The following is a 1153433-nucleotide window of genomic DNA, read 5'->3' as shown; positions in this document are numbered from 1 at the left end:
GACATAGGTATTTTCCGTATGTTGGTTCACTTTACAAATATCCATTACAGTCAGGACTGGGCCAGTCTGAAACCAAGATTCCACATCTCCATTGTAGTCCCCACGTGGCTGGCAAGAATGATATACTTGGGTGATCATCTGCTGCTTTTTTGGGGTGCTTCAGCAGGAACCTATATCAGAAAAATAATAGCAGGGAAATTGAACTATTCCTATGTGGGTTATGGTACCTTAAATGGTAGATTTTAGCAAGTGAGATAATTAGAATACTGTGTCTTCTGGGAAATAATACCACATAGATAGTGGATTGTACATTCAGGAAAAATCTACAAGAGATACAGTAAACCAAAGTAGGAACTTAGAGCTAGAGGTCCTCAGGAGACATGTGATAGTAATCCCTTCTCCAAACCTCCAAGAATCTCTAGATGCTTTAGGAACAAAGAGTTTTTCCACCGCATCACACACACACCATAATAGGATTATTGATTTCAGCCAATTTTACCAAATAGTTAAGGCAAAGTGATGCCATGAAGCAAACTACTGAACTTGGAAACATACAGCAAATTGTCATTTTTATTACACAGAGTTTTTTCCTGTATCATAAGTGTAAATAGTTCTGCTTAACTCACTTCCCACTTTGAAATCAAATAAAATGCACATTTTTAAGTCAGTGTTAAGACATTTTAATAATGCTGAAGATTACATCATGAATTCAGTTAAGCTATTTATGTAAACCAATCTGGTATCTGTGACACCTTTGTTTCATTAATGTGAATTTTTTTCTCTGGTAAAATTTCCCTAATCAATCATTGTTTTGCTGCTACCTATTCATGAGGCACATTGGCAACAGGAAATTTTGAATATTCCAAGGTTTTTAGAAACTTACTCTTTTTTAAGTTTTATTTATTTATTTCAAAGTCAGAGTTAGCAAGAGATGGAGAGATACTGCGAGAGATCTTCCATCCTCTTGTTCACTCCCCAAATGACTTCAACAGCTGGGACTAGACAATATCAAAGCCAGGAGCTCCTTCCAGGTCTATGTCTTTTACTCACTATGTCACAATGCCAGTCCCAGAAAAGTTCATCTTTAAATAGAATCCTTATTAGGCAAACTTCAAGTCATTACTTGGGACCAAGCTTCTTATCTTCTGAATTCCTGCATGTACACACCTTTCAGTGGTCCATCCAGTGTCTGCAACATTCTACCTGCATTTCCAGTTCAGATTTCTCTTCCTGACACTTTGTCCATGTGGCATGCCTCTTCTCCTCCTCCTCTGCAATTCTCTAAATACCTTTCAGTTATAACACCCCTTCTAACCTCTCTTTGTCATAAATTATAAACTTCAGTACTTGTACTTACTTTAAAAACTAATAGTGTTCATTAAGCAAACATTTCTAAGGAAAGCCTATAGTGCTGATTTGTATGCTTTTTATCTGTTGCCTAAATGTGTGTGCTTCTTACTCGTCCATGATTACTGAAGTATTGGGTCTTCTTGTATTAATTTGATTAGCATAGTGCTCAGCATATAATAGTAATAAAGGAAGATATATTTGATATTATCCAAGTAACTTAGCAATATGTACATTTTGGATGGGTAAAAGTTTTGTAAGGTAACAAAAAATAGGAAAATAATGAAATACAAGTTACAATAGAGCACAATTGCATTTTAGCATTAACTATAAGTCCTTTAATACTAAAAGCTACATAAATACTCTCCAGTCATTTCAAGGAAGAGAAGACCAACATCTAAACAAATTCATCAGTAAGTTAATAAATGCTAATTAACAAATATTATTCAACTGGAATACAGGTTGGGAAAAAAAATGGTGGAAACTTGACCATGAAAAAATACAGTTTTTAGATTGGAATTTGTGGATGTCTGTGGTAGAGCATTTATATGATGTGTTAAAAGTAAATATGAAAAATTTTGGAAATGAAAAATATTTTTCCATATTGGCTTTCTAAGCAAAGTATGTTCACTGGCAACTTTATTTTAAAAAAATGCTTTCTTTTAACTTTATTAAATGAATATAAATTTCCAAAGTACAGCTTATGGATTACAATGGCTTCCCCCCCATAACGTCCCTCCCACCCACAACCCTCCCCTCTCCCACTCCCTCTCCCCTTCCAATCACATCAAGATTCATTTTTGATTCTCTTTATATACAGAAGATCAGTTTAGCATACATTAAGTAAAGATTTCAACAGTTTGCTCCCACACAGAAACATAAAGTGAAAAATAATGTTTGAGTACTAGTTATAGCATTAAATCACAATGTACAGCACACTAAGGACAGAGATCCTATATGAGGAGTAAGTGCACAGGGACTCCTGTTGTTGACTTAACAAAGTGACACTCTTGTTTATGGCCTCAGTAATCACCCTAGGCTCTTGTCATGAGCTGCCAAGGCTATGGAAGCCCCCTGAGTTCACCGACTCTGATCATATTTAGACAAGGCCATGGTCAAAGTGGAAGTTCTCTCCTCCCTTCAGAGAAAGGTACCTCCTTCTTTGATGACCCGTTCTTTCCACTGGGATCTCACTCGTGGAGATCTTTTATTTAGTTTTTTTTTTTGTTTGTTTGTTTGTTTGTTTTTTTCCCTAGAGTGTCTCGGCTTTCCATGTCTGAAATACTCTCATGGGCTTTTCAGCCAGATCTGCATGCCTTAAGGGCTGATTCTGAGGCCAGAGTGCTGTTTAGGACATCTGCCATTCTATGTGTCTGCTGTGTATCTCACTTCCCATGTTGGATCCTTCTCTCCCTTTTTGATTCTATCAGCTAGTATTTGCAGACACTATTCTTGTTTATGCGATCCCTTTGGTTCTTAGTCCTATCATTATGATCAATTGTGAACAGAAATTGATCACTGGGACTAGTGAGATGGCATTCGTACATGCCACCTTGATGGGATTGAATTGGAATCCCCTGGTATGTTTCTAACTCTACCGTTTGAGGTAAGTCAGCTTGAGCATGTCCCAAATTGCACATCTCTTCCCTCCCTTATTCCCACTCTTATATTTAACAGTGATCACTTTTCAGTTAAGTTTCAGCACTTAAGAAGAATTGTGTATTGATTATAGTATTCAACCAAAAGTATTAAGTAGAACAAACAAAAAAAATACTAAGAGGGATAACATATTAAGTTGCTCATCAGCAGTCAGGGTGAGGGCTGATCAAGTCACCGTTTCTCATAGTGTTCATTTCACTTTAACAGGTTTCCTTTTTGGTGCTCGGTTAGTTGTCACCTATCAGGGAGAACAAGTGGTATTTGTCCCTTTGGGATTGGCTTATTTTGCTCATTATGCTGAGTGAAATAAAAAAATGCTTTCTTCTACATATAGGCAACTTTACCAAAATATGATGAAAAAGTATCTCTTAGGAAGACATGCATGTGAGAAATTTTTCAGAACTCAGAATTTTGGACTCTTTATTTTTGTGTATTTCATTATTGAAGATGATATGTGTGGTGAATATAGCACCCAACACAGTTATCATTTTAATCATCAGCTGATGATGACCATGTGTAGAAATCACCCCAGTTCTATACAGATTTGAGTGATAGCTCAATTTCTGTCCATGTTCAATACATCAGTCTAGATTTCAGAGTAGTAAATTTAAATGGTGCATCTCTCCCTTATATCTTCTCAACTCCTGCTTAGATCATAGTACTTGAATTTTTAGAATGCTTCTCATCCACATTCCACTATTGCTAGGGAAGACTGGAGAGGGGAGAATTGCCTGACTTACATCCGTATCTGTTTCATGTTAGGGCCCATTAGGTTGAGCAATAGGCTCAACTATTCAGAGTACCTAAGTATACTCACACTTAGAGCGCAAGTAGTCATGTGGCCCGGGGCCTGCAGTAGTAACAGGATGATTACTGTGGTGTTAGCAAAGGTTGTCCCAAATGGTAAAGAATGCCTGTTGTCACCTTTGCAGCTCTCAAGTACCACAGACCATAGACATTGCCCCAGTGTCTAACGCACAGGTGAAGCTAAAGCAGCGTTCCAGAGCCCTGGACTTGAAAGTCACTTCAGTGAGCAGTCAGCACAATTCTGGGTGGCACCATCTATTGGGGAAATGCAACTCTAAAAAGTGAAAGTGGTTGATTCCTGGAGGCATGTGGAATGAAAGTGTCCACAGAGCTCTACATGATACCACAGGGGTGAGCCCTGAGCATTTTTGGTTCTCTTGTTGACCCCGGTATGGGGCTTATGAGAGTGTCAGAGAGATACTAGAGGGGGAGAAACCATGCAGTATCGTTGCAGATCTAAGTATTAATTTGTAAGTACTTTACTAAGGGTCCTGTTTAGAGATTAACTCATCCAAAAACCTTGAAATCTTGAAGTTTTCTTACCTCCAGTGGGTCTCACTGGACAGGTAGCAACAAAATAATATTCATTGAAATTTTATTGGAGAAACAAATTAACACTAATGAAACAAATCATAGATATCAAACTGGGTTTCATAAAATGAACTCATGAATGAACTGTGGGGAACCGCCGGCTGGCCACCTGTGGGAACTTCCTCACTTTGCTGTTTGCATGGCCTGTTGTAACAACTTGTGCAAAACAAGTTAAGGAAGTGCTGGCTGCTGAGCAAAACAAGTCAAGGAAGTGCTAACCACAGGATGTCCTGAAGACACAAACAACCCCCATGGAGCAAGATGAACTTTCGACCTGAGGCACTATGTGCCCTTCGACTTGATTGGACTGTGCCTGCATGGACTGCATGTGAATAGACTTGCCATTGGCTGGGAGTATCCTGCTAGGGGAACCTAGGGTATATAATGGGGATAGGATTGTGTAGGGGGATGAGGGCTTGGCTTCTTTTCTTTCGCCTTGCATCTGGATGAATAAAGTTCTATGAGAACCAAGTAAGCAGCGATCGTGTCTTTACTACGTTGGACTCTCGCTGGCGAGCATCCGGCAAGTGGTGCCATGACTCGGATCGGGAGCGGTCGCTGGAAGAAGGTAAGAGAACTAAAAGCGTGCATACACGGGAATCTAGGCGGGTAGAATAAAGCCTAGGACTAGACCACGGTACCGTCGGTGAAGACGGAAGAAAGAAAATATATAGCCGCCAAAGCGGGCAATAAGAGACCCCTAATAGGCAGGGACTAGAACGCCGGTAACAGGCGGGAGTTATGAATGAACGCTGGTAACAGGCGGGAGTTTGAATGAACGCCAGTAATAGGCTGGAGTGGTGAATGAAGGAGTTGTGAATGAATGCCGGATTCAAGGCGGAAGTTGTCTTTAGCAGTAATGGGTAACATTCTGTCCATGACGGAACTGTGTCTGCTGCTGAGCCGCTTATTAAAAATGGCGGGGAGAGCCGGCGCCGTGGCTCAATAGGCTAATCCTCCACCTTGCGGCGCCGGCACACCGGGTTCTAGTCCCGGTTGGGGCGCCGGATTCTGTCCCGGTTGCCCCTCTTCCAGGCCAGCTCTCTGCTATGGCCAGGGAGTGCAGTGGAGGATGGCCCAGGTGCTTGGGCCCTGCACCCCATGGGAGACCAGGAAAAGCACCTGGCTCCTGGCTCCTGCCAGGATCAGCGCGGTGCGCCGGCTGCAGCGGCGGCCATTGGAGGGTGAACCAACGGCAAAGGAAGACCTTTCTCTCTCTGTCTCTCTCTCACTGTCCACTCTGCCTGTCAAAAAAAAAAAAAAAAAATGGCGGGGAGGCCTGTCAAGGATCAGGCACTGCGAGCAGACTCGGAACAGATAGCGCGCCTCCTGGATGAGGGGTCTGAAAGGCTAGAAGAGGTCCAAACGGAGTCCATAAGCAGAAGCCATTGCGAGGGGAACGAAGAGGCTTCTAGTGAGGAAGGAGATGTGAGGGTGGGGGATACCGAGCCCCTTCCATCCGCACCTCCGTATCCGGGCTTGGGACCCTTGCACTATCAAGATAAGCCCGGTTGCCAGTGCAGATTTGCTAACTTATCAATAGAAAATGCATCAGCCTGGCGACCTCTCACATTGAGTAAATCTACGGCTCGTGAGCACTATTCCTTACTCGAGGATGGGCCTATAGACAGAGGCCCCGCTATATAATGAGAGACAGGACAGCCGCGGGGGGAACACGTGGCACCCCCCCCCCCGAATTGGGAAGAATATCATCAGGTAGGTCAAGTCTTTCCTGTCATTTTGGATGGTCAGGGTAATAGAGGATGGACCCCTGTGGATCGTAAGCTCTTAAAGGAGCTGCAGCAGGCTGTACAATTGTACCGGCCGCATGCAAATTTCACAAAAGCAGTTCTGGACAATATAGGGACTCAGGGGTTGGTCCCAGAGGACTGGAAAAATACAGCTAAGGCCGTGCTCGGTGGAGGAGACTTTCTGCTCTGGCTGGCGGCCTATAGAGAACTGGCCAGAAAGCAAGCAGCAGAGAAAGCTAGAAATGGCCGAGCTCCCTGGAATGAGGACATGCTCAATGGGGAAGGAGCATTCAATGATGAACACCAACAGGCAAGGTGCCCGAATGAAGTTTTGATACAGGTTAGAGAATTGGCCGAAGGACCTGGAAAATAATTCCAAAAAAGGGGGAGATTAAGCACAGTCTGACTAAAATTATGCAGGGCCCTACAGAACCTTATGCCGATTTTGTAAACAGATTGATGGAGGCCGCAGGAAATATCTTTGAAACAGTAGATGAAGCCATACCTCTGGTCAGAAGACTTGCTTATGAGCAAGCAAATAAAACATGCCGTGAGGCCCTACGGCCCTGGCAACATAAGGACATTCCCACATTTTTAAAAATTTGTAGAGGTGTTTTGGATGATGTTGCCTCCGGCACGCATGCAGCAGTGGCTATTGCTAGGATGATGCGTAACAATGGGAATGGGCACAGATGCTTCAAATGCAGGAAGGAGAGCCACTTGAAAAGGGAATGTACAGCTCAAAAGCCCCCAGGGTGTCAACCGGGGCTTTGCCCCCGATGCGGTAAGGGCAACCATTGGACAAATGAATGTTACTCTAAAATGGACAAAGCAGGTAATCCAATAGTACCAAACTTTAACCTGAGGCAAAAAGGATCAGGGTCAGCACCTGCAAAATACGGAATGGGGGCCCCCTCACCCAGGGGCCCGAAAACTCAATGGGTGCGGGGGCAACCGTTAGGGCAGCCCCAAAGGGAACAACAGGCATTCACTGCGTAGAGCTGCGAGCCACCGACTATACAATATTAACACCACAGATGGGAGTGCAAGCAGTAGATGTGCGTTTGCCGGACTCCCTAGATGATTTGGAAGGTATAGGAATTACCATAGGAAAAGCTACTAATTCTTTAATGGGTCTTTTAGTAGTGACAGGAATTATTCTATTGCCCTGTAAGAAGCTCAGGGTAATGCTGCAGTCCACCAAAGGGATTTTTTGAAAGACTTTGGCACTGTGCACTTAACTGGCATTCCGCATAACCCCCAAGGACAGGCTATTGTGGAACGTACTCATTTGTATTTGAAAAATTTAATAATTAAACAAAAAGGGGGAATAGGGGATTATGCAGTATCTAACAAGGATGCTTTAGCCCTTGCTTTATATACCAATAATTTTTTAAATAAAAAGAAAAATGGGAAAACTTCAGCCGAATTACATTCTCAACCTGCCGAAAAGGAATCAGTGCAATGGATTATGTGGAAGGATTTACAGGATAACAAATGGAAAGGGCCGTTCCCTTTATTGAGTAGGGCACGGGGAGCTGTTTGTTTCTTTCCACAGGGAGCCACACAACCCATTTGGACACCAGAAAGGAGGATCCGGCTTCTCAAAAAGGCGACGACAAGCAGGAGCCCACAAAGGAGCCCACAGAACCACTGGGGGACAACGCCTTGCATCATCCCGAAACAGAGGACTACCAACGGGAGGAAGCAGTGAATGAGGCCCAAGGCCAATTTATAACAGAGAGCGAGTGAAAATTATGAAGAGACTGCTACTTGTGCCTTTGATACTCTTGTTTTTAGCTTGTATTGGTGGTATTTTTGGAGTGATAATTGATTATGCATTGCTGATATTTGTGACTATTAATAATAGAACCAATAATGCTGTTTAGAGTATTTTACTTTGTGATATTTAGCAATATTGTTAGGGGCCAGGATTATGGAGTGTATTGGGGCCTGCTTAGAGCCCTACCCAAGCCCAGATAGAAGTTTGGTCAACCTTTTCTGTAATAGGAAGATTGATCTCTGGTACATGGTCAACCGTTAAAGAATGGGCAGCCATAGGAGGATTGTTTGTGCTGTTACTTTTAGGGTTCATTGTGATTAGCAGGGCTATTGCAGCCATTGTTCAGCACCAGCAACGCACCAACTTGGTTGTACGTCAGGCCATGCTCGCAATGTATCACTCCGACCCTCATAAGGAAGTATGGCTCAGCATGATGGAGCAGTAGTCAATGATGGGTAATCACTGGAGAGCGCACCTAGCAACCTAAGACAGAGCATGGGGCATGCTCCCCAATGTCTCAATGACGGGTAAGCAGATGATGCATCTCCGGGAGCCTAAGACAGGCACAACTCCACGCCATACTACTAATAAAGAAAAAAGGTGGAGATGTGGGGAACCGCAGGCTGGCCACCTGTGGGAACTTCCTGACTTTGCTGTTTGCATGGCCTGTTGTAACAACTTGTGCAAAACAAGTTAAGGAAGTGCTGGCTGCTGAGCAAAACAAGTCAAGGAAGTGCTAACCACAGGATGTCCTGAAGACACAAACAACCCCCATGGAGCAAGATGAACTTTCGACCTGAGGCACTATGTGCCCTTCGACTTGATTGGACTGTGCCTGCATGGACTGCATGTGAACAGACTTGCCATTGGCTGGGAGTATCCTGCTAGGGGAACCTAGGGTATATAATGGGGATAGGATTGTGTAGAGGGGTGAGGGCTTGGCTTCTTTTCTTTCGCCTTGCATCTGGATGAATAAAGTTCTATGAGAACCGAGTAAGCAGCGATTGTGTCTTTACTATGCTGGACTCTCGCTGGCGAGCATCCAGCATGAACTTTCAACATCATTAAGAAATCTTACCACTGAGTAGCAAATGTGTATTTCACTTTATAGACCACAGAAGGTTCTGGACACTGGAGGAGGCTTTAGGACATTTTAAGAAGGCAGGGAGAGACTGGGACCAGGACTGGGGCAGAACACACATTTACCCTGGTCCTGTGGCTACAAATAGTTCTGCCCCCCCACCCTTTCTTTCATTTAGACACCCTCACTCTTTCTTTTGTTCAATTTCAATCCATCCACAAATTTACACCTGAGAATCTGTGTCCCTGCCTTATTCATGTCACATTAGCAACTTTCTATTTGTTAACTATTGCAACCAAACTGGAGTATCCATTTATTTTTCTAAGTAGAATATCTGCTGCACCACCTACGATTTTTCTTCAAGCTGTATATACACTTGAAAGTCCCATACAGTATTTCACAACTGCCATTGGAATATAAAATTTTTCTGTATACATTAGAATGATTGCAATAATGTGAAGTAAGCAATAACTCCCTCTGTTTTTGCTTTTTCAAAAATATCTCAAAATCAAATTTATTTGCTAATTGTGTTTTATAATGAGGTATGACTTTTTAATCTCATTTTATCATTGCTACATAACAATGCAGTGCTGGCATCCCATATGGGTGCTGGTTCAAGACTTGGCTGCTTCACTTCCCATCCAGCTCTCTGCTGTGGCCTGGGAAAGCAGTCGAAGATGGTCCAAGTGCTTGGGCTTCTGCACCTGGGTGGGAGACTTGGAAGAAGCTCCTGGCTCCTGGCTTCAGATTGGCTCAGTTCAGTATATTGTGGCCATTTAGGGAGTGAACCAACAGATGGAAGATCTCTCTCTCTTTCTCTCTCTCTCTCTCTGCCTCTTCCTCTCTGTAGCCCTGTCCTTCAAATAAATACATAAATCTAAAAAAAAGATTGAATATGACCAGGCTCATTGTTCTCCCTTTATCATTATAGTATTGAACAGGTTTGTGTTTTGTTGTTGTTGTTGTTTTGTTTTTGCTGTTATGGTGCTTTTGGTCTGTATCATTTTGTTCTGTTTTCCTTTCTCATGAAGATCCAGAAAAGGGAGGAGATAATATAACAGCTTACTATGCAGAGGTCCTGCGAGAAGCCTGGGCAAATAGGCAGACCCTGTGCAGAGCCTCCCCAGCTCCCCAGCAAGCTCTGTGTCTTACCACCACCCCCAAGCCCTCGCTGGCGGAACATCCTGACGGCAGAGGCGGCAGTTATCGATGTTGCAGAGAAATGGGCTAGGAATAGATTGATCATCCTTTGGGATTAGGGAGGATCTTGAAAGCCTTCTATCAATCAAGTTCACATATACTCAAGGCCTGGTCAAGCCCAAGCCTAAACATGACAGTTTCTTTTAGGCCTGGAAGAAACCATAAGAAAGACATAAAGGCATTTCTCACCCTCTGATCAATTTTTTGAGGATTCAAGTCTAAACAGAGGAGGCTTTTTGCGGAGACCTGCTGGTCAGAGACACTATCCACTGTAGATACGCTGACCATCCACACATGCCACCTTGGACTGACAGACACACGACTCCAGGACGACCGAGCCCTCCTAGAGCACATCCTCTCCAGACACAGTGAGTATTTTACACACAGTAGTGTGGCCATCCCAGAGGAGCAGCAACATATATGGAATTCTGAGTTGTCCCTCAGTCCTGGCAGTCTACATGGCAGAATGGATGGAGGAAATCCAAGAGAGTAATTTACAGAAGTTCAATTAAGTTCATTGCCCTAACAACTTGGAATTGAATTTAAAAAAAAAGTCTGACAATCTGAACACAGAACATTGATGACTAGAAGCTGTGATGAGTGGGAGAGATAAAGGGAGTTTGGATTTAAAAAAATAGAGGAATCTGGGTGTGGTTTATTAATTGTGACAGACGTTAGTATGAGATGTTAACTGGAGGAATGGGGAGAGGCATATATGGTAGCTTTCTGTGTTGCTATTTCACAATTTTTGTTTTGTACATTTAAAACCTCTGAATTAAAAGGTAATAAAAATTAGATTTCTACCATTGAATTTTTTTCCTGATTTTTGATATAATATCTTTCAATAGTTACCTTATGTTTTTATAACGATGCTTATTTTTGTCTTTTTATTTTTATTTCATATAGATTTAAATTTTGAATGTTGACGTATATGTAGACAGAATTCTAATGTCCTTCTCTGAGGACAATACCTCAGTGAAAATTCACAGGGGTGCAACATTTTCAGATTATGAAAGACTTGTTTAGCACAGAAAAAAAAAAGAAGTTTTTATTTTCTTTACACAGAGTTTTAAAAGCATATATTATTGTAAAACAAGGTCATTTCTTAAAGTATTTAGAACCACTAGTCATTGAATATACTATGAAAACTCTGTACAAATCTTGGAAATAATAGAAATTGTGTGTTTTGGTCTAATATTTCAAAATACTCATTGGGTAGCTTTGAGTTATGAACAATACTGCAATGCAAACTTTTATAGGTTCTAAATCTTGGATAGGAGCCTAAAACATACCAATACAAATATATACATTTTCAAGGTTAAATTTATCTAACATAAGAGCAGTAAATATTTTAAAATGCAAACATTTAGCCTGATTTGGAATTTAACTTTAAAGGTTAGTATAAATAGTCCAAAATCATGGTCTCTCTCTCTCCTGTACATCTCTTAGAACTGGGGAAATCTCCAAGACATTGATTTGATCATGCATATTGGAGAGAAGAAAACGGAAAGATTGGGAATAAGGCCCTTCCTGTCTAAAGTCTGCTGGTTTCCTGATGTCCAAATAAAAAGGGAAACTGGATAGAGTTCCAGTTTTTATTGCCTCACAAGTAAGAATTTTCTCTGAACTCTGTAATAAGTTATTTTTCCCAAAATAAAGATGACCTTAGAAAAATTACAGTAAAAACAAAAAAGAAAAGACAGTCCAAATAATCATAGGACATTACATTGAGAAGTGTAAAGCAGCAGCATATCTCTGAAGCGAATTGCTTTCAAAGTCTATTCTTTCTCGATCGCACAGAGATCTGACAAGTATATATTACTGTATACAATGCATTAGCATTACCACCCAACTACTGCTGGTCCCCAGGGTTTCCAGAGCCCTATTTCTAGTCAGGATAGTATACATCTACTCATATTATTCGTCTATTTTCTGTGTGCACTGTTCTTTCACTCTGAAATACTCTTGTCTCCTGAGAACCTCGCTTAATTCCATCCCTTCCATTTTCTGTTATGTGTCTGTGTGCATCCTCACTGACTTTTGCTGATCATTTTACCTATGCCCAATGACTTTCTTTGTCATGATTACAATTGTGATTTCATATATTCATGTTGCATTTCTTATGTTTTTTCAACCCAAATCCCAAATTTAAATGCTAGTGTTTATTTAAACATGTTGTTTCAGTAAAAATAGGCCTGGGGATATTTCATGTGCATTTATGTCATCTCATCCCTCATGCTCATCATAAACCAAGTGGTTATTGCACATAGTAGACACTCAATAAATATTTGTTCATTTAATTTATAGATTAAATGGCAGGTCCTTTATGTTGTTTATTTTCTACACTTTTTATTTTTACTGTTTCCTTTTGCTTTTTCTTAGTCCATCACTGTAAATAATTTTTTAAAGTCACATTTAAGCTGTGCAAATGAACTAGAGACCCTAAAAAGCGAAAGTGCTAACTGTTAAAGTGGAACGTTCTGAAGCACTGAAGGGGTAGGAATACATAACTGTTATCAACAGGGTTGGATGTGCAACTAACAGCTTCCAACTCATCTCTAACAAATTCGCATTTTCATTACATAAGCCTGGAAATGTAGTTAAGGACAAATTACTATTCGTTTATTTCAATTCATTCATGTGCCTATAGTAATTCAAGTGCCTATATAGTTATGCAGGCACCACGACTGCACTTAGCATTTGGAACCAGCCATTACCACATGTAAAAGTTCAGCTGAACACATACTCTCCAGCAAACCCTTTTTAATGAAAAGATCAATGCCATATTATGCAGTACAGAGGAGATGGGAAAATTACAGGCTGAATCAATACATCCAGAAGAATGCTTGCTCATTTGCCACTGACTCAGGCTATTCCTGGAGAATCTTGTGCAGCTGTCTTTTTTTTTTTTTTTTTTTATTTTGTTTTCGGAACTGACACATGAAACCTGGAGGACTGAAATACTAAGACTTCAAAGCTCCCACTCTGTGTGGGCAAGATCTTTCACTGGTATCAGGGATGACACAATTGCTTTCATCACTGGGCTGACTAAGAAGCTTTGCTCCAGGGGGCCACTTCTTGGGGGAAGTTTCCGGCACCCATTATGTCAGCCTGCAGTTTAGCAACTGGAGGAATTTGGACCCACTTACAGACATGACATTTGTATTTTTGTCAGGTTTTTTTTCATCAAGTGATATTCTGGATTGTATTTTGAGTTTTTTTTTTTTTTTTTTTTTTTTTTTTTTTTTTTTTTTTTTTAATGTCCCTGAAATTTCTGTTCTGGATCTTTTAAAAATAGGCTGAGTCCCACAAAGTGATGTCAATGTTTAGGTGTTAAAATGTTACTTTCAATATAGATCTCCCTAAAGAGAATTTTATAACTGGCATGGGAAAATTAAAACAATGTCCTAAGCTTTTGAAATCAAAACACTAAGAATTATTTTAGATGAGTACAGCAGGAAAAAAAAAAAAAACTCATACAATACTGTTCGTAAACATTTACATTCACATCACAAGTAATGACTGGGGTAACTAGAACAATATTTAGGTGCTATATTATTTCCACATTTATGAATTATAAAAATATAGACACTGCCTTTAAATAATAATTTCAAGATATATTTTTAGCAACATTTCTCAATAATACAATCATTTGTAATTAGGGTAAATGTTTGCATTTAAATGTTTTTCACTCAAGCTGCTGCTTTACAATTTTTTCACAAGCCTAAGTTCCTAAGAGAATAGTTTGTATTTTCCTGCCACAAAAAATGCTGCCTAAAAATTCATCACATCTTGGTTCAAGTTGGAACGTATAACCTTAGATATAGTCAATATTATTATGGCAGGGGAAAAATTAGCATTATTTACACAAGTCTACCTAAAATGTTCTCTTATGAATTCATTTGCTTGGAATTGTCCACCATAAATAAGACTTCCACCAGCTAAAAAAGCTCTGGGACTTTTGTTCCTACTACAAATGTGAGACTTTCCTAAAACCTGCCAAGACATGAGAGGGGTGCCCATAATTCTAGTGCTGTGTAAACACATGATATACTAGGGAATTTCCATTGAAAAAACTCAGAGAACCATTGCAATACCCTAATTGCCTAGCTTTACATAGCAGGAACTTGGTAAAAGTGATACTTAGAAGTGAACAGAGAAACCATTCAGTTCCTAGGTTGTATGAATAACTAAATAAAGATGGTGATGGAAGATAATAAAAAATTAATATAATTCATGTAGCTTTGGGTGTTCAATCTGATTTAAAAGTGACACATTTGAGGTTGAATTGATGCATAGATTGAGTCTGTAGCTATTATAAATATTAATTACAAGTGCCATAGTAATAATAATAAAACAGTTATTTTTCCATCAGTATTTCCACCAGCAAAATCACCATTGTCATAATTTCCACAAGTAGGCTGGCGCCGCGGCTCACTGGGCTAATCCTCTGCCTAGCGGCGCCGGCACACCGGGTTCTAGTCCCAGTTGGGGCGCCGGATTCTGTCCCGGTTGCCCCTCTTCCAGGCCAGCTCTCTGCTGTGGCCAGGGAGTGCAGTGGAGGATGGCCCAGGTGCTTGGGCCCTGCACCCCATGGGAGACCAGGAAAAGCACCTGGCTCCTGGCTCCTGCCATCGGATCAACGCGGTGCGCCGGCCATGGCGGCCATTGGAGGGTGAACCAACAGCAAAAGGAAGACCTTTCTCTCTGTCTCTCTCACTGTCCACTCTGCCTGTCAAAAAATAAATAAAAAAAATAAAAAAAAAAATTCCACAAGTAGTTGAAGCTATTTATTAACAAAATGCCAGTTGTACTTAACATCCACTTATGCATAACTTAAATTGAGTTCACACTACTATTTTACATATGTAAGCACTCTAAAGCTCATTATGTTTGGAGTCACTCAGAAAAGAACTTGGAATGGCAATAAAGGGATAAACCATGAAGACATTATGTTGCATGGAGTTTTAGGTAAGAGTTAAAATCAGGTTAAACTTTATATTGGTAAGTAACTGTGTCTTCTCCTTTATCCATTCCCTTTCCTTACTCTGCAGGATTCCAATGTGCTTGAATTGGATATTTTTAAGTTAGGCAAATTTCGCAAACTATTAAAATCATGGCCTTATGTATACATATTATATTTGTATTACATGCATACAACTATATGCATGTACATGCATATTATATATAAATTAACATTTATGCATATATATACATAAACACATGTATCATCTATGATAAAATATTGTAATAAAAATAATTTGAAGGGTTTATCCATTTGAGTCAAGCTGAAGCTAGAAAAAGATAGAAATTGAAAATCTGACACAATAAATCTTTCTTGATAAATTTTAATAGTATATCTTGTTACATTACCTAGATTATCAATGATAACTAACATAATTTCAGTACTCTTTTATCCACTGCTTATTATCAACACCTAAAACTCTGACAAATAATTGCTTAATGCATAGCTGCTTAATTAGTGAATGGGTGCATTCATTTTTATTTTAAAGTGACATACCAGATGTTTGTGTTGTATTTGCAGACACATCACTATTAACCCATTTGGTTCTTAAAAGACATAACTGAAATGTTGATATGATCAAATTCATATTTTCTTATTTATTTCTGTCATGAATTAGGAAACGTGCATTCACAAATTTTGATGAGGACATTGTGTCAAGGAAAGTGAGATTGTAGCACCTTTTGAGAAGCGAGAGATGATGGCCTCTGTTTAGAAGCCAAGCATCTGACTGTTTACCTCTGTGTAGAATAACAGAGGGGTCATATGCCAAATTGGAAGAACTACATCATATAAATTATAGTCTCATAATCTCTCCAGCAATCCTTTCTTTTGTCTTTACAAAAATAAACCTCATCTTATTTCTAATATGTAACATTTGATAATCAAATTTCTGTATATTTTTCCATAACAAAAGCAATTTCAGAGTCTGCTTCTAGAACTGAAATATCTAATTTAGGTTTTTAAAGGATTTATTCATTTATTTCTAAAGCCAGAATTACAGAGAGAGAGGGAGACACATGGAGGGAGGGATCTTCAATCTTCTGGTTCACTCCCGAGATGGCACATCAGGAGCCAGAAGCTTCCCCGAGTTCTCCAGCATGGGTGGCAGAAGCCCAAACACTTGGGCCATCCTCTGCTGCTTTTCCAGGCCATTAGCAGAGAACTGAATACAAAGTTGAGCAGCCAGGACACAAATCGGCACCCATATGGGATGCCAGCATAGCAGGCAGGGATTTCCTCTCTATGCCACAATGCTGGCCCCAAAATGTATGCTTATTTAAGATAAAACCATATCTTTATTTATCTAGTACCCAAACTAGCCAGTGTGATTGATTTAGGGGAAGGTTTTTCAGAATTATTACAAATTTTCACAGTGATATTTATAGGAAGAGTGCACTATGGCACCCTATATTCTGAATAATTACCACTTAGTGCTTACTTGTTTACAGGTGTGAGATATCATGGCAAGTGAATACATAAATTTGTGATTTTTTAATAACAGGAATGTCATAAACTCAAATTAATAATCTTTGGCAAAGGTGACCTTTTTTCTATTGAATATCCCACAAATGCCATTTTCCCAATGTTCTAATGGCTTAGCTTGGCTTTGCTCTTAAATAATTTCTAGTTATATGCAAAGGCAAGGACTCAAGTAATAAGCTGGTAAGTAGAATCAATCATGGTTTACAGAAATAAGAAAACAGACCCAAATAAAGTTTGAAGTTGTGTTATTATGACTGTCCAAGCTATTGTGTAATCTAATCATGGCAAAAGAGTCCGAGAAAAATGTCTTTGCTCCTGTCCCTAAATCTCCAAATATAAATTCATGGGCTAGGGACTGCAAAGAATAAGTAACAGAACATGAAGGATCTAAGTAAAACCCATCTGGTGTCAAAAGAGTTCTCATTCTTGTGTTCATCCTTGGACCCAAAGACTTGAACATATTGCACATTAAAAACGTAGTAACAGATTTATTTTTCTTGATGAAATAAAATATTCAAAGTCTGGAAGCATAGAGTTAAAAGAGAAATCCAACTGACTCCATATTTTATTTTAACATTTATCACCAGTAATCTTAAAATATATTACAGAAAAAAAAATCTGAGTCGGTGTCAATTAACCGCTCTCTGATAATTAGCTAATGATTTACCAAGATTTGTATTGTAAACATAACTCAATGTTTAAGAGGAAATTTTTAAAGTAGAATTGCAATTCTTAGTAAAACTGTTTCTTGATAGAACAAAGTAAAATTCTTCATTTAGTCACATATAATGCAGTGCAATTGAATTCCTGGAGCATGTAGATATACATTATATTTATCTTCTGACAGCCACAAAGGAGGTAAAGATGTTATCTAAGATTATTACAAAGCAATTATGAAGTTGAATTTCTTTTCATTTGATTATTGGTTATAGCCCTTGCCTATTTTCCTGTTCAATACTGTCTGTATTTGTTGAAGTCTTTATTTAGTGAAGCATTAAGCTATAATTAAGTATATAAAGTAACTTCCACAGTTTTAATGACCTTTGCTTATTTTAAAATTTACAATATATGAGTTAAGTGGGCATCTTTTCATCTGCTTATTATTTATAGTGTTAAATACATTATTGCCGGGATATGGTGCTTCTACTTTTTACTTGATCAACCCTTTATTCAGTGGAACATTAAAACTTTGACTATATTGTAAATTAAAAATATACTACATGGGGCCAGCACTGTTGCATAGCAGGTAAAGCTGCCTCCTGCAGTGCCAGCATCCCGTTAGCACCAGTTTGAGTCCTGGCTGCTCCACTTCCAATTCAGTTCTCTGCTATGGCCTGGGAAAGCAGTGGAAGACTGCCCAAGTCCTTGGTTCCCTACACCTGTGTGGGAGACCTGGAAGAAGCTCCTGGCTCTTGGCTTTGTATTGGCGCTGCGCCAGCCATTGCAGTCATCTGGGGAGTGAACCAGCAGATGGAAGACCTCTCTCTCATTCTCTCTCTCTCTCTCTCTCTGCCTCTGCCTCTCTATAACTGCCTTAAAAAATAAGTAATTCTTTAAAAACTATATACTATGTTGCTGGTGCCATGGCTCACTTGGTTAATCCTCTGCCTGCTGCACCGGCATCCCATATGGGCGCCGGGTTTTAGTTCTGGTTGCTCCTCTTCCAGTCCAGCTCTCTGCTGTGGCCCGGGAAGGCAGTGGAGGATGGCCCAAGTGCTTGGGCCCTGCACCTGCATGGGAGACCAGGAGGAAGCATCTGGCTCCTGGCTTTGGATCGGCGCAATGCCAGCCGCAGCGGCCATGTCAGGGGTGAACCAATGGAAGGAAGACCTTTTTCTCTGTCTCTCTCTCACACTGCCTAACTCTATCTGTCAAATAAATAAATTAAAAAAAAAAAAAACTAAAGAAAAAAATATGTACTATCTCAAAATTTATAAAGAAGGAAAGAAGAAAAGGAAGAATGTAAAAGGAAGGAAGGAAGAGGATGGAAGCAAGGGAAAGCATCCTTCTATTCAAACTTTATCTATGAACTACATGGAGTCTGTTTTCTGTATGTTAATATTACATTAACCTGAGAATTGATGAGACTTGTGTTGTGGTAATGGCAATGCTTTTATTGTGACCTTGAGAATCTAATGTATTAATAAATTCTTTAAAAATGTTTATTGAGAACAAATTTCTCTCATTGTACATATTCACAAATAATTTAAAATATAAATATGTAGAAATGCAATAAAAATTGAAAGACAAAGATTTAAATTTAAAAATTATTTCAAAAATAATAAATAAAATATTAAGTAGAATTCAAAAAGAAATCATGTTCACAAAGAATGTTTTTTCATATAAAATTTATTATTTTGAAAGATTAATTTTAAAATTTTAACAAGAATTTTTTTTTTTGACAGGCAGAGTGGACAGTGAGAGAGAGAGACAGAGAAAGGTCTTCCTTTGCCGTTGGTTCACCCTCCAATGGCCGCTGCGGCCGGCGCACCACGCTGATCCGATGGCAGGAGCCAGGTGCTTATCCTGGTTTCCCATGAGGTGCAGGGCCCAAGGACTTGGGCCATCCTCCACTGCACTCCCTGGCCACAGCAGAGAGCTGGCCTGGAAGAGGGGCAACCGGGACAGAATCCGGCGCCCCGACTGGGACTAGAACCCGGTGTGCCAGTGCTGCAAGTTGGAGGATTAGCCTATTGAGCCACGGTGCCAGCCAAGAAGAATTGTTATGCATGTATTAAATTCTACTTTAAAAATGCTTTAGCCAGCGCTGCGGTTCACTAGGCTAATCCTTCACCTGCGTTGTCAGCACCCCGGGTTCTAGTCCTGGTTGGGGCGCCGGATTTTGTTCTGATTGCCCCTCTTCCAGGCCAGCTCTCTGCTGTGGCCCGGGAGTGCCCTGGAGGATGGCCCAAGTGCTTGGGCCCTGCACCTGCATGGGAGACCAGGAGGAAGCACCTGGCTCCTGGCTTCAGATGGGTGCAACGCGCCTGATGCCACATCCATTTGGGGAGTGAACCAGCGGAAAAAGGAAGATCTTTCTCTCTGTCTCTCTCTCTCTCTCTCTCACTGTCTAACTCTTCCTGTTCAAAAAAAAAATGCTTTAAAAGGAACAATTTTTTCCCAAATGTGGAATATATAAACACCAGTAATTTAATTATATACATTTCCTTAACATATCCAATCTCTTTTGTACTTTCCTAAATATGTGGAGTACACACTAGCATATGGTATCTTCTTAACACCCAAATATGTGCAACAATTTTGGGTTAATTTCACATTGTAGATTTTTCTGCTTATCTTGGAATACATTACTGCATTTTTACACACCTGGTGATTTTTATCTGGTGCAAGACATTGTCATTTTTTTCATTATTAGGTGCTCAAAGTTTTTATTTCTTTATATATTTTGAATTCCTTTAAACAAATAGTGTCCATTTGCATATTACAATCTGAAAATAACGTCAGGTTTGCAATTTAAGAGCATAAATACGTGTCAAGTCCAGTGGATTGCATAGTATTCCACCAAATTCATGTCCAATTAAAGCTCAAAATACAAACATTTGAAAATAATTACTTTGTCTTTCTTTCAAACATAATTAGCTAAGGATCCCAGTATTATATTATACCATATTTAGGATAAAGCCTAAAGTTAAGAATTTCTTGCAACCTCGAGAAGCTGAGAGGCTTGGTATGGTTTCTCTCATAGAGTTTCTTCACGAAACCAACCTTAGCAGCAACTTGCCTTCAGGCTTCAGGTCTTCTGAAATATGAAAGAATAAGTTTCTTTTATTTTAAAACACCTAGTTGTTGGTAGGTTTTTTATGGCACCCCTAGAAAGCTAATACATAATGTAAACAAGATTAAATATAATAAGAAAATAGTAACATAGAAATAAATAAATTAAAATATTGAAAAATGCAGCTGCCATGAAAATGGACAAAATCTCACTTTTGATAGTTATATTTTCAAAAACTTATTGAATTTTTGAGTTGTTCAGAAATTTCTTTTTTTTTAACTTTTATTTAATGAATATAAATTTCCAAAGTACAGCTTATGGATTACAATGGCTTCCCCCACATAACGTCCCTCCCAACCGCAACCCTCCCCTTTCCCACTCCCTCTCCCCTTCCATTCACATCAAGATTCATTTTCGATTCTCTTTATATACAGAAGATCAGTTTAGCATACATTAAGTAAAGATTTCAACAGTTTGCTCCCACACAGAAACATAAAGTGAAAAATACTGTTGGAGTACTAGTTATAGCATTAAATCTCAATGTACAGCACACTAAGGACAGAGATCCTACATGAGGAGTAAGTGCACAGTGACTCCTGTTGTTGATTTAACAAATTGACACTCTTGTTTATGGCATCAGTAATCACCCTAGGCTCTTGTCATGAGCTGCCAAGGCTATGGAAGCCCCCTGAGTTCACTGACTCTGATCATATTTAGACAAGGCCATGGTCAAAGTGGAAGTTCTATCCTCCCTTCAGAGAAAGGTACCTCCTTCTTTGATGACCCATTCTTTCTACTGGGATCTCACTCGTGGAGATCTTTCATTTAGGTTTTTTTTTTTTTTCCCCAGAGTGTCTTGGCTTTCCATGCCTGAAATACTCTCATGGGCTTTTCAGCCGGATCTGCATGCCTTAAGGACTGATTCTGAGGCCAGAGTGCTATTTAGGACATCTGCCATTCTGTGGGTCTGCTGTGTATCTCACTTCCCATTGTTGGATCCTTGTCTCCCTTTTTGATTCTATCAGCTAGTATTTGCAGACACTAGTCTTGTTTATGTGATCCCTTTGGTTCTTAGTCCTATCATTACGATCAATTGTGAACAGAAATTGATCACTGGGACTAGTGAGATGGCATTGGTACATGCCACCTCTATGGGATTGAATTGGAATCCCCTGGTATGTTTCTAACTCTACCGTTTGAGGTAAGTCAGCTTGAGCATGTCCTGAATTGCACATCTCTTCCCTCTCTTATTCCCACTCTTATGTTTAACAGTGATCATTTTCAGTTAAGTTTCAGCAGTTAAGAATAATTGTGTCTTGAAGTTGTTCAGATATTTCTTAGCTTATCTATTCCAAACTGCTAATTTTGGAGAAACTTCAGTTAGCTATTTAAAATAACAACTCTAGATAATTACAGTACCTGGTTATGAATGAAATCCTTCAATTCCCAGTCCCATAAAAATACCATTTTAAAAAATTACCTGAAAATTTATTAAAGTTCATTAATTAAGTGATAACTATGTTACTATTCATATACCAGTGGAAAAATTAGTTTCAGAAAAATGATTCTTCAAAAATTTTAAATTTCAGTGTTTTGTACCTTATCCTTTTTCTTTCTTCCTCAACTTCTCTCTCTCTCTCACTGAGCTTTCTTATTGACTCTCTGGATCACTGTCTCCCACAGTTTTAAGACTGTTAACACTGATTCAGTAGTTTCTCTGGTCAGGGGTCCCTCAATCATTGAGATTTGGGTAAAATAAGGAAATAACACTGAGCAAAGACATACATTAACAGCAACCAGTGCATATTTATGAAACCTGATTAAAGCTGCTCTAAGGATCTACAACACTGGAATTCTACAGATATTGACACAGATTTTCTTTCTTTCATAAATTGAAAAATGTGTCTATATTAATTTTAAATGTTCCAGCCCCTGGTTTACTCTCTCTCTCTCTTTTTTTTTTTTTTTTTTTTTTTTGACAGGCAGAGTGGACAGTGAGAGAGAGAGAGAGAGAGACAGAGAGAAAGGTCTTCCTTTTGCCTTTGGTTCACTCTCCAATGGCCGCCGTGGCTGGAGCGCTGCGGCCAGCGCATAGCGCTGATCCGATGGCAGGAGCCAGGTGCTTCTCCTGGTCTCCCATGGGGTGCATGGCCCAAGCACTTGGGCCATCCTCCACTGCACTCCCGGGCCACAGCAGAGAGCTGGCCTGGAAGAGGGGCAACTGGGACAGAATCCGACACCCCGACTGTCGCTCCCCCTCTTCGTGGAGGAACGACACCAGACCCTGTGCTGTTCTTTTGTCTGCTTGGCCCTTCCCGGGTTTGCTTCTGGTCCTTTCTGGGTTGGCTGGCAACCCCTCCACTTCCGTGGAGGGGTGGTTCCCCTGCCACTTTCCCCACTTCCGCGGGGAACGGCACACCGCCGGCCGGCTCTCTCGGGGGCTGCTCAGATGTTATCCGGATGTTCCTGGTGCATGTTGTCTCTCTCCTCCTTTATAGTCCTCTTCCACCAATCCCAACTCTGCTACCCACACGCCGAGCACGCTGCTCTCCTCCAATCAGGAGCAGCTCCTTCAGTTTATTGGTCGAACTGGAGGCAGCTGCGTAGAAGCTGTTTCCTCCTCTCCCAACGCCATATTGTGGGAGAGCAGATGCATAGAATAAGTCTTAATTCCAGTAACTTAGTCTAGTCCGAGTTGCTCCCCACACCAACCAGGACTAGAACCCGGTGTGCTGGTGCCGCAAGGCGGAGGATTAGCCTATTGAGCCACGGCGCCAGCTGGTTTACTCTCTAAAATGACAACAGCTAGGGCTGGGCCAGGCTGATACCTGGAGCTTGGAACTCCATCTGGGGCTCCCCTGTGGATGATAGGGAGCGCAGGCACTTGGGCCATTTTCCACTGCTTTCTGGGTTGCATTAGCAGGGAGCTGGATAGAAAATGTAGTCAGGACTCAAACCAGTGCTCACGTGGCATATCAAAGTCACAGGCAGTAGCTTAACCTGCTGCACTGCATTGCAGCTCCTACTAATTGAATTTAAATGAATCCAAACATGTGTGATTTTGCTCTCTTATTTCAGGCTTATCAGTGAAGGAAAATCCAAATATTTATGTTTTGACTTATGTGAGACTTTTATCTGATTTCATCTATCAGACTACATTCTTCTTGTGGTAACTCTTTGAATCTATCATCACTAAATAAATCAAATTTGAAATAGCTATTATAAAGGCTTTATATGAAAAAATAGAGGCAAAGTTAATGAAATTATTTACATTAATTTTGAAGATTTTGTGGAGCAGGCATTTGATTTATAGTTAAGACTGTGGTTAAGACCCTCAAGTCTTATGCATGGGAAACTCAGATTGAGTTCCTGACTTGGCCATGGCAGGCACTGGGGTAGTTAAAAAGCAAATAGGAACTCCCTCTCTACCAATTTCTCTCTCTCTGCCTCTCAAACAAAATTAACTTTAAAAGAATGTTTTCTAGTCAGTATGTATTTTCTGTTCTTAGTGCAGTCTAAAAGTTTCCTTGTAGCTTTTTGTACTGATTATATCCTGCAGTAATTATACTGAATACTGTTGAATTAATCACTATATATCAGAAAACAGATTATTGTATGAACAATATTCACTGTTTTATAGGGACCTCACAATTTTAAACTAAAATATTAGTAAAAAACTCTTATTATGAAGTTTGAATTGTCCTTTAAATTCATCTGCACAATATGCACATAGATTCATTGACTTCAGATGTAATTAGAAGGCATATAATTAATGCAATGGTTCTGAATGTTTATCAAATTACCACCAATCATCACAGTTTCTTGATAATGCTCGGAAGCATGGTGTATGGACATCAATAAAATGCTAATTATGAATTACTAATTGAAGTGACTCTATAAGTCTTAAAAAACAGCACCTCTGTTGAAATTGTTAGTTTTATTGACTTAATTATTGAAAGATGAGTTCTTTCAGGCTTGAAATTTTGAACTGACATATTAAATTACTTCTACTCTTACAATTAATGCTGTTTTTCTGTACATCGGAACCACAAACAGAAAGATACTGAGGAGAATGGGTCATACAAATTAACACAGGCTTGCTTATGAGATACCATGAAGGGAGTGAAGTACTCAAACTTCTCTACACAATTTTTGTTTTAGCAGTTAAATTAGATAAAAACAAAACACCAGGAAAAAAAATAGAAGAACAATCTCTCAAGAACCCCAAGGCAAACACTTGTTATATTATATGGATATAAATGTACACAAAATTTATGAAAACTAACAATGAAGACCACCACTGGTTACCTAATGGCATTGTTTTCAGCACTGTTACAATCAATCTGCTTTCTCTCAGCTGCAACTCCCCTGTTATTCATCAGCTAGGTGATTATTTTGTAGTAAGTCTTTTTGCATTGTAAACTCCAGAAGGATAATCTTTTAATCAATTCAAATATGCAATTAAGAAAGAAATCAAAATAATTAATTTCAGAAATCTTTATACTAAAACTTGGTACAGAGACACAGGCAAGCCCAAATTGTTTCCAACTTTGAAATGATACTTACAGTTGAAAACACATGTTAATTATTTATGCATTTAAAATTAATATCAATATTTTTCATGTTCTGGGGAGTGGAGGACATCTGCAAAGGAAGCTATTGACAGTGGTAAAGGACAGCTTCTCTTTGATATTCAGGAACTCCGCTCTCTTCAGGAGTGATTTAACTCCTGCAGATTCCAGTTAAGAGAATGAAAGACAGTGGGGAAAAACAAAAAGAAAACAAGCAATAAAAAGCAATTTCACTGCTGAACACCCTTTTGGATTTCTTCTTTGAAATTTCATCACTATCAAATTTAAGTAAGTATTTTCAAGATCTTGTATAGCCTTAAAGCAATGTCTCAATTTTTTTGAAAGTACCAAGACCTGGCTCTTCATCTATATAGATCTCACATTACAATAAAGCTGCTTTATTTGTTTCCAGCTTGTGTTCTCAGTGATAAAATCAGTCTAAGAATAATAATTTTGTGCAAATGGAATTTGTATGGAAAATAGAATAAAAAGCAAGTTTATTTACTTGAAAATATTTTTAAATCAATACAGTGTTTCTCAAAATATGCATTCTCTATGATCTTTTTAAAGTCCCTAATATTTCAGATTGATGTAAGCTTGTCCTAAAATTAAAATTGTTAAAATGCCATATCATAACACTTCACTGCAAACTTTCTGAGGCAATTATATATTTTGTTCATAATTAATACCAGCAAGTATCACTTCTAAAAGCATAAAATACTTCAACTTCTAAAATATTATACATTATTGGAAATCTCTATTGGCCTATTTGCTAGTTTATTATCTCTTTTGCTGCATCAACTTGGGAAAGAAAGGGACGTTTATCCCATGTGAATACCCCAAGAATGATTGATCCCATCATCCTCTCCTTACTTTTTTCTATCCTTAATTCAAAGGAACCAAAATAATAAGCACATACTGTTGGTGTGAGCAAACATCAAAGTGCCAGAACATTGACTCCCATGGTTCTGTCAACGTGCATCTTCCTTTACTATTCCTTGAGTTTCCAAGATTCCAGTTATTGTTCCTTTTGACATTTTTTCACTTTACTAAAATTATTTGTTTCAACTGGATATAATGAGATTGATGTGAATATAATTTAGTAAAGTTTATCTACCACAATAAATATAAGCTATTAAAATGTTAGTTGGCCAGGAATCCCATCTTACCTTAGGGAATCCAACCATACTCGTATTTGCAGATCCAAAAAAGACACAAAAAGAGAATTGACACTTATTTCTAACAGCTGCAACTGCTAGAGTCTTTTAGAATATTTTGCCCAAAGTGGAAAATTATGATTTTTTTAAGGTTGCTGAAGCACAGCTACTATAAAAGTACTTTCCAGGAAGTCCCAATTGTGCTATTACTTTATTCTAGAAAAATTTTGGTTCTCCTCTCACAGGGCAAATTAGGATGCATGGAATTTGCAGGAACAGCTTTAAGATTCCCCTCATCTTGATTAAATTTTAAATATATTTCTTCATTTCTCTAAGTATTTTACCTTCCATTCACCCTTAAATAGATGTTCTAAATACAGAGGTTCTTGACTTCTTTCTAACATAGTTTTCATACAAAGTACATGTAACCTGATACAGAACAAGACATTACATGCAACTAACAGCAATCGCAAACTAAATGTATAGCTCAGTGCATTTACACGCCCTATATAAAAGATAAAGCTAACATCTCTCAGTACTTTTCCACTAGCTCATCCCTCCTCCCCCCAAAAATCAGTACCATCTTTTGTGACAGCAGCGTTTATTTCAGACTTAGTCATGGCCCCTCTCTTTTATGGAAATAGTCTTGAGTAAACTCATTTTTTACTACTTAACATTAATACAGGTTTCTTAGTTTTGAACAAAGGTGTTGATGTTAATGTACATGTTTTATACAATGTTTGAATTAGAATGTACAATGTGAGAATTTGAGTAACATTTTGTCTGTGATCATTTCAGTAAACAGGAGCAATGAAAACCTCATTGGTAGAATGTGAACTCATTCCAACAGAAAAATCTAAAGTTTTATTATTGCTGCTATTAAAAATTAAATTAAAATTAAAAATACTGAAAATACAGTAAAATATATATTGGAGAAGGTTCAGAAACTATGCAATATAAAAATTAATAGAAATAATCTGCATTAAGTTCCCATGGGACATTTGGACTTAATGAAATTGAAGCTATAACAATGAACATATCCAGATAGAATGACCTGGTTTTATTTCTTATTAATTAATCTTTTTGGTTAATGTAAATTAATATGTAGTATCAACCTTGACCTGCGCTGTATTGTTCAAACTAAGGCAGCAGTATACTAAATGTTTTTGAAGTTAGACACTCGTGCAATGTGTATTTTGTCAAACCAGCATACATTTATGAAACTGTCTTGCCAGGCCTACCCTCTATAGCATTTACAAAATAGATTTGCCTCTAAGATTCCTTTTCATCTTTTTAACACAGGGGTGAAATTGGAAAAGACCCCTAAAATTTACACTAAAATGTGGCCCCTTAAAGTTCCCCAGAAGTGCTATCTGGGGTGCCACATATGCTACTGGAATTTGGGGTGCCATACGATTTCTCCATGTGCTTAATAATAAACCCCCAATATTAGTAAGCCCAAGAGGATCCTTGCCTAGTATTTAGAGAAGAATTCTAAATACTGACACAGATACAAGGCAGCATGGTACGTTTTAACCTTTTATTTAGTGAGAAAGATGCATAAGAGAGTGAGAGCTTATTTAAGAGAGAGAGGTAAATAGGGGTTCATACCGAGCACCAGGAACCAGCCACGTGGAAGAGCATCTAGGCCTGTACCTGGGCCAGGAAGCCTGTAGCACATGGCCCAAAGACCATGCACCCTGGAGGCACGGGGCTACAGCAAGCCCCCTCCTGACAAGAGGCCGGGAAGAAGAACCTGACGGGCCACACCATGTCCTGGCTTTTAACCCAATTCCAAAGGGAAGTGGTTAATTAGGCTGGTGGGCACCCAGGTGTGGCCAGGAAGGGGAATGAGGCCACACAGGGGCGTGGCAAAGGCATCAGGTAGGGGCATGGGGTCATACAAGAGTGTGGCGAAGGCATGGTCTTCCAGTTCACAAATCTAATCAATTTTAGTCTTTATGCCTGCCTACTTCAGGGATATGTTCTAATATGGTATTAATATTAATAAAAGTTTGGGCTTGATTTTCTATGCCAATATGATAGAAATGCTCAATGTAAGAGAAAGAATTTCTATTATGTATGCCTACATTTGTATTTGTACGTGTACGTGTGTTCTATTTACAATGGTATCTCAAACTCCTGGATTAATAAGAACATTAAATTATAATTCACGTATAGTATTATAAAATATTTTTCTATTGACTACACTATGTTCTTGGATGAATAAAACCATTTTTCTAGCATAATTAAATTCATTTATCTTATTGTTACAATGGACCACATGAATTTGAGCTTATTGCAACAAAATGCTATTCCCTTAAGAAATCTTCACGTGATGATTATTTCCAAAGTAAATGTCAAATATCCTTTCATGGAAACTCAGCAAAGAATTGGAATAAAATATTAATGAGCAAATTTCAAGGGAAGTACACACTAAAATCTTCCATAAACAAAATATAATCAAATATCAGACTAGAAAGTCTGTCTCCATTGCTTGCTCTTAACTATATTGTTTACAAGACATCAATAAGAAAATGGCCTTTCCTTCAAAAAGCTCACAGATCAGTTGGAGATGAAAATAGTGCCCATTACAAAACATGGAGGTAGAGAATTAGGGCCCATTCACACCTTAGCAAGTATTATAGCAAATTAACAGCAATGATAATATGAAGACTAACAGTTTGTGAGTAGCTTAGCACATTTCATCTATACTAAAAGCTATATGAAATTTACAGACAAAAAATGGAGAACATTAATTTGCTCAAGTCATATTTGTATTAAGTGCTAAAGGAATTTAACAGATTTTGCATATTTTGATGTAAGAGGAGAGTAAAAGAGAGAGACAGCATGCGCAAAAGACAGAAAGGGAGAGAGAGAGAGAGAGAGAGAGAGAGAGAGAGAGAAACAGAGAGACATATCTGGCTATTCCAGACTAAAAAGCCAGGAGCTGGGAACTCAATGAATTACAGGAATCCAATTATTTGAGTCATCACTACTGCCTCCCAGAGACTACATCAGCAGGAAGCTGGAATGTGGAGCCAGAGACAGGACTTGAAACTAAGTACTCCAATGTGGAATGCATTTGTCTATATGTGTCTTTTTATTTATTTTTATTGTTCACTTTAAATTTACATAACAAACTTGCCAGGTAGTCATACCACATTCCACATCTCTCAGCTCATTTCCCTTTGTAACATCTCACATTAGTCCATTTGTCACAATTAATGAACCACACTCAGCTTCCCCTTATGTTTTAAGATTTATTTATTTTTAAGGCAGAGTTACAAAGAAAGGGAGAGAGAGACAGAAAGAGAGAGCTCTTCTATCCGCTGGTTCACCTCCCAAAATCGGTGCAAAGGTCAGAGGTGGGCCTCTCCAAAGCCAGGAGCCAGTTGCTTCTTCTGGTCAAACACATGGGTACACGGAGCCACATAAGTGGAGCATGCTCTGCTGCTTTCCCAGGCACATTAACAGGGAAATGGAGTGGAAGTGGAGTAGCCAGAACTCCAACCAGCGCCCAAATGGGTTGCCTACATTGTAGGTGGAAACTTGACCTGCTGTGCCACAATGCCAGGACCCAACCCATATTTTTTTTAATTCAAATCCTTCTACCTATCCAACCCCTTTCTACCTCCAGTAATCAATATTCTGTGTTTAGATTTAGGTTCTTTTTAATTTGTTATTTTAGCTCCCCTATATAAGGGAGAACATGTAATATTTGTCTGTGTCTGGCTTATTTCACTTACTGTGATGTCCTCTGGTACTATTGATTTTGCTATCAAGGGCAGGATTACATTCTTTGTAGAGCTGAATACTATTCCAGTGTACACATTTAACACATTTTTATCTGTTCATATGATAATGAAAAACTTGGTTGATTCTGTATTTTGGCTAGCCCAACAGTGCTGTTAGAAGTATGATGGAACAGACATTTCTTTGATATACTGAGTTCTCATATTTTGGATGTATACTGGCAGTTTGATTGCTAAGGCAAAGGATCCAAATCATTCTCAAAGGAAAAAATATAAATGGCCAAGAAATGTATAAAAAAATGCTAAATATCACTAGCTATGAGGGAAATGCAAATCAAAACCACAATATTACCTTACCTCTCTCTGAATTGTTATTTTCAAAAACACAGAGAATATCAAGTTCTAGTGAGGATGCGAAGAAAGGGGAACTTATACATAGGTGGTGAAAATGTAAATGAGTATAGCCATTTTGTAACCAGTATCTTAACTGATAGGCCAAGCACCTGCCTATGTTGATTTTCTGTTTGCATGTTTGCTTGTTTTTTATTATATAATTTTTATCTCAGCTAGAGAAAATTTTCTATGGCACTTTCTTTTTTTCCAAAGAAGTTCAGATTTTGATGGAAAACACTCATATCAAATTTTTTAAAGTATTATTGATAATGAGGAAAAACAAGAATTCAGAAACATTGAATGCTGTGGAAAATAGCTATGATCAAAATAAAAGGACCTGAATTTCCTCTTAAAAGTCCTTCCACCAAGAGAGGGAGGAAGAAGAGGGGTTGGAAATATGGGTGGGAGGGTGGGTATGGTAGGAAGAATCACCATGTTCCTAAAGTTGTAATTATGAAGTGTATGAAGTTTGTAACTGTAAAGCTGTATAGTTTTGCCTACATTCCTATGTACTTACTTCTAAGGATACAGTTTGAAAACTTGCCATGGGACTTCAAATCCCTTAACCTGGGTGGTAAAAAATACCATCTTAAGTGTTAAAGTGATCATATGGATAGGATTAAGGGTCTAGATATAATACTAGATAAAATTAAAAAGGAGGAATGTGAGAAGCAGTCCATACAACAGATTCATAGAGTGACAATCGCTTTAAATAGCACTCTGACCTCAGAATCAGCCCTTAAGGTACTCTAGTCTAGCTGAAAAGTCCACGAGAGCATTTCAGGCATGGAAAACCAAGACACTGTGACAAAAAATGCTCTACATGAAAGACCTTGGTGGGTGAGAACCCAGTGGTCATCAAAGAAGGAGATGTTTTCTCTGAAGGAAGGCGGCAACTTCCATTTTGCTTACGGCCTTGTCAAAATACTGACAATTATTTTGTGGACTCAAAAGGTTTCCATAGCCTAGACAGCTCATGTCAAGAGCTTTGGATAACCACTGACATCATACGTAAGAGTGTTAATTGTTAAATTAGCAAGAGTTACTGGGTACTAACTTCCCATGCAGGACCTGTGTCCTCAAAGAGTTAATACAACTCTTATAATTATGTCTAAGTTCTCAAAAAGATGTATTACTATCGGGTGCTTCTTTAAAATTAATTAAGTTGCTAACAAAAAGTAAAATTAACTTCAATATGCAGTGACTTTGAACAGCCTTGTCTTGACTGATGAGGAACAGGTTTTTTGTTTTGTTTTGTTTCGTTTTTTGGTTTTGGGATTTTCTCCCATATAAATTGTTGAACTCTTATTATAGAGTTGGTCTTTTGTGGATAAAGTTAAGTGAGAATGAATCTTAGTGGAGAATGGGACTGGGAATGGGAGAGGGAGGGGGTGGGATGGGACAGTGGCAGGGGGAGGGCAGGTATTATGGAAAGAATCACTATTTCTAAAGTTGTACTTATGAAATGCATGAAGTCTGTATTCCTTAAATAAAAAGTTTCTTTGGAGGGAAAAAAAGTAAATTTAAAGAAAGAAAAAAAACAGTCTTCCCACATAAACAAATACACACACTCACACAGTGCACATATCACAACACAGACAAACACAATTTGAATTCATATAGTTCTTCATTGAAGGAATGAGTTATGCCTTTATTTTTAACATTATTTTAAATCAATTTTAATACTCAGAACCTAACAATGGTATATGTTCTGACTTCAAAAAAGTAAAAACTAAGTAAATTTAATAAATACTAAGATAGTCTCAGAAATCAACATGTTTTGTGTTTATGACATTGGGGTCATGTACTGTTTCCCTACTGTTTTTTTTTTTTTATTTTTTTGACAAGCAGAGTGGATAGTGAGAGAGAGAGAGACAGAGAGAAAGGTCTTCCTTATTCCGTTGGTTCACCCCCAATGGCCACTGCGGCCAGCACGCTGCGGCCAGCACACCGTGCTGATCCAAAGCCAGGAGCCAGGTGTTTCTCCTGGTCTCCCATGCTCGTGCAGGGCCCAAAGACTTGGGCCATCCTCCACTGCACTCCTGGGCCACAGCAGAGAGCTGGACTGGAAGAGGAACAACCAGGACAGAATCCGGCGCCCCGATCGGGACTAGAACCCGAGGTGCCAGAGCCATGGGTGAAGGATTAGCCTAGTGAGCCGCAGCGCTGGCCCCCCTAGTGGTTTTTGAATTGACATCAAAAATATAATAATATTGTATTCAATGATAATATCTTCAGTATACAAGTTTTTAACTTGATCCTACACATTTTAATTCTCTATTTGTAGATGTTGCTACATTATGTAATTTGCTAAAGGAGTTACCATGAGAATTTAGTATAGATTTTTTTTTCCTTGTCAATATTGTTCTAGGCGAAATACTTTCAGGCCAGCTTATGGTAGCTGTCTTCCTTCAATTAGAAGACATCCACAACAGCTGCATTTTGAATGGCATGTTCCATAGTGCCAAGAAATGCTTTTATATCTTAAAGAGAAGTTATAGCTTCTCCTTTGAAATTATTTATTAAATCACTTTTTTTGGATGTTACAGGTATTCTAAAGGCACAGACTTTGATGCACTATATAAGAGCTGACCTCTCAGAATTGAAGATTTCTTTTGAACCAGCACAGTTTGAAAGAGCAAAGCAACATAACTTCAGTCAGAACTGTTGGATATGGAGTTAATAGTTTTCCTTTTAGAGGTGCAGATCTGAAAATCCTAAAAAAAAATTAACTGAATGTCTGACTGTGTTATTTTCTATTTATTTTACTCTAATGCAACAGAATTAAAAGCATATTTATTTTCTCCTCTTTTAGGTTACATCAAACAAACATGATTAAGCGCACATATCTAGAAGATTTTTGAGCAAACATATTTCAACAAAACCTAAACTAAACATCTTGTTTTAAAGTATATGTACATAGTAAACTGACATCAGCATATGATTGAGCCTAAAGGTAATCTATACAATTTTGTCTGTGTTTTACTTTGAAATGTTCACTTTAAAATAATTCTTGTCCTCTATCTCTCCCCACCCAATAAATAGTATCATTTTTCCTTTATACAAAAGAAGAACATACACAGAGATTTCTGTATTATAAAATATGTTACTACATGTCAGGTTCACCACACCAGAGAGCAATTAGCAGCTGTCTTTGAAATGCTGACTGTAATTAAATTTCATTTTCAAATATATTCCACTGCTATTTTTGTTGTCAAGTCTCTCCTTACTTGATGTCAATGACAAGCATCAGAATGGCCAAAATGTTAAACATTTGTGTAGCTTTTGCAAAAAAAAAATTATTAAACAAAGTGACAATACTTAGAAATTTAAGTCAAAAATGGAAGAAGATGAAAGAACAAATCAAGAACTCCACATGAAATGTCTAGTGTGATGTTTCAATGGGAAGCAGTAAATGACAGGCTCATACCTTACTAAAATGTATATTTGCTGTACACAAGATACAATTAGGTAACTTTATTGTTTTATTTATTTTCCTGGTTGAAAATTTTGAACATAACATGTTGAAAAATATCTGAAAATATACACTCCCATTTTACAGGTAAATTTCAATATCCTTTCACACAGGGTTGTTTTTTACATATCGAATACAAGCTATTCTAACCTTCTTTATTTCTTACTGCTTATTCTTCATGTTCATGACCAATTATGCCCTATACTCAGAAAACATGACTTAAAAGTCTTCAAGGTTTTCATATATATTCAGAACATGAGTTCACTCTGGTTAGAAAGACAGTTTGAAACCTCAGTTGCATTGACAATAAGTTATCTATCCTATTTTTGATGCTCCATTATTCAATATTTGAACAGTTGCAGATGCACGTGGAATAAAAATCAAATGCACTAGTGTCTAGAGCAATGTGCTCTATCCCCTTCTTCTAAAACCCAGTCTGCAGGTTCTAATATCAGAGACACCTTTCATTACCAGTTTCTATTTTGTATGATTTATAAAATATACAAATATCTAAGTATGTTCTTATTTTATCTGTTTTTTAACCTAGTTTAGATAAAACTTATTAGTAGTATAAAGAAAGTTATTTTGTTCATTCAATTTAAGGGAAACCTAGTATTATACTGAAAGGATTAACTTTAATATGTCCAATCTTTTCAGGTAAACATTTTGATATTTTCCCCAAATCCTTTCCTTTTACAGGCAAGACTTCAATTGTTATCTAATTCAGTTTAGATCCTACCTGAAGCACAACCTGATAAAAGGACTATGGCATAAATAATTTATTTGGTAGTGATTTCAGAAAAGCATGAAAGAGATTGTGGATAAGAAACAAGGCAAAGAGAGAGTCTAACAGAGAGTGCATTTTTAAGACCCTAACACTGTGGAAAAGTGGAGCTCAGTGTTTGTGGGTTCTCTGACAGACAGTGTAGAACATGCCTTCAAGTTACGGCAACTCAGGGGCCAGGAAGCTAAGGCATTTATGCAACAACATTACCTCTGGTTCATCATTGATTAAAAGTTGCCTGCAGGGCACTTATCTTTCCCATAGTTTTAGATTTCTCTGTGCACATTCTGAGCTTGTTCTTATAGCCAGAAAAAGAAATCCTCAGACATGTTTGTCTTCTTTTTGTAACGAAGTGAAGAAAATATGAATAGGATATTGAAACTTTCTTTTACAACATTGGTATTGTTTTATTGCTATGTTTTTATTGTACAAATATTAGGACATATGATTTACAGCTCTGCAAATGACCCTCTATTATTACACCAATAGTGAGTAATTCTTTCACAAACATTTTTTCAACCACACAATCTCAATATTCTTCAAATTTGGTAATCCAATAGCTTGAACACATAGTATGTTACTTTAGATTTAATTTTAATAATTTCATTAATGGTAAGATCAAGCATTTTTTTCTTAAAATTGAACCATTTTATTTCCTTTTTTGTGAACTATTTACATATAAAAGTAGGCAATTAGAAAGCTAATTGTCAGATCTCTTTGTAATTTTTACAAGCTTATTATACATTGAAAAGCAAAATGATTCTATACAAGTAAATTACAATTAGCAAACAAATTTGAGTGTTTTAGTTTTAGGTATTTGATACTATGCAGAAAAATAGCATGGATTTTCAAAAGTTACTTAGCTCCTGGATATTATTATGCTTAGAAGAGAGCCAGACAAATGGATAGTATAGAAATTCCTATCAATTTTTATTAATTGAAGTACCTTGCATTAATTTTGTATCACACTAAGATGTTTTCTACACCCTAACTTTTAGTATTAAGAATATTTGGCAATTTAACAACGTGTTAATGTCATACTAAAATACATAACAACAGTGATGAAGCATAATTATCATTGAAGAACAACTCAACCTAACTGAAGAGAGGATGTAGGAAGGGATGTGCCTGACAATCCCACAGAAAAACATGAAAACCTGTAAGAATTCAACCAAGGTTTGGGAGCTGAAGATTTAACTCATTTAAGGAAAGTAAATATAGCATTCTTATTTCTAAGAATTGTGTGAGCATACTACACCAATAAGTATGTTGAGCTTCACAAAGTCAGGTGAACATCTGTTACATACACTGATGAATGATAATGAATTCTGAAGGTCTTGATTATATTAATGTTTGGGAAATGTGGCAGTCATTGGAGATTCTGGAATCAGACAGGAGAAAATTGATTAAATGTTTCCACAAATTAGCAGGAATGTTTGTAATTTGTATTGAAAAGAGTTCAATAGGAAATAGAGAGACAAAATAAAATCTTCACTATATAAGGCAAAAATAAACACTTAAACAGTTTATAAATTCAAGAAGACCTGTAATATGCATATGAAACAGTAATCCAGATTCCTTCTGAGAAATAAGACCTAGAGACATCAGAGAAGCCATATCCTGATATTATTGCATAGTTATTAGGTTTATATTTTCTGGTCAAATAACTTAAGGATTATTCTAGGCATGCAACCACAGAATGTTGAAGTATTAAATATATAGTTTTTCAGTATTTGATTATCCCCTAACTCACTGAAACTATACAAAACTAATAAAATTAATATACAAACTTAGATTTATTACCTGATGTTGGTATATTTTTGCAGATGAAAAACACATCTTGTGAAATTTTATAAAGTTGATTTTGAGAAGTATCATTATCCATTGTAATTTTGCCACTGTAATATTTAATCTGAAATAGGATTCTAAGATAATTTTAGTAACAACTTTCTCATTAAAGAATTAAATATTTACTCAAGTGTAACATTAATGAAATTTCTTTGCTCTTCCTCTGAAGAAAGAAATGCAACCATACTGGACCAAATCAAATGAATAAACATCTCCTTTCCTATACTGAAGGAACTGTAACCTCTATTTCCTCTTGCTTTAATACAATATCATGGAGAAGTGATTTCCATGCATCTTGGTTTGCTGTCTCATTAATTCCAATTTTTATTTGATGAGTTTCTAGACACTGGTACATCTGTTCCTGTAACCAATGCCACACTCACTCTCTTTGGCTTGCAACTGGCATTAGCCACTTGAAACTTTATACCAGATGACTTTTGAATGCTCAAGGAAACACATCAATTCATCAGAACTGCAGCAACCGGATAATCATCATCAATTTTTTCTTTATGAAAAAGTAGTAGGTTTGGTAACAAAGTGACTATGAAAGGCCATGGACAAAGATATGCAGCTTGTTTTGCCCAGCCAACTTAATGATTTGCCTTAGATTACTTGTCACAGGATTCAGAGACAGTGTTTAAAATAACATTGATTTTATTATAATATTGAATGTGCCCTCAGAAGCAACTAAAATTGATGTAATTTGTTTTATTATATTTGAAATTTTGAGCATATTTTCTTATTTCTATATAATTATGTTGAATCAAAAATATTACTTAAATAATTGGAAATGGGAGTTGTAGAAGGTTAGTATGATATTGCACAGAATCCAATAAATTTGACAGAAATCTCACGCTGCAAAGATTGCTAACTAACTCTGCAATTGATTTGCTCTTCACTCTGGACACACTGACTATATTTTCAATCAGTTCTTGTAGGTAAGAGGAGCAATGTGATTAATTTCTAGGCAATGGAAGGAAATATTGCAAGATACACACTAATGAACTTTCTAAAAGTATCATTCACTCACCTCTCCCATTTTGTGACTTTGGAAGTCAAACTTAAACAATAGTGAAGCAAAAATGATGGAAGGAACATAAACTCTGAATCACTGCTTCGGGTCAACCGTCTGCCAGTCAAGAGCCTTCAGTCAGAACTTTCAATAAGCAAGAGCTTCTAACCCTAAGGCCTCTAGGATTTAGCGATCTGTAGGTTACACAGCTAGTTTACCCTTAATTAAAATACTCATGAAGAGAAATTTGAAAATTATTGTTTTACACTGTTTGAGCTACTGTAGCAAAATACTTTAGGCTGCATTATGTGAATAATAGGAATTTATTTCTCACAATTCTAGTTGTTGTAGTATAAACCTACCAATTTTACAAATTATCTTCTCCTGTTTGCATTCCTATAGACTGAATATGTTCCCTCCCAGGTTCATACATTGGAAGCTGACTTTCAAAATAGAAATTGAGTTGGACTAGAAAAATAATTTATAGTGTTATTTACCATAATATGAGTTTAAGGACATGGATTTAATGTAATCCATTTTCTTGAGTGATTTATTTCCTTGCTAATGAATGTCTCCCCCTCTAGTTAATAATTAATTAAAAGAGAATAAATGGAAGGAAGGAAGGAAGGAAGGAAGGAAGAAAGGAAGGAAGGAAGGAAGGAAGGAAGAAAGGAAAAAGGAATTGGAGGGAAAGTAGGAAAATCATAGAAAAATAGTCTCATAGTTTTCTTTGATTCTTTTGATTATAATTATATATGATATATATTAATTTTATATTAATATAATATAATGATATATTTAATTACAATGCATCTGTACAGGAAGATAATATAAATCTGTGTTTTCAAATAACTTGTAAACATTTGCTGTCTTTATAAATTTTAATAACATTTTTAAAAATGATTTATTTGTGTATTTGCAAGGCAGAGTTACAGAGAAAGAGAGACAGGATCTTTCACCTGCTGGTTCATTCTCCAAATGGTGCCAACAACTGGAGTAGGGCTGATCTGAAGTCATGGGCCAGGAGCTTCTTTGACTCTCTCCCACATAGGTACAGGGGCCCAAGCACCTGGGCTATCCCTTTCCACCTTCCTGGGCCATTAGCAGGAAACTGGATTGAAAGTGGAGCAGCCAGGCCTTGAACCTGTGCTCACATGGAGTGTTGGCAACAGCAGCTTTACCTGCTATGACAAGGCGCTGGTCCTAATTTGATATAAAATTTAAAAATTTTAAATTTTGATGCTACTATATATATATGAGAACTCTAGTGATTTAATTGAGAAAATAAAAAATTTGACTACATTATGTAAATAAATACCAAGATTTCAATAAAGATTCAATCAACAAATATATATAACCTCATGTCCTTTCAGATCCCAAGAAACAAGAGAGGATATGTATATACTTCTTATAAAAGTATAAAAGTAGAAGGACAAACAACATTTGAAAGGAAAAAATTGGGATATGGTGTTGTGGCACAGTACATAAAGCCCCTCCTGCAATGCCAGTATTATGGCCATTTAGGGAGTGAACCAATGATGGAAGACCTCTTTCTCTCTCTGTCTCTCCATTTCTCTGTCACTATGCCATTCAAATGAATTACTGCTTCTTAAAAAAAAAATAAGTGAAAAAATTATTAAGAAAATCTTGGCCACTAGAAACTCACAGAGGAGGTTGATGCTCTGTGGGTTTACAACCAATCCTGTCGCACAGACCCCAGAGAGACGGGTGCCCTGTATTGGATTCAAAGAATTGCTGTTGCTGTATTGAAACTTTTAATGAATTTTGACAAAAGCCATCATATTTTAGTTTCAAACTGTGGCCTGAAAAATGATGAACTGAACCTTAGCAAAGATTCAAGAAATCTAAAGAAATTAGATCATAAACAAAAGTAAGGGAAGATACGAAATACATAAATTTATGTTGCATGTCTTCAACTGGTTAAACATAGATAAAAGGTTGGTGTTTGGATAGCATAAAATAATGAAAATACATGAGAAGACTGTCAAAAAGCACCCAGAACCCTGTTTTTCTCTTCTGTTTGATGCAAAGAGCCACTGACGCAAAAATCCCTTCCAAATGTGGAAAATGTCAGTAGTTGCATTTGTTTATTTATTTTTATTATTTTGAGCATAAAAATAGAGGGTCCTTAGCAAGGCAGTAGGTAGAAGCAGAGGTATCATTCTATGTGACTGGGTGCATCAGTTATCAATTTATTGCCTTCCATTCAAAATCTACAACTTCTATTCTCTGATAATGGACTTGAAGGGTATATACATTTCTCCTTCCCAGTAGGCACCATATTAGACGTTATCAGCACAGGGTGCTAGAGGCTACATGCCAGCACTAAGGACTTCTTTCCTTGCTCTTGATATATGTTATCTGATTTTTTCTTACTTCTTTCTTTCTCTTTTCCCTCTCTTATCACACAGCTGTCAAATGCTCATGAGATGGGAGCTCAGTGATGTTAACCTCAACATGAACTTTAGCTGCATCACCACGGGCAACTTCCTAGAAAGTTTCAGTACTTCACCCTTGAATTAGTTCCTAGTGAGCTCCCCCACATTAGCTCTAAAGGTCGTGTTCATGGCAGGTGTATTTTCCCTCTTTCTGTTTAGGCCTTGGTTGCTACCCTCTCTTTCTCTCTCTGCTTCTGCTTCTGTCACTCTGTCTTTCTTTGCACTTGTTCACTCCCCAAATGGCAGCAATGGTCAAAGCTGGGCTGATCTTAAGCCAGCAGCCAGGAGCTTCTTCCAGGTCTCCCATGTGGTTGCAGGGGTCCAAGAGTTTGGACCATCTTGTACTGCTTTCCCGGGGCCATAGCAGAGAGCTGGATCAGAAGGGGAGCAGCCAGAACTCAAACCCGTGCTCATATGGGATGCAGGCACTGCAGGTGGAGGCTTTACCTGCTATGCTACAATGCTGGCCTCAAATCTTTTATAATATTTTTTAAAGAAAATATTATATTTTAAGCAGGAGAAAAAAGATACCAGGTGAAAGATAAATGGATATTTTAATAATTAAACTATAGAGAATTAAACTGAAAATAAGAGGATTTATAGATTCAATAGACATATTGAATCATAAAGTTGAAGAAATCCTCTTAAAAGTGAGCAAAGTGACAAACATTAGAAAAACAGGAGAGAAAATATAATAATCAGAAATCTGCTCCAGACAATGTAACCCGCATTCTATGTTCCTTTCAGAAACAGACTGTGGAAGAGAAAATGTTATAATACAGATAATTAAAATAAAGTTTCCCCATAATAAAACAACATAATTTGACATGTCCAGCAAAGTGTTTGAAAATAGAACCAATCCAAAGTCCATGGAATTTCACAACATTGTAAACAAAAATTTTGTTAAACTTTGAAAAACATAATCATGTACAAATCACAAGAAAACACAATGGCTTCAGATTCAACAGTGAAACTGGAAACAATGCGACAATACCTTCAAAATGAATCAAATGGGTTTCACCTTGGACTGTTACTCAAAAACTAAACATTCAGCCAAGTGTGGGGAAAGAATGAATGCAATTTTTTCAAAATTTTCAAAAGTTTTTCTTCCATGTGTCCTTTAAAAAAAATGATCCTTGTGGATGTGTTTCATGAAGACAAAGGAAGAGGAGGCCTTGTGCTACGCAAACTACAGATAAACTCAAATCTCCTGAATAAATGTTATAGCTATCCTAAGATGAAAAATGTGAAACTGATACAGCAGGTAGCCAGTCCAAAATCTATCATCTGTAAATTTTCTAGGAGGCATCTTTGGAAAGCTGGAATTGATAGAGGATTGATGGTTCCAAATTTTTGTTATGTTATTTTGTTTTATTTCCATTCTATTTCAAATACAGAGGTAGAAATAGAGAGATCTGGGGCTGGCGATTAATCCTCTGTCTGTGACGCTGCCATCCCATATGGGCGCCAGATTCTGTCCCAGTTGTTCCTCTTCCAGTCCAGCTCTCTGCTGTGGCCCAGGAGGGCAGTAGAGGATGGCCCAAGTGCTTGGGTTCCTGCACCCGTATGGGAGACCAGGAGGAAGCACCTGGCTCCCGGCTTCAGACTGGCGTAGTTCCTGCTGTAGCGGACATTTGAGGGGTGAACCAATGGAAGGAAGACCTTTCTCTCTGTCTCTCTCACTGTCTAACTCTATCTGTCAAAAAAAAAAAAAAAAAAAAGAAAAAAAAGAAATGGAGAGATTTTCCATTTGCTGGTTCTTTCTCCAAATGCCTGCAACAGCTGGGACTGTGCCAGACTGAAGCCAGGAGCCTAGATTTTAATCTGGGGATCCCATACGGGCAGCAGGGAACTAAGTACTTAAGCCGTCATCTGCTGTCTCCAAGGATGCACAGCAGCAGGAAGGTGGATGGGAAGTCAGGGCGACAAGGCTCAGACCAGGAATCTGGCAAGTCAGCAAGAAGTCACAAGAGGCAATTTAATCTCTGTACCAAACACACGTTCCAGGTCTAAATGTTTAAAAAACAAAAAAAAAAAAAGAGAGAGATTTAAGCGTGGTCAAGGGCAGTATGAAGTAAAAAACTAAGTGATTCACTACCAAAAACAATAAAAGAGGCAGCTAAGAATTTAAAAAAAAAATAGAAACATCTGAAGAAAAAGAAAAGTAATAGTAATTTGCTACATAGCTAGTTATGGATAGTATTTTCAGTCTTCATTGTGTCAACATTGATCTTACTGAAATTACTATGAAATTGATGAGGGTTTTCAAATAATGAAAATCAAAACAGAATAAATTCTTCTATGTTTGGAAATCAATAATGTTCAAAATAAAAAAATTGAAATATACCATCACAATCACAAAATTTACGAGTAAAGTGGTAAATTCAATATTGCGCCACTAGGGAAGGAAATGGAAAAGAGTTGGAAAGAATATGTGAACAGAGGCCACTGTGATTCATGTGCAATACACCAAAAACACTTTAAAAAACATAACAGTGGGGGCCAGCACTATTAAATCCCTGGCCTGAAGCACTGGCATCCCTTATGGGCACTGGTTCTAGTTCCGGCTGCTCCTCTTCTGATCCAGCTCTCTGCTATGGCCTGGGAAAACAGTAGAAGATGGTCCCAAGTCCTTGGGTTCCTGCACCTGTGTGGGAGACTTGAAGGAAGCTCCTGGCTCCTGGCTTAGTATCGGCACAGCTCCAGCCTTTGCCGCCATCTGGGGAGTGAACCAGCAGATGGAAGACCTCTCTCTGTCTCTACCTCTCTCTGTAACTCTGTCTTTCAAATAAATAAAAATAAATCTTTTAAAAATGTATCTTTTTAATGATTAAATTTGAAAAACATTCTAGCCACCTCTTAGTTTGTTTCACTTGCTTTGTTTCATAAATTATGCAACAGAGGTTGGAGAAAAAAAAACATTGATTATGTTAAAAAAAACTAGCTTGAAATGTCATATAAGGTAATGAGAGAAAACGTATACCATATAGGGTAGGAATGTTTCTGCTATTTACTGAAACACATTTTCTCTCAAATTCAAATATAGTTTGGTCATCATTTAGTTAGAATATTAGGTTCCTGAAAAACGCTGCCTATAATGATATAAAAATACCTCTACTTATTCTTCCGTAGAACATATTTCTCTTCAATAGAGTTTCACTTTCTATAGCAAACATCTCCGTTCTTTTATTATTAGTTAAATCTGATTTCAGATAAAGTACATATTGTCCTCAGAGATATTCTTTTTAATGAATATTTTATTTCTTTACCTGAATTATCTTGGACTTAAAGGAACTTTTCTGTTATATAATTCAGTACATAATATTTGTCTGAAATATTAATAAGCATATAGGTATACCTGTACACCATTTATTAATTTGATGAAACTACTAATCTGGATTTCTATACAAATTGTTTCTAAACCCTTTTATCCATGCATTAGATTTAGATTTTAGATTTATCAAGCTTTTTGATTAGTAGTTTTTAAAATATCTACTTATTTTTTTATTTTCATGGAGACAGAGACAGAATGTTAAATGTCACCTTAAACATTACAGACATGTGATGGTAAACTTATTTAAAAAATGCTTGAAACTTTAGGTTTTCTGGTTCTCTTTCCTTTTGAAAACAACAAAACTACAATCAACATGTTGTTTCAAATTAACTTTAGTCACAGACTAAAATAAAACTCTGACAGTTTTTAAGTGACATAAATAGCTATTTTTTCCCTTGCCCACATACAAAAACAAAAGGACAATTTTCCCGATTTTATTTTATCATGTCATATTTAACCTGTGAGACAAATTTCAAGAAAGATATCTTCAGAACACTAAGAGGAGGGCTGTTTTCATTTTTCTTTTAATATATTTTTCTGATCTAAACTTTAAGCCTCATGCATGGCTCCTTGTGTCCTATCCAATTTCTGTCTGCAAGATTTTAGATTAATAAAACAAGAATGATTTTAGCAGTTTGAGTTTATTAGCAATTTAAGCTTCCTTAAATATTCTTGTTCTTTTCATTGGATTTATGCCAGTAGAGCTTGAATAAATATTTGTCAGGAATCTTAAAGGAAGAGTTCTCATATCTGAAAGGAGACTGAATTACAATAACTACAAAGTTCCATCTTATTCCATGATCATTATGGATTTAAAAATAACAACACTTAAAAATATTTTCATGTGTCATCTATAGACAAAGTTTAAGTTCAGGGTGATTACAAAATCTGAACTAGGTGAATATATATACAGGGCTGCATTCCAAACATATATTATAATATAATTATATTATATAATATGTTCTGTATCTCCAGATTTTTAATTCATGCTTTAATTTAAATTAAAATGAATTTTGAATTTATCCAATTAATACTGTGTTAGAAATGTAATAGTTCAAAAATCTAAATAACTGTATTTGAGGTTCATCCTATCTGAATTCTAGATTATGGGCATGATTATTGTCATTGAATTCTGAATATCATTAGAACTTTTTGAAATACGGCTACTGGTGCAGACATCTGAACAGTGGTTAAGATGCTGGTTGGAACTCCTCTATGCCATATTGGAGTGCCTGGTTTCGAGTCCTGGCTCTGCTCCTGATTCTAATTTCCCTGCTGGTGTGAACTCTGGGAGGCAACAGAAGATGGTTAGTGATCAGGTTTCAGCTTCCTGGGTAGGAAACCTCCACGGAGTTACTGGATCTCGGCTTTGGCCTGTCCCAACTGTGGCCTTTGTGGACATTTAGGAAGTGAAACAGGAGATGGGAATCTCTCCCTATCTGACTAAGCAAGTCTTTTTCTCTCCTGTTCATACATACATACATACATATATACATAAAATTTTAAAACATAGCTAAACATGAAATGACCCTTCTGAGAAAGGAGCTAGAAGTGTGGAAGAAAAAGATCCAGTAAGGGAGCATGGGCGACCACCTTCCATACACGGAGGCCACTCTACTTATTTCCTAGCTCCACAGTCAGGAGTGCCAACGTGTTCAATATGCTTATGTCATCTTACAGAATATGTGTTCACTTGACCATCTGCCTGAGAATGCCTCAGCTGGCTTTTCTTTTCGTGAGGAAATATGTGAGTTGTATCCTTTGTATTTGTTTTGTTTCATTGCTTTGCTTTTTGTTTTTTAATCCAAAGTAAGACTCGCATCCTTTGGTATAGAAAGTCTCTCTTTTTTACTGTCTAAAATTCATCTTTTTTCTAAACTGCCTTTTTTTTTTGCTTTTCTATAACATTTCTTTCAGTTTTTTTCCCTATATCACCCATTCTTTACTCCCTTAAACTTCTTATTGATCCTCAGCCATTCTCAAAGTTAAATAATCTGAATCTAAAACTTCGTGGCAGCATTGATAGCATTTTTAAAATTGACATGAGCAGCACTTTAAATTTTAGAGTTCTCACCCCCTTCTTTCTAAGGAACAGTAAATCTGGTTTTCAGTTTAGACTGCAAGTGTAAAAGTGACTCAGAAGACTGCATTCATTAAGTGATGAGAACGGATATTTCTTAAATCATTTTAAAATGGATAGTTATCCATTGCAATGTATCTGAACAAAAGAATCTAGCTTTTATTTTCTAGAGAAAATGGTTGGGAGAACACGTGGGAAATATTGGAGCAAAACTGGTAAGTAACATCAAAAAAAAATGAGGCTGCATCCAAATATTACTGTTGAGTCTAGAAGAGGATGTAAATTTTGGAAATTCTGCTGATTTCTCTAAATTTTAGTATCTATTCATAGACCTAAGGAAAAGATCTGACAATTTGCAAAATTTATTCCAACTCAAAACAATCTAATATTCCAAGAAATGAGTAAAATTTGTGTTAATATTGAGCCATCATTAGGAATGATGAAAACTGTTAACTCTTATTTCTTAAATAAATATATTTGAGTTAAAAATAAAAACTAATTTGTGGGTATATGGCCTAGTGGTTAAGATACTAATTTAGACACCTATATAATTTATCAAGAGTTCTTAGATTTGATACTCACCTTCAGTTTCTGACTTCAGACTTCAGTTAATGAAGACAATGAGAGGTAGCTGGTGATGCCTTACGCAACAATGTTCCTATCAGTCACAAGTGTGCCCTAGCCTGAGTCCCAGTCTGCCTGTTTCAACTGCGACCAGGGGCTGTTCCCAGCATTTGGTTAGTGTGATGAGTTAAGTAACACTTGTTTTCCCAAAACTCATACTGATGTTTAAACTCTGATGTCTTAATAATATTTGCTACCAAATTATGTGTGAAGACTTAATCTAATTATGGCATCTGAGCCATGAGTGTGGTGAGATGTTTTTACGTCACTGAGATACACCCTATAGTTCTCACTATAGGATGACTTATTTGAGCTCAAGCTCTGTCCGGCTATTAAGTCTGCTTCCTGGTTCACCATATGACCCTTCTTCCATACTTGCCATGGCCAGCCTCTGCAAGATTGCAGACTATGGGGCCCATCAACACTGACCTGCGTCTTCTGAATTGTATGCTGCAAAAAGATCTTTCCCTTCCCAAGAAATTCCTCCCAGGTACTCTAACTAAAGTAACAGTAGGACTAACACAAGTAGTGAACCAGTTGGTAGGAGCTCTCCTTCTATCTGTATCTGTCCCTCTCTCTCTTACAAACAATTATAAAATAAAAAAAAAAAATAAGTATAACACAAAAAGAGTTTGCAGTACAGCAAATTCTCAGAGTAATGTATGCGATTCTTCCTCAGACTTCCTGGGGAAAGAAGCCCACTAAGAATTCATTAGTAATGAGAAGAGACATCTTATACTATACTTATACTTATACTATACTTATACTATAAGATGCTATTATTTTCTGTAATAATATCTAATACCATACAATCTAAAGAACATTGGTATTATTTACATTTTAGATGTTTGAGATAAAAAGAAACCATTGACTGTTTTGGGAATCACGTTTCATTGAAAAAATTATAGTGCAATAATTTAAGCAGGTAGCTACCTATAAAAATATTTCCCTGAAAACTATCTTGATATAAAGATATGCTTCACATAAAAGGAGTGTCAAATGCTAATTGTATAGACCTGTATTGAAGGGGCAAATAACTGTAATTTCCTGATAACATTATTTATGACTTCCATAATATAAAATATTTTGTGTGAGTTTAGACTCTAAAACATTGAGAAGTATCACAGGAACTCACACTCTGTATTTAATACCCAAACTTCGTAAGTTGAAGTTTCCTTTTAAGCCAACCTTACCTAAACTAATATTTATTTAATTAGAGTTACATTTGTGCTTCTGTTTTAAAGTGTTACCTTTGCTCAACTCAACTGTGAACATTGTCTCTGAAACATGAATATTATCTCCAAGATCTTATGTAATTTGTTCAAGGTCGTGCAGTTAGTGCCTCATCAAACTAAAGAAAGACTGCAGGCATCTCCACCATTTGCCCACTGTTTCTCACTGAACCGCGATACCGCCTATGAATATCCAAGAATGACAGTGTATGGTGTAGAAGGTTAAGCCTTCGCTTGCAGTGTCGGCATCCCATATCGGCACCAGTTCGAGTCCTTACTGTTTTTACTTCTGATCCAGCTCCTTGTTAATGTGCCTGGGAAAGCAATGGAAAATTTCCTGAGTATTTGGCCCCCTGGACCAATGGGGGAGACCCAGAAGAAGCTCCTGGTTCCTAGCTTTGGTTTAGCCAAGCTCTGGCCATTGTAGCCATTTGGGAAAGTGAACCAACAGATGGAAGATATCTCTCTCTCTCTCTCTCTCTCTCTCTCTCCCCCCTTCTCTCTCCATATCTCTGGCTTTCGAATAAATCAAAAAAGAATAGGAGTTCAATTTTTTAAATATAAATAACTATACCTCATATTACAGTTTGACAATTTGTGGTTTTGAATGCATTTATTTATATGAAAAGTAAAGAGAGACAAAGAGGCATGGAGACCTCCCATGTGTTTGTTTATTCTCCAAATGCCCACAACTGCTTGATCTAGGCTGAACAAAAGACAGGAGCCAGGAACTAAATCCAGGTCTCCAATGTGGGTGGCAGGGACTCAGTCACTTGAACCATCATGCTGCCTCCCAGGGTGCTCATTTGAGGGAAGCTGGAATCAGATACTGAATCAGACTGAAGCTCAGGCACCCTGATAATATGAGGCATTCTATCCAACGTCTTAACCACTGCAACAAGCATTCACTCCTTTGTGATTTTATAAAAAACCAAGTGCACATCAGGTCGAAGATACTTTACTTTATAGTGAAATACTGTATTTTCTCTTTCCTCTTTACAATAGAATTAAGTGAACCAAATGTCAAGTGAAACATAAGAATAAGGTGAAGATCAATGTTACTCACATGGTCTAGTCTGTGATTGTCACCATAGCTGAAAACTGTATTTTTAATTCTACAAATGGTACTAGAAATGTGTCCCTTATGAAAGAGCCAGACAGGGTGATTTCTTCCCCTTCAATTTTTAATGATATGACAATAAAATAAAAAGTTAAAAATATAAGTGAAGAAAAGAAGAACTTACAGGAGAATTTCTCAAAGCAGAATTAACCTTGAGACTTAAGTTTCTGAGTTATGTTTTCAGAACAGAATTAAGGATAGAGAAAAAAACTGGAAATGATAAAATAAAGGGGAGCAAATTATGAATTGTTCACACATATAGGGGTGATCATGTTCAGTTACTTAAAGCAATGTGTTTTAATTATCTGAAATTGCCATGATGGTAAATTGAAAAAAAAAAATGAACAAAATTCTGTCAATGAATAGTTAATGTTTCTCCTAAAAATACAAACTCCTGACTGGTGTTGTGGCGTAGTAGGCTAAGCCTCCACCTGTGGCAGCTGTAACCGTTATGGGCGCCAGTTCATGTGCTGGCTGCTTCTCTTCTGATACAGCTCTCTGCTATGGCTTGGAAAAGCAGTACAAAATGGCCTTGCACCTTGTAGGAGAAGAAGCTCCTGGCTCCTGGCTTTGGATCAGTCCAGATCCAGCCTTTGCAACATTTGGGGAGTGAACCAGCAGATAGAAGACCTTTCCTTTCTCTCTTCTCTCCCTCTGTCTGTCTGTGATTTTACCTCTCAAATAAATAAAGAAAATCTTAAGAAAACACACACTCCTTCTAATGTACATTGTCATGATTAAACAAATAAGTAAGTACAAAAAGAAAAGGTCCATAAAAATGAGAGATTGTGAGCTGGCAAATAATAGATCTTCTGGCATAGATGTCAGTTTGTTTCCAATATTGAGCAAAGAAGGTTAAATGAGGTTTTCACTTCCTTGATAATTACCAGTAGTAGACCTGACATAGTTATTAAAAAACTAGTTATTAAATCAAATATCCTTGTATAATCTGAAGGCTGTTTTCAGCCTATTGAAACAAAATCCTTTTAAAAGTATACCACTTATTAATTTTTAAAATGACAACATAGATTATACAAATGGATACAATCACTTTCATTTGCCCTTATGTGAAAATTAAACTGCTTATGCATGCATAAATGAACCAGCAACATGGCATAACTCAGTCGCTATTTGATCAAGATGAAGTGTGTTTTCATCCTTAGTGTTTGCTACATATAAGCAATGTGGACCCATACAGTTTGCATTCCCATCTAGTGGTCCTCCTTAGGGTTCTATTAGTCATAGAACTGCAATCTTGATTAAGAGGCCATTTATTGCCAGAGCCAATTCCTGGGTCCCTGAAACAAACCTGAGTAGACAAACTATGCCCTGAGCACCATCATGTCATAGTTCACTCGGGTTGTTGCTGGGAGAATACAGAGTTCTTAATAAACAACACTCAATAAATGTCATCATAAATTCTCCCTGTAAGGAACATAGAAAAGGCAAGAGGGTATGCTCATGCTTTTATCATGCTCAGTGCTGAGCATCTTCCCTGTGTTTTGTGAGGCCTTTGTGGTCCAGTTTGATGCTGGATTCTTTGGGCTGCAGAAGCCATGTATCCTCTGCTATTTTCTTGTGCTAATTCATACAAATAAATCCAATGTGTCTCTCCCTGTTGGCCTGACAAAATAGATCAACTATACAAAAAATATTTAAAATGATGAATTAAGAGTCCAAAGATCTGGGGCCAGCCTGTGGCACAGCAGATTAAGCCTGTCTGTAGTGCTGGCATCTCAATGGTGTGATGGTTCAAGTCTTGACTGCTGCATTTCCAATTCAACTCCCAGCTGTTGCACTTGGAAAGCAGTAAAAGATGGTTCATGGGCTTGGCCCCCTGTTCCCACATGGGAGAGAGACCAGGAAGAAGCTCCCAGCTCCTGACTTGGGCCTGGCTCAGCCCTGGTCATTGAGGCCATTTAAGGAGTGAACCAATGGATGGAAGATCTGCCTTTCTCTGTCTCTCCTCTCTGTAATTCTTTCAACATAATTAAGTAAATAAATACTTTAAAAAAAGACTCAGAAGACCTGACGTGTATACCTTTCTGTACTGTTGAATAGGAAGTGAAATTTCTGACAGGATGGAGTAAAGATCTTAACATTATAAGTGATAGATTTAATCAATAAATGTAGGCTGTAGATTAGGTGTGGCTCTACAACTCTAAGCTCTATAATGGTACCCTACTTCCTTACAGGGACAGTGTTACCATTCCGATGAAAAGCAGGCTTAAGTTTTATCAAGTATGTCATAGTCTTAGAAACTTTGAGAGCAGTGGATAACGGAGGATGGTATTGTGCAGATTTATCTGTCTACCATGCAAATTATTGATATAGCTATTGATAAATCATTATGGAGTATGCTAATAAAGCTAAATTTTTAAAAACTGTCTTGTGATTGAGAGGCATACAGAACATTATTGTTACTAAAATCTAAGAAGTATTGATGATTTCTGTGTGACAGCTATTCTAAATATTTTACATACATTAACTCAGTAATACAACAACCTTATAAGATGTTATCTACTGTTGCTGCTGTCAAAATTATCATAATATTAATGTTTTTAAATGATATAAATTTAATATCGTCTCCAAGTCTGCAATGATTATGAGTCTAAAATGTGTTAGCGAAGCTATTTCCTTTCCAGAGGCTACAGGAGAGAATCTGTTCCCTTCCATTTCCAATTTCCAGAGTCTGTCAGTGTGACTTGGATTTTGGATACATCACACTAATCTCTTGTGTCATCGCATCACCTTCTCCTCTTGTGTAGGCTGTTCTCTTTCAACCTTCCTCTTATAAGGATATTTGTCATTGCAGTGAGCCCACCTAAATAATCCAGGGATGAATAACCCCCATTTCCAGATTGTGACTTAATCACATCACAAAACCACTTTTGCTATGTAATGTAACATTTTTATAGACTGCAGGGATTTGACATCCGCATGTGGGAGATAGGGGTGGCTGTTACTCTGTCAACCACAGACAACTGTTATTTCATCCTTTTATAAATGCGAAAATTGGGGTTCAGAAAGAGATCAAGAAACTTATCTAAATTATATAGCTAGGCAGCAGTAGTCTGTAATCAAATAAAGTGACTCCCTTGCTCTTGGCCACTAAGTCAATCTGCCTTTAGGCTAATGAGAGTGAATACAAACCATAAATGTAAGCTCTTAGCTGATCTGTTGTAAGCCCAAGTCTTATACTAAGAATTTCATGTCATAATATTGTGTCCATCCTGAAATGGGTTCATTAAGAGTGAATATCCTGGCTGGTTTTCCTTTGAGCCTCCTTAGTCTATGTGTCAATAAAGTCCAGTAGTATTTGAATAAGTTTTTCGAAAAATAGAATTAAAAGAAGTTTATTTTGTTGAAAAATATTTTAAATCCCTATACAGTATTTCACATTATGCATTTGCATGAACATTTTGAAAACTGCTCTATGAATAGATTTCAATTATCTGTGAGCTTATTGAAGTACACTTGCATATGCCAATCTTCCCCAAATTCCTTATGTGACACAAATATTTTGCAGGCTCAGGTGCTCTTGATACTGTGGAAAAACCAAGCTGGAGTTCCTGTGATGTCTGTACTATTTAGAGCCTGTTTTTGTGTGCCTCTAATGGCAGAGTTGCAGATTTCCCGTTCTCACTGGTGACATTTGTTAGTCTATTGTGTGTCTAAAGCATTTAGGGGATTTGGCATAAAAGTGATTGCTTGAACCTACAGCAAACCTTACCACTCAAGGGAAACTCCCAATGTGAGGTCCAGGTTTCAGCAAATTTTCCTGATTATTCTGAGACACCTCAAAATTTGAAAGTCATTTGAAGATTATGTCTTGATCCACAATATAAAGCAGTTTATAATTTTTGTCCCCAGAGCAACAAAATGGATGAATAGGAGACCATTATGCTTAGTAAAATAATCCACTCCCTAAAAGACAAATAACATCTGTTTTCCATGATTTGTAGTAACTAATAAACAGAACACAAAAAAATGCATTTTCATGAGTGAAATTGACATATTGAGACTTGATTACTGTTTATAACCCTGTAAGTTCTTGAGAAACAGTTGTTTTTTACTTAAAAAAAAAGGAGTACATGTTTATTTGTATTTAGTTTAAAGGAAAAATAACAAAGAAAGAGAAAGAAGGGGAGATCCACTGACTCATTGCCCAGATTCTCACAACAACCCAGAACTGGGCCAGGCAGAAGCCAGGAGACAAAAATGCAATCAAGGTTTCTCATGTGGGTGTCAGGAACCACAGTTCTTTAGGCATCATCTGCTGCCTCTCATGCTGTGGATTAGCAGGAATCTGGGTTGGAAATGATGTATGACGTTATCGTAGCCACTCAGATGTGGATTGTTTGGAATCCCAAGCAGAGACTTAACTCACTCTGCTGCAATGCCTGCCTCTTTGTAGTGTCTTTTGGGGATAAATCTTACTATCCTAAATAAAGAAATGCTGCAGACAACTATTGGGTAGAGACTAAGGATCTTACTAAACATCTTAAATGTTCTGAACAGCCCTGAAAACAAATAGTTACCTGTCCAAAAACAATCTTCTAAATTAATGTAGAATGATTATGAAAAACTTCATTGTTTGAACAAAATCCATTCTTCTCCATGCAAGTGTGATACTTTGAATTAACAACTGCATTTACTTTTGACCTCAAGATGAAGAAAAAAAATGTCAAGGAAAGAAAAAAAAAGGAAAAGAAAAGCAGAAAATAAATGGGAAAGATTTAAGCACAATTTCATAAAAAGTTAAAAGTATATACTCTTGTCACCCATAAAGGAAATGGTTCAGTAGTCTCTGCTTCTATAATTGTGCTTCATTACCATCATAAGATTGGTGAGAATTCTCCAATGTGTTAAATGACAGAATATGACATTTACAAACTTTTACAGTCAATAGTCAATTACAGAATATCTAATATACATTTTAAGTCATGGATTTATCCCTATCAATAAATTAATCTATTCAATTCCAATTCCCTCATCTATTAAATGAATGCCAATTTCATGAACTTAAGTATCACATAGATTCTTGTATCCCTAAACAACATGGACTCTGATATTTGTAGGTTACACAAACTTTTTTGGTGGAAATATTTGTATTTATTTTTTGTATTGATTTATTTGAGTTTTATTTGAAAAGCGAAGTTGGGAGTGGTAAAGAAAGAGAGGAGAGAGGTTTCTCATTTCCTGGATCACTCCACAAAGGGCCACAGTGGTCAGGGCCAGGTCAAGCTTTAGCCAAGGGCCTGGGAAATCAAACTGAATCTCCCACAGGGGTACCCAAGGATGTGAGCCACAATCTTCTGGCAGGAAAATGGATCAAATTGGTGAAGCCAAGATTTGGACCAGGCACTCAAATATAGAATACAGGTGTCCCAATCAGCACCAACCGGCTTCCCACAGAAATCTTTTTAAATAGTTAACCCGTACCTCTACCATGTTTAGATATTTATAAACATTCTTCTCTTTTTTTCCATGACAAACCTACGAGGAAAACAATATATTTCTTATTATTCTGAAGAGGTTTACACATGCTCTTGACTTCCTAGAAATGGGAAGATATTAATATAAACAGTCAAAAAAGAAATCTCTGCTGGCTCTGGTAGAAAAATGACAGAAGACTTTGATTATATATCCTTTGTCAGTGATTTCATATATCTAAAAAGTGAGAACCTAAGTAATAATTAATATTTATTTTGAACAGCAGAGAAATTAAAGAATGAGCTAATACATCCATTAAGTAAATCATCCAACACACATTCTATCCTGATTTATGATGTTCTAGATGTGAGAAACACGAACACAGAGAAGAAGAATCCCACACTTCGTGGGTGTTACTATTCTGGTGGAAACAGATACAGGTTTCTTCAGAACAGAAAATAGGAATTAATTCACACTTTGGAAATCTGTGGAAAGCTTGTAAAAGTCCTTGCACTTCATATAGAATGTCGAGTATGCTGAATCCATTTCTTCTTATTGCAAAAGTCTGGGTTATATAAATGGATTGGGGTGGATATTGGATTACCCATATGCTATTGTTGAGTTAACTGAAGATAGATGGCAGTGGATGATGAAATGTTACATTGAAGAATGGAATATTATTTTGCCTAACATAAAGATCTTATTCACCTCTATGTGCTGTATTCAATTATGGTTCAGGGATACATTTAGAAATTAAATTTATTGTCTCAGTTCTATTTTGTGTATCAAAAGAAGAGCCAGGGGCAAGCATTTGGTACAGCAGTTAAGACACCGCTTGGAATGTTTTCACCCTATATTGCAGTGTCGGGTTAGAGGCACCACTCCCCTACTTCCAATCAAGCTCCTGCTAATACACGCCCTCTGAGGCAGAAGGTGATAGGTCCAGACCTTGAGGCTCTGCCACACACATAGGAGAACTGGAATGGACTCCGAGCTCCTGGCTCAGTTTGGCACAGTTCTGTCTATTGGAAGGCATTTGGAAAGTGAACCAGTGGATCAAAAATCTCTGTGTCTCTCTGCCTCTGTTTCTCTCTATTTTTTTACCCAATAAAAGTGAAAAGAAATATTTTTAAAAAGGTAAACTGTGCTTAAACATCTTAGTATAGACTATTATTAGAAATAATGTACTAATTGTGTTGTTTTATCAACTTACCCTTAATTCTGGGTTCCACTTGCATGTTACTATTATCCAAAGTTGGGATTAGATATCTAATGTGTTTAAATAAATTATAATCAAATAAATAAATAATAAATAATAGAAATAATTATAGTGTTTCCAGTGAAGTCGCATCTAACAAGTTTTAGGTTTTATTTTATTTTGATTTTTTTTTCATTAATTCTCATAGTATCCTTGTAAGGCAGTGTCATTGGTTCAATTTTTCATATAAGGTAATTAATTTCTTCATTGAATTCCTACAAATGTTACCAGATTTAAGATTAAAACCTAGATCTATAAGTTGTCAAACATGAAAACAGATAGTTATGGGTTTTGAGATTTTTTTAACTTACATATTTTAGTCAGTGGCCTTATATTCAATCTGAGGGACCAAGCAATAATAATGATAATCATATGACAGAATTTCCAAAAAGCCATGGAAATTGTAAGTAAAGGAAAGTTTATTTTGCTGCAAAAAGTTTTAGGGGCCAATGCTATGGCACAGTGGGTTAAAGCCCTGGCCTGCAGCACAGAAATCCCATGTGGGTACCGGTTGGAGTCCTGGCTGCTCCACTTCTAATCCAGCTCCCTGCTAATGCACCTGGGAAAGCAGAAGAAGATGACTCAGGTCCTTGGGCCACTGCACGCATGTAGAGACCCTGAAGAAGCTCCTTGATCCTGGCTTCGCTTGGGCTGGGTGCTGGCCATTATGGTCATTTGGGGAGTGAACCAGCGGATGGAGGACCTCTCTCTATCTCTACCTCTCTCTGTAACTCTGTCAAGTAAATACAATAAATCTTAAAAAAAAAAGCTTCTAAAAAAAGCTTCTAAAATCCATGCATAGTTTATTCCATAGTAAACATTTTCCATGAAATTTTAAAGATTCCTCATCATCTGGTTATATAATTTATAAAACTAATTAAATGTTCTCAAATTAAATATTTCCTTACAAATTTTTAAGGATGCAGTGTCTATATTTTTGTAGTCATAAAGATTCATTAACTTGTTTGGACATGTATGTGATTGTTCCTCCTTGATGGCCAAAATAATAAACTTAGAACCAAGTATTGTTTTTGACACAGTGGTATTGAATCAGCACAATAGAAAAGTGGTAGAATGTGCAAACATGTCTCTAAGTAACCCGGTTACTTAACTTCCCAAAGGATTTCTCTGTACATATGAATTTATTTTGACATTTGATACTAAATCATTTTATTTTTACACAAGCATAACTTGTTCTTGCTTTAGTGGGAAAAATAATAAATTATTGTTGTGACTCTTATTTTTTAATACTTTTGGGCTTACTGAAAATCTGGGTACATACAATATATGTTTTAAAAAGTGTGCAGTAGCTCTAATTCATCTACTGCAAAAAAGATGCCACAGGCAAAAGCTATTAAAAGAGTCTTTGTAACTCTGCAAACGTTACCTGGGTTTGTAAGGTAGACCATTAAAAGGTAATTTGCTACATGTGGGTAGAATGGCAAGACACATAACATTTATAAATATGAACAATTAAACTGAAAACTGCCGTTTCAGTTATAGCACTCTACTACATGACTTTCAATCTATAAATATAAAATTTATGTTATGTTTAAAAGGCAACAAATTATTTTGTGTGAATGGACAATTCCCTAGAATGAAACTTGAAAGAGAAAAATTAAAGATTTATTTATTTATTTGAAAAGCAGAGTTATAGAGAGGGAGACGCAGAGGCAGAGAGAGAGAAATTTTCCAATTGCCAGCTCACTCCCTAAATGACCTCAACGGCCAGGTCTGTGTCAGGAAATAGGGGTCAGGAGCTTCTTCTGGGTCTCCCAAATGTGTGACAGGGGACATTTCAGGCAATCTTTTGCTTCTTTCCCAGGCGCATTGGCAGGGTGCTGGATCAGAAGGGGAGCAGCAGGAACTTGAAGTGGTTCCCATATGAGATGCTGGTGCTAAGCAGAGGTTTAACGCACTGCACCTCAGAGCTAACCTCGAAAGAAAATGAATGAAAGAAAAAACGTAGAAGTACTATTCATTAAAAAATACGTTGAAATTTAAAGTGAAAATTGTATTTATAGTTTTTAATGTGGACATCAGTGGATTTCAAATGCTCTTAGTACAAACATACACAGAAGTCATGGCTTTACGTTTTAAACACCAGAATATGGAGAAGAAACTGTAATAAAAATCACCATAAATTCTTGAATGCATAATTTTATTAATAAACATTCTCCAGTATGCAATTTTTCTTTTTATACACTTATTATTGATGCATTCAACATGTAGGATATCATTCTCTCTGTTAAGGTGATTGATGTATCACGAAAACATGTTGAAAGGATGGAAGCTGAGAGTCACTGGCAGGTGGAACAGGAATTTCCAGTTACATAAAGGGGCATTATCTTATTTGCACGGTACTTTGCAGCCACATTAACCTACACACAGTACCCTGAGTGCTCTGTGTTCAGACAGACATCTTATTCAAATGTCAAAATGTTTGGTCTGTGTGTTTCCCTAACTTTTGTTTGCAATCCAAGATAAGCATAACGTTATCCACTTAAGAAATATTACTTTCCCACTATCTTCCACCTCAGACTTCATAAGAATCCTTTACTGGCAATTCCATAACATTTACCTACATGATAACAGTTATCAAACTATATCATAAACAGTAATCTTTACTTTTCTGAATTAAAATCAAAATCCCTTTAAATATAAAACTCCTTGAAGATGAGGATTATTCATTTTATATCAGAAATAGTAGCAATTGGGGCCGACGCTGTGGTACAGTAGGTTAACACCCTGGCCCGAAGCACTGGCAACCCATATGGGTGCTGGTTTGAGATCCAGCTGTTCCACTTTTTGTCCAGCTCTCTGCTATGGCCTGGGAAAGCAGTAGAAGATGGCCCAAGTCCTTGGGCCCCTGTACCCATGTGGTGTGGGGAGCAATTCGGACTATACTGTTACTGGAATTAAGATTTATTCTATGCATCTGCTCTCCCACAATATGGCGCTGGGAGAGAAGTAAACAGCTTCTACCCAGCTGCCTCTCACCAACTTGACAAGCTGCAGGAGCTGCTCCTGATTGGAGGAGAGCGGCGTGCTCGGCGTGTGGGCAGCCGAGTTGGGATTGGCGGAGGAGGACTATATAGGAGGAGAGAGACGGCATAGTGGTGTGGGTTGGTTGGAGAGTGCGTTGGAGAGTTCGTGGGGGAAGTTCGTTACTTCGTTCTTTCTCATTCCTCTCTACTCATTCTTGCTTTGGGAGTTTGCTGTTTACTTATTCTTACTTTACTATAGAAAGGACTTGTAAAAAAAGGGAACAACAAGCGCCCGATCCGGTGCGGCTCCTCCGCGTGCGGAGGAGCAGCAAGTGGTGCCGTGACTCGGATAGAAAACTTAGGAGGGAAGAAACGTGACTCGGATAGGAAACCTAGGAGGGAAAGACCGGGAAGAAGTGGGAAATTACTGGAGAGAGAGACTAGCAAAGAGCCTAGGGGAAGGCCGGACGGAAAGAGTGCCAGTGAAAAGCTAGTTAGAACCTAGGAAAAAAGCCGCGGGGGAAGAAAATTAGAAGCTAGGAAAGAGGTATTAACTGGGAACGTCTGGGAGACTCAGTCTTCCATTACGCCCACTGCTCCAACATGTCACAGATGGTACGGACAATGGAGTTCTTTGGCTACTCTTTGCCCACTGGCTACCTCTTCCTCCTGCTGGGCACCATCCTCTGTTTCTCCCTAAAGATCATCCATTATGGGCTGAATGTGGTTTCTCTCTCTCTCTCTTCCTACTCCCCACCTCCTCGCAGCTTTTCCTCTAAGCAAGGGAAACGAGGGGGGAGGAAAATTCATGCATTCGTAAGAGCAATCGTAGAGACGTCCCCCTGGTTTCTACAGCAGTGGAGGCAGGTGGGACGGAAAATGCGCGAGGCTGGGGAATCGATAGAAGTGCTGAAGCTGTGGCAACTCGTTGATCAGGTGCTTCAGGACCCCACGGAAGGGATCGAGTTGTTGCTTAATGAGAGGAGTGAATTGCAGGAAGAATTATGGCAGGGCAGCCAGGCGAGCAACTATTATAACGAACAAGTGAGAAGAAAATCAAAGAAGGATTTAGAGAGCCAGGAAGCTTATGGGGGGGAGAAGGAAGCTGAGGAGGGAACCTCGCCCCCGAGAGAGATGCCTGGCCATACAAGGCTGGCAAATTCAACCATAAAGGATGAATCACCACCCCGGTATCGCCCATTGGTACTACCAAAGTTTCCTCCTGTAAAGAAAAGCCCCTTTTTTCCCCATGAGATTGAAGAAGAGTGGGAGGAAGAAGGAGTGATGGAGGAAGTAGGTATGCAGGAGGAGCTAGAAAGGCCAAGAACCGAAAACAAGCAAAGGGGAGCTGTTTATAGAAAACCTGCTTGGGAGCAGTACCAGGAACCAGGCCAGGTGTTTCCTGTAATTCAGGATCCACAGGGAAACAGGGGATGGACGCCTCTTGACCATAAATTACTTAAAGAGTTGCAGCAATCAGTACAATTGTATGGGCCCCATGCAAGTTACACTCAGGCAATCCTTGATAACATTGGGCAGCAAGGCCTAATACCTGAGGATTGGAGAAACTTAGTAAAGGCGGTGTTAGGCGGGGGTGACTTCCTCTTGTGGTTAGCTGCTTATAAAGAATTTGCGCGAGAATATTCAAAGCAGAACTATCAAACAGGGAATCAAGCATGGGATGAGGAAATGTTAAATGGAGAAGGGCGATTTGCCAGTCCCGATGAGCAGGCCCGATTACCAACAGCTGTCCTCTTACAAGTGAGAGAGATAGCAAGAAGAGCCTGGAAGGTGATACCCAGAAAAGGAGAAGTAAGACACAGCCTAACTAAGATAGTACAGGGCCCTACCGAACCTTACGCTGATTTCGTGAACAGATTAATGGAAGCAGCAGGAAACATTTTCGAAACCGTGGAAGAAGCAATGCCCTTAGTCAAAAGATTGGCGTATGAACAGGCCAATAAAACATGTCGGGAAGCTCTTAGACCATGGCAGCATAAAGACATCCCTACCTTTTTGAAAATCTGTAGGGATGTCATGGATGATGTAGTTTCTGGATCACATGCTGCAGTAGCAGTGACCCGACAATTTAGACAGAACATGAGGGGACGAATATGCTTTAGATGTGGTCGAGAAGGGCATCTAATGAGGGAATGTAGGGCCAGATTTCCAGCCCGAGATCGGCAGGGCATAGAGAACTCGAGAAGACCAGGCCTTTGCCCACGCTGTAGAAGAGGGAATCATTGGGTCAGTGAATGTTACTCTAAAATGTATAGCACAGGCAATCCCCTGAGGATGCCAAATGAGCCGGGCCCCATAAGAAGATCAGGTGTATATGGTCAACAGCAAAAAAACGGAATGTGGGCCCCTGCACCCCGGGGCCAAAACAATCGGTGGGTGCCACGGTCCCAAAACCAAATATTTACCGCGCAGAGTTACGAGCCACCGAATATTCGGTACTAACACCTCAAATGGGGCCACAAGCCATAGAGGTGAGGGCAGAAACAATTTCAGCGGAGCATAACGGACTTGGAATAATCGTAGGAAAAGAAACAAATGCTTTGAGAGGCCTAATGGTCATCACCGGAGTCATTCAATTACCTTTTGATAAGTTAAAAGTGCTAATACAATCTACAAAGGGTATTATTCAAATCAAACCAGAAGAACCTGTGGCTCAAATACTAATCATGATTGGAGCGCAGGATGTTAATGGACCCCAAGGGGAGAAATTTGCAGCCTTGTCCCTATCTCTAGCAGATCGACCTCTGTGGACCTTAACCATTAGAGGAAAGTCAATTCAGGGCCTGCTAGACACAGGTGCGGATGTAAGTATAATTTCGGAAAATGATTGGCCGAAGTCATGGCCCCTTCAGCCAGGAGATAATACTTTAGTAGGCCTAGGTGCGGCCATGACACCATCAAGGAGTGCTCAGGTGCTTCATTGGCAGGATCAAGAAGGGAACAAGGGAAATGTGCAACCTTATGTTAGTGCACTCCCCATCACATTATGGGGAAGAGACATTTTAGAACAATTGGGACTGACGTTAACAAATGAGGATCAATTGGAGAGTTCTACAGGACGGCGTATTATGTATAAAAAGGGATATCAGGAGAGAGGATTAGGCTCCAGAGAAGGCAGAAGGGACCTAGCCCAGCCCAAAGGCGATTTTAAAAGACAGGACACGGGTTTTTCGTGGGGGCCACTGAGATGCAGCCGCTGCCATTGTCATGGCTGGACAACAAGCCAAAGTGGATACCACAGTGGCCCCTTACCCAGGAAAAGCTGGCTGCGGTAAATGATATAGTGTCACAACAATTAGAGGCAGGCCATTTGCAACCATCAACCTCCCCATGGAATACGCCAATATTCGTGATAAAGAAAAAATCAGGGAAATACCGGTTGTTGCATGATTTACGGGCTGTTAATCAGCAGATGCAACCCATGGGGGCATTGCAACCCGGACTCCCGGTTCCTACTATGATCCCAAAGCATTGGCCACTAATAGTACTCGATCTGAAGGACTGCTTTTTTAGCATACCTCTACATGAACAAGACACTCAGAGGTTTGCTTTCACCGTACCTTCCATTAATCAAGGTCCCGACAAAAGATATGAATGGAAGGTGCTTCCCCAAGGAATGACTAACAGTCCTGCCATATGCCAGCTATATGTTGACCAGGCAGTAGAGCCGGTTCGACAACAGCGCCCAAAAGTACAAATTTTACACTACATGGATGACTTGTTAATAACGGCTGAAAGTGAAAGTCACCTGATGGAAGCATATAAGCAGCTGCTATTATATTTGGAAAAAGTTGGGTTACAAGTAGCGCCAGAGAAGATACAAAAAGGGGAAGTAGTACAGTACTTAGGACTTAAAGTAACTTCTGAAAAGGTAACCCCATTAGAATTTGAAATTGCAATAGATGGGTTACAGACCCTTAATGACTTCCAAAAATTATGTGGCAATTTAAATTGGTTGAGGCCCTATTGTAAATTGACTACCGAAGATATGATGCCATTATTCAATATTTTAGAAGGAGATGCCCAGCTTGATTCCCCTCGTAGATTGACAATAGAAGCCCGCTTGGCGTTACAGAAAATTGAAAAACAAATTAAAGCAATGCAGATGGAAAGATGTGATCCACAACAAGCCCTAGAAATATTAATTTTTATGGAACAGCTGTATCCCTTCGCAGTCATTTGGCAAGGAGGACCCTTGTTGTTTGTATACCCACATTCACATGCACTGCGTGTACTATACACCCAAGGCATTGCGGTGGCCGATTTAATATTAACAGCAATAAAAAAGGCGACAGAAATGGCGGGGAAGACTCCAAAGCGATGTGTAGTTCCCTTTGCTCAAGAGGCAGTAGAAGCCTTTACAAGGGAATGCTGGCAATGGGCATACATAGTTCTCATTCTACAAATAGAGATTGACAATCACTACCCTCGCCATCCATTTGTTAACTTCTGCACACAGGTTTCAATAAAACGGGTGCAGAAGGTGCGAAGGGATCCAATTCAAGGGGCAGTTACCGTATTTACGGATGGAGCTAAAGGCGGAACAGGAGCAGCTATATTTAACAATCAACGATATTTTGTTTTAACAGCATCCCCTTCTCCACAACATGCAGAATTAGCTATTATCGCAACAGTATTACGCAGAGAGAGTGCACCCATGAATATTTTGTCTGATAGTGCATATGTGGTGAATGCAGTTCAGATGCTCGCTACACAGTGCCTTATTCTTAAATCCTCCTCAGTCTATTCTTATCTAAGTGAAATTCAGGGGTTATTAAATCAAAGAGAGCATGCTATTTACATAGGCCACATAAGAGCTCATTCTAATTTACCTGGCCCACTTACTCGAGGAAACATGATGGCAGATCACTATTCAAGATTCTTGCTTGCATGCACCGCTTTGGAACAAGCTAAAGAGTATCACTCTAAATGGCATGTTAACACCCACACTTTAAGTTTTAAATTTAATATTCCCCGCAAGCAAGCGGAAGATATTATTAGATCCTGTGAAAAGTGCGTTGTTACCATAGTTCCAAAGATTCCTGCGGGAGCCAATCCCCGTGGCCTTAAACCAGGACATATCTGGCAGATGGACGTTACACATATCCCCTCTTTTGGGCGACAAAGCTGTGTTCACGTCACTGTAGATACATACTCAGGTGTAATTATGGCCACAGCCATGAATAAAGAAGGAGTACAACAAGTAATCCAACACTGCTTGCAGGCTTTTGCAGCCTGGGGAGTTCCTCATGTGATCAAAACGGATAACGGCCCAGCGTATACATCAAAGCGTTTTGCTGCATTTTTGAAAGAATTCGGAATCTCCCATATTACCGGTATTCCATACAATCCACAAGGGCAAGCTGTGGTAGAACGCGCTCACTTATATTTAAAAAATTTAATAATTAAACAAAAAGGGGGAATAGGGGAAATGGCCACATCCAACAAGGATGTCTTGGCCCTAGCTCTTTATACAATTAATTTTTTGAACAAGAAAAAGAACGGTAAAACACCTGCAGAAATGCATACTCAATCAGCTGATAAGGAATCAATACAGTGGGTAATGTGGAAGGATTTACAGGACAACCAATGGAAAGGCCCGTTCCCCTTACTCAGAAGAGTACGAGGCGCCGTTTGTTTTTTTCCACAGGGTGCGGCACAACCAATATGGACCCCTGAGAGAAGAATTCGGTTGATAAACCTGCCAGCAGAAGATCTAGAAGAAGAAAACTCCATTTGAGGAAGAAAACAATGAATAACCAATCCCTGGGATCTTTGGAATACGGGACATTTTTCAACAAACTCTGAAGTAGCACGACAAACAAGAGTCAATAGCATAAAGATCACACTGAACTTTACACAGGCGCGTATCAACGCCAAAAAATAAAAAGAAAGGGGGATCTGTGGGGAGCAATTTGGACTATACTGTTACTGGAATTAAGATTTATTCTATGCATCTGCTCTCCCACAATATGGCGCTGGGAGAGAAGTAAACAGCTTCTACCCAGCTGCCTCTCACCAACTTGACAAGCTGCAGGAGCTGCTCCTGATTGGAGGAGAGCGGCGTGCTCGGCGTGTGGGCAGCCGAGTTGGGATTGGCGGAGGAGGACTATATAGGAGGAGAGAGACGGCATAGTGGTGTGGGTTGGTTGGAGAGTGCGTTGGAGAGTTCGTGGGGGAAGTTCGTGGGGAAGTTCGTTACTTCGTTCTTTCTCATTCCTCTCTACTCATTCTTGCTTTGGGAGTTTGCTGTTTACTTATTCTTACTTTACTATAGAAAGGACTTGTAAAAAAAGGGAACAACAAGCGCCCGGTCCGGTGCGGCTCCTCCGCGTGCGGAGGAGCAGCAATGTGGGAGACCCGGAAGAAGCTCCTGGCTTCTGTCTTTGGCTCAGCACAGCTCCAGCCGTTGCAGCCATTTGGGGAGTGAACCATCAGATGGAAGACCTCTCTCTCTCTCTTTCTCCCTCTCTCTCTGCCTCTCCTCTCTCTGTGTAACTCTTTCAAATAAATGAATAAATCTTTAAAAAGAAAGAAATACTAGCAATCCATCATAGTAGTTAACATTTTATGATACTTAGTATTTTAGAATTAATGATGATTTTGGTTTTCCTTTCAATGTTGCTGCCTTGCCTATCCAATTAATAACATACAAAAAGATGTCTATTGACTTAGCACACTATAAGTTTGGAAAACTGTTTGTTTGTTAGGAAACACCCTGACAATGCATATACATTTATGTATGTATTAGTATACCTACATTTACACATGTGTAGCTATACACACGTGCATATTTTTACATAGAAATGTATTTGTGTCTATATAAATAATATGTGTTTGGCTTTCTTATCAAATGAGTAATCAAACATTTTTGTTAAATCACAGTACCTAACATATGCTTGATCTTTGGACCCTATTTAACAGGAAAAAATCAAAGATGTGGTTGAAATTTATTTTTAAAATGTTAAATAAATTCTAAAAATTCACCATGACTACACATAAAAATATGTATTTATTTAGATGAGGATTATATGAATTATTATTTTTGTGATAATAAGCAATTTTATTCAGTAGAATGATATCTGTGGGAAATTGCCATTCACTACAAAATTAATGAAACATAAAAATATCTATCCTTACAATCTAATGCATTTTTAACTCAACACAGATATTGAGATTCATGTTTTTATTAAGTGCAACTTGATCAAGTTTCAGCATGCATACATTACTGTTTTCTGTCAATAATTGCAGAATATATTGTTACCTGCACTATCATCAGGGATTTATTGTGAATATGAAAATGGAAGGAAAAAATATGAATGCTGATATGGTACCTATGGAGGATGCCAAGTTGTTGCTTTTTATGAATACTTCTTTGCAGATGCTACATGAAGGTTCAATGATTCCCATGACTTCTTTACAATTTGGACTGCAAAGAGTCTATCCTGGGAAAAATTATATCAAATAGATCTAAAATATTATGGTAAAAGGCTTGCAATGCTATTACTCATGATTGTAGGAACTGAAGTCGCTTTGTTGGTGAGCTCTGAGGAGAAAATTATCCTTAGGCATAGTGAAATAGAATGTTCTTATATGAGCAAAAATAATTAAGGTATACTTGTTGGGTTATTTTTCCACAGGTGTGTGTGTGTGTGTTTCTTTGAACTTAATTTTTAGTACTAATGTCTTCAGAAAAACTGCATTTTGACATATGTATGGCTCACCGAAGTATTAAAATATAAACAGATTTTTGCACATCCTCGTGATCTCTTGTCCCTATCCCCGTATCTGGGGAATGGCTGGGTGTTATTTTCTATTTTTTATTGCAAGTCTTACTCCTAAAAATGTGACTCTGGGGCTCAGTGGAACACCCAAGGCTTATACAGAATCTCAGGGATCTGTGCTCTGTGGGAACAAGGTCTCCAGTCACCATTTGTTGTAAAGCCAGAGTCTTGAGTGAGATGCAAGATCGGTGTGGTAGAGCACCTCTGCCTACAGGAAGGGGGAGAAGTAAATGGAGCTGACTTGCTCGGTTGCAGGCCCAGCTTGTCTCACTGCCAGGGTGAACCAGTGGATCCACAGCCAACAGTTATCTTATGGTGCCCACACACTTCAACTACTCAGGTGGTTGTACCATCCAGCATACCAATTATTGCTGCAGTGTGTTCTCTGTTACCACCATGATATCCATCCACCATGTGCAAGGACCTTTAAGTTTCCATAGCCAGTGGGTGGGTGCACAAGAACCCAAAAATATCCCTGATTTTCTTAGCTCAGGGACTTTCACCCAGAACTCCCATGTTCATAGGAAACAAAGTACATGCTCATCACTCAACAAATTGCCATGTCTCTGGCTCCTGTGGTCTCCAGCAGGAGCAAGACTACACAGAGTTCACTCATGCAGAACAGAGTACAGTAGCAACTCTACCACAGTAAATAGAATTTGGTATTTTGCTTAAAAAGAGGAGAGAGGAATGTGGCTTATTCTTTAGGAGCAAAGTAATTGTTCCGCCTGGTATCAGCAGTCCAGGCTGAACCTGAAGCAAGAGGGGATTCTGGAATTCTCCCCTAGTTACATCTGCCAGTAGCAGAGCACTGTAATATCTTCCTCCTACTTTGTCTTGGCAAGATGCCTTTTCCCAGTTGGGAGCCAGTTGTGTGTATGCATGAGTGACTGGCAGCAAGGCAAGCAGAAGTGTGATTGTCCTCTTGCCTTGCTGCCTCCCAGAGCCCCTGTTCTTTCCTATGAGTTCTCCAGTGAAAATTACTTTTAGGTGTTGGTGCTGTGATGTAGTGGGTAAAACCATCCCTTTCAATGGTGATATCCCATATGGGCACCAATTTGAGTCCTGAATGCTCCATTTCCAACCCAGAAGCTGGATGGCCTGGGAAGGCAGCAGAAGATTGCCCAAGACCACAGGTTTTTCACCTACGTTGGTGACCTGGATGAAGCTCCTGGCTCCTGGATTTGGTTCAGCCCAGTCTTAGCAATTGTAGCCATTTGGGCAGTGAACCAACATATGGAAGAACTGTCTATTGCTCCATCTCTTTCTGTCTGTAACTGTGCCTGTCAAATAAATAAAATAAATCTTTAAAAAGATTCTTCTAATCAGTAACTTGGGAATGTGTACCTTCCTTTGTTTTTGTGATATCTTTCTGTGACTGAGAACAGTGTGGTTTCTCATTATCCAGCCATCTTTGATCTCCCCCATGTTCAAGAAGCATGAATAAGGAGGGTCATGTGACTCCTCAATAGAAATACAATAATACATTAATATTGGAATGTGAAGAAGAGAAGACTGATGAAATGTCTGAAAAAGAATTCAAAAGAATCATTTTAAACAAAACATTTGAACAAAACATTTGAACAAAACATGACAAAAATTCCTGGTAGCCCTCCCAAACTTCTGTTTTCTGTTATTTTGTTACAATTAAATAGTTCAAGTTTCACTCTCAAAAATCCAAGTTTTGATAATGAATTACATATTTCTGTTCTTCATAAACTCAATCTAATAAAACCCTGTAATTTGAAATGAGACTAGCTTTGTTGGGCATTTGTGAAAGATAACGGAGACAGTATATCTTTTTTTAGATGTATTTATTTATTTGAAAGTCAGAGTTACACAGAGAGAGGAGAGGCAGAATGGGGTGGGGGGAGGTCTTCCATCTGCTGGTTCATGCCCCAAATATCCACAACGGCTAGAGCTGCACTGATCCAAAGCGAGGATCCAGGAGCTTCTTCTGGGTCTCCCACACGGGTGCAAGGGCCCAAGGACTTGGGCCATTTACTACTGATTTCACAGGCCATACCAGAGAGTTGGATTGGAAGTGGAGCAGCCAGGTCTCAATCCAACGCCCATGTGGGATGCTGGCTCTTTAGGCCAGGGCATTAACCCGCTGTACCACAGCACCAGCCCCGAGACAATATATCTTAATGAAACAAGATTATGAAAAAGAAAAATGGATACTGTAAGAAATTATCAATGTCCTGCAATGAATCTTTTCCTGATATTTTGGACTTAACATGCCATGTGATTATATTTGAAAATGGGGACTATAGAGAGGTCACAAAGGTTGAGAGAGGTCTTGAATGTAGGATCTTAGTCTGATAGGATTTGAGTCCATAAAATAAAAGGAAGACACATCAGAGCTCTTATTCTTTCCCTGAATGCACAGAGAGGATGGAGCAGAGATCATAGAATGAGTATATAGTGAGAAGGTAGCCATTTCAACCCAGGTCTCAGGAGCAATCTCTTTTGCAAGTACTTTGATCTTGCACTTCTGGCCTTCAGGCTCTGTGAAAATAAATGTCTTGTTTAAGCCACTCAATCTCTGATATTTTTATTGCAGACTAGCATACCTCATTATTTATTCTAATAAAATATTCAGCAGTTTAGCAATGACACAGGGTGTTTTCAATTGTATTTAAGGGTACATGGACTTTTCCATTTTCTTAATTTTTTGAGTGCTAACTTCGTTTTTTATTTATAAATCTCATTTATTTTGATACCTAATACTAAATGCTGGCTTAAATCATATTTTCCTCCAGAAACTTTTTTATTTAAGGAATAAAAAACTTCATGATTTTCATAAACACAACTTTAGTCACTTATAGTGACTATTGTCATTTACCTCTGAATTTAGGATTCTCTGGAATTTAATTATGGCATTTAACCTTTAATTCTTCAGATGAAGAAGCTAAATGCCATATAGCCTCAAGACTTCCTAAATGTCATATATTATGTCTATATTCTTGGATAATTATAAACTATTTTAAACTTTCCCTAAGTCGCATTTATGGATTGATTGATTTGTGATAACATGACTAGGTGTGATATAAATTCATCGTCCTATATGAGAAATAAAGGAAGATTTTAATATGGAATAAGATCATATAAGTTCTCAAAAATGCAGGGCAAGATTAGGTAGAAGTTTACATGGCCTATACCCAATGAGGTTAAAACATTACCACCTCATTGCAATTATGGCTGCAGTGCATTGGTCCCAAACATTTATTTTTATATCACAGTTGATGCAATATTATCTAACATGTCTTGGAGGATTGGTGAGCAAAGCTTGCAACTAAATATGTGAGTGTTCTCACAGAAAAAGATGAATATTAATATCAAGTATGATAAAGAACAGAAGATCAATTCAAGTCAACTTTTCCTTCTGGAAGAATTGAATTGTGCAGAATTTTTAGCCCTTTGAGTTACCACATAGGGCTTAGTTTGGAAGAGATCTTTGGTTCTCAAAGTGTAAAGAGTTCGGGCTTGCACTATGGCTTGGTGTGTTAAGCCACTGCCTGAAGTGGCAGCATCTCATATGGGAACTGGTTCAAGTCCCAGCTGCTCCACTTTTGATCCAGATCTTTGCTGGTGCTCATGGAAAAGCAGCAGAGGATGACACGAAGGTTTGGAGCCCTGCATCCATGTAGGAGAGCCAGGTGAATCTTCTGGCTCCTGATTTCAGTCTAGCCCGTCTCTGACCATTGCGATCATTTGGGAAGTGAACCAGCAGATAGAAGATCATTCCTTTTCTCTCTCTCTCTCTTTCCCTCTCCCTCTCTTTCCCTCTCTCTCTCCCTCTCTCTCTCTCTCTCCCCCCTTCTCTCCCTGTAACTCTGTCTTTCAAATAAAAAAATCTAAAAAAGAAACAAATTGTTAAGTGATTATAGACCTTCCATATACCACAACCCTGAATTATGGGGCAGGGGTGGGGGATGAGACAGAGATAATAAAGTTCTCAGGGTTCCATAGCTCATATGTGATAAAAGAAAGATTCAGATCCCTTCTTGGCAATTTCATTATGTCTCATCAAGGAAACAGCAAAACAGGAGAAAACCTATGATTTAGTGGGGTGAGAAATCTGTCCTGGAGGAGGTAGCACAGAGTTTTCCTCTGTTAATAAGTGAGTGTTTTCTCTGGGCTTTTCCTCACCAAGTACATTAATCATGGTTACCAAGGGCAAAAAAGCAAGACATCTCAAACATGACCATTGGATGAGTTTCACTGGGAGAACTGGAAACAGGATGAGAGAGGAAATCAGGGCCAGTTCATGGATTCTAAGCATAAAATTCATGCTTGGAATTTGAGATATTATCCCAGAATTTATAGAAAAATGACTGACTGGTAATAGGACGTGGTCAGAGTTGCATTTGGAAAATGAGATAACAATAATTGCATAGAAAAAAAGATAATAATTAATTGAAATGCCCCAAAAATGTGTTACTTCCTTAACTGAAGCAGAATTAACTATTTGCGGTTCCTCTCAAATCCTGCCCAGTAAAACCATTTCATATATCCACATGAACTTTCACTTACCTTTATAAAAACAAAATCAAATTTGTACAGTATGTTCATAAGCATAAAGATATAGCATGGTCCCATCCTCATCAAGGTAAGTTACAATCCATGGTTCAGACTGTGGTACAAACAAAGTGTGTGAATCCTGAAATACATAAGTTTGGAATTAATTTGAAATAGGTTTTTAATAGAGTGTTGATCAAAGTTCAATATTTAGTTAACTCTTCAATGAATTTAAAGATTCACCACTGAAGATTCTTAGATATGGCAGTATTAATGGAAAACATCTTCAGATACATGATTATCTCCTAGTCTTTCAATTTGCCGTCCTGTAACATAAACTCAACCAAATGGATTGAGTTTGACATCATTCATTAAGCATGCACAATGCATTAAGCTACTTGAAAATTCAAAGCTCTTAAAAGGGAAGAGTGGATGAAGAAGAAATATAAATTGAAAAGAAAATGTCTTTCTCAATGTATTGAGGTAACTCAAGATTGAGTACTGAAAGAGAATCAGGCAAAATAAGGTGTCAAAAACTGTAATGAAATATCACAACCTTACATGGAGCAAATGAAAACATGTTCAGTTACAAGTCATTGTTGGATTTGTTATCAGTAAATGAGAGAATTAACACAACAGCACTCAAATAAAACCAGGATAATTATAATTTTGTCAAGTTCCCTATTATAAAACTCATACTTTTATACTCAGCCATACAATTTGTCACAAAGCTAAGATTTACATACAGCTAAGGATAAGAACTTTGACTCTAAATGGATACCTCAGGTAAAAAGTGGACACACTAGCTAAGTCTCTCACTCTCCCTCTCTGTCTTTTATGTGTGTGTGTGTATTTGTTACATATAGATATATGTATAAACATGCATATTAAACATATATACTATAAAATTAAAGAAAAATAGTTTCATCTTATATAAGCTTTTCAAAAGTTAACTTGATGTGTAAACTTTAGTCTGTAAATCACTTGTGAACCATTTGTCCATGAGTTACTAATTATATTTTTTTTATTTTTCACAAAGTCTTTTTTTGTGACATCCTATTGTTAAACATTGCATTTATTTACAGAAATTGATGGTATATAGCTAAAAGTCATTCTTTTATCAAATTTACTTTTTTTTTAAATTTATTTATGTGAAAGAGTTACACAGTGAGAGACGGAGAGACAAAGAGAGAGATAACAGGTCTTCCATCCTCTGGTTCAATCCCCAATTGGCTACAATGGCCAGAGCTATGGCAATCCAAACCAGGAGTTAGGAGCTTATACCAAGTCTCCCACGTGGGTACAGAGGCCCAAGGACTTGGGCCATTTACTACTGCTTTCGCAGGCCACAGCAGAGAGCTGGATCAGAAGTGAAGCAGCCAGGACAGGAACCCGCGCCCAAATGGGGTGCTGGCACTGCGGGGGACAGCTTTACTCAAAATGCCACAGCACCAGCCCCAAATTTTCCATTTTTAATTTCCTAGTCCTTCACTTTCTCCACTAACTCTCAAGGGCATTTTGAGTTTCAACATTAAATTTAAGTGGATTTCAATATTTTACCCATTAAATAATGTGTTAATCATCCTTCAGGACTGATTATTTAATAGATATTAAACATACTCTTCCATAACCCATGTTATATATAATTTGGTAGAGGATTTATATCCAAAATTTCATCTTTATTTTCATGTTTTATTGCTAATTTTTTATTTTACTAATTAAAAAAGAAAGCAAGAAATGCCAAGTGTATTGAAATACAAACTTTAGTGAAGAAATTGATATGGATAAATAAAGAAAAGGAAGTACATGGTGAGCATTGTCTTCATTGACTTTTTTTATATCGTATGTCAGCCCTTAAAAGAGGGATGTTTGAAATCCAAGAGATTTTTCTATGTAACATTCTTAGAAAAATCATGTGTTTTGCATTGTTGAGATCCCTTATTATGTTGAAATTCAAGTACCAGCTAAATATAAGTCCCAGATGAGCATATTTATGCAGATCATCTATTATTAACTTCTTTACAATGTTAAATATGTGACATTTCCAAGCAGCCTGACATGAATTAAAAATATGAATGCCACCATACTATCGATTATTGTTCTACATGGTTACACTTTAATATGCATAGTAATGCAAAATGAATATGCTGAGAATCTTTCACTAATAAACACCACTCCTTGGAAAATGCTACATATATACTGTTTAAAATTCTTATCATATAATTATGTTGTTGGACTTTTATCTACAAATCATATTGAATCTCTTAAAAATCAATTAAAATTAAAATTAAAAGAAATTATCCTAAGGAAAAATGATAACAATTATCTACTTTAATTAACAGTTTTATGTCATAATATCTTTAAAATTATCAGGTGTTTTCTCTGTGGATTGACTTTAACCTTTTACATATATAGGACTAATAATCAGATCTTTACAATATATAATGTATATTATTGTTATTAATAGAAGACTCTACCATAAGTCATATATTATTGTGTGAGCATCTATTACATGTCATCTTTAATGCTCACGGAGGAATCCTGCTGACTGAGCATATTCAATCATTTAAATAAAGATACTATTGTTGTAAGCTCATCAAAATAGAAGCCATTGTGCAACCTGCAAGAGAAAACAAGTGACAGTAAAATAATTTCAGAGCCCTCAGATGTTTAAAAGCTTACCATTTAAATAGGCAGGTAGCTGGAAATCAAAAAAAGATATCTACTATCTCAGGATTTCTCCTTTTACATAAATTCAAATATTTTTAAGTATTTATTTATTTATTTATAAGGCTGAGTGATAGTGTCATATAAACAATTAAGTCAACAATCGTAACAATCAAGTCTGGAATAGAACAAGGCCATGAGGCAGGAACTCCAACATTCTCTCCCATGTGGGTGGCACTTGCACCAACAACCACTGCTTTCCCAGACACATCAGCAGGAAGTTGCACTGAAAACAGAGTAGCCAAGATATGAATCAGCCCTTCAATATGGGATGCCAGCATGGTAAGCAGCAGCTTAACCCACTGTGCACAACACTGGCCCTCAAATTCAATAGTTTACTAGCCTCCTCCTAAGTAGTAGTTTCACTTTGGGTTGTCTAAAGCACAAAGTGAAAGTGAATTTGTACACAAATTTCAAAAAATATTATGTCGAATAGAATTAATAAATAGAACTGCATTAATCTAAAAAGGAAATGATAATTCAGTCAGATTCAATATCAAAGTAAAAAGTATGCATATGTAGAATACAAAAAATGCATAAGAATGAAAAGGACACCTTGTGATATTTTAGCCCTTATATATGTTCCTGTGGAACTATGGTCTTCCTACTTTTTACTTGTTGAATATTATGATTAGTGGTGAATTAAATCTGTGATTATAGAGTGGATTGAAAACAAGTTCGTACAAAAATTAAAGAAAGAAAGGAAGTGGGGATTGAGGGAGGGAAAGCATGAGAGGGAAGTTTGGATACCTTCATCGACAAGTACCTACGAAATACATGAAATCAGTTCTCTTTATATTAACAAAAATTTCAAAAGCATTAAAAATCATGTCTAAATTCATTAAAGAAAACTAGACAACAGCATTCATAGTCTTTAATGGGGTTGCTAGGAGAAAGAATTATTTTGGGAAGAAATCATTTTTGAATAAAACCATCCTTATTTCCAGGCAGTAAGTAATCACTGTTTCTAAGCTACGCTGGGCTGAATTTCCTGCTAACAAATGTAATAACACAGAACTCTGTAAAAATTAATGTTCCAATGAGAGTTTCTAAAATGATTTCCTCAAAAATAATACTGGTGCCTTCAAATAAAGAATTCTACATTATGTTCAAAGTTAAAACACTCATGGCATCAACGCAAAAGTAGTCTATAATCTATTTATTTCAGTTTTCCTTTTGAAATACCTAATAACATGTTGGAGTTGTTTTGGGGTTGGGGCAGGCCATCTGGGTTGTATAATGTACCAGTAGTGGGGCATCACTCCACTGATTTTTTTGCAGTTCCTATTAAACTTAAAATGAGACCTTGATGTCTCTTAATTTTAATGAGCCTTAAAATTTATTTCCCTCATGGCTAGTGATCCTGAGCATTTTTTCATGTGTCTGTTGGCCATTTGAATTTCCTCTTTTGAAAAAACCTGTTCAAATCATTTATTCATTTCTTAACTTTGTTTGTTTTGTTCTTATTGAGTTTCTTGAGCTCTTTATAGATCCTGGATATTAACACTTTATCAGCTGCATAGTTTGTCAGCATATTTTCCCATTACCAGGTGCCCCTTCACTTTGCTGAGTGCTTCTTTTGCAGTGCAGAAGCATCTCAATTTGCTGTAATCCCACTTGTCAATTTTGACTTCCATTGCCTGTGCTTCTTGGGTCTTTTCCAAGAAACCTTTGACTATACCATTGTCTTGCATGGTGTCACCTTTTTCATCTCTGATTTTATTGCTTTGGATCTTCTCCTTCTTTTTATTTTTTGTTAGCTAGGCCAATGGTGGATCTCTTGTTTATTTTTTTCAAAAAAATATTTCTTTGTTTCACTATGTGTTTGTTTCACTTTCATTTATTTATTCTCTAATTTTAATTATTTATTTTTTCCCACTAATTCTGGATTTGGTTGTTTGTTGTTTTTCTAGGCCCTAGAGTTACATTGATAGCTCATTTATTTGGTACCTTTCCAATTTCTTCATGTAGGCACTAATTGCTATAAATTTCCCTCTTAACACTGCTTTTACTGTATTCCCCCAAATTTTGATATGTTGTATTATCTCCATTCATATTCCCAAATATTTTTTATTTCTCTTGTGGTTTCTGGTATGACTCAGTATTCATTCAAGAGCACATTGTTCAGTCTCTATGTATTTGGATATGTTCTAGAGATTCTTTTTTAAGAAAGTTTTTATTTAATAAATACAAATTTCATAGGTACAGCTTTAGGAATATAGTGTTTCTTCCCCCCTTACTCGGCCTCCTACCCCCACTCCCATCCCACCTCCTTCTCCCTCTCTCAACCCATTTTTCATTAAGATTCATTTTCAAATAACTTTATATACAGAAGACCAACTCTATACTAAGTAAATATTTTGACAGTTTGCACCCCCCACACACAATGTATAACGTACTGTTTGAGAACAAGTTTCGCAGTTAATTCTCATAGCAGAACTCATTAAGGACAGAGGTCCAATATGGGGAGTAAGTGCACAATGACACCTGTTGTTGATATAATAATTGGCATTCTTATTTATGCTGTCACTGATCACCCAAGGCTCTTGACATGAGCTGCCAAGGCAATGGAAACCTTTTGAGTAAAAAAAAGCTCCATTAGTGTTTAGACAGGACAATAAGCAAAGTGGGAGTCCTCTCCTCCCTTCAGAGAAAAGTATATCCTTCTTTGATGGCCCCTTCTTTCCATTGGGGTCTCACTCACAGAGATCCTTTATGTAGAACATTTTTTGCCACAGTGTCTTGGCTTTCCATGGCTGAAATGCTTTCATCGGCTATTCTGCCAGATCAAAATGCCTTAAGGTCAGATTCTGAGGTCAGAGTACTGTTTTGTTGATTTCCAGCTTTGTTCCATTGTGGTCATAAAAGATGCATGGTATGAAAACCATTTTTTTTTTGTATTTGCTGAGACTTCCTTTGTGGACTAGTATATGGTCTATCCTAGAGAAAGTTCCATGCATTGATAAGAATGTGTATTCTGCGTATGTGGAGAAGAAAATTCTGTAGTTATCAGTTAGGTCCATTTGGTTGATTAACTCTGTTATTTCTTTGTTGATTTTCTGTCTGGATGATATGTCCATTTTTGAAAGTGGAGTATTGCTATCTCCCATTACTAAGTAGTGGAGTCTATATCTCCCTTTAGATCCATTAACATTTATTTTAAATAGACAACCTGTAATTTGGTACATATACCTTTATTATAGTCATATCTTCCTGTTAAATCAATTCCTTAATCATTACACAGTGACCTTCTTTATCTCTTTCAGCATTTTTTGTGTTAAAATCTAGTTTGTGTGATATTAGGATGACTACACCTGTTCTTTTTCTTTCAGAAAGCATGGAATATCTTTTTCAATCCTTTCACATTCAGTCTGTGAGATGTGTTTTTGTTGGTGGTGTTCTTTGTTGTGTTCTTTGTTGGTAAGACGTGTTTATTGTAGGCAGTAAATAAATAGGTCTTGTTTTTTAATCCATTCAGCTAGTCTGTATCTTTTACCTGGAGTATGGTTACTATGCATAAGTAACAATTGGCCTTGCCACTTTTCCATAAATATTGTTATTGTTTCCTTTTGGTTTCCTTTGTACTTTTACTAGGAGACTTTTTGCTGTCACAATCTTTCATAATGATGACTATCTTTATTTGTTTCTGTGCAGACAATATCCTTAAGCATCTTTTGTAAGGTTGAATAAGTGATGTAAAATTCTTTCAATTTCTGTTTGGGATGGAACTTACTTCACCTTCATTCATAAATGAGAGATTTTCAGGGTAAAGTATTCTGGGTTGACAGGTTTTTTTTTTTATTTTTTTATTTTTTTTTATTTTTTTGCTTAAGACTTACACTATGCCTTGCCATTCTCTCGTAGCTTTTCTCATTGAAAGTAATCGTGCACAGTTTAGAATCTTTTCTTTATGTTTTACTGGGGAACGTGTGGCTAAAATGTGTCATGGTGAAGATCTTTTCTCTTCCTGTCCGTTAGTAGTTCCATGTGCTTCCAGTACTTGGACATTCCTTTCTTTCTCCAAATTGAGGAAGTTTTCAGTAATTATTTCACTAAAAAGCTTGCATGGTCAAATCCAAGAGCCAGGAACACAATCCAGGTCTCCTATAAAGGTGAGAGATGCACAGTTACTTAAAAGTCATTACTTTTTCCTCCCAGGGTCTCTGTTGACACTAAGATGGAGTCATGAGCTGTAGCAGGAAACCAAATCCAGGTTCTCCTTTATGGGATGCAGCACTTTAACTGTTGGGTCAAATGCCCTCCTTCCCCAGTTTTAAACAAAGCAACATTTTTCCTCTCTACATGTTTCTGGATTCAATTTATTGCATTTGTATGCCTTCTTATTGAGGGATCTCTAGGAATGAAAGAACAACAATGCTTATAATTTGTAGTTAAACATTAATACATACATATAAAGTCACATATCAATCTCACCAAAAATATATTTTTAAATCGTGCACTAAAAGATGATGATTTTACCATTTATTTATGGTTATTTGTCATTTTTATCATTAAATCATACTAACAGTCTATATCAAACCTAACACTATATTTGAATTAATTCAAGCTTATTTAAATAACAATAAAATTGGCCTGTGTAACTTCATTTGCAATCATGTTTACTTTGTTAACTCTGCATCATCTCACTACTTTGGATTAATAGTAAAGCAATGGCATATTCCTTTTTGTAATTAATATATATTTTTAAATGTAGTAACAGTTGACTAATTTCTGTGAAATTTTCCCCTGTTTTTTCCAAATGCAATTAGAAAAATGTAGAATATACCTCATTTATGTAAGCATATATTCCAGGACAATATCTAAAAATGTAGAGCTAAATCCTAATCCTTGTAGCATACTCAAAGCTACTGTCAGTCTCCAATCACAGACTTTCATTGTGAGGTATAATTATATTTGTAAATGGAGCTTTACATCATTGAGTTTAGTTCATGTAAATCTGTACCATAAAGTTTTCCATGAACTAGTCAACACCCTTCACATTTCATTGCTTTCCTACCAGATTATAAAGTATTTTAAGCTAGTAATCTGCTCAATTTTCTTCTTTCTGTGGCTCACACTCTTCAGTACGAAGATGTATGTGAGAAAGTTTATCTGTGGGAAACGAGGAAGAACATATTGTTTCTTAGTCCAATTATACAATACTGTTTGTAAGCAATCACTTGCCTCTTTCTGGTCTCAGCTATCAAAGAGTAAGCGAAGACCTTGATTTCAAATGTCTGGTCTCAATTCAGTTTATTACTTAGTTTTGAAAAATTACTGTAACAGAACTGGGGCTTAAATTTTAATAATACCATGATCACATTAAGATATTCTTAGACTGCTTTTTTTTTTTGGTTTTTAAATGAGGCAGCAGGCAAAAATCTTAGTGTACTATGGAAAAATGAATCTATTTTAACATAGCCTTTTGAGTCTATTTAAATAATATAACCATTTATAAATGGGCTGCTGAGCTGATGAGAAAATAAGAAATGGCTTCCTTGGCAGACAGAGAAAACCAAGAATAAAATTCAGCAGTAGTGGTTAGAAAATAAGATGTACTACCTCAAAACAGTTTCAGGTTTAGAGGGGGATAAAATGATTTTAGTATGTTGAATCAAGCATGCAAAACTGGTCTTTGAACTTTTTATGAATCCATATTTCAGATAAAGAAGGATGTAATAGATATACTATTACTTGTACTTTTTCTCCATACTCTCACTATTGAAATCACTGAGGTTTCTGGAGGGAGAATGCATTACTACCTTGAAGCAGCTACTAAACAGGAGAAAAGGAGCCTATTTTCAACATAATACTAACAGAATCTTGATATTTCACTAGACCATCCTCCAGGTACCTTTATTCCCCAAATACTGTGCTCATAAGGTCTTATAAAGTTGTATTCTATTGAAAATTATTTAAATAATTGCACATATATGTATTTATGTGGTATAATTTGATGTTTTTTTATATATGTATACATTCCCAAATGATCAAATTAGATTAAAATGTGCTTTTTCTCTTGCATAGAATGGTGACTATAGGTAATAATAACACATTATATTTTCAAAATAGACAAAGGAGGATATTTTAGAAAATGATAAATATTGGAGGCAATGGTATAATTAATGTCTTCACTCAAAGTGAAATTGCCGCTTCACTTCTCCAATTCACTTCCTAATTTTTCTTAATTATCCAATGACACAAATTTAACCAAAAAAGTGAAACAGTTGCTTGAGAAGCACATTGAAAACTCAACACCCCTAGCATTTGGATAAATTGTGTTCTTAGGTTGTAAACTGTGAAACAGAAATCTCTTGTTTTGGTACTGAATCTCTGAGTTTTTCCAGAGTGGTTTGTATATTATTAGTATATTATTCAAATTTATAAATCCAATATTGCTTATGTTGTTATAATCAAACAAAATATTAGAAGGTCCCTTACTTATGATGAAAGTATATATAATGTGTGTGTGTATATATATATATATATTTCATTTTTTTAAATTCAGAGAGTTCTTGGTTTGAAGCCAAAAAATGTGACTATTATTTTCCACCTACTAGTACTATCTGTATTTCAATGAAACATAGAACATAAGACCCATTTTACAAAATATCTATTTAAGAATTTGAATTATACTGAAATTTTTATATCAATGTTCTCTTTTCAAGCTGTTATCCACAAATCAGTCATATATTTTCTTTTTTTCATGTATTCCCTTTTTATTTAATGTATACCAACCACGCATTTCATATATACAAATTTGGGCTATGATTCTTCCCACCCTACCTCCATCCTGCCCAAACTCACACCGTTCTTCCTCCTCTCTCTCCTATTCCTATTCCTATTTTTTATAAAGATCTATTTTCAGCTATGCTTCACCTAGATCTCAAAAATTTAGTGAGTACATATATAATGTTCATTCTTTTAGTACTGTGTACTTTGTTTCTGTGTTTAACTAAACTTTCAACTGACTTTATGATGGTGGTCCCATAAGAGAAAACATTGCTTAGTGATGCCATACCTTTATAAGTTTGTGTAAGTGAATCCCACGATGTTGGTCCACTGACCAAATAAGTTAGCAGCACATTCTAAACATGTTAAGTAATGTGACTATAATTAAAACTCTATGAATTTTTTAAATTATCACTTTTTTTTCTTTTTCATACATCCAAATGTTACTTGAAAAATAGAACTAATGTGCTCTCGCTGTCACACTATGTATTTCTAGAAGTTTCATCCGTACTCACTAGGCAAGACACAGAAATAAAAGGCAAACAAATAAGGGGTAGAAAGTCAGATTATCATCCCCATGTGCAGATGGAATTATTCTGTATTTAGGGGAACCAAAATTCCATCAAGATACTATTATATTGATAAGTGAATTCAACAAATTTACAGGATGAAAAATGAAAAATATCAAAAAATTCACAAGATATGCAAAAATCAGTATACACCACCATTTATCTTGCTGAGAAGAGCTTATAACAAAAATCTAATTCATAAAAATTCAAATAATTTAATATCTCTGGAATAAAGTTTTAAAAAATGTTAGAGACCTCTACAATGAAAGTTATAACGTGCTAATGAAAGAAACTGAAGAACATACAAAAAATGGAAACACCTTCCATGTCCATGGTCTGAAAGATTCAATATTTTCAAAATGTCCATGCTATCCAATATGAATTATAGATTCACTGCAAATCTGTCAAAACACCAATGACATTCCTAACAAAATTAGAATAAAAGTCATTAAATTTATATGAAATACAAAGGCCCTGTATAATGAAGGCAATCTTGAACAATGAAAACATATCCAGAAGCATCACAAATGCCAGATCTCAAGACATACTACACTGACATTGCAGCCGAAACAGCATAGCACTGGCAGAAAAATGGACCCTCCCACAAATGGGACAGAAAAAAAATCCCAGAAATAAATCCACACATCTACATTAAACTTATCTTTGACAAAGGTTCTAACACTATTGCCTGGAGGATAAACACATTTGGAAAAAATGGGATTTCCACCTGCAGAAATTTGAGACAAGACCCCTATCCTACTCCCTGTACAAAAACCAACACAAAATAGTCAATTATATGAATGTAAAACTTGGAACAACAGACTAAAGCATTAGAAAAACACACAAAGACATTCACATAGGAAATGAATTTTGAATAAAACTGCTGAAGTAGGCAATAAAAGCAAAAATAAAAAATGGGATTATATAAAACCAAGAAGTTCTGCACAGCCAAATAAACAAGAGATAGTAGAGAGAAAAATCAAGATTTGAGAGAAAATATTTCCAAACTATGCACATGATAAAAGATTAAAATCAAAATATATTAAGAAGCACAAAAATTCAACGATAACAAATTGAATAATGGGCAAAGGATCTAAAGAGATATCTTTCAAAAGAAGAAGGAAAATGGATGACAGAAATGAGAAAATTCTCTATGTTTTAGAATGCTGAAGAAGGCCTGCGCCACGGATAACTAGGCTAATCCTCCGCCTTGCGGCGCCGGCACACCGGGTTCTAGTCCCGGTCGGGGCGCCGGATTCTGTCCCGGTTGCCCCTCTTCTAGGCCAGCTCTCTGCTGTGGCCAGGGAGTGCAGTGGAGGATGGCCCAAATGCTTGGGCCCTGCACCCCATGGGAGACCAGGAGAAGTACCTGGCTCCTGCCATCGGATCAGCGCGGTGTGCCAGCCGCAGCACGCTGGCTGCGGCGGCCAATGGAGGGTGAACCAACGGCAAAGGAAGACCTTTCTCTCTGTCTCTCTCTCTCTCACTGTCCACTCTGCCTGTCAAAAAAAAAAAAAAAAAGAATTTGGGAGGACTCCCTCTTTTTCGATTGCTTTCTTGGGAGGGCCTTTATTACTGTTTCAATTTCTGTCTCAGTTATGGGTCTGTTTAGGTTTTCTATGTCTTCCTGGTTCAATTTAGGTAGGTTGCATTTGTCCAGGAGTCTATCCATTTCTGATAGGTTTCCCTGTTGGCTGGAATACAAGTCCTTGTAGTAGTTTCTGATGATTCTTTTTATTTCTGTGGTGTCTGTTGTTGTGTTTCCTTTTTCATCTTTGATTTTATTGATTTGGGTATTTTCTATTCTTTTTTTAGTTGGTTGGGCCAATGGGGTGTCAATTTTATTTATTTTTTTCAAAAAACCAGCTCCTCGTTTGGCTGATTTTTTGTAATGTTTTTTGGATTCAATCCTGTTGATTTCTTCTCTGATTTTAATTATTTCTCTTCTCCTACTAGATTTGGGTCTGGTTTGCTGTAGGTTTTCTAGATCCTTGAGGTGAATTGAAAGCTCATCTATTTGGTGCCTTTCCAATTTCTTGATGTAGGAACCTATTGATATAAACTTTCCTCTTAACACTGCTTTTGCTGCGTCCCATAAGTTTTGGTATGTTGTGCTGTTATCCTCATTTACTTACAGGAAATTTTTGATTTCTCTTTTACTTTCTTCTATGACCCATTGTTCATTCAGGAGCATGTTGTTCAATCTCCATGTGCTTCCATATGCTCTAGGGATTCCTGAGTTGCTAATTTCCAACTTCATTCCTTTATGGTCTGAGAAGCTGCATGGTATGATTCTAATTCTTTTGAATTTGCTGAGACTTGCTTTATGGCCTAGTATGTGGTCAATCCTAGAGAAGGTTCCATGTACTGCTGAGAAGAATGTAAAATCTTTAGCTGTAGGATTGAAAGTTCTGTATATATCTGTTAGATCCATTTGGGCTATAGTGTCGTTTAAATCTACTGTATCCTTGTTGATCTTCTGTCCAGTTGATGTGTCTATTTCTGAGAGTGGAGTATTGAAGTTCCCCAGTATTATTGTATTGGGGTCTAAGTCTCCCTTTAAGTCCCTTAACAAATCTTTTAAATAAACCGGTGCTCAGGACCAGATGGATTCACTGCTGAATTCTACCAGACATATAAAAAGAAATAACTCCAATTTTTCTCAAACTATTCAGAACAATCGAAAAAGAGGGAGTCCTCCCAAATTCTTTCTATGAAGCCAGCATCACCTTAATTCCTAAGCCGGAAAAAGATGCAGCATTGAAAGAGAATTACAGACCAATATCCCTGATGAACATAGATGCAAAAATCCTCAATAAAATTCTGGCCAATAGAATGCAACAGCACATCAGAAAGATCATCCACCCAGACCAAGTGGGATTTATCCCTGGTATGCAGGGATGGTTTAATGTGCACAACACAATCAATGTGACACACCACATTAACGGACTGCAGAAGAAAAACCATATGATTATCTCAATATACGCCTAGAAAGCATTTGATAAAATACAACACCCTTTCATGATGAAAACTCTAAGCAAACTGGGTTTGGATGAACATTCCTCAATACAATCAAAGCAATCTATGAAAAACCCACAGCCAACATCTTATCGAATGGGGAAAAGTTGGAAGCATTTCCACTGAGATCTGGCACCAGACAGGGATGCGCACTCTCACCATTGCTATTCAATATAGTTCTGGAAGTTCTAGCCATAGCTATTAGGCAAGAAAAAGAAATTAAAGGGATACAAATTGGGAAGGAAGAACTCAAACTATCCCTCTTTGCAGATGATATGATTCTTTATTGAGGGGACCAAAAGAACTCTACTAAGAGACTATTGGAACTCATAGAAGAGTTTGGCAAAGTAGCAGGGTATAAAATCAATGCACAAAAATCAACAGCCTTTATATACACAGGCAATGCCATGGCTGAGAAATAACTGCTAAGATCAATCCCATTCACAATAGCTACAAAAACAATCAAATACCTTGGAATAAACTTAACCAAGGATTTTCAAGATCTCTACAATGAAAATTACAAAACCTTAAAGAAAGAAATAGAAGAAGATACCAAGAAATGGAAAAATCTTCCATGCTCATGGATTGGAAGAATCAATATCATCAAAATGTCCATTCTCCAAAAAGCAATTTATAGATTCAATGCAATACCAATCATGATACTGAAGACCTTCTTCTCAGATCTAGAAAAAATGATGCTGAAATTCATATGGAGACACAGGAGACCTCGAATAGCTAAGGCAATCTTGTACAACAAAAACAAAGCTGGAGGCATCACAATACCAGACTTCAGGACATACTACAGGGCAGTTGTAATCAAAACAGCATGGTACTCGTACAGAAAGAGATGGATAGACCAATGGAACAGAATAGAAATGCCAGAAATCAATCCAAACATCTACAGCCAACTCATATTTGATCAAGGATCCAAAACCAATTCCTGGAATAAGAACAGTCTATTCAATAAATGGTGCTGGGAAAATTGGATTTCCACGTGCAGAACCATGAAGCAAGACCCCTACCTTTCACCATACACAAAAATTCACTCAACATGGATTAAAGACTTAAATCTACAACCTGACACCATCAGAGAGCATTGGAAAAACCCTGCAAGATATAGGTACCGGGAATGACTTATTGGAAGACAACCCAGAAGCACAGGCAGTCAAAGCCAAAATTAACATTTGGGATTGCATCAAATTGAGAAGTTTCTGTACTTCAAAAGAAACAGTCAGGAAAGTGAAGAGGCAACCAACAGAATGGGAAAATATATTTGCAAACTAGGCAACTGATAAAGGGTTGATAACCAGAATCTACAAAGAAATCAAGAAACTCCAAAACATCAAAACAAACAACCCACTTAAGAGATGGGCCTAGGACCTCAATAGACATTTTTCAAAAGAGGAAATCCAAATGGCCAACAGACACATGAAAAAATGTTCAAGATCACTAGCAATCAGGGAAATTCAAATAAAAACCACAATGAGGTTTGACCTCACCCCAGTTAGAATGGCTCACATTCAGAAATCTACCAACAATAGATGCTGGAGTGGATATGGGGAAAAAGGGACTGTTGGTGGGAATGCAAATTGGTTAAGCCACTATGAAAGTCAGTCTGGAGATTCCTCAGAAACCTGAATATAACCCTACCATTCAACCCAGCCATCCCACTCCTTGGAATTTACCCAAAGGAAATGAAATTGGCAAACAAACAAGCTGTCTGCACATTAATGTTTATTGCAGCTCAATTCACAATAGCTAAGACCTGGAACCAACCCAAATGCCCATCAACAGTAGATAAAGAAATTATGGGACATGTACTCTATAGAATACTATAAAGCAGTAAAAAAAAAAAAAAAAAAAAACAAAACCCGGTCATTTGCAACAAGATGGAGGAATTTGGAAAACATCATGCTGAGTGAATTAAGCCAGTCCCAAAGGGACAAATATCATATGTTCTCCCTGATCGGCGACAACTAACTGAGCACCAAAGGGGAAACTTGTTGAAGTGAAATGGACACTATGAGAAACAGTGACTTGATCAACTCTTGTCCTGACTGTTGATGTAAAATGTAATACTTTATCCAGTTTAGTATTTTTTTGTTCTAGTACCATTGGTTGAACTCTCTAATTAACACACAATTATTCTTAGGTGTTTAAATTTTAACTGAAAAGTGATCCCTGTTAGGAATTTGGAAAACATTATGCTGAGTGAAATAAGCCAATCCCAAAGGGACAAATACCACTTGTTCTCCTTGATAGGTGACAACTAACTGAGCACCACAAAGGAAACCTGTTAAAGTGAAATGAACACTATGAGAAACGGTGACTTGATCAGCCCTCACCCTGACTGTTGATGAGCAGCTTAATATGTTATCCCACTTAGTATTTTTTTTGTTTGTTCTATTTAATACTTTTGGTTGAATACTGTAATCAATACACAATTCTTCTTTAGTGCTGAAACTTAACTGAAAAGTGATCACTGTTAAATATAAGAGTGGGAATAAGAGAGGGAAGAGATGTGCAATTCGGGACATGCTCAAACTGACTTACCTCAAACGGTAGAGTTAGAAACATACCAGGGGATTCCAGAACAATCCCATCAAGGTGGCATGTACCAATGCCATCTCACTAGTCCCAGTGATCAATTTCTGTTCACAATTGATCATAATGATAGGACTAAGAACCAAAGGGATCACACAAACAAGAATAGTGTCTGCAAATACTAGCTGAGAGAATAAAAAAGGGAGAGAAGGATCCAACATGGGAAGTGAGATACACAGCAGACCCATAGAATGGCAGATGTCCTAAACAGCACTCTGGCCTCAGAATCAGCAAATAAGGCATGCGGATCCGGCTGAAAAGCCCATGAGACTATTTCAGGCATGGAAAGCCAAGACACTCTGGGGGAAAAAAAAAAAAACTAAATGGAAGATCTCTGTGAGTGAATCCCAGTGGAAAGAACGGGTCATCAAAGAAGGAGGTACCTTTCTCTGAAGGGAGGAGAGAACTTCCACTTTGACCATTGCCTTGTCTAAAAATAATCAGAGTCAGTGAACTCAGGAGGCTTCCATAGCCTTGGCAGCTCATGACAAGAGCCTAGGGTGATTACTGATGCCATAAACAAGAGTGTCAATTTGTTAAATCAACAACAGGAGTCACTGTGCACTCACTCCTCATGTAGGATCTTTGTCCTTAGTGTGCTGTACATTTTGATTTAATGCTATAACTAGTACTCCAACAGTATTTTTCACTTTATGTTTCTGTGTGGGAGCAAACTGTTGAAATCTTTACTTAATGTATGCTAAACTGATCTTCTGTATATAAAGAGAAACGAAAATGAATCTTGATGTGAATGGAAGGGGAGAGGGAGTGGGAAAGGGGAGGGTTGCGGGTGGGAGGGACGGTATGGGGGGGGGGAAGCCATTGTAATCCATAAGCTGTACTTTGGAAATTTATATTCATTAAATAAAAGTTAAAAAAAAAGAATGCTGAAGAAATCTTAAGGATTAAATTTGATCTAAGTAAGCATTTCAATTTTCCAGGGCAAGTATGGTTTTTAGAAGTGTATGATGCTATATTAGTTCCTTGGGGTCACTGCAAAAAAATATTAAGACTGGTTGCTTTAAAACACCGGAATTTTTCCTCTTACAGTTTGGAAATGACTAGTTTTAAAAAAAGATATTTTTCCCTACCATATTTAATCTAGTTTGCTACTCACACTGTCAAGTGTTTACCTGTAATTTTTTCCTTTATTTAGCTCATTGATACATAGGTTCAATTCCATGGCCATCTATTCTCTGTATAGAATTCCATTTTCTTCCTTCTTTATGTGCTTGATTCTGTGTCATAATTTTATCTTTTTATAAAGACATCAGTTCATATTAGATTAGAGTCCCCCTTAATAATCTCAATTTAACCTGATGACCATTTTTCCAAATGAGGTTACATTCTTTGGGAGTGGTGACAAAGGGCATTGTTCCACCCATAACCAAAAGCGGTTGAATTTTTTTATTTCTATGAAAACTAAAATATATTATACTTCTAAAAATATTATATGCAATGTCATTTATGCATATTTCCTAATATATACTTATATACAATATAACACATGTGTTATGTACATATATAATGACTTAATTTCTGCTTTGACGAAAGTCATCAGTGGTAATTGCAGCTAGTTATTCAATCTACAGTGCCTTACTTAATCTACTTACTTTTGAAGTCAGTCTATATGATTTAACTTTATATACAATGATAACATCATAAATCCTAATGCATCTTTCTTTTAGTCTTTAGTAGATTTTTAAGTGGAACAAAAGAAAAGTACTTTACTATTATCAAAACACTACAGGACTGAAGTGATGTAACTGGTGATATTTTTATAGAATTAAATATTGTCCAAGTGAAAACATAAATTATATTTGAATGACTAATAGATGATAAAAACCAATTCACATGTGAATGTTACCAAAATCAGATATTTTCCAGTTGAAATAGGTTCCTACTTTTCTAATTATAGCTTGATAGAAATAGAAGTCATCAATTTGAATACTTCCACAGATTAAAATTTAGAAGAAAAATGGTGTAATTGATTAAGAGCTTTCTGTGCCACTTACCAATAGAACACAGGGGACAATTAGCATAATGGAGCATCACCTTCAAATTCTTTTAACTAGAGTGATACATTTCTTTAACAAATCCATAGGACATGTTTAAGTAGTATTCATGTTACCATGGGATTTGTTGACATAGGATAAAATGTGCTAGTGGGAATCATTCTTGCTAGAATTGGTTTCTATTCCAGACATGTTTACTTAGCTCAAAGTCCACTAAAATCAAGGTGTTATTCTGGGACACAGGCTTCAGGAAGCTGGTTCCCATTCACAGCGGTTTGTCAGCAGCCATGACTGGCTGCAATGTCCACCATTAACTTCCCTGTGTTGTTTGGATGTCTGCTGTTTTGTATGTTCTAAACGTCATCCCAGAGAATAGTGGTTAATTAGAAGACTGGATTATATGGGAAGAAATAATTACAAATGATTGGAAGTAAATTTCCTTAGCAGTATGATTTTAATTTGTTTCTTCTACAGGTTCATTGTATCACACACAGTAATCAGTTTGTACATGTCTGATAAATCCATGTATGATTGTTGTTGCAAGAAGCTGCTTCATGGATATGAAACGCAGCTGTACACAAAAGAAGTCAGTTTTGTAAAAAAGTATTTAAAAGAAAAAATTCTACTATATACGTTAGTATTGAAGGATAGTGATGTATATTAGTATACATTACTAAGGTGGCTATTACAAGATTTGGAGAAACAGAACTTCAGTCTCTTTCTTATTATTTTGACATAATTTTGAATTCCATAAATCAAGTACAAATATCAGAAACATAAATGGTACAGATGAGATAGAATTTATAGATGTAAACAATGGCTGTAACACTTCTACCCCCCATTTAGATTTGTTCCCAACACACTTACATAAACAACAGCATTTTGAAATTGTAACAGAGTTACTCACCTCATTGCATTCACTTTGCCCTATTGATATCTATGTATAATAAAATTAGATTTCTTTTAGGGAGGCTGAAATGTACTTGATGTGTTATTTTAGACTTAAGAATTTGCATTTAAAGAAAAGAAATTTGAGCATGGGTGTTGTGGTGAGGCAATTGAATTGCTGCTTAGGTTGCCCATACCCCATGTGGAAGTGACCTGTGACTCAGCTTCTCCATATTTCACCTGGGAGTAGCAGGTGATGGTCCAAGTACTTGAGTCCTGCCACCTACTTGGGAGACCCAGATACAGTTTCTGGCCCTTGGCTAGAACCTGGCCTAGCTCCAGCTATTGCAGTAATTTGGGGAGTGATCCAGCAGATAGAAAATCTTTTCTATCTCTCTTCTCTCTCTTTCATTCTCTCTCTGTCTTTCATTCTCTCTCTCTCTCTCTCTCTCTCTCTGTCTCTCTCCCTCTTTCATTCTCTTTCTCAGCATTTCAAATAAATAAAAATACACATTTAAAAGAAAGAAAGTGAATAAATTTAATCTGCCAGCATTTGTCCTACCACAATTTCTTCCCTTCAGGATATCTTCCTACCACAGTATAAAATTGCTAGAGGTCTTTCCTCTCTAGTTCTATTAAATTGTTATATAATTGTTTTTTTCTGAATGTTTGAAGAAATAGGTATAGCAGGTTATTCACTATTTGTTTTAATAACTTGAATTTATATTACTGGAGAATCAAATTTCATATGTGATCATTTAATTCATTTACTCATTTTTGTTAGCAAACTCTTAAACAGTATTTGTTAGGTTAAAGTATTAAACATTTTATACATTTAATCATCTAACAACTCTAGAAGTCATTTTGTTCAGCAAATATTCATTTCTTCCTCCTTCCATTAAAGATGAGTTTATTATCTGAACCCACTGAGTTTAGGCTTTAACTGGAGACCGGTCAACCAAACCAGCATATTTCATGTGAGTAGAGGTCTTCAATGTACTTGCAAATATCTGCTGCCCTCTTAGGTTCTCAGTGTGTATGTACAAAATTAGCCACTAATCTACTCAAAATTATATGTAGAAAAAAAATTTCACAATATAAGTTAGGGAGTACAGGGCTACTATTGTACCACAGCAGGTTAAGCTGCAACCTGCAACACCAGCAACTTGGTGGCTTTGCTTCTGATACATTTCCCCACAAATGTGCCTGAGAAGCAGTGGAAGACAGCCTGAGTGCTTGGGACCCTATCACCAATGTGGGAAAACTGGACGGATGGGGCTGGCACTGGTGGCTCACTTGGTCAATCCTCCACCTGCAGTGCCGGCATCTCATATGGGCTCCAGGTTCTAATCCCGGTTGCTCCTCTTCCAGTCCAGTTCTCTGCTGTGGCCCAGGAGTGCAGTGGAGGATTGCCCAGGTCCTTGGGCCCTGCACCCACATGGGAGATCAGGAGGAAGCACCTGGCTCCTGGCTTGGTGTCGGCATAGCGCTGGCCATAGCGGCCATTTAGGGGGTGAACCAACAAAAGAAAGACCTTTCTCTCTGTCTCTCTCTCTCTCACTGTCTATAACTTTACCTGTCAAAAAAAAAAAAAAAAAAAAAAAAAAAAAAAAAAAAAAAAAAAAAAAAAAAAAGTGTACAGAGTTCCAGCCTACTGGTTTTGGCTTGGCTCAGCCCAGCCATTGGAACCACTTAGGGAGTGAACCAGAAGATTTCTCTCTCTTTCTCTATCGTATGTGTGCGTGTTTGTGTGTGTGTGTGTGTATGTGTGTGTGTCTCCCTCTGTTTATAACTCTGCTTTTACATAAATAATTTTTTTTAAAAAATCCTAGAGTTAGGGAGTAGAGAAAGCCACTTCAATGGCTATAGAATTTTTAAGATTTGCTTTCAGCAGTGCTTTGAAGTTTATCATTTTCTTAAATGTGTAGGTTAAATTTATACCTAAATTATCTTCCTGATGCTTTCTGAAGGTGTCTCCGATATACCCAGCAGCTACCCAACTGAAATTGCCAACATCATTGTACCACCTTTGAAGCATTTTAATTTTATAAAGGATTTTATGTTTTACTATGTAAATACGATTGCTATTTCTATTACTTTATCTACACATTTGGAAGTATATGGCCAACACCTCCGTCTAATATTTTAGCATTATAGCTACTAGCAAACAAAACAAAAATATTTTGAAATTATTCAAGACCAAGGAAAGAAAAATAAATACAATGTGTAGATAGCATCATTTTCACTAATCTATTAAAGACAATTATCTATGAAAGGAATTATATTCTACTTCATATTCCTATGCCAATGGCTGATTGATAACTTAAATTCAAGAAGAGCTACTCATCTCTTCTTGTTGAAGTCCCAAAAGGATGTGTTTTGTCTGACTTTCTGTAATGTTTCCAGCTAATGTGAAATAATAAATAATTTGGAACTCAATTACCCTAAATTTTATATACAAATATTTTCTAGGAAAAAAATACTGCATATGTTATTTATATATTTCTGAAATTGATTAAGTTTAAAGAATATCAATTATATTTCATTGAGATAAATGTAGACTCAAATAAGAAATGTAGTCACAAATAATATGAACAACCCTGTACAGTATAATCTTATTAGGGGTTTAGTTTTATCTTTGTTAATTCAATTGACTTTGGATTAATCATTTGTTAAAATGCAAGGCCTAATGACGAAGTTTGGCATTGACAAAGTTAGTGATAAAAGTAGTATTATACATTAATAAATATAGTAAAAAACAATATTCACTAAACATATTCACTTTTAAAATGAGCTCTGTATCTGCCAGATGCAATGCATTTCTGTAGTATGAAAATTGGCAGCCTATTCATGAATAAGGAATACTTATCTCTTCATGGTTTTCTGAAAACTAAGCCTTTTCAGATGATAATTTTAATGTTTAGTTTTATAAACATTTGATATTTTATATACAGTTAATGCCTTCCTAGTAGAATTCTTAGAAGTTGAATCAAACATACTGATATTAAAGAATATCATTTTTAGACTTGATGCTAATTTGACAGGTAAACACATTTTACTCTTATTTAAATCATATTTTATTTATTTAATAATTTCTTCAACACATTTTATATGTCTATCATCATCTATGTATTTATCATCTATATATGTATCTATGTAATCAAAGTAAATGATCATCTGTTTACTTGTGTATTGGAATATTTATTATTTTACTATTGATTTAAATGAACTAAATTATTCATGATTAAATATTTGTGTGTCATAAGTATTGTCTATTTTTCTCAATTTTATTTACTTTTCAAGTTTGGTCATTTATCATTATACAATGCACAAATTTAAAATGTTTGTATGGTCCAATAACCTCTCATTTCCTTTATGGTTTCTATATATTTGGTGGTAAATACAGTCCTTGAAGCAAGAGTTTTCATTTTCAATAAAGTTTTATTCAGCACTTGTCCTAGCTTACGGTCACAGGTAGTCAATTAAGGGCTTGTCCTGCACACATTTTTCTATCCTGTTGTTGAGATGGAAAAATAAATGCACATGCTCACAGCAGTAAAGAAATGTTTTACCAAGAACAATTCACAAATAAATGCAAATTGATACAGTGAAAATTGAGAACATATGTGCTAAGAATAAAGGAATGGGTAATTGAATAGAACTTCTCAAGACAGGGAAATTGGAGATAATAAAACACACAAGGCTTACAAAAAGTGCATGACATCTTTTTTTTTCTCCAATGTTTCTTTTATGCATTATGAATTATTCCACTTTGCATATATCGAAACAAGTTGGACCTTGTTAGGCCAATTTTGTTTATATTTTCTCTTAGGGCAAGATGATTTGGAATTTTTATGCTATTAACACTTAACTACAAATATTATTCTCAGTATTTTATGTAAATTTGAAAGGAGATTTAGCATTGGTCAAGAAAGAAAAAACTGATTATTTCTCTTACCAGGCATGAACGCATTACAAGCATTCAAATCCAGCTGTTCTTTCTCACTCATCTGCCACACATGACATCAGAATTTTCATTTCAAGACAAAAACATAATAAAAGGGACGATGATGGAAGTGGTTATAGTATCATGGAATCATCAAAGGAATAAACAAACCACAAAATAAGAAAAACAAATATATATATATATATATGAAATGCATAGATTTTAAGTAGCAAAAATTCTGGTGAAATGGCAGTGAGACAGTCTCAATATTGTGTAATAGAAGCTTGATTTTATTCCAACATTTAAAAGAGTTTCCTGGAGATTGTCTCTTCTCTCTCCCCACAGAAGTCAATAACACTTGTCATGCATGTAAAATGAAACAGGAAGTTGTTGTGGTGGCATCGGGATTGCTATTTATTTATAAATTTTGTGTATGCTGTTTACTTTCCTTCTAATTTTCCTACAATTATTCAGTTTTAAAGATAATTTTATCTTACTTATATCTCTCTTAAATTCTTGAATTTCATAATACTCTACCAAGAAAGAGAGATCAACCTTGGGTAAAAAAATCAAAAGGATGCATTCAAGTTACTTAGTTAAAAACAATTAAATTCAAAATATGGCTCTTCTTTTGATGTGGTTACTTCATAATAAGGTACCTTCTAAGCAAATATTTACAAGACGGAATTTTCTTCTCAATGCTTACAACTAATTTCATTCCTCCTCTCCAGAAGTCCAAAGTCTACAGTTTCATGCCATCTTCTCCAGACAGAATAGGAAAGTGAATAAGGGTACTATAACCATCTCTTCAAGAATTTCTTTCTTTAGAAAATATTAAATATTTATTTATTTATTTATTTATTTATTTGAAAGTCGGTTAGAGAAACAGAGAGGGAGAGAGACAGAGAAAAAGAGAGAGAGAGAGAGAGAGAGAGAGAGAGAGAGATCTTGCATTTTCCGTTTCACTTCCTAAATGATTGAGATGGCTAGACCTGGAACTCCATCTGGATCTCCAGTGTGGGTGCAGGACCCCAAGGACTTGGATGATTCTCTGCTTTCCCAGGTACATTGGCAGGGATCTGGATCAGAAGTGGAGCAGCTGTGACTAGAACCAGGGCCTATCTGGGATGCTGGCATCACAAGTGGAGGCTAAACCTCCCATGCAAATGCAAGAGCCCCCAAAATTTCTATTTGTGATGATTTGTATAAAGGGACTTTAAAAAGTTTACAGAAAATGGAATGCAAGATCAGGATATAAACTATTCCTCAACACAGTTTCTGACTAAATGGGTCAACATACAAGACATCCGGGTTCTAGTCCCAGTTGCTCCTCTTCCAGTCCAGTTCTCTGCTGTGGCCTAGGAGGGCAGTGGAGAATGGCCCAAGTACTTGGGCCCCTATACCTGCATGGAGGACCAGGAAGAAGCACCTGGCTCCTGGCTTCGGTTCCGCACAGTGCTGGTCATAGTGGCAATTTGGGGAGTGCACCAACAGAGGGAAGACCTTTCTTTCTGTCTCTCTCTCTCTCTCACTGTCTATAACTCTACCTGTCAAATAAATTAAAAAAAAAGTTTGTTGGGAAACTACAGTGTAACTCTTACTCTGTTACTATGTTAAAAAATAAATAAGTAAATAAAAAATAAAACAGATGCTGTGATGAAGTACAAAAAGTTTCTGTATATCCTACCTACATGATTTCCTAAGTGTTAGCATCTCATATCATTAACATGTACTTGTCATGATTAATGAACTTTCCCATTTTTAAAATTCAAATTTTCTTTATCTCTCCCACCACTCCCCACCTTTAGTAATCAACATCCTGTGTTCAGAATGATATCTGAGAGAATGAGAGAAAATATTTGCAAACTATTTATCTGACAAAGGATTAATATACAGTCTACATAAGAAGTCAAAATCCTCAAACAGCAACAATAACAATCAACCAACACTGTTAAGAGAGATGCACAAGACAGACAATTTTCAAGGAAGAAATATAAATGGCTAAAAACGTATGAAAAATGCACAATATCATTAGCCATCAGGGAAACGCAAATCAAAACCACAATAAAATATCACTTCACCCTTGTCAGGATGGCTGCTATCAAAACAACACAAAGTAACAATTGCTGCTGCAGATGCAGAGATTGGGGAACTGTTATACAGTGTGGTAAAAATGTAAATTTGCACCTCCAGTTTGGAAAATGATTTGGAGATTTCTTTAAAAGCTAGAACTAGAACTGCCATAGGGTCCAACAATCGTACTACTGAGTATATATCTAAAAGATGTCATTATTCTTGGGCCCCTCAGAAAGCCACAAACAAAACACCTTATATATCATCCAAAAATCCTCCTGCCATGTAATTGCTTTAGACCACTCCACCTTTTAAAAAATAGATGTATTTATTTGTTTGAAAGGTAGTTACAGAGAGAAGGAGAAGCAGAGAGAGACATTGTCCATCTGCTGGTTCACTCTCCATTGGTAAGGACTGGGCCAGGCCAAAGCCAGTACCAGGAACTTCATCCAGATCTCCTACATGGGTGCAGAAGCCCAGGTACTTGGGCCATCCTTTGCTGCTTTCCTGGGCACATTAGCAGGGTGCTGAATGGGAAGTGGAGGAGTCAGGACTCAGAGAAGTGCTGATATGGGATGTTAGTGTCACAGGCAGCAGCTTAACTCACTACACCACAATCATGGCCCCTGACCGCTCCACTTTTGATTTCACTGAGTAATTTCCACATTTTGTGAGCCAATGCTTTGACTATGCTTTGTCCTCAAGATGCAACTGGCAAGGTCATGTTTCATCTCCTGTTAGAATTCTTTGAAGAACTGCCTCATTATCTTCCTTTCACTCTTTGAAAATTGTCATTGAAAGCTCTTCTCTTGTCTCTAGCTGGTCTGGAAACACATTTTTGGCATCCATGGAGTAGAAAGTTCAATCCATATTAATTATTGGTCAGAACTGGGTAAGGTGAAAGAGTTGAGATGTCTATCGTATTTCTTGCTTCCGCTGTTAATTGTTGCTCTTCTTCAATTAAGGTATGACAAAATTAATTTTTTCCTTGAAAACTGATGTGGCTTCATCTTCAACATTGCCTTTATCTTTTTAAAAACAAGTTATATATTTGCAAATTACTGAATTCCTTAGGGAATTGTTATGTAAACTTTTCATAAAGTGTCAGTTATACCAACATTCTTCCATCCAAGCTTTAACCATAAATTTGACATTTGTTTTTGATTCAATTTTAGTAGATTTAGTGTTGATCTGATAGATTATTTTCAAATTGATATCTTCTTAATGCTTCACATTAAACCCTTTAAGATTGTTACAATTAGTTAGAATGAGTTAATTTTGATACAAAGAAATGAAATACGCCAATAATTTTTCATAAAATATATTTTCCACAAATGTTTTCAATATTCCCCATGTACTCCATATCCTCATTTCATATAAAAATAAAGTCTTCTTGAATTTTGGTCTTTTGTGAGATAGAATGCAACAATTTAAAAAGTCCTCAATAGATATATATATCTGGTGCTGTAGTCTGGTAGGTAAAACCTCCACCTGCAGTGTTGGCATCCCATATGGGTACCAGTTTGAGTCCTGGCTGCTCCATTTCCAATCCAGCTTCCTGCTAACATGCCTGAGAAAGCAGCAGAAGATGTCCCAAGTGCTTGGGCCCCTGTATCTTCACATGGGAGACCTGGAAGAAGCTCCTGGCTCCTGTCTTTTTCCTGGCACAGCCCCAAGCACTGGGGGAGTGAATCAGCGGTTGGAAGATCTCTCTCTCTTTCTGTCTCCCTCTTCTCACTCTGTAACCCTGCCTTTCAAACAGATAAATAAACTTTTTTAAAATTCCTCAAATAATAAAAGATAAAACTAAATTCCAGGATATAAACATTAATACATTTTTGAAAGAAGTTTCAAATTTTGAAAATACTTGAAGATTACACCATCACAGGACACATGTTGTATGGAGTCATAGAATCAATTACACTGTGATTTTTACATAGTAATATATATATATATATATATATACACCATTTGGAAATGTTTAAATATTCTTGTTCTTGGCACTTGGTAATTAAATATCATTTACCATGTTGCTCTTATTCTGTTAACAGACTCTCAAAATCCATGGTCCAATTAGATTAAACTTCCTCTGTTTTTGGAAATCTGAATACCTGTGCACTTTTTCCCAATGCTTTGTTTTCTATTTTGCTGTCTTTTATGCCCACTTCAACTGTTTATTTCCTACTTAACCTGCCAGTTTGATTTATTTCATGATCTGTTTTTGATCCTCCAAATCTGGGTCACTTCCCATTCCCATTGCTCCCTCTGGTGGTCATTTCCATGTTCACCTTAGTTGACCGATTTAAATCAATTCTAGTAACTTTGTATTTCTAATATCAGTGGTAGTTTCAGAAAAAAATCAAGTTTTTCATATCTAGTCAATAGAGTCAGTAGCTAATTCTGTTGTAAAGATTCTAAGTGAAGTATTCTCATACGAAAAAATAGAGCCATGGGATAACTTTGAGTGTCTTCTATTTTAAAATTACTATTATTATTGCTGCTATAATTTATGTTTATTTTTAGATGGTCATGCATCTGCTTTTTCTGTCATTTTAAAACTTGAAATTGAAATCAAATACAAATGGAAGAATGGAGTCTTGAAAAATATTTGTTCATTCTGTGATGCTGATGAATCGGCCAGCCATAGAGATAGATTTTAGCAGTCATTTTGCATTCAGCTTGTCCACTCAGCATCTGATGTGACTTCTATGTTTGCAGAATTTTCTACTTGTTGAAGAACCTGAAACTAACTATCAAATCTGAAAAAGCTTCATATTAACTTTTTGTTCCTTGTTTTGGAATATACTTCCCTGTGGATTTCTTGCATTCCCTCTAGGCTACTCTGACAAAATCATGTATGGATAGTTTTTATATATGGATACATCACAGTACATATTTTTCCTTTCTTGGAGGAGATTTGATTACATATCTTGTTAGTAAGCCTGAAGGCACTTCTCTCATCCACCAGAGATCACTCCCTATATTACATAGTAAGGATACTACCCCTAGTTTTCTCACGTTGGAGTGGAAAATGGGTAATAATAAACAGTCCCACCTAATATTAGAGTTTCCTAATTTTGAGATTTCTTTCCTGTGGTATAGCCCAATGCATGTGTAACTAACATGTGGCTATAATTGTGCTGACCTGAATGATGTATAGTGAGCCAACATACGTTCTGTAAGAGAATATATGTATAATACCAGCCTCCTAAAAGTATACTTATATTAGTATATTCCCAAAATTTCATGGGAAGCAAATTGAAAGATAAGCTTATTCTCAAATAAATACATTTTAAAATTTATGCAAAAATTTTCATGAACCTTTGAATACCTCCTGTATACATGCATTTCAAAATCTGTGCATCAGTATACATTTATCTTCTAGTTACACATTTTCATAAACTTTATAAGGTATCCTTGCATGTACTATACACAGTAGCTTCTGTCACAATATTCAATAGGTTGTATTTAGCATGGCAGGAATTTCCTTGGTCTTCTGTGAGAGGAAAATTTTAGTTTGTAAATGGGATAATGTTACTTACCCGTCACAGTTTCAGACAATTCTTTGTAGCTAGGGGATTGTCATATGCCTTGGAATTCAATAACTGGCCACAATTGCCCTATTCTTCCAAATGGAAATCTTTATTTGAAAAGCTAAGTGTCATACTGAGTTTATAACCATAATGCTTGAAAATCCATCTCCCACTTATTAGTCCTAGAGGTTCTACGAAAGCCTAAATCAGTGCACTTTATTGCCTAGCTTTCTCCCTCCCAGCAAAATGAATTATTATTCCCCATAAGATCTATTGTAGTCTAATTTACTTTATTATTTATTGAATATGTCCCACATCGGGATGTATACTATATGAGGGAAGCAATTATATATCTTATCTCCTCTGTCTACACATGGTAGACTCTCAAAAATAATTCTTAGTGAATGAATATCAGGAATTTGAAAAAAAACATTGGTTTTCACTATTTTACTTTTGAGAAAATCATTCATTGTATATAAGCACTACTACAAGTTGAACTTGTTTCTTAAATATCTGAAAAACCAATAGAAATGTTACTATAAACTAAAATATAACCATATGTGCAGTTTGTAAAATTTACTAGGACTAAACTGCCAATAGAACTAGCAGTTATACTTGCTACCCCCCCTTCATAATACATTATTACAAAGTCTTAGTGAACTAACAGAGTAAATGTTGTTATCTCACAGTGAGATTGTAGGTGAGGAGTATTGCAGTAACTGAGCTGAGTTCTAGCTCTAAAGCTCTCATGAAATTTATGTTGGCAGCAGGAATAAGGTTGCATTCATTTAATGGCTTGACTGTGATTGGAGGATAGGTTTTTCCTGATCAGATAAATACCAGAAATGGCTACTAGAAAATAGTGGTTGAATGAACAATGCAAGTTCAAAAGCTCTTTTATGACTTAATTTGAAAACTCCATGCTGTTGACTACACCATTTAACTTGATTTCATGCAGAAGGGGCTTAACCAGAGCCTGACCACCAGAAAGAGTTGAAATGGCAGTAAAGGCCCAGAGCTGGCTACAGAATCAGTGTGTGTCTTACTATAAGTAGTAAGAAAAGTATACATTTTAAGAGTTATGTGGCAGCCAACACTGTGGCCTATTAGGTTAAGCCTCCACCTGTGGTGCCAGCATCACATGTAGGAGCCATTTCATGCCCCAGCTGCTCCTCTTCCAATCCAGCTCTCTGCTGTGGCCTGGGAAAGCAGTAGAAGATGGCCCAAGTCCTTAGGCCCCTGCACCAATGTGGGAGACCCAGAAGAAGCTCCTGGCTCCTGGCTTCAGATTTGCTCAGCTCTGGCCTTTGCTGCCATTTGGGGAGTGAACCAGTTGATGGAAGAACTCTCTCTGTGTCTCTCCCTCTGTCTGTAACTCTACCTGTCAAACAAATAAATAAAACCTTAAAAAAGAGTTCTATAAATACATTTTTATTAATCAATAAAGAAAATGACTAAATAGACAAATTAACAAAAATAGAATACAGAGTTTTCTGATATTACATAAGTATCTTATTTTCCTTAATACTATTTTGCTTTCACACTTATTTGAAAGTACTGTTATGACAGTCAAATATGTGATAAGCATGAAAAATCTAATATAATATTACTTAATTATGTTTATTATTATTTTCATTATCAGGAACATCTTTCATCCACAGAACTCTCTAATACCTTTTAGATTTAATCAATATAGACACTGAATCAGTGACATATTCCTGCCATAGTTTTTGCCTTTTGGCAGGTAATGTAACAAAACTTAAATCTCCAAACTTCCTCACATACATTACATGCTCATGTTATTTGCCAACTAATATAAATCCCTGGTATTTTCATTAAAGGAAACATGGACTCTATTTAAACCTTACTATAAAATCATTTCTTAGGTTGCATTATCTTGTATGTACATTTTGATCAATGTCAAAAAATGAAAGAGTCTCATAAAACATGATAAAGAGAAACTTAAAATGCATTTTATAATTTACAATATGTTATAAAGAAATTTATCTTCTCAATATGTGGAAAGTCTCTGAAGAGAGAGTATTTGGATAGATAGGTAATTGTTTATGTTAACCTTCCATCTCGCTCTATCTACCTTCCATTTTAATCTATTTTATTTATTGTGCTTCCTGGGCTCTAGTTTTCTCAATGAGCTCCAGCTCTGGATTCCCTCTTTTGTCTTACATTAACTGATCTGTTATAAAATCCCCTTAAACATTTCCTTTTGTGTCCATGAAACCTTCATTCATTAATAGCACTCTGAATTTTTAATGACAGTTTCTCTATAGAGTTCATAAAAATTTTTGAATTATATCCTATCTCAAGCCTAAGATGATACATATTCATTTGTAAAGCTATTCTTACTTATATATTAGGGTACTTAGTAATAAATATTCTGAAGTATGAATATTTTCAAGCTACTGGAATGTCTTTAATAATCTATTAAAGGTGCAGTCATTGTGTTACCAATGAAAATATTTTAAACTATGTTAAAATAAATTAGATAATCTGAATTTTGTATAATTTTTCTCAGTTTGAATGCATACCCACATAGGAGATCAATCACCTATGTTAATTGATAATTTTATATAAAAAAGAGATTGTGACTGGCATTGCTTAGCTCCATACAAGATTTTGTACTGAACTTAAAACCTCCACATGCTTAAACATGAATGTAAAGATGAAATCTAACACATGAATGGTTAAGGCTAATTTTTAAACTTTCATATTATGTCTAAAATCTCTCAGTGTCTGTGACTATTAGGTATCTTCTGGCATTATAATATTCCAGGTTTTTTCCTCCCACTTAAAATCTGTTCTTATAATATTTTTGGCAAATAGCAACTATATTTCAATTTTCAAAGTTTAAGCTTGCTTTTTTTTCTCACAGATCTTTCTAATAAAATTTATTTGTGATATAAAACTATTTAATTTACCTCTGTTCTCATAGTTAACATTGTATGATATGTATTTCATAAGTGTCATAAGTGACTAATTAAAATGTGATAAGAATGTCTCCAAAATAAAACTTTCAAATTATATAACTGGAATCAATAAGAAAGAGAACAAATGTTTCCATCTCCTCTGGAGCAAATATCTAGAATTAACTTTATCTGATACTTTGTGTATTGAAAAAGTGCTGCCATATACAACTAATGAAGCATTTCATACCATGAATTTTTTTTCCAGTTTAAATCTAGGTTTTAGAGATTAAATTGAATACCAGGTCAAGCATTTATGAAATAGCATATTGTTAAGTCATCAAGGTCCATTCAAACATGAAACCAACAAAGAATTTAATGATATGGAAAGTTAACTTTTTTAAATAGATTTATTTTTTCAGGGGCTGGTACAGTGGCACATTAGGTTAATCCTCCGCCTGCGGTGCCAGCATCCCATATGGGTGCTGGTTCTAGTCCCAGCTGCTCCTCTTCCAGTCCAGCTCTCTGCTATGGCCTGGGAAAGCAGTAGAAGATGGTCCAAGTCCTTGGGCCCCTTCACCCGTGTGGAAGACCCAGAAGAAGCACTTGGCTCCTGGCTTCAGATCCGCACAGCTCCAGCCATTGTGGCCATTTGGGGAGTGAACCAATGGAAGAAAGACTTTTCTCTCTGTCTCTTTCTCTCATTGTCTATAACTCTACCTGTCAAATAAATAAATAAAATCTTTAAAAAAATTTGAATTGAAAGGCAGAGTTGCAGAGAGGCAGTGATAGAGAGAGAAAGAGAAAGAAAAAGAAAGAGAGAGAGAGAGACTTCCATCCATCGACTCAGTCCCCAGACAGAGCTGCAGTGATCTGAAGTCAGCAGTCAGGAGCTTCCTCCAGGTCTCCCTCATGGATGCAGGGACCTAAGGACTTGGGCCATCTTCTATTGCTTTCCCAGGCCATAGCAGAGAGCCGGATCAGAAGTAAAGCAGCCAGGACTCAAACTGGTGCCCATATGGGATGCTGGCACTGCAGGTGGTGGCTTTACCTGTTACGCCACTGTGCCAGCCATGAAAGTTTACTTTAAAAAACAACTTTCTCAGTTTTAAGTAATAGTTTTAATAATAATATTTTAAATAATAAGTTTGTTTTCAAAATTGGATTTTCCTCCAAGTTTTAAATATCCTGAGCATTATTCTGGCTTGAAGATTATTCATACAAAGAGAAAAGACTAAATTTTAGGGGTTAAATATATCTCATGTAATAGATGCCCTTACATTTTGTGTTCTGCCATTGAATTTATGAAATGTATTCCAGTTCTGAGATATATATATATATATATATAATATCTGTTCATCTTGTATCTTTAATATAAAAGTTGTGAAATTATTTGAAGGTATTAAACCATTGTACACCTTTTTGAAGGTGATTTCCAAGTAAACAAGATCAGCAAAGAATAGCAGGCATTCAACTTTGGAAATAGACCAATAGACCATATGATTCAAAGAATTTCTGACAAATTAGGTCAATTTTGTTAGACACTTTCCAAGGTCACACAGCTTATAATTAAAATGCAAGGTAAAAATGCAGCCTTCTAATTCAACAAATCTGCTTTAGGTGCTATGCATTGAATTTGTATTATTTATGAGGTGTGATCAAAAACATTAACTTGATTTTTGCTTTCCATTCTTTAAACCTTTTGGGGCCATCACTGTGGTATAGCCTGTAGGGTCGCTGCCCAGCAACACTAGCATTCCGTTTAGATGCCACCTCAAGCTCTGACTGCTGCACTTCTGATTCAGCTCCCTGCTCATGTGCCTGGGAGGGCCATCGAGGATGGCCAAGGTGCTTGAACCACTGCCCCCATGTAAGAAAACTGGATGAGGCTCCTGCCTCCTGGCTTTGGCCTTGCTTGGCCCTGGCCATTGTAGCCATTGTAGCCATTTGGGAAGTGAACCAGAGGATGGAAAATCTTTCTGTCTGTCTGTTTCTCTTTCAGTCTGCCTCTCCCTCTGTGTAACTCTTGCATTCAGATAAATAAATTAAAAAAAAAAAAAAAAACTTCTCAACATTGGTACTCCTTGCAAAGTTGGAATGGCGGAGTGGCATTTGTTAACACTGCTAAAAAGTGGAAAGTCTAAAATCAAATTCATAATTAATGCAAAGTTTTAATTTATGAATAAAACACTCCTAATTATGTTATATCACCACTACAAAAATCATTCAAATATAAAATTTCTTATTTTTCCCCTGCTAAAGTCAAGCTATAACTGATTGCCAGCTTCCTGAGAGTAGTGTTGTTGTTCATGCAGTCTTCAATCACCAATTTCCCTCTCTTCTATTTTAACCACATCAGGAGCAGAGATTAGATAGATGAGAGATGATGAAATAAAGTTTAAATCAATAGTACTGCAAATGATTCTTTTTCAGTTATCTAATGAGAACAAATTTCGTGTATTTCACAGACACAATTTAAGCACATAATGATAATTTCTATCCTCTTTCCATCATTCCCTCTGTCCCTTATCCTTAATTTCATTTTTTAACTTTTAATTAAAAGTGCTTTATAATGGCAGACTTCATTATACATTAAATAAATAATTAAATAAGTAGAAAGATCACTATACAGCAGGAGTATAAACTAGGGCTATAAACAATAATCAAATATCAAGATGCCTATTCCACTCATATACTATTTTTGTACTCTATATATTAGCTACCACAAATCAGAGAAAATATACATTTGTCTTTGGGGGTTTTGTTTATTTCCCTCAGCATAACGGTTTCCATTTGCATCCATTTTGTTACAAAAGATGGGATTTCATTTTTTAGTGTCTGAATAATATTCCATCATGTACATACGCCACATGTCTTTATTCAGTCATCCTTTGATGGACATCTGGGTTGATTCCATGTCTCAGATATTATGAATTGAGCTGAGATATATGGGGGTGTAGATAACCCTTTCAAAAGCTGATTACATTGCCTTTGGGTAAATTCTCAGGTGTAGGATTGCTAGATCTTGTGGTAGATCTATTTTCAGATTTCTGAGGACTCTATATACTAGTTGTACTAGTTTGCATTCCCACCAACAGTGTATTAAGGGTGTATTTTTCTCCACAAATTCACAAGCATTTGTTATTTTTTAGAAAATTTTTAAAGTTATGCCAGTTTCAAGTATTTGATAATGCAGCTTTAGGAATATAGTTATAGTTCCTACCCCACCCTGCCTCCTGCCATGATCCAATTTTTCTTCCTCTTCCCTTTCCTACTCCCAATCTTAATTTTTACAAAGATCTATTTTCAGTTTAATTCATACTTGTAAGATTAACCCTACACTAAGTAAAGAGTTCAACAAATACTATGAAGAAAAAAGTCACTGTTCCTCAACAGAAGAGACAGGATTATAAAAAAACAATTGAATCTCAAAATGTTTATTGAACTCCAATATATTAAATTGTAGGTACCCTATAGGTTACCGCAGATGAGAGAAATCATATGATATCTGTCTTTTGGGGATTAGTTTATTTCAATAAGAATAGTGTTTTTCAGTTGAATCCATTTTGTTGTAAAATATATGATTTCATTTTTTACAGGGGAGTAGTACTCCATAATGTGTATGTAATAATTTCCTTATTCAGTCATCAGGTGATGGAAATCTGGGTTGATTCCATATGTTAGCTGTTGTGAACAGAGCTACTATGAACAAGGGGTATAAATAATTATTTCATATGCTGATTTATATTGTTTGGGTAAATTCCCAGGAGTGGGACAACTGGATCAGATGGTAGATCTGTATTCAGATTTCTGAGGTATCTCCCTACTGTCTTTCATAGTGGCTGGACCAGTTATAATCTCATCAACAGTGGATAAAGGTATCTTTTTCCCCACATCCTCTCCATAAATTGTTACTTGCTGATTTGTGTATGAGAACCAGTCTAACTGTGGTTAAATGAACCCTCATTGTGGTTTTGATTTGCATTTATCATGTGGCTAAGGATCCTGAGCATTTTTTTCAAAGTATCTGTTGGCCGTTTGAATTTACTTGCTTAAAAAATGACTGTGCATGTCTTTTGCCCATTTCTTAACTGGATTGTTTGTATTGTTGTTGAATTTCTTGAGCTCTTTATAGATTCTGGATATTAACCATTTATCAGTTGCATAGTTTGAAAATATTTTCTCAGATTATGTCATTTGCCTCTTCACTTTGCTGAGTGATTCTTTGTAGTGCAGAAGCTTTTTAGCCTGATGTAAACCCATTTGTAAATTTTGACTTTGATTATCTGTGCTTGAGGTGTCTTTTCCAAGAAGTCTTTGCCAATGCAAATATCTTGCAGAGTTTCCCCAGTATTATCTGGTAATTTAATAGTATTAAGTCACAGATTTAGGTATTTGATACAAGTTGAGTGATTTTTGTGTAAGGTATCAGATAAGGATCCAGTTTCATACTTCTGCACACAGAGATCCAGTTTTCCCAGCACCATTTATTGAAGAGACCGTGATTGCCCCAGAAAATGATTTTAGCTCCTTTGCCAGAAACAAGTTGGTTGTAGATACATGGAGTGGTTTCTCGAGCTTCTATCCAATGCCTTTGGTCTGCAAGTCTGTCTGTTTTTGGATTATGACTGCCATGTAATATATCTAGAAATCTTGTATTGTGATACCAGAGGGCTTTGTTTTTATTGCATAAGATTGCTTTAGGTATTCAGGGTATCTTGTGTTTCTATATGAATTTTAGCATCATTTTTTCTAGATCTGAGAAGCGGGTCATTAGTATTTTGATTGGGTTCACAATGAATCTTTGAAATGCTTTTGGTAGTATGGACATTTTGATGATATTGATTCTTCCAATTCATGAACATGGAAGATTTTCACATTTTACGTCATCTTTTATTTCTTTCTTTAATGTTTTATAGTTCTCATCATAGAGATCTCCGACATCCTTGGTTAAACTTATTACAAGGATTTTTTGTAGTTTTTGTGAGTTGGATTGATTTTTTTTGACAGGCAGAGTGCACAGTGAGAGAGAGAGAGAGACAGAGAGAAAGGTCTTCCTTTGCCGTTGGTTCACCCTCCAATGGCCACTGCAGCCAATGCGCTGCGGCCGGCGCACTGCGCTGATCCAAAGGCAGGAGCCAGGTACTTATCCTGGTCTCCTGTGGGGTGCAGGGCCCAAGCACTTGGGCCATCCTCCACTGCACTCCCGGGCCATAGCAGAGAGTTGGCCTGGAAGAGGGGCAACTGGGACAGAATCCGGCGCCCTGACCGGGACTAGAACCCAGTGTGCTGGTGCCGCTAGGTGAAGGATTAGCCTAGTGAGCCGCGACGCCGGCCAAGTTGGATTGATCTTAAAAGTTCTCTCTCAACCATGATATTTTTTTCTGTATAGAAAGGCTATTTATTTTTGTGTTAATTTAAGTCACTTTACCAAACTATTTTATGAGTTCCAGTAGACTCTCAGTGGAGTATTTTGGATCTTCTATATATAAAATCATGTCATCTGAAAATAAAGATAGTTTGACTTTCTCCTTTCCAATTTGCATCCCTTAGATTTATTTTTCTTGACTCATGGCTCTGGCTAAAACTTCAGGACTATGTTGAATAGCAATGGTAATAATGAGCATCCTTGCCTGGTTCTGGATCTTAGGCGGAATATTTTCAACTTTTCCACGTTCAATAAGATGCTGGCCATTGGTTGGTCATAAATAGCCTTGACTGTGTTGAGGAAAGTTCCTTCTATATCCAATATCCTTAAAGATTTCATCATGAAAGGATATTGTATTAAATGCTTTATCTGCGGAGAAAATCTTGATTTTTGTTTTTCAGTTTGTTAATGTGATGTATCACAATTACTGAATTGCAAATGTTGAACCATCCCTGCATACCAGGGATAAATTCCACTTGGACTGGGTGAATTATATTTCTGATGTGTATTGAAGTAAATTAGCTAATATTTTGTTTAGGAGATTTGCATCTATGTTCATCAGGGATTTTGGTATATAGTTCTTTATTTTGTTTTATCTTTTCCATATTTAGGAATTAAGGTGATACTGGCTTCATAGAAGGAGTTTAGGAGGATTTCCTCCCTTTCAATTGCTTTTAATAGCTTGAAAAGAATGGAAATTAGTTCTTCTTTAAATATATAGCAGAATTCAGCAGCAAAGCCATCCAGTTCTGGGCTTTTCTTTGTTGGAAGAGCCTTTATTACTAACTAAATCTCCATCTTGGTTATTGGTCTGTTTAGGTTTTTTTTATGTCCTCATGATACAAATTTAGTAGACTGAATGACCCAAAATTTGATAGACAGGAATTGGTTCATTTCTTCTAGGTTACAAAATTTTGGCATACAACTTTTTGTAGTAATTCATGATGACTCTTTTTTTCCCCTGTGTTATCTGTTGTTACATTTCCTTTTTCAGTTCTGATTATATTCATTTGGTCTTCTCCCCATTTTTTTTTGTTTATTTGGGGCATTGATATGTCATTTTTTTTCCAAAAATCCAGCTATTCATTTTACTGGACTTTTGTGGGATTTTTTGTTTTGGTTTTGTTTATTTCTTCTCTAATTTTAAGTATTTCTTTACTCCTACTAATTTGGGGTTTGGTTTGTTGTTTTTCTAGGTCCTTGAGAAGTACTGATAGCTCATTTATTTGGTTCTGTTCAAATTTCTTCATGTGGGCACCAATTGCCATCAACTTCCTTCTTAACTCTGCTTTTGCTGTATCCCATAAGTTTTGATATTAAGTACTATCATCTTCATTTGTTTCCAGAGTTTTTTTTTTTTGATTTCTTCTATGGATCTCTGCTCAGTCAGGAGCATGATGTTCATTGTTTATTTGTTTGCATATTCTAGAGATTCTTGAGTTGGTGCTGTCCAGTTTCATTCCACTGTGTTCAGAGGAGATGCACGGTATGATTTCTACGCTGTTTATTTTTCTGTGACATAATTTATGGCCTAGTATATGGTCTATCCTAAAGCAAGTTCCATTCACTGATGAGAAGAATGTGTATTCTGCAATCATGAGTTGAAAAGTTCTGTAGATAGTTGGGTCCATTTAGTCCACAAAGCTCTGTTGTTTCTTTGTTGATTTTCTGTCTAGTTTACTTTTCCATTGATGAAAGTGGGGTATTTATGTCCCCTCTTACTATTGTATGAAAATCTATGCTGCCCTTTATATACATTAATATTTTTTAAATAGCCAGGTGCCCTGTAATTGGGTGCATGTACATTACTTGTAGTCATGTATTCCCATTGAAATGATCCCTTAATGATTACAAAGTGCTTTTCTTTGTCTGTTTTAAAAGTTTTTGTGGTAAAGTCTATTTTGTCTAATATTTTACATATATTATATTTATTATGAAGTCTATTTTGTCTGATATTAGCCTTTATTTCCTGTTAGCATGGTGTACCTTTTTCCATCATTTCACTTTCAGTCTGCATGTATCTTTATTGGTGAAATGTGATTCTTGTAGGAAACAAGTAGATGGATCTTGTTTTTAATGCATTCAGCCAGGCTGTATCTTTTAACTGGAGAGTTTAGGCCATTTACCTTCAAAGTGATTATTGATATGTAACAACTTGACCCTGCAGTTTTTCCATAAGTATTCCTATTGTTTACTTTGAATTTCCTTTGTGCATTTTTATTTTTTGGTATTTGGATGATAGTCATTCTAACTGGGGTTAAGTGAAACTTCATAGTAGTTTTTATTCACATTTCCCTGATGGCTAAACATCCTGAGTATTTTTTTCAAGTACCTTGGCCATTTGTATTTCATCTTTTGAACAATTCATATTCATGTCCTTTGCCTGGTTTTTAATTTGATTTTTATAGTTGAATTTGTTGAGATGCCTATATGTTTTGGAAATTAATCCCATATTAAATTTACAGTTTGCAAATATTTTATCCCATTCTGCTGTTTTCCTCTTTACTTTGATGAGTGTTTCTCTGACGTGCAGAGGCCTCTTAGCTTAATATAATTCTACTTGTCATGTTTTAAGTCATCCTGGTGCATCTGGGATCTTATCAAAGGACTGCTTTTCTCTGCCCATGTCTTGCAATGTTTCCCCTGTGATTTCCCCCAGCAATTTGATGGTTGCAGCTCTTAAGTTTACATAGTTGGTCAACATGATCAACTGTGAGTTGATTTTTGTATAGGATATAAGGTGGGGATCTGGTTTAACACTTCTGCATATGGAGATCCAATGTACCCAACACCATATGAAGAGAGATACTCTTTTTCCACAGAGTGATTTTACCTTATTTACTTGGTTAAGATAGGTGGGTTTAATTTCTGGGAATTTTAATTTATTCCATCAGTCCTCATGCCTATATTTGTGCCAGTACCAGGGTGCTTTGATTATAATTGCTGTGTAGTGTGCTTGAAATCTGGTATGGTGATACCCCCAGCTTTTCTTGTTGTTTAAGATTGTTGTGGTATATCAGTTAAAGCTCCAGCCTCCAGTGCCAGCATCACATATGGGCACCTGTTTAATTCCAAGCTTCTCCATTTCCAATCCAACTCCCTGCTAATGTGCCTGGGATATCACCAGAATATTGTTTTCATAACCTGCACCTAATTGGGAGACACAGAAGAAGTTCCTGGCACCTGGCTTTGGATTGGCCCAGCTCTGGCCATTCCAGCCATTTGGGGAGTTACCCAGGGGACGGAAGATCTCAGTCTTCTCTCTCTCGCTTTCACTCTCGCTATTTCTGCCTCTGCCTCTCTGTAGTAATGCCTTTCAAATAAATAAATAAACATTTTTGAAAAACCACATTTTTTTGCTATTCAGAGTCTCTTGTGTTTCAATAAGAATTTAAGTTTTTTTTTTTTCTAAATCACAGAAGAATGTCCTTGTATTTTGATTCAAATTACATTGAATCTATAAATTTCTTTGACTAGCATGTACATTTTGATGTTATTCATTCTTTCAATCATTGATTGTTGTGTAGGCTGGGTGCTAGACCAGCTACTATTTTTGGCAAGGTTCAAAATAATAGTTCACACATGTTGCTTTCAAGGGAAAGCCTGCCTAATAGCTGATGAAGAAACTTCCACTGATTCTACAAATTTCTGTTTCAAGTATGATCTATGATACTTTACTAAATTCAATGTTACATAAATGTTGAAGGGAATTTATGTTAGGTAACTATTAAAAAGCAGGTTAGATATAAAATAACTATATGCCTCTGCACAGCTTGGCTGATTTATAAGGCAATGACATGCATAGACCATTCTGTTTGTGTGAAATGCAGTATGTGTGGAGATATTTTGAGTAATATCCACTGTTTCAATCCTTGCAGAAATGATTTTCTATGAACTGAATACTTGCATAACTAAAAATGGGTATGGTCTTCCACTATTCCCATCTCCACAGTGTATATTCCATATTTGGTAAACTATTTTTGGTGCCTAGATTCACCAGGTATTTTTTGTCTCCTAAATTGTGTGTGTGTGTGTGTCTGTGTGTGTGTTTTGGCTTGAAAAAAGAATATGCCCCTCTCATCCTTGGCAGGTGGTTTTCACATTGGGCAAGATACCACTTTGAATGCCCACATCCCATATCAAAGGACCTGGATTCAAATCTTAGCTTCATGCTAATTCACACTTTGGGTGGCTAGTGTGAATGGTTCCAATGGTTCAATCCATGCCAACCACAATGGAGACCCAGATTGAGTTCTGGATCCTGGCTTAGACCAGACTCAGGTTTGGCTGTTACATGATTTCAAGGAGTGAACCAGTGGGTAGAAGATTTTTCTCTGTGTCTATCTTTCTGTATTTTGAAACAAACAAGAAAGCAAAGAAATAAAAAGAACCCTTCCCAATCTCTTGGATTCTGATTTCTCATTCTTTAGACTGTAGCACAACTATCATCACAACCAGGAAATCTCTTGTAACTACTTTAACCCCAATCCTTAAGGCAGGGTTAAACACTTTTATTATTCTTACCCCGGGTCCCTTTTAATTTTATTTTTTGCACTTGACACATGTACCTGGAATTTCTTTCAATATGTAATTTTTCTATGTAAACTTACTGATGGGTTTGCTGTTAATTTATTTGTGCCTGCCTAGAACTTTTTACACAATGTGTAGGTGATTGTTCCTCAGGTAATATTTGTTAGAGTAAACTAAGCTCTCATCCAATAAAATATTTTCGGTGTCCTAACTATGAAAAGATTTCTTTGAAAAATGTACTTCATTTTGTGTATCTTGGTCTTAATGGTTGTTGTTGAATACAATCATTCACTGAAGACATGCACCTTGCCTTTGACACTAATTAGATTGACTCAGTTAATAAGATAGCCATAGCATATTTATGATGCGATAGTGAAAATAAGATACTATCACTATAGAGATATTTCAAATTAATCTTGTATTTTCTTTAGTTTCTTCTTTTTAGATGTGCCAAATAAGGCAATTGAGTATTCCAGTTTTTCTGAATGCATTTTTCTGAATGCAATTTTGAAGTGTAAAGTGCTGAAATAATACACATTTATCTTTTTTCCTCTTATTTTAGAGCACAAAATGATAATTTATTGTATTGAATTCTTAGGAACAAGAAGTATGGAAATAAATACAAAATAAAGAACATAAAACTTTTTGTAGTAATTTGTTCTTTGGCAAGCAAAGTTTAAATTGTCTTTAAATCTTCAGAGTATATTGTGAAGAACAAACCTCATTATATTAATATTTTATATCAGTATATCTTTTGCAATTGCAAAAATGCATAAAATACATTAGTATTTCTTCAGAACAATATTTTGTTATTTTGGGGTCTTTCTATATCTTTGTAAAGAACTGAGGCTGCACAGACAAATGTGACTTCATTTCTGCTATAATAGATTTACCTCCAGTGGGCTAAGGCATGTAATAGATGATTAGAAGTAACAGCAGTAAATGTTTAAATGGAGATAAGAGAATTTATACTGAAGATTTCCCTAAGAATTTGAGGCAAGGCAAACACTGCCTTTTGAACAATAAAAGAATTAACACAGACACACCTGTTTCAAAGCCTGAATAAATAAGCAACAGTTTAGTGAATGTAGATATCATATTCAAAGCAGAAAAGGCCTATTCTAAGACAAGAAATCAGGCAACAAAAAAGAGAGATCATAGAAGCAAATATAGACCATTTCAACCACAGAGTTATATATGTCAGTGGGAATCACAGCTAAATTATTTTTAACTATTCTAGTTCTATGGCAAAGGTTAATTATATCATAAGAGTTGTGCAAGGTGTTTAAAACCAAAAAACTTTCAAGAATCTACTCCCACATTCAAGACTACATCATTTATAAAAATGAAAACCATTACACATTTTGTTTTTTCAGTTGTTTTTGTTGTTGGTCCAGTCCATGCCAACCAATCAAACGCTAATTATAATGTGGTTTCCCATGAAGATCTGTTACACAACAAAACAGTTGCTGGTTAGGCCAAACAAGTATTCCTATCTTCATGAGCATTACAGCTCTGAATGTGTTTATACATGCTGTTCTAATGTGAACTCATTTAGTATAAATCTACTATTAGAAATGGACATGAACAAAATGATGTAAAGAAATCAATTCCAGGGTGGATGCTGTGCAAATTAAGCTATCACTTAAAATGCCGCTTTCTATGATGTGTCTGCTTTGAGTCCCAGCTGCTCCACTTCTCGTGCATTTCAGAATGATGTACACCCCTGGGAAAAATGATCCAGGTGATGGATCAAGTGCTAAGCCCCTAAAACTCATGTTGGAGACTCAGATGGAGTTCTGGGCTCTTGACTTTGGCCTGGTCCATATTGGCTGCTGCCAGTATTTGGAGAGCGAAAAGGCAGATGGAAGATTTCTCTCTCTCTCTCTTTCTCTCTCTCTATCAAATATCTATTATCTCCAGCTCTCTGACTCTCTGTACCACTTTTGCTCTGCCCTTTGTGTAGGTGAAAATAAATAAATAAGCATTTAAAAAATAAATTAATTAATATGCCTGCAAGACTGAAGACTATGACAAATTTGACAATATAGGAGAGAATAAATAGAAATTGAGACAGACTACTCGAGTTAATTTCTGGAGTTAACTGCTTCTTTTTGTAAACTTGAAAGACTAACTTTCATTTTCCTTAATTATGAAAGGGAGGCAGATAATGCGATTTACCTTACAGGATTCTTTTCAACATACTCAGTTATTTTAAGCAGCTAAGGAACAGTGCTTATAGGTTCATGAGTAAACCCAGAGCAGTGTTTTCAGATCTTGTGGTGACTTCTTAAAAAAATTGTAGCGTAAGTCACTCTGTGCCACATTCAAGGAGCAGGAAAACCAATCATGCACTGAAGAAACTGCTATCCCCAGAAATACACCATTATCTCTCCTGTCCATGCATCAGGAAAGAATCAATCCAATATTTGGTTAGAGCATCACATTCTTTCTATTGGATCATTAATGGATTACTCATGCAGCAGAAGGTGTTGGGCTTCTCTCCATTGTAAATTAGGGTCCAAATTCAGATTTTGAGGAATTGTATCTGATTGTAGCACAGAGATGGAGAAAAGATTGCTACAGTACAGGGTTTGTATATTCCGATTAGCTGTTGGAGATAGTACCCTTCCATTCTTTTTTCTAAATTGTTTTATTTTTGTATCTATATATTTGTTCATAAGAATAAAAAAGTAGAAATGGAGATAGAGATAGAGATTGAGATAGACATAGAGATAGAGACAGAGAGAGATAGAGATAGAGAGAGATATATAGAGAGATAGAGATAGAGATGGAGAAAAAGAGAGAGAGAGAGAGAAAATGCTCACATCTGCTGTTTTACCCTTCAAATGCACAGGGAGTGGGAGCTCAATATGGGTCTGCTACTTGGGTAGTAGAGACTCACCTACCTGATTTATTATCTGCTGCCTCTCAGCAACTGCATCAGTAGGAAACTGGAGCTGGGACGCAAACTCACGAACTCTAATATGGGATGCCAAGTGTCTAAACCACTCAGGCAAACAGCTTCTTCGATTTTCTTTTATTCTTCAAATTTACATAGATTGAATAATCAAAAGGCTTCTCAGTGGTTGCATATAAAATGAATGATTAAAAACACACACATAGGAGTTCAGCGCTGTGGCATAGGAAGCAAAGCTGCTACCTGCAGCACCTGCATCCTATATGGGCACTGGTTCCAGTTCTGGCTGCTCCACTTCTGATCCAGCTCTCTTCTATGGTGGGAAAGCAGTAGTAAACAGCCCAAGTCCTTGGACCCCTGCAACCATGTGGGAGACCCAGAAGAAGCTCCAGGCTCCTGGATTCGGATTGGCCCAGCTCTGGCTGTTATGGCCATTTGGGGAGTGAACCAGCAGATGGAAAATATTCTCTCTCTCGCTCTCACTCTCGCTTGCTCGCTCTCTCTCTCTATCTCTGCCTCTGCCTCGGCCTCTCTGTAAATCTGCCTTTCAAATAAATAAACAAATCTTAAAAACATGCACATAAATAAGAGCTCCAGAGTTAGGAGGATAATAAAAAAAAAATCGCTGTCATTGGAGACACTAGCAGGAATAGTTAGAATAAAATGAGAAATAACAAACCTGAATTCCTCGAGTTGAGAGTGGAATAATTGACAAAGGAAAATAAATAACATGCAAGAACCACTTTCCCAAAATGTTTGGCAGTGAAACAATAGATATATTCAGTGGTGATAAGTTAAAATCTCAGAATCAGAAAGAAGCATATAAAGGCTATCTGGCTGGTTTGTTTGTGCATATTTTTATGTTTATTTTCTTGTTTGTTTTATTTTGATGGGGAAGAATGCTTATAAAATAAGGACAAAATATTGAAGTATATATAGACAGAATTTTCTCTTTTTAGATTGATACTGCTTTGTTTCTGGATACACATTTGGGTTGATGATGTATTGAGAAGAAAGAACAAAAACTGGAAGGAGGAGACAGACAAAAGGTGAATTTTCATTAAAAAGTAGACTGACAAAAACAAGCGAGTAAATTGAGAAGGGAGGTTGAATAAGTAAATGTTGAAGTTTCAAGAATTGTTTATGTGAAGGGAAAGGAAGCTTAGAATATACAGCAGAAATTCTGAATATTGAAAAGAAATATTAATAAAATGGAAATTAATTGAATTGTGAAATAATATTACTTTTGTCAGATTTTCAAGTATTATGAGTATAGTTTTAAGCTTTTTTAGAAGCATGACATAACAAGATTATTCCAGGGTCGGGAACAGTCTTCTACAAGTTAGAGTAATATGATGATAGGAAAAATATAGAAAGGGAGTGAGATTGAAGTATCTACCCTCTTTCTCACCAAATATCAGTTAGATATGGCCCACAATAAGCACAGGTGAGAGAATGGTGACTCACAATGTTATTAAATGACAAGCCTGGTTTAGAATACAGGTTTTGGGTCCAGTGCTGTGGTGTAGCACGTGAAGCCACCACTTGAGGTGTCAGGATCTCATATGGGCACCAGTTCAAGTCCTGGCTGCTCCATTTCCAATTCAGCTCTCTGCTATGTCCTGGGAAATCAGTGGAAGTTGGCCCAAGTGTTTGGGCCCCTGCACCTGCATGGGAGACCTGGAAGAAACTCCTGGCTCCTGGCTTCAGATTGCCACAGCTCCAGCCATTGTAGCCATTTAGGGAGTGAACCAGCAGATGGAGGAACTCTCTCTCTCTCTCTCTCTCTCTCTTTCTCTCTCTCTCTTTCTCTCTCTCTTTCTCTCTCTCTCTTTCTCTCTCTCTTTCTCTCTCTCTCTTTCTCTCTCTCTCTTTCTCTCTCTGTCTCTCTTTCTGTAACTCTGCCTTTCAAATAAATAACCTTTTAAAAAAGAATATAGATTTTAAGAAAATAAATTAAAATTGACACTTTCTCATATCAAACCATTTTTCACTGTAAGAGAAAATTTCTGTGGGAATGACAGAACTAAGGCCATTGCTGGACTCAGAAAATTTCTTTTTCTTAAATTTTGAAAACAATAAAATAAAATTTTATATATCTGCCATAATTCCCAAATTTTATTCCAAAATTTAACTTTTCAGAAAGAATGATTGAATGAGAGGAATGACAATGAGCTTGAGTAGAGAAACTCTGGAGCTGTTTGTAATTTTCTTCAAAGCAAAGAGTTCTGAGAATATTCAGAGAATACAGAAATTTTTACTTATTTAAACATTCACATGGTTCTGACTGGGCTATGTTCTCAATTTCAAGCATTAATTTGTTTATTCTTTATATATCTGTATCTGTTTACCATTTCTTTTACAGAAAATAAGATTTGATTCTATTTCAAGCAAAGAAAATGTAATCAAGGGAATTGATTAGAAATGTAGGGAAACTAAATGAGGGTGAGTAAGGTATCGCAATTAGCAACAGTAGAAAGCTGCACTAGTTTTTGAGAGCAGACCAAAAGCAGAGGAAGAGAACTGGCAGAATTCAGACTCTGTGTCACCCAGAAGAAGCTCGAACAATGGAGGGCAGTTCATAGAACCAGTTTCCCTGTGTAGCTGCAGTCTCTGACCAGGAGGATGTGCAACCTAGAAGGACATAATTGTGTTTTCCCAAAGCATGTGTGTCGATGTCCTAACAGAAAGCACAGAATATGAGTTTACCTGGAGATACAATATTTACAGAGGAGTTGACAGTAAAATAAGATTATATGCCAACTCCTAACCCAGTATGATAAGAGTCTATAAGAAGGGGAGATAAGAGCAAAAACAATACATACACCAAGGGAAAGCTATCTGCAAGATGAAAAGAGACTTCTCAGATAAGACATTTAAACCTTCATCTAGGATTTTTAGCCTCCATTACTGTGAGTAAAGAAACATCCTGTTTAAGCCATCTGGTCTGTGGTATTTTGCTATGTTAGCCTTAGAAGTTTATTATAGAAGCAAGAGATAAACCTTGGGTTCTCCTTTTTTTCCAGTCCAACAGTCCTTTGCCATGGCCCAATTGGAAAATATTTCAGTTGACCTGGACACTGGTAAGTGTGGTTTACAGGATTAGATCCCCAGTGATAGTTATACAGAAACAACATACCATAATCTATTATACTACATTCTTATCCCTGCTTTATTTGAAATTTTCATTTTTTCTGTTCAAGAGAGAGAGGGAGAGAGAGGGAGAGACAGAGAGAGACAGAGAGAATTCCCATGTAGGGTGTCAGATGATAGCAGGAACTAGGACTATGCCATGCCAAAGGCAGAAACAAGGAACTCAGCTCAGGTCTCCCGTGTGGATTGCAGGGGCAAAACTACTTGAGCCATGACTGCTGTCTCCCAGAGTATGCATTAGCAGGGAAGCTGGAATTGAAGTGGACGTTGTGGCATGGAGACGGGACTCCAACCCAGGCACTTGCATATCGTATGTGTGCATCACAAGTAATGAATTAACCGCAGTGCCACACAACTGCCCCTCTTGCTTTATTTTAAAGAAATAGGTTTGAGACTCAGATAGATCAACCTACTCATGTAAGATTAGAGCTAGTTTGTGACTCTAAACATCCTGCGTGAGTCAACAGCTCTACTGACTTTCACGGTTAATGAGGTCTAGAGTTGATAAACATCGCTGGGACAATAGAATTCCTTTGCTACCTTTTTAAAATCATTTTCAGTTAAAATTAAACTTGAACTATAACATGGTTACATCAGAAAGTGAGTAAAATATAGAGCATCAAGGTTCTGTGTATGTGGTTTGTATATATCTATGTGTATGTGTTCATTCCAGGATGTGTTTTTGAACTAATTCAACTAAGTAAATTACCAACAACTGCTTTAAAAATATCTATATCACATTTAATGCCATGCCTTGCTTCTAATCTTTTATTTTTAATTGCTATGAAATGAAATATGCATTTGTTTACATTGAAACTATGTTTATGAGAACTTTACAGCAATTGGAAAGATTACTGACATCAGATGTCCTGCGGAGTAGAAATTATGTTGCTTAAATTGTTTCTAAGGAAATTGTGTAATTCCTTTCATTGGCTAACTAGATTAATAGATTATCACTTTTTTTCACATCTGTAGACACATCTGACTGAAATTCAACAGTTTTATTTTTACCAAAATATCTGGGAATTAGGCAGGAAACTAATAAATTAGTAATAATTATGTAAAACAGAACTAGGTTATTACATTTTTCTTTTACATCTGAAGAAGCAGTTTGTGTGGCTTACAAACAGAGCCATGATTTTAATTGTTAAATGTGTCATCTTGGGGCCGGAGCCGTGGCTCATGTGGTTAATCTGCCACCTGCGGCGCCAGCATCCCATATGGGCACCGGGTTCTAGTCCCGGTTGCTCCTCTTCCAGTCCAGCTCTCTGCTGTGACCCGGGAGGGCTGTGGAGGATGGTCCAAGTGCTTGGGTCCCAGCACCCACCTGGGAGACCAGGAGGAAGCACCTGGCTCCTGGCTTCAGATTGGCATAGTTCCGGCCATAGCACCCATTTTGGGGGTGAACCAACGAAAGGAAGACCTTTCTCTCTGTCTCTCTCTCTCTCACATTCTGTAATGCTGCCTGTCAAATAAATTAAAAAAATTTATAAAAAAATGTCATCTTGAATCCACTCTTCCATGATGTCTCATAATTAATCGAGATCTTCTAACTCATGAATGAGTGACAGTGTTATTACAAAATTCCAATAATTTGACATTTATATTTTAAACTATTAATGAGACATCTATAACATACACTAAATTCGGCCAGATCATTAAGTAACTATTCTTACTGTGTGATATGTTGTGCATATCAATGGAAAATTTTTCAGAGTATGTGCCCTAACTAATGTCATCACTGCTTCAGCTAGATCATCACTTTATAAATTGTACTTTTAAAAAAATGAGTGTCCAAAAAGTAAATAATTTTGATTGCTTGGTCAATTTTTTTCTGAAGCAGTTCTCTTCTGCAAGCATATAATTTGTAATATATCTTTAGTGTCCTACTTCCATTTAAAACTTTCAGACTCTGAAGAATTCAGGTAACTCTGTAATAACCTTGAGAGGAAAGCTCAAATGGTCTTTCATGTCTTAGGATCCTGAAGATGTATCACCATTTTAATAGAATATCTTGGTTGTTTTGCATAATTCATGGATCATATAAGACTTTAACAAGGAAAAATGCATAGTTTATATGATGTTTTGCTGGTATTCTGCATATTGATTGTCTATTATATTTTATGTCTTGATTGCAATATTTTTTCTGAAATAATTCACTTTTAAGTGGGAGAACTATAATACCAAGAGTGACTCAGAAATCTATATGCTAAAGGCTTATCATATTTGCATACTCTGATACTTTTTCATTTCAGATTTCAAAGCAGTCATTTCTAGATGCTATATAATTATAAGAGGTTAAAGACGCTCGCTTTTTGACAGAGCTCCATGATCTTAACATCAGTAACACTAGAAAAGCAATGATTTTTTAATCAATCCAGACACAAGCTAGAATATACACATCATTTAAAAGCAAAGTTTTAATAATACTTATTAATTGTTACATCCTCCAAATTAGAGTTACATTACAATGCAAGTAAATGTTAATACAACAAATGACAACATAACAAAATAATTTCTTTGGTGCATCTCCGGCTGTTGCAGCTGGAGTCAACCAGCGGAGGGAAGACCTCTCTTTCTGTCTCTCCCTCTTACTGTCTGTAACTCACCCTCTCAAATAAATAAATAAAATCTTTATAAAAAAATTAAAAAATAATTTCTTCATTTATATTTTATGCAAAATTTACTTTTAATGCTTTATTTAGAGGGGATGCTAAAACAACAAAGCAACTAATATAAAAATAAGTAAAATAACTTGCGCAACAATTGAGACCTTGAAAGTGAAATTTATATTTTTCATAATATAATATTACTCATTGACTAAGATAAATTTATTTGGGGCTGAAGCAACTACAGTTTCTTGCTCATTTTCCTAGGTTACATTGATACACAATATGTGAAACAGTGTTAAATCTATAATCATCTGTCCTGCTCTAGCTTGCATTTTCTAGTGTGAATATATTTGCTTTTTACTTTTTGAAATTTGATTTCAAAATGAATGTATGTTGAGTTACAGAAAATAGTCAGGTGTTAAATATAGACTTCATATAAGAAGATTCTGAGGGCCGGCGCCGCGGCTCAATAGGCTAATCCTCCACCTAGCGGCACCAGCATACCGGGTTCTAGTCCCGGTCGGGGCGCCGGATTCTGTCCCGGTTGCCCCTCTTCCAGGCCAGCTCTCTGCTATGGCCAGGGAGTGCAGCGGAAGATGGCCCAAGTGCTTGGGCCCTGCACCCCATGGGAGACCAGGAGAAGCACCTGGCTCCTGGCTTCAGATCAGTGTGATGTGCTGGCCGCAGCGCACGAGCCACAGCGGCCATTGGAGGGTGAACCAACGGCAAAGGAAGACCTTTCTCTCTGTCTCTCTCTCTCACTGTCCACTCTGCCTGTTAAAAAAAAAAAATTCTGAAAAGATAGATAATAGAACTTTTAAAAAGGTACATGTAATTCAACCTTCATTGAAAATTTATCTAAGTACATTTTACAGGTCAGCCAAGTGAATTGAGTCTGTATAAATGACCAAGTTAATTCATCTTGTGTCCACTACTCAGGAATAAGAAATGATTACTTCATCCATCAAAGAAAAGGCAATCATAAACCTATCCCTATCCCCTAATTTGTGCAAGTGGGCAGTAAGAAACTGTCCCCGTGAATACAGTTATTCTTTATCTTGTACAAAGTTGTTTGGTGTTTTTTCTTTGTTTACATATATTGCTAAGTAGATACATCTTGAAATAACATAATTATATGAATATGTGCAAAAAATGAGTAAATATGCAGCCCTAAATACGCTGCTGCCTTACTTTGCCCGTTTTAGCACATAATAAGTGCATATTTTGACCTTAGTACAAATTGTGATATGACAGTGATAATAGAAATATTAGAACTTAACACGAGGCTGGCACTATGGCATAGTAGGCTAAGCCTCCACCCACGGCTGCAGCATTCCATATGGGTGCCAGTTCATGTCTTGGATGCTCATCTTCCATTGCAGCTCACTGCTAATGACCTGGGAAAGCAGTAGAGGTTGGCTCAAACTGTCTGGGCCCCTGCACTGGCATGGGGGACCCAAAGGAAAGTCCTGGCTTCAAACTGGCCCATTGATTTGGGGAGTGAATCAATAGATGGAAGACCTTTCACTCTATCTCACCCTCTCTGTCTGTAGCTCTACCGCTCAAATAAATAAATCTTTAAAAATACATAAATAAAATAAATAAATAAAAAAGAACTTAACATGCCATGGTAAAACTACAAGCAATACCATTTTCAAAATAACTCTTTAAATTTTATATAAATAAACACATCCACAGTATTGGAAAAATTATTACTAAATCAATGAAACAGAATCTGTACTTCATTTGATGTACATTTGCTTTAAAGTAGTGATTTTAATCCAAAAATTAATATCTCTCTGGTTTTCCAAGTGGAAAAGTGTTACTGTCATCTGGTCGTTAGTGGCCTAGGATGCAGATCAACATCCTACAATGAACAGGGAATGCTTCAGCATACAAAGTTAATAATGCAGAGATTAGGAAGCTCTGTTTAAAAGAATCTGAATGTACATACTGCCCACCCTTTCAGAAAAGGGAGTCACTATGTGAAATAGGAAAACCTCTTCCCTTGAAAACTGTGTCCATTGTGCCTAGATGTTTATGTAATCTCGAAGTCAAACTGTATCTCTATTAAATCTCTTTGGTCTGTGCTAAGAAAAGAACAACTGAATGGCTCATTCAACCTTTTGATTAGGTGTTCATAAAATTGATTCATTGTAAATTGACGTTCTATCACTAACGAAGTATCAAGACTTAATTCTTGACAAGAGATTCTGCACTTGGATCAATGTGATGCTGTTGATATCTTGAAAATATTTCTGATTTTGGACAAGGAGTCCCGTATTTTTGTCATCTTCCTGTCCCTGAGTAAAGAGCCTCTCTCTTAGAGGGCATGTTAGGGAAAGGTGTGCATGAGGAGCTTCGTTTGTTCTGACAGGTGCTGGTAGAGAAGCTGACCCTGGGCCTGGCAGAGAAGCTCCATCACTGCTAGTGTCACATTCATCAAGTTAAAAAAGGATCGGCAATCTCAGCTATATCACTAATATAGCTACCGTATTGAAGGGACTTTCCTGATCTATTAATCTGTTTCCCATTACAATAATAAAATTCCTGAGGAAGGTACTTAGTAAAGAAAAGAGTTTTATTCAGCTCATAATTCTAGATGTTTGGTAACCTGGTGCTTGATTGGCTCAGCTTTCATGATTTCCTTGTGGTAGGTGACATCACAGTAACAGAGCACTTGTTGTCAGATAGCCAGACAGGAAGCAGGCATGCTACAGGGATCTCACACTAACTAGGTTAGTCTGCTCTGAAAGCACAGTGTCAGTGGCCTAACAATTTTCCACTAGACCCCACCAGTGTCACACTGATGATCAATCTTTCTACACATCACTTTTGTGGAACACATTTAAATTTTGTAAGAATTCTAGAATTCAATTTGAGGCCAGCGCTGTGGAGTAACAGGTAAAGCCACCATGGCATCAGTTTGAGTCCTAGCTGCTCTATTTCCGATTCAGCTCTCTGCCATGGCCTGGGAAAGCATTGGAAGTTGGCCCAGGTCTTTGAGCCTCTGCACCTGCGTGGGAGACCTGGAAGAAGCTGCTGGCTCCTGGTTTTGGGTCAGCTCCAGCCGTTGTGGCCATCTGGGGAATGAACCGGGACATGGAAGACACCCTGCCCCTCCCCCGTCTCTTTCTCTCTGCCTCTGCCTTTGCCTCTCTGTAACTCTGCATTTCAAATAAATAATCTAAAAAATCAATTTTTTCACAATGAAAATTCATTCATTTTGGGTCAATAGTCCCAAAGGCTGACTCAATCCAACCTCACTCAGAGTCCAAAATCTGATTATCTTCTAAGTCTTAAGGCAAACTATCTTAGTCATTTGAAAATCAGGGAGTCACATATTTCTAAGACAAAATAGCAGGGCGAGGATAAGGATAAACATTCTTATTCAAAAAAAGAAATAGGGAAGTAGAAACGAGTACATATCCCAAAGTAAGACCAAAGCACTGTAAGGGCAAGTATTGAATTATAAAGTGTGTGTGTGCGTTTGTGTGTGTGTGAGAGAGAGAGGGAGAGGCAGAGAGAGAGAAAGAAAGAGACAGAAAGAGAGAGATCAGAGAGATCACATGATGAAGCAAGAAGCCAGAACATGACTCAGGCCCACACAAGTACTTTCATCCCTTCTATGAGCCTACCTCCAGTGGCTTAATTAATTAATTTTAAGAAATCTGCCTCTTAAGGCTCCCACCACTTCTTAACATTTCCATATGGAAGACAAAACTACCAACACATGAAATAAACATATCCAAATCATAACACCTAAATTTTGCAGAATCATTAAAAATATTCCTGACCTTTTTTGGCTTGTACAGGCAGCAACAGCCTCTTAGCTTCCCTACCCTCAATTAATTACAACCAAAATTTTTTCTCAAGACCTTAACAAGTAACACTTTGGAAACAAATTGCTACTGATTGCAAACTACTACCTTGGACTGATACCTTGTGATTCTTCTATTTATTTTCCTACCTCCAGAGCAGAAAGAAATATAGATAAACAGCAGATGCTCCAATCCATCTGGACATAGGTCACCTTTCCTAGTTATATCAAAATCAAATCAATTATGAGAGTTTAAAGGGATGTTATTACTAATTATAGCTGGAAATCCAAGTTTAACCAATACTATGGTGGCCAATGGAGAAAATTTGTCACATTACATATGAGCTATGTACAACCAAAAATGTTTGATACAGGGCAGAGACAGAGTGCCAAATGTAAAATGAATAAAGGGGAACCAGTGTTTTGGTTTATTGAGTAAAGCCACCAACTGCGGTGCTGATATTCTATATGAGTGCGAATTCATGTCCTGTCTGCTCTACTTCTTATCCAGCTCTCTATTATAGCCTAGGAAAGCAGTGGAAGATGGCCCAAGTCTTTGGGCCCCTAGAGCCATATGGGAGACCTGGAAGAAGTTCCAGTCTCCTGGATTCAGATCAGCCTAGCGATGGCTGTTGAGGCCATTTGGGGAGTGAACCAGTGGATGTAAGAACTCTTTCTCTCTGCCTCTTTCTCTGTAACTTTGCCTTTCAAATAAATATGTACCTCCTTTTAAAAAATGCTTGAAAGGAGCAATATAGTACTTGCTCTTTGGGTCACACATTCCGTATGTGCATCTATTTTAGACTTCAACTTGTTAAACTACTTAGTTTCAATGATATGTGGTTATTTTAAAATTTACCATATATGGGTGAAATGGCTATTTTTCCATTTGATTATAGTTTATAGTCCTTGCCTAAATTACCAGTGAACTAGGGTTTTTTTACTTTTTATTTCTTGAATTCTTTATAAAGTGAAGTATTAAGCTCTTGGCTGCAATGTCAATTAAAAATACATTATCTCTTTTTAATTTCTTCATGTAGGTACTAATTGCTATAAACTTTAAGGGTCTAAATCTATAACCTGATATCACGAAATTACTAAAGTAAAACATGGGAGAAACTCTGCAAGATATTGGCATAAGCAAAGATTTTTTTGGAAAAGACTCCAGATGAACAGAGAGTAAAAGCAAAAAATAGGTAAATGGGATTACATCCAAATAAGAAGCTTCACAGGGAAAGGAAACATTCAACAAAATGATAAGACAACCCAGAGAATGCCAGAATATTTACAAACTACGCAGCTGAAAAGCATTTAATATCCAGGAACTATAAAGAGCTCAATAAACTCAATAACAACAACAACAAAAAAGAATCTAGTTAAAAAATAGGCAAGGTCTGGCATTGTGGTACAGTAGGATAACCTGATGCTAACAGCACTAGCATCCCATATGGGTACCAGTTTGAGTTCCTAGTGATGTGCTGCTAATCCAGTTCCCTACTAATGTGACTGGAAAAATAGTGAAAGATGATCCAAGTCCTTATGTCCCTGTCACTGACTTATGAGACTAGAAGAAGCTCTTAACTTTGACTTGGCCTCGCCTAGGCAGTCTCTCTCCCCTTCTCTATCTCTTTGTAACTCTGCCTTTCAAATAAATAAATCTTAAAAAAAAAGAAATGGGCAGAAGACATGAACAGGCATTTTTCAAAGTATGAAATACAAATGGCCAAGAGGCACATGAAAAAATGCTCAGGATCACTAACCATTAGGGAAACACAAATAAAAACCACAATGAGGTTTCACCTCACCACAGTTAGAATGGTTATCATTCAAAAATAAATAAATAAATAAATAAATAAATAAATAAATAAAACTGGTGAGGATGTAGAGGAAAAGGTACTCTTTAATACTGTTGGTGGAAAGGTAAACTAACACAACCATTATGGAAGACAGTGTAGAGATTCCTCAGAAATATGAAAATTTTTCTACCATACGGCCCAGCCATCCCACTTCTGGGATTTTACCCAGAAGAGATGGAGTCAGCATGTGAAAGAATTACTTGGACCCCATATTTATTGCAGCTCAAGTCAGAATAGCTAAGATGTGAAGTCAAACCAGATGTAGATCATCTGATGACTTGATGAAGAAAACATGGTATGTATACACAACAGAATATTACTCAGCCATAAAAAATTTAAATTCTTTCTTTTGTGGCAAAATGGTTAAAAGTGGAGATCACTATGCTTAGTGAAATAAAACAGTCCAAGAGAAAAATATCATGTGATAGTTAATATAGAATACAAAAACTGTATAAAATTGAAACTGATATATTATAATTTAATTTGTGTTTTCAATTCTTGTCTATACTCCTGTAGAACAATGGTACTTCTACATCTTACTTTTGAACATTATGATTAGTGGAGAATTAAGCTGTGATTATAAAGGTAGTTGAAATTAACTTATTTCAAAAATTTAAAGAGAAAAAAAAAGAAAAGAAGGAAGGAATGAGATTGGGGAGGAAGGGAGGCTGGAAAAGTTGTATGATTATATTCTTAGAATTATATCTACAAAATATATTATATCTGGTCTGTTTATATTAATATTTTTAAATGTTATCTCAAAAGGGAGAATGGGAGGGAGAAAGGGAAGGATGAAGGAAGGAAGGAAAGAAGGAAGGAAGGAAGGTAGGAAGGAAGGAAGGAAGGAAGGCAGAAATGAATATCTACATTTGTAGAATTGTATCTATGAGTTGGCTGGAATTAGTACTCTTTGTACTAATATTATATTAACATGCAAAAATAAAGCATATTAAAATAAAAGGATACAATCTTCTAACTCTTGATATTTGCTTCTTGAAGCCATTCAAATATGGTGGAATTTCTGTTAAGATGCACTCAGATTTCATATAACTCCTTGGTTCACTTCTAAGTGTAACATATTTTCTCTGCTAATCTGCTTTGAATGAACTATCTAAGATGAACTAAAATGCTGGTAGAAATTTTTGATATAGTGTTTTCCAAAAAATTAACAGACATAAAATTTATACATATTTAGTTATGCTACATAATGTTTTAGGATATGTATACATGATGTAATATAGAGTAATTTATCTATCTCTTCAGAATTTAACATTTTAACATTTTGTGATGAAACACACTATTTATATCTTCTAAAGTTTTTAAAACTTTACCATAGCCTATGGTAACCACCATTAAACTTTAAGTTCTACCAGGTGACCTTTTCTTTTTTTTTTTTTTTTTCCCAGAATCCATATATGAGTGACATGTAATATTTTCTGCTCCTGGCTTGTTTCACTTAACATAGTGACCTCCAGATTCATCTATATTGTTGCAAATGACATAATTTTGCCTCCTTTTATGTATGAGTGGAATACCAATATATGTACAGGCTACATTTTCTTTATTCATTCATCAGTACATGGGCATTTAAGTTATTTTCATTTCACGGCTATTGTGCATAGTGCTACATTAACCATTGGAGTGCAAATGTGCATTTCACATACTGACTTCATTTCCCTGATTTGATATGGAGAATAGGGAACTCTCAACAATTTTTGGTGCCATTGTGGAAAATGAAGTAGAGGTTCCTCAAAGCAGTAATAATAGATCTACTGGGTGATATAGCAAACCCACTAATGAATATATATCTATAATGCCTTGTGTATCATACTGTGATGGTTAACTTTATGTCTCATCCTGCCTGTGCTATGAAGTATCAAGATAAAACATTACTTCTTGATGTGTTTATGAAAGTATTTCCAGATGAGATGAGAATTTTAACTGGTGGACTCTGTAGATCTCTCTTCCCAGTGTGAGGAAGCATAATGCAACTTACTGAAGTCCCAAGCAAAAAGCAGAGGAAGGAGAAAAGGACCAATTTTTGCCTCCTGCTTGAGATAGGGCGTCATCTTTTGCCATGGACCATTGGATTCCCTGGTTTTCAGGCCTTTGGACTTGTATTATAATTATGCATTTGGATTTTCCTGGGTGTTCAGCTATGAGGTGGACTTCTCAGTCTTTATAATCATATCATCAATCTATCTATCATCCATCTGTATATCTATCTATCTATCTCCTCTTGATTCTATTTGTTCGGAGAACACTAATAATATACTTACCCAATAATAAATACAAAGTTACTTAAAAATTTCTGTGAAAAATAATATAATGAAAAAATATATATTGATTTGAAAATTATTTGTTCCAAAATAACTTTATCTTTTAATTATATTTTCCACAAACTAAAGTATTATTTGTTTGTTTGTTTATTTACTTGAGAGTGAAGAGAACATTCCTGCTGAATCATTCCCTGATAGAATACAGTGGCCAGGGAGGGGCTGGGGCTGAAGTTGAGTACCAGGAACACAATCTAGGTCTCTTACTGTGGGAAGCAGGAAAACAATTCCTTGAGTTATCACTGCTACCTCCTGGCATCTGCATTGGCAAGAAACTGGAGTCAGGAGTCAGAGCTGAGAATCAAATCCAGGTACTCTGAGGTGGCCTATGGGTGGCCTATGGGTGGCCTATGGGTGCATAAACACACACCCCTGTGTCATCTTATTGAGCTACCTTTATATATGTATTATTGTTTTTCCTTTAAATCTTAATCTCTAGAGCTAGCTATTATTGTCAGTAGAAGGCCAAATATATGCTGCAGTAAAATGTTATTGATTTACAAAATAGCCTGTGAATAAAAAATAATATTTGGTAAAGCACATATTTACCTGCATAATGTGAGAGCACTGACAGCAATGAAAATATTTTCAAAAACATGATACTAGGTATGACTATAGCTTTACTTGCATATTTGCTCTGGCTCAACAATTTAAAGCATGAAAAAAGTTATTTTCATCCAAACAATTCTGTTGGCTTGTCAGTAAAGAGAAACTTTAGCTAGTATGAGAAAATATTAAAACATTGCTTTGTTAGAAAAGTATTTTAATATTTTATATTAGTAGCAAGGAAAAAATATTTATGAAAGTCTTAGGATGATTTTTCTGCAAATACAACTCCCTTTGTATCTTCATCACAGTAATAAAATTCATTTTAGGTGTACTATAATTAAACTTACTTTATCTGGTTTTTGTTCATCATACTACAATTTCTAATAAAAATATAAACTGTTCCTGTTACTGTCATATTATTTTTCAGAAGGTTGATATTTTAGCATGTCTTGAAGCCTGGACAATGAAATTAAATCTTAACAATTCTAAATTTAGTTTCATTTAGCTTAATATTTGGATCTAGCTGCAAGTGATATTTATCAAATTCTCTATTTTTTTAACTTTGCTATCACATGAAAACTTGATTCTTTAACTGGAATGTATACAGCAAATAATATTCAGTAGTTTGAATGCACTGTACTTGGGAAAATACTGTGTTTTCAGCCAGGCCAGGCTAACTAATCTCACTTTCTATTTGTAGTCATAAATAAAGTCAAATAAATCATTCTCATTGCCCAGCAGGTCTATTTTATTTATTTTAGTCCATTCATATTCTTACTCTTTAAGTGATAATTTTACAACTCTCCCATTTTCTACTTTAACACTTTCAAACTCACCACAACCTGCATCCAAATCTTTCTTTTTCTCCCTTGGTTTTCTTATTCTTATTTGACTTGAGGGAAATTTTGACCAATCTTGGCCCCCAAATTTTTATGGTATATTTATTTGGATGATATGATTTTCCAAAAAAATCATATTTAAATTTTCTTGCTATTTTCAACATGTTTGGAAGCATTGATATTGGAAGGAGTCATATCTCAGTATTTTCATTATTTTCAAATTAGTGTCTCTCTTTTTCTACTCTGATAGAATGTTTCAATAAATCATCATGTCTTTATTTAATCTCACTTCACCTTGCAGTCTTTATCCTAGTGGTTAAGAAATGCTTCTATATCCAGCTCTGATTCACCCAGCGATTTTACAGTCTGCTGACTCTAAGGCAAACACTATGCCTATTCTTTAGATGTATAGAATTGCTACTGTGCTCTTGAATTCTCCATGCTAGGCTATCTGCACAGTCTGTGAGCTGTCTTCTGCTACTGTGCTCAACTTTTCTAATCTGTCTGGTTGTTTTCAGTCCTATTCACAGCAGTTTCCACATCGAGTGAAGCACTTTCCTTCAAGGACCTATGGTTACAGGCTTTTTCTGAACTCTGCGACAGCTAAGGCATCATGGCCCTTTTTTTTTTTTTTTGCTCCTCATTGCCCCTCGCTGCTTTGGTCACAACTTCTGAGTGTCTTCTCACAGGGTTTTGCTACTCTGAGCCAATGTGTCATGGCTTACAATTACTGTGACTATGAGTGTTGCCTGTCTTCTACTTCTATCTAAAATACAGGTCACAAGATTTTTGTTTTCTGTCTCTACAAATTATTTTGTATGATTTAAAAGAAAGAATAGTGGCAAAATTTATCTTGCTTCTATAATGGCATCAGAAATTACCTCTTTGACTTTGTAAAGTGAGTAATGTAATTCAGTTTTTATGTCATAAATGAAATAACCATTTACTATGAGAATGCATGCATTCACTCTGTGAAGATATTGCTGCAGTGTACTAACTACTCCTAAGCATGTTTTCTACACTAGACAAGAGAGTTATTAAAGAATGGTAAGTGGTATCCACAAGTCAGTAGAGGGAACAAAAATAACTATAGGAGATGGTATGAAAATTTAATTATCCTATTACATTTGAACTGGCTAGGTCTTACTTTTGCTTTTCAGGGAATTTGCTTTTGGTTCAAATTTTTCTAAGTCCTCTAAGCAATTGAAATTATGCACCTACTTACGTGTAAGATGGCACTTCATCCCTAGCAATTGGGTTTAGTTTTTCTTTTAAAGTTGAAATGTGGGGCCAGTGCTGTGGCATAGTGGGTAAAGCTGCAGCCTGCAGTGCTGGCATCCCACTGGGTGCCGGTTAAGAGTTCCACCTCGAATCCAGCTCTCTGCTTTGCCTGGGAAAGCAGTTAAGATGGCCCAAGTCCTTGGGCCCCTGCACCTGAGTGGGAAACCCAGAAAAAGCTCCTGGCTCCTGGCTTAAGGTTGGCCCAGCTCCAGCCATTGCAGCCAATTGGGGAGTGAACCAGCAGATGGAAGAACTCTCTTTCTCTCTGCCCTTCCTTCTCTCTCTGTATAAATCTGACTTTCAAATAAATCTTAAAATAAAAAAGTGGAAATGTGACTAATAAAAATAAAACATGTTTGCCAACATAAAAAAGTACAGGGTCAAAATGCCAAAGAAGTAACAAGGACAATGAATTTTGAAAAAGCTTAAATATTTGGAAATGAGAGTGGCCCGTTCTTTCGTTCACCTACTCTACTTTCTCAAACTCCCAACATATTTGAGTCCTTCAGAAGTAGGCATTTGGATAACACAGTAGTTTTTAAAGTACTATAAAATAGCAGCATTTGTTCTTACTGAGAGGTGTATAAGATTCTGTGTGCACAAGTGTCTGCTAGAGAAAGGACAGGGATAAGATTATTATGTCTTTTGATCACCTCTAGGAGTCTGAGAAATGATGCTGTATCAAATGATTGTGATATACATTATAAATATATTAAATATCTTATTATGTCCATTCATTTATTAATGAATTTAGTTATTTATCAGTTAATTACCCTTTAATATGTCAGATGTGTTTCTAGGCATATGATAAATTCTGCAAAAATTTGCTGACATTTTTGGAATGCCCCACACGCCCTTCAGATTAAACTGCTGTGTAGCAGAAATAGCATTTGATCAGTATACTCAGAAAAAATGAAATTAAATTCAATTTATAGCAGAAGAAATATTCAATATAAGAAAGTTATTTGTCATTTTTATGCTTTCCAATTTTCTCATAAGGCATAAGTCTAAAGACTCGATATCCATTAATATTACAATTCCTAATTATCTATTTTTTGCCAAGAATGGAAGCAAAAACTATTTCTTATGTAATATACTTGACAGTTAGCAAGTTAGATATTTACATTGAAAAATAGCATCTGTTCATTTTTCCAAGAGAAAGTTATAAATTTTTGTTAGTTGAGACATAAATGAAAATTTCTCTCTTAAGCAGTATTTGCATTATTATATCTCATATATGATGAGTACTTGTGTTTTTTATGCAAATTTTGTTGTTTTTATGGACATTCTGATTAAATAAATAAAATTACTTTTAAAATCTTCTCTTGAAATAAGAACAGTCTCCATCAATTTTTCTTTGAAAAGTATATATATATATATATATATGTATATGTGTATATATATATATATATATGTTGTAGGATTTTTTATTCTTTGTGTTATAAATTTACCACATAGGTAAGATTGTATATATAAGTGAGATTCTGGGGCTATTTCCTACATAGATCTCTGGTTTTTAGCAAATGATATGAAGAATTCAAATACCTCATCAAAATTTCTGCAGGATGTGGGTTAAAAACAGGGAACTAGGCCGGCGCCGCGGCTCACTAGGTTAATCCTCCGCCTTGCGGCGCCGGCACACCGGGTTCTAGTCCCGGTCGGGGCGCCGGATTCTGTCCCGGTTGCCCCTCTTCCAGGCCAGTTCTCTGCTGTGGCCCAGGAGTGCAGTGGAGGATGGCCCAGGTGCTTGGGTCCTGCACCCCATGGGAGACCGGGAAAAGCACCTGGCTCCTGGCTCCTGCCATCGGATCAGCGCGGTGCGCCGGCCGCAGCGCGCCAGCCGCGGCGGCCATTGGAGGGTGAACCAACGGCAAAGGAAGACCTTTCTCTCTGTCTCTCTCTCTCACTGTCCACTCTGCCTGTCAAAAAATAATAAAAAATAAATAAATAAATAAATAAATAAAACCAGGGAACTAAGAGTTAAGTTCCAAAGTACTGATGATACAATAATGTAAAATCCTTCTAAAATATACCTCTATTTTTGAATATACTTAAAAAAAACATACTGTTTTGAATGAACACAATGTACCAAGAATGTTTATCGTATTTCTTTGTATACTCAGTGTAAAGTTTTCCCATATTCTACCCAGTCCTATAATCTTTAGAGTTGCACTGGGACAAACAATGTTACTGTGGAAAATGAAATGACATACTTCACATCAGTATTTCCAGTTTTCAGTTTATAAAAATTTCCAGTTTTCAGTTTATAAAAATTACATATGTACTGCTTAAAGAGTTATATGAAAAATATGACAATGATAATATAACTTTGCATATATACTGCAATACAATTTGAAATTAAGTAGTAATATCTTTTAAAATTTTTATTAATATAAAAGAGCACATTTTACATGTTCCACTGGTGTGGACAGTTGCAAGAAGAGAGTTGTACTTCCACAACTCCCCTGATGTACCCAATCCCTCCTTCTCCCTCCTCTTTCTTTATCCGGTTTTGCAAAGACATAATTTTAATCCATTCTATATCCATAGGCTTAATTAACTACTCATCATATTAACAAGTAAAATGTAGGAAGTCTGCAGTTCCCCAAGTGTATAAACATGAGATAAAAATGACAATCATAACTCAAAGTGACCATTTCATTTCTGTATTCTTTATTAGCTGCCACACATCAGAGAATATGTATGATATTTATCTTTTTGAGACTGGCCTATTTTGTTATGCATTATGGTCTTCCATTGCACTCATTTTGTAGGAAAACAGGATTTCATTCTTTTTAACCCTGAGTAATAGTCCATCATCTGTATGTACCACATTTTCTTTACCAGTCCTCGGTTGATAGACATCTGGATTCATTCCATATATTAGCTATTATGACTTGAGCTGCAATAAGCATGAGGGTACAAATAACTCTTTCATATGCTGATTTCATCTCTTTTGAGTAAATTCCCAGGGGTGAGATGGCTGGGTCATATGGTGAATCTACTTGCAGAACTCTGTGGAATCTTCATACTGTCTTCCATAATGTTCAAACTAGTTTACATTCCCATCAATAGTGTACTAGGGGGCCGACACCACGGCTCACTAGGCTAATCCTCCACCTTGCGGCGCTGGCACACTGGGTTCTAGTCCCGGTCAGGGCGCCGGATTCTGTCCCGGTTGCCCCCCTTCCAGGCCAGCTCTCTGCTGTGGCCAGGGAGTGCAGTGGAGGATGGCCCAAGTGCTTGGGCCCTGTACCCCATGGGAGACCAGGAGAAGCTCCCGGCTCCTGGCTTCGGATCAGCGCGGTGCGCTGGCCACAGCACGCTGGCCATGGCGGCCATTGGAGGGTGAACCAACGGCAAAAGGAAGACCTCTCTCTCTCTCTCACTGTCCACTCTGCCTCTCAAAATAAATAAATAAATAAATAAATAAATAAATAGTGTACTAGGATACCTTTTTCCCCACATCCTCACCAGCATTTATTGTTCTTTGATTTTTGGATGATAGTCTTTCTAACTGTGGCAAGGTGAGACCTCATTGTGCTTTATTTGCATTTCCCAGGTTACTTGTTATCCTGAGCATTTTTCATGAGCTGTCCATTTGAATTTCATCCTTGGGAAAACGCTTGTTCATGTCTTTGCCTATTTCTGGACTGGGTTGTTTTTTGTTGAGATTATTTAATTTTTTATAGATTTCAGTGTTTGATCCTTTATCAATTGCATGATTTGCAAATATTCTCTCCCATTGCATCAGTTGCTTCTTCATTTTGTTGAGTGATTCATTTGCAGTACAGAAACCTCTTAGCTTGATGTAATCACATTTGTCTATTTTTGCTTTAATTGCCTGTGTATCTGTAATCATTTCCAAGAAGTCTGCCCATCCCAATGTGTTTCAGAGTTTCCCTAAAATTTTCCTTTAGAATTTTGATGATATCACATCATAGATAGAGATACATGACACATTTTGAGTCCATTTTTATAGATGGCATAAGATAAGGGCCTTGTTTCATACTTCTGCTCATGGGGATCACATTTTCGGGCATCATTTGTTAAAGAGACCAGACTTCCTCCACAGATTGATTTTGGCTCCTTTGTCAAAGATCAGTTGGTTGTAGATGTGAGTTAATTTCTGGGTTTTCTGTTGTGTTCCCTTATTCTACATATCTATTTTTGTGCCATTACCTGGCTATTTTGATTATAACTGCCATGTAGTATGTCTTGAAGTCTAGTGTTGTGATACTTCTACCTTTATTCTTGTTTAAAGTTGCTTTAGCTATTCAGGATAACTTGTGTTTCATGTGAATTTTAGCTTTATTTTTTATATCTGAGAAGAATGTCAGTATTTTGATTGGGATCACATTAAATTTGTAAGTTACTTTCAGTAATATGGACAGTTTGATGATATTTCTTCCAATCCATGAACATGGCAATATTTTTTTCCATTTTATGTGTCTTCTTTTTCTTTATTAAATGTTTTTGTAATTTTCATTATAGAGATCTTTCACCTCTTGGGTTAAATTTATTACTAAGCATTTAAGTTTTTTTGTAGCTATTGTGAATAGATTCATCTTAAATATTCTTTCCCAGCCATTACATTGTCTGTATATAAAAGGCTGTTGATTTTGTTTGTTGGTTTTAAATCCTGAAACTGTACCAAACTGTCTTATGAGTTCCAATAGTCTCCTAGTAGAATCTTTTGGCTCTCCTGTATGTAGAATCCTGTCATCTGCAAACAGGGATTATTTGACTTGTCCATTCCAATTTATATCCCTTTGATTTTTTTTTCTTGCCTAATGGCTCCGGCTAAAACTTCCAGAACTACACTGAGTAGCAGTGGTGAAAGTGGGCATCCTTGTCTGATTTCAGATCTTAGTAGAAATGCTTCCAGCTTTTCTATATTCTATATGATGCTGGCTGTGGGTTTGTCAAATAGTGCTTAGATTGTGTAAAGGAATGTTCCTGCTAGTCGCAATTTCTAAAAACTTTTATCATGAAAGGATTTTGTATTGTATCAACTGCTTCTTCTGCATCTAGTGAGATAATCATATAGTTTTATTCTCAATTTGTTAATGTGCTATATCATATTTATTGATTTGTGTATTTGAACCAAAGATGAACACCAGGGATAAATCCCACTTTGTCCAGGTGAATGAGCTTTCTAAAGTTGCTCAACTTGGTTTGCTAGTATTTTGATGAGGATTTTTGCATGCATGTTTATCAGGGATATTGATCTATAGTTCTCTATATTTGTTTTATCTTTTTCTGGTTTTGGAATTAAGGTGATGCTGGCCTTGTAGAATGAGTTAAGGAGGATTTCCCATCCTTTAAATTGTTTTGAATAGTTTGAGAAGAATTGGAGTTAGTTCTTTAAAAGTCTGGTAGAATTTAGCAGTGAAACAGTGAAGCCATCTGGCTTTTCTTTCTTCCTATGACTTTATTCGTGATTAAATTATCATAATGGCAGTTGGCATGCTTAGGTTTCTTATGGCTTCATGACTTGACTTTGGTAGATTATGTGTTCAGAAATCTATCCAATTCTTCTAAACTTTCCAATTTTTTGGCATATAGCTCTTTGTGGTAATTCCTGATGATTAAATTGATTTCTGTGGTATCTGAGGTTACCTCAATGTTTCCATCTCTGATTTTATGGATTTGTGTCTTCTTTTTTTGATTAATTATATCACTGGTGTATCAATTTTGTTTATTTTTTTCAAAATATCAGCTCTTCATTTCACTGAACTTTTGTAATTTTTTGTTTGCATTTTGTATATTTCAATAATTTTAATATTTTCTTTCCTACTACTAATTCTGGGTTTGGTTTGTTGTTGATTTTCTAGGCCCCTGAGGCATTGATAGCCCATTTATTTGATGCTTTCCCAATTTCTTTCTTTTTTTTTTTTTTTTGACAAGCCGAATTAGACAGTGAGAGAGAGACAGAGAGAAAGGTCTTCCTTCCGTTGGTTCACCCCCCAAATGGCCACCACAGCTGGCGTGCTGAGCCGATCCAAAGCCAGGAGCCAAGTGCTTCCTCCTGGTCTCCCATGCGGGTGGAGGGCCCGAGTACTTGGGCCATCCTCCACTGCACTCCCGGGCCACATCAGACAGCTGGACTGGAAGAGGAGCAATGGGACAGAACTGGTGCCCCAACCGGGACTAGAATCTGGAGTGCTGGCACCGCAGGCAGAGGATTAGCCTAGTGAGCTGCGGTGCCAGCCCCAATTTCTTGATAATGTTGTATTGTTATCTTCATTCATTCCCAGGAATTTTTTTTTTAAATTTCCTTTTTGATTTCTTGTCTGATGTGCTGTTTATGCAGGAGCATGTTATAAATCTCCATATGTTTGCATGTTTCCTGGAGTTTCTAAAGATTTTAATTTCCATATTCATTCCATGATGGTCAGAAAAAAATATGATATGGCTTCAATTTTTTTGAAATTACTGGTACTTATTTTATTGCCTAGTATATGGTCTATCCTACTGAAAGCTCCATGAACTGATGCAAATAATGTGAATTCCCCAACTGTGAGTTGAAATGTTCTGTAGGTTAGGTCCCTTTGATTCATAGTATAGATTAGCTCTGTTGTTTCTTTGTTAATTTCGTCTCTAGTTAGTGTGCTGTTGAAATACCTTATAACTATTTTATTTGAGTCTATGTCTCTCTTTAGATATATTAACTTTTTAAATAGTCAACTTACATTGGTGTATATAAATTTATTATAGTCACATCTTCTTGTTGAGTTGATCCCTTAATTATTACATAATTCCTCTTCTGTCTGCTTTAAAGTTTTTATATTAAATCTATTTTCTGTGAAATTAGGATGGCTAACCATTCTCATTTTGGTTTTCCACTAGCATGGAATATCTTTTCCATCCTGTCATTTTCAGTCTGCATGTATCTTTGTTGAGAGTTGTGCTTCTTGTAGGCACAAAATAATGGGTCTTGTTTTTTAATCCATTCAGCCAGTTTGAGTCTTTTAACTGGAGAATTTAGGACATTTACATTCAATGTTATTATGAATATGTAATGATTTTTTTAAAGATTTTATTTATTTTATTTGTGAGGTAGAGTTACAGACAGTGAGAGGGAGAGATAGAGAGAAAGGTCTTCCTTCCATTGGTTCACTCTCCAAATGGCAACAAAGGCCGGAACTGCGCCATTCTGAAGCCAGGAGCCGGGTGCTTCTTCCAGGTCTCCCACGTGGGTGCAGGAGCCCAAGTACTTGGGCCATTTTCTACTGCTCTCCAAAGCCATAGCAGAGAGCTGGATTGGAAATAGAGCAACCGGGACTAGACAGTGCCCATATGGGATGCTGACACCACAGGCAGAGGATTAACCTACTGTGCCACGGCACCAGCCCCAATATGTAATGATTTGGTCCTATCATTTTTCCATAAATATGCCTGTTGCTTGTTTTGGATTTATTTTATATTTTTATTAGATTTCCTGCCTTCACATTCTTTCATAATTATTTCAATATGTGTTTCTGTGTGTATCACATCCTTCAGAATCATTTGTAAGGCTAGAAAAGTAGTGAAAGATTATTTCAATTTCTGTTTGTTTTGTAAGGTCTTTATTTCACCTTAATTCATAAATGAGATCTTTGCTGGGTACTGTATTCAGGGCTGACAGTTTCTTTCTTCTAGAACTTGGACTATGTCTCTTCATTCTCTCCTAGAATGCAGGGTTTCTGGTGAGAAATCAGCTGTTAGTCTACTTGAGGATCCTCTGAAGGCAATCTGACATTTCTCTCATGCAAATTTTAGAACCCATTCTTTACTTCTTCCTTTTGAAAGTTTAACTGCAATGTGCTGTGTGGTGTAGAACTTATCTGATTGTTTATTAAGTGTGCTTCTTATTCTTGGATGCCCTTTATTCAAATTAGGAACATTTTCTGCTATTATTTCACTGAATATTCCTTCTAATCCATTTTCTTTCTGATAACGTATGCATATTTGGTCATATTGGTCTGGCTGATATATTTCCAAAGTTTTGTTTTCTATCTCAGAAATTTATTCTTTTATTCACAAGTCTGTTATTGAGGCTTTCCACTCTATTTTCTATTTGAAATATTGAATTCCTCATTTGTAATTTTTCAAGTTTATTTTCCTTCAATTTCTCAATAACTTTTTTTAACTTTTATTTAATGAATATAAATTTCCAAAGTACAGCTTATGGATTACAATGGCTTCTCCCCCCCATAACTTCCCTCCCACCGGCAACCCTCCCCTTTCCCTCTCCCTCCCCCCTTCCATTCACATCAAGATTCATTTTCAATTCTCTTTATATGCAGAAGATCAGTTTAGCATATATTAAGTAAAGATTTCTACAGTTTGTCAATATCTTAGCAAAATTTCTAATGCATGTAATTTATGGATTTCCTTATCTTGTTAATTTATTACTTTGTGTTTCTGAGAAATTTTATGATCATGATTTTGAATCAATTTCAAGCATTTCATCAATATGTTCACCTTCTTAATACTTAGTTTTTGTTGTGTTCCTTTTGGGGAGTCATGTTGTCTTCCTTGTTCTTATTTCTTATATTTCTACATGTATTTTTAGGCATTTGTTGAAACACTTATTGGTTTTCTCCTTTGATGGGTTTTTTATCTTGAAAGTATGCTTATTTTGCTTAGTGGAGTTTCTGCTCTTTTAGTGATATCCAAAGGCATATGCTGGGTGGGACCAGGGAACTCTCTGATCAGTGCTCAAAGATGGGGTAAGAATCAAGGGTGATACCCAAGTTAAACATCTTAGATCTCGTCTATTGTCAGCAGAGTACGATATGATCATGGCTGTCTGCATAATCACAACCTCACCTCCTTTCTTCCAAGGTGATCCATGCCCAGGTTTCACTCACTGTGGGTACAACCCCCACCCATGCAGGCAAATTAACCACAAAAAGGACTTGTGCAGACCTCAGTGTGGGCACAGATGGATCTACAATGAGCCACTCCACACCAGTAAGTCAGGGAGTTTTGAGCCTCTAAAGCCAGATACAGTGATTGCCCAGAGACCCAGTTACATGCCACACCCTATCATGAAGTCACAGAATTCCTGTAGTCAGAGCACACAGGGCTACCACAGTCACAGGGTATAGAAAATCCATTCTCAGCCCCATGAAACTGCCTCATCCATGGAGAGAGCAGATATGTTCCCAGAGCAAGCCACCTGTGGGTGTTCCACCTTGAAAATTTGAACCCCAGAGCCTGTGGGGTTTAGGGGATAGGAGAACCTCATAGTCTTAAGTGGATGCCCAGCCTCTTGCCAACCTTCCTGGCCAAACTCAGAAGGGGGACGGATTTTTCCCTCAGGTAAAATACCCTTGTTGCATGTGCCAAAGAGCCACCATGGCTTCTACTCTCATTAAGATAGTGCTTTCTCTCTGCTGGTCACCAGTAGCCCTTGTTGGGGATGGAAAGAAAGAAATGTTTGTCCTTCACTGGATTAAGTGGGTACCCTTGCCCTTGCTAAGACTCCATGCTGGACTCAAAATCAATGTGGTCCACAAGGTTGTCCCTCAGGCAGTAACACCAGTGGCAAGGGCTGCCACAGTCTGCTCACACCTCACTCCCAGAACTGCTGTCTCCTCCAGGCCCCAGCTAAGGGAGTCATGTGTGGTGTTCCCACTCTCTGCTGCATTTCTGCACTGTCCATGCTGTACCACAACGTCTCTTCTTTCTGTAGAATTTCCACTGCAAACTTCTCTCCAACTATTTCCTGGGAATGCCCTTTCTCAACATTTTTTCTTGTTATCTGCTATCCCTTGGTCAAAATCATTATGTCTTTTCCCTATTCTGCCATGTTGGGTCTCTAATATGTCATCTTATAAGTGTTTTAAATGTTGTGTTTAAATCAGTTCTGAGTAATTCAAGATTTAGTTGGTTTTCTAGCCTAAAGTATAACAAATAAAAATTTTAAGAATCTTTTTTTTTTAATTTTCATGTTATTGAAAAACACAGAGTGAGATGGGTGAAGATACAAAGAAAGAGAAGTCTTCTACTCCCAATTCCCAAACTGATTATAACAATCAAGGGTGGACCATGATGAAGTCAGAAGCCTGGAATTCCATTCATGGCTCCCACATGGATGGCATGGACCTCAGTTCTTGAGCCATCACCTGCTGGATCCCAAGAACTACATTAGCAGAAAGGTGGATCAAAAGCAGAAGAGTCTGATATGAATCAGGCCTTCTAATATGGAGTGAGGGCACCCCAGGCAGCATCTGAATTGCCAAATACTTGAACCAGCTTTCAGGAATCTGAGAGCTGGAATTTGACTACATCCATGATTATAATTTTTTTGGACAGGCAGAGTTAGACAGTGAGAGAGAGAGAGACAGAGAGAAAGGTCTTCCTTCCATTGGTTCACCCCCGAAATGGCCGCTATGGCTGGCGTGCTACACCGATCCGAAGCCAGGAGCCAGGTGCTTCCTCCTGGTCTCCCATGTGGGTGCAAGGCCCAAGCACTTGGCCATCCACCACTGCCTTCCCGGGCTACAGCAGAGAGCAGGACTGGAAAAGGAGCAACCGGGACAGAATCCGGCACCCCAACTGGGACTAGAACCCGGGGTGCTGGCGCCACAAGAGGAGGATTAGCCAAGTGAGCCGTGGTACTAGCCTGTGTTTATAATTTTAAACAGGAATTGGTTGGCATAGCACAAAAGCCAATAATATTGCTATAATATTGTGAAGAATTCATAATTATTGATAATTTATTAAAATAGCAAAAGTGAAAATGTTACCAGATCTGCAGTTAATGGTGTAACCAAAGCAATGCAAAATAGACAATCCACGCCCTTAAAGTCTTTTTTTTTTTTTTTTTTTTTTGACAGGCAGAGTGGACAGTGAGAGAGAGAGACAGAGAGAAAGGTCTTCCTTTGCCGTTGGTTCACCCTCCAATGGCCATCGCCGCCGGTGCGCTGCTGCCGGCGCACCACGCTGATGCAAAAGCAGGAGCCAGGTGCTTCTCCTGGTCTCCCATGGGGTGCAGGGCCCAAGCACTTGGGCCATGCTCCACTGCACTCCCTGGCCACAGCAAAGAGCTGGCCTGGGAGAGAGGCAACCAGGACAGAATCCGGCGCCCCGACCGGGACTAGAACCCGGTATGCTGGCGCCACAAGGCGGAGGATTAACCTAGTGAGCAGCAGTGCCAGCCCCCTTAAAGTCTGTTATTACTTTAAGGAAGAAATGGATGGTTGCCAGTGCTGTAGCATAACGGGTAAATCTGCCACCTGCAGTGCCAGCCATCCCATATTCACTCATGCTCAAGTCCCAGCTTCTCTGTTTCTGATCCAAGTCTCCGCTGTGGCCTGGGGAAGCAGTAGGAGATGGCCCAAGTCCTTGGGCCCCTGCACCACATGGGAGACCCAGAAGAAGCTCTTGGCCCCTGTTTTCAGATTAGCTCAGTTCCAGCGATTGTGGCCATTTTGAGAGTGAACCAGCAGATGGAATAACTCTCTCTCTCTGCCCCTGTCATCCCTGTCTATAACTCTGCCTTTCAAATAAATAAATAAATAAATTTTTTTAAAAAAGAAATGGATGTAGACATTTATTTCAAGAAAAGAAAACAAACAATAATATCCATTGTAGAGAACAATTAATTAGTGCTGAATACCTGAAATGTATAAATTAAATAATTAAAAACAGAAACTGTGAAGAAGTTATGATAGTATGTATAAGTTATTGAAGACTTGTTGGTATTTGTATCAGTGAGTGTTCTATAGAGAAATAACTAAGAGGAGATATACATATATATATATATATATATATATATAGTCTTCAAAAGAGTCTTGGAAAATATATACTATAAAATCAACTGTGTGTGGATTTCACAATTTTTTCTAACAAAATTAACTCATACTAAATTGATGTAACATGTATGAATGGGATGTCATTTATGAATCAGATGTCATTTGAGGCATTAAGAAGGATATGATCTCAATTTTAAAAAACTCTACATCAGAGCAATATAAATTTAGCTAAATATGAAGAGCAGAGGTAAAATTCATAATAAAACTAGAGTGAGGCATTCTTTCGTGGTTGGTCCTCTTCCAGTCCAGCTCTCTGCTGTGACCCGGAAGTGCAGTGGAGGATGGTCCCTGTCCTTGGGCCCTGCACCCAATGGGAGACCAGGAGAAGCACCTGGCTTCTGGCTTCGGATCAGTGCAGTGCACGGGCCTCAACGTGGTGGCAGCAGCGGCCACTGGGGGGTGAATCAACGGAAAACGAAGACCTTTCTCTCTGTCTCTCTCTCTCACTGTCCACTCTGCCTGTCAAAAAAAAAAAAAAAAAAAAAAAAAAAAAGAAGAAGAAGAAGAAGAAGAAGACTGAAATCATTGATACTTTACAAAAGTTTTATGAAGACAATCTGTCAAACAAATCAGCAGTTTACAAATGGATGATTGATTTGTCCTTGGGAGATAATATTGAAGATGAATACCACAGTCAAAACCATGCATATTAATCTGAGGGAAAAGATTTATGTGTGTCAATGCCCTAAATGAAGTGGATTAATAATTAGTAGTATATTCAATAGCCAGCATCATAGTTTCTCATTGTTTTACTTTATACAACTCTGACTACAAATTAAAAGCGTCACAAACTATCTGTTCTGTGGGCTGCAGAAAAGAGATCTTCAATCAAAATTTCGAACGAGAATTTATTCAAAGAGTTATAATAGGAGATGAAACCAAGTGAGGTTCCTGTTTATTCCTTCTGTAAACATGAGCTATTTAGTAAGACTTTAATTGGGAGTTCATTAGGCATTCACCTTACGGTCCTGATTTGGATTTTCATGACATCATTTTGTTTTCTATTAAAAATTTTCAAGGGTTCATATTTTTTTCAATTAATAATGTAAACAAACTGTATTTACATGGATAAATTTCTTGGATTGTCAGATATTTAGGGGTGGACTAAATCATTTAATCTCACAAGATCTCATTTATGCATGCAATCTGAAAAAGTTGACTCCATAAAACATCGGAGTAGAATGGTGATTATCAGCGGCTATGGAGAATAGAAGGACGGGAAGATGAAGAAAGTTGATTAATGGATACTAAGTTGTAATCATATAAGGGTAAATAGTTCTGTTTTCCTATTGCACAGTAAGGTGACCTGAGGTGGGGTGGGGGGGACTTTCCTCTGCTATGGATCATTTGGATACTTATAATGTCAATCACAGGCCATACAAAATTATCAACTTAAAAATCAGGCTATTTAGTTTTATTGAATTTTGAGTCTCACCTGCAGTTTCCTTGGTAGAACTAGAAAAAATGATTTTACCATGTTCTGTATGACCCACAGGCTAAACATTGCCATTCCTGCTAAGAGACAATGATAACATTCTCTATGACTTTCTAAAAAGTAGCTAGAAGAAAGGGTTTTGAATTTTTTCACCATAAAGAAATGATAAATATTTGGGAAGACAGATACAATTATTGTGATTTGGCCATTACTTAATGTATACAAGTACAGAAATATTAAATAATAACCCTAAATGATGTATAAGTTTTATAGCAATTAAATTTTTAAATGATTATTTTCATCAATTCAAAGAATACCTAATAAGAAGTCAAATCTAATTCCAACATTCCATAGTGTCCCCTTATCTACACAGATTATCCAAGAACTCCAACAGATGCCTGAAACCTCATGTAGTACTAAAATCTATACAAATTATGTTTTTCCATATACATGATACCTGGTAAAAAGTTAAATTTATAAGGTAGTCATAGCAAGAAATGAACAGCAAAACTAGTAATACAATAGAACAATTATATCAAAAAACTGTAATAAAAGTTATGTGAGCATGTGAATGTTTTCTATCTCTCTCTGTCTCTCTCCTCCCTTACTCTCTCTCTTCCTCTCCCTATTTCTGTCTTTGTCAAAATATCTTATTATACTGAAATTGCAGTGCCTTGGTTGACCGCAGGTACCTCTCCACAGAAAAATCATGGATTAGGGGGACTACTGCATTGAACTGTAGCTCTTGAAAATAGGTCATTTTTTTCCATGAATACAAAACAACTAAAGTGAGTATTTATTTCCCTGTGAAGAAAATTTTGGTAAATTCCCAACAGAAGAAATACACAGCCACCTATCTCAAAGGAGTAAATCTGGACTTGCATAACAAATTAGAAATTAAAATGCACACATGATGTGAAAACTTAAAAATATACAAGCCAAAACTCTTTACCAAGCAACAAAAATTAAAAAGAGATCAAAACTGCAATTTCTCCTGGGCTGCAACTAAAGTAGCTAACACAAAAAACAGCTGATAATTTAAATTCATATAATGTATAAATTAAAAAGATTCTAATATGATTTCCACCTATTAGACAAAAGCACCATATTAGATAACATATTGGTAGAATGAAGCTTAAGGGACACCCTCATATATTGTTGAATATGTGTGTGTGTATGTGTGTGTGTGTAGAGAAAGAGAGAAAGAGATATTGAATCAGAGGCAATATCAAGAATCATGTTGAGAAATGTAACACTGCAGATAAGTTAGTTGAGCTCCAGATTTTAGAGATAACTCAACAGGAGTGAGCAAGAAAGCAGGCTGCACTTGTGAGTTTTTGCAGGTAGAAGCTGTGAAATAGAAAACAAACAAGAGCAGAGAAGAGCCGAATCTAAAAGCAGAAGTATCCATTAGGCAGTACAAGGGTTAGCAAATGAATTCGAGTGATATTTGAAGAAATAATATGAAACTCTTAATCAATTGACAGATAAGAATCGCCAGTTATAAAAACTGAATTCCTAAGGAATGATTTTTGTAGTGACCAAGAATTCATCCATCCATCCTTTGTGCAAACACATTAGTTCTAAAAAAACTTTGTCTTAGTTTTTCAAGGTAAAAATATATGATTCCATTTATTAAGCTACATAGCTGTATAACTGTGTATATACACACACACACACACACACACACACACGTACTATATATATATATATATATATATATACATTCACATATATCTCTTTGAAAACATTTTCAATTACACTCCATCACTTTTCAGAATTGCATCTCCTTCTAGGCCCCCACCACCCTTACATTTTATTTTTTTTAATTTATTCTAAGAGGAAGAGAGACGGACCAACAGAGGTATTATTCTCTAGTTCATTCCCCAAATGCCTGTGAGTTAGGAACTCATGCTGGGTCTTCCACTTGAGAGACACACTCAGCTACCTGAGCCATAACCTGGTCCTGCCGGGGTGCACACTCGATCCCAAGCACTCCAATATGGGAAGCAGTTGTCCCAAATGACATCTTGACCATTATGCCACACTCTCTGCCTATTTAAATCATAACTTTTTTATACTAAGTCCATTCTTTAATACTTACATGGGAGATCATGAATTCTTCCTTACATTTCATGACCTCGTCCTTCAATGCATATATTTTTTACCCTTCATTTTTTAGTCTTGATATTAGTATATTTTTATATAGTAAGCAATTAGTTGTTTGGGGGAATGTGTTTGAAGGCTTCTGTGTCTTCTACACCATATGAATTATAATAAGATATGCCAATCTGGAAAGTAATATGTTATGAAACTATATTTATTGTTCACCTAAGAAATATTTTATAAACACGTGCATGTGGGAGCCCAGTATTTTGTACACTAAGAAAAACGTGTTAATTACTGAAAGGCAGACAGCTGTGAAAAATATTTTTTTTTTCTGTGATGGAGTTCTCTTCACATCACTGAATTAGGTGTAAATATAAAGAGAAATTCAAAATCCATACCAAAATGCAATCAACTGGATATTGTTGAAGGGAAAAACAAATAAATAAAATTTCTACAAATACATTGTGTCGAGGGCATAGTTAAAACAAACTGTTAGGAAACACCATGTCCATAGAATTTCCTCCTGGGATTCATTTTATAAATGGATTTCAAAGCATCTTAGCATATGTGCCACAACTTTTTCTTTTACAAGTGGTCTGGTTTTAGCATATGGACTTATTTTGCTTTTAAATAAAATGTATAAAAATCTTTTCTTCAAGGTTTCATTTCCATGAAGATATTTCAGGAAAATTAAAGATCTGAGGCATACGGAAAGAATTCCTATTTTATCCTGATATTCTTCATATGTGGAATTTTTATGTGAGAAGATGAATATGTTAAAACTGGTGTTTTGGCAACTCCATAGATTTTGAGTCCAGATAATTCATCCAACTGTGTAATTTAGCCAAAGTCTAGCAATCCAACAACCTTAATCATCTATCCAATTAAAAGAGGAAATAATACTATCCTCTCTGTCTCTCTCTCTCTTGTCAATGTCATGTACTTCAACAAACAAAACCAAAAAACATGCAAAATGGAAAGACATATCAAAAGATACATGGAGTGGCCGGCTCTGTGACATAGTGGATAAAGCCACCGCCTGTGGTGCCAGCAGCCCATATTTTCGTCGTTCGAGTCCCGGCTGCTCCACTTCTGATCTAGCTATTTGTTATGGCCTGGGAAAGCAATGGAAGATGGCCCAGGTCCTTGGGCCCCTGCATCCACATGAGAAACCCCAAAGTAGCTCCTGGCTTCTGACTTCAGATATGCACAGCTCCAGCCATTGTTGCCATCGGGGGAGTGAGCCAGTGGATGGGAGACCTCTCTCTCTCTTTCTCTTTCTCTCTCTGCCTCTGCTTCTCTGTAACTCTATCTTTTAAATAAATAAATAAATAAATAACGCCCTGGCCTGAAGCTCTGGCATCCCAAATGGGTGCCCATTTGAGACCCGGCTGCTCCACTTTCAGTACAGCTCTCTGTTATGGCCTGGGAAAGCAGTAGAAGATGGTCCAAGAACTTGGGCCCCTGCACCCACATGGGAGACCCAGAGGATGCTCCTGGCCCCTGGCTTTGGATTGGCGCAGCTCTGGCTATTGCAGCCAACTGTGGAGTGAACCAGCAGATGGAAGACCTCTCTCTCTCTCTGCCTCTCCTCTCTCTGTGTAACTCTGCCCAGCAAATAAATATTAAAAAATAAATATTTTTAAAAAGATACATGAATATTTATTGGATGCTACTTATGTGTCAGGCATATTATTATATGGTCACTGTCAATTTTGTGTAAATTAAATTTCATACAAAATAAATAAAAAATAAGAGAAAGTTAGTTTAGGGTTCTTACATACATTCGATGTTCTTAAGGAATAAAATCATTCTAAGTCATCAAAACTCAAGATAAAATGTAAAGATTTAAGGAATAGATGAATTGTAATCACTTTAGAAAAGATGATGGAAAGCAATGGCAAATTTGCAGCAGTAAGTATGGTTGTTAAAGAAATAGATAACAAATGCAGGTTGGACTGAAAGGTTAAGCACTGATGATAGGAAGCAATGTAGGAAATAATAGATTTCTTTAAAATATTATTGAAATTATTGAGCTTATGGACAAACCATGGATAAATTTCAATAGTCTTGGGGAAGTTTACACAATAGAAGATTCAATATGCATGCAAATTTAGCAATCATAAGATAGCAAGCTGCTAACTGCATACCCAGACTTCAGGAATGGGAGGTTGGGATTTACCACTGATAAAGTGAAAAAATCCCTAAATAAAATGTGATCAAAATTTGAAGTGTAAATAATTTTATCCTACATAAATTAGGTTAAACTTCATGAAGGGACAAACTTTCAATAATTTCTTCATTATCTTTTGTCTGACTCAATATAGTATTAGATTAGGAAGCACAATTCGGGAAGAGAAACAAAGGAAATCCAAACTGGAAAGGAAGAAGTTAAATGTCCATGTTCACAGGTGGCATGATATGATTGATAGAAAAAACTAATCACTCACAATACAGCTGTTAGTACTGATAAAATAATATAATAAAGTTGTAGGATACAACATCTACATAAAATGATCTTTAATAAAACAATAATGATCTTAATAAAAGGAAAATCAAGAAAGCAGGCCCATTCACTATAACTAAAAGACAATATTTAGGAATGAATTCAACCAAAGTGAAAGTTCTGTAAAGAAAATTTTAATATACTAACAAAATAATGCATAGAGAATACAAAAAATGGAAAGATATCCATGTTCATGATTGAAAGAATTACTATCGTTAAAATGTCAATACTATCTAAATTCCAAGACTCATTTCAATTTCAATTCAATCCTCATTACTGAATTACTAATGTTAAAATGTACATATTATCTTAATTTCCCAGATTCAATTCAATCTCCATCAAAATTGGAATTTTGTGCATAATTAGAAAAAAATCTAAAAATTCATATAGAATTGCAATAGCCCAGAAAAGCCAAAGAGATCCTAAGCAAAATATTAATCAATTAATTAATTAAGCTGGAAGCACACAGGAAAGCTATAATAATTGATACAGCATGGTATTAACATAAAACCTGTCAAATAAATTAGTTGAACATAATAGCCCAGAAATTAAAATATGTACATGGACAATAGTTTTTTTTTAATTTTTTTGTATCTATTTTTGAAAGGCAGAATTACAGAAAGAGAGAGACAGATCTTCTATTGATTGGCTCATTCCCCAGATGCCCACAACAGCTTTGGTGGGCCAGGTCAAAGACAGGAACGCAAAACTTCTTGCACTACTTTCCCAGGAATCTGGATCTGAAGCGCAGGTGTAGGAAGTGGGAGCTTAACCCATTATGCCACGATGCCTGCTCTGGATCCAACTGATTTTTTACAAAGGTGCCAATGTCATATTTTGGAAAAAGAATTGCATTTCCAATAAACGATACTGGCAAAACTGTGTATACATATGTAGAAATATGAAAATAGATTCCTATCACTCACTACATACAAAAATCTACTCAAAATGGGCCAAAGACAGTAAAACCAAATCTGTGAGGTTGCTAAAAGAAATCACAGGGGTAGCAGATCAAGATGTTAGTGTAGACAAAAGCATTTTTTGGATAAGGCTACAAAAATGTAGTCAACAAAAGTAAAACCTGACAAATGCAATTATATCAAACTCAGAATCTTCTGTACAGCAAGCAGAAGAATCAACAAAGTGCAGAGATATCTGATGGAATGGGAGAAAGTATTCACAAACTACTTACCCACCAAAGGATTAACATTCATAACATCTAAGTACTTCAAAATCCTCAACAACAACAAAAATTATCAGCAACAACAGCAAAAGCAACCAATCCAGTTATGAAATAGGTAAAGAATGTGCCAAAGCTGTGGCATAGTGGGCAAAGCCTCCACCTGTGGCACTAGCATCCCATATGGGCACCGGTTCCTGTTCTTGCTGCTCCTCTTCTGATGCAGCTCTCTGCCTATGGCCTGGGAAAGCAGTGGAAGATGGCACAAGTGCTTGGGCCCCTGTACCTGTATAGGAGGCCTGGAAGAATTTCCTGGCTCCCGGCTTCAGATCTGCCCAGCACTGGTCATTGCAGCCATTTAAGGAGTGAATGAGCAGATGGAAGACCTTTCTCTCTGTTCACCCTCTCTCTGTTTGCAGCACTACGGAAGGAAGGAAGGAAGGAAGGAAGGAAGGAAGGAAGGAAGGAAGGAGGAAGGAGGGAGGGAGGGAGGGAGGAAGGGAGGGAGGGAGGGAGGGAAGGACCAAAGAAACTAAATAGTTCTCAAAAAGAGATACAAATGGCCATAATACATGAGAAAAATGCTCAATATCACTAGCTATCAGGCAAATGCAAATTAAAAGTGCAATGAGATATCATGTTACCCGTGTTAGAATGGTTATATCAAAAGGACAGTTAGAAATACTGATGAAAATATGGAGAAAGCAGAACTCTTATATATTTTTGTTGGGAGTGTAAATGAGTACAGCCACTGTGGAAATTTTATGGGGATCCCATAGAAAACTAGGAATAGAATCACCAGCAATTTGATACAGTGATCACACTAATAAATATTTATCCAAAAGGCATGAAATAATATCAATGAGATTACTGCTCCTCCAAGTTCAGCGAGCATTATTGGCAATAGCTAATTATGGAAATAAACAAGGTATCCATCTTTAGATGAATGGATAAAGAAAATGTGGTTGGTCAGTGCTGCGGCTCACTAGGCTAATCCTCTGCCTGCGGCGCCGGCAGTCCGGGTTCTAGTCCAGGTAGGGGCGCTGAATTCTATTGCGGTTGTCCCTCTTCTAGTCCAGCTCTCTGCTGTGGCCCTGGAAGGCAGTGGAGGATGGCCCAAGCGTTTGGGCACTGCACCCACATGGGAGACCAGGAGAGACCAGGAGGAAGCACCTGGCTCCTGGCTTCGGATTGGCGCAGCGCTCTGCCTGTAGTGGCGATTTGGGGCATGAACCAATGGAAGGAAGACCTTTCTCTCTTGTCTCTCTCTCACTAACTCTGCCTGTCAAATAAAAAAAAAAAAAAAGGAAAAAAAAATGTGGTATATACATAAAATAGGATTTTTTTTAATTAAAAATTTGGCAACAAAATGGATGTAATCACAGGGCATGATGTTAAGCAAAAGAAACATAAAAGACAAATACAGCATAATTTCCCTGAAATGTGGAAGCTAAAAAAATACTAAATGAGGGGCCAACACTGTGGTATAGTAGGTAAGTCACCAACTACAATGTTGGCATCACATATGGGCACTGGTTCAAGTCTTGGCTGCTCCACTTCCAATCCAGCTCCCTGCTAACACACCTGGGAAAGCAGCAGAAGATGGTCCAAGTCCTTGAGCCCTGAACCCATGCAAGAAACCCAGAGGAATATCCTGGTTCCTGGCTCCTGGCTTCAGATGGGCTCAGCTCTGGCATTAACAGACATTTGGGGAGTGAACCAGCGTATGAAAGATTCTTTCTCTCTCTCTTTCTCTCTCTCTCTCTTTAACTCTCTCCCCCTCCCTACTTCCCTCTCTGTAACTCTGCCTTACAAATAAATAGATAAATCTTAAAAAATATATTACATGTCCTTAATGTGCTGTACATTGTGATTTAATGCTATAACTAGTACTCAAACAGTATTTTACACTTTGTGTTTCTATGTGGGTGCAAACTGTTGAAATCTTTACTTAATATATGCTAAACTGATCTTCTGTATATAAAGAGAATTAAAAACGAATCTTGATGTAAATGGAAGGGGGGAGGGAGTGGGAAAGGGGAGGGTTGTGGGTGGGAGGGAAGTTATGGGGGGGGGGAGCCATTGTAATCCATAAGCTGTACTTTGGAAATTTATATTCATTAAATAAAAGTTAAAAAAAATATATGTTACATGAGCAGAGGATAATAATATCAGAGGCTGGCAGCATGGGAGTTTGTAGCATGGCACAAAATCAGAGGTGTACCAAAGAAACAAATCGGTGACTGTAGTTCACAATAACCTACATGTTTTGAGTGCAAATAGAAGAAAGTCTCTTAACACAAAAGTAATGGCAAATAAGGGGAAATATTAGTTACACTAATTTGATCCGTACCTATTTTATGCATGAATTGTAGCCCACAGATGCATATAATTCTTTTTTTTATTTCTATAAAGGGAACAAATTCCATGTATTTCATATTTATGTTTTTATTTATTTTATTTTATTTAAGAAATACCACTTTATGAATTTAACATATGCAGATTTTGGACATGAGGATTCTCCCCCCGCCCCCAGTGGAATTCCTGCCCTTCTTTCTCCTCCCTCTTCCTTTCTCATTCTTGTTTTTTACAGGGATCAATTTTTCAGTTAACTTTTATACTCATAAAATTAACACTACACTAAGTAGAGATTTCACCTATTTATATGAAGAAAAAAAATAAATTGTTCCTCAATAGTCTAGGCAAAGGCTGCTCAGAATCTGCACATTTAAAGTGTCAGCTTCGCTCCTGTAGATTGCATTTTAGGTACTCTATAGTGATCACAGAGCAGAGAGAACATATGGTGCTTGTCTTTTCGTGATTGGCTTACTTCACTAAGTATAATGGCTTACAGTTGCATCCATTTTCTTGCAAATGAAAGGGTTTCAATTCTTTATCACTGTGTAGTATTTCTTTTTTTTTTTAACTTTTATTTAATGAATATAAATTTCCAAAGTACAGCTTATGGATTACAATGGCTTCCCCCCCATAACGTCCCTCCCACCCGCAACCCTCCCTTTTCCCACTCCCTCTCCCCTTCCATTCACATCAAGATTCATTTTCGATTCTCTTTATATACAGAAGATCAGTTTAGCATACGTTAAGTAAAGATTTCAACAGTTTGCTCCCACACAGAAACATAAAGTGAAAAATACTGTTTGAGTACTAGTTATAGCATTAAATCTCAATGTACAGCACACTAAGGACAAAGATCCTACATGAGGAGTAAGTGCACATTGAGTCCTGTTGTTGACTTAACAAATTGACACTCTTGTTTATGGCATCAGTAATCAACCTAGTGTCTAGTCATCAGTTGATAGATATCTGAGTTGATTCCTTATCGTGACTATTATGAATTGAGCTGCTATAAACGTTGTGGTACAGATAACTCTTTCAGATGCTGATTTCATTTTCTTTGGGTAACTCTAGAAGTGGAGTGAAAAGACATACAAAATAAAGCAAATTTACATACTGAATATGTTAGACCATTTCTTATAATAAAATATATAGATGAATAAAATACTGACACATTGTACATGTACATGCGAAGCATGTATCTATAAAAACAGCCCAGTTCACATGTCTGAATATTAATATAAGTGTGCATTTACCAACATAAATTTATTTTTTTCTTTTTTTTAACTTTTATTTAATGACTATAAATTTCCAAAGTACAGAATATGGATTACAATGGCTTGCCCCCCATAACGTCCCTCAAACCCGCAACCCTCCCCTTTCCCACTCCCTCTCCCCTTCCATTCACATCAAGATTCATTTTCGATTCTCTTTATATACAGAAGATCAGTTTAGCATACATTAAGTAAAGATTTCAACAGTTTGCTCCCACACAGAAACATAAAGTGAAAAATACTGTTTGAGTACTAGTTATAGCATTAAATCTCAATGTACAGCACACTAAGGACAAAGGTCTTACATGAGGAGTAAGTGCACAGTGACTCCTGTTGTTGACTTAACAAATTGACACTCTTGTTTATGGCCTCAGTAATCAGCCTAGGCTCTTGTCATGAGCTGCCAAGGCTATGGAAGCCCCCTGAGTTCACTGACTCTGATCATATTTAGACCAGGCCATGGTCAAAGTGGAAGTTCTCTCCTCCCTTCAGAGAAAGGTACCTCCTTCTTTGATGACCCGTTCTTTCCACTGGGATCTCACTTGTGGAGATCTTTCATTTAGGCTTTTTTTTTTTTTTTTTTTTTTTGCCATAGTGTTTTGGCTTTCCATGCCTGAAATACTCTCATGGGCATTTCAGCCAGATCCGCATGCCTTAAGGGCTGATTATGAGGCTAGAATGTTGTTAGGACATTTGCTATTCTATGGGTCTGCTGTGTATCTCACTTCCCATGTTGGACCATTCTCTCCCTTTTTGATTCTATCAGCTAGTATTTGCAGACACTAGTCTTGTTTATGTGATCCCTTTGGTTCTTAGTCCTATCATTATGATCAATTGTGAACAGAAATTGATCACTGGGACTAGTGAGATGGCATTGGTACATGCCACCTCGATGGGATTGAATTCGAATCCCCTGGTATGTTTCTAACTCCACCATTTGAGGCAAGTCAGCTTGAGCATGTCCCGAATTGCACATCTCTTCCCTCTCTTATTCCCACTCTTATATTTAACAATGATCACTTTTCAGTTAAGTTTCAGCACTTAAGAAGAATTGTGTATTGATTACAGTATTCTACCAAAAGTATTAAGTAGAACAAACAAAAAAAAATACTAAGAGGGATAACATATTAAGCTGCTCATCAACAGTCAGGGTGAGAGCTGATCAAGTCACCATTTCTCATAGTGTTCATTTCACTTTAACAGGTTTCCTTTTCGGTGCTCAGTTAGTTGTCACCTATCAAGCCCAAAGGGACAAATACCAACATAAATTTCACACATTAATATCATTGAGTTATTTTCAGATTTGACACTTGGTAAATAAGACTAAAATTTCTCTAATAGTAAATTTAATCTGTTATAAGGGTCATCACAGTTAGTTTATTTCTCATTCAAATGCTGTAGCCTTTCCCAAGCTGCCTTTACTTTGCCGAAATGCTCATTATTTTTTTATGAGATACTCTTCATGGTTAGCAATTTATAGAATCTCTACCATAACCACATTTACATTGATAGCAGGTTTTCTTTCTCCTTTGAAAACTCTAATGAAAAATAAACATATTTCTTTAGCACACATATATAAATATATAAATATATATAAATTATAAAGTATTTAATATACAAATTATAAAATTTATTTAATTATTATAATAAAATAGATCATAGTAGAATAAACATCTAACACTCCAGTTTTGACCATAGAATATTGAATCATATAATCACTTTGTACCTACTTGAGAAGTGCCAAATTATAAAGTGAGAAATAAACTTTAGTAAAACAAGTTTTCTTAATAGTTCATTTTTAACAGTTTGATTATCCTGTAAAATCTCTGTGATTCAAAAACACTGAAAATTATATTTTAGTTTGAGAGCATTTAAAAATTTTTATGAAAATCCCTTTAAAGAGATTTAGTAAGTTAGATTTAGTAATTTCAATTGTTAAAATGAAGAAGGCTGTAAAATAAAGAGCTTAGATGCTTGTTCTTTGCTTGTTCTGCAAAAGCTGTATTTTAAACTTCATTTTGTGGATACTCAGCAATTTATTTTAGTGTAGTCTTATATTGCTAATTATCTCTCATTTTATCAAAATGGAAACTCAAGTTGGGTCTACAGAGTGCTCAATTTATGTAGAATTTGGTTAAGAAAGAGAGAATCGTTTTTGTTCTTTGGTTATCAATAATAGTGGCCTCATGTGTTTATGAAAATTATGTTACATAGCCAACTTTTTTGAAAATGATCACACTGATTTATAAAATTCTACTAAATATGAAGTGAAATGGGTAAAGTATAGAAGGGTTTACTATCTTTTTTAAGATATATATATATATTATTTTTTTGAAAGGCAGAGTTACAGAGAGAGAGAAAAGGAGAAGGAGAGATAATAGAGAGGGAAATGGAGATGGAGATAAATAGAGATAGAGATAGAGAGGGAGAGAGATTCTCAATCCGCTGGTTAACTCCCCAAATGGCTGCAACAGCCAGGGCTGGGCCAGGCTAAAGCCAAGAGCCAGTGGTTTCATCCAGTTCTCCCACATGGGTTCTGGGGCCTAAGCTGTTCAGCTGTCCTTTACTGCTTTCCCAGGTGCATTAGCAGAGAGCTGGATTGGAAATGGAGCAACTGGGACTTGAACTGATGTCCATATGGGATACTGGCACTCATATGGTGCCTTTACCTGATATGCCAAATGCCAGCCCCAGGGCTTACTATTTTGGTCATGGGGACTAGCTCTTGAATATTAGCCAGGATAAATTTATCTGGTGTATATTAACAAATTTTACTGAAATATCTTATGTGGAAGTGTATAGCCATTTCTTCTTATGATATCCACAAATTCTGATCTTTGCGGCCTCATTCTTGAATCTTATTGTGATTAGAATAAAATAATCCTTAGTTTATCAACAAAATATTAAGCATTATGTTATAGAAACTAGAATACTATCAAAACTTCTCAAAATAATTTTTCAGGTATTATTTAGGAAGAGATTGTCTTTCAAAACTTCATTATAATCTATAATGAACTGTCTCCAGAATTTATGCTTGCAGTCATCTCCCCTTCTGACTTACCTCCAAAGAGTATTATTTGGGGATAATTTAAGTAGTATTGTTAATTATGATATTAAAAATTTATATCATTTTGAACAAAAATAAAATTAATGACTCTACACAAACAGAAATATACCAAATAATTATAAGTAAATAAGAAATACATCTTCAAATTACAATAATAGAAGTAATGATACAAATAGCAAATCTTTATTTGACAATTATCATATCAATATTTAAATAACAATAGACCCTAAAACTAGTGTATACAATTTGAATAGCATTGGGTAATAGAACATATTCAAAGCACTTGAATAACTTATCAATTTCTTGAAGAAACTTATCAATTTTAAAGCAGGAAAGAGTAACAATGCAGGACGAGTAGGAACAGATAACACGCCACCTCTTAATAATGTGATAGATTGACATGTGATGAGAAGAATGCAGCATTGCTTCTGTGATATTTCTGCACAAAATTCTTAACATAAATATTACCATGAGAAAACATCAGACAAACTCAAACTGAATTGTTTTATTTTGCATTTTTTTAATTTTTTATTTTTAACAGATTCGGTGTGGTCTGTGGATACAATTCTAAGAAAATAATGATAACCGCTTCTTCACTCCCTCCTTTTCTCCCCCTCTCTCCCTCCCACCTTCCTTCCTTCTTCTCCCTTGTTTTTAGTGTTTGCGATAACATATTTTAAGTTTGTATTACCGTAAAAAAGGCTTAATACTTCACCAAATAAATTTAATATGTAAAAAGCAAAAAGACCATACTTTAGTAGAAATATAGACAATAGCTATAAGCGATAACTGTATGGAAAAATGACCATTTCACGTATGTACAGTAAATTTTAAAGTAATCACAGATCATTAAATCTATAGTAGCATAACATTCTTAATCATTGGTTTTACCAAACTATATTTGTAGCAATACTAATAGACAGACTTTTGTTTCTTTTGTCTTTGTTCTTCTTTGCTTTTTTTTTTTTTTAATTATAGCTCCCAGATATAAGGAAGAACATGCAGAATTTGGCTTTGTGTGCTGAACTTATTTCACTCAAAATAATGTTCTCCAGTTGCATTCATTTTGCTGCAAGCGCTAGAAGTTCATTCTTTCTTAATAGCTGAATAATATATGTGTATATACCATATTTTCCTCATCCATTCGTCTGAGGATGGACACATTGGTTGATTCTAAGTATTGGTTTTTGTAAACAGTGCTGCTATGAACATCGTGGTGCAGACATATCTTGGGTACACTGTGTTCAAGTCTTTTGGGTATATGTTCAGTAGTGGGATTACTGGATTATATGGCAAGCCTATTTATATATTTTTAAGAAATCTCCACATAGTTTTCCACAGTGGCTGCACTAATTTCCATTCCTACCAACAATGCACAATGATCTCCTTTCTCCACATCCTTACCAGCATTTGTTACTCTGTGTTTTGGATTTCATCCCTTCTGACAGGGGTGAAGAGATATCTCATTGTAGTTTTGATTCTAATTGCTCTGATGGCTAGTGATATTGAGCATTTATTTCATATATTTATTGGCCATTTGTATTTCTTCTTTTGAGAACTGTCTGTTGAAGTCCTTTGCCCATTTCTCAATTGAAATTGTTGGGTTTCTTGTTAATTTTTAAGTTGTCTATATATTTAGGATGGTAATCCTTTGTCAGATAGGTGGTTTGCAAATATTTTTCTATTAAGTTGTATGTCTTCACTCTATTGATCATTTCCTTTGCTATGCAAAAGCTTCTGAGTTTGATATAGTCCCTTTGCTTAGTTTTTGTTGTTGTTGTTGTTGTTGCCTGTGTTTTGGTGATCTGGTTCAAGAAAGTCATTCCCTACACCAATGTTTTGGAGTGTTTACCCTATATTTTCTTTCAACAGCTTCATGGTCTCTGATTAAATTTAGGTCTTTGATCCATCTGATTTTTGTATATGGTGAGAAATATGAATCTAATTTCATTCTTCTACAGATACACATTCAGTTTTGCCAGCACCATTTGTTAAAGAGACTATCCTTACTCCACCGTATGGTCTCAGAACTTTTGTCAAAATTCAATTGGCTATACATATGTGGAGTAATTTCTTGGCTCTCTATTCTGTTGCATTGATCTATGTGCCATTTCTTTCCCAATGTCATGTTGTTTTAATAGCTATAGCTCTGTAGTATGCTTTGAACTCAGGTATTGTATTGTTTCCAGCTTGATTTTTCTTGTTCAGGATCCCTTCAGGATCCTAGGTCATATGGATTTTAGGATTGCCTTCTCTAGTTCTGTAAAGAATATCATTGGTATTTAGACAAGGATTGCATTCAATCTGTAGATTGCTTTAGGTGGTATAGACATTTAAAGATATTGATGGCCAGCGCAGATGCTCACTAGGCTAATCCTCTGCCTGCGGCGCCGGCACCCCAGATTCTAGTCCCGGTTGGGATGCTGGATTCTGTCCCAGTTGCTTCTCTTCCAGTCCAGCTCTCTCTCTACTGTGTCCTGGGAGTGCAGTGGAGGATGGCCCAGGTCCTTGGGCCCTGCAACCGCATGGGAGACCAGGAGGAAGCACCTGGCTCCTGGCTTCGGATTGGCGGTCACTTAGGGGGTGAATCAACAGAAAAAGGAAGACCTTTCTCTCTGTCTGTCTTTCTGTCACTGTCTAACTCTGCCCGTCCAAAATAAAATAAAATAAAATAAAGATATTGATTCTGCTGATTCATAAGCAAGCAATATCCTTCCATTTTTATATGTCTTTGATGATTTCTTTCATGCATGTTTCATAATTTTCATTGTAGAGATCTTTGACTTCTTTGTTTGAATATATTCCTAAATATTTGTAGGGTTTTTTGGTATATTGTGAATTGTATTTTTTTTTCTTGATTTGTCTTTCTGTGAGTTCATCATTATCTTACAAAAAAAGTTACTTTGTATACATTTGTTTTGTAACCTGCATCTTTAATGAACTGGTTTGTCAATCTTAACAGCTTTTTGGTGGAGTGTTTAGATTTTTCCACATAAAACACCATGTCATCTTGCAAACATGCATAATTTGACTTCCTCTTTTCCAATTTTGATGCTCTTCATTTCTTTCTCCTCCCTAATTACTCTCACTAAATCTTCCAGAACTATATTGAATGGGAGTGATGAAAGTGAATATCCTTGTTTTGTTCCAGATCTGAGGGGAAATGCTTTCAGCTTTTCTCCATTCAGTATAATATTAACTATTGGTTTGTCATAAATAGCTTTTATAGTTTTGAGGAATATTTCTTCTATGCCTAATTTGGGGAGGGGGTTGTATCTTAGCAAATGCTGTCTCTGCATCTCTTATAAGGTTTTTGTTCTTCATTCTATTGATGTGATTTACAATGTTTATTGATTTGCAAATGATGAACAACCCTTGCATTTCTGGGATAAATCCCACTTGACTGAGATGTGTGATATTTTTAGTATGGTTTTATATTTGTTTTGCTAGTATTATTGAGAATTGGCACACCTATATTCATTAAGTATATTGGTCTGTAGTTTTCTTTTCATGTCCTGTCTTTGTTTGATTTTGGTATCAAAGTAATGGTGGCCTCATAAGGAGAGTTTGGCAGAGTTCCATTCTGTTCAATATTTTTGAATAGTTTCAGTATTGGAGTTACTGCCTCTGAATGTTTTGTAGAATTCCATAGTAAAGCCATCAGGTCCTAGACTTTTCCTTAATGGAAGAATTTTGATCATTGTGTCAGTCATGTTGCTTATTAAATAACTTGCTTAGATTCCTCAAAAATGTAAGGTCATGAACATCAAAGAAGAACTGAGGAATTATTTCAGAATGAGAAAGTCAAATGTGACAGGGTGATGAATACACAGGATGATGGGGAATTAGACGTTTGTTAAAGAGCATTAGTATATGAATGGTGTGCCTTGACAAAGAATTTTATAAGATAACCATGTTATAATCCTGCAATTTTTTATTGAGTATGAAGTTACATCATGAACAGAAAAACTATACATAATAAAACAACTACTAGGGTGGGAGGGAAGGTATGGGGGGGAAGCCATTATACTCCATAAGCTGTACTTTAGAAATTTATATTCATTAAATAAAAGTTAAAAAAATAAAAATAAAACAACTACTATTATTTAAACTGACCTCATTTTACAGAACATAATGTTAAATGCAATTATGATAAAGATTAGGGAATGAGAGTTATTTATCTTTAAATCTTTTGTTATGCATATTTCTGTTCTAACACAAAGTAAGTGTTCCAATTTCTTGACTAGATTAACAGACATACTAATTGAGAACAATTAGAACTTTTTTGTGATTAAACACAAAAATGACAACTCAACGGAAAATGGAATAAATTCATTTTTACCAAAGAATTGTTATGAACTACTCATCTGCATCACAATGCTATGAAATTCAATGTCTGTTACACATGAAACATAGTTGATTATTTTCCTTTAAAATTATTAAAGATGCAAGCTTCATCAGCCAAATGTCTCTCTTGAGAACTTTTTTTAAAAAATCATATGAGATTTTACTGTACCAAATTAAAGTAGTCTTTAAATAAGACATTATGTTTCATAGTGTCATTTTTCTAATTCTGATCTTGAGACAAGACGGTTATCTAACACAAACAAAATTATCTCTTATCACAAATAAGAAGTTACTTCAAAAAATTCATGGGAAATGGCATGAGAATAATACAATTAAAATAATTAAAATAAAATTGATACAAAAATACTTTTTGAATCCATGCATTTTTTTATAATATATATTATCCATAAACTCTTTGGAGGTCCCTGTTAGATGTCTAAATTCTTGCTCTCATCTACAGACATTCTTCAGTTACCAACTTTAAAATAGTTATGAAATTACAAGTAATTTTCCATACTGCATTTTCATGGAATATTTCTGGTATAGAGACAACAATTTAACTATACTGAACAAAAATTTAAGTCTACATTTACTATAAAATAAGGTTTACCTCCTGAAATTTCAATAAGTTCACAATAACTATTTTGCTCACAATCTTAGGAAAAAAAATCAACATTATACAATTTGAATATTATGTTCACTCAAATTTGTTATGGTTGAGCACAAAAGGAAAGACATTTTTCTTTGCAGTTGTGTTTATTTCAATTTCAGTAAAATAAAATAAGATTACAGTAATATATGAAAACACCTGAGTTCTGGTATTCAAATCTTTTTTTGAGCTTAAACGTTAGTGAGGATTTACTTAGAAAACTCTGTTATCTTGTGCAGTCTGTCAAAAATTCTTAATGAAGAGTTATGTATCTATTTATTTTAAGTAATCTGAGTTGCCGAATTCCTGTTATATTCTAAAGTTAACATATGGCAAAGAAGTCTCAAAATCCCAAAACTTAGTTTTCCTTTGCATTACTTTTTATAAATATATAATCAACAAATACATGGTGTTTATTTAGAGACTATACCAGTTATTGGTAATGACAAATAGAATGTATTTACCTAAAAATTAAAGACAGCTGTAGTTGTGGACTTCATACACAGGAAAGACTAAAATTTGACAGTATTTCATTTATCTCCTGAGTCCAAGAAAGACTCCAGTACCTCAATTTTATGTGACGATGCCTATCAATTACATGGAGTCATGTGGAGAGTTGTGGGCAATGAAATATGGGCAGTAGTGGTGCAATGTACTTCTATTCCTGGCTGAAAAATGTCGTACACAATTTACACTTTAGCCATGCTTTTAGTGATGGAGACAGAGAGCTGAGTGAAGGATGTCAATAGCCAAAGTAGCCACCACCAAGTCAAAAAATGGAAGGTATTTCCTTGCTTAACTGACCCCCTTGAAGGAGAAAGGCCCTGGAGAGTCTTCAATTTTTTTATCACAAACATTTACATTGGATTTAACATGAATTAGAAAAGAATTTAATGATGTTAATCCACTGTCTGTTAGAGTAGAACATCCATACTTGAATCATACAGTATGATATGTGTGTACAAAAGTGGGTCTAGTTGTGTAATTAACCAGTTTTGCAGTTTATTGTGTAACAATGACATACATCATAAGCACAAAATTTTGATAGCAATTTATTCTGTAAACGGAAGTGAATCAACACAGATTAAGCTATGACTTTCAGCCATCTGTGTTTATAGCACCACTTAAACTGTGAACATAAATGTTCATGAAAATGGCGTTGAAGAGTACAAGATGCTTAACTTTTGTATTTAGGCTTTATCTTAGAGCCAAATTATGAAAATGTTTTCAAATGTTAAATATTATCTTTAGATGTTAATGCTCACATAATGTATATAAAACTTAAGTAGTGTGTACCAGTAGACAATTTCCTCATATATTTCTCCTTCAAAGAACAATGTAAAGACTTTTGACTTTCAGGGGCGGTGCCGTGGCTCACTTGGCTAATCCTCTGCCTGAGGCGCCAGCATCCTATATGGGCGCCGGGTTCTAGTCCCAGCGGCTCCTCTTCCAGTCCAACTCTCCACTGTGGCCCGGGAGGGCAGTGGAGGATGGCCCAAGTGCTTGGGCTCCTGCACCTGCATGGGAGACCAGAAGAAGCACCTGGCTCCTGGCTTTGGATAGGCATAGTTCCAGCCATAGCGGCCATTTGGGGGGTGAACCAACAGAAGGAAGACCTTTCTCTCTGTTTCTCTCTCTCACTGTCTGTAACTCTACCTCTTAAATAAATAAATAAAATCTTTAAAAAAAAAAAAAAAACTTTTGACTTTTACCACACTAACAGAATATACACTTAGTATTTAGAGAGTACTTCACAATTCAGAGGACATTTTGCACAGATCTTCACAACTATCCTAGAAACAGAATTCTACTGATTCAATTTTACAGGTTAGTAAACAGAGTATTATCCTAAGACTGCCCTACTGAGAGCATCTTTACATTATTCATCAGGGCTGCCTCAGTCTTTCATACAATGTTAATTAAATAATAGATACCTGGACGATGGTCTCCCAAGTGCTAAGTCAGTGAAGAGCGAAATAAGCAGTTTCCTCTAATGTGCCAAATGTCCCAAGCCCATTCTATATGCCAGGATCACTGATTTCTCCTTCTGAATTCCCATGGTGTGGACGTTGCACACCTGTCCTGGGACTCGCTCTACTTTTCTCTTATGATATATAGTGACTGAATAAATTTTCTCCTTCTCCTCCTAACCTGAGGTAACTGGAAACAAAATTCACTGTTACAAACTTGTTTTGTGTTCTCTCTAACAAGAAAAGATGAATTATAAAGTAACCTGAATTTCATGCTTTAGAAGACATATTTTAACTCTTTAAACTCTCTAATCAACCCATGGATTTATACTGTACGCCCTGTGTTCTACTAATAAAAGAGACCAAAGTAAGAAAAATTAAAAGCACGCGTAAGCTGTCAGTTTCAAAATCAATGTTGACACCCACCAAAGCTCAAAATGCTGCTTCAGCCTGGCTAGGAAAAATGGTGAATTCAGTGGAAGCTGGAAGATTAAAAGCACACTTCATTGTCTGAGATAATCAATAGCTTTCTAAGATGGAGTAAGTCATTCAGATAAATGCTAAGCAGGGTTTTTCTGCCCATTAATGTTTTAAGAAAGGGATCAGAAGTCTATGACTAAAGGTTATTTTTTAAAAAGCAGCAAAATTGTGAAACATCTGACATTTGGTGAGTTATTTTGCTGAGACTTAGGGAGAAAAGTGGTAGAAAGTGTTATTTTCCTAGCTCTGTTTTTAGGAGAGAAGGAAAAAAAAAAAAGGAAGGACATACATTTAGGAACTAGAAGACACCTAAAAATTGGTACGAATATTAAATCTAATAGCTATCTTATTATGACTAACGTGAGGAATTGTGTCTTACAGATTGAGAATTAAATTTCCTGTGACACAATGAAAGGATTAATTTATGTTTAACTTCCATTTAACATAATATTAGCATTAGATTATAATCTTTAAATGTACAATATATGAAAGGACTATAACTCTCTTATCATTGTGGGTTCAACATTAAGTTACTTATAGTGTCTTGTTTTCTGTGCATTAGGGACGGGTAGGGTTCTAGTCCCTACTTAAATTCAAACTGTGCCAGAGATTATCTGTTTATCTCATATGGGAAGAAAGTCTGCATTGTTGGTTTGTTTCTATGTGCAGGAATGATAAAAACAAAGAGCTTATATTCTGTTTTGATTTTGATAATTTTACAAATGTGGCTCTCTTAATAACATTCTCTGAATAGATATTCTCTCTCTCTCTCTCTCTCTCTCTCTTTCTCTCTCCCCACTTCCCTCCCTGTTCTTCCTCTCTCATTCCCCCCAACATATAACCACTCATCTCTCCTGCTCATTTTAGTTTAAGTTTAGGGAAATTAAGCTGTAATTTAATAATTGTATTTAATTATTGCTTGTGATTCCAAAGCCACTTGTTTATTTTTCACTAAATAAAAATATGGTTTCGGCCAGCGCCGTGGCTCAATAGGCTAATCCTCTGCCTTGCGGCGCCAGCACACCGGGCTCTAGTCATGGTCGGGGCGCCAGATTCTGAACCGATTGCCCCTCTTCCAGGCCAGCTCTCTGTTGTGGCCAGGGAGTGCAGTGGAGGATGGCCCAAGTGCTTGGGCCCTGCACCCCATGGGAGACCAGGAGAAGCACCTAGCTCCTGCCTTCGGATCAGTGCAGTGCGCCGGCCACAGCGCGCTGGCTGCAGCGGCCATTGGAGGGTGAACCAACGGCAAAAGGAAGACCTTTCTCTCTCTCTCTCTCTCACTGTCCACTCTGCCTGTCAAAAAAAAATATGGTTTCATCCTTAGACCACAGCTCTGAGAGCTCATTTAAGTGGGATGACAGTGAAAGAAATCGCTTAAGGTGCTGTAAGGGAGTAATTGTCCTTATATATAACAGATTAAATTCTTAATTTATGAATACAAAAGTTTATTTAGGCTTCTCTCTCTTAAAGTTACCACACTTTAAGTAGAAACATCTCTGCATCTATAATAAAGGTAAGTTACTTGCAACTTTCCTTAGCAGTAGGCATGTGTCACATGTAAGTTTATTTAGGCTGATAGTTCCCTGTCCATCTAGCAATGTTATGAATGGGACACAAAACAATTGCCTCTCCCTGTTCACCTCTATATGATGAGTATTTGACTACGAGGAAAATATCATTTGCCTGACACTCTGAAGATCAGGCCACTCTCTTGGTTCTGCCTTACAGAAGCCCACAAAGCAGAGTGACTCCTAGTGTAAGTAGAGAAACTAAAGTTCTAGAAAAATCCTTTTACTGAAGAAGAAAACAGTAGGAAATGTTGATAGGAAATGAAATAGAATGAACAGCATTTCATTTTTCAAAACACTCTTCTCAAAACATTTACACCAAATGATTTCTAAAATGTCATCTGCATGAGAGGAATGCTCAGGAATCAAGAAACAAATTTAGAATTTTGCTATACTACTTGATGCCTGTTTATTTACTCATTCCAGATCCTTATAATGGATAGTGGCCTCTCACTTAAATCTCAGACAACAAGGACAGAATATATACATCATATCAAAAGAATGTGATGAGTTTATCATATTTTAAAATTGCTTACTTACGTTTCTTTAAAGAACAAGGAAGAATCTTCTATCTGCCTGTCCAGTCCCACATGCCTGCAACATTCAGGGCTGGACTAGTCGGAAGTCAGGAGCACGGAATTGAATCAGGTCTCCCAATGTGTGGTGGAAAATCAATTACTTGAAATATCACCTACTGCCACCAAGGGCACACAATAGCAGGGAAGCAGACTTAGGACTTCAACCCAAACATTCTGATGTGGGATCTTAAGTGGCATCTTAACTGCTGAACCAAATTCCTCCTCAATTTTACCATTTGTTGAGCTATCATAGTCTACCATAGACCTGGTCATAAATCACAAAATCTGATAGGAAAGCTACTTAAAGAATATTTAATGTCTCTGTCATGTTAATAAGAAGGATAGTTCAATGTTAGATCTTAATCCCATCTATAAAGATTAAAACAAACTATGTAAAACTCAGTTTTAAAAACAATACTGGTTATATTTAACAGAAGAGTACATAGTATAGGGAATTGGAAGCTTACAAAGTATTTGGAAGAGTTAGGGTTTCTGGTATCTGAAAACACTCAATCCCAAATACCTGCATAATCAAAATTAATAATTTCTCAAATGGAAACAAATGACAAAAACAGGCATCTATGGCCGGCGCCGCGGCTCACTAGGCTAATCCTCCGCCTTGCAGCGCCGGCACACCGGGTTCTAATCCCGGTCAGGGCGCCGGATTCTGTCCCGGTTGCCCCCTTCCAGGCCAGCTCTCTGCTGTGGCCCAGGAGTGCAGTGGAGGATGGCCCAAGTGCTTGGGCCCTGCACCCCATGGGAGACCAGGAGAAGCACCTGGCTCCTGCCTTCGGATCAGTGCAGTGCGCCGGCCGCAGCGCGCTGGCCGCAGCGGCCATTGGAGGGTGAACCAACGGCAAAAGGAAGACCTTTCTCTCTCTCTCTCTCTCTCTCACTGTCCACTCTGCCTGTCAAAAAACAAACAAACAAAAAAGAAAAAAACAGGCATCTAATGTCTACAGATTTCCATGAGACTACCTGTATAGCATACTAAAGAATATGGTTTTCAACGCCCCTCGTCAGTAGAGTCTAACCTAGAATCTGGAATACCACTAAGAGAGATTTATCTGTATTTCCAGGAAAAAAGATAAAGTGGGTGTGTGAAAGATGCCAAATAGACAATAGAGATCCTCACCTTGAGAAGTACACACAATTGTAGTTGCTAGAATCTAACAATGATGAAGTGCAAAAAATTCTTAAAATGAATGGACTGTAGGAGGTAAAAATGTATACACTTAAAAATATATGCAACCTCACATAAACGTTTGAGCTAACAAAAAACCCTATAAAATAATGTCATGCTGTGGCATGAAATAATATAGAATTAACTTCAAAGAAGTTAAAGCTATGTATGTGTGACTCTTTGAAGAATAATTGGTGAGGTTGTTAAGCTACTGTTTTCCACAGCTTTTGCACTGAATTAACCAATTGTCAAAGCACCTTGTTATTCCTAGTGAAAATGACCTTTATAGAAAACCCATTATCAAACTTATGTTTTGTAAATCTGAGAAATGATTTTTAAAGGGGGCATTGTAACAGACTTAAACATATCCTTTTGACATTTTGATACAAACACTTCAGCAAGGATTTCATGTAAGAGTCAATAAAACCTCTTAGCAGAAAATGAAATGAAAGCATGCCGCTAATTCTGGTGTGTGTGTGTGATGGGTGCCTCTCTAAACCAGCAACACATAGCAGACATTCTTCAAAGAGGGCCAACTAACAATTAGTGTAGCAGAGGGACTCTTAACATTTTAGCTTGGTGCACACTTCATTAACTGGCTCACTAGGGAGAGGATAGAGTTCCACTGACATACATCAAAGTACAATTCCAAAGTGTTTATTTTACACACATATCAGCACATGCATTCACGTGACAAATGACACTTAAAATTGAGACATCCTGATTTTTAAAAGCTATTGACATGGAAGTTAGAACATTTTGTATTTTGTATTCTGTTAATCATAATATTAAACGCGGAAACTTGAATTGGCAAAGATAAATCCAATTGTAACATCCTATTTATTGCTCTCTTCAGAATTCTGCAAGGACTTAGATTTCACCCAGGATTCTAGAATTACTGCATCTTCAAAAACTGTAAAATGAACTTTCAAGTCAAATGTATGTGCTTCTCTTGGACTATTGATATGCTTGTTTACAAAAATCATGGAATATATCTGTGATTGAAAAAAATTGTCAGATTTTAGTTATTTCTGCCAAGAGCTATATTTTGTAACAACATATATTCAGAATAGCAGTACTGTAAAAGTTACAATAAGAATATAGTTAAAATAATGTTATTTTTTGCACTATGCTTTTTACCTGATTACAGCTTCAAAGTGGAGTAAATGACTAAAAAAGGTTTCTAAATATCATATCTTCTTTTGTTCAATTACCTTACAAGTATCTTCTCTTCATTGTAGTTTCCGCAATTTATTTCCAGCTTGTCTTTTCTTTCTTCTGTAAATTGATCCTTTGTGAAAGTTGTAGAATTTGTGCATGCTTACTGTATTAATCTAGATTCTCCAGAGGACCAGGATCACTAATCTAATAGGATGTCAGTGTGTTTGCGTGCATCCACATGTGTGTACTATCTATAGATTGATCAATAGATAAATGTATAGATAGAAACATAGCTATAGATAAATTTATAATAAGGAATTGGCTCATGTGATTATGGAGGTTGAAAAGCTCAGGCCCATGATAACTGATGGCATAGATTCAGTCCTATTCTTAGCTTGAAAGTATGGGAAGGGCCAAACAGACATATTCTAACCTCACAAATTAGATTAGAAGTGTGAAGTAGCAAAGCCTGGAAAAAGGCGTTCTAACATGAGACAGGGACATCCCAAGTAGTGGTCCAACCTGATGTGCCATGACGTATAGGAACACTCTCACAGATACATCCATAAATACTTTTTAACAAAACATTTGCTCCTTGTGGCTTAGCCAGCTTAATACAAAAATAAATGAATAAATAAATAAATAAATGAATAAGAATCTCACTTACCCCTAGAATGAGTTTCACATTTGCTGAGGAGAATATTGAATACTAGAATCCTAGTCATCAAGGGGATCCCGCCTCATGATGGTTGATTAACTGGTGTTTGTGAACTCAAAGCACCATGTTCTCCTGTGACTGATAAACTGTGGATCAGCATTACTTATGATGAGGTCAAGGATGATATTGCAACTCTTTGTACACTTGAACTCTGAAGGTCTTACATAATCAAAAGAGAAATTCTATGGATTCTCTTTAAATTCTGGAGATGATAAATGCAACGATTTTATTTGCAGAATGGATCTGCAACATATTTAGAATTCATGACAATAATTAACACCTAAGAACTGCTAACTTAAAAAAAAGGAATACCTCTTCTGCTTCAGACACAATGCTAGCATCAGGATGCAGTATATTCTATAGTAAAACAAAAATGGCATTGAGGATTTTTTAGTTTCACCACAAATTTTCTCTAATGAAAGAAGTTTAATTGAAATGACAAATGCCACAATTACCACATTCTGATGAGGTGACAGTTCTGCACATGACATTCATTCATTGTTACTTTCTTTTACAATGTCAGGTTTCAGAATAATCATAACTCAAATGGTCTTCTATTTTGTGTTGTGTAAGAGGCAGTAAATCACATTTCATTTCTAGCCCTTTAAACTTGATCACCATGTATTTGTCTACCACTTAAGAGTTACTTAATTCTAAACACTAAGGGCCTTTTCTGTCACCAATATATCACCCAAAACCTGGCATTGGGAGTTTAGTATCCATCATCTTTCCATCTTTTGACTCAAACCTCTTTAATGATACACGAGAAAGTTTGGCCCTGTGCTAAATCAACACCTCCTGACAAGGGAATAAATAAATTCTGGGGTTGGAAAGCTTTGTCAGCTCCTGCATGACTTGGATTGCAACAGAGACTATGAGAGCCTCATCAGCAATCTGTCTGACCTCACCCACTCAGATGTGACTGCACTTCCTCAGCTTAGTTACAAGCAGGGAGCAATCACACCAGATAAGGCTATATTTACAACCAGAAATTAAACCACCAGATATTCCATAGCCTAATAAATGCAGGAATTTCATGCATGGAATAGTGTTATCGGGAAGAAATGAAGAGCAGGTCAGCAAAGGCCTCAGGTGACAAGACGCTCTATTATTATATTGAAGACGGCAGGACTCTTGTAGTGTCCGGACTGAAAATAACCTCAACTCCAGATTTCAGCTGCACAGAGCATCTTAAAAACTAGTTTCTTCTCTTCATGGAAAGAATTCCAACTAGCAGAAGTATCTGCCTAAGGTGAATTTGAGGTTTTGTATACCAGTGACTGAAATGAGAAAAGAATTAACAATCGTTTTGTGTACAACAATTAATGGCTAATGCATAGACAGTTGCTTAAATTATATATTTGTGATCCAGTTTTCCAATAAAATGTTGCCAAAACTTTTTGTTTTAAGATAAACATGCATACATATATCCATCTGAGTCTATTAATTCATATATTTAAAATATGAAGTTATTTGCATGAATAACCCTGAATTCCAGTCCTTATTTTATAATTTAAGTAATTCTACATGAATAAGTATTGTTGAATTTCAAAGAGTATGGCTTTGATTTTACATAACATGGCATTTTTAATTTTTCTAAGCATCACAGTCCAGACTGGTATTAATTTTAAAATAGTGTATTTACTTAAAATCAGCAGTTATTTCATGTTCTTTAAAGTTTCTAATTATTTGAAATGCACAGTGACAGTGGGAGAGGGAGAGAGAGGGAGAGGGAGAGAGCGAGGTAGAGAGAGAGTGTGTGTTTCCTTTCCCTAGCTAACTCCTAAAATGTCTGCCACAGGTGAGTCTTGGCCATCCCAAAGCCAAGAGGTAGAAACTCCATCTGGTCTCCCACATGAATAACAGGAAACCAAATGCCTGGCCGGTCGTCTGCTGCCTCCTATGGACATTAACAGAATGCTGGATTGAAGGCAGAGGCACTAATTCCAAGCTCTCAGTCATTGTATGTGGATACCCTAGGCTGATGCTTAAGCCGCTGCACCACAACACTCCCCTTCCCTCAGATCTCTTCAAGTATGCTTCAGGGACCCATTACAATGCATTTCAGGTTCATAAAATTTATATTTTGTTTTCTGTTTTTTTTCCCCTGAGTGGATTACTTACCCAGTTTTATAAAGAAGCCATCTGTGTGTTTACTCTGTTGAACTATAGCTGAACAATGAAAAAAATAGATATTTTCAAGTTTAATCAAAGGATGCTCTCATATATTAATAAGGGCATAAATCAGAGAATCAATACCATACAGATTGATTTGTGGTTCAGGAATCTGAAATCATTGTGAAGCAGGCAGAGAATGAGAGCTTTTCAGAGACTTTGTTCAGTAAAACAGATCATGATCCTAATAAAACCATGTCACATATTTTCAAACAAGTTGTTTAGCTTTTGAATTAAATATATTTATTGACCATATCCAGTGATTACCACGTTTTATTTATACCCTGCATCTGGGCTCACATGCACCTAAAAATGGAAACAGTAGCTTTTATTCTCAAAAGGAGCAAGGACCTTAACTCCAGTGTTCATGCTTTTTTCACACTGATGAATCTTCTAGGGGTTGTTTTAAGGCGCAGTTACTTTCTAAAAGCTTGTCGTCAATGTTGAGAATCAGTGGACTAGAGCATTACTTCCAAAGTTTTAATATGCATGCAAATGAACTGTGTATTTTGCTAAAATGCAGATTCTGACTTAGTAAGTTGTCAGTTGAATCATGAATGTACGCTTTTCTAAAAAGTCCCTGGGTGATGCCTATACCTGTACCACATGTTGGGTAGGCATGAAACAGAAGTTATGGCTGTAATAGCTACAAGCTCAGCAAAGAACAACAGTTGAATCACAGGTATAATACCCAATCTCCTTTTAATAATTTTACAATAGCAAATGTTATCTTTTGTTTATTGGTTCCAAAGGAAATTTTTGTTACTTTATTAAATGGTCCAAAACTGGTTGTGTTATATGCAATAATTTTTCTAGGATCTAATTTTTACAAATATGTCATCTGAATAATAGTTATGTATTCAGCTGTAAGTTTGGAAATATAATTAAGTTTCAACCTACTGAATACACTACAAGGTACTATCAATATGGGCATTTATTGATGTGTCATAATAGCAGTACAATTTATTGGATCACTACTTAAGAGTGTACTCCCTGAACAATTTTGAACCCAAAATCATTACTTGAAATATCAATTATTATTGTTACCCAGGACTTTTGTCTATTGTTTTATCTTTGTGATTTCTAAAGTACACAGATAGGTATACCTTTTAATTAAAGTATGAAGCATTTCAACTACATTAAAATGAGGAAATATTGGACACCATATTCCTTAAATCGGAATTGTTTCTTGCATTGATAACAGTCAGAACCTTTCAGACACATCACTGTATGCTTTGGTTTCATGTTATGAGAATAAATGTTTTCTAAAATATAAAAGGTAACAAATTTGGTAGTCTGTTCTTATTCCTTTCCTAAAATATTTATTTTACCCCAAGTTATGCTTTTCTAGGGGTAAAATCAAGGCTCAAGTTTGTTGTACTTTGGCAAGTTTCACTTTGGCAAGTTCTTTTTATTGCTTGGTTATGACAAGATGTGCTCAGAGAAGTAGTGAAGTTTCATACTATCTGTGCAGAATTCCTTCTTTGTTAGTGGTGTGTGCAAAGCCATCTGTTCTCTTCAGAGCAGCAGAGATGACTTGTGTGGGACAGTGAGCGCCTTTCAGCACCTGGAAGATGGTCCTCTGCATAAATCATTATCCTGTCTTTGTGTCTCACAAGCTGTGAACCTTTTTAGGCTGCATTTCTGGCTGAGGTTGGCATACATGGGGGCAAGGACAGAGTATCAGAATCAAGGAAAGTTGCTTATTAAATTACTCATCTCGCTTCTACAGAACAGCTGCTAATCCAAACTGGCTAAAATATCTTCGTAGTTATCCACAGCATACGTTTGAATACAGATGTTCAATCTAGGCAATTCAAAGGCTATGGAGATTGATAAATGTTCAGCTTTAAGATACAAAGCAGTGGTTAAATATGTCAAGATACTTAGCTCGCCCTGATACTCCTAACTGAAGAATAAATGGTGACAAAATTCCCATCAGGCTATCTTATTTTCTTAGCCTGTGGGAAAAATTTTAATGGCAGTATCTGTCTATCGTTTTTATAGTGCCTTCTTTACACAGAAAGAAACAGTTCAAAGAAGAAAGTAGATTTTCATTTTATTTTATTAGTCTGTAATAATAAAAATTATTTAAATTTATTAAAAAATAATTTAAATAATAAATTATTATTTAAATGCTGTTCATATCAATAAAAATAGGATGATGTATTTAATCATGCAATAAGATGCACAAGTGTATGAATTTCTAAGTTTTCTTGTGGAGCTTACCTTATTGGAAGCAGACAGTTTACTCCAAGGGGCTATTTATTAGAGGCTAATATCTTAAATTAATTACTGTCACAAGTGTGAGTTTTGGATATGGCAGTTTACCTTGCAGAACATGAAATCAGATCACTCAAATTCTTATGGGTTATTTTCTATTCATTGAATTACAGCAAATTTTAGTCATGACTAACCTTGATAGTGTTTGTACTAGTGACCTAAAAATGAAATGTTTTGTAATTTTTACACATTTTAATCAATCAGAGGACTCTGCTTTGAAGAAAGAGTGTCACTATTTTGTTTGAACAATAACTAAGGCAAATTCTGAGTTTATTTTAGCTACAAGATGATGGATATGGGCAAGCATTGTGGCTCAGCTGGTTAAGCTGCTGCCTTTAGCCTTGCAATCCACATTGGAGTGACTGTGCTCACAGCCCAGTTACTCCACTTCCTATCCAGATTCCTGCTAGTGCATCTTGGAAGACAGATGAAGATAGCTGAATTTCTTGGGTACCTGCTTCCAGCTTTGTCCTCATCCAACCTGTTGTAGGCATTTCGGCATTGAATTAGTGAATGCAAGAGCTCTCTCTATTTCTCTCTCCTTTTTAAGTAGATGAAAATAAACTCTTAAAATGAAAAAAATGAAAGGTAAAAAAATCTACTTTCCTCTTTGAACTGTTTTTTTCTGTATAAAGAATTGTCCCAGTAAAATTCATTATTATTTTTAGCAAATTAAGAAAAGCAAATTGAAGTTTAAGATAGCATAGGATTCTTTCGTTTGATTTAAATTCTACTTCATATTTTTATTAAATGCATTTGATTGAAGTTCTTCATTTTTCTACTTAAGCATGCCTACGTATTCAAATCTACAGCAATTCCCTCTGCAGGCATAAGATCATGCAATCTTTAATAAATCATTTGATTAGATAGATACTTAATAACTGTTATCTAATACTCATACCATATTTACTGTTCAATCCACATTATCACTACCAATTTAAAACAAATTCTGCATCTGATTGCCTTTATATATTCAGATTTAATTCATTCTCAATTCTTGATTTCAAGAAGAACAGGAATAAAATAAAGCTCAAGGAAAGTTAAATATTCTTCAAAGAAATTCTTAAGGCATCCTTTGAAACATTGCAGGAAATCCTTTTGTGGAGTGTGAATTTATCATTCATGCCAGTTACTGATAGCGAATATATAGAAATGTGACCCTAATATTGGCAAGAAAGATCAAAGTGGAAAATTAGAGTGACAATAGTCTATTCTTCTATTAAAATGTTAAACACAAGATCACTTTCAAGAAATTGCAGAATGAACCAAATCATTGCAAAGCAAGTAGTACATAAGGTATAAGAAAATATAAAGGTTAATTGGAAGTGCTTCTTGTTAATTGCTCTGTATAAATTGGAAGATGTCAACTAGAAACAGGATTTGCCCAAATGATTCCTTAACTTTTCTGAATTTTTTGAGTTATTGAAAGAAGATCTAATATTGGTCAAGGAAACATTCTGAATTTAAAGATGGGAGGAATTTCACCTACTCTACACCTACCCTTGTTTGTAAAATTTATATTGACATCTCCTCAATGATTCTATAATGGACTTGACTATTCAGTGTCTTCTTGTTCATTTCTAGAACACAAAAATATCCTCATTATTTCTTTAACCCTATACTCTTAATCACTTCTTTTCTTTAACTTTTCCTTCATCTCTCTTTTTTTTAAAAGATTCACTTATTTATTTTGAAAACCAGTTATACAGAGAGAAGAGAGAGGTCTTCCATGCACTGATTTGTTCCCCAAAAAGCCATAGTGGCCAGGGCTGGGCCAGGCCAAAGTCGGGAGTCAAGAGTTTTTGTCAGATCTTCCACATGAGTGCAGGGGCTCGAATACGTGGGTCATCTTTCACTGCCTTCCCAGGAGCATTAGCAGGGAGTTGGGTCAAATAGGAAACAGCTGGGTCTTGAACCAGCACCCATATGGGAAGCTGGCTTTGTAGGCAGCACCTTAACTTGCTATGCCATAATGATGGCCTCCTCTCAACTCTTAAGGACTCTCTACAGTTTTTCTTCTGATGACTGTTTTATTTTGTTACCATACACCTATTAGTTTATAACTTTTTAAAGAAGAATACAAAAACAAAATTTTTGCTTTCATATCTGGTAAAATTTATTATCTTTTTTCACAAATTTAATATATCCTATCTTCTTTCTTGTTTTTATAGAGAAATTGTCAGTACATTAACATTGTTTACAGTCATTCCACTGTGCAATAGAATCCTAGAAATTCTTACTCGCATTTAGCCATAAGCTGGTACCTGTCAACCAACCTTACCCACCCTTCCATCCCTCCTTCCCCTCCTCAGTCTCTGGTACCCATCGATGTTTCTTTTCAGACTCCACATGTAATAGAGATCATGGCATTCTTGTCTTTCTGTGCTTGACTTGTTTAACTTAATATCATGACATCTGGTTCCATCCACGTTCCTGAAAAAGACAAGATCTCATCCTTTTAGATGGCTGAGTAGTATTTAGTTGTATATTTACTGCATTTTTAATCCATTCAACAGTGATTGGACACCTAGCTTGCTTTCATTTCTTTTTTTAACTTTTATTAATATAAAGAGAACATATATATATTTCACATTTTCATTTTTGAGCAATGTTAATAATGCTTCAATAAACATGCGAGTTCAGGTGTCTCTTCAACAGGTGGATTTCATTTCCCTTGGGCATATACCTACTAGTGATATTACTGGATGATATGTAGCTCTATTTTTGTATTTATTTTCCAATTTAAAAGAAAGTAAACACTATGGCTCTGACTGTAATAAAATAGTGACTCCTGTTTTTGTCATTCTGGAATTTCTTTTCTAATAATTGACTCTCTTGTTTTCTCCACATTCTAGTATCTCTAAACTTTAGTATCTCTTGTTTCATCTTATGAATACACCTATAATAACTGCATTATTTCCTATAATTTTGACTTAATGACTAGTTGATTTGTAACATTTTTTCTTATTTTTTAGGTAAGTCATATAAATAAAAATGTTCATACCATAAACATTTAGGATGATGAATTTTCAAAAAGTGAACATATTGTGGCAGGGAGAATGAAAGTTAACCATAGGGGCTAGCACTGTGACGGAGTAGGTAAAGCCTCCGTCTGCTGTGCTGGCATCCCATATGGGCGCTGGTTTCAGTCCTGGCTGCTCCACTTCCTATCCAGCTCTCTGTTGTGGCCTTTAAAAGCAGTAGAAGAAGTCCATAGTCCTTGGGCCCCTGCAACCATGTGGGAGACCCGGAAGAAGCTCCTGGATTCGAATTGGCCCAGCTCCAGCCATTGCGGCTATTTGAAGAGTGAACCAGTGGATGTAAGACCTCTCCCTCTCTCTCTGCCTGCCTCTCTATATGTCTGCCTTTCAAATAAATAACTAAATCTTTATTTAAAAAAAGAAAGATTCTCACTTCTGCATGGCTTTTATAATCCCCTTATCATGAGCATCTTTAAAACTTGTGCATCTGATGAGATTTGCCCCTATAATTAGATCACCTTAAATAGGAAAGTTGATATAATTAAGGTCCCAAATCAGGAGACTTTGAGTCAGGCAGAAAATTATTCTGGATGAGATTACCTAAGTGAGTCTCTAAATGGAATCCAGGCTTTCCTTGAAAGGAAAGACTTGAAGTAGGAGAGAGATTTTTATTGCTTTAAAGATAATCAAATAGTTTTCCTTATATAGTGTGTGGGAATCGCCAGCAGCATGAAAGTTGGGACCTGAGTGTTACACCTGCAAGGAATGTCCATACGACCACAAAAAGGGACTTTGAGGTGAAGCAAGAAACATAGCTTAGTCAACACCTTGATTACCCATAGAGGATATTGAACAGTAACCAAGTTCAGCTATGACTGCTCTCCCGACCCACAGATTGGTGATAACACACTCTTGCTGTTTCAAGTTGCTTAGTTTGTGGGACTTTGTTACACTGAAAGAGAAGAATAATAACACACAGGTAACAGGTAACAAGCTCCCAGATCAAACAACATGACAGCTTCAGCATTGCAAGAGCCCTTCTCATCCCCATCCAGTTGCTACATACATTGATAAACTAGTAATTATCCTTAACAACACTTCAGCGGAATTTTGCTAATTTTTTAACTCAGTGTGAATGCAATCATATACTATATACTTTTATGTAAAGATGATTTCCTCAATATTATATTTGGGAAATTCATTTGTTTTCCATGTACCAATAATTTACTCATCCTTAGTTCATAGCGTATTTCATTTTAGAAAATATAGCAAAATTTAGCCATTTGATAATTGAGGGGAATTTTGGAAGTCTCTGATTCAGGTTTATTACACATAGCATTTGTTTGCATATATTTGGTGAGCATGTTTTGGTTGCATATGTAAGACTGAAATGCCATAAGGTTTACATATTTTCAGTTTCATTAGAGGGTGCACAACAATTTTCAAAAAGTTAGAACTAATTCACATTCTTAAAGACTCCTTGATAACTGAATTACAGGAGTTCTCTATAGGAGTTGGCATTGTGGCACAGTGGGTTAAGCTTCTGTTTTCAATGCCTGCATCCTATATCACAATGCCAGCTTGAATCCCTGCATCATTGCTGCAGATCCAGCTTTCTGTTACTGAATCCTGGGAGGTGCATGTAATGTTGAAAGTACATGAGAGATCCAATTGTAGGCTTGGGCTCCTGGCTTTGGTCTGGCCCAACCTTGGCTGGTGAAGGCATTTAGGAAGTGAACCAGCAGATGGAATACATCTCTCTCCCTCTCTCTCTCTCTCTTTCTCTCTCTCTCTCTCTCTCTCTCTCTCTCTGTGTGTGTGTATGTGATTTTCAAGTAAATTAAAGTTAAGTATACATTTAAAAAATTATTTATTTTTATAGGTTTTGTATTGAACTGGGGTCTAAATGGGATGCAGGCAATGCAGGCAGCAGCTTAACACACTGGGCCACAGCACTGGTCCCAAGAAATATTAAAATTTAATGTAGATAATATTACCATTTTCTTTCAAAGTTAGTATTTTTTGTGACTCCTTTAAACATTCTTGGGCTGCTCAGGGTGGGGAAGATATTCTTATGTAATTTTCCCCCATAAACTCTCATTTTTTTGTTTGCATTTAGATCTAGAATACATCAAGTTGTTTTGGAGTGAGTGATATGTTGAGAGTAAAGATTAAGAAAGTCTTATTTTCTTTGTGAAGAGCATTGTTCCCCATGGGGGATTGGTTCCAGGACCCTGAAAGAATACCAAAATACATTCTCAGGTGCTTTCTATGAAAGAGCATCAGAGTATTTTCATAAATTCTGAGCACAACCTCCTGTATCTAATATATAAATGCTATGTACATAGTTGTTATACAATACTATTTAGATAAGACAAATACAAAAATAATTATGTGTCAATAGGGATGCAATTTTAAAATCAGTTTTCTGTGATTATTTGAAAGCTCTCATTTTGATTAGTTTGTGTAATATTCTTGGTATATGGTGACATTTGTAAACCCATTAATGCTATCTCTCCTCTTGCTCAGTAACAATGCCTTTCAAATAAAAAATAAATAAATCTTTTTTAGTGTTTGTATTTTTTCTTTTTTAATTACTAAATATAAATTTCCAAAGTACAGCTTATGGATTACAATGGCTTTCCACGTCCATAATTTCCCTTCCACTCGCACCCTTCACATCTCCCACTCCCTCTCCCATTCCATTCACATCAAGATTCATTTTCAATTATCTTTATATACAGAAGATCGATTCAGTATATATTAAGTAAAGATTTCAACAGTTTGCACCCACACAGAAACACAAAGTGTAAAAATACTGTTTCAGTATTAGTTATAGCATTACTTCACATTGGACAACACATTAAGGACAGATCCCACATGAGAAGTAAGTACACAGAGACTCCTGTTCTTGACTTCACAATTTGACACTCTTGTTTATGGCGTCAGTAATATCCCTAGGTTCTAGTCATGAGTTGCCAAGGCTATGGAAGCCTTTTGGGTTTGCTGACTTCGATCTTATTCTGACAGGGTCATAGTCAAAGTGGAAGTTCTCTCCTCCCTTCAGAGAAAGGTACCTCCTTCTTTGATGGCCATGTTCTTTCCACTGGGATCTCACTCGCAGATCTTTCATTTAGGTCTTCTTATTTTTTTCCCAGAGTGTCTTGGCTTTCCATGATAAAATACTCTCATGGGCTCTTCAGCCATATCTGAATGCCTTAAGGGCTGATTCTGAGGCCAGAGTGGTATTTAGGCATCTGCCATTCTATGAGTCTGCTGTGTATCTCGCGTCCCATGTTGGATCATTCTCTCCCTATTTTATTCTATCAGTTAGTATTAGCAGACACTAGTCTTGTTTGTGTGATCCCTTTGACTCTGAGACCTATCAGTGTGATCAATTGTGAACTGAAATTGATCACTGGGACTAGTGCGATGGCATTGGTACATGCCACCTTGATGGGATTGTATTGGAATTCCCTGGTATGTTTCTAACTCTACCGTTTGGGGCAGGTCAGCTTGAGCATGTCCCAAATTATACATCTCTTTCCTCTCTTATTTCCATTCATATTTAACAGAGACCACTCTTCAGTTAAGTTTCAACACTTAAGAATAACTGTGTATTAATTACAGAATTCAACCAATAGTACTAGAACAAAATAATACTAAAAATTGATAAAGTATTACATTGTACATCAACAGTCAGGACAAGAGCTGATCAAGTCACTGTTTCTCATAGTGTCAATTTCACTTTAACAAGTTTCCCCTTTGGTGCTCAGTTAGTTGTCGCCAATCAGGGAGAACATATGATATTTCTCCCTTTGGGACTGGCTTAATTCACTCAGCATAATGTTTTCCAGATTCCTCCATCTTTTCCCAAATGACGGGCTTTCATTGTTTTTGACTGCTGTATAGTATTCTATAGAGCACATATCCCATAGTTTCTTTATCCAGTCTACTGTTGATGGGCATTTGGGTTGATTCCAGGTCTTAGCTAGTGTGAATTGAGCTGCAACAAACATTGAGGTGCAGACTGTTTTTTTGTTTGCCAATTTCATTTCCTTTGGGTAAATTCCAAGGAGTGGGATGGCTGGGTTGAATGGTAGGGTTATCTTTAGGTTTCTGAGGAATCTCCAGACTGACTCCATAGTGGCTTTACCAGTTTGCATTCCCACCAACAGTGGGTTAGTGTCCCTTTTTCCCCACATCCCTCCAGCATCTATTGTTGGTAGATTTCTGAATGTGAGCCGTTCTAACTGGGGTGAGGTCAAACCTCATTGTGGTTTTGATTTGCATTTCCCTGATTGCTAGTGATCTTGAACATTTGTTCATGTGTCTGTTGGTCATTTGGATTTCCTCTTTTGAAAAATGTCTATTGAGGTCCTTGGCCCATCTTTTAAGTGGGTTGTTTGTTTTGATGTTTTAGCGTTTCTTGATTTCTTGTAGATTCTGGCTATCAACCCTTTATCTGTTGCATAGTTTGCAAATAATTTTTCCCATTCTGTCGGTTGTCTCTTCACTCTCCTGACTGTTTCTTTTGCAGTACAGAAACTTCTCAATTTGATGCAATCCCAAATATTAATTTTGGCTTTGACTGCCTGTGCTTCTGGGGTCTTTTCCAAGAAGTCTTTGCTGGTACCTATATCTTGCAGGGTTTCTCCAATGTTCTCTAATAATTTGATGGTGTCAGGTCATAGATTTAAGTCTATGAGTAATTTTTTGTGTAAGGTGAAAGGTAGGGGTCTTGCTTCATTATTCTGCACGTGGAAATCCAATTTTCCCAGCACCATTTATTGAATAGACTGTGCTTACTCCAGGGATTGGCTTCGGACACTTGATCAAATATGAGTTGGCTGTAGATGTTTGAATTGATTTCTGGTGTTTCTATTCCGTTCCATTGTTCTATCCATCTGTCTCCTTGTTGATCTTCTGTTTTGTTGATCTGTCTATTTCTGAGAGTGGAGTATTGAAGTCCCCCAGTACTTTTGTTTTGGTGTCTAAGTCTCTCTTTAAGTCCCTTAACAAATCTTTTAAATAGACTGGTGCCCTGTAATTAGGTGCATTGTCCAGTAAGGATTTCCATAGCCCAAGCATTTGTTTTTGAAAACTTGCAATTGTTATTCTCATAAATTTTTTAAATTGGTATCTTGCATTTCTTCCATCTCATCATCTTCATAATCTTGGCTTGGGGTGTCTTGTTCATTTGGGGGTGTCATAGTGTCTTCCTTGTTCTTGTTTTCTCAGTTTCTGCATTTGTTGCTTGGCATCGTGGAGATATTCTTTGGATTCTTCTTCCTTCACTGTGGTGTTTTTTCTTGTTATACTATGACTGTATTAAGTGGACTGTCTGCCTTTGATGGAGTCTTAGAGGCTTGAGATGGGTGTGGCCTGAGAGCTCTGTTTGGTTACTCAGGGTTAAGGATGTGCCAAAGGTGACACTCCCAGGTTAGGCATGGTAAATCTCTCTTTCTTTCTTTCTTTTTTTGATTCAAAAAGGAAGTAATTCTGCACAGCTGAGTGGAATTGGAGGTGGTTAGCAGGCGAATGATATACCCACAGGAGCCAGAGATTGGAAGATCTTTCCCAAGGACCACACAGGGAATCTGTTCTGCCCTCAGTGTGGGCTCAAATTCTTCTGCAGTCTCCCCTGGGTTGCCAAGGTTACCAAATTGTAGCATCTCTGGAGAGTACTCACGTGAATTCTGTGAGTTCTCTCCCCCACCGTCTCTTTTTTCACAGTCTCAGTTCATTAGCACCACACATTCATAAATTCCAATCACTTAAATTTTGTTATACCTTCTCTTTCCCTTATTTATTGCATCATTGTGTTTATCCCTTATTTACTGTATGGTGTAAAAATTGTAACAAATGGCCTAAGTATAATAATGAGATCGTTTTATATATCTGAACAATTTTTTTTTTTGACAGGCAGAGTGGACATTGAGAGAGAGCGAGGCAGAGAGAAAGGTCTTCCTTTTTCCGTTGGTTCACGCCTCAGTGGCCACTGCAGCCTGCATGTTGCGGCCGGCGCACTGTACTGATCCGAAGCCAAGAGTCAGGTGCCTCTCCTGGTCTCCCATGCGGGTGCAGGGCCCAAGCACCTGGGCCATCCTCCACTGCACTCCCGGGCCACAGCAGAGAGCTGGACAGGAAGAGGAGCAACTGGGACAGAATCCAGCACCCTGACTGGGACTAGAACCTGGTGTGCTGGTGCCGCAGGTGGAGGATTAGCCTATCGAGCCACGGCGCAGGCCCTGAACAATTATTTTATGGTTAAGTTTTCAAATTCAAAGATTTGACCTCTAGATTCATTCTGGGATGAATGTAAATTTTTCAGTTAATTTGAATAGTTTACAAAATAAGCCTCTTTGTAGCAACATATTTTGTTAGAACAGCAATTCCAAATTAAAGATCATATTGCTCCTGGAATATGATTTCTTTAATTTTTGTAAAGGTAAGACTAGCAATAGAAGAATAATTGAAGATATTTGATTACTTTTATTCCATCCTGACAGGGCATTAAAAGGTGTCTGAAATATTAGCCAGACACTGAAAAACTGAGAGAAGTGAATAGAAACAGTTGCCAAAATGATACCAGGAGTATTTATTTTATTTGAAATAAAAATTTTAGACATGAGTAAAGTGGACAAGATAATAGACCCTAAAGAAAATAAATTTACTATCAACACATTCCACTCTGTGTTTTACAGATGATAAGACTGGTGATTAGATTGTTCATATTATTTGCTCAAAATAATAGTATATATTCATGACTTTATGTTTTTAGGAATTTCCTTGAACCCATACAAAAGATTTGAGCCCTAGCTATTTAATTTAATTTAATTTGGTTTAATTTAATTTAACAAAATGATTTTATTGCAAATACTCGTATAATTTATTATGAGTAAAATATGCCATCTGGAATCATTTAATAGATCAACATTAAAGTGTGTGTGGTGATTTTGTATATATTGAGAGGTTATAAATTTTTCTTTTAGCAAATCTACATGTCATACAAAAGTATACAGTCTCCAGGCTGATCTATAAAATTACACTTCTCTCATTTTAAAAACATGTTTTCTGCTTTACCCATTAATATATAGAGTTTATTTTGAAATGTTATTTTTCTAAGTATTTTCACTGTCTCTCAAGTCACTATACACAGTTATTACTACAGGATTCAATGTTATTCAAATAAAGATTCTGGAGTAATGAAGGTGACAGTATTTTAACAAAATGAGCTTAAATAATTAAAGTTGTTTCTAAATCCCCACAAGTATCATAGATTGTCATTATCATTACAATTCTATATGTACATGACCCTTCTGTGTTGTTTGAACACCTTGAAAGAATTTCATGAGCGTTCCCTTATCCCTTATTTTATTGCCAAAATCTAATGTGACATTAAATTTGCCAACAGAAGATGAGTGAGAAATGAAACAAGAACATATCAAAACTTGAGGGATACAGGAAAAGCATGCTAAGGGGGAAGTTTATAGAAATAAAATTGCTAAGTCAAAAAAATAGAAATTATTAAAAATAACCTGATAATGCATTCAAGAAAGTTAGGAAAGCAAGAGTAAAATAAATTCAAAATTAGTAGAAAATAATAAAATTTAGATAAGAAATCAAAATTTCCAAAATATTACAAAATATTAATGTAATGAAAACCTGATTTTTGAAGATAAACAAAACCAATGAGTCATTTACCCAAGCAAGAAAAATGTGAGAAACTTAAATTAATAAAAACAGAGGTCAAAAATTGACAACTAAACTGATACCACAAAAATGCTCTCATTAAGAACTCCTATAAACAACTATTTATACACCAACAAATCAGAAAACCTGGAAGAAATGAATAGATTTCTGGAAACATATAACTTATCCAAATTGAATTATGAAGACATGGAAAGTTTGTAAGGATGAGTTAGATTTAGTAATAAAGAGTCAAATGTGCTTCCAACAAAGAAAAGTACAGTGTCAGATGACTTTATTGTTAATTCAACAAAATATTAAGGAAAAATTAACATCAATTTTTTCTCAAATCATTCTACAAACTTCCAAAGAAGGGAACATATTCTAATACATTCCATTAGCCCAGCATTACTTTAATTCCAAAATCAGACAAGTGTACATAAAGTCATAATCACCTAAATTTTCACTCATTTATTAATATAATACACTGTGTCAGGTGAACAGAAGAAAAAAAATTGGAACATATTCACATTATGATGTATAAAGATCAGAAGCTCCAACCATTTCTGTGTGGGTGAAACAAAGTATGCATTATGGTAATCTGGGTTACCAATATGGTAATCTGGGTTTCCAATAAATTCTGCTTATGCTGAGATGGCTTGTGTTTTATTTGAAAAAAAGTGCCTGGGGGTTGGCATTTGGCTGTGGGTTAAACCATCACTTGCAATGTAGGCATCCTAGATTGGAGCATCAGTTTGAGTCCCAGCTGCTCCACTATTGATTCAACTCCCTGATAATATATCTGGGAATGTAGTAGAAGATGGTCCAAGGGCTTATTTGGTCCCCTGCCATCCATGTAGGAGACCTGGATGGATTTCCTGACTGTAAACTTCTGTTTGGATCAGGCCTAGCCACTGTGGTCATTTGAGGGGTGAAACAGTAGATAGAAGATCTTTTCCCCTGACACAGTCACTACTGTTCAAATAAGTAAATAAAACTTTAAAAAAATAAAATAATAAATGAAATGTCTATTGCAGTGATTAGTACAAAGGTGTTATAAAAACTTTCATCTCTTAGTTTATTAGATTTAATTTTATTGATTTGAAAAGGGAAAAGAGAGAGAGAGAGAGAGGGAGAGAGAGAGATATGGAGAATCTTCCATCTGCTGTTTGGAACAAACATGTGCTCACATGTTCGTAGTATCCAGGGTTGGGCGATGCTGAAGCCAGGAGACAGGAACTTCATCTGGATTTCCTGTGCAAATGGCAGGGGCTCAAGTACATGGGCCATCATTTGCTGTCTTCCAGACTCATTAGCAAAGAAGGTGGATCAGATGTAGAGATGGTACTCAATCCCAGGCCCTCAGAAAAAGTGTGCAGAATTTCTAAGTGCCAATTTAACCTATTATGACACAACACCTGCCCACAATTTAATTTTAAAACGAATATAAAAACCTAATGAAACCACCATTATGTCCATGAGAAGTTATGTATCAATAGCCATTTTTTTCTTCTATATGACTTATATTTTCATCTATCCATAATTTAATATTAGAAAAATAAAATAATATAATCCAAATTTAAAGTATTACAGAGTGTATTTCCTACAGTTAATTTCCTTACCTGCCACTTCCCCTTACCTATTAGACATTTATTACTTTTATACTTGGTCTATAGCTAATTTATTCTTGGCTATCATAATATTTGAAGTAGCATTATAATCAATTAACTGAAGGCACCTTTGTATCTAGAAATTTGTTTTGCCACACCTAATGCCCTGTGGTTGCACAATGATTTCAATCTAGCTGCTCATTTTCACATTTATGAAAATTGCAGGACTCTTTTTGATTAATAATGCCTAATTTACAAAAATGGACAGGAAGGTTTTTCTTGAGATTTCAATTGATGACATGCTTTCAGTTCTTCTGGTTTTGGTAAAAAACTAAAGTGCACTAGAAAAGACAGATTATTCTATTATATTTATGCACACACATTACATAGATAACATGTTTTTTAATATTTATTGGCTTGGAGAATTTAATTTTTACCTTCCTTTCCTTGTAAGTGTCTTAGTTACCCTAGTGTTAGTACAATGGATAACATTTAAGTTACTAGCCTGTTGATAACATCGTCTTGGATAGTTCTACCAAATCTTTGAAAAGTATTGACCTTTGTGCTGGGATGAATTCAGTGTTGACTTTGGACTCAAAAGTTTTCTCGTGTTGAATATTCTGCATTGCACATCAATGATGTCTAACTTTCTACAATTGGAACGAATATGGACTGTTGATGTATCACACATGTCACCTTTATCCATACTGAGGTTTTCTGCTCTTGTTATTCATTTGTCTTCATTCTTCAAGACAGTTCCCTATCCAAGTAGCTGTCTTCCACGTTCCTCCATAACGGTTGACCTTGTAGATTAGTTTTCTATCTGGTCATTTAGGGAATGAGGTACACTGTAGGAAAATTATGTTCCCAATTTTCTCTGACAACTCTATTATTTTATCAAGCAAAATACTATCAGGTTTGTCAGATGCGCTTGTCTTCCTGTGATCCAGGCTGACTTCTTTTAAACAATTCATCACTTACTGAATGATCTGTTTTCTCAACTCTGATAAGCATTTCCTATTATTTTCAGCATACCTAAATTCACTGACACAAAAGTAAAACTTTCTGTTTCCTTTCTAGTATTAGATGTTTCTCTGAAAAGGTATTTCTTAAATCTATTAAATTGGCTGTGGTAATTACTGTTATGTTTGCAAATGGTTTCAGGGTTGCAAATGCATTATCTCATTTAATACATACTCTTTATATGGGTTAAAAGACAGTAATGGAAGAGCCCTTTGGTTTACTTAAAAGATAATCTTCAGAAATAGGCAGAATATTATTCTAAAAATATACCAAAAATGAATATATGCTAGCAATTTTATTTCAATCATTTACTGAAGGGCCCATAGATATTATATTATTGTTTTGAGAGACAAAACAAAACAGTAGATGCACTTATAGATTAAGACTACTAAAATAAGTATATGCATGAAAGCGAGATGGGTTTTCCACAAGGTGGAAAGTAAAGTCAAGTACATTTCTACTAAATAAGGCAGAATTTCCAGACTACAAGGTTATCTATACATTTTGGTTATAAGATATACCATAACCAATAGATCATAAGGGTGCTCTGTGAACTACTGAAGTACAAATAATTTTCTATAGTTTTCATGAAGTATCTTTTTATAATAGTGACTTCCAATTGTTTGCGTATAGTTGTTATACAAAATAATGGTGAACATTTAGTGAAGTAAGCTTTATCCAAGAATTTAGATCCAAATCATGTACCTATTAGCCTTTACGTCCTATGTTTTTTTTTATTTTTTCCTTCACGGAAGTCACATAAGAATGAGTGTCCAGAAAATGCTCAAGGGAAGAGTTGTGCTCCAAATGGGTTAAGTGAGCAGGGAAGGATTGCTCCCTTTAGCGCACATGCATCCTGGTTGAGCCTTAGAGCAGCCAAGAATAATGGACTCATCACTCCTAATGCAAGCAGCTTCCTTTGGGACACAAGGAATGAACCAGAAGGAATAAGATATGAAGACAAACTCTGTGGATCCTATAGCCATTCATCCAGTAGGACTATCCAATACTTGATGTTATGTGCACTTTCATAACATGAAGCTGGTGAGCTGATGAGGCTGTAGGGAAATTTTGACATCTAGTTACCTAAATAGCAGAGTATGCAGCTTAAAGCAAAGAAAGTGGAAATTTGAAAGACAGAAGTTAAAACCAATAATGGCTTGAAATCTGTGACAACATCTATCTAATATTTCTATTCATTTGCAAGTTTTATATTTTAATTGGAATACAATTCAGTTCTTCTTCTTTGTTCATTTAAAATTTGTCATCTGTAAATTTCTTTTTTTTTTTCTTTGACAGGCAGAGTGGACAGTGAGAGAGAGAGACAGAGAGAAAGGTCTTCCTTTGCTGTTGGTTCACCCTCCAATGGTCACCACGGCCGGTGCACTGTGGCCAGCGCACCAAACTGATCGATGGCAGGAGCCAGGTGCTTCTCCTGGTCTCCCATGTGGGTGCAGGGCCCAAGCACTTGGGCCATCCTCCACTGCACTCCCTGGTCACAGCAGAGAGCTGGTCTGGAAGAGGGGCAACCAGGACAGAATCCGGTGCCCCGACCAGAACTATAACCCGGTGTGCCGGCGCTGCAAGGCGCAGGATTAGCCTAGTGATCAGCGGCGCCGGCCTAAATTTTCATTTCATTTAAAAATAGTTCCAATTACGTGAAACATTTTCACAAAACTTTGGCATAGAATGTGAATGGAAAATATATAGATTATGTAAATACAATGTCAAAAATTTCTGCTATGAACATTCTTCTGTCATGAAAATCTTTGACTAACTTTATTACTATATATTATAGAATTGAGTAAAGAAAGTAGCTGATAGTATTTTGTTTATATAATTTAATATATATTTCTCAGTATGGTACTGAGAAAGGCATTTAATATTTTAAGGCTCAGATAACTTACATGTAACATGGGAATTAAAATAGTACTTACTTTACAGATTGGTTTTGACAGTTAAGTAAGTAATCCATGAACTCTAAAGAAACTATTAAAAGTAAAGCTTGAAAAAACTTGCACTCAATGCATTAGATATCATTTATTCTCCGAACTTATTTCCTACATATATTCAACTTTAGAGACATGAAGAATTTGGCATTTAAAAAAAAAATCCTATAAAAGGGCAATGAGTTTAATCTCTGCTTTGACAGCACCCTATTAAACTTAGGCAATAGTTAATATGAAGAGTGATGAAGCTAATATTCAAAAATCTTTGGATTATTATTTGAAATCACACATGAACTCTCTCTATATATATTTATACATATACATATATGCACATATATGCAGTTCATTCATTATGATTAAAAAGTCAGTCTGGAATAAAGAGCCAAAATGTGCTCTTAAGAATTCAAAAGAAAGGATCTTTCTCTATTGCTATTAAGTCTTTATAAATAAAAAAACGACAATTTTGTCAAATTCTTCAATTTTAATTTTTCTCTTCATCCACAAATTAATATTTTAGTCAATTTTTGACATTCATCCACATGAGATATGTAAATCTATTTTTATTTTCTTTTTTTAAACTATATATAAAGGGAACAAATTTCATTGATTTCATATATTCAATTTTGAGAGCATAATGATACTTCCTCCCGGTCCACCTTCCCTGCCTGACTCCCAAGCTCTCTCCTCCAACCTTTTTATTTTTCTTTTATTTTTTACATTAACATAATTTCAATTTACTTTATAATCACAAATTTAACCCTCCCCTAAATAAAGAACTCAGCAACTAGTAACTAATTTTAATCTTTTTAAACTAGACTTTAAAAGCAGTATTTTTAATACTGGCAATTCAGTACTTTGGGCCAAGCCACTGCTTGGAACACCCATTTTCCATATCAAAATGCCAGTTAAAGTGTCAGCTTCTCGCTAATACATCTTGGAAAGCAACAGATGATGGTGTGAATACTTTGGTTCTTATCACCTATGTGGGATATCTGAATAGAATTCTTGGTCCCTACTGTCATGGGCATTTGGGGAATGAGTCAGCTGATGGAAAATTAATCTCTCTCTCTGTCACTCTCTATCCCTCTCTCTCTTCATCCCTCTCTCCCTCCCTCTCCTCCTTTGCCGCTCTCCCCCTCCTTCTCATTTTTATTTTTTAATATTCATTTGAAGGAGTTACACAGAGAGAAAGAGAGGCAGAAAGAGAGAGAGAGCGAGAGAGAGAGAGAGAGGTCTTCCATCTGCTGGTTGACTCCCCAATTGGCCGAAGCCAGGAACCAAGAGTTTCTTCCAGGTCTCCCACTTGAGTACAGGGACACAAGGACATGGGCCATCTTGTACTGCTTTCCCAGGCCATAGCAGAGAGCAGCAGGACTCTAACCAGTGCCCATATGGGATGCCAGCACTGCGGACTGGGGCTTTACCTGCTACACCACAGTGCCAGCCCTTCCCCCTCTCCCTCTCTTTCACTCACTTCCTCTCACTCTCTTTCTCTCTCTCTCTCTTTTTGTCACTTTGCCTTTCAAACAGAAAAATAAATTAAAAAGAGAGGAGCAGAAATTCTGGCATAGTAGGTAAAGCCACTGTCTGCAAAGTCACCATCCTATATGGGCTCCAGCTGGACTGCTGGCTGTTATACTTCTGATCCAGCCTCCTATTAAAGGCTTTGGAAAAGCATTGGAAGACGATCCAATATTTGTGTCCCTGCCAATCACACGAGAGACCAGGATGAAGCTCATGACCCCTAGCATTGGCACACCCTGGCCCTGGACATTGTGGCCATCTAGGGAGTGAACTAGCCAATGAAAGAGCTCTCCAAGCAAGCAAGAGAAGAATCTGGATGAGTCACCTTTGGCACACCCTTAACTCGGAAGAACCAAACAGAGCTCTCTGGCCACAACCATCACAGCCTCTAAGGATCCATCAAAAGCAGACAATCCACTTAATCAAGAGTCATAGTATAACAAGAAAAAGCACCACAGTGAAGAAACCAAAGAACATCTCCACAATGCCAAACAACAAGTGCAAAAACTGAGGTAACAAGAACAAGGAGGACACTATGATGCCCCTAAATGAAATAGACACCCCAATTCATGATTATGAAGATGATGAAATAGAAGAAATGCAAGAAGCAGATCTAAAAAAAATTGATAAGAGCATTAAGAAGTTCTCAAAAACAAATTCTTGAACTACAGAAATCCTTAATGGACAGGATAGAAAATCTCTCACGTGAAAATTTAATATTAAGGAAGAATCAAAATGAAATGAAACAACTAGTAGAACATGAAAAGGTGATAGTGATGAGAAATCATAAAGAAATGAAGAATTCAATAGATCAAATGACAAACACATTAGAGAGCCCTAAAACAGAATGGGTGAAGCAGAAGAGAGAATATCGGACTTAGAAGACAGAGAACAGGAAAGGATACAGTCAGACCAAAGAAAAGAAGAGGAAATTAGAAATCTAAAACACATTGTTGAGAATCTTCAGGATAATATTAAAAAACCCAACATTCAGGTTCTAGGAGTTCCTGAAGGCATGGAGAGGGAGAAAGGATTAGAAGGCCTTTTTAGTGAGATACTAGCAGAAAATTCCCGAGGTTTGGAGAAGGACAGAGACATCCTAGTACAGGAAGCTCATAGAACCCCTAATAAACATGACCAAAAGAGATCCTCGCCACAACACGTTGTAATTAAACTCACCACAGTGAAACATAAAGAAAAGATCCTAAAATGTGCAAGAGAGAAACGTCAGATTACTCTCAGAGCATCTCCAATCAGACTCACAGCTGACTTCTCATCAGAAACCCTACACGCAAGGAGGTAATGGTGAGATATAGCCCAGGTACTAAGAGAGAAAAACTGCAAGCCCAGAATATTATATCCTGCAAAGCTATCATTTGTGAATGAAGGTGAAATAAAGACCTTTCATAGCAAACAGAAATTGAAAGAATTTGTCGCCACTCGTCCAGCCCTGCAAAAGATGCTTAAAAATGTGCTACACATAGAAACACAGAAACAGGGTCATCAATATGAAAGAAGGTGAAGGAAGAAAACCTACCAGCAAAAGATCATAGGAAGCTGAAAGCATATATTAGAACTTATCTTTGGCAAATGGCAGGGCAAAGTTACCACTTATCATTAGTCACATTGAACGTTAATGGCCTGAACTATCCAGTTAAAAGACACCGATTGGCTGATTGGCTTAAAGAACAAAACCCATCTATTTGCTGCCTACAAGAAACACATTTCCAACAAAGATGCATGTAGACTGAAAGTGAAAGGTTGAAAAAAGATATCCCATGCCAACAGAAATGAAAAAAAGCAGGTATAGCCATATTAATATCAGACAAAATAAACTTCAATTCAACAGGAAGATGTGACTATTATAAATGTATATGCACCTAATTACAGGGCACCGGTTTATTTAAAAGGTATGTTAAGGGGCTTAAAGGGAGACTTAGATTCCAATACAATAGTACTGGGGGACCTCAATAGTCTGCTCTCAGAAATAGACAGCTCAACCAGACAGAAGATTGACAGGCAAACAGCAGATTTAATCAGGATTATTGCCCATATGGATCTAACAGATATCTACAGAACTTTCAATCCTACATTTAAAGATTTTACATCTCAGCAGTGCATGGAACGGTCTCTAGGATTCACCACATAGTAGGCCATAAAGCAAGTCTCAGCAAATTCAAAAGAAGTAGAATCATACCATGCAGCTTCTCAGACCACAGTGGAATGAATATGGAAATTAGCAACTCAGGAATCCCTAGAGCATACGCAAACACATGGAGATTGAACAACATGCTCCTGAATGAGCACTGTGTCATAGAAGAAATTAAAAGAGAAATCAAAAACTTTCTGGAATAAATGAGAATAACAACACAATATATCAAAACTTATGGGATACAGCAAAAGCAGTGTTAACAGGAAAGTTTATACCAATAGGTGCCTACATCAAGAAATTGGAAAGGCACCAAATAACTGAGCTTTCAATGCATCTCAAGGTTCTAGAAAAACTGCAGCAAACCAGACCCAAATCTAGTAGAAGAAGAGAAATAATTAAAATCGGAGAACAAATCAACAGGATTGAATCCAAAAAAACATTGCAAAAAATCAGCCAAGTGAAGAGCTGTTTTTTTGAAAAAATAAACAAAATTGACATCCCATTGGCACAACTAACTAAAAAAAAAAGAAGAGAAAAGACCTAAATCAATAAAACCAGAGATGAAGAAGGAAACATAACAACAGACACCACAGAAATAAAAAAATCATCAGAAATTACTACAAGGACTTGTATGCCAGCAAACAGGGAAACCTACCAGAAATGGATAGATTCCTGGACACATGCAACCTACCTAAATTGAACCAGGAAGACATAGAAAACCTAAACAGACCAATAACTGAGACAGAAATTGAAACAGTATTAAAGGCCATCCCAGCAAAGCAAAGCCCAGGACCAGATGGATTCACTGCTGAATATTACCAGACATTTAAAGAAGAACTAACTCCAATTCTTCTCAAACTATTTAGAACAATCAAAAAAGAGGGAATCCTCCCAAATTCTTTCTATGAAGCCAGAATCATCTTAATGCCTAAGCCATTGCGACATTGAAAGAGAATTACAGACCAATATCCCTGAGGAACATAGATGCAAATATCCTCAATAAAATTCTCGCCAATGGAATGCTACAACACATCAGAAAGATCATCCACCCAGACCAAGTGGGATTTATCCCTGGAATGCAGGGATGGTTCAATGTTCACAAATCAATCAATGTGATACACCACATTAACAGACTGCAGAAGAAAAACCATATGATTATCTCGATAGACGCTGAGAAAGCATTCAATAAAATTCAACACCCTTTCATGATGAAAACTCTAAGCAAACTGGGTTTGGAAGGAACATTCCTCAATACAATCAAAACAATCTATGAAAAACCCACAGCCAGCATTCTATTGAATGGGGAAGAGTTAGAAGCATTTCCACTGAGATCTGGTACCAGACAGGGATGCCCACTGTCACCACTGCTATTCAATATAGTTCTGGAGGTTCTAGCCAGAGCTATTAGGCAAAAAAAAGAAATTAAAGGGATACAAAAGGGAAGGAAGAACTCAAACTATCCCTCTTTGCAGATGATATGATTCTTTATTTAGAGGATCCAAAGAACTCTACTAATAGATTATTGGAACTCGTAGAAGAGTTTGGCAAATTAGCAGGATATAAAATCAATGCACAAAAATCAATAGCCTTTATATACACAAGCAATGCTATGGCTGAGAAAGAACTGCTAAGATCAATCCCATTCACAATAGCTACAAAAACAATCAAATACCTTGTGTGGGGAGCAACTCGGACTAGACTAAGTTACTGGAATTAAGACTTATTCTATGCATCTGCTTTCCCACAATATGGCGCTGAGAAGGGAAACAGCTTGTACACAGCTGCCTCCAGTTCAACCAATAGACTGTGGGACCTGCTCCTGATTGGAGGAGAGCAGCGTACTCTGCATGTGTGTAGCAGAGTTGGGATTGGTGGAAGAGGACTATAAAGGAGGAGAGAGACAACATGCACCAGGAACATCTAAGGGGAACATCTACCTGAAGGAACACCTGTGCAGCCCCCGAGAGAGCCGGCCGGCGGTATGCCGCTCCCCGGCGGAAGTGGGTGAAAGTGGCTAGGGGGAACCGCCCTTCCACGGAGGTGGAAGGGTTGGTAGCCAACCCAGGAAGAACCAGCAGCAAACCAGGGGAGGGCCGAGCAGATGAAAGAACAGTGCAGGGTCCTGTGTTGTTCCTCCACGAAGACGGGGAGCGACACCTTGGAATAAACTTAACCAAGGACGTTAAAGATCTCTACGATGAGAATTACAAAATCTTAAAGAAAGAAATAGAAGAGGATACCAAGAAATGGAAAAATCTTCCATGCTCATGGATTGGAAGAATCAATATCATCAAAATGTCCATTCTCCCAAAAGATTTTTATACATTCAATGTGATACCAATCATGATACCAAAGACATTCTTCTCAGATCTAGAAAAAATGATGCTGAAATTCATATGGAGACACAGGAGACCTCGAATAGCTAAAGAAATCTTGTACAACAAAAACAAAGTCGGAGGCATCACAATGCCAGATTTCAGGACATACTACAGGGCAGTTGTAATCAAAAGGGCATGGTACTGGTAGAGAAACAGATGGATAGATCAATGGAACAGAATAGAAACACCGGAAATCAATCCAAACATCTACAGCCAACTCATATTTGATCAAGGATCTAAAACCAATTCCTGGAGCAAGGACAGTCTATTCAATAAAAAATGATGCAAGGAAAACTAGATTTCCACATGCAGAATCATGAAACAAGACTCCTACCTTACACCTTACACAAAAATCCACCCAACGTGGATTAAAGTCCTAAATCTATGATCCGACACCATAAAAATATTAGAGAACATTGGAGAAACCCTGCATGATACTGGCAGCGGCAGAATTCCTAGAAAAGACCCCAGAAGCACAGGTGGTCAAAGTCAAAATTAACTATTGGGAATGCATCAAATTGAGAAGTTTCTGTACTGCAAAAGAAACAGTCAGGAAAGTGAAGAGGCAACAGACAGAATGACAAAAAATATTTGCAAATATGCAACAGATAAAGGGTTGATAACCAGAATCTACAAAGAGATCAAGAAACTCCAAAACAACAAAACAAACAACCCACTTAAGAGATGGGCCAAGGACCTCAATAGACATTTTTCAAAAGAGGAAATCCAAATGGCCAACAGACACATGAAAAAATGTTCAACTTCACTAGCAATGAGGGAAATGCAAATCAAAACCACAATGAGATTCCACCTCATACCAGTGAAAATGGCTCACATTCAGATATCTACCAACAATTCTGGAGAGGATGTGGGGGAAAATGGACATTAACCCACTGTTGGTGGGAATGCAAACTGGTCAAGCCACTATGGAAGTCAGTCTGGAGATTCCTCAGAAACCTGAAGATAACCCTACCATTCAACCCAGCCATACCACTCCTTGGAATTTACCCAACGGAAATGAAATTGGCAAACAAAAAAGCTCTCTGCACCTTAATGTTTATTGCAGCTCAATTCACAATAGCTAAGACCTGGAATCAACCCAAATGCCCATCAACGGTAGACTGGATAAAGAAATTATGGGACATGTACTCTATAGAATACTATACAGCAGTAAAAAACAATGAAACCCGGTCATTTACAACAAGATGGAGAAATCTGGGAAAAATCATGCTGATTGAACTAAGCCAGTCCCAAAGGGACAAATATCATGTGTTCTCCCTGATTGGTGACAACTTACCGAGCACCAAAAAGGAAACCTGTTAAAGTGAAATGAACACTGTGAGAAACAGTGACTTGATCAGTTCTTGTCCTGACTGTTGATGAACAACTTAATACGTTATCCCTCTTAGTATTTTTTTGTTCTGCTTAATTCTATTGGTTGAATTCGGTAATTAATACACAGTTATTAAGTGTTGAAACTTTACTGAAAATGATCCCTGTTAAATATAAGTGTGAGAATAAGAGAGGGAAGAGATGTACAATTTAGGACATGCTCAGGCTGGCATGCCCTAAACGGTAGAGTTAGAAACATAACAGGGGATTCCATTTCAATCCCATCAAGGTGGCATGTACCAATGCCATCTCACTAGTCCAAATGATCAATTTCTGTTCACAGTTAATCATAATGATAGGACTAAGAGTCAAAGGGATCACACAAACAAGACTAGTGTCAGCAAATACTAACCGATAGAATAAAAAAGGGAGAGAACGATCCAACATGGGAAGCGAGATACACAGCAGACTCATAGAATGCCAGATGTCCTAAACAGCACTCTGGCCTCAGAATCAGCCCTTAAGGCATGCGGATCCAGCTGAAATGCCCGTGAGAGTATTTCAAGCATGGAAGCCAAGACACTCTTGCAAAAAAAAAAAAAAAATGACCTAAATGAAAGATCTCTGCAAATGAGATCCCAGTGGAAAGAACGGGTCATCAAAGAAGGAGGTACCTTTCTCTGAAGGTAGGAGAGATCTTCCACTTTGACTATGACCCTGTCAGAATAAGATCAAAGTCAGCGAACCCAAAAGGCTTCCATAGCCCTGGCAACTCATGACTAGAACCTCGGGAGATTATTGACGCCATAAACAAGAGTGTCAATTTGTTAAGCCAACAACAGGACTCACTGTGTACTTACTTCTCATGCGGGATCTGTCATTAATGTGTTGTCCAATGTGAAGTAATGCTATAACTAATACTGAAACAGTATTTTTACACTTTGTGTTTCTGTGTGGGTGCAAACTGTTGAAATCTTTACTTAATATATACTGAATCGATCTTCTGTATATAAAGATAATTGAAAATGAATGTTGATGTGAATGGAAGGGAAGAGGAAGAAGGAAAGGGGAGGGTTGTGGGTGGGAGGGAAGTTATGGGGGGGGGAAGCCATTGTATTCCATAAGCTGTACTTTGGAAGTTTATATTCATTAAATAAAAGTTAAAAAAAGAGACAGAGGAAAAAAAAAGAGCTCTAACTCTGTCTCTCCCTCTCTCTTTATCTCTCCCTCTCTCTCTGTAACTCTGAGTTTTAAATAAATAGCCTTTAAAAAAGAAAAATAAATGAAAAGATAATAGAATTATTAAGATATAGATGATATACAAAGAACTACATGTGTATAATGTGATTATTTTGGACATAAGCAACCATCCATGATATTGTCACCACTACTGAGTTAATAAACATTCTGGAAACCTCCCAAAATTTGCTTCTGTCCCTTTGCTTTTGTGTATTTGTATTAAAAATACTTAATCTGGGATCTACCATTTGAAAACTAGTGTCTGCAAATACTAACTGATAGAATAAAAAAGGGAGAGAACGATCCAAGATGGGAAGTAGGATATACAGCAGACCCATAGAATGGCAGATGTCCTAAACAGCACTCTGGCCTCAAAATCAGCCCTTAAGGCATGCAGATCTGGCTGAAAAGCCCGTGAGAGTATTTCAGGCATGGAAAGCCACGACACTCTGGCAAAAAAATAAAGACCTAAATGAAAGATCTCTGCGAGTGAGATCCCAGTGGAAAGAACGGGCCATCAAAGAAGGAGTTACCTTTCTCTGAAGGGAAGACAGAACTCCCACTTTGACTATGACCTTGTCTAAATAAGGTCAGAGTTGGCAAACTCAAAAGGCTTCCATAGCCTTGGCAACTCATGACTAGAGCCTAGGGAGATTACTTACACCATAAACAAGAATGTCAATTTGTTAAGTCAATAACAGGAGTCACTGTGCACTTACTCCTCATGTAGGATCTCTGTCTTTAATGTGTTGTTCAGTGTGAATTAATGCTATAACTAGTACTCAAACAGTATTTTACACTTTATGTTTCTGTGTGTGCAAACTGTTGAAATCTTTACTTAATATATACTAAACTGATCTTCTGTATATAAAGAGAATTGAAAATGAATCTTGATGTGAATGGAAAGGGAGAGGGAGTGGGAAAGGGGATCACAGAAACAAGAATAGTGTCTGCAAATACTAGCTGATAGAATCAAAAAGGGAGAGAATGATCCAACATGGGAAGTGAGATACACAGCAGACCCACAGAATGTCAGATGTCCTAAACAGCACTCTGGCCCCAGAATCAGCCCTTAAGGTATGTGGATCCGGCTGAAATGCCCATGAGAGTATTTCAGGCATGGAAAGCCATTGTAATCCATAAGTCGTACTTTGGAAATTTATTAAATAAAAGTTAAAAAAGAAGACACAAACAAAAAAAAGGAAGAAACTGCTGGTGGGCGTTGATACGCGCCTGTCTTCGGTGTCCCGCGGCACACACTCTGCTCTACTTGCTAGAGTTGCCACAGGTTCTTACACGTCCTATCAATCAGGCAAACCAAATCCGGGTCCTCTCTTTGCTATGTTGTGAGGAGGTTTTTAGGCGCTGATGCGTGCCTGTATTCGGTGCCCTGCAGCGCATGCTCTGCTCTGCCCGCAGGGGCTTACAAGCCCTAACAATCAGGCAAACCGAATCCAAGCCTTCTCATTGCCGTATTGTGGGGGAGACTTATTAGTGTTGGTTCGTGCCTATCTTCGGTGACCTGCAGCTCATACTCTGGTCGAGCTGCTTGCTGGTGCTTACCGCCTTAATCAGGCAGACCGAATCCAAGCCTCCTAATTGCTGTATTGTGGGGAGGCCTTACTGATGTTAATTTGTGCCTGTCTTCGGTGACCTGCGGCGCATAAGCTGCTAGCCGCCCGCAGGTGCTCATCGCCTCACTTAATCAGGCAGACCGAATCCAAGCTTTCTCATTGCCATGTTGTGGGGAGGCCTTTCTATTTCTCTATTTCTCTATCTCCGGGCATTCCTATTTCTCCCATTTTACTTCTATCTTCCAGCATTCCTATTTCTCTCATTTTACTTCTAAACTTCTGTTTCTCTTATCCCCGCAGCTTCCCGCTCTCATTTTACTTCTAAACTTCTGTTTCTCTTATCCCCGCAGCTTCCCACTCTCATTTTACTTCTAAACTTCTGTTTCTCTTATCCCCGCAGCTTCCTGCTCTCATTTTACTTCTAAACTTCTGTTTCTCTTATCCCCGCGGCTTCCCGGCTCCCGCCCCGCGGCAGCTTCACGGCTCCGCGCGGCTTCCTGGCGCCTCGCCCCGCCGGCGGGCTCCCGGCTCTGCGCGGCTCGGCTTCGCGCGCACACTCCGCGGTCTATCACTAGCCCTTTCGCGTCTGAACCATGGCCTAGCGCCAGCCCCGCGTTCCCTATCTATTCACGCCCCGTGCTCTCTCTGCACGCGGCGGCTTCCGCGAGTCACACAGCATAGCTTGCATCTCCACCACTAGCATTCAATCCAAGTTCCCCGGGCTAGCCTGGCGAATTCAACCCAGCTTACGTCTCCGCCCCACGGTTTGGCTTCCCGTCCTTTGCTCCCCGGGCTAATCAGACGGATCCCAATCTGGCTTACGTTTCAGCTTCTGGTTTCAACTTTTTGCCCCCTATTCCCGGGCTAACTTGAGAATCCCAAAGTGGCTTTCGTTTCTGCCTCGGCCTGCCCCCCGCGGCTTCAATTTTCCTAACATTTTTCTCTACCCGGTATGTTTCCCCAAGCTTTCCTCCAACAATATTCCTCCCTCATTTCTCCTGGCCTCTCCCCACAGTCTGTATCCGAGTCTGTTTGTTCTAGCTTTCACTTTCGCTTTCGACCTTAGAGATTTCTCCCAGCTTCCCCCCGTAGTCCGTATCCGAGTCTATGCCTAGGCTTTCAATAGCTTCTTCCGGCACCTTTTTCGTCCGGCTTTCCCCTAGGCTGTTTGCTAGTCTCTCTCTCCGGTATTTTCCACTTCTTCCTGTTTCTTCCCTCCTAAGTTTTCTATCCGTCCTAGGTTTCCTATCCGAGTCACGGCACCATTATGTCGCTCCCCCTCTTCGTGGAGGAACAACACAGGACCCTGCGCTGTTCTTTTGTCTGCTCGGCCCTCCCCGGGTTTGCTGCTGGTTCTTCCCGGGTTGGCTACTATCCCTTCCACCTCCGTGGAAGGGCAGTTCCCCCTGGCCACATTCCCCACTTCCGCAGGGGAGCGGCACACCGCCGGCCGGCTCTCTCGGGGGGCTGCACAGGTGTTCCCTAGATGTTCCCCTTAGATGTTTCTGGTGCATGTTGTCTCTCTCCTCCTTTATAGTCCTCTTCCACCAATCCCAACTCTGCTACCCACATGCCGAGTACGTCTCTCTCCTCCTTTATAGTCCTCCTCTGCCAATCCCAACTCGGCTGCCCACACGCCGAGTACGCTGCTCTCCTCCAATCAGGAGCAAGCCCCACAGTTTATTGGTTGAACTGGAGGCAGCTGTGCAGAAGCTGTTTACTTCTCTCCCAGCGCCATATTGTGGGAGAGCAGATGCATAGAATAAGTCTTAATTCCAGTAACTCAGTCCAGTCCGGGCTGCTCCTCACAGTGGGAATGTAAAATGATAGAGGAGCTATGGAAAACAGAATAAAAATTATTCAAAAAGTTAAAAATGGAGCTATGAATAACCATATGAAACAACAATCTCACTTCTGGGCATTATCCAAGAGAATTGAAATTGGGATTTCAAAGAGACAAGCAAGTGCTTTCACATGTTCATTGCAGTTTCATTCAAGGTAGCCAAGATGTGAAAATGGCCTCTATTAACAGATTAATGAAAAGAGGAGAATGTGTGGAATAGTAGTCATCTTAAGAAAGGAGGAAACCTTGTTACTTATGGCAGTATAAATGAAAGGGAGGCTTTTGTGCTAAGTAAACTGAACATTGAAAGCATAATTGCCCCCTGCCAAAACAATGGTAGTAGAGTGAAACTTCCTAATAACCAAGTGAGTCCAATCCAACCCTAATCCTCCATTATTTGTACAAGACAGTCGATAGGGACACTCTTGAATGTTAGACATAGAGAATTGTTCAGGAAGTCATTTGTCTTAGCATTGGCTTTTGGTGTTTGGGGTCATACTTAAGCTCATGGTAGAGGGATAGGACAGAAAAGGAGGTTACACCATTTTACCCAAGGGAAAACCTTTCTCAAATAAAATATTAAGTGCTTGACTGTCACTATGATGTAACAGTTCATGACAGTTCTGAGACTGTAATAACCTGGAATGAATCCCTAATAAAACAACCTGTAGATCTCATAGCCAGAGAACATCTGTGATCCACACAAAAGTAATTACCAGAGAACAACTCCAAGAGGCCAAACAGGCCAGTCAGAACAAATAATGTCCAGTATATTTCCTGTTTCCCATAAGACCAGGGAGGAAACTTTTATTTAATTTTTAAAGACTGCTTTTATCTATTTATTTGAGAGGCAGAATGAGATACACACACACACACACACACACACACGCAGAGAGAGAGAGAGGGAGAGAGATTTACCATCAGTTGGTTCACTCCCAAATGGTAACAAATGGCCAGGGCTGAGCCCGGCCAAAGCCAGGATCCTAGAATTCAAAAGGGTGGTAGAGGCCAAGTATTCAGACCAACGTGCACTGATTTACCAGGCTCACTACCAGGGAACTGGATCAGAAGTGGAGCAGCCACTGGGACTCAAACCAGTATTCATATGGGATGCTAGGGTCACAGGCAGCTGTTTAACCCACCATACCACAATGCCAGGCTCTGGTTGCACACTTTTATAAAGTACTCTTTAACATGACTAATGAATCTACTAGTCTTTAAGTTTGCAAACACTGTTATCCATCTGAAACCCTCACAGAAACTATCCCACAGAGAGAAAGTATACTTTTGTATATTCCTTTGATTTTGATTGACTTTTATAAAAATCTCATTATATCTGCCATTAACAACCTACATTATTCTCTGCACTTTCTTCTGTGTTTTCCAATTGATATTTTAGTGAATTTCTATGGTTCTGGAAATCATAAGAGTCATGATACAAAATTGTTGCTTTTGTGTTTACTTCCAGGCTGCTGGTCTTCACATTTCCAGTTTTCTAAATAGTAGTTACAGTGCACAGTCACAGCCTTGCTTCCTAATGAAATGTTTTCATTTTTGCTTTATATCTTCCAATTCACATGTTCTTTTTTCCTCTTAGCCTATTTCCCATTTTCCCCTATAGCTTACCATGTGTTTCTGATAAAGTTCAATTTTTCCATTTCTTTGTGTTGCTCCTCATTTTCTCTTAATTCAAAAAAATTATAAGGCTCAATTGTTTCACATACTTAAATATGCCCCCTATAACTTTTTTCCTGAGGAATCTGTACTGCCTAAAAACAAACTATAACATCCCTTTTCCATGAAAAGCAAACATATAAGAAACGTGCTAAATTATATCCATATTTGCTTACAGACCAAAGAAACTAGAGCTAAAGGAATGAGACCTATGATCATGAAATGATACAGACAGTAAAATAAGAAATATATATACTTATTTTCATAGACTAACATGCTGTATTTGTAAAGAATTTTATATATATGTATTATTCTAGTAAACTCAATTTTAAACTCTAATGCCTTACATATTGTATCACTCTATTTTAGGTTTTCCAAAAGAGAGACATACATATATTCTTATCCATAAATATTTTATCCTTAATTTAATTCACAAATGCTATTTGGTTCCCATCCTATAATTTTCATTATCCCCTCATAAGTATGTGACTTAGTTCTATAATTCCACAAAAATTGGATATGTCAAAATCCATCCAATAATCAGCTTCAGTCAGTGGTTTGTAGGGTCAAATGCTTCAAAGGAAATAAAAGAGATGTCATATGTTCACTTTGGGCTTAGAACTTCAGAGTGAGGAAAATACTTTAATGGGAAGCTAATCAGATTGAAAAACTAAAACTGGAAAGTGTTAGATTTATTTTTATTATATGCAACAATTCTAAATATGTCTACAACTTAACACACTTGGGGAGAAATATTTAATAGGAGTTATAATCCTGATCAAAGCCTACATAACCAAGTACTGAATTTTTCTAGTGATTGCTCTAGGTTTTATTTTGTATATTTTCATTATATTGTAATAAGGTTTATTTCCACATATAGGTTTTCTCTCTTTGAATTAGAGTTTCTATGTACTCAGAAATAGAAAAAAAATTAATGAATGAAGTGGGTTTAGGTGCACATGGTTCTGAAGTTAAACCATGGTTTGGGAATCTCTCATCACATAGTGGAGTGATTTTTTTGAGTCCCAGCAAGTCTGCTTCCAATCTAGCTTCCTGCCAATCCACCTGGGAAGGAACTGAATGATAGCCCAGTTACTTGGATCTCTGTCAACCTCATGGGCAATTTGGCTGGAGTTCCTGGCCCCTGTTTTCAACATGGCCCAGCCCTTTCTGACGAAACATTTGGGGACTGAATCAGTACATTGTGATATCTCTCTGTTTCTCCTGCTCTCTGCATGTGTCACTCTGACTTTCAAATGAATAAACAAGTATATTAAAAAGTAAATAGGATAGACGGTTACCCTAGCAGTTTTCTCACATTGGAGTATCTAGATTTAATTGCCAGGTATGGATCCTGAGCCAAACTTCCTGTTAATGCAGATCGTGGGAGATAGGGGTAATAATTCAAGTAATTGGGTTTCTGCCAGCTAGAGACTGTAATAACCTTCCACCTCCCAGCTTTGGACTGTAGCTTGACCCATCCCTAGGTGTTTTTGCAACATTTTAAATGTGAATTAGTTCTTTCTCTGTCTCTCATATAAATAAGTATTAATTTTCAAAGATAAACAATAAGGAAGTCTTTCTTGTTGGGAAGAAGTGGGACAGAAAATGAGTAAAGAAGAAACTGGGGAGATACAAGAAGAGTGAATAGTGAGACGCTGCACTGCTCTCAGCCACAGAAAGGTGTCAGAAAGAACAAAGGAAGGGTCACATTCCTAAGAGACAGAGAAAGTTTCAGTGCAGAACAGATGGAACAGAACAGAGACTCCATGAAACAGTGAAGAGAAAGGACACACACACACACACATACACACTGTATACACTGCCATCAGCCACCTCTGCGTATAAGGAGCCAGCTCCTAGTTGAGAAGTACAATTTCCCTGGGCAAGGTACGAGAAGACTACTACAACCCATGCCACTGGCCACTTTGAGTGAGGGAGAATTCCATAATCCCGACTATCTTGATTTTGGCATCAGGAGATAGGAGGAGTTCGGGTGACTGTGCTATGAAGGGAGGTCGTATATCCTCCCTTTGCTTCCCCTGTCAAAGCACCAGACTCAATTTGCTAAGATGGAACTGCAGTACAGCTCTCAGTAAGTGAACAGTGGAAAGTTCTGCCATTGCCAGAGGCCACTGAGGACGGGGCATTCTTCAGCTTGGAGAGCAGACCCATGGAGCCCTCTATCTTAGGGAGTTCTGGGCCCAGGCCACGGAACTGAGAGGGTTCTCAGCTGCAACTGGGTTCCTATACACCCATCCTGTATGACTGGGTAGACCCAGAGTTCCATGCATGTTAGGGAAGGATCTTGTGGAGAGGCCAGGGCATACACTACACAGTGGTCAGTGCTCTAAACAGAGCATGTGCCTGAGTGGGTGCACTGGCACCATAAGTCCACTGTAGGCTAGTTCACCATGGCATAACCCAGTACACATCATTAGAACTTTTGTGTATTAGGCACTCCACCAAGCCCCAGAGGAGCAGTGAATAATGCCTTCATTAAAATAAAAATCCATCCTCCAGAGGAGATAGTAATGAGGTACACCCAGATATGCAAAAAAAAAAATCAAAATACAAACACAAAAAAATGGACAGAAAAGACAATATTTCTCCCCAAAAGGAGTGCAACAATTCATCAATTTTGCACTGGGAAAAAGAGGAAAAATATGAATTTCCAAAGAATAAAAAATGATTGTAAGATTACTCCAAAACACAGAAAAATAGTGATATTTTAAAATCACTACATAATGTAGATGAGAAATCATGCAAAGAGATAGAAATATTAAACAACCAGAAATATTACATGAAGTATTTAATAAGTCAAATAAAAAATAGAGTGGAATGCCTTAACAACAGACTTGGTGAGGCAGAAGAAAGAATATTTGATTAAAGATCCTTTGAAAGGTTTCAGTAAGACAAAAAGAAGGAGAAGGAGGAGAAGGAGGGAGAAGTAAGAACTTAAAAAAACTGAAAACACTATAACACTATTCAGGACCTATGGGAGTTCATCTAAAAACCAAATATATGTCTTTTCTTGAAACTTAAATATTTTAGGGTGTGTTTTTAAAAAAGAATTTTATTTTTTTCAAATACGTATTTGAAAGACAGAGTTACACAGAGAGAGGAGAGACAAAGAGTCACAGAGTGATCTTCCATCCACTGGTTCACTCCCCAAATGGCTATAAGGGCTCAGCTGGGATGAAGCCAGGAATCAGGATCTTCATCTTGGTCTTTCATGTGGGTTTCAGGGGCCCAAGCACTTATGCCATCTTCTACGGCTTTTCCATATGCATGCACAGGGTGTTAGATCAAAACTGTAGAAGCTGGTACTCAAACCAGTGCCATATGGGATGCTGACATTGCAGGTAGTGGTTTAAACTACTGTACCACCACTCCAATCCCCAAATATAGAAGTCTTAAGAGATGCTGAAGGTATAGTAAACAGAATGACTTAGTCAGCATTTTTAGTGAAATAATATCAGAAAACTTTACCAATTTGGAAAAAGATAGGGACATCTAAATACAGAAAGCACAGAATCCCAAATAGGAATGACTAGAAAAGATCTTTACCAAGAAAAATTACAAACTTTCAAAAGTAAAACATAAAAGAATATCCTAAAATTTTCAAGAGAGTAATGCCAGATACTATTTAAAAGAACTCCCATCAGATTGACAGGAGATTTCTCAACATAAACACTACGGACAAGGAAAGAATGGAGAAATAACCCAAGTCCTAAAAGAAAAAAAAAAAAAAAAACTGGCAAACCAGAATGCTATTGTCCAATGAAGCTTTCATTCATAAACGAAGGTGAAATAAGGACCTTCCAAGGCAAAAAATAAAAAACAAATTTTCTCCACCCAGTCAGCCTTACAAATGATATTTAAGGATGTTCTTCATACAGAAACAGGACCGTAATCATCATCAAGAAAGAATGTGAAGGCAGAAATCCTCCTAGGAAAGGAACAAAGGAGAGTGATCCCTCTTAGGAATTTGGAAAACATTATGCTGAGTGAAATAAGCCAATCCCAAAGGGACAAATATCATATGTTCTCCCTGATAGGTGACAACTAATTGAGCACCCAAAAGGAAACCTGCTAAAGTGAAATGAACACTATGAGAAATGGTGACTTGATCAGCCCTTGCCCTGACTGTTGATGAACAACTTAATATGTTATCCCTCTTAGTATTTTTTTGTTTGTTCTACTTAATACTTTTGGTTGAATACTGTAATCAATACACAATTATTCTTAAGTGTTGAAACTTAACTGAAAAGTGATCACTGTTACATATAAGAGTGGGAATAAGAGAGGGAAGAGATGTGCAATTCAGGACATGCTCAGGCTGACTTACCTCAAACGGTAGAGTTAGAAACATACCAGGGGATTCCAATTTCAAATTGAAAGCAAAAGGATGGAAAAAGACATCTCATGCCAATGGAAATCAAAAACAAGCAAGAGTAGTTCATCTCATATCAAACAAAATAAACGTTAAGACAAAAAAAATTTAGAGATAGAAGGAACATCATTATGTAATAAGCAAAGAATCAATCCAGAAGACATAACTACAGTAAATGTACATGAACCCAATGCCATAGCAACTAGCTTTAACACAATAATTAAATAATATAATATATTAAGTATTATTAATAATAATAATAAATAATATTTATAACACAAATATTAATGATCAAAAGAGACATATAAAGACCAATTCAAAAATAATGGACATCTACTTCCATCAATGGACAGATGAACCAGACGAGAAAACAACAAAGAAACAAAAGAGCTAATCAACAGTATAAACCACGTGGAACCAAAAGATATCTATGGAACATTTCACCACACAACATTTTTCATTAGTATATAAAATGTTCTATAGGATACACCATATACTAACTACGCTATAAAACTTCTCCACAAATTCAGAAAATTTAAATCATATTAGTCTCTTTTCTTAACATGATGGGTTGAAGCTGAAAATAAACAACAAAAGAAACTCTGGAAAATATACAAACACATGGAAATTGAACAACATGCTCCTGAATGAACAGTGGGTCATATGAGAAATCACACAGGAAATAAAAATGTCTTTGAAATGGATGAAAATGAAAACAATATATTATAGCTTATGGGATGCAGCAAAAGTATTATTGAGGAAAAATTTTTGAAATAAGTGCCTACAGATATAGATTGTAAAGGTATCAAAATTTTATTTAATAATACATCTTAAGGACCTAGAAAAACAAAAACAAATCCAAAATTAGTAGGTGGAAGAAATAATAATAATTACAGAAGAAATAAACAAAATAGAAATGTTTTATGCAAAATATGAGCAAAATGAAGAACAGTTTTTTGGAAAAAAATGGTAAACCATTGGCCCAACTAACCAAAAAGGGGGAGATAGCCCAAATTAATACCATCAGAAAAGAAGAGGGGAAATATTGCAATGGATACAACATATAAATAAGGAGTTATTAGGAATTATTACAAACAGCTTATTCCTACAAATTATAAAATCTGGAAGAAATGGAGAGATTTATTGATAAATACAATTAACCAAAATTGAGGCATGAAGACATAGAGGCGTGAATGGACCAATAACTAAGACTGAGATTAAATCAGTAATAAAGATCATCCCAAAAAAGAAAATTCCAGTACCACTGCAGAATTCTACCAACATTGGAGAAAGCAATTTGGAAAACATTAAGTTGAGTGAAATAAGCCAATCCCAAATGAACAAATACCACTTGTTCTCCCTGATTGGTGACAACTAACTGAGCACACAAAAGGAAACCTGTTAAAGTGAAATGAACACTATGAGAAACGGTGACTTGATCAGCCCTCACCCTGACTGTTGATGAGCAACTTAATATGTTATCCCTCTTAGTATTTTTTTGTTTGTTCTACTTAATACTTTTGGTTGAATACTGCAATCAATACACAATTATTCTTAAGTCCTGAAACTTAACTGAAAAGTGATCACTGTTACATATAAGAGTGGGAATAAGAGAGGGAAGAGATGTATAATTTAGGACATGCTCAGGCTGACTTACCTCAAACGGTAGAGTTAGAAACATACCAGGGGATTCGAATTCAATCCCAACGAGGTGGCATGTACCAATGCCATCTCACTAGTCCCAGTGATCAATTTCTGTTCACAATTGATCATAATGATAGGTCTAAGAACCAAAGGGATCACAGAAACAAGAATAGTGTCTGCAAATACTAACTGATAGAATCAAAAAGGGAGAGAACGATCCAACATGGGAACCGGGATACACAGCAGACTCATAGAATGGCAGATGTCCTAAATAGCACTCTGGCCTCAGAATCAGCCCTTAAGGCATGCGGATCCAGCTGAAATGCCCATGAGAGTATTTCAGGCATGGAAAGCCATTGTAATCCATAAGTCGTACTTTGGAAATTTATATTCATTAAATAAAAGTTAAAAAAAAAAAAACTAAATGAAAGATCTCCACGAATGAGATCCCAGTGGAAAGAATGGGTCATCAAAGAAGGAGGTACCTTTCTCTGAAGGGAAGAGATTTGACCATGGCCTTGTCTAAATATAATCAGAGTCAGTGAACTCAGTGGTCTTCCATAGCCTTGGCAGCTTATGGCAAGAGCCTAGGCTGATTACTGATGCCATAAACAAGAGTGTCAATTTGTTAAGTCAACAACAGGAGTCACTGTGCACTTACTCCTCGTGTAGGATCTTTGTCCTTAGTGTGCTGTACATTGAGATTTAATGCTATAACTAGTACTCAGACAGTATTTTTCACTTTATGTTTCTGTGTGGGAGCAAGCTGTTGAAATCTTTACTTAATGTATGCTAAACTGATCTTCTGTATATAAAGAGAATCGAAAATGAATCCTCATGTGAATGGAAGGGGAGAGGGAGTGGGAAAGGGGAGGGTTGCAGGTGGGAGGGACGTTATGGGGGGGAAGCCATTGTAATCCATATTCTGTACTTTGGAAATTTATATTCATTAAATAAAAGTTAAAAAAAATACCAATTCTTAAACTATTCAAACTTATTCTATGAGGAAAGCATTTCCTTAATTTCAAAACCAGAGAAAGATATAATAAAAAAGAGAATGAGAGTATATGTGTGATAGATATAGGTGTAAGAATTCACAACAAATTACTTGCCAATCAAATACAGCAGCATATCAAAAAGATCATCCACCCTGACCAAGTGGGATTGATCCCAGGGATGTGATGACAGTTCCGCTTAAGCAAACCTAAAAGTGTGATACACTAGGTAAAAAAAGAGGAAATAAATCACATGATCACCTCAATAGATTCAGACAAAGCATTTGATGAAATGCAACATTACTTCATGATAAAGGAAAAAAACCTCAACAATTGAGTGGAGAAAGAATATGCCTCAACACAATCAAGGCAATACATGGCAAACAAACATCCAGCATCATATTGATGGTGAAATGCTGAAAGCATTTCCAATAATATCTAGAAGCAGACAAATCTCCCCCTCTCACCCCTATAATTAAATATAGCTCTGGACAGTTTACCCAGTGCTATTAAGTAAGAAAAGGAAATTAAAGGTATACAAATTTTAGAACCAGAAGCCAAACTGTCCCTGTTTGTAGACAATAGGATCCTTATATAAGGAACAAAAAGAATGCACTAAGAGACTATCATAAATGATAAGAGAGTTTGGCAAATTTTCCAGATATTAGCTGAAGACACAAAAATAAATAGCATTCTTATACAAAAACAATGCTCTGGTTGAGAAAGAATTTATAAGAGCAGTCCAGCTTACAATATTTACAAAATTCTTTTAAATATCTCAAGATAAATTTAACCAAGGGTATGAAATATTTATACAATGAAAATTACAAAATATTAATGAAAGGAATAGAAGATACATAAATGGAAAAATCATCAATGTTCATGGATTGGAAGAATTAATATCAAAATGTCCATACTACCCAAAGAAATTTATAGATTCAATACAATACCAATCAAAATTCTAAAGATATACTTCACAGATCTAGGGAAAAAACTGTAAAATGCATATGGGAACACAAAAGATTCAGAATAGCCAAAGCAATCTTAAGCAATAAAAACAGGGACCATGTTATAGTAGGTTAAGCATCCCCCTGTGGCGCCTGCATTCCATATGGGAGCCAGTTCTAGTCCTCGCTGTTTCACCTCCAGCTCCCTGCTGATGGCCTGGGAAATCAGCAGAAGATGGTCCAAGTGCTTGAGCCCCTACGCTCATATGAGAGACCTGGAATAAGCTCCTGGCTCCTGGCTTCGGATTTGCACAGCTCAGACTGTTGTGGCCATTTGGGTGACCAGTAGATGGAAATGAATAAGCAGGTGCAGTGAACCAGCAAATGGAATACCTCTTTGTGTCTCTCCCTCTCTATCTATAACACTTCCTCTCAAGTAAATAAATAAAAACAATAAAAAAATAAAAACAAAGTTGGAAGCATCACATTACCAGATTTCAAGATATACTACATGGCTGTCATAAAGAAAAAACCTTGGTACTGGCACAAAAATAGACACATAGACCAATGGAGCAGACTAGAAACCTCAAAAATTAAACCATTCATCTACAACTAACTAATATTTGAAAAAGGAGCTGAACTCATTCCCTGGAGACAGGACAGTCTCTTCAACAAATGGTGTTGAGAAAATTGGATTTCCACATGCAGAAGTTTGAAACAAAAATCCTACCTTAAACTCTATACAAATATCAACTCACAGTGTACCAATAATCTAAACCTGAGACCTGAAACCATCAAACTACTAGAGGAAAATATAGGGTAAACACTTCAAAACGTTGGCATAGGCAAAGACTTTTTGGATAAGATCCCAGAAGCACAGGCAATAAAAATATAGACAAATGAGATTACATCAAGATAAGAAGCTTCTGCACTACAAAGGAAAAAATAAACAACGTGAAGAAGTAGCTGCCAAAATGGGAGAAAATATTCACAAACTATGCACGGAATAAATGATATCCAGAATTTATAAGGAACTCAAGTAACTCAACAACAATAAAACAAACAATCCAGTTAAGAAATGGGCAAGGATATGAGCAGACATTTTTTAGAGGATGAAATACAAATGGCCAAAGATGCATGAAAAATCCTCAGGATGACTAGCCATCAGGGAAATGCAAATAAAAAACAGCACAAGGTAGCACCTCATCCCAGTTAAACTAGATATTATCCTAAAATAACAAATGCTGGCAAGGATGTGGAGAAAAATGCACCCTAATACACTATGTTACAAACTTTATGGAGATACCTCAGAAAACTAAAAACAGACTTACCAAATGACCCACTCTTGGAATGAAACCAACATATGAGAGAGACACCTGCCCTCCTGTATTTATGGTAGCTGCATTCACAATAGCTAAGATATGGAGCCAACCTAGATGTCCATCCACTAACTACTAAATATACCTGTGTATATATACATGATAGAATCTTATTTAGCTATTAAAAAAAAAAAAAACAATGAAATCTGGACATTTGTAGCAAAATGGATGCAATTGGAGATCATTATGATACGTGAAAACAGTCACACCCAAAAAGACAAATATTGTATGTTTTCTCTTATTTGTGGTAGTTACACACACACACACACACACACACCCATATGTGTTTTATATATATATATATATATATATATATATATAATATAGAGAGAGAGATTCAAAATTGCTTAATGTCATTTGGTATATACTTACAAATAGTGGTCGCTGAATTATACCAGGTAAATGACAATACACTTTTGTTTCACATATTAAAAAAGAATTGAAATTGAGAAAGAGAATTGTGAAGAGTCTTGGGGCACTAAAAAGATTTATTTATTTATTTATTTATGTATTTAAACATCAAAGTTACAGAGAGAGAAGGAGACACATACACACACACACATACAAGCACAAACAGAGAGATAGAGAGAGAAGATTCCATCTGCTGCTTCACTCTCAAAGTGGTCACAATGGCTGAGGCTTGGCAAGGCTGAAGCCAGGAGCCAGAAGCTGCATCTGAGTTTCCTATGAGGGTGTAGGGGCCCAAGTACGTGGGCCCTCTTCTGCTGCTTTCCCAGGAGCATTAGCAGAAAGCTATATTGGAAGTGGAGCAGCCAAGCCTTGAACCTGTGCCCATATGGAATGCTTGTATAGCAGGTAGAGGCATTACCAACTATACAATGCTGGCCCAATGCTTTTTTTCTTAATTTGGGTGTTGGTTATAAGAGTTATCAGATGACCAAAAAAACTCTTCTGTACATTTCTTTGTATGTATACTATTTTTTATTATATAGTTTTATACAAAAGAAAATATTTTAGAAAATATATTAGGAAGATAAAAATATATGTTTTGTATACGCATTTATTTTTATTTATAATAAAATAATGCATGCAATTAATAATCTATTAAATTTGGAATAGTTAATGAAGATAGTTCCATTTTATAAAAATGTATAAATACAAAATATGTATAATATGTATAAAATATGTATAAATACAAAGAGGACAGGACACTGTGCTAGATTAATTTTCTTAAAATGTAAAAGCCTAGGGTGATTACTGAAGCCATAAACAAGAGTGTCAATTTGTTAAGTCAACAACAGCAGTCACTGTGCACTTACTCCTCGTGTGGGATCTTTGTCCTTAGTATGCTGTACATTGAGATTTAATGTTATAACTAGTACTCAAGCAGTGTTTTTCACTTTGTGTTTCTGTGTGGGAGCAAACTGTTGAAATCTTTGCTTGGTGTATGCTAGACTGATCTTCTGTATATGAAGAGGATAGAAAATGGATCTTGATGTGAATGGAAGGGGAGGGGGAGTGAGAAAGGGGAGGGTTGGAGGTTGGAGGGACGTTATGGGGGGAAGCCATTGTAATCCATAAGCTGTACTTTGGAAATTTATATTCGTTAAATAAAAGTTTAAAAAAATGAAAAAAATGTAAATGTGTAACTGAATTTTTTTGGAAATAAAGATATTTATATTATTATCTTTCCATTATCTTTATTCTTGCTATATCCCCTTTCTTCTATTAAGTGAAAGTTTACTAATGAAGTTAGGAATAATTATAATCAGTCCAAACAATTGAAAAGGACATTAATATATTACATGGAGAGATGAATTAGATGTTTCTTGACTAATTATTTCAATTAGGTATTTTGTAAAAATAATAAAATTCAGAAAACGAATGAAAGAGAGAGAAAATAATATTTAATCTCTGTGTGATGACTTCACAGTACCAATCCTTCAATAGTTGAGTGTTAATGAGGGCTTCCAAATTAGGATTTTTGTGTTTTTGATCCATACATGTAAGAAACTTTTCCAAAATGGTTGGAAAAAAGAATCTATTTCAAAAGCAGGCACTCACCAATTGTTTAGACATAAATTGTTCTAGGGTTTTCCGAAGGAAAGCACAGCAGCTCAAGTCCTCATGGACTGCAGTAGCTTATACGATCAGCAGTCTCTAAACAAGTTTCCCTTATGTTTTGCTGCCCATGGTAACCACCTGTTCTGTCTGATAATCAAGAGTACAGAAGCATGAAGGGGAAACTCCTAGCATAGCTGTGCATGGGTGTTGGATATGCAGTTCCCTTCACTATAATCAAATGCCATACGGATAAATCAATATGGAGCAAATGCACTCTCTGAAAACCATGCAGACAGGAAAAAACACCCCCTCTAGCAATTTCTTACATCTTTTACAAAATGGGTAGAATGCAGAACTATAATTTTCAACAAGATTTTAAAATATCAGTAATTATCAAACTAATGTTTGAATATGGATGCAGGCATCTCACAGTCCTTTGAAACATTTTCTCCCTCTTTAAGTATGCACAATGTTAAAAATCAAATACATATTTCTTCTGCTTTCTTACATCCAAGTTATGATGAATAAATATTTTTCAGTGTTACAACTACCAACTGTAATTTTGTATATTTATTGCATACTCACAATGTGCCTAGGCTTTTTTTTTTTTTGCAAGTAATATTTAAGACTATAATGTCATTTTGTTTTGGATTAATTTTCAATGTGCTCAATTCTTTTCATGCTTAAGGGACATATGTGCTCACCAAATATCTAATTAAGCTATAAGATACTATTGTAAATTTGTAAGTCATTATTCATTCTGTAAAATGTTTTTGACCAATTATTTAATATTTTATGGATACATTTTTAAATCTCAAACAAGTAAGCAGAAAATGCTTATAAACTTAGCTTAGATACACTTGGAAAGGTACTTTGAGCTCAAAGACGAAAGATATGATGTCAATCTGGTAGTACGGTACACTGAGGCAAGTAGAAAGCAGCATTAGGACCAAATATGTTTGTGGTTTGCTGAATCTCGAATCCCAGTAAGCCTTTTCTTTTCTACTCAAAATGAACAGAATACCAGGAGAAATATTTTTAATGCCTTTCTCTTCATTTTATTTTAAATATTAAAAAATTTCAGTGTGAGGGCAGTTTTGTGGAGCAGCATTGCCAGAATCATATATAAGCACTGGTTCGAGCTCTAGCTGCTCCACTGTCAATCCAGCTCCCTGCTAATGTGCATGGGAAACCAGTGGAAAATGGCCCAAGTACCTGGGCCCTGACCACCTACATAGGACATCCAGGTAGAACTCCAGGCTCCTAGCTTCAGCCTGGCCCAGATAAAGCTGTTATGACCATTTGCATAATGAACCAGTGGATAGATTATCTGTCTCTTCATCTGTTTCTGTTTATGTCTATCTCTGGTTCTCCCTCTCTCTATATATAACTCTGCTTTCCCAAATAAATAAAATAAAATCTTCAGGAAAAAAAATCTGCAGTGTAGTAAAGACAGAAATTCCAAATTCCAAGTACAACTTTTATATGTGAGTCACCAACGGATATGAAAGGACAGAAGAGGTAGTAGCCAGGGTTAAGCATGGTGTGAGCCATAGATATTGAATAGGAATAACTCAAGGGGATGCAAATGAACACAGATTGTATGTTGATGACTATAAGTGGATTTACTACCTACTTCAGTAACTGACAAGGACATCTACTTTCTATTACCTTATTTCCAAAAAACATGTATATACAGAAGACTGGTTTTGGGACAGGGGAATGCCAAACACATTTCTGACTTATCTATATTATTATTTTTAGTGTATCATATCAATGACTTCAATACAATATTCTCTTTTCTCTACCTGTGCATCTATCTATATAAATACCTATCATCTCTATCCATCATCTTTCCCTTTTGATAAAATTCATGAAAACTTTTTCCAGTACAAATACAATAATTACTTGTATAAACATTTAAAGGCAAGGCAAGCACTGCGGTATAATGTGTAAAGCCGCCACCTGTGGTGCTGGTATCCTACATGGGTGCCAGTTCAAGTAGCAGCTGCTCCACTTCTGATCCAACTCTCTGCTATGGCCTGGGAAAGCAGTGGACGAAGGCCCAAGTCCTCAGGCCCCTGTACCCACGTGGGAGACCTGGAAGAAGCTCCAGGTTCCTGGCATCAGATCAGCCCAGTGATGGCTGTTGCAGCCATTTTGGGAGTGAACCATCGGATGGAAGACCTCTCTCTGCCTCTGTAGTTCTGTCTTTCAAATAAATAAATAAATCTTTGAAAAAATTAAAGGTATCTTATACTTATCCAGAGGTTATGTCGAAATATACTTAGTCATGTATTTCATAGATTGTCCATTACCTTCTGAAAGCACTTCTATAAATGCATAACATTTTTTAGAATTTTATGAACAAAGAACCTAACAGTTAAAGCATCTAAGAAATATCAAAATCATGAACTTAGTAGGTAGTGCTAGTATATATGATAATCTTATATTTTATATCCTCAACCGCTTTTTTTGTTTATCCCACTTGCTCTTACCCTAATGAAACTTCAAAATATTTGCATTTTGTTACAAATTGCTAGAAAAAAAAGTGATGATCTCCTGAAAATTTGCATGTAAATATTTCCTAAAATGAATGATTCTGAAAGGGATGTATACATTTTTAGGCATATGACTTATCTTCACAGTGAGTGTACATTGTTTAAAAATAAAATATTTCTTCTTCCAGATGAGCAACTATCTCTCTATAGTAAGAAAGCATGTGTGTAATCCAATCAATATGACCTTTTTTTTATTTTAAGCAAACAGTCAAGGAATAATATCTTTACCCCTAAAAATCCCCCCATTCCTACTTGAAAATATTCTACCTAGTCATAAAAATCCATTAGAGAAATGAAGAGTACTTAAATTATAATCACAGAAACTTAATTTGCTATTTGGTGCAATAGCTGAAAGCTATTCCTTTTTAACAGAAGATTGTTTTAGGAGGAGGCAAGAACTACTAATGAGGATGGAGGGTGGAGGTGGCAAAAACCACATTATTAGATGAAAATAGTGACAAAAAGGAAACTTTCAATATTTAAATATTTAAATTAATTTTATCAATGGGTGAATGACTAGAAAGAAAAAAGGATTAATGAAAAGTAAAGTATGGATATATGCATTCTAAACAGGAAAAATAAGGACAACATAATTTGTGAAGGATATATTCAAATATTATGTTGTTTAAAAAATTCCCTTGCAAAATTGTTTCTAAATGAGGATTTAACAAGAGTAATTAAAATGTACTCAGGAATTTCAAATAATGATTTCCAAAAGAGTTGTCAGAGTCCCAAGACTGGATTAGTTGAAGACAAATCAAAGATTTTTTTTGCAGCTGGTGTTCTGGTATAAAAGGTTAAGCCTCCGCCTACAGTGCCAGCATCTCATATGGGCACCAGTTTGAGTCCTGGCTGCTCCACCTCCAATCCAGCTCCCTGGTAATGTGCCTGGGAAAGAGTAGAGAATAGACCAAGTCCTTGGGTCCCTGTACCCTTGTGGGAGACCTGGAAGAAGCTTCTGGCTCCTGGCTTCCACGTGGCCCAGCCCTGGTCGTTGCAGCCATTTCAGGAGTGAACTAGTGGATAAAAGATCACTCTATCCCCTTTTCTCTCTGTATCTCTGCCTTTCAAATAAATAAATAAATAAATAAGTATTATTTTTAAGAAAGTGGTTATTTTTCTGCTACCACTAAGGAACATGCTATCCATTTGTTATGACAGAATATGCCAATGAAGAAAGAGAAAATAACATCAGAAAACAAAGCTGAAGACCATTAAATATTCATGGAAAACAGATATCTTTTATATAACATGGGCATTACAAACATGCAATCAATAAGCACTTTTAAGAAGCCACAAAAGGAGGTTTAGGAATTATTTTCTTATTTAAAGCTGAACCTCCAGATATACAAACTTTGGCAAAAGACTTAAACAGAATTTCTCCTTGTTTTTTTCCCCTGGTGTGCTTTTTCAAAGAGATACCCAGTATCACTAATGAAGGATATGTTAAATGTTGGAGTCTCTATTTTGCTACTGCTGAAGGACAAGTTACAAAGTGGATTGCCTTAGCCCTAAGTATTATTTTTTTACATGCATTCATTCTAGAGAAAAAATTTAAAGTCATTGTGTTAAGAGGAAAAAATGGAAAAAAAAAAGGTTAAGACTTTCATCATTTACATAACAGTAGAGTGTGACTACTGCAAACCAATATTTTGTTATGTATGAGAGATATAGACCATGTATACCAAATACGCTGAAACTCAAATCAAAAAGGATTCTTCATTATTACTCAGTCTCTCTCATGACTCCAAGTTGTTTTGGAAACTGCTCAAGCCTTTGCATTCTACCAGAGCATTCAAAGTAATCTTTTTAAAATGTTGTATAAAATAGTGAAAATCTATGCTGCAGCTCCTCCTTGAAAAGCTTCATAAATTAATCTATTGCTTCCTTCCATCCTTAGGTAGTTGGATTGACTCTGAATATCACATCTGCTTATGAATGCAATGGTTGATGATGTCTCAGCTCCTGAGAACAGGGATGGGTAACTCGAGCTCCCTCTGCTGTCTGCCTACTTCTTTTTATAGTAGTTAAAAAGGACCGAAAATAATAATTTAAACACACAGCATTTTAAAAAATCAAACACTATTATAAAAGCTGTCATGAAAGAAGCAGGAGTGACTTACACTTTTAAATTTACTTCTATAAGAAATAGCATCACTTACTTAATTTTATCAAGGAAATGAGGATTCTAAAAAGGCTGAATAGGGAAAAGATCTGCTGCTTTGGACAAGGGGAAAATAGCAGAATAAAAGTGGAGGAAATGCATTCCCAAGAGAGTGTTGGAGAAAAATTTATAGTAGAAATTCTACAGAAGGAAGATAGACACTGTGAAGCAGTGTGGGAAGTGCCGACGCATAACAGCAAGCAGCAACACCATACATAATTCCCATAGCCAGGGACTGCCTGAGGGAGTACCGTATGAACCACACTTTGAGTCCAGCCTGGAGCCCTAGGAGGAGGGCAGGGTACCCACCTAATCGAGTAAAAGAAAAGCAGATTTTTTCTACCCATACCTCCACAAGGGCACCTGGCAACTAGCAGGGAGAGGCAACATCTTGAAACCAGTAGAGGCTGCAGTGGCTTGCAGGCACCTGTGTGACCAAGGGTGTTGAGTTGGATTTGCTCTGAGAGGAGGAGTGTGGTGGAGGCAAGAGACGTGGAGACACCACACAGACCCCGGGAGTGAGGTGAAAGCGGACCAGAGGCAAGCAGCCTGCAGACTCGTTTATTTCAGTTGCTACAGCAGCTTATATTGCCAAGGCAGCCAATCTGGTCAAGGGGTGGTCTATGCCCTAACCAATCACAACCTGTTGCCAGGCAGTTTCTGAAGTCATCCAATCACAGCCTGTTACCAGTCAGGCTCTATTGTCATGTGGTTTCTGAAACCATCCAATCACAGCCTGTTGCCAGGCAGTTTCTGTTGCCAGTGGTCATCTTGGCATGGCCTTCTCATTCCACCACACAAGGGATTTTACCTTAGGGAAATTTGTGTTCCTCAATGACCGAATCTGGCTGGGAGGGTTGACAGGGGACTAGGCAACAACATAGGATGTGAGCTGTCCCCATCCTCTCAATATATCACAGGCCCTGGGGGCTCAGACTGCCAAGACCATGTTCCCACAGGCAGCTGGCTCTGGGAAGGTCTTTGCTATCTCCATGGACAAGGTAGGCTCAAGGAGCTGATTGGAGCCTCTGTCCCCATAACAGTGGGACTATTCCCACTGTTCCTGTGCAGAGTGTAGCTGGGTGTCTGGGCAATCAGTCTATCTGGCATCAGAGGCTCAGAGCTCGGTGGTGGCCTGGGATAAGTAATTGCAGAGGGTTCCTTGTCCACACTGAAAACCACACAGATCCTTTGTGCAGTTCAAGCACTTCTCCCACATTACGGCAGGGGCCCAAGCACCTTGGCCATCTTCTACTGCCTTTCCCAGGCCATTAGCAGAGAGCTGGATCAAAAGTGGAGTAGCCGGGACTAGAACTGGCACCCATATGGGATGCTAGCACTGCAGGTAGAGGCTTAGCTCACTATACCACAGCACTGCCTGATTTGATGATTGTTGACAGCCCTTGTCACTACTGCTGAGGAACAGTGTTTTTTCTTATGACTTATTGAACTTGTTGCATACTATAGGCTTAATCTTATGAGTGTAAAATAAACTGAAAAGTAGATCATTGTAAAAGTTAAGAGAGTGAATAAGAGAGGAAGGAGGAAGAAGGGTGGGAGCGTGGACAGGAAGAGGGGTAGGGTGGGAAGTATCACTACATTCCTAAATCTATATATGACATCTGTACATGTGAAATAGATTAAATGTGTGTACTTCAAATAAAAAAAATTAAAAATTAACAGAAAGAATAAGAAAGGAAGTAGGAGGGATGGTGGGAGCACGGGCAGTAGGAAGGGTAGAGTGGAAAGTATCCTAATTCTGTATAAATAAAATACATAACATTTGTTCTCCTTAGAAATAGGTAAATAGGGGCCGGCGCTTTGACAGGGTAGGTTAAACCTCCACTGCAGCATCTGCAGCAAATATGGATTCTGGGTGCTGGTTTGAGCCCCGGCTGCTCCACTTCAGATCCAGTTTCCTGCTACTGTGCCTGAGAAAGCAGTAGAAGATGGTCTAAGTGCTTGGGCCCCTGTACCCATGTGGGAGACCTGGAAGAACCTCCTGGCTCCTGGCTTCAGCTCAACCCAGGTCCAGCTTTTGCAGCCATTTGAGGAGTGACTCAACAAATGGAAAATCTCTCTCTCTCGCTCGCTCTCACTCTCTCTCTCTCCCTCTGTTATGCTGTTATATCAAATAAATAAATAAAATTTTTCATAAATAAATAAATAAAATAAGAAAAAGGTCATTCTTATGGTAGATATTTAATATCCAGAAACTTATTTACTGGCAATAACTAGCTAAATAAATAAATGTAATTTAGGAATACTCTTTCATAATTTTTCCATAAAAATCTATGTACTCTGTAGAAATAGACTTTGCATTGCTAAAAAACAATCACAGCTTATATTGGTGTAGGTTAGCTAATCAGATTCACTATAAACTATATTAAATAAAAATATTTGTATGGAAATCACATAATGTTTATCCACCAATACTTGTATGTTAAATAAAAAACTTTTACTTATATGAGATATAATTTCTTTTTTTTTTTAAACTTTTATTTAATGCATATAAATTTCCAAAGTACGACTTATGGATTACAATGGCTTCCCCCCCATACCGTCCCTCCCACCCACAACCCTCCCCTTTCCCACTCCCTCTCCCCTTCCATTCACATCAAGATTCATTTTTGATTATCTTAATATACAGAAGATCAGCTTAGTATACATTAAGAGATATAATTTCTTTTTTTAAGATTTTATTTATTTATTTGAGAGGTAGAGTTACAGGCAGGAGACACAGAGACAGAGAGAAGGTCTTCCTTCCGCTGTTTCACTCTCCAAATGGCCAAAATGGCTGGAGCTGTGTGGATCCGAAGCCAGGAGCCAGGAGCTTCTTCCAGCTCTCCCATGTGAGTGCAGGGGCCCAAAAACTTGGGCCATCTTCTACTGCTTTCCCAGACCATAGCATAGAGCTGGATTGGAAGAGCAGCAGGGGGAACCAGAACCAGTTCACATATGGGATGCCAGTGCTGCAGGCAAAGGATTAACTTACTGCACCACAATGGCAACCCCTAGATATAATTTCAAAAAGTGCCTTAAGTTTCAAATTTTTATAAACGACATACACCTTATAAAATAGTATTATGTGATTTAAGAAGGGTAACAAAGAGAATAAGAGATCAGTTTCTAATGATATAGAAGATTCTATGTCCTGATACGTTACCTTGTTTACTTCATTAAACTCTACGGTGTATATCTTTCTATTTAACTCTTCTTGACCTTGCCAGTCTTGTATCTATGCTGTGGAATCAGTTCTGAGTATCTCAACAGGCCGTGATTGTCTAAGCCTTAGGCAGGGAAACACATTTTACTCAACATTTATTATTATTAATTTCTGATACTTACTAGTAGAATATGAGTTTCATTAAACAAAACCATTCTTCTATGCATTTTATATTCAAGAAATGCTTATTATCACCAATATTTACCATGTACACAATGCTACAAGTCTCTGATCCAAGCTTATGTATATAGTTACATACAAATGCATGCATATTTATATATTTTATAAAGTTTATTTTATAAACTATGTATGTTTTGTAAATTATATGAATTTATTAAGATTATGTTTAAATTATTGCAAATATTTATATAAATTATGTTTGTAAAATATGTAGTATATATCATTTACAACTAACCTCTGATTTTTTAATTCTGATTATCATTTGAGTAAAAAGCAAATAATTTAACTTGATAAATATGCAGGCAATGAAATATTAATTATTATAACTTTTTACATTTAAAATCAGACCATGATTAGGTTACATATACTGTAACTTTAAACTAGTAAATTTATAGAAGACTGAAAACACAAGAAAAATAATGATTAGAAGAAAAATAATGATTAGATGACAAAGTTAATGATGAAGCAATCAGTAAATACATTTTGAATCTTTTACCTAGAATCAAACAAACTAGCATGGGACATTTTAATGATGCATTCAGGACTGGCATTGTGACATAGAGAGTTAAACCACTGCATGCAAAGAGGGCAGCATATAGGAGCACAGGTTCAAATCCCAGCTGCTCCAGTTCCAATCCAATTCCCTGCTAATACACCTGGGAAAGCAGCAGAAGATAGCCTAAGATGCCACTCATGAGGGAAGACTCAAAAGAAGCTCGTGGCTCTTCACCTCAGTCTGGCCCCGCCCTGGTAGTTCTGTTCTCTTTTAGAATGAACGAGTAAATAATAATGGGGCATTCATTCATGTATTCATTCATTGGTCTGTCAGCTTTAAAATATGTACTGAGTACCTACTTTTTTTTTTTTTTTTTAATAGGCAGAGTGGACAGTGAGAGAGAGAGACAGAGAGAGAAAGGTCTTCCTTTGCCGTTGGTTCACCCTCCAATGGCCGCCGCTGCAGCCGGCGCACCGCGCTGATCCGATGGCAGGAGCCAGGAGCCAGGTGCTTTTCCTGGTCTCCCATGGGGTGCAGGGCCCAAGCACCTGGGCCATCCTCCACTGCACTCCCTGGCCATAGCAGAGAACTGGCCTGGAAGAGGGGCAACCGGGACAGAATCCGGCGCCCCGACGGGAACTAGAACCCGGTGTGCGGTGCCGCAGGTGGAGGATTAGCCTATTGAGCCATGGTGCCGGCTCTGAGTACCTACTTTGTAATCATAGTTCTAATCACTTCATGGTTTTATAATTTTACCTAATTTATTCTAGGGAAATGGTGAGGAGATATGGCACATTTATTTTATTTTTAAAAGAAGAAAAAAATACAATATAAAAATAAAGTGTCAATACATATATTGGTATAAATGTTTAATGAGTGATTCCACCCTGTCTAGTGTAGTAAAACCTGGAAAACTTAATTAGCCAGGACCTTTCACTGTTTTAAACTAGAAATGGAACAAAATCAGGATTAGCACAGACATGGAAACAAGTTCAGCAAATAACAAATATGAGATCTAAGAGTCGGCAATTGTGACAGGCAGCATCAGGGATTCAGGCACCAAGTATATATTCTGTCAGGGAGGTGAGAAAGTATGATGGCAGATTATTTCAGAATTCCAGACTTCCTAGCAGCCTACAGCCAAAACACAATGGCAGGCTACTTGTGAAGATACCAGTAATCAAAAAAAATCATATTTTGCCTTTCACAGCTGTTACTTGCCTAGACATGGCATTAGAGTTTAGGGGCAAGAAATCAGCCTCAAGGAAAAGAGAAAAGCAGAACTGTTACATGAAAGAAAGGAATATATCCAGGCATTCCAGTTGGAGCAGGTGATCAATGGTGGGAAAACAGTGAGTTAACCAGTATCTTGACAGTGTCCCCTGTCTTGGTGTCAGCTGAAGCAGTATATTATCTTCCTCTGGATTAGAACAGAGACTGGTCAGAAAATCACCGGACCATCCAAAATCAGAAGGCAATGGAAGAGATAAGGATATGACACATGGGAAACTATACATTGCACTTTTCAGATTTTTTTTCTTACTAAGCTATGTAGGGTATAGTTTCTCAATATATTAATAGTATATGAGATATTATAATCTATCCATGACTGAGAATAATATAGAAAAAGTTTTAGAAAACTTAGAATAAAGTCTAACTCGATCCAGGAAAATAAATTGAAAAAGTAACTCATGACTTTTCTGTCCTCTATATGTGTGTGTGTATGTGTTCCTCTGCCTCCAAAATAGTATCAGTCAATTCATCAATCAGTTTCCTGACTTCTTTACAAATATGTAAATATTTTGCTCCCACTGATTATTTTTGTTCATTTATCTTTACTTATCTCTGTCCTCAGACTTCATAGTAGATCCAACCTGAATGTCTTACAAAATTGTAACTTACTATCTAGATGGATAGACACACACACACATACACACACACACACAACGCACCACACCACACAATCAAGAGCGATAGGTAGCATGCCCATATGTATGTATGTGTTATTTTTGGATATGGTATTTTCCTCTAAGGATGCATTCTATAAGCTAGGTCCCAACTGTAACAATACTGAGGGGTGATGGGACTCAAGAAGAGATTAGATCAAGGGGCATTACTTCTTAAGGGATTAATGCCCATCTCTCCAGAATAGTTTGGGTCTCTTCGGACAAGATTAGTTACCAAGGGAGGGATTGTTACAAAGCAAGATCCTTTCTCATTCTTGCTTCCCCTTCCTCTTCACCATGCTGTGACAGCACAAGGCCCTCACCAGGAGCCAAGCAATTGTGAGCTACAAATAACTTCTTTCCTTTATAAATCACTCAACCTCAGGTGCCTTGTTATAGTAATGGAAATCATAAATTCCATTAATAAATAAAAATAAATAAATAAATAAATAAATATAAATAAATTCCATTAATAATGGAAATTATATTCTCGTAATTTTATACTTTTTACTAATTATTCATAAGTATACATTGGAAATTTTGTTTTTCATAATTAAATGTGTGAAATATTCCTGAAACAAGAGTCAAATAAATATGAGATGCTTGATAGAAAAGAAATGAATCACAATTTCTCTAATCAAGATTCGAATTTAAAAGTTAAAAAACACTAAAAACCCAAAACAAAAAAAAAAGGCAGAATCTGAATTCCTGACAGTCTTTGCGAAGTATGCCTGGCTAAGACAGAAATGTAAGTCTCTTTAGTTAAGTGTTATCATTATTCTAGTTTATCATTGCATTCCTTGCAAAAAAAAAAGGAGAAATGTATTTTCCTTCATTGAGAAAATATTGTCTAAAAAAATACATGTTTTTTGGCCGGCGCCGCGGCTCACTAGGCTAATCCTCCGCCTAGCGGCGCCGGCACACCGGGTTCTAGTCCCGGTCAGGGCGCCGGATTCTGTCCCGGTTGCCCCTCTTCCAGGCCAGCTCTCTGCTGTGGCCAGGGAGTGCAGTGGAGGATGGCCCAGGTGCTTGGGCCCTGCACCCCATGGGAGATCAGGAAAAGCACCTGGCTCCTGGCTCCTGCCATCGGATCAGCGCGGTGCGCCGGCCGCAGCGCGCTGGCCGCGGCGGCCATTGGAGGGTGAACCAACGGCAAAGGAAGACCTTTCTCTCTGTCTCTCTCTCTCACTGTCCACTCTGCCTGTCAAAAAATAAAAAAAATAAATAAAAAAAACATGTTTTCTTCATGTATTCAGTAAAGTTGTTTGCTTTTTAGAAAAACTAGTAAGAAAATCATTTGTAACTCAGACTTGTGGGTCAAATAAATCCAAGTTGAGTTTCTACTTCAATTCTCCTGTCCCATAACTCCAGCAATTATCTTTCTTTAGACTTATTTAGGAAGAGATGTTCTTTTTTGTTTGTTTTGCTTTGTGTATGGTGAGAGATAAAAATGCAAAAATAGAGCTCCCTAACTATTAGAAAGAACCTATTTGGGACCTATCATGCTCTAGTCTATCTAGATTTTGACATAAAATTGTGCATATTCTTTGCTTCATTAAAAAATATTTTGTGAATTTAAGCTACACCACATTTAGTTGTTTTATTTTTAGTAGCTCTGTCTGCCATTATAATGCTATCGTGTATTCCTTACCATTTTATTTTTGTAATTCTATTGAGTCAAAAACTTGAGTTCTTTTTGTCTGATATAAACATAATTTAAGTTAAAAACAATCATTTTGATGGAAATTCTGAATTCTGTCATGGCATTTTTTCCAAGTTCAAAAATACAAAAAAAAAAAGGAAAATAATGTTTGTTAAGTTCATGAAAACTAATGTTATTCAAATAAAGGCATGTCCATTTAGAAAAGAAGGAAATGTATAACTCCAATATGTGGATATAGTGTAGAGGCAAATATAGTGTATTGTGTTATGCTATATTATTAATTCTTATTTCAAAGGAAAATAAGAAACCAAATGAAAGGTAAAATGTAAAGCCTTTGTTTTCTAAGCAGATGACCCTTCTCCTTCATATAATCCTAAAAAGTCAGAGTTACATACCATTGCTATATAAAGATTCTCAGGTAAACAGGGATCAAGGGACCCTTCCCCCACCTTCTGGAGTTGAGTCCGAGGACTTACAAAAGTCCTAAAGCTAGCTTACTGGGAAGCATCTTGATGCCATGTGCTAAGGTTTTTCTGTGCTATTGTGACCGATCTACGTAATGAGAATTTTGTGCATCTTACGGGGAAGCTTTGTGTGATTTCTGTTGTCTCCATTGAGTGTTGATTGGAACTTTCACCCAATTAATCAACCAAACCCATCTTTCTCCCAGACTAATTGTGAGGCTTTCCACTTTTACAATCAGCCCTCAAAGTCTTCCTTACTCAGTGACCCCACTCAGCATTGCAGGTAGCTTTGCTTTCACTTTTGCTGTCTCTGCTTTCTTTCTATAAACAACTTAGGCTTTACACAATCCTCCTGGTCCATGTTTTTCATTCTTCATGATGCAAAACACGAACCCAGCAGAGAAAAAGAATAACACCAACTCACTCTATAAAATTTAGTTCAGTTGTTTGTTCCAAAGAGTTACCTATAATCTAGCAATCAGTTTGAGTTGTAGAAAAATTGCATCCATATGGGAAACAACATGCATAGAAAATCTGCCACTGTAATGTGTATGATCACCAGGATTTTTTTTTTTTTTTTGACAGGCATAGTGGAAAGTGAGAGAGAGAGACAGAGAGAAAGGTCTTCCTTTTCCGTTGGTTCACCCCCACAATGGCCACTGCGGCTAGCGCACTGCGGCTAGTGCGCTGCAGCCAGCACACTGCGCTGATCCGAAGCCAGGAGCCAGGTGTTTTTTCTGGTCTCCCATGCGGTGCAGGGCGCAAGCACTTGGGCCATCCTTCACTGCACTCCCGGGCCACAGCAGAGAGTTGGACAGGAAGAGGAGCAACTGTACAGAATACGGCGCCCTGACTGGGACTAGAACCCGGTGTGCCAGCGGAGGATTAGCCTAGTGAGCCGCGGCGCAGGCCAACCAGGATTTTAAAATTACATTTTTTTGAGCATCATGGTTTTATTCGAAAATTCATTGATCACCTTAATAGTTTAGCATAGATCTAAGTATTACGCTGTGAACGAATCATCCGAACACAGAAGTGTTTATATGGAGTTGTTAATGAATGTATTGCTATTGTCATTCTTATATTTCATATGTCATTCTAGTAAATAGGGAGGACCAAACTAATTATGACCCTTGGAAGGTAAATTTAAACCCCACTGGCAATAATACAGGATAGAAATAGCTTCAAACAAAGTTCTAAAATAAAGAGAATGAAAAACAGCTACATGAAAGTCATGACAAACACCGAATTTTCTAAGAAATGATTGGATGGTATCTAGTGATAAATAATACCATTTATATTAATTTAATATTGATAGTGGTATAGTAGTATTTGTTTCACTGAACACAGCACAGATCTGTGTATGCCCATGACACAAAAATGTTCCATTGTTTTTTGTTTGGAAAAGGTAACATAGTTAAGATGATACAGCTCAATCTTTTCATGACTCTGGCCATGCCACATAATATCATTGGGCTCTGGTTTGAAGCTTAAGATTTTGGAACAGTTCTGTGAAAAGTCTTGAAGGTATAAAATCCCATCCTGGGGTATGCTTTTTATGTACTCTGATTGGTTGTATGGCTTAGGAGGCCAGTACATGGATTACCTAAAGGGCTGCATCTGCCTTGTGAACACCTACGCCAAAATTTCTGAGAACATTGCAAAAAAGTCTGTCATGTGGAACATATTTTTTCTTTCTATTTTTGATGTATAATTTATTCACACATGACTTCATTGCTTTGTTCTTGTATGCTAGGAACAGAAAATGCAATTTTCTGAGAGTCACATACAATTTCATTTTTGCAGACTGACTGCAACTATAGTACATTCTTTGTTAAGCTGGTATATTTTCTAATAATTCTTGAACATAATAAATAATTTCAATGTATAACGGGCCCATTTTGATTCTATTAACATGATTTCTAACAAATATTTCTGAACACAGTGAAAATGTAACTGATCACTGGACGTTGTGAGCACAATTATGATCCAAATTAGACAATTAAGTCAAACCAACACACAAACACTGACTGCTTTTATGAGCACAGTAGTCATCTTTGAGTGTGCACAAAATTGATCACTTGAAGGTGATGGTGTGTAGCATTATGTCAGCTTATTATCACACCAAATTTATGTTGAATGTAGCTGCTTTAAAAAAATGTCAGAGCTAATATAGTACCTCTAGCATTGTTTGTGGCCATATTCAAGAATTCTTTACTATTTGAAAAAAAAATAAGTAAGATATTGTATTGTATAGCCTAATTTATATTGGTGTCTCCCTAATTGTGGTTGCAGTATTCATAATGAAACATTCTATTTGGATAGTTACTCATCATGATGAAAATCACTAGTGATTTTCATGAACACTTCGGAAAATTATTCAAAATGTAACAAAAAGAGAATCTTCTACAAAGAGACCTAAAAAGTGTAAAGAAATGTCTTTCATCCTCTTTCCATCAAAATATATTTTTTAGAGATTTATTTATTTACTTGAAAGAGTTACACACAGAAAGAAGGAAAGGCAGAGAGAGAGGTCTTCCACCCACTGGTTCACTCATCAGTTGACCGTAACGTCCAGAGCTGTGCCGATCCAAAGCCAGGAGCCAGAAGCTTCCTCCAGGACTCCCACGTGGGTGCAAGGGCCCAAGGACTTGCACCATCCTCTACTGCTATTCCAGGCCACAGCAGAGAGCTGGACCGGAAGAGGAGCAGCTGGGATTAGAACAGGCGCCCATATGGGATGCCAGCACCCCAGGCCAGGGCGTTAACCCACTGTGTCACAGCATTAACCCACTGTGCCACAGCGCCAGCCCCATCACCAAAATATTTTAAGATAGTCTTCTAAGCAATTTTATACTTCTAAATTATTAATAAGAGTGCATTTTTTGGTATGGAGTCAAAAATTTCCCTTTTATGAGTACAATTGACTATGATATACACATTAAAATTGCAAATGTTATGTCTTCAGGGAAATTAAACATGTGCTAAGATACTTGAGTGACAAATATATCTGACCGTAAAACAAATGAAAGTACTAAATGTCATATCTTAACATATAAAGATATACTGCCATTAATACATTTATGTGTATAATGAGTATTATTATTATTTTTATTTATTTTATTTTTTTAATTTATTTATTTATTTATTTTTGACAGACAGAGTGGACAGTGAGAGAGAGAGACAGAGAGAAAGGTCTTCCTTTTGCCATTGGTTCAGCCTCCAATGGCTGCCGCGGCTGGCGCGCGGCGGCCAGCGCACCACGCTGATCCGATGGCAGGAGCCATGTACTTATCCTGGTCTCCCGTGGGGTGCAGGGCCCAAGCACCTGGGCCATCCTCCACTGTACTCCCTGGCCACAGCAGAGAGCTGGCCTGGAAGAGGGGCAACCAGGACAGAATCCGGTGCCCCAACCGGGACTAGAACCCTGTGTGCTGGCGCCGCAAGGCGGAGGATTAGCCTAGTGAGCCACGGCGCCGGCCGAGTATTATTATTTACTTTTAAGTGATTTTAATTTATGTAATTGTTGATAATAAAATAAAAATTTCCTGAAGTTATCTCAGCTAACCTAATACAATTTGGGAATCACGTTGAGTCACAAAAATAAATGTTACAACAAAGAATAAGGAATATACCTTTTCCCATGAAATATACAAGCTTGTGTACTCACTGTCTCTCAGTATCTCTGAAATTGACAAATATCAGAGATCCTCAGATGGGCCAGATGAACCTCTTAAAGTCTAAGTTTACTATCTTGAATTTTTGCTGGTTTAACCAAGGATTTTTTTTTCCCATTTAGAACATCTAGGAACTTCAAAGTTGTAGTCTGTGAGAACATGCTTCAAAATTTTCCTCATCTTCCTTTTTTTCTCTTGAAATGTTCATTTATTTAGCATATCTTTGTTTCCCTGAGAACATTTACTAAATAATCTATAAAAGCATTCTATTTAAAAGAGGTGTTTTAAATTGGCTGACAAAAGGCCTTTGAAGTCTGAGACATCTGCATCTAAATCACAGCTTTGCAGCTCTGTGACTTTGTGATCTTACCACATTGCTAGAACTTTCTGTCTCCACCTTTCTCATTTATGAAATGGGAAAACAAGGGTTTTCATGAAGTTTCTTTGAAAAGTAGTTGAATGATTAACATAAAGGCCTTAAGTCAGTAATTAGCACATCTTACTTATTCAAAATTTAGACTTATTAAACTTATTAATGAATATGAATATTAGCATGCTTTCTACATTAATATATTGCACATAGATTCTATTGTTCTGGGCCAATGTTGTGACTCAGCTGGTTAAACTGTCACTTGTGACGCAGACATCGCATATCAGAGTTCCAGTTTGAATCTCAGCTATGTTACATATAAACCAACTTTCTGTTAATGTACCAGAGGAACATGAAATGATGGCCCAGGTGCTTGAATCCCTGCCATCCATATGGGGTTGCTGATAGAGTTCCAGGCTCCGGGTTTCAGCCTGACATAGGACTAGCTGTTGCAGCCGTTTAGTTAGTGAGCCAAAGAATGGACGAATCTCTCTCTCTCTCTCTCTCTCTCTCTCGCTCACTCACTCACTCACTCTCTATCTCTTTCTCCCCATCTCTCTTTGTCTTTCCCTCTGTTACTCTGCTTTTCAAATAAATAAATAAAACTTTTTAAAAATACATTTAATAGAAGCTTCCTTTCCATAATTACTTTTCCCCATATCCATTTTCTCATTATGTAATAGCTTCAAAATAAGATTATAGATATTGCAATTACAAACAATTAAAATTTAGGGCAGGATTTTGGCTCAGTGGTTAAATATCAGTTTGAAAATCAAAACCACAATAAGATTTCACCTCACTACAGTTAGAATGGCTCTCATACAGTAATCAACAAACAACAAATGCTGGTGAAGATGTGGGGGAAAAAGTACCCTAATCCACTCTTAGTAAGAACGTAGACTGGTAAAGCCAATATTGAAGACAGTATGGAAAGACCTCAAAAATCTGAATATAATCCTACTATATAACCCAGCCATCCCACTCCTGGGAATTTACCCAACCTCAAAAATCTGAATATAGACCTACCATTTATATGATCCAGCCATCCCACTCCTGGGAATTTTTCCAAGGGAAATGAAATCTGTAAACGAAAGAGCTATCTGCACCTCCATGTTTATTGCAGCTCAATCCACAATAGCTAAGACATGGAATCAACATAAATGCCCATCAACTGAAGACTGGATAAAGAAATTATGGGACATGCACACTATGGCATACTACACAGCAGTCAAAAAAATGAAATCTGGTCATTTGCAACAAAATGGATCAATCTAGAAAACTTCATACTTAGTGAAATAAGCCAGTCCCAAGGGGACAACTACTATATCTTCTCCTTGATCTGTGAGAAATAATAGTGCACCTAAAACGAACACTGTAGAAGTGAAATTGACACTTTGAGAAACAATGACCTGAACAACCCTCATCTTGATTGTCGAGGAACAGATTTTTTATTTCAATTTTTTTTTATTTTCTCTTCTTCATACTGTATGTTGAACTCTACATAACATAGAGTTAATTATATGTATTAAAGTCAATTAAAAACGGATCTCAGTAAAAATTAAGAGGGGGAATAAGAGAGGGAGGAGGAAGTTTGTAACTGTAAAGCTGTACAGTCCTGCAAACAGTCCTACGGACTTATTTCTAGGGGTACAGTTTAAAAACTTTTTCATGGGACTCCAAATCCCATCAAAATTAGTGGTAAAAATGTCATCTTAATTGTTAAAGTGATCATATAGATAGGATTAAGTTTTAAAAAGATCATATAAATATCATCAAATGCCTGGTAATAATAATAGACAGAATTAAAAAGGAGGGAATGTCCAACATGGGAAGCAGTACACACAGCAGACTCTTAGAATGACAATCACTTTAAGTAACACTATGGCCTCAGAATTAGCCCTTAAGGGATTTGGATGTGGCTGAAAAGCTCATGAGAGTCTTTCAGGCATGGAAAGCCAAGACACTGCAGCAAAACATATCCTACATGAAGGACCTCTGTGAGAACACAGTGGAGAAAAGGGGCCATCAAAGAAGGATGGACTTTTCTCTCAAGGGAGGAGAGAACTTCCACTTTGCTTATGGCTTTGTCTAAGTACTGACAGAGTTTGTGGTCACAAAAGGCTTCCATAGCCTTGGAAGCTCATGGCAAGAGCCCCAGGTGATCGCTGACATCATAAATAAGAGTGTTAAATGTTAAATTAACAGAAGTTACTGTGCACTTACTCCCCATGTAGGACCTCTGTCCTTAATGAGTTGTACTATAAAAATTAACTGCAAAACTTGTTCTCAAACAGTACGTTATACATTGTGTGTGTGGGGGTGCAAACTGTCAAAATCTTTTCTTAGTACAGAGTTGGTCTTCTGTATATAAAGTTAATTAAAAATGAATCTTAATGAAGAGTGGGATAAGAGAGGAAGTAGGAGATGGGAAGGGAGTGGGGTGGGAGAGTGGGTTTGGGGGTAAGAACCACTGTATTCCTAAAGTTGTACCTGTGAAATTTGCATTCATTAAATAAAAGCTTTAAAAAAAAATCTCAGCTTGGGACATCAGCACCCTATAATAGATTGTTTGAGTTCAGATTCTGGCTACTCTTCTTATAATCCAGCTTCTAGTTATTGCAAAATGTTGGAGGAAGCAGATGATGACTTAAATACTTGGGTCCCAATTACCCATGGGAGACCTGAACCAATCAAGTTCTAGTCTCCTGGCTCAGGCCTGGCCCGGCCTTGGCTGTTTAGGGCATTTAGGGAGTGAACTAACAGCTGGGGGATCTCCTCTCTCTCTCTCTCTCTCTCTCTCTCTCTCCCCCCTCTCTCTCTCCCTCTGTCTGTCAAATAAAATGAAAATAAATTACAGTTTTAAATCTTATTTTTTCTTTCAATGGATATCTACAATCAGGAAAACAATTTTATAAGTTACAAACAAAACAGAAAGGTATATTCTAAGGAATTCATAATATAATGCTTTCTGAAATACCTAATTTAATTGAATATAATTATTTGCATCTTTCTAAAATAGTTGCTTATAGTCAAATACATGTTATTTATTGACAATATATTTGTTGATCAGACACTGTTAGAAAAAAATATTAACTAGTTCTTTGGAACACTTAGCCAATAAATTGTCAAAATGTGATTTTTTTGGCTCACTCTTACACTTTTAGAACAGTTTTTGGCATTGGTAGCTGAACTCACTCTGGTAATTAGAGATGAAAGCTGAATTAAGAAGATAGGAATCTATTAATATATAATAATGACATCAGATTTGCCAATAAATAAAACTGCTCTTCAGAAATCATTAGAATAGAGTTTAACTTTTAAAAAATGTCTGAACAGGCATTACTCTCACACTGAATTTAGGAAATAAATTATATGATTATGTTTTATAGTGATTGGGAAATTGATCTTGCATTTTTCCATTTTTAAGCATTCTGTAAAAGAAAAATCATTACTCTGAATTCAAGACATGGTTTTGCTCTTGGAGCTCTATGAAACTGGGCAGGTTATTCAATTTTTCTTGGTGTCAATTTTTTTCATTTGTAAATTTAGAGAGGTGGACTCATGTTTTCATCTAAAATCTCTTTTACAATACCTATGACAAATGACTCTGGAATACAAATGATGATGCCAAAGAAAGCACAATGTCAAGTTTCCCATTTTGTATTTACTGCTTAATAAAAGGAAATCCTCAATAACAGAGTTAAAAGCAATATTATGATTTATAATTTCCAAGAAGAAACATATCTTCTTACAAATGTACCAAATGATGTTTTCAAATAAGTGGAGTAAAGTCAGAAAGCTTGAATTGGAAAACACTTTGACCTATCTAATACTACATGAATCTAATTTAACATTACTTAGGAGTTATCATGATACTTTATTGAGACACCACCTATAATTTGAGGAAGATATACTTAAAGGTCAAATTTTCTGAACATTGATTTTCTTTCTTGTATGAACAATGAATTTTGAAGTTACATTTTATTACCACCCTTTACTATTGCCATTTGCTAATTTCAAGGTGCATTAGGTATAATTATTCTTTTAATAAGGGCAGCTGTAAAAAAGTATATTCAAATAGCAGGCTTCACTGACATTGCCATATTCCTGGTTCCTCCCTAAAGCATTTTTCTTCACTCTGCAAGCAATATTGGAATCAACACCACAAGATTCTCAGTACCACAAAATTCTTAAATATAACTATTCTATTTCAGGGTAAATTAAAGAAAGAACCCTGTAGTGTTTGAAACAATGTTGCTTTACTTCTGATGAATTAAGTAACTCTCTGGTCCATTACAGGATGACCTTAGGCCTTTGTTCCAAGTGTCATAGTAAGTGCAATAAGAGCACTGCTGTGTTTAAATGTCTAGGTGGCTGGTATTGATGGCTATTCATTAGTGTTAATATGGAAATAGCTATGACATCAAAGGAGAAACTGAGCTTTAAACTAGTGAAAGGACCAGAGAGGACAGTTAGCAGGAGAGAAGAAATGTGGACCTTGTGAAATATCAGAAAACATGATTTGAAGTAGTGAGAAAGACAAAAAAAAAGGGAGAGTAGAAAGCTTGCTTGTAAGCTGATGAGCTAAAGAAGTGATGGGCAACCCAGACACAGAACCAATTATGAATTACAGAAACCACAACACACAATGAGATGAGTATGGGAAAACTTCACGGATGGATTTGATGTACCCATGAATACTCCCATTCTATTTTACCTGATGCTATTACCTGAATATTTGTCTCTACACAAGTGCCGTGTGTTGAAACTTGATACCAAAGTAATGGTATTAGGAAGTAGAACTTTAGAGTGGTGATTAAGTCATGAGGCAGCAGCTCTGAAGAGCTGTCTTGAACTTTCCACTACATGAAAATGCAGCAAGAAGATCCATCTATCAACCACAAAGAGGGTCTTCCAATGATACTGAATTTCGTTTCTTAAACTTCGACTTCCAAAACTGCAAGAAATAAATTTTCATTATTAATATGTGGCTAAGTTTGTGATATTTTCTTATAACAGTCCAAATACACTAAGAAACTTGGGGGGGCATTTTTAAAGTAAAGAAGAAACCTACATTGTTAATGTGAATTGGTTGGCTGTATCTCAGTATGAGTGATATCATTTTAGACTGTCCTTAGTGTATGGCAAAGTATTAAACATATTGTAAAATGTTTCATATCATTGAATGATAAAATGATATTTAAATATTCACTGGTTGTAGAAAAATATTTCTCAATCTTTTTTTTAATTAAATTGAGTTGTATTTAAAAGGAGAAAAAGAGGGAGACACACATATACACATATGAAGGTGAGGGAGGAGGAGGAGAGAGACAGAGAGAGAATCTCCTTAGATGCCTTCAAGACTCAGGGCTGGGCCAGGCCAAAGCCAGGATTAGGGGGCTCAATATTGTTTCACCAACATGAGTGGCAGAGAACCAAGTATTTGAGCAATCAACTGCGGCCTTCCACAGTTCTCATCTGCATTATCCTAGAATATGGAGTAGAGCAGGGACTCAAATCAGACTATTTGATACGAGATGTGGATAGTCCAAGTGGCCTCTTAACCATCTTACCAAATACCCACCCCTCTCAAAAATATTAAAATGAACTTTTAATTTTGCTTTCATCATAAATGTTAGTTGCAATAAAATGACAACAAATGACATAAGAAGAAATTTTTTTTGCTTTGTCTTTTGGTATGGTTATCAGAGCCCTTTCATTAATTTTATACATTTATTCCATGTCTCAGTGCTATCCTAGGCACCGGATATACAGCAGTGAACACAATAGGTGATTTCTTTGTAACTTTTATCCATAAACATGTACTTTTGAGTTCTTCCAGAGACCAATCCACATTTTCATTTTTTCTTGATGCCTTTTCTTATGTATGAATCGTGTCCAAAAATAATTTATTAGTTGGGGTAAAATGGATTGATAAAGTGATTTGGCACTCTGAACAAAAAACAGTTGAGTGAATAAAGTTTCAATCTTAACATTTTGTTAGCAACCATTTCAGGAGATTTTTTTCTACATTTTAAAACTTGGATCAATTATGTTTTCTTTATTAGGAAGATTGTGTTGAAGAGTTAATTTCAATGAGGAAATATAGATGTACATATATAGTTTTTCTGAGCTACTCTTCACCTAATTATATCATCACTGTGTAGATGTTTCCATCTTAAAATTTTTTTAGGATTTATTTGAAAGTCAGAGTTACACAGAGAAGGAGAGGCAGAGAGAAAGAAAGATCTTCCATCTGCTAGTTCACTCCCCAATTGGCTGCAATGGCCGAAGCTGCCTTGATATAAATCCAGGAGCTTCTTCCGGGTCTCCCACAAGGGTTCAGGGGCCCAAGGACTTGGGCCATCTTCTACTGCTTTTCCAGGCCGTAGCAGAGAGCTGGATGGGAAGTAGAGCAGCTAGGACCCAAACCAGCACCCCTATGAGATGCTAGCACTGTGTACTGGGGCTTTAACCCGCTATGCCACAGCACTGACCCCCTCCATCTTATATGTTAAAGACAGTATTTTGGACCATGTGTTGATATGATTAACATGGCAAGCCATTCTAGAAATACCTTTGTCTTTTAAAATTTGTCTAAAGAGTTAAGACTGCAGTGATTTATTTTTTCAAGTTTTTTTTTTAATTTATTTGAAGTCAGACTTATAGAGAGATACATGAAGAGATAGAGAGAGAAAGAAAGATCTTCTATTTATTGATTCACTCCCCACATGGCTGTAACACTGTCAAGGCTGGGTCAGGCTGAAGCCAGGAGCCCAGAATTCTATCTGGGTTTCCCATGTGGATGTCAGGGACCCAAGCACTCAGGCCACCATCATCTGTTTTCCCAGGTGTGTTAGCAGGGAGCTGGATTGGAGGTGGAGCAGCCAGGACTCAAACCAGTGCTTATATGGCATGCCAGCATCCTAAGAAGCAACTTAACCCCCTGTGCCATATCATGGGGTCCTGCAGTAGTTTAAAATTAGTTAATTATTAGAATTTTTTCCTTCCCTTTCTCTGCTCTAAAGAGTGTCAATGCCAAACTTTCTTCTTAAAAGAAACTGAAAAACAGTGCCAGCTCAGTCAGAATCGGCAGAAACATCTCATAGATTACATTTGGCAGCTCATGACAAGAGCCTCGGATGATTACTGACATCATAAATAAAAGCATCAATTGTTAAATCAACAACAGGAGTCACTGTGCATCTACTCCCCATGTAGCATCTCTGGCCTTAATGTGTTGTACTATGAGAATTAACGGTAAAAATAGTCTTCAAACAGTACTTTATACTTTGTGTGTCTATGTGGGTGCAAACTGTTGAAATGTTTACTTAGTATATACTAAGTTGACCTTCTATATATAAAGATAATTAAAAATAAATCTTAATGAAGAATGGGATGGGAGAGAGAGTAGGAGATGGGATAGTTTGCAGGTGGGGGGGTGGTTATGGGGAGGGGGAAATCACTATATTCCAAAAGTTGTACTTTTGAAATTTATATGTATTAAATAAAAATTTTCTAAAAAAAAATTTTTGTGAACAACAGGCACCTACCCTTGGGAGCCCTCTAACCCATACATTTTCTCCTTTGAGTTCTCCCACCTGCTATTTAAATAGAGGAAACAAAATTTGGAAAATTAAATTTCCACATAGTTAATGATTTTCTGAGCCATGAAAAGTAAATTCATATCCCTAGGTAAGGACAAGTTTTTCTCTGAAATATTAGAATTATATCTGAGAAGAAAATGAAGAAGCCTTTGTATTTACAAAGGAAGACAAATTTCCTCTTTTCTAGAGGTCAAGGAGGTTGTTCTTAGACGTAGTTGAAGAAAAACTACCTAGAATAGGGTTACTCAACCCTCATTTTGGAATGTGCATTTGGAGGACATTGGCCTGTCCGCACTGGATGCTGGAAGCTCCATCCTCTAACTCATGGCAATCAAGAAATTCCCTTCAACATCACTGACTATATCCTGGGGACCACTGTTTCCTGGGGGATCAACCAGTCCTCAGTTGTGAAACACTATATTAAAGAAACTTCTTAAGCTGATAACTGGTGTCTACTACTCCTAGCTCAGAGAAAGAGAAATAAGCAGAGTCTTTTTTTAAGATTTTATTTATTTATTTGAGAGATAAAGTTACAGACAGTGAGGGGGAGAGATAGAAAGGATTCCATCCATTGGTTCACACCCCAAAAGGCCACAACGGCTGGAGTTGTGCCTATCCAAAGCCAGGAGCCAGGAGCCTCCTCCCAGTCTCCCACACAGCTGCAGGGGCCCGAGGACTTGGGCCATCTTCTACTGCTTTCTCAGGCCATAGAACCCGTGCTCATATGGGATGCCAGCTCTGCATGCAGAGGATTAACTTACTGCTCCATGGCGCTGGCCTCCAGAGTCTGTTTAAAATATCAGAGTTAAATTTATTCATCCAGCCATGCTGAGGGTTCAAACCTAGAAACAACCAGTCATCTGGCTAAGTTGACTGCTTCACAGCCTGAAATTTGTTAGAAGTTTCATACTGTTTCTTACAGGGTGGATTCAGACATTGAGTCAGGTATAAACAAGGCAGATGTATGTGTGGTTATTAGTCACACTGAAAACCCAAGAGCACCTGGTAATAGTAAACAGCCTTAATTATTGATTGGGGTGGTACTTTACGTTCCCTCACTCATTCCTACATAGGATTTTGTCTATACACAGGGAGAGGCAAACAATGGGATCATGAATCACTCTTCTTAAGATGGCCCCAAGACACAAGGCTCACTCATTCTTAAGGTTCAGTAGATGCATCCTTGCCCACAGCTGAGGTTTGCTGAATGGTAATTTTATCTGAGAACCAGCTTCAGGAGGTCTCCATGTGGCATCCTGGCTGACTTTTACCCTGTTGTCACATTGAAGTCCATACAAGGAGTCCACAGAGAAGTCCACAATCATCTCTAGGAGAAATAGCAGCTATTTGTTGCTTGAAGTTGGGTTTTCCTGTTGTGCTTTATCATGTCTCTGTTATTTTCAAGATTTTAATATGCACTATTTAACATCTCTGGCTTGAGCCCTGAGGAGGTAAGGAAGGTGACTGTGTTTAGGCTACCAGTGAAGTGATATAGAAAGATGATCTGGGGGCGGGGTGAATTAACAGGAGATTAGGACCTAGTAAATTTGTGGTGCTACTGAACTGAGACTGTGAAAAAAGAGACGGTGGGGGAGAGAACTCACAGAATTCACGTGAGTACTCTCCAGAGACGCTACAATTCCGTAACTTTGGCAACCCAGTGGGAGACTGAAGGAGAATCTGAGCCCACTCTGAGGGCAGAACAGATTCCCTGTGTGGTCCTTGGGAAAGAGCTTCTGATCTCTGGCTCCTGTGGGTATATCATTTGCCTGCTAACTACCTCCAACTTCGTTCAGCTGTGTGGAATTACTCCCTTTTGAATCAAAAAAAGAAAGAAAGAGAGAGAGAGAGATCTACCACGCCTAACCTGAGAGTGTCACCTTTGGCACACCAAACAGAACTCTCAGGCCACACCCATCTCAAGCCTCTAAGGCTCCATCAAAAACAGACAGTCCACTTAATCTAGAGTCATAGTATAACAAGAAAAAGCACCACAGTGAAGAAACCAAATATCTCTAATATGCCAAATAACAAACGCAAAAACCGAGGTAATAAAAACAAGGAAGTCACTATGATGCCCCCAAATGAAAAAGACACCCCAATTCAAGATTATGAAGATGATGAGATAGAAGAAATGCAAGAAGCAGATCTCAAAAAAATGGATAAGAACATTAAGAAGTTCTCAAAAACAAATTCTTGAACTACAGAAATCCTTAATGGACAAGATCGAAAATCTCTCTCGTGAAAATGAAATATTAAGGAGGAATCAAAATGAAATGAAATAACTAGTACAACAGGAAACTGTGATAGTGATGAGAAATCATAATGAAGTGAAGAATTCAATAGATCAAATGAAAAACACAATAGAGAGCCTTACAAACAGAATGAGTGAAGCAGAAGAGAGAATATCGGACTTAGAAGACAGAGAACAGGAAAGGATACAGTCAGACCAAAGAAAAGAAGAGGAAATTAGAAATCTAAAAAATATTGTCGGGAATCTTCAGGATACTATTAAAAAACCCAACATTCAGGTTCTAGGAGTTCCTGAAGGCATGGAGAGGGAGAAAGGATTAGAAGGCCTTTTTAGTGAGATATTAGCAGAAAATTTCCCAGGTTTGGAGAAGGACAGAGAAATCCTAGTACAGGAAGCTCACAGAACCCCTAATAAACACAACCAAAAGAGATCCTCACCATGACACATTGTAATTAAACTCACCACAGTGAAACATAAAGAAAAGATCCTAAAATGTGCAAGAGAGAAACGTCAGATTACTCTCAGAGGATCTCCAATCAGACTCACAGCTGACTTCTCATCAGAAACCCTACAAGCTAGGAGGGAATAGCGAGATATAGCCCAGTTACTAAGAGAGAAAAACTGCCAGCCCAGAATATTATATCCTGCAAAGCTATCATTTGTGAATGAAGGTGAAATAAAGACCTTTCATAGCAAACAGAAGTTGAAAGAATTTGTCGCCACTCGTCCAGCCCTGCAAAAGATGCTTAAAGATGTGTTACACACAGAAACACAGAAACACGGTCATCAATATGAAAGAAGGTAAAGGAAGGAAACCTCACAGCAAAAGATCACAGGGAATTCAAAGCATATATTAGAACTTATCTTTGGCAAATGGCAGGGCAAAGTTACCACTTATCATTAGTTACATTGAACGTGAATGGCCTAAACTGTCCAGTTAAAAGACACCGATTGGCTGATTGGCTTAAAGAACAAAACCCATCTATTTGCTGCCTACAAGAAACACATCTTTCCAACAAAGATCCATACAGACTGAAAGTGAAAGGCTGGAAAAAGATATACCATGCCAACAGAAAAGAAAAAATAGCCGGCGTAGCCATCTTAATATCGGACAACATAAACTTTACCACAAAAACTGTTAAGAGAGACAAAGAGGGACACTATATAATGATTAAGGGATCAATTCTACAGGAAGATATAACAATTATCAATGTATATGCACCTAACTACAGGGCACCGGTTTATCTAAAAGATTTGTTAAGGGACTTAAAGGGAGACTTAGACCCCAATACAATAGTACTGGGGGACTTCAATACTCCACTCTCAGAAATAGACAGATCAATAGGACAGAAGATCAACAAGGAGACAGTAGATTTAAACGACACTATAGCCCAAATGGATCTAACAGATATATACAGAACTTTCAATCCTACAGCTAAAGATTGTACATTCTTCTCAGCAGTACATGGAACCTTCTCTAGGATGTACCACATACTAGGCCATAAAGTAAGTCTCAGTAAATTCAAAAGAATTAGAATCATACCATGCAGCTTCTCAGACCATAAAGGAATGAAGTTGGAAATTAGCAACTCAGGAATCCCTAGAGCATACACAAACACATGGAGATTGAACAACATGCTCCTGAATGAACAATGGGTCATAGAAGAAATTAAAAGAGAAATCAAAAATGTTCTGGAAGTAAATGATGAAAACAGCACAACATACCAAAACTTGTGGGAAGCAGCAAAAGCAGTGTTAAGAGGAAAGTTTATATCAATAGGTGCCTACATCAAGAAATTGGAAAGGCACCAAATAGATGAGCTTTCAATTTACCTCAAGGATCTAGAAAACCTACAGCAAACCAGACTCAAATCTAGTAGGAGAAGAGAAATAATTAAAATCAGAGAAGAAATCAACAGGATTGAATCAAGAAAAACATTACAAAAAATCAGCCAAACGAGGAGCTGGTTTTTTGAAAAAATAAACAAAATTGACACCCCATTGGCCCAACTAACTAAAAAAAGAAGAGAAAAGACCCAAATCAATAAAATCAGAGATGAAAAAGGAAACGTAACAACAGATACCACAGAAATAAAAAGAATCATCAGAAATTACTACAAGGACTTGTATGCCAGCAAACAGGGAAATCTATAACAAATGGATAGATCCTGGACACATGCAACCTACCTAAATTGAATCTGGAAGACATAGAAAACCTAAACAGACCCATAACTGAGACAGAAATTGAAACAGTCATAAAGGCCCTCCCAGCAAAGAAAAGCCCAGGACCAGATGGATTCACTGCTGAATTCTACCAGACACTTAAAGAAGAACTGACTCCAATTCTTCTCAAACTATTCAGATCAACCGAAAAAGAGGGAGACCTCCCAAATTCTTTCTATGAAGCCAGCATCACCTTAATTCCTAAGCCGGAAAAAGATGCAGCATTGAAAGAGAATTACAGACCAATATCCCTGATGAACATAGATGCAAAAATCCTCAATAAAATTCTGGCCAAGAGAATGCAAAAACACATCAGAGAGATCATCCACCCAAATCAAGTGGGATTTATCCCTGGTATGCAGGGATGGTTTAATGTGCACAAAACAATCAATGTGACACACCACATTAACGGACTGCAGAAGAAAAACCATATGATTATCTCAATAGACGCCGAGAAAGCATTCGATAAAATACAACACCCGTTCATGATGAAAACTCTAAGCAAACTGGGTATGGAAGGAACATTCCTCAATACAATCAAAACAATCTATGAAAATCCCAAAACCAACATCCTATTGAATGGGGAAAAGTTGGAAGCATTTCCACTGAGATCTGGGACCAGACAGGGATGCCCACTCTCACCACTGCTATTCAATATAGTTCTGGAGGTTCTAGCCAGAGCTATTAGGCAAGAAAAATAAATTAAAGGGATGCAAAAGGGGAGGAAGAACTCAAACTATCCCTCTTTGCAGATGATATGATTCTTTATTTTGAGGATCCAAAGAACTCGACTAAGAGACTATTGGAACTCATAGAAGATTTTGGCAAAGTAGCAGGGTATAAAATCAATGCACAAAAATCAACAGCCTTTGTATATACAGACAATGCCATGGCTGAGGAAGAAATTCTAAGATCAATCCCATTCACAATAGCTACAAAAACAATCAAATACCTTGGAATAAACTTAACCAAGGATGTTAAAGATCTCTACGATGAGAATTACAAAACCTTAATGAAAGAAATAGAAGAGGATACCAAGAAATGGACAAATCTTCCATGCTCATGGATTGGAAGAATCAATATCATCAAAATGTCCATTCTCCCAAAAGCAATTTATAGATTCAATGCAATACCAATCAAGATACTGAAGACCTCCTTCTCAGATCTGGAAAAAATGGTGCTGAAATTTATATGGAGACACAGGAGACCTCGAATAGATAAAGCAATCTTGTACAACAAAAACAAAGCCGGAGGCATCACAATACTAGATTTCAGGACATACAACAGGGCAGTTGTAATCAAAACAGCATGGTACTAGTACAGAAACAGATGGATAGACCAATGGAACAGAATTTGAAACACCAGAAATCAATTCAAACATCTACAGCCAATTCATATTTGATCAAGGATCCAAAACCAATCCCTGGAGTAAGGACAGTCTATTCAATAAATGGTGCTGGGAAAATTGGATTTCCACATGCAGAATCATGAAGCAAGACCCCTACCTTTCACCTTACACAAAAATTCACTCAACATGGATTAAAGACTTAAATCTACAACCTGACACCATCAAATTATTAGAGAGCATTGGAAAAACCCTGCAAGATATAGGTACCAGCAATGACTTCTTGGAAAACACCCCAGAAGCACAGGCAGTCAAAGCCAAAATTAACATTTGGGATTGCATCAAATTGAGAAGTTTCTGTACTGCAAAAGAAACAGTCAGGAAAGTGAAGAGACAACCGACAGAATGGGAAAATATATTTGCAAACTATGCAACTGATAAAGGGTTGATAACCAGAATCTACAAAGAAATCAAGAAACACCACAAGATCAAAACAAACAACCCACTTAAGAGATGGGCCAAGGACCTCAATAGACAATTTTCAAAAGAGGAAATCCAAATGGCCAATAGACACATGAAAAAATGTTCAAGATCACTAGCAATCAGGGAAATGCAAATGAAAACCACAATGAGTTAGAATGGCTCACATTCAGAAATCTACCAACAGAGGATGTGGGGAAAAAGGGACACTAACCCACTGTTGGTGGGAATGCAAACTGGTTAAGCCACTATGGAAGTCAGTCTGCAGATTCCTCAGAAACCTGAATATAACCCTACCATTCAACCCAGCCACCCCACTCCTTGGAATTTACCCAAAGGAAATGAAACTGGCAAACAAAAAAGCAGTCTGCACATTAATGTTTATAGCAGCTCAATTCACAATAGCTAAGACCTGGAACCAACCCAAATGCCCATCAACAGTAGACTGGATAGAGAAATTATGGGGCATGTACTCTATAGAATACTATACAGCAGTCAAAAACAATGAAAGCCTGTTATTTGCAACAAGATGGAGGAATTTGGAAAACATAATGCTGAGTGAATTAAGCCAGTCCCAAAGGGACAAATATCATATGTTCTCCCTGATCAGTGACAACTAACAGAGCACCAAAGGGGAAACTTGTTGAAGTGAAATGGACACCATGAGAAACAGTGACTTGATCAGCTCTTGTCCTGACGGTTGATGCACAATGTAATACTTTATCCATTTTAGTATTTTTTTGTTGTTGTTCTAGTACCATTGGTTGAACTCTGTAATTAACACACAATTATTGTTAGGTGTTTAAATTTTAACTGAAAAGTGATAACTGTTAGGAATTTGGAAAACATTATGCTGAGTGAAATAAGCCAGTCCCAAAGGGACAAATACCACTTGTTCGCCTTGATAGGTGACAACTAACTGAGCACCAAAAAGGAAACCTGTTAAAGTGAAATGAACACTATGAGAAATGGTGATTTGATCAGCCCTTGCCCTGACTGTTGATGCACAGCTTGATATGTTATCCCTCTTAGTATTTTTGTTTGTTTGTTCTACTTAATACTTTTGGTTGAATACTGTAATCAATACACAATTCTTCTTAAGTGCTGAAACTTAACTGAAAAGTGATCGCTGTTAAATATAAGAGTGGGAATAAGAGAGGGAAGAGATGTGCAATTCGGGACATGCTCAAGCTGAGTTACCTCAAACGGTAGAGTTAGAAACATACCAGGAGATTCCAATTCAATCCCAACGAGGTAGCATGTACCAATGCCATCTCACTAGTAACATTGATCAATTTCTTTCACAATTGATCGTAATGATAGGACTAAGAACCAAAGGGATCACATAAACAAGAATAGTGTCTGCAAATACTAGCTGATATAATCAAAAAGGGAGAGAATGATCCAACATGGGAAGTGAGATACACAGCAGACCCATAGAATGGCAAATGTCCTAAACAGCACTCTGGCCTCAGAATCAGCCCTTAAGGTATGTAGATCCAGCTGAAATGCCCATGAGAGTATTTCAGGCAGGGAAAGCCAAGACACTCTGGCAAAAAAATGACCTAAATGAAAGATCTCTGCAAGTGAGATCCCAGTGGAAAGAATGGGTCATCAAAGAAGGAGGTACCTTTCTCTGAAGGGAGGAGAGAACTTCCACTTTGACCATGGCCTTGTCTAAATATGATCAGAGTTGGTGAACTCAGGGGGCTTCCATAGCCTTGGCAGCTAATGACAAGAGCCTAGGGTGATTACTGAGGCCATAAACAAGAGTGTCAATTTGTTAAGTCAACAACAGGAGTCACTGTGCACTTACTCCTCATGTAGGATCTTTGTCCTTAGTGTGCTGTACATTGAGATTTAATGCTATAACTAGTACTCATACGGTATTTTTCACTTTATGTTTCTGTGTGGGAGCAAGATGTTGAAATCTTTACTTAATGTATGCTCAACTGATCTTCTGTATATAAAGAGAATCGAAAATGAATCTTGATGTGAATGGAAGGGGAGAGGGATTGGATAAGGGGAGGGTTGCGGGTTGGAGGGATGTTATGGTGGGGAAGCCATTGTAATCCATATTCTGTAATTTGGAAATTTATATTCATTAAATAAAAGTTAAAAAAAAAAACAATTTGAACTCCAAAAAAAAAAAAAAAAAAAAAGAAAGATTATCTGGCCATAGGAATCCTGTTGTAACATAGCAAAAGAGCCTCCAGGGAGTAAATATGGAGTTAGTATGTCCTACAACTACCAGATCTGAAATGTGGAACATGCTAGGATTTATCAGCCATTTGCAGATTCCCTTAGTAACAAATGGAGTGTGATATTTAAGGCTCTGTGTGAGTGTAGTCTGGAATCGAAAGGGAAAGTGTGATGATAGTGAGCTAAAGTAATTGAGAACATTTGACCATCTACAATTACAGAGTTTTTCAACATCTTATCCTAATAAGTCTAATAGGAATTTCTGGATTCAGGAGCAGAAGAATAGGGCTGAAAGTGCGTAAGATATTACACAGAATTCCTTAAGTATATCTTAACTTGGGGAACTATGAATATGAAAATTATATAAAGTTTAACAATCCACATAAAGATGATTAAAGGAAGAAGTCCTTGTCCTGACTTTTGAGGAACAACTTAATATTTTTCCCTTTTAGTATTTTTTTTTGTTCTAAGTAATACTATTGGTTGAACTCTTTAATTAACACACAATTATTCTTAGGTGATTAAATTTAACTGAAAAGTGATCTCTGTTAAATATAAGAGTGGGGATAAGAGAGGGAGGAGATGTACAGTTCAGCACATGCTCAATCAGACTTGCTCCAAATGGTAGAGTTAGAAACATGTGAGGGGATTCCAATTCAATCACAACAAGGTGGCATGTACCAATGCTATCTCTAGTCAAAGTGATCAGTTTCAGTTCATAATTGACCATAATGATAGGATTATGAGTCAAAGGGATCACATAAACAAGACTAGTGTCTGCTAATACTAACTGATAGAATTAAAAAGGAGAGAATGATCTAACACGGGAAGTGGGATACACAGCAGATTCATAGAATGGTAGATGTCTCAAACAGCACTCTGGCCTCAGAATCAGCTCTTAAGGCATTCAGGTCTGACTGAAGATCCCATGAGACTATTTCAGGCATGGAAAGCCAAGACACTCTGGGGGAAAAAAAAAAAAACCTAAATGAAAGATCTCTGCGAGTGAGATCCCAGCAGAAAGAATGGGCCATCAAAGAAGGAGGCAACTTTCCCTGAAGGGAGGAGAGAACTTCCACTTTGACTATGACCTTGTCTAAATAAGATCGGAGTTGGCAAACTCAAAAGGCTTCCATAGCTATGGCAACTCATGACAAGAGCCTTGGGTGATTACTGATGCCATAAACAAGAGTGTCAATTGTTAAATCAACAATAGGAGTCACTGTGCACCTATTCCCCATGTAGGATCTCTTTCCTTAATGTGTTGTACTATGTGAATTAATGGTATAAATATTACTCAAACGGTACTTTACACTTTGTGTTTCTATGTGTGTGCAAACTGTTGAAATCTTTACTTAGTATATACTAAATTGATCTTCTGTATATAAAGATAATTGAAATGAATCTTGATGTGAATGGTATGGGAGAGGGAGCAGGAGATGGGAGGGTTGTGGGTGGGAGGGAGGTTATGGGGGGGGGAGCCACTGTAATCCAAATGCTGTACTTTGGAAATTTATATTTATTAAATAAAAGTTTAAAAAAAGTAAAAAAAAATAAAGTTCTATAAGCCAAGAAAAAATGAAAATAGAAGTTTTCATAGGTGGGACTGAAGTGCTGGTTAGAGGGTAAATAATATAGTTTAGAAAAAAGTTAAGGCAATATGATCCAGTCCCTACAAATAGTTATATGTTATTGCCAACCTATTTAACTTTTAGTAGTATAAGGATGTAGTCTATAATTTGGTCACAGCACTATGTATAAAGACAATTACTTTGCAGTGTTACTCATTTCAATAAAAAGCAAAATTATAGAGACACTGCTAATGCCCTAGTGTATGAAAATCGTCAAACATGTTGGGATGTAGTTTATATAATTAAATTAATTTATTTAATATGTATTTGCGAAACTTTTGACAATGTTCACTTTATTTCCATTTTAAAACAGAAAGGTGGCAAACAATATTATCTCAATCTATGTTATGAAAATAAATATATGGAAGACTAGCAGATAGTTGGATAAAATGTTCAAGGGCTGGCCTCTGTCTGGTCTATAGGTTTCAGGCATTTCTAATTTTTTATAGTTATTATGCAATAATTTGAGACTAGTAAATGGGAACATATATCTTAAAAATACAGACATGTAGCTTTATTCCCCCATTCTAATCCCTTGTATTTATCTTCAGTTTAATTTCTGCGATAGATGTTGAGTTCCATGGAGTTTGAAAGATTGCCAAATCCACTAACAGTGCTAAGCACGCATTTATTTAAATATAAGCTTTATGATAAAGAATGGGGGTGAAGAGATTGTGTGTTTTCCTTAAAATGAGTGAGGAACATCTTATGAAAATGTAGAAGATGAGTTTTTGCTTAATTAATCCAAATTTACATAAAATGAGTATTCAAATAATGTGCTTCACTGTAATATTAGGTAGAATATTATTGGTTTGTGGTTATATGAGAAGGAATTCCACTGCTGCCATGAATGTGTCTATTACTAATACAATTGCTTGTCTAACTTGAACTTTAACAGAAATATAACTCAATTAAGAGAGGAACCAAACAGCTCTGTGCAATAAAAGATTTAAAAAATTTTAAATTTTAATTGCTAACTTTATTGCCCAGAAAGAAATGTAATTGACTAATGTGCTACATCCTATCAAACCTATACTTGTACTGGATCAGTTGCCAGAGATGAAAGGTTTGTTGTTGTCTAGATGTAATAACTGTCTCTAACAGGATGGGATTTGTGCAGACATCACCTTGGTCAATAGTACCCAGAGACAAAAATATTATTTCTGACTGCTGTGATCAATATTTAGGTAACCTGCATTTCCCATCATGATACTTGTCATATCAAATAGGTTCACTGCTAGCCACTGCTTCATGCCTTTTTTCCGTCTTACTTTGTGCTAAGTATTGTCTTGAAATTGTGTGAATCATTGGTCAATGTATTGTAGATTTGTTACATTTTCTGCTCTGTCCATTGTTTTATTTGCCAAGGATGTCTTCTTGGTGAAGAAAAATATAATATCCCTTTGGAGTTAAGAAAATATTATTCTGGCAAGTGGCAAATTGTAGGCAGTTATTGCATAATTTCAGAGCGAAGTGAGCAGTTATTTGCCCAGAGGGAACATGAAGTAGCCATGAAGGAAAATGACCCCATGTATCTTGAAAGAAATTAAAACGTAGATTCTGTGACAATTAGGTGCCATAGTACCATAAATCTGTCTCTTTTATTTCTTAATTTCAAGTAGAAGAGTAAAGGAAGTAAAGCATTTACAAATGAAGGTGTTAAAATCTAAATCCTATCACTAAAGCAGCTACTGTCATATACTCACAAATAACCTGTTATAACATCTAAAATGTTGCATCAAGAAAGTACAAATTATTTTCAGACACAATCATTAGAAAAAGTAGCATTAATAGTGCAAAGAAGGCAATGGCAGGGCCATCTATTTGTAGAGGTTTCAGGCTATCTATCTATATATACATAGGATATTTTTCTTCCCTTGTGGTAATAAAAAAGTCAAAACAGGCAATTTCCTAGACAAGTAAATGAGTACGTATAATGGATTGTGACATTTTAAAAATATAAATGAACACACAGAGTGTCCCGTTTCCTAGTAGTATGATCTTAACACACGTGAATTCTGTCAAAAGAGAGAATAAACAAAAATAACATCAGAGATACAAATATAAGAACACTTAAATATTGCTCATTGCACAACCAGCATGTCTAGGCCGAAGGTATACATTATATACCTGCCTGTTTTTTGCAAGAACAGATTGCAGATGTAAGAGGCAGAATATCTCTGAGAAGATAATTTCCACATATAATGCACCTTATCGTTTTCTATCGCTTCGCTACTCCTTCATGTTCATTTTATTGATTCTTTTAAATCAAATTTATCTGCTTTCATTTAACCATGCATCCAGTCTTATTGGTATTTCGTACTATTCAGCTTTTCATGGATTCCTGAGTTCTGTTCAACTTGCTCTTATTTTTATAAATGAAACAACGAAAGCCCCAACTAAGTCTCTGAGGCATTTCCTCAGGTAGATAAAGAAGTTGATAAATTGTCTTGAATGTAAATTAAGAGTCACACAAAGAGAAAGGAGGATGCATTTCTACACCTTTTATATCCTACACAGTGCCCATGGCTTAGCACATTCACAGATTTCAAACATCTGATAATAAGACTGGATGCCTGTATATAGAACGTAGCCTCCAGAGTGGGGAGAGGCACAGACTAGAGGCTATTTGTCCACATGCAGTCCTTACACCATCCATCTATTGAAAAGAGGAAGGCACCAAGGCAAATATCAGGCTGCTTATCCCTATGTCACTGCAAAGAGAAATGAATATGTTTCTGATAGAGGCCCTGCCCCCCCCCCCCCCCCCCCCGCCAGGGTAGGGGAGGTGTGAGCACTTTGACTTGTGGCTGGGAAGCAGTTGAGACAAGTTTCTTGGTGTATGGGATATCCTGCTCTTGTATCCTCACAGTAAAATCAATTTAGGTGAATGATGGGAAAGACCCACGAAAGCCTTGGTTGAACATCTTTCTGTGTCCCCACCACTTGTAAACAGTCAGGAGCCCTCAAAATGAAGACAAGTCTCACTGTTCTTGACCACACACGTCTGGGCTTTCAAGCTGAGAAGTTGCTTGCAAGTAGTTGCAGTGTCTTAGCACAAGCCTTTTCCCAACTCCATCCCTCCTTTGTGTTTCACACTCCACTTTTTTCAAATTAGACTTCTCTCTGTTCTCCAGACATGCTGCGTGATTTTACACCCCCAGGCTCTGCTTAAGCTTCTCTCTGTCCTGCCCACGTAGCTGTCTAATTTCTCCCCTTTCTTCAAATCTTCCTCCCTGAAGCCTTTCTTAATCTGCTACTCAGAAAGGATCTCTTTCTCTTAAGCCACTGTGGCACTACTCAGGGCATTTTACAACCTGATACCTATGATCGAATTCTGAGGGTATGTCCTATCGCCGGAACAAGACTACCAGCAAACTGGGGAGAGCAGGATCAACAGCTGTATCACCTTCCTGAGTTCCTGAGTACCAATGGTCCATTCACTCAGTTCTTCCACACAATTTTTTTTTTTTTCTGCCTCTGCCTGTCTCTCTTCTGGTCTGTCTTTATCTCTGTCTCTACCCTTCCGTCCCTCCCCCCACAGGAATTTGATTCAAACCTCACACAGGCTGCAACTCAGTTCTCCCTGATTTCAACCCTTTGCCCGAGATAGCCGTAATTATCAAGAGGAGACTCCAACTGCCAGTCCTGTATTTCCTTGGTTATAGAGGTGTGTGTGTGTGTGTGCGCGCGCGCGCGTACACAAGGGTGTGTGCATGTGTGTCAATGTCATAGGCACTTTGGCCACTCCTGATGTCAGGCTGAAAATGTGCAGGCTTTGTAAAGAGGCTATCTGGCACAGACAGCATCCGTTTAACCATCTTCTGTGATTGTGTGTGTATGTGTGCATTTCTCGATCCTCTAGGAAAATGATGAAATGTTCAAAAAAAAAAAAAAACCTAGTCATTTGTCTTTCACGCCTACAAATGTGTTGTTGTCACCGTTTCTTGCAAAAAGCTAACTGTGAGCTTACTTAAGCACACTTGGTGTGCCCCAGAACCAGGGAAGGGTGTCTTGGCAAAGCAACTTCCTAGATATTGTCTGCTGTAGAATCAACAGGGAGACGAGGTCCTTGGATGTGGGGTGGCGAGGGGGCCGAAACGACAGGGACAGAGGTCGAGAGGGGCTTTTCCCGCCCCTGCCTTTCTTCCAATAGCCTCATCCCAGGGGGCAAATGAGTGCCTCTGGAGTGTAACGGCCCTGCCTGAAGGGACAAATCCCAGAGCCATCTCCCCTAGTCAAGGGACTCACAGCTACTCCCAGCCCCTGCCCTCCCCTCCCGGAAGGCAAGGAGGCGCTCATTGCAGCACCGAATCCCGGGCAGGGGCTGGATTCCGAGCCCTCCAGTATTTGGACCCCATTCTATTTCCGAGTCCCCGCCCCGGTCAGGAGAAACAAAACGAAACAAAACACGTCTTCTTTGGAAGCATGACCAAGTGTCCCCTGCGCCCCCAAGGGCCAGAACGCAAGTGCAGCGCACTGCACCGACGGCTTCCCGGGCAGTACCTCCCAGGCGGCGCCGCTCGCTGGGGCCCTGGCCGAGGCTGAGCGCGGGGGACCCGGGGCAGAGCCGCGGAGAGGGGGCGCCCAGGGGCTTCGCGGTCCTCCAAGGACGCAGCAGGGCCAGGGCCCCTTCCCGGCTCAGACCCCTCGAGGCGCCTGCTCTCGGCCGCACTGGGGTGAAAGAAACGCTGTGCAGCCCTCGCCTCCCTGCTGGCGCTCGAGGAGCGGGCGGCGCTGCCCTGCAGGACAGCCGCGTCCCCCGGGTCGGACGGCGTGGGGGTGGCCGGCGTGCGAAGGGGCCGGCCTCCGAGGGTGCCGGTCTGTCCCAGCCTGGAGTCGCGCGAGGGCCCGAGAGATATGCCCCCAGCCCCCAGCCTCGCCCCTGGAAGAACCGGAGGCGCGGTATCCCCCGCCCGGCCCGCGGATGCCCCGCTGCCGCTGCGCCCGGGCGCGCGTGGACAGTAGGAGCCGGCAGGCGCCCGCAACAGCAGCAGCAGCGGCGGCGGCAGCGGTAGATTCCGCTTCCCCAAAGTGGCCCTCAGCGGCGAGGGAGCTCAGCGCTGCTCCCCCGCCCGCCTCAGCCCGGGCTGGGGAGGGCAGGGGGGAGGGGACGTCCCTCAGCGTGCAGAGGGCTGACGGGTTTGGCACGGACCATCACCTCACGGAGGAGCCCGTCCCAGCCCGCTCTGTCTAGCTCGAGGCATCGGGGCCCGAACCCGCGACTTCGAGCTCCACTGCGGACGAATCCCGGGGCCGCGCGCCTCACGGAGAAGCGGCGGCAGTGTGGCGCGGAGGGATACGCCTCGGCCGCGCCTCCCCTCCGCGCCCCCGCCCCCGCCTCCCTCCCCGCCCGGCTCTGCTGCCGCCTCGGCGGCCGCTGGTGCTGCTTCTGCCGCCGCCGCCGCCGCCGCCGCCGCCGCCGCCGCTGCCTGGATATAGTGCGGCAAGGCGCGGAGCTTGCAGTCACTTTGCGAGGAGCGCGCGGGCTGCGGGCGGCTGGGGCACCCCGGGAGCGGCGGCGGCTCTGGCTGAGGCGGCCGTGGCAGCGGAAGGTTCTCTCTCCACAGGGCTGGACTTGCTAACTTTGGAACTGTCCACCAGTGTCACGTCCTGAACATGAGCCTCCTCCTCGCCTTCTACCTGCTCGGGTTGCTTGTCAGTAGCGGGCAAGGTAGGAGTGTGGTGCTTTATCGCCTTTACTTTCCCTCCCCCTTCCACCCAACCGAGAGAGGCGAAGAGGGGAGCTCGGGGCAGCAGGAGAGGCAGGCACTAAAGTTACGGTGATTGCTGCTGCTGGTGCTGCTGTGATTCTTTGCTCTTTTCTTTGGAGCTGGAATGGTATCTGTTTTTGCTGAGACCCTCACGTAAGAGAAGAGAAAAATACAGAATTGGAGATGGGCATCAGTGGGCAGGAGAGCGAGGCGAAACTGCTGCTTTAGCTGGGATTGTGGCTCTCTCTGTTCTTTCTCCAAAAAACCGGATGCGTGTGTGCGTGTATATTAACAGTTAAATATCTGAGGTTGCGGGAGGAAAGGGCACGATGGTGTTTTACAGAAGCGGTGGAAACTATCAGCGTTAAACTCGCCTGTCAAATATCGCTGTGTGTGCAAGGGATTCAATTCTTAGAGACTCTTCCTCCCCTTTCCTAAGACCCCGATTTCTGGCTGTGAAGTGAATGGTGCTGGCTTATTTCTGTTGGGAACTACGAGAGGGGCCATGGATGGTGTGTGTAAGACAGCAAACGGATAAAACTAGGGATGTGTTGCAGTCATTCATTCTGACCCTCCACCCCCACACCCATTTTAATACTCTGAGGTCGAAGAATTATATAGCATCAAATTGGAATTAAACCTGTATAGGATTTTTTGGGGGGTGGAGAAGTGTTGGGAGCTATTATCTCTACATATATATATATATATATATTTAATAGCCTAGTGGAATAACCTGATAGAGAATTTGTGGACGCTCCTTCTGTTTATCTGTAGAAGGAGACAGGAATTTATTTTGCTCGTTCAAATGGTATATGTTCATATAAAATATATTTACAGTAAATGCAAGCATTTTCAACTGTCCGGACAAGTTTGGACATTTAATTGGGGGAAACAAAATGCTGAAACATCCATTAGTGAAAGTCTTTACAGAAAAGAGCACTAATTTTGTGAAGTGTGTAATTGCACAGATTGTTATATTAGGGTGCCATGAACGTGGTTTTTTTTTTTTTTTTTGAGAAAATAATAAATTACAAGACAAGTTAAAATATTCCGACCGTATTCAATTCTAAGCATTTTGTTCTCGTCTGTGGTGTTCGTGGAGTCCAGCAGGGGGTGGTAGAACTCCATTTTAAGCCCGGAAAATGTGTTTCTGCTCTTCCCCACTCTGAGTCCTTCTATCATTCTTCAGCAGGGCTTGACATTCTGGATGTGAAGCCTTCCTTTCTCTGCCCTGCTCCTCCCCAAAGCTATAGTGTTAGTGACTGATGAAACACGATTAGATGCAGATTTTATGTGCAGAAATCAGAAGGCACATGCTAGATTTTGCTCTAGTTTGTGAAATATCTTGGTAAAATGCTGCTTATTTTCCCATAACATAGAGTATGCAATATTTCAGTCTTAGCAAAATTGCAGATATGTTCATCTGGAGGCAATATCAGCTCCATCGGTTGATTCAATCACTCCTACAGCAAAGATCAACATACACTTATGCCCTGCAGATAGGCTGATTTAATTTTTTGAGATTGTGTTTAACTGTTCATTTATAATGTAGACAGGCTTCTCTGAATACTAAGAGTCCTAGACAATTGAAGCTCAATACAACTGCAATTAAATAGGTGTGGTGGATAGCATGGAGAAAGGTGGGGGCATAAGAAGAAGCAAGTTTATGCAGATTTATGATTGCACTATGAGTAGTCTGCAGGAGAAAAATGTCTCAGTTGTGCAGTCTGAATTTATCATACCCAACACTAAGTGCGTTGGAATTTGGGGATACAGAGAAATCTAGGAATTTTTAAATGTCTAGATCTAAATAGAACACATAGGAACCCATATTAGTCTATATATGCAGCGTGTATTTGAAATTATGACCCAACTAATTTGTAATTTAGAATACAAGGGAGTTGAAAAGAGAGACTCTGAGCCTGCAACATGCCTGAAGGGGAGCCCATATTCATTGCAAAGAAACAGGTTTAAGGAGAGCTTCACCGTAAAGAGTGTCGCTATCTAGTACAATTTCAAAATGCGTGGCACCCTCAGACGCGTAGATGTGTATCAGAGGGACCCAGCTTTTGTGAAAGCAGCATGTATACTTCTGTGCTATGTGTCCTAATGAAGCCAGAGATGCTTAGAAATAGATGTTCTCGTCCAATTCCTCTTTGCTAGTGTTTTGTTCTCTAATTAAGGATGCAGCAGCAAGTATCAGGCATACCACTGGGAGCTGTTTTAAAAAAATGGACCTACTGTAACTCATAATTTTGTTTATTCTTTGGTAAATGGGGCCATGGAAAAGCTGCCAGTCTGTGATCCCTGGGCTAGCCTTAGAAATACTAAAATCCCAGCTTGCTGATTTATGTTTCCAACAATATACTTGCGGGGGATTTTATGAAGCATGATTGAAGCTATTGCTTTGGAAAGTGGTGTGCAGTTAGACTGGGGGAAGGCAATGATGATGTATTCCCTTTTAAGTAGTCAAAACGTTTTGAACCACAGTGGTTGAATAGGAAAAAATGACATTCACAGTGAAAAACTAACTTAAGTGGATGCCAAGATAATAATTAGCTAATGAGGCCTAATAGTTCTACTTCCAACTTTCAACACAGTGTGATTGTTCTGCTGTGGTGAGAGCCCCTCCTTTTATTTTGTAGCTATGATGTTGTTTTCAAATTCTCTCATGTCCAGTGCAAGGTTAATATCTAATGAAGTAAGATTGGGATGTGATTGTCAAGTCTGGATTTAATGTCAGTGGAAGGGAAATCTGTAATTTTGTAACTTTTGCAATTATTTTTTCTTTGTATTCAAAAGTTGGTCATAGTCTCTGTCATAAATCTCAAATGCTAACCTGAGTGTCTGATGAATAGTGAGTATACTTTTTGAATTTCTGACGCTTTCCTGGAATATTTTAATGCTTAAAATCATTTTATTCTTTTAATATTTGCCCAAGTATGATTAATAAACTTCTGTTACCTGATGCTCATACATATGAAATAAAAGCACTGCTGTGTTAAACCATAAGGTGAAAACAGTGCCATTCATCTGCTTGGCAATCTATTACATAGAACGCATTACTTAAGCCAAAATCATAGATGAGGGGGAGTGAATTGCCCAATTAATTAGTTAAACCAAGCATCTGCTTACTGTTACTCTTACTGGTGAAGTGCTAGTAAGTCATTGTTCACTGGAGAAATGTACCTTCTGAAAATAGAGGACAGGTGTGTGGGTGTCTACCAGTTTCAGGTCCACAGGAGAGATCGCTACAAACTCTTCTTCTGTCTAGGCTGATGCACAGTTAGTTACAGCCTCTCTTAGATCCTTTTTCTATCTACACTGCCCTTGTTCTTTGATGCTGGTTTCTTTGTGTAAGGTCTCTATTGAATCAGCTGTGTAGTCATTTGCACTTAGAGAAGATAGGCGGTGTAAATTAACATCGTCATTGTCAGTGAATAACCCAGAGGATATCCTTCCCTGCTCTATGTCAAAAGAGCTAAGCAGAGCATTTTTGCACTTCAGTTTCCAATGCTGAATCGGAGCCCACAGAGCAGGAAAGAAGTTGGTGGGTCCCCAGTGTCTGATGAGTCTTTTCAATGACGCAGGGGGCTAATGTTCTCCCGGAGGCATTAGCCTAGTAGAGAAGGAATTAATGAAAGAAAAGAACCTCAGTCAGTGCAAAAAGAAAGTGAAACTTCATGTAGTTTTGTAAATAAAATGGGCTTCTTTCAAAAGAGCTAGGACTGAGAAATGAGCTACAGAGATTGAGGCTAGTAACCAAGCTGAACAGTGTAATTTGTTTTTGCCTGTTTTCTTGTGCTGAAGCAGTGCAAATACAAACGGCATCGACAATCAGAAGGCTCTGGAACTAGTCCTGCTGCTTTCTCTGGCTTTTGACATTTGGGAAATCATTTTAACTCATCTGTTTTCAGGGTCATCTCTCATAGCAATGGACATGGAGGGCATGAAGAAAAATGATTAATAAGTGGTAGAATGAGTCTCTAGTGCTTTATCTTTTTGATCCAAAATACAATTAGGCCTCTGGGTGTTGGTGTATGCAACATCAATTTGATAATTTTAACATTCATTTGAAGAGAATATGATTGTTTTTGAAGTTTATTGACCTAAGTTCTAAATTCCTTGTGTGCTTTATACTATCCTAGTTATATTAAGGATAGACCTATTTAAAAGATTGTCAATTTGTTTTAATTTTCCAAATTGCAAGATATGAGATGCAATCAGTGCTTTTATTAAATGTAATATTACTGCACTTCATAGAGTTCAGCTTTCTTTAATTATTCAGCAAATAAAAGTGCTTCTCTATGACACTCTCTTAAACATTTTAATAACTTTTAACAATTTGCAGTTATAATAAGGCTAATCCCAAATAACTATCAATGCAGTTCCTAGTTTGACAAGTTCATGTATGCCACTAACAATTCATCAAACACCAGAAGACATTTTAGAAAGCCATGACGTAATGGAACAGGCTTGGCTAAATTTAAATAATAAAGAGGGATGGTTGGAAAACCTGAGACTGTTTTCCAAGCACAGAATTCACAGAATGAGATTTTTGAGGAATTTCAGATCAAAGGATCAAAGTTTTCTTGATTCTGTCTTATTTGTTAAAACCAAAAGGGAAAAGGAAAATGCACGGAGTCATGAAACCTCTGGACTCCTAAGAGTCTCTTGTCCTTGAAGAAACAACTTAGATGCTTAGAACCACTGTTGTTCATTTGAAAAAAAAAAAAATTATCTGGCTGGTTGGGCGAGATGTTCATTGATGAGGAGCGCTTGCAATAATAGATATGTATGGGTACCTTGTTAACCTTGTTAAATGTCCAACATACTATGGCAAGTAATGTTGGTATTTTTAGATGTATGCATATAGATAGATTTGTCTAAGCCTTAAGAACTTCTTGTTTATTCATTTTTTAAAATCGTTATAAGTTGCTCTTTCAAAAAATATTGAGATGGTAGAGATTATCTAGCTCATTGATAAGTGACTCATTTATCATTTACTCATTTATCTAACAGTTACTCACACCCACTGGGTTCCAGACACTTCATTAGACAGCATTATTAGAGTTTCATTGGTTGTGTGATGAACAACTCCAGGGGGCACCATTTACAGCAGTGATGGAACAAGTATTCATTACCACAGTTTGCCAGTAGATGGTAGTAAAAGGTCTCGGGTATTGGGTTGCTTTTTTGCATCAGGAATCCTATTTAGAGGCCAACATCAGGCTCCTTTATGGCAGAACAGATGGTAAGGATAGGCACACAGTTACAACATGGGACTTTACTAAAGAGCAAGCAGAAGAGTAAAATGGATCATAGCTAGAGCTCTGGTCTTCAAAAACTCTTAATTAAGTTCTCTTAACAATACTTTTACATAGATTTTAAAAATTAACATATCTTTAGCTCAAGAAACATTCAAATTCTGAGTCATTTCCTCAGCTAATCAATTAACAAATGCTAAGGCCTTACATTGAGTGTAATAGCAGAAACATGTAACAGTGTAAATCACTTGTCTACACTACTTCTGATGATTTTATAACTAATGATCAGTAACGATCCGGAAGACTATCAGCTTTGTTTTATTGATGAAGAAATTCAGGTACAGAGCAACTGTTACCTGACTTGTCTGTTCCAACTGCAGTTTCTAGTTATCTGGAATTAGGAGTAGATTGTCTAACTTCTGGTTCAATGCCTTTTTAAAAAATTGATATATTTTTCACATGCACATGGGAAGAGATGGTATTTGGTTGATATCTGAAGTTTAGAAAACAAAAATACAATTTTCAAAAATCAAATAAGCAGGTGGGAGATCAATAAACTGTTCAACAAAATGGGTAAATTGTCTGAGTCTTTAGGAGTGTAGTGCTTGAAATGATGCAACATTTATTGAGTGTTTACTAACTGTTGGGCTTTGTTGTTAACACACACTTAATCATTATTTTATTATTATCCTCTCCATTCCCAAGAAGGAGATGAGGCATAGGACGTTAAAGTAACTATGAGTTTGCGCTGTTAGGAAGCAGAGTTTGAGCAAGAAACACATGCGAAGTCTGTTCTTATAACCAGGATACCACCTTACCACTTCCTGAAGCAGAGAGAGATTCAGTTTGATGAGTGTTAAGTGGAGAAAATAATACAAAGGAAAAAAAGTTATGGGTGAACAAATTGCAGGAAAGGAGGAAAGTATTCAGAGAATAGAAATAATCTAGGTTAATAAATCCAGTTTAAGGATCGATTAAATAGTTTAGATTCATTAAACAGTTTCAACAGGTGAGTCTTTGGACTTTAACATGGAACTATTGCTGGGAATGGGAGGTAGAGTGACCTGAGGCCAAACTGAGTCTAACTATTGTGTGAAATTTTGGAAACAAATATTTGGGCAGAAAAAGTGTGAACCAAGTTTGATTTGTTTTGAAGACTTCTGCCATGAGGAAATTGAAAAGGGAGTGAGTGGATGGGCTGGCTCATGTTTCTATGGAAAAACTAATGCATCTTACAACAAATTCAGTTAGGGAAATAGGTAAGAATGTGGCACCTGAAGCGTAAATCCTCTTTGACAGAAACAATGGTTTTGTTTTAACGTGAATTGGGTAAAATAAATATGGAAAATCATTTATTTTTGACTATTTAAAATAATAACTTATTAAATTTGTATGTAAAAATTATGATATCCATGTTGACATCTACATGTAAATGTCATTAATAAATTTGAAAATGCAAACTTTTGATTTTTTTGTCATTTTTTTTCCAGAATTACTTCTCCACTTTCATTTGCCATCTGGTTGTATCTTATTTGTTCAAAACTCATCTAGAGTTTTGGGTAAAATTTCAGAAGTATGTATATAATATTTGCTTTTAACATTTTTCATTTAAATGTCTCTGCTTTTCCCATAGTTTAGAAAAATTATTACTAATTCCTAGTAGATTAAACCAAATTAAATTAAGTTAATACAAAATAAGAACTAAACTAAAAACTCAAAGAAAACAAAATGATTTTTGGTTTTGCCTGTAGAATTGAAAAATTTTCTAATGATAAACATGGGAAGAAAATGTAACTAGTATTTTTGAATCCCTATTGTATGCCAGGGAATTTTGCTGAGAATTTTAACTGATTATCTCACTTATACTGTTAAAATCACCTTTCAGAGATGATGTTTCCAATATTTAGAGTGACTATTTTCCTTGAACATTTATGTATTTTCTATAGAATGACACCAACATTTATAGCCAAAGAAAATAAAATACCGTTGAAATGTAGTCCAGGCTTTTCTGCTATTGTGTATTTCTTTGATGCACTTTACTTTTACCATTGGCAAATAGGGGAATGATGTGCTATAATGTAGTAATTATGTGGATACATAGATGATTTGCTCAGCTCATTGATTCAAAAATGATCAAAAGCAAGCTTTCCCACTATTAAACAATAAACTTTAGCAACCTATGAAGACATAAAGGACAATGTGAAAAATCAATGTAAGTGCCTTCTGTTAGTAAAAGTATTAGCTTGTTCTTTGGCTTTAAGAAAATCTTGATGTCTAGTATAATTTTTGTCCTCTGTGATAATGTTTGTTTGCTTTGCCGGTTTTAGTTTTTGAAGACTACACATGTATCCTAGTTTTCATTTCAGTGTGAATGTCCTGCAGACTGGTCATCTTGAAAGATTCAAAGGCAAGGTAAAAATAGCAATGGAGACTTAAGTATGCTAGCATATTAATTGAGATTGTTATGGTAAGGAGCAGGCATTTGTTCAAATGGTGAAGAAGCTGCTTGGAATGCCTACATTTGATAATGGAATACCTGGGTTTCAGTCCTGACTGCTACAGACTCTAGTTTCCTGGTGATGCACACCTTGAGAGGTAGCAGTCATGACTCAAGAACTTGAGCTTCTGTCACCTCTAAGGGAGATTCAGGTTGAGTTGTTGGCTTCCTGGCTTTTGCCTGGCCACATCTCTGCTTTGGTGGGCATTTGGGGAGGGAATCAGTGGATGGGAGATTCTCACCCTTTCTTGTCTCTCTCTGTCAATCTTTCTGTCTCTGTGTATCTCAATCTCTCTCTTTCTATGCTTCTCAAATAAATTAAAATACAAAAAATTTAAAATAGATTGTTGTGCTTTTTGTTAGAGCTTGGTTACAAATTTTTGCAGGCTTTGAATGGTGTTCATCTCAATTGTGTCTTTTTTCACAAGCTACGGTGTTTTCCACTATACAAATTTTCAGACACCAGTCTTATTAAGGGATAAAGATGGTGTTATAGCATAAATGCATGTTTCTATTTATAAAGTAAACTGATACAATATGGCAAATGCCTATATTTTAATATAAATCGATCCCCATATAAGAAAATTAGCACACTTATACTTTGTTCTAAATAGTGATGAGAGGGCTTGTGCACATTTTTTCTCTGCTTGTAATTTGGCCATTCTCAATGAGTTTTCACATACCTCTAGTATCAGGCTTTCTGATAATTTACATATTTATTGTCTCACTTAATTTCTCTCTGATTATTATTCTCTAACAATCACATATATTGGACATATTGCCCAAGCAGAGCAATTGCATGTTTATATTCTAGCAGTGATTTCATGTCATACATGAGAGCAATGTTGAGCACAGCTTATGTGAAGGTTAAAATACAAAATGATGTGTATGCCTTATACTTTGTTAAAAACCCATCTGTGATATTTGCATCCTTTTGATTTTTTAATTTATTTAATGGATAAATCACTTAAAACTTTTCAGTAGCAACTGAAATTAGGCACATTGCAATCCTGTTCATACTATTTTTTATAGAATAACAGGCTTCACCTATGTTTTCTATAAATTATGTACTGAAAAGTCAGATAAAACCTTTGAATTATTAAAGAATTAAAGGTATGTTATAAAATTTAATGTTTAAAGTGTGCTGTATATATGCACCATGGGGCAATGTAGTTGATAAAATATGATTATAATCAACTTTAATTTACGTTTCTCATGCCCCACAATTATCCTTAAAGTTAAAAGTTATTTCCAATCTAGAATACATGAAAATGTACCAGTAAATGGTAAAATTATTTGCTCATGAAGAAATACTTTAAAAATGAGAGAGCTAGAACTTTTATATTTTATTCCAAGTATGTAACATTTTCCTATTATAATGTCTCTGGTTTTATTTAAACTTTTCTTTTATTTATATCTATGAAAAATTACCAGAAAGTCATTTCTTGGTGTAGTATGTACTTCATATCACAGTGTGTTTCAGAGTTTATTTTGGGGTGTGCTTATAGAATATATTAATTTGAATTAGAGGTCTAACTTTAATTTGAATTATTTGGGAGTTCCTGACAAAACAGTTAATACTGTTTGCCTTTTATCCATTTGCACAACGCTGTTCTCGCAGCCTCATTGATGGTTACTATGCACACTAAACACTTTAAGGCAACTTCAGAGTTTCCCAGACTTGGACCCTATGTGTGCACAGCCTGGGTCTTTTAATACCTTCCTGTTTTTCTTTCTCTGGACAATCCCTACATGTGTTACTATTCTTCCACACTTAGATTGAACTGTACATAGCTTTCATTCCTTCAACAAATATACATATATATATATATTTAACATACTTTTAAACATACTGTTATATGTAATATCTATATAAATTATACTGGTCATTATTCCAGTCATTGCAGAGCAAGTCGATGATGATACTATACTCTAATTCTTTGTGTAAACCTGGTGAGAACAAGAAATTATTTCTGTGCTGGCTTCCCACTGAATACAGTGCCCTTCATCAGACAGTGCCCAGTAGTTTATTTCTGGAACACAGTGAATGCTTAGCAAGTATATGCTGAATGAATATTTAAATATTACCTTACAGAAGTAAGCACAAACAAACGATTATTTGAAAACATATGTTCTCAACTTTGGATAATGATTTGGTTTGTTGGGAATAAATATTTTGTTTACAACACTGTCTTGCATGTGGCAGACTTTTGATAAATACATGAATGTCTCTAAAGTAATAAGATTAAGAGTGATTAGTTCATTCATGAGGAACAGGAAAGATGCCTGGCCTTGTCCCTAATCTTATCTACTCATTGAAAGTTAATTAAGCGAAGAAGAAAGCACACTGTATTTTTCTATAAGATTTGTTCTTTTACATTCTTATTTGGGGCATAGGAGATGGTTTTATTGTTGAGAATTTAGAAGTCTTCAAAATATGTTTATGTGTATATGTATAAATGAAGTGGACTTAATATGCTAATGATGATATAATTAACCAGATTGGTTGCTGTCAATAGTAAATGTCTGATACATCAATAGAGCAAGTATTTGAAGACCTCAAGATAATCTCAAGTGGTTACTAAAAAGTGGGTTATTCATTCAAACTTTATTGGAAACCAATACTAAACTTTATAGTAACAGAAAAAATTTTAATATTATTTTCATTGGCACTTAGATTTTGTCTCTCTAAAAAACTAGCTTCCATTTAACCTCAAATATCCTTTGTTTGTAGCCATGTTTTTTTCTTTTTCATGATTTTCAGAATGGTGTTCTCTCGGTCCCCAGTAGTAAAAGCATTTAAGTTAATTTAACTGAATACATTTTCTCGTACTCCAGAATATCTTATCACCTATTTATTTGTCTGCTTTCCACTCACTCACTAATGTTACCATTATGGTGTATGCACTTTTAGCTTGAAACACAGTTTACAATTAAATATACTGCTATTACCTCTGATTTATCCATTTTACTTTCATTTTGCCCCCTCAGATTTTATCTAATTTATGATCACCTTAATTGGTTATCTAGATGAGCCATTCTGTATCACAGCCCCCTCATCAGCCCCATGCTAATGCATTCTGCCTCTGTGGGGATTGCAGGTAGTCTGCAATTTAAAAACAAGTCAATGTAGGTTATTGAATGACATTAAGTCATCTTCTGTGCATTTTGAAAACCTCAAACATACCCAGACTGGATATGAAATGTTCAAACTTTTGTAGTCTCATGTTCTTAAAATAATGCTTCTTAGTACAGAATTCTGAAATGTTACGCAATATCCTAAGTTGCTAATGTATTTTCTCTTCGAAGTCCCTGTTTCATTTCTATTATAATGAAAGGTTTTATTAAAAATACCTTCCTTCCTACACTATGCATTAACACAGTGATTATTTGATGAACAGTGACTTCTTTAAGCAAAATGCATCTCTCTCTTGCTAGGGAAATCAAATGATTTAACTACTAACTATGGTGGGAATGGGGACTTTTGTATTAGTCAACTTTCACTTGATTCTTCCTGCTCTGCAGCCTCTCACCCCAATATTTTTACCTCATTTTAATTTCCACATGTTAGGACCAGCACTGTGACATAGTAGGCTAAGCCTCTGCCTGTTGTGCTGGAATCGCATATGAGCACTGGCCCCTGGACTAGCTGCTCCTCTTTCTCCCTCCCTCCCTCCCTCCCTCCCTCCCTCCCTCCCTCCCTCTTTCTTTCTTTCTTTCTTTCTTTCTTTCTTTCTTTCTTTCTTTCTTTCTTTCTCTCGCTCTCTTTCTCTCGCTCTCTTTCTCTCGCTCTCTTTCTCTCGCTCTCTTTCTCTCTTTTTAAAGAATTATTTTATTTATTTGAAAGAGGAGCTACAGAGAGTAGAGACAGAGAGAGAGAGGTCTTCTATTCCGCTGGTTCACTCCTCAAATGACCACACGGCCAGAGCTGAGCTGATCTGAAGCCAGGAGCCAGAAGCTTCTTCTGAGTCTCCCACGTGGGTGCAAGGGCCCAAGGACTTGGGCCATCTGCCACTGCTTTTCCAGGCCATAGCAGAGAGCTGGATCAGAAGTGGAGTAGCCTCTCAAACCGACGCCCATATTTGCTGGTGCTGCAATCTGGGGTTTTAACCCGCTGCACCACAGTGCCGGCCCCCTAGCTACTCCTTTTTTGATCCAGCTCTCTGCTTATTGCCTGAGAAAGCAGTGGAAGATGACCTAAGTGCTTGGGCCCCTGCACCTACGTGGGAAACCCAAAATAAGCTCCTGGCTCCTGGCTCCCGGCTTCAGATCAGCCTAACTCCAGTTTGTGGCCATTTGGAGAGTGAACCAGTAGATGGAAGACCTCTCTCTATGTCTCTCTGTGTCTATAACTCTACCTCTCAAATAAACAAATCAAATTTTTTAAAAAATCCATGTATTTCAGGTGATGTCTGTAGATGTGAATTTGGATGGAGAAGATAATTTCAATGTTTTCAAAGTATAAAGTATTGTTTATGAATTATGATTTCAAAACACATTTTAGTCTCCAACTAGAAATTCATGCAGAGAGCTGAGGTTGAATGAAAGTACAGAGTAAATACTCATAGTAAGAATCAATCAAAATGGTTTGTTTCTGGGAGGGAAATTCACCAGCCAATGAATGAAACGAGAATGAGAAGGGAACCTGGGTAGTTTTGCCTGATGTCAATAGAGCTTGTTTAAAATCCCTCATAGTCTTATACATTCAAGAGGAGAAGGAGATGTCTGACGATACAATACATGGAATGGTTGCAGGAAACTTTCACCCTAAATGAACAATGCCTATTTTTAAGCACTCGATGAGTTAATAGAACGAAAGAAGAAAGCCATCAGTCACTCTACAGGGTGTTTTCATAATGGTAACTTACTTGTTTAACACCAAACATATATGGAAGTTGTGACTATTTTTACATATGAACTGAATTTTTTCAAGATTTATTTGTATTTATTTGAGAGACAGAATTATAGAGAGAGTTAGACACACACACACACACACACACACACACACATCTTCCATCCACTGGTTCACTCCCCAAATGGCCACAATGGCTAGAGCTGAGCTGAGCTGATCCGAAGTCAGAAACCAGGAGCTTCTTCCAGATCTCCCATGCGGGTGCAGGGGCCCAAGCCTTTGTGCCATCTTCTACTGTTTTCCCAGGCCATAGCAGAGAACTGGATAGGAGAAGCAGCCAGGACTAGAACTGGCGCCGAAATGGGATGTCAATGCCTCAGGCCAGGGTTTTAATCTGCTGTGCCACAGCGCCAGTCCCATGAACTGAATTTTATAAAACATGGGCAACATCTAATTAAGTGAAGGACATGAGATACAAACTCAGGAATAATTTGTACTAAATATATATTTATTCCTGTGAGTAAAAATGGCATGGGATTAATGAGGGGAGAAAGCAGGCACAAAGAATAACTCTAGTTTCAGTTTTTTTTTTTTTCCAATTCTTTCTAGTCATTTACTTTATTCCTCAGCCCCATAAACACACAGTTGGGGCATGCATTGTGGTGCAGCAGATTAAGCTGCTACTAAGTACCTGCTTCCACCTCTGTTTTCCATTCAGCCTCCTGTTAATTCAAACCCTGGAAAGCAGCAGGTGATAACTCAAGTACTTGGGTCCCTGCCACACACATTGAAGATCTCCATGGAGTTCCTGGCACCTGGTTTCAGCCTGTCCCAGTTTGGCTGGGACATTATGGGGTGTTTAGGAAGTAAACCAGTGGATGGAAGATTTTTTTCTCTCTCTCTCTTTATTTCTTTCTTGTAACTAGCTTAAATAAAGGTATAATTGGCATACAAAATTATATATATTTACTGTGAAAAAATCAATGTTTTACTAGATGAATAGGTTGTGAAATTAAGTCAAGCTAACTAACATACCCTTCTCCTCACTTACTTTTGGTATTGTTATGGTAAGAATGTTTACTACCTAATCTTTTCACAGTTTTCAAGTATACAACATATTTTTATTAGCTATAACCATGCTATGTGGTAGATCTCCAAAATCCATTCATCTTATCTAACTGAAACTTCGTATTTTTAGCCAAAGTTTCTTCATTTTCCCACATCCAGTCCTTAGGAAATAGCATTGTGTGATTTTGAGGTTTTTAGATTGTACATATACATATAAGTAAATTCTTAAAGTACATGTCTTTTTGTGCGTGGCTTATTTTTTACAACATTATGTCCTCTAGTTTCACCAACCTTCTTGCATATGACAAAACTTCCTTCTTTTAATGGCTGAATAGTAATTGTGCATGTGTGTTGAGAGGGGAGTATCTTTACACACATTTTATCTTTGACATAATGATTTCATTTCCTTCAGCTATATACCCAAACATGAGATTACTGGTTCAGATGACTCCAAAACACAGAAAACAAAAACAAGAATAGACAAATGAGATTATTGAAAACCCTTTTCACAACAAAGAAATATTTTCAACAAAATGAAGAGACCACTTATGGATTGGGAGAAAGTACTTACCAACTATACCTTTGATAAGGGGGTACTTTCTAAAATAGAAAAGGAACTCAAACAACTCAATTTCCAGAAAACAAATAACCAAATATAAACATGGGGAAAGGAACAGAATAGATATTTTCTAAAAGAAGGATACAAATAGCCATAAGTTATATGAAAACATATTCATTGTTTATAATCATCAAGGAAATGCAAATTAGACATCACAATGATATATCACCTCACACCTGTTTGAATGACAGTTATCAAAAACAGAGATGATAAAAAGTATTGTTGATAATATATAAAAATGGAATCCTTGTGTGCCATTTGGGGGAGGGGACATAAATTCGTATAGCCATAATGGAAAACAGTACAGACTTGAAAAACATTAAAACTAGAACTATTGTGTCATCTTATCATTTCTTTTAAATAACCAAAATTCCAGATCAGTGACTACCAATTAGTCAATTGGTAAATCTTTTATTAATTTAAGAGATTAAGGAGCATATAGAACCAGTAAGATTTAGTGGAAAGAGGCTGGGGTTCAGAGCGTTTGCAAGGTAAGGAAGCTTGATTGTTAAGGTTGGTATAATTCATAAAGGAGTATATGTAGTATTAATATTTAAATATAAGTTGTATTTCAGATGGCTTCTCTTATTGTGAAACACTAATTATTAATAATTTAGTAAGTCATAAGTTTGTGTCTGACTTACTGAATGCTTTTATAATGAAACTACATTTAGTTTAGGATGCTTTTGGGGGCATGGAAGAGATGAAAAAATTCAAAATGCCTTAAAATTAAAATCTTTTGTAGCGCATGAGAGGCCACCTGGAGGCAGATTTGGATTTCAGGTTTCTAACTATGGCTTTGGCTTTTTTACCTTGATTTCATGGACAAATCTTGGATTCAGCAGCTCTGTGTGTCTCATTCATATGCAATACTCTCCGATGTTAGGAAAGTAATACATATTTCACTTAACTTTCTTTGAAGGAAAATTCCCCATTAGTCATCTAGCAGGCTAATTGTTTTATATCAACACTCCTAAAGCAGTCACTGGGAAGGAGGATGAAATTGAAATGATTTCTTTTAATTCATCAACCCCATCCTGTTGCTGACTGGGAGGTCTGCCACCCTGGAAGCTCTGAATTGACCAGTTGAGTTTAGAGTCCACCTAGTAAGGAAGAATGAAAGAGGGAGAGGTATGCGAATTAGGCAGTCAAGTATGTCTGCCACAGAACACTGGAAAGGCCTTTTTAGCAGAGAATGTAACAATGTCAAAAGGCAACATTTGTGAAGTAGTAATAGTGTCCCAGTTTTCTGTGTTTTGCTTGTGTTATCTCATATAAGCCTCTAAATTTACATGTGAGGCTGATTCTGCTTTATAGATGAGGAAGAGGATTTGAAAAGATGAAACAACTTGCCAAAGTCATAAAGCCGCACAGTGGCAAAGGTGGGAATTTGAACACAGACTGCCTGGATGAAATTTTGTTTTCCCAGGCAGGCCAAAATACGAGGAAGCCATTAACCTCATGTGCAGTTGTGTTTTTGTTAGTGCAGTAGTAGTCATGTAAGGATACATACTTTATGTGCAGGCCGTTTTTATGCTTGAGTTTTTCAATATCTAATCCAATGTATTTTTCAATTTGACAACTAAGGTAATTAAGGGATATGGAGGTAAAGTGATTTATCTGAGGTCATATAGCTATGAAATGGACAAAGTGAAATTTGAATGCAGGGTTGGTTTGACTCTTGGCAGATCTGAGTGCCTTCCATGATACAATGGGTGAGGACTTCACTCAATGTTTGGCAATGAGAGGAACATCAATTTGGAATAAGCCAAGTTGTAACAATGTGAGTAGACAACTTAAAAAAGGCTAAACTTTTAAATGATATTTGTGCATATTTTTATACTAGACAGGAGAATAATGTTCTCAGATTTAGAGAGGCTAAGGAAAAATATTAATTTGATATCTGGAAGAGTTGGATAAAAAATAGAAATGGGGCTAGGGTCTCCTTTGGAAGGATAAATCTAAAAGGAAATAAGGAATATTAGTTTGAGACTGATTATTGAGACAGGTTAAATACAGAAATGTAGGTGATAATGCCAACTCACTCATCAGAGTTTCATTCTACACCAAGGTGTCAGCAGTACCAATTCATTACCTCCACATGATTTCTTCCAGAAAGTACATAGTGAGTTGGAAGGAAGTATAATACAAAATCAAGTATTGAGGCTCTTGGCATATGAAACCCTGTGCATGCTTTGTAATTTCTCTTTCTTAGATCCCTTTGTTCTTGTGTCAGGTGCTCTCATCAGCATTATGTTCTCAAATGGAAAAAATGTAAATTTTTATGTAAAATGTATACTTCTGTGTGTAGGTGTATGTGTAGAGGTGTGTATGTGTGATTATGTGAAAGATATCAAAACGATCAGGGAAAATGAAATTAAACAATAAGTTTATTTTGGGGGCTGGTACTGTGGTACAGCAGGTTAAAACCCTGGCCTGAAGCGCTAGAGCATCCTATAGGGCGCCGGTTCTAGACCCGGCTGCTCCTCTTCAGATCCAGCTCTCTGCTATGGCCTGGGATAGTAGTAGAGGATGGCCCGAGTCCTTGGGCCCCTGCACCCATGTGGGAGACTCAGAGGAAGCTCCTGGCTCCAGGCTTCGGTTCAGCGCAGCTCCAGCTGCTGTGGCCATCTGGGGAGTGAACTAGTAGATGGAAGACTTATCTGTCTCTACCTCTCTCTCTGTAACTCTGTCTTTCAAATAAATAAAATAAATCTTTTAAAAATAAGTTTATTTTGGTACAAAATGCATAGTGCTTTTATGAAAGCATACATTTTCTGTGAGCTTTTTGAAGACCCCTTATACATAAATATAAGTGTTTGTGTGTATATATATACATTATAGTATGTATTTCATCATGACATTCAGTGCTGTATCAAAATATCTGTTATGTTTGTTGCGTTATTATTGTTAGTACTGAAGTTCTTGAATATTGCAAATGATTTTCTCCTTGCTTATTTTTGCCTTTAAGAAAATATTCTCCTTGATAAAACATTGGACTTAGTATTCATACTTGTGTAACTGTAGGTTAATTCACCAGTGTTTAATTTCTCAAGGCTATAAAACAATATCTGTTGTCTTTTCTATGACACAAAAGGAACAACTAAAGATTTCTTTCACCTTATTTTATAAAATAAACTACCAGCATACAAATATTCATAATTGATGTTTTCCATCAAAACATATTCAGTGAATACAGATAAAATCAGCATTTAGAGCATGACATTTTGGTTCCAGCTCAGAGACTATAACTGAACTGCCTGCACAAGCTTCAATTCTTTATTTCATTTTCTCCATTTTATGACTGAAGATCTGAAGGTTGCTAAGTTTCTGGAAGTATTATACCCTCCTTTACATTGCGCTGCACAACTGATTTGTAGTATTTCCTGGTACAAAGTTGCTTGCAAGTTGTTCAGCATATTTGTAATATCACAATAAGTGTTGAATCATAAAACTGTAGATGCAAACTCTCCTGTATCTCAGTGCTTGATTGCTGTGTACCTGTGGAGGATTACATGCTTCTATTTCTGATGACAGAGAACAAATTCATTTGTGTCAAGAGACTTTGTGAAATACATTGATTCTTTTTCCTATATATTTCCTATATATTCAGGACAATTAAGCTACTGAGTACAATTAATTGCATCAAAATAAGGGTTTTCAAATTCGATGGTTTCCATGAGATTTTTCATTTGGTTAGTTTATGGTGTCAGGAAATAAAATGAAATCTGGAAAAGAAATTTCCTTTTTCTGAAGCCATATTGAGTGATCTCATTTAACCACATTTCTTTCATTTTCCTTTACTTTATGCTTTGGGGATACCAGTGAAATTTGTTTCTAAGGTGTTCAGAATTCACATCACGTGGCTGTTCATTGAAGCATCCTGGCTGAATGGTTGGAATCTAAATGGATTTGTGTCAGTGCATGGCAGTTCCAGACATTGAGGCCAATAGTTGCTTAATGCTGGGGTGAAGCAGTTTCCCATGCACAAGATGAAGGTGGCTTCCTGTGAAGAAATTTTGATCCTGTGGCCCAAAGAATTATCTCCAGCAAATACCTCAGTGTCTGTATTTTATTTGCAGTTTTCTTTTGTGTTCAGAGAAGCCTAAATCTCTATGCCTAAATTTCTAAATAGCTTTTTTTTCATTCCTTTTTTCCTTGAAAGCAAAATTTTTGGTAGTTATTGTTATAACTTTTGTTCACAATTATACATAACCCTTTGAGTCTTCAAAATACTCTTCTGTGCCAGGCCGGCCTGAGGTTAAGAGTAGTCAGTAGTCTGCCAGATTTGCATTCCAATTCCCACTTGCTTGACATGAGATCTTGAGCAAATGATTGAGTTTTTAAGTTACTGAAGTCTTTTCTTCTGAAGGAATATTCCTCAATATTCACATTTGTAAAATGAGGATAATAATCATGCCCGTAACATCATAGGTGCCCAGTTATTGTTAGTTCTCTTCATTAATATTATTCTAGAGCCAAGTTATAATCACCTTTTTTTGATAATTTATTTACCAAACTTCCTTTCAAGATTTTCAAAGAGAATTCAAGCCTTTGAAAATCATGGAGCATGGATCACATAGGGTGGAAAGTATCACTATGTTCCTAAATCTGTATATATGAAATACATGAAATTTCTTCACCTTAAGTAAAACAAAAAAATGCTCACCTAAAACTCCACTCTGTGCTAAGAGCAGGTGGCCTCTGCTAAGTTTGTCATTTGGGGACTTTGTTGTATCTAGGTATTCTCTGTTGACCATCATGGTTTAAATCTTCATAGCTCAGTAGAATGTGGAATTGAGGGTTATTCCACTGTTTCTTACTAGGCCAACTGAAAACTGTCCAAATCCTGCATCAAGGAGTTAGGTGATTTTTCTCAACAATGTGCCCCATTTCATACCAGGGCTGTGTTCCACTCTCAAGGACTCCCCACCTCCTCTCTTCACCTGGCTTAGAGTGTTGTCTGGATTCTGGTTGAAGTATATTCCTACGTTTTTTCTCCATGTTTGTCTGAAGTGTAAATCTTAATTCTGCCTGGACTTTTGGCAATATCTATTACAGGTATATTGTACAATCTATGATGACAGCAGTAGCCGTGGTTTTATAATAGTGAATCAGGGGCCGACGTCCTGGCTCACTTGGTTAATCCTCTGCCTACAGCACCGGCATCTCATAAGGGTGCCGGGTTCCAGTCCCGGTTGCTCCTCTTCCAGTACAGCTCTCTGCTGTGGCCTGGAAGGACAGTGGAGAATGGCCCAAGTGCTTGGATCCTGCACCCGCATGGGAGACCAGAAGAAGCACCTGGCTCCTGGCTTTGGATTGATGCAGCGTGCTGGCCATAGTGGCCATTTGAGCAATGAACCAATGGAAGGAAGACCTTTCTCTCTGTCTCTCTCTCTCTCTCTCTCACTGTCTAACTCTATCTGTCAAATAAAAAAAAAAAATAGTGAATCAGACTCCACCTTAGCTTTCACCAACTCTGGTTGTGTGGTGGTCTCCTGCATAGTCTATAATATTGGTTTCCCTGGTTTCAGCTTCAGTGATTCTTGCAGATGGCTCAATAACAATGTTTTAATTATTTGAGAGGAGAGATATCATGAGAGACAGATGCACACACACACACAAAGAGAGAGAGAAAGAGAGAGAGAGAGAGGGAGAGAGAGGGCTTTTGTCTGCTAGTCCACTCCCCCAAAGGCCTGGAATGGCTAGGCCTCTACATGACCAAGCTAGATGCTAGGAACTCAATCCAGGTACTCCTTATGGGTGGCAGGAACCCATTTACTTAAGCCATCACTGTTGACTCCTAGGGTCTGTAGTCAGGAGCTGGAGCTGGGACTGGAATCCAAGTACTATGATGTAGGACACAAAGACTTTTTTTTTTTTTTTTTTTGACAGGCAGAGTTAGTGTGAGAGAGAGACAGAGAGAAAGATCTTTCTTCCATTGGTTCACTGCCCAAATGGCCTGCTAAGGCCAGCGCTGCGCTGATCTGAAGCCAGGAGCCAGGTGCTTCCTCCTGGTCTCCCATGCAGGTGCAGGGCCCAAGCACTTGGGCCATCCTCCACTGCCTTCCCGGGACCACAGCAGAGAGCTGGACTGGAAGAGAAGCAACCGGAACAGAACCGGTGCCCCAACCTGAACTAGAACCCTGAGTGCCGGCGCCACAGGTGGAGGATTAGCCTAGTGAGCCATGGCGCCGGCCAACAAAGACTTTGAACCATCAGGATAAGCTCTTGACCCCTCAGTAACAATTGATTCTCCTAGCAGTATATTTATTTATTTTATAAAGGAATTATAAGATCCTTTTTAAATCTCTTTCACGTTGCAGGAGATCCAATAAAGACTTCGAGAGGCTGGCAACTTAAGGAGTTCAGTGTCCCAAAAGACTTATAATCTTTGTACCGTACTATTGTCAATCAATCTAATGCAATATTCTTGCTTGCGCCTGGAGAACAATGACATAGTTTATTTTTCTCTCTGTTTAGTCAGTTGTGGTTAGTGGTAAAGATTTTAAGGAACAGGGGAACTGGGTGGGCTGGCTAGTTATATTCTGTGTTTCACCAAGAATTACAACACAAGAAAAGGAAAGGCAGAGTTCTGCATGGCACTGTCAGTCACCTGTTTTCCTCCTTTCCATCAAATGGTTGTATTCTTCTTTATTTAGGAAATGAGAAACTGGTCAGACAATTGCATTTATATTCTTTTTCTTTGCATCATTTTTAAAATAAACTCCGTTGTTCTGATTATTTAAAAAATATTCATTTTTATTTGAAAGGCAGACAGAGACAGAGATCTTCCACAAGCTGGTTCAAATGTCCAGAACAGCTTGGAGTAGGTGAAACCAAAGACAGGAGCCCAGAACTCAACCTAGTTCTCTCATACTGGTGACAGAGACCCAAGTACTTAAGCAATTACTAATTGCCTCCTAAGATGCACATTAGCAGAAAGGTTGAATTGGCAGCGGGGCTGGGATATGAACCCATGGCTCAGATATGTCGACACCCCAAGTGGATCTTTAACTCCTATGCCAAAAGCCCAACCTTGAGTCATTTGTTGTTCTATTTAAAGTGATACATTAGGAAAACATTCCTTTCTTTCAAATCTTGGATGTTGACTTTAAAAACCTATCACATGTGAATGGAAGGGGAGAGGGAGTGGGAAAGGGGAGGGTTGCGGGTGGGAGGGACATTATGGGGGGGAAGCCATTGTAATCCATAAGCTGTACTTTGGAAATTGATATTCATTAAATGAAAGTTTTAAAAAAATAAATAAAACTGGGAGTGTGGAGACTGTAAAAAAATATTTGAAGAGAGCTCTACAACACTTGGAGGGAAAGCTGCATAAAACTTAGATGCCTATTAACTGGAGAATGGTTTCAATATGGTATATGTATGCTATAGAATATCATTATGTAGTTATTATTATTAGTTAAGTTGGGTCTCAATATAGATATATGCATGTTATGTTACTATTAGATTAAAATGAAAAGAAATTGATGAATTTACACAGTATGGTATCATTTTTGTAGAAAGCAAAAATATGTATGCATGGATAAGTTAGTGTATGTGGGTGTAAGCATGAAGAAAGGTCTCCAAAGTTGCACATCAAGTGAAATGACAATAGAGGGTGATAACATTTTCATTATATACATTGGTATTGCTTCATGAGTTACAACCCATATGAATTACTTTGACTTATGACATAATATAATAAATAGGATTTTAAAGGAAAAAAAAAACCTATCACTGGAGACTCCCATTCTGCCATGCTGTATTTAAAAATACTGTCTGAAAACCCATGGTGATGACTTCTTGGCTCTTAACTTTTGCAGTTCCCACAGGGTGGAAAGCCAGGAGGAACAAGCTTTAGAGACTCTTGAGGCTGATAAAGACTCAATGTTTAGACTTGTAAGTAAGGAATGAGAATAAAGGAGAGAAAGCATAATAGTAATCATTATGTGTACAGAAAGTAGGATTAATCTGAACTCCCCCACTTGAAAGTCCAGTGTAATTTTCTAGAGGGATCCTTTTAAACCTTTCGTGAACTAACAGTTCTCTCCATAATAAGTTCTCTCCACTCATTTTTATTTATTGTATAAAACCAACACATACCCCTAATCCATTTTTGAAACTTTTCCAGTAGTCACTTTTCTGATCTTAGAGTCCAGTAGAGGGGGCCAGCATTGTGGCATAGTGGGCAACAGCCATCTGGGGAGTGAGGAGTAGCCAGCTGATGGAAGACTTCTCTCTGTCTCTTTCACTGTGTAACTCTGCCTTTTAAATATATAAAATAAATATTTAATTTTTTTAAATCCACTAGAATAGTTAGTGCTGCTCATGTTGTCAAGTAACTCATATTAAAATAAATTTGTTGCATAAATAATTTCACTTAGGTAATGCAAAGAGCTCAATGGACAGCGTCTTTCAGGCTGTCTTTTGAAATGATTGAAACCCCTTTAATAGTATCACTTCATATAGTCATCACTGGAAAGAGTTTAAAGCTTGGGAATCTGTATGTACTTACAGTGTAAATCACTCACATACATGCATAAATGAATACCAGATAAGTGTCTATGTATATATGCATCTACATGCATATCACAAATAGATGAACATTGTTATTTAATGTTTTTTGTGTATGTGTTTTAGATACTTCAGTGATATTGGTGTTTTTATCTTAAAACAATTTAAAGTGAAGTGTAATAAAGAAAAGCTCACAAATATATCTTTGAGGACATTTGCTTTTACTTCACTCACCCATTCTTATTTGTCAAAACGTTGCTTTATGCAGCCATTGAACCCTATGTGTAATAAAAAGATGGATAAACACTGGATCCTTTTCTCAAGGGATTTACTGCCTAGGATCAGTAATAATGCACTTATTCCCAATGCAAAAATACAAAGAATATGTGATATTTCCACATAAGTGACAGAATGTAATATTGGCCTGTGAATGCTATTTGATTGTATGGGTGTGCACAAAGTGCTGAGAATTTGATTGAGGTAGCAGAGTGAATATGAGGCTTTGACTCAGGAAGAACTAGAAAATCAATCAGTTTTGTTCACCACCTACAGTGTATCAGCTCTTTCTGATAACCATTATGGCTGGGGCCAGACACCATGCTTTTCCAATGCAGCTCTCCCCTGGAGCAAGGAAGATAGTTGAGCTTTATGTTTTTCAAGATAACTTAGGGGGAAAAAACCCATTGGGTATTAAAATATTTAGTAATAATACAAAGATTTTGGAAACTATTTTTAAATATTTTAATCTTTCAAATGAAAAGATAAAATCCCTTAAAGAAATAGTGATTTGTTTAATTACTTAGTGCTAACAAGTACCATGTCTTTGTCTTAAATCAACTTTTTTCAACTTGAGAAGAGAAAAAAATGATTGGTATCAGGAAAAAGAAATTAAGACAAAATTTCATATTATCTTAAAGGAATTATTTAAATGTACCTGATTATTGCTTCCACTATTCTATATAAATACCTTTTGTAATGTTTTCTAAGGAAAAATAAAAAATTAAAAACAAGTGTTGTTTTAAAATACTATTTTATCTCTTCTGTATCAGTGTCATATTGAGGGATACTCTAAGATACTGAGTATCTATTTCTTTAATATTTTGTATTTAATTGAGAGAATTCAGTTTCTAACTTTTTAGACACTGAAACCCCTGTTATTAAAGTCTTTGCTAGCATCTGCAGCTAGCATATTAATTTTACATGAAATCAAAGCAGTGTATTTTATTTCTTAGTGATTTATTCTATTGTGTAAATGTTCATTTTCTCACAGAGTAGAGTTTTTTTTTTTTTTTTTTTTTTTTTTTGACAGGCAGAGTTAGACAGTGAGAGAGAGAGAGAGAGAGAGAGAGAGAGAGAGAGAAAGGTCTTCCTTCCATTGGTTCATTGCTCAAATGGCCACTATGGCCAGCACGCTGCATCAATCCAAAGCCAGGAGCCAGGTGCTTCCTCCAGGTCTCCCATGCGGGTGCAGGGCCCAAGCCCTTGGGCCATCCTCCACTGCCTTCCCGGGCCACAGTAGAGAGCTGGACTGGAAGAGGAGCAACCGGGACAGAATTGGCGCCCCAACCGGGACAAGAACCCAGAGTACCGGCGCCAACAGGCGGAGGATTAGCCTAGTGAGCCGAGTCCCACGTCGAGTAGAGATATTTTTAAAGAAAAATTAATGGAAACAACTTACACTACTCTGTGCAAAAAATGAGATTTGGAGATAATAACCTTATTTCCAAAGTATATTTCAAAGTATATGTGATATTTTGACTGAAAATTATTGAGTTAATTGATAATGTTTTGGGGCAATGATGAGAAAATAGAGTTAAAGAATTGTCAGTAGATTTATTGAGTTGTGAATGATAACCAAAGTCAGGTGAAAAATAATTTAAGCTTTATTCTATGTAGAGGTATTTAGAAGGTTAAAGTGAAGTAAGTTTGATGAACCTGTTGAGAACCTGAGTAATACTGGTGTTACATGATATAGCAATGGTGATAAAGGGAGGGACTGACATGAAATTTGGCAAGAGTGAGTCTGGCTATCTTCTAATATTAACATAATATTGACAAATAGAATAGAATTAACAAATAGAATAGTTATCTGCAGGTAGCTAAGATTTATTTGAGAAACGACAGAGATTAGAAAAGAAGATGTAAAAGTGTTTTAAAGTTTCAATTTGAATGCTCAGAAATGAAAATTTTCTGGGAGCAAAGAATATTTAAGGTCATCCTTAGCAAAATTTATTTGAACATTCCAAATGCATTATCTTTTCAGTTTGCCATGTAGTTTCTAAATCCCTAAGACATTCCATCCTAGGATGTGATTTGCTCTGTTTCACTGTATTTGGCTCCTGTGATAATTGCCTGTGAACAAATTTTGAAGAGAAAATATCTATATTTTTATTTCACAATGTTTTAAATCCTACAGAAGGTTTTTAACTATTACAGCTTTAGCTTTCTCATTTAAAAAAATCTGATTCTTTAATTGACTATAGGTAATCTAGAGTATTACTTTATATTTTACATTCCTAGATTTATTTATGTATTTATTCATTTAGAAACGCGTTTGGAGAAGCAACTGCTCAGCAGTCATTATTATAAGCATTGTGATATAAATTAGATTCATAGACATGAATGACCTCAAGCAGCTTGAAGATTCTTTCAGAGAAGCTACGTAAGCAGATGGTTTGAATACAGTATTCTAAATATAACCAAGCTCATAGGTGGAAATACTTTGTAAGCATGAAATAATATTGACATATCATTTTATTATGCTATTTGACTAGTCTGCTTTCAATTAATGGTGATTTCTTCAATCATGAGATAAGATAATGCAGCTTCATTTCAAGTTTTCTTTATCTCAAAAAGAGACCTATGAATAGTGAGTTCCCATATAGGGAGTTCCCATAACAGATACTGAGAATGAACGTCTTGAACTCTCTACACTGCCTTTTAATTAATAAGAGAAAACAAAATGTGTTTTATATTTTTTTCTTAATCTGGTTATTTCAATAATTTTACTAAATGAACATAAATTCAGAATAAGTATATAAAAATTACTTACAGTGCCTTTTTTTCTGGAATTACCTTTATTCCTTAAATCTTAAGACTGAACAAGGGCATTGCTGATATAGTTCTTAAATTCCTTGGCTTATATATTCCTCATATTCGTTTTTCATGTGTGTTAAGTTTGTTTGGCTTGTTTCTTGTTAGAAATGATGCAAGTCTCTCCATTTTAATCATCTTGTTATTGAATAAATAATGTTACAATCATAATCTGATTCAAAAATTTATGTTGTGTGAAACATATTTACTTAAAAGATTCTTTAATGAGGCCTGACCAGCTTTTGAGAGAAAATCTAACACAGTGATTTCCATTTCACAAAATTGATGTTCAGTCTAAATGATTCCGGGTCATATTTCAGGTCATTTTGTTATTTTTGTTGTACTTAATCGTCCCAGCATCTCTTCACAATTGCCAGAAAACTTTGGTGTGCAGCCTGCATGTAATCAGGGACAGGCAACTGCAGCATAGGCAACCTTAACTGAATTAAAATGAGACAGTGCAACAAAACATGCAAAGTTAAACAAGATAAAAATGCTGAACTAGTACACAAAATACCCAGAGTCTTCTATTTTCTGCAATATATGACACTTTTATGATTTACCTCTAATATGTGAGTATTGCTGTATGAAAATCAGCATTTTTGTATGAATCTACCTATTCTACTTAACATTCTATTAGAGTATAAGGAAATAAACGAGTGTGTGTGTGTGTGTGTGTGTGTTGGGAGTGTGTGTTTCATATTATGAAATTTTAAAAAATATGTAAATAACCATTGTATGTATATAATGAAGGTTTTTTATAAATGTGGTTATTTAAAACTACTTTTAATATTAAAATTCAGTTTGGAAGAAATTACTTTTGGGAGTAATCATTTGAATAAAAATACAGCTTTTTTGGCTATCTATAAATGTGGGACTTTGAGCTATAGCAAAATGAGCAAAATGTTTTAGTTCATGTATCAAGGTTGTGTTATAACTCCTAAGCAGAAACTCACATCTCTGATTTAAAATTTTTTTCTATAAACTGTTCATTGGAAATACAAGCTTTTAAACAAATATTTACACTGTTCTTCCTTCTATTTGACATCAGACCCTGCCCATACCTTAATTGTTTCACTTTTCAGATGAAATCTGTGACAGGGGCCAAGGTGTACTTTGACTTAATCACAAGCCTTTAATACAATTCAGAGGACAATAGATTCTTTCTGATGTAAAATTCTTGGTTGTCATGTTGCTAGTGCTCTGTTTGTGACTAGAATTCAAAGTAGTTTTAATCCATACATCCTTTTTCCTCTGCTGGGATGCCTGCCAAATCTATGTCTTGATTAACTTTTGAAGTTGTCAGTGTGAGACAAATGTAGAGGCCACAGAATTTAGGACAGTGTATTTGTGGATAATATATATTTAACAGTAATGTTAGCTTTCAGAATTAGAAAATAAATAATTATCTTCATAAACAAAATATTTGCTAACCAATATATTTCTTGTCTTAAGCTACATTATTATTTAAATGTAAATCTTTCATGAATTTTATGTAAATTTGATATAATTCAAAAAGTTAGATGTTTCAGATCATACTACATTATTAATTATGGTATTCCAAAATCTCAAACTGCCTCTATTACCCCTGTGGGAGACCCAGATATAGCCCCTGGCTCCTGGGTTCCACCTGGCCCAGCACTGGCCATTGTAGCTATGTAAGGAGTGAACCAGTGATGGAAGATCTTACTCTCTCTCTCTCTCTCTGTCAAATAAATAAGTAAATCTTAAAGTGTGAATGTAATATAAATGAGCAAATTGACATTTAGAGATTTGATTATTGTTTTCAGTCCTGTCTCTACTGTTGAGGAACAGTGTTTCGTTTTGTGTTCTTGCTATTTTTTTTCTTGCTAAGAAAGAATAAGAAAGGAAGGAGTTGAAAGGGTGGGAGCACTGGTGGAAGAGAGAGTAGGATGGGAAGTAACACTATGTTCCTAAATCTGTATGTATGAAGCATGTGAAATTTGTTCACCTTATATAAATAAAAATATTAAAAATTTTATGGCCAGAAATTCATCACAGTATTCTTAATTGATAAATATCAACATGTTTTTGAATTTTACAATATAAGATAATGTTAAGAACTAAAATGAATAGAGATAGTTTGTTGTTTTCAATGTTTCATTTTCTGTAGAATGAGAAAACTTCTATATTAAAAAATCCTTAACTCTAGCATTTTAATATTTTTAAAATAATCCTTGTTACCTTTTAATTTCCTAATAATCTTGGAGGTAATAGAACTGAGATTTTTTTTAAAGAGGTAGAGTTACAGACAGTGAGAAGGAGAGACAGAGAGAAAGGTCTTCCATCCACTGGTTCACTCCCCAAATGGCTGCAAAAACTGGAACTGGGCTGATCCATAGCCAGGAGCCAGGATCTTCTCCTGGGTCTCCTACGAGGGTGCAGGGGCCCAAGCACTTGGGCCATCTTCTACTGCTTTCCCAGGCCATAGCAGAGAGCTGGATTGGAAGAGGAACTACTGGGACTAGAACCAGCACTCATACGGAATGCAGACCCCACAGGCTGAGGATTAACCTACTGCACCACAGCATCAGCTCCCTAGAACTGAGATAGTAAAAACTTCTCTGTAAATAACTACCTGTGTTGAGGCCTGGTAACTAACATGTATTATTAATTTTACTATTTATTTTTAATGCCATTTGTTTTTAAATTGGCTATTGTATATTGACTAGTTTTATAACCTGCTATAATAAATAATTTTAGTGACTAGGCAGGGTATTACTTTTTTAAGATTTATTTATTTTATTTGAAATGCTGAGTTACAGAGAAAATGAGAGACAGAGAGGTCTTCCATTTGCTGTTTTACTCCCCAAAGGCCCATGATTGCCAGGGCCGAATCAGCTAAAGTCAGGGGCCTGGTACTGCATCCAGGTCTCCTACATGGGTGACAGGGTCAAAAGTACTAGGACCAGCTTATGCTGCTTTCTGCAGGACATTAACAGAGAGTTGAAGTGTAGCAATTGGGGCCGGGGGGCTGGTGCCGCGGCTCACTAGGCTAATCCTCCGCCTTGCGGCGCCAGCACACCGGGTTCTAGTCCCGGTCTGGGCCTTGGATTCTGTCTCGGTTGCCCCTCTTCCAGGCCAGCTCTCTGCTGTGGCCAGGGAGTGCAGTGGAGGATGGCCCAAGTGCTTGGGCCCTGCACCCCATGGGAGACCAGGATAAGTACCTGGCTCCTGCCATCAGATCAGCGTGGTGCGCCGGCCGCAGCGCGCTGGCCACGGCGGCCATTGGAGGGTGAACCAACGGCAAAGGAAGACCTTTCTCTCTGTCTCTCTCTCTCTCTCTGTCCACTCTGCCTGTCAAAAAAAAAAGTGTAGCAGTTGGAACTTGAACTCAGCACTCATATGGGAAGTCTATGCCACAGGCAATGGCTTAATCCACTGGACCACAAGGGCTGGCTCCTGCAGAGTAGTAATTTTAATAAATAAAATGCCATCAACTGAGAAATGGAGAGTTTTAGTAAACTTCTCCAAGTCACACAACTTATGGTAATAGAGCTTTGTATATACCTGGTTCACTGGACTCTTGCTCTAGAGTAGTTGTGTCCAACATCTCCCAAGAGTATGAAAGAAAGATTAATGAGACATTGGCCTTCCAATTTTACTACCTGGTCAGGTTTATTTATGTCCTATGGTAACTGTTGATAAATAGTTGTTTGCTGGTGTAATCTAGACCATCTTGATTTTGGAAGAGACAGTCTTCCAAAAGACAATGATGGCCATTGGATTTGCCAGGTTTACTAGAGCTATTTTTACCATTCTAAGGCAAAAATTTTCCAAGTTAATAGGTAATTTTTTAAAAGATTTATTTATTTATTTGAAAGATAGAGTTAACAGAGAGAGACAAGGAGAGACAGAGAGTTCTTTCATCTACTGGTTCACCTCCCAAATAGCCACAAGAGCCAGGACTAGGCCAGGCTGAAGCCAGGAGCCAGGAGCTTCCTCCAGATCTCTCATGTGGGTGCAGGTGCACAAGCACCTGGACCATCCTCTGCTGTTTTCCCAGGCTCACCAGCAGGGAGCTGGATCTGAAGTAGAGCAGCTGGTACTAGAACTGGTGCCCATATGGAATGCCAACACTGCATGCCAGAGCTTTAACCTGCTGACCCACAGCGCTGGCACCTAATACATCATTTTTACCCTGAAATTTATTAAATGAAGATTTCTTTCTCTCTCTCTTACTCTCTTACTCTATCTTTCTCTCTCTCTGTCTTCCCTCTCTCACATGCACAATTTCTTTATTTTCACAAATACAGCTCAAATTTATATTCTTTTAATGATTTGGGAAGATTTTATTTTGTTTTGCTTGTAATTCTCATGCAAAAATGTTATATAGACCATACTTCATAGAGGAATACTAAGGCGAGAATGATGGTTTAATAGACTTTAATGTTCATTTGATATACTTTAATGCAGTCAAAGATTGTCAGTTCCTGTTTTTGGTCTATGCAATGGTGAACATGCAGATACAGGGAAAATGACCGTTGGTGATACTTTACATTGCTTTGTTTAAAGAAATGTTTCATCTTGAGTAACTCCGTTAATTATTTTTTCTTAGCAAGTGCTATCCAACTCATGGTTGCATGCTATACTGTGACATTATGGGAATGGAAAAAACCTAGAGCAGATAAAATATTTTATTTACTTTTAATAAGTAGATAAAATTACACCTCATATCTCTTTAGGCCTGATATGTAAAATGACTATTTAAAAAGTTAAAGTTTGCCATGAAATTTGAATTTTGTTGTAGGCCAATAAGTTCTCTGATTTTTTTCTTCTATAAAACCACTGGCATTAGTTTGAAAATTATAGGGTGGCTGCACATTAGCACAGGCAAATATTAGTGTAATTGCCAGAAGCACTGTCAGCAAAGTCATACTAATGTGTATAGTATGTCAATTTGAAAAGAAAAGTATGTGTGACTGCAGTAAATCAATGTAAATCTCAAGATTTTATATCTACATTCTTCATTTCCCTTAGTTTGGATTAGCTTGTAATGCTTTCCTTTCAGAAGGATAATAATTACGGTGCATTATGAAACTAGAAGAAAATGTTATTTCAAGTATCAATTTACCCAAACAATAGAATGATCTGAAACACAATTATCACCTTAGTTCATAAGGTAAATTAATGGTTATATGTAGCTAGGAATAAGCTCATCAGTACTCTAGCGTGAACTTAATCCTACTGTTTCACAAAATATATTTAGAAATGTATCAATAAACCTTGGCAAAATGCTGTTCTGGCTTTTTTTTTCTTTTCCTGGTATCAATTTTAAATTTCTAATACTATAGAGTATCTGTTATTTTATAAAAAGTCATAATATGTACCACATTGCTTTAAGACACATTAGTAATAGTTAAGTGACACACAATGGTATATTTGTATCTTTCCTACATGTGGAATGAAATGGTTTATAAAATATAACCTCACCAGTAGTAGTACATGTTCACCTGATATATTGTATGTTTTTATTCTACTAAAAGCTAGTAAACTAGTTATGAAATTCCAAGATGATCAATTTTATGTATGATACTTAGACACTTCAAAATGAGTGAGACTGAATGTATTTCTGTTTAATAGAATTCTGCATAACAGGAAATGCTAGCCATTCCTTGTAATTATATCCTCTATGTTGGGCTCCATTTCCAATGAGATTAGGGATAAGCCCAGATTTTCTCCTTTGCAGCCTAATTATTAAGAATTTATGATGATTATAAACCAATACATAACAACACACTAGAGTTATTACTGGAATTTAGATTTTGTCAGTTAAGTATTTCAACCTAAAACCGGGATGAACAGAGACAAACAATGTTGGTTTACATGAATTGCTTCATTTTGAAGTATAGTTCCTTCATATATTATATACTTGAAGTTGGTATTTTACATTCCCTTGATTAAGATTGGAAAATGTAGAGTAGAACAATTCAATTTTCTGATAATGTTGAGATTGGGATAGCACAAACTTTTCTATTTGCTGCTGAGAATACCTCTTATAGATATTTTAGTGCAGATAAGATCATCATTTTTGTCTCAGAGTATCTTTTCAAACTAATTATTTTTCTCTGCCCATGGAATTATGAAAAATTAGAGATGATATATTGGATTTGCTAGTCATAATTCATAGTTTACTTTGAGTTGCTTGTGTTCATAATTCTCTTGAGTGTTTTTCCTGCTATTGTTAAATTATCAACCAGTATGATCCAAATCTAAGTTCATTTTAATAGCTGACAAGATTGAATTTTATTGAGAATAAAGAAAATAAGAACCAGTCCAATGGACATGCTAAGAATCATTTTCAGTTATTTATTTCCCCCAAAAAGCAATTGGAACAGATTTACACAAATGTTTCAGCTGCAATCTTTCTATACAATAATTCATTGATTAAATCATAAGGTGTTTTAAAACATTTTATTTATGAAAGAAACAAAAATGATAAATTGCTTGTTTTTAGAAAATGGAAATCATGAAATACACTGATTCACCCAATCCAATTTTATGTGTACATTAAATGCACAGTCTTGTGCTCACCAGGTTTCATTCAGAGTGACTCTGAAGAAGGAAGATCCTGACACTGCAGAACCTCTTTCTTCTATAGAAAGACAGTTTTTCAATACACGACAATTTAGGATCTTGAACAAAGCAACCACCTTTCCAAAAACACCATTAAAGGATGCACTGCTTTGTCTGAAAAACCTAGACCTGTAAGATTTGTTTTTTCCACTAATCATGTCCATAGAGAAATATGTTTCTTTCACCTGTTCTACAATTTGTGATAATTCAATTAATTAAGAATGTGGATGTATCAGGTACATTCTTACAAATGCATTCTTTGACAGTAATGGATTAGTAAGGGATATATTTTTCAGACGGAACCACAAATTTTGTTAAACATAATGTCAACTAATGGGAAAAAGCAGGAGTGCATTGAAATGTATGCATATTTTAAAATAATGTTTGAATAAACGTTTTGACTTTTGAAGTGTGAAAACATTAAAAATTAAAATAAGAACATTTTCCCAGTATTCCCATAACTTTCAGTGCTACAGACATATGCAAATCACTGAGGATGCCAGAGGGTCACTTATGTGATTTTCTCTCAAGTGCGGCACTAAATGTTAAGATTGCTTGTTGATACCTAGTTCTCGGTTAACACCATAAATCAGCACTTGTCAGATCAGGGAAGCATATTAACTAGAGTTATTATATTTCAAAACAGTTAGGAGTGTTTTTTATTCTGACAGCTTCTCAGAGAGGGAGCTCCGTGATGAGTAGCGGCAGATATTTCATATCGGTGAGGAGGATACACATTGCCGGTTATTACAGTTAAGGGCAACCTTTGCTAGCATGTCGTAATTCTCTCTCCAGTTCTCCATTTTAATTCCTGTCAAACCACAAAGTTATTTACTCCTCTTACCAAGCAAACAGCTGACAGCCATGTACATTTTCATAGAGTTATAAAAGTTTAGAAAGAGAAAAAAGCATATCCTACCGCAGTCTTCATTTTGCTGTTGAAGATACTGATGCCTTTTCATTATTGATGACCCACTAAGCTCTGTCCTAAATAAAGACTGTTTACTTACTTCTTTATAATCACATTCTTGACACCTTACTGTAGATTCTTCCATACTGTTAATTTACATTCCCTCTCTGAATACACTTTTTTTTTAAAAAATATTCTTACATGTGTCTTCAAAAAGTTCATGGAAAATACATTGGATGAAGATGTATATGGATTTCAAAAATTTTTCATGACAAAGATTTTGTCTTCTAGTTCCATTTCTCCAAATACCTTTTGAAGTACCCTCTAGTTTCATTGTTTTGTTCTACATTGTGGTATTAAAGCAATAAAAACATTCCCTCTAGTAATAGTGCAATATTCTATTCTATTGGCCCTTTCAAGGATAATCTTTTAAACATTTATTTCAGAATAATTTTAAATTTGCAAAACAAAAACTGCATGGTAATAATACAAAGTCCTGTATACCTCTTACCACATTGACCTTATTAACATCTCATATTAGTATCATTGTCACAATTAATGGACCATATGCAGTTTCTCCTATTTTCTTAATTCAGTGTCCTTTAATACTTCCTACCCCATCACAGACTATAGTCCTCAGTCTTCTGTGTTCAGATGGAGTTGTTGTTTTTTAAAAATTTTAGATCCCACATCAACGGGGGTGCATGCAGGGTTTGCCTTTCTGTATCCAGCTTACTGCATTCAACATGATTTTAATGTATCTCAGAAAGATGAATGTAGCTTATCCTGATTTAAGAAAACACAAATAAAAGAAAACAATATTGACTGAGAAAGGGTTGTCTGGGACACTCATATTTTTGAGGGGAAGGGGACACTACAAAATAAAGTCGTTTCTCTGTAAGTATTACAAAGCTGTCACAGTCCAGAATGAGATGAGTCTTTTGAAAAGCAGTATAAGATGTCACTTGGGTTAGCCATGTATGACGTATTGATGCCATAGTTGGTTGTGTAAGCAGGTGGTTCTAAATGAAACAACTCAGGACCAGCGTTATGGCATAGTGGACTAAGCTGCCACCTGCAATGCCAGTATCCTGCATGGGCGCCAGTTTTTGTACAAGCTGCTCCTCTTCCAATGCAGCTCCCTGATAATGTACTTGGGAAAGCAGTGCAAAGATGGCCCAAGTGCTTGGATTCCTGCCATCCACGTGGGAGAACCATATGAAACTCCTGGCCCAACCCTGGGTCTTGCAGTCATTTGGAGAATGAACCAGCAAATGGAAGCTCACTCTCTCTCTCTCACTCTCTCTCTCTCTCTCCTTCCCACTCCCTTCCTCTCTCCCTATCTCTGTAACTCTGCCTTTCACATAAATAAATAAATTTTTTAAAAATAAATAAGATAACTCTGGTGAATGATGACAGGGAAAAGGCTGATAAACATTTCTGTTTAACTTCATTGAGAATAATTTTTCCAACGATTGATAGTACAGGAACACTAAAAGTGGATGTTAGAGAGAAGTCTAAATAATTACATCTTCTACGTGTTTCCCAGCTTTCTTACTCCATTGCATCACAGAGTAATCCTGAGTGAGAGCATTTTATTATAAAATCTTCAAGTAGCTGAAGATGTGAACTTTATGTTTTTCATGTAAAGATTGAGTGAACTATAGATTTACACACCATTTCTCTTGAGAAAGACATCGGGGTATATAGGTTGAGTATTATATCTAAAGCACAAGTTTTAAATTTTGCATTTTTTTATTTTGTAATGTTTCCATATTAGAAGATATTTTGGAAATGAAATCCAGGCCTAAAAAAGAAAATCATTCATTTTATATGTAACATATATATATATATATATCCTGAACATAATTTTACACAATACTTTTAGTGTGACTGAATTTTGACTACAACTTGTCACAGGAAATCAGATGTGGAATTTTCTTTGGTATCATGTTGGTGCTTAAAATGTTTAGGAATTTGGATCACTTCGGATTTAGGATTTTTGGATTAGAGATGGTTACCCATTACCACACAATGTGTGTGCATACAAATGCTTGAGCTGGAACAGAGGGAAGAGTAGTTGTCAGTCAGACCTTGGTTGTTACTCATCAAACTGATAATTGGGAAAATTCTGTGAACCATCCAGTATTGCATTAAATAGAAGCTTACAGGGTGGGTAAGATGGGTCTATGTGAGCAAAATAATTGTTGATTTATTTAAATGGCCATGTTGACTTTTATTAATTAGAAGTACAGTGGAACTCCATATTTTTCTCAAACTACAACACTTTTACCGAGGTATGGACGGTGTTAGTTAAATACCATAAAGAAAATAAAATTTGGTATTGGTACTGTGGCGTAGCAGGTATAGCTACCGCCTGCAATGTCAGCATCGAATATGAGTGCTGACTCGAGTCCCACCTGCTCCACTTCCAATCCAACTCTCTGCTAGTGTACCTGTGAAAGTAGCAGAAGATGGCTCATGTGCTTTGACTCTTGCACCCACGTGGAAGACTGGGATGAAGCTCCTGGCTTCGGCCTGGCCCAGCCCTGGTAGTTTTAGTCATTTAGGGAGTGAACCAGTGGATGGTAGGCCTTTCTCTGACTGTCTGTCTCTTTCTCTTTCTATCTCTCTCTCTCTCTCATTCTCTCTCACAATAACTACCTTTCAAATAAATAAAATAAAACTTAAAAAAAAAAGAAAAAAATTGGAGGATGATCATTGTGGTATAAGGAGTTAAGCCACCAGTTGGAATGCCCACTCATCACCTTAGTGGAGTGCTGAGTTGGATTCTGTGTACTCTGCTTCTGATCCAGCTTCCAACTAATGTGCCTGGAAAGCAGCAGGCGATGGCTCAAGTACTTCAGTTTCTACCATCCACATGAGAGGCCTGAATGGAGATCCTGGCTCCTGGCTTCAGGCTGGCCCAGTCCTGGCTGTTGGGGGCATTTGGGGAATGAACCAGTAAATGCAAGTCCTCTGTACTCTCTCTCTCCCTGTCACACTGTCTTTCAAATAAATAAATAAATAAATGGTATAAGATTTGGAATATGTTCATAGGTTGATCAGTTAGTCTCCACATCCATAGACTGACTGCTCTGTGGGATAAATAGTTATCACATTGTTTTTTGAGATACCATTTTTTTATTTCTTGAAATTAATCTGACAAGGAGGTATGATTCATCTTTCTAAATTTAGAGGTAAATGTGAGCATACAAAAACCTCACGGACTCATCATATATCCTAAGATTTTTGTGTTTTAATTTTGCCTCCCTTAAATAAGCAATTATGAGAACTTGAAACCGAGATTTGAATTATTCTTTTGGCCCATTAATTTCTCATACCCTTTTATTTAAGGTTGATGTTAGGCACCTGAAATGGAACAGAGATTCTATATAATGAAGAATTGGGTATGTGGGTAAATGAAATGCAACCTTTATGTGAATCTTAATTTCTGAAAGAATTGTCCAAGATCAATAGTTTAAATAACAACCTAACTAGTGTTACCTAGTGTGTTTCTTAAAACATATTACTGCATTTTGTTTGAATGCTTTATGAGAAGATGAGAATAAAATTCTGAAATACAAATATCAATACCATAATTTAATTTTATTGTAACATTTCCTACCAATTTAAATTATCCAGGCATTTATACTTCTTAAATTATTAAGGTTATGAAATGGGAGGCATTTTCAAAATGCCAAATTTAGCTAATTTACAATTATAAATAATTTTAGGCTATTCATTTACATAGGAAGCCACCACAGGATTTAGGAAACACTTGATTTCTTTCATTGAGTTGTGTCCTCTGTGAAGGTCTTTTGGTTAAAGTCCATGCTATTATCACAAATATAGTAATTGGGCTTATATTGGAAACACAGATCTGTAGCTAAGATCCAGTAGTCAGGGCTCTGTATAACTGATATAAGAATTCCAGTAACACAGAGTAGCATCCAGGAACAGTAATTTAATCATTTGTAAAATAAGAATGATTATAATAGTGTCTATCTCATGGGTTATTTTGGAGAACTAAGATAATGGATATAAATTGGATAGTCTTACATCTGTCAAATTGTAAGTAACTCTGATTTTAAAGATTTTAAAGACAAAAACATATTTGAAGCAACAATATAATATAAAATGTTAATAATTTATACTATTATTAGTTGGTGCTGTCAATTCATACTTTAATTTAAAAGGTAAAATATGTATGTGGATCTTTGAGGAGATTAAAACAACTGAATTGAAGATAGATTATGAAATTGAAAACAGACTTTTCTGGAACACCCTAACTCAAATATTTTTGCTGAATGATTTTCAATCATTTTAGTTACAGTAATATTTTTTCAATACTTGCTTGTGTGTATTTTAGTGTGTATGTGACAGAGAGAGAGAGAATATTAGTTGATGAGAATAGTCACTGAGAAATGTATCAAAGCATTTTCCCTAACAAAATAGAAACTTTAACTAATGTGTCCTAAAGTTATATTTCATAGCTACAATTGTTTCCAAAAATATGATCTTGTTTGAGATTTGTGCTAAAAACAGTTACTCTTCCTTTTCAAAGCTATAAGAAAAAATTGAAATTTATTTTAGTTGAGAGGCAGAGAAATATAAAAAGACACAGAGAGGTGGTGAACACTCCCAACCAATGCTTTATTTCTCAAATGCCTGCATTGATTGGGATTTGGCTTGGCCGAAGCCAAGAGACAGGAATTCAGCTTAGATCTGCCACAAGATTGGCAAGAACCCAATCCCTCGGGACATCACTGCTGTTCCCTGAGTACATGTTAGCAAGAAGCTGGAATGAGGAGCCAGAGGTAGGTATGAAACATGGGATGTGAATGTCTTGACCACAATGCCAAAACGACCCCTGTACAAGATCATGAAATTCAAAATAAGAGTAGGGTTTGTAATAAAAGCTTCCTCTTACTTTGCTGTAATATTTGATATCCTAGTATTAAATTTTAGACATATAGATTTCAAATGAATTTCAGTGGAATAAGTCCCAGCCCAGTCCTCTCCACTGTGGATATCATGTCAATATCCTGTTACAAATAGTATGTCTGTAAAATATAGACAAAGGAAAAATATTGGGAATATTATAGGATCAGAGTATTTCCTTTTCTCTGCAATCAATATAATGATAATGACCATATGGAATAATGGATATAAAGTGTTTATATGCAAGACCTGTCTCTTGCTGGGTAGAAAAAAATTAAAGGCTATGCATGAATGCATGAATTAGTGTTTCTTTTATGAAATGTGCTTTCATTGAGTACTGAAATAGTTCTACTTTAAAGGGAAAAATAATAATCTACATCCTTGACTTCTTTACATTTAAATGATAAAATCTATAATATCATGACAACCACGTTCTCTTATTTCATATCTATGTAAAGAAGTATTGCTGTCTTTCAAGATAATTTTGACATATCTGATATATCAAATACCTTGCAAATTTATATCAGATATATAGTCTTTACAGCTGATAAAGCCACAGTATCTTGACTGAATTTTTGATAACACCTCTTCTTGGTTGTCTAGTTTTGAACAATTCCTTACCTTTGCTGGGTTTAGCTTTCTTTTTCTGGAAAAAGAGCGTGACCATAATAGTACTTAACTCTACAGAAGGCATAGACAGTAAATGTTATGATGTAACACACTAAGAAACACTTAGCTCTCCAAAGATGTTACCTATTCCTTTTCTTTTTTGTAAGATTTACTTATTTACTTGAAAGTCAGAGTTACACACAGAGAGAAGGAGAGGCAGAGAGAGAGATAGAGAGGACTTCCATCTGCTGGTTCTCTCCCCAGATGTCTGCAGTGGCCGGAGCTGTGCCGATCTGAAGCCAGGAGCCTTCTAAGGGTCTCCCACACAGTTGCAGGGGCCCAAGAACTTGGGCCATCCTCTACTGCTTTTCCAGGCCATAGCAGAGAGCTGGATTGGAAATGGAGCAGCTAGGACTCTATCTGGCACCCAAATGGGATGCCAGCACTGCAGGCGGTGGCTTTACCCACTACGCCACAGCAGTGGCCCCACCTACTGCTTTCTATATAGCAATATCTTGTTTTCAAGTTCATGCTTCTTTTTTATACCATGAATTCCTTGTCAGTAAGGAAGCTATTGTTATTATCTTTCTATATTGAAAGTCTCAATGTCAAGCAAATGGCAATGGATTGATATCTTGGTTGGCATACTTAATTTGAAAAGAAGTTCTGATATTTGAATAGGCATTCAAAATTTCATAGATTGTGAACCAGATGATTGGCCATTGGATTATCTGTTTATAAGTCTAAGCAGTTAAATCTCAATATTTTCCATATCCTCATAGTGCAAATACACACACCCACACACCCACACACACATGAGGGATCTTCTAGAATTTCATGGAAATACATATTGTGAAAAAGCCATACATTGGTTTCAATTTTTTGAATGCAGAATAAACTTACCTTTTAATTTCATGTTTCCAGAAACAATTTGAAGTTCCCTCGTGTAAATGTGTTACATTTTAAAAAGATTAATTTATTTGAAAGGCAAAGTTACAAAGAGAAAGAGATATTCCATCCACAGGTTCATTCCCCAGATGGCTGCAATTGGCCGATCCAAAGTCAGGAACCAGGAACTTCATCGTGTCTCCCACATGTGTGCAGTGACCCAAGCTCCTGGGCCATCTTCCACTGCCCTCCCAGGAAGCTGAATTGGAAGTGGAGCAGGTGGGACTCTAACCGGTGCCCAGACATGCCAAATTTACCCAGTTCGCCCAAGTGTTGACCCCTGTTACACATTTTTAAAGCTTTTAAATAAATTATTTGGTTTTCCAAATAACAGTGATTGCCACATACTTTTAGTACAGATTTTCTTTCTAACCATTTTTACTACAACTCAACTGTTGGTTGAGGTGTTCTTGTCAGCATCAATAAGTTATTGTAGTTCATTTCTCATTCACATGTCTACTTTCATACCAGTGCTCACACAAATTTTATTCCTTTTTTCATGTGATGCCTTAAAAAGGAGAAAAAACTCAGCTCTAGCTTCTACTGCTTAACAAAGCAGAATGCAAGAAAATGGACTAAAAAAAAACAAACAATAGTAGCAAATTAAGAAAATTTAATAATTATTGTGTTAGAATAAAACATTTTCTCTAAATGATGTATTTCAGTGATTTTTCTTCTGCCTAATTTGTGCATCTGTTTTATTACGTTAAATTAACTTATAATGAAATGAAATTAGTGTTTTCCACTAGGATGTATTACAGCTTCCTCAACACCATTTGAGTAGGAGAATCTGCCTAAATATTTACACCTGTATCATGAAATAGCTTAGATCCTTTCCCAGGAAGGGATTTGTGATATTATTTCATTTGTACAAGTTAGAGAAGCTATTTAATTAATAATGAAATAATTTATGTTTGCTTTAAATGAAAAGGATTACAGTTGAAAATGCTCTAAGGAAATATCTATTTTTACCTGGGTATTTAAGATAATACTTGTATTTCTTCAATAATTTATTTGATAAAATTAAAGGGATATTGACTAGACATAGTTTTTTAAAAATAACAGTTATTTGAAACATAGAAAAATAAAACTAGTTTTGCTAATAGGTTGTCATTTATATTCTAAGTATTCATTAACCAGGAGGTGGCTAATGAGCAGATGTTTAATGAGCAACAGAAATGAATAGACAGGTTTTTTTTTCCTTGTTTATTTCATGGTGATTGAAGGTATGGATGTCTTGATTAAAAAAAAAACTAAAAAGTTCTCAACTTGATAAGACTTAATCGGAAGATGTTTTACGAATAGTGAATATAGTTTAGAAACTTGCAAAAAAATCTTAGAAAAACATTGATACAATTTTAGAGATAAACTAACACAACAAAGAACACTAGTAGTTCAGGTTACTGAAACAAATACAATCAACTCAATATTGAATACATTATGTAATGTTTTCTTAGCTTTCATATTTTATTGCTTTGCTAATGACTACTGCTTATTTAAGAGGTGTAGGGCAAATTGTGGATTTTTCATTTTGTTTTGTTTTTCAGCTATCCATGTATTGTTTTCCATCTTTGGTAAAATTCGACTGACTTGAGATTTCTTATACACTGTCTTTCATAAAAGAAAAATAAGCATTAGAAAAAAATTTATATGTGTGTGTATTATTAAATGTTTTGACAGTAAAACATTTGAAAAAATATTAAATGAATTTGTATCATAGCAAAAGAGAAAATCTCAATATTCAGATGCTATTTCCAATTGAAGCTACTATTTCTTAAATGCTTTTTTTTATCTATAATTTAAAACTGGTTTTCAAGTGCAAAACTGTAAATTTTGGTCTCCCAAGTGATACTTTTCAAAGAAGCAATCATTGTCTTTGCCTTGCTAAAGTCCATGACTGATTCGTCTATTCAAAATGTCCATATTATGGGCCCTTATGCACGACAACTTCTTGACCATCAGGAACTTCCCTTACCGATTTCTCTCTTTATGTATGTATTTGAAAGGCAGAGTGGTATAGAGAAAGGGAGTGGTACACAGAGAGGGATCTTTCATCTGGTTCACTCCCCAAATGCTTACCAACAGGTAGGAGTGGGACAGGCAGAAGCTAGGAGCCTGGAACTTCATCCTGTCTCCCGAGTGGGTGGCAGGAACCTAAGTATTTGGGCATCATCTATAGCGTTTACTATGTGCATTTTCTGAAGCCAAGTCAGAAGTAGAGTAGCGAGGATTCGAACCAGGAACTCAGTTATGGAATGGCTGTTTATCTCACCTCTAAAGATCAATTTTAATTTTACTTTACCTCCCTACTGTTTCACCAAAGTAAAAAAATCAAAGCTTTCCTGTAAATTTTACTTTCTGACTGCTGATGAAATCAAGTTGCTTTAGTTTTAAATATCTGCATTCCTCATCAAATACAGAATATATTTTGAGATTAGTAGAGTTAGTTAATATTATATATTCCAGAATCTATGTTATCATCTATGGAATAATCTGTGGTTATGGTGGAAATTATACAATAGGCTGATATTTTATTTATTTTATTTAATATTTAATTTATATACTGGTACTACTAAACTATAAATGTAAAATGCCTTATAATGATCAAATTCTAATGTAATTTTATGTCCATAAAATACCACGAGGTTATATTTCTGAAGACTTGTTTGATTATTTTAAATGGATTATAAATGATGACTAGACCCTTTTGAATTGACTAGAAAAAATAGCGTGAAAATTAGAATTGGCTATTGACTACAGCAGTGACTACTTTCTCTCCCAGTTACTAGATTTATAATAATATTTCTAATATATTGCTGATAATATGCAATGGGCCTTAGGTTTCTAATAATATTTCTAATATATTGCTGATAATAAATGATGGGCTTAATATAAATAGTCTGCAGGGTAAATATGATAATTGGGGCAGGAACATTTGAAGATGACCCAATTCTTTCCCCAGATTATTAGATATGTAGTGATACATGCCTAAGATCACCTGACTGGTCAAATGACTATTCCAGTTGACTAAGCGGATACTTGGTCCAATGTACATTGTGTACTATAAAATTAAGCAACAAAATGATTCCTCAGAATCTATTTTAATTTGTCATACTCCTGATTTTTATGCACTTTCCCAATTTCAATTTGTGATGCTCCTGATTTTTATGCACTTTCCCAATTTTACCAGAGATGGAAAAATGAAAGGAATGAACTTCCTTAAGGATACATTGGAGAAAGTTTGGTTTTTGGAGGAGTCAGTTGAGAGAATATCTGTCACTCATATGACTCTTTTTGGAGGGATTTATGAGTGTTAATGGAATTCTACTGTCTTTGACTCTACCGTTTTGGTCAACATAAACAAGATTGATTGATTCGTTTTGCTCGTTCTTTTTGGCTCCTTTTGTTTCTTTTCATTCCCGTTTTATACCATGCTCACTTAGCTTGTTACTGCAGCTTTGGGAATGCAGCATTTTTGTTTGGCCTATCCGAGTAAAAGATCTCAACAGGATCGACTGTGTCGGATTCATCTCTGGATTTACCACAGGGTCTGTCACTGGTTTCACAACGAGCCCAGGATTGGTCACATTTGCTATTTCAGAATTTCTGTAGTGCACTCCTTTTCTCATGTACACTTGTTATGTTCTCACAACATTTTAATAAGGTCCTCGTGTCCATTACTGCATGGCAATTACTGCTTTCCAATGCAATAGAAACTGTGGATCAGGAAATTGACTTCAAAGACTTGTCTATGGTTAATATTGCTCTGGGTTTTCTTGCTCTGAGTTTTCCAAAGGAAAGATAGAATCTTACAGCATGATCTTAGGGTACTCTTTAATTGGGCCTAGAATTCATGATGCTCATCTCTTCAATGTTTTCCAGAGATTTTAGACTATATTATATTTCCTAACTTTACCCTCCATCTCTCTAGCATACATGAAAAATTCTACAGGCCTAGATGACACAAGAATCTAAAGAGCTTTCCACAATAGTGAACATTCAAAACCATTCCTTTTTTTTTTAATATTTTTTATTTATTTGACAGGTAGAGTTACAGACAGTGAGAGAGACAGAGAGAAAGGTCTTCTTTCCATTGATTCAGCCCCCAAATGGCTGCGACAGCCAGAGCTATGCCAATCCAAAGCCAGGAGCTAGGTGCCTCCTCCTGGTCTCCCATGCAGGTTAAGGGGTCCAAGCACCCGGGCCATCCTCCACTGCCTTCCCGGGTCACAGCAGAGAGCTCGACTGGAAGAGGAGCAACCTGGACTAGAACCTGGCACCCATATTGGATGCCGGCATTGCAGGTGGAGGATTAACTTAGTGCACGACAGCGCTGGCCCCATAACTCAGATTTATAGGCTCCATCTCCTTGGAATGAATTCTTTCCTCAGAAGAATCTCAGTTCTTTGACATACGGACATCATAATTTTGCAACCAGACAAGTTTAGTGAAATTAGAAACCTAAAGACCCATTTAGGTCCCATTTGAGGTTGCTGCTGTAATTAGAAATAATTACATTGTATCCTCTTTATATTATAATTGCATTGTATCCTGTTTATTATTTTCTTTTAAAGTAAAACTGTAAGTATATATTAGACAACTAAGTACAAAACTTGGGCCTCTTTAAGCAGTTTGCAATTAAAAAAGGGTCCATAAGCCTGAGGTAGTCAATTCTAAGAGTTTATTTTGTTTGTATTTCTATTTTGTTTTTGTATTTTGCTTTCTTCATCAATATCCTTACCATATGTCACAATTTATATACTCTGTAATGTATGTGTGTCTAGTGTCTTTAATTGATTACACTTTTATTAAATAGTTGCATAAACAAAGCAAAACATAATGTACTTATAATTGGTCTATTATGAAAATATTGAGAATTACTTATTATCCTCTATAGAATTTTTAAAAATGATAATAGACTTTGATTAGCATTTACAATTTGCTCTGATTATATATTTATATAGTAACTGTGCATTTAAATATTGAAAGGGCAAATGAATTTTTTTGGAAGATTTATTTATTTATTTGAAAGTCAGAGTTACACAGGGAGAGGAGAGATAGAGAGACAGAAAGAGAGGGGTCTTCCCTCTATCCGATGGTTCACTTCCCAGATGGTCGCAATGGCTGGCTGGAGCTGCTCCGAGCTGAAGCCAGGAGCCAAGAGCTTCTTCCAGGTCTCCCATGTGGGTGCAGAGGCCCAGGGACTTGGGCCATCTTCTGCTGCTTTCCCAACCATAGCAGGGAGCTGGATTGAAAGAGGAGCAGCCAGAACTAAAACCAGCGCCCATATGGGATGCTGGCACTTCACGCCAGAGTGTTAACCCACTGAGCCACTGCACCGGCCCCAGGGCAAATGAATTTACAATCTAAAATTGCCTGGGGTTATCAGAAAGTGGCTAATAACCTTTTCTTATTATGTTTTCTGTAATACTTTATATTGTCAAAGTCATATATTCATTTTTCTTTTCTTTTTTTTTTTCTTTTTTTTTTTTTTTTTTTTTTGAGAGAGAGAGAGGGACAAAGAAAAACCTCCCATCTGCTGGTTCACTCCGCAAATGCCTTCAGCTGCCAGAATCCAGTAGCCTGGAACTCAATCCAGGTCTCCCAAATGAGAAGCAGGGACTCAGTCACTTGAGCTATTTCTGCTGTTTCCCAGGGCCTGCATTAGCAAGAAGCTGGTGTCAGAAGCAGTGCCTGGTGTGAAACCCAGTCACTCCAAATTATGGGATCATAACAATCACATTAACTGCTGGGCCAATTCCCACTCACATCTACCTTCATAAGTGAATATGGCATTTTATTCTGTACTTTTTTAAATTACAGAAGAATGATCATTTATTACAAATTCTGATTCAATTCACTGTGAGGCATGTGAATCACTTATCATTTTAAACAGTTGAAATTATCCCAATTCTTTTTAAATAGGGTTTTCCCTATTTAGGTGTTCAGAACTCTAGAGGTCAATTTTGTAGACTATATTATTATTAAAAACCAATTATCTTCCCTAAATTTAAATTTCTGTGCTTCTTGTCTATACAAGATACTATAAAATCATTAATTTCCCGTATTTATGTTTATATTCATCTGTATGATTCCCAGTGCACTATACATTTTAATCATTATTTCTTGTCATAATTATTTTCATTTTAAAGAATAACTTTTTTTATTCATCCTCTTTCTATCATTGTGTGTTTTGTTTTTCTGTTATGCTCTTCATCTTATCTTTCTTAATTCTCTCCTAATCTTTCTTGGTTTAATTTGTTACTGTTTTTCTACTTCATTTACTGCTTGCGTTTTTCCTAAAATAAAGGTTTTTAACCATTTGGAACATGCCTGTGAGTACAGTTTTAATTATTCAATTGAGTTTAATTTTAAGCTCTATTTTTAAAACTCTGCATCATATTGGGTAGAATCTGTAAAGATGAACCACCAGAAAGTATATACATAAGTAAAAATAAATATCAAAACTAAGTTTCAAAATATGAGAGAAAGTATCTTCAGGTAATTCTACAGTTAACAAGTCTCTATAGTGGTCATTGATAAAACTAAAAATTGGTTCCAAGAGATTTAATATCAAGATCCACTTTAAATTATTAGAAGAGAAAATGACTTGAACATTTGATTTTTCCAATGCAGTTTTGTCAAAATTAACTCAAGTATGCATGTTAAATTAAGACAATATTTTTCGGCCGGCGCTGTGGCTCACTAGGCTAATCCTCCGCCTGCAGCACTGGTAACTCGGGTTCTAGTCCTGGTTGGGGTGCTGGATTCTGTCCCGGTTGCTCCTCTTCCAGGCCAGCTCTCTGCTGTGGCCCGGGAGTGCAGTGGAGGATGGCCCAAGTGCTGGGGCCCTGCACCCTCATGGGAGACCAAGAGGAAGTACCTGGCTCCTGACTGGATCAGCGAGGTGCGCCGGCCGTAGCGGCCATTTGGGGAGTGAACCAACGGAAGGAAGACCTTTCTCTCTGTCTCTCTCACTCTCTCACTGTCTAACTCTGCCTGTCAAAAAAAAAAAAAAAAAAAAAAAAAAAAAAAAAAAAAAAAAAAAAAGACTGAATATTTTTCTTGAAGAGGAATGTGACATGTGACTGTGGAAAAATCCGACAAAATCAGAACAGTGTACTGCCTTACAACCAGCTTTTAACTTTTTAAAATTCTTTTTTCCTAGTCCTGAGGCAATAATGCATTATATGGTTTTGGCTGTATAAATCTTTATAGGTAAACAGTTCTCTGAATTACTTTTTTAAATGTAGAAATAAAGAGGTTATGGCTGAAGTCTCTAAATTGGCTCATTTTCTTTTATCTTGAGGGCTACAGGAAAAATGTCCATCACAAAAGCCCTAAGGGAAAAAGAAATTTACTGACATCTATGCAGAAAAGTAATACATATATGGTGTTTCTGTTTCTAATCACTTAATATTGAGGCATTAAACTTTGGTTATCTGTTTTGTGTTGATATATTTGGTATTGATAGATAAAATGAAAAACGATACTAAAACAAGCCACTGATATCAGCTAAATTATCAGGAAAACACTTTTGCATTTACTGTTGACAGATATCTTCCTACAAAAATGTTCAAATAAGTTTTTTGTGTGTATGCATGATTGTGCCCTCTGGCTACCTTACATGCGTGGTTGAAAATTACTTTTGTTATTTCTCCTGATCCAGCAGGATATTATCCAGTAGGTCATAAACAGGAAACTACAGTGACCATTTCCTTTACTAAAATAATGATTGTTTGAATGTATTACTAAAATACCTTTTAGAGAGGCTGGTGCTATTGCACAGAGGGTAAAGCAGCTGCTACTAGAGCTGGAATCCCATATGGCACTGCTTCAAGTCCCTGCTGCTCAATTTCCAATCCAGCTCTGTGCTAATGCACCTGGGAAAGCAGAGGAAGATGGGCCAAGTGCTTGGGCCCCTGCAGTCACATGGGAGACTCAGAAGAAGCTCTTGGCTCCCAGCTTCCTATGAAAATCTATAACCATTGCTTAGAGTCATTTGTGGAGTGATCCAGCAGATGGAAGATTTCACACTGTCTCTTCCCCCCTCCCCTGTAACTCTGCTTTTCAAATAAATAACTCATAGAAATGACACTTTTTAAGAAATGATAATGATGGGGAAGATGAACAGCTCTGAGAGTAGTCCTGTTGACCACTGGAGTATAATGAACTCTAAGGAGGACAAATATGTGAGGGCAAAAGGCACATGTAACACTAAGTGGAGAAAACTTGTGGCCTCATGGTCAAGATTGGCAATTAGGGAAACCTCCTGGGATTTGAGCTTAGATTTAGTGTCTCATCACTTAGTGGCTGTTATTTGCACTCCCTTACCTTTACTTCCTCATTTGTAAAATCATGATAATAGTGGAGTCTAACTCATTGATTTTTTTTTTTTTAAGATTTCTTTATTTATCTGAAAGTCAGAGTTTACACAGAAAGAGAATGAGAGGCAGAGAGGAGAGAGAGGTCTTCCATCCATCCGCTGGCACACTCCCCAACTGGCTTCAACGGCCAGAGCTGCCCCCATCCGAAGCCAGGATCCATTAGCTGCTTCTGGGTTTCCCACGCAGGTGCAGATACCCAAGGACTTGGGCCATCTTCTACTATTTTCCCAGGCCGTAGGAGAGAGCTGAATAGGAAGTGGAACAGCTGGGACTCGAACCAGTGCCCGTAGGGAATGCCAACACCACAGGCTGTGGCTTTACTTGCTACACCACAGCGCTGGCCCCAGTGACCCATAGATTTGAAGTGAGAATTGAAAGAGAAAATCCATATGAATACAGTACTGGCACAACCCATGCTCAGTAATTAGTAGCTCTTAACACCATTATTATTACACTTACAGAGCCCCTAACTGTGTAATACACTTTTCTATGGGACTAGAAATCCATTAGTATAATAAAAGATAAAATAGTACACCTGTTTTTAAATTACCTCATTTTAGCAATATCTTTATGGCCAATAAACTGTTTTTTCTCTAGGGAAAGAAATTCTGCCTTAAATGTTTTATTTGCACTGACTTAACTACTGTCCTTACATATAGTAGCATAATAATTAGAGGATGGAAGCCTGTGTGTAGTATTTATATATCAGAAATGGAGTGATGTATTTTAAGATCTAGACAGAGTCAAGGTATTGTGTTTATTCATGAAAATTTCCACTGCCATGCATTTTGCTTAACAACATGTGTTGAATATAATTTTAAGGGAAAGTGACAGAAATATTGTGGAATTCCAATTGGAGTTAATGGGAACATAGACTTTAATTGATTTCCCTTTTTTTAACCCTCCCAACAATATGATATTACTTTATAGTTATAGGGATAGGTTCCCCCTTTATCTTGCTGATTTTCAAGTTGAGAAAATTCCTTCAGAGACTCATTAAATAGATAATTGCCAACAGAGAGAAAGTGACAAGAGATTTAGAGATTTTGTTGTTGTTGTTGTCACAAAAGACCTATTGTTCATCCTACTAAAGAAACAATGGAAGTGTGGCATGGCTTCTGGAAGTCCTAAACTGATCTGAAAGACATGACAAGTCAAAGCTCTTCAACCACAGAATTGAGTGTTAGAATTGTGTTGCTCATAGAAGTCATGGTGCAGTTTTGATTTAAAATTGAGAATCAACATAAATCAGGAAGGGTATCATTATGAAAAGTTTGAGCAAACTGGATAGTTGAGAAAGGTACACACTCATAATTAGAACTTGAATCATGTAACTGTAAAGAAACCAAACTTGTTCTTTTTTACTTTAGACCTAAAATGTCTGCAACAAAACCTCAATACTAAAATGAATTAGAATTTTTCCTGTATTATAATTTTAAACTTAACTTTTGAACATTGATACAGGTAATATGGAAAATTCACAGCAGCTGTTACATAGAGGAAGAGGTTACAAAGATGGAGGAAGCACAGTGCAATAAGCGCAAGGAAACTGTTAAAATTTACATTAAATAGTTGAAATTATCTGTGTATGAGTAAGCCAGTTATACATTCTGTTCTCATAGCTTGAGATCATTTTAAATTTGAAATATGTTAACACATAATGCCATTTTGAAGGTACTTTGTGTGTAAGGTTAAAATTCTCAAAAGTTCACACTTCAGATCTATACTTTTATTGTACAAAATCAGAGCACATATATTTTACCAGCATAAGTGACCCTTGCCTGGATAAAGTGCTTGCACATCCTCCATATCCTTCCTGATTGTTATTTCTCATTCTTTATCTGACTGCTGCTCACATCTGGCCCTGGATCACAATGGGCCTTCTTGGGACCTTCTCTGTGGAATTGTCATTTTTACATTTAACCAAAGCAATTTTGAAATTGCAGTTTTAAAACAGACTTTTGGGCTGGAGATAACATCATGCAGTTACAACATTGACTCCCTAAAACCTGGTATCAATTACCTCTGCTCCTAAAAGCTTCGTACCACAGTCTTTCCCTAGGAGTCCTTCAGCAGCCAGGTGCTCAAACTGATTTTCTTCTATGTGATGCCCCTCAGATGATAACCTTAGCAACCCCTCACAGGGATTCTAACTCCTGCCACAGCCACTGAGAATACAAATGGCCCACAAAAGTTCATAGAAAATGCATATAATGAAAACAAAAACCTATGCATCAGTTTCAAAATTTGTTGAATCAAAAGAAACTCATTTTCAATTCTATTTTCCATGAACTTTTTAAAATACCCTCCTAGAAGAACATGATATAATATCTGCAAATAATTTCTTCTCCTAACCCTATGATTTCCCTGTTCAATAGTCCAAATTTATTCATTGCTTTGCTTTCTGCAGTTTTGGAGACCAGGAGTCAACCATGATTTGAAAATAGTAAATGGAAAATTCACAAAATGAACAATTTGTAAATTTTAAATTGTGCACCATTCAGAGTAAGACGATGACATCTCAGGCTGTTATATTACATCAAACCAAGGCTGTAAATTTCCTTTGAACTAGCATAGCTATATTTGTGACCTGCTCATTAGGCACCTGGTTGTTTTGGTTATCAGATTGATTATCACAGTGCTTCTGTAGAGTAACCCTTATTTGACCCAAAAGCACAAGAGAGGCTCACAATTGGGACATGCCCAAGAGAAGCTTGAAGTGCTTTGTTGAAGAGAAAAGGTGAACCTTTTCGACTTGATAAGGAAAGAAAAAATATTATACTGAGGTTACTAATTCCTATGTATAGTACAATAAAAAATTTTGAGAGAAAAAGAGAGGCAACTTTCATATAACATTTCTAGCAATGAATCAAATTTTTAAAATTTTATTATTAATTCTTTACCTAGTCTATGAATTAAATTTTATGATGGGGATATAGCATAGGAAGCTAGCTAGCTAGCTAGCTAGCTAGATACTATTCAAAAATTCAGGCATCCACTGAGGGTCTTGGAATGTGTTCCCTCAGATAAGTGGGTGCTACTGTAATTGAACAGAATGCTTTATGTTTCATCAGTGGCCATCTGTTCCAGTGATTAATCCTGTCCGGGAAATCCAGGTGGGCTGATTATATATGCTTGACAAAAAGTATGTACAAAAGTGGTCTCCAAGTATTTCCTTTTAAGAAAAATCTACCTGCTGCACTTAAACCAGAGGAAACGAAAAAATAATATTTACAGCAGTTTTTTCTTTCCCACTTTAAGGTGTTGAAAGTTCAGAAATCCTGGAATACACTTGCTATATTTGTGTGTTTCGTGTAACTTTGCATTGCACTCATGGATACCCAATCAACTTCAGATTTAATATGCTGGGGAAGCTTTAAATAATAGCTGTAAGCTCTTTCATCTATTGCATTTGACTCATATTAAACTTGAAATGGCTCTATTTTATCATGTATATTATATATATATCAAATTTTTTGCATGTGATATATTTCAAATTAGCATTTTGGAATATTTTTGATTCAAGGTTCAGTATTTGAAATTTAAGAGAAATACAAAGACAGGAAGAGAGCCGGATCCAAGCCAGAGAAATCATCTTATTCTGTATCACTTTCCCAAGAAGACACTATTTCAAGCCAAAATTTGAAGCTAAATATGCCAGATATTTAGGGACATTAATGAGAGAGGATGTTAAAAGAAAATACTGAAGCAGAAATAGAATGTTTCAGAAGTTCAGATGATGCAACTTTGGCTAGCGTAATTTAAATGAAATTAATATTTTACTCTAGGCTTTGTGGCTGCTGAGCTGTATGCCAAAACTGTTTTATAAATAGGAACAATGATCTAAATGACCATACTATTTAGGGAACATTTTAACATAAGAACTGTTTTATACTTAGAATATAATAGCTTACTGTGTGTATTAATGTAGACTTTATCTTTTACATAACATTTCTTACAAGCCACATTTTATTGACAAGTTAAAAATGGTTTTGCACAGTATCCTTTTTGACATTAGATTAACAGACATTGTTTTTATCTAAAATAATGGCTCTCAGTGGGGAAGTTTTGTCCCAGGAGATGTTAGGCAATGTCTGGTTATATTTTTGGCTGTCACACTGCACATGGATATTGGGAGTGCACTAGTCTCCAGTGGACTGACACCAAGGAAGGTGCTAAATATCCTACATGCATAAGATGTCCACAAGGAATTATGTAGAAAGTATTAATAGTACTGAGATAAAGAAATTCTGCTCTAGAAGGTACTAGGTTATAATTTTAAAACAAATATTTTTTGACATACATATCCTCGATATGGAAGTGCCCAACTTTATGGATTTGGAATCATTATACCTAATTTTGTTAAATATGTCATTGTATATCTGAACTACTCGAAATAATCAGGGGAGAGTTTTGTTTGAACATAGTTGAACATATTTGTAAGTAATTAAATTTACTCCAAGATTAAATTTAAGTGTATTAATTATACATAATTTCTAATTTAAAATAGCAACATTTTGATACTTTTTAATATATCATTTTACTGATATACAGTAAAATGATCACTCCAACTTTGAAAAGTTTTGAATCATCAAACCATATTAAATCCAATTCTAGCACAAAATAATTTATAAATGCATAGTTTTATGTGTTTGAGGATACCTGTGTACATGTATCTGTTTTTCATAGATTAAATCCCATAGATTTTTCTATTTAAAACAAATCTGAAAGAAAAAAATTCTGTTGATATATGTTAAAATTTTTGTCCCTTTTAACTTCTACTGAGCTTTGTAAAATTTTATCATGAACATACAGTTGTAGATATCAAAATGTTAGAAACAAGTGTTGCAAGACATTAGATGTGCACCCAATATCTACTCAGTGTATTGTGTTAGACAGGCAAGGAAATAGTGAACTCCCCCCTTTAGGACTCACTAACTAGAGAGGTAGTTGGAGGGAGATAGAAAAACGATAAATAATCATAGTACTGTGAAAAGTAGGAGCAGAGATACTACTTTTTGTTCTTGTTTTACTTAAAAGGAAACTGAGACTCAACAAGAGAAGTTTGCTTCGCTGAGGTTGTTAGTACAGTAAAAACTCGAATTAAGTTCCAGAACTATTTTGTTCTGATTACATAGCAAGTACTCTTTTGGAGCTTCCATAGTATTTAAATTTATGTAACTGTGTTTAACATATTTCACTACTCAAGTTTTAATGGGTGAGTGTGACATAGATCCATCAATTAAGAAAGCATTTCTAAAGCTCTTTGACAACTATTTGGCTTACCTTGTGTAATCTTGATTTGCCATATCGTTTCAATGTATTGTAAGTTAATTTACTCAGAAAGTTTTTTGTTTTCTATATTCTCATTGATGAGTTTTAAAGTTATGTGGTGTCATAAAAGGAACTAAATGTGTTGCCACCCCCTAAATAACAGTCATAGGTTGTTTTCTCAGCATTCTTATGTTGAGGTTTTATCACCCAGCACCTCAGAATATCACCTGATTTGAAGACAGGGTCTTTACAGATATAATCAGGTTAAAATTATGTCACTACAGGGGATCCTAAACCAATACGAATGGAGTCATTATAAAATGGGGAAATTTGGAGAAACACACAAAAAAACAAGCAAGTGAAGATGATTGCGGAGGCTGATTCAGTAGAAAGTAAGGTACACCAAAAATTACCAGCAAACCATCAGAAAGTAGGAGAATGTCAAGGGACCCATTCCCCTTGAACATCCAGGGAAGGAAGCAACCCAACTGATGTTTTTTTCATGCTTCTAGTCTCCAGAAATTTGAACCAATTGCTTATGTTTAAGGCACGTGGTCTGAGTATTTGTAATTGCAATGCCAGCAATCCAAGACACCAACTAAAAAGAGAGTGTTTTCATAACCAAAAATGTATTATTTGTTTTTAATTTTATGCTGATAAAAGAATCAATTATGATTTTTTAGAAAAGATATAGACATGCATAACTGAAAATTACTTTATGATGTGATAATTTTAGGAAATAATATTTTCATGTTTATCAGCAATTAAAAAGTTTGTGCCTTGTTAACAATGAGAAAAAATTGGATAATACACATATGAAATAAATAAAATATTTGATTTCTTAAAATAGGAAGCATTTACTTCCATTGAGTGTAAGTCTTATCCTTTATTCTAATGAAATTTACAGTGAGAAAATGCTGTAAAAGAGACCATGGATATTAACACAAAACAAAAATCCCTGTAATTAAATAACCCTTACTTAAACATTACCTTACCTTACTATTTTATTTTATCTACCACTGGCAAAACCAGCTTTGTAGAACAAGTAAGGAGATTTAAAATCTTTTAAAATCAGTCCTAAATCACAGTTGCCACTCAAGTCAGAGTACTACTTAGCTTTACAATCTTAATGCCATATGAAATGCATAATTGATAAGTTTAAAAATGCACATATAAATATAGGTGTTAGAAGAAAAAATCTAAATTCCCTAGAAATGAAGTATTTGGTATGTGTGTGATATTTTTGAAAGCAGAGAGTACAACAAAAAGCAAAATCAAAACTTATGTATTAAAAGAAGTGGTTAGTACATAATTATCCATATTTTTATAGTGTTGATTGCTAGTATCACTCAGTTTATATATACATGAAGTTTTTCAGGAGGTTCATTTAGAACTTACTATTTGCTAAGCACATTGTTACATTCTGGGGATTAAAACATCAAAAGGGCCTCTTAACATCAATGGCATTTCTTATCTGACTGTAGGAGTAGGATCTACATGTACTTCAAAAATGTGTGAAAAGTGGAATGGAAAAATAAGGCATTTTGTTAAAAAAAACTTTTGAAATTCATGCATATTTCTTCATAATACACATTTCCCATGAGCATTTTGAAAACTTCCAAATTTTGCACACACGAGTTTATTTTGATATCAGCCAGGGAGTAAACAAAATTAAAGGCTATGATGAGAGACAATGACAGGCAAATGCTTGGGCTTGGACATCTGGGAAGTGACATGTTGTTGCAAACTGAGGAATTCCTGGAGATTCTTTGTAAAGGGTTAGAGGAAATGGTTCTCAGTAGTTGTGGGATTTCAGTTAATATTGGAAATAAAATGAGGTTAAGGTGCCTATGGAATGAGTGAGTGTGGAAGCTTTGAGATTGAACTCACAGAAAGGGAGCAGTTTAAATTAGACATTGAAGGTATGTTAACATTTATGACTTTAATCCAAGTGTGAGGGTCCTGCAAAATTTCCATGAAAAAGACTTAAAAAAAATTAAGTTTGATGCAAATATTGAAAAACCTATGCGTAGTTGTTTCCTATAGCATGTCTCATGAACTTTTTTAAGATCTCTCCTATATAACCCTACAAAATTAAAGTTCAGTAAAAGGAGAGGCAGTCCAATGTCTTGGAGACAAGTGTTAATCTTTATTCTAGGTCTTCTTTTTTAAAAGTTTTATTTATTGATTTTGAAAAAGTTATATCAAAAGGAACAGAAAAAGAGAGAGACAGAGAGAATCAGAGAGACCTTCAGTTTGCTGGTTGACTCCCTAGATGGTTACAACAGCCAGCACGGGGCCAGGCTGATGCCATGAGATTTTTTTTTTTTTTTTTTTTTTTGACAGGCAGAGTGGACAGTGAGAGAGAGAGACAGAGACAGATAGAAAGGTCTTCCTTTGCTGTTGGTTCACCCTCCAATGGCCGCCACGGCCAGCGTGCTGTGACCGGCGCATTGCACTGATCCAAATCCAGGAGCCAGGTGCCTCTCCTGGTCTCCCATGGGGTGCAGGGCCCAAGGACCTGGGCCATCCTCCACTGCACTCCCTGGCCACAGCAGAGAGCTGGCCTGGAAGAAGGGCAACCGGGACAAAATACGGCGCCCTGACCGGGACTAGAACCCGGTCTGCCAGTGCCGCAGGCAGAGGTTTAGCCTATTGAGCCGCGGCACCGGCCTGATGCCATGAGATTTATTTGGGTCTTCCACATGGGTGGCAGATGCCCAGACACTTGGACCGTCTTCCACTGCATGTCCCAGGCCATTTGTATGGACCTGGTTTGGAAGTGAAGCAACCAGAACACAAACCAGTGGCTATTTGTGATGCCATCTTCTCAAGTGGCAGCTTTACCTGCTGTGCCACAATTCCAGCCCCTATTCTAGGTGCTCTTAAAGTGGGTGTCCCAGGACCTTAATGGAATAATCTTAAATATACATTCTCCAGAGTTTCTCAGTCACAGAACACTTTAAAAATTGTACTATTCTCTGGTCCTTTCTTTTCCTTTTCCCCATGAAAATCATCTTGTGTTCCCTCTGTAAGTGGTTATCAGCCAACAAGGTCATTCCAGACAGTGCTGCAAAGGCTAAGGATTTCCAAACTCCCTAGGGCTCATCATTCTCTAAGTGTAGTTGTTTCTGTTGCTTTCATTCTTTTATTAGATATTCATGTGGACAGTTTCTGGTAATGAAATCATGCACAGAATTGCACAAAACTGAGAAAAAGTAATCTCATGTCTCAGAAATGGTGTTTTGCTTTATGTAAAACTGTTCAGTTGTGGGGCTACTAGTTTACAATATGTTTTCCAATATGTAAACCTAGATGTCACATCTGATAAGAACTTAGTCCACGGGCAGCTTCATTACTTTGCCATTAATCTTTTGTAGGGTCAAAAGTCTCACTTCTGAATAATATAAAATTATAATCCTAGACCAACAGTTCTTTTCCTTGAATTCCATTTAATGCACAATTATCTTTAAAAGTGATAAAACATACTTTTTTTTTTCATTTGGTCAGATGAACATCAGCTTTTTCTTAAATGTTATTTATTTACTATATATTTTTTTATTTGGAAGGCAGAGAGAGAGAGAGGAAATAGAGAAAAGGGGGAGGGAGAGAGAGAAATAAGAAGAAGAGGAGGAGGAGGAGAAGAAGGAGAAAGAAGGAAGAAGGAAGAAGGAAGAATAAAAGAGATCTTTCATCTGCTTCTTCACTTCCCAAATGCCCCTCTTGCTAGGGCTGGACCAGAACAAAGCTGGGATCCAGGTACTCCAATTCAGTCTCATACATAGGTGGCAGGGACCTAACTACTTAAACCACTTGCCTCCTAGGGTGCACATTAGCAGGAAAGCTGGTTTGGTAGTAGAGGCAGGACTTGATCCTAATGGCTTAACACACTGTGCCACAAAGCCTACTCCAAATTCCAGCTGCAAGAAATGCAAAATTTATTGCTGCTGTTAATAGGAGTTTCACAAAAATTATTTACTGAAAGAACAAAGCCCCAAACTACAAATGTTAAAAATCCCACACTCAAGATGTAGTTAACTTTTAAGTTATACAGCATTGCATGAACAGTTTTCATTCTCTTCATTTTTACATAGGTAAATATTTAAAATGTGTTTCTATTCATGTAAATATCTCATTAAAAATGACAGCATTAAAGATTGTTTCTACAATCAGTGTCCAGCAGGATTTTCAGAGCCCGAAATCATTGAATACATTTGTCTCTAGACAGCTCAATATCCATATTTAAAATCTGTTGAGTGTTGCACCGACATTATAGTGTAGTGTGCAAAGCCTCCACCTGTGACACTGGCATTCCATATTGCTGCGTGTTTGTGTCTGAGCTGCTCCACTTCCTGTGCAGCTCCCTGCTTATGGCCTTGGAAAAGCAATGGAAGATGGCTCAAGTGTTTGGGGCCTTGCCATCCATGTAGGAGAACCAGATGAAGCTCCTAGCTCCTGGATTTTCAAGGTTACAAAAGTGCTTGGTTATTTTGACAGCAGTGTGTTCTACGCCTAATATATTTATTCTTAGCTAATTACAAAATGGTTTCTACATAAGGGCTTATGTCAATAAATTTGAATAAATTAGACAAAGGAGTATTCTATTTCAATTCAAAGGTAATTTTAATTCACCAACTTTTTGCTAGATTAATGGTCCTACTAAAAATTAAGCACTCCCCAGTGCATGGTATGTGTACCAAATGACCTCATTAAATAGGTATATGGAGAACAGATGTTGGTACGACCTGTCTCCAGATTTACTGAGTGGGGAGTGTCCTTGTTTTAGTGTCCCTGTGATCAGTGAGTGAATTTCAAATAAGGGACACAAGGACAACATTTTCTTATGGGATATTGTCAATGCAATTTCTATAGTTTTCTATGAATTCTCAATGCAGTTTGGCAGAATTCTAAATGTTACAAATGATTCATATTTTTGCTGATGAATTTTGCATAGCCTTTCTAAGTCAATAAATGCTTTATTTTACAAGCAGATTTTTATCTTTGAATGTAATCATTATTAGAATTCCCTTGCCAGAAAATAGGGATTGGTCTTTAAGGTAATATTGTTAGTAATTATCAGTATATTTAAAAATAGCACCTGATTTGGATCATGGATATATGGTATACATGACAGTGAATATTATTTGCCATAATATGTATTGTCTTTAAGGCATTTATTTCAAATCATTATTTGTTTAATGCTATCACTATTAGTGTTATAGAATATTATCAGCTCATAGGTAATGTAGCTGTTAAAACAATTCCTGATCCTCTGCCAAGCTATTGATAGTGCCACTGCACAAAACAATTTATTCTAGATACAGAGTAAATGGTAAAATTATTTTTGTAAATGTGTAATTTGATTGTTGACTTTTCTGTTGTTCTGTCCTTTATTTAAATCTCCAAAAGAAATTTAGGGTTATATTAGAACCAGTCTTTTACATGTTAAAAGTGTGTATTCACATATAAAACTTAGACAGATATATGAAATATAAGCTAGATATTATGATGAGCGCTTAACATTAGATGTTCTGAGGTCAGCGTCTTAATGTACTTGAATGTACTTATTTGATCTTAGAGGTATGAAAGAAAACACAACATAACTGTAGCATATTGAAGGTGCTCAAACTACCAAAATATTTACTAAATATTATCTAAATGCTACCTTTTGTCATTAAGAATGTGCATCCAATTAACTGGTATCAAAAATTTCCTATCTGGATAAGCAATGTATTAAAATTTTTTACATTTATCAGTTTAAATATTAAATTTGGTTAAATTTAACCAGATAGTACATGTAAATTCAAAAACCAATTGTCAGATGAAGTGATCCATCTTTAAGCCTGGAATAAGAAGAAGAATAATACTTCAATTTAAAGTGTGTTACTGAAAAATACTCATATAAGCCAAAATAGTTTCTTTTTTTTTTTAATTTATTTGACAGGTAGAGTTATAGACAGTGAGAGAGAGAGAGAGACATAGAGAAAGGTCTTCCTTCTGTTGGTTCACTCCCCAAATGGTCGCTACGGCCAGTGCTGCGCTGATCCAAAGCCAGGAACCAGGTACTTCCTCCTGGTCTCCCATGTGGGTGCAGGGCCCAAGTACTTGGGCCATCCTCCACTGCCTTCCTGGACCACAGCAGAGAGCTGGACCGGAAGAGGAGCAACTGGGACTGGAACCAGCGCCCAAATGGGATGCTGGTGCCGCAGGCGGAAGATTAACCAAGTGAAAGCCATGGCATCGGCCCCCAACTCAGTTTCTTCATAAATGTTTATAAAGTAGGGAACTATAGACCATGCTTACATATAAAAATGAGAAGTATATTAGTGAATATTATGAGTATAAATTTTACAATATGCCTATGGCAAATAATCTTTATTAAATAAGAATGATATTAATTTCCCCAAGAGTAAGTATTTTGTAATATTTCACTCAATTATTCTTTTGTATAAAACATTAGGAAGTTTCAAACCTTGGTATTATTACTCTTAAATTGAAATCCAAACTATTATATATATTCTTTAAAAACACTACTTATCTAAAGTTACCTCTCAAACACTAGTAAGCTTGTTTTGTATAAATATAAAATGTTTTTCCATTTTCATATAATTACATAAAATTATCTTAAATTACTGTAAAAATAAAAAACACGATTCCATAAAATATTCCATGTACATATGATAGCATAAAAAACAAATAAGTGACAGGTTGTATCTCTAGAATAGTTACTTTCTGACGAACACAAAATCAGAATATGTGTTTGTATATGTTTGTATAATCAAGGGAATTATGAAATATAGGACACTCAGCTTGTTAAATTTGATTATAATAGAGAGGTTGAATTCTGTATACTAGTACAGAGAATGAGGATTTAGGTCAGGGATACACTCGGGAAAAATGATTCCTCATCTTCCAAAAATGTTATATTTATAAGGCCCAACTTCTTTGATGAAAGAAATCACATTCTAATTGAAGAGTAAGATTTTCGTGTTTACAACATCTTCTAAATTTCTAGATGAGAGTAAGTTCCTATTGAAACGTCTGCACATATTCAGATCTTTCCACACATCCTAATCATGGCTAAAGAGAATACGTAAGAGTCCTGACAACTTATAACAAGGTGAAAAATAGGGATTTTCATCAACCACACACTGCCACTCTTTGTCAAGAAGATTAAAGTACCACCACACAGGGTGGTGACAATAGTTCACTATAACTTACCATAGATTTTCTGAGCAAATAAGACGTGTTCAAAGGCTCTCATGATAAAGAAATGAAAAAGAGGGGCCGACACCGTGGCTTACTTGGTTAATCCTCTGCCTGTGGCGCCAGTTCTAATTCCGGTTGCTTCTCTTCCAGTCCAGCTCTCTGCTGTGGCCCGGGAGGGCAGTGGAGGATGGCCCAAGTGCTTGGGCTCCTGCACCCACATGGGAGACCAGGAAGAAGCACTTGGCTCCTGGCTTGGGATCTGCGCAGCGCTGGCCATAGCAGTCATTTGGGGAGTGAACCAGTGGAAGGAAGACCTTTCTATCTCTCTCTCTCTTTCTCATTTCTATAACTCTACCTGTGAGCTAAATAAAATTTAAAAAAAATGAAAAAGAGAAATAATTACTCTGATTTGATCAATACACATTGTATATATTTATCAAAATGTCATACTACCCCCAAATTTGTGTGATTTTTAAATATTTAATCAATTTTTTTAAAAAAAGTTTAATAGAAATGCCGACTAGCCTAATATGTTCTTCACACATTGAATATTTGTATTATCACACTGTATGCACCTTTGGGTCCCTACCACCTGCATGGGAGACTCAGAGAGAGGTCTTGGCTCTGACTTAGTCTTGGTCCAAACCAGCTGTTGCAGGCATTTGAGGAGTGAGCCAGCTAAAGGAAGATTCATTCTCTCTCTCTCTCTCTCTCTCTCTCTGCCTTAAATAAATAAAACAAATAAATAAATACATAAAAGTTAAAGGAGTGGGAATTTGGCCCAGTGTTTAACAAGCCCATGTCCCATATTGGAGTACCTGGTCCAATATCTGAAGTGTGCAGCACTGGCTGACTCCTTGTTGCAGCTTCCGGATAATGCAGACTCTAGGAGGCACTGGTGATAGCTTCAGTAATAGGGCTCTGGCCACCCATGTGGGAAACCTTATTGACTTTCTGGCTCCTGGCTGTGGCATTTTACAGGCATTTGGGGAAAAGCCAGAGATGGGAACTCTGTCTCCCCCCCCAAAAAAAATAATGATTATTTATGAACAAAACAGAAGATTAAGATGAGATAACCTTTAGTAGCCAGAGTTTACATAGTATTGAGCTGAGAAGACATACTAAAAAAAGTCATTTTGTTTTCAGGATGACTACGTGAGAAAAAAAGCTATGCAATTTTTTAGGCTGATAGGAGCAGAATTCTACATCTTCTTGTAGCTTGTTATATTGGAGGAATTGCCTAAACTTCCAAGGAAAGGGATTATTAATTGAAGGATGGAAATACCTATTAATTATAATAGTTATAATATTATATAAATATATAAATATACATCAAATATATTAATATATAAATATATCAAATACACAACTATTTACATATTATATACATAATATTTAAATATATAAATTTATATAATATATAAATATAATAGCTACAATATAATATAATTATATTAGTTATAATAGTATCTATTAAAACATTTAGACGGTGATTAACTTCATGTTGAATTTGATACTCAATTGGTTAGCATAATTCAAGAATGAAAGGAAAACTCAAATTCATTTATTTATTTTAAAAGGGAAAGAGAGAGAGAGAGAGAAATCCTTTTAGGCCGGCACCGCGGCTCACTAGGCTAATCCTCCGCCTTGCGGCCCTGGCACACCGGGTTTTAGTCCCGGTCGGGGCGCCGGATTCTGTCCCGGTTGCCCCCCTTCCAGGCCAGCTCTCTGCTGTGGCCCGGGAGGGCAGTGGAGGATGGCCCAAGTGCTTGGGCCCTGCACCCCATGGGAGACTAGGATAAATACCTGGCTCCTGCCATCGGATCAGCGCAGTGCGCTGACAGCAGTGCGCCAGCCGAGCCGCGGCGGCCATTGGAGGGTGAACCAATGGCAAAAGGAAGACCTTTCTCTCTGTCTCTCTCTCTCACTGTCCACTCTGCCTGTCAAAAAAAAAAAAAAAAAAAAAGTCCTTTTTTCTCTGTTTCACTTCCCACATGGCAAGGCTGGGTCAGGCTGAAGCTAGGGGCCAAGAACTCCGTCTGAGTGTCCCACAGAAGCAGGTACTCAAGTATTTGAGCCAACATTTGCTGCTTCCTAAGCACTTTAGCAGGAAGCTTATTTTGCAAGCAGATTTTTATCTTTGAATTAATCTTTATTAGAATACCCTTGCCAGAAAATAGGGCCAGCATCTCATATGGGTGTCAGTTCAAGTCCCAGATGCTCCATTTCTGATCCAGCTCTCTGCTATGGCCTGGGAAAGCAGTAGAAGATGGTCCAGTTCCTTGGACCCCTGCACCACGTGGAAGACCCAAAAGAAACTCCTGGCTCCTGGCTCCTGGCTTCGGATTAGCCCAGCTCTGGCTGTTACAGCCATTTGGGGAGTGAATCAGTGAATGCAAGACCTCTCTGTCTCTCTGTCTCTTTCTCTGTCTATCTGTCTCTCTCTCTGTCTCTCTCTGCCTCTGGCTCTCTCTGTAACTCTATCCTTCAAATAAATAAAATAAATCTTAAAAATAAAGAAAATGGTGCTTTGTGAAAGCGTATGAATGCATTCAACTCCACAATCCTGAATTATTTGTGTGACATAGTGAATGCTGCATAATAGGCACTCAGTAACCATTTGAATAAAAGGAGAAGTGATGCCAAGCCAGAGTAGGTGTAGAACACCTAAATAAAAATGTAAGGCTTGTCTTTATTAGTTATAATTTTATTTTATTGAATCCCTTTAGTTATTTATTTTGAGTGGTTTGAAAGGCAGAAAGACAAAAAGGAACAGAGAGAGAAAAGGGCACAGAGGACGAGAAAGAGAAGAGTGTCTCCCATTCACTGATTCATTCATGAAATGCCTGCAAGAGATGAGGCTGAGTCAGGCCAAAACCAGGAGCCAAGAGCTGGAGCAAGTCTCCAATAAAGGTGGCAGAGACCCAATCAAATGAGCCTCCCAGGGAGCGCATTAGCAGAAAGTTGTAGTGGAAAATGGAGCTAAGTTCTAAACCCAGTTACTCCATTATAGGATGCAGGTATCCCCACCCTCACCTTAACCACTACACCAAAAGCCATACCTCTTACTGTATAATTTTAAAAACTCTCATCTATAAGTACCCACTTCCTTTCAGCTATTTCAACTAGAATTACAACCAATTCTGTACAGTTATGGGAAGCATTGTGATAGTTATTGGGTATCCAGTTTAAGTTTTAATATAGATAAACAAAATAGTAAGTTCATTCTAAAATTGAAGGTAATGAAGAAGGAAATTAATTGGATAGTTATTTAAAGCTGAACCTCCCAAAAGATGTTAAATATTTGATTCATTTTTTATTAATATAATAGATGTGGGTTTATTACTTTTTCCATTCGGCAATCATGGTACAGTGCATCATGATCCAAAGTTGGTATAAAGAAACAAAAACAAAAAAACACCCATAAGCAAATAATGCTTAAATGATTATTTATACCCAGAATAACAATGAAACATCGTCCTGTAGTAATCATGTACTGCATTGTTATGTAAGGGCTGACACCTTTTCTCTATTGCTCTTCACTTTTGTGTCATTCTTCAAGTAACAAAGGTTACCAAGTATCTCTTTAAAATTGTTTGTATTCCAATTGTGAAGGAAATTTATGTATTTCTATAATGTTTTCTTTTTTTACACAGTAATCTTTGCTTTCTTTACTGCTAGCTTAACTGTGTTGCTCACAGTAAAATCTACAAGTGCTGTCCTATTTCCATGGTCAAATACCATCCCAGAATGCCTTTTGTTAGTTGGCTCTGTGTAATTTTAAGAGTCAGTTTTATCTGACTAAAAAGCTGATTTAATTGGATGATAAGCACTATAAGTAAATTGCACATGATTTATTCTATTCACTGTGAAAAATGTTCATCAACCCAATGAAATTCAAGAGAGTTTAGTGAACATTTTGTGTTTTGTCCTCATGTTCGTATTTCAGTCTGAAACATGTTAAATTTACTAATTTATAAATCATAATGGGTTATTTATTAATACTTAATCAATGCTGATTTTTCTTTTGCTGTGTGCTATGTCAGATTACTTTCTAGGAGAAAATATATATGAATTGTAGCTGAATAAAATATTCAACTTTGAAAATTATAGAAAGGTGGTTAAGATTCAAAATGTTTTCACTATCTCCTCCTATCTTAATTTAAATGTTTCCCACAGTATAAAATACAAACTAAAAAAGAATTTGTATTTTCCTCTTGTAATTAAGAGCCTTTCCTTTCTTTGCATAGCCATATTATAATGGTGTCTGTTGGCCATATGTAAGTTTTATTAGCGTGATAATTCTCCACCCATGTGTCTCCAAATACTTCTTACTGACCCTTCTATTCACAGCCATTTTGAGAAATTCTAAAAATGGAATATAGGAAACAAAATAGTACTAAGGAATTACCCTGATGTAACTACTGTTCACTACAGGAATGTTATACATGTCAAAATAAGAAATTCTCTAGGGATAGAAACCAAAAGATTAAAAAAAGGAAACATCAGATTAAATTTTGTTTTTCTCATTTTGAGCCTTTCTCCATGTCTACTGGGAGGTTTTATATAAAAATCCAGCTATGACTTCCAGAGACCATTCTTTTTTATAGTTTCTCTGCATTTCTTTTCTGTCATTGCTCATATGATATAATATGCTGCAATTACCTGCACGTACACTGTTAACTATGGTGGCTTACTTTGTGTGTATGTGTGCATGTCTGCATGTGTGAGTATAGCCAAAGGCTCTCATATAAGGAAATCTAAGAAAATTTTTGAATACAAAAATAGTCACAATGTCAAACTGAACAGTGACATTATTGTCTAGTACCAGAAAATCTGATGACATTCTATTTCATAGACCCTTGGAGAGCTTACAGAAATCAGGTCCCAGACACATTCCCATGAAGGCCAAATAACAAACAATAAAACAGAAATGAACAGCTTATCTGTAGAAGTTTGAGATTTGTTCCTTTTGTGAAGATAAAAATCACTGAATGAGGGAAACAACCTCTTGGGTTTTTGAGATACTTACTCAGGCTAAAACTTGTCAGATACTTTGGATTTGTTATTATTCTAAATGTTTCAGTTTCTGTTCTCTTCAATTTTATTTCCCCCATTTCAGAGTTTGAATTATCTTTAAAAATTGGCATCTTATTGACAATTAATATTTTTTTTTATCTTTTATTTAATGAATATAAATTTCCAAAGTACGACTCATGGGTTACAATGGCTTTCCCCCCCATACCGTCCCTCCCACCCACAACCCTCCCCTTTCCCACTCCCTCTCCCCTTCCATTCACATCAAGATTCATTTTCGATTATCTTAATATACAGAAGATCAGCTTAGTATACCTTAAGTAAGGATTTCAACAGTTTGTTCCCACACAGAAACATAAAGTGAAAAATAATAGATGATTTTTTTAAAAATCATAATAATAATGACAAATTGATAGATAAAATGGTATGCATTAAAATCTATAAAAATGTGAAATATACACAGACACACATACACACTGTACACTTAATACATATAATATTCAAAGAGTCATCCAAAAGTTCAAGGAAAATATGTGCATAAAAATGTGTTCCAAAATTTTTTGCACCAAGATTAATTTATCTTTTACTTCTCTTTTTCTATGAATTTTTGAAGTATTTTCATGCATAATCTAGTATTTTATTTATAATCAACTTATGCAAAATCCCATTGAGGATAGTAGACATAAACACATAAATTATTAATCAGCAATACCAAAACCTTTCAGTGTCTCAAAATGCTGTGTAAACAAATTGAAACATGAATATGACAGACAGTAACTACTGATGGAGGAGTAGTCAGCAGAGATAAGAGGTCACATAGAGGACAGTGGAATTGAGTGGAGAAAGAAAATTGTGAAGAAAAAGCAAGAAAATAGTAAATGTGAATGGATTTTACCTACTAAGTATAAGAGTGATTTAGAAAATGCCAATAAGAATTTCACTGGTATCATCAGTGTGTTACCTTATAAATGTAAAACTGTTCTGAATGTTTTGTTAAGTAATAGAATGTGGTTATAAATATTTATTAATTATTAATTAAATTCAGTTAATTTTTGATTTTAAAAAAGAAGTCATTAATTATTTTATTTAAAAGTAAATAAAATTCTTGTATTTTATAATTTATATTTATGTATGGCCATGGTAGAGTTGCTGGAATAGAATCCAGCAATACACCAAATGAATAAAAATGCCAAAAAAACATAAATAATGATGGCTATACTAAGAACAAATCTCACCCCTGTGAACTGTTAACAACTTAACTAGGATAATATTGAATGTAGACAAGAATGGAGTATCGAATACATGCTTTGAGAGGATGTTGGAAAGTAGTTATTAAATTTAAAGGACATTTAGAGAATCAGAAATTTTGACCTTGGGAAATTAGGATAATAATGTCAATAAAAATCAGAAAAAAAAGACAGGTAGGGAAAGAAGTTTTGAAAGTACATTTCTAAGCATAATGAATTAATTATGTCTTATTGCAGACATAATGTGAGCCTGCTTATTACAAATGCATAATCAAAACTTCTGAGCAGTCTCTGATTGAGATACAGTTTTAAACATTTGCATGGAAAGATGATGTATGAATTCATGTGAGTAAATGAGACCTTCAAAAAAGATAATGTAAAGAGTGAGAAGCTTAAAACATGGTTTTCAAGTTTAGTAAGCACACATATAACAGGAGAGGAAGGAATATTAGAAATGGAGAGGAAGAAAGGAGAAAGAACAATGCTGCCTATCAGTTTAGAGCAAGTGGTAAAAATTAGGGAACATTGTAAGTGGATTGATGAAGTAATCTCTCAAGTCCTTTGTAAACTAGGAGTGTTCTGAAATAAAATATGGATGAGATTGAAAATAAGTAGGGAAGAAAAAAGACCAGAAGGAACAGCTCAAAATGACTAAGGAAGGATGTGATTTTGTGTTTGATAAGATAAGAACAGTTATACAAGGCTTTCCTGTCTCTAAAGTGGAGCTTTGTAAACTGTATTGAAATGAGCTTGTGCATATAATATGGAATTGTGTTATAGATTTGAAATGAAAATATTTCTAACCATAAATCATAATATAACTTGCTTTTAGTATTTCATTTTTCTTCTGGATTTTCAAAAAGTTGAGGAAATTGATAAAATATAATAATTATGAGATGAAATAATTAAAATATGTTTGATTAACAGAAGATGTTAGCTGCATAATGAAAAAATATACTAAATATTTTTAAAATAAGTATAAATGTATTTATAAATGTTTTGGATTTATTCATAAGTTTTTGTTGTTATTAACATTTATAAGATTTACCATTTTACTATTTTTAAATGTTTTATGTTCATTTAAATTTTTTTAGGCTCAGTGATAGTAATTAAACTCATATTATTATGCAGTCAACACTATGGTCCATCATCTCTGAACTTCTTCCTCTTCCTAAACTGAAATTGCAAGCCCATTAAACACAACTTTCCCCGTGACCTAAGAAACCACCTGGAAAATTCTGTCTGTATGAATTTGACTACTTTATACACCTCATATACATGCCTGTTTCCAGTTTTTAAAACCACAGAATATGCAGGGCAGGTTTATCTCCTAGTCTTAAGGAACAGTAACTTAAGGACTGAGGATTTACATGACTAACTGATGGTCAAATAGTTTTGTCAGAGACAACAATGAAACTAATATACCCTGATTCTATGACTGTAACACTTACAGCACAGTGTTCTTGGTAGTTTCTAATGCTGTATATTTTTTATTACCATAAAAATACCTTACCTAGGTTACTTCCACAATTTAGTGTTACATATATGAAAGCTACATATATGATCTTATCTCTTTAGAGTATCTAAATATTTCATATTCTCTTCATGATTCAGTATATAAATTTAATTAATTGTCCCCAAAGTAGTGATATTAGTTAATATGTAACATAATTTATAATATTAATAATTTAAGATAAAAGCAAGTTAATAAATAAATTTATATGATAAATGGTACTCTGAAAATTTGCTTAATTATTATTGTCAAGTTGAAAACAATCTCATCTGACCTACTCATCGAAACATACAGGGACTGGGAGCTGAAATTCGACAGGATCAGGTGAGTGAAGGTGAAAAGCATGTGCTTCAGAGAGAGAAAGAGAATCTTGTGCCCCTTTATTAAGGCACTAACAGGATTGTGAGGTGAAGGACCATCTCCTAACACTATCACATTGAGACTAACATCACATGTTAGGGCATAAGCATTTACTCTATAGCAAACTTCAATAAATGAATATGACAAAAATATCAGTTTTGAAAATGAGGGCAAGTGTTTGGTACAGCAGTTAAGGCACTGCTTTGCTTATGATTGCAGCTTCCTGCTCATGTGAACCATAGAAGGTAAAAGTATCTCTGCCACCCACATAAGAGACCTGGATTGTGCTCTGGAAACTTGATTTTGGCCTGGCTCAGCCATGTGTATTGCAGCCATCTGGGGAATGAACCAATGACGGGAGGTCTCTATATATCTATCTATCTATCTATCTATCTTTTATGTTTCTCTCTCTCTCTCTCTGAATTTAAATTCAATAAAAAAGAAATTCTTCTCTAAAGAGAAACTGAGAAGCTTGTCTTAAATAAAAATCTTTACTGTTTTTGATGATGTATTTCAACAATACAATCATGATGATCAGCATTTTTCAAAAGTTTCATGAAGTATAATTTGTGTTACAAGGGAAATGAACTGAAAACATTATTCTAAAGCACTTTTATGGGATTTGTTTAAGCTGACAATGCATTTAATGTAACACATAATGAAACTTACACCCTTATAATTTACTAAAAAAAAAAAGTAAACTTAACAAAAAGAGTGTCTTTAGTTTCATGTCCGATCCCTTTGAATGCTTTTCTAAGTAATTATTTCAGGCTTATACTTGGAAAAAATTGTTAGATAATTTGAGCCATTTAATTTTTTTCTGTTTTCTTTTGTGCACATTTTCCTTTGTGTAGTTTTCTCTTTTAAACATCTTTTGCTCTGTCTGTTAAGTTTGAAATGTGTCATTCTCTCTGACTTCCTTTGTTTCTTCTATAACCATCATTTGTTTGAAAACTGGGTCAGTCTACTTTGATCTCATTTTCTTTACTTTCTGATGGTTATTGATTCTAAAATAAAGAAGCACCATAGCATTCAGTATTACATATGATACACAAAGTATAATTTTTAGCTTACTCACAGCAAAGTGTTTGGAGGAGGAAGTTGTAAAATTTCCTAAATGGCTTTATTTTTTCTTGTTGAGCTAGAACAGCATAGTTCTGCTAATATTGGCATTTTTCCCTGAGGCAAAATGGGCAGAGTCCCATAAAGCATTTCGGCATATAACCTCGTTCTCACTTTTTATCCTCTCACCAAACCAGGGAGAGTTGTAGAAGTGTAAGTCTCCTTTGCAGAATGAGTGCATTGACATAGACTGTGAGATGACTACAACCTTGGCTAAATTGTTGAGGCTGATTTGGCTCCATTATCAGAGATTGTTTACAAGAGAAAAGGAAAAAGTATGTGGAGTAGACAGGTCAAAAAATGAGATTGCGAATCATTTTCTGCCACATGTAAGATGTGTGGTCTTGAGTAAGTTACTCAACTTATCTCCGACCTAGATTTTTATTCAGGATACTTTTTCTTACTTTTCAAAGAAAACTGATTACAACATATTTTAGGTGAAGTGCGTATAATATTCTGCAGTTAGCAAATGATGTGCTGATTACTCAAAGTAAATACATGTAACATTGGAGTTGACTTACTATTTCATTTCATCCCAGTGTCTTCATGATAGGTCATTTACATCTGAATCTTTCTTCTACTTTTTTTATTAATAGGACTAATCCTAAACAGATTTTGAAAGTTCACTGGTGAATTATTGAAGAGTCTTCTGCTGATCTTTGTATAATTTCAAGTCAAGGAAGCCCAGAATAGAACATCTTATAAATGTGAATGCCCATATGTAACAAATATTATGTGCTATGAAAAGTAACCAGCACTTTTGCAATACAATGCAAATTTTATAAGGAAAAACTGTACAAGTACAAAATAAATATTGTGTTTCCTCCTTGCAGAGCAAACAAAGTAGTCCCAACAAGTAGAAGAAGCAGTCTAAGCTGAAAAGCCCTTCACTCAGCCCAGCTTCCAAAGTGACCACTGCAACTGAGGAAATGGCCAAGTAGGGTCAGTAACATTGCAGGCAGAACTGTATATTTCCTGTTAGAGATGCCACCTGCCTTTACCTGGCGAGCTCTCCTCCCAGGCCAGCTAGGTAATGGAAGTCAACAGGGTGCCTTCCCCAAGGAGGTTCACACCTCCCTTAGGATGCAGGCTATATGAAGAGATAGATGAGTCTGAGCCTCATAATTTACAAGGCTTTAAAGCCCACCTGATTATTATCAAGCCCCTTCTGTCAGGTTCTATTTGCCTCTCAATCAGAAAATTATTTGTAGCTCAGCACCTTTCTTAGCTCCTCTAATAATGACTCTGTCCATTGTTCTAGACCCTGTCTAGCCCACTTGGGCCTCATTACTTTGTAACCATAGCCTCTACTCTACCACCAATGGCTCTACTCCCAACCTGTGTGTACTGATGGTCCTCTTCCCCACTTAATGTTGTATGATTGTTCAGAATTTCTCTACAGACAAGCCCAGCTACCTGCAAAAGTTAAGTGGCTTTTTTCCCAGTCTTGGCTGGAATCAGCTTAAACCACATCCATCAAACTGTCCCCACAAGGGTCCAGAGACACCCCCCCCTCCCATTTCCTCTCTATGAAATCCTCTCATTACCTGGTTAATGCTACGCTTAGGATCATTGGTTACTATTCTCAACCCTGTCTTTTATACCTCAGTGTCTAAGTGTTTACAGCAGCTTATAATGGAACAAACTAAGGCCTTCAACAACCAGGCAGTCAACCAAATGCTGCTACAAGGATTTACTCGGCTCCCACCCAGGAGACAGCGGCTTGAGACATCACCCCATGCCAGCGAAGAGTACCTTGTCGCCCCATGTCAGCAGGAAGTAGCTCTAAAGACATATCATTGTCCCTCTACCCCTCCTGGACTTTTGGGACTAATGTAATCTCATACAAATCCTGCTTTATAAAAAACAAAAGGGGGGAATGTTAGGAAACTGGCGCAATTTTAGCCAGGTAGCCCCATGGCCCAGCTATCTGAGCCAGGCTCCACCCCCATCCTAATGGGATTCGCTGCTCCTGCTTCCCTGCCCGCCCTCAGGCAAAGTTTTAAAAGGGCCTGTTCCTGAACACGTGCTCTCTTGGTTTTTCTCTCTTGGCTCTGCTCTCTTGATCCTTCTCTCCTGCGCTCTCTTGGTCTCTCTTGGCTTCTCTCCTCCTCTTGTCTCTCTTCTCCCTCCTCTCTCTCTCTCTTATAGTCTCCTTCTCTTTTTCCTTCACCGCCCCTTCACTCCAGTCTGTAGGGTGTTCCCCAATAAACCCTTTCCCTTACCAAAAAAAAAAAAAAAAAATTAAGATGAACTCGAAAGTTACTTCCACTGAGTCCATTAAAAAGTTAACAGGCATTTTTTTAAGACATTTTTCTTGAGTGTCGGAGAGACAGAGAGATAGAGTCCTTATCTGCTGCCCAAATCCAAAAAGCACCACACAACCTGAGGCTGGGCCAGACTGAAGCCAGGAGCCAGAAACTCAATCAAAACCTCCCATGTGGATGGCAGGGAATCAACCACCTGAACAATCACTGCTACCTCTCAGGGCCCGTACCACCAAGGTACTTTTTGAAATACCTTCATGTGTGTATTTATCATATAAGCATTATAACCGTGAAATAGATAAATAAGTTCATTGTAGTAATTATTTTATATGTGCTTTGTCTAGAAGTAGCCAAAGGAGATGAGGAAACTGAAATTCAAAAATAACTTGCTAGTCATTGGTGATTTTTCTTTGGTTATAGAATGAAAAAAAAAAAAAACCTTTTATACTAACTCAGACTTGAAAAAACATAAATTTGTAATACTGAGTTTCTCTTTCATCTTAGAGATAACGTCTAACTTTTCTTTATTAATAGATAATTTCATCTATTCAGAGACTTAAATAAGCCACCTACATATGTGAGATGCTGTAATAGAATTAATGGGAAGGTGAAAGATGAAAATATTCCTTTGACCTCAAGAAATTCTGATTTAAGGAAAATCAGAATATTTTATCTAATTATGCTAAAATTATTAGCTATAATATGAAGTTTTAAAGAGACTAAACAAAATATTTCAGTAACTGGTGAAGAAGGATTTCTTATATTTTGTTAGTTTTGCTTAAGTAGAAACTGTGTTGTATTTCTTCTTACTGGATTTGGCATTACCACCTCCTTCCTACCTTTGTATCACCTCACCTGCACTTCTACTCCTTTCCCACTTGATCTCTCCTCCATACTCTTACTAAAATATTTTCTTAAAAGTTCATATGCTTGGCCAGCGCCACGGCTCACTTGGCTAATCCTCCACCTACAGCGCCGGCCCCCCTGGATTCTAGTCCCGGTTGGGCACCAGATTCTGTCCAGGTTGCTGCTCTTCCTGTCCAGCTCTCTGCTGTGGCCTGGGAAGGCAGTGGAGGATGGCCCAAGTGCATGGGCCCTGCACCTCTATGGGAGACCAGGAGAAGCACCTGGCTCCTGACTTCGGATCAGCGCAGTGATCGTAGCGGCCATTTGGGGGGTGAACCAATGGAAGGAAGACCTTTCTCTCTCTCTCTCTCTCTCTCACTGTCTAACTCTGCCTATCAAAAAAAAAAAGTTCATATGCTTAAAAGTATTAGGGCTCTTCAACTCTGTCACATTAATACAGTACTACTTGTTTCATTATAAGAGTCCCTCACTGTCTAGGCACACTGTGGCTGTTGTGTTTTTTAAACAACTATTAGCTGATCCCCAAATAGAAATGGCATTTCTAACTTCATCCATTTTCTATTCATTATGCTTAAAACAACTTGTATGGCTGCTACTTTCTGAAAATATAATACATTTAAGAAAATATGTGACTAACATACAACTCAATGCCTAATGTTAATAACACTGTATTGCACATTTAAGATTTTGTTGAGAGGGTACATCTCAAGCAACATGTTATTAACAATGTTTACAAGGCAACAAAAGAGCTGGAGGAAGTTTTTGGAGATGATTTATATGTTTATTACTTCAATTGTGTTGATGATTTCATGAGTATATGCATAAATTCAGCCCTATCAGAATGTACACATTAAACAGTATTTTTGTATGACAGTTACTACAAACATATAAACAAGTAGTAATAAAACCTCTAAAAATACTATAATTTTGCATTTCTTTTGAAAGAGTCTCATCACTTCTTATGTGAGATTTAAATCATTTTAATAACTTTTATTATATCCCTTACATTATTTTTAATTAGTTTGTATTTCTAAAACTCAAAGAAAAGTGTTTTATTTATTAAGGATTCACTGTGCTGTGTGCTTATCAAAGCTCAAAAAAGAATTATTGATTGTAAGAAGTTTTACAGTACTATAGGTATTGAACAAGTGCTAATAAAGTTCTCTTTTAAAAAATGGGTCATCTGACCATTGCCATAAGTAGCACTTATCATAAGTATCCTGTTTTATAGACTATTTATGTTTCTACCATACTAATTATTGAATTTAATTAGAGAAATAACAACTCAACAAAAGTTAAATTTTATTTATAAATTTATATAAAGTCACACTGAAGGTTGGTTTCACCCAGCAGTAGGTAGAATATCTCTGTCTCTATCTATTACTCTATCAAATAAAGTGAAAATACTGGGCCTAGCTGTAGAACTGTAGCAATGTATCATTGTAGGGACTCTGGCTTTGTTGTTTGTTCATTCCAACAAAGTGCCATGGAATGTTTGTGAGTTGTCTGCGACACTGTCAGAACACACTCCTACGGAGGACTGTAAAGGCAGGACACGCTTTCCTGGTGGGAGGACTCACATTGTTCCAGAAATTTCCTGATAATTTGTAATAAAAAGCAGTTTATATAATTTTATAATAAATTCCTATTTTGAAAAATGAAAAAAAATGTTTTAATGATGTAATGCTTGATTCCTACACAGGCACCAATTTAAGTTCCTGCTGTTCCACTCCTGATCCAGCTCCCTTCTAATGTTCATAAGAAAACACATAGAGTTGGGTCCCTGCTATCCATGTGGGAGACCTAGATGGAGTTAGAGGCTCCTGGCTTCTACCAGTGTAGGCACGGGCCCAGGCCCTGGCATTTGAAGCCATTTTGGTATTGAACCAGTCGATGGAAATTCAATCTCTCTCTCTCTCTCTCTCTCTCTGTTTCAAATAAATAAAATAAATCTTTAAAAAATAAAGCGAAATTAACTTAAATAAATAGCCCGTGTTATTGTTACTACTGCTACATCTAATAATACTCCTACTTTTCTGGAACAGCCCTTAGCCAGTGACAAGTTCTATACAACTTTACCACTTCAGGTTGCACCCACTACCATAGTGAAGATACTGAGTAGTTTCGCCCTCACAGTGATTACTTTTATCCTCTTATAACCATACCCACTTCCCTCTGAGCCAACCAACCTTCAGTTCCTGGCTCTTGGCAGTCACTAAACTGTCTCCCTTTTCTAAAATGTTGTCATTTCAAAATATTATACAGGTGAAACCATGCAGCATGTAATCTTTTTTTAAAGATTTATTTATTTATTTAAAAGGCAGAGTTACAGAGGCAAAGGTATACACACACACACACACACACACACAGAGAGACAGAGAGGTAGGTGTTCCATCCACTGGTTCACTCACCACATGGCCACAATGGTTGCAGCTGTGCCAATCTGAAGCCAGGAGCCAGGAGCAGTTTCCAGGTCTCCTATGCAAGTGCAGGGACCCAAGGACTTGGACTATCTTCTACTGCTTTCCCAGGCCATAGCAGAGAGCTGGATCGGAAATGAAGCACCCAGGACATGAACTGGAACCCATAGAGGATTGCCAACGCCTTAAACGACAGCCTTACCTGCTACGCCACAGTCCCTGCCCCTGCAGCATGCAATCTTTACATTCATTCCAATTTCCAATATTGTGGTAATCAGTAAAGTAATAATTACAAAATATTAATCATAATAATTTCAATTTTTGGACATATGTTTCATTTTATTTTGCTGTACCATGGAAATGGGTACTCTTATTTTTCCTCATTTCTTTTCTCAGCTTCTTTGTATGGCACATGTAATATTGTTGTCATTCCTTAAATATTTGTCTAAATATCTAAACTAATTTATATGAATTAAAATTGTAGAGCTTTGTAATCTAGGTTTATGGTAAAATAAGTACCTTTTAATCCTTTTAATATTTGTTAATGAATGCTCATGTAAATAAAATATTTTGTAGTGTGTTAATAATCATTGATCATTGTGTTGGTGTGATTGTACAGCCACTTGAGAAATCTCTCACTGCTCCTTCTACCCCCATTTCCACATTTCTGTCTGCAGTCAGTGGTGGCCACTTGTAGGACTGATCATTCTTATCTTTCTACACTCTCTGTCTTGAAACTTCTCCCTCTGTAAATCTGGCTTGGTTATCACTCCACTGGCAGTGTTCCTGTTGCTTCTTTGACCTCTTGTATGCAAGTGCTACCTCAGCTTCTATGTCTACTTTGCTTGATTCTTCCGATTTCTGTCTGGGCTTATAAAAGACAGGTTGTCGTGCCGACACTGGACATCCTCCTTTCTCACTGAGTTTTGCAACTACTCCAGGCACCATTGATTCTGTGAACACCCATGTGCACTTTCTGCTAAGGGAAAAGTGATGACAGCTTTCTGGAGACAGGGTTCTAGAAACATGACAGCCTCTGTGAAGACTCCTCATACAATAGGTAAAGGTCAGTTTCCAATCGTTGATTCTTATTTTCTTGAAAATACCAACTCATTGCTATCAATCTTGGAGCAAATCTTTTATTATTCAGCATGTGAAATTTATTATAGGAAATCATAGGAGGCAGTTAACATATTATATGTATCAGGGAAGCTGACCTTCAGATTAGTTTAATAGGCTTAGAATTATTTAAAAAGAATTTAAGGTGATTTTATTACATCCTTTGCAGAAAAATCTTGTCATAAGAATCCCTTAAAGTTTTCCTCAAATGGCTTAAAAGTAACATGTGAGAGTGCAGACATTAAACAAGGTAGGGCGTACTTTGTAATCAATCCAACCACATTATTACAAATAAGATAAAAAGTCAGTGAAAGTATGGAAGCAGGAGGACATGTTATTACTAATACTGAGATATCAGGATTTTTTTATGATGGTATATGAAAAAGACCTCAAAACAGAATAGAAGAGGACTTTGGTCACATAATGGGAAAATAAAGACAACCTAGCAATCATGTCATCCTTTGACTTTAAAGTTCGTTTTGCAAACATAAGGGGCTATGAATGAACCATTTACACATTTCACATTTTAGTTTTAAGGGACTAGATAATTGGAAGAAATGAATGCATATGCTAGACAGCTCCTTGAAATCTGTATCTTACATGGTTGGGACAGGTTTGTGCCGTTTTCCTATACCATTTCATTTGTGTGATACAAGGTTTGGATTGTAGATATCAATGATTTTTGAGGTGTTGCAGGGATCAGAATTATCAAGGGAGATGACATTTGCTTCAGATGTAGCAAAATATAACAACACCAAAAACTGTGGTTAGACATTTTGGATGATTTTTAATAACACTAATTTTGGTAGTACTGTCATATTAATCTTGAATATAAAGGACAGCTAATTTAACCATAGCATGTGAACAGAACCATTTTATTTGTGTTAAAACTGCATAGTTTATGCTTGAAGAAGTTCCCAGTGTGTGTGTGTGTGTGTGTGTGTGTGTGAAAGAGAGAGAGAGAGAGAAAGAGAGACTTTAAAACTATTCTTAGCCTTCACAGTTTTATTCAGTGTACTTACATCTTAAAGACTTTTTCCAAATCTCAATGAAATGGTTTCATCTTTTTTAAGTGCGAAATCAAATATGTACTTTGGTTAATGGTATTTGCCATTTTGTGGACATATCTAACACTGCAAATGTATTTCCAGAAAGATGTTAAGATTTATATCTGAGATTCTACAATGCATGTAAGGTTGTGTGTGTGTGTGTGTGTGTGTGCATACGTTTTCCCTTAAACACTTCCTTGAAAATCACTAGCATTAGAAAGCAAATGCCGCTTGTGAAAAGGATCAAAAGTAATTTCCATGTTCTGCGAATTGACCATGGGTATCTTTCATTTCCCTTTGGGATCCCCTCTACTCTCTTCTCTGTTCTTCTTCCAGAAAACTGACTTGCATTTTAGTAAATTGGCACCGAACAGTGAGTAGTCAGTTGAGAGACTGAGGAAACAACAGCTGAGTTTATTCTCCTGACTTCCTTCTAGAGGTTGTGTCTTCACCTAATGCTTCTGTCACTTTAGTCTATCTCGCAACATTCTATCCTCCTGGGTTCCAGCAAGCTCTACTCCCATTGGTCCCATCCAAGGAGCAACAACTATTGCTTCTAGTCCTAATCCCTGACCTCCCCTTATGGTTCCTCTATGTCTCACACACATCATTGTAATTAGTCCCTTTGTAAATAAGATGTTATCTTAATTTGAGTGTGCCATCTGTTTCCTGTTGGGACCATGGGGAGATAGAGCATTCTGGATCACAGACAGGACTGGACATGCAATGAGACAGAAAATTGTGAGACTATTGCATAAGGTACCTATCATGCATCCTTTTTGGATCCTGGACTTGCACTTCAGACAATAGTATTCTGTTTGATTTTGGCTTTGACCTTCTGAAGGATAAAATCTTGAAGTTCTGCTTAACATAATCTGGAAAGTCTGATACTTTATGTGATCAATAGTCATGTAATCACACAAGGAATCAATCTAAGAGTTATATGTCAGGAATAAGTCATGTCATTGAATTCATCAGAATTATCTGAATTTCATCATTCAAATTCACATGAACTCTCTAAATTTATCTCAAGGAAATATTTATTCATTTTGTTAAAAATATTTCCTCATTACATTTACTGAAAATTGATGTGGAATTGTAAATGCATATGAAAAGTATGTAATGTTATATAGTATCCTAATGAACAGATTTCAAATTGTTAAATTTTAGTCAGATTAACAATTAATAAAATATGAAATAATTACATTGCCTAGATAACTTTAGGAGAAACATTGCATCTCTTTTAATCAAGCACATGTCAATTAAAATGTAAATAATTCAGTCATAATAAGAAGTATTACATCATACCATACATACAATTCCTATTGAATTGGTTAGTGTATTAATGCCCTTGATATAATAGAATAATTATATTCACGTTATATATAATTGCATTTAAGGGCTGCGTGTTTTCGAGAAAAGTTTTATGATGGATTTCTTCACATTTTGTGAGTGACTAAAAGTGTAATATCAATGTTGTTACTTCAGATAAGCACTTGAGGGTAAAACACCAAATCACAGATAGTGACCCCCATGATAAATCATTCTATGCAGAGAAATTTTGAATAGCTTTTCACCCCAGAGGTTCATTTAATAACTACATTTTTTTTTCAGGATAAACTTTGCGGAGTTATTGACTTTGACATTCAGTGTTTGACAAACTCAGTTGAACACTTAGTCACAGGAGGAGAGTATTTGAGGTGGACAGTTGACCTTGTGGTTAAGACAACAGTTAATGGGAAGTGGGCTTTGGCATAATGAGAGTGAAACAATGGATGGGAGCTCTCTAACTCTATCTGAAGAAGACAGTCTTTAAAAAAAGATTTATTTAATAATTTGAAACAGAGTTACAGGAGTGAGGGAGCCAGAGACAGAGAGAGAATTTTCCATCTGCTAGTTCACTCCCCCAAATGGCTACAATAACCACGGCTGTGCCGCAACACTGGCCTCTAAAAGAGAAAATCCTACGATTGGTTATTTAAGCTTCAGGGATCATAGATTTATAATTTTGGATGTTAGTTGTTATTATGGCAGTTTTTCATTTGCTTGATTGTTCTGCTCTTTAGCAAAAATTGGCCTTTGGAAATCTTTTCCTCTCTACAGGATTTTAGAAGTAGGGAAGTGGGGCCAACAATGTGGAGGAGTGGGTAAAATGCAGCCTGAAACGCCAACATCTCATATGGTTGCCTGTTCTTGTCCTGGCTGCTCCACTTCGATCCAGCTTCTGACTAATGGCCTGGGAAAATCAGCGGAAGATGGCTCAAGTACTTGGGCCCTCACCACCTTCGCTCCTTCTATAACTCTGATTTTCAAATAAATAAATGCATTTGTTTAAAAAAATAAAAAATAGAAGTAGAGAAGTTAAGCTTTGTGAGAAAATATAATCTTTATTTGAAAACACATTTTAAAATTAATCTCAGTAGAAATATTTGGAGACAATGACTGTTAATGCAGAAGCCTATCTTTTAAAAATAATTTTGTTTCCTCCAAAAGAATTTTACTATTCTCAATGTTATGATACAGTTTGATTATAATTGTTTATTTTGGCCAGAAGTATTTTGTGAGCTTTTCCTCTCCCTAATGGATCTATCCCATCTTCTGGCTATTAGTAGAAATCAAACCCACAATAAAAAGTCAAATAAAAAAAAAAAACTTTTTTTCCCTCTTAGTTTTCTGGACTTCTCTCACCACACATATTGAAGAATCAAGGCTGAATATTTCTCTCACTTCCATTTCCAGCTGAAAATAAAGTACCTATAACAGAATATGTTTGACTGAAGCTGGAATTTAAGCCTGGATACACCTGACATCTAAAGCAAATGCTTTCTGTTTCCTATTCTGTTTTGTCTATGTTTAAATTTTTCAATTTTTGTGCCACCTTTCACTCCTTTTCATTATATTCTCCATTGAAATCTACCCAGCTTTTAAATGTATTTAAGTTTTCTGGCAATGTGTTTCTGAAAGACATCTGCCTTTATTTGAAAATTAATACATGATAATATTACTGCTTCTAAATTTATAAATATATTCTTTGTGTGAATTAAATAACTATTCTTGGTTTTAAAGGACACCCTAATTTATTTATTTCATCCAGGATACCAAATTCTGAAATAGAGAATACAAACTAAGCCAAAAAACACCAACTTATCAACACTAAACAGCATCAACAATCAATGTGCAGGGATGTGAAAACCGCTCCTGCTGTCCAGCACCTTTCTACTCAGGTGTGAACTGAGAATCTGCATCATCCACAGCTGGAGGCTTGCAGAAAATACAGAATTTTTGGGTTCTTCTCCAGAATTACTGATTCAGAATTTGCCTTTCACAGTTTCCCCAAAGGAAGTGTATGCATCTTAAAGGTTACGAAGCCCTGCTTTGCTCTTCCTCTGTGTCTCCCTAGCAAATGTTGTCAGATGTGTGCTCTTTTTGTGTTCATGATATGTGGATTTTTTAAAAAGATTTATTTATTCATTTGAAAGTCAGAGTTTCAAAGAGAGAAGAGAGGCAGAGAGACAGAGGTCTTCCATCTGATGGTTCACTCCCCAATTGGCCGCCAACTGCCAGAGCAGTGCCGATCCGAAGCCAGGAGCCAAGAGCTTATTCCTGGTCTCCCACATGGGTACAGGGGCCCAAAGACTTGGGCCATCTTTTACTGCTTTCCCGGGATGGATTGGAAGTGTAGCAGCCTGGTCTTGAACCGGCGACCATATGGGATGTCGGCGCTTCAGGCCAGAGTGTTAACCCATTCGCCACAGCGCCGGCCCCCGATATGTGGATTTTTAATGTGAAAATTTTTAGTTTTTGAAATGTGTTGTCTAATTTGTTATGGTTTTTATTTTATAACATTTTCTGGGGACAGCAAGCCACACTGAAAATGTCATTAGGTTTGAGGGGTGTATCAGCTTGCAAAATCTTTTCCTAAACATGCAATGTCAAAGAGTGAATATGGGCAGCCCTGATTTTATATTTTCTGGCAATAGTGACATCTAAGTATATAAGCAAAATTCCTGCCATCAGTAGATATGCCAAGCTTTATTTTGTTTACCACTACTCTGTGTAAACTTTAAAATTCTCGCCATTCCACCCTCAGTGTATTATATGTACAGCAGCTAAAGTCAAACTTGTGGCGCAGCAGGTTAATGCCCTGGCCTGAAGCACCAGCATCCCACATGGGCTGCTCCTCTTCCGATCCAGCTCTCTGCTATGGCCTGTGAAAGCAGTAGAAGATGACCCAAGTCCTTGGACCCCTGCACCCGTGTAGGAGACCCGGAAGAAGCTCCTGGCTCCTGGCTTTGGATGGGCACAGTTCTGGCCTTTGCGGCCAATTGGGGAATGAACCATCAAATGGAAGACCTCTCTCTCCCTCTCTCTCTCTGGCTCTCCTTTCTCTGTGTAACTCTGACTTTCAAATAAATAAATAAATAAATCTTTAATTTAAAAAAAAAAAAGCAGTCTACTCCTCAAATGGTTTCCATCTTAATAAAAGCCAGTACCTCGCAAGCTTTCTGAAAGCATCTCTTAAGTTTTCCTTTGTAAAATTTGTACCCAGCTTCCTATTTCTTCAACATTCCAGAAAAACTATGCCTCAGTTTCTTTTTGTTTCCTCAGATAGGCATGCATCTTGCTCTCTTGTACTTTGTCCATTCTTCCACTGTCATTTTTACAGGTAGGACTTCCATGATTAACACTGCAAGTTGATAGCATCTCAACCATCCCATTATCTACTTCTTTAATGCTTTCCCTCTAAAACTTCCAATACCATTGAATGCTTGTAAGTTTTTCGTTTGTTGATTAAGTCATTTGGTTATTGATTGATTAGTAAACTAATTGATTATGATCTGGGAAAATCAATCCATATGGATAATCAGTTGGGTCAAATTTTCAGTGAAATGGTGGTTAAAGTCAGGAGTCGGGTACAAATGACAGGAAGGTGAGTTGAGGGTCTGCCAAGTGCCTCCAGTAGTGAAGAGATGTTATTTACACTCTTTCTCTCTTCCTCCTCTGGGGACAGAATGCCACTTCTTTCAGGACTTGACTCTCTGCCTTCTCTAATAATCCTTTGACAGGCACCACTGGACATTGTGATTAAAACAGAAATGGACACGTGCTGTAAACTCAGCCAGTCATTGTTAAATATATTTCAAAGTAGAGATTGAAAGGAATAGCCTATTCCCTTTTGGATCATGGGCTAATAAGGTTGTGACTCAGTAAAGCTCTGTAGATTGGAAAAAGGAAGCTGAGCCTTTGATGGAAACCAAGAAAAAAGACAGCAAATCCTGAGAGCATGCAATTCCTTGCCCATTAATTTTCATATTCAGTCTGCCTTTCCTATGATGTGGTTATGTAAACCAGTAATTCTTTGATTGAATCTAGGTGAATTATTTAATTCTCAGCTGGAGTTCTGACTCATATATCTTCTATGGCAAGTATAGCTTTCAAAGTGCTGTTTAAAGGCAGATTATCTTTTAGGATGGGCTGTACAGAGCTCACAGTTTGGGGTAATGAGGAAGCCGGAAGCAATCACAAAATAAAATGCTGAAGAGATGCTAGAGAACACCAAGTTTATTGTTATGGCTAATGAGACAGAAGTTCTCATATCAATTTTAATGAATTGTCCTAGTTTACTAAACTAATGAATCTTCATGTTTATTCTCAAATTCCAGAATCCTACAACTTCTTTTAGAAAGCTTATACTTTCTAAACCTTCTCGTCTGGTAGGACCATTTAGCCAAGTTATAACATGAGTGATCAAATTTGTCTTCTACCTAGGACTCAGACTATCAAGGTCTATAATGATCATTTCTATATATGTCTGTCTTAATTTCTTTTTTAAAATTTATTTACTCATTTTGAAAGTTAGCATTACAGAGAGAGAGGGAGAGACAGAAAAAGAGAAATCTTCCATCTGTTGGTTCACTCCCCTATATGGCCACAAAAAACAGGACTGGTCCAGGCCAAAGCCAGGAGATTCTTCCAAGTCATCCATGTAGGAACCGAGGTTCAAGCACTTGGGCCATCTTACACTAGTTTCCAAGGCACATAAGCAAGGAGCTGGGTCATAAACAGAGCAGCTGGGACAAGAACTGGTGCCATATGGGCTGCCAGAGTCACAGCTGATGGCTTTTTCTGTTGTGCCACATTGCTGGCCCAGATCTTTCTTAACTTTTAACCATTATTTGGGAAATAATTATTTCATATTCTGCCTTAAGTTCAATCTCTTTCCTTTCAGCCTGGTAATCAAATTCTCTTCTCAATTATATTTCCCCATTAGCATTGCTTGGGACTTATTTATGAATCTTTCTTTCAATCATAAATTCTCCCAGAAATCTTAGCCTTGGAACTGCACATAAGATTTTGTAGCTATTAGGGAAAAGGAGAACTCAAGAAAATATTTTGCCACAGTTCTTTCTATGTGAGTAATTTGAATCACTCAAAATTAGCACGTCCAACAATGCTGGTGAAACCATCTTACATGACTTTGCGAAAGAAATCCCACACTGGCCTACAAGGATCATCTGCTCAGTAGGTCACTCTTCTGGAAGAAGCTTCACAGCCCAGTTCCTGGGTAATCACATACCCACAACTACCAGAGCTTTTCAGGTCATCAGATGTGCCCTTTGAACAAGGTAGAGGAAAGTGCCATGAAACAAATGTAGAATGGGACCCATTTGGGACTTGGTTCCAGCTCATAGAATACCCCCCAACAGCCAACCAAGTGCTGATCTATCTAAGTCATCGTGGAGAAACTTAGAAAATTTCTGGGAAGCATCAGGAAGCATGGGACCATCCTAGATTCACCGCCAAATCAGGGATATTATTTCTGCTAGACTAAAGGAAGATGTTTGTCTGGGCTTCTCCCTATTCTTTGGCTCCATTCAGGGTTGTAGCTAATCAGATGGCTCTTTATGGGTCCAGAACTCATAAAACTCTTATCCTCAAACTTCCAATCATCTAATATTTATGTCTGTGAATAGTGTTGGACTTTATCCATTTCCCAAACAGACATCTTGGCAATATCCTTGACATCATCCACTCATAAACAATCCATTAACAAATCATGAAGATTTGATCTCCTAAGTGAAATTATCCTTGGCTGTCATCCACTTGTTTCCATCTTTAAAACCTTCATCAAGGTCCAAGCCACTATTCCGTAATAACCTCATAACTGTTCACATTCAATCTAAAATTTTTCCAGAAAAAGCATCCTTTTTGAATTGCTGATGTCATTATAACAGCTTCTTCTGCCTATAAAATATATTAGAGACTTATCTTTAGTGTTGGAGTAAAGTATGAACACATTAATGCCATAATAACCCCCTTAATGATCTGCATCATCTCTATCTGCAAATCAGCAGCATCTTCCTCTGTGTGACTGATATTAGACTTGTAGCTCCCAGTTGCTGTTTTTATTTTGATCCTTTATACTTCCATCATTTGTGATTCCTTCATATAGAATGTAGTTACTTTCATTCTTTATTTTTATGATTATTTACAGTGTAATTTCCTCAGGGACACCTTTCCTTAAAGAAACTCCTCTGAGTGGGTCTAGTGCCTGTTCTCTAAGCATCCTTTATATGTCTGTTCAAAATTTCATGATTATATATGTGTGTTTAAAGAGATATGTTTATGGTCTCTGTTCCATCTTGGTGAGAGGAGATCCAGTGGTTCATTTTGTGAAACTTGATGTTATTTTCTTGATTCATTTGAGGCTGAAAATGGAAAAACATCAGAACTTGAAAGCTGAAGTTTATTGATGGATGAAAATAACATTCAACTATTCATTGTCAATATTACTTACACAAATATACAGATACTGTTAAATTATAAAGCTATCAAATTATTCATAAACATAAAGAAATGAAAATAAATCTTCAGTCAGATCGTTCAAAAAGAAAGTGTACCAGGAAAAACATGAAGATGTTATAAACTTTTAAAAAGGAATGTACCAACAAATTCAGTCCTGAAGCAAGTTTTGTTATTAGAAAGATAAAGAATATCATATAGGAGTATTTTTAAAAGTTTATGTAAAATGGAATTAACAGATAAGTGGGGTGGAAGAGGGGGATTGTTGTAGTGGTTAAGAGGCCACTTGATATGCTCACTTTCAGTGTTGGAGTGTCTGTTTTCTAGCCTTGGTACTACTCCCTATTTCAGTTTTTTGTTAATGCACACACTGGGTGGCAGGAGTTATAGCAGTAGTGATCAGTCCTGTCACTCACGCGGGAAACTCAGATTTTGAGTTCCAGGCTTCTTCTTTATGGATGACCCAGCTCTGGTAGTTGAGATCTCTTAGTCTGTCTTTCAGATAAAATAAAACTTATATTAAGAGTAAATAAGAGAATCGAAAATGAATCTTGATGTGAATGGAAGGGGAGAGGGAGTGGGAAAGGGGAGGGTTGTGGGTGGGAGGGATGGTATGGGGGGGAAGCCATTGTAATCCATAAATCGTACTTTGGAAATTTATATTCATTAAATAAAAGTTAAAAAAAAACTTAAAAATAAAAAAGGAGAATTTTCCAAAAGACTCTAAAAAATACTCCTAGTTAATCCTTCTTACCCACATCTGTGTATTCAACCAATGAGAGATTAAAATTATTCAAAAAATACTGCCTCTGCACTCAAGATGTATATACTGCTATTCTTGTCATTGTTTTATAAACTATTGATACAGTATTTACAATGCATTAGGAATTATGAGTAATTGAGAGATGATTTAAAGTATAAAGGAAGATGTATGTAGGTTATATGTAAGTCTTCTGCTATTTTATATAAAGGACTTTATTTTCTGAGGGTTTGGTAACCCTAGAATCAGTCCACACTGATGCTAATGATGGCTATACTCAAACATTGTTTTGTTCTTCTAGATAAACAATTATTTAGAATTTCAATTGTTGTATAAGAAATTGAGATAAAAATGTTAAATTCCATTAGGTGACTTTCACTTATTTCAAAGTTTCAAAATATGCTTTTAGAATGAATGTAGTGTTTAGAGTTTAAAAAAGTCATGTATCTGATGCAAGGATTTTAGATATGATATTGGAATAATGATGTACAAGTAGGCCATGTTAATAGACATATTTACAAAAGTTACATTGCCCATAGAGGTTTAAGAAAATTCCAAGTAAATATTTCTAATTTGAAAAAAAAATCCATAGAAAATTAATCAGGAACAGTACATATTGATCAATATTGGTACATATAAAGGACATAATTGTTGACTTTTAAAAGTATTTCAAGTTGATGTGAACTCTAATTGATATTCACCATGAAATTGGAACATTAGCTTTCTTTATATAGATTAATTAGTTAGTAATATATTAGTTAAATAAATCATTTTCCCTGAAGTTATGTTACCTTGCTATATCTTGGGACATGTAAAGTCAATTCATATGTTTTTTTTTTTAAGTTTTATTTATTTATTTGAAAGTCAGACTTAGAGAGGAGAGGCAGGGAGGGAGGGGTCTTCCATCCAATGGTTCACTCCCCAATTGGCCACAACAGCCAGAGCTGCACTGATCCGAAGCTAGGAGCCAGGAGCTTCCTCCCAGTCTCCCACGTGGGTGCAGGGGCCCAAGGATCCAGGTCATCTTCCACTGCTTTCCCAGGCCACAACAGAGAACTGTATTAGAAGAGGAACAGCTGGGACTAGAACTGGCACCCATATGGGATTCCAGTGCTGCAGGAGGAGCCTTAGTTCACTACACCACATTGCCAGCCCATTTATAAACTTTTAAAATGTATTTGAGAGGGAGAAAAGAACAGACAAACCTCCCATCTGCTATCTCCCTATGTGTTCTCAATGAGTAGAGGTAGGGAAAGTGAAGCCAGGAGCAAGAAATCTGAACCAGGTCTCCGATATGGGTTGCAAGTTTCCTACATGGATTGCAGGAACCCAATTACTTGAGCCATTGCCACTATGTCTCAGGAGGTGTGTCAACGGAAAGCTAGAGCCAAGGGCCAAAGCTGGACATTGAACCTAGTCACTTTGATATGATGCAGGACCCCAGATCACATCTTAACTATGAGGTCAAACATGTACCTTCTTTTTTCCTTTTTTCTTTATTTAACGTATATGACAGATCTTAGATTACAATTGGTGATTTTTAAATGTTTTTTAGTATTCTTTGGTTTCTCAAAAATATCGGTCTTCCCAACATATCTTTCAGACAGTGCTGACTTTACTTTTTCCTTATATTAATTCTTTTCTTCATATTTCTATGTTACTCATATAGTCTAGTACCTTCCATATAGTGGAACTCTTTGAGGGTTGGTAGGTGATTATTAGAGTTTCCCAACAGGATATTATAATATTCAAGATGAATGGGATGTAAGAAGATGGAAGAGAATGATGCACTATTGTGTATCAAAAAGAATAAGGGCAGAACATCCATTTATGAGAAAGAGAAAATCCTGAACTATCCAGTGAGAGCAACCATGGAGAGTCTTCCTTTCCTCTGTATACTGTTGTCTCCTAACAGAGAACCCCTTAACTGTAACTATTCATTTTAGTTGATACATTAGCTAATACCACAAATTCTTTTCAGCAAGGATAACCTTGTTATTTCAATTTTTTTTTTTTTTTTTTTTTTTTTTTACAGGCAGAGTGGACAGTGAAAGAGAGAGAAAGAGAGAGACAGAGAGAAAGGTCTTCCTTTACTGTTGGTTCACCCTCCAATGGCTGCTGCGGTGCACCGTGCTGATCCGAAGCTAGGAGCCAGGTACTTATCCTGGTCTCCCATGTCGGTGCAGGGCCCAAGCACTTGGGCCAACCTCCACTGCACTCCCGGGCCACAGCAGAGAGCTGGCCTGGAAGAGGGGCAACTGGGACAGAATCCGGTGCCCCGACTGGGACTAGAAGCTGGTGTGCCAGTGCTGCAGGCAGAGGATTAGCCTGTTGAGCCCCAGTGCTGGCCAATTTTCTTTATCTTATATAAAATACATGACAATTGACTTTAAATGTTTGAATTCATTTCTTTTTAAATTTTCAAGTGCCTAAGGTGAGTTTTTTACATTTTCACCAGCACTGAATTTGCGTTGTAGTAGGAGTCCATTGAAAAGATTGTACAATTTGAAACTGCAATTAACTCAATGGAAATTTGATAGTTGCTCTGTAATATTTAGAATTTTCTTTTAAAAACATGAGAACATTTCTTATTCTTGGTTGTAGATATATACATAAATGAAAAATAGTATTTAGTACAATACATTTTAAAACGTTCAACATATTGATAATTTAAAGATTTTCTTACAATATAAAATCTTTTTTAAAATATTTATTTATTTATTTGAAAGACAGAGTTAGAGAGAGGCAAAGGCAGAGAGGAAGTGAGAGAGAAAGAGAGAGAGATTTTTCGATCTACTAGTTCATTCCCCAAATGGCCACAATAGTCTGAGCTGTGTATATCCAAAGCCAGGAACCAGGAGCTTCTTCTGGGTCTCCCACGTGGATGCAGGGGTCCAAAGACTTGGGCCATCTTCTGCTGCTTCTCCAGGCACATTAGGAGGGAGCTGCATCAGAAGTGGAGCAGCTGGGACTCGAACCAGTGTCCATATGGGATGCCAGCACTGTAGGCAGCAGCTTTACCTGCTGTGCCACAATGCCAGTCCCTTTTTATAAAATCTTGTCAAGAAAAATTTGAACATTCTTCCCTTCTCCTTGTTTAATTTATTATTAGTCCAGTGTCAAACAAATGTCTACTCTATGCCTAATTCAATTGTACAGAATTTTATTCTTGACTGTTTTAATGTCATGAAATATTTTCAGGGGTTCTGTTAATGTGAAATGTGTGTGTGTGTGTGTGTGTGTGTGTGTTTCCTTGGTTTGATTTTTATTTTTCACATCACTTGCCTCTCAATTATCTTCATCCTTTCAGGTTCAACCGCTTTCTTCATAGCAATGTCTGCCTTACTGAAGTGCCCCTGTGTTACTACATAAAGCTCCATCAGTGTGATGGTATCATCATCTCCATGTCAGTTGTTTGTTTTGTAATTCCATATATATTTGATTAGAATCTCAGATTCAGAGATTTCATTTTCAGTTTCTTACTTGAACTTTCATTTTTGTTGGTCAGTATTCTCTTAATTATCCATTTTTCGTTAAAGCTCATGTAGGTTTTTGCACTGGAAAACAGAGAGGCAGTGGAACTACTGGCTTTGCTTGCTGTGTGCAGATTGAACACAGCAAATGTGACTAATCATAGACAGGCTATAAATAAGTGATGTGTTTGGGCATTGGTCATGATTGGCAGCAGTTATTCACATGGTAATTCATATATTGAAGAGATAGCAGTGAAATTTGTATCTTCTGCAACTACAATCAATGTACCATAGTGACTGAAATTTGAAAAGTGTAGTGGGGAACTGCTATGGTTTTACTAACTGTGGTAACTGAAATTCATGCATTTTTGGAACTCAGAGTTAAGCATTGCTTCCATCTTTCTTATTGACTATGGATGTTGATCATATTAATTGTGTAGACAGATATGTAAAATTATCTAACTTTAAGAATGTTGTGTCAGTCACAGCCTCTCATATGTTATTGTTTTAGAAATAGACTCTGTAGTTTATTATTGCATGTAGATTTCAATAGATCAGCCTATTTACAGTGTTCTCACCTGAAAACATAACATGCATCTTAGTGAACACAGAAAAGCCTTCCACTATTTCAGACCTCCCAAAGCTGCAGTCAGCAAGGAATGATCTATAGCTCTGCAGGTCCTCAAATGCAATTGTGTCAGAACACTCCTTACTTACCAGACTTTCACTTTAACCAAAAACAAGAAAACAATTGATAAGCCAGATAAAAATTTTGAATTGATGATCACAAAAATAACCATGAATTGCATGAAAATTGTTACAGGTTTATAGTGCATTTTTCCTAGATAGGAGTCTAAATTCTACTTTCAGTTGATCATTTGGTGGGCTTGGCCAACAATGAGAAAGTGAGTAAATGTCCCCACTAAGTAGGGCTTTTGAGAGAAAGTTCAGGTCTCAGATGCACAGTCTATTTACTATAAGACTTTGGTCCTGGCATTTAATCTCCTTATTCCTAAACTTCCTTTTCTGTCAAATGAAGAAACTAATAGTTTAAATAAATTCAATATCAGCGTGAAGTATTTAGTTTTTTTTTTTTTTTTTGACATTTAGTTGAGTAGTAGTAGTATTGTTGAGTGTTGGTCAGTACATAAAGTACACTAAATATGTACTGTCTCAAATTTTTTAATTTTTGAAAATATTTTATTTCTTTCTAACCAGGATCACTTGCTCTTTACAGACATACTCTTTTGTAATTGGATAGCATTGCACTTTCTTTACATCAGCCAAATCAAAGCATGTTTCCCTGTGAGTACACACAGTACTCAGTTGACGTTATTCAACACAGCCAGATTTCATCATCACTTGTTTATACTTGATTGTGAAGAAGTATACCTAACACATATCTGTTTTGTTGGTTTCATTCTGTCAGTGATCAATCTTTTTTGCTGTATGTGTGCATACCCATACACGTGTGTGTATTTGCATGTGTATTTTAATTACTATTACTCCCATATTAAAAATTTGCTTTTTTGATTGTGTTTACAAAAATCAAGGGATAGCTTTCCTCAGAAAACAAATAATTTAGTAAATCAATTTATTATAGTGATCAAAATAATATAGAATTTAAATTTAAAACAATGCCTTATAGTATGTAAACAATAAATGGAATTTTGTATATAAGAATGCAGCTCTCTTAAAATATCTGTTACAAATTTTCTACTTTAGTGCCATGTAAGTGTTCTGTAGACTATGATAGGTTAATAGAATGAGAGATTTAAATTTTAGATGTATTTTAAAGCATACTTTGGTACAATGAGTCTTTGCTAGAAGTGCTTGGATTCACTGGAATTCTTTCAATAAATGGCATTCATTTATTTGCACACATTTTTCATTAGCATATAATACTTGTACATTTTTTGTGGAGTATGGTGCAATATTTCAACACATAGAACAACCCTATCAAAAACCTATCAAATAGGGTAGCTAGATGTTCCATTTTCTTATCTCTTCTCTGCTTGCAGCCTAACAGCACCTCTCTTCTGTTTATTTATATGGTATATAATACACTACTGTGAACTGTAGTTGCCCCACTTTCCTGTGGAATACTAGAATTTCTTGTGTCTTTCTGACTGTGTTTTGATACCTGTTATCCAACCCTTTAAGCTTTATGATACTACTTCTCTGTTGTACAGATATCTTGAGAGAGCAATTCATTTAGATATCTATAATAGTATTCACATTTTGTCAGCATATGTGATGATATGTATATCTGTATTTTTTCCTAGGCTTTATTTGATGTGCATTTTTCTAACTACTTGCAAAATCATAGTCTAAAATAATGATTTCTCAAATACAGGCTTCTAATTACGTAACTCTAATGATATCTTGATCTTTTATTTTTCTCAATGTCACTGTTTATAGTTAGAAATCTATTATTTTATAAGAACTATAGCTATCTTTCACCCTGATCATTAGAAAACAAGGTTCTTAATAGTTTTTGTTTCCATTCTCATTTTGTTTCATTTGGAAATTTCTGTCCTCTATTTTTGCACTGCTATCCTAATTCATTTTACTTAACATTACAAGGCTATTTTGGTAATCTATCAAAATTGTGATAGCCCTTGCTTTCCTGAAGTCTAAGTATACTTTATTAATTGAATTTGAATATATCGTGGCATTAATAACTTCAAACTATTTTAATAAGAATTGTTAAGCATGACCTCCACTGCCTAAATTCATGCTGGCTATAATTAATCAAATTATGCCTACCAGGTGTGCATTTGCTATGCTTCCTAGATATGTTCCCATAGATGTAATTCAATAGCAGATGTTAATTTTTGTCACCCTTTATTCATCCTCTATTGTTCATTTTGTGGCACATTTTATGGTTTAAGTATCTATTTAATGAACTAATAATGTTTCTTTAAGTGATAGAAGAAGACAATATTTATTCCAACTAAGCTTCCAGTTATCATAATTGAAATTAAGCAAAGGATTTAATATTAACTCTACCCTTAAACTCTAAATTATAATAGACAAATATGTAGAAAGTAATTGGGGTAATACAATATTTTTACATTTTCACACCCATTTTAATTTTTAAAAATTTCCTTTCATTTATGGTTATTAGAAAAAGGAAATAGGAGTCTCTATAGAAATATTTAGCCAAATGAGGATATATCATAGTCAAAATAGAAAGAAGAAATTTTATTCCCAAAGTAGGCATTGGGCTTTGCAGGTAATGGGGAATTATTGTATATTTAACAAATTGTAAAAGGTGCCTAACCTAACAATTAAGGAATAATTTAGGGTATTTATCATCTACTAGAAAAGTGACACCATGGCATATATAATTAATCTTTAATATTATTATGGATGACCATTATTTAGTTTTGCATCATAGAAACAGTTAAGCACAAGGATAGTATCCCTTTTATTGTTGATTATAAACAGAATTCTTAATAACTTCTTTTTTGAGAAATGTATTTTTTTCCAGCTACAATTGGAGGAATAAAAAAATGTAGTATTAGAATTTGAAAGCAAGAGTACAAATATGATTCTAAGGCTAAGTTCCTTGAAACTGGACTTTTTATTAAATAATTTTTACTATAATAAAATTGTTAAAATGTTTTATTATTAAATTTTGTACTGCATATTAAAGAGAATGGATATTTAAAATACCAAAAATATTTTCCTCCCTCTGAGTACTGAAATCCCCACCTTTCTCTGATTTCCCATATAGAATGAAAGAAATAGTTACACAATATTAGGCATTACTCAAAAACTATTTTAATGTATAAAAGTAAAATACAGTTAAAATGTAAAAATTCAGTTTTCCTGACTGCATTTATAATTTTAATTTTTCATAAGCAAAATAATATCTTATCTATGATATTTGGCCCATATAACCATATATCACATAAACATTCACATATTAATAACTATGTTGTAATTTACAAGGATTTATACCCTTATATTCACATATACTAGAATATAACAACTTTAAATCTGTTAAAATGACAAAAACAACTCAATATTCAGTAAACCACTGTGATTTTCCTTCTCACAATGACAAAATGCAATGAAAAGGTTAAGTTCTGTTACATCAGTATCTCTTTCAGTTTGACATTCATCTTTATTACTATGGCAAAATGGCTTGACTTCTGCAATCTAAACCTTTAGAGTTTAACTTTTATAAAATTGAAAGTATACATGTGATTAAATAGTTCTAAACTTTTAATTCATTAGCATGTGGGTAAATTGTTTTGCTAATATTTTTCATTTGGTTTTAGTTCCACAAAGTCTCTGAAGTTCATTTTTGGAAAGCTAATTTACATTAAGATGTTCAGCAGGGACCAGCACTGTGCTGTAACAGGTAGAGCTACTGCCTTTAGTGCCAGCATCGCATATGGGCACTGATTTGAGACCAGGGCACTCCGCTTCCGATCCAGATCCCTGCTAATGCACCTGAGAAAGCAGTGGAGGGTGGGAGACCCAGAAGAAGCTCCAGGCTCCTGGCTTTGGATGACTTTCTCTCTCTCACTCCCTCTCTCTCTCTAAAAAAAAAAAGCTGTTCATCAGTAGCTATATAAATGTATTTTAAAGTTATAAAAGTTACAATTTGAAGAATTGTGTTACCATATTTCTCAGTATAAATGTTTCTTGACTCTATTTTCTGTATTGATCTTCAAAATAGACCAATATGTAATATGCTGCATTTTTACCTGAATCTTTTTTTAAATATTTATTTATTTATTTGAAAGTCAGAGTTAAACAGAGAGAGAAGGAGAGGCAGAGAGGGGAGGGGGGGGGGTCCTCCATCTGCCAGTTCACTCCTTAATTGGCAGTAATGGCCCTAGATGCTTTGATCTGAAACCAGGAGCTTCTTCTGGGTCTCCCACACAGGTGCAGGGACCCAAGGACTTGGGCCATCTTCTACTGCTTTCCCGGGCCATAAGCAGAGAGCTGGATGGGAAGTGGAGCAGCTGGGATTCAAACCAGTGACCATGTGGGATGCCGGCACTGCAGGCAGCAGCTTTACCTGCTACACCACAGTGCCAGCCCCACACATATTATTCTTACACACACCAGACATTGATTGAAATTATCCAAAGATATTACTTTCCAGAGGTTGCACAGTACAATTTTGAATGTTAAATTATATGTAAGTATAGGACTAAGCACTTTACACATATGACACTCAGTGTTCACATTAGTTCCATCAAGGAGGTATTTATAGACAGGTATGCTGAGGCTTAGTGGATTTAGTCTTTGAAATTTGTTTCATTTCATTCCAAAGCTGAAACATTTTCTCTGATGTGCATTGAAAAGTGAAGAAATGTATTTCATGACTTTCTTTGGTGATTAGCTGTAGGGCTGAAATGTAAGGATGAACCATAAAAATAAGTGTCTTTGTAAGTTCATGTCAGTATTGAAGCAATTTCTTTTTTGAAAAGCCAGCTTTGCTCCAGAACCTGAGATGTCATCCCAGGACTCATTTTTAGCAAGCAATTTCCAGAAGCCAATGAAGATAAAATTTCTTGCCAGAAATGTCCAGGCTTAAGAAGAGTTAGGGATGAGGTTTGTGAAAGCACTTAAAGAAAACTTAGAAAAAACACTTAAGCAAATCTAAGAATCAAATATGGAAATCTAGAATCAAATGGACCATCCATAAACTCATTTGTTCACTAAAATGTCAATGGATATTTATTTATGAGTCATTATATTTCCTTTTTTAATATTTATTTATTGGAAAGGCAGAGTTGCAGAGAGGGAGAGAGATAAAGAGAGAGGGAGGGAGAGAGAGAGAGAGAGGTCTTCCATCTGCTGGTTCTCTCCCCAGATAACTACAGTGGCCAGAGCTAAGCTGATTCGAAGCCAGGAACTTGGACCTTTCTCCAGGTCTCCCACGTGGGTGCGGGAGCCCAAGGCCCTGGGCCATCTTCCACTGCTTTTCCAGGCCATAGCAGAAAGCTGGATCAGAAGTGGAACAATCGGGACTCGAACTGGCATCCATATGGGATGCTAGCATGGCAGGCGGCAGCTTTACCCGCTAAGCCATATCACCTAGGCAGGATTTTCTAAGACTTTTATGTGCTTATAAAATCTATAGTTCTAGGGAGAAATGGAAGCCATAGTGAAACACAACAAATGGAAACATTAAGTGGATATCAGAAAACCCGATTATCTAAAATTTATCTCTCAAATTCCACAATAAAATTAAATGGACAATATCAGTGCTAGAAAATTATATCCTTAACACTTGAAATGAACATAATCAAAACCTTCACATGCAGCTGTGAATATCATTTTTTTGTTCATTATCTTGGCACTTATGTGCAGATTTTAAAACTAGTATCATACAGTAAATATAAATTTCCTTTTATACAGTAAATAATCCCTTTTAGCTTTATCTTTCAGACAATATGTTCGACATTAGCCACAGGGCTTCTGTCATGGGAGGACATTAGTCCTTGTTTATACTCCTGTAGAAATATGGTCTTCCTACTTTTTAATTGTTGAATATTATATTTAATGGTAAAATAAGCCTGTGATTATACAGTGGATTGATAGCATGCTTTTGCAAAAATTAAGAAAAAGAAAAAACAGGGAGATTGAGTAAGGGAGAGGAAAAGGGAGGTTATCATCTTAGAATTATACCTATGAAATATGTGAAATCTATTCTCTTTATATTAATAAAAATAAAAAACTAAACCAAACATGTGAGTGATGTCAAATCTGAGGATCAAAAATCAAAATTCTAACACATAGTAATGTGGATTCTGGTTGGTGCCTTGAAAGGTACTGCAGTACTTACATTTTGATGTATTACTGGCCAGTTTTGAGAAAACTTGGCTCAGGCAAGCTACAAGGAACGAGGTAGGCTTTACTCAGTGTTGAGGGTTGCTGGCCTTGTCTGGTTTTCAAGTTCCAGAAGTAGAACTGGCAGTATTACTCCTCCCTTCCCCCTCTCCATGAAATGAAATTTCTAATAGCTACCTCAGTTCACCTTAACCATCCTAGTTCTGCATAGGTTCTTCATTACGCTTTTGCTTATCTTGCATTTTTTTACTTGTTTTCTTTTTCTTTCTCTTTTCTTCCTGCTGTTCAGATTAAGTAATTAAGCCATGTATTGTTTATTATAGTTTTAATTACTGGTTTTCTTTTCTTTTTTCCCTCTCTTCTGCTTTCCCCTTTCCTTCCTTCTGCCCTTCCTTGCTTACTTTCCTTCCTTTGTTCACCTTTAACATTTTAAGTTTCCAGCACCAAAATGACCATAATTCTTCCCTCAGATATATGGTCTACTCAACCATATATGTTAAATATTTTCAATTTTTAACCTTAGGATCTAAACTTATATTTTAAAAACTCATGTCAGACATCATAGTTTTTAAAGTTTTTTGAGTAATAAAGTCAAGTTCCTTAGGTTTTCTTTAAGATTTATTTATTTATTTGAAGGAGAATTACAGAGAGGGAGGGAAAGACAGAGATTTTGAGAGGGAGGGTAGAAGGAAGACAGAGAGATATGAGAGAAAGAGAAAGAGAGAGAGAAAGAGATCTTCTGTCTGATGGTTCACTCTCCAAATGGGCCCAATGGCCAGAGCTAGGCCAAACCCAAGCCAGGAGTCAGGAAGTTCACTGGGATCTCCCACGTGGCTGCAGGGATCCAAGCACTTGCGTCATCTACTGCTGCTTTCCCAGGTACATCAGCAGGGAGCTGGATAGAAAGTGGAGCAGCTTGGACTTGAGCCTATATCCTTATGCATTGTGGGCAGTGGCTTAACCTGCTGTGTTGCATTACTGGCCCTTAGTTGTGTGTGTGTGTGTGTGTGTGTGTACCTTTAAAAAATAATATTACATAAATATAGAGAGAGACAGACAGAGGACAAGAGAGACCTTCCATCTCCCAGTTCATTTCTCAAATAGCCACAACATGCAGGCCTGGGCTAGGACTAAACCAAGAGCCAGGAACACCACCATTTCTCTCAAATGGATGGAAAGAGTCCAATTGCTTGAGCCATCACTAGTGACTCTCAGGGTCTGTATTGGCAGAAAGCTTGAGTCAAGAGTTGAAACTGTGAAATCAAATTCAGGACAGTACACTGATGTGGAATAAGGGCATCTTAACTGATAGGCTAAGCGTTCATTCCTGAGACCTTGGTCTTTAGGGCAGAATTTGTGCACTCTATATTTGATCAACCAGAAATCAAAATGGAAGGATAGGTATGTCACAAGAGGCCAACAATGATAAGAGTCAGTGACCTCTAGGAGCCAAGACCTTGCCTATCTCAGTGATGCTAGCACTAGAAGACAAAGAGAATAGCAGAGTGGTTACAGCAAGCAACATAATGCAATGTAGAAACAGGGAAAAGTAAACATTTTGATATGAACACAGAAGGCTGCGAGAGACTGAGTTTGCCTATAGTCAGTTCTTTATCAGGTGGGATGGAATTTTGCAAAAGAGAATGAACATGATAGTAGAAAGTAATTTTACATTTCTCACACTGGAGTCTGGTTCCCCTGAATATGGTCTTTTAATGTACTCGGCCTTTCATTCTGCTTAACCTGTCCTCTTTTCCCCTTTATGCTTAGTATATGTAGCCTGTGCCTTCTCCCATAACTCTTCCTTTGTTCTCTTCCTCACCAGTGTCCGACCTGTAAACATAGATACAAATTCATTTCATGGGAGCATATTTCCTTCAAGAATCTCTGTGTCACAGTTTACCTTCCTCAACATAACAGATAGATACACTTCCCTAGAATCAAATTTCCTAGTCCCTTTGTTTCTAACAAATCTGATATCTGTTACAATAACTTACTGGCTGTGCTCCACATGTCCCCAACAGTATCCCCAATGAAATCTTAATAACACAGTCATATTTGAGTATGCATTGTATATGTCACATATCACATTACTTGTTTTGTGTTATATCCTGAAGATTATAATAGTTATTTTAAATGTATCTACTGTATCTACTCTTTAAAATGTGTTTTTCATTCATTACTTCATTCTGCCTTAGAATTATGCAAATAAATATTAAAAGATGTGCTACTTTTCCTTATAATATGCAGAGACAGCAGACACTAGTATGTGGTATACACAATAGACAATAAATATATGTTGAAAGAACATGGATAACATATATGAAAAATATAAAAAAGAACACAGATTCATGGTTAATTATAAAATACAAGCTGTCTTTTCTTTCCTTGTGGCTTTCATCTTAGGAATGATTTCCTAGATAGTAAATTTTGTGTTTGGAAAGGTAAGAAATGTAATACACTCAATACTTGCTTACACCAACCCTTGCTTTCTCACACAGAAATCAGGGATGTCACACAATTAGTTCACTTTCTGACTCTGGAGTCAGACTACCCATGTGTAAATGCCATCATTATTTCTTATGAGTGGTTTGATTTAGGTCAGGTCACTGAAAGTCTATACACTTCTACTTCTTCATCAGTAAAATAATAACAAATTCTACTGTATAATGTTGTGAAGATTAAACAGAATAATGCAAAACACCTAGTAACCACCAATCAGATATTAGTTGTTTATTCTTTTTATAGAACAGATCATCCTTGTAACTTTAAAGCTTTATTTCAAAACTCTAATTCTTATTAAGTGAATATCGCATAACTGGACAGGTGAAAACAGCAAGTTTGCTGTGATTTAGAAGATAATATTAATATGGAAAACATTGAAAGTATTTTTCTAAAAAGTAAAAAGTCATGTTATTTTCACGTATTTAGTTAACCTGAATAAGATATTGCACCTCAAATGGAATGAAAAAAATTAGTTTAAAATAATTTATCTCACAATATCACAATCTTTTTTTCTAACTGTACAAAAGTCTGTTGACTACTCAAAATCATAATTTTGATAATTATTAATGGTGTTCACCAAACATTTCAGCTTTCATTGTTGGGAGCACGTGATAGGATTGTACTTACAGCATCTGAAGTTGATGTTGGCATATGATAAGCATAGACATGTGAGTAGCAGTGGCATGTGTGATTTGGCTAAAGCCCCTTTCCCTGTGATCATTGTGGAATCATGAGCTGGGGGTGGAGGTTCCAGCATAGTGTCTGACTGATCATGTTGAGAATGCCCCCTGCTGGCCTTCACTGGAGATGAAGCAAGAACAAAAATAAACGGTTAGGTTAAAACTTGACACTTTGAGACTATAGGTATTGCAGTGTAGCCTAAAAAATCTGATTGTTGCAACATTCATTTAGATTTTTGATAATTTTTTACATTTGCTTTTTGCTTTTGAAATTATATTATGTGACTTTTTAATTAGAAACATATCTACCTATAATTCTTAATTTATAAGGTTGTGAGAACATGGAAAAAAAAGTTTTTCAGTTCCTCAAATATTGTACTTCTCTGTGGGTTCTTCGTGAATAACAGAATTTTTTTTATGAAATTTCAAGTGTTTTACCAAAAGCTTTAACTGTAACACTATGTTTGGGAGAGATGAATTGTACAATTAATACACATTTTCGTAATTTAGCAAATAAGTTATTGACATTAACCAAAATAATTGGAGTAAAAAATCATTGAAATTCAGGAAGATTTATCAAGTTCCAACTATGTGTATAGAAATATGATACTTTTGAGGGGAAATGGAAATACTTCGAAGAATATTCATATGACAGTTTTCTAACGATGATATGCCCACTTACAAAAGTTTCAGTGGACAATATCAAACTGTATTTTAAACAGTTTGGAAAGGTCTTTCTGTGAATCAACCTGCTTTGGTTTTGGAATTTATTTATTTATTTAGAGAGAAAATAGAAAAAGAGACAGAGAGAAATAGAAAGAGAAAGAAGGCACTTTGTACGTTGTTTAACTATCAGGTGCTGATTAAGGCAATCTTAAAAAATGCTTACATATAATTATGCATATATATCCTTATATCTAATCATACTTTCGTGATTTTACAGTTTTACCTAAAATTTATCATAGTTTTAAGTCCTATCATCTAAGGCATGCATTCTTGTCTAGTCTTTTATCAAAGGATTCATTCTTGTGAATCAACAAGGCATAGACCCAGACTAAAGAGAGCTTTCATCGTTTTTAAGAAAGTGACGCTAGCTTACAGTCTCCTAGGAAACTCAAAAATTCAGCAGCTGTAGAAAGTCCAAGTTTTACAAAACAGCTATTATGGGTGGCAAAATCTTCCAAGGAAGTAATGCCTGAAATCTCACCTCCTCTTTATATTCATTCTGAGAAATACTTCGAGAATGTTTATGGTCAGTCTTTTGTAACATGCAGAAAATATGAACAAAACCCAGAAATGGCTGCTTGCCATTTCCTGCTCTGTTGAAACTTCAATTAAACTCTAGAAACTTAACAACAGGCTGATTATTTGAAGGGAATGGTCATAAAAAAGACACAGAAAAAATACAAATCCAGACAGCACAAACAGAATAATTAATAAGACAGTAAAACATCAATTAGTAGGAAGGAATATATATGCATAGTAGAGAAATATGTATTAAGAAATATAAAGTGTGAAAATTAACAATACATGAATTTTCCAATTTCCTTTGTGAAATTAAGATCTTGAACTAAATGATCTTTGAAATGCTATAGAGGGAAAAATCCTGTGATGATTTTCATAAGTGTTTAGCATGTTTTGGATACTGAAGAAATGTATAATAGAGTATTTTTTAATTTTTTTTATTTTTATTTTATTTTTTTTTGACAGGCAGAGTGTACAGTGAGAGAGAGAGACAGAGAGAAAGGTCTTCCTTTGCCGTTGGTTCACCCTCCAGTGGCCGCCGCGGCCAGCGTGCTGCTGCCGGCGCACCGTGCTGATCCGATGGCAGGAGCCAGGTACTTATGCTGGTCTCCCATGGGGTGCAGGGCCCAAGCACTTGGGCCATCCTCCACTGCACTCCCTGGCCACAGCAGAGAGCTGGCCTGGAAGAGGGGCAACCGGGACAAAATCCAGGGCCCCGACCAGGACTAGAACCTGGTGTGCCGGCACGCAAGGTGGAGGATTAGCCTAGTAAGCCACGGCACCGGCCTATAATAGAGTATTAATAGAGTATTGTTCTTTGGAATATACATTGTGTTTGATACTCTCATGCCACTATGGAAGATGGGCATGCATTTTGTTCTTAGGGGAAAGTTGAGGTTTTGTAATTAGTTGAACACTGCCCAATGATAGTCATTTTATTTGTGTTTATTGATCAATTTATTAGTAGTGGAGCTTGATGACAAATATGGAGCATTAAGAATTAAAACAAAATGTGTTAGTACCATTTTTCTGACAATGGAAAATAATAACTTAGGAATAAATATACCATCCAAATTTCACATGTGTTTTCAGCCTGACCACTGTGGACTACAACAAGAAGAGGGAGCAGTCTTCAAGACGCAGCAGAGAGAAGCCAAAAAAATTGCCTTTCGGTGTTATATATGTGACTTTGGAGAAAATCATTAACTTCCTGAAACTTATACCTTTTCCTTGTGAAATGTACATGCAGTATAAGAACCTCAGAATGGTTAAGCAAAGTATTCTATTTCATGAGCCACTACCTTTAGTACTATTAAATGTCCTCTCTCTTCTCTTCCTTTTCTTATAGACTTAAGAAAATGAATTGATTTTTATGCAGTGTTTTAACTGATGCACACACACATATACAGAACATTAGTTCATTAGTATATTATATAGAATTGCATGTAAAAATGAAAACTAAGGTGAAAAAATAAAAATAAGAAAGTAATTGCCATAGTTATCTTAAGAAGATTTTCTGTCATTTTTCTCACAGATATGATATCATACAAATAAATTTCAGATATATTTTATTTGCCAATCATTTGTTTTACACTTGTCAGTGACAACAGATATTCTCCAGTTTTATATAATAGATGGTCTAATGAAGAAAACTGAACAAGAAAGTTATTAAGTAAATGTAATTAGAATAGCTAGAACTTATTTCAAGGAGATTGAATCTGAACTTAGGACTGATACATTAGAATCAGGCATGATTTGATTTCCAGAATATCGTCCAGGTGAAAAAATAAAGCAACAATAGCCATAAACAGCTAAATAAAAATAAGAAAGCTAATGTAGACCTTCCAAGGAACTGATGACCTTGGAATATGGGAGAAACAGAAAGAAGAGTCTGAAGCTGCAGTATTCTGAGCAAGATATAGTAGGAAGCCATTAGGACAGCCCTTACTGGTCTTTTGTACGTGTTATTCCATTGCACCAGAATTGGTTAGTGTGACCATAGTATATAGCAGAATTGATGGGATGCTACTTCTGATATGAAGTTAGGAGGATATTGGGGCTGACTTTTGGTTCCGAGTTTTCTTATTCTGTCATTTGCTCTGGGGGAAACTATGTTATGACCAGTCCAGTGAGGAGGCTCACAGGAGGATAAAGATTGCTGCCAGCAACCACCTGAGTGAGCTTAAAGTGGATCTCTCAGGACAAAAGAAGTCATCAGAGTTTGTGACTCTAGCCAATAAGTAGAATAAATCTCCATTAAAAACCCTGAAGAAGAAATGCTTAGCTAAGTTCCTCACAGATTTCTGATCTTCAGAAATACTATTAAAAAATAAGTGTTGGCCTGAAGGACAAACACATTTTGCTAATTTTATACTGATACACTGTAGACTGGTTAGAAATGCGGTGATATGATATAGGACTTCATAGACCTTGATAATGTTTGAATTTTTCTTAAATTTTGAGTAGTAATTTGACAGTATGAAACACTCGTGTGATTTTACTTTCTTTTTAGATAAAAATGATTCTTGAATACACAGTAGTTCAGAGGATCAAAATGTCAAGTAATATGAGTGTGGATAAGACATTGATGAGAGTCAAACAGAAAAAACAGGTACTAGTGTAGCAATTGAGGATACATTTGGATATGGAATTGGCAAGACATGTTAAATATGGCGATAACCTTGATATATATATATATATAAAATCAATAAAAAATAAAAATCAAACAACTAATGAATTTAAAAATGGCAAACAGCACTTTAAACGATACTCAATTTCATTATGGTTGGCAAAAATCAGCCATATATAATAATGACAATCAATAATAATGACATTTTTTCATCCTGAAAAATTAAAAGACTACTAAAAGCCTTCATTGGCAAGACTGGAAAATTACTCACTTTCATATGAATCTAAATTGATGTAAGCTCTCTGCAGCTAATCTGCAAAGTCTGTATACATTCTTCTAGGAATTCTGCCTCTAAGAATTTATCTCAATGACATATTTGCAATATTAATGTACACTAATTGTTTGCTGAAAAGCTATTTATAATGATGGATATTTGGAAGTAATTTACAAGCACATCATGTAATATGTAATGAATCACTTTTATGGCATGAGTTGAGGAAATATTTTGAATGTATTTCATCATTTTTCCATGTATATTAATGCAAAATTTTTGCATTTATACTATATTTCATAGGGTATGAGGATAGGTATATATGTAAAGAAGCAATATTTGGAAGAAAGTTCAGCAAATATGGTTATTTCTAGGTGGTATATTTAGAGATTGCTTTTACTTTATTCTTTAGATTTTTCTGTAACTTTTTAGGGGTTCTTTGTGCCAACATTTCTTTACAACTAAGAATAACCTGAAACTATTCATAAAAAAGTAAAACATAGGAATTCTAACTGAAGAATATACTTTATAAATTTTACCTGTATCATGATTTTTATATCATAAGAAATAACTACAGGAGCCGATGTTGTGATATAGCAGGTTAAGAGGCTGCCTGCAAAACTGGCATTCCATATCGGTGATGGTTTGTGTCCTGGCTGCTTCATTTCCAATCCAATTCCCAGCCGATATAACTGGGAAAGCAGCAGAGGATGGCCCAACTGCTTGGGCTGCTGCACTCATGTGATATTCCCTCAAGAAGCTCCTGGCTCCTGGGTTTGTCCTGGCCCATACCTGGATGATGAAGCCTTTTGAGGAGTGAACAAGCATATGGAAGATTTTCTTTCTCCCCCCACTCACTGGAACTCTGCCTTTCAAATAAATAAAACAAATCTTTAACAAAAACTATAAAAATAACTTTTGCATTATTCATATTCTCCATTTTCTTTACATTTTCTTTACAGTGGTAATTTTAGATTCTTAGTTTATTTCTGTGTATAATTTTAGGACTTTAGAAGATTTTCTTTTCATCTTTTTTTAAATTAGAAATGTGGTGGCCGGCGCCGCGGCTCACTAGGCTAATCCTCCGCCTAGCGGCGCCGGCACACCGGGTTCTAGTCCTGGTCGGGGCGCCGCATTCTGTCCCGGTTGCCCCTCTTCCAGGCCAGCTCTCTGCTGTGGCCAGGGAGTGCAGTGGAGGATGGCCCAGGTGCTTGGGCCCTGCACTCCATGGGAGACCAGGAAAAGCACCTGGCTCCTGGCTCCTGCCATCGGATCAGCGCAGTGCGCCGGCCGCAACGCGCCGGCCGCGGCGGCCATTGGAGGGTGAACCAACGGCAAAGGAAGACCTTTCTCTCTGTCTCTCTCTCTCACTGTCCACTCTGCCTGTCAAAAAAAAAAAAAAGAAATGTGGAAAAATATCAGAATGATAGAAAAAGGAAAACAGAATTGATTGATCATTGATGAGGAAAAACCCACGAGGACAATTAGTTTAAAAATAATAAAAAATCCATTAGGGAATTATTAGAGATATCAAATTCTCTGGTTTACAAGTACATGAGGGGGCACTCACAGATGTGTCAGTGATTATTAAAATGATACTTTCATTTTGGGTCAACCTTTGAAAAACTATTGAGTTGAATGAAAACTATTTATTTAAATACATTACTGTCTTGAATTTTAGTTTATTCTAAGTCTGAAAAGGTAGTAATAATAAAACATTATATAATAAAATATTGCTTTGTTTCATTGTTTTGAAGGAGACCCATGACCAAATCTAAAACTAGTAATAAATTTCTGCTTTGCATATTCATTTGATTCTAATCTATCTTGTTCAGGGATTACTGAGGGCCTTACACCATCTGGTAGTAGCAACCATAATAATAATGTGTTACTTATGTAATTCTCAGTATTATTTGGCCCTCACATGTAATGTTGCATTTTACCCTTATCACAACACGTAGTTTGATGAGTTACACTTGGCAGATAAGAGAATTGATGCTCAGAAGAGTCACATGACTAATCTAGTTTCGCAAAACCAGTCAGTGCTGGGGCCAGAAAACAACCTCAGAGCCCAAAATAAAGTCATGTCCTCAAAAAATAAATCAGGGCATCCCCTCACCGCATAGAAATTTCAAAGACCTGTTCACACAGCTTCTTAGATAACACATTTGGTTTTCCTAGATAGGGACAATATTTTTTTTTCCTGAATATTATCACTCTTACCTATTTCACAGGCTACCTTCCCCTAACATTATAACTATCTTATTTGCAGTATTTTCAACTTAATACTCATTTAATAAAACTGTGCGTTAACTCCACTTAAAAATAACCTTTTAAAACTCCTACCATATTGTGTTTGCTTCATGTAAACATTTAAGGCAGGACTGCAGTCCTCAAGGAGCTGTAGAACCTCAAGGTAATTCAGAGTATGAAGCATTTTCTAGAAAATGTTGAACAATAAATAGAGCAGCCGATAATCAAGTGTATTTGCTATTGACAATTTGAGGGTATCTCTTCAGCACTACCCAGTGGATAACCTACAAAATGACTTTATTTCAACCTTGTTGACATTGCTAGTATTTAAAACATATTTAATTGAGGGGCCAGTGCAGTGGTGCAGCGGATTAACGCCCTGGCCTAAAGTGCCGGCATCCCATATGGGCACTGGTTCTAGTCCTAGCTGCTCCACCTCCTGTCCAGCTCTCTGCTATGGCCTGGGAAAGCAGTAGAAGATGGCCCAAGGACCCCCTACACCCATGCAGGAGACTCAGAAGCTCCTGGCTCCTGGCTTCGGATTGGCGCAGCTCCAGCCATTGTGGCCAGTTGGGGAGTGAACCATCGGATGGAAGATCTCTCTCTTTCTCTCTCTCTGCCTTTCTTCTCTCTGTGTAATTCTGACTTTCAAAGAAATAAATAAATCTTTAAAAAACATATTTAATAAACATAATTTATTAGGATATCAGTGAAATTTTGAATGTTCTTAGTATTTATTGTAGGTATTAGAGTGAATTACACGAGGTAAGTGGGAATGAATTTACCTTAATGTGAAAAGCAGCTGTAATTAATTTCATTTAATTGTTTAAATCTCATACTATACTCTTGTACATTTTTGTATATATCATGTCACCAAAATCCTTATATTTAAAAAGCTAAAATTCTCAACCAAATCATAATTAAGCAATTTAAAAATGTTACTTGGTTCATAAATTCTTGATTTTTTTCAGTGAATACATATATTAAAATGTATTTTTTGACAGTCTTTAATTCTCACCCAAGAATGCAGCAGAATAAAACCAGATTTTCATACAACTGAATTTTATTCACAGTTTAATTTCTGGCAAAAAAAAAAAAAAAGAGTTGAAAATAGCAATCTAGAATGCATTTGGCCACTGATGGCACTTTCAGTTTTGAAGCTGTACTGAAGCTGTCACACTACCATCCAAACTGTTGTCAAAATGAGTTTGCTAATTGAAAAGCTCTGGATGTGAAATTAAGTGTTGCAATTGTATTAAACATTAAAAGGAATCTATATAAAACCTGAGTAGGTCACAATTTGAAAATCCTGCAGTAGATGGATCTCTCTGTTTCTAATTCATTGCGGATAATAATGTCCAAAAGGAGCAGCTATATTTTCTTGTGTTCCTCAGCTTAGGAATTTGAAATAAGGATATTTCTACCTGGATCCAAAATTTCTTACTAGTTCAAGAATCTCATCTCTGCTCTTTATTGTGGTAGAATGACTACTCATCACACAGCTATTGAAGTTTCATGAATTTGAAGCCAAATTTATAAATAATACAGATTTATTTCAAAATCAGATCATATATTTAAAATGTAGAGGATCAACCAGTGTCACCATTTGCTAACTCTTATGCTGGTCATAGAGTATGTATTAACTTATTTACAAGTTGTGAAGATGGTATCCTGGATATGCCTATTGTATAGGAAGCATGATTATATGGCTTTCACATATTGTTAAAAATATGAGACATTTCTTTTTATGTGCTTTTCTTTGCTTATTTCCTTTAATACAGTGTCCTCTAGTCCCATACATGTTGCTCCATGGGACAGTGTTTCATTCCTATTTTAGAGCTATATAGTATTCTTCTGTTTATATATTTCATATCTTCCTTACCCATTCTTCCATTGATGGACACCTTAGTTGTTTTCACACAGCACAGTAAGGTGATTAAATATAAAACAAGGCAACTCAAATATTTATGCTACTTTTTTCAGAAGTTTTTAATAAATATAGAAACATATGTAAGTAGTTATTCATATTATTTTTCCTTTTAAAAATATTTAATTGTACACATATATGACTAAAGTGGTCCCAAAAGATATTGCAAAGGAGGCCCCTCAAGGGATTGCTCCAAACTACCTGAGTTTGGCTTGTTGGGATTCCAGAGAAATAATTACACATTGGCCAGGGTTGTCAGTGCAAAGCATTGATTAGGTGAATTTACATATAGAAGGTTTCATCATCTACATGATAGAGAGTAGACAAGGAAATGTTCTACCTAAGTATGTCTTAACAAGGAAATTGGACTTTGGAGTTTATATAGGGATTCCAAGAATGTTGGCCCAGGTATAGAGAGAGTTTCTAATGTTCATCAACACACTTGGTCTTTCTGGGCTTGGAAAAATAACCTCAATGACTTTATTAGGGCCTTGAAGTGTTCTTTCATGCTTTCTTGCCTTTGGTGCTTGAGTCCCAGCCTGAGGGAGAAAACAAGGAACTGGCCAGGTCTCAGAGCTGTCATAGATCTCTGAATTTCTGACAGGACAAAGAAAAGTGGTAGTAGACCCTACATAATGGAAACATCATTTTCTTTTTTTTTTTTTTTTTTTTTTGACAGAGTGGACAGTGAGAGAGAGAGACAGAGAGAAAGGTCTTCCTTTGCCGTTGGTTCACCCTCCAATGGCCGCCGCGGCTGGCGCGCTGCGGCCGGCGCACCGCGCTGATCCGATGGCAGGAGCCAGGAGCCAGGGGCTTTTCCTGGTCTCCCATGGGGTGCAGGGCCCAAGCACCTGGGCCATCCTCCACTGCACTCCCTGGCCACAGCAGAGGGCTGGCCTGGAAGAGGGGCAACCGGGACAGAATCCGGCACCCCGACCGGGACTAGAACCCGGTGTGCCGGCGCCGCTAGGCGGAGGATTAGCCTAGTGAGCCGCGGCGCCGGCCGAAACATCATTTTCTTTATGTTACATAAAGTCTACCACATGACAGATTAACCTGCTAAAATATTATGAATCATTGTTTTGAAAATATTCTAGCTTCAGATTTTATAAAAACATCTGTGTGGATACTCTTTCTCTACCACAAAACTACCATTACATACTTTTTTTAAAAGATTTTATTTATTTGAAAGGTAGAGTTACAGACAGTGAGAGGGAGAGACGGAGAGAAATGGTCTTCCATCTGCTGGTTCATTCTCCAAATGGCTGCAATGCTCGGAGCTGCGCCTATCCAAAGACAGGAGCCAGGAGCTTCTTTTGAGTCTCCCACATGGCTACAGGGGCCCAAGGACTTGGACCATCCTCTACTGCTTTCCCAGGCCACACAGCAGAGAGCTGGTTTGGAAGAGGAGCAGCCAGGACTAGAACTGGCACCCATGTGGGATGTCAGCACTGCAGGCGGAGGATTAACCTACTGCCCCAAGGTGCCGGCCCACACATTGTCCTTTATAAGAGGGAAATTATGTGTGGCTGAATAATGGCTGTACCACTGAAAAAAATGGAGTAATTTTAGTCCATTAAGTAACTTCAAGTTTTTATTCAATGAAAACACACAAGAATCACAGAATAGATGCGATTTTCAAAAAGTTAACACAAGATAAAAAAGTACTTGAATCAGTGTATGTTTAGTCCCATAGTTAAAGACAGACATGTCTTGGGGTGGAGATGTGAAGTGTCAGGTAAAGCCAGTGCTTCTGATGCCTGCTACCCATATTGGTGCCAGTTTGAGTCCCAGCTGCTCCACTTCCAATACAGCTCCCTGCTGATGCACTTGGGAAGGCAATAGAAGATGGCCCAAGTGCTTGGCCCCTACACGCATGTGGGAGACTCAGGAGAAGCTTCTAGCTCCTGTCTTCAACCTGACCCAAACCTGGCCATTATGGCCATTTGGGAAGTGAACCAGTAGATTGAAGAGCTCTCCCTCTCTCTCTTTCTCTCTCTCCCTCCCTCCGTCTCTCTCACTTTCCCTCCTTCCCTCTCTCTCTCTCTTTCTTTCTCTGTCTGTAACTCTGTCTTTCAAGTAAATGAATACATCTTAAAAAAAGGAAATGCATCAAAGTACTACACAAAAGAAAATCATCATGCAAATATTACTTCAAGAATGCATATATTTGTTATTTGCTATCCTTCATTTAAGACAACAAAGTTAATCATTGGTAGAATACAGCTGTATGGAAGTATTATACTACAAAAAAGAAATTATAAAATCCATTATATTTTCTTTTTAAATAAATCTTTCCGCATTTCTGAGAAATTCGAAATAAATTTGCAAAAACCATGTTTTATAAGTTTTGATTATTCTATTATTATTCTCTTATATTTTACTTTTTGTACAGCATTGTTCTGTTTCACCTTAAATTCATGATTCGATAAAGATGTTAGTGCTCGAGTTTTGCCTTAAGGTTTCAAAGCACACATATGTTATTTAATATTATAGGATTAGATATGATTCCCTAGGGAGGCAAAGCAGATGGCAAAGGGATCTCAAGCTAGGCTATGAGATATTCATGATTTGGAGGTCAGGATGTCAGGTAAATTTCAAATAAAGACTGAGACTGAAATGGAAGAGAATCAAGAGAGAATGGTCCAAAGGACAGTGCAGGAGTCTGCACCATGGTGTAGCAGGTAAAGCCACCACCTGCAGGCATTCCATATGGGTGCTGGTTCATGTCCCGGCTGCTCTACTTTCGATCCAGTTCTCTGCTAAGGCAATAGAAGATGACCCAAGTCCTTGGGCCCCTGCACCCACCTGGGAGACTCAGAAAAAGCTTCTCGTTCCTGGCTTAGATCTGCCCAATTTCGGCCCTTGCAGCTGTCTGGGGAATGAACCAGTGGATGGAAGACCTCTCTCTCTCTCTGGCTCGGCCTCTCTGTAACTCTGCCGTTCAAGTAAATAATTATATCTTAAAAAAAAAAAGAAAGAAAGAAAAAAGTAAAGAAATGCAGTGCAGATAAAACAAGCATGGGAATGCCCACTGTGTCAAATGCTACAAATCAGAGAAAATTTGAGGCACACTCATTGGCTGAATGGGAGAAGGTAAACGAAAATTTTAAAATTATTTTTTAAATTTTTGATGTAAAATTGAACGTATTTATGAGATACCATGAGGCATTTTAATAATGTGCACATTGTGTAATGGTCACTCCACATAGACATGTCTGTCTTCTCAACCATTTATTTCTGTGAAAATGGTCAGTTTTTCCTTGCATTTTTCAAAACTGCATGGTAGAGGCTGGCACTGCGGGGCAGCAGGTTAATGCCCTGGCCTGAAGTGCTGGCATCCCATATGGGCTCTGGTTCAAGACCCTGCTGCTCCACTTCCTGTCCAGCTCTCTGCTATGGCCTGGGAAAGCAGTAGAAGATGGCCCAAGTCCTTGGGCCCCTGCATCCACGTGGGAGATCAGGGAGAAGCTCCTGGCTCCTGGCTTCGGATCGGCGCAGCTCCAGCCGTTGCGGCCATCTGGGGAGTGAACCATTGGATGGAAGACCTCTCTCTCTCCCTCTCTGTCTCTCTGCCTCTCCTCTCTCTGTGTAACTCTTTCAAATAAATAAATAAATCTTTTAAAAAATGCACGGTATATGTCATTATCTATTATTAGACTATGTGCAATAGAACCCTAAAATGAAATTGTAGTTAAAGAGGAAGAAGAAGTTCTAGAGGGGATGTTTGTGGTTTAAGAAACACGGAGGGGCAGGGCTTGTAGCACAGAGGTTTAAGTTGTCATTTGAGACACCGCATCCCATTTCAGAGTGCCAAGTGGAATCTCAGCTGCTCTCCTTCACATGCAGCTCCCTACTAATGCACCTGGGAAAACAGTGCAAGATGGCCCAAGTAGTTGGGTCCCAGCCACCCATGGAGAAGACCACTATGGAGTTCCTGGATCCTGGCTTCAGCCTGGTCTAGCCCCAGCTATAGCAGGCATTTGGAGCATGAACCGGCAGATGGAATCCCTCCCTCTCTCTCTCTCTCTCTCTCTCTCTCTCTGTGTGTGTGTATATGTGTGTCACTTTGCTGTTCAAAGAAATAATTAAGTAAATTCTAAAAGCAAAAGGAAAAAAAAAAAAAAAAAACAGAGAAAAGAACATTCCACTTACCTGGAAACTTGAAAGCTCAAATTGATTAGGGGGGTTTTCTTTTTCGTTTTTTGTTTGTTTGTTTGTTTGTTTGTTTTTTGACAGGCAGAGTGGACAGTGAGAGAGAGAGAGAGAGACAGAGAGAAAGGTCTTCCTTTACCATTGGTTCACCCTCCAATGGCTGCTGCAGCCAGCACGCTGTGGCTGGTGTACCGCACTGATCCGAAGGCAGGAGCCAGGTACTTATCCTGGTCTCCCATGAGGGTGCAGGACCCAAGGACCTGGGCCATCCTCCACTGCACTCCCGGGCCACAGCAGAGAGCTGGACTGGAAGAGGAGCAACTGGGACAGAATCCGGCGCCCCGACCGGGACTAGAACCCCGTATGCCAGCGCCGCAGGCATAGGATTAGCCTATTGAGCCATGGTGCCGGCCAATTAGGGAAGTTTTCAGTCCTTCATTGGTCTGTGCCTTTTTCAAATAAAAAAAAAAAATGAGTCATCTTTCTTGGATATAAAGTATCATACGTGGTTGCTGGCATAGTTGATGTTTGTTTGTAAATTATTGGAGAATTCATTTAGTGAACCACATAATATTTGCACTGAAGCAAGTCTTATTAATATTTCTAATCATTTTCCAATTTTAATTTTAGTTAACATTACATTTTCATTTTATTTGTGCTAATTCTCTTTCACAAAAAATTAGTATTCTTCTGGTGTTCCGTGTTGAAACAAAACACTAAATTAAAAATTGTTTATTTAATTTGAAATGCAGAGAGACCAATGCATAAACAGAGTAAAAGCAATACAGAGACAGAGAAATCTCTCATTCTGCTTAACTCCCCAGATGCCCTCTACAGCAAGGGTTTGGGCTAAGCAGATGCCCAAGCATCTAAGCCATCATCTCCTGCTTCCCAGCATGCACATTAGCAGGAGCTGGAGTCAGAAGTGGAGTTGAAACTTGAACCCAGGCATTTCGATATGGGATACGAGCATCCCAACCAGTGGCTTAACTGCGGTGCCAAAATTCCACCCCTAGTAGTGTGTTTTTCACATTTGAAGTTTCTTTTGCTTTCTTTTAAAGTCTTTCCTTCTTAAAGAATAACATTCTGTTGTGTTTTTGTTTTTATCTTGCTATTGTCTTCCCCTCTTCTTTTTATTTTCTTAAAACATATTCCTCACCCATCTGTGTATTCTGCTTTAGAAATACAGAGGCAGCTTGACAAATGTGACTGATTTCCCAATGACCTGGTCCATCCTTCTTATTTTTTTATTCTTTCCCTGTTTCTGTTACAACTTTTATCAACTGTGTTGATTTCCTATTTGAAAAGAAGTTGAATCATATCTGGTTGCCTCAGTGTACTTTAAATGCACCTCGACATGAATTGAAATGTCTCAGTTCCTTCTCATACTTCAAGGGCTGTATTCACTGCTGTCTGGCAGTTATTTTATGACACACAGATTGCCAGATGGTATCAGTCCTGATAACTCCATTTAAGAAATCTGTGAAGGGAAAACTTTTATCAGTCTGTCACCATCAGGCCTTATCACCCATAAGCGAGTGGTCAAGCTAAAAGAACAGTGTAGATCATAAAGAATGCCCCAAAGCAGATTATTAACTTAGATTGGCCAGAGAGAGTGAACAAGTTGCACAGGACTCATCTCACTTTACTCTTGAATCAATAACAGGTATTAAGGAAAGCATGGCTTGAGGCTGCCTTAAACTACTTACTCTTAGAATTGGCTTCATAGGATTAAAAAGAACAGCATGTTCTGTTCCTTTCTCACACTTAATCCTGAATATAGTGTGCATGGGTTGCTATTGCATATGATTTTTTTCATAAAACTTTATATTTGTCAAGAATTAGCATTAAGTTAGCTACCCCTCAATTAGAAATATTAGAGCTTTTGAAATTTAAGACTTACACCTCTCAAAGCAAGGGTATTTCCCAGATTCCATGGAAAACAACTTTCATGAGATCTTTAATATATATTAAAAAAGCAGTACAATTGAACAAGTTGCACAGGACCCATTTTATTTTATCCTTGAATCAAGAACAGGTATTATTAAAAGCATATCTCATGGCCAACTCAAAGTACTTACTATTATATTTTCATAATACTGATAATAGTTGGAATTTTTTAATATGCTGACATATGCACTAGGGAATAAAAGCAATGGTAGACAAATCTGCTGTTCCTTAGCAAGAATGAGACAGTGGAATGAATGTCCATTGTTCTGCTCTATTTTTATCCCTTCTTATCACACAATCACCAGAAGGGAAAAACCAAGTTCATTTCAGAACACCCTTCAAGAAGCAGTAATTATATAATTTTATATATAAACAATTAATGACACATCTTTGCATTGTTTGGTGTGACAAGATTGAAATTACTTGTGAAGCATGTTTGCTGCAAACAGAAATACAATAATTATCTTTATAAGGAACAAATGTGGATTATTTGAGTTGTGAGCTAAACCAGGGACTTGTTTTTTGCATTGGAAAAAAAAAAATGACTGACAAAATCCAATTATTCAGTCATTTGCAGATTAGCGGATTTTTTTTTTTTTTGAAAATCCACAAAACAGGCTTGTCACTTCAAGAAAACACTAATAGTACTTTTGCCATTGATGAATTGTGTATTAATGAGATGATCCTAAATACAACAGTTTTGCTCCATAAACATTTAATGTATATTCTTTTGCTTGTTAGTTGTCTAAGGTTTTAGGGAGTAAACTAATGATTTTTTTTTTGTTTGTTTTATGGCTTTAAAATCAGTGCCAATTTTTACTATGGATAATAAAATGAATATTGTTATGTAGTTTTCATTTTTATTTTCATGGCTCACTTGCTTTTAAAAAATATTTATTTTTTGTGTATTTGAAAGGTAGAGAGAGAGAGAGAGAGAGAGAGACAGAGAGATCTTCCATCCACTGACTCACTTCTCAAATGGCCACAATGGCCAAGGCTGGGCCAGGCTGAAACTAGGAGCCTGGAGCTTCCTCCAGGTCTCCCTCAAAGGTACTGAGGCCCAAGCACTTGGAACACCTTCCACTACTTCTCCAAGTGCATTAGCAGGGAGCTGGATCAGAAGTGGAGCAGTTGGATCTTGAACTAACACAATTATGGGATGCCCACATCGCAGGCAGAGACTAATTCTGATACATACACCACAACCAGTGCTGGCCCCAATATTGATTTCTTTTAGTTTTAAAACTGTTCAAAATTCCATATCATTCTCTGACCTTAAAATTCAGCTAAAATAATCATTTTAATGAATTCATTTTGTTGTGGTTTCTTTAGCCTTTTTCTCCATACCTGTTTTAATCTGTACCTCTATAATGAGTTACTAATAGTCTATGAGTGTCTGTAAAACAAGAGAAAACAGTTATTTTCCATTATATTTATGAGAAAAATGATAAAAATTCGGAGCATGTCTTTTATATTATATCTAACTCTCCATGTCATAATAGAATAGTACTCAGATTTTAGGAAAAGTATGGCTGCCCATGAGAATTTTTAGGAATGTACACACACAAAAGTAACTTAAATCATCTGGTATTTTTTTCCCTTTTTGATATTATTTTTTAAAGTTTTTTTTTTCCATACCAAAATCCTATTATTTCAACTGGAATGTAAGCTACTATAAAGAATCTTTCATTTTCCTGTGGTATACTGAAAAATATCACTTTTAAATTGCCATTGGTTTTGCATAGTGTGTTTCTAAACTTGCTTGAAAATACAAGTGTAATTATGTACTAATGGGACTCCTGGGTTATAAGTCTTGTTTCACAAGAGTTGGTGTTAATGCTCTGCTGTAGGAACAGCTTAGTAACAAGAGTGGAGATGCCTTCTTTGCCAAAAGCTGTTTCTTAAATCAAAAGAAGATGGCAGAAGACAAGGCTTGGAATATTTTGATGATCAGACTACTGAAGAACTGATTAATAAAAGCTGTTATAATGAACCACTGAAAATGTCTTTTCTATGAGGTCCTGAATAGCAGAACAAAGAGTGTTTAGGACTTCCCAGGGATTCCTCCCTTTCAGCCTGAGAAGGTTTGAAGTTGTTTAAATCTGGTTCACTCATTTAATCTATTGCTTTCATTTGAAGACAAAATGTTCCTGCATGAAAAATGTGATAAAGTTGTAAGGCTGTCTCAGAGATCAAGTCCTGCAGGTCAGTTTATGTTTGGATAGGAATATGTCCACTACTAGTGACTGACTAGTATTACATAAAAAATTTTATTAAAACTTTATCCCATTCTTGTGACAATGCCCTTTAGTGTCTGCTCAAGCCATGAATACTTAGTTATCATTTAACATCCTTGTTTTTCGTGTGTTTGTTTTGTACTATTTAAAATCAAATGAAGATTCAAGGTAAAAAAAAAATCAACAGGAATTTGTTGCGTTAAATGAAGATATTAAAGTCTTCATATTTATTTTCAATTCCTCTGGCCATTTAATTCTTCACTACATCACTTCTTAGCAGATGAATATTAGGTCCATCCTGTTCCTAATGGCCAGGTCAGTGGTTAAATTTGATCTTCTCGCAGGTTACTAATCCCATTACAAATTCTGTGGATAACTTCATGTAATGTCCTTTGCATTAATTGTTTCTGCTCCTGGCTACAAATATTTTTAAAGAAAATTTTCCCTAAAATGACTTTTCCTGATAGCTGTTTTACATACTTATATACTTTGCTTTAATTGTCTCCATGCTCCAAGTGCTCATAATTTAAAAAACCTCCTTCCTAGCAATTATACATTATTTTCTTACTTAAGTTAAGAACTATGGGAATGGTGTGTATATAATATATGTGTAACGTTTGTAATGTTCTGTACTTAAAGAAATGAAACTAATTCATGCTGGCTATTTAAATGTATTTTCAGAGATAGCAACGTTATGAATAGGGCTGGAGTACAGGATTTCAGCTCCACTTCTCTGAGATTCTCTTTTTCTTCTTTCATGAGTTGGGTTTTTCATATGTCAGAGTGTTTACATGTGGATGAACAGTTCCAGGCATCATATGACACAGCGACATCTATTGAAAGAGAAAGGAAGATATTTGTTTGCATTTCTTAGTTAAGAATCAACTGATTGTTTTTCGGAAACTCCCGTTAGACATAATTGGTCAGAGCTGAGTCACATGTCAAATGAGAAGAGATCATCATGATTGCGTGCATGAAATCACCACTCTGACCAGTATTATGCTGAAGGGGAAATAACTATTAATTAGAGCATTGTTATGTCCTATGGGAGATGCTACAAAATAAATATATAAAACGTGAAATATATTCCTCAAAATGATGATGTTATTTCCCGATAAACTCATCATAAGTAAATTATTGTAAATTATTTAACTCATTCAAGGCATTTAATGCACCTAACCTACTGAATCTTATAGTTTAGAAACCCAATATATTGCTGTCGCTCCCCGTCTTCATGGGGGAACGACACAATACCCTGCGCTGTTCTTTTGTCTGCTCGGCCCTCCCCGGGTTTGCTGCTGGTTCTTCCCGGGTTGGCTACTATCCCTTCCACCTCCGTGGAAGGGCAGTTCCCCCTGGCCGCATTCCCCACTTCCGCAGGGGAGCGGCACACCGCCGGCTGGCTTTTCTCGGGGGCTGCACAGGTGTTCCTTCAGCTAGATGTTCCCCTTAGATGTTCCTGGTGCATGCCGTCTCTCTCCTCCTTTATAGTCCTCCTCCGCCAATCCCAACTCGGCTGCCCACACGCCGAGTACGCTGCTCTCCTCCAATCAGGAGCAAGTCCTACAGTTTATTAGTTGAACTGGAGGCAGCTGTGCGGAAGCTGTTTACTTCTCTCCCAGCGCCATATTGTGGGAGAGCAGATGCATAGAATAAGTCTTAATTCCAGTAACTCAGTCTAGTCCGGATTGCTCCCCACAATTGCAAACTGTCTGTTGTTTAACCTCAGGATTCTTCGAATATCTAGATGCCATAAAAAAGAAGGAAATCTTGCCATTTGAAACAGCCTGGATCAGCCTAAACCTGGATTATACTAAGTGAAATAAACTATTAACACTTTCTGGAATTAAAGGCTCTGCTGTTTCATCATTTGAGTCTATCAAATGTTGAGAATTATTGTCCCTTGTCATTTTTCTTTAAAGCACACATCACAGTTTGTGTTTCTACATTTGTATATTTTCTCCTTTATTATTGGTTTTCTCTTATGCTTGGTTTCAACTTCTATAAATACAAAGTCTATATCTCATTTACTTGCTAACTTTGACAAGAACATAGTTCAGTATTAGGCACATACTGCTTAATGGTTAGACTGATAAATGGATGGATTAAATTAAATTGCCTAGTACTTATGAATTGTACTAATAGTACTAGAAATGGTTGTGCATTTTAAATCCTAATAGAAAACATATTAGTGAATACTAAATTGGAGAAAAATCCCCAATTTTTACCTGTACAAATGCTTGCCTGTTCAAGTGCTTATGAAAGCTCTTAGTTTAAAACTGAAGAATATGTGCTAGTGATGAGGCTATTTGGTAACATTGGATGCTCTTCAAAATGAGAATCAACTGTATTCTTTTGATGTGCTCAGTAGTCTTGATTGGTTAGGTAGCTCACTTCATCAGCAGTGGAATAGGAACAGGAACCGAAGTCATTATCGTGGATGCCTGACCAGCTGTTCTCACCAATTATGTATTGCAAACAACCACCAAGATCAAAAGGCAGGCTATGATTAAATCTCAAATTAAGGTGAAGAACAAATACTTCAGTAATGCAGGAATAGGAGGAATCATGCTATTTTCCTACAAGATAGGTGAGCTGAGCTGGACAGAAATGAAGGCTTAGTCAGTTTGGGCAATTTAATAGTGAGGGGGTGAGGGACACATTGGTGGAGACAAATCAACAGAGAAGAGTGTTCATATTCAATCATTGTGTGTCTGCTGAACTGATTAGCATTTGTGAAAATTACAGTGCACCTAAAGCAAATGCAATTGCTTTAATAGTGCTTATTTTTCTATCATTTTTTCTATGCCTTTTTTTGTTTTACTGTCTTCCTCCCTTCTTCTTTTGTTTTTCCTTGCATCTTCTTTGTCCTTCTCATCATAGCATTTCTACTGATTAATGTCTCCTTCCCCATCTGTATGCCCACCACACATGCTTTCTTATACAAGTGGACTTAGGATGTTTGAGGTAGTTTACTTACTATCACCTAGATATTCCTTAATTTCTGCTATAAAAAGATAAGTTCTGTTTTTCCTCAGTGTTCCTATATGAACCCATTGAGGAGAACAAAGCAAAAAATTATATATAATATCAAGATTTTTAATCGTATGTCTACCTCTTACTTTTGGATTAGCAGATACTAATCTGAGTAATTGGATGTTTCTTTTCATCGCTTCTCCCCTACTTGTTTTTCTTTTATGGTTTCTGTTATTGTTTGCTTGTTTCCTTTACATTATAGTTTGCTTTGTACATACTGGTCATTATTGTTCAAAAGTTCAACTGTAATTTTTCACTTGAGGCAGCATGATATTGCATTTTAACTTCATTCAGTGTCTATATAATTAGGCATTTTCTTTCAGTTCTAATTCTCTTTTATACTTTCTCCTTAGCATAATGATTACTTCACAATAATATTATAGTCCTTTTCTTACTTTAATTAATGTCACATCTCAATTGTAAGTGCTTGTTTTCAGCCCCAGGGTACTAATCTCATATCTTGTTTCTTATATTAGCTGACTATAAGCTGAGATTTCTGGTGGTTATGATAGTTGTGCAGCAATTTTGTGTTCCTATCAATCGGCAGAAATTAGTGTTCTAATGAATGAATTTTTGTTATTCTTTTAGGTATTTCATTTTAAAAGAACTGTATTATTTTTTCATGGCCTGAAGTTGCAAACTATGCAATTATTGCTCCTCAACTAACATATTTTTGTTATTGGTAGAATCATTCATGGCTTAGAAAATGAAAAAAAAAAAGTGTAAAAACTAATCAGATGTGTCTTAAAATGTCTGGCTTAAGGAACCAATATAGAAAATAATGCAATTATCTTAAAAACATTAAGACCTGTTTGTGATCTTAGTTTTCCCTTTGATGATATTGTCTGGGAACAAAAGAATAAGAAACACTCCAGAGACTTCTTACTGATACTGTATCTACACTTTTAGGAAAAATAGGTCATTCCAAATGTGGCTTCTAATTACAGAAGTCAATATTTTTATAATTATCAAATTGAAAATTTTGAATCTCAAAACAGTAAAAGTCATTTGTGAAGTAAAGTATATTGTTTTTATTTAAGTAAAACTTTCTGTTTTGGTTTGAATTTGTGCAAAATCCCATTGTGACCATAGCAAACATTAGTCCCTAAGCACCATAGTGTTTGAATTCTTGCCCAGTTAGTAGTCATGATTACATTAAAGCTGCTTCATTTTTTTGATTAATTGTTTTCATCTGCTGGTTGAGTCTTACAAGATTTTCTCAATCATATTTGTTTCTTTCCTGTATGCTGTAAAGAATGAGAAATATTTTCTTGGGTTTTGCTAGTTCATTAGACAAAATGATAAAGTGTTTTTTAAAATGTAAAGAAATTTTTTGAAATTAAAAACTTTACCAGTAGATTTAGAGGAGAATGAAAAAGATAAATTCAAGAATTTTATTTAGAATGAAGAGTTCAGAGTTTAGATACTGCTTAGTATGCCTCCATCTCATATTTGCATGCCTAGATTAGAATTTCAGTTCTGATCTGTATTCCAGATTCCTGGGAATACAAAGTATAGGAAGCAGCAGATGACTAGTGAAGGACTTGGGTTCCTGAAATCCAGATGGGAGACCTAAATTGAATTCTCACCTAAGACCATCGGCCTGGCCCCTCCCAAAATGTTGCTGGAATTTTGGGAGTGAAACAGCAGATAGATTCTCTGCCTTTCAATTAAAAATGAAAATAGACACATAAATATAAAATAATGAGTTAGAAAATAGTGTCACTTAACTGTTGTTGCTCATTATAGTGTAACTAAAAAATCAAGGGATTATCAGTGAAGAAGTAACGTTTATTTTGGGCTGAAAAGTGGATTTTTAGTGGCATTGTGTAAGAATGGGTATGCTTGGAGTGTGTGTGTGTGTGTGTGTGTGTGTGTTTCTCTAAGCAGTGTGTGTATTTCTCTAATCTGATTTGGGGAGCATGAAGTTAAGATTGGTGGGTAGTAGGGAGTAAGTGGTGACAAGTAGTGGAAGCTGCTTACGCAGAACTCCTGAAAGAATAAAGGAGCTTGCTTTCCCCAGGAGCAAGAAATGTCCAGCTTGGTCCATCCTAGCCTGGGAAAGTAGTGTGTCGTTTTTTAAGGTAATGGAAGCTTTAAAAAGAAGTTGATGTTTATTTGTATACTGTGAAGGACTTTGTTGAGTTTATTTTAATTGTCTACATCCCTTTTGGATTTCCTTGCAATTCATTGGCATTTCATGGAGATATGGAATATTAATTTTTTCTAAGTTCTTGTTTCACACAAAGACAAGCATTCTAAGTGCAAATATACGGTACAGAAAGTGATGACCAAATTTATTCAAAAGAAAGTGAGCACACACACATGTGACCATGTATTGCCCCACATGGAGAAATACCCATTATTAGTGGGCCACAGGATTGCCCAGAGAAGGAGGGGTGGGAGAAGGGCAAGAGGGGGCACCAATTCAGTAACTCCAGCTGTCATAAGCATTGAGAGGGCCTCTCCTAATGTCGGCCCCTTTTAGAAGTTAGAGGTAGGAGGTAGCGACTCTACAGGAGTGAAGTCACCTGGGATTTTTTTTAATTCCTCCACAAGTTCCACATGAGGCTTAATTTCCATTTTTTCATGACATCCCCCCTTAGATCCCAGATGAAGCAGGTGCATCTTGGGAAGGGGAGTATTTTGATTGACAAGTGTGGGGGGGTAGAATTACATATAGGAACTTACAACAACTTTAAGTCATGCAGAACTGTCTGTCTGCCTGCCTATTTGATCCACATCATTGGCATCATTATTTGTAGCATTGTTTTTTAAAAAATGCAGAAAAATTTATTGGTATCCCAGAAATTTCATAATAGTGTGAATGATTGCTCTCCTACATGATGATTTCCAAAGCTCCTGCTTAGTATAATGGATATCTAGATTATTCCTTCACTTATTAGTATCATTTCCTCCTTTATGTCTTTAAGCTCAACTTTAAGAAACAGTCTTCAAATTTTATTTAAGATAGTGGTGTAATCTACCATGTATATCAATTGATGTCAGGGAGCCAAATGAAAAAAATTAGTCCTGCTTACTCTTGGTTATTTGACATAAGTTTGAAATAATGGAAGAAGTTCTTTTTGTGATAATTTTAGATTTAGATACATACTGTGGCTGCAAATTTGAATAACTTTGAATAGTCATCTAAATGTGACTGGGAGGACTATGAGAGTTATTTGTTCTTTCATATTTATTTCTTTATAAAGTTTTATTTATTTAAGAGGTAGAGTTACAGACAGTGAGAAGGAGAGACACAGAGAGAGGTCTTCCTTTTGCTGATTTACTCTCCAAATGGCCACAAGCGCTGGAGCTGCACCAATCTGAAGTCAGGAGCCAGGAGCCAGGAGCTTCTTACAGCTCTCCCATGGAGGTACAGGGGCCCAAGGACTTGGGCCATCTTCTACTGCTTTCCCAAGCCATAGCAGAGAGCTGGATTGGAAGAGGAACTGCAGGGACTAGAATCAGCGCCCATATAGGATGCGGGCACCACAGGCAGAGGATTCACTTATTGTGCCACAGCACCAGGACCTGTTACCTATTTGTTCAGCAATTTATGTTCCAAGAGATGATCTAAGGTGCACAGTATTACCTTTTTTAAGTTCAGAGTTCTTTTTTTTTATTTGACAGGCAGAGTCACAGAGTGAGAAAGAGAGACAGAGAGAAAGGTCTTCCTTCTGTTGTTTCACTCCCCAAGTGGCCGCAATGGCCAGAGCTGCACCGATCTGAAGCCAGGAGTCAGGTACTTGGTACTTCTTCCTGGTCTCCCATGCGGATGCAGGGGCCCAAGCATTGGGCCATCTTCCACTGCCCTCCCTGGCCACAGCAGAGAGCTGGACTGGAAGAGGAGCAACCAGGACTAGAATCGGCACCCACATGGGGTGCTGGCGCCCGCCGTAGGCGGAAGATCAACCTAGTGCGCCACGGCGCCAGCCCCAAGTTCAGAGTTCTTTAGAACAAGAAGATCCATTCTAGCTGGTTTAAACATTAAAGTGTATCCCTTCAATTATTGCTTGCTCACTGAAATGTTTTGAGGGCTGATGGAAAAGACTAAATATAGGATGAGATTTCAAGAATCCTTGCCAGAATCATGCCATTCCAGTAGTCCAAGGATAGATCTGCTGCCCATGTCATGATCAGATGTATGATAAAGCAGGAAGCTAATACCAAAGTTGAAGACTCCAGAGCTGTATTTCTTCAGAAGTGAGGAGACAGGTTGCAGTGAAAAGGACAATTCATTTTGTGCTGAATCCAAAAGAGTTATTCTACCTGTTTTTAAGAGCAAATGGTAAGTCTAAAAATATGAGAATTAGAGACAGAATGAGGGGTGAAGTCTGATGAAGATTTGAATCATCTGAGTTTTAGATGAAACTGAAATCAATTAATGTTTTAGTGGAGTTCTGATAATGCTTAGAAACTATCAAATGAGACATCAACAGGCATGGAAAGCCAAGACACTCTGGGGGGGGGGGACCTAAATGAAAGATCTCCACAAGTGAGATCCCAGTGGAAAGAATGGGTCATCAAAGAAGGAGGTACCTTTCTCTGAAGGGAGGAGAGAACTTCCACTTTGACCATGGCCTTGTCTAAATATGATCAGAGTCAGTGAACTCAGAGGGCTTCCATAGCCTTGGCAGCTCATGACAAGAGCCTAGGCTGATTACTGATGCCATAAACAAGAGTGTCAATTTGTTAAGTCAACAACAGGAGTCACTGTGCACTTACTCCTCATGTAGGATCTTTGTCCTTAGTGTGCTGTACATTGAGATTTAATGCTGTAACTAGTACTCAAACAGTATTTTTCACTTTACGTTTCTGTGTGGGAGCAAACTGTTGAAATCTTTACTTAATGTATGCTAAACTGATCTTCTGTATATAAAGAGAATCGAAAATGAATCATGATGTGAATGGAAGGGGAGAGGGAGTGGGAAAGGGGAGGGTTGTGGGTGGGAGGGATGTTATGGGGTGAAGCCATTGTAATCCATAAGCTGTGCTTTGGAAATTTATATTCATTAAATAAAAGTTAAAAAGAAAAAAAAAATAGGTAACAGTGTTAATCTAAGAAAGGAAACTAGAGTCAACCTTTAAGCCAGAAATTTTCCTCTGTGACTGTCCATGCATGATTTAATAACAAATTAATAACAAAGTATGATTCTATTTTATTATCCATTAATTTAATCTCTTAATATAATCTGGTAGGGTGATCACATAGAATGACATATGATTCAGCATGGCAAGGAGCCCAAGTTACTCCATACACGATAGAGAGCCTGAGTTTTGTAAAACATCAATCAAGAGCCCTAATTTTGGCTATAGTTAGAAGAAAATTGATGTTGAACACATTTACTGTGGTGCATTATTTTTCCATATATTAGTTGTGATTTTTTTTTTGACAGGCAGAGTGGACAGTTGAGAGAGAGACAGAGAGAAAGGTCTTCCTTTGCCGTTGGTTCACCCTCCAATGGCCGCCGCGGCCGGCGCGCTGCGGCTAGCGCATCACGCTGATCCAAAGCCAGGAACCAGGTGCTTCTCCTGGTCTCCCCTGCGGGTGCAGGGCACAAGGACTTGGGCCATCCTCCACTGCACTCCCAGGCCACAGCAGAGAGGGGCAACCGGGACAGAATCTGGCGTCCCGACCGGGACTAGAACCCGGTGTGCCGGCGCTGCAGGCGGAGAATTAGCCTATTGAGCCACAGCGTCGGCCAGTTGTGAATTTCTACAATAATATTGCATCCCAGCAAATACTGGCATCAAACAACTATTTATAATTCTGAGGTTTGACTAGATCTTTTTTTGTTGAGATTTATTTATTTATTTATTTGAAAGCCAGAGTCAGAGAGAGAGAGAGAGAGACAAGGAAACAGAGAGAGGTCTTCCATCCACTGCTTCACTGACCAGATGGCTACAACATCATGGGCTGGGTTCCTGAAGCCAGGAACCAGGAGCTTTTCTCAGGCCTCCTAGATTGGTGGCAGGGCCCAAACACCTGGACTATCTTCCAATGCTTTCCCCGTGCCATTAGTAAGGAGCTGAAGTCCAAGGGTTTTTGGAAACATGGAACATATATTGGGTCCTGGGGTCAGAAAATTCTAGTTTTACATTCTAATGTTCTAGACTAGTTAAAAGAGAGCACAGCATGAAAATATGGAGAAATAAGCTAAAATACTTGGTAAGAAACTTGGAAATCTGCATTTAAAAACATCTGCAGCACCCTTTACACAAACAAGGTGAATGTCCTGAAAATGTCTTAACGAATATCTTCCTTACTGAAAGAGTAACTTAGTTTCAAATAGACAGATTTCTAAGCATACTGTGTATTGTTCTTGCCAATAGAATTATATATATAATTAAATTTTAATTTATTTATTGAGCACTTATATGAAAAGCATGCTATGTACGAGCCTCAAAACTAGTAAATGACATCAACAATTTCTCTCCTTTTATATTCATTCTATATTATTTGTTCGTAATTTCTCAGATCAACTCCATTTGCTTGTCCGGTTTTGTGTGTGTGTGTGTGTGTGTTGAAGCACAGAAAATATTCACATAATGAAAGTGAAATTTAAATATATGCATTTACTTATTTACTTATATTTTATTTGAAAGGCAGAGAGACAGAGATAGATATCTTCCTTCTTCTCTTCACTCCCCAAATTCCCACAATTTCTGGAGCTAGGACGGGCTGAAGCCAGGAGCTGGCAGTTCCATATGTGATTCCCATCTGGGAGGCAAGGACTTACGTACTTAGACCATTATCTGCTGCCTCCCAAGGCTCTCATAAGCAGAGAGCTGGAATCAGAAGCAGGGCTGAGATTTGAAGACAAGCACTCAGATATGATATCTTAAATGATGTACCAAACATCCACCATGTGAAAGTAAAATCTTAATGGAAGCTTTTGTAGAAGAAGGAGCTAATCTTAACCCCAAAAATGTATCTTATGAAAAACAATGATTCAGAGCAGAATATTTGCATCAAATATAATGTCAATTTGTTTAGCAGTGGTATGAAACAAAATAAAAGATATTTGATGCAATTTTACTTTGTAAACTGTCATATATGTACATTGTGATTTTTATTAGTCATAAAAATATGACTAAGTACATGAACTAGACAAAGCCAAGTACATAAACTACACAAAAAGTTGCACTTTTTTTCTCTTTCCTTTTTTTTTTTTAAAGATTTATTTATTTATTTGAAAGACAGAGTTACACAGAGATAAAAGGAGAGGCAGAGAGACAGATAGAGGTCTTCCATCTGTTGATTCACTCCCCAGTTGACTGCAATGGCTGGAACTGTGCTGATCCGAAGCCAAGAGCCAGGAGCTTCTTCAAGGTCTTCCACATGGGTGCAAGGGCTCAAGGACTTGGGCCGTCTTCTACTGCTTTCCCAGGCCGTAGCAGAGAGCTGGATTGGAAGTGGAGCATCGAGGACTCAAACTGTCACCCATATGGGATGCCGTTACTGCAAGCAGTAGCTTTACCTGCTATACCAAAGTGCTGGCCCCCACTTTGGCTTTCTATGGGAAAAACAGAAATAAAATGCTTGTCTAAATTTTTTCTTTTAAGTGCTTCTGTCAGAAGAACTGTTGAAAGTAAATGACACATATAAATTTGAGTGTAATTTTATCATAGCATTTCCAATATTAAAAAATATTAGGAACATTTCATATTGTAAATGTGTAAAATTTATAACACTTTCAGACTTTGTTCTATTTATAGATAATATTTAGATAATAATTTTTAAATTATATTAAAATTGGCACAATTATTACATGGAGAGTTCAATATATATTTAGAAAACAGTCATCAGGAAACATTTTCAGGCCTGCACTGTGGCGTAGCGGGTGAAGCCACCATTTGCGGGTTTCCCACATGGGCGCCGGTTTGAGTCCCGGCTGCTCCACTTCCAATCCAGCTATCTGCTGTGGCCTGGGAAAGCATGGGAAGATGGTCCATGTCCCTGGACCCCTGCACCCGTGTGGAGACCCAGAAGAAGCTCCTGAGTCCTGGTGTTGCATCGGAGCAGCTCCATCTGGGGGGTGAACAAGCCGATGGAAGACCTCTCTCTCTCGCTGCCTCTGCCTCTTTAACTCTGCCTTTCAAATAAATAAATATTAAAAAAAAAGAAAAAGAAACATTTTCAAATGGAAGAGAGAAGCTGACATTATTCATTAGTTAAGAAATTGATTGTATTTTACTTAATGTCATTTCAATAAAACCTAGTTGGGGCCGGCGCTGTGGGGTAGCAGGTAAAGCAGCCACCTGCAGTGCCAGCGTCCCATATGGGCCCTGGTTTGAGACCTGGCTGCTCCCTTCCAATCCAGCTCTCTGCTGTGGCCTGGGAAAACATGGGAAGATGGCCCAAGTCCTTGGGCCCCTGCACCTGCATAGGAAACCCGGAAGAAGCTCCTGGCTTTGGATTGGAGCAGCTATGGCCATTGCGGCCAACTGGGCAATGAACCATCGGATGGAAGACCTCTCTCTCTCTCTCTCTCTGACTCTCCTCTCTCTGTGTAACTCTGACTTTCGGATAAATAAATATTTTTAAAAAGTTGATATTGGGTGTGAAAATTTTTGAAATTCATTCATAGTTTTTCTGTGATATACATTTTGCATGGAGTTTCTGAAGACCCTCATGCACATTTTATATGCTAAACATTCCAGCCTCCCTTAAGAACACACAGTGGTTTAACAGCAAGAGAATCTGGCCAATACCCACCTCAGCAATGGGACCTACACTTTGTAATGGCCCACACAATTGAAACCCTACCATTTATTCTTCACCTACAGTAAGTAATCCAGGAGAGAATTTTTAGGATGTGAGTTTCAAACAGGCAAAAATAGACAGAAGTGTAGTGGACTCTGCTTAATATTGTGTTAGCGTGTTTATGGTTGTTTGTAGTCAGAGAATAAAGTGAGTAAATCAAATCTGCAGGAATTTTTTTATATATATTTAAAGGGCACTAAGAGTAAGGTTAAATCTTTCTTTACTTTGGTTTTAAACTAAATGTATACTTGGTATTCATAGGAAGTTTGCTGGAGTTTGTATATGTCACCTTGACTTCCAATTTAGCATCTGATAGGAGAACTTGATAAGCATACAAATGGACAAAAAGGGTGACTGATGTGAACTCTTCATACAGCATGTACTGAAAATGTTTAAGATCTCTTCTTAATTAAGAATGAAGGCAAATTTAAAAAGCTGAGAAAAAATCAAAATTATGTTGTATACTGCTACCAAAAAAAGTTGGAATTTATGAATTTTTGTAGAGACAGAGGAAAGTAATGTTGGATAATGATATGTTAATAATTTCATATGTTGTTTGCTTTGATAATATGTGTTAAACATGAAATAAAACATGCATATAAGGTTTAAACATTTGAATTTTACATGCAAAAGAGAAAATGACTTGAAAAGTATATGTTGAGAGTAAATTGACAAGAAAGTTTTGTCAATGAATACATTCAGTCTGCCTTGAAATGATAAAGAATCCAATTATTGCTGTGTAAAATGAGAATTGTAAAAGAAACTTTATGAGACATCAGATTAAAGTATTGAAGGGATTAAAGACAATTCATTGGAAGATATTTGTGAAAGGCCAAGGAAGAAATATCCAAAACAATAATAATGGACAGAAATGAATGAAAATAAATTCAGATATGCCACAAAAAAGTGTCATAAATGTTAGTTGACTTTAAATTGTCTGTAGGGACAGGCTTTGTGGTACAGCAGATTAAGCTACAGGGGATACCTACATCTGGTATCAGAGTGCCTGATTCAGTTTCTGCTAATGTACTGGGAAGGCAGCAGATGATGGCTCCAGTATTTAGGCTCCTACCACCCATGTGGGAGATTAAGATGGATTTCTGGCTCCTGACTTCAGCCTGACCCAGCCCTGAATATTTGTGGGGTGAACTAGCAAATGGAGATCTCTCTCTCTCTCTCTCTCTCTCTCTGATTTTCAAATAGAAGAAAATATATAAATAAATATTTAATTGTCTTTAAACTTCTTATTTTAAAATCATTGCCGATTTTTCAGAAAAATGGATTTCAAAACATATTTGAATTGAAATATGCATGATACGGCAAATTACTGATTGTACTAATGCTTTAATACAGTTGTAACACTATGAAAAATAGTGAATTGAAAATAATGTATGTCAAGTAATATATGGATTTACCTTTTTCAAACACCTTCTCTTGCTTTTTATCTTTAAATATTTAATTAACATTGTTTATATTCAAGATGTGTAATGTGATGATTTGATATACCTATACATTGTGTAATGATTACCCCAATCAAAATTTTCAACCATTTTGTGAATTTAATCAAAGCAAATAATGATTCATCTAGTCATTTCTGTTATTGTGTTGCCTGTAATTTCTTGCAGAAAGAAAATGTTGTCTATTCAAGTTACTATTTACAAAATGCAATAAACTAGGTGGCTCATAAACAACAGAAATTTAGTTCACATTGTTTTGGCTGCTGGGGAGACCATGATCAAGGCACCAGCAGATTCAGTGCCTGCTGGTGACTCGCTCTCTGGCTCCTGGTCGGCATCTTACTAGTTTTGTCATTGCCTAGGATATGGCATTAGCTGGCTCTCTAGGGCTTCTTTGATATAGTTGCTTATCTCATTCAGGAAGGCCTTACCTCATCTCCTAATTACATCCCAAAGGCTCATCTTTAATACACCAATTGGAGATTAGTCTTTCTCTCTATTTTTAGACTTATTTATTTTTATTTGAAAGGAAGAATGACAGATAGATGTGGGGAAACAGAAAGAGAGAAAGAAATCTTCCATCCATTGGTTCTTTACAAAAAGGGCTTCAGTGGCCACAGCTTGTTCAAGCCAAAACTCCATCCAGGTCTCCCACGTAGGTGGCAGGGGCCTAAGTACTTGGAGCATCTTTCGCCGACTTCCTAGGTGCATTAGCAAGGAGGTGGATTGGAAGTGAAGCATCTAGGATTCAAAACTAGTGCTCTGACACGGGATTCCATTGTTCATGGGCAGTGGCTTAATCCACTGTGGCACAAGGCAGGCTGACCTGGGGATTACATTTCAATATGGAAATTTTAGGAATAGATAAATATTTGAGCCATAGCAAAGGGTCTTCATAAGAAATGATCTTAAGTGTGGTAAATTCATTGTATGATTAATCTGAAGTTTTATAAGAACTCACTCATGCAACTTCTAGTGCTACTGATGTTGGAAAAAGCAGGTGGATTTTGGGCTGAAAATGGAATTATTGAAGAAAAATAAATAACTTTTACATAGGATATTATTTAAATGAACATAATTTCTCTTAAAAAGAAATACAGAACCAATGTCCCAGAAAGAACTATGATGTTGTGTTGTATGTGGGTCTCTCTTTTTGTTCTAAGTCACATTGTCATTCATATATATATATATATATATATGAAAATTTTAAGGGAGATTCAGAAAGTAAAGCTAAAAACTAAGATATGATCTAAATATATTTTAAGTTGTAAACTGTGCATGGAATTATTTTAGATAGTATATTACAATTTTGTGCTCTACATAATAATGCTAATGTTGTTTGCCATAATATTGAAATACAAGATTATAAACAGCAACTATACAAAGATTATTATACTCAGATGGGTAAATAAATATTGTCAGTTGTATATTAAAGATACTTAATAAAATATTTAATGTAACATCTCTTTTTAAAAGATTTTTAGTCAATACTGGCAGTCCTTCAAGATGTTGAATAATGTATAGTTTTATGTGCATCAATGTCCCAAGCCCTTATTTGACTATGTAGTGATGCATCTTATAGCATTTAATTTTATTTATCCACTGGGCACTATAGATTTTGCCCCTGGGTAAATTACCAAATTGTCATTGTATTTAAAAATATTAACTTATTAAAACCAACCAGTATAAAATGTGTTTTAGGGATGGACACAGTGGCACAGCAAGTACTTGGTGCCTGTTCTAATGCATTCTGTGAGGAAGTGGATGATGGCTAAAGTGCTTGGGCCCCTGCCATCTGTGTGAAAGGCTCAGATAGATTTTTAGGCTCTTGGTTTCAACCTGGTCCATGCCTGGCTGTTGTGGCTTTGGGGGAATGAAACAGTGGGTGGTAGATTCTTTCTTCTTGCTGTATGTCTTTCTTTGTGTCACTTGTTCAAGTACACAAAAATAAAGAAAAAATAAAAATAATAAAACAAAATTTGTTGTAGTTGAATATTTAAAATGATAAGACATACCCAAAATATGTCCATGGAATTTATTAGCATTTTATTCATTCATATAAATGGGTTTGTAAAAATAATAATGCTTAATTAAATTAAATTGGGTGTATCAGTTGAAAGTCATTATTTTTTATTTATTTTTTAAAGATTTATTTTATTTTATCTGAAAGAGTTACAGAGAGGCAGAGGCAGAGAGAGAGAGAGAAAGAAAGGGAGAGACAGAGAGAGACAGAGAGACAGAGAGGTCTTCCTTCTGCTGGTTGCCTCCCCAGATGGCTGCAATAGTGGGAGCTGTGCTGATCCGAAGCCAGGAGCCAGAAAATTTTCCCAGGTCTCCGACATGGGTGCAGGAGCCCAACCACTTGGGCCACCCTCCACAGGCCACAGTAGAGAGCTGGATTGGAAGTGGAGCAGCCAGGACTCAAACTGGTGCCCATATGAGATGCCGGCACTGCAGAGGCTTTACCTGCTATGCCACAGTGCCGGCCCCCAAGTCATTATTCTTAATGTTTGATAAAACATACATTTAAAATGATATTAAATTTCTTAGATATTTTTGTTGCTTGTGTGACTCATATACACAAAACCATAATTATGTCACAATGAAACTAATAGTAATTCAATATAAATAAGTTAGAAATTCTCATCTGAAAATAGCAAGCTGATAATAACACTTCTGATTGATCCTTGGAATAAATAGTGGGATAAAGATAAGAGAGAGGTTATCATTATTCAATAATGAAAACCAAATTCAAAACCATGTCTAAAAGAAATGCCAGATTAGTAACTATATTTCTAGGGGATAATTCATAAACCAGGCTTCATTCTTTTAAAAATCATCTATTTAATTCTTTATTTGTAAAACAATATCATATTCTTCTCTAAAAATGCCTTTCTAAAATTGTATGTGAGAAAGTTTTCAAAAATTTAATGGAAAGCATGTATTATGAAAAACCATCATAGATTTTAAAAAATGTATTGTACCAAAATAAACATATCTTTCATTCCACTTTTCAAATTTTTTGATCTATTTACTCATTTACAAGTCAAAGTTACAGAGAGGGGGGAGAGACACAGAGAGAGAAAGAGAGAGAGAGAGAGAGAGAGAGAGAGATCTTCTGTTTGCTGGTTCACTCCCCAGATGACTGCAATAGCTGGGGTTGGGACAAGTTGAAGCCAGGAACCAGGAACTTCTTCCAGGTCTCCCAGCTGGGTGGCTGGGGCCCATATAGTTGGGACATCTTCCATTGGGTTTCCCATGCTATTAGCAGAGATCTGGATGGGAAGTTGAGCAGCCAGAACATGAACCAACATACATACAGGATGAGGTGGCTTTACCCATTACACTATAAAGCTGACTCTCATTTTTCAGAAGCTTTTTGAGGTATCCTCTTACAATGGCATTTGTGACACTCTACACAGCATTACTGCATTAACTTTTTAAATCTATTTGTATGCTTATATATTTAAAGATTTTGAATATAAAGATAAATTTAATAGAAATTATTACAGAATTAATTCAGAATATTTCTGACAGCAATTTCTCATTTATTTTTCCCTTTTCCTTACCCTGTCACCTATCACTTCTTATTTTCCATATGCTTATTTCTCAATTATATATTGAACTTCTAGGGCAAAGACACTCTGAAATGTTTTAGATATGTAGAATTGAATAATATAAAATATGAATTTATATAAATAGCTAGGTAAATGACTTAGTTTGATATTGTGGTTGCAATAAATTACCACAAATTTAGTGGTTTAAAACAAAACAAATTTATCATCAAATAGTTCTGCAGGTCAAAAATTTGAAATGATTCATACATGGTTAAACTCTAGATAGGGGTCACGCTACTTCCCAGGGCTGAGCAGAGTCCTTTTCCCTAACATTTCTCACTTTTAAAGTTTGCCTTGCTGCATTTGCTCGTGATCTATTCTTCCATCTTCTGAACCTCGTGTGTATCATCTTCAGAGCCAGCTCTCTCCTGAATTCTCCCTCTTATTCTCGCTGTTTTTTTTCTGACCTCTGCTGTTAGACTCAAACAGCCTTGTCTGATTCCTCTACAACCTTCCCCTTTTTTAAAAGGACCCTGTAGAATACATTGGGCTCACATAGAAAATTTAGGATAATCTTCTGATTTCATCTCAAGATTATTCAGCTAATTACATCTAAAGTATCCTTTTTTTTCTAAATAAATCAATATATTCACAAGATCTAGGAATTTTAAAGTAGACATCTTGTGGGAGATGCTGTTTATTCTGAATGTGACAGTGGATATATCTGCATGTCTATTGAAAGTTGATTTAACTATGATTGTGTACACATTGCTGTGAGAAAAAAGAGCCTTGGTATTGTAACTGCATATTTTGAGATCATCCCTATGAACATTATAATAACATACTTCCAAATTCCATAAACCTGACTAAAGATTTAGATTTCTTCATACACTAAAATAAAGATATTCGTTTTGCATTATCAGCATAGATAAATCTCGGTTTATTTATTTTTTAAAGATTTATTTATTTATTTGAAAGGCAGAGCTACAGAGAGACAGACAGAGAGAGAGGTCCTTCCATCTGCTGGTTCACTCCCCAAATGGCTACAAAGGTCAGAGCTGCACTGATCTGAAGCCAGGAGCCTGGAGTTTCTTCCCATCTCCATTGTTGGTTGCAGGAGTCCAAGGACTTGGATCATCTTGTACTGCTTTCCCAGGCCATAGCAGAGAGCTGGATCAGAAGTGGAGCTGCCGGGACTTGAACCGGCACCCATATGGGATGCCAGCACTGCAGATAGCAGCTTTACCCACTATGCCACCATGTTGGCCCCCTCAGTTTATTTTTACAAACGTGTTTTTATTATAGAAAATAAATAAAACAAATGGAGAAAGGAATATAAACATAAACTTATAGTATAATGAATATGCTTAAAGCATACATACATGCAGCCACTGCATAAGGCAAAGTTAGAACCTTTCCAGTACTGTGAATCCTTGCATGCTCCTTTAAGCATAAAATCACATGACATCGTTACAGATACTTCTGTTAATCACCTCTTTTTTTTTTTACCATTTATTTATTTATTTTTATTATTATTTGTTTTCTTTCCACACAGCACCCAGCTTATTTAATTATTAACACAATGGAATTTTTAAAATCTTTTTTAGTTGAGAAATACAGAGAGAGAGAACAGAGATGGAGAGAGACAGAGACAGAAAGAGCTCTCATCTGCTGATTGAGTCTCCAAGTGCTAAGACTGGCTAGGAATAGACTGGGCCGAATCCAGGAGCTGGAAACGCAATCTGATTGCCTCATGTGGATGGCAGGAATCCAACCACTTGAGCCATCACATGCTGCTCCCCACAGTGTGCACCACAGGAAGCTAGAATCAGGAGGAATAGCATTATAGGATGTGGGTGTCTGAACAGAAGTCTTAATCACAAGTCTAAATATCAGCTTCATATAATGCAATTGTTTTATTTAATTGATGTACCCATTTAAAATATATATATGTGTTTCTTAAAAGGCAGAGAGAGCAAAAGGAAGAGAGAGAGAAAGAAAGAGAGAGAGAAAAAGAGAGAGAGAAATTTCTTCCATCCACTGGTTCACTCCCCAAATTACCAACAGTGGCCAGGGTTGGACCAGGTGGAAGCCAGGAGCCCAGATCCCACAGGTGGATGGCATGGATCCGAATACTTGAACCGTTACCTGTTGCCTCCCATGCTGTGCATTAACAAAATGCAGGATCAAAAGCAAAGATGAAGATTTGAACCCAGACGTTCCGATAGGGGATGCAGGAATCCCACAAGATGGCTTAACCTGCAGTGTCACACAATATCTCCCCCACAAAATAGTAACATTAAGAAGTACAGCCTGAAATAACAAGATAACAGCAATAATGAAGTCATTCAGAGTTACTTATGATATATTATGGTAACAATTTCTCTCCAGATTCCTTGATCTAAAGCAACACATATTGGCTTTCCTGTCTCACAACATATACATCACTCTTTCATGTGGTCTTTCCTTTAAAATTATCTGAAGCAGCAGCCATAGGGGGTACTGACACTCTTCCTGGCAAAGGGTATTAAAAAAAAGTGAATTGATTGTGTTGTATCCCTAAGCTTCTGCACAGAACTGACATAGCTCTGTCACCATGAAAGAGGTTTCATGTGATTCTGTGGACTGAGGGCTCCTTAAATGAGGTTGTACTCAAAAGTACCCATATCCATGATTGCTTCATCACAGTCATCTGCCTTATCTTATAGTAATATTGGTAAATACCTCTATTGTATTGGTAGTATTGGTAAATACTACTATTGGAAAATATCGGTATTTTCAGAACAAATATAGCACCTAGGGAAATATGGTAAAGTATCGTCTTACATGATATCCTTTTTATCTAACACTAAAGTTAAAAGTGATAACCAAAAACACAGTATCTTTTATACTCTGTAGCCATTTCTAAAACATACTGTTGAAAGTCAAGAAAAATATATCTTTACTTATATGGTAGATGTTTTAGGGCTTACAGTGATAGAAAACAGCTCCTTTAACTTTTGCACTTGTGTTTACCTCTTTTCTGAACATTGGATTTTCATTGTTAAAGGGTATCTTGAAAAGGAGTGAGTGGTGTGTGTGCAGTGCCATTTCAGCTCTTACCCTCTCTTCCTCCACATTATTGTATGTATTATCACCTTTTCCTATATTCCTACACACAGAAAATGTATTTTCTGACTGTAACTAATTATTGTCATTATTATTTGTAAGTTACTCTCAAATCATTACTCATATTTAAAAAGGGTATTATTAAAAATAATAACAATATTGGAAAAATACAGCTCACATGTTAAAATTTTTGTGGACATTTGATGAACAGTGCTTATCACCTCTATTATAAAATTTGGAAATTTAAAAAGAATACTATCAACATGACAGTAAAAATATACTTGTTTATGTCAGAATATCATATAAAAACCATCTAACTAAAAAAGGAATTACCTACAACTTCTAAGAGAAGCATGTATTTGTATATTGTGGCATTTCATGGTACAGCATCCTTTTAAAAAAGTTAGTACTTAAAAGTGACTGTGAAGTAGTATAAATCAGATAGGAGATGCCTGTGACATTCAATATGATGTAAATAGATATTGAACTGGTAAAACAGAGTTCTTTTTAATTGCTTGTAAACCCAGAGAATACCCTTTGAAGGCAGTTGTTAGTTCTTTTTCTCAGTGTTCATGGTTTCTGCTCTTTCGCTTAACATATCTAGTGTATTAGCGTGGAAGTGGCACTTTAAATTTGGTGCTGGTGTACTTGCCAAAGCATTTGTAGCAGCAGTTACTTAAAAAAAAAAAAAAAAGCTCACTCCAGACCCCAGTTTATTACCATCACCCCTATAGTCCTTATCTCTAGAATAGAGAAATGCATCTTTTGTCCCACTTCCAAGTTCTAATCAGGCCTTTCAGAAGGCAAGTTCTTCTTGTCCTAAAGCCTTATCTTGAAAACAGCTGCTTCTCCCATTTCCTAAGTGAGAGCAAACAGACTTCTTCATTAATTGTTGCACTGAAATGGAGAATCAAAATGTATCCTCCTAGTGTGCCTTCCCATGTTCTCCAATCCACTCTGCAGAGCACTGTTACAGCATGTTTTAAATGTTGATGTGAAGATTAAAAAAACAACCAAAAACAAGGTTTTAGAACCAAACACGTGTTGGACTCTTCTTTTGTACATCTCATTTTCATTATCAGTAATTTGAAGATGAAACTTATCATCCTAGTGCCCATATCTTAAGCTATGTCTGCATTTAGTGTCTTCATTTCCCTGCTGCACAGCAGCAATCAATTAATGACAGGTGATTCTATCAGTTGACTGGTTTCTCCCTTTTTATGATGTGACCAACCTTAGAAAGAAGGTTGCATCTTTTTTCATATTATCTCTGCCCTGCCCAGTCTCCAGAAATATTATATACAGAAAGAGATCCATATAGTCAGCCATCTACTGATTCAAGCAACTGCCAATTTGAAATATTTGAGAAAATATGCATCTCTAGTGAACATGTGTAGCTTTTTTCTTGTTATAATTCACTAAGCTGTATTCATAACAAACATTTATTATAATTTACATTTTATTAGGTATTATAAGTAGTCTAGAAAACATTAAAATTACACAAGAGGCTGTCCATAGGTTATGCAAAAATTGCTCTATTTTATAAGGAACTTGAGCACCTATGGGTTTCAGTAACAACAGGAGTCATGGAATGAATCCCCTGTGGATACCAGTGGATGGTTATAAACAATCATGAAGTTCTAACAGGTAACTGATTTTAGTAACAGCTTTTTCTTATAATTAATACACAAAAATATAGCTGATAATTAAAATACAATTTTATAACTAAGAATTTCAACATCAAAAGACATTTTGTTTTTCAGTGTATTACTACACATTTTTTTGGACATTGAACTAGATAATGTAGGTATGGTGAAACACTGCTTCATTGTAGTCATTGATATCTTTTTTTTTTTTTTTTTGCTCATCATTTTGTGCATGTTGGATGTTTTCACAATAGAGAATAGTTACATAATACAATTGCATAAATGGTTGAATGGTGCTCCCCTCAAAAATTAAGCCCACATCTGAATCTCTGGGTTTTGAATGTTAACCTCATTTAGAAAAAGGATAAAAATGTTGGCATGAAGAGTGAGTCCTGGATTTTTGGAGTGGGCTCCCAATCAAGTGAGAGGTATCTTCATAAGATAAAGGCAGAGAGGGATTTGAGATGGTCAATAGAGAAGATGATCCTGTGGGGAGAGAGAGATTGGAGTGATGCAGCCCCAATAAAAGGCAGGATGAGAGTCATTTTCTAAAGAGTAACCTGATAAATTAATCCAGCCATAGGAAAATACTCTTGAAATAGAAACTCTGGATACATCTTAGAAAGAACAGGGAGCTGGCACTGATGGCATAGTAGGCCCAAGCTTCTCTCTGTGGCACTGGCATCCCATTTGGGCACTGGTTCCCATTCCCAGCTGCTTCTCATCCAATTCTGTTCTCCGCTAATGGCCTGAGAAAGCAGTAGAAGATGGCCCAAGTGCTTGGATCTCTGCATCTGTGTGAGTGGCGTAGAAGTTTCTGATTCCTTGCTTCAGATTGGCTCAGCTCCAGTCATTTGGGAGTGAACCACTGGATGGAGTACCTTTTTCTCTGTCTCTCTCTCTCTCTGTCTACAATTCTACATCCCAAATAAATAAATGAAATTAAAAAAAAAAAAAGAACAGCTGTTCCCTGGAGAAGGAAAAGGAGTGTATCCCTGCCACATTTTGGACTAGTAACCTTCAAAACTGTGAGAAAATACATTTCTGTTGTTTAAAGTATTCAAGCTTATGCAATTTCTTATGAAAACCTCAGAAAAAAATAAAACTGCTATACTGACATTCCTATTTCTTGGCAGTTCTTCCTGAAGTTTTAGCATGATTTTTCATAAACATCCTTTGATGCGTTTAGTTTTCTTTGTACTACACAAGAAGAAAATTACCATACTAATTGCACAGTATGAAACATATAATTGTACTTGTCTATAGATATTTTATTTCATTTTCTATTTGTTTATATATAAGATTTTTAGGTAGGTTTTTATAATTCTTATTTTAAGAACATGAAGAAGCTAAAGAAGTGAACATATTGTTTGAAAATATGTGTATAGGAAAGGAGAATAAATATAAATATACAAGAATGGCCAATATCATTTGAAAATATGCATATTAAATCAAAATATATAAGTACTATTATATGACTAATTATTTAGTTATTTTTTGAGAAATTTCTAGATATCTGTGTTTATTAAACTCAACTGGCTAAGGTACCTAATTATTAAAATTCTTTCCTCTAAATAATCTAAAATTACGTGCTAGCTCATATGTTATATAGATTTGTTTTGCGGGAAATGCAGTATTGACTTTCATGGTGAGAGAACATTCATCATGAAAAATTACATAACTGGCTCACTGAAGAAGACAATGTCCAAGAACTTAGAATATAAAATTCTAACGATGCTTTCTAAGATGTATCCAGAGCTTCTGTTTCAAGAGTATTTTCCTATGGCTGGATTAATGTATCAGGTTTCTCTTTAGAAAGTGAGAAAAATAATACTAAAATCCACTTTAGAATCATTATTATTGATGTTATTGCTTTGTATTAATTTTACAAGTCATAAAGTAATAAGTACGAGGGGAGGCTGGCGCCGCGGCTCACTAGACTAATCCTCCACCTTGCGGCGCCAGCACACCGGGTTCTAGTCCCGTTCGGGGCGCCGCATTCTGTCCCGGTTGCCCCTCTTCCAGGCCAGCTCTCTGCTGTGGCCAGGGAGTGCAGTGGAGGATGGCCCAAGTCCTTGGGCCCTGCACCCGCATGGGAGACCAGGAGGAACACCTGGCTCCTGGCTTCGGATCAGCGCAGTGCGCCGGCCACAGCGGCCATTGGAGGGTGAACCAACGGCAAAGGAAGACCTTTCTCTCTGTCTTTCTCTCTCACTGTCCACTCTGCCTGTCAAAAAAAAAAAAAAAAAAAAAAAAAAAAAAAAGTACGAGGGGAGCAAATGGTAGCAGAAACTTAAACCAGTTGTGTGCAGTGGAAACACAAATCATTGCCTGCTCTTAGGCGTTGAAGCTGAACATTCTGTCCCAACATGTTAACAGCATCTGAAAATTCACACTGGGCCTTTAGATACAGCACATGCATCCAGTATTCTATATCTCAAGGAATTATTCTTGGTGAAAATGAAGCTATTTACAGAAGCATGATAATATTTTCAATTGGCACTATAGTAAATTGCCCTTTTGATGTTAACAAATGAGAAGTGATAAATATTAACTAAAACTAAATGTAAAATGTCACCTGAGGTTGGTAGAATCTTTCAGTCCAATCTTCATCAACTGCTTTCCTTTTGTGGGATCCCTGGGGTCTGGAATTATCTTCCCTGATTTGCAGCTGTTATTGTACTCAGAGGTCCTCAAGAAGAACTTCCATTATTCTGTAGTCATGTTTTCTCCCTTCTATTCACACTATCATGAAAGAAATCTTGAAAACAATCTCTTTATCTCCTTTTCAATATTCTTAACTTTATACAATTCTTAAATACACAGGTGCTTTTTGAAGAATAACTCTTAATGAATTTGAAGGACCAAAATAAATCACTGATAAAAATCTCTGCATGCTACTACAAGGTCTGTGTATAGGACCTACTCTAAAAAGACTTAGTGTGCAGCCAGAACCAAAATAAACTAATCTTTTGCTGGAAACTTGCTTTGATATACACTCTGCTTTCAAGGCCTCTGCAACTACCAAAATGCAATATTTGTCCATGGTACAGGAGGCAAGAGTCTCTCTATGGAGGAAGATATAGTATTCCAAACAGCAAATATATACCCAGCTTTCCACAATTTTGTAATCTTCGTTTTATTTTTTTCATCTTGATAATATTAATTCATAATTTCTAAACTTACACCATTAGGTAAAAATGTTTTTCAAGGTTTTTTTACTGAAAGTTTTGAAGTGGCTCCATGTGTATGTGCATAAACTTGATATGATGTAGATTAACACACTTCTGTTTACTATAATTGTTCTAGCAGGAGGTACAAACTGTCTGGTGTCTCCTTTAATGATGTTCGCAGCTGTTTTTTTTTTTTTTTTTTTTTTTTTTTTTTGCCTAGATCCATTTGGAAATGGAGCTCATTTAATTCAACCACTCTTTTCTAACTTAATAGCAAATATTTTTAAAAAGAAAAATATCCCCTCATTAGTTATATGATTATCAATGTCATCAGAAGGCAGGATATATGTTTGATTCTTTGCAATCAATTACCAGTTTGCAAAATGATGATTTGATTCCCTAGCTCTTTTGTCAAGGAATAATTAGTGGTTTTTATAAGCATCATTATGAAGAGTTAATTTCATGATGAATGCATTTGATGGATTTCATCTAGCTCAAGATAATACTCTTTACTGATGCTCAGATTTTCTCCTCTTTTACTCATGGATGGCTTCAATTTAGCAAAATCCTTTTGAAACAGTTTTTGGTGCTTTCCATGTTCTCTGTCTTATACAAATTGTTCAAAGCTCATATTTTGTATCTCCTACCCTGGAACAGATATTTCTCCAAAGGGAATTGATTAACATTAGCGGGAAATTGTATCTATATAATAGAATGTACATTTGCTATACAGATATGTTCATTATTGCCTGACAGATCCTCGTTTCTAGATATCTCAGAAAGGATAGAGTAGAAATATTGGACAAATGGATGATAGATGTATGGATAGGTGGATGGCAGATAGGTAGATAGATAGATAGATTAAAAATAGATTGTTATGGAATAAATCAAGAGTTTATTGGGCGGTCAGCTCTGCAGTGTAGCTGGTAAAGCCGCCACCTGCAGTGCCAGCATCCCATATCCCAGTTCAAGACCTGGCTGCTCCACTTCTGATCCAGCACTCTGCTATGGCCTGGGAAAGCAGTACAAGATGGCCCAAGTGCTTGGGCCCCTGCACCGTGTGGGAGACCTGGAGGAAGCTCATGATTTCTGGCTTCGGAATGGCTCAGCTCTGGCCATGGGCAGCCATTCGGAGAGTGAAGCTGCTGATGGGAGAATTCTCTCTCTCTCTGCCTCTGCCTCTCTGTAGCTATTTCTTTTAAATAAATAAATAAATCTTTTTTTAAAAGAGTTTATTCAAGTATTCAAATTCCATTTCATCCTATAAAAGATTTTTGCATAATATATTCATCTTACATCTGTTGCTCTCTCTTCTGGTTCTTAACATTGGAAATAATTGACTGAGAGTAACATTTGCTTTATTCTATGATGCAAAAAAAGTCTCGGATAGCAGTGACAAACATAAATAGGAATTACATAAATGTTATCAAAATTTTTGATATGTTTTTCTGTCCTTTTATCTTTTATAGACATAGCATAATTAGTGTGGTTTAAAATTAGTGGGAATAGTTCATGCATTGTCTACTAGACAGATATATATTTAACTTAATTTTTTAACTTTTTTCTTTTTCATCATAAATATAATGTTTTGCATAAATGTTGGATCAAGAAGCGGCCGGCGCCGCGGCACACTAGGCTAATCCTCCACCTTGCGGCGACGGCACACAGGGTTCTAGTCCCGGTCGGGACGCCGGATTCTGTCCCGGTTGCCCCTCTTCCAGTCCAGCTCTCTGCTGTGGCCCAGGAGTACAGTGGAGGATAGCCCAAGTGCTTGGGCCCTGCACCCCATGGGAGACCAGGATAAGTACCTGGCTCCTGGTGTCGGATCAGCGCAGTGTGCTGGCCGCGGCGATTATTGGAGGGTGAACCAACGGCAAAGGGCAAAGGAAGACCTTTCCCTCTCTGTCTCTCTCACTGTCTACTCTGCCTGTCAAAAAGAAAAAAAAATAGAAGCAAGGTATACACACACATACACATACACACACGGTTCTTTCAGGGCTGGCGCTGTGGCACAGCTACTGCCTGGAGCTCCATCATCCCATATTTGCCCTGGTCTGAGTCCTGGCTGCTCAACTTCCTATCCAGCTTCCTGCTAATACACCTGGGAAAGCTGGATGGTCCAAGCACTTGGGCTCCTAGTACCCATGTGAGAGACCCAGATAAAGCTCCTGGCTCCTGGCTTCAGCCTGGCCCAGTCCTAGCCATTGTGGCCATTTAGGGAGTGAAACTGTGGATAGGAGATCTCTCTCTCTCTCTCTCTGTTTCTCCCTATCTCTTTGATACTCTGCCTTTCAAATAAATATTTTTTAAAAATAAGTTTTTTTTCAAAAATTTGTGAAAATTGAGTTAAAAGATAAGTTTATTTGAATGTATTTTAATCTTCTGATAGTTTTTCTTAATATACATTTTCTATTAAATTAGAAGACCTCTTATATATTGTAAACATTTTGCTTTTTCCACTTACAGTGTATGACAGTAAAGCGTTAGTACCAATGAAAGTACTCCTCCTAATAAATACACGTAATTATTCTTAATAAAAATGTTAAAAGAACAAATAGAATACTTTGGTACTCTTCATTCTTTTGTTTATTTATTTTTAGGAACTGAGATTTCAGAAGGATAGCCTGCTTTAATCAACTAGATCTTTATGGGAATTTGGTATTTTACTACCTTTTTTGGAAGACCCCTCCATCACATAGAACATTGCAGTAGTTATCCCTGGTCATACATTTATAAAATATTTTTATCAGTGTTTATTTTAGATATATTTCTTGACATTATACTGCTAGGTCAAAGCATAGATGATTATACAATTTGACCACATATGACAGAGTAGTTTTACTATGTTATCATCCCTATAGCAATGTATGTATGTTCATATTTAGTTAGCTAATTACATTGTTAAACTTTGGAATTTTGGCAAGAAAATAGAATAGACGATGAAATAATCTTTCAGTTTCTGAATTATTTTAATTTATTTTTCTATAGTCTTTGTTTATCTTATCTTTATAGAGTATTTGAAAATGTTGTATAATTGAAAATTGTTATTAAGTGTATTAACCCTTTAATATTTTGTTTTCATGGTTATTCCCAGTTTGATGTCTCTGTGTTTACTTTACTTACAATTTCTTTTGACAAAAATGTTTTAATGCAATATAATTTATCTGATTGTTTTCTTCATTGCTCCTGGTAAAGTTTAAAAGCCATTCCTTGGTTCATGGATGGAAAAGAAAAACAAGTTTTCTTCTATATTTGTATGTTTATCTTTTATATTTCAATTTCTGACCCAGTTGAAATTTATCCCAATACATGATATAGTTATTTGATCCACTGTTATCTATTTTTGTATGTTCCCTGGTTATCACAACATCATTTATTTTAACACAATTTTTTTCACCTCAGTTTCTACTATATCAATGTTCTACTTCAGTCATTTGGATTTTACATCTATTCATGTATCAAAATCGGAGTATTTAAGATATTCTTAAAATATGTATGGTATCTCATGTTCTTTTTGCTCATTTTGCATTTATTCAGAAATTGTTTTGATAGTTGTCGCTCCCCCGCTTCGTGGAGGAACGACACAGGACCCTGCGCTGTTCTTTTGTCTGCTCGGCCCTCCCCGGGTTTGTTGCTGGTTCTTCCCGGGTTGGCTACTATCCCTTCCACCTCCGTGGAAGGGCAGTTCCCCCTGGCCACATTCCCCACTTCCGCAGGGGAGCGGCACACCACAGGCCGGCTTTCTTGGGGGCTGCACAGGTGTTCCCTCAGATGTTCCCCTTAGATGTTCCCCATAGATGTTCCTGGTGCATGCCGTCTCTCTCCTCCTTTATAGTCCTCCTCCGCCAATCCTAACTCGGCTGCCCACACGCCGAGTACGCTGCTCTCCAATCAGGAGCAAGTCCTACAGTTTATTGGTTGAACTGGAGGCAGCTGTGCGGAAGCTGTTTACTTCTCTCCCAGCGCCATATTGTGGGAGAGCAGATGCATAGAATAAGTCTTAATTCCAGTAACTCAGTCCAGTCCGGGCTGCTCCCCACAGATCCCCCTTTCTTTTTATTTTTTGGCGTTGATACGCGCCTGTCTTCGGTGTCCCGCGGCACACACTCTGCTCTACTTGCTAGAGTTGCCACAGGTTCTTACAAGTCCTATCAATCAGGCAAACCGAATCCGGGTCCTCTCTTCGCCATGTTGTGAGGAGGTTTTTAGGCGCTGATGCGTGCCTGTGTTCGGTGACCTGCGGCTCATACTCTGGTCGAGCCGCCTGCTGGCGCTTACCGCCTTAATCAGGCAGACCGAATCCAAGCTCTCACATTGCTGTGTTGTGGGGAGGCCTTTCTCTTTCTCTATTTCTCTATCTCCGGGCATTCCTATCTCTCCCATTTTACTTCTGTCTGCCAACATTCCTATTTCTCTTTTACTTCTAAACTTCTGTTTCTCTTATCCCTGCGGCTTCCTGGCGCCTCGCCCTGCTGGCAGGCTCCGCCCCGAGGGTATTTCTCGGAGGCTTTCCGGCTGAGCCGCTTCAGCCCGCGTCTCTCTCATCTGCACGGCTCGGCTTTGCGCGCACACTCCGCGGTCTCGCACTTAACCCTTTCGCGTCTGAACCACGGCCTCGCGCCAGCCCCGCGTTCCCTATGTACTTGAGCCCCGCACGCTCTGTCTGCGCGTGGCAGCCTCCGCGAGTCACACAGCGTAGCTTACGTGTCCGCCACTAGCATTCAATCTAAGTTCCCCGGGCTAGCCTGACGAATTCAACCCAGCATACGTCTCCGCCCCACGGTTTGGCTTCCCGTCCTTTGCTCCCCAGGCTAATCAGACGGATCCCAATCTAGCTTACGTTTCAGCTTCTGGTTTCAACTTTTCGCCCCCTATTCCCGGGCTAACTTGAGAATCCCAAAGTGGCTTTCGTTTCCGCCTCGGCCTGCCCCCCACGGCTTCAATTTCCCTAACATTTTTCTCTACCCGGTATGTTTCCCCAAGCTTTCCTCCAACAATACTCCTCCCTCATTTCTCCTGGCCTCTCCCCACAGTCCGCATCCGAGTCTGTTTGTTCTAGCTTTCACTTTCGCTTTCGACCTTAGAGATTTCTCCCAGCTTCCCCCCGTAGTCCGTATCCGAGTCTATGCCTAGGCTTTCAATAGCTTCTTCCGGCACCCTTTTCGTCCGGCTTTTCCCTAGGCTGTTTGCTAGTCTCTCTCTCCGATATTTTCCCAGTTCTTCCCGTTTCTTCCCTCCTAAGTTTGCTATCCGTCCTAAGTTTCCTATCCGAGTCACGGCACCATTATGTCGCTCCCCCTCTTCGTGGAGGAACGACACTAAGCCCTGCCTAGGCTTCATATCCGAGTCACGGCACCATTATGTCACTCCCCCTCTTCGTGGAGGAACGACACAGGACCCTGCGCTGTTCTTTTGTCTGCTCGGCCCTCCCCGGGTTTGCTGCTGGTTCTTCCCGGGTTGGCTACTATCCCTTCCACCTCCGTGGAAGGGCAGTTCCCCCTGGCCACATTCCCCACTTCCGCAGGGGAGCGGCACACCGCAGGCCGGCTTTCTTGGGGGCTGCACAGGTGTTCCCTCAGATGTTCCCCTTAGATGTTCCCCATAGATGTTCCTGGTGCATGCCGTCTCTCTCCTCCTTTATAGTCCTCCTCCGCCAATCCTAACTCGGCTGCCCACACGCCGAGTACGCTGCTCTCCTCCAATCAGGAGCAAGTCCTACAGTTTATTGGTTGAACTGGAGGCAGCTGTGCGGAAGCTGTTTACTTCTCTCCCAGCGCCATATTGTGGGAGAGCAGATGCATAGAATAAGTCTTAATTCCAGTAACTCAGTCCAGTCCGGGCTGCTCCCCACAATAGTAATTGTGTTCATTTTTATTCAGCTGTTTTCTTAATCATATTCTATTGCTTCAGGAAAAAATGTGTTTGTATTAACATTGTAGAAAATGCCTAAATTATTTTATAGAGAACTCATGTTTTATGATGTGGAGACATCCACTCCAATAATATACTGCTATTTTTCAATTGTTCATGTCTACATTTATTCCTTTCTATGAATATTTGTTTCAGTATTTTAAAATTAAATACTTTTGTAAATCATCATTACATGGTTAATTCAAAATTTTAAAAGTTAAAATAGAACATAATAAAAGAAGTCATTTAAAATCACTTTAAAATAATGTATGACTTGAATATGACTTAATAATTTAGTATGACTTATGACTTAAGGGGCTGGCATGTGGTGAAGCAGCTAAGCCTTCTGCCTGCAACATGGGCATCCTTTATGGGAGCCGGTTCCTGTCCCAGCTGCTGCACTTTTGATGCAGCTCCCTGCTAATGGCCTAGGAAAAGCAGTGGAATATGACCTAGGTGTTTGATCCCCTGACACACATGTGGAAGACCTGGAAGAAGTCCCTGGCTCCTGGCTCCTGGCTCTTGGCTTTTGCCTGACCCACGCTTGGCTCTTGCAGCCATCTAGGATAGCAAACAAGCATATGGAAGATTTTCTCCCTCTCTTCCTTTCCGTCTCCCTCTCCTTCTCCCGCTCCCTCTCCCTCTGTAACTCTGACTTTCAAAGAAATAAATCAATCCCTTTTTTTAAAAAAGGAAGAGAAACAAGTTCAGGACCTGCATACTGCAAACCAAAACATTGCTAAAAGCAATAAAATAAAATTCAAACAAATTGAGAAGCATGAGGTGATTAAGGAATAGAAGAAAGCAATGTCAAGACACCAGTTCCTTCTACATCAACCTAAACATTCCATTCAATAATAACCTTTCCCAATTTTTTTGTTTACATTTGAAATTTCCACTCATCAGGTATCTTTGAATTCATTTTCTCAATACAACACAGAAGAAAGTGTCCCCAAGTTAGAACAAGACCCTCTGCTCCCAGATTCCCAACATATGCTTCCATCCTGTTTTCCTCTTCCTTATATTCATAGATTTAATGCCAGACAACAAAGCACGATTAGAACAGGTAAGGAATTTTGTTTAATGAAACACAACCACTAATTTAATATAGAAAAAACATAGAGAAACAGATCAAAATTAGTTGGACTTACCTCTGGGAAGTCAGAGATCAGCAGCAATGATTGATAGTGACAGAAAGCATGATCATGGAAGACTGCAACACTTTATGACCACTGATAGGACTATTGGTCAGCAATATTTCTCTCTAGGATAGAGAATTCCTACTAGAGATTCAAGTTGGTAGTTGATGCAGTTTGCTACAGGAAAGTCATTTTATCTTATCATTATCTTCCACATTTTTCAGTTTCTTATCATTTAAAAAGAAGAAAACCTTTGACAATGTTGAAGCAAAAGTAGAATGGAAGACTTTGAAGCTTAAGCTAATATGAATTGCAAGTTATTTTTACAGTGGACTTATTCAGTATAACAATAGAAACCAAATACAAATACAAATTGTGCTAACTTGTTTTCCGTTATGTGTAATGCTTTCTACCCTCCTGACAATTACTTATATATGTTAAAATCCATTACTATAAAATGAAATATAAATTAATAATTACTAACATTGTAATCCCAGTGATGAGAACACTCTTCATGAGATTTGCTTTCTGTATTGAAAGACACATGTGTCCTTTACAGAGTTAAATGGTAATGAGAACATTAGCTACACATGAAGGATGAATATGTATAATTATTTTGCTAGATAATATTACTTTTTTTTTTTTGACAGGCAGAGTGGACAGTGAGCGAGAGAGACAGAGAGAAAGGTCTTCCTTTGCCGTTGGTTCACCCTCCAATGGCCGAGGCGGAGGCGCGCTGCGTCCGGCGCACCGCGCTGATCGGTGGCAGGAGCCAGGAGCCAGGTGCTTTTCCTGGTCTCCCATGGGGTGCAGGGCCCAAGCACTTGGGTCATCCTCCACTGCACTCCCTGGCCACAGCAGAGAGCTGGCCTGGAAGAGGGGCAACCGGGACAGTGCCCCGACCAGGACTAGAACCCGGTGTGCCGGTGCCGCGAGGCAGAGGATTAGCCTAGTGAGCCGCGACGCTGGCCAATTTTGCTAGGTAATATTACTTTTAGTTTTTTGTTACTCTGTAAAGTTTTAGGGTAATTTTAAATCTGTACACTAGAAGCAAAAATACAAATGGCTAAGAGGATTTTTATAAATGAGAATATGGATAGCAAAATATTAGAAATATTAGTAAATTAAGCACACATATGCATAGAAAATGAGGATACCATATTATTTGAAGAATAGATACTAATAAATGTTTTCTTCACTGAATTAATACCACTTATAACATAATATACACCTATTTTATGATGCTAACATATCCTTCCTTGCTGTCTTTGTTTGTATGTCCCATGTGTAAATATGAAACTTTGCTTTTTTTTTTTTTGAATGTATTTCTTACACTTAGTTTCCTGTGTGACCCATTCTGAAAGCCATTTTGTTAAAAATATTATTTATTTTAAGGTAGAATGAAAGAGAGAGAGGGAGAAACAGAGAAATCTTCCATTTGCTGGCTTGTTCCCCAAATACTTGGCCAAGCCCACGCCAGGAACCAGGAACTCCCTTTAGATCTCCTATCTAGGAGGCAGGAACACAAGAACTTGGCCATGATGTGCTGACTCACAAGATGCATTAGCAGGAAGTTGGAGTCACCAACTCAAACCAGCTCTTAGACATGGAATGCAGGTCCAAAGTGGCTGCATAATCTAATGTGCCACAACACCCACCTTGTGAAAATCTTAGTAAAGATTTTACCTTAGTGAAGATTTGCTTTCATTAAAACACAACAAAAAGATATATCTAGAGATTTAATAAGAGTTTTTAAGCCCCAAGGATGTTACTATCATGTTGGAAAATTCAACGACTCATAGGAGTATGATACATTTAACCATAGCACTGTACTTAAGCTTGGTAAAATATTGAAGAGTGTGATTTAATTTGCCTGAGGGAAGCTGGAGGCCAGTAAGCCTTCATAGTTACTGATGGGAAGGCAGTAAAGATGGCAATAACTATAAATAGTGGTTTTACCTGGTAACTTTTTTAATAGATAAGCACATTGTTCTATAGTCTTCAAAAGTAATAATCAAAAAAATTAAGGCTATGAATTGTTTAACTATTACAATATGCTGTATAAAAACTTTGAAATGTAAGGTTTTATTATATATGCTTATATAAAATATTCATGATTTTTTACCAAGCAAAAGTTTTAAATATTATCATTCATAAAATTATACTCAAGGAAAATAAGATATTTATACAGGTAATATCACAGGTTTTTTTGTTTTATGTTTAATTGTATCAAGGATTTTAATTTTCTTTTTTTTTAACATTTGATTTATTTATTTGAGAAATAGAGTTACAGAAAGAGACAGGAAGAGACAGAGACAGGTCTTCCATCCACTGGTTCACTCTCCAAATGGCCACAACAGCTGGAGCTGAACCAATCTGAAGCCAGAATCCAGGAGCTGCTTCTCCCATGAGAGTGTAGAGACCCCACACTGGGCCATCTTCCACTGCTTTCCCGGGCGATAGCAGAGAGCTGGATTGGCAGTGGAGCAGCCAGCACAGGAACTGGCACCTACATGGGATGCTGGCACTACAGCTGGAGGCTTAGCTTCTATGCTACAGTGTCAGCCCCTCATTTTATTTTGGTTTGATTTCTTTTTTTTGGTACCAATTATGAAGTGTTATAAAGGGACAGTTGTCTTTCAGACTTGAGTTTTGATATGATTCTTCCAAGAAAATGGTACTCAAAACAGGACTTTTGTGATAACTTAGGGAGACAGTAGATATAAGAAGAATTTTTGTAGATCATTTAATATCAGACATTTGTTTGTACCTGATCGGTAAGAGTGAGGGTAACAGATTCACCTGTCTTCTTTCAAAATATAATGTTTTATAAAGTTTCTTTAAATTATACTTAAAAGTTATATATTTAGTTTGATATTATGATATTCAATACATGTATACACCGTGTAGTGTTCAAAATAAGGTAGATATCTGTCTTTGTGGTGAAAACATTTAAAGTTATTTATTTAAAATTTTAATCATATATACCTATTTACACACACTCAAATATACACATCAATAGGATTTGAAAGTGTGTGTGCATATGTATACAAACATGCATATATATGTGTGCACACATAGAGACAAATACATATATGTGAATTTATTATTATAAGGTGCTGGCATACATGATGATTGAGGCTGAGAACTTGCTTGCAATCTGTAGTCTCAGGAAAGCTGATGATGTCTTTAGAAGCCAGTGCTCACCCGCTCCACCCCTTGGGGGCACGGGGAGGGGGTGGGACGAGCTGTCCCCCACCCAAGTGTTCACCAAAGAGCAAATAAAGCTCGTGCTTCCCAATGCAAAAAAAAAAAAAAAAAAAAAAAGAAGCCAGTGCTGTAGATTCCAGTGTGATTTTGAAGAACTGAATACTAGGAATGTGGAGGGCAGAATCAGACTCCTGTTCCAATTCAGATAGAGGGGAAACTTTATCTTCCTTCTGTTTTCTTTTATTTAGGTACTCAATGGATTGGATCATGCCCAACCACATTGGGGAGGGTCATGCATTTTCCTCAGCATACAAATGAAATGCTAATCTCTTCCAGAGACACCTTCACAGACATACCCCAGAATGTTTGATTGGATATCAGGGCAGCTTGTACCCAGACAGGTTGACATGCAAGACTAAGCATCACAGAGGCTCTGTGCTTAAATACTAGGACCTCTGTGCTCACATGGTGACACAGAGGGGTAAGCTGCTGCATGTGATGACATCATCCCATATGGGAACACCAGTTTGACTGCTGGTTCGTCTGCTTCCAATCTAGCTTCCTGCTAATGTGCCTGGGAAAGTAATAGATAGCTGTTCAAAAACGCAGGTCCCTGCTATCTGTGTGGGAGACCCGCATGGAATTCTTGGCTCTTGGCTTCAACCTGGCTCCGCCCTGGCTATTGCACCTATTTGGGAAATAACTCAAGAGATGGAAGCTCGCTCTCTTTCTCTCTCTCTCTCTCTCTCTCCTCATCTCTGTCTATTGTTCTGCATTTCAAATAAATGAAAAAAAATTTTTAAACTTTTATTTAATGAATATAAATTTCCAAAGTACAGCTTATGAATTACAATGGCTTCCCCCCCATAACGTCCCTCCCACCCGCAACCCTCCCCTTTCCCACTCCCTCTCCCCTTCCATTCACATCAAGATTCATTTTCGATTCTCTTAATATACAGAAGATCAGTTTAGCATACATTAAGTAAAGATTTCAACAGTTTGCTCCCACACAGAAACATGAAGTGAAAAAATAATAGATGATTTTTTAAATGATGATGAAATCAGATCAGACCTATTGTCATGTTTAATCCCAGTGAGAGTAAAGTTGGGGATTGATAATTTCTTCTTCTTTTTTTTTTTTTAGCATACTATTAGGATCCAGCTAAAAAGCCCATGAGAGTTTCTCAGGCATGGAAAGCCAAGACATTCTGGCCAAAAAAATTACCTAAATGAAAGCTCTCTGGGAGTGAGATCCCAACAGAAAGAATGGGTCATCAAAGAAGGCCCATTCTCTGAAGGGAGGAGAGAACTTCCGCTTTGATTATGGCCTTGTCTAAATAAGGTCAGAGTTTGTGAACTCAAGAGGCTTCCATAGCCTTGGCAGCTCATGACAAGAGCCTCGGGTAATTACTGATGTCATAAATAAGAGTGTCAATTGTTCAATCAACGGGAGTCACTGTGCACCTGCTCCCCATGTAGGACCTCTGTCCTTAATGTGTTGTACTATGCGAATTAATGATAAAACTAGTACTCAAACAGTACTTTATACTTTGTGTGTCTGGGTGGGTGCAGTCTTTTGAAATCTTTACTTAGCATACACTAAATTGATCTTCTGTATATAAAGATAGTTGAAAATGAATCTTGATGTGAATGGGATGGGAGAGGGAGTGGGAGATGGGATGGTTGCATGTGGGAGGGAGGTTATGGGGGGAAAAAGCTGATATAATCCAAAAGTTGTACTTTGGAAATTTGTATTTATTAAATAAAAGTTAAAAAAATAGCGTACTACTAATTTTTACAAAATAGGACTACAAAATGAAGACTTTCTCTCCCTTAATTATTACGGAACAAACAGTAATGTACATAATGACTTAGTAAGAAGGCTGATTACCCACTAGGAGATGCTTCACAGGCAATGCCACTGATTTTATTGCTTTTTAAGTCAGATAGTCTTTCTGAAAAATATCCATCTCAAATAAATAGAAATGGATATTGTTAAAATGAAGATTTTAAGCCAGTGCCGCAGCTCAATAGGCTAATCTTCCGCCTGCGGCGCCGGCACACTGGGTTCTAGTCCCGGTCAGGGCGCCGGATTCTGTCCTGGTTGCCCCTCTTCCAGGCTAGCTCTCTTTTATGGCCCGGGAGTGCAATGGAGGATGGCCCATGTCTTTGGGCCCTGCACCCGCATGGGAGACAAGAAGCACCTGGCTCCTGGCTTTGGATCAGTGTGATGCGCCAGCCGCAGTGTGCTGGCCGCTGCGGTCACTGGAGGTGAACCAACGGCAAAGGAAGACCTTTTTCTCTGTCTGTCTCTCTCTCTCACTGTCCACTCTGCCTGTCAAAAAAATGAAGATTTTAAAATAAGACAAAAGGAGGCAAATATATAATATTTAACACCAGAACCTTAGGAATAGACATTTACAGAATCTTCCTTTAGAATCTCTAAAAGTAAAGCGGACTGCTAAGCCTGGACTTTTCTTGTAAGCTTAGAGGGGAAGTAACTTTAATGAAAAATATCCACAAATGCTTAAATTGGCATAGCTTTTAATAATTCTTAGAATTTCCCTTAGTGTCGCTCCCCATCTTCGTGGAGGAACGACACTAAACCCTGCCTAGGCTTCATATCCGAGTCACGGCACCATTATGTCGCTCCCCCTCTTCATGGAGGAACGACACTAAACCCTGCCTGGGCTTCATATCCGAGTCACGGCACCATTATGTCGCTCCCCCTCTTCGTGGAGGAACGACACAGGACCCTGCGCTGTTCTTTCGTCTGCTCGGCCCTTCCCGGGTTTGCTGCTGGTTCTTCCCGGGTTGGCTGCTGGTCCTTCCCGGGTTGGCTACCGTCCCTTCCACCTCCGTGGAAGGGCGGTTCCCCTGCCACATTCCCCACTTCCGCAGGGGAGCGGCACACCGCCGGCCGGCTCTCTCGGGGGCTGCACAGGTGTTCCTTCAGATAGATGTTCCCCTTAGATGTTCCTGGTGCATGTTGTCTCTCTCCTCCTTTATAGTCCTCTTCCACCAATCCCAACTCTGCTACCCACACGCTGAGTACGCTGCTCTCCTCCAATCAGGAGCAGGTCCCACAGTTTATTAGTTGAACTGGAGGCAGCTGTGTAGAAGCTGTTTCCCTTCTCAGCGCCATATTGTGGGAAAGCAGATGCATAGAATAAGTCTTAATTCCAGTAACTTAGTCTAGTCCGAGTTGCTCCCAGTTGCTCCCCACACCTTAGATTTCCCAGAATGTTCAGTTTGTGTTTAAAACATTGCATAAAACCTGACCAGAATTTATTTTCTAATCTGCAAATAATTCCTAGAGTAAAAATAAAATAGAATATGATTCTAAAGCTGTACATCTCATACAATATTTTCTGCAATTTTTGCTGGTATTGCAAGCATAACCACATTTGTTTTTTCCAAAAAGGGCCAGTTTTTTTCAGGAACATTCACTGAAGTCTGTCTTTCCAGATTTAATGATCTAAATTTCCATATTTAGGTACTTTATTTGAAATAACTGATTAATATATGAAAGTCTATTTCTGGACTTTATTTTGTTCAGTTAATCTATATTTCTATCAATATTCTTACATCAAAATTTCTAGATATCTATAGGTTTATGTATATTTTGAAACCAAGTATTGTGCATTTTCTAATGTTCTTTTTTCAAAATTGGTATGAATAGTCCAGATCTTCTATTTCAGATATATTTACCAAAATCTTGGCAAATTACTCTAAATAAAATCTGTATGGGATTTTGGCATTATATTGAATCTGTAGATCAATTTGGAGACAATTTATACCTTAGTAGTATAGATTCTTTGAATTCAAGTTCATGCAATATTTCCCAGTTTAGATTTTCTTTAATTTCTCTCATGTTTTTTTCTGTTTATGTGTCATATATAGCTGATGTTTACTCGTTCTCATAGTTTTTAAGTGCAGTTTTTTTCTGTTGGTTGCAAGTCTTCTATGAGTTAGTCTTCCAATCAATCATTGTAAGTTCCTCTAGTTTTCTTACTTATTTACTGTCTAGCAATTACAAAACAATGTTGAAAGGAGATGATGAGAATGGCTATCCTTTCCGTATTCCCTATCTTAGGGAGAAAACAGATTTTCACCATTAAACATGATTCCAAGTGTAGGTGTTTTGTAGATAGACTTTATCAGATAGATAACTTTTGGTTCAATTCATATTTTGCTTAGCTATTTTACCATTAAATGATGTTGAATTTTTTAATATTGGAACCAGGGCTGGAGCAGCCCAAAGCTAGGAGGCTGGAGCTCTGTTGGGATCTCCCATGTGGGTCCAGAGACACAAGGACTTGGACCATCTTCTGCTTTCCCAGGCACATTATCAGTAAGCTGGATTGGAAGGGAAACAGCTGGGGCTTGAACCACCACCTGTATGGGATGCCAGCATTATAGGTGGAAGATTAATAGATTTGCTACAATGCAGCCCCTGCAGTATATTATTAACATTTATTAGTTCAAGTGAATGTATTGGTAGGTTTCCCTGTCATTTTATGATTAGTGTTTGCATGGTGTATTTTCCCATGTTTATATGCTAACTTATGTGTCTCTTCTGTTTTCTAGTATCCGTTGTTTCTGATATAGTATGAATGTTTCTCTTACATAAGGATACTTTGAAGTTTATAGAGAGATGAATTTAAATGATGCTTAGTGTCATGGTGAAAAGAAAAGCATGCACTTTTTTCATAATATACATTTCCTTTAATTTTTGAAGAGTTCTTATAGGAACGGATTTAAATAGCTTTCACATCAAAATAAACACTTTGATTCCTTTATTTATTACATTTTTAAAAATTAATTTATTTATTCATTTATTTGAAAAACAAATGACAGAAAGGAGAAACAGAAGAGAGAGATCTTCCATCCACTGGTTTACTCCCCAAATGTATTTAACAGCCAGGGGGACAGAAATCAGGGCCTCCCTTGTGAGTAGCAGAAACCCAAATACTTGGGCGGTCATCTGCTGACTCCCAGACAGGTTTGCAGGAAGCTGGATCAAAAGTGGTGTAACCAGGACTCCAACTGGCACTCTGATATAGAATGTGGGTGTAGCTAGAAGAAACGTCAGTCATTGTGGTGCAGTGTCTGCCCCTATCAGCATTTTGAAGCACTTGTATTTGTTTGTTTGTGCATAAAATACACAAAATTTCCCTAGCTGTCCTCAAAATCTTTATCATTTTTAGCAAATAGTTATGCTGTATTTTGATGTGATTGTTTTATGCTTTTCCTAATTAGCATTTGTTGAACTTACTGAATTAGTGGACTTGTATTCATCCATAAAATTTGGAAAATTTTCACAATTGCTCCCTTCAAGCATTTTATGCCCCTTTTGCTAGGACTGTAACTCCATGTATGTAGAACTGAATAATGTGCCATAATCACTGATACTCTGCTCATTTTTTCCTCTCTGTGACTCAGTTTGGATAATTTTTATTGTCAATCTTCAAAATCACTAATCTTTTTGTTTTTGTTTTTGTTTTTTGTATTTTACTCTCTATCATAAAACAAACTGATAATATCTAATTTTAGATATTTCTTATTTCTAATTTTGTGCTTAAAGTTTTAAATTTCCCTTTTATTTGTTTTTTCCTTGTGGTTTCCATTCCTCTCTTTATCATTATTCAATCCTTGAAGATGTATGCTAATTCAAGTTGGTTACTTATATCTAATTCTACTGATGTATTATGTCAATCATAACTATCTCTATTGATACATTGTGGCCTGGTTATATGCCTCATGTCCTTCATAAGTCTGCTGTTGTTATGTGCTTGTTACTGAGATGAGCATATTGTTGAAGTTTCAGTTGTGTTCGCTTTATAAAACAGAGAGTTTTGTTTGTGTGATTAAGTTTTAGTGTGCTGGGTGTTTGAGGGTTAAGACAACCTGTTTAAGAACTGTTTAAAGTGTTCTAGGATAGACTTTGAGAGTTAGTATTCTAGAACTTACTTAGCCCTTCTTCATATCCCAAAGTTTTGCAAGGTCTGGTGGGTGATGGGGGAGGTTCCTCTCCCTCCTGAATTCACCAGTTACTCAACAAATAACTCCACATTATCTTAATTGAACTTAGACCTCTGTCAGCCTTCTGAATTCTGGCAACTTTAGAGTTTACTGATCCTGATATTTGCTATTTCCCCCCTTTAAGGTTAGGTTTGCATTTAACACAAGAGTCTAAGGAACATCCATCATGATTGTTGGAGCCTTCTCTCATCTCTGTGTAGCCTCCTCTTGTGCAACACTGACACAAGTTTCAGTAACACCAACTCCTCAACATCTGTCCCATCTCCAGCTTAAACTATTTTCATAAAAAAACTGTCCGTGTGTTTGTGAAGGCCTTCAGGCAGAAAGTCAGGATGATCTCAGGCTTCATGTAATTTTTTCCTTCTCTCAGACATCAGTGGCATTACTGTCAGTTTCCCAGATGGGAAACCAGTTTTTAAAATGAAATTTTTCCAGTTTTTCAGTTGTTTCATAGAGAGGGGTTATCTGGAACCAATTGCACAATCATGAACAGCAATGGAGATTCTATTGTCTTTTGTTTCCCTGGTAATATATTTCATAATGGAAGCCTTTACAAAACTCTGTTCCTTCCCCCTGGAAAATATTTTCATTATCATTTTGTTTAACTCTATCAGATGTTTGTTTAAATGTCATTATTTAATTTTTCCATAAACCTCTCTGCTATCTCTGTATCCAGAAGTCATGTATATTTACATCACTGTATCTGTGCTTTTTCCATAAGGGTACTTACTCTATTATGTTCATTTTCCAGCTGATATTTTTATATACACGATTGTATTATGCACAAAATAAATTTCATACACCCAAAGAGTTAGAATATTGTGGAATATTGAGTTCTAAAGTTTGAATAAAAATGAAATAAATTTTAAGCTGTGGAAGTAAATATCATCATAACTTTTATAAGTCATGACTCCTTTTTAATTATGTAGGTTATTATTAGCAGACACTAGTCTTGTGTATGTGATCCCACTGACACTTAATCCTCTCATTATGATCAATTATGAACTTAAACTGATCACTTGGATTAGTGAGATGGCATTGGTACATGCCACCTTGATGGGATTGATTTGGAATACCCTGGCACGTTTCTAACTCTACCATTAGGGGTAAGTCTGAGTGAGTGTGTGCTGAACTGTACATCTCTCCCCTCTCTTATTCCCACTCTTATATTTAACAGGAATCACTTTTCAGTTAAATTTAAACACCTAAGAATAATTGTATGTTAATTAAAGAGTTCAACCAATGGTATTAAATAGAACAAAAAATACTAAATGAATAAAACAGTAAGTTCTTCCTCGACAGTCAGGACAAGGGCTGATCAATTCGTTGTTTCTCATAGTGTCCTCGTAACTTCTACATGTTTCCTTTTAGGTGCTCAGTTAGTTGTCACAGATCAGGGAGAACAAGTGGTATTTGTCCCTTTGGGACTGGCTTATTTCACTCAGCATGATGTTTTTCAGATTCCTCCATTTTGTTGCAAATGACCGGATTTCTTTTTTTTAACCACTGTATAGTATTCTATAGAGTACATATCCCATAATTTCGTTATCCAGTTTTCTCTTGATGGGCATTTAGGTTGATTCCATGTCTTAGCTATTGTAAATTGAACTGCAATAAACATTAAGGTGCAGACAGCTCTTTTATTTGCCAATTTAATTTTCTTTGGGTAAATTCCAAGAAGTGGGATGGCTGGGTCATATAGTAGGACTATATTCAGGTTTCTGAGGAATCTCCAAACTGTCTTCCATAGTGGCTTTACCAGTTTGCATTCCCACCAACAGTGGATCAGTGTGCTTTTTCCATACATTCTCACTGGCATCTGTTATTAGTTTATTTCTGTATGTGAGCCATTCTAACCGGAGTGAGGTGAAACTTCATTGTGGTTTTGATTTGCATTTCCCTGATGGCTAGTGATCCTGAACAGTTTTTCATGTGTCTGTTGGCCATTTCGATTTCCTCTTTTGAAAACTGTCTACTGAGGTCCTTGGTCCATCTCTTAAGTGAGTTGTTTGTTTTGATGTTGTGGAGTTTCTTGATTTCTTTGTAGATTCTGGCTATCAACCCTTTATCTGTTGCATAGTTTGCAAATATTTTTTCCCATTCTGTCGGTTGCCTCTTCACTTTCCTGACTGTTTCTTTTGCAGTACAGAAACTTCTCAATTTGATGTAATCCCAATTGTTAATTTTGGCTTTGACTGTCTGGGCCTCTGGAGTCTTTTCCAAGAAATCTTTGCCTGTGTCTATATCTTTCAGGGTTTCTCCAATGTTCTCTAATAATTTGATGGTGTCGGGTCATAGATCTAGACCTTTAATCCATGATGAGTGGATATTTGTGCAAGGTGTAAGATAGGGATCCTGCTTCATGCTTCTGCACGTGGAAATCCAGTTTTCCCAGCACCATTTATTGAATAGACTGTCCTTGCTCCAGGAATTGGCTTTAAATCCTTGATCAAATATAAGTTGGCTGTAGATATTTGGATTGATTTCTGGTGTTTCTATTCTGTTCCATTGGTCTATCCATCTGTTTCTGTACCAGTACCATGCTGTTTTGATTACAACTACCCTACAGTATGTCTTGAAATCTGGTATTGTGATGCCTCCAGTTTTGCTTTTGTTTACAAGGTTGCTTAAGCTATTCAAGGTCTCCTGTGCCTCCATATGATTTTCAGCATCATTTTTTCCAGATCTGAGAAGAATATCTTTGGTATTTTGATTGGTATCACATTAAATCTATAAATTGCTTTTGGGAGAATGGACATTTTGATGATATTGATTCTTCCAATCCATGAGCATGGAAGATTTTTCCATTTTTTGGTATCCTCTTCTATTTCTGTAAGATTTTGTAATTCTCATCATAGAGATCTTTGGCATCCTTGGTTAAGTTTATTCCAAGGCATTTGATTGTTTTTGTAGTTATGAATGGGATTGATATTAGAAGTTCTTTCTCATTTGTGGCATTGTCTGTGTATACAAAGGCTGTTAATTTTTGTGCATTGATTTTATATCCTGCTACTTTGCCAAACTCTTCTATGAGTTCCAATAGTCTCTTAGTGGAGTTCTTTGGATCCCGTAAATAATCATATCATTTGCAAAGAGGGGTAGTTTGACTTCTTCCTTCCCAATTTGTATCCCTTTATTTTCTTTTTCTTGCCTAATGGCTCTGGCTAAAACTTTCACACTATATTTAATAGCAGTGGTGAGAGTGGGCATCCCTGTCTGTACCAGATCTCAGTGGAAATGCTTCCAACATTTCCCCATTCAATAGGATGCTGGCCATGGTTTTTTCATAAATTTCCTTGATTGTGTTGAGTAATGTTTCTTCTATACCCCATTTGCTTACAATTTTCATCATGAAAAGGTGTTTTATTTTATCAAATGCTTTCTCGGCATCTATTGAGATAATCATATGGTTTTTCTTCTACAGTTTGTTAATGTGGAGTATCACATGGATTGATTTGTGAATATTGAACCAACACTGCATACCAGGGATAAATCCCACTTGATCTGGGTGGATGATCTTTCTGATGTGTTGTTGCATTCTATTGGCCAGAATTTTATTGAGGATTTTTGCGTCAATGTTCACCAGGGAAATTCGTCTATAGTTCTCTTTTTCTGCTGCATCTTTTTTCAGGCTTAGGAATTAAGATGATGCTGGAGTCATAGAAAGAAGTTTGAACGATTCCCTCTCTTTCATTTGTTCTGAATAGTTTGAGAAAAATTAGAGTTAGCTCTTCTTTAAATGTCTGGTAGAATTCAGCAGTGAATCCATCCGGTCCTGCACCTTTCTTTGTTGGGAAGGCCTTTATTACTGATTCAATTTCTAACTCGGTTATGGGTCTGTTTAGGTTTTCGATGTCTTCCTGGTTCAATTTAGGTAGGTTGTATGTGTCCAGGAATCAATCCATTTATGATAGATTTCCCTGTTTGCTGGCATACAACTCTTTGTAGTAATTTCTAATGACTCTTTATTTCTGTGATGTCTGTTGTTAGATTCCCTTTTTCATCTCTGATTTTATTGAATTGGTTCTTTTCTTTTTTTTAGTTAGTTGCCCAATGGTGTGTCTTTTTTTTATTTTTCTCAAAAAACCAGCTTTTCATTTTGCTGATCTTTTGTTATTTTTATTTTTGGATTCAGTTCCATTGATTTCTTCTCTAATTTTAATTATTTCTCTTCTCCTACTAGTTTTAGGTCTGGTTTGCTGCAGTTTTTCTAGATCCTTGAGATCCATTGATAGTTCATCTATTTGGTGCCTTTACAATTTCTTAATGTAGGCACCTATTGCTATAAACTTTCCTCTTAACACTGCTTCTGCTATATCCCATAAGTTTTGATATATTGTGTTGCTATCTTCATTTGCTTCCAGAAATGTTTTGATTTCTCTTTTGATTTCTTCTATGACCCAGTGTTCATTCAGGAGCATGTTGTTCATTTTCTATATGTTTTCATATGCTCTAGGGATTTAGAGGTATAGATATAAGATTAAATATGCAGGGGACCAGAGCTGTGGCACATGAGTAAAGCCATCGCCTGCAGTGCCGGCATCCCATATGGATGCCAGTTTGTGTCCTGCCTGCTCCACTTCCAATCCTGCTCTCTGCTATGGCCTGGGAAAGCAGTAGAGGATGGCCCAAGTCCTTGGTCCCCTGCACCCTTGAAAATACAAATTATGAAGAAAGAAAAAAAATTATGAAGAAAAAAATGCAAAATGCACCAATGTTTTCATCAGAGCCCAAAAGTTGGCCTGTTTTCATGTTTGGCTACAAGAAAAAGGAATACATTCAGGTGTATTCTTGGCTGTCAGGAAGCATAGATGGTAATTCTGTCAACCAAAATGGCAGGCAGAGAAAGGAGTGTGGACAGAGATAGGAGGGAATAAAATGAATGTGGTTTGACTGTGAGGTAATATATCAAAGAAAGGACATTTCAGAAAAGATTTGCCCATGTGAGCCCTCACATAAGTGAATGGCATCTTATTATTTCTTCATGCAGTCTGATTTTTGAATCTGCCTATTGCCATTGCTCAACTGTTTTGAAGTAAATATGTTTAAAAATTACATTCAGGAGTAAACATTTGGCCTAAAACTTAGGACCTATTTAGGATATCTGTATCTCATATTGGAGTATCAGTGTTCAGTGCATGACTTGAGTTCCTGATTCCAGCTTCCTGTTAATGTGAACTATAGGAGGCAGTGGTGATGGCTCAAGTGATTGGGTTTCTCCTGCCTACTTGGGAGAACTGCATTGCATTCCCAACTCTTGGCTCTGGCCACCCCACGTCCTTCAGGCATTTTAGGAATGAGCTGACTGGTAACTGTCTGGCTTGTTGTCTCTGTCTATCTCTCAAGTAAATAAGTATTAAAAAAAAGACTTCAACCCATGTCAGTGTTCACATGTTGATAACAACTAATTAAAATATTAACATTATTTATATGTGTGTATGTGTCTTGTGGATATTTTGTACTCTTCCCATCTGCTTTTTAAAAATAGTACATGCCAGTCTGATCTTGTGTTCATTATACATGATTACTCATCACATCACTATGACAGTCACAATGATTTTTATTTTTCTGCACTTGGTTAATCAATGATTTGTTAGAGTCATAATTTGAGTTTGGAGTTAACATTGGATTAAATATATGGCATTAATTATTATTCTAAGTGAAATCTTTAATAAAAAGTAACAGTGATTATTATGAAACTTAAAATATGAATACTTTCATATAATTTAAACAGAAGTCTTATAATTAAAACACAATTTAGGCCAGCACCGTGGGTTCTAGTCCTGGTTGGGGCGCCAGATACTGTCCTGGTTGTTCCTCCTCCAGTCCAGCTCTCTGCTGTGGCCAGGGAGTGCAGTGGAGGATGGCCGAAGTGCTTGGGCCCTGCACCCGCATGGGAGACCAGGAGAAGCACCTGGCTCCTGGCTTCAGATCAGCGCGGTGCGCCAGCCGCAGTGCGCTGGCTGCAGTGCGCCGGCCACAGTGGCCACTGGGGAGTGAACCAACGGAAAAGGAAGACCTTTCTCTCTCTCTCTCTCTCTCACTGTCCACTCTGTCAAAACAAACAAACAAACAAACAAAACAAACAACAAAAAAAACCACAATTTAGTTTGATTATATTCTTTCCGAATTAAAGCATGTACTATGCAACCATGGGAACATTTTATTTTCCATAACGACAACTTTTAAAATATTTTCATTGCATGTGAAGATGCATGAAAACTAAGAAATCCTTTAGGAAACCCCTTTAAGATAATTTGACAACAATTAACAAGTAATTAGTCTAGTTTTATTTGACGCATGGAACAATCATCAAAGACCTTCATTTCTCTCTGTCTAGGAGGTGCTTCTTTGTTGAGTTAAGTCTTCCCTGGAGGACTAATTGCCCTCTGGTATATGGAAGATATTAAGCCCTAATTCCAAGTCATGTCTGATCCCCTTCAGGTCTGCCGGGCACTCATACACATGCACATCAAAATAAAAAAAGAAGTGGCTATTATGGCTTGTTTCTCCTATCATCTTTCTGTCTCTGATTATAAAGAATGAAACATTTTTATTGTTTAACAAACACAATAATAAATAATTGCAAATTATTATTTTAGAATTCCAAAAAAGTAAATTTATTCTGTATGTACTCAAATATCATTGATTAGACGGTAACATATTCAAGAAAATAACAAATGTTAACAAATTATGCAATAATATTTTACCCTATAGTTTTGGGTATCAGGAGTATATATGAAAATGCATGTGCTATACAGCAAGTCAGGAAAACATATGTTTCAGAACCTTAAGAAAGAGATGATATTTTTTGTTTGTGTGTATGTAATGAACACCAAAGTCATAACTATGGAATTCAGATATATATATATATATATGTATACAGCTATAGATATCTATATGTTAAAGATTTTTTTCACATTGCCTAAAGGGTATTCTTTTAATGATGTTTTCTAGAAACAGCAAAGAAAATGAGTTGAGAGCAGCACATTTATATAAAGCAAGCATGAATTTCATCCAGAAACCAGAAAATCAACTGTGTAAGACTATGAACATGATGCAGTTGTAACTTATCTCCTGACAAAGACCAAGGAGAAAAACTGATCCCGGGTTGACTTAGAAGCTGGTGTGTCTTCCAATAAGGGATTAATAAATACCTTCTTATTCATCACCTAAGTTCCACCTCTCTTATCTCCCACTGTGGCCCAATAGCTCTTTTTGGTGTCAAACAGAAATTATTATCTGTAGAAATTTCAAAGGTTTTGTACCTGTAGATTTTCAGTTTGCTGCAGAGAGCTGCTGTATTTGTGTAGAATTTTTCTCTTTTTTCTCTAATAGACTCTGTAAGATGCCTGCCATGTATTACTTTCTCCTAAGGAATGGCTTCTCTATTCATCTGTGAACTCATGGCTGTATCTTTCACTCAACTGATGTGTTACTCACTGCTGCATTAATAGAAAGGAATTATATCCTACCCTGAATTTTGGCAGGAAAAGTAATTCACTGCTTGAATCTGAGCTAAATTTAGCTTCCACACTGGGAAGAAATATGAGTTCCTTGTTATGTCCTATGCAATATCTTTGAACATTTTTCCTTGACTACTGCACTTTTGGTTACTCCTGTGTTTTGCACACAACGCCACACACTGCAGTAGCTCGGGATTGTGAAAATACTTATTTTGAATCTTCATGAAATATTTCAGACACGGGATAGTGTATTATCTTGAACATGCCATATGGGTTTATGATGATAAGTTATTGACATTTAAAATTTTAGAAAAATAACCATATATCACCGTATTTGTGCAAGTAAATTAAGCAGATGAACTTAGTGGATTATACTTCATAATGCGTTCCCTCTTATAAAATCTCCATTGAGAACATCCTTCAATGTAATCTTCTATGTTTTTTAAAGGGATCTTCATGAAACATGCAAAGGACAGCTGCCTCAATTTGCAGTTGTGAGACAGAAATATTTTCGTACACAGTTCCTATTGGTACCAGGCCAGGTGAAGTTGAAAAAAGATCTAGTCTAGGCAAAATGGTAAAGACTTTGAGATTTTATTCTTGTTCTTATTTTGTTTGTAGTCAAAGTGAGCATGTTTTTTGGAAAACTTCTTTCCCTAATTGCATAAATTTAAAAATTTCAATATACTCTTCTTTTTCTGTGATAGATATGCTTGCCCATGGGAACAGGGAAACTTGCAGTTGAAACATATGGGCTCCAGATTCTGCCTGATCTTATTTTCATCTCACCTTTCAAATTTACTACCATTGGAATATTTGTCAATTAAATCTTAGGGTTTTACCACATTTGTTTATTCTGAAAGAGTTATTGAAAAGTGCTAGACCTATGTATACAATACTGCCAAACCTATCTTTTGTCCTATAAGAATTAAACATGATAATCTAGAACAAAGAGCAGAAATGTATGGGATAATCTATGTGCTGAATGCAATTTAATTTCTCTTCTAGCTTGATTTCTGATTAATTATACTGTAAACAATTCAGTCACCCTGTCTTACGTACACTTATGTGTGTATACTTATATATGATATATAACAATGTATGTGTTTATAATATATGTATATATTAGATACCAATGTGGTATCATAACCTATTTTACCCTTATTAGGCAAATATTTTATAATATAGAAAGAGCATGTGTGTGTGTGCATGTGTTTTGTATGTGTGTGAATTATATTCTATTCCAATATTGGTCTGTTTGAGTAGCAATTACAAGGGAGGAAAGAGCCCTTAAAACCCAGGCCTTCACTGAAGTAAGCAACAACTAAGCAAGGTTAGTTTATGCCTCTCTTCAAATGTGTAGTGCCTGAGGGAGTCCCAGTTAGGCTACTGAAGGTTTGCTTTTACATTTCTGATTGATATGTCCCTTTAATATATGCAGTGTAAATTTTAGGAGAGTTTTAATTGCTGTTAGTTAATTTTGACCACATGACTATTTCCGTGTAACGTGAAAAAGGGGTGATTAAAAATTTGAAATAACCCTAGAGAAACACTGTTTCCATAGGCTTCCATGAAATAAAATTTAATATAAGTATTATATTCTTATACCATGTAATATTTATTTTCCATACATGATAATTGGAGATTGGAATTTTATCAGGTTAGAGTTCTAGTGAACATTTTGGTACATAGTATTTTAATATGACTATGACTCTTTCATTAAAGAGAAATATTTTTGTACTCAGAAAACAGAATTCTAAAATCTCACAATTAGAATGGGCATCCAGTGCAGTAGTAGACTCTGCTTGAGATGCTCACATCTTATATAGGAGGCATTGAATTCAAATCCTGGCGCCACTCCTCATTACAGCTTCCTGTTAATGTGCAACCTGGGAGGCAATAGTAATGGTTCAAGTGGTCGGTCCCTGTCACCCACTTGGATTGAGCTCTTAGCTCCTGGCTTAGTTCAAGTTGTTGCAAGAAACTGGGGAGTGACAGCACATGGAAGATTCTCTGCCTGCCTCTGACTCTTTCTCAGTTTCTCTGTCACTCTTCCTTCAAATAAAAATAAATACACAAATAAAACATTTTTAATTCATCATATTTTCTAAAATTTTACATTTACATTAAAATATGTTAAAAATAATTGAACAGAACATAATTTAAAGGTTAAAAGACTTAGGTTCTACACTGAGAATTCATTACCGTAAAATTGGTTATTTTATGTAGGTTATCACTTCATATTTTACTAATTCCTTTTTTAAAGCTAAAATCCATATTACACTTTATTCATGCCAGATACCATTGGATAAGATAAAAGTAGTACAGCATTCCATAAATTTTGGATATAAAATGGTAATAGGACTTTATTATTTGTAATTTTTGTATTTCACATATACTATAAAGTGTGAAAAAAGGCCCCACCATTGTTATTTTAAATTTTTAAACTGACACATCATTTATGTAAGTTTTTATTTTTGCAATATATTGTTGCTTTAATTATATATTTAATGGTGTTGCTTAAATTGTTTATTGGAGAGAGGGAGGGAGGGAGGGGGAGAGAGAGAGAGAGAGAGAGAGAGAGAGACTTCCATCTGCTTATTTACTCCCCAAATGCCTGCAACAGTTGACCTGAGTGGGGCGGATGCCAGGAGCTGGGAATGCAATCCAGGCCTCCCTCATGGGTCACAGGGACCTCCCCACGGAGCCAGCCCTGCTGCCTTCCAGCACCTGCATTAGCACAAAGCTAGAGCCAGAGATGGGGATGGGATGTAGACAACCACGTCTTAGCCATTAGGCTAGTAATGGTCTGGTTTTGATACATTTTATATTTAAGCTATGAAGTGCTGAAGAACTTTAGAGAGATTTTTGATTCAGTATAGATTATTGAGTACAAATAATTAAATATGTCTCAGATAACATTAGAGTGTACCAAACATGTCCCTGGAAAACTGATGGAAAACCCTGGATTATCTACAATTATTTTAAAATTTTCTATTGCTATTCAACATATCTATGATATAAAACACACAAAGAAATATTATCATGGATTTAGGAAAGAAAAAGTTACATCATTGAAAAAACTTACAACACATGATTTGACATTGGTTAGATGAAAAATGGATCACTAATCTTTTTTTATTTTTGAATTATTTTATTTATTTATTTATTTTCTAATTTTTGACAGGAAGAGTGGACAGTGAGAGAGAGAGAGAGAGACAGAGAGAAAGGTCTTCCTTTTGCCGTTGGTTCACCCTCCAATGGCCGCCACAGCTGGCGTGCTGCTGCTGGCGCACTGCGCTGATCTGAAGCCAGGAGCCAGGTGCTTATCCTGGTCTCCCATGGGGTGCAGGGCCCACGGACTTGGGCCATCCTCCACTGCACTCCCTGGCCACAGCAGAGAGCTGGCCTGGAAGAGGGGCAACCGGGACAGAATCTGGCGCCCCGACCAAGACTAGAACCCGGTGTGCCGGCACCGCAAGGCGGAGGATTAGCCTTGGATCACTAATCTTAACGGAAGAAACAGACTAAGGAATAAAAGAAATATAGAAGTTTAATGATCAATACATCAATACAGAAAAAGGAGTTAAGGATACGTTTTATAAAATAATATACAATAAAGCAAATATAATATTAGCTACATTTTATTTATTTGTATTTATTTTTTCCTCAAAAACAAATTAAATGCCTATTGTGTGCCAAATTTCTGTATAAATTATTGATACTTAGAGTTACGCTTGTGATATCCATGATTAGATGATCCATCACTAAAAAAGTTACTTCACATGATAATCAGCTTTGCTAGACTTGCTGATGATTTTATAATTGAGATACATTATGATTTGAGTGATTGCATGTCTCTCATTTATATGTTTGTGTGTGTTATAACGTGTATATTATAATTGTGTTATAAAGATACTTCAAAAATTCACATAAAAGTAGAAGTAAAGTATATTTACTTTGGTGCAGAAGTTTATTGAAAGTATTGCATAAGTTTTTAATTACATAAATTTCCATGAGCATTTTGAAGACCTCACATGTATGTATGAAATATATAGGGCCCAGATGAAGAACCTGGCTCCTGGCTTATGGCAGATTATCTTACTCTCTCTCCCCTCCTTACCTGCCTTCCTTGCTCTTTAAACTCTGACTTTCAAATAAATAAATATACATATATATATATATATGTTTGTTGTTGCGTATGGTTAGGCTATTTTGGAAAAAAATGATTCATGAGATATGATGGAACTTAAAGGAGTTACAACACTTCCTTTCCTTAAAAAAAAAAAAAAAAAAAAAAAAAAAAAAACGAGTTTTTTATTTGAAAGGCAGAGTTACAGAGAGGCAGAGAGAGAGAGAGGGAAAGAGTGAGAGAGAGAGAGAGGTCTTCCATCTGCTAGTTCACTCCCCAGATGGTCACAACGACCAGAACTGTGCCAATCCAAAGGCAGGAACCAGGAGCTTCTTCTGGCTCTCCCACGTAGGTGCAGAGGCCTAAGGACTTGAGCCATCTTCTACTGCTTCCTCAGATCATGGCAGAGAGCTAGATCGGAAGTGTAGCAGCCGGGATGCACCTGCCTGCACTGCAGGTGGCAGCTTTACCCATCACCCCACAGTGTAGGCCCCACAATACTTCATATATAATTTGTTTCAATTTCATTATGCAATAGATCTTTAAAAAACAACACAGATTTTACTGAAAGGATTCTTCGACTAGGATATTACTGTGTGTCTCAGTAAAACATATTACAACATATTGAAAGATAATTATTACATTGCTTATTTTTACATATTCAGATTTATCTTTTACCATTTTAAGAATCATATTATGCAGGTAGAAGTTCAGGGAATTATTTACTTTACACATATTCATGTGCAATACAGTTTTTTGTGTTTATTTTTGACAGGCAGAGTGGACAGTGAGAGAGAGAGACAGAGAGAAAGGTCTTCCTTTTGCCGTTGGTTCACCCTCCAATGGCCGCCGCAGCAGGCATGCTGCGGCTGGCACACCGTGCTGATCCAATGGCAGGAGCCAGGTACTTCTCCTGGTCTCCCATGGGGTGCAGGGCCCAAGGACTTGGGCCATCCTCCACTGGCCACAGCAGAGAGCTGGCCTGGAAGAGGGGCAACCGGGACAGAATCCGGCGCCCCGACAGGGACTAGAACCCCGTGTGCCGGCACCGCAAGGTGGAGGATTAGCCTAGTGAGCCACGGCGCCGGCCATGCAATACAGTTTACAAGAAGTAAGTTCTAAGACATGGTTTCAAAATCATGTCATAGAATGAATGGTAACTCTACATGTAAGTTAATACAAATACTATTCCTGTGAGAGAAAAATAAAATGTGTCGTGAGTCTGACAAAATACATAAAACAGAGATTAATGTTTGCTGATTCACCAAATTGCAAATTTCAAGAGCCGTTGTGTTTAAAACTTTGTTTAAATACCAGTTGAACAAACTACTAGCATAAAAAATTCATAATTTACATATAACCATGGGCTGTGAAGAAAATTGGAGTAGATTTGGATCAGCAGAAATTCTGTATGCAGAGGGAGGTCCTCTTAAGTTTGTACATTTTGTCTCTTTACATTTAGTGAAAAAGTCCAAACTTTGTGTTACACTCAATCTTATATTTGGTGTATGTATTTAAATGATTGCAGCCCTGGAGGAAAAAATAAGTACTGGGGTGACTTCAGTTCACAATAGACTACTGTATATTTTTTGAGCTTCAATCATAAAGCAACAATGAAGAGGGGGAAATGTTAATTACGCTGATTTGATCAGTGTACACTATGTTGTGTATTGAAGTATCACACTGTACCAATTAAATTTTTACTATATTGTTAATCAAGCATTTTTTAATATGTCAAGAATCAGTAACTATGGTGTTTGCACTGTATCACAGCAGAGAAAGCTGCCACTTGAACCATTGGCATCCCGTATGGGTGCTGATTCAAGTCTCAGCTGCTCCACTTAAGATCCAACTCCCTGCTAATGTGCCTGGAAAAGTAGCAGAAGATGGTCCAAGTATTTGGGCCTCTGCACCCACTTGGCAGACCTGGAAGAAGCTCCTGGCTCCTGGCTTTAGATCGGTCCAGTTCCAGCTATTGTAGCCATTTGAGGTGTGAACTAGCAGATGTAAGTATCTGTGAGTGTTCTCTCTCTTTCTCTCTCTCTCTCCCTTTCTCTCAGCAACTGCCTTTCAAGTAAATCAACAAATCTTTAAAAGAAAATCAAGTAACAAAAATAAAAAGATGACCTTTTGTGGCAGTGACTGGCAGGTAGCAGGAAACAGAGGAAGGCCTGTGAAGGAGCTACCTGTGTAATTACCGAAGCCTTTAAGAAGTAATTAGTCATTATTTATAAATATTGCCAGAACCAGCATTGATGTGAAATATATCCTTTATTGATGAAGACACCTGGTTCATGTTTAATCTTCAAAAACTATCATGAACAATATTCTAGGTTTGTCACTTAAAAGACATTTGGCCATCCCTATGATGATATTAAATTGCTTTTATGTATAGATAACAAAGGGAAGTCCCACTTGCTTATTAGGTCTTTGTGCTTAAAATAATGAAATATCCAATTAGCATATTCTTTCATCCTGTTTCCTACATATTAATATTGAAGAAAAAGTAATGCTATTATAACCATGCCTTTCTGTCCTTGATGCATGACATTGAATTAATGATGCCAGGGATCCAGACTAAGGAATAAAGTTAGCAGTCCCCCTGAAGAAGCTTACACTCCAGTAAAAATGAAGATAAATGCATTACTTTCAGTGGTGACAGCCAAAGTAGAGGTCAGTGATTACCTGTAGGTGAGAGTGTGATTGAAGTACTTCAAAGGTAGTTTACTGAGAAAGGAGAATTGAGAGGGATGTGGAAGTTAGAAAAGAGATTAAAAAACTCTGTTATTGTCAAGAGAGCAGCTCCTCTGTCTATTCCCTTTCTTTACTATGCTAAATGTTTTTGATTAATCAGTACTCTTCCTTCTTGAAGACATTTTGTTTTGATAAGTGTTAATTTAACATTCATGCACATTTTTTGAAAGATAATATGTGTGTGTGTGTATGTGTGAATGTGTGTGATTGTCTATGTAAAGGGACTTCAAAAAGTTTGTGGAAAATGCACGTTATCTTTTAATTTCATAAAAGCAGAAAATATATACTCCAGAAACACAATCTTGTCATGTATTTATAGTTTTTTTTTGTTTTTGTTTTTCTTTGCTTAGGATTATGTTCACGTTCAAAACATTTTATGGGTATATTCTCATTTGCTATCTAGTATACTTAATATAACATACATGTATTAAGTATTGATGTATTTAAGTTTTCTCTGCAGTTATCAATGTGACATGGTATTAATAGTTTTTGTGTTTGCTTGTTTCTTCGCTGTATCAGGAACCCTTCTAAGAACTTACATGTCTTGTCTTTTTGACAATTACAAAAAGCTTCAGGAAAAAGATATTATTTTGACTCCTATTTTTTTCAGATCAATGATTGAGGACAGAGAAATTTAGGCAAATTTAAAGATTACACACCAATTATGTTGTAAGGCGGAAATATGAACTTAACATTCTGCTCCCATAGTCTTATGTTCTAGTTCTTAATTTCTGCAGTGGAACCAGATTGAGTTCTGATAGTCCCCATGTTCTCCTAGATCAGTACCAAAGGATTGGACAAATGCAATAACTGAAAACTGATAATGATTCCAGGAATCACTGCATACTACAGAACATCTCAGTCAACACCCCGGGAGTCCCAGATGACCATTTATATTTAAGCTAGAGTGGACAGTTGCCACCAGGTGGCAGCAGATAAAATAAAAAACAAATAGATGCAACTAGCATGTCTGATAGTCCTTGGATGGACCTCAAGGTCAGCTCTATCATATTTGTAATTCTGTAGTTTCCAAAAATATTTTGGACTTCATTTATTTTGCTATGCTGCAGATTTCATGAGACTTTAAAAAAATCTGAAAGGAAAGCACTAAAGCTTTATGGACGGTTACAAACACCTTTAGGAAAATTATAAAAGCTTGATGTTTGGAAGCTTAATGTGAAATTTAAAAGAAAATTCAAAAGTTATTAATTATAAACCCATAGAATGATTGGATTATCATTACAGTTTATGCCAAGAAGTAGAAGTATTTCTCCAGCCTCACTAGTGATTAAAAGAATCCACAGAGAACAGCTGTGCCTATTGGTCAGATAGTAGTGGGAAGGTACTATCATTAAATCAAGCTGATATGTATGTAACATTTTAATTACTGCCTGTTAGTGATCGTTGTACTAGTGCAGGGAGCATTCTAAAACCAAATGAGGCCTCTGCAACCTAATTTTCTTCAGGTATCTTAAGAAAGCTATTATAATTAGGTTTTATGTCTATTTTACTAACAAACTGATTGCAGTATTCGTCCTTCACCACACTGTAACTTGTCTGATAAACATTAATTTTATTAAATAAAATCTTTCCAGTCAGTCATCACATGCAGACTTGGGTTTTGTTTCATCAAGTTGTATCTATAACTTATGTAAAAAGTTTCTATATATTTTGTCATTACCTTTTAACTACTATAATTTTGTCTTATCACAATCTGATATTCTTAATTCTTCTGTTTTATCTTAACTAACTGCTACAGATTTTTTTTCAATATTTTTTGTTTGTTTTCAAGTGTAGGATAAGAGGTTACTATGGTGGATGAATGGCTAGATTGTGGGTGAACATTTTTATGTAGATTCCAGAGAGGCCTTCTAAATTTACCAATGAAAGCAACAGCATTCTCTCTCTGATTATCTACTTGAAATGTATTGAACTGCATGATAAGATGATCAAAAACTTTAACAATAATTAGATGCAGATTTTGAAAAAGAGAAAATGTAATAAACAATTAAAATAATACCTAACTTCACATTACAATAAGTTTACTTTTACTTCAAGTATCATCAATTAAAATACTATATTTGTAATAGATAACTCTTTTTTAATCCAAACAGGGCAACAAAGCAAAAATTAATTCAAAGTAAGCAAAATGAAATCAATAAATTTAGAACAAAAATCAATTAAATTGAAAACAAGAAATCAAGAGAAAAGCCAGGGTACCGAAGAAAAAAGAGAGGAGACAAAAATAATCAATGTCCTAAAACAAAGTGAGGAAATCGTTAACAGATCAATGGATAGTAAAAAGATATAACAGGACTATTATAAAAATGTCTTTAATTGTAAATTTGGTAACCTACATGAAATGGGCCAATTCCTAAACCATCATAACCTGCCAAAGCCAAAAAAAGAAGAAATAGATACACCAGAATTACCTCATGTTAAAACATAAAGCACCATTCCTACAGAGTTCACTAGCAAATTGTGCCAAACATGTAAGGAAAAAATTATACTAATTCTCTACTATCTAAAGGCAGAGGAGGAACTATATACTCTTAAAGACACAGGAGGAACGATATACTGGTTCAATATGTGAGAACAGCATTGTCCTGATACTAAAACCAGACGAACAGACCAATATGTTTCATGAACATAGATGTAAATTTCCTCAAAAAGAATTAGTAAGATATTAGTAAGATGAATACAATAAGGTACAAAAATAATTTTATCCGCAACCAAATGGTATTTTTCCAAAATTTTAAAGCTGTTCTAGCATTTGGAAATCTACTAATACCATTTATCACATCAGCAGACTAAAGAAAAATACAGATCTAATAAATCAATAAAGAAAAAACATTTTTAACACTCACTCAATGATTCAGATTTTCATAAAAGTAGCAATGGGAATTAAATTCCTGATTTTCATAAAGAATGTTTGTAAAACCTATAGCTACTACCATATATTATTGGTGAAATTCAAGCTTTCCTGCTTGAACAAGAATAAGGTAGTATGCCACTTTTCACCACTACTTTTCAACATTCTACTAGAAGTACTAATAAATGAAATAGTGAAAGGAAGTAAAAAGTATACATATTGAGGAGGAATAAATAAAATTAATTGTATTTCCAGATGCCATGACCATTTGTGAAAAAAATTATGACAAAAAACAAAAACATCTGGTCCCAGTACTTAATATAACAACGTTGTAGGCTATAAGATATCAATATATAGACATCAGTCACTTTCCTATATACTAGCAGTAAACAAGTGTGATTTGAAATTAAATGTACATTACCATCTATGTTAATATCTTGCAGAGTGAAATGCTTAGGTATATAAATCTATTCAAATATCTAAGAAATATATAAAGAAAAATAGAACACTGTGATGAAAGAAAAGAACTAAATTAATGGAGAATTCATGAACAGGGATATTCAATATTCACCAATTCTTCCAACTGATCAATAGATTCAACTCAATAATGATCAAATCCAATAAGTTACTTTGTGGATATTAAGAAATGAATTGTAACATTTCATGTTTAGACTAATTTCAATATGTATATGGAGAGGTGAGATCCCCAGCATGGCTAACTCAATATTAAAAGGGCAGAAAAAATGTTGAAGAACAGACTGAACTTGATTTCATGATTTACAAAAAACTGGTGCTGGCATTGTGATGCATCAGGTTAAAATCATATGGATGCCAGTATGTGTCCTGGCCTCTACAATTCCAATTCAGCGCTCTGCTAACAGGAAACAGCAGTGGAAGATAGCCAAAATGTTTGGGCCCAAACCACCCATGTGGGAGACATAAATAAAGCTCCTGGTTTCTGGCTTTGGCCTGACACAGCATGGCTATTGTAGCCATTGGGGAGAAAACAAGAAAATGGATGATTCTCTCCCTCTCTCCCCCTCTCTCTCTCCCTCTCCCTCTCTTCCTCTCTTCCTCTCTCCTCTCCAACTCTCCCTCTCTCCCTCTTTTCTTGTCTGTCTGGAACTCTGGAACTCATATTATTTAAATAAATCTTTTAAAAATTCATTAAAAATTACAATAATCAAGAAGAATGGTGCTGGTGAAAGATTAGACTACTAGATGAAAAGAAAAGAAAAGAGAGTATGGAAATGGACAGACACATACAGTCAAACAATCTTTGATTCAGAAACAAAGGCAACGTAATGGAGAGAAGTGAGTTTATTCAACAAGTGATGCTATAATAATTAGACATCTGTTTGCAAAAAAAATCTAGACAGACTGGCACAAAATGTGATTAAATTGAATCAAAGACCTAAATGTAAAATGTAATAACTCTTTAATTTGCTGATTTCATTTTGGTTGGTTAAATTCCCAGGAGTAGAATGGCTGGGTCATATGGCAGATCTATTTTCAGATTTCTGAGGAATCTCCAAACTGTTTTCCACAATTCCTATTCTAGTTTACATTTCTACAACAGTGTGTTAATGTATCATTTTTCCCCAGATTCTCACCTTCATTTGTTATTTTTTGATTTTTGGATGATAGTTACCTCACCTTATTGGGGTGAGGTGATACCTGACAGTGTTTTTATTTGCATTTGCATGATGGCTAATGATCCTGAGCATTGTTTTCATGTACCTATTGGCCATTTGTATTTCATCATTTGAAAAATAATGTTCTTTACCCATTTCTTAACTGGATTGTTTATTTTGCTGTTGTTGACTTTCTTGAGCTCTTTATAGACCCTGGATTTTTATCTTTTATCAGGTTATACTTTGCAAGTATTTTCTACCATTCTGTTAGTTGTCTCTTCATTTTGTTGAGTGTTTCCTTTGCAGCACAGAAGTTTCTTAGCTTTATATTATCCCATTTGTCTGTTTTTGCTTTTATTAGCCTGTGGTTCTCAGATTATTTCCAAGAAGTCTTTGCCTATGACAAAGTGTAACAGAGTTTCCCCAATATTTTCCTCTAATAATATGATGGTATCAGGTCACAGATTTAGATCCTTGACTCAATATTAGTTGATTTTTGTGTAATGTGTAAGGTAGGAGTCTTGTTTCATATCACTGCATGATTCAGTTTTCCAAGCATCATTTGTTAAAGAGTCTGTCCTTTCTCCAAGGATTGAATTTTAACCATTTGTCAAAGATTAATTTGTTGTGGATTCATTGGTTTAATTTTTGAGTTTTCTATTCTGTTCCATTGGTCTACATGTATATCTGGGCTTTCTTTTTTTTTGAATTTTTAAAAATTATTTATTTGAGAGGTTGAGTTACAGACAGAGAAGGGAGAGACAGAAACAGAGAAGTCTTCCATCCAATGGTTAACTCCCCAAATGGCCACAATGGCTGGTGATGGGCCGATTCAAAGGCAAGAACCATAGAATCTTCTCGATTTCCCACATGGGTGCAGGGGCCCAAGCATTTGGGCCATCTTATGGCTTTTCCAGGCCATAAGCAAGGAACTGTATTGGAAAATGAGCAGCCAGGACATGAACTAGTGCCCTTATGGGATGCCAGTGCCACAGGTGGATGATTAGTCTGCTACACCATGGCACCAGACTCTACATGTCTATTTTTGTGCCTGTATCAGGATGTTTTTTATTATAGTTGCCCTGTAATATATCTTAGAATTTGGTATTTTTATGCCTCCAGCTTTGTTTTTGTTGTTTAAGATTGCTTTAGCTATTCAGGGCCTGTTATATTTTCATAAGAATTTTAGTAACGTTTTTTTCTAGATCTTAGAAGAATGTCCTTAGTATTTTGATTGGGATTGCATTGAATCTGTAAATTACTTTGAGTAGTATAGATATGATATTAATTCTTCTAATCCATGAGTTTAGGATATTTTTTGAGTGTCTTCTATTTATTTCCTTAACTAAGTTTCATAATTTTCTTCTTTTTTTATTGACAGATAGAGTTAGACAGTGAGAGAGTGAGAAAGTGAGAGACAGAGAGAAAGGTCTTCCTTCCATTGGTTCACCTCCCAAATGGCTGCTAAGGCTGGCACGCTGCGCCGATCCAAAGCCAGGAACCAGGTGCTTCCTCCTGGTCTCCCATATGGGTGCAAGGCCCAAGCACTTGGGCCTTCCTCCACTGCCTTCCCGGGCCACAGCAGAGAGCTGGACTGGAAGAGGAGCAACCAGGACAGAATCCGGCGCCCCATCTGGGACTAGAACCAGTGTACCAGCACTGTAGTCGGAGGATTAGTCTAGTGAGCCGCGGCGCCAGCCTAAGTTTCATAATTTTCATTGTAGAGAGTTTTCATCTCCTTGGTTATATTCATTCCAAGATATCTAAGTTTTGTGTAGCTATTGTGAATGGGAATGATCTCACAAATACTTTCTCAGCCATATAATTTTTTGTGTATTGACTTTTGTGTGTTGTTTTTATATCCTACAGCTTTGCCAAAATTTAGTTCCAGTAATCTATTAGTGGATCTTTTGGTTGTATATATAGGATCAGGTTATCTGCAAACAGTGATTATCTGGCTTCCTCCTTTCCAATCTGTACCAATTTGATTTATTTTTCTTGCCTAATAGCTCTGGTTAACCAGTCCAGAGTATATTGAATAGTAATGGTGAAAGTGGACATCCTTATCTGATTCTGGATCTTAGTGGAAATTCTTCTACTTTTTTCCATTCAGTATTATGTGGGTTTGTCATATGCTGCCTGATTGTGATGTGATGTTCCTTCTATTACCAATTTTCTTAAGGTTTTTATCATGAAAGGATATTGCATTTTATCAAATGCTTTCACTATATATATTGAAATAATCATATAGTCTTTATTCATCAGTTTGTTAATGTGACTTTGATTGTTAATGTGACATTTATTGATTTACATTTGTCGAACTATCCCTACATCTTTGCTCTGGATGGATGTTCTTTTTAATGTGTTGTTGAATTGTATTAGGTAGTATGGTGTTAAAGATTTTTGCAACAATGTTCATCAGGGATGTTGATCTATGGTTATCTTTTTTCTGTTGTATCTTTTTCTGGTTTTGGAATAATGGTGATGCTGCCCTCATGTTACTAGTCGCAGAGGGGAGTGCCCTTGCAGGAATGAGTTTCATAGGTCTTTTTTTTTTTCAGTTTAGTATAGAAATAAAAAGCTGGGAAACAGTTTGCAAAGAGGCAGAAACTTTTATTTGACAGAAAGCACATGGTCAGAGAAGAGACCAGAAACATTGCTGGAATGGGACACTAGCCTTCAGGAAGTGCCCAGGGTTTTTAAGACATTATTTTTTTTTCATTGGGTCATTCTATGGCATTGCCCCTTGGACAGGGTTTTACATACAGTATGTTGATTGGTTTGGAGCTCATGAGGATAGCAGGGGTCTCTTGGAGACAGCCCGTCTCCTTAGGGGCCTAGCACACTCCTCTGCTAGTTCTGGGTGAAAGATTGCAACTTCCCTGAAGGTGTGATTTAAAGCCACAAGGTCACACATGCAGCACAAGAAGCTATTAGTGGGGGGAGACGTCAGTTGGTCTGGAGACAGGCTTTCCAGCCACAGCTGGCAGCCTGTTTGTGAAGGAGGTTCTACCTATGTCTGAGGTGGGCACAGACATCCAGCCTCCCCTCAAAAGAGTTTGAGAGTATGCCCACCTTTTCAATTGTTTGAATAGTTCAAGAAGAATTCAAGGGCCATGGTTGTGGTGTAGCCAGTACAGCTAATTCCTGAGATGCCAGCAGCCCATTTGGGCACCAATTCAAGCTCCAGCAGCTCAGCTTCCAGTTAGCTCCCTGCTAGTGTGCCTGGGAAAGCAGTGGCAGAGGGCCCAAGTACTTGGGCCCATACCAGCCTTGTGGGAGACAGAGAAGAAGCTGCTAGCTCCTTCGGGCTAGCTCAGCCCTGGCCATTGTGACCATTTGGGGAGTGAGCCAGTGGACGGGAGATCTCTCTCTCTTTCTCTGTCTCTCTCTAAACTCTGCCTTTCAAATAAATAAATAAAACCTCAAAATGAAAAATTATTGAAATTACTTTTTCTTTAAAAGTTTAAAATTCCATCATTGAAGTCATACATTCCCGTGCTTTTCGTTGTTGGGAGAGTCTCTATTACTGATTTAATCTCTGCCTTGGTTATTGATCTATGTAGGTATTCTATCCCTTTGTGCCCTGATTTTGGCAAATTATATGTGTCCAGAAATCTATCAATTTCGTCTAGCTTTTCAAATTTGTTGACATATAGTTGTTTATAATGCTTCCTAATGATTCTTTTTATTTATTTTTTCAAAGATTTATTTGATTTATTTGAAAGTCAGAGTTACAGAGAGAGGTAGAGACAGAAAGAGAGGTCTTCCATCTGCTGGTTCACTCCCCAGATGGCCGCAATGGCCAGAGCTGCGCCGATCTGAAACCAGGAGTCAGGAGCTTCTTGCCTGTCTCCTATGTGGGTGCAGGGGCCCAAGGACTTGGACCATCTTCTACTGCTATCCCAAACCATAGCAGAGAGCTTGATTGGAAGAGGAGCAGCTGGGATACAAACTAGCGCCCATATGGGATGCTGGCACTTCAGGCCAGGGCTTTAACTTGCTGCGCCACTTCACTGGCCCCTCATCTAATGATTCTTTTTAAAAGTCCAGTGGCATCAGTTGTAACATTTCCTTTTTTATCTGTGGCTTTATTATTTGAGTCACCTGGGTTTTGTTGTTGTTGTCAGGTCAATGGTTTAACAGTTTTGCTTATTTTTGTTTTAAGAAACCAGTTCTTCATGTCACTGTTCTTTTGGATTTTTAATTTGAATTTTGTTATTTCTTCTCTAATTTTTTATTATTTCTTTACTCTTACCATTTTGTGGTTTTGTTTGTTCTTTTTCTTCTAGATTCTTCAGATGTGTTGTTAGATCATTTATTTGATATTTTTCCAATGTCTTGATTGTATATACTAATTGCTATCAACTTTCATCTTAACACTGCTTTTGCTGTAGCCCATACATTTTGATCTGTGTCATTTGCTTCAAGGAATTTTCTGATTTCCTTTTTTATTCTTTTATAACCCACTGTTCATTCAAGAGCATGTTGTACCATCTCCACATGTTTGTATAATTTCTCGAGTTTCTGATTTTGTTAAAAACCAGCTTCATTTCATTGTGGTTAGAAAAGTTGCATGATTTGATTTCAATTTTTAGTTTTTGAAATAGTTGAAACTTGTTTTATGGCCTGCTATGTGGTCTGTCCTAGAAAATGTCCCATGCACAGATGAAAAGAATTCTGCAGCTGGGGATGAAATATTTTGTAGATGTCTATTAGCTCCATATGGTCCATACCTTTTTTTTAAAGATTTATTTTATTTAATTGAAAGTCAGAGTTATACAAAGAGAGAAGGAGAGGCAGAGAGAGATCTTCCATCCGCTGACTCATTCCCCCAGATGGCCACAATGGCCAGAGCTGCTCCTATCCGAAAGCCAGGAACCAGGAACTTCTTTGGGGTCTTCCATGCAGGAGCAGGGACCCAAAGACTTGGGCCATCTTCCACTGCTTTCCCTGGCTATAGCAGAGAGCTGGATTTGAAGTGGAGCATCCAGGACTCGAACTGGTGCCCATATAGGATGCCAGCACTGCAGGCGGCGGCTTTACCTGCTATACCACAGCGCTGGCGCCAGTCCATATCTTTTAATTGGAGTGTTTGTCCATTTACATAGAAATTATGTAATTTTAAAAATTAAAGGAAAAAAAACATAAAGGGAGGGGGACAAGAAGGATGGAGGGTAGTATGGTTATCTTCTCAGAATTGTATCTATTAAATACATGATATCTGTTGTCTTTATTTTCATAATTTTTAAACAGAATACAACAATATGTAAGCAAGCAATATAACAAAAAGTGGGCAAAAGACCTGAAGACTCACATTAGCAAAGAAAATGTACAGATGGCATGCAAACATGTGAAAATATTTTCAACATAATATGTAGTTCAAGAGAACACACTAAAATAACAATGAGAAAATAACCACTCACTTAATAAAATGGTCAAAATCCAAATCTTGACAACAGCAGACACTGGTGAAGACATGCAAAAATGGGAATTCTCATTCATTCCTGGTGGAAATACAAAATGATACATCCATAATGGACGAAATTTAACACTTTTTTAAAAAAAAAAAGATTTGCTAATTCATTTATTTGAGGGGAGGGGAGAGATATCTCCCATCCACAGGTTCATGTCTCATAATTCCTAAAATGTCTACAACAGACTCATTCCTGGACCCTGGAACTCCATCCATATCTCTCACCAGGATGGCAGGGATTCAAGTACTAGGAACATCATCATTTGCTTCCTAGGAACATATAGCAAGAAGCTGAATCAGGAGACTAGCTTGGGCTCAGGTTAGCTTTCTGATAAATTATTTAGGTGTCCCAAAGAGTTGCTTAACCTGTTGTACCACAATGCCTACTCCAACACTTTGAAGTTTTCTTACAAAACTGAGTATATTATTTTCTTTTTTTAAAAAAAAAAGATTTATTTATTTATTTGAAAGGCAGAGTTACAGAGAGGCAGAGAAAGCAAGAGCAAGAGAGGTATAGAGAGAGAGAGATCTTCCATCCATTGGTTCACTCCCTAAATGGCTGCAACAGTTGGAGCTGCACTGATTGGAAGCCAGGAGCCAGGAGTTTCTTCCTGGTCTCCTAAAGGGGTGCAGGGGTTCAAGGACTTAGCCATCTTCTGCTGCTTTCCCAAGCCACAGCAGAGAGCTGAATCGAAAGTGAGCAGCCGGGACTCAAATTGGCACCCATACAGAATGCTGGCACAGAAGGTGGCGGCTTTATCTGCTAGGCCACAGTGCTAGGTCCTAAATATATTCTTAAAACATGATCAAACAACTGCATTTTATGGTATTTATCCAAATGATGTTAAAACTTACGACTACATGAAAACTCACACACATGCGTATAACATCTTTATCCATATTTGCTAAATTTGAAATTAAACAAGTCCTTCTGTAGTTGAGTGTATTAAAAACCTGTGAGCATCTAGACAAATGAATATTTTATTAATGAAAATAGTTGCACCATCAAGCAATGAAAACACATTGAAATGCATATAAAGAGCCAATGTGAAAAGGATACATACTGTATGATTCCAACTGTATATAATTCTATGAGAGGATAGAAAAATCAGTGGTTGCCAGTGGTTCAGGAAATGGAATGAATGAAAGCACAAGAGATTTTAGGCAGTGGAACAATCCTATATTATATTGCAGTGGGGCATACATGTCACTGCATATTTATCAAAATTTATAGAATGTGTGACATGAAGAATTATCCCCAAGGTAATGTGTGGACTTTGGATAACAATTATGTGTTGGTATCAATTCATTGACTGTAACAAAAGCACCACTGTGGTGCAGAATATTGATAGAGGGGGGCTTGTGCGTGTGTGATGGCAGGGCATGAATGGAAACTCTTACTACTTTGATTTTTCCGTGGACTTAAAATTTATCAATTCACAAAATCATCTTATGAGATGGCCACAAACATGCTTTTCATATTAAGGGTATTGGAAAGATATTTGAGCTTTAAATTTTGATATATAATACATTACATGGTCAATTAGATAAGGGTGTGGTAATACATTTATAATGTGACATTTTCAGCCACCAATATAACTAATTACCATGCATTAAACATTGGCTGAGAAACCACATTTGAAATGATTATTTGATTATTACTATTTAAGTAGGTTCTAAAGCAGAGGACAAAAAAAGAGTGGTAGTATGTTTTCCTAAATATGATTTCAAATTACAAATGATGGTACTATGATGCTTATTAAAAGATATGGCAAATAGAATTTAGAGAAATTTGTCATAAAAACTAAACTCTCGTGGGCATTCTGTTTATGGAAAGCGCTAGTAGTAAAAGATATTGCATGAATGATCTTATTTAATTTATCAATTATTCTTATTTGGTTAGGTACATTTTTCCCTATTTATACATTAAGGATATTGTGAGATACTGGGGGAAAATAAATCACTGAAAGTCACACAGACAGAAAATACTGGAGTCAGGTGCAAATGATCTTGCCTCTCAATGTACCCTGTATCTGTTTACCCATAGTATCTCCCGCTTGCTCTGTTGTGTCCCTTAATCCTGCTGGAGTGCATTGACTGCGATAGTGAGAACATTCTTAAGAAAGCTGTTGATGCTGCTAGTTTGTAGTCATTAGCCACATGAGACTCTTGAGGAACAAAGGAAAAACAAATCATGATATGATTTAGATCTACTTTCTATACCTTTAAAGTGGTAGAGTACAGTGGATTGATTAAAAATGAAGTTTTATTTTACCTGAGAATGCTAATGTGAATGTACCTACAAGTCAAGTATCAGAGCATCAGAATATTTCTTTATTCTTGGCAGTTGTAGAGCAAATGGAAAGGATTTTGAAAATTAGCTTATACACCATTTATGTTATCAAAATGCAGGAACCTCTATTCCTTATATATTTCATAAAGCCTAACCAATGTGAGAAAATTATGTTTTTGTTCCCCCAATATCATTAACAAGTCAGCATAAAACTAATAGAATGTGACTTTCCATATCTAGATTTTTTTTTGTCTCACTAAATATAGACTTTTATTTTGTATTTCAGCCTAGTGTCCTATTTAAACATTTTTAGCAAGCTTGCACTTGTATCCAATTGTTTTCTGACAGAATAGTGACAAAGTCATCAGTTTGCTAAATTAGGAGGAAAAAAAAAACAAGATTTCTATACACTGGAATCTTGGGATAAACTTTTTTAAAAAAAGAATCTAGATATCAACACTAACTTCATTTAATATTAAATATTTGGCAACATTTACAAGCCATTTTGTAATAGCATAATTTGCTTATTAGGCACTTCTATGCTATTTTAAACTTTAGGAGGCTTACTTAAAGAAATTTTTAACTTTTCATTCTAGTCATGTTCCATCTATAAAAATGGAATGTTCTCCTATAAAGAGACACATTAAAATAATTCCTTCTTAGTATATACTTTACATATATGTTGCTTAGTTTATAGTTTCATTTATACATAAGTAATCATCTAATTGGCTTTCACAGAGTTCATCATAATTCTACAAAAGAGGTAAGAGCATTGGTTAAAAATTTTTCAAGAATTAAAGTGAGTTGTATGATTCTTCTCACTAAATAACACTATCAAGTTCATCTAGAGTTACAGGCAATTCATTCATACTTTAGCAGGTGAATATATGACATTTAAAATATTTATCTAACTGAAAATTGAACACTGATATACTACAACAAATATACTGTTGGCCAAGATATTTCTTAAGTTTTATTAACATTTGAAGTCTCTTCTCATATGTATACATCACATAACTTACTTTCAAAATACATATTTTATAAGATGAAATATGGAAGAACTGAAAAAATAAATATATTCAAATAATTCACTTCTCCTATATGATCTTCTGCTTACAATTTTATTCTGTAATATTTATTAAACCCAGTAAGTAATACTGGGCTTCTCTCATTGCTGTAGTGTAAATTTGTCTTCACTTAGCTTTCTTGCAAGGGAATTTCAGAGTGCATAGTATTGTAAATAATTAATGTGACATAATGCCTGAGGCTTAGAAGATATTCAAATGTTATAGAAATGAATTTAAAAATTATGGCTTTTTTGTATCTTTAGTAAGTAAACAAGAAAAGTTTTCCATTGATATAGTAATGTATCTCAGAGAACACTTCATACGTAGTTTCTGTTTCTTTGCTAGTCTTTGGAAAGTATGTAGACAATTTTCTATGGAATTAAATGACAATGTAATGAAGAATTATGTAAATAATATTATATTTTATAGTAGTTATATTTTTAAGTATTTATTTTTATTTATTTGAAAGGCAGAGTTTTAAAGAGAAGTAGAGACAGGGAGAGAGGTCTCCCATCTGCTGGTTCACTCCCCAGATGGCCGCAACGGCTGGGGCAGGCCAGGCCTATGCCAGGAGCCAGTAGTTTCTTCCAGGTCTCCTGAATGTGTGCAGGGGCCCAAGCACTTGGGCCATCTTCCACTGATTTTTCAGGTGTATTAGCAAGGAGATGGATCAGAAAGGGAGCAACTGGGACTGAAACTGGTGCCCATATGGGATGCCAGCTCTGCAGGCTGGGCTTTTACCTGCTGTGCCACAGAATGGCCCCTTGAAAAATTACATTTCAAAGTAGTGAGAACTTGTCTAGAGATATGTTAATAGATCTTTTCTTTCAATTTCTGAGATTGTTGATAGCAGTGAGCCTTGTATTCAGTTAGAAGTATGCTTTGCTGGTAAGGTCAGAAGTAATTCAATATGTGCACCTTCATTTAGTGAACACTGAGAGATACAATCAAGAATGACCTTAGGAGTGTCTCTATGGAACCTAGTGAATTGGTTTTATTGAATAGTTTCTTTAGATTTGCTTAGAGTAGGTTAAGAACATAACTCCAAAGGCAATGCAGTGAAATCTCTTTGGGAAGAGGCCTTGGCAGTTGAAGTAAATACATTGATATTCTGATTTATTAAATCCCTACTCTTCCTGTGTCTTTTGAATAAGTGTAAGTGTGTTTACAAATAAATACCCCAGATAGTCTTCAAATTGCTTTTCATTATTGTTGCTACCAATGAAAATTTTGGTGAAAACTGAGATGTAGATCATAAAGATTCATGTGTCTCTACTATAGTATATCTATAGGCTTTCATGTAGGCACACCTAGAATTGACATACAATTTAGAAAATTAGAGTTACATGATCTCAAAGCCACTCATTCATTCCTCCACATAGCAGATGTTCTGTTCCAAAGGTCCTAAATTAAGCAAATTGAAGTGCAAGACATCAAGTGAAACTTGGATTTCAGAAAAAATATCTAAAGTATATTAGTGTTCATGTCTCCCATTAAATTTTGGAGACATACTTTATACTAAAAAATAGATTTTTATCTGAAAAATGGAGTTAAAACAGGTGTCCTGAATTTAATTTGTTAAGCCTATACTGATACATTGGTGGACAGACCAGGAAGGACATCATTTCTGCCACATGGCTAATTCTGTCCCAAAGACAATGAACTTCTCAGATTCTTATCTGTGTTTCTGGAAGGCAATATGTATAAATTTGAGTTTTTCAAAAAATATATATTGAATCCACTTGATGTACAAGAGCCTACTAGACCCTTGGCAGTGAACAAATAAGATCCCTGCCTTCAGAGGGAGAACAGTCTAGCCAGGAGCTAGATAATTAACAATAGCAAAATCAAGAATACAATTATAAATGGAAAAGGACTTTATGAAACAAATAAAAAGGTACTTAGTGGGTATGAGAGAGAAGGGAGGAGACAGAGAGACAGAAAAAGAGTCCCAGTTTTCAACAAAGAGGCTGAGGAAAAGCTAGTTTTCAGCTGAGGACTAAAGATTAAGAATGGTGTGAGGTAGTTATGCCAAAAGCTGATATATGACGTTTCTATGGGATAAGGATTTATGGATTATAATAACCTAAATGGAGAAATGACTTCACAGGGAGTGTAAGGAAGAATTATTTCTGTAACATAGTGAAAAGTTTGTAATTGAATTACATAGTTCCTTGGGAGGCATGGCGAAGGAGTTTATATAAATATTTCTCAATCTTAGGTTTGTGGTAGGGCCAAAATCTGCAACGAAAAACCAATTGACGAGAAAAAAACGCAAATTCATTTATTAACATACGCTGTGCACATCACATGAGAGAAACCTCAGTGCAAAAGTAACTCAGAACAGTAGTATAGGGTCTGTATGTTTTGAACAAAGAACGATACATTTTAGAGAAGTGACATGACAAGAGAAAAATAATAACCAGCTTCAAAGTTAGGAAATTGGAATAGGAGTAAAGTACACTCACAGATTACTCCAGTGCAGTCTCTGAGCAGTAAGTATGGTAAAAGAGAAAGTACATCCTGCTTTTCTAAGGGCAAGGGGCCTGGAAAGCATACAAGATGTGTAAAAGGATCTTTCGTCTTGCAAACTGATTTTATTCTTTTAGGTAAGCAGAAAGAAAAGCCGAAGAGTTCCCATGAATTTTATTGTCTACACCTCTGCAATCCTTCCTATTTTGGGGAGAAATATATTGGTTTCCTTCTGTAGTATGAAACTCAACTTTGTTTCCTGCTTTTACTATTCCTCGTTTTCCCTTTTATTGGTAAGCAGTTGGATGGCTTAAATCAAAAATAGAATAAAATCATATACTTCATCTATGTTGTTATAAGATAAACCTGGTTGACATAGAACAGATGGTGCAACGCAGGAATACAAACTGGGAACCAAGTTTCAGTTCAGCGTAGGATTCAATGTTGAGGGCACTGGTGGTGGTAGGCTTAAACAATTAGGGAGGTAGCATTAAAGATGCCAAAAAGTGTGGTCAGTGCTGTATGTAGCGGGTTAAGCGTCTGCCTGTGGTGCCTACATCCCCTATGGGCACTGGTTCATGTCCAGCTTGCTCTTTTTCCCCATCTAGCTCTCTGCTTATGGCCTGGAAAATAGTGGCAGATGTCCCAAGTGCTTGGGCCCCTGCACCCATTTGGATGACCAGGAAGAAGCTCCTGGCTCCTGGCTTTGGCTCAACACAGCTCTCACAGTTGCAGCCAATTGTGGAGTGAACCAGCAGATGGGAGACCTCTCTCTCTGTCTCTCTCTCTCTCTCTGTAAATCTGCCTCTTAAATAAAAATGTATAAATCTTAAATCTTAAAATCTATAAATCTTAAAAAAAAATACTCTAAAGCAGGAGCGGTAGAATGAGCTCATTTGGAAAAAAAATAATAGGTTCTCTCAATTATGAGATTGCATCTGTGAATTTGATTTTAAAGTACTGGACTATTTGTATTGCTGTAATACTGTTTCTAAATCATTTCCAGGGAACTCCTAGATTAAATCAGTCACACATTTTTCAGTGTGTGTTGATAACAGCCACTTATTTTTTTTGACTAAAAGTTATTATCAGAGAAAATTCTGTATCCATAGTTATTAAAAAAGAGAATTTCATTCCATATTTATATATAGTTGCAATAATATTATAATGATAGATAATCATCATTGATTTTATTATTAACCATCTGTCTTTTACATGAATTTTTTAGTTTGGTTTCCTAACAAATTTTTGTCTTATCTCAACCTATTCTTTAGAAAAAATATGGAATCTAGAGGATTTTTTAGTAAGATGTAAAAGAACATTTGAGCTGGCGCTGCAGCTCACTAGGCTAATCCTCCGCCTCCGGCGCTGGCACACCAGGTTCCAGTCCTGGTCGGGGCCCCGGATTTTGTCCTGGTTGCCCCACTTCCAGGCCAGCTCTCTGCTGTGGCCAGGGAGTGCAGTGGAGGATGGCCCAAATGCTTGGGCCCTGCACCCCATGGGAGACCAGGAGAAGCACCTGGCTCCTGCCATTGGATCAGTGCGGTGCGCCGGCCACAGTGCTCAGGCCGCGGCGGCCATTGGAGGGTGAACCAACGGCAAAAGGAAGACCTTTCTCTCTGTCTCTCTCTCTCACTGTCCACTCTGCCTGTCAAAAAAAAAAATTTTCATACACGTATGATAATAGAATATTGAAATGAAAAATATATAAAGAAAGGAAAAGAGTATAGAGAAAAAATAGTAATCTAGTTAAAACAGTTTTATATAAGAATATTTTATATGCATTTTGAAATTTTATATTTTAAATATATATTTACTGTTTTGTGATAAATTGTTCAATGAAATGATCATATGTTTTATTTTCTCTGTTTAATAATCATGTATATGAGACCACATTTTTGTTAAAATAGACTAAATGATATAATTTTGTTAGTTAACCTTCATTTGTCCATACTAGAAAATGCTGAACTGATGACCTGTTGTTTAGGGTTGTAGAACTCTTTGTTCATGGAAGGATTAAAAAAAAAAAGGAGGGGAATAATAAACATCAGCAAACATGAGACATTAAATCCACAACATGGTCTATGCTACCAAAAGTGTACCTAAAGAGAGATATCTAGTACTGTATTACATCCATTCTTGTTATCTTTTTTTAGTATTTATTTATTTTTGTGAGAGGCAGTTACAGTCAGAGAGAGGGAGAGACGAAGAGAAATGTCTTCCATCTACAGGTTCAATCCCCAAATGCCCCAGCAACTGGAGCTGAGTGGATCAGAAGCCAGTAGCCAGGAGCTTCTTTCAGGTGTCCCACGTGTGAGCGGGGGCCCAAGCACTGGGCCATCTTCCACTGCTGTCCTAGGCCATCAGCAGAGAGCTGGATCAAAAGTGGAGCAGCCTGGACTCCAATCAGAACCCAATGGGATGCCAGCACTGCAAGTGGAGGCTTAACCATTTACACCATGGCGCCAGCTCCTATTCCCATTTTCTTAGAGTACAGTCTGCTTTTTTTTTTTTTTTTTTTTTAATTCGTCTATTTATTTGAAAGGCAGAACTACAGAGAGGCAGAGGCAGGGAGAGAGAGAGAGAGAGAGAGAGAAAGAGAATATCTTCCATTCACTGATCCACTTCCTAAATGGCCTCAGTGAGCAGAGCTGGGCAGATCCGAAGCCAGGAGCCAGGATCTTCCTCCAGGTCCTCCACACAGGTGCACGGGCCCAAGCACTTGAGCCATCTTCCACTGCTTTCCCAGGCCATAGCAGAGAGCTGGATAGGAAGTGGAGCAGCCAGGTCTCAAACCGATGCCCATATGGGATACCTAGACTGCAGTAGTGGCTTTTACCTGCTATGCCACAGTGCCAGTCCCAATATATTCTGTTATTTTATTGGGCTAACCAACCTTAATGTTTTCTGGAATGACATTGCTGACTGCATATGAGAAAGATGGAGAGAGAAAAACATATTGTAGGAAATATTGTGAGAGTTAACTCTCAAATAACATTCAAAAATTAACTTTCTTCAAAAACTTACATGGAAATTATGTAACAGTGCAAGAGTTTATTTTTATTTATTCATGTATGTTTAATACATTTTGTTTATATAAAGGGAAGAAATGTCATGTGTTTCAAGTATAGTTTTAAGATCATAATGATACTACTCACCCTACCTTCTATACCTCCCATGCATCTACCCTCCTTCAGCCTTCCTTTCGTATTTTTCTTTTAATGTTTACAATGACATATTTTTGATTTATGTTATAATCATAAGCTTTACTCAGTAAAGAATTCAACAAGTAGTATGTTGAAAAATCACTGTTCCTCAAGAGTATAGACCAATGCTATAGACAATAGTCATATCTCAAAATGTCAATTTTTCTCATAAACTATATTTTGTATGCTGTATATTAACAAAAATCAGGGAAAACAAATCATATTTGTCTTTTTGGGATTAGTTTATTTCACTAAGTATAATGGTCTCCAGATGCATCCATTTTGTTGTGAAAGACAGGCTCTCATTCTTTTTATTGACTGGGTAGTATTTCACCTTGTTCCACAATTTCTTTATCCTGTCATCAGGATATGTTATGCTAATATTTACATTGGATTGATTAAATATGTTATCTATTGTGATTTGAGCTGCTATTAACGTGGGGGTACCAAGATAACTCTTTTATATACTGATTTCATTACCTTTGGGTAAATTTCCAGGAGTGGGATGACTGGGTCATATGCTAGATCTATTTTTAGATTTCTGAAGAATCGCATACGGTCTTCCATGTTGTTTATACTAGTTTATGTTTGACCAACTGTGTATTAGGGTTCCCTTTTCCCCAAATCCTACCACCATTTGTTATTTTTTGATTTTTGAGTGAGAGCCGTTCTAACTGGCGTGAAGTGAAACCTCATTGTGATTTTTATTTGCACCTCTCCAATGGCTATTGATCCTGAGCATCTTTTCATGTACCTGTTAGTCTTTTGCATTTCATCCTTTGAAAATGTTCATATTCTTAGACAATTTCTTAATGGATTGTTTGTTTTGTTTTTTTTTTTTGAGTTTCCTGAGTTATATATCCTAGATATTAATCTTTTATCAGATGTATAGTTTGCAAATATTTCCTCCTATTCTTATGGTTGCCTGTTTGTTGTTTTCTTTGCTGTGTGAAAATAGACAAGTGGGATTACATCAAACTAAGAAGCTTCTGCTCAGTCTGTTTATTAACTCAGTCTTAAGTTACTTATATCTAACAAAAATATCTAGAATAAGCTTCACTTAGTTTTTTCCTTTAAAGTTAGTGTAACTGTTTTTGGAAAATCAGTTATATGCTTGCATTAAGCTTTCACCCATCTCTGACTCAAAATCCATATTTATGCTTCATGGCTTGAAATGGATCTAACAGAATATCTACAAACAAAGGATTATGGGCTTCACTGAGTTATCATAAATAATTTTAGAAATACTTACTAATTAAAATTACCAAACACACTAAAATGAGTGCCATTTCACATAAGCAACAATAGCAAAATATAAAAATGATAATAATAAATAATAATGGTGAATTTTGAAACTTTTTAAATTTCATAATTCAGAATTATTCGTGATGTATACTGAAAACGTATCTGAAGCCAATAAAGTGAAGGGAAACCATGTACTGCATTAATTTTCATAAAACCTTTATTTTGTAGAAAATAATGTTATGCTAATATTTATTTTTTCCCTTTCTCCCCCTTTTCTTCCCTCCTCTCTTCTTCCCTCCCTCCTTTCCAACATGAATGGGGCAAATTTCTCTCAATGAAATGTATTGCACTCCACCTTCCTTGTCATACTAATCACTACTGCTTTTGCCATGGGTTAATGTTACTAATAAATAAGTTTATGTATTAAAAATATTTTGTTTCATAATACTTGGCATATATTTTGTGAAAACAATTTATATGTGCCTGTATTTGATTTAAATGAGAATTAATCCTTTACTAATTTTTTCATTGAAACTGATAGTTTAAATTAAAAATAAGTCATGTGTATCTGATTGCTTTAAAATAATATATTATCGAGTTAGTTAAATTATAGAAGCAATTTATTGCTGTTTTCCTTTTAATGATGATAAACAACTTATATAAAATTTTTCTCACCAAAGCAGCTAGTCTGGTTGAATTTTTCCATCTCGATTTTCTTATCATATAGAACAATTGTGTCCTTGAATTTGGTTATAATTCACGAGAGAGAGAAAGAACAGTTTTTTGGCTTATGTCAAATACAGTCAGCACTGCTATCTTTTTTTGCTGCTCTAAAGGTTTATTCTTATTAAGTAAATTTGTGATTACTCCAGCTTTCCTTACATAATTCCCAATCCTTATAAGAGCTATTGGTTTCCATTAGCGAAACTTTAATTTACTGACTACAACAGCATGGACTCTTCTCTCAAAGGTTCACGTGGTAGAAGCTTGGTCCCCAATGAGACATTGTTGTGTTGGTGCAGCCTTAAGAGGTGTGACCTAGTTCAAGATAATTAGGTCATGAGGACAGGACCTTCATGAATAGAATAATGTTGCCTTGCCAGAGGGGTCAGGTCTCAGGGAACTGGATTATTTTCTGCAAGCATGAGTTGTTGTAAAAGAGTAAGCTTGGTGCCTACTATCCTCTTGATTCCTCTCTTATCCTGTAAGCTTTCTCACATGTTCCCTTGTGCTGATGCTATGAGCCATGTTGTGATGCAGTCAGGGGACCTTAAGATGCAGGTTACATGTTGTTTAGGCCCTTCAGCCAGAATCAGGAGCTGCATAAACTGCTTTATAATTACGGGAGGCTTGAGTGTTTATTATAACAGTGCAGCATGCTGAGATTTTGCAAGAGAGACAGATATTTTATAGGAAAGTAATTTAACAGAAACCATACATTACACTTAGCCCAGACCCTACAGTTGATAGAGATGAATTATACATGTTTGCTAACCTCCTATTCTGGGATTTCCATGTCTGTATTTTTATAGTTTGCTATGAGTTGTAATCTTCCTTAATCTGCATTATATCATGTAAACTGCATTCTATTCTATTATTTGATAGAAGTAGAAATCACACACACACACATATAAAAGTATTATATTTTTCAAATGATGTATTGTAATATTTTAAATATGCACTTAAATGGATTGATATTGCCACTCTCTATGAAATTATCCTTTTATACTCAGACTTCAGGCTTGAAAAATCCACAATTTTTGGTAGTTGATCAGTGTCAGGTGCTGAATTTGTGTAGAGTGGAGTAAACTTTTGTCACAGCAGTCCTGCCTACCTCAAAATATATTTTGTGGAACCTAAAATTGGTGATGGAAAACTCAGAGGTAGAGGATCATAATGACTGAATGTTGCTTAGCCAGATGGGCTTTGATACAGTGTCTGAAAATCATTGGTTCCTTTAGAACTGCTTCTCAATTCTTACATGAAAATTTTATGAAATTGAGGATTGATTTCTTTTGCTTTGAATGAAGAGTAAAAAACTTTATACCTTTAGTAGAAGTCATCAAAACCAGCTTTTACATAGCTACATGGTAAAATATAGTAAATACAAGAACTGATTGTATTATCGAATTGCTGTTTTGTGATTGTTTACTTGATGTATTTCTCACACTGTATAATTGAAATCAGTGCAAAATCATGTGAACCTGAAATAGAGTGAATTTTTCACCTACATTCCTCTTTTTCTTTCCTCATGAACTGTTTTGTCTTAAGAAATTGTTTTCGTGGCATGAAATTTACTAATCAGGAACTCCAATCAATTCTAAAATGACATTCTCCACATATCCTATCAAGGTTAAATGTAATTAAAATCCAACAGCTGTTGTCTTCTTATATGTACAACATTCGTTACAAAACTTCTTCGTATTTTTGTTAGATTATTGTGCTTATGGACAGTTTTATTCATGTAAGAAAGCACTTATTTTTTAGAAATAAATGTGTCTTATTTTACCATCATTTCATGCAGAAGTTGCAATTGTTTTGCAGTCAGTTTTGCATGTGCACTTATAGGACTCGATGTATTGACTCTAGTGTCAGACATATCCCCAGGAAGCAGCACAATATCTCCACAAGGGCATCACTTGTCTGCTCTTTCTATTTTCTACTGTTGTGCAACAAAACAGAGCTAAACTTCATATCCTAAAAGAAAAGCAATTTGTTATTCTTCATAATTCAGTTAGATGATTGGGGATTATTTTCTCTCATTGTCACCTGGGGCACTGGACTGCCTGGAAGGTTCCAAATGGCCTCATATCCATGCCTGACCATTGACACTATTGCCAACTGAGAGATCATCTGGAACTTTGGGGTATGGACTTGCTCTGTCCCACCTGTTAGCTTCTCATAACTGCTTGACCTTCAAAGAATGATGGCTACCTTCCAACAAGAAATTTATTAGGGATGATGGAAGAAGCTGAGACTCTTAATACCTAAACCTTTGCTCTTAACCCATGCAGTTTGTTAGAAGAGTTTGTGTGTATGTGTGTGTGTTTATTTTACCTTCCCTTGATCATGAATAAGTATAATTTGTTTAACAAATCTATTGATTTGTCTTGTGTTGAAAGCCTGCTATATGTTGAGTATTTAAGATTTATTTGAAAGGCAGTTGTAGACAGAGAGAGAGAAAGTGAGATCTTCCATCTGTTGATTCATTCTCCAGATGGCTTCAGTGGCTGGGAACTGGCCCAAGCCTATGCCAGGAGCTTGGAACTCTATCCAAGTGTATCATGTGGTTGGCAGAGGCCCAAGTCCTCTTACCATCTCTTTTGCTTTCCCAGACATGTTAACAAGCAGCTGGATTGGAAGCGGAGCCATCAGACTTGAACTTGAGCCCAAATGGGATACTGACATCCAGATGGTAGCTTAATCCACAAGTCACAACTCTGGTCCCAGATGTTGAATTAAAGATGTGGTTTTAATCCATTGCAATAGCCATTTGCTTGTTAATCCCTTATCTTGTTTCACAAAAAATAATATATGTATTGTGGTTTAGGAGAAAACACTCCAAAACAAAATTATAAACAAAGCAAAAAAACCCACACACACAAAAACAAACAAAATAACAGGAAGCTATCTACCTAGGACGATAGGATCTTACAGAGAAATACACATGTTGCATTGCTGCTTCAGTCCTCAACTTGAAGTAATACTGTGAGAAACTCAGTAGAAATCATTCTTTAAATACAAAGCTATAAATGTGATATTTCTCAGAAATATTTGGAGTGTCTCCACATAAGTGTGTTTTGAAGAATGTTGTGATATTTTTTAATCATGCCAAGATTATGAGTTGGGATCTTCCTTTCTCTATTGATAGGCACCTCTACTTCAATGTTGTTGAGAAAAAGCTACATTTCAAGACTATCTTATTCACAAAGTATACATTTCACGATAGAAAAGAGCTTGTTTGAATTACATTTGCCAAAGTGCAAACTCAGTTTTTCATGTCTTTCCCTAGATATTTTTCCTTTGACCTTAGTTTTAATGAAATAAAATAATGTGCTCAAAGGAAGAAAAAGCTTTGGATTGGAGTTCTAATTTTATATTACCTTTAATGGCACTCAACCATATAGTTTCTTCTGTAAATATGTGGGTTGAATGTGTCTCTTTATGGACTCAGCACTCTGAAGTAAATAACGTCAGCCTTTTCTGCAAGAACCTGCTTGATGCAGGACTGCTGCAAACACAGTATCTGCACAGCCCAGTGAAACAAGGCGCTGCTGTATTAGTTTCCAGATTGACATATCTCACAAAATATGAGAAGCAAACATCTCTAATGTGAAGTCTCTGAACAGTATAAGAATGTTTTTGCACTTGGTTAAGATTGAGCGCACTTACTGTTTTCATAGTAAATCTAGAATACATATTTTCTGATTAAATGAGTTCCTCTAGCTTTAGTCTTGGTTTGTGAGACAGTGCCTTCATCTTTGATATTCATCTCCATTATACCAGCTATTAATGTGTTCATGGTCCTGAATAACATCTATAAATTTTGTCATGTGTCTGCTTTATTATTTTCATTAGTATTTTACACTAGTTGAATTGGATTTGATAAAATGCAGAATATTCATCTTCACCAACCCAATTTTATTTTAGCTATTCAATTTAGAATGTTACTCCCTACACAATTACTATCATATGCCAATGCACTGGAAAGCCAATATCTTTGTATAAAATACTACGGTAATGATTTTGACAGATATTAGCACTTGACAACTTGATACGCTGGGCAATATTTCTCCTACTGAGATATGTTTATTCCTTACCTAGATCAGTTTAGTCACTTGCTCAAAGCGTTCCATGGGACATTTGCCATTTGTGCAAATAAGCATAATAGTCTAGGAAAAGTAAGATTATTTTATAATGAAAACAAATATTGAAAATTCCCTTTTATAATGTTTATATTAAATAATACAATACATATGATAAGCCATTCAAACAGCATTAACTCTATAGCCCATAATGCACTTGGTGCTAAAAATAAGGTATAGAAATAGGTAATAATTCTTGAGAAGTTACTGTATTTTAGGCTGTGGCTAAGGATTTATTATAAACTACCTTATGTAGTCTGAATGACATACATATTATGCAATCATTAATTTATTATTTCCATTTTACAAAAGAGGAAATTCAAGGGCAAGGAGGTTAAAATATTTGCCTGGGCCTTGCAACTGACACATTAAGAAACCAGAATTAAAGTGCTTGTGGTTTGACTTCAGAAACCAGTCTCTTAATCCCAGTGCTATACTGCCTCCCACATAATGGTGAATAACAGAGTCACTGCAGACGGTGTGTGAGAGGAATAAACTGATTCATCTTTACTGTGTGCTGAATTATATGGGAAGGGTGCCATGGAAACACACGAAAAGGGCCAGGTAGAACTGCTTTGGGAGTTAAGAAATGAGAAACAGTGAGAAGAGAGACCTTGTTTATCTTGTCAAGGTGTTATATTTCCACCTGCTAAGGCAGCAATTGGCAGGAGAAGGCAGTGAACAAATATTGTTGAATGAGTAAGTTAATCAGATATGACATCTAAGCAAAATCTTAAAAAAAAAAAAAACACCTCAAACTGAAATTCTGGATAAACCTCCCAGAGAAATTAATTGTTTTCAAATGTAGATGAGCCCAAGAGTACTTATTGTAAACCTTGTTACATTCTTAATCTACTGCATCTAAAATCCCACAACTGTACTGACCCAGAGGACTCACTTAGGTGTCAATACCTAATTTACTAGGAGTTGAAATTAGAAAAATAATAAAAAGTAAAAACAAAGACCATTAACTCTATTATACCATATTTTCATTTTTTAATGGTTAGTCATTTGTATTATTTTAAAAAGAAAGGGAAGCGGGAACAGAGAGAGAGAGAGAGTGAGATATTTCCTATCTCCTGATTTACTACCCAAGTGCCTGTAGAAGCCTGAGCAGCTCCAAGTCAAAATTAGGAGCATCAGGCTCCATCTGGTTGTTCTACATGGGTAGTAGGGAACCAAATACTTGAGACATCACCTCCATTCTCCCTAGATGTGCATTAGCCGAAAGCTGGCTCAGAAGCAGTGGTGAATCTTAAATTCTGTACTCTAATATGGAATGCAGGAATACCAAGCAGAAGCTTAACTGGCTGCACATGCTACATTTTCCTTGTAATGATGTCACAGTTGGGGCCAGCACTGTGGCATGGCACAGAAGGTTAAGTCTCCGCCTGCAGTGCTGGCATTCCATATGGGCACGGGTTTGAGTCCTAGCTTTTCCACTTACAATCCTGCTGGGAAAGCAGTGCTTTAAAGATAGTTCAAGTGCTTGGGCTCCTGGGTACACATAGGAGACCTGGAAGAAGCTCCTGGCTCCTGGCTTCAGATCCACCCAGCTCCAGAAGGTGGTGCAATTTGGAGAGTGAACCAGCAGATGGACGACTTCTCTCTCTGTCTCTCCTTCTCTCTGTAACTCTGCCTGTCAGATAAATAAATCCTTAATAAAATGGTGTCATAGTTGATAGATGTAAAAAAACAGAATTGTGAATGTTGGTCAGTTAAATTTAATCAGATTATGATCATAACAAGAATTCATCAGGATGTTTATTAGCTAAAGCAATATATGATAAATATATATGTTTATAAAATGCTTTTTTATTCCTAAATGCATACAGAAGAAATGTGCTTAGGATCCAGAGGGATTTTACTGCAATTGTAAAATTTTTGTTTATTTTATATAAAATGCTTTTTACAGAGGTAATTTAGTTTATGAAGGTCATACTTCTGAAAATATCCTACAGTTCAGATAAGGGAATTTATGGAGAGAAGCATAATACTGGTGAATCTGTTTCTATGAGAACATGCTAATGACTTTAGATACTAAGGGAATGCTTTAAAGCTGGAATTTATAGAAGAAAATAATAAAATAAAGTAGGTCTTGTTAAACTAGCTTCAAAGAGTACGTGAACATGCTCTGCTTTAACTGTGGAGTAGATTTGGGCACTTTAAAGGCTGATGGCATCATCTAATGTTTCACAGAATGGGCTGATACCTAGAATCACCATGGGGATGCTTAAAACTCTAATGCATGTGCTCCCTCTACAGATTAAGACTTAATTGGTCCTGGATGCAGACCTGCTGTGTTTTAAAGCTCCCCAGGTGATTCTGATGCACAGCCATTATTGACAACAATGAATTCAGGTCTCTATTGCAAATGGAAATCAAGGTGATTATTTTGCTGAGTAGAGTTAATATTCAAATAGCAGTGTCCCTCTGTCATGCCCCAGATTCTTGCCAGTTTTCCATTCTGGTAAATACCTAGAGTGTTAATGTTCAAAGAAATTGACCACATTTTGAATGAGCTTCTAATGAAATGAATCAGTATTGAAAAGCCAAAGCTGTTTCTAGGAAGAAAAAACAAAATGCATTATTTTGGAAAGTCTTCACCAAGTAATTTCATTTTAGCACTTCAGTAGCCCAATTTTACAAAAGAACCTCGTGATTCTGAATGAGAGGGATAGTTGTAAATAGACGACACTTAACAGATGCACTTGTACGAGGTGATAGAGGAATCAACCCTTGTTTAGCCAAATGACATCATATACTCTGGAGAAGGAGAATGATGTGCATGCAGAAAATAATGGTGCATATTCCAGAAGCTTATCATTACTGCAAAGGAAGTTAAAATAACAGTTTAGTCTCCTACATTTATGAAATAAATTATTCTGTTTAACATACTCCTACACATACAGATCTTCCCTGTTAGTGGTATTGTGAATTTTATTTTTTTTTATACTTCTGTATTAAATCAGTAAGACTGCCTGTCAAAAAATTATGTTTAATCAATGTGCTATAAGTGTGGTTTTTTTTTGTTCCGGGGTTTGTTATTGTTGAGATTAGTTGGCAGTGAGTAAGATTTATGTTTGAATGTCTTAAAACTCATGTCACATGTGGTGCTGAAATATTTTCTATTCAGATATTAAATAACTGCATCCTTAGCTAATTTGTTCATGATGTTTAATTTTAAGTATCTCTCTTCTTACTCTTGAGTGTGCTTTTGGCTCAGTGGTTAAGGTACACCCTGGGATACACACATTGCGTTTCACAGTGCCCTAATTTGCTTCCGGACTCTGCTGTCCATTCCAGATTCCTGTTAATTCACAAACTAGGAGGCAGCATGTGATGGCTCAGGGACATGGGTTTCTGTCATCCACGTGAAAGATTCAAATTGATTTAAGGACTCCTGACTTCTGACTGGCTCAGACCTGGCTGTTTGTGGGCACTGGGAAGTATACCAGTAGATGTAACATCTCTGTCTCTCTGCCTTTGAAATAAAAATAAATAAATAAATAAATAAATAAATAAATTTATTCAATCTTTCTTCTAGAATTATTTTGACTTTTTAAAAAAGTTCTTTTCAATTCACTAACACTTTATAGAAAAATGTTAATCAATGTTGATTATTTCCTTTTATGTTCACAGTACTACATAAAGTCACTTGTAAAACTTTTGGCTATGCTTTTTAAAGCCTTATGCTGTGCTTTCATCCAGTTTTCTACCCTTAAATTCATAACATTAATGAAAAAAGATATGTTCATTACAGCACTTCTGATTTCAAAATTTTTACTGGAAACTCAACTGTTTCTCTTGTCTCCAGTAAAATAATCCTTATATTATAATTTATTGCAGTCTGCTTAAGCACATAAGTTCTTAGGAGGGTAGATATGTTTGAATATTTGCATATGGTAGTTACTAATTTTAAAGACATTTTAAACATAAATTTTAAGTACCATTTACATACATGTACTCAAATACATTTACTTACTTGAAACATTTGGATGTTTTGATGCTGAGTCATTATGCTAAAAGACAACTGATCTCAATCAGCCCCTCTTCTCTAGTTGTATTTAATTCATCTTATTTTCCACTCACCCATTTTCAGTTTAGAAACAGATTGCAAAAAGACCTCATATATTCTTTTCATGTTTATGTAAAATATTAAAAACTGTTTTAATTCTTATTCCTAATAGTTGGTTCCAACAAAAATCTATTTTGATAAGCACTATAACTTTTAAAAAGTTTTCATTTGCCATTTTAAATATACTAGCAACATTTTTTTTTAAATTAACAAAATGTGAATAATCTCTGAATAAGATTCTTTAATGTTAGCCCCAATATTCTAGATCAGATCAGCTTGAATTACTAGATATGATTGGAATGGGAGGCTCATGTTTATTATTAATTACCCTGAAAAAATGAGGAAGCATTGCTATCAAACATGTTTAAACCTTTGAAACATATAGTGTGTGTTTGTGATTATGTGTTAATGCATTAAATGTTTATGAAAGTATGAATGCAAATGATGTACCTTTTAAAGGTGCATTATAAACATTTTCAATATGCTATAAGCTTATTTTATTTTCTCTCTCATTATCTTCACATTTGGTTTTAGAAAGTCTTTAAGGAGTAAGAAAAACAAATTATTAGTCTCATTATGAGAAGTGAATTATGACACCACTGGATAAAATGACTTTCAGAAGGTCACAAGGGTAATAGTTGTTAGAGTAAGGATAGGATTTGTGTATCCTGTTTTTGTCTCTCCTCTAATTAACAAAAAAATCTGTGCCCAGATTTGGCCAGGAATATACAAAACATTAAATGTTAAAATGAAATTTTAAGTTTATTGTTTGAAATTACTACCTGTATATGAATCCTAATATAGTTGAGCAGAAATGACATGAATAATTCCTGCATTTTTCATCTTATCATTTTGTAAATACTTGTGTATGTGATGATTAAGAATGAAGCATATTGTTTAACATTTATTCTAAAATAAATTGGAAACAATGGGTAGAAATGTAATTTTCTGTGAAATGCCTGCCTAGAAAAACAAAAGCAGAAGAAATGAATGTTTTACTTACAAATTGGATTTTTTAATTTAAAAATATAATAAAAATCCAATTTGAAAAGGGAATTAAATTATAAATGCCTATTTTCTACAAATCTGAGAAGAAATACTAATTTGTGTAGCTAGAGCTAATTAAAATATCACCATCACTGTTTCATACAGTTATGCTCTGCAACATGTTTATGCTTATTTGTTTATTTTTGATGATAAATGTATTCTAACACATTTTTCCAAACTTTCATTGCATCCCTAGTAATACGCAGTTAATGGGTCATGGGAGGCTTTCAAAGGCAAATCATCTGTACTTTCTTTTTTAATGATGCATTTTAAAGTAAAGGGTTAAATAAATCATTCTAAGTCAAGTATAATTATTGTGTGATTCAAACCAAGCAAGTGGAAGGCCATAACACAAGTGAGTCTAGTTTCTAAAACCTTACCCTTTCTTGGGAAAACACCGTATGAGTTTTTTTAATTGTTGTGCCTTGGGTATTCATTAAACCTGACTTACTACTGAATGTGAGCACATTAGTGAGATAACACATTAGATAGTCTTGAGAGTTGAAATCCATAGAGAAAATTATGTCAGCAGGGTCAGATAGCATCTCTGAACTTCTGGACTGCAAATTTTATAGAAAATTATATATTTTTGTGCTTAAAATAACATTTATTGACTTTATTTCTTTTCTTAAAATAATTTATAGAAAGAGAACAAATTTCATGTATTTCAAATTTTTTATATTTTTTATTTGTATACAATTAATAAATACAACTTTAGGAACATAGTAATTCTCCCCACCGTATCCATCATCCCACCCACACTTTCACCCCTCCTCCTCTTCCCTCTTCTGTTCCCAGTGTTGTTTTTTTTTTTTTTTTTAACCAAGATCTGTTGTCACTTAACAGAGAAGATTAACTTTATTCTAGGTAAAGAGTTAAACATTTTGTATGAGGGAGAAAAAGAAAAAGAGAGAGAGAGAGAAGAAGAATCAAAACAAGCAAAAAAAAAAAAAAAAACCCAAAAACAAAATACTAAAATAAAAATAAATCCCAGTTTCAAGTAATTTAATTAGTCTTTCTTCGCTTTTTCCTCTATGTTGTCCACACTGCATATTTTAAGTAGTACAAAGAGAATTTCCCTAATAAAGGATAAGTAAGGGACTGATAAAGTGAGAACTAAACTTGTGAAAAAAACAATAGAAATATAAGGAGGAAATAAGTTTTCAAACACATATTAATGGAAAGTATAGACAGTTAATAGATAGCAAATACTTTGGGATTTAGCAAAAGAAACTGTATTGTTTGGAAATAAGAACAAATTTTGGAATAATGCTCTTCACTTTCATTGATGACATCGTGACATTACTGCTATCCGTAAAAGTTTTTCTTAGTAATTGTATTTTAAAATAAATGTAGATTATTTGATATATAAAATTGAAAGCTATATAAATGACTGTGGTAAATTAACTCCAGTATTCTCTTTTCATAGTATTTATCTCTTATCTCTAAGAACATCTTTTTAAAAAATAAAAGCAGCGTGGGTGGGATACATTTGGTACAGTAGTTAAGACAATGGCTGAGCCTCACACATCCTATACAGGAGTACCTGGGTTGATGCCCAGTTGTCTTTCCAATTCTAGTTTCCTGCTAATATGCATCCCGATAGGCAGCAGGTAATAGCTCATATAGTTAGGTTTTTGCCACCCAGCTGGGAAATCTGGTTTTATTTCCTACTCCCTGGCTTCAGACTGCTCCAGCCAGGCTGTTTAGGGGATTTGGAAAATGAACTAGCAGAAGGTAGATTTCTGTCCCTCTACATCTCCATCTATCTATAGCTTTACATTCACCTATGTCTACCTGTACCTCTTTGTGTTTTTTATTTTTTTAATTTTTATTTTTTTGGACAGGCAGTGTGAACAGTGAGGGAGATACAGAGAGAAAGGTCTTCCTTTGCCGTTGATTCACTCCCCAGTGGCCGCTTTGTGTTTTTAATCTCTGTGTGCATCTGTCTTTGTGTATGTCTCTCTTTGTTTTCAAATAAGTAAAGATTAAGAAATTATTAAAATAAACAGAACTAATTCTGAATAGAGATCTCCATTAACAATGAACAAAACTCTGGATTAAAACAAATGTTTTATAAAGGACCTCGGATTTTCATGTCATGAAGTAAATACACTTCTGTATACTGCTAATGGCAAAGGTAAATAATACCAGCTCCTAGCAGGAAGACAGAGGTGATTAAATCATGGATCTTATGGTTCACTGGAGACACATGACAAGAGATAGTAAATTAAGAGCAAGGTACAGGTGGCAATTGTTTAAAAAAAATGGAAACCTTTCAAACAATAGGATGTTTTATTTTAGTGCAAATGGATTTAGGGCCCCATCACAAAGTATAGCTGTAGGGCTGGATAAATGAGTCTACTGGGACTGGCACTGTGGTGCAGAGTGGTAAACTGACTATTGTGATGTAGGCATCCCATATCAGAGTGATGGTTCAAGACCCAGATGCTCTCATCCTGCTCCAGCTTCCTGCTAATACACCTGGGCAGGAGTAGAGGATGGTTCAAGCACTTGGGCCCCTGCAAACCATGTGAAAGATGAGGATGGAGTGACTGGCTTCTGGCTTCAGCCTGACCCATTCCTAGCCATTACAACCATTTTGGAAGTGAACCAATAGATCTCTCTCTCTCTCTCTCTCTCTCTCTCTCTCTCTGTGTGTGTGTGTGTATATCATGCTCCCATTATTTCTGTTGCTCTTCCAAATAAGAAATATTAAAAATGAAAACAAAAATGAGGCACCTGTCTTGGAATCCAGCCCAGAAACATGAGAGCACTTTAAGATCCCATGGATTCAGCAGAACACATGTGCATTTTATAAAAATAGAGTGTTATAACCCATGAAACTTTATCTCATTCCTTTATTGTACAAATTAGATATTAAAGTATATCAGGTTGGGGCTTCATGTTTAATATCTCAAGAAGTAGTAAAAAATACATCTTTTGAAATCCAATAAAAGTTTTCCTATATTGCTTTCTATTTTAAAAGAAAATATGTTTTTGTAGCCTAAAATATATGATACAAATAATAATAGAAATGGGTCAGCTTTTAAAGAGTCTTTGAAGTTAAAAAATTTCTGAAAATGTAAATTTTTTTAATTACTTAAAAGTAAGAGTTACAGAGAGAAAGAGAAAGAGAGAGATATATTCCATCCACTGGTTCATTCTTCAGATGGCCTCAACAGCCAGGGATGAATGAGGCCAAGTCAAAGAGCCAGGAGCTTTTTCTGGGTATCCTACATGGCTGGCAAGGGCTCAAGCAGTTGGGCCATGTTCCACTGCTTTTCTTAGGCCATTAGCAGGAAACTGGATCAGAAGTGGAGCAGCCAGGACACAAACCGCAGGCTTTACACAATATGCCACTGCACCGGCCTCAACAATCTATCTCTAGAAAAATTTAAAAATTATGTAAGGATGTAAAGAATTTCTGGATGTTAACATGTTAAGACTTAACTGCATAAAGATTTAAAATGTATCAAACCGAATGTTAAGCAAGAGTCACATTTTCAAAACAGTTACTCTCAACCTGATTACATTGTATTATTCTTTTTTTTTATTTTATTTTATTTATTTATTTATTTTTTGACAGGCAGAGTGGACAGTGAGAGAGAGAGACAGAGAGAAAGGTCTTCCTTTGCCGTTGGTTCACCCTCCAATGGCCGCCACGGCCGGCGCGCTGCGGCCGGCACACCGCGCTGATCCGATGGCAGGAGCCAGGAGCCAGGTGCTTTTCCTGGTCTCCCATGGGGTGCAGGGCCCAAGCACCTGGGCCATCCTCCACTACACTCCCTGGCCACAGCAGAGGGCTGGCCTGGAAGAGGGGCAACCGGGACAGAATCCGGCGCCCCGACCGACACTAGAACCCGGTGTGCCGGCGCAGCTAGGCGGAGGATTAGCCTAGTGAGCCGCTGCGCCGGCCCCATTGTATTATTCTTAAGTCTTCACCCAGAAGATACTTTGAAGAAGGTTTCTTTGGATAAAATAGCTGGAAAATGTACTACATTCTGATTCCAAGGCAAGCATCTGGGTTCACATTCCTGTCTTCTATGTTTGGCCTTTATTAAATCAGTGAGAAATTTCAATATGTGTCTCCTGTGTCTGAGAGATAGAGTTAAGTGGTGATAGCCCAGTGCCTGAGTGACAAACTAGGACGGCACATGGGCAAGCTGGTTGTACTGGCAGTAGAATGAAGAAAAGCAGGTTCAAAGGTGTGATCATCATCAATTTCTGAATTATATCTAAGCGAGGAATTCATATGCATTTACACTGTTAAGATCTTGGCAGACAGAAGGGATGTATTGGGCAAGAAAGAGATTGATTTAGAATCTGTCCAATTGATTGGTGAAATCTAACTGAAAATGGAGGGAGATCACTGAATTCCTAAGTGTTAAACAGTGAGCAAGCAGAAAATGGAAAAATTACTACAAGTAAGGAAAGAAAGGGCTTCATTTTTTTTTTTTTTTTTTGTAAAAGTGTACTTTGAACAAATGAATGACACGCAACTGAATTGATTTAAACACGTCTGCCCCGTCAGCGCCGCGGCTCACTAGGCTAATCCTCCATCTGTGGCGCCAGCACACTGGGTTCTGTCCTGGTCGCTCCTCTTCTTGCCCAGCTCTCTGCTGTGGCCAGGGAATGCAGTGGAGGATGGCCCAAGTCCTTGGGCCCTGCACCCACATGGGAGACCAGGAGAAGCACCTGGCTCCTGGCTTCGGATCAGTGCAGTGTGCCAGCCGCAGCAGCCGTTGGAGGGTGAACCAACAGAAAAAGGAAGACCTTTCTCTCTGTCTCTCTCAATGTCCTCTCTGCCTGTCAAAAAAATAAAATAAAATAAACACATCTGCCTAAGGAAGCACAGGACCATCTTTGGATGTTATCAGTTAAATCAGATTTTGTGATTTTTCTTCTCTACCCATCTATCTCCAACCTCTACATTTTAATTTGGGGAGGAAGAAGAAATGCTTCATAATCAAATGAGGTAATTGAAGAAAAATAAATTTGCCCTCATGAGTTGACCTTGATTACTGTGTTTTCCATATTCAAATGGTTGTGCTTAGAATTTATTACTGGTGCTGACCAACACATTTGGAAGCAAGATTACATCCACATATGTAGTTTAGATCATCAATCTTCCTTGTTTTCTTCCATTGGCTGTGGGTATGTGATATGTGCATGTGTGTGTGTGTGTTCGTTTTGAGACAGCCTAGTGCAGAACATTAAGAGAACAGAATCTAGAACCAAACTAGCTGGTATCAAATTCCAACTCCACCATTCAGCAGTGGTATGACCAAGGGGACATTATTTACCTTCCTGGGGGCTTTAATTTGTTTATCTGTAAAATGGATTTATCAAAAATACCTAGCTGATAGATCTCTTGTGAAGAATGATCATGTTCTGTAATTCCCAACATACATTATATACAATTATTTATCATTAATATAATAAATGATAGTCCTGGTAAGCTTGACATCTTTATTGACATTGTCAGATCAGAGATGGTGTATACTTACATATTTTTAGAGATTGTCAAACAAACTACCATCTAAAAGCTTTTGCAACTAATTTATTGTCTAGGTTTAAAAGAAAAAAGCCATTTATAAGTGTATCCCATGCAAAGGAAAATGTCAGGAGGTCCCTTTAGCAATGAGTGATAGTTTAGAGACAGTTAGCCACCTTGAAAGTTATTTGGGAGAAATATACAGAACAGGTGGACCACACGACCTGTTTGCCCTGTGAAAATTGTATTTCAAATGACCTGAATCTCAACCTGAGAATTTTCAAAATGACAAATTATGCTCATTTGGCTTGTAATGATGTTCTGATTATAGGCTATAAGGCCAGTGATGGATTTCCTTGATTCCTTTTCTTAATGTTCTCAAACCCTCTTGTGACCTTCCCACAGTCAGGAATATAGCAGTGTTTTCAAATACAAATGAAAGCTTCATAATTATACATTTAAATTTATTTTCTTTTTCCTAGAACAAACTTACATGCTTTATTTTAAATCAATTCTTTTATGTATGCATTAATTCTTATGATATATACTCTATTTATTTATTTAAAAGTGACAAAACCATTTTTCAATGTTACCTGATTCCTTTTGCCTTTGGTAGGATTTATGCAGCTCTGAAAGCCAGAGATACTTTAGGTACATTTTTCTAAGAGATACTTACTTTCCTTCATTTTCCTTAATTTTAATGATATCATTAATTCATTCTATATTATCAGTGTTTACTGATTTTGTACTCTGCAGCAAGCATAAAGAGATATAGTTGAACAAGACAGACAAGGTCACTGATTCATGATATTTAAACCAGAAGCTGCTCTCTTCCTGAAAGGGTAGATATGTCTTTTATTTTAAAGATGACAAAATTGAGAAAGACTCAAATTTAACTTCTCCAAGGAGGTTTAACTAGTAAACATAAACCCAATGTATACTCTAGTGTTTCTTCAGAGCCTGGTAGCGGTAATAATTCTTACTCATGGACATGATATTGAGAATTTACTAAATTAAAATATGAAATATAATCATCTGTAGAATAGGTTCCCATATTTTATTTTACATTTTAAAATAATTGACAAAAGTTGAACATATTTCAGGCATACAATGCAGCATGTTGAAGTATGTATATACCGAGTAGTTATGATCACAGTCAAATTCATTAGTGTGAATTGTCGTCACTGCTCATACTGTCCATTGTATTCCCTGAACTTGTTCATTTTAAACTTGGTATTTTGTGTTCTCAGCCCACCATCTCCCCATTTTCTCAATCCTCCACCTTTTTCAACTACTCTTCAATTCTCAGCTTCTGTGGCTTCAACATTTTTATTTCTACATTTACATCAGATCATATGGTGTTTCCCTTTCTGTGTTTCCAGGTCCATCTATGTAATTGAAAATAATTAAAGGGATAAAGATAATATTGTCAGTCATGTTGAAGAGATGAATACTAAAGCAATCAAGGCGATACATAAATGGAAAACATTAATAAACTGTTCATTTATTTACCATGTTACATTTTAGTAGGAAAACTGATAGAGTGAATATATAAAATTGTTCAAGATATAGGAAATATAATAAGCACATAAATATATTAAACTATGGAATAAAAATAAATAAGACAATTAAAAAGTATACCATGTTTACGCCTTTAGTAAAATTGTTCTGCAGAAAAATCTTTGGATATGTTTTTTTTTTTTTTTTTTTTTTTTTTTTTTTTTTTTTTTTTTATTTGACAGACAGAGTCAGACTGAGAGAGAGAGAGACAGAGAGAAAGGTTTTCCTTCCGTTGTTTCAAACCCCAAATGGCAGCTACGGCCAGAACTGCGCTGATCAGAAGCCAGGAGCCAGGTGCTTCCTCCTGGTCTCCCATGCCTGTTCAGGGGCCCAAGCCCTTGGGCCATCCTCCACTGCCTTCCTGGACCACTGCAGAGAGCTGGATTGGAAGAGGGGCAGCTGGTACTAGAACTGGCGCCCATATGGGATGCCGGCGCCACAGGTGGAGGATTAACCAAGTGAGCCACAGCACTGGCCCCCTATTCTTAAATATATGTACAGAAATACATACATGAGAACAGAAAAATATCCAGTTAGAGACATACTCAAGAAGAAAAGCAGAATGATTTTAAAATCATTAAAATCATTATATTTTATATTCTTATAACAAGGGATTTTATCTGTAGCAAATCATAGCAAGCATGTAAAACTCTAAAAACTGTCAATAATAGAACACCATTAGATATTTATAAAATAAGTAAAAAACAAAATCTAGAATATGGAAGAAATTTTCCATTTCATGTAAAATGATAAAAAAGGATATGACTAAAATTATTCTGTTGTGTGTTTGATCAACTCACTCTTCAGCATGTATTTTGACAGCATGTGCAATGCAGCAGATATTATTGCTGTAGCTGTTAAGCACAATTCAAAGTGTGAGCAGAAATGTTAGTCAGACTCCAGTAATATTTTCTCATTTTCTCAATATTACACCTTCAAAAGTGCCAAACTTGCAAGATAACTGACTAAATGTGAGTAAAACCATATGAGCTAAACTGTCCTTAAATACTTAAGAAGATGGAGAGATTATTGAAATTTTGAAAAGATTGATTCATATCTGAGTTGAAATTATTAAAATAATCTGACTTGTAAAAACATACTTTATTTTAATCAGAAAATACTAACACTCTAGTTCAAAGCTTGAAACATCTGTGAATGTAATTGATCTGAATTTTCACCCAGTACCCTTTGGAATGGCTAAGTTTCCATAGAGTGCAGACCTGGAGAAGCCCCAATCAGTTCCCACATTAAAAAAAAATGTACTTACTACTCCTGTTTCTTGAATTTTGGCAGGTTAGCTGACCACCCCCTTTAGAAATTGCCTCAGCTACAGAGTCATATCTTTTCTGGGAAAACTTGCATCAAATAATTTATCGAGTGAGTTTAAAGAGATGTGAGCATTTCATCTCAACCAAAATAACTACGATGCAGCTTTTTAATTCCTCTTGCCTTTATGGGAATTGTTGATCCAATGGACCTTCATTCTGTACCACAGTTTAGTTTTCCCTTCATCCCAATCCTCCAGTCCTGACTTACTTCCCATAGGGATTTATTATTGTACACTTAATATCACTGGAGTCAGATTCACAGAGACACTGTGACATAAAATTTATAGAGCTCATAAAAAGTTTACCATGTAGGCCTAGTATTAAAGGATCAAATTCTGAAGGATCCAGTTGGTAAATAACTTGTTGAGTCAATCTGTTGAAATACAAAATAATGATGCTGGTGTTGTGGTATAACAGGTTAAGCCACCTCTGTCTACACCAGCATCCCATATGGGTGCCAGTTTTAGTCCCAGCTGCCCCACTTCTGATCCAGCTCCCTGCTGATGGCCTGGGAAAGCAGTGGAGAGAATGATCCAAGTGCTTGGGCCCCTGTACCCACATGGGAGACCTGGAAGAAGCTCTTGGCTCCTGGCATCCTGGCTTCAGCCCAGCCCCAGCTATTATGACCTTCTGGGGAATGAACCAGAGGTTGGAACATTCCTTTCTCTCTCTCTCTCTCTCTCTCTCTCTCTCTCTCTCTCTGCCTTTCAAATGCATGAATAAAGCTTTAAAAGAATAAATTTTAAAAATTGACAAAATAATAGTGAGTGTAGCAGTGCTGTGGTAGAGGCCAGAAACTAAGGGGCACAAACCTTCTCTAAACTAACAAATTTAATGTGAATATAATATTGTGAGGCAAACGAAACATTGTTTTAGAGTCAAAAGGGAACAGTCTCACTGGTACTTATTTCAAGCATGAATAATAGTTGGGGGAGGCATAGAAATCAAGCAATACTCAAGAATTCTGACACGTTTTCTGATAACATTTTCCATTGTTTAAAACAGAGCTGTTCAAGGTCTAAGGCATATCATTTATGCAATTTTTCATAGGAGAGGTAAGTTTTGTCATGCCCTATCCAACTCCATGGCTAAATAGTTGTCAATATAGAGATGACTGGAGTCACAAGATACAAGAGCAATTTGAAACATTTACTAGGAAAAGATGGAGTGGCAGTTCTCAAACTCAGTTAAAATGGAACTGAAATATCAGTCAGTCAGGCATGGTAAAGTGATAATCATGGCACATTTGGTGAAAAAAAAAAATTGAGTTTAAAGTCAACTCTCCGATACTAACAACTATCCCCTGCATGCCTTGCCTTCCTTCTGCTGTAATATGTGACCCTCAATACTGCCTATTTTACTTGGTTCATATCACTCTTATGAAGACAGTATGAATTAGTGTATGTGAAAATGCCATTAGGTTTATGGGTGTGTATCTGCAGTTGTTTGACCTGCTTTGCCTCTACATGAGAAGAATTCAGATACGTTGCAATTAGGTACACTCAAACACACACACACACACACACACAAACACACACAGTTTTCCTTTGAAGTTCTTTTTTTTTTTTCATGTATTCATATAGTTAAATGTATTCTATTTGCATTTTAAAAAATTTATGTACTTTTATTTCAGAGAGACAGAGAGAGAGAGAGAATGAATCCTCCAACTGTAGTTCACTCTAAATGTCTGCAACAGCTGGGGCAGAACCAGGTGGAAGCCAGGCATCAGAAACATCTAGGTTTCCCATATTGGGGCCAGGATCCCAAGCACTTGACCCATCTTCTGTTGACTTCCCAGGTGCAATAGCAGGATGCCAGATAGAAGCAGAGGAGCTGGTACTCAAACTAGCACAAGGATATGGGATGCCAGAGAAGCAAGCAGTGGCTTAACCTGCTGGGCCACAAAGCCCCCACCATTTGCATTTTTTCAAAGAATAATTCATGTGAAAGGCAGAGTTACATAGAAAGAGAGGGAGAGACAGAAATCTTCTATCTACTGATTCATTCATAAAATAGCTGCAACAGCTGGGCCAGGCCAAAGCCAGTTGCTACAAGTTTCTTCTGGACCTGCTTCATGGATACAGGGGCCCAAGAATTTCTGCCATCTTCCCCTGCTTTTCCAGGTGTATTAAGAAGGAACTGGATTGGAAGTGGAGCAGCTGTGACTGCAACTAGCCTCCATATAGGATGCTGGCACTAAAGGTGGCAGTTTTACCTGCTAAACCACAGCACTGTCCCCCCATTTGCATTTTAATACATTTAAAGATAATGTAAGTAACTCTTTTCCATTTACAATAATCACCCAGAATGCAATGAGGAAAATAATATGTTATTTCAATTTGCCTAGAATATATTTCACTGAAAAGGAAATTATTTCAAAAATGCCTTGAATTTTTTTAACTTTTATTTAATAAATATAAATTTCCGAAGTACAGCTTATGGATTACAATGGCTTTCCCCCCATAACGTCCCTCCCACCCGCAACCCTCCCCTTTCCCACTCCCTCTCCCCTTCCATTCACATCAAGATTCATTTTCGTTTCTCTTTATATACAGAAGATCAGTTTAGCATCCATTAAGTAAAGATTTCAACAGTTTGCTCCCACACAGAAACATAAAGTGAAAAATACTGTTTGAGTACTAGTTATAGCATTAAATCTCAATGTACAGCACACTAAGGACAGAGATCCTACATGAGGAGTAAGTGCACAGTGACTCCTGTTGTTGACTTAACAAATTGACACTCTTGTTTATGGCATCAGTAATCACTGCCAAGGCTATGGAAGCCCCCTGAGTTCACTGACTCTGACCATATTTAGACAAAGCCATGGTCAAAGTGGAAGTTCTCTCCTCCCTTCAGAGAAAGGTACCTCCTTCTTTGATGACCCATTCTTTCCACTGGGATCTCACTCACGGAGATCTTTCATTTAGGTTTTTTTTTTTTTTTTTTTCCCCCAGAGTGTCTTGGCTTTCCATGCCTGAAATACTCTCATGGGCATTTCAGCCGGATCCGCATGCCTTAAGGGCTGATTATGAGGCCAGAGTGCTGTTTAGGACATTTGCCATTCTATGGGTCTGCTGTGTATCTCACTTCCCATGTTGGACCATTCTCTCCCTTTTTGATTCTATCAGCTAGTATTTGCAGACACTATTCTTGTTTATGTGATCCCTTTGGTTCTTAGTCCTATCATTATGATCAATTGTGAACAGAAATTGATCACTGGGACTAGTGAGATGGCATTGGTACATGTCACCTTGATGGGATTGAATTGGAATCCCCTGGTATGTTTCTAACTCTACCGTTTGAGGTAAGTCAGCTTGAGCATGTCTCGAATGCACATCTCTTCCCCGAAAATAATATGTTATTTCAATTTGGTTAGAATATATTTCACTGAAAAGGAAATTATTTCAAAAGTGCCTTGAATTAACACTTCCATATCTTAAATAGAGAATGTCCTTATAGAAATATGAATCAAAGTGTTTTAAAATTTGTGCAGAGGGGCCGACGCTGTGGCACAGTGTGTTGACACCCTGGCCTGAAGCGCCGGCATCCCAAATGGGTACTGCTTTAAGACCCGGCTGCTCCACTTCCTATTCAGCTCTCTGCTATGGCCTAGGAAACAGTGGAAGATGGCCCAAGTCCTTGGGCCCCTGCACCTGCATGGGAGACCCGGAAGAGGCTCCTGGCTCCTGGCTTTGGATCGGTGCAGCTCTGGCTCTGCAGCCAATTTGGGAGTGAACCAACGGATGGAAGACCTCTCTCTGCCTCTCCTCTCTCTGTGTAACTCTGACTTTCAAATAATAAATAAAATAAATCTTTAAAAAAAAAGTTGTGCAGAAACATGCTTAACAATGTTGAACGTTAGCAAGGCTGGCAATGAAGAAATGATAGTTCTTCCATTCTTATGGTTATCCTCAAGTTTCACTTTTCTTTTCAAGGTCTGTTAATGACTGTTGGTATAAGGATAAGGGTGCAGAGCAAAAGGCTGTGTGTTCCTTAAGACTCTTTACTAAGGTGACTATAAAATTCTCTATATTTCTCCTTTTCTGTGTATAACAGGGACCCAAGTCAATACCACATGTCTTGGTACATAAGAGATACTTTCTGAGTGAATATAAATGTTAGAAACCAGAATGCAGAATTAAAAATAAATTTTACTTTCATATCAGCTGTAGTGAAAGGAGTGAAAATAGAAAATTAACTATCATGTGTCTGGGGGCAAAGTCAGGCAATGCTAAAGTCTCCTATAGGTGGATTGACTTTAGGTTCTGATTTGCAGGACTAGTCCCATTGAAACCTTCTACCCCAGCAACAATAGTGACTTCCTGTTTTATGTCTTACATGTAAGTAGATTGGGAAACATTATACGATCACTCTGCTTTATAATGAAATCACCTTTTATATTTATGGGTCAGCCTTTCTCCACCAACAATGAGCACCTAATTTATCCTGAGTCTCATCCAGCACAAGAAAGCAATTCATGGAGGGAGACGGGAGTTCTTACCTCTACCTGCCTATACCCTGACTCCAATTTGATTACCTCACTGAAGAGTTACTTCCTTTGGGTATCACTAACCTTGAAAATAGTGATCTTATTCAGAAGATGAACCTAACCAAATCTAGGGTGACTTTACTTCAGGATGGCAATAAGGAACAAAGAAATAATAAAGAGGAATTAAAATCTAAATAAGAATGCATCTATATCAGGCCATAAATTATTTCCAGTAAAATAGAATAAAGTCTACATCAAATAGTTTGTAAAGGCTTTCCTATACAAGATTTCTGCCTGTCATGTAATTGTCTTGTAACTCCTACAAAATAAGTATATATGTGAGCTATTGATGTTATGTCTCATGTCTTCCAGAATGCTTCATGCTGGAGACTGACTCTGAATACTCCATAGTACTTATAGAGTGGCTGGTATTGTTTGATAAATAACCATTGAAAAAATAAATCATGTAGGATTATTCATATGTTTAAATGTTATTGGTGTGTATATTAATGCAAGATGTTTTACTGCTACTTAATCAAGACCACCCCAAAAAGAAAACAGATCAAGTTTTGTTGTGCAAAGTAAAGGGAGAGGAAAGAGAACAACAAATCCAGGGAAAGTTGAGGTTGAACTAACTCAGCTGACAGATCCAATAACCATATCCATGACATCCTAGCTTGACCTCTGGTAACCCAGTCAGGAAAGGATAAATAGAAAATGTACTTTGAAAAAGGGCAATTTACTTGGGATAACAATGAAATGGACTTTCAACTGATATCAACACTTACTTCATACCAGGAAACACTACAGGTTGGTTCTCAGAAGTCCCATGACTCATGTAGTTGATCAATTCTCAGGAGAGGATTCTGAGAATTCCAAATGAGACAACACCATATAAGAAAAAGAAATCAGAATTTTCATTGTCTTTCATGAGTAGTTTTTCTAGCTATTATTTTTTTTTCAGTTTTAAGAAATAAAGGATATAGAAGTGAATAGTTGGCCAAGTAAAACTGTCACGTACAATTTGTAAGACCTTATAAATTTCTGGAGACCTTGTAACATAGTATAAGATCCAGAGAAAATACAGAATACAGTTTTAAACAATATATTTCACTAATAATAATGGTTGAATAAGCTTGTCCCCAAAAAGACAAACATCCTATGTTTTTCCTGATTTATTGTAACTAATACACAGAATTACAAAAATGGTAATGTATATGAGCAAAATTGAGATTTTGAGATTTGGTTATTGTTTAAAACTCTTGTCCATATTCCTTGAGGAACAGTGCCTTTTATTTATTTATTTATTTATTTTTTACAGGCAGAGTGGACAGTGAGAGATTGAGACAGAGAGAAAGGTCTTCCTTTTTGCCGTTGGTTCACCCTCCAGTGGCTGCCGCGGCTGGCGCACTGCGCTGATCTGATGGCAGGAGCCAGGTGCTTCTCCTGGTCTCCCATGGGGTGCAGGACCCAAGCACTTGGGCCATCCTCCACTTCACTCCCTGGCCACAGCAGAGAGGTGGCCTGGAAGAGGGGCAACCGGGACAGAATCCGGTGCCCCGACCGGGACTAAACCCAGTGTGCCGGCGCTGCAGGCAGAGGATTAGCCTATTGAGCTGCGGTGCCGGCCATCAGTGCCTTTTCTACTTACCATTTTTCAAATTCCTTATTTAGTGGAGAGTTAAGCTTGTGATTATAAAGAAAAATGAAAGCATGTCATTGTGACAATTAAAAAAAAAATAAGGAAAGAGTGAGGGTGGGAGTGAATGAGTGAGGGAGGGTATGGTGGGAAGTATCATTGTGCTCTTAAAACTGTATATGGCCGGTGCCGTGGCTCGCTAGGCTAATCCTCCACCTTGTGGCGTAGGCACACCAGGTTCTAGTCCCGGTTGGGGTGCTGGATTCTGTCCCGGTTGCCCCTCTTCCAGGCCAGCTCTCGGCTGTGGCCAGGGAGGGAAGTGGAGGATGGCCCAAGTGCTTGGGCTCTGCACCCCATGGGAGACCAGGAGAAGCACCTGGCTCCTACCATGGGATCAGCGCGGTGCACAGGCCATAGTGCGCAGGCCGCAGCGGCCATTGGAGGGTGAACCAATGGCAAAGGAAGACCTTTCTCTCTGTCTCTCTCACTGTCCACTCTGCCTGTCAAAAAAGAAAATAAAAAAAAAAAGAAAAAACTGTATATATGGCATATAAAATACAGGAGATTTGTTCCTTTTTTTTTTTAACTTTTATTTAATGAATATAAATTTCCAAAGTACGGCTTATGGATTACAATGGCTTCCCCCCCATAACGTCCCTCCCACCCACATCCCTCAAATTTCTTCCTTTTTTTACAAATAAAAGATTAAAAAACAAGATGTATTTACTCTAACTTACTATGTTGCCATCTTCTATTTATCAGAGAATCATTGGGTTAATTAGTGGCAGGAATCAAAATGTGATTATACTGGGGCCGGCACTGTGATGCAACGGGTTAATGCCTTGGCCTGAAGCACCAGCAGCACATGTCGGCGCTGGTTTGAGTCCCGGTTGCTCCATTTCCAATCCAACTCTCTGCTATAGTCTGGGAAAGTAGTAGAAGATGGCCTAAGTCCTTCGGCCCCTGCATCCACATGGGAGACCAGGAAGAAGCTCCTGGTTCCTGGCTTCGTATCTGCGCAACTCCGGCCGTTGTGGCCAATTGGGGAGTGAACCAACGGGTGGAAAACCTCTGTCTGTCTCTCTCTCTCTCTCTCTCTCTCTCTGCCTCTCCTCTGTGTAACTCTTTCAAATAAATAAATAAGTCTTTAAAGAAAAAAAAGCAACATGATTATACTTTCTCTAAATATGGACTTTCATTTCTTCAAACTCTACCTCCCCAAAGCATTTTCATTGCATCTTTGAGCAATAAATTCAGTCTTATAAATTATCTGTATGTGAGTTTGTGTGTGCATGCACATCAATACTCTTGCCTTACACTCCTGGTGTCCTAAAATATAAACTCTTGGGTACAGTGATAATGTGTCTATGGATGTTTCTTCTCCAACAGTATTTATCAAAGTGCATAGTGATGAATAAATAGGATTTTTGTAATTTTAATGTATATCCTCACCTCCTAAACAGTCTGACAACAAAATGGCATAATGAATCACAATGAAAGAGACTTTGCTGGTATTTGCTAACACTATAGATAGTGTAGATAATTAAGCCTGTCTCCATAGTGTGACAGCTTTTTATTTTATCTCATTCTTTGACCTTACATTTTTATAGTTTATGAGGTATTAAGAGACCTGAGAAGTTAAGATTTTGATTATGAGTTTAGTCTTCAGTGTAGAGGAGTTTTTTCCTGGACTTATTAGAAATAGTTGAGATGTAAAGAAAAGACATACTCAAGGCTAGGATTTTGAACTATGAAGCTCCCACCGACCTTTAGGAAGGAATACCTCTTAATGAAGAGGTACCATTACCTGTGATTGACTAGAAAATGCCAGAATCACAAAACAGTAAGTTTATATCTTAAGATTTCTTTTTTTGATTTCTTTTTTTGCGTTTTTAAAAAAGATTTATTTCATTAATTTGAAAGGCAGAGTTACACAGAGAGAGGATATTCTATCTGCTGATAGATAATCTAATTAGATAATCTGATTAGATAATCTAATAACATAGAGAGATATTCTGTCTGCTGGTTCACTCCCCCAAATGGCCACAATGGCTGGGGCTGTGCCAGTCCAAAGTCAGGAGTCAGGAGCTTCTTCTTAGTCTTCCATGGGAGTGGATGGTCCCAAACACTTGGGCCGTCTTCCACTGCTTTCTAAGGTGCATTAGCAGGGAGCTAGATCAGAAGTGGTGCAGTTGCTTCTTGAACCTGCACCCATATGGAACGCCAGCATAGCAGGCGACAGAAGAGCCCATTGTGCCACAATACCAGCCCCTTAGATCCTAAGATTTCTAGCTTTGATCACTCAAATATGACTCAATAATAATAAAGGCCATGAATACTGATAAAGGATAGTAATGAAATCTTTATACATTGAAGTAATGTTTACAAAAGAATTTTCCAGAAGAGATACTAGAAGATGAAAGTAGATTAAATATTTACTAAATGATCCTTAAATTGGAGACACAGTGTAGTTCACTTCAGTTTTTTTTTTTTTTTTAATTTATTTGAAAGGCACAGTTACAGAGGGGATGGGGTGCAAAACAGAGAGAGAGAAAGGTCATTCATTCATTGGTTCACTCCCCAAATGGCCACAATGACTAAAACTGGGCCAGACCAAAGCCAGAAGCCGGGAGCTTCTTCCAGGTCTCCCAAGTGGGTGCATGGCCCCAACAACTTGGATCAGTTTCTGCTGATTTCCCAGGCACATTGGCAGGGATCTGGATCAGAAGTGGAGCAGCCAGGACTCCAACCAGCACCCATATGGGATGCCGGTTTCCCAGGCACCAGCTTTACTGGTTGCTCCACAAAGCTGGCCCCAACAGTTATTTTTAATACCTATCATTTTAATCTCTCACAACACATTTAGTAAAGTACATAGTAAAGCAGCAGTTCTCATCTTTTGTTGTACATATGGATGCCTTGAAGAAACACAAGCATTCCCAAGTTTTCAATGTCCAGTGGTCTAAGAAAGCAGTTCTCAAAGTGTGGTCTCTGTCCTATCTTCTGTGAAACTGCTGGAAATAACAATTAATAACAAATTCTTAGATCCTTCCTTTGGCTTATTGAGTCAGGATATATGGGAGGGTCCCCATTTTTTTAAGCCTTCCTGATAATATTGAGTCACTAAATTTGAGACTCAGAATTTAGGATGGGGATCTGCATCAATATTATTTTAAAATTGCTTGTGAGTGTAATGGAACCCAGGGTGAAGAACTGAAGCCTTAATGCACCTTCTTTAGAAGGAGAGGTGACATAAGGTTGTAATTTCAGGGAAGCTTAAAGAGCCAGGGACTGGGCTTTGGAGTCAGATACTTTTGATTAATAGAAGTTCATACTCAGGCGCTCACCAGTTTTGGGATTTTGTGTTACTTAATCACTGTACCTGTTTGCTGTTAAGTCAATCCGGTACTACTGACTCTCTGTCCTTCAAAAGTGTAGCTGTGATGATTAAATGGATCAAGCAGTGTAAAATATTTAAAATAATGTAAAATAATGTATGGAATATAACAGATATGCAGTCAATGTGAGCCACTATTATAATCTATAATTTTTAGATGACATGCCTTTGAATGTAATTAGAACATCTATGCTTCATTCATATGACTTTTTTTTTGGAGATTTATGTATTTATTTAAAAGGCAGAGTTACAGAGAGGCAGAGGCAGAGAGAGAGAGAGAGAGGTCTTCCATCCAATGGGTCACTCCCCAGATGGCTGCATTGGCTAGAGCTGCACCGATCCGGAGCCAGGAGCCAGGAGCTTCTTCTGAGCCTCCTACACAGGTGCAGGGGCCCAAACACTTGGGCCATCTTCTACTGCTTTTCCAGGCCACATTGGATAGCTGGACCAGAAGTGAAGCTGCTGGGAGTCCAACCGGTGTCCATATGGGATGCCGCACTGCAGGCGGTGGCTCCACCTGCTATGCCACAGTGCCAGCTCTGTTTATGTGACTTTAAAAGAGAAATTATTTATTTTGTAGTAAAAATAATTCCAAACCTTTAATGTACATTTGTGAATCTTCCAAGTAAATGAGATTTGCCATTTTATTTATATATTTTTAAAAGAATTATTTCAATTTAGGTGAAATAATCTTCTGAAGTGTATGTTTCTCCATTTTTCTTATCAAGGCATATCAGATATAATTATTTGCTTCTCTAATCATCATTATGAATATCAATTGTTTATCTCCCATTATAGAAGTTAAGTACAATTGGTACTTTTAACTCTATTTTGGTGTATAGTTTTAAATTACAATTCTGAGTTACAGTCATCAGGCTGTCAACTAAACCATTAGTACAAAAAATTTTAAATGAACAAAATATTAAGAATACAGAGGATGAATCTTATTTTCAAATTAATTGCTTCTTTATGATTTGGCTTTTTTATTATTTTCTGACATTTGTTAATAATAAGCTCTAATGTGCTTCTTATTTACTTGTACTTGTCTATTTAACCTTCAAAATCTGAAAAAAAAATCTCTTTGCTGTAGAATAACAGTACTATGTATGGTTTCTGAGAGGTCATGTGAATAAGATAAACAAACCTTTTTACACTTGGTTTAAATTACACTTAATTTGCCTGCCCAAAATTCCTTCGGTGTATCATTTCATATATACAGTAATGAGCTCAGGTAAGTGAATTTAGCTTTAATTGTAAAATCATGCAATAGTCCCATTTCCTTTGGAATCCACATTTTTATAGCTCATTCCTGACTCTTCAGAGCCTATTGAACTTTCTAATACTTGGTAGATGCTCAATTAATATTTTTTGAGAGAAGAAATAAAATGTAGGCTATGCTGCTTTGCTGTAGAAGGCCTGGAACAGTTAGTCAACAGTGTGAATAATTGCTGGAACTCATTTAAGTATTTGAAACAAATAAGATTTAAAGGTTTTCCTGATTACTTTTGAAAATGTGCAGGTATTGAGATATTGATTCTGTGTTCTGGTCCTGTGGTCCAAATTGGTTGATTTATGACCATGGAGGCTTATTTAGAAATTGAGTTCGCTAGACATTTATTTTATATGAGTTCCTCTTTTGGGCTATGTCATTTAAAATCAATTGATATTCTCCTATTTTTTTGTGTGTGTTCTTTCTTGTTAATGAACAAATGATTGTCATATTGTCGTAGAATATTTGCCATCATTCACTTAATTATGGAAAACATGTGTTCATGCAAACATCTGTGTACTATCAACAAGCATCTCCTAACATACCTCTTTACTTTGATCACATGTTTCTGCATATAGTCCATCCATCATCTTTACCTATGTATACTTATGAGGTAGAACTTTCAATTAAAATTATTTTAATTTTTATCCCTTTGTTCTTTGAATTTTAGTGGATAGCTCCTACTTTGAGATTTACTACTACCAACAGCTTGGGCTGGTGAATATTTACAAATAGACATGTTATATAATATAAATATAAAGTGATGGTGCCTCAGATATTTATTGTGAAACATTTTTTGTGGTTGCATTTTATGTTTTAGATTTCCACTAGCTTTATTACACTTGATACTAAACTATATATATATAAACAATAAACTATAACCTAATTTTGCATAAATTATATAAATCAATCTGGCAAACCAATTTATTTGCAATAAAGAGATTATTTTGTTCATACTTATTTTTTTTTCAAAAATGACTTTCAAATTTGAGATACTTTTTAAAGCTGGAAAGAAGGTCACACGGTGAAACATATTTGGATTGTAGCCAGTATTCTGAAAAAGACTAATCTAACCATGGCATTCAGGTTAACACAGACCCCTTAGGTTCTGCAATGAATATTTACATAAACTGAGTGAAACTAACCACTTTATTTGAAAGAAACTTTGTCAAACCGCACATCCTTCTGGTCTCTCATATATAGTAAACTATTTTAGAAAAATTGGCTTATTGCCTATTTATCCCTATCATTGCATGAAACCATCTGGCAAATATTTTTCTTAATTGGTTTTTGGGACTTTATGCACAGTGTGGAGCTGCTGTAGTTCTCTTGATGACAGTTTCCACATGAATATGGAATTTATCCTCTGCAGTAGTTATTGCCACTTTTAATCCCCCTTAACCACCTTTAAATTTGTTTTTTTTTTTTTAAGATTTATTTATTTATTTGAAAAGCAGAGTTACAGAGAGGCAGAGGCAGAGAGAGAGAGAGAGAGAGAGAGAGAGAGAGAGAGAACGAAAGGCTTCTTTCTGCTGGTTCACTTTCCAATTGGCTGCAATGGATGAAGCTGAGCTGATCTGAGGCCAGGAGCCAGGAGCTTCTTCTGGGTCCCCCACACAGGTGCAGGGGCCCAAGCACTTGGACCATCTTCCATTGCTTCCCCAGATTCATTAGCAGGGGGTTGGATTGGAAGTGGAACAGCAGAGACTTGAATCCTATATGGGCCCTTGACACTGCAGATGTCAACTTTACCCACTATGCCACAATGCCGGCCCACTTTAAGTTTAACTTACATTTTTCTGGTGGCAAATATCATTCTTTTTAGTGGTAGATGTGTGAGATATCTGATGGATATTTCTACAAAGATTATATACCTGATGTTCATATATATATACATGTTGGAGTGCCGGGTACTAGTTCCGGTTGCTCCTCTTCCAGTCCAGCTCTCTGCTGTGGCCCAGAAAGGTAATGGAGGATGGCCCAAGTGCTTGGGCCCTGCACCCTCATGGGAGACCAGGAGGAAGCACCCGGCTCCTGGCTTCAGATCGGCACAGCGTCGGCCATGGTGGCCATTAGGGGAGTGAACCAATGGAAGGAAGACCTTTCTCTCTGTCTCTCTCTCACTGTCTATAACTCTCTCTCGGTCTCTCTCTGTCTCTGACTGTCTAACTCTGCCTGGCAAAAAAGAAAAAAAAAGAAAACAAAAACCTTGTATTTCTTATTCTCATAATGAACCTTTAGTGGTATAGATTTAATAATAATTTACCTGCTGATATAATTTAAACACATATTAATACCAAAAATTAACATTATTTTATATATGTGCCTTCAGATGTATATCAGAATTATCTCACAAAACTGTATTCCATATTTTCTATGTATTGTATTTCCGCATTTCACACTTCACTCTGTCACTTGCATGTTATCCTCTCGTCATATCAGCCCGTAGACACTACTTCAGTTTGATTGAATAAAAATCTGCTGTGATACTCTGAACATCTGATTTCCTTCTGTTTCTTGGGTGAGCCTGATGTGTGCTAACTTCCTTTAAATCTACTGGCATGTAAATCACACCTGATTTTAATCTTCCTTCAAGTTTAAAGAATTTTCAGTAACTAGTGATGTATGACGTAGCCTTTGGCTCAACAGGCTAATCCTCCGCCTTGTGGCGCCGGCACACCGGGTTCTAGTCCCGGTCGGGGCCCCGGATTCTGTCCCGGTGCCCCTCTTCCAGGCCAGCTCTCTGCTGTGGCCAGGGAGTGCAGTGGAGGATGGCCCAAGTGCTTGGGCCCTGCACCCCATGGGAGACCAGGATAAGTACCTGGCTCCTTCCATCGGATCAGCACGGTGCGCCAGCCGCAGCGCGCCGGCCGCAGCGGCCATTGGAGGGTGAACCAATGGCAAAGGAAGACCTTTCTCTCTGTCTCTCTCTCTCACTGTCCACTCTGCCTGTCAAAAAAAAAAAATTTTTTTTAAATTTCTATCAACACTGCATGAACTACATTTATATATTGACAACTCATTGCTTCTCGGCCTTTTCGCTAAGATCAAGTGTATTGACAACTCAAAAGGAATTTCCAGGACCCTTAGCTTTTTAAGAAACGCTAGCCAGGAAACTTGTGAAGCATTTGCTTTAGTGTTTCTGGAATTAAAATAAAATACCATAGACCAAGTATCTTCCGAACAAAAGAAACAAACTTCTCGTAGTTTTGGAAGATGCCAAGAGCAAGGTGCTGGCAGATTTGGTGCTTGGTAAGGACCTGTTTACTGGTTCACATATAGCACCTTGTACTTGTGTCTTTGTTTTGGTGGAAGGCACAAAATAGTTTTTGGTGAATTCTTTTATCAAGTCACCAATCCCATTCATGAGTGCTGTCCCCATGATCAGTTAGCTCCCCCAAACCTCATCTTCCAAAACCCTTGCCTTGGTGATTGTTTCAACATCAAAATATTGAAGGAGCTCATGCAAGCAGACAATGGCAGTGCCCTTTAAAGGCTCCAATTTTATTTCTACTAAAATGCTTAGTGTATCTTCTATGGTATTGTAGGTAATTAGCAAATGTCGATTGAATGAGGAGTGTATAGAAGAGTTTGTGGATCCTAAAAGTTGGTAAACTGGGATTTTGTTGTGTTTGAATTAGCAGTGAATTAAGTTCCACATATGTTTCTTAATTTTTATGCACTAATAGATTTAGTCTCTAATTTATACTTATTTATTTGAAAGAGAGGAGAAAGAGAGAACCTTCCACACGGTGGTTCACTCCCCAAATGTCTACAATAGCTGAAGTTGGACCAAGATGAATCCAGGGTCCTGGAACTCAAGCTAGGTCTCTCACATGAGTGACAAGACCCATCTCCTTCAGCCCTTACCTGCTGCTACTTATGGTGGACATTAGCTGCAAGCGGAATTGAAAGTGGAGCCTAGACTTGAACCGGGGACTAGAGTGTGGAATATGGGCATCCCAAGCAGCAACTTTATAGCAACAACTGCTGCACCAAATATCTGATCTAGGAACTTGTTCTTATGTCTTTTTTTTAAAGATGTATTTATTTATTTTAAAGAGTTACACAGAGAGAGAAGGAGAGGCAAAGAGAGAGAGAGAGAGAGAGAGAGAGAGAGAGAGGTCTTTCATCCGCTGGTTCACTCCCCAGATGGCTGCAATGGCCAGAGCTGCACCAATCCGAAGCCAGGAGCCAGGAGTTTCTCCTGGGCTTCATATGTCGGTGCAGGGGCCCAAGGACTTGGGCCATCTTCCACTGCTTTCCCAGGCTACAGCAGAGAGCTGAATGAGAAGTGGAGCAGCTGGTACTCGAAACAAAGCCCATATGAGATGCTGGCACTGCAGGTGGTGGCATTACCCACTATGCCACAGCGCCGGCCCCTTTTATTACATCTTGATTGTATGGGTTTCACAAAAACATACAACTATGATCATTCTTAGAAACTTCTGTTGCTACTTAGCTGATCATATAAAACTCAATTTGTTTAAATTATGGTTATATATGGAACAATATAAAAGTGGAGCTACCTGATTGTAGTTGATTCATCTAATTATTTAAGCTAATTTTGCTCCATAATGGTGCAGTGACCTTGCAGACAGATTTGTTAGATGGTAAGACGTTACATAGTCCTACTGAGTTGAAAAATTTAATTCTGTCAGAAGCATTACTCTTAGTAAATTCTTGTGATACAAGACATGCTTTATGAACCTATTTCTGGGGCCTGGAATTGAAGTGTTGGTGGTTAAGCCACTGCCGGCAACGCTCGCATTGCATATGGGTGCAAGTTCCTGACCCAGCTACTCTATTTCCAATTCAGCTCCCTGTTAATGTGCCTGGGAAAGCAGTGGGAGATGGCCCAACTACTTGAGTCCCTGCTACTCACATGAAGACCCTGAAGAAGTTCCTGGCTCCTGGCTTTGGCCTGGCCCAGCCTTAGCTGGTACAGCCATTTAGGGAAGTGAGCCAGTGAATGGAATATTGCAGCTTACTTTATAAGCACATAAGTAGGAGATATTTAACTTTTTAAATAAGGTTTATTCAGTAAAAGGATAAACATGCTAATTCATTCAATATTAATCTAATGGAATTGCTTGTTTTGATATATGTAATATTTACAGCTAAATGAGACCTTTATGGGTATAAAATAATCTTATTAAAGTTGTAAAAAAGTAATTTTCACAAGGATGAAGAGAAACCATTATCCTTTTCTTATGCATATTCTAGATATTTATCAGTGTCTCAAGAAGCCAGAATCATATCTGGACAATTTTTATCATTTTAATATTTTCTTTAGAAAACAGAAAAATATATAAATTGTGATTATTATTGATATTAAGATAAAATAGGAGAACATAGCAAGGTATCTTGTGGACCACATAGTCATATTTGTACACATAAAGTGCATAATGCAGGTGAATCACAACATTGTTTTATTAAAGCACACAAATCGTCATTATTTGGGAAAAGCTTTAGCAGACTTGAACTTTAAGGAGTGGAAAAGAATGTTTACAAGCATTTGTTTTAGCATTGAGGAAGAAACAGTGTTATCTGTCTCAGTGTTTTTATATGCCTGGCTCTCCTATAACCAGACAGCAGGGTAAGAGTTGAGTCATGATACTGCAGTGTTTTATGGGAATTAAAGTAATTCTGTTGACTCTGTCATGTCAGGTAGGAATCAACAGTGGGACTGTAGCAACAGAGAGCAAAACGAGAAGTTGGCACTGTAATCTAAGTTGTCAGGTGGGGCTCACCCACAGAAATCAAATGATAATCTGAGGGGCCAGTGCTATGGCATAGTGGGTAGGGCTGCCACTTGCAGTGCTGGCATCCCAAATGGGCTCTGGTTCGAGTCCTGTCTGCTCCATTTCCGATCCAATTCTCTGTTATGGCTTAGGAAAGCAGTAGATGATTGCCTGAGTCCTGGGGCCCCTGCAACTGTGGGGGAGACCTGGCTCCTGGCTCCTGGCTTCAGATTGGCCCAGCTCCGGCCATTGTGGCCATCTGGGGAGTTAACCAGTGGATGGAGAATCTCTCTCTCTCTCTCTCTCTCTCTCTCTCTCTGTCTTTTTGTATCTGCCTTTCAAATAAATAAATGAATCTTTTAAAAAAGATGATAACCTGATCATCTGGAACAAGACATGGAAATTGGACCTCCAAGAGTACACAAGAGCTATGTATTAGGTAGGCTTATTCATGTACCCATCCCAGTGCCCATTCCAGATTAGAATGAAGACTGGAGATTGAGTGTATGTGAAAGCAAGGCACTAAGCTATTAAATATTAGAATATCCTCCTTAAGTGGCAAAAGATCAAGTAGCTCATGTGTATATGATTGGCTGACTTCTAGTTATTACAAAGGGAAACAACACGTTAACAAAGATGTACAAGTTCTTTAGTCATCTTTTTCATATGCCATGTCAAGAATTAAATGAAAACTTTATGTTAATTGTGCTATTTAATATTTTTCTTAGGAAAGGTATGGCTGTTATTTTTCCAAATTGAACAAGCAAAACTATGCCCACGAATTATAAAGTAACTCTGTTTAATACGTAATTAGATTTTTGTGACTCTGAACTTCAGTAACCAAATTAATGAAATTATTGTGTTAGATCATAAGTCCCTTTGAAGTTAATTACTATTAGTTGCCAGAAAGAGCTTTCCAAGATATATTGAACGTATATCAAGTTATAAATATTTCCAAGATATAAACTGGGGTAGAGAAACGTTTAAAATGTGGAATGCAACAGCTGACAATGGTATATGACCTTGATTCAATTGACAGTGAATAAAATAGAACATATTACAAGAACATTTTAATTATCACTTCAAACCATTTCAGTGTCTTCAGACTAATAAAATGCGATCTGTGGTAGGCAGCGGGGAGGCTGAAGTCAACGTCTCTGTTGCAATATTAATACCAATTAGAAGACTTTAATATTAAGAGCCTGGGTGGGCAGACATCTATAAATATCACAATTGCATTCCTAGTCCATTTTTTAAGTGTTAGGATGACCTCGAACAAAATGTTTATTAACTTTATTTCAATCCATGTATGGTAAATGCATGTGATTACAAATTATAGTTCTTAGTTGGTATATTTTATGATAGATCAGATTTACATTTAATTTAATTTGATTAATATGAAGTCTTCTAAAGAGCCACTACCTATATGGAGATTATTACAAAAAGCGTTAAGAAAAGAATCAAAAGATCTTTGATATTTTTTCGCTGTACCTGTTTAGCTATGGGCAAAAATGAGAATAAGTGATTGTTCAATTCTTAAAATTCTAAACAAAATTTTCTCACTGAATCATTTCATGTCATGCTCAGCAGTTTCTAGATTCAACCTAAAAATACCTGCTCAGTATTTTAAATGTATCTGCTTTCCTGTGTTTAATTTTTAGTGAGGCTGACATGGCTGATATAGAACTACATGGTTTTACCTTTAAAAATCAGAGGTTGGAAAGGTTATTTTGTTAACCTGGACTGGCACAATGATGCCTTATCTATCTTGAGACTTAATGTAACAATACTTGTGATTCAGTGATATATATTGATTGTGTACCTGCATGTGATTGCTTCATTGAAAAACTTTGAAATCTCTGCTCTCTGCAGACTATTCAGAGTTAACTTTAGGAAGATTAAATATAATGGGCCTTAGGTTAAGGCCAGGATTGTTCCGCATTTCTGCAGTTGGTAAAGGTTTTAGCTTGGTTCTGAATCCTGGTGATACCTCTGGTGATGGCGAAGGGACAGAGGAGCTGATACTGCTCAGATGAAGCTGGATAGGGAAAGAGCATGTAGCCTTCCACCTAATTATGAAGGTTTATGAATGTAGATCCATTCCTAAAGGAGTGGGTCATTTCAGTGGTTGCCTGTATTATAATTCCATTTTGATAGAGCCTTCTGTCAGGAATGCTGGGGCTCTCTGTTCTGTGTAGAGCAATAAAGCAAGATGTATGCTGTACCAGTGAAATGCAGTTGTGTTGGTCCAACAGAGGACTGCAGAGAAGCAGAGATGTCAGACACCAGCTTAGTCCTGCTCAGTACCAACGAGGGGCATTTGCCACACGATTGTCTCTTCTCCAATCCCTGAAGGGAAAAACATGCTGTTGTGGCCCAGTGGTAAGAGCAGAAGACCTTGAGGAACCTGTCTAGGGCTCAGTCTTCTGAAGAAACCTTCAACAATATCCAAGGAATAGTGTGAGATTTGAAGTGCTGCTAATTTTCAGTTGTGAGCCTAATAACATGTGTCACATGAATGTGTCTGAGAGGGGTACATAAAAATAAACAATTGCTCCTTCTGACAAAAATATTAGAAATGGTGTCATAACAAAGTAGACCGTGAAATTCATTATTCGCTCTTACCTTCAATCAAATAGGATTTACATTGAGAAATTTTATTGAAAAGTGAGCCGAATTGGCAAAAATCATATCAGGTTCTGAATGTTGTCATTTTGTACTCACCAAGCTTAAATTAAACAGTAGACTAGAAACAAATAAAAGAAAAATGCATTGTTCATTTACAAACTGAGGTGATTCTAAGACATTTGATGTCCATCTAAGTTCTACAAACAGAATAATTAATATCAACATTTTCCAGAGTGGTGACATATTAAGAACACCAGGAATACTCAATGAATAATTTCCTGTCAGACTCTTTCTTTCTTTCTTTCTTTCTTTCTTTCTTTCTTTCTTTCTTTCTTTCTTTCTTCCTTCCTTCCTTCCTTCCTTCCTTCCTTCCTTCCTTCCTTCCTTCCTTTCTTTCTTTCTTTCTTTTTTGACAGACAGAGTTAGACAGTGAGAGAGACAGAGAGAAAGGTTTTCCTTACGTTGGTTCACCCCCCAAGTAGCTGCTAAGGCCAGCACGTTGTAGCCAGTGTGCTGCGCAGATCTGAAGCCAGGAGCCAGGTGCTTCCTCCTGGTCTCCCATGTGGGTGCAGAGCTCAAACACTTGGGCCATCCTCCACTGCACTCCCAGGCCACAGCAGAAAGCTAGACTGGAAGAGAGGCAACCAGAACAGAATATGGCGCCCCAACTGGGACTAGAACCCGGGATGCTGGTGCCATAGGCGGAGGACTAGCCAAGTGAGCCATGGCACCAGCCATAAGACTCTTTCATGAAGTACTTAAAAAAAAAAAAAAACAACAACAACAACAACAACAAAAAACCTCAAACCTATCAAGGACCTTCCTCCTTCAGAGTTATTTAAAGAATACCATGATGGTGAATTCTGATTGATGAGGACCAGTTTACATCTATTATCTCAATAGGCGGTCTCCTCATTGCCTGGAAACACAATGAAGTATTCTGTCTTGAAGAGGTGAAACAAGAGGCCTGTACCCTGGCTCACTAGGCTAATCCTTCGCCTGCAGCACCTGCACCCCAGGTTCTAGTCCCAGTCGGGGTGCCAGATTCTGTCCTCGTTGTTCCTCTTCAGGTCCAGCTCTCTGCTGTGGCCCAGGAGTGCAGTGGAGGATGGCCCAGGTCCTTGTGCCCCTGCATCCGTGTGTGGGAGACCAGGAGGAAGCACCTGGCTCCTGGCTCCGGATCGGCACAGCGTGCTGCAACGTGCTGGCCATAGCGGCCATTTTGGGGGTGAACCAACAGGAAAAGGAAGACCTTTCTCTCTGTCTCTCTCTCTCTCACTGTATAACTCTGCCTGTCAAAAAATAAAAAAAAAGAGGTGCAACCAGAGACAAATTATTGGGCAAGCCAGTTGAACAGTTGTCCAGGGATGCAGTCTCTAACACATGTCAAAATATCATTGAAAGGCAATGCGGTGGAGCACATCTTATTTACTAGGACTCCTTTGGCTGGAAAATATAATTTGTAGTTACAGGGGATCCTATGAGAAATCACTTGTGGTGTTTTAGGGGTAAAGGAGAGGAGAAATGGAATTGGAGACTGGAGAATGGGGAAGAAACCACCACATTGTATGCCAATCAACTTATCTTTTGGAGAGGTACGAAGCTTTCAAAAATACCCTCCCAGATACACACACACACATACACATGTGTTAATAATATCTGGAACTGTATAAGCAGCAATTTATTTCCTTTTTTTTTTTTTTTTTTTTTTGACAGGCAGAGTTAGGACAGTGAGAGAGAGAGAGACAGAGAGAAAGGTCTTCCTTTTTCCGTTGGTTCACCCCCCAAGTAGCCGCTAAGGCCAGCTAGTTGCAGCCGGCGCGCTGTGCCAGTCCAAAGCCAGGAGCCAGGTGCTTCCTCCTGGTCTCCCATGTGGGTGCAGGGCCCAAGGACCTGGACCATTCTCCACTGCATTCCTGGCCCACAGCAGAGAGCTGGACTGGAAGAGGAGCAATTGGGACAGAATCCGGCACACCGACCAGGACTAGAACCCGGGGTGCCGGCGCCGCAGGGGGAAGATTAGCCTAGTGAGCTGTGGTGCTGGCTCTATTTCCCTTTTCTTAAAGTAAATCATTAAATACATCTTAGGGCTGGCGCCACGGCTCACTAGGCTAATCCTCCGCCTTGTGGCGCCAGCACACTGGGTTCTAGTCCCGGTCGGGGTGCCGGATTCTGTCCCTATTGCTCCTCTTCCAGGCCAGCTCTCTGCTGTGGCCAGGGAGTGCAGTGGAGGATGGCCCAAGTGCTTGGGCCCTGCACCCCATGGGAGACCAGGATAAGTACCTGGCTCCTGCCATCGGATCAGCACGCTGCAACAGCCATTGGAGGATGAACCAACAGCAAAGGAAGACCTTTCTTTCTGTCTCTCTCTCTCACTGTCCACTCTGCCTGTCAAAAAATAAAAAAAAATAAATAAAAAAATAAATACATCTTAGGCCGGCGCCGCGGCTCACTAGGCTAATCCTCCGCCTAGCGGCGCCGGCACACCGGGTTCTAGTCCCGGTCGGGGCGCCAGATTCTGTCCCGGTTGCCCCTCTTCCAGGCCAGCCCTCTGCTGTGGCCAGGGAGTGCAGTGGAGGATGGCCCAGGTGCTTGGGCCCTGCACCCCATGGGAGACCAGGAAAAGCACCTGGCTCCTGGCTCCTGCCATCGGATCAGCGCGGTGCGCCGGCCGCAGCGCGCCGGCCGCGGCGGCCATTGGAGGGTGAACCAACGGCAAAGGAAGACCTTTCTCTCTGTCTCTCTCTCTCACTGTCCACTCTGCCTGTCAAAAAAAAAAATAAATAAATAAATAAATACATCTTAATCATCATAAACTCTGCTCCAAATAAACCTAAATATATTAAATACAATTTTAAACATTATGCTTTTATTTTCCAAGTTCATTTCATTTTAGATCCAAAGTCAACATCACCGTCCTCTCCCCAAGTACAAAGTAAGCCAATGTATAATTGAATCTGAAATGCAGAGAAATATCTTATTTAGAGATAGTAAAATTGAATTCTTGTAATGAATTTTTAGTTAATAGAAACAAAATACTGTTGTATTTACCAGCCACTGCAGTAAACCATTTCAGAACAAGTGTCATTTGATCTTTACCACAATCATAGGTGACTGAAATACATTAAGGGCCAGGATTTGGGACCCAATCCAAATATGTAGAACCACAGAGTTCTTTAAATTTTCAGTATATTTCTGAGAATAGTCTTAATTGACATCCAACACATCACAGTTACACCCTTTACCACTAGTGTATTTGTAATAATAATTATTATTATCATTACATTTAGCTTCAGGAAACTGAATATATACTGATATATACATATATATTTAAAATATACTGATATATATGTACTGATATATATGCTTAAAATATTTATAATATATATGTACTGAGGTATATATATATATGTATACTTAAAATATACTGATAAGATAGGCATTTGAAGCACTAGTTAAGATAGTTTTTGGACAGCCACAACCCTTATCAGGTGCCTGATACGTTCCCCCTAGTTAGAAAGCCTAGACTGAATTTTGATTTTGTGGATATGGCCTGCTCAGCACCAGCTGTTGCAGGCATTTGGAGTGTAAAGTAGTGGACGAGAAATTTCTTTCTTTCCCCTCTCTCTTTCTATCCCCCTCCTCCCTCCCTCTCTCTCTCAAGTACAGTGAAAGTAAACAATTTTTTAAAAGAAAATATTCTGAAATAGCTCATGGAATGTTGCAGAAAGGCCAGAACACACACTTTCTAGAAGAATAGCTTGTTCCATTATTAATGTGCCATTATTTTCCTCTCTGTCAGAGTCACTGTTTCCCGCTACATGTTTCCGTAATTGCTTTAACTCACTGAGGATTGGCAGTCTCTACTCAGTAGTCTACTACAGTGCAAATGCAATGTCAGCTACATACAGAGTTTCTAGTCTGACTTAATTATAAGCTCTTGATCACAGAGCTTTGTCAAATCATTTTCATTCATGAGTTCTTATTCTTTATATGAAATATTGGCAAAAATTTTGAGAAATTGGATCAATCTTGTATTTTGGTGGATTGTTTATCGGTATAACCACTTTTAAAGTCATTTTATTAGTTTCTTGTAAAGCTGTACATACCATTGCTCATAAAATCCAACTATTTAATTCTTGGGCATATATTCCAGAGAAATGAAAATGTAGTTTTGTATAACACTTGTCCGTAACATTTTAATTTGAAACAAGTAAAAAGAAAGGAGTCTGCTCAGTTCTCCTTCAATAAGTGAGTGATTAAATAAATTGTAAACTATATACCATGAAGTACTATTCAGTATTAAAAGGAATGAATTAAATTTACAAAGTTTGGATGGATTTTTGAGGAATTATGCCTAGTGAATTAAAAAAGAAGACAGTTGAAAAAAGCCACATCCTATACAATTCTATTTATCTAAATTTTTTGAAATAGGCAAAAAAATGATTGTTAGTTATTAGCAATGTCAGTGGGCTGGTAGGAAGGAAAAGTGTGCGAATACAAATGGGTGATAAGAGGGTTCCTTGTAGTGTGGTAAGGATTTCCAGTGGCATGACTGAGTGTAGTGATAGATATGCCAACTATAACTGCGAAAAGTATAATACACATATGTACACATACGTGCTCACAAATGAGTATATGTAAAACAGAAAAAATGAGTATGATAGTTGACCTGTAACAATTAAAATATTCTATCATTGTGAAACTATACTAATGCAAAATGTTATCATTGGAGGAATTGGGCAATGTGTACTTGGGTTATCTTTGTATTACCTCTTATAACTGCATATGAATATTAAATTACATCAAATAAAATCGCAGTTTAAGAATGTAGATAACTAACCAGTTGTTCCGGAAATGAAATGAATGAAAGAGTTAATTTTTTTCCATGAGTCTATAATGACTTATAGCTCACTTAATCAACTTGTTTATTAATGATCTAAACTCACAGCTAGACTTGCAAGATTTATTCATGCAAGAATAGCAAACGCAAATGCAAACATTCTTCTGAGGTGAATGACATGTATTTAGAATGTATAAGTTTAGTAATAATTTCTAAGGCATATACAATAATAATTTCTATAATAATTCAACATTTGTCAACTGTTGATTGAATTTTAAGCTAGTGTATAAAATACTTTAAAGTCACAATGCTTGGTAACAGTCTCCAGTTTTTCAACATCTTAATAAAGTTTTCATACTGTTAGCACATTTGAAATATATATAGGGGCCAGCGCTGTGGCGAGGTAGACTAAGCTTCTGCCTGCAGCACAGGCATTCCATAGGGAGGCCTGTTCATGTCCAGGTTCCTCCGCTTCCAATCCAGCTGTCTGCTAATGGCCTGGGAAAGCAGTGGAAAATGGCTCAGGTGTATGGGCCCCTGCACCCAAGTGGGTGACGTGGAAAAACTCCTGGATTCTGGCTTTGGATAGCCCCAGCCCCAGATATTTTGGCCATTTGGGGAGTGAACCAGTGATGGAAGACCTTTCTCTCTGTCTCTCTGTCTCTCTCTCTCTGTAATTCTGTCTCTTTAATTAATTAATTAATATTTACAAAGCATGATATGTAGTTCATGGTTTTTTAAAAATATGCTAAAAAGGCATGTTCCTCAGTCTCTGTGCAATTCATGCTTTATCAGGAACTTTCATGATAATAGCATAGAATTGACTTTATTAGGAAATGCTCTCAAGTTATGCTCCAGTTACAGCATATTTATCCCTATTGCCTAAGAATAATCTTAATCTTCTGTCTATGGTTCTCCAAATGCTCATTCCTGCTTGCAAGACGTTCTTTAAAGCTTTACATTTCATATGAACATGGCTGCTCATGTAGTTAAAATGTTGTATCAATGTAAAGATATAAAATCACCTGAAAAAGCAAAACAACTGATTGCTCTACAAGTATCTATCGAGGCATACATATCTTACTCTTTGATATCTCTTTAAAAAATCATCTAGGGGCCAGTGCTGTGGTGTAGGGATTAAAGCCGCAACAGCAGTGCTAGCATTCCATATGGGTGCCGGTTCCAGTTCCAGTCACCCCACTTCTGATCCAGTTCTCTGCTAATGTGCCTGGGAAAGTAGCAGAAGAAGTCTCAAGTGGTTGGACTCTGTACCTACTTGGGAGACGTGGATGAAGCTTCTGGCACCTGGCTCTAGACTGGCCCAGCTGTGTGACCATTGAGGCCATTTCAAGGAATGAACCAGTTAATGGGAGATCTCTCCCTTTCTTCCTCTGCTTCTCCCTCTCTGTAACTCTGCCTTTCAAATAAACAAATAAATCTTTTTTTTTAAGAGAAAACAGCAAATTTAATGAGTTTATATTCTGTTTTTGGATCAACTTACAGTTATTTAGATGTGATACTGGCTTCTCAACAGAGATACTTTTCAATATCTCTCAATGTTATCAAGTATGGAAAAGAAAAGGTAACCATATAACAAGTCTCTCATTCTAGACAAATAGATGTTAAGTAATCAACCAGTCACAAGATAGCTTTTGAAACATAACTTAGACACCAACTCCCTTTATTATTTTGCTACATGATATTTTGTTGCTCTAACTTTTAAGTTACAACAGTTTTTCCTGAGTCCAACTGTCTTTTCAATACTGTGTTGTCTGCATATGCTCAGTAAAACAACCCCAAAAGGACAGGTACCATTAAAATAAGTAGACATGGCTTACAATGCCACAGTTACCTTCTGGTGTACCACCATACAGGGTACTTCACAATCTCATTTTTTAAGTGTTTTTTTTTTTTTTTTTTTTTTTTTATAGAAAAGCTAACAAACTGTCTAGTTACATTTCTCCCCTCCCCCAAAACCACAAACCAGGTAGTAACTGAGTCTTGTAGGCAATATACTCAAAGCTGAGAGGATTAAAAATAAGAACAAGTCCTCAAATCCAATTAAGGGAGCCCTGCTACACAGAAGCTGATCAATGCCAGTGGTACTGACTGACCATGCAGCTGAAAGACATCCTAATGGACCCACTCAGAAAGTTTGTTTCAAGTAGCCTCTTTCCAGTTTCCAAATAAACAAATAAATCTTTAAAAATTCATATACTGCAAAAACGCACAATAATTATGAGTGATTGTTTGAAGGTTATTCCCATTATTCTGCAAATAATCCTCTTTATTCAGATAAACAGTATTTGGTAGTTGACAACTACATTTTGACAAATGCCACTATACACACATACTCATTTATAATCTTTTTGTTCATTTTAGGGAAAATGTCTAAAAATTCATATTTACTTTCAACTGAATCTCCTAAATTTTAGCCATCCTAAATCTGTTGGCTTTTTGTTTGTTTGTTTTTATTTTTTCTTGTGTCTGTGAATGAATTTCACTTATACTAAAAATATGTAGCAGGGCCGGTGCTGTGGTGTAGTAGGCAAAGCCGCCATCTGCGCTGCTCACATTCCATGTGGGCACTGCTTTGTGTCCTGGCTGCTCCACTTCTGATCCAGCTCTCTGCTATGGCCTGGGAAAGCAGTAGAAGATGGCCCAAGTCCTTGGACCCCTGCATCCGTGTGGGAGACCAGGAAGAAACTCCTGGCTGCTGGCTTTGGATTGTTGCAGCTCTGGCTGTTGTAGCCATCTGGGGAGTGAACTACTGGATGGAAGACCTCTTTATCTCTCTCTGCCTCTGCCTCTCTGTAACTCTGTCTTTCATATAAATAAATACATCTTTTTAAAAAAATAAATATGTAAGAAGTGGGGCTCCTACTTCTAGTCCTGTGTGTGGGTGTTTTGTGCTTTCTACTTATTTTTGTGAGCTTTCTAATTTTTTAGCTTTCCATTTTTTGCAGGTTTTTTTTTTACCAAAAAACAGTTTTTGTGGGTCCAGATTATTAATAAGCATGGTAGTTGTCCATATCTTTCAGTCTTTAGTAAAGTTTGTATTTCTAAATTCCAGCTCCAGTGTTCTTTCCATGATATCTTATTTGCATGAATTATTCATTACATTATGCAAAGCTTAGTGAAAAATTAATTTGAATATTATCACATATTTATATGAATACCCAGACTGATTGGCTACTTTACTACAATGCCTTAACATTTGAATTTCTTCTCACCAATACAAATCATTATCTTTAACTCCTGAGAAACTCTTAGGAATAGTTTCTTGAGAAAAACACCAAGATGTGCTATCAGCAAAGGCATTATATGAAGGAGAAATACTTGCAATCAAATTTTAAATCCTTAAATATATATATAGCTATGTACATTAAAGGAGATCAATAAAACTATCATTACTTCAAATATAGCTAAGAACTTCGTAAGGAAATGGAGCATTTAAATTAGGATTGTTGTTATAAAGACTTAAACTCTGATATATTTAATTACATTTAATTTTAGCTTGAAGCAGCCCTAAAAGAAACTGTTGACAAGAGGAGTGATATAATTCTAGGACTATGTTGATTTCAAATATCTTTAGAGTATATTTGTAGATAAGAAACATATAAAGTGTTAACCTGATACTGATCATTATACATCAAATGATTAAGGTATGATATGTTGAGAAACTACACTGAGTCAATCCAGACGTTCCATAAACCTAGTGAAGTTCTATCTAAGAATCTCTGTATACATGTGTTTATTATTCAAAGAGGAATGCATACTGTATCACAAAATTGTACGATAAAACAAGTTAGGCAATGCTGCAGGAGCCACAGATATGTATTCATGTTAGAACAGCAATGCTGCTGACAGCTGTTTGAGGAAAACAAAGCATGGAAGGGTTATTATTAACACAGACTGGTCCCCAAAACAAGCTAGTATTTCTTAAATACTATTTTAATGAAGAAGTGAAAACACCAGTACCTTTATTCAGTCTCTTCAAAAAGCTATTGCGTCTGTGTATGCGTATGTGAGTGTGTGTGTGTGTGTAAACTAAGGTTATGATAAAGAATCTTGATGAGTCTTTTCATGAATAAAAAGAGCAAAATATTTCATCATTTTTGTTGCTTCTTTCCACTGGAGTGGAAAGAAATATAAATAGTAGTGAAAGAACAGAGGTAAAATTCAATCCTAAGTGAGGAATAATACCATTAAAGAAACAATTATTTGGCTAACTAAAACAAATACTGCTGTTCATTTCTCAAATCTTTGGATTCAGGAGTCCTACACCCAAGATATTTTTTGACTTTAAATTTTGTAGAGGTATCAATAAATAATGAATTTTGACCTGTTTGCCAGGCACTATTCTAAGCACCAGAAAAATATTAAATGGTCAGTATCATAGATGCTTAAGTTATCAGCCAACAGGAGTCTATAGCATCTAAGCATGAAAAGACAAAGAACAAACTAAGTAAAAAATGTATAAACCAAATAAACGGAGTATGTGAGAGGAAGATGAATTAAAAATTAGAGCAGGTGTAACATACTGCTGGGTTTTGAGGGGTCATAATTAATCACATTTTTCTTTCTCTGTGTGTTACAAACCAACTGAGAAATAGACATGGAGTTGGACAGACGGGGATCAAAAACTTTAGCTTTATTACTGGTAAAACTGATTTGGAGGAAATGACCTAGAAATGTAGCCCCAACTGGCTTCTTAATACTTGCTGTCTGAGATGAACTTGTCCATCCAAAGCTACAGGCCTTTCCCAGTACATTTCTGTAGGGTTGCAGAACACAAATGAATGCACAGTTCTGTCTGTCCAGGGACTGGACTGCATATGCTATGTTCCTTCTCTGTAGCTTTTCAATTTTATCACACCATTCCTTTGTTAGTTATTTGAGGAAGGAGACTTAGCAGGTATGTAGACTTTGACTTTTCTTTCAATACATAACCCTTTTGTGAATTAAAATGGGAATTGCTTTCCTCCTTAATTGTGAAGACAGATTGTATCAGGCTCTCCACTAGCAGATTGTGAACAAAAATTCTAAGTCTATAGGCCAGAGCTACGTGAACCAAATGAAATGAGAAATAAATCTAAATGTGTTTAGCAGACATCTATTGGTGAGAGCCAGTGCTACTTTGCAATCCTTGACTAAAGTTTAATCTATGCACAAAGACAAGTGGTAAATATTGGCAAGCTGACACTCCCCAAAGAATGCAAGCTGTTATTTTAAACTGAGAAGGATGACCAATGTGAAGATTGAGGGTGCTGTGGATGTGAGTAATACAAAAGAAATGCTGAGTCTGTCCAAAGTTTTCCTCTAGGGGGCAACTCCAGCTTCCACTGTCGGCAGAAGTGAGTACAGACAGAAACTGAGGAATAAGGAAGATTGTATTTGACACTCCATTGACAATCATCATAACATGATTTGCCACCAGTGCATTGATATAACTCCCTACAAGTAACAATTGGGGAAAAAATCAAACTACAGATAACCTAGGTACAGTGGGCTAAGTCTGTTTACAAACTCTAGGACACAGAAACTGAAAGCAAGAAAATGGAGAACAAACCATCTGGCCTTTTGTAGACATAAGAATTCCCAACTATATGCTACTGATATCTAATCATTATTTGAGGATACATTTTCCTTTCTTTTTTACTTAATCATGTCTGTCACAGAAGTAAATAATACACAGCAGAAATGAAAGGAAATATTAAATGTAGTTCTTACATGTGGCAGTTGGAAATCCAAATATGATCCTGCAAGATTCCTGTCCGGTAGATATTCAACCAAACAAGAATTTGGATACTTCTGGGAAGGGACACAGGAGGTAGAATTGAGGTTACTCATTAGTTAACCTTAAAAAACACTGATTATCCTGGTGGGTCATTGAGTCGACCTGTACAAATAGCAGAGGGGACAGGTGTGCCTGTCAGAGATGTGAGAGGAAAGAGAAAGGTAGGAGAATGGAATGACAGAGAGACACGGAGTATGAGAAAAACTCAACCACAAATACTGGTATTGAAGATGGCAGAAGAGGGCTGGCAGCCATGGAATGAAAGGAGCTTCTAGAAGCGACAGTAACCTGACATGGGAATACAGGAGGAAAATGGACATTTTGGTCCTACAGCTGTGTGGAACTGATTCTTGGAAGCAACCATAGAAACTCTAGAATGCAGTGTAGTTCTGCTAGCACCTTGAGTTTGGCTTTGTTCAGAGGACCAGTTACTCCCCTGATCTCACACTTCTGCTCTATAGAAATCTAGATAATCCATGTTCTGTGAGCCACAAAGTTTGTGTCATTTACTATGGACAGCAATTGGGAGCTAATACTTTGTAAAAATGCAATTAGGATAGTCTGTTACGTTAGGCTAACATGTACTCGTAAGCATTGGCAATACGACGAACAAAGAGCTTCTCTCACAGTCCAAGCCATCCAGAGTTTGATTCACTAGATTCTACCCATATATTGCAATAAAATTAATCAGAAATTATTTATCATGTAAGGGGTTTACAATTAAATATACTTGAAGAAAGCCCTCTTGAAATTCTACTTAATTACTATTTAGACTCTAAATTTGTACTCAAGAAGGTCACTCAGAGGCTATAGGTTCTATAGGAAGCAACCAAGTGATACCTAATCTTAGTCTGAAGGATAGGTTGGTTGGCTCAGCTCGCTTGTGTCACTCACTGAATCACTTAGTTTATTTTTGCGAGGAGGACAGGTTGTCATCCTAATACAGTTGGCCTTTCCTTTTAGTAGATTTTGCATCCATAGATTACTGAAGATCAAAAAATATTGGGAAAATATATTGTGTTTGTAACGAGTGGATTTAGATACTTTTCCCTAACATTATTTCCTAACAAATTCAATATAATGAATATCTACATAGTTTTAACGTTGTATACAATATGATAAAAGGTTATGGGAGAATGTTTGCATTTTATTTGTAAATGAGACAGCATTTTAGGTAGAAACCTCGAACATTCATAGAGGTTAAATTTTGGTATCCACAGATTGGTGGTGGTTGTGGTTCTGGAACTTATTCCCTATGGATAGAACAAAAACATACTACCCTTAATATCTACTGTTGTTTTGGAAATAAATTTGCTTCCAGAGATTTAGTAAGGGGCAAATTCAAAGATCACTAGATTATAGTAAGAATTAAGTTTTGGTTTCTATGAAGCAAACTGTCATTTGCTGCTGCTCACAGAAATTACTGTTATATTACACCAAAGAATGAAAATGTTTATAAAAATCTGCTGATCCACATGTTATACTTTGCTATCATGAGTGATACATTTGCAACAGGTACAACACCTTCAGCCTTCAACCTGTCAGATGACTTTGACAGAAATTTCTCTATATTTACATATGTATTAAGAACTAGTTAAGTATAATAGTTTCTAGTTGCATCCACTTTGTTGGAAATGACAAGATTTCATTTTTTATGGCAGTGTAGTATTCCATAGTGTGTTTATGTGTGTATGTGTGTTTGTATACCATAATTTCTTTATCCAGTCTTCATTTGATGGAAACCTGGGTTGATTCCATATCTTAATTATTGTAAATTGAGCTGAAATTAACATGGAGGGACAGATCACTCTTTTATATGCTGATTCTTTTCCTTTGGATAAATTATCAGGTGTGGGATGGATGAGTCATATTGTAGGTCTATAGTCAGCTTTCAGAGGTATCCCCATACTGTCTTTCACAGTGGCTGTACCAGTTTACATTCCCACCAACAGTGGATTAAGTTATCCTTCTCCCCATATCCTCACCAGCATTTGTTTGTTGATTTCAATATGCAAGCCATTCTAATGGGGGTGTGGTGAAACCTCATTGTGGTTTTGATTTGCATTTCCTAATGGCTAGCAATCCTGAGTACTTTTTCATGTGTCTGCTGGCCATCTGAATTTCATCTCTTGAAAAATGTCTGTTCAGTTCTTTTGTCCATTTCTTAATTGGATTGTTTGTTTTGTTGTTATTGAGTTCCTTGAGCTGTTTATAGATTCTGGAAGTTAATCCTTAATCAGTTGCATTGTTTGCAAATATTTTCTTCCATTCTGTTGGTTGCTTCTTCACTTTGGTGAGTGCTTCTATTGCAGTGCAGAAGCTTCTCAGTTTGATGGAGTCCACTTGTTATTTTTGGCTTTGATTGCCTGTGCTTCTGGGATCTTTTCCAAGAAGTCTTTCCCTATGTCAATGTCTTGTAGGGTTTCCCCAGTGCTCCCTAGTAATTTTATGGTTTCACATTGTAGATATAGGTCTTTAATTCATTTTGAGTGAATTTTTGTGTAAAGTATGAGATAGGGGTCTTGTTTCATACTAATGTATGTGGAGATACAGTTTTCCCAGCACCATTTGTTGAAGATACTGTCTTGGCTCCAGGAATTTATTTTTTCTCCTTTGTCAAAAATAAGTTGGTTGTAGATGTCTGAATTTATTTCTAGGCTTCTATTCTGCTCTATTGGTCTAAATATCTGTTTTTTGTGCCAGTACAAGGTTGTTTTGATTATAACTGCCCTGTAGTGTGTCGTGAGGTCTGATATTGTGATGCCCCCAGCTTTGTTTTTGTTGTGTAAGATTGCTTTAGCTATTCAGGATCTCTTGTGTTTCCATATTGTGGGGAGCAACTGGGAGCAACTCGGACTAGACTAAGTTACTGGAATTAAGACTTATTCTATGCATCTGCTCTCCCACAATATGGCGCAGGGAGAGGAGGAAACAGCTTCTACACAGCTGCCTCCAGTTCAACCAATAAACAGCAGGACCTGCTCCTGATTGGAGGAGAGCAGCGTACTCGGCGTGTGGGTAGCAGAGTTGGGATTGGTGGAAGAGGACTATAAAGGAGGAGAGAGACAACATGCACCGGGAACATCTATCTGAAGGAACACCTGTGCAGCCCCCGAGAGAGCCGGCCGGCAGTGTGCCGCTCCCCAGCGGAAGTGGGGAAAGTGGCAGGGGGAACCGTCCTTCCACGGAGGTGGAAGGACGGTAGCCAACCCGGGAAGAACCAGCAGCAAACCCGGGGAGGGCCGAGCAGACAAAAGAACAGCGCAGGGTCCTGTGTCGTTCCTCCACGAAGAGGGGGAGCGACACATATGAATTTTAGCATCATTTTTTCTAGATCTGAGAAGAGTGTTGTTGGTATTTGTATTAGTATTGCATAGAATTTATCAATTGCATTCAGTAGTATGGACATTTTGAAGATGTTAATTCTTCCAATCCATGAACATGGAAGATATTTCCACTTTTTCATGTCTTCTTCTATACTTAGTGAAATAAGCCAGTCATAAAATGACAAATGTGGTAACAAATAGAGTAACCAAAATGTAATATATAGGAGCAAAACTGACACTTTTGAGATGCGATAATTTTGAACACCCCTAGTCTTGAATGAAATTCTACATATGTGATATCTATCTATTTTATCTTTAGGTATGAGAGAACTTCTCAACTTCGTGGAAAATGTAATTAAAACATGTTTATTTTGGTCCAAAGAAATTAAATCTATGAATAGTTTTTCATAATATACATTTTCTATCATATTTTTTGAAAATGCTTGTATACATTGAATTTCAAACTTTTCGTACCAAAATAAACCAATCTTTTACTTATATTTTCCATGAACTCTTTGCAATTCCTCTATTTGCATATTTATGTTTATGTATTATTTGCATCCACATGTGTGTACATGTAAACAAAGGCTCATTTGATAAAACTCCTGTCTAAGAAGCTCTACGATTATGACTTCTATGATGATGAGACACACATATTGAAGAAGATATAGAACATAATCTGTATTAGAATTGCTCATGATTATTCCCAAAACATGCTGATACCATAGCACTACAAAAAGAAAAAGAAAAGCAAACAGAAAAGAGTCTGGGTACTTTTTTGAATTGTTTATAAAACAAAGCTCTTAGTAGTAGTAGTTAGTTTTTCTGAATAAGTACTGGAATAGGAAAATCTCTTCTGCATTATACCTTTTCAGTTGAAATCCTCTTCAGAATTTCGTACAGATTGCAAAAATCAAGTGAATGTATCCACTATTGTGACTGAGTTCAAAGATCACCACATGCTTTTGAGATTAAAACTTCACTCTTCACACACAGTCATTATCCCAAAAGCTGTAGTTAGATAGTGTTGAAAGAAAAGGCAACTTACCTTTAGTTCCAAGAGATGTGAAATAGACCCACATGGTGTCGCTCAATTCATCCTCCCTGTTACTTATCCCTCTTCAAGGCAATTCATAACACTTTGCTTGAGTCTCAGACCAAGATTTTCATAGCTTTTCAATCACTTAAGGGGCTTTTCAAAACCAGTAGTTAACATTTTTCCAGACCAACTAAAGAGGAATTTCTGGTGGTATACCTAAGGCATTAGTAATTTTTGCCCAAAAATAGTGATGGTGCATCATTATGATGAAATAACATCCACTTTAACAATGTATCTTTGACACTGTAATATACCAATATATAATATTAAATGAAAAACTAAATTCTGGGCAGTGATAATACAAGAAACATACATATATATGTATGTTTATGTCTAGAAGCACAAGCACAAAATTTACATACATGGTATGAACTGAGAGGCATTGTGATTTTTTTTCTATTTTGTACTTACACCTAGTCTCCAGTTTTTCTACACTGAAGCTCTATTGTTTTTGTCAATATTTAAAAGAAAGGCAAAGGCATTGGTAGGAGCATTTCATACTGCAGCCTCCTATTTCTCTGGATGGGTCCAGGAATTTGTCAGCTCAAAGTTGAAGTTCATTGCTCTGCAATGACTTTATCTATTACAGTAATCATTATCCACATGTGAATATTAAGCAACTGAAAAATGTATAAATTTAATTGAGATGCATTATAAATTCAAAATGCGTCACATTGTGAAGACTTAATATGAAAAATGAATACAAAATATTTTAGTAGTACTTTTTATATTGATTACATGCTGAAATGATAATAATTTGGATATATTGGTTTAAATAGAATATGCTGTTAAATGAATTTCTCTTGTGTAATTATATTTTATTAATGTAGCTCCTAGAAAGTTTAAATTATATATGTAGCTCACATTTATAAGTTATCTAATATTTCTATTCAGTGCTGATTCAGAAAGCCCTATGCAAATATTCTTCCAATCTGTTAACTCACAGAGGACTTATCTCTCAGCTATTATTCCACTATTCTTTTTAATGAGTTTCAAAGTTCTAGATGCTCAAGCCATCCGTTACTACTTTAGTGAACATTCGGCTAAACTAAATTAGCTATCATAAACATCTGCAATCTTTTCTCTAGGGAACTTCTTTTCTCCTATTCTGTAAGTGAAATGCAAATCCCCCAAATAATGGGGTAATTATTTACTTCCTCATTTGTGGTCATTAGAATTTCACTGTATACTTGTCACATTTGAGCATTATATACACCAATAACTTGCAAATAAATTATTTCAGGAGAAACCCTCATTCCAAAAGTTTTAACTAAAATACAGGGGTTTAAACACTGGCAGAATAAAAGAAGAAAATATGGCCTTCTTTATTTTGGTAAATGTTGATAGCTTTATGTATTTGAGAGAAACATGATAATTTGTGATTAACTACATTTGTTTGCATTTTCCACTTTATTTGCCTTTGATTTCTTCTGTTTCTTTCATTTTATTCATGTTTGCAGAGGATAAGGATAATATAAATGGTTTGAAATTGTACTTTACATGGTGAGCCTGAAAAATTGTGTTAGCCTTCCTCTGTGAAAAGGGGTTTCTCTCTCAGCCAGTCTCTTTTCATTTTATAAGAAAATCCAAAGGAAAACATTGTAAATTCTGTAATAATCCTTTTCACTCTCTTTTTATGCTCTTCCTTTTGGGACATATGTTTTATTGATCTATGTGAACTATGTCTGTAATCTTCTGTATTCTTCATTTCTACTTTCTTTCAGAAAACCAATTTTCCCAACTAATATGTAAAATGTTCGAAGTTTTTTATATGTGCATATATATGTGTATATATTATGAAATATGTACAAGGGAACTTCAAAACCTTCATGCATCATTACAATTTAAAGATAAGCTTATTGTGGCACAATTTTGAGATTCATGTATCTTTTTAAAGATTTATTTATTTATTTGAAATGCAGAGCTACAGAGAAGCAGAGGTAGAGAGAGACAAAGAGAGAGAGAGAGAGAGATGAAGAGAGAGAGAGAGGTCTTCATCCTCTGGTTCACTCCCCAGATGGCTGCGAGTGCTGGAGCTGAACTGAAGCCAGGATCCAGGATCTCCTTCCAGGTCTCTCACACACGTGCTGGGGCCCAAGGACTTGGGCCATTGTCTACTGTCTTCTCAGGCCACTGCAGAGAGCTAGGTTGGAAGTAGAGCAGCTGGGACTCGAACTGGTGCCCAAATGGTGTACTGGCACTACAGGCAGTGGCTTTACCTATTACGCCACAGCACAGGCTCCGCATAGTTTTTAAATTCACATTTTCCATGAAATTTTGTATGACTCCTTGAACAGACAGATGCTTACAGACTCCATACGCACATGTATAAACACATATATACATGAAAAAAAAACTCATGTACACATAAGATTTATTTTAAAATTAGACTTCTATATAAAGTTATTTATTTCAAAGAATAAATGCACGCAACTACAGCAAATCTAAATCAGTAGGGTAGGATGTCAGGATGGAAACTCAGATAAGATTTCTGTACTACAGTAAACTTCAATTTTAATTTTTAAGGCCACTGATTGGATGAGGCGCATCCATATTACCATCCTTAATCTCCTTTCTTCGAAGGAATTTTATTGTAAACACTAATCATGTCCTCAAAATACCTTCACAGCAATATTAAGACACCTGTTTTACCAAACATGCTGTTCCTTAGCCCAGGCATGTAGAAACGTAAACTTTAGCTTCTGTATTTAAATATATTCATATTTATCTGAATGAGTTGACATAATAAGAAAGATTTATAATATACTGAATATATTCTGAAGTGATTGACAGCATTACATAATGAATTGAGAAGATATTTCAAATTGTATCTGGATCTCTTTATATGGTGTTGTACAGATGCACATTGACTTAGGTATAAAAATCTCAATAAACTTATTGTAAGTTGAAAATATCATAAGTTAAAATGCATTCAAATTCAAAATATGGTTTCTACTGGAATGCATATTGTATTCACATAATCATAAAATTGAAAAATTAAATCAGACACCATAAAACAAAATCATTGGGAAGTGTGTGTGTGTGTGTGTGTGTGTGTGGAGAGAGGGAGAAAGAGAATAAAAATGAAGTCTTTCAGAAAATCAGTGGAGCACAGAATCACTAATATGCTGCCACCTTTACAAGAATATGGAATTCAGTGTTCCCATTTTTAAAATCATGGTGCCATTATGCTAAAATTAAAATCAGTCATGATTCATAGGCATTTTAGCAAATTAATATAAATTTCTAGAAATTAGTACATTAGATACAATGCAATTATGTCATTTAGCAATATTTTATTATAATAAGCTGACTTTAAAATTCAGTTTATCTATTTAATATACCTTTATTATAGCTGGTCAAAATCACACATTTTTGGTAATTCATCAGTCAGGAAGTATAGAATAAAGACAGTATCTAAGGAAGATGTGACTTGAAATATTCCATAATGCAGACAGTAAATATAATCTGGATGAGGACACCCTAACAGCTTGTGGAAAATTCATAAAGTGTGAATACAGCTCATTGAGTCTAAACGTTCTAGTTTCTCATTATGTGCTACTTCATTTAAACATTGTGATTATACAGTGTAGTACGCACCAAACTACAGAAGGGCTGTAATTTATTTACTATTCAGAAGATCTCACTATATTGAACCATCAATTCTTCATGTATTTTAGTTTACCTCCTTTCAATATATTTAAGGCATTTGCTTTCCAACTTTAAAAGTGCTCCTCTCCTATATTTGACTATTTCTACTCATTTTGCTTTATGTCTTGCATATCATTTACATGTTTTTTTAAAGATTTATTCACTTTTTAGAAAAGCAGATTTACACAGAGAAAAAGAGAGAGGGAAAGAGGGATAGAGGGAGAATAGGAAAGAGGGAGAAAGGGAGGGAAAGAGAGAGAGAGAAATCTTCCATTTGCTGGTTCACTCCCCAAATGGCCACAACTTGGGTGGCAGGCTATCATCAGGGAGCTGGATCAGAAGTTGAATAGCTGGACCTTGAACCAGTGCCCATGTTGGATGCCAGCATCACAGGTGTCATCTTTATGTGCTTTGCTATAATATCAGCCCAGTCATTCAAGTTTGGCTTTACTTAAGTTGAATTTTGCAGTAATGAATAAGTTAAATTTAGGTCTGAATAGTTATGTAATTTTATTCACAGAAACATTAAATTCCTTACATCCTTTCTAATGCCTGTTAGAATACATCATAAAATTCTTTTCATTAATGTCAATTGCACAAAAACTGAGTAAATACAGTGAAAGGAAAATATAATGAACTAATTGGTATGCAAATCATTAGAAAAATGAAGCTAAAGATATAAAAGTGGAATAGTTTTATAACTCTTTTAAAGAAAAATTTCATATTATACACAATCATCCACAATCCCGTGTACTTTCTCTATCACCATGAAAATGGAGTATTATTAGATTTTTAAATTTTGGGACACTGTACATATCTCTTGCCTATCTCTTTGGTGTGTAATCTGTTGAGCAATAAATGTTTCTTTTTTATTGATTAAGTTGTGATGCCATTGTAGAATTGCTGATTAAGAAGGGCTAAAGAAAAGTGCTTGTTACTATGCAGTTAAGTCTGATAATGACTGTGAGGTCACCGCTTTCTTAATCTATTTTGAAATTTAAGAAATTTAATGTAAAAAATGGAGAAACATTTTTTACTTGATTGTGATCAATGTAATGTATAATTCTTTGCATGTAATAAATATTCAATCACTGGTAGCTAAAACAATACATTTAGAAATTGTACGCTTCTACTATTGATTGTTTGCATAATTATGGTGCATATATGCATAGATGTCCTTTTTTAATTACCTAACAAATCATCACCTCTGTGAGTGCTTTATATGTATTGTATTAGTATCCATAACAGAGAAGAATATTTCTCCTCAATATTGATAAAGTAACTGATGTTTCAAGATGTTTACCAGCTATGAACCTTTCAAATAAAAGTCAGACTTTTCAGACAAGAATGAATGTGTTTATTTCTCTGCAATGAGACATCTTCCTCTACAATTTATTCAAATATTGTCATGGTTTTAAAGATCGATAAATCCAAGGCTTTTTATTATTTTTAAATGCAACAAACTCAATGACTATTCTCTAGAAGCTCACTCACTCTCTCTCTCTCTCTTTCTCTCTCTTTCTCTCTCTTCCTCTGATTCTTTCCTTTTCTCCCTTTAAGTCTAATCAACTTATAGCATACAGTGATGGACAAAAGTGGATTATGGACACAGATTTGGGTCAGAATAATATGATCTTGGGCATATCACACAATACTAAATCTTATTTTTCATCAGTTGGTAACAATGACTCCCATCTTGCATTGACATTATGAAGCTAAAGTGTATAACATTGATAAAGCATCACACGTGGTTCACATTAAATTTCAAAATTTGGTTGAATTGCATTACACATTTATTTTTGAGATAGTGGTCATAAAATGATGGATTTCTAAAGTTCTGCCACTGAAGTTTCTTTTCCCTCTACATTTTATTTTGTAAACGTGACTCACATTCATGTTTGGAAATATTATGCTATGTTTGCCCATAATTATTATATTTTTATGTTTCAAATACATTTATTTGTTCCTCTTTGATTACTTGTTCCCTTAATATGTGCCCAGTTTTCTCTATTTTTCATCAACTCTATTCTGTTCTCAAAATATCATCCTAACACATACATTTTATTTTAACACATGGACTCCAAAATGGTCAGTGACTACCAATGGCTATCCAAAAAGCAAAAATAATCATTTTTTAATTTATTTGAAAATCCCTTTTAATCCTGTTGTAATTTATCATAACATGTGCCTCTGCTGCAGAGAACCTGAACTATTTGTTATTTAACAAAACATTTTGCTCAAATAGTTGATTTTCTAGTATTTTGTAATTAGAAAAGAAAATCAATTCTTCTTGAAATTAAATCCATTCTTCAAAACTAAATTAAATACTATAATTAAAGTTCTTAGAAGTACTTCTAATGAGAATGCTATGTATCTTAATATTTTTCCTAGGTACTATATATTTTGTTGATGACTTTTCTAGAAAGTTATCTTCATTTTCTTATTTCATACATCATAAATATACAGATACCCATGCGAACTATTTGTTCCCACATTATCTATTAATTTGCTGTAATTAAATATCCTATGCTCTGTTTACCTTTAAAATCATCACCTGCAATTTTGTATTCTATTGATTTGAAATTTAATGAGCCAACTTGGAAAATCACAAAAATGTCCAACAGTAAAATGTATTCAACAACATTTATTGTTGTTTAAAGATTCAATTTGGTTTTCTTCTTTTTGAATCTCATATCTGAGAGTCATTAAATTAAATCAATACCATTCTTATACAGTCATGATCATCTAATTATATTTTCTATAATTATGAATTATTTTTCTAAAAGAAAGACACAAAGCTCACAATTTTGATGAACTGGGGAAGAATATATTATCTCTCTTTCTTTCTAGCTAAAATACGCACGTCTTCAGATCAGTGATAATCAACTTAGAGAGTTCTAGAATGATTTTGTGAGCCATTCAGTGACCTTAGGAATCTGTAAAACAAGAAAAAAAAAACATAAATGAATGAGGGTGCCATGCAATATTATATGATATACAGCAAATTTTGTCAGTGCTGTGAAAACAGGCTTGCTTTGAAAGTTCCTTTCAGACTAGAATTCTAGTGAGGCTTACAATGGAAAGCGAAAATAGTTATATTAATGAGATTCAGAATCCGCTACTTTATCTCAAAACACTGCCAAACTAAATGCAAGGTAAACAAAGATAAAGTGACATGCCTAAAAAAATAAAGCACCATCTAGAAACAGAGAATAAAGCAGAAAAAGCATTTGCAATCATCACATTTCAAACGCAATTGGAGCAATCTGAAATATAGTCCCTATAAAGGATAAAGCAATTACTGAACGCAGCCCAGGAGAAGGTGGAGAGTAGGAGGTCCAGAGCTCTCTAGAGCACTTATTATCATAGGAAAGCTCTGTAAGTACTTTTTATATGAAGCCACTGACTTAGTTGTCAATCTAGCCATACAAATGTGCAGCAATTTGAAAGCGAGCACAGAAAGTCAAAGACAAAAATTCTCCCCCATGGGTATTATCAAATACCACAAAGTCTTTAAGACTTGAAAGTTATTCCATTTGCATGCTTCTGTGAATAAGAAATGAGTACTCCAAAAAGAGAAAAGCAATCTTATTTACTGTGAGAGGCAGAGAATGCGCGCTCCCTCTGCTTCACACATTACTGCCTTTCCATGTGCTGCAGATGTCTCAGTTATATCTTAGTAGTATGTTTAAAGAAAAACTAGGCAGAATATAGACAAACATTTAGCTACTTTTCTTTTGTCCAGAGCTCATATTTCCAAATAGGTGTCTTTTATCCAGGTATTATTTCAAATAATTGATTTACTGCACAAAGAATTTGGAATCAGCATAGAAACACACATCTGTAGATGTTAAATGCATTTTAAAGATATATAGCTTTGTCCCTAAAATTTGCTTAAGAAATAAAATTTTATATTTTGAATTTTCACTAATTCTCTGAACAAATTAATAGAAGAGAATGGCATTTACATAATGTCAGCATTTGGAAAGCTTGCTTTTAGTTTTTAGTACTCTTGCTGAAAAAATTTAATTTTTATATTAGTTTGATTTAAATTTTTCATATTTGATTGAATAGTAGAAAGATAGAAGAGCACTCACATCCACAAATTCACTCCCCAAGGTTGCAACTAGGTTATGGAGAAGTTGTGATTTCAATTCAGGTCTCCCACTTGTGTTGCTAGAACCTATTTATTTATTTATTTTTGTGTATGTGTATATATATATATTATTTTAACTTTAATAAATACAAATTTGCAAAGTACAACTTTTGGATTATAGTGGCTTTTTCCCCCCATAATCACCCTCCCACCTGCAACTATCACATCTCCCACTCCCTCTCCCATCCCATTCTTCATCAAGATTCATTTTCAATGATCTTTATATACAGAAGATAAACTAAGTATATACTAAGTAAAGATTTCAACAGTTTGCACCCACACAGAAACATGAAGTATAAAGTACTCTTTGAGTACTAGTTATACCGTTAATTCACATAGTACAACACATTAAGGACAGAGATCCTACATGGGGAATAGTCGCACAGTGACTCCTGTTGTTGATTTAACAATTGACACTCTTATTTATGATGTCAGTAATCACCCGAGGCTCTTGTCATGAGCTGCCAAGGCTATGGAAGACTCTTGAGATTGCCAGCTCTGATCTTATTTAGACAAGGCCATGGTCAAAGTGGAAGTTCTGTCCTCTCTTCAGAGAAAGGAACCTCCTTCTTTGATGGCCCAGAACCGATTTATTGAAACCATCACCATTGCCTCTCAGAGTGTCAATCAGGAGGAAGCTGGACTCATGAGCCAGAGTTCAAGCCCGAAATTGGACCTAGATACTCTGATATAGGATGTGGTCATCTTAACTCCAAGGCTAAATGCCCATTCCCTTAAAAAATATTTTCCTTATTTGACTGTCAGGCAAAAGCTAAACATGGACAATGCCCTTATATTGAGAAGTCTGTTGGAAAATTAATAGATTATAATCTTGTATATGGACCTTGTGTCAACAATACTCTCATTAAAGTGAACAATGAAACAGGAAAGTTAATATGCATGTCGTCTTTAAGACAAAATGGTAAAACATTGTCAACAACAATGGATATCTAAGAATTTTGCTTCAATATATTAGAATGACACCTCAGAAAGGGTAGCTTATTTGCATAGCAAAATAAAGCAATTTAAAAATTCTGAAGACTTAGAGTAGCCCAGTATATATTGTTTATTTTGAAAGAGATCAAATATTTCAGTATAGAAGCTTACAGAATCTCTCAAAACTCACATTGTTAACATCATAGTTGATTCTTCCTGTCTCAGTGTATTCTTAATTACAACCAATGCATGAAACCCACATTTTGTAGTATTAATATCCCTGTTTTTAAGAAAAATAGTATAAATTTGTATGTAAATGATATCTATCTCTAAAGTGAATATCACAGAAATATTTAAAAATGATAAATCTTAAAATTTTAAAATTAGGAGCCAGTACGGTTATGCACTAGGCTAAGCTTCTGCCTGCAGTGCCGGCATCCCACATAGGTGTCAGTTCATGTCCTGGCTGCTACTCGTCTTATCCTGCTCTCTGCTTATGGCCTGGGAAAGCAGTGGAAGATGACCCAAATCCTTGGGCCCCTGTTACGCATGTGGGAGATCCGGAAAAAGCTCCTGACTCCTGACTTCAGATTGACCCAGCTCCGGCCACAGTGGTCCTCAGGGAAGTTAGCCAGCGGATAAAAGACCTCTCTCTCTATTTCTCCCTTTCTCTGTCTGTGACTGAACTCTCAAATGAATAAATAAACTTGTTAAAAGAATTACACCAAATAAAAACATGCTAAGATACAATAACTTCAAATTCAGTGATTTTTGTAATCTTTTTTATCTTTAGAAAGATTTTGAGGATTTGTCATTAACAATCCTACTTTTATATATTTTACACGTTTAAATTTCAAGAAAATATATGTAATTATTTTTTTGAAATGGTATGAGTGAAGTAACCTATTTTTTCTATAATTTGAGCCCTTTTGTCATTTAATTTATGTATATGTATAGACACAAGATGTGAAAAATAACGTTAACAACAATAACTTCTGCATGGTTAATGATGTTTTTGTTCTACTTTTTTTGATATCTTTGATATGTGTGTTGTATATAACAAGTAATACAATTACAAATGTCTTAATTAATAAAAATTTTATTTAAATAAAGAATATGCTAAACGACTTATGAGAGGATATCAGAATTTTTAAAGATATTTTAAGGATATTAATCTATTTAATTCATTAATATTTTACTTTTCATATATTTATAGTGTTAAAGATCTCAATCTACTATCAAATTTCACTTAAAATTAAAGTTATATGATAGGCAGTAAAACAAAATAAATTGAATTCCTAAACATGAAATCATCTAATAATATTTCATCTTTTTTACTTTTTTATTTATATAAAAGGAAAATGTCTTGTATTTCATATATGCAGTTTTAAGAACATAATGATAGATCCCACCCCATCCTCCCTCTCTCTCTCCTTTACTCCCACTCTCCCTCATGCTTCTTTTCTTATTTTTCTTTTAGTTTTTACAGCGACCTACTTTCAATTTTCTTTATAATCACATGCTTTACCCTTCATTAAATAAAAAAGTCAACAAGAAGTAAGTAGAAAATCCACTGTTCCTTAAGAGTGTTGACAAGGGCAATAAGTCAAAACAGATTTTGGAATGAAGTCAATATACTAAATAATTATAGGTATAGTTATCTATTAACATCAATATAAATTTCTGCTATTTACATTGATTTTTGATTGAGCCATAACAATTGGTCATATTTATTGGATACTATGTGTTTTGACTCACATATAAATGGGTTTCAAAAGGTCCATAGAAAATGTACATTTTCTTTCTTTTTAAAAAGGTTTATTTTATTTATCAAAAGACAGAGTTATACAGAGAGGTAGAGCCAGGGAGAGAGAGAGTGGTCTTCCATCCGCTGGTTCACTCCCCAAAGGACACCAATTACCAGAGCTGAGCTGATTCGAAGCCAGGAGCCAGGAGCTTCTTCTGGGTCTCCAACACAGGTGCAGAGGCCCAAGGATTTCAGCCATCTTTCTGCTGCTTTAAGAGGCCATAGCAGAGAGCTGGATTGGAAGTGCAGCAGCTGGGACTTGACCGGCATCCATATGGGATGCCAGTGCTGCAGGCTGGGGCCTTAACCTGCTATGGCACAGCCCCACCCCCCAACATTGTCTTTCAATTCCATTTTCCATGAATTTTTAGAAGTCCTTTTGTATACATCATGTAAGTATCACATCAGAATAATTACCAAACCCATCACTTTAAATAATTTTCATTTCTTTATTATGGTTTAAGGATTTTTAAGGTTTACATATGAGTGAGATCATGTTTTTTGTCTATCTGTAATTGGCTTATTTCAGTGAACTTAGCATTCTCTTAGTGTGTTGAATGTGCTATAAATGACAGGATTTCGTGATTTATACTGCTGAACAGTATTCCACTGTATGTGTGAATATTCTTAATTAAAATGATTCTAAATGACTTGTTACAGATCTCAGACCATGCATCCATATTTTCATGTTAACAGTCAGCATAAGTCCATTTCATAATACTTAAATTGTATTTTTATATATTTATAATTTTTTATTTAAGGTATACACATTTCATGTAGTTCGTTCATATAGATTTAGGAACAGATTGATACTTCCCATCGTAACCTCTTTCCCACCCATGCTCCCACCCTTCCTCCTCCTTCCTCTTTTTTTCCATCTCTTAATTTTTATAATGATCTATTTTCTGTTTACCTGATACTCATAAGATTAACCCTACACTAAGTAAAAATTTCAACAAATAGTAAGAAGAAAAAAAATCATTGTTCGTTAGAGACAAGGTCTGTAAACAATCATCAAATCTCAAAATGTCTATTTTACTCCAATACATTATATTTCATGTACTGTTTTAGTTATCTTGAATCAGGGAAAAGTATTATATCTGTCTATTTGGGACTGGTTTGTTTCACAAAATATAATGGTTTCTAATTTTGTGCATCTGGTTGCAAAAGACAGGATTTCATTTTTGTTTTTAAAGCCAAGTAATGCTCCATAGTGTATATATACACCATCATTTCTTTATCCAGTCAACAGTTGATGGTTGGGTTGATTCCACATCTTAGAAACTGTGAATTGAGCTGCAATAAACCTGGGGGAACAGATAACTCTTTCACATGCTAATTTCATTTCCCTAGGGTAAATTCCCAGCGGTGAGATTGCTGGGTCATTTAGGATATCTATTTTCAGATTTCTGAGGTATTTTTATATTGTTTTCCTCAATGGCTGTACCAGTTTACATTCCTGCCAATAGTGGATTAGGGTACTTTTCCACATACATCCTCACCAGCATTTATTGTTTGTTGATTTCTGTATGAGCCTCATTCTAATTGAGGTGAAGTAAAACCTCATTGTGGCTTTGACTTGCATTTCCCTGATGGTGGGTGACTTATCATTTTTCCATATCTGTTGGCCCTTTGAAATTCCTCTTTTGAAAGATGCCTGTTCAAGTCCTTTGCCCATTTCTTAACTGGATTGCTTATTTGTTTTGTGTTTTTCATCTTAGGGATCTTTAACTTCATTGGTTAAATTTATTTCAAGATATTTAATTTTTTGTAGCTATTGTGAATGAGACTGATCTTAGACATTCTTTGTCAGCCATGGCATTGTCGGCATACACAAAGGCTATTGATTTTTGTGTCTTAATTTCATATACTGACACTATAACAAACTCTTTTTTTTAAAGATTTATTTATTTATTTATTTGAGAGGTAGAGTTACAGACAGTGAGAAGAAGAGACAGAGAGAAAGGTCTTCCTTCCATTGGTTTACTCCCCAAATAGCCGCAACAGTCGGAGCTGTGCTGATCGGAAGCCAGGAACCAGATGCTTCTTCCTGGTCTCCCATGCAGGTTCAGGGGCCCAGGAACTTGAGCCATCTTCTTTTTTTTTGAGAGGCAGAGTGGACAGTGAGAGAGAGAGAGACAGAGAGAAAGGTCTTCCTTTTGCCGTTGGTTCACCCTCCAATGGCCGCCGCGGCCAGCGCGCTGCGGCCGGCGCATTGCACTGATCTGAAGCCAGGAGCCAGGTGCTTCTCCTAGTCTTTGGGCCATCTTTTACCACTTTTTCCAGGCCACAGCAGAGAGCTGGACTGGAAGAGGAGCAGCTGGGACTGGAACCAGCGACCGTATGGGATGCCAGTACCACAGGCGGAGGATTAACCTACTGTGGCACAGCACTGGCCCCTATACCAGCCTCTTTTATAAGCTCCAATCATCTTAGTGGAGTCTTTTGGTTACTCTATATATAGAACAATATCATCTGCAAATAGGGATAATTTGACTCCCTTCTTTCCAGTTTGTATCCCTTTGATTTCTTTTTCTTGCTTAATGGCTCTGTGTAATAGCAAAGGTGAAAGTAGTTATCCTTGCTGATTCCAGCTATATGGTTATAATATATATTACATCAATATTTACTTTTACATTTCATCTAAAATTAAAATTATGCAATATACAGCAAATAAAAATCTAATTCTATTTACAAACACCAAAGCACCAAATAATATTCTAAAATTGAATTGTAATGAGATCAGTACAATAATATATTTTATCAATTTGTCTATTGAAGGATATTTAGGTTGACTTCAAATCTTAACTAGTGGACAGTGGTAAAATGAACATGTGTGTGCAGATGTCTTGTATACGGATTTCACTCTACTTGACCATATGCTCAGTAGTTGGATCGCTGAATTGCAAAGGAGCTCTGTTTTTAAATTTCTGAGGAATCTTCATGCTGTTTTCTAAAAAGGCTGTACTAATTTACATCCCCACTGACAATCTTTAGTAATCCTCATTTCTCCACATGCAGTCCAGTGTTTGTTACTTCTTGTCTTTGACAGTAGGCATTCTAACTGGGAAGAGGTGATATCTCATTGTTTTGGTTTTCATTTTCCTCATTGTTAATGATGTTGAGATTTTTTTTTTTTTACATATATCAGTGGGCCATTTGCATGCCTTCCTTTGAGAAATACCTATTTTGATTTTAAACCCAATTTTAATTTGAATGTTTGGGATTTTACTAGTGAGTTGATTGTTTTATAAATTCTGGACATTAACCCCTTGTCAAATTCATAATTTTTAAATATTTTCTTCCATTCTGTAGGTTGTCTCTTCATTTTGTCAATAGTTTTCTTTGCTGTGCAGCTTTTACTTTGATGTAGCCCATTTATCTGTGCATATGTTGCCATGGCATTTTTGAAATTATATATAAAAATTCTTGCCAGATCAATGTCATGTAGCATTTCCTACATGGTTTATTCTTGCAGTTTCATAGTTTGGGGTATTATTTGGAAGTTTTTAATTTATTATGAGAAAAAATTTCTGAGAGTTGGGATCAGACCTGTTTTCTTCCTTCATGTAGGTACCCAGATTTCCTGGCACATTTAATAAAGAGATGACTCTTTCACTAGTGAGTGCTCTTGCCACTTTGACAAAATTCAGTCGTTATAGATTTGTTTTTGAGTTCTCTATTCTGTTTATTTTGTGTGGTTTTTTTTTGAAACATCATGTTATTTTTGTTTAATATAGTTTTTATGTAGTATGTTATGAGGTAGGGTAGTGTGATGACTGCAACTTTGTTCTTTTTACTAAAGTTTCTTTGCTAATTTTGCATCTTTTGCAGCCTCATATGAATTTTAGAATTCATTTTTCATTTTTGGAGATGAGTGATGTTGGACATCATGCATTACACTGAATATATAGATTGCTCTGGATTGTACAGCCAATTTAATAATCTTTATTCTTTAAATCCATGAGCACAAGGTTATATTTCTGTTTATTTGTATCTTCTTTGATTTGGTTCATGAATGTTTTATAGTTTTTACAATAGAGATCTTTTACATGCATTGTTAAATCAATTCCTAATTGTTTTTGTTTGGACTTATTATGAATAAGATTATTTCATTAACTTCTTTTCAGATAATTTGCTGTCAGCATATTGAAATGCTACAGAATTTCTCTGTGATTATTTTGTATCCTGAAGATTTACTAAATTCATTTTAATAGTTTTCTGTTGAAGTCCTGATGGTTTTTCTATGTAAGATTATGTTTTCTGTAAACAGGGGGGATTTCACTTTCTACTTTGAAATTCAGTGTTCTTTATTTCTTTCTCTTTTGTGATTGCCTTAACTTAGGCCTCCAGTTCTGGATAATAGGGGGAAAGACTTCAAGTTTTCCACTTAGTGTGATGTTATCTGTGAGTTTGAATATATGACCTTTAATGTGTTGAGATATGTTCCCTCTTTAAGTGCTTTGTTGAAAGATTATATGATGAAGAAATAGTGGATTTTATCAAATTCTTTTTTCTGCATCTATTGAAATACTCATAGATATTTGTCTTTGATTCTGTGATGTGTCATAGGTAGTCTTGGATTTTGAATAGCAGCTACAAAGGAATACTGAAAAAAAAAGTTCTTATGAAATACATTAACAAACATAGCCTTAGGCCCAATTTTGACTAACTACACTTTAGAATAACTCTTGGAAACACCTGATACAATTCTAAATCCAATGATTTAAAAAGAATATGCTATATGAATTTTGACATAGATGGTGTGTATATTTCAAACAAAAATAACTGATGTAATGCCATAAAAAAGGAAAAGGAAAATTTAATTTAAAACACAAAGACAATATTTAGAATAGTAAATATGAGTATTATAATCCACATAGAGATAATGTTCAAGGGGCTAGTGCTGTAGCAAAATAGGTAAAGCTGCCACCTGTGGTGCCAACATCCATATGAGCAGTGGTTCCAGTCCAGGCTGCTCCACTTGTGATCCAGCTCTGTGCGTTGTATGGCCTGGGAATGCAGTAGAAGATGGCCCAAGTCCTTGGTCCCCTGTTCACCATGTGGGAGACCTGGAAGAAGCTCCTGGCTCCTGACTTTGGATTGCCCCAGCTCTGGCCATTGCAGCCATTTGGGGAGCAGACCAGTAGATGGAAGGTCTCTCTCTCTCTCTCTCTCTGTGCTTCTGCCTCTGCCTCTCTAAAATTCCTTTTCAAGTAAGTAAATAAGTCTTTCAAAAATATGTACATTATTGAAGCCCCGATATTCTAAATAACGTTATTGATAGAAAGCTGTTACAACACAATGGTGAATGATTTCATAAAAACATTTCTAAATCTGAGGCATTTAGAAGCAGTATCTCAAAATGCTTATCATATATATAAATGAAACAATTATTATTATTCTCATTTTAATAATAGGGATTTAATCTGAGACATAGAAGTTTTAAGTAATTTGTCCAGGTTCTCGCATCTATAAATTCCAGATTTTGATGAATGAGTTCTATCACTAATCACAAAATTACATGTTACCATTTTTGAAGAACAAAACAAAAATGTTTGGAAAGGCCAAAGGAATGTATTATAAATTTTCACTTATATTGTTATTAAATAATAAATTACATGAAGCAGATTTTTACTTTATTTTTAATCTAAATACTTAAGTTTTTCAAGTAATTGAAAGCCAATGTAATCCATAAACTGTACTTTGGAAATTTATATTTACTAAATAAAAAAATAAAGTCTATAATAAAGTAGTTAAAGTGATGGGAAATAATTTTAGATTTGCTTGATTTTAATGCCCCTACTAAAAAAAATAAAAGTTGGAAACTCTGTATTGATCATTAAAATGTTTATTTTGTTGCCATTATATTATTTTATTGGACAAGAAAATACAAGTTTGAAGCCAGAAGATATTAAAGTGTTGTCTCCAAGTTACAATGTGTGTGATCCTGAAAGTACAAACACTACTCTGTGATAATTCTTTTTCCTCTATCCCTTCTCTTTTTTGCTCTCATCTCACCATGATGAAAAAATTCAACCTGACTCATTTATTTACAGAAGACTTTGTTGCTAGTAGAGTGTTTAGCCATAATTCATTTTTAACACTTTTGTCAAAAATAGATAATGACATCATCCCAATTGTTATATGAGCAGATATTTGGAAAATCTCAACTTTCATGTAAACTATGCTTAGACTTTTAGCATTTTAACATTGTAGGTGTTGGTTCAATAATTCTTCAAATAGTGTGTATACCATTGGCAGAGCATACTTTTTGTAACCTTATGTTCATAATTGTAGGTAAACTGCATATCTGAAACAGCAAGAGATACAAGAGATATGCAGTAATAATCTATGCAATTATAAAATATTTTAAGGCATCATTCCAATTTGTGCTGGATGTTAAAATTATATATCCTCGCAAAATTGCCAAGCAATTAAGAATGATGGCAAGGCTAGCAATTGGGTATTAATCATTTCTAAAAACTTAGAAGTGGTATATTGATTTGCACTAAGAAAAAATTTGAAAGTACAACGCCAGAAGTAGCTGGTTGCCTAACTTTTGAAGCTATATAGCTGATTTAGTAGATGAGAAGGCAATAAATTTAACAGAACTTTTCATAAAACAGAGATGTGCATGGAACATCCAAAGTATTACCTAATAAATTGAACTACTGTAGGATTTATATGGCAGTTCTTCCTTTTATAATTTAATGGGCAAAGTTCTGACAAAAAACTTACAGGAATATATGTATCATCATCATATACTTCCTGGGAAAACAGTATGAGATATGCACTTTTGGAGAAAGTAACAGACTATAAAATTAAATATAAGTGTCAAATGACTTGGCTTATTTTAGTTAGAATTTTGTACTACAGTATTAATACGTATTATTATGAACTATTGCTGGTTAATGACTGCATTGCACTGTATTTCATGGTTTTAATAAGTGTTAAAAAGATTAAGGAGACGAAATTCAAGAGGAAGTATGTAACAAATCATCTTCTTTCTGAAATTTGATTTTGTTGTTAGTAGAGTAAACATTATACTGGAAAATGTATTTGAGAGACAATCATGAAAAGATGTATTTATGAATATTATGTAGTTTATACTGCCTCTAACCAAACCCTTCTTAACTGAAGATGTCACATTTTTTTCTTAACTAAGAGGCTGATTTCCAAATGAATGTTGTGTTTCTTTAAGTGTCAAATCTCACTTGTGTATTTAATGACCATTGTAGAAGCATGTTTTAGTATTTTTATATGATTTATAACTATGTAAACACAACATACACTCAATACAATAATGAATTTCCCTGGTGATGTGTATTGCCAGAAGAAAAGCAACTTTGTTGATCTTGATGAAATTTGGTTCTTTATGTAGTTGATACAATTTCCCTTAGTGTTCCCAATTTTTCTTTTTAAGCACTTGAGGAATACCCCTTTGAACATCCACCACATTCTTTTTATATGCATAATTTAAAAAATAGTTTTATAGTTAGATCCTTACTTTAAATTTGGGTGTGATTTTAAAGGTAGTTTCATACCATTTATTTAGAAATGATCATAAGAACTTTAAAGGTGGCGGAGGATTCTAGATTCCTATCATATCACACAACTAATACTGACATTACTCAACTGGCAACTTGTAATACATATTTCATGTTTTTATCTCACTTTAACTATATGATGTAAATTAAAATCATTTTTTAAATTAATTTTTTGAGATACATTTTTTATTTACATTATAGCCAAAATCATAATGCTCCACTTAATGGAATTCAACAGCAGGAAAAAAGGTGAGGGCTATCTAAACTATAAAGAAAATGCGTATAGACACACATTCACCTTTTTATTTTTACATTTTATTTGTTTATTTGCGATGTAGAGTTACAGACAGTGAGAAGAAGAGACAGAGAGAAAGGTCCTCCATCCGTGGGTTCACTCCCCAATTGGCCGCATGGGCCAAGCTGTACAGATCCTAAGCCAGGAGCCAGGTACTTCTTCCCAGTCTCCCACGCAGGTGTGGGGCCCAAGAGTTTGGGCAATTTTCTACTGCTTCCCCAGGCCACATCAGAGAGCTGGATTGGAAGAGGAGCAGCCGGGACTAGAACTGGCCCCCAAATGGAATGCCAGAGCCTCATGCAGAGGATTAATTTACTAAACCACAGATGCCAGGCCCACACATTCACTCTTGAGCTACCAATGGAAAGGAATTTGTGGCTGATGACTTAAGTACAATGAATATATTTAATGTAGATTAATATTGTTCCTAATTTTAAAATCCCTGAATTAAATACTTTAGTACATTTTAATAGAGAAATCAGACAATAAACATTGTTGAACTTAAATCATGCAGTTAAATTTGAATATTGCTTGAGTTACCACTTGATGGCAGTCATGTTGTTGGCATCAGAAGGGCAGTTTGCTTCTCTTCTAGTAACAGGGATTAAGATATTTAGAAATATAATTGAGATCTTAAGAAATTTAATCTTGTTATAGTACTAGTAATATTTATTAATGTCATTATCTTTTCATAGTTACATAAACATATACTATATGCATAATTTTAATGAAGCACAAAATTGAGAAAAATATATTTTTAAAGGTATTAGTTTTCAAAATCATTCCTTGGTAGAATTCAAACTTATTTCAATCTTACATAAAAACCTTTTTTGTTGTCATTAACATAGTGTTAATTCACCCTTGTTGCTATACCCCGCTTGCTCTTAAAATGGTTTGAAGTCTTTGGTATCTTTGATGATACATTTGTTTCCACATTTTGGCACTTAGGTACCTGAAAACTTTTCATATTTTTGGAATTCCTCAGATTTTGCTGACAATCTTTGTTTCTATACTTGCTTTTAGGTAGGAAGGCTTATTTGGGTGCACATCTTGATATGTGAATTAATTTTCTCATTTGATGCTATCATTTTTCTGGTCTGTTATATTTGAGAAGTATGCTATGATTTCATTTTGATTAATTGTTTCTTCTTATTCTTGATAAACAAAAGAGGATGAATAAAATTATACAAGTATTTTGCTTCTTTCTTTGTTTTACCTTTTACAAAATTCTCTTTATCATCCATGTAACCTACAATACACTTTCCAGCCATTCATTATGGAAGGTGTGGAAATGGTTCACATTAAAAGGTGTTTTACCATCCCCTATTTCACACAAAACTCAAAGTGTATATTTCTTCTCAGTTTACAGTATTTTTATTTTAATTTATTTTAAAATTTTTATTAATATGAAGAGAATATATTTCATGAATTCATAGATACAATTCTAAGAAAATAAACATACTTCAAGTTCCATTACTAATGATATTTTCCAGAATATGATTTTAATTTTGTTATTTTAACAATCGAGACTGTGTTTTCTAATCTCTTTAGAATTAATACAAAACACTTTTAATATAGCATGACATTTTCTCTCTACATAGAAATTTTCATCAAATTAATTCCTTAAATGATCAAGTTCATGCAGGGTACTATAACCTTTCTATTGCTAAAATGAAAATTATCATACTAAGCATTTATTGCTCTCTTAGGGTTGACTTTGAGTTCATTTAAATTTGAGTTCAGCAGGTTTTTTTTTTTTTTACTGTACATTGAAAATACACAAAGTTTTTTTTTTTTTTTATCTTTTATTTAATGAATATAAATTTCCAAAGTACGACTCATGGGTTACAATGGCTTTCCCCCCCATACCGTCCCTCCCACCCACAACCCTCCCCTTTCCCACTCCCTCTCCCCTTCCATTCACATCAAGATTCATTTTTGATTCTCTTAATATACAGAAGATCAGCTTAGTATACCTTAAGTAAGGATTTCAACAGTTTGTTCCCACACAGAAACATAAAGTGAAAAATAATAGATGATTTTTTTTTAAATGATGATGAAATCAGATCAGACCTATTGTCATGTTTAATCCCAGTGAGAGTCAAGTTGGGAATTGATAATTTCTTTTTTTTTTTTTTTTTTTACAGAAGATCAGTTTAGTGTACATTAAGTAAAGATTTCAATTGTTTGCACCCCCATAGAAACACAAAGTGAAATATACTGTTTGAGTACTCGTTATAGCGTTAAGCCTCAGTGTACAGCACATTAAGGACAGAGATCCTACATGAGGAGTAAGTACACAGTGACTCCTGTTGTTGACTTTACAAATTGACACTCCTGTTTATGGCATCAGTAATCTCCCTATGCACCAGTCATGAGTTTCCAAGGCTATGGAAGCCCCTTGAGTTCACAGACTCTTATCTTGTTTAGACAAGGTCATAGTCAAAGTGGAGGTTCTCTCCTCCCTTCAGAGAAAGGCACCTCCCTCTTTGAAGACCTGTTCTTTCCACTGGGATCTCACTCACAGAGATCTTTTTGCCAGAGTGTCTTGGCTTTCCATGCCTGAAATACTCTCATGATAAACTTTGGATACAAATGAATTGTTTGAGGCCGGCTCAGTAGTGCAGCAGGTTAAAGCCCAAGCCTGCAGCGCCAGCATCCCTTGTGGGCACTGGTTCGTGTCCTGGCTGCTCCTCTTCCCATCCAACTTACTGCTATGGCCTAGGAAAGTAGGAGATGGCCCAACTCCTTGGACCCCTGTACCCGTGTGGGAGACCTGGAATAAGCTCCTGGCTCCTGGCTTTGGATCAGCTCAGCTCTGGTTGTTGCGGTCATTTGGGAAGGGAACCAGTGGAATGGAAGCCCTCTCTCTCTCTGGCTCTACTTCTCTCTGTAATTCCTTTTTCAAATAAATAAAATAATTCTTTCGAAAATGAATTGTAAAAATAGATGTTGAGCTTCCAAAATATATTTATTTTCTGTGAAAGTTTCAATTTTAACCATAATATATTTTCTCTTTGATATTTAGAAATGTCAACCAAAAGTAGCAGTTGTGGGTTTTGATTGTTTAATATTAGACTCGATGTAATGGGAATCAAATCTGATGATCATACCAAATGCTATTATCGGTATAATTCCTGAACCTCGATATTTTAATAAAGCCTATGTTGGAAGATACATTTGTCAGAGAGTCTATACTGTATTTAAAAGCATATTTGGTTTGTAATAATCACATACACTAATGCTTAATTGGCATAACTCCCCAATTTTTAAGAGCACTTAGACACCTCACAGAGGTTTTACTAATATGATCCTCTAAAAATGTATTAATATTATATTAGTGCTTAAATACAATGTGTTTTAGATATTCTTGCAATAATCTCTTCCATTATTAGCAGTCTACTATGTACCTATGTCCTGGAGGTACCATAACTTTTCAGGAGTAAGATAGGATACCCACCCTTATGAGACTCACAGTATATCAGCAAAGATAAGCAATAAAAAAGTTGGAAAATGCAGATAGCATGTGAACACTTAATAGATGCATTGCCTTAGTTTGGAAATAGGATTGGAAGATTTCCCCATGAGAAAACTATTACATATGCACATATATATCGTTTCACAGGTAATATGCACACAAATATGATTCAGTTTACAAAATATGAATGAACTCAGTTTCCTAGAGAGTGTTGAAGTATTGATTTATTTGCAAAGAAATATTTTCTGTGTTAAAATATTCTGAAAAATATGATACTGACTTTCAGCTTTATAATACATTTATTTAGGAACAAATTCTCATTTGCACGTTATCCATTGTGGCAACATATGTGCACTTTTTTGCCCATTATTAATGACCTCTGAACCCAAGCTTGCTCTAAGAGTTAAGCAAAGTGTGGAGGAATAAGAGCTTTTAAGCTGAGTGGAAGACCCTTGATCCATGTGGTCATTACCTTATAGGAAATACCCAAACAGTGATTCACTATTGTGCTTCTGTGCTGAGAATTTAAATGAATGTTGAATATATTGCTCACTAGATTCTTTCCTAATTCAAATAGATGTTTCATATAATCAAATTTCAACTAGGGGTATTTGAATTCAATGTTTTTGATTTTATAGTATCTACATTTATGATCGTGTAATGTACTCTGTGGTGTTCTCCAACTTTAAATGTGAAACACTGTGGAAATGGGTTTTCAAATAACTTCTACCCATCTGGAGAGTTAAAATAAGGCAACCAATTTAATTACTCAAATATATTTAATCAAATATCTTACACCAAGATATAAAGCAAAAACAAAGAGGATGGGGAATTTAATATGAGTTTTTACTATGTTTTGCTAATTAAGAGCTAAAAGTAGCTTTATCTTCCTACTTTCTAAAACCACTTAACTTGCTTTTAAAGATTGATTTATTTGAAAAGCAAAGTTATAGAGGAGAGAGAAGAAAGAAAGTCTTCCATTCACTGGTTCACTTCCCAAATTCTTGCAAAATACAGGAAACTGGGACTCTATCCAAGTATCACACGTGGGTGGCAGGAGACCATGTACTTTCCCAGGAGTATGAGCAGAGAGCTGGATCAGAAGTGGAGCAGCCTGGACTTGAACCAGTTCTCATATGTGAACCAGTTCTCAATTGTCTGTTGTGTAGCTTAACTTACTACACAACAATGCTGGTTCAACCAATCTAATTTTTATAAGAACTTAATGAAATATATTTTATATTTTAACTTTTGTCAAGTAAGAAATACCTGATATTAAAACATTTCAAGAACTTCACCAGAAAATCCAATTCAAACTTTCATTTATATATTCTGCTTTGAATATTAGTTATCTGTTATATTTTATATGTAAGTTAACTAGACTAGATTTGAAAAAATACACTGTTGGATTGACGCCATTTGCTTCATTGTTCCTATACTTTCTATTAAATTAAAATCATTCACCATACAACTCTCCAGAAATATCTAAAAATGTAAACTAAAATTCCATGAATATTAGTGATCAATCTTCACCCAAGTCAACTAGAACTCTGTGAAATGAATGTAACAGAAAAATGAAGTAAAACTGATTGTAGATTGAGTTTATATATTCACCTATCTTGTAGGCATAGAGGCAGCTTTATCCTACAGCTCAAAATCAGAAGAAATCCCAGCCATCCCTTTGCCCAGTATCTTTTTACTTAGTTATTTCTACTCTACATGCAGATCTGAGCTCACAATTCAAGTCCATTGAGGAACAAGCCTGAAACCTAATAATACTGGGTTTGATAAAAATTCCTTTGATATATGTCCTCTAGAACAGATTGTTTCTTCACTGAATTTATCATTGCAAGTAGTAGTCATATAGTTATTGTTTTCAATTATTCTCTTGCCTGACATATGACAGACACTGAATTAATTAACATTTTTTAGTACATGCATTGACAATGGACTTAAGGACACTCAATGTTGCTTTCTCCTGCCCTTCGTTCAGTGTTTGGCATTGAATCTTTTCTTCTGATATTTTGCCATCTGTGAAATGTGTCTGACCAAAGCAGAAAAAAAGTCTGCCCTGTTTGGAAAAGCTGAAGAGATATGTCCTTTTTTGACATTGATCATAATCATAAATACAGTGTAGTAATTTCTCCTGAAATTGTGTCATTTGACATTCAGCCCTTCATGGTGGAGAATCTACTGATATCACAGCTTTCTGTGATTATCTCTAAGTCAATAAATGAATTAAATTATTTTATTTGGAAATTTGAAGGTTTGATCTGGTTTTGCAACTATGTGTATTTCCTTGGAAATATGAAAATAATGTGATCTATGATTTGTGCAGTCTGTATTTATTAAAATTCTAGTTAATCAACTTGATGAAAATTAATCATTATTACTGCCTTTAGTCTCTAGTAAATAACAAAAATATTTTTTAACTTATCTGACAGGTAGAGTTATAGACAGTGAGAGAGAGAGAGAGAGAAAGGTCTTCTGTTGGTTCACTCCCCTAATGGCCTCTATGGCTGGAGCTACGCTGATCCAAAGCCAGGAGCCAGGTGCTTCTTCCTGGTCTCCCACACGGCTGCAGGGACCAAAGTACTTGGGCCATCCTCCACTGCCTTCCCAGGCCACAGCAGAGAGCTGGACTGGAAGAGGAAAAACCGGGACTAGAACCCGGTGCCCATAAGGGATGCCGGTGCCGCAGGCAGAGGATTAACCAAGTGAGCCATGGCGCTGGCCCCCAAAAATATTTTTGTTGTATAATGGTAAGCTTGGGTCTTTGGATTAAAGATCATAACTCAAGCATTCATATAACTGTCAATGGGGAGTATTTTCACAGTGTATCCTAGCATATATTAATAAACCTACTGAATAATAGCAAACTCCACTGAGATCAGTGTCTGTGTGTCTATGTGTATATATGTGTGTAAACACATAAGAGCATATCCATACACATTTTTACAGATGGTTTAGCCCACTATGTCAGAACACCAACCCCCTGAAATAATGTTTCTTCTTTTTTTAAAAAAATATTTTATTTATTTAAGGTAGAGTTAGAGAGAGAGAGGAGATACAGAGAGAAAGGTCTTCCAACTGCTGGCTCACTCTCCAAATGACCAAAATATCCAGAGCTGGACCAATCCAAAGCTAGGATCCAGGAGCTTCTTCCAGGTGTCCCACATGGGTACAGGGGCCCAAGCACTTAGGCTATCTTCTACTGCTTTCTCAGGAAATTAGAAGGGAGCTGGATTGGAAAAGGAGCAACGGGGACATGAACCAGCATCCATGAGATGCAAGCACCAGAGGCCAAGGATTAGCAGAAAAAAAGTCTGCCCTGTTTGGAAAAGCTACACCACAGCCCCGGACCCCAAAACAAAATTTTTAACCTAGACATTTTGGTAGAAATCTAGGTTTAGGATAGGAAACTAGAACATATTATTTTAGCAAATTTCTTCTATAAAGTTTATTTGTTGTCTATGTTTCCATTTCAGCCTTTTTTTCTCTCTTTAATGATAAATTTGTTAAACCTTAGAATTATGCTCATTTACAGTTCTCTTCTGTTTTCCAGATAATTAGTTACTGATTGATATTATATCTTGTTTCTGGAGGCAAATGGTTTTTATTTTCAGGAAAAAGAACGGAAAGAATACAGCTGTAATGGGCATGACTACATAATTCCATAATCCTTTCATTAGTCAAGCATCCATTTATTAAGTATTTAATCCTGCAGAGAACCCGGAGAGATCTGCTTATATTGTCACTGTCATGCCCATTTTTTCAAGATTTCATAGTATTATGTCTTCTGAGGAAAAGTTCTACCTAGCAACTTTCTACAATTCGTTATGCCAATAGTTAGGATGTAAAACTCTTGGTATATTTATTTCACAGCAAATGATGAAATCCTATGACTACAAATTTCTCTTTCTAACATTTTACCCTAGAGGTTAAGTTTTTTTTTTCATTGTTGTATGAATTAGAGCCCTGATTTCATAACATGGAAAAATAGGTTTTTTTTTAATAATTTTAGCTTATCTTCTAACCCCAAGATTATGTTTAAATAAAAGATTTCTTTCCAGATAAGTAAAGTTACATATTATACCTCTTATGAAAGCACATGTTTTATTGGACAGTAAAGTTTAGTGCTCTTCAAATTTAACTTGAGACTTGTGTTTTAAGAAAATTTAATTAAAGAGAAATTGAATTTCAGCCACAGTGGTGTTTTATAATTAATTGCAAATTTGACAATTATATTATTTGACCTTTTTAATTGTAGCATAGAATGTATTTTTAAAAGCAAAGATTACAGAAGAGCAACTATATTGTTGTTTATAAAATTAAGGGCGCAGGGGCCAGCATTTTGGTCTAGTGCTTACAGCTGCTGTCTGTAATGCTGGCTTTCCATAAGAGCACTGATTCTTGTCCCGGCTGTTCCATTTCTGATCCAGCCCCTGCTAATGTCCTGGGGAAAGCAGTAGATGATGGCCCAGGTGGTTGGGCATTCGCCACCCACATGGGAGACCTAAAAGAAGCTGTGATTTTCTGGTGTTGGCCTGGCTAAGCCCTGGCCTTTGTGGTCATCTGGGGAGAGATCCAGAGGTTGAAGGATCTCTCTGTCTGTCTCTTTGTCTCTGTAACTCTGAGTTTCCAATAAATAAATTAATTAAAAAACTGCAAAAGCAGATTAAGGAGAAATCTTAGACAAGTTTATATTCATGAATATTTTAGTTATGAGTTGTAAAAATAATTTAAAATTGTATTTGTCTTTCAATAAATAGGGTGATGTAATTCAGTGTGTTTTTCCTTTTAGCATTTGTGTTTGTTAGTTCAAGCGTGGATCACTGTACTTTTCAAGAAGGTAAAATATGTAAAAATTGAATCTTTAGTCATTCTGGTAACAATCATTAGGGAGATATTCTTTCTTGTAAAGAATTGTGATAAGATGGCCCTTTTCTGCAGACCTAATCAACTAGAAGTTCAGAGAGTTGTTTACCTCAATTTCCTGGAGTTGCAAAGTGGCAACTCCTCAAACATGTATTAAAATACTGATAAAGGCTTCAATCGCATGGCATAATCTTCTCAGAGCAATTCCCCTCGGTAGGTCATTACAGCAGATAATGGAAGCATTTGTAATCTCCAGATACAATTGGCCTAAATGAAATTAGATTCCCAATTTCCTTCATAGGAAAATGTTTCATAATGTTGTCAGCATTTATTGAGCATTAAACTGGAGGGTTGACATCATACAAAAGAGAGAGAAACATAGAGCTCTCTCCTTTAGCACAGCACTAGAATTTTTATTCTTTAAACTGAACATTCATGCAAATAGAGATTCCTAATGTTGGGCAGGCCCGGTGCTAAAAGTGTTGGTTAGGAGTTTTTCCATGAGGTGTATGCAACCTATGAGAAATATGTATAAACTTATTTCTGTCTGGAAAGAAAGAGAATGCCTGTCCTTGCTGTGATCTTCGGCAATGCAACTTCAGAGATGTTGACAGCAGAAAATCTTGAGGGAAAAAATGCAGCTGATGGAGGGAACAGTAGGTGACAGTCTATTGCCTGTAATCTATATACAGGGTATGGCTCTTTATAAGCACCAGGCATTTGTAAAAGTTGTCTCTCTCTAAATGTATCATTAGATATTCTTTTTAAAAAAATATGTATTTTATGTAAGAATCAGAGTTACAGAGAGGCAGAGAGAGAGAGAGATCTTCCATCCATCAGTTCCCTTCCCAAATGGCTGCAACTCCCCAGATTGGCCTGAGCTGGGCAGATTTGAAACCAGGAGCCAGGAGCTTCTTCTGGTTCTCCCACATAGGTGCACGGGCCAAAGGATTTGGGCCATCTTACACTGCTTTTCCAAGTGATAGCAGAGAACTGGATCAGAAGTGGAGCAGCCACGACTCAAACCAGCCCTCCAATATGGGATGCCAGCATCACAAGCATCATTTTAATTACTGAACTATAATACTGACTCCCAGTTTTCTACTTTTAATAACTGAATTTGGAAGTATCATGTTAAGCATCTGATTATTAAATCCACCTATAAAGCTTTTGGTGATGTGTTCATGAATGTATAATTAGTGTTATACAAACATAAAACTTAAACACTGATTCCCAAATGATACGAATTTTTTTCTACTGAGAAAGCTCTGCCTCATTAATCAGTCTTTTTAAAGACTGTACCTACAGGACATTGCTAACTTAAAAGGAAATATCCTAATATATAAAATATGTGTAATTGAATTTAAATAGCAATGAAATAGCATCTAAAAGATTATGGTCGGAGACAGAGATTAAGATTCAGTATATAAGTACATATATTAAGTTGCAAGATTTATTAGATATTGTCACACTTTTTCCTTACAAACAGCAATTGTCTTATAGATCTCTCTCTCTCTCTTTCTCTCTCTCTAACCATTTCCCCCCTCTCCCTTCTCCTCTCTCCTACCTCTTTTGTCTGTCTTGCATACAAATACACACACACACACACACACACACACAAATGGCATCATCAGCTATGCAGTGACACCTTCATCACTTACATTTTCTGTTTTATTTTTAGCAGAAGTTCTGTTTAAGCTAAATGAATATTTTTGTGTTGTAAAATATCTCTACTGTGGAAGTGTAAAGACAAGACAAAATTTAAAATTGTTTTAAAAGGGATTATGTCAGGGGCCGGCGCCATGGCTCACTTGGTTGATCCCTGCCTGTGGCACCAGCATCCCATATGGGCGCCGGGTTCTAGTCCCAGCTGCCCCTCTTCCAGCCCAGCTCTCTGCTGTGGCCCGGGAGGGCAGTGGAGGATGGCCCAGGTGCTTGGGCCCCTGCACCCACATGGGAGACGAGTTCCTGGCTTGGGATCTGCGCAGTGCCGGCCCTGGCAGCCATCTGGGGAGTGAACCAATGGAAGGAAGACCTTTCTCTCTGTCTCTCTCTCTCACTGTCTATAACTCTACCTGTCAAATAAATAAATACATTTTAAAAAGGGACTATGTCATAAGTATACCAGATTTATACTTAGCCATTCCTGGATTGTTGGCAGTTTCTATTGGGGACATACTTGTTTTAAAAGGATGTGTAAAAAAAAGAAAATTGTTCATTGCTTGTATTTTGGAATAGTGAACATCATTAAAATATCTAGACTACCTAAAGCAATCTACAGATTCAAAGCAATTCTTATCAAAATACCAAATACCAATGACTTTCTTCACAGAATTAGAAAAAAACTTCCTGAAATTCCTATCAAATAACAAAACAATAGAGTAGCCAAAAGATATTCTGAGCCAAAAAAGAAAAGCAAAGGAAAGAAAATTAAAAAGAAAAGAAAATTGAAAAGAAAAGAAAAGAAAAGAAAAGAAAAGAAAAGAAAAGAAAAGAAAAGAAAAGAAAAGAAAAGAAAAGAAAAGAAATCAAGCTGGAGTGGCTAGGGCTATGGTGGTGTAGAAGGTTAAGCCTGCAGTGTCAGCCAGTTCAAGTCCCAGCTGTTCCACTTCTGATCCAGTTCCCTGCCTATGTTCCTGGGAAAGCAGTGGAGGATGACCCAGGTGCTAGAGCCCCTACAACCACATGGGAGATTTAGAAGCAGCTCTGGGCTCCAGTCTTCAGCCTGGCCAACCCTGGCTGTTCTAGACATTTGGGGAGTGAACCAGCATATGGAAGATCTCTCTATCTCTCCTTCAATCTCTCTCTCTCTAATTCTACCCTTCAAATAAATAAATACATAAATCTTTAAAAAAAAATCAAGCTGAAGGTATTACAATACCTGACTTCAAAGCTATAGTAATTAATCAGCATGGTTCTAGTGTAAAAACTGTTACATACATTAATGGAACAGATTTGAAAGCCCAGAGATTAATACATGTACAAAGAGCCAACTGATTTTTAACAGAAATGTCCACACTATACATTGTGGAAAATATAATCTGTTCAATAAATGGTGCTGGCAAAACTCGTTTATATAAGTAGCAGAATGAAATTAGATGGCCACCTCTTGCTATATAAAAATTTACTCAAGATGAATCAAACACCAAAATTTAAGACCCAAGATTATGAAATTTCTAGAGGAAAATGTAAGGGAACCAGTTTAGGACATTGAGGTAGGTGATGACTTCTTGGATAAGACTCTCAAAGCATAGGCAATAAAAGGAAAACTGGACAAATGGGACTGAATCAACCTCAGAACCTTTTGCACAGCAAAGGAAACAATCAACAAAATGAAGTGACATACAACAAGATAGGAAAAAAAAAATATTTGCAAGTTACCTATTTGGTAAAGGATTAATATCCAGAACATATTAGCAACTCAAAAAACTCAACAGCAAAAAAACAACCAATGCAGTTAAGAATTAGGCAAAGGACCTTGATAGTTCACAAAAGAAAAAAATACAAATGTTCAACAAATATGTGAAAAAAATGCTCAACCTAAATAGCCATCAGGGAAATGAAAATCAAAACATGATGAAACATCACCTCACCCTTGTCAGAATGGGTACTATCAAAAAGCCAGAAAGTGACAAATGCTGGGGAGAATGAAAGGGAAACTTTTTTATACACTCTTGGTGGGAATGTAACATAGGGCACACATTGTGGAAAACAGTACTGAGATTTGTTAATGTACTAGAAATAGAAATGCTCTATGATCCAGCAATTTTTCTACTGGATTATATCCCAAAGACATGAATCATTGTATCAAAGAGATACCTGTACCACCATGTTTATAGCAGTACAGTCAAAATATGGAATCAACCAAGCTGCCCACCATCAAATGAATAGGTATAGAAAATGTGGTTTTTATATACAACAGAATGTTATTAAGCTATTAATTCCAAAACATGCTACCATTAACATCAAAATGGATGCAACTGGATGACATTTTGTTGAATCAAATATGCCAAACTCAGAAAGACTATGTTCTCCATTCTATGTAGGAGCTAAAATTTAAAAAGAAAAAAAATAAAAAAAAAAAAAAACAGCAAAACACTGTGTATCAGTACTGTTGCAAATATAGTTTTGACACATTTGATTTATATATTCGTCAACCCAATGGTTGAGAATAATATACTAGTATAGCTTTGATAATTTGTGATTATTTTAAAATTTTATGTATATGAGTGAAATGTACATCTTTTCAATTAAAAGAAAAGTATGTGTAAATCTTTAACATCTTTTTGCAAGTTTTAGGGAGTTTTAAGTACAAAATCATATTTTCATTTGGTATTTAAGTCTAAATATCAAAATTATCCATGTATTCTTTCACAGAAGAAAACTGATTCTTCTACAAGTCTATTGGATAGATTACATCAGTGACAGGGTGTCTTCAGCAATTGACCTCCTAAGATAAGGGCTAGGTTGGCGATGTAGGAAGTTTACAAAACTTCGATTGCATTTATAGTTTTTCTCTGGGAAAATCTTCTTTTTTTAAAGATTTTATTTATTTATTTGAGAAGTAGAGTTACAGACAGTGAGAAGGAGAGACAGAAGGAGAGGTCTTCCATCCGCTGGTTCACTCCTCAAATGGCCACATCAGCCAGAGCTGCGCTGATCTGAAGCCAGGAGCCAGGAGCTTCTTCCGGGCCTCTCGTGTGGGTGCAGAGGCCCAAGGACTTGGGCCATCTTCTACTGCTTTCCCAGGCCATAGCAGAGAGCTGGATGGGAAGTGGAGCAGCCGGGACTAGAACTGGTGCCCATATGGGATGCTGGTGCTGCAGACGGAGGATTAACCTACTGCACCAAGGCACCGGCCCCTGGGAAAATCTAATTTCTCTTGGTAACAATTTATTCTTTTGGAAAATTGTGATATTTATAAGTAAATATCCTCATATCAACCTTATATTTCACCCACATCCACCAAGTTGATTATTAGCGGAAATCCTCATATCACTTAAAAGAAAAATGTGATTCAAGAAAATATTTTTTGTTAAGGGTCTTTTGTGGATTTGGGTAGGCTATTGTTTATGTCTCGATTCACAATGTTTATAAAGTCAATGTCTATAAAGTATTTAAACAGTCAAAAAATCAAGTACCAAATGAATGTCAGTTTTTTCATTGTTATTGTTATAACCAATGCTATTATTACCATTATCATGACATGATCTCAATTATTAGAATTAAATCACTTACAGAAATAAACCAAATTACAGAAAAGATTGCCAAATATTTCAGAAAACTATAATATCTACTCTTCATGAATTATTAATAATAAATTCAAAATACACTTTGTATCATTATGTATCCTAAACACATTCAGTTGAAAACAAAATGTTATTTTTATTTAACTTTTAGAATGCCACATAAATAACAATTCAAACCACAAAAATCGCTTGAAAATGATTTCTGCCTATTTAAAAAATATCATAGGTTGCTGATGAATTTTATGGGAAAAAAGATCTTGTCTACACCATTCTAAATGGTGATAAAAATATTGCATACATGTTAAATAAGCTGTTCCTAAATATTTGGGTGTCTAATTTTTATGAAATAGATAACACATACCTGTTACTTTCCATATGTTATAGACTATGAAATTAAATATATGCCTGCTAATTCAGTTGGACAAGCCCACTGCAAATGTGTGATGGAGTTCAAACTGGAACCCAGATCTAGTCCATCCAGATCTCATGCACTTCACCCCACTGCAGAAGGCAGATGGTGGATAGGGGTCTCATGGCAAAGCTGTGTGGAAAATCTTGCTAATTACATACTGTAAAGCAATTGTCATTTTGGAAAGGGCTTATTTTAGGTAATTTGAAGTGCTGAAATTGAACTCAAGACTGACTCATTTTTAATTATTTCTATCATGATCTATGGTTCAGTATTAAAAGCTGTTACTTCTGTGCACCAGGTTGACCATGAGAGTCTACTTAGAGACTGTTAAGTTTGCTATCAATAAGATTTGGTTCTGAGAGTTCAAATATTGCTTCTGTTAGCTGGTTAGTTACTGTACTAATTAAAGGTATTTGGAGTGGGGAAAGATACTGAGAGCTGTAAAATAAGCTCCAGCTAGAAATGTAACTTGAGAGTTCCAATGCTAATAAAACCTGTATTTGGTGTATTTGTTATGTGGTTTTTTGGTTTATTATTAACTTGAAGTCTAATAGCAAATAAAGATTCAAAAATGATTAAAATAATGGAGCTCAGAAAAAGACAGTAGAAATTCTCTTCCATTCAGCCTTTACATACTACATTGTTGAATAGCCATAAAATACCCAAATTATATTTGAATGAATGCAAAGATACAAAAATAAAATAAATGAAAAACATATACAAATATGTACTCTTTGTCTTTTCTTGATGTTTAAATAGAAGGTAACGGTTTTGGAATTACCTTGAATGGAAAGACGTTCATGAAAAGTGACTGAAGCTATGCCAATCATGGCAGAAATAAAAGTAGTAAGAGAAATGGTTGAAGGAAATATAGAGAACATTATGTATTTCCTCTATATTTAAAAATCCTATAATTTAAAGGAATAAAATCAATTGAACTATCAGCTAAGGTACCATAAATACATAAATTAAGACTTCATAGCTAAAAATAACTATGATGAAGAAGGGAATCTTGAAGGAAATAAATAAAAATCCACAGGGCGTCTGCTTCCATGACTTACAGAGTCACTGGAACAATCTAATGCCAGTGCAGGCCATGATTGCATTGAACTCAGGGTTGCAGAGGGTCCATAGTGCTATCAATAAAGAGCAAAAGTCTTGGAACTACAGGAAGGCATAATTTAGAATACATAGATATGTTCCAGGCCACCTGATAAAGAAAATTACACCCTGAAAAAAATCATAAAGTATCATTTTTTTTTTTGTAGTAAAGGATTGTAGCTCATAACATTTAGTAGAGTTTCAATTATTATGGATTGAAATGAATTTGGGAGTATATTACCTCTTTTCATGTTCAAAGAAGTACAGGCATGCTTGGACAATAAAGTAAATTTAAAGTGTATCATCGCAAAAAATTTAAACCACAAAAGGTAAAGAAAGGAATGAGGAGGTAAGGGGGAACATATTGTTGTACTGGAATCATTATCTGTTAAATTCATGAAATCTGTTTTCTATATATTAATAATAAAAAGTAATAAAATGATTTCTTCAAACTTTGAGAAAGGTGTTAAGTCATGACCTTCATTTCCCTTTTGAATGACAATGACTGTGTATTTTATTTGTGGAAGGGGAGACAGCATTCTATGGCAGTGTAGCTAGTGTGTGGATAGTATGAGGGTTAACTGTACTCTTTGTATTATACTGTTTCCACACCAGAGTTGGGTGTGTTTAAGAGTGTATAAAACATAAATCTTGGATAATTATATGACCATTTTTGGAATATCTATTAAAATATTCTAAAGTAATCTTTGAAATCAATTTAAAAGTTTAAAAATCATTTTTATTATTGAACATCTCCATTTATTCTAAATATGCTTTTGGTGAATGAAAATCTAAGTATTCCTAAAATAATTACTGTGAAAGTGATATACAGCCACCCTGCAATTTATGAGTAATTTTTTAATCCCTTGAAGAACTTTGTGTTGAATGAAATGAGTCACCATATAATCATTTTGTTGATCTTAAACACTACTTACTCTGTGTAGATTACTATTGCTATGTAATTATAGTATGGAAAGTATAAAAGTATGAAAAATGCACATTTGTCCTTATTCACACCTGCTTTATTTTGATTTTCTAAGACTTATGTTTATAATTCTATCATACAATATAGAAGTCCATTTGATTGACTCAGATTTTTTTTTCTGCTGCTCTTCATCAGTGCAAAGAGGTTTCCTTCCTCCCTCCCTTCTTTTCTTCCTTACATCCTCCCTCTCTCCCTTATCTTCCTCCTTCTTCCCTTCTTTTCTTCCATCCTTCTTTCCTTCATTCCTTCCTTCTATTCATGTTTTAAACATGAGTTTAAATTGAGTGTGAAGTTCTACAGTTGGAATGAAGGCATAATAGAGGGTCCATCAAGTCAGAATCAAGAGATATTTGTGTTTGTGTATGTGTGTGCATGTGTGAGAAAGATATACTTCTGAATTTGTATCATGTAATAAAATGTATATGTAATTGCACATGGACTCCTTCACTGAAGAACTGTCATTTCCATATTATAGATTTAATTTTTATTGTTATTATGTTACTTGATAGGTTGAGGATGAAAGAGAGAAAGACAGAGATATTTTCCAATTTTCTATCTGCTTTGCTGTTTCACCCCCATCATTCTCTTGAAGAGTCTAATTGACTTGCTGATCTTTTTGCTTATAGGGTATTTGCAAGAGTTCATGAAAAATAAAATTCAAAAGCATTCTGATTCAAAACATTTTAAAACACCATGCATATTGTTTCCTTAAAACGGATCTTTGAAAATGCATATTAAGAAAGAACTCTGTGCATTGATTTCCAAAACATTTTTTAGCAAAGTAACTATCATTTAATTCCATTTTTCAGATATCTTTTGAAGTTCTCTCATAGTTTTTCTCTGAATTTATTTCTTTTGACCTTAAGGTAATATAAAAGTAACCCAAATTATGATTTCTAAGTCATTGTTCTAACTTTCTGATCTTTATTTTTTGTCCATTTAATGGCTTACTGTTAATATTCATTAATCATTGGTTGAATTTCATTTTGATTATCATTAAACACCTGAGTATCTCTATGTTAATCCCCATATAGATTTTTTAGTGTTCTTCTTCTAAGTTTTCTGTGGCTCACAGGACAAATTATCCTGCTTGATATCCCTTGCCCTCTTAAGAATACAGTCTACTAAGATACTTATTTTCTTCATATTCCAAACTTCTCTACTCTCAAACTAGGAACATCAGACAGACTAAAATTATACTTCATCTTAAATGGTAACATTTACATTACTGGAGAAATATTTTTGGGATACCAAAGTCAATTTCCAGCTATCTTCTGTGTCATTTGACTGTGTGTATTAAAAATAATATCTTGAAGATCAGATAATATTAAATTCTGGAAAAGCATTTATATCTTTCTGACCTTTGAGCCCCATTTTCCAATTATGAGGTAAAGAGTAGCAATACTAATGATAAATCACACTGGAAAACTGTTATCTAGAAGGTCAATCAAGCACAGTGCTTTTTTTTTCCTATATCAATGAACAATCCTTTTCATCTGTAAATACTTATCCCAGACTCTTTAACTAGAATTCCATAAGAGAAGTAAGTTTTGTAGAAAATAAATTAAATACTTATTTTCTCAGTTCGATCAAGCATGGTAGATAGCTAATGCCAGTACTAATGCATCTGAGTGTAATTAATACATTGCATGGAATACCTGAAGGCACTGGAGTTTAATTTTCATGTGCAGCTGAGTTCATAAAAGCTGCTTTACCTACAATGTACTATAATTGTATCAGTCTGCTCCATCTTCCTTTTTAGCAACAATGGCAAATAATTAAATCTCCATATTAGGCACTCTGTCTTCAGTTATTATATGTACATTGTTTCACATTTCAAAAATTCAGATGAGTCTAATAGATACATTCATTATTTTTTGTTGAATATTTTTGATGCTGAACTACTTTATGATAATCTCTTATTAGGTTCAAAACACTAGACTGCATTCTTTTGCAGACAATAAGCACTCCTTTTAAGATAAATATTTTTTAAACAAGGTGTTTTATGCAGATAAAATCTTATACTAAATACTAAAATTTTAAATGAGTGAAATGTTTGCAATTGAAAATTTTCATATTAAAACTTTTAAATCTATGATTTCTTTACCTCTATTAGAATGCAATCTAAATGACACCTGATTTAGTCCAAATATATTTAATTGTTTTAGGAGTAATGGATGAATATTGCATGGTGTTCCACCAAATGCACCATGCCTCTCTGTGGTCTGGCATTTGAGAGATTTTAAGAACCACTACCCCAAGGCTTTCTTTTGTGCTGTTTGATAATGCACAGTAATAGGTTCAGATAGACTAATTTGTACCTAAGTGATAGCTAATATATCTTCCTCCCAGGTAATATTTAACTTGATTAAAATGGACAGGTCAACATAAGGCATTTCAAGTGGGAATTTCAAGCACCATTAAAAGCTAATTGGGCAAGACAAAGCTTACAAGGAAAAAAAAAAGCACACAGAGAGTCACCAAAATTCTAACTGGAGGCTCTGAAAAATTGTATTTGCATCAAATTTGATAGTAGTACTTTGGTACTATTTAATGCCTGTTCTCCAGTGAACTTCTTACTTCATCTATGGGTTTTACTGTCATTATGCTCCAGAAAATTGTAAAAAAATCCAGTTGACTTCTCATACAATCATACCATATATGCCACTTGTTTCAATTGTTTGCATTTAATGGATAGAATGTTTTTGATCATGTATAAAAATATAGTCAACATTTTTCTTCCTAACAGTTTTCCCTAAGCAAGAAAACTAAATATGTAAAAAAATTATAAACATAGTAACAAAACATAGTTTGTAAAGTCTTATGCTTACCCAGACCATTGAAGATAACAAAGGAGTAACTCAGAAGTTCATAGAAAATAGAATTAAAAGATAAATTATTTTATTTTCAAAGCATTGAAATCATATATGTGTAGTCTGTACGAAGTTTGGAAATGTATATCATTAAAAACCTATTCATAGGTCAAAAATAATACAGCAAAATAAGCTGACTTATTTCTATTTTCCATGAACTTCAAAAAACTTTTTTAAAAATTAACCGATATAACATTTTACATGTTTATGGAGAACCATGTGATGTTGAATAATACATGTATCATTGTATCACTGAAGCAGCCTCCTTTAAATGAAAAAACAGAATACTTTGTAAACCTGAGTGTGAATGACTTTTCAGAAAGTATTTAAAGCCATTTAATTATTTGCTTATTTATTGTATTTGAAAGACAGAAAGAGAACGCGAGCTCAGTCCATTGCTAGTTCATTTCTCAAATGCTCCAATAGCCAAGGCTGAGCCAAACCAAATCCAAGAGCCTGGAATTCAATCTGGGTCTTCCATATTGGTGTCAGGAACTCATGTACTTGAACCATCGCCTGCTGCCTTCCAAAGTGTGAATTTAAAAATAAAGCACAGCCTCTACTTAAACTACAGCATTCTGATTTCAGATGCGAGCATCCCAAATGCCATTTTAACTGCTACACCAATTTTTTATCATAAAAATTATTTTTATCAAATGATACTGTGAACGAACAAAATGTTTCTGCTATTCATACTATAGTCACAGTGGACACGTTTGTAAACTCTGACAGAAAATTTCAATTCCAATTTTCACTTTGTGAGTATATTATAAAGTATATTAACTAAGGATGATCTCAGAACACAATATGAAAAACTCATAAGTATACTTTCTGATTTTACTATATTTTATCCATGAAAAAAATCTGATCACTGATTTTTTATCTATAGCATCCCTGCTATTAAATAATTACTATTGCTTATTTTTTATGAAATTATACATCCCCACCAGTGTAGGTAGATGATTATTGTTAATACCTGATTAATCTCTACTCTCTCATGGGGAAAAGATTAAATGCAGTATGATTTGTTTTGTTCTTTCAGATTACATGTCTTTAGAAAATGCTAAGCACTGGATAAGCCTCGCCCTGGGAAAACCTCCTTCGTGATCATGGTATCTCCCCTTGACTGCATAATTTGTGGTAGTGGAGGGCTGTGTTCATGCTCTCTCCTGAAATAATAAAAAAAAAATAGAAAAAAAAAGGAAAATGCTAAGCACTTTCTATCTAATCATACATAAACTGGATTTATTCTTAAATAGATAATTTCTCTACAACTGAAGTGAAATAGCTTTGCTTTACAAATTATCAAAATATCTAGAAATATTGAATCTGTTATATAAACTAAAATATATTCTGTAGATAATATAATATTTCAGAAAACAGACATTCCAAAAATGAAATCAAAAGAGAACAAGAATGGCATATAGTTGTTTAAGCAATGATGAAAGTCTGTGTTAAGTAATTAAACTAATGAAGTTTTTCCTATTCTTATATACTTTTTACTTGAGACCTTTTATACTTGAGAAATTATACTGGATAAAGTAGTAACGAAAATCAATTAAAACTGAAGTGATTTTCTGTCACACTCCAAAACTTTTCCTTATCTTTCTTGTCTCCTTTCCATTCTCCATCTGCATCCCTCCTTTCTTCCCAGCCCCTGCAATGACATTATTGTAACACTCAGCCAAGCCTAAGCCTTCTAATTCACCTTTCTCATACAGAACCACAAGTGATGCCACAGTCCGGCTCAAAACTATGAAATCCCATAGTATCCAAAACCACTGGAAAACTAGCCTCTTTTTTCTTATTCTGTGTGTTTTCAATTATACTCTTTCTGTATTCCAAAGAGCTCACCACTTCCTGCAAGTCTGAATTGCTCAGAATCAGAAAACTTAATTATTACACTAGTTCTTCAAAAGCCCTTCCACACCTCACTGAGGTATTAACATCATCCTCCTTTTTACCTTACCATGACCGCAGTACACCTTTGCACTATTCTCATGTTCTTTCTTGAATATTAATGTGGGTGGGTGTGCTTCATGTTCCCTGATAAATAAGAGCAAGCAATTTGAACAAAAGCTGGTTCACTTTGATATTTCTAATGATTTCTAGAATAATTCCTCCTTTACATGGTAAACACTCAATAAATATTATTTTGTTGCTATCTGTATGTTTTTGTTACTCTATCATTCACACATTCACTTTGAAGCACCAATATTATAATCCTAGGAGATGGTACTTTTGGGGAATGATTAAGTTGTGACTATGAAGCCCTTATGGTTGGGATTAGTGTACTTTTTATGAAAGAGAACTCAAATATCTCCTATCTCTTCTTTAATGTGAAGACCCAATGAGAAGATGCCCTATATGAACAAATAGAACCTCTTTAAATCTTTTGGTGCCTGCATGTTGGACTTCTAAGCATCTAAACTGTTGAGAATAAGTGCTTGTGTTAGTCGCCTAGGGTTTATTTTGTTTTATTTTTTATTTTATTTTACCCTAGGCGGGACACCATGCTGCTTAACTGAATTTTTGTAAGATCAACACTCCTTAGAAGACTGTTATGTTTCCTTACTACAATACAATTCAAACTTAGAATTGCTGTGTTTTAGAATGTTTAGATATTAAGGAATCAGCTTAGATACTGGCTTCTAGGCTCTGTAGGCAGTTGACTTATATATTTAAAGCAGAATTGCTAGTGATTATCAACTCAGGTTTGGCATTAGACATCAGTAAGAAACATTTTTTAATCTGAGAATGCAGATAATTTAAAAATGGACCAAATGATCCAACATGGGAAGTGAGATACACAGCAGACCCATAGAATGGCAAATGTCCTAAACAGCACTCTGGCCTCATAATCAGCCCTTAAGGCATGCGGATCCGGCTGAAATGCCCATGAGAGTATTTCAGGCATGGAAAGCCAAGACACTCTGGGGGAAAAAAAAAAAAAAAAAAACCTAAATGAAAGATCTCCGTGAGTGAGATCCCAGTGGAAAGAATGGGTCATCAAAAAAGGAGGTACCTTTCTCTGAAGGGAGGAGAGAACTTCCACTTTGACCATGGCCTTGTCTAAATATGATCAGAGTCGGTGAACTCAAGGGGCTTCCATAGCCTTGGCAGCTCATGACAAGAGCCTAGGGTGATTACTGATGCCATAAACAAGAGTGTCAATTTGTTAAGTCAACAACAGGAGTCACTGTGCACTTACTCCTCATGTAGGATCTTTGTCCTTAATGTGCTGTACATTGAGATTTAATGCTATAACTAACTAGTACTCAAACAGTATTTTTCACTTTATGTTTCTGTGTGGGAGCAAACTGTTGAAATCTTTACTTAATGTATACTAAACTGATCTTCTGTAAAAAAAAAAAAAAGAAATTATCAATTCCCAACTTGACTCTCACTGGGATTAAACATGACAATAGGTCTGATCTGATTTCATCATCATTTAAAAAATCATCTATTATTTTTCACTTTATGTTTCTGTGTGGGAGCAAACTGTTGAAATCTTGACTTAATGTATGCTAAACTGATCTTCTGTATATAAAGATAATTGAAAATGAATCTTGATGTGAATGGAAGGGGAGAGGGAGTGGGAAAGGGGAGGGTTGTGGGTGGGAGGGACGGTATTGGAGGGGGAAGCCATTGTAATCCATAAGCTGTACTTTGGAAATTTATATTCATTAAATAAAAGTTTAAAAAAAATGGAAAGGTATTATAAAATTTAAACTTTTGAGATGTCTAAGGCCAGTAATCAAAAAAGGCCAAGAAATGATGAAACTGAATCTCCTAATCACCAATAACCCTGCCTTAAAAATTTATGCCAGTGGCCCACAAGAGAAGCTTTTGCTTGTACCTTGGATCTTTAATCCTCTAGCTCAGTCAAATTGCTGATGACCAGAAAATGGCATGTTGATCTTTTGTTGATCAGATGTCATACCTTCCTCTTCAGGATCATTCTTCTAGATGATTATCATGGAAAAGGTTGGCTTTAATTATTGCAACATAAAAAGTCTTTGGACCCCAACTTTCTTACCATTCTAGTTGTTGAATTCCGTCCTATGCTACTGTACAATTCATCCTACCTCATTACTTGTCAAAGTGTGAAATAAAAAATTGTAAAGAAGCAGGATGTGTTTAAGGAAGGATGATGGTGCATGGCATGTGTTTTTTGGGCTTCTACTGATTTCCCAGGCCAAAGCAGAGAGCTGGACAGGAAAAGGAGACACCGGGACGAGAACCAGCACCCATATGGGATTCCTGCACTTCAGGCCAGGGCTTTAACCTGCTGCGCCACAGCACCAACCCCCACAGAGTCATCTTAACAACCTAAAGTTGTAGAACTTTTCCATAAAAATCATAGGTTGAGTTATGGCTTTCCTATTACAGGCTGTGATAACGTAGGCCAAAGAGTCTCAGGGTGCTAGAATTCCTCAACAATTACTTTTTCATCCATTATATAACTTCATTGAGTTGTTTGTTATTAAACTTATCTGTAGGTTATGACTAACATGGTGTATGAGGAAGCACTGTTATCAACTCTTTCCTAGCACAGGTATATACCTCCACCAAAATCATCCTGAGTACAGAATTTTCCAAAAAGTACTGTAGGGGTCAGCACTGTGCCATTGAAGGTTAACCTTTGCCTACAGTATTAGCAACCCATATGGGTGCCATTTGGAGTCTCCACTTCTAATCCAGATCCCTGCTAATGCGTCTAGAAAAGCAGTGGAAGATGACCTGAGTACCTGAGTCCCCACATCCACGTGTTCACTGGTTTCAGTCTTGGCTGCTCCATCTCTAATCCAGCTCCCTGATAGTGTGCATGGGAAAGCAGTGAAAGATAGCCTACACTCCACTTCAGTCCCTACACTCGCATGGGAGACACAGAAGAAGCTCTGCCTCCTGGCTTCAGCCTGGCCCAGTCCCTTCCATTGTGGCCATTTGGGGAGTGAACCAGCAGATGGAGGATATCTCTCTTTCTCTTTCTCTCCCTTCCTCCCTCTCTCTCTCTCTCTTTCTCTCCTCCCTCTCCCCACACCCTCTCTTTCCCCTTTTCTCTTTATGTTTGCCTTTCAAATAAATTAAATATTTCTTAGAAACTTATAGCTATTACTGGGGCTTAGTCTAGTTCCTTCCCTTGCCTTTAGAAGTTAAGTATTTTATCTAGAAGATGTAAGTCTGGTTGACAATCTGCATAAATCATTTTAAAATCACAATGAATTCTTTGACATCCTTGATTATTGGAGAGTCTTCCATAGTTGGATTCTGAATACATCCCTTGAGTTTGTTCTCCGTGTACAACAACATGCATTTCTTATGAAATGCTGTGGATCCTAATGCTATTAACTAGAGGCTCACACAAACTCCAATTTAATGAACAGTTTGTAATACATTTCTAGTATGTTATAGTTCTTCAGTCTAGATCCAAGTGATACAAGCACTGTGATGTTAATGAATCTCCAGAAGGATAATCATTCTTGTGTGTTAGAATAACTTGTGATCACCATCCAGGGGAGAATCAACGTATTCTAGAAGTTCAAGTTTGTAAAACATTATCAGAAAGTAGTGATGTTGACTATAATATGAACATAGTAGCACTGACAAGTGAAGAGCACAGAGGCATTTTTGAAGTCCTCTTTTGCCTTTTCTGAATTGGTCCTAGAGTCATCTTTTGAAGACAAACTTCTTTTTTTAAAAAAAAGTTTTATTTAATGAATATAAATTTCCAAAGTACAGCTTATGGAGTACAATGGCTCACCCCCCCCCCATAACTTCCCTCCCACCCGCATCCCTCCCCTCTCCTGGTCCCTCTCCCCTTCCATTCACATCAAGATACATTTTCAATTATCCTTATATACAGAAGACCAATTTAGCATTTATTAAGTAAAGCTTTAAACAGTTTGCACCCACACAGAAACACAAGGTGTAAAATATTGTTTAAGTACTAGTTATAGCATTAAATCACAATGTACAGCACATTAAGGACAGAGATCCTACCTGAGGAGTAAGAGCACAGTGACTCCTGTTGTTGACTTAACAAATTGACACTCTTGTTTATGGAGTCAGTAATCACCCTAGTATCTTGTCATGAGTTGCCAAGGCTATGGAGGCCTTTTGAGTTCACCGACTCTGATCATATTTAGATAAGGTCGTAGTCAAAGTGGAATTTCTCTCCTCCCTTCAGAGAAAGGTACTTCCTTCTTTGATGACCTGTTCTTTCTGCTGGGATCTCACTCACAGAGATCTTTCATTTAGGTAATTTTTTTTTTTTTTTTTTTTTTTTTTTGCCACAGTGTCTTGGCTTTCCATTCCTGAAATACTCTCAGGGGCTTTTCAGCTGGATCTGAATGCCTTAAGGGCTGATTCTGAGGCTAGAGTGCTGTTTAGGACATCCACCATTCTATGGTCTGTTGTGTATCCCGCTTCCCATGTTGGATAGTTCTCTCCCTTTTTTATTCCATCAGTTAGTATTTGCAGACACTAGTCTTGTTTATGTGATCCCTTTGGTTCTTAGTCCTATCATTTTGATCATTTGTGAACAGAAATTGATCACTTGGACTAGTGAGATGGCATTGGTCCATGCCACCTTGATGGGATTGAATTGGAATCCCCTGGCATGTTTCAAACTTCTAATGTAGAATGGATTTCAGCAGTCAATAAGAATGTTCAGTCCTGGAAGTCATTATTAAAAAGCTTTGCTTTATTTTTTCGCATGTCTATGGAGAATTTTGATTCTTACAGTTTTCTGATAAAGAAGTTATGGGGGAGAACACACTTGTCTGGGATTGGCATTAAACTAAACACTTTGGCTTGCAGAAAAAAGTCATGGGTTGCATTGAAGTACAACCCAATTCCTCTGGTGGTTGAGAACAAAGACTGGTCCCTGGAATAATAGCAGAATTGACAGCCAAGCACTCCCATCAGCTAAGTGGATAAAGAAGAAACCTATTTACGTGATTTTATCCCTCATTCTGGGAAGACAGACGCTTTATGAGCCTTTGAAGCCAGATAATGTGTCCTGTGGAGTCTTCTTGGCTATAATTAGACCAGGTTTCTTGCCATCTGAGACAGTGAGTGCCCAAGAAATGTAACAATGTCTTCTAAGTTTTCACCAGAATGAATAGTATAGAGTTTAAAATCAAAAATCTCTGAAGCAGACATTCACAATGAATATGTGAAGTTTGAGTTTTATGAGCCAGCTATACAGTCAAATATGGTGGGGTGGAGGAACCCAATTATGTTAACTTGCAGCATTGGGAGAAATCTTAGATACGTGCATCAACCTCTTTCCATTAGATTTGAGCTCAGGTTAACTTTAGGACACTTTAAAAGCTATAAAAAGAATAACTGATTTAATTGTAAAAGCACATGTTCTTAATATATTCATATATGTGTAATTATATTAAAACAACTTTTGTTGTTAAACATTTATGAGTTATAGAATGTGTATTTTTGAGTATTGCATCTTAAAATAGAAGATGCACTTGCTGTGTACTACTAAGTAGTTTTTTCACTTCTGTAAAGCTACTAAGTCATAAAACTTTAAAATACAAAATATGTTAGCATTCACATCACACAACCAACTCTTCTGTATGAGGTACAATATGCTTCAGTGAAAAGAATTAATGAGTATGTGAGAATGCTAATTTGGTTTTAAAGCCTGTAATAGAACTTACTGATTCAGTAATAATCTCCTTTGCAATCAATCAATCAATCAGTCAGTCAGTCAGTCAAGTAGTGTCTATGCAGAGGTATTTGTTTCATTCATTATTTATCTAATATTTAAATAAATTATCTGATTTTAGAAACTCCTCTCAATTACATAAGGAAAATAATTATTCTCTTCCTGGGAAAGGAAATGGGGGATGGAGCTGTTCTGTTTTATTTGAGTAGTTTAGATTTAAATATATGGATTTTAAAACAATCATTCAACTAATGTATTTACTTGTTATTTAAGAAATGTAATAGATGCCTACAGTGTTCCAGCTTCTGCAAAAGACTCTGGGGCTTTACAGATTGAACGAGGCCATGTTGTTACTCAGCACCAATTGCATTCTAATTGAAAATATGGCCATATAAGCAAATAATTATATAGTATTATGGTAAGTTACACAGTATTATGCATGAGGAGTGGTAGGAACACACAGAGAATGGCGAATGAGAGAGAACAGAGAAGAATGAAGAAAAGGAAGAGGGGAGGAGGAAGAAGAGAGCAGGGGAGAAGACAGGACGGTAGGAAGAGAGAAAAGAACAACCTGATTCTGGAATAAAAAAAGCAAGAGTGGGGAACAGAATGAACAGAAGGAAAATGTTGCAGAAGGAGGTCGGAAGGCACTTTTAATGTGTAAGTAGCAACTTCAGGGACAAATATAGACATGGGTTCATACTAACATGGCACTTTCTGAAGAACACATTCTTATTTTATGTTTAATTATTGCATTAATTACTATAATAGTTAGGCATCAAATAATTTAGAATCTATCTATGTATATCCAAGTATGCATATTAAATTAGGATAAGCTTTGTTTAGGCCACAATTTTCTCCAATTATTCCAAAGCAATAGGCCTTTTGGCTGCTGTTCATAAAAAAGAAATATTAATTTTTCACTGCATTTCCCATCATGGTAATGGACTGTCATGAAAGTAAGAGTGAGAAACTGTGATATTATTTGTGCAAATGTCAACAAATTCGGCAGCCTGTTCTACAACCTTTCTGAAAATGTGACTCATAAGCATGTCTCCTAATCTCATTGTACACAGGTGAACAAATTTTGCTTAAGTACATTACATTTAAATTGGGCCTAAATTAATAATTTCTAAGCTTATTTAGAAAAAAATTATAGGTTCATTTTTATTATTTTTCTTGTTTCTTGGTGCCCTGTGTGAGATAGATACAATTTTGATTGGCATTTTCAATGCTGTGATCTATAAACATGGAACAGTTCTTTAACAAAAAACAAACAAAAAGAGCAGGAAAATTATCTTTTTGAGCACCTCAGGAGCAAATTAATAAGGGATCACTGCTAGAGCAGTTAGTATTTACTATGTATCAGACATTGAGTTAAATGTATTATGTTCTCACAAACACAAGAGCTGATTTTATTACACTCTATTATGTATAAAAATGGAATAAAGACAGAACTCTCAGTTCTTGCAGTTTTTACAGTTAATTCAATACTTTTCAAATTAGCTCTCAGATTAGTATACCTTCCCAAAGATATCTATGTGTCTTCCGGAGAGAGAAAAATCTTATTAGGTAAACATAACATAGCTTCGGGAGAATACTTAGCTTTATAAATCACTTCATGGTCTCATGACTCCTTCATAAAAATTATTATTTTACATCTTGCATTATTGATTTAAAGTGTAGACATTATATGCATAAACATATATACTATCTTTTCTAGAAAACAGATATTAATATCACAGAGGGAATCTTAATAATTGTCATTATGTGATGAAAGAAGAGTATATTTTCATCTATGTAGTATGACTCAGGAAGCAATGTTTGAAACTAACTAACAGGATACGACATCCATAAAATGCTTATACTCACTTCATACAGTAACTTTCACAAATAAGAGAAAATAGATATTTGTCTTTCTGGGTCTGACTTATTTCACATGGAATAATGATCTCAATTCCATCTATTTTGTTGCAAATGTCAGGATTTTAGTCGTTTTTATGATCAGTAATATTCTTTCATGTAGATATACCACATTTTCTTCAGCCAATCATCAGTTGATGAATGTCTGTGTTGATTCCATATCTTTGCTATTGTGAATTGAGCTGCTATAAACATGAGAATGCTGGTAACTATTTGATAGACTGATTTCATTTTCTTCAGATATTTTCTGAAGTGGTATAGTTGAGTCATGTGGTGGATACATTTTTAGTTTTCTGATGAATATCCGTATTGTTTTCCATAATGTTTTTGCACAGCAAAGAAAATGATTAACAACTGACAGAATGGAAAAATATTAACAAATTATGTATCTGACAAAAGGTTAATACCCAGGATATATAAGGAACTCAAGAAACTCAACAACAACAAAACAGCAGACTCATAGAATGGCAGATGTCCTAAACAGCACTCTAGCCTCAGAATCAGCCCTTAAGTCATTTGGATCCAGCTAAAAAGCCCATGAGGGTTTCTCAGGCATGGAAAGCCAAGACACTGTGCCAAAAAAAATTACCTAAATGAAAGATCTCTGTGTGTGAGATCCCAGCGGAAAGAACAGACCATCAAAGAAGGAGGTACCTTTCTCTGAAGGGAGGAGAGAACTTCCACTCTGACTATGGCCTGTCTAAATAAGATCAGAGTTGGCGAACTCAAGAGGCTTCCATAGCCTTGGCAACTCATGACAAGAGCCTCGGGTGATTACTGATTACTGACATCATAAATAAGAGTGTCAATTGTTTAATCAACAACGGGAGTCACTGTGCACCTGCTCCCCATGTAGGATCTCTGTCCTTAATGTGTTGTACTATGCAAATTAATGGAAAAACAACTAGTCAAATAGTACTTTATATTTTGTGTATCTGTGTGGGTGCAGTATGGTGAAATCTTTACTTAGTATATACTAAGCTGATCTTCTGTATATAAAGATAATTGAAAATGAATCTTGATGAAGATTGGGATGAGAGAGGGAGTGGGAGATGGAATGGTTGTGGAGGGAGGTTATGGGGGGAGAAGCCCCTGTAATCCAAAAGTTGTAATTTGGAATTTTATATTTATTAAAGAAAAGTTAAAAAATTATGAAAGCAATATGGATTAAGATGTAAAAGCTGCATATGCTATTACCCAATAATTTTATTTATAAAGTGTTTTAGAGAGGCATTCATTCATATAGGTACACAAGGCTTGTGCAAAGATATACATAGCAGCATTGTAAAAACAAATAAGCAATCCAATTGAGAAAAGGGCAATGGATATGAACATACCATTTTCAAAGATTGAAATACAAAAGACCAATAAACATATTGAAAATTGCTTAAGATCACAAGCTATCTGAGAAATGCTAATAAAAGCCACAACAAAATACTACCTAATTCAAGTCACAATGGCTATTATCCACAAATCAAAAAGTAATACATGCTGGCATAGATTTAAAGGAAAAAGTACTCTAATTCACCATTGGTTGGAATGAAAATCAGTTTCCTGATGTCTTAAACAGCATCTTTAGAGAAGTAACAGTCAATATGTGTCTTGTGGCCATGACTTGATCAAAGTCCAGACCTTTCTTACAGTACTTCAGTTCCCTTGCAGTTCCCATTGGTACTGATGACTTCTCAGAGATAAGCTGTATTTTTTCTCCTACAGTTCACTGCTACCCCAAGGTCAGTCACATATCTGTCACCAGAAGAGTCCTGTTGGCATTCTAATGGCTTTGTACTCCATGAGGGGAGTTGGGTCTCAGGACTTTGCGCCTTCCCGCATCACATAGCAGTCAAGGAGGATGCAGTAACATGTTTCTGGTTTGCCTTTGGGCTAACTGAACCACAGTGAAACTTCTGCACCTCAGGTTCACCTAATGTCAACATTCTCTCTTTTCATTCCTCCCTTCCTCCCTTCCTCCCTCTCTCTCTAACACACACACACACACACACACACATATACACACACACATTCTGTCTCTCACTGACACACACAATTTTGAGCTCCAGCTTTTCTTTCTCAACCTTCTTCTCCACCTGTGAACCGTTATTGGAGTTAAGCTTTACAAGAACAATTCTCCTCTGCCATGCAATCCTCAACTCTGCTGGGACTCACTCTACTCCCTGGAGAAGCAACAGCCTGTCCATTGTCTGTCCAATCTGTAGAATGTTTGGCCAACTCAACTTTTTCTGTGTTCTGAAGTTATTGAACTTGCTTCTTCACTTAACTTCTTCAGAAGTGTCAAGAAAATAATAACAAATACTTTGAATATATAGGTTGGTGAAATAATCTAAGCACAGGTGAACCTAAACCTTAGTCTGGGACCTTCAAAATCTGATTAGTCATCATAGCCCAGTCCCCACCTATCACCTGCAATTACTAGACAGAGAGATCTCTAATTTACTGGGATGAACAAGAGTACTGCCTCACACAATAGACGCCCACAATAGCAGGAGTTGGACCAAGATGAAAACAGTATCTGGGAACTTTGTGTGTCACCTACGTGGGTGACAAGAACCCAAATACTTGGGTTTCCACCATAACCTCCCAAGGTGTTCATTAACAGAGAGCTAGAATTGGAAGCATATCCTTGATTTGCCCCCAGACACTGTGGTATTGCATGTGGCCATTCCAAGCTGTAGCTTAATTCCTAGGGCAAGTGTTCCCACTGAACTCTTTATTTTAGAGGATTGCATTCCTATAGAAACATTTTGGAATCTGTAACATAAAATGTTCATTTCAGAATAATTTTATAACTTTCCTTGTGCAAAGGACATAGCATTTTCTCGTATTAAGGGTGACATTTTTGGTCCTTCATTTCAGTTTTTCTAATTCAAACTTTATATTTCTAAAGCTGAAGAGGGTGTTTTTCTTCTTCCTCTTACATGATTTGGTTGTAGCATTTACAATAATCTGTTGGGTTTCACATTGTATATCAAAGTTGGCTGGCAAGCAATGAAAGTGTTGAATAGCTAGTACTATAATATCACTCAGGAAGGAAGTGGAGTGAAATGTTCTGACTGAGTTGTGTGACAGATGTTTGAATTCTGATTTGTCAGGCTTATAAATAAGGTTTATCCTGACTTTAATCTGGAAAGGAACTCACACACTTCACTTAGACAAAGCACTTACATTGGTATCTAGAGGCTTAGGAATTTGGCTTAGTGCAAACACTCTCTCATAATTTAATTTATTACTGTATAGTATTAGCAGCAGTGAAAAAACGTACATGATGTTCTATACTGGCTCCATCAAGGCAGCTAATAACTTACATGTCTAAGTGGTGCTTGTTGAAATAAATTTGGATTGGATGTAGAACTTAGGTTTAACTGCATCTTCAGTATATTTTAGTTTTAATTAAATGTCACAATCAAAATAAGTGATGAGTGACCTATTCCTGGTCTCCTAATGGACTCAAAGCCTAACTACCAGTTTTCATACCAGCAATTGCTTCACTCACTACTTGTACAACATTTGCTAACATAATTGATGTTAAAGGATATTTCCTACTTTTATTTATATTCAATTATATGAGAAAAAATGTTGAATTTGAACAAAAATATGGGGTAGGCTTATTGCTTCCTGTATTATTGATATAAAGTATCCATGTGGTAATTTTACTTTTTTAAATAAGCAATATGTTGAGTATTTTTATGAAATGAAGATTACTAAAATTATATTTAGAGTTGAAACTTCTATACTGAATATGATTTACTTTTATATAATGCACTTCAGGAAACTAAAATCATCATGTCTGATTTCAAAGTAAAAATATATACAAATAGCCCTATGCAGCTATTCTTTGCAGCAATGTGTGTCTTATCTTCGTCTGCCTTCTCTCCCAACTAAGTTCGTCCCTCTGCCCCATTGAAGATTCAATGGACATTGACATGAGCCCTCTCAGGCCCCAGAGCAATCTTTTTGGTTGTAAACTAAAGGCCAACAAAGATTGTGACTTTAAAGTGGACAATAACGAAAATGAGTACCAGTTATCTTTAAGAACAGTCAGTTTAGATGTTGGTGCGAAGAATGAACTGCACATTGTTGAGGCAGAGGCAGTGAATTATGAAGGTCGTCCAATTACAGTAACACAGGCGACTTTGAAAATGTCTGTACAGCTAACGGTTTCACTTCAGGGCTTTGAAATAACACCTCCTGTGGTCTTCAGGTGGAAGTGTGGTTCAGGGTCTGTACATACTAGTGGACAGCACTTAGTAGCTGTGGAGGAAGATGCGGAGTCAGAAGAGGAAGAGGAGGAGGACGTGAAGCTTCTAAGTATACCTGGAAGATGATCTGTCCCTGGAGGTGGCAGCAGAGTGTCACAGAAAAAAAAAAATAAAGCTTGATGCTGCTGATGGTGATGATGACGATGACAATGATGATGATGTAGATGATGACGATGATTTTGATGATGAGGAAACTGAAGAAAATGCTCCAGTGAAGAAATTTATATGAGATACCCCAGCCAAAAATGCACAGAAATCAAACAAGAATGAGAAAGACTCAGAACCATCAACCAAGATTAAAAGATCAAGAATCCTTCAAAAAACAGGGAAGAAAAAACACCAAAAGGACCTATTTCTGTAGAAGATATTCTGTAGAACAAATTAAAGCAAAAATGCAAGCAAGTACAGAAAAAGGTGATTCTCTTTCCAAAGTAGAAGCCAAATTCATCAATTATATGAAGAATGGCTTCTGCATGGCTGACCAGGAAGCTAGTCAAGATCTTTGGCAGTGGAGGAAGTCTTTTTAAGAAAATAGTTTAAACTTTTTTTTCCCATTTCTGTAGCTGTCATTTTCATAATGCAGAGTGAGAGCTTTCTCTGCCGTGTTTGATAAATGTCCAGGTTGTATTGCCAAGCATGTGTTGTCCAAAATACCTGTTTAGTTTTTAAAGATGGCACTCCACGCTTTGCTTGGTTTTAAGTATGTATGGAATGTTGTGATAGGATACAGTAGTATCAATAGTCAGATGTGGAAAATATACATGTGATATAAACTCAGTATTTTCATACAGTAATTTTTTTAAAAGATTTTTAAAAGATTTAATTTTTTAAAAAGATTTTTTTTAAGTTTTTTTTTTTAAAGATTTATTTATTTTATTTGAAAGGCAGAATTACAGAAAGGCAGATAGAGAGAGAGACAGAGACAGAGAAATCTTCCATCCACTGGTTCACTCCCCAGATTCCTGCAAGGGCCAGAGCTGTGCCCATCTGAAGCCAGGAGCCAGGAGTTTCTTCCAGATCTCCCACACAGGTGCAGCAACCTAAGGACTTGGGCTGTCTTCCACTACTCTCCCAGGCCATACCAGAGAGCTTCACTGGAAGTGGAGCAGTCGGAACTCGAACCCGTGCCCATATGGGATGCTGGCACTGCACGTGGCGGCTTTACCTGCTACGCCACAGCACCAGCCGCATAAACATTATTTCACTAGCATCTCTTCCTGAGTATGATCTCTTCACTTGAATTTCTTGTTAAGCATAGTTTTGAAAATATTGACATATGTGAGCGATTCTTAAACATATTCAACCCTCTTTCATAGTTCAACCCTATTTCGAATGTAGATCACATTTTAATGTGTGCATGAATCAATTGGGGACCTTATTAAATTACAATTCAAGGAAGCTTCCCAATCAATAGTATTGGACTGAGGGTCATATTTTGAGTAGCAATGGTTAACATATGGAAGTCACTATGGTTAATATATGGAAGTTCCAAAAAAATAGATCCCTAGGACAACCATATGTATTGATTCAGAATTTCCAGGAGTGGCATCAAACAAAAGAAATATCAAACTACAGATATATCAGATTAACACACACACAAACACATAAACTAAGTAGGCATTTGTCTTAATGGTTAAACAATCAGTTAGGATGCCAATGTCCCACCTTTTAGTGCCCGGGCACTGTAACTGACACTACCTCTTAATTTCAGATTTAATGCAGATCCTGGCCACTGGCAGCAGATGACATAAGTAGCTGGGTCCCTGTGGAATACCCAGGTTGTGATTCTGGCTCCTGATTTCTCAGGCCATTCCTCACCAATCCTTGTGGGGATGTGGGAAGTCAAATGGTAGATAGGCTCTCTCTCTGTATCTTTCTGTCTCTCAAAAATATTTGTTTAAAGGACTCATATTTTGTCATGACACACATATTTTGCACACAAATATTCATACATGCAAAATATCCTGAAATATGTATGATAAGCCCAGTAGTTGATCTTACTCACTTTTGCAGACCACTCACTGGATTAAGCCCTGAGGATACAAAACAGGCATATTTGAGAGACGTTTAAAGGAAGAATGAGTTGAATCTGATGACAGTTTATATTTAAGAGAAGAACAGGGAAGACAATCTTGTTTATTTCTTATTTTTCTACCAAAACAGATTCAGTGAATAATAATAGCATCACTTAAGAGATGGAATAAAGAATGATATACTATAGGTAGAGAATGTTCTTGAATTTTGATATGTTAACTTTGATAAATATGAAAGTGTTTGTTTATATATTTTATTTCAATTCCATTTTAAAAATTTTATCTAAGTTAAACATTTATTTTTTTAAAGATTTATTTATTTATTTGAAAGTCAGAGTAACACAGAGAGAGGAGAGGCAGAGAGAGAGAGAGAGAGGTCTTCCATCCGATGGTTCACTCCCCAATTGGCCGCAACAGCTGCCAGGTCTCGAACCGGCACCCATATGGGATGCCAACGCTTCAGGCCAGGGCGTAAACCTGTTGTGCCACAGTGCCGGTCCCTAAACAAGTTTCTTGTATTTCATATACACATATTTAGGAATATGAATGTTTTAAAATAAAGAAGGAGGTACAATGAAAATTTCCAAAAATGTTTGCAGAAATCATAGTGAAAATTGGTTTGCTCTGTGTGTGTGTGTGTGTATGTGTTTCTCTTCTCTCTAATTAAGAGATGAAGTGAGAATACTTCACCTTTGGAAACTGTGGTCCAAATTACACTGGACATGTTTAATATATGACAGGCACTTAGTGAAGTGATTAAGAGCACAAATGACTGCATTCAGATCACGCATTGGCTGAGTGTCCACTGGCAAGTCATGACCACCATTCTTTGCCTCAGTTTTCTCATTTACTTAGTAGAATACATCAAGATTAAATCAGTCACTATACATATGCTGCATAAAATAGTGTTCATCATTTAATAATTGTGTGTGTGTGTGTGTGTGTAAGAGAGAGAGAGAGAGAGAGAGAGAGAGTGAGAGATAGTAAAAAGGAGAAGAAAGAGGTAGAACAAGTTATATAAACTTACAAGAGAATACAACAAATATTGCTAAAAATTCCTAATATTTAAGAATCTGAGGGAGATGATGTACATGAAACTATTCAGGAAAGTGGCCAAAGAATACACATGTGTGTGTAAAGAAATGGGCCAAGAAAAGAGTAGTTGGTGAGATCTCACCTTTCATTAAATCAAAGATGAAAGCTGAAAAATATTATTAAGTTTGAAAATTAGAAAACTTTGGTTGAACTGCAGAACACTAATTTTAGTAGTAGGGCCAGTAGGATGCAATAAAGAATAGGTTGGTTGATTAGGACCTAGCGAATTCTTGTCTTTGTTTTGGCTTATTTGGAAAATAAGATAATGAAGACAAGTCGTACCATGATGTTTGAGAAATAAACAGTTCTTTACATATTTTGGTTGTTTTTTGTTTTGTTTGTGTCAAGCATTAATCATGTATTATTATTGTTTCAAATGGAAAAATGACTAAACTAGAATTATAATTTGAGAGGAAGTTGCCTAGTAGAAAAGAAAATAAAACATCAAAAAGGTAGACCCATCAGTCTTTTTTAAGCACTATTTCTTTTTCTTAAGATTTTTTTTTTTTTTAATTTCAAAGTCTGAGTAACAGAAAAAGAGGGAGAAACAGAGAGCTCTTCCATCCACTAATTCACTCTCCATACAGCCAATTTCCAAGGTCGGACCAGGTTGAAGCCAGGAGTACGGAGCTTCATCCAGATCTCTTACGTGGATGGCAGGCCTTTAGGAAACAGCTGATCCGAAGTGGACCAGCCCAGATTCCAGCACCTATAGGAGATGCCAACATTGCAGGCAGTGGCTTTACCCACTATGGCATAACACTGACCCCATCCAGTCAGTCTTAAAAAAGGACTCAGATGACCTAGCAACTGAGACATTTTTTCTCCTAAATTAGGTAGGTGTCAAATTTGTATATATTCAGAAGCATACAAGTGGAGAGGAATCACACTAAAATTCTGAATTTTGTTTTCTTGGTAAAATTATAATGAACACTTAATTTAAAATGCTTTTATTAGAACTCTTGGCCATTAGTTAAGTTTCTGAAAATACTTGGTGATAGAATATTTTTCTTTTAAATGCTGCAAAATTCTGAATTTTTCAAAAATTTTAGAAATTTTTAAAATCTAATACCTCACATAGGTTATTGAAATGCACTGCCGGGGGTAAATCAAGATGGCGGAATAGGAAGGGAGCACACTGATAGTCCGGGGAGAGATAGTTTAATAAAAGTGGAGATACTGCAGGTTCAAGGAAGAGTAGGGGAGGAAACAGCAGAAGAAACTCTTCCGGAACGCGTGATTCACAGCGGACCTGCGTGGAGAGCGTGGGAGCCCACAGTTCGGGACACCAGCGGCAGACTCAACACACCAGTGCTGGAACGCGAGGTGAGCCGAACCTCAATAGCCCGAGACACCGGCAGGCAAGCGGAGAGAGGAGACTAGAGGGAACGACCCCCGGGGGGGAAGAGTTCACCAGGCTAACTGAAAGAGAGAGAGAGAGAGAGAGAGAGAGAAAAAAAAAAAGGTGACTGGTACGGACACGGGTTTCTCTCTCTCTGCTCACCTCTCAAGGGCGAGCAAGACAAAGAGCAGGCGCCATCTTGGACATACTTCATAAGCAGAGCGACCTCAGGTCTGCATCGGCCCTGAGCCTAGCAGAAAAACCTGACTCTGGGCAGGGCGAATTAACAGGAGATTAGGACCTAGTAAATTTGTGGTGCTACTGAACTGAGACTGTGAAAAAAGAGACGGTGGGGGAGAGAACTCACGGAATTCACGTGAGTACTCTCCAGAGACGCTACAATTCCGTAACTTTGGCAACCCAGTGGGAGACTGAAGGAGAATTTGAGCCCACTCTGAGGGCCGAACAGATTCCCTGTGTGGTCCTTGGGAAAGAGCTTCCGATCTCTGGCTCCTGTGGGTATATCATTTGCCTGCTAACTACCTCCAACTTCGTTCAGCTGTGCAGAATTACTTCCCTTTTGAATCAAAAAAAAAAAAAAAAGAGAGAGAGAGAGAGAGAGGTTTACCACGCCTAACCTGGGAGTGTCACCTTTGGCACACCAAACAGAGCTCTCAGGCCACACCCATCTCAAGCCCTAAGGCTCCATCAAAAACAGATAGTCCACTTAATCTAGAGTCATAGTATAACAAGAAAAAGCACCACAGTGAAGAAACCAAATATCTCCAATATGCCAAATAACAAACGCAAAAACCGAGGTAATAAAAACAAGGAAGTCACCATGACGCCCTCAAATGAAAAAGACACCCCAATTCAAGAAGAAGAGAGAATATCGGACTTAGAAGACAGAGAACAGGAAAGGATACAGTCAGATCAAAGAAAAGAAGAGGAAATTAGAAATCTAAAACATATTGTCAGGAATCTTCAGGATACTATTAAAAAACCCAACATTCGGGTTCTAGGAGTTCCTGAAGGCATGGAGAGGGAGAAAGGATTAGAAGGCCTTTTTAGTGAGATATTAGCAGAAAATTTCCCAGGTTTGGAGAAGGACAGAGAAATCCTAGTACAGGAAGCTCACAGAACCCCTAATAAACACGACCAAAAGAGATCCTCACCACGACACGTTGTAATTAAACTCTCCACAGTGAAACATAAAGAAAAGATCCTAAAATGTGCAAGAGAGAAACGTCAGATGACTCTCAGAGGATCGCCAATCAGACTCACTGCTGACTTCTCATCAGAAACTCTACAAGCTAGGAGGGAATGGCGAGATATAGCCCAGGTACTAAGAGAGAAAAACTGCCAGCCCAGAATATTATATCCTGCAAAGCTATCATTTGTGAATGAAGGTGAAATAAAGACTTTTCATAACAAACAGAAATTGAAAGAATTTGTCGCCACTCGTCCAGCCCTGCAACAGATGCTTAAAGATGTGTTACACACAGAAACACAGAAACACGGTCATCAGTATGAAAGAAGATAAAGGAAGGAAAGCTCACAGCAAAAGATCACAGGGAATTCAAAGCATATATTAGAACTTATCTTTGGCAAATGGCAGGGCAAAGTTACCACTTTTCATTAGTCACATTGAACGTTAATGGCCTGAACTGTCCAGTTAAAAGACACCGATTGGGATTTGCTTCTTAACCTGATGCAATTTTAAATGATGCTTAATTTTGTTTTTAAATTTCAAATCCTAGCTCTTACCCATACATGGAACAACAATGAAATTGTACATGTAATTCGCCACTTTGCTACACTAACATTGTTCCAGGGGTACTTATGATGTACTTTTGAATTTTCTATACATGCAATAATGACATTTGCTAGCAGTTTTATGTCTTCCTTCCCAATATGTATGCATTTTGTATCCTTTCTTGGTGTTACTGCACTGTCTAGTAATTCCACCATAATATTGAAAAGTAGTGGTGAGAAAAAGACACTTCCCCCTTTCTCCAACTTAAGGGAAAACTGTCCAATTTCACTATTAAAGCTGGTTTTGGTAGATATTCTTTATCTAGATGAGGAATTTCTCTTCTGTTCCTTGTTTGCTCAGTTTTTTTATGCCAAATATCTTCTACAAAAGTTGATGTAATCATTTAACATTTTTGCATTTGTGTAGTATGTCCAATTTATTGATTTTTTTTAAATGCTGACAGCCTTGCTTACGTGGGATAAATACCACTTGCTTGTACTACATAAAATTGTTGGATATTACCTATTATTATTTTGCTTTCTATTTTTATTTTGCATCTTTGTTCATGTGAAATGTTTTTCTATAGTTTTCCTTTCTTAGAAGTTTAACAAGTTTTTTATTAAGGTAATGCTGATTTCACCAATTGAGCTATAAATTATTATCTACACTTCAGATCTCAAGAGGAAATGGTAGAGAGTTGTCCTTTTTTGTACTTGGAATGTATGGTAGAATTCAACTATGAGTTACCCTTGCCTGATATTTTCATTCCTTTTTTTTTGGTGGTGGTGGGAAGAAGTATGCATCTTTGATTCCATTCTTTTAAAGGAAATGGGCCTTGACTGATTATATTTCTTTTTGTGTAAGTATTGGCAATTTGTGCTTCAAACAATTGTTCTGTTCATTGAAGTTATCAAATTTTTGTGCATAGTGATTTTAGTAGCCCCTTATTATCCTTAAGTTTCCATGGAACATTAATGTTCATTTCCAATGATGGCCACTCTTTGATTTCTGATACTGGTAATTTCTGTCTTTCTCTTTTCTTAATGAGCATGGAGAGAGGTTTATGAATTTGTTACCTCACTGAAGTATCTTTTGGTTTTGCTGATTTTCATATATTATTTTCCTATTTTTCAATATTATTCATTTATACTCCAATTTTCATTCCTTTTCTTTTTCATGCTTCAATTGTTCTTCTTGCTACAGTTTCTTAAAATTTATTATCTGGGAACATTCTTCATGTGTTTTGTGAACATTCACAGTTTCAGGTGTATTTTGTTGTCCAGACTGTGGTCCATCCATGGAAGCTTGATCTTGTTGGACAAAGAATTCTGTAAATATTATTAGACCAAAGTAATTGATAAGGCAATTAAAGCCAAGTTTATGCTTCTGTTTTTTTGCATTTTTGAACAGCCAATTAATGGAAGATTGATGTTCCCAAATATAATAGTGGAACTTTCTCTCTCTCCTTGAAATTTTGTCAATTTTTAAAAAATATTTATTTATTTGAAAGTTAGGGTGTCTGGGTAGAGCAGGAGTGGGGAGAGACAGAGAGAGCACACGCACGCACGCAAGAGAGAGAGAGAAAGAGAGAGAGAAACAGAAAGAGAGAGAGATCTTCCATTCACTGTTTCACACTTGAAATGGCTGCAATACCTGGAGCTGGGCAGGCTTAAGCCAGGAATTCCATCCTGGTCAACCATGCAGCAGAAAGACAGAGAGATGGATTGAGAGAGGAGCATCTAGAATTCCAAACAGCACTCCAAAATGGAATACAGGTGTCCCAAGCAGTGGCGTACCCTGCTTTGCCAGAATGCCCACCCTCATTCTGTAGGTTTTTGAAGTGTATTTTGCAGTTCTGAATTTAGGTGTATACACAAATATGCTAGGTTTTAAAGCAATGGCTGCCTAATCATTAAGCAATCTTCCTGTTTGTCTCTGATAATTTTCCTTGTTCTGAATTCCATTTATCTGAAATTAGTGTAGTACCTCCAGCTTTCTTTCAATTAGTTTTAACATATCTTTTGCTATCGCTTTATTTGAACTTGTCTGAATCAGTATATTTAGTGAATGTCCAAAAGACAAGAGGTAGCTGAATATTGTTATTATACTCACTTTGTCAATCTTTATCTTTTAATGAATATATTTAAACGATTCACATTTAAGCCTTTAAATAAGAAGATGGTTTTCATCCTATTTCACAGTGGTTACTGTTCCTCTTCCCTGTCATAGCTAATAAATGATGTTTCTAAGCCCTCTACTGTGAAAAGTTGGTGGGATTCCTCAAGATAAAGCAAAGTATTGGATCCCTAAGTCCATGTTGCCTGGGAGTTTCCCATTCATGGTAGGAATGGCCTCCAGCCACTGGGTAAAATTGCCTTCACACAAAGTTACCCTCTAAGTGCTTCAGCCAGGGCTCTGTTCCAGATAAGCAGGTCCCAGCTGTGATTCCAGCTTTACGACCTTTGATGATTCCTGGGTGCTCATTGCATTGTAACTGCAGCTCCTTAGTGTGCCCAGAGAAGCTGTTGATATTTGTTTTGTTTAGCTTATTATTGTTGTAATGAGGAGAGTAATGACTTTCAAGTCTTTTCATTTCGGAAATGATACTTGAAAGAACTTCCACTTTGACTATGACATTGTCTAAATAAGATCGGCGTTGGAGCCTCGGGTGATTACTGACACCATAAATAAGAGTGTCAATTCTTAAATCAACAACAGGAGTCACTGTGCATCTACTCCCCATGTAGGATATCTGTCCTTAATGTATTGTACTATGTGAATTAGCGGTATAACTAATACTCAAACAGTACTTTACACTTTGTGTTTCTATGTGGGTGCAAACTGTTGAAAACCTTACTTAGTATATACTAAATTGATCTTCTGTATATAAAGATAATTAAAAATGAATTTATATGTGAATGGGATGGGAGAGGGAGCGGGAGATGAGATGGTTGCGAGTGGGAGGGAGGTTATGGGGAGAAAAAGCTGCTATAATCCAAAAGCTGTACTTTGGAAATTTATATTTATTAAATAAAAGTTAAAAAAATAAAAAAAAGAAAAAAATACAAAGAGTGGGAATAAGAGAGGCAAGAGATGTGCAATTCGGGACATGCTCAAGCTGACTTACCTCAAACGGTAGAGTTAGAAACATACCAGGGGATTCCAATTCAATCCCATCAAGGGGACATGTACCAATGCCATCTCACTAGTCCCAGTGATCAATTTCTGTTCACAATTGATCATAATGATAGGACTAAGAACCAAAGGGATCACATAAACAAGAATAGTGTCTGCAAATACTAGCTTATAGAATCAAAAAGGGAGAGAACGATCCTACATGGGAAGTGAGATACACAACAGACTCATAGAATGGCAGATGCCCTAAACAGCACTCTGGCCTCAGAATCAGCCCTTAAGGCATGCAGATCCGGCTGAAAAGCCCATGAGACTATTTCAGGCATGGAAAGCCAAGAACTCTGGGGAAAAAAAAAAAACCTAAATGAAAGATCTCTGTGAGTGAGATCCCAGTGGAAAGAACGGGTCATCAAAGAAGGAGGTACCTTCCTCTGAAGGGAGGAGAGAACTTCCACTTTGACCATGGCCTTGTCTAAATATGATCAGAGTTGGTGAACTCAGGGGGCTTCCATAGCCTTGGCAGCTCATGACAAGAGCCTAGGGAGATTACTGAGGCCATAAACAAGAGTGTCAATTTGTTAAGTCAACAACAGGAGTCACTGTGCACTTACTCCTCATGTAGGATCTCTGTCCTTAGTGTGCTGTACATTGAGATTTAATGCTATAACTAGTACTCAAACAGTATTTTTCACTTTATGTTTCTGTGTGGGAGCAAACTGTTGAAATCTTTGCTTAATGTATGCTAAGCTGATCTTCTGTATATAAAGAGAATCGAAAATGAATCTTGATGTGAATGGAAGGGGAGAGGGAGTGGGAAAGGGGAGGGTTGTGGGTGGGAGGGACGTTATGGGGGGAAAGCCATTGTAATCCATAAGCTGTACTTTGGAAATTTATATTCATTAATAAAAGTTAAAAAAAAAAAGAAATGCACTGCCATGAACAGTCAATAATAAAAAAATGAAATAAAGCAGATACTTCTCTCGGATTAGATAAAATTTTAAAATGTGTGTTAAATAAGAAAATAATATTCAATTGGAATAATCAATAATTTAAAAAGACCTTTCAGGAATAAAATTCTCTGAGGATTCCTATTATTACTAAATTGAGTGCCTTATTCTTTTAACTCCCTTGATGTAAAGGCTTAGGGAAAAAGTTGTGTGTATGAAAAATGTTATAAGGCATAGTTGCAAGATATAGGGAGTGCCTTAAATCATCTCTGAATATCACTGATATTCTTAGTGAATTCAGATCGGGTTTGAGTCAGGTGGGTAGTAGACTGATTAGGATGTCAGCTTTAAATCTCTGCAGGTGATAGACTGGCCATTTTAAATGTCACTGTTAAATGTTGAATCAAATTGCAAACGGCTTTTGGTCCCCTGATGGAGCTTAGAAATGCCAATGGCTTCGTTATATTTATGTTTCTGTAAATTAAGAAAGTCCCTTGAATATCTGCTGTTTGATCTGCATGCTTGCTTGAATTATAAATATTAATTTAAGCTTCATTATGACAGCAGTAATCTTTGTTATAATGTTGTCTACATTTCATTTTAAAATAAATTATGACTTCACATTTTTCCATACATTAGCTGAATAGGAGAAATAGTGAAAATTCTCCCTGTCTTCCTTCAAATACTCACATACTACATGTGTTGGTGACTCTAGTCTTATAGGAACCTTTCCCCTCTACTGCTAATGTTCTGAGTGATCACCAAGATAAGTTACATTTTGAAATATTTACAATAACCATCCCTACTTTTCCATGAGCTTTGCCACAGTCAATCCAGATACTCACCAACATTCCTAAACTGCTTATATAGTTACCTTAATCTATTATGTCAGTCATCTTACTTCGAGACCTATCTTTACTAAATGTCAATTTTATCATGTTAGTTTCTATTTATAAATAATTGAAGAACAAAAACTTAAGTATAGATATTAAACCATGGCTTTTAATATATTTCGGAGGCTTTTACATTGTATTTTTCATATGTCATCTCAATTACATCTGTATAAGATGCTTATCTACACTGATATTCCAATTCCCTGTATATTCTATGAATATTTATGATTTACCTTATATGAAATGCTGTCTCTAATCCAGTTTTGTTACTACAAAGTTGATCCCATCTTTTGAGTCTAAGTTTTATTTTCCTCTATGAACAGTATGTGAGCATATTGATATACAGCATATTATATTATTTTTCATATCTTTATGTAGTTTCATTGCCCCACCCAAATAAATTGAAAATTCACTTGCATTTAGAACTATACTTGTGATTTTTCATGCCACAGCATCCAGAAGAGTGATTTGCAGAATGTGTGTAATCTATAAACAGTTTCATGGTAGTTGACTCACATCTACTTTCAAGTTTTTTAATACTTATATTTCTTTGAAAGCCATTCACAGAGGAAATAGATTTACTGTGAATTCACTTTTGAATTTTGGGGCTTTAAAGTTTTGTTTTCTTAAATAAGATTTGCTTTAGATGATATCTATTTTATGGCTGCAAAATGCTTTGTTAACTGATTTATAATTAATGCAATCATTTAATCTTTAGTGGTCCTTATATATAGTGAATCTGCATAATGTTGCACCTCAAAAGTTGTTCTGTCTCTTTCTAATAGATGTGAAAAGTAAAACTTTAAAATATGAAATATCAACATTAGTGAAATCCACAAGTTGAGGCATGAAGATACAGAAAACCTAAATAGACAAATAACCAAGATGGAGCCTGAATCAGTAATAAAGAAATTCTCCATACCCAGCAACAAAGAAAAACTTAGACTGGGGAGATGCATTGATGAATTCCACCAAACTTTTAAAAGAACTATTCCCAATTCTTCTTAAACAATTTAAAACATTTGAAAATGAGCAAATCCTCCCAAAATCCTTCTATGACACCAGCATATGTAATTCCAAAACCAGGAAAAGATCCCACAGAGAACTATCGTCCAACATCCCTGATAAAAATAGATGCAAAATCCGGGCCGGCGCCGCGGCTCACTAGGCTAATCCTCCGCCTTGCGGCGCCGGCACACCGGGTTCTAGTCCCGGTTGGGGCGCCGGATTCTGTCCCGGTTGCCCCTCTTCCAGGCCAGCCCTCTGCTGTGGCCAGGGAGTGCAGTGGAGGATGGCCCAGGTGCTTGGGCCCTGCACCCCATGGGAGACCAGGAAAAGCACCTGGCTCCTGGCTCCTGCCATCGGATCAGCGCGGTGCGCCGGCCGCAGCGCGCCGGCCGCGGCGGCCATTGAAGGGTGAACCAGCGGCAAAGGAAGACCTTTCTCTCTGTCTCTCTCTCTCACTGTCCACTCTGCCTGTCAAAAAAAAAAAAAAAAAAAATAGATGCAAAATCCTCAACAAAATACTAGCTAGTTTAGTCCAACAACACATGAAAGAATTCATCCAGTCAGACCAAGTGTGATTTGGCTCAGTGGTGAAGGGATGGTTCATTGTATGCAAATTAATAAATTTAATACATTGCAGCAACAATTTGCATGAAAACCATAAGAATATCTCAATAGATGCAGAGTAAACATTGATAAAATACAATTATTTTCAGAATAATAATCTTAAGCAAATTGGGTATGGAAAGAACATTTTTCAACACAATCAAGGAAATATATGACAAACCCACAAGTAGTATCAAATTAAGTGGGAAAAGCTGGAAGTATTACCACTAAGATCTGGAACAAGACAAGGATGCCTACTCTCACTATTACTATTCAGTGTAGTTCTGGAAGTTTTTGCCAGAGCAATTATATAATAAAAAGAAATCAAAGGGTTACAAATTGGAAAGCAGAGAGTCAAATAATTCCTGTTTGCAGATGACAAGCATTTGAGCCATCACCTGCTTTCACCTGGGGGTGCACATTAACAGGAAATCTGAATTGGGAGTAGAGCCATGACTCAAACCAGGTTCTCCAGTGAGGATACTGGACATTATAAACAGCATCTTAACCACTTAGCCAAGCATCCACCACGATGACATATTCTTAATTTATAATGTGCTTTATTTTAAATTTCATGTGTCTTTTTCTCTTACTGGTTGCTGAAAAGGTTTCCTATTACTTGTTCACAATGCATACTGTCATCATGGATTTTATATCAAAATGCAAGCTTAGATAAAGAGAGCTTTGCTTATAAAATGTTGGGGCAATGATGTGGTTCTCCTAAAGGGCACTTATGAGTGTTCTGCCACTTAGCTGTCAACTCTAGAAGTGAGACACATTTGAGCATAGTTTGTCTGCTTAAGGTTTTCCAAAGAACATATACTTATAGCCAAAAATCCCAAATTTTAATGTAGTTTAACTGTAACTAATCTGTGATAGACAAGCCTCCACGGTATTTCTATTTGCCAGTCTGTTGAATGATTTAATTCTCACTGTATGTTGTGGTGGGGTAAGGCATGATTCAAGTCTAGTGTTAAATGGTTTTCTGTAGCATCTCATTGTACTGGAGAAGCTTGGGTATATATCCAAGGTTTAAGTGATTCAATGCTCATCTAAGTCAACTTCTGGTTACTTGGGTCATCAAATTCTCAGTATAGACTTGTCCTTTATTTTCATATTTCCTTCATTTATTCCTTACAATTCCATTAATTCATTTAAAGCTTAACTGTTTATTTCTCAAAACAATGGATGGTGTGATACTTTATGGAATTATCACAGTGTCTTGTCCACCATGTCAATCTGTACTAAAGCTACATTTTAATTTACTTCAAAGTTCCAGACTATTCAGCTATTGTGTTACATATTTGGCAGTAAGGTTTTGAAAAATCAAGTATCTCTTCTCCTAAATTGTCATTATCCTGGATCCTAACATCACTTATTATATGTGAAAATAAACGTGCATCCATCATTCACTATGCAATGCTCCCTTCACTCATATGCCTTTTTGCATGTAAATATTTTAGAAGATAGTCAAAATGTAATTTCTATATATTCTTAAACTTTGTAATGACTGTTTAGGTTTACTCATTCAAATCGTGTTCCAACTTTGCCATAAAATTTTTATTTAGATATTTCCCAACTTAGTATTCAATATAAGACCTAGCCTATGAATAAAATATAGTTTTCTGATTATGAATTATATAATTTAATTGATTTACAGAATTTTAATATGTTAACTTGAATAATAGATTCGATCTGGTTGTGAAATTATAATAATGTAAATATATAATTTTGTTGGATTTTTTTACAGAGCTTCTGCTTGTCTTTATGGGAAATAAAAATCAGCTAAAAATGTTTAATGTTTGGACTGTGTGTTTTACACATCAAGTATTGACATATTAGAACTCATATGTAAAACATAAGTTAATTATTACTCAATTATTTTTTCAGCTCTTCTTCAAGTGACAATTTCACTTAGCAAAGTAGAGCTTAGTGTGGGTGAATCTAAATTCTTCACATGCACAGGTATGTATTTCCATACATATTTTCAGAATGTTTTCCACTTTAATTATTGATAAAATATATTGGCTAAATTTAAGTAGTTAAAAACTCAGCTCTTTGAAAACTAAAGCTTATCATGAGGATTGTAATGATTAGAGAAGTGTTAATAATTCACGTTTCCACATTACGAGTTGTGTATTTTTTGTGTTAAATTCAAGTTATAAACTACCAAACTATTTGAATTATTTGAATGGAACTTATTATGAAATAGAAAGTATGCACAATAACTTTTAAATATATTTAAATGGTATTCATGTCTAAATGATAATATCAAGATAAATGCAAAGATTATAACTGAACCTGTTTATAAATATGAAATGAATAAATTGGATACAGTGCACTGCAATATAGTTACACCTGAATGAACATCTTAGGACAAAAAAAGGAAAATGAGTTCATCCTTCTGAAAGAAGAATACCCATTTAAAATTAGTCACTTAATGAAGAAAACTGTAAGATTTATTGATTTTTAATTAGAAGTATCAAATGTCATGAGGTTTATGGAAAATTTTATGGACCTTTTTAATAAGGTTAATGAGGAATACACAGATTTCATTCAGAAGACACTTAAATAGTTAAGTTTGATATTCTAATTCAGTGTATTATAGAACTGATGACTAGATTCATTTTACAGATCTTTAGATTCACCATATTCACTTGTATGCATATAACTTCATAACGAAGCTTAAAATATTTACTTAGTGTGAAAATTGCTTATTAAAATATTTTAGAATTGTTTTTGTTCTTGATTATAATAAAATAAATCAAAAATAAATTAAAGTAACCATTCTAATAAAATATATTACAAATTATTACTAAGAATAACATGGCTTATTTCAGTTATTATTAAAATTGTTAAAATTGGACAGTTATAATAATACATTTATAAATAATAATCACATCATATATGTATATAATATTACATCATATGACAAAATTAAAAATGAACATGATTCTTCATATATTTGCCTTCCTAAACATCTGAAGGTATTCATCAGTTAATACTCCTTTTGCATATTGACAAATATAAAATCAAATAGTAGAGAGTGAATAGTTCATCATCATGGATTATGTAAGCAGAGTTTTAGCTTAAGTTTCTGAATCTTGTCTGTTTTATCTACACATTGCACTCCTCAGTTATATCCTGTTAATGATAAAACAATAAAACAGTTTAAAAATTAATTTTGAAAATTGAAATGAAATGTTATTTTCATATCAATGCATTGCATATAATAAGATCCTTTATGAATTAGAATAGGTGAAATTAAGATGGAATTGAAGAGTGTATATTAATATCATTCAGTGTTACTAAGTTTCTTAAGAAGACAGCAAATTAAGTAAACCTTTATCACTTTTATTTAAAAACATGTAACTAAAGACCTTGAAAATGGTCTTATCTATATTACATTTAGTAGTAAAATAGAACCCTAAAAATGGTAACATCAGAACACATTGATAATGAGAATATAAATGGCATCTACTACAATGGTGATTATATAGACATGACTCAAAATTTTCAGATACCTTAGAAACATAGATATATAACCCTCAGTAAGATAAATGTCTCAAACTTAAGCTAGAATGTGGTCATCTCTTAAGATGTTAATAAGAATTGTCATATATAGCAAATGAATTTTGCTAACTACATTTTAAAGACAACCAACAAAAATTTCATGATATTTATGAAGGTTCTTCAAAAATTCATACAAAATGCATATGAAGAAAATAGTAGTGTGCATGGATATCAGAAAATATTACACCATTATAAACTTAGTTTATAATTTCACTTTCAATGAACTTTTTGAGGTACTCTGTATTAATAATGTCCAACAGTCCACTCATTAATATGAAATATTTTATAGGAATATCATTTATTAGATATCCTGGAAAAGAGATAATTAATACTACTCTCCAGAATTATCTCTTTATGGTAATGAAGTTTCATGCTATATTATTAAGAAAGAAAATGTACAAAATATTTCTCAGAGTATCCTTATAGTGTATGTGATTTTGCAATATTCAAAATTAAGGTGATTCTCATTTAAGTCATATTTTTGTAACTTCTCTATAGAAATAAAAATGAAAACAAATATTCACTATTAAATGCATTATTCTGTAGCCACTAAAATTTTATAGCTTCAGAAAAACTAGAGATAGCTAAGATTCATTTAAGAGTTCACCTAAACATTTTTTTCATACTTTTTCTCAAGCATGTCTAATTTGTTACAGAAAGGAATATAATTTGTTTCTAAAATCATTTTAGTAAAAATATGAAGGAATAATTTTCTTCAAAGTGGTCTGCAGATGTTAGTTAACTTTATGCATTTTCCCTGATTCTTTTGAGTTAATAGTGTATGCTGCTTCTACAAATTATCTCTCAAGTAATTTTGTGAAATACATCCTTTTGGTGACTAACGGTAAACACAGGAAGTTTCAGCTTTTAGGGATAAGATAATAATCTAGATTCTGAACTGGAAAACTTAAACAAATGTTTACCCTGTAATGATTTAGTTGTAATTGCTTAGCTGTAAAGTATGGTTTCAATGCATTCTAATTATCATATGATTAAATAGTTAACAGTGTTAGATTCAAATGATGAAACTACTGTTTCATCAGATTTGGACTCCATTTAAAAAAAAAAAAGGCCATTGGCTTTATATGTGCAAGTATAAAAACTTGGGAAAATAATTCAAAAGTCAATATTATCAAAGGCCAAAGCTTGTTTGGCGATTTACAGTTTTATAAACTCTGCTTCATCAGGGAATAAAGTGCTTTCCCTTGACCCTAGTGGAGACAGTTGGGCTGTGAATTCATGTTAATCACGTTAGGAATCATGTCTCATTTTGGATATATCTATCAGGTGTGGTCTATGCATGGCTCAGTACTCAAGTCGATTTTGGTACTTTGAGTATGTTTATGGAACTTTTCGATTTTTCTTACTTGGGTGAAATTGAGTCCTCAGCGTTGCAAAAGCAAAGATGAACATTTGTGCAAACATTTGTGTTTACTTTCAATTTTGTAAGATTTTCAGATTTCCAGTCTTTCATTTACATATTTACTAAATTGTCAAAATTGTTACATGATGTTATATGCCAGTGCCAAAACAACACTTAAGACATGTTTTCAAACATTTCTTTTACTTGAATCTGTAGCAATTGGTGAACCGGAGAGTATAGATTGGTATAATCCTCAAGGAGAGAAGATAATTTCAACACAGAGGGTAGTGGTGCAGAAGGAAGGCGTTAGATCACGATTAACCATCTACAATGCAAATATAGAAGATGCAGGGATATATCGCTGTCAAGCAACGGATGCCAAAGGACAGACACAAGAAGCTACAGTAGTTTTGGAAATTTACCGTAAGTCAAATATTTTTAAGTTGAAGTTAATTCAAACTGTGATTTATTGCAAAGAAATTCACAAAATAAAATGTGTTAATAATAAAAATGATGCACATTGACAATTAAGTGTAAGGGCATTAAAAAAGAATTAAAAGATGATTTACTTTTGGTGTAAAAAATAACCTTATTTTGTTGAAAACAAAATTAAAACTTTATTTTGCCTCAAAAATGTTTTACATGCACACAAATGTATATTATGCCAAAATTATGCCTGGATTTCAAAATTCTTGTAAACCAAAATAAACTTAAATTCTAATTTTCTCAAAAAAAGTATCCGTATGTATGTATATATTTGAGAGGGAGAGATGCAATAAGAGTGAGGGATACAGAAAGAAAGAGCAAGAGAGAGAGCTCCCATCTATTTGGTTCACTTCCCAAATGCCCACATCAGCCAGCACTGTGCTAGGACCAAGTCAGAACCTGGGAACTCAATGCAGGTCTCCCACATGGGTGGCAGGAACCCAATTATTTGAACCATAACCACTGCCATCCAGGGTGTACATTAGCAAAGTGCTGGAAATAAGAGCTGGAGCCAGGTATTGAAACCAGGAAATGTGATTTGGGACATTATCATTTTAACTGGAATCTTAACTGACAGGCTAAATGCCCACCCCACTCCCAAACTTATTTTGTGATTCCATTCTTCCACAAATTGTTTAAAGTGCTCTCATATATACTACATGATCCTCTGACCTTTAAAGATATCAGTTATTCATCCGGTTTTTGTTGAAGGTTTATTTTATTTATTTGAAAGGTACAATTAGAGAGAGAGAGAGAGAGTATTCAATCGTCTGGTTTATTCCCCGAATGGCTGTAACGGCTAGGGATGGGTCAGTCCAAAGCAAGGAATCAGAAGCTTCTTCCAGGTCTCCCACATGGGTGCAGGGTCCATAGACTTGGGCCATCTTCTTCTGCTCTCCCAGTCCATTAGCATGGAGCTGAATTGGAAGTGGAGCAGCCAGGACTTCAACCAGCGCCCATATCAGGTGCCAGGGTCACAGGCAGCAGCTTTATCTGCCATGTAACAATGCAATCCCCAATTATTTATCTTTTATCACAGTGAATTGTAAAGTAGGATGGATGTAGACAACAGGAAATTTTAAATATAGACATGAAAAAAATTCTGTTCATTAGCTATTATAAATAAAAATATTTTATTTCCTCAGGTCTCTAAGAATAAAGTGGGTAAATAGAAAATAATGGTCTGTTTTAGGGGTTTGAGATTTATTCTGATTAATTTTCACACTAAAATAAAATACCAGCATTAGATATATGAAATTGAATATGCCACCACACCACTTTATATTCTAGAGTAAAACAGGGAGGAAGGGTCAGTAAACAGGAGTAGACAGAGAGAACACTGAAAACAAATCTAGTGCAGAATAACATGTACTCAGGATCCTCTGCCACCAGACATTTTCATCAATAGGATTTTCCATAGTTAAACTTGATTTTATACTTGAGCTGGATTGCTTTCCTCTGTTCTCTCCATTTAAGATCCATTAATCTATTATAGCATTGTTTTTGAAGCCTGCAGAGATTCTGAATATGAAACCAGACTTTGTGAACTACTTTGTTGACCTTGAGTAAAGCATCTAACCTTTCTGCTTTCAATTCTCTCTTCTCTAAAATGGGTACAGTAGTACCTAAATCATATGTCGAGCTGGATTTAAGATTTATTTATTTATTTGAAATTAGAGTTACACACAGAGAGAAGGAGAGAGAGAGAGAGAGAGAGAGAGAGGTGGAGAGAGAGGCAGAGAGAGGTCTTCTATCTTCTGTTTCACTCCCCAAAGGACTACAATGGCTGCAACTGAGCTGATCTGAAGCCAGGAGCCAGGAGCTTCTTCTGGGTCTCCCACACAGGTGCAGGGGCCCAAGGACTTGGGCCATCTTCTATGGCTTTCACAGGTCATACCAGAGAGATGGATTGGAAGTGGAGCAGCCAGGACTTGAACCGGCACCCATATGGGATGCCAGCACTGCAGGCAGTGGCGGCTTTGCCCTCTATCCCACAAAGCTGGCCCTGTTGACCTGTTTTGAGAATGTGCCAATTAGTATTGCATAAAGAACTTACAAGAACAATGCCTTGTAATCACATTTCCATCATTGTAAAAACATACACATTTTTAGAATAGAAACTTAGGCTGTCTCTCCCTGTAGATTTGTGGTGTGTGTATATATATATATATATACACACACACACATACATATATATGTAGGATATGAAAGAGAAAAGAGAACATGTCCTTAGTAGGGCTTCCTATTTGAGGACTAAGATGGGTTGTTAGTACGTTCTTACCTTCATTTTTCCTGATTTAACTTTTTTTTACCCTGCTAGAGTGTAAGTTCCTCAAGAAAGATATTTTTTACATTTATATTACCTTCTTCAGTATTCTTTTCACCAATTACTGAAACTATATTAAAATGATCATTTAATGAACATAGTGTTTGCAAATATTTTTCATTGCTTTAAATAATGCAAAAGAAGATGTTTAGCATTTGCAAAACGAAAAAATATCATTTTATTTGGTGATAGCAATGTGTTGTGTTACTTTTGTGAAAAATCCTCATTGAAAAATACATGTTCACTCATTTATTCAACACATCGATTATAGTATAGTCAATACTGTGTTAAGTCCTAGATAATAAATTATGCATATGTACATATATATATGTATATATATATATAGTAGAACTCTATTGGAAAAATATTAGGTTGCAATAGAGAGATAGGGTATGTTTAATGACAAAATATATTGCTATTTTATTTGAGAATTTAGGCAGTCTTCTGAATTTTGGGGGAGTGAAAAATGCAAGGAAAATCCTGGAATATTCAAGGAACTATAAGGCAGAGAAACACTGACTAAAAAGAAGGTAAATTGGAATGGTTTGTGAGGTAGACTTCGGTTTATATAGGATCAACTATGATATTGTAAGAATTTGTGATTTTATTCTCAGCAAAATGGGAATTTATTAAGGAGCAATTGAATTATATTGTCATGCTTAAGGTTTTAAATTATCCAGGTTCTCCTAATTACTTTAGTCCAGAATCAATAAACATAAATTCCAGAATATGTTATCAGGAGAAATTAGTGATACTGTTATGATTTATCTTATTTCTTAATACAGAAAAGCTCACTTTCAGAGAAGTGGTGTCACCTCAGGAATTCAAACAAGGAGAGGATGCAGAAGTGGTTTGCCGTGTTAGCAGTTCACCTGCACCTGCTATCAGCTGGTTGTATCATAATGAGGAAGTCACCGCTATTTCCGACAGTTAGTATTTTGGTAACTCCCTAAGTTATATGTTCTAAAAATATTGCAGTTTTTAAAAATACTGAATCTACATATCTGATTATGGAAATGGTAATTTTTAACCCTAAATGTCAAACAGCTATTTTCAGAAACTTAAGCTCTGAGTTAGGGTTTGGCAAACTATGGGCATCAGGTTAAATTAGCTCCTCTACTGTTTTTAGAGGACGTTTGAAGAATAAACCCATGCCCAATATTTACATCTTTTCTGTGACTCCTTTGAGGGCAGAATTGAACAATACTTAATATATAGAGAGTTAAGGAAGAAGATTGCTAACCCTTTCTTTAGTTTCAAAGACAGATTAATAAACTAAAAACAGCACTAAGTAAACGAAAGAATAAATCCTCTGCATACATACCTACATAGTGCAATTTTAATATGATCCTACAGGCTCACTGTATGCAAATTAAAATAATATCTTCATTAATCCTATTTTTATTCTGGGATTATCCTTTTTAAAGATTTCTACATGCTCTAAATGTTGTGGTATGATACATATGGATAATGAGAAAAGTACATTCATTCAAATAGTCTTCATGATTTTACTTCAGACTGAGCTAAAATTCCAGAACAATATGACATTTGAAATTGAAAGCATAATTTGCTTATATTATGTTCCTTTACCATTGTGCATAGGGAGTATTTTCAACTTAGAATATATTTCAATGCACCTGCTTTGCAGAGAGGTACAAAATAATTGAATCTTTTTAAATACTTTCCATCCTGGATGATCACATTTTGTGTTTCTAAGAGATGAAGCTCCTAGAGCATAAAAGAGAGAAAGTAGAGGTATCTATTTTTGAATATGTAGAGAGAATGTATCATAATTCTGTTCAATAGTCATTTTTGAAATTTTACAAGGATTTTTCTGAGTATGATATTTGCAGTGCTTTTCAGCTATTGACTGAAACTTTTTATTTCTATTATAATAATAAAATGAAAAATAATCCTCAATTTCCTCTTATTTTATTTTTGCATAAGTGCTTTAAATTTTATTAACATGAATAAATTATGGTATGTGTTTTCATTGTTTTTCCCCTCATTCAAAAGAAGCACAGTTCTTTTATACTAGTTAAATAATGATGTCTGACACTTTCAGATTGTCTAAGCTTGTGCTTTACAAGTACATCTGGGTCACAGCACATAGACAAAATACTTCAAAGCAGAGATTAATGGCCAAGTTTAGTGGTGGTGTAGTGAGGCTCTTGTCCTAGAGTTCACACATGTCCCTGAGCATCTCAGAATGGACGGCCATAAAGAATGAAATCCATTTTGCCTCTTCCCTTTGCCTTGACTCTGAAGCTTTGAACAACTTTTTATACTAATCTGCACACAAAAAAGCCAGATTCATTATCTGTAGAATACCATTTATATTCATTTCAAACAATAACTATGTGATATAAAATACATATTCTAAATGCTTAAATATTTACATGAATGAATACAAATTTTGGCTATAGGTCAGACTCTCAAATAAGTAAGCTTATCTTTCTCATTCTTTTTTGTCTTAAAATCCTGGGAATCGGTTATACAAAAATTATATGGATTTATGTTATAGGTAAAACTAGAAAAGCCAATGCAGAGTAAAGGACTTGAATGAAAATTTAACATAGGAAGGTAGAAGAAGTAGAATTATACATTTATAATGTAGCTTATATAATATTGATATATATTATTAACTTATTTAAAACATAAACTTCTAAAACTTGTAATATTGGAAAAAAAACTTACCACATAGTTTATTATCAAACTGTATGTTTATAATAGATTTACAATATATAGTATACTTTGTCTAATTTTATTCTTTGTGCTTCATTGATTAAAGCAAATAAATTGAGATCAGGTTTATATTGATGAAAATAACATGTATAGGGATTTAGAGCAATGCAGAGGTTCCAGATAGCCATCTGTTGCCTAAATGAGTACGGAGGTAAAATTGAGATGTTCCAGATAGAATATGGAAGGTATGGAAATGTTTTATATGTTTAATAGTAGATGTGCACCAAATAGTCAACATTACATTCATACAGAATAAATGTAGTTGAGATTTTCCATGTAAAGAATCTAAGTAAGCTTTTAGGGAGTAAAGGAGACATTTTGTATGAAAGTTGAATATCTTGACTCAGTATCATTGTTATGGAGAAAGATGTCATTTCAAATATCTATTCAACCTTAGCCAGTTTGAGAATTACTTCTTACACATCATAAATACTTCACATCTAATAGAGGTTTTATATCTGCATTAAGACTATGGATGTGATCATTTTGTTCCATAAAATTTGTATATAATCTCCTTCTAGTAAATGATTCATTCAACGTAACACCTGGTATATACCCTTCTGTACTAGATGTTGGTGCTTCATTGTTAACCATGTAAACATGCTCATTGCCTTCAAAATACTGATAATCTGGAGGGAAGGATACATTGATAAAACAGTGAAAACAGGCTTCCTTGAGATAGAGAAAGTGCTGTAATAGAGAATGACAGTGAAGGAACACCTCAGGAAGTTAGGATAGGTGATGATGTCAAACAGGCCTGCCCGCCTGCCCGGAGGCAAGAGTGACCTTCAAATAAGTTCAAAGATTAGCTGGGCAAAGTGCAAGGAGGATTTTTCAGTGGAGGGAGTACCATGTCCAATGGCCAGGGGTCAAAAATCACATGAATAATGTTTTCTAGAAACTGGAATGAGTTGTTATTCATTAGAAATTATGAATAAGGATAATGTGAATACTTCCATGAAAGTGGAATATAACCAGAATTTTTAAATTAAAGACTAAGAAGGGAAGCTGGAGAGGAAGGCCTAGCCAAAAAAGCATGACCTTGTCATTTCTTCTAAGGAGTTTATAGTTAATCCACAGGGACCATAGGCAGTGCCATGTATTTGGGAAGGTTATTAGTGAATCAGTTAAGAGAATAATTTGGCCAAAACTCCATATATTAAGATCAGTTTGGAACCTAATGAAATAATTACAGAAAGAGAAGAAAAATCAGACTAAGCAATGACTAAAGAGAAGTGATAGGACATGGGCTTTGACTGGATATGCACACTGAGAGAGATGGACTTGACAACAGTGACTCCCAGAATTTATCTCATACAAAGAATTCCACGACTTAGGGAATTGCCTTGGCAGCAAATTCCACATAAGCCATTGTAAATATGTATGAAGACAGAACTGGAGAAAAAGATACAGGGAATTTCAGGTTGAGTTACTGAGCTAAACTTTAAACATACTGAGATTGAAGTATTTATGACCTTTCTGAGTAGATGTGCCTGGAAGACTGTTAAACTGATAATATGAAAATAATTATGAAACTCACAGGAGTAGTTTGGGCTAATGAAAAGCTGAGAAATTGAGATGCATAAGTGAAGCCATAAGCTTCATTTTTGTATCTCAAGAGCAACCTAAAGAAAAATAAACATTACGGAAAAGTTTATACCACTTGGGAGGAAAACCCCCTGGCTCTACCTTTTAGTATTTTCTCTCTGAAATAGCTTCTGAATCCATTTGTTTGCACTATTAGCTATCACTTCAACATGTCACCACTTGTCTATCTATGTTAATGACCATCAGTAGCCATTGAATGAGGATTGGATGAAGGGTGGGGAAGAATTAAGAAACAGAGCATAAAACAGACACCTCATCAGGTGTGCTCTGTGCTTTTATTTTTTTACCTTGATAATTAGAATAGAATTTTGTAACACTGAGAAAACAGATAATATGTACTAGTTAAATATTTCTCATAGTCCTAGTAATGTATGATTGTTTGAAGCACTGTTTTCTTCAACTGTTTTCTGGAAACACATATCACTGATGTACTTTTTATTAGCAGATTGCCAACAACAGTCCTTAGATTTCACAAACCCATTTGGAATTTGAGATAAAATTTTGTATAGTTTGGATTCTCTGTGGAAAAATACTTACACTCACAAACATATTTAATAGTATATATTTAGATTTAGCAGGTGATTACTGTTTTCCTAAAGTTCTACCAGTTTTCTCTCAGTAGATATTATGAATTAAAACAGCCTTTGGAAGCTATAATTTTCCAATTACAAGAAACAGATTTATTTCCATTCAAAAATTGGTATTAGCTATTCTAATTTATTTTATTGAGTCTTGTCTTTCTGTTTGAAATAGTGCTCCCTCTTACTATTTTTCTTAATTCAATTAAAAGGAGCTAAAGAGCATTGTATTTAAATGAAACATGTTTAGCAAGTTAAAAAAGGCAGTAATAAAAACATCTAGATACAATTAAGAGTATCCTTTGATTTACCCTGAACTTGTAAAAACTAATGAATACTTCTCATTATGATTTTCAACTATATAATTGAATAAACTATCTTAGAGTATTTCTGAATTTTATTGATGTAGGCAGGCAAATAGGATAAAATCGATTAGGTTTATAAGCTGGAAAACTCTCGCTCCTACCTGACCACACTTGTAGGCTCACTTGCCAATCAGACTACATAATCACACCCCTTTGGGAATGAATAAAAGACCTGGAACGTGGTGGGCCCCTCCCTTCTTTCCCTTGTTATGTTTGTTTTCCTTGTTGCCCCACACATGACCTTTGCATGCATACTTGCTCCATGTGGACCCAACTTAGCTTCTAGACCTCTCCTTCTCCCCTAAAGAAAGCCCTCACTCTCATGTGCATTTCTCTCACTGAATAAAACCCTTAAAAACTTAGCATATTGTCTGGTCTATTTGAGCCAGTATTCAGAATTCTTCTCCAAATAAGTGGGAAGAGACAACAGACTTATTAATATTGAAAATTATTAATAGCAGTCCAATATCAATCTCAGGACTTCTTGTGAGTCATTTATCACAATTTCTTCCATATTTACCTCTCACTCCCCCATAACTTTTCTTTGGTAGTAAAATTTCATGTTTGTCTTCTAATTTACCAGGGGAGCAATTATGCTAAAACATTTGTCTTTCTTCTTAGGAGAAACCTAAACAATAAATAAATTCTATGGAAAGCTTATGCCACTTGTGCTGAAAATCTTGTGACTGTAGATTTATAGTATTTTCTCCCTGAGATAGCCTCGGGACCCATATGTTTGCACTATTTGTTATCTCTTCCACAAGTTGCCACTTGTTTGCTTCTGTTAATGACCATGAGAAGTCTGGTGATTCCTCTATTTCTAGCCAAAATGTTTCCCATGTTGTTAAGGAAATTCTATGGTAAATCAGTCTCCAAATCTGAATGACCTACTTGCAGAGAAATTATTTTTCACTCATGAAATATCTAATAATCAGGAAGGGTAGAGGCAGGATGCCGCCTCATGCATCCATTCAGTGCTCCAAGCTGGTAAAGGATCTACCTTTTTACACATGTGGCTTCCATGATGTCCGTGACTGAAAAGGGAGCAAATAGGAGAGAGCAGTAAACAGTGAAATTCATCCAAAAGTAACCTTTTGACTATAGATATCCAAGGGATGGGGCACCCTAAAATAATGTCCCTTCTACTTGACAAGTGCCCAAAGGCAATAAAGACCACAGCTCTTTATGGATCGACGTATCTCAGATACCATATGCAACAAATAAATGATATTCAATGATATCTGTGGATTCATTCATTAATGAGATCTAAGATACTGCCTGCAAAACATGTCTCAAAATAGGACCTGGTGTGCTAGCACTCTATATGATAAGAGAAAGAGTTTAGCACTGCAACAGAATTGTGATGAATATTAACTAAGGCCAGATATGAAAATAATGTCAGGCAGAAACACTGCATAGGATTTCAGGTCATTGTAGCAGATTACCTTAAGCACTCAGTTCATGTATTTGTCTTACTGGTTTATTCTTATATGCATGCATGTGCCACAAATACACCCACCCAAAATGGAATCTTGAAATAAAATTGATAAAGTCTAATTAATTCATTCCTAGAACTGATTATCTTGCATTTAGCCAAAGAACAACCTCTTAAATAAATCCAAGATATTACTATTTTATATCCTTTATGTGACTTGAATATTATTGTATCATTTTGCTTCTTCCTCTGGGTATGAAAAATTATTAGTTTAATTATTGTGTGAACAGGGATGTTCAATACATTTTCTAATCCTTTTTCATACCCAAGTTGCTACATATTTGCAATGAAAAGTTTTCATGTTGGCAATATCTAATCTCTCCGCATTGTTCTTTGGAGCATAATTTCTGCACTCAGAATACCAAGGGGGAAATAATAGTCTAACCATTTTATGTGGATATAAAGTCTTGAATGTGTTTTAGAAAAAAAGGTGTAACAAGGCAGTGTGGAGTGGAAAAATTGAAGTCGTGAAATTACATTTTACTTTCAAATTTGAATTTGTTTGTTGATGAAAAGTTTGATAGTGTGAGACAAGTGCCATATTTTAACTCCCAGCAATTTAGAGCACACTGGACTCAGCCTTCACTTTCTGATATCATTTCCTCCCCTTGGCTTGCTTTTCAGATCGCTTCGCTATGTTAGCAAACAACAATCTGCAGATTCTCAACATCAATAAAAGTGATGAAGGTATATACAGGTGTGAAGGAAGAGTGGAGGCTAGGGGAGAAATTGACTTCCGTGATATCATCGTTATTGTAAATGGTAAGTAGTAATTAATTTCAATATATTTTATGCATTCATTTTCGCAATATGTTTATTAAAAAGACAGCAATTTAAATTTGACACTCAAGTCTTCCCTAATGCACCTCTTCAATGCCTGGAAGAAATCCTCCCTCCTCTTCCATGGCATCTGCTTCAATGCATTGCAGTCTCCAGGGCAGCAGCTGTGACTTGTTTAACTGCCTTTCAGTTAAAAATCGTTCAGTTAAAAATCGCCTTTGCCAAGTTTGTAGAATTGAAAGAATGTCCAATGAAACATAGGCAAGTATTACACTAGATTTTACTTCTTATTTTTTTATTTCAGAATTCGTTTAAATTTGTAAAACAAAAAAATGAAGTGATACAGCATTCCCATAAACCCCCATAAAGCTTCCCCTGTTATTAACATTTAATATTAGTGTGTTATAATTCTTGAGTTGCTACAATTTCAATTCAAGTAGTTTCAAAGTTCCACTTTTCTCCACATCAAATTTTTCAATTCTAATAATGCTCCCATTTTTCTCATTCATACAAGAAAGAAAATCTAAACAAGTTTTCATGACTGACTTACTACATTTCTTAATGTAAAGTATTGTTTTCAAAAAATATCTCCCTGGAGATAAGGTTGTGGCATAGCAGGCTAAGTTGCCACCTGTGACTCCTTTATCCCATATGGGCACTGGTTCATCACCCTTCTGCCCTACTTCTGATCCAGATCCTTGATAAATAACCTGGGAAAGCAGTAGAAGATGTCCCAAGTACTTGGACCCTTGCCACCATGTGGGAGACCTGGATGAAGGTCTTGCTCCAGGCTTTGGCCTGGTCCATCCCTGGGGTTCCAGCCATTTAGGAAGTGAACCAACAGATGAAAGATCTGCCTCTCTCTCTCTCTTTGGAACTCTTTCAAACAAATAAATAAATCTTAAAAAAATCTATCCCTTGCCCATTGCTATGTGAAATATAGTACTTCCCATGGAAGAATCATGAATTCTCACTCAACTGGGCATGTGACCTGCTCTAGCCATTGGCATAAAAGCAAGCCTACTATGTATCATGGCTGAAATCAAGCTTCAAGAAACGTCAAATGCTTCCTCAAATTCTTTTGCTTGTCCCTTCTCCCATGAAACTAGCGTGATCCAAATGGGGATTTCTTCATCCTGGAAACCATAATGAAGACATCAGGAGTAGAATCAAAACTGATCTGCAGGTGAAGACATGTATTGCAAATATGAAATAAACCATAGTTTTAAAGCACTGAGATCTTAAAGGTATTTGCTATTAAGGAAAAGCAGACAAGTGAAATGCTGGTAGCTTTTCCATCCTTAAACAATCAATATGACCACGATATGTTTGAGGGATTCTCCTGAAATTACTTCCATGAATGTCCCTCAGAGATATTCTGCTCCCATTCTCCCAGATGGTGATTTATGCCAAGAATATTTTAACACCTACCAAAATATTGGAAATTTAATTCAAAGTTTCTAGTGGAGTTTAATAATTATACTATCTTCATACATTGATTCAACAAATATATTAAAGTACTGGTTGTATGTTTCACACACGGTATGCTCAGAATACTAACAGGCCTAACAGCATCATTTCTCTCAAGGCCCTTATAATTTTATCCTAATGACATAAAATAATCTGCTTTACTAAAATCCTTATTATATATGAGTTCATTGGATATTTAATCATTATAGCAAGTGCACATGTTATAGATATGTACAGACTGTTTTATACTAAAAAGGGCACATAGTATAGCTGAACAGATTTTCTTTATATTTAGGATGTATCTAAGTAACACACTAGTATTATTTAGTAAAATAGAGAGAGAGAATATATTGCTAACAGATGGAAAAATCTAAAATGAGAATGTATAGGATATGTGTTGCTGTGGATTCATTCTGAGAGGAGGAGCATGGTGGGGGTAAGAGGCGCGGAGTCACCACACAGAACCCGGGAGTCAGGTGAAAGTGGGCCAGAGGCGAGCATCCCACAGACTCATTTATTTCAGTTGCTACAGCAGCTTAAATAGCCAAGGCAGCTAATCCGGTCAAGGGGCGGTTTATGCCCTAAACAATCACATCCTGCTGTCAGGCAGGTTCCATTTGCCATGTGGTTTCCAAAGCCATCCAATCACAGCCGGTTGCCAGGCAGGCTTCGTTGCCAGGTGGGTTTAGAAGCCATTCCTGAGTAACTGACACTTGCTTGCCAGCGGCCATCTTGGCATGGTCTTCTCATTCCACCACAGATATGAAAAAAAATCTAATAAAATAACTTACTGGAATATACTATTAGGAGGTGAGTTACAGTGATCTGTGGAAGAAGCCAATCTTCTATAGAATAAAAAAGAGCTGCCACTGAGGAGCAAGTATCATAGAAGGCAAAGAATTTGATAGAAGGATGAAGGCAAAAAGATAAAGTGAGTCAATAGGTTCTATACTAATGGACATGGGAGTGAAGAAGAAGGCATATAACCATGTCATATTTGAGGCAATATCATCATGGTCTCCTCTACCACACAGAAGCTTGAGAAATCAAGGATGATTTCAAGACTTCCAATTTGGATTATAAGTATACAGAATTGCAGATTCAAGCAACAGCAACTGATGTGGTGTGTCTGAAATATGCCTGATGAATTTGGCAATTTTGAAGTCCAAAGGGACACTAAGGTGAAAAATATAGCTTGAGTAGCCTGGGTACAACTTAGATTACATCAACAGAAAACATAATATGCACTTATGTCCACTGAAGAATGGAGGTAGAAAAGGTAGGACACTATTATCTCAACTAGTTAGACTCAAGTATTAAAAAGGAAAGCACTAAAAATTCAAATTAAGTGTTAGAGAAAATTGTTGAAGTTTAAGGATATTTTCAAGGAAGATTTACCTTTAACATAAGAGGATATTTATTATATTGAGTGGAGGAAATTCATAAAAGTAGAAGAGGATGTACTTAAAAAGTCAGAAAGGTATTTTGTTAATACATTTGGATAAATCCTGCTCGTGACTTCAAAAGTCTTTTTCCACTCAGCTGGGGAAAAGCCTCATTAAGGAAACATTTTTACTTTTTAATTTTTCAAATATTCTCCCATATTTTTATATATGTTTATGTATTTTTCTTGGATAGTTAAACTTTCTAACTTGTTAGAGACTTCATTTTCACTAACCTACTAATAAGTGTTATTATAGCTTCTTTGACACGGACATACTTTGTGGTTTTTTGAAAATGAGATTACAGAAATTTGTTGATTTGATGAACCATATTTTCCATAAATTCCTGAACAGTTCTAGCTGGGTAATGAGACCATGCACACACACACACACATACATGCTTACTTACAATTTAGATACACTATTTTGAAAGAGGATTAATATCTTCCTGATTGCTGCAATCCATTTACATCCCTCTTTCATATGACTCCTAGCCCTAGGTTGAGCAAATGGTCTCCATAACTTCTCAGAAAAATGTTCATATAGAAAGATGACAGACCTAGAAATAACTTCTAAATTTAAAATCTAGTCAATAGTATGTTATTTTAAAAAAATTGTTCTTGTAAGTCATAATGATTCATTATTTTCTGAATCTTTTGTAAATTTGTGAAGAATGCTCCACTAACTGCAGGTTCAAATTTAGAGTAATGGAAGTAGGAGCAATTGCAGTTGGATGAAAAACACCTACTGGTGTAATTTTCAGGCAATTTTGACTTTAGTCTTTCTTTGAACATTAAAATCAACAGTGGATGATAATGGTCAGAGGTTTTTGTGTAAGTGGGTGTCTGAATGTATAGTGCACTTTGTTATCTGCTGACCCTCAGGCAGTGATTCTTATATTCCTACCTATTTCTAGCCATTTCTTAAGGTCAAAAAAAGTGATAAAAAATACTTTTCCAATTGCAACAAATGAAAATCAGAACTTTTTCCTTAAGTTGTATGCAGTGTTCCATACTATAAAGCATATGTAAGGATAAAAGATAATGAGCTTAGCTACTTCTATATCAGTAATATAATTGAATCAACTATGCAGAATTTTAAGTCAATTTAATAAGTGAAAACTATGAAGAAATTTGTGATTTGTAACAGTGATATATATATATATATAAAATTTACCCTAAGGTCAATAAATAAGCAGTTATCCAAATGAATATATTTTCTAGCATTATTCATTCTAAAGATTAGATTAAATTTTAAGGATTTGCTGGTGAATGCAAGGAAAGAGCGTAAGATTTTTCCTTAATTATAATTCTTATATGAACACAATTTTAGAAATTGCAAGCTTGTAAAAATTATAAACAGATGATTGATACACAGACAGACAGATACAGATGGTGGATCATCTACAGAGATCTAGGCATATTTTGTTTGTCTTTATCCTCCATATAAATGACTGATGTGAGAAGTTAACAGAGTTCATTTCATTTCCTTCAATCTCTATTTCTTTAGTATCTATTTCTTAAGCATACTTAGTGGTTTAATATATTTGGAAAGCTGTACAGAAGCATGCATTCATTTTATCTTGTTAATCATGTAAAGTTTACTGACATAAAATGTTTACTCACATAAACATTTATCTAGACAAATTTTATTTCTAGCGTTTTTATTTTAGAAAAGTAACAGACATTTTTTACCTATTTATAGGGTACTATGTGATTTTTCAGTAAATGTGTATATTGTTTATTAAACAATCAGGGTAAACATAGTTAACACTGTTATTTCATACAGTAACAGTTATTTAGAATGGAACTATCCCAAACACTGTCTTCCAGTTTTTATATATACAGTATATATTCAAAGCATTAGCCTATTAATCTTTCAACTACTATGATTCTTAGCCCTTTTGAACTTATTTACTTAGTTACTTTTATTGTATTTGAAAGGCAAAGAAACTGAAAGAGAGAGAGAATCAATCTTACATTTTCTGATACACTCCCTCAGTGCATGCAAAATCCAGGGGTAACCCAGGGTGAAGCTGAAAACCTGGGACACCATCTAGCTTTCCCATGTGAGTGGCAGGGAACCAAATACTTGAACAATCATCTGCTTCTTCCCAGGAGGCATTTTAGAAGGAAGCTGGGTTGGAAGTGGAGCAGCAGGGACATGAACCAATGCCCAAATGGGATGCTTGCACTGCAGGTGGAGGCTTAGGCCACTAAACCACAGTGTTGGCCCCTTTGCATTTTATTAAAATGACTTTTAGAAGGCCAGAGATATCTTGACAAGGTCCAATTTTTCTCTTTTGAAAAATATATTTTACTTACTGTGTCAAATCTATGATTTAATTTTTTAAGTTACTAAGACTTTCTCTGCTGATTTTTTCTTTGGAGTTTTATATTTTGGTCTTTTTTTACCTGCAATGTGTAGTTTTTTTTATTTTAATTATTTTTTAACAAATTCAATGTGATTTCTAGATACAATTCTATGAACATATTGATATTCTCTTCCTCCTCCCCCCTTCACTTCCTCTGCCTCTCTCCCTGTTGCCTTCCTTCCTTCCCCATTTCTTTTTTTAAAGTTTTTGAGATAACATACTTTAAATTTACATTACAGTAAAAATGCTTAATATTTTGACAAATAAGAAGCATAACAAGTAATAGCAAAGGCCGGCACCGTGGCTCACTAGGCTAATCCTCCGCCTTGTGACGCCGTCACACCGGGTTCCAGTCCTGGTCAGGGCGCCAGATTCTGTCCCAGTTGCCCCTCTTCCAGGCCAGCTCTCTGCTGTGGCCAGGGAGTGCAGTGGAGGATGGCCTAAGTGCTTGGGCCCTGCACCCCATGGGAGACCAGGAAAAGCACCTGGCTCCTGCCATTGGATCAGCGCGGTGCACCGGCTGCAGCGCGCCAGCCGTGGCGGCCATTGGAGGGTGAACCAACGGCAAAGGAAGACCTTTCTCTCTGTCTCTCTCTCTCACTGTCCACTCTGCCTGTCAAAAAACAAAACAACAACAACAAAAAAAAACAAGTAATAGCAAAAAGACCCCAGTTAAGTGGGAATATAGGCAATGACTGTAAACAACAATTAAATGGAAAAATGGACATTTCACCTATACACAAAAATTTTAAAGTAATCGCAGATCATTAAAACTATACTCATATAATATTCTTAACCATTGGATTGATGAAGATATAAAATAAAGTTTCATAACACTATATTTGCAACAATACTGATACACAGTTGTTTCTTTTTTTTTTTTTTTTTTTTTTTTTTTTTTTTTTTGACAGGCAGAGTTAGACAGTGAGAGAGACAGAGAGAAAGTTCTTCCTTCCGTTGTTTCATCCCCCAAATGGCCGCTATGGCCGGCGCGCTGCAGCTGGCGCACTGCGCCAATCCGAAGCCAGGAGCCAGGTGCTTCCTCCTGGTCTCCCATGTGAGTGCAGGGCTCAAACACTTAGGCCATCCTCCACTGCCTTCCCAGGCCACAGCAGAGAGCTGGACTGGAGGAGGAGCAACTGGGATAGAATCCGGTGCCCCGACAGAGACTAGAACCCGGAGTGTCAGCGTCGCAGGCAGAGGATTAATCTAGTGAGCCACAGTGCCAGCCACATAGTTGTTTCTTTTCTGTTTGTTTGTTTTCTTAAATGTTAGCATCCATATATAAGGGAGAACATGTAGTATTTGTGTTTCTGGGTCTGGTTTATTTCACTGAACATGATATTCTCTAGTTGCATCCATTTTGCTGCAAATGGTAGATTTACATTATTTTTATAGCTAAATTTTATTCCATTATTTGTATATACTGCATTCTCTTTATCCATTCATCTGATGCTGCACACCTTGTTTGATTACAAATTTTGGCTATTGTGAACAGTGCTATAAACAATGGTGGTGTAGATATATTTTGATACATTGTGTTCAAGCCTTTTGGGTATATACCCAATAGTGGGATTGTTGGATCATATGGCAAGTCTATTTCTAGTTTTTTACGAAATCTTTTTTTTTTTTTTGTTTTTTTGTTTTTTTGTTTTTGTTTTTTGACAGGCAGAGTGGACAGTGAGAGAGAGAGATAGAGAGAAAGGTCTTCCTTTTGCCGTTGGTTCACCCTCCAATGGCCGCCGCGGCTGGCGCGCTGCGGCCGGCGCACCGCGCTGATCCGATGGCAGGAGCCAGGAGCCAGGTGCTTTTCCTGGTCTCCCATGGGGTGCAGGGCCCAAGCACCTGGGCCATCCTCCACTGCACTCCCTGGCCACAGCAGAGGGCTGGCCTGGAAGAGGGGCAACCGGGACAGAATCCGGCGCCCCGACCGGGACTAGAACCCGGTGTGCCGGCGCCGCTAGGCGGAGGATTAGCCTAGTGAGCTGCGGCGCCGGCGGTTTTTTACGAAATCTATACACTGTTTTCCACAGTGTTGCACTAATTTCCATTCCCACCAATACTGTATAAGTATTCCCCTTTGTCCACATCCTCACCTCTATTTGTTATTTTTTGTGCTTTGAATTTTAGCCATTCTATTTTGAATAATTACTTCATTGGCTGTGATGTGTGGGTAACAAAGCTTTCTTTTCTTTTTTGGCATGTGGATGTAAAATTCTTCATCATCACTGCGGGAGAAGACTATACTTTAGCAACTGAACACCTTTTTCATGATTCAAAATAAATTGGTAACATAGGTGTTTTAGAGGTTCCATTGTTTCATTTATCTAGTTGTCTGTGTTTACCAACATCAACCTGTTTTCTTTTCCACAGCTTTACAATAATTTTAAATATTGTGTTAGAAGTTCTCCAGCTCTCTTCTTGTTTTTCCAGATAGTTTTGAATAGAATTGACTATTCTTGGTTCTTTTAATTTCCATATTAATTTTAGAATCAACTTAATGGGGCCAATGTTGTGGTATAGTGGATTAAGCTGCTGCCTGTATTGCTGGCATCCCATATGGGACCTGTTCCTGCCCCAACTGCTCCACTTCTGATCAAGCTTCTTGCTAATGTGCCTGGGAAAGCAATGAAAGATAGCTCAAGTGCTTTGGTCCCTGCCACCCATGTAGGAGACCTGGATGAAGCTCTTGGCTCCTGGTATTGGCCTGGTCCATCCTGCTCAGGCCATTAGAGCCATCTGGGGAGTAATCCAGCAGATGAAAGATTCTCTCTCTCACTCTCTCTTTCTCTCTTTATCTCTCTCTCTCCCTGTATCTCTGGTGTCTATCAAGTTGTCCATTAGCCAGAAGATAGAATTAGAGTATACCGAGACAAATGCCTGACCCTAATATTCTCTTTTCTAATACTTGCATTAGTTCTCAATAATTTTCTATGTTATTGTTATTTTTAATTTTCTATAAGTTATTGTTTTAACTTTATTAAACAGCTTTTGATGTGTTGTGTGCATATTTCAGTTTGGTCAAAAATACTTTGTAATGCTTCTGTTGATCTCATATTTGTTCAATCAGATATTTAGAATCATATTATATAGCTTCCAAATTTATAAGAATTTTCAGATATCATTCTGTCATTAATTACTGATTTAATTATAATATGGTCAGAAAACATACTTTCATTTGCGTGTATTCAAATATATTCCTGTGTACTTAAAAAGAGCGTGTATTCTGTTTATGTTGGTTGGAGTTTTGGTAAGCATCAGCTAGGTTAGGTCAATTGGTATTGCACACTTATATTTTAAAAATCTTGTCTATTTCATTAGTTATTTGGAAAGAATTAATGTTATACTATCATATTTTATCTGATTTTCTTTATTGTACTGTGAGGTTATTATTGACATATATTTAATCTGTTATTTTATACATAAAAATTTGCAGTTTTTAAGTTCTTTTGGTGCATTCACTTCTTTATCTTTTCCCCTGGTAATATTCTTTGTTTTCTTTAGTGATTACATGGTGTAACTTATTCCTCTGTTTTTAGGGTTGATCTAAATGTTTCTTTATGTTTAAAGTGGATTTTTTTTTGTAGTTAGATCTTCTTGTTTTAAATACATTTTGATCACTCTTCTTTGGAATTGGAGTGTCTTTACAATTAACATTAAGTACACTTATTATCATATTGATTCAGTTGAGTTTAAATCTATCACCTTGCTGTATTTTTTAAATTATTTCTTCAAAAATGTGCTAATATTTAATTATTCTGTGTTTCTATGGGGTGCACTGTTACATGTCAACACATGTATACAACAGAAATTGTACCAAGCAATTAACCTTGACATTTACTTGTCTTTTCTCTTTTTTGTACTTGGAGCATTTCAATCTTGCTATTCTAATTCTTTATATAATACACATTAACATTTCTAGGAACAATGGTCAGCCCATGGTGTTATGGAACACTAGAACTCATTTCCCACATGTTTCAAAACCCATGATTCAATCTTTGTTTTCCCTCTTCCACCTAATGTACTTCTGCACAGTTTAGGGGACAATGAAGTGGAGTGACAACATCAGAATGGAAGAAATTATTTGCAAACTGTGCACCTTATAAGCCAGTAATAACACTCAGGATCTATACAAAACTCACAATACTCAACAAAAGTAACAACAACTAAAACACTGCAGTTAGGAAATGGGGCAGGATTAAATAGAGATTTCTCAAAAGATGACACGCAAATGGGCTACAAACCCATGAGGAAATGTTCAGTATTAATAGCCACCAGGAATTGCTATGTGTTTTCTATTTACTTACCTGTTCTTTGTTCCCCTTGCTTATATTTATGAATTTTTTAGATGTTTTAGTATTTTTAACAAATCTGTTAATTTTTCATTTTTTCATAACATTTTTATAGTATTTTTGTAATTTATTTTGACTTTTTTTCCAAGTAATGTTATATTTCTTAGGTATAGTATAAAAATAACCTTTTCTACATCTTATGCTGATATTGAGGCATTTTAGATCTACATAAATTATAAATCTTATATTAATTTTCTATTTTTGCTGTAATGTATTACCACAAATTTGGTTGCTAAATGAAACACGGATCTCGTAATCTCTGTAGGTCAGAGATCTGGCCTCTGCTGGGATCTGCTCAGGGCAGTGTAAAATATGAATTAATGTTTCATCAGGATTGCCTTCCTTTCTGGAGATTTTGTGGCAGAATCCATTCTAATATCATTCCGATTTTTGGCAAAATTTAGCTCCTTTCTGCTGTAACTGAGGTTGTGTTTCTTTACCAGTTATCGTGTCCCTTATTCTTGAGGAAACTTTCCCTGGTCCTTGTATGTGAACCTCTACATCTCAATGTCAACAGTTGTTAGATTTTACTTGTCCCTGGAACACTTTTCACTCCTCCCTTCTGTGCTATCTTGCCTGCCTTCTACTCTTTCTGCATCTGGAGAACGCTCTCTGCTTTGAAAGGCTCATATGATGGTTTTACCTGAGTGACACCGTGATTCTTTCCCCATTGTAATTCCTATAACTTTAAACTCATCCACAATGTCCAGCTCTCCCTGTAATTTAATCAGTTCATAGCTGGTAAAATGTTAAGTTGTTGACATCTCGGGGGTGCGGACTGTATTCCATATAGTACAACTTTACAATATATATTTTGAAGCATCCAATTATCTTACATTAACAAATAAAATAATTTATTACATTAATAATATTAAAACTAATATAAAAGTAATATTCTATATTTATCTATGAGGTCACCATTTCCAAGAGTCTTCATTATTTTGTGTTTATTCAAATTTCAATAGATATCAATGCCCATATACTTAAATAACCTCCCTTATTATTTCTTACAGTGCATACTAACCTGCAGTTGATGGTTACCATCAAATTCTATGCAAAAAACTATTTTACTTTCATATATAAACCACACTTATTTATATTTTACTTTATTTTTGCTGGAAGTATAATTTCAAATTTAAGAGACATCAATTCTTTATTCTTTCAATACTTTACAAATTCTGAGGTATTATCTTTGACCTGAGCTAGTTCAGATGACAAGTCTGCTACCATCTTTATTTTGTTTCTTTGTATATGAACTACCCTATACATACAGGCCACTTGGATTGTTGAATGTTTTCTCTTTATCACTCCTCTTAAGTAGTTTGGATATATTACAATTGGCTGAAATTTTCTTCACTGTTGATGACAACATGGGATGATATTTTTATCATATCTGGAAAAGTTCCAGCTGTTAGAAGGGCCAAGACTTGAACAAGTGCTCATATGGGACGATGGTGCTGCAGACAGTGGCTTAACCCTCTGTGCCACACTGCTGCCCCACAATAGTTTTTGAATCAATGTACATTTGATTTTTAAATATCTGTCAAGTCTTTAATATTTTCTGTCTTTCTTCTTGATTCTTGGACATGTTGAATACATTTATAACTTTTAATATTATCATCAATTAATTCTATTTTTAAAAGATTGATTTATTTACTTTGAAAGAGTTGGGAGGGGAGCGGAGACAGAGAACTTCATTCCACTGGTTCACTATCCAAATGGTAGCAGTGGCCAGTGCTAGTTCAGGCTGAAGCGAGGAACTAGGAGCTTCATCTGAGTCTCTCATGTGGGTGCAGAGACCCAGAAACTTGAAGCATGTTCTTCTGCCTTTCCCAGGCCATTAGCAGAGAGCTGGATTGGAAGGGGGCTATTAGGGGACACAAATTGGTGCCCATATAGGATGCTGGTGTTGAAGATGGTGGCTTTACACACTACGCCAGCCCCTATCATCAACTAATTATACCACTTCGGTCATTCTGGATCAATTCAGATTATTTATGATTTTTCATCCCCATATCACATGTTTCCTGCTATTTTTTTCATAATAAATTCAGATTGAATGCCAGATGTTATGAATTTTTATCTTTTTATATACTGGGTATTTTTGGTATCTCTGTTAATATTTTAGATCTCTGCCCAGGAATACAGATAAGTTAGGCAGAAACAGTTTTATCTTCTCAGTCCATGTCTTTAAGCTCTATTAGGTTTGATCAGAATAGCCTAGGGCTTAGCTTACCCCATTCTTGGGGTGAAAACTTTCTGAATACCCTGTCAGCTATGTATTATGAAGTTTTTTATTCTGGCCCATGGTTAAAGGAACTATCATTTGCTCTGTTTGAACTTTGGACTCCATTTTCTGTTTCATTGATTTTGCATTTATCCTTTGACCACTGCACACATCCAATAGTTTTATAGTAGCATATTTTTCCAGAATTTTATGGTAGCATATTTTCCCAATTATTCTTGGTACAAAAATTTGAAAGTCATATTTGTCTTCCATTTAAACCTCAAATCTAAATTTGTCATAAACACTCCTGCTGAGATTTTAATTAGAATTGTGCAGAATTTTTATATTAGTTTAGAATTTTACTACATTTTTTCTCTTGAATCTACAATATAGGAACCCAATAATTCTCTCCATTTATTAAAATATTCTGTCACTTCTTTAATCAGCATCTTGTAATTTTCAGCATACATCTCATACATCAATTTAAAGTGATTAGCACCTAGTATAATAGTGTTAAACCTTTTATACATTTTTTTAAATTTGATTTTCAACTGTTGATTGCTAGTATGCATATAAAATGTCATTTTCACATATTTTCCTTAAATCTTTTGACTTTGTTCCGCTGGATGATTTGCTTTAGAAATATATTTGTAAATTTCCTGTGCTTTCAAGGTAGACAGGTATATCCAGTTCCAGCACATTTGAAACAGTAATTTTCTCTGTTAAACGGGAGCTTCATTGCTTGTTCACAATGCAACAGATCAAATAGTTTCTGTATCATAATGTCAGTGTTACGTGTTTGACCCATGTCTTCCATCAGGTGGAGGAAATGGTCTTCTCATACTTTTCTGAGAGATTTTATCTTGAATGGATTTTGAAATTCATCAAATGCATTTTTAGTATCAACCCAAATTAATGATTTTTTTGCTTTATAATTAAGCTTGACTATATTATTTGATTTTTCTAGTTTTGTGACAGATTTGTACACATAAGAAAAAGAAACACTCGTCTGGTGGCTGTATACTATTTTCACTATATATTGCTGCATTTGATTTTCTATTATTTTACTTAAAATATCTATATTTATTTTTATGAGGAATTGGTTTGCATGTTTCCTTTCTTGTACCACCTTCTGCTGAATTAATTATCAATATAACTTTGGTCTCACAAAATGGTCAGGCATTGTGACTCAGTGGATTAAACCACCATTTGGGTACCTATACTCCATAGTAAAGTACCTGGTTCAAGTCCCAGCTACTCTGCTTCTGATCCAGCTTCCCACTATGTACCTTATAGGCAGTAGATGATAGCCCAAGAATTTGCTACCCATGTGGGACCACAGATGGAATTCCTGGCTCCAGTGTGGGCCTGACCTAGTCTTAGATGTTATGGGCATGTTGGGGGTGAACTGATATGCAGAACATCTCTCTTTCACTTTCTCTCTTCGTTATTTTTAAAATTCTGTCTCTGTCACTCTGCCTTTCAAATAAATGAATAGCCAAAATATAAATAAAAGAAATAAATTGAAAAAAGTCACTTCTCATATTTTCTTTCAGTGATTGCATAGAAATGATGATGTTTCTTCTTTAAAGGTTTGGTAAAATTTGCCAGATAAAATCTCTGGTTCTGGATATTTTCTCACAGTGTGCTTTTAACTTATTACAGTTCTTTAATAATAACAGGACTATTCAACTTATCTGTTTCACATTCACTACATTTTGGTAGTTTCTCATTTTCAAGGAAAATGTTTTTCAACAATGTTAAATTGTGTGCCTGTAGTTTTCTATACTTTCCTTTTAAAAGTATGTATGTATTTGAAAAGCAAAGGGGAAGAGAGTGAGAAAGAGGGAGAGCATTGCTATCTGCTGACTCAGTCTCCAAGAGTCCACAGGGACCAGACTGAGCAGGTAGAGCCTCCAGGAATGCCACCTAGATATCCCATGTGGATTGTCGGAAACTAATTACTTGCACTGTCATTGGCGCCTTCTAGGTCTGCACTGGCAGACAGCTAAAGTCAAGAGCAGAACTGGGCACTGAACACTGGTACTCTCCCAAGGGATGTGAGCGTTCTATAAAGCATCTGAACCACTTGACCAAACACTCATATCTGCTTTCATTTTCATTAAAAACTTAGTTTGCTGTCTGTGCAATCTGTAGTGAAATTTACACTTTCAATCATGAAATTGACATTATATGTAATCTTTCCCTTTTCTCTAATGAATATTATTAGTGATTTAAAAAACTTTATTGGTTTCTTTTATTTTTCTATTTGTTTTCATTTTGCTTGCTATTTCTTTGGTGTATACTCTCATTTGTGTTATTATCTTCCTTCTACTTAATTTGCACTTACTTTGTTTTTATTTTTGTAATTTCTTAAGATTTACACTCACAAAGATTGACTTCAAATATGTCTGTTTGTGTTTGTCTTGGTCACTTTTTCTTCATATATTTTGGAGCTGTTTTGTCAGAGAGGCATGTGTATGTAGGAATGTAATATATTCTGGGTAAATTGACTTTTTTCTGTTATATGATATTCTCCTTTTTTGCGTATAATTTTATTTGTTTTGATATCTACCTTTCCTAATGTTAATGTACTCACTCAGCTTTCTTTTAATTAGCTATTGCATAGTGTGTGTTTTCATTCTTTTACTTTTACTCTATTTTTATCATTATGTTTTAAGGCTGCATTTAGTGGTTTATAGTTTACCTATTCTGACAATTTCCTTCTGTTCATAAGATTAGACCATTTAAGCTTAATTCCCATCTGTCATTTTTAAAATTTTTCCTGTAGTTACTTATTTCTGAAATTCATTTTTCCATTTCCTCTTCCTGGCCTTCATGTGAATATTATTTAAACTTTCATATTATTTTTATCAATTAGGTTTCTCACTGTATTTGTTTTCATCATTTGTGTGTTCATGCTTTACTATTATGATCCAATGTGCCTATTTATTTATTTAAGATTTATTTATTTATTTGAAAGTCAGAGTTACACAGAAAAGAGACAGAAAGGCAGAGAGAGAGAGAGAGAGAGTCTTCCATCTGCTGGTTCACTTTCCAATTGGCCGCAATGACTGGAGCTGCGCCGATCCGAAGCCAGGAGCCAGGAGCTTCCTCCAGGTCTCCAACATGGGTGCAGGGGCCCAAGGGCTTGGGCCACCTTCCACTGCTTTCCCAGAACAACTGGGACTCGAACCAGTGTCCATAATGGATGTCAGCACTGCAGGCGGTGGCTTTTACTGGGTATGCCACAATCCTGGCCCCAACTTATTTGTTTTAAAGTCAGTGCTTTGCCACTTCAATTGAAATGCAAAACCGAAGCCCTATATAGATCTTTCTATCTTCTTTTTCTGTCACTGTTGTTATCTATATTATACCACCAGGCACTCAAAATCCATCACACAGTATTATTTTATTTTATTTCAACCATTAAACCTTTTAAATAACCCAAAGGGAATAGTCCATCATATTTATTCAGATATTTCCCAGTTCTGTTGCTTTTCCTTCATTCCTGAAGTTTTATATTTCCTCTGATAGAATTTCTGTTCCCCTTGAAGCAGTACTGCAAGCTATATTTTTAGATAACGTCTTCTGGCAGAAATTCTACTAGTTATCTTTTATCTGAGAATAAGAATATATTTATTTTGTTTTCATTTCTGAAGGAGGTTTTTATCAAACACATTTTTTTGACAGTTCTATCCTTTTGGCACTCTAAATATATTGATTTTATTCCTTTTGATCTTCTTAGTTTCTGAACATAAATGTAGATTAATTTTAATAGTTCTCCTATAACTTGTGGGCCATATTGCATTTGTATGTCTCCAGTTTTTAAAAATTTGATTATGACGTGCATGGACATAAGTATGTTTATCTTGTTTGGGTTTACCCACCTAGTTGTCTTAAATCCGTATTTGATATTGTTAATTTTCAGATGTTCTTCCTTTTATCTTTCTGTTTTTCCTCTTGGATTTCATGACACTTTAGAATTGTCTGACAGGTTCTTGAAGCTCTGTTCATTTATTTTTCTTTAATAATATTTTTCTGTTTTGAAGATTGGGTATTTTCTATTCACTGTTCTCTAGTAATATTTTTGTCTATCAAATCCTTTCAATATACCCATGAACTTTTGGTTGTTGTTACTATAAATTTAGTCCTAATGATTATTTCTTTTTGATTGTTTTTCATGCATGGTTCATCGTTACCTTGGAATATCTTTAAAATATGCTTAGATGCATTACAATGTTTTATATAATAAGGCATGTGTGAATATTCCGTTGGCACTTTCCATTGACATGAGATTTTTTAATTGTTAATATGCCAGAAATGTAGATTATATCCTGGATATTGAATGTTAAATTGTGAGACTTTGGGTATGACTTCAGTTATATGGAGAATGTTGATATTTCTGTTTTGATGGCAACCAATTTCTTTAAATTTTTGATACACATTCTGATCAGCCATTTTGTATTATGGATTCAAAATTAGTTGTTGTTTTCAAAATCTTTTCAGTGATGTTAAGATATGTCCTGCATATAGGCCAATTGCCATTGTGTGTGTGTGTGTATGTGTGTGTGTGATAGTCTTCCTCTTACTTCAGTTCACAAAGTCATGGTAATATTGAGAATTAAGCCAAATCACATGCATAGCTCAAAGCAGGGCCCACAATTTTATAAATAACTTGTTGTGGTTTATTTTTCAAGCTCTTCTTACTCTGTTATCTCTGGCATGTTTTCCTATTTTTGGGGCTACCGATTTTCAGTTTATGGCTACCATGCTGGATTCTTTTTTACCACATTCTGCGACAGCAATTCCCTGATTCATGCAGGGTCAACAGGTCAGAGAAATGAGAAGGAGATAAGCAACAGGTGTGACCTTGGGATCACAATTCATCTGATTAATGAATAATCATACTGTCTTTCAGAGAATTCGATGCTTGTAGTTCCCTTTTTGCTGCCATTATCACAAAAAGTTTTCTTTCCTGTTCTTTGGGTCTGAACTGAAAAGGCTTTTCATGCACCTTTCTCATGCAATATTGATTCCCACTTGTAGGTTTAGGATGGCTTTCAATTAACAGGGCATCCTGAAAAGACAAATTATAATCTCACAGTTTATTTAATGATAGTTCAAATTCTGATTTTTTTGGTAGCAATATTCCTGCTACTATTTGTTTTTCAGAGTTCTCTTACTGATTACCTATGTAGTTTTTTTTAAGCCTTTATAGCCAGTTACATGGAATAATGGTGCAATGCGATTCCTCTAGTTTCCAGAACTGTGAATCTGGATATTATTTTTACATTAGTTCACATGTACGTGATCAGGTTTTATAATTTTGTTTTAACTTAAGTTATTAATAATGATATTTTCTGAATGGTTTAAAGTTGCTCAGTCTTGATTGACATTCGATTCATCAGTGCATGCAAAATGAACATTAAATACACACTTTAGGATAAACTCAGAGTACTTAATGACTTTTGACAGTTGAGTATTTAACATCATACTTATCTAAGTTAATGAGACAAAATTAAGATATTGCAATTATTCATAACTTCAAGCCATTTATCATGGATGGAATTGATACTGATCTTGCAAAATTTGTTATTTTAAAATAATACACTAGCAACTTCTTGAAATTATGAGTTGACTGATCATTTGAAAATTTCCTAGCATTATTAAGGTATTGTCGTACACTCAGCAAATTTTAATACTGAGGTAACTCTCCCCCCAACATCTTCATTAGTATCCAACTGTAATTTCATTTCTGTTTTATAAATACACCAAAGTAGCTCCAGTGCTTTGACCTCTAGTTTATTACTTCACAGCAGTTTGGAATGATTTGCTCAAAGCCTACTGATGCCAAACTTAAAATTTTACACATATGGTTGTTGTAAAAATTATCTTAACTAAGCATGTTTTTAATCATTTAGAATTAATGCGCTTTGCATAGTCTTCAAAACTGCACTGAACTTCTTTTAACCACAGCAAAATAAACTTTGAAGGTTTTGGAAAATGCCAGGCTCATTCCTGCCCTCAAAAATTCTGATCTTTGTGCTAAATGAGATTCTCTATTGTGTTGCCGACTGATGTAACCTGGACATATTAGTATTTTCTCAGACATGTCCCAGGAGTTCCACACCATCTAACCCCCCTGGATGAAGGACAGTCATGCTGTATCTGTAAGTTCTCCTGTTGTGAACAAATTCCCATGTCAAGGAACCTGTCCAAGTCTCACCCAAATCAAGTGTAACAGATACTATTAAAATGTGACATCATGCCTTTTTTATTGATAAATTCCAAATCATTAAACTCACTCTGTTACTCAACATTTTTTATAGAATTTCTCAAAGAGATCATCACTAATTCCCTTGAGTATTCTAAAATCTTACACTTTAATATTACTTTTAAACAGATAATGTGACTCCAGTTACAATTTTGGAGGAACATTATTGTGTATTTTTTATAAGTGTTAACTTGAGCTGCATGTAATCAGCTATCCCATTTTGTACCCCAAGTGGTATTGAAAATTATCAGCCCTAGAAATTTTATACTTAAAATACTATTGAGGCCCCCAAAAGTTATTCATTTAGGCCACAGCTTTTTTACTACCATAGCAGACATTGAAACTGAGAAATTTATTTATACTTTTGCCAAACTGATCATTAAGAATGTTATACTCCTATAGTTTTAATTATCTATGATTATTTGAAATTACTGTATAACAGCGAAAAGGTCATTTTCCATTCAATTATTGTATATAGCTGTTGTGTATATTCCCACTAAACTACAGTCTTTTTGCTTTTTAGATGTTAAACTCATTCTGTGAAAATAAGCAAATAAATAAATCATCTTTTTATGAAATAAGTAAATAAATATGTAAGAAAGTAAATAAATAAATCTTGGGATTTCATATAAAATGTCAACTTATTAGTTTGTTATAAATTATAACCTTGCTTATCTCAATAGCACATGTATGGCTGGCACTGCGGCTCAATAGGATAATCCTCTGCCTGCGGCGCTGGCACACTGGGTTCTAGTCCCGGTCGGGGTGCCGGATTCTGTCCTGGTTGCCCCTCTTCCAGGCCAGCTCTCTGCTGTGGCCAGGGAGTGCAGTGGAGGATGGCCCAAGTACTTGGGCCCTGCACCCCATGGGAGACCAGGAGAAGCACCTGGCTCCTGCCTTCGGATCAGCGTGGTGCGCCAGCCGCAGCACACAGGCCACGGCGGCCATTGGAGGGTGAACCAATGGCAAAAAGGAAGACCTTTCTCTCTGTTTCTCTCTCTCACTGTCCACTCTGCCTGTCAAAAAAAAAAAAAAAAATAGCACATTTATAAAAAACAATCGAAGTTTGAAACAAGACAATATTGGAAGACTAATATTTTTCTGCAATTTTTACAACATCTTTAATGTCTGCCTTAATAGAAGACAAGTAGATTTTTGAACCTTAGAAAGGATTCTTTCAAAATCAGAGTATAAATGAACTTTTTTCTCCTTTAGCACTATCCAATATAAGACTTTTGCTGGAAAAGACTTCATAAACTCCATCTGCACAGATTCGTGATTGGAAAAGTTTGTACCCTAGTCCCTCTGAAAGGGTATTGGAGTCCTCAAATTTCCTGTAACTCTGTGAAAACCCCTGCTGTTGAATAATGTTAACCATAGTATATAATCTTGAAAGCAAAAGAATTGTTATTCTTTTTAATTTAAGATTTATGTATTTATTTGAAAGTCAGAGTTACACAGAGAGAGGAGAGGCAGAGAGAGAGAGAGAGGTCTTGCATCTGATGGTTCACTCCCCCATTGGCTGCAATGGCTGGAGCTGCGCTGATCCGAAGCCAGGAGCCAGGAGCCTCCTCCTGGTCTCCCACGCAGGTGGAGGTTCCCCAGGACTTAGGCCATCTTCTGCTGCTTTCCCAGGCCATAGCAGAGAGCTGGATCGGAAGTGGAGCAGCCGGGTCTCGAACTGACATCCATATATGATGCCAGTGCTTCAGGCCAGGATGTTAACCAGGTGCGCCACAGCACCAGCCACAAGAATTGTTGTTCTTAATTGTGGAACTATTTTCATAGAGTCAAGCAATTTTCAGCCTTGCATTTATGTATTTATTTATTGCTATGCAAGTTAAATTTGGCTTCTTAGTTATATTCTTTTTTTTTTTTTTTTTTGCTTTTTTTTTTTTTTTTTGACAGGCAGAGTGGACAGTGAGAGAGAGAGACAGAGAGAAAGGTCTTCATTTTGCCATTGGTTCACCCTCCAATGGCCGCCGCGGCCAGCACACTGTGGCCGGCGCACCGCGCTGATCCGAAGGCAGGAGCCAGGTGCTTCTCCTGGTCTCCCATGGGGTGCAGGGCCCAAGTACTTGGGCCATCCTCCACTGCACTCCCAGGCCACAGCAGAGAGCTGGCCTGGAAGAGGGGCAACCGGGACAGAATCCGGCGCCCCGACCGGGACTAGAACCTGGTGTGCCAGCGCCGCAAGGCGGAATATTAGCCTAGCGAGCCGCGGCGCCGGCCAGTTATATTTTTATTATTGAAACAAAATAAATTTCAATGTATGCTATAATGCTAAAGACAGCCAATTATAAAGCAGCTTTCATCTACTGTATAGAAATTCTTTTTCTTAGTTTTTAGTGGTTTATTACCTCCTTGATTCATTTATATTTTGCTGGTTTTAAATTTAATCCTATTGAGGATAATTTTAAATGCATGGTTTAATCTTCTCTGATTAGTATTATATATTCATTTGCCTTTTGACCTATATGTTCCTCTTTTGAATAATTAAATACAGGTTTTACTGCAGTAGATAGATGTTATAATAGATCTATCTCTGGCCAATTTGGTGAGGTGACTGATACATGCCAAATAGTGTTATATGAAGTTTGAACATGAGTAAGGATGTTTTCATATGGTCATTATTATATACCTTACATACATTATTGATTTGAGAAAAACACAAAATACATAAAGCCATGTTTTGTAAAATAGAAGGAAGTATAAAGTGAAGATTAATATTTGCTAAATAAATGTAAGTAATTAATATTGGTAACAAGGAAAGCAGGAAGGTGAAGAATTATCAGTGTTTGTCTTCTTTTTTTCAAATTAGTTTTGAACCTATGAATCTGATTGATTTTAAAAATAAAATTAAAAGAAGAGCATAACAAGTTCATTTGGTAATGATTTTAAAAATGATTTTGAAAGGATAATTTATTGTTAACATTTTCAGATTTTTTTTTTTTTTTTGGTTAGTGTCCACTGAAGGTAGGACATATTTGGTTAAACTGCCAGATTTTCTCATATTAGGGTTCATTAATAATGGGATATACATTTAGTTAACAGAAACATTACCTTGAGCATATTTTTGACACCAATATAATGAGCCAACTTTATCTGTACTATCTTATAGTCTTTTTGAAATGATTTTTTATTTATATAAGGTGAACATATTTTACATACATAATATATGTATATAATTAGGAGAATAGTGATACCTCCCAAGCACCCTCTCTCTTGCCCACGTTCCCTTCTCCTTCCTTTCTTATTTTTTCTTTTAATTTTTACAATGACATACTTTTGGCTTGTTTTGTAATCATAAAATTAATCCTCCACTAAGAATTCAACAATAAAAGCAAAAATATTTTCCACAATAGAAGAGACAGGGGTTGTAAACAGTAATCAGTTCTCAAAATGTCAATTTTACTAATTTACATTAACTTAATGTACTTTATTAGTTACTACAGATCAGGGAAAACATGATATTTGTTTTTCGAGGACTGGATTATTTTGCTAAGGTTCATGATTTCAAGCTGCATCTATTTTATTGTGAAATACAGATTTTTATTTTTTACACCTGAACACTATTCCATAGTGTATATAAACCGCATTTTCCTTATCCAGTCATTGGTTGATGGGCATCAAGATTGATTCCATATCTTAGCTGCTTTGAAATGAGCTGCTATAATCATGGGGGCACAGATAACTCTTCCAGATGCTTATTTCATTTCCCTCGCGTTAATTTCCAGAATCGGATGGCTGAGTCCTATGGTAACTCTACATTCAGCTTTCTGAGGAATCTGCACACTATCTTCCATAATGGCTGTGTTAGTTTTCAATCCCACCAACAGTGAACTGGGGAACAATTTCCCACAATTCCTCTCCAGTATTTATTGTGTTTTGATTTCTTTATGAGAGTCATTATAATTATGGGAGTTGAAAACACAATGTGGTTTTTATTTGTGATTCCCTGATGGCTAGTTACACTGAACATTTTTTCATGCATCTGTTGGTCATTTGAATTTCATTTATTCCCTTTTCTTAACTGGATAGTTTAGTTGTTGTTGAGTTTCTTTAACACTTTCAAGATTCTAGATCTTTATCAGTTGCATAGTATGCAAATATGTTCCCCTATTGTGTCAGTTGCCTCTTCACTTTAAGTGTTTCTCTTTGTGGTGCAGATTATTCTTAGCTTGATACAATTCCATTGCATTGATTGTGTTTGCTTCTGGAGTCTTTTCCAAGAAGTCTTTGCCTATGCCAATGTCTTGCAGAACTTCTCCAGTGTTCTTCTCCTCTAATAATTTGATGGTATTAGATTGGTCATAGATTTAGATCCTTGATCTACTTTGAGATGACTTTATATAAGATATAAGGTAGGGGTCTTGTTTCATATTTCTACACATGGAGATCCAATTTTCCCAATCTTTTGGCTGAAGAGACTGTCTTTTCTCCAGGAATTTATTTTAGCTCCCTTGTCAAACATAAATAGGTTGTAGATGAGTGGATTGATTTCTGAGGATTTGATAATGTTCCATTGGTGGACATGTCTATTTTTGTCAAAGTATCAGGAAGTCTTGATTATAACTGTCATTTAATATGCCTTGAAATATGGTATTGTGATGCTCTGTTTTTGTGGATTTGTGTTTTGCTTGGTTTTGTTTTGTTTGGCTTTGTTTTGTTTGGATGAGATTGCTTGAGTAATTCTGGGTCTCTTGTGTTTCCATATGAATTTTAGCATCTTTTTTGTAGAGCTGAGAATGTCATTGATAATTTAAATGGGATCACATCCAATCTGTTTATTGCTTTCAGTAGTTTGGACATTTTGATGATGTTACTTTTTCCAATCCATTAACATGGAGTATTTTTCCATATTTTCTGTCTTATTCTGTTTCTTTTTTTAATGTGTTATAATTTGGATCGTAGCAATCTTTCACCTCCTTCATTAAATTTGTTCCAAGATATTTAAATTTTTGTAGCTATTATGAATGGTCTAAATGTTCAAGTTCTTTCTTAGCCATGGCCTTTTCTGTGTATAAAAAGGCTATTTTAAAAAAAAATAGATTTATTTATTTATTTGAAACAGAGTTACAGAGATAGCTCTTCCATCCATGGTTCACTCTGCAAATGGCCACAATCGTCAGAGCTGAGCCGATCTGAGCCGGGAGTCAGCAGCTTCTTCTGAGACTCCCAAGTAGGTGCAGAAGTAAGGACTTGGGCCATTTTCCATTGCTTTCCGAGGCCATAAGCAGAGAGTTGGATTGGAAGAGGAGCAGCCTGGACACATACTGGCACACATATATAAGATGCGGGTGCCATAGTCAGAGGCTTAACCTACAATGCCACAGTGCCAATCCCATCACTATTGATTTTTGCTTGTTGATTTTATATCTTGAAACTTTACCAAACTCTCTTGAGAGTCCCACTAGTCTCGTAGTGAAGTCTTTTCGGTTCCCCTACATTTAAAATCATGTCATCTGCAAACAAGAGTAATTTGATTCCTCCTTTCCAATTTGTATACCTTTGATTATTTTTCTTGCCTAGTGGCTCTGGCTAAAACTTTCAAGACTATATTAAATATAAGTGGTGAAAAAGGGCATCCTTGTCTGGTTCAAGATCTTAGTGGAAATGCTTCCAACTTTTACCCATTCAATAGGATGCTGGCTGTGGATTTGTCATATATTACCTTGATTGTGTTGCACAATGCTCCTTCTATTCCCAATTAAGAGTTTATCATGAAAGGATGTTGTATTTTGCATTATCTGCATCTATTAAAATAATTACATTGTTTTTATTCTTCAGTTTGCCAATGGGATGTATCACATTTACTGATTTGCAAATATTGACCCATCCCTGCATACCAAGGATAAATCCCACTTGATGCGGGTGAATTATCTTTCTTATGTGTTGTTGGGTTTGATTAACTAGTATTTTCATGAGGACTTATGCATCTGTGTTCAAGGGATGTTGTTCTATAGTTCTTTCTCCATTGTTTCTTTTTATGATTTCGGAATGAAGATGGTGCAGGTTTCATAGAAGGAGTCTGGGAGGATTCCCTCCCTTTCAATTATTTTGAATAGCTTGAGAAGTGGTGGAATTAGTTCTTTAAAATTCTGGTACAATTCAGTAGTGAAGCCATGCAGACCTGGGCTTTTCTTTGTTGGGAATCTCCTTATTACTGATTCAATCTCCATCTTGGTTATTGGTCTGTTTAGGTTGTCATTGTATTCAAGTCTCAATGTTGGTAGATTGTATGTGTCCAGGAATCTGTTCATTTTTCTAGGTTTTCCAATTTGTTGGCATATAGTTTGTTCTGGTAATTCCTGATGATTTTTTTATTTCTATGGTATCCAGTGTTCCATCTCATTTTTCAGCTTTGATTGTTTTATTGGGTCTTCTCCCTCTTTTTTAGTTAGTTGAGCCAATGGTTTATCAAATTATTATTTTCAAAGAATCAATTTTTCATTTCACTGATTTTTTTATATTTTTGAGTTCAATTTTGTTTATTTCTTTCTTGAATTTAATTATTTCTTTCTCCAACTAATTTTCATTTGGTTTGTTGTTGTTTTGCTAGTTCCTTAAGATGCATTGATAGCTCATTTATATCATGTCTTTCCAGTTTCATTATGTAAGCATTAACTGTTATAAATTTCTCTTTTAACACTGCTTTTGCTGTATCTCACAAGTTTTGATGTGTTGTATTGTCATCTTCATTCATTTCCAGGAATTTATTAGCTTCGCTTTTGATTTCTTTTGTGACCCACTGTACATTCAGGGGCATGTTGTTCAGTGTCTATGTGTTTGTTTATTTTATAGAGATTCTTAATTTGCTAATTTCCAGCTTCATTTCATTGTGGTTCGAAAGGATGCATAGCACGATTTTAATGTTTTTGAATGTGCTGAGTCTTGCTTTATAGGCTAGCATATGGTCTTTCTATGCAATTCCATACACTGTTGAAATAAATATGCATTCTGCAACTGTGGGATGAAATGTTGTATAGATATCAGTTAGTTCCATTTGTACCACCATGTCGATTAGCTCTGTTGCTTCTTTGTTGATTTTCTGTCTAGTTGATCTGCCCTTTGATGAAAGTGGGGTGTTGAAAATCCTATTACTATTGTACTGGAATCTATATCTCCCTTTAAACACACTAACATTTCTTTGAAATAACCAGGCATCCTATAACGTGCGTATACATTTGTTAGTGTCACATATTCCTGTTTAATCCCTTAATCATTAAATAATGCTCTTGTTTATCTCTTTTAAGAGTTTTCATGTTAGTCTATTTTGCCTGATATTTAGATAGCTGCATATGCTACAGCTGCTTGATTTTGCTTTTCATTAGCATGGAACATCTTTTTTCCATCCTTTCACTTTCAGTATATATGTATCTGTTGCTAAGTTATGTTTCTTGAAGGCAGCAAATAGATATGCTGTGTTTTCAAATCCATTGAGCCAATTTGTACTTTTAACTGGAGAATTTAGACCACTTATAGTCAATGTTATTATTGATAAGTAATGAGTTGGCCCTGTGATTTTTGTGTAAATATTTCTATTGTTTGCTTTGGATTTTCTTTGTACTTTGGGAGATTTTGTGCCTTCACATTATTTCATAACTGTGACTATTTTTCTGTGTTTTTGTGTGTAGCACATCTTTAAGCACCATTTGTAAGATTGGGCAAGTGGTGATGAATTCTTTCAATTTCTGTTTGCTATGGAAGGTCTTAAATTCACCTTAATCCTTAAAATGAGAATTTTGCAAGGTACAGTATTCTGGGTTTGAGAGATCATTCTTTTAAGACTAGGACTGTGTTTATCCACTCTCTCCTAGCCTGTAGGGTTTCTGATGAGAAACCAGCTGTCAGTCTAATTGGATATCTTCTAAAGGTACCTGGGGTTTCTCTCATGCACATTTTACAATCTATTCTTTCTATGGCAAAAAAACCTCCTAATAAAAGTATAAAGGAAATATAAAGCAAACAATAGGAATATTTATGGAAAAATGGCAGGGCCAAGTCTTTACTTATCAATCATAACCCTGAATGTAAATTGCCTGAATTATCCAATTAAAAATGTAAACTTATAAACTGATGTTATCAGATAAAACCATTTTCATCATATATATATTTGCTTTTTCAATTTAATGCTCAACAGATAATTGTAGTTTTATCATGTTTTACCACAACCACAAATTAGGAATGAAGTAGAAAGTTCTCACACATTAGTTAGTGTGAGAGATGATCATTGTGTATTTTCATAAAATACTAAGTTTAGCCTTAGTACAAACCATAATACTAAGTCTCAGTAACACGTACTACAGAGGGTTACAAATCCAAAGTAGGTGAAAAGTGTGCACCACGTCTTATCCTTGTAACTTTCAGCAGTTCTGTAATATGTACACAGTGCTTTGGCATCTCAGTTACTTTTGCCTTGCTAAGACAATGCAACTCCCGATCTTCCGTCCTAGACCTGCGCAGCATCACCCACCCCTTTTAAGTGTTCCACATCCTGCCTTAGGAACCATGTGGGTTTTAGATTTACCTCCCATGTTTCTCAGCTAGTGAGAAACTGGACGAGGGGACCTTTACATAGTAGGCATAAAAGAAGCTAATTGTTTGAGTGTGGTGTCTGCTTCCACCAGCTGGACATGGCTCTTGAGAATGAGTATCAACAACCACCTTGCTTCCTATTTCATGTTTCTGAGTCCGTCTTTTGGTGGATAGGTGGTCTCAGGTAGGCTTATTTCTCACATTAGTAATTCTTAAGTATATAAACAAGTATTGATTAGACTTTGAAGCAAGGCAGACATAGTAAATAAGCTGACACAACTCAACTACATTTATTTAAAAAGAGCTGGATGGGGACACCGTTGGATCTAGTTGTTAAAGTGTAAGTTGACACCCACATCCCATATTAGAGTGCCTGGTTTTAGGTACTACTTCCAATCCTGATGCCAGCTTCCTGCTAATGCATAACCTGAAAGGCAGCAGTATGCAGATCAATAGACTGGATCCCTGCTATGTATATGGTTGCCTTGCACTGGGTTTCTGTCTCTCAGCTTCAGTCATTGAAGATATCTGGGGTGTGAACCAGAGTATTGGAGCTTTTGCTCTCTCAGTCACTATTTGAGTTCTTTTACTTTGACTCTCAATTAAATTTAAAAAATGTATTAATAATTTAAAAACGGAACCAAATATATGCACTGCTTATTTTATTTTTTTGAAACTTTTATTTAATTAATATAAATTCCCAAAGTACAGAATATTGATTACAATGGCTTCCCCCCCATATCGTCCCTCCCACCCGCAACCCTCCCCTTTCCCACTCCCTCACCCCTTCCATTCACATCAAGATTCATTTTCATTCTCTTTATATACAGAAGATCAGTTTAGCATACATTAAGTAAAAATTTCAACAGTTTGCTCCCACACAGAAACATGAAGTGAAAAATACTGTTTGAGTACTAGTTATAGCATTAAATCTCAATGTACAGCACACTAAGGACGAAGATCCTACATGAGGAGTAAGTGAACAATGACTCCTGTTGTTGACTTAACAAATTGACACTCTTGTTTATGGCATCAGTAATCAACCTAGGCTCTTGTCATGAGCTGCCAAGGCTATGGAAGCTCCCTGAGTTCACTGACTCTGATAATTTTTAGACAAGGCCATGGTCAAAGTGGAAGTTCTCTCTTCCCTTCAGAGAAAGGTACCTCCTTCTTTAATGACCCATTCTTTCCACTGGGATCTCACTCACAGAGATCTTTCATTTAGGTTTTTTTTTTTTTTTTTTTTTTTTTTCCAGAGTGTCTTGGCTTTCCATGCCTGAAATACTCTCATGGGCATTTCAGCCAGATCCGCATGCCTTAAGGGCTGATTCTGAGGCCAGAGTGCTGTTTAGGACATCTGCCATTCTATGGGTCTGCTGTGTATCTCATTTCCCATGTTGGACCATTCTCTCCCTTTTTGATTCTATCATCTAGTATTTGCAGACACTATTCTTGTTTATGTGATCCCTTTGGTTCTTAGTCCTATCTTTACGATCAAATGTGAGCAGAAATTGATCACTGGGACTAGTGAGATGGCATTGGTACATGCCACCTGGATGGGATTGAATTGGAATCCCCTGGTATGTTTCTAACTCTACCGTTTGAGGTAAGTCAGCTTGAGCATGTCCTGAATTGCACATCTCTTCCCTCTCTTATTCCCACTCTTATATTTAACAGCGATCACTTTTCAGTTAAGTTTCAGCACTTAAGAAGAATTGTGTATTGATTACAGTATTCAACCAAAAGTATTAAGTAGAACAAACAAAAAAAAAAAATACTAAGAGGGATAACATATCAAGTTGCTCATCAACAGTCAGGGTGAGGGCTGATCATGTCACCGTTTCTCATAGTGTTCATTTCACTTTAACAGGTTTCCTTTTTGGTGCTCAGTTAGTTGTCACCTATCAAGGAGAACAAGTGGTATTTGTCCCTTTGGGATTGGCTTATTTCACTCAGCATAATGTTTTCCAAATTCCTAACAGGGATCACTTTTCAGTTAAAATTTAAACACCTAAGAATAATTGTGTGTTAATTACAGAGTTCAACCAATGGTACTAGAACAAAAAAAATGCTAAAATGGATAAAGTATTACATTGTACATCAACCGTCAGGACAAGAGCTGATCAAGTCACTGTTTCTCATAGTGTCCATTTCATTTCAACAAGTTTCCCCTTTGGTGCTCAGTTAGTTGTCACCGATCAGGGAGAACATATGATATTTGTCCCTTTGGGACTGGCTTAATTCACTCAGCATGATGTTTTCCCAATTCCTCCATCTTGTTGCAAATGACCGGGTTTCATTGTTTTTGACTGCTGTATGGTATTCTATAGAGTACATGTCCCATAATTTCTTTATCCAGTGTACTGTTGATGGGCATTTAGGTTGGTTCCAGGTCTTAGCTATTGTGAATTGTGCTGCGATAAACATTAGGGTGCAGACCACTTTTTTGTTTGCCAATTTAAACTCCTTTGGGTAAATTCCAAGGAGTGGGATGGCTGGGTCGAACGGTAGGGTTATATTCAGGTTTCTGAGGAATCTCCAGACTGACTTCCATAGTGGCTTGACCAGTTTGCATTCCCACCAACAGTGGGTTAGTGTCCCTTTTTCCCCCTCTCCAGCATCTATTGTTGGTAGATTTCTGAATGTGAGCCATTCTAACCGGGGTGAGGTGAAACCTCATTGTGGTTTTGATTTGCATTTCCCTGATTGCTAGTGATCTTTAACATTTTTTCATGTGTCTGTTGGCCCTTTGGATTTCTTCTTTTGAAAAATGTCTATTGAGGTCCTTGGCCCATCTCTTAAGTGGGTTGTTTGTTTTGATGTTGTGCTTATTTTAAACAGTGAGCTATATTTTCTCTCAACTGAAATTATACAATTTGCTAGATTCTTATATATAAATATCAATTAATATTTTGTGACATTCCAAACACTGAAGATTTTTTTCAACTACGAAAATGATCTATTGCAACTAGAGCTGATAATAATGAAAATTTAAAGATTTGGAGCATATGATATTTCTGGCAGCAGCAAAGAACAAGATGACAACATACAAATAAAACAAAGAAGAGATCCACACAGATATGACCTAACTGTTGGCTGGTATAATCATTTGGATGTAACAATCATATAAAAAATCATGATGAGAATGCATTCTCCATAATCAAAATATCTTATTGCATAGGGAGAATCTAAATTATATTAGAGAACAAGTTATTTGTTCCAAATTGTTATAAGCACTTAAGTAACTTTAAAAACACCAAAAAAGATATAAGGAATGATTCCCTATGACCCTTATCAAATAAGTGTTCTTAGAATTAACTGAAAAATACAATTTTCTACCATCTTTTAATAATATGACTTAGCTTCACAAATGTGTTTTCTCACTTGTTTTACTTTTCTGTCCTTAAAATAAATACACAGAGGCAGGCATTATGTGTTAATGAAGTCATGGGAAGACCTGAGGGAAGAAATTAATTTGCTTTCCATATAGACTGAGATCAATATAGACTGTTAAAACTATAAATATTTTAGTGTTAAGTTGGCCCATTTATTTCTTTGTTCAGGGGCTGATTCCTTATGTGACTTTCTAATGGTCATACAGACTGAAAAGTAAAAATAAGAAAAGGTGAACAATAAAAAAAGAAAAAATTGAATAAAAGAAAGAAATTATTGGGATTTGGAAAAACTACTGTGATGGCCTTATACTGTGTATATGTATTGAAGTGTTGGACTGTATTTCTTAAAAATATGCAAGTTTGAATAAATAAGATACTGTAAGGAGAAAGAAAGATAAATATTTCCATGCATACATTTTCCATGAGCTAATTTAAGGCCTTTATTTATTAATAAAAATGTCATATATATATATGTGTGTGTGTGTGTGTATAGTGTGTGTGTGTATATATATATATATATATTTAGAGAGAGAGAAAGAGAAAGGTCTTCTCGCTGCTAGTTCACTCCCCAAATGGCCACAAAGACCAGAGTTGCACACATCAGAATCCAGGAACTTCGTTTTGGTCTCACATGAACCATCTTTTACTGTTTTCCCAGGCTATAGAGTGCTGGATCGGAAGTGGAACAGTGGGGCCTCAAATCAGGGCCCATATGGGTTGTTGCCACTGCAGGTGGTTGCTTTATCTGCTATGCCACAACACTAGCCCCTGTATTTTTTGATAAATTAATTTTATATATAAATAGAGCATATTTGGGATTTATGAGAGAATAAGAAATTTGAAATAAATATAATTGCTATTCCTTTTAAAATGACCTAATCCTGGGGCCAGCACCCTGCCATAGCAGATAAAGTCACGGCCTGAAGTTCTGGCATCCCATATGTGCACTGGTTCGAGTCCCAGCTACTCCATTTCCAATCTGGCTCTCTGCTATGGTCTGGTAAAGCAGGAAAAGATGGCCCAAGAAAAATTTCCTGGCTTCTGGTTTAGACCAGCTCAGCCCCAGCCATTGCAGCCATTTGGGAGTGAATCAGCAGATGGAAGACCTCTCTCTCTGCCTCTGCCTCTCTGTAACTCTGATTTTCAAATAAATAAATAAATCTTAAAAAAAACTTTAACAATTCAATAAGGAATTCAAGCAAATGAGTTAATATCCATAGACATGCTGACTTGATCGGGGCTATGGCTCAATGAATTAAGCTATGATCTCTAGTGCCATCATCTCATATGGTCGCTGATTCAAGTCCTAGCTGCTCTGCGTCTGATCCAACTCCCTGCTAATGTGCATGGGAAAGCAGTGGAAGATGGTCCAAGTGCTTGTGGGAGACTCGGAAGAAGCCCCTGGCTCTTGGCTTGGCCTGGCCCAGCCCTGTTGGCCGTTGCAACCTTTTGGGTAGTGAACGGATCAACATGTCCTCTCTTCCTCTCTGTCTCTCTCTCTCACTGCCTTTCAAATAAATAAATCTTTGTTAAAAATGCTTACTATAGTCCCAAATAGTGGTTAACATCTGACTTACTGGAGATTTCCTAAGTTTTTGATATTTTTATTCTTTAGAATAGTACTGGAAATGTTCTTCAAAGTATTTTGTGAATGTGCAATATTAATATTGTCCTGCTGCATTACATTGAATCATATGGGTGGTACTTAATTCTTAATTCTCAGAGTTATTTTTATCATAAAACATAAACATTTAAAATTTTCAATTCTCAGAGTTTATCAGCCATAGATATTTCAATTTCTACCCAAGATATATTAGGATTTTTAATTTGTTCCAATTAGTAGCAGTATCTAGTGAAAACTGGAGCACTTGATTCTCAGTTTGGAATTGTTTCCATTTACACAAATACTAAACTGTAGAAAATGCATTTTATAATGAAAGTAAAATAGGATACAGAAAATCAAATGGCAGTCTAGTTTAAATTCAGAGTTAATATATGAAAAATCCATGTTTTGGTAGTACTAGTAATTATTATATTATTTATGGACAGCATGTCATATCGTGCTGCTTATATCTAATTTCATAAGGACAGAAACTTGATTTAGTGCATGTAATTACTAAGATATGCATCAGTCCCAATACCCACCATCAATGGGGATAATGCAACACCGATGCTGACCTTAATACTATTTTAGCAATATAAATTATAATCACATTTCCAGATGCCTCTTGTTTTATTGCTTAGTGTACATGATATATATATATATATACAATTAACTTTAAGAATATTACTTTGTGATACTCAATTTGAGATTCTGAAAGCTTGCATTGTGTCCCAATCTATTCTTTACACTGAAATATAGTTTATCTTATGTATGTTAGTGATTTGTTTATTGCAAACAGTGCGTTTCAGTAACAGTTTCAACTTGTCCAAAATGTGCAGCATATACAGTTTTCACAATGTAATTAGTTAGAAGTTGGGGGACCTTAATTTTGAGATTGAATTGTTCATGGAAATCTATTTTCATAGTCCCTATGACTTATGCCTTTTTTCTTCATAAAATGTTCTATAGCTGTTTGAAGAAATTAAGTGTAGTTAATCAGAGAGAACATTATGGTTTGACACTTAATTTGAAAGCCCTGTCATGAAGCAGTGAATGATGGCCTGTGGCATTAAATATTGCAGTGAGAACCCAAATAGGGAATACTTTCATGCCAAAAGTGTATCTCAGTATCGATGTAAGTCAGGGTGGCATTGTCTTTCCTTTTGTCAAACATATTTCATAAAAGTATACATATTTGCTAACATGTATAGCTTATCCTAGTCTAGTTTAATATATTAAGAAATAGTAAAATGGTGTTATAACAGAGTTATCTAATTACTGTACCCACAAGAGCAGATTAGTGGCCTTAAAGTTATTTTACTATGAAACTAAGTCAATCTCCTTCATGAAAGTGAAAAAGTAAGCTATCACGTTTTAAATTTTTGCATTTTACACTAAAAAAAATCTAACATTGGTGTTGGTTAAAATGTTTTCATCGCTATTGTCTCTTCTGTCTCTTCTTCAGTGCCGCCAGTGATCACAATGCCTCAGAAATCCTTTAATGCCACAGCAGACAGAGGCGAAGAGATGACATTATCTTGTAGGGCATCAGGCTCTCCGGAACCCACCATTGCTTGGTCCAGGTAGGTCAGGCACGTATGTTGCTCAGTCTTGTGTCCAAAACAAACACCTGGAATAATATTTTAGATCTTGATCATTTTGACAAGAAGCAAAGTCTTTAATGTAAAAATAATTAAAACATTTATTTGTTTAGTCAGAGTTAACAGGGGGATACAGAAAGAGAGAGATCTTCTATGCATTAGTTCACTCTCCAGGTGGGTGGAACTGCTGGGACTGGGCCAGGTCAAAGTCAGGAGCCAGGAGCTTATTCTGTGTCTCCCACCTGGGTGGCAGGGATCCAAACACTTGAGCTATCTTTCACATCTTCCCAGTCCATTAGCAGGGAGCTTGATAGGAAGTGGAGCAGCCAGAACGTGAAACAGTGCCCATTTGAGAGGCAAACATTGCATTAGGTGGCTTAAACTGCTGTGCCACAGTGATGGCTCTGAATAATTTTTTTAATTAAAAATAGAAAATTTTGTTTTCAGGTAAGTTGGTTAGAAAAATTACTTAGGGGATAAATAGGATGGAATTGCTCTGATTTTCCCAGTCAAAGGCTATACCACAATTCTTTTTTTTTTTTTTTAAAGGCAGAGTGGACAGTAAGAGAGAGAGAGAGAGAGACAGAGAAAGGTCTTCCTTTTTCCATTGGTTCACCCCCACAATGGCCGCTGGGGCCGGCACACCGTGCTGATCCGAAGCCAGGAGCCAGGTGCTTCTCCTGGTCAGGTGCTTCTGTCTCCCATGCGGGTGCAGGGCCCAAGGACTTGGGCCATCCTCCATTGCACTCCCAGGCCACAGCAGAGAGCTGGACTGGAAGAGGAGCAACTGGGACAGAATCCGGCGCCCCCAACTGAGACTAGAACCCGGGGTACCACCGCCACATGTGGAGGATTAGCCTATTGAGCCGTGGCACCGGCCAACCACAATTCTTATTGTGGTCAACATGAGTGCAGGGTTCCTCTGACTGATTCAATCATTTTGTTGTTACCCATACACCACATCAGTAGACTCCCTAGGATAGCAGACTTAATTGTACAAAATCACATATTATTAAACTGTACTTGAACATTTCACTTGTTTACTATGTTACAAAAATAGAAGTAATTATGTAGAGTTAAAAGTACATGCACTTAATATGCACTTTAAAATGTGTACTTTATCAAATGAGTGAACTTTATATTCTAAATCTGTTCTTTGACAGTTTTCTCACTGCTTTTCTTTTGTTTCAGAATTTAATTTCCATTAAGATCAAGCGTGTATCGAATTTCTCTTTTCTTTTAGATTGTGACTTAATCTCCTAAAACTGGAAAACTTTTCAAATTTACAAATGTTTAGAAATATTTGTAGAATCATTTGTATGGGTATAATTCACCAAGTATATTTGTGTACTGCAAGAATAATCATAAGAAATGATTAGAAAAATATACATTCTAATATACATAAGCATCCACAGCTGAGATTACATTTTTTAAACTATGCTGAGGACAGTACTCAAAATACAAAACTAATTTTTCAGTATATTCTCTCTGACAATTTACTAAAATTATCTTTAGCTTTCCAACCTTTGTTCATCTTGTTTACACATTCAGTATAGCAGAAGGCAAACAGGGTGTTTTAGCTGTTCTTTCAGATATAAATTCTTTTGTGCCACATTGTTGATCTCTTTCTAGGGAATTACATATCAGGTATTACAGCATTCACCCCAGGTAATGATCATATATCCCAGAGACTCCCAATTTATTAATGTAGACTCTCGACAGTATCATATCTAATTACACATCAGAAATTCACTTGGCTTACTGGTTAGGATGAACAAATATTGCTCTGGGATCTTTCTCAAATGATTTTATATTTCACAGGAAACTTAGTTTTTGCTGTTTTTCTTAACATTTCTCATTCATTTGAAAATTATTTTTATTGCATTTAATTGGAAATCTAATTATCACACAGACTTAATCAGATTAATTACAGTTAATCAGATTCAAAGGATAACATAATGAGTAATTTAAATTTGTGATTTTTCGTGATATATTCACATGGCATCAATTTTATCTCTAGTGCAGGATGAAATCATAATTAGTTTAAAACCTAGTTCTGTTTGTGAGGATGCCCACATCCCACATCACAATGCCTAGATTAAATACTCAACTCCAGGTCTTAACTCAGCTTTCTGCCAATGGGGACCCTGGAAGGCATTAGATGATAATTAAAGTATTTGGGTCCCTGCCACTCATGTGGGAGACCTGGATTGAGTTCCCAGACTCCTGGCTTTGACACTCCCCCATCCAGGGCCTGTTGTGAATGTCTAGGAAGTTGTCCAGTGGATGGGATTCTGTCTCTTTGTGTCACTCAAATAAATGAAACATTTCAAAATAAATTAAACCTAAATCATTTTTCTAATCTCTGGATATAAAATCTATATGAAGAGAGTACAAGTATATGGTTATGACATTAATAGAGATAAAATTATTAATAGAGGGAAGTTTTTGCAGTTAGAAACATGTCATGATTGTGAAGTATTAGTGTTTGCACCAGGGAATGTATGTTAGTAGCCTGAAGGGAAAGAACTAAAGTAAACATGCTGCAAAGATAATACCTCCAAGTGATATGAGTGCATTCAGTTGCATTAGCCAGTTTAAGCTGCCACAAGATATGACAGCATGGGTGTAGTTGGCTAAAGCAACAAAAATTTATTTTCTCATGGTCCTGGATGCTAGAATTCCAAGAGCAGTGTGCCAGGAGAGTTGGATTCCAGTGAGTTTTCTCTTCCTTGTTTGCAGATGGCCATCTTTTCATTTTATCCTGGGGGTCTTTCCTTTGTGTGCTTGATGGAAAGAGAAAAAGAGGGTTACCAGTCCTATGGTTTAAGGTTCACATTAATGATTTCTTTTAACCTTAACTGGAGGTATAAAGACCCTGTGTCCAATAACAATACACTTGGGATGTAGTACTACAAGGAAAGAATGGTGTAGATGGGGATCACAATTTAGTCCATAACAATACTACAAGAAATTAGTTAAGTACCCAAAATTTGGAAATTATAACAGACTTTTTAAAAGAGAATCAGTAAAATTTAGTGACTTTTAAAATGAACTAGGGACATAAATAGTGACTGTCAATGTCTATTTCGTTTCAACTGCTTCTTATATAGCTATCAAGAACAAGATATGCTTTGTTTATTGTTAGTGCAATAATTTTCTGTAGATCATTGAGTTTCAAATATTAACACCTGAACTCCTTGTTTTAAATCTACTTTATAATGACCTATTAGGGCCGGCACCGCGGCTCAATAGGCTAATCCTCTAAATAGCGGCGACGGCACACCGGGTTCTAGTCCCGGTCGGGGCGCTGGATTCTGTCCCTATTGCTCCTCTTCCAGGCCAGCTCTCTGCTGTGGCCAGGGAGTGCAGTGGAGGATGGCCCAAGTGCTTGGGCCCTGCACCCCATGGGAGACCAGGAGAAGAACCTGGCTCCTGCCTTCAGATCAGCGCGGTGCGCCAGCCGCAGTGCTACAGCCTTGGCGGCCATTGGAAAGTGAAACAACGGCAAAGGAAGACCTTTCTCTCTGTCTCTCTCTCACTGTCCACTCTGCCTGTAAAAAAAAAAAAAAAAAAAAAAAAAAAAAAAAAAAAAAAGACCTATTAGTTTTTATATGCATTGCTTGCATCATCACTTATTCTTTAAGAATATTTGCATTCATGTGTTTGGGAGATATTGTTCAAATATTTAGTTGATCATGACTTGTTAGAAGTCATGCAATATTGGCTTCAAGGGATGAGTGTGGAGGTACTCTCTTCTCTTCTGTATTCTGATAATGCTTTAACACAACCTTCATTATTCCTTACCTAATTGTCTGCAAAAAATTTTGGTGACACAAAATATTTTTATGTACAAGGATTTAGCTACAAATTCAATTTTTTTCATAGATTTAGGAATATTCATGTTAACCTCTTTCTTTAGTGAGCTTTGATGATGTGTGTCATTCCAGAAATTTTTCTGTTTCTTTTGGATTATTTTTAAGGGCATAAACGCATTCACAGTATTCCCTTGTTACATTTTTTTTTTAATTTGCATTATCTACAGTGATCTCCCTTTCATCCTGATAAGCTAACAATCATGTTACTTGTTCTACTCTATTATTATTCTAATCAGTCTAGATGTAGGTTTATGACAATAATGTTCTCAATTAGTTTTTAGTTTTCATCATTTTCTCTTCATTTCCCTAGTTTTTATTTTATCAGTTTCTGGTTTTAATTTAAACCTTTATTTATTTAGAAGACAGAGCAAGAGAGAGAGAGACAGACAGAGAAATAGAAAAAATATACAGAGAGAAATCTTCCACTCTGTTCACCTTCCAAATCCACGCAACACCCACTGAGCCAGGCTTAAGCCAGAAACACAATCCATCTGCATCTCCCACTTGGGTGACTGCCATCTAAGTACTAGACCCATCATCTGCTGCCTTCTTAGGCGCATTAGTAGGAAGCTGGATTAAGAGGAATAGCAGGAACTTAAAATGGCACGCCCATATATAATGCTGAAGTCACAAGCGGCAGCTTAATTTTCCCTGCCATAAAACCAATCCTCTGTGATTTATTTATTTACTTATTTATTTGATGGAAAGAGTTAGACAGCAAGAGAGAGACAGAGAGAAAGGTCTCCCTTCTGTTGGTTCACTCCCCAAGTGGTCGCAACAGCCGGAAGCCAGGAACCAGGAGCTTCTTCCGGGTTTCCCATGCGGGTGTAGGTGCCCAAGCACTTGGGACATCCACCACTGCCCTCCCAGGCCACACCAGAGAGCTGGTCTGGAAGAGGAGCAACTGGGACGAGAACCGGCACCCATATGGGATGCCGGCACCGCAGGCAGAGGATTAACCAAGTGAGCCACGGCGCCAGCCCCCATGTGATTTATTTTTATTATTGCCTTTCTTTTGTTTATTTTCTGTTTAATTTTCCCTTCCTTTTTGGTTCCTTAAGATGTATAATAATACTATATATTCTTCTAATTTAAGCATATTTATTGTTTTTAGACACTTTTAATTGTATTCTTTTTTACACTGACATATTTTCAATTTTCTTCAATCCAAATATATCTGAAATTCTCTTATGATATCAATTTTGATATTGCTTGTTTAGAATATGCTAATTATTCCAAGCATTTCAAGATATCTCATATGTATTTCTGTTACTGATTTCTAACTACAGTTAGTACTTACCAAGGAACAGTCTTTAATGGGATCAATTTGCTGAAACATTGAGTCTCATGGACTATACTACTGATTTCTGTATGTACTTGAAAAAAATGCAATAGGTAAAACTGTATTCCACTATTATTACATGCAGTTATCTCTAAATATTGAACATGTCTACTTTCTTTGCAGTAATATTCAAGCCTTGGAATCATTACTTAATTCCTAACTACGGTTCTCCAACTTAATTTGTAAATGTAATTTTGTTCAATTCTCTGTTTTACTTCGTATTTTGAAGTTCTGTCACTGCACCTTTAAAATTTTTCCCACATCTGATAAGGACAAAATATTCATTCATTAGAATAGTAGATTAATTTTGTCATTAAAATCGAAAGAGTAAGTTATGAGGATACTTCAAAATATTCATGGAAAACAGAATTAAAAGTTAAATTTATTTTGCTACAACTTGTTTTTGGAAATATGTTTCTGCATAATATGCATCTTCCGTGAATTTTTTGAACTTCTCTATTATGCTGTTATTGTTAAAATTGGAATTACCTTCCATTGCTTATCCTGTTCATTTTAAAATCCTAATTCATACTTTCTTTTACCTAGAAAGGGGAAGTAGATTATATATCAAAGGATAGGCTTGTGGGAGTCTTGCAATATCCCTTTGTAGTGCTTTTGCAGACAGTGGTATTCCATACAAATGGACTATGAAAAACAATAGGAGTTTCTTCTAACAAATTTGCTGAGAGAGGAATATTAAAAATATTAATTAGGTTATTATGCTTTAATGATATTTTTAAGCTGAGCTCTTTAAGGAAACATAATCTTTACATATTGATTGCCTTTAAATTTCATCAATACTGGCCGGCGCTGTGGCTCAATAGGCTAATCCTCCACCTAGCGGCGCCTGCACACCGGGTTCTAGTCTCAGTCAGGGCACCGGATTCTTTCCCTGTTGCCCCTCTTCCAGGCCAGCTCTCTGCTGCGGCCCAGGAAGGCAGTGGAGGATGGCCCAAGTGCTTGGGCCCTGCACCCCATGGGACACCAGGAGAAGCACCTGGCACCTGCCTTCAGATCAGCGCGGTGCGCTGGCCGCAGCACGCCAGCCGTGGCAGCCATTGGAGGGTGAACCAACGCAAAAGGAAGACCTTTCTCTCTGTCTCTTTCTCACTATCCACTCTGCCTGTCAAAAAAAAAAAAAAAAAATTCATCAATACTCTTTTCAACGGCCAATTAAATGATTTTCCCCATGAATACTGCAAGAGTATTTCAGTCATTTTTATTTCTATTTATTTCTATATTCTCCCATTGTGGCAGAATTCTTTCCCTAAGTTATGTGCTCATGTATAACCCTCTAATGCCAATGAAATTGAAAATTGTTCACAATTAGTGGCCACACTTTTGGTACGTTTCAGATATTGACCAAAATATTTCACGTGAGGCAGAGAAATAATTTTCTTTGTTACAAAGAACCCTGGAAAAAGTTATCATCCTGATTTCATTACTGTGTGCATTTAAATTTATTTATCTGTGAACTGACTGATGGAGACATCATATATGAATTTGAGTTTTCTTGTCTTTAAATGCAGAAGAAGGGAAAATATACATCTATAGGGGAATTGTGAGTATCAAATCATGGAAATAATGTAGGGAAAGTATTTATAGCTGTAAGTCACAAAAATCTCTATTATTAATTTGAAATAAATGAATAATTTTCATCAAAAAAGTTGAGAGATATATTGTATTACTACTTGTGTGAAATCCCTATTCAAACATTATATTTAGGCAAAAAATACTGCAATGTCATCTTTTTTTAAAATTGTAGTTTGTAGAAGTAAAAATGCAAAAAATACAGTATACACTTTTTTTTTTACTTTTTTTTTTTTTTTTGGACAGGCAGAGTTAGACAGTGAGAGAGAGAGAGACAGAGAGAGACAGAGAGAAAGGTCTTCCTTTTGCTGTTGGTTCACCCCCCAAGTGGCTGCTATGGCTGGCGCTTTATGGCCTGTGCACTGCGCTGATCCGAAGCCAGGAGCCAGGTGCTGGGACATCCTCTACTGCACTCCCGGGCCACAGCAGAGAGCTGGACTGGAAGAGGAGCAACCAGGACAGAATCAGGCACCCCAACTGGGACTAGAACCTGGGGTGCCCGCGCAGGTGGAGGATTAGCCTATTGAGCCATGGGGCCAGCCTGTATACACTTTTTTTTTTTTTTTTAATTTTTTTGACAGGCAGAGTTAGACAGTGAGAGAGAGACAGAGAGAAAGGCCTTCCTTCCATTGGTTCATGCTCCAAATGGACGCTATGTCTGGCTTGCTGCGGCTTGCATGCTATGCTGATCCGAAGCCAGGAGACAGGTGCTTCCTCCTGGTCACCTGTGCAGGTAAAGGACCCAAGCACTTGGGCCATCCTCCACTGCCTTCCTGGACCACAGCGGAGAGCTGGACTGGAAGAGGAGCAACCGGGACAGAATCCAGTGCCCCAGTCGGGACTAGGACCCGGGATGCCAGCATTGTAGGCGGAGGATTAGCCTAGTGAGCCGAGGAACCGGCCTGTATACACTTTTTTGTTGTGATCTTATACAACTCGACTCTTTCCTTCATCATTCTTATGGAATTTTACACATTGTAAAATATATTTAGAGTTACCTTGAAAACTGAGGAAACAGATACCATTAAGTCAGAGAAAGATAAGGATTATCATAGTGTATATGTTAGTGCATTCTGAAAAGTGGAGCTAGAATTAACTACAAAGATTTTAGCCTGTGAGAAAAATGTTCCATTTTGTCTAAGAAAGATATTTTGCAATCTTTCTAGATATTCCATTTTTTTTTCTAAATTTAAACTTTGTGTACAAGTAAATCTCACAACTAAGATATGTTCTAAATTTTTCTATCAGTGGATCTTAAAACCAAATCAGTAACCCAAACCTCAAGAAAAATATGTAGAGAAACACAGAAAAAGAATCAGAGAAGGAGGAAAGGATGATGAAAAAATAGAAGTAAAAAGAATATCCATGAATGTTCTGAAATTATTAAGACAAATTTTAGAAAGAGGAAACTTGTAAAAGTATTTCTTCTCATTAGTGAATTAAATCATTATATTCATCATAATTTATTTAACTAGGTTTTTTTACATCTTTTTCTCATATTACTCTTTGTTTAGCAATTCTTATATGCAAAAGCATTTCACATGGATTTTTCTTGCACATACTTTGAAAATACTTTAAAATAGTTTCACAGAAATTATTCTAAATGTGGCTCAGGAAATTAGTAAATAAGTATATTTCATAATTATTTGTTGATATAACAGCATATAAGCAGTATATGGATTTAAGATAGGTAAAGAAAATATTTCTCATCAATATAGTATAAATTGACAGTGTGATTATTTTGCCTGACTAATTTTAATATTCAATATAAATTTAAGATTTCAATATAGTTTAAATGATATTCTTGTTTCTAAAGTCAAAATAATTTTCTAGTGTCATTTTAATGCTTATGCATAAAGTTCTGATACTACTGAAATTATTCTTTAGATTGAAATAGAGTGTTGTCTAACAATTATAATAGAATAAGTAACTGATGCTTGTAGATCAGAAAGTCAATTATGATCTCTTACATGAAGAAGCCAGATTTTTCAAGATCAACCTATTTTTCCCCTTCAGGAATGGCAAGCTTATTGAAGAAAATGAGAAGTACATATTGAAAGGAAGCAATACAGAGCTCACTGTCAGGAACATAATCAATAGTGATGGGGGCCCTTATGTCTGCAGGGCCACAAATAAGGCAGGAGAAGATGAAAAGCAGGCTTTCCTCCAAGTCTTTGGTAAGTATTATTGCAAAGTGGTCTAAGTTACAATATCTAGAGAAAGTTTAGAAACAAAGCCCTACATACTAAAACACAAAATATTTTCTCATAATAAAACTCCATTTTCATCATTTTGAAATATATTTTTAAATTTTAGCTACCAGGTAATTATTTTAAGAATTATATAAAAATACAGGTGGGAACTTTGGCCTGACATTGGATGATTCATAAGAGAAGCTGGAAGAAAATCCATTTAAATTACATCTTAATGGATATGAGATATTTTATATCTATATGACAGTTGATCTTCATAAATATTTATATGACATGTTGGGATCAGTTTGACTTTCTGTATATTTTCAAAGAGCACATTTACAAGAATACAATTTAGAGCCAATGACCTTAACTAAAATTAAATTTTCTTTTTAATTGTATTAAATGAAAGCTTAAAGTAAATATCTTCCATATATATATTTATGACATAAATATATATAAATATATATATATAATTTGGAAGATATATATATATAGGAGTCATTGTTTATGTTGGGGAAGTTATAGAGCATAGAAAACAAGTGCCTTTTAAAAATTATTTAACGTACATTATTTTGCAAGAATAAAGACAGTTTTGCTGGTGAGTATTTGTGATATGATGTTTTTCTTTAAAAAGCATAATACTAAGAATCCACGCACTATACCAACATTTAGTACATTTGCTGCATATTTAGCAACAGTATTATCAAAATGCTTTCACAACAAGAGAGAAAAGGAAGGAAGAAGAAATCTGAGAGCACAACAGGATCAACTGGGGCAGTTTGCAGGAGCAGAGATTTTCCTTCCACTGATCCTAACATGTATGCTGACACCTGACAGACATACTGTCTAGTGGCTGGTTCTGTACTGTCTGTGATGGAAACATTTTCTGAGCCAGAGAAATTTCTGTAAACCTTATATTCTAGAGAAAGGAACAGACAATAAATAGCCATGCCAAAAACGTTAGAACTAAAGATAATAATTATAATTACAAAATACAAATAATAAAATAACTGGAGCATAATGTTCTATGAAAAATGTGAAACTGAATACATTCAGATGAAATTGGAGGCAGACTGTTATTTTGAGTAGCATGGAGTGAGAATTGACTCTGAATGGTAATGGGTGGGTGATGTTTAAACAAAAATCTTTAGTGATAAGAAACTGACCAAGCTAAGAACCTGTGAAAGCTTCTTCAATTAGAGGAAACATTAAAGACATTTAAAACGCTTAGTAACTAACTTTTTTCCAGAATATCCTGCTTAAAAATGTTATTGTCAGGAGAGAAGGCAGAGACACTGCTGCAGCTAGTCTCCAGTGCCCCCAGCCGCCAGACGGAAGCCAGTCTCTCACCACCTTAAAGTAGGGAGAAATTGCCGTACATTCCACCACTGGCAGTTTTAGCTAAGAGGGAATTCTACAGCCTCTCACTCACTTTTATTTCAGCCTGGAAAGCTGACTGGGGTCTGTGAAACTGCTAGTCTTGGAGCAGGGAAGCTGCATTGCTTTAGAGCTACAGTATTGGTGCCACAATCCCCAGCCATTACTCAGGCTTACCAGTAGGACAAGGGCACAAGCCGTCCTGTTCTCCCTCACCACCAAAAACAAGGTACCGGCTATGACATTCACAAGGGAAACTGACTCTAAACTCTCTGTGGGCCAAATATATACACTTAAGGAAAACATTATTCATCTCAAAGCCATACTTCTATCCCTTTGAGCTAACAAAAGAAATCACTGCACTCCCAGGCTCATTTAGAACCAAAGCTAAAGCAACAAGCCAAGTGGTACCCTGCATTCCAGATAAACCGTAAACTCTTTTCCAGTAAAACCCACTCCATAAAGAAGAGAGTACATGCACACTGGGTTCTAGTCCCGGTCGGGGCACCGGATTCTGTCCCGGTTGCCCCTCTTCCAGGCCAGCTCTCTGCTGTGGCCAGGGAGTGCAGTGGAGGATGGCCCAAGTGCTTGGGCCCTGCACCCCATGGGAGACCAGGATAAGCACCTGGCTCCTGGCTCCTGCCATCGGATCAGCGTGGTGCGCCAGCCGCAGCGCGCTGGTCGCGGCGGCCATTGGAGGGTGAACCAACGGCAAAGGAAGACCTTTCTCTCTGTCTCTCTCTCTCTCACTGTCCACTCTGCCTGTAAAAAAAAAAAAAAAAGAAGAAGAAGAGAGTACACGAGATGGACAGAAGTCAATGTGTAGACACAAAAGACATGAAAAAGCAAGGTAGCATGATACCTCCAAAAGAACACAGGAAGGTTACTGAATTACATCCTGATCTGAAGGAAATCTGTGAAATGACAGTTAGAATTCAAAATAATGAGTGTAAGGAAATTGAACAAGATGAAAGAGAATACATATAGGTTAAATTAATGAGGAAATTAATGCGTGACATGAATGAAAATATTACTAAGGAGACAGAACTCATTAAGAAAAACCAAATAGAAATTTTGCAAACAAAATCTTCAGTCAGTGAAATAAAATATATGATTGAGAGCTTTAACAACAGAATAGATCAAGTGGAAGAATTTATCCCCAGGACATGAATTTCAAAATAACCATATCAGACAAAAACAAAGAGAAAAGAATTAAGAAGAAGGAATAAAGTCTATGTGAAATACGGGATACCATTAAATTACCAAATATTTGTATTATAAGCATTCTGGAAGTAGAAGAAAAGGGAAAAAGCATTAGGAATCTGTTAAATGATAATACTTGAAAATTCCCCAAGTCTTGAAAGAGACATGGACATCCAGATAAAAGCACCTCAAAGAATCACAAGCAGACTCAACCAGAAAAGGTCTATCCAAGGCATGCATGTAATTCTCAAATTGATGAAAGTTAAATAGAAGGAAAGAATCATAAAGACAGCAAGAGAAAAACATCAAGTAACATACAAAGGCAATCAGTTAGGTTAACATCAGATTTCTCAGTGGAAACCCTACAGACCAGAAGACAATGGGAAGATATACTCAAGGCCATAAAAGAAAAAAAAATTACAACCAAGAATATTATATCCAGAGAAGATATCTTTTAAAAACAAAGGAGAAATATTTTCTAGATAAGCAAAAACTGAGAATTTACTACAACCAAGCCAGCCTTGCAAGAAATTGTGATGGGTGTCCTGCATTAGAAGAAATATTAAACACATGTCACCACCAAGTTCACTGATGGAGAAGGTAGAATTATGGCCCAATCAACAAAATGACTAGTCTTACTTCTTATCTATCAGTATTAACTTTGAATGTAAATGAATTAAATTCACCAACCAAAAGACGTAAGTTGGCTGAATGGATAAAAAAAAAAGACCACACTATATGCCTCCTATAAGAAATTCACTTCACTACCAAAGATACACACAGATTGAAAGTGAGGTGTTGGAAAAAAGATCTAACCGGCAAATGGAAACCAAAAGCAACCACGTTATGCTATCCTGACAACAGATGATTTTGACTACGAATGAAAAGCTGTAAAAAGAGATAAAGTAGAATGTTATATTTTGATAAAAAAATTCTATTCTTCAAGAAAACATAACAGCCATAAATATAAATTATATATATATTCATATATATATATTGAATATATATATATTTAAAATTTACCATCCAGATGTATACAGCAAATACTATTTGATCTAAAGGGAAAGACAGACTCCAACACAATAATAGTGGATGTTTTCAACACACTATTCTCATCAATGGACAGGTCATCCAGACAGAAAATCAGTAAAGATACAGAAAAAGCAATATTAAGAGGAAAGTTTATAGCATTAAATGCTTATATTAAAAAAAAGAGAAATGTTTGGTAATAACAATAGATAGAATTAAAAAAGAGAGAATGATTCAACATGGGGAGCAGGCTACACAGCAGATTCATAGAATAATAAATGCCACTCTGACCTCAGAATCAGCCGTTAAGGCATTTGGATCTGGCTGAAGGGCCGTGAGAGCATTACAAGCATGGAAAGCCCAGTCACTGTGGCAAAAATGATCTACATGAAAGATCTCTGTGAGTGAGATCCCAGTGGAAAGTAGGGGCCATCAAAGATGGATGTACTTTTCTCTGAAGGGAGGAGAGAGCTTCCACTTTGCTTATGGCAAAAAAATACTAAAAGAGTTTGTTTTGCTCAAAAGACTTCCATAGCCTTAACATGACAAGAGCCTTGAGTGATCACTGACATCATAAAATAAAGTGTCAATTGTTAAATCAACAATAGGAATCACTTTGCACTTACTCCCCATTTAGGATCTCAATCCTTAATGAGTTGCACAATGAAAATTAACAGTAAAACTGTCTTCAAACAATACTTTATACTTTGTGTGTCTGTGTAGGTGCAAACTGTTGAAATTGCTATTTAGTATAGAGTTGGCCTTCTGTAAATAAAGATAATTAAAAATGAATCTTAATTAAGAATGGGATGGGAGAGGGAGTAGGAGGTGCGATGGGAAGGGGTTGGAGGGACAAGTATGGAGGTAAGAATCGCTATATTCCTAAAGCTGAACCTATGAAATTTGTATGTATTAAAATAAAGTAAAAGAGAGAAAGAGAAATGTTTCAAGTTAAAGATCTAATGATGAATCTTGAAGACTTATTAATACAAGAAGAAACCAAACCACAAATCAGCAGGAGGCAAGACGTAATAAGGATCAGAGCAGAAATAAATGAAACTAACTAAAGAATAAAAAAATCAACAAAACTAGAAATTGGTTTGTTGAGAAGACAAAATAAACTTCTAGCCAGAATATCAAAGAAAAATGGAAAATACTCAAATAAAGTTAGATATGAAAAATGGAACACTACATATTGAAATCAGGAATTGCAATGCCTCTAGCTCTGTTCTTGTTGTATATGGTGGCTTTAGCTATCCGTGGTCTCCTGTGTTTCCATACGAATTTTAGCATCACTTTTCTAAACCTGGAAAGAATGTCATTGGTATTTTGATTGGAATTGCATTGGCTCTATAGATTGTCTTTAGTAGTATGGACATTTTAATGATGTTTATTCTTTCAATCCATGAACATGGAAGAGATTTTATTTTGATGATTTCTTCTATTTCTTTCTTTAGTTTTTATAATTTTCATCATAAAGATCTTTTACATCCTTGGTTAAATTTACTTTAAGGTATTTGATTTTTTGGAGCTATTATGAACAGAACTAATTTTGAAAATTATTTCTGATCCAAGGTATTGTGTTGCTAGATAAGGCTATTGATTTTTGTACAATGCTTTTATAACCTTCAACATTACCAAACTCTTATATGAGTTCCAAAAGTCTCTTAGTGGTGTATTTTCAATCCCCAGCATGCATGAACATGTCATCTGCAAACGCAAATAGTGTGTGATTTTTTCCTTTCTGATTTGTCTCCCTTTAATTTTTATTTCTTGCCTAATGGCCCTGGCTAAAACTTCCTGGACTATATTAAATAGCAATGGTGAAAATGGGCATCCTTGTCTGGTACTGGATCTTAGATATTCAATAGGATGCTGGATGTGTCGAGAAATGTTCTTTCTAAATTCAATTTGTTTAAGGTTTCATCATAAAATTATGTTTTCTTTTATCAAATGCTTTTGCTGCATCTCTTGAGATAACTGTATGGTTTTGGTTTTTCAGTTTGTTAGAGGGATGTGTAACATTTATTCATCTGTGAATGTTGAACCATCCTGCATACCACGGGTAAATCCCACATAGTATGGGTGAATGATTTTTCTGATGTGTGGTTGGATTCAATTAGCTAATATTTTGCTGATGATTTTTGCATCTATGTTCATCAAGGATATTGGTCTATATTTCTCTTTCTCTCTTATATCTTTTTCTGACTAAATAATTAAGGTAATTTAGGCTTCATGAGGTGAGTTTTGGGAGGATTCCTTCCTTTTCAAATGTTATGAATAGTTTAAGAATTGGAGTTCTTTAAATATGTGGTAGCATTCAGCAGTGAAGCCATCTGGTCTTGGGCTTTTTTTTTTTTTTTCAGAAAGTCTTTGTTATTGATCCAATCTCTGTCTTGGTGATTGGTCTGTTTAGGTTTTCTATGTCTTCATGACTCAATTTTGATAGATTGCATGTGTGTGGAAATCTATTCCTTGCTTATAGGTTTCCCAATTTGTTGGCATAGAGTTCTTTGTAGTAATTCCTGATAATTCTTTTTATTCCTGTGATAACTGTTGTTACATTTATTTTTTTCATCTCTAATGTTATTGATATGCATCTTCTCCATCTTTTCTTCAGTTAGTTGGGTCAATAGCATATCAATTTTGTTTATTTTTTCAAAAAAAACCAGTTCTTCATTTCACTGATTGTTATAAATCTCCTTCTTAACACTGATTTTCCTATATCCCATAAGTTTTGATATGATGTATTGTCACCTTCATTTGTTCCCAGAAATTTTGTAATTTGGGAACTAGTTTTATAGTTTATTCTCATAATATAGCTCATTGAGGGCAGGGGTCCTGCATGGGGAGTTAGTGTACTGTGACCTCTGTTTTTAATTAACAATTAACGTTTATGTATGACTTCAGTGACCACCTGAGATTTTGACATGAGCTGCCTTGGCTTGAAGAATTTTGAGTCCACAAACTCCATCAGTATTTAGACAAGGCCATGAGCAAAGTGGAAGTTCTCTCCTCCCTTTGGAGAAAAGTGCATCCTTCTTTGATGGCCAATTCTTTCTGCTGAGGTCTCATAGAGGTCCGTCATGTATAACATTTTTTGCCACATTATCTTGACTTTCCATGCCTGAAATGCTCTTATGCGATTTTCACAAGGACCAGAAAACCTTAAGAGCTGATTCTGAGATCAGAGTGTTACTTAAAGTGATTGTCATTCTGTGAGTCTGCTCTGTGGACTGTGTCCTATGTTGGAACATTCTCTCCTTTTTAATTCTATCTATTATTATTACCAGACAATTGATCCTATTATCACATTAACACTTAATCATATCTATATCTTCACTTTAACACTTAATATGATCACTTTAACAATTAAGATAACATTTTTACCACCAATCTTAATGGGATTTGGAGTCCCATGACAAGTTTTTCTTTATGTTTTACTGTGGAAAGTTTGACTACAATGTATCATGGTGAAAATCTTTTCTGTTCATATCTTTAGGAGTTCTATGTGCTTCCTCCCCTTGAGTGTTCTTTTCTTTCTCCAAATTGTGAAGTTTTCTGTAATTATTTCACTAAATAGGCCTTCTAGGCCATTCTCTCTTTCTTCCCAGAAATACCTAAGACCCATCTGGTGGATCACTTTATAGTATCCCATAAATCTCCAACACTGTTTTTAAGTTTTCTAAACAGCCTGGTACAAGTACAAAAACAGATTCGTAGACCAATGGTATAGAATAGAAGCTCCAGATCAATCCATGCATCTACAACCAACTTATACTTTTATCCCATGGATGAGTGTGTTGACAGATTACAAAAGAAAGCCTTCACTTTACTGAAATAATTAGTGCTGGCTTTTATCCACTTTCTGCCTAAACCTGTAAAAAATTAAGTAGCATATAACATAATATCAGGCAGTAATAAATAATATAGAATTTAAAAAATAAAGATCTTTTATATGTAATCTTATGAAATTAATATTAATTTAAATTAGAAAACTTGTTTTCTGTTTATATAAGTGATACTAATAAAAATAGTCAATTTGATGTAAAATATATTAATATAAAATGCTACAGAAGATATATATTACACATATATAGGAAATACATGCACCTTTAAAAATTAATTATATGCCTTTCAGAGAGGAAGAAAATAATAACTTGATGTTTACAATAGAAAAATTATGAAAATATTTATAATTATTTTGTTGGCTTCTAAGCCATTCAAATTGTCTTTAAAATGATAATAGATCAGCATTGTTTTCTAAATATTTTTTATCCTGCACTCTGAGACTCTCTTGTCACACTTGCAGAGAATGCCATACCACAGTAGTTGCTACAAATTTAATTTATCACATACTATTACGGCATGTACTCATATGTCTTCTATCCCTTATTTCTGACAAGAAGTATTTCCTGCAATACGGATTGAGTAATGTATATATTCTTTACAGTACAGCCTCACATCATACGACTTCAAAATGAAACTACATATGAGAATGGTCATGTTACACTCATCTGTGAAGCAGAAGGGGAGCCTATTCCAGAGATAACTTGGAAAAGAGCTGTAGATGGCATCACATTTTCTGAAGGCGATAAGGTAACAGCAATCAATGTATAACAGTTGCCAATACCATTGTAGATTCTGGAGTTCTGAATATTATTAAATCTCATGTGAGTCTCTAATTTGTCAAGTATTTTTCACCAATAAAATTAATGATTTAATTGTTTAAAGGACACTAGCACAAATTGTTTTGAATTAACTTTGGAGGAGAAATCAAATGTATAATATTTAATGATTTTTATTAAGTAATAAATATAGCCTATTTCTATTAGTGTTAAGGTTGCTCACATGGACTTTTGATATACATCCAATCCATGAAATATGCTGTGGCAATTTTAACCTGTATCCCTGCTGTGTAAATGACTAGTCCAAATTAAAAATTTTTGGCTACCCTTCAACTTTTTACTCTTTAGAACTGTTTTTCATTGTTGTTCAGAAGATTAGTTTTCTGATTTCAATAACAGATTCTAATAAGAGAAATAAGAATTAAGATAACATAATAATTTGCTAATTCTTCACCATAATGCTTTTGATTTGTTTTTCAGAAATTGACTAAACGTTATCATGTGTTGTACTATATTTTATGGATTTTCATTAGTGTTGTTTTTCATAGCGATTCACTCAAAGCACTAAATATAGAGAAAGATAAAAAAGAAAGGAGAATATAGTGAATTAATGACATAAAGGAAGTCACGTTTTTATTTAAATAAAGGTCATGAAGTTAGACTTTCTGATTGCTTTTCTCTCCTCAAGGAGTATTTTTCCTTTAAACTACTTTCATAAATTTTAATTAATTTTCAGAAACCATCTGAGCTCTAAAAATACATACACTACAAAACACCTTTCACTTAATAGCACTCACAGATGAAAAAATGATATTGAATATCATGTTAACCCTATTAATTGACAAAAGACATATATCTTGTCCATTCATTATTTTTGAAAGAATATTTGCTATATATATTACCCTTTTTGTCTCATTTCCTTACCATTAAGGCATTTTTAAGATATTATATCTGTTTTTAATAATATTTATACAGTTTTGATGTAATTATTTTATATATTAATCTTGAAAATAAAATTTTAATATGAAATTCATTGTCTCTTAAAATCCACTAAAATGTTACAGAGTTTGCTTTTATATTTCCTTAACATACAATAATAGATATGACTACAGCCCAGTTGCCAAAATTGAAGATAATTAAATTTTAATAAATTTTGGAAAATACAGTCAAATATATAAAACTATGAAGGACACTTTTCAGATTTCAATTTGGCATGTTTCTTTATATTAACTCACTGAGGAGTATTCTTCCCTTTGGCCTTTTTTAAACAAACATTCATATAACTAATATGCTTTCTATTTATTTTGCTGTCTGCTGTAAAGTTCTGTGAAGTTCTCTTTTCAAGGATTGCTCCTCATTTTCTAGATGTCTCCTTATGACTTTACTAAGGTTGTAAGATAAAATATCCTCATCCATTTTATTTATAAAAAATGATCAGGAAACCAAAAAGCTGTAACATTTTTTTTTGACAGGCAGAGTGGACAGTGAGAGAGAGAGACAGAGAGAAAGGTCTTCCTTTGCCATTGGTTCACCCTCCAATGGCCGCCGCGGCCAGCGCACTGCGGACAGGGCTCCGCACTGATCCGAAGGCAGGAGGCAGGTGCTTCTATTGGTCTCCCATGGGGTGCAAGGCCTAAGCACTTGGGCCATCCTCCACTGTACTCCCTGGCCACAGCAGAGTGCTTGCCTGGAAGAGGGGCAACTGGGACAGAATCCAGCGCCCCAACCGGGACTAGAACCCGGTGTGCCGTTGCTGCAAGGCGGAGGATTAGCCTAGTGAGCTGTGGCGCCAGCCAAAAAGCTGTAACATTTTATTCTTGGATCTTTACCCCAGGCCACCTCAAACCTTACCTAGAAATATCTTCTATAGTAGATTTAAAAATAATGTTTTATTTTCTGTTCCTAATGAATATCTCTATGAAAGAACATACTCTTTCACCATGATTTGTCAAAAAATTATAAAAACCTAAATATGCATTCTTCTCCAACTTTTACACAATTAATAAATAAATTAAAGCTATTCATTTATGTCATGGTACGTCTCTGAAAAAATTAAAAAATTAAAAATAAAAAATAAATTTAATTTTTTTTAAATTTAAAAAAATTAAAAATTTTTTTTTTAGTTTTTACCAATAAACCTTTTTATCCTATTATTATCAACTGCTGCAACAGAAAAATTCACAAATTGAATATTTTAGGTGACCTTTCTGAAAGCAAATCTAATTTTGAATTTCAAATTTGTGGTTTACTTTGATGATATAATATAGCATTTTTTCATATGAGTTTATCCCTTTTAAAATGTTAATAATTACATCCCTCTTATTGTTGTAAGGAATATGAATATATACATGATATGTTTGTTGTAAGGCATATGAATGTATATAATTATATAATACGTATATATAACATGAATGTATATAATACATATAAAATATGTGAAAAATATTTAGCATATTTTACATATGCCATAAACTTTTATCTTTGTCATATCATACAAATTTTTAGCATGAATTTTCCTGTTGTTATTATTCTGAATAAATCTTAGTTTCCAAAAGACTTCATAAATTCTGTCACCCAAAACTTGCTTGAACACTAAAACAATGACAGATTATATTGAAATCATATAATTTTTCTCATGAAAATTGCCATGAGATGGCATAATTTATAAGAATTATTTGGAGATCCTGTTGTAGTTCATATGTATCCTCTCCCTAATTTGGATTTAGTGAAACTACTCTAGGGCAAACCATGCATTTATTTTAACTTTTATTTAATAAATATGAATTTCCAAAGTACAACTTTTGGATTGTAGTGGCTTTCCTCCCTCCCTGTAACCTTCCTCCCCCCGCAACCATCCCATCTCCCACTCCTTCTCTCATTCCATTCTTCATCAAGATTCATTTTCAATTATCTTTATGTACAGAAGATCAACTTAGTATATACTAAGTAAAGATTTCAACAGTTTGCACCCACTCAGAAACCCAAAGTATAAAGTACTGTTTGAGTACTAGTTATAGCATTAATTCACAATACACAAGACATTAAGGACAGAGATCCTACATGAGGATAAGTGCACAGTGACTCCTGTTGATTTAACAATTGACACTCTTATTTATGACATCAGTAATCACCCGAGACACTTGTCATGAGCTGCCAAGGCTATGGAAGCCTCTTGAGTTCGCCAACTCCGATCTTATTTAGACAAGGCCATATTCAAAGTGGCAGTTCTCCCTTCAGAGAAAGTTACCTCCTTCTTTGATGGCCCGTTCTTTCCGCTGGGATCTCACTCACAGAGATCTTTCATTTAGGTCATTTTTTTTGCCACAGTGTCTTCAGCCATGCATATTCAATGAATTCATATAGATATGTTTCCATCCATATTGTGCAAGACAACTCTTAACATTGCAAACATGTGGATCATAAAACAACAAAATGCCATCAGTATCACATGGATCAAACTAATAATTTCATTCAACATCACGATAACATACTTAGTAAATGTGTTCATCTTGTTCATTTTCAAAGAGGATAAATGTCTAAAAGAATGGAATCCATTTTCCTTGTATTGAGTTTACAATCAATCACTAAAGAGCACAAAATAAATGAGGATAAAATATACATGGTTAAAGCTATAGGTAAGTGAGCATTATATGAATTGAAGAATCAGATGAAAATATACAATTTAATTATACATACCATTAGACCCTACAGCCCTCCCTTGGGAGAGAAAGAGAAGCTAGGGTTACCAAATATGTGTAGTCTTAAAAACTATTCATATAAATTTCAAGTATATTTTATAGGCATATACACTTGCTATAATAATATTTCCAATTGTCCAATATTATCACAGGTTAATATTTTGTCCTTTGTTTCACTGAATAACTTGTCACTAAATTCTATTTGTTAATTTGAAATTGATCACACATTTATTTTTGTGATAATAAAAATATTGATGATATTTCTATTAAAATATCATTGATGTCCTGAGATTATTCAAATCTAATCAAATTCAGTTCAATTTCAGAATATAATTAGGAGTCTTCTCAAGGTGCATGCATGTAAGAAAACTAGAAGCTCCTGGTCTCTCTCCATAATTGATGCTATATACTAAATTTTACAATTTAAACAAACATAATAAACTTTAAGACATAACCAGTGCTATTATTCAAGAATACAAAATAGCCAAGAATTACAGCTTTAAAATTGTCTTTTACATCGTAAGCAATCTAATTTTTTTGCCTTAAAAATGTTTATAAAATAAAACCATGAATCTTCCCAAAAGTTGCACTGAAGAATTTGTGAGATTGTGTCTAAAGTGATCTGACATAGTCCCTGGCACACAATATAAATACTAACTAAATGTTTACACTTAATGTTGAAAAGACTCATCTATTTTGAACCAAAGTTTCTTTCAATAATCTATCATTATTTTTGTTGATCAATAAATGTTAGAATAAATCGGTAAATGCCACAGCGATTGATTTAATTATGACTGGAAGTCATGAAAAGTGTCATACAAACCGAAGTTTATTCCTGACTTTGTCACTTTTGTTGTGTCATTGGTCACCTTACTTCTCATATGTAATTTCAGTTTCTGTGGATCATAAGATCCTACCTGGAAAATTTTTTCTGAAAATGAAAGAGCACAGCTAACTAACTACATCCAAACACAAATCAAACTTATTTTCCATTGACCTTGTAGATAATCAGAATTCTTTAGTATTAAACTTATTGTTATGTTACATTTAGATATTTTATAAATAGAAAAAGTGTTGCATTCTGTGCCAATTAGTTCTACCCCAAAAAGAACCTCAAAAAATCTTCATGGTCTGGCCATGGATAAATGAAGAAATTACATCCTTGATAATGAGAGCCTTCCCCCTAGTTGTCACAGATTGTGTTCCTTTAACGTAGGTGCAAAAAGTTCACTTTAAAATTATCTCTGGCCAGCGCCGCGGCTCACTAGGCTAATCCTCTGCGTTGTGGCGCCGGCACACAGGGTTCTAGTCCCGGTTGGGGCACCGGATTCTGTCCCGGTTGCCCCTCTTCCAAGCCAGCTCTCTGCTGTGGCTAGGGAGTGCAGTGGAGGATGGCCCAAGTGTTTGAGCCCTGCACCCCATGGGAGACCAGGATAAGTACCTGGCTCCTGCCATCGGTTCAGCGCGATGCGCCAGCCGCAGCGCGCCAGCTGCTGCGGCCATTGGGGGGTGAACCAACAGCAAAGGAAGACCTTTCTCTCTGTCTCTCTCTCTCACTGTCCACTCTGCCTGTCAAAAAATAAATAAAAATAAATAAAAAAATTATCTCTAACATTAATTCAGTGATTTAGATATGAGGTTGTATCATCTTTCAAAATTTCCAATTTTGAGCTTATGTATCCCATTTCTTTTGGAGGCTGATGATGTCCTGCATTTAGGAAACAGAAAGAAAGGGAGGGAGGGAGAGAGGGAGGGAACAAAGAAGGAATAAAAGGAAGGAAGTTGGGAAGGAAGGAAGGAAGAAGTAAGAGAGAGTATTAGAGAAAGAAACAGAAATAGGAAGGAAGGAAAGAAGGGAGGGAGGGAGGGATGGCAGAAGGAAGAGAGAGAAAGGAAGCTGCTAGATGGACAAAAGAGGGAGGGAGGGAATTATTATATTTTTAGAATTATATCTTAGAACTACATTGGTTCTGTTAACTTTGTATTAATATCATATTGGCATGATAATTGATGAGAACTATGTTGTAGTAGTTATACATTTGCTGTGATCTTGACAATCTAATTCCTCATACAGAAAGGAAATCAACTTAATTGAAAAAAAGGTAAGTCTGCATCTGTGTCTCATCTTAGCCACCTTATGTTTGACTTCAATCTCCAATGAAGTTGGAAGTACAGAGGACTGCCATAGCTTTCTAAGTGGATAATGATTAATTCAGAGGCCTCTATGACATTATAAACTATCTACATATGTGACTTAATCAGAATTAGGCACATCCTAGAGTTATTTCAACACCATTTCTTACGTCATCTCATTTCTGTCTTCTCCCACACCTTCACATTTTTCCTCTCCTTAAAATAAGCAATTTGTTGTGCCTTTACAGCCTTTTCATATCTCTCTTCTTATCCAACAATACTGTTGATTTACAATGAACTCACATACATTCTAAAATGTACTTAACGTAGGTTGTTTAGCCCAGCTGTTATTTAGCATGGCCACATTCCTTATTGTAGCGCCTGCGTTAAAGTCCGAACTTTCCTTATATTGTAGATTTCTGTTCTGTTAACTCAAATTCTTGGATACATGCCACAATGCAGCCAACTGGATTGAGGCCTTGGCTCCTCGCTCCAGCCCACCTCCACCTTACTCCAGGATGTTGTATGTAACCAGGGAGTGAACCAGCAGAAGGAAATTCTCTTCCTATCACTTCCCTCTCTCACTCTCTCTCTATCTCTCTCTCTCTGTTGCTCTACTTTCCAAATACTTTTTCTAAATAGATAAATTTTTAAAATTAAAAAAAGTTAAAGAACCTTAACAAGATGTTAAAGTACAAAGAACAACAACACAACAACAACAACAAAAACTCAAAATCATGTTTATATTCCATCAAACAGTGTTGCTTAGGAATACTTTGTTCCTCAAAAATTTTTCAAAATACGATTTCATAAGAAGTGATTAAATTGGTTGCTTTTGAATATCTTCCTAGAAATATTATGTGACTTGTCAATTTTCATATCATATGAAAGTAGAAAGTTCTACTACTATAAATATTTTTTGCTGTAGACTTCTTATAAAATGATAAACAAGAGTAAGCAATTCCATGTGTATGAATAGAATGTTTTATATAATTATAAAGTGCTTATTATATTGTCTAGTAGATGTCATCTCCTTTGTGTCATTTATCTACTCTTAAGATACAGAATCTATAATTATTTTATTCCTGTTATACTTGGCCTACCTAGTAAATTATAGGCCTACCTCCAGTAGAAATTAATCTCACTTCACAATGAATAAGAAGTATTTGAAAAGCAAAAAAAAAAAAAAGTAAGTTATTACAATCATAAAGGAGGATGTCTCAAATAACTCATCTGATTTCCAGCTTTATCTCTTTCCTACCTTTGAGTGCTACCTTGTCAGAGACTTAATTTTTTAATGGAATTATTTTTTTCATGTCCTACCTAATAATATTAGTGAAATCATAAGAATGATGTAAATGCCAGTTGCATTTTAAATATGCATAAAATTAATACAAAATATTGGGAGTTAAATGATACAAAATTTAGCTATGAAATTTTGAGTAGAGCATAATTAAGATATTTCAATTAGTCCAGAATCCATTCTCTACCCCCACTCTGCCCCTCTGGTACAAGCACTTCCCTCCAGGAAATATGTTAGCTTCACCTCACTAATGGGAACAGAGTACATTCACACATCATTGTTACAGAAATTTATTTAATTTTAATCCTTAAGGCTAAATGTTCTTTTCAAAAAACTGAATAGAGTTACCAACTTAAAAAGCAATTTCCTCCATTTTTGATCCAGTAAAATAGAAAATGTAAGTGTTGGTTTGAGTTTAAATCACCTCAAAACTTTGTGAATAAAATAGTAGTTTTTCCTGTAGTTTTTTATCCATTTGAAAAAAAATATATCTTCCTGTATTTAAGCAAATGGCCTTAGTATTCAAGAATAAACTTTTTTATTGAGTCCAAAGTAGGGATTGTCAGCTTTAGTTTTACATTTACATATAGAAGTCATACCTTTAGCAAAGCATTCCTTTCTACTATTCGATGTAGAAATGGTAAGCATTTTTCTCCATGATACTTTCAGATACTGTAATCTAAAGTATACATAAATCAACTGCGTTTGCAAACTAAAATGATAATTCAGCAGGATTTCTTTCAGTAATTGAGATAGATTGGTCCGTAGACACAACTACCTGAAAAGAACATAATGTTTTAACTTTTATAATGATTTAATTGTCTAGCATAATAAATATTAGACAACTACTGCATTCATGGTTATATTACTGCTTTATTCTAAGGACATAATTCTTTATTATGCATGAACAACTATTTTACTGAATTGACACTTACAAAATGGGAGTTCTGCTGTAGACATATGGAAACCTGATATTTCAAAAATTATTTACTTAAGAAGAGATTCCAAGATGCTGGAATAGGTCAAGAGCATACTGCTTTAGGATAGGGGAAAATAGTTTTAAAACAGTGGAGAAGGTACATTCTTAGGAGACAATCGGAGAGAAAAATGCAGTTGAGATTCTCTGGGAGGAGGAAGCATGCCATGGATATGCGTGGAAGGTGCAGATGCCCAGTGAGCAAGGACACAACAAGGAATCAGAGAAGGCATTAGCGTTTGAGTGCAAGGTGGGATTGGACTCCAGCAGCCTTTGCCCCTGGTGATACAGCCAGAGAGAAAGCCTAGAGGACTACATTGTCTATGAGTCTGGCCTGGACTCCTGAGGGAGATAGGGTGCCTGCTAACACAGTGAGTAAAGGCATGTTTCTCTGTCCTAATCCCGCTCCCCCTCCCCCAACAACAGTGCCTAGAAACCAGCTGAGAGAGGATGGGGGCCATTTTGGACATAACTTGCAGCTGCAGCACGTCTTGTGTACCTGCCCAGAAATTGACAGCTACAAGGCACCATCTTGCCACCAACAGCAGACACAATAGCTCAGGCGCACACACTCAGCAACAGGTGGAGAGGAGTCATTCTGACATCAGTACTAGTTGCAGACACTCTTGTACATGCCAAGCAACCAGTGGAGAGCAGGTACAACTGTGGGTCGAATCGAGGCTAAGCCTGTGGTTCTTGTATGTGTGTGATCCAGTATTTTACCACAAGGAAAAATCTGTGTTCCTCACTGATTTTGAGTTGGGCTGGGAGGATTGACAGGGGGCTGGGCACCTATGTAGGATTGTGTGGTGCTCCCAGCCTTTCAACATATCACAACCTCTGGGGCTAAAACAATCTAGGTGGAGCACCTATAGGCAACTGGTTTTGGGAACATCTCAGCCTCTTCATTGACAACACAAGCAAATGGGGACTGTGGATCCTCTGCACCCTGTGGGAACCTTGTGTGCTGAGATGGTGGAAACACTGTGACAACACAAGAGGGTGCAGGGTGTAACTGGGTTTCTGGACAATGATTACTTTTGGCTCCACATGCTCAGAGCTCCCTGATTGCCTGTGGTCAATCGTTGCAGAGGGATCCCTGCTCACACTGAGGACTGCACAGATCCTTTTTGTGGTTCATGCAGCAAGGTGGATGAGTAGTACAACCTCTGAGTGCTATTCCCCAGGCATTGGTCAACCTTGGAAGAGAGGGAATGAGGGTGTGAGTATGCCAATGGAAGTGATCATGCCCTCCTTTTTGTTAATAAGAGATCTACCAATCCCAACTTGGTGTCACTCTAGATGCTCCACAAATGCCTAAAAGTAAATGCAGAAATCTAAGAACCAAGAATAGGAAGGCAACATGACAACCCCCACCAGAAACAAACATAACAGTACTTCAATATTATAATGTGAAGATGAAGAGACTGATGAAGTGCTTGAAATGGAATTCAAAGGATTACTCTTAGAATTACTCAGATGTAATCACAGGAAAATTCAAGAATTAAAACAATACATACAAGACACGAATGAAAAATATTTGTTTGAAAAAGAATTAAAGGGAAATCAAAATGAAATACTAGAAATGAAGAATTGAATATGTCAAATAAAAATACAACAAAAAGCTTTAACAACAGACTTAGTATGACAGAAGAAATAATATCTGAGCTAGAAGACAAATCTTTGGAAATTTTTCAATCAGGAAAAAAAGAAATTAGAAAACTTAAAAACAGTGTTGGAGTCTTATGGGATACTATCAAATGACCCAACCTATGGGTCTCAGGAGTTCCTGGGATGTGGAACTAGGGAAACGATTAGAAGGGCTATTCAGTGAAATATTTACAGAAAATGAACCTACTTTGGAGAAAGGGATGTCCAAGTACACAATTCATTTAGAACTCATAATAGATATGACCAGAAAAGATCTTCACCATGACACATTTTAGTCAAACTTTCAATAATAAAGCTTAAAGAATCTGGGCGGTGCCGCGGCTCAATAGGCTAATCCTCCGCCTTGTGGCGCCAGCACTCTGGGTTCTAGTCCTGGTCAGGGCACCGGATTCTGTCCCGGTTGCCCCTCTTCCAGGCCAGCTCTCTGCTGTGGCCAGGGAGTGCGGTGGAGGATGGCCCAAGTACTTGGCCCCTGCACCCCATGGAAGACCAGGATAAGTAGCTGACTCCTGCCATCGGATTGGCACGGTGCGCCTGCCGCAGTACGCCAGCCGCTGGGGCCATTGGAGGGTGAACCAACGGCAAAATGGAAGACCTTTCTCTCTGTCTCTCTCTCTCACTGTCCACTCTGCCTGTCAAAAAAATAAAAAAATAAAAAAATAAACTTAAAGAGTCTAAAATGAGCACAAGAGAAATGCCAGATTACCTTTGGAGGATCTCCAATTAGACTCACAGATTACTTCTCATCAGGAATTCTGTAGGCCAGGAGAGAATGCAGAGACCTACTTCAAGTATTAAGAGCATAAAACTATCAACTCAAGAATACTGTGCCCTGGAAATTTCTCATTTATGAATGATAGTGAAATAAAGATCTTCCATAGCAAACAGAAATAGAAAGAATCCATCACCATTCATCCACCCTTAGAAAGGATGCTTAAGGATACTCTAAACACAAGAAGATCATCATCATTATGAAGGAATGCAAAGGCAGAATATCTCAACAAAAGGAATATCTATAGAAAAATGACAAGGTCAAGTTGTTACCTTTCAATAGTAATCTTGAATGTAAATAGCGTAATTCTCTAGTTAAAAGATACAGACTGGCTGAATCATTTGAAAACCAAGACCCATCTATTTGATGCCTACAACAATCACACCTTACCAAAAAGGTTACATGCAGACTGAGGTGAAAGGATGGAAAAAGGTATTCCATGCTAATGGAAAGCAAAAAAAGAGAAGATGTAGTCATCTTAACATCAGACATGATAGACTTCAACACGAAAACTGCTGAAAGAGACAAAGGATGGCACTATGTAATGAATAAGGAATCAATTCAACAGGAGGACATGACTATAACAAATGTCTGTGCACCCAAAAACAGAGTGTTGGCTATATCAAAACAATATTAACAGATCTAAATGGAGACATGTGATCCAATATTAGTGGGGACTTCAGCATCGTACTTTCATGAATGGGCAGATCAACCAGACAGAAAAATCAACAAGAAAATAGCAGAATGAATTTACATTATGAGCAAAATGGAACTGATATCTACAGAACTTTTCATCCCACAGTTGCAAAATACCAATTCTTTTCATCTGTACTTGGAACATTCACTAGGATAGACCATATGCTAGGCAAAAAAGCACATCTCAGCAAATTCTGAAAAATCTAGTTTATTATATGGATCTTTTCTAACAACAATGGATTGAAGCTGGAAATTAACAACTCAAGAATCTATAGAATATTTGCATGCACATGGAGACAGAACATCATTCATCTGAATGAATAGTGGGTCACAGAAGAAATCAAAAGGGGAATCAAAAAATTTCTGGAAACAAGTGAAGAAGACAAGTCAACATATCAAATTTATGGGATACAGCAAAATACATGTTCAGAGGAAATGTTTATAGCAATTTCTACCTGTATCAAGAAATTGGAAAGGCACCAAATGAATGAGCTATCAATGCATCTCAAGGTCCTAGAAAAAAATCAAACCCAAAATTAGTAGGAGGAAATAAATAAATAGAATTAGAGAACAAGACAAATTGAAACCAAGAAACAATACAAAAGATCAGAGAAATGAAGAACTGTTTTGTGAAAAAATAAATTGACAGATCACTGGCTAAAATAACCAACAAAAAAATGGAGAAGACCCGAATCAATAAAATCAGTGATGAAAAAGTAAAGGTAACAATAGATTCCACAGTAAAAAAAAAAAAAAATCAGAAATTACTACAAAGCACTATATGCCAACAAACCATAACACCTGGAAGCATTGGCTAGATTCTGTACACATACAATCTACCAAAATGAATCATTAAGACATAGAAAACCTAGTAGGCCAATAACAAAGACGGAGATTCAATCAGTAATAAAGACCCTCACAATAAAGAAAAGCCCAGGTCCAAATGTCTTCACTGTTGAATTCTATCAGACACTTAATAACTAATTTCAATTACTTTCAAGAATAATTGAAAGGGAGAGAATCCTCCCAAACTCCTTTTATGAAGCCAGTATCATGTTAATTCTGAAACTAGGAAAAAAGAAACAACAAAGAAAGAGAACTATAGGGCAGTATCCCTAATGAACATAGATGCAAAAACGCTCAACAATACTAGGTAACTGAATCCAGCAACACATCAGAAAGACCATTCATCAGGACCAAGTGAAATTTATCCATGGATCAACATTTGAAATTCCATAAATATGATACATCACATTATCAAACTGAAGAACAAAAACCATATGGTTATCACAATAGATGCAGAGAAATGTTTAATAAAACACAGCATTCTTTCATGATGGAAACCTTAAGCAAGTGAAGTATAGAAGAAACATTCCTTATCACAATCAATGTTATTTATGACATACCCACAGCCACTGTATCATTGAATGTGAAAAGTTGGAAGCATTCAAGCTAAGATATGGAACCAAAGATTGTCATGCTCACCATTGCTATTTATCAATATAGTCCTGGAAGTTTTCACCAGAGCCATTAGGCAAGAAAAGGAAATCAAAGGGATACAAACTGGAAAAAAAGGAAGTCAAACTATCCCTATTTGCAGATGACATGATTCTATGTTAAGAGGAACCAAAAGACTACACACTAACAGACTATTGGAACTCATAAAAGAGTTTGGTAAAGTGGCAGGTGTCGCTCCCCCATTCGCGGAGGAACGACACAGGACCCTGCACTGTTCTTTTGTCTGCTCGGCCCTTCCCGGGTTTGCTGCTGGTCCTTCCCAGGTTGGCTGATGACCCCTCCACCTCCGTGGAGGGGCGGCTCCCCCTGCCACTTTCCCCACTTCCGCGGAGGAGTAGCACACCGCCGGTCGGCTCTCTCGGGGGCTGCTCAGATGTTATCCGGATGTTCCTGGTGCACGTTGTCTCTCTCCTCCTTTATAGTCCTCTTCCACCAATCACAACTCTGCTACCCACACGCCAAGCACGCTGCTCTCCTCCAATCAGGAGCAGCTCCTGCAGGTTATTGGTCAAACTGGAGGCAGCTGCGTAGAAGCTGTTTACTCCTCTCCCAGCGCCATATTGTGGGAGAGCAGATGCATAGAATAAGTCTTAATTCCAGTAACTTAGTCTAGTCCAAGTTGCTCCCCAAAGCAGGATATAAAATTAACACATAAAAATAAATAGCTTCTGTATACATGTGCAGTGCCATCACTGAGAAAGAACTTTTAAGATCAATCCCATTCACAATAGCTACAAGAAAATTAAATAAATTGGAATAAATTTAACTGAGGACGTCAAAGATCTCTCTGATGAAATTACAAAACATTAAAGAAAGAGACAAAGAGGACACAAAGAATGGAAAAATCTTTAATGTTTATGGATTGGAAGAATCAATATCATCAAAATATCCATACTACTGAAATCAATTTACAGATTCAGTGTGATCCCAATCAAAATACCAATGGCATTCTTCTCAGATCTAGGAAAACACAATACTAAAATGCATATGAAAACACAAGAGACCCTAAATACCTAAAGCAAGCTTATATTACAAAAACTAAGCTGGAGGGGGTATCACAACACCAGATTTCACGACACACTACAGGGAAGTTAAAATAAAAAGATTCTGATACTGACAAAAAAAAATAGATGTTTAGAACATGATAGAAATTCCAGAAATCAATCCATGCATCTACAACCAACTTGACAGAGGAGCTAAAATCAGTATCTTAAGAAAAGACAGTTTTTACAATAAATAGTACTGGAAAAATTGTATCTCTGCATGCAGAAGTATGAAAAAAGACCCCACTTACATCTTATACAAAAACCAACTCTAAATGGATCAAACATCTAAATTTATGACCTGATTCCATCAAATTATAGAGGATAATGCTAGAGAAACTGTAAAACATTTGCATAGGCAAAGACTTCTTTGAAAATACCACAGAGGCACAGGCAATCAAAGCCAAAATTGACAAGCTGAGAAGCTTCCGTACTGCAACAAACACAAAAAAGCTAAGAATCAACTGATAGGATAGGAGAAAATATTTGCAAACCATGCAACTGATAAAGGGTTAATATCCAGAATATTTAAAGAACCCAAGAAACTCAACAACAAAACTAACAACCCATTTAAGAAATGGGCAAAGGACTTGAACAGACATTGTTCAAAAGAGGAAATTCAAATGGCTGACAGACACATGAAAAAGTGCTTAGAATCACTAGCCATCAAAGAAATCAAATCAAAACCACAATGAGGTTTCACTTCACCTCGGTTAGAATGGCTCTCATACAGAAAGCAACCAATAATAAATAAATACTGGTCAGGTAATGGAGTAGATGGTACCCAGTACCCTAATCCAATGCTGGTGGGAATACAAACTGGTGCAGCCATAGTTGAAGACTGTATGTAGATAACTCAGAAATCTGAATATAGACCTAGCATATGATCCGGCCATCCCACTCCTGGGAGTTTACCCAGACATAATGAAATCAGCATATGAAAGAGTATTTATACCCCCTATGTTTATTGCAGCTTGATTCACAATAACTAAGATATGGAATCAATTCATATGTCCATGAGCTGATGACTGATGACAAAAATTATGCACTATATATATGCATATATACTATATATACATATATATGTGTGTGTGTATATATATATATATATATATACTGTGAGATACTAGGGATAATACTCAGTGGTAAAAAAAAAAATCTTTCATGACAAAATGGATGCGACTGGAAGCCATTACATTTAGTGAAATAAGCCATCCCCCAAAATACAAATAACATATGTTTTCCCTATCTGTGCTAATAGAGTACCTAAAATGTAATGTATAATAATGAAATTGACATTTAGAGTTATGATGATTGCTCAGAGTCCTTCTTTCCACTGTTGAGAAACAGTGATTTTTTTTTCCTTCATACTATTTGTTGAACTCTTTCTTTAGTGTAGGGTTAATCTGTGGGGAGCAACCGGACTGGACTGAGTTACTGGAATTAAGACTTATTCTATGCATCTGCTCTCCCACAATATGGCGCTGGGAGAGAAGTAAACAGCTTCCGCACAGCTGCCTCCAGTTCAACTAATAAACTGTAGGACTTGCTATTGATTGGAGGAGAGCAGCGTACTCGGCGTGTGGGCAGCCGAGTTAGGATTGGCGGAGGAGAACTATAAAGGAGGAGAGAGACGGCATGCACCAGGAACATCTATGGGGAACATCTAAGGGAACCCGTGCAGCCCCCGAGAAAGCCGGCCGGTGGTGTGCCGCTCCCCTGCGGAAGTGGGGAATGTGGCCAGGGGGAACTGCCCTTCCACGGAGGTGGAAGGGATAGTAGCCAACCCGGGAAGAACCAGCAGCAAACCCGGGGAGGGCCGAGCAGACGAAAGAACAGTGCAGGGTCCTATGTCGTTCCTCCACGAAGAGGGGGAGCGACATAGTGGTGCCGTGACTCGGATATGAAGCCTAGGCAGGGTTCAGTGTCGTTCCTCCACGAAGAGGGGGAGCGACATAATGGGGCCGTGACTCGGATTAGGAAACCTAGGACGGATAGCAAACTTAGGAGGGAAGAAACGGGAAGAACTGGGAAAATATCGGAGAGAGAGACTAGCAAACAGCCTAGGGAAAATACCGGAGAGAGAGACGAGCAAACAGCCTAGGGAAAAGCCAGACGAAAAGGGTGCCGGAAGAAGCTATTGAAAGCCTAGGCATAGTTTCGGATACGGACTACGGGGGGAAGCTGGGAGAAATCTCTAAGGTCGAAAGCGAAAGTGAAAGCTAGAACAAACAGACTCGGATGCGGACTGTGGGGAGAGGCCAGGAGAAATGAGGGAGGAGTATTGTTGGAGGAAAGCTTGGGGAAACATACCGGGTAGAGAAAAATGTTAGGGAAATTGAAGCCGCGGGGGGCAGGCCGAGGCGGATACGAAAGCCACTTTGGGATTCTCAAGTTAGCCCGGGAATAGGGGGCGAAAAGTTAAAACCAGAAGCTGAAACATAAGCCAGATTGGGATCCGTCTGATTAGCCCGGGGAGCAAAGGACGGGAAGCCAAACCGTGGGGCGGAGACGTAAGCTGGGTTGAATTCGCCAGGCTAGCCCGGGGAACTTAGATTGAATGCTAGTGGCGGACACGTAAGCTACGCTGTGTTACTCGCGGAAGCTGCCGTGCGCAGAGAGAGCGTGCGGGGCACAAGTAGATAGGGAACGGGGCTGGCGCGAGGCCGTGGTGCAGACGCGAAGGGCGTGGAAAGCGGAGCCGCGCAGATGAGAGAGGCGCTGGCTGAAGCGGCGCAGAGCCGGGAAGCTGCAGGGATAAGAGAAATAGAAGTTTAGAAGCAAAGTGAGAGAAATAGGAATGCTGGAAGATAGAAGTAAAATGGGAGAAATAGGAATGCCCGGAGATAGAGAAATAGAGAAATAGAAAGGCCTCCCTACAACACTGCAATGTGAGAGCTTGGATTCGGTCTGCCTGATTAAGTGAGGCGATGAGCACGATGAGCACCTGCAGCGGCTAGCAGCTTATGCGCCGCAGGTCACCGAAGACAGGCACGAATTAACATCAGTAAGGCCTCCCCACAAAAAGGCAATGAGAAGGCTTGGATTCGGTTTGCCTGATAGGGCTTGTAAGCCCCTGCAGGCTCGACCAGAGCATGCGCTGCAGGGCACCGAACACAGGCACGCATCAGCGCCTAAAAACCTCCTCACAACATGGCAAAGAGAGGACCCGGATTCGGTTTGCCTGATTGATAGGACTTGTAAGAGCCTGTGGCAACTCTAGCAAGTAGAGCAGAGTGTGTGCCGCGGGACACCGAAGACAGGCGCGTATCAACGCCAAAAAATAAAAAGAAAGGGGGATCTGTGGGGAGCAACCGGACTGGACTGAGTTACTGGAATTAAGACTTATTCTATGCATCTGCTCTCCCACAATATGGCGCTGGGAGAGAAGTAAACAGCTTCCGCACAGCTGCCTCCAGTTCAACTAATAAACTGTAGGACTTGCTATTGATTGGAGGAGAGCAGCGTACTCGGCGTGTGGGCAGCCGAGTTAGGATTGGCGGAGGAGGACTATAAAGGAGGAGAGAGACGGCATGCACCAGGAACATCTATGGGGAACATCTAAGGGAACCCGTGCAGCCCCCGAGAAAGCCGGCCGGTGGTGTGCCGCTCCCCTGCGGAAGTGGGGAATGTGGCCAGGGGGAACTGCCCTTCCACGGAGGTGGAAGGGATAGTAGCCAACCCGGGAAGAACCAGCAGCAAACCCGGGGAGGGCCGAGCAGACGAAAGAACAGTGCAGGGTCCTGTGTCGTTCCTCCACGAAGAGGGGGAGCGACATAATCTATGAATATAAAGTAAACTGAAAATAGATCTTTGTACAAATTAAGAGTAGAAATGGGAGAGAGAGGAAGAAGAAGGGTGGAAGTGTAAATGGGAGGGAGGGCAAGTGGGGAAGTATCACTATGTTCCTGAATCTGTATATATCAAATACACGGAATTTTTACACCTTAAATCAAATTTAAATAAATTACTTACTTAAATCTATTTTACTAACATTCAAGATAATGGATTTTTCAGACCACATGAAAATCTCAGCTCTAAAATTCTTAAATCCTTTCTATATATAAAATCTAAAATTTACATGGGTCATTCTTGTGCTTCTCCTTTTCATTTGTTGAAAAAAATAATTGTTGAGGATAAATTTTGTAAAATACAATGAAATACAATAAAAGTAGTAAGAACATATGGACCAAATATTTCCTTTATCACTGGCCTAAAATTACTTGTCAATTTATCAGCAGATATTATTGATTACTGTTATGTTTGCATGCACTATGCACAAGGAATACAACGGAAAAATTTTGTTTTTCTGCCTTATTGTTCACAGATTTATGAGAGGACATGGAATCAAATCATGTTTAAAATTTTCATACAACAGTTTCAATTTTGAGCATGGAATTGCACGTTCAAACAGCCACCATGTAGATTTGACTGATCTTGGTACACTATTAATTGTCCAGTAAACTTCTTTGCCCAACAGGGTTCCAAAGGGATGCTTGTTGCAGACTCAGTCTCTGGCAATAGGCTATCTCCTGTTAATTTTCCCAGGCTGCAGAGGCTTCTTAGTTTCTAATTAAAAGAAAAAAAACTTAAAGAAATATATAATGGTATGATGAACTGACAGCCTTTTTTGTTATAGGAGCCAATTACGATTTTTTAACTTCCTTTTTGTCAAAAACATCAAAGCAAGAAAAAAATCAAGCTATTTATTTAAAATAGGGATACTGTAGAGTTTCCAATAACTTTTTTTTAAAAGTGAAGCATATTTTTAGCATTACATTTAACAATGAAAGACAGCATCTAATTATTTTTATATAATTTTGTAAGTAGTCATACTTCTGGGCAAATCTTTTATAGGTGCATTTTATTACTTTTATGAGGAATTTTATTTGTACCTTTTTACTGAACCTTAAAGGTACTTCCTGGGATGCAATTATTGGAAATTTTAGTGTTTGATCATCAAACTGATAAAAAACTGAAGAATGAGGATGATAACCCTACTATGGAAAATAAATAAATAATGTAATGTTTTAGTAAAAAACTGAAGAACAGTAATGATGAGTTTTCTGAATTGTTTTAAGAGTCATTCATGCACCTGAACTAGACACATTTCGTACTTTCTGTAGGTGGCTATCTAATAGCAGGATTGATGTTACAAAGATGCGGTTTCTAATAATCAGAGATCAGAGATGGGTGATTACAGAATTCCAGATGAAAATATTCATTTCCCTGAATTTCTTTTACATAATTTGCAAAATCATCAATGTTTTCAAGAAAATCTTTCCAGTTAATGTGATGCTACATTACAGGATCTCAAATGATCTTTTTTTCTCCAACTTTCTGTTTTATAAGCAATTAGACCTTTTTTAATTCTCAGGGTAGCAGAATTTCATCAAGTATGTAGATCTGAACCTCGTAAAGAACTGTGTACTCATAGACTTGACGAAGTCTCCCTTTCAGATGTTTAAAATCACTAAAACTTTGATAGAGAATAAGGAGCTATATATTGAAGATGCCCATTAATGATTCGTGTTGTTTACCATCTACATCTCTTCTATTAGTTTAGGAAAAATGTCACTTCCCAATGCTGTAGAATAATGCCTAAATGCAAACCACTAAACCCAGGCACTTGTAAATTTCATTGCCTTATCATATTTTCCCCATTTTTCTTTTTTTTTTTTACAGATAAAAAGAACTTTTCTTAATTTTTTTATTTGAATGATATTTTTAAGATTTCCCTAATGCATTTTTTTTCCTAATGCTATGAAAGCAACAATATCCATCCCTGCTGGGCTACATGCAAAATGAGTTCTGCTTTTCCCACTCTGATGCAGGTGGTAGAATGTAATTAACTGAATTAGAAATCTTCCATGATGCTTCTAAACAGGCTGAGGGGGGCAGTTTGAATCATTTACAACTGTCTGAAATCTTTTCCAGCTTGCAGCTTGAACAAAGATCATCAAGGCTATCCATTTATTGAGCATGTCCTTTTCAAGTTATTTTTGAGAGAATTTTGAGAAAATATTGTTAAATAAAAATGTCATTGTTATTTTCTAGAAACATCATTTATTAATTGACTATTAATTTGAACTGTATTATAATAATATTCTTTAAAAAAATATCTATGTCATCAGCCTTATAAGATTTCATCTTTGTAAGATTATGTGACAATTCAGAAGTTTACACTAATATTTCTGGGGGAAACATTATTAATATGTGGGAAGTAATATTTTTTCTTAACCTTATTTTTTGATAAACATTTACCACCAAAAACATTTATAATATTTCTTCACAGTGAGCATGACCCATTTTGTTGACTACAATTGTTGACTACAATTTAAGATTAACAACTTCGTGCATTTTCTTCTATTTAGAACTTACAAGCATTCTTTATCTCCAAAAAGATCATCTAATGACACATTTACTCTTCTAACTTTATAGAAGCAATCAAATAAACTCTTAACTGCATTGTACATGTTCATCGATGAACTTACATGTTACCTTTAACAGATATCGAAAATTTTATGTAGATACATGTCCTCATCTTCTTTAATTTATTAGAGACTACATTCCAATATAATTTCTATACTCACTATCTGATTGAGCATTCTCATTAACAGTCAAAAAAGTTTTTATTTCTTTTGATACACATACTCGTATCCTTTATGTATATGTCTGTATTTAAGTGTGTACAGGTAGTTAGGATGGTAGATATCTAGATACAAATATGGATACATAGAAAATCAAATATCATCTGATCTCTTTCCTCTATTCATGCCAAAATCCAATGAATATGTTGTTTAAATTTGTTCTCAATTTTTTCCCTCTAACTATGTCTTAAATATATTCCAATCATGCTTTGGTCATATCGCTTTGCTGAAACTCTCTCATGAGATTACCACCTTTGGTTTTGTCGCTCCCCCTCTTCGTGGAGGAACGACACTAAACCCTGCCTAGGCTTCATATCCGAGTCACGGCACCATTATGTCGCTCCCCGTCTTCGTGGGGGAACGACACAGGACCCTGCGCTGTTCTTTCGTCTGCTCGGCCCTCCCCGGGTTTGCTGCTGGTTCTTCCCGGGTTGGCTACTATCCCTTCCACCTCCGTGGAAGGGCAGTTCCCCCTGGCCACATTCCCCACTTCCGCAGGGGAGCAGCACACCGCCGGCCGGCTCTTCTCGGGGGCTGCACAGGTGTTCCCTCAGATGTTCCCCTTAGATGTTCCCCATAGATGTTCCTGGTGCATGCCGTCTCTCTCCTCCTTTATAGTCCTCCTCTGCCAATCCCAACTCGGCTGCCCACACGCCGAGTACGCTGCTCTCCTCCAATCAGGAGCAAGTCCTACAGTTTATTAGTTGAACTGGAGGCAGCTGTGCGGAAGCTGTTTACTTCTCTCCCAGCGCCATATTGTGGGAGAGCAGATGCATAGAATAAGTCTTAATTCCAGTAACTCAGTCCAGTCCGGATTGCTCCCCACAGGTTTCTTAAACCTCACGATGTTATCAGTTCTCATTGTTTGTTTTTTTTTTTTTTCTTTTCTGACTAGCAGTAGTAGTGACCTAGCAAGCTATTTCTTCCATTTGATGTTTGTTATACGATTGCAAGTGCATTCAACTGCTTTTTCTCTTAAAACTTGGCTCGCCCAAAGACCATTCTTTGTCTTCTAACTGGTGGCTAAATAATCATTCTATTTTTGGAACCATTCTTGAACCTATCATCTCTAACCTCTCCCTTGGTTTTCTTGTATACTCTCATGATTTTAATAGCCAACTGAATTCTGTGTCAAATATTAAATATATTTATTGTCCAATGAATTCCAGTCTCCCAGATTCAATCAGAAAGTTCCATTACACACACACACACACACACACACACCTGTAATATCCGGACCAACTCTGAATAATGTCCTACACCTGCTTATCCTTTAATCATCCCAATCTCATTAAATAGTGGTTCCTTTCTCTGAGTCATTTGACTTGAAATTCCTGCAATTAGAATTGACTATTGTTTTATCCATGTTCAACTTTTTTATCAAACCCTTTTATACCTACTTTAACTATATCCCTAATTCAGTTGTTGCTCAGCACCCATAACCAGTTTGGTTGAAGTCTTCATCATTACTTACCTGGATTATTGCTATAACTTTTTAAGAGGTTGCAATGAATCCACTCTTGCCCCTGTAATTCTCATAAAAAGTTAAATTGATATACCTGCAACAAGCCACATAATACATAGTTCTATTACTAAGCATTCAATAATTTCCTATCATTTTGAAAACTCTGCCAGGACCTACATGCTTTACATGACAGACTACTGTATCAATACATGTTACTTCCTATTTTTTTCATACTCTACTATTAGGAACAATTAACTTTAGACAATTTGAATTTCATATTGCCTACACCATTCCTTGGACATTTCAAGCTTTTCCTCTGTACTTTATTTGTTTATAATACTGGTTGTGTGTTCCAAGTCATAAATATGGTGAAAACTTTGTCAAATTTTTGATGTACTTACTACAATTTTTAAATATTTTAACATGTATTAAGAATCCTTGACCAGTGGTAGTGTAATCTATTTGGTTGAAGACTGGTATTTTGTAAGTAATAACTGAGAACATTTATGTTAGTTGTTGGGTTCCATGGGAAAAGTCAAGATAAAACAGCCCACTGTTGCTTAACTTACAAAAAAGAGCCAATTTAAAAAGCTTAAGCCATATAAGGAATACTCTAATTGGTTTACTACATGGATATTTGCATTGATTTCAAATTCTACTATATCCAGCAGAGTGATAGGAGTTAATATATATAATACTGATACCAAAATTTAAGGGAGAATAATACTACTTTATATTTAAGTGATAGAACATTCCTTTTTTGGCTGATTGCTTATTGATTCAGAATTTATTTATATGTAAATAAAGTTTATTTAGGTAAATGTTAGGATAAATAAAGAAATCTGATTCCCGAATTAGAGGGGCAGATGTATAGGCAACAGATATGCATACTGTAGTAATATGTGCTATAGAAGTGAAGATAAAAGCTTATTATGACTTTCTCCATCAGTTACTAAATTTTTGGAAACATAGCTATTACATTTAATCAGTATCATGCTATAGTACATATTTTTACTAAATAATATATTTTGTATGCTCTCTCATAAAATTTACAGCCATATCTTCGGTAGTGTCATTCTCATACTGCTTATCCTAACACACAATTAGAAACTCAATGAAGGCTGTCTTTCATTATTTTATGTTTAATAGCAAAGATCCATATACATTTCCAACTTCTCTTTCTACCTCATGGGTCTCTGGCATTCCTATCACTAGATTTTTCTTTCTTTCCTGGTAAGAATCTTAGTTTGTTTTTTTTTTAATCATCAAATGATTGGCATACATCACTTTGAAATTCTTTGTAAATCTTACTGACCTATAATTGCATTTCATCTTTTAGAGAAATGGAAGTAATATAGAAATATAGGATGCTTTATATTATGTTAATATGTTTGGACTTGTATTAAGCTGTATCTTCTCCTTTCTATGGTTTCTGATTCTAACATCACTTCATTCATTCCATACTAATGCAGAGTTTTAAGAAATGCCTGCATTTGGGGAGAAAATTCACTATTTCCAAGCCTGCTTGTCATAAGAATTATTTTTTCCTCTCTGAAGAGTTCCTTCTTTTTTTAATTTCTAAGAGCTATAAATAAGTAACTGTATATTCACAGTTACTTCAAGAAGTTCTTGAAAATTGAATTTAAAAATAAGTTTATTTTGTTACACAAAATTTTGAAATTCATGTATACTTTTACAGATTTTGATTCTACTTGCTTTTACTTTATGGAGAATTAGTTTACTTATGACAAAACCAACAAATAATAAAAGCAAAAACAATGAAAAACAACTCAATGCAGCTCATTAAATTTGTTGTCTACAGTGTCATTTCTCTTTTTTTAAGATTTATTTATTTTTATTTGAAAGTCAGAGTTACACTGAGAGAGAAAGAGAGGCACAGAGAGATAGAGAGAGATCGGTCTTCCATCTGCTGGTTCACTCACCAGTTGGCTGCAAAGGCCAGAGCTTAGCCTGTCTGAAGCCAGGAGCCAGGAGCTTCTTCTGGGTCTCCCACGCAGGTGGGGCAGCTTCTACTGTTTTCCCAGGCCATATCAGAAAGCTGGATGAGAAATGGCGCAGCCGGGACTACAAACCAGCGCACATATGGGATGCTGGCAGTGCAGGCGGCGGCTGTATCCGCAGCACCACAGCGCCAGCCCCTACAGTATCACTTCTTAGACTAGGTTGTTTTTATGTCTGTATACCAAAAATGATACAATAAAATTATGATTTTAGTCTTGTGGTGTTTGGTGGTTAGCTTTTGGTGTTTAGGTTCATGTCTAACATAAGTGTACAGTTAACTTTCATTAATTTAATCATGTTAATTCTTTGAGTCATTCAGCAAGATAACCATAGGAGAGTTCAAAGCACAGTTTTATGGATATATTTTTATCTTCTTGAAATTCCCAACTAATATGTAGTTATGTGGCATCAATGTAAAATCTATGAATTGCTCAGCAGCTCCATATTAAAAAAAAAGAAAATGCATTTGCTATAATACTACCTGTACATATGACAGTAATTATACACATCAATTATATGAAATAGCTTACATATTCAAAGGCATAAATATAAGTGTATACTTGTGTACACAACTTATACACTTATACACAACTTATACAATTATACACAACTTATACACTTATAAATACAAGTGTATACTTGGCATAATGTGATTATTTTAAAAGTAATAAAAACCACACTGGTCTTTGCCAAGTACTCTAACTTTTATGGTCTGAGTTTAATAAAAGTGATGCTCTTAGTAAAGATGTATTGTGCACTGTAGGAATCCCGTGTTTTGTGACAAAATGTTGTCACTAGATGGTAAGCATATTGTATTTTTTGTCAATAAGTGTGAAATCAGTGACATTTTAAAATAGTTTTTACAATTTCTAAGCATGATGGATTGAAAAAGACTTGATTTACACTCTCCCCTTAAACAGCCACAGAACCACAAAAATTTGTACTATGATGAGCAGCACATCAATCCCTAGGAGAACGAGATATTTCACCTAAGCTCTATAGAGTGCCAGATGAGGATTTAGATAAAATCATACAAAAGACAATAATAATAACTCTAGTTAACATTTAATTAATATATACTATGTAATAGCTATTTTATAAGCACTTCATAAGATACTGTTGTTCTGCCTCTGGAATATTGTACTCTTTTTAATCTCTCATTTATCTATACTTTAAACTAGATTATCATACTTCTTAGATACTAGGAACTAACTACATTATTGATTCTTATATTTATCATGTACCTAGCACCAAGCCTGTGTAATCTCATTTAATCTTCACCATATGTGGGCAAAGCAACAAAATTAAATAGTGTTTATTACTCAATTTCTACAATCATAACGCTCCAAAATAAATGTCATCAAAACCTCAATGGCTTTCCACAAAAAATATTTATGGGTGTGTAAGTTGGCTCTGGCAGCACAATTACAGACTTGAATCTGGGTTCTAATCTGCTGCAAATATTCTTGAGATTCAGAAAACAGGCTGCAGAAACAGAGTGCATTGGGGACATCCTGTTTTAGAAATTTCCACGATGAAATGTAATTTTTAACAAAAGAAAAACTGTAAAATATTATAACAAAATTCCATATTTGAGAATGGAAAACTCTATTTAAGATGTATATTTTGGTGCAAAACATTTGTCCAACTAGGTATATATTTTAAGATATGTCTTTTTAGAACTTTTAAAAGACAAAATGAATGCATGAATTTCAATTTTTGAAAACCTATCTGTTAATTTCATTTCATTTTCCATGAGCTTTTTGACATACCTGTGTAAACACCACTCAGCTTCAATTGCTATTGACCATTTATCATTCTAATTCTAATATTGGTATATTGTACTTCATCTCTTTGCCAATATGGATTTTATCTGTATATTAAAGAGCAAACTATTTTAGATTTTAAATTTAAAAAACATTGAAGGATATGATCTGTAGCTTCCTCTATGCCTCAAAATAGGGCAGTCAGAACGTATTAGAGATTGTTCACATTTCTTCAGAGAAATATGATTTAATAACATGATATCAGTGTTCACAAGGTGAGTTCAATTATGTGACACAATCATCACAAGACATCTGACCAGGTTGTAATAAATGTTGAGTAGTAGGGATTTGGGGATATAATTTGCCTCATTCTTTCCAATCGCTGCTCTGTGTTTTCATTGTTGTATGATACGAAGCAAAATTTCACCTCAAGATACGATGTCATTTTTAGATCTGAGTATCTTCTTGGCATCGTTTCTTATTGATTTAGAAATAGATGGTTGTTCTTACTATCTTTCTTTTCCATTATGAAGGATATACAGGAAAATTGGGAGTTTGAAATTATCCTATTATTGCCTATTTCTAAACTTTATAAAGCAATGAATCAGTGTGGCTTTATTAGGCCTGCCTATCAACTCTAGCCCATACTTACCTCTTCAATTCATATTTCCTGAATTTTGAAAAGAACTTTCTTAGCAAATATTTTTACCTTCCCCTTCTGTTAAAATTGTGCATGCACACACACTCACAAAAAAGGAGTTTCTCAGAATAATCAAGAGTTACGCTAAAACTAACGTCAGACATACTACAAAACATTCACATTATTCTGATTTAATTGTTAAACCTTCAGTAGTAAGGTGTCATCATAATAAATAATATGATATAACAGACATGGGAATATATAAAATGTTTATTATTTATCAATAGTCATTTTCCTTTCCTAAAGTAGTTCTTAGCACAAATTATATTTTTCTTTATTAATATATTGCAAATAATTCATAAAAAATTTTAAATAATTTGCATGTGTTGCACAGGATCGTAAGAAACCTCTAGCTGTGGTAATGCTCTGTTGATTAAGTAGTGGATTGGAAGTTATTATTCCATTTGAGAGAGAATATATGAAGAGTGTTTTTAGAAATCATGAAGAAATAGAGTTTTATAAAGACATATAACTAATGCTTATATCAAGTAATCAGGTGTTACCTACAGGGGCCGGCGCTGTGGCGTTGCGTGTAAAGCCGCCGCCTGCAGAGCCGGCATCCCATGTGGGTGCCAGTTCAAGTCCCAGCTGCCCTACTTCCAATCCAGCTCTCTGCAGTGGTCTGGGAAAGCAGTAGAAGATGGCCCAAGTGCTTGGGCCCCTGCACCCACGTGGGAGACCCGGAAGAAGCTCTTGGCTCCTGGCTTTGGATCAGCGCAGCTCTGACCATTGTGGCCATTTAAGGAGTGAACCAGCAGATGAAAGATCTCTCTCTTTCTTGCTCTCTCTCTGCCTCTGCCTCTCTGTAACTCTGACTTTCAAGTAAAATAAATATTTTTTTTTTAAAAAAGGTGGTACCTACAAACTTTCAAGTAGTGATCATATTTTTGTTGACAGGCAGAGAGGACAGTGAGAGAGAAAGAGACAGAGAGAAAGGTCTTCCTTTACCATTGGTTCACCCTCCAATGGCCGCTGTGGCCGGCACACCGCGCTGATCTGAAGCCAGGAGCCAGGTGCTTCTCCTGGTCTCCCATGGGGTGCAGGGCCCAAGCACCTGGGCCATCCTCCACTGCACTCCCTGGCCACAGCAGAGAGCTGGCCTGGAAGAGGGGCAACCGGGACAGAATCCGGTGTCCCAATCGGGACTAGAACCCGGTGTGCCGGCACCGCAGGCGGAGGATTAGCCTATTGAGCCGCGGCGCCAGCCGATCATATGTTTTTTTTTTTTTTTTTTTTTTTTTTTCCACAAGGCGGAGGATTAGCCTAGTGAGCTGCGGCGCCAACCTACAAAGTTATTCTTTTTTTTTTTTTTTTTTTTTTTTTTTTTTTTTTTTATCTTTTATTTAATGAATATAAATTTCCAAAGTACGTCTCATGGGTTACAATGGCTTTCCCCCCCATACCGTCCCTCCCACCCACCACCCTCCCCTTTCCCACTCCCTCTCCCCTTCCATTCACATCAAGATTCATTTTCGATTATCTTAGTATACAGAAGATCAGCTTAGTATACCTTAAGTAAGGATTTCAACAGTTTGTTCCCACACAGAAACATAAAGTGAAAAATAATAGATGATTTTTTTTTAAATGATGATGAAATCAGATCAGACCTATTGTCATGTTTAATCCCAGTGAGAGTCAAGTTGGGAATTGATAGTTTCTTTTCTTTTTTTTTTTTTTTTAACAGAAGATCAGTTTAGTGTACATTAAGTAAAGATTTCAACAGTTTGCACCCCCATAGAAACACAAAGTGAAATATACTGTTTGAGTACTCGTTATAGCATTAAGCCTCAGTGTACAGCACATTAAGGACAGAGATCCTACATGAGGAGTAAGTGCACAGTGACTCCTGTTGTTGACTTTACCAATTGACACTCCTGTTTATGGTATCAGTAATCTCCCTATGCACCAGTCATGAGTTTCCAAGGCTATGGAAGCCCCTTGAGTTCTCCGACTCTTATCTTGTTTAGACAAGGTCATAGTCAAAGTGGAGGTTCTCTCCTCCCTTCAGAGAAAGGCACCTCCCTCTTTGAAGACCTGTTCTTTCCACTGGGATCTCACTCACAGAGATCTTTTTGCCAGAGTGTCTTGGCTTTCCATGCCTGAAATACTCTCATGGGCTTTTCAGCCAGATCCGAGTGCCTTTAGGGCTGATTCTGAGGCCAGAGTGCTATTTAGGACATCTGCCATTCTATGAGTCTGCTGAGTATCTCACTTCCCATGTTGGATCACTCTCCCCTTTATTTATTCTATTGGTTAGTGTTAGCAGATACTAGACTTGTTTATGTGCTCCCTTTGACTCTTAGTCCTTTCATTATGATCAATTGTGAACTGAAATTGATCACTTGGAATAGTGAGATGGCATTGGCACATGCCACCTTGATGGGATTGAATTGGAATCCCCTAGTATGTTTCCAACTCTACCAATTGGGGCAAGTCAGCCCGAGCATGCCCCAAATTATACATCTCTTCCCTCTCTTATTCCCACTTTTATGTTTAACAGGGATCACATTTCAGTTAATTTTCAACACTTAAGAATAACTGTGTGATAATTACAGAATTAAACCAGTCATATTAAGTAGAACAGACAAAAAAAAAAATACTATGAGGGATAATGTATTAAGTTGTCCATTAGCAGTCAGGGCTATGCTGATCAAGTCACCATTTCTCATAGTGTCCATTTCACTTCAGGAGGTTTCCTTTTTGGTGTGCAGTCAGTTGTCACCGATCAGGGAGAACATATGGTATTTGTCCCTTTGGGACTGGCTTACTTCACTCAGCATGATGTGTTCCAGATTCCTCCATTTTGTTGCAAATGACTGGATTTCGTTGTTTCTTACTGCGGTATAGTATTCTAAAGAATACATATCCCATAATTTCTTTATCCAGTCTACCGTTGATGGGCATTTAGGTTGGTTCCAGGTCTTGGCTATTGTGAATTGTGCTGCAATAAACATTAGGGTGCAGACCGCTTTTTTCTTTATCAATTTAAACTCCTTTGGGTAAATTCCAAGGAGTGGGATGGCTGGGTCGAATGGTAGGGTTATATTCAGGTTTCTGAGGAATCTCCAGACTGATTTCCATAGTGGCTTAACCAGTTTGCATTCCCACCAACAGTGGGTTAGTGTCCCTTTTTCCCCACATCCTCGCCAGCATCTGTTGTTGGTAGATTTCTGTATGTGAGCCATTCTAACCGGGGTGAGGTGAAACCTCATTGTGGTTTTGATTTGCATTTCCCTGATTGCTAGTGACCTTGAACATTTTTTCATGTGCCTGTTGGCCATTTGGATTTCCTCTTTTGAAAAATGTCTATTGAAGTCCTTGGCCCATCTCTTAAGTGGGTTGTTGGTTTTGTTTTTGTGGAGTTTCTTGATCTCTTTGTAGATTCTGGTTATTAACCCTTTATCTGTTGCATAGTTTGCAAATATTTTTTCCCATTCTGTCGGTTGTCTCTTCACTCTCCTGACTGTTTCTTTTGCAGTAAAGAAACTTCTCAATTTGATGCAATCCCAATAGTTGATTTTGGCTTTGACTGTCTGTGCCTCCCGGGTCTTTTCCAGAAATTCTTTGCCTGTGCCAATATCTTGAAGGGTTTCTCCAATGTTCTCTAATAACTTAATGGTGTCAGGACGTAGATTTAGGTCTTTAATCCACGTTGAGTGGATTTTTGTGTAAGGTGTAAGGTAGGGGTCTTGCTTCATGCTTCTGCACGTGGAAATCCAGTTTTCCCAGCACCATTTATTGAATAGACTGTCCTTGCTCCAGGAATTAGTTTTAGATCCTTGATCAAATATAAGTTGGCTGTAGATGTTTGGGTTGATTTCTGGTGTTTCAATTCTGTTCCATTGGTCTATCCATCTGTTTCTGTACCAGTACCATGCTGTTTTGATTACAACTGCCCTGTAGTATGTCCTGAAGTCTGGTATTGTGATGCCTCCGGCTTTGTTTTTGTTGTACAAGATTGCTTTAGCTATTCGAGGTCTCTTGTGCCTCCATATGAATTTCAGCATCATTTTTTCTAGATCTGCGAAGAATGTCTTTGGTATCTTGATTGGGATTGCATTGAATCTATAAATTGCTTTTGGGAGAATGGACATTTTGATGATGTTGATTCTTCCAATCCATGAGCATGGAAGATTTTTCCATTTTTTGGTATCCTCTTCTATTTCTTTCTTTAAGGTTTTGTAATTTTCATCGTAGAGATCTTTAACGTCCTTGGTTAAGTTTATTCCAAGGTATTTGATTGTTTTTGTAGCTATTGTGAATGGGATTGATCTTAGCAGTTCTTTCTCAGTCATGGCATTACTTGTGTATACAAAGGCTGTTGATTTTTGTGCATTGATTTTATATCCTGCCACTTTGCCAAACTCCTCTATGAGTTCCAATAGTCTCTTAGTAGAGTTCTTTGGATCCTCTAAGTACAGAATCATATCGTCTGCAAAGAGGGATAGTTTGACTTCTTCCTTCTTGATTTGTATTCCTTTGATTTCTTTTTCTTGTCTGATGGCTCTGGCTAAAACTTCCAGAACTATGTTAAATAGCAGTGGTGAGAGTGGGCATCCCTGCCTGGTGCCAGATTTCAGTGGAAATGCTTCCAACTTTTCCCCATTCAATAGGATGCTGGCTGTGGGTTTTTTATAAATTGCTTTGATTATATTGAGGAATGTTCCTTCTATACCCAATTTGCTTAGAGTTTTCATCATGAAAGGGTGTTGAATTTTATCAAATGCTTTCTCTGCATCAATTGAGATAATCATATGGTTTTTCTTCTGCAGTCTGTTAATGTGGTGAATCACATTGATTGATTTGCGAATGTTGAACCATCCCTGCATACCAGGGATGAATCCCACTTGGTCTGGGTGGATGATTTTCCTGATGTGTTGTTGTATTCTGTTGGCCAGAATTTTATTGAGGATTTTTGCATCTATGTTCATCAGGGATATTGGTCTGTAATTTTCTTTCAGTGCTGCATCTTTCTCTGGCTTAGGGATTAAGGTGATGCTGGCTTCATAGAAAGAATTTGGGAGGATTCCCTCTTCTTCGATTGTTCTGAATAGTTTGAGAAGAAATGGGATTAGTTCTTCTTTAAATGTCTGGTAGAATTCAGCAGTGAATCCATCTGGTCCTGGGCTTTTCTTTGTTGGGAGGGCCTTTATTACTGTTTCAATTTCTGTTTCAGTTATGGGTCTATTTAGGTTTTCGATGTCTTCCTGGTTCAATTTTGGTAGATTGCATGTGTCCAGGAATCTATCCATTTCTGATAGGTTTTCCTGTTTGCTGGCATACAGGTCCTTGTAGTAATTTCTGATGATTCTTTTTATTTCTGTGGTGTCTGTTGTTACGTTTCCTTTTTCATCTCTGATTTTATTGATTTGGGTCTTTTCTCTTCTTTTTTTAGTTAGTTGGGCCAATGGGGTGTCAATTTTGTTTATTTTTTCAAAAAACCAGCTTCTCGCTTGGCTGATTTTTTGTAATGTTTTTTTGGATTCAATCCTGTTAATTTCTTCTCTGGTTTTAATTATTTCTCTTCTCCTACTAGATTTGGGTTTGGTTTGCTGCAGTTTTTCTAGGTCCTTGAGGTGCGCTGAAAGCTCATTTATTTGGTACCTTTCCAATTTCTTGATATAGGCACCTATTGCTATAAATTTGCCTCTCAATACTGCTTTTGCTGTATCCCATAAGTTTTGATATGTTGTGTTGTTGTCTTCATTTACTTCCAGAAAGTTTTTGATTTCTCTTTTGATTTCTTGAATGACCCAGTGTTCATTCAGGAGCATGTTGTTCAGTCTCCATGTGTTTGCATACTTTCTGGGGTTTCCTGAGTTGCTAATTTCCAGCTTCATCCCGCTGTGGTCTGAGAAGCTGCATGGTATGATTCTAATTCTTTTAAATTTGCTGAGACTTGCTTTATGGCCTAGTATGTGATCAATCCTAGAGAAGGTTCCATGCGCTGCTGAGAAGAATGTGAAGTCTGTAGATGTAGGGTTGAAAGTTCTGTAGATATCTGTTAGATCCATTTGGGCAATAGTGTCAATTAAATCTGCTGTTTCCTTGTTGATCTTCTGTCCGGATGATCTGTCTATTTCTGAGAGTGGAGTATTGAAGTCCCCCAGTACTATTGTATTGGAATCTAAATCCCCCTTTAAGTCCCTTAACATATCTTTTAAATAGACCGGTGCCCTGTAATTAGGTGCATATACATTTATAATAGTTACATCTTCCTGTTGAATTGAACCCTTAATCATTATATAGTGTCCCTCTTTGTCTCTCTTAACAGTTTTTGTATTAAAGTTTATTTTGTCTGATATTAATATGGCTACACCTGCTTTTTTTTGGTTTCTGTTGGCATGGAATATCTTTTTCCAACCTTTCACTTTCAGTCTGCATGCCTCTTTGTTAGAGAGATGTGTTTCTTGTAGGCAACAAATAGTTGGGTTGTGTTCTGTGAGCCAGTCAGCTAAACGGTGTCTTTTAACTGAAGAATTCAGACCATTAATGTTCAATGTGACAATTGATACGTAGTGACTTTGCCCTGCCATTTTCCCGGAAATATTTTCTAGTATATGCTTTGAGCTTCCCATGCTCTTTTACTGGTAGGTGTTCTTCCTTTCCCTTCTTTCATATTGATGGCCGTGTTTCTGTGTTTCTGAGTGTAGCACATCTTTAAGTATCTTTTGCAGGGCCGGACGAGTGGCCACAAAGTCTTTCAATTTCTGTTTGCTATGAAAGGTCTTTATTTCACCTTCATTCACAAATGAGAGCTTGGCAGGATATAATATTCTGGGCTGGCAATTTTTCTCTCTTAGCACCTGTGCTATGTCTCGCCATTCCCTCCTAGCTTGTAGGGTTTCTGATGAGAAGTCAGCTGTGAGTCTGATTGGAGATCCTCTGAGAGTAATCTGACGTTTCTCTCTTGCACATTTTAGGATCTTTTCTTTATGTTTCACTGTGGTAAGTTTAATTACCACGTGTCGTGGTGAGGATCTCTTTTGGTCATGTTTATTGGGGGTTCTATGAGCTTCCTGTACTAGGATATCTCTGTCCTTCTCCAAACCTGGAAAGTTCTCTGCTAGTATCTCACTAAAAAGGCCTTCCAATCCTTTCTCTCTCTCCATGCCTTCAGGAACTCCTAGAACTCGAATGTTGGTTTTTTTAATAGTATCCTGTAGATTCCCAACAATATTTTTCAGGTTTCTAATTTCCTCTTCTTTTCTTTGGTTTGACTGTATGTTTTCCTGTGCTCTATCTTCTAAGTCCGATATTCTCTCTTCTGCTTCACCCATTCTGTTTTTAAGGCTTTCTAATGTGTTTGTCATTTGATCTATTGAGCTCTTCATTTCATTTTGATTTCTCTTGACTATTACACTTTCCTGTTCTACTAGTTTCTGAGTTTCATTTTGACTCTTCCTTAAAATTTCATTTTCACGAGAAAGATTTTCAATCTTGTCCATTAAGGATTTCTGTAGTTCAAGGATTTGCTTTTGAAAACTTCTAAATGTTCTTATCATAAATTTTTTGAAATCCGTATCTTGCATTTCTTCTATCTCATCATCTTCATACTCTTGGCTTGGGGTGTTTTGCTTATTTGGAGGCATCATAGTGTCGTCGTTGATCTTGCTCCCTCTATTTCTGTGTTTGTTACTCGGCATAGTTAATTCTTCTTGCGTCACTGTGCGCTTTTTTTTTTTCTTTCTTTTTTTTTTTTTTATACTGTGTCCGTGTTAAGTGGACTGCCTGCTGTTGGAGGAGCCTTGGAGGCTTGAGATGGGTGGGGCCTGAGAGCTCTGCCTGGTTCTTCCAGGTTAAGGGTGTGCAAAGGTGACACCCTCAGGTTATGCGTGGTAAATCTCTCTCTTTTTATTTATTTATTTATTTTATTTATTCAGGGGGTAAGTAACACTGCAGGGCAGGGCTGTGCAGAATTGATGGTATTTAGCTTCCAGTCTTTGGCTCCTCTGGACTCCCACTGGGTTGCCTAGGCTACTGAATTGTAGTGACTCAGTTCCTTAACTCTCCCCCACTGATATGTAAATCCAAAGAGGAGGCCTGCTCTTTGTCTCTTGGGAATTCTTCAAGTCTTGCAGGCTTGTAACCTTTGCAAGGTTAGGGGGAAGAGAAACCCCGAAGCTTTTTTTTTTTCCTTCTTTCCGGTAGTGAGTTTGCTGCACTTTCCGGCCCCCCTCTAGATTCTGACCCCCGTTTCCCCACCAATGTCTCGGGTTATTGAGCTCACCTCCCCTTCCAGCGCCGATGTGTGGACTCGGAGCCCTGAGCGTCTCAAGTCTCCCCGCTGTTTTCTGTGTGGCGTGCACTCTCCTTGGAGCACTGTCGCGCAGACCCTGGGGCTTCTGCGGCTGGGTCCCGCGACTTTGCTTCCGTGAGGTGGGCGACCTTGTTCTCCCAGTAGGTCGTCCGATTCACGCCTGCTCCATTCAGAAGGGTTTCCCCTGCAATTTTTGTTTGGTTCTATTTTCTGCGGCTACCGTAACTCCCCTTTTATTAAACTAAATTTTCCCGGACTATCGGTGCGCGCCCTCACTATTCCGCCATCTTGGCTCCCATCATATGTTAATCTATTTACAAATATTGATTCATTTAATCAGCACAGAAGCCCTATGAAATCGGTACTCTTATTATACCCATTACGCGAAAAAGGAAATTGAGGTCTAGCTAAGTAATTTTTCTCTTTTCAGCTAGGTAATTTTTCCTTTTCAGCTCTCACAGCCAGGAGGGTAACCTTCTTCATACTGGTTCTGCAGTTGCTGGCCTTAACTCTTGTGTTAGACTTAAAGTAGTCAGCTTATCACTGCAGAAGTATAAAATATTCAGATCACTTTCTGTAAACCTATGTTTCGACAATTTTCAGTTGAAATACACCTAATCTCATTTTTGAAGCAAAAAAAAACCTCCAATAGATTTATTTTGTTTGATATTATTATCACAAAATTTTAATTTTAGTTGTTAGTTTCAAGGTACTGAATGAATATATAATCATGATAGAATTCTGAAAATATTAAAATATGCTGTGTTACATAAAATATGAATGCATGCATACCAGTGAATAATTTTATGTACATATGAGATTTCACTAATGATAGATAATATTTCTTATATAGGAATTTAAGGCAGAAACATGGAAATATAGGTTTCCATCTTTCTTTCATCACTATGGTCTGTCCAGTCATGTACTAGATACTACAACTACATCATGCATAGATCTCTGCATTCCATTTCCTTACAATTTTCCTTCCATTGTGCCTGACCAGAAGAAACTGCAAGTGTGCAATCTGTACAGTCCCACAGGATCCCCTACTTAGAAGGTCCCAGTGTTTGGTTTACTGGACTGCTGTTGTCACTTTGAAATTTATAATAGTTTTAAACAGAAAACACCTTATTTCATTTTGCAGTGGGCTCTGAAAATTATGTAGCCCTGTTAGTGCTTGGCTTGTCATCATAACCTGGTCTTCGGAACAAGCAACTCTTCATCTCTGTAGGTTGTCTTAGATTTTCTTCCTGAATTTCATCTACACCAACATTTATTATAATTTGTCATTTTTGGACTAAGCCCTTTGACCTGAAAAACCAAGGGTTTTGCTTTTCTTGTCCATGGTTTCTGTTCCTAGAAGCCAGCACAATGCCTGTCATGTGACTGTGGTACAATGTGTAATTTATCCTCATAGCTGTGACTCAGGAGCATGTCCAGATAGCAAAACTAATTCAGAACATACCTTCATTGCCAGGCAGCCTGGATATCCACCTTCTGTCACTTAAAGGCTAAGAGACTAAGAGACATTAGAATGCTGTTTAATATTTCTGTGCTTCCATTTTCTCATCTTAAAATAGAAATGATATTAATCTAAACTTCATAGTGATAGAGAGATATGAACTCATAAATGTAAAATATTTAGAAGACTTATAATACCACTTATTGTTATAATCATTACATTCAAGTTTTGTTTTTGAACAAAATATTAATTGCATATTCAAGGAAACGAAATTAACACTAGGACCTAGTGAAGACATTACTTATGTTAAGAACTTATATTGCACATAAGACTCTTTAGTACATTAATTTGTACTTGCAGAAGGAAGAGTAATTGCACAAGATCAGCTCATGAAATCAAAGTAGGACAAAAATTAGGAAACTGAGAGCAAGCCCAGCAGAAAATGAAGTAAAGCTAATAGTAAAGGTAGGAGTGTTATAAAGAGGGAAGAGAAACTTAAATTCTTGATATCACTGAAAGAACTGGTCAACTTAACACAATATTAACACAATTTTTGATGTTAGTCAAGATAAACTAATGTTAATAACTTTTAGAGAATGTGTATGTTCTCACTTCCGTAGTTAGCAGTTATGTTTCTTCTTTACATCAAGGTATTTGAAATTGTCTTAATTGACTTTTGGGAGACAAGTAAGGCAATTAGTATGACAAACGGGCCAGCACTATGGCATAGTGGGCTAAGCCTCTAAGCCCATTTGGGTGCCAGTTCATGTCCTGGCTGCTCCCCTTCTGATCCAGCTCTCTGCTATGGCCTGGGAAATCAGTACAAGATGGCCCAAGTCCTTGGGCTCCTGTACCTGCATAGGAGACCCCGAGTTATCCAAAGGATGGAAGACTTTTCTCTCTGTCTTTCCCTCTCTGTAAGCCTACCTCTCAAACAAATAAATAAATCTTTTAAAAAAATGACACAAACAGCTATTCCAGTAAAATGTAGGGGTGTAATGTTAGGTACACATTTTGTGTGTTTCTGCATTTTTTTAAGGTCTGTGTTCAGTCTGTGTTCACTAGTCCAACATCAGGAAAGCCTGCAAGCCTTCGTTTCCTCAGTGTATTTGCCTGGCCTTTCTCAGTTCTTCCCTAAATCCCCTGGGTGCATCAGCCTGGATTTCTCTTCTACATCACCTTTTTACATTTTCAGATCTTAATACACACTTATGATTTTCAAGGAACATAATTACTTACCCCTAAAGGAATCTGGTATTCCCACATGGCACTTTTTGCGAAGTGTCTGTATCATATTTTAAAATTAATGTCTGTCTCCTTTGTTAAACTTTAGTGCTTCAAAGGTCGAAACTATTGCATTTGCTCGTCACTGTATCCTCAGTAGTGACTGCTTATTGTAGATGAAATTGTCACAAAAACACACTAATGTTGAGGATATGATCCATAATTGTCTGAAATACTGAAGGGGTCAATAACTACAAAAATGTTCAAGGTTGCAGTGTAATGAAAAAAGCTAAATAATATCAGTTATCCAAAATGTCTGAGTACTACAGTAAAACTCAATTATTTTTAAAATGTATTTATTTATTTGAAAGGCAGATTATATAGAGGAAGAAGAGGAGGGGGGAAGAGGGAGAGAAAGCAAGCGAGAGAGAGAGGGATCTTCCATCTGCTGGTTCACTCCCCACACGGCTGAAAAAGCCAAGGCTGAGCCAGACCAAAGCTAGGAGCAAGGAGCTTCATCCACATCTCCCACATGGGTGCAGCATCTCAAGCACTTGGGCCATCCGCCTCTGCTCTCTCAGGCTCATTAGCAGAGAGCTGGCTCAGAAGTAGAATAGCAGGAACACGAATGCAGCCCATATGGGATAGCAGTGCTGCGGGTTGCAGCTTAAGCTTCTGTGTCACTGCACTGGCCCCTAGAATTCGAAATTTTGCAATAAATGTTTTGTCATGTAAGTTTAAAAAGATAACATATAAACATTACACACTGTAAAATTTTAGTTATACAACAATAAAATTACCAAAATAAAATGTATGTTGAAATTATATGCAACATAGTTTCTTCAACAAGAAATTCAGGAAAAGACATTAAGTTTTAAGCATAGGTGTTTTTTAAAACTATTAAAATATGATTCAAATAAGCAGTTCTTAAATTGACCTTCTAGAAAGGCAAAGAATATAACATCAAATCAAATTTCAGGTAGTGCATTTCTACAAAGGATAAGAATTATAATGTACAGCCAGACACTTTGCTCTCTAATCATCTTACTTAATTCAGTGATAGAACTTGGAAATACTAGATAGACAGCTAAAATGCCCATTACCTGTCTCAATCAAATATCAGGTGCCTTAAATGAATCTTCAGTAGGTGTTGAACCAAGGCCAAGAGATAAATGAATTTTCTTTCAGATGTACGTAATGCCTTTTTGTAGCACAAAGAGAGAGATGTCCTTTAGAATGTCAGATATGTAAAGGGATGACTTTGGTCTTTTAATGTAACTATTTGAATGGACGCACATTGAGCATTATTACAAAGTCACTGTTAAGTCCAAACATGAATTATAACTTGCCAAGGAATCACATACTCTCCAAAAATGTTTGTTCATAAATTATTTTAATATTTTAGAACATTAACAAAAACTTTCACATATCAACATTTTAACTAATAGTATCTCTGTTTTACAAACACTAATAATTTTTCACAAGTCAAAAATAGTCCATATCTGAGAGATAAAAAGAAGACATGTTTATTTTCAAAGGAAGAAAAGCACAACCTTCAAATTCACTTTTCAATACTGTGAAAGCACAATAATTTGTCTCATACAAAGGAAGAAATTGCTTTGTGCTATTTATGGCATATCTTGTTGTGACTTTCTAATGAAGATAATTAAGCTTTTAACCAGTAACAAAAAAATAAATGATGTGTTAATATATTGTAAATTTCTCTTTAAAAAAAAAAACAAATTAAAGGATTTGAATTGGGTGATTTCACCATAAGCAAATGTAAAATGTTTGAACAGATGAATTTATGTAAACCTACAGGCATTACACTATGTATACATATACCAAAAAATCACAATGTACTCCAATAATATGTATAATTCTTAAATATTTAAAAGATAAAAATAAAGAAAGATTCCCTTTTCTTTACTTAACTAAATATAAATTGAAACATACCTATTTGCTTTATGAAAATACTAGAATAAAATGTTTCTGTCCCAGGGCTACTGTGGATTCCTTTTACATGAAATGCTATGAAATTTTTATCCCATTTGCTCTGCTATAATATAATAATACAAGGTGAAATCTCGAGTTCAAACAAGACTTTAGTAAAAAGCAATGTTTCCCACAAACAGCATAGAGTCTGTTGGAGACATAATTATTTATGTATGCAATCAAGAGCTATTTAGATATAAGTTAATATTTGACCAATAAATTAAAGGATAGAGGGTTGCATCTTGCCATGTAAATATCAAAGGTACAAAGGGTAAAGCATTTGAGATGGGTCTGTGAACAGCTGAGATGGAAGGCACAGGAAATATGGGGCAGTATAAGTAGTTACAAACAAAGTTAGAAATGCAGCTGGAATAGTTTTTGTTAAAGGGACATGGGGAATAACAGAATGTCAATGATTTTGCAAAGTCAAGGAATCTTTTGCAGTCACATTCAACCTAAAAGTGTGATTGCTCTCTGGAATTCCAGAGGACCCTGCCAGTACATTTCAATCTCAGCCACAATACCTTGAGCAGGTGTAGCAGAGAACAGAGAGACTGACATAAATACAGTTACTGAAATGGAAAATGATAATATTGAACAAGATGACAGATTTCTCCGTATGTAGTAAATAAATAAATTTTCAGCAGCTAATCAAAGACTGCAGCAATGAGCATGGAGCATGGGAAATTACTAATATCATTCATGGAAAGAACAGATTATGCTGGGTGAAGGGGAATTGATTTCAGATCCTTTTGAGATACTTATTAAATGGCCATACGTTGTAGTAAGGTTATTTGATTCTTAGATTCCAGAGAAAAGGTGAGCTAGCTGAGGAAGGCATGTTCAAAGATCCTCAGGTTGTATGTGTGTTGAGAGTTCCTTAGACCAGAGTATGGCAAGAAAACAGAGACCAGGACAGAATACTGGGGAACTCCATGGCAAGAAGTAGGCAGACAGGGAAAACCGCGAAAACCAGGCACAGTGGGTGCCATGAGACCTGAGAGAAGTCAATGCTTAAAAAATGGAGTCTAGTTTAATAGGGTGAATCCATGAATATGGGTGCAGTAAAAGAAGGACCAAGGAACAGCCACTTAGCTGTGGAAAGGTAGTTAGCTTGTATAAAAAATGATTATTGGGCTTTGGGTTTTACTTATTCTGGTTTTAGCTTCTATGAAATATTGAATATTTTGTGATTTTCTTTAATTAATTAAATAGGTTTGTCAACTGAACGCCTTACAAATAGCAAAGGAAATGCCTTCTTTAAAACCGCTTTTTCTTATTTTAGCAATATGCAGGAGTTGAAGAACATATTGTGGCCTAAAAATGTTTATCTTAGTTGTTTGTTTTTAAAGACCATTTTTGTGTAAAAAAAAGAAAGTAAAAAAATTACAACTGATTCAATACTATTATTTTAAGTATATTCATAAATAAAATAAACAAAAACAATCATGTTATCCTACAAATCAGCTTAATATTTTAAAACTAGTTTTGAAATAGCCTTTGGATATGAATAAAGAGAGCACATTGAGACTGGCATTATCGTACAGCGGTTTAAGTCGCTAATGCGATGTCAGCATCAATATGGACACCTGTTTGAGTCCCAGCTGCTGCACTTCTGATCTGGCAGCTGCAGATGGACAAAGTATTTAAGCCCCTTCAACCTATGTGGGAGACCCAGATGAAGTTCCAGGCCTCCAGCTTCAACCAGGCTAAGTCCTTGCTGTTGTGGCTATATAGGGTAAACCAACAAAAGAAAGATTGCTGTCTCTTCCTCTGTCTACTTGCCTTTCAAATAAATGAATAAATCCTTTTTTTTAAAAAAAAAAGGAGAATAAATTGATAATACTTAAACTTGGGTCTTTATTGATACAAATTGCATGTATTGAAATTGAAATTCATGCATGCATGAAATTAAAATTTATTTGAATTTTAGTCCCATAGAATTTGCTGGCCATTTTATTCTTATATATTTTTGCATGGCATGCAAGTATTTCATTAAGGCACCAAAATCTCAAAATCTGAAGATAATCAATACAATAATAGTAAAATGTTTGTTTTGAGTTACTTATTAAACACTAAATTGTTATGTTTCCTCATTTTACAAAGTAAAATTAAACAGATAAAGTGTCTTTGTTTTAATATGGCTGCCATAAAAGTGTTTAAATAAGTTAAGAAAACAATTTTAGTTACGATAATTATGTTAAACAGTAGTTGCTATTAGAAATATAATCTCTTTATTTTAAGATTTTATTATATTTATTTGAAAGACAGAGTTACAGAGAGATGTCTTCCATCCACTGGTTAACTCCCCAAATGGCCTTAACGGCCAGAGCTGAGCTGATCCAAAGCCTCTTCCGGGTTTCCCACGTAGGTGCAGGGGCCCAAGGACTTGGGCCATCTTCCACTGCTTTCCCAGGCCACAGCAGAGAACTGGATGGGAAGTAGAGCAGTTGGGACTTGAACTGGTGCCCTTATGGGATTCCAGCACTGCAGGCCAGGGCTTTAATCCACTGCTCCACAGCACCGGCCCCAGAAATATAAACTATTGGGTGATAAGCAATTCTGTGATCTGAGGCAACATTTCTGGAGTGATAGTTATCTTCACATTGTTTCCCTTGACTCACAAAGAACAACTTATATGGTGATGCTTATGTCTAATACTTTATGTATGATAATTATTGTGCAAATTATGCTTTTATGCAATGCCACTGTCCTCTTTCAAAAATGAAAACTGAGACTTTTCCCAACTTGCTTTATTTGTCATACATCTTTATATACTTCTTCGAAAGGCAGAATATGTAGTCAAAGTTCCTGAGGAATGTAATTTTCATTGGTAGGTTAGAGGCAGTGAAACAGCAAGATTGCTCCCTCATAATCACAAGTAATGTAATTGGAAGCCAACAAAACTCTTCCATTTAAAACATGCAGGTTTTTAAAATGCAAAGATCACCTGATTTCATCCGTACACATTATACACATACATTGAAATGTCACATTGGACCCTGTAAATATGTATAAGTATTGTTAATAAGAAAGAATTTTAAATATGTAAAAAGACAAAGATCAGATTAAATTAAAAATATGGCTAAGATATGCTTACAGGTTTTTACTACATGTCAACATTTCTGTAAGCCAGTGGGCAGATAAAATGGATAAGCTGAGAGCAGTAAATCAAAAATACAGAAATATTACTGTTGGGAAAAATTAAGTGTGAATGAGTTTCTTTTCATTCATAAATGTATAATAAACATCATATGTTTGGTCATCATTTTGCACTAACAAGCATATTTTTTTTTTCTTGAATTGATGCAAACAGAGCCCAGATGGCCGTATTGAAGTCAAAGGCCACCATGGAAGCTCATCACTGCATATGAAAGAGGTGAAGTTGTCCGACTCAGGCAGATATGACTGTGAAGCTGCAAGTAGAATTGGAGGGCACCAAAAAAGCATGTACCTTGACATTGAATGTAAGTGATTTTTAATTTGTATCTTTATTGAAGCACTTGTATCTCTTTAATGAGCAGTAATTTTATATGAATATTAAAGTACGTATTTAGTTCATGTTTTTTGTATTTCATGTGTAGCTTTCAAAGGATTGTTAACTATTAAAAATCAGTTATTAGAGACATCTAGTGGATGATATGGGACATTTCATAATTTGGTATATTAAAGTGTCTTATATTTTTTTTCATGAAAATGGTGAGTTTCTTTATTTGCAACATTTAACCCTAACACAGTATTGGTTATACTACATTAGTTGTAGTTACTGTTCAACATCTTCTAGATTTTTGTCTATTTTTTAAAATAATAGCTATTTATTATTTTTAAATAAAATATGTGGCACTATGTGGCACATATGCAGTGCATGTTTTCATTTACTACTCAATTTGTTTTGTTGAATAGTTTTTCATCCTCATAAGATATGAAATAATATTATGAATATAGTAAAATGTATCAGTAGTAACTTTTGTCATACTGTGCTTGCTGTCTGAAAAAGACATCCAGTATAAAAAGAGTTGCTAAAATAAAAAAAAAAAATAACTATTTGAGATAACTAAGTGAGATAGCTAATGCAAATTAAGCCTTCACAATTTTCCTTAACCTATTGCCTGGAAATTTAAAATAATTTGGTATGAATGTTATTTAAAAATGATGTAATTTAACATCATTCTCAGTAAACATTAGTGAATCACTAAGCTGGAGACGCTGATGCTTGAAAAGACGTATCTCTTTTAACCAGTATATATGAGATAGTTTTATTGATAAAACATTTCTGTTAGAGAATTTCTCATGCAGTAATGTTGATAGAATGCAAGGAACCATGAAACAAAATGCATTTTCTCTTGCTAGTGCCTTTAGCAAGAAATATTTTTTTAAGAATTGACACAAGTAAACAATATTAATTTACATATTTGTAGGTTATGTTTTTTGAGAAATTCATGGAAATGACAATCGAAAAAGCTGAGAAAAGGTAGTCAACAATGGAAGGCATTTTGCTTCTATCACAAATTGCTGACTTTACTTGTTATTGGGCAACTTCCCAGAAAGTCATATTTTAAATGACTTTAAACTTAAATTTATATATGTAAACCAAATTTTGTTATTTTCTTTCATATAATATGAATGTAAGTGAAGAAACACGTAAGGGAGACATGACATGATTTCTATCAGAAAGCACCCAATTATTTTGGTGGACAAGCCCTTAGAGTATTTCCGGCTTTTTTACACTGTTCAAAAAAAGGATACTAGACAATATATTCTCTTATGAAGCAATATTAGGGTTTTTGTCTTTACATTTTGTAAAAATACTTTTAAATTTATTAGACATATCATAGGGTTTTACTGAATTTCTTTTTTACTGTTTTTAAAGGAAGTTTAATATATATATATATATTCATTAAGCTATGATATTGCAACTATGAAGATGAACAGAAAAGTTTAAAGGTTTTCATAGGGCTGAAGAATGCAAGGAAGTATGCAAGGAAGAACAAACATGAAAGAAAGCCTGCTTCTAGGGACTGTGGCTCAGGCCTTGCTGCAGAGATGTGATTGCATCCCCCTGGATGGTGGAGATTTCACTAAGATGTCTGTGCTGCAGTGTTACTGAATTTTTATTGCCAGACAGAGAAGTGGTGGTAGGGCAGTTGCTGTGGCCCAGTCAGTTACACTGCATGCATCGATGTGTCTGGTTTGAGTCTTAGAAACACTGGTTCTGATCCGGTTTCCTGCTAACGCATATACTGGGAGGCAGCAGGTGATGGCTCAAGCACTTGTGTTGCTGCCACCCCCAAGAGAAACTGATATGCAGCATCAGGCTTCCAATTTCTGCCTTGCCTAGCTCCAGCTGTTGCAGCCATTTGGTGTGTGAATATCTCGTTACTTTTCTGTTGCTATGTCTTTTAAATAAATAAAAATACATAAATGACAATTTTTGGAAAAGCAGAGAAAATAAACTTCATGAGAAATGAGCACTGTTATTATTTTCGAGAAACAGTAAGGTAAATTGACTCATATGTGAATGCTTTTACTAGAATGGTACTAGCTGGTCTTGTAGTTTGAGGACCAGTGATAATGGTTCTTATGACCAGCAACTTAGAGACTTCATTTTCCTAAATTATAAAACAACAAGAGTGATGAAAGAGACTCCTGGGGCTTCATACTCAAACATTTAAACATACTTTTAATCCAGCATATCCATATTTATCAGATGCCTGAAACTTCAGAATTGTCCTCGTGCATGGCTACATATGAGTTGGTATGAAAAGAATAAAAATTTAAACTAAGTTCTATGTGTTCTGTTTATTTATATTTAAAAACCTTATGTAAACGATTTAAAAATCTACACTAGCTCCACCTTGTAAGTTTTGTTTTGTAATACATGATAACAGACACAAACATGAATGAAACACAGCTTCTGTTATATTAAGGGACTCGGATCAACAAGGTTTAAATCAAATTAAACAAGCATTTAAATGTTAAATAATGATAGAGGAGAAACAAATCAAATTAATGTGAAATGCTAATATTTGATGACACGATTTTAGTTATCAGTGATTTCAGCTAGATAGAAAACAATGGGACAAATGACTATGTTGCTAGATGAATTAATGCTCTTGTGGTCTTTTAATAACATGCGTAATTTAATGTAAGAAGTACTGAGAATGGTCTGTTTTTCAAGGATTGATTTCTAGCAAAGTAGTAATTTCTCTTGATCACAGATGCATTCTTCTCTCACCTTAGAGTTTTAGACACTGGTCTGTTTTTCTGCTTAACTATTCTGAGGCAAATTTTTGCAGTAATGCTCACAAAAATTATGCTATTTTTCATATGAAGAAGGTTAAAATATTTTATAAAACTATGTTTTGAGAATTCTCTGAACATTTCTGAGATAGTTGTTGCCTCCATGTGGATTAGGATCTGACTAGGAAATGTATTTGGAAAATAAATGTTTATTTTTAAACAATAAGGCTTTTCCTATAGTAAATCATTGTTTAAAAATAAATGTTATTTTAACTAAACATTTATATATTTTCCCACTAATATTGCTGAAATTGAGTTTTCTCACTTGATCAACTTTTTTGATAAAATATACACATGTAAGGATAATTAGAAAATAAGCAATCTCTATTTTATTTTTATTGAAATATCCATTAATGAGGTGCTTTCTTTTTTTTTTTTTTTTTTTTTTTGACAGGCAGAGTGGACAGTGAGAGAGAGAGACAGAGAGAAAGGTCTTCCTTTGCCGTTGGTTCACCCTCCAATGGCCGCCGCGGCCGGCGCGCTGCGGCCGGCGCACCGCGCTGATCCGATGGCAGGAGCCAGGAGCCAGGTGCTTTTCCTGGTCTCCCATGGGGTGCAGGGCCCAAGCACCTGGGCCATCCTCCACTGCACTCCCGGGCCACAGCAGAGGGCTGGCCTGGAAGAGGGGCAACCGGGACAGAATCCGGCGCCCCGACCGGGACTAGAACCCGGTGTGCCGGCGCCGCTAGGCGGAGGATTAGCCTAGTGAGCCGCGGCGCCGGCAATGAGGTGCTTTCTTATAAATTATAAAATGTGATCAAGTTTGACATATATTTACATTCCCAATCCATTGCAATCATCAAAACAAATATCTATTGTGCTTAACTCTTCTTAAGCCCCTTATAATTTATCCTTCCTTTTATATTCATCCCTGGGCATCTATCTATTTTTTATTTCATAATTTAGTTTGCATTTCTAAAAAGTTTTCTTATGTGGAATCATGTACTATAATTTTATCTTTAAATTTATAGTTTAATAATAAAAAAACTAGATATACATAGCATGCAAAATGTTCTTAAAAATTAATTGGGATTTGTAATTGAAAACATAATCATATGCATTTGTAGAATACAATATTTTGATATTTGTATACAATATGGAGTGATTAAATTAAGGTAATCAAAATAGCTGTCATCTTGCTTAACTGCAATTTTTGATAAAGAATTTGAAATTTACTACTTCTTATTTTGAAATGCACAGATTATTGACTGCACCCAACTGTAGAACAAATCTCAAAGCTTGTTCTTTCCTTCTGTCTGAAACTTTTTTCCCTTTCCTTGTAGCTTCTCTTAGCCATCATCCTACTCTTTTCTTCTATGAGTTCTTTATTAGATTCCATATTTAAGTGAGATTGTGTGCAACTTGTCTTTCTTACCTGTTTTGTTTCACTTAGCACAGTGAGCCAGATTCATGCAAGTTTTGCCAAGTGGCAGGGTTTCCCTCACTTAAAGATTGGCTATGTCTGATATGTTTATTGGTTGTGTGTATATATCCCATTTTATTGATCTGTTCATTAATTGATGAATCTTTAGGGTGATTCCATGTCTTAGATGTTGTGAATAGTGGTGTAATGAATATGATCATGCAGATGGTTCTATGAGATGCTGATTTTCTTGTGGAATGGGTGAAAATATCTTGTGTTCTGTCTGTGCTGCAATTTTTGGATAGCTGTCTGTCAGAGTAAGAGCAGTTAAAATCTTCTGCTATTACTGTGAACTTTGTTCTCTTTTTTTAATCCCTTTGATCTTCCAATCATGTATTTTGAGGCTTAAGAACAATGTAAGCCTTTGAACTTTGTTTGCTGTGTTAGTTTCCTCCTGCTGTAATAATCAATTCACAGCAATCTTAGTTGCTGTAAGTAACACAAATTTATTATCTTAAGCATTATGAATGTCAGTGGTCTGAAATGAGCCTTGCTGGGGTAGAATCAAATGTCAGCTGTGCTCTAATCCTCAGTGAAGGCTCTAGGAGGGATCCTCAATTCCCTGCCTTTTTCAGGTGTTAAAGGCTGTTCGCAGTCCTTGGGTCATTGTTCTCTGCTTGTGCTCACAGGCAGCGATGGCAGGTCAAGTTTTTCTCATATCACATCTCCTCATTGCTTTCTTCTTCACAACTCCATCTCTGTCTCAGACTTTCCTGCCAATAATTGTATCCACTAGAATAATCTAGAGTAATCTTTCTATCAAAGTCTGTACCTTTCACAGCCATGAGTGTACCTTTTGGTAGTGTAAGGTAACTTATCCACAGGTTCTGGAGATTAGGCTGTGAATATCTTTAGGAGGTCATCATTCTCCATTCCCATATACTTATATCTTCCTCAGAAAGTGTCCCTTTTATCAGTACCCACTTGTATTAATCTCTGACCTCATGTCATTTACCAATATTCCAACAACTACTCTAGCTTCCTTATCCTTAATGCATTTATAATTGTTTCCATTTATTTACTTTCAAACTGTGTAGATTTTTATGTGAAATTTAAATATATCACTTTAGGTGGCCTATGACATAATAATGCTTTGTCATTGCATCTATCAATCTGCCTTATACTTGCAGTGTTTAAACCAGGAATTAGAATATTTAAACCAGGAGTGTTTAAACCAAAAATTAATGACTGAGTTAATAAACATTTAAGGTTTTGTTGAGTCACATATTACCTTTGTCATATTTTTCCACTTACAAAATCATTGAAAATACAAGAATTATCTGTAAATATAAGTCATATTTACCAATTTTTTAAGTTAGATTTTGCCCATAGGCATCTCTGCTTTTGACTATTAAATTCAATGCAATTTACATGATTTCCTTTTAGCTCAAATTTGATTGTTGAATTTTTCCCTTTGTTTTCACATGTTGCCATTTTCCCGACTTCTCTTCAGCTATTTGAAGTTTTGGTAAATTATTTTAGTTTACATTTAGTCAGTATTTTTTTTATTTTTCTTTTGTTTTTGATTTTTATTTATGTTGTTTTGTTTTAAGTGATTCTTCAAGATTATAATGTAATAGAGGCTTCAAAATGCTCATGAAAATGGAATTGAAGACAATGCATATTTTCAATGAATATTTTAAAGTTCTTTTACAAAACTAAATTCATAATGTCTGTATCAATTGGAATTCCCACTAACATTACATTAGGGTAACTTTTCTCCACAATTTTATGGGCCTTTTTTTCCCCATTTCTGGATAGTAGCTATTTTAAATGAAATGAGGTGATACCTCTTTGTGGTTTTTATTTAAATCTTCCCAAAGGCCAGTGATCCTGGCAATTTTTCATGTTCCTGGTGATCATTTGTAGGTCTTCCTTTGGAAAATGTCTACTCATAGCCTTTGTGCATGTCTTAACATGATCGTTTTGTTGTTGTTAAGTGTCTTGAACTCACTATATTTTCTGGGTATTAATTCTTTATTGGATACATGGTCTGCAGATATTTCTCCCATTCTGTTGATTTCCTCATTAATTGTTCATTATTTCTCTTGCTGAGCAGAAACTTCTTAGCTTTAATCATTTTCTATTTTAGCTTTTATTTCCTGTACTTCTGGGGTCTTATTCAAGAAGTCTTTGCCTGGGACAAGGTCTTACCACATTTCCCCTGCTTCCCTCTGTTAGGTTCATTGTTTCAGGTCTTCAGTTTAGATACTTTATCCATTTTGAGTTTTTTTTTTTTTTTTTATAGGATGTAAGGTAGCAGTTTTCTTTGAAACTTCCAACTTTTCCAAAACCATTTATTGAAGAGACTGTCCTTTCTCCAGCAAATGATTTTAGCTTGTCAAAAATTAGTTTGTTATATATTTATCTACTCATGAATCTATAACAAACTAATTTTTGGCAAGCTAAAATCATGAGTAGATAACTGGGATTTATATTTTGCCCCATTGGTCTATATATCCATTTTTATGCCAGTTCCAGACTGTTCCGATTATAAAAATCATGTAGAGTGACTTGAAATCTGGTATTTTCATGACTCTTGCTTTGCCTATATTGTTTAAAATAGTTTTGAGTTTTTCAGGGTTTTCTTTTTATTTTGTGCTTAAGAAATTTTGAAATTTTTTTCCTAGACCTTTGAAGAATGTCCTTGGAATTTTCATTGGAGTTTCACTGATTCTGTAAGATGCTTTGGTAGTATGGACAGTTAATGATATTAATTTTTCCAATCCATTAACTTGTCAGATTTTTCCATATGTGTCTTTTTCTGTTTCTGGAAATAATGTTTTTAAAATTTCATTCTTCTGCCATGGGATCAAATGTTAGCTCTCTATTAGGACATCTGATATACAGTTTAGATTTGCTCTGTTGTTTTTTTGTTGATTTTTAATGTGAGTGGAGTGTTGAAGATCCCAGTATTATTATATCAGAGCCTGTATCTCCCATTCTATCCATTAACATTTGTTTTATAAAACTGGGTGTTCTATCGACAATAGTCACTTCATGTTGAATTCATCCCTTAGTCGTTATGTTTTTCCTTTTGTCTTTTAGCAGTTTTTACCCTAAAGCTTATTATTTCTGATATGAGTATAGCTACTCCTGCTTGCTTCTGATTTCCATTAACATAGGATATCTTTTTCTATTCTTTGACCTTTAATCTGTATGTATCTTTATTTGTAAGTGTGTTTCTTATAGGGACCATATAATTGTTTTTTTTTTTTTTAATCCATTTATCCAATTTGTGCTTTTAATTAGAGACTTTCATGCATTTATTCCTAGGATTATTATTGTTAAGTAAGAATTTGTCTTGCTTTTTTCTCATAAAGTTCCCATTGCTTGTTTTGGATCTGTATTTTTTTTCCCCCCACGGGGAGGTTTTCTGCCTCCACATTCTGTCATGATGTTGGTTGCCTTTCTGTGTTTCTGTATGCAATATGTCCGTAAGTAAGGCTTGCCAGGTGGGTGAGAAATTCTTTCAATTTTTGCTTCTCCTTCAATTTTTACTTCACCTTAGTTTATGAGTGAGAGTTTTGCTGGTAAAGTGTTCTGGGTTTACATTTATTTTTTCTATTAAAACTTGGACTGCATTTCTCCATTCTCTCCTAGACTGTAGATTTCTATTGAGAACTATGCTGTCAATCTGATGGGAGTTCTTTTAAAATTGACCTGGGGTTTCTGTTTTATAAAGTTTAGGATTTTTTTATGTTTATTTTTGAAAGTTTGAATATAATGTGTCGTAGTGATACCCTTTGCTAATCATGACTACATGTTTTTTTTTTTTTTTTTTTTCTTTTTTATTTTGACAGGCAGAGTGGACAGTGAGAGAGAGAGAGAGAGACAGAGAGGAGAAAGGTCTTCCTTTTGCTGTTTGTTCACCCTCCAATGGCCGCCATGGCGGGTGCGCTGCGGCCGGCGCACTGCGCTGATCCCATGGTAGGAGCCAGGTACTTATCCTGGTCTCCCATGGGGTGCAGGGCCCAAGCACTTGGGCCATCCTCCACTGCACTCCCTGGCCACAGCAGAGAGCTGGCCTGGAAGAGGGGCAACCGGGACAGAATCCGGCACCCCGACTGGGACTAGAACCCGGTGTGCCGGCGCCTCAAGGCAGAGGATTAGCCTAGTGAGCCGCGGCCTCGGCTGACTACATGGGGTTTTATATCAGCTACATATATTTGGATGTCTGTATCTTTCTTCAAATTGATGAAATTTTCATATAGCATTCCAATGAATGATTTTCTAAGTCACTTTTTTAATCATTTCCTCAGGAGTTCCTAAGATGCGTATATTTAGTTGCTTGACAGTATCCCATAGATACCAAACACTGTTTTTGTTCTTTCTAATTTTTTTTTTTTTTTTTTGGTCTCACTGTGATATTTCAAAACACATGCCTTGTAGATCAGATATTCTTTCTTCTGCCTCATCAAGTCTGTTGTTAAAGTTTTCCACTGTATTTTTTATTTGACTTATTGAATACTTCATTCCAATTTTCTTCTTTTTTTCTTAATATCTCTATTCTTTCCCGAATTTCCCATACATTTCATTACTGATTTCTTGATGTAACTGTTTTTCTATATTTTTGAGTTATCTTACAATCATTCTTTTGATTTCTTTTTCAAGCATTTTGTCAATCTTCCTTTGTCACAGTTCAATATTAATGCATTATTGTGTTCCTTTATGGGACTCATATTGCCTTTTTTGCTCATATTCGTTGTGTTTCTGTTAATTTTTGCTTACTGGAGGAATATCTTGATTCTGTCGCTTCTGGAGGACAGCTTTTATGATTGAAGGCTTCATTCTGGAGATGCGTGTGTGGGTGTTAGTTTGTCTCTGATTAGCACTTTATCTTTAGTTCTAGTTCGATTTTGCTGTATAGTTTCGCTAAGCATTTATTCACAATAGTTGATAATATTTGGTGTAGGGATCTGTGCTTTTCCTGTGTCTTAGTATGGTCACTGAGATTTCTGTTACTCTGGCTACCGGCTATCTCTTGCAGGAGGGACTGTTGTGATGAGTCTCTTGTGTGTTGGAAGCAGGCTTTGCTTGTGTTGTAGGTGTGCCTGGCATGTAGATTCCCAGTCAGTATCAATGGCAGCCACAGGAATTGTGAGATCAGTTGAGCTGTGTGGTCTTAGAGACTCCTAGCTGCTGCCCAGACCCAGAGCTCGAAGAGTCCGTCTAAGGTTGGTTGGAGGAGGTGGCACCCATGGATACTTTCTGACTGAATGCCTGGATAAGTGAGAGCGATTTGGGCTCTCTATCAGCAAAAAAGTTGTCCTGGGCCTCTCTCTGTGTTTACCAGTTTTGGTTGTATGCAGCTGCACATGCAGCACTGGGGCCTATAGGCCTGAAAGCCACACTGAGCCTAGGTCAAGTGTGGATCTTGTGGGACAGAGATCCCAGCAAGCTGTAGTATTGTATTATGGTAAGCTTAGCCAAAGATTTCAGTTGTAAATCCTGATGAGCAAAGTGTTGCTGGGTTTTGTGGAACACCCGAGGCTTATTCCATACTTTTAGGGGTGTGCAGTTATGCATTGAGTGGGACCAGGGAGCTCTGGTCCACTGTTTGTTTGTGGAGCAAGGGTCCAGAATAATAACTGAGAGGAGCATGGTGGAGCATCTTTGATTATTGTCATGGAGGCAATGGGGGGAGATGTTGGAGCCCACTGACATGTTCAGAGTCTCTTCACCCACCCATATGTGAGCTCTATCCAGAACACCGGCTCACTCAATATTGAGCTCTCTAACCCCTCTGGGCTACCTAAACTCATTGTCCAGTAAGGTGTTAGCATCTGTAGTCAGACCCCAGGTGGATACTCAGAAACTGAGCCTCATCCTGCTATTTTTCAAGTGGTCCAGGGAGGGTAGGCAATGAGGAAGAATATTGTCCTCAGTTCTGACTGGGTGGGTTTCCTTAATTCCAAAATTCTAAGGACTGTCTATCCCAGTTAAACTGCCCCTACTGTCTACTGCAATGGAGAGCAGTGTGTTGGTGTGGACTATGGAGCCAGTGTTGTCTTGTTGAGCCCAGGTGGGACCCATGAAGTTCAATCTGCCCTGCTAGAATGCAGGAATATTTTTCTAGGCTACAAGAACTATGGAATGCTCCTGTAGCCAGGCTGTTAATCCATGTTGATGGCAGGAACCACAGTGCCTTCCACCTTTTTTTAGCAAAATGGCATTTCCAACCAGGAACAGGTGAAGTAGAAGTTGCACTAGTGGTCATGGTGTTGTCTGTCCTCTTTCTCTGATAATTCATGGAATTTCTTTACTGTCTGTCACTACTTTCCTGGCTCCTTTTGCTCTTGTAGAGGTGGCTTAGTGTGTGAATTGCTGCTCCAACTGATGTCTCTGACTGCTTTAAAGCTATTTTCTTTCTCTTTAATATTTATCAGTTTGATTAGGAAGTATTTAGGTGTGATTTTTTTTTTTTTTTCATTCCTGTTTGGAGTATACTGTCCTTGAATCTATAATGTTTTATTTGTCAATATACTTGTGTACTTCAGGGCTACTCTCTTCAAATATTTTTGTTTTGTCTATCTTATTTTTCACTAATGTTTATATTACATAATTGTTATTGTTTTATTTTTAGGTTTACTGATATTTTGTTTACTGATATTTTTTGCTTTTGAACTAGTGCAGTGAATTTTTAAATTTTTGTGTGATTTGTTTTTAAATTTGTTGTTCAATTTTGTTTTACTTTAAACTTCGTGTTACCTTGCTTACAGTGTCAATGCCTTAATTCATTTTATTTTAGAGATCTATTTATTTATTTGAAAGGCAGTGTTACAGAGAGGCAGATGCAGAGAGAGAGGTTTTCCATCTTCTGGTTCACTCCCCAAATGGGCACAATGGCTAGAGCTGGGCCAATCCAAAGCCAGGAGCCAGGAGTTTCTTCCAGGTCTCCCACGCAGGTGCAGGGGCCCAAGTACTTGGGCCATCTTCTACTGCTTTCTCAGGCCATAGCAGAGAGCTGATTCAGAAGTAGAGCCAGTACTCGAACCAGCGCCCATATGGGATGCCAGCACTGCAGGTGGTGGCTTTACCAGCTACACCACAGTGCCAGCCACTTAATTCATTTTAAATATGGTTCTCTTTATGTCTTCAAGCATGGGAGCTGCTATAAAATTGCTGCTCAAAATCTAACAAAGATATAGCATCTGGGTCATTTTAATATTTGCATCTGTTAGTTGTCTTTTTCCTTCAGAATTGGTTGTAGTTCTCTGGTTCATTGAATGTTAAGAAATGCTGGATTGCTTCCTACAAATTGTAAATAGTATGCTGTGCAGAATCTAGTGTTTTTTTTTTTTTTTTTTTTTTTTTGATTTGTTTTATTTGTTGGAAAGGCAGAGAGAGAGAGAGAGAGAGAGGTCTTCTGTCTTCTGGTTCACTGTGGAAATCGCTGCTTCAAACAGGGCTGGGCCAGTCCAAAGCCAGGAGCCAGGATCTTCTTGTTCTCCCATGTGTTATGCAGGGGCCCAAGCACTTGGGCTATCGTCCGTTGCCTTTCCCAGGCCATTAGCAAGGATCTGGATTGAAAGTGGAGCAGCCAGGTATAGAACCTATACCGAGATGGGATGTTGGCATGGCAGGCAAGCTTTACCCACCATGCCACAACACTTGTTGCAGTCTAGGTGTTTTTATAACCATCTGGAGAATTGGTTTTAGCCATCACTGCCACTCAGTTCTATGTGTCCTCTGTTAGAGGTGACTCAAATCTCAGTTATAGTCTCAGATCCTTTGCTGTTTCTATGGTGTATGTCCAATCCTTGGACCTAAGACTAAGATTTCTGTTATTGTATAAACAAAATTTTGGCATTTCCTTTTCTGCTGGCATAATGCTCACCCTCTCCCACATACGCTGACTGCTTCCCAAAATGACTGTGCCCGTCTGGACACATTTTAGCAGCCAGAATCACCCTGAAACTTCGCAACTGGGGCCTGCTTTCTGGGACGAGCACTGCAAGAAAACGCAAAGAAATAGCTGGGAATTTGTTTTTATTCCTCTCCATAATCTTCTTGATTTGACATCCTTCACAGAATTCCCGGTCATTCTAAATTTACTTTTAGTATTTCCATAGCTTGGAAATAATATCAGCACTGGAGATGTAATTTGGAGGGCAAACCCTGCCAAGACATAAACATCTTGTTATATTTTATTTTTGATTCATTTTAAGCAATGAGATTAGCATTTAACTAGAGTCAATAACATATATGTGTTAGTTTCAGCTTTCAGAAATATTTTTGTTACTTTTCATTTATTTGTGAATTTTATTGGTTTTAATAACATATAAGCTATATTTTTGAAATAAATAATTTTCCTGATCATTATTGTTTAAATTCCCATGTTGCAAAAAGAGCTAGCTTCTTTTTCATAGCAGTTATCTGTGCAGAATACTGCATGGAGTATTTATTTCTTTAGCATTTGTGTGTGTTGATAACTTTACCTATAAGCAGACTCAGTCTCCCTATAAAGTGTAGTGAGTTCACTGGTAGATTTTTATGGAAATGATTTTAAATTTTAAACTGAGAATTTTTATAACTTCAGCTGAGTTTAAAGTTATATATTCAAAAAATAGATATTCAGAATTGTGAATAGTATCATTTAATACTAAGGTATTTTTACTCATAAAGACTGAGTTTCATACAAAGTAATTTTTTTTATTTTCAAAATCACTAATAATATTTTCAAAATCTTATCACAATTCTCTTGACAGTTTATCAATGTAACTTATTTCATTTTCAAATTTCATCTGAAAAGATTTTTTAACCTACAAATAAGAAATAGAAAGAGAGGGAGAAAGAGAGATCTATTTGCTGGTCCTCTCCCCAGATGGCTGCAACGTCTGGCAGAGGGCCATGCCGAAGTCAGGAGCCAGGAGCTTCATCTTGGTCTCCCACATGGGTGGGAGGGGCACAAACCCTTGGACCCTCTTTTGCTGCTTTCCCCAGGCCTTTAGGAAGTTGGAATGAAAGTGGAGCACCCAGGACGTGAACCAGCACCCATAAGTGATGCCGGGCTTGCAGGCAGCCGCTTTACCTGCCAACTGCAATGAATGCTGTATTTAAACTGCCATTGCTTGCTGTCAGCCTGGTTATGAATGCCTTTTACATATTAATTATAAATTACTTGGCTATATCTAAGAGTCTAGTGTCCTCTTTGATTAATCTAGATTTTCGTAGTATTTCTTCATTTTTCTCAATTAGAACTCTCTGCTTCACAATTAAATGGACTGATGGATACCAGAGCAATAATTAATATACTGAAAACCTATCTTTTTCTAAGTCTTTGATACATCTATAATCCAATATATACTGATTTGAACATATATTGTCTTACCTCTTCACTATTGTATGTATATAAGATTGTTATCCTCTAGAAAAATATTATAATTTATTAAAAATTGAATCATGAAAGTAGTATTTTAAATGGATGAATATGATGATGAAAAATCTACTTATGATAAATTACATAAATATACTTGTGAAGGACTGATTTATACTTAAGTAGAAATTAATATACTTAATCTAATTCCATTGCTTGTTAAAGTTCAAATTCTATTTTTTAGCAGAAATAAATAAATAGGTATTTGTCTACATTTAGTAAATTTTGAATTATTGGGTTAAATAATCAATTGCCTTAAGTAATTTAATTATATGGCTCTTCCCTCTGTTGCCTTCCTTGTAAGTCAATAATTGCATAACAAAAGTTGAAGCTTTTTTTTATCACATCTACACCACTACTATTTATATGGAATTTTATGTTCTTATATGAAGATTAGTAGAAATTCTTAGTTGTATATTACAGCCAAATGATAGTGATCCATACAAAAGAGAGCTAATAAGTCTCTTTTTGGTCTTGGAAGCCAGGTATTTAATTAGATAAGCACCTATTCATCAGAAATATTAATAATGCTAATAATAAATATCTTGATACCTTATTTGAAAGGTCATGAAAAATTATTGTAAATAAATATATATATCAAGGATGGTTTCAATATTTTTATTATGCATCTTAGCAAAACACTGTAGAGAAGATGAAAATTACAAAATCATTACACAACATCAAAAAAAAGTAGCAAAACAAGCTTTACCTCCTGAATCAAGCACCTACAGTGCAATATAGCTAAGAGTGAGTGGAAAAAATTAAACCATTTATAATTTGATACCAGCTTTATTAACTATAATAGCACAAAATTTATGGTGTTAGAAGATTAAGGTTTTTTTCCTCCTTCAAAACCTCTTTTGTATTTCAGCTTAAGCAGATTTCTTGGCATTCTGCCAGTTCATTTTCAGCATTTCCAAGGTGTTACCTTACTAAGAAGCAGGGGTTGAACTAAAGTTCCAATTTATAAAACAAAGGAGATAACAGGCATGTGATATGTGGTTTAATGCAATAAGCACCGATTACATAGTACGTTTGATCACAATTAGAATATCATTACATTTTGTGACCAGGTAGTCATATTAACTATTAATTAGGCTTAATTATTTTATGTGATAAAGCCCATTTAACAGTTACATGGTAATAATGCATGTTAAGAAATATTGAATTTTTATTTATATATTTTTTCTAGTTGAGCTTGCTTCACCTGCTTTTAATTTTTGATAGACATAATAGTAATGTGTATCAGCATTTTCTCCTGTCGAATAAAATAAGTAATTAGCACTATCATATAGCTTCTAAAATTAAAGGAATATGAACTAATCTTATAACATGGATTCATATTACTTCCATAGTTATTTGCATTTAGTTATAGAATTAGTAGATACTTGCTTAATCAAATAATTTTTAAGCAAGATTTGCATTCCTTCAATATACAGCAATTCTGTTAACGTGGTTTTTCTGATAGATGTAAGAGGTAGAAAAGATATGAAATGACTGTTATTTAAAAAAATTTAATTCAGCAAATATTGAATTAGAAAAAATTCTAATTAGAAATTAGAAAAAAGCATCCTTGGTGATAACAGATACACATTTTATATATGTGAGTAAAATCTTGTTTAATGACCCTGAGTTTGACATTCACCATAATATATTTAAGTCATTGAACTTGAAATAAAATGACCCTTTTTGCACACATAAAGTGGTTCTACTATTTGCAACTATTTGCTTTTATATTCCCTCAAGGAAAGCAACTGAGAAAGTTACAAAGTATATCCATTTATCCAGAAGACAAGAGCACAACCTTCAAAAAAAAAAAAAAAAGGTGAAAAACCTTATGTCACTCAACTGTACTTTTTAAATCCAAATTTTACATGAAATCTCTGAGAGAATTTGAAATACCCCATGCTTTGTGTGCACAGATCATATCAATTACTCTATACTATACTTTTTTGTCATTCTCTAAAAGTACATAAAATTTATGTACTTATTTATCAGAGGGGCTGGGAGACAGAGGGAGGGAGGATGAAGAAGGAAGAAGGAAGAAAAGAAAAAGAGGGGGAGCTCCTATCTACTGATTCACTACCCAAATGCCCACAACTGTGAGGCCAAACTGAAGCCAGAATTCAGAAACTCAATCCAGGTCTCCCGTGGGGGTGGTCTGAACCCAATCCACTGCTGCCTTATAGAGTTAGCATTAGCAGGAACCTGGAGTTGGGAGCCTGAGGCAAGTATCAAACTCAGACACACTGGTATGGGATGCAGGAATTTTAACTGGTAGGTCAGATCCTTACCCCCTGAAAGCTATTTTTTGATTCAGATAAAATCATGCTTTTAAAATGTATTTTAGAGATTTAGCTTTAGAAAATGTTGAGAAATACTAAGTCCTCCAGAAGATAAATTCAGAAATGAACAAATCAGAATGAAAAACAATTAATAAAAGTTGGCATTTGTATTACTATTAGACTTATCACTACTTCTTAACCTGCTTATCAACCAGAAACACTGAACACTACCTCCACCTTGCCATAGCTCTCTGACCTTCTTCTGGAATGAAGGCATTGCCCTGCGGATCTCAGTGCTCACTAGGACAGTGTACTTGTTCTATATAGCAGCCTGAACTAAGACTCTGATTGTTAAAATAGAACAAGTATCTACTTCAGAATTATGGAGGCTGAAATTCTGAGTTCAGATTGGCTGGGCTTTTTTTTTTTTTTTTTTTTTTTAATTTTGACAGGCAGAGTGGACAGTGAGAGAGAGACAGAGAGAAAGGTCTTCCTTTGCCGTTGATTCACCCTCCAATGGCCGCCGCGGCCAGCGCGCTGCGGCCGGCGCACCGTGCTGATCCGATGGCAGGAGCCAGAAGGCAGGTGCTTATCCTGGTTTCCCATGGGGTGCAGGGCCCAAGCACTTGGGCCATCCTCCACTGCACTCCCTGGCCACAGCAGAGGGCTGGCCTGGAAGAGGGGTAACCGGGACAGAATCCGGAGCCCCGACCGGGACTAGAACCAGGTGTGCCGGCGCCGCTAGGCGGAGGATTAGCCTAGTGAGCCGCGGCGCCGGCCTTGGCTGGGCTTTTGATTGGAACCGTCCCTTTGCTATGTGCCTACATATCAAGACCAAGCCACCAGATGTTGAAGGGTTTCATGTTTAAAAAAGATTACTTTGGGTCCAGCATTGTGGCTTAGTGGGTAAAGCTGCCACACCCGAATACAAGGTTGTTCCTGCCCCAGCGGTTCCACTTCCAATCCAGCTCCCTGCTAATTACCTGGGAAAAGCAGCCAAGGATGACCGAAGTGTTTGGGCCTCTGCCACCCACATGAGAGACCCGGATGAAGCTCTTGGCTTCTGGCTTCTGCCTGGCCCAGTCCTAGCTGTTGCAGCCATTTGGGGAGTAAGCCAGCAAATGGAATATCTCTCTCTACCTCTCGCCCTCTCTCACTCTCAGTCTCTCTATAAGTCTGACTTTCAAATAAGTCTTAAAAAAAAAAAAGACAAATTCAACAACTTGAATCCATTTAGCAAAAATTCTGTGGCCATAAATCCTTAAATTGTCTGCATTCTTCTTTGTAGTATCTGCAGAGAAGTGGCAGGAGAAAACATTGTTCTAATATTAGCTGTATATTATTAGTGCCTATCCATTAATTTAACCCAGGTCATAGTATGTAATGATTGACTAGATAGCATTTTTCAAATATATTAGGTTTTACTAAAATAATATGTCAGTAGCATGTATTAGTAACTCTATTTCTTTGTTAAATCTAATTTGATATCTAATTTGATAAATCTAATTATATAAATCTAATCCCAAAACTTGAGTTCATCATTTATATTACCCAAGCTTCAATTTGCTAATTTTAGTAAGAAGGAAGAGGCAGATTTACCATCTTATTCTATGGATTTGTCATATGGAAGTAATTATTTTAATTTTATTTTTATTCAAAATATTTATGAGGAATGTAGTACATGAAAAGTACTTTTCTAGGTTTTTAGTATATAAAACTGACTAAATCTAGCAAAAATACCTGCTTTAATGGTCAAATGAAAGTTCTAGCAAGCAAAATAAGGGAGCAAAATGTTCAACACAAAGTAGTACAATGAGATACATCAGTTATTTCCATAATATTTTTCATAATAAAAAACGCCAACATTTTGATTACTTTTGGATTACACCAGTGAATATAACTGATGGCTGGAGGAGCGATACAAAGAGTTGTGAATAAGGAAACACTGAGAGTGTGATGTAAGGAAGACTTCACTGCCATTGCTGGCTTGGAGGATGGCAGGGACTGTGAGCCAAGGACTACGAGTGGCCTCTACTAGCTGAAAAAGAAATAAATAAAACCAGGCAAATGGGGTCCTCTCTAGAGCCTGCACCAGGAATACAGCCCTGCTGCCATTTGAAAGTAGCCTAGCAAGAGTCATTTCAGTCCTCTGATCACCAGAACTGTCGTAGTCATTGGTTATCACAGCAGGAGGAATCTAATACAGCTCAGAAAGTACAGAAGCCTATGTGCCTTGATGAGCCTCAAATATACAATGCAAAGATGGAAAGATTAAAGAGAGAAAAAGGTTTACAATTATGACAAAGGTTTTTCAGCTGTCTTCTTTCTAACAGAACAGCTATATTCACCTAGATAGAACATGTGCTGGAATATAAACCTAATTCACATAAATACACAAAAGTAAAATGATGCAGAGGATGTTTGTAGTACAATTGGTCTAAATTAGAAATTAGTAACAAGGAAATTATCTGAAACATAAACACTTTTAAAATATTAGACCAAGAAAAGAATCATCAAAAAATAAACAACTTTTCAAGTGAATGACAACAAAAATGTAGCATATAACAATTTGTGGGACAGAATTAAAGCACTATTTAACACAAGTGTTGGGTTTTATATGGCTATAACAGAAATTATAACAACATCTAGAATAAATGATCTAGCATTCCACTTTAAGAATTTATAAACAGGGGGCAGCGTTGTAGTATCAGGTAAAGCTTTCAAATGCAACACCAGTATTTTATACAGTTGCAAGTTCATGTCCGGGCTACACCCCTTCTGAGCCAGGTCCCTAATATAGGCCTGAAAAAAAGCAGCTGAAGATGTCCCAAGTGCTTAGGTCCCTGCTACCCACGTGTGCGAAATCCAGATGAAGCTCCTGGCTCCTGGCTTCAGTTTGGTCCAGCTCTGGATGTTGGGGCCACCTGGGGAGTAAACCAAAACATGCAAGATCTCTCTGTTTTTCTCTCTTTCTCTTGCTCTATTTTTTACAGATGTATTTGTTTTAAAGATGTATTTATGGGGCTGGCCCTGTGGCACATTGGGTTAATGCCGTGGCCTGAAGCACCGGCATCCCATGTGGGCGCCGGTTCTAGCCCCGGCTGTTCCTCTTCCAATCCAGCTCTCTGCTATGGCCTGGGATAGCAGTACAAGATGGCCCAAGTCCTTGGGCCCCTGCACCCATGTGGGAGACCCAAAGGAAGCTCCTGGCTTCTGGTTTTGGATCAGCACAGCTCCGGCTGCTGCGGCCATCTGGGGAGTGAACTATCGGATGGAAGACCTCTCTCTCTGTCTCTGCTTCTCTCTGTAACTCCATCTTTCAAATAAATAAAAATAAATCTTTTTTAAGAAAGATGTATTTATGTATTTGAAAATCAGAGTTACAGAGAGAGAGGCAGAGACAGAAAGAGATTTTCCAACAGCTAGTTCACTCCTCCAGAAGGCTGCAATGGCTGCCTGGACCGATCCGAAGCTAGGAGCTAGGAGCTTCTTCCAAGTCTCTTACATGGCTTCAGGGGCCCAAGAACTTGGGCCATCCTTCACTGCTTTCCCAGGCACATTAGCAGAGAGCTGGATTGGAATTTGAGCAGCCAGGACTCGAACCCATACCCATATGGGATGCCAGCAGAGCAGATGGTGGCTTTACTGACTGTGCTACACTCCCTCTATTTCTGTAACTCCAGCTTTCAAATAAATACATACATCTATTTTAAAAGAATCTGTAAACACAGAATAAAGAAAAATACAAAATGTAGAGAAGAAAGGAAATAAAAAGATAAATCATTAGGAACAGATAGGTAAGGATTATAAATTAACAAAGGTAAAATTTAATACTTTGAAAAGATCAGAAATGTTGTAAAACCATAGATAAAAAGTAGACTTTTGAAAAATAATGCTTGCATAGAAAAACAATGTAAAATAGTAAATTTTGAAATTTTATTGCACAAAAGTGTGACTGTAGATAATGAAATGAGCCAAGCACAAAATGACAAATACTGTGTGAACTCACTTATATGTGGAATTTAAAACAGTCAATCTCATGGAAAAAAGAGATAGAACAGGGATTACCGGAGGCTGTGGTGGTGTGGTGAGTGTTGGAAAGGAGAGATGTCAGTTACAATGGTCAAATACTGAGTTTTAGACAAGAGGAATAGTTTCTTTGATATCTATGGCACAGTATGGTGATAATAGCTAACAATAATGCATACTTCCAAATCCATACAGTAAGTTTCAAATGTTGTCATCACAAAAATAACAAGTATATATGAGGTTGGGACATGCTAATCAGCTTGTTTCATTCATTCTGCATTATATACATGTACCAATACATCATATTTCAAAATTCCATAAATTTATAGAACTAAAAATATCTAGAAATACACACATGCATACACATATACAGCAGTAGGAGAATATAATGGAAAAGGAAATTTTGTAATTTCTACTTATAAACACAGGATTTTACTGAAAAGTACATTGGAATCACATTGGATTCTGATTCTTAACTCTGCCAATAAGCAATGATGTGACCCTGAATTTCTGTTTATTCGTTTGTGCTTTTATGATTGTTTTACTTTAAGGAGTTTAACTCTGTAATTCCAAATTCCTCATACTCTAGAAATATTTTTTAAAGAACATATGAGTCTGACACAAATGTTAAATGCATACATATAGGGTCCAGCTCTGTGGGCCAGCTTTGTGCAATGCTCAGATCCCATATGGGTGCTGCTTGAGTCCTGGCTGCTCTTCTTCCAATCCAACTCTCTGCCAATGCGCCTGGAAAACTAGCATAAGGTAGCCCAGGCCCTTGGGCAACTGCACCCATGTGGGAGGCTCAGACATAGCTCCTGGCTCCTGGCTTTGACATAGCCCAGTCTTGACCTTTGTAGCCATTTAGGTAGTGAACCAGCAGATGGAAGCTCTCTCTCACTGTTTCTCTCTCTTTCTATCCCTGTTTCTTCCCCTCTCTCTAAGTAAGTCTGCCTTTCAAATAAATAGAATAAAATTTTAAATATATATATGCATATATATATACATATCTCTTGCTATAATTAGAGCCATTGGAATATAAAAAAGTGACATTTGCTTTGGGAAAAATTATGAAAACTCTTTAGGATAACGCTTTTCTTCATGTTAATAAGCCTCTTATGTAATTGACTATATCCAAGTATGCTAACATTTATAATAATGAATAAGAAAAGCAAAACTAGTAAATATTTTAACAAGTCATTTTCTTCTAAAACAAAGAAAATAATGTAGTAGTCCTTGGTGATATACAAATCTATTATTTTAGGCTCCCATGTTTTCTTAATAATTATATGGTTCATAAAATATATTCATTTCTGCATAGACTATAAGGATTGGAATCTCAAAATAGGAAATAAAAATATCATATTCTTGGTCTTGTATCAATGAAATTCATGAAATCTGTTCTCCATATATTAATAAATAAAAACAACAAAGAGAGCTATATTTTCTTAACTCTTAAAATGATAGAATGACTACAAAAGAGAAATCCTTTAGATTGAATTAAATAGTAGGTAAACAGGCAGAAACTGATCTAAAATATGTAACAACTTTTATGCTTCAATGTTGACTAAATCTCTGATTTAAGTTACCTGCTTGAAACTACACAGTAACCTGTGCACAGTCACATTTTTCACAGTTGTGTTCATAAGTTTACTCCAGGCCCTGTCTGTACCAGGAGATGCCAAAAAAACCTTACAAGCTTGCCTTCAGACTTGGTACCAGGTTAAACCTGTTTTAATGATTGCCTCCTCGTGTGTGTGTGTGTGTGTGTGTCTTACTGCTAATACCTAAAGCTTAACTTACAGCCAGTAAGTTCACTGCCTCTGTCATGGTAGGAAATTTTGTAACTTGATTACTTGCTTCATGCAAGCTTTCCAGTTTTCCTTGTTTTTTTTATTTTTTATTTTTTATTTATTTATTTTTTTTTTATTTCCACTCAGGCTCTGAAATCTTTTTCTTTGAATGTGGCTTATTTGTAGTGAGTACATGTGACCTAAGTAAAGTCTTAGGTCTTGCTGAGTGCTGGCCTGGATTTCTGAATTTTGCCTACACATGAGCAGGTTGAAGTTGATAACAAAGCATAGCACAAGCTCTGGGAACTGAAACACAAAAATCTTTGACCTAAATTTCCACTAGCTCATAACTAGTAGAATCAGGCAATGAACTATAGAAATGCAGTATATGCTGTTTACTGAATCACACTGAAAACACGTTGTTAGAGAAATTCATCAAAATCACTGAATAATGAATTTAAATATATTTAAATCATATTGATAATATACATGTATTGTCCACAACAAGAAGTCGTTGCCACTGTTGCAAATCTGCCTTGCATAGTATATTTCAGTCATCATGCTGTCACCTACAATTGTCACTTTTGTTTCTTGAACATTAGACTTTAAGAATTACAAATAAAAGCAATAGTTATTTTAATGTGTAACATAGACTTTTTCCTAGCAAGTGTTTAGTGTACAGGTTAAGAGGCTGCTTAAAATACTGCAGTACGCAGATTTGATACTGCACACTGGGTCTAGACTCTAGCTTCCTGGAAATATAGAACCTGGGAGGTAGCAGTAATGGTTCAAGTAATTGGATTCCTGCCATACTCATGGAAAATCAGCATTGAATTAGCATTGAATTTCAGGCTCCCAGCTTTGGCTTGGCATGGCACCAGTGGTTGTTCACATTTGGACAGTGAATCAGGGTAGAAGCTCTCTTTTTTCTCTCTGTATCTCTCTGTTGCTCTCAAGTAAATACATTTTAAAAATAAGTAAATAAAATATTCGCCATGCACTCTTCACCACTAAAGCATGGCATATGGAAACACCATTCACTTCTCTCAATGTGCACTTATATCTCGATTATCCTGGTAATAATCACTACCTGGTCAATTTTAGAAGCCCCTTACCGGCTTGATGTTACTATTTTTAAAACATTCTAAAATATTCTATTCACATTCCTTAAATCTCAACTTTTATAACAATTGACAAATTTCTGTCTAACCCCCTTTGTTTATCTCTGCAAATTTGTCCCCATCAAGCTGAACTTTGTTTGTCATACATAACCATTTTTTAAGATTTATTTTATTGCATTTATTTCAAAGGCAGAGTTGGGGGGGGGTGAGGAGAAAGAGCATCTTCCATTCTCTGGTTCAACCCCCAAATGGCCTCAATGGCCAGAGCTGGGCCAATCTGAAGCCAGGATCCAGGAGCTTCTTCCTGGTTTCCCACGTGGTGTAGAGGACCAATGTTTGGACTATCTTCTGCTGCTGTTCCAAATGCCTTAGCAGAGAGTGAGATCTGAAGTTGAGCAGCTGGGATAAGAACTAGTGCCCATATGTGATGCCAGAGCCCCAGAAAGGAATTTTCCTGCTATGCCACAATGCCATGCCCAACCATAACCGTTTTTAACTCATATAAATTAAGGGTTTATTACAAAATACAAAACATTAGTTTCTCACTGTCAGGAATTGAACAAACGCTTGCGCTCTGCATGGAGCTGGGGGCAGACGCCGGCGAGGCGGTAAATTGGGGCCGGCAGCCAGCCACAGGAGCGAGCTGACAGGCACCGATTGACAACCTCCAACAGGTGCATGTTCTCCAGCGCGGCCACCACACACTCCTTATCCGCATGCTACTTGTTCGCGGCGTGCTCAGAGGCAAGGGTCCCTGGAGTAATGTGCACGTCCATCTTGAAACGCTGGGGGAGGGACCGCAGAAGCTTGATCTTGATGGACAGGCCAATAAGGGTGGCCATACTGCAGTGCGGAATAGTGGGGGTGAAGGCCACAGCCACTGTGCTCTCGGGGTCACTGACCTGAACCCAGACTTGCTCTACTACCTTCAACTCCTCCAGGGTCAGCGGATGCTCCGGATCATTGATGGACGAATAAGATCGAAGATCTCGCCTGCGTCAATGCTATCCGGAACCTGCTCATCCTCTCCCATCCCCCACCCCCCACCCCGTCGTCACTGGCTGCTCCCCTGAGCGCTCATAGATGAGGGGGTTAGCTTCTCCAGGAGGCCGCCCCCATGCCGCCACCCCGCACCATCCCGGGACTACTGCCCTGTGTTTAGTTTTCTGTACTAGCTGTTCCATCTGTATAATCACTTTTTTTTTTTTTATTAGACAAGTAGAGTTAGTGAGAGAGAGATACAGAGAGAAAGGTCTTCCTTCCGTTGGTTCACTCTCCAAATGGCCACTATGGCCAGCGTGCTGCGCCGATCCAAAGCCAGGAGCCAGGTGCTTCCTCCTGGTCTCCCATGTGGGTGCAGGGCCCAAGCACTAGGGCCATCCTCCACTGCACTCCCCGGCAACAGCAGAGAGCTGGACTGGAAGAGAAGCAGCCGGCATTAGGACCCGGCGCCCATTTGGGATGCTGGCGCCACAGACGGAGGATTAACCAAGTGAGCCACGGCTCTGGCCCCTATATAATCACTTTTTAAACATTTTTAACTTAACCTTTACTTATGAGAGAGAGGCAGAAAGAGAAAGAGAAAGGGAGATAGAAAAGAGAAGAAAAGAGGAGAAGAGAAGAAAGAAAGAGAAACAAAGAGAGAAAGAGAGAAAGAGAAAGAGAGAGAGAGAGAAAGAGAGAGAAAGAGAGAGAGAGAGAAAGAGAGAGAGAGAGAAAGAAAAGAAAGAAAGAAAGAAAGAAAGAAAGAAAGAAAGAAAGAAAGAAAGAAAGAAAGAAAGAAAGAAAGAAAGAAAGAAAAACATAGATGGATCTCCCTTTTGCTGGTTCTCTCCCCTGATACCTACAATAACTCCGGCTGGGCCAGTTCAAAGCCAGATGCCAGCAACTTAGTCTGGGACGCTCACGTGGTTGTCATGGATGCACTTGAGCCATCACCTGCTGCTTTCCAGGGTGCATGCTAGAAGGAAGCTACAATTGGAAGCGGAGCAGCTGCTTGAACCCAGGCATTCAAAATAGGAAGAAGGTGTCTCAAGTGTCATCTTACCTACTAGGCCAAATGCCTGTTCTCCCACACAGTTTCTGTTATCCAGTCATGCACTTTAAGGGAAACCTATATGTGACATCTTAGCACACATAATAAAAGTGTGCTCAATAAGACTGAATATACTAAGTAGTCCCTAAAGACAATATTGCCTAGTGAGATTATAGCCATCTCAGTGTATCGGTACTCTGTGATGTTCATGAAATGTTGATATCACCTAATGATGCATTTCACAGAATGCATACCATTTAAGTGACACATAGCTGAATTTCATTTAATGTGTCATGAATGTACTCCACATGAACCAAGGCAACGTTGCTTTCACCACAGTTCCATACAGCACCTGAATTTATAATCAACAGTCAATAGTTATTCAGTAGTTAACTGCACAATGAGTGAGTGAATGAATGAATGTAACCCTTAACTATGTGTTCTAGATGTCATTACTTCAGTTAACAGGAGAAAAAAATATGACATTGGTTTTAATTTTTCTAAAGTCATAGCATTTGTAATCTATTTCAGTGTTGATTCAATTGTATCAAATTGTCTGTTGCCTATTGTGTGAAGAAACTAGCCCTTACATTAGCTAAGAATTAACTGCACACTTTAAAAATATCTAATGTACCCTGACACTTTTTTTTCAGTCATTTGAATTTTCTCATTTGATTTATGCTGAGAGAAACTACCAAGGGAGTAAAAACTAATATATCCTTTGGCACATTTGGAAGGTAATTCAATTAATGATTTCATAGATTCAGTTCTACTGCATATTCAGTCATATGCAAAAGTAGCTATGGCAATTAACTGGATTCAGCCCACATCCCAGGGGAATTAGAATGGCTATGTGGAATACTAAATTAGATGTGTGCTTATTGCCAATTAACTGTAAAGCTGGATGTGCATTTTTGTACTCAATTTGAATAACCAAGTTCTGTGCAAATCTCGGCACATTTTATGACCCTAGAGTTGGGTCTTAAGAGTCATTTACATTAAGAGATATCTAGAAGTCACTCCATTGTATACACAGGATTTCAGTCTCCTATGATCATTAACAATGAAATAAACATTCCTGGCCATAGAGTTTGATTATAATTGAAGCAAATTATTCATTTTATACTCTTAGGTTTTTTGAATATTTCTTTATATTCTCCAAATATCTTTCCTTCCTCAAATCATATATAAAATAGTAATGAGAATATTGTGCTGCTCATGGCTATTTTGTTCTCTATTGTGTTCTATTGTGTTCTCTATTGTGACTTACATAAGTGCATTTTTCATGACAGTATATATAATTTTTAAAGATTATGTTGTTATTAGAAATATTTTTACATACTTGCTTAAAAACAAAATTTGAATGTATTTTATAAGAATTCATGAGTCATATCAGGGTGAATGATTACTCATGTGGATTGTTAAGGCTCTTCTATTAGTGAAAATAATGCAAATTTCTTTGCAATCTGCATTTAAAATAATTGTGCAAATACTTAAATAAAATTAGAGTCAGTTTATTAAGGTATTATACAACTTTTTAATATATTCAATAAAGGTCTTTCACAATCATTAAAATAGCCATAAAAATAAATTTTGTCATGGTAAAAATAATTATATAACACGATGTTAGCATTAATGACTCAAGAATAATTGGGATAAAAATTATTCATTTTCTGAGCACTGATAAATTACAGGAAAGAGAAATCAAAGTAGACAATATTTATAAAATTTTTCTCTGATAATTTTGTCCATATTGAATTATCAATATCCATTTATATCAATTATGTACTTGTAATCTTTGAAATCATTTTAACTAGCCCAAGAAAAAAATCAAAGATTCTAAATGAACAGGAGTCTCATCAAATAATTTGTGTCTAATCAGTAGTATTTCAAATTCTGCTTCAAGGACAAATATTTAGCTTGGAGGGTAAGCCACTGCTTTGGCATCAGGTGTCAGAGCACCTGGGTTTGAGTTCTTGCTCTGCTCTGCATTCTGTCCCGCGGTTGATGTGAACCCAACAGGCAGCAGACGATGGCTGACGGGGTTGATTCCCAGCCACCACATAGGAAACCCAGAATGAGATCCTGGCTCCTGGCTTTGTTCTGTCACAACCATGGCTATTGCAGGCATTTAGGAGAGTGAATGAGAGTTCTCCGCCTTTGTCTCTTCCTTTCAGAAAGGTAAAACCGATCAATCAATAATTAAACAAATAAATAAAATAAAATTTGGAAATTCTCAGATAGTATTTTGAGAAGCACAAAGAAATAAAACTATATCTGTAGAGATATAAGTTGATCTGATAAAACCTTCATCTGTATCCCATGAAAGGAACATGCTTTTGTGTCCCTATCAATAGAGCAGAGAGAGGACATTTTATTCTGGACGAGCTATAAATATAAAATAAAGTTATTTTATGAGGATAAATATCCTAAGGCAAATTAGCCACATTATATATATATATATATATATTTTTTTTTTTGATAGGCAGAGTAGACAGTGAGAGAGAGAGAGACAGAGAGAAAGGTCTTCCTTTGCCATTGGTTCACCCTCCAATGGCCGCCGCGGCCAGCACACTGCGGCCGGTGCACCGCGCTGATCCGAAGCCAGGAGCCAGGTGCTTCTCCTGGTCTCCCAGGGGTGCAGGGCCCAAGCACTTGGGCCATCCTCCACTGCACTCCCTGGCCACAGCAGAGAGCTGGCCTGGAAGAGGGGCAACCGGGACAGAATCCGGCACCCCGACCGGGACTAGAACCCGGTGTGCCGACGCCGCAAGGTGGAGGATTAGCCTAGTGAGCCGCGGCGCCAGCCTATCCACATTATATATTATTTTTTATTTCCTAAGCTGTTTTATATAAATAGATTCTGACTCTTGAGGCATGATACAATATTTTTATAAACACTCAATCATTTTGAATATTTGAAAAGCATTAGTGATATCTGTTACTAGTGTTAAATAATAAATATTGTTATAGAGAATATTTATATTTGAAGGTTCTTAATGAAGATACATGAAATGCCATTCGCTTATTGCAACTTAAAAAATGTAAAATTTTATATTTTCTTACTCAATCTGTGATGATTATTCAAGTAAGTTTGCAACTATATAAGGAGGCCGGCGCCACGGCTTACTTGGCTAATCCTCCTCCTGCGGTGCCTGCACCCCGGGTTCTAGTCCTGGTTGGGGCGCCGGATTCTGTCCTGGTTGCTCGACTTCCAGTCCAGCTCTCTGCTGTGGCCTGGAAAGGCAGTGGAGGATGGCCCAAGTGCTTGGGCCCTGAGCCCTCATGGGAGACCAGAAGGAAGCACCTGGCTCCTGGCTCATGGCTCCTGGCACCTGGCTTCGGATCAGCGCAGCACACTGGCCTTAGCGGCCATTTGGGGGGTGAACCAATGGAAGGGAGACCTTTCTCTCTGTCTCTCTCTCTCTCACTAACTCTGTCTGTAAAAAAAAGAAAGAAAGAAAGAAAGAAAGAAAGAAAGAAAGAAAGAAAGAAAGAAAGAAAGAAAGAAAGAAAGAAACTATATAAGGAAAGTTGTAAAGATGCATATTGTCACAAAGCTGAATAGCATTACTCTTTTTAACATAAAATTGAAAAGTGTAATTTTATATTACATGCAAGCACATAAGGTTTCCTTGTGATTAATGCTTTCTTTAGAATTATAGCTATTTACTAAAATACAATTAGAAGTTGTTTATAATAAATTCTTGAAATCATTTGAGGTAAATACAAATATATAATTTCCTGATAAATTCTATATTTGATTTTAATATAATCCATTATAATTACTGTTTGTTGAATATGTAGTTTACTCTTCTTATTATTGGTATTTACATAAAGGTATATTGAAGTGATGACAAATTACTGTTATACTGTGAACTTCACTATTGAATGCAATAGTCTCCTTGCTCTTCTGTTTCCACCTTTATAACCAATTGAACTATGCTTTACATGGAGCCAGGGTCATTCTTTTAAAACATATGCCTGAGCATGTTGCTCCCTTTCTTAAATTCTTCTGTGGCTTCCCCTCCTTTCCAAAGCCCTCCTTAAGATTATAAAGCTCTCTATGTCCATGCTGTCCAATAGAAACAGAAAGCAAATTTACCTGGGCAATATTAAATTTTCTAAAAGCCACACTAAATAATAGGTCAAATTAATTGTAATAGTATAAGTTTAAATGACATACTTTAATTGGTGAAATTTTAACATGTAGTCAATATAAAAAAAATGAGATAATATTTTAACATGTAGTCAATATAAAAATAATGAGATAATGAGATATCTTACAAGTTTTACTTTATGTCTTACATTTCACAATCTGTTGGGTACTTTAATAGTGTAGCTCAAATCAGATAATTGGTATATATTAGGAAAACCTCTTCTTCATGTGGACTCTGTATAATGCATGTCTAAATAGATTTACATACCTAGGTGATCACACTCATGCTAACTTTTTTCCAATAAGTGAACCTAGTATCATATTTTAAACTTAAATGCATCAATGTAAAAATTAGAGTTTCTTTAATTTTTTTTTTTATTTGACAGATAGAGTTAGACAGTGAGAGAGAGAAACAGAGAGTAAGGTCTTCCTTTCATTGGTTCACCCCAAAATGGCTGCCACGGCTGGCACTGCGCTGATCCGAATCCAGGAGCCAGGTGCTTCTTCCTGGTCTCCCATGAGGGTGCAGGGCCCAAGCACTCAGGCCATCCTCCACTGCCTTCCCGGGCCACAGCAGAGAGCTGGACTAGAAGAGGAGCAACCAGGACTAGAACCCAGCACCCCTATGGGATGCCAGCACCATAGGCGGAGGATTAACTGAGTGAGCCATGCTGCTGGCCCTGAGATTTTCATTTTCTCAGTTGCACTAGACACATTTTGAGTGCTCCCTACCCACCTGTGACAGGGAGCTGCTATTTTTAACCGCATTTTTCCACTACACCTACTTCAAGTCCTCACCTTCTACTCATCTCTTTATCTTGTTCACTCAGCTTCAGACATATTAGACTCTATTCTGAGCTTGAATTCTCCAGGACTGCTCTTGACAAACTCGTGTTGCTTTTCTTCCCCTTTTCAACATGTTCACCTTAGTCACAGCTGCAAAGTCTCTTTTTTCATGTAAGGTCAGGTGTTCACAGGCTTTGGAGATTTTTTCCTCCAGATTCATCCGTGTTCAATCATGTTGCTACAAATGAGAGTTTTCTTCTTTCTGTAAAGGTTGGTTGTGTTTCATTGTGTGTGTATGTGTGTGTGTGTATACCACATATATATACCATATATATAAATATATATACACCACGTTTACTTTGATTCATACATTTTGTTCTGTATCTTGAGTTTTATGAATAATTCCACATTGAAAATAAGAGCACAGATATATGTTCAGCATACGCAAAAGGGGATGCTGGGTCACACAGGGTAGTTTGTTTTTAGTGTGGGGGGACCTCCTTAACAGATTTCTGTGTACTAATACACACTTCCACAACAGTGATCCAAGGTTCTTTTCTCTCTGAATCTTCACCAACATTCATCTTTTATCTTCATTATAATAGCCATCCAAACAAGTATGAGGTGTTGTCTATTGTAATTTTAATTTTCTTTATATAATAATTAGTTATACTGACAATTTTATACACTTATCTTCCTTCAAGAAATGACTATTCAGTTCTCTACCCATGTTTTAATCAAGTTATTTGTTTTCTTGCTATTAAGTTGTCTCCGGAACCTTACTGTAAAGCTTATTGTGACAGCCTATGAAAGGAACTTAACACTGTGTCTGACAATAAAAAATGTTAGAGATTAAAGTTCTTGTCCTTTATAGGAAGCTTTCACTGAGCCACAGTTATATAACTGTCACAATAATATAACTGATACACTATGATGAATTTCCTGTTGACATGAATTCCCCACATTTAAACAGTGATTAACATGATAAATAGATAATGATAACTGTGGACAATGAATTCAGTTAATGTACTCCCAAGATTTCAAAATTCATAATCTTTTAGTTTCACTTTTTATTTATTTGAAAGGCAGAGAGACAGTGAAAGGCAAGGAGACAGACAGAAATCTCTGCTGGTTCACTATTTAAATATAAACAGTTAGTTGGGTCTGAGCCAGGCCAAAGCCAAGAGTCACAAACTGAATCCGGGTATCCCATGTAGGGTACAGGATCCAAGAACTTGAGAAATCACCTCTATTTCCCAGAGTGCACATTAACAGGAAGTTGTACCGAATAGTGGGGACTGGACTTGAACCCAGGCACTGTGATATGGGATGTAAGCATCCCACGTGGCAGCATAACCACAACACCAAACGCCGTCTCTTCAAGAGAAGGCTCAGACATCTAATTTTTTTCTCCACATATTCAAAATACCCTAACAAATTGTCAGGTTGGAAAAAATTTGTGCTTAAAAAGTTATATGCAGGGTTTGATTAATGACTGAGTGTCAATAGATATGAAAATTGTTATTGTTGTGAATCAAAAGTAAAAATGAAAGGCATCATTATTATTAGAAGGATTTTAATTTTCTGTTAAGGGAATACAGTTGGCATATTGGTTATTTCACTATTGGGGGGCACACATTTCACCTTAGAGAGCCTGGGTTCACACACTTACTCTTCTGTGAATTCCACTTTCCTGCTAATGCAAACCCGGGGAGGCAGCAGTACTCAAGTACTCTGGTGCCTAAGCATATATGTGATGCCTGGATTGAATTGCCAGCCCCTGGCTTAGGCCTGTTTCTGCCTAGGCTTCTGTGGACATTTGGAGAATGAACCAGAGAGGAAAGGTCTCTATTTTTCCTTTTCAAATAAATAAAATAAATACATATACATTTTAAAAATATTTAAAATATTAAACAAAATGTAACCAATGAACAAAATATTGATTATTCACAATATTTTATAGGCAGTCAAATGAATGGAAGAGGAAGCATCTGCAAAAAGAATTGAAACTTACAGCCAAATATTTTTGCACAAAATTTAGCATAGCTCAGTGCAAAGATGCACCAACATTTGTTGAGCCAATATTTTTCTGTAGGACATTACGTTGTTTATAGCTTTGTTATTAAAATAATAATGCATTAAAATCTTTCATATAAACCTTTGATAACATATCTAAATTTTTCTCTAGGTATACAACCAAGAAGAATGTATTGTACAAACAAGATTATAAAGCTTTTAAATACTTTTTCTTCTTGAAGTGTCATTCCAATTATATATTTCTCAATAATGTATGATAGTGCCAACATCACCAGAAAGCCAGTAGCACTGGTTTTATTTGTGTTTATGGATTTGATTGAGACATAATAGAGAATTGAAATAACCTAAATTTATATCCCAGCACTACCTCTTAGTAGTAAAATGAATTTTGAATCTCTTACTCCCAATATCTAATTCCTAGAAAAGAGACTGCAGGCCGGCGCCATGGCTCACTAGGCTAATCCTTCGCCTTGCGGCGCCGGCACACTGGGTTCTAGTCCCGGTCAGGGCGCCGGATTCTGTCCCGGTTGCCCCTCTTCCAGGCCAGCTCTCTGCTGTGGCCAGGGAGTGCAGTGGAGGATGGCCCAAGTGCTTGGGCCCTGCACCTCATGGGAGACCAGGAGAAGCACCTGGCTCCTGCCATTGGATCAGCGCGGTGCGCCGGCTGCGGCAGCCATTGGAGGGTGAACCAACGGCAAAGGAAGACTTTTCTCTCTGTCTCTCTCTCTCACTGTCCACTCTGCCTGTCAAAAAAAAAAAAAAAAAAAAAAAAGAGAGAGAGAGAGACTGCAGCTTTCTCACAAGGTTAAGCCAACACTTTTGATGCTGACATCATATACTGAAGTGCTGGTTTGTGTACTCTGAGTACTCATTCACTTCCTACTGATGTTCCTGGGAAGGCAGCAGAAGATGACCAAAGTTCTTGGATCCCTGCTACCCATGTGAGAGACCAAGATGGGCTTCATGGCTCTTGTGCCCATTTGAGGAGTGAACAAGTGAATGGAAGATCTCTCTCTTTCTTTTTGTTTCTCCCTCTCTCTCTGTCTCAATACCTTTCAAAATGAATAAAAATCTTTAAAAATATTAAGTAGAATAAAATATACAAAGTTACATTTTAAGGGGCTATATTTAAGTGTAGCAAGTTAAGCTGCAGCCTGCAACACTGGTATCCCATAAGAGTGCCAGTTTGAGCCTCAACTGCACCACTTATGATACAGCTCCCTGCTAATTTGCCTATGGAAACAGCAAAGGATAGCACTCATGTGAGAGACCTGGATGAAGTTCCTGGTGTTGGCCTGGCCAGCTGTTGCAGCCATTTGAGGAGTGAACTAGAGGATGGAAGATCTCTCCCTCTCTCTCTCTCCCTCTTCCTCTCACTCTCTCTCTTAATCTCTTTCTCTCTCCATCTCTGTCTGTAAATCTGTCTTTCAAATAAATACAATAAATCATTTTTAAAATGATGCTGTTGTGTAGAAAACATTCAATGAACACTTTATACTTGTATCTTACATTCATGCTAAAAACAGAGTGAATCATACATAGGTTGCATATTTTTAATAATTTTTTCTGCATTTGCACTAAAGATTGTAATTCTCATATTGCATATCTGATATATAAGTTGTTACAACAAAGTTGGATACAAATCAATATTTGCATATTTGAATATTAAATGAAACATTGAAAAGTTGTATAATGGTAACAGGTCTTCATAATTAATTTTTCCAATAAAATGATATAATATGTTGTGTGCTTGGCTTGCTCTTAACTATATTATAGAGTTATTACATGCATACCTGAAAAGGGACAGGTAGTCATAACAACTGTTTAATTTTTAAATTAATTATTACTAACTAATTAGAACTTATTTGGTTTAAATTTGTAAACATGAAAACATCAGAAAAATAATTAATATTTATTTATGAGGTCAGTATTTCAAGTTATATTTTATATTTTAATATTTAAAATATTTTATGAGAAAAATGACTAGAAAATGATTAAAAATTGACAGAAAACTATTTATTTTGTTGGATATTTATCCTAAACTCCCCCATTGTATGCTGGTCCCTAAAATATTTTCTACTGATGTACAGTCATTTAATTAATTGATGGGTACTTTTGTCAGATAATTAAAAATAAATTATCTGAGTTCTTTTATATTTTAGTACTTGACCATATTTTAGTTTTTAATAATAACAAAACTATGTTATAAAATATAAAATTAAAATACATTTTCATGCATTCCAATGCCAACTTATTAAATAACTGAAATGAGAATTGTTATGGCTACTTGTTGTCTTCAATTACAAATTGCTAATGTTCATACTGAAAAAACAGTTATTATGTAAAAGAAAAGTCTCTAAATATTTTATTATATTACTTTACAGATGCTCCCAAGTTTATATCAAACCAAACAATTTATTACTCTTGGGAAGGAAATCCTATCAATATAAGTTGTGATGTGAAATCAAATCCACCAGCATCAATACATTGGAGAAGAGACAAATTAGTCTTACCAGCTAAAAACACCACTAATTTAAAGACATACAGTTCAGGAAGAAAGATGATATTAGAGGTAAGTCTTCACGTAAAGAACAGTAGTTATCTACTCTTTTGGAGTATATTCTAAAATCTATTTCTGTTATTATTATCTATATAATCTATCTGTGCATCCTATTATATATATATATATATATATATATACATATATATACTTCATACTTTTTTACATGAAGGTAAAGTTTATGCATTTGGACCATGGCCCATTAATGATGAATGTCTCAGTATTCACTAATTCAGAAATATGGTATATAAAATACAGTATTTTATGAATTTACTTTTGAAAGGAATATAATTATATTAGAGAAAACCTAATAATTTAACGTTTGAGGGGAACAATTTCAACTTCAGTGTTGTTACTTCAATTGATCCTATGTCCATAAATGTGTTTTCCTTAGATTGCCATATATAAATATTATATAATGGCTACATTTTTAAATTCTGAGGAAACGTTCTAACTAGATCAAATTTACATGTTCAGAGCCTCTCTGAATTCTATATTTAAAATTTAAAATGAGTATAAATAATTATTTTTATAGTGCCAAGTAGCTGGCTTTTAAATACTATTTAAAAAGAATGGCTTTTGGCCGGTGCCGTGGCTCACTTGGCTAATCCTCCGCCTGCAGTGCCGGCAGCCCAGGTTCTAGTCCCAGTTGGGACGCTGGATTCTGTCCTGGTTGCTCCTCTTCCAGCTCTCTGCTGTGGCCCGGGAAGGCAGTGGAGGATGGCCCAAGAGCTGGGGCCCTGCACCTGCATGGGAGACCAGGAGCTCCTGGTCTCAGATCGTCGTACCGGCCATAGCGGCCATTTGTGGGGTGAACCAACGTTAAAAGGAAGACCTTTCTCTCTGTCTCTCTCTCTCACTGTCCAACTCTGCCTGTCAAAAAAAAAAAAAAAAAATAGAATGGCTTTTGTTAATTGCAGATTATGTATATTTATATGTACCAATTTGTAAAATTTTATAAGCATATGACAGTAATCATCAGCCTTTCAATTTATAATGTTTTCAAAACAAATGGGAATCTACACAGTCGTTTTTAAATGAAAAGTTGAGACATTTTCTCCATTAATTCAGTTTACAAGAATTGAAAGAAATGAATGCTTTAGAATAACATGAGATATCCCTACTGCATAAATTGAAGGTGTTCTTGTTCATGTCATATTATCTCTTCTACATTACAATTTGACTTAGTTAATTGCTTGATGAAAATGATTAAGATTTATCCATCACATCCCCAAATATTTCTATAGTTACATATTTAAACCTATTTCAGTGTACATTAGTATTTGCAATTGTGCTGGAAGAACTGGCTGTTGGTGAATTGGCAGGGCTATCAAATTCACAAAGACTTTTAAGCAGATTTAAGCTAACTTTTAGTTTATTTTTTAACCGTGGTTAAAATAGATTAGATTTAGTTCAGCTTTGGGTAGTATATTAATCTCTTTGGTTGCCATAATAGTGTATCACAGTCTGGCTTGTATACATAACCAAATTTATTTTCTCAGTTCTGAAGGCTGAATGTCCAAGATCAAAGTGTCAGCAGGATTGGTTTCCAGAGAGGACTCCTTCCTTAACTTGTACATGACTTTCACCCTGCTAAGTCCTCCCACACCCCTTACTCCACACTCTATCTGTTGCTCTTCTTAAAAAGACAAAAGCCCTGCTGTACTAGGACCTATCCTTTTGTATGTAAGCTTAATTACATTCCTAAAGATACTATCTCCAAATATACTCACACTTGGTGTTAAAGTTTCAATATTTGAACTTTGGAGTGAATGAAATTCAGTCTAAAGCAGGTAGATTTAAGATCATACTTAAATGATAGACTGATGTGTAATTTTTGATTTACTTCATCATATCACTTTTGAGTTCCTAAGATAACTCCTAATCTTTATGGTTCATGTCAAGAATCATTTTGTATGTACAACCTGAAAATATTTGGATTATATGAAGATCTCATGCCACTTAAATTTCTCCTTAAAAAGCATTCACTCCAACCCCAGGTGGAAAATAAGCCATTTTTTATAACTTTACATATAGCTAATTGATCTGCTAGTTAACACATTGCTTTATTGCTGGATGCTCGCCCGCGAGAGTCCAGCGTAGTAAAGACACGATCGCTGCTTACTCGGTTCTCATGGAACTTTATTCATCCAGATGCAAGGCAAAAGAAAAGAAGCTAAGCCCTCCTCCTCCTACACAATCCTATCCCCATTATATACCCTAGGTTCCCCTAGCAGGACGCTCCCAGCCAATGGCAAGTCTGTTCACATGCAGTCCATGCAGGCACAGTCCAGTCAAGTCGAAGGGCACATAGTGCCTCAGGTCGAAAGTTCATCTTGCTCCATCGGGGTTGTTTGTGTCTTCAGGACATCCTGTGGTTAGCACTTCCTTGACTTGTTTTTCTCAGCAGCCAGCACTTCCTTAACTTGTTTTGCACAAGTTGTTACAACAGGCCATGCAAACAGCAAAGTGAGGAAGTTCCCACAGGTGGCCAGCCTGCGGTTCCCCACACTTTATTTTTTGTTTCTGTGTATATTTTTTCACAGATTAAATTTTATTTAAAATTTTTATTAAAAAATAATAATTTTTCATTTAAAAAATTCATATGAGCAAGTGACACAGCTTGAAAATAATACAAAATGATAAAAAAAGAAAAAATAAACATTAGTAACTTTTTATTGGTAGAACACATAGTAGCTTTGGGACTTAAATATTATTGTAATCCTCATCTAAGTACTAGTTCTTAAAATGTATAAAAAAGTGGTTATATTTAAAATGCTAACCTTAAAGTATGTGCAACAGTCACAATTCTCCATTGTGGATATTCTGTCTCTGCATTGTATTGATTCAATATACACATTCATCCTTGTGGAACATACAGAGCATTTTCTGAGATGACTGTAGAATAAAAAAGGGTGTTGTTAAATTTCGTTCTCATTAGCAGAATTGTATTAGTATTAACTTAGACTGCCTGATCAAAAGCTGAAAGTCAGAAAAATGAATATTTGAATCACTATGGAGTACTTTTGCAAAAGCTGTTAAAACTTCTAAGCCTTAAACTCATGAACTATTCCTAGATGGACAGCTGCCTAGAGAATGAATGACACTACTTTTTTTTTTTTTTTTTGTACTCTTTTAGAATTATCATCTTCAATGGACCTCAAAATTGCACTCTTAGTTAATAGCCTCTCATTGCTGCAAAATCATTTTTCTCTTTTAAGATACAGTTGAAATTAGCAGCAACTCTTCTTGTAAGGGTATTCTTTCTTAATAATAGTTACTGGAATTGAAAATTATATCTATTACTAATATCAAATCTCTTTTCCTAAACTGATAGTTTAGGAACCTCTATGTTTTAGAATTGTCAGGTTGGTCCCAAGATTCACAGAAAGAGTCCTCAAAGGTTAACTTAATTATAGATTTCAAATATGTAAGGACCGAGGCCAGCTATTTTCCACCTAAACAAAATGAGAATGATAGGAATTGAATGGAAATATACTGTTATTAGATATCAAGAAATTGTGCCTGTCTGTGGCAGTGCTTGCACAGGGACAATATATTCTTGAAAAATATCTTCCTGCAAAATTTTTTTTGAATGATTCATTGTTTCTTATAATTTTACATACATAAACTTACAAAAAGGGGACAAATCTCATGTTTTGTGTCTGCTTCACTTTAATTCATCCTGGTCTGAGACTAAAACAGGAAATCTAGTTAGTAATAAGTGTGGTATAAAACTTCCTATTTTCAAGTCCACATTTGCATTTATTTTAACTATTTGTTTTTCAAACTGCATACTGTTTTCTGAGTTTTACATACAGGAGAAACTGATGATTTTGCTATGCAGTGGATACTATAAAATGGTGACAGTTTTCTGCTTAATGAATGTAATAGATAAACTTTGATTCAACCTATCCTTTTAGGTAGTTAATTTTTATTTTTAACAGATACAAAATTAAACATTTATTGGGTATCACATTTTTGTATAATGAATGAACAATCAGGATAAACAAATCTATCTTCTTTAAATATTTAGTATTTCCTGGATGTGAAAGCACATTTGAATTTTTTTCACTATTTAATACAGTTTAATTGACACAGGAAAAAAAAGTTATGGCAGGAGATATATGTTAAATGAGCATGAAGACAAATGGTAGGCATACTAATATCTATTTTAAAGTTTCTATGATGTTGCTTAGAATCCTTTGTTATAATGATCATTTCAGATTGCTCCTACATCTGACAATGACTTTGGACGATATAATTGCACAGCCACTAACCGTATAGGAACAAGATTTCAAGAATATATTCTTGCTTTAGCTGGTAAGTACAGCACAATAATTTTTGAGATCATACAACATTTTTTTTCACATTTTATTTATTTTAAATTAAGAGTTACAGAAAGAAAATTAACTGAAATGTGATCCCTGTTGAACATGGTGGTGGGAATGGGAGAGGGAAGAGATGTATAATTAGGGACATGCTCAGGCTGACTTGCCCCAAGTGGTGGAGTTGGAAGCATACCAGGGGATTCCAATTCAATCCCATCGAGGTGGCATGTACCAATGCCATCTCACTGTTCCAGGTGATCAGTTTCAGATCACAGTTGGTCATGGTGGAGGGACTGGGAGTCAAAGGGAGCACATAGACAAGTCTAGTACCTGCTAACACTAACTGATGGAGTAAATAAAGGGGAGAGTGATCCAACATGGGAAGTGAGATACTCAGCAGACTCATAGAATGGCAGATGTCCTAAATAGCACTCTGGCCTCAGAATCAGCCCTAAAGGCATTCGGAGCTGGCTGAAAAGCTCATGAGAGTATTTCAGGCATGGAAAGCCAAGACACTCTGGCAAAAGATCTCTGCGAGTGAGATCCCAGTGGAAAGAACAGGTCATCAAAGAAGGAGGTACCTTTCTCTGAAGGGAGGAGAGAACCTCCACTTTGACTATGACCTTGTCTAAACAAGATAAGAGTCGGAGAACTCAGAGGGCTTCCATAGCCTTGGAAACTCATGACTGGAGCATAGGGAGATTACTGATGCCATAGACAGGAGTGTCAATTGGTAAAGTCAACAACAGGAGTCACTGTGCACTTACTCCTCATGTAGGATCTCTATCCTTAATGTGCTGTACATTGAGATTTAATGCTATAACGAGTACTCAAACAATATATTTCACTTTGTGTTTCTATGGGGGTGCAAACTGTTGAAATCCTTACTTAATGCATACTAAACTGATCCTCTGTAAAAAAAAAAAAAAAAAAAAAAGAAATTATTAATTCCCAACTTGACTCTTACTGGGATTAAACATGACAATAGGTCTGCTCTGATTTCATCATCATTTAAAAAAAAATCATCTATTATTTTTCACTTTATGTTTCTGTGTGGGAGCAAACTGTTGAAATCCATACTTGATGTATACTAAGCTGATCTTCTGTATATTAAGATAATCAAAAATGAATCTTGATGTGAATGGAAGGGGAGAGGGAGTGGGAAAGGGGAGGGTTGTGGGTGGGAGGGACGGTATGGGGAGGAAGCCATTGTAATCCGTAAGTCGTACTTTGGAAATTTATATGCATTAAATAAAAGTATAAAAAAAAAAGAAAGAAAAAAAAAAGAGTTACAGAAAGAGAGGGGGATACAGAGACAGATATTTTCCATCCACTATTTCACTCCCAGATGGCCACAATGGCCTAGTCCACCCCCAGGAGCCTGTAACTTCATCCGGGTATCCCAATTGGGTGGTAATCCATAATACATGAACTATCTTCTGCTGCTTTTCCCAGGCCATTAGCAGAGAGCTGGATCAAACATGAAGCAGCTGGGGTGTGAACTGGTGCCCACCTGTATATGATGCAGATAGTCACAAGTGGCAGCTGTACTCACTAGCCGCCATGTCAACATCATCTTGTACACTTTAATGAATCATTATGTAAATTGTTATATGAAAGAATGAACCAGTGCTGATTAACTTGGAACAGTTGTATCTGACATGTAATCAGGACGTAAAAGGTATTTACAGATCAAGACTGATTAAGCCCTGATTTTATTGTTCCTAACTTTGTAATTGAGATTTATGTGACAACAGTAGGTAACATATATATTTAGATATCAAATAATACTTCAAGTACCATAAGAATTATGTTAATAATTAAAAGATAAAAACCTCCTCAGAGAAAATGAATTATAACCTTGCCCATATCTGGCTATTGTGGCCATTTGTTGAGTGATCCAGTCGATGGAAAATCTTGATTCTCTCTCTCTCTCTCTTCCTCTGTGTGTGTGGGGGGGGGGGGAGGGGAGGGTATATGAGTGTAGTTATGTGTCTCCTCTCTATCAGTCTGCTTTTCAAAACAATAAATAAGTCATATCAATCATTTGCTAAAATTATAACTCATTAGTGTTCTTCCTTCCTTATTGTTTTGTCTTCCAACAGATTATAAAAGGCACTGCATGTATTTATATATAATTTTAATTTTCAAATGACCTTAATTCTAGTTTTTAAACTTTATTATTAAACTTTATTATCAAATTATTTAATTTATATTTTTGTGGATTCTTTTTCATTTGTTTAATTTATGTGAAAATCACAGAGATAAAGAGGAAAAATACAAAGAACTTCAACTTTCTGGTTCATTTTCCAAATGCCAGGAGCCTGGAACTCAGTCTGGGTTCCCCACAGGCATGCCGGATACCCAGCAGTCAGATCCTTCTTCTGCTGTCTCCAAGAGTGTGCACTTACAGGAAGCTGTAAGGAACTCATGCCAAGCATTCTCATATGGGATTTGGGCATCCCAAGTGGTAGCTTAACAAGGCATTAAAGAACCAGCCCCTTGCATTTCTTAATTTATTTCAACATTGTTTTATATTAAACCATAAAACAATAATCTCACCTTCATTAAATGGCAAACTTTTCTGATAAGTCATCTTTTTCGGGAGATTTTTTATGGGAGGACTTAATGCTAAGCTGTTAACAGGTAAAACAAATGGAATATGGGGGAATGAATATCTTTTTCTTGGGGAGGTTTCTGGGCAAAACTTCAAGCAAACATGCTATGAACTATCTCATTAGACTGTTGTGAGCACTAAATGAGTTAATGCAATACCAGCATCCTCTGAAAGTCAAGTATACAATAGATGTTATGTAATATCTATTATTATTTTTATGACCAAATTTTAGTTCCTAGAGGTCACTTTTCTTTAAGATAGAAATCAGTATGTCAATGTATTTGTTGTTATAATACAAATAGAGAAGTTCAAAAATTTTGTAGAAGGTAGAATTTTAAAATAAGATTATTTTGGTGAGAAAAAAATAAAATCTGAGAGTATGAGACATCTTCAGAAATGTGCCTGATGGAAAAACTATGTATGTATTTCTAATAGTTTGCATCAGAATAAGCTTATCTTTGCATTCCATTTTCATACATACCTTTTAAAGTCCCTTCCCAGTACAGGCCAATGCACAATAAAATGGGGTAATGACCGTGCTTATTAGTGACACTGTATTTCTAGTAAGTAATTTTGATTTCCATGTGATTTTGCCACTTCTTCCTTCCTTGTGGCTTTCCTACATCTTTCTTACACAAATTGCACTTAAGTGAGGTCTCCCATACTGTGCTTCACAATTGATTCTTTTAACCTCAGTTCGAGACTCTATACTTACCCCCATTAAATCTCATCTTCTCAGTTTGGGCTCATCTTTTTAACCTCTTGAGACCCTGTCAAATCCAATATTTTATCATTCTTACCAAGATTGATTTAATTCACAAACCTCATGAGGTGGTCATCTATATTTTCACCTCAGTCAAAGATAAGCCTATAAAAGTCACTTTTGAGAACAGAGACCTTGTTCAGGTTAAATTGTATCAATTGACAGAATTCTGTAGATATGGAATTACAGTCCATTTACTGGTCCTTCTAGCCAGACTAGAGTGTATCCAGACTCTGGAAAGCAGATTAAAATTGCTTCAGTTTGAAACACACTTTCTTCAACTTTCTTACATAATTATTTTTGTGATCTAGCCTGGAAAAGACAACATCTTGTTCAATTTTGGGAAATACCAAGGTGACCTTAGTCATATTCAGAAACTACTTATATAACATTCCCTCATTTTCTCATTCTCATATTATTATGAAAATGAAATTAGAATAATGTGATAATATTGTATAGGGAATCAGTGTTTTCATCAATTCTTAATAACTTCATACTTATTCAGCAAACTCATAGTGAATGCCTATTAGGTGTCAGACATTGTTATAGACTTCTGAGTCTAAAGGGTTATAATAGTTGGTATCTGGTCTTTACGTGAAAGTTAGAATTCAAAGGTAAGGGCTAAAACAAAAGTGTGAACCAATAGCATCAAGATTTAAAATTGAATTCTGATTAGCCATTTTGAGAAAGATTCAAACAGATAATAGCTTTTGAATTGGATCTGAAAGTGTTCGTAGAATCAAGTCCAGTGAAAAAGAAAAATTGAGTCAATGTAACACCATAATCTGAATTGAGGGGACTTTGAGACATTTATTGGATGACAGGAGAAATACGTCAGCTGAGGGGAGCAGTGCATGGTGGTGTGAACAGTGAAGTAATGAGAGTTCAACTCATAGATCTCTAAAACCTTCGTATGTTTTAATTCTCTCAGACATGCAGAAAGGGAAGCTTGGAGTTTCTTTGGCCATAAAACAACATGATCTAGTTAGGTTGAAACAGCTTTATTGGTTTCATTTTAAAGACTTATTTCAGCATAACATAATAATAATAATAATTACCACTTTCCAAATCCATAAATGTAAACTCAAATATTATAAACTAAATATTATAAACTAATTTTGGTTGCTCCAGAAGGGGAAGAAATACACATACAAGTTGCCTAAGTCTAAGTAGTTTTCGATTAATTTATTGAAGGTATAAAGGTTATAGTATGTTTTTGTTGAATGCATGAAGGGTTAACTGTGTTACATTATGTCATGAATAATAATTGAAATTCTCAGTTAATAATAGGATCTCAGGGTCCAGGAGAAATGTGAGAAGTCAAGATATTAAAATATCTGTAGGAAATAATTTCCTATACATCCATGGAGAATACTAGAGGCAAAAATGGCATATTCAAGGATAGATCCATGTACTTCCTCAGTTTAACCAACACGTAAAAGTATATGAATGGCCGGCGCCGTGGCTCAATAGGCTAATCCTCCGCCTAGTGGCGCCAGCACACTGGGTTCTAGTCCTGGTCGGGGCACCGGATTCTGTCCCGGTTGCCCCTCTTCCGGGCCAGCTCTCTGCTGTGGCCAGGGAGTGCAGTGGAGGATGGCCCAGGTGCTTGGGCCCTGCACCCCATGGGAGATCAGGAGAAGCACCTGGCTCCTGGCTCCTGCCTTTGGATAGGCACGGTGCAATGGCAAAAGGAAGACCTTTCTCTCTCTCTCTTTCTCTCTCTCACTGTGCACTCTGCCTGTAAAAAAAAAAATAAAATAAAAAAGTATATGAATAATAAATGAGAAAAGTTTATTCAGAGCATTCAACTAACAACTGGTGGGAGAAAATTTAAACATAAGTGATCAAATGCTGTAGAAAGATCAATAGTCTAACGATTTGGATTGGACAGTTCAAGAAAACCAGAGAGTAGTGAAATGTGGAGGAATTTACAGTTCAGATGTGTTCACAGTCACTAAAATATAGGCTTAATCTCATAATCTGTCTTACTGCATTCTGACCACTATTGCAAAATACATTTGACACTTCATTTAGACTCCTTTCTTAGAATTGTTGGCTCACAATTATGGAGACTGGGAAATCCAAGGGCAAGGGACCAGCAAGACTTGTTGGCTAGTGTGGGCCTGTTGCTCATTGATGGCACCCTCTGGCCTTCCTTATGTAGTGCAAGTGATGAACACACTCACTTCAGCATCCATTCATGAGAGTAGAACCCTTATGACCTAATCACTTCCTCAGAATTCTCACCGCTTACTAAAGTGACCAGTGTTGTGAAATGGCGGTTAAGCTGCCACCTGTGATGCCAACATCCCATATGGGTGGCAGTTCGAGTCCTGGCTCTTCCACCTCCAGCCCAGCTCCCTGCTAATGTGCCTTGGGAAGCAGTAGAGGATGGTCCAAGTCCTTGGGAGCCTGCACCCATGTGGGAGACCCAGAAGCTCCAGGGTCCTGGCTTCGGTTCGGTCCAGCCTTGGCCATTGTGATCAGTTGGTGAGTGAACCAGCAGATTGAAGATCTGTCTGTCTCTTCTGTCTGTCTCTTTCTCTCTCTCTTTCCCTCTCTCTCTCTGTAACTCTGCCTTGTTATGATGGTTTACAGTCCTTGTCTCAACTGTTGAGGAACAGTGTTCTTTTCTTCATACTATTTGTTGAACCTTCACTTAGTGTAAAGTCAATCTTATGAGTATAAATAAACTGAAAATAGATCTTTGTAAAAATTAAGAATAGGAATAGGAGAAGGAGGAGGAAGAAAGATGGGAGAGTCGATGGGAAGGAGGTCAGAATGGAAAGTATCACTATGTTCCTTAATCTGCATATATAAAACACATGAATTTTATATGCCTTAAATAAAATAAATAAATAGAATAAATCTTCAAAGAAAAAAAAAACTTCAACGTAAGAATCAGGACATTCAGACCAATAGCAATTATAATATGAAGAAATATATAGGTAAAATTTGTTGCAAAGGTTACCAAGGCTGCCCAGAATTCTCTGGAAGCATAATGAATACTGTCCCTTAATACCTGTCAACTCAGTCTTAATCAATGGTGGAGAACAGTCTTAGAACTATTTGCCTCAATTGGTCATTTATGTTTAATAGTAAAAGACTGGCTAATGATAACAATACATCATAAAACCTTCAGAAGGGAAGAATATTTTGTGAACCATTGTGTGTGTGTGTGTGTGTGTGTGTGTGGTGGTTTTCAGTTATTGGTTTTATAATCAGAACCTTTTAATGGAAAAACCTGAGCAAACATCTGTCAGAATTTTGAGACCCATTAAAACACTTTAATGAGGAAAAAATAATAAAGTGTTACCCAGAGCAGAAGCAGATGGATTCTCTCCTTGAGAAACAAATAGGTGACAGTAACACTCAGCATGTTGCAGTTTTAGTGGCTGTAGTGAGTATATTTTTTTGGAAGACTTATTTTATTTTGTTTATTTCAAAGGCAGAATTACAAACACATACTCACATACACACAAAGAGAGATAGGGAAAAAGAGATAGAGATACAAAAACAGAATGACAGACAAAGAGAAAGAGAGAGATCTTCTAGCTGCTGGTTCACTCCCCAAATGGCCACAATGGCTACAGCTGAGCCAGTCTGAAGACAGGAGCCAGGAGCTTCTTCCAGGTCTCCCACATGGATGCAAGAGCACAAGCACTTACACATTATCCACTGCTTCCGCAGGAGCATTAGCAGAGAGAGGGATCATAAGTAGAGCAGCAGGGACTTGACCTGGTTCCCATATGGGATGCCAGAATGCACGTGGTGGCTTAGCCTGCTATGCCACAGCACTGACACTGACCCCAGGTGTATATTTCTTAATGTGTCACTTCCTTAGTTTTTTTTTTAATTTTTATTTATTTATTTTTTGACAGGCAGAGTGGACAGTAAGAGAGAAAGACAGGGAGAAAGGTCTTCCTTTATCGTTGGTTCACCCTCCAATGGCTGCTGCGGCTGGCACACCACGCTGATCTGAAGCCAGGAGCCAGGTGCTTCTCCTGGTCTCCTGTGCGGGTGCAGGGCCCAAGGACTTGGGGCATCCTCCACTGCACTCCCGGGCCACAGCAGAGAGCTGGACTGGAAGAGGGGCAACCGGGACAGAATCCGGTGCCCCGACTGGGACTAGAACCCGGTGTGCCGGCGACTCAAGGCGGAGGATTAGCCTAGTGAGCCGGGGCACCAGCCCATTTCCTTAGTTTTTGACTTACACAGCAATTGATACACTAAGCAGAAAATAATTTATTGCAGATAATTCGTTGTTTAGAAATCAGAGGAAAGCAGGAGAAAAACCAAGCACCAGTTTTCCAGCTTTTAGGTCACAGACTACCACTAATGAAATCCAGAAGTCAAATCTGCACATGCGGATAAGAAATCTGCCAGGAATCCCTGCTTTTAAGCTACCTTCTGCCGTCATCACACTAACTCCACACCTGTGAATCTGTGTTAACAGACTGAGAAATCCAGATGCTACTCTCAGTGCATTTTCAGACCCTTTTGTCCATGCACACTTGTTCAGAAAGTGGGAGAGGGGCCGGCACTGTGGCTTAGTGGATAAAGTCACTGCCTGCAGTGCCAGCATCCCATATGGGTGCTGGTTCAAGTACCTGCTGCTCCACTTCCGAACCAGCTCTCTGCTATGGCCTGGGGAAGCAGTAGAAGATGGCCCAAGTCCTTGGGCTCCTGCACCCAAGTGGGAAACCCTGAAGAAGCTCCTGGCTCCTGGCTCCTGACTTCTGGCTTCAGCAGATGGAAGGCCTCTCTCTCTCTCTGCCTCTGGCTCTCTGTAAATCTGCCTTTCAAATAAATAAATAATTCTTTTTTTTAAAAAAGTGGGGAAAATGGTTTTCATCCTCCACCAATGCTTGAAACTGTATATACGTGTTTTTCATACTAATTGCCTACATGCTACTTAGAGCCAAACCATCAAAGTGAATCCGGGTAATGAAGATTTTGATTTCCATTCCTCATGATAATGGAAACCAGCTGATGTGATAGATGTTAATGCTTAATGTCAGTAGAGTATATATACGACAGGTTTTAAAGCACCATGCTGGAAGAATATTCACTAAAGTATTTCCTACTTAAAGGAGAGTTTACCAGAAAAAAAGATGGTTTTTCTTCAGATTCTGTGACCTAAATCTAGCATTACCGCATCCTCATCTGTGGAGAAATGGCTGACTCAGTATGTCAAAACTATACCTGAATCTTCAGCTTCCCATCATTCTAGGGAATCAAATTCCAAGAAGTAATGAAATTGGCACAGAAATTAGTAGCAACCTCTTCAAAGACTGTGATGGGACAAAGAGAAGACAATATGGCTGAAGGGAGAGCAAGATGATCAAAGAAAGTGTATCATTTGGGGAAACATTGTAGTTTATGGTAATAAGATAGCAAAGAAGAAGAATCAAAAAGAGAAAGGAAAGATCCATCTAATGAAGCAGACTTCTAGGAAAGGCTGGAAATAAGAGAAATGCCATTTGGAGACAGAGTGTTTAGCTCTGTAAATGAAAAGCCCTTTATGGGCTAATAAAGAGGTGATAGCTCTCCAAGATACTAATTTCATGGCAGGATTATTCCCAGTAACCAAGATATTCAAGATATGGAACCAACAACTGCTCACTGGAGTGTTACATAGAGTAAAATGCAGGAGGAATAAGAGGAGCGGGGAGGAATGAGAAGATAGAGGAGGAAGGGCAGAGAAGGAAGGAGGGGAGAGGAAGGAAAATGAATAGGTTCTTTCATTTGCAACCACATGGATGAGAGCTTGGAAGAGTATTTGCCAAGAGCTGGGTAAAGGAAGCCATGGGAGAAATTACAAAGCCTCGGCCGGCACCACAGCTCACTAGGCTAATCCTCCGCCTGCGGTGCCAGTACTCCGGGTTCTAGTCCCGGTTGGGTCGCCGGATTCTGTCCCGGTTGCTCCTCTTCCAGTCCAGCTCTCTGCTGTGGCCTGGGAATGCAGTGGAGGATGGCCCAAGGGCTTGGGCCCTGTAACCACATGGGAGACCAGGAGAAAGCACCTGGCTCCTGCCATCAGATCGGTGCAGTGCGCTGGCAGTAGCAGCCATTTTGGGCGGTGAATGAACGGAAGGAAAACCTTTCTCTCTGTCTCTCTCACTGTCTAACTCTGCCTGTCAAAAAAAAAAAAAAAAAAGAAATTATAATAAATTACATTTCTTCAAGATAAATGAGTTCTGGGAATTTAATATACATCAATGCACAAATAGTTAAGAAAAGTTTTTTTTATATTTGGTATAGGTAGAGCATAAACATTCTTATGATACACATACCCATAAAAGTAACTGTAGTAGTTGATAAAGTGGTAACTAGCTTGACTGTGGTGAGTATTTCATAAGAACAATCAAATGTGTATAGGAAACATCAGGTTGTACACTTAACTATATAAAATTATTTTCCATTATATTTCAATGATGTTGAAAGGAAGATATGATAGTTTATAATTTGAGAAAAAGGACCTGATGTCTCCTATTTTTGCAGTTAATGTTGAGTCTATTTCAGAAAATTAAGAATGCAATTGAGGAAGAGCTAAAACACGCACATTCACAAATATGCACACACCTTCACTCACAAACAAGCTTTTTGCTGTTGTTTTCAATATTAAGAAATGGTTTCTTTTTAAGAATATTTTTTATTTGAAAGTTAGAGATAGAAGTAAAAGCAGATCTTACATCTGCTAGTTTATAAGCCCATGTTTCACATTCCTTTTCAAAATTTTTAACTTCTCTCTTTATTTAATTGAAAATACCATTATACTACTAATCTTTTTAAGTATACATACATTGAAGAATGGTTAAGTATTCTCAGTTAATAAGTATATTACCTCATAAAGTTCCAATTTCTGTGATGGAAGCACATTAAATTTATTCAACATGTTTTCCAAAAATGCTCTTAAATGGTCAAATTGATGTACAGTAGATTTCCTGAAATTCATTCTTCCCATCTGTCTCTATGTATACCTGACCAACATGTCCCCCTTCTCTCCTTGCCATTAAACACCCAAGCCTCTAGAAGCCATCATTATACCCTTTACTTCTATCAGGTCAACATATTAGATTCCACAAATGAGAGAGATATCTGTTTCTGGATTATTTCACTTAACATAATATCTTCAGATCATCTATGTTTTCACAGATGACAGGATTTCATTCTGTCTGGCTGAATAATATTCTGTTGTGTATTTATACATTTCTTCATCTATCATTTGTTGCTGGCTTTTTAAGTTGATTCTCTATCTCATCTATTGTATAGATTGTTTAATGGGAATGTTAGGTGTCTTCAATCTTCAGTATCATTGCAAACTACAAAACCAATATACACATAACATAATACTAAACTATCTGAAAAACAAATAAAAAAATCTCATTTACAATAGATGCCAAAAATCATACAAAGGAATGATTTTGACCATGCAGATTAAAGATCTCGTCTCAACATGAGACCTTTAAAAGATTGATGAAAGAAATTGAAGAAGACATAAATAGAATGACATCCCATGTACATGGATTGGAAGAATTAATGTTACTAAAAATTTTTTACCACCAAAATGATAAACAGTCAATCCATTTCCTATAGAATAGTAAGGATCATTTTCACATAAATAGAAAAAAAAATTACAATTTGTATGGAACTAAACTCACACACACAAAAACCTAATAGTCAACACATTCTTGAGAAAATGACAGTATTACTTTAAAAATGTACTCATCAAGATCTCCTTTGCATCTACATTAAAATCTATTTTATTAGTCCCTTTCATATTCTTCTTCACTCTTACCTGTGGATGTATGTTTTCAACATTTTATTTTATAGTGTATCATCATTTTGAAATGCTATTTTGTTTGAGAACATAATACTGTATGTATCCCTTCCAGTCTGTTTCTAATAATCTCAATAGAATTGATGGATGCATAAGTGATAGCTCGTTAGAAAGATAGATAAATAGATAGATATATCAATAATTTATTATTACTTGCTTCTTTTCAATAAGGATTCACATATTTCCATTTCATTTCACTTATTAATTTCTTTTCATTTGCTGTATGCCTTTCTTTTGTCAGAATTAAATCAGATGAGCAACTCATTTCGTTACTCTTCTGGTTGAAATGAGGTCAAATTATCACCAAGACTGACTCTTTATAACTTTTCACATTTATGCTTGAGGAAATTATGGTTTCACGAGCATGTAAATATCAAAATGTCAATGAATATCATTTATATGCTGTCACTTATTATTTTTTATGATTTTATTTCAAAAAAGTTTTACATGTATCCAACAAAATATGTGACCTTTTTTTTTTTACCATATATACCTCATCCCATCACTCTCACTCTGTTTTTCTTTAATTTTAGCTCCCACAATTCTTAAGAATCAAATAATAGAGATAATACATGTGAATTTCCAATTAATTATATCCATCAACTTACTCTCTCAACAACACATTACTGTTGGTATTTTATTTGTGAGGAAAATGATACTCAATAAGTTTTTAATTTTCCCAGAGTCATACAAAGAATCCAAAGATTCTTCCTATTTGACTCCTAGGTCATGGCATCACCTCTTTTCTGTTATGCGAAGCATAATTTTCTGAATTAAACTTCTATATTGTCTCAATTCCATATTGTTTCACTAAAACATTGGTGGATACCAATAAATACCCAGAAAGTGATACATATCATGTATACAGATGAATGTAATAGAAGCAGGATGATTATCAGGGAAGGATAGCAACATTTACACTGGCTAGCATGTACCGAGTGCTTGGTATATTCCAGATACTGTAATAAATGTTCCACATTTCATGATACTTTTGACAAACCTAGTAGTGGATACAATTATTCAAAACTCCATACAATGGTGGAATTTAATATCCATGTGACTTACTGAAATCTTGGACTGTGTTTGATAGTATTTTACCATATTATCCTTCTGTTTGCACAAACCCACGGAGTTCAGTGATCCAGGAACTTGAGGATAAAACTGAAAAGACTATGATTGATGTTGTAAAAGAAGACAATGCTCCTGAGTGCCCTTCTCAGGGAAGTGATGTGATTAGAGTGGTTCTTTGGAAAGATTGATTTTGCATTTGCAGAACATATGGATTGAAGCTTGGTGGGCAATCCAATCGCAAAAGGAAGCCAAGATTCACTAATGGAATTGCAGGGAGAAGTACATAGATCCAGGATATGCAAGTCAGTGGAAACATGAAGGAAGAGATAGATTCATAAGTTACAATGAAGGCATTGAGAAAATAATATAGTGACTATTTTTGATGTACATAAGAGAAGGAGATAGTAATTCCAAAGCAGCTAAGCAAATAAAAAGAATTGATGAATTTTAGGCACATCAGATATTATTATTCATTTGGACATGTTTTCTATTTTTTCATATTATTTTTAATTACTGAAATATTTAAGTCATAAAGTGTTTCCTAGGGAAACATGTATGCATGTATAAATATATGTATCTGAAAGTATTATATAGGAGTAGTATATATAAATATAAATATGTATGTGTGAAAGAGGTATATATATATACATTTCCTCAGATAACTTACAGATTAGTAGTTAGAGGGTAGTTTGGAAGCTAAGATAATAATGTAAATTAAAATTGCTTAGAAAGAGACTAGACCTGCAAGGACTAAGCATGATTTTTCTTTTAATCAGATAGGAGAAAGAAGAGGCCAACAAAAAATAATATAAATGAAAAACCAGGGTAAGAGTTAACAAATCTGAACATATACTACATGGATAGAAAAAGACAGCTACTGGCTCATGTAGTGATGATATAACTTTTGTGATAAGAGAAAAAGACTCTTATTCTCTTGTTTCTCCTTCCATGCACTACATTAGGATTGCAGTTTGTGTCTACATCTATAGTCAGAGTAAAAACAAGGATCATGTATATATCACACACTCAAATGTGGGTGCCCTTAGAAAGTCTTTTCTTCCTCCAAGATATACTACATTCACTTTTTATACATTTATCTAACTAAAGTTATAATTACTGTGATGTTATACTTAAACCAGTAGTCATTACAGAGTCACATGGGCATGGATTGAAGGATTAACAGTCTTACTAAGGGCAAACCATGTTGGTTTGTGTTTCTCTTTTGTTTTGAATCAGAACTCCCTGTGAAATTTTCAATCAAGCATACAAACAAAAAAGCTTGAATATTTAGATATTAATGTATGAAAAATGAGAATATTTATGTATTATAGTTCAGATACATTATTTTAAAAATTTAAAATTTGTATATCCAGATGTGATTTTTAAAAGCACTATGAATTTTTTGGATGCATTAGTATTCCAGACATTTATCGCTGAATCTTAGAGTTATAGCATAATGTACTTCATAGGATCTCTAAATAATTTACAGTTACTAATTAAGGCTTATATATACACTGCTATATTTATTTACAGTGCACATATCCAAAAGGCCATAAACTTTCCCTGCTGCCTCTTGCCCACTAACACTTATGTTGCACATTTTAATATAATTTACAGTGATTTTTCTTTCAACTCCAGCAAATAAGGCACATTTGACTTTTGATTGTCATTCATGATTTTTATATGACTACTCGATGGGCATCAGAATGTAAATTTACATTTATAGAATTTTTATAAATCATGGTATATATATGTACATAAATACACAGGCACACAAATATTTCTTTATGTATATATAAATAAGTTCTTTCTGTAAATATCCGTGATAATTTTCTTTTTCACAGTTTAAAATAATTTTAAATGTAATAGGGAAAAGAGAAAGAGATTGAAAGACAAATTCCTTTAGTGTTTAATGTGCTTCTACATAATTTTGTTTCTTAAGTACAAGTTTTGTTAATCACTAAGATTCTTTTTCTATCATTTCTTTTCCTCTCACTCATTTTGCTTTTGAGATAATACTTTCTCAAAAATGTTATGTATATTAGAATCTAAAAGTTCTCATTACAATAGCATATTGAACTTGAAATAATATAAGTAATGGATTGATATAACACACAAAGGAAATATTTTATAGATATTTTTTCACATCGAGAGATTAACACATCAATTTCTCAACTTAAATTTTACTTTTAGTTAAATAATCTATAAGTGAAATTATAACATACAGCTTGCTGTTTTGTTTAGTTCAAATAGCAGCATTCTCTGTACTTAACACTTTCTATGGTTAGCAATATAATTTTGATGAATAAAAAGAAAATGCATTTCTCATTTTCAACAGAAATTATTACTTATGATAATGATTAAATGAAAATATATTCTTACATTTTAATTATCCTTTTTATCGTTCTTTCTCTGTATCCCATACACACACACACATACACACTCAAAGACACACAAAAGCCTGTTTCCGTTGAACTCAAATTATATGTCTCTATTATACAGAAAATGGACCAGTAAACCATCCCTTCAACAAATGAAGTGCAATTCTGAATGCTTTGTTGTTTATTTGCTGTGATGATAAATATTTATTTGTGTATACTTTCTGACAATCTGAAGATAAAATTCAAGTGCTTATGCAAGCTTTGCAATAAAAATATTTTAAGCACTCTAGACAGCAATTTTGCTTTATTCCTAATTCTCATAGCACCACCTGTCTCAGTAATGGCTATCCACATAACCTGAGTCATGTTTCCTTGTTTACTCCTTCCTAGATGTACCATCGAGTCCCTATGGAGTGAAGATCATAGAGCTGTCACAGACCACAGCCAAGGTTTCTTTCAACAAACCGGACTCCCATGGAGGTGTGCCTATTCATCACTATCAAGTGGATGTCAAAGAAGTGGCATCAGAAACCTGGAAAATAGTACGCTCCCATGGAGTTCAAAGTGAGTTCACAATGTGGTAATTCGAGATGGCCTTTACTATAACTGTGTAATTAGTTTTTATTTTCCTTTAACTTTTTCTTTTATTTCAACACAAATTAGAAAGTTTTCCATCTTTAGTGAAGCTTGAAGGGTTTAACAGAACCACCAAAGTGCAATTCTTTGGGAATGAATTAACTTTTAAAATTTTGTTGATGAAATGACAATGCTGATATGTTAGGTGCAATGGCTGAATTTTTTAAAATGTGTACTTCTTTTCTATTATCAATAGTTTTCCATTAATAAGTGTTAAAGTCATATTGTAAAATGCGGATATCTTCTATGAGGGAGCTTCAAAATTGTATGTAAAATGTGTAGTAGCAAAATCAATGCATAGATTCAACCTTGCAGCCAAAGAAACTTTGAATACCACTTTTCCACAAAGTTTTTCAAATGTCCTTGTATATGTATTCATGAGCAAAGTATAAAAATTCATCCTCCATCTAAAGTTTATTTCAAAATGAATATATTTTATTGTTTTCTGAAAGCCCAATTTTTTACTGAAAATCATATCATTTTGAATCATAGAGTTGATTGATCCTGAGAAGTTAGAACAATTTTTGGAACTTCTTTTACAAGTAGAGTTTTATTATATGGTGAAAATTGATTTCCTGGCTATAAGAAGAAGAAATTAGCGTAGGAAATAATAAAAAAAAAATCGCCAATGTCAGACTCTCTGAGTTAGAATGTACAGATACCTTGAGAGATCTACAAAGGCAGAACAAAATAGTAAGGAATTTAATCCTTCATACTGTCCCTCCTGTGAAGACTATGCCTTAGTATCAAGGCAGATCAGTCAGGGTTCAACAAAAAGCAAGAAAAAAAAAGTGAGGAAAGAACCAATACCAGTGAACATGGAGGAAGTAGAAATTAAGCAATTCTTGTCCCATCAGTGTTAACATCTGATTGCTCAACTGAGAGTAACTACATTTGTTTGTTTTAAAAAGCCAGTCATCAACCACTGAACACACACTACAAATAAAATCTCCAAACAGGTGAGCTCTTATTATTTCTTTTAATGATGAAACATTATTTTGGATAATGTTCTTTGTGGATATGTAATATATTTAAAAGATAGCATACAAAGTGAATAAATGAGTGGTATCAACTACTGAATTAAAACTATTATTAACTTGGATACAGGAAGATCTTGTTTTGCTTAATGATAAAAAACAAGGGAGGATAATAGGTGATTGGGATTGATTGTAGAATTCTGTAAATCAATACAAAATAGAAACCGGATTGCTTCTTACACTACTGAACACTCAAGACAAGTACAACCATGAATAAAATATTGTTAAGTCTAGATATGCCATAACAGTATACACCATCCTAACCCTGTCACCCAGAAGAGGATATTAGATTCTCCCGAGACTTCTTAAAAAGTTCTAAGAAGATGGAGGATTTATAATCATCTCAGTGGGGCTCCTATGATTAAGTTAAAAAACCTAACTCGGTACTCCTTGTATCCATCTGTCATAGCAGATTGTTATGCCTTAAAGACTGACATATAGTACACATTTGAGAATTTACAAGAAATCACTGACTCAGAAATTAGGATATTCAGCATCCATATGATAATCACATTTTTTACTTGTTTGTATATGTCATGGAACAAAATGTGAGTCTGAAACTTCTTCCGTGAGCCTAGAATATCAGCATGGGAAGTTTCATGAATGGCCTCAGGCTGGGACGTCTTCATCTCACCAAGGAAACTAAAGACTCAGAAGTCCCATCGCTGGGGGTTTCCTCTACAGAGGAAGATGTCTGTATCAATATTTTTTTTTCCTCATTTACTTGCCTGTCTCTTTTTTAAATAACAAGTTTCTCCAGTGAGGTAATAGTCATGTAGCCAACCCATGCCTAATGTCAATGCAGTATAATATAATCCAGCAACTACTCTAAGCCATTCTTCCAAATTAATCTAAATGTATGCTAATCTTTTTTTTTTTTTTTTTTTTTTGGAAAGGCAGAGTTAGACAGTGAGAGAGAGACAGAGAGAAAGGTCTTCCTTCCATTGGTTCACCCCCCCAAATGGCCACTATGGCTGGAACTACGCCAATCCGAAGCCAGGAGCCAGGTGTTTCCTCCTGGTCTTCCATGGGGTGCAGGGCCCAAGCACTTGGGCCACCCTCCACTGCCTTCCCGGGCTACAGCAGAGAGCTGGACTGGAAGAGGAGCAACCAGGACAGAATCCAGTGCCCCAACCGGGACTAGAACCCGGGGTGCCGGCGCCACAGGTGGAGAATTATATGCTAATCTTTTTAAAAGTCCAGTAGAGTCCTGCACAGCGTATAATTTATAGTATCTTGTATAGCAATCATATTTTCTCTGCCCCCCATTACAGCTGGACCTTATCTTGGGGAACTTAGAGGTGGTATGAACTAAATCTCCTCCTGAGAAGAAAGGAGTCAAAATTTCTTTTAAAAATCTTTATTCAAGAGGCCGGTGCTGTGGTATATCGGGCTAAGCCTCTGCCTGCTTGTCAGCATCCCATATGGATGCCAGTTCTAGTCTTGGCTGCTCCTCTTCTGATCCAGCTCCCTGATATGGCCTGGGAAGTCAATAGGAGATTGCCAAGTGCTTGGGCCCCTGCACCACTTGCAACCCAAAAGAAACTCCTGGCTCCTGGTATCCAATTGGGCCAGCTCTGGCCATTGGAACCATTTGGGGGTGAACCAGCAGATGGAAGATCTTTCTCCCTGTCTCTCTTCTCTCTGTAACTCTACCTATCAAATAAATAAAATCTTTAAAAATTATTTATTCAAAAACCAGAGTGACACAGAGAGAAGGGAAGAGAGGTGAGCGAGAGAGAGCTGCTGTATCACCTCCTAACTTGTCACAACAGTCAGGACTGGGCCAGGATGAATCCAAGAGCCAGGAACTCCATCATGCTCTCCCACATAAGCGGCAAGGGCCCAAGTACTCGGGCCGTCCTTTGCTTCCTTCCGAAACACATTAGCAAGAAATTGAATCAAAAGTGGAACAGCTGGGACTGGAACTGGCACTGGGATGTGAGACGCCAACATTGCAAGTGATGACTTAACCCACTGTACCTATTGCTGCCTCTTATTTTTCTAATGTCGTACTTCTCTTTAATCTGCTCCTGTCATCTGTGCTCTCTGTGTGACTGGCATCTAAATAGCTAATTCTGGGTGATGCAGCAATGAGACGCAAATACATTAGAAATCTTCTGGAGAGAGTTTCTGCAGATAGGATTCTGCTGTGCCTAACCTTAAGATGTCTCCTCGCCCTGTCTTCAGCAGGTTTTATGTGAGACTGTTGTCCGCCAACTTTATTCCATATCCACTTGACTCAGGGAGAAGATCCACAGCCTTACTAAGCTAAAATGTTTGGAGCTACATAGCTTCATAGCTGGCATTTTCTTTAGTTCCCCCCACACACTCCAAAGAGACACAGAAGGTAATTGAATCTTATGCAAAAAAAAAAAAAAAAAAAAAAAAGCCCAAATGGAGATGGAAATGCCAGACCCATGCCTCCTCCATCAGTTGTGAGAAAAACAGTCTGTGGATTCTTTCTGTTATTTGACCACTTTCACTAACCAGGAACAGATCAGACAACATTGAATCCTCTCCAAAGGAGAAGGCTCATTATTGCAGTGGCAGGATTTTCTTCTCCTATGTGCTTTGTTGCTCTTTGATAGTTCTGTGTTTGACATTTTTTACTTCACGAATTGTCTCAGATGAAAATTCTAACACAAGAACATGTCCATTCCATTTTCCATATAGTTTTCTCCTGGGATGATGCTATTCTATTTGAGATTCAGTGGAATTTTGTAATTAGATTTATTTAATGCTGACTTTAGATTTTATATCTCAAATGATAATGTAATCTCATTTTATATTTAAGCTCATATTTTTAAGAAAAGCAAGTTACTAAGGGCCCTTAATACAGTTTCCATATTCATAACATACATGAATCTGAATACATAACAAAAAAGAAAAAAATAAATGCAATATCCAGTTGGAGAGACAAGCTGAGTAACTCTATTGGGATCACTGCTGATATTCTAGGATACATGTCTGATATTTACTCTTTGTTTCCTAGAAAAGATATATTTATGAAGCAATGCAGTGAAGTTATTCATCAGAATAACAAATGATTTATGCTTTTAAAAAATGTGGTGTGGGCCAGCGCCGTGGCTCCCATGGTTAATCCTCCACCTGTGGCGCCGGCATCCCATACGAGCACCAGGTTCTAGTCCCGGTTGCTCCTCTTCCAGTCCAGCTCTCTGCTGTGGCCCGGGAGTGCAGTGGAGGAATAGCCCAAGTGCTTGGGCCCTGCACCCACATGGGAGATAAGGAGGAAGCACCTGGCTCCTGGCTTCGGATCGGCATAGCTCCGGCTGTGGCAGGCATTTGGGGGGTGAACCAATGGAAGGAAGACCTTTCTCTCTGTCTCTCTCTCACTGTCTAACTCTGTCAAATTAAAAAAATATAGTATGATATAAATGACCATGGTTGTTTTATTGTAAATTAATAATAAAGATTTGATTGTTGGAGTGAATAACAAAGTTTTCACTTAGGCTTCCTACCATCAGGATACATATTGTCTTACTTTCACTATGGTTTCATTGAATCACTGTATCCTTTAAAGTGATATTTCGACAACCTGAATCACATACTTCCCATCAGACAGGCTTAGATCTTTTCAACACTGCCCAGAATTACTCTTTTATCTTGAGTTACCTATAATAAGCTTTCACAATCACTGCTTCTTGGAAGTGTTCTCAAACTCAAATTCTCTCTTTTCCTAGAATGTGTGATTGGCAAGCAATAATACCCTCTTTCTTAATTATGTTGCAGTGTATATATTTAGAAAGGCAAAATCATATCTCATCATGTTTATTATAATTTTCACGTATATCTTATCTCCTAGTTTATAAGCTCTATAAATTGACCTAGTATCCTTGGTCATCTCAGTATTTCAAATGCTGCAAGCCTATTAGAGTAGATGGAATTTTGAAATGTGGTAGAGGTACGGAAATAGAAACAAAAGATTATTTTTATCACCTTCTGTTTTGCTCTTTATTAAGTGAATCCATTGTACAGCTCTTTTTAATAAAAATGTTTCCACAGAGTAACTTTCAAATGGAAACAGATTCAGTGTATTTTTTATGGATCAAAACTTTTGAAAAGTGTGAGGAGAAAGCATAATTGGGCAAATGGAATAGTAAGAATGAAATGCAGGTTGCACGAATCTTCAGCCAACTAGATGAGGCCCTCTAAAGAATGGTGTCCATCTTGAATGGACAACCTCATGGATGATACATTGTTAGTTAGCTGGACATTGTAATTTAGTTGATCAATAGTCAGGTGATGATGGTGGCTTAGGTTACATAGCCACATGGTCTGATCATGATCCTTGCACATTCATTCATTCTTTATGGAGACTCAATACCATGCCACCAGATTTGTCATTGCTGTTATTGTTGTTATTCATGTAATTTTTAAAAGTACATAATTCCATATGGCACAGCATTACCTTAATTAAGAAACTAAAGGACATTTTGTAATTCTCCCATTGGGCTTGCTACTAATTCCACATAACATTTCTTCCCTTTTTTTTTTTTTTTTTTTGACAGGCAGAGTGGACAGTGAGAGAGAGAGAGAGACAGAGAGAAAGGTCTTCCTTTTTGCCGTTGGTTCACCCTCCAATGGCCGACGCGGTGGGTGCACCACACTGATCTGAAGCCAGGAGCCAGGTGCTTCTCCTGGTCTCCCATGCGGGTGCAGGGCCCAAGTACTTGGGCCATCCTCCACTGCACTCCCGGGCCACAGCAGAGAGCTGGCCTGGAAGAGGGGCAACTGGGACAGAATCCGACGCCTCAACCGGGGCTAGAGTGTGTGCTGGCTCTGCAAGGTGGAGGATTAGCCTAGTGAGTCGCGGCACCGGCCCTTCCCTTTTTTAATATATAGAATAATAATAGTTTCACAAGACAAGTCATATGGTCCAAGCGACAGGGCTTCTTCACCAACTGCCTGTATTATTTATCAGAATCTTTCTTGGTGCTATCACAGTTCAAATTTGGTATGACAGACTTTTGTGCCACTTAGTAAATTGGTTATTGTTTTTTTTTTCAGTACCTCGCAGAAGTCTCAAAACTCAAACTCACTAGCATATATTTTGTCACTTTTTTGCTTCATCAGGAACTCCTGGTATCTTATGCTTCCAGGATCTATTGTTCCATGCATAATTATCCATTTGTATACCCCAAGATGCAACTAAGGCAGTAAAGTGCTCTGTATAGGAAGATGAGACCAACTAGATTAGGCAGAAGGGAAGCTTGAATGAGACTTCTGTCAAGTGAGCTGGCCCCTGCTTTCCTCCCTGTTTGTTCACATGCCAGCCTTCATAAGAATTACAGACTAGGATGAGATAGTTCTTTGCACCTAAGCGGATAATAACTCTTTGCTGACTGTAAACCCTCAAGCTTTAGATTAGAAGGAGCTGCATTTAAATTTATCTTCTACCACAATATGTATTTAAAATTACAAAGGGTTATAAGTGAAAATTTTAAAACTGATCTGAGTTCATGGATTGTAAAATCTCATAGAAATTCATGTTATGAGATTCTAGAATGCATGGGTCTAGCTATGACTGGGTGCCTATATATACCACATAATTTATCTCTTTACTTATTTAGCATGATTATTTAACTTTTTATATTGCAAAGGTTTCTGATTATTAAATAAATCATCAGTACACATTTAAACATTCCATTTTTTTTCTTGAGTATAGTCCAAATTATCTGTTAGCTGCCCTTAAAACCAAAATTGGCATATATTAATAAGTGAGAAAATTAGTATAAGGAGATTTTACATTTTGAGAAATTGTTTTCTTTTTAAAGAAAGCAATAGCTAGCTAATGAGCTAACAATTCTGTAGGTCAGAAGTTCAGGGTCAGGGCCTGCACTGTGGCTCACTTGGTTAATCCTCCGCCTGCGGCGCTGGCATCCCATATGGGCGCCGGATCTGGTCCTGATTGTTCCTCTTCCAGTCCAGCTCTCTGCTGTGGCCCGGGAAGGCAGTGGAGGATGGCTCAAGTGCTTGTGCCCCTGCACCTGCATGGGAGACCAGGAAGAAGCACCTGGCTTCTCGCTTCAGATGGGCACAGCGCCGGCTGCAGTGGTCATTTGGGGAGTGAACCAATGGAAGGAAGACCTTTCTCTCTGTCTCTCTCTCTCACTGTAACTCCGTCAAATAAAAATAAATAAATAAATAAGAAAGAAGTTCAGGTTCAGTGTGACTAGCTTTCTTCTCAGTTTATAAGGCAACAGTCAAAGTGTTAATCTTTGGAGTCTCTGTGGAAGAATGATCTTCCAGTGTTTGTTCAAATTCAGTTTCTTGTAGCTATAAAACCAGGGTTCATGTAGACTTTTTAGGGTGACTTCACACTTAGAGTCAATTCATACTCCCTGAAAGTGAAATAAATCTCAAAATGTGCTAATTCGGATATCTTCTAGCCTTACTGTTAATGTTACATATAATAATTTTGTGGTTTCTTGCAATCTATTCAGATAAGAATTCTGAATACTGGCTAAAGTAGACTAGACAGCATTAAAAGATTTTAAGCATTTCATTCAGTGAAAGAAGTGCGTAGGAAAGTGAAGGATTTAAAAGAAGTTTAGAAGCAGACACTATTCTTGTCCATATGATCCCTTCGGTTCTTAGTCCCATCATTATGATCAATTGTGAACAGAAATTGATCATTGAGACCAGTGAGATGGCATTGGTACATGCCACCCTGATGGGATTGAATTGGAATCCACTGGTATGTTTCCAACTCTACTGTTTGAGGCAAGTCAGCCTGAGCATGTCCCAAATTGCACATCTCTTCCCTCTCTTATTCCCACTCTTATATTTAACCGTGATCACTTTTCAGTTAAGTTTCAGCACTTAAGAAGAATTGTGTATTGATTACAGTATTCAACCAAAAGTGAGAATGATCCAACATGGGAGGTGAGATGCACAGCAGACCCATAGAATGGCAGATGTCCTAAACAGCACTCTGGCCTCAGAATCAGCCCTTAAGGCATGTGGATCTGGCTGAAAAGCCCACGAGAGTATTTCAGGCATGGAAAGCCAAGACACTCTGGGGGAAAAAAAAAATAAATAAATAAAAAACCTAAATGAAAGATCTCTGCGAGTGAGATCCCAGTGGAAAGAACAGGTCATCAAAGAAGGAGGTACCTTTCTCTGAAGGGAGGAGAGAACTTCCACTTTGACCATGGCGTTGTCTAAATATGATCAGAGTCAGTGAACTCAGGGGGCTTCCATAGCCTCGGCAGCTCATGACAAGAGCCTAGGGTGATCACTGAGGCCATAAACAAGAGTGTCAATTTGTTAAGTCAACAATAGGAGTCACTGTGCACTTACTCCTCATGTAGGATCTCTGTCCTTAGTGTGCTGTACATTGTGATTTAATGCTATAACTAGTACTCAAACAGTATTTTTCACTTTATGTTTCTGTGTTAAACTGATCTTCTGTATATAAAGAGAATCGAAAATGAATCTTGATGTGAATGGAAGGGGAGAGGGAGTGGGAAAGGGGAGGGTTGCGGGTGGGAGGGACATTATGGGGGGCAAGCCATTGTAATCCACAAGCTGTACTTTGGAAATTTGTATTCATTAAATAAAAGTTTAAAAAAAAGAAGTCTAGAAGCAAAGTTGGGTTCATACCAGGCAGAGAGTAGGCCAGGAGCCACGTGGAGCGAGCATGCAGGCAGGGAAGCAGAAGCAGACAGCCAGAAGGCTGAGCGCCCACAGGCATGGAACGGGAGGGCCCACCACACTCCAGGCCATTTATTCACTACCAAAGGGGAGTGCTTACATAGTCTGATGGGCAGGTGGGCAGTCAGGTGAGATCAGATAGGGGCATGAGATCACAAAAGGGGACAGGATGAAGATGTGGTCTCCAGCTTACATATTTAATAAATTTGTTTTTTGAGTTTATTTTTTTTTAGATTTTAGATTTTATTTATTTGAGAGTTAAAGTTACAGACATTGAGAAGGAGAGACAAAGAGAAAGGTCTTCCATCCACTGGTTCACTCCCTAAATGGCCACAGAGGCAGGGGCTGGATTGATCTGAAGCCAGCAGCCCGGAGCTTCTTCCAGGTCTCCCACCTGGGTGGAGGGTCCAAGCGCTTGGGCCTTCTTTTGCTTTTCCAGGCCATAGCAGAGAACTGAATTGGAAAAGCAGCAGCCTTTGGGATGCTGGCACTGCAGATGGAGGATTAACCTCCTGCACCACAGCACTGGCTACAGATCTAATCAGTTTGATTCTGTATACCTGACTCTATCATTCCCTCCTCAGGGATTACAGACCTTAATCTTAAAGGATGTTGAAAGGCATAGAATCATCATATTTTCTATGGCTGCTTCCTGCTTATTAGGGGTGTAGTGCAGAGTCTCTGCCTATCTCATCTAACAAATTTGTTTGATGAGCTGGAGAATTTTCAGTCATCACCAATGGCTGTGTCCCCTATATGGTCAGTTATTCTTAGAAGTCATTGAGTTCTGAAACATATAAGTTTGTTAATTAGCATGAGCAAAACTGGAACAAAACCAAATTTAAATGGAGTGCCCCATAAAATGGAAAGAATTTAGGGACTCCCAGATAATGGGTGGTGATAGGCTACCCTTATGCAGATTATAAACCCATTTAGCTTGAGCATGAAGAATTAAAATAGAAGACCCATTAGGAGTTTTATTGTCAATAACAGCTCCTGGAAAGAATTAAAATAAGAGGCAGATGTAGCATTTTTGCCTTAAGCAAAAGCTTTATTTATCTTTTTGCTTTTGAAGAGGTACTTAAGGTCTCGATTGGCTTATGGAATGCTCAGCTGTGTCTTTTGAGTTCACCTGTGAAGAGTCAAGCTGTAGAAGCTTAATCCCAATTTTACTGAGTTAGTCATGCTCAGTAGCACCTATTAGGGTCCCGTTCATTTAGGCTGCAGCCGATCTGAAGAGGATCTTTCTATGAATGGCTTGCTCAGTAATTCCTAATGTTGTAGCTTCTGTTAAAAGGTTTTTTTTGTTTGTTTGTTTGTTTGTTTTAATTCTTTGGAACACCTTTTGTAGCTCCCCTGTCCAGCACCGTGTGGCTGTATCAGGGCCTTTTAAAGCTCATGCAAAGGTTTATAATCCAAATCCTGGAATCTGTGTTCCACAGAATCCTGTCATCAGTGGTTCTCAATGTAGGAGTTTCTGTTAAAAAGCTCCTTAATTCTTTGGAGCAACTTTTGTAGCTACCCTTTCCAGTACAGTGTGTCTGTGTCAGGGCCTTTTAAATCTCATACAATGGCTTGGAAACCAAATCCTGGAATCCAAATTCCACTGAATCCTGCCATTTCCAGAAATGTCCTTAGCTGCTTTTAGTCTGTGGTGACCCTATACGTAGAATAGCTTCCTTTCTCTTGACTGAAAGAGCATGCATTCCTGGGGTTAGAATGTATCCCAGGTAATCTACCTCTGGTTTAGAAACCTGAACTTTTGTTTGGGAAATTGTGTATCCTCACTTCCCCAGATTCTGGGTTTAGTGGAATGCAGAAGAAATTACTCCTTAGGCAAATGTTTAGCACACAACAATATGCATTGAAACAACAGTCTCATTAATAGTCCTGAGGCCTTTAACTCTGTACTCTGTATTTGACCTTAAAACACACAAGATAGGAATATCACAGGGATATATGGATCTAAGAGTACATGTTTAAGACACTTAATTAACTTTAAAGAAGCAACTATGAATGCAGGCAATGGGTTTTGACACTTAGGCATAACTAGAACTTATGACACATAATAATATAACACACTAGAATGAAGTAAATCTTTGGGAACAAGTTTTACCATTGGATTGGAAGAGGAGCAGCCAGGACTAGAAACGGGGCCCATATGGGATGCCGGCACTTCAGGCCCGCTGTGCCACTGCTCCGGCCCCACATCCGAGGTTCTTGACGTGAGCTGTCTAGGCTATGGATGTCTTTTGAGTCCACAAACTCCATCAGGATTTAGACAGAGCCGTAAGCAAAGTGGAAGTTCTATCCTCCCTTTAGAGAAAAGTATATCCTTTGATGACTACCTCTTTCCACTGAGTTTCACCCAGGGAGTTCCTCCATGTAGGGACAATTTTTGCATGAGTGTCCTGGCTTTCCATGCCTGAAATGTTCTCATGGGCTTCTTAGCCAGAGCAGGATGCCTTATGGGCTATGAGGTCATTGAGTGTTACTTAAAGTGTCTGCCATTCTGGAGTCTGCTGTATGGACTGCTTCCCATGTTGGAGCATTTACTCCTCTTTGATCCCTTCCATTATTATTACTGAACACTTAACCCTATTGATATGATCACTTTAACCCTTAGTCCCATCTATGTGATCACTTTTACACTTGAGATGTTCCTTTTCCCATCTAGCTCAAGGGGATTTAGGATCCCAGGGCAAGTTTTTAAATGTACCCTTAGAAGTAAGTCTGTAGGAATGTGTATAGAATTATAAAGTTTTAAAAGTCCATTTGTAGGACCTGAGAAGATAAAACAAACACAGCTCTTCAGGAGCTTTATTATCCTTAAGCAGTTAACATGGATACACTGAGTTAGTTATAATTCCTTAAGCATGTGACTTGGATGCATTGCATTAGCTACAATTCTGACACCTTATTGTCTCCATTTGTGTACCAAATGGGGCCATTATTTTACCAAGCCCAGTGAGGGTATTTTAATTTTTTTTCTTTTTTATTATTGTTTTTTTAAATGTCACTTAGTAAAGCAAAGTGAATAATTAAAATAATAAAGACCAGTGTTAAAGTTGTCAGTGTAAGCTAAGCAAGAAAAACCAGTGTGAGAGCTGCCAATTTAAGCTAAAACAATGAAGAACAGCATGGAGGACAAAATAATACCTATAGTTAAAAAATAATAAAAAAGTTACTCTATTTAGTCAGGCATGTGGCAGGCCATGAAGACTGCCATTTTGGGATTGAGTCTGTTGCCCATCTTCTTGTAAGGGCAGAAATTCCCATGGGGGCTTCCATCTTGGAATGGAAGTCCCACCCTCTGCAGCAGGAAGTGGAGCCTCCATCATGTATAATGCTATCAGGTTACTTGGCAACCAAACCGGTTCCCCAGCTCAAAATTAACAATTGAAAGCATGTTTGAAAACCCTGAGGCAAAACAGAATTTTGGGTACCATTTAAAAAAAAAAAAAACCTTCCTAAAATTCTAACCTTAGAAAATATGTAAATTGTCTTTAAAACATATTACAAACAACTTGGAAACTTTAATATATATCAGTAAGCTCTCACAAACTCGAAAACTAGCCCTCTGTGAAAATCCTTCTCATCTCTCTGCCAGAATTCCATTAGCACTAACAGCACATTTTCCTGAAATAATCAAAGCAAGGAACAGTGAAAAGAAACCAATCCGTGCATTTTCTGAAAACCACAAGTGCCAAAACTCAGAGGAAAACTGCCTATGCGCTGTCATTTGTGAAAGGGATTAAACTGTCTGTCATTTTGGATGAAAACACTGGCCAGAGCTGTGGGTGTGGCTTCTTAGGCAGCTGAGGCAGGGCGGGGCTAGTAGAGCCATGGACAATGGCTGCTAGAACTGAGCATGGGCCCTGCGCAGGAATCACAAAGAGGCTGTGCAGCCGGCCCAAGTCCCTGCAGAGTTTTGCACCAGCAAGAGACCAGTGCCTGTCCTGAAGGGGCTGGCAATGGCTGGCAGAGCAGACAGCTGTGGCAAAGTTGGGCTGGAGCGTGTGCAAGTGCCAGCGCATTTCCCCAGCTGCAACTCTGTTGGCTTCTGTTTGAGGAGTGGCCCAGTTCCCATAGAAACTGGAGGAGTCTTGTGTACATCCTGTGCACCTGTTGCGGTGGCAGGAGGGATTGGCAGCTTCCAGTCCCATCTCCTCTCTCTTGGCTCCTGCTCCTCCCCCAGCAATGCACACACCTTGGCAGCTGGTGGGGCTGGAGCAAGGCGGGTGGCAAGAAAGTGCAAATTCTTGAGGAGCAGGAACCCTCCAAAGTTGGGTGTGCACAGTGAGCACATGCTCCCTAATCTAAGGGAAAGCCATGAGTGCAGATCAGTGAGGGAGTGAACTGTGGAAAGATGAGCAAATTTAGAAGCCATGGGAAGCCGGTTCTTAGGTTCTTGCCATGTTGCCCCTTTTTTTTTCCTTTTAAACCATTCAAACAAATATAAATAAATATTGGGGAGTCCCTACATTATTAAGGGTCCCATCTGGGTCGCCATTATAATATTGTCCAGCCTTATTAATAATTTCAATATTAATAACCTTGTGTGTTCTTGCCATCTGTTCAAAGAAGAGTTCTGAATATTGTCTCAAAATAGATCAGACGACATGATAAGTTTTTAGGCGTTTGATTCAGTGTTAGAAATGCACAGGAAAGTGAGGGCTTTAACTAGGGGAGAAGGAAATCTAGAAGCTAAGTTGGGTCCATACCTGGCAGAGAGCAAGCCAGATGCCTCGTCGAGCAAGCATGCAAGCAGGAAAGCAGAGGCAGAGTGGAGGCCAATAGGCCATGTGCTCCGAAGGCACAGGGCAACAAAGGGAAAAGTCCTTCGTTGTTTCTTTGAAAGTGATGGTGTTATTACAGTCCCAAGGTAAGGCCACTTTGGGAGTGTTGAGGATGATACAGGTGGTGGTACCTATAATGTGGGATGGAGCATAGTATAAAGTATAGGCTGAGTATCTGCACTCATGTTAAGTGATGTTTGGGAAGGAGGGCTGCATTGAGAAAAGCTTTAATGTGAGAAGCATTAACTCAGGAGTGCCCTTCTAAATGAGAAAGCCACGTTCTCTCCAGATTAAGATATTAGAACAAAGAATATTATAGTTATATTTGGAGTCAGTGTGGATATTTGCTTGTTTATCTTTGGCTAGTGTGAGAGCTTGGGAGAGTGCAATAAGCTCTGCCTGTTGGAAAGTAGTTTGGGGTGGCAAGAGTTGCACCTCTAATAGAGTGTGTTTAGAATGATTAGAGATGCTTCCTTGTATGATTGCATATCCTGACACATAGGGTGGTGTCTTTTGGGAACTACCATTGATGAACCGGGGGAGATGGATGTGGAGGGTCTTGGAGAGGCTCATCTCTGATATGAGCAAAGGGGTTGAAGATGAGATTTAAGACCTTGCTGCAATTATGTGTTATAATTTGTGAATCTTGGGTAGGGAGGAGGAGGAGTGCTGCAGGGTTTAGAATGGGGCATGCTGAGAAGAATAAGGTAGGGTCTACCAGGATTTGAACCCTGGAAGGTGGAATGGAAAGAAATGCCTGATGGCTCAGCAGGTTTTGGTGGTGGTGAGGTGAATGAATATCTAGGAGTGAGAAACGAGACAGCTTGGAGACTTCTGGTACAGGTAGGGCCACAGCTGCAAGGGCTAAGAGACAGGGAGGCTACCCTCTAGAGATCAGATCCAGCTGTTTGGATGGGTAGGCCTCAGGAACCCAGGTATCACCTCCCCTCTGTCACAGAAGGCCGAGAACCTGCCCTTGATTGGTGTGGACAAAGAGAAAGAAGGACTTGGAATTGTCAGGGAGATAGAGAGTGGAAGCATGGGTCAGGGCCTGCAGTAGTTTTGTGATTAGGGTTGTGAGGGAAGAGGGAGTGGGGAGGGGCTCATCTAGAGGCCCTTTAGTGCCCTCATAAAGCATATGTGAAATAAAGGAGAAGTTAAGGATCCATATGAGAAAGAAACTGAGCAAGCCCAGGAGGGAGAGGAGCTCTCTCTGAGTTTAAAGTAGTGGATGCTGCAGGAGCTGGGAGATACCTTCATGGGTTATAGACCAGGCTTGGTGTGAGATATGGAGACACAGATGTGTGATGACACTAAAGGCTATTAGGGCTTTATTGGGGGAGAACCTATATCCTCATGTGGCTAGGGTGGCAGAGCCTTGTAAACAAACTTCTCTGGAGGGACTGCCAAGAAGGGGGTCATCCATATGTGGCAGGAGGTGGTCAGCAGTGAGGTCTATAGTGAGGAGATCTCATTGCTGAGGCCCCGGGGGAGGATGGTCCAGGTTAGCTGCTGGGACCGTTGAGAATCAGGGTCTTTCCATGTGGAGGCAAAGATTCGGGATCAAGGGGGATTGAGAAGTCATCCTTGAGGTCTAAGACTTGAAATGGGTCACACTGGAAGAGATAGAGGATAGGAATATATAGGGGTTAGGATTGATGGGGATGGGTAGAGGCAATGGCTTCATTTATTTTGCACAAGTCTTGAATGAGACAATAAGACCCATTGGACTTTTTGATGCCAAGACAGGGGTGTTGTGTGGGGAGTATACAAAATAAAGGGAGGCCTGAAGAAGATGGTTAATTATGGGCTTAAGACATGGCAGTTGTTAGGGTTTAGAGGGTATTGTTCTTGTGAGATGGAAGCATGGGTTTTTTTTTGTTACCCAGAAAAGAGTGATGTTGGATGATGCCAGGGTTGTTAATGTCCCAAACTAAAGGAACAACAGGGGGCATGTCTTCAGGCAGAGGAGAGGGGGAGATGGAGACCTGGGGGCTGTTAGAGGGGTGGAGTTGGAGACAAAAGATCGAGGTGACATCGAATGGTGGTGTGATGAATGAGGCTTTTAGTTTAGAGAGCTCTCTGTCCATTAGGGGCATGAAGGATTGTGGCATCACAAGGAAGGCGTGGGTGAGTCAGGGAGCCAAAGGAGCAGGGAAGGAGTGGAGTGACACTTGTTTTGATGGGGATGCCCGAGATTCCTTTAATGGGGATGTCAGAGTGACTTTACCTGCTATGCCACAGACTGGCCCCCATATAAGCAGTTTTAAGAGCACAATGATAATTTCCACCTTACTGTCCCTCCCTCCCTCCCTCACACCCAGCCTCCCTCCTCCTCCCTTTTTATCTTACTAAACTGCCATTTCTTTGAAAATATGTTTACTTTTTCTCTTTGGTTGCTTTTTGTCTACTTCAAGGAATTTGAAGTTTACTTATATGTCTTACTGTGAATATCTGTCATTTATATCACATGGGATTTAGTTTGACTTCTGAATCTGAAGAACCATGTTTTCATCAATTACTGGAAAATATTGTATCATAACTTTCTTGAATATTATACTCTTCCTCTTTCTTACTGTTCTTTTATTCTGAAATCCAAGTTAAAAATGTGTCTGAGAAGCTAAAATAACATATATCTTTATATTTTTTATTGTTTCATTCTTTTCGATCTTTGTTCTGAGTTAATGGTAATATCTTCAGTTCTATCTTCCATATCACTAATTCTATATTCAGATATGCTCAATCTGTTACTTAACTTTTCCATTAAGTTTTTACTTTAATGATCACATATTGAATTTATGTAAGTTTTACTTAGTTGTTTTCCAAGTTAACTTGGCATTTCAAAATTTTGTCCTTTTTAATGTTTTTTAATCTTTTATGCATACTTATTCTATATTTGAATTTTGAAAATCATAGTTTACGAAATTGATGCTCAAAAATTCAGCAGAATCTACTTAAGCTGACCTATTTGCTGGTGTATTTTATGACTTCTATATTGTGGTCACATATTTTGCGTATTTTCTTTACTTGGAGTAATGCAGTACATGAGTTTCAGGTGCATCACTCTACAAAAGATATTTCTTTGCATCTGCTATTTGGGAACCCAAGAACATTCTAAATTAATTTGTCCTTTTATGTTGGTAAGAAAGTTTCCTTCCTTCCTTCCTTCCTTCCTTCCTTCCTTCCTTCCTTCCTTCCTCTCTTCCTTGCTTCCTTCCTTCTTTCCTCTTTCTTCATTTCTTTCTTTCTTCCTTCCTTCCTCCCTTACTCCCCTTTCCTTTCTTCCCTCCCTCTCTCTTTCTTTCTCCCTTCCATTGAGAGGTAAGAAGTGGAGCATGTAAATGGGGTGAAGACAGAGAGGGAGAGAGGAAGAGACAAGGGGGACACACAGAAAAGTATTACATCCACATATCCAAATAGAAATACGCCCAACAGCCAATATTATGCCATGGTGACACCAAAAGACAGGAACTCAATTTATGACAGAACTGCTTGAGCCATCACCTGAGCCTCTCAGGATGTGTGTATATGTTTGTGTGTGTATGTGGTGTGTGTGTGTGTGTGTGTGTGTGTGATTGCAAGAGACTGCAATCAGAACAGAACTGGGGCTCAAACCCAGATACTCCAATATACAGTATAGGAATACCAAATGGCACCTTAACCATTGTGTCTAACCCCTGCCCCTGATTTCTTGACTTGGAATTTTCTCATCCATGAAAGAACATCTGCTGATTCACTTCCCAGATGGCCACAATGGTCAGGGCTGGGCCAGGCTGAAGCCAGAATCCTAGAACTGTATCCGGGTATCCAGTATGAATGGCCATCTTCTGCTGCTTTCTCAGGCACGTTAGGAAGGAATGGACTAGACATGGAGCAGCGGGGACTGGAACTCATACTCATATGGGATGCTGGCATTTCAGCCAGCAGCTTACCATGCTGAGCCATATCACAGCCCGTGTGTTTGTTATTTTTCAAAGAAGTATTTATCCAGCCTCTTATCAAACTAGATTCAAGGCCTTTGTCATAAAAGGTTTTGTTACCAGCAGTCAAGTGTGTGTGTGTGTGTTTTCTATCCCAACCTTTTGTTTCTATCCAATAACTTTGAGGATCCTGGTTCCATTCAAAGATCTTAGATTCAGTTTCCCACTTTGCATTTTTGTGTGCCGACTGAGTCTATTCAAACCTAGTCTTCTATATCAGAGACCTATACAAAAGCTCCAATAATACAGTACTATTTGCACTCTGACTACTATAAATGATCCTAAAGCAATTACATGGCTGCCCCTCTAACTTTAGGTCTCTGTATGCAATTCACTTTTGATGTTTCAGAATTTGCTTTCCTTTACTGTGAGATAATGTGCACATTAAAATAATTTATTTTGAAAATGGTGTTTGCAATTTGGAGTCAGAATTAAGGCTTCTTTTTCTGGCTGTCTAGGTGAATGTACAGGTATAAATCTGAAGGTATTTTTTAAAGCTTGGCTATAATTTTGAATAGTTCATAGATGTTTCCTTTGTGTTTGTTTATGAGCCTCGGGTTGTGTTACTAAAGTATCTTGAGAATTCCAAGATGGTGGAACAGGGAACAATGTACTGCACTATACTAGGGATACAATTTTTTAAAAAAATGTAGGAAGTATACTCTCAGGGGATAATTAGAGAGAAAACCACAGTGGAAATTCTACAGAAGGAATAGAAATGCTGTAGAAATGTGTGGAAGGTGTGAACAAGAAGTACACACACTGCCACAACAGATGATTCCAGCAGCTGAGAGCTGGAGAAGGTGCCAACCTGGAGACGGAGGTGAAGTTAGACTGCAGTAACCCATGGTGATAATAGCCAGAGCAAGAACATGGCATGAGAAGGAAATAGTAGGCGATGTCATCCCAATATCAAACAAAATATATTTTAACAAAAATACTGTTAAAAGGGATGAAGAAGGGCACTGTGTAATGATTAAGGGATCAACTCATAAGGAAGGTGTGACTATAATAAATTGTATGCATCCAGTTAAAGGGTGCCTGGCTACATAAAAGAATTGTTAATAGATTTAATGGAGACATAGATTCCAATACAATAGTAACAGAAAACTTCAACACCCCATTTCCATCAAATGACAGACGGACTAGACAGAAAATCAACAAAGAAACAACAGAGCTAATTGACAATATAGACCCAATGAACCTAACATATTGACAGAACTTTCTCAACCACAGTTGCAGAGTGTGGAATTTTCTCTAGGATAGACCATATGCTAAGTCATAAAGCAAGTCTCAGCAAATTGAAAAAAGTCTAAATCATACCCTGCATCTTCTCTGGCCACAGTGGAATGAAGCTGCAAATCAACAACTCAAGAATCTCTAGATCATATACAAGAACAATGATACTGAATGACATGTTCCTGAATGAACAGGGGGTTATAGAGGAAATCAAGGGAGAAATCAAAAAAATTCTGGAAATGAATCAATATGACAATATGTAAAATCAAAACATATGGGATACAGCAAAAGCAGTGTTAAGAGGGAAATTTATAGCAATTGGTGCCTACATGAAGAAATTAGAAAGGTACCAAATAAATGAGCTATTGATGCATCTCAAGGACTCAGAAAAACAACAACAAAAAAAACCCAAATTAGTCAGAGGAAAGAAATAATTAAAATTTGAGAAGAAATAAACAAAACTGAAATAAAAAATACAAAAGATCAGTGAAATGAAGAGCTGTGTTTTTTTTAAATAAAATTGCTACACATTGGCCCAGCTGACCATAAAAAGAGGGAGAAGACCCAAATCAATAAAATCAGAGATGAAACAGGAAATGTTAACAACATATACCACAGAAATAAAAATAATCTTCAGGAATTACTAGAAAGAACTGCATTCCAACAAATCAAGGAAGCTAGAAGAACTGGATAGAATCTGGGACACATACAACCACCAAAACTGAGTCATAAAGACATAGCAAACCTAAACAGACAAATAGCCATGACAGAGACTTAATCAGTAATGAAGACTGTCCCAAAAAAGAAAAGCCCAGGACCAGACAGCTTCACTATGGAATTCCACCAGACATTTAAAGAAGTAATTCCAATTCTTCTCAAGCTATTCAAAACAATTGAATAAGAGGAAATCCTCCTAAACTCCTTCTATGAAGCCTCTATTACCTTAATTCTTTAGTCAGAGAAAGATGCAACAAAGAGAACTATAGTTCAATATTACTGATAATCATGGATGCAAAAATCCTCAATGAAATATTAGCTAATCAAATCCAACAATATATTAGAAAGATCATTCACTCAGACCAAGTGAGATTTATCCCTGGTATGCTGGATGGTTCAACATTCACAAATCAATTAATGTGATACATCCCATTAACAAGCTGAAGAGCAAAAACCATAGATTGTCTCAATAGATGCAGAAAAAGCATTTGATAAAAGAAAACATCCTTTAATGATAAAAACCTTAAACATATTGTGCTTAGAAGGAACATTTCTCAACACAATCAAGGCCAGTACCATTAAATTAGTAGAGTATTTTGAGAAGCTCTGCAAGACATTGGCATAGGCAAAGACTTCTTAGGAAATACCCCAGAAGCACAGGCAATCAAAACTCAGATGGACAAATGGGATTACATCCATCTGAGTAGCTTCTGCACTCCAAAGAAACACTCAGCAAAGTGAAGAGGCAACCAAAAGAATGGGGGAAATAATTGCAAACTATAGGACTCTTAATGGATTAATATCCAGCATCCGTACAGAGCTCAAGTAATTAAACAACAACAAAAAAGAAAAAGAAAGAAATTCTGTCTTTTGCAATAAAATGGATGCAACTGGACTGGAAAGCATTATACTATTGAAATAAGCCAGTTCCTGGGGCCGTGTCATGGCTCAGTAGGTTAATCCTTCACCTGCATCCCATATGGTCGCTGGTTCTAGTCCCGGCTGCCCCTCTTCCAATCCAGCTCTCTGCTATGGTCTGGGAAAGCAGTAGAAGATGGCCCAAGTCTTTGGGCCCCTGCACCCACATGGGAGACCGGGAAGAAACACCTGGCTCCTGGCTTCAGATTGGCCAGCTCCAGCCGTTGCAACCATCTGGAGAGTGAACCAGCAGATGGAAGACCTTTCTCTCTGTCTCTCCCTCTCACTGTAACTCTATCTCTCAAATAACTAAATAAAATCTTTATACAAAAAAAGAGAAAGAAGCCAGTTCCAAAAAGACAGATGTCATGTTTTCCTTGATCTAGGGTAACTAATAGAATACCTAAAATATAATGTATTGGAGTGAAATGAACATTTTGAGACTTGATGACTGTTACAGCCCTTGTCTCTTCTGGTGAGGAACAAAAACTATTTGTTCAACCCTTTTTTAGTGTAGGTTTAACCTTTGGATTTTTATGGAAAGTGAAAATAAATCTTTGTATCAATTAAGAGTGGGTGATGGAGAAGGTAAAGGAAGGGTTGGAGCCTGTATGGTGGGAGGGGGGAGTGTAGATTGGGAAGTATCATTATGTTCCTAAATCTTTTTATATGAAATGCACGAAACTTGTATAACTTAAATAAAATTTAAAAATATGTTCCCTAACATTTAAGAAATCTTTGTAAACACAATTACATTCCTTGACTTAGAAGCATTTGTTAAACAATACTTGATTTGACATACGAAAATTCAGATGCATATAGTTCTGAACATTTCAGTTATTATTTTTATCACAGTGACTTTATTTGTTTGTACTAATTATGGAAGTTTAGTTGCTATTCATCTTTTCTGTTCCTAAATAACTATAATATACTATAAAACATACATGGTTCTAATTCTGGTAATTGATGTCAACACTCATTCATAAAAAGCATTTCTATCTTGATTGCAATCTAGAAATATTTTGTATATATTTTCCTGTTATTATATTCTGATCCCAACTAATTTATTAATTTATTATCTATGTTTAGCTGTTCACTGTGTGTCAGGTCCTAGATTTAAGATGCAATGGGAATCTGTCCTGTTACTATCCTCTTCAGGATTTAGTTGTAGGCATAGTGATCGTCCCAACCACTGATGTGACATGAAAATTATTTCCAAATTATAGGAAATTATGAGAAATCAGATAACAACAAGTTGAATTTTTCTAATGCAGAATATGAGCAATTTGGGTATCTAACTCCAGGTCAGAAACATGTATCACATGTCTAACGAGACTTTTCATATAGAGGAGCTACATGATACATTGATTGCCATATCATCTATTACTTTGTTAGTTAATTCTACGCTCCTCATTGGGTATTTAATGCAGGGAAAATAAGCGTCTTTTTAAAAAGCTGCTTTTGTGGCTGGTGCTGTGGCATAACAAATGATGCCGCCACCTGCAGTGCAACATCTTATATGGGCACTGGTTCGAGTCCCAGCTGCTCCCCTTCCAATCCAGCTCCCTGCTATGGCCTGGGAAAGCAATGGAAGATGGCCCAGCACTTGCTGGGCCCCTGGAGCCTGTGTGGGAGACCCAGATGAAGCTCCTGGCTCCTGGCTTTGGATAAGCACAGCTCCGGCCATTGCGGCCATCTGGAGAGTGAACCAGCAGATGGAAGACTTCTCTCTCTCTCTCTCTCTCTCTCTCTCTCTCTCTGCCTCCGCATCTCTTTTAACTCTGCCTTTTAAATAAACAGATAAATCTTTTTTTTAAAAAAAGCTGATTTTTCTATTTTGATAATAAAGTTTAAAAATTAGTATTTAAAAATACTGTTACATTTAGTAAATAACTGAACAATTAATTCAAATAGCATAATCTATTTGAGTTGAGAAATTATCACCATCAACAACCATGCATATAAGCCCTTTAAATCCCAATAAAAATTATTATATGTGGGGATGGACACACTGAAAAAGCAGATTAGAACATAGCAGTGCCAGTTCAAATCATGGTTACTTCACTTCCATTCCAGCTCCCTGCTAATATTACCAGGAAGGGGCAGATGATGGTTCAAGAGCTGAGTCCCTGCTACCCTTGCAGGAGACCCAGGTGGAATTCCTGGCTCCTTACTTCACCCTTGTCCAGCCCCGTCTGTTGTACTAATTTTGGAAGTGAGCCAGTGGATGGGAGTTTTTCTGTCACTCTCTCTCCTCTCTCTTTCTTCCAGCCTCTCCCCACAATCCCTGCTCTGTGTATCACTCTGCCTTCCAAATAAATAAATAAATAAATGTTGTTTTAAAAAATTAGTATATGTTCAAATTTATTCAAAGTTTATTTGAGGCTGGCACTGCGGCTCAATAGGCTAATCCTCTGCCTGCGGCGCCGGCACCCCAGATTCTAGTCCGGATTGGGGTGCCGGATTCTGTCCCGGTTGCCCCTCTTCCAGGCCAGCTCTCTTCTGTGGCCAGGGAGTGCAGTGGAGGATGGCCCAAGTGCTTGGGCCCTGCACCCCATGGGAGACCAGGAGGAAGCACCTGGCTCCTGGCTTCGGATCAGCGTGGTATGCTGGCCGCAGCGCACAGGCCGCAGCGGCCATTGGAGGGTGAACCAATGGCAAAAGGAAGACCTTTCTCTTTGTCTCTCTCTCTCTCATTGTCCACTCTGCCTGTCAAAAAAAAAAAAAACAAAAAAAAAAAAACAAAGTTTATTTGAATATTGTAGAACTGTGAAAGGGGCTTTCATCAGAAACTGTTTTTCAATTTCTTACCTTTTTCACTGATCAAGTAATGTAATGATTAATTGAACCTGGGAAATAACTACACAGTTGGATTTTATATTTGTCTTATTGAGTTATTTCAGTAAATTACCATGTATTTTTGGAAAATGTAACTGCAGTCCATACATATGTGTCTCTCTATATAGTAATTTTACTATTAGAGATAGTAGTTTGCAAATACTGTAATTAATGCTAGTTACATGCTTCATTATTATGTATAATTCTAAAATTTTTCAGGTTTTAATTTTGCAAACTTTCTTATTTTAATAAAATTCTGAAGAAAAATTCATTTATAAGGTGCAAAAAGTCATTCTCATTTTAAGGGAAAGGTCATGCTTCCTTAGTTTTAGTATACATTTATAGAGAGAAGTAGAGACAGACAGAGAGTCTTTGATCTTCTGGTTCACTCCCAAAATGGCTGCCCAGAGCTGAGCGGATCTGAAGTCAGGAGCCAGGAACTTCTTCCATGTCTCCCATGTGGGTGCAAAGGCCCAGGCCCTTGGGCCATCTTCTGCTGCTTTCCCGGGCACATCAGCAGGGAGCTGTATTGGAATTGGAGCAGCTGGGACTAGAACCGATGCCCACAGGGGATACAAGCACTGCAGGCCAGGGCTTTAACCCGTTGTGCCCCAGTGTTGTTCTCTCCTAAGTTGTTTTGAATTATAGATTTAGATTTATTAAAGATATGCATAAGCAAGACAATTTAGAACAGGAGTCCGAATATGAATAGAATGAATGTTAGTAGATCAAATACTGAGTTCTTACATGTAAATATGCAGATTAGTAGAATTATCACCAACTTTCATGGAAAGACATTTTCCTTTGAAAACAAATTATTTTTTAAGTAAAAACTGTAGAAATTCTTTAAAGATATCAATGATAAAGAATGTCAAAGAAATCTATGTTCATCTTCACAGCTGGGGATGTATAAAATGTGTGAATATATCCAAAAATGGATCATGTGTAATGTTTATATACTCAGCCATTGGTGTAATTCATGAAAATTAAGAAGTAGTTAATGAAGCTTCCAAAATACTTTAAAAGAGAGGAATTGCCTGAAGGAGTGTGTGCAAGTTCCTCTATCCCAGCTGTGCATGAACAATTTGTTCTTCATTTGGGCTTAAAGGTATAGTATAATTTCTTAGAGTATAAGGTTTCCTGTATTATTTTAGTTAACTGCAAGTTTAGAGATTCATGCTTAAATAACTTTAATAGATTACAATTTGAAAATGTTGATCAAATGTCATTAAAATAAACTTTCTTATTTAGAATACTCGTAGTTTTACAAAACAGTTCAAAAATGGTATAGAGTGTACTCATATACCCATTACCCAGTCTTCTCCAATGATAATATAACTTGGTACATTTATCAAAATGAAAATTATCAGTATGTATACTTTCTTTTTTTTTTTTTTGACAGGCAGAGTGGACAGTGAGAGAGAGAGACAGAGAGAAAGGTCTTCCTTTGCCGTTGGTTCACCCTCCAATGGCCGCCGCAGCCGGCGCGCTGCGGCCAGCGCACTGCGGCCAGCGCACTGCGCTGATCCGATGGCAGGAGCCAGGTACTTATCCTGGTCTCCCATGGGGTACAGGGCCCAAGGACTTGGGCCATCCTCCACTGCATTCCCTGACCACAGCAGAGAGCTGGCCTGGAAGAGGGGCAACCGGGACAGAATCCCGCGCCCCGACAGGGACTAGAACCCGGTGTGCCGGCGCCGTAGGTGGAGGATTAGCCTAGTGAGCTGCGGCGCCGGCCAGTATGTATACTTTATATTAACTAAACTACAGATTATTTTACAAATGTCATTTTACAGGTTTTCCTCTAATTTAGCATTATCCCTCTGAAAATAGATTAGCCAGAATGCAGATGTAAGAAAGGTCGTAAAATAACTTCTGCCTGACAAAGATTTCAAATTTCTGTTCAACATGTGAAACCCATTAGTTCACCAAACTTAACAAATATTTAGATGAATTCTATATTCCTGTTTATTTAAAATCATGTTTGGTAGATATGTAATTCAAACTTGATAATCAAATTTATTTAAATTCCTTGAATTAGCAGGGTTTCAAATAAAAATCAATGAAATTTTGAACTGTAATATGAACAAGTGAATTTTATTAACTGGAGTACTCCAAATCAAAATTTTCAAACACGCTTCTCTTTCTAACATTGTTTTCAGTATCAATATATGGATACTTTATGAGACTGACGCGGTACTGCACTAACGAGGCACCTAATATATGGATACTTTAAATTCTGAAGGTGTTCTCACTTCAGTAATATTGTTGGCTAAAGAAATTACATTCAAAAAAATAAATCAGAATAATAAGAAATGCACATTGTGAGTAATTAAATTATGTACTGTGCTTAAAAAAACAATGCGGACAATAAAAAGTGTTCAAGATTATGAGAAGGTTGAGAAATGTTAACAGTTTTAAGTAATGTAAACATGGAGGTCTTATTAGAAAGATGGCTTTTGTTTTTAAGATTTTATTTGAGAGGCAGAGTTACAGACAGAGAGAGGGAGAGACAAAGAGCAAGGTTACAGACGGAGAGAGGGAGAGACAAAGAGCAAGGTCTTCCATCTGCTGGTTCACTCCCGAAATGACTGAAATGGTTGGAACTGAGCCAATAGAAAGCTAGGAGCCAGGAGCCAGGGGCTTCTTTTATGCCTCCCACATGGGTTCAGGGGCCCCAGCACTTGGGCCATCTTCCATTGCTTTCCCAGGCCATAGTAAAGAGGTAGATCAAAAGAAGAGCAGCTGGCTTAGGATCTGGTGCTCATATGGGATGCTGGCACTGGGGACCGAAGCTTAGCCACTATACCACAGTGCTGACCCCAGGATGACTATCTTGGGCCCTGGTAAGATGACATTTGAGCAGAGACTTGAAAGAGATGAAGGTGGCTATATGGGAAGAAAAATTCCTATGCAGAATAATAGCTAATGCAAGATTCCTTAAGCTGTTTGTGCCTGCTTAAGGAGCAAAGGATCAAGAAGGTTGGATTGAGAAACAAAGAAATGTTTGTATAATCAGAAAAGTATAATCAGTATAATCAGAAAAGTAGGAGATTAGGGAAGTTGGTAGGTCAAGAAATGAGTGTGAGCCAGCAACACTGACATCACCTGAAGCATTGTTAGAAAGACTAACTCTTGGATCCTTTCCCAGATCTCCTAAATCAAGGTCTTCATTGTAACAAAATGACAAGGCATTCACATAAATGTTAAACTTTGGGAAGCACTAATATAATATACTATAAGAAGGTGTAGGACTTCAGCTATTTTTCAGTTAAATGAGGAGTCCTTGGAAATTATGTGCAAAATGCTATCAGCAGAAATATTTTAATATCATTCTTGCTGCTGTGTTGAGAGAATAATGCAATCAGGCAGACCGATTCCAAGTCAGTTATGGTCCAAATCAGACACACAGCTCTTGGAACAGGCCATTCAGGAGAGGTAATCTGATCCTAGATGTATCTTGAAAGTAGTGCAAAGAAGATTGGCTTGGATATCTAGTAATATGGTGAATAAGTCACAGTGGAAATAAAAAATAATAATAATAAAGAAGCAAAAAAAAAAGTTCATGCTGACTTGGAGATTTTAGATTTGAGCAGTTTCTCAAATCAAAAGGATGCTGAGATGGGGGTAACTACAGTTGGATCTTACTTGGAAAGTAGAAATCTGCCTTGTGATTGAGTGCTTAAGTAGAGATGTCTTCAGTCTAACAGATAATATATAAGCAAAGTCTTGACTGGAAGTGCAAATTTAGAAGTCGTTAAGGTTTAGACATTTACCATGCTTATGTTGTGAAGTCAACAGAGGAACTGATATGACAAAGGACGAGAAGAGGCCTACAATTTGAGATTGGGTCTCTTCTCCTATTTAATATATCAATTAGAATATTACAAACATTAAAACATGGGCAGGCACACCTTCGCAAAAATATGTATTTTTTAATTTTATCAAAACAAGTATTCAGACTCACAGAAGACAATGATTGCTCAACATGGATATAGTTATGTGAACCATGAAAGCCATGACACTTCCTCTTTTTCCTTCTTCTGCAACTCACTTATCTCTGTTTGCATGAATATTAACTGATTATCCCTATGGTGAGCCTAGCAATATAATGAACCTAACTAAATGACATTCCAGCATTAATCGATGAAGGATCATGATACTGAACTCATCAGGATGACTAGATCCCTGTTTTAAGTTCTTTCAGTTAATATCTTGACAAAGTTTTAATTATTTGCTTGATTTCTGGAGTTTTTTTAAACATTAGCACCAAGTCTTATCAGACATAAACCCATCTCTTGTATTTCCTTCTATGTTATATCATTTATTTCCCAAATCTCATGTACTGTATCCTTATATTGTATAACTTGCTGTATAATATAAACTACCATCTCAAAGAGTTTCTGGAGATGGAAGAAAACAGTGACTTATTTGAGGTGTTAAGATTTGAGTTTTTTTATTTCTTGTGTCTTTAGTACAACAATTAAAATGAATATAACTTTCTAGTTTTATAGTCATTTTCTTTCAGATTCTAAATTCTAGGGTGCTATTGATAAGTCTTCTTGATTACCAATTCTTATTATGTAAGTGATATTTCTTTCCGGGAGAATCAAATGTAGTTTAGGTTCAACATCTCTTGTGTTTTGATATATCACAATGTTGTGTTTTGATGAAGGTCAGAATAAGCCTATCTTAAAAGAATGGTCCAAGTACAATGATTGGAATACTTGATGTCTTAAGCAATGCTAGGCTTGATCTTATTGGTTGTACAGTTACTTCATTTAGCATGCAACGTCCTTCATAAACCTCAGATTAAGGGACCAGTGATGGAATTAAAGAGATGCTCCTTCCAAGTGCTCTCTTTGTCCCTAAAGGGATGCCAAAATCCAATGATCTCAATAACCCCAAAGGAAAAAACAATGTTTCTAGTTGAATATCCTAAAACTTTAAGCTCACATCTTTTATATAATGTGAGGCTGTGAGTGCCATAATAAAAAAGATTATTTATTGTCATTATAAAATTTTCTATGACATATCATTGCTAGAAAAATCTAGTTCCTTCTACGTTTTAGCTCTTTCATTCAGAATTATAACAACGCTCTCTATGCTGCCCTCATCACCACTTTATTTTAGTGCAGCAGGTTTGGGTCTGAATTATACAGATGCTCATTTATATGTTGGCATTAGAAAATTAGAGGGAAATTCATGTGAAATCTACATTGGGATAGCTGTTTTCAAAAAGACAAGAGATGAGGAGTATTGGGGAAGATGTGAAAAAATGGAATTATTGTATGCTGTTGGTAGGAATGTAAATTGATGCAGTCTCTACGGAAAACAGTATAGAAAATCATAAAACAATTAAAATAGAACTACGATATGATCCAATAATTCTCCTTCTCAGTATATGTCTAAATAAAATGAATTATGTACTCCTATATTCATTGCAATACTATTTACAGCATTCATCATACGAAAGCAATCTAGGCACCTATCAGCAGATCCACGGATGCATTGAAATATCATAATTCAGTCACAAAGAAAAGGCACTCTTGTCATTTGCAACACCATGGATCAACCTGAAGGACGTTGTGTTAAGTGGAAGAGCCAGGCATGAAAAGAAAAATATAACATAGTTCCATTTATTCGGAATCTGTATACTCATAGAAACAGAATAGAATGTTGATTATCAGTGGGTAGGAGGAGGGGGAACTGGGAAAGTGTCTGTCAAAGAATAGAAAGTTCATGTTCCATACAGTGAATACATCCTGGAGATTATTTACCGAGGTACTCTCAGACTAAAAGGCAAAAAGTAGAGCATTATTTTTAAGAAAAAAAGACCTATAGAGTGGAGAGTAACTCCATTCTTGTACAATTTAAAAGTGTATTCTAGCAAGTACAGGCAAAGGAACAAAGCTTTTAACAAAATTAGAACAAAATAGTTATTACATATTCATAAAAATTCCATTCCAGTACTGACGAATAATGAGATACAACTGCACAGACACAAATGAGATCGTGCATAGCTTTCAGGGAGGGTTTAGCATTTTGTAAGGCATTTTGCCCTAGGTGACATCAAAAGGTTATTCCTTGGTAGGGATGGTCTTTAGTGTGCTCCCTTTGTAAACTGACCAGAACTAATCTAGGGCCTGTGGCAGTTACCACGGGGAAATACTGGCAAAGTCCATTTCTTACACACACAGAGCTTAAAGAGTATAGGTCATGATTATTCCTTCTAAAGGGTAGGAAGTCAGCCCTTTTTAGATTATTGCCTGCTAGAGGTGATTCTCGTTGTGGTTTCTGATTGTCTTTACCAAGTAGACTAGGCTTAGTCAGATATTAGCCCCCTTTCCATCAGGGAAGTCCATCTTAGAAGATCTTTTGTTTTTAACTTCCACTGAATCTATCATGCAATGTAGCATCTACAGTTAACAATACTGTACAGTTAAAAAATTTGCTGAAAGGGTAGATTTTATGTTAAGTAATCATATCACAAGAAAAGCTGAAAAGAAGGAAGGAATTGAGGGAAGGAATGGAGAAAAAAGGGAGGAAGGATGGAAGCAAAGAGAGGAAGGGAAGAAGAAAGGCAGAGAAAAAGGGGAAAAGACAAGAAAAAAAAGGAGAGAAAGAGCAGGCAGGTGGGAGGAGACTTTAGGAAGGTGGAGGAAATGTTTATGATACTGATTTTTGGTGATGATTTTGTGGTGGGTAGTGCCAAAAGAAACATTAACATTTCAGTGTATTTTATAGGAATGTAAACCAAAGGTGAGCAGAAGTATTTATGTTTCTGAGAAATTAAAAAAAAATTCATCTCAGTCATACACTCTTCTAGACACTGTAAATTTCCCTGTAACTATGATATTTGCTAAAATGTAGCTTTCAAATTCTTAAGTCCAGTGAAGTTTCTCCTGGGCTGACCATCAAAGATTTTGTAGGAATTTTTGTTAGTGAAAATTACTGATACTGTATTTCTTAATTTTTTTTAATTTATTACTTATTTATTACAACAAGAGTCAGAGAGCTAAACACTCCCAAAACACCTGCAAAGACTAGAGCTGGGTCTTGACAAGGTCAGGAGTTTGCCACTAAGTCCAAGTGGGTGGCATGGGCCCAAGCTTTTGAGCCATCATTTACTGCCTTCGAGTGTGCACATAGCAGGAAGCCAGAACTGGAAATAGAACTAGGACTTGAACCAAGGGACCCTGACATGTGATGCAGGCATCCTATGCAGTCTTGAAGTCATTGTGCCCACCACCTGCGCCTGATGATTCATTGTGGAAGGTGTATTTAAATTTCATTCATCTAAATACGTTGAAATGATGACTGGGGGCCAGCACTGTGACGCAGTAGGTTAATCCTGTGCCAGCATCCCATATGGGCAACAGTTGAGTCTGGGCTCCTGCACCGGCATAGGAGACCAGGAAGAAGATCCTGGCTCCTGGCTTCAGATCGGTGCAGCGCAGGCCATAGCGGCCCTTTGGGGAGTGAACCAACGGAAGGAAGACTTTTCTCTCTATCTCTCCATCTCACTGTCTATAACTCTACTTCTCAAAGAAAGAAAGAAAGAAATGATGACTGACCCACTTCCTTGTAGCAAATATTATTTGCCATTCTATTATTAAAATTAATTATTATAAGCAATAATTATTTTCTCTAGTTTAATATGTATATATCCTCAAAGCCTAAGGAGGAGTATAGAGCCTTTTATTTTCTTACTAAATAGCTAAGGATTCTTATATTTGGAAGATTCTAATGGTTTCTTTGAATAGTACCATTCATTGGAAATGACCATGGGCTGACATCACAGACATGACTTCAGAATGCCATCACGTGGTTCTCATTACTTTTCCATCACGTGTAGACCATGGGTACAATGTTTGTTTCTCTTATTGTTGCCATTTCCTGTGTTCCTTCTTTATCTACATATTAATCTCCATTAACCTTTCTGATAAAATTTGAACTAATGCACTGTCTGATTTTAGCCATAACCTCTTTTGAAAACCAATATTACATAAACAATGATTCCTAAAATAGGATGCACATATTGCAGAAATAAATATATGAACTTGTGTAAGATCAATGCATTTATGTACATAAAGATAAGCCAGAAAAAAGTTTTCCATTTCTCTAAACAAATTATATAAATTATAATTCATATAATCTCATTGGATAAGTGATCAATAAAACTTTTATATGCATACTATGTATACTATAGCATATGGTATTTATATGTATGCATGTTTGTGCATATATTTGTGTGCTTTGCATGTATTATCTTAGTCTCTCTTTTCTGCCTGATCTCTTTTCATTTCTGCACAAAAATACTTGACTCATCCAAGTATATTCATTTACTGTATTAAAAATGTGATTTGCTTTTAATGTACAAAAGAGGGGCTGGTGCTATGGTGTAGTGGGCTAAGCTTCTGCATTGAATATGGGTGCTGGTTCTGGTCCTGGCTGCTCCTCTTCCGATCCAGCTCTCTGCTATGGCCTTGGAAAGTGGTGGAAGTAGGCCCAAGTGGTTGGGCCCATGCACTCTCATGGGAGATCTGGAAGAAGCTCCTGGCTCCTGGCTTTGGATCAACTCAGCTCCGGCTATTGCTAACAGTTGGGGAGTGAACCAGTGGATGGAAGATTTTTCTCTGTGTCTTTCCCTCTCTGTCTGTAACTCTACCTCTCAAGTGAATAAATAAATCATTAAAAATATTCAAAAGAATATTGTACTTTAAAATTATTTTAATTTATTAAGTGTTTCACTAGCTGATAAGATTGTAATATTATTATTTTATTAAATATTTTATTTACTTATTTGAGAGGTGGAGTTACAGACAAATGGAGAGACAGAGAGAAAGGTCTTCCTTCCGTTGGTTCACTCCCCAAATGGCAGCGACTGGAGCTGCGCCGATCCAAAACTAGGAGCCAAGTGCTTATTCCTGGTCTCCCATGTGGATGCAGGGGCCCAAGGACTTGGGCAATCCTCCCCTGCCTTCCCGGGCCACAGCAGAGAGCTGGATTGGAAGAAAAGCAGCCAAGACTAGAATTTGTGCCCATATTGGATGCTGGTGCCACAGGTGAAGGATTAACCTGTGACACGGCGCCGACCCCAAATTGTAACATTATTAAATTCATGCTTGATGATGCTAGGTTAAAAAACATATTTAAGGTAGCCTCAAAAATTGTGGTGTACAAAAGGATCTGGTCCAGCAAAAGTGTTAGCCTATTCAGTCATCTAAATGCTAGCATCTTAAAAGAGAAAATACCTGTCTGTGGATTTAGAACCGTTATCCAATAGTCAATTTTTAATAAGTAGAAAAGGAATTATATAGCAGAAGCAAGCTGCATATGTCTTGATCATTAGCAAGTGGCTAAAACCTTTATTTGCATTTTCATGGACTTAAAGACATTCTCCTTCTCCAGATATGTGAGTGAATTATCACAAATTTGCCTAAGGTTAGCAACTAGTGTAAGTAATTTATTCTTCATTTCATTATATGAAGCTTATAAAATACAAGTGAATTTCATAAGGATAGATTATAGTTTTTATATCTAGCATTATAAATTCATACAATTTGGATGACATAATTATATAATATCTTCTCCAAATTTCAACACAGTATTCTATTCCATCAATCTATTTTAAAGGCAACAGTAATTAATTTTGAAAAAAAAATAAATCATTTATCTTATTTGTCCTATTTGTTGACTAAATACAACTGGAATTCCAAATTAAAATTATAGAAACAGATCTTTTCATTATTTTACATTCCAACTTCTTGAAATCATTAAAATTTTAACTTATAAATAGCATTTTTAGCTTTAAAATTAAAAATTCAGATTTTTTTTTTTAATTTAGAAGGAATGCCTGTGGAAATGTTAGTCAGAATAACTATCTTCATATTTAAAAAAATATACAGACGTTAGTTGGAGGTTAAATGAAGTTGAGAGTTTCTATAGGCACAGAGGACAGAAAGCATTTGATTATAAATTATTAATTTATCCCCAACCATCTGCTATATAAGAAAAAAAAGCTTTGTATCAGGAAAAGGGCTTTTTGGTCTGGACCTTTTGTGAGTGTAAAATAATTTCCTGGTTATTTTTAATCACTAAGTTATTTGTATGTATTTTATGAAAATCTGTTCTTTTAGACTATAGAATGAAATGTTTGTTAATTATACAACTCCTATATTTTACATGTAGAGGAGCCCCTGAAAAAAATGAATGAGTATCTTGGATGAATACCATTTATTTGCCAAAAATATTGTACTTTAGATCAGTACAAATTGCTTGTGAAACACTTATGTAATTTGATGAAACATTTCTATTAAATCAAAATTTTTACATGGGGTAAAATTTTGGTGTTTCATGGGTTGTCATTAGATTTCAAGGAATATATGTGCTTCCTGAATAAAATCTCCTATCAATCAAACCTTAATTCTTAAATATTTTATTTTTATGTGTAATTTATATCCATGATGAAAAGGAATATAAAAAGCAGTGTAGTAAATAGATAATGAAAATTCAGAAGAGCTGAGCTGTGATCTTAAAATAGTACCATCAATGGGTTTTTGATAAAAGATCCAGAAAAATAATGCATAATTACTACATTTGTAATTTTTCCATGGTTCTTCATAATATACACCCATATGAATTATACTACAAAGAGTCTTTCTACAGTTTCTAAGCTAATTTTTAAAAGGTGAATCATATGCTTACACTGCTATTGAAAACTTGAAACACAGTATAATTTATACAAAAAAGAAAATGTGAACTTCAAAAGCAAATGAAAATATAATTGACCTGTGATGAGTATATTCATAAACCTTTTTAAGAAAACTTAAAGACACTCTTCATTAATGATGGAATTATTCCCAAAGTCATTTTTATATATGTAACTAGAGTTCAACTATTAAAATTCTACATAATGAAAAGCAGTGGTAAAAACTACTTTTATTATGGTTCCAGCCTTTTGCAGACCCCTGCATAATGAAGTCAGAATTCTCTGAGAATAAACACACAATGTGCTTTGCCTCTTTTGTTAGTTTGTTTACAGAGCAAAGGTGGGAAACTTTGGGGCCACAGTGTACTTTCACATCTATCTGAGGATGTGAAAACCAAGTGTCAATTTATGATTAGTTCTACCCCAGTCAAGCTTTGTGATTTCTAATAGCTTTGCTTAATTGTTTCACAGTTCTTGACAACATGAATATTTCCATTTTAGGCAGGTGATACAAGAGTTCTACATTAAGAGTGACCTTATATGTTTACTTTAGCTGGTAGAAAAACCCAAAGAAGAAATACAACTTTTGAGAAAGGGAAGAGAGATTGGATAAATTTAATCTCACATTAAAATTATGCTTAGTCTAGTTAATTACCAAATATGTAATTTCTTTTGCTCCTATGTTTATAGCATCCACTTCTGAAAGCCAAAGGGAGGCAATTTATAACACATTATCCGAACACACACACACTAATTTTATTCAGCTCTCTTTCAGAAAATCTGATTCTCTAATAAAAGAATACAGTTTCATTTTCCCTTTGCTGCTATTATTTCCATATTTATTTTAAAAATGCAAAAATGTCCATAGTTTCCTGTCATGTTCCAGCTTGAATGTCACTGTTTTAAGGTACCTCAATATTTTACTGTATTCTTTGCTTGTGTAACCGGGTGATTACTTAAGAAACTCAAGTATATTTAAATCAAGGAGAAACAAGAAATTAGTGCTGGAAACCAGATGCTTTATAGAACCCATCCCTGTTTTCAACTCAAAGAATAATTAATGATTATGATTTTCTTAAGAATTACATTATGATTTATAAATCATGCTGACTGGATATAGCTATAAAAAGAAACCTTAATTTATGACATTTGTCCTAGACAACTTTTACTAGTTTATAATGTAGATCTACTTTGGCCAAAATTTTGAGTTTGAATTTCTAAGGAATTATAGAGAATCGGCCCCATCCCACACCTCAACTTGTGGCTCTATTGTTCTATTGTATGGCACAGTTATGAAAAGAGACTTTCATTAACAAACTTCCTAATTTGAGATAGACCTCTATTATGCAGCCTTTCACTTTTCAAGTGGTGGTTTGCTTTCAGAAACCTTGGGTGTTCAGAAACCCTGTGTTTGGTAATATGCCTGTAAATTATGGATGGTTTAAAGCTTATGTCCTCTGATTTAAGAAAGGCAAATAAAATTACAGATCCAGGCTTTGCCTCCCCCGAGTCTTTCCTTTTAATATGGTCTCTTTTTATGCAGGTCTTTTTTATTTTACACAATAATCTCTATGCTCACACAATGTTAATAAGTCTCATAATAAAGGTAGTTATACAAAAACCTGTATAGTAAGAACTAAAACAGCAAGCTGACTTATTGTATATAAACTTTGTAAAACTTGCATCAATAGGTTTACTTTTATACTTCCCTTGTGTAGTTTTGAAGATCATCTACAGGGCCTTCCCTCGTCCTTTTTAACTTGGAGTGATTTAGCGTGGCATTGGAAGAACAGTTTAGCCATCATTTTACCCTCTTTACTCCTCTCCTATGCAAATTACTCTGACATGAAACTCAGAACACTCAGGAGAGCTCTGACACCGAGAGCAGAAAAACATGAGGAAACATGGGGAAAATCCATTCTAACAATCAAAATTTAATAAAGAAAGAGGTTTCACCTGGGCTGTGGTGTTGGGACACTCAGAGCTCTTCACGGCCACAGGGAAATGTTAGAGGAACTGGAATGCTGGCAAACCGGGCAGAATGAGCTTGTGCCTGAAATGCAGAGAATTCAAATGAAACATGGGCTTACTTTCTGTTGTTGTTGTTGAGGGATGATTGTTTTTATTGTCCAATCTAAGTAGTAACCTAAATTTTCCTGTGATAAGACAACACTTTGATAGTTTCATTTTTTATATATGTGCATATTGTCGCTCCCCCTCTTCATGGAGGAACGACATAGGACCCTGCGCTGTTCTTTCGTCTGCTCGGCCCTCCCCGGGTTTGCTGCTGGTTCTTCCCGGGTTGGCTACTATCCCTTCCACCTCCGTGGAAGGGCAGTTCCCCCTGGCCGCTTTCCCCACTTCCGCAGGGGAGCGGCACACCGCCGGCCGGCTCTTCTCGGGGGCTGCACAGGTGTTCCCCTTAGATGTTCCCCATAGATGTTCCTGGTGCATGCCGTCTCTCTCCTCCTTTATAGTCCTCCTCCGCCAATCCTAACTCGGCTGCCCACACGCCGAGTACGCTGCTCTCCTCCAATCAATAGCAAGTCCTACAGTTTATTAGTTGAACTGGAGGCAGCTGTGCGGAAGCTGTTTACTTCTCTCCCAGCGCCATATTGTGGGAGAGCAGATGCATAGAATAAGTCTTAATTCCAGTAACTCAGTCTAGTCCGGATTGCTCCCCACAGATCCCCCTTTCTTTTTATTTTTGGCGTTGATACGCGCCTGTCTTCGGTGTCCCGCAGCACACACTCTGCTCTACTTGCTAGAGTTGCCACAGGTTCTTACAATCAGGCAAACCGAATCCGGGTCCTCTCTTCGCCATGTTATGAGGAGGTTTTTAGGCGCTGATGCGTGCCTGTGTTCGGTGCCCCGCAGCGCATGCTCTGCTCTGCCTGCAGGGGCTTACAAGCTCTATCAGGCAAACCGAATCCAAGCCTTCTCATTGCCTTTTTGTGGGGAGGCCTTACTGATGTTAATTCGTGCCTGTCTTCGGTGACCTGCGGCGCATAAGCTGCTAGCCGCCCAGGTGCTCATCGTGCTCATCGCCTCACTTAATCAGGCAGACCGAATCCAAGCTCTCACATTGCAGTGTTGTAGGGAGGCCTTTCTATTTCTCTATTTCTCTATCTCCGGGCATTCCTATTTCTCCCATTTTACTTCTGTCTTCCAGCATTCCTATTTCTCTCACTTTGCTTCTAAACTTCTATTTCTCTTATCCCTGCAGCTTCCCGCTGCCCGCCCCTAGGCTACTTCTCGGTGGCTTCCTGGCTGAGCCGCTTCAGCCCGCGCCTCTTTCATCTGCGCAGCTTCCCGGCTTTGCGCGGCTTGGCTTCGCGCGCTCCGCGGTCTCCACGCCCTTCGCGTCTGCACCACGGCCTCACGCCAGCCCCGTTCCCTATCTATTCACGCCCCGTGCTCTCTCTGCACGCGGCGGCTTCCGCGAGTAACACAGCGTAGCTTACGTGTCCGCCACTAGCATTCAATCTAAGTTCCCCGGGCTAGCCTGGCGAATTCAACCCAGCATACGTCTCCACCCCACGGTTTGGCTTCCCGTCCTTTGCTCCCCGGGCTAATCAGACGGATCCCAACCAGGCTCACGTTTCAGCTTCTGGTTTCAACTTTTCGCCCCCTATTCCCGGGCTAACTTGAGAATCCCAAAGTGGCTTTCGTGTCCGCCTTGGCCTGCCCCCAGCGGCTTCAATTTCCCTAACATTTTTCTCTACCCGGTATGTTTCCCCAAGCTTTCCTCCAACAATACTCCTCCCTCATTTCTCCTGGCCTCTCCCCACAGTCCGCATCCGAGTCTGTTTGTTCTAGCTTTCACTTTCGCTTTTGACCTTAAAGATTTCTCCCAGCTTCCCCCGTAGTCCGTATCTGAATCTATGCCTAGGCTTTCAACAGCTTCCTCCGGCACCTTTTTCGTCCGGCTTTTCCCTAGGCTGTTTGCTAGTCTCTCTCTCCGGTATTTTTCCCAGTTCTTCCCGTTCTTTCCCTCCTAGGTTTCCTATCCGTCCTAGGTTTCCTATCCGAGCTAGGTTTCCTATCCGAGTCATTTCTTCCCTCCTAAGTTTCCTATCCGAGTCACGGCACCATTATGTCGCTCCCCCTCTTCATGGAGGAACGACATAGGACCCTGCGCTGTTCTTTCGTCTGCTCGGCCCTCCCCGGGTTTGCTGCTGGTTCTTCCCGGGTTGGCTACTATCCCTTCCACCTCCGTGGAAGGGCAGTTCCCCCTGGCCGCTTTCCCCACTTCCGCAGGGGAGCGGCACACCGCCGGCCGGCTCTTCTCGGGGGCTGCACAGGTGTTCCCCTTAGATGTTCCCCATAGATGTTCCTGGTGCATGCCGTCTCTCTCCTCCTTTATAGTCCTCCTCCGCCAATCCTAACTCGGCTGCCCACACGCCGAGTACGCTGCTCTCCTCCAATCAATAGCAAGTCCTACAGTTTATTAGTTGAACTGGAGGCAGCTGTGCAGAAGCTGTTTACTTCTCTCCCAGCGCCATATTGTGGGAGAGCAGATGCATAGAATAAGTCTTAATTCCAGTAACTCAGTCTAGTCCGGATTGCTCCCCACAGTATATAACATTTATATATGTGTGTATGACATTTTCATGATCTAGCATGTATCATTATAGTGTCTTACACAAAAGGTTACTGCAGTAAGAATATAAATATATATATATATATTTCCTAAAACAATGAAGTGTTTCACACTTCTTTTTTTCCTTTTTTAAAGATTTATTATATTTATTTGAAAGCTAGAGTTATAGAAAGGGAGAGGGAGAGGGAGAGAGAAAGAGAATCTTCTGCTTGCTAGTTCATTCTCCAAATGTCTGCAGTGGCCAGGGCGGGGCCATTTTGAAACCATAAATCTTAATTCTGTCCAGGTCTCCCACATGCGTGGCAGGCACTCAAGGACTTGGACCATCATATGCTGTTGTTTCCAGCTCCTTTACAAGGAGTAGGAGAAGAAATGGAGCAGCTGAGACTTAAACCTGCACTCATGTGCGATGCTTGCATCCCAGGTGGCAGCCTCACTTGATGTGCTATAGCTTCGTCCCCAACATGTTGATTTTCAATTCTTGAATTCAATTTTATACTGATTTTGAGTAGTTTTCCTAACCAGTTCCACATGTCTACTCACGTTTTCTACACAGTAGACTTGTTTGCTTCCTGGAGCTAACCTTATTTATTGGTGTTGGGTCACTAACTGGATTTGTGTTTCCTGAAAAAAAGCTGCAAGTTTGTAGCTTGTCTGCAATCATTAACTCAATCCTTGTGTTTACACTTATACTTTAGCCTCTAATCAGTTGTATTTCTATGCCAATATATCTTTTCCCAGTTTGCCTTCTTTAAATCTGACCACATGGATCAGAATCTGAGGCTTTCACAAGGCTTTTACACTCTGAAAAGCATGCTTAGTTTTCCTATAAGGTAAAGACACTGAGAAACACTAAATTTTTCCAGTCAGAAATTTACCTTTCTGCTGACTATAGAACAAATGTACAGTATTACTTCAAGTCAGGTTGATATCTGGGATACGCATCTTCACCATTATCATTTATCTGATCTACATATTTTAATTGTGTATTTTAGACAAAATATTTATGCAGTGTATTCTCCAACTTGCTTTCTGTTTTTCTTTTCTAGAGTTTAAGAGGTCACTCAAGGAAGATGAAATAATTACAATACAGAAAGCTAAACAGGGGTCTGCCGTTGTGGTGCAGTGGTTTCAGCTGCACAGTGACACCAGCTTCCCCTCTCAGAGTGCTGGTTTTTGCTTCCCATCTAGTCTCTTGCTAATGTACCTCTCAAGGCAGCAGAAGATGGACCAAAGACTTGGGCCTCTCCCACCCATACCTGATAACGGGATGCAGTTCCTTTCTCCTAGCTTTAGCCTGTCCCAGGCCATGCTATTGTGACTATTTGAAGGATGTATCAGCAGATGAAGATCTCTCTCATCTCTCTTCTGTATCTCACTGTCTCTCCCAAATTCTGTCACTCTGCTTTTCAGATAAGTAAAGCTTAAAAAAAAAAGGTTAAACAGATGGCATAACAATGAATACAGTGGGAGATAATGAACTAAAGGAACTATCAAAACAAATCCATTAAATATCTTTATAAAATGTAGAATGAGCTGGTGCCACAGCTCACTAGGCAAATCCTCCGCCTTGCGGCGCCGGCACACCGGGTTCTAGTCCCAGTCGGGGCACTGGATTCTGTCCCAGTTGCCCCTCTTCCAGGCCAGTTCTCTGCTGTGGTCAGGGAGTGCAGTGGAGGATGGCCCAAGTGCTTGGGCCCTGCACCCCATGGGAGACCAGGATAAGTACCTGGCTCCTGCCATCAGATCAGCGCGGTGCGCCGGCCGCAGCGCTCCGGCCGCAGCGCGCCGGCCGTGGCGGCCATTGGAGGGTGAACCAACAGCAAAGGAAGACCTTTCTCTCTGTCTCTCTCTCTCACTGTCCACTCTGCCTGTCAAAAAAAAAAATGTAGATTGAAAAATGCCATCTATGTCAAATCATCAGATTGTACCTTAAAATAAGTATAATTAATTAAATCAGAACATTTTAGAGAAATTTTAAAAACAACATTAAAATCTGTGATTACAGAGTAGACAGAAATTATAGTTTTGCAAAACTTAAAGAAGGAAGGAGAGGGATTGAGGCAGGGAATGAAGGAGAGAAGAAAGTATCATTATCTTCTTAGAATTGTACCTGTGAAACACATAAAATACTATAATAATTATATTAATGATATTTATTAATAAAAAGACAAAATCCTAATAAATAATATCACAAAAGATAACAATATGAAATTTTTTCTGAAACATAATAAAAGAATCTGATTTATGGCAATAATCAAATAGTGATTGCAAATAAGTACAGTTAATTATAAAAACATATATAGTAATAAGTATATTAGCAATTTGCTTGAGTTCATTTAATGTTTAATCATCATTGTTTTTTCAAAGATTTATTTATTTATTTGAAAGTCAGAATTACAGACAGTGTGAGACAGAGAGAAAGATCGTCCTTCCTCTTTGGCTGGACCAAGCTGAAGCCAGGAGCCAAGAGCCTCTTCCAGGTCTTCCATGTCAGTGGCAAAGGCCCAAACACTGCTTTTCCCTGGGTATTAGAAGGGACCTGGACAGAAAGTGGAGCAGCCCAGACACAAACCAGCAGTCATATGGGATGTAGGCACTGCAGGTAGCAGCTTTTACTTGCTGTACCACAGTGCTGGCCCCATCATGATTCTACCTTGCAAATCTGATCCTGACTACCTATGATTTTACTTTTTATTTTATGCTTAATTTTATTTTCTTAAAAAAAATGCATTGATTATTTGACTTGTAGTTTTGCAAACCAGATATGATTTCCTCTTAATTCTCATCAAAGCTTTGCTGTTTCTATGAAATTTTGTTTTCTAAGAATAATTAGTTAAAAATAAGGACAGTTATGGAATTATTTAAAACTCTATTAGAGGAATTTGCGGAGAGGTAATATCTTGAAATCTTCAATTGCATCCAAAATTATTTATCAAATAATAAAGGTTGACATGCTTTGGGAACTATTTCTAATAATATTTACTTCCCTATATCTATTCAGATTCTTTTGCCAACTTTGTATCATGTTGAATCCAGGATTTTGACATGTAATTAGGATGAAATTCAGAGAAACATAAATGATCAGAATGCTTCAAGCTAGCCCTAAAAATTGACTTGATTTGAGATTAAAGAATAAATGATCCACTTTTGCTACAGATCCAACTGTATGAAACTTCTTTAACATAACTGAAATACATTATACTGGACATCAGTGTTCTATGCATAGGATCCCATGCCTCCATTACTTTCTACAGAAATAATCCATTTATAGTATATGAAATATTTGAAATACATATAGGAAATTTGTTTTATCTCCATTACTTTCATAATATCTGTGTTAAAAAGATGAAACAAAATGTTTTACTTTCCACTTTGTGAGTGATATAACATTTTCCTTTGAAAGTTAATGCAGATTGTGAGCATTTGGCCTAAAAGTTAAGTTGTCAGTTTTAGGATTTTTCTCATCCTATATCTGAGTCCCCAGGTTCATAGTTCTGGCTTCAGCTCCTATTCAGCATCCAGCTAAAGTGGACCCTGGGAAGCAGCAGGTAGTAGTTTCAGAAATTGGGTCCCTGCCTCCCATGTGATAGAACTGGATCAATTCCACCTCCAGGGTTTGAATCTCTCTCAGGCCTATGTATACATATGGAAAATGAACCAGGAATGGCAGATCCATCTCTCTGCTTTGATCTTTATCTACCTTTAAGTAAACAAAAATATGAAAAGAAAGAAAGTTGGTACATGAGTTGAAAAACTAAAAGTAATTATTTTTTTGTATGACTTTACCTCTTTTTCAGATATTTCTCACAAAGTTTCAGTGGAAAATTTTTTCACTCATCATTGTAATAAGTTGATACATTTCCCTTATTAAGATACATTAAGCATGCCCATGCATTTTTTTTTTCTTCCAGCAATGGTTGTTTTGAGCAACCTGGAACCAAATACAACTTACGAAATCAGGGTTGCAGCTGTAAATGGAAAAGGACAAGGAGACTACAGTAAAATAGAAGTCTTCCAAACATTACCAGTTCGTAAGTAATCAACTGTTTTGCTCTTTGTTGCCATTCTCTTCAACTCACAAATTCAGTGGTATTTTCAAATCTAGAGAGTACATTTCAACACTTTTGGGAAGTGAATTATGTCTTTGTGAAGCAGTTTTTGAAGATGGTGGCATATCAGATTTATAAAAATAACTTTGCTTTGGAGCTATACAAAAAAGATAAGATGCATTGAAATAAGTAAAATAAAAAGTGCTCTCTGAACAATGGTTCCCTCTTGAAAGCATCTTTGTTATTCATAGCATGATTAATTGGATTGTAGTGTTCAGACTATTCTGTGAGAGAATAAAGCACTGTTTTTGTAACAAACTGATTATTTTGTTCTCTTGATGACACATGACCTTTGCCTTTATTCTACAAACTAGGTGGGTCCTAAGTGTGAAGAACTGAAAATAACAAATTAATCCCGTACAGCAGTGATTATAGGATGAGACTAAATGAAGTATTCTTGTTCTCCTAGTACTATCCTATTCAAATGTATTTAAGTCAATTGGATTTCTGTGTAGTTAACATAAAATTTTTAAAAACTTGAAAAAAGTTAAAAAGTGTGAAAAAACTTGAATGTGACAGCAAAATTCTGTTTTAAAACCTATGCATTACCCCGCCTCTTTTATATGCATGTTAAAAAACAGACAAATTGGTCACAATAAATCATCTTCCTCTAATATGGATTCAGTAATTAATTTTGGTTCACATAAAATCTGTCTGATGTATTCGCTTTTTTCCGTCACCAATGCTGATGTCTTTTTTAATCACTGGTTATTATTTGCAGCAGGATGACTCCAGTACATCTCAATTTCTAATCCTACATCCAATTTTATCTTCCCCTACTTAGTATTTTTAAATGATTCTTAGTGATTTCACAAAAATTAAATAGTGACCTATCTCTCCTTTGCTTAAGATTCTCAAAACATTCTTATTTCCACCTTGCATTCATGTACACCTAATCTGGCCAACCACCCTTACACTTCTTAGTCCAATTGCCACAAAGTCCTCTCTATCAGAAGGCTGAACTACAGTTTCCCAAAAAAATTGTTCATCATGTCCTGGTGCTTCTGCTTCTGATCAGACCCGAGTAACTTCTAATCATCTTACAATCAACGTGATTTCCTGCTACATTTAGCCATATGTTCCTTCATTTGATCATAAAACACTTCTTTAAAAGCTTCAATCATAATTCACCACTCTTTCTTTTCCTTTCTCTTTCTTTTAAATTATAATAATACTATTTTCTTGGAGTATTATTGCTGACTTGCCAACTTCTCTTATAAACAGTGAACACCTGGAGGAAAGAGCACTGAATATTTTATTGATAAGTCTATATTTTAGCAGCTCTCAGGACTGTTTTAAAGCTCAAAGGACAAAATATGTGAAAACTACTGAGTATGCCATAACTGTCTATAATTAATTTTTGATTATTCTTCATATCATTGTGTACAATAATTCCATTGTAATGAAAATTATAAAGCTATACATTCAATCTTTTCTCTTTGTTAGAATCTATGTTTGTTCTGAATTTTATTTGATTTTCCAAGAAAGTTTCAATTGTAACTTATTCACAAATTTGGCATAAGGTTAAAGAAGTTGAATATATGATTAAATACCTTAAATTTATATCTAAGGCATTTGCTAATTAAAATAGCCTCTGCTTGTAATTATATCCTTATGCTATTTAAAAATAACTACTACAATATGGCAGAGAACTTCTAGTGTATCCTATGATGTAATTCACTTAAGAAATGATATTAAAAAATGTGAGCTATAAAATCCATTTTATAATATTTTGATTTTCACAATATATCTTATAAAATACTTTTTTAAAAATTATTATGCTGGTGCTTATAGAAGTTTTAAAACACCTTGGGTCTATTGCATTTTCTATATAACATGCTGTCAAATATCTGCATGTTAATTCAATTAATACACAATCCATTTCCACTATAATGCATTTATGTATTTCCATAGGGTTACAACATATGACTACTTTATTACCTATTTTCATGCAAAACACTCAATTTTTACTTTTCTCAAAGAAACTTCTCATCTTAAGGTTAGACAACCCTCTCCATTATGCTTTGCTTAGTTTGTTTGTCTTGGGCTTCCTCTCTGTGGAACCAAGTTCTACATGTTTCTAGAGCATTGAAAGCTACCAGTTTTATAAGACATCATGATGTTGATATCCACAGAGAATTTGAGAAAATAGAGGCAGTGTGATGTCGGTGCATGTCCAAGCACATGGCATCAGCAACACAGAGCATGGAACTCTCATTCCATGTTGTCATGCAATGATGGCATCATTCACAAAGGAAATTGTCATGCAATGATGGTATCATTCACAAAGGAAATTTGTGCACCTCAATAGATCCCTATTCTAGTCAAAAAAAAAGGGGGTATTTCAAAAAGTTTGTGAAAAATAAAATTAAAAGATAAGTTTATTTTGGTACAAAAATGTTAAAATTCATGCATAGTATTTTATACAACATTTTCCAAAAAATTTAGAAAAATCCTCCTATTATGAGTATCTTGCCTATAAGACCATTTCTATGTGAAGAATAACATCAAAGCCAAGTATTCTCATGAGACTAAAAGAAAAAAATACTAAAACACAGAGTTTATAAAATTGTACACTAGAATTGTTCTTTATGCAAATTTGTTATTAGAAAAAATGCTGATCACAGCAGATAACAAAGGGTAAGGCATCATCTTTTTGTTATGTATACAATCTATGTAGCTTGATGTGATAATATTTTATACTAATAAGTTGTATGAAATAAATTTATTTGACAAGGTAAATATTATTATTCATTGTTAATACAATAAGTAAATTTTTACACTTACAGAATGCAGCACTGTTTTCAGAGTATCTGATCATAAAGATAAATATAAATAAATATAAATATAAATAATAATCTGTTCCTGACATTTCAGAATGTTGGCACAATTCTTCCTGATTTATGAAAATTGCTGCTTCTTTTGACCACCTAGGAAAATGAGAATCAAACATTTTTATGTCACAACAAAGGGCAAAAATCACATGTAATATCCAGGATAACATCATATATTTTGATTAAAACTCACTGTGTTTATTAAAATGCATTTCTCTAGGTATCTTAAACATGTAGAAAATTAAGAATGTGTTATTGACTCTCTAGGTGAACCAAGTCCTCCATCCATACATGGACAGCCAAGCAGTGGGAAGAGCTTTAAACTCAGCATCACCAAACAGGATGATGGAGGAGCCCCTATATTGGAATACATAGTTAAATATAGAAGTGTAAGTAATCCTTTTGATTTTGTACCAAGGTTTTTGTTTTCGAAATGCATTACAATTTATATTCAGTTCGTAGACACATTAGTACTGAATGTATATTCAGTAATAGCAATGGTAAATATTAACTTTCCATTCCTGAAATTCATCATGATAAATTGTGAAATGTGTGGTGGCTTCTGCAGCTGCTGCTCCACCTCCTCCTTCTGTGACCCCCCCTTTCCTCCCTGTTCCCCCTATTTCTCCTGCTCCTTCTTTGTATTTAAAAATCTCAGCCATTATCATCAAAGTAGACTCAGGACTTTCATGTTTTGACTTTTAATTACGGAGGGGGACTTGTCAATGTTTCAGGAATGAGATTCTATTTTCCTTATTTTCTGAGATGTTTCACAGGATATCCTCTCCCCACCCCACTTATTACTAGTAAATGCAGGACCTCTTCTCAGTTCTACTTACTGTAAGTAGGAGTATCAAAAATCACAAGTCATTTTAATTAATTTATCCTCAGCATCTGATTATTTTATCCTTAATATTTAACAAAAAATGGCCACACTGATCTTGAGGAAGTGGGAATAATTTTTGTCATTTCGTTAGCACTCTCTAATAAAGTGACTGATGGCTACTCACAACATGGAATTTTTGATAGGTATTGGGGGTGAAAGATACCCACTGGTTGAAGAATAATGAGAAAAGGGACCCCATGGACTTTGCCCCTTTGCCTACAGCTGAAAATAATGCTAAAGGCCACTGAAAATGATTTTTCTTGAAAATTTGTGCCTAAGTACTATTTAGTTTTTATGCCTAACGTAGAATATGTTGAAAATGAAACTTAATTTAGTTTTGTAAGATTTATTTACTAATATTGATGTTTGTCCCATAATGCTTATACAGTATGAATTTTATGTTCATGCTGACTGAAGATTTGTGGTACTTTCTAAGCTAATTATATTTTAGCAGATAGTGGTTTTATTTATTTATGTAATTGAAAGGCAGAGTTACAGAAAGGGAAAGACAGAGAGAATTTGCATTTTGTAGTTCATTCAAAAATGGCCACAAATGCCACGGCTGGGTCAAGTTGAAACCAGGAGTCTGGAACTCTATCTGCGTCTGCTACATGGGTAGCAGGGGCCCAAGTACTTATGCCATCTTCTGCTGCTTTCTCAAACACAGTAGTAGGAAGCTGGACTGGGAGCTGAGCAGCAGGAACACAAACTGGTACCTACATGGGATGCTGGCACCACAGGCAGTGTTTTAACCTGCTATGCCACAATGCCGACCACAGAAGATAGACTTTTAAAAACTGGTCATGAAGTAATATGCAGTTGAATTTTCAATATTCCCTAACAAGCCGGCACCGCGGCTCACTAGGCTAATCCTCTGCCTTGTGGCGCCGGCACACTGGGTTCTAGTCCTGGTCGGGGCACCGGATTCTGTCCCGGTTGCCCCTCTTCCAGGCCAGCTCTCTGCTGTGGCCAGGGAGTGCAGTGGAGGATGGCCCAAATGCTTGGGCCCTGCACCTGCATGGGACACCAGGAGAAGCACCTGGCTCCTGGCTTCGGATCAGCGCGGTGCGCCGGCCGCAGCAGCCATTGGAGAGTGAACCATTGGTAAAGGAAGACCTTTGTCTCTCTTTCACTGTCCACTCTGCCTGTCAAAACAAAACAAAACAAAACAAACAGGAGCAGCTGGAACCAAGGAAGCCTCTGACCTCAGAATTCAGGACCATTTCTTGTGCTCGCTTCGGCAGCACATATACTAAAATTGGAACAATATTCCCTGACAAATCTACAATTTTCTAAATAAAAATATTTGCCGCTTCTTAACTCAAACTTCTAAGTTTTGAGATTAATATGAAAGCAAATTTCATTTGGGGTAGCCTATTTCAATCATAAATTTTAGATACTCATTGACTATTTTTAACAATTTATTTTAAAGGCAGCATTACTTAGAGAGAGAGAAAAATCTTCCATCTGCTGTTACTCCCCAAATGGCTGCAAGGGCCACGACTGGGCATGGAGCCTGAAAATCTACCCAGGTCTCCCATGGGGATGGCAGGGCCCCAAGTACTTGAGTCATTTAACTTATTTATTTTTTGGTAGATAGTGTTTTGATTTTTTTTTTTTTACAATTTTTATGTATGTATTTGAAAATAGGCTTATTTATTTGTTTGGAAACTGAATCAAGTGTAGAACAGGAGAGACTTGAACTAGAATTCAAGTGGGATGCTGGCATTGCAGGAGGCAGCTTAACATGTGGTGCCACAACGCTGGTTTCCCAGTTGAATATTCTAATGTTAATATGAATACTCCTTTCACCAGACAACTCTTTGGCTCAGGTTTCCTGTTGGTCACTATAATGAGTTGTGTGTGTCTTTTGGTTACACTGCTATGGCAGCTTCAAACCTCTACCCCAAGAAAGCTGAAGGCTCATTGGTCTCCAAGTGAACCTGACAATTGTGGTGAAACCTACGTTGCCACCTCTTTAGTTAGTGCTTTTATTAAGAAAATGTCTATTTTATCTATAGTTAGGCTTTTTTTTCAGCTGTGCTTCTATTTCCAGTCATCCAGAAATGAAGTTTAGAAACTAAGAATGCTGCTGCCCATAGCACTTGTCTTTTTCAATATTTAATACAAATTTAAAAAATAACATCACATATATACTCAAAAACCTTTTTGTATCTTGTTTATAGGAAGCCCATAATTTCCATGTGGATTTTTACTCATGAGCTCAGTATAAACTTTTCATTTCTGAGAGTGTTCTTTTGAACTGCAGGTAATTAAAAAGATGAATTAAAACTTGACTTTCAATTGAAGCAACAATACATGTTTTTATTGAAGCAATATTTCTTTTATTACATTAAATAAGTTTATGTGTTAGAAAACCCAGGTTTAGGGTGACATCTCAGATATATATTCAGGAATCCAAATTATCTTCCATTATATTATTTTCATCCTTTGTATATTATATTGGTTTTTATCACATAATAATTGTTTTGTGTTCAAATAAAGGAGACCTCTCATGCACATTGAGTGATGAGGAGAGTTGAAAGGAATAAAGACAGAATAAACTGTTCAACTGAATCTGTCTTTCTTTTAGCAATACAAAAAATATTTTTATAAAAGCCAAACCAAAGAAATCTCATTACATATAAATATATTTAATGAGCTTTATCAGTAAAAGGTGATTAACATGAGGATTTGAAATAGCTAAACAATGTGTGTCTAAAAGCACACACTAACAGCATTTTGAGTAATATAATTTTGGGCTATCCAGAACATTTTCACCCAGTGCAAAATGTTTCATATCACTGACTCCAATTTACCACATTGCTAGCAGCATTTCCAGTCACTGTTGAAAGCATAAATGTTCCCATAACTAGCCTTACACCTATCTGGGGTCAGTTAGATTCACAAAATAGTAATAATGACATTCTAGACATTTGGGAGGGCGAATGCACACACACACACACACACAGACACACACACATGAAAGTGAATATTATTAAAAAAACTGTGTGTGGAATCCAAAAATTTATCACTCCAAATAAACATATTTTAATTCAATTTATCCCCTCTCTACATAGAACCTCACAATAGTTGAAAAAATTAATTGTCAATAAAAAATAAACTTTTTTTTCACCATGTAAATTTTTAAAGCTTAAAACATTGTTTTAGTTGATGGTGCCATCCATTTAGTCCATTCATAAAGAACTTTGGTTCCTGGGAACTTAGTCACATTAATGCAGTCTTTTTATCATTATTAAGTGAAGAAAAATGAGCATCTTTAAAAATAATTTATAAGAATTATAAAGCAAATATTAGTCAGGAAGGACCAGATAAAGAAGGCAAGGCAGAACCTTCATGGTTTTCTATTTTTCTGTTCTCACATATTGGCCCTTGTGTGATGAGGGGAAATGACGAGGAACATTATCGTGATGGGTTAGAGCTCAATGATGACATTCTCCCCTGTGTTTCTCTGCTGTTGCTTTTGACTCTCTCAAAATACACTAATAGGGGCCAGCGTTATGGCATAGCAGGTAAAGCTTCCGCCTGCAGTGCTGGCATCCCGTATGATTGCCAGTTTGAATCCTGGCTGCTCCACTTCTGATCCAGCTCTCTGCTATAGCTTGGGAAAGCATTGGAAGATGGCTGGTTCCTGGCTTCGGATCAACTCATCTTTGGCCAACGCGGCCTTTTGGGGAGTGAACCAGCGGATGGAAGACCTCTCCCTTGCTCTCCCTGTCTCTCTCTCTCTTTATCTCCTCCCCCTCCTCCCCCCCCTCCTCCTCTTCTTCCACTTTCTCCCTCCCTCCTTCCCTCTGCCTCTCTCTAACTCTGCCTTTCAAATCAATAAATAAATCTTAAGAAAGAAAAAAAAAAAACCCACCCTTAATACCATTTGATACTGTTCATTGTCCCTCCTGTCTCATGTTGCATTGACCAGACCACTTTCCAATATTGGCAGGCAAAGTTTTTCTTGTGCCTTGTCTTCAGAATTATATTGGTAAAGCCATGTTTCATCTGCTCTTGCAATTTTTCAAAGAAATGCTTCAGGATGTTGATCCTCCTGTTTTCCATGGAAAGCTCCACTACTGTCTTCAACTGATCTGGGCACAACAGTTTTGGCACCACATCAAGTCAAAAATTTTCCGCATTTCCATTTTTTCAGTCTGAATTATGTAAGCTAAATCAGTTGAGATGTCTGTGGTGTTGGTCACTATTCTTGCTGGAAATGGTTAGTCTTTTTAATAACAGCACAACCAGAGTGATTGTTTTTTTATCAAAAAATGATATGGCTGATCATCCATTGTGGGGCTCATCTAAAACATCATTTTGTTTCCTAGAGGAAGTTATCCATTTGTAAACTGTGATTTCTCTGGAACATTGTCTCTGAAATCTTTGTGTAATGCATCAATGAGTTCATCATTTTTCCATCCAAGCTTAACCAAAATGTGATGTTTATTCATACTACAAATTTTGCAAATATGATGTTGCTTTGATAGGGGCTCTTTTTAGACTTGTATCTTATTTTTTTTAAGATTTATTTTATTTATTTGACAGAATTACAGAGAAAGGGAGGGAGGGAGGGAGAGAGAGAGAGAGAGAGAGAGGTCTTCTATCTGGTGGTTTACTCCCCAAATGGCTGCAATGGCAGGAGCTGCACCAATCCAAAGCCAGGAGCCAGGAGCCAGGAGCTTCTTCTGGGTCTCCCAAGTGGGTGCAGGGACCCAAGGAGTTGGGCCATCTTCTACTGCTTTCCCAGGCCATAGCAGAGAGCTGGATCAGAAGTGGAGCAGCCAGGACTTGAACCAGCATCCATATGGGATGCCAGCACTGCAAGCCAGGGCTTTAACCCACTGTGCCACAGTGTTGACCCCTCATATCTTATTTTAAGTGCTTCAAATTGGATCCTGTTCAGATGTGTTATAAAAAGTTAGTGTGAGTGTATTTTGGTGCAATAAATTTTGAAACCCACATGCTACTTCATTACAGGATCAGAATGCATTAAATTTTGGAGACCCTCATGTTCATATATTCAAGGACTTGAAAAGTTTGTGGAAAAACTGGAATTAAAATTTTAAATTAAATTTAAGATTGGACTTAAAATTTCATCACTGGGAGGGAATATCATTACTTTCTTAGAATTGTATCTACAAAGTACATTGAATCTGTTAAAAACTAATTAAGGGGCCGGCGCTGTGGCTCCCTTGGTTAATCCTCCACCTGCGGCCCTGGCATCCCATATTGGTGCTGGTTCTAGTCCTGGTTGCTCCTCTTCCAGTCCAGCTCTCTGCTGTGGCCTGGGAGGGCAATGGAGGATGGTCCAAGTGCTTGGGCGCCTGCACCCACGTGGGAGACCAGAAAGAAGCACCTGGCTCCTAGCTTTAGATCGGCACAGTGCTGGCTGTGGCGGCCAATTAGGGATTGACCCAACAACAGAAGGGAGACCTATCTCTGTCTCTCTCTCTCACTGTCTACCTGTCAAAAAAAAACTAATTAAAATTAAAATAAAAACAAAAACAAGAAGCAAACCAAAAAAGATGTTAAATTGTTGTAAAGTTTTTTCATAATATATATTTTCCATTAACTTTTTGAGTACACCTCAAAGGCATTAATCACAGAAATTCTTTGTACCAAAATAAACTAATATTTTACTTCCATTTCAATGAGACTTTTGAAGCACCCAGTTTGTTATTTTTAAGATTTATTTATTTATTTGAAAGGCAGAGTTAGAGAAAGAGAGAGAAAGAGAGACAGACACAGACAGAGAGAGAGATAGAGAGAGAGATCTTCCATCTGCTCTTTCACTCCCCAAATGGTCACAGTGTCCCCTGGGCCAGGACAAAACCAGGACCCAGGAGCATCTTCTCGGTCTTCCATGTTGGTGCAGGGGTCCAAGGACTTGGACCAGCTTTTGCTGCTTCCCCATAATCACTAGCAGGGAGTTGGATTGGAAGTGGAGCAGCCTGGTCTCAAACTGGCACCCATACAGAATGTTGGCACTGCAGGCAGCAGCTTTACCTGTTATGCCACAGCCCTCCAATTTATTTTTAAACATAGATAAACTTTCTAAAGGCATTCAAATTTTTGTGATTTATTTTAATATGTATTAGAATCCATCTTTTTGGAAAAGTTATGTGTGAAATACATATGATACAAAGAAGTAAGAGATTGGTAAAAAAAAAAAAAAAAGATTCAAATGTACGTAATGGCAATCAATACATTTTCTCCTTGTACATAGTTGCCATAGGTCAGTCTTAAGTTAAAATTTGAACACGGGCAAAGTTTACCTTCAATAAATGTATGCCTTCAATTCTCCTTTTCATTCTTATCCCTACTTAATGGTAACAGTGTTTTATTGTTGCTTCCCATTTACCTAGCACCTCTGTTTGCCATTCCAATAAAAGAATATGTTTAATCCTTCCGAATTCCATAACAGTTCTGTCCTCCCTACTCGGTTTACAATTTCCAACCCTTTCTAACCTCCAAAAGTACTGAAGGATCTATTTTTATCATCATATGAAAATGATCGACTATATTTATTCAAATAAGTCTATAATTGACTGATATCAATTACCATGTTACTTGTGTCAGTGTTACCAAAATTAACATGGAACATTGCTTTATTGGTAATGATTTACACAATTAGGATACATTTTATAATTTCTCAATACCTCCATATTACAAGAAAAGAGCTGCTCACTGTTGGAGAAGTCTGTCTTATAATGAATCAAATGCATGGTTAAATGTGTCACAGTTTTTGAGGGATACACTTAAGAATCTGGATTTCTTTGGTGGGAATCAAGAATCTGAACTTTGCCGTGTAACATCTTTTTGCAGGAACAGTGGCCAAATAGAAGTCAACCTGTGGAGTTTATTTCAACTCCTCAACTACAAACTCATTTTTCCTCAAATGCTCAGTTTCTTTGCCTTCTTATACAGTCACATTACACATTTTTCTCTACTATATCATTTAATAGGATGCCTTCTGCTTCAAGATGTGAAGATACTCCACATATTCTAGTTTACCCACAATTTCTTCACCTCCTCCGTTCTATGAAAATCATGCTCTGAAAGTGCAAAGGAAATACCATGATTGAGTAAAATGTTATGTGGTATATTAGATGTTCTTGGACATTTAAAATAGGAAATTTCTAGAGCATTTGTTGGCTAAATATTTATAATGACATTTATCTTAATACTCTGCACTTGTTTTCAAATAATTTTTCAAAATGTTTCTTGATCATCTGTTCTCTCCGTATGATTCCAAATCATTTTATTCATTACTTTCTCAAGCCACTTGTATTTCTCATGGGGTACAGTACAATTGAGTAGCATGAAAAATGCGTTAGACATATGCAATGAGTTTTCTCATTGGATAACACCTTTTTAGAAAAATACATCTGGGGGAAACTGGAAAATTAGGAACATTACTGAGATTTTCACTTGATTTCTTGCTCCATCTTTCACTCTGCTGTGCACAGAACCATGTGTTTCATATTTTGGGAACAGTATAATTGAAAATATGTATTTATTATATGACTGCTGATATCTGACATATTGTGAGAACAAACATTTAATTTGAATGGCACTGGGTAATGACAAACTTAATCATATCCTAATAAAGAAAGTATATAACTTCCTGTAACAGATTAGGCACCAGGAAGCAGAATTAGTTATGGAGCATGTGGTTTTGTTCACCCACTCATTAAGAAGACAGAGTTTATTGAAACAGAACTAGAGCAATAAAAATAGAATTACATGTGTCAATGGACTCTAAAATTAACATTTTTTTGACAGGCAGAGTTAGACAGTGAGAGAGAGAGACAGAGAGAAAGGTCTTCCTTCCATTGGTTCACCCCCAATAGCTGCTGCGGCCGGCGTGCTGCGCTGATCCGAAGCCAGGAGCCAGGTGCTTCCTCCTGGTCTCCCATGAGGGTGCAGGGCCCAAGCACTTGGGCCATCCTCCCACTGCCTTTCCGGGCCACAGCAGAGAGCTGGACTGGAAGAGGAGCAACTGGGACAGAATCCGCACCCCAACCGGGACTAGAACCCAGAGTACCGGCACCGCAGGTGGAGGATTAGCCCAGTGAGCCAAGGCAATGTCCTGAAAATTAACATTTTTAACAATAAGATGATAGAATTAAGCCATGTATTTGGAGAATATAGACACGCATATTAGACTCATAAAATGAAAAAGTGCAAGAGGTTATTTTAAGTACAGAATATTTTGCATCTATTTTGCACCTGTATTGCCAATAATACTCTATATAATTTAATAACGTTTTTTACATACTTTCATGACTTTTTCACTATTTTTCTCTGATCTGATGGTAACTATGTGATAATAATTATTTAATATTGACATATTTAATGTGTTTCATGTGCTAATAATACTAAAGAAAATAATTGGTAACTGAAAATTAATTGTGAGGAATATTCTTAGAGACTCATGACAGTGTTTATAGTATACATTTGTAAGCCTCAGTTTATCTTTTTAAGCTTTTTGGAGTATGGGAGATCATGTAATATCTCAATGGCCATAGAGAAAGAAAAGAGAATATTGGAAAATGCATTAGTTAATGATATTAAAGTGCATGCAAGAAATTTTTAAAGCCACCACTTTAAGTATTATCAAATAATGTGTAGTTACGGAATTAAAGAGTATGAATTTTTTTGGAGATTTTTCTTTGCCATAAATGAAAATGATGAATCTTTGAATTGAGAGAACAAAATACACTATTTACTGTCTGAATTAACAAATATGGTAAGGAACCAATCAATAAAAGACCCATGTTATAGGTTGATACATAAAAGTAATAGTGAACACGAGTATAAAAAAATCATGTACTCTGTGAAATTTTATAGATGTGTAAACACAGAAGTTGATGAATAGGGAAAAAGACTTGTTTTCCCTAGATGCTGACTACTGTTATTTTAGAATCATGATTAAGAATACTGTGCAATTCTTACATGTCAATTAAAAACTGAAAAAGAAGTGCCCTTAATTGTCATTCTGTGCATGCCTTTTTTTTAGGAAAAAAAAAAAAAGCATTGCTTAAGAGATGTCATACCAAAGTGAAATTATCATTTTTTTCAGTAGCTGTCCTTCAACATTTAATTGACGTATTAATACTAGCCCTATTCAGCAAATCATCTCATTAAATTACCTAGGGGAACATTTTGCCACTAGATTATCTAAAATATTCCCTAGGCATTTTGATTCCGTAAATTAGGCACTCTACAAATGCATAATTGAGATTGTGGTACCTAAGGGAATATTTAGTAACACCCACTTTAATTTTTGCTATTCCCTAGGAATAGCAAGAATGTGATTAAAATGCCTCCTTTTCTTAATATACTGAATGGAAAAGGAAATTAATTTATATTGGGGAAATATTAAAATTCCTTTTGGTTCCTCCAACTAGCAGTCCAACTGTCTAAAATGATGGGGAGGCTATTTAATTTATTGTTAAGAGTGTTGACAAGTTTTAATGATTGTTAATTCAAAAGAGGTGCTGTATTTTTGTAAGTCAGGAAGTTTCACATCAAAGCTCAATTCTCAGAAATGATCTTTTTCTTTGAGGATTAGAAGTTTCTTTTCCTGCACTCCATTTCCAGAAATTATATTTTGGAGGATTACTCAACGGACGTGAATCAATCCATTGTTCAAGAATAAATTTTAGTCACTGATTTATTTTCTGACCCTTTCACCCAAATCTCCACTTAGAGCCAAAGCAAAATTAAATTCCATGGATTTCCGCAAAAATTACACCAAACATTTTGTAGTTACCCAGAATGTACCAAGTGATTAGGGTAACGCCAGAACAGCAGAAACATGTAAGACGCTCCTGGCTTGTGTGCTCTATGCCCTTTTGTAAGCTTTCAGTTTCCCTGTTCCTGATCCTCTCCTTTCTGTTTATGTGTTTACACAGTGCATAACATATAAAGTATGTTATACGTACATGGGCATATGATCAACATGTAACCTGTGAAATTTATACATAAGTTTTTGTTTATGAATATATATTTATATAAAATCATATAAAATTGTTTTTGAGCAGACATGTTTTTAGGCTTTAGTTTTGTCCTGAACACCTATGAAGTAATTTAAAGTTATGTCAATTAATTAACCTACATTGTTTTTTGTCTACCAGTGGTTATGCATCTGTATGAGGTTTAATGTGGTTGTGTTTACTTTGAGATCTGAAGTTCACTGAGGGATTCATATCTTCCTTTCATTAATGCATTTAGGACAAATAAAAAACAAAATGATACTAGGGTTTACTATTTCCATTATCAATGGTACCATTGTTCAGAGGGTATCTCGTGGGCCCCATACCCCATCAAGTCTCTAGTTTGCCTCCATTGCACCCTCTCACTCTTCACAGAACTGATATTTCTCTTCTGTGCTGTTTTGTAAATTCTGAGAGGATATTATACTTGTCAGTTCACTATCATGTTCTTAGTACCTAGAACTTCATCACCACCTAATAAGTCAGCACAAGTCATTGATTAATGAATGGAGGAAGAGGGTCTTGGGAAAACCTTAGTAATTTAACACAGTGACTCCAAACATTTCAAAGCCATGCATAGGCTGTTCTTAGCATTATGTTTCTTTGAGTGATTTGGACAAGATACAACTTTCCTGTCTTCCCTTGGCAATACACCTCATAATATCTTAAATAGCCTGGCAAAAGAATGATCTTTCATGTAGTTATATGTTTCAGCTTCTTTTTGAAAATAAGACATCCTTGACCAGCGCCACGGCTCACTAGGCTAATCCTCCGCCTGTGGCGCCAGCACCCTGGGTTCTAGTCCCGGTTGGAACGCCAGATTCTGTCCCAGTTGCTCCTCTTCCAGTCCAGCTCTCTGCTGTGGCCCGGGAGTGCAGTGGAGGATGGCCCAGGTCCTTGGGCCCTGCACCCACTTGGGAGACCAGGAGGAAGCACCTGACTCCTGGCTTAAGATCGGCCACTTGGGGGGTGAACCAATGGAAAAAGGAAGACCTTTTTCTCTGTCTCTCTCTCTCTCTCTCACTGTCTGACTCTGCCTTCCAAAAAAAAAAAAAAACAAAACAAAAAAAAAAAAAAAAACCAAAAAAAAAGAAAGAAAATAAGGCACCCTTATTGCTTTACTTTTCAGTAAGAACTTCAAACATTCAAGGAAGATGGAATTAAAATATAATTCTGTTTCACAAATATTTTAAAGTTTCTTTTTATGCTTCAAATATTTTCATTACCTTTTTGAAGACCCTCATATGCATGGGTTTCAAAAATTTTTCAGCAGAATAAATTTGTTTTTCGAGTCCCTTTCACATAAACTTTTTGAACTACACTTGTGTTTATGAGATAGTGATATTTTGATACATGTACATTGAAAATTGGGATCAGCTAGCATTTATACACCTTCAAACTAAAAAAAAAAAAAACACAAAACATAATTTTTTATATTTATAGAGTACAAACTATACATTCACTTGTGAGTTTCAAAAATCATGGCATAGGCCAGCGCCCTGACTCACTTGATTAATCCTCCACCTGCGGCGTCGGTACTCTGGGTTCTAGTCCCAGTTGGGTGCTGGATTCTGTCCAGCTCTCTGGCTGTGGCCCGGGAGTGCAGTGGAGGACGGCCTAAGTCCTTGGGCCCTGCACCCACTTGGGAGACCAGGAGGAAGCACCTGGCTCCTGGCTTTGGTATCATGGCGTGTACATCTTGTTTACATGATACCTTTAAATGTTTGTCAATTTGAAATGCTTATATTTTAAGTTATAGAGGAAATATCAGAACAGAACAGTTACATTTCATAACAATAAAATAATTCAGAAAACAAAATAATAATATAGTATCAAATCATACTATCATTTATTCTTCTGAAAGATACTTGATCTTGCAGTAAGTCAATTTGTTCAAATCATCAATTTACCTTCAACATTTCAATTTGATTTTTAGGGGAAAAATCTTTCATTGCCATTATAAGCTCAGGAAATATCATTATTTATGGTCAGAGAAACACTGAAATTTTTCTCAACATAAAGTAATGTTGGACTGAGCAATGGAGGGTAAAATATTTGTCAATATAATACTCTATAATTAATTTGTACTTCTACCTTTAGATAGTGAGATTTGCCCTTGTTATGATAAATTTTGGAGAAAATTTTTCATTTCTTTTAGAAATTTTGGAAATTTTTATATATTAATAGCCAGCTTTTTTAAAAAAGATTTATTTATCTTATTTAAAAGGTGGAGTTAAAGAGTCAGAGGCAGAGAGAGAGCTAGATCTTTTATCCATTGGGTAATCTCCAAATGGCTGCAGTAGCCAGACCTGGGCTGATCCAAAGCTAGGAGCCCAGAGCTTCATCCAGGTCTCTCATGAGAATGCAGGAGCCCAAGTCCTGGGGCCATCTTCTACTGCTTTCTCACATCATAGCAGAGAGCTGGATTGGAAGTGGAGCACTGGTGTCCACATGGGATGTCAGCACTGCAGGTGACGGCTTTATCCTCTAAACCACCACAATGCCAGACCCAATAGGTAGCATTTTTAAAGTGCTTAAAATTCGTAAGGCCTTCGAATACACAATTTACATTCCTCTTTGCTCCCTCAAGAAAGTTCACAGAAATGGCTGCTACTATGATTTCTGTTTTAGAAATGAGAGAAGCCAGACAGGATGTGAAAAAGCTTAGTGTTTATATGGTTAATGTATGAAACAGCCCAATGAACATATCATTTCAGATAATGTCATTCTTAAATTATATCAATTTATTTTTCTGTGTTAATTGTACTTACAGTATTTTTCCTAATGAAGAACAAATCAAATAAAATGTAGTCCAAACTTTTATTTTAGAAAAGGAATTAAGCATATTTAATTATAGAATGTTTAAGTATAGAATAAAATTCTTTTATTTTTCTGTGTTGTTTCATCATGAATTGTAATACATCACATTCGTTTAAAAAAGAGAAAAAAAAAAAAAAACAGGATCTACTTCCTGAATAATTTCCCTTCTCCTCTTCAAGCAAACCTCTAACAACAGTATCTAGCAATTGCTTTAATTATATTAGCCTTTTTCAATACACGGTTTTTTTCATTTTTCCTATTCACTTAGTTATAAACAACAAAATGACCAAAAACTGAAATTAAAAAGAAAAATAATGGAGATAAATTATCAACCACTGAATCATCAAGGATTCATTATAAAATCATAAATCTTTGGCTAATGTAAATAGTCTATTTTCTATAGAAGAACTTTAGAAATAATAATGACTTTATTGCTGGAGCAACATCATTCATCCATGTACATAAAAATATAATTTTTGATATTAATAAAGCTGCCTATTCCATTACAAGATACATTGAATATTTAATAACTCACAACTTTAGTATATAGCTCTCAACAAAGATATACTTTGTCTCCTTTACAGAAAGATAAGGAAGATCAGTGGCTAGAGAAAAAGGTGCAAGGAAATAAAGACCATATTATTTTGGAGCATCTACAGTGGACGATGGGGTACGAAGTTCAAATTACAGCAGCCAATAGATTGGGATATTCTGAACCAACAGTTTATGAGTTCAGCATGCCACCTAAGCCAAATATTATTAAAGGTAAGCAAAACTATATCCTGTTTGAAGATAAAGAAGTTATCATCTTAAAACCCTTTTTTTCTTAAGAATTAAAATGTAATTCTATATGCTGAATATAAATTCCGGGTTCTCATCATGATCGCTGTATCATGTCAGACTCAAGCTTTCACAGTCTCATGAGCTAAGGTGCAAATGTGCTTTCACAGTTTTGGTGGTCAAAGTGGTGGAGAGAGTTAGCACAGGGAGAGCACAGGAGGCAGGAATGACGGATGAAAGTCAACATGAAAACGTATTTTGAAATCAGGAGAAACCTTTATAAATAAAACAACGTCTATGTCAATCATGTTGGTACAGGTTTTCCAATTCTAGTTAGTCTTGGCCAAAGACCATGATCAGTTAGCCCATTTATGCCTGATCAGGTAAATTGATTTTGAGAAAATAAAATCATCACACAGTGAGCCAGAAGCAGTGACAAATATTTCTTGGCAAAGAGGTATGCCTAGAATTCAAGGATACTCATAATGTGACAGGATATTTTTCCTTTTGCCAATTTACAGTGCTTGCAACATTATATTTTAGTATATTAGTAATATCATGAAAGTCTCCAGAAGGATATTAAGTTTTTTCAGATATATTCTATAGAAGTAAAAATACAATAATTCATCCTGGCACAAAACCATGTTTAACTCTGTTATTGAGATACCATTTTGTTCATATTTTGAAATTTATCTTTGTCCTAAATTTTACCTTTAATATGTAAATTTTGGGGAACTATGTGTGTATGTGTGTGTGTATGTGTGTGTGTGTGTATTTTTGTATGAACTATTTCAAAAAATTGTGGACAAGAGGGACTAAAAGATGTTTATGTTTCTTTTGGTGCAACAATTTTTGAAATAAATGCATACTTTTTTCTTAATACATATTTCTATGAACCCTTTGAAAATAAATCATAAGTAAGAATTTTCTACTTTTGGGCAGTAAAACAAGCTTATCTTTGAAGTCTATTTTTCATTAATTTTTTGTGGTAGCCTCTTATCTTCCTTTCTTGTATACCTTTATAGAAAAGAAGGGAATAACATATTAACTTATAAAATTATGGTCTAAGTCTATGTTTCTAAGTTTTGAAACTCAAAATAAAAGTTAGGAGTTCAGTCATGTTATTTAACCATCTTATAATTTCAACTTGAAATTAATGTCATTTTTATAAGATTTTCATATGAAACGTAAGTTTCTAAAATTGAAGTTTCATGTAATTAATAGTTCCATTAAAATAATTACTATTTGTTCTGACGTTGCCCCAGAGTTCATGTTGTACATGAAGCTTTAAACTATTTGTGTTTATAATATTAGTTAATAAACGCTACCAATTATAATTGGGAGTAAAAAGTTGGAAGCCTCTTGTAATAGTATGGATAGCTTTCTTTATAATGACATTTTTCTTATTGATTAACAGAGTACTTCTGCATTTAATATTTTATAATATTCTTAATTCTGAATTAAGAATAGGTTAAAGAAAAGGCTGTCCTCATTTTACAAATGCGATTTTCAGGGGTTAACTCTATTCAGGGTTAGAGCTACTTTAAGTCCCATGATAACACATATGCTCTTAGAGAAGATGCACTTACTTTAAGTAAGAGTGACCGAATGTGCCAGCTCCCAGTTCCATTGCCCAGGAGTGTAAAACATCAAGAACTACCTCAAAATTGTAATGCATAAGATTTGTAGTAATTATTCTCCATGCATGTGTCAAGAAGATGATATAAGTATGATTTTCAAACTTAGATAAACATCAAAGGAGGATTACATGAATATACTCCATTCAGCTAAGCTTTTATTTGGCATATGTATTTGTAAGCTATATTGTTTTTATTAAGATAAAAATTAATAATCTATGAAAACACATGTTAATACTTTATAGTTAAAATACAAAAATCAGGAAATAGGTTTATGCAGGTTACTAATGAAAGAGTCCCAGAATCCCTGCTAAATTTATAAACAGTTGTTGAATGCAGAAGCCAACAAAGCTATAGAAAAAAAGACTGAAAAAAAAAAGCTATAGAAAGAAAAGACAGAAAAAAGGTGAAAAAAATGAAAGGACTAGAATACATATAAAGACACAAAATCATCAAGACATGCTGTGATGCATTTACTGTAAAAAATGTTTATCTTCTATTTGAGAAATTCTTGAGCTGAGAGTTTGCGGGCAAGATCTAAAAGGAAATAGGACAGAATTCTGATTTATAAGAGCATTTCCAGATTTTTTTTTTGTCACAAAACTTCTCTTGATACTTCTGAAGTTAATTTCTTTCAGCTCTGCAATGTTCCCATCCATTAACCTGTTCATTCCAGAATTTGTATAAGGATCTTGCTTTGTGACCAGTACTGAGATGAGTACACAACCTTCCTCTCTGAAAAGTACAGAACTGACCTCAGCACTTAAAACTTTCAAAAATCTGGGAAGTCAGATACTTAACTTGAATTACAGTAACTGAAAAATGACTATGACTAAAATAAGCATTCATGTGCTACTATGAGAGAGTTGCATGAAGGTACCTAGGTTAAGGGAGTCGTGTAGAAATTTCTGCAACTTTCCTATAGAAATCGATTTTTCCAAAGGAAATCTGCATGAATGAAACTTCCATATGAAGTGTGTTGCTCAGAAGTCTCTGGCAGCAACAAAGAGTTTGTTCTCTAGGGAACAGGAAAAGTGTCTGCATGGTGCTTAGACGTATGTGACTGCGGATAAGGCTAAAGAGAGATCTGCAACCCAGAGAATCCAAGGGCTCCAAAAACGTGCAGAATTTTAAAATACAAACTACACAGCAGTAGAAGATCATTTAAAGCAAGGGAATTATATGAATATATAGGCATTTTGGACAGATTATTCTTGCTTCTGTAGATAAGAGCAAATTATGGGCAAACAGGAATGTTTTAGAACAGTGATAGCAGTAGAAAAAGAAAAGAGTTAGTTTCAGGCACAGTATAGATGCAAACTAAGCCTGCTTTATAATAGACTGGATTCACTAGCTATTGATGCCATCAGGTTTCTTGCTAGGCAGATGGGCACTGCGGGTGATCTTTGTCAAGGTGAAGAATTTTATGGGAGGAAAAGGATTTGAAAAATGAGGATCAAAGAAAAGATTGGTTTTGCATTTATTCCATTTGAAATTGTGGATGAAAGATGAGGATATGGATGACTAGGTTATCAGGCTTGGAAACATATGAGGGGAATTTAAAAAGTTTGTGGGAAAATGAAATTAAGAGATAAGATTATTTTAGCACAGAAAATTTGAAACGTATGCAGCTTTCTCTTGTTCACAATCTTATATATATATATGATATATATATATATCTTTTTATATTATCTCATGCATTTCTTACATGCATTTCCATTAGCTTTTTTGAACAGCCCTCATACACTGAGTCTGTCAGTCTTACCAGGTACATGGTATTGAAACCTGTTTGAGTATAAAACCACTCAACAGATAATGCCTGAACTCTGAAAAAGTGTTGATCTGTGGGATACTTGTTGCTGTATCCCCAGCAACTCCAATGGTGACTACTATAGCACTGATGTCCAAGGAGTACTTTTGGAATACTAAAGGGTAAAAATTAAGAACTGAGTCGCAAGGAACTGTAATAATATTCAGAGAGAAGGAAACACATTGCCCTATTTCCTGAAACTCCAGTGAGATTAACATGTTACAGAGTTAGTGGCAAAACAGGAACATACAGTATCTTGGAAGTTAAGAGAAGGTCCTATTTCAAGAAGAAAAGATGTAAAGTGTCAAATGCTGCTGAGAGGAACTTAACAACAACGAATGAGAGGAAGCGCATTAATCACATGCAGATTTGCTGAAGTGCTTGGGAGAGAAATTAGGTAGGAATAGGCTAAGGATTTTTAATGAGTTTAGGAGATTTAGGATCCATTTTTATTTGATACATTGAATATGCTCTTCTATGAAGGTGAGCAAAGAAATAAAGGCAACTGTTAAGATTTTTATGATGGAAAAGACCAGTGTGTGTTTTATACCTGATAAAGAAATCAAATAGTCTGGGAGCGGTCATATAGTCAGATAAATGAATACAGACAGAATGAAGAAGGTAGAACCTGACATTCATCTTGTTTTTCAAACTTGACAAAAAAGAAAAAGCATAAATCAGCACTAAGAAATACATTGCAAGAAATTTCAGTTAATTTGTATTTTTTTCATGATTTTCTAAATGAACCTCTGATGTCCTACAAAGAAATATTGTTTTAACAGCCTTTCTAAGTATATACTAATTGCAATCTCTAAGTAATCCAATATTATCAGAAACACAGTGTTCAAATATGAAAATGTTCTTAGATAAATTTCATGGTTGTATTCAAATCTAAATTCTTAAGATTCTAGAAAGATGAGGAAATTGAGATCTAATTAATCAGATAGAGTTCCATTTTAATCTGGATTTCTCAGCTAAATCTTAATATTGATACTATATCCACTATATTTCTTTGACTTAACATGTAATGAAAATGTAAGTATATAAACTATTTTCATGATCTTTGGTTCTCAAAAAAAAAAAAAATGGTACAGTGACATCTGTCTGGAGTATGATGAAGTCCAGTTTGGTTAATGCTCCTCACTTGTATTCTTATTGCAATTTTCTGCTATGTGAATATATAATTTTAGGGTTTACTTCTTGTTGTTTCAATTATTATTAGAAATATAAGTTTTTGTTTAATGTGTTTTAAGAATTTGTGGTAGAAAAATTATCATCAAGCATTACAAAATGTAGTGAGCTAATATTTAAGTAGCATTGTGAACTTACCAATAGCACATTAGAATGACTGGTGATTTTTCCATTATAAATGTTATTTTCAACTTGTAAATGTAAAATGTTCACATTTAAAGAATTAATAACAGAATTAATGTCTGGGTAATGTGAAATAAACATGGTTAATGCTGACCATAATCTAAGTTTTTATTCTGTGACAATTATTTAGAAATGATTTATCTAATATTTTACTCTTTTCTTTGTCTTGTATCAAAGTAATTTTTTGTAATTTTTAATGGTTTTGTGTAATTCTTGCATTAATTATTTTCTCCCTTTTTTTCTTTCCTACTGTCACATTTTTCCTTTTCTTTTCTTTTCATGTTTATAATTCTATTTTCCTTAATTACCTTATTCTATCCTGTTTTCAAAACCAATTTTCATCACACAGATAAATGCTGTGAAGCGAATAAAAGCGAAAATGGAAGCCAGTCTTGGCACCTGCATGCTGCTGGGTTTTCTTTCATTGTAGCCATCAGTGTGTCTTACATCTTTTAATGTTGTTGTTGTATCATGTGGCTTTTCATTTTATGCCCAGCAAATATAAACAATTAAAATAACAAGGGGTAATATATAAAGCACTCAGAATTTTTCTAGGTTCAATAAATTTGGCATGCATACTCACCCATGGACAATTAGTCATTTTCTCCAAATTTTCAAACTTTTAAGTGGATAATTTGTCAAAAAATCACTAAATGAAATTCAGTCTTGAGTGTTTCTTCCAGCTACCAGTTCACTGCATACCATGCTTTATTCTAAAGTTCTCTTTAATTTCCAGAGTTGAACTTGTTAAATATCATGTCATTTGTACTTGGAAACTGAATCTAATATTCTTTTACTTTATTATTTTGGAATGTAACAGTATCTGTTGGCCACACATTAAGGAAATCGTAATTTTATTATATTTAACTGTACTTTTCTTGCCTTTTAACTGCTTTATTTAAACTTAAGATTCCAACTTATGAACATTTTCAATATTTCATAGTATCTGTCATTTATTAAATATAAGCATGATACTTTATTAGATCTTCATTCCTATTGTATTGCTTACAATCCCTTATTAATCTAAAATTTTTAAGAAATCAAAGTGAGAAGGATTTTCTTTTAATTTTCACTTCAATATTTTTTATTATGTGAAAATATGTTTCTGCAATTATCCACAGAACAGATTAGAAATTAAATTTGAATGTGTTTTACTAGCTGGATCCAAATTACTTTATTCAGGTTATGGTTATGTTTTGCCTGGCATCAAATGTAGGTGTTCTAAGAACTTTTCTGCACACCTGAGATGTAGCATCTTTGCAAACATCATAGGTAATACTTTTAAGAAGATGAAACTGAGATGAAAGGAGGTATCACTAAATTCCAAATTCTAAAGGAAGCTCGTAATTCAAACCATATTCTTTTATGTTTGAAATTAGAGAAAGTAGGTTGATTACTACAATGTAGAAAACCTTGAGAATGAAAGGAATTCCAATATCATTTTCTAGAACAATTTTTTTTTTTTTTACTATTTACTATAGCTTGAACAGATCTTTCCAATAATTTATAAGTATTTCCATCAGAATATTGACTTAGGGTTACAACATATTCCTTTGGAGAACACAGAATATGTCCATAGTAAGTTAAAACAGTTGATTTATTTTGAAGTATTTTACCCCACAATTGTAGGACCACCAACAATGAACAAGACCACTCAATGTTTGGTTTACAAGGAAAATAAAGTATCATTTCAGCAATTTAGAAAACAAAAGACTTGAAGTCTATTCATAGCAGAATCACACACTTAAACATTGAAGCACTTGCATGTCAACAAATGAGACCTCTGAAATTGTAAATTCTTAAGTATTTAAAAAATCTTAATATATATTTTGCTGACTTATCCCATTTACTACATGAGCATTGCCTTTTGGCTTAATTATTGTCATCTTAATAGATTTAAATATACCTTATTATTGATAAGTAAAACAAAATTATCACTTATTTTAAATTTCTTCATGGTATTATCCATGTAATTTTTTCAACCAGTGTATTTTTAAATAAATTATGTATCTATAGGTATATAAATATGAACTTTCATATTAAGTTAAGTATAAGATTAGCCATTATAAATAGTCAGAAACTTGTCTAATAATGTGTTAAACATTTCAGAAGTTTGCTTTGATCATATTATTCTAATTATAGTGCTAAATTGATTTTTTTGTGTGTGAATGTCATTATCTGTGTGTGGAACACTGGGATTAACCATTAATGCACACCTAAAATATTTCCTTTTTACCTTCCCAAACATTTCCTTTATTTTTACGTCCGTTTATCATTAAGTTTTACTCTTTTCTCTACCCATTCAAAACTCCATATAAATTAGCCAAAAAAGTTCATGGCCATCATGATTCATAATAGAGTGTGGCTAGGAACTAACAGGGAACTCTTCTTCACGATGGAATATTTTCTTACAAAACAAATCGAGCAGATTTTCATTTTTACCCCACTCTTAATACTCTAGGTCAACAAAACTAAGTGTAATTTTGGAAAATCTGTACCATATCATTACAAAAGCATTCTTCATGTGCTTGTGAATGTGTTACTGGTAGACATGAACAAGACTGAAATACATAATGATGTGCTGGATTGCTTTTCCTTTCCTCCCTTATTTTCTTTACCTTAAAGTATCTAAAAAGGTTAAATAATTAAAATATGTATGCTTACATTCTAAACATTGGATTTTAATTAACTATGTACATTATAAACAATTAGAGTTTTTAATATTTAGTATTTCTTTTTAAATGAAGCTTGCCAGTATGTATAGTAGTGCACAACTTACTCAATTTAGGTCAAGTGAAAACTATTATAATTTAATTCTAATGTTGCTTATATAATAATGCACATTCTTTTGTGTTTGATTTAAATATAATAAAATAAGGAAAATTCCAAAGTAGTTTCAACTACATACAGTTGGGTTTATGACAATTCATTTATATTCAGCAAAATATATTGTGCTAGAAGGTATGTAGCTATGTATCTGGATGAATTATTACATAACATATTAATTATTAATGTGATATGCTTAAACCATGAATGAAGAAATAAAACCTTAAAATTAAAAATGATTTTAGCAATTCAAGATGGAACTAGATTTTAAGAATAATAGCCAATATTATCCATATTTTCAGTTTATTGGAAATAAACAAATATATGAAATTATTTTGCAATTCATTTCAAAACAAATTTTGAAAAAAAATCATTTACTTTTTATTATGATAGTAGCAGCACTAAGTGCATTTAATAATTTATGACATTCCCTAAATTAAATATTATTTATAGTTTTCTTTATCTTTTATGTATTATCATTCTACTCAGTGAACAAAGATATAGGATTATAAAAGGCACAACACCTAAATGTGCTATTTTATGTGCTTTATTATGGATCATACCTGTAAAAAGTAATACCCTCTAAACAATCTTTGAATATGTCCAAATTAAGTAGTTTTTTCTTTAAAAAATGTTTCATTTCTATCTTTCTTCATTCCTGCTAGTTATTTTTTCTGTTTAGCAAAAAAAATATTTATTTATTTGAAAGTCAGGGAGAGAGATAGCTCCCACCCACTGTTTGACTCCCCAAATGCCTCAGGAGTCCAGGACTCCAGGGGCCTGTGTTTTCAGGAAGCTGAGATCAGGCGTGAAACTGGTCCATGCACTGTGGAACTCCAGTATGGGATGTGCACATTTAAGAGTTATGTGAAATGCTCACTTCCAAATTCTTTCTTTTCAGTTTCATCTCTTTCTCTTTCTAGCACTATCTCTCTCTCTCCACTTCCTAGCTGTGGTCATAGATAATAAATAGGATGCAGTTTTTCTATTTTCAGCTTATCATTGGGAAAGTTTTAAATCTTAGCAATTGTGCCATGGAAATGTCTCATAAAACCTTCAGCTAGTTTACTATAATGGATGGAAAGTTCAAATTTGCATATTCCAAATGCTTGGATGTGCAGATACTCTACAATTATCTCTTAAAATATAAATTATAAGCAATGGCAAGTTCATCATCAAATCAGTTATGTCCTAAATAAAACATACTATTTATCAATTAATACATTTTAGTAACTTGATATTTAGAAGCTTCTTTCACTGGTAAATTTAGGACTTAACTAAGGAAAAACAGTCTTTCTTTCTAAGACCTTATTAACATAATCTTTTAAAAACTGCCATATGAATTGAAGCATTAGTCTGGGCTTAAACTTTTAAACTTTTCTCCTACAAACTTGTAGTATTCTATTTACATTATCAAACAAAAACTGACAAAACACATAAATTTTATGCAAATGTATAAATATATTCTCTATTTTTCTCTAAGGCAAAAGATTCATTCAATTTAAATCTAATTGTTCTGAAATAAGATAATAATGAATGCTTAACATCAGTGCTTTGTTTCCTAAATGCCTTTAATTTAATCTTATCTAAGAGTATGAACTAGATGAAGATATTAATAACCTTCCCATGGCTATAAACCAACTTATAAGCTTAAAATCTCTGTTAGAAAAGGTTATGAATAGTGTGGAATGTTCTGTGACATCAATTTGAGCTAATATTCTGTAAAATTGGAAAAAACTACCCATGAAATGAAAAATGTGTATGTCTAAGAGGTCTTTTAATGTAGCTAAGAGAATCTGAACTGCATCTGATGTCCTTTTTGATAGACAATTATTTTATCTACTTTTAATGATCTTTTCATTCAAGTAAAATTAAGTTTCACTTTAAGTGCGAACTAATCTAATGTTGGTTGTATTATTTTCACATTGCAATAATGGCATAATGTTAAGACAAAGCATCATTAATAAATTATATAGGGTTTATTTTTATTTATGTGTTTACTTAATGATTACTGTGAAATAAATTTCTTAACTGATCCTTTTTGCCTACAAGTAATCAATTTGAAACTGTATATTAAAGAATATCATGAACCTCTTTCAAGAATATTTTATCTCATATCTGACATTGATTCTGTGTATAAAGCTTCTGTTTTAAAGTATTTCTGATCATTTTAATTACATTTGTTTTCATCATAGCTTATTTTCTTTAAAAAAAGTGTACGTGTTATAACTGCTGTCTTCAGTATCATCGCTTATTTCAACCCCAGCATAATTCCCAGCACTCTGTGTAATCCTACGCATGTGTATCATTATATATCAATTGTCATTTTAGTTTATGTACCTGTGTGTCTCCATTGTTGTAATAAAGAAAACTGAAAAAAAAGTTTGTTATATGTGTTTTCTTTATTACTGATGCAACTTTTGTCCTTGTTGCGTGTTTGCACGTCTAACTTAATCAAATGTAATGCTTCAAAAAGTTTTATTTTACGTAGATGCTGGTAATAACAACAAATTCATTGACTGATTTCATTCAACTTATGAATAACTAATAAATCATCAGCCGACTCATATCAATCACCTTTTTATAAAAATAATTTAGACACAATGTCCAATATTGTTCATAATAAACAATTCTAAAGTCTCCTTGGAAATTTGATCCAAATCAGGGAGCCAAAATAATCAGGTGATATTTTAGTAAAACACATGAACCTAGTTTATATTTTCAGTAGTGTAAGGCTTATTGATGCGTCTCCATTGCCAGCAAACATTCATAAATTCAGACATAAATTCCTAAAAGTGATTTTTCTCCAGTTCCTATGGTTCATACATTACTGTAATTTATTTTAATTGGGGTACCATGAGAATACAGTTGGATAAAATCATTACTTGTTTATCTATTGCCAAGGTAGGAAGAAATATAATGGCTTTGGAAATTTAATAGTAATGCAAATAAAATTATGAAAACAAGAGCAGCTCCTGGTTTGAACACCAACTATATCAGACAATGTGCAGAACGGCTTAAGAGAAATATTCTATTCCCTCCTCATAAAATCTGTCTAAGGAAAGCATTACTTTTCACATTTTCCCATATTTAGGTGAGAAAACTAAGGCCAGAAGAACTTGATTAATTCACATATTGCAATGTTATCCTTGGAAAGAATGTCTGAAATTGTAATTCTTAAAACATGTTTATTTAGTTTCTTTATTTAAAAGGCAGAAAAATAAAGAGAAACAGAGACTGAGTGGTATCTTCTGTCTGCTGATTCACAGAGAATTGGGACTTGAATCAGAGAACCCTGATGCAAAATGCTAGCATCCCATAGGGCATCTTAACCCACCCCTGACAATATAATGTTTTCAAAAAGCACTGGATCTGGGTTCTACTTGTGGCTATTCACTATGTAACCTATTCAATTATTTTTCCATAGTGAAATAAATAGCTACATCTGGCCTAGACAAGAATAGGAGACTATTTATACCAACATGATCAAATGTTTTACTCTCAAACAAAAATTGAATGAAAAATTACAAAAGATAAAGTACTTACTTTAAAGATTTGAATTATTTTAATTTTTCTATAAACAACTTTCATATATTTTAGAGGCAGATAATTAGAGATAGACACACACATAAACACACACAGAACTCCCATGCACTGTTTTACTTCCCACAACAACTGGTCTGAGCTGGGTTGGAAACCCAGACAGAGCTGGGAATGCAATCCATGTTTACCACTGGCGGAGACACAATTACTTGAGCCATCTCCTTGGGTCTTCTTTGGAGGAAGCTGGAGTCAAGAGCCATAGAGAGAAGGTGAATCCAGCAACTCTGATAAGAGATGTGGGCATCCCAAGAGAAATCTCAAATATCAGGTCAGATAACTACTCCAAGACTTTAATTATTTTAGTGTATATCAAATCTCAACAGAATATCCTATTATAAAATGTATATCAGACTATATATATGGTCTGATGGAATGTAAGTATATTTGAAATGAAATTTTGATATAGAACCCATGTTTTATTGTAATATTTTACTTTTGATTGATATTTATTAATTTCATATAGCTATTTCTTGACATCATAGACATAAACAAGCATTTTGAATAAATATAGAAATATTTTAAATAAACAGTATTATTTCATTATATCATCAAATTGCAAATCAGAGAGGTCACATATAATTATCAATGAAATAACCATTGAGGGATGTAGTCAAGCATGCCTCTTAATTACTCATGGAAATAAAGGAGATTCCATGCACCTACCACATCAAGAACAATTTCTTCTAATAATCATGTTACCTCATCAGTCGGCTGTCATCTTTCTCACCCAAACTTTACTTAAAGCTGCTTTCCCATTATTTATGTAAATGAATACACACCACCTTTATTACCAGTTTCTGATTTTTACACATTTTTGGAACACATGTTTCATGATGTTATTTACAATATTGGTAAAAATAGGTAATTTTCAATTAGTATAAAATAATTTTACTTACTACTAAAAAAAGAAATAGATAGTTCTGCATCAATATCTATCCTTTATTTTAACATATTTAAATAAATAGCTTTAACACTCAATCAGAATAGAAGCGGTATTCTTGTTTAACCACCCATTTCTCATTTATGATTTCAAACAAGTTTAAAATGTTTAAAGTGAATATTAAAATTAGAAAACTTTTTTCTGTTTTAGTATGGTTAAAGTTGAAGTAAATACTTACCTCTTCACATTGGCATTTCTGTTGTGAAAAATCCATGAGTTATAAACTTCAATTTGCTATGGTTTTACATAGCCTCACAGAAGATAAAATGCATATGTATGTTACATGGAGTATTAAATGCAAAACTACTTGATGATCTTGAAAAATGACAGGAAAAATATCCTGTTTCTGTTTTTGTTGATGGAAAACACAAAAACATGCATGAGATTTTCATATACTAGCTTGTACACTGTTCTATCGAAAGGCATAATCGTGAAGGGAAATTTATTTGAGAGAACAGGAAGATATATTTATTTAAGCAAATATTTACCTAATAAATATTTACCTAAACTTACATAGTTAGGTTCACTAATAAGTTCTATCGTACATAAAACAGAAAACCAATAACATTTAACATGTGTGTGTTACTCATCCTTTAATATGTGTTTATTTTAGCTACTAAAAGTCATAAAAAAGGATCATTGTTTTTTATAGATATCCTCAGTCATTTCAACCATATTATCAATTTTCAGGCAGATATCACATATACGACTTTTATATATATAAATATATAAAATAAATTTTTCATTATTTCATTTTGCATTGTCACCCAGATTTCATTATTTACATTATTTTTCACTCTTGATGTACATTTCATGGATCTGAACAAATCTACAAGGACATGTACCCATCTTTATGACACCATGTTGTGTCCTAAAAATCCTCTATGCTCTATCCTTCCCTCTCCCTCAAAAGCCTAGTGCCCACAAATCTTTCTGTGTTGCCTACACTATTGCCATTTGCAGATTGCCATACAGTAGAAATCACATAGATGTAATCTTTTTTCAGTTTGACTTCTTTCATTTGGTAACACATATTTAAGGATCTTGCATACCTTTCTATGGTTTGATAGCTCATTTTAATTTTTTTCTTTTATCTTTCTTTTCCAACAATATATAAAATCTGAATATATTTATGTGATATTCCATGTCTTGATATGTGTATACATTCTATTGGGTTCAAGTCAGGGTAAACATATTTGTCTTTTTAGTGCTGAATAATATTCCATTTCTGGATATACCACAGTTTATTTGTCCTTTCACTTACTGAAGAATATCTTCATTTCCTCTTGCCATTGTATTTTTAAAATATGTTGAAAATCTATACTTCTGTTTTATAGCTAATGGTATAAATGTGTTCATTCAAATGCACTTTAAAAGTAATAATATACTTTGCAAGTGACAATATAGGTTCAAAACATACAATTTTAATAGTATAACCTTGATTTTTTGGTTGTTGGTATGTCTAAGAATTTAAGTCTCTCAGTCACACTATTGTGAATAACTTAACCTGAAATTTTCACAATATAATATTATATCCATAGGAAAATAATAAATATCACCCACATATTTATTCTTGTATTTATTTTCTTATGCAGAAATAAATTCATGTAATTAAGAATATTATACTAAAATAGACTCAATGGTTACAAATTTCAAAAGAAAAGTATAACATATAAATGAGAACTTAGTTTTTTCTAGATTTGCTCCAATTTTGCAACATAGTACTAAAAAGAAAAATTAATTGCCTCTGCACAAAGAAAATTTATTTCCATTTAATTTATTTGAGACAAATTTTTATTAATGAAAAATGAATTGCCCAGGTAATTGAACCAAATAACTAAAATTTATATTGCTCAATTTTTTAGTGATTTTGGTCAATAACTGTTTGGGTCATATTCATTGAAAGTACACAAAGCTGATAAAAAGATCCATTTTCTTTGCTTAAATCAAAGCAAAGTTAACACATATTATCAAATTTTTATCTATAGGATGTAGAAAAAATATAAAATTACTGTGGTAAAATAATCTTCAAAATTAGCAGCTCCAATAAATGATTAGGACATGCAGAAAATATTTTTATATTCTTTATGTGTTCAATTTTGAGCAGAAAGTTTTGTCACAAACTATTCTTAGAACTAACATACTTAATTTGAAACATCAGATAAGAGAATATATACTCCATTAGATATTTTGTAATTTTAAATGGTTTGTAGTTCCACCAGATTTGTTAAAATAACAAAATATTAAAAATACTCATTTCTGAGGTTTTCAATAATTTGAAACACCTACCACTGAAAAGCTGTTAACCACAAATTTGTTGTAGCCTTTTCTTTTACATTAGCACAGCTCGTTTTCTTTCATTTCTATTCTTATGATAAGATTTGTCATTTTAAATGAGACTTGAGTTTGACAAGTTTCCATCAAAATTTCCATAGAGAATGTATTTATAATTTAAAAGGCTGTTTGCATTCTCCGCAGGACTGTTTTAAAAAGATATTAAAACTCTTAGTGGTGGGGAGAATGAAGCCACTGAACCACCAATGGAATGTTTATGGCATATTTTATGTATTTCTTTTGACTTTATTTTATTTTTGAAGAAATATTTGTAGAAGCGATAAATAACATTTTAGGGGGATAGCGTAAATACTTGAAAAGCATAGAGAACATAATATATCACTTGAAATGAATGCCATTTATATACAAATTCATAGAAGAGTTATCCATAATTACAAACCTAGATACATGTTGTAGGATTTTATAGTATTATTTTAATACTGTAGACATTATTTTACTCTCATGGTGTCTATTTTTTAATTGTATAATGGCAACTATTTTTCCAGTTCAATTCAGTCACTGTGGAGCTAGGCATGGGCCGGGAGAAAGGAAGACTGAGACGTGTCTCAGCCACTGTGGTACCCAGGCAAGCTTTCACTGCCTTCTTACCAAGGCACTACTGTGTACCTCTGTGTACCACTGTGTACCTCCCTCTCACCTTTCAGAACAAGACTGCATTTTATAGATTTTTTGTTTTTGTTTTTGTTGCTTGTTCCTTGATTCTTTGATTTATCTATTACTTTCTTTACATATTCAATTTCAAGGTCCATCCTTCTTAGCTGCATTACTCATAATTTAACATAATATAACCCTACCCCAACAATCATTTCCAAAATATCGTCCATATCTTCTATACATTTGAGAATGTTACAGACATTTTCATGCTTCTCTTTGTTCATGTCATATTCTCCCTGAAACTGACTCCTCACATAAAATGCAAATTTTCTTGTTACTCTTCAAATCCATCTTAAACATACTGAGCTCTTTCACTTTCTTGACTACTAATGGTTAACTTATATCCTTCTCACACCCACCTCCTCTAAACAGACAATTTTTTTGCCAATAGGAAAGCAATTAATCTCATTTCTCTCAGTTTGTAAGTTATGTTTTTTTTCTCAGTCTTCCCAATACATTATGATCTTCCAGAGGAGAGTCATTTGCTTATTCTTATTTTATCTGAGCAACTTCTGAGTGAAGTTGTTTAGTAATATCATGATAAATTAGAGGGTTTTCACACATATTTTGATCAATTAATCCTTGGCCAAATATATCATTTTTGTAAAAGCAAAGGGACAGATATGTTTTAAGGAAATATTAAATTTAGACTTCCGGTTTTGTGAACAAACATATAGGAAAAATCACTGTCAGGAAAAAAAGCATGGAGTTTTACAATTATAAATGCAATTATATAATACACATATTTACAAGTTTGTTTTCATTAGTGAAATCAAATATCCTCCATTAGCTATCTTCCTTGGTTTGAGTCAAATATTAACGGGCAAAAGAAAAAAAATGGATTTATCACAGCTGCATTTTTACCTTTCTTCTTCCAAAATAATGCCTCTAAGCAATAATGAAATGCTTTTAAAAGGATAAGCATGGATTTTCATTGAGTTTTTATATATAATTTGATATGCATGTAAGAAAACATTAGGATACAATAATAAAACTTGCAGGATAACCAAGACAATGTAGTGAAAAATGACTTCTCCCCACCCCACCAAAAAACAGACTTGAGTGTAAACTATGAGATCCGTACATCAAGATTGTTTTACAGAATGTTCAAAATGTGATAAGTAGATAAGACAGCATCACCTTTTCAAAATGAATTAAAACAGCATTAAAGATCTAGGATAGATTTAAGGTCAGTCATCATGGGGTAGCACATAAGCCAGCATCCCATAATACCTGCATCCTATATTAGACTGACAATTGGAGTGCTGATTCAAGTCCCAGCTACTCCACTTCCTCCTCTCTCTCTTCCTCGGCTTTCAAGTAGATGAAATCAAATAAATAGAAATAAAATAGATATAAATGACAATATTATGATTCATTCATATATTTAAGCAATATGAAAAATTATTGAGAAATTTTACTAATTTTTAAGGCCTAGAGTTTCCAAATATTCAAATAATATGTGGAAGCTGCAAACAGTATTATCAAAGAGTTTGCAGGCTAGACATTTACAGAGAACAAAATTCTATATAACTATTAATATTTGACATGAACTCCTATAGTAAATTTTAGATACTTAAAATGTCCCAATGAACTCGATATATATTCACTTGAAAATAGAGCAAATTCTATTTGAATAATTTTAAAAACTAAAAATCCTTCAGTTAGTCACAAAGTACTTGAAAAGTGATACAAATTCAAAAACTTATGTACTTTTCTCATGATTATAATGCAAGTTTCACTTTTTTAACTTTTATTTAATAAATATAAATTTCCAAAGTACAGTTTTTGTTTTACAATGGCTTTTTCCTCCCATAACCTCCCTCCCACCTGAAACCATCCCATCTCCCGCTCCCTCTCCCATCCCATTCACATCGATTCATTTTCAATTATGTTTATATACAGGAGATCAATTTAGTATATACTAAGTAAAGATTGTGAAACATTTTTAATATTAATATTCTGACTCCTTTCCCAGAATGTACTTCTCTAAGCTTCTCTAAGGAAGCTTCTTGGCAGCTTTCTCTTTACTGCTAACAATGCTCCTTCACAGCCATCACAGATATTGCTAACTTCACATATTTTTTCCTAAATTCTTTAATTAAAAATGTATGAAATTACATGTTGAACTAGGTAGTTTTCCTTTAATTTGTTCATTTAGCTGTTTTATCTAAATAGCATGAACTTGAATGAACCTAAATAGTTGCTAATAAGTGCATTTTGTTAGGAAGCTCAAAGATGAAAATGCTTTAATTTTTGTCTTATGAATACTGTGAATGGCCCAAAAGGGAGTATAGACATGAACCAGTAAAGGATTAGAACATAAAAGAAGTATAGTCATTATTTCAGGGAGGCAATTTAGATTCATTTTATAATACCCTTTTGGAGTTGTAGTCTTCTTTTCTTTGTCAGTAAATCTAAACTCGTCTAAAATACTATAAAATAATAAAAAAATACAAAAATCAATGGTGGATTAAAGAAGACAAAATGAATTAAAGAAGAGAAAAACAATACACTATATTATTTTTCTAAAACCCACTGCAATTACAACACTGGTCCCAAACCTTCCTATCTTCTAGTGGCCTCTATTATACTCTAGACTTTTATATAACCATTTTTTTAGTCTCTACATATCAGTGAGAATATGCAGTGCTCATTATTTTGTTCCTGCATTATGTCACACAACATAAATGCTTCCAGTTACATCACTGTTGCCTGAAATGACAGGATATCATCCTTCTTTATGGAAAAATGATACAGCGTTCTTAAATCCATTTACCTTTTGGTGTACATCTTGACTGATTCCGTATCTTGACTATTATAAGTAGTTTACAATAATAATGATCATGGAGGAATCTCTGATACATTTATTGAATTTCTTTTTTGTATGTGTCCAGCAGTGAGATTGTTGGAGCACATGGCATTTATATTATGTTTGTTGAGGAACCTCTATACTGTTTTCCACAGTATCAGTACTAATTTATTTACTTACCAATGTTATATAAGATTCATTTCCTCTGTCTCTTCATCACCATTTGTTTCTGTTGTCTTTTCTTTTTTTAAAAAGATTTATCCATCCATTTGAAAGTTGAGTTACAGAGTGAGAGGGAGACACAGAGAGGGAGAGACACAACAGCCAGGGCTGAGTCAGGCCAAAGCCAGGAGCCACAAGCTTCATCCAGGTCTCCCACATGGGTAGCAGAGGCCCAAGTACCTGGACCAATCTCTGCTGTTTTTACCAGGCCACCAGCAGGGAGCTGTATCAGAAGTGGAGCAGCTAGAACACAAACTGGAACCTACATGGGATGCCAGCATCACAGGCATTGGCCTTACCCACCACACCACAACACTGGTCTCATTTTTTGTCTTTCTGATAATGTTCATTCTAACTAGAGTGAGATGATATAGCATTGTGCTTTCTCATTTGAATTTTGCTGATGACAAAATTAGATGAATGGAGTTATAGCAAACTAAGAAGGTTCTGACCATCACAGGAAACAGTTAGCAGAGTTAAGACATTATATGTAGAATGGGAAAAGTAAATTATGTTCATTTCACAGGGGTAACTTCCAGAATATATAAGGAACTTAAATTCTTTAACATCAATGAAAATAATTTAATTAAAATTGGGAAAATTATCTGAACAAACCTTTATTAAAAAGAAGATATACAAATTACCAACAAATATGTTAAAAAGTCAAAACTTCTCCAATAATCACAATAATCTTTAAATAATCCATATAGCTGATTTCTAAGTAGCTGGCCATTCTGCTATAGATGGAGCCCAGATGCCAAAAGGCCCTTCCCCCATCTTTTTTGTACAGAAGCCATGCAACAAGGACAAAATGAACAGGATACGTTATTATTATGTTTGACTACTTTTCCATAGGGTTTACCTAGAACAAACTCAATTATAAAAAATGTCAAGGTGTTACCTTTACATTGGTGGTTTGCAAAGCCATGCAAATGCAAATCAATAATATTTTTAAAAGCATCACTAAAATCCATCAAAGAAAAAAAAGTCTTCAAAACCAATCATGAGAGTCAAAGCTAACCAGAGCAAAAAAAAAAAAAAAAAAAAAATCAAACTATAGGCATCACATTACATGACTACAAAGCATACTTGAAGCTATGTAGTTAAAACAGCATGATATTGGCATAAAAACCTACACACGATTCCATAATCTAGAGAAAACAGAAATTAATCAAAATACATACAACCAATTAAATGTTGACAAAATTGTACAGATCATAAATTGGAGAAGGATAATCTCTTAAATAAATCATGATGGCAAAACTGGATGAATATATGTAGAATAATGAAATTAGACTCCTACTCTTCCCCATACATAAAAGTAAGCTCAAGATGTATGAAAGACCTACATTTAAGATCTGAGACCCTGAAGTTAATAGAAGACGTTGAAGGGGAAACACTATAAGACATTGGTGTAGGTGATGACTTCTTGTATAAGAACCTCAAAGCACAGGAAGTAAAAGCAAAAACTAGGTAAATGGAACCATATCAAACTTAGAACTTCTGCACATCAAAGGAAAACTCAACAGATTGAAGATATATCCAACAGAAAGGGAACATTATTTGCATGATATTATCTAGCAAATGATTAATATCCAGAATATATCAGCAACTCAAAGAACTCAAAAGTAAAAATAAATCCTGTAACAAAATGGGCAAAGGATCTCAATAGATAGTTCTCAAAATAAATGCAAATGGCCATCAAATAAATGAAAAAAATGCTCAACATCACTTGCCATCAGGGAAATGCAGATCAAAGATATCATCTCGCAACTATCACAGTGGCTAGCATCCAAAAGGTGGAGAGTAACACTGGCTAGGACCAAGGGTAATTCTTATAGACTGTTGGTGGGAATGTAAATTAGTTCAGACACTGTGGAATATAGCATGGATACACACACACATAATGGGATATCAATCACTATAAAAAGACAGAAATGCTAACACATCAAAATGGCTGCAATATGAGAACATAATGTTGAGTTAAATAAGACAGACACAAAAAGTCATCTACTACATGTTCTCCTTTATAAGTGGGAGCTAAAATTGAAAAATAAAAAACAAAACAAAAAAATCAAAAAACAAAAAAATTAATTCCTGTGTGTATCAGTATTTTTGCAAATATAACTTGGACAAACTTTATTTTACAATTTTTCCAATCGAATTGCTAAGAATTATATAAAGTTTTAATGACCCTTGATTATTTAAAAAAAACTTTATTTTACAATTTTTCCAATCAAATTGCTAAGAATTATATAAAGTTTTAATGACCCTTGATTATTTAAAAAATTACTTTTTTGAATGAAACTGACATCTTTACATTTGATTATTGTTTATAGTCCCTGTAAAATAAATATAGCCCTTACAAAGTAAATTCTCAGGGTAATAATCATTACTTAATTCAACTCTCCTGTGTTAAATTGTTGATGAACAGGTATGTTTACAGACTAGCCTAATGTTTGACTCTATAGATAGGATTTTTTAATAAAATATACTCCAGAATTGTGTAACAGTATAATAATTAAAATGGTATAAATGGTGTGAAGTTGTTAAATTTTTATTTTCTATTAGGTAGGCAATAAGTGCTAGGGATTTGTAGTGTGTTGCCAACAATCTTCCTCCATACACTGAGATTTAGCTTGCATTTATTATTTTCATAACTGTTCCAGTTTTAGTAAAGAGGCACATTAGTCCTAGAGAAATTAGTGTTCACCCTCCAAAAAATAAAACAGTAAATGATGAAGCCAGGATTTTCTGACTCCTGATGCAGTTCATTTAATTAAAAAGCAAAAATATTTCAAACTTAGAAAAGGTAAATGAGAGTTTGTATAATGAACTAGATTTACTTTCATTGATCTGTAGAAGTCATTGCCAAGGGTCTGGCGTTGCGGCATAGCAGATTAAGCTTCTGGCTGCAGTGCTGGCATCCAATATGGGTGCCAGTTCAAGTTCTTGCTGCTCCACTTCATATCCAGCTCCCTGCTAATGCACCTGAGAAATCAGTGGAGGATGGCTCAAGTCTTTGGGCCCCTGCACCCACATGGGACACCTAGATGAAACTCCTGGCCCTGACTTCAGTGTAACCCAGATCTGGTCATTGCAGTCACTGGGGAGTGAACCAACAGACCAAATTCTTTCTTTCAATCTCTCTCTCTGTCTGTCTGTCTCTCTCTCTCTGCTTCTGCCTGTTCTTCTCTGCAACTCAGCCTTTCAAATAAATGAATCTTTAAAAAATGATAATCTAGAGGCCGGAGCCATGGCTCAATAGGCTAATCCTCCACCTAGCAGCACTGGCACACCGGGTTCTAGTCCTGGTCGGGGTGCCGGATTCTTTCCCCGGTTGCCCCTCTTCCAGGCCAGCTCTCTACTGTGGCCAGGGAGTACAGTGGAGGATGGCCCAAGTGCTTGGGCCCTGCACCCCATGGGACACCAGGAGAAGCACCTGGCTCCTGCCTTTGGATCAGCACGGTGCGCCAGCCACAGCGCGCCAGCCATGGCGGCCATTAGAGGGTGAACCAACAGCAAAGGAAGACCTTTCTCTCTCTCTCTCTCTCTCTCACTATCCACTCTGCCTGTCAAAAAAAAAAAAATGATAATCTAGAGTCATTGTCATGAACTCTGTGTGAGAGAGGAATCTAAATGAATTGGGAAGGGCCAAGGTGTGGTGCCCCTGATTAAGCATCCACCTGTGACTCCTGCACCCCAATTCAGAGTGCTGGTGGAAATTTTGGCTGCTCAGATTCCAATCCATCTTCCTGCTAATGTACCTAGGAAGGAAATTCATAATGATCCAAGAACTTGGACTTGGTCCTGGCCCAACATTGGTTGTTGAGGCCATTTGGGGTGTGAACCAGTGGATTAAAGACCTTACTACCTCTTTGTGCCACTCTGCCTTTCAAATAAATAAGTCCATACTACAATGTGAAGTCGGAAAAGAATGATCACTTCAAATCAATAAGATAAATATATCCACAGGAGGTAAAGCCCAAATTGATATGTATATATTTCCCACTTCTCTGTTTAATTGTTTACATCTCAACTGAAATATTACTTACCAATTTTGAAGAAAATATTTTCGCTACATATAATCCAAGATATTTCAGGGGAAAGTTGTATTGATTATGTAGTAATAGATTCATAAGACAATCACTCATATTTGGAAAAGTTAATGAAATAAAATATATTCAATGATTTTTTTAAAAAATTCTTTTTTTAACTCTTATTTAATGAATATAAATTTCTTAAAATTCTTAACATAAACTCTAGCTTACTTGATGTCTTACTTGTGTACCATAAGGTACTATTCATTTTTAAATTTTTACATCTATACAAACATAGAAATTGATAAATATTTTAAATTGCATTTTCCATTGGTTTCTTGGAATTTTTTATAAAAATATTCTGAATCATACCCTTCTCCAGTTTCCCTTCAAAGTGGGTTCTTCTGATAAAAGGAAGATTGTGTTAATAGCAGTAATTTCTCAGGATACTAAATTTGTGCACTGTTACCATCTAAATGGTATGTTAAAATGTGGTAGAGGATATTAAGATGGCTACGCCTGCTCTTTTTTCACTTCTGTTGGCATGGTATATCTTTTTCCAGCCTTTCACTTTCAGTCTGCATGCATCTTTGTTGGAAAGATGTGTTTCTTGTAAGCAGCAAATACATGAGTTTTGTTACTTAACCCATTCAGCCAGTCTGTGTCTTTTAACTGGAGAGTTGAGGCCATTAACATTCAATGTAACTATTGATAAGTAGTAACTTTGCCCTGCCATTTCCCAAAGATATTTTCTAATATATGCTTTGAATTCCCTGTGATCTTTTGCTGTGAGGTTTCCCTCTTTTACCTTCTTTCATATTAATGGCCATGTTTCTGTGTTTCTGTGTGTAACACATCTTTAAGCATCTTTTGCAGGGTGACAAATTCTTTCAATTTCTGTTTGCTATGAAAGGTCTTTATTAAACCTTCATTCACAAATGAGAGCTTTGCAGGATATAATATTCTGGGCTGGCAGTTTTTCTCTCTTAGTACCTGGGTTATGTCTCGCCGTTCGCTTCTAGCCTGTAGGGTTTCTGATGAGAAGTCTGCTGTGAGTCTAATTGTCTAATTGGAGATCCTCAGAGAATTCTGACGTTTCTCTCTTGCACATTTTAGGATCTTTTCTTTATGTTTCACTGTGGTGAGTTTGATTACAACGTGCCGTGGCGAGGATCTCTTTTGGTCATGTTTACTAGGGGTGCTGTGAGCTTCCTGTACTAGGATGTCTCTGTCCTTCTCCAAACCTGGGAAGTTCTCTGCTAGTATCTCACTAAAAAGGCCTTCTAATCCTTTATCCCTCTCCATGCCTTCAGGAACTCCTAGAACCTGAATGTTGGGTTTTTTAATAGTATCCTGTAGATTCCCAACAATATTTTTTAGATTTCTAATTTCCTCTTCTTTTCTTTGGTTTGACTCTATCCTTTCCTGTGCTCTGTCTTCTAAGTCTAATATTCTCCCTTCTGCTTCACTGACTCTGTTTTTAAGGCTCTCTAATGTGGAAGGAAATGCTACAGAACATGTGGATTTTTTTTACTTGTTTCTCATCAGAAACAAAATAATTAAATAAAAATTATAGTCATCTTAGGCATGTCTAAATTTTTTAATGTCTTTGTTATTGAATTCTCAGGTCCCAGCTCATGGAAGCACTGTGAAGTACATTTGTGTTCTAGCTAGGTGACCCACAAAATCGTGTAGGTCACTGTGTCACAGATAGAATAATGTTCCTAATTCTAGCTGAAGTCTCTAAGAATGGTAAAAAAGTTAAATCTGTTTCTTAGAAAAAATTAAATAAGTGTAGATGTGTGACTATAATTCTGCAGAAAATTAAACTAGAATTCAGACACATGTGCCATTTAAGACCCATGAGTAATTAAGATCAACCATACTGATTCTTTTAAAATATATATTTCATTATTAAAATATTAGGTGCAATTTTAAACAGATGATATAGAATAAACTTGTTTTACATATAAATATTTAGGAGTAATTTTCTCAAAGCCTAAATTTTCTGCCTGTGTTCCACATTCTAATATTTTGAGAGCTCTGTTATGATGATGAATAATACTTGTATTTTTTCCTTGAAAGGATAATCATAATTCTGTAATATTACATCAACAAATCCTTAACATACATATGGTAAGAGTGACTGTGAATATCTATACAATTACCTTACATTATAAAATTTTTCATCTAGATATTATATATTATTAGATTAATTTATTTTTATTTCCTTTGTCCTTATTTTCTGACCAATAATATTGTAGCCATGCAGTCGGCCTTCATATTCAAACAAAAAACATATAATTTTTCATTAATTTTCATTACTACCTGTATCTCTTGCCATTTCTTCTTTATCAGCATATTCTATGTTATTCCTGTTAACCTCTTCCATGCATGCCTTTTGGAATTTTCTGCAACCACATGCCAAAGAACAGTGGCACACCTCATCACCTAATTTCTTTTTTTTTTTTTTTTTTTTTTTTTGACAGGCAGAGTGGACAGTGAGAGAGAGAGACAGAGAGAAAGGTCTTCCTTTGCCGTTGGTTCACCCTCCAATGGCCGCCACGGCCGGCGCGCTGCGGCCGGCGCACCGCGCTAATCCGATGGCAGGAGCCAGGAGCCAGGTGCTTTTCCTGGTCTCCCATGGGGTGCAGGGCCCAAGCACCTGGGCCATCCTCCACTGCACTCCCAGGCCACAGCAGAGGGCTGGCCTGGAAGAGGGGCAACCGGGACAGAATCCGGTGCCCCGACCGGGACTAGAACCCGGTGTGCCGGCGCCGCTAGGCGGAGGATTAGCCTAGTGAGCCGCGGCGCCGGCCACCTAATTTCTTTTGATATGACCTGACAAAGAGTCATATGTACCAAAAATCTGTAAAACTGTGTCTCTAATCTTATACATTTTTTAAAACACTAGCTGGGAAAACATAGACAAGCCATTCATTCTAAAATTTTTTTAATATTCACAGACAGATACTTAAAAAAGCATATACTGTCAAAGCAAAGTACTTGGAGTGATCCGTTTGCATGTTTCAATCTTAAAATAAGTCTATATGGGATAGTTATTTAACATCTCTCTTACATAAGTTTTGACTATATTTTTCTTTAAACTTTATTATGATCTATTAATGGCTATGACTTTCTCCTAAAATAAGTTAGGAATATGATAATATTAATTACCTTCCCCACAGGGAACAAAGAAGTATAGTTTAAAGAGTTAGACATTTTTTAAAAAGAAATTTTATAAAAATTTTTCAGATCATTAATGTGTCAATTGCTTAAAATTATCCTAGAAGACCAGAGAAGAGATTTCAACATCATGAAATTGAAATCTGCTAGTTGACAACACTTTTTTTGTCTCTGACTAAATAGATCTTGAATAAGATTTCTTTTTAAAATAGCTATCTGATGTTTTCTAATTTGAGGATTTAACAATATTATTTCTATGTTATTTGTTTAGATACACTTTTTAATGGTCTTGGACTTGGAGCAGTTATTGGCCTAGGAGTTGCGGCTCTATTGCTGATCCTTGTGGTAACAGACGTCAGCTGCTTTTTTATTCGGCAATGTGGGTTATTGATGTGCATCACCAGGAGAATGTGTGGGAAGAAAAGTGGCTCTAGTGGCAAAAGTAAAGAACTGGAAGAAGGAAAAGCTGCATACCTGTGAGTACCAGGCATCAGTACTACATTTAAACAAGCGTCGTCATCAGACTTCAATGATTTATTTAGGAATATTATTTTCCAAATGGGTAAAGAGCTTAAGATATTGAAAACTCCACTGCCTCCTCACTTGAGTCTATATAACCATATATAGCCAGATGATTTTGAAAACATTCTCACAAAAAATAAACCTCAAAATCTATAACTTCACTGAAAAGAATTGCTGTCATTATATAAAGACAATAGACAAATTACTTAAGGGATGGATGGATAGATGAGTAGATGGATGGACAGAAAAATAGATACATAATACATATGGGATGGATGATAGGTACGTAGGTAGGTAGGTAGAAAGATAGATAGATAGATAGATAGATAGATAATCATTCATTTGTCCCACCATTTTTAAAATTTCATTCTGAATAAAAGGAAGTCATCAACAGTAAAGCTGTTTAAATTATTCAGGTAAGCTGAGTTTAAATAGCAAAATTGTGTGAACTCCTACAAGAAGTAATTAAAGAATTTTTTGCATAGCAAATGTTATATTGCTATATAATATATTGTAGATTCTGAATATACTCTTCCAAATTTTGATCCCTTGATTTCTATATATTAGAAATTTTATATATATTCTATATTCTATATATATATATAAATTCTATATATTAGAATTTGGACCTCTCAATGGAATCTCAAGTAAGTAGAATATGAATTGTGAGAAAATATGTAGAGCTGAATGATGTTGAAAATTCTCTTCTGCTATAAAATAATAATTCAGTTGTTTCAGTATTTTATTTTGGTTTGTTCATCATTTTTTGATTTATTTTACTTAGTTGAAAGGCAGAGTTACAGAGAGGGGAAGGAGACATAGAGAGGGAGATAAAGAGAGCTTCCATCCTCTGGTGCACTTCCCAAAAGGCCATAACAGACATGGTTGGGCCCAGGCAAAGACACGAGTCAAGAGCTTCTTCCTGGTCTCTCATGAAGGTTCAAGGGCCCAAGGGCTTGTATCATCTTCCACTGCTTTCCCAGGTGAATTAGCAAGGAGCTGGACTGGAAGAGGAGCAGCTGGGAGCCCAACTGGTGCCTATATGGATACTAGAGTTGAAGGCAGTGGCTTAACCCATTTTGCCTCAACATTGGCCCTGTTTTGTTCATCTTTAGATAGATTTGTATCTAATATCAAAGACCTAAATGAAAGATTTCTATGAGTGAGATTCCAGTGGAAAGAATGGGTCATCAAAGAAGGAGGTACCTTTCTCTGAAGGGAGGAGAGAGCTTCCACTTTGAATATGGCCTTGTCTAAATAAGGTCGAAGTTTGTGTACTCAAGAGGCTTCCATAGCCTTGGCAGCTCATGACAAGAGCCTCGGATGATTACTTACATCATAAATAAGAGTGTCAATTGTTAAATCAACAACAGGAGTCACTGTGTGCTTACTCCCCATGTAGGATCTCTATCCTTAATGTGTTATACTATGCGAATTAATGGTAAAACTAGTATTCAAACAGTACTTTATACTTTGTGTGTCTGTGTGGGTGCAATCTGTTGAAATCTTTACATAGTATATACTAAGTTGATCTTCTGTATATGAAGACAATTAAAAATTAATCTTAATAAAGAATGGGATGGGAGAGGGAGTAGGAGATGGGGTGGTTGCAGGTGGGAGGGAGGTTATGGTAGGAAAAACTGCTATAATACAAAAGTTGTACTTTTTTTAATATTCAGTGTGAAAATCTTCAGGCATAGAAAAGTCAAAAGATTTTACAACAAAATCATTTACCAACCACTTGGCTTCTATAATTAATGCTTTATTATATTTCCTTAACTTATCCCTTAACCTATCATTTTTTTGAAATTCAAAATATCAATATATTTAATGCACACATAGTTCAGCTTGTGATTTATTATGGAGTGCAAAACATGTATTTGTTTTCCTTAAGTAAAAGTAAACAGAATAAAATACATAAAATCTTCCATTTGATACATTTTGAGCCATGCATATATCTATGTAAGCCAAAAGTCTATCAAAATTCCCAATAATAATAATATTACCAATAAGCTCACTCTGCCCTTTGTTACGCTGAGGCAACTACTCTTCCAACTCCTTCTACCACAGATTATTGTTGCCTGTTATAGAATAGAATGTAAATTGATTACTGTATTGTGTACTCTTGGATTTGATGCCTTTTACTCAGCAATAGTATTTTAGGATTAAGTCATATTGTTCTAAATAACAGGAATTAATTCAATTTTTATTTTTCAGTAACTTTTTTTATTTTCCATGCAAACATCTAGTATGCATGCATTTTATAGCCTCATCTTCTTTTGTCCTATAATTTCATTTGGTCCCACTGTGTCTTTTACAACTTAAATTTTAATAACTTATTTTATACAATATCTTAGAGTGTTTTCTAAATGTATGCCTAAATGAATTATATATGTGTATTTCAATATACATTATACTTCCATAAGAATAAAAATGTTGCTGATGATTGTCTTTAACATTTTTATTCTTGTGGAAGTAAAATATTCAAAATATCTGATTATTATAAATATTAAATTTATTGATTAGCATTTGAATCAGGAAAAAAATTTTTGCTATTTAGAGCTCCATTACTGTCCATACGTAATCCTAAACTAAGCATATTCTGCCTTCTAACATCAAAGTTTACTTTTGCCCATATTGATATTTTACATAAATAGTATATATCATACAAATTTTTGATGTGTTTTTGCTCTATTTAATATTTTGTTTGTGGAATCCATCATATAATTATTTATATACAATATTTATTCTTTTTTTTAACTTTTATTTAATGAATATAAATTTCCAAAGTACAGCTTATGGATTACAATGGCTTCCCCCCCATAACTTCCCTCCCACCCCCAACCCTTCCCTTTCCCTTTCCCTCCCCCCTTCCAATATATACAATATTTATTCTAATTTCTATATAATATCACATTATGTGAATATAATATAAATTCTTTTCTCATAGATTGCTGATGATTATTTTGGTAGTTTCCAACTTAGGGACATGAATATATCGGTGCCTAAGAACTGTTTTGAATAAAATTCAGTCTGGAATTACTGAGATAGTATACATAGTACTGATTTTGTAAACTTTGCTAAATGATGTATCAAAGTAATTCTATCAGTTCAAATTGCTCTAGACTGAGAATTTTGATTGATCCATTTTCTGTCTAACAATATTTCTTTAATTTTATTTCTACCATTCTGCTGAATAGATTGTGGTAATTGAAATTTAAATTAGTATTATGTAAATACCAGGTAATTGAATATTTGTAGAATCTTTTCTATGTTTGTTATTTGGTTGTTTTGTTCAATTTTCCTTCTCCTTTCACCAGTATAAGACCTTATCTTTGAAGGCTTATTTATTTATTTGAAAAGCAGAGCAACAGAGACAGGAAGCAAGAAAGAGAGGGAGAGACTATATTCCATCTGTTGATTCCCTTTGCAAATGGCCACAGTAGCCATGGCTGTTCCAGGTTGAAGCCAAGAGCCTGGAACTCCATCCTTAGTTTCCAAATCGGAGTTGGGACCCCAGTTCTTGAACCATTTTCCTCTGCCTTCCCAGACACATTAGCAATAAGCTAGATTATAATTAGAATAGTCAGGACTCAAACCAGCACTGCTTTGGAAGCAGCTATTTAACCCACTGTGCCGTAACACTGGTTCCCAGAACAAGACTTAATTAGTCACTAAAGCTTTATAATAGTTCTTAAATCCTCCAGGTTTGTTCTTCAAAATTGCTTTCTCTTCGTGTTCCTTGTATTTCCATTTAAACTGACTTTCAATAGCTATAAAAATAATAATATTTTATCGAGATTTCATTGAACCACAAAATAATTGTTGAGTTTATCACTTCTTACTATAAAGCATTTCTAGAAATAGACCAGTAACTGTGTGTATGCTTTGAAAAAGAATACAGGATTACTTATGCAGTGTGTAAGGAGAGAGGAGATGTGATAGGAACTCATAGCCAAAACAAATTAATTCAAGGGAAAATAAATTTGCAGAGGTGGCCAACTGCAGGCTTGCACAAACAACGTGTGGCAGAGGACACAGACCTCTAGAGGGCTGGGTGGGGTCTTATAGATCTTAGCGTGGGCTAAGGAAAGGTGGGGGCAGTAAGCAAAGGTGAATATCTTCTTACAGATTTTTCAGGTTTTTTACTGGCTTTCAAACTTGGGGAAGAATGCAGGGGGTGGGGAGTGGAAGAGTGCAGGGGGTGGGACTGAACTGGTCTCTTTAAAGAATGCAGGGGTAAAAGAGCCCATCTGGGATTTGATTTACTTTCAGGCCAGGAACTAAGATGATGGAGGCTTATGTCCTTGTTCCATCAAAACGAACTTAAAAAGCTGTTTATACTTTCATCTGCATGTCATTCCAGTTGCTGCAAATGTCCAGACAGAGGCTGTCCTGCACAAATCCAAAATGCTAGTTATGCCCCTTCGGAAGTATAGTGACTGTGAGCAGTTTCATAAGGCCAGATTTCTTACTCCAACAGAGATTACTCAATAGAGCACTACTATAAGTAAATAATTAATTTAAAACTTAGTTCTACCTGTAGCCACTCAAGCTAAAATATGGTTGTATGCGACTTTTTTTTTTTTTTTTGAGGATATCCAGGGCTTTATTTTGTAATGCAGAGGCCACACCGTGGCCCCAACCCCACTTCCCACCCTGCACATCTTAAATGTTTATCACTCTAGGAGACCCAGCAATCCCCTTCATGATCTTTTGAAGATCATTGAACTGGAAAATTACACCATTATTTCTCTTAAACAGATCAATAGCATTACTTACAGAATTCATTTTACATAGATAGCAAAAGTTATACTAAAATTTGTATGTGACCTTATGTTACCGGAGAAGGCAGGGTTTCTGTCTTGCAAGAAAGAATTCTGGCGTGATACAGAGAGTAGTGGAAAGTAAAATAGCAAAGTTTATTAGGGTAGGGACATCCATAAGAATGGATGGGCACCTCTCCAGACAGAACCTGAGAGAGTGATCCCAGTCGCCCAGACTGGGGAAGAGCGAGGTTACCTGGTTGAGTGGAGAGAATACACCTCGGCAGGCCAGGCAGGTGGCTCAACAGAGAGGCAGAGGGCTGAGCGTGCAGTCTGGTTGAGGCTGGGGTTTTTTAAAGGGATTGGTCTTGCCTCCCCACCTCTGCTCCTCCTGGAACAAAGGACTTTTTGGATGTAAATATGAAAAATTCCTATCTGAGTTTTCCCCTTGAAGTCATCAGACAGGGGGAAGCCTGGCTGGTGCCAGCCCACTTTAGAGGAGCCTTAGAGGAAAGATGGTTATAGTAGAAGGGGCAGGGTGTTTGAAGTGCAGATACTGGGCTGCAAATGGAAGGTTATCAGGATGACTTTGAGATGTGGAGGCTGGACCTAGATGTCAACTCCTCAGGGCTTTGTCACACACACATAAGCTCATATCTGACTTCCTACCTAACACTTGAAGCAAACCCCGAATCACCAATATATGTATTTTCTATTTCTAACTGGAATTATTTTGTTATATCTGAAACAAATGCTTTCCTTGACTTTGAGAGATATATTCTTTAATCTAAATTTTCCAAATTAAAAAAAACCTGATTTTTTTCATTTTTAAAACTACATTGCTACTGTGACTTTAATAGAACTAATTAAAGAGGAAAATTCAACTTACAATCTTTAATAATGATGCAATTCAAAACCAATATATGATAAGTAGTTCCCAGGAAATTACATAACATTATTAATAAGATTCTAAAAGCAATGCAATTTTAAATTCATATAAAATATTTTAGAGTGATCAGAATTAGAATTAGAGTTAACCATTCAGTTTAGGACTTTCAAATCTTCTTACCAAATTCTCACCTATAAATGAAAAGCAATAGATTTCAGTTTTTTTCTTCAAATATTTATTTATTTATTTGAAAGGCAGAGTTACAGAGAAGCAGAGGCAGAAAAGAGAGAGGTCTTCCACCAGCTGATTCACTCCCCAGATAGCTGCAATGGCCATAGATGCACCCATCCAAAGCCAGAAGCCAGGAGCTCCCTCAAGGTCTCCCATGTGGGTGCAGGGGCCCAAGGACTTGGGCCATCTTCTACTGCTTTCCAAGCCATAGCAATGAGTTAGAATGAAAGTGTAGCAGCTGGGATTTGAACCGGAGCCCTTATGGGATGCTGGCACTGCAAGTGGCAGTTTTACCTGCTATGCTGGCCCTAGATTTTTTTTTCCTTGCCTATAAAAGGAGAACTTAGGGGGCTGACGCTGTTGCATAATAGATAGAACCGCTGACTGCAGAGCCGGCATCCCATATGCCTGCTGGTTCCATTCCCAGCTGCTCCACTTTCAATCCAACTCCTTGCTATTGTGCCTAGGAAAGCAGCAGAAGATGGTCAAGTCCTTGGACCCCTGCACCCACATGGGAGACCCAGAAGAACCTTCTGGCTCCTGGTTTTGTATTGGCCCAGCTCTGGTCACTGTGGTCGTTTGGGGAGTGAATTTACAAATGGAAGACCTCTCTCTCTCTCTGCCTCTGCCTCTGTAACTCTGCCTTTCAAATAAATAAAATAAATCTTTAAAAAAAGATAACATGAGCTCTATATCCTTATATTTTACAACTTTAACATGTTAAGTCCAATAATGCCTTGTTCCTTCATGTACTCCATAGTTAATGAGAATGTGTCAGTAATGTGAGGGAGCCAGAAGTCCCACCTCTATCTCCATGAAATGAATGGACGTAAAAGTGTCAGCAACACAAGTTTTAGGAAACAAAAGGATCAGCAGGCAAACTACCTTTGGAATCATTCCTCAAGGAACCCCAACTACAGTATGTTCATTTTGTGAGCGAATTCTTAAGAAAATGTGGTTATTAATCAAAATAGGAGGAATGAAGTCCTCAGTCTCTGAGAAGTGAGGAAGAAGGGCTTTTCTAGCAGTGAGGCTTAGAAACAGAGACATGATTGAGATCAAAAGAAGAGCCCAGCAATTTGGCAAGGAATATATTTTAGTAATTAATTAATATTATTGCAAAAATAAAAACTATTTTTCAATTCTAAAATGGAAGCAATAATTCACTTTTTAAAAAGGAAGCCGCGGGCCGGCACCACGGCTCACTAGGCTAATCCTCCGCCTAGCGGCGCCGGCACACCGGGTTCTAGTCCCGGTTGGGGCGCCGGATTCTGTCCCGGTTGCCCCTCTTCCAGGCCAGCTCTCTGCTGTGGCCAGGGAGTGCAGTGGAGGATGGCCCAGGTGCTTGGGCCCTGCACCCCATGGGAGACCAGGAAAAGCACCTGGCTCCTGGCTCCTGCCATCGGATCAGTGCGGTGCGCCGGCCGCAGCGCGCCGGCCGCGGCGGCCATTGGAGGGTGAACCAACGGCAAAGGAAGACCTTTCTCTCTCTGTCTCTCTCTCTCACTATCCACTCTGCCTGTAAAAAAATAAATAAATAAATAAATAAATAAATAAATAAAAAGGAAGCCGCACATGTGTCCTATTTTAAGTAAAAACAGAATAGTTTTTTAGTCTGTTTTATCAATATCAGAGTTCCCTTGAACTTTTAGATGACTAATAGTTAAGAAACTTGATTTTTCAATATTTCTGGGCTATAATACCAGATTGCAATTTGCAGGTCAGTATTTTCTTCCTTGTCTTTCTCAAGATCTGGCTGCTTATATTGAGAACATGTAAAACAGAGCCATTCATCAAACTGTATGTCCACTATCAACTTTTTCTCTCCTTGTTTAATCTTTTACATTATTTACATGTACCCTCACAACAGCTGCTCTTTCAGTCTTGAGGGATTTTATGTTAATCAGATATCATGCTGTCACCTCAGTGCCCATGTTCTCAGACCATTCTGAAGCATTTGACAGTGCTTTCAAACATCCTTGTTGGCATTCTGACCCTCTACCCCCACCCCCCAAGGCACTCTATGATGTTTTTATTCCTCAGGGTCTCATCCTCATTTCTATTTTTGGCTGAATAATTTATCCTATAACTTCAAAGAGCCTCTCCACATGCGTGGACACCAAATCAATGCATGCATCCAATCTTTAACACAATGGTAGTTGCTAACATTCAAAAGGCCTAAAAAATTAACTTAAAGTGTTTTTTTTTGAGAATGTATTTCTGTTTATCTCATCCCAAATCTATCTATAAATTGCATAAGAATATTTCAAGTCATACTTCAATTCCAGTTCAAATGCGTCTAGGTCAATGAATCTATCCCATATTACCAACTTGGCTAAAATCTTACTTCTCCTGTGTGCTCTCATCTTGATTCATTTATCATATTCTTATCTCTCCTATCTCTCCTTATATTATGTTTACATTTTTGTGTTTTTTTTTTTTTCATTTTGAATGAATCAGTCATCCTGCATATATTACATGCTTCTTGATCATCGGCTTTGGTCATATTAAGACTATGACCCACTCAAGAACTCTTTCTGTTTCACAGAATAAGCCAATCTATCTTCTCTCCTGCATGTTCCCATTGAGTCATGTTTTTCAAAATATAATTATGCTTCTTTTATCACATTTCACTCAATAAGTGCTGATTTAAAACTTTACCATGTTGCAGAAAGGTACCATTTTCAATCTCTTTCTACCAGCTGTGGAAAAAGTCTAAGAATCAGGGTAAAAATAATTGAGCCTGAATCCTGGGTTGGTACCCCTGTCCAAGTCATTTTTAAGTCTATAAACATGGATTTCTCCATCAGTAATATTGGTATTTGTACTCCTATCTCATAAATTGTGTGGATTAAATAAACAAATGCACACAGTATCTGCAAAAGCACCTCCTCTACACCTCATATTCCTTAGTCACTGTATTTTAGAGTTAAGAACATAGGACAGTCCATCCTGTATGAGTGCATCATTTTTAAGTTTCTAGGCTATTTCAGTTTTACTAAATTATCTGTATGACCATTTTCTCTGGACACTCTGTAAGGGATTATTCACTTTATGTATGGTAAATTAGATAAAATAAATTTTCAGCCAAAATAATTGCTTCAATTTTCTCAAAATGTCACATGCCTGTTTGTTGGACAGAAAGCATAGTGAAGAACAAGAACAAGAACTCATCCCATTGCACATAAATTTATTAGGCTTTTCTGCACACTTGACTGAAATAATGATGAGAGATGTGGTAAATACAGTGCTATCAATTATGAAGCATTGCATTCTTCATCACAACATATTCTACTCTCTAATAACTTTCTGTGCTTTTTCATTGTCTTGTTAACTAAATAAACAGATCTTCATACTTTAGTTTATGCATGTATGTGTATATATGGATGCCAAATCTATATATGTACATATATGTTTTAATGCATACACATTAAAATTATGTGTGTACATATACCCAAATGAATATAGATATTGAATTTTACTTATCTTCACTTACGTTCATCTACTGAGTAAATATTCATGGAATAAGCACTAGATAACAATCAGTGTTATAGAACCTGTGAACAAAACAAATGAGAATGTTGTTCACATAAAGCTTAGCTTCCAATGTGACAGACGTTAATAAACCAAAAATGAAAACGTCCAGTATCAATAAACACCAGGAAAAGAAGAAAGCAGAATAAGCTATTCAATATTGAGTTATTAAAATTTCCCAGTCTTGCCACTGATTTAAACACTTGGAACTTGTTCCATTGACAATGAAGTGTGAGGGTGATGAACAGGCAAACAAGAGGGAAATTTTAGCACAGTTGATTGAAACAGTGAAGAGACAGAAACCCCTGCACTTGATGGACCAGGTGGGCTTCTCAGAAGAGACTGAGATCCCAGTCTGTATTCAGAGTCAGGATTTTTTGGATATGAGTATGGGTTCCCATTTCTTCTCTCCCTACCCTCTCTAGGCTATTACTGGGTAGATGGCTTTCTGAGTGTAGAATTCCTCCAAAAACATCTCAGTAGTCCCCACAGCGAAGGGCAGATTCCCCTGAGCTGCCCCAGGGAGATGTCTGAAACCCATTTAACAGCATTATAGCACAAGATCAATTACATTAGAAATGATCTAAGTGAACCCCTTTGGACAATACTAGCCTTCTATGTTTTTAATCTATTGAAGAAGCAAATGCCTTTTTCAGTCCAGTGATCGGAACCTGGCCAGGCCAGATTACCACTTCCTCAAGTCAGTGAATTTCTTCTGATAAAGGATAGGCAAGGACACCTTGGCCTAAGGCAGACAGACCAGGGTCTGGGACCCTCTTCTAGGATCCGTTTCCTCATCCCATTGCACATGAATTTATTTATTTATTTTTAACTTTTATTTAATGAATATAAATTTCCAAAGTACAGCTTATGAATTACAATGGCTTCCCCCCCATAACGCATTTATTTTCTTTAAAACTTCTCATTTTCTTCAGCCCCTCTTATAGACAGAGGATAACATCTACCTAGCTGTCTTGACTATAGAGTTTAACTAAAAGGTGCATAATAAATAAGGAGTCATAGTGTAACAACCAGAGAGAATATTTTAAGCATTTTTTTTAGTTAATGCAAAGACCATAAAGTAAGAATAAGTTTTCTGTATTCAAGGACAAATGAACATGTTGGTTGGAAAGCAGAGAGTGAAACTGGGTACAAATAACAGGTTGGGAAATTATCTAGGCACCAAATTGTTAAGTCAAAGTAAAAAAAAAAATCTGAATTTCATTTGAAATAATAAAGCTATTAGGAAGATTTAAAAAAGAGTATTTTAATACTGAATAAAGAATGGTTTATTTGAGTTGTTGGATTCAGGAGAAAGATTCAGATTCAGGTGAAGGTAAAAGAATCTTGATCTAATCTAGAAGGAAAATCTCAGTTTTGTCTCGATACAGTAATGCAAAGGAACTTCAAATAGTTCATTGAAAATGGAATTCAAAAATGTTCATTTTGGTGCAAACATATTGCAATCTATGCACATTAAAGGTCTTCAAAAGATTCATAGAAAGTTCACATTATGAAAAATCTATATGGGGATCTGCGAATTGTTTTATCTAAAATAAACTTATGTTTTCTTTCTTTTTTTCCACAGTATTTAAAATGCCCTCATATTATAGGCATATGAAAGTAGATAGGTTTTAGATACAATGAGGTAGTGTCAACTATGTTTTCACTGATTTTAATTTGATGTGAGGGAACAAGAACAATCAAAAAGAGCTTTTGTGCCAGACAGTGAGAGTGCCAACTCTTTGACCGTGTTTTAGGGAAGCAGCCAGGAGTGAGTTTGAGAATAGTGAGTAGCTAGCAGCAAGCATTTTACTGAAAAAGTAAAAATGTATGTTCCACAAAATGGGGACTACTCAGAGGGGAATGACGTTTTCTTTTCTTTTTATGTATTTATTTATTTGAAATGCAGTTTCAAAGAGGCAGAGGCAGAGGCAGAGGCAGAGGCAGAAGTGGGGGGGAGAGGAGCGGGGGGAGAGATAGAGAGACAGAGACAAAGAGAAAGAGAAAGAAAGAGAAAGAGAAAGAGAAAGAGAAAGAGAAAGAGAAAGAGAAAGAGAAAGAGAAAGAGAAAGAGAAAGAGAAAGAGAAAGAGAAAGAGAAAGAGAAAGAGAAAGAGAAAGAGAGGAAGGCTTCCATGCTCTGGTTCACTCCCCGGATGGCTGCAACGACCAGAGCCAGGAGCCTGGAGCTTCTTCCGGGTCTCCCACATGGGTGCGAGGACTTGGGCCATCTCCTACTGCTTTCCCAGGCCATAGCAGAAATCTAGATCAGAAATGGATCAGCTGGGTCTAGAACCGGTGCCAATATGGGATGATGGCACTGCAGGCGGTTGCTTTACCCACTATGCCAGAGCTCTGGCCCTTGGAGTGGTTTTTTTTTTTTTTTTTTTTTTTCTGAACTGTGCTTAACATTGAGTCATTTAATGAAAGGAGGTGTAAATAATAATAAAGTAGAGATACATTCATAGATATTCTAGGAAGTAGGTGGGGATTTCTCAGAGTTTAGCTACCACCTTTTACTGCTCTTTGTATGGTCTGACATTTCCTGTCCTTGTGGCTGCTAGTTGTGTTATTTAGCATGCAAATGTTTTACAATGAACATATAATGAACAACAGGCCATCTCTTGGCCCTCTGAACTGATATGGTTCTGACCCAAGTGCGGAGCTTATTTACCTTCAGAGCAAGGCAACCCAAACACATATCCTATAGGTTCTGAGAAAATAGGCACTGTTGTCTCCATGTGGCCATTTGCCTTTGCTTCCTTTGCCTCCATGTTTTTGTCTTGATTCACTTGGAGGCTTAGTGGTAACAATATGCAAAACAAGCAGGTACATGTAAGTGCTGCTTTTTTTTTTTTTAAATTTGATTCAATTTTTTGTTCATTTGTCCATAAACACTTCTGTTCATAAATCCTGTTGAGTCTAATTAACCTTAACAGTGGGGAAATGAGAACACATGTTTAATCTCATGCTTATTATTGATCATATCATTTTATATAACAATTTCCTTTGTCTTGGGAAAATAGCATGTTTAAGCTTGATAAATAAATAAAAAATCCATGAGAAACAAAGTAAGGTATAAAATTATCCCTGATTAATTGAACATGTCCTAACTTCTAACATGATCCAAACATTCTGAGAATAGTCTGTTCATGTTATCAAAATTTATGTCTGTGTTCACTTACGTCAAAATATATTATTTACATAATTAGATCATTTATAATTTAGCAATATCAGATAGCAGGGAAAAAAGATAAATTTATATCATTATCGTACAATATAGCATTAGTATAACCTTTAGAAAATACCCTTACCTGATTGCTAGCAACTTAAAAGACAATTTTCCATTCTCAGGTTGATTTTATAGAAGTGACCAAAAATTTCTATTACCCCTTTACTTTAAATTACTCAACCATTACTTTTTATAAACATATTTATTGAACATTTATGTAACACAGTCCTATTTTAAGCCACAGGAATGGAACTATAATGAAATGGGGAGCCATTCTCTGCCATCTACAAATCTTATTCTGGTAGTAAATATGTTTTTGTTTTAAAAAACAATCAAATAAATTTTAATAAGTAAATTCTTATAGATTGTATATGAAAAAGATATAATTTACCTGCTCTGATTTTTCTAGCACATCCTCAAATAACTAAAGAATAAAGGAAGAGAGGGAATTAACTAGTTGAAGCATGTGTGTATGCCTATATGTCTTTTTGTATTTAGGGGAAAGTATGGGAAATCGTTTTTAGTTAGAGCTGATTGACTCTATAAAAGGCTTTGTTATAAAGCAAGCTTAACTTTTTGTAGGAACTGAAAATATGTGTGTGAAATAGCAAATATTTATATATTCTGGGTACCACTGGTACAAAAACAAAATGATCATTCCAATTTCCAGTCCACAATACAGGGATCTTGGAAGTTGCCTCTTCCTACTAACAAGTAAAAAGCTGAACAAACTGAAAAATCAATTCTTAGATGTTTAAGACAAATGAAATTGGCAGTGCAAATTGGTGCTTTGAAAATTGTAACTATAGATAGGTAGAAAGCAGGGAATTACAAACGTACTAAGGCAGAGATCTAAAAGTAGAAACATCCAGGGGACTGTTACTGGTAAAATGGCAGAGAAGAAAGGCCACCTCTGTTCTTTGTCTTACATGGAGGAAGAAATTCCACAAGGACAAGGCAAAAAGAAAAGCAAGATTTATTCAAGTCAGAACCTCCTTCCATGGCAACCAGGAAGGGGACTCCAAGAGAAGCAGACCCCAGGACTTAGGAGGGTCGAGTCTTTTAAGCACACTTTTGGGAGAAAGAAACAAAACAAACAAAAAACAAAAACAAACGAAAAACAGAACAGCAGCTAACAATCAGAGGACAAAACACATCAAAAAACCCAAAAGACCAGAGTTGCAATCTTGTCTTGTCCTGTCTACCAGATAAGCAAAAAGACATTAGAACTGTGGGATCACTGACTTCCTTCTGTTCTCATGGTAAACTGAAAACTCTGAGGGGTGGAGTCACTACTTCCATTTTGCACCTTCTTAAAGGGACTCTTCTTTCTTTATCCTGACCTGGAACAACCTCACTGCCTATTAACTGTCTAACTGTCACAGGTTGGGCTAGGAAAACAAGAAATATAACTGAGATACACATATATATATATATATACATACATATATATACACAATATATATTGTATGTGTGTGTGTGTGTATATATATATATATATATATATATATAAAAGTCTCAATATATACAGGTCTGAAAGTCAATAACTCCTACCAGTCATATTGGGTCCTCAAAGTTTTGAGAAGGTTACATCCAGGAGCTTCATCAGATTCTCACAGTGAATTTCACTATAAGGGAGGAGGTGGAGGGGGGATAACTTTAAGTTTATTGGAATGGGAGGGAGAATGTAACTAATTTGAAATACATAAGAAATTCTGTTCTTAACAAAGTCTGCCCTCAAGGAAACTGTTTAACCAGAGTCTAACCTGTCTATCAGAATCTAACTTAGCTGAAGGAGAGGGCAATACAACATCCAGGCACTATAGTCACCCTGTCCACTAAGGTGGGGAAAGACCTCAGAGGCATCTGTGAAGTTCAAAATCCAGAAGCACAGATTCAGTAAAGGACTGAGACTGAATCATGAAACTGTAAACTCTTCCTGCTCCCTTCTATCTTACCAACATATTACTAAAGGTATTTTTACAATAGTTAATTTTAACAGTTATGCCATGTCTACAAAAGTAAAAGGCATACTAAAAGACAAAAACTGCTGTCAGATCAAACATCAAATCTGAGATATGAAAAGGCTATTAGAATTATCAGAGTGGAATTACAGTAACTGTGATTAACATGCTGTTAAAAGTAATTGATAAATAAGTCAATCTGTAAAAACAAATAGGTGATGTAAGAGGAGATGGATTTACAGAAAAATCATTTTTATAGCCCTTACCTATATTCCATATTCCTACTGAACCATGGTCTTTTTGCTTTTTATTTGTTGAGAGATTTTTTTTAGTGGAACATTAAGCCTTTGACTATAATGTAAGTTAAAAAAAAATATGTTATCTCAAAATGAAAAAAAAAAAGAGATCGTGGAGATCAAAAACACATAAACAGAAATGAGGAGTGCCTTTAATGGGCTTATAAATAAACTGAAAATAGCTGAAGAAAGATTCTCTGAGATTGAAGATAACAATAGAAACTGCCAAATCAAGAAGCAAAAGGAAAGAAAGTCAGGGAAAAAAGGAACAAAATATCTCTAAGATTTATGAGACAAAAAAAAAAAAAAAAAAGAAAACAATCCTAACAGATAAGGTTAATACCAGAAATAAGAAAGGAAAAAGTGAATAAAAGAAATATTTGAAAAATGTCAGAATTTTCCAAAATTGATGTCAGACAGCAAACCAAAGATCAAGAAAATCAGAGAACACCAAGGAAGATACAGATAAATGCAAAAAACAAAAGCACAACAAAATATGATGAAATCTTTACTTAGTATATACTAAATCAATCTTCTGTATATAAACATAATTGAAAATGAATCTTGATGTGAATGGAATGGGAGAGGGAGAGGGACATGGGAGGGTTGCGGGTGGAAGGGAAGTTATGGGGGGGGAAGCCATTGTAATTCATAGACTGTACTTTGGAAATTTATATTTACTAAATAAAAGTTAAAAAAATATAAAACATAAAAAATGAAAGCTAAGTAAAAAAAATAAGCCAACAATAACACTCTGGAATATCATACTGAAACTGAAGAAAATCAAACATAAAGAAAATATCTTGAAAGAAACCTGAGAACCAGAGTTGAAAACACTCTTTTTTAGAGAAGCAAGAATAAGGATTACATTTGAGTTTTTTGCAGAAATCATGCAAGCAAGAAGCAAATGGGCCCTGCACCCCATGGGAGACCAGGAAAAGCACCTGGCTCCTGGCTCCTGGCATCATATCAGCGTGGTGCGCTGGCCGCAGCGCGCCAGCCGCGGCGGCCATTGGAGGGTGAACCAACGGCAAAAGGAAGACCTTTCTCTCTGTCTCTCTCTCTCACTGTCCACTCTGCCTGTCAAAAAAAAAAAAAAAGGTTTAAACTAAGAAATTTACTTATCTAGAAATGTGCACCCTCTAAAATTATACTCAAAAGTTCAGAAGAAATAAGATTTATTCTGATAAACAAATGAGAGGTAATTTGTTGCCATTAGATCAGGCTATGGCCAACTTTAAAAGAAATTATTTAGAAGGAAGTAAATTAATAGAGTAAAATAAATAAATAACTTAGAAACTAAGATCTTCATAAAAAAGAAAAGCATACCAGAAGAAATAAATGAAAGTAAAATACAATAATTTGCATTCATATTCTTTTTTAAAAAAATATTTATTTACTTTTTTTTTTTTGACTTTTTGAAAGGCAGAGTTATAGAGAGGCAGAGGCAGAGGCAAAACCAAAGAGAGAGGTCTTTCATCCATTGGTTCACTCCCCAAATGGCCGCAATGGCTGGAGCTGGGTCGATCTGAATCCAGGAGGCAGGAGCTTCTCCTGGGTCTCCCACTTGGATGCAGGGGCTCAAGCACCCAGGCCATCTTCTACTGCCCTCCCACACCATAGCAGAGAGCTAGGTTGGAAGTGGAGTGGCTGGGACTCCAACTGGAGCCCATACGGGATGCTGTCACTGTAGGCAGTGGCTTTACCCCACTACGCCACAGTGCTGGCCCCAACATTCATTATTCTTAATTGATATAAATCATTGCTATTGAATATACAATATGGGCTGGCACAGTGGCTCACTTGGATAATCCTCCACCTGCAGCGCCGGCATCCCATGTGGGTGCCGGGTACTACTCCCGGTTGCTCCTCTTCCAGTCCAGCTCTCTGCTGTGGCCTGGGAACACAGTGGAGGATGGCCTGAGTGCTTGGGTCCCTGCACTCTCATGGGAGACCAGGAGGAAGCACCTGGCTCCTGGCTTCGGATCCGCGCAGCGCTGGCTGTAGCGGCCCTTTGGGGAGTGAACCAAAGGAAGGAAGACTTCTCTCTCTCTCTCTCTCTCTCTCTCTCTCTCTCTGTCTATAACTCTACCTGTCAAATAAGTAAGTAAATAAATAAATAAGAAAATACAATATGGATTGTGTCTTCATACACACACACACACACACGTTTTGTGTAAGTAAAATGGATGCCAGCATTATCCATGAAGTTGTACTTGAAAGTAGAATTGGATTGTCAATGCATACTGCAAGCTCTGAAGCAGCAATTGAAAATGTTTTTAAAATTATAATTGTTATGTTGGAGAATAAATAAAATACAATCATGTAAAATTATCAATTAAGTCAGACGTACAAAAACAAGAACTCCTCATAAGGAAATAGAAAAAAAAAAGCCTAAATGTACAATGTTTATTACTAGAGTACAGGCTGGGGGGGTGAAAGAGAAAGAGGGCTTTTGGATTACAAATTAGGGAGAGCTGACATGGTCAATTAATTATGACAAATTTGTCACACTAATATACGACACTAACAATGGGGTAAGTTTGGTGTAGGGTAGATGGAAACTGTGATGCACTTACTAATTTTGTTGTGTAAAATTAAAACTACACGAAATAAAAAAAAGCAGAAAATGAGTAAAAATAAGAACAAAAACAAGGACAACACATAGTAAAAAACAGCTACAGAGTAAATGTTAATCCAGGTATATCAATAATTACTTTGTCAGTTTTCTAAATGCAATTACAAAACAGAGATTGTTGGAGTAGATTTTTTTTTTATGTAAAATCCTATGATACTCATGCTCCATATAATGTCATTCCAATCAACAGTGTACCAACAATATGACAAAGCATAAAATCATCATTGAGTTAAAAAAATTCTTATCACCTAGTAATGTCGCAGCCATCACAATGCCATATATTTTTATTTTGGTGATGTTAGTTTAAGCAATCCTATATTCTGCCAATCATGTAAAAGTAAATCACATATATTATTATTGGTAATAATTATACATGACTATATTATTGGTTCACCGGTTTATGCATTCACAAATTACTATTTATTGTAGAGTGTAAAAAATTTAATTTAAAAAAGTATAATTTGTTTTGCCAGCAGCAGCCTCATACATTTGTATTTACTGCATGTCTTGATTCTAACTTTCACATCATCCAACAGACCTAACCAGCTAGGTTTCTGTAAGTACAATCTATAGTGTTCATGCACCAACAATAAAATCATCAAATGATTCACTTCTTGGAATGCATCCCCTTCATAAAATGACACATGACTGTATACGTCATCTACAAAAAAGAAACACTGTATATTATATATAAAAGGTTAAAAGTCAATGATTTGGGGCAGGTATTGTGGTGCAACTGATTAAGCCACAGCTTGGGGCACCCACATCCCATATCAGAGTGCTGGTTCAGATCCTAACTTACCGTCTGATTCAGCTTCCCGCTGATGCATAATGAAAGCTGTAGATAATCACTCACTCAGGCCCCTGCCATCTATATGGGAGACCTGAATACAGTTCTGAGCCCCTGGTCTTAGCCTGGCCAAGCCTTGGTTGTTGTGAGTATTTGAGGAGTCAATCAGTAGATGGAAGATCTCTCTGTCTCTCTCACACACCTTCCCCTGCCCCCACTCATTGTGTGTGTGCTTCTGTGCCTTTCTAGTAGATGAAAATAAGTAAACATTATTGAAAGATAAGTGAATAGAGAAAGACATATTCACACTAATTAAAAGATTAGAGAGGACTAAGTGTTGATTTCAGGAACATAAAGAGATATCACATAATTGTAAGAGGTTAATTCTCTAAGAAAAGTTTACAGTCTTAAACATATGTGCAGCTAACGGTAGAATATAAAAATACATGAAGCAAATTCTTCTAGAACTTAAAGAAAAATATGTTAATCCACTATTACAGTTGACAGCTTCAACACTCCTCTTCCAAGAGCTGTCCTTTGGAAAAAGAAAAAAGAAAAGAGAAAACAGGAAAAATTTAAAGAAGACAATCAAAAAGTATTAATAAAGAAGGAAAATTAAAAGGAATTCAGTAAGCGTATCACTGAGCTCAACAACCTCAGGCTACGGGATATGACTGCATCTATAAGCTACTGCATGCAGCAACAGCATTTTTCTCATGTTCATTGGGAACATTTACCAGATGAACCATGTTGCGGATATTAACACAAAGCTTAAGAAATGTAGAAGTATAGGAATCATACAATGTTTGCCCTCAGGCAGCAGTGGAATTAAACAAGGTAAAATTCAAGAAACATAGCTGGAAAATTACCCAAATGTTCTTCTAAGTAACACAAGAGTAAAGAAAAAAAATATCTCAAGAGAAAAAATAAAAGTATTTTGAACTTGGTCGGCTCCATGGCTCACTAGGCTAATCCTCAGCCTGCGGCGCCTGCACCCTGGGTTTTAGTCCCCGTTGGGGTACCGGATTCTGTCTGGGTTGCTCCTCTTCCAGCCCAGCTCTCCACTGTGGCCCGGGAAGGCAGTGGAGGGAGGATGTCCCGAGTCCTTGGGCCCTGCACCCGCATGGGAGACCAGGAGGAAGCACCTGGCTCCTGGCTTTGGATCGGCACAGCGCACCAGCTGTGGCAGCCATTTGGGGAGTGAACCAACGGTAGAGGAAGACCTTTCTCTCTGTCTCTCTGTCTCTCTCTCTCTCACTGTTTAACACTGCCTGTCAGATTAAATAAATAAATAAAATATTTTGAACTCAATGGAAATAAAAGAATGACTTTGTAGAATGAAGTGAAACAATTCTTAGAGTTAGTTAAAGCATTGGATGCAGGCATTAGAAAATAAGAAACATTTAAAATAATTTAAGTAAATTACAACCTCATGAAACTTGAAAAAAGGGCAAATTAACATACTGGCTGAAGAAAATAAATAATGAATACTGGAACCTAAATACATGCAATTAAACTGAAATCAATAGACAATCAATAAAACTAAGAATTCAAAGTTTAAACTAAAAAATTTTAAGACTAATAAATAAATGCAGTTATTACCAATGTTATCTCAGAAAGAGAAAAAAATTAAAAATATCAGAAGTAAAAAATTAAATATCAGAAGAGGACATCATTACAAATAGTATTACCATTTAATATATAACACATGAATATTATAAGGAAATTCATATCCACAAATTTCATAAACTAACTTTCATACAAAAATTCCTTGAAAAACACAATCTGGTAAAACTCAGAACAGAGAGAAAATCTGAATAAGCCTCTTTCTTTCAAATGAACCAAAAAAAAAAAAAAAAACCATTCAAAACAGAAAGCCATTCCCAGATGTGTTTATTGATGAATTCTTTCAGACATAAAGGATTAAACTGGGGCCAGCACTGTGGCATAGCTAGTGAAGCCACTGTCTTTAGAGCTGTCATCACCTATGGGCACCCGTTCAAGTTCTGGTTGCTCCACTTGGAATCCAGCTCCCTGCTAATGTGTCTGGGAAAGCAGCATAGGATACACCAAATACCTGGGCCCCTGTACTCATGTGGGAGACCTGGAAAACGCTCCCAGTTCTTGGCTTCAGCCTAGCTCAGCCTTGGACTTTGCAGCCATTTGGAGGAGTGAACCAGAGGATGAGGGATCCTTCCCTTGCTCTGTCTCTCCCTCTCTCTCTCTCTCTCTGCCTCTGCCACTTGTAACACTGCCTTTCAAATAAATAAATAAATACTTTCTAAAAAGGAAGAAATTATATTCATTGTCTAAAACTGGCTTCAGAAGATAGAAATGAACAGAATAATTCTTAATTCATTCTAAGAGGCCAAATTTCAAAACCAGTCAAGACATTACAGGAAAATAAAGTACCAACATACCTCTTAAATATAGAGTTAAAAAGAACCCTATAGCTAGTATAATACTTAATATGTAGTGATAAACTACAAGGCAAGCATGTCTTTTCTAATCATTCCTTTTGAAGCCTTAAGGAAACTAAGTGATAGAATAGGGCAAGTAAAGGAAATAAAAGGTACCTGTATTTATAAACAAACAACCTGATGGCCTATGTAGAAAATTTGAAGAAATTAAAAAAACAATTCTTGAAATAAGAAATGACTGTAACAATGTTGTATCTTACAAGATCTATATGCAAAAGTGAATCACAGGGCCAGCGCTGTGGCATAGTGGGTCCAGCTGCTATCTGCAGCACCGGCATCCCATATAGGCGACGGTGGGAGTCCTGGCTGCTCCACTTCCAAACCAGCTCTCTGCTATGGCCTGGGAAAGCCATAGAAGATGGCCCAGGTCCTTGGATCCTGGCTCCCACGTAGGAGACCCCGAGGAAGCTCCTGACTGCTGGCTTCGGCTCGGCGTGGCTCTGTCGGGTCATTGGGGCCATCTGGGAAGTGAATCATCAGATGGAAGACCTCTCTCCTTCTCTCTCCCCCTGCCTCTCTGTAACTCTGACTTTCAAATAAACAAATAAATATTTTTTTAAAAAAGTGAATTACTTTCCTCTATAAATAGATGAATAAGAATTTTAACTAAAACACATTAATATTTACATTAGCACATCCCCAAAACTGAAAATTAATCAATCTGTGATCTAATTCTGTTAAAAGAAATCAAATAACTAACTAAATAGGGAGTTTTTCCACATTACTGTATAGGAAGACCCAGTATCATCAAGATGTCACTTGTGAGTTGGTGTTGTTGAGCAGCAGGTTAAATTACTGTGGCAAACTAGGGTGGACAATCTAGTCCCTACTCATCATAGCCGATCCTGGGAGTAAAGCCATTCAGAGAGTTTAATCAGTAGATAGAAGCTTCCTCTCTCCTCTCTCTTTCTCTCAACATACCTTGTTGGTCTGCCTTTATGATAAATAAATAAACACATATATTTAAAAAAAAATATTCCCGGGTCCGGCGCCATGGCTCACTTGGTTAATCCTCCGCCTGTGGCACTGGCATCCCATATGGGTGGCGGTTCTAATCCCAGTTGCTCCTCTTCCAGTCCAGCTCTCTGCTGTGGCCCGGGAGGGCAGTGGGGGATGGCCCAAGTGCTTGGGTCCCTGCACCCGCATGGGAGACCAAGAGGAAGCACCTGGCTGCTGGCTTCGGATCCGTGCAGAGCCAACCAGTAGCGGCCATCTGTGGAGTGAACCAAAGGAAGGAAGACCTTTCTCTCTGTCTCTCTCTTTCACTGTCTATAACTCTACCTGTCAAATAAATTAAAAAAAAAAGATTCTTCCCAACATGTGTGATAGACTCAGTACAATCCCAATCAAAGTCACAAAAAGTTATTTGTAGATACAGACAAAATGATTCTAAAGTTTATGTAGACAGGCAATAACAAAAATTTTACAGTAGCCAACAAAATATTGATACAGAAGAACAAAAATAGAAGACAGACATAATCAAACTACAAGACTTCCTACAAGCCACAGAATCAAGACAGTGTACTATCAACCAAAGAACAGTTTAATAAACTAATGAAAGCAGATACGAACCACCATGAATATACTTAACTGACTGATCAAAGGAAATAAATGCAGAAAAGTTCATCTCTTCAATAAATGGTACAGGAAAAAATATTGAATATTCAGAGGCAAAAAAAATTGTATCCAGACCCAGACCCAGACATTATGCTAGTCACAAATTTAACTTAAAATGCATCATAGATTTTAATCTACAATGTAAAACTATAAGACAGAAGTTAATATAGCAGATTTCTAGATAATCATGGATTTGGTGTTGACTTTTGGATCCAACACCAGAGAACTGTCCCTGAAATAAATAACTAATAAGATGGACTTCACTGATATTAATTTTATACTGTACAAAAACATTATTAATAAAAGAAAAAGACAAGCTACAGAATAAGAAAAATTATTAACCAAAGAATATAATACATACATTATGTTACATAATATATATAATCCAAAATATATATTTCAAAAAACTGAATATAACATAATGGACTACTGAATTCCTTTTTAAAAATGAGCTGCAGACATTAAAAGTCACATCACCAAAGATTTACACAAAGGAAATATGCACAGGGAAAATTTTTTCACATTATATGTCATAATGAAATGAAATTAAAACAAGATACGACTAAAATTCTATTAGAATAGTCAAAATCCAGAATAATGACACCACCAAATGTGGCACAGGTTGTAGAGCCACAGGAAATCTCATTAGTTGCTGTTGGAAATGTAATGTAGTTCAGCCACTTTAGAAAACATTTTAGCAATTTGTTAAACAGCCAAATGTTCTCTTTTCTGGCTGTCAATTTTCCTTCCAACAATTGAGCATCTTAGTATTTACCAAAGGAGTTGAAAACATCCACAAAACAGTCTGTACACTAATATTTATAGGAGTTTTGGTCATAATTCACAAAATTTAGAAGCCACCAAGATATCCTTTAGTGGATGAATGGATAGACAAACGTTGGCACATCTATATAATGGAATAACATTTACCATCAAGAAGGAATGAACTCTCAATCCATGCAAATGCATGGAGGAAACTTAAAAGCTTATTACTAATTTAAGGGAGTCAATACAAAAAGTACACATAATATACAATTTCATTTCTTTGACATTTTGGAAGGGATTTCCTTTTATTTCATTTAGGTAAAATTCTTTACAGGTAAATATCCTATGTTAACCTTCTTCATTCTGAAATAAAACAGAAAAATACACATTTTAAGCTACAGTATAGCATTTTCTCTTCCCTTTTATGAACTAATCATTTCTAGTATTTCTTCCCTGATATATTGATGCCTTGAAAGTCTTACATTCTGATGGTATTTACTAAATTGTGAATAATATAACCTCTCATTATAGAATGGATAGAATCTGACAGACACAGTGCATTTGGACATTTATAATCTTTGCAGTGGAAACACTCTATTTCTCTCTATTTCCCTGTCTGATAGATAATACAACAATATAGCATTAGTGTTTTTAACTATTTTAGTTACAAAAACACTATTATTTGTGTATATGTATTTATGTATATTTATACTTTTATTTTGAGAATTAAACAATGAAAAGATACATAAAGTATAAATAAAATATGTTTTTATTGAACCTATTTGCCTCATTATTTATCAATGTTAAGATTTTTATGTATTTCCAAATAATTTTCATAGTCTGTAGTGTTAAAGAAATGAGGTCTTAGAATATATAAAGATATTTATGTAACTGCAATAATTTTCCATTTTAACACATAAATTAATGTGTCATTGATTGTATTACTAATTAGTACTTGATACTCTTAGAAGTTATATTTTTCTATTTATTGTTATTATTTAGATGAAAGCTTTAAAATTTTATACTAAACAATACTGTTTTGGACATCCTTTCATGTAACTCTTGTAAATATGCAGTAAATTCTAAGATAGAGAATGGGAAGCCAAACTTAAAAACACTGATAAATTACACAAAAAGTATATTCTAATTCTCCCTCCCAATAACATTAGAGCATACATATTTCTCCACAGTTTTTCAAATATCAGTTTAAGGATAGGCATTGGGTGCAAAAATTATGTCATTCGGGACACACAAAGCTTACATTGCAGTGACTGGGTTCCAGGTGGTTTTTTTTTTTTTTTTCTTAAGATTTACTTATTTGTTTGAAAGTCAGAGTTACCCAGAGAGAGAAGGAGAGGCAGAGAGAGAGAGAGAGAGAAAGAGAGAGAGAGGTCTTTCATCCACTGGTTCACTCCCCAATTAGCCACAACAGCCAGAGCTGTGCTGATCCAACGCTGGGAGCCAGGAGCTTCTTCTGGGTCTTCCATGAGGGTGCAGGGGCTCAAGGACTTGCGCTGTCTTCTTTCCCAGGCCATAGCAGAGAGCTGGATTAGAAGTAGAGTACCCGGGATACGAACTTATACCCATATGGGATGCCGGTACTGCAGGCGGCAGCTTTGCCCGATATTCCACAGAGCTGGCCCCAGGTTCCAGGTTCTATAATAATATTTGGATATTATTTAAGATTTGCATTATTTTTTCTAGCACATATTGAATCGGAGTTTGTTCCTTCAGTAATTTTTTTAGAATCATTAGTTCATATTCTTGACATGTTTTTGTATATTGCATTTTTTTCTTATTTATTAGTTATATAATGAGTTCCTTTATAATTTGATACTGTATGTCTTACACATATTTTCTGCAACTCATAACAAAGTTTGAAGTTTGTTTACAATGCCATATGCTGGATGAACATGTACACTTTTATTTAGGAATTAATAATTTTATAAAATATTTTTCTAAATATATATGAAGATATTTTCATTTTAAGTATTTTGTTCAGGTTCTAAGTTTTAGTCATACATTTCCAAACATAAATCTCTCTTGCCTTCCTGAGCCACTACCGGCAGTTAGCATTGGTTCAGTACCTCATGTGTGTCAGGCACTGTCTAGGAACAGGCAGCAACAGTCTAAACAGGAACAGTCTAAACAGGAACCTTGATGAGATAATTAATTCTAGGTAAAATCAGGTGTTTTTTTCTAAGTGAAAAGATATGGAAAAATAAATTTAAATGGAAAAATTTTTCACAGTGGATTTTCTTTTTTTTTTTTTTTTTTTTTTTTTTTTTTTTTTTTTTGACAGGCAGAGTGGACAGTGAGAGAGAGAGACAGAGAGAGAAAGGTCTTCCTTTGCCGTTGGTTCACCCTCCAATGGCCGCCGCTGCAGCCGGCGCACCGCGCTGATCCTGGCAGGAGCCAGGAGCCAGGTGCTTTTCCTGGTCTCCCATGGGGTGCAGGGCCCAAGCACCTGGGCCATCCTCCACTGCACTCCCTAGCCATAGCAGAGAGCTGGCCTGGAAGAGGGGCAACCGGGACAGAATCCGGCGCCCCAACCGGGACTAGAACCCGGTGTGCCGGCGCCGCAAGGTGGAGGATTAGCCTATTGAGCCACGGCGCCGGCTCCACAGTGGATTTTCAATCCAACCATGCTGGATTTACTGGAAGGAAGTAGAATTATATTGTAAACTGTGGTCAATGATGTATCTATTTTTACATTGCGTAGATAAGATTTTTTTCTTTGTTTTTCTAGGAAAGATGGATCAAAAGAACCAATAGTGGAGATGAGAACAGAAGATGAAAGAATTACTAATCATGAAGATGGAAGCCCAGTAAATGAGCCAAATGAAACCACACCACTAACAGAACCTGAGTATGTGGCTTGATGTACTCATTTTTAAATAAGTATTTGTACAGTGATAACACATGATGATTTTAATATGCACTTCAAATATTATCATGATTTATATTGAATCATATTTTCAATGAGAGTATATGTGCATAGCAAAAATCTACTTTCTAATGAGTCCTTTCATTTAAAAACATTGTATTAATGTCAGAGCACTTTCACTGCTGATTCACTTATTTGTAACTGTATGTAAGGATCAGAAGACAGAGGCATGTTACAGAGCTGAATTTTCTGACACTAATTTTACTCTTCAAGAAAGTGAAACTTTCAAAATATAATTTGTTTTCATTGAAATAAAGGTGTGTTAGCACTTTGAATATAAATGACTATGATATGCACATGTAACTATTAAAGACAGAAAAATATAAAGAAAAGGAGGAAATGCTGTTAAACTAATTATAATCTTAATGTGTTTGCAGTAAGTGATGCTTGCTAATCAATGAAGAAAGTATTACTTCTAAGCCGGCGCCGAGGCTCACTAAGCTAATCCTCAGCCTGCGGTGCTGGCACCCCGGGTTCTAGTCCCGGTTGGGGTGCCGGATTCTGTCCCGGTTGCTCCTCTTCCAGTCCAGCTCTCTGCTGTGGCCTGGGAGGGCAGTGGAGGATGGCCCAAGTGCTTGAGTCCCTGTACCCACATGGAAGACCAGGAGGAAGCACCTGGCTCCTGGCTTCAGTTCAGCGCAGTGCCGGCTGTGGTGGCCATTTGGGGGTGAACCAACGGAAAGAAGACCTTTCTCTCTGTCTCTCTCTCTCTCTCTCACTATCTAACTCTGCCTGTCCAAAAAAATAAAAAAAGAAAGAAAATATTACTTCTTTACTTTTTTTTCAAATATTCATTTATTTTATTTGAAAGTCAGAGTTACACAGAAGGAGAAGAGGCAGAGAGAGAGAGAAAGAAAGAAAGAAAGAAAGAGAGAGGTCTTCCATCAAATGGTTCACTCTCCAATTGAACGCAACTGCTGGAGCTGCACCGATCTTTAGCCAGGAGCCAGCTTCCTCCGGGTCTCCCACGTGGGTGCAGGGGCCCAAGGACTTGGGCCATCCTCTACTGTTTTCCCAGGCCATAGCAGAGAGCTGGATTGGAAGAGGAGCAGCCGGGACTAGAACCAGCGCCCATTTGGGATCCTGACACTTCAGGCCAGGGCATTAACCCGCTGCGCCACAGCACCGGCCCTATGTTACTTATTTCTTTCTACATCTATCACAGCTCCATTCAAACTATAATAGGCATTTCAGATAAAGTTGCAAAGATGAACATGTGCCTGGATTTGTGCACATGAGAATAAAAATCGCCCAAACCAAAGCCATTTATAAAATGGTAAAAGCAGTAATAGAAGTTATCTACTGAACACATATGATACTATCAAAAACCAAGATGATCACAATCTTCTCTACTCCTTATTGTCTTTCAAAATTTCTTGTTTTTCATATCAAATATTGTTTTTCATTAGCTACTATTATTTCTGCAGAGTAATCTGTTTTAGGTTTCTTATTCTAAATTAAGCATTCTCACTACCAAAGAAATGTTTTTGTTTTGTTTTGTTTTGTTTGCTTTGCAAAAATCTCTTTCATCTGTTCTAGAGGATTGAAATGATTAATATTCAGAAAAACACAAAGTACTACTCTATAGCTAAAATTTTCACTGTAAATTCTCAGATCATTTTTACTGATTATGTTTAAAGATTATTTCATCTTTTGTTGAAATTAACCATATTGGTCGCTTCTCGGTCTTTTGCCTAAAATCAAGTGAAATTAACCATATTGAGACAGAATGAGACAGAAGTCACAAGGTAGATTCAATGGTCTCCTCTTCAGAAATCAGAAATCTTTTCAATAAAGCAAAAAAATGTGCAACAAAATAAACTTCTATTCATTGAAATTTATAACATCACACTGGAGTGTATCGAAACTAGATATGAAAAGCCCTTGTGTATAACTGGGCTATATTTTGGGGAAAATATGATTTAGTAACCACTCTAGATATCAATTGCCTAAGAGTAATATATAACACAAAAGTAATATAGTTAAAATTAATATTTAAAGAAGTTTTTTCCAGATCTGAGAAGAAGGTCTTTGGTATCTTGATTGGTATTGCATTGAATCTGTAAATTGCTTTTGGGAGAATGGACATTTTGATGATATTGATTCTTCCAATCCATGAGCATGGAAGATTTTTCCATTTCTTGGTATCCTCTTCTATTTCTTTCTTTAAGGTTTTGTAATTTTCATCGTAGAGATCTTTAACGTCTTTGGTTAAGTTTATTCCAAGGTATTTGATTGTTTTTGTAGCTATTGTGAATGGGATTGATCTTAGAAGTTCTTCCTCAGCCATGGCATTGTCTGTGTATACAAAGGCTGTTCATTTTTGTGCATTGATTTTATACCCTGCTACTTTGCCAAAATCTTCTATGAGTTCCAATAGTCTCTTAGTAGAGTTCTTTGGGTCCTCTAAAACAGAATCATGTCATCTGCAAAGAGGGATAGTTTGAGCTCTTCCTTCCCAATTTGTATCCCTTTAATTTCTTTTTCTTGCCTAATAGCTCTGGCTAGAACCTCCAGAACTATATTGAATAGCAGTGGTGAGAGTGGGCATCCCTGTCTGGTTCCAGATCTCAGTGTAAATGCTTCCAACTTTTCCCCATTCAATAGGATGTTGGCTGTGGGTTTTTCATAGATTGCTTTGATTGTATTGAGGAATGTTCCTTCCAAACCCAGTTTGCTTAGAGTTTTCATCATGAACGGGTGTTATATTTTATCAAATGCTTTCTCGGCATCTATTGAGATAATCATATGGTTTTTCTTCTGCAGTCTGTTAATGTGGTGTATCACATTGATTGTCTTGCGCACATTAAACCATCCCTGCATACCAGGGATGAATCCCACTTGGTCTGGGTGGATGATCTTTCTGATGTGTTGTTGCATTCTATTGGCGAGAATTTTATTGAGGATTTTTGCATCTATGTTCATCAGGGATATTGGTCTGTAATTCTCTTTCAGTGCTGCATCTTTCTCCGTCTTAGGAATTAAGGTGATGCTGGCTTCATAGAAAGAATTTGGGAGGATTCCCTCTTCTTCGATTGTTCTGAATAGTTTGAGAAGAATTGGAGTTAGTTCTTCTTTAAACGTCTGGTAGAATTCAGCAGTGAATCCATCTGGTCCTGGGCTTTTCTTTGTTGGGAGGGCCTTTATTACTGTTTCAATTTCTGTCTCAGTTATGGGTCTGTTTAGGTTTTCGATGTCTTCCTGGTTCAATTTAGGCAGGTTGCATGTGTCCAGGAATCTATCCATTTCTGATAGGTTTCCCTGTTTGCTGGCATACAAGTCCTTGTAGTAATTTCTGATGATTCTTTTTATTTCTGTGGTGTCTGTTGTTACATTTCCTTTTTCATCTCTGATTTTATTGATTTGGGTCTTTTCTCTTCTTTTTTTCGTTAGTTGGGCCAATGGGGTGTCAATTTTGTTTATTTTTTCAAAAAACCAGCTCCTCGTTTGGCTGATTTTTTGTAATGTTTTTCTTGATTCAATCCTGTTGATTTCTTCTCTGATTTTAATTATTTCTCTTCTCCTACTAGATTTGGGTCTGATTTGCTGTAGGTTTTCTAGATCCTTGAGGTGAATTGAAAGCTCATCTATTTGGTGTCTTTCCAATTTCTTGATGTAGGCACCTATTGATATAAACTTTCCTCTTAACACTGCTTTTGCTGTGTCCCATAAGTTTTGGTATGTTGTGCTGTTATCCTCATTTACTTCCAGAAAGTTTTTGATTTCTCTTTTGATTTCTTCTATGACCCATTGTTCATTCAGGAGCATGTTGTTCAATCTCCATGTGTTTGCGTATGCTGTAGGGATTCCTGAGTTGGTAATTTCCAACTTCATTCCTTTATGGTCTGAGAAGCTGCATGGTATGATTCTTCTCAGATCTGGAAAAAATGGTGCTGAAATTTATATGGAGGCACAAGAGACCTCGAATAGCTAAAGCAATCTTGTACAACAAAAACAAAGCCGGAGGCATCACAATACCAGATTTCAGGACATACTACAGGGCAGTTGTAATTAAAACAGCATGGTACTGGTACAGAAACAGATGGATAGACCAATGGAACAGAATTGAAACACCAGAAATCAACCCAAACATCTACAGCCAACTTATATTTGATCAAGGATCTAAAACTAATTCCTGGAGCAAGGACAGTCTATTCAATAAATGGTGCTGGGAAAATTGGATTTCCAAGTGCAGAATCATGAAGCGAGACCCCTACCTTACACCTTACACAAAAATCCACTCCACATGGATTAAAGACCTAAATCTACGACCTGACACCATCAAGTTATTAGAGAACATTGGAGAAACCCTTCAAGATATTGGCACAGGCAAAGAATTTCTGAAAAAGACCCGGGAGGCACAGGCAGTCAAAGCCAAAATCAACTATTGGGATTGCATCAAATTGAGAAGTTTCTGTACTGCAAAAGAAACAGTCAGGAGAGTGAAAAGACAACCGACAGAATGGGAAAAAATATTTGCAAACTATGCAACAGACAAAGGGTTAATAACCAGAATCTACAAAGAGATCAAGAAACTCCACAAAAACAAAACCAACAACCCACTTAAGAGATGGGCCAAGGACCTCAATAGACATTTTTCAAAAGAGGAAATCCAAATGGCCAACAGGCACATGAAAAAATGTTCAAGGTCATTAGCAATCAGGGAAATGCAAATCAAAACCACAATGAGGTTTCACCTCACCCCGGTTAGAATGGCTCACATGCAGAAATCTACCAACAACAGATGCTGGCGAGGATGTGGGGAAAAAGGGACACTAACCCACTGTTGGTGGGAATGCAAACTGGTCAAGCCACTATGGAAGTCAGTCTGGAGATTCCTCAGAAACCTGAAGATAACCCTACCGTTCGACCCAGCCATCCCACTCCTTGGAATTTACCCAAAGGAATTTAAATTGGCAAACAAAAAAGAGGTCTGCACCCTAATGTTTATTGCAGCTCAATTCACAATAGCTAAGACCTGGAACCAACCTAAATGCCCATCAACGATAGACTGGATAAAGAAATTATGGGATATGTACTCTTTAGAATACTATACCGCAGTAAGAAACAACGAAATCCAGTCATTTGCAACAAAATGGAGGAATCTGGAACACATCATGCTGAGTGAAATAAGCCAGTCCCAAAGGGACAAATACCATATGTTCTCCCTGATCGGTGACGACTGACTGAACACCAAGAGGGAAACCTGTTGGAGTGAGGTGGACACTATGGGAAATGGTGGCTTGATCAGCATAGCCCTGACTGTTAATGAACAACTAAATACATTATCCCTCTTAGTAGTTTTTTTTATCTGTTCTACTTAATATGACTGGTTTAGATCTGTAATTGATGCACAGTTATTCTTAAGTGTTGAAAATTAACTGAAATGTGATCCCTGTTTAACATGGTGGTGGGAATGGGAGAGGGAAGAGATGTATAATTTGGGACATGCTCAGGCTGACTTGCCCCAAGTGGTGGAGTTGGAAGCATACCAGGGGATTCCAATTCAATCCCATCGAGGTGGCATGTACCAATGCCATCTCACTGTTCCAGGTGATCAGTTTCAGTTCACAGTTGGTCATGGTGAAGGGACTGGGAGTCAAAGGGAGCACATAGACAAGTCTAGTACCTGCTAATGCTAACTGATGGAGTAAATAAAGGGGAGAGTGATCCAACATGGGAAGTGAGAATCTCAGCAGACTCATAGAATGGCAGATGTCCTAAATAGCACTCTGGCCTCAGAATCAGCCCTAAAGGCATTCGGAGCTGGCTGAAAAGCTCATGAGAGTATTTCAGGCATGGAAAGCCAAGACACTCTGGCAAAAGATCTCTGAGAGTGAGATCCCAGTGGAAAGAACAGGCCATCAAAGAAGGAGGTACCTTTCTCTGAAGGGAGGAGAGAACCTCCACTTTGACTATGAGCTTGTCTAAACAAGATAAGAATCGGAGAACTCAGAGGGCTTCCATAGCCTTGGAAACTCATGACTGGAGCATAGGGAGATTACTGATGCCATAGACAGGAGTGTCAATTGGTAAAGTCAACAACAGGAGTCACTGTGCACTTACTCCTCATGTAGGATCTCTATCCTTAATGTGCTGTACATTGAGATTTAATGCTATAACGAGTACTCAAACAATATATTTCACTTTGTGTTTCTATGGGGGTGCAAACTGTTGAAATCCTTACTTAATGCATACTAAACTGATCCTCTGTAAAAAAAAAAAAAAAAAAAAAAAAAGAAATTATCAATTCCCAACTTGACTCTCACTGGGATTAAACATGACAATAGGTCTGCTCTGATTTCATCATCATTTTAAAAAATCATCTATTATTTTTCACTTTATGTTTCTGTGTGGGAGCAAACTGTTGAAATCCATACTTAATGTATACTAAGCTGATCTTCTGTATATTAAGATAATCGAAAATGAATCTTGATGTGAATGGAAGGGGAGAGGGAGTGGGAAAGGGGAGGGTTGTGGGTGGGAGGGACGGTATGGGGGGAAAGCCATTGTAATCCATAAGTCGTACTTTGGAAATTTATATGCATTAAATAAAAGTTAAAAAAAAATATTTAAAGAAGTTTAATGTAATGTGAATCATGAAAAATTATAAGTGCAAGAATACATTGCCCAATACTTAGTTGAAAATATTGGTACATTAAATACTCAATACAATATTCTATGTATAAGAGATATGGTCAGTATAATGCTAACCTCCTATCAGAACTCTGTTTCTCTACTCCTTGAAGCTGCAAGTGTTCCATTGTTTTTATAATCTTTTTACTGAAAATATTTACAACACTTTGAAGTAGGAGAAAGGAAGAGCAGTGAATGTGTCACTTCTAACAAGAATAAAAAAGCCTGCTCTAGTAGATATGAAGTAGCTGCAACTTCATTCCCAGCATCAGATCACCTTAGTTTTTGCCAACGACTGTCTTTTTATTGGTTACTTTTCACAACTTTGATCTAGAAAATACATTGTTTCCCTTCTCATTTGAAAATATAAAAATAATTCCAAGTAAATATCAAAGGAACTGGAGTAGGGGAGTGAGATGTATATATATATATATATATATATATATGTACATTTTGTAAATATTTTTAGTTTTAGTTAAGGTATACATATTTTATGCATTTCATATGTACAGATTTAGGAATATAGTGATACTTATTCCAGGTCCTTGTCAGGAACAAAGATAAGCATTTTAGTACTAGTAGATATAAGGTAAGTTTTATTCAAAAGATGAGAAAGGGAATACACACAGACACACACATACGTACACACATGAACCTGGGTTATCCCACACAGGTAGATACCTGACAAGGGTGGGCAATGGGCCCAAAAGGAAAGAAGGATGGGGAAGGGAAGCAGAGAGACCACCCCAGCACCTCCCCCGGGCCTGGTCTGTATGGGGGGTCAGGGTGAGAGACAGAGGGGGGGGGGATAGAGAGAGAGAGAAAAAAGCTTCCCAGTGTTGGCTTCTTCAATGAGGTTGTTGCATGGCTAGGGTTGAGGATAGCTGCTTCTACAAGAGTGAAATGGGGACTTTATGGTCTATAAGTTCATGGTGTATTTCCTAGATGAAGTACATACATCTGGGGAACAGAGGGCATTTTGATTGACACATGGCATGTGGTGGTGGGGAATGGCTTGGTACTTCAGGTCAACAGATCTTAAACTAACTACCTCCCTAGCCCATATCAGAACTAGCATGGCAACATTGATTTCCTCATAAAATCAAGGTTAAAGAGGTAGAGGCAAACTGAAACATTATCTGTAACTTAATTCTCTTAATGTGAAAACACACACACACACACAAGTTAGGTACATTTACTCTTCAAAAACATATATATATATATATAAAATATATACTATACTATATAACCATATATAAACATATATAATACTGTACATATATATACTATTACATATACATATATAATATGTAATAGTAAACTATTGAATTTGGAAATAGTATTAAAAACTAGAAATATTGATTCATTGGTGCTGTAGTGAGATTCGTAAACATATCTTAATAAATGAAGATTACAATGGCTTCATAGGTAATACTTGAAAATCATTCTCATGAATATGCTAAGAAATTATTTAAAACTGATATAAAAATAGTGAAAATAGACCAAAGAAAACATACTGGCAATATGTAAAAAGTCAGAAAGTTCGGAAATATGTTAATGGTCACTAGGATCCAAAAAATATTGCTAATTCATCTAGTTACTCATTATGTAACAGATCATATTATATAGGGTTCTTACTTGAAAGACCTGAGTAGGAAAACATCATGCAGTATACATACAAAAGTGTATCATTATTGCTGCAAATATAGTTTAGTCAAAATTGTTTTTTAAAAAAAACATTAATGAAAGAAAAAGCAAGAGTAGGAAGTTGGATAATAAAGGAAATATGATTGAAATATGAATGAAAATAGATGAAGTGAGCAAGGAACCCATTAGGGTTCATCACACCATTCTATATGCGGTTATGACTACTTGCATTTTTAAATAAAAATTTGTTGAGACAGCAATAGTTTTCAGTGGTCATCTTCACCAGATATAAATAATATGTTAAATGAGTGTATTTATTTTACTCTCTAAAACAATTTTAATTTTTAACATCAACAAATGGTCTTCAAATCCAAAGGATTCTATAAGAACAATTGAGGCATCTTGAGATACAAATATAATCATCTTTTCATATTATGTTCAAATTTTACTATGAATAATGATAATTGATTTATTCATTGTAAACTTATTTTTCAGTCAATTGGGCATTGATTTAACAAATTTGATTTTTTTCTAGTAATTGTTTTATATTTCTTCTACAAAAAATGTTAAAGAATAGTTCTCTAAAATGCCTTCTCAAATAAGGCCTATTGTTTTTCTATCTTCCTACAGAAAATTGCCTTTAAAAGAAGAAAATGGAAAAGAAGCACTAAATGCAGACACTATAGAAATTAAAGTTTCTAATGATATCATCCAATCTAAAGAAGATGACAGCAAAGCATAATGACATCTTGAATAGTGGTTTGACCAACACTACAGTGAGCATTTGGATTGCAGTGACCGTATGACCAAAACTATTCCATTGACCTTAATTTCTTTGGAAACTTCTAGCTTGGAATAGCCTGTACACATATACGTATCATCAAATACTCCTATTCATGGTCCATTTCCTTTTATTGTTGTTGTGGTGGTTGTTTATTTTGTTAAGAATTTCAACATAGAGACTTGACTGGCACCAACTCTTGGGTATCAATTTGATTGTTTGAAGTACTGCAACTTATAAAATGATAAAGTGCTCTATAACTGTGTTACATACTGAAAACAAATATAATTCAACCTCTCTGACAAATAGAGGTTTAATAAAAAACTATACAAAACAAAAGCTTTATGAGCTAAATGTGTAAGAAAGCCCTGCATGCTTATGAATCCTATCTTGGGCAAATAGATTATTAATGGCTTTCAGGTTAAGATGAAGGCAGATAATAAAGGTTTTACTTTTTATCCAGGAAATTTCAGAGAGCCTGGTCTGGTAAGAGCCAGTCATCTTTAGCAGATATTAAAAAAGCAAGAAAAACTTCAGAGAACTTTTCAAGTTATGATGACAGTGCATATTCAACATTGATTTTTGATAGACTGAGTGCCAGATCAAAATTGTTACCCATATGAAAGATTTGTAGTATAAAATTAATATAGAAAGATTCCCTAAATCTCTGTCTCTTTATATAGGCCATATTCATTCTCAATGGACTACACAAAAAGTAAATGTATTGCAAGTGAAGATAACATTGATTTCTGCCCTCAGCTTCAAATAAAATGAATTAAAATGGGGAATAGTACAAATATATTGTCTCATATTTATAATGTGATTATATTCTCTTTTAAAGCAATTTATCAAAGTCCTTAATGTTCAAATACTTTGAATCACATGCTCAGACATATTTTTGGCCCATAATTTTTGATAATCTTTGTTTAGGAACTAATTTTCCTAAATGTTACAGATCCAGAATTAAATTGTGTTTGGCTAGTTTAAATTAAAACAAGTTTGGTAAAAGTCAAGGAGATATTGTTTGACATTTAAATATGCCATAACAGTGTCAATGGTAAATAACTGAATTGGCCCTCTGTATTTGTATTCTGGATAATGTAGCTAGAATTATTTTAAGACTTTGGTAAACAACTTTGAAGGAATTCCTTAACTATTCAACAGACTTTCTACTAACACTTGTTAGGACCTACACCAGAATAAAATATTTGTTAACTTCCAAGCTATGCAAGCTCCCAGAGGTAAAAGATTGAAACACAATTTAAATTCTATTTAAGGAATAAAATATGTGTTTATGATTATAAACATGCGTACCAATTGGGAGCGTATTATTTCTTAGAGAGTCAAGGATTTCGTTAAGCCCCGTCACATTCATAACCTTTGCTATTTTGGGTAGTATTGCAGCTCAAACAATGACTGGCTGAGGAATATGTTCCAATAGAACTTTGGAGGCAATTTCAACAGTGCAGAGGAATCTGCTTTGGTAGTTAGTGTCTGTCTATAGATAAATTGATGAATATTAAATTCAAATGTTAATGTTAGTCAAGATTATCTTTATTTACAGAGTGCTTGAAACTATCGATCAAGGAGAGCCAATTAAGTAATTTTATACTTTTCATCTCTCTTCTGCCTGTCAGGGAGACAGAATATGTATGTCTGCATGTTCGGGCAATCAAATTTCCACAGTATGGTTGCCATACATTGTAGGGTTATAATACAGAAGTCTCTCTCCTTTTTAGCTTTCCTGGCATATTCTGAAGAAAAAGAACAGAATCTTGTGCCCACGTAGGAATTTAAGTAGTGTCTAAAGTAAACAAACAAACCACTTTAACCATTTTTATTAACTGGGTTATCCAACTGATTCTACAGATTTGACTGTTGCTGTTCTGTTTATATTTGTCTGGTCATTTGTTTGGCTTTATTTTGATCAGTTTTATTTTGTTTGTTTTGTGCCAATGTGCTAAAACTAGTCAAAATACTTGAATTAGTTTGTTTGTGTAAAGTTAATGAGATTAGTAAAGTGTCTATGAAGCAATAGCCATGAAAGCTATTTTTTTTTTCTTCATAGGGCCACATGGTTTTAAACTAATGAAGTTGAAAGAATTAGGGTGACTGAGAAAGTGACTTCGCATGTTTACTATTGTTGTATTTGTGTTACACTGCAGGAGCAGAGATATCATAATAAAGAGCAAAATATTTTTGTGTTTTCTTATTTTGAAAATTTCTTCCATTTCTTTGGACTTTCCATGTAAAGAAATTGACCTCAATTCTTTTATATATATGATGTTAAGTTTCTTGCCACTCATGTGGAGTAATGATATGAAATTAATAGATACTCTGGAGACTAATTGTGGACAGACTGTTTCAAGTGAATTGTTTCAGTTGTTGAGTGGTCCTCATCTCTTGTTCTTGAAATCAATGCCATAAACTAGCAAGACAAGATGTGGTCAACTTGTTTTGAACTATTGCAGTGGAATGCTCCAAAATACTCTACTTGTAATAGCTTCCAAAAAATAGATGGCCTGCAGAAAACTGCAAAATATGAGTAGGGCTGAAATTTGTGTCTGGTTCTTCATTCTTATTCTAGAACAAACACATCCACATAATTGTATCAATTTTTTAACTGTTAGCGAATACTCTTAAGTATTAGTATAAAATGCAAAAGAGATAACTGAGTGTAAGTACTGTTAAAATAATCTGAATCCCAACTTATTTTAAAGGAAGAAGCAAAGATCACTGAAATCACTGGTATTTTGTAATAAGTTATTGGCAAATAATGATAATCGAGAGTATATTCAACAGCCTGCAAGAGGAAGCAAAAATAGAATTTTAACAGATATTTTTGTTTGAAAATTGGCAGAAATTAATGTGTCCACAATTTTATAATGATTTGTAAAGGAAGTTAATTGATAATAGTCATTTCTATAGTTTTATCTACTATTTTGGGGGTATGGCATGTCGCATTCTCTTGATACTAACATCTAACATTAATGAAAAGCTTCTTAATTTTTCTTTATTTTTAATATTAATGTATGTAAAAACAGTTTTGAAAGGCTATTTTATCCAATAAACTTCATATGAATCTAGGGTTTTGAATTAAACATTTATATAAATAGAAATATTTTAAGAACATTATTTATTTGAGTGGCAACAATTAATTGTAACTTTATAATCATACCTTTAGTTTACACATATTTTAATAATTAAAATGTCTTTGTGCCTTTCAATTAGCATGACACTGCTTTATTAAAAAAGAAAAACCACAACTGCCATGTTTCCTGATGTTTTGCTCATATCTGTGACACTCAAAAGAAACTGTTTTATTTACATTCAATAAATAAGCTCAATTCAAACTAATTTACCTTGACTATAAACTCAAATATAACAAATTATACGGTACACTTTTTTCACTCATGACAAAAAAGTTCTTTATAACACATAAGATATTCTTTAATTTGTTTTGTATTGTTTTTCTATACAATAAATTAGTTGAGATATTATTGGAATACAAAGACTGCAGTTGACTTACAAAACTAGGGCAAATTACTGTGGTGTTACTTTGATTTGGAATTCTAAGTCATTTTTTAAATTTTTGATGACGAGATATCACTAATGCAAATGTCTACAGATGAAGTGATTTTAATGTTATTCTCTATTAATTTAGGAAATACTGGAATATCACAAATATTTATTAAATTTGCAATGCTCTTTTTCCTGGAAAATAATATAAATGTTCAACCTGAGGCCCTCACACAGTTCTTTTTTATTTCCAGAGTGTTTGTTCAAGAAACTTTATTAATATATGAAAATATTTTTAAATGAGATTGATAAGACTATTTATCTTCAACGAGAAAAGACTTGCATCTTCTTATTAACCCTTTGAAACATTCTCACAATAGTCTCTCCAGTGAAATTACATATGAATGTATTGTTATATGCTAAAATTAAATTCTGGAAGGCCACAGAAATGAAATATTTTAATCCCAAAATGGAATCTTTCAAGGGAGTATTCTACTCATGGGTTTAATGATGTTTTGAGATGAAACAATTATATGTGTGAGAAAAGTATAAAGAGACTTAAACATAAGAGTTATTGAACAGATATAATTTTCTTCCAGGTTCCACCCTTCCTTCTTTAAAAATTGCACTTACTCATGAAGATGCAGCTATTTAACAACATTATAAAAGAATGCTAATATTTTATTTCCCTTTAAATAAAAGTCAAAGACTTTTATATTATATATAATGGTAAATATTTATTTGATAAGACACTGGATATTCTTAGAAGTATAGTGAGATATTCCACATAGGATTTCACCGAAAAATTGTTAGTATTGCCACGTTAAATTCAGCATTTTTACAGTTTTCAGGATTCTTATCATACATTGTTTGTCATTCTTATAAAAATTACTCATATAAATTTAAATATTGCAACTTCTGTTTTATTTTTTTGAAATTAAAGCATGTCATTGGCATCACACAATGCCAAGCAAATGTTGGCATCTGATTTTAGACATCTATGGAGAATAACAAGCAAAGCTATGTTGGGGCATTTCAAATCAGCATCAGACATAGGACAGTAGAGGAATAAAAATGGAAGGATCCAGAAAGGCAAACTGAACTCAGACATTTGAAATAGGTTAGAAAGAACAGACTGTGAGTGTGCTGAACCAGGGAGTAGGGACATGGCTCAAATGAAATTTAAGGCCAACTAAAAACTATTCCAAAGGAAAAAAAAAAAAAAAAACTCACGAAATCCTGAGGAGAAAGTAAATAGAGATTGAACCCATCATTCAACTTTACAAACCTGGATGCTATGTAATAAATGTACTGTTATGAACAAGCATATTTGTTCCACCTCTGAAAGAAATGTACGTGGTTTAGTGTTTGCCTCTAATCTTGTTCAAAACTTGTGAACTTGTTAGAAATGAATATTTAAAAACATTTTTATTTTGTTTTTGGCATATGAATTCTACTGTGTTCAGAATACAACAAAAACATACTATCTTTTATTTTCTTTAACTTATATATACCATTCAAATTTTATATTCCTAAGTTAGCTACTAAAAAGTTTTCTTATTATTTCAATAGAATATGTCCCTATGAAATGCTGTATATATATGTCTAAACTGTAAAAATTATACTGCAAATGTTGAAGTTTTGTATTTATGAGAGACATTGAAAGTATGGCTTACAGTATATCAAAATTGTCACTCTTCACCATTTGTATATTAATAGTAAAGATACTTTTACTTTAATAAAGTGTTGCATTTTATGTTTATTTTGAATAATATCTGCAATGGGTGAACTTATGACTTGAGAAATACTTTCAGTTTTTAGAAAATTTCTAACAATATTGTGAAGTATTCAAAATAATAAAATACTTTCTGCCAGATAGCGTCACCCTCACTCACAATCTGTGTTGGCTTCCACACTGTACCCAACTCACAGAATCTAATGAATAAATGGGGTAGATGGGTGGAGCAATAGATCTTAAAATTTGTGCACTACACCAACAGCAGCAGTATCCCCTAGGAGATATTAGAAATGTAAATGTCTGGATACCACCCAAGACCACCCAAGACCTCTTGAAGAATCTACAAGAGGGCCTTGCCAACTGTTTTTATTTTTAATAGATTTTATTTATTTATTTGAGAGGTAAAGTTAACTACAGTGAGAGGAAGAGACAGAGAGAAATCATGTCTGGTTCACCCCCTAAATGGCCACAGCTGTGGAGCTGAGCCATTTCTAAGCCAGGAGCCGGGAACTTTCATGGGGCCTCTCACGTGGGTGCAGGGTCCCAAGTATTTGGGCCACCTTCTACTGCTTTTCCAGGGCACAGCAGAGAGCTGGGTGGGAAGAGGAACAGCCAGGACTAGAACTGCTACCCATATGGGATGCTGACACTGCTGTGCCACAGCGCCAGCCCCACCACTTGTGTTTTAATAACACTTATTGTGATACTTGGACACCGAAATTTCTGAACCATTATGTTGGATCCATTATGTTGGAGACACACTTTTTCCCACTCTTTGAATATTTATTCATCAACTTCTAAATGTCAATAATCCTGCTAAATATAGACAGTTATGCAATAATATATTATATGAATTTCTCAAAAATTCATGTTTTAAAAAATTATGTACCTATAAAATAATAAGAGTTAGAGGGAAAATAGGTTGAAACAGTACATTCAAAACCCAAGTAATTTTGCAACCATATTTATCAACACAAATAACAATAAAAAATAAATAATGGTTTAAAAATAGTAGAAGAGACATGATAAACACATTTTGAGTAACAAAATGGTAACTTTTTCTTTATGTTGGAATTTTATGTCATTATTTCATTATTATTACGTTTTATCTTCTTGTAGGATTCCTTGGATTATAAAAAGAGATAAACTAATCATTCCTTGCAAGGATTTAGAAGATGTTTTCTTCTTTATAAGATATTTTATTCTTTATAAACTAGCCATGCTTAAACTGAAAATAATGGTAATACTAAATGCCAACTTTTCACAAAGAATAAATTTCAATATAAGCTTTACAAATTCTACAAAGTACATACACATATATAATAAAATAACATTAAATTTGTTATGAAGGACTAAAGATGTTATTTGTGTATTAAATGCTGATTTGCCCCCTATTTTATAGTTACTAAATGGGCAGTTAGAGTGAAATGGAAAATATTACATGAGAAAGAGACTAGGTATAAGTCCCTGGCATAATTTGCAGAATTATCTGGTGATTCCATTAATACTTTAAAATTTCTTCTATTTATTTAACCCAAACCATAGCCTAATATAAATTATCTTTACTTGTCCCATTGGCAATGAGTGAGTACTTCTGTATTGATATCATTTACAGCCTAAAAAATGAAATTTCTGGATTGTTCTGGAATAAATTTACAGTATTCAGGTTAGAATATCCTCAAAACATAAACAACATTTTTTCTTTATGTGAAGTATTTTGTGCCTGTCCTTATCTTTGGCATATATTCTTTGAAAAAAAAAAAAAACTTTCGTGTGTATATCTTAGCTTTTCAGGCTAACATATCTTCCAGAAGGAATATTTATACATATATATTTTGATTAGGGTGAGTGGTAATTATACTAGAAAAACTTCAGCTTTATCAATCAGAACTTATGGTCACCTTTAATTAGTCTATAAAAGGCAGATATTTATATTATTTTTGTCTATCTCTGTTAGGGAGCAAAAGGTTAACTTCATGATTTGTTTCCTATCAACATCCCTCCACCCCCAATTTCTTATATTTCCAACTTCCTTTTAATCTTCACAGTCATGATTAATACCTAAAACTGACTTTGGAAGATTAAGATATAAAGAACTAAGGATAATTACTAAAATTGGCCCAAAAATTTATATTCTGTGTCATCAGTTGTATACTATCTTGGAAGAGTCATTTTAAAATGGAAAGTTTGGTAAGGAAGTTGCAATTTCCTTTTTACTTGGAGATATTGGCTAAAGAGAGAAAAATGACATCTTATTTGTAAGCAAGGATCCAAAGTGATCTCAACAGTTACCAATTCAGCAATCTGTACATTATGGTCTCTGGAAAAACTTGCCAGCCACCGTGGAAATTCCTTAGGGGTTTCTGACGATCCTGACCAAGGGACTATTAAGAGAAGTGCCTGTTTTACTTCAGCAGCAATTTTTTACAAGTGCCCTTGTTCTTCACATCTTCTCTTTCATTGAAGCTGCAGCCCCTGAGACCATGAAATGAATAATCAGAACTACAAAATGAAAGTGGTCTTTCTGTATCCTGATCTATGTTATGAATCTTTGAGTCCCTCCAAAATTCATATGTTGAAATCCAAATCCCCAAGGATATAGCTTTAGGAAGTGGAAATTTGGGAAGTGAATGACTCATGAGAGAAGAATCCTCACCAACAGGCTTAGAGTTGGTATAAAAGAGATCCAGTACAAAACCCTCATCCTTTCTACCAAATGAGGGTACAGCAAAAAGCCATTACCCATGAATGAGGAAATAAGGTTCAGCAAACACCAGCTGTTTCGGCACCTTGATCTTGGATGTTCCAGTGTCCTCCAGAACCACGAAAATAAATATCTGTTGTTTATATTGTACACAGTTTTTGATATTTTGCTTTAGTAGCCCTGAATAAAAGACTGAAACATAACCACCTACGGAGCACATCTACAAGGTAGTGCTGTATTTACAAAGAGAGAGATCAAAATTGGCTTTGTTAAGCTACTGGAAATTCAGGGTATACTGATACTATCTCAGCAGCTAAGATATAAAAGTAAAATAGTAGTTTTCACAGTATTTTTAAATAATAAGAAACACATCTTAAACAGTTAATATATTTAAATGCATCATCATGTACTGCAATATATAATATGATAGCAACTAGTTTCCTCTAGCAATTTAAATTTAAGTTAATTAAAGTAGCATAATTAAAAATCTAGTTTGTTAGCTATATTAGTCACATTCCACGTGCTAAATAGTAATATGTGCTAGTGATTACCATATTAGTACAGAGCATTTCTAAGATCATGGATTTCTATTGGAATGAGATGATATAATAATGTGAAAGTCAGTCCCTCTTTATGTTTACTACGTTCAAGCCATGACTCTGATATTGACACATTGAAACAGATAGTTTCAAAAATTCTCTAGGAAGTGGCTCACTTGGCTAATCCTCCGCCTGTGGCGCCAGCATCCCATATGGGAACCGGGTTCTAGTCCCAGTTACTCCTCTTCCAGTCCCGCTCTCTGCTGTGGCCCCGGAAGGGAGTGGAGGATGGCCCAAGTGCTTGGTTCCTGCACCTGCATGGCAGATCAAGTTGTTGATCGAGTTGTATCACAAGTACAGTGATACTATGTGGTAAACCTCTGACTTCCTGAGGAAATGATGTTTCTGTTATTGGTACAACCACTCTTGGGGCAGTTGTGTATTTTATTTAAAAATTTATTTATTTATTTGAAAGGTAGAATGAGAGGCAGACCAGGAGGAAGCACCTGGCTCCTGGCTCCGGATCGGTGCAGCGCCGGCCGTAGCTGCCATTTGGGGGATGAACCAATGGAAGAAAGACTTTTTGTCTCTCTCTCTCACGATCTAACTCTATCTGTCAAATTAAAAAAAAAATTCTCTGGAGTCTTTTGAGAAAAAAAAACAAACATAGTTGTCATAAATAAAAATATTTAGGGTTAAGATGCTGCTTAGGATGCCTGCATTCCTTTTCAAAGTGCCTGTGTTTGAGAATCAATAGATGAAATCAATGAAAATGGGGAGTAATTTAGATATCAAGAGATCCCTGCTTCCTACTCATGCCTGCTGTGGGAAGCACCAGGTGATGGCTCAAATACTAGGGTCCATGCCAACCGCATAGGAGACATGGGATGAGTTCCTGGGTGGCTGTCAGGGTTGGCTAGTCCTAGCTGTTGCAGGCATTTTGGAAATAAATCAGCAGATTGGGTCTCTCTCTCTCTTTCTGTCTCCATGTTTGTGTATCTACACTCTCAAATAAAGAAAATAAAGACAAAAATTGGAAAGTCTGGATTTTCTTTACACCAAATGTATGCCTTTTAACAAGATCAATGTATATATTCCTTTCAACACTCTTAGAACACTTGTGCTGGAAAATGTTAGAATTTAGGTAGCCTTTAAATAATGTGAACTATTAAATTAATATTTGTTATTATTTACATTCACACACTACAAATCGATGATCTCTGTCCTTTAAGATCCATGATGATTGTACCTTGATGAAGATATTGCAAGTAGAGATTGCTTTTTAATTAAAGTAAAATCTCAAAAGATTCAGTTTTTAAAGCTATTACTCCTGAACCTATATATATGACATCGATGGGTGGGTTATTTGGCACAGTAGTTAAGACACTGCTCAGGATGCATCCCACATTGGAATATATAGGTCTAGTCCTAACTCTGCCCAGATGTGCACACTGGAAGTCAGCATGTGCTATCTCAATAATTGGATCCCTGCCACCTACAAAAGAGACATTAATGATGAAGTTGCGGGCTCCTGCTTTCAGCCTGACTCAACTTCTGCAGATGTGGGCATTTTGGGGAATGAACTAGTGGGTAGAATTCTCTCTCTCTCTCTCTCTCACTCAAATAAATACAACATAAATATTTTAAATAAGAATATTTGAATATCTGGAAATGGTTAAAACAAATGGAGAATGAGAAAAACCAAAATCTAAGCCAATTTAGGCATATTTGGATTTGCTACACTGCAGAAACTTACAAAGCCACCTCAGCAAAGATTCAAACAGTTTTTTCAACCTTTTTAAATAAACTCTCTCCATCTCTCTTAGTAATAAGTTAAGAAATAATCATTTAAAAAGTATTTCCTTAAAAATTATATGGAACAAATTTCTCCATGTTCCAGCTTTCCTTTGGATTATGTTCATTACATCTTTAAGAAAACTGAATACTATGATATCCATTCCAGTAACCCTGGGGGAATGCAGCTCTTTTTCTTCAACTCACACCCTGGAGAGTGGAAAGGAGAAAGAAATCACAGTGACCACTAGAGTGCACTTCATCCTACGATACAACAAACTGTTGGTACATGTGACAGCTTCCATTCTTCACCATTCAGTGACCTGTCAAGGGCAACTGCCCGCACAAAAATTCTGTGCTGTCTTGGAGGAATATCTTATTACTAATACGATTTGGAATTGTCAGTATAGAATGAGAAAAATGTAGATGAAATTTTGATCAATTTCTTATTGTTTTCTTCTATTCTCCACAGAAAGCATATCCACTAATTTCCTGCAGAGCTCCCACCAATCCATTTACATCTTGGCAGCCTGTCCCGCTAGTGATGTGTTCAGGGACTCTGTGTGAGCTATGGCATGTTGAAAGTAAAAAAGCTATACAGTTTTCAATCAGTGTTCTCCATTAAGACAAAAAAAAAAGCATCCATTTATTGGAAAGGCAAAGAGAGAGAGAGGCAGGGGTGGGAGAGAGAAAGAGAGAACACCACACACACACACACACACACACAGAAAGAAAGAGAGAGAGAGAGAGAGAGAGAGAGAGAGAGAGAAAGGAAAAGACTGCTCCAATCTGGTTGTTCAGTGTCCAAGTAGCCAAATATCCACAGCGTCCAGGCTGGGTCAAGCCAAAGCAGAGAACTCAACTAAAGTTCCCCTCATGGGTGGTAGGAAACCAAGACTTAAGCTATCACCCATTGCCTCTCAAGGGTGCACATTAACAGGAACATGAACTTTCTTTGTTTTTAAATAACACTTTATTTATCCTCAAAAATTCTTTTAAATGCTTTCATTTATTTTATCTACTGAACACTCAATTAAATATTTGCTTTGTAGTTTCAAATCATGTTAATACACTTTAAGATGTAACTGAGATGAATCATACTAGCAAAAGTTATATTTTGTAATTCAACACTCTTAAATTAAAGGAATGAATTTTCCTAACTGTAAGGAAAAGAATCTCAAAAAATATATAAGAATGAAATAGCCATTTTGGGATATGATTGTCATTTTTAACTCTTGTTTATAACCCTGTGGAATTGCTGTCTTCCTACTTTTTACATGTTGAATATTATGATTATTGGCAAATTAAACGTGTGAATATAAAGTGAATTAAAATTATGTCTTTGCAAAAACTGATGAAAGAGGGGAGGGAGGAAGGGAGAATTGGATGGGGATCCAGGGAGTGAGGGAAGTGTTTCAGAACTGTATCTATGAAAGAATAAAATCCCTTCTTTTTATATTAAAAATTTTTAAAAAGAAGAGAAAACGGCTTATAGCATATGGAGAACAGGAAAAAATGTGAAACCCAACAAAAAACTTCAAAAGCAAAAGATTTATACTGAGGCTATTTTAAAACAGGGTGCTAAATGTATCACACACACACAAAAGACTGAATAAAATCCTCATTCCACTAGAATGTATATCGGAATTCAGAAAACATGGAATTTTATTAAAGTTAATTATATTTCTGAGAAAAATAGATTAGAGGAAAATCTAAATGAAGGAAAACACATAACAATAATTCCCTTCAGAGTGAAAAAAGTTTAAAAATGTTCAATTACTTCCCTTTGTTATATGAGATACATAAATAATTGCCATTGAGATCAAGTAATATTTCCATAATTTTCTTCTGCCTTTACTATAATCTTTCCATTACATCAACATCAATTTAGAGTCAGTGCAGTACCCCCCAATCTAATGGAGCTAAACACAGGAAAATGAATTCAGAGTATACAGACACACGGAAGTTTGGGCTGGCTTATTGATAAATTCATTAGGCAAAGGAGAACAACTCAAAGATTATTTTGTTGCATTCTTTAAAAATGAAAAAATCTTGAAGAGAATGATTAGCAATAGGAAATCAACATGTCCAAATGAATAATTTGTGATAAGCAATCATTTCATTCCCACTTTGTTTTCCTTCCCCTCTTTCCACTATTTTTCAAAAATCCACACTGTTAATTGCATTGTGTCTAATAGAATATAGATTTCAATGACTTTTTTTTAAAGATTGTTACTATTTATTTCAGATAGAGTTACAGACAGAGAGAGGGAGAGACAGAGATGAAGGTCTTCCATCCTCTGGTTCACTTCCCAAGTGACCTCAGTGGCTGGAGCTGGACCAATTTGAAGCTAGGAGCCAGGAGCTTCTTCTAGTTCACCCATGCTGGGGCAGGAGTCCAAGTGCTTGGGCCATCTTCTACTGATTTCCCAGGCCATAGTAGAGAGCTGGATCAGAAAACGGGCAGCCGGGACACAAACCAGCGCCCACATAGGATGCTGGCGGTGCAGGTGGAAGCTTGTGCCACCACGCCCAAGAGCCTGCTCCAATGAGCTTTTTTTTACTTCATGCCTTTTTGGGGGTTCAACTTAACGAAATGATAAATGATAAACTAGGACATTTCAAGTCTATAAGAAAAATAAACAGCTAAGATAATACATCTACGTTAAAACAAAAATATAGTACATTTTCAATTTGAGAAGGTTATTGCAAACACAAATGGTACTATTTGGAAATATTTTGATAAATTTTATCATATAGTTTAAAATAATGACTATACAATGACATGATATAATAAAATATGTTTGTGCCTAATTCTGGTATATGTATTAAAATACGGAACTAAAATCACTGAAACTATGCCATAATAGATAATAGGATGAACTGATCAATAAATCAAATTTATTATTGTAATAAGGCCTTGACATTACATAGATATGAATTGGAATTTTAATTTACATTTATTAATGTATGCTGCTATGGCATATTAGGCCCATCTGAATTTTTACTTCAAAATGTTCAAATTGAGCCTGATATAACATGCCTCAGAATTCTGTGAATATTTAGTTCATTTTGGGACATAAAGCACATCTTACAGGTTTCTAGAACTATTTGGTGGTCATCAAAGACCTAATATGTTTTTAGTCATGATCTAAATTATTTGGTAATCTTGATGGTATCAATGTCATATTCTGCATCAGTGAGATGTGAACTTCATCGAGAAACATGACCACTGAGTTTTTGTATTTATTTGCTTGAAGTAGTAAAGTTATTGTATATAATGGGTGTATTATTGAATAGATTAACCACTTAAAATAAAGGATATTGATGTAATTTAGCTGTTTTAAATGACATATGTTCATAGCAATAATAAAAAACAACTCAAATAACAGTATGTTATATTTTGAGTAGCAAAGGTTAATAAAAAATGAAAGTAAAACCTGAAAGTTATTTCAAAGCCCAACCCATTGACATTACAGTTTTTATGACTCAAAATGGACCAAGGATCTAAATCTACTACATAATACTGTCAAATTACTAGAGGAAATCTTTGGGGGAATTCTGTGCAAGATATTGGTATGAGCAAAGAGTTTTTAGAAAAGATTCCAGAAACATAAACAATAGAAGAAATGGAATTACATAAAGCTAAGGAGCTTCTGCAGTATAAATGAGAGACTCAACAAAGTGATGAGGGATCCAACAGAATAGAAGAAACTATTTCTTAACTATGCAACTGATAAAAGATTAAAATCCGAAATCTATAAACAACTGAAGTAACTCAACAGCAACAAAACGAACAATCCAGTTAACAAGTCTGTATATATGAAATACATAAAATTTCTTCACCTTATATAAGTAAAAATTATAAAAAACATTAATTGGAGATAAATTGCATTTTACACACTAATATTCTCTTATATTGTCCCTTGAATCACTCATTAATCCCCCAAAAAGCAATATAGCGTAGAATGGCTGCTTTAATTTTAAAGTAGGAAGTCCATAGTGAAACTACAATTTTGTTTTTTTCTTTGATATGGCTAATTCATGCCAAGATTTCTGAAACTCATACTTGGAGCCAGTAATCATTTAACTTTCTTGATCATGTTAAATATAGTATTATGATCTAGTTTGTTTTTTGTGGGGTTGTTGTCCAATAAGATTGCTAGGGAAGTGTATTCCAGGATCTTCAGCTTTCTTTCCTAATTCTCTAGGGCTCTGATCCTCTGCTTCTATTATGTATGGTAAGATGAGAATCTGCCTGAAAAAAATGACATAGATTTTTTTTTATGTGTGCTCAGAAGAGAAAGCATGGAAGGCCATATCATAGCAAAAAAAAAAAAAAAAGAGTCACCACAGGAAGGTCATTAGTTGGTGTTTGGTTTAGGGCATGAGAGCAGGGATTCGCTTGAACTGAACAAACCAAGATTGAGACAGTGGATGGATAAGGGGATGCAACAGACATAACAGCTCTCTATGTATCAGGCTGTGGGTTATGGAAGTAATTATGTAAACCACTATGAAATGGGATTGAAATGGACAGGCTGTACAAGGAAGGTTATTGTCCTTCGTATGAATTTGAATCTTTTCCAAATGAGCTCTCTGCTGGAAATAGGGATAATGTACTTAGTTTGCTACTGAGCACATCTGCAAGATAACCACTATGGGAAAAGAGTGTGTGATCATTTGGTTTCTCCATGGAATAAAAACCTGCGCCTGGACTTGACACTGCTACAGCAGTGTGAAAGAACAGATACACGGACAGTGTAAGAACAGATTGAGTATTTGACTTTGTTGGTGGCCCATCTAATAATACATGAGCAAATATTTATCTGTAACTGGGGTCAGAATACAGCTATAGCATAGTTTTTAAAAGATTGCTCGATTCTTTTAGTACTATAAATTTATAGAGCCTAAGAATTGGAGTAGCATAATTGTCTTTTAAATGGTTGATTTTTATATAATTTATGTTGTTGACACAAAATATTTTGTGGTTTATGATATAAACATATTCTCCCTTAATATTATTCCCATTCTAAATCTCCTTTATGTAGGGTAAATATTTATAGTGTGAAACCTTAATGACTTATAATCATTTATGGCCATTATAGCCTGGGTCACTCACAGCTTCTTTTATTATCGGGACATTAAATATCCTGCTTGGATCTCTCATTATTATTTACTTGGCACCCAATTAATATTTAACATTGGGAACAACACAGATGGCCTTGTTTTCTTCTGGTCCCCTTGATGAAGAATAATCACTATTTTCATGAGTCATTCTTGGTAGTCAGTCTGTAAGTAAATAGCTACTGGGAAGAGGAAAATTATCTTTGGAGATACATTACCAATTCATATCCACAAAAGAAGCTGTGTAGCTAAATGGGATCCAGACTCTTCAAACTTTATTCCTCTAGGGAAAGTGTATATAAAGATGAGTTCAATAACCATGAAAGTACATTACAATCATTGTGTTATTTAGTAATATTAAGATACAAGCAAAAAAAGAAGAAAGAGACATCCTAAACTAGTTTAAGCTAGAAAGTTATTCTTCCCTAAAACTGAAAATTCCAAATGAAAAGTTGGCTTTGTGCATAGCTAGTTGTACAAGTTCAAGTAATTAAGTATGATTTGTCTTCCTAACCTGCCTCTATTTCTCTAGGTTACATAATTTTTACATTGGAAACTCCATGTAGTTTTAAGACCTTGTCCAACATCTGAGATTCCATGCATATGCAGAAACTTTTTACCCTGACAATCCTTATTGAAATCCCAGAATGTCCCTTTGAATCCACGTGCATCTCATGCACTGTACTGCACATAGAGCACTGTTCTGGGGGCTGTGGAAACTGATTGTTTTAATCATGGCTAACACAGTCCACGTGTGCATAAAGAAGCACAACATCTTCCTATGTAGCTAAAGCAATGAATCACAATAATAAAACAGTTTTAAAAATTAACCACACATGATGTGATTCACATTCGTAATATAATTTTAGCCAAAAAAGGCAGTTAATGTTTAAAAATTATGACCCACTTTGTATTTTCTTTATAATTAAACCTTGTAAAGGTGTGCAGTTTACGTCAATATTTTGACATAAACCCAAGGAAATTGTTTTGAAAATTATATTTTCCTAAAACACACCCAAAACACATATTCTTTGATTCACATTTTCACTAATTAAAAGAACAGTAAATATATTAAGGTATTGCAAAATAATCTGAGTATACCATTCTTGTTTTATTTTTTGAGCTTTAAATTTTATTTTTATTGACCCAAGAGACAAGTATTTTAATAAGAAATTGCCCTTTGATTGATTAACTATTAGAAATGCTACTTGGTATAAAACAAATGCCTCCATAATGTTTCTTTTTTTTTGTAGCAAGTGGTAACTATTTTTTTCTTTTAACTTTACTTAATAAATATAAATCTCCAAAGTACAACTTGAATTTTAGCAGCTTTTTCCCCCATAACCTCCCTCCCACCTGCAATCATCCCATCTCCCTCTCCCTCTCCCATCCCATTCTTCATCACGATTCATTTTCAATTATCTTTATATACAAAAGATCAACTTACTATATACTAAGTAAAGATTTCAACAGACTGTGTGCACAAAGACACACTAAGTATAGAGTACTATTTGAGTAGTAGTTTTACCATAAATTCTCATAGTACAACACATTAAGGGCAGAGGTCCTACATGGGGAGAAAGTGCACAGTGACTCCCATTGTTGATTTAACAATTGACACTCTTATTTATTTATTTATTTATTTCTGACAGGCAGAGTGGACAGTGAGAGACAGAGATAAAGGCCTTCCTTTTGCCATTGGTTCACCTTCCAATGGCCACCACGGCAGGCACGCTGCAGCCGGCGCACCACGCCTATCTGAAGGCAGGAGCCAGGTGCTTCTCCTGGTCTCCCATGGGGTACAGGGCCCAAGCACTTCGGCCATCCTCCACTGCACTCCCAGGCCACAGCAGAGAGCTGGCCTGGATGAGGGGCAACTGGGACAGAATCCGGCACCCCGACCAGGACTAGAACCTGGTGTGCCAGCACCGCTAGGCAGAGGATTAGCCTATTGAGCCGCGGCACCGGCCACTCTTATTTATGATGTCAGTAATCACCCGAAGCTCTTGTCATGCCAAGGCTGCCAAGGCTAAGGAAGCCTCTGAGTTCACCAACTCATATCTTATTTAGACAAGGTCATATTCAAAGTGGAAGTTCTCTCCTCCCTTCAGAGAAAGGTACTGCCTTTTTTGATGGCCCATTCTTTCCGCTGGGATCTTACAGAGATCTTTCATTTAGTTTTTTTTTTTTTTTTTTTTTTTTTTTTTGCCACATGTCTTGGCTTTCCATGCCTGAGAAACTCTCATGGGCTTTTTAGCCAGATCCAAATGTCTTAAGGGCTGATTCTGAGACCAGAGTGCTGTTTAGGGCATTTGCCATTCTATGAGTCTGCTCTGTATCCTGCTTCCCAAGTAGGATCATTCTCTCCTTTTTAATTCTGTCAATTATTTGCAGACACTGGTCTTATTTATGTAATCCCTTTGACTTAAACCCATCTTTTTGATCAATTATGATCTTAAACTGATCATTTTAATAAGTAAGATGGCATTGGTACATGCCACCTTGATGGGATTGAATTGGAATCCCCTTGTACATTTCTAGCTCTACCATTAGGGATAAGTCTGAGTGAGCATGTGTCAAACTGTACATCTCCTCTTTCTCTTATTCCCACTCTTATATTTATTGATTTTTTAAAATTTTTTGCCAGGCAGAGTTACACAGTGAGAGAAAGAGAGAGAGAGAGAGAGAGAGAGAGAGAGAGTTATAGACAGTGAGAGAGACGGAGAGAAAGGTCTTCCTTGTATTGGTTCACTCCTCTAATGGCTGCTACAGCTGGTGCTGCACAGATCCGAAGCCAGGAGCTGGGTACTTCCTCCCGGTATCCCATGTGGGTGCAGGGACCCAAGCACTTGCATCCTCCGCTGCCCTGCTGGGCCACAGCAGATAGCTGGACTGGAAGAGGAGCAACCAGGACAGAATCCAGTGCCCCCACCTGGACTAGAACCCGGGATGCCGGCGCCACAGGCAGAGGACCATACAAATGAGCCTTGGTGCCAGCCAAGAGATCACTTTTCAGTTAAATTTAAATGACTAAGAATAATTGTCCATTCTTGTTTTTGATAAACTTTCCTTCCATTTGAAACTTCTTGTTCCCATGACCACTCAAGTTCTTTGTTTTTCAACCTCAGTGAAGCAAGGGAAGGCAGCTCAAGTAGGGTAATTTATCCCTTGGGGCAAACACAAGGATCTTCTGACCATGTCAGGAAGTGCAGGAAACAATCAGAAGCTCCCCAAACAAAAGGAGCCAGCAGAAACCTCCAAACAATGTGTCCTCTCCCATGTAACTGGACAGTAACTTTGAGGGAGTCTTTATTCACATGAGCCTGATACGCCCCATCAATTCCCAGTTTTCATTGGAGAGAATGTGAAATAACGGTGGGATCCCAATACACCCACCCTCTATACCCTCCCAGTCTGGGGAAACTATTTATGCCTCTTTAAACCAGCATAGGTTAAAGCACAAGGTCAGTGGCAACAGATTAAACAAGTAGTTTGTCTCCCACAAATTCTTTTTTTTTTTTTTTTTTGACAGGCAGAGTGGACAGTGAGAGAAAGAGACAGAGAGAAAGGTCTTCCTTTGCCGTTGGTTCACCCTCCAATGGCCGCCACGGCCACGCTGTGGCCGGTGCACTGCACCGATCTGATGGCAGGAGCCAGGTACTTATCCTGGTCTCCCATTGGGTGCAGGGCCCAAGAACTTGCACCATCCTCCACTGCACTCCCTGGCCACAGCAGAGAGCTGGCCTGGAAGAGGGGCAACAGGGACAGAATCCGGTGCCCCGACCGGGAATAGAACCCGGTGTGCCGGCGCCGCAAGGCGGAGGATTAGCCTAGTGAGCCGTAGCTCCAGCTCCCACAAATTCTTATGTGGAAATCAAATCCCCAATATCAAGATATGTAGGACCTCTGACCTCAATGGATTGTATTATGAAAATTAACTATAAAACTAGTTGTCAAAGAGTTTTTTTTTTTCATGTGTGCCTGCAAATTATTGAAACCTTTCCTTAGTATAAAGTAGGTCTATAATATCCTAATTATGGAAAAATAATACTCCTTGGGATTTCTGATAATTCCTACAAAACATAATTTCCCGAGACTCCACACTATGAGATTTGCATCTATAGCCACTTATCCACTTGATTTTTCTGATCCAAAAAGATAGTAAAATTTCTTCTATCGCTCTGAAGATAAAAATGGACATAGCCCCTATGTGTTTCTTGATTAAGCCTTCAAGGAACTAGGAAGAGCTAGGATAAATTCCTATAGATTTATGTTTCTAGGAAGAAAACTTTGGACCATGGAGAGAGATCTTGCTTTTGTAATATTTGAAACTTATAGCTACCGGTGGTTCATCAAAAAGTTTATTATATATCAAATATATTGAAAAAAGAGATACTTTCAGGAATAAAAGAAATCAACCTCTTTCCACATTTATTCTTAGTGAAGTGAAAATGTTATATGTTGTTTCTCCATTTGATTTTGTTATGGTTCAAAATTTCCAGAACTATGACTTTTATATATACTTTCATGCCCCACCTACTATTGATTTTAAAGAAAGCTGTATTTTCTTACAAAGTTATATTAAAATATCTCCAAAATCCATAACACATATCTCATTTCATGTAGAAGGAAGCTCAATTTTCTCAAATTGAAGTTTTTCATGGTAAAGAATAAGCATTTTATTCAGTTTATGACAAGGAAATTGTAATAATGATGCTTTGGCTTCTCTGTAACTTATTTCCAGCATAGATTGAGATAATTTGTTTGAATTGGAATAATGACATTTCATATATTTTAAAAAATCCCAGTTTTATTTCAATTACTTAAGTAGTTTTTCTATAACATAGAGTTCCTCTTGCCACTCTAGGGGTATTACATTCTAGTTTTGGCGATTCCTACAAAGACACAACCCTGAATGCCATAGTGCTGTATTTTGAAATCCTGAAGGAATTTCCAGAAATATAATTTTGAAAATAATAATTTAAAAGATATTTATGTATATTTTAAAAGGTGGATCCTTGGAGAAACATCAAACATAACACTTTGTAGATCACTACTCACAAAAGATAGGCAATAGTAACAGATTTTTTGTACTCATAATCACTCAGGAATAAGAACACTTGCATGGGTGTGATAGTTATGAGCAGAGGAAGTGTATTCATAAAGACATAAGTTAAAAAGTGCAATGATAAGTGTCAATCACCATAGTTGGTAATTTTGTGCAGCCATCTTTAACTGCATTCATCCCATATACTATGACAGAAAACTTAAGTTTTTATAAGATCAGACAGAAACTTCAACAGGTCACCATCACATAGGTAGTCACCCAAATAGCTTAATTATCAGCATACTTTATTTTTCACCAATCTAGACTTACAAAAAAGATTTATCTTCTTTTAGTGAATAATTTTCAACAGTTTTATGTTCATGTATAATACATACACACAAAATCAGCATTGTGATAATGCACCTTCACAAAGTCTAATTTATAAATGCATAAAATTAATGAGTGTTATCTGAAAGTCTTTCTTTTTTTTATTTATTTGACAGATAGAGTTAGACAGTGAGAGAGAGAGACAGAGAGAAAGGTCTTCCTTCCATTGGTTCACCACCCAAATGGCCGCTACTGCTGGAGCTAAGCTGATCCAAAGCCAGGAGCCAGGTGCTTCCTCCTGATCTCCCATGCAGGTGCAGGGGCCCAAGCACTTGTGCCATCCTCCACTGCCTTCCTGGGCCACAGCAGAGAACTGGACTGGAAGAGGAGCAACCAGGACTAGAACCTGGCGCCCATATGGGATGCTGGTGCCGTAGGTGGAGGATTAACCAAGTGAGCTATGGCGCCGGCCCCTCTCTGAAAGTCTTTACACAAAATATTTGCGGAATAGAACAATGATGCAAAGATTAAATACATAGCATAAATAATAGTGGAAAATGATGGTGGCAATTTTAAATAGTGGGGAAAAATTTAAAAGAAAAAAAGAAAATTTGACATATGATGGTATTTTACATGTATAGATTGTGGACAATTACATGGAGAGATTCCATAATAGCTAGCCAAATCCATAATCACTAATTACATTTTGAAGTTCTGCTCCCAATGAATACCTTCTTTGTATTCTTTTACAACATGACTCTTCTTGGAGAATAAAATCACATTCATTTTTTACCTGGTGGATTGTCCTCACCCAGTCTATTCAGTCTCCCACATTAATCTCTGGAAACAACCTCAAAGACACACTCCAAACAAAATATCACTGCTCTGCCAGGTTTCTAGGTAATTATTATGCACTGCATGATACAATTCCTTCATACAACTAATAAAAAACTAATTATTTCCCTAAACTTTGGCTTTCTATCATTTTCTGTAGCCTTTTTATTCTTCTGTAATTTAAAATTCTGGATTTTAATTTTTGGGATTCAGCATTTAAGATGTTAATTCACATGATGGTCATTTTTAGATTTAGGGATTTAAGACATTAGGAATTTTGATCTTTCAGAATTTCAACACTAGGAATTATGATGTTTGGGATTTTCATTCATATTTTTGAGATGTTAAGTGTGTACAATTAACTTTAATGGTAGGTACTAATAATTTCTTAAAGAATGTAGTAGAAAAATGTTTTAATGATAATTTATACCAGTATTTCTAGTAAGACTGTTTTCCTCAGGTGGGATTTAAGAGAATTTAAAGATCAAATTATGTCAGAATTTTGGATTGTATTTTGTCAATAATTCATAGTTGCTTAGAGTTATTTTTACAGAAATTGAAAGACCATTGATAAACGTTTTTTAAATATTCTCAGAATAAGTTGTCTATTATTTTATTTGAGACATTATTCTTTTTCAGAGTGTAGTTTTCTGTTTATTTACTTATTTTACTGTCATATAATTATACAAATGTATTCATGGAGTACAATGTGAGGCTTTGATCCATGTACACATTATATACCATGTAATGATAAAATCAGAGTAATTATCATTCTGGTCACCTCAAACATTTATCATTATTTGTGATGAAAGCATCAAAAATCTCTCATATTCTTTTTATTTTTTTTAAATATTTTTATTTATTTATTTGAAAGGCAGAGTTTCAGAGAGGCAGAAGCACAGAGAAAGGTGTTCCATCTACTGGTTTACTCCCTAGATGGCTGCAAATGCTGGAGCTGTGCCAATCTGAAGCCAGAAGCAAGGAGCTTCTTCAGGATCTCCCACATGGGTGTAGGGGCCCAAGGACTTGGGACATCTTCAACTGCTTTCCCAGGCCACAGCAGAGAACTGGATTGGAAGTGGAGCAGGCAGGACTTGGACCAGCGCCCAGATGAGATGTAGGCAGTGCAGGTAGAGGCTTTAGTTCACAGAGCCAGCCTCTCTACATCACTTATAAAGTAAATTGGTGTGTGAACAGGTGTACAAACTGGTGTCTCTGTGGGAAGATAAATGGTAGAATGTCTTGCTCAGTTGTCAGGCTGTTCCAACTTGAGAAATTACAATATCACCTTATTAATTGTACACAGCATGAGCAGAATCTTAAACAGCAAAAGTTTATGTACACAGAGTAAGCAGTATTGTCAGATATGTACACATATGAAGGCATCAAAAATCAAGATGCCTATTACTACTGGATTCTTACGGCATTTTGTAGTCAGTCTATTCTGTCATACTCTAATTTCCCCATGCTTAGAAAGTCACTGTTCTTTATTTCACTATAGGTTAGTTTTCACATTTTTAGAGATTTTTAAAAAAGACATAAACTTGGGTTTTTCTTCCTGGATTTTACACTTTATTAAGAGTTTTGGAATCATCTGTATTGTTTAATAGAGCAGTTTTAATGGTAGCTAGTATGCTAGCTACTTTAACATCAAAGTAGATTTCTGAGGCAAACATTTTTACCAGGAATGAATAGGATTTTCTTATAAAAATAAAGGGACCAATTCATCAAGAAGACATAGTAATACCAATGCATCTAATACTGGGCATTAAAATGCAACAAAGCTGATAGAACTGCAGGAAAAAATAGACAAACTCACATTCATAGCTTCAGATTGTAACATCATTCTGAATAATTGAAAGAACTAAGAGGCAGAAAATCAATAAGGATGTAGAACACTTAAATAGCATTATTACCCACATTGACATAAATTGCAGTAGAAAACACATTTTTTTAAGTTTACAAGGAAGACTGGTCAAGATAGGTGGCATTCTGAGCCATAAAATATCTTAATAAATTAAAAGTATTCAAGTCATGCAGAGTGTGTACTTTGAACATAACTATGTGGCCACCTAACCAGCCCATCATGAACTAGATGTCTGATCCACAAATTCAAAAAATTGTGCTTTCAATGAAACACTATATCATCCAATTAAAATGGTATAAATATGAATAGGATCAAACAGACTTGGAAAGCACAGTTAAGTTATAAGAAAGGAAACAAATGACCATGGTTTCTACTCCTGCTGCACTGAGCCTGAACATAAGGCTTCATGAGGAATTCCCTACAATCAATTGATAGACAAAGAGAAAGTTGAGGCCTAGGTCAATGATAGTTTTGCATGATTTATAGGCACCCTACAAAAGTGGAAAACTGTTACAATGCAGTATCTTTCTTGGACATCCTCATAAGACAGTAATGAAGGACAATTTATGTTGTGGGAGGAACTTCCAGTGATGTAACTGGCCATTCACTAAACCTGAAAGGAGAAATGGTCAGCCATGTGTGACTATTTACAGATTCATGGTTTTTGGCCAAGCCTGTATAGGCAGCAACTTGGAAGAAATGTGATTGGAAAATTCGTGACAAAAATTTGGGGAAATATATGTGGATAGAGTTCTCTGAAGTTAGTTGTGTCCTATAGAAATGCTTACCAAAGTGTAACTGCAGTAGAGGAGGATTTTAATGAATAAGTGATCAAGATAATCTGCTGCACAGATATTGGTCAGAATATTACCCCAATTATTACTGTTATAATTCTATGCCATCCAAACACCATAAACAGCACTCTGACCTCAGAATCAGCCCCTAAGGCCTGACTGAAAACAACATGTGAGCATTTCAGGCATGAAAAGTCAAGACATAGTGGCAAAAATGGTTCTGCATGAATTATCTCTGTAAGTGAGACCCCAGTGGAGAGAAGGGGCCATCAAAGAAGGATGTACTTTTCTCTGAAGGGAGGAGAGAACTTCCACTTTGAATATGGCCTTGTCTAAATAAGGTCGAAGTTGGTGAACTCAAGAGGCTTCCATAGCCTTGGCAGCTCATGAGAAGAGCCTCAGGTGATTACTGACGTCATAAATAAGAGTGTCAATTGTTAAATCAACAAAGGAGTCACTGTGCACTTTCTCCCCATGTTGGACCTCTATCCTTAATGAGTTGTACTATGAGAGTTAATGGTAAAACTAGTCTTCAAACAGTATTTTTTACTCTGTGTGTCTGTGTGGGTGCAACTGTTGAAATATTTTGCTTAGCATAGAGTTTATCTTCTATGTATAAAGTCAATTAAAAATGAATCTTAATGTAAAATGGAATGGGAGAGGGAATGGGCTGTGGGATGGGAATGGGGGTGGGAGGACGGGAATGAGGGGAAAAAACACTATATCCCTAAAACATGCACATATGAAAATTTGTATTCATTAAATAAAAACCTTAACAATAATTCTATGTTACCACCCAATAGGCTTATAAAGAGTGTGGTCATGGTGGCAAGAAAAGAGACTATGCATGAATCTACAAAATGGACTCTCACCTACCAGGGCTAACCTAAGTATGGCCTCAATTGACTATCAAACTTGACAACAGCAGATATTAACAATGAGTACTTGATAGGAGACGATTCCACTGGATGATCGATCAACTGTCTGGTGGAAGGCTGATTATTTCAGACAATTTCTACCACAAAAGGCACAAAGATGTTGCTTTTACTGGAGTAGACACTCTGGATACAGATTTGCCTTCCCTACACCCAATGCTTCTAGCAAAACTACTGTCACATGGCTGTACAAAATGGTGCATTCAGCATCATGGTATTCCAGCAGCACTGGACTCATTTCATAGCCCCCAAAAAGTGTAGCTCTGGGTCCAAGTCATAAAATTAATTGGTCTTACTGCATTTCCTGACTCTGAGTTACACCAATGGCTTTCCTGAGAATTAAGCTTCCAGATAACAAATTAATGGACCCTGTAGACAAACTTCATAAGTGTGCCAATAAGGGATATAAATGTGAAAAAACAAATTGTGTGTGTGTGTGTGTGTGTGTGTGCTCTTACTGGGGCTATTTTTCTGGAGAAACTTAATTCAGTGGCTGATTGATTTCAATGTATCAGTAAAAAAAATTAAATGTATCAGAAAAAAAATATTAAATGAGCTAAGTCAATGCAGACTTCATGAGATATATTAAACGGTGTTTGTCTTAACCATGTTTTTCATTGCTTTAATACATTGACTTTTGTTGCAGAATACCACTTCCCTAAAGAATGTGTAGGTCTTATTCACTGAAACTTTCAAGTACATATTGTCTTAAGTGGAAAAAAAAGGCTTTGCAGATGAGATTAAGAACACATCATACTCCTACCTATGTAGACTGAGTTTATCAAATTGAGGACCATGAGAATGAGTGTACTGAATTATTAGGGTGGATCCAGTGTGATCTCAATGCTCTTTAAGGAAAATAGGGAATTGTGGAAACTGAGTTAGAAAGAGAAATGTGTTGATGGAAGTGGAAGTCAGAACGATTAAATTTCTGGCTTTGAGGCTGGAACAGGACCATGGTTTCAGAAATGTGGGCAGCCTCTAGAAATTCTGAAAGTAATATAATCCTGTTATATATTGATGTTGGCACAGTGAATGCTGTATCTGAACTTGATCTGTAGAACTATATGATAATAAATTTGTATTTTCTTAAGCCATCAATTTTTCTATAATTTCTTATAGCATCTATAGACACCACAACTTAAACATTTAGTGAAGTGAAACAGAAACTGTAAACTGCAAGTGAGCTATTACTGTAACAAAATTTTAAAACTCTTTCATCAGCTTGCTGACTGTGAAGGAGATGGAGACCTAAATATGGGTAAGGAGATTATTAGGGAAATTGTTAGTAATGACTGAAGACAAAAATACCACAAATGCAGATCTAGGGATATTGTTGTTTGCCATAACTGGTAAATGAAAAATGAACCTAATTAATTTGTGCATCCAAATAAAGAGATTTCCTGATCATACTGAGAGTGCCAAGTATTTTCTTTTTCTCAGGTATAAAAAGATGCTGTAAATGAGAGATACACTAAGTAGATATATACTTGATTCCCAGGTAGAATTCAGAGAGATTACTTCTTATAGAACACAAGTAAACACAATTTGTTATTCTCTCATTAATACACTTTACTGGAGTAAAAATAGTCTCAAATATGAAAAAAAATCATAAAGACAAAGACCAAATTTTAGGAATTCCTAGTAAATGATAATCTTGGGGGACCGGTGTTGTGGAACAGTGGGTTAAGACCTTGCCTGTAATGCTGGCATTCCATATGATGACTGGCTTGAGTCCCAGCTGCTCTACTTCTGATCTAGCTCTCAACTAAAGCAGTAGAAGATGGCCCTAGTGCTTGGACCCCTGCACCCAAGTGGGAGACCCAGATGAAGCTCCTGGTTCTTGGCTTCAGCCTGGCCCAAATCTAGCTGTTGTGGCCATTTGGGGAGTGAACAAGTGGATTCTCTCTCTCTTACTTTGTGTGTATTTGTATGTGTGTGTGTAACTATGCCTTTCAAATAAATAAGTAAATAAATCTTAAATAAAAACATAGTTTGGGATCAACAATCTAGACTCATTTGCCCTTTGTTTAAACAATGTATTAATATAAAGTAATTCCTTGTAGATTTGTTGACTAGACAAATTGGGTGCTGAAAATCTTTAAGGGCATTATTCAAAGTATTGCCATTCTCAGTCTAATGTAAAAAAGAGAATATCTTGAAAAGATTTTAGAGTGTGACTTTTGTCTACTGTAGTGGATTGTAACTTAATAAATGTATTTTAAAAGCTCATGTGTTTTTTAAGGGAATTATATCACCTTTAAGTTAATGGGACTTGGATATTTTAAGCAAAAATAGGTTTCTAGGTACTAAATATATCTTGCCAAAAAAGAAAGCCAGGAAATTAGCTGTAATCACACATCTTTTTTTCTTTTTTTTTCTTTTTTTAATTTGACAAGTTGAGATATAGATAGTTTGAGAGAGAGGGAGAGAGAGAAAGGTCTTCCTTCCATTGGTTCACTCCCCAAAATGGTCTCTATGTCCGGCACTGTGCCGATCCTAAGTCAGGAGCCAGGTGCTTCTTCCTGGTCTCCCATGCAGGTGCAGGAGCCCAAGCACTTGCGCCATCATCCACTGACTTCCTGGGCCACAGCAGAGAGCTGGACTGGAAGAGGAGCAACTGGGATTAGAGCCTGGCGCCCGCAGCCGGAGGATTAACCAAGTGAGCCGCAGCACCGGCCAACACATCATTTTCTACAGAAAATGATAATATCTCAGAAAGTCACCTGAGTAAGCCTTTCAGAACAATAACTTTGGTAGACACTACCAAAGAGTAGAATCAAGCCCAAATCAAGGAAAATTCTCTATGCTGGTGCCTGGATGAACCAGTCATTTTTGCCTAAGTGTAACTCAAACTTTCTAAAGAAAAATGTTAAATTCACCCATTCTTCTCCTTCTTATTTTCCAAATGACAATGTTTACTTCTTTTATTTCATCACTGGCTTACAATTTTTTTGTGGATAAATTATCTTTTTAGTAGAAAAGACTTTGCACTGAAGAATAACATCCGGTGTACCTGAGGTGCCCTAAGAGCACCTGGGGTTATTTTTATTCACTAAAGACTTATGTTGAAGTTTGATCCTGATAACTCATGGGATACGATTCCCAAAGTCTTGGGAAGGGAATGAATGAATTTTGTTTGAGGAAAGCTGAAGCATTACTAGACAGAAGGAGGAATGCTCCACTAATATTGGTGGCATTCAATGAACTGTAGCCTTATTTATACCCCTTGTGCATACACAATGACTATGCACTTACTCATGTAACTTGATTTAACTAATTGAGCATTACATATGTAATGCATACAGAGGCTTGCCAAGCACCTACACATTGCATTGCATGCAGACTCTATTTGGAAAGCTCCCTTTCAGAAACCAGTAGCTATATTAAGCGAGTTCAGAAAGACCATATGGTGCAAATATTTGCCAAACTAAGTCAACATACAAAATCATGAAAAATAGCACATTGCTGACATTTTAAGTCACTATATTTGAGTTTTATTTTTGTTCAGCTATGGATAACTAACACAACTTCTTGGAATTAATGTTGGAATATGATAGATGTAATCATGGCATCTATTCATTAGGATCTTTTTTTGTGGTTGAAATTTGCACAAGGAACTTAAATATGTTATAACAGTAAATCCTTATATTAACTATGGAAAATTGTTATTCATTTCAGATCCTTTATGTTACACTTGAGGAAATCAAATTGTAAATTATTTTGTCTACTTTTATTGCTTTTATTCAATATATTTTGTATTAGCCAGAGCAATTAGGAAGAAGAAGGAAATAAAGAGATTCAGAATTGGAAACGAGGAATTGAAAATGCTCATGCTTGCAGATAACATGATGTTTTACATGGAAAAACCTAAGCACTCCACCAAAACACCGTTAGAACGCATAAACCAATTCAGTAGCAAGAATTCCATAACATTTGGCAAAGCAGAATCATGCAATGTTTTCAGGCATGGTGTGGGTAATTTTGACAGGTTAATTAGCCATTTAAAATGAATACTTGTGTAAATATTTGAATTTGTTTATATCACTAGTGAAAAAGTTCCATTTGCTCCCAGGTGGAATTTTACTATGAACTTAGAGGATTAGAGGATAAGGACTTTTACATTTGCATTTTTTTTGAAAATTGCTTCCTTTCATAATTTTGATAAGAAAATATCAATTGTGTTTTATATATAATAATTGCAAATTCACTTTCCATAAAATGAAGTGAATTGTCTTGTGTCTTTCATTTTAAAGTTATTTCAATTCAAAGGGCTTGCATTCCTTCACATGAATATCATAGAAAAAACAGAGAAGTTCACCTTATTTGTTATTGTCAAGATTGCTTAACCAATGTCATGTTAATTGAAGCACTGTAGAAGCTGAGAAGAGTATGAGTCCCATTATTCCAGGGACATGGCTCTGACTTGTGGTTAGCTTTGAGTACAAGGGCAGATTGTGAAGTCACCATGATTTATTTCTCTCTTCTCTTGCCCAGTTCTTTTCAAGCCTGTTGCCACTTGTACAAACACACATGCACCCACCAGTACCTGCTCCTGTCTCTATTCTCTTCTATTTAAAGTTCTGTGATGTGTTTGTTAGTATGGAACAGGTTGCAATCCTAGCATAAGCAGGGATATGTTCCAAAAGGGTCTATGTTATTATGACACGATTTCCCCACAGTTCTTTCTTTCAGAACAATTTGAGGCTAAGGCAATATGAAGAATAAGCAAGGTTGTGGCTTTCATAACATTTGGTATATAGTTATAGATATTTATTCACTGAATTATACCATGCACATGACAATACATCCTTGTTCCCCATATAAAAAATGGAAATGTGTATTTCTTTAGTCATAATTTCAGCCAATCTTACAACCAAAAATATGCATAAAAGAGACAAAATTGTGGATAAAGAAGTAATAGGTCATAAAACTAGGTAAAATAGCATTTGATTATATTAAAATTTTATGACACATGTAAAAAAAGCAAAGTCTAATGCAGAAACATCCTCCTGTAATAGAGGTGTTCCATATTTTTTTTAAAGATTTATTTATTTGAAAGTCAGAGTTACACCGAGAGAGAAGGAGAGACAGAGAGAGAGAGAAAGAGAGAGGTGGTCCATCCACTTGTTCACTCCCCAATTGGCTGCAACTGCAGAGCTGCACGATCTGAAGCCGGGACCAAAGAACTTTCAGGTTCCTACCCTGGTACAGGAGCCTGATTGGAAGTGGAGCAGCCAGGACTTGAACTGGCGCCCATAGGGAAGGCCGGCACTGCTGGCAGCGGCTTTACCCACTATGCCACAGCACCGGCCATGAGGCATTCCATCTTTAGCTATACCATTTCCCATAAGCTGCTATATAACAGTTCTGATATATGACATATCAGAACTTCATGAACATTAAACATTTACATGGGCCTGGTGCTATGGTGCAGTAGGTAAAGCTGCCGCCTGCAGTGCCAGCATTCCATATGGGCACCCGTTTGAGTCCTGGCTGCTCCACTTCCAATCCAGCTCTTTGCTGTGGCCTGGGAAAGCAGTGGATGATGGCCCAAGTCCTTGGGCTCCTGTACCTGCATGGGAGACCTGGAAGAAGTTCCTGGATTCTGGCTTCGGATCAGCTCAGCTCTGGCCATTGCTACCATCTGGAGTATGAACCAGCAGACGAACATGAACAATCGCTCTCTCTGTCTCTCTGTCTCTCTCCCTCTCTCTCCCATCCTCTGTGTACATAACTCTTTCAAATAAATAAATACATATTTAAAAAAATAAAATAACTTCTGAAATGTTCTTATTCATATAATGCAAGAATGCATAAATATATTTTGCATAATATATATAGTGCCTCATGTGTTTTATAATTATTCATAAAATTATGAAAATTTACATATTAGATGTCAGACTAAGTGCAAATATCTGCTAACATCCTTCCTGATTAAAGGTCTCATAAAATGTTAGAATTTCTAACGTTCAACAGAGTTGACAAAAAATACATTAAGAATAACAGTACTGAAGAAAGTTATACTTGTCATGTTAAGGTGGTTTGAAGTTAGAAAAACTCACATTACACAATTTATGCATAAAGAATTTAACAGGGAATATTTAGTTAAACACAGAAATGTTGTAAACTAGCAAAGCAGGCTTAGGTAGGACTCCATTAATGATTCATGGAACTGACTGTATCCAGCATAAAAACTATTGCCTGTTGATCTCGGAAATGCAGTTCCATGGCTTAGGAAACTATCACAAAAAAATGGGCACTTAAGAGAGAATTCTATGCCACAGTTGTCGCTAACAGTATTTGTGGCTCTAGCACCCATCCTACATGTCCTTGTTCAATTCATTTTTGAATATAATATGCATAAAACAAACAGAAAGGATATTCAGATTTTTTTTTTTTTTGGTCAGGCAGAGTTAGATAGTGAGAAAGAGAGACAGAGAGAGAGAGTTATAGACAGTGAGAGAGAGACAGAGAGAAAGGTCTTCTTTCTGTTGGTTCACTCCCCTAATGGCCGCCACGGATGGCACTGTGCCGATCCAAAGCCAGGAGCTGGGTGCTTCCTCCAGGTCTCTTATGTGGGTGCAGGGACCCACGCACTTGGGCCATTCTCCGCTGCCCTGCCAGGCCACAGCAGAGAGCTGGACTGGAAGAGGAGCAACTGGGACCAGTACGCGGCGCCCCAACTGGGACTAGAACTTGGGGTGCCAGCGCCACAGGCGGAGGACCAACCAAGTGAGCCACGGTGATGGCCTGTTTTGTTTTAATTTCCAGTCTCTGCAGTGTAAGGGCATAGTAGATGAGTGTTGGCTTACATGATTAAAGAGTATGTCCTTCATGTTGGTCACTGGATAATGACTGGAAATCACCAGGGATCAAAGTGAAGATCAATTACAGCACAGAACATCGAAGAAAAATATTTTTCCTAGATAAAAACATGAGCTAAATTCAAAGTAAATATTTTAAAAATAGAAGAGTAATCAATTAAAAATTGAATTGAGAATTGTGATCTCAGTAACACTATCCTCAGTTCATAAAATGAAGCTGACTCGATGCTTGTTTAAGGATGCTTATACTAATTTGCTCTGAATGACACAAATAGAAGTTCAAAGTTTCTGCTTCTTATATTCTTCATTTAGTCTTACAAATTGATTCTAAAATAATCAGTGTTTATGAGGTGCATTCTTGGTACAGCTGTTAAGATGCTGCTTGGCATCTCATATCAGATAGCCAGCTCCATTCCAGATCCAACGTTCTGATAATGTGTACCCTAGAAGGCAGCGGGTGATAATTCAAGTAGTTGGCTCCCTGACAATCAGAGACCCAGACTGAGTCCCTGGCCTTTGGGTATTGGAGGAATGAACAAGCAGAAGATAGTTGCCCTAATACTGTTTCTCTCTCCCTCCAATTAATTAACTTACTTGAAAATATTTATGAAAATTAAATAACCAATATTCATATAATCATAGCATTGTAAAAGCTAATGATTTTTAAGATATTAAAAAGACTATATACAAGGTTACATTATAATTTTAGAACAGAATAAACATACTGTATTCTTTGAGAACATAAAGTATAAAAGTTGGCAATGTAAAAGTACATAAAAAGTTCTGAAAGCAATAGTATGCACTAATTTAGTCATCTTTTATCGGGAAGACAAAGGATTTTATATTTATATTAAGAAAAAGAAAAATAATTGGCAAATCAGGCACAATAATTCATGAAAACCAACACTACTAATATCAGTGTACTTCTGTGAATTGGGATTAAAGATAGAAGAAAGAAAATTTGAATTTTCATTTATATGATAACATTTTTGTAAACCAGGATAATTCCAAACTCTCCTATTGGCACTGAACTCTTTACCCCATGTTTTATAACCAAAGATTTGAAACATTTATTTTAGCTTTTATGGACTCCATCCATAAGGAGAAACACCATGCATATTTCAGCAATTACTGGAACTTATACTTAGGTCATTTCTGTTTTTGTGTACTTATTACTCCGAGTGACCATACATATCTCTTGAAACAGTACTCTATAGAATACTATACAGCAGTCAAAAACAATGAAACCCGGTCATTTGCAATAAGATGGAGGAATCTGGAAAACATCATGCTGAGTGAATTAAGCCAGTACCAAAGGGACAAATATCATATGTTCTCCCTGATCGGCGACAACTAACTGAGCACCAAAGGGGAAACTTGTTGAAGTGAAATAGACACTATGAGAAACAGTGACTTGATCAGCTCTTGTCCTGACTGTTGATGTACAATGTAATACTTTATCCATTTTAATATTTTTTTTTGTTCTAGTACCATTGGTTGAACTCTGTAATTAACACACAATTATTCTTAGGAGTTTATATTTTAACTGAAAAGTGATCCCTGTTAGGAATCTGGAAAGCATTATGCTGAATGAAATAAGCCAGTCCCAAAGGGACTGTCACCCTGATAGGTGACAACTAACTGAGCACCAAAAAGGAAACCTGTTAAAGTGAAATGAACACATGAGAAACGGTGACTTGATCAGCCCTTGCCCTGACTGTTGATGAACAATTAATATGTTATCCCTCTTAGTATTTTTTTGTTTGTTCTACTTAATACTTTTGGCTGAATACTGTAATCAATACACAATTCTTCTTAAGTGCTGAAACATAACTGAAAAGTAATCGCTGTTAAATATAAGAGGGGGAATAAGAGAGGGAAGAGATGTGCAATGTGGGACATGCTCAAACTGACTTATCTCAAATGGTAGAGTTAGAAACATACCAGGGGATTCCAATTCAATCCCATCAAGGTGGCATGTACCAATGCCATCTCACTATTCCAAGTGATCAATTTCTGTTCACAATTGATCATAATGATAGGACTAAGAGCCAAAGGGAGCACATAAATGAGACTAGTGTCTGCAAATACTAGCTGACAGAATAAAAAAGGGAGAGAATGATCCAACATGGGAAGTGAGATACACAGCAGACCCATAGAATGGCAGATGTCCTAAACAGCACTCTGGCCTCAGAATCAGCCCTTAAGGCATGCAGATCCGGCTGAAAAGCCCATGAGAGTATTACAGGCATGGAAAGCCCAAACACTCTGGCAAAAAACAAACAAAAAAACAAAACAAAACAAACAAAAAAAACACCTAAATGAAAGATCTCCATGAGTGAGATCCCAGTGAAAAGAACAGGTCATCAAAGAAGGAGGTACCTTTCTCTGAAGGGAGGAGAGAACTTCCACTTTGACTACGACCTTGTCTAAATATGATCAGAGTTGGTGAACTCAAAAGGCTTCCATAGCCATGGCGACTCATCACAAGAGCCTAAGGTGATTACTGATGCCATAAACAAGAGTGTCAATTTGTTAAGTCAACTACAGGAGTCACTGTGCACTTACTCCTCATGTAGGATCTCTGTCCTTAATGTGCTGTACATTGAGATTTAATGCGATAACTAGTACTCAAACAGTATTTTTCACTTTGTGTTTCTATGTGGGTGCAAACTATTGAAATCTTTACTTAGTATATGCTAAACTGATCTTCTATATATAAAGAGAAACGAAAATGAATCTTGATGTGAATGGAAGGGGGAAGGGAGAGGGAAAGGGGAGGGTTGCGGGTGGGAGGGAAGTTATGGGTTGGGGAAGCCATTGTAATCCATAAGCTGTACTTTGGAAATTTATATTCATTAAATAAGTGTTAAAAAATAAAAAAAAAGAAATAGTAACTACATATGCAAGTGAGGTCCAAGCCTCTATTTCTATCTTCGTCACATACGTGACTTCCTGCTGGTAATTTTTTCTTGGATAACCTATAGGTACTTTACACTCATGATGTGTAACACTGACTCTCACTGGAACCACCAGTGACAAAATAGAGCAATTATCTTCATCAGTATTCCCATATGACCAAATATTCAGTAAGTTCTTTTTTTAAGGAGTTTTTTTTGTTTTTGTTTTTTTGTTTTTTTTTTTTTTTTATCTGACAGGAAAAGTTACGGACAGTGAGAAAGAGAGACAAAGAGAAAGGCTCCTATCCGATGATTCACTCCCCAAATGGCCGCAACAGCCGGAGCTACGCCGATCTGAAGCCAGGAGCCAGGTGCTTCTTCCTGGTTTCCCATGCAGCTGCAGGGGCCAAGCACTTGGGCCATCCTCCGCTGCCTTCCCAGGCCACAGCAGAGAGCTGGACTGGAAGAGGAGTCGCCGGGACTAGAACCCAGTGCCCATATGGGATGCCGACACCGCAGGTGGAAGGTTAACCTAGTGCGCCACAGCACCGGTCCCATTAAGTTCTTTTAATCTGATTATTTTCCATGAAATCCTTAGTAGTTTAGCCTCAATATCCTTCTATTTATTGTATCATTTTGGGCTTTTCCTAGTCTAGACATTCACAGTAGCATCCTCTCTGTCAGTCTTCCCTGTCTCAGAGCCCTTTGTGGCATGGCCACCAGAGACATCTTCCTAAAGATCAAATTCAGCTATGTTCCTTTCATGCCATACATCTTTGAATTGTTCTTCTTCACCTAGAAAATATAGGCAAGGAGCCTCACATGACTGTATCTCCCTCGACATTTTCTGTGTCTGCACGCACATTTTTGAACATCCTGCTTTGTGTTCTGTTTTCACAGTTCCCAATAACTTTCCGTATCCTACTTAGCTCCATGTACCAAATTGTTTCTCTTCTCCACACCTTGCTTTCCTTATCACTGTCTTCCTCCTTAGCCTCCTATATGCTCTAAAGAGTTTCGCATGACTTGTCCTTTTGCACCTTGGGGACATATTCCTTTTAAATGCCCACATCCATATATCTCCATGTATACTTATTAGACATCACAGTTTCCCGTTTGTCTTAAAACGACGTTTTCATGGATCTTATTTCCAACTAGATTCTAGAGTCTAGATTCTTAGGATCAGAATATGTACCTTAAATACTCTTATGCTATTATCATACAAGTTCAATGCTTGTCAAATTAAGTAACGGACAAGTAACCCATGCTATCACTACTATCAACGGCATAACGTACCGCTTATGTATATGAAGTAATGCACTGCTAGTGCGCTGGAGCACTTAAATGAACAATTTTTTTTTTAATTAGGGCAAATTTATTCCAAGGAAATCACCACCTAAAAATTGAAAAAGTGGTATGTTTAATTCAGAAGCTTATGTTGAACTTTATTCTCATTTTGTGTGTTGCTCCAATCTTAAGAAAGCTGTTTTTTTTGAGCAGGTGCCTCCAGGTGTCAGCCTGCAGGAAGTCATTTAAAACTGGGGCACACCAGGGAAGTTTCTATGGAAGCAGAAAGTAATCCCCAGGAACCTCATATGTTTAAGAACCGACAACAGCACATCTAGAAGAGACTCCATCAGAGACAACGATTGAGGCCAATTCCCATGATAAAATGCAAGTAGAAAAAAGAGCTGTCACCTCATTAGTCTGTTTTAAATAGCATCATAAATCTTCTGAAGTGATATGCTTTCTATGAATAGTCAAAAGTAAATAGCCACAATTCATTTTTCCTCTTTAAATGTCCTTTCACAAAATCATAATTTATCTTGATTTAAACTATTGTAGGCTGGCCCTAGGTATTTAAGATTATAAATATTTTATACTAAATTCCTTAACTTTACTTTTGCAAAATTGTAAATTACCTGAGTTGTATTTACTCAGGAAAGGAGTGAATAACTCAGAAAAAGATTGGATAAATATTTTACACTTATGAAGAAAAACATTGTGGTCTAATAATTCTCAGAATTTCTTTAAGAGTCATATTGACTACACCAGGTAGTCTCTTAAATCTTTGTAAATACTAATATATTTAATAATACATATTTATAAACACTAACTCCTTTATCCTCAGAACAACCTTCTGAAGCAGGGACTATTGTCTTCTAGCTGTGTTCACATAGCACCGGACTCTAGCTAGGAGTGTTTAAGGCATTTCCCAGGTCACATAGTTAAAAATGACAAAGCCAAAACTTGATTGCGGTCAGCGTGGCCTAGAGTTCAACATCGTAACTACTAGAAAATGCTACCTATCTGTCATTTCTGTTAAAAATAGAAAAGATAGAGCTTCCAAGAATAAAGGCTTAAGGAGGCCTGTGCAGATTTCATTTCAAGCAAACATCTGATACTTGACAAGAATGAAAAAGATATGAATGAATTTCTTAGCACACATTCTTCCTCTTGTATTTTTTTCTTGCTCCCATCTGGAATTTGTAACTTCTTAAGATCCTCTTTCAGCCTTCTATTTGTGAGTTTTTTCCCTGGAATAAGGTTTCACAGTCTCCAGATCACAAATTATGGTTTTGCTTAATAAGCAGATCCATAACAAAAACCGCTGCATACTTTCCCACATCTTTTTAAAAACTGAGTACAATGAAATAATCAAGAATGTAAGCAGAACAGTGACCCATTACCTACATTGTAAATGTCAACATGATATTACAAAATGAAACTGAGTTCAAGATAGTGTTTTCTAGTTAGGACCATTGAAATTTGCTAAGAGCAACTGCAATCCCAGGATTTATTCAAACAACTAGATTCATGTTTTCAATACTTCTTTACACTAAACACAATCAAAGCTTCTTGTAGAAATGGTTGCATTATGTTTGGAATTAAAAGGTGCAAGGTGAGCCTGAAATACATAGCTGGTATTAAGCAAGATACCTTTCAGATTTAAGGGGTGAGGGGCTGGTGCTGTGGCATAGCAGGCTAAGCCTCTGACTGCTTGTTCTACAGCATGGATTAACTTTGAAAACCTTAAACTGTGTAGAAAGAAGCATGTCACAAAAGAAAACATATTGCATGAATCCATTTATCTGAAATAGCTAGTAGAGGCAAATGTATATACAAAGAAATTAAATTGGTGGTCGCCTAGGGATGAGGATTTCAGGTGGTATCGAGAACAACTGCTATTGATTGTAAGGCTTCTAATTGCTGTGAAAAATACATTCTAAAATTACATTATCTTTCCTCTGTTGATATTTATTTCAAGTAATTCTTCCACTGAGCAATGACAGTTCTTCTGTACCAAGCAGCCTCTAAAACGGCCCTGAATGCAATGTGTCTTTGTGTAATGTCCTTTCCTTGAGTCCGCGGATTTGGAGACTCCCTTCTAATAACTACAGTAAGGTAGAAGTCACTAACTGACCATGACACCCACTCTGCTTGCTCTCCCTCTACTTTCTCTCCCTTTCCTTCTTGACTTCTTTCTCTCAAAGTTATTCTTCAGGAAAAAAAATTCTCCAAAATAGTTATCATCTCTGTGTAGAGGTTTGTAAAGACACAGAACTGATGTCTCCAACCCACAACTGTGTGGTGAAATTGGTAACTTCTTTATGACCTTGCAAAGACCTTGAGCCAGCAGTGGCCAGCTAAGCCATCCCTAGATTCACTACTCAAGGGATCTGTGTGATAACAAACATCAAATCACTAAGTTTTAAGATAATTAGTTCTTCAGTAATAGATGATTAATATACTTTACAAAGATATAAAGAGCATGTGCTACAAATGGGTGTTATCATATACCCACAAGTGGGAGAAAAATAGTCAATAAAGATTTCATATCATAGATTTCAAGTTTAAATTTGCACTAAAAAATACACTGATGTTTTTCTCCATGGGTGTCAAACTCTCTTGTTTATTATTCTGAAAAAAGAAATATTGTGAGTATATTTTTCACATATATCTGAATTTTTTAACAAATGTAAATTTTACAATTTAATTTAATGTGTTTTTAGATGCGTTTGATCTCATTTACACCCTTTTCTTATTTTAAAATACATATTAAGAATCTTCTAAATTCCTGTGTATTTGATTTCATGTCGTTGTGATCCTCATGTATTCGCATATCGATCACTCTAACATACATATTATATACTCTGGTTTCTCTTTGGATAATATAAATCTTTCACCTTTTAACAAACCTATTATTAGCCCATCATTTTGAGTTTTTGAATAAAAGCAACATCTTCTTCTGTAGAACTCAAAATTACTTGACAAGATTGGAAATGATTGATGATGTCTTCAATTTGTTCATGTATAAAATTGTAACACTGGGGTTTAAGAAGTGGTTTGAGGTAGTCCATTGCCTTCTGCCTTTCTGGCTACTTAATGTCCAAGCTAATACTCTTACCTAAAGTATGACTCTTCTTTGTCTTCCCTCCTTAGCCCTCTTCTTCTCATTATGCATCTATATATTTTATATAGAATTATTTACATGTGTATATATACATAAGGCTTTTTGAGTATTTTTTGGAAAATTTTAAAGTAATTTTTGTCTTAAGAAAATGGAAAGTGGTGCTATAGTACCATAGTCAGTTGCATTGTTTCAAGAAATTTGATTCTAGGAGTAGGCATTTAGCACTATGAATAAGCCACCAATTGAAATGCCAGCATCCCACATCAGAGCAGTTGGGTTCAAGTTCATTACAGGTTATCAGGAAGCAGCAAGTGACGGCTCAGCCCCTGCCACCCACATGGGAGATGCAGAAGTAGATCTGAGCTCCTGCTGCAGCCTGGCCCAGTGCTGGTTGTTGCACACATTTAAGCAAAGACTCAGCGGATGGAAGATTCTTTCTTTTTCTCTCTCCTTCCCTCCCTCCCTCTCTTTCTCACTTTCTCTCTCTCTGCTTTTCAAATAAATAAAAACTAAGTATTTTTTTAAAAGAAGCCTGATGATTTTCCACCCTCCTCAGGTAGGGCAGAATGCCTCTAGTCCATCTACTTATTCAGTCCTGTAGTTAGTGTTCCTTTATTAAAAAGCAGTCATTGTCTATAAGTAGATTGTTCATTATTTGCCAATTTAAATCTAAAGCGATCTTCTTGAAGTGAACACCCAGGAGAGGAGACAGGGCAACATTTAAGCTTGTGTTTCCTATGCATGTGAATAAAGCTGCATCTCCACTAAACAACAAATTTAACTTTAAGGAGGCTGTGTAAGTAAGCTACCAAAATGGGCCTTTCTAATCTCCAATTTGACTGTACTCTTTTGAATGCTGTGTTTTCATTAGATAAAAACATTATAAGAATTAGGTCTAATTCATAGACAAAAAGATAAGTTGTTATACTTATGTATAAGTTGAGCTTGAAAATATCCTCTCTTTCAGTTGTGGCAACTCCCAATTCATATTTCAGTAATTTATTTACAGTTTTAATAGGTGTGTCATATTGACTTGCTCCTATTCAATATCCATCATTTTTTTTGTTCATACAGAGGACTATTTTAAAAGTGACATGTGTCTGCCTCTCCAAATAGAAAATAAGCCCCCAGAAAGCTGTTGTGTATTGCAATTAATAAATGTTCAAAAAACCTTTTTTTTAAACAAATAACTGACGACTAGCTGCCTCTATTTTGAGGACAGTTTGCTTTTCTTTAAATTTCTTTGCAGATACAGATCAATTCAATCAATAATTTATAGTCATCAGGGCTCCTGGTTAATTTTCCTTTCCCACTGAAATGTAGTTCATTTTTAAAAGTTTTTGTAAGCTAATTCTTCAGTTTTTAATTACTTTCTTTGCCTCAAAATTAGCCTTATTCCTGCAAATGATGCATTAGACTGGAATACGGTCTCTCAATTTATGCCAATTTAATTAAAGTGGAGAATTCTAGATAAGTGTTTTGTCAAAACAAATTTGTAAAACACACTGACATTTGAATCCACTGAAATATTAATTATGAACCAGAATCTTTGATTTTAAGGATATTATGGTTTTTTGTTTTGTTTTTAGATTAGTTTCTGTATTTTTAAAACCAATTTCTTACAACAAACAATGTAATGATAAACTATGAGAATTGTAAATCTCTGCCACATTTCAACTGTAGAATTTTAAATTCATCATCATTGTAATTCTAACAATATCTTATCTATTCTATGAATATGAGGTCATGAATTATAGTCTTAAAATATTACTTTACATTTTGTGACATTAAACTTTATTCATAATGTATAGTTAAAATGTTTTTCTGATTTATAAACTATACAATACAGTCTATATACAAGTTTTGTATACATGAGCACTTATTCATTGTTCTGAAAGTGTGGGAATCAGTCTAATTCATTCATGAATATAAAATTAATAAATTAAAAGATTTTTACATTATGTTTAGCACAGTAATTAGAAATTTTTAGAAATTATAATTTCTTTCAAATTTTTGTTAAAATGATGAAATTAGATCTGTTTTATCATCAATTGTAGAAAACAAATACCCAATTCAAGAAATCATAAGCCTTTTTGGTGCTCAGTTAGTTGTCACCTATCAAGGAGAACAAGTGGTATTTGTCCCTTTGGGATTGGCTTATTACACTCAGCATAATGTTTTCCAAATTCCTAACAGGGATCACTTTTCAGTTAAAATTTAAACACCTAAGAATAACTTGTGTTAATTACAGAGTTCAACCAATGGTACTAGAACAAAAAAAGTACTAAAATGGATAAAGTATTACATTGTACATCAACCATCAGGACAAGAGCTGATCAAGTCACTGTTTCTCATAGTGTTTGTTCTACTTAATACCTTTGGTTGAATACTGTAATCAATACACAATTTTTCTTAAGTGCTGAAACTTAACTGAAAAGTGATCGCTGTTAAATGTAAGAGTGGGAATAAGAGAGGGAAGAGATGTGCAATTCGGGACATGCTCAAGCTGACTTACCTCAAACGGTAGAGTTAGAAACATACCAGGGGATTCCAATTCAATCCCATCAAGGTGGCATGTACCAATGCCATCTCACTAGTCCCAGTGATCAATTTCTGTTCACAATTGATCATAATGATAGGACTAAGAGCCAAAGGGAGCACATAAATGAGACTAGTGTCTGCAAATACTAGCTGACAGAATAAAAAAGGGAGAGAAGGATCCAACATGGGAAGCGAGATACACAGCAGATCCATAGAATGGCAGATGTCCTAAACAGCACTCTGGCCTCAGAATCAGCCCTTAAGGCATTCAGATCTGGCTGAAAAGCCCATGAGAGTATTACAGGCATGGAAAGCCAAAACACTCTGGGGGAAAAAAAAAAAAAAAAAAACACCCTAAATGAAAGATCTCTGTGAGTGAGATCCCAGTGAAAAGAACAGGTCATCAAAGAAAGAGGTACCTTTCTCTGAAGGGAGGAAAGAACTTCCACTTTGACCATGGCCTTGTCTAAATATGATCAGAGTTGGTGAACTCAAAAGGCTTCCATAGCCATGGCGACTCATGACAAGAGCCTAGGATGATTACTGATGCCATAAAAAAGTGTGTCAATTTGTTAAGTCAACAACAGGAGTCACTGTGCACTTACTCCTCTTGTAGGATCTTTGTCCTTAGTGTGCTGTACATTGAGATTTAATGTTATAACTGGTACTCAAACAGTATTTTTCACTTTATGTTTCTGTGTGGGAGCAAACTGTTGAAATCTTTACTTAATGTATGCTAAACTGATCTTCTGTATATAAAGAGAAACGAAAATGAATCTTGATGTGAATGGAAGGGGAGAGGGAGTGGGAAAGGGGAGGGTTGCGTGTGGGAGGGACGTTATGGGGGGGAACCCATTGTAATCCATAAGCTGTACTTTGGAAATTTATATTCATTAAATAAAAGTTTGAAAAAAAAAGAAATCATAAGCCATAAATTAAGCTATATTAACATAGCAAATCAAACTTTCACTTTTTTAATTTAAGGAATGTGTTAATATATTAGATTTATAAAGTCACAGCAAATGCATGATAATGCTATGACAATTCTAATGTTAATGTGACATTAATGCAAATAGAACACATTCAATGTAGTCCTTACATATAATTCTAGTAATATAATGATACTTCCTCTCCCTGTCCCTCTCTTTCTTTCTATCTTCACTTTTTCTTTTTTTAATTTTTGAGATAACATATTTTTAATTTAAATTGCAGGCAAAGTCTTAATGCTATGATAAATAGAGTTCAACAAGTAAAAATTAAAAAGATCTTCATTCAGTGAAAATATAGGCTAGTGCTATAAATAATAATTTAATAAGAATTTGATCATTTGATTCATATGCAGTAAATTTGAAAATAATCATAGATTGTTAAAACTGTAATAGTTTATCATTTTTAAACAGTTAATTGGCAAAGATATGAAACAAATTCTGGCAAAACTGTATTTGTGGCTATACTAATACACACAGGAATTACTTTCTGTTGTTTTTTATTGTTGTTTCCTGATTATTTTCTTTTATAATTTTAGATCCCATGGCCGGCGCCGCGGCTCACTAGGCTAATCCTCTGCCTTGCGGCGCCGGCACACCGGGTTCTAGTCCCGGTCGGGGCGCCGGATTCTGTCCCGGTTGCCCCTCTTCCAGTCCAGCTCTCTGCTGTGGCCAGGGAGTGCAGTGGAGGATGGCCCAGGTGCTTGGGCCCTGCACCCCATGGGAGACCAGGAAAAGCACCTGGCTCCTGGCTCCTGCCATTGGATCAGCGCCGTGCGCCGGCCGCAGCGCCTGGCAGCGGCGGCCATTGGAGGGTGAACCAACAGCAAAGGAAGACCTTTCTCTCTGTCTCTCTCTCTCACTGTCCACTATGCCTGTCAAAAAAATAAATAAATAAAAATTAAAATTAAAAAAAATTTAGATCCCAGATATAACGGAGAACTAAAGAAAATGTGACATATATATGTGTTTATTAATAAATATATATATATATCTCCAGCTATGCTTTTAAACTGATCTCCAATGACATATATCTCCTTTTTTCACTGAGTTTCCAGGGTTCATAAATTTTATTTTGTTTTATATCCATTTTATTGGTAATAATTTTAAATTCTCACAAAGAAGCAAAAAGTGCATGGAATGTTAAACAAGACCTTTCCCAATTATCTTGAACTTAATTTATCAGCCTACTTCCCTTCAATGTTCATTCTAAGTTTCTTACTACCACTCTACACTACTACCCACTGCTAATACAATTCTTTTATTGAGCTCTGTACTATGCTTGTCCAATCATCAACTCTAGTACATATGAGAAATTAAATTTCTAGGAGGAGCTTTGGTAGATTATCATAGCCTTAAAAGCATAAAGAAAAAGTTATGACTAAATGAATTTGGGTCAGTAATAGGGTAAATAGACATTGCCATTTTTACACAGGAATAAGTTAAGATCCAAATGGAAGATGATTTTGTGATGGTGGAGGTGGGAATATGGAGATGGCACAAGAACATTACAAGATGCACATCAGCAACTCTTTACTTTGGCTGCATGTGTAATAAGCAAACAGCAGAATCACCACAAATAATAACAACCTATTTTTTAATGTAGGGATTATAATTTGAGATACAGAGGTAGAGTGAAAGTGAGATCAATGTTTAGAAATGTTATAAAGATCAGTTATTTTCATCCCTCTGAGCCACCTATAAGGGAACAATGATCAGAAAATATGCCACTGGTTTCATGGTCTGTATTCAATAGGTAAGTTCTCAAATTCCCTGCCTTTAGCAAGATGTGTTACTCTTACGTCATATCCCTGACCTTGGATTAAGTAACTACCATGTAAGTATGAATGAATTGGCTTAGAATAACCAGGATGTGACTCTGCAGCCAAGGACAGAAGTTGTGAGTCATATGGTTTATGATGTTGGGAAAAGAAGAGTATGGTTTCCTTTAAGAAAATAAAAAGTATGAAACATAATTTTAGCTAGAAAATCAAAATATTCCAACATAATGAATAAAAGCTATATATAAATCAGAAATAAATACATAAAACAATGCATTATTTGGATTATTGTATGTAATAATATATAATGAATAAGTAAATGATTAAAAAAGAAAACATTAAAGATTCTCAGAAGACTCAGATCAAACCGCATGAACTATGTTATAGTTTTGGAGATATATTGTTTGCAAACAGATGTGCAAAATAAAAACAAAAACAAACAAAATGCTGAAATGATATCACTGTTGGAGTCAAATCTACTTTGGCTTATTAACTACTCACCATTTTCTATCTGAACAGCCCTCTGATGTCACTTATTCTTTGGGTTTTAGTTTCCTTAGCTGTAAAATATTACTTTTCTATTTTGGAGTAAGAATGAATTAAAAGAATTTGTAATGTATATCATTAAGTCAGTAACATCCCTGTCCTTGTTCACTGTTATCAAAGAATGCCCTTCTCACCACAAATATGTTGGTTACTTAAAAAGAGTCAAAATCACTTGTCCATGACTACCTACTAGATTGAGAAAATAGCTACACTTATTCATTTCCCTGTATCCATACTCTTTAGTAACAGGTCTTTGTAGACAGGGTTAATTTTCTTAGCTCTTGAGTATGAGCAGGACCTACAATACCTGTGCTGATGAAAAGATGTTGTCTCATTTCTAGGTTTCAAGCGCCATTTGTTTTTAACATTTCTAAACAAAATGATTTCAAAAAGTTTGTGGTTCGAATTAAAAGATCAGATTACTTTAGTACAGAATAATTTCAAAATCCATGAACAGTTGTTTCATGATATGCACTTTCCAAGAACGTCATGAAGATCTTAATGTGCATAAATTTCAAAATATTTTGCACCAAAGTAAATTTATTTTTAATTCCATTTTGCACAAACTTTTTGAAGTAAACTTACATTCTCTTGCAGTCTTTTGTGCTTGCCTGTAAACAAGTCTGGTATAACATACTGTAGCATGAGTCATCATATGGACCAAAAATGAGTCAACTCAGTTTCTCAAGTGAGGGGCAGGCCTGTGATAGCTCACGTATTGAACCACTGACCCATGAGCCAGGTCAATGGCTACCTGTTCTGCCGGCTTGACAGCTAACTAAATGCTTACTGCTGTAAGCCCTAAGTGTTGGAGTGATTAGTTTCACAGCAATTAACTAACTAGTTCACACATCCTAATTCCTCAAGACAGATTCATTTCCCTTGGCGTGCCAACAACACACTGCATTCCTTCCTTTGTCATTCATCACTCTATGCTTTCACTTGATATTGTCTTCCCTCCTCCATGAATCATATATCCAATAGAGACAGAGGCCATTTCTTGCTCATCTTTATATTCTTATAACCAGGTTAAATGTCTGACACACAATAGGTATGTAGTGAATGCTGTCCACTGATGAATTCCGTCAAAATTTTCAGGCTGCTTGTGGCATATTGGCACGATTTAAGTTCTCTCTTGTTTCCTTAGCTCATTCAGATAATACTGTGATGACTTGCTCTATATTTTCTAAAAGCTGCAGAGGCTTGAAACATCCTGAGAGATTCAATGACATTTTCTATTCAAACATTTTTGTTCCAATTAATAGAGGTGCTTCTCAAGAGGGACTGCAACACAAATGATTGGTCTCAGAAACATCCTCACCCTGGGAAAACTGAAGGGGAAAAATCAAAGCATGCCATACTTTTAATGAAAAACAGTCCACACAACTCTCAGTAGAAGTAGAAAACTGGGAATTATATTGTGAAATAGAGCATGTCAAACAGAATGCGGCTATTGCTCTCAGCTACTATCTCTGGAATAATTCAACAGCAAGATCAATGAATTGACCTATTTATCTCTTTAACAAACCTGTTAGGATTCTGTTCTTTTATAATGGTACTCTTTTAAAAATCAAAATGTATGCATTTTTTCTTTAAATTTCCTAAATGGCAGCCACAAAGTAGTTAGGCCTTAAATACATTGTCCATTAAAATTGTTACCACTCTATAGAAATGCAGCACTTAACCACATCCACACAGACATATTATCATAACATGTTTGTAGAGTACTTTTAAGAGTGTAAAATGTTTTAATGATGTCAACAATTGAAGGAGGTATATTGAGCCAAGCACATTAATGTCATTTAACATTAGTCAATAAAATCACAAGGAATTGATGTGCAAAATTTCACAAAGTAATAAAAAATTAGAATTGAAACAAGATTCTTCCTTTAAAATAATTAGCAATTTCTAATCAAAAGAAGTTGATTTTATCTGGCTCTTTCTTTCTTTCTTTCGTTCGTTCGTTCGTTCTTTCTTTCTTTTGTGACAGGCAGAGTGGACAGTGAGAGAGAGAGAGAGACAGAGAGAAAGGTCTTCCTTTGCTGTTGGTTCACCCTCCAATGGCCACTGCAGCCAGTGCACTGTGGCCAGCACACTGCACTGATCCAAAGGCAGGAGCCAGTTGCTTCTCCTGGTCTCCCATGGGGTGCAGGGCCCAAGCACTTCGGCCATCCTCCACTGCACTCCTGGGCCACAGCAGAGAGCTGGACTGGAAGAGGGGCAACTGGGACAGAATCCGGCTCCCCAACCGGGACTAGAACCCGGTGTGCCGGCGCCGCAAGGCGGAGGATTAGCCTATTGAGCCACGGTGCTGGCCTTTATCTGGCTTTTTATAACAATAATCTTTATTTTATTCCCGCCCTTTCCCTACTTTCTATAATTGAGCACAGGGTTACTTACTTACTGTAGGATTTTACTTCAAGTCACCAAAGAGTCATGGAAAATTCTAATCCCAATTTCTCATTGTAGCAACTCCATGGACAGTATGGAAGGCATCACCCTTGACTGTGAAGGACTTTAAGGTAAGGATTAGGATGAATATTCCTCTCTTGGTTTCTCAAGTGAGTAATATAAAGTGGTTTGTAGTTTGAGTGACTTTGGAATTCCCAGCAGCATTGCAAGATTTAATATACTCATTGTTAGACTAATGTGATACAGAATAATTATTTTTCAACTATATGACACAACATCACTCATCCCTCCATTTAATCAGTACTTATAATGTGCTATCTCCTATGTGTCATATACTATACTCTAGTTAAAAGCTGCTAAACAAAACTCCTCAGTGCCTTGCCTCCTGGGGATTATACCCTGGTAGAAAATACAGATGTTTGGCAATCAAACAAACCAGAATAAAATTTGGATTTGTCGTTGCCTGTGATGCCATCATCCCATATAGGATTGCCAGGTGTGGTCCCAACTCCTCTACTTGACATTCATCTCCCTATGACTATGCCTGAGATAGCAACAGAAGATGGCCCAAGTGCTTGGGCTCTTGCCATTCCTGTGGGGTTTTGAATGGAATTCCTGGTTTTGGCCTGGCCCAGCCCAGCTATTGCAACAAATTGGGGAGCAAACCAGTAGATGGAAGAGCTCTTTCTCTGTGCCTCCATCTCTCTCTCTCATTCTGTCTTTCAAATTAATGATTAAATCTTTGAAAAAAAAATTGGGCAATGGTAGGAGGAAGAGGAGCTAGGTCATTTAAGATCTTGAAGACCAAGGTGAGGAGCACAGTTTTGTTCTAAGAACAGTGAAAATCACTAAGATAGATACCTAGATAAGGAGTGACATGATGAATGCATTTTCAGAAACTACAATGACTGCTGTCTGGAGACAACTGGGAGGATGGAAATGAGAAAAGAAAGTGGGAAAGTTATTACAGGAGCATAGACAAGAGATTTGTTCACTTGTCCTATTGTGAGACCATAAGCATGAAATGAACTATACACTGTGTTTTACGTATTTATGGGGATATGAGAGTTCAGAAGAAAAATATATGCCAGCATGATTTGCAGCTTTCTATATTGAATATAAACCATATCTTTGATTTTGAAAATTTCAGAATTCTGGTAAAACTAGGATGGAGGGATATAGCAAAAATTCAACTCAGGGTATGTGCTATAACATGGATGACCATTGAAGACAAAATATTTTGTGAAAAAAAAAAGTTATAAGAGGAAAGTGATTATATGATCCCGCTTATATGAGAATGATTTACCCGACATTAGAATTATGGGTTTCCAGAGGCTCTGGGTAAGGGTTATGGGAAGAGGGTGAGTATAGTGTTTCAACTGGGAAGGATGAAAAGTTCTGGAGATAATGGTAGTAACTGCACAAAATATAAATGCCTCTAATAACTCTGAACTTTACAGTTAAAAACAGATGAAATGATAATTTTATATTTTACATGTTTTACCAAAATACCATATTAGGTATAGTAGAAAACTTAGCAACAGATTATTAAAATTTTGGCCTGGATATATTCATATTTTATGAATTTATGGGTATTTAGGAATATATTTTTATCAATTCAATGTATGACATTTTGGTGCATGTGTGAATTAAAACATAATAGAAGATATTTTGCACCATTGTTGTAACTTCACACTGGTCTTTAATCAGAAAAGCTTTGAGAATATTTTGCATGCTCTATGTTTCAAGATGGCAGGCATTTTCTTGTCCTTGTTATGAGCTGGTATTACACTTTTCCTCATTTTAAATAACTTTCACTTGACTTTCATTTCCATACGAATAAGTTCATTCTAGCAATAAAATTTTATTGTCAGTCTTTCCAAGTTTTTATTTTCACCTTTTTATGAATACTATCAGGAGACAAGAAAAAGCTATCCCCTTATATACCAATGTGCCACTCAAATTTATTTCCTAAAGTTAATCAAAAAGTTTTGGAGGATTTCTTCTCTCTTATGATTATACAAATGTGTCAATTCAGTAATGTATAGGTATTCTAAAAATTCAGCACTATGAAAACCAGATTAAAGCCATTGTAATTATCAGATTGAATGGATCTTAAGGTTTTCAAACATAAAGAAAGATTACTCTCACCCAGACCCTAGCCTGGCACAATATCTTGACATAATAAACACAGCAAATCACTTAACTCATATAGTAGATTTGGATAATTTGCCCTTCATTTTTGGATTAACCTTTTTATACTTGGTTAATCTTCTATGTGACTCAACAAAGAGAAGTAGCTCAAATTCTCATGTACTGGCTATAAGTGCATAAAGCCAACGTCCCCACAATGACAAGCACCTATGTGAGACCCTGATTTAAATCTGCAGTAAGTCCTCATACTTTGGATCAAGCAATGTTAGATGTGGCTAGGATTGAGAAGAGTAGTGGCTAATGGTAAAATTCTCCAGCTACACGAAGCCACCATGTCAGGAAGTGCAGATCAGGCTAGTCTCTTGCATTGTGCACTAGGTGACAGCAATAGCAACTTCAACAAAGTTTTCATTAGAATAGTTTTTCATTCTGGACATCACTTCATATCTTTTAACTAGAAACAGAATCTCAATCCTGTGGTAGCAGCTATCATAATTTGTGTGCTAATATGTTTAAAAGTATTTATGTCTGTTTCAACTAATAGTTTATTCTATTGTTTAGAACAACGAAACTTACTGATAATAAAGACAATCATTTAGCCATTTAACTATTTCCCAATATTCTTTGAGATGGCATTTAACATACATTTATTTATTTATTTAATATTTAAAAATATTTAAAATATATTTAAAAATATTTAAAAATATTTTTCACTTGCTGCAGATGTCCACAACAGCCAGCTCTGGGCCAGGCCAAAGCCAGGAGTCAAGAGTTTCTTCTGGGTCTCTTATGTGGTGGCAGGGGTCCCAACATTTGGGCTATTCTCTGCTGCTTTTCCCAGGCCATAAGTAGGGAGCTGCACTGGAAGTGGAGTAGCCAGGACACCAACTGGTTCCCATATGGGATGCTGGTGTCACAGGCAGCAGCCTTCCCTGCTACATCACAACATGGCCCTCCCCACCCCAACACGGCTTTTATCATTTAACCAGCCATCCTGACAACTACGCAGCCTCCACTATATCCCGAGAACTGAAATAAGTGCAAGGTAAGGAAACTAACAGCATGTATCTTTGCTTGAATATTTAAATCTAGTTAAATATTATCACAGTAATATTGTGATGAGTAATATAAATAAGTACTCAGATTATATCTGAAAATACAAGAGGTAAAACTTTATTGCAATTATATGACCAAAGAAAGCTTCTCAGAAACATTTTTTTCCGAAGTGTAAATCATGGGTGGCTGGCATTAGCATCACTTGCTGGTGTTTACACATACCAAATTTCTGGTCCCATTCTGTAGCTAGTGAAACAGAAACCTTGACTTTTTGTTTCCAGGGAATACTTATCGTGTAAATATTCAGTACTATAAATTGGAGCAGAGAAGGGAATGGATCTATAAAGATGTCTTTTCAAAATCTGAGATTTTAAGAAAAATATTTGAATGACTAGTGTCTCAAGAACAAAGGATTCATAGGTACAGAAGCATCAAGCATATTTAGATTGATATATTTTGATATTTATGTAAAGTGCCAAAATTTTAGATGTAAGAAATCTGAATCCTTCCCTAACTATATTGGCTTTTTTGCTACAGTTTTGTACATTGCAACTTTTTAGGGCTGGCATTATGGAGCATTATGGCATTATGGAGCGGTAGGATATGCCATTGCCTGCAAAGCGGGCATATGGGTGCCAGTTTGAGTCCTGCCTTCTCCATTTCCAATCTGGCTCCCTGTTAATCTGTTTGGGAAAGAAGCAGAAGATGGCCTAAGTGCTTAAGCCCCTGCACCTATGTGGAACTCTGGATGGAGTTCCAAGTTCCTGGCTTTGGCATGTGGCCATTTTGAAAATGAAACATTGGATAGAATATCTGTCTGTCTCTCCCTCTCTCTCTGTAACTCTGCCTTTCAAATAAACAAATATTTTTTTTAACTTTTATTTAATGAATATAAATTTCCAAAGTACAGCTTATGGATTACAATGGGTTCCCCCCCATAACGTCCCTCCCACACGCAACCCTCCCCTTTCCCACTCCCTCTCCCCTTCCATTCACATCAAGATTCATTTTCTATTCTCTTTATATACAAATAAACAAATTTTTTTTAAAAAATTTCAACTCTTCCATCTGGACAAAAAAAAAGGACATCAAACTAATTGGAAGATAATGGGTTTTAAATTTAAAATATAGGAATATATATACTTTCAGCAATGTTTTATTTCTTTGTGTTCATATGCAGGTTTGTCATAAAGCTGTTGCATCTTTTGTTTGCTTGTTGTTTTAAAATTATTACTACTTGTTAAATATTAGATGCAAAGCAGTACATCTACTAATTCGCGTTATAAGTACACAATAGAGCAACTGTACAGATGAAAACTTAATAAATGAGTTTTAATGATAGTCATGATGTCAGTTTATATCTTCTTAAGTTACTATTAATATTGTTCATTTCACATTGCATGCTACCAAAGAAACATGACCCTTTGTAAAGCTTAGGGAAGAGTCGACACAGTGGCATAGTGGGTATAGCTGCCACCTGCAGTGTCCGCATCCCATTTGGGCACCAGTTTGAGTACCAGCTTCTCCACTTCCGATCCAGCTCTCTGCTGTGGCCTGGGAAAGCAATAGAAGATGGCCCAAGTCCTTGGGCCCCCGCACCCCCTGGGAGACCCAGAAGAAGCACCTGGCTCCTGGCTTTGGATTGGTGCAGCTCTGGCCATTGCAGCCATTTATGGAGTAAACTAGCAGATGGAAGACCTCTCTCTCTCTCTCTCTCTCTCTCTCTCTCTCTCTGCTTCTGCCTCTGCCTCTGCCTCTCTGTAACTCTGCCTTTCAAATTAATACATAATTTTTTAAATAAAAGTTTATGGAAATATATTTGTTGATTATATAAACATTGGCTCTTACCTAGCTTACAAAAAAATAAATGGCAAATAGGAGAAAGACATATTTGGTCAAATGTCGAAGAAAATATTTTTAAAACACACTGGGAATACCTTAGCAGATGTCTCCCTGTGTTTAATATTGCTTTTGGTGAAGCTTAGTGTTGGCATAATGTTTTCAATCAAAACCAAACTACTTTGTTCCTAAGAATTTAAAAGCTGTATCTCTCTCTGATTATGACCACTATTCACTGGAATAAAAGAAAAAGGACTAAGACCATTATGCTTGAAATCACCCTTTACTGAGGCTTTCCATTTTGATATTTCATGCTGCCCTTGTTTTCCTTGATTCCCCATGAAATTAGATATTATTTTCTAATTAGGAGAGTGCAGTAACAGCTGAGCTATCCCAGGCTTTTCCTGTTACTGGGTTTTGTAAGCAAGGTATTCATTTCAGCAGATGTCTGATTTGATGCTCTTCTTTCTAACAGGAGAAGCGCACCATACCAGGAACAAAGTACTAACCACATTGTTAGCGAGCTGCATGATTTGATCTTTATTCCCTAAGACCTTGTTTATTAAACAACCATACTGGTCATTTATTTTAAGTTGAAACTACTTGCAAAACATTTCACATACACTTTAGTTATTCCTTAATATTATCTTTCTTGGTTTTATAATACCTATTTCTCTTAATGTGAGTCTACATTGCAAATGTGCTTGTTCCCTAATATTTGTTGCTTTGCTCCTTGCTTTCAAATGTGATGTGTGTGCTTTCTTATTGTCTGTGATTTTTTTGGAAACACTACTTTTGTTATTCACTGGGCATAGAATTAAGTAAATATTTCTTGCCATTCTTTGTAAAGCCTTCCATGATTTGATGTTAACCAGTCTTTTTATAGATACCACATATTATAATCGTTGCAAATCTCACATTCTTGCTAAAGTGAATTCATTTGAAGATATGCCTCTAATTTCCCCAGCTTTGTGCTTTTTCTTTTACTGTCTTCCCCAAAGATAGGCAATATTTTCACATGCCTGTCAGTTCCAAATTTAAGGCCATTATAAATGATAATCTTAGTTGACACATTTGGAAGGACTCTGTGCATTATAATGAAAAGCTGTAGTGAACAATGTCCATGTTTTCATTTCTGTATATGTAAAAGTCTGGTTTGGATCACATGTACACCCTATACATATTTATTAAATTGACCCATATATATATTATATATTTATGAGTCCTCAATTTTATAAGTTATGCAAAACATTGTCTTACATAGTTGAACAAATTTATATTCCCACCTCATAGAAATGACAGTTGCCATGGCTCAATATCCAATGTATAATATTACTAGATTTTAATTACTGATAAAATTTTAAATGTCTAAATTTCTAAAATGATTCATAAAAAGGGATACCCTGTGTGACAGGTAATTTTTTGTGTCCAAACTTCACTGGCTGAAGGGATGCTCAGCTATCTGATTAAACATAATTTCTTTTTTTTTTTTTTTTTTATTTTTTGACAGGCAGAGTGGACAGTGAGAGAGAGAGACAGAGAGAAAGGTCTTCCTTTGCCGTTGGTTCACCCTCCAATGGCTGCCGCGGCTGGCGCGCTGCGGCCAGCGCACCGCGCTGATCCGATGGCAGGAGCCAGGAGCCAGGTGCTTTTCCTGGTCTCCCATGGGGTGCAGGGCCCAAGCACCTGGGCCATCCTCCACTGCACTCCCTGGCCACAGCAGAGAGCTGGCCTGGAAGAGGGGCAACCGGGACAGAATCCGGCGCCCCGACCGGGACTAGAACCCGGTGTGCCGGCGCCGCTAGGCGGAGGATTAGCCTAGTGAGCCGCGGCGCCGGCCTGATTAAACATAATTTCAATGTGTCCCTGTGACAGTGTTTTTAGAAGAGATTAGCATTTGAATTTGTGGACTTAGTAAAGAAAATGGTTTTTCTGTGGGTGATCATCATTCAGTCTTAAGGGCATAGGAAAACAAACAGGTAAGGAAGATTTAATCCATTCCCAAGCAGAATGCTTGAGTTGGGACTGGGAATTTCTATCCTTGGCTCTCATGGTTCTCAGGCCTTAAGACTTCGTGTAGAATTGCCTATATCAGGTTTTGGGGGTTCATAGTTTCTCTAATCACATAAACTTGTGTTAAATATCTTTTTATCATTATAACAAATACCTGAGAGAAGACACTTAGGAAGCATGGAGGTCCATTTTGACTACAGTTTCAGAAGTTCACAATCCAAGCAAGACTGGGGGACATAATTAGAATATGATACCAATCAGATGAGAGCAGTGATGTCGGAGCACATGCAGAGGAATGATGCCGTAGTGACCCAGGAGGCAGAGAGGAAACACTGCTATCATCATCTTGTATGTGGTCTCTCTTTATCAGATCAAATGGGTCCTACTCCAACAATCTAAACCAATCTATCCAATTTAATCATGTCTCAAAGGCCACATCTTCAGATACCATGAATGGAACAAGGCTGCATGCTTAATTAACGTAAGATTTTAGGGACCAATTATTTAAGTCATGGGCCTACAGAAAACACTCAAACTATACTCCAGCAATAGCAAAGCTATACCTTATAAAATGTCTTCATACATAGGGGTTCTGGAGTTATGTGGAGCACTATGAAAGATAGACTGCTTTTATCATTTCAGAAATAAAGATAGAAGAGATCTCAGGTGAACATCGTGGCTATAAGCCCAAAATGGGCATCTTTTCTGTGTTCATCCATTTTGTTTTGCTCTAACAGAATACCACTTGTGCCAGATACCATCAACATGTAGATTTTGGATTTAAGCTTCCAACACTGGAAATCTGGGGAGAAATTTGGCATGTGTAGCCATCTCCAACAGAACTGTGATACAGCTATGTGGGGACTATGGTTTGTAGACAAAGAAAAATTTGAGGGCTTTAAACTTGCTTGATTCCAAGAACATTGTCACGTAGCCTAGAATAAAGAATCCACATTTCTAACTAGGACCTCAAGTGATTTTTTTGATCGTCTAGTCTTAGTAATTATCATTTAACCCATTACTACAGAGGAAGAAACTAATATCTAAGCAATTTTAATCCCTTTGCTAAGGCTGGATTAGAGCTGACAGATGATAGGGAATGTTCGAATAGAAAAAATGACAAAAATCATCTGGTATAACTCATTAAAAATGGAAATGAATTGAGTTGCAGATTTTCCCTCTCCCCCTCCCTTCTTTCCTTCAATCTTTCTCCCTTCCTTTAGGGATTTTCTAATGATAACACCTGTCTCATTCACCTGTGTACTGCATTGAAAGAGAGAGAGTTTGAATCTTAGGAGGTCATGTATCTTTCATGAGAGACTGATAATATTCATCTTCACCAGCCAGATTTGGGTGAGGCCTAAGTCAGAAGCCAGGATCTCCATCCTGGTCTCCCCCATGTGCAACTGTTACTCAAGTATTTGGGACATCATCTGCTGTCTTCTTAGGGAACTGGATTGGAAGCAGTCTTTTGTGGTCATTTGGAGTAGTAAACCAGCAGATAGAAGAACTCTTACTCTCTCTATCCTCTCTCTCTCTCTCTCTCTCTGTGTGTGTGTGCGTGTGTGTGTGTATGTGTGTGATTCCTCCCTTCAAATGTATACATCTCTGAAAAATTAAATATAGACAAAGAAGATATTTGAAAGTTAATGAACTTCAAATACATTTCAAATTCTCATTTCTCACTATTTTTTTTGCCAATTTAAGCACCTGTAGAATTAGTAAAATATAAGTGAAACCACATTTACAGATCACTTAATGCATTTTTTTTTGTTGTTAGGCAGAGTTAGACAGTGAGAGAGAGAGACAGAGAGAAAGGTCTTCCTTTTCCGTTGGTTCACCCTCCAATGGCCACTGCAGCTGGTGCACCGCACTGATTTGAAGCCAGGAGCCAGGTGCTTCTCCTGGTCTCCCATGGGGTGCAGAGCCCAAGGACTTGGGCCACCCTCCACTGCACTCCCGGGCCACAGCAGAGAGCTAGACTAGAAGAGGAGCAACCAGGACAGAATCTGGAGCCCTGACCTGAACTAGAGCCCGGGGTGCCGGCACCACAGGCGGGGATAAGCCTATTGAGTGCTGGCTCACTTAATGCTTTTTTTTTGGATGGGAGCTATTCTGTAATCCTGAACACATTCCCTGAGCTCATTGCCTTTGTTCTGTCTTCCGGTGGAAATCACATTCTGGTTCAACATTTCCGTACAGGGGCCAGTGCTGTGGCATAGTAGGATAAGCTTCTGCCATTGCACATGGTGCCAGTTTATGTCCTAGCTGCTCCTCTTCTGATCTGGATCTCTTTACAACCTGGGAAAGCAATGGAAGATGGCCCAAATGCTTGGGCTCATGCATCCACCATGGGAGACCCAGAAGAAGCTCCTGGCTCCTGGCTTCAGAATGGCTCAGCTCTTGCTGTTGCAGCATTTTGGAGAGTGAACCAGTGGACGGAAGACCTTTTTCACTGTCTCTCCCTCTCTCTGTAACTCTACCTCTGAAATAAATAAATAAAATATTTTTAAAAATTTAAATAGATTCAGTTTTTGGAGGAAAACTTGAGTAAAGGATCAGGGGAATTGCTGAGGAGTGATAAGAGTAACTACTTATTCATATGTGTATAGTCAGGTAACAGTTTCTATCACAGGAAAGTCAGGTTGAGTTTACATACAAATTTCAACAATCACTGAGGTAGACATTTTTATATTTTAAAATCTATAAATATTAATTTATTATTTTAGATAGTGATTCAAAAATGCAGACATTATTTATAGATTGCAACATTTTATAGCAAGCATAACAAAAATAATAGCACATTTTTCATATCATATCTAACATTTATTAAAGATTCTCAGAAACCAAATTTTGCTGTTTGAGGTGGAAAAGAAATTGAGAAGTAGATTGTGAGTAAAATACTGCTGCTTGATTTTCCTTGGTAAAGGGGGTGAAAAAAAACTGATGGTCATGGTTCACTTTAATTAACTGTATGGCAGAAACCATCATTTATATTTGCCTCAAGGCAATTCTGTAGGTTAAACCCATTTTCTTGAGATTTTCTTTAAACAAATTGTTCTTAATCATTTGACCACTGTTGTAGAAGTGATTAATCTATGTGTTCTAAATTAAAAGAGTGTTGGTACTATTAACTAACTATAAGTTAAATCTTTCCTATTGTTATTAATCAAAATCAAACACCTGATGCCTTTCAGAATGAGTAGCCTCATTTTGCATTAAAAAAACCAGCCAAACAATTTCATTTCTGAAAATCAGTTTCAATTTCATTATTGAAAATCAGGAAATTTTTATTTCAGTTTTACTATAAGGATGTTCAATCTATACAAATATCCATATAAAGTATACAAATATCCACATAAACAATGTTTTTTCCTCAGCTAGTTGTTGATGTCTTCATATTTTGACTAAAGTTGGACTAGATGCTGTCTTACAAAGCAAAATTCCTTAAGAATGGCTAACAACTTTTGTAGACACAGCCATAGTGTATTGTGCTGGTATAATTGATCATTTAATTCTCATAATTATAGCTATAGTTTGAGAAAGGTAATTTTCATAAACATCACCATCCTGCACTTTCATTGATTTAATCATACTTTGTTTGATTTTGGGGTGCCATTGATGCACTTATTTCAGACAGAAACTACGAGCTTTAAGCACAAACACTGGACACTCTAGAGCTTCTAGAACTCCCTCACATTATAATGATGAAGAGTCTCCAGCAGGCCCATGAAGGACTGAAATCCAAGGTCCTACCACATACATTTCTCCTCCAGTTGGTGGTAGAAGAGAGTGGGCATGATCACTTTTAATAAGTGTCCTAAGTTGGGATTTTGATAATTAAATTTAGAGAAATACAGATTTGGAAAACCAGTGAATTGAAATACACTTTAATTTTTTTTTAACCTGAAGAAGCAACTCTTCCATTACTTGAAAACTATGCCAATATTTTCATGCCAAGTAATGTTGTTACCTGCAGTTTCTTAATAACTGTTATTGAAAATGTGTATTATTTGACACTTCCAAATACAAAGATAGAACTGATAGACTTGTGAAAAATTGATAATTGCTCAGTAGTACTGATGGAAATAGAATACTTATATACATTGAAAATGAAGGGAATTTTTAAATGGGACATTTAAAATATAGTGATTTTTTCATATGTTCAGTGATTGTTCTTATATCCAATATTCTAAACAATAAAAAATGTTGTGTCTCTCCACAAAATCAATACTTGTTTCTTGCTTGGGAGGATTTTAATAAAAACATATTTCCAGTTTATAAACTTGGGAGTCATCCATTCCAGGGTCATATTGTAAAGTAAGTATTTAGAAGCCACAAATCTTTTTATTTATTTATTCCTCAAAGTAGGGGTTGGTTATAATGAAATATGATTGTTTGTTCTTCAGCTTTTATTTATGTCCTAATTTTCAGTGCTCATATTACCATCACAAATGGCCACACAAGCTATTATGATCTCCTCTGTGCTCAGAGATACAATGATAGATGGCAAGGAACAAAAATAGCTGGAATGTCATATTTTTAAAATTTATCAGAGCGGTCTCTTCCTTCCATCACTTCTCTCCGCTCTTCCCTACTCCCACTTTTCCTTACCTTGTCTTAATTGTAAATATTTTCTATTTTTGTGCATTTGCATCACCTTGAGAAGAGCATTGTCTAGCCAACCAAGAAGATCCAGCAAGAAGATAAGGAACTTGGGAACTGAGTTTCCACATCCTCTTTAGCTGGATTCTGTTATTCCCTAGAATCCTGCAAAACCTCAGGAGAATCAGACACCAGTTAAGAGTTGGTGGACATTCAATTTGGAGATGTATTAATGACAATAAATGATTCCTGCTTTAAACCCTGAATTCTGTGTGCTTATGGAGCAACAGCTAACATTGATCAGAGAAAGAGGTCAGACAGCAGAAGGAGAACTCATACAGAGGAAGAAGTTGCTGGGGAACACACAGAAAGAATAAACAGAAAAGAAGAAAGTGACAGAGTGATAGATTGTTCGCCTATGCAATTATGGAAATAAATAGGGAATAGACAAGATAGCTCCACAAACTTTGTCCAAAACTTCTAAGACCATGTGTTTATAACATAGAATGCTTCAGACTGTATAAAATTATTCAAATGCATATGTTGTATATTTTATTGCATTTATCAACAGGTTCTGGGACACTGTCTCATAATATTAATAGTAGATTAAGTTGCTACAAAATGAATATTCACAGTAAATACGATAAAGAAAAATGATAAAACTCATGCCAGTAGGGTCAGATTTTGTTCCTAAATGAGTTGTAAAAACATTTTAGTGTTTACAGCTTCCTGAATTTCAAAAAGACAGGTAAAGGGATGGTAATATCAATACTACAGAAAATTAAAGGAATATGAAAAATGAGAAGAATTGCCTGGGTTGTTAAAACTAACACTTTGTTGACTAGCTGTGGTTAAATAAATAAATGTTTAAGAAGCAATTTTGTTCAGTGACAACTTTAAGATGTTAAAGAAATATAAAAGGAAGGATATACAACACTTTCTTCTTAGGTGGTTGTCTTAGTGAGTTCCCTCTGGTTCTAAGTCATATTCTTTCTATTCTGATGATTTTTTTTGATTTTAATTTAGATGGAAAAACAACTTACAACCTTTTCTCTGCACATTTAACAGGGTTCTGCAGAATCTGAGCAGAAAGCACTGTGGAGGAAGGGCCAGCTGAAGCAATTCTACTCCAAATTTAATTGTGTGGCCACAGTCCCTTAGTAGCTTTTCAGCATGTGTTTTAAAGTAGTCTCCAGTTATAAAGGACACAGATGTGTCATTGATCCTAGAAAGGTAACTAGAACTGTCAGAATATAGAATTTTGTGGAAATCACAACTCAAAATAAAGACTTTTACCACAACTCAAGTCAAACATATCTCATAATTTAACTAAATTTTATAGGCTTAATTCATATTTTCTCTGGTTATTTGTATACCAGAAGCAAGAATGGTGCAGAAGTAATTAATAGGTTCCTATTTCATGGTCTCTGAAATCTTATTATTATAACTCAATACATTTAATTCTTATTTTGTTATCAAAAACACTGTCATTATGATTATTATTAATACCATTATTATTTAAAACTTTTATGGATTTTTAATGTTAAATAGGTTAGTATATTACCTTAGGACTGTTAAAATAATCTAAGTAGTATTTATTCTTCAAGAAAATAATTCACATGGAAAATTGTGCTTCATGCTATTCACATATTGGTTTAATACACAAGTTTGTTGACTAGGTGAATGAATAAACAACATGTCCATTACCATCTACCAATATTGGATATCTCTTAAATGAAATTATTGCCTTTATTATTTAAACAAATTACAAATATCTGTAGGACAATGTATCTGTTCTCAATTTTTAATATGATTCTTCCATGTTTTTGTTGATACAAATTAAATTGAATGCTCATATTATCAAATGTTTATGGAAAGACAAAATTTCCATGAAAGTGAATAGAAATTTCTTCAGTTCATATTTCATGTTTATTGTTTGTTTTTTTATCAAGGTAGTGGGAACATAAACTCTATTTTATTTCTGTGATTACAAGATTTAAATGTGTTGTTTTCCAAACATTTGTTTGTAAATATAATGTTTTGCAAATCATTATTTATTCAAAGTTTAACTACATTAAATTCCAAAAATAGATGTGATAGCAGATAAAATGCTTATATATTAAAGCAGTGAGAATATATATTATATTAAAGTGTGAACATTGCATATTATCTTTATAAGGTTAGATAGTGTTCTATACTACCATTTTCTCCAAAGATAATAATACATGAAAAGACTCCCTGATGTTTCCTTTTAGTAGGACTTTAGGAATATCACTGAGAAGAGCTTTAATCAGTTAGCCATCTTGATTCTGTATTATGAATGTCATTATTTCAGAAAAATGAATATATTCTGAGACTGTTAAAACGAATCCAATTCAGAAGAGTACAAAACAAATGATATTTTTCACCATTCTGTAAAGAGTTGAGGAAAGAGTGGGTGTTTGTAGGAAATTAATTATTTGGAAATGAATTTTTCAAGATATTAAGAACAGAATAAAGAAAATTCTAATTTTTGAAATTCAAAAATAAGCTTCAGGGTGGAAGATACTAGAAAGAAACAGTTTTACTGGAGCTGGCACCATGGCGTGATGGGTAAAGCCTCTGCCTGTGGCGCCGGCAACCATAGAGACAATCCATTTCTCTATCTGTAAGTAGTGGGAAATCTTGAACTATCTTTGTGTAGCAATAACTAATATCTACTCTGTGAATTAAGAATGATTGCTGGCTTTAAAAAATTCTGGAGTTTAATAGGACCACAGAAATAACCCCTGCTATTCTGTGAGGAAGTACTGGTATGTCAAAAGAAAACATGTGCTAGAAATAGTTTTTATTTTGATAAAATAAACATAAGATTTATTATTTTAAATCCATTTCCAAAACTCTACCATCCTAGAATGATACTCTGTAACTATTAAATAAAACTCCCAATTCCCTCATCCCTACAATCTCTGGTAGAACCATGGTACTACCTGTCTATGAATTTGACTACTCTTGGTTCTTCATATAAACAGAGTCATAGGCATTATAATTCTATGTCTGGTTTATTTCACACAGCATTGTGTTTCAAGATGTAATTCCATAAATCAGAATTTCATTCTCTTTAAGGCTAAATAATATTCCACTGTAAGTATACCATATTATACTTGTCCATTCAATATTGGTAAACAATAGGGTTGGGTGTGACTTTGTGCTACTATAGCAGAGCACAATGGAGATGAGTAATTTATACTGAACAAAAATTTGTTGGCTCAGGATTCCAAAGCTAGTAATTTCATTATCAAGGGGCCAGCATTTGACCAGATGCTTCTTACTGTGTCGTTCCATGTAATGGAGAGAGATTTGAAATCACAGCTACAAGCCCGTTTAAAATTCACATTAATCCCTGCATAAGTGTAGAGCTCTCATGACTTAAATATCTTCCATGAGATCCCACCACCCACCACTGGTGATTAATCTCCCCCCACAAACTGCAGATTAAGTTTCAAATGTGTGAAATTTGGGAGACATGTTCAGACCATAGCAGATTGTTTTGACTTTTAATCTATAGTTCCTAATTATTCCATAAACATTACTTCATGTATATTTGTGAAACCATGGAGATTAAGTAAATGATAACCTTTCTTACCATTTTTAAGGTGAGTTTTTCTTGACTAGACATTTGCCTGGGTACTATAGACTTTTAGCTGCTATTCAAAGTTCTTATATGGTTAATACAGACAGTTTTGGTTTATGTTTAATGTTTCTGTGAGGGTTTCAGGGTTCAGAGGTTCTTAGGCAGCCATTTTGCTCTACATAAAAAAAAGTTTTAGGCAGGGTTGTCTAAACAATATTTTTAGTCTAGGAATGGAAGGTTGTGATATTGCAATATGGAAAATAATTTAACTTGTATTTCATAAATAAATTTTTATTAACATTCATGGTGCCCATTTATAAATGTGGCAGGCTGTGTACAGACCAGAGAAATTTATACTATAGTGAATAAATGCTGCACATTTTGTTTTTCAGCTACTATGAAAGGTAGCTGGAGAAATTCCTCTTATCACTGTGTCATATAAAAAGGAACTTAGGCTTGGAGACAAAAGTAATCTACATAACTATAAAATGATGAGCTGAAAACTTGAACATATATTGTGTGAATTCTCCTTGTCAGCACATTGGCCAGCAGCCTTCCTTAATTGGATTTGTCTGTTTCAATTTACAGACGCGACGTTTAGTCAAAACTTTTCTGGCAATTCTCATGTCACAGGCATAGAATATATTCAAGGGCCATAACCATTTATTACACAATCTTCTTGGTCTTCCTGGACCCTTAATAAGTTATGGAAGCATGAATATTGGTTGTGAGTAGTTTAAAATTAAGTTCTGGTTGCCTGCATCTACTCAAAGTTAAGCGCTATAAATTCCCCAAGGCCCTGCTCAATTTTAGCTGAAAGTCAGCATTCAGGTTTGGACCAGCACGTGGCATCCAGGCAGATGCAATGTGGCTTAGGTTGGCTCAAAGAAAGAGTGGTTTAGGATGGCACAAGAGATGATTAGTACAAGACTAATATATAAACTTTAAAAAAATAACGTTAGTGTTCACATCCATTTTCTTCATTTCTCAATATAAACATGATAACATATTACTCAACATAATATGATTTTTTTTATTTCCAATGTTGAAAGAGAGAGAAAAATTGTATATCTCATTGGATAAAACTTATGCTTTTTTTTTTTTTTTTTTTGCACAGGCAGAGTTAAGCAGTGAGAGAGAGACAGAGAGAAAGGTCTTCCTTCACCCCCCAAAATGGCCGTTACAGCCATTACAGCCCAAATGGCGCCAATCCAAAGCCAGGAGCCAGGCACTTCCTCCTGGTCTCCCATGCGGGTACAGGGCCCAAGGACTTGGCCCATCCTCCACTGCCCTCCCAGGCCACAGCAGAGATCTGGACTGGAAGAGGAGCAACCAGGACAGAATCTGGCACCCCAACCAGGACTAGAACCCCGGGGTGCTGGCGCCACAGGTGGAGGATTAGCCAAGTGAGCCTTGGCACTAGCTTATACTCTTTGATTTTTTAAAGTTTTATTTATTTATTTGAAAGTCAGAATGACAGAGAGAGGGGAAAGAGAAGGAAGAGTGAGTTAAAGAGAGATCTATCTGCTGGTTCACTCCCCAGATGGCCGCAATGGTTGGGGATAGACCAGTCTGAAGCCAGGAGCCAGGAGTTTCTTTCAGGTCTCCTACAAGGGTATAAGTTCCTAAGAACTTGGACCATCCTCCTCCACCCTGCTAGGCACATCAGCAAGGAGCTGGATCAGAAATGCGGTAGCAGGGACTGGAACCAGCATCCATATGGGATGCTGGCATTGATGAAGGTGGTTTTATCTGCTACACCTCTCCCCTACCCCTGCCTTCTTATTATTTTCTTTAATTTTTATCTATCTTGGATTGTGAACCATGCTTTACTATGACTAATATTCTTCCTTCTGCCTCTCATTCTCTGGATTAATTTCTGGCTGCTTTTCCTCCTATAAACAAGAATAATTTGATATTATTCAGGCACATCTTTATTACTTTCATCATCTCTCTTTCCATGATTTTACAGATATTCTAATTCCATAGTTTCAACTCTGATCTTCTTATTTTAATTTTTTTTGTTTGTTTTTTAAAGATTTATTTATTTTACTCGAAAGTCACAGTTACACGGAGAGAGAAGGAGAGGCAGAGAGAGAAAGAGAGAGAGAGAGGTCTTCCATCCACTGGTTCACTCCCCAGATGGCCCCAATGGCCAGAACTGTGCTGATCCAAAGCCAGAAGCAAGGAGCTTTTTCCGGGTTTCCCAGGCGGGTGCAGGGACCCAAGGACTTGACCATCGTCTGTTGCTTTCCCAGGCCATAGCAGAGAACTAGATCGGAAGTATAGCAGCTGGGTCTCAACCTGTATGGGATGCCACACTGCAGGCAGTGGCTTTACCCACTTTGCCACAGTGCTGGCCCCCATGTTGAACTTTATAAAGTATTTTTGAGATTTGAAACTACAATTACACATTTACTTATGTGCTCATTTAAAAAACTATTCCCAAAGCATTGTCTTCAACTCTGTCTTTTTAGTATTTCCAAACTGATATCCCCAACTAAAATTTACTGTGTCTCATTGTGACCTCTCTGTGCACCTCTGGTCACTTCCCCTTTCAGGCTTCATTATCTCTATTATGGCAATTCTCCTGAATTGCTCAGTCTAAACTCAAATTCATGCCTTCACATTCTAAATTAAATTAATATTGATATACTTTAAATCCCCTTTCAATATGCTGCATTGGTTAATAGGGAAAAAAAAGGCATATACTTGCATTAAATAATGTATTAAAAAGAATTAAAACTATTTTATTACTCAGACACAAATAAGCTGAAGTATAAAGTGTTACTAAAAGAGAAAAATTTGAGTCTAAAACTCATACTTGAATACTTACAAGTTTATTATTGTCCAAAAAATGTTTCATCAGAAATTTCTAGTATCTTAGAACTTTGTTCATATAGAACATACTAGAAAAACTAAGTACAAATAAACAATATATATGGGCGATGTGTTTGAACTTCTGGAACAAATTGTTAACTGATTCTTCTACATAAGATCCCATTATATTGTTTTAAAATGGCAGTGGAGAGTGAATAAATGGAAATAATAATACTTTACTAGATTAAAAGCTGTTATGAAACTATATAACTGCCAAAGAATGAATTTTAAGGCATATTAAATGATCTGATTAATGAATAATTTAAAAACTCATTGTAGCTAACTACTCCATGTTAAATGACCTTTACCCCTTGGGCATCTCATAAAGAAAGATACAGATTTAAACAACATAAATTAGATTACAAATTCACATAAACATCCATTCCAAGGCCACCCATTTGGTGAATTAATGGATTACTTTTAGTTTTTCTGCCTTAGATTTCTTTATGTCTTTTCATACAGAATTAATTCTATGATGGTTATGAAAAATCGAGACAGGATTAAAAGAGAAAGAACCCTGAGCAGCACATACACGCAAGTAGTGAAAGTGACTGAACCTTTAAAGCTGGGCGTGTCTAATTTCTACAGATGCCAAGTGCTTCTTGGTAGCCCGTGCTTTTGCTCAGCTGATTTTTCATGTTTATAATGTGCTTTCCTCATTTATTTGTTCACTATTCTAATCATTCAACACCCAACTCACAGGTTACCAAATTTTAAGCCTATCATGATTCTCCTGTTCATAATTAATAATTTCTCACTTCCTCACTTCCATAAGTGCTCACTACTTCCATGTTTATGATACTAATATGCATTATACGTGCACTTACATAAAAAACTATATTCACTAACATACTATCTCGCATCCAGTAAAATAGTAGCTCCTTGAGGTTTGAAACTACAGCTTCAGCAGTAATGTACCTCCTTGGAAATGGAAAAAGTCCTTGGACATAACAATTGCACAAAAATGTCAATTTATTTGAATCTACGATAATAACTCCTCAAAAAATTATGTTGAATTTGAGCTTACCTTATTTATAGCTTTACCTTGATAATGTTGTAACTTTGCTAAAGCTCACAGAGGTATTTTTTATTTAACTTCCTTAAAGTTTGAAATCATTATACTCAAGTATATTTTCCAATTGTTTCATAAAACTATATATAGAATTTACTTATCATAACTATTGTGTTATGAACAGAAATACATGTGTATAAATGTCCAAAGCAGAAACAAAGGGTATCTTTCAAATATCCTCCCTAGATACTAGATATATTCAGTAAAATGAAAAGAGATAAATAAAAATTTAATATATTTGGGTCTTCCTATGATGATAATTTTCCAATTGGATATTTACTGAAGTAGAAAAGATGTTTTTAGCTTAATGAAAGTCCCTAGTTTTTACTTTTTGATTTTTTAGTCTTAATTAGTTAGCATTAACAGATTCAATATGGCTTGCAGATACAGTTTGAAGAACATAATGATATTGCTTCCCTCTCTCCTTCCCTCCACTTCTCTCCCTTCCATTCTCTTTCCTTCTCACATTCTGTTTTTTTTTTGTTTTTTTTTGTTTTGTTTTTTTTAGTTTTTGAGATAACTACATTCAGAAAATTTTAAAGTAATCACAGATCATTAAAACTATAGTAATAGAGCACTCTTAACCAGTGGTTTGACAAAGTTATAAAGCAAAGTTTTACAAAACTATTTTTGCAGCAATACTGATACACATAGACATTGTTTCTTTTTTCTTTCTTTTCTGTTTTGTTTTTTTTTTTTTTTTTTTTTAATTTAGCTTCCACATATAAGGAAGAACATTCAATATTTGTCTTTCTGGGTCAGGAGTATTTCACTCAACATGATATCCTCCAGTTGCATCCATGTTCCTGCAAATGGTGGGATTTCATTTTTTGTAGCTGAGTAATATCCCATTTTGTGTACACATATATATTGTCTTTTCTTTATCCATTTATCTGAGGATGGACAACTTGGTTGGTTCAAATTTTGACTTTTGTAAACATTGTTGCTATAAACAGTGGTACAAATATCTCTGATGTGTGTTTAAGTCTTTGGGGGTGTTGGATCATATGGCAAGTCTATTTCTAGTACTTAAGAAATTTCTACACTGGTGTTTTTTTTTTTTTTTTTTTTTTTTTTGACAGGCAGAGTGGACAGTGAGAGAGAGAGACAGAAAGGTCTTCCCTTGCCGTTGGTTCACCCTCCAATGGCCGCCGTGGCCGGCGCACTGTGGCCTGCGCACCGCGCTGATCCGATGGCAGGAGCCAGGAGCCAGGTTCCTTTCCTGGTCTCCCATGGGGTGCAGGGCCCAAGCACCTGGGCCATCCTCCACTGCACTCCCTGGCCACAGCAGAGGGCTGGCCTGGAAGAGGGGCAACCGGGACAGAATCCGGCGCCCCGACCGGGACTAGAACCCGGTGTGCCGGCGCTGCTAGGCGGAGGATTAGCCTAGTGAGCCGCGGCGCCGGCCCTCTACACTGTTTTATACAGTGGCTGCACTAATTTACATTCCCACAACAGTGTATAAGTGTTCCCTGTACTCCAAATCCTCACCAGCTTTTGTTATTCTCTGTGTTTTGGATTTTACCCATTCTGACATGAGTGAATTGATAGCTCATTTTGCTTTTGATCTGCGTTTTGCAGATGGCTAGTGATGTTGAGTATTTTTTCACATATTTGTATTTCTTCTGTTGAAAACTCTCTGTTGAAGTCCTTAGCCTATTTCTCAACAGGGTTGGTTTTTTTGTTGTTGTTGAATTTTTTAAGTTGATGACATATTTTGGATATAAATCCTTTGTCAGACAGGTGGTTTGCAAATATTTTCCCCCATCATTTTGGGTGTCTTTTCACTCTAATGATCATTATCTTTACTGGACAGAAGTTGCTGAGTTTGATACTGTCCCATTTGAGTTTTGCTTTTACCGCCTGTGCTTTGGGAGTCTTGTCAGATAATTCATACCCTATACCGATTTCTTGGAGTGTTTTGCCTACATTTTCTTTCAGCAACTTCCTGGTCTCATGTTAAATTTAGGCACTCAATCCATCTTTTTTTTTTTTTATTTTCATTTTTTATTTTTTTTTTTGACAGGCAGAGTGGACAATAAGAGAGAGAGACAGAGAGAAAGGTCTTCCTTTTGCCGTTGGTTCACCCTCCAATGGCCGCCATGGCTTGTGTGTTGAGGCCAGTGCATGGCGCTGATCCGAAGCCAGGAGCTAGGTGCTTCTCCTCATCTCCCACGCGGGTGCAGGGCCCAAGAACTTGGGCCATCCTCCACTGCACTCCCTGGCCACAGCATAGAACTGGCCTGGAAGAGGGGCAACTGGGACAGAATCCGATGCCCAGACTGGGACTAGAACCCCATGTGCTGGCGCCGCAGGCAGAGGATTAGCCTGTTGAGCCCTGGTGCCGGCCATCAATCCATCTTGAGTTGAGTTTTGTATATGTACACAAATACATCGAAATTTGCCAGCACCATTTGTTGGAGAGATTTTCTTTATTCTACTGTATATTCTGAGCACTTTTGTCAAAAATAAGTTGGATATATGTATTTCGATTAATTTCTGGGCCCTCTATTCTGTTCCACTCAGTTTTGTATCATTTTTTATGCCAGTACTAAGCTTTTTCAATTTTTCTAGCTTTGTAGTAAAGTTTGAAATTAGATATTGTGATGCCTCCAGGTTGTTTTTTGTTGCTCAATATTGCTTTGTCTACTTGGGGTCTTCTGTGATTTCATATGAATTTTAGGATTGTTTTTTCTAACTCTGTAAAGAATGTCATTGATAATTTAATAGGGATTGCATAGAATCTGAAAATTGCTTTAGATGGTCTAGATATTTTAATGTATTGATTTTGCTGATCCAGGAACAAGGAATATCTTTTATCTTCTCTTTTTTTGTTCCTTGATGATTTCTTTCATAAATGTTTGATTATGTTTATTGTAGAGATCTTTCATTTCTTTGGTTAAATTTTTTCCTAAGTACTTGATTTTTCTGTAGCTTTTGTGAATAGTATTTCTTTCTTGAATTTTCTTTGTGTGAGTTCATCATTAGTATGCACAAAAGCTACTGTTTTTTGTATGTATATTTTATAACATGAAAATTCATTGAATTAGGTTATCAATTCTAATTGCCTTTTTGGTGGAGTATTGATTTCCATGTACAACATCACGTCATCAGCTAACATGGATAATTTGACTTCTTCTTTTCTGTAGGCAGCCTTTGGACAAATCAAGGCCAGTCTTGGCTTGTGGAGTTCTTGGGATAAGAAAGTCACATACTCCCATCCTGAAGGAGGATGATAATCAAGAATGCTCTGTTAAAACTATCTGTGTGACTGGAGGCCCTGATAAGTTGCTTGCATGTTATCTTTTGTGCTTCTTTGTGCTTCTTTGTGCTGGTTATGTATAAATACCACCGAGACATTGGAATAAATGAGCCTTGATCAGCCTTGTCTTGGCTCCATTCTCTGTGATCTCTTGTCCCTCTTTTCAGTCCCTCTCCCTCCCTTAGGTTCCTTTTGACTGCTGTGGCTGGCCCACACACTTTCCCAATTTTGATGCCTTTATTTCTTTCTTCTCTCCAATTTCTCTTGCTAAAACTTCCAATACTTCAGTGGACAAGGATGTCCACATCTAAAGGGAAATGTGTTAAAATTTTTCCCCATTCAGTGTGACATTGGCTGTCCCTGTTGACATACTGCTTCCAAAATATAGGGTGATCTTTGTGGAACAAGTAGAGGTCGTCTTTAATGATTTCAATGCTTGAGGTTTATTCCTGTGGGCTACTTATTATTGAATCCACTTTTTAAAATCTATACTACATGGAGTTTGTGGCCAGAACTCCCTTTTACAGATGCAGAGATTCAAAATATGGATTTTTTTTGCAGTTAATAAGCTAGACATTTTGAAGAGGTAGTTTGCCAAAGTTGGCTGATAAAAAACTTTATGTTCCTTCAAGTTTATTGTCAATACAATGCAAGTACTACAAGATGCATGATATAGTTCATATCTTTCTGCATGGATTTCAGGGATATAGCTTCTGAATAAAGAATTGCGCTTCAATGACTGATTTTATTTGTTTAATTAGGACTCTCTCTTTTATAATTCATTGAAGTAATAAAAAACAGTTCTAAATAGTCTAGAATAATTATAACTCAGAGTACTAACATCGTGAGTCAGGAATCATGAAACAGAACCTAGGCCAAATTTGAGTTGAAATATTTAAATCTCTGATTAGAACCACCCTCTAAGGGAACACACCGAATTTTTCTGATCCCAGGGTGGGCTTCCAACTAGTGTAATTGCACAAGGCCCCATGTTTACAAAATCCCTGAGCATGTTTTTAATTTTTGCTATTACTATATTAAAATTATTTGGTAATAATTTTTGAATGATGAACTCTAAATTTTATATCTTTAAATTTCTTATTAATTTAAAGCAAACAGATTTCATGTATTTCAAAGATCCAATTTTAAAGACATAAGGATATTTCTCTCCCTCCTTTCATTACCTCCTCCTGTATGTTTCCTAATACACTTCCAATTTACTTTATACATGGTTAATACTCCACTAAATATAGTGCTCAACAAGTAAAAAGTAGACAGGCCACTATCACAGGAATATCGCCAAGGGCTATAAACAATTATCAAATCATGAAGATGTGAATTTCACTATTATACAATCACTGTTGTTTTGTACTCTATCTATTAGCTATCACAAAGAGATTTAGTATCTTAAAAGCAAGAGATGCAAACCAGTAAGGTAATTCTGATGTATTTCCCACTCTGAATTTGGAGTTTAAGGGCTGTTATGAATTGAATAGTTTTTTTTTTTTTTCTCTCTCTCTAAAACTCATATACCTGTTTAAACTCTGAAGTCTTAATGTTAATGGTTGATGGATTAAAAGTACATATTGATTTACTGATAGCACCTGAGAGGCGGAAACAGTGGGAGATCTTTGGGTCATTAGGATTTGTAGATCAGAGGTTGGTTTTGTGAGATGTTGAAGTATTTCAGTTCAAGTCTGTCCTAGGTTTCCTTTTACTTCCTGGTTCATCAGGTGATCACCGTCACCACTCTTGCCATCACTAGACTCCTCCAGACACCAGACTGTGGGGCCACCTAATTCTGTAGCCTCACATTGCAAAACGAAATGAAACTTTTCTCTCCAATAGAAACTTATCTTAGCTATTTTAGTTGGAATAATGAAAGCAGACTAATACAATAATGTAGAAAATTGTATTACAAACCTCTATTTTAACAACAGACCCCATATTTTTTCTTAAAAATATTATGCAGAAGCTCAACATTTGAAACTATTAAAAGTGGAGTTGATCTGAATAAATTGTTTAGATAAAGGAAGAGGAAGATTCACTTTCTTTCTTGTGTGCTTGATACAAAAAGATTAATAAAGCAGCATGCTTTTCTGAGGCTTAAAATCTAGTGAGTGTTAGAATGCTAAATCTCAGGTAACAATATCTTTACATCTGAGCATGGAGTAGAGTACACTATATAGTATACAACCATGACAAACAGGTTCTAAAACCTTTCATAGTAGCTTTGAACTTTTTGAGAAAAAAATGACACATATCTTAATATCAGCTTTCCAGTTTTTGTTATGATCTCATGCACAAAAGTGTAAAACTATTTAATTAGAACTAGGTGCATAAGACAGACCTGTTTCACTTTATTGGAATTTGAAATGGTTCAAACATAATGCATTAGCAGGAATTCTGCTGACTATTCCATTAACAGTCTTAGAATATTGGTAAACATTGTACAGCATCCAAATTCAGCTATAGGCTCACTATCTCATTATATAAGTGCAAGGCATGAATTTTATGTGCTGAAGCCATGTCAAGCACTATTAAACTGACAAGGGTATAGAGAAGGAACAATAAGGACCTCTTGAAAAATCTCATTATTGCTTCTAGCCAGGAAACCAGAAGTATAGTTTCAACTGCAGTAGATAGAGAAGCTTTTGAGTGCTGTCACCAATGAATATTCTAAAATCACATTTTAATGGAGAATACAATGCTCCCCTTTCAATATGCATATTGGATTGATTATCAAAGCCACATTTCAAATTTGCCTGTCCTGATTACATTTTAAATCTGTATTTGATATAAATATTTCGAATGTGTTTTTATGTGGAAAAAAATCTTCAAAAGGATCAAACATGGATTCAAGGACATTTCACAGTTTGATTTACCAATGGAGACATGACATTTTGATATTATCTCATGTCTTTTTCCCAGGAAATTCATTGCGCTTTTAAAGTTGTGATGTGTCCTAATGCCTCAGTCATATCTGGGTCTACTGTTTGGATTTCTTGAGTGATAGAAATGATAGTAATTATATCTGCTTCCCTAAAAGCCAACTTCAGGAATTTTGAAGGTCCTAACATTTATGAAATTGCATGAGAGAAATTACTAATCAGCTATTGCCTTGCAGAGAAAATATTTTGTTCAATGGAATCATTTGAAAAATTCTGCTTGACAACCACTAAGATAGTCAGTGTTTGATCCTGCTCAGAGAATATGTTTTATACTATGACAGTAAGCTGTCTAAAAATTCTAGTGGTGTTAACATTTTGAACACAGTTTGTACTAGTCAAATTTTCCTCACTGTCACAAAGTATTTGCATCACCTAAGTATTAAAAAGAAAAAAACTTTACTTAGCTCACAGTTTTGTAATTTCAAGATTCCAAATCAGGCCAGGAGGGACCTGTGCATTAGTTGGCCACTGATAAAGGCAATGGATGCAGCACACTTTGGCAGAAGTAGGAATTTGTGCAAACAATAATGTCACCAAACAGTAACAGAGAGACCAATTCCTTCCAAGAGCACACATTCAATGATCTGGGGTCCTTGCATGAGAATTCACTTCCTAAAGTTTCTATCACCCCAGGAACCAGGTCACTCATCATGGACCTTTGGAGGACACTGAAACCAATATAACTACCATAGGATAGACCAGCATTGGATATTATTTTTCATTTAAAAATATTGACAATAAAGGGAATTCTGAGTAACTAGAAGTGATTGAGATGAGTTAATAACACAAGACAGATATAAGAAAGGAAGCCAAAATATAAGAAAGATAATGTTTCATAAACATTTTCAAAGCCAAGGTGAAAGCCGCCTTAAGGAAAAATTTGATGGAAGTGTGCATATTTGCTTTCGTATCTATCCTCTGTTACAACAGTCTTGAATAAAGGCTTCCTTGTCTATTTAACTGTGTCCACTACAATTTCTCTTTGGTAATTATAAGTAAATATGTTGCTTAACACCTTAAAAGGAGGACTTAGTTATCTTAAATGAAACAGTGCTAGGAAAATAGTGTTAGGTTACTGCTGGCTAGCATGAGATTCAACCATTTGTTGACTTCCATCACAATTGCGCTTCACAAATCACTAACAGAATTTGGCAGGAGCTGGAATAGAACTTAAGTTATAGTAACAGCTCATTGGCATATTTCAGTGCAATCATTCATAAGAAGATTTCAATAAAAAGTGAAAGAGTCCTGGACAAGTGGAAGGGCCCATGTTGCAAACCAAAATACCCTGGGCAAAACTACTTTGGGTAGGAAAGAAATCTTGAGATGACTGATTATCCTTTATTTCCAAATTTTTGAAGGGAGTGCATTGCTGGCATGCAAATTAATTATTATCTAATCATGATAGGCTATATCCTTAAAGATCAATTCTTCTAGTAATCAATTGTCAAAGAGTTCTCCCTATTTTGAGCATTTTTGGTATTGGAGTAAAAGGTAATAGATGACAGTGGATGGGAGCCAGAGGAGTCAGCTTTGAAGAGTAACATTTTTTTTCCTGAAACATCTTAACAGAAACACATTTTTCATTTCTCTCTTGCAGTTGTTGTTTCTATGTCCATTGTAGGAAAAAAAAAGGGAAGAGAAGAAAAAAATCAAGAACCATGTTTGCACTTCTTTCTCAATTTTCATTTGAAAATATTACTGATAAGTAAAAAACTTAAAATTACAGAATGAAAAATGATGAGTGAAAAGAGCATGGTTGATTAATTTAGTCTAGCTATTCAAAAAAGATTTGAGATACCTTTAACAAAAGCATAGTTTTTGTATACATATCAGAGAAACACAGGATGCTCTACTCCCTCCCAATATTGCTAATCCGTTGTTTCATAGAATTCAGAATAATTATTAGGTATTTTAAGAACTTAGTTTATATCAAGTTACACTTTAAATTTTACCAAAAATTTAATGCGCCTTTCATACAATCAGCATATGTTTAGGAACTGTAAATCTTCGTTTTCAAGTATTTTCAAAAATTGTATATGAAATGGTAGTATCAGTAGTGTCTTTGAAGGCTGTTTTCTATTTTCCTGTTTCCAGGATGTTACATTAGAGTATTGTTGGGTATTCTAATGAGGTAAGGAGTAGTCTAAAGTTTCTCAGAAGTTTTTGAGCATGATTCGTTAGCACATGCCTATGTGTGTGTGTGTGTGTGTGTGTGTGTGTATAGAGAGAGAGAGACAGAGAGACAGAGAGACAGAAGAGACAGAGAGAGAAGAGGGTTTGTTATATATAGTCTGCTTTGTTTATTTACTTGATTACTCTTTTTAACTTTGTGCATCAGCTTCTTATTAGTTACATGACTTTAAATAAGTTGAATTTACTTAACGGGAACTTTTGTTATTGTTACTGGAAATGCAACTTGGAACAGACATTTTAGAACATGGTTATGCAGTTTTTTACAGACTAAATATGTGCTTACCACAAGATCCAGAAATCATACTCTTTGCCACTTATCCAGATGAATTGAAAACTTATGTCTATATGATGTGGGTTAAGCAAATAACTAGCTGTGTCTCCAGAGCTTGAGTCACTAGCTACCAGGGCACAATCCACCTCCTTCTCTGATATTTGGCAGCTAATTTAGGATACAAAATAATGTGTAGAAAAGGAATGGTCACTTGGGGACATGATTTGTCATTTTTAGCTCTTGTTTATACTCCTGTGGAACTGTGGTCTTCCTATATTTTACTTGTTGAAAATTATGATTAGTTTCAAATCAAACCTGTGAAAATAATGTGAACTAAATTATGTCTTTGCAAAAACTGATGAGGTGGGATGGGAGACTTGGAGGGGAGCAAGGGTATGAGGGAAGTGTGGATATCTTCTTGGAACCATACCTATGGAAAGCATAAAATCTGTTCTCTTTACACCAATAATTTCTAAAAATATTTATTTATTCATTTGGAAGTTAGAATGACACAGGGAGAGGGAGGGATGGAGAGAGAGAGAGAGCTTCCATCTGCTAGTTCACTCTTCAAATGGCAGCAATGGCTGAGGCTGTGGCAGGCTGAAGCCAGGGGTCAGGAGATTCTTTTGGGTCTCCCACATGGGCGCAGGGGCCCAAGCACTTAGGCCATCTTCTGCCACTTTCCCAGGCACATTAGCAGGAAGCTGGATCAGAACTGGAGCAGCTGGGTCTGGGACCACCCCATATGGGATGTTGGAATGGCAGGCAGTGGCTTTACCTGCTAAGCCATAATGCTGGCCCCATTGGCATGCATTTGAAATGAGAAAATGAATGCTTTTATGCTTTGTCTTGGTAATTCTGGGATGTCAGATTTTATCTCATAACAAGGGATTTAAGTCACATTTCTAAACATAACTTCTCTTACCGGGAGCCATGGATGTTTTTCTTCAGGCTCTACTTAGACTTGTCAGGTCTGTATAGTTCTGCATTGATACCTATGGACCTATTCCTAAGGGTACAGCTCAGAAATCGGTCATTGGACACCAATTTATCAGGAGTCAGATGTTCAAATAAAATTTAAGGTAATTAATTAGTAAAAAGGAGTTAAAAATGAAAGGATACTCCAAAGTGGGATGCAGTCCAAACAGCAGATTCATATGTTAGCAACTACTTTTTTTTAAACGGTTTTTATTAATTGAAAGCAGAGTTACAGACAGAAAGAGGCAGAGACAGAAGAAAGGTCGTTCATCTGCTGGTTCATTCCCCAAATGGGTGCAATGGTCAGAACTGGGCTGACCCAAAGCCAAGAGCCAGGATCCAGGAGTTTCTTCTGGTCTTCCATGTAGGTGCAGAGGCCCATGCACTTGGGCCATCTTCTGCTGATTTTCCAGGCAATAGCAAAGAGCTGAATCAGAAGAGGAGCAGCCAGGACATGAACCGGTGCCAATATAAGATGCGGGTGCAGCAAGCAGAGGCATAGCCCACTATGTCACAGTACTGGCCCCTACAGTTGCTTTAAACATTGCCCAGTAACCTCAGTAACAGCACAGGAGGCATGTAGTTTGGCTGAAAACCCCGCAGGAAACATTTTAGGTGTGAAAAGCCAGGACACTGGTGCAAGTAACATCTCTCCATGAAGGACCTCTGTGGTCCAAATCCTGAGGCAAGAGAAGTGATCATCAGAGGAGAGAATACACTTTCCTCTGAAAGGAGAATAGAATTTCCACTTTGCTCAAGGCTTTGCCTGGAGAATGATAGGGTCTGAGGGCTCAGGAAGCTTCTAGAGCGCAGGCATTCATGCCAAGAGCCTTGGGTGATTACTTATGTCATTGCTAGGTCAGTTTCAAAACTTGATCCATGTGAAATGCTATATGGGAACTCCTTCTTCATCTCTGACATCGGTTTTGATAAGGAAACTTAGGATCAGATAAAGTATATTGTTAATTTATTTCAGGTACAAGATTCTCATGGAGTATGATAACAAAATTCTCTCAGTGCCATATCTCAAAAGTCACCTCTAGCCTAACCCCCCAGGGGATCTAGTTTTATCAAAGACATGAAAGGAAAGATCCCCCTCAGAACAATTGCAGCCTAAATGGAAAGGGCCTTACCAGATGCTACTGAGCAGTCCTACTGCAGTTTAGCTACAAGGCATTGCAAGCTGGGTACATTTGTCAAGAACTAAACTTCTACCTCTAGACCCTTCACAGGTACACAGAAAGGACAAATCTGCCTACTCGTTTGAACAAATTGAAGATCTCGCATACCTCCTCAAAAAGGCAAAAGGATAGGTAAAGTCTGCTTTTGTATATCGAGGCTGTTGTACCTTATGGCAGACATGTGTTTTACCCACCTCCTCCCTTGATTCTCTCAGGAAGATCCTGTTGGCAGAAAAACTCCTTAGTGAGTTCTGCTATCATCACAGTAGGAGATCCTGGTATACTTCATGAAGCCACATTAAAAAATCTCTATCTCTTGGGGGAAACCTAGTCTATACTTCAGGCCAGCTTTTACAGCAAGTGTTTAAGTCTGTGGCTGCTCTGTCTAAGGTGGTTGTGGACTATCAGCTAGCCTTAGAGGGTGCACTGGTTGAACAAGGAGGAGCATGTGCCTTGATTAATAATATTTGTCACATCAACTCTAAGGGCAGTATGTTCACTGAAAAAGACATTACAAAGTTTTATTCCCAGCCTAGATTATTTTATAATCTGTGCAGGAATAATTTATCAGCATTTACTATTTGGGAAACAATAATATGTTTCCTTTTTTTTTTTACAGGGGATTGCACCAGTGATTTATATTTTCCCAGTTATGTTCATTCTGATCAACAAGCTTGTTTATTTAAGAAGTCAACAGCTTCTCACAGTAGTAGTGATGATATTGCAAGGGCCACAGCCATTGGCAGTGCCTGATGAAAATCCCCTGGCTCATGAAACAGATGCATTAGATGAGATGGTTAGAGGTTTCCTCTCCGGAGATAATCAAGAACCAGGCCCTCGATCAGTGGAAAGTAGACACAGAACACGGAACGCCATCACTTAGTACTCCCTTAATATTTTTTTTATTTTATTTATTTATTTTTTTGATAGGCAGAGTGGACAGTGAGAGAGAGAGACAGAGAGAAAGGTCTTCCTTTGCCGTTGGTTCACCCTCCAATGGCCACCGCGGCCAACGCGCTGCGACAGGCGCATCGCGCTGATCCAATGGCAGGAGCCAGGTACTTATCCTGGTCTCCCATGGGGTGCAAGGCCCAAGTACTTGGGCCATCCTCCACTGCACTTCCTGGCCACAACAGAGAGCTGGCCTGGAAGAGGGGCAACTGGGACAGAATCCGGCGCCCCGACCGGGACTAGAACCCGGTGTGCTGGCGCCGCAAGGCGGAGGATTAGCCTAGTGAGCCGCGGCGCCGGCCGAGTACTCCCTTAATATTAAGGGTTGATATTCTCTGAGGGCAGAATGATGTGGGATAGAAAAGCAGCTAGTTGGGTCTGCAGAGCTGGAAAGCATAAGCCACTGCCTCGTTCTCCACTCTTAGTTGTCAATCAAAAATGTTTGCCTTCCCATAACACACCTGCTATACCCAAGACCCATGCATAGAGGATCTAAAAGGAGTGCAAGATTGGAGAATATTCTCTTTCCACGTGGGCCTCACTTGAAGGTACTGCACCCACGTTTCAGTGCTTACATTCTTCAGCATTCAAACAGATCATTTCCACTCTCCCAACTCCCTGTTTAGGGACAGACTTTCCCCATTGCAGGTAGCATTTCAAGTTTTCCCTTTCCTCCCTAGTTTGTGGACAATCATTTGGCATACTCGTATTGTATTGTTGTCTATGTAAAGCAGACAACACTCACACATGAATATATATTTTTCCCTCACTGCCAAATAGACTATTCTTTGCACACAATAGCAGTCTCTGCTTAGTAGTTCTATCTCTGCAAGAAACAAGAACCTGGTTTAAAAATGAATATCTCATTGCTCATATCACATACTAACACCTGCACCTAGATGTTCATGACAAATTTACAGTTACAAAAGATTAGATACACGCAAGATATCCTTTAGAAGGGGATTGGATAGATATACTGTGGTATATCCAGTGAATGGAGTGTTATTCAATGCTAACAATAAATGAGCTATCAATAGAAAAGACAGGGAGGAATCCTAAATACATTTTACTAGGTTAAATAAAGCAATCTGAAAGGCTACATGTTGTATGATTCCAATTACATGTCATTCTGGAGAAGGCAACATTGTGAACACAATAGAGTAGTAGTGGTTGCCAGAATTTGGGATAAGGGTGGCCCAGATTGAACAGCAAGAGAACAGAAAATTCTTAGGACCATGAAATGATTCTGAGTCATACTGCAATAAAGGTGAATCTATGTCATTACATATCTACCCAAACCCTTAGAATATATAACACCAAGGATCCTATTGTAAATCATATGCTTTGGGAAACAATAACTTGGCAATTGCTTAATTAGAAGAAATGTGTCACTCTGTTGTGACATATTGATAGTCAAGGAGATCTTGCATGTGTGTGCTCAGGGATATGTAGAGATTGAACTGTCTTACAATTTTGCTATGAGCCTAACCCTGATCTAAAAATCAAGTTTATTAATTTGGAGACAAAATTGTTTAAATTCTCTTTTTTTATTTTTTATTTCGTAAATATAAATTTTCAAAGTACAGTTAATGGATTACAATGGCTTCCCCTCCATAATTTCCCTCCCACTCACACCCCTCCCATCTCCCACTCCCTCTCCCATTCCATTCACATCAAGATTCATTTTCAATTATCTTTATATACCGAAGATCAATTCAGTATATATTAAGTAAAGATTTCATCAGTTTGCACCCCCACAGAAACACAAAGTGTAAAATACTGTTTTAGTACTAGTTATAGCATTACTTCACACTGAACAACACACTAAAGACAGATCCCACATGAGAAGTAAGTACACAGTGACTCCTGTTGTTGACTTAACAATTTGACACTCTTGTTTATGGTGTCAGTAAATTCTCTTGACCACAATTTCATCAAATGTGAAATATGGATAATAAAGTAACTATTTCATATATTGGTTGTGTGGGCAAATCAGTTGACATTATTTGCACTGATTTGTTCTTGTCACATAAGAAGTATTCACTTGTTAGTGGCTCTTCTTGGTCACGTATCATGATTTACAGCTAGTTTATTTCATTTCTATGATCTCAGTTGTTCACAAACATCCTCAGTTAATCCTGCGAGCTAGAATCACCAGAGATTGTTAGCTATACCAGAGCTATACGCTATACTTAAATAAATAAAGAGTGTGCTTTAAAGGTGAATTTTGTAGGTTCCTAAGGTCAGAACTGGAAACCAGTCTAGTGACTTCTAGAACAACCTTTTCTCATTGCCTACTTTTGTCTAAGGAACTTCTTACATGCTTAAGAAGTATTTATTTATTTTGAAAGTCAGAGTTACAGAGAGAGAGAGAGAGAGAGAGAGAGAGACAGAGAGAGACAGAGAGAGAGAGAAAGATCTTCCATCTGCTGTTTCACTCTCCAGATGGCCACAATGGCCAGCACTGGGCCAAGTTAAATCCAGGAAAGAGGAGCATCATCCAGGTCTCTATGTGGTTGGCAGGGCCCAAAAAACTTGGGCCATCAACACTGTTTTTTTTTTTCCCAAGCCATTATCAAGCAGTTGGATTGAAGTGGAGCAGCCAGGACTTGAACAGGAACCCACTTGGGATGTGTGCATCACAAGTGGCAGCTTTAAACACTACACCGCAATGCCAATTGCTCTTACAGTCAAAAGATTGTAGGAAACCCAGATTTTGGACAGTAGTCTGGTAATAGAAACTCATAAATACCAGAACCATGCAAAGAAGGGAATGTCTGAATTGATGAATAAATTAAAAAAAAACCTTTTTCTGTATGTAGCCTATATCTAAAGGAGTTTATTAGGTGCTTACATTTGTAATATTTTAAAACCTAAGATACATAAAACCATGGTTCATTAGTTTTCAGAGTGATGACATCATCATGAGTCTTTGTGAAAATACACTGCATGTTCCTGAGAAAATAAGGGTGAAAAAGGCAAGTGACATTTTATTAGTATGGTGTAGAATACAAAAACATACAAAAAGGAAACTGACATTTTATGATTTGATTATTGATTGTTAATATTCCTTTGGAACACTGGTCTTTCGGCTTTTTACTTGTTGAACACTGTGGCTAGTGATGCAATAAGCCTGTGATTGTAAAGTAAATTGCAATTGTATTATTGTGAAAACTAAAGGACAGAAAGTGCCTTGAGAACACACACACACAGACACACACACACACACACACATATATATATATTATTCTTGCCTTGTCTTTCAGATCTTCTGTCTCAATCTCCCTGCCCTTCAACACTAGCTTTTACACATTCTCTCAGTTAATTCTAAAGTTTCATCACTAATTTCACACTAAACAGTGTTTCAGTCTGTCTCTTCCAGATCTGTTGGTACCTTTTTGGCAGGGGTATCCTCCTTCGAAGTGAGATAGGAGAGAACAGGTAGTAGAATGTAAAATCTTTCTGTCTATATAAAACTCTCAGCTTGATTCTTGCACAGCTAAACCTGGGACAAGATGCAGCAGCTCAGGTCTCTCCCGGAGGCAGAGCCAGAGAACCCTGAGCCATAGCTACAGAGGTGGCCCAGGCCAAAAAGGAAGGTTAAGTTGTTGCTTTGAATGTGACCCAGTGATTGGAGGCCACAGGGCAGAATAAAATTGAAATGAGGCAGTCTGAGCCAGTTGAGACCCATCCATATGCTTCATGAATAATCAACAATGTGGAGAAACAGTGGCTGGTTATTTAATGCAGTTTATAGAATGTAATTTCCTTTGTTTTTAGAACATCATGAATGTAGATGAAATGCCCTTTCATTTCACATTTAAGCTGTAAAATGTCACCACTATTTCAAGTTTAGTAGATGCTGTGTTTCTTTAAAACTTTTGATTTCACAAATACCATGCTATGTTGTTGCATAAGGTCAGAATTATTTTCTTGTTGTTTATATGCAGCTTTACCAACTAAATCAATTTTTGGTCTTTAGGAGAACAGAGAAACTGCTAATAGGTTAGACTTTGCTATACATAGTAATTCTTCATAACACATCTTTATACTGAGAAATGTGATTTTATGACAACATCTCCCTATCACATGCTCTCATGCACAAGATAGCATCTTTCCCTAAAATTCTGTGTTATCAATATTTGCTTATTGAATCCTTGTTAGACACAGATCACTGAACTAGTTTCTGAGTATAAAAGTTACCATTAAAAGTAGCTTTCTGTAAATATGAGAAAAAAACATACGCATTCACGCACACATTAGGAAATGCACGGTAGCTGTAGCAATACAAAGTAAAGCTAAATGGCAACCAATACAAATAAAAGATAAAGGAGGGTAGAAGGAGGATCTGTGATGGACATGTGTCTTTCGCCGCCTCAGTTTTCTTTTGGTGTCTACCCCTTACCCCTCTGCCCATGGAACAGGGTAAGTGAAAGATGCTGTCCCAGGTCCAGTAGTGTGTACAATACTCCTGCCTAGTTCATTAACCTATTCTTCCTCCCAGTCACACTGCCTTACACTGGACCCATAAAAATTTTCTTCCTGATGTACTATAACAATAAGAAAGTACAATTTCTGTTTGAGCTATGGGCTAATAGGAGGAAATCATGGAACTCCTCATGGTCCTCTTTGCCAGTCAATTAGAAGAGTTTCTGTTAATAAAGCTAATACCAAAGAAAGCAGGATTGAGAAAGAGTGAGATATTCGTGGATCCTGTTCTACTTGGAATCTCTTCCTTCTTTGGTCATTTCCAGGGATGTAAGCTGATAAATCCTTTTTTATTCTTAATCGAGTTTTAATTGGGTTCATGGCACAAGCCACTAGGAAAAGGGTTCTGAATAACAGAAGAGCAATAGTTAATTGAGGAATGAAATCGACCACGAAGGCTTCTAGGAATGATTTGAACAGAACTGAGTGCTATTTAGGATGATTAAAATGCAAAATGAGCTTAGTAAAAATTGCGTGAGCAAAATAAGTTTAGTAAAATTACTTGAGCAAAGAACAATGCATGACTCTAGCAATTCTCAAAAGCAGAAGGGGTTCACAGAGCACAGCTCTGTAATGTGGACAGACAGCAGTTGTGGATGGAAAACAGAAGTGTAATTCAGAAACCTCTGATTGGTTATATATAGCTGGGCATTTGCACTTTTTCTTTCTTTCTTTCTTTCTTTTTTTTTTTTTTTTTTTTAAATTGGCCACCTTGTATTGACTATCTCAGCTATGTGATTGTCTGGAATTCAGTTGTTTGCTACAAAATATTCTTGTAAGTTAGATTTTATACTAATTTATGTCTATGTTGACTTTCATTTTTTAAAAACCTCTCTTCTATTGTAATTCTGAGCAGGAGGGAAGATAATGGCTTGTGGCCCCTCTACTTGAATTGTCTGGAAATTTTCACTTCACTTTAATTTCTGCTATTTTTATATACTCTGTTAACATTTCTGGACATCATATTCCATAGTCTCTTTGGAATATAAAAATGGAATTCTGTCTTTTAAAACCAAATGAATGCAACTGGAAACCATTAAGCTTAGTGAAATAAGCCAGTCTCAAAAAGACTAATAGCATGTATTTTCTCTATATATGGCAGTTAATATAGAATACCAAAAAGTGTGTAAGAATGAAACAGATATCTTTTCACATGATTGTTGGTTTTAGCCCTTGTTTATACTACTATGGTCCTGTGGTCTTCCTATTTTTTTTACTTGTTGACTATTATGATTAGAAGCAAATTATGCTGGTGATTATAGAGTGGATTAAAACTATGTTTATGTAAAACTTAATGAAAAAGAAATGGAAGGAGAGAGGTTAGTGGGGGGGGAAGAAAGTAGAGGGAGGAGAGTATGGTTATCTTCTTAGAACAGTACCTATTAAATACATGAAATATTTTCCCTTTATATTAATAAAATAAATAAGTAAAATATTTTTTGAAATCTTACAATTTTAATGATTTTTAAAAAGATTTACTTCAGTTATTTGAAAGGCAGAGTTACAGAGAGAGAGGGAGAGACAGAAAATTAGGTCTTTCATCTTTTGGCTCACTTCCCAAATGGCCACAAAGGCAGGGGCTAGGCCAAGTTGAAGCCAGGAGCTGGGAGCTTCTTCTGGGTCAACCATGTGGGTGCAAAAAATAAGCACTTGTATCACCCATGTGGGATGCCAGCCTTGCAGGCAGTGGCTTACCTAGCAATGCCACAACATTGGCACCCAATGATATTTTTAAAATGTAAATTCATGGTGTTTTGTGTTGTCATTAAACAAATTCATTTTGTTTCTTAAATTCACCATTTATGTTCCTCAGAGTCCTTGCATTTCCCGAATTTTTCCTCAGAATTGCAAGTAAGTCAGAAATGATTTTTAGATCCCCATGCTTTGCTAACAGTTTTTAGTAATACCCCTGCCTTGCTTTATAGTCAGAAGGAAGGGTGCAGCAGTCATTTCCAACTCAATTTAGAATGAGACCTTTAGTTTAAGAATTTCATTAAAATCAGTGACCTGCAAATATGCACAGGTATCCTCATAAACTTACCGGTTCTTTTTCTTGGGAAACACTCAAACAGAGGGCTGTGGCATATAATAACTTTAAGTTCTAGTAGGTTGAAATGGGAAAAATTCAGTAACAACAGGTTCCATTAGCATTTTGCAGTCTTCCAGGTGCTTCTACTCAGCTATGGGTAGAGACAAACTGTACAAAGTGAAATGGTGATCAAAGATGGGTTCCTACTACAGAAATGCTCCATTGTCAGTCAGCTAGCGATGGCAGGCCAGTTTCCATAAACAGCTATTGAGTTCACCCAGTGGCTGGCCTTGTGTGAGGAATGTCACTTTTGTTCAATCATGTTGTTCCATACATTTTCCCCAAATTCCTTTTTAAATTTAGTTTGTCCCTCATAATAAAATAATAAAGCAAAACAAAAATCCTCAAACCAATTTCACTAGTTTAAATGTTTGTAGTTGTATAGGTTAGTTTTAGTTGTTAATTAAGATATTTCATACATAGTACACAGTAAAATGGTGATCAAAGATCGGTTCCTACTCCAGCAATGCTCATTTCTTTGGGTGTGATTCCCAAAGGGAGAGAATTTCTAATACATAGTTGATGACTAAGGTAGGCTCAGAGTCAATGATGGCTAACACGTCTCAGTAACAGTGTAGCCTTCACTTAATGCTATAGAAGTGATTAATTTAAGCCTCATTTTTATTTTTTTAAGTTTTTTAAATGCTTTTGACAATTACATAGATTCTAGTTGGCCATCCATGCTGCTGGAATTTTATAATCAGGGACTGGTGACATAAAATGTACAGATTCAGCATTTGAAAATTCACCAGCTTGCTGAAATTTATTTGTAATCCCACATAAACACTCCCAGAGCTTTCATTCATGGACTTGCCCAATGTAGTAGAAAGTTAGAGTTGTCTAACTCATACATTTCCAACTACAGTAACACAAGGCCTCTTTCCTGGCTGCTTCTTTCAGTTCTCATACTGAAAATCATTGTGCCCTTTTTAAAGAATACTTAGTGGCATGTTTTCTGCAAACTTGTGGGGGTTTTTTGCTGTTGTTGTTGGTTTTTCTGTTTAAAATATTCCCCCTAGTTGACTTTCTTCCTGATGGGAACCCAAAATGACTACACTGTTACTGAGACGTGTTAGCCATCATTGACTCTGAGCCCACCTTAGTCATCAGCTATGTATTAGAAAGTCTCTCCCTTTGGGAATCACACCCAAAGAAATCATGGAGCATTTCTAGAGTAGGAATCCATCTTTGATCACCATTTCACTATGTACAGTTTGTCACTTCCCATGGCAATGTCCATTCGCCATCATTGATTGCACTGTTTTCACCTGGAAAGCAAAAGTCTCTTTTTTTGACTTTTCGTCCATATTATTCCGTGGGAACTTCGAGTCCTATTTGGAACTTGCTAAGTCCTTGTGTTGGGATAAGCACTGATCCACACATCTAAGTTTGTTCTCATCTTCCCTCTCATGCATCACACCGAGAATGTGTTCCAACACTTGCTGTGGGACCTAGGAAAAGGCCTGAAGGTACCCCAATTAAATCAGTCTGGAGTGGTTGTTATTGCTGCGTTGTCCTGGGTAGTGAAGAGACGAAGTTCCTAGATCATCTTTCTGTGAATTATTCCGTTGACTTGTATGTTCTTGTCATTCTTATCTCTTTCCAGGGAAAATTTCTTCTGGTTTGTTTAATGTATCTCATGCTTGTAGAGGTGGTCAGCAGTGGCAGAATAGGGTGTAGAACAAGAGTAGTGGAAAATGGTCCACTTTTCCCTTTGTTTCTAAATATGGAGTAGCTGTAATAGCTTACTTTTCCTGCCCAAAGTTTGCAGCATACGATGGGCCTAATATCCCTTATTTTCTCTTCATATTGAATTTGGAAATGTGCTGAGGTTCAGCTTTTGGTTCCTTCTTCCATAGTCAGTGGAAACTATGATAGCTCTGTGGCCTCTGCCCTGAAGACTGGGAGTGAGGCTTTTGGTGTCACTGTCATGGGTGACTGGATTAAAGGACAGTTCTCTCTGTTGGTCAGCAATTTCTGCACCTACAAAGTGTGACTGAAAGAAGACATGGGGTTTGAATCAAATTAGCCTATCCTAGCTAGAAGGAGACAACATCAGTGAGTTGGTTCTTGGGGCAGATGCTTTGGAAAGAAGATATATAATTTTTGATGCAAGAGGAATAAATTTATTTAACAATAAATTTATTTAATAATGTATTTAACAATACATTAATGGTTATTTTTTCTTGAATTTCTAGAAAAAGAAAACTTTTTTTTTGACAGGCAGAGTGGACAGTGAGAGAGAGAGACAGAGAGAAAGGTCTTCCTTTGCCGCTGGTTCACCCCCCAATGGCCACCGCGGCCAATGCGCTGCGGCCGGTGCACCGCGCTGATCCGATGGTAGGAGCCAGGTACTTCTCCTGGTCTCCCATGGGGTGCAGGGCCCAAGGACTTGGGCCATCCTCCATTGCACTCCCTGGCCACAGCAGAGAGCTGGCCTGGAAGAGCGGCAACTGGGACAGAATCCGGCGCCCCGACCGGGACTAGAACCCGGTGTGCTGGCGCCGCAAGGCAGAGGATTAGCCTAGTGAGCCGCTGCGCCTGCCAGAAAAAGAAAACTTTTAATGTCATATTTTCTAACCCAAGTTAATGTGCTATCTCAGAAAATGAATTAAAATATTCATTAAAAATGTTCCCCATGTTTAGATCTGAAGTGATGTGTAATATCCCTAACTGAGAGAAGGGTGACAGGTGCCTGATGGAAAGAATAACACATATCACATAATTTTTGTTCAAGTATGAGTTGAAGTGTAGTGCTCTTGACCATCAGGTCAATGTGAATGAATTTAATAGCAACATATATATATATATATATATATACACACACACACACACACATATATATAATGTATATATATAACATATATGTTATATATGTGTTGCTATTACATATATAGTATATATATAGCAACATATATATGTTGCTATTAAATATAAATGTACATAAAACACAGTTATACACAATGTTGAGAATGTCAGAACCAGAGTCCTTTGGCAACATAACTGTATATCCTGTTTAACAGCAATAGTTCAATATTTCCTAAATCAGTGTCCAAACAGATGTTCTAAAATTATGTAACTACTGTGAAAAATGAAAATATATCCTATTTAGATGTTAACTCCATGTATTTTTGCTCTAACTATCATTTCAAATCAAAGTTGTATCAATACATTGTCCACTTGAGAAGCTATTTTTATTGTCATACTAATATTCAAGATAGGTAGGTTAATTCAAGATAGGTACATTTTATTTTCATTTACTTTGTTTACTTTCTTGAACCACAATAGATGAAGAAAGTATCTGAATTTTTCTGTTATAGTGGAGCTGTGTTTTGTTTTTATTTATAGCATAAATATGCCTAATCTTAAAATTCACATTATTGATTTATCTTAAGACTTTACTTTGTTGGGGTGGGCATTTGTCTTAGTAGATAAGACATCACTTGGTATGCCTGCATCTCATACCAGAGTACCTGAGTTTGAATCCTGGCACAAGTTCTGATTCCAGCTTCCCACTTAAGCACACCCTGAGAGACAGCAAGTGATGGCTCGACTAGTTGGGCACCTGCCACCCACACAGGAGACCCAAACTGGTGACTTGATTACTGGCTTTGGCCAGGCCAATCCCCACCTATAATGGGCATTTAGATAGAGGGACATAATCAGTAGAAGATTTTTTTTTTCAGCCTCTCTGCCTTGCTTTTTATCTTTCTGTCTCTCTGTGCTTCAAATAAATTAAAAAATAATAACTTTATTTCACCTGTTTTCTTGACAACTGCAGTTACAGAAATAGCTGCACTTTGACCCATCAAATAATGGGCTGTGCATCTGCTTCAAAGAGAAACCCTGAGTTATTGGCCTGGTAAAACTCACTGAACATTTATAATGCGTTTTTTCATTTTCTTAAAAAATTCCAAAAATATTTGTATTAAGCTCTCTAGAATAAAATATTGTTTACCAATTTCAAAATATAATATTAGTAATTGACTTTAATCCTGCACAAAACTGAGTGCATTTCAGTATAATAATTCATCTACAATAATCCAGTGATACAAGGGCTTAAAAGAAAACAAACTAGACTGAACCTATTAAATTATTATGCCACATTTTGATTTTTTCTTAATAATATTTATAGTTTCAGCAAAATAAAAATAAGTTAGGCATTTGGTTTTTAAATATTTATTATGTATTTGGATATATTCAAATCATATCTCTAATACCTTTTTTTCCCCATTACCTAACAGGCAATATTTGATTAAATGGCTCTTCCAAACATTTTTATCTACAATTAAGATAAATTTAGGGACCGGCATTGTGGTGTAGCGGGTAAGGCCATCGCCTGCAGTGCCAGGATTCTATATGGATGCCAGTTCAAATCCCGGCTGCTCTCTGCTGTGACCTGGGAAAGCAGCAGCAGAATACCCAAGTCCTTGGGCCCCTGCACCCACGTGGGAGATCCAGAGGAAACTCTGGCTCCTGGCTTCGGATTGGGGCAGTTCCAGCCAATGTGGCCATCTGGGGATTGACCCAGCAATGGGAGACCTCTCTCTCTCTCTGCCTCTCCTCTCTCTGTGTAACTCTGATTTTCAAATAAAATAAAATAAGTAAATCTTTAAAAAAGATAAAAATTACTCTGTCTTGCCTTAAATATTCTATTTAGGTTGTAAAAGTGGTTCTTCTATTAAAAAAATCTTACCAGTTATTGAAGCAGAACAATTAATTTATTTCCAGGAGCCTCTTTTTTGGAGGTTGTCACCTTTGAAATGCACACATTATTTAAAGAACATAGCAACCATTTACAATGGAAGTTTTAATATGTCAGACATTACTGAAATTTATTTCATAATGTGTTCATGGATTACTTTCATTGTTTTAGTATTTTATTAAAATGAAGCAGTAGAGAGATGATGGATTGAATAGATGGACAGAAAAAAAAAGAGAGAAAGAGAATGTACACTTGTGTACATGTAATGTGCATATTTAACAATTAGTGGTTGACATAAATAAAACATCTGAATTATTTACTTTTACTCCTACTACCTGACTACAATTACACAGAAATTATATTAAAAATATCTAATCCTTGGATTTCTGTTTTATCTTATTTGCCTTGAAGCATTGTTTATCTGTGTTCTTTAAATTGCCTCTTCAAGTTGCCTTACACATCAAAGACCAAGCATATGTATGAATTCCATAAGTTTAAATTAAACAAAGTTGGGACTATAAAGGTGAATAAAATGTAGAAAAATGAAATTTGACTAATCGCACCAAGGTTGTTAATTGCTAGTTTTATTTTAATTTTGATGTTGAGGTATGTAACAACTTATCTGATTTTAACAGCTCTTTACCAACAAAGAAAGACAAAGATAGAGGAGGGGACAGAGACAGAAAGACTTGTTATTAGAAGTCAGTTCAGATGATAAATGATGGAGAACAAGAATTTGCAATATCTGCAATTGTCAACCTGGAGGGCCGAGAGAGCCAAAGCATAGTTGCTGTCCAAGCTAATAGGCTTGAGAGCACGGAAAGCCATCGGTTGGAATTCAGTCTGAATCTGAATCTGAAGTCCAGAAAAGATTCTTTCAGAAAAATTTCCTGGCACACAGACACAGAGACAGAAACCTCTCATACATGACCTTTTAATTTCGTTCTGACCTTCATTGAATTGGATGAGACCCAACCATACTCAGGCTGCAATCTACTTTACTCAGTTCAGCAATTCAGTTGTTAATCTCTTTGAGAAATATCCCCATGGAGATATAGAAATAATGTTTATTCAGCTATCTGGGTATCCAATGACTCAGTCAAACTGACAGATGGTATTAGGCATAATAGAAGGGCACACTTTTATCTGTGTCCCTGTCTCTGAAATAGAGAAACATCAAAGCATAAAAGAATAATGGTGGCAATTCAGGGTGGCAGACTCCTTGGGTTTGTATCTCAACTTTTCTGCTTGCGTGTAGATGAACACAGGCAATTTCATTACTCATTGAAAATATAAGCGTTTCTATCTCTATATCACAGAAATACATACATCAGAGATGACTGTAGTGCTGTCATGGTGCTATTATGAATTTAAGTGAGATAAGACCTGGAAAGTTTCTGATAATAATATTTATGTAAAAAGCATGTTATATAAATTATAGAATTTTCAATTCTTTAAAGGTTTTGCTGAAAGATATATAGTAAATGAGATTATTGAGTTGATGTCATTCTATTAAAGAATGGGAAAATGGGACTTTTCATTGCTCTTCATTAACCATCAAATTTCCCTACACTTATCTAAACCACCACGAATCAATATTTAACCTATTTAATTTGCACTGGGATTTGTATAAATTATATATAGTAGGTATACTTTTAAACAGACTGCTATAATTTTACATAAATTTTACTAATTAGGTAGTTTAATTTACAGTATAACACAGCTAATGGCATTTTAAGATAAAACTGCTACATCACTTTAAACATTTCCAATGACATCAAGACAAATGATGATTAAACAATCATTATTATCTACATGTAAAAAGATATTAAGAGTTTTGTCTAATATTAACAGTTTTGTCTAATAATCAGAAATCTGATATTTTTCTTTTCTCTGCTCACATCAATTTCACTGACCTCTTCAAATGTAATTTTTATCATAATGTGATATATTTCATGATATAAATACTTCACTGGTATAATTTTTTCTGTGGTAATAAACATATCCACTCTGCCTGTCAAAAAAAAAGAAAATCATTCAGTTTTCAAATGTATTTTTTATCCTGATATTAAGATATTTCATTTTTCTCAAAATGAACACACACATATATATATGTACAAACACACATGCATATTTATACATATATATATATACACACACACTTGATTAGTCTCTCTAGTGATGCCTTTGGTAGATGAAATTTTTTGATAATCATACTTATAAATTTATTGATAATAGGTATTTAATTCTGAAAAGTTGATATAAGTTTATTTAAACATGGTAGAAAATTAGAACCTGAAATTTCACCAAAGGCTTCTGGGAACTATTTAACATAAATGATGGTTTCTACAAATTGGTAATTAATTCCCTTAAAATACATGATTACATACTTTTGAATGGTTCATATACTTAAGTGGGAAGCTAAAATCTGGGTGACAAATTGCTAATCTGAAGAATGGCAGAGTACTAGGTATGCCAACAGGTTCACAAGAGATCCTTAGACTGTCCTTTCCAGTTTTCCTTTCCTGGGCTCCATTCTAAGTAGATGTCTTAGAAGCTCACTAAGGAAACTTTAAAAATTTACAGTAGTAGACTTTTCACATAACAGCTTATATATTATTTTTTGAAAACTCTAATCTAAAATTTGTTAGAGCTGTTCTTTTCTAGCCTCGATATTCACTTGGGGCATAGTCTCTTTTGTGTACAGAACAGATCGTTATTTTAATGTCTTACATAATTTAAAGCTTGATGAATTGATTTCATTAGCACATTAAATCTGCATAGCACTTACATTGCCCATTCCTCTTAACACAAACTAAAGCGAAAAAAAAATCTTCTGTTGTTGTTTGAGATTTCATTTGAGTAGATTAGGCTCTGACTGATTGCCTGCTCTTCATTACCTCATCACAAGTTGCATTGATTAACATTAAAGTAGCTACACTTACATCTTTTCAACATCATATTTAAAGCTTATTTCAAACTTTTATTCACTCTAGAAATTGTGCATTATGCATACTTGGAAATAGTTTCCAAAAATTCTTTCAGTCTATAATGTATTCACAGGCTCTTGATTTTCACCTTGCCCAGCCTAATGCCTTTCATCTTAGGCAATTTTTAAACAACAGTTGTAATCTTTTCCAGCAAGTAATAGTTCTATAAAGCAGACAGAAAGAAAGATATGTGATCCATATCTTCAAAATAAAAAAAGATAAATTTCCTGTCTCCTGACATACAGGAGACATGCTCCATTCAAATGGGTATCCATAAAAAGGGGCAGGTAGTAATTGAATTACTATTGCTTTAAGTCCACCTCTAAGCATAAAACCCAAGATCTGCTTTATTGAATTGAGGGACTACATTCTGATACTTTGCATATACAAGTACATTTCATTTTAAATATCTGAAATGCATAAATCTAAAGGGGCTATGAATTTATTATCGATATTTGAAATAAATGAAAAGCTTTAAGTAATTATTATGTATTTATCTTAAAATTGTAACATCACAGAAATTCAGGTAATCATATCATTATTAATCACGCTTATCAGTGGTACTCAGTAAATTAATTTTCAATGTTCACATGCATTATGGAATACACCACTAATAATAAGTAGGATTTTTTATGTACTATAATCTGGACTGAGAACAATACCATATTAGAACAGATACTCACTATAACTCCATGAGGTATGTGTATTTATTGATATTTGACAAAAGAGTAAACTTAAGCTTAGAACACACAGATAAATGTAGGATTGATATCCCTTGACCTCTATACCTCTAAAATGTACTCAAACGTTAGCATGGGAGTGGGGGTGGGAGGGAAGGCAGGATGGGAAGTATTATGCTCTTGAATCTGTATATATAAAATACATGTAATTTCTCAGCCTATATAAATTTAGAAAACTGGAAAAAAAGACCTCTGGTTTTTTTTTTTTTTTTTGACATTTTCTTTTAAGCCTCCCTGGTATTCAAAAGGAAGGTAAATGGAAAGGCAGAAATTAAAATGGCTGAAGTTTGAGGGTAGCTAAGAATATTTCTGGAAAATAAAATGAGAAAATGTTTACATTGATGCCAAAAGATTTTGAAATTCCTACTATAAGGGATTTTCAAAAATTTCAAGAAACACTAATATGAAAAACTGTATAGACATGCTCATATATATATGTATATATACATATATATTATATATAAAATTATATATAATAAAATTATATATACATATATATATATAATTTTCTTCCTCACTATGTTTCTTTTTCAAGTACTAACTTGGTTTCTGGAAGCAACATATAAGAGTTCTGAGAATAAGTCTCTTACCATGAATTGAGTGTTGTGGTGATCCAAGGTGATGTTAAATCTTTAAAAGTTTACACCAGTCCTGATGGAAGGAAAAATTAAAGTTCATTATCTATTAAAACAAAAGTTTTAGCAGGGAGTATATGATTCTTTCTATTTTTTGAGAATCCCCTTCCCTCAAAGATTGGTTCAACACTGGCAGTTCCTTTAACTATTGTGTGTGTGTGTGTGTGTGTGTGTGTGTGTAAACCTTAGTGATGCATCCTCATGGTTTGCTGAAGATGTGAGACATTTGCTTTCATATTCAAAATGTCACAGTTTTATCTGATTGGGATGGTACTGCTGGCCTAGTAATAAAATCATGGTGTGTACTGCTGGCCTAGTAATAAAATCATGGTGTGTACAAGGTTGAGGTTTTATACATTAGTGAAAGGAAATTAGTCAAAGGGAATAATATTTTTTGTTTCATTTTTAGTGAGACTTTTAACACAAGCACGATGTCCAATACAGGCCAAGATTACCCTAGACTTACATTGTAGAAATTGGCTACCACAGTAAATAATCATAAATCAGAACCATTATCTCACTGAAATATGTATCTGTATTTAGTTATTGAACCAGAGTAGGCAATTACATGATCAGTTTAGCTGAATATCATCTAAGGCAAACCCCTGTTGTCATCTTTTTTTTTTTTTTTTAAAGTAGTTATTTGAGAAATGCAGAGTTAGAGAGAGGGAGAAACAGCAAGATTTTCCAAATGCTGGTACACTCCCCACCCAAATTTCTGCAACAGATGGGGCTGGACCAAATGCCAGGAGCATTATCAGGGTCTTCCACATGGGTGGCAGGGCCCAAGTACTTGGTCCATTTTCTGCTGCTCCCTCAGGCACATTAGCAGGGAGCTGTGTCAGAAACGGAGTAACTGGAACTTGAATGGGAGCTCATAGGAGATGCTGGCCTTGCAGGCAGCATCTTAACCCACTGTGCCACAACATGGGCTTGAAACCTATGTGTTCTTAAGATATAATCCAAGACAGATATTCATGTAGACAAGACCCTTACACATGACTATTTAAGTTACCTTTAATTCTTTAAAGTGAAATTTTCTGTACAATATTATTTGTATATAGTATTGAGAAAAGGGTGTCTATTGAAAAGATATCTAATGTTTTTCCCAAAGCACCTTGCCCTTTGTTCATTGTCCAATATCATAGATGAATAGATAACAAAATGTTAATAACTGTTTCACTGTGAGTTTCTGGTTCCAAAGATTATGTTATCTTAAAATTTAATCAAGAAACAGACCCACAGTAGGGATGTCCAGGATCACACATCATTCATATATAATTAATGACCCGATACTTAGTAGGACTCTGTGATTAAATTTTGGATGAATCATTAGCCCAGTTGCTTTATTGGAAACTGATTATTACCATTCATCAAATGAGAATTTAACAGTAGGGAAATATAAATTATATTGAAAACTCTCCCCATTGTCATAGATGGATTTGAGTTATGTTTTCACTTTATCTTTAATGACTTAGTTCAAAGATATTTAAAAAATTTTTATTAAAAGTTTGTATTGATGGATTCCATAATACACTCATGTTTAACTTCAGAATCCATTCTACTCAGTGGAACTATAATTTATAGTCTAATTTATTCATCTGTAATAGAAAAATATAGGTGATTGATAATGCTATTATTCAGATATTCTATCTGTATAATCATAAATTACAACATATAACAAAGAGTATTTGCATCTTTCTGATTCCTATGCTCAGTAGTTTCACTGTCATACTATGCAAAATGCACATCATTCATTCATCTTACCTTGTGAAATTCAACCATTCTTTCATCATAACTTCTGATAGTTTCAAGATACTGAATAGGAAAAAGAGAGTTCTACATCCTCTTTAGCTTTCAGAATGCTCATTAATGCAGCATGCCAATACATCCTCCAAAATCCTTTTATGTACCTGCAAAAATCTTTCTTAAACTCCCTTGAAATTAAAGGGTCTTTCATGCACAGATGTGGTAGATGGCGCAGTGGAGGAGTTAAAAATTAGAGTGATTATTAGTTTTGGCCCAAATTCTCATGCTATATTTCTAGGAGAAATCTGAGCCAACACTATACTTCTCACAGGGAGCAAGTTCAAGCAAAGCAAGTAATTGATCACATACATGGTCAATCACTAAACCTACATCTTGACAGAATAACGAGTTACATTCCACATTTCAAAACTGGCATTACACACCAGAATTAGTTCTAAATTTATTCCAGAAATCTTGAACTCAATAATTTAAGAAATGTTACTCAGTAATTGGAACTAAAGATTTAATATGCTGTCTTAGTTTTATTATTCAGGGCAAATTATTTACATCATTTGATTCCAATTACATAGGCTCTCTCCATAGAGCAGGTAGCTTTTCAGTTTCTGCCTATGGGAAAAAAGGGTAAACTAAGATAAATTTAGACTGGAAAGTGTATGTTGAATCACACTAGATAATAAAAAGAAATAATGTTTGTTTAATATTGTTTTAGCTATTAGTGGTATCTTATGTTTCTATAGGAGATTTAGAACTGAGAAGAATGTCTTTCATATTTATAATGGATTTGAATTGAATATATAAATTGTAGGTGTATGAACATTTTGATTATGATAATTCTTCCAATGTAGGAACATAGAAGATTTTTCCATTTTTATGTGTTCTTTTTCTTTCCTTAATGTTTTGTAATTTTTATTTTTATTTATTTATTTTTTTGTCAGGCAGAGTTAGTGAGAGAGAGAGACAGAGAGAAAGGTCTTCCTTTTCCAGTTGGTTCACCCTCCAAGTGGCCTCTATGGCCGGCGTGTTGCAGCCTGCATGCCACACGGATCCAAAGCCAGGAGCCAGGCGCCTCCTCCTGGTCTGCCATGCGGGTGCAGGGCCCAAGGACCTGGGCCATCCTCCACTGCACTCCCGGGCCACTGCAGAGAGCTGAACTGGAAGAGGAACAACCGGGACAAAATCTGGTGCCCCAACTGGGACTAGAACCCGGGGTGCAGGCACTGCAGGCAGAGGATTAGACTAGTGAGCCGCGGTGCCAGCCTATTATTTTACTTGAAAGTTAAATATTTATTTGGTGAAAAAATATTTTTCATTCACATTACTGGGTCCAGCAGAGTGAAATTAAATGAGAGTTTTCTTTCTTTTTTAATTTTTTTTAGGAATATGGTGTTTTTTCCCCCATTTCCACCCTCGCATTCCACTCCATCCCACTTCCTACTCCCTCTCCCATTCCATTTTTCATTAATATTTGTTTTAAATTGACTTTATATACAGAAGACCAATTCTATACTAAGTAGAGATTTCAATTATCTGGACCCACATAGACACACAAAGTATAAAGCACAGTTTGAAAACAAGTTTTGCCATTAATTCTCATAATACACCTTATTAAGGACAGAGGTCCAACATGGGGACTAAGTGCACAGTGACTCCTGCTGTTGATTTAAAAATTAACATTCTTATTTTTGATGTTAGTGACCACCCGAGGCTCTTGATGTGAGATGCCAAGGTTATTGAAGCCTTTTGTGTCCACAATCTGTCAGTATTTAGACAGGGCAATATGCAAAGTGGAAGTTCTCTCCTCCCTTCAGATAAAGGTACATCCTTCTCTGATAGCCCCTTCTTTCCACTGGGGTCTCACTAACAGAGATCTTTCATGTAGGTTATTTTTTGCCACAGTGTCTTGGCTTTCCATGCCTGAAATGTTCTCATAGGCTTTTCAGCCAGATCCTAATGCCTTTGCAGTTAATTGTGAGGTCACAGTGCTGTTTATGGTGTTTGTCATTCTATGAGTCTGCTGTGTGGACTGCTTCCCATGTTGGAACTTTCTCTCCTTTTTAACTCTATTTTTATTTCCAGACACTTGGTCTTATTTATGTGATCCCTTTGACACTCCTTTCTATATGATCAACTCCACACTTAATATGATAACTTTAACATGTAAGTTGGAAGTAGTATCTGTCAACTTACTGGAATTTGGAGTCCTATGGCAAATTTTTAGGTTAAACTTAGATGTATGTCTGTGGGAACATATGCCAAACTGTACATCTCTTCACTCTCTTATTACCACTCTTATTTTTATAGGGATAAATTTTCAATTAGATTTAAACACCTAAGAATAATTCTGTGGTAAGTGTTCAATCAATGGAATTAAGTAGAAAAAGAAAATACTAAAAAGAAAAAAAAATAGTAAGCTGTTCCTCGACACTCAGCACAAGGGCTGAACAAGTCATTGCTTCTCATAGTGTTAGTTTCACTTCTACAGGTTTCCTTTTAGATGCTCAGTTAGTTGTTGCAGATCAGGGAGAACATATGATATCTTTCCTTTGAAACTGGCTTATTTAACTCAGTATGACGTGTTTCAGATTCCTCATTTTGTTGTAAATTACCTGGTTTAATTTTTTATTGCAGTGTAGTATTCTATAGAGTACATATCCCACAAATTTTTATCCAGTCTTTCATTGACAGGCATTTAGGTTGGTTCCATGTCTAAATCCTTGCTTAAATTTAACCCAAGATATGTAAATTTTTGAGACTACTGTGAATTGAACCGATCTTACAAGTTTTTTCTCATCCATGGCATAATTAGTGCATTTGGATGCTAATGATTTATTTTAAATTTTATTTAAGGTATACAAATTGCATGTATTTTACATATACAGATTCAGGAACAAAATGATACGTCCCACTCTACCCACCTTCCCACCCAAGCTCCCATACTTGTTCCTCCTCCCTCTCCTATTGCTACTCTTATGTTTTACAAAAATCTATTTTCATCTACCCTTATACTCATAAAATTAACCCCACTGTTGGTTGGAATGCAAACTGGTCAAGCCACTATGGAAGTCAGCCTGGAGATTCCTCAGAAACCTGAATATAACCCTGCCATACAACCCAGCCATCCCACTCCTTGGAATTTACCCAAAGGAAATTGGCAAACATAAAAGCTGTCTGCACCTTAATGTTTATTGCAGCTCAATTCACAATAGCTAAGACCTGGAGCCAACCCAAATGCCCATCAACAGTACACTGGATAAAGAAATTATGGGACATGTACTCTATAGAATACTATACAATAGTAAAAAAAAAAAAAAAAAAAAAAACCAATGAAATCCGGTCATTTGCAACAAAATGCAGGAATCTGGAAAACATGCTGAATGAAATAAGCTAGTTTCAAAGGGACAAATATCATATGTTCTCCCTGATCGGCAACAACTAACTGAGCAGCTAGAAGGAAACCTTTTGAAGTGAAATGGACACGATGAGAAATAGTGACTTGATCAGCTCTTGTCCTGACTGTTGATGTACAACTTAATACTTTATCCCTTTTAGTATTTTTTTTTTTGTTCTACTTAATACTATTGGTTGAACTCTGTAATTAACACACAATTATTCTTAGGTGTTTAAATTTAACTGAAAAGTAATCCCTGTTAAATATAAGAGTGGGAATAAGAGAGGCAGGAGATGTACAGTTTGGCACATGCTCAATCGGACTTGCTCCAAATGGTAGAGTAAGAAACACGCCAGGGGATTCCAATTCAATCCCACCAAGGTGGCATGTACCAATGCCATCTCACTAGTCCAAGTTATCAGTTTCAGTTCACAATTGATCATAATGAAAGGATTCAGAGTCAAAGGGATCACATAAACAAGACTAGTATCTGCTAATACTAATATAATTAAATGGGAGAGAATGATCCAACATGGGAAGTAGAATACACAGCAGACTCATAGAATGGCAGATGTCTTAAACACCACTCTGGCCTCAGAATCAGCCCATAAGGTATTCGGATATGGCTGAAGAGCCGGTGAGAGTATTTTAGGCTTGGAAAGCCAAGACACTCTGGAAAAAAAAAAAAAAAAAAAAAAAAAAACCTGAATGAAAGATCTCTGCGAGTGAGATCCCAGTGGAAAGAACGGAGCCATCAAAGAAGGAGGTACCTTTCTCTGAAGGGAGGAGAGAACTTCCACTTTGACTATGACCTTGTCTAAACAAGATTGGAGTCGGCGAACTCAAAAGGCTTCCATAGCGTTGGCAACTCATGACAAGAGTCTAGGGAGATTATTGACACCATAAACAGAGTTTCAATTTGTTAAGTCAACAACAGGAGTCACTGTGCACTTACTCCTCATGTAGGATCTCTGTCCTTAATGTATTGTCCAATGTGAATTAATGCTATAACTAATACTCAAGTGGTATTTTACATTTTATGTTTCTGTGTGGGTGCAAACTGTTGAAATCTTTACTTAGTATATACTAAATTGATCTTCTGTATATAAAGATAATTGAAAATGAATCTTAATGTGAATGGAATGAGAGAGGGAGCAGGAAATAGGAGGGTTGCGGGTGGAAGGGAAGTTATGGGGGAGAAAAAGCCACTGTAATCCAAAAGCTGTACTTTGGAAATATATATTTATTAAATAAAAGTTAAAAAAAAAAGATTAACCCTATGCTAACTAAAGAGTTCAACAGAAAGAAGTAAAACAATCACTTCTTAATGTGTGTGTTGAATTTATATCATAACTTTGTCAAATTGTCTTATGAGTTCCAAAGCCTCTTAGCAGATTATTCTTGTATCATCTGCAAACAAGATAATTTGACATCCTCCTTTCTGATTTGTATCACTTTGATTTCTTTTTCTTCCAGAGCTATATTTAATAATGATGATGAGCGTGTGAATTCTTGTTTGATTATGGATCTTACTGGAAATGCTTCCAACTTTTCCCCATTCATATGAGGCTGGTTATAGGTTTGTCATATATTGCCTTGATCATGTTGAGGTATGGTCCTTCTACACCCATTTTGATTAAGTTTTTATCATGAAAGTGCATTATATTTCATCAAATTCTTTCTCTGCATCTATTGCGATAATCATATGTTTTTTATTATTCAATATATTATTGTGAAATATCACATTTATACATTTATGTATATTGAACCATCTCTGCATCCTTAGGATAAATCCCTGTTGGTCTAGGTGGATAATCTTTTTGATATGTTGGATTTGTTAGTGTTTTGATGAGGATTTTTACATCTACATTCATCAGGGATATTGGTCTATAGTTCTCTTTCTTTATTTTATCTTTTTTTCTGAATATAAGATTAAGGTGATATTGGCCTCATGGAAGGAGTTTGGGAAATTTCTTTTTTTGCTAAATATTTTATTCATTTGTTATTTGGTAGTCACAGACAGAGAGGGAGAGACAGAGAAAGGTCTTCCATCTGCTGGCTCATTCCCAAATGACCACAACAGTCGCAACTGAACTGATCTGAAGCCAGGAACTTTTTCCCTGTGTCCCACGCTGATGCAGGTGCCCAAACACTTGGGCCATCTTCCACTGCTTTCCAAGGCCAAAAGCAGAAAGCTGGATCAGAAGAGTAGCAGCTGGGACACAAACTGGTGCCCATATGGGACCTCTTCCATGGGACCAACACCACAGGCAGAGGCTTAGCCCATCAGACCATTGTACCAGCCACTTCTCTCCCTTTCAGTTGTTTTGAACAGTTTAAGAAATGTGATTACTTTGATTCATTCTCTTTTTTCTTTAAAGTTTGATGGAATTCAACAGTGAAATCCAGACCTGGCTTTTTCTTCATTGGAGCATCTTTATTCCGGATTCCATCTCTGTCATGATTATTGGTCTATTCAGGTGTTCTGTCTTCATGCCTCAATTTTAGCAAATTATATTTGTCGAGTAATCTATCCATTTCTTCTATATTTTCCAAATTGTTCACCTATAGCTCAGTATAATCATTCCTGATGATTCTTTTTATTTCTTAATACAAGTTGAAACACCTCCTTTTTCAATTTTGATTTTAAAATGAGTTTTCTTTCCTTCCCCAATTTATTTTGGCTAGGTATGACAATATCACATTTGAAGACATACTACATGGCTGTTTTAATGAAAACAACTTGCACAAAAATAGACATGCCAACCAATGAAACAGAATGGAAGCACCAGAAATTAATCCACAGACCTACAGCCAACCAATCTTTGACAAACAAGTTAAAATCACTCCCTGAAGAAAAAAACTATTTCTTCAAAAAATTGTATTGAGAAAATTGGATTTTTGCACTCAGAGGTATGAAACAAAACCCCTACCTTACACCCTGTCCAAAATCAAGTGATGATTGATTGTAAATCTAAATCTAAGACCTGAAACCATCAAATTAGTGAAGGAAAATTAAGAAGAGGAACTGGAGGACACTAGCATAGGTGAAGATTTCTTGGACATCAGAAGTGCAGGCCAAAATAGATAAATGGGATTACCTCAAGCTAAGAAGTTTCTGCACAGCGAAGGAAGTTCACAACAAAGTGAAGAGGCAACCAACAGAATGGGAGAAAATATTTGCTAACTGCATCTCATGAATTATTAACAAATAAAATACATTAAAAGGTTAAGAAATTCAGCAACAACAAAAGATACAGTTCAGTTAGGAAATGGACAAAGGACATGAATAGGCATTGTTCAAAGGAGGAAATACCAGTGGCCAATAGACACATGAAAAAATGCTCAGGATTCAGAATCATCAGGGGAATACAAATAAAAACACAATGTGATTTCACATCAACCCTGTTTAGAGTATCCCCCAAGAATAAAACAGCAAATGCTGGTGAGGATGTGAGAGAAAAAGTACCCTAATATGCTGTTGGTATAAATGTACACTATTATAAACATTATGGAATACAGTATAGATATTCCTTAGAAACCTAAAAATAGACCAACCATATGACCCAGCCATCCCAATCCCTGGAAGTTATACAAAGGAAATGAAATAAGTATATGAAAGAGTCCCTTGTCCCCCATGTGTATAACAACTCAATTCCCAATAGCTAAGATATTGATCCAACCCAAATGTCCATCAACTGATGACTGGATAAGGATAATATGATATATGTTATATGATGATATACTACTCAGTCATTAAAAAAAAGAATGAAATCGTGCCTTTTGCAACAAAATGGATAGACTGGAGAACATTATATTTAGTTAAATAAGGCAGATGCAAAAACACAATTATCAGCTGTTTTCTCTGGTTTGTGGTAGCCAGTATATAGCATACCATAAATTGATATATATAAGTGAAATTGACATATTTTGTTTTGATACTGTTTCTAGTCAGTGTCTATAGTCCTGCAGAATAGTGCTCTGTCTACTTTTTACTTATTGAACTTTAATTTATTTACAGGAGGATTAAGCCTGTGATTATGAACTAAATTAAACATGTTATTTCAAAAACTAATAGAAAATAAGAAAGGAAGAAAGAGAGGGAGAGAGGAAACTGGAGGGGGAGGGATATCATTATCTTAGAAATATTTCTATGGGGCATGGTGTTGTGGAGTAGAGAGTAAAGCTGCTGCCTCTGATGCTGGCATCTCACATGGGCACCAATTCAAGTCCTGGCTGCTCAACTTCTGACCCAGCTGCTTGCCAATGGCCTAAGAAATCAAAGAAAATGGCCCAACTGCTTGACCATGTGAGAGCCTGATGAAATTCTGGCTCCTGGCTTTGGACTGGCCTGGCCTGGCATGGGATTTTGTTGCCATCTGGGGAATGAGCCAGCAGATTGAAAATCTATTTCTCTACCTTTCTCTCTTTATTTTTGTAACTCTGGCTGTTAAAATAAATAAATGTTTTTGAGAAGCAGAGTTACTGACAGAGAGAATGAAAAACAGAGAGGTCTTTCATCCACTGGTTCACTTCCCAAATGGACACAGTGACTGGAGCTGGGCCTATCCAAAGCCAGGAGCCAAACACTCCCACCAGTTCTCTCATATAGGTGTAGATGCCCAAGCACTTGAGCAGTCTTCCGCTGCTTTCACAGGCAATTAGTGGAGAGCTGGATTGGAAGTGAAGCAGCCGGAACTAGAACCAGCACCCATATGGGATGCTGGCATCACAGATGGAGGCTTAACCTACTACACCATAGGCCTGGCGCCAAATAAACAAATCTTTAAAAAAAAAAAGAATTGTATGGGTGAACTACATGAAATCTGCTTTCTTTATACTAATAAGAAGAATCTGATTTCCATAAATATTTGATTTTATTAAGAAAAACAAAAACGCTATGGTGTTAATGCTCTTACCAAGACCTAAAAATCAAGTGCATTATACTGCATTGCTGTTTTGAAGTTGTAGGAATCTGCAAATTTAAATGTCTTACAAGGCTGTGGAACAAACACAGTCCTTCATGATTCTTCTTCAACCCTTGAAGGGAGAAGCAGAATTCTCACACAGTGCTCTGAAGAAATTAAAAATGATTTGAAGCAGGAGAGGACAATGGTGTAAAAATAAACAATGTCCTTTCTGCTGTACCAATTTCACTATGAGTGATTTTAAGGAAAAAATTACAAGGAAGAAGTAGTTTCTATGAAATTCCAGATTATATTAGTAAAAGAGAAATGCTACAAGTTTATCATTTTATTTGAATAGATTTAATGATAATTTTCAGAATTGTAAAACAATGTAATCAAATGTACATTATTTAGATTACTGATTATATTATTATTTTCTTGTAAAAAATCGAAATGCAGGTGAATTATTGAACATTTATCAATTGCCTAAAAAATTTTGAGAGTCTTTCTAAAGATGGCTTATTGAACTCTGCAACCATTTTGGTCCACACCTGATTAGGAAGCAAAATTAATTTGAAAAAAAAATGCAATGAAATAAAGGTGGAATAATATAAACTAAATGCTTCTCTTTTTTGTTCTAGAAGAGTGTAAAAGTAAAATGGAACTTTATAACATTTATAAAAACAATCTTGTCCAGACGGTTATGAATAGGTAGAAAGCTTCTGCTTCACATGGTACACATTTGCTTTTAGTTTCCGACAGGCCATAATTAAAATATTGCCAGTAGTTTTCTTCATTGGCTTTCATGAATATGGAAAATGTATTAATAAAATTCTTAATATAAGGGATATTGGTCTGTAATTCTCTTTCAATGATGCAGCATTGAAAGAGAATTACAGACCAATATCCCTGATGAACATAGATGCAAAAGTCCTCAATAAAATTCTGGCCAATAGAATGCAACAACACATCAGAAAGATCATCCACCCAGACCAAGTGGGATTTATCCCTGGTATGCAGGGATGGTTTAATGTGCACAAAACAATCAATGTGATACACCACATTAACAGACTGCAGAAGAAAAACCATATGATTATCTCAATAGATGCCGAGAAAGCATTTGATAAAATACAACACCCGTTCATGATGAAAACTCTAAGCAAACTGGGTTTGGAAGGAACATTCCTCAATACAATCAAAGCAATCTATGAAAAACCCACAGCCAACATCCTATTGAATGGGGAAAAGTTGGAAGCATTTCCACTGAGATCTGGTACCAGACAGGGATGCCCACTCTCACCACTGCTATTCAATATAGTTCTGAAAGTTCTAGCCAGAGCTATTAGGCAAAAAAAGAAATTAAAGGGATACAAATTGGGAAGGAAGAACTCATACTATCCCTCTTTGCAGATGATATGATTCTTTATTTAGGGGACCCAAAGAACTCTACTAAGAGACTACTGGAACTCATAGAAGAGTTTGGCAAAGTAGCAGGGTATAAAATCAATGCACAAAAATCAACAGCCTTTGTATACACAGACAATGTCATGGCTGAGGAAGAACTTCTAAGATCAATCCCATTCACAATAGCTACAAAAACAATCAAATACCTTGGAATAAACTTAGCCAAGGACGTTAAAGATCTCTACGATGAAAATTACAAAACCTTAAAGATAGAAATAGAAGAGAATACCAAGAAATGTAAAAATCTTCCATTCTCATGGATTGGAAGAATCAACATCATCAAAATGTCCATTCTCCCAAAAGCAATTTATAGATTCAATGCAGTCAGAGCCAAAATCAACTATTGGATTGCATCAAATTGAGAAGTTCCTGTATTGCAAAAGAAACAGTCAGGAAAGTGAAGAGACAACCGACAGAATGGGAAAATATATTTGCAAACTATGCAACTGATAAAGGGTTAATAACCAGAATCTACAAAGAGATCAAGAAACTCCACAAAAACAAAACCAACAACCCACTTAAGAGATGGGCCAAGGACCTCAATAGACATTTTTCAAAAGAGGAAATCCAAATGGCCAACAGGCACATGAAAAAATGTTCAAGGTCATTAGCAATCAGGGAAATGCAAATCAAAACCACAATGAGGTTTCACCTCACCCCGGTTAGAATGGCTCACATGCAGAAATCTACCAACAACAGATAATGGCGAGGAAGTGGGGAAAAAGGGACACTAACCCACTGTTGGTGGGAATGCAAACTGGTCAAGCCACTATGGAAGTCAGTCTGGAGATTCCTCAGAAACCTGAAGATAACCCTACCGTTTGACCCAGCCATCCCACTCCTTGGAATTTACTCAAAGGAATTTAAATTGGCAAACAAAAAAGTGGTCTGCACCCTAATGTTTATTGCAGCTCAATTCACAATAGCCAAGACCTGGAACCAACCTAAATGCCCATCAACGGTAGACTGGATAAAGAAATTATGGGACATGTACTCTTTAGAATACTATACAGCAGTCAAAAACAACGAAACCCGGTCATTTGCAACAAGATGGAGGAATTTGGAAAACATCATGCTAAGTGAATTGAGCCAGTCCTAAAGGGACAAATATCATATGTTCTCCCTGATCGGCGACTACTAACTGAGCACCAAGGGGGAAACTTGTTGAAATGAAATGGACACTATGAGAAACAGTGACTTGATCAGCTCTTGTCCTGACGGTTGATGTACAATGTAATACTTTATCCATTTTAGTATTTTTTTGTTCTAGTACCATTGGTTGAACTCTGTAATTAACACACAATTATTCTTAGGTGTTTAAATTTTAACTGAAAAGTGATCCCTGTTAGGAATTTGGAAAACATTATGCTGAGTGTAATAAGCCAATCCCAAAGGGACAAATACCACTAGTTCTCCTTGATAGGTGACAACTAACTGAGCACCAAAAAGGAAACCTGTTAAAGTGAAATGAACACTATGAGAAACGGTGACTTGATCAGCCCTCACCCTGACTGTTGATGAGCAACTTGATATGTTATCCCTCTTAGTATTTTTGTTGTTTGTTCTACTTAATACTTTTGGTTGAATACTGTAATCAATACACAATTCTTCTTAAGTGCTGAAACTTAACTGAAAAGTGATCGCTGTTAAATATAAGAGTGGGAATAAGAGAGGGAAGAGATGTGCAATTCGGGGCATGCTCAAGCTTCCTTACCTCAAACAGTAGAGTTAGAAACATACCAGGGGATTCCAATTGAATCCCATCAAGGTGGCATGTACCAATGTCATCTCACTAGTCCCAGTGATCAATTTCAGTTCACAATTGATCATAATGATAGGACTAAGAACCAAAGGGATCACATAAACAAGACTAGTGTCTGCAAATACTAGCTGATAGAATCAAAAAGGGAGAGAATGATCCAACATGGAAAGTGAGATACACAGCAGACCCATAGAATGGCAGAAGTCTTAAACAGCACTCTGGCCTCAGAATCAGCCCTAAAGGCACTCGGATCTGGCTGAAAAGCCCATGAGAGTATTTCAGGCATGGAAAGCCAAGACACTCTGGCAAAAAGATCTCTGTGAGTGAGATCCCAGTGGAAAGAACAGGTCTTCAAAGAGGGAGGTGCCTTTCTCTGAAGGGAGGAGAGAACCTCCACTTTGACTATGACCTTGTCTAAACAAGATAAGAGTCGGAGAACTCAAAGGGCTTCCATAGCCTTGGAAACTCATGACTGGTGCATAGGGAGATTACTGATGCCATAAACAGGAGTGTCAATTTGTAAAGTCAACAACAGGAGTCACTGTGCACTTACTCCTCATGTAGGATCTCTGTCCTTAATGTGCTGTACACTGAGGCTTAATGCTATAACGAGTACTCAAACAGTATATTTCACTTTGTGTTTCTATGGGGGTGCAAACGATTGAAATCTTTACTTAATGTACACTAAACTGATCTTCTGTAAAAAAAAAAAAAAGAAATTATCAATTCCCAACTTGACTCTCACTGGGATTAAACATGACAATAGGTCTGATCTGATTTCATCATCATTTAAAAAAAATCATCTATTATTTTTCACTTTATATTTCTGTGTGGGAACAAACTGTTGAAATCCTTACTTAAGGTATACTAAGTTGATCTTCTGTATATTAAGATAATCGAAAATGAATCTTGATGTGAATGGAAGGGGAGAGGGAGTGGGAAAGGGGAGGGTTGTGGGTGGGAGGGACGGTATGGGGGGGAAAGCCATTGTAACCCATGAGTCGTACTTTGGAAATTTATATTCATTTAATAAAAGATAAAAAAAAAAAAAGAACCAAAGGGATCACATAAACAAGACTAGTGTCTGCAAATACTAGCTGATAGAATCAAAAAGGGAGAGAATGATCCAACATGGAAAGTGAGATACACAGCAGACCCATAGAATGGCAGAAGTCTTAAACAGCACTCTGGCCTCAGAATCAGCCCTAAAGGCACTCGGATCTGGCTGAAAAGCCCATGAGAGTATTTCAGGCATGGAAAGCCAAGACACTCTGGGAAAACAAACAAACAAACAAACAAGCAAACAAAAAAACCAAAAAAAAAAAACAAAAAAAAAACAAACTAATGAAAGATCTCCGTGAGTGAGATCCCAGTGGAAAGAATGGGTCATCAAAGAAGGAGGTACCTTTCTCTGCAGGGAGGAGAGAACTTCCACTTTGACCATGGCCTTGTCTAAATATGATCAGATTCAGTGAACTCAGGGGGCTCCCATAGCCTTGGCAGCTCATGACAAGAGCCTAGGGTGATTACTGATGCCATAAACAAGAGTGGCAAATTTAAGTTAACAACAGGAGTCACTGTGCACTTACTCCTCATGTAGGATTCTGTCCTTAGTGTGCTGTACATTGAGATTTAATGCTATAACTAGTACTCAAACATTATTTTTCACTTTATGTTTCTGTGTGGGAGCAAACTGTTGAAATATTTACTTAATATATGCTAAACTGATATTCTGTATATAAAGAGAATTGAAAATGAATCTTGATGTGAATGGAAGGGGAAAGGGAGTGGGAAAGGGGAGAGTTGCGGGTGGGAGGGACCTTATGAGGGGAAGCCATTGTAATTCATAAGCTGTACTTTGGAAATTTATATTCATTAAATAAAAGTTTGAAAGCAAAAAAAAAAAAATCTTAATATAATCCTAAACAATTCCAATAACTTCCTAAGTAAGTTGTGGTGAATTTGAAGTCACTTCCCTATTGTCTTAGCTCGGTCCTAGGAATGTGTGTCTGGGAGAATGTGTGATTTTAAATTATTGGAGAGTAGTTAAAGATATGTTAGTATAATCAAATTAAGTGTGGATAGCAAACACTGAAGTGTGTATATGGAGTAGTCAGGAATGTATAATAAAAGTATTGTCACAGGAAGATTAGTGTAGGGAATGAGACTATGAAAGACACACAACTGATACTTTTCTTCCAAGCTCAGTTTCCCTTAATGATTGCTTTTAGGAATGTCAATTCATACCCTCGTTTCAATGATCTCAGTAATTTGCAAATAACTTTACTATGTCACTGTTGGAAATACATAGACCTTATGGGCTAAATATCTCAATATTATCTGTATATGAATTTACTGATAGGGAAATTGCCTAAGTAAAATTTTTATATGTTGATAGGATTAACAACAGCCAGAGTTGGGACTTACGAGTCGTACACAATGTGTTCACACAGTCTATCTCCCAAGAGGAGAAGGAAAAAATATAAGCAATGGCTGGAGCTTGTCAAGTTATGTGGGGTTTTGTACCTTTTGAATGCATGTTTTACTTTTATTAAAAAAAAAAAGATTTTCTTATTCTAAAAGCAGAGTAAGAAGGAGAAAGAAAGAGAAGAAAAGATGGGAGAGAGAAAAGAGAGAGAGAATCTTTCATCTGCCTGTTCACTCCCCAAATGCCTACAGCAGCTCAAGAGCTGAGGCTGGGCCAGGCTGAAGCAAGTAGCCAAGAACTCTGTCTGAGTCTTTAATGTGGAGGGCAACGACTCAAGTACTTGAGTACTTGATCTATCATCTGCTGCATCCCAGGCACATTAGAAAGAAGCTGAATTGGAAACTGAGGCTGTACTCAAACAAGACATTCTCTTTTCAGACATGGATATTCCAAGTAGAAGTTTAATACACTATGCAACAATGACCATCCTGAATACCATTTAAAATATTTCCAGAGCTTAGGATAATGTATAAAATAGTATATGAAAAATCTAATTTGTGCAAAAAATAGAAATGTTTAAAAATATTATCTGCTTTCTATTTATCTGATTTTAATTATGTGTCTCAGTTTCAAACAAACAAAAATGGATGAAACAAGGAAATCAATGTGTTGAGACAGTGAATTTTTACATATTCTATGTCTCTGAGATATTAAAGCAACTGGAAAAAAGAAAGTGATTTGGTGAAAGATGTGGTGCACTTGTAAGTTGGGGATATATTCTCAAGAATGGGAGGTGCAGACAATGCTTGTGTTCTCTGCTATGTTGAACATACAGACAAATGAGCAGAAGGGCAAACGTTAAGTCTTGTTGGCGTGTTGTTCAGCATGGCAATAAATTAGCTCATCTTACAGATTAGAGTTCATGAATTGATTCCTGGCTCCATTTCCTAACTACAGACCCTGAGAAGTCGCAGTGATGACTCAGTTGATATTGTTACTTATACATATGTGAGAGACCTGGATTGCTTTATTCCTCCCCTTGGTGTGTGTGTACATATGTATGTATTTATGTATGTGTGTATCTTCCTCTGAAATGAATAAAAATAATTTTAGAAAACAAGCTTTGGAATTTGGATTCATTCTTGTAATCCATATTAGATTCCAAAGCTCACATTATTGATCATACACTAAATTAATCTAAACTGGGCATGTCAAGAAATCTTTTGACATGCTGTGAAGTAAAGTGTTATGTATAAAGAGGACCAGGGCATTAAATATGCTTTTTGAAAGACAAAAGGAAGAGCTTTGAAGTTGAACTTTTTTACTTTTTGTAACTATGGCTTCTACAACACCTAATATGCTGAAGATGAAGAGAAGTAGCCTTGTATTTGATGCATTTATGAGTTCTTATTATGTACAATTTCATATTACATATATTAAAAGCAAGCAGCATCTTAAAAAATACTGCCTTTTGGTGAATCTGTAATTCCAGTTCTGATAATTTAGTCTATATGAATGTCAAGTTGGACACACACAAGTAGGAAATCTGTACTAAGAGCTAAAAAAGAACTACAGAATTTCCAGGGACAGGTAATTAACTAAGTATTGGAATAATTGAGAGAGACTATGGGAAAAAATGAGAATTTAATGGGCCTTAATGAATATGGTTTATAAAAGAGAATTTGGACTAAAAAGTGATTAAAGAAAAAATCAAAATCAGTGTTTCAAAGTTCAGAATAAGCTTCTGATTGTTCAAGATGTCAAAACCTCAACTGTCAACATACTAAACAGGAAAAGAGATATATGTATAGATATTCAAAATTTCAGATTAAATTGTTATTATTATTATACAAAATAATTTAAATAGATTGACTTCTTGTAGCAGTGGTCATGAAGTTTGCAGAAAAAATGAAATTCAAAGATCATTCACAATTTTTTTTCAAAGTATCCAAATCTATATTCTACATTCCCATATTTCACATCATACCTGTGTATCTGACCTCTTTTCATCTTCCGTTAGCCTCCCATTTTGCTTCCCATTCAAATATTAGCTTCTCATTCCAGGGGAACATGGGATAATATTCTAAAAATCAGTATTTCGCTCTTTCAAATTTTTCCCACAGGCTTTCCTTAGTGTTTCGCAAATACTAAGATGGCAGCTCACTGTGGACTTGGTGTTATAAAAATTCCCACATACACGAAGGAGCAGGTTCTTTCCCAGACATTTTGATAACAGATATTCTAGTGTAAGGGTACATAATTTATGGGTAAACAAAGCAGATTTTAGATATCAGTTTCTTAATAACAGAACCAATTGTAAATATGAAGGGGCCTTCAAAAATTTCATGGAAAATATGTACTATGAAAACATTGTGATTGAGATTCATAGATGTTTTGCACTAAAATAACCTGATCTTTGAATTTCATTTTTCTGCAAACTTCATGACCACTTCTACAAGAAGTCAATCTATTTTAAATTACTTGGTATAATAATAATCAAAATTTAATTTGAAATTTCATATATCTACACATATTAAGATGATCCTAAGTAAGAAATACTGGAGCTTAAAGTATAAGCAAGGGAACCAGGGTAGAAAATAGATTAGCTATAAAGGTTTTTAACTAGAATGAGCAAGTAGGCTTACTCTTGAACAGAATTCTGATTATGGTACACTCTAAATGAGCCAGTAGAAATTCAAACACCCCACCCTTCCATGCAGTGCTCCTAGCATTTGGTATGAACATTAGATCTCTGAATATGTGCCAAAAAACTGAATGGTGAAGAAAACAGTGAAGGATATGACTGAGTATATTTACATATACTCAGTGTATGAATATTGGATTAAGTAGACCTTTGTATTCAGTGATTTTATAAACTTGAGCATTGTTATTTGTGCCACATGGACAAGTTGTGGCCTCACTTGTTTTGTTTCAGTTCAACACTTGCTGTGCCCTCTCTGAAGCAGCAAAGAAAAGCTAAGAGGAACTGTACATCTTGTAAAAGCTTTCCAGGCACTTGTAGGTGGGCTCCACTTTTCACTGAGAATCACTGCAGAGTGTCAAAGTGCAGTGGGGACTAAAAAATATTGGTATGTTTTCATTTACTTCTTTTTAAAAATGTATTTAAGGTATAGAAATTACATGTATTTCATATATTCAGATTTAGAAACAATGATACTTCCTACCCTGCCTTTTCTCCCTCCAACACCTCCACCCTCACTCTTTCTCCTCCTTCCTCTACTATTCCTGCTCTTAATTTGTATAATGATCTACTCTCAGTTTCTTTTACACTCATCAGATTAACCCCACACTAAGTAAAGTGTTCAGCAAGTGTATGAAGAAAAAAGCACTGTTCCTCAACAGTAGGACAGGGCTGTAAGTAATCATTGAAGCTCAAATTATCAATTTCACTCCTACACATTACATTTTTGGTGCTCTATCAGTTATCACATACCTGGGAAAACAGATGGTATTTGTCTTTTGGAGATGGCTTATTTCACTAAGTATAACGATTTCCAGTTGCATCAATTTTGTTGCAAAAGACAGAATTTCATTCTTTTTTATGGTGTATGGAATTCTATAGTGTATATGTGTCATACTTTCTTTATCCAATCATTAGTTGATGAACACTTTTATTGATTATATATTCTAGCTGTTGTGAATTGAGCTGCAATAAACATTGGGGTATTGATAATCTTTCATATACTTATTTCATTTTTGGGGGGTAAATTACCAGGAATCTGATTACTGGGTCATAGGGTATCTATCTTCAGCTTTTTGAGGAATCTCTATCCTGTCTTTCACAATCCTGTACTAGTTAACATTCCCACCAACACAGGTTTAGGATACCTTCTCCCTACACCTCACTGCATACTGGCCAACATTTATTGTTTGCTGATTTCTGTGAGAGCCATTCTAACTGGAGTGAGGTGAAACCTCAGTGTGACTTTGATTTACATTTCCCTGATAGCTAGTGATCCTGAGTAATTTTTCATTTGTCTGTTGGCTGTTTCAATTTTCTCTTTTGAAAATTGCCTATTCAAATGACTGGATTTCGTTGTTTCTTACTGTGGTATAGTATTCTAAAGAGTACATATCCCATAATTTCTTTATCCAGTCTACCATTGATGGGCATTTAGGTTGGTTCCAGGTCTTAGCTATTGTGAATTGAGCTGCAATAAACATTAGGGTGCAGACCACTTTTTTGTTTGCCAATTTAAATTCCTTTGAGTAAATTCCAAGGAGTGGGATGGCTGGGTCGAACGGTAGGGTTATCTTCAGGTTTCTGAGGAATCTCCAGACTGACTTCCATAGTGGCTTGACCAGTTTGCATTCCCACCAACAGTGGGTTAGTGTCCATTTTTCCCCACTTCCTCGCCATTATCTGTTGTTGGTAGATTTCTGCATGTGAGCCATTGTGGTTTTGATTTGCATTTCCCTGATTGCTAATGACCTTGAACATTTTTTCATGTGCCTGTTGGCCATTTGGATTTCCTCTTTTGAAAAATGTCTATTGAGGTCCTTGGCCCATCTCTTAAGTGGGTTGTTGGTTTTGTTTTTGTGGAGTTTCTTGATCTCTTTGTAGATTCTGGTTATTAACCCTTTATCTGTTGCATAGTTTGCAAATATTTTTTCCCATTCTATCGGTTGTCTCTTCACTCTCCTGACTGTTACTTTTGCAGTACAGAAACTTCTCAATTTGATGCAATCCAATAGTTGATTTTGGCTTTGACTGAACGAAATCCAGTCATTTGCAACAAAATGGAGGAATCTGCAACACATCATGCTGAGTGAAATAAGCCAGTCCCAAAGGGACAAATACCATATGTTCTCCCTGATCGGTGACAACTGACTGAACACCAAAAAGGAAACCTCCTGAAGTGAAATGGACACTATGGGAAACGGTGACTTGATCAGCATAGCCCTGACTGTTAATGAACAAGTTAATACATTATCCCTCTTAGTAGTTTTTTTGTCTGTTCTACTTAATATGACTGGTTTAATTCTGTAATTATCACACAGTTATTCTTAAGTGTTGAAAATTAACTGAAATGTGATCCCTGTTAAACATAAGAGTGGGAATAAGAGAGGGAAGAGATGTATAATTTGGGACATGCTCAAGCTGACTTGCCCCAAATGGTAGCGTTGGAAACATACCAGGGGATTGCAATTCAATCCCATCAAGGTGGCATGTACCAATGCCATCTCACTATTCCAAGTGATCAATTTCAGTTCACAATTGATCCTAATGAAAGGACTAAGAGTCAAAGGGAGCACATAAACATGTCTAGTACCTGCTAACACTAACCGATAGAATAAATAAAGGGGAGAGTGATCCAACGTGGGAAGTGAGATACTCAGCAGATTCATAGAATGGCAGATGTCCTAAATAGCACTCTGGCCTCAGAATCAGCCCTAAAGGCATTCGGATCTGGCTGAAAAGCCCATGAGAGTATTTCAGGCAAGGAAAGCCAAGACACTCTGGCAAAAGATCTCTGTGAGTGAGATCCCAGTGGAAAGAACAGGTCTTCAAAGAAGGAGGTACCTTTCTCTGAAGGGAGGAGAGAACCTCCACTTTGACTATGACCTTGTCTAAACAAGATAAGAGTCGGAGAACTCAGAGGGCTTCCATAGCCTTGGAAACTCATGACTGGAGCATAGGGAGATTACTGATGCCATAGACAGGAGTGTCAATTGGTAAAGTCAACAACAGGAGTCACTGTGCACTTACTCCTCATGTAGGATCTCTGTCCTTAATGTGCTGTGCATTGAGATTTAATGCTATAACGAGTACTCAAACAATATATTTCACTTTGTGTTTCTATGGGGGTACAAACTGTTGAAATCTTTACTTAATGCATACTAAACTGATCCTCTGTAAAAAAAAAAAAAAGAAATTATCAACTCCCAACTTGACTCTCACTGGGATTAAACATGACAATAGGTCTGATCTGATTTCATCATCATTTTAAAAAAATCATCTATTATTTTTCACTTTATGTTTCTGTGTGGGAGCTAACTGTTGAAATCCTTACTTAAGGTATACTAAGCTGATCTTCTGTATATTAAGATAATCGAAAATGAATCTTGATGTGAATGGAAGGGGAGAGGGAGTGGGAAAGGGGAGGGTTGTGGGTGGGAGGGATGGTATGGGGGGGAAGCCATTGTAATCCATAAATCGTACTTTGGAAATTTATATTCATTAAATAAAAGTTAAAAAAAAAAAGAAAACCAAAAAAAAAAAAAAAGACAATTGCCTATTCAAGTCGCTTGTCCATTTCTTAATTGGATTGTTTGTTTCATTGTTGTTGAACTTCTTGAGCTTTTTATAGATTTTAGATATTAATCCTTTATAAGTTTCATGGTTTACAAATATTTTCTCCCATTCTATAAGTTGCCTCTTCATTTTGCTGAGTGTTTGTTTTGCAGTGCAGAAGCTTCTCACCTTGGTATAATACCATTTTTCTGTTTTGGCTTTGAATTCCTTTGCTTCTGGAATCTTTCCCAAGAAGTCTTTGCCTATGCAAATGTCTTGCAGAGTTTCCTCGATGTTCTCCTCTAGTAATTTCATGGCATCAGGTCATTCTGATCCTTGATCAATTTCAGTTGATTTTTGAATAAGGTTTGATGTAGGAGTGTTGTTTCATACTTCAGCATGTAAAGATCTAGTTTTCCCAGCACCTTTTGTTGAATAGACTGTCCTTTCTACAGGGTTTGATTTTAGCTCTTTTGTAAGATTGGTTGGTTGTAGATGTGTTGATTAATTTCTGGAGTTTCTGTTCTGTTCCATTGATCTACATATTTATTTTTTGCCATGAGCAGGCTGTTTTGATTATAACTGTTTTGTAATGTGTCTTGAAATCCGGTAGTGTGATGCTTCCAGTTTTGTTTTTGCTGTATAAGATTATTTTAGCTATTAGATGTCTCATGTGTTTCCATATGAATTTTAGCGTAGTTCATTCTCAGTCTGAGAATAATGTCTCTAGCATTTTGATTGGAATCACAATAATCTGTAAATTGCTTTTGGCAGCATGAACTTTGTGATGGCATCAATTCTTCTAAACAATAACTATGGCAGATTTTTCCATTTTTTGCTGTCTTCTTATATTTCTTTCTTTCTTTTTATTTATTTATTTGTTTATTTTTAAAATTTATTTATTTATTTGAAATTCAGAGTTACGCAGAGAGAGAGAGAGAGAGGAGAGAGAAACTGAGTTCTTCCATCTGCAGGTTCACTCCCCAGATGGCCGCAATGGCCAGAGCTGTGCGGATCCAAACCCATGAGCCAGGAGCTTCTTCTGGGTCTCTCATATGGGTGCAGGGGCCTCAGGGCTTGGGCCATCTTCTACTGCTATCCCAGGCCATAACAGAGAGCCCGACTGGAAGTGGAACAGCTGGGACTTGAACCAGAACCCTATGGGATACTGACACTGGAAGCAGCAGTTTTACCCACTATGCCACAGTGCCAGTCCCTATATTTCTTTTTTTTTATGTTTTCTGACTTTTAACATGGAAATCTTTCACCTCATTGGTTAAAAGTATTCCAAGATTAAAAAAAAGCAGTTGCAATGCATTTATCATATTGCCCTATTGCATGAAAGTGTAAAGGTTATCTCTCACCATATGATTGTACGTATAAGACCAGAAATAGGGTCATTCTTTCTCTGTGATAACCAGGCATGCATGTACCCCCTCAGCAACAGGACAGGGTCCAGTACAATTGCCTTCCTATTTTCTCCTTTGTCCTATACCCTAGATGAATCTTTATTTTCTGTTCCTAAAACCTACTGCATCAAGATAGATTTTGGACTCACTCTCTTGATAATCTTGCTGGGTATCTTGATATGGAATTGGAACAGGAACAACTGGACTAGCCATTTCAGTAAAAAGGCACATAAAATTGAAGGTTTATCTCTCAGTCTCAAAGAAAACATAAATATCCTAGCACAGCAACTGACTTATCTCCAGGACCAGGCAGATTCACTGACTGCAGTAGTTCTCCAGAACCACCAGGTACTAGACCTCCTCATGGCCGAAAGGAAGATGTTGCCTCTTTTTGGGTGAAAAATGCTGTTTTTACACCAAGAGGAGGACTTTGCCTCTTTTTGGATGAAGAATGTTGCTTTTACACCAATAAATAGGGTGTGGTAAAAGATGGGATCCAACGTATAAAAGGACATGCTAATGAGATGTATTCACAAGGTAACTCTGCCTTAATTTGGCCATCCTTTCCACCATGGGCAATGTCTAATATCTCCTATTGACCTCATAATTGTGCTCCTATTTCTAAATAAGTAATTTATTCCAAATTTATTCCGAAGGTTTTATTCCAAAGGTTCTTGCAAGAACAAATAATTGCTATATATCAAGCCATCTCACTGGAGCAACACGAGACTGCTCTTCTTTATTCAATCAAACCAATCTTGAGTGTAGAACCCTGCTCAAGTACTGGCTCCATGTCTAAGCCCTGCATCAGCAGAAAGTAGCCAGAGAAATCAGTGACCCTTCTCTTTTTTTTTGTTTAGAAAACTTTTATTTAATAAATAAAAATTTCAAAAGTACAACTTTTGGATTATAGTGGTTTTCCCCCCATAACCACCCTCCCACCCACAAACCATCCCATCTCCTACTCCCTCTCCCATCTCATTCTTCATTAAGATTCATTTTTAATTATCTTTATATACAGAAGATCAACTCATTAAGATTAATTTTTAATTATCTATATACAGAAGATCAATTTAGTATATACTATAAAGATTTCAACAGATTGCACTCACACAGAAACACAAAGTATATAATACTGTTTTGAAGACTAGTTTTATCATTAATTCTCATAGTACAACATATTAAGGACAGAGATCCTACATGGGGAGTAAGTGCACAGTGACTCCCATTGTTGATTTAACAATTGACACTCTTATTTTTTTGAATTTTTGAATTTATTTTTTTTAATTTTAATTTTTTTTGACAGACAGAGTGGACAATGAGAGAGAGACAGAGAGAAAGGCCTACCTTTGCCGTTGGTTCACCCCTCAATGGCTGCTGTGGCCAGAGTGCTGCGACTGGCACACTGTGCTGATCCGAAGCCAGGAGTCAGGTGCATTTCCTGGTCTCCCATGCGGGCGCAGGGCCCAAGGACTTGGGTCATCCTCTACTGCACTCCTGGGCCACAGCAGAGAGCTGAACTGGAAGAGGAGCAACTGGGACAGAATCTGGCACCCCAAATGGGACTAGAACCCGGTGTGCCGGTGCCACAGGAGGAGGATTAGATTATTGTGCTGCGGTGCCGGCCGACACTCTTATGTATGACGTCTGTAATCACCCAAGGCTCTTGTCATGAGCTGCCAAGACAATGGACGCCTCTTGAGTTCACAAACTCTGACCTTATTCAGACGAGTCCAAAATCAAAGTAGAAGTTCTCTCCTCCCTTCAGAGAAAGGTACCTCCTTCTTTGATGGCCCATTCTTTCCACTGGGATCTCACTCGCAGAGATCTTTCATGTAGGTTGGTTTTTTTTTTTTTTTTTTGCCACAATGTTTGGCTTTCCATGCCTGAGAAATTCTCATGGGTTTTTAACCAGATCCGAATGCCTCAAGGGCTGATTCTGAAGCCAGAGTGCTGCTTAAGGCATCTGCCATTCTATGAGTCTGCTGTGTATCCTGCTTCCCATGTTGGATCGTTCTCTCCTTTTCAATTCTATCAGTTATTATTAGCAGACACCTGAGTGACTCTTCTCCTTATCTATACTCAGAGTCAGGGTTGATGGAACAAAGACATAATCCTAAGCCGTTCTCACTCATCGCCCAAGAGATAAACAATGTAATTTATTCCTTGCCTTTGAATTGCAATTGTGTCTCATGCCCTACTACCTTCATACCCCACAACTGCATTCTTTCCCAGGTTCCCAAGGCCCCCCGTGGCCTCCTGAAAGACCAATTCCAGGAATTCACTTCTGCCTGATACCCCCACCTCCACCCCCATCTCTAGCCCTCCTAAAATATAAAAAGTCCGGGCCCCTGTGGTCTTGGCATTCTGCCATGTGTTCCGTCAATGTGCATGCTGGCAGTTGGTCACCCACCTCTACAAATTCATCTTCTCTGAATAAATTCAGTATGTCTGTAAAAAATAAAATAAAAAAGTGGTATTTGATATTTTTGGTAGCTGTTGTGAATGGGATTGATCTTTGAAGTTCTTTCTCACCCATGGCATTGTCCATGTATACAAAGACTGTTGATTTTTGTGTGTTCATTCTACATCCTGCCACTTTACCAAATGCTTTTATGAAATCCAATAGTCTCTTAGTTGTGTATTTGGTTCTCCTATATATAGAATCATGTCATCTATAAATAGGGAGAGTCTGACTTCCTCTTTTCCAATTTTTATCCCTTTGATTTCTTTTTTCTTGCCTAAAGGCTTTGGCTAAAATGCCCATGACTCTATTCAATAGAAATGGTGGAAGTGGACATCATTGTCTGGTTCCAGATGTTAGTGATAATGCTTCCAGTTTTCCACATTCAGTATGATGCTGACTGTAGGTTTGTCATAAGTTGCCTTAACTGTGTTGTAGAATATTATTTTTTTATTTTTCTAAAGATTTATTTATTTATTTATTTGAAAGTCAGAGTTATACTGAGAGAAAAAAAGGCCGAGAGAGAAAGAGGTCTTCCATTCGATGATTCACTCCCCAATTGGCTGCAATGGCCGGAGCTGTGCCAATCCGAAGCCAGGAGCTAGGAACTTCTTCTAGGTCTCACACGTGTGTGCAGGGGCCCAAGGACTTGGGCCATCTTCTACTGCTATTTCAGGCCATAGCAGAGAGCTGGATTGGAAGTGGAGCAGCCAGGACTAGACCTGGCACCTATATGGGATGCTGGCACTTCAGGCCAGGGCTTTAACCTGCTGCACCACAGCACCAGCCATGTAGAACATTCTTTATATACCCAATTTTGCTTAAGGTTTTCATGATGAAAGGATGCTGTATTTTATCAAATGCTCTCTCTGAATCAATTGGGATAATCATATGGTTTTTATTTTCACTTTGTTAATGTGTTTTCATCTAAATTGTCAGGCAGCTAAATCTAGATATGGCATTGAAAACATGCATTTATCTCCTCTTGAAAATTTACTAAAATTATAGTGAAGAAATAAATAAAATAGAGCTATTAATCTCTTTGTGCTGTACAATTTTTGGATATATGGTGATTTTAAGCCAATAAGATTAAGAGTGGGTAGAAAGTTGTTGACAAGTTGCCTGAGACAATGAAGACACAGCTTGAACATATTAGCGTAAACAATATTCCATTTAGAGGGCAGTGATCCTGCTGATAATATCCTGGGGAACTTCCTGGGGAAATAGAAGCAAGGGCCATCTATGGCAGCAGTGGGAAGTGATGCGTAAATCATAGACAATCATGGGAAAATTATAACTTGGGTGCTTATATCCTTCAATATTTTATCACCTCAAACTTATTGAAGAAAAGAAGAAATTTCCCTCAGAGAAATGAATACCTGTCTATTCACTTGTCTAATATGCCACCTAAAGTGTACTGACAAATTCTTCTGTAATTTTATTTTATAGAGTATATTGACAAACAAACGGTATGTATATTTTAGAACATAAAAAAAAAAAAAACAGAAATAAGTGGGAAAGGAAATTTACCTTGGTGTTTCCAGAAGAGATTGAGGAACAAAATAAAGCTGGGAAAAAAAGAAAGCTTACTTCTTTTATGAGAAAAAAATTGAAGGGGAAAATTTCATACATTGGAAGAGGTGTAACTTCCACAATGAAGGACAAAGCAGTAAGAACACAGGCCACTCTGAGTTCACTAGAATGAATAAAAATGGTTCCAGAAGTGGAGGTTGCATTGTGGTATAGTGGGTTAAATCACCACTTGAGATGCTCTCAAGCTATACTTGATTGCTTATTTGAGTCCTGGCATCTCTGCTTTCAGTACAGTTTTGCTACAACCTAGGAGGCAGCAGTCGATGGCCCAAGAGTTTGACTTTACATATTATTTTGGAGACACAGATGGATTCCCATGCCTCTGAATTCAGCATGTTCCAACTCTGATTGCTGTTGGCATTTGAGAAGAAAATAGCAATTGGGGGATCTCTCTCTCTCTCTCTCTGTCTTTAATTCTCTCACTCTACCTCTATACCTCTTTGTTGCTCTGCCTTTCAAATGTATGAAAATAAATAAATAAATGAATATTTGCAAAAAAATTCACCAGTGCTTTTATATATGTATATAAAGTGAATCTGACATTGTGGTGCAGTGGGTTAAGTTACTGCCTGCAATTACATCATCCCATATGAGCATGGGTCAAGTCCACGCTGTTCCACTTCAGATCCCACTCCCTGCTAATGTGTTCAGGGAAGCAGTAAAGGATGGCCAAGTAGTTAGCCTCCTGACACCCACGTGGGAGACCCAGAGTCCCAGGCTTCTGGTTTGGCCTGGCTGTTGCAACCATTTGGAGAGTGAACCAATGGTTGGAAGATTTCCATATAACTATACCTTTCAAATAAATATATAAATACTTTTTAAAAGAAGAGGAAAAGAGAAAACAATATAAGGAGTGTTGGAATGGAAAGCCAAGAAAATCTGGATTTACAGACAAAAACAACAAAACAGAGAAAGACAGAAATTGGAAATGTAGAACAAAAAAAGCAAAGATATAAGGGATCACAGGAGGAGATTCAATAATGACTGAATACTTGTTGCCAAAATAGATCACTGGAAACGAGGTAAAAGAACATATCTAGAATTAATAGAAGATAGTTTCTAACTCCACCATTTGGGGCAAGTCCGATTGAACATGTCCCAAATTGTACATCTCCTCCCTCTCTTATTCCCACTCTTATATTTAACAGGGATAACTTTTCAGTTAAAATTTAAACAACTAAGAATAATTGTGTGTTAATTACAGAGTTCAACCAATAGTACAATTTGGGACATGCTCAATCAGACTTGCCCCAAATGGTGGAGTTAGAAACGTGCAAGGGGATTCCAATACAATCCCATCAAGGTGGCATGTACCAATGCCATCTCACTAGTCCAAGTGATCAGTTTCAGTTCACAATGGATCACACTGATAGGTCTAACAGTCAAAGGGATCACACAAACAAGACTAGTGTCTGCTAATACTAGCTGATAGAATCAAAAAGGGAGAGAACGATCCAACATGGGAAGCAGGATACACAACAGACCCATAGAATGGCAGATGTCCTAAACAGCAATTCTGGCCTCAGAATCAGCCCTTAAGGCATTCAGATACGGCTGAAGAGCCCATGAGAGTATTTTAGGCATGGAAAGCCAAGACACTCTGGGAAAAAAAAAGAAGACCTAAATGAAAGATCTCTGCAAGTCAGATCCCAGTGGAAAGAACGGGGCCATCAAAGAAGGAGGTACCTTTCTCTGAAGGGAGGAGAGAACTTCCACTTTGACTATGACCCTGTCTGAATAAGATGGAAGTCGGCGAACTCAAAAGGCTTCCATAGCGTTAGCAACTCATGACTAGAGCCTAGGGAGATTACTGATGCCATAAACAAGAGTGTCAAATTGTTAAGTCAACAACAGGAGTCACTGTGTACTTACTTCTTGTCGCTCCCCCTCTTCGTGGAGGAGCAACACTGAACCCTGCCTAGGCTTCATATCCGAGTCATGGCACCATTATGTCGCTCCCCGTCTTCGTGGAGGAACGACACAAGACCCTGCGCTGTTCTTTCGTCTGCTCGGCCCTTCCCGGGTTTGCTGCTGGTTCTTCCCGGGTTGGCTACTGTCCCTTCCACCTCCGTGGAAGGGCGGTTCCCCCTGGCCACTTTCCCCACTTCCGCAGGGGAGCGGCACACCGCCGGCCGGCTCTCTCGGGGGCTGCACAGGTGTTCCCCTTAGATGTTCCTCTTAGATGTTCCCGGTGCATGCCGTCTCTCTCCTCCTTTATAGTCCTCCTCCGCCAATCCTAACTCGGCTGCCCACACGCCGAGTACGCTGCTCTCCTCCAATCAGGAGCAAGTCCTACAGTTTATTGGCTGAACTGGAGGCAGCTGTGTAGAAGCTGTTTTCTTCTCTCCCAGCGCCATATTGTGGGAGAGCAGATGCATAGAATAAGTCTTAATTCCAGTAACTTAGTCTAGTCCGAGTTGCTCCCCACACTTCTCATGTGGGATCTGTCCTTAATGTGTTGTCCAATGTGAAGTAATGCTATAACTAGTACTGAAACAGTATTTTACACTTTGTGTTTCTGTGTGGGTGCAAACTGATGAAATCTTTACTTAATATATACTAAATAGATCTTCTGTGTATAAAGATAATTGAAAATGAATCTTGATGAGAATGGAATGGGAAAGGGAGTGGAGATGGGAGGGGTGCGAGTGGGAGGGAAATTATGGTGGTGGAAGCCATTGTAATCCATAAACTGTACTTTGGAAATTCATATTTACTAAATAAAATAAAATACCAAAATGTCAAAAAATAGAAGATGTTATCCATTGCTAAATAAGGACATATGTCTGTGATTGAAATAGTTTATTAATTACTAAAAACAGTTATGAGAAAAGACACAAAAATATCTACATATCACCTTGTGAAACTGCCAACTAGTTAAGACCTAGAGAAGAGTTACAGTATACAAACAGTAGCTGGAAGACCCATAAAGTGTGATGATAATGAAATGTTATCAAATGTCTCATCAATAACAGATACCAGCAGAGAGTAGAGCAAAGCTTCTAAAATAACTATCAAATTTTCATATCCTTGTAAAATATCCATTGTGAAGATGGTAAAAAATTATGTCACAGCCATAAATTTTAGGAAGAATATGCACATCATTGATAGAAGGAAAACCCGCAACGTAGACCAGGGAAATCCATGGATGTGTCATTTCAACCTCAGGATCTGGGGAGAGCTAAAAATGGGCATCAATGGACTTGGTTTATGGCTAAGCACCCCAACAATCTTGATGATAGACTAAAGGTTGGTGTGTGGTATAAAAAGCAGAAATGTAACTTAAAATTGATGCCATACACATTTTTGGCATAGAAGCAGTGACACTTAAAGTGTACAAGTAACGCACTTGTTCTACCCGCACCCGACTTAGAAGTAGATTTTGTAGTCATTGGAAAGTGTTTTTGAACCACTTCAAAACTGTGGTTTTGATGAAGATATAAATCTTATTCAAACTACATGTTGTAAAAATGAGAGTACAGCAAGTTGGTATGAGAGCTAGCTGAGCAAGAAGGACAGGACTGTAAGAGAAGCCAAAAGAGATATATGTGTGACCTTTTTAGAAAACAAGAGCTCAAGAGGTACTAGCTGTGGTAGAGGGATCAAGATAGGGAAATAAGCAGGATTTGATTAATGCAGCACCTGGGGTGTGAGATCAGTCAAAAATTACAGGCCAACACAGATGAAACCACTCCTGAAGGCTTGCATTAGAGGGATGACACTAAACAAGCAAGTCGGAGTTTTTGACCTTATGCAGATGTATGTTCTTTTCCCAGTACATGCTGAGGCCTATTAGACCCAGAGCTCTCTACATCCGCTTATTCACATGCTGAGCACTACAGTTTTCGTCCAAGTGGAACATCTCCACCCTACACACACCACCAAGGCCTTCTGGCCCCTAAGTCCATTCCTTTCCCTAGGATCTCTTTTACTTTGTTCCTCCTCCTCTTCTCCCACCCTCTCCACCAAGAACTGTTTTACTTGCTAGGTAGAAAATGTGCTACTCTGCCTGCACCAATCCAATTTCTTGGCAAAAATACTGATGCCATTCCCCTTACATTATCATACTCTTTGCCTTGAAATACTGTTTGAAATCTGTAACACCTCAGAGCAAATATTCAAGATGGCTTGATTTTGTGCTTTCCTGGGTGATAGCTCTAAAAAAGCCCAAATGAGCTCTTTTGTTTCTTAATCGATTTGTGCCTCAGTTTTTCTTAGTGGTCAGCAGGTATCCTGATAAACATTCATGTTTGTATATAGAGAAGTGTTATATATAAATGAGCCACTGAGGCATACGAGAGAAGAAAGTAGGAAAAACCTAATATGTTTCAGAACATTTTGGGGGCGGGGGTTATATATTTTAGAGCATTTTCCTGGTTAAGATACAGAGCAGTGATGTACATAAAACATCACTCTTCCTGAGAAAAATAACCAAGGTTCAAGGGGATTAAGTAACTTGCCAACTTTATGCAGCTACAAAGAGATATGTCTCGGGTCTGAATGTATTTCTACTGCCTACAAAAGCCCGCACTCAATGCACTGTACCCACCCTTTCGCCATAGGTCCCAAGTTTGTTAAAAAGTGCTAGGGCGTAAATCCAGGCCTTCTGATCCCAAAACTGGCTCACTTGCTGCTTCACAGCTCGTGCTTGTGTCAGTGCTATTGTGTCAGGTGATAGTAAAGAAGAAAAGGACAATCATGGCTTAAGAAAAAAAGGAGAGCCCATTCATGCTATCAAGACTAGATTGCAGCCTGAAAAAATATCACTGCTGTTACAACTATAAAAAATCACAGAAGCCAGAACCAATATTAGCTGCAATAAAATCCTGGCCTATACAATTAGTTTCTCAAGCTTTTGGGCAACACAGATACCAGATTGCACATATGTATATATATATGGAATTCATGTGAATTTTTGAAAGAAAAATTATTATAGCCTTGGGTTTATTCAAATAAATGAAAAATGTATATTTTTAAATTAATTAATTAGGGTAGTTTACCTCAGATAGCTGTAAAAATAGTTTGTGGTAAATTTTGTTACTAATTATATATTTTGTTATTTTTAAATAATCTTTTAGAGATAAAATATTAAATACTGTTACTTCCATATTATATTCCAAATTTTTTTTTTAAAAATGGGATTATTCATTCTGTGATACCTGGCATTGTGGTAAGTTGTGCCTAATTCCTTTAGGAGAACTTAACAACATTTTAAATGTTAGTATTTGCTTCAGATTGACAATGGTAATCACTGCATTGATTTTTTTTAAGAAATGAATTACTGTTCAAGAGTGAAAATTTTTGCAAAATGGATAGACCATTTGTCCACCAATCCAAAAAAAGATGACAGCAGTTGGAGGGAAGATCCAAATTAACAAAATCAAAGATGAAAAAGGAAATGTTACAACTGATATAAAGAAACACAAAGCATATTTAGAAATTATTATAAAGAGCTATATGCCAACAAATTGGAAAATCTAGAAGGAATGATTGGATTTTTGAGCATATATATTAAAAACTGAGGTGCAAACAGATAGAAAACGTGAAAAGACCAAGAACGAGGCTGAAATTGAATTAGTGGTAAATAGCCCCCTAACAAAAAAAGCCTAGAACCAGATGGTTTCACTGCTGAGTTTGACCAAACTTTTAAGGAAAAACTAACCCCATCGTCCTCAAATCATTCAAAAACAATCAAAAACAAGGAAACCCTTCCCAAACTCATTCTATGATGCTAGCATTACTTTAATTCCAAAATCATACAAAGATGCAACAAAAAAGAGAACTAGAGACCAATATCCTTAATGAACATTGATGAAAAAATCCTCAACAAAATGCTGGTAAATTGAATTCAACAACATATCCCAAAGATTATCCATACAACCAGTGGGATTTATAACAGGGATTCAGGGATAGTTGAAAATGTGCAAATCAATACATATGATATAGCACAGCAATAAAATGAAGGATAACAGCCATATGACTATTTCAGTAGACGGAGAGAAAGCATTTGATAAAATACAACATGCATTAATGTAAAAAATTTTAAAATATTGTATGTAGAAGGAACAAACCTCAATACAATCAGGATAATATATGACAATTCCACAGCCAGTATCATTTTGATTGGAAAAAGCTGGAAGCATTTCCACTAATATCTAGAAAGAGCGATACCCACTCTCACTTACCCTATTGAATATAATTCTATAAGTTTTACCCAGAGCTGTTAGGCAAGGAAAAGAAATCAAAGGGGTACAAATTGGAAAGCAGGAAGTCAAATTACTACAAATGATGCTGGGAAAACTGAATTTCAACATGCAAAAGTTTGAAAAAAAGACACCCATCTTACAGCCTATACAAAACATCAATGCACAAGGAATTAAGGCTTTAAACATAAGACCTGATATTATGCAGTTACTAGAAGAAAACATAGAGGAAGCATTGCAAGAGTTGACCTAGGCAAAGACTTCTTGGATAAGATCCCAGTATCACAGGCAATAAAAGCAAAATCAACAAATGGGATTACATTAAGCTAAGAAGCTTCTGTGGAGTAAAGGAAGCAATCAATAAAGTGAAGAGTCAACTGACAGAATGTTTGAAGATACTCACAATCTATATACATAATAAAGTATTAGTATCCAGAATATATAAGGAGCTCAAGAAATGCAACCACAACAAAACAAGTAACCCAGTTAAGAACTGGGCAAAGGCATGCTTCAAAGAGGAAGAATAAATGGTCAAATAATATATGAAAAATATTCAGCATTGTTGTTCATGAGAGAATTGCAATGAAAACCACAGTGGGGTGTTACCTCTCATCCAAAAAAATCAAAGAGCACCAAATGCTGGTGAGAGTGTGGAAATAAAAAAAGCACCCTAATTCAATGTTGGTGAGAATTTAAACTTATTAAACCATATGGAAGACAGAAAGATTTCTCAAAAACGTAAAAATAGACCTACCACATGACCTAGCCATCCCATTCCTGGGAATATATCCAAAAGAAATGATATCAGCATATGAAAGAATTATCTGCAGTCCCATGTCCCAAGCAGCTCAATTCATAATAATTGAGATAAGGAACCAATCTAAATATGTATTGACTGATGACTGGATAAAGAAAATGTGGTATATATTCAAATGGAATATTACTCAGTCATAAAAAGAAGGAAATTCTGATATTTGCAAAAAAGTGGATGGAACTGGACAGCAAATACTAGTGAAATAACCCATATCCAAAAAGAAAAAAAAAAACACACATTTTCCCTCTATCTGTGTTTTATATAGATTTATATGTATATGTATATATATACATATAGTACTTCTAATGTTTTAATGTTCTGTGATTATTCTAAAATTCACTTTATATGAGTGAAGTTGGCATCATTTCATTTGATTATTGGATACAGTACTTGCTGTATTGTTTCTGAATTAAGGTTTTTTGTTTCTTTTACTTTTTAATTGTTGAACTATTTATTTAGCAGAACATTAAGCCTTTGACTATAATGTAAATGAAAAGTATGTTTTCTTGAAAATTAAACAAGAATGGAACGAAGAATGGATGGAAGAAAAGAAAGAGGAATGAAAAAAAATGGAAAGAAAGAAGGAATGTGGATGGAAAGGCAGGCAGTATAGGAAAAAGGACATTATAATTATATTCCTTAGAACTATTTATGAACTACATTAAATATGTTCTCTTTGTATTAATATAACAGTAACATGATAATTTAGTTGTAGAAATTATCATACACTTGCTGTGACCCTTAAAATGAAAAAAATATTAATAAAGTCCTTAAAAAAGAAAATTTTGGTCACATAATAGTTAATCTACAAAATTATAATTCCATGTATGCTTTTAAATAATAAGTGTATTTTGTACTAAAACAAAGTTCCATGGACATTTTTTTTATGTTATGTAAATCAGCCTGAATTTGGATTAGCCACTATTATTTTACTATTATTTCATATTCTTTAATTTGAACCCTATTTGAAGAGGAATGTTTGCAAAAAGGATGTTAAAATAGGAAAATAAAAATGCCACTGGGGGGACTCAAAATAGCATTTTGAGGTTAGCTTATTACTCAAAGAATTGGGCAGGGAATTATGGAAATGCTTCCTTCACAAATATTTTTGGATTGAATAGAGAAAATCTGGTGAAGATTGATTTTCTGTAACGAAGGTTATCAGTGAATCCAGTATGCTGTTTGAGACATACGAATTTGATGATGCTGTGATATAACTATGCTAAAATGTCTGAATTTTTGGTACCTTAATAGCTATGGAGATTGTGAAAGACCAATTTTTCTCTATATATCAGCATGGTGGTAGGAATACATTATAACTATGGTAGAGATGGGCTATAAGAGACAAATAATTTGCAGGGGAAAAATCCATTTTTTCAAACTATTCATGCAGAAGAAATAGTTCCAAGCTGAACTTATTGGATTCTATGTGTGTTTAGCTACTTGACAATTTCATACCAATACTGAACATAAGCAGTAAACAAAATAAAACCAGAAACATGCTGAATATTTCAACAAAACAGTGTAAAGTTAAATTAATTATTGTATAATCACTCATTTCCAACTGATTAAACATTAAAAATAAAACTAAGGAACTCTATTTCTTACCAGAAACCTTGCAAAGCAACAACAACGAGAAAAGACAAAAACTACAAATGCAAACCATTGTAGTTTGAATACCTACAATTGAAAAAGTAATTAGTGGAATACACAAGGGTTTATAAATGATAACATTTTTTAAATAGTTGCAATATTAATTGCATTAAAACATTTTTAAAACAAGCATTTTATTATCTCTTATGAGTTTATGAGTTAAAGAGAAGTATTTTAATGAAAAAAAATGAACCATGGTGAGAACAAACCATACACGAAAGAGAAACTCAATGTTAGTAGCCCATGAAAATATTTGTTTTAATTGAAGATGTAGGGCCTGATAATAAAATAAAACAGCAAAACCAATGTCTAATATTTTTCTGCAAAACAGTTCCTTTAATTGTCAGTTGAAATTTCATTTGGTACAAACCTTCTGATGGGCAATTGAGTGGAAATTTCACATTGAATGGAGCCAACTCATTGGAGATGTCTCAGAAAGCCTAGGCAACTGATGTAATAATCACAGTGCTGTATAAAATGACAAAGTTAGGAGGCAGTTAATGTCCAGTTGAAAGTGATTGATTAAGTATTCTATTAAGTGGAATTACTAATAAGTCATTAAAATTACATTATGGACGTAGAAGACATCAATTGTAGCTGCTGAAACAGCATCAGTTGTACTTCTTCTCTCCTCATTCTAATTGGCTTTTGTGAACTACCATCCCCTCCCTCCCACACACACAAATGGACAGAGTACAGTGCAGAGTTGGCAAGGTTATCTCCTTTTTGCTGGATCACAACACAGGCCCTTTTAACAATTAGAGCTAGTTCGTTTCAACAGGTCATATGGAATTGACTGCCCCTTGGTCTCTGTTAGGTATATCCTTGGTGCTCATTTAGTGTCTCTTCTAAAAATGATACAGTTATTAGATTTTCCATGAATTTTATGAACTGGTCCACATACAGTCATCCCTACATATTTGTAGGGGATTAAATTCAGGGCCCCACAAATGTCAAAAACCTGTGGATGCTCAAGTACCTTGTACAAAATGGAATAGTATTTACTATATATTTTCCCATCAACTTAAAATCATCATTAGATTATTTATAATACCTGATACAATATTATATACAAATAGTCATTATATTGTATTATTTAGAGAATAATGACAAGAAAAAAATCTGTATATTTTCACTGTAAACAAAATTTACCATGGATGTGGAATTCAAGGATTTAAAAGGGTAAAATTTACTGGAGAGTATTTACTTGTTAGAAATACAGAGAAATACAAATTAAAATAAGTCATTGTGTTCCATGTAGTAGATTGTTAAGTTAATAAACTTTTTAAAAAAGATTTATTTATTATTTATTTGAGAGGCAGGGTTACAGGCATACAGAGGGAGAGACACTGAGAGAGGTCTTCCATCGGCTGGTTCACTCCCAAATGACCGAAGTGGCCGGAGCTGGGCCAGTCCCAAGCCAGGAACCAGGAGCTTCTTCTGGATCTCCCACATGGATGCAGGGACCCAAATAGTTGTGACATCTTTCGCTACTTTTCCCAGGCACATTAACCGGAAGCTGGATAGAAAGTAGAGCAGTCAGACTCCAACCGGTGCCCATATGGAATGCTGGCACAGAAGACAAAGGCGTAACTTACTAAACCACAGCTCTGGCACACACAAAATAATGAACTTTGAAATCTGCAATTGGTGGGATGTAGCAAGGGTCTTACTACTGTCATTCTTGTAAGTTAGGATACACTCTTCATAGGGTAATTATGCTGTAGCCATTGGGAAATTTTTAATGGAAATAACTGGAAGACAGCAAAGTCTTCTCTTCCCGTATATTCAGTTTTAATTTTTTAATTTAAAATTTTTAAGACATAAAAATTATAATATTTAAGGAGTACTTTATGATGCTTCAGTACATGCTTACATTGGATAAATATATCTTCAAACATTTCACATTTCTTTCTAATTAAAACATCAAAAATCAACAAATTTTTTTAATATTCTGCAGCAAAATAGTGTGTATTAACATTATAGAAACACTATTGTGAAATATGTACACATAAATTTATGTAAATGGATGACTGATGAAAAATTGTTTATAATTATAAAAATTTCTATATCTAAACATTCATTTAAAGGAGCTAATGATGAAATAAAATCGTCTACATTCCTTCAATGGAATATTATGCACTGTTGAAGAGGATGTGATGCCAAATGGAACATGTGCTATTATTGGTAGAATAATAATAATAATAAGATAATATTTAATTATCTTTATATTATTACTATGTTGATGATAATTTCTATAGTACAAATAATAGAAATATGGAAGGGCTTCAGAAATTCATGGAATTGAAATACATGATGATGTGAATTTCCATGAACTTTTTCTTTTTATTTAAAGTTATTGTAAATAATACAGAAAATGATAAAGAAGACTTCAATGAATACAAATAGATTTACATTAAAATTTTTAATATTTCATCATATTTTTGAAAGCAGTAGTAGATATCTGAATATCACATAAGGTGAGATTCACAAAAAGATAAGTGATGAAAGAAATGAATATTATTATATAAAGGGTGAAATTCACTGAAAATATTTATAAATCTCCACATTCCACTTAATATATATGTATATTACATACATATATACATATATATATTACACACACACACACATATATATATATGTAAACTTCCACATGTAAGAGTTCTATTTCTGTATCTGGCTAATTTCTGTTGGCATATTGATATCCAATTCCATCAATTTTGTTTCAAATGTCAGGATTTCATTCTTTCTAACAATTGAGTAAGAGTCCACTGTACACATACATCACATCCTGTGTATTCATGAACTTTTTGAAGCCCTTCATATACACTAAATTGACACAATTCTCACCAGGTTGCAGGATGGATGCAAAGCCCTTGATAGTATGTTTTTCCACTGACATCTTTCAACACCCTCGTAAGAATACTCCTAGTTCTATACAATGTCTGAGGGGACTTGATGTTAGACAATGTGCTGGAGTGTATGTTCTGTTCCACTGTCTAGACATCCCCACCAGGAAAAACTGGTTGCCCAGGCTTTCAGGGTGCTACTCCAGGCCCTTGAGAATAGCCCCAGTGCTACAGAGAGCTAGGTGACCAAGGCCACTGACCTCTTCCATGGAAGCCTTCATTCAAAGGCTTACTCATGGCAAACTGCATGGGTTTGACTATATAGAGTCAACCTGGGGCAATTCTGAAGGCCTCTGCCTCTACCAGAGTTTACTGTGGCTTCACCTTAGAGTTTAACACCTGTATCTCCTCCGCATGTATTCACTTACTTTGCTTTCCACGACATCACTTCATAAACCTTCTGAGCACTAAACTGCTAAACACCATGTCAAAGCCCATTAGTATATATCACAGGGTCCAGCACTGTAGTGCAGTGGGTTAAACTCCACTTATGACACTGGCATACCATAGTGAAGTGCCACTTCAAGTTCTGACTGTTCTGCTTCTAATCCGGCTTTGTGCTAATGTCCTGGGAAGGCAGCAGAAATTATCAAAGTCCTTGGGTCCCTGTCAACCATGTTGGGGAGCAAGATGGAATTCCTGGCTCCTGGATTCAACCTAATCTAGACTTAGCTGTTGCAGCCATTTGGGACATTTATGTAGCAAATGGAAAATCTCTTTCTGTGTTTCTCTTTCTCCCCATTGGTCTGTCTTTGAAATAAATAAATCCTAAAAATAAACAAAATAAAAAATAAGTCCATGGAGGTGGTGAGATTCTGGAGCCTAAGATTTAACCATTTGAAAGGAAACTTCATATAATGAATAAATATGATATGCTTTTATTATGTAAAATTAAAGTGATATATGTATACATATCATTTGAATAAATTACATGTAACTTTTACATAAAATTATAAATGCATATAGTGGGTATTATATATGACATACAATGAAACGCTTTTGGGAAGATTAAAAATATTTGATATTTTTATTTCTAGGACTAGGGTTGGAAGAAGAAAACTCACTTTTAATAGTATACATATTTGTTTCAAACTCTTGTTTGAGAATACAAAATGGTATCACATATTCCATTTTTGTTCAATATATTTATAAATACAAAAATAGAGTGCAGATATACACAATTGAATATACGGTTTTCTTCACCTTTTTTTTTTTTATTTCACAGAGTTAGACAGTGAGAGAGAGAGACAGAGAGAAAGGTCTTCCTTCCTTAGGTTCACTCCCCAAATGGCAGCAACAGCTGGAGCTGTGCCAATCTGAAGCCAGGAGCCAGGTGCTTCTCCTGGTCTCCCATGGGGTGCAGGGCCCAAGGACCTGGGCCAAACTCCACTGCACTCCCAGGCCACAGCAGAGAGCTGGACTGGAAGAGGAGCAACCGGGACAGAATCCGGAATCCCAACCGGGACTAGAACCCAGGTGCCGGCGCCGCAGGCTGAGGATTAGCCTAGTGAGCCATGGTGCTGGCCTTCACCTGGTTTAAGTAAGAATTCTTTCCTTTTATTCAACTGCTTAGGAAGTACATTTCTTTCTAAAGGTATCCTCAAGAGCAGCTAACCTGAAACTTCTGTAATAAGAATTTATTCTCCCACTGAGTTTTTGAAAATCTAAAATCTAATTTGGCCCAGTGCAACTTCCTGTTTGATGTGGATATCCATCTCCTCCATAGGGATAAATTTCCTTCCCTAAGTTAAGGAAAGGGACCCAATTATCGCTATCCTTCCCTGGCGTCTTAGAGGATGACTCATTTAGGTTTATCATAGAGCAATCAAAATAACCTCAGGCTGCTCTGGGTTCTGCACTCCCTGCCAGGGTTCCTCCTTATTGTTATCCCCAGCTGTTACAATTTCCTTGGCTATGCTGAGTTCCTCCCATTGACTTCATCCTTGTTTTTTTTCCCTAGGTATAAAGAGTGATTTCATAGCTTTTACAAAAGGTTAAATAGGTCTTTAATATTTCTGTTGAGAATCTACTTAAAATCAAAGCTTGATCATGATGAACTGAATAGACAGACACAATATATTACCTGTAAACTTATTTTCAAGTGAAAGGTAGATATCAGTTATTGCTATTTTTACTTTTATCAATAAGTCATTTTCCATATAGTTATAACTCTAGTATATTTTTATTCTTAAGATTGCCATATTGGGGAACTGATGTTATGATATAATGGGTTAAGCCACAACCTGCAATGCTGGCATCCCATATGGACACTGGTTCAGGTCCCAGTTGCTCTACTTCTGATCCAGCTCCCTGCTAATGTACCTGGAAAGCAAAGCGAGATGGCCTAAATCCTTGGGACAGTGCACACATGTGGAGACACAGATTAAACTCCTAGCTCCTGAGTTCAATATGGCCAGCCCATTCCCAGCCAGTTTTGCCATTTGAGGAATGAACCAACAGATGGATGATTTTCTCTCTCTTTCTCTGTAATTCTGCCTTTAAAACAAATAAAATGAATCTTTATACCACATACTTAGTAGTTCAGGAAAACACATTAATTACGTCACAGTCCCTGTGTGTCAGGATTCCTGGCACAATCTAGTTTGAGATTCCCGTCAGGATCTCACAAGTTGTCAGTAAGGCAGTGTAGCTTGGAGTCCTTTTCCAAGTTCATGTGATTATTGGTAGAATTCATCTCCTTGGTACTGTAGAAATATAGTCTCTCCCTTTTTGCAGGCTAGCACTTGGAATATGCTATGATTTTGGCTAAAAACAAAAACAAACAAAACAAATCTACAGTTTCATGTCAGATGTTCCTTTCTCAGGGCTCTCCTACTTTGAAAACAGAACAGATACTTCTTCAAGACTAGTAGAAGTCTGCCGGCTCTATTCTGTTAAAATAAGTCTTCTATAACGTAAGAATCATAAAAGTGCTAGCCCATCATTTTTGCTACATTTTGTTGGTAAAATCCAATTGGAAGTTTCACTAAGGTTAAGAGGACATTTTTCAAGGACATGAGACATTTTAGATATTCACCACGGTGGGTTACCATATAATTTTTTGTTTCAACATCTTATTTGTGCTGCTTTTAGGAAAATCAAATTGAGGGGATGGGGTTAACAAAGATTAATGTATTTATAATAGATTCAGTCTTGTGATTTGACCAAGCCTATCACAATGAACAAATTAAATATTTTCAGGTCATTTGAACATGTCATTGTGGAATCATGCATGGGGAATCCAATTTAATAAAAATACTAAATTTAGAGAGTAGCCAAATGTGTGAACTGCCTTGATCAAATAATATTAACTTGACATGATCCTTCCTAAAGAAGAAAAAGTAAGTTGAATTGTTCAAAAAATACTTCATTTCAGGGTGTCATAAATAAATGACCTTCAAAAAAAGTCATAGTATTTTTGGAAGCAGTTTTTAAAAAGATAACATTCAATCAGCCTAAATTGAGGTTTCAGAGAGATTTGGGTTAAGATAATACAAGATATTCATATCCATTCTATATTTATATTTCCTTGAGCTAAAAATCAATTGAGCCAAAATGATCATGTTTATTTATACATGAAGAAGGATATGACATAAAGGCAATGTAATTTCTAACCTCTTTTAACTTTTTCAAAGAGTAAGCATAAAATTTACAAATAGAACATAGATTTGGAAAAGTGTAATATTTAATATGAATAACAACAATTTTTTAAATAGGTGCTTCACCTTAAGAAATTCTTGTGTGAAATCCAAACCTAATGACCATTGAGATCAATGATATACAGATTTAAAACTGTTTACATGTTTATATACTAAATAAAATTTCAGGAAAAATCATAAAGCAGAATAATTAATGTGTCAGATTTCTGACTTTGATCTAGGTACTCAAAGCAAAATAAATAAAAATATACAAGTAAACTGTACAAGTAAATACCTTTAGAATTTCTTCATTTATTAAAAAATTCACAGAAAAGATGAATTTAGAAATATTAATTACTTTCGCCTTATCCCAATTACTTCAGACATCTTTGCTGCTTCATAGAGGCTACACTAACAAGAAGCCAGGTATTCAACCCAGGTACTTGGATATGGGATTTGGCCATTTTAAACCATTATGTCCCATCATCCTACACAAAGAACAATTACAAAGTCTTAGGTTGAGCAATAATTAGCAAATAAATATTATGTTATCTATGTATCCACAGAATTAAAAATGTTGGGACCTAAAGGGTCAAATGGCATCTTAAGCACCATGCTAAATTCCTGGACAGAAAATTAATATTTGAGAAAAGACTAATTGAATATAAATGTGTATTTGTGTTTAAGATAAATTACAAGTGTTTAATTACAAAGAAATGAAAATAGTATGTTCACATTATATTTCAGAAGTATTAAATATTTAATATGTTAAAACACAGTACTGATTTTATTTCAGAGAAAATAAAAGTAATTCACTAACATGTGAGGAAAGATTCATTGTATTATAAAGGGCATTGCATTTTAGTTTGAGATATTACATTTGGAAATACTCAACTTGATATGCTTATTTTATTTAAAGATCTATTTATTTGAAAGAGGTACAAAGAGAGAGAATGAGAGGCGGAGAGAGAGAGAGAGAGAGAGAGTCTTCCATCCGCTGGTTCACTCCCCAGATGGCTGCAACAGCAGGAGCTGTGCTGATCCAAAGCCAGGAGCCAGGAGCTTCTTCTGGTTCTCCCATGTGGATGCAGGGGCTCAAGGACTTGGGCCAAATTCTACTGCTTTCCTGCCATAGCAGAGAGCTGGATTGGAAGAGGAGCAGCTGGGTCTCAAACTGGTGCCTATATGTGATGCTGGCACTGCAGGTGGCAGCTTTACTCACTATGCCACAGCGCTGGCCCCAATATGCTTACAAATATTCAGTTTCTGTAAGAGTTCCAGCTTACCCATAATGACTTAAAAGTGTGCCAATGAAAGGCTGATGGCTAAGAAAAGACAACAGTCTTAAGTGGATGTTTTGGGTAGGTTCCAGACAGTCTACATCGCCCATGAAAATACCTGAAGAAAATATTTAGTTTAAAACAAAACAAATTTGTTCTATCATTGTCAGAAGTATTGGTACAGTATGGCTTAGCTGATTCCTCTTTTTAATTACAAAGAAATGAAAATAGTATGTTCACATTATATTTCAGAAGTATTAAATATTTAATATGTTAAAACACAGTACTGATTTTATTTCAGAGAAAATAAAAGTAATTCACTAACATGTGAGGAAAGATTCATTGTATTATAAAGGGCATTGCATTTTAGTTTGAGATATTACATTTGGAAATACTCAACTTTTTAGTTTCACCAGGCCAAAATCAAGGTGTCGGAACATATGCCTCTGGAGGCTTTGGGGATGAATCCATTTCCTTGGTCGTTCTGGTTGTTGGCGGAATTTAGTTCCTAGAAGTGGTAGGAGTGAAGTCCTCTGTCCGTGGCTGACTGTGAGCTCTGCAGTGTTGCCAGCTCCCAGTGTCTACTCAAAGTCACTAGGTCTTCCCAGTTACTCCATTTTCAAAGCTTATAAAGCAGAATTGAATTAAATCTCTGTGACCTGCCTTTCTGCCACATCTCTCCAGCCCTTCTCTTTGTTTCCAACCTCTTTTCCTCCCTCTCTGCCTCAGACCCATATGAGTATATTGGGCCCACTGGATAACCCAAGACCGTCTCTATAACAAACAGCTGTTTTTTTTATGGAAATTGGCATCAATGTCTTTTCCATGCTGAGGGAAGGAAATTCTTTCTATTCCAGTGCCCTGTCGGTTTCTTATTTCACCACAGCAATATGGCTCCTGTGCAGTGTCAGGGGAATGAAAGAACTGCATAGCACATACTGTCAACTGAGAAGCAGTACTCAGGAAAATCAAAAATCAAGAGAAGAGATAAAAATTAATACATTAGAAAAACCACCAGTTTCTGGCATGCATACCTATAGCAAAATTTTTTTGAATTTTTATTTATCAAGCCAGTTTTTTTTTTTTTTTAAGACTGATTTTATTTGAAAGTCAGAGTTACTGAGAAGGAGAGGGAGAGACAGAGGTAGAGACAGAGGTAGAGAGAGAGAGAGAGAGAGAGAGAGAGAGAGAGAGAGAAAGGTGTTTCATCTGCTGGTTCACTCCTCAAATGGCTCCAATTACCAGGACCTAGGCCAGGCAAAGCCAGGAGCTTCATTTGGGTCTCCCACATGGGTGCATGGACCAAAGAACTTGGGCCATCTTTCACTGCATTCCCAGGTAAAATAGGAGGGAACCGGATCAGAAGTGGAGCAGCCAGGACTCCAGCTGCCGCCCACAAGAGATGCTAGCTTTGCAGTCAGTGGCTTTACCTGCTAAGCCACAGCACTGGCTTCCTCTATCAAAATTCAAAATGCATTCACCCATCTCTTAGCAAGATTTCATTAATATGCAATTTAAAACCTGTGGAGGAGGATGAATCCCGAGAGGCTTAGAGGAACTTCCTAAACCTGCCTCAAGTTTGAAGACCTGTCTTTAAGTTTCAAATCCCTAGTGGTAAACAACCCAGCCCCACGGTGCTCTTTGCCTAAGGATCACTGAAGTGGTATAATAGGATTGGCTAAAACCCTTTTGCATCACATAATCCCACCCCTTGCCCACGTCCATTCTGTAATGCTACCTTATAAACACTTCCCCTTTTACAATAAAGTGAGATCCTGCTTCGACTCTACTCCCTACCACATTTGATTGTCCCCTGGGTTTAGGGGAGCTGAGTGGTGGGTGGCGCACTTCCCCTCCTCAGCCCAAAAGCCTATTTACTTTCGTTCATATTACACAGTGCAACATGTCAAGTTTTTGACAAAAATTACAAGGTATGTCAAAGGCAGGAATAATATACCTGGGAAAAGACAACACAATCATTAGAATAAGACTAAGTATAATACAAATTTTAGTAAGATCAAATTACAAATCTAAAGTATCAATAACAAATATGTTAAAGACTTTAATGGGAAATAAAATATGTGTAAAAACAAAGGAGTAATGGAAACAAGATTGAAACTGTAAGAATTAAAGGAATTTTAGAAATCAAAATCATTCTGGCCAAATGAAGAATTCCATCTACAGATACAACAATAGCCAAAATGAAAGAGTAAAAAGTCATTGAGTTTGAAATTTTCATAAAAAATTTCTGAGGTGAAATGAAAAAAACACATAATAATAATAATAATTGAAATGATGAGAAGAATAGAATGTCCAACAACTGTGGGGTTCTTTCAGGACTGTAACATAACCAGAAATAGAAAATAGAGCTGGAAGAAAGGGCCAACACAGCAGAAGAAGTTCTAGTGTTTGTGAACTTCTTAATATAAATCATAGGTAAAATCAAAGGACAGACCCAGTAAACTCTGAGAACAAGAAGCAGGACAGATAGCATATTTTTGGTTTATAATTGTTATTATGATTATAGTACAAAACATTGATCAAATTCCTTCTATGGTCAAGCATTGTTTTAAATACTTTTTACTAATTAATTGCAACACTAATAACAATCCACAAAGGCACATAGTATTATTAGATTCATTGTGTTGTTTAAAAAAATACTGTGAGAGACTTTAAGAGACATAGCTTGCATCATGATAGAGCTCAAAGGTCAACCCTTGTAGTTTGACTGCAAAACTGAAGCCTTTAAGCCCTATAATCTATTGTGCAGATCGATTGTATACCATTTTCTAGCGATTTTTCGTAAATGTTCACTATCAAATAGCTGATATAGTGAGAGATTACCAACTGACAATTTTCTTGATTCTATTTAGAAAATCCACAACATGTCATGATTTATCCTGAAGTTGCTAAGAATAAATTTCTGACATTGATAGAATGGGTGGTTCACAAAAAAGTTGAATCCTTCATAGATTATAATTTTAATCATAATTGATGCATTTGTGAAAATTGACACTTCCTGCATTAATATGCTGAAAAGTAACTGCAAACTAGATATCAAGAGAGCCTGTGATGGCATCACAACTATTTGATTCTGAAACTTTTTCCTAGAATAGGACTGTAAATAACAGTCTCAAATTTTTATTGAGGAAATTTCTACGGCTATTTCCTTTTTTTCCCCAAGCAAAGAGCTCAACAATACATATATTACTCACTTGACCAAAAACTCTGTTTATTTAACAACAATTTACTTACCAAGGCCATTGATCTTAATTATGTCACAAGCTTTGTCCAGAACTAATTAGTTTTCCTCATTGAAGGACCTGACAGAAACTGCTTTATCTCAGACAACAGCATCCTGTAAATATCCTCTGTTGACCATTTTCTTCTCCTGATACTACAAACGCTGGAGATTCTTTGCAGCATGACTGATAAACTTATCCTTCCTTAATTAACTGATTGCTCTTTTGATCCTTTGATGGTGTCAGAAGTCAGTACCTACTTTACAGCTGGATAACTTTCACTTATTTTATATGTTATAAGTGTGTACATTTACCATTATACCACTGACTGAGAAATAGAGGATGGTAGAATATTAGTGTTTTATGTCAACACACAAAAAAATACAGAGTACTAGGAATTTATGCATGGTTAGGATGAAAGGCCTCAAAGATGTTCCAGTCATCCTAAAACTCCACTGTATTTTTTACTCTATGTATGTGAGTTTGCATTAAAAACCCACCCACTTCTTTTTTTAAGATTTATTTTATTTATTTGAAAGACAAAGTTACAGAGACAGGTAGAGCCAGAGAGAGAGAGAGAGGTCTTCCATTCCCTGATTCACTTTCCAAATTGCCCCAATGGCCAGAGCTGAGCTGAACCGAAGCTAGGAGCCAGGAGCTTCTTCTCGGTCTTCCACATGGACACAGGGCCCAAGGACTTGGGTCACCTTCTACTGCTCTCTCAGCCATAGCAGAAAGCTGGATTGGAAGTGGAGCAGCCAGGACTCCAACTGGTGCCAATATGGGATGCCGACATTGCAGGCCAGGGCTTTAACCCACTGGGCCACAGCACAGGCCCCAAACCTACTCATTTCTACGCAATAGAATAATTCCTCTTAATCTCTAATTTTTACCATGCTATGGGCTTCTTTTTGCATTGTCAAATGCCTGTAGGACATTTCCACGTGAATGCATTTCCATCATCCAACATCATTCAATTGACACCATATAAAGGAAACTCATCTACACCAAAAATGTAATTCTCTGGACTTCATTATTATGCTGAAATGTGACAGTGGCTTTCAAAATTTTATGCATACATTTCTTGTCTCCCTATTAACATTGTAAATGTCCTGAGGAAAAGGATCTCACATGATACTTCTCAATATTGCCACCCTCCTCTGCGAAGCACCAAGCAGGGCATGAGGTGCTCAGTAAAAGGGAGAATGAGGGAGGGTATCTAAACTGAAAAGTGAAAAATGATGTAGCTATCAGTCATTTTAATTACTACATTAAATTAGGTTCAGTGTGACATTTAAAATTACAATTCAATTTGATTGAATGGTCATGGGCTAATATCACTGAAGGTGCTCAAGAAAAAACCCAGAGGTACATATAAAGGATAATTATTATGCCCTGACAGCTAGCGCTCCTAGGTCTTAGGTACTGTAAAGTGAGCCGTAGAGATGATAATATAGAAGAGAGGGAAAAAAAAAAAAGAAAAAAAGTTAAGAACTCTTCTTTCATATTTTTACTTTCAGTTTCTCTTAAGGGGAACATTTAAATATTCATGGCAATATGGAGAAAGAGTATGTTTATTAAAATTAATCACGTTTTATTTGTTACATTATATTTTATTTTTAATTGACACACAACAATTGTAGATATGTATGAGGCATAATCTTATGATTGGAAACTGTGCATCACACTATGGTTAAATCTGGGTCATCAGCCTATCACCTCTAATGTCTACCATTTCTTTGGAATTAGTATGTTCAAAATTCTCTATTGTATCTACTTTGAAATAAACAGTGAATCTTTGTTAAAAATAGTTAATTATACTACTCTGAAACAGAATACCAGAACTCACTCTTTCTATTCAACTTTACATTTCTACACATTGACCAGGGAATACAATTATAAACTATAATGAAATGCCGCCTCACTCCGGTTAGGATGGCTATCATCAAAAAAGACAAAACACAGTCAGAGTGAGGGTGTGGAGAAAAGGACATCCTTAGACATTATTGTGGGACAGTAAATTAATATAACTGTGGAAAACACTAAGGAGTTTTCTCAAAAAGTTAAAAAATAGGAAGCACATAACAAAGATGGAGGAGAAAGTACAGTGATAACAAGCACTGGAGAAGTTGAGTCCCACAGTACAATCACAGGAAGAAATTTGGAAAGAAAATCCTTGATGCACTGCGAAGCTTTCTTTCCTAGAATCACCTGTTAGTGCCTCTGGAGATGACCCGAGAAAAGACTGCCCCCAATTATTCTAAGCTTGCACATCCCTCCTGGAGAATGAGCAAATAGAAATTCAACAAAATTTGTGAGGATGTTGGGGCAATAGATACAGAGTGCTGAAAATTTTTTCCACGTATACTGACCACCAATTACCCATCTGCTTGCAGGTTAGGTGGATGGAAGACCTCTCTCTCTGCCTCTCCTCTCTTTGTGTAACTGACTTTCAAGTGAATAAATAAATCTTTTAAAAAAGTTTTATTTATTTATGTGAAACAGTGACAGGGAGAGAGACAGACACATATATGTGTGAGCACACACACACACACACACACACACATACACAGAGGGAGATAGATGCTTTCCAATAACATGTTCACTCCCTAGATGTCCCAAACAACTGGGTTCTGGATTTGGCCTGGGGCCAGGCTGAAGTCAGGAGTTAGGGACTGTATCTGGACTCCCATGTGGGTGGCAGGAATTCACTCCACTCCTTTGTAAGGTGAATTAGCAGGAAGGTGGAACAAAAAGCAGAATAGTCAGGACTTGATAGCGATTTCTGGTGTCCTAAACAGCAGCCCAACCCAGCACAACACAATGCCTGCTGTAATAATGGTATGTTTGAAAGTAATGTAAAAAAATTACAAGAAGCAAGTTATCTGATTATGACATTAATTTTTATTGTAAATAGCTGTCATAATCATTGCTGACTCATTTTTACAGAAATACTACCATTAAATAGTTGCTCTGACACCATCACAATATATAGGTAAGTGAAAATGTCTTTCTAGAAACAAAATGAATTTCAGAATATAACTCATTTTAATGTATTACTTTTTTCATTCAATAATGTCATATTTTCTCATTGTTTTTACTTTGCTGATTATTTTCATTTATATAAGGTTAACAAATTTCATGTATTTCATATATACAGATTTAGGAGTATAGTGATACTTCCCATCCTACCCTCCCTCCTATCAATAATTTTTTTTTTAACATTTGAATTCCAAAACAGGAGTTTTATTTTAGATTTGATTAAGTGTAATTGTACATATGTAATTACACAGCCAGAATATTTTTTAGCATTTGAATTCTAGAACAGTTTTATTTTAGATTTGATCAAGTGTAATTGTACATATATAATTACACAGAGATATTATACATCATAGATATTTAATGAAATATAATTTAAAATGGAATTATAAACAAATCAATATTATTGAAAAATTTATTAATGAAACTAATAAAGAATCCATGGGCCACTAGCAGTGCAAGTAAAACTAATTAAAATCAAAACATTTGTTGACAATCTAGTTAGTGCTTTAATTTGTTTATTTTTTTCTGATTTAAGCCTAGCTATAGAGATTTTAGTGAAAGATGTAAAAGATGTCACATTGCATAAATATGCATAACATTACTTTTTTAAATATTGAATTAATATTCATTTGAAAATTTATTGTGTGTCTACTATATGTCATTTGAAAAAAAATTAAAATACATCTCATCAATTTAGATTCTCCTTAAAGGGTGTCTCCTTATATTGAACTTTAAGTAACCTTTTGGGAATCACAAAATATTCTTTAAAGTGATCATTATGATTTTGAGCTTACCATATAATCTTATCAGTTTTCACAATATTTATTGTTGGTAGTAGAAATATTTATGTTTATTCTTCTTTCTCCTTACTTTAACCAGAGATTATATATGTTGTGATGTATCAGTGAAAATTTCTCCTTACTGCTCTGAATGGAATAGTATACAGTTTACTCCATCACATTGATGAGCTAGACCATTCTGATTGAATCAGCATTGGTGACCATGAGCTAAAAGAAGTAGTTAAGGAGAGCTGCCAATTTTTTGTGTTTGTGCCCTCATTGATTATCAGTATGACCATATAATCATCTCTCTGTCCATGATGAAATAGCAAGTAACAGCTTAATTGGATTGCTCATGTGACTGTATCTTGATTAAGGAACAGAGGTTCTCATCAGTAATTCAATCATCCCAATTAGTCATTGAGGATGAGATTCTGTGTCCAATCACTCATTGAGATATAACAAGTTTACCTTGAACTTAAGTTGGTCAGGTCTTTACCAAAGTGTTTAAGATGCTGGAATACCACCCCCCCCCATCCCATGTGGGAATACCTGGTTGCATAGACAACTTCTGTTTCTGACTCCATCTTCCTGCTATTGCACACCCTGGGAAGGGCTGCTAATAGCTGAAATAATTGGTTTCCCGTTATCCAGCTTCAGAAACTTAGATTGAGTTCTCGGCTCTCAGTTCAGCCCAGTCCTGGCCCTTGCAGGTATTTGGGAAGGGAGTCAGTGGATCAGAGATTTCTTTATTTCTCTCTCTCTCACCTCTCAAATAAATAATAAATAATTTTAAAATAGCAATCAATTGATTGATTACTTGTTTTATACAACTTTTTCCTTAGGTTGCATATAGAAATGACAACAGTCAGTATTTTTTTCCAGTGTACATCTTATTTGTTTAGCATAATATTCTTCAGGTTCATTCATTGTGCTACAATTGGAATGATCTCTTTCTAAGACTGAATAATAGTCATTCATACATACACACACACACACAAATGTGAGGATACTTCAAAAATTCATGGGAAATGGAAATAAAATAGAAGTTTATTTTGAGGTAAAATTTTTGAAATCTATGCATTCTGAGGTAAAATTTTTGAAATCTTCAAGATGTTCATAGTACATGTATAAGATTGAAAAAAGAATAGATTTCAAATTTGTTTTGCAGCAAAGTAAACATATTATAATTCTATTTCCCCTCAAGCTTTTTGAAGTACCTCCATATGTCACATTTTTAATACATTCATTCATTAGCAATTAGCATGTTCACATATATTGAATATTATGGATGATTCTGCAATGGACATGGGGTAATTCTGTGAGGTGCTGATTTCATCCTACCCTAGAAAGAGAACACTGGATCATGTGGAAGCTCCATTTTAGGATTGGAGGAACCTCCATATTGTTTTCCATAAAGACTGTACTATTTTACACTCCTACCAACAGTATCCAGTGTTCCCTTTTCTCCACACTATCCCTGACACTGTTACATCTTATCTTTCAGATAAAAGCCGTCTTAATAGACCACATCTCACTGTGGTTTATATTTGCATTTACTTGATGCTTAGTGAAGTTTAGCTTTCAGAATTTTTCTTTTCATACACCTGTAGACCATATTTTATCTCTTTTTTAAAGAAATGTGTATTTAGATCCTTTGCATGTTTTTAAATTAGGTTATTTGATCATTTGCTATTGAGTTCTGCAAATTCTTTACCAACTTTTTATATTAACTCCTTATCAGATATATGGTTTGCAAATATTTTCTCCCAAATCTTAAGGCGCTTTTTCATTTTGTTGAATATTTCCTTTTCTGTGCAGAAGCTTTTAATTTGTTATAGTCTTATTTGTTTATTTCTTTAGTAGTCTGAGTGTTTTAGTGTGATATTTAAAATGTCATTTTTCAGGTCACTGTCAAAATGGACCTCCTGGGGGCAAATGATTCAAGATGACCAGATGGTAGTTGCCTTACATGTTACAAGTGGGCATCAGAAACAATACAGCATCACTTCTTTTATACTCTATTAGTTGAATTTGCCACAAAATCCCTTATATTTTGTGAGAGGTGGGGTAAAGAAACTACTTTGTTTACAGTGAACATCAAAGACTTCAGAGCCATGTGTTAGAAAGTACACTATGGATTTAGAGAGATGGGTATGAGTAGAAGAATGTAGCTAGATATAGCACCTTAAATAGATCGGATAAAAGAGACTTAAGTAGTTTAACCCAGGTAGTATATTTAATACAAATAGCCTATATCTAGAAAATCATAGTATTCTAGCATTGGAATAGAACAAATGAGATGTATAAAAGATGGGTTAGGAAAATATAGGCAAATCCTCCACCTTTAATTTTATTTAATCCTCCATAGCATATCAGAAAAATACCAATATTATTTTACTATTTGTTATTGCATCAATTTGACTCAAATTTTTACCTAAATACATAAATAGTTCTAGCAATTTGCTTGGTATGAAATCTATACATTTTGCATGAAAACTAAGTTACAAGAATGAATAAGTAATGTAGGGTCTTTCAACCATACTTATTTAATGTTTTTAGAAAAACTTGGAGAATTTTTGGTTCTTGATTCCACTTAGAATGATTCAAAATCATTATATCATTATAAAATTACTCAAAATCATTCATTGTACAAACAATATAAATGTAGCACTGCCTTCTTGGAAAAAGTTAAATTCTATAAGATAGATATTTGGTAGCTAATGTTTTGGAAAAGTGAGGTTCTCAGATGCTGATTAGAGAGTCAGTTTTTAAATGGGTAAGCTAATGTGTTGGTGTCACGTCTAGATTGTTAGGGAATGAAAATTATGTGCAATAAAAATCAATCAAAGTTGATTTTATCTGATAATATTAAATGCTTTTATCATTACACTTAAAGTCTTTAAATGATAACATTACTGCATTTAAATCATTGATGCCAGGAATTTCAAGAAAAAAGTAGAGTATGATATTCCTCATGGATTGCTCATCAGAGAAATTGATTATGTGAAATTATTTTATATAATTACATGATTGAAGCTTATGAGTATACGTGAAAGAGCCTGGTTCACTCTATTAAACTTTTGCCTAAGATGATGTACACAATACAATGAAACAATGAGTAAATTTCTATTCATATTTGGGCTTTTTGGATCAATTTAAAGAGTCAACTAAGGTTAGTCTCTTCTTAAATATCATATTTTCATGTCCTGGGTGATTATGATCACTCATCTATTAAAAATTTTATTGAGCACTTACAAACTACTTGGAATGTATCACTAAAATGTAAAATTCCTTTTTTTCTGTTATGAAATAACACACTGAATATAAGGAAATAATTCATATAATTTGTTTATTATTTAAGGTGAAGAAGGATTTGGAGAAACAGCCATGTTTATCATAGCTTATATTAATTGACCAAGATGAATATAGACTTCAAAAGGGAGATGGCATTTGAACAATAACTTCAAATAGAAGAGCCAGTAATCTGTGGATATTTGCAATATCCTAAGGCAGAAGTGTGCCTTTCTGAGTGAGCATTGTGACATGGTGTGTTATCTGACACCTGGGAAGCCTACAATCCATCTTGGAGCTCCTGGAGTGTGTCCTCAATACTCCATACTTCCAATGCAGCACCCTGCTAATGAGGCCTTGAAAGGGAAATAGTTTCTATCTGTGCTTAGTCTTTAGTATTTTTGTTACAGAGAAAGAAAGTGATTTTTTTTTGGTGTAATATGATCCTACTTAGTGGGTATCATTCAGAAAATGGTAAATATTTTCACATTTAAAATAATTCAGGGTCAACCAGAATCAATGCTGATTTAGAAGACAGAGAGAGAGAGAGAGAGAGAGAGACTTGGCTTTGAATCTGGACCCTTAGCGACCCTCAGTTTCCTACTTAACCTTGGGGAACCTCAGGTTGCCTATAAGAAAAAGATTGGGGACACAACATTATATAGTTTGGGGAACAATACAACTTACAAATAAATACACTCAGCATGTATTATATGCTCAACAAACTTATTATTTTTATTCATTAAATGTCATTATTTAGACATGATATGATTTACTGATACATTTTTTATATTTATATTATTGTTCTCATTTTTGATATTTGCTGTCAGAGCTTTACTATGTAATTGATCTCAACTATTATTGAACCTGTGTTTGAGAATTTTGACTAACATTTCATGAAATTCAAGTCAGCATTAAAATTATTTGAAGTTTTTTTAATTTTCTTGCCACCTTTCTTTTATGTTTACCCATAATTGAATCTTCTTTCTTGACAGCATTGCAGGGACATTGAGTGGCATTTGAAGGCACTCATGACAGCCTCGGTGAGAGATTTACAGCACTTAATCTGTCACAGATTTGTCCTTAGAATTAAAGAGTAGGATATCTTTAGACCTCAGGTCTCATGCTTAGTTACATTCAAAATATCTTGTAAAATTAGTTTCAATGTCAGCATACTAATGCCTGTGTCAGCCTTTTTAAAAGAGTGGCAGTGATATACAGCTACCTCACTTTGACTGGAGACTATAAAATAGATGGAGTGGTCAGGTTTAGTCCTAAGTAACCTTTTATCCAATGACAGTAATTACTTATTTGAACCTTTAATTCATTTAAATTTGCTTGAACTTTCAAGCGACTACCCACATATTTTCCATTTTGAAAGATAAAATTAAATGACTAATATGTAGAACAGCCTCCTGAATGATTTCTTTGTGATTGACAGTTTGAAAAAATCATGAAATACCTTTTACTCCACCAGATTGAAAAGTTAAATCTTTAATGATATCAATTTATATGTGTTGCCTTATACTATTTTCACTGAAATATTCTCTGAAGTGAAAATTTAGTATCAGTGAGTGAGATTTCGGGATATTATGGAAAATTGAAATTCCTTATATGCATGTACTTTAACAAGCTTGCAGAAAGTGAAATTAAAAGATGCTTATTTTGAAGCTTAAGTTTCAAAATATAAGGGAACTTTGGAAAGTCCATGATAAACTTCTAGCATGAGTTTAAAAAATATTGCATACCAAAATAAAGTAACCTTTTCATTCATGTACGCATTATTGAGTAAAAAGTTTTAGTGTTCAAGTCCATGAATTCATTGAAGTCCTCTCATGGATATGTACCTTGCTTGTGAAAAGGCCAGACTTTTTGATACTTTCCAAGTTTGTATTAGAATATACTGAAATTACAGTCAATACTTCAAATCACTCTCAAAATATTAGTAAAATAAATAAGTGTCCCTACCAAAGACTATTGCAAACTTCTCCAATGAAATAAATCAAGTAGAAATATTATTACTTTTTCCAAAACTAAACCTTGTCTTATTCTCAACTCTTAGAATTTTTGGCTTGATATATTGTAATGAAATCCTTGGACATGGCTTGTTCTAAGTGGGCTATGGAACAGTTCTTAATGTCTAAGTTCTGTATTTACACTTTAGTCATTTCTGAATGAGTACAGGACAAATCACCAGCCATCCGTTCACCGTGAAGCATTTGGGAGCACTCATTTTGTCTGTAACTCATTCTTCTGAATTGTGGTGCTGCAACCACATTTTCCCCCAGAGGTAATACTCAGAAAATCAATGGGATTGCACTGACTTTGTGAGCTTTCTGTCAGGTTGCTCTGGGAATGATTATAAAAACTCAAGTTTCCTTATATTTCACTGAACTACTTGAACAGACTTCTTTCACCATTTTTCACCATCAGTATGCTACCGTTTCTAAAAATCTAGCTCCATAGTAAGCTGTACTACCACTACATTTTCTATGGCTATTAATTCAAATCTCTTTAATTCAGAACCAGTGGTCATTCAGGCACAGAATAGAAGATTTATGGCAGGTTTGTTAAAATATAAATTCTGTTAGATATGATGAAATTTGCAATTAACCTGTTACTTCTGTTTTGTAGTTATTACCATTCATTCCCTAATTCTAACCGAAAGTAGTTCTTCGATGTTATCAGTAGAGTTTGAGCAACTTATGATAAACGACAATTATTGGGATCCATTTCAAGTTTCTAATTCAACAGATCTTGGATGCAGTCCAGGGATCTGCATGTTTAATAAGCTCTTCCTAATTATTCTGCTTCTGGATTTCCAAAGCCAGACTGAACATACCATTTGAAAATTATGTTGGGGTCTCTCTCCTGAAAAATTCTCTCATTTGCCTATACTTCACGAGTTGCAGTAAGCAGACATAACCAACAAATCTTGTACACTCATGGGAAGAATTTGAAAGCACACTTTTAAATCTGAAGATTTTTGCTTTTTGAATATAAACATGAATGAGGAACCATAATTGCACAGATTTATTTTGCCAAACTCCTTTCTCCTCATATTTTTTCTTTCATGGATATTCAGATGTAGTTTGATTTCGAATCAAATGGCACTAGAAATGGGAGGAATATAAATGCATACCTTATTTACAAATAAGAAACCTGATTCAAGTTAAATGAGACTCTCACTTTTTAAATGATGATTTATTTAATATAATTTAATTAAAAGCTGTTTAAATATAGTAGTAGGTCTATTAATGGAGCTAGATGTACTGACACTTATTTTAGTATTCTTTCTAATGTAAATTTTTGAATATCTTCTTGCTAAATTAGAATATTGTTCAATGGTAATATTTCATGTTTTTTTTTCTGGATTTTAGAGTTTTGTTTTTCTTTTTTAGATTTAGAGAGAGAGAGATTATCTTCTATCTGCTGCTTCACTCCTGATCTGAAGACAGGGGCCAGGAGCTTCTTCCTGGTCTTCCACATGGGCGCAGAGGCCCAAGGAGTTGGGCCATCTTCTACTGCTTTCCCAGGCCATAGCAGAAAGCTGGATTGGAAAAGGAGCCGCTGGGACTTGAACAGACGCCCATATAGGATGCCGACACTGCAGGTGGCGGCTTTACCTGTTACACCGCAGTGCCAGCCCCACCATGTTTCTTTTAATTATGAAGTAACGTGTAGTTGCTATAATGAACAAATGTTCTAATATTCAGTAAATAAGATGAAATGAAATTGGTCACTTTTAAAATGCTCACAGGTAGGTGATATTTTGCAGACTTAATGAAACAAGTTACATATACATATAGGTACATGTGCAAGCCAAATGAAAATATCTGTGGTTATGCATACACATACATATGAGGAAACTTCAGAAAGCTCAAGGAAAATTAAATTAAAAGATAACTTTCAGGACCCACATTGTGATGCAGCCGGTTAAGCCTCAGCCTGTGAAGCCCACATCTCATACGAACACCAGTTTGAGTCCTGGTTGCCCATTTGTCTTTCAGCTGGCTGATGATGTGCCTGGGAAAATAGCAGAGGATGGCACATGGGTTTATGCCCTTATACTCACTTTGGAGATCTGGAAGAAGCTCTTGGCTCCTGGTTTTAGCCCGGCCCAGCCCTGGCTGTTGCAGCCATTTGAGGAGTAAATCAGTAGATCTCTCTTTCTCTCTCTTCTGCGCTCTCAAATCTTTGAAAACAAAGATAAGTTTATTTTGGTGTAAAAAGTTTGAAATCATGGAAAAGGTGTTTGACATAGTGATTTAGACATCAACTGGACATCCTCATCCCACATAACAGTGTCTGAATTCAAGTCTCAGTTCTTTTCCAGTCTCCAGTTCCCTATAAATGTGTGTCCTCAGTAGGTGATGTCTCCTGTAGCAGGGTCCCTAAGACCCAGGCAAAGGATCTGGCTCTTGGCTTTAGCCTTGCCCGGTTCCAGCAACTGCCATCAATTAGAAAGTGGACAGGTAGATGGGAGCGCTGTCTGTAGTTTCTTCTTTTTCATTCTACCTCTCAAATAAAAACAAATAAATAACAATCTAACAGATTGTTGATTTCTATGCACAGTTTTTCATAATATGCATTTCCATGAATTTTTGATGACCTCTCATTTAACATAGCATTTATATTCATATATAATTGTACTACGACATGTTTTATCTAACAATGTATATTGGTGGTATACCAAAGTAAGTATCCTCGAATCATAAGTATGTTATTTTCTGCACTGTGTATAACAAGTAAATTAATAAATAGAAGTGTTATATCTATCAGTACCTACTCCTCCATAATGCTTCATCTTTCTTATGAGTAGAAAATATTCAATTGGTGTATAACAAGGTTGTAAAATTTATATGCCAGTGTTGTGGTTACAGCATTTAAGGCTGCCACTTGGGATGCCAGTATCCCATATAGTGTCTGAGTCTTGGAGACACTACTTCCTATCCAACTCCCTGCTAATGCACCTGGGAAAGCAGCAAATGATGGCTCAAGTACTTGGAACCCTGGCATCCGTGTGGGAGACCAAAGTAGAGTTTCAAGCTGCTAACTTCATCTTGCCACAGTCCTGAGTTTTCAGCTTTTTGGGAATTGAACCAGTGAATGGAGGGTTGATCTCCCCCGCCCCACCTCCTTCTCCTATTCCCTCCCCACCTCTGTCTTTCAAATAAATATATAAATAACTAAATTTTTAAAAATGCAGTAAAATGTAAATAAACCTGGATAAGGAATAATTAGAACAAATTATAAATGGTCAGAGCACATTCTGCCTTAAGAAACATTTAGAGTTCTCTCATTTCTATTTATTAGGAAAAGAAATAGCAGATAGGAAAGAATTTCCTATCATCATGAGTTATACACATAATTACACCTCGTTCTAATTATCAGAAATTATGAAACAAGTGACATTGTACTTCCTTCTTCTACAGGTAAAAAATACCCTTAAGAGATGGAGAAAACAACAAAAATAGTGAAGCATCATCAGTGTAGGAAGATAAAGACAACAGAACATTTTTATTTTTATTTACTCATTCACCAAATGTCTTTCAAGAACTTGGTCAACTCAGGCTGCTGTAACATACTACCTATACGAGGCCTGTCAGCTCGGAAGACTAAGATGAGGGCACTGACAGATTGAGAGCTGGGAGACAGTCTTCTTTCTGGTTCATGTTCCACTATCCTTCGAAGGGGTAAAGGAGCTCTTTGAGATCTCTATTATAAAAGTACTACTCCCATTCATTAGAACTTCTCTCTCATAAAATAATCACATCTCAAACGACCCATCTCCTCACACCATCAGGAGATTAGAATTTCAACGTCTGAATTCTGAGAAGTCACACAAATATTCCATAGCAAGAATATATTAGATATTTAGACCTGCTAAATGTTTGATATAGCAATATTTAAGACAGCATGATCCTTGATGTCAAAATATTAAAAGCCTAAATTTGTATTTATTTTTTGATAGATTGATTTATAATTTTTTATTATTATAGAGAACAGATTTCAAGTATTTCTTAGATACAGTTGTCCCTCCTTCCTTTCTTTCTTTAATATCTATAAAGACATAATTTCAATCCACTCTATAATCACAGGCTTTATTTGACATTGCCCATAATAATCAACAAGAGAAAGTAGGAAGAGCATAGTTCACAGGAGTATAAACAAGGGCTAAAAACAACAATCACACCACATGATGTTCATTTCATTTCTATACATTTTCTGTATCCTATATTAACTGCCAGATATCAGAGAAAACTTGATATTTGTCTTTTTGGAACTTTCTTATTTCACTAATCATAATGCTTTCTAGTTGCATCCTTTTCATTGCAAAAGACAGAATTTCATTCTTTCTATGGCTGAGTAGTTTTCCTATGTATATATACCACATTTTCTTTATTCTGGCAATCTAAATATAAGTCTTAGATTATAATCCAAATTATCCCACTACAATTGTGTCTGTTTGTGTCACATAAAGTTAAGACGTTTTCTGTAAAACTTGTTGCAAATGTTGCAAGCATTAGACTTGATTACATATTTTATCAATGAATCAATCCCCAGAATATAATTATCTGTGACTTGTTTATACTTGAGACTTGAGCAACTTAAAAAAAATGAGAATTACCAATGAATCTCTTTCTCACCTCTGTCTCTTCCAATTCAAATCTGTGTTTTCTGTACCCTTTTTCATGCCCAACTACTCTGAGTTAATTTTTTTCTCATGGCAATTAAAAAACAACTTTTTAGCAATTCTTTGAATACATGATGAGATTTGTGAATTTTTTTCTGTGGTAGAAACATGTCTTATTATTTGTCCCTACCATTTGTTTTCCCTGACAGTGCTATAACTCTGTCAGATTGGGGTTCTCCCATACCATAGCAGGTGATAGTACACTTAGTGTTTGCTGATCAGCAGACTCATCTGATAGTCTTTGGGAGAGTCAGCAAGCTATATTGTTCATGTCATAGATCTGCTATAATTTTGAGGTGAAAAATATTATATGTCAAATAATAAACAGTCAAATCAAAAATTGCTCTGATTGTGATTAAATCCTTCGTGAGGCTATAGTATTTTTCTTTATTGTCTAGGATTTCTTTTTTGGATGACATTTTATATGCAAATTATTTTGTAGCCAATTGTTATTCATGATGATCTACAATTTAATTTCTACCAGTATTGAGGGAATTACTGCAGAGAATTTATCTGTAGATAGCTTCTAAATTTTCGAAACCTCATTTCATAAACTGTCACTTCCCTTTCTATAATAGAGATTATGTTCCTTTTTCTTTCATTTTTTTAGCTCTTGGGTTGCTATTTTCTAATTTCATGAGCCATACAAATAATTGTAGTTAAAAACCTCTCAAATTAAGCTACATCAGTGCCTTAACAAATGCAATTGCTTTAGTTGTCTGTTAATAACTTCCACGGCTTTCAATGTAAGACTTATTTTTCCACTTCTTCTGGCTAAGCAGAGAGATCCTATGTAGTGTAATTAATGTCAACTTGTGCTAAGGAGACTCTAGGAAATTCTCAATGATTTCCAATTTCAGATTTTCCCAGCCTTGTTTAATATCTTTATCCTGAGTAACTTGTTTCTAATCAAAAGCATATAGTAAATTTGAAGTACTACTTTCAAGAGCATGTTACAAAAAATTATAACTTCTGTGTTGCCAGCATAATCTCTCAGACACCTACTCCCCTTGCACATGGTGATACAAAGAATACTTTGGGAGAAGGCCCACGTGGCATGAAACAGCCAGAAGCAGCCTCAGACCATCATTCAACAAAGAATTGGGACCCTCAGTTCAGCAGTCTACAATGGAATTAAAGGCTGCAACAATCAATGAATGAGCTTGAAAATGGGTTGTTCCTCTGTATGACACAGCTTCAGGAGAGACTGAGAAACTGAGGTCCCCCTAGAGCATACCTCGATTGTTGATCCCCAGAAACCTCAATACAAAAATGACATGTTATTTTAATTGCTATTGTTTGGGGGTAATTTGCCCTTTAGAAATAAATAACCAACTACACTAATATGTTATTTAAAAATGTATGTCATTTGTGGTTGCACCTGATGCAGCCAACTTGTGTTTCTCTGAGCACATAGATAGTTTAAAACACAGACTTTCTATATCCGAGGGGGTTTATGATTTTGCAATTTAGAAACTGTGGTGACCAGTGTTGTCTTGGGATACTTTTAACTGATGAAACCAGGAGATTATTTGCTTTTCTTGATTTGTTTTTTGATAGTTCATAGAAATGCCGAGAAGACAGGTGAGCAAGACTTGAAATAAAGCTTCCCAAAACACAGAGTAGGATAATAAATGATTGCATGTGTTTTGATGCACATATTTCATTGTTTTATGAGCATCTGCTGTAGGAAGAAATGAGATGGTTTGCTTTGAGCAAGAACAAAGTGTTTTTCACATCAGCTATAACACATAATTTGTCTGGATGCATATCAAAATTGTCCCACATTTGGAATTATTGTTTGCAGAATGGAAGAACAGGAACAACTTCTGCTCTGAAAAGTCAAGGAAATTTTCATGCACATTAATGATGGTTGGAAACTTATTGAGGTATTCATTTTAGAAGGAAGAAAATCAACAAGGTAAATCAGACTTAGAAATTATTTAGATATTCATTTAAAACTGTCAGATTCAGAAATAAGGTAAATTATACACCTGAAAGGAAATTTAAGATAATTTGAAAAGGAAATGAGTCACGGTAATTATATAAAAAACATGGAATATAATATGGAAGAAAGAAAAATTATTGTAGTTCTATTTTAATGGTTCAGTTACAGGCATCAGGCTTGTCATGTTGATGGTGGGCAAGAGCTTATCACTCATTAGTGGGCAGTCAGAAAACACTGCAGTTTTCAACTACAAAAATCTCATATGATGTGAAATAGTCATACCCTTTCTAGTTTTCCAAAAAGTGAAAAACTTTCTGTTCTCTTTCTGTAAAGACCAAATAGTGTTTCCTTCTCAGCAAATTCTGTATACTTTCTGGGAATTCCATTTAATGTAAATTAAGGAAGAGTATAAAATAATTTTCATTAATCTTCAAAACTGCACTGGAGGCCAGGTGTTTTGAATTGTGATGAAGACACATACGCTGTTGGGATACTGGAGTTCAGCACTGTGCTCTGGCTCCTGACTTCAGCTTTCTGCTAGTGCACATCCCGGGAGGCAGAGTTGGTTGCTCTAAACAACTTGGGAGACCTGGATTGGTTCCTAGCTCTCAGCATCAGTCTAACCCAGTCTTGGTGGTTGTGTGTGTTTGGGGAGTAAACTGGCAGATGAGAGGTTTCTTTCTCTCATTCTCTGCCTGTCCCTCACTGTCTGTCAATCAAATAAGTAAAAACTATTTTTAGAAAACTACATTGATGATCTAAACCTGAAGAAAAAAATCACAAGTGATACATAGATTTCTTTGTAAAAAGAAATGTGAGTTGTCTAACATTTCCACTTTTGATAAAATAAAGTGTGTTAGTATTTGGAACAAGAATACTAGAATTTCTTGTGAATTAAAAAAACTTACTGTAGAAAAATTTATTATTAAAGAAGCAATATTTTTATTTTTTTTAACTTTTATTTAGTAAATATAAATTTCCAAAGTACAGTTTCTGGATTTTAATGTATTCCCCCCCCCCAATAACTTCCCACCCACACACACCCCTCCCATCTCCTGCTCCCTCTCCCATTCCATTCTCATCAAGATTCATTTTCAATTATCTTTATAAACAGAATATCAATTTAGTATATATTAAGTAGAGATTTCATCAGTTTGCATCCCCACAGAAACACAAAGTGTAAAATACTGTTTCAGTACTAGTTATAGCATTACTTCACATTGGACAACACATTAAGGACAGATCCCACATGAGAAGTAGGTACACAGTGACTCCTGTTGACTTAACAATTTGACACTCTTGTTTATGGCATCAGTAATCTCCCTAGGCTCTAGTCATGAGTTGCCAATGCTATGGAAGCCTTTTGAGTTCGCCGACTTGATTTTATTCAGACAGGGTCATAGCCATAGTGGAAGTTCTCTCCTCCCTTCAGAGAAAGGTACCTCCTTCTTTGATGGCCCCGTTCTTTCCACTGGGATCTCACTCACATTTAGTTTTGTTTTTTTTTTTTTTTTTTTTTTTTTTTTTTTTTTTTTTTTTTCCAGGTTGTCTTGGCTTTCCATGCCTAAAATACTCTCATGGGCTCTTCAGCCATATCCAAATGCCTTAAGGGCTGATTCTGAGTCCAGAGTGCTATTTAGGACATCTGCCATTCTATGAGTCTGCTATGTATCCTGCTTCCTATGTTGGATTGTTCTCTCCCTTTTTTATTCTTCCAGTTAGTATTAGCAGACACTGGTCTTGTTTGTGTTATCCCTTTGACTCTTAGACCTATCAGTGTGATCAATTGTGAACTGAAATTGATCACTTGGACTAGTGAGATGGCATTGGTACATGCCACCTTGATGGGATTGTATGGGAATCCCCTGGCATGATTCTAACTCCACCATTTGGGGCAAGTCCGATTGAGGATGTCCCAAATTGTACATCTCCTCCCTCTCTTATTCCCACTTTTATATTTAACAGGGATCACTTTTCAGTTAAATTTAAACACCTAAGAATAATTGTGTGTTAATTACGGAGTTCAACCAATAGTACTAGAAGTAATATTTTAATGCACTAGATTTTAACATTACTTTCAGTGGAAAGATAATTTTTTTCTGTTACTGTTGTGAATGGGATTGATCTTCAAAGTTCTTCCTCAGCCATGGCATTGCCTGTGTATACAAAGACTAGTGATTTTTCTATGTTCATTTTATATCTTGCCACTTTACCAAACTCTTTTATGAGGTCGAAACCTCTTACTGGAGTCTTTTGGATCCCCTATATATAGAATCATGTCATCTGCAAAAGGGATAGTCTGACTTCCTCCTTCCCAATTTTTATCCTTTTAATTTCATTTTCTTGTCTAAAGGCTCTGGATATAGCTTCCAGGATTATATTGAATAGTAATGGTGAGAATGGGTATCCTTGCCTGCTTTCAGGTCTTAGTGGGAATACTTCCAACTTTTCCACATTTAATATGATGCTGGCCTTGGATTTGTCATAAATTGCCTTGATTATGTCAAGGAATATTCCTTCTATGCTCAATTTGCTTGGAGTTTTCATCATGAAAGGATGTTGTACTTTGTCAAATACTTTCTCCGCATCTATTGAGATAATCATATGGCTTTTGTTCTTCCACTCGTTAATGTGTTGTATCATGGGGCTGGCACTGTGGCGCAGTGGGTTAGAGTCCTGACCTGCAACACCAGCAGCCTTCATGGGTGCTGCTTGGAGTCCAAGCTGCTCCACTTCTCATCCAGCTCCCTACTAATGTGCCTGGGGAAGCAGTGGAGGATGGCCCAAGTCCTTGGGCCCTGGCACCCATGTGGAGACCTGGATGAAGCTCCTGGCTCCTGGCTTCAGGTCGGCTCAGCTCTAGCCATTGCGTCCATTTAGGGAGTGAACCAGCAGAAGTGTGTCTCTGCTTCTTTTTGTAATCCTGTCTTTCAAATAAAGAAATTAAATCTTTAAAATTTGTTGAGGATTTTTGGTCTATGTTCATCAGGAAAATTGATCTGCAGTTCTCTTCCTCTGTAGTATCTTTCTCAGGTTTAGAAATTTAGATGATACCATTTTCATAAAAGGATTTTGGGAGGATTCCCTGCCTTTCAATGATTTTGAATAGCTTGAGAATTGGGGTTATTTTTCTTTAAATGTCTGGTAGAATTTATTTATTTATTTATGATTGGTTTATTTTTTTAAAGTCAGAGTTACACAGAGAGAAGGAGAGGGAGAGGGAGAGGGAGAGGGAGAGGGAGAGGGAGAGGGAGAGGGAGAGGGAGAGGGAGAAGCCTTCCGTCGATGGTTCACTCCCCAGTTGGCAACAATAGCCTGAGCTGGGCCTATCCAAATCCAGGAGCCAGGAGCTTCTTCTGGAGCTCCCATGTGGGTCCAGGAGCCCAAGGATTTGGGCCATCTTCTGCTGCTTTCTCAGTCCATAACAGAAAGCTGGATCAGAAGTGGAGCAGCTAGAATTTGAACCGGTGCCCTAATGGAATGTCAGCATGGCAGGCAGTGTCTTTACCTGCTATACCACAGTGATAGCACTTAAATGTTTAGTAGAAGTTAGCAGTGAAGCTATCCAATCCTAGGTTTTTCTTTGTTGGAAGGGTTTTTACTTCTGATTTAATTTCTATCTTGGTTACTTGTATGTTTAGTTTTTCTATGTTTTCATGGCTCAGTTTAGGCAGATAGTATGTGTCAAGGAATCTATCCATTTCTTCTAGGTTTCCCAATGTGTTGGTATACAGCGCTTTGTATTAATTTATAATGATTCTTTTTCTTTTTGTGTTATCTGTTGTTACATTTCCCTTTTCATCTCTAATTTAATTGGTTTGGGTATTCTTCCTCTTTTTTTTATTTTTTGGTTATTGGCCCAATGATGTATCCCTATTTGCAGATGGCATGATTATATATATATATATATATATATATAATCATGATGATATATATATATATATTTATCATCATGGTGATATATATATATATATATATATATATATATATATATATATATGGTGTTAGTGAAATAATTCCATCTTAGAGGCCCCATCTCACGCCCTGATGCCATCTTAGTCTCTGGTCCAGCTGACACCTTGTATACTAAGTTCTGCCTGGCTTACTAGGAGTCAGATTACCAAATGACCCAATCATAAATGGCAACTCCATCCCTACTCCAATGGGATTCGCTATTTCCACTCCCTCATCCCCGCAGAGCTATAACAATGTCTGCTTTTTGGCACACCCTCCCTTTCACTTCCTTTTCACCCTCTCTCGCCCTCTCCTTCCAGCCTGTTGGATTTCCCTCCTCGACATTAGTCCTTTCATTTAACTCTGGTGTTTAGTGTGCTTTGTGGTGGCCTTTCATAGGGCATCTGAAAAGCTCTACTAAGAAGTTATTGGACCTCATAAAAGAGTTTGGTAACATGGCAGGATATTAAATCAGTAGACAAAAAAAATAGCCTCTATATACACAGACAACACCATGGCTGAGAAAGACCTTCTATCAATCTCATTCACAATAGTTGCAAACAATTTAAGTACCTTGGAATAAATTTAACCAAGGGCATAAAAGCTCTTTATGATGAGAATTACAAAGCATTTAAGGAAGAAATAAAAGACAAAAAAATTGGAAATATCTTGCATGCTCATGGATTGGAAGAATCAATATCATCAATATGTACATACTACAAAATGCAGTTTACAGATTCGATATGATCCCAATCAAATTATCAAGCACATTCTTTGATGAAGAGAAAATGATACTGAAATTCATATGGAAACACAGGAGACCTCAGATAGCTAAAGCAATTTCATACAACAAAAACAAAGCTGGAAGTAGCAAAATACAAGACTTCAAGACATACTACAGTGGAGCTATAATAAAAACATTCTGGCAAGAGCAAAAACAAAACAAAACAAAACAAAACAAAAAACAAAACAAAAAATGGATAGACCAATGGAGAAAAATAGAATTATTAGAAATCGATCTCTGGAACAAGGTCAGTCTCTTCAACAAATGGAGCTGTGGGGAAACTGGATCTTCACATGCAGAAGTATGAAACAAGATCCCTACCTTACACCTTACACAAAAATCCACTCAAAATGGATCAGAGACCTAAATCTATGACTGGACACCATCAAATTATTAGAAAACATGGGGGAAACCCTGCAAGACATTGGTATTGGCAAAGACTTTTTGGAAAAACACCCCAAAGGCACAGGCAATTAAAGCCAAAATTGATAAATGGGATTACATCAAGTTGAGAAGCTTCTGCACTACAAAAGAAACACTCAGCAACCAAAAGAATGGGAGAAATTATTGCAAAGTATGCAACTTATAAAGGATTGACATCCAGAATATATAAAGAGCTCAAGAAATTCAACAACAAAACAAACAAACCAATTAAGAAATAGGCCAAAGGCTGAAACAAGCATTCTCAAAGAGAAAATTCAAATGGTCAATAGACACATGGGAAAAATGCTCAGGATCACTAGCCATCAGGGAAATGCAAATCAAAACCACAATGAATTTTCAACCCATTAGATTGGATTTCATACAGAAATAAACAAACAACAAATGTTGGTGAGGATATGAGGGAAAATGTACACAAATCCACCACTGGTGGGACTGTAAACTGGTACAGCGACTGTGGAAGACAGTGTGGAGATACCTCAGAAATCTGAATATAGACCTATGATTTGACCCAGCCATCCCACTCCTGGCAATTTACCCAATGGAAATGAAATTAGCATATGAAAGGGTTATTTGTACCACCAGGTTTACTGAAGCTCAGTTCACAATAGCTGAGATACAGAATCAACCCAAATGTCCATCAATTGAAGACTGGATAAAGCAAGTATGGGATATGCACACCATGCAATACTAACAGCATTTAAAAAAATGAAATCCTGTCATTTACAACAAATGAAATTCTGTCATTTACAAAAAGGATGCAACTGTAAAGTATTATTTTAGTTAAATAAGCCAGTCCCAAAATGAAAAATACCATATGTTCTTCCTGATCTGTGGTAACTAATAGAGCACCTAAAAGGTAATCTATGTAAGTGAAATTGATACTTTGAGGTGCAATGATTTTGACCACTCCTTTTATGACTGTTGAAGAACAGTTTTTTTCATACTGCTTGTTGAATTCTTTACTTAGTATAGAGCTAATCTCATGTGTATAAAGTTATTTGAAAGTAGATCTAGTAAAAAATAAGAATGGGAATAAGAGAGGGAGGAGAAAGAAGGATGGGAGTGCAGCTGGGAGGCAGGTGGGAAGAATTACTGTTCCTGAGATCGCATTTATGGAATACATGAAGTTTGTATACCTTAAATAAAAGGTTTCTGGTTAACAAAAAGATTTCTTTATTTATTTGAAAGGCAGACTTACAGAATGAGCGTAGAAGAATCGGAGATGTCTTCCATCTGATGGTGCACTCCCCAAATGGCCATAGTGGTCAGGGCTGAACCTACCAAAGCCAGGGTCCAGGAGTTTCTTTTGGGTTTCCCAATTGTGTGCAGGGGCCCAAGTGCTTGAACCCTCCTTTACTGCTTTCCCAGGCCACAAACAGAGATCTAGATTAGAAATGGAGGAGCTGGGACATGAACTGGTGTCCATATGGGATGCCAGAGCCACAGGCAAAGGGTTAACATCCTATGCCACAAGGCTGACCTGAGTCTATTTTAAGGCATCCTTCTCTGGATTCCACACACAGTTAACTTAACTTAGAAAAAAATCTAATAATATGAATTGCATATGTGTTATAGGGGATATTTCACAAAGGCTATGCAAAGTGTCTGCAAAATTTGTTCTTAGGGGTTTGATTCTGAATGAACTTTAGAGCAGTGCTCACACTTCTGGGTTTAGAGACATTCTTCTCCCATTTTTCTCCCTAACTTTTATGATTGCAGCTTTGAGTCCTTTCAGTCCTCCAGATGTTCAGACCCCCAAGCAGAGCTGATCCTTAGCCTCTGCTCACCTTAGTAGACCTGTGAGCTCACAAGCCCTAGCTGTATCAGTTCTGTTATTACACAGTGGAGTATCTCTGGAAGGGTGCAATATAAACCAGTGGGACTTCTTTGGGGGGTGATGAAAGGATGTTTCTCTTCACTGGCTATATTTTTCAAATGCTTTAGTTTGTTATGTATATATTGCTATTACTCCGAAAAGAAAATAAATACTAAGCAAAAGGTAGATAGACTATTTAAATGTAAATATCTTGGGGTGGGCTTTGTGGGTCAGCAAGTTGGGCCACTGCTTGTGATGTTCACACTCCATATTGCTGTGCCTAGATTCTAGATATGCATCCACACTCCATGCTTCCCATCCAGTTTTCTCTTAGTGCACACTTAGCAAAGCAGTGAATGATGGGTCAAATGCTTGGGTCCTGGCCCCCCACATAGGAGACCTGCATGGAGTTCTGGCTCCTGACTTTGGTCTGGCCTTCCCAACTGTTGTGGGCACTGGGGAAGTGAATCAGTGGATGGAAGGTCTCTCTCTCTCTTTTTCCCTTTCAAATACATAAATGAGTTTTTGAAAAGTTCATGGAAAATAGAATTAAAGGATGTTTATTTTGGTGCAAAAATTTAAAAAGCAATGCAGATTTTTCATAATATGCATTTTCATGATCTTTTAAAAGACCCCTTGAATCTATGGATCACAAAAATTTTTGCACCAAAGTAAACATCCATTTTTCCAAAAACATTTTGTAGTACCCTTGTACTGTCATCCCTTGGTTTCCTTGTAAAACTGGTTCTAGGACTCCCGTAGGATTGCCAAATCTGCAGATGACCAAGGTACTACAAAAAGTTTTTGGAAAAATCCCAAGAGACCCCAACTCAATCAATCAATCCAAAGCAATAAAAATAAAGCTGAAAGAATTACAATGCATGATTTCAAGACATTTTATAAGACAGTTATAATCAAAACGGCTTAGTACTGGCATATAATAGACATGTCAACCAAAGAACAGATTAGAGGCCCCAGAAATTAACCCACACCTCTACAACCAAAATTTGTTTGACAAAGAAGTTAAAATTAGAAAGGACAGTCTCTTCACATTACTAAAGGAAGACATTGGGGAAACACTGCAAGACACTGACATAGGCTAAGACTTCTTGGATATGTCTCCAGAAGTATAGTCGATAAAGGAAGAAATAGAGAAATGGGATTACATCAAGCTAAGAAACCTCTGCACAGCAAAGGAACCACACAACAAACTAAAGAGGCAACTGACAGAATGTGATAAAATATTTGCAAATAATATATCTAATAAAAGATTAATATCCAAGGTATATAAGCAGCTCGAGAAACTCAACAAGAAAAAAAGCACAAGCAATCTAGTTCAGCAATATCGTGTGATATATAATATGTGGTAGATAATATATAATACAATAATGTACAAGAATGAAATAGACATGTTGTTTTTTATTTTGTTTGTAACTCTTTTTATACTCCTGTAGAACTGCAGTCTTTCTACTTTTTATATATTAAATATTATGGTTAGTGGTGCATTAATACTGTGATTATAGAGTGGATCAAAAGTATGTCTTTGAAAAGCTTAAAAGATAAAAAATAGGAAAAGAGGGAAAGAGGGGGATTGAGGGAGGGAGAAACAGAGGGAGGGGATTGTCATTATCTTCTTAGAACTGTACCAATGAAATACATGAAATTTGGTTTTTTTTACACTAATAAAAATTTCAAAAAATGGGCTAACAATATTAGCAGGCATTCTCAAAAGATGAATTATATTATAACTGGCCGAAAAAGACATGAAAAGATGTCCAAAATCAGTAGCCATCAGGGAAATGCAAATAAAAAACACAATGACATTTCATCTCACCCCAGTTAGAATGACTATCATCCAAAAATAAATAAAAAATAACAAATGCTGGTGAGGATGGGGGAAAAAGGTACCCCAATGCACTGTTGGTGGGAATGTAAACTAGTACAACTATTACAGAGATTTCTCAGAAAACTGAAAATAATCTATCATATGCCCAGCCATTCCACTCCTGGGAATTTGCTCAAACAAAATTAAATCAGCATATGAAAGAATTATCAGTATCCCCATATTTATAGTAGCTGCTCAGAATAGCTGAGATATGACATCAACTAGATGTCCATCAACTTATGAATGAATACGGAAATTGTAGTATGGAAGACTACTACTCAGCCACAAAAAAAAAGAATGAAATCCTATATTCAAGACAAAATAAATGCAACTGGAGACCATTATACTTACTGCAATAATCCAGTACCAAAATGACAAACATCATGTTTTCCTTGGTTTGTAATAACTAATAAACATAGTACAAAACATGTAATAGATATGAGTGAAATTGATGCTTTGAAATTTCATTATTGTTTATTGCCCTTGTATATACTCTTGAGAAACAGTGTTTTTTCTACTTACTACTTGTTGAATTTTGTATTTCATGGAGGGTTAAGCTTATGATTATAAAGAAAATTGAAAATATGCCACTGTAAAAATTAAAAGAAATAAATGAGAAAAGAAGGAGAGGGAATAGATCATCCTATTCCCTGCTGCTTCATCACAGGGAGGGAGGATATGATGGGAGCTATCATTATGCTCTTAAAACTGCACATATGAATTACAAAAATATGTTATTGCAAGAATCAAAGGGAAAAAAGAGAAAGAAGGAGGGCGGATTGATGGAGGGGAAAAAGAGAGGCAAGTCTGGTGCTGTATTTAAGAAGTACATGAAATATCTTACCCTTGTATTAATATTTTTAAAAGAATGCTAATTAGGGTCTGTGATATAATAGCTCAGTCAGAAGTATTGAAATTAGTTTGAAGAATATAATTATCTCTTGCTCTGTGAAGAAGGCTATTGCACTATTACATGGGTAGATTAGTGTTTAGAGAAAGGGATATTTAAGGAGTTTTACATTATTTGTAACTTCAACTTATTCTTATTCTTCAACAATTCTTCAACATATTCTCTGCAATATCAGTTTTTTAAAACTTATTTGCAACTTTATCTTTCTGGAAGATAAATTTCCTAGAGCAATAATATTCTGTTAATGTAGACTTTTAATAATGAGTTTTATTTAATGTAAAAAGTAAGCCTTTGGGCTATAGATTAATTTAGTTTGCACCTGCTAGCTTAATATTTAACTTTATAGAAGCAATAAGATGAAAAGATGAGACAATGACTAGATCTAGGTCACTTATGGAAGATAAGATAAACATTCTCTGTGTGTTCCTGCCTCTATAATCAATTTGATTAGAACAGCTCTTATAAAATTCATAGTCAATGTGAGTCATAGTTATTTATCAGTGAAGATTTAGAATGCTAAATAGAAAAGAAGCACTGGCATATTTATTTTTTGTTCAGGCAGAAGTCATCAAGAGTTTTTCAGTGTTTGGGCACTGTCTTTCTGTGTTGCCCTAGGATAATCTCTTTAAATTTACTTATTTTTTATTTTTTTCTAAAAAGTTTTAATTGTCATATGTGCTTTTGCTGGCTAATTTCAGATTATTCACATTGCTGAAGGGCAGCACAAAGCCATGACTCTTCAGAAACTGTTTTATTAAACCAGTATAGATTTTCTTGCCCCACAGTTCCTTAACACCATTTACTTAATGCCAGTGACATCATCAGTCACTGTATGGTCCATCAGGATTGACTTTTATTGACTCAGTGAATAGTTAATACTATACTTCCTTGATAATGATGAATAATGCAAGTCTAACCCATTGCATGAAAGACTATATGCAAGGTAATGTATTTATTACAAGTTTTCTGGTGGTAAGTGTGCTATGAGTTTAGCCGTTTGGAGGCTGTGTTTAAGTAGAGGATTTCTTCATCTACATTGTCCTTGAATTTGATTGTATTTTAGTTCATACAATTTATACAGAGATCACTTGAAAAGCCAGATAAAATCAAAGATAAGCTGTATATACTTATTTTAATTATTCAATTTTTACAGGTTCATTTAACCAAAGAATGATGGTTAGATAGAATTCTGATTCAAAATTATTTTCCTTTCCTAGAGAAGAAAGAGATGGCTCTTGAAAGCACCAGTTTCATATCTTAGCAGATTTGTATGGTCATATAGGAAACACTGACTTTATTACAGTCTTTCTTTTCTCTTCTTATGTGACTAATCTATAGTAATAGATATCTAAAAGGCAAAAAATGATTAAAGTTAAAAATACAAAAGCATTTGTCAAAAGAATATAGTAATAAAAATTATGTAAATTTGCAAAGGGCAAAATTATCTATAATTGACTATAAGGAAATATAGTCAACATAATACTCAAAGTTCTTTTTTTTTATTTTTTGACAGGCCGAGTTAGACAGTGAGAGAGAGAGAGACAGAGAGAAAGGTCTTCCTTCCATTGTTTCACCCCCCAGATGGCTGCTATGGCTAGCGCACCACGCCTACCCAAAGCCAGGAGCCAGGTGCTTCCTCCCGGTCTCCCATGAGGGTGCAGGGCACTTGGGCCATCTTCCACTGCCTTCCCAGGCCACAGCAGAGAGCTGGACTGGAAGAGGAGCAACCGGGACTAGTACCCGGAACCCCAACCAGGACTAGAACTTGGGGTGCCTGTGCCGCAGGCAGAGGATTAGCCTACTGAGCCGCGGCACCAGCCAATACTGGAAGTTCTAGCCAGAGAAAGTAATCTAAGAAATGAAAGACATCTCAATGGGAAAGGAAGAAGTTACATTGTTCCTTTTACAGATGACATGATTTTATATTTAGAAAACCTAAATATTGCAACAAAAAATGTGGGAGCTAATAAATGAATGCAGTAATGTCACATAGCAAGCAATCAACATACTAAAATAAACAGTATTTCTATAGAGTGAAATGTTTAAAAAAGAAACAAAATAAATAATTCCATGCATAATAACTACAAAATGCCTGTGAATAACGTTGTTCTAAGTTTATAATTATGTATGTTTCAATGTGTCTATTCAAGTGTCATTTAATTTTCAAGGTCACTGATTCAAAATAAGGTCTAGGAGTCTCAAGGTGTCTAAAAAACCCTTTCAGAGCTCTATGAAAACTTAATTCATCCTACTATTTGGTTATATGGGGCTGAATTTTCTTCATATACTTCAAATTTAACAACCTATACCATTATATTGGATTCAGAAACAGAAAAGATAACCTTGCAATTTCAAATTAGATATTAAACATTTTTCAATTACATTTCAAAATAATGTCACACTTGCCACTAGGTTTTGGTATTTTTGTTATTCACATATATTTATTTTTCAATTAAATAAATGTTACTTATGTTAAAGTACAACTTACCTATCACCATTTTAATTACTTAAAAGCATATTTTATGCATTTTTTGTTTTAATTTCTAGTATGGTAAATTTCAATAGTTATAAACTGCAAAAACAAAAAAAAAGTCTTTATTTTTTAAAAGATTTACTTATTTTGTTCAAAAGATAGAGTTACAGAGACACAGAGAGAGAGAGAGAGAGATCTTCCATCTGGTGATTCACTCCCCAAGTGGCCACAACTGCTGAAGTTGGGCCAGACTGAAGCCAGGAGCCAGGTGCTTCTTCTGTGTCTCCCACATGCATGCAGAGACCCAAGTCATCTAGTGCTGCTTCCCCAGGCATGTTAACAGGATGCTGAATTGGAAGTTGAGCAACTGCAACTTGATCTGGTGCCCATATGGGATGCTGGCGCTGCATGTGGTGTCTTTACTTGCTATGCCACAGTTCTGGACCCTTGATTTTTTAAATAAGAATTCAGTAATTTTTAATATCATAAAGAGTTTCTGAAAATAAACTTTTAAAACTTCTAGTTTGACTTTGTTATTTACATATAGACTGTGAAGATATATACAGAGTTATTTATTAATGTCTGGGAGAAAAGTAATTCAGTATATATAATTCAATTGCCCTTTACAACAGACCAAGATATTAACCAAGTTTTATCCATATTAAAATCAATATTTATTTTTATTATAAATAGTCACTTAAAATATTCCTAGAGGTCGTTATACCAACTTATTATTTTCCTCTTTAATGTTAATCTGTCCATGATATGTAAAAATTCTATAAACAAATAAGCACATAAGACAAATAAATTTGATTAGTTCTGAAGGCTACAATTATAACAAGTAATATTTAATATTCTGATAGTCTTAATCTCAAATGTTTACTCAAGTTAAGCAAAATGTATTTATATTACTTCACTCAGGTAGTAGACATTGTGGATAGAAGAAACTCTCCCCCCAATTCCCCAAACCTTTGTGAGAGGAAAATTTCAGATTTTCTTCAAACATTCAACAATTCAATCAATTGTTAAATGAGTGTATACCATGAGCTAAGTGCTAGAACTTCTGAATAAATAATTTCTAAAAACCGATACTGATTTGAGAGATAATAATACAATCATAGTCACAACTGGGCAAATCAGCCTACTTAAACAGGATTAAATTTGTAAATGTCTATCTGTACACATTTTAGAACTTGAAACAATTAGCTAACTAACTAAACTTTGTTAACCAACAACAAGAGGAGTTTCTTGACATTTTTCATTCAGATATGTGAGCCTGAGAGGTTTCACCTCATTCCATACACTACACATGCACAAGGAGCACGAAGAAGTCTGAGATTTGGTTCTGCTTCTTAGTGATTTGACAGAGATTTGAGATAATCTGATACATGGGAGAAAAGACGTTAATATGTTTTAGGTCTGGAAAGCAAATTTAATATCATCAACTCCACATTATCATTTTATGACTAAGAAAGCTAAATCCCAGAAATTTTAAATGACTTGCCTAGAGGCAGACACAAATCTATTCAGTGGCAGAACAGAGATTAAAACTCAGTTTTTATGACTTCTAGTCCAGTTCTGGTTTACTATTTAATGCTTTTCTACAGGAAAAAAAAAATCAGCAGGAAAAGTTTGTTCAAAATCAATGTCTTATCTACATGAGCTATTGGCAATGATGCCTAGAGAGAAATCATCCCCATGTTAAGTAATGTAGTGAATTATAAAATACACCAGTCGGCTTTTAGCCTGTACTGGAAGGACGGAGTAATTCCTAGAATTGCCATTCATTTGTCAATCAAGGAGAGAAGAAGACATGCCTAAAGGAATAAATATGTGGGGAAGAAGAAAAGAAAACCTGAAAGCCCACTGAGAAAATAATATTTACTTAAGTAAACTAGAGGAATATATACAGCAACCTCTAAGGGATTTTTCTCTCTGTCTGAATGGAGAACATTCAGCAAATTTGATCTAACATAGTGATACAACGGAGAGCTGGCTGACAGAATCAGCACTGAAGGCAAATATGGATTTTGAAATAAGGATAGCAAAACCTCCTTAAATTGATTATGATGGCACCAAGAAATGATTCTAATTGATATAATAAAATCCACAGGAAAAAATATAGCAGGATGGAATGATCTGTAGCAAGTAAAACTTCCTTTCTCAAGTTCATCTTTATTAAGACAGAGTCCTCATTTCATATCTACATGCTTACTGAAGTGCTTGCATTGGTATCACCATGGAGGCAGTAGGGAGGGACTGGTGGCAACAGATCAACAATGACTGTAACACCAAATCTAGTGAACTTTGGGTGTTTAAGAAGAATGATATTCACAGAAGGTTAATTGCAATAGTAGGCCTTCTGGGCATTGTAGGAAATTTGATAAGGTAACAAAATTCAAGAATTTCCTTTTAAGACATTTGATATCTGTAAAGATATGCCATAAAATTGGACACATTAGATGTTTTAGAAAAGAGGCAATGATAGGAATAGGGTGTACAATTGGTTATTATTAATTTAAAGGCCATTGTAAACATTGACAAAGCCTGTCTTTAAACGAAGTGCAAAAAGGTTTCTCTGAGCCTTTTTTTTTTAACTAATCCTTGTATCTGGACTTTGTCTTCAAACGTATTAAATCTTGTCACACCAGTTTGGTAAGAATTCCCACCCACAACTTCTGATCATCCTCAATTAAGTATACATGCGATGAAAACAATTCCTGTTCCAAAGTAATTGTTTTTTGTATTTTTTCCATTTACTCTTACTTTTTATTTATTCACTTTAATTTTTAGTTTTATTAACAGCTTCAATGTGCTTTGTAGATAAAATTCTTTTTTATTTATTTTTTATCTTTTATTTAATAAATATAAATTTCCAAAGTACAGCTTTTGGATTACACTGGCATTTTCCCCCCATAACCTCCCTCCCACCCGCAACTATCCCATCTTCCGCTCTCTCTCCCATCCCATTCACATCAAGATTCATTTTCAATTATCTTTATATAGAGAAGATCAATTTAGTATATCCTAAGTAAAGATTTCAATAGTTTGCACCCACACAGAAACACAAAGTGTAAAGTACTGTTTATATACTAGTTTTACCGTTAATTCACATAGTATAACACATTAAGGACAGAGATCCTACATGGAGAGTAACTGCACAGTGACTCCTGTTGTTGACTTAACAAATTGACACTCTTGTTTATGGTGTCAGTAATCATCCTAGGATCTTTGAGTTCCCCAACTCCAATCTTATTTAGACAGGGTCATAGTCAAAGTGGAAGTTCTCTCCTCCCTTCAGAGAAAGGTACCTCCTTCTTTGATGGCCTGTTCTTTCCTCTGGGATCCCACTCACAGAGATATTTCATTTTGGTCATTTTTTTTTTTTTTTTTTTTTTTTTTTTGCCAGAGTGTCTTGACTTTTCATGCCTGAAATACTTTCATGGTCTTTTTAGCCAGATCCAAATGCCTTAAGGGCTGATTCTGAAGCCAGAGTGCTGTTTAGGACATCTGCCATTCTATGTGTGTTCTGTGTATCCCGCTTCCCATGTTGATTCGCTCTCTCATTTTTAATTCTATCAGTTAGTATTAGCAGACACTAGTCTTGTTTATGTGATCCCTTTGACTTTTAATCCTATCATTATAATCAACTGTGAACTGAAATTGATCACTTTGACAGGTGAGATGGCATTGGTACATGCCACCTTGATGAGATTGAATTGGAATCCCTTGGCCCCTTTCTAACTCTACTGTTTGGGGCAAGTCTAATTGAGCATGTGCCAAACTGTATTTAACAGGAATCACTTTTCAGTTAAATTTAAACACCTAAGAATAATTGTGTGTTAATTAAATAGTTCAACCAGTAGTATTAAGTAGAACAGAAAAATACTAAAAGGGATAAAGTATTACGTTTTTCCTTGACAGTCAGCACAAGGGCTGATCAAGTCATTGTTTCTCATAGTGTCCATTTCACTTCAAATAAAAGAGCTGTCTGCACCTCAACGTTTATTGAAGCTCAATTCACAATAGCTAAGACCTGGAATCAACCTAAAAGCCCATCAACAGTAGACTGGATAAAGAAATTATGGGATAGGTACTCTATAGAATACTATACAGCAGTAAAAAAAAAAAAAAACCAAACAAACAAACAAAAAAAACAATGAAATCCAGTCATTTGCAACAAAATGGAGGAATCTGGAAAACATCATGCTGAGTTGTCCCAAAGGGACAAATATCATATATTCTCCCTGATCAATGACAACTAACTGAGCACCTAAAAGGAAACCTGTTGAAGTGAAATGGGCACTATGTAGATAAAATTCTACATAATGATAATTCTTTCCTTGCTAGCCTCCTAGCCTCCTCCCTACTCGCATTTACTCTTGAAATATTCTCATATACAAAAAAAAAAAAAATTCTTATCCTCCAGAATCCTTCAGGTAATATCTACCTTTCAGAAGAATCCTGCTACGTTTATTTAACCAGAAAGTATCCTTATACCTGATATTTCCTCTTACCAGTTTTTCATTCACTTACCACTTGGTGCTCCTTGGCTGTAAATCTCTATTGTTTATTCTGATTGGACCCAGTCTTTCTCTCCCACTACAAAGAACCATTGCAGGAGTCTGAAATAGTTTTCCATACCATCTTTAACAAGGATCACATTTTTTTCATTTTTCTAAAAACTATTTATTTATTTAAAGAGTTACAGAGAGAGAGAAGAGACAAAAGAGAGGTCTTCCATCAGCTGGCTTACTCCCCAGATAGCCACAAATGCCAGTACAGAACCAGGCTAAAGCCAGGAGCCAGAAGCTTCATCTGCATCTCCCACATGTGTGGCAAGGGCCTAAACATCTGTGCTGTCCTCCCCATCTTTTTGCAGCCCACTAGCAGGGAACTACACCAGGAGTGAAGCAGCCAGGACTCGAACTGGTGCCCTTAGAGGATAACAGTATCACAGGTGATGGCTTAACCCACTGTACCACAGCACGGGTTCCCTAATGTTTTTATTTAACAATACCACCAGAAGGATGAAAGTTGTGAGGAAATGAATATAAATATGACACAAGTGCCCTAAAAGTAATTTCAAGAGATTCAACAATATGAAAAAGTGAGAATGTAGAATTAACACTTTTTATGTTTTTTTAAGATTTATTTATTTATTTGAAAGAGTTATACACAGAGAGAAGGAGAGGCAGAGAGAGAGAGAGAGAGAGAGAGAGAGAGAGTGTGTGTGTCTTCCATCTGCTGGTTCACTCCCCTATTAGCCACAATGGCTGGAGCTGAGCTGATCATACTCCACCAATTCAGGTCCAAAATCTCCTTATATAAAAAGTAAATAAATATTTTGAGGTGATTTATAAACACCCTGATTTTGAAGAGTTTATCAGTTTTGTTTATACACAGAGTTGTCAGATAAGGAAGCGTAAACCTTAAAAGGGAAATTTATTAGATTATCTTTTTTGTGAATTATTTATTTATAGATAAATGAAAGTGCTGCATTTTTATGAAAGCTGGTTATTTCATTATTTATAAATCAGTGCCTGTGAGAACTGAGTGACACGGGGCTTAATTGACAGAAGAGCAACATGAGTGTGGGCATGGAAGAGAATAAGATACTTGGCTTATACATTTTCCCCCAATCTCAATGGACTATAGTGAAATGACATCTATATGTCTTGAAATTTATTTTTTCTTCTAAACCATAAAATATTTAATCGTATGCTGAGAACTATCAAAATGATATGGATTAGATGCAACTTGAAAATAGTTACATGTAATTAAAAAATAATATGGCAGAATAGGTAGATATTATTTGTAATAGAAATGCATACAGAATTTCTGTATGATGCTCATACTCAATTACCTACTCTATGCACACACTTTCAGCTGTTTCAGCTGGTCATTTATTTTCTGTGTACCTTATCTTTATATATATATATATATATATATATATACACACACACACACACACACACTTGGAAGCTCATTTCTTTGAATGAATCACCAAAAATCAACTGGTTAGAAAACTGTTTAAATTTATACTGGCTATGCAGGGATGCGTCTCAAAAGCCATATAATCTCATGAATGTTTTTCAAAGTGTGATTCTTCATCACATTATCACATCATCACAATCATCACCATCATTTCCACTATCCTATGGCTCCTACCTAAAGATCTTAGTGCTAAATGAACATGACTTACCAGATGAAACACATCTCTGTGATTGAACGGTGTAATACTCACTAAAGATCAATATTACCGATATTTGAAGGAGAGTTGTATTAGTTACCCCTTCTATCTCTTTCAGAACATTCCCCTTGTTGGTATTGTAGAACAATTTGTTCACATTTGTTGCTTGTTATAGGCTTGCACCACACCAAGCTGCAGCTGGTGGGTATTTTTCTTGTATTTAGTTCATGCATTACTCTTTACATGCTTGAGTACTAACACATAAAGTAAAGAAATATGATTTAGGCCAGCACCGCGGCTCACTAAGCTAATCCTCCACCTTGCGGCGCAGGCACACCGGGTTCTACTCCCGGTCGGGGCGCTGGATTCTGTCCCAGCTGCCCCTCTTCCAGGCCAGCTCTCTGCTGTGGCCAGGGAGTGCAGTGGAGGATGGCCTAAGTGCTTGGGCCCTGCACCCCATGGGAGACCAGGATAAGTACCTGGCTCCTGCCATCGGATCAGCGCGGTGCGCCGGCTGCAGCACGCCAGCCACGGCGGCCATTGGAGGGTGAACCAACGGCAAAGGAAGACCTTTCTCTCTGTCTCTCTCTTTCACTGTCCACTCTGCCTGTCAAAAAAAAAAAATGAATATGATTTGGAGAATTCTTTAGATATTAACATAAAAATGTAGTCTCTTCAACAGGGTGTTTTGATTTTTTAAATGTATATTTCTGACCTCATACTGAATTATTAAAAGAATTACACAGCTACACACAGAGCGACTTTTAAGAATATCTTTTTTGGTTAATGCAAACAAATAGAAAATTCAAGATATGTGATAATTGTGATTCCTACTAAGTTTGTTTCCCGGCATTTCATGCATATAGACTTTCACTGGAGAGGGCAGGAATAAACACCTGACAAAAATTCTCTGATTGGAGCAAATCACACACACTATCTCAGCCATCAACATCTTTTCTCTTTACTAAATTTAGGAGAGAAGACAAATGAAAGGATTTAAAACTGATTCTTCGGTAATTAGCCATGACTGGAGTAATTCAGAATCATTGCTTAACGTTAATTTGAATTGGTTTACATTACTTAAAGCAAAATCTTCTCAGATTTATCATCCATTAAATGAAACAGAATAATACATACTATTTTAAAATACAAAGCTTAACTCAACATAAGATACTTACAGAAAACAGGTACATCTTGCTGAGGGCAATTTTGTTGCTTATTGGGAAAGATATATTCTTAGATCCAGAGGACATAATAGATTTTAGAAAGCATATTCTAATTTTCAAAATGAAGCTGACTACACAACAGTTTTTTCCAATGCTAAGTGACAACCAACTCACAGATTTTTCTTTGTTTTTTTTAATAAATATTTAAGTATTTATTTGAAAATCAGAGTTAGATAAAGAGAGAGAGAGGGAGGGAGAGGGAAAGAGAGAGAGATTTTCCATCCACTGTTTGACCCTCCAAGTAGCTGCAACAGCCACGGCTGGGGCAGGATTAAGTAAGAAGCTTAATCTTGGTCTCCCATGTGGGTGTAGGCACCAAGCATTTGGGCCATCTTCTAGTGCTTTTCCTGGGCCATTACCAGGGAACTAGATCAGAGGTGGAGCAGCTGGGACTTGAATCCATGCAAATATGGGGTGCCGGCCTCGTCTCATAGATCTTTACCCCTTTCCCTTGCAGGAGAATCCCAAGAGTTTGCTTTGGGTGCACAGACACACAAACACACACCACATCTCTATAAAATATAGAGTTTATAAAGCACTATGAAGGTGTTTCTTCTTAAATACACAAATTCTCATATTTTTAATTATATGCAAATTCCTAGTTTCAGAAAGTTTGTAATAGGCAAAACACAGTATCAAAGAAAGTCTCTTACTCTGTCATACTACATAATTCTTCTGCAAAAATATTTCTAATTAAGTGAAATGTTAACATTTCATGTCTATGTAGAATCATGATATCATTTATGATGCCACTTATCTAAGGCAGAGGATACGAAAATGTATGTTGAAAATGTACAAGACATGAAGGGATAAACAATTTAAAAAAGGCTACTTATAGTGCTTGAAATGAAATAGAAGAGACTCCCACGGAAAACTAGGCTTCTTTAAGTTATCCTTATGTAATAGCTTTTCTTCACTATATGGAAATACTTGAATTAGGCTCACCTGATATATGAATAAAAAGTATTTTGGTTCATGCTTCTGTAGGTTCACAGTCTAAGATTAGATTCTTCACTATTTCAATATCACAGGATGACATTCTTGCTGTTAGACTTCCAATGTTGTCCAAGGCACATGTGGAAAGAGACAAGAAGTATGTTACTGTAAGATCTCTCTCTCTCCTTATAAAATAAATAGGATTCAATCATACAGGCTCCACCCTAATGACAAAACCTTAACCACTTTTCAATGTCCTCACATCTAGACACCATAACGGGATTAAGTTTTCACTTTCTTAGTCCTACTAACTTATGAATTTACGCTCTAACTCCTGCATGAGTTAAGAAAATAAATATTCAAATGATAGCAGCTTATTTTGAAAATTTCCCTTTAATTCATGTAAATATTGCATATAATTGTTAAATAAAATTAAACGTAAAATCTTAAATATTAAGATCAAAATAAAAATTTAACAAACATCTGGAAAAATGCACATAAATATGAATACACTAGATATAACCACACAGATTAGAATTATGCCAGATGAATTTAAAACATAGTAATTTGACTATAAAAGTATATTTGGGAAAATAGGTATTAAAATTATTAATTTTAAACAATAATATTACATAAGACAGTATTCATGTTTTCATTCTGGGACAAGTGTGCATATGGAAGCCACACAAATTGAGTGGCTATATAGTGTTTAAATATCACTCCCAGTGCTGTAGAGAAATGAGGTTCTCAGCAGGGCTGAAGAACATTCAAGTAAAAGTTAAAACAAGTTAAGAAAAAATTCTAGGATCTGTATTTTAAATTGAAAGTGTAATCATGAGCTGATTTTGTATTTTTTTTTTTAACAGGCAGAGTTAGACAGTGAGAGAGAGAGAGACAGAGAGAAAGGTCTTCCTTCTGTTGGTTCACTCCCCAAATGGCTGCTAGAGTTGCCGTACTGCACTGATCTGAAGTCAGGAGCCAGGTGCTTCCTCCTGGTCTCCCATGCCTATGCAGGGCCCAAGGACCTGGGCCATCTTCCACTGCACTCCCGGGCCACAGCAGAGAGCTGGACTGGAAGAGGAGCAACTGGGACAGAATCCGGAACCCCAACCAGGACTAGAACTTGGGGTGCAGCGCCGCAGGCTGACAATTAGCCTCGTGAGCCGTGGCGCCGACCTTGATTTTGTATTTTTGCATTAAAGTCAGCAAACAACAAAAAAAACAACAAAAGTTTTCTAGCACTTTCTGTAATTAAAGACCTAGAAACAATGTTCTATAGCCTAGCAATAACTCTACTACCTACTGCAAAATACCAAGGAGAAGTGCTGTCTCATAGCCATTGGCAAGATAATACACAAGGAAAATTTGTGGCATCCTAATATATCAGAAAAGGAGTTCCCAAGGACTGCTAAGGTCAAACCAAAAGACAAAGCTTCTATGGACCAAGATAACATGCTCGGCACCAGCAAAAATAAGTCCATCAATTATATTATTCCCCTAAGTTAATTATATCTTTAGAAAACAGCCTACTTTCTTTATCTGTGGTAACTAATAGAGTACCTAAAAGGCAATGTATAACAGAGAAATTGACATTTTCAGATTCGATGACTGTTTACAGCTCAGGACTCGACTTGAGGAATAGTGTTTGTTTCCTCATACTATTTGTTGAAATCTTTACCTAGGGTAGGGTTAATCTTATGATATTCTCCAACAGATGTTGGGAATTCTGTTATGTTTATTTTAATTTTTTTTTGCTTTTTTTTTTTAACTTTTATTTAATGAATATAAATTTCCAAAGTACGGCTTATGGATTACAATGGCTTCCCCCCCATAACGTCCCTCCCACCCGCAACCCTCCCCTTTCCCACTCCCTCTCCCCTTCCATTCACATGAGGATTCTTTTCTTTGTTTCATTTTACAAAATTTCTGATGCCATTTTGTCAAGTTCACTGATTGATCAATTGGCTGTGTTAAGTTTCCAAGGAGTCCACTAAAGGCTTTCCTAATCCTTACTACCATGTTTGTTTAAATATTTCCATTTTATTTTAACCCATGATTATTATTTCATTGCTATGCTAAAATACTGTATCTGATTTTGCATGTTACCTACTTAAAAACTTTGATGTATTCATAATAGTTAAAATATTAAGTATTAAATTATGAAAATGTTATGTACTGTATATATTTTCTCACAAAAGTTATCTGACAACAGCATTAGGTTTTTAATATGGATTTTTATTCAATATATTTTATTCACATAAAATGTTCAAAACTAATTAGGAAAAGGTATGAATCAATGTTTATGCAGAAACCATGCATTTGTCATATGAATTTCCTTTTTTATTGAAAGAAAAGCACTTGCAAAGTTGTTGCTACAGACTATTAATTTACAATGATCCTTCATTATTCTTAGAAGCTTGGTTCCAGGATTTTTCATAGATAACAAAATCCACATTATTCAAATTCCTTATATAAAATGACATAGTATTTGCATACATCCTATGCATATCCTCCCAAATGTTTAAAATCATCTCTAGATTATTATAATGCCTACTAAAAAGTCAATGCTATGTAAATTCTTGTTATAGTACATTTTTCAAGGAATAATGACAAGGAATAAAGTCTGTGTGTGTTCAATACAGCCCCATTTTTAAAAAGGAATTCATGAATACAATAATTCCTAGGGCACAGTAAATGCCTAGTAATTATTACAAAATAATTCTCATCAATTCTCATGTTTTTTTAAATAATTTGATCCATGGTTTGTTGAATCTGCAGGTGTGGGAATCCATGGATACAGAGATAGTTTGTTTATAACCAAAATTCCTTGAATTGACCAAACCCCATCACCTTATGTTTAATAAGATATAATTACATAACTATTTCTACATTTCAAAACATTAATTTTGACTTTTTTTCTCATAAGAAGGAAGAACTTCGTTGTACTTTTATTTACTCTTTTTTTCCCTTTCCACTTGTCTCTGCTTGGAGGTCATGTTGAATGTTGTCTTCACTGAGGCTGAATCCTAAATCCATGTGTCTGACATATGCAATTCTATGCCACTTAGCCCTAATTCTGAGTAATGGTAAAACATTGTAATAATATTGCCTGTTGTGAATTTAGGAGGAGATATGCAAAAATAAGAAATAGAATATTTTGTGGAATGTGATATCCATTTCCATTCAAAACTGAGGTTTTAAAGAATGTTACCATATAATTATTGTCTTGACTTTAAGACCTTGACTCTTTTCCAAAATGTCAGGAGCTTTACCTTTCAGCCATGCACTTCAACAGGAGGCAAAGGCTGCTGATAAAAAGTCTTGACAGGTAACTATTCTGGCAGTTTGTAAACTGTGCTCACACTACAACGTTCAGATAATCTTGAATGAAGAATGAAAGGGAACCTAGAGGTTCTCCAAATAGCAGTTTCATAGTAAGTAAAAGGCAAGTCATTTTAAGAAGCTAGAGGAGAATGCTCTGGGGACTCAGTGACAGCTTCAGTCAGGCAGGTGCGCTCTGTGTTTGGATTATGGGATGGGGAATAACAATAGGGGGCAGTTGAGACTGATATCTGACTGCCAGTACAAAATCTATGAGGGAGGGATTAGTGTTCAGACACAAGTTCAAGTGTCACCCAAAAGAAAACAATACAACAGCTTAACAAAAACTGCGCAATGAGATGTTAACTTTAAAGGAAAGATTATATCAATGTGCATGTTCCTCTTAAAAATTTCAAAGCAGGTTGATGAGCACAGAAAGAGTGAAATGTCAGATGTCTCTGGATTTACTGCAACACGGATAGTATGAATGTCTTGTTTTTCACCTATGTAGGCTGTTACAGGTAAGAGTTTCGAGAGTAGTAATGAAGCATGGGTTATTGTGTTATGAAAAGAATATTTTACAATTCAAGATTCTAGTATAGGACATTTGTAAAAGGAAAGAGAATATGACAGCACTTCGAACGTGAAATGAAAGATAAATTTTTTGCAATTAAAAAAAAATCCAAGCATTGTGTCTTCTTTTTTTTTTTTTTTTTCTTTGACATGCAGAGTGGACAGTGAGAGAGACAGAGAGAAAGGTCTTCCTTTTGTCGTTGGTTCACCCTCTAATGGCCGCTGCGGCCAGCGCGCTGCGGCCGGCGCACCGCACTGATCCAATGGCAGGAGCCAGGTACTTTTCCTGGTCTCACATGGGGTGCAGGGCCCAAGAACTTGGGCCATCCTCCACTGCACTCCCTGGCCACAGCAGAGAGCTGGACTGGAAGGGGGGCAACTGGGACAGAATCCGACGCCCCGACCGGGACTAAAACCTGGGGAGCCGGCACCACAAGGTGGAGGATTAGCCTAGTGAGCCGCGGTGCCGGATTGTTTCTTCTTAATAACTATTTTCCACCAACTTTTTGAAATGCCTACCTATAAATGTGGACTTGTCTATCCTTTAACCATATAAATAAAAGTGTGCATGGTTATTTGTGGGGATTGTGCTATAAAAATGGAGGTGATAAATTATACTGACTAAGCTACCATAGAAGAAAAATTGCTTCCCTTTTATTTTATTATTTCTTGGACCTGACTACATTATTTAATAGAGTGGCTAAGCTCTAGATAATTGTGTGTAAGCTGCAGAACCAAATAGCAAAATTGTAGGGGCATATCTTCATCATACAAGGATTAGAAGCCTGAAGCTCTACATACTTTTTTGTATTCTTTAAGTTAAAAATTTCCCATCCAGTATTTAACTTTCTGCTCTGCTGTAGAACACAGGGGACATATTTATGGTCAGTACAATTTTGAATTCATTTAAAAATGAGCTCAAAATGAATTACTACTTTGAGAGTCATATGTTTTCTTAGGAAAATCCCTTTCCTAAGAGGGAATAAAACTGTAAAGAACACTTTAACTTTATTTGCATAAGCATCTCACTTATATCCTCCCCCTTTGCCACAATCAGCATAATTTTTCTCATTCTGTTTCGGTTTCCATCGGCATAAAAAAAAATCTACTTGCACTAACCATTTCTGCCTTGCAGCCAGCAACATGGAAAACCCAGAAATCAGTTATTAAATCACAAATGCTCTTTTTTTGTTGTTTGTTTTTGCCATGAAATTGTGACTCATAGTTCAGAAAGTGGTGATAATGGAAGGGTGGCAAATCATTGAAAAGGAAGTTGCTGAAGACCACCAACAATCTCACATACTCAAAACTGCTTTAAAAAAAAGAGAACTACAGAAACTTCATTTCTTGTTCTAAATAGTTTATTTAATTTCAGTTAAAGTATTCAGATATGAGCATGTACTTGGTGCAGGGGTCAAGATGCTTCCTCAGACATCTGCATCCCACATCAGAGTGCCTGGTTTCAACTCCCAACTCCAGCTTCCTGCTAATGTGCACCCCTGGAGGCAGCTGGTGATCACTATTGTAGTTGAGTCCCTGCCACCAATATGAAAGAACTGGATTGAGTTCCTGTGTCGCAGGTGTTGCCTGACTCAGCACCAAGCTACTGTGGTCATGTAGGGAGTGAGCCAGAAGATGGAAAGATCTCTGTCTGTCTGTTTCTGTCTTTCTATATAACTATCTCTCAAATAAAATGAAAGTAAATAAACTAAAAAATAAATCTTCAGTTCTTTTCATATACCATAAACTAGGATTTTTTTCCTTAAAAGATAAAAAGAAAGAAGTGACATTACAAAAATAACTTTATTTAGAGCTAAAATGTTACAAAGGAGAGCCTGACTGCAATTCCAGGATTCAGTGTGATTTCCTAGACTTTAAAAACAAGCATCAACTTGAGTAGGAACAAAGAGAAACTTTGGTGCCAAATCAGACATTTGAAAAGCACGTATCCTCCCAAGAATGATGATCTATAATTAATGCCAATCATGAGAAAGATTAGAAATTGTACAGAGCAGACCAATGGAAAAGTGTAATGATTTCCTCCCACTATTTTGATGGATAAAAACTGTGATTAGCTTCCATGAAAGAGCAGCATGTTTTGGGATGATGAGGATGATGATGAGGACAGTGACTCAGACACTCCAGAACAAAATTTGAGCAAAACTGTTGTAAAAAAAATCAATGACAATGAAAAACTCATTTTAGTTTGAAGCAATATTTCAAATAATCCTTTCTTATGATCCTCTCTTGATCGATTTTCACTTCCTTCTCCCTACTTTAGCTAAACATGAACCTTAGATTAAGCTCCAGTGTTTTTTTTTTTTTTCCTGTTCAGTGTTCACACAACTGGGTGAACTTTTTCAATTGCACATAGAATCATCCAGAATGAACAAAAATGACATTTTATTTAGTCATTTAATAGTTCTTTGTATATCTTACAGTATATCTGTTGTGGGCTTAGTCTAGTACCTTACCAACCAACGTGTTCATCATTATTTTTAAATTATTGATCATTGTGTGACAAATCACTCTAAAACTCAGAGTTTAAAATCAATAAATTTTAACTAAAATGCCTACAGATGTTTGGATCTCCTCTGTGTGGCTAAGTAGTTATCTCTTTTTTTACAGATTGATAGTTCTCTGGACAGTCATGTGAATTCTAAAATATGATGGACATTAAATTGATCAGTTTACTCTGATGTTTGGTACCTTGATGTTCCTGTCCCTATCATTTTATCTAAGGCATCTAATCCCCTTTGGCCACAGTTCATGATGATTGCATTTCACAACACTATGAGCTTAGACAATTGCATTCATTATTTGACCTTAAGTTACAAGAAGAAAAATTATAAAATAAATGCAGAATGAAAAGTTATATTTACAACGGCAGAGTCACTCTGGCTGTAGTTTGTTGGTTGAAGCAATCACTGGGATTGCTCAGATTGAAGAAGGTGGAAAAGTAAATTTCAATCTTTAATCTTTACTGGAAAGTGATAAAACCTCAATGTTGAAGAACACAGGAGATGGAAGATACTACTGCATTCATCTTTGGAAAATAAAACCTACAATCCATTCACAATTCTTTCATTTTTTTAAATCTTGCCCCTATATTCTTCCTCATTTGTACATGATAATTCTTTTTTTAGAAAAAAGATTTATTTATTTGAAAGGCAAAATTATAGAGAGGTAAAAGAGAGAGAGAGAGAGAGAGGTCTTCCATTCGATGGTTCACTCCTCAGATAGCTGCAACGGCTGGAGCTGGGCCAATCTGAAGCCAGGAGCCAGAAGCTTTTCCGGGTCTTGCACATAGGTACAGGGGCCCAAGGATTTGGGCCATCTTCTACCGCTTTCCCAAGCCATAGCGGAGAGCTGGCTTGGAAGTGGAGCAGCTGGGTCTCAAACCAGAGCCCATATGGATGCTGGCACTGCAAGCAGCAGTTTTACCAGCTATACCACAGCGTAGACCCCCCTAATAACTCTAACACATACTCTCACTTCTTACTTTGAAGTGACTTTGAGGCCTCAAGGAAGATGTAGCTTCAAATTTCCACAGCCAGTTCTCACCTGTTGCTTTTTCTCCTTATCACACTAGGTGATCTGCTCCCAGCAAAGGCTAACACTTCTACATCTTCTGTGGATTTCAACACTGTATTCCTCTGAATACTTCCTCATGTCACCCATCTCTTCTCTACAAGGTCTCTGACTTCCTTCTTCCCACTAGTGAATTCTCTATTCATAGCATAATTTTCTCTCATTTTTAAAACAAGTAAGTATACTCATGAGACTATAATCCCATGTATCTATTCTGTTTTTGCCAAATCGTTTCTTGAAAGGGTTGTCAAAATTTGCTTTTTCTATATACCCACTCTATTCTAAAGGAGTTTGTGCAGGTCAAAATTAAAGTCTCTGATTTCTAAATCCAAAGATACACTTTAGTCTTTATCATATTAGAAAGCTCTACTGCCTTTGAGAGAATAAATCATTTATTGTGGCTTAAAACACATTAAAGTATTGCTGCTTCTGTCTCAATATCTTACAATGGTTTTAGAGTAATAGCTCTTTCACAATTTAGTTAAATTTGTCCCTAGGCCTGGAGAAGAATCAGCAGACAGAACTGATGACCTTTTCCTCCAATGTAAAGGGCTTAGTTAGGTCAGGTTCATTGTGTCTATTTTTCTTATCCTTTAATGTAAGTTCTGTCCCAGGAGTTTCCTCAGTCTCTTAATAGAATTTTGGTGGTCCATCCTCACATTAGACAGTTTTGTATCACATTGTAGGCTGAACTTGCTCCAGTAATGTCCTGGGGGAATATAAAAATGTTGCTTTAATGAAAACACACTGCAAAGTAGAATAAAAATAGCTGTTTTAAAAAGTATTAATAAAATTTCAATTTCTTAGGATATAAAATGATTTCTTTTGAATGAATATAGTTGTCCTAGTAAAGGAAAATAAAAGGTAAACTCTAATGTGTTAAGCCTTGAATGAGAAAATAAAAATACAATAATGGTGTGATCTCTTCTAATTAACTATTTAATAATTTAGGAGTGGAAACTATTCAATGAAGTTTGTTTACTTGTTTTTTTTTGAATACAAAATGTGTTTATTGGGAAGCTTCTCAGTCATCTTGATTTAGAGTGCTTTTCGTGTGGCTTCCCTCTGAATGGAACATCTTTCTACGAGCCTTGTTTTTCCCCCGCTAGGCTTCCAGAAGACAGCAGAGCAGCTATTACACCAAACCACCATTGTTCATGTCTAAAGATCATGGTGAAGTTATAGCATGCTGGGCAATTCACATCCTGCACCAGGCCCCTCTTGTGCTTGTCTTCTGTTCTGGAGAGGGATTGAGGGGATCCTTTGCAAAAGGCATGTTCACATGGGGAGGTTGTCATTGGAGGATAATCTCAGTAAATGGTGCTGGCAAAACTGGATGTGTATATGCAGGAGAACGAAATCAGATTTATACCTCTCATTTTATACAAAAATCAACTCAAGGTGAATCAAAGACCTAAACTTAAGACCTGAGACTAGGAAGCAACTGGGATGAAATGCAGAGGAACCACTCCAAGACTTTTGTGTAGATGCTAATTTCTTGGATAAGACACCCAAAGCACAAGCAACAAAAACAAAACTAAATGAATGGGATATATCAAACTGAGAAGCTTCTTCACAGCAAAGGAAATGGTCAGTAGAGTGGAGAGGCATCCAACAGAATGGGAAAAATATTTGGGAGCTACCTGCCAAAGGATTCATATCCTAAATATATTAGCAACTCAAAAAACTCAACAACAGTCTCTTTTACTATAATATAATTTGCTACCTTTTGTGTTTTGAAATAAACTGTGGGGCTGGCGCTTTGCCGTAGCCAGTAAAGCTGCCGCCTGCAGTGTTGGCATCCCATATGGGCATTTGGAGCCTCCGCTACTCTACTTCCGATCCAGCTCTTTGCTATGGCTTGGGGAAGCAGTGGAAGATGTCACAAGTTCTTGGGCCCTTGCGCCCTGTGGAAGACCCGGAGGAAGCTCCTGGCTCCTGGCTTTGGATTGGCTCAGCTCAGGTCATTGCGGTCATTTGGGCAGTGAACTAGTGGATAGAAGATCTCTCTCTCTCTGTGTCTCTCTCTCTCTTACTCTCTCTTTCCCTCTTTCTCCCTGCCTCTGCCTCTCTATGACTCTGCCTTTCACATAAAAAATAAATCTTAAAAAAAGAGAAATTATGATTGTTTTTTCATAGAATATAGAAAATAAGATTTGAAAACAGATGTTTAGTTGACTGGTTACTCAGAAATATCATAAAACTGAACTATATGTAGTTCCCATAGAATTCATGATTCTGAGTAACTTAAAACCTTTCTGAATGATCTTAGAATGATAAACATTTTTTATGGGTTACCACTTAGAAGGGATGTTAGTTAACATTTGGCTCAGTATTACTTACATCCAAGAATCAGTGGTGGTATTATAACTTTAAATAATCATTCTAAAATATTTGAGGGTTTTGTAATACCATGTCTGTAAGATGTTACACGTATAACTTGACAGGTATTACATCAAAATTATTGCAATATAAAGATTCATTCAATTCTGTTTGCTTTATCATCAATTAGTACATTTGAGATGATTTTTTGTGTATGAACTGTGCCCTATTTCCTCTTCTGTTTAAAATATAATATTCTGATAAATTTGCAGAGTCATGTGTGCATATGGACACAGGGCTTAGACAAAATCAGTAACTAGGATAAAAATCACAGTAATGACCAAATTGAGAATTCATGTGGGAAGAATTTGGCAAATGAAGACAAGTAGGTAAAACAGAAAATTATATTTTATTTGGTTTTTATGTAACTGAAAGTCATTTCCTTTAAGAATTGACAATAAATGTCCATAAAATGTATGATGTATACCAGAAAATATTCCAAATTATTTGAGTATCTGCATGATTTGATAAACCCAAAGTCTTCAAAAACTAAAGATCTCAGATCTTTCCTAACATTGTTTTAAAATATATATGAATGTGTACACACATTTGTGTATATGTGTGTGTGTGTGTATAATGTTGCTTAATTTGTGCTGGGAGTGGTCCTCAGACACATTTTAGTGAGAAAATATTTTAAATATTAATCATATAATAACTGTTGGAACTCTCTGGTAGATTTTATGATGGACAGCAAAACAATAGAGAGTTCAGGAACATTCAGTGGGGAAAAACTGATTTGGAAGCGTGTAAAGACATTATGCAAAATAAAGCTTAGCCTGCTTACTTCATTCCTAAACTTTGTTTTTTCCAATTACATAGCAGATAGAAAAGCATGGGCTATAACTGTCTCTCTTTTTTTGCAAATTATTTTTAAAAAGCACTTATAATTGTTTTATTTATAATTCAAATAGCAAGTAATATCCCTAACATTGTATACGTCTTTAGGAAAGTCTTGATGAAGTTAATTAGTCAATATAGTTTTAATATTTAAGATCCACAGCTCTGGAATTAAAATGTCTTGGTCTGGATATAGGTTAAATCAAGCACTATATTGGTGATGGTGGGCTAATTGCTGAGCCTCAATTTTTTCATCCATACAAGAGGCTTAGTAATGACATCAATCTCATGAAGATGTGATGCATGTTACATGATAAACAGAAATGAAGCATTAAGTCAAGCACTTGGTATTAGGTAATTGTCTAAATAAATTTAATGTAGTTTTAATAATTCAATTAACTACAACATGCATTACAAAATTTTATGATTCTTATTTTCTTTTACACAGTGAATTTTAGCTCCCCTGTCTACTTGATTTCTCTCTTTATGTATCTTTCAACATCTCTTGTTCCTTCTCTTTTGCAATCTCACATCCACAGGCAAAGTTATAACAACATTGTTACGAGCTAAATTGTGCTCTTCCTCCATCTCAAAAAAAAAAAAAAAAAAAAAAAAAAAAACACCTCTTTTTTTCCTTAAGATTTATTTCTTTGAGCACAAGAGTTACAGACAGAGAGAGGGAGCGACAAAGTGAGAGGTCTTCCATGTGCTGATTCACTCCCAAATGGGCACAATGGATGAAACTGGGCCTATCTGATGCCAGAAGCTTCTTCCTGGTCTCCCACATAGCTGCAGTCGCCCAAGCAGCTGGGCCATCTTCCACTGCTTTCCCAGGCAGTAACAGAGAGCTGGACTGGGAGTGGGACAGCTGGGACTCCAACCGGTGTCCATATGAGATGTCTACTCCAGGCTACGGCTTTACCACTAAGTCAGCCCCTGCCTCCACTTCTGATCAAGCATCCTGCCTGGAGAAAACAGACGATGCCTGAAGTAATTGGGTTCTCGCCACTCATGTGGGAGACCCAGGTGGAGCTCCTGGCTCCACCTGGCCCTGTTGTATCAATTGCAAGTAGTTGGAGAGTGAATCTGCAGATGGAAGATCTCTGCTTTTTTTTTTTTTTTTTCCTGTCATTTTGCCTTTAAAAGCACCTAAAAAGCCTGATGTTGAAATTCTATCTCCAAGTATATCAGATAATGTGACTGTGTTGGGTTTAGGCCCTTTAAAGAAATAAATAAATGAAGCTGTATGAAAGCACCAATCTGGAGAAGTGAGTAGCAAGCCATCTCCCTACTTCACAAATTATTAGAAAAATTGCTCCTTAGAGAATTTATATAACTTGGTTAATGTAGATAAGTCCATTATTTTGCAATTTGAAGCATGAAAGTATCCATACATTTTTCCATACATTTTTTGCAATTTCTTCTGGGAATAATTATTTTAAAAATATATATATCTACAAACATAACAGTCTGACTCCTAAAAAAATTATACTAAGAAATAAAAATGAAAGTACATAAAGATGTCTTACAAAAGTGTCTGTTTTAACAATGTTTCCAAAAAGTTCTTGTCATCAATAAAAATGACAAAATACACACACCAGAGAAAAGTCTATAATCACTAAAAGTAATACATATGCATTGTCTTTGAGTAGTTGAGAAAACTGTCTAGGACAAATCAAATTTTTGTTAAAAAGGGCAAAGTGCTACAAAAGTTATATCTAATTTAATATTTTTTGAAGGAGTCATACTAAGTGTGATTAGTTTCACATGTCAACTTGGCTGGATCATAAGGTTAACAGACATTTGGTCAAACATTATTCTGATTGTATCTGTGGGAGTTTTTTCTGAACCAGATAAACATTTGAATTGGTAGACTGAGAAAACCTGATTGTTCTCCCTAATGCAAGTTGTACTAGTTCATTCCCATAAAGGCCTGAATAGAAAAAGAAAAATGCTGTCTCCCCCTTGGGTAACAGGGAATTCTCTTTGTTAACTGTCTTCAGCTGAAGCATAGATGCTTTCCTGTCTTTGGATTTGAACTGAATTATTAGCTCTTTCTGGATCTTCTGTTTGCCAACATTGGGGTGTGAAGCCCCTCACTGGTTATCTGTCGAGCTTGTCGGTTGTAATTTTTGGACTCAGCAGTCTTTGAAGTGGTGTCCTCTAAAAGTTCATGGAAAATGTGCACTATTGTTAATCTCCTTTTACTTGAGCTTTTTGAAGTACTCTCTTATGTACACACCCTATTGTTTCTGTTTCTCTGGGAAACATTGACTAATACAGTCGATATAGCAACCCAATACATCAGATTATGGAATCAGAATCACATGAATTACAGGTATAGCACAAATTAAATTTAAATATAACCAAAAGGATTTAAGGAATTGTAAAATGAAAACAATTCAGGGAAATATCAGGGAGAGGAACACAGCTCACCAGGTGCCTTTTATGACATTAAGTATGTTTCCAGCAATATTAAAATATGTGGTGTGCAAATAATGACTGTAACCACACAAACTACATCAAAACAATCCGTGTCATGTATGAACCACTTCCTCTGTAAAATTTACTTTCTCCCTACATAGCTTATGTTATGATTTGCAAAATATAGGTATTCAATACATGTTTATGAAAAGAATTAATGAATCTGCTAAAATTGCTGAAACAATAAAATGTTTTCTTTTCCTCATGCATGAGATTAGGACATTATTCAAAATTAAATGTTGCCCTATCCCCCTTGAGAATACTTCCATTGTACAAATTTTGTAGTTAGGAGATAGACCAAGAAGAATACATTTCACAACACAGTTTTAGGGATCTGATTTACCCACGAACATTGATGTGGTACTAAACTGGAGCAAAAATTCTCAATCTCATTCCATCAACTACTTTAGTATTATGCTATGAATATTGAAATTATGAACATTTTTGTTAGGGAACCATTCATGGAGAAAGTAATTGTAGCGCCGTTTGAAACAAAGTAACTGTAGCGCCATTTGAAACAAAGTAACTGTAGCGCCTTTTGAAAGAAAGTAACTGGAAGTAGCACAGCTTGAAAGAAAAGTAAAAAGGTAACCACTCTAGCTGGTAAGATTTGAAAAGGGACCCATGGCCTAACTAGATGGCCTAACCACAAACTGTCATTGCCATGACTATAGGACCCTGGGAGGTCGGAATGCTGGCGGGGCCAGCCTCTGGAAACTGTATATAACGGGACCCTCAGACACTGTAAACCAGAGGTTGCTCAGCCTCTCTCCCTGGTCCCCAGTGCCTGGTGCCCTCGGGGAGAAGCTCCTGGTCCATAGCGCCTCGTGCCCTCAGGAGTAGGCTTGAGCGATGTCTCCTCCTAGTCACCTAGAATATCAATAAAGTGTGTTTAGCTTGACCTTCCTCAGTCTCCTCAACTCTTCCTTCAAGGCATCTTGGCCAGTTCCCGGAGGGGGAGATCCCGACAATTATAGTTTCTCAAATTCTGTTAATAAATATGTAAATCCCATCTTTAACTCTCTTGTGAATATTCATTGCTCTCAACCTTTTTTTTCTCAAACAAAAAAACTGTGATAATCTGTATTGATATCTAAGTATTTTATAAAAAATCAAAATACTTTTCATGCTCTCTAATATAAAGTAAGAGAAAATTATGCAGAAACAACATTCAGTGAAGCAATGCTGAGCTTAGGAATTAAGTCTTCCCTAAACTTTGTTCAGGAATGAAGAGATAATTCTCAAAAAATGGAGAGGAAAAAAAGTGGAAAAATATTAAAATCCCTCCCCCTCCTCCTTCTACTCTTTCCCTCCTTCTCCTTTTCTTCCTCCTCTTTCACCCTTGTTTTCTTCCTACTTGTGTCATGCTACTATTCCTCTACATTCCAGTATTTCAGATTTCATGTTATCAGAAGAAAAGGAAATCCAGAGTTTGATGGAAAAATGACAGCAACATGTCTAATTTGTTTGTGTCTTTTTGATAACATTCTGAAAGTTTGATGGCAAATTGTTGCTTATGTATCTTAATTTGGAGCATGTATAACATGGTACACAATGGATTTACCTAATTAATGAAACTGAAAACGTTATCAGTGAGAGACACTAAAGAGTTGTTGATGATACCTTTTAATAAAATACAGTTCCTGAAATCCGAATGTCTTTTTGTAAAAATGTATCAGGAATTCAATATGTGTGTCAAACCTAGAACATTTTCTTGTTAAATGTACATAGCTTAACTAAATAAAACACACTAGAAATGTACTGCTTATAATTCTTGGAATTAAATGCCTATTCATGTATGCAGTTTATTCACCAAGATCAAAATCACATTGTATTTACATTGCAAAAAACATTATGGACCGAATTCTGCTTAGAAATCAGAGCTTAGGAAATTGAAGAGGGACTTAGATTTAATATTTTATTCTTTCCTGCTATGTTTTCATAGGATCAACTATATTTTATTTATACTATTACATGTGCATAGACTATAGTACTCTTTGCCCACGATTCACTTGATGATTCATACACACTCACATCCGTATTAAACTCCTGAAATAATAAAGTCTTTTTCAGAAACATTGGATGGTATTCTTCCGTTAAGTCTGTACCTTACATTACCTAGTGTGTTATAAAAACAAAGTATTTCAAGATTTTTCAGTCACTTGTGTATGTTCTTATAGCATTTATTTCTAGTTGTCTTTTTATAAATTAGTAAAATAATCTCAATATTTTCTATAAGAAAGTTCATATAGGGTTTTCTTCTGTAATATTCATATTATCTCCTTGGAAATTTTTTGCCTGTAGTGGTTGATAAAAATAATTAGTCTAATTGCATGAAAATTTAGCAATTTATCTGGGTGTGGGAGTTTAACAAAGGGTTAAATTGCCCTGGGGCCAGTGCTGTGGTATAGCCGGTAAAGCTGCTGCCTGCAGTGCCAGCATCCCTTATAGGCACTGGTTCAAGTCCTTGCTGCTCTGCTTCTGATCCAGTTCTCTGCTATGGCCTGGGAAAGCAGTGGAAGTCCTAGGGCCCCTGCACCCATGTGAGAGAACTGAAAGAAGCTCCTGACTCCTGGCTTCAGATCGGCCCAACTCCAACCATTGTGGCCATTTGGGGAGTGAACCAGTGGATGGAATATTTTCTCTCTCTCTCCCTCTCTGTCCCTCTCTGTCTTTCTCTCTCTGGGTGCCTTCACATCTTTGTAACTTTGCCTTTCAAATAAAAAATTAAATATTTTAAAAAATGGTAGCTATCTTGGGAATTTCATTATACTAACCATATCAGACTAACACAGGAGTGTTTGATGGATTAAGGTTGAACATAAATCAATGTAGGTTTTCCTTTCTTTACAACTACAAAGCAAAGACATTAGAGGTGGTTTAGAAGTGCTTTTTTTTGTCTTTTCCAGTTCTTTTATTTTGAGGTTCTGACATATGACTGATGATTCTAACCACAGTCACATGTTTTAACCAAAGCAGCATTGACCAATTCTAGTGAGACATCATGCAGGTTTCTAATACTGTCTTTTCTAGATTTATCAATTCACATTATATCAATAAATAGGAAGAAAAAATTAAGTCATATATTAGCCTGAAAGTGTGATGGGGCCAGTGTGGTGGCGTAGTGGGTGAAGCTGCAGCCTGCAGTGCTGGCATCCCATGTTGGATGCTCGTTGGAGTCCTGGCTGCTCCACCTCCTGTCCAGCTCTCTGCCACGGCCTGGGAAAGCAGTAGAAGATGGCCCAAGTCCTTGGGCCCCTGAACCCATGTAGGAGACATGGAGGAGGCTCCTGGCTCCTGGCTTTGGATCAGTGCAGCTCTGGCCATTGCTGCCAATTAGGGAGAGAACCAGCACATGGAAGACCTCTCTCTCCCTCTCTGCATCTCCTTCTCTCTCTGTGTATCTCTGGCATTCAAATGAATAAATAAACCTTTAAAAAATAAAGTGTGTGATCTATTAAAATTCAAAATTTATTTATAGATTTTCAAACATGTTTCCAATAATATAAGAGCCATACTTTGATCAGTATTTCAGTATTTTTCCTCCCCAAGAGGAATTATTTATAGAATTAATGGAACATCTGGATAACAATTAAATTGTGAAACATTGAGGACATTTTGTGTGTAAAAATTTTACTTCTGTAATGTCACAACCTGTGGTGGAATGAGAAGGCCATGCCAAGATGGCTGCTGGCAATGGAAACTGCCTGGCAACAGGCTGTGATTGGATGGCTTCAGAAACCACATGACAACGCAGCCTGCCTGGCAGCAGGCTGTGATTGGATGGCTTCAGAAACGGCCTGGCAACAGGCTGTGTTTCGTTAGGGCATAGACCACCCCTTGATCGGATTGGCTACCTTGGCTATATAAGCTGCTGTACCAACTGAAATAAACGAGTCTGCAGGTTTCTCACCTCTGGACTGCTTTCACCCGGCTCCAGGATCTGTGTGGTGACTCCACACCTCTTGCCCCCACCACGCTCCTCCTCTCAGAACGAATCCACCACAACAGCAGCTGAAGCATAGCATAGTGAAATGACTCACCCATGGACACCACACCTGGATGACAGAACAGCTCTGGGCCTCAGATGTCATGGTTCCATAGTGACCTCCCTGCAAATTGTATTGCTCTGGGAAACAGCATGCTCAAGATCTGCATGAGATATCTGATATAGAACATAACAACTTGGAGACATACTTTTGAGCTCATTCAGAAACACACATTATCAATTATACTAACTTTTTCTTTGCATCATTTCATATAACCTTTTCCAAGTTCTCATTATATGATTTCTATCGTCCTAGCTGTCTCTTGAATGAAGTAGCAGTCAAATAGTAATTCTATTTAATGCTCTGACCAATCCGGTGACTATGCAAACTTAACTAAAGCAGCCTTCATAAGTTGGGTTCAGAGCATAGGTGTAACACATGTTGCATTTAAGCATGTAATTTGATTGCTGTATGTGATAGCAAAAAAATTAAGTGTAGTTACAACCTATCAAATGCTATTCCATGACTTGGAAAATCTACATGCTTTATTTATAGGTAAATAGATGAAATATAGCACATAATATATTAACTTTTATTTTGGGAAACAGAATTTACTGGCTTTGTCCATCTATAAATATTTACTAAGTTATGTTAATGGTTAGAATCTAACTTTGTTTAACTCTCACATAATGTAACACCTAAACACCCCCTTCATATATAATAAAACTTCCATCCCATATGGGCGCCGGGTTCTAGTGCTGGTTGCTCCTCTTCAGTCCAGCTCTCTGCAGTGGCCTGGGAAGGTAGTGGAGGATGGCCCAAGTGCTTGGGCCCCTGAACCTGCATGGGAGACCAGGAAGAAGCACATAGCTCCTGGCTTTGGATGGGTGCAGCTTTGGCCGTGGTGGCCATTTTGGGAGTGAAGCAGCGGAAGGAAGACCTTTCTCCCTGTCTCTCTCTCTTACTGTTTATAACGCTACCTGTCACATAAATTAAAAAAAAAAAAAAAAACACACATTCTTCAGTTGAACAGGGCTACTGAGCCCACATGAAATTGCCATCTGGAGTTCAGGGACATTGAGACACCAGGTAATACATTTGTTTACCAGGGAATCAATACATTAGTGGCCTAGCTTCTTGGCTTTGACAAAACAATTCTAAGTTTTTGTTTTACACAGTTCTTCAGAAGGTACCAAGAGGAATTGGGTCTCAGACGCCCACATCAATAACAATATTAATCATATCTTCTTTATGTTTTCTTCCTGTGATGCTTTTTATAATTTGTTTGCTTTCCTATCTCAGTTTTCCTGCTCTCCATGGCTATTATTTTGAGGTCATCCCAGATACATGCTTGCACTTAAGTCATTACTTCAAGCAATGATCTTAAAAACAAGAACTAAGAAGCGTGATCAGAAATGTGTTTAGAATTGCTAAAATGCGTTATATAAGGGGATTCCTGGATATTTTGTAAACGCCATTTTGTACTTGATTTTGCAGAGCATCATAAAGGAAGTCAAAGTTTAGTTTAGCTTAATATTATTTTTGGACTTTCTACTAGGTGTCTGGTACCATTACAAAGATAATTTAGGATCTGCTTTTCAAATGTCTTGGACAACAGGAGGAAAAATAATTCAGCAGAAATGCTGGAAACTGTATAGAGGGACAACATCATTATAAATGAATTACCGCCGGCGCCGTGGCTCACTAGGCTAATCCTCCGCCTAGCGGCGCCGGCACACCGGGTTCTAGTCCCGGTCGGGGCGCCGGATTCTGTCCCGGTTGCCCCTCTTCCAGGCCAGCCCTCTGCTGTGGCCAGGGAGTGCAGTGGAGGATGGCCCAGGTGCTTGGGCCCTGCACCCCATGGGGAGACCAGGAAAAGCACCTGGCTCCTGGCTCCTGCCATCGGATCAGCGCGGTGCGCCGGCCGCAGCGCGCCGGCCGCGGCGGCCATTGGAGGGTGAACCAACGGCAAAAGGAAGACCTTTCTCTCTGTCTCTCTCTCTCTCTCACTATCCACTCTGCCTGTCAAAAAAAAAAAAAAAAAAAAAAAAAAGAATTACCATCTAACTAATGACTACTAACATGGAGAGAAACCAAATAAAACATTTCTACTTGCATTGAATGTGACACAGAAAGCAAAGGAGCTCAGGGCCAGGGGACCAGTAGATTCACAAGCATAGAAGCAGCACTATTCACTGTTTTTACAGAAAAATATACACACTATTGGGGAGACAGTGGCACTTATGTTAAGATAATATTTCTATTTTTTAGATTACAAAATATTTCCATTTCTAGTTTACTAATATGCTTAAACTAATGTTTAATAATATATTTTACTGTAGAATTACTAGAAACCAAGTTTCCTGATCTTGCATAACTTTTATCTTTGTGTTAGTTATTGTCTTAAAGATGATGTCCTGGGGCCGGCACTGAGGCATAGTAGGCTAAGCCTCTGCCTGTGGCACTGGCATCCTGTATGCACACTGGTTCATGTCCCAGCTGCTCCTTTTTTTATCAAGCTCTCTACTAATGGCCTGGGAAACAGCAGCAGATAGTCCAAGTGCTTGAGAACCTGCAAGCACATGGGAGACCCAGAAGAAGCTCTTGGCTCTTGGCTTTGGATTGGCTCAGCTCTAGCCAATGCAGCCATTTGAGGAGTAAACCAGTGGATATAAGACATTTCTTTCTGTCTCTTCTTCTCTCTATCTGTAACTCTACCTCTCTTTAATAAATAAAGATAATAAATAAAAATAAATAAATAAAATACCTCTCTTTAATAAATCTTTAAAAAACAGTAGGGGTCTTAGACAAGTCTTCTATTAAATTGTATGGGGGGGGATATTCTATATGGGTCCTTTTTTTAAAAGATTTTATTTGCTTGAAAGGCAGAATTACACACACATACACACACACACATACAGAGAGAGAGAGAGATTGAGAGAGAGAGAGAGAGAGAGAGAGAGAATCTCCCATCTGCTAGAGTACTCCCTAAATGGTTGTAATCTCTAGGGCTGTGCCAGGCCAAAACCAGGAGCCAGGAGATTCTTCCAGGTCTCCCATGTGTGTACAGAGGCCAAGGATTTAGGTCATCTTCTGCTAATTTCCCAGGTGCTTTAGCAGGACCTGGATTGGAAGTGGAGCAGCTGGAACTCCAACTGTCACCCATGTTCCCCATGTGACGCTGGCAATGTCGACCTTAGCTTGACCCATTGTGACACGTGGCCAGCCAATGGCAGGCATTCTTGAAGGGCCGCCTGCTTTGTGTTCATTCTATCTTTAGGTTGCCTCTACTTATTTCTAAATAACTTATCTTACTACTCTTTTTGATTCTCAGAAAACAGAAAGTTTGCCTCTACTTGTTCTATCCCCTACTTTCTCTTCCTTTGATATTATAAACACCTTGAATTCTGTTATGGATTTGACTTTTCAAACCTTTGTTTCAAATTTCTGCAATATTTTTATTGTCTCAGACTGTCTTCAGTGTTTTGTTCTTCCAGATTTGATGAAGTCTGCATCATCTTTTGAATAGATTCTCTGTGACCTCTGTTCTCTGGATTATCCTTCTTCCTGATTTCCCTTGTATTTTAGGTATTAAATCCTTTAGATACCCATTTGAAACACAACAGTTTTCCAAGTTTGTTCCAACTATTCGGAGTATACTATATGACTCTTACATAAATGGATTTAATAAAATTAAGTTCATTCATCTCCAGTGATTATTTTTACCTATAACAAAAACACCTGGGGCTGGCATTGTGGCATAGTGAATTAAGACACCACCCCCGATGCCAGTATCAGATTTGGGCACCAGTTTGAGTCCCGGTTGGTCCAATTCTGATTCAACTCTCTGTTATTGTGCCTAGGAAAGTAGGGGCGATTGGCCCAAGTTCTTCAGTGCCTGCAACCACATGAAGTTCCTGGCTCTTGACTACACTCCAGCCCAGCCCCTGCTATTGTGGCCATTTGGAGAACGAATCACTGGATGAAGACCTCTCTCTCCCTCTTTCTGCCTTTCAAATAAATAAAATAAGTATTTAATAAATACAACATTGTTGGTACAAAGTCACTAAATGAACAAGTTCTTTTTGAATGTAATATTTTTACAGGTCAAGTTCATATTGAAAAGTATACATCAACATGACTAAAGTAACCTTGGTCTAAATTTTTAAGGTTGCTATTTGTTTTTGGCATGTGGACTTCAATTTCATTTTCCAGTTTGGTAGTGGAAAAACTAATTAATACACGACTACGTCATTGTCTTTTTTGAAGATAGGGAATGCAACATTTTCAGAAACACAGCACATGGACTAATTGTTGGCAATGTTTCTTCTTAGACTAATATCTTATTCTTGTCAGAATGAGATTGTGAAAGCTTAGGTCATCCTTTATTTCCCGAAGGTCATTATCCATTTCCAAATACGGATGCCTTTTTAAGGATCACAAGAGTATGAAAGAACTTCACAGGCATGGCACATTTCCATAAGTGTCCTTTCTACAGTCCCTCATGGATCATTTCTTATTACCCTTAGTAGTAAGTGACTCATCAATGGCTTTTATATCATTAGTGTACCCCCCATTCTATGTTCATATTACGAGACAGTCGGCATAATCTCTCCTATCTGTTTTTAGTACCAAAAATTACTTTCCAAAGCATGCTCATAAGCTTATCATCTGAGTATTTTTAAATGATGCACAAGAATTTCCATCCATTCATAGGTACGTATATTCATTACATGCACTCAACAGCTGTTCACTCAATTCCCATAGTATGTCAGGTACTGCAAATAGTTGTAAGTTGATTACTGGAAACTTTTTGCTACATTTTTGTGGGAAACTATTGAACACTAAAAGACAGGATAGACAATGAGAAATGATTTAGTCAGATTCCCTTTACTTTTGTTGTTACAGGCTGTATCACCGAAGACCAGGTTAAGTAACTTGTCCAAACTCAGAATACCAATTGCAATTACCATGACCCTAGATTTTATTATTCTTCATTTAATAGTTTTTCCAATAGTAGAATACTTTTAAATTCATAGCTAAATAAAGTCAATATCAGTACCATTATTTTAATCACTCATTCCTACAAATACTTAGTAGATGTAAATTATGTGACAAAAATTTATGTGTGAATGTGACATATGAACAAAATAGTTACAAATTAGCATTGTAACTATTATGCAGTGTGTCAACAGTTTCTACAGAAGTGGAAAAAGAAAAGGAATAAATAAAGGAGCATTTGGAGGGCAAAGACTGAGTTTGAGGACTAATGACATTTGGACAAGGTAGTCAGTGAACTTCAATTAAGAGGGAAAACTTCAGCAATGAATGGAAGGAACTGCGGATGTTAACCAGGTGGACATTGTGGAGAACAATCAATCCAGTGGAAGCAGCCAGTGCAAAGTCTTTCGGGTGAGAGGAATAGGGACTTTGAGGCAAATAGCTGGAACTGAGAGGATGATAGTGAGCAACAGAACAGGCAAGTCAGGCATTGGTGAGCCAAGGGAAAATAGTTTTTGAATCAGTATAAGGGATTCATTTTTTGTTTTGAGTAGCATTAAAAAGTACTGAAAAGTTTTAATAAAAAATATGGCATGATTTATACCAACTGCTTTGTTGATAAGATAATGTAAGGATATAACCATAGAAGACTGTCAATCAATCTGGTAACCCAAGCCTAAGGCAAAGCAGTGAGAATATGGTACTATATGTTAAGCAAATGGGAGACACATATAGACCCAGGTTAGAGTAATTCTTCATTGCTCTGATCTTGCTAAGAGTTCAAAAGTGGGGTCTAAAAAGAAAACTTTAGATTTTTTATTTACCTACTCAAAAATATTCTCTTTTTTAACTTTTATTTAGTAAATATAAATTTCCAAAGTACAGTTCATGGATTACAATGGCTTTTTCCCCCCATAACTTCCCTCCCACCTGAAACTCTCCCATCTCCTGCTCCCTCTCCCATCCCATTCACATCAAGATTCATTTTCAATTATCTTTATATACAGAAGGTCAATTTAGTATATATTAATATAAGATTTCAACAGTTTGCACACAGAGAACATAAAGTGTAAAATACTGTTTGAGTACTATTTATAACTTTAATTCACATTGATCTACACATTAAGGGCAGAGATCCTACATGAGGAGTAAGTGCACAGTGACTTCTATTGTTCACTTAATAAATTGACACTCTTGTTTATGGTGTCAGTAATCTCCCTAGGATCTTGTCATGAGTTGCCAAGGCTATGGAAGCCTTTTGAGTTTGCCAACTCTAATCTTATTTAGACAAGGCCATAGTCAAAGTGGAAGTTCTCTCCACCCTTCAGAGAAAGGTACCTCCTTCTTTGATGGCCTGTTCTTTCCACTGGGATCTCACTCACAGAGATCTTTCATTTAGGTTCTCTTGGTTTTTTTTTTTTTTTTTTTTTTTTTTTTTTTCACCAGAGTGTCTTGGCTTTCCATGCCTGAAATACTCTCATGGGCTCTTCAGTAAGATCTGAATGCCTTAAGGGCTGATTCTGAGTCCAGAGCGCTGTTTAGGAGATCTGTCATTCTATGAGTCTGCTGTGTATCCCGCTTCCTATATTGGATCGCTCTCTCTCTTTTTCTTCTATCAGTTAGTATTAGCAGACACTAGTCTTTGGTACACGCCACCTTGATGGGATTGAATTGGAATCACCTGGCAAATTTTTAACTCCACCATTTGGTGAAAGTCAGCTTGAGCATGTCCCAAATTGTACATCTTTTCCCTCTCTTATTCCCACTCTCATATTTAACAGGGATCACTTTTCAGTTAAATTTAAACACCTAAGAATAATTGTGTGTTAATTACAGACTTCAACCAATAGTATTAAGTAGAACAAAAAACTATTAAAGGGTATAAAGTAGTAAGTTGCACATCAACAGACAGGACAAGGGCTGATCAAGTCATTCTTTCTCATAGTCTCCATTTCACTTCAACAATTTTCCTTTTTGGTGCTCGGTTAGTTGTCACCGATCAGGGAGAACATAGGATATTTGTCCCTCTGGGACTGTCTTGCTTCACATGGTTTGTTCCAGATTCCTCCATTTTGTTGCAAATGACCCAATTTCGTTGTTTTTGACTGCTGTAAAAAGTTCTATAAAATACATGTCCCATAATTTCTTTTTTTCCCATTTTTTGTAAACTTTTATTTAATGAATATAAATTTCCAAAGTACAGCTTATGGATTACAATGGCTTCCCCCCCATGACGTCCATTCCACCCGCAACCCTCCCCTTTCCCACTCCCTCTCCCCTTCCATTTACATCAAGATTCATTTTCGATTCTCTTAATATACAGAAAATCAGTTTAGCATACATTAAGTAAAGATTTCAACAGTTTGCTCCCACACAGAAACATAAAGTGAAAAATACTGTTTGAGTACTAGTTATAGCATTAAATATCAATGTACAGCACACTAAGGACAAAGATCCTACATGAGGAGTAAGTGCACAGTGACTCCTGTTGTTGACTTAATAAATTGACACTCTTGTTTATGGCCTCAGTAATCACCCTAGGCTCTTGTCATGAGCTGCCAAGGCTATGGAAGCCCCCTGAGTTCACCAACTCTGATCATATTTAGACAAGGCCATGGTCAAAGTGGAAGTTCTCTCCTCCCTTCAGAGAAAGGTACCTCCTTCTTTGATGACCCATTCTTTCCACTGGGATCTCACTCCCAGAGATCTTTCATTTAGGTGTTTTTTTTTTTTTTTTTTTTTTTTTTTTTTTTTTTTTTTCCCAGAGTGTCTTGGCTTTCCATGTCTGAAATACTCTCATGGGCTCTTCAGTAAGATCTGAATGCCTTAAGGGCTGATTCTGAGGCCAGAGTGCTGGTTAGGACATCTGCCATTCTATGGGTCTGCTGTGTATCTCACTTCCCATGTTGGATTATTCTCTCCCTTTTTGATTCTATCAGCTAGTATTTGCAGACACTAGTCTTGTTTACGTGATCCCTTTGGTTCTTAGTTCTATCATTATGATCAATTGTGAACAGAAATTGATCACTGGGACTAGTGAGATGGCATTGGTACATGGCACCTTGATGGGATTGCATTGGAATCCCCTGGTATGTTTCTAACTCTACTGTTTGAGGTAAGTCAGCTTGAGCATGTCCTGAATTGCACATCTCTTCCCTCTCTTATTCCCATTTATTTATCCAGTCTACTGTTGATGGGCATTTGGGTTGGTTCCAGGTCTTAGCTATTGTGAATTGAGCTGCAATAAACATTAAGGTGCAGGCAGCTTGTTTGTTTGCCAATTTCATTTCCTTTGGGTAACTTCCAAGTAGTGGTATGGCTGGGTTGTATGGTAGGGTCATATTCAGGTTTCTGAGGAATCTCCAGACTGACTTCCATAGTGGCTTGACCAGTTTGCATTCCCACCAACAGTGGGTTAGTGTCCCTTTTTCCCCATATCCTCGCCAGCATCTGTTGTTGGTAGATTTCTGTATATGAGTCATTCTAACCGGGATGAGGTGAAACCTCATTGTGGTTTTGATTTGCATGGTATGATTCTAATCATTTGAATTTGCTGAGACTTGGTTTATGGCCTAGTATGTGGTCAATCCTAGAGTAGGTTCCATGTACTGCTGAGAAGAATGTAAATTCTCTAAGTGTAGGATGAAAAGTTCTGTAGATATCTGTTAGATCCATTTGGGCTATAGTGTCGTTTAAATCTATTGTTTCCTTGTTGATCTTCTGTCCAGTTGATCTGTCTATTTCTGAGAGTGGAGTATTGAAGTCCCCCAGTACTATTGTATTGGAGTCTAAGTCTCCCTTTAAGTCCCTTAACATATCTTTTAAATAAACTGGTGCCCTGTAATTAGGCACATATACATTGATAATCATTATATCTTCCTGTTGAATTGATCCCTTAATCATTATATAGTGCCCCTCTTTGTCTCTCCTAACAGTTTTTGTGTTAAAGTTAATTTTGTCTGATATTAAGATGGCTATGCCCCGCTCTTTTTTCATTTCTGTTGGCATGGAATATCTTTTTCCAGCCTTTCACTTTCAGTCTGCATCCATCTTTGTTGTAATGATATGTTTCTTGTAAGCAGCAAATACGTGGGTTTTGTTCCTTAACCCATTCAGCCAGTCTGTGTCTTTTAACTGGAGAGTTGAGGCCATTAATGTTCAATGTGACTACTGATAAGTAGTAAATTTGCCCTGCCATTTTCCCAAAGATATTTTCTAATATTAGCTTTGAACTTCCTGTGATCTTTTGCTGTGAGGTTTCCTTCCTTTACCTTCTTTAATATTGATGACCGTGTTTCTGTGTTTCTGTGTGTAACACATCTTTAAGCATTTTTTGCAGGGCTGAACAAGTGGCGACAAATTCTTTCAATTTCTGTTTGCTATGAAAGGTCTTTATTAAACCTTCATTTACAAATGAGAGCTTTGCAGGATATAATATTCTGGGCTGGCAGGTTTTCTCTCTTAGTACCTGAGCTATGTCTTCCTTTCCCTACTAGCCTGTAGGGTTTCTGAAGAGAAGTCTGCTCTGAGTCTAATTGGAGATCCTATGAGAGTAATCTGCTGTTTCTCTCTTGCACATTTTAGAATCTTTTCTTTATGTTTCACTGTGGTGAATTTGATTACAACGTGTCATGTGAAGATCTCTTTTGGTCATGTTTACTAGGGTTTCAATGAGCTTCCTGTACTAGGATGTCTCTGTCCTTCTCCAAACCTGGGAAGCTCTCTGCTAGTATCTCACTAAAAAGACCTTCTAATCCTTTCCCTCTCTCCATGCCTTCAGGAACTCCTAGAACCCAAATGTTGGGTTTTTAATAGTATCCTGTACAATATTTTTTAGATTTCTAATTCCCTCTTCTTTTCTTTGGTTTGACTGTATACTTTCCTGTGCTCTGTCTTCTAAGTCTGATATTCTCTCTTCTGTCTCACTGACTCTGTTTTTAAGTCTCTCTAATGTGTTTGTCATTTGATCTATTGAGTTCTTCATTTCATTTTGATTTCTCTTCACTATCACAATTTCATTTTCTGCTAGTTTCTGCATTTCATTTTGATTCTTCCTTAAGATTTAATTTTCATTAGAGAAATTTTATCATGTCCAAGTAGGATTTCTATAGTTCAAGAATTTTTTTTTGAAAACTTCTAAATGTTCATATAAATTTTTTGAAATCCATATCTTGCATTTGTTCAATCTCATCATCTTCATAATCTTGTCTTGGGGTGTCTTGTTCATTTGGTGGCTTCATAATGTCTTCCTTATTCTTGTTTCCTTGGTTTCTGCATTGTTGCTTGGCACTGTGGAGATATTCTTGTATTTTCTTACACATATTTCTTTTATGAAACCTATGAAAACAGATGTGTTTTAGAATTTACAATTTTGGAGAGCAATATGCACATCCTCTGTGTCTTACATAACACTGCAAGTGGGTCTGCAATCAAGCCCAGCTTTATGTTCACCAAATCATATGAATATTCACTGAGTGAGAAGGAAAACCTATAAATAGCCTCAATTCTGTTCATGAGCTAAGTGAATACAGAACAGGTTAAATTTTACTGCCCATTGAGTTGTTAAAAAGTTTTAGGTTTCCACAAGATTTTGGATTTTGTAATCATAGATAAGTAATAAAGCACCTGCACATCATCATACATTTTATCTAAGTTAGTGAAAATATATAGTTAACTTAACCTCAAAAGACACATAAATAGCACAAACATATATTGTGTCAAGGCTTTAAATTTATGCTCAATATTCTGTCTTGACATCTGGTGATAGCAGACTGCTCTGAAGAATTAAAAAGTCATTTAAATCTTTTGAGAATAGAAAAATTTAGAGGAGATTGGAGACTTAGTTTGTCAGCTCTAAGATGAGACTATATATAAAAGCTTAAACTCTCAGATTTCTGACCGATCTACATTTTAATAATGGCTAAGCATGGAAGAAGGTATTGATTTTCCTTAATTTACATCTGTGTACCATGAAATATATATAAAGGGTATGATATGCTTAATTAAGGCTGGTTCACATTTTGGTAGTTTATAGAAGGATGGTACAATGAGAAACATAAAACATATACAAGAATTCTTACATATTTTTATTGCTGTCCAGAAGATGCTTCATAATGTGTTTTGTTTTATCATAATTTTGTAAAACAAAGTACATCACACTTTGGATGTATTATTTCAGTGCAATGGACACACAGAAACTTCAGCAGTTTTCCCTAAAATATCTCAGTCGTCATGAGATTTACCCAAAGAAAGTAGTTGCCTAGTACACATGATCAATATTTTATGTTTGGAATACATTGCTACCAAATTAAAATAGTTGGAAGATAGACCCATAAAATAAGGCATGATAAAATATTTATTACATGTATGGTTTCTACCATCTTAATTTGGTAAATGTTAATAGTTGCTTTAATTATTCTAGCTTTTAAACTATAATATTTTATTAATACTTTGCATAGTAAAATATTCAATAATTTTCTTATATATTATCATGAACAGTATACAAAAATGATGGCATTTTCCTTATTGTAAATCTGTTTTTGTAAAATTATTTATTTGGAAAGGGGATGTAGGAGAGGCAGACAGACAGACAGAATAGAGAGATCTTTGCTGTGCTGGTTCACTGCCCAAGATGACAACAAGAACCAGGGCTAGGCCAGACTATAGCCCGGAAATGGGAAATCAACCCAGGTCCCTCACAGGTTTCACAGGCACTCACTCACTCACCTGCTGCCTCCCAAGATGTACATTAGCAGGAAGTTGGAGTTGGAAGAGAAGCTGGAACACAACCCTGGTCCTCCAATAAAGGATGGACACATCCCCAAAGAAATTCTGAACACTACGCGTTTTCATGAATCTAGAACTATTAACAGATATTTTTGTTCTTTTAACATATATCTAAGGCATTTTTCAGAGCCTTTCCATTTCTCCAAGAAAATAGATCCAAATTTAGTTTTGTTTAATCTGTTCTTAATATTCTTTAAGTTCATGAGAAGAAAAGGCAATAAAAATTCTGTGTCAAATGTATTTATTAACACATATGTAAAATATATTTTTGCCTGCATTTGTCTCTAGATAATTGTATTTAGGTTAAAACTGTCTTTTTTTTTTTTTTTTTTTTTTTTTTTTTTTTTTGGCAGGCAGAGTGGACAGTGAGAGAGAGAAGGTTAAAACTGTCTTTAACCCTGGGGCTGGTGCTGTGGTGCAGTGAGTTAAAGCCCTGGCCTGAAGAGCCAGCATCCCATATGGGCGACAGTGCTAGTCCTCGCTGCTCCTCTTCTGATCCAGCTCTCTGCTATGGCCTGGGAAAGCAGTAGAAGATGGTCCAAGGCCTTGGGTGCCTGCACCCATGTGGAAGACCAGAAGAAGCTACTGGATCCTGGCTTTGGATCGGTGCAGCTCTGGCCATTGTGGTCATCTGGGGATCACAATCTGGGGATGGAAGAGCTCTCTCTCTGTCTCTACCTCTCTCTGTAACTCTGTCTTTCAAATAAATAAAATAAATCTTTAAAAAAACTTGTTTTTTTTTTTTACAGATTTTTTTTAACTTTTATTTAATGAATATAAATTTCCAAAGTACAACTTATGGATTACAATGGCTTCCCCCCCATACTGTCCCTCTCACCCGCAACCCTCCCCTTTCCCACTCCCTCTCCCCTTCTATTTACATCAAGATTCATTTTCGATTATCTTAATATACAGAAGATCAGCTTAGTATACATTAAATAAGGATTTCAACAGTTTGCTCCCACACAGAAACATAAAGTGAAAAATAATAGATGATATTTTAAATGATGATGAAATCAGATCAGACCTATTGTCATGTTTAATCCCAGTGAGAGTCAAGTTGGGAATTGATAATTTCTTCTTTTTTTTTTTTTTACAGAGGATCAGTTTAGTATACATTAAGTAAAGATTTCAACAGTTTGCACCCCCATAGAAACACAAAGTGAAATATATTGTTTGAGTACTCGTTATAGCATTAAATCTCAATGCACAGCACATTAAGGACAGAGATCCTACATGAGGAGTAAGTGCACAGTGATTCCTGTTGTTGACTTTACAAATTGACACTCCTGTCTATGGCATCAGTAATCTCCCTATGCTCCAGTCATGAGTTTCCAAGGCTATGGAAGCCCTCTGAGTTCTCCGACTCTTATCTTGTTTAGACAAGGTCATAGTCAAAGTGGAGGTTCTCTCCTCCCTTCAGAGAAAGGTACCTAAAAAAACTTGTTTTTAACATTTAACTATATGAAAGTGTCATGTTCAATATTGCTTTACACATATCTTCACCTTTAAAATATTTACTATGATTTTTTTCCTGATTTTTCAACATTGTCTTCCTTTTTCACATAAACTTTTGCCCCTTCAGTTGACATTGCACTTAGAAAAGCTTGCATGAAATTATCAAGAGAATCTTTTTTTTTTTTTTTTTGAAATACAGAAAGAAGGAGAGGGGAAGGGAGAGAGAGAGAGAGAGAGAGAGAGAGAGAGAGAGATGGATATTGCCCAATTGCCCACAAATGCTGGGGCTGGGCCAGGCCAAAGCCAGGAGCCAGGATCTTCTTCCAGGTCTCCCTTGTGGATGCAGGGGCCCCAAGTACTTGGGTCTTCTTCCAGTTTTTCCCAGGTACATTAGCAGGGAGGTGGATTGGAAGTGGAGCAGACAGGACTCATTCAGGTGCCCGTAGGGAATGCTGACATTGCATGCAGAGGCTTAACCTTCTACTTCACAGTGCCAGTATCAAAAGCATTTTTATATGAATTCTACCAACTTCATTTTGTAGTCTAGAAAATATACATCTCATATTTAAAAGTCCTTAGAAACAGGTGATGGATATTTTTCTCACAAAAGATGCTGAAGTTGCATCTATTTTAATGGATCAAACAGTTCTTTACAACTTATGCTGTAATAACATTCATTATCATCAATGGATTAAGCTACCAAGAGAAAAAATGTGTCTGAGAATCTTACTAAGATTCAGAGACTCAAATTAATAATTCAAATAATTTTAAAAAAAACTTCAGTGAAATTCAAGTTCAGGAGTTTTCTATGAGATGCACAATTCAAAAAAAGGAATTTATTACAAGCATGATTGTTTTCTGAGTGAAAATTTGTATGTAATTTTAATGATAAATGAGATTTTCATCCTCAAAATGACACAAAATTATAATTTGGATAGATTATATCACTAGTATAAAATCGAGATGATCTTAATTTCATAAGTGAAGCATGGCATGCTATTTACATTATTTTACACTGAATATATTATACTTGGACTATAACATAATATTTTAAGTTTTATATTTCTCTAATACTTTTGTTCTGACTTAGGGGTCTCAGCATAATCCCTCTCACTGAAATTATATTTTCAAATTTTAAAATTCTTTAGAAATAGTACATATTTTATTTTTGTCATTAATTGGTTTTATTTGTGCTTCAATCTTTGGATGTCTACTTTGCCTTAGTGAATAATTATTACATTTTTTAATACAGTAAGTTGAAAAGCAATTTATGTTCTATGTAAGACTAAGATGCATATGTTTTATCATTCCTGGAAAATATGTAAAATTACATTAGTGTTTAGAATTAAATACTTTTGCTGTGAATAAAATGCATTCTTTTTTTTTCCCATAGGCAGAGTGGACAGTGAAAGAGGGACAGAGAGAAAGGTCTTCCTTTTCCATTGGTTCACCCTCCAATGGCCGCAGCGGCCGGTGATCTCATGGCGGGAGCCAGGTGCTTCTCCTGGTCTCCCATGAGGTGCAGGGCCCAAGCACTTGGGCCATCCTCCACTGCACTCCCGGGCCACAGCAGAGAGCTGGCCTGGAAGAGGGGCAACCAGCACAGAATCTGGCGCCCCAACTGGGACTAGAACCCGGTGTGCCGGCGCTACAAGGTGGAGGATTAACCTAGTGAGCTGCAGCGTCGGCCTAAAATGCATTCTTTAATATATTATTCTTTGTGTTTAGAACAGAAAGAGAAGTCCTCACTTCATTTAGGTATAAGGATGCAAACTTTCTTTTTTTTTTTTCATTTTCAATTATCTCTATATAAAGAAGATCGATTCAGTATATATTAAGTAAAGATTTCATCAGTTTGCATCCACACAGAAACACGAAGTGTAAATTGGTGGAATAGTGAGGCTGTGCACCGATAGTCCAGGAAAAGATAGTTTAATAAAAGTGGAGTTACTATAGCCTCAGGAAAAGGCTCAGCAAACTTTCTTTTTAAAATATGGGATATGGGTAAGGAAATAGTTTCATAGAAACAATACTTGAAGAAGAAATAGTAGGATTTCCCAGTATTGCTAGATAATTAAGAATTAATAAAATGAGATATTTTGGGGTAATCTATATTTTAAAGTCTTAGTCAGATAATGTTGGTTGTAGTTATTACATTTAGTAAAGTCAATGTTTCCAATGATAATTTTATTGTTAACAGTCATTCTTCCCTTACTCTTTTCAACAGAAAATGACTAAGAACATATTTAAAATTTTGGATTAGCTATCATTCCATAATAGAAAGCCTTTCTCTTTAGAAAGTTAAGTTACTTGTGAGGGTTCACATAAGACAGACATTTGTCCTACAATAAAAAATCCAAATAACCATAAATAAATTGGTGTTTGGTGAAAAGAACAATATTTCACTACATGTTCAATTAGCAAATTTTCTCACTTATTCCTTCTAACTTTTCTGTAAATTGTTTTCAAAGAAATCAAGTCAAAAATTATTGTTTTTTTTGTTTAAACTTTTCTAACTGGAAATACTTAACTCAAAAGATTAATAAAGGAAATAATACAGTGGATTTATATTTACAAAAGGTTTTACTATTATATAATTCTAAATGAAAATAATTCATAAATTATTTAAAAATCTTATTTGATTATATAGATGAGCAAAAACAAGATTTATGATTAGTTTTCCCAGCACTAAGGCTAGTTTCTCTCAACCAATTCCATAGATTATGAAATGCTAATAATAAAAATAAAAAGAATGTGGTTGAATACACTGAGGAAACTTTTAAGAAGAGATTTCTTTATGCTGCTCCCACCAGTCAGTTCTATGGACTGACTTCCATGCAAGTTTTCCTGCAAATGTGTAACAGATATAAATATCAGATGAATATTAAAATATTTGATGTATTTCACAAAAACAGAAGATAATGTATCAAAAACAAAAATACAAAATACTAACTTGGGACAACTGTGTCTAACCAGGATTTAGGCAAAACAAAACTAAATGACAACAATAATGAGTACGACAACAGCAAATTTCTCTATTGATTCCTCTAACAAGTGAATAATAACGTGGATACTGATTTTAAAGGTCATGCTTTATGATGCTAATGTCTTCACTTGATCTCTCATCCTGCTAACCTGATATTATACAACCACATATTTTATAATAGCCTTCTTAAATAAATGTTGTTCTTTGAGTCTGATCCTGCTGGCATAACCAAATTCCACAGACTGCCAGATTGTGTGGTTCAAATAACAGAAATTAATTTCCGGAGACTTAAACGCAAGATGAAGATGAGAGCCTATCAGATTCCATGAGGATTCTCTTCTTGGCTTACAGATTATTATCCTCTCACTATGTCCTCATACTGAAGGGAAAGGAAGAAGGACTTTTTTTTTTTTTTTTTTTTTTTTGACAGGCAGAGTTAGACAGTGAGAGACAGAGAGAAAGGTCTTCCTTTTGTTGGTTCATCCCCCAAATGGACACTACGGCCAGCGAGCTGCACTGATCCGAAGCCAGGAGCCAGGTGCTTCCTCCTGGTTTCCTATGCAGTTGCAGGGCCCAAGCACTTGAGCCATTCTCCACTGCCTTCCTGGACCACAGCAGAGAGCTGGACTGGAAGAGGAGAACAGGGACAAAATCTGGCGCCCCAAATGGGACAAGAACCTGGGGTGTTGGCGCCACAGGTAGAGGATTAGCCTAGTGAGCCACAGCACTGGCCATAATAAGGACTTCTTGATATCTTCCAAGTACACTGTTATTATTCAGGACCTCATTCTTCAGACCTCATTTAACACTGATTTTCTTCCTTACTCCAACAATAGCCACATTGTAGGATTGTACTTTAGGGCTTTAACCTACAAATTTTGAAAGGACATATATATTCAGTTCATAACAGTTATCAATTCCAGAAGTAATACTAAGGATTTTTTCCATGTAAAATATAAAATCCATAGTAATCTTTTCCATTCCTTAGGTTTCTGCTAAGTGTTGTCTCTATCATATTTTTATCATCTTTAGAAAATCTGAACAAGGACTATTCTTACTTATGCTCAATTCCCCAATCTTGAGATTATAAATACTTTTGTAAAATCTTAGTGTTGAATTTGTAATAGAATTCTATGGTCTGCATTGCTTTTACTAATGTTTTTCTCCCTCTTATTAATATACTAATATATTCAAATCTTTAAAATAATCTTTTAAGCTAATAATTATATAAAATATTATTTTTTAAAAATTTTTTTGACAGGCAGAGTTAGACAGTGAGAGAGAAAGAGAGAAAGGTCTTCCTTTTCCATTGGTTCACCCCCCAAGTGGCTGCTACAGCCAGCACATTGCAGTTGGCGCGCTGCACCGATCCAAAGCCAGGTGCCAGGTGCTTCCTCCTGGTCTCCCATGCAGGTGCAGGGCCTAAGCATTTGGGCCATCCTCCATTGCATTCCTGGGCCACAGCAGAGAGCTGGCCTGGAAGAGGGGCAACTGGGACAGAATCCGGCGCCTCAACCAAGACTAGAACCCAGGTTCTGGAGCCACAGGCGGAGGATTAGCCTATTGAGCAGCGGTGCTGGCCAATATATAAAATATTATTAAGGGGCCAACATTGTGGTTCAGTGGGTTAAGCTGTTGCTTGCAACATTTGTGTCCCATGTTGGAGTGTTGGTTTCAGTCTTGACTGCTGTACTTCCTATCCCATACCTTGCTAATGTAGCTGTGAAAGATGGTCCAAATACTTAAGTATTTTGGCCTATACTCTCCAGGACAGAGACCAGAGAGTGTTCTGGGCTTATGGTTTCAGCCTGACCCAGCCCCAAACACTGTAGCCATTTGGAGAGTGAATCAGTGGATGAAGATTTAATTCTCTATCTCTACCTGTCACTCATTCAAATAAAATAAATCTGTAAAATCCATTAAATCCAGCCAAGAAAATGCACGACCTGATAATTAGATTAATATAATTTATTTACAGGAGCTTCAAAATGTTTGTTTAAATAAAATGGAATTAAAACAAAAGTTGGTGGTGGATGTTTGGCACAACAGCTTGAGTGACTTCCTGCATCCCAGATAGGAGTACTTGCCAATCCAGTTTCCTGCCATGTGCATCTTGGTATGGAGTAATAATGGCTCAAGTACTTGAGTCTTTGCAACTCATGTGTATTTCCCAAATGGAGTTCTGGGCTCCTGGCTTTGGCCCGTCACTTCCACAGCTGTTGTGGCCATTAGTTGTAGTGAACCAGTGGATGGAATATTTCTGTGTGTGTGTGTATGTGTGTGTGTGTATGTATCCCCCTCACTCTCTGCCTTTCAAATAAAATAAAAATCAATAAATATGATTTTTTCAAAAGTTTATTTTGGTGCAATTTTTCCCCCTAAATACAGACATAGCTTGATTCTTATATGCATTTTCCATAAACTGCTGAAGACTTCTTGTAGATAAAGGACAGTAATTTAAACGCCTGTATTACTCTGCTGTGATAAGTATTAAAATATTGCATATTGGAAGATTTAGGAAACAGAAACTTACTTTTTCACGGTTTTGGAACCCCAGATCAAAGTACCATAATAATGCATTTCTGGTGAGGACTCTTCTTGGCTTGCAGATACCTCCTTATTGCTTTGAATCCAAAAAGAGAGAGCAAGAATTTATGCGCTTGTATCTTTTCCTCTTTTTACAAAGACAATGGCTGTATCATACAAGATCCCACCCTAACGGCCTAATTTAATCGCATTTATCTCCCTAAAGGCCATTTCTCCAAGTATGGTCACATTTTTGGCTACAGCTTCCACACAGGAATTTGCAGGGAACACAATTCTATCCATAATATAACCCAATTTATAGTCAGTAAGGAACATATTTTAAGTTTTATATTTATTTTTTAATTTACCAAAAGTTTAATTAATATTTCAAAAATATTTAAATAAATGGCATGTGCCTGATATTCAAGATGCAGAGATAAAGAAAAAAAATAGAATTCACTCCCTTTTTCATGAGACTTACACTCTAGTATTATTTATGATTAAAAATGTACGGTGTCCAGCCAACATTGATTTAGATACATATGTAAATATATTTTAGTAATATGGATATAGGAAATTTGTTCAGACTAGTTAGTCCTCCATTTCCTCTTTGGAATGTCGATGATGCTGATAATATCTATTAATAGAATCACTGAAAGAACGCCATACAACTGTGTACTGGATGTGATCAGCATGGTTCCTAGCATGGAGCCTACCAAATTGCTGGAAACAACAATTATTGTCATTGGGCATGTCATTAATAAGACTGTCTGCAAGGCTGATATTCATTTAACTGCCACATGTTTGCTTCAGTATGTGCCAGTCTGTTCTTTTTGCTACTATTTTTGTTCTTTGTAAATATCCACACTGGACAACATTTTTTTTTAAATTAGCTTGTCAGGCCAATATTAAGAATGATAGAATAAAAATACTTATGATGGATAAGGGTGACACAGTAAGGTTTCTATTCCATTATTTCCTGTTCAACTGAATTTTACTTAAATCACTCAACGAACATTATAATTTCATTTTTGTCTCCACAGTTTTAATGCTGATATTTATTTTAAAACATTAGGCAATCACTCGACACATAAGTATAACTGATAAATTATTGTTTGTTCCTATTTTTGGGCCATGGGTCTTGTAGTCATTGCTATGACATCATTCCTTGCTGCTAAACCTTTTCTATGGTGAACCTAACTCTTAGTTGCTTCTGCAGATACTAACATTTTATTTACTTTTCTTTTATTGGATTTATCAATCGCCATATACAGATTATATTCATATCCTCTGCATTCACCTTGCATTGTTCACAAGTTGCTTTATAATACAGAGTAAAAACAAAGAAACAAAAACAGGCAGCAATTGGAACTCCTGTTCATTGCTGGTGGGACTACAAAATGATACAGCCACTTTAGAAGAAAATTTCACTTTCTTAAGAAAATAAATATAATTCTACCATAATATCTGGCAATTGTGCTTTTCAATATCTTCCTAGAGGTGTTGAAAACATGTCTACATAAGCCTGTATGTAGGTGATTATAGAAGCCTCAGTCACAGTTGTTTCATTGAATTAACTTCCTCAATAGGTGCATGCAAAATACTTGGGTACATACTGACAAGGGAATTATTCTTCTGCACTAAAAACAAATGATACACCAAATTATGAAAAAAAAAAATGGAGGGAACTTAAAAGCATATTACTTAGTAAAAGAAGTCAATCTGTAAAAGATCCATACTCTGTGTGAGTACCACGGACTATATGATATCTGGAAAAGGCAAAACTTTGGGGGCAGAAAAAGGATCTGTGGTTTCCAGGTGTTGAGGAGGAGGCAAGGGGGAAATATGAATGGTCAGGGAATAGAGAATTTTTAGGGCAGTGAAATTCTTCTTTAGGGATGCCATAAAGTTGGACAATCATCATTATACTTGTGTCCAAATCCATAAAGTGTACACCACTCAAAATGAACTCTAATGTAAAGTATGGGCTTTGGGTGACAATTAGGAGTAAACGTATGTTTATCAACTGTAATACATGTGCTTTTAGGTAGGATATTTTTATGTTGGGGGAAGCTATGCGCATGTGGGAATACGAGCTATATGGGATATCCTGTAATTTTCTCAACTTTAATATAAAGCTAAAACTGATATTAAAAAAGCCTTTGCTTACACTGCCAAAACACTGAAGCAATGATCCTAGAATGATCATATTCTCTCTGGGTGTAGTGCTCCTACTTAGAATTCATCGCTAGGTCTGCTTTCTCTAAGGCTGCAACATTGGTTATGGCTAGCTCATTACCTGTTGTGACACTTTGCTGCGTTTCTGTCACACTTGCACATCTTACATTTTTGCATGTTAAAAGCTATTTTTCTCACCCTACCTTTGATGTGAATTGCCCTATGTGTATTTATACTCCTAGAGGTCAGTTAAAATTGCTATCATATCCTCTTAGTTTAAAGCCACAACTGTTTCCTGTTGCTGCTTAATGATATTTGAAGAGTTAATGGGCACAGTTGATTTTCTATCACCTTGAATTCAGAGTTTCTTCTGTTAAATGATTCAAACCTTAATACTGGACCACCCACTTCTAATAAGAATTCAATTCATGCAGTGATCATCCTGGTTAACTGACTAAAGAGTGGAATTTAAACCCATGGTTTGTCTGAATACTTCTGAGAAATTTTCAATGGCCACACACTTTGTAACAATTAAATCCACCTTTCTTCTAATGTTTTCTATTGTCTGTTTTTAGATCTTCATGTGATTTTCAGGTTTCTTTTTTCAGTATTTTATAAATAAACATGGAAATCTGAACTATGAGAAGCTTATGGAAAAAGTGGAAAAGCCGGAACAGATGAACCAAAGATTTATTTCACTTGTTCATACATTCACTCATCGGTATAATATTTATTAACAATGTATTCATTCATTCGTGTCCCAGCTGCTCCTCTTTGCATCCAGATTGCTGTTAAAGGCCTGGGTAGACAGTGGAAGTGCTTTCCATGTACCCATGTGGGAAACCTGGAAGATGTTTCTGGCTCCTGCCTTTAGATAGGCCCAGCTCTGGCCTTAGAGGCCATTTGGGGAGTGAATCAATGGATGGAAGCTCTCTCTCACTTTCTCTCTGTCTCTTTCTGCTGCTTTCTGACTCCTCCTCCACCACTTCCTCCTCTCTTTGTAACTCTGCCTTTCAAATAAATAAATAAATCTTAAAAATTTTTATTTTTATAAAGAATAAAACTTTAAAAAAAGAGTCTACAGAAAAAAAGTTTGGATTGAAGTCAAGATGTTTCAAATAACAGAAGGATTGCAATCGACAGATTTTAAAAAGTGTATTCAGTTAGGATTTTATAATATTTCAAAATTAGCATAAAATGGTATGTAAAATATCCTGCATTTCTTTATAACAATAAGTGAAAATACTTTGAGTGACCATTGGAAATTCACTTCCTTTGTAATACTGATTTTATAATGCTTTCATTTGTTTAATTACATTTACTTTGGAACAAAATTTGAAAAAAGAATAATCTAGATAAAATAATTCTTTTCTTTTTAATTTTTTTTTGACAGGCAGAGTTAGACAGTGAGACAGAGAGACAGAGAGAAAGGTCTTCCTTCCATTGGTTCACCCCCCAAATGGCTGCTACGGCTGGCGCTACACCGATCTGAAGCCAGGAGCCAGGTGCTTCCTCCTGGTCTCCAATGCTGGTGCAGGGCCCAAGCACTTGGGCCATCCTCCACTGCCCTCCTGGGCCACAGCAGAGAGCTGGACTGGAAAAGGAGCAACCGAGACAAAACCAGTGCCCCAACCGAGACTAGAACCTGGTGCTGGAGCCGCAAGCAGAGGATTAGCCTAGTGAGCTGTGGCACCGGCTAGGATAAAATATTTCAAAAGCTTAAAAGATGGCAAAAATATTCAAAAGTTTCTCAGATTAAGTGTTGTGCTTTCTTATATTGCACATATAAAACAAAACACCTAGAATTACAAATTACTCTTATCCATTTTGATACACATAAAGCACATTCTAACACCTGGCAATAGTTTTTGCATAGAAGAGCTGGATTGTTTTTTTAAAAGATCTAAGTGGCACATTTGCAAATTTCTCTTAATGTGGCCTTACTACTGAATGATTTTAATACTTTTTATTAACCTTTTACACTTTTACTTCAGAACGATTACTTCAACATATGGTATGATCAGCACACAGATACTAGTACTACAAATCTTAAGACACATTTTAAAAAGCATGGAAGGGTATTGGGAAAAAAAAAAAAACACAGAAATAGTCTGAAAATTTAAAAGTAAAAGAAAAGATCAAATTGTTGGGCTTTGAAAACCAAACTTTGAAAACCTATAACTTGTCCTTTGCTATCATGAACATTAGTTTTCAAAAGAAGATAAAAAACCAATGAAAAACACAGCATTCTTTAACACCTAACACTCACTGTGAACAAAACGCTAAGTAAAAAAGAGATGTGTTTGACTTTCACTGCCACCCCTTACAGCTATGTTTCCCAGAAAAATGTTCCCGACTTCCTTGAACTGCAGTTGCCTTCTCAATAAAAGGGAGCTGTGACTCTTAAATGCCATGACGTATGTGAATTGGTTAAGTTCACAGATATCCAGGCAACTGTTAGATACTTTAAATTTCTATTATTAATAGTGATTATTATTGTAGCCAATTTTAGATATTGTTTATTATAAAACAGCATTGTTTGATGAGTTTTTCTTATGTAAATTCACTTACTCTTGGTAACATAACTAGTACTACTGTAATAATCTTTAATCTTTATATGACAGTTTAAAGAGCTGAGGCATAGCTTGCTAAGTAAATTGTCTAAGAAAGTAAATGTTAAAGCTAGAATAGGCATCATGCTCTTTTTAAAACATTTTTACTGAAGTTGTACAAGTCTCATGTATTTCATATATACAGATTTGGGAACACAGTGACTCTTCCCACTCTATCCTCCTTCCCACCCATGGACCAACTCTTCTTCATCCTCAATCTCCTACTCCTGCTCTTAATTTTTTACGAAGATCTACTTTTAGTTTACTTAATGATGGTAAAGTTAACCTTACCCTAAGTAAAAGAATTCAACAAATAGTATGAAGGAAATAAAAACACTTTCTCAATGGAAGATAACAAGGGCTATGAACAATCGCTGAATCTCAAAACGTCCATTTCATTCCAGTGCATTACAATTTAGGTACTCTATTAGTTACCATGGATCAATGAAAACATATGGTATCTGTCTTTTTGGGATTGGCTTATTTCACTAAGTATAATAGTGTCTAGTTACATCAATTTGTTACGAAAAACAGGATTTCATTTTTTTTATAGCTGAGTAGTACTCCATGTGCATATATAGCATAATTAATTATCCAGTCAACAGCTGATGGACATCTGGGTTGATTCCATATCTTAGATATTGTAAATTGTGCTGGAATAAACATGGGAGTACAGATAACTCTTTCATATGCTGATTCCTTTTGGTTTGGGTAAATTCTCAAGATTGAGATAGCTGGATCATATGGTAGGTGTATATTCAGATTTCTGAGATATCTCCATACTGTCTTCCACAGTTTACATTCCCACAATATCCATGCTCTTAAACATGTAGTCATGTTGCCTGGCTACCAAATCCTGTGTCTGCCATTCTCACCTATAATAAAGAATTTTTGTCCTCTGGAAAATGATGATTAAAAATACTGATTACTGCCTTCCATATGCTATAAAAGTATGCTGATTATAGAAGACTCTTAAAGAATAAGGTTGGAGACAGATACCCTTGGGATCTGGATTAAGAGTTATAAAGTGGGGCTGAAATGTACCGAGGATATTCCATTTGCAGAAACCCAGAAACAAATTTGGTGATGTAGAAATGTGTAGGTAGTTTTCAGGGGTCACTCTGCAAGGAGGTAGGAATTTTAACACTGAGGTGCAGTGGAAGAAAAGTTTGGAAATATAGTTGGAGAACATGTTGGAAATGGTAGGAGAATACACATTTGGATATGATATTGTAGGAAATTGAAACTATTGAAATGAGTATTGGCAAGAAAGCATAGTTTAGGAACATTAACTGTGAGATATAAAAAGTAACTTCTGTATCTCTTCTCTTTAAATAAATAGGTAAATAAATAAAAATAAATGAATAAAATTTCTAAAATAGCTTCTGACATAAAACCAAGTGAATAGAAGTATACACATTCCACTGAAAGCAGCAGGGTTGTTTCAATTTTTATTGAAAATATTTGAGTGATGCTTCACTACAAAGTTGTTTCTCTTGAAGGAAGAATTAACTAATGGTATCAGTAAGAACAATACGTATAATGAATTTTGCATGTTTATCACCAGAATTTCTGATAATTCTTTTTTTCTTTTTCATTTATTTTTCTTCTTTTTTACTTCTCATACTCTCCCTTCCCTCTTTCTTTATTTCCATGTTCTCATTGTCTCCCTTTCTCTCTATTTTTTAATATACAATTTATAAAAATAAATATTTAATAAGTACCTATTCTGTGAATTATTTTGTTTTCTTTCTGGGTCATTAACAGGCCTTATGAATTAATTTATCACTAGAACTATGTATTTAGGTTTCAGATCATGAAGTCAGTTTGTTCAATCTAATAAACTACCACTTCATTTACATAGATGATGAAAATATCAAGTTCATTATTAAGATAAATTAGAAATAAGTGCATGAGTTATCAGGCATAATAAATAAACCCACATAATCAAACTATCCATGGTCTTAAAGTTGAGTACAATCATATATCATAAATAAAGCTGTGTGCATGTGTGTGGCCATGTGGAGGGATGTGTGGGGAGTGTGTAGGGTTGTAAGTGAAGGACTGTTTTCTCAATCAAGTCTTCCTAAAGCAGACCTTCAGATTAGATGGCATTTTGAACTTATTTCTAGCATTTGGAATGAGTTTACCAATTACTACTCACATTTTCTTCGTAAGCCTAAGTTTTCCTTATTTCTCCTCTAAGATACGAAGTATTATTGATGTTCTTCCATTCTATTTTGCAGTATCTGAACATTCTTTTTTTAGTACTTCTTTAGATTTAATCGCTAACATTGTAGATACCATCTGTTTCCCCTCATCTTTCTCCAGGGGCTGGGGTAGGGTGCAACTTAATGTCTTTGTTTGTGCATGTGAACTTTTTAGTTGTTGCCAAGTACATTATAAATATTTGAATTGTCTTCAGTTCATGGTCTGTTGAATTGAATTAGCTTATCCATGAAATGGCTATGTATTCATTTGTTTTGTACAGGAAAGCCAAAGGGCTTAGGTGACTCAAGAGTGAAGGTGAACTGAAGAAGGATATATAATTTAAGCCTTGAAATATTGCAGAATATATGCTGTTTATAAATGGAGTTGAATTATTCATATACTTACTGTTATTTTTAGCATCTCAGCAGTTCGTTCCTTGACATGCCAAACTGTTTAGGCTAGTCAGTGTCCACTAAGTGTTGGATGGGTGTTTTCAGAATTTAGCATATAAAGGTCACTGAGAACCTGGCTGTGAATCCCATGCCTCAGAGTAATGACGACAGAGATAACTCCTATGGCTGCTCTAAAGGGCTAAAAGTAGCAGCACAAAAAGCAGAGCTTGAATAAAGCCAGTGAACAGGAAAGAGGAATGTTTCAATGGCAACCTGAACGAATCAGTTACTGAAAGCACAAATGAGATGATGAGCTCAGAGGATGATCATATTGACAGGTCACTGGAAGGCTAAGCGATCCCACTAACACCTCAGTACCAGATAGACAGACACGGAGGAGATTTAAGTCTTTTTTCAAATATTTTATTTAGTTATTTGAAAGGTGGAGTTAGAGAGAGAGAGAGAAAATCCATTTGCTGATTCACTCTCCAAATGGTTCCAACAGCAGGAACTGGGCTGACCCAAAGCCATGAACCAGAATCTTCTTATAGGGCTTCTCATGTGGGTGCAGTGACACAAGCATTTGGACCCTCTGTTGCTGATTTCCAAGACACATTAGCAGGGAGCTGGATCTGAAGTTGAGCATCCAGGACTTGAACCAGTGTCTATGTGTGATGTCTGTGTTGCAGGCCACAGCATTATCCACTATGCCACAGCACAGGGCCCAGTTTTAAGCCTTTAACCTTTGTTTAGCCACCCAAAATAGAAATGAGCCTGATTCATTCAGGGTAAAAACAATATATTTCTTTTGAACGTTTGTGTTCTTGTGGAAATTTATACTATATTTCAAAGGAAGACACAACTAGAAGGTTTATAAATATTGTATCCTTACTTCCACATTTCAATTATACCTTGTTTTGGAGTTTAATTTTCTACTTTTTGAAACAACACTAACCTGGCATTATTCAACAGTATCTACAGTTTCAATCAAATGACCTAGATTCCTTTTCATTCAGTTATTAAACATTTCTTAAAATATTTCCCTCTTCATGCTGTGTAAATTATTGAGTAGTAATGTTTACTAGGGAGATAATATTCCCTAATAACAGTGATTGTGATAGTAGTAGATAGTGGTAGTAATAGTAGGAATAGCAGCAGAATTATCAAAAGGGGAAAAAGATACAACTTTCAATCTACCATGGGCTAAGTAATTATCTGTATATTGTGTTGAGTATTTTCTGTGGGTTAACTCATTTAACATTCTCAATCATTGTTAAAGTATGCAATGTATTATCCATTATACAAATGAACAAACTTAGGTTCAAAAGACCAAGCATTTCCTCATGTTATCCAAGTGATGAATGTAAGCTATAATTCTAATTCAGGGCTTGCTCTCCAACTCTTGCATTATACCACATGATGTAAGTAGGCAACTAGCACTGGCATTTACACTAGATATCATACTTTGGAAGAGTATGTTAAGGACTTCTTGAAATATGAATTCTTGGGATTTTCCTCCCAGAGATTCTGAGGACAGTGATAAGCAGGACATTCTTCTGGGATCAAGAATAAAACAATTCTAATATTCAAATGGCAATACCAGAGGCCCTGAATAGCTAAAACAATCTTAAACAACAAAAACAAAGATGGAAACACTGCTATATCAAATTTCAAGATATAATACAGGGCAGCTATAACCAAAACAGCCTGGTACTGGCAAAATAAAAAGACACATAGACCAATGGAACAGAAGAGAAAGCCCCAGAATTAATTCCTGCATCTATAACCAACTAATATTTAACAAATGTGCTAAAGTATATCCCTGGACAAAAGAGTTTTTTCATCAGCTAGTGTTCAGAAAATTGGACCTATGCATACAAAAGTATAAAACAAGATACTACTTTTGACCTTATATAAAAATCAACTTCCAATGGATCAAGGATCTAAATCTATGACCTGATAACTGTCATACTGGAAGAAAATATTGGGAAACTCTACAAGACATTGGCATAGGAAAGATTTTCTTTAAAAGTACCCGGAGGTACAGGCAATAAAAGCAAAAGTAGAAATGGGATAACATCAAATTGAGAAGCTTCTGCACTGCAAAGGAAATACTCAGCAAAGTGAAGAGGCAACTGACAGAATGGGAGTAAATATTTGCAAACTAGGCAACTGACAAAGGATTAATATCCAGAATCTATAAAGAGCTCAAGAAACTTAAAAACAACAAAACAAACAATCCAATAAGAAACAGGAACAGAATATGAACAGAAATTTTTCAAATGAGGACACACAAATGGCCAATAGACACATTAAAAGGTGTTCTGTATTCCTAGCCATCAGTAAATAGCAAATAAAAACCACGATAAGGTTTCACTTCATCCCTGTTACAATGGCTATCATATAAAAATCCAAAAAATAGTAAATGCTGATGAGAATGTGGGGGAAAAGATGCCCAAATGCACTGATAGTGGGAATGTAACCCAGTACAACTATTTTGGAAGACAGTATGCAGATTACTCAGAATTCTGAAAATAGATCTACCGTATGAGCCAGCCATCCCATTCTTGGTAAATTACACAAATGAAATGAATTCAGCATATGAGAGTTATTTGCACCACCATGTTTATTGTGGCTCAATTCACAATAGCTAAGAAATGGAATCAACCCAGATGTCCAACAACTAATGCCTGGATACAAAAAATTGTATATGTTCACTATGAATTACTACTTAGCCACAAAAAAATACATCCTGTATTTTGCAACAAAGTGAATGCAACTGGAAACCATTATGCTTAGCAAAATAAACCATTCTCAAAAAGACAAATATAATATGTTTTCTCTGACATACAGTAGTTAAAATAGAATGCAAAAAATGAGTAAGGATGAAATGGACATTTTGATATTTGATTGCTGTTTTTAGCCCTGGTTTATATACAGTTTTATAAAAACTATGGTCTTTTTATTTTTTTTTTACTTGTTAAATATTATGCTCAGTGGTGCATTAAGCCTGTTATTATAGGGTGGAATGGCATTACATTTTTTTTTTCAAAAAATAGAGGAAAAAAGGAAGGAAGGGAATTGAAGGAGGAATGGGGGAGGAAGGGAAGTATGGTTAATTCCTAATAATTATACCTAGGAAATTTATGAAATCTGTTCTCTTTATGTTAATCAGATTTTTTTTAAAAAAAGCTCTTTAAAAATAAATTATACATACTGGTGGTTCTCAGATATCTGATATTAGAAACATATGAGGATTTAGCATATAGGACACTCCCCCTAATATTAACTTAGAATCTTTGAGATCATCAATAATCTTATGATTTTAATACGCAGGCCAGTTAGGAGACAGCTAGTATTATAAATGAGAGTGCTAGCTACTAAACAGCTTAAATGAAAGTAGAAAGACTTGTAAAGAAGAGAGCAGAGAGATTCAAAATATAAGAAATTAGACAACTGAAATATGAACAGTCCAGAGACAAACTGAGAATATAAAGTGCTGATCACAGTTTGAAATACTAAGCTTTGTATTTGAGAAGATGTCTCATTTTCTGAGGTTAAAGTGGATAGTGAATTAGACACACACACAATCTCAGCTAAAATAGCTTTATCTGTGATGTGCATACTTAATAGCTTCCTGTATTTGTGAAGGGGTGAATATGTTAGTCACAATAAAATTGGGAAATGAGGAAATGAGAGAGATTGAAAACACTCTCAGCTATGGAATTGCATAATGAGTGCTTTCGGTTCTGGAGACTAGTATAGACTAGGAATATTTTAGCACGAGAAATCATTGAAAGAAGAAAGATCATATGGGGAAATTTTGCCATTGGTTGCTTTAACTCTTAATATTCTCCTTATTTCTGGGCCTATTCCTGTAACTCTTTTATCTAAGCCTAGGGTTATTGTTTATTTCTTTTATAAAAGATTTATTTATTTATTGAAAGTCAGTTACAGAGACAGAAGGAGAGAGAGAAAGAGAGAGAGACAGAGAGAAACAGAGAGAGATAATCGATTTTAATCTGCTGGTTCACCCCCTCCCCACAACAAAGGCTGCTATGGCCAGTGCTGAGCTATGCTGAAGCCAGGAGCCAGGAGCTGTATCCTCATCTCTCACATGGGTGGCAGAAGCACAGTTATGTGGGCTATCCTCTGCTGCTTTCACAGGCACATTAATAGGGAGCTGAATTGGAAGTGGAGCAGTTGGCAGTTGATCAATACCCAATGGGACACCCACCAGCATTTCAGGTGGCAACTTAACTCAATATGCTGCAATGCCAATGCTCATTTTTTCTCATGGGAGAACTTTAACTGTGATGCAATTTCTTTAGTAGTTTTAGGACAATTTATATTATCTGTTGCTTTCAACTTTTCATATGCACTTTTTATTTGCTTAATGTATTATTTAAAACAAAATAGTTTTTACTCTAATATTTGCAAGTATTTATGAAGTTCAGTGTGTCATATATACATGTATATACTCTTATCATTTTAAAAAATGAATTAGAATTCATAAGATTGCCCCCATTTTCTAACATACCCAAATAATTTGCTCAAGTTGTGTGATCCAGATTTGTATGTTTCAAATTCTTCATAAAAACAATTATGTTTTTTAAGTCTTAAAAGTTTTAAAAATAACAAAAAAAATCCCACAGCTGAGTGGGAACAGCTGATTAGATATTTATGTAGAAATATTTAACTTGAGATGTACTTGGTATAAGAGTTACTTTTCAAGGGTTTCAATTCAATCAAATGATAACAGAAAATGAAGCTATTTTGTTAGCATTTCTTAAAAATGTGACCTGTACACCTGAATTGTAGTTCGTCATATCTGCTGTAACTGTTGATTAAGCAGAGTTATGCTTGATTTTATCTGATAGATAAGGTGATTTCTATCACTTACAGTGTTTGGTGTTGCTCAAATACTTGAAAAAGCATTATTTGGAGATTTTATCTGAAGATGAGAAAATGTCTTTTTGAAAAAAAGATGTATTCATTTTTTTTGTTTTAAGGCAGAGAGACAGACAAAGAAAGTGGGGAGAGAGAGATCTTCCATCCACTGGTTCACTCCCCAGATGACCACAACACCCATGTGTCTGGGCTAGACTGAGGCCATGAACCAGAAACTCTAACCTGGTCTCCCACATGGGTGGCAGGGGGTCAAGTTTTTGGGCCTTCTTCTGCTGCCCTCCCAGACACATTAGGAAGAAGTTCGTTTAAAATAACAGCAACAGAGATTGACTTCGAGTGCCATCATCACAAGTAGTGACTTAACCTTCTTGACCAAAACACTGACCCCATATAAAGAGATGTTGGATGTTTGATGTAAGATGTCCTCTCTAATGCTCGAACACAATCTGAAACTTTTGTTTTCTGTAGGACCTAGGTTGATTACACAAGTAAGTATAGGGAACTAGCATAAGATACAATGTAAAAGAAGTGTCAATAGGTGACTGAGCAATAGGAATGCAAGGGATATGTGATCAGATGTTTTTCATTTGTTGAAAGAAGCTACAAGTTCATCAGCTGACATTTAAAAATAGCAATACAGATATTGTACAGGCCCAAACTATATTGTTTCTTTCCGCTTGTGATTTCTATTTTGTGATTACTGATTTAAAGCGTTGTTTCTAATAAGAAAAGTTTCTCCAAGAAGGGTTATACAGAAAAATGATATCAAATAAGAATAAACTAGAATGGGTCCAGTTTAAATTGTAATAAAAAAAATCAGTGATCTTATCTGTGCATACCTCCTCCACAAACTCCTGGCTCTTGGCTAAGTAAGTATTGTTGTCTCATAAGAAATCAAATGGATAAAATTTTAAACCACATGAATAGGCCTTTTTTTTTTACTTTTTAACTTTTTTTATTTATATAAGGTGAACAAATTTCATGTATTTCATATATACAGATTTAGGAGCATAAACAATGTATGATAAAGGCATTAAGTTTAGAACTTTTCTTTCTAATAAGATAACTATTAATCACATGTGATTAGTACTGTCTTGAAATGTGACTAATTGAAAACACAATCTTCATTCTTGATTTTGTAGACATAATTTTCAAAAGTAAATTATATTAATAATATTTTTCATACTGACACAATATTTTGGATAAATTGGATTAAGTGAAATATCCATATACATTGTTAGAGTGAAGTTCATGTCTATCCTTTTTACTTTCTAAATTAGAAATTCAAAATGAAATATATATCTCATTTTTTTTAACTCAACAATGCTGGTTTTCCAGCACTTGGGCAATTAACAGTTTTAAAAGTCTTAATTATTTTAAGATTGTGTCAAATATTTATTTACAGAAAGAAATGCCATTGAATCCTTTCTAAATTTTTATAAATTACCATTACAATGGATATGTTATAACATCATTTATCATTTCTGTTTTTCTTAGAGAGCTTTATTGTTTTAATAAAGTATTGCCTTTCTGTATGTGTATCATTTACAACATGTTCTTTTTTATTTTTTGTATTCTGTGCTCATAAAAAATTCTGTATGACAGCACTGAAATTATCTTTACTCTATCTTTCCTTTACTCATCTGCCAATATCTAAGGGGAAAAATCAGCTAAGGGTAACATTTCTTTATTAGATGGTTTATAATTTAGTCATTCATTCAGCACCACAGTCAAGATATCTTTGTCTTATTTGTGCAAAGTCAATACATTTATTAAAAATTAGCTATACTCAAGACAATTCTGTTAGATTTTGAGTTGCTACTTATCCAACTTCATGAATTCATTGTGCCTTGTTAACATTTTCACTCCACTTTGGATAGTGCATCTGTGGCCAGTTGGATATGATGACTTGCATTACTCCTTGGAGACACTCAGGAAAATAATGTCAGCCCATATCCATTTTAGGCTTGGTAGGCAACAGGTTTGGCTACAGCTCTTACCTGAGGTTCTCCCTCATGGAATCAGTTTGCATTTCCTAACTGTGCACATCAACAACAGTGCCAGCAGTATTCTCACAATTGCCTACCGCTGGTAAGCAGTCAGTGGTGTGACTAAACACTTAATAATGTGCTAGATGGCCTCATCTGAACTGTGTAGAGAAAATAAAGTTTTCTATGTATTACTAATGCAACAAAGAATTTGTCTACTTTTAGCTCTTCATTTTGAACAACATGGAAAAGACATTGTCAAAATCAATCTGTGTTTCTTTTTAAGCTCATGGATCTGCCTGATTACCATAATGCCTTGAAAATCATTGTTATCAGTTTTCTAATGTTACTGTTGTAAGTTATCATAAATTCAATGGCTTAAACACATTGTTTATTTAATAAATACAAATTTACAAAGTACAACTTTTGAATTGTTGCGGCTTTTCCCCCCATAACCTCCCTACCACTCACAACCATCCCATCTCCCACTCCCTCTCCCATCTCATTCTTCATCAAGACATTTTCAATTATCTTTATATACAGAAGATCAACTTAGGACATACTAAGTAAAGATTTCAACAGACTGCCCCCACACAACCACACAAAATATAGAGTACTGTTCAAGTAGTAGTTTTACCGTTAATTCTCATAGTACAACGCATTAAGGGCAGAGGTTCTACATGGGGAGCAGGTGCACAGTGACTCCAGTTTTTGATTTAACAATTGACACTCTTATTTATGATGTCAGTAATCACCCGAAGCTCTAGCACATGTATTTTTATTGGCTTCCTATAGTGAGAGATCTGACGTGGACCCAGTGTAATAAAATCAAGTTTTTGGTACCTACTGCATCATATTCTGGAGACTAATCACGTTTCTTAGCTCATGGCAGGCTCCCTTAATCTTCAAAGCTGGTGCCTTTGCATTTGTCTAACTACCATTCCATAAAATCATCTTTCTCTACTTATAGATTGCGGGATCGACCTCAAGGCCTGTGTACTGCCGGGATGGTAGGGTAATGGTGTTCTTCTGCAGGAAGCACTAGAGACAAGTTTCGGTAAACATGTCTGCTTTATTAACGGCCATGCACATCTTTTAAAAGGGCAGGCAAAAGGGGTGTAAGATTCAGGGCAACATTAATTCTATAGGATAGAACTGATATTGTCGTTGCTACGCTTCTCCAATCAGCTTAAAGGTCACATAGCTAGGATAGCTTTCCAGGTGGTACTAATGGGCCTGAGCTGCACCCCAGAAGTTGTTTACATGATTGGCAATTACAGGGCCCTTTAACAGGGAGCAGGGTTGAGTAAATGTGCCTGGGGCTCCCACCGCCTGCCAGCAGTCAGGTTGTGGGGGCCTTCCGGGGAGGCATGGTGTGCCACGCTCTCACAACCTCCTGCATGGGCAGGGCAGGCAGACTTCCCGCTAGGTACAGTATCACCCACAACAGATGAGAGGATCTCCACTTTTAAGAATTTAAATGATTGAATCAGCCACCACATGGCAACAGCCTTAATTTGATCATGCTTTTTTTTTTTTTGCAAATTCCTTTTATTAAAACATGGTAATGTTTTGATGTGATTGGTGATTTCAATGGGAATACATTTCTACAAGGGATGCCATTACTCTGCCTACTGGAATTTCTGTTGCCCTTAGTATTGCCATGCAACACACATATTAAGGGAAATGATTCGTGTGTCTGTGTGTGTGTGTGTCTATATATAACATACATTATATATATATATCCAATAAACAAACACAAAAGGCATAAAAATATATCCTTGACCATATAACTATCAAATATATTTTTAAAGATTTATTTATTTATTTATGTGCAAAGTAGAGTTATAAACACACACAGAGGGAGAGAATAAAAAACCATTTTGGAAATAATTTATGTTATAATGACACCATTAAGAAATCTAATCTTCCATTGAAATGAGTATTTCAATCATGTATTTATATTATTTCAGATATATAAAAACAAATAATGAAAGTTGGTAAGAAGTAATATTTATTCTTATTTTATATTCTCCTTGCAATCATGAAAATTTTATAAATATGACATTTTCATTGACAAAAGCAATTTTTAAAAATCTAAAATATAAATCTCATTTAATTTGAGAATAATGGAATTTGGAAAACTTCTTGTATTTCCCGTTGGATTGATCATCTTTAAAAGAGTTTGTATTAATCCACGATCATTTAAAATTTGTTCATTGTATGATTCAGGATTCTCTAGCTGAGACAACCAATAGGAGACACAGTATATCTCTATTTCTCATCTATATATCTACCCATTGTGAGACCTGGGTTAAGCAATTGGCTATCATGATGTAGGGACTAGTAAATCTAAAATATCTAGCCGGCAGGCTACAGATTCAGGTAAGAGTTTGGTGTGCAGTCTAAATCTGCAGGTGAGATAAGAAGCAAAAAACTCAGGAAATGTTAGATTGTGAGAAGCTTTGCATATGAGACCACATGTTGTCTTGCAAGAATTAGAAGGGGCTGTTAATCAGTGAAAGGCCCAAATTTGCCTTGACAGTCCTCTAAAATGTGACTATCACCGGCATGAAAGTATTCAATTCTTTATCGTGTTTCTCCTGATAAAGTCAGTTTGTGCTACTAAACTATCTGGGACTGGGTAATTAGTAAGTAATGGAGATTTATTTCGCACAGTTTTGAAGGCTGAGAATTCCAAGCTCAAGGTGCTGGCAGGTGTGACTGGAACTGTTGCTCTCTGCTTCCAAGAAAGACTTTGGTGCTGTGTTCTGCCTGAGGTGTCAGACTCTGCTTCCTCACCTAGCAGAAGGTCAGAAGGGGGAAAAAGAGGAGGGAGTAGAACTGAATGCTATGTGTAACGTCTCATTCTCCAGGACTCTGCCATTATGATTTAATCACTTTCCAATAGATTGCATCTCTTAAAATCACCACACGGGAATTAAGTTCCAACACCCAAATTTAGGGGAACACATTTAGATCATGGCTTTCCTCAAACTGATGACAGGGAACACAACAACCTCCATTCAGTAGTTCTAAACATTAAGTGGTTTAGAATATTATTTAATTGTTTTAAGAACTGTAAGTCATGGGAAAAGAATAGCTTTTTTTCTTTATCCAGTTTGACGTTCATCCTAATAGATCCAGAGAAGAAAATACAAAACTGAACTAATTTCTTAAAACATTTCTGCAGAAAATGTTAAATGCTTGTTAGAGATGAAAGTATTTTTGGTCATGTCTGATTTCATAAGGCTTAGCCATTGAAATGTTTTACTTAGGATGCAGGCATATTAATTTATGAGAGTATTGATTTCTATGCTGCATAATGATTTACCACAAACATAGTACCTTAAAAAAATACACACACTTAGCATCTCATTTTCCATATCTCAAAAATCCAGCTACAACTCAGTTGGATTTCTCTGTATCAGGGTCTCACCAGGCTAAAATGCAGGTCTTGGTCATGGCTTCAGTCTCATCAGAGGCTCTACTAAGGCAAGATTCACTTCCACGCTCTCTTGGCTTTAGTAGAATTTGACTCCCTGTGTTTTAAAGGACTAAGTCTCTCGTTTTCTATCAGTTGGGAGCTGCTTTCAGCTTGCAGTGGCTGCCTGTGGGTTATTACTACAGGTTGCTCTCCAGAGGCCCTCTTACAAATGAATGCCTCCTTTAGGAACCACCAGGGAAATCTTACTGTTGAGCCAATGAGAATGGATTCCTAAATAATGCAATCCTGGGAGAGATGTCCTATCACCTTTGCCATATCATGTGTGATTACCATAGTGACATTCCATTACTTTTGCTACACTTAAATGGGTAGCAAGGAGGCAGAGAGCCCACCTCCACTCAAGCATAGGGGAGAGCACAAAGTTAAGATTGCCACAGGGAGGGATTATCTGGAATCACCCTGGGGCAACGTGCACAATGAGGTATGAAGATACGTAGAAGTCCATTATTCGAAGCCTCTACTGGTGAAGCATTCTGGATCAGTATGTAAAAAAAAATATTTCCTGAGTGTGCTAATACAGCAAGGTTGTAAAAAATGCGCCAAATACTACTTTCATCAAACTATTAGGAAGTGGATTAATATTCAGCTTCTTACCATAAAGAAGCTTAAGAAGAATTTGTAATCAAGGTGGAATTCTAACAACCATGAAGTCAGATAATTATTATTCTCTTAAATTACATTTAGGTTATTTCACATCAAATATCTTTCCTATAGTATATAAACCTTAGTTGCATAGCTTGATTTTGCATTTATATAAAATATTATACATGTATATATGAATAGTTTCATATATTTTATTTTCAGTACTTGAAAGTATTGAGATGAAAGCTCATATTGTTTCAGAATAGATATTTCATGTTGAATTATTATCAGATTTTGCATTAAAATCTGAAAATTAATGCATCAGTTGAGATGCTGCTTTGGATGCCTGGATGCCACAACAGAGTACCTTGTTCTAGTCCTGGCTCTGCCTGTGACTACAGCTTCTGGATAATGTGCACGCTGGGAGGCTGCAGGTGGTAACTCCAGTATTTGAGTCCTTGAGACTCATTTCGAGACCTAGATTGAATTCTTGGCTCCTGGCTTTGGCCTGGTCTATCCTTGGATGTTACAGACATTTGGGAATGAATGACCAGATGGAAAAATCTCACTCTGGTTGTCTCTCTATCCCTTTGCCTTTCAAAAGAAAAATAAAAAATAAAAAAAAATTATGTTTGAAAATCCAAAGTCAGATATATAATGATTCAAAATTTTACGACATTAAGTTTAGTGAACCAATCTGAAGCATCTTGCAAGAAAGTAATTGTTTCCACCACTCCAAGTCTTTCCAAAAACAGATTTAATTTGGATGGAATGACCACACTTATATGCACATCTGATGGCCAGAGAATACTTTTGATAAATTCTTTACAGCACAGTTATAACTATTCAATAGGGAAAGGTCCATAGGACATGACCAATGCCCTGAAAGTCTTCAGGATGCTCAGTAGATATACACAGAATGTCAAAATATTATATTGAAAAAGATAATTATCATGTCTACACAATTATATTTGAGTTACCACTGCTTATTGTCTTACCAACAAGGCATCTTTTATGCTATTTTTGCAATCATTATGCTGTAGACCAGGATTTTCATTTAACATCCATCACCCAATTGTGTAAGTCTTAATTTTGGATGGAATTTGAATGAAACATTAATGTGAATGATTTCTCTGTTACTGTGATTTGTATTCAATTGTCATGCTAGGTTCCATTTAGAGAACTCCCGGAGTAAAAAATATATATGATGAGCTGTGCAGCATTTTTTTCAGGGAAATATTTCTTTCTTTGTAGTTCTACTGTTGTTTATCTTCCTCTCAGTACCTAGCTATAAATAAATAAATAAATAAATACTTATAACTATCCAGATCATTTTGATTTGATTAGCTTGTTCCACATGCTCTTCTCTGTTTTCTGTACCCCATATTCACGTACATATATTTGAAAGTGTTTCAAGTGTAATGTGTACATGATTCAAATTATATATTTGCAAAACTTGTTACTTTATTTTTAATTTCTACTTTAGTGTCTTAGTGTTCTCTCCAGGAAAATTCTATTTTCCTGTATGTCATGTATTCATAAGTACAAACTAACCAAAAGGTATTGTGTCTGCTTCCTGACTATACACTAAGCTTGAAATGATGTCTTTTAATAGTCAGATTAGACAATGCATACCTTCTGATAACATATTGAACAGGATAGATTTAAATAATTGATTAACTAACCATTAAGACAAATTGCTTCAAAGATCATTTATTTTTCATTATTTAGAAAGTGTCTAGTTCAGAGTTTAACTTTTCATCATATACAGCATGATTTCATGTTATTGTAAATAAGAATTACATGAACTCAATATTTAATATTCTCTCAGTATCAGAGATACTGAGATAAAGAGTACAACCCATTGATTCCCCAATATGTAATTTATTAATGGATATAGCATTATTAGAGGTTAGAATGTATATCTGACACAACTTTGAATGCAAAGGAATGCCATAAAATGAAAAAACAGAATCTGAAATTACAAGTTCTTTTATGTCATTTGAAGATATTAATTTATATTCCTGATATTCCAAATGTTTTTCTAATTAAACCTGGTTATTTCTGGCTCCTATATACTCCTCTTCCCCAGAGCACCACCTGCCTCAGTGGTCAAGCTTCATATTATATGATCTAGACTTTCAACTTGATAATCATGGTGAATTAGTTAGGAAGTTGATATATCACATATGCTTTAATGCACAGGGACTTACAGATTTAAAAATTAGTTCACAAAGATGATACTATATAAGCACCCATTCTATAGTAGAACTTTGAGGAAAGTTCTGCATCATTCAATGGTGTATAGTTTTCCAAAATATCATTCGATTGAGGAAAACAAAAGAAGTGGTACTATAGGCCATGTGTTCCTGAATTGCAGGATTATACTGCTGCCTATCAGTGCCTGTGATGTATTATGTAGATTAAGGACTGGGATAGGGAAGCTGGGGATAGCTGTCCTGGGAATCTGTTAAGCAAGAGAAGAATAGCAGTGTCATTATCCTAGTAAATAAAAAAGGCTTTATAATCCTAGAAAATATGTTTTTTTCTTTGGAAAGAAGTTGTAGTGCCAAAACATTCCAAATCAGGTTGTCATTTGTACGTGATTCATACCAGGAATAAACTGAGCATCTATTCTTCATGACATTCCATGTCAGCCATAAATGATGAACCAATTGAGGAGCAATATTATGTAACATGTGATTAACTAGTCAATCAAATTCATTTTTAATGAGTGGTTGATTGCTTTATAATGGAAGCCAGAAATCACAAGGGTAGAGTGATGGACTTCAGAATTTAAAGCATGTAGTCAATATCCTTACAGTACATTTTTGTTTTCTGGTGATGACACCACTGTCTTCACTTCATGTGTTCTTTCTACAGTATGACATTTATAGAGTATGTGGGCCTCTCCCTGTGAATGGCTTTTTGTTACTATCTCACATATTACCTAAAAATGTCACATCTGTCAACTTTTATCATTGGAAATGATAAAAGAGCAACCATGTTATGAAAAAAAAGCCACCATGTTCTGATAAAAGAGCCACCATGTTATGAAGGTTCTTAAATTAAACAAATAAGAGACACTTAATGGAGAGTATATGTACATTTTTATTTAATAGTTCAAATGATTCCCAACTGATCACTACTACTAAATCACTTTCTATCTGTGTCAACCATTGTGAAGGAAGATCCTCCAGTTTATAGTTCCACTGCTTCAGCCAGTCTTTTGAATCAGAAACAAGTTCTCTGCAACACCTTGTCATGTCCTGCCCCAACTATAGATCCAGGAACAAATTAAATGACTATTATTTTAGAATAGCCACACAGTTTGTATTTTCATAAACACAACAGTAGATAAATAGTAAAATGAGCACAAATATATTGTGCTATTTTTAACATTTAAGAAATTTCTTTCATAAATGGTGTTTGCTATTGCAGTTTTTCTACTTGTGCCCCAGTATTACATTCATCATGTCAGCAGTGCTTATATTTACTATTTATTCCACATGATTAAAATGAATTAGAAATAATACCAAAATTGGGTGATGATCAACAAGGAAATCAATTAAAACAGAAATTCTTAATCTAAAACTAGCAAGGATCCTTAAGGAGATGTGTTTACTTATCTCTCGATCTAGTAATATGCTACATCTCTGATTACACTTCCTAAAAAATAATAGTATAATAAACATGACACTTAAAAAGATTTTAATTTGGTTGAAAGGCAGCCCCATAGAGTGAGAGAGATGAGGGGGAGAGAGAGAGAAAAAGAGAGAGAGAGAGACTTTTTCCATCTCTTGGTTCATCTCTAAATGTCTCCAACAGCTAGGACTGGGTCAGGCTAAAGCCTGGAGCTTGGAACTCAATCTTGAATCTGTTATGTGGGGGGGCAAGGATCCAACTATTTGGCATCACCTGCTGCCTTCTGGGGTATTCATTAGCAGGAATCTGGAATCTGGTGTGGATCCAGGACGAGAACCAGGGCACTACAATAAGATACAGGAATCCTAACCAGTCTCTTAACTGCTATGCCAAATGTCCACCCTGATCACATTTTTATGAGGTGTTCATGAGGATGACTATGGTAGTTAAATGTGATATATATATCACATTTAGAAAACAACATTTTTATAACTAATGCTATGAATATCAGATAAAACATACATAATAGAGAATGATGTATATGTGTCCATTTCATCTGTACTTCCTTATGTTGAAAACAGTCTTTGTCACCTAGAAAGTCTTGTTTTATACGTGAAAGTTTAAATCAAAAGAAAACCATGAAGAGAAACAAATCTAGAAACTTCTTTGAGATATCTATAGATTCTGTATGTGGGTCATGCGAGGAGGGAGAAGGGTGGGTCACTATATTCCTAAATTTGTATCTATGAAATACATGAATTTTGTATACCTTAAATAAATGGTTTCTGGGTAAAAAATGATTCAATGAAATTTTCAATTAATCTTTCCAAATTTTGAACTAAAAAACAGATTTGACTTTCCAGTTGTACAAAACATATCAAGTCTAAAAAAGGACCTATTAAATTTTAGCTATATAAATGTTATGGGGAACTTGATGAAGAAGGAGAGTGAAAAATTTTTGCATATTGGACATTTGTGAGAACATTAACATATGAAGGTGTCATTAACAGACCAAGGGGAACAAAATAACATCAACTCATGTTGTAATGCTCTCCATAGTAACTTTGAATCCAGAACTAGTTCTAGAGAGCCGGCGCCGTGGCTCAATAGGCTAATCCTCCACCTTGCGGCGCCGGCACACCGGGTTCTAGTCCCGGTCGGGGCGCCGGATTCTGTCCCGGTTGCCCCTCTTCCAGGCCAGCTCTCTGCTATGGCCAGGGAGTGCAGTGGAGGATGGCCCAGGTGCTTGGGCCCTGCACCTCATGGGAGACCAGGAAAAGCACCTGGATCCTGGCTCCTGCCATCGGATCAGCGCGGTGCGCCGGCTGCAGCGGCGGCCATTGGAGGGTGAACCAACGGCAAAGGAAGACCTTTCTCTCTCTGTCTCTCTCTCTCACTGTCCACTCTGCCTGTCAAAAATTAAAAAAAAAAAAAAAAAAAAAAAAAAAACAGAACTAGTTCTAGAGTTAATTGCCATAAAGGCTACTTGGTTGTGAGTCATGTTTTTAAACCCACAAGAATTACCTCTTCTTTATCACACCATCTGCTTGCTCATAGCATTCTTCTCTGTCACTTATTAATTTCATAAAATCAAAAAAGCTAAACTGGAATGAAAGGTTAGCATAGCATTAGGACTCCAGTGAAGTTGCCTGTGTTCTAGATAGGAGTGTCTGGGGGGCCAGTGCCGCAGCTCAATAGGCTAATCCTCCACCAGTGGCGCCGGCATCCCAGGTTCTAGTCCCAGTCAGGGCGCCGTATTCTGTCCCGGTTGCCCCTCTTCCAGGCCAGCTCTCTGCTGTGGCCCGGGAGTGTACTGGAGGATGGCCCAAATGCTTGGGCCCTGCACCCACATGGGAGACCGGGAGGAAGTACCTGGCTCCTGGTTTCAGATCAGCGCCGTGTGCCTGCCGCAGCGCGCCAGCTGCAGCGGCCATTGGGAGGTGAACCAACGGCAAAGGAAGACCTTTCTCTCTGTCTCTCTTTCTCTCTGTCCACTCTGCCTGTCAAAAAATAAATAAATAAAAATTAAAAAAAGGGAGTGTCTGTGAAGTTACAGTCTTCTAAATCCATTGTAAAATAAAAATATCATAAGTCAAAAATACATTCAAGGGGTCATGAGCACCTGTTCAAGTCCTAGCTGCTCCATTTCCAATCCAGCTCACTGCTAATCTTCCTGGGAAAGCAGAAAATGATGGCCAAAAGTACTTGGGCCTCTGCCAAGCTCATGAAAGACTTGGATGGCCTGGCCCAGCCTTTGCCATTGCACCCATCTGGTGAGTGAGCCAACAGATGGAAGATAAGGTCTCTTTGTCTCTCTGTAACTATGCCTTTAAAATTGAAAAAAAAAAATCATAAAAAATTCATTCAGCACACCTACCCACTGATTTCATAGCTGACCAAAGAAAGCACATTGTAGATTATTGGTTGTTATCCCTTGTGATTCTATAGTTTACAAGAATTGGAGTTTGAAAGAATATTTTGATGCAAGTTACCAGCCAAAAGGGAAAAAAAAAACACAAGATTCAAAATTTGAGAAAGAACATTTGGCATAGTGGTTAAGTAACTGCTTAGGACACCTACTTCCCATAGTGAATAGCTTAGATTTTATTCCAGGATCCAATTCTGATTCCTTTTTTGCTATTGAGCACCCCCCATGAAGTCAACAGCTATATTACTTGGCCCCTGCTCCCAACATGAGAGAGACCAATTTGAGTCTCTGGATATCAGCTTTGGCCTAGCCCAGACCCAGCAAGGCATTTGGGGAAAAAACAGTAGAAATGATAAGTGTGTGTATATGTGTCTGCTTTTCAAATAAAATTAAGAATTTAAAACTACAAAATTCTAAGTACATTTTTCATTGAATGTCATTCTGTACTATTACAAAAGTCAAAATCTTAATTTGAACCATAAATCAGGTACTGTGTGTATACAATGGAAAATGGGCTCACAAAAGAAACTACAATCAGGGCCAATGATGTGGTGTAGCAGGTAAAGTCACTGCCTGCAATGCTGACATCCCATATGGGTGCTGGTTCGAGTCCCAGCTGCTCCACCTCTGATTCAGCTCTCTGTTGTGGCCTGGAAAAGCAGCAGAAGATGGCTCAAATCCTTGGGTCCCTGCACCCATGTGGGAGACTGAAGAAGCTCTTGGCTCCTGGCTTTAGATCAAGGCAGCTCTACCCATTGCAGCCATCTAGGGAGCGAACCAGTGGATGGAAGACCTTTCTCTCTCTCTCTCTCTGTAACTCTACCTTTCAAATAAAATAAATAAATCTTAGAAAAAGGAAACCATATTTAATTAGGTACAGGTGAATCTCCTTAGCTTAGTGCCCTTGACATTTGACTGCAGGGGATTCAAAGATGGCATATTAGGGAAACACATACTGCACTTGGGAAGGGATAAACAGTTAAAACAAAACAAAACAAAACAAAACAAATATAGAAAGTGCATGCTCATGGGGAGGATTGGAGAGAAAACAACACTGGAAATCCTATAAGAGGAAGAGGAATGCCATGGACCTGTGTGGAAGGTGTGGATGCGCAGCAAAAACATGAACACAAAACACAATTGCAGCAGCTGAGAGCTGGAGCAGGTGGAAGCTTGGAGACAGAGGTGAAACCATACTGCACCAACCTATGGGGATACAGCCGGAAGGAGAGTGTGGCATGGGTACAGACTGGAGCACTGGAGACAAGTGGTTGCTAGTGGTTGCTGTGGACCCAGTAGAAGTACAGGGAACATGGTTATCTCACCCCAACATCCCCACAATAGCACTTGCTGCCTGGCTGAGAAAAAAGCAGGTGCCATTTTGGGTTTGGGCAGTTGCTGCAGAGGATTTTGTGCCCATGCACAAATAAAAGAAATGATGCCATCTTCTTGACAGTACTGGCAGCAGTGACAGGGAGAGAGCAACATTCGGCCAGTGGCTCTAGTGTCCACATGTGATCCAGAGATTCCAACAGAGGAAACAATCCACAGTCCCCACTGATTTTGACCTGGTTGGGAGGTGGCTGGGTAACCGTGTAGGATGATGAGGCACCTGCATCCTCCCAGGATCAAGATTCCTGGCCAGAGCTGTCATGGGGGAACATCTGTCTCTCTGATGATGGTCAGGTTGGCAGGGCAGAGAGAAATTTCTGCACCCAGCAACTATGGGAGCCTTGTGTGCTGAGACCATGGAGACTTGGTGGTTACATTAGAAGGCACAGGGTATAGCTCAGTCTCTGGGCAATCACTGGTTGTGATTCCATATGCATGGAGCTGCTTGGTTGCCCAGAGTAGGTCATTGCAGTGAGAACTCTGCTCACAGTGAGGACTGAACAGAACATTAATACAATTCATATGATGGTGTGCAATACACTGGGGGCTAACATCCAGGCATTGAGATCTACCACACCCAACTTGAGTGTTACCCTGGACACTCACCCCAATCTGGAACATTGACCAGAGCTCTCTGTCTACACCAACCACACAACTCTTGGTATTCAATGAAAGTGCAGACATTCCACTAAGCCACAGAGGAATAGCTGAAAGATAAAAGCCATAAGAAAAAAAAATCTACTTCACAAATGCCCAAAAACCAATGCAGAAATTCAAGAAACAACAATAAGAATGGCACCATGACTCCCCCCAAAGGAAGACAACAACCTTTTAATATTAGAATGTGAAAATGAAAAGAGGTTGAAGGAATGCCAGAAACAGAATTCTTATTTTAATATTTATTTTATTTTATTTTTTGACAGGCAGAGTGGACAGTGAGAGAGAGAGACTCAGAGAAAGGTCTTTCTTTGCCTTTGGTTCACCCTCCAACGGCTGCCGTGGCCAGCATGCTGTGGCCAGCGCACCGCGCTGATCCGAAGGCAGGAGCCAGGTGCTTCTCCTGGTCTCCCATGGGGTGCAGGGCCCAAGCACTTGAGCCATCCTCCACTGCACTCCCTGGCCATAGCAGAGAGCTGGCCTGGAAGAGGGGCAACCGGGACAGAATCCAGAGCCCCGACCGGGACTAGAACCCAGCGTGCTGGCACCGCAAGGCGGAGGATTAGCCTATTGAGCCACGGTGCCGGCCAGAAACAGAATTCTAAAAATTATAGTAGAATCACACAAAAGCAATCAGAAGCAAATTCATGAACTGAAGAAAACTCTGCATGACATGAATGAACATTTTTCCTATGAAACTGACATTTAAAAGAGAAATCATAGTGCAATATTGGAAATGAAGAATTTAATATATCAAATAATGTGGTGGAAAGCCTTAACAGTAGACATGGCAAGACAGAAGAAAGGATATCCAAACTAGAAGACAAATCTTTGGAAATTTTATAATCAGATCAAGAAAAAAAATAGAAAACATAAAAACAGTATTGGTGATTCATAAGATATTATCAAGCAACCCAAAATATGGGACTTAGGAGTTCCTGAAGATATGGAAAGAGAGAATGGACTATAAGGCCTACTTAGTGAAATAATCACAGAAAATTTCCCTACTTTAGAGAAAGAAATGGATGTCAGTGTCGAGGAAGCACATAGAACAGGCATGACTGGAAAATATCTTCAAGATGACACGTTGTAGTCAAGCTTTCTATAGTAAAACATAAAGAAATTATTCCAAACTGTGCACAAGAAAAGTGCCAGATTACTTGCAGAGGATCTCTATTAGACTCACAGCTGATTCTCATGAGAAATCCTACAGGCTAGAAGGGAATGGAAAGAAATAGACCAAGTTTTTAAAGAAAAAAAAAAACTGTCAACCCAGAATATTGTACCTTGTAAAGCTCTCATTTATGAATGAAAGTGAAATAAAGACATTCCATAACAAAGAATAATTGAAAGAATTTATTGCCACTCATCCAGTCTTTTAAAAGATGCTTAAGGATGTGCTACACACAGAAACATATAAAGATAGCCATTATTTTGAAAAAAAATGATTTAGTGAATCTCCCAGTAAAAGTATAAAAGAAATCCAAAGTAAACCTAGGAATATTGATGGAAAATGGCAGTAATTAGTTGTTACTTATCAATAGTCACCTTGAATGTAAATGGTCTCTACTCTCCCATTAAAAGATACGTACTTACTGAATGGACTTAATACAAGACCCATGGGGGCCGGCACCATGGATCACTTGGTTAATCCTCCACCTGTTTTGCCAGCATCCTATATGGGCAGCGGGTTCTAGTCCTGGCTGCCCCTCTTCCAGTCCAGTACTCTGCTGTGGCCTGGGAGGGCAGTGGAGGATGGCCCAGGTGCTTGGGCCCCTGAGCCCTCATGGGAGAGCAGGAAGAAGCACCTGGCTCTTGTCTTTGGATAGGAGCAGCACTGGCCGTGGTGGCCATTTGGGGAGTTACCAATGGAAGGAAGACCCTTCTCTCTGTCTCTCTCTCTCTCACTGTCTATAACTCTACCTGTCAAATAAATTAAAAAAAATTTTTAAAAAGACCCATGTATTTTCTGCCTACAAGAAACACATCTCACTGAAAAAGATACATGCACACTGTAAGTGAAAGGAGGGAAGAAGTCATTTAATGCTAACAGAAAGCAAAAAATGGCAGGTATAACCTCTTAATATAAGGCAAATTAGGCTTTAACACAAAAACTGCTAAAAGAGATGAATAAGGGCACTAAATAATGTTTAAAGGATCAACTCAACAGAAAGATGTGATTATAATAAATGTATATGTACTCAATTACAAGTCCTTAGGGTATTTAAAAAAACATTAATGGTTCTAAAGGGAGACATAGACTAAAATACAATAGTAATGGGGGATTTCAACACGCACCACTTCCATCAATAGACATATTAACTAGAAAGAAATTTAAAAAGAAATAACAGAGTTAATCAACACTATGTACCAACTGGACCAAACTGTTATTTACAGAGCTTTTCACCCCACAGTTGCAGAAGACACATTCTTTTCATCAGTGCATAGAACTTTCTCTAGGATAGACCATAGGCTAGGTCATAAAGCAAGTCTCAATAAATTGAACACAATAGAATGAAGCTGGACATCAACAACTCAGGAATCTCTTGATAATATGCAAACACATGGAGACTGAAAGACAAGTTCCTGATTGAACAGTGGGTCATAGAAGAAATCAAAAGATAAATCAGCCAATCTGGAAACAAATGAAGTTGTTAAGTCAACAATACATCATATCAAACTTACGGGATACAGCAGAACAATGTTAAGAGGAAAGCTGATAGCAATAGGTGCCTACATGAAGAAATTGGAAAGGTACCAAATAAATTAGCTGTGTTATGGCTGAAAAATAACATTTAAGATAATTCCCATTCACAATAGCGCTGAAAAGAATCAAAGACCTTGGAATAAACTCAACCAAGAATGTCAAAGACTTCTACAAGAAAATTATAAAACACTGAAGAAAGAAATACAAGAGTAAATTTAAAAATGAAAAAAAAATTTTCATGTTCATGGATTGGAAGAATCAACATTATCAAAATGTCCATACTACCAAAAGTAATTTACAGATTTAATGTGATTCCAATAAAAATACCACTGACATTTTTCACAGCTTTAGAAAAAAAATCATGTTGGGGCCGGTGCCATGGCTCACTTGGCTAATCCTCTACTTGCAGCACCGGAATCCCATATGGGCACCGGGTTCTAGTCCCGGCTGCTCCTCTTCCAGTCCAGCTCTCTGCCTTGGCCCTAGAAGGCAGTGGAGGATGACCCAAGTGCTTGGGCACCTGCACCCCCATGGGAGACCAGGAGAAAGAACCTGGCTCCTGGCTTTGGATCGGCTTAGCTCTGGCTGTAGTGGCCATTTTGGGGGTGAACCAACGGAACCTTTCTCTCTGTCTCTCTCACTGTCTAACTGTACCTGTCAAATAAAAAAAAATCATGTTAAAAATCATATGGAAATACAAGAGATCCCATATAGTTAAAGCAATCTTACAAAACAAAAACAAAGCTGGAGGCATCAAAAGATCTGATTTCAAGGTGTACTACAGGACAGTTATAATCAAAACATCTGGTACTGGCAGAAAAACTGACTTGTAGACCAATGAAACTATAATAGAGATTCCAGGAATCAATCCATTCATCTGTAACCAACTTATCTTTGAGAAAGAAGCCAAAAACAATCCCTGGAGCAAGGACAGTCTTTAACCATGACACTGGGGAAAATGGATTTCTACATGCAGATGTAGGAAATTAGATGCATACTTAGCACCTCTCACAAAAATGTATCAAAGACATAAATCTATGACCTGATACCTTCAAAATCCTAAAGAACATTGGGGAAACTCTGCAATACATTAGCATAGGCAAAGAGTCCTTGGAAAAGATCCTGGAAGCACAGGCAATTAAGGCCAAAATTGGCAAATGGGATTACATCAAGCTGAGAAGCTTCTGTACTTTAAAATGAACACACAGCAAAGCAAAGAGGCAACTGACAAAATGGGAAAAAATATTTGCAAACTATGCAACTGATAAAGGATTCACATACAGGATTTATAAAGAGCTGAAGAAATTCAACAACAAAAGAAACAATCCAGTTAAGAAATGGGCAAAGGACTTGAACCTGTGTTTTTCAATGGAGGAAATTCAAATGGCCAATAGACTCTTGTGAAAATGCTCAGGATAACTAGCCATCAGGAAAATGGGAATCAAAACCATAATGAGGTTTCACCTCATTCCAGTTAGAATAGATCTCATACGTAAATCAACAAACAACATATATTGCCGAGGATATGGAGAAAAAGGTACTCTGTTCCACTGTTGGTGGAAATGTAAACTGGTGCAGCCACTGTGGAAGACACTATGGAGACACCAAAGAAATCTGAATATAGACTTACAGATGATCCAGCTATCCCAGTCCTAGGAATTTAACCAAACCAAAAATACCTCAGTATATGAAAATGCTATCTGTACCCCCATGTTCATTGCAGCACGATTTCCAGTGGCTAAAGTATGGAATCAACCTAGATGTCTATCAACTGTTGAGGGGATAAAGAAATTCTGGTATATATATTTTATATATATTTATATAATATATATAATATATTTTATATATTATAATTACATATAATTATATGTAATTATATGTAATTATATGTTAATTATATGTAATTATATATATAATTATAATATTATTTATATTATATGTAATATATAATATATTATATTATATTATTTATATATATATAAATTCTGGTATATATATACACTATGGAGTAGTTCTCAGCTGTAGAAAAAAAAAGAAAAGAAAAGAAATATTGTTTTTTGAAACAAGATGAATGAAACTAGGAATCATTATGCTTAATGATATAGCAAGTCCCATGAAAACAGATATTGTACATTTTCCATGATCTGAGGTAACTAATAGAGTACCTGAAATGTAATGTATTGGAGTGAAATAGACATTTTGAAATTCAATGATGGCTTACAGCCCTTGTCTCTTCCACTGAGGAACAGAGGTGTTTTTTTTTTTTTTTCTCTTCATGCTATTTGAACTATTTTACGTAGTGTTGGTTTACCTATGCTATCATTAAGTAAACTGAAAATAGATCTTTGTAAAAACTAAGAGTGCAAATGTGAGAGGGAGGAGGAGGTAGGATTGTAGCATGGGCAGCGGAAGTATGATTAAGTTCCTAAATCTGTATATGTGAAATACATTAACTTGTATAAGTTAAATAATATTTTTGCTTCTTTTTTTAACTTTTATTTAATGAATATAAATTTCCAAAGTACAGCTTATGGATTACAGTGGCTTCCCCCCCCCATAACATCCCTCCCAACCTCAACCTTCCCCTTTCCTACTCCCTCTCCCCTTCCATTCACATCAAGATTCATTTTCATTTCTCTTTATATACAGTTCATTTTAGTATATATTAAGTAAAGATTGCAATAGTTTGCACCCACATAGAAACACAAAGTGAAAAATACTGTTTGAGTACTAGTTATAGCAATAAATCTCAATGTACAGCACATTAAGGACAGAGATCCTACATGAGGAATAAGTGCACAGTGACTCCTGTTGTTGACTTAACAAATTGACACTCTTGTATAAGGCATCAGTAATCACCCTAGGCTCTTGTCATGAGCTGCCAAGGCTATGGAAGCCTTTTGAGTTCACCGACTCTGATTATATTTAGAAAAGGTCATAGTCAGAGTGGAAGTTCTCTCCTCCCTTCAGAGAAAGGTACCTCCTTCTTTGATGACCTGTTCTTTCCACTAGGATCTCACTCACGGAGAGCTTTCATTTAGGTGTGGTGTTTTGTTTTGTTTGTTTGTTTGTTTGTTTGTTTTCCAGAATGTCTTGGCTTTCAATACCTGAAATGTTCTCATGGGCTTTTCAGCCAGATCCACATGCCTTAAGGGCTGATTCTGAGGCCAGAGTGCTGTTCAGGACATCCGCCATTCTATGAGTCTGCTGTGTATCCCACTTCACATGCTGGATAGTTCTCTCCCTTTTTTATTCTGTCAGTTAGTATTTTCAGACACTAGTCTTGTTTACGTGATCCTTTGACTCTTAGTCCTATCATTATGATCAATTGTGAACAGAAATTGATCACTTGACATTCTTCTCAGATCTAGAAAAAATGATGCTGAAATTCATATGGAGACACAGGAGACCTCGAATAGCTAAAGCAATTTTGTACAACAAAAACAAAGTCGGAGGCATCACAATACCAGATTTCAGGACATACTACAGTGCAGTTGTAATTAAAACAGCATGGTACTGGTACAGAAACAGATGGATAGACCAATGGAACAGAATAGAAACATCAGAAATCAACTCAAACATCTACAGCCAACTTTTATTTGATCAAGGATCTAAAACCAATTCCTGGAGCAAGGCAGTCTATTCAATAAATGGTGCTGGGAAAACTGGATTTCCACGTGCAGAAGCATGAAGCAAGACCCCTACCTTACACCTTACACAAACATCGACTCAGCATGGATTAAAAACCTAAATCTACAACCCAACACCATCAAATTATTAGAGAACATTGGAGAAACCCTTCAAGATATTAGCACCAGCAAACACTTCCTGGAAAAGACCCTAGAGGTGCCAGCAGTAAAAGCCAAAAATAACAATTGGGATTGCATCAAATTGAGAAGTTTCTGTACTGCAAAAGAAACAGGAGAGTGAAGAGGCAACCAACAGAATGGGAAAAAATATTTGCAAACTATGCTACAGATAAAGGATTAATAACCAGAATATACAAAGAGATCAAGAAACTCTACAACAACCAAACAAACAACCCACTTAAGAGATGGGCCATGGACCTCAATAGATATTTTTCCAAAGAGGAAATCTAAATGGCCAACAGGCACATGACAAAATGTTCAAGATCACTAGCAATCAGGGAAATGCAAATCAAAACCACAATGAGGTTTCACCTCACCCCAGTTAGAATGCCTCACATTCAGAATTATACCAACAACAGATGCTGGAGAGGATGTGGGGAAAAAGGGACACTAATCCACTGTTTGTGGGAATGCAAGCTGGTAAAGCCACTATGGAAGTCAGTCTGAAGATTCCTCAGAAACCTGAATATAACCCTACCATTCAACCCAGCCATCCCACTCCTTGGAATTTACCCAAAGGAAATGAAATTGGCAAACAAAAAGCTGTCTACCCCTTAATGTGTATTGCAGCTCAATTCACAATAGCTAATACCTGGAAGCAACCCAAATGCCCATCAACAGCAGACTGGATAAAGAAATTATGGGACATGTACTCTACAGAATACTATACAGCAGTCAAAAAACAACGAAACCCGGTCATTTGCAACAAGATGGAGGAATCTGGAAAACATTATGCTGAGTGAATTAAGGCAGTCCCAAAGGGACAAATATCATACGTTCTCCCTGATTGGTGACAACTATCTGAGCACCAAAGGGGAAACCTGTTGAAGTGAATTGGACATGATGAGAAACAGTGACTTGATCAGCCCTTGCCCTGACTGTTGATGAACAACTTAATATGTTATCCCTCCTACTATTTTTTTTGTTTGTTCTACTTAATACTTTTGGTTGAATACTGTAATTAATACACAGTTATTCTTAAGTGTTGAAAGTTAACTGAAAAATGATCCCTGTTAAATATAAGAGTGGGAATAAGAGAGGGAAGAGATGTGCAATTCGGGACATGCTCAAGCTGACTTGCCCCAAATGGTAGAATTAGAAACATACCAGGGGATTCCAATTCAACCCCATCAAGGTGGCATGTACCAATGGCATCTCACTAGTCTAAGTTAAATAATATTTTTAAAAGTGAAATAAAAATGTTAACAAATAAAACCTAAAATCTTCCCCACAAAAAAAAGTTAACTCTGCAAATATGAACAAATGTCCAGTGATGGAAGATGACATTCAAAGAAAACTGTGGGGAGCAGGGCCCGTCTCCCATAACATGGCAGGGCCCATCGCCTGGGAGACAAATAAGTACTAAGACTGTGGACAAATAAATACTGAGGACAAATACTGAGATTACTGAGACTAGACTAACTACTGGAACTGCTAAGACTAACTCTATGCATCTGTTCTCCCACCATATGGTGCTGAGAGGGAGTAAACAACTTCCACACAGCTGTCTCACCAATTCGACTAACAAGCTGCAGGAGCTGATCCTGCCCCTGATTGGAGGAGAGCAGCGTGCTCAGCGCGTGGGGAGAGAACGCCAGCAGAGTTGGGATTGGTGGAAGAGGACTATAAAGGAGGAGAGTGACAACATGCAGGGGGAACATCTGAGGAACCCCTGAGAGAGCCAGCCGGCGGTGTGCCGCTCCTCTGTGGAAGCTGGGGAAGTGGTAGGGGTGCCGTCCCTCTGTGGAGGTGGGGGCGGGGGGGGGGCGGCAGCAAACCTGGGAAGGGCCAGGCAAAGAGAACAGCGCAGGGTCTGGTGTCATTCCTCCGCGAGTGGGGGAGCAACAAAAACAATAGACCAGATAAAATTATAAAATATTAATATTTGAAAGTCACAATTATTTTAGAGCAGCTAAGGCAGAATACCCTATATAGATCGTAAAATGAAGTTACATGCAGAAGTAGATACCTTATGTGGAGATACATATATATTCCATTCAATCAAGTTTAGATTTGATTATGAGAATATTAAAAAAATCACAAAAACTTTCTGCAGATGATCACATATTGGAATTTGCATTGTAAAAAATATTTTGTGAGCTAAATATTAAAAACATGGAGGCCAGTAAGTAAAGGAGCTTTGAAAAGTTGATGTACAATGGAAAAAAAAAAGTTTATATTGCTGCAAGAATTTTGAGATTCATTCATATTACAAAATATTCATGGAAAATATATTATTAAAACATGCATGCATTTTCATTTTTCAGTAAAATAAATGTATCAGAATTTATCCTTTAATTTCATTTTCCATAAACTTTTTTGAATATCCTAATGTAGATGTAGGTGATATTAACCTATGAAATATGACTCTGGTACACAAAGTAAATATAAAAAATATTTTATTTACTGCAGGTAAGAGTTTAAAAAAATTCCCAATGAATGACAGGACTAGTTATGCAGCCGTAATGGTCAGATTGAAAGGGTGACATGAGTAATGGTAAATTCAGCTTTGTTCAGGTTGTTCCTGGTTACCTTGCTTCTATTACCTAGTTTCACACACGAAAGTTAGTGGACACATCCATGATTTTTCTTCCTCTGCCACAACTTTGAAGATCAAATATGATACAACCCAAAGCTAAGACAATGTACATCTTGTCATCTTCACCAATCTATCTCAGACCTCAAACTGCTGTCAACTGCAGGATGCTAAATTCATGTGTATGTGATGTTCTACCATTCACCATCAAGCTGATGGGTCTTAAGACTGCTGAGTCCTAGGAAAAGACTGAAAGAGGATGCCAGAGAGATAGGCTTGAGTGTGTCTTGACCTATCAGGCTATGGTAAAGTATTAGGCCATTGTTTTACGCTGGGGAAGAGTCCTTTTACTAGCCAAATGAAGCATCTGATGAATTTTTTAAACATACACTGTTGCTGTCTGGAGAAGTGAATGAAGGGTTGCCAGCATAGAAATAGCTGGAAATTTCTTCCTATAACTTGAACTGAAGCTGGTGAATTTCTTTTCCTTAGCTACTTCAAACTTTTTTTAAGCCTGATTTATTTATACAAAAGGCACTTACAGAGAGAGTGATATCTTCCATCCACTGATTCACCGTCCAAATGGCTGCAACAGCCAGGTCTAGGCCAGGCCAAAGACAGGAGCCAGGGGCTCCACCAGGGTCTGCCATGTTGGTGTAAGTGCCCAAACACGGGCCATCTTTCCCTGCTTTTACAGGCACATTGGCAGGGAGCTGGATCAGCAGTGGAGCACCTGGGACTCTAATTTGTCCCCATATCGTATGCCAGTGCTGCAGGCAGTGGCATTGCCCACTACGCCACAGCGCTGGATCTTTAAATTTTAATTCTCAATGCATTATCCTTGCTGTTTCTTTTCCCTCAATGGTCTTTACCTCAGATTTTCATAGCTTATCAGTAAGATGCAGTGACACATCATCACTAGAGAGTTCTTCCTTCAACATTCTTCCAAAGTAACTTTACCTCTTATCATTCATTGATCAGTAATTCTGTTAGGATTTTTCAAAGCATAGAGTACTCTTTGAAGTTACATTGTTTATTTATCGGTTTCTATTTTTTGTTTCTTCATCAAAATATAAGGCTCAAGAGGACAATTTTGTTTTTCTTACTGAGTTCTCCATGTATACCGTAGTGCTTTGACTGACATATGTATTCAATACATGCTTATGGCTAGAACCACAAATAGAACCAAAATCACCAACATATGACTTGAAATTTGGGAGTTGTTTGTATAGATAAGAAGACTGAATGTATTGTCTGAAAATAATGAATTGTTTTAGTCTTAAGGATGGGTAGAAGAGATTTGAGAGAGTAAATGAAATTATTTTTAGAATCTTGTAGAAAGTAAATTAAACTTAAAATTAATATAGAAAATGGATTTTCAGAAACAAGCCTCTGTTTTCCATAAGGCACGGTGCTAGAAACTTTATGTCTTTAAATTCAAATGAGCCTCCAAGTGCTATGGCATAGATTTTTTGGTTAATTCAGAATTACTTAAATAAAAATTGTATTTTTTTAGGTACATAAAATTACATTTGTCAAAATCTATGCCTTTACATACATAGCTGTGAAAAAGATACATGTAAATACCCAGCATTCACTAAATTCAATATTGATAAATATTTTTTCTCCTTTCAGCACTACAAATAGAAAAGTTATTTGCATTTGGAAAAATGTTTCTTGGATATGCTGGTCACTAAACGATGAAGTAACATGTCACGGATATTTTATGTTTACCTGACTTGCATAAAGCTAGATTTGACTAACAATAAAACTTCCCACTGTTAAAATGCCTGCAGAAACATTGTTCATGTTAAATTATAACCAGATACCCATGCGTACATTGCCAGGCCATCAATAAAACAATTCAAAGTTTATAGCACAGAGGTACATTGTACTCAGTGTTGTTACTGTGACATATTATGCTACCTTGTGCTATATCATACTGTAATTCAGACATTAACTTATGTGACTACTATTCTTTATCTGGAAAAGATAGTATTCTCATTTCCTCCAAAAGCTGTAATGTGCATATTTCAGGCTACAAAACATACCTGTTTTCCCAGCAGTATCTTTTTTTTTACATTGTTCAATAACATACTAGTTAATCGATTTTAAATTAAATTATGAAAATAAATACATAATATAAGCATATGAATACAAGTTAATAAGATTCTGGGGCATATGTATATGTTATTTCAACAAAACTCTGCAGTGGTGTCCCACTTTCCCATCTAGATTCCTGAGACTTGGTTTTCCATTGGCCTTTTTAAAAACTAAAACAAAAACGTTTCTCAGGGACAGTAATAGGCAGCAGATATGGGATGATAAGGAACTGTGGTAACCACCGATGATTTTTGAGAAGTTAATGTTTTTATCCTCATTGTTACGGTGGATGACGAACATACATCACCACTACCACTCACATACACAAGCACATTTATATCTTAGAAATATTAAGATATTATAGAAAATAAAATCTTTACCTCAGAAGAATGGAGAATTCAAATATAATATTCTAATAAATATTACCTCTAGTTACTGCTTTTAAATGCAAACTCTCTAGAGGATTATAGTGGTAGAAAAAAAACAAATAATGTGAGACAGTGTGAAGATGAATTGTCAACTCATGATTAAATCAGAGCAAGATATATATATGTGTGTGTGTGTGTGTGTGTGTGTGTGTGTGTGTGTTTGGCCTTTTGGTCCTCAATGATTCCCTGAGCTTTCAGAGGTAAATAAGATAGAGAAATAGTGAATTCAGTTATTTGTGGAATTCAACCCCCAAATCATATTTAAAAAAAAAAAATACAGCTCATAGAGGCCGGCATTGTGGCATAGTGGGTCAAGCAGCAATGTGCAACACTGGATTCCCACAAAGACATTGATTTCTTGTCCTGGCTGCTCCACTTCTGATCCAGGTCTCTGCTAATGGTCTGAGAAAAGCAATAGAGGATGATCCAAATGTTTGGACTTCTGCCACTCACTTGGGAGACCCAGATGGAGCTTCTGGTTCCTGGTTTCGGCCCAGCCCAGCACTGGTCATTGTGGGAATTTGGGGAGTGAACCAGTGGATGAAAGTTCTCACTCTCTCTCTTTCACTCCCCCCTCATCTACCTCTCTCTCTGTAACTCTGACTTTCAAATAAATAAATAAATAAATCATTTTTTTTAAAATGAGGCTATATGAAATGTATACAGATGATAAAATGAATCTAATCATCCATGCTGAATTTCCATTTGGAATAAATTAATAGCTCTGGGTAATGATGCCATTTCTTATTCCATTGATACATTAAAATTTTTATGTGGAACTACACTTTGCATGGATGCTGCCAAAACCATTCCTTCTAATTCTCCAGCACATTTAATTAAAAATGTTTAATCTCCATTAATATTTGTGTTTTAAGAATGAAATCAGGACTTAAAAAAGTAAAGTAGCATACCTGATATTATTTAGTCAGTTAATTTTTGGAGAGAGGACTTCAAAGCAGATTTTCAATGTTCCATAGGGCATTTCTTTATACCACACAGCTACAAATTTTATAAAAAAATCTCAAGAACTCATGCTGAAGACACTTTAAAGTATTGAATTTGGTTTTGTGAACACTTTTTGTGTTTCTTAAACTTTAGGGAAACTCAAGTAATTACATAAAAAAGAGATACAGAATGATGGAAAATATGATATATAAATTAGAAGTAGAAGAATTAAGAGTGTCTTGCCTGAAAGTCCTATACAAATTCAACTTTCCTAAGGCTTAAAAAGGTTAGGCTAATTAGAGTGGTTCCAAGCATTTTACAGACAAAGCAATAGCATATAACAACTGTAAGAGATTGAAAAACAGGAAAAATCCATACTCTTTCTCTTTGTGTAACTATTATTAAATCATTAGACTTGAAGTTTTTCATTGTTTCTGGAATTCTTCAGAGAATATTAAATATATTAGAAAGAAGGTATGGAAAAAACTGTACTGCAATTAAAAAACATATATTCGGGCTAGAGTTCTATAACTAACTGCTTATGTGATTTTGAACTACCGTGGTGGCTTTTGATATTTCTGAGTCACGTGGAAGAGAGTGCATCCTTTCTAACCACATTCTGTTGTTGAAAACATTGATTGCATGGTCTCACCTTCCTACAAAATGGCAGTAGCAGGTAAAGAGGAGATACCTTGGTGTCCAGGGGAAAAATAATTAAGTGTGTATCACAAAGATTCTTTGCTGCATTTCCCCACCACCCATTATTAACCCAGTATTTTCTCATATGTGTTGACATTGACCTAGCATATCTTTTTTTTTTTAAATTTTCGAGTCTCTTTATATACAGAAGATCATTTTAGCATACATTAAGTAAAGATTTCAACAGTTTGCTCCCACACAGAAACATAAAGTGAAAAATACTGTTTGAGTACTAGTTATAGCATTAAATATCAATGTACAACACACTAAGGACAAAGATCCTACATGAGGAGTAAGTGCACAGTGACTCCTGTTGTTGACTTAACAAATTGACACTCTTGTTTATGGCATCAGTAATCACCCTGGGCTCTTGACATGAGCTGCCAAGGCTATGGAAGCCCCCTGAGTTCACCGGCTCTGATCATATTTAGACAAGGCCATGGCCAAAGTGGAACTTCTCTCCTCCCTTCAGAGAAAGGTACCTTCTTCTTTGATGACCCATTCTTTCCACTGGGATCTCACTCACAGAGATCTTTCATTTAGGTTTTTTGTTTGTTTGTTTGTTTGTTTGTTTTGCCAGAGTGTCTTGGCTTTCCATGCCTGAAATACTCTCATGGGTTTTTCAGCCAGATCCGCATGCCTTAAGGGCTGATTCTGAGGCCAGAGTGCTGTTTAGGACATCTGCCATTCTATGAGTCTGCTGTGTATCTCACCTCCCATGTTGGATCATTCTCTCCCTTTTTGATTCTATCAGCTAGTATTTGCAGACACTATTCTTGTTTATGTGATCCCTTTGGTTCTTAGTCCTATCATTATGATCAATTGTGAACAGAAATTGATCACTGGGACTAGTGAGATGGCATTGGTACATGGCACCTTGATGGGATTGAATTGGAATCCCCTGGTATGTTTCTAACTCTACCGTTTGAGGTAAGTCATCTTGAGCATTTCCCGAATTGTACATCTCTTCCCTCTCTTATTCCCCCTCTTATATTTAACAATGATCACTTTTCAGTTCGGTTTCAGCAGTTAAGAAGAATTGTGTATTGATTACAGTATTCAACCAAAAGTATTAAGTAGAACAAACAAAAAAAACTAGTAAGAGGGATAACATATTAAGTTGCTCATCAACAGTCAGGGTGAGGGCTGATCAAGTCACTGTTTCTCATAGTGTTCATTTCACTTTAACAGGTTTCCTTTTTGGTGCTCAGTTAGTTGTCACCTATCAGGGAGAACAAGTGGTATTTGTCCCTTTGGGATTGGCTTATTTCACTCAGCATAATGTTTTCCAAATTCCTAACAGGGATCACTTTTCAGTTAAAATTTAAACACTTAAGAATAATTGTGTGTTAATTACAGAGTTCAACCAATGGTACTAGAACAAAAAAATTACTAAAATGGATAAAGTATTACATTGTACATCAACCGTCAGGACAAGAGCTGATCAAGTCATATCTTTTTCAATGTTTGAATGTTCTTAGCAACTGCCCTCCTCCACCCATTCAATATTATGTCCAAGTATTTCCTTCCATAGATTGAATATCTCTCTAAAACTCACATTGTAATGTAATGGCATTGTAACAGTATTAAAAATCTGGACTTTTAGGAGATGATCTGGTTTAGTCGATAAGGATCTGCCTCATGTATGAAAGTCATCATAATAAAAGTGAGTTACTTATCCTAGGAGAGAGTTTCTGATGAAAAGAATGAATTGATTGAATTTTCTTTCTCTGCTTCTATGTGTTTGCTTGCTCTTCCAATCTCACCAGATGCTGGTAGTATGCTCTTGAACTTCCCAGTCTCTAGAAGAGTGAGTACAAAATTACACTGTTTATAAATTTCCCAGCTGGTGGTATTCTACTATAGCTGCAGAAAGTGGACTAAGATGTTTTGCTTAGTTTCTCTCAATTTCCATCACATAAATTAGTCTCACTGGTTAATTCCAAAATGGAAAATGAGGAACAAGCCTGACTGAGCTTTCCCTCAAGTACTGACATCCCCTGGGATACTAACCATATGCTTATGTTCTTCCCTTGTTTCATTCCTTTTCAGTTCCCATTGGCTTTCTGCGTTTATTTAAATCCTTGTTTTAGAGTATTCAGCTCAGATGGTTTTTTTTATAGAGTCTTCCCTGCTGCAAACATTTTTAAGTTCTTCCTTTGGTTTTTTTCACTTTGTTGCATTTGATTAGCTTTAAAACTACTTGGGGATGTTCCTAATCCTTGTCCCTTTATATTTCCTGATTATAAATATATTCCTGCCTCTGTAAAAACTGTTCTTTTCTCATCTCTTCCACCTTCCCAGAAACTGGTCAGTTCTTGAGAAATTGTGGAAACTTAAAAGCTCACACCTTGTTTGCCTCCATTCCTCTTGGCTTATCTGTATATGACTCTAGCTAAGTGCTTCATTAACCTTAACTCCACATATCCTCTAGTCTGAGTTAGTTGTCCTGCTTGGCCTGATGGTTTCAGGGGTAATGGATAAGGTGCTTGGGTTCAGAATCCACATTGAAGGAACATTACTTTCTTTTCCTAAGTCTGTGGCCACACTTGCTTGTCGCTCCCCGTCTTCGTGGAGGAACGACACAGGACCCTGCGCTGTTCTTTTGTCTGCTCGGCCCTCCCCGGGTTTGCTGCTGGTTCTTCCCGGGTTGGCTACTATCCCTTCCACCTCCGTGGAAGGGCAGTTCCCCTTGGCCACATTCCCCACTTCCGCAGGGGAGTAGCACACCGCCGGCCGGCTCTCTCGGGGGCTGCACAGGTGTTCCTTCAGGTAGATGTTCCTCTTAGATGTTCCTCTTAGATGTTCCTGGTTCATGCCGTCTCTCTCCTCCTTTATAGTCCTCCTCTGCCAATCCCAACTCGGCTGCCCACACGCCGAGTACGCTGCTCTCCTCCAATCAGGAGCAGGTCCTGCTGTTTATTGGTTGAACTGGAGGCAGCTGTGTAGAAGCTGCTTCTCCCTTCTCAGCGCCATATTGTGGGAGAGCAGATGCATAGAATAAGTCTTAATTCCAGTAACTGTATAGTCCGAGTTGCTCCCCACACTTGCTGGAAATAGTTTCCTTTTATTCTGGTCATTTTTTTTTCTCTAGTGAGCCTTGGGGTGCGTGTTTGGCATAGTGTTTAACTTGCACCTTGTGGTGCTTGCAGTCCTTAGTGGAATGCATGTGGTTGAGTCCTGGCTGCACTCCTGACTCTGGCTTCAGGCTACTGCACAGCCTGGGGGGCAGATAACAGCTCAAGTAGTTGGTCTTCTCTATGCACATGGAAGACATGGGTTGAGTTCCTGGCTCCTGGTTTTGACCTGGAGCAGCTGTGGGTGTCTCTGTCTCTCTCTCTCTCTCTCTCTTTCTCTCTCTCCCTCTCTCTCTTTCTCTTTCTCTCTGCCTCTAAGTTTAAAATAAATTAAATGAACAATAGAAAGTTTAACAAACTTTAACTTTTTTCCCATGAACTAGAAATATAAATGTGTAAATCAACTAGCAGTGATCCTGGAACACAGAAAGTAATAAACAGAGGCTATTATTTGTGGACTATTACTACACTGAGTTGGATTCTTATTTTATTTCCATTGAATACTTCACTAAATCTCTAAACTGAAGAATCAGCTGACTAATTATTCCCATGGTACATTGCAACAATAACTCTCTCCCTCTTTTACCTTATTGTGACCACATTTACTGTATCTTTTCTTTGGTCATTCCTTCTGGTTTCTGCTTGTTTTTCAAGTAGCAGTTTTGGGCTGGATGAGAACAAGATTTACTGATATGAACAAGAGAGAGACAGGGGCAGAGAGAAAAAAATAAAGAACAAATGCACTGACCAAAGCAGTATATTCCCTGTACAAAGTAAGTGTCTCTGTTGTAGAAGAATAGTGACAAGGTTTTGAAATAGACTTGGGTTTTTGCGAAACATACATGAAAGTAAAATTTTCTTGTTTCTTTCATCTAGTCCTTATGATGGTCAGCTTCACAGAACACATGACCTAATGTGTCAATCGAGGTCCATAGATCAAGCTGAAAATTTTCTTCACCATTTTTATTATAAAAATTTAAATCATTCTCCACACAGATAGAATGCAATAATAAACTCCAAATCTATATTATTCAAATTAAGGCTTATTTGATATTTTCCTAAACTTGATTCTTTTTTTTTTAAGAAAAAGCTTTATTTATTTATTTTAAAAGAGTTACAGAGAGAGAAGAAGAGACAGAGAGTGGGAGAGAGATCTTCCATCCGCTGTCTACTCCCCAGATGGTTGCATAAATCAGGGCTAGACCAGGTCAAAAAGCCAAGAGGCAGGTGCTTCATGTGGGTCTCCCATGTGGGTGGCAGAGATCCACATACATGGGCCATATCCCACTGCTTTTCCAGTCCATGAGGGAAGTCAGCCTCACAGGCAGAGGCTTTACCCATTAGGACACAATGCCAGCCCCTGATTCTTCTCTTAATACTTTCTGTATTCTCTCCTTTTCTTTTCATTTGTGATGAAATATTTTAAGAAAATCTTAGGATATATGACCTCTTATTCATTCACTGTGTGACTAAAGAAACTTGGGCATTTTCTCTTGTAATCTCAATGGCATTATCATACTTAGTATACAATCAGTACAATAAAATTTAGATAGAATTCATCTAATTTTTCCTATAGGTTAACATAAGGAAGTGTAAATAAAAATCCTTTGAAGTTTAGTAAAGGCAAATTCATATCTGGCTTGTTTGACATTCCAGGTTGGTCTTTTTTTAACACCTGCCTTATATATATGAGACAACTGCTTTAGAAATAGATTAAGGAGACACAAATAATAACAAAATCCAAAGCATTTTATTTCACTAAACTCTATACATGCATCATTATGACAGAAAATTTTAAAGTATTAAAACATAGAGAAAATAATTAATAATTGTTATTATACAATACCTATGTACCAATCTATTACATTAATAAACAGGACCGTTTTTATGTTTGAACCTCAAATTAAATTTTCAATGACATCATCAAAATTTATTTTCATGTCCTATTGCTACTATAGGCAAGAGCCTACTTTCTTTCCTATTGGTCAAAAATACACATTACTATTTTAATTAAAATTTTTTCACATTAATAAAGCAAACCTACAAACTATTAGGACAAGTATTAGGAGCCAGTGCTGTGGTGTGATAGGTTATGCCTCTGTCCACAGCACCAGCATCCCATCTAAGCATCAGTTCATGCCCAGGCTGTGCCTCTTGGGATCCATCTCTCTGTTGATGCCCTGGGAAAGCAGTCAAAGATGGCCCAAGTGTTTGAGTCTACCCATGTGGGAGACCCAGAAGAAGTTCTTGGCTCCTGGCTTTGGATCAGCCCAGTGCTGGCCATTGCAGCCATTTGGAGAGTGAACCAGAGGATGGAAGCCCCTCCTGTCTCTCCCTATAACTGTAACTCTGCCCTTCAAATAAACAAACAAATCTTTAAAAGAGTCTTAACTATAAAGATAAGTTATTCAGATTCATAAGTATCCTATTTAGCAATCTGTTATTTTTTCTACTCTATGATATTTTCTATTAAAATATTTTCAATATGAAAAACTTCAAGAATTTTAATTATATTTAGTAAAAGCTTCTGAAGTTACTATACCTCTATAGAAATGGAAGAAAAAAGCTGAATGTAACAAACATTGACATTATTGATTCATTAATTTAGGCTGATCATCAAGTTCTTGACATAAACAATCAAAACAATAAATGATTTCACTTTTGAAGGGCAAGCATTCTTTGTCAGTTTTTCAGGGCTCCTCTGAAATTTGATTTGATTTTTCTTCAGAAGGCTTCATTTTCTTTCTGTTGTAGTTACATAATTAATGACCCACTCTACAATTTCCATGCACCAAATTTCAAAGAATAATTTCAAAGCTTAGTGTTTCACTCTACATTGTTCAAAGCTAATTCAAGCTGTTTGCAAATATATTTTGTTTCTGATTAACCTCATTTAAAACTTCACACTAGGAAAAGATAACTCAGAAAAGAAAAATTGCATACACCTTTTGTATGCACAATTATGTAATATTTTGAGATTAAAACATGCACTGAAAGAAGGTGAAAGTGCTGAATTTTTACAAGCTTAACTTTCAAGCTAAATATGTGTACATGAGTCTCAGTGCCTTGGACACTGTCTGGGTAAATAATACATAGAATATAATGTTTATGAATGTATAAACACCACAAATGACATCAAATGTATGCTGTAGCAAGCATGTAGGCTACTGGTTAACACCTGCATCCCACACCAGTGTCTTAGGTTTGATTCTGAGCTTTAGCTCCTGGGTTTAGCTTCTGACTAATGCAGACCCTGAGCGGCAGTGGTAATGGCTGATTAAGTTAGTTACCTGCCTCTCACATGGAAATCCTAGTTTGTTCCCAGGCCCCAGCTTCATCCTCAGTTGGCTGTTTTAGGCATTTTGGGAAATGACCCACTGAGTGGGTAATGTCTCTACATCTTTCTGCCTCTCAAATGAATAAATAACTGTTTCCAAAGTGCTTAAGTTTGCAGATGCATTACTAAAACTTAACATCAGCTTAACAATTGCTTAAAAGTTAGACTAGCAAATCTTCTCAATTTTCTATCATTGTCGACTCATGAAAATGACAAAATGTGGAGTGACTTTCAGTTTTACTATTGTTTTAATTTTTTTCACAGACATTGTGCCCCTTCTTGCCTATACCCAGAGTAAACTATCCCTGCTATGCCATTCTTAGTATACAACGTATTGAGAATACACAGTTTTCACTTAGTTTTACTATAAGGAGTTTGCAAAGGCTTAATTACAGCAGTAAACGGCTCCCTCATTTCCTTTGTCAGAAATATTGATGTTGCCTTGATTCTCTCCTGCATTGAGTCCACTTCTCACGCTGAACTTAGACTTGCAAAGCGAAAATCTGTTCAGAAATCCAGCCCATCCCTCTGCCTACAGGATAAAAATTTCTTGACTTGGTGTACAATCTCTTGACTTTTCATTTCCTCATCCCAAATACCTAGTTAACCTTCTCAAGCCAAGTACAACCCTTCCCTCTGCCTGAGTACACCAGGTTCTTTCCTATGCTTGTTCCCTTGCACATGCTGCTCCATTTTCTGAAGCTTCTGAAGATTTTGTGATGGGATTAAGGTAATTACTTTTTAAATTAATAGCCAAAGAAACTTAGTAGATCCACATTTCTCATACATTTTACAAAAATTTATTTTTCTGGATCCATAGATTTAGTACCATTTTTTAACCTCTGTTTACATTTCAGATCTTAATGATATGTCCATCACATGATGAATATAAGTTATTGTTAAAAACTATGGACTGGAGGGAGTGGTTTTGAGGCACAGTGGGTTTAAGCAGCCTCTTTCGATACCAGCATCTCCTGTCAGAGTGCTTGTTTGAATCATTGCTGTTCCACTTACAATCCAGCTTCCTTGTAATGTGCTTGAAAAGGCAGTGGAAGATGATTTAAATACTTGCCCCTGCCATCTATGTGACAGACCAAGATGGATTTCCTAGCTTTGATTTCCAACTGGCACAGCCTTGTCTGTTATGGCCATTTAGGGAGTGAACAAGCAAATGGAAGATTCTCTCTCTCTCTCTCTCTCTCTCTGTCTCTCTCTCTGTTGTGCCCATCATACAAAAAAAAGTAAATACATCTTGAGAAATATGAATTTGAGATCTGTTAAGGGAAATGTACTTATATTTGTTTTGAAATATTTCAAGAACTGATTTAAACATAAGTATCAGTAATTGTTTAAAATAATTCTAGAAATGTTTTAAATATATAAAGCTATTTAAAAAATGTCAGCACTTTTTTTTTTTTCTGAAAAAATTGGATTTTTTTATTTATGAGCATTCCTTCAGCAAAACATGATTTTTTCATATTTCATATTGTTTCTTTTTTTTTTATGATTTTTATTTTTATCTTTTATTTAATGAATATAAATTTCCAAAGTACGTCTCATGGGTTACAATGGCTTTCCCCCCCATACCGTCCCTCCCACCCACCACCCTCCACTTTCCCACTCCCTCTCCCCTTCCATTCACATCAAGATTCATTTTCGATTATCTTAGTATACAGAAGATCAGCTTAGTATACCTTAAGTAAGGATTTCAACAGTTTGTTCCCACACAGAAACATAAAGTGAAAAATAATAGATGATTTTTTTTTTAAATGATGATGAAATCAGATCAGACCTATTGTCATGTTTAATCCCAGTGAGAGTCAAGTTGGGAATTGATAGTTTCTTTTTTTTTTTTTTTTAACAGAAGATCAGTTTAGTGTACATTAAGTAAAGATTTCAACAGTTTGCACCCCCATAGAAACACAAAGTGAAATATACTGTTTGAGTACTCGTTATAGCATTAAGCCTCAGTGTACAGCACATTAAGGACAGAGATCCTACATGAGGAGTAAGTGCACAGTGACTCCTGTTGTTGACTTTACAAATTGACACTCCTGTTTATGGCATCAGTAATCTCCCTATGCACCAGTCATGAGTTTCCAAGGCTATGGAAGCCCCTTGAGTTCTCCGACTCTTATCTTGTTTAGACAAGGTCATAGTCAAAGTGGAGGTTCTCTCCTCCCTTCAGAGAAAGGCACCTCCCTCTTTGAAGACCTGTTCTTTCCACTGGGATCTCACTCACAGAGATCTTTTTGCCAGGGTGTCTTGGCTTTCCATGCCTGAAATACTCTCATGGGCTTTTCAGCCAGATCCGAGTGCCTTTAGGGCTGATTCTGAGGCCAGAGTGCTATTTAGGAAAAATGTCAGCACTTTTTTTACAGCAAGTAACTAGATTACTTTCAAATTTCTGTATCTTAACAATGTTGCTTATACATTTATACTGGCTATTTCAGCATTGTTGAAAACAAATATATTTGTATAAAACAATGTCTGAAAAAAAGTAAAAATAAATCTTATCTTTTTAGAGTGCCATGCTGAAAAATTTAGGGATGAAATGAGATAATTTATAGGATTTGCTTCAAAATATTATGCTAGAGTGTGATTAGATAGGAGTGCAAAATAAAAAAGGTTGATTGTTTTTATAACTATGGCAGCTGTGTGAGATCTATAGAGATGCATTTTACAGTAATTTCTACTTTTGTGTATGGTTTAAATTTTTCATAGTGCAAGGCTTTTTTTTCCAGACCATGAAATATATGTTTGTATGTGTTTATTAGTCAAGAAGTTCATGAGCAATGTGGATTATGAAAAATATTACGTAAGGATCTCAGAAAAATTGTAGCAAAATAAATCCATGCTATCATACATCCAAGCAGGAAGTGATTTTTAAGAACAAATTTTACTATTAAGTTTCATGGTACAACTCTTTGAGGACAGAGGTCCTGTGTGGGAAGTTAGTGCACAGCAATTCTTGTTGTTTGTTTAACAATTACCACTCTTATGCATGACATCAGAAATAGCCCAAGGCTCTTGACATGAGCTGCCTTGGCTATGGAAGCCTTTCAAATCGATTGGCTCAACAAGACCAAAAGCTAAGTGGAAATTCTCTCTTTCCTTCAGAAAAGTACATCCTTCTTTGGTGGCCATTTCTTTCTACTGGGGTCTCATCCACAGGAGTCCTTTATGTAGGACCTTTTTTTTTTCCAGAGTGTCTTGGATTTCTATGCCTGAAATATTCTTCATGATTTTCTAGCCAGACTGGAATGTCTTTAGGACTGATTCTGATGTCAGAATGCTATTTAAAGTGATTGTCATTCTATAAGTCTGCTGTATGGACTGCTTCTTGTGTTGGAGCCTTCACTCTTTTTTAATTTTATTACTGCTTCTATACACTTAGTCCTATTTGTATCAACACTTGATCCTATCTGTATGGTCATTCTGGTACTTAATCCTATCTATTTGGTCTTTATAATACTTAAGCTGCTATTTTTATCAGCCAGCTTAATGGATTTTGGGGTCCTGTGACAATTTTTTTAGCTGTACCCTTAGAAGTGAGTCTGTAATAAAGTATGTAGGACTATACTGCTTTGCAGTTATGCACTTCATGCATTTCACAATTATAGCTTTAGGATCCAGGTAATTCTTCCCACTGTGCCTGCCCTCCCACCTACAATTCCACCCCCCTTCCTCTTCCCTCTTTTACTCTCATCCATGTTCTTTACTAAGATCTGTCTTCAATTGACTTTATATATATATATATATACACACTCTATGTTTAGTATAGAATTCAATGATTTGTACAACAGAAAACGATAAGCAAAATGTTATAAAGGCAAAGAAAGGAGATGATAACAAAAAATATGGACTAAAAAGTGAGAAGAGCCGTTCAATATCATTCCTTCTCATAGTGTCAATTTCATTTCTACATGTTTTCTTTTAGGTGCTCTATTAGTTATCACAGTTCAGGGAGAACATATAGAATTTATCCCATTGAGACTGTTTTATTTCACTAAGTATGATGCTTTCCAGTTTTTTTTCCATTTTGTTGCAAATGGCCGGTCTTCATTTTTTTTAAACTGTGTATAGTATTCCATGGTGTACTTTTCCCATAATTTTTTTATCCAGGCTTCAGCTGAAGGAGTTTTGGATTGAATCCATGCCTTTGCTATTGTGAATAGAGGTGTGAAAAACATGGAGGTATAGATAGGTTTTTCATATTCTGATTTCATGCACTTTTGGGTAGACTCCCCAGGAGTGGGATGGCTGGGTCATATAGTCGGTCTATATTCATAACTCTGAGGTATCTCCACACTGTCTTCCATAGTGGCTTTACCAATTTGCATTCCCACCAACAGTGGATTAGGGTACCTTTTTTTCCCCACATTCTTGCCAGAATTTGTTGTTTGTTGATTTCTGTATGAAAGCCATTCTAACTGGGCTGAGGTGAAACTTCAGTGTGGTTTTAATTTGCATTTCCCTGATGGCTAGTGATCCAGAGCATTTTTTCATGTGTCTTGGCCATTTGGATCTTCTGTTTTGAGAAATGACTGTTTAATTCCTTTGCTCATTTCTTAACTAGATCATTTGTTTTGTTTTTGTTGAGTTTCCTGATCTCTTTATATATTCTGGTTATTAATCCTTTATCAGTTTTATAGTTTGCAAATATTTTTTCCCATTCTCTTGGTTGTCTCTTCACTTCGCCGATTGTTTCTTTTGCAGTGCAGAAGCTTCTCAATTTGGTGTAATCCAATTTGTCAATTTTGGTTTTCATTGCCAGTGCTTCTAGGGTCTTTTTCAGGAACTCCTTGCCTATGCCAATGTCTTAAACAGTTTCCCCAATGTTCTCTAATAATATGATGGTGTTGGGTTGTAGATTCGGGTTTTTAGTCCATTTTGAGTGGATTTTGGTGAAAGATGTCAGGTAAAGGTCTTGTTTCATGCTTCTGCATGTGGTGATTCAGTTTTCCAAGTACCATTTGTTGAAAAGACTGTCCTTGCTCCAGGGGTTGATTTTAGCTCCTTTTTGAATAATAGTTGGTCGTAGATATTTCTATTCATTTCAGGTGTTTCTATTTTGTTCCTTTGGTCTATCCATCTGTTTTTGTGCCAGGCTGTTTTGATTACAACTGCCCTGTAGTATGTCTTGAAATTTGGCACTGTGTTGCCCCTGGCTTTGTTTTCACTGTATAAGATCACTTTACCTATTTGGGGTCTCCTGTGTTTCCATGTGAATTTCACCATCATTTTTTTCTCGAAGAATGTCTTTGGTGTTTTCATTGGTATCACTTTGAATCTATAAATTGCTTTCAGTAGTATGAACATTTTAATGATATTGATCCTTCCAATCCATAACATGGACGATTTTTCCATTTTGTTGTATCTCCTAGTTCTGTTTTTAATGTTTTATAATTCTCATTGTAGATATTTTTTACATTCCTGGTTAAATTTATTCCAATGCATTTGATATTTTTGGTATCTAATTTGAATGTGGTTGAACTTAGAAGCTCTTTCTCAGCTGTGGCATTGTCTGTATATACGAAGACTGTTGATTTTTGTGGATTGATTTTATATCCTGCTACACTTCCAAACTGTTCTGAGTTTCAACATTCCCTTGGTGGAGCTTTGCCTCCCCTATGTATAGGATTATATAATCTACAAATAGGGATAGTTTGACTCATTCCTTCTGATTTTGTCACTTTGATTTCTTTTTCTTGTTTTATGGCTCTGGATAAAATTTCCAGGAATATTTTAAAAAGTAGTGGTGAGAGTGTGCACCCTTGTCTGGTTTGAGATCTCAGTGAAATTGCTACCAACACTTCCCCATTCAATAAGACACAAACTATGGGTTTGCCATATATTGCTTTGTTTTGAGAAATGTTTCTTTTATTTTCAATTTCTTGAAGTTTTCATTATGAAAGATTGTTGCAGTTTGTCAAATGCTTTCTCTGTGTCTAGTGACAAAATCATACAATTTTTATTCTTCAGTTTGTTAATGTGATGTATCACATTGATTGATTTGTGAATGTTGAACTATTTCTGCCTACCAGGAATAAATCCCATTTGGTCAAGGTGGATGATCTTTTCAGATGTGCTGTTGGATAATAAAATAATTAAAATCAGAGAAGAAATCAACAGGATTGAATCAAAAAAAATTACAAAAAATAAGCCAAACGAGGAACTGGTTTTTTGAAAAAAATAAACAAAATTGACACCCCATTGGCCCAACTAACTAAAAAAAGAAGAGAAAAGACCCAAATTAATAAAATCAGAGATGAAAAAGGAAATGTAACAACAGATACCACAGAAATAAAAAGAATCATCAGAAATTACTACAAGGACTTGTATGCCAGTAAACAGGGAAACCTATCAGAAATGGATAGATTCCTGGACACATGCAACCTACCTAAATTGAACCAGGAAGACATCGAAAACCTAAACAGACCCATAACTGAGACAGAAATTGAAACAGTAATAAAGGCCCTCCCAACAAAGAAAAGCCCAGGACCAGATGGATTCACTGCTGAATTCTACCAGACATTTAAAGAAGAACAAACTCCAATTCTTCTCAAACTATTCAGAACAATCGAAGAAGAGGGAATCCTCCCAAATTCTTTCTATGAAGCCAGCATCACCTTAATTCCTAAGCCGGAAAAACATGCAGCACTGAAAGAGAATTACAGACCAATATCCCTGATGAACATAGATGCAAAAATCCTCAATAAAATTCTCGCCAATAGAATGCAACAACACATCAGAAAGATCATCCACCCAGACCAAGTGGGATTTATCCCTGGTATGCAGGGATGGTTTAATGTGCGCAAGACAATCAATGTGATACACCACATTAACAGACTGCAGAAGAAAAACCATATGATTATCTCAATTGATGCCGAGAAAGCATTTGATAAAATACAACACCCGTTCATGATGAAAACTCTAAGCAAACTGGGTTTGGAAGGAACATTCCTCAATACAATCAAAGCAATCTATGAAAAACCCACAGCCAACATCCTATTGAATGGGGAAAAGTTGGAAGCATTTCCACTGAGATCTGGGACCAGACAGGGATGTCCACTCTCACCACTGCTATTCAATATAGTTCTGGAGGTTCTAGCCAGAGCTATTAGGCAAAAAAAAAAGAAATTAAAGGGATACAAATTGGGAAGGAAGAACTCAACCTATCCCTCTTTGCAGATGGCATGATTCTTTATTTAGGGGACCCAAAGAACTCTACTAAGAGACTATTGGAACTCATAGAAGAGTTTGGCAAAGTAGCAGGGTATAAAATCAATGCACAAAAATCAACAGCCTTTGTATACACAGACAATGCCACGGCTGAGGAAGAACTTCTAAGATCAATCCCATTCATAATAGCTACAAAAACAATCAAATACCTTGGAATAAACTTAACCAAGGACGTTAAAGATCTCTACGATGAAAATTACAAAACCTTAAAGAAAGAAATAGAAGAGGATACCAAGAAATGGAAAAATCTTCCATGCTCATGGATTGGAAGAATCAATATCATCAAAATATCCATTCTCCCAAAAGCCATTTATAAATTTAATGCAATACCAATCAAGATACCGAAGACCTTCTTCTCAGATCTGGAAAAAATGGTGCTGAAATTCATATGGAGGCACAAGAGACCTCGAATAGCTAAAGCAATCTTGTATGACAAAAACAAAGCCGGAGGCATCACAATACCAGATTTCAGGACATACTACAGGGCAGTTGTAATCAAAACAGCATGGTACTGGTACAGAAACAGATGGATAGACCAATGGAACAGAATTGAAACACCAGAAATCAACCCAAACATCTACAGCCAACTTATATTTGATCAAGGATCTAAAACTAATTCCCGGAGCAAGGACAGTCTATTCAATAAATGGTGCTGGGAAAATTGGATTTCCACGTGCAGAATCATGAAGCAAGACCCCTACCTTACACCTTACACAAAAATCCACTCAACATGGATTAAAGACCTAAATCTATGACCTGACACCATCAAGTTACTGGAGAACATTGGAGAAACCCTTCAAGATATTGGCACAGGCAAAGAATTCCTGGAAAAGACCCGGGAGACACAGGCAGTCAAAGCCAAAATCAACTATTGGGATTGCATCAAATTGAGAAGTTTCTGTACTGCAAAAGAAACAGTCAGGAGAGTGAAGAGACAACCGACAGAATGGGAAAAAATATTTGCAAACTATGCAACAGATAAAGGGTTACTAACCAGAATCTACAAAGAGATCAAGAAACTCCACAACAACAAAACAAACAACCCAATTAAGAGATGGGCCAAGGACCTCAATAGACATTTTTCAAAAGAGGAAATCCAAATGGCCAACAGGCACATGAAAAAATGTTCAAGGTCATTAGCAATCAGGGAAATGCAGATCAAAACCACAATGAGGTTTCACCTCACCCCTGTCAGAATGGCTCACATACAGAAATCTACCAACAACAGATGCTGGCGAGGATGTGGGGAAAAAGGGATACTAACCCACTGTTGGTGGGAATGCAAACCAATAAAGCCACTATGGAAGTCAGTCTGGAGATTCCTCAGAAACCTGAAGATAACCCTACCATTTGACCCAGCCATCCCACACCTTGGAATTTACCCAAAGGAATTTAAATTGGCAAACAAAAATGTGGTCTGCACCCTAATGTTTATTGCAGCTCAATTCACAATAGCTAAGACCTGGAACCAACCTAAATGCCCATCAACGTTAGACTGGATAAAGAAATTATGGGATATGTACTCTTTAGAATACTATACCGCAGTAAGAAACAATGAAATCCAGTCATTTGCAACAAAATGGAGGAATCTGGAACACATCATGCTGAGTGAAATAAGCCAGTCCCAAAGGGACAAATACCATATGTTCGCCCTGATCAGTGACAACTGACTGAACACCAAAAAGGAAACCTGTTGAAGTGAAATGGACACTATGGGAAACGGTGACTTGATCAGCATAGCCCTGACTGTTAATGAACAACTTAATACATTATCCCTCTTAGTAGTTTTTTTTGTCTGTTCTACTTAATATGACTGGTTTAATTCTGTAATTAATACACAGTTATTCTTAAGTGTTGAAATTTAACTGAAATGTGATCCCTGTTAAACATAAGAGTAGGAATAAGAGAGGGAAGAGATGTACAATTTGGGACATGCTCAAGCTGACTTGCCCCAAATGGTAGAGTTAGAAACATACCAGGGGACTCCAATTTAATCCCATCAAGGTGGCATGTAGCAATGCCATCTCACCAGTCCAAGTGATCAATTTCAGTTCACAATTGATCATAATGAAAGGACTAAGAGTCAAAGGGAGCACATAAACAAGTCTAGTACCTGCTCATAGTAACCGATAGAATAAATAAAGGGGAGAGTGATCCAACATGGGAAGCGAGATACTCAGCAGACTCATAGAATGGCGGATGTCCTAAATAGCACTCTGGCCACAGAATCAGCCCTAAAGGCATTCCGATCTGGCTGAAAAGCCCATGAGAGTATTTCAGGCATGGAAAGCCAAGATACTCTGGCAAAAAAACAAAAACAAAAACAAAAACAAAACAAAACAAAAAAAAACCCTAAATGAAAGATCTCTGTGAGTGAGATCCCAGTGGAAAGAACAGGTCTTCAAAGAAGGAGGTACCTTTCTCTGAAGGGAGGAGAGAACCTCCACTTTGAATATGACCTTGTCTAAACAAGATAAGAGTTGGTGAACTCAAAAGGCTTCCATAGCCTTGGAAACTCATGACTGGTGCATAGGGAGATTACTGATGCCATAAACAGGAGTGTCAATTTGTAAAGTGAACAACAGGAGTCACTGTGCACTTACTCCTCATGTAGGATCTCTGTCCTTAATGTGCTGTACATTGAGACTTAATGCTTTAATGAGTACTCAAACAATATATTTCGCTTTTTGTTTCTATGGGGGTGCAAACTGTTGAAATCTTTACTTAATGTATACTAAACTGATCTTCTGTAAAAAATAAAAAAGAAGAAATTATTAATTCCCAACTTGACTCTCTCTGGGATTAAACATGACAATAGGTCTGATCTGATTTCATCATCATTTAAAAAATCATCTATTATTTTTCACTTTATGTTTGTGTGGGAGCTAACTGTTGAAATCTTTACTTAATGTATGCTAAACTGATCTTCTGTATATAAAAATAATCGAAAATGAATCCTCATGTGAATGGAAGGGGAGAGGGAGTGGGAAAGGGGAGGGATGCGGGTGGGAGAGATGTTATGGGGGGGAAGCCATTGTAATCCATAAGCCGTACTTTGGAAATTTATATTCATTAAATAAAAGTTAAAAAAATAAAATAAAATAAAATAAAATGTATCCTAAGTAAGTTATACCACATTTCAATTTTCAGCCAACTGATTGTTTACTTACTCTTTAAATTGAGAGAATACGGGAGCTGGCACTGTGGCACAGTGGGCTCAAACTCTATCTGTGGTGCTGGCATCCCATATGGGTAGCAGTTTGAATCCTGGCTGCTCCTTTTCTGTCTAGATCTCTGCTGTGGCCTGGGAAAGCAGTGGAAGGTGGTGCAAGTACATAGGCCCCTGGATCCATGTGGGAGATCCAGAAGAAGCTCCTGGCTCCTGGCTTCAGAGCAGCCCAGCTTCAGCTGTTGTGGCATTGGAGAATGAACTGGAAGATAGAATACATTTTTCTCTGCCCCTCCTTCTTTCTGTCTGTAACTAAACCTCTCAAATAAATAAAATAAAATAAAGTAATTTTTAAGGTAATACGTTTTCTAATTATCTTACACACACACACACACACACACACACAAGTTAATTATGGATGAAGAGCTCTTCTTACAATTTGTTAGGAATTATTTCTTTTTTCCTCATCAATTAGTAGAAATCACATGGAAATATTCTTTTAGTAAATTGTTAAGATTTGCATGCACATATTGATATCCAGTAATAAATCCCTAAAAGTATTTGGAAATGAAGGTAAGGAAAGATCCTGCTGTCATAGTTCAAAACTTCTTTAACTTAACATAAAGCATGCAGTATAATTACATGCTTTAAGTTGGAGAAAGGTAAGAGTATTCACCAATTTTTAAGAACACGTGCCAAGATAGACATTATAACATAATACTTACATAATATTATTACATTATTATTATTATTAATTATTATTACATTATGTAATAATATTACATAATACTTCTTGTCTTCTGTTTGATATTAAGTAATTTACATATTATACATTCATGTAAGTATATACTTAAGAATGAAAATAAACATGCACACCCTATATTCCACACTGAATTCAGTGATGATGTTTATATTACCATTTAACGTTATTATGGCTTTCATGGTTGGTAACAGATGTAACAGGAAACAACAGATGTTAATAGGAAAAATGGAATTTTCTGATGAGATGGTTTGGTCTTAGAAGTGTTTTAGAAAACAAGTAAAGTGCAAAGTTTCACTAGGTCCTTCAAATAAAAATGATGTAAACCCACTGATGACAGTTTAATGGGTTTAGGCAGGAGGATGGGGCTATATAATATCGAGATAGATGGTGTTAAGTCCCATAGATAGATTCAGTTACTGACTCTACAGATCAATAATGGCAATCATGAGGATGATTTACTGTTAGGGAAACATATTTTGGTGGTATCTAGGGCTTGTCTGACAATGCATATTCAAAAGATAGATTGAATGCCCTAGAATGTTAACCCTGTCACTGATGATTTTAGTATTTTTCTGAGATGCACTAAAAAAGACTATTTTTTTCTCTTAAAATTATTAGACTGAATGAAAATATTTAGGCATATCAGTTCTAGCTGGAGAATTTAGTATGTTTCAAAAATATGATACTAAAATAAATTGCATCATTCAGAATGTCTAATATTAATTTTTATTTTTTGGAATGAAAGATCACTATACATTAGAAAATAAAGTAGCTTCACTGCTACTTAGTATATTACAAACAGAGAAAGTGACATTGAAGAATATTCATTAGACTAAAATTGCAAAATGATATATTGCATTGTATTCAGGGAAGGCATCAGGATTGTGAGAAGTTGGACATCGTTGTATCTGTTAAGAAAACAGTTGTTGACATCTTTGCTATAAGAAAAATTGCACTTATTTCTATGGAGATTGGCAAAAATGCAATTAATCAAAGGTCAATTTCCCAGTAGCTGAAAGTCATGGATACTTCCTTGCAAGCAAGAAAGGAATATTCAGAATTTGATTCCCTCAAGTAATACATTTTTAAAGTAATTCTTATTTTCTGTCTCTATTATATACTATTATAATAATGAAACATAAATTATGTTTCCTGTATCTATTACTCTACTGACAGAGTGATACAAACATGTGACTGAACATGCCTACCAGGAAGATGTGTGATTTTTACTGGAATATCCTGGCATAGGTAGATCTCTTAATCTAAGACCTGGAACTTATAACTACCAGTAACTTATTTCCATTTCTTTGTGCTTTTGCTTCCTGAAATGTGAAATAGGGAGTGAGCTCCCTATGTGACAGGTTTCCCATAATGAGCATGTGAGCCAATAAGACAAAGAGGAAAATAATGTCAGCCTCCAATGTTATCTCAGAGATGAGAATAAACTTTAAAGTAGAATATAAAACATTTATGTCATTGCTTTGATTTTTTCCTTTTTAAATTTTTTATTAATATAAATATAAAATATTTATTATGTTTCATTGAAATAAATTTATTTTTCATAATGAAATAAGTACTCACTAACTTATTATAATATATTCATAATCAGTTTTTTGCTTTTATAGATATATCAACAATTTTACTTTTTCTTGAGGAGAACCTTGATGTCTTGCCATTTACCATTATCTATTACCTTCTCATAATTTTCCATGCAACCCACTCCAACACCAGGTCATTATAAGTATCCATGTTTAGAATGAATGTATTCCTCATTTACCAAAATAACTTTCATTGATCATATGTACTTCTTTTTCAGCTGCAAATCATTTTAATGGATTATGTGTCTCATTGACAAGAGTTAATGCCATAGTACATCACTGTAATCATTCCCTTGTTTACCTCATCTCTTGGTTTTAAACGCTCATTAAATTCACCTTTCTGACTACTGAATGCCTATACTGCAGGTAGCTGAATGTAACTATAAAATAGTTGACAAGCATGTGTCCTCAGTCTCCCCATCGTCTACCTATCTTTTTTGTTCATTTTCTTTTTTAATATGACTTCCAATTTATTTATATTAAGATATTATGTTACTTAGTGTATCTATTATTTACTAGAATTATGGAGTACTTGAAAAGCTCATGGAAAATCGATGAATTCATTTTGGTACAAAAATATTTTCATAAAGGTTTTGCCATAACACATTTCCATGAACTTTTTGATGGCCTTTCACATGTATTTACTTAAAAAAATTTTACCCCAAATGATCTGATTTTTTTTTACCTTTTTCCAAATATTTTAAAGTTTCCTTATCTGTCATCACAGGGCTGAACTTTTTTGTTTTGTTTTAATTGTATTGTTTTTCAATGATACCTCTTGAATGACAAATTTGGCAAATACTGACATAAATTTATGGAAAGAATGCATGACATTTAAAAAATTTATTTTATCATCATTAGATTCTCCAACCAATTTGGAGTTCCTGGAGTTATTTTAGTTTGTTTTGACAATGCAAAGGCCCCATCTATTTTCTTATATATGGTAATGTATGTGTGTGCATGTGTGTGTGTACGGCCACTGAGAGGTTGACTCAGCTTTCTTTCTCATTCCTTCACCTCATTCCAGGTAGGCGTATATAGTGCTACTAAGAAGTATAGCAGACAAATTATCATGGGCTCTGGTCAAGTGCACTACTTTCCTCTACCTTCTGACTTCCAAGTAATGTCCTTTTCCAAGTATGCTTCTGGATTCTAAGTAACATTCTTTTCCAATGTTTTTGAGGGACACAAAACAATTATTCAGAGAATGTGAAGGTGAAATGTCAGTTTAATGAATCACAGTTATTACCTTTTCAAATAAGGCACTTTTCAATTATATTTTTAGTTTTAATTGTCAGTATATCTAATAATTGCTACAATCTCAATAAATGGCCAAATATCACTAAATTATTTCCTTACATAAAAATTAATTGTTTTCTCTATTTATAGAGTTCTTGGTTGTTAACAGCAAGGAGACAATTCAGCTTTCAAATATTGTTTTATGGATAAGATAATGAAGCTTTTAACAATTAGGAAATTTATCTGAGATTATATATATGAAATATGGAATAATTTCCTAAAATTTATATTTTCAGAAGGTTAATAGAAAACATTTCTTTTTTTAAACTTTTAATTAATAAATATAAATTTCCAAAGTACATCTTTTGGATTACACTGGCTTTTTCCACCCCCATAACTTCCCTCCCACCACACCCCTCCCCATCTCCTGCTCCCTCACATAGAGGATCAATTTAGTATATATTAAGTAAAGATTTCAACAGTTTGCACCCAGACAGAAACACAAAGTGTAAAGTACTGTTTGTGTACTAGTTATACCGTTAATTCTCATAGTACAACACATTAAGGACAGAGATCCTACCTGAGGAGTAAGTGAACAGTGAGTGACTCCTGTTGTTGAATTAACAATTGACACTCTTGTTTATGGAGTCAGTAATCATCCTAGGCTCTTGTCATGAGTTGCCAAGGCTATGGAAGCCTTTAGAGTTTGCTTACTCTGATATTATTTAGACAAGGTCATAGTCAAAGTGGAAGTTCTCTTCTCCCTTCAGAGAAATGTACCTCCTTCTTTGATGACCCATTCTTTCCACTACGATCTCACTCACAGAGATCTTTCATTTAGACTTTTTTTTTTTTTTTTGCCAGAGTGTTTTGGCTTTCCATGCCTAAAATACTCTCATTGGCTCTTCAGCAGGTCCGAATGCCTTAAGGGCTGATTCCGAGGCCAGAGTGCTGTTTAGGACATCCGCCATTCTATGAGTCCTCTGTGTATCCCACTTCCATGTTGGATCGCTCTCTCCTTTTTAATTCTATCAGTTAGTATTAGAAGACACTAGTCTTGTTTGTGTGATCCCTTTGAGTCTTATCCTATCATTATGATCAATTGTGAACAGAAATTAATTGATCACTGGGACTAGTGAGATGGCATTGCTACATGCCACCTTAATGGGATTGAATTGGAATCCCCTGACACATTTCTAACTCTACCGTTTGGGGCAAGTCAGCTTGAGCATATCCCAAATTGCACATCTTTCCCCTTTCTTATTCCCACTCTTATATTTAGCAGGGATCACTTTTCAGTTCAATTTATACACCTAAGAATAATTTTGTGTTAATTAAAGAGTTCAACCCAATGGTATTGAGTAGAACAAAAAAAAAAAAAAATACTAAAAGGGGTAAAGTATTAAATTGTTCATCAACAGCCATGACAAGGGCTGATCAAGTCACTGTTTCTCATAGTGTCCATTTCAGTTCAACAGGAAAACATTTCACAAATGGGGAAATTATTCCTTCTTATCAATTTGAGAAACAAAAAATTCTTTTAAAAATATCTCATTCAGGCAGTCTTGATCTCACATTTTAACTCTACTGTCTTCATCCAATATTACCAAAGAATTAGGTAATTACACTAGAGAGTCTATTGATTTAAGCAGATATTTCAATATGGAAAACCAGTTTGTCTTGTAAATCAGAATATTGTAGTTAGAATAGCCTGAGGGGGAAAATATTCTTTTATGTTAAGTCACTAATTAAAAAATTAAAGGCCTACAATTTTAATTTCTTACAAATAGCTTGTTATTCACAACAGTATATACACCACTGCATTTCACACAAATTCAATACAGAATTTCATATGTTTTCTCCCTGTAAGTGATTTGGTAATTTCCTTCCTTAAATATACTTAATAAATTGGTTAAGATCCATTTTACCATACTGTGTGTTTTACTAGAATATCCCATCACTTGAAAATTGAAAGTAGATGAATTGCACTTTTTGGATTTCTTCATCTAATTATGTACATGATAGTGTAACAGATCAGCTCACTGTTTCTGCTTGCTGTCTGGCCACAGCTGAGATGATCTTGGTCATTATGGACTTATGTGGTCATTATGGACTTATCAAAAAGATCATTTATAAAGCATTCATTTATGAAATGGAAACCAAGATAAATGGAAGTGAGGTTTGTGAGATACTGAAAAATACATGAATAATTTCAAGTAAAGTTTTTATTCAATTAATATCTATTTGATTCTTTATAAACTTAGATGTTTCAAATGTATGAAGATCCTCTGTGGTTCTTGGGAAAATCTTTACAGATCCATCCAATTTGTTTCTTCTTACAATAGAGGGGAGCAGAGTCAATGCAATTTTAGCTCAAACAAGTTTGTGGTATGTAAACAAGTTTGTGTCATGTAAACAATGTGTACTGAAAAAAAATGGCTACATTGTAATACACAAATAAAATAACTTAAAAAAAACCCTCTTGACCTTAAGCATAGTTATCATTTAGTGAATGCTAATTACATTATGCTAATAACTCATTATGCCCTCAACACATTTGTGCTAGGAAATTGATACTTAGAGAAGTTTAATATTGTGACATAGTTGAAGTCTGTGAGCAGGAAGTCTGAATGCATAACTCATTTTAAATTGCTTTTCTTTTTTGATTTAGACTGAAACTATAATAGAGGCTAAATAATTAATATTGCAAGGCTCAATAAGCATTTTCATAATTGTCCTAATGTCTGTTTTCCTCAGTCTTTTGTCTGAGTTTCACACAGGCAGAGGACAATTCCAGAAGCAAAATGATGCATAATGTCGATTGTTCAGAGAGCTGCTGAACGCATACTTTCATTCTTAATTGATATCAAAAATAAATATTTATATTAACAGTGTATTGCCATTAGTAGCATTCTTGAACAATGTCTTGACTAAAAATATTTTTTTAAATTAAGCAAGCATAAAATATTGACAATTGAATTAACAGAAGCATAAAGGAAAACATTTTCCTTAGTGTTTTGCAAGCTTAAAAGTCCATTCTCGCCTAGAAAATATAAGAAAATACATTCAAAAATATTACACATTTAGTAATCTCCACAGATCAATTAATCTAATTACTTTAAGAAAATGAATTGCTGATTACTCTAGGGATCACATCAGACATAGCTTGTTCAACACAAATTTATGAGTTAAATCTCCCCTGAAATTATGAAACCCTGAAAAGTAAGCCAAGGTCATGGTCTTGAATCTAACCAAGTGGGCCAATAGTGTCTCATATTAACTAACTTGAATTATTCAGATATAATCAACAGTGTCTAAAATTTCCAAATTTCTTACAACTGCATATGGTATTATGTTTAAATGTCCAGTCCTCCTCTGGAAGTGCACTACATATTTGTTCTCTGTGGCCCTAGCATTCTTGACATTTGAATAGTATTCCTGTTAAGACAATTTACTCGCTAAAACAAGTTATGATAACCCTAATGTTTGGGGAGAGCCAAATAATCCTCTCACGGGGAGGGTTAGTAAATAAATGGGGAGAACATTTCCTTCTACCACAAGAACACTGGCAAAGACATTCTATTTGAACATACAGAAGCAAATGGTTAACCTAAACAGAATGGAGATACCAAAGAGAAGAAAACCCGAGAAAAGATCACTGGGCTCTGTACAGTTGGAGACATTCTAGTAGAAGTGGATCTAGCACAAAAAATTTCAGAGGAAACGCTGATAATAGAGAAAGAAAACCAAAAAATGTCTCTTCCATGGACAAAAACAGATAAGGAAAGAAAAAGTGTGGTAAAGTTTTATGGAACGCAGCAAAGGGGCAAAACAAGATAATAATAATCATAGGTATGGAAATATTAGATTCATCAGTATTTGACCACAGTGCATTTGAAATGGCAGCAATATGTTCATTGTTTGGTATTATTTTTTCTCCAATCACAATACATTATCATGAACATAGTGAAGAGATGTAGGAAAAGGGAGAGTTGTGGTTGAATGAGAAGGCCATGCCAAGATGGCCACTGGCAAGCGAACGTCAGTTACTTAGGAATGGCTTTGGAACCCACCTAACAAAGGAGCCTGCCTGGCAAAAGGCAGTGATTGGTTAGGGCATAAACCACCCCTTGACCAGATTGGTTGCCTCGGCTATATAAGCTGCTATACCAACTGAAATAAACGATTCTGCGAGCTGCTCGCCTGTAGCCCGCTTTCACCCGACTCCCAGTGTCTGTGTAGTGACTCCACACCTCTTGTCCCCACCGTACTCCTCCTCTCAGAATGAATCCACAGCTACAGAGAGTGATCTCATAGAAGAGGGCGGTTGAGTGCAAGTTAGACAGCGGAATGAAACCTGGAAAATGATTGTGGTGGTAGTTCAATTTGTTGCATATTTGGTTTAGTCTTTAGAGAAAATTAAGTGAGATCTTAGAGTGTGGAACATTACAGGTGACAATCAAATTTAACGAGTATAAAGAGTTTTGGTTGCTGATATAAAAATAAGGTCCTTGTATTGATCAGACAACCCACATGAAATTTGGTATTAACCAGAATGAATACAACAGTTGGTTAATCAATAAGTAGAACCAAAGCATTGACAACTAGCAGTGTTGTGTTATATTTGTGCAGATATGAGTGTTTATGAGTAATGATGCTATTATTTCATCTCATGGAATATTTATATGTTAAACATGTGGAAATGTGTTGGCAATTGGAACTTGCTTATGTGTTTCATTTGTGGAGAAAAGCTTAAGGAACAATTCAGCATGCTATAAATATTTGTAGTTGTAATTCTCCATCTTAAAGTAAGTAAGTAGTGTGAACTTTTCCATTTCTTTAAGTGATGTGCCCTAAAATTTTTCACAACCCTTTAATGGCATTTACATCACAAAGATAGAATGAGAATATGTAAATTAGTCTGAGGATTACTTTTCTAAGTAACCACACGCACTTCCATTTTGGAGTGAGGCTCTAAAAGTAAAACTTAAGCTTACTATATTCGGTTATGTCCTAGGTGACCTTGTTGTAATGCATTGTTATAATTACACTGAATAATCAATGGAAAAACAGGAAACTTCAAAGGCTAATGAAAATACACGATAGTATACAAGATAAAAGATGGCTAGCTTTTCAATGTTTTTCTCTGCATTTTACAAAACTAATTTCCACGTTTCACTGGCACAAATACTAACTGGGATATTCTTGTGACTATTAGGCTAGTTCCTTTAATAGCTACATGAGGATACTTCAAAGTCAGGGAAAATGCATACTATGAATAAACTATGCATGGATTTCAAAGACTTCTGCACCAAAATAACTGATCTTTTAATTCTATTTGAAAGTCTCTTCAATGCTCAAGAAAGTGTGGCTTTCAGTTTTCGCTCACCACCTGTCACTACTGATTTCTAAGAAACAACTTTTATGTGATACAGGTTGTTTTTATGCTTCATGAAGACGTAAATCCTGGACAAAATAATATTTGATGGGCTTTTGTGGGACAATTAATTGTGCCTGTTCACATTCTTAACCTATTAGATTAATATAATAAAAAAATTAAGTATTACCACTTTTGTTTTGCTACTAAAAGTCCTCATGTATGAACTGTAGTACTCTTGATTTTTAATTTTATTTTATTTGTGAGACAAAGATCAAGAACCAGAGAGACAGACAGAAAGAGTTTGCCTCTTCTAGTTCACTCCTCAAACGACTGAAATGATCAGAGACAAGCTAGGCCAGAGAGAGGAGCCAGGAACTCAATGTAGGTCTCCCATTTGGATGGTAGGGCCTGAAAATATTATGTGCATGTTTTTCAGAATCATTTGGCACTTTTTCGAATATTACTGAAAGATTTTTACTAAATCAATGAATATCTACAGGAGATTTTAAGAGCCACGTTATAAAATAACATGGAAAAATATATAGACATGTGGATGTTCTATAAATAGAATAATACATGCTGAGGAAGCTCTAATGTAATGTAACTTCTTTCCCATACTAGAGTAAAAATTGTACAAAATTAATGTTTAAAATGGATATCTTGTATATTTTAGGGATCTTATATCACAGTTCACAATATCGATAATATATAGATATAATATTGATGTTCAGTATAAGCTGAACTTGAAATGAGCTTTACAGTCTTGTTTTATTGATTTTCTGTTGAATTTTTATTTCCTGGTTCAGTGATATTCAGTGTATTTCCTTCTGCCTGAAGCAGTTATGTTAAAGTTGTATTGAAACACTTTCTAGCAGATATCACATCAGCATTCAGTTTGTGATTCATTTTTGGCAAAATGTTTGATTTCTCACAAGTGCCTTGTTTGCTGCTGTGACAATCAAAACATTGTTCTAATGATTCCTAAAAAGTAGTTTTCTTTAAGAATCAGCCATATTAATTGCTTCATATGACTATAAATCATTAAATAACATCTTACAGATTTACTAAGTTAATGAGTGAGGAGATATTTAGTGAAGTAATAACACTGTAAAGAACCACATCCCATCATAACTGCTATGTTGTATAACACTCCTATAGTCACTTAAAATCATAAAAGCTACATAATTTCCGTATTGTCAAATGCAGACATTAAAAGATACACAACATCATAAATCACTAATGAAATGTAAATTAAAGCCACAATGAAACATGCCATAACTATTAATATGCCTCATATTATAAAGGATGACCATATTAGAGGATAAGGAAGAACTAAAACTCTCATATATTGATGATGTGAATAGGAAATTATATGATCATTTTGGAAGAAGACATAGATGACTTTTTGTTTTGTTTTATTAAACCTATGAAAACCAAATGGTAAAGCTACTCTACTTCTAGGCATTTGAAATGAGCAATTTGAAATATTTATTCACATTAAATTTAAAAAACATAATAAATCATCAAATTTTGCTTATATTTTATTAGCAAATAGACTTCTTTTTATGCTTACTGACTACTTCCAAAGTTCATTCATATTTTATCCAAATATAAAACTATAAATCAATTTGATAAACCATTTATAGTAGCATACAAATATAAACATTTTATTTTATTTTGTTTAGAAATTATTTTTATAGTACAGATTTTAATAACATGGTTTGACTTACAACTTCTGACTTCATGATGGTGTTAAAGTAATTGCATTCAGTGGAAACCTTCTTCCAAATTTTGAATTTTGATAATTGCCTGGGCTATTGCTACTCATTAAGGTATTGTCTGCAATACTGGACAGCAGGTGCAAGTGCCATCTTCCAGTTAGTCAAGTGATCCTGAAGAGAAACAACCTGTACTCTATAGCATGGATTTCTAGCTAGGATTTTCAGCAGTGTAGATTTATTAAGTGGCAGTTATGGTATTTTCCAATCATGATGGGTTTATTGGAATGTTACCTGATTGTAATGTAAAATAGTTGATGTGAAAAGACATAAAGATATTTGCAACACAAGGAAACAGCAATGCAGTGAAGAGATCAGTATGACCCTAGATAATCTATTCAGTAAAGGTTGATAGTAAGGTCAAGTAGGTTACAGGTTTGTGTAAATTTGTTAGATTTGGATTTTGTAAAAAATGTTTTGTATTCTGATTTATAATACATATGCAGAATTTAGTAAGGCACAATAACAAACATGGATTTATGGCAGTAACAACAAGGAACAAAGTTAGACTGTTGCTAGGTAAAACAATAAAAAAAATGCACTTTTCAAATAGGCCAGAAAAAAATATTTGTGTGATTTCTTAAAAATAAGCAAAGCAAAACAAAGCAAAAAGCACATCACTGCTGAAGGCAGAGGAATCTTGAACAATAACAACAGTTAAATGTAATGCAAATGTTTTCATTTTCAAGCAGTCTCCTTTGGGAGAAATGCTCACTCTTCCTGGAAGTGTGCTTTTCTTCAGTGTGGTTAATTTGGGAAAGACCGATTATGCATCCTCATCAGGGTGAGACAATGGGCCTGAGCTCTGAATTAGATCCTGTTCTCTCCTCTGAGTCTTCTTGCTCTGCATGTCCCTCTGCCTTCTAGGCTGCAAATTGTATCTAGACAAGCTCTTCTGTACTATTAGCACAGTCAGAACCTGCTGGACACACCTCAAAATTTCTCTTGCCAGAAATGTGGAAGTCTGGGTCCTCAAGAATGTCAGGCTGTGCCCTGGGTTCTTTAAACAGTAGCCTTTACAATAGAACCATCACATATCTGGAATACAATCATTGACTGGTTTGAAACTCTCTGAATAACTTTTGAGAATTGTTGCACAGCAGAAAAAAGCCACTGCCTGTGACAATGTTGTCCCATATGAGCTCTAGGTTGAATCCTGGCTGCTCCACCTGAGATCCAGCTTACTGCGAGTGCACCTGGGAAAGTAGAGGAAAATGGCCCAGGTAATTAGGCCTCTGTACCCGGGTGGGAGACCTGGATGGAGTTCCATGCTCCTGACTTCTGCCTGGTCCAGCCCTGGCTGTTGAGGTCATTTAGGGAGTGAACCAGTGGATGGAAGATTTCTCTGTTGTCCCACCTCAATCCCATATCTGCCTTACAGTTTGTAGTTATCCAAAAAATCTTCTAAGGGGGGGGGAGAGAAAGAGAGTGCATGTGTGGGTCATGGCAGATATACAAGGAATATTCTGAGCCTAAACCAGCCAAATAATTTCTGTTCTCCTGAAATGATGTTAAGTACAGGACTTTCTCAAAGATGGTTCAGATCCCCTAAAAGGAGGATAAGCCAAAGTCCCATCACATCCAAACATCCCCCTATTTGGGGAACATTGTGTAGTTTTGTGGCCCTTTCTCTATGAACTCTTCGCCTAGATTAGGGCTCAAGAACCTTCAATCTAGCTGTCTCTTTCTTCCTCCTAGCCACTTTCTACAAAGAGATTAATTTCATTTCTTTGTCATGTTCTTCTCTTTCAAGAAAACGGTCATCCTTCTCCTTTTTAGGGACAGGAGTTCTGTTTCAAATACAGTTAACAGACTTCAGAGAAACCAGAATTACGTAAGTATTTAAAATAGGAGTAAGCGTTTGGTTAGGACACTCCTTGGAATGCCTGCAGCCCATTAAGGGAGTATCTGGGTTCAGTTCCTAGATTTGATCGGATTCCAGCATCTGGAATTGCATCCAGATTCAATGAGTACAGATAGGTCAGGGAAGAAAATTGAATGCGTTTTACAAAAGCAAAGAGAGTATCATAGAAGAAATCTTCAGAATAATGAAACTGTTCATAAACAAGTGAAGTTTATGTCCAGGAATTGAATAAGTAGTAACTTGTCACAAGCCAGAAAAACTGTGATTTGATGTGACAGTTATCAGCAAGTGACTTTGCATGGGATGGAGGTAATTGATGCTGCTTGAGATTTGTTTCATGGTAGAAGACTGGAGAGGAGAGAAACAAGTATAAGTGATATTGTCCAGGCAAATATATATAATGTTTCAATGAATCACAGGAAAATTTCTGGGTGGGAAATATTATAAATAGCTGAAAAAATGATTGCTGAACTTAGCACTGAAGCCTTTGGTGAAATCTAAAGTGAAATGTTATGATAAAGTATAATCCAATAAGATACTATTAAATAAAATAATTACAGAAACATGAAAGGAATCTTTCTGCTCTCTACAGTAATCAGGCTTCTATAATCGTGTCTCATTGTAGGCATGAACTTAAAAACATAACAGATGGAACAACGGGAGAATGTCAGAGAAGAGAAACAAAGGTAATTAACCTTATGGTCACTGGAGATTTTAAATGAGTTACATATATATATATTTTTTTTTTGCTAGACAAAGAAAGGACAAGACTGATCTGATTATAGGAATGAGTCATACATGGATTAATCAGGGGGGAAATGGAGTTTTCCACATCCACAGAAGACTGAACAAAAGGAAATGGACTTTAATAAAGCAATAATTTTATTTCCAGATATAAATGAAAATATAAAGACAACCCTCTTTAAAATCTACTGCCAAAAGCTATGACATAGCTTACCAAGATTGTGTAGATTTCCACAGGACTGGCTTTTGAGTCCTCAGTAGCATTTGTCTGTGCTGGCTGACTGCTCACATGTTCAGAAGCAGTACTACATGTCCTCTAGGGACTGTGATTTAAGCAAATTTTCAAGAATCTCTTAACGTGCTTCTGTATATTTGCTCTGAAAAATAATTGGAAACAATGCAACTGTGTCCTTTTTAAAGTCAATAGCCCCTCTCCCAGGTGTGATTTAAGTTTGAAAGAAAATAGAAAAAAAAGAGTTTATAAATTGATTCCATTCATATCTTACTATAAAAGAAAACACCTAAAAATACAGTCCCTAAAAACATTTATTGTGTCCTATTGCAAAGTAGGGAAACTATGGATAAGGACAACATACTACTTATTTTTTCAAAGGTTAAACAAGCTGAAAGAAAGGGTTTTGAATGTTTCTTCCACAATTCAATGACAAATATTCAGAGATAAATATTTTACCCTGGATTGAACATTATATGACACGTATTTATATGACACACACACACACACACACACACACACACATATATATATATATGAAAATGTTACACAGTACCAAATAAATATGTTCAAGCTTATATATCAGTTAAAAGTTAAAAAATTAGACCTCAAAATAAATATATTATTAATCAAGAGATTTGTTAGTAATTTTTGAGTAATTTTATGATTTTCATAACTTAACCTGTTTCAATTGTATAGAAAAAGTGGGTGCTGGTATTGTGGTGTAGCAGGTTAAAACCCAGTTGCTCCACTTCTGATCCAGCTCCCTGTTGATGGGCCTGGGAAAGCAGCAGCAGAAGGCCAAAGTTCTTGGATGCTTGCACCCACATGGGAGATCTAGAAGCTCCAGGCTCTGAGCTTTGGCTTGGCCCAGCCCTGGCCACTGTGGCCATTTAGGAGGGGAACCAGCGGCTCGAAGATGTTTCTCTTGTTCTGTTTTTCTCCTCTCTCTCTGTAACTCTGACTTTCAAATAAATTAAAAAAGTCTTCAAAATAATTGCATAGAAAAACCAAAAATATTCAAGTTGAAATAGGCAATTTTAGGAAATAGTTGAAACTTCAGGACATGACTGATTTTACTGCTCTTTACAAACATATCAAAACTTCCTATACACCACTATGAACTGTAAAGTTGTCTATGCATAAACTGGGCAAGGAATCTAAGTTCAATAAGAGGAGAATTTAAGCTCCACTTCCTGGGAGAAGCAGTTTAATGAATTTCAAAGTGAATTAAATCAACCACATAAATGTGTATTTTAATGGTAATAATTTTAGTCTCTGCTAGAAAATCCACATGCAGAAGAATGAAATGAGAACTCAACTCTCACCATGTGCAAGAATCAACTCAAATAGAATAAAAACCTAAATGCAAACCTGAAACTGAAACTGCTGGAAGAAACATAGTGAAAAATAGCACTTGAGGCATTGGAATGGGCAAGGACTTAATGGATCAGACTCTGAAAGTACAGGAAACAAAAGCCAAAACACCTAATGGGATTTCATTAAAAGAACTTCTGTACAACAACAACAACAACAACAAAAAAAAAAAAAACAAAGAGACAATTTATAGAATGAGATAAAATATGCGCAAACTGTGTTCTGAAAAGGGGCTGTGGGAAATGAAAATCAAAACTACTATGAAATAACAACTGAATCCAGTTATGTTTGGCTATCATCAAAAATGCCAAAAGTACCAAGTGTTGGGGAGGAGGTGGAGAAATGGAACCCTTTGCATACTGTCAGTGAGAATGTAAATTAGTATAGTATTGTGGAAAAAGTAGTGAAGGTCCTCAAAAGAACTAAATATAGAACTATTTATGAACAGCAATCCCACTGCTGTTTATATATCTAAGGAAGTTGAAGTCTGTCGAAGTGACATGCACAATCGCATGTTTATTGCAGCATTATTTGCAGCAACCAGGGAATGGAAACAAGCTAAGTGTTGATCAACTGATAATAGACAAAGGAAATCTGCACATGCACAATAGAATACCCTTAAAGATTTTGAAATGTTGTCATTTGCAGCATGGATGGACCTGGAGGTCATTATCTTAAGTGAAGATGCACATAAAAAGACAAATATCACATGAACTCACTTACATTTGGAGTCTGGAAAAAGGTGATTTCATAGAAATTAAGAATATAACAGTAGGTACCACAAGTCAGGGAGAGAATGGGATAAAGAAAGCTTTATTGACAGGCATGAGTACATCATTGCCAGATAGGAGAAAGATGTTCTGAGGTTCTATTGCACAGTAGGATGACCATGCATAATATACTGAATATTCCTCACTAAAACAAACAAACAAATAGGCACATAAGGTAGGATTTTGAATGTTTTCACTATAAAGAATGTTAAATGTTTGTCAAAAGAATTGTATTTGCCTTGATTGGACATTACACAACATATACATGTACTAAAATATCATAGAGTACCCCATAAATATGTACACTTTTTGTATGTCTATTAAAAACTTAAAAAGTAAAATTCAGGCAGGCATTTGGCATAGAGGTTTAAGTGGCTTCTTGGTACAACTATGTGTCATGTCAGACTGCTTGGTTCAATATAGGCTAAATGCACTTCTAATCCAGTTTCCTACTATTGCGTGTCCTGGGAAACAGTGGATGATGGCTTGGATATGAGTCCTGCCTCTCACATGTGAGACTCAGATGGAATTGCCTGGTTCTAGCTCTAGCTTATCTGTTGCAGGCCTATATATTTGGGGAGTAAACCAGTGAATAGACAATATATCATCTCTCTCCCTCTCTTTTTCCTCCCTCTCTGTCTTCTCTCTCACTCTCTCTCTCCCCTCCTTTAAAATAAAATGAACATAAATAAATAAAACTTAATAAAAAGACAATATATTTCAAAATGTTTCTTCACGTTTTAAATTGACAGAGGTCCAGTTGTGGAACAGGTAAAATGTCCTATAGTGACAATCAAGAAGTTTATAGTATCAGGAACGCAGGTTTCTGTGGGAGTGGTTTGGAATTTTAATATTATGAGTCTTAAAATATTAGTTTTTAGGAAGATTGGGTAGCACATTTCAGAAGATAAAAAGCTGGAATCATACACCTCTATGGAGGAAGTAAGAGGCAGCTAACAGACGTTTGCTTGTGATTGCTTGCTTGTCTTAATGGTTTTGGGTTTTATTGTTCTGTTTGTTTTGTTATTTTAACTAAGGAATTCCAGTACCATCTGTTTAAGGCACATAAGCTTAGTTGTTTCAGTGATGGCTGGGGGTAACCTGAGACTCAGATTAAAAAGACTATTTTAACATCAAATTGAGACTTTGCTATTTCACCTAAATAGAACTTATAGTTCACTGTAGAAGGTAAAGAAAAGCAACATACGGATACAGAAGATTTGGAGGTAAAATTGATGGAATTAGTTGATTTATTTGATGTGGGATTTGCTATGTCCTAATACCCAAATCACAGCAGTGTCTTTTTATTAAGAAGTTTCACCTAAGGGTCAAATGCTTCCAACAATGTGTATTATATTTGTTCCTGCTTACTCGATAATGCAAACATTTTTACAGAAAGACAATTTGTGTCTCAAAGGCATTAAAAAAACTTTCACTCAACTTGGTTCCATTGTTGAACTTCCCTTTAACATGATAAATATTAATGCTAGGACTGCTTTGCATTTGGGTTTGCCATTAATTCGTTCCCTTTATTATCTTCACTCTAAATTGAGGATGATTATATTAAGAGCTCTTCATCTTTTCATTATCTTACATTTATTTGACTATCCTACTTGACTACCTCCTATTTAATTGAAATATCAATTGAGTCTGGGAGTTAGAAAGAACTATTGTGTACATCTCCCTATTTGAAGCTTTTTTTGAGATTGGCAGTTTCTTTTCTTCTCTTCTGCTTTGTAGTTGCTGTATCAAAGGAGGAAAAACATCATGGATTTAATGAAATTCCACAAATGCTCAGGAGACCTTTCTTCCACTGAAATTGTTTCCCAAATATCTCTGAGCACCAAAGTTGAAATCACACTCTGCAAATAAAATATACGTAACTTTTCTTCAATTGAAGAATTAAAATCATAATTTAAATACTATAATTATTCCAACATAGCTGGAATGTTTGATATTTCCAAATTTGCCTTTCAGTTTTCACTTATTCCTGTCATTTTAAAGAAAATTACAAAATTTCACTTACAATTTAAAAAATTTATTTATTTCATTCATAACGGAAAATATTCATTGGGAACTTAAGAATTTAATTGTAGACTAATAAAATTTAAAATGTGTGATAGGTCAGATGATTGGCTTTGTGGTTAAGACAATTAAGAAATTGGCTTGGCATGCCCATATCACATTTTGGAGTCCTGGATTCTCTGCTCCCAGTTCCAGCTACTTGCAATGGCATTCTTTGGGAGGCAGCAGATGATCACTCAAATCTATGGTTCCTGCCATGCAGCTGGAATACGCGGTTTGGATTCTTAGTTTCTGGTTGCAACCTGGCTCAGTCCCAAGCACCTAGGCTTGCTCTCTCTTCATCACTCTCCTTCATCTATCTATGCCTCTTCTGTGTCTATTTCTGTCTCCCTGCCTGTAAAATAAATAAATACAGAAAGAATTTTTTAAATAATAAAATATGTGATAAAATGATTTACTGTCTTTTTGACTGTTTCTTGGATTATTTTCAATTAATTTATCATTCTGCAAACATATAAGACATTTAAAATTAAGTTTGAATATTGATTGAGCTTTTTAAATGTAATGTAAAAATTTAGCATATATTTTGGATTAATTAAAGAATTATATACTTAAAACCCAAATATATATGAACGATTAACATGAGAAAATATTCTACTATACTCTAAAGCTTAATTAAAAATTTAATATAAATTTTACATTCCATGAGCAGCAGCATTTTAATGTCATAAAACACAATTGCATTTCTATAAAATGCATTTGTATTTATCAGGATAATTATAATTTACATAGATCTAAGAATTTGTGTTATATATATGTAATATTTAATGATGTATAGTATCAATTATATGTTTTGTTAAACAAACCAATTCATTATACAAAAATAACCTTTTTTAGGTGTGAAGATCGGTGTAAGTCCATTCATTCATCAAAATGATTTAGCTGCTATTCACAAACACTACATGCTTTCATTTTTGTTATTTTTCCTTTTCATTATATTTGGAGAGTTATTTTCATATTCATAAAATGTGATGAATTAGTCTAATTTCACAACATGTTGTAAGAAAAACTAGCTAAAATAGTCTCAAAATTCTCGTTGTTTTGTGCGAGCCAGCTGCACCAGTCGAACGGAACCTAAGGGAGGGAGAGGGACTGAAAAGAGGGACAAGAGATTGCAGCGAATGGAGCCAAGACAACAAGGCTGATCAAGGTTCATTTATTCCAATGTCTCGGTGGTATTTATACATAACCAGCACAAGGAAGCACAAAGAAGCACAAAAGATAACGACATAGGTAAGTAACTTATCGGGGCCTCCGGTGGCACAGATAATTTTAACAGAGCGTTCTTGATTATCATCCTCCATCAGGATGGGAGTATGTGACTTTCTTATCCCAAGAACTCCACAAACCAAGACTGGCCTTGATTTGTCCAAAGGCTGCCTACATTGTTTAATATAGGCCATTTTGCAATAATGCAATAATACAATCATTCTGTCTGCCTGTATGGTGCCAATGTGTTTCCTAAATTTTATATATTTATAAAGCTAATTAATTTATTAAATAAAACAAACCCATTAGTATTATGATAATTTTGTGAACACCATGTGTAGATTATGAAGCATTCATCATTAAACTCGGTATTTGCCAACCAGTTCTTTAAATATTTATTTTTTATTTGTTTATTCACTCATTCATTCAAAAGTAGGCCAAAAGCTAGAGAGAAAGAGAGAGAGAGAGAGAGAGAGAGAGAGAGAGAGAGATCTACAGTCTGCTGGTTCACTCTCCAAATGGCCACAACATTTAGGTCTGGACCAAGCCAAAGTCAGGAGCCAGGAACTCCATTATGGTCTCCTGTACGGTTGTCAGGGGCCCAACTGCTGACATTTCAGGTACATCAGTTGAAAGTAAAATTGGAAGTGGAGCAGCCATGCCTCAAACTAGAACCCCAATATGGATGCTGGTGTTGCAAACAGCAGCTTAACCTGTTGTGCCACAATGCCAGACCATCCACAATCATTTTAATCATGCAAGTCTAACATTGAAAAAAATTTAACACTGAAATTTTTGAGCACTTGCTCCAATATTTTCTTTATTTATTTATGGTTTGTACATTTAAGGTGTCTCATTGATACACATGTATTTTGTAAAATTTTCACAATAGATTTTAAAAATAAAAATAAGTGGTCAAGTAATGATAAACAATTATGCTACATTATTTTATGTTTTTAATTTCTTTCATTTTTGGCACAGAGAATCTCTCAAAGAAGCAGTTATTGACACTTCCTGATGCTTAGTTCTTAACAATTTTGTTGACCCAGATGGCTTAACCAGTAGATCAAGGCATAGCACACTATTAGATGAGTTTCAAATGCACAAATCCAATTGTTGTAGTTGTTTTTCACCATTTCAATTTTTGTCATCCTTTCTTGAAATCTTCTTATACTGACATTTGCTTTCTTTTTGAAAATTGCCTATTTTCTAGAAAAGTGAATTTTCTATCATCTCTCCTGTGATTGTGTTTGTATACTCTTTCTAACTCTATTAATCTATAATTTTGGCAGCAATTTTTCAGCTACTGGTATATTTCACATGATTTTGTTTAGTTAGAAGGAGATTATACTATCAAGAAATTCATAAACCTGGGAAAGATAAGTTGTAATGCATGACAACTTATTGGGTGAAAAAAGAGAAGTAAAACTGTTGCTTCTGTGCTGGCTGAACTTCCAGCTTTTTCTCATAGAACATTTTACATCTTGTGAGATAATACTTCATCTGTCACTAAGATAAATAAAAGCATCAGTTTTCATTTATATTCCAGGTATTATTAAAATTGTTTTTCTCTGTGTTCAGGTATTACTCTTAGTGTTTTCATTGTATACCCCCAATAGATCATAGTTTTTAATTTATTTTTTAATTTATTTGACAGGTAGAGTTATAGACAGTAAGAGAGAAAGAGACAGAGAGAAAGGACTTTCTTTGGTTCACTACCCAAATGACCGCTACAGCCAGTGCTGCGCAGATCTGAAGCCAGGAGCCAGGTGCTTCCTCCTGGTCTCCCATGCAGGTGCAGGGATCCAAACATCCATTGCCTTCCAGGGCCACAGCAGAGAGATAGACTGGAAGAGGAGCAACTGGGACTAGAACGCGGTGCCCATATGGGATTCCAGCAGCACAGGTGGAGGATTAACCAAGTGAGCCATGACCCTGGCCCCAATAGATCATCTTGTTAAACACACCAGCCTTTAGAGCTAACTTATTTAAAGAAAAGAAGTCCATCTCTACCATGGTCAATCATGGAGATAGTTGGAGCATTTTCAGTTATGTCTGGAGTTTTCAGAATGTGTGAGGAGTGTTGTTAGTACACCAGGTTTTGTTAATTAAGAAGTTGTCAAATTCCAGACTTTCGATGGATGTGAAAGTTACTCCTATTTTACCTATATCTGTTAACAGAATGTGGCAAACTAGTTCCAGATATAGTCACATGAACTTATTCTATAATGAATGATAATATTTATCACTCAAATAAGTGGCTGACTTTGGATCTGGCACTGCTGTATAGCAGGTTTGGCCACTGCCTGCAGTGCCAGCATCCCATGTGGTGCCAGTCCGAGTCCCTGCTGCTCCAATTCCAATCTAACTCTGCTAATGCACCTGGGAAAGACTCGGGAAAATGGACCAAGTGCTTAAGTCCCTGAGCCCACATGCAAGACCCAGATGAAGTTCCTGGCTCCTGGCTTCTGTCTGTCCCAGCCCTAGCCATTGTGACCATTTGGAGAATGAACCAGCAGATGGAAGACTTCTCTCTCTCTATCTTTGCCTCTGCCTCTTCCTCTCTGTAACTCTGCCTTTCCAATAAAAAAGAGGCTGATTTTGTCAATTTACTTCAAAAAGGAGAATGATATGCATAACTAGACTATTTTCTGTATATACATGACTATTAAGTTAATCAATAAATGCTATTGCTTGAATATCTGCTAATATCTGTATTCTTCTAAGGTTTAAACATTGGAAATAATATGAACAGGAATATGTGCTGTGCCTTTAACTAACCTCACAGAGTACCAAGCTATGAAGAAAACAAGGAAAAGAAATAGGGAGAAAGAGACTGATATAATTTTGCTTACGGTGGTTTGGAGAGCTTCTCTAATAAGAGACATTTGAACAAATGAATGAAGGAAGGGATGAACATATATACAGAAGACTATATTCTAGTAAGACCTCTAAAGTAAAGACTGTGCACCTGCAAAACTACTATTAAAAGATAATAAATTTGAAAGCCTTGAGAATTGATTGGAAATTTAACAAAGTAATCAAGTATATGCATATACTTTGGAACAAGATTACTGTGGCTTAACTCCTAAAATTTCATTTTTTTTTTTTTTGCTATACAGCTAGATAACATTTAAACATTTTATGATGTCATATATGTACAAAACAGGGGACTTCATTACTTTACAGTTTTGAAAATTCCATGTTTATGTGTTTGTACATTATGTGCCAGCTTGAATGCCTTTTGAGACATAGTAATCACTGTTAGTTTTAGAAATAAGAGGGAGAAAGAGATGAGCCCAAGAAGACTCCAAGGTTATGCTGTAAGCAGCAGGAGGAATGGAGGTGTTATTCACTAAAATGGAGACAACTGAAAGAGAAGTTCAAGGGAGAGTGAAAAATCAAAGTACAAATTCAAACATGCTAAGTTTGTGATGGCCCAGAGGACTGACAGAAAGTTTTTAGTAGGCATACCCCACACGAGAGACACAGAAGTTAGCAGAAAATGAAGTTTTCCACATTTGTATAATTTTTAAGATTATGAAACTGAGTGTGATCACCAGAAAATAAGTGATTGTAGTGGAGAATAAAAGAAGACCCTTTGTGTCAGGCATTAGTTGAAGAAACAAGTGAAATGCAAGAAACCTGTGCAATGTGATTTTCTTTTGTGAGCAGGTGAATGCTATCCGTGGCAGCCTGACTTGGAAGATGGGTCTGTGATTACTGATCCAGTGAGAATGTGAAACTGGACAATATGTGAAACACAAAATAAAAGAATACAAAGTGGGAAACAAAGACCCCAAATTGGGCTCTGTGCATCACGAATTTAGAGGAACAAGCAGTCAAAATTACAGAAAGGAAAAGTGAGTGGAAATTTAAAAGGAACAGATGGGATCAGCATTGTTCTGCAATGGAGTAAGCTGCCACATGCAATGCTGATAGGTGCTGGTTCAGGTCCCGACTACTCCACTTCCCATTCATTTACCTGCTACTGTGCTTGAGAAAGCTGAAGTAGATGGCCCAATTACTTGGGCCCTTATCATCCACTTGAGACCCAGTAGAGTTTTAGAATCTTGACTTCCTGTCTCAGCCCTGGCTTTTGTAGCCATTTAGGGAGTGAATTAGAAGATGGAGCCTCTCTCTCTATTTCTCTCTCTCTCTTTCCCCCACCCCACCCCCACTTATCTCTCTATAACACTACCTTTCAAGTAAATGAATGAATCTTAAAAAAAAAGGAACAGATCATACAAGCCAACTAAGGAAACTATTCTGAAGAAATGAGTGATCAGCTCTTATAATTGCTTTTGATATGCAAGAAAAGAGCAAATAATTGTCCAGCAGATTTAACAATCAGATTTCACTGGGGACTTTTAATTTTGATGGTCATATTGCCTACCATGATCGAGATTGAAAAAGAACTGGAAACAGAAACATTGAGAGTTTTAATGTAAAGCACAAAGAGCAATATGGTTGTCAAAAATGGAGAGAAAATGTCATAAAAGTATTCTAAATTTAAAGTTCAAAGCTCATTGTATGTTGAAGTTTTTTGAACTGATATTAAATTCTCATGAGAATATTTAAAGTATACAACAAAATACGTTGAGAGGTTATGATTTCATTGCAAAATGATAGTGTAGACTTTGGTCCTAGTTAGTAATATGGACAAGAAAAACTGTATATCAGGTACAAAGCCTGGACGTACATAGACATTCAGGTAGTATGGAGATAGGTCATTGAAATTTATTATATTAAACTTCTGACTCATCGTGCTTGTGAGGTTTTTTTTAATGAATTTTTGTTTTTGTTTTGTCTTGTTTTTTAAAGAACAAAGTGTGTTGCAGTTCTTGAGATTAGAATTGGAATAAATAAAAGGACGGTGAGAAGAACTTCAGATCAAGAATTAAATTGTGGTTACAGGTTATGAGTTAAAACTCAGCTCTGTCAGTATGGATTTGGATGGGTTTCTTCAGCTTCTTTGAATTGCTCAGAAGGAGTCACAGAAAATTTAAAGAGTTAAGTAAGACTGAGATTTTTACAAGACCGCAAAATGAAGATGGAAAAGGGAGAATAGAATTGGATGTTGATGCATTCGAGTGACCACAGTGATAAACCACAGAAAGAAAAGCAGGTAAATGAAGAAAATAAAGGCAGAGTACAGCTAACAAACAGAGGTAGTTCAATGGATTAAAGCCAGTTTATACAGGAAAAAAATGTTCTTGGAACCATGAAGTTATGATAGAAAAGATAAGAGGTGGTGGGTGCCTGGAGAGTGTGAAGGTTCAAGTTGACATTAAGGAAGGGATGTGTTTTCTGAGAATAACAAGAATTAGAGCAGGACTTCAGAGTGAATGGTTGATGGCCAAGCTCTGTGCAGGTGAAGCAGCCACAGACCCTCTAAGGCTAGGAGCCTGAAAGGATCTTTTATGTTAATACTAATATCATCAAAAACAACAGCAATTCTGTGGAGGAGGTAGTCTGACAGGTGGTACATATTCACACAGAGAGCATCTGGAAAATCGGTTCAAAGTCATTCAAGTCAGTTATTTTACTCTAATTGTCACAAGATGATGAATATACATTTTATCATTTGGCATCAGAGTTAAGATGGTCAAGGCTATCTATGCTGGACACAGTTTCAAGTGGCCCAGGCCAAACCTTCCATATGAGAAAGATTAGTGGAGAATATAAATGGGAGTTTCCTGTAAATGGTAAGTTTATTAGCAATAATACCTTAATTATTTCCTCTCTCTGTAGTAGTTGACAGCTTCTAAAGCATTTTACTCTGATTTCATTTGACCCTTACAACATATTTGACAAATATGGAGACAGTGCTAAGCTCATGGGAAGAAAAAAATAAGACTTTGAAATGCTAAAAGTTTAGACAAAAGACTTATGACTACTAAATAAATGGCAAGCCCAGAAATACATGGATTTTCTGGATAAATGCATTGCTATTTACTCAGAAACATTATGCATATTTCATTGGTTTTCAACATTTACATATATTTAATGACACATTACAGATGAGTAAAGCTCTGTTCAAACAAACCAAAGTAAAACATCAAATGCATGAATGATCATTCTTTTTTTTAAGATTTTTATTTATTTATTTGAGAGGCAGAGTTACAGATAGAGAGAGGGGGACACAAAGAGAAAAAGTCTTCCATCTATTGGTTCACTCCTCAAATGGCCACAACAGTCTGAGTTAAGTCGATCTGAAGCCAGGAGCCAGAAGGTTCTTTCAGTTTTCCCATCTACAATCTAGATTAAGAAGTGTATTTATGAACCAATGAAATATTCTTTGAAATTGTATATTGGTCAAAAAGTTTGACTGAGGGTGCTTTTTTATTTTTTTATTTTTTGCCAAACGCAGTTAGTGTGAGAGAGAGACAGAGTTATAGACAGTGAGAGAGAGACAGAGAGAAAGGTCTTCCTTCCATTGGTTTACTCCCCAAACGGCCGCTACAGCTGACGCTGCACTGACCTGAAGCCAGGAGCCGGGTGCTTCCTCCCGGTCTCCCATGCGGGTGCAGGGGCCCAAGCACTTGGGCCATCCTCCACTGCCCTCCTGGGCCACAGAAGAGAGCTGGACTGGAAGAGGAGCAACTGGGACTAGTACCCGGTGCCCCAACCGGGACTAGAACCCAGGGTGCCGGCGCCGCAGGCAGAGGACTAGCCAAGTAAGCCACGCGCTGGCCTGAGGGTGCTTTCTGAGATTGTAGTATCTTTGTGCCTTTGCACAAAGATTTTAAAAGTTCATGGAAGTGGAATTAAAAGAGAAGATTGTTTAGACATTAAAAACTTTGAAATCCATGCATAGTTTTTTCATAATACACATTTTGAAGCTTCCCAATAGTGTATACTATAAAGTAATAAGTTACAAAATGGTATTAAATTCTTCCAAAACTTTTATATTTTGGCACAGGGAAGTAGTTTTCATTTCATCTTCCTCCAACATACTTATATTTTCTTATTATTAATTTATGTATATCACAGTAACTTGGATATTCTGCTGTGCTGTTAATATGTTGAAACCTGATTCCTCATTGGTAAAATTAAGAGTGTATCTCCTCAGGGCTGTGATGAAGTATAAAAAGTAACTGGTGGGGCCGGTGCTGTGGTGTAGCAGGAAAAGCTTGCAGTTCTGTCATCTCATATGGGCGCCGGTTCGAGTCCTGGCTGCTCCACTTCTGATCCAGCTCTCTGCTATGGCCTGGGAAAGCAGAAGATGCCCCAAGTGCTAGGGCCCCTGCACACACGTGGATGACCTGGAAGAAGCTCCTGGCTTCTGGCTTTGGATTGGAACAGTTCCAACCATTGCAACAAATTGGGGAGTGAACCAGTGGATGGAAAATCTCTCTCTCTTTCTCTCTCTCTCTCTCTCCCCCTCTGCTTCTGCTTCTTCTTCTCTGTCTATGTAACTCTGATTTTCAAATAAATAAATAAATCTTTAAAAAAAAAAAACAAAATGACTAGTGTGTTCCAAGGGCTATGCCTTTGTTATAATAATAAATAGTAAATAGATGGTAGTGGTTGTTGTTATAGTTATGAGTTTTTTATAAATGCAAAATAAATAATATTTTAATATTCCAAAATTTTAACTATTAAATGATATGCCAAAGCATACAATATTCCAATATTCCTCTATACCTTACAACTTTTTCTTGTCTTTTGGGAAGGTAATTTCAAATGATAACAGTAGAGTTAGCTTTTTTTAAAATGCTTCCTCTGGTTTAATTTAACATCTTTGCTATGAATTTATTTCTCTACTCTCTGTTGCAAATGCATTTTCTTTATGCAATTAATTTAAAGAGTTTTTTTCTTTCCCTCAATAAAAATTTAATAAAGATAAAAGTAATTCCTTCAACATAGTATAATATCCCAATGTGTACTCCAAGTGATAAAATTATAAATATAAGGCCATAAAAAGGACATAATAATATGGTGGCAATAAATTCTAATAAATTTAAAATTATAATAAATAAATGTACATATGAATATATTTCTAATTAACAATATTGGGAAATTTAATATATTGTTGGGTTCTCCACACACTAAGACAAGGATTTGAGCACATGTAGTTTATTTGGTATTTGCATGAACACAAAAGGGAAGCAAAGAATGGGAAATAGCCAATAGATAGCCTCCTTTCATTTTGCTACTGTTAAGGTCAAGTATAACTCATTCCTAAAAGAAAATTCTGGTGGCCAATGTTATGGCATGATGGGTTAACTTTCTGCACGCAATGCCTGCTGGCATCCCATATCAGAGCATCTGTTCAAGTGCCTGCTACTGTACTTCTGTTCCAGCTCCCACCTAATGCACCTGGGAAAGCAGCAGAAGGTAGCACTGACATCCTGTGGGAGACTTGGGCCCTGCCACTCATTGGGAAATCCTAATGGAATTCCTGGTTCCTTGTTTGGACTTGCCCTGGCCCCTGTTGTTGTGGCCATTTGGGGAGTGAACCAGCAAATGAAAGATTCTCTCTCTCTCTCTCTCTCTCTCTCTCTCTCTCTCTCTCTCGATCCTTCCCTCTCTGTATCTTAAATAATAAATAAATAAATAAATCTTTAAAAACAGGAAACTCTGAAGGTACATATCAAAATTTACCCTACAGGGGTGAGGGAACTGGGGTACACACACACACATACACACACACACTCACACACTATACAGTCACTGAGTGTTGCCTTTGTAGTTGGATTTGAGAGAAGAGTTGCTTCATTCCCTCATATTTAGCCAAGAAATTTTTACTTTTCTTTGAAGTATCATAGCTCTCAAGCAAGATTCCTTAGTAGACCAGATCTTTCATTATTGAAGTGTTCTGAGCTATATGATGGTGTTTAAAACACAAATACTTGTAAAAATGGCTTGTTTCATCACATAGTATCTGCTTTTCCAAATTTCCCTAGTAGTTGCCATTCTTGCTTTACTCATTTTTTAGAAATGGTTTAAACTGAAGTAATATGGTAGAAGGAACTCTCCATTGAGACTTGTTTTCCAAAGAAAAGTATTGTTGAGGGAACTTTATAAAACTACTTAGGTGTGTAGTGAAGCAGTTAAAAAGTAAATCACTGAAGTTAGTGGATGGAAATTTAGTAGCCAAGTCATAATAATATAAATTATATTTATATCCATTTATTCAACATTATATTTATGCATCCATATATTCACACATACTTTACCTGTCTCCCTATTTTTCTAATAAAACTTTTCATTTGAAAATAAGCTATTGATAACTGAAATTAGGATGCTACATGGTCTCAGTCCTGCTTTCTATTTCAGCTTCCTATTAGTGAGCATCCTGAAATGCACCTGCTGATGGCTCAAGTGTTTGGTTTCCTGCTATTCACATTGAAGGTTGAGTTCCAAGGTCTGGACTTCAGCTCCTTCCAGGGGTTGTTGGAGTTAACTAGGATGGGACATCTCTCCCTCTCTCTCTCTCTCTCTCTCTCTCTCCCCACCATCCTCTCCCAAGCCTGCCTTTCAAATAAATGAAATATATAAAGATTTTATTTTAAAAATTACTTAATGGACTTGTTGCACTATGAAAAAGGCAAAATTGAGTCAGAGATAAGAATGAAGTCATAGTTGGGAGTCTAAAAAATTTAGAAGAGAAAGTAAATAGAGACAAGCTATATAAATAATATATAAACCCATAAAATTAAAAGTTACTGGAACAAATCTTTCTAATCAAATTTCCAAAATTGAAGTTGAAAAGCCTATTTTGTATATTTTGTAAAAATGGATGAGAATTTTGAATTAATGAAAATCCATATGATATTTAAACCCACTTGATCATATTTGAGTAGTAATAGTTTGTGTCAGGTGAAATTACAGACACAAATATTTTTTTTTTAAACTTTTATTTAATGCATATAAATTTCCAAAGTACGACTTATGGATTACAATGGCTTTCCCCCCATACCGTCCCTCCCACCCACAACCCTCCCCTTTCCCACTCCCTCTCCCCTTCCATTCACATCAAGATTCATTTTCGATTATCTTAATATACAGAAGATCAGCTTAGTATACATTAAGTATGGATTTCAACAGTTTGCTCCCACACAGAAACATAAAGTGAAAAATAATAGATGATTTTTTAAAATGATGATGAAATCAGAGCAGACCTATTGTCATGTTTAATCCCAGTGAGAGTCAAGTTGGGAATTGATAATTTCTTTTTTTTTTTTTTTTTTTTTTTTTTTTTTTTTTTTTTTTTTTTTACAGAGGATCAGTTTAGCATGCATTAAGTAAGGATTTCAACAGTTTGCACCCCCATAGAAACACAAAGTGAAATATATTGTTTGAGTACTCGTTATAGCATTAAATCTCAATGTACAGCACATTAAGGATAGAGATCCTACATGAGGAGTAAGTGCACAGTGACTCCTGTTGTTGACTTTACCAATTGACACTCCTGTCTATGGCATCAGTAATCTCCCTATGCTCCGGTCATGAGTTTCCAAGGCTATGGAAGCCCTCTGAGTTCTCCGACTCTTATCTTGTTTAGACACGGTCATAGTCAAAGTGGAGGTTCTCTCCTCCCTTCAGAGAAAGGTACCTCCTTCTTTGATGGCCTGTTCTTTCCACTGGGATCTCACTCGCAGAGATCTTTTGCCAGAGTGTCTTGGCTTTCCATGCCTGAAATACTCTCATGAGCTTTTCAGCCAGCTCCGAATGCCTTTAGGGCTGATTCTGAGGCCAGAGTGCTATTTAGGACATCTGCCATTCTATGAGTCTGCTGAGTATCTCACTTCCCATGTTGGATCACTCTCCCCTTTATTTACTCCATCAGTTAGCGTTAGCAGGTACTAGACATGTCTATGTGCTCCCTTTGACTCCCAGTCCCTTCACCATGACCAACTGTGAACTGAAACTGATCACCTGGAACAGTGAGATGGCATTGGTACATGCCACCTCGATGGGATTGAATTGGAATCCCCTGGTATGCTTCCAACTCCACCACTTGGGGCAAGTCAGCCTGAGCATGTCCCAAATTATACATCTCTTCCCTCTCCCATTCCCACCACCATGTTCAACAGGGATCACATTTCAGTTAATTTTCAACACTTAAGAATAACTGTGCATCAATTACAGATCTAAACCAGTCATATTAAGTAGAACATATAAAAAAAACTACTAAGAGGGATAATGTATTTAGTTGTTCATTAACAGTCAGGGCTATGCTGATCAAGCCACCATTTCCCATAGTGTCCACCTCACTCCAACAGGTTTCCCTCTTGGTGTTCAGTCAGTCGTCACCGATCAGGGAGAACATATGGTATTTGTCCCTTTGGGACTGGCTTATTTCACTCAGCATGATGTGTTCCAGATTCCTCCATTTTGTTGCAAATGACTGGATTTCGTTGTTTCTTACTGCGGTATAGTATTCTAAAGAGTACATATCCCATAATTTCTTTATCCAGTCTATCGTTGATGGGCATTTAGGTTGGTTCCAGGTCTTAGCTATTGTGAATTGAGCTGCAATAAACATTAGGGTGCAGACCTCTTTTTTGTTTGCCAATTTAAATTCCTTTGGGTAAATTCCAAGGAGTGGGATGGCTGGGTCGGACGGTAGGGTTATCTTCAGGTTTCTGAGGAATCTCCAGACTGACTTCCATAGTGGCTTGACCAGTTTGCATTCCCACCAACAGTGGGTTAGTGTCCCTTTTTCCCCACATCCTCGCCAGCATCTGTTGTTGGTAGATTTCTGCATGTGAGCCATTCTAACCGGGGTGAGGTGAAACCTCATTGTGGTTTTGATTTGCATTTCCCTGATTGCTAATGACCTTGAACATTTTTTCATGTGCCTGTTGGCTATTTGGATTTCCTCTTTTGAAAAATGTCTATTGAGGTCCTTGGCCCATCTCTTAAGTGGGTTGTTGGTTTTGTTTTTGTGGAGTTTCTTGATCTCTTTGTAGATTCTGGTTATTAACCCTTTGTCTGTTGCATAGTTTGCAAATATTTTTTCCCATTCTGTCGGTTGTCTTTTCACTCTCCTCACTGTTTCTTTTGCAGTACAGAAACTTCTCAATTTGATGCAATCCCAATAGTTGATTTTGGCTTTGACTGCCTGTGCCTCCCGGGTCTTTTCCAGAAATTCTTTGCCTGTGCCAATATCTTGAAGGGTTTCTCCAATGTTCTCTAGTAACTTGATGGTGTCAGGTCGTAGATTTAGGTCTTTAATCCATGTGGAGTGGATTTTTGTGTAAGGTGTAAGGTAGGGGTCTTGCTTCATGATTCTGCACGTGGAAATCCAATTTTCCCAGCACCATTTATTGAATAGACTGTCCTTGCTCCAGGAATTAGTTTTAGATCCTTGATCAAATATAAGTTGGCTGTAGATGTTTGGGTTGATTTCTGGTGTTTCAATTCTGTTCCATTGGTCTATCCATCTGTTTCTGTACCAGTACCATGCTGTTTTGATTACAACTGCCCTGTAGTATGTCCTGAAATCTGGTATTGTGATGCCTCCAGCTTTGTTTTTGTTGTACAGGATTGCTTTAGCTATTCGAGGTCTCTTGTGCCTCCATATAAATTTCAGCACCATTTTTTCCAGATCTGAGAAGAAGGTCTTCGGTATCTTGATTGGTATTGCATTGAATCTGTAAATTGCTTTTGGGAGAATGGACATTTTGATGATATTGATTCTTCCAATCCATGAGCATGGAAGATTTTTCCATTTCTTGGTATCCTCTTCTATTTCTTTCTTTAAGGTTTTGTAATTTTCATCGTAGAGATCTTTAACGTCTTTGGTTAAGTTTATTCCAAGGTATTTGATTGTTTTTGTAGCTATTGTGAATGGGATTGATCTTAGAAGTTCTTCCTCAGCCGTGGCATTGTCTGTGTATACAAAGGCTGTTGATTTTTGTGCATTGATTTTATACCCTGCTACTTTGCCAAACTCTTCTATGAGTTCCAATAGTCTCTTGGTAGAGTTCTTTGGGTCCTCTAAATAAAGAATCATGTCATCTGCAAAGAGGGATAGTTTGAGCTCTTCCTTTCCAATTTGTATCCCTTTAATTTCTTTTTCTTGCCTAATAGCTCTGGCTAGAACCTCCAGAACTATATTGAATAGCAGTGGTGAGAGTGGGCATCCCTGTCTGGTTCCAGATCTCAGTGGAAATGCTTCCAACTTTTCCCCATTCAATAGGATGTTGGCTGTGGGTTTATCATAGATTGCTTTGATTGTATTGAGGAATGTTCCTTCCAAACCCAGTTTGCTTAGAGTTTTCATCATGAACGGGTGTTGTATTTTATCAAATGCTTTCTCGGCATCTATTGAGATAATCATATGGTTTTTCTTCTGCAGTCTATTAATGTGGTGTATCACATTGATTGTCTTGCGCACATTAAACCATCCCTGCATACCAGGGATAAATCCCACTTGGTCTGGGTGGATGATCTTTCTGATGTGTTGTTGCATTCTATTGGCGAGAATTTTATTGAGGATTTTTGCATCTATGTTCATCAGGGATATTGGTCTGTAATTCTCTTTCAGTGCTGCATCTTTTTCCGGCTTAGGAATTAAGGTGATGCTGGCTTCATAGAAAGAATTTGGGAGGACTCCCTCTTCTTCGATTGTTCTGAATAGTTTGAGAAGAATTGGAGTTAGTTCTTCTTTAAACGTCTGGTAGAATTCAGCAGTGAATCCATCTGGTCCTGGGCTTTTCTTTGTTGGGAGGGCCTTTATTACTGTTTCAATTTCTGTCTCAGTTATGGGTCTGTTTAGGTTTTCGATGTCTTCCTGGTTCAATTTAGGCAGGTTGCATGTGTCCAGGAATCTATCCATTTCTGATAGGTTTCCCTGTTTGCTGGCATACAAGTCCTTGTAGTAATTTCTGATGATTCTTTTTATTTCTGTGGTGTCTGTTGTTACATTTCCTTTTTCATCTCTGATTTTATTGATTTGGGTCTTTTCTCTTCTTTTTTTAGTTAGTTGGGCCAATGGGGTGTCAATTTTGTTTATTTTTTCAAAAAACCAGCTCTTCGTTTGGCTGATTTTTTGTAATGTTTTTCTTGATTCAATCCTGTTGATTTCTTCTCTGATTTTAATGATTTCTCTTCTCCTACTAGATTTGGGTCTGATTTGCTGTAGGTTTTCTAGATCCTTGAGGTGAATTGAAAGCTCATCTATTTGGTGTCTTTCCAATTTCTTGATGTAGGCACCTATTGATATAAACTTTCCTCTTAACACTGCTTTTGCTGTGTCCCATAAGTTTTGGTATGTTGTGCTGTTATCCTCATTTACTTCCAGAAAGTTTTTGATTTCTCTTTTGATTTCTTCTATGACCCATTGTTCATTCAGGAGCCTGTTGTTCAATCTCCATGTGTTTGCGTATGCTCTAGGGATTCCTGAGTTGGTAATTTCCAACTTCATTCCTTTATGGTCTGAGAAGCTGCATGGTATGATTCTAATTCTTTTGAATTTGCTGAGACTCGCTTTATGGCCTAGTATGTGGTCAATCCTAGAGAAGCTTCCATGTACTGCTGAGAAGAATGTAAAATCTTTAGCTGTAGGATTGAAAGTTCTGTATATATCTGTTAGATCCATTTGGGCTATAGTGTCATTTAAATCTACTGTATCCTTGTTGATCTTCTGACCGGATGATCTGTCTATTTCTGAGAGTGGAGTATTGAAGTCCCCCAGTACTATTGTATTGGGTGTCTAAGTCTCCCTTTAAGTCCGTTAATAAATCTTTTAGATAAACTGGTGCCCTGTAGTTAGGTGCATATACATTGATAATTGTTATATCTTCCTGTTGAATTGATCCCTTAATCATGATATAGTGTCCCTCTTTGTCTCTCTTAACAGTTTTTGTGGTAAAGTTTATGTTGTCCGATATTAAGATGGCTACGCCCGCTCTTTTTTCATTTCTGTTGGCATGGTATATCTTTTTCCAGCCTTTCACTTTCAGTCTGTATGGATCTTTGTTGGAAAGATGTGTTTCTTGTAAGCAGCAAATAGATGGGTTTTGTTCCTTAACCCAATCAGCCAATCGGTGTCTTTTAACTGGACAGTTCAGGCCATTCACGTTCAAAGTGACTAATGATAAGTGGTAACTTTGCCCTGCCATTTGCCAAAGATAAGTTCTAATATATGCTTTGAATTCCCTGTGATCTTTTGCTGTGAGCTTTCCTTCCTTGGTTTCCTTCCTTTACCTTCTTTCATATTGATGACCGTGTTTCTGTGTTTCTGTGTGTAACACATCTTTAAGCATCTTTTGCAGGGCTGGACGAGTGGCAACAAATTCTTTCAATTTCTGTTTGCAATGAAAAGTCTTTATTTCACCTTCATTCACAAATGATAGCTTTGCAGGATATAATATTCTGGGCTGGCAGTTGTTCTCTCTTAGTACCTGGGCTATATCTCGCCATTCCCTCCTAGCTTTTAGAGTTTCTGATGAGAAGTCAGCTGTGAGTCTGATTGGAGATCCTCTGAGAGTAATCTGACGTTTCTCTCTTGCACATTTTAGGATCTTTTCTTTATGTTTCACTGTGGAGAGTTTAATTACAACGTGTCGTGGTGAGGATCTCTTTTGGTCATGTTTATTAGGGGTTCTGTGGGCTTCCTGTACTAGGATTTCTCTGTCCTTCTCCAAACCTGGGAAATTTTCTGCTAATATCTCACTAAAAAGGCCTTCTAATCCTTTCTCCCTCTCCATGCCTTCAGGAACTCCTAGAACCCGAATGTTGGGGTTTTTAATAGTATCCTGAAGATTCCCGACAATATGTTTCAGATTTCTAATTTCCTCTTCTTTTCTTTGGTCTGACTGTATCCTTTCCTGTTCTCTGTCTTCTAAGTCCGATATTCTCTCTTCTGCTTCACCCATTCTGTTTGTAAGGCTCTCTATTGTGTTTTTCATTTGATCTATTGAATTCTTCACTTCAGTCACTATCACAGTTTCCTGTTGTACTAGTTGTTTCGTTTCATTTTGATTCCTCCTTAATATTTCATTTTCACGAGAGAGATTTTCTATCTTGTCCATTAAGGATTTGTGTAGTTCCAGAATTTGTTTTTGAGAACTTCTTAATGTTCTTATCAATTTTTTGAGATCTGCTTCTTGCATTTCTTCTATGTCATCATCTTCATAATCTTGAATTGGGGTGTCTTTTTCATTTGAGGGCGTCATGGTGACTTCCTTGTTTTTATTACCTCGATTTTTGCGTTTGTTATTTGGCATATTGGAGATATTTGGTTTCTTCACTGTGGTGCTTTTTCTTGTTATACTATGACTCTAGATTAAGTGGACTATCTGTTTTTGATGGAGCCTTAGGGCTTGAGATGGGTGTGGCCTGAGAGCTCTGTTTGGTGTGCCAAAGGTGACACTCCCAGGTTAGGCGTGGTAAATCTCTCTCTCTCTCTCTTTTTTTTTTTGATTCAAAAGGGAAGTAATTCCACACAGCTGAACGAAGTTGGAGGTAGTTAGCAGGCAAATGATATACCCACAGGAGCCAGAGATCGGAAGCTCTTTCCCAAGATCCCCACAGGGAATCTGTTTGGCCCTCAGAGTGGGCTCAAATTCTCCTTCAGCCTCCCACTGGGTTGCCAAAGTTACGGAATTGTAGCGTCTCTGGAGAGTGCTCACGTGAATTCCGTGAGTTCTCTCCCCCACCGTCTCTTTTTTCACAGTCTCAGTTCAGTAGCACCACAAATTTACTAGCTCCTAATCTCCTGTTAATTTGCCCCGCCCAGAGTCAGGTTTTTCTGCTAGGCTCAGGGCCGGTGCAGACCTGAGGTCGCTCTGCTTATGACGTATGTCCAAGATGGCGCCTGCTCTTTGTCTTGCTCGCCCTTGAGAGGTGAGCGGAGAGAGAGAAACCCGTGTCCGTACTAGTCACCCTTATTTCTCTCTCTCTCTCTCTTCCAGTTAGCCTTGTGAACTTCCCCCCCGGGGGTTGTTCCCTCTAGTCTCCTCTCTCCGCTTGCCTGCCGGTGTCTCGGGCTATTGAGGTTCGGCTCACCTCGCGTTCCAGCGCTGGTATGTTGAGTCTGCCACTGATGTCCCGAACTGTGGGCTCCCACGCTCTCCACGCAGGTCCGCTGTGAGTCACGCGTTCCGGAAGCGTTTCTTCTGCTGTTTCCTCCCCTACTCTTCCTTGAACCTGCAGTATCTCCACTTTTAT

At 36.4% G+C, this 1153433-nt stretch overlaps 1 protein-coding gene, 1 long non-coding RNA gene and 2 pseudogenes across 7 annotated transcripts; 3 read left to right on the top strand and 1 right to left on the bottom strand.

Moving 5' to 3' along the window:
* Window positions 1-44418: 44418 nt before the first annotated feature.
* Window positions 44419-220672, top strand: LOC127482976 (uncharacterized). The gene is made up of 4 exons (XR_007908981.2): window positions 44419-44998; window positions 115181-115270; window positions 117248-117304; window positions 218334-220672. It is a non-coding gene; the product is annotated as an uncharacterized lncRNA (long non-coding RNA).
* Window positions 220673-253727: 33055 nt separating this feature from the next.
* On the top strand, window positions 253728-858468 carry NCAM2 (neural cell adhesion molecule 2). Of its 6 annotated transcripts, none has more exons than XR_011388335.1 (18): window positions 253728-254035; window positions 564825-564899; window positions 568087-568293; window positions 571468-571611; window positions 578098-578235; window positions 611397-611514; window positions 620359-620519; window positions 628600-628745; window positions 671445-671595; window positions 705860-706047; window positions 710262-710358; window positions 725435-725608; window positions 768120-768239; window positions 771419-771540; window positions 785455-785635; window positions 811381-811585; window positions 837563-837704; window positions 846696-858468. XR_011388335.1 is itself a non-coding variant. In XM_051819201.2 (18 exons), exons 1-18 carry the CDS (start codon window positions 253981-253983, stop codon window positions 846805-846807), a joined length of 2514 nt encoding a protein of 837 aa, XP_051675161.1. In that variant the 5' UTR covers window positions 253728-253980; the 3' UTR covers window positions 846808-858468. The 6 variants fall into 6 exon arrangements, 5 of the variants coding, with proteins under 5 accessions (XP_051675161.1, XP_051675163.1, XP_069929258.1 ...); XM_051819201.2 differs by having other exon boundaries at window positions 837585-837704; XM_070073156.1 differs by lacking the exon at window positions 571468-571611 and having other exon boundaries at window positions 253829-254035; window positions 837585-837704.
* On the top strand, window positions 542522-559318 carry LOC127482977 (nucleophosmin pseudogene; annotated as a pseudogene).
* LOC103350614 (cytosolic iron-sulfur assembly component 2B pseudogene) lies at window positions 695007-695595 on the bottom strand (annotated as a pseudogene).
* Window positions 858469-1153433: the final 294965 nt, after the last annotated feature.

The sequence above is a fragment of the Oryctolagus cuniculus genome, chromosome 4, assembly GCF_964237555.1.
Source record: "Oryctolagus cuniculus chromosome 4, mOryCun1.1, whole genome shotgun sequence".
Lineage (NCBI taxonomy): Eukaryota > Metazoa > Chordata > Mammalia > Lagomorpha > Leporidae > Oryctolagus > Oryctolagus cuniculus.
The sequence above is the reverse complement of the archived record's forward strand: the minus strand, read 5'-3'. Positions and strand labels throughout refer to the sequence as shown.

Excerpts from the sequence above, each read along its gene's own strand:
- NCAM2 (XM_051819201.2), top strand. The coding sequence starts at position 253,981 with ATGAGCCTCCTCCTCGCCTTCTACCTGCTCGGGTTGCTTGTCAGTAGC. Across the intron at positions 564,900-568,086 it reads TAAATTCTTCACATGCACAG|CAATTGGTGAACCGGAGAGT; the intron begins GTATGTATTTCC and ends TTGAATCTGTAG. Across the intron at positions 571,612-578,097 it reads AGTCACCGCTATTTCCGACA|ATCGCTTCGCTATGTTAGCA; the intron begins GTTAGTATTTTG and ends CTTGCTTTTCAG.